General features: G+C 44.1%; 1 protein-coding gene, 1 long non-coding RNA gene, 1 other non-coding gene and 2 pseudogenes across 5 annotated transcripts; 2 read left to right on the top strand and 3 right to left on the bottom strand.

Annotated features, from left to right (window-relative positions):
- Window positions 1–62,882: 62,882 nt before the first annotated feature.
- TRNAA-GGC (transfer RNA alanine (anticodon GGC)) lies at window positions 62,883–62,957 on the bottom strand. Its single transcript has one exon. It is a non-coding gene; the product is annotated as a tRNA-Ala (tRNA).
- Window positions 62,958–74,381: 11,424 nt separating this feature from the next.
- Window positions 74,382–722,311, bottom strand: TSNARE1 (t-SNARE domain containing 1). 3 transcript variants are annotated; one of them, XM_061607992.1, is made up of 13 exons: window positions 722,207–722,311; window positions 651,874–651,948; window positions 544,821–544,945; window positions 480,273–480,350; window positions 468,575–468,644; window positions 400,364–400,454; window positions 386,154–386,228; window positions 382,911–382,967; window positions 334,167–334,334; window positions 265,261–265,333; window positions 257,329–257,411; window positions 154,955–155,069; window positions 74,383–74,573 (listed from the first exon to the last, which is right to left on the bottom strand). In XM_061607992.1, the coding sequence occupies exons 3-12, from the start codon at window positions 544,903–544,905 to the stop codon at window positions 154,974–154,976; spliced, it is 876 nt and encodes a 291-aa protein (XP_061463976.1). In that variant the 5' UTR covers window positions 544,906–544,945; window positions 651,874–651,948; window positions 722,207–722,311; the 3' UTR covers window positions 74,383–74,573; window positions 154,955–154,973. The 3 variants fall into 3 exon arrangements, with proteins under 3 accessions (XP_061463996.1, XP_061463976.1, XP_061463986.1); XM_061608002.1 differs by lacking the exon at window positions 722,207–722,311 and adding an exon at window positions 702,499–702,605; XM_061608012.1 differs by lacking the exon at window positions 651,874–651,948 and having other exon boundaries at window positions 74,382–74,573.
- LOC133375873 (5S ribosomal RNA) lies at window positions 466,947–467,065 on the top strand (annotated as a pseudogene).
- Window positions 722,312–790,587: 68,276 nt separating the features above from the next.
- LOC133376260 (uncharacterized) lies at window positions 790,588–828,115 on the bottom strand. Its single transcript, XR_009760435.1, has 7 exons — window positions 828,074–828,115; window positions 798,830–798,894; window positions 797,738–797,848; window positions 796,319–796,462; window positions 793,169–793,328; window positions 792,307–792,620; window positions 790,588–790,969 (listed from the first exon to the last, which is right to left on the bottom strand). It is a non-coding gene; the product is annotated as an uncharacterized LOC133376260 (long non-coding RNA).
- A 134,399-nt stretch (window positions 828,116–962,514) lies between these two features.
- LOC133375878 (5S ribosomal RNA) lies at window positions 962,515–962,630 on the top strand (annotated as a pseudogene).
- The last annotated feature ends 190,803 nt before the right edge of the window (window positions 962,631–1,153,433 follow it).

A 1,153,433-nucleotide genomic window follows, 5' to 3' on the forward strand; every position in this document is an offset into this window, starting at 1 on the left:
ACATCACTAGGGCCTGCCCCATGACATCACTAGGGCCCGCCCCTCAAATCTCAGGTTTTGGATTGCTTCTGACCTGGCAACCCTAATCAGAACAGACACCCAAAGTTGTTTCAGAAAATTATACAGCCACAGGAGTGACTGTATACTATACCCAGCATGGATTTGTTTGCATTCTGCAATGTTAAATTGAAAATACACCTCCACTGCCATTCTGATGCTTCCCACAAGCTCACTTCAAAACAAAACCTTATTGTTCTGAATTCAGAAATGCTTGCTTAACAACCATCTAAGTTTTCATGGCAAAACAGTCAGAAAGAATTAAGAGTTCAAAGTGTAAAAAGAGAGAGAGAAAATCAGACCCCTGTGGGGATTCTCATAATCTGCTGAAATTAATTAAAAATTAGCCATGTTCACAGAATACCTGTAATCCTATTACTGTCCTTGCCTCATACTCTGACCTTCATCTTCTGCTGTTTAAAAGTTTTAAAAAATGCCTGGCCAATTTTTAATTAATTTAAGAAATTTAGCATTGAAGCATTGAAGTCAATGATAAGCCCAGGCATGCTCAGTAAGAACAGACTGTCAGTGTTCTAAAAGCCAGACTCACAGCTGTTTGGCTTGGCTAATCAGGGGGCCACACCTACACCTGTCCTTGATTTCACTTTAGACAGTCATGGCTTCCTCCAAAGAATCCTGAGAAGTGTAGTTTGTGAAGGGTGCTAAGAGAAGGCTCAGTAGCCAGAGGGGTTTAACAGTCAGCTGCTCTGATTGCAGCTCTGGGAGGGGAAAAGGGTGTCGCCTAGCAACTTTCAGCACCCTACACTAACTACACTTCCCATGATTCTTTGGGGGAAGCCATGACTTCAATACACTGAAGAACTCTATAAAAGAGATGCAAGGATGACAGATTCATTCACGGAGGAACCGTAAGATGAAGAACCAGAAATTCTAGAGAGTGAGGTGAAAGCTGCTCTTAAATACTTGGAAGAAACAAATCACCAAGAACAGATGGCATGCCAACAGACTTGTTAAAAGCTACTGAGACTGAATCTGTCCAAATTTTAACAAAAATTTGTCAACAAATATGGAAAAGAAAGCAATGGCCCACAGACTGGAAGCATTCAATATACATCCCAATTCCAAAGAAAAGGGGGTCCCAGGGAACACAGTAATTGTCGAACTATTGCTTTAATATCCCATGTAAGTAAAGTAATGCTCAAGATTCTACAACAAGGGCTCTTACCATATATGGAACAAGAAATGCCAGATGTCCAAGCTGGATTTAGAAAGGGAAGCGGTACCAGAGATCATATCGCAAACATACGTGGGATAATGGAACGGACCAAGGAATTTCAGAAGGAAATCATCCTGTGCTTCATAGATTACAGCAAAGCCTTTGACTGTATAGATCATGAAAAACTATGGAATGCTTTAAAATAAATGGTACTACAGCATCTGATTGTCCTGATGCGCAGCCTATACTTTGTACAAGAGGATACTGTAAGGACAGAATATGGAGAAACCGATTGGTTCCCAATAGAAAAGGGTGTGAGACAGGGGTGTATTTTATCACCTTATTTGTTTAATCTGTACGCAGAACATATCATACGGAAAGCAGGATTGGACCAAGATGAAGGAGATGTGAAATTTGGAGGGAGAAATATCAATAATTTAAGATATGCAGACGACACCATACTATTAGCAGAAACCAGTAATGATTTGAAACCAATGCTGATGAAAGTGAAAGAGGAAAGCACAAAAGCAGGACTACAGCTGAACGTCAAAAAGACTACAGTAATGACAACAGAAGATTTATGCAACTTTAAAGTTGACAATGAGGACATGGAACTTGTCAAAGATTATCAATTCCTTGGCACAGTCATTAACCAAAATGGAGACAATAGTCAAGAAATCAGAAGAAGGCTAGAACTGGGGAGGGCAGCTGTGAAAGAACTAGAAAAGGTCCTCAAATGCAAAGATGTATCACTGAACAGCAAAGTCAGGATCATTCAGAGCATGGTATTCCCGATCTCTATGTATGGATGTGAAAGTTGGACAGTGAAAAAGGTGGATAAGAGAAAAATCAACTCATTTGAAATGTGGTGTTGGAGGAGTGCTTTGCGCATACCATGAACTGCAAAAAAGACAAATAATTGGGTGTTAGAAAAAATTAAACCAGAACTGTTACTAGAAGCTAAAATGATGAAACCGAGGTTATCTTACTTTGGACCCATAATGAGAAGACATGATTCACTAGAAAAGACTATAATGCTGGGACAAACAGAAGTGGGTAGAAAAAGAGGAAGGCCAAACAAGAGATGGATTGATTCCATAAAGAAAGCCACAGACCTGAACTTACAAGATCTGAACAGGGTGGTTCATGACACATGCTCTTGGAGGTCACCGATTCATAGGGTCTCCATAAGTTGTAATCAACTTGAAGGCACATAACAACAACACATCCCACTGAAATCAATATGCATGCAAATGATCAGACCTGCCTTTTCCCTTCTTCTCCTCTACTTTCTCTTCCTCCCCTCCCCTCTTCCTTTTTCCTCCTCCCTTGCCCACTCAAGGCCTCCCTTCCCATGGTTAGTTTTACCTATCCTAAGCATGATTGTAGGGGAGTAAGTCCCACTGAACTCAATAAGCATGCAAATTATCAATCCATTCTAAGCAAACTTGCACAAGATACCATTTCTTACCTCTTGGATTAAAAAGCAGAGAAATTCACTAATAGGCAAAAAAAACCCTTGCAGTTTTGTAGCTTCGAAGAATTTGGTAACGTGTGCATCTGAGCATATGGTGAGTGGTGGCAACACCTGCAATCAGCCCAAATAACAGAAACAAGATATGTGCTGTGCTGATCTTGTTTTAGCAGGGAGGAAGCCACAATTTTAAGATATTTGATATAGTTCAGATAGTCATTTTAAACATGTTTGAGTTATTTTGCAATTCTAGTGAAGTTTCCTGTAGTAAATCATTTTCTTTTGCTTCTGATTTGGTGAATATGTGAACTACAGCAACACTTTGCAACACTAAAAAAACTCCAAAAGCAATTGTGGAATAATGGCACTGACTATTCTGCACAATAGTTTCCAATGGATATGAGGAGTGTCTCAGTTTGCACAAGACCAAACAGTGGGAGATGAAATATATTATAGCAAAATTCTAGGTGTGCTCTATGTTTTCAATTGACTATGCCCACCTTTCCTTAAGTGGAGCGGTTTAAGCATAGCAAGCTGAAAACATGCATCTTGGGCAGGCCAAGTTTGTTTTTTCCAACAGCTAGAGTCACTGCTTAAGTAGTAACATATTGTAATCAGTCTGATTTTACATCAAACTGCAGTTTCAGATTCAACTGTTAATGCACCCCAAATAGAAATAGAACATAACCTCCAGTTTGAAACACAAAAGGCTGTCTTCACTATCATATGACATTGACCAATAAAAAGGCTTTGAAATTAATAAAAAATAAATTTCACACAGATTTCTAGGATGAATAGTGAGAGAAATATAATTTTCTATGTTAGATTCTCTATAGAAACAGTCGTAACACAGGACAGAAGCAAAGTAAGAACACCAACAAACATACAAAAATGTAATTCTCCATCTTTAGAGATGGGAGATGTTGCCATCACTCACCATTTGCTCACAGGCAGATGTTACCAAATTCTTGCAAGCTACACAGGAAGTGGATTGGACTGGGAAAGACCAACCCAAATTGTGTTTGCATTTTGACAATTTTGTGGGGAATTACAATATCTCAGAGAAGGGATCAGGTCTCCCGCTCCCCTGATGCATTCACTATAGCTGCCCATTCCCTGCTTTTTAACTTTTGATAGAGATATCTTTTGGCTATAGGTACACTAGAACATAAGAACATAAGAAGAGCCTGCTGAATCAGGCCAGTGGCCCATCTAGTCCAGCATCCTGTTCTCACAGTGGCCAACCAGGTGCCTGGGGGAAGCCCGCAAGCAGGACCTGAGTGCAAGAACACTCTCCCCTCCTGAGGCTTCCGGCAACTGGTTTTCAGAACCATGCTGCCTCTGACTAGGGTGGCACAGCACAGCCAACATGGCTAGTCCTCTATGAATTTGTCTAATCTTCTTTTAAAGCCATCCAAGCTGGTGGCCATTACTGCATCTTGTGGGAGCAAATACACTCTTAAACCGCAAGGTTTTTTTGCCCATTAGTGAATATTACAATGCTTCTCATAAAGTATAAGCAGATATCTTACAGCAGAAGACTTGTACACAGGCTTGGCCTGGCTAAGTCTTAGGACTGCTTCACACATTCATGTTCATTGCATGACTTCTCTACACCTGACTAAAAGTGGGGGAGAAACTCAGTTCAGTTCACATTTAAAGTCAAATCGATCAAAGTCACACCTCTGAAAACAATATGCAAGCTACAACAAGACCATCCTTGGACATTCACACGTCTCTGAATTTTGTGAGGCTGCAAGCAAGTACTGTGTTCAAAAATGCATATACTAGGGGAAAGTGTGCATAAAATGCATATATTAGTGAAAATAAACAAAATGCATTATACGAGGGAAACTGCTTGCTAAAATATTTACATTAGCCAAAACTGCATATCTACATATCTATATCTATATCAAGAGAGAGCGATTTACATTAAAATGCTTATGAATGTTCATGAGATTTTTTTTTAAAAAAATACTGCAAACTGTTGCAGAACTGTAGAGAACTGAATTTAAGATTGGGAAAATGAGAAGCTGAAAGAAACTGAAACTCATAGATTTGCTCAGACCTATGCTTGTCTATACTGAACTTGATCACTGGTGGTTGATGGTAGGAACTGGCAAGGCTGGCTCCAGGTGTGCCTGGGCCCTTGGGCACCAGCCTCCCCCAGGCCCACAGTGCCAGAGCACAGCCCCTCCAAACAGGTCACATGGGGCTAAACAACCCGCCTGTGTATCCCACCTACCTCTATCATTTCTATAAATGCTGTGTGTGCATGCCTGCCATCAACCAAGATGGCAGTAGAGGTGTCAGCCCCTTAGGGAACCCTCTGCCTCCATCTTAATTGATGTCAGGCATGCACGCACAATGCGCACATCATTTACAGGAGTGATAGAGGTAGGTGGGGCATGCATATCCCTCACTAACTGTATTGTGAGGGGGAGGTGCCTGGGAGCTCCCTCCATGATCCATGGCAGGGTTGGGAGACAACACTCCTGTGGATTGCAGAATGGGAGTGCTATCCTCCCACCCTAAGGAGGGGCCCCTCAGGGGCCCCTCTGGGCTGCAGGGACCCTCAGCCAAGGCCCGACCTGGCCGCCCCCTGGCGCCAGCTCTGAGAACTGGCTCCATTTTGTTTGAGGGAATAGCAAAGCTCCTTCTCTGGTCTTTCAGCTGTTTGTTTATTCACACATGCAAGTCATCTGTTGGAGTTTCAGCACATGAACTAGGCCTAATAAATGTGTATAATAAATTCATGATTCTAGACAGTGAATAGATCTAACATTATGTTAAAGGATGTTACTTTACCTATGAGACAGAGAGAAAGAGAGAAAGGAATTCTGAAGTATGACTAATACACGAAAGGAGGTTCAACTGACACCGAAGCTAAAAACTTTTGGCTCTCATCCCTGGCTCCATAAATGCCGATGAATGTATTTTTCCCCCCTGGGTTCGTGTTAGCATTTTATTGTTGCACTATCACAAAGGCAGGCTTTTAAAGATGTATAAAGAGTTTAAGACAAAGAGGAGGCCAGAACAAAAATGACCAAAGAAGTCATGAATATTTATCTGAGAGGAATAAGGCTGAAGCGCTCGAGGAAATTGGGGGCGGGGGGAGAGATTGGTTTGCAAAGAACAAGAGAGGATCAGATCTTGAAAATCAAAGCAGGCTGTATAGAGAAGATCTATCGGAAGTTCAGGTGATTTCACACTTACCTGTTCATCCCTTGATGATGACCTGCATGCATGAAACAGGCACACCAGGTTAAATGCCACGAACTGAGGAGTCCTACCATCTAGCGAGATGATAGGACTCTTCAGTTTGTGACATTTAACCTGTCATACCTGTTTAAATGCAGAATGTTTTCTGTGGAAGCCTTGGAAGGAACTTTCTAGATTTATAACTCTTGGGAGTGCGTCAAAGAAAGCCAATATCCTACTGCTCACAGTAGCTGAAGAACTATATATGAGGCCCATAGTTGAGGCTGTTCATGCTTGCCCAAACACACCATCTAATCAATCTCTATTCCAGAGATATTTCTGTGAAGCTCCAGTATCAATGAGGAACTTGCCAATGGAACGACGGACATGCATCTACCCCTATACAAGCGAGTGGGGCTTGGATAATATTTACATAAAACGTTCTCTGAACAATGTAGTTCGCTTCCAGCATTTTGCATGGTTCACTGTAACATATAGAAACTTTGATTTATAATTAATGAGTGTATTTTGCTTTGGAAAAATACACCTTGCATGCTGATCAAGACAATAATGCTGGGGAAAACAAAAGGGAGTAGAAAAAGAGGAAGACCAAACAAGAGATGGATTGATTCCATAAAGGAAGACGCAGACCTGAACTTACAAGATCTGAACAGGATGGTTCATGACAGATGATCTTGGAGGTCGCTCATTCACAGGGTCACCATAAGTCATAATCGACTTGAAGGCACATAAGAACAACGATGCTGATCAGTAGTATATCCTTAATAGCTATCTTACAGGGATGAAATGGAGAGAAACTTACCTGGTGGAATGGAGAGAACCAGTGAGACACAGTTTACTCAGGATATAAACTCTATAGGAAGCACAGGAAATGACATGATGGAGGTGATGTCATTCTGTACATCAAAGAGAGCATTGAGTCCAGCATGCTAGACATTCCCAAAGGGGCAGACTCCTCCACAGAATCATTATGGAGGATGATAAAGGGCGCCATGCATAATTTAACACCAGGAATTTGCCATCACCGCCTGATCAAAATGCTCAAGGAGTTCTTGAGCTGAAGAATAATATCAAGGAATCATCCAAGAGAGGAAATGTTGTAGTAAACGGTGACTTCAACTACCCTTATTGGCTATGTATGTGTTCCAGAGGGAAAAAAGAGGTAAGATTTGTAGATGCACTAAATGACTGTGCCCTAGAGCAGTTGGTCATAGACCAGAGGGGTGGTGATCCTGGACTTAATCTTAAGTGGCACCCAGGACCTGATGCAACATGCAAGTGTTGTTAAACCAGTTGGGAGCAGTGGCCATAGTGCTATTGAATTAAAATGACATGTAAATGGGGAAAATCCAGCATGGTCACATTTGACTTCAAATGCGGTCTAGGCTATGGTCTGAAGGCACATGAGGCCACCACCTTGCTGAATTAAGCAGGTCTGGGTCTGGCCAGTGCTTGGATAGGAGACCACCTGGAAACCACATACATGTATGGTTGGGTTCTATGATGAAAGAAATGTGGGATATAAATGTAAACAAATAAAATAATAAATAAGGGAACTTCCCAAAAATGAAGGAATTGGTAAAAAGGAAGTTGAAAGGCAAAGTCAAGAAGATCAAGTTATTCCAGAATGCTTGGAAGTTGTTTAAAAATGCAATACTAGAAGCTCAACTGGAGACTATGCATCAGATCAGGAAAAATGCCACCCAGGACAATATTGTTCCCACCTTCAGTGGGGACATGTTTGGCTCTACCTCTCCCCCTTTGGAAAGAGGGTGTGGAAGGTTTGCCTCCTGAAGAGAGGGAGTGAGGGGCTTCCATGTGGGCTGGAGGCCCAATCAGGATGGGGGAAAGCATGACTTATAAGCCAACTCCACCCACAACTCTTCCTCTTCACTGTTTTTTCTGTGCCCACTCTCCCTCCCTGTGTAGTAGGGGTTTTGCCAGTCATCGCTTAGGGGCTGAGTGGGAACGTTTTGACTGGATTCTCTTTCAGATCCTGTTTTGCCAACTTCACACAGCTGGGGATCTGACTCAATTGGCTTTTGGAATGGTGTGGAGCTTAGGCAAGTGAGGAAGGTGGGGGGGTAAACAAGAGGTGTATTGAGGCATTCTTGGATTAAGGGCACCTAGCACAGTGGGGAGGAGAGCCTGGCTGCGAGTCCAGAGTCTGTGAGTTCAGCTCCCCGCTCGTGTCTCCTGGGTGTCAAGGGCCAGCTAAAGATCACCCCACAGGGAGTGGCTCAGGGGTGACACGCCCTGCCACCTGTGCAGCCGTGGGCAAGCGGCATAGTCCCATGGAGCCCAGTTGCCCCCCAGCTGGCAGTTGCGGACAAGGAAGGGGCTGGCTTGTGCAGCTGTGGCAAGCTGAGCAGGCCCTAGCCAGCTGGGGAGGACTAGCCTCAGAGGGAGGCAATGGTAAACCCCCTCTGAATACCTCTTACCATGAAAACCCTATTCATAGGGTCGCCATAAATTGGGATCGACTTGAAGACAGTCCATTGCCATTTGGGGGAGCTGCCAGTACTTCATGCCTGGGGTGAGCTGAGGGGTGCTTTTGTACATTTGGGTGAGCACCAGTGAAGTGGGGCCTGGATGCACAGGTTGGATGCTCATCCAAGCCTCACCTAGTGAGGAGGAAGGATTTGATTCCCCATCCTTGGCTGGGGAGCCACAGCTGGAGGCTCAGTTACATGCCCAGGGGACTGGAGGAATCTTCCCCTACCAGAGGTAGTTAAATCCACAGCTGCCCGCATGTTTTGAATTTGGTTAATGTGGCCAATTTGGTCTGCAGGTTCTCCAAAAATTTGATATATTTTAATAAATATAACATTATTCCAGTGTTGTCTCATGTGTCTTCTTTCTGGGTGTGGTGGCAAAAGGACTTGTTAGAGTGGCTAATAAGCAGATTCAAGCAAGAAAGCTTCCTTCAAAAAATGAAATACTTGTCCAGATGAGTAGAACGAAAAGGAACACAAACTTTTGCACAAGAAATGCAAGCAGATAATAAGGAAGAAAGGGTTTGATGAACACATTGCTAAACACACAAAGACCAACAACAACAAATTATTGGAATACATTAGTAGCAGGAGAATACTTAGGGAGGCAGATGGACCTTGGATGATAAGGGAGTCAAAGGTGTGCTGAAAGAGGATAAGGAGATTGCAGAGAAGCTGAATGAATTATTTGTATCTGTCTTCACAGTGGCACAGAGATCCCTGTGCCTGAATTAACTTTTGCAGGAAGGGAGTCTGAGGAACTGAGGCAGATAGCTGTGTTGAGAGACAAATTTCAAGACCTAACAGACCAAATAAAAACTGACAAATAGCTGGGGTCCAGATGGCATCCACCGGAGTGTTCTCAAAGAACTCAAATGCGAATTTGCTGAAAATATGTAACTTGCCCCTTAGATCCGCTTCCATATCTGAGACTGGAAAGTGACAAATTTTTCACAAAAAAAAAAAAACTTTTTGTGGAAGATTAAAATGATATGATGTTAATGAGATTTGAAACCAACTAAGATAACCGCTGGAGGAAGGTGATTTTATAATCTATTAAGAGATAGGTTTGATATATATTATAGATTTATAGCTGAACTATGACAAATCGGAAGTCAATATTCTTTCTTTTATATATATATATATTGTATTGTACTAGTTATTGATTTGTGTTGTTTTCTTTTTGTATTGTTTTGGTTTTGAAAATTGGAATAAAAATTAATTGCAAAAAAAAAAGAAAGTGACAAATTTTTATAAAAGGGATCCAGGAGGGATCCTGGAAATTACAGGCCAGTTAGCTTAATTTTTGTTTGGGGAAATCTAGAGGTAAGCTCTTTCCACTAGTTAAAGATAAAATAACTAGGAATATATAGAAGAACAAGCCTTGCTGAAGCATGACTTCCTCAAGGGTAAGTCCTATCTCACTTACCTGTTAGAGTTCATGTGTGCATAAACATGAATATATGAGTGAAAATAACATGCAAAAACGCATTAAATAATGAGAAATGGCTTGCAAAAATGTGTACCTTTGTTAAAACCACTTACAAAAATGTGTTTATTAGGTGACATTCGCGCTAAAATGTTGGAGGAGTTTCATGAGGTTTTTTTTAAAAAAAGTGAATCACTGCTGAAATGGGGAGAACTGAATTTAAGATTGGAAAAGTGAGAAACTGAGAGAACCGAAATTGACAGATCTTTCCATCCCTACACAGCACACAGTTAAGCTATGGAATTCGCTCCCACAGAATGCAGTGATGGCCATAGGGTTGGTAGGTCCATGGCCTGAGACTGATCCTGTATCTTTAGGAGGAGAGAAAGTCAGCCAAGTGCAGGTGTTCTTGCAACACTGTAATGGGAAAAACCACAAGGTGGAATTCTCCTTCCCCCTGCACAACTTTTAAAGATACAGAAGACCTCTTGGAGGCTGGGCCTGGCAACAAAGAGGTCTTCTGTATCTTTAAAAGGTGTGCAGGGGGAAGGAAGAATTCCACCTTGTGGTTTTTCCCATTACCGTGTTGCAAGAGCACCTGCACTTGGATGACTTTCTCTTCTCCTAAAGATACAGGATCAGTCTCAGGCCATGGACCCGCCAACCCTAGATGGCCACCAATTTGGATGACTGTAAAAGAGGACTGGTCAGATTCATGGCGGATAAGGCTATCAGTGGCTATTAGCCATGATGGCTATGGTCTGCTTCCATGGCTGAAGGCAGCATCCTTCTGAATACCGGTTGCTGGAAACCTCAGAAACGGCAGGAGGAGGAACTCTTGTGCTCAGGTCCTGCTTGTAGCTTTCTATAAGGCATCTGGTTGGCCACTGTGAAAACAGGAGGCTGGACTAGATGGGCCATTGATCTGATGCCGCAGGGTCTTCTTATGTACTTATGGATGTGTTTTGGTACATCATTAAGGGATTCAATAGCGCTGGCACAAATTTGCTAAAGGGTTTAAATGAAATTGCACACACAACAGACATCTAAGAATTGTTCAAGCCATGCCATCACAGTCCAAACAAAATGTCATAGATTCCTCCTTAAGAGAGCCACGCTTCAAAATGCCAGTGGTCAGGGTACAAAATGACTATGCAGCCGTGGTCAAATTCTGAGCATGCCTAGTTGAAATGAGCCTGGAGAGGACCAGGGAGAGAGGGAGGGGAATACACACACTGGTGCACATTCGTGGTTGGTAGGATGGAAGGCAAAGGGACCAACAATGGGCGGAGTCAGAGCCAATGGCAGGTGGAGCCAAGTGATTCTGAAACTAGAATTAGCTGGCTTTGCCTGTCATACAATTTATATCCCCTCCCTGATCCAGACTAAGGAGGAGGAAACTGAGAAGCAACTTAACCCCCTTTTCTGATTGTAAGCAAGCATTGGGGAGGGGGCAGGTTGGCTGGCTGAGGCCGTTGAGGCAATGCTTTATTTGCCCTGATGAGCCAGTTTCCTCTGCGGACACAGTGTCTAAGTTGGCAGTTGCCGTGTCAGCAGGAGAGAGAACGGTGAAGCCATTAAAGCCGGCTCCTAGCTAGAATCACGGGAGAAATTATTTGAGGCTGAAATGCCAGATCCACCACTGGTGGGCAGATGTCCTATCACGGAGCGACACCCTTTCCCCACGCGAAAAATTCACCTGTTTTTGCCAGTAAAATTTAAGAATTCCTATGGGAGGTCTCTGTCACCACCAAAGAAATGGCAAGGGCAGGGCTCTAAGAGGGGCTGCCACATTATTCCCTCTACTTCTGATGTTCGGACTGTGAGTGCTGCTGTTCATGTAGCCAAACACCCCCACACATGTGGGAGACAGTGGAGGCTGGCCCATTAGGGCAAGAGGTTAGCCTGCCCTCCAGCCCCCACCTGCCCACATCCTTACAAACTGTCTAGGAAGTGGCACTCTTCCTCCTTCCTCCTCCGTAGTCTCAATGTTGTCCCTTGCAGAACTCAATAGGGAGCGCAAAACCAGAATTAGTTGACTCAGGACCCACCTACTCGTGGGTTCCCCGACTTCCACCCCACCAGCCCCAATGGGCACCAGCCACTCCACTCTTGGTTGAAGGTATTAGCAGGTTTAGGGGACCCCAACAGGCTACAAAAGCACAAAGAAACTTCAGAAAATAAACCCTTCAGTAGGGGAAGACCCCCCAAAACAGCCCAATGAGGAATGTGCATGCTCAGTGGTCACAGAATGCTGACTGACTGACTGTTGAAGTACGGAATGGAGTATCCTGATGCATGACTGGCTGGAACGATGAGTAGGAGCACTTGATACTGCAACATTTTGTTGCAGATCCCACGTGTATCATTGATGGTCAGTTCCTTCTTAGTGAACTGTCCCCCACCCCTGAAACCCCACAGGTGCGTGCACACTTCAAATGATTCTTGGTCACTCCACTTTTTATCTTATTTATTTATTTATTTATTTATTTATTGTATTTATATACCGCCCCATAGCCGAAGCTCTCTGGGCAGTTTACAGTAACTAAAAACATTAAAACAAATACAGTTTAAAACAGATCTTATAAAAACAATATAAAACACAATTTAAAAATTTAAACAGTATAAAACACATGCTAAAATGCCTGGGAGAAGAGGAAAGTCTTGACCTGGCACCGAAAAGATAACAGTGTTGGCGCCAGGAGCACCTCGTCAAGATCACCTCGCTTTTGACTCATTTGCATGTGCCCCTTATGATCCATATCCCATTCTTTGAAAAATGCAAGTGCAATGTCAAGGTGTCCCTTATTGTGATGGATGCAAATGCCGTCTCCTGAAAAGCTCCACTGTATATGTCTTGCAGGACAGGACTATAATAAATTGAGGTAATTAAAATCTTCCAAGAGGCAATAGAAATGGGCAATATTGTCATTTCAAGGTCCATCTAAAAATAGCATGCATTTTCTTCCTATGATATCTCGTTATAAATGAAAAAAAGAATTTTGCACAGGATTTGTTGGTATGTGGGGTTTTTTTTGTTTTTGAAATGAAATTCAGAATGATTAATAAGGACTAAGCCTGTGAAAACACTTGATTAGAGATGAAGCTCTTGAATTTTAAAAAGGCTGGGTCCCCCTCCCCCCCCCCCCGCCAACTCTGCTTGCTAATTTCCCCCTAATGATCCTTCCCAGAGTTCCTAATCAAAAGAAGCACAGAAGAGGTGCGTGTTTCTTAAGAACAGGTTATATATCTTGGGTGATGGATTTTAAAGCAGGCTGACAAAACTTGTGACCTTCAAAGCAGCGATGCATATAGCTGGCGTACACTAAATCAGACCATTGGGTCATCTAGCTCAGAATAGTGGGTTTCAAGCAGACAGTCTGTCCCAGCCCTACCTGGAGATGCCAGGGACTGAGCATGTGGCCTTCTGCATGCAAACTAGGGATCTTACCTGTGTGGTGGAAAGTCAGGGTTGGCCCAGTCTTAAGAGAAATTAGGCAATTGCCTGGACTGGAGTGCCAAAATTCCAGGGGACTTTCCATAGGCCAGAGAGATTGCCTACCTTTCTGGAGGAGAAGTACAGTTGCACTTTAGGAGTTCACGGCTGGGTGATATCTTCTAAAGTCCAGGTGGATCAGAATGGATTTCACAGAGCTGCAGTTCCTAGAGTAGTTTACAGAGCTTGGAAAAGTTACTTTTTTAAAACTACAACTCCCATCAGCCCCAGCCAGCATGGCCACTGAATTGGGCTGATGGGAGTTGTAGTTCAAAAAAAGTAACTTTTCCAAGCTCTGCTCCTAATGACTTTCAGCACCCTTAACAAGGTACAGCTCCCAGGATTCTTTGGGGGAAGCCATGGCTATGTAAAGCGGCATGATACCGCTTTAAATGTACAGGGCAGATGGAGGCTTAGTTGGTTATTTCTCTGATGATGATTGCTGTCTATTGTTTTCAGTGGGCTGGGGAGGCATGATTTGGCTGAAAATGGTGAGGATTAGGGATGGAGGAGGAATCCATTTCCTCTTTCAACAAGCCTTTTAAGTTGAGACCTATCCCAGTCTGGTCTGTGTTGGAATTGCTTGTTAATATGTTCTTAAACCTTCTTTCTTAAAATGTTTTTAATCTTAGAAGATGTTTTGAAAGCTTTTTTTAAGAAACGTTTGTAAAGATGTTTTGTTTTAATGTGTTTTAAAGTTTGTTTTTATAATGTTTTAAAGGTTTTAGTGCTTTGTTTGCCACCCTAGGCTCCTGCCGGGGGGAAGGGCATAATATCAATCAATCAATCAATCAATCAATCAATTAATGGATTTATTTGTGGATTTTGTAGATCCTAAGTTGATAAAGCTTTGCTTGCATCAGGCCATCTCTTGCACTGAGCGCTCACTTATAGCTGAACCACTCAGGCATTGCTTTAAAAGCCCGACTACCAAGATGCAAAATTCTATGCAAACAACAAAAACAAATATTATACATATAATGCATTCAAAAGAGGTGAGCTCTTCTATAACATTTTATACAGTTGTATGCATTCCTGTCTCTCTCTCTTTATATACTGCTTATTTTATGTAACCTGGAATATATATGTGTATAATACGCATATGGAATTTGCTCCCACAAGATGCAGTAATGGCCACCAGCTTGGATGGCTTTAAAAGAAGATTAGACAAATTCATGGAGGACAGGGCTATCAATGGCTACTAGCCATGATGGCTGTGGTCTGCCACCCTAGTCAGAGGCAGCACGCTTCTGAAAACCAGTTGCCGGAAGCCTCAGGAGGGGAGAGTGTTCTTGCACTTGGGTCCTGCTTGCGGGCTTCCCCCGGGCACCTGGTTGGCCACTGTGAGAACAGGATGCTGGACTAGATGGGCCACTGGCCTGATCCAGCAGGCTCTTCTTACGTTCTTATGTTCTTATGGTATTACACATACAGTAATATGAATAATAATGTGTTTAATAGTTCATATAATATGTGAGAATTGTTCATATTTTTCAGCAGAACCAGGAGGAGGCAGGGGAATCATTGAGATTAAGGAGCCAGATAGGAAATTAGAAAAAAAAATCAGTGTGGGTAAGTTTAACATTGAGATTTTCCGAAACTTCCATCCTGAGCGAGGCTAAGGGGGTGAGGCTTGTGGATTTCATTAAGAGCCCCCTTTCTTTTCCTCCAGAATTCAATCACTGCACAAAGGTGGGAATACAAGATCTTAATTGGCTCAGCACAGCAAAGCAACAACCACAACCCTCAGGCCAGCCTTTCTGTCAGCCAACGGCAGGCTTGACAAACCTTTTTGCTGCTTGCCAAAAGGAACCTAAATGGAAGGCTTATCAAGCACCTGTGATGGTTTGGGGTTGCATTTAGTTGGGTGGGTCCCAGTTTTTATAGGCATATTTAGAATTTGCCTCATCCTAACTCACAGATTATGCTCTGCCATTCCAAGGACAGCTAAACCGTACAAACTCCAACCGTTATGCAGATCTTCTCTGCTCTTTGGGTGAAGTGCATGGAATTTTAACAGATAACATATTTCTCTCTAGTCTCTAGCTGGAATTGCCAGTAATTACCTAGAACTGGCTGTGCTTCTTCTTCTTCTGTGAAATACTGTTTTCATTACACCCGTGCCGTATCAGACTTGCAGAGGTGACCCCAGGACACCGGGGGAGAAAAGATGATATTTGTCATGGAATGTTAGGAGAGGCTGTATTTCAAATGAATATTGAATGTTTATTTTTCGCCCAAGTTGGGAGCTATTACTTTTTTCCCAAGCCATTTGTCTAGAGCCAAATTGAGGTAAGAATCCCTTCTTGGCCTGAAGCTGCATTAGTTTCCGTCCCAGAGAGGATTCCGCTTAGCAAGAGAGTTTACTTCAGATTATACATTCTCCAGCTATATGAATCCAGATATTGCCCCCATTGCGGGGAGCAGTCCCTACTCCATGTGCCTATGCTGCAGGGGGCAAAAATATCTGTGGCAAGGAGCAAGGTCTTTATAGCTTCAGGGCTATAGAACAGGGGGGTCACCAGTGTGGTGTCCACGGGCACAGTGGTACCCTTGTGGTCTTCTTCTGGTTCCCTTGAAGCTCTGAAAATACAAACTCAGTGCCCCCTTGCTCATGAGATCGCAAGGGTAGTTACTTATGTCTCCTTTGAGAAGGACATAGAGCTGAGGGAGGAAGCTATTATTTGTTTGTTTGTTTATATAGCACCATCAAAGTACAGAAAAAATAAATGAATAACAACAAATAAAATCATGTCCCTACTGCAAAGACGTACAATCTAACTAAAAATAACAGGGGAACATAGAGGGAAAGAAAGGGACTAAAACAAGTAAGGAAAAAGACTAACAGTTTAGGCACACGTACTCTGGATATGCAGAATTAAAAGTAAAACCTAAACTGAGATTCCAAAGTCTTTGGAAAAAAGAAAGGCTTTCAGCTGAGATTTAAAACAGTAATTGCAGGAGCAGTCCATAAGTGCTTGGGGAGCAGAGCCTGGAAAAGTTACTTTTTTGAAGTACAACTCCCATCAGCCCAATCCAGTGGCCATGCTGGCTGGGGCTGATGGGAGTTGTAGTTCAAAAAAAGTAACATTTCCAAGCTCTGTCTGGGAGACAGTTTCAGGAGTGCAGAGCAGCAAGGGAAAATGGACGAAGCTGAGCTAGGGAATAAAAATCCCTGGGATGGGGAAGAAGCATCGAATTTGATGAACGAAGCTCCCAAGCAAGGCTATAATAAGAAATAAGGGCTGAGAGATAAAGGGGAGCCAGATCTTTTAGGGCCTTCAAAGTTACAACAAGAAGCCAGAGCTTGGAAAAGTTACTTTTTTTGAACTACAACTCCCATCAGGCCAATCCAGTGGCCATGCTGGCTGGGGTTGATGAGAGTTGTAGTTTTAAAAAGTAACTTTTCCAAGCTCTGCAAGAAGCCTACACTGAATCCTAAAATGAATAGGGAGCCAATGAAAGAACTTCAATAGTGGAGTGACATGATTGAAACGGCAGGCCAAATAAATGTTCTTAGTAGTGTTGTCTCTCAAATGGGTTCGTTGCTTGGTGCGCAGTACAGCCAAATGACCACACCCAGGTTGAAGGGTCCAATAACTTTATTTCGTTCTGGCCAGAAAGAGGTGCAAGGCGATAATTCACAAAACAAGCACACCCCTTATGGGGGTGCTACACTTTTATACACTGCAAGCAAAAATTCATGGCACATTCTAATTGGCCCCTTAGTGCCAACCTGTCACCTTTCCATTGGTTGATCTTCTAACTATGCCCTCCACTTCTTATGCACATGGCACATTAATTTCTCCACCCATATCTGCATTCCAGTTAGCCATTACAGCAGCAGCTTACAAGCACGTATTTTACTGATAAGCTTCAGCAAGCATGTGACTTCCCTAGGCCTTGTAAAATTCAGTTCCTCTTTTTTGTTTTTTCTCATAAACGCTTGCTCTGAGTCATCAGCAGCAGGATGTTGACTAGAAACCAGCGGACTGATACGAGTTAGTGGTGGGCCAGTCAAAAGGAGACTGCAGTAGCCAAGGCAAGAAATGACTAAAGCATGAACTAGAGTCTTTGCAGAAGAAACGGACAAGAAAGGTCTGAATCTGGCAATAAAACAGCATGACTTTGCCACACACTCAATATGAGGAACAAAAAAAAATGAAACCAAGAGTGTGTGTGTCCTCCACAGGATGGAGAGAGTCTTTATTAACAGTAATAGAAAAAAGTATATTGGGAAGAGGGCTTGGGGGAAAGATAAGCAGTTCTGTCCTCGCCATATTGAGATTCAGGCAACGATGAATCATCCATACAGAAATGTCCAAGAGACATGCCGCAATAAGATACTGGACATCAGTTTAAAGTTCTGGGGTTGAAAGGTATAACTGTGGGTACCATTGGCATACAGATGGTAGTGAGGGCCATGAGATCGAATAAGATTACCCAGGGGTAGCGAATAGAGGGAAATCAACAAGGGCCCCAGGACTGAGCCCTGTGGAATCCCAACCGAGAGGGGGAAATAAGATGAAAAAGCAGCTGGAAGAATGGCACTCTCTCTCACTTCCTCTTTGAACTGTATGTGTTCTTCAGGGCTCAGATGAATTCTGCAGGATGTGACTTTCACAAATCCCTTGAGAAAGTGTGCGTGTGTGCACCCTTTCTCTCTTTCTGACTCTTTGTGAAAAGGCGTCTGATCCTGCGGAGCGTGGGGAGAGAAGGGACCAGAGGGGATGGCACACACAACACTCGCTCAAAATTCCAAGTGTGTCCATGGGCCTAAAAAGGTTGGCCACTCCTGCTGTAGAATGACCTCTGTAATTGGCATCTGGAGCACTTCTGATCACATGGCTTTTTAGAGAGGATGTAAAACCTACCTCTGTTTATATTCATTTACTGTCTGCCTCTCTACATAAAATGTATTCAGAGTGGCATAAAAAAATCTGAAAAGCTCCTCCCAGGTTTCAAGTAGCTGTGTGCGAGCATGTTGTGACAGTGACGGCAAGCCCCCCTGAAGACTGGATTCCATTCAGTTTGGACAGGGACCAACCCATCACCCACCACTTCACACCCCTTCACCAGAAGCACGAGACCACCTCCCATGCCGCTACTTTGTCCCTAGCTTACTGTGGGTGGCTGGAGCACAAAAACTTGCAGCAGGGAAGGCTGACGAGTTATGGGGGCATAGCTTTATGTTCCTTCTGTCTTCCAGGTAATGAACAGAGACTTTGGGATGTGATTTAAAATCCTTTAAGATCCTTCGGGACGTGATTTAAGACCCTGGCTCATTCCGTTCAGTCAAGAGGGATTCTGCTGACAGACTCCAACATTCCCAATGGCAAGGATGGGCTCCTGAGCTTGGTCAAATGCCTCCATGAAGAACATCAGAAGAACCTCATTGCCAGATCAGGCCAAAGGACCATCTAGGTCAGCATCCTCTTCTTACAGCAGGCAGCCAGATGCAAATTATTTATTAATTTATTTATTAAATTTATTAGTCGCCCATCTGGCTGGTTCTCCAGCCACTCTGGGGGATGCACAACATAAGACATACAATTCACATTAAAACCTTAAAATTCCAACAGTAACACTAAAACCTAACCCGCCCCAAAGGCCTGCCTGAAGAGCCAGGTTTTCAAGGTCCGGTGGAAACTCATTATGGAGGGGGCATGGCGGATGTCATTTGGGAGGGAATTCCAGAGAGTGGGTGCCATGATTGAAAAAGCCCTCTCCCTAGTTCTCACCAGTCTAGCTGATTTAACTGGTGGGACGGAGAGGAGGTATTTTGAGGCTGATCTTGTTGGGTGGCAACATTGATGATGCTGGAGGTGCTCCTGCAAGCAGGACCTGACCTGAGCTCAACAGTGCTCTCCCCACTTGTGATTCCCAGCAACTGGTATTCAGAGATGTATTTATGGGAACATAGCCTTCCCTTTCCACCACTTTCTATTCTTCCTCCAGTCAAACGGGGGAGAAAGGAAATTCATAGGCATGGAGGTGAGCTGCTGGGAAGCTGCAGAATAGGGCCCAGTCTTTCTTAGCCTCCAGTAAATCCTCTGACATCCCTCATAGTGTCCAGGCCCATTCTGAATTTCTGTCTGCAGTTTTCAATCATCTCTAGTTCAAAATAAGGTATTGTCATTGAGTATTGGATACCACCATGGGTAAACACTGCAGGGAATTATGAAAGAAGAGAAAACAAATTAAACTGGGGGGAGTGCTAAATAATATTCCCATCATTATATTTTATGATATAATTAGGCCATGTTATAGATAAAATACTCCTGGATCTTTAGCTGGCGAGACATCCCGAATTTTTATTGTTTGCTGATTCAATTATCTTACGTTGTATTTACCCTGACACTGTTATTAAGAGATGATGGAAGGGTGATGGGGATTGTCAGTTATCTCCCAACACAATGGGATATTTTTATCTGTCATGGAGAAACAGGGAGAGGTGCCATGACATGTTGTGGAGCAGGACAATTAGTGCGGTTGTCTTAACCTTTTGGTACAGCCTCATCTGCAAATCATTTGCTCTTTGACAATAACAGTGTCAAGATGTCATGATTCAGGCTGCGGACAATTCGCATCCAAAGTAATTTGAAGGAACAGGCTGACATGTAGCATACATGCTTGTCCCCCTCCCCCCCGTATCTATGAAGGTGCCTTACAATGAGGCCAAACAGTAGCCCATCTAGTCTGGTACTATCTGCTTCGAACAAAAGCAAGTCTTTCCCGGTGTTTGCTACCTGTTGAACTGAAGATCTTAGAGGCTAAACTGGGACCCAGTAGCTCTGAGGTCTTTTCCAATTTTTGCTGAGATCCATCCAACTTAAGTTCTCAGCGACTGAACCTGAGATAATAATAATAATTCTTTTTAAAAGTCTCTGCAGTCTCTGTAGTTGCTTGGGGAGACACCACACACCAGTATAATTTGTAATACAGACTTGGGTTGCCAACTTTTTTACCAGCCTCTGCTGTTGTGCCTTCAACAGCAGCTTAGAGGCCCGCAAGAGATAGCGTTATCACATTATCTTTCTAGGATAGACTTAGATCTGTCTGAGTGAAAAAGAGAAAGCATGGGGAGAAGAAGCTAGAAAGCGACTCCAGTAATATCAGATTTTGCCATTCCTACTCGCTGCCCCCCCCCCCTGCACACACACTGTCAAACTTTGGGGACTTCATTTGCCAATTTGATCCTCAGTGTTTCCCTCTTAGGGGAATAATATACATTTAAGTCAAACATGACAACTTGTCTTGGTAGCTTTTGACTTCTTTTATCATTGAGGCCACACTCACTCTAGGTCTTTTTAAATCACAATTATGTTCTTTAAACTATTAGTGTTCACCGGGTAGGGTTTTAGCAGGTGGAGAATAACCTTGGCCTCTCTCTCCCCCCACTTCCATGTTCTGCTGTCAAACAGAATTACATCCGTTAAAGATCTGATGACGGCGCTCTCCCCGCTGGGACTTTTAGCAGCTGATGAATAATGCATCCTGTGTGCATGCATTATAAAAGAAGTTTCAGCATCACCAATGGACTGGGCAGATGGTATATTCTGTTTCCAAGCTTGGAATGTAGATTTTGACCCAGAATTCTGCATTCTGAGAATCTCAACTTCTATGTTTTGAATTCAAAACCATGTTTCTAGCCCTCAAGGCTGGGCTATAGCAAGCAATATGGAGCAGGTCAGGATCTGGGAGTCAGAAAGGAAATGCAATCAGGATCAGACAGAGGACAAGGCTGCGGGGGGGGGGAGCCAGAGACATCAGAACCCAGGAAGACCTTCTTGCTCAAGCAAAACATCACTGAGACAGGAAATCCTCTTACACTCCTTTGACAGTACTGATGGCCAGCCTTGGTGCATGGAGCCAGTCTAGATCCAGAAGGTTCTTTCTCAAGAGGCTGCAGTTATACTGTTCATCACATGGAGGAGTGGCTAGCAGGTCCTGACACCAAGTATGCAAAGGTAAGCTTGGAAGGATGGGGAAGATAGTTGCCTGCAGAAATGGGAGGAGGGGATCAATAGCCAAGGGGAACTGGGTTGGGTATTTCAATGCCTGTCTGTTTTGGAATTGCTTGTTAAGGTGTTTTGAAAGACTTTTTTTTAAAAAAAAAAAAGATGTTTTTAACATGTTTTATTTTGAGATGTTTTAAAGATGTTTTGTTTTTAAGGTGTTTAAAGATGTTTTTATTGTTTTGTCTTGTTTGCCACCTTGGGCTCCTTCTAGGAGGAAGAGTGGGATATTTATTAATTAAGAGAAAGAAAGATAGAAAGCAGGGGCGTCACTAGCCGGGTGTGGCAGGTGTGGGCCGCACCCGGGTGACACCATGGAGGGGGTGACACCAGAGCCGCCCGGCCCCGTCCCTAGGCTGTGGATGGCACCAGGTCCAGGAAGAAGCGGGACAGACAGACGCCGCTGAGGGCCGGCAGAGAGCTGAGCTGCCTGCCCGGCCTGTGCGGCACGGCACGTGTGCTTAGTCGTCATCGGAGACGCCGCATGAGGGAAGGGCACCAGCGGCCTGGATGATCTCCCATGGGGCGGGGCCTCAGGGTCCAGACTCCAGGATTTAATCACTGGGAGAGATTGCCAGTGAGAGAGACCAGCCACCCCTGTCCATGCCCCTGGGAGGGCGTGCGCCGGAGGTCCGCACTCCCCCCCACACTCCCGCTAGTGACGCCGCTGACAGAAAGTAGACTAAACAAGCCAAGCACATTTTTGAAAGGCCTTGCTTTCAGTTAGGGACAGTAGTGTAGTGGAAAATTCAGAAGCTCAGGGTCCCTTCATGATAGTCACAGCTATGCCCCTCCCCCCCTTTTTTGCTGCTGGGTTGAGAATGAGATCCTTGTTAACGCCTTCTCCACAACAAAAGACGTCCCTAGGAGTCAGTAAGCATGAAAATGGAGAGTGTTAGCTACCAAGAAGAGACTTCTCAGTGGCTGACTCACCTTCTTTCGCTCTGATTGGCTCCAATCAGCAGGAAATGACAATAATAATAATAATAATAATAATATTTAATTTGTTTGTCGCCTATCTGGCAATTAGCCACTCTAGGCGACGTACATTAAAAGAGATAAAATACAATAATAACAGATGTAATCACATTAATAACAATAGGTAAAATACTGGACAGTCATCAATACATATAAAAGCAATTATATTAACAACAAACGATAAATGACAGAATCAGGAAGCATGTTAGAAGACTCTTCTCAGTGGCTCACTTCTCTTTCATGCTGATTGGCTCGTAGGAAGCTAGAGACATAGGGACCTTGCTCCCAAAAAAGTAAGGGGTCTAAGACCGTGGATGACTGCACCACTGGTTAGGGATGTCTGAGAATCCAGCAAAAAAGAAATGGACATTGCTGAAGTTGATTGATTGATTGGTTAAGTTTATTTACATGCCACCTTTCCACAGTGAGCTGCATCCAAAGCGACTTACAACAGACATTCCAAATATCAAAACACAAAGCATTGGGATAGGGGAGAGAGGTCAGTCTACAAAACTTAACAATAAATTCAAACGGAAAAAACTGTTTAGTAAACATAGAATAAATTCAGTATTGCAGATGACTGATTACGTGTTGGTCTGTAGTCAGGAACAGAAATAGTTGGAGCGAATAGGATCAGTATTTCTTCACGTTGTCATCGTTGCTTTTAAGTCCACAGACGATGCTTAATTAATGACTTTTTTTTACATTGTTTTGATGTTTCCTTTATATTAAAGTTAATGTAAGTTATGTAGGCTACATAAATAGGTATGTTATTATGGCGGAACTGAAACAGGGCTGATTGCGGCAAATACAGGTCGGATCTGAAATCTCTGCATCCCCATTTTCAGTTATTGCTTTACTATGGAATTTATATATTTCCTCTCGATATTTTAGATATTTCCTTTAGAAAGCTCTAAGCTCTGTCTTCCTTGCTTGCAAATCAAATCGCGAACTTAAAGACATAAGAAGAATCCTGCTGGATCAGGCCGGTGGCCCATCTAGTCCAGCATCCTGTTCTCACAGTGGCCAACCAGGTGCCCATGGGAAGTCCGCAAGCAGGACCGGAGTGCAAAAGCACTCTCCCCTTCTGAGGTTTCCAGCCACTGGTTTTCAGAAGCATGCTGCTTTCACAGTAGCCTTACCTCCGCGAATCTGTCTCATCCTCTTTTAAAGCCGTCCACGTTGGCAGCCATCGCTGCCTCTTGTGGGAGTGAGTTCCACAGTTTAACTACTGGCTGCTGTGTGAAGAAGCAGTTTCTTTTGTCTGTCCTGAATCTTCCAACATTCAACTTCTTTGAATGTCCATCAATTCTAATGTTATGAGAGAGGAAGAAAAACTTTTCTCTATCCGCTTTTTCGATGCCACCTCTGAGTCGCCTCTTCTCTAAACTAAAAAGCCCCAAATGTTGCAACCTTTCCTCACAGGGAAGTCATTTAGTGCAAACTGTTTCCCTCCCCTTAACTGGAAGGCCGTCACCTTCTCCAGCCTCTGGTGGAGAATCTGGCTTCATTGCATACACTGGAGAAAGATTCCCAATACCAGCATCACTGCAGCTTATCCAGATGAAGTTGGGCCTGGAGCAGGCCAAGGGGGTTGTGAGGTCAAAACTGCATGGATGCTTTGGTGAGAGCACCATATTGACCACTCACACACTCATGGACTCCAACCTCATTGCTGCCCTGCAGGGTTGGCATCAGACTGTAGAAGGCCCTTGGGCACCAGACTGCAGTGGGTCATCGGCAGTGGTGGCACAGCACGCTGGGACTCTAATGAGGCAACAAGGGAAGTGGTGGTCGGGCCTATTTTAAACCCATGCTGTAGGCGGGAGAGGTGGCTCACACTCCACAATCTATGCCAGCTTTGTGTTGCTAGCATGGATCGTGGAGCAGTAGCTACATCTACCCATCCCCAGCAGCAGGGGCCCCTCTCAGCCACAGGGGCCCTCAGCCAGTGCCCAACCTGGCCACCTTCTGGCACTGGGCCTGCAGCCTTGCCCTGCCCCATCCCAGTAAACTGCAAAAGCTGCAGCAGTGCAGACATTGAAAGGGGTGGCTCCATGACTGTGCCTCACCACATGAGCCACTCCCCCTCACACACGCATGTTTAATCACAGTTTTACGACATAGCATTCAATCCCGCTGAATTCAATCTTGTGGGGAACACGTTGGCAAAGCAGACCCCTGCAGAGAACAGAGCTAAACACTTCCCCTCACCAGCTGATAAGTGGGACATTCAGTCATGCTAGGCACTGCTTCGCCTGGGCGTGCCCTGCAGGGAACACTGTGGTGAAGCAGGCCCTGCAGAGGCTGTCTGCCTTTTCTTCTGTCCACCACCTTCAGCCACCCAACCCCCATGCCGTTTGACAGCCCCAGATCGCTGCAGGCTGGCTGACCCAGGGTGATCAAGGGCTGACTTGCGCTGATCTGGCTGATTTGGTTTAGGATCCAGACTTCAGCCAGATCCAGTGCACAACCCCAGTTTCACACATCTCTTCATCATCCTTCCTTCAGGCAAGCAAGGACATTCCAGATTAGCAAAAGGATTTGAGGAAGGCACAGCGTAGGGTGATGAGGGGTGTGGCCTAGGGGAGGGTGTGGCCTAGATAGGAGGCATGGCCTGGGGAGAATCCCAAGGGCTAGACAGAGAGGCATTGAGGGGTACATTGCCCCCTGGAACTGAGGTTCTGCATTCTCTGCCCTAGATTATTAACAAGGCATCAAAGTAAGAACGGATGGGCATCCAGCATCCATGGCACAACTCAGCTTCAAATATATTCTGCACTTAAGTCAACAGGAGAAAAAATGAAACTGGAACTTAGTCACAGGAAAGGCTTATAGCTCAATATTTTACCCTGCACATTACAAATACTTTGCATCCGATATTTTCAACAACATATTAGAAAGTATCAAAATCACTCATATCCATTGACAATCATATAACTGAGCACTGTAAAGGTTATTGAAATGCTGTTGTGCCTATAATAAATAGTAACAGCAAAAGAAGATGCCATTCACTGTCCCTCTCTTGGAAACAGAAGGTTTGTTTTCATTCCGAGGAGAAATTCAGTCCAAAGTCATCCCCTTCCCTATTCCTACCACACCAGATAACTCCTTTCTGAGTTCCACTGAATCAGAGCCATAGGCTAGATTATCTCCAGAATTTTCAGCGCAGCAAGGGAATTTGTTGGATTGGTTATTGCAAAATACGCTTGTAGCAAATGCATGCTTTTGCATATTGGGATGTCCATTGTCATGGAAATCATGCTGTTTCCAATAGAAAAGGAGTTCAAAACTCAAAAGTGGTGTTGTCTAGGGAACTTCAAAACCTCTCATTTTAATGCCATAGATATTTATACTATTTTTGGTTGTAAATATCTACAGACATTTATTTATTTATTTATTATTTGATTTATTTCCCACCCTTCCTCCCAGCAGAAGCCCAGGGCTGCAAACAAAAGCACTAAAAATACTTTAACCATCATAAAAACAGACTTTAAAATACATTAAAACAAAACATCTTTAAAAACATTTTTTTAAACCTTTCAAGATGTTTTTTTCAAAAAGTTAAAAACACTGGTTTTTTTTAAAAAATAAAACGTTTTAAAAACATATTAAAAAGCAATTCCAACACAGAAGTAGAGTGGGATAAGGTCTCAACTTAAAAGGCTTGTTGAAGGAGGAAGGTCTTCGACAGGCGCCGAAAAAATAACAAAGATGGCGCCTGTCTAATATTTAAGGAGAGAGAATTTCACAGAGCAGGTGCCGCCACACTAAAGGTCCTTTTCCTATATTGTGCAGAACAGACCTCCTGATAAGATGGTATCTGCAGGAGGCCCTCACCTGCAGAGCACAGTGATGGACTGGGTATATAAGGTATAAGATGGTCTTTCAGGTATCCTGGTCCCAAGCTGTATAGGGCTTTGTACACCAAAACTAGGACCTTGAACATGGTCCGGTAGCAAATGGGCAGCCACTGCAGTTATTTCAGCAGAGGGGTGACATGTTGGCGATACTCTGCCCCAGTGAGCAGTCTTGCCGCTGCATTTTGCACCAGCTGCAACTCCCAGACACACCTCAAGTGTAGCCCCACATAGAGCGCATTACAGTAATCCAGCCTGGAGGTTGCCAGTGTATGGACAACAGTGGTCAGGCTATCCCAGTTCAGAAACGGCCACAGCTGTCTTACCAGCCAAACCTGGTAAAAGGCACTCCTAGCCACTGAGGTCACCTGGGCCTCTAGTGACAAAGATGGATCCAGGAGCACCCCTGGACTACGGACCTGCTCTTTTAGAGGGAGTACAACCCCATCCAAAGCAGGCAACTGACCAATTATCCAAACTTGGGAACCACCAATCCACAGTGCCTCTGTCTTGCTAGGATTCAGACTCAGTTTATTGGCCCTCATCCAGCCCACCACTGAGTCCATTACCCAGGTATGGTCAATTCCTGAATGGGAGATCTCCTGCAAGCCACACATACGACATCTTGAGTTCTCTGATGGAATAAAGGTGGGATATACTGTAAATGTAATAAAATCAATGGACAAAACAGATTTCATTGAATGTGAAACAAAAAGTCCCTACAGATGTTGCACCTGAGAAGGACCCATCAATTCTATGTCCATTTTCCCTTCAAATAAGATCCACAAGCAACTCTACATCATAACTGTCTCGAAACTGCCTTTCTAGGAATCAAATTAAGAACATATAAGTCTGCTGGATCAGGCAACAGGGGGTCCATCTAGCCCAGTGTTCTCACTGTGTCCAACCAGATGCCCATGGGAAGCTCCGAAGCAGGACCTGAGCACAAAAGCACTCTCCACTCCGACATTTTCCAGTAACTGCTGTTCAAAGGTATACTGCCTCCAACCATGGAGGCAGAACATAGCTATCATAGTGGTCACCATTGATTGTGTACATTCTTCTTTGTCCATGAAGCATAGTGGCTTAAACTACCTGCGAATCCACAAGTGAGGGGATGTCCAAAGCCACTCGGAGGTTTCCATTTTTATGTACACAAATGCCATGCCGTAAAGGCCCAGAGAATTCAATACTGCAGCTAATCCTCTTCAGCAATCCACTCTATTTCATTTACAAGCCAATATATCAGCCAATTTATAACCAATCTGTCTTGCCTGTAAATCAATACAAATCATGAAAACACATATACGTTAGACACCGTGCATAATTGAATCTTGCATTCCCCCTAGTCTTGCGTTACCTTACCAGAGGCAGCTTGAAAGACACGTATTTTCCTTTCAGTGCTAATAGAGATAATACCATGCCAGTCATTTCAGTCCACATTATTATTGAAGACATAATAACAACATGAGATGAGTAGAAAGTTAAGGGGTAAGCCAAAGTTTTGATAAGCTTCAATTTTTCAAGTCAAAATAAGAACAAAGGGATGTTTGGCCCACCTCCTGGAAAGGTGGCCATTCAGGCAAATTAACTTTCACTGAATACTGCTGTCTTCCCATTGGCTAATAGAGCTGATGGAGCAACTCTAAACTGCTGTAGGTCCCTGGCAATTTAAATTCTATGTGCAGACATCATCAGTCATCAGTAAGATGGCATCAGCAGTTTACAGACATAAACATTTAACTAAGATTTGTTTTCCTCAACTGACATTTAATCATTACATCAGAACACCTAAACCATGACTGGCTGCAAAAGTGCATGGGTAACCATGGTTTGAAGTGGATTTAGCCATGCTTAACCTGTATCTGCAATGAGCAAGACATGGTTAGGGCAGTTTCACTGCAAGTTGAGACTCTGCTTCTGACCTCTGCTTGCAAGGTGGCAAAACAGGTCTACCTTGTGGCTCACTATATCTTCTCTCTGGAGGTAGGCTTCAACTATTGCCCCTGCCCAGACCTGGAATCTGAGCTCTCTTCAAAGGAGAAGGAGAGAAATACACCCACCTGCTGAACTCCACAGCACCAGTGACCCTGAAGAGCTGCTGCATAGGGGCATCCCAGTCAGAGGACTGCCAGCTACCTGGGTTCCTGCCTGGCTCTCAAACCCTCTGATCTCCTGCATGACTGAAGCAGAAGAGGAGACAGCAAGCTACGCAGGATTTTCAAGGACACCACCAAAGTGCTTGGCTAGCTGCACATGTGGCTCTAAGTCCCCTCTAAGTACTCTGATTCCAACCAGAAGTGGGAGGCACTTGAGGGCTCTGAAAGGGAGGAAGGGGGGATGAGACAATAGAGCAGAGCCATTTGATGACCCTTCCCCCTCTGCCTCTGGATGTACCAGATCTATGGATGATGTAGGAATCCCAGAGGTTGCCTTTCCCTTTCCCGCAGAGGAGAGGGGGCCACTAGAGACAGATGAAGAGGAGGTGGGTCCAGCAATATCTCCCAGGGAAAGGTGAACATCAAGAGAAAAGGAGTGTCATCTCCCTAAGAGGAGTGCTCACCTTCTGGCCAGGAATTCCCTTAGGGATAGGGATTTTCATGAGTAACTGGGCATTCTCTGCTCCTGTTTAAGTCTTGGTGGGGGAACAGCTCCCATGAAGTCTTGAAATCCTTGTTACTACTACAATGAGGACATTGAATTTGTCAAGGATTATCAATACCTTGGCACAGTCATTAACCAAAATGGAGACAATAGTCAAGAAATCAGAAGAAGGCTAGGACTGGGGAGGGCAGCTATGACAGAACTAGAAAATGTCCTCAAATGCAAAGATATATCACTGAGCACTAAAGACAGGATCATTCAGACTATGGTATTCTCGATCTCTATGTATGGATGTGAAAGTTGGACAGTGAAAAAGTGGATAAGAGAAAAATCAACTGATTTGAAATGTGGTATTGGAGGAGAGCTTTGCGCATACCATGGACTGCAAAAAAGACAAATAATTGGGTGTTAGAACAAATTAAATCTGAACTATCACTAGAAGCTAAAATGATGAAACTAGGGTTATCATACTTTGAACACATAATGAGAAGACATGATTCGCTAGAAAAGACCATAATTCTGGGAAAAACAGAAGGGAGTAGAAAAAGAGGAAGGCCAAACAAGAGATGGAGTCCCTCAAGGATCGGTATTGGGACTTGTACTTTTCAACTTGTTCATTAATGACCTAGAGTTAGGAGTGAGCAGTGAAGTGGCCAAGTTTGCTGATGACACTAAATTGTTCAGGGTTGTTAAAACAAAAAGGGATTGCGAAGAGCTCCAAAAAGACCTCTCCAAACTGAGTGAATGGGCGGAAAAATGGCAAATGCAATTCAATATAAACAAGTGTAAAATTATGCATATTGGAGCAAAAAATCTTAATTTCACATATACGCTCATGGGGTCTGAACTGGCGGTGACCGACCAGGAGAGAGACCTCGGGGTTGTAGTGGACAGCACGATGAAAATGTCGACCCAGTGTGCGGCAGCTGTGAAAAAGGCAAATTCCATGCTAGCAATAATTAGGAAAGGTATTGAAAATAAAACAGCCGATATCATAATGCCGTTGTATAAATCTCTGGTGCGGCCGCATTTGGAATACTGTGTACAGTTCTGGTCGCTTCATCTCAAAAAGGAGTTGGAAAAGGTTCAGAAGAGGGCAACCAGAATGATCAAGGGGATGGAGCGACTCCCTTACAAGGAAAGGTTGCAGCATTTGGGGCTTTTTAATTTAGAGAAAAGGTGGGTCAGAGGAGACATGATAGAAGTGTATAAAATTATGCATGGCATTGAGATAGTGGATAGAGAAAGTTCTTCTCCCTCTCTCATAATACTAGAACTCGTGGACATTCAAAGAAGCTGAACGTTGGAAGATTCAGGACAGACAAAAGAAAGTACTTCTTTCCTCAGCGCATAGTTAAACTATGGAATTTGCTCCCACAAGACGCAGTAATGGCCACCAGCTTGGATGGCTTTAAAAGAAGATTAGACAAATTCATGGACAGGGCTATCAATGGCTACTAGCCATGATGGCTGTGCTCTGCCACCCTCGTCAGAGGCAGCATGCTTCTGAAAACCAGTTGCCAGAAGCCTCCGGAGGGGAGAGTGTTTTTGCACTCGGGTCCTGTTGCGGGCTTCCCCCAGGCACCTGGTTGGCCACTGTGAGAACAGGATGCTGGACTAGACGGGCCACTGGCCTGATCCAGCAGGCTCTTCTTATGTTCTTATGTTCTTATGGATTGATTCCATAAAGGAAGCCACAGACCTGAACTTACAAGATCTGAACAGGGTGGTTTATAACAGATGCTATTGGAGGTCGCTGATTCATAGCGCCTCCATAAGTCGAAATCGACTTGAAGGCACATAACAACAACAAAATCTTGGCCTTGGCTCCAAACCTGACCGATTGAGTGGTATTCAGTGTTAGTTCTACTCAGGGGAGACCCACTGAAGTTAATAAACATGGCTAACGTAGGTTCATTAATTTTAGTGGGTCTACTTTGAGTAGGACTTTGTTTACTACAACCCCATTATTCCAGGCCCGCTGTCAAATATGCTCTGTGTCTGTGTGTGCATACACGCATGCATGCAGAGAACCCCAGACATCACCCCATACTCCAAATACAAAGCCTGAAATAGAAATAAAGCATTGCAATGTTGTCATGATACTGTAGCCATAGACCCAGTGGTGCAATGTGTGCTCCTCAAAAAGTGTTATCTAAAGAAACCAATATTTATGAACACTCCAGTAAATGGACAGGTTGCAAAATTCAGCAAGGAGTCAAACGTTATCATTATCCGTCAAAGTAGGTTGTTATTACTGGATTCCTCTCCCCATCACTACTAGTAACCAGCCCACCCACCACGTCCACTATTCCATGCATTCAATGGCAGCAATTGCGGGAAAACTTTTCCATCACAGTGAACATCTCCTGGGTCCTGTGGGAGGAAAGGGGGAAAAGAAGTTCCCTAGCACCTCTGCTGAAAACGGAGATGCTATCAAAGTTACATAATCACTGAGAAAGTTTCCCAAGTTTTGGTGTGGAAAATATTTGGCACATGAAGTACTTATTTATGATTACATTTATAGCACAGCTGCCCTCCAATGAGCTCAAGGTGGCGTACAGGGTTCTCCCATTCCCTGTTTTCTCCCCACAATAACCTTTGAGGCACTTTAGAGGAAGAGATAGTGACTATTAGGGATGGGAGAGAATTTTGATTCAATCCCAGTTGAAAGACAAATCTATCCAATTCCCACTTTCCGAAACAATAAGAGAACTGAAACACAGCCATCCTTGGAAATTTGTACTCATCTGAGTTTTGAAAGGGGAAAGTGTTCAAATAAATGCATATATGAGTGAAAATAACATATACCAAAATGCATTACAGAAAAAACATCGCAAAATGTGTCCATTAGTCAAAGGTGCAGACAAAAATATGTTGAGTAGGAGAAATTCCCACTGAGATGCTGGCGAATTTTCATTTTTTTTAAAAAAAAAATCCACAAATTGCAGCAGAAATGTGGAGAATAGAATTTAAACAAATGGATAAAGGAGCAACTGAGAGACCTGGCTTTGACAGATCCTTCCATCCCTAGTGACTGGCTTAAGGTCACCCATTGGAACTTCTTCGTTAAATATTTATTTATTTAAAATATTTCTATCCTGCCCTTTTACCCTAAAATAGGGCACTCAGGGTGGCTCCCAATGAAATCATACACAATGAAAACACAAAAAACATTATTATGATTATCCCACCCTTCCTCCCAGAAGGAGCTCAGGGTGGCAAACAACATAAAAACACTCTGAAACATCTTATAAAGAGACTTTAAAACATATTAAAGCAAAACATCTTTCAAAGTCATTCCAGCACAGATGCAGACTGGGATACAATCTCTACTTGAACGGCTTGTTGAAAGAGGAAGGTCTTCAGTAGACACAGAAAAGAGAATAGAGATGGTGCCTGTCTCATATTTAAGGGGAGGGAATTCCACAGCTTAGGTGCCGCCACACTAAAGATCCGCTTTCTATGTTGTGCAGAGGGGACCTCCTGATAAGATGGTGTCTGCAGGAGGCCCTCACCTGGAGAGCATAGTGATCAACTGGGTATATAAGGGGTAAGATGATCTTTCAGGTATCCTGGCCCCAAGCTGTATAGGGCTTTGTACACAAAAACCAGAACCTTGACCTTGGCCCACTATCTAATGGGCAGCCACTGCTATATTTTAGCAGTGAGGTGACATGTTGGTGATACAGTGCCCCAGTGAGGAGTCATGCCATCACATTATGCACCAGCTGCAGCTTGTGGATCAACCTCCAGGGGAGCCCCACATACAGCGCATTACAGTAGTCCAGCCTGAAAGTTACCAGTGCATGGACAACAGTGATCAGGCTATCCTGGTCCAGAAACGGCCACCGCTATCTTATCAGCTGAAGCTGGTAAGAGGCACTCCTGCCACAGAGGTCACCTGGGTCTCCAGCGACAAAGATGGATCTAGGAGACACCCCCCCGAACTAAGAACCTGCTCTTTCAGAAGATGTACAACCCCATCCAAAGCAGGCAACTGACCAATTATCCAGATTTGGGAACCGCCAACCCACAGTGCCTCCATCTTGCTAGGATTCAGACTCAATTTACTGCCCCTCATCCAGCCCACTACTGAGTCCAGGCAGCGGTCTAGGACTTGCACGGCATCTCCCAATTCAGATGTTACAGAAAAACAGAGCTGGGTATCGTCAGCGTACTGCTCACACCTCACCCCAAATATCCTGATGACTGCTCCCAATGGCTTGATATAGATATGAAACAGCACTGGGGACAAGATGGTACCCTGTGGTACCCCACAGCACAACTGCCAAGGAGCCGAAAGACAGTCACCCAATGCTGTTCTCTGAAAATAACCTTGGAGATAGGATCGGAACCACCGTAAAACAGTGCCTTCGATACCCATCTCACCAAGTCGGCCCAGAAGGATATCATGGTCAATGGTATTAAAAGCTGAGAGATCAAGTAAGAGTAACAGCATCGCACTCCCCCTGTCCTTCTTCTGATAAAGGTCATCCATCAGGGCGACCAAGGCTGATTCAGTCCCATAACCAGGCCTGAACCAAGACTGGAACGGGTCAAGACAATCTTTTTCATCCAAGAGTACTTGCAATTGCTGTGCCACAACCCTCTCAATCACCTTCCCTAAGAAGGGGGCATTTGCAACCAAATACATAAAGTACAGTTAATAATTCTAGTGGAGTGACATTAAAGGGAAACTGAAGAGGTAAAACTAAAAGGGGGGAGGAAAATAAAATCAGTTTCAGGCTATACCTTCACTCCCTTCCAAAGGCTCTCTAGACAAGATGGTTTTCAGAAGTCTCTAGAACACCATCAGGGAGGGAGCAGAGCAGGCTTGGGGTAGGGTATTCCAGAGCTTTGGGGCCACAGCTGAAAAGACTATCTCCTGCATGCCTGCCAGTCTAGCATCTTTCATTCCAGACATGCAGAGGAGATTAGATGCAGCTGATCTTAAATCACAGGCAGGTGCATATGGGCGTAAGCAGTCCCTCAGGTATATTAGTCTAAGGCTGTTTACGGCTTTAAAGGTCAAAACCAGCACTTTGAATTGGGCCCGAAACAAATTCAGTGGAGTCAATAAAGCACATTGTTTTTCTGTACACATATACACTTGCAGAACAGTTCTCAAATAGTGTTCTGGCTGTTAGGTATTGCGTAGATCAGCCTCCCTCAACCTGGTGCCTTCTAGACAGTTTGGGCTTCAGTTCCTGTCAGCCCCAGTCAGCTTGGCGAATGGATAGAGATGGTGGGAATTGTAGTCCAAAACATCTGGGGAAGGTTGTAAAAGACTGCAGGTATCTGACGTCAAAAGCCATTCAACTTCACTTGGCCACAGAAGTCTCCAGGTGACTTTGGACCAATCACTCACTCTCTCAGCCGAACCTGCATCACAGGGTTGCTGTGAAAATAAAATGGGAAATGGGAAAACCTCAGAGGACCATGACTGCCTTGGAGGAAAGGTGGGATACCAATGAAGGAAAACAGCAAACATCAACAAAAATCTAGGCATGATTGCAAGTCTACCAGCTAAGCAAAGGGTTAGAAAAAAGGATATATTTGTTTACTTTATTGATGCCTAACCTTTCATACTACAACAGACCAAAAGGGCAGTGTACAACATTTACTTCTTAATCTATTTATCCTGTCCTCCCGTCAGTGAAGCCTTTGGTTGTAAATTAGTTTCCGCTGGGAAAGAGTGATAGTCTAGTCCAAAGGCAGTCCTGTAAGAACATAAGAATATATGAAGAGCCTGCTGGATCGGGCCAGTGGCCCATCTAGTCCAGCATCCTGTTCTCCCCAAATTGTGCTTAACTGGAAGCCCTCATAGTCCTTTCTCTATAGGACTCTGTAGGAGGATCAATAGCAAAAACATGCTAAAAATGTAAAACATAATTTACGAATGTCAACCATTCAAACAATAAAATAACAAAAAGGTGAAAAATGTGCATTAAAACAGCAAAAATATGGCAACAACAACATCAGCAAAGCAGCCATGATATTAAGCAGCCTAAGACCCAATTCACCGAAAGGACTTTTAAAGTATATCTTGGAAAAGCCTTTGTCACCCTTTAGAGAGGCCAGGAGTGAACAGGGCTGACAGCTACCTTACAGGAGGTCAGACTGCTTGTCTATCTAGACCAGCTTTTACTAGCCTGGTGACCTCCAGCAGTTTTGGACTATAACTCCCATGAGCCCAAGACAGTGCACCTTTGTGGGCTGGGGCTGATGGGAGTTATAGTCCAAAACATCTGGAAGGCACCATCTTGGTGAAGGCTGAGCTAGCCCAATTGTATCTACTCTGGAGCCATAGGTTCCCCCTCATGAACTAAGCCTTGATGCTAATCTTGTTTTTACACCAGGTGTGGGGAATCATTGGCCCTCTAGTTATTGATAAACTACAACTCCCATCAGTCCCAGCAAGCATGGCCAATGACCAGGGATGATGGGAATTGCAGTTCAGCAGTATATGGAGGGCCAAGCATCTGGTTTAGACAATTATGGTTACTCAAAATAGGGTCTCATGAACTGAATTAAGTGCATTGGAGAACTCATGTGGGAAAATAATTGTTATTTTCTATTCTACCTTTTGAACCACAAGAACTCCCAACAAAGATTATACAAAATTGTACGCTAGGACAAGCTCATTTCAGTGACGTCTACAACACCTCAACAGACTGAATTCTACATTTTTGTATTCCAAATAACAAATCTGGAGTTTTTACTGTGAAAATCTATGCCCTTTGACCATCCTGACATTTGGTGACATTTCTCCTGTAGTCCTCAGAAGCTTTGAGTTTACTAAAAGGGACAATATATTGATTGGTGTTGGTTCTCTTCAAGGTGTGTTTAACCATCTCTTGCCTACATTTTCAAACTTGCCTCTGATAGCAATCCATTCCTTCTAGAGCTTGGAAAAGTTCCTTTTTTGAACTACAACTCCCATCAGCCCCAACTTTTCCAAGCTCTGAAATTTCTGGAAATAAAAAATGGCACTGCTTTTGATGAAGAAACTGGATCAGTTGCTCTCATTTATTTCAATAAAGTCTGAATTAGTCACAGAAGTTAGCTTAAAATTTCTGCATGTTCTCCCATCGGCATACTTTCTGTGGTGGATTTAAGGTTTATTAGAACATATAGTATCTGATAAAATGACTTTGAAGTTTCCTTCACAGACCCAAATCCATTTTCATTTAGCTTCTTAACCTCCCTCTGTGGGTGTCAAGAAGATGGGCTATTCTCAGTGCAGTGCAGGGCCTATGCATGATTATGAAAAACGACAGGGTTTGCTGCTTTGATTCTTTTTTAAAGTTGTTCCCCTAAGAAATCTAAAAGAATGTAGGACGTAATAATAATCATGTCAGGAAAAGGAAAAGGACACAAAAGATGTGATTTTGATGAAGTTTTAATGGGGAAGCTCAAAGTACCACTACCACCACCATTCCTTAAATGTGTGCCCACTTTGAATCTGCCACCCTCATTGCTAGGCTATGGGCAGAAATCTGTTGTGAGTTAGGATCTGAGAACCAGGAATAATTAGTTGAAGCTAATAGTGTAATGACGAATAAAATATTGGGGGTCTTTAATCTTTGATTCACCTCAGTGAACCAGAGTTTGGAAAAACCTGCAACAGCAAAGAATCCTGGGAAACAGCCTCTCTGTGACCTCTGAGTAGCTACGTATTTGAAAGCCTGACGGTATAGACTTCCTGACTCCTATGAAAATTTGGGGCATGTTGCCCAGTAAGAATCATGCACTTCTTTCAAACAAACAAACAGTTTGCATAAGGTTTATGATAATCTTAACCTTTAGGAGGAGACAGGATAGTGATTATCTGAAACATCAGGAGTTGAGACAGCTATTATCTGGGAACTGATTAGGGAATGGGTTCTGGAAACAACCAGATCCCTTGACCAGTACTCCTAAACTCTTCCATTGTTCTTATCTGTCACATCCATATCTTCCTCATCAGGTTTACATTGGGGCCAGTTTAGTTAGAAAAGCTATAAGACATGAGGGGGTTGAAGGGATCAGCAGTTCCTCTTCTGGAGGGCTCCAACGGCTGCCTTATTTATCAGTGCTCTCCAGCATCTTTGGGACAAATGTGGAGCTTCAGAGTTAAGGATTTGGGTGAGATCTTTCAAATCTAGAGCTGGTTACAGAAGGCAGAGCCTTGGCTCATTGGGCTAGATATGGAAGTCTCTCTCTTAGTCTTTAGACTCACAGCAGCTCTCCAGGAATGGTATACATAACTTCGGGTTTCTTTTCTTTCTGTGTGGGTGAACTTGACTTGGTTGCCAGGCCCGACCTCCAAGAGGTCTTCTGTATCTTTAAAAGTTGTGGAGCGGGAAGGGAGAATTCCACCTTGTGGTTTTTCCCATTACAGTGTTGCAGGAACACCTGCACTTGGCTGACTTTCTCTTCTCCTAAAGATACAGGATCAGTCTCAGGCCATGGACCTGGCAACCCTGGTGTAAGTCTGAATCTAAGCTGAAAATGAAAAGTCTCGTGCAAGCACTCAGCTGGGCTGGGAACATTAACTCCAGTTTCTCACCAGCACTGTATTTCCTGTTAGAATCTGGGGCTGGTCTAAGAATATAACATAAGCCAAGAGGAGCCCTCCAGGTCCTGCAGGACTACATCTCCCATCATTCCTGACCATTGGCCATGATGACTGGGGCTGATGGGAGTCCAACAACACTAGAGGCAACCATTAAGAAGAACCTTGCTGGATCAAACCAAAGACCTATCTCAGGGGTCGCCAACCATTTGGGGCTCATTTGCAAACAGGAGAAATGGTTGTAGGCGCCACAAATACACACCACAATCTAGTCTGTTGGTTACAATAGAATGCTTATTGCAAGCCTAATGTTTGTGTGTGTCTGTGGACTCTATGGGTGCCAGTAAAGGCCTCTGTGGATGTATGTGCACCTGCAGGCACTTTCCTGGTGACCCTTGGACCATCTAGTCCAGCATTCAGTTCTTACAGTGGCCAACCAGATGCTTATAGGAAACCCACAAGCAGGACGTGAGCATAACAGTACTCTCTCTACTTGTGATATATCCTTCACTTCTGATACTAGATGTAGTACACAGCCTAGTAGCTATTGATAGGTCTATCCTCTGTGAATTTGTATAATAATAAATAATGGACTGCCTTCAAGTTGATTCTGACTCATGGCGACCCTACGAATAGGGTTTTCATGGTAAGTGGTATTCAGAGGGGGTTTACCATTGCCCTCCTCTGAGGCTGAGAGGCAGTGACTGGCCCAAGGTCACCCAGGGAGCTTCATGGCTGTGTGGGGATTCGAACCCTGGTCTCCCAGGTTGTAGTCCAACACCTTAACCACTACACCACACCGGCTCCTGTGAATTTGTATAAACCCAATTTAAAGCCATCCAAGTCGGTGGTCATGACTATTCGCAATGAGAAGTGGTAATAGAATTTGGGAATAAAGGCCAGCAAATTTCACTAAAAGTGAAATGGCTATATGAATTTGAAGGTCCCTGCTTGGGAGAAATCTAAAGAAAAAAAATGAAAGGAAGCCAAACAAGAGCTTGAGTAAGGCTAGCATCATTTTTTCAGGAGGATCCTGCACATTTCTAACTCAATGGAAAGCATACACTTGAGCCAGTCTCCTTTTGTTTCACTCTGGAGTTTGGGTCAAATTTCTGGGGGCATTTTAGACAAAACCTGAAAGCAAAATGGGAAGGAGAAGGCAAAAATGTGGCTGTAGACCAACATTATTTTGGAGGAAGGGCACTACAATTCTGGCATTTGGGGGTGGGGAGTCTCCTCCTTCTGGTTCCTTTTTTTAAAAAAACTGCTTTTGTTCGTGAATTGAAGCTCCTAAAATGGAACCAAAATGGCTGTTGGTTTTAATCTCAAGTGGGGATGTGCATCTGAGACATTTTATTAATTTCTTATCAAAACGCATCTTTGAAATCTATTGAAATCCCTCTGCTGTTTCTCCCAAGCAGGAAATGCCACATTTGCCTTGAAATTTTATTCTAATGATTTCTGCAAATGATTCATTTCATTTTTTAAAAAGAAAATCGGCTGAAGGAAGTCTCAATTATGTGTTTTTGTATAGAGCATAATAAAAAAGAGGAAAGCTTGTGAACAGGAATGCAGGAGGACAGACTCCACTACAGCACTGAGCTGTCATCCCCACAAACTCCCCTAGAGAGATAAATATGCTCTTTCATGCCTCTCAGGAATCATTACTGTATATGATTTACTGGCAGTTTAAAAGCAGAATGTACTAAACTTATAGTAGCATGTTATTATGAAGAAGAAAAAAGTTTTGGCAACAGAAATTCTTAAAGTGTTTGTAAGGAGATGACAGGAGAAGAAATGAGCTTTTTTATTATTAAAACTTGCTTCTCCTTATTTTATCATTCATTCACCTTTTTCCATAACATTTTCAGACAATTCTGACACAGCACAGATTGGGCGGGAGGGGAAGTGCCAGCAAGCCAAGAGAGAGAAAAAGGGGGTGGGCTGACTTTAAGACTGGAAAAAATGGGGAACTGGGAGAAACCAAAACTGATGGATTCACCTACCCCTACCAGAGACAGGGCCTTTTCAGGAATGGCTCCCCATTTAGTCTGTTCCCTTCATGATTAATATTTAGGTAGAATTTTAAAACATTCCTACTCACCCAGGCATTTGACAGTGGAAATATATTGTTCCTGCTTACATTAAAATTATTCAGCAGTGAGAATATTTTTTTCAGTTTTTTTTTTTAAAAAATGTATTTTTACTGTTTTGTTGTTTGCTGCTCTGGGCTCCTTTAGGAGGGTAGAACAAGGAGCTAAAAATCAAACACATAAATAAACACCCCAAGATTCCACCTCCACTGTTGGAGGCAGTGTGCCCCTGAATACCAGTTGCTGGGAATCACAAGTGGGGAGAGTGCTCTTGCGCTCAGGTCCTGCTTACAGGCCTTCCACTGGAGCATCTGTGTGGCCACTGTGAGAACAGGATGTTGCACTCGATGGGCAGATTAATCCAGATTTACCTTCTCCAGGGGAAATCCAATAAGCGTAAGAAAGCTGGCAATGAAATGTCTGCAATATTTTGAACGACTTGTTTAAGGCCCTATCTGGAATCACCCTGAAAAGCTGAATATACATACACTGCAAGTCCTTTGGGGAGACATCTCTGTCTCACTGGGCAATGCCTTCCCCCAAATACAGGGGAACATTAATCAAAGCTTTAATTTTGCAAGACTTCCAAGTCACACAAGACTTATTTGAGCAGAAATGACTGTGAAAAGATGTGCCAGTTACATGCAATGGTATGGAATTTGCCAGTTGCCGACGAAGAAATGTCCAAGTTTGCCTTATCTTTCACTTTAGGCAAAATTTAGCGGCAATTCATAACAGGAGTTGAAGGATAATGGAAAGAATCAGGTCCCCACCACCACCACCAAGCATGGTGGGGGTTTATTGAAAATAAATGTGCATTAAGTGGGTTCTGAAAAACCTGGAAAGACAACAATCTGAAGTCTTAGTACATCACCATCACCCTGATAGGTGCAGCTCTCACGATAAATTGTCACAAGCATATTCTGCTCCTGTTTTCTCCAGCATGTGGAATAGTGCTCTGTTCTGTCAGTTCTCTGAAAGAAAACCTGCCGTTTGAGATAGCAGCATAGCGTGGCTTTCCGCATTAATTGCTGCATCCATCCCAAAGGGCAACACTGCACCACAGAACATCTGCAGGAGTGGGCTCCAGCCCACACCTGCCACAACCAATGTAAGGGCACGGCCCACTAGGACCTTCTTCTGCCCAAGTCCCATTGAGGAAAGAACGTAGAAGTGCATCTCCTTTTCATGCCAATGAGAAATCCTAATAGATTGTGCCTTTACTCTTTTAGAGCATTAAAAGGATTCTTTGTGTTTTACTCGGGGAGGGGGGAGAATAATCATGGCTTAGAGAATAAATAAACGCTTAACTATCATGGGACTGAGAAAATCATTTTTGAAATGAAGTCCAGAAGCACTGTTTTGAAACCCATCGCATATGTCCAGAACAGAATATGGATACAGAAGAGCATTTTTCAGAGCTGAGATGGGGAAACTGTGGCCCTCCTGATATTGCTAGACTGCATCTCCATGACCCAGACCATCCCTGACACAAACCATTGGCTTTGTGGGCTGGGGCTGGTGGAAGTTGGATCCCAGCTGTTCCTGGCAGGCTCCCCATCTTTGATGTACAGCAACCTTTGGGTCTCCAGATGTTGCTAGACTGCAACTCCCATCAGCCCCAGCCAGCATGGCCAATGGTCAGGAATTATGGGAACTGTAGTCCAGCAACATCTGGGGACCCAAACATTGGGAAAGGCTGAGCTAGAGTTTATCCACACAACTGTAACCAATATCAGAGATTGGGGGGGAACAGCTTTAACTCAGAATATTCAGGAAGTTTGAAAGATGCTGCTTCTTTTTTAAAACACAACTGGTACCATCCCACCCAAATCCTTTTTCCAGTGTCCGGTCCAGCCTTGCCACCAGCTACATGGCAATATCACTGTGGAGGAATGGGTTAGGGACTAGCCACAATTTCCTTGGAATGATCTTCATTCCAAAGGAATTGTGGCTGTTCCCTAATCTATTCCTCCATGGTCGTACTGGGACCTTTAGGTGAAGGGCATGTAAAAATGATGATGATTGATGATGATGATGCCAATTAAGCCTCCTGCACAGAAAACTGATGTTTTTCAAAAGAAGACTGAGCTGAGTAAAGGTACAACAAAGTAAGTCATCACTCTAACCCATGTGTTTGCTCCAGTGGTGTTTTCCATTCTGGAGGCACAGCTGCAAAGTCATATGGGAAGCCATATGTTCTACATGATTAATTAATTCTTCTCGCTAAATGGGAGGAAAGTCTGTTTCCCAACATCATACGAAACATCCACTGATTTGGCCTGGAAAACTCTAGGAGTGTGCCTTATACAGAGTCAGATCCATGGTCCATCAAGCCCAGCACGACTGCCAGCGGCTCTTCAGGGTTTCAGGCAGGCAGTCTCTCCTGGCTCCACCTGAGATGCTGGGGATCAAACCTGGGGCCTTCTGCATGCAAAGCAGCTGCTCTGCTCCTGCACTATGGCCTCCACTCCCATAAGAGGTAGTGATGGCCATCAGCTTGGACACCTTTAAAAGAGGATTAGATACATTCATGGAGGAAAAGGCTATCAATGGCTACTAGCCACAATGACTATGTTCTACCTCCACTGTCAGAGGCAATATGCCTCAGAATACCAATTGTTGGGAATCAGAAGTGGGGAGAGCTGTTGTTGCACTCAGGTCCTGCTTGTAGGCTTCCCAGAGGCATCTGTTTGCCCACTATGAGAAGAGGATGCTAGACCAGATGGGCCACTGGCTTGATCCAGCTGATCTTTTCTTATGTTCTTACGCTATGTTGGGTGTATGAGTGAGCCTGATCAAAATTCTGTATATGAGGGGCCTTCTTATATACTATGTTCCTCAGGTGTGTTGCTGGGCAAGCAAGGAGGTCTGTTTACAAAATTAGTTTGATTTGATCCTGTCTAACAAGATTATGGCTTCATTTCTTTTAAACCCAACACTGATATCTTGTTTTGGGTTTGAATGTGCACCCCTCCTTCCTTGAGCAAGGAAGGAATAGAGGCACAGCCAAAGCTACAATTCACATGCAATATTATCTTGCAGTGTCCTTGGCCTTAGCTGACTTTACCAACAGAACATCCATGGCTCTCTTCCTGAGCCATCTAAAAGCCATTTCTAAGCATTAATATTTGAACAGGATGACTATTGATTAAAGCATCAGGTTCTTCCACTGAGGTCAAATTGATACTAGGTTAATGGTCCCTAGAACAGAGTTTAATGTGGTAGCTCTGCCATATGAGAGTGAGCTGTATGTCACCCACTCACTCACAGAAAAAGCAGAGAGAATATAGCCTCAATCCAAGAATAAGCATGCACAGCCATGGGTTGCCAAGACACTAATGGGTTCACCTACCTGTCAAGGATGATGGTCTGCATGTAAGCAGGCGGTCAAGAAGGACTATGCAATCTGGAAGCAGCTCAATCTATGCCTGAGCAATGAGTTGCTCAGAATGAAAGTTGCCAGAATCAGCAGCTTGACCGGAGCAGGTGGATCACTGCATAGGCTTCCATCTTTCTGGATCCCTGCTAAGTTGAAGGCTGCAGTACCACACTCTGGCCATCCATAGCAGTGGTGGCACTGCAGCACTGCAAGCCTGTAGCTCTCTCCTCCAGCAAATGGCTATCACTGATGCAGAAATGAAAATGTCTCATTGCCACTTATGGGGTCCATTCCCATCTCCAGCACTTCATTCTAGCTGCCCTACATATGGTTATTGTTTCCAGCAGTGATGGCACCAGTGAGCTATTCAAAGAGGCAGAATTCTGACTAGGTCTCATTCCTGGTCAGTCACAAACAGTATCCCATCCAGACTAGGATAGGCACGGATTACACAAATGCCTGCAATGCACTATTTATTTATTACATTCCTCAGTGCAAATTAGGGGGAAATGTTGCTATCCTCCAGAGAAAGCATTCTTCTACAAAACTGTATTGCATGTCACCTTTTAACTATCTTTTATATGCTTTATATTAACTCTGCTGGTCTGTGACCATAATAAATGAATTGATTATTTATTACATTGATATCCCACTCTCCCTCCAAGGAACTCAAGGTGGTGTACATGGTTCTCCCTCTCCCCATTTTATCCTCACAACAATCTGGTGAGGTAGGTTGAGCTGAGTAACAGTGACTGGCCCAAGGTCACCCAGTGAGTCTCATGGCTGAATGGGGATTTGAACCCTGCTCTCCCAGGTCCTAGTCCAACACCCTGACCATTACACCACAATATCACAGTTGCAGTGAAGTGGAGGCATCCAGGCTTCATGAGAGAGGTGATTCCCTCCTCCCCCTGGTGGCAGGGGAAGGTTACATCCAGATCAGGTGGTATGCAGATAACAGGTAGGCATCTAGAAGGAAGGTACTCCCAAATATATTGTTGGGAGTGACATGGTGCTGAGAATGTGCCAGAGCTTAGAGGCACCTGAGCAGCCCGTCAAGATTCCCTTGCCACCTCCACATGGCCATTTGCTGGTGTGGGGCAGTGGGCAGGACCCAACTTGGAAAATCAATCAATCAATCAATCAATACCTCTATTGATAGGGGATGTAAGAAGGGCCAAGGGCTTTGACGCACAATGTGCTTCTAACTGTGTGACCAGGAGCACAGTTGGGGCCATCTCCAGATCTTTTTGAACATTTTCAGATCCAGTTCAGAATCCATGGCCAAAAAACCTCCAGGACTCCCCACCCGGCCACCGCCACCGCCACCACCTAGGTCCAGTGAACAGATCTGGATCTTTCCCCATCACAAAGGACAAAAGTGACCCTTGCCATCAAATGCTTTTAAAGATAATTTTAAAAAGATGTTAAGAGGTTTTATTTATTTATTTTATTTTATTTGTTAGATTTTTATACCGCTCGACTAGCATAGCTCTCTGGGCGGTGTACAGCAAAAATACAAATACATACAATAACCCATCATAATAAAACAAGAACACATATAAACAATTAAAATCTACAATCAATTATAACAAGTTTAAAACTAAATAAGATTAAAATTAGATTAAAATGCCTTGGAAAAGAGGAAGGTTTTAACTTGGCGCCGAAAAGATAGCAAAGTCGGCGCCAAGCGCACCTCATCAGGGAGACTATTCCACAGTTCAGGGGCCACCACCGAGAAGGCCCTAGTTCTTGTTACCACCCTCCGAGCCTCTCTCTGAGTCGCAACTCGAAGGAGGGCCTTCGATGTGGAGCGTAGTGTATGAGCGGGTTCATATCGGGAGAGGCGTTCCAGCAAATATTGTGGTCCTGCACCGTGTAAGGCTTTATAAGTCAAAACCAACACTTTGAATCTGGCCCGGAAGCATATTGGCAGCCAGTGCAAGCGAGCCAGAACAGGTGTTATGTGTTCGGACCGCTTGGTCTTCGTTATCAGTCTTGCCGCTGCGTTTTGCACGAGCTGCAGCTTCCGAACTGTCTTCAAAGGTAGCCCTACGTAGAGCGCATTGCAGTAATCCAATCGCGAGGTTACCAGAGCATGTACCACTGATGTTAGGTCTTCCCTGCTCAGATAGGGACGCAGCTGGGCTACCAATCGAAGTTGGTAGAACGCATTCCGTGCCACCGAGGCTACTTGAGCCTCAAGTGACAAGGAAGGATCTAAAACAACTCCCAAACTACAAACCTGTTCCTTTAGGGGGAGTGTAACCCCGTCCAGGACCATCTACCTGTGTGAGTTTCTGCAAGACCTGCTCCCTGCATTTCTGGCTAATTTCCACCTGGCCTGGAAGGGTGGGGCCCTGTCTCTCTCCAGCTACAAAAGCAGCAACTGCTGAAGGGGCCAGAGACCATCTACCTGTGTGAGTTTCTGCAAGACCTGCTCCCTGCATTTCTGGCTGATTTCCACCTGGCCTGGAAGGGCGGGGCCCTGTCTCTCTCCAGCTACAAAAGCAGCAACTGCTGAAGGGGCCAGAGACCATCTACCTGTGTGAGTTTCTGCAAGACCTGCTCCCTGCATTTCTGGCTAATTTCCACCTGGCCTGGAAGGGTGGGGCCCTGTCTCTCTCCAGCTACAAAAGCAGCAACTGCTGAAGGGGCCAGAGACCGTGTGTGTGTATGTGCGTGTGAACCTGCTGCTCAGGATGTCTATAGACTACTGGGTGCTTTGAAGGTTCTGCCGAAGTACCTTATCAAACGGAAACTGTCTGCAGCAATTTGGCTGCGAGCACAGAATAGGCACATATCTCTTTGGCGTGATACGGCGCGGTGAGCCTGACATGACACGTCTCTCTGTGACTTATGACATTGGTTGCGTGGCACGACGTGCCCTTTTTGGTGAGTGATATCGGCTACACGACACGATGCGTTTTCTCCGGCCAGCGATATCAAGCGTGGGACTGTGTTGGTGGGTTCTGAATGAAGGTTGGAGTGTATATGTGACTGTGCTTGGTGTGAGTGTGCATGTGTGTTGTATATTCCAGGCGAGATTCAAGGTGCTGGTTTTGACCTATAAAGCCTTACACGGCGTGGGACCTCAATACCTTGTGGAACGCCTCTCTCGCTATGAACCTACCCGCTCACTTCGTTCAGAATCTAAGGCCCTCCTCCGGGTACCAACCCATCGGGAAGCCCGGAGGGTGGTTACGAGATCTAGGGCCTTTTCTGTGGTGGCCCCTGAGTTGTGGAACAGCCTCCCTGAAGAGGTACGCCTGGCGCCTACACTTCCATCTTTTCGGCGCCAGGTAAAGACCTTTTTATGCTCCCAGGCATTTTAATCTTCTTAATCTTTTTTTAATCTTTTAATCTGTATTTTTAATTTTTGTAGTATTTATTTTGTTTTTGCTGTGCTTTTTGTTGTTTGTTTGTATATATTTTTTGTATTTTATTATGATATATTGTATTTTATCTTGTTTGTTCACCGCCCTGAGAGCTATTTTGCTAAGGGCGGTATATAAATTGAAATAATAAATAAATAAATAAATATATAGATTTTATTATGTGCCTGGGAAAGAGGTTTTTCCATCCATCGGGGGGACTTGAAGGGGCCCCAATTAGTGTAGTGACGGGTAGAGGGAGGTATGGCATTGGGCGAAGGACGTGCCAGGTAAGGGGAACGCGGACCAGACATGTTGTGGCTGTCCCTCATTCCAGTTCTTCGCACACCCGCAGGGTTGTTGGTTGTCCTGTCAGCCCATTCTCGGATCTCCAGCTGCTGCTGTTAAATGCCAGATCAGTACACAATAAAACCTCCCTCGTCCATGATTTGATTGTGGATGAGGCGGCCGATCTGGCATGCATAACCGAGACCTGGGTGGGTGAACAGGGAGGAGTCAGTCTTTCCCAGCTCTGCCCACCGGGGTACTTGGTTCAGCATCATGGTAGATCTGAGGGTCGGGGAGGTGGGGTCGCTGTGGTCTATAAGAGTTCCATCTCACTCATCAAGCATCATGTCCATGTAGCTACTGGCTTGGAGTGTTTGCACCTCGTGTTGGGTCAGAGGGACAGACTGGGAATCCTGTTGGTGTACCGCCCACCTTGCTGCCCAACGGCATCCCTAACTGAGCTGACGGAAGTGGTCTCTGAGGTATTGCTGAGATCCCCCAGACTACTGCTACTGGGAGATGTCAACATCCATGCTGAGGCCACTTTGTCCGGGGCGGCTCAGGACTTCATGACATCCATGACAACCATGGGGCTGTCCCAATATGTTACTGGCCCAACACATGTGTCGGGGCACACTCTAGACCTTGTTTTTGCCACTGGACATGGGGATGGTGATCTGGATGTGGGAAGTTTTACATTTCTCCCGTTGTCATGGACAGATCACCACTTGCTGAAGTTTAGACTCACAGCGGCTTTTCCCCTCTGCAAGGGTGGGGGACCCATTAAAGTGGTCCGCCCCCGGAGACTAATGAATCCTGAAGGCTTTCAGAGGGCTCTGAGGGATTTTCCGGCTGATAAGACTGGCGCTCCTGTCGAAGCCCTGGTTGAACTGTGGAATGCGGAGATGACCTGGGCTGTTGACACGATCGCTCCTGCGCGCCCTCTCCTGTGTAGAGCTCATACAGCTCCATGGTACACCCCAGAGCTGAGAGCGATGAAACAAGATAGGAGGCGGCTAGAGCGGAGGTGGAGACGAACTCCCGACGGATGCAATTATGCGCTGGTAAGTGCTTCTACCAAGCTGTACTTAGGAGCAGTGAGGGTGGTGAAGAAACAACATTTTGCTGCCACCATTAAGTCATCTCTCTGCCGCCCAATGGAGCTTTTCAGAACTGTCCGAAGGTTGCTCCATTCTGGCCCTCAGGACATGGTAGGGTCATCAGTGGCCCATTGTAATGAGTTTGCTGGACACTTCCAGAATAAGATCTTATGCATCCGCCGGGACCTAGACTCTCAGTTTATAGCAGTTGCTCCTAATGAGGTGTCTAGAGCTCAGTCTTGTCATGTTTTATTGGATGAGTTTCAGTTGGTTCAGCTCGAGGACGTGGACAAGGTGCTGGGACAGGTGCGTGCTACCACTTCGGTACTAGATCCTTGCCCCTCTTGGCTAATAAAATCTAGCAGGGATGGAACAGCTAGCTGGGCCAGGAAAGTGATAAATGCCTCTTTATGAGAGGGAGTGGTTCCTGGCCGCCTGAAAGAGGCGTCAGTGAGACTGCTTCTGAAAAAAACCTTCCTTGGACCCAGAAAATTTTAACAGCTATAGACCAGTGGCGAATGTTCCATTCCTGGGCAAGATCTTGGAACGAGTGGTTGCTGGCCAGCTCCAGGCGCTATTGGATGAAACTGATTATCTAGATCCATTTCAATCGGATTTTAGGCCCGGTTTTGGAACCGAGACAGCCTTGGTTGCCCTGTATGATGACCTATGTCAGGAGAGGGATGGACGGAGTGTAACTCTGTTGATTCTCCTTGATCTCTCAGTGGCTTTTGATACCATCGACCATGGTATCCTTCTGGAGAGGCTCGCGGAGTTGGGAGTTGGAGGTACTGCTTGGCAGTGGTTCCGCTCCTACTTGGTGGGTCGTCTTCAGAAGGTAGTGCTTGGGGAACACTGCTCGACACCGTGGGCTCTCCAATATGGAGTCCTGCAGGGGTCAGTTCTGTCCCCCATGCTTTTCAACATCTATATGAAGCCGTTGGGTGCGGTCATCAGGAGATTTGGAGTGCGTTGTCATCAGTACGCTGATGACACACAGCTCTACTTCTCCTTTTCATCTTCTTCAGGTGAGGGTGTCAATGTGCTGAACCGTTGCCTGGCTGCGATAATGGACTGGATGGGAGCTAACAAACTGAGGCTCAATCCAGACAAGACTGAGATGCTGCTTGTGGGTGGTTTCTCTGACCAGACAGTTTTGTTTTAATATGTTTTTAAGCATGCTTTGTTTTAATAAGTTTTAAAGTATTTTGTTTTTAGGATGTTTTAAAGTGCTTTTGGTGTTTTTGTTTGCCACCCTGGGAGGAAGAGTGGGATATAAATTTAATAAACAAATAAACAAACAATCTGTGTGTCCTCAAAACCAGGTGTGGGCAGTTGTGGTGTCCTCCAGAGCAGATTTTGAGGGGAGAAGAAGCAGAAGTCCTGTTGCATGAGTGTATTTCCTCTCACACAGCATTGGATACAACATTGTTTATAACACACTTCCACTTCTGACCTTATCACTGAATGTGTGAGTGTGTGAGTGAGTGAGTGAGAGAGAGAGAATATGTGCTGGTTATGCAAAAAGAAAAGTCTAGTTCAGCATTTCACAAAGCAACCTAATTTGCATGCATAATTTTGTCTAAATTTAGTTTGATTGCAAAGGTGTGTTTTTCAATTGATTCACATTCTAAACAATTTCAATGGATGGTCTTTTGTGTGTGTGTGTGTGTGTGTGTGTGTGTTTCATCATAGACATTTACTGGCTGGCCTCCAGCTAACTGGTGTTCATGCATCTGGTGACTAAAGAAGATATATTTCCAACTAGGGGTCTGCCCCTTTGCACTTTGCTCACCAACCCTGCCTACTGTCACCAGCACTCCCTCCCATGGGTCTCCAGCACTCCCCTCCCTCCCCCCATGGGTCAACAGTGCCCCCTTCCTCCCCCTGCACACAGGGTTGCCAGCACTCCCCCTCCCCCCCAGAGGCTGCCAGTGCTCCCCCTGGGTCACCAGCACTCCTCCTCCCCCTTGGGTCACCTGCTGAGAAGTCAAGTGCTGCTCCTCCCCACTGGCCATTGCTGCTTGCCATCAGGCCAAGGGACACTATAGTGGCCTAGTTCTCCATCAGCATTTTTTGCAGGGGGGGGGGTCCTCCAAGAATGCACTCCATTCCAAGGGTGAATGTGAGGGGTATACTTTTCATACCACTGAATATGTACCTCCAAGGTCCTGTCATTGGCAATGACTTCATTCAATTATGTCCTGTGATGTTCAGGAGCCTTTTTTTTTCCAGGGCAGGATTGTAATGTAGAGATGGGCAACCTGCAGCCCATGGCTGATTACATGCAGCGCTTGGCCCAATTTCATGTGGGTGGCAACAGTGGAAGCTGGTCCATTAGGGCTTATGGGGCACTGCCCCACCAACCTTGGCTAGCCTCCACCTGCCTGTCTTCTTACTTACCATCAGTGCAGGGGTGGCACTGGCTATCAGCTGCTTCTTCCTTAGTTTCAGTGTTGCCCCTTGTAGAATTCAGCAGGGAGGAGGAGAAGGAAGACAAAACTAGAGTAAGTTGGCTCTGCCTATCATTGGCTCTGGCTCCACCTTCTGTTGGCCTCCCTGCTTTCCGCCCCACCAGTCTCAATGGGCACCAGCCACTCCTGGGTGGCAAGCAGGAGTGGCCTGCAGGGTGGGGTAATATTATGTGCCTGACCTCCTGGTACCAGTGACGCTGCAGCTTACTGGGAGAGACTGATATGGAAATCTGACAAACTAATTGGAAAAAATGAGAAGCTGAAAATGACCAAATTTGACCATCCCTACCTAAATCCAAGCGTTGGTTTATCAAGTCCTATGCAATTCCCCATTTCCACCCAGCTAATTCTTGATTTATTGCACCAAGTCAACCTTCTGCCCTGACCTGCATTCACTTGGAGGTGAGTGGAAGGACAGAAAGGTGTCCTTAGCCATGAATAAACAAAGGATGATAAATAAAACATGATCACGCTAACCGCTGGAGACAGATGGGCTTTTATCTGCTTCGGAATGAAATACTTCACCTGGGAATATACGCAGTATTTGGAAAAGTGACCTTTGGTGAATGATGGGATACCCCTTCCCTCCACAATATTGAAATGGTACCTGTGACAAACCTGTCAAGTACAGCTACACATGACTCACTGTTTCCATCCATTGTTTTCAGTGCTAAATAAAGGCACTGTTTTGACCACCCCGAGAAGAAAAGTCCTCGGTTTACCCATCTGAATAGGTAGCTGCTGAAGATACTGGGCCCGCCATTGCTCTGTTCCATTGTTTTTGATTCCACAAAGAGCCTTCACCAGAGGTGACAGGGGAAGGGAGAGAGGTTTTCTTCCTCTCCATTCTCTTTAGCCCACTGATGTTGTTTCATTTCACAGCCCAAATAGGCCACCTGCTACGTTGCCAGCTTGGTTGACGCTGCTCTAATGAGAACATTTGCCCACTTGCTTGCACACCTGGGATCTCTTTACAATCTAAAGTTTAGATGTTCTCCCAGCTGTGTGGGAGCCAGCGATACTTCAACAACCTCTTTGTCTCTCTAGCAGCTCAGTGCATAGAGTTTTACCACGAAATAGGACAGCATTATCGGGGGACCGCTCCCCAAGCAATTAAATAATGGGAAATGGCCACAGCTCAGTGGTAGAGCACATGCTTTGCATGCAATAGGTCCCAGGCTCAATCCCTGGCATATCCACGCAGGGCCTGAGATCCAGGACAGCCACTGCCAACCAGTGCAGACAATACTGAGCTAGAAGAACCAGTGGTCTGGAGGTATATGGCAGCTTTGTATGTTCTTCCCCTCTCTTCCTCGTCCAGGCCCAGCTCCTACTCTCCAGAAGCGTTGGGCATAGATGAAAGATGCCTGGTACCTGCATGGCTTCCCCTTCTCGTGTCTTTTTTGTGTCTTGCAATGTTGTTGGCTTTCCCCATGGGGAAGGAACCTCAACTGGGAGGTCAGAGGGTGGAGAGGAAAGGCAGGAAGGAATGCACAGCCTGGAGAGAAAATAGAAAATTCCACCTTGATGGCAGTAAAGCACAGCTAACAGCAAGGTCACTGGGGCCAAGGAATAATTTCCTCGGGGAGGTGGTCGAGCCAGCATTGCCAAAGATGTTCAGAAAGAAAATTGGATTTAACACTTCATGAAATCAGGACAGAAGAGCAGTGGGACACAGAGTGAGAGTTGAATTTGTGGTAGCAAAGAAGGCAATGCTCAGCTTCGAAACGTATGGCTCTTGCTTTTAAGATGGGGTGGGGGACATCAATGCACATTTGGGATGCGGTCTCAGGGATGATGGTTCAGCAAAATAGCAGCTGTTTTCACCAACAGGTGAGAATAAGACACTACAGCCCTGTTCACTAGTTACATTCAATCAGTGTACAATCTGTGTGCCTGGGTACACAAGTAGTTGTGCTGTACAGTCATTAGGGTTGGGATCTGCTCCTGGTTGCCTATCTGAGCCAGTTCCGGCTTACCAGCAGCCTGTTTTATCCCATATCTGCTCATTTCTGCTGACTTCTTTATTTATTCTATTTGATTCCCCCACACCCACAAAGGTGGAAGGTCATTTTAAGGGTTAACACTACAGAGATCAAAAGCCAAGCCTAGAGGGACTCGTTGACTTTTCTAGGCTTACCAATTAATCTCTGTAGTATTAACCATGAAAATGCCCTCCACCAGGACAGTCAGCAGCCAGAAGCAGATATAAAGTTGGGGAAAAGAGAAATGGTGAGGAGGAGCCCTGGCCCACAATGCAATTAATTCAGCAAGCAAACAACAAATCCATGCTACGGGAACAGCAGCTCTCCTGCCCCAAATCCACCAGCCCTGCCACAGTTCTGAGGGGAAGCAAGGACAACTCACTGGAGGTGCACTTTAAGTTGGCCGTTGGGTTCCCTCCGGGTCATGACGACAGAGGGATGACGCATCTCAACTTAGCAAACAAAACCACAGGGGGGCTGGTTCCTTCTTGTGTCTTAGAGCTTGAGTAAAGGAAAAAGAAATCACCTGCTCTTTCACCTGTGCAGCCATTGCTCTCTCGCTCCACTGCCTCCCAGGCCAAGGGAGGGTCCCTATGCTTGCCCCTCCAACTCAGGCCTCCTCATTCTCCTCTCTTCCCTGCACTCTCCGTGCAAGGCTTTTCCATTTTTGCAATTTGTGCACTCCTGCCCTCCTCACCACGCAGTCCAGTATCGGGGAAATCCAGTGTCGAGGGAAATCCGCAGAGGTCCCTAGGCAAGCAGGCTTGCTTCGTGCACAAGGGCGAGCATGCAAACTTTTGAAAAATCTTGTAGCGATTCCAAAGGAAGCTGAATTTTTGCCCATCCCAAACACTCGTACAGTTTCACATATAACATTCCACAAGAATACAGTATATTCATATTTGCTTACAGGAAAGGAAAATGGCTTCAGTGGCCCTTATTAATGTGGCATTGAAGGGATTCCCTGTTACTGGCAACAAGGCAAGGCATGCTGGGTCTGCCATTCTTCCTGAAACTGTTCCCTATCGAGGCTTACATTCAATAGAAAGAGTTGTGGCAAAAAGTGGACTGTCTTTTTCCTGAAATGTCTTGAAGTTTTTAAAACTAAAACACCGACTTCTATAACTGTCATAATTAAAGCTATCGAAATATTTTAATTCTCCCCATGTCTGTTATTCCTGAAATATTTGTGGTTTTCTTTGATGACAGGCATTCATGGCACAATCCTATGCATGTCTATTCAGATGTAAGTCCTATGGAGTTCAATGGGACTTATTCATAGATAAATCTATATAAGTGCAGACCTACATACATTGAGTGTTTATATATATGAAAATATTTTGAGGAGGACGGGCCTGCAGCAAAAGCCAAGCTGTTTAAAAAACTAGTTGAAATGAAACAATTATTTCAGCATGGTACACCTGATTCCTTCTTGAGGTTATCATGTAATATATAAAAATGCACTCACATGTGGGGAAGGTTCTATATTCGATTGGGATTTCCAGCCTGATTCTCCCACTGTAACATTCTGTGTCCCTGGAAAGCATTTCCTGGTACTTGGAAGTCAAGAAAGCCCTGGGCTATGGTTTATATAGTTTTTCAGTGGAAATGTTTGCAGCTCAGTATCAAAAGGTTATCAACTGTATCATGTCTTTTTATCATCTATGTCATAATGTTTAGCTTTTGGATAGCACTTTAGATGCAGATGTACTTGCAGATCTCAAGATGACTTGCAGAAGATCAATAAAGATTTCAGACTCTTAACTATTTAACAATAGCAATGACAAAATGACCCCCCCCCTCCTATTATACTGCTGAAAAGAAGAAAGCTGGGGGTTAATAATCATGAATGGATTTTTGTGTGGAAGGACTATGAGCTCAATTCTTGCACTCAAAAATTCCTGGGCTAAGAATTATTTAATTCTAAGTGTATTTATTTCGTGGCTGGCACTGGTTGGTGGATCTTGGGTTTTCTACAAAAACAGAATAAAAAATGGACTGCCTTCAAGTCGATTCCAACTTATGGCGAACCTAGGGTTTTCGTGGTAAGTGGTATTCAGAGGGGGTTTACCATTGCCTTCCTCTGAGGCTGAGAGGCAGTGACTGGCCCAAGGTCACCCAGCTGAGCTTCATGGCTGTGTGGGGATTCGAACCCTGGTCTCCCAGGTCGTAGTCCAACACTCTAACCCAGCCTTTCCCAACCAGTGTGCCTCCAGATGTTGTTGGACCACAATTCCCATCTTTCCTGGCCATTGGCAATGCTGGCTGAGGCTGATGGGAGTTGTGGTCCAGCAGCATCTGGAGGCACACTGGTTAGGAAAGGCTGCTCTAACCACTACACCAGTACCAAAAACCTGGTCTACCCATCCTGGTCTAAATCATTGCAACAACCCTACGAAGTAGGTTTGTGTTAAAATAGCATTCTTTAACATAAAAAGCAGCAGACTCTAATAGAGACAGCCATTAACTTGTGCTGAGACCACTTCAGCTGTAAGTGCTGCAAGACAATCTCCCTGTTTGCTGGCCTCTGGCTTGCTGGCTTGGGAGGGTGGAGCCCTGACTGTAGCTATAAAAGCTGCCACTGCCTGGTGATGCCAGAGACCATATTGACTGGGGGTATTAGGGATGGAAAAATCTGTCTGTTTCGGTTCTCTCAGTTTCTCATTTTTCCAAAGTTAAATTCAGACCTCTACATTTCTAAAGCGATCTGCAATTTTTTTTAAAAAAAATCCTCATGAAAATTCTCCACCATTTTAGTGTGAATTTTCTACATAAACACATTTTTATAGGCAGTTTTGACAAAGATAAACATTTTTGCAAGCCATTTCTCATCATTTCATGCCTTTTTGCATGCTATTTTCACTCATATATTCATTTTTATGCACACTTTCCCCTAATATATGCATTTTTGTAAATGTTATTTAGTTGGCGAACTGCATCCCAAAATTCTAATAAATGCAAATTTCGAAGGATGGCTGTGTTTCGGTTCTCATATTGCTCTGGAAAATGCGAATTTGATAAATTCTGCTTGAAATGCGAACTGAATCGAAATTCTCACCCATCCCTGGGGGGTTTGTTTAGGGCTTTTGTTGGGCCAACATTTAACTCTACTGCCCAGTTGTTTTTGCTGTTATTGGGATTGTTGTTGTATTATTGTGGAACCTTATTATGAATTATAAGGGTATTGTTTCAGTTCGTTGTATATTTGCTGCCACACTTGGGAAGAAGATATGAGAGACCTAAGATTGGAATAATGCTATATTTATTAAAATATAACAACTTTTGGAGAACCTGCAGACAAAATTAACCAAATTCAAACTGTGTGAGCAGGTGAGGATCTGACTACCTCTGGCAGGGAAAGATCCCTGCAGACCCCTGGGCATGTAATTCAGCCTCTGGCCAAGGATGGGGCAGCAAATCCTCCTTGCTAGATGAGGCTTGGGTGTGAACCCAACCTGCACACCAGGGCCCTGGTATACTGGCGTTCACCCAAATGCACAAATCAGGTCACAAGAGCACCCCCTCAGGTCACCCCAGGCATAAATTAGCATTTGTGTTCCAATATCATGTGACACTGTGTAACAGAGCCTTCTCTGTGGTGGTCCCCCATTTGTGGAATCCCCTCCCTGGTGAGGTGTGTCTGTCTCTGTCATTATTGACTTTCAGGAGAAATTTAAAAAATTCCTATTTATCCGGGCATTCGATGACTAATAGATGCTGGCCATGGCAACCTTGAAATTAATAACTATGAGGGTAATGCGAGTTCTAAATTTTTAAATAGCTTTAGATGGTTTTAAATGTTTTAAATATGCTTTTAATTAATTTTAACTTGTACTGTTTTAACATTTTGATGTTTGCCACCCTGGGCTCCTTTGGGAGAAAGGCTGGGATGCAAATTTAATAAATAAAATTATATACATGTACATTGTCCTATATTCCTCAGAGGAAGGGAATACAAATGACAAACCAGCAATAGTTCCTTTGAAAGCATCGACAGGAGCGTGCTACGTACCACAGAAAAAACGGGCTCCAAAATTAAGCTATGACTTCCTCAGTAATGGGCAGAGAGTAAATCTGTCCATAGACAGGCACCAGAGAGAGAGACTGATATTTAAAAGAAGTGTCAATTGACTAGTCTATTACCAACTGCTTGAACATCATCTTTTCATTGCTATGTAGGGAACTGGGGGGGGAGGCAGTTTGTATCCCCTGAACATTAAATCTCATAAATTTTGGGATCGTTAAGAGAGGGAAGCACCAATTAAACACACTCATTACATTTTACAATGCTGCCCAGTCTAATTATAACCATTTTTCTTTTTTTGGTGGGGGTCTAATTAGGTTCAAGTCAAGTCTGCTGTACTGAAGGGTGTAATGAATGGACAGGAACAGCTCAGTTCAGTCTCTGCAGCACAGAGGAAGGGCATTAATATGCTTGTGGCCACTACTCAGAGAAAGGCAGGTTCTAATTTTGTAAGTTAATGCACTTCTACGCTGTGGATGAATTGCAGCCAGTTCCAGTGGGCAGTGGGGATGGGTGAGAATTTCAATTCAGTTCACATTTCAAGCAGAATTTATCAAATTCACATTTTCCAAAGCAATATGAGAACCGAAACACAGTCATCCTTCGAAATTCACATTTATTAGAATTTTGGGATGCAGTTTGCCAACTAAACAACATTTACAAAAATGTATATATTAGCGGAAAGCATGCATAAAAATGAATACATGAGTGAAAATAACATGCAAAAGGGCATGAAGTGATCAGAAATGGCTTGCAAAAATGTGTACCTTTGTCAAAACTGCCTTCAAAAATGTGTTTGGGGAAATTTGCATTAAAATGGTGGAGAATTTTCATGACTTTTTTATTAAAAAAATGCAGATTGGTGTAGAAATGTAGAGAACTGGCTGCCCATTTGCTGCTGGGCCAAGTTCAAGGTTCTAGTTTTGGTGTACAAAGCCCTATATAGCTTGGGACCAGGATACCTGAAAGACCGCCTTACCCCTTATATACCCAGTCCATCACTGCGCTCTGCAGGTGAGGGCCTCCTGCAGATACCATCTTATCAGGAGGTCCGTTCCACACAACATAGAAAGTGGAGTTTTAGTGTAGTGGCACTTACCCTTTGGAATTCCCTCCCCTTAAATATTACACAGGTGCCATGTCTGTTATCGTTTCGGCACCTATTGAAGACTTTCCTATTTCAACAAGCCTTTTAAGTTGAGACCTTATCCCAATCTGCATCTGTGTTGGAATTGCTTTTTAATATGTTTCTAAACCTTTTTTTTAACAATATGTTTTTAACAGTTTTTTTAAGAAGCTTTTTTTAAAGCTTCTTGGAAGCTTTTTTTTAAAATGTTTTTAAAGATGCTTTGTTTTAATGTATTTTAAAGTCTGTTTTTATGATGTTTTAAAGTGTTTTTAGTGCTTTTGTTTGCTGCCCTGGGCTCCTTCTGGGAGGAAGGGTGGGATAGAAATCAATCAATCAATCAATCAATCAATCAATCAATTAATTAATTAATTAAAAAAACATTGGAAAAATGAGAAACTGAGAGAATCAAAACAGACAGATCTTTCCATCCCTAATGGACATGGTTTTTTTCCTGGTCAACTGAATGGTACTGTCATGAACCCCATGGAACATTTCTAATGGAGGAGGAGGAGGAGGAGGAGGAGGAGGTGTTGGTGGTGTCATGAGCCAGGTGGAGGGGAGGCAGATAGTCGAGAGTGAATCAGAGGATGAGTACCTTGACTGGGAACCTGGAGGGGGTAGGTAACAGGATGGATTCACAGAGGGCCCAGTCCCCAACTTGGACAGCTCAGCTCCTACCCCCATTGTGGAAGCGAAGTGTGGGCTGGCAGAGACTGCTGTTAAGGACACACCCCTTTTGCCTGTGCCTGAGATGCTGCCTTGCCAATCTGCTGGTCCCCAGCTGGGCGCCCAGCAGTTTCCCATGCCTGAACAGATTGCTAGCCTCCACCATTCAGAGGGGGAAGCCGAGATCACGCTCCCTTCCCCCTGCTCTAGAAGGCTTCTTTACACAAAGAGGAATGGTCGGGGTTAAGGAGGAGCCAGAGACTTCGTGCAAAAGTCAAGCCCTCTTAAGGAGGGTTGTGAAGGGGAGTTCCTTTGCTGCGTCATTGTCTGCGTCCTGAAGACATGCTTAGTCAGAGTTGAAAATGAAACGAAATGGACTTCCCAAGTCATTCCCAACTTATGGCGACCCTATGAATAAGGTTTTCATGGTAAGCAGTCTTCAGAGGGGGTTTACCATTGCCTTCCTCTGAGGCTGAGAGGCAGTGACTGGCCCAAGGTCGCCCAGTGAGCTTCATGGCTGTGTGGGGATTCAAACCCTGGTCTCCCAGGTCATAGTCGGACACCTTAACCACTACACCACACTGGCTGTTAGGGAAATAGTTCTTAGAAAGCATAGTTAGATGAATGAAAGGCTTTTGAAGTTGCTGTAACTTTAATAAAAAGAGAAAAACTCACCTAACCGAGGACGCCTGGATTTCTTGGCTTTGGGCGGGACAGGTGGTGATGATAGAGGAGGAGGAGGAAAAGACCCAGGGGAGGGACCCAGTAACTTGCAACAAGAAAGCATTGAAGCAGAAGGCTTCAGCACTTCTGACAATGACAGCTCCTGCCCCTTAGCTCTAGTTACAACAGAGGGAATGCTGGCTGATCAGGGTCCAGCCCCTTCTCCTCCCCCCTTGGCCCCAGCCCCCACATGCACTTCCTCTAGAGGAGGAGGATCTCGATGAGGTGCCACTTCCGCCATCGCCCCAGACATAACAGACAAGTGTGCCAGCAGGCTCAGCTTACCCCCTCTTTTCCAACTGGGAGGAGCGCTCACGTGTGCACCCACTGCCGCTCTGTGACACCTTCCTCACCCAGTTAGAAAGAGCCTGCCCGAGCCTACTTAAGGGTTGTAAGGGTGTGTGTCTAATTGTTATGACAACATCTTAGTTTTAAGCAGTCTTGCCTAGTTATGCTGTGTAGAGATGCCGACTCTTGTATGACCTGTAAGCTGAACCGCGAAGTGCTCTAAACTGTGTTGTAATGGTTAGAGTGTTGGACTTTGGCCTGGGAGACCAGGGTTCGAATCCCCACTCAGCAATGAAGCTCACTGGGTGACTTTGGGCCATTCACTGTATCTCAGCCTAACCTACCTCACAGGGCTGTTGTGAGGATGAAATGGAGAGGGGGAAGGCCATGTACACTACTTTGAGCTCTTTGGAGGAAAGGTGGAATATAAATGTAATAAATAATATTTTTCCCCAATTCAATTTATTGTTATAGTTAAACATACTGGAGAAAAATACCCCAGCAGGTCTCAGTCTGATTCCAACAGGTTTGGCCAACTGAGGGATATGAACAGATAGTTCACTTAGGGTGTTCTCACAAATGCCAATCACTCTTGTAGCACCATCCAAACCATGTCTACACAGAAGGAAGTCCTGCTGAATTATTCCCAGGTCTTGAATTCAGCAGGGCTTACTTCCAGAGAAGTGGGGTTAGGATTGCAGGCCTTAGTGTTGTCTGCTCAGCACATATCGGGCAGTACAAGCCAGTTTTCATACTATGGAAGCCAATGCGGCTGAATTGCTCCACCAAGTGTCATGCATCACTTGTGCAGGCGCTGACAGGGGATCTCTAAGGATTTTTGCTAAGCCCTTCAAAACACTTTATGCTTTCCTTTGAATCACGCATTGGTTTTTTTTCTCAAACAGGAGGATCCCAGTTCTCCTCAAAAAATGTTGGCTGGCTATTCAAACATTCTAGCCAGGCAAAAGCATTTGAGGAGGGTGCAGAGCAGGGTTGGTGAAGTATGTGGCCTAGGGCAAGGATTGTGGCCTGAGAGAGTTCTGTGGGCCAGACAGAGATGTCTGGAGGGCCATATTTGGTCCCTGGACCTGTGGTTCCTAACCCATTCAGAAAGGGCACATAGGATCCCCCATGACACCTTTCTCTTATTCCATCAAGATTGATGAAGGTAAATGAGCTTTGTGAGGACTAAGCACTATTCCACATACCCACCTTTCATTCTGTGCCACCACCCGTGACAGTGGCTTTCCATCCGCCTTCCCATCTGCCAAAGAGAGAGAGAAAGAAGGCAGGCGGTATCGAATGTGACTGCCTGACCAAGGTGGGCAGTGAGCCATTGGCAGTGGCAGAAAGGAGAAGGCACAGAAGCCTACGCCACCTGCCCTCTCCCTTTGAGACATGGCAGAGAGAGAGAGAGCAGCTTCACCTCTTCTCCATCCAGTTGAAATTGCTTTCATTTCTTCTACTCTTGCAATATTGATTAACTGTGTAATGCGGCCTCCTGTAATATGTTATGTTATATTTATAGCGTGGAACTAGTTTTTGTGTTGTTGTAATATTTGCTATTTGTTATTTTTTCTATTATGGTTGTATTATTTTGCTTGAAATTGTTTTGTAATTTTTTGCTACTCCAGTAAGCTACTCCAATTATAGTGTTTTTGCTTCCTTTTTGAAAGTCGCTTTGAGTTCTATTGTTGAAAAAAAGCGACTGATAAATACTAGTAATAATAAATAAATAAACATCACATAAGGAGAGGTCCGGTGGTGACAGCTGCTTCTGCATTTGCCCTCACCAGTTGTTCAGTCAGTTGGGATGGACAGGGCAGATTCTGCTTGCATGGTTGCTAAGGCTACACATATCAGTCGGTGACCAACATGGGTTGGTTTCACATGTGTTCATTCAGGAGTCTGCTCTGTCCTTTTCCACATCTCAGGTTTTTTGCATTAGATGCATGCAAATCCATATTGGTTTTGCATGAAATACACACTTTTGTACACATTTGACCCCAAAATACGCAATTGCTATGCATTTTATCACAAAATACAACTTTTTATGTTTAATTCAGACTGCTGCTTGCATTGAGCATACACTTATGTCTGAACTGCTCATGCATTGTTTTTTTTGTCTTTATTAAAAAAAGACTATTTCTGCAGTGTAAAGTACATTAATACATGCATATTTTATACAGTTATATGCATTTTGAATGGACCAGTTTCTGCTGATTACTTTAGGAAAACTGGAGTATGCATGGTATAATATGCATTTAATATTGTACAGATAATGATGCTTGTAATAATGCATTTTATAATATGAGAAATGTTCATATTTAGAGTAGAACGGGAGGGGAACTTGCTTCTCATTGAGATTAAGGAGTGAGACAGGAATTGTAAAAAATCCCTGTGGATAAATTTGACATCAATAATTTCAGAAAATGCTACTCCTAGGGGTATCCTGCTCTGGCCCCATCTGCACTATACATTTAAAGCACTATTATACCTCTTTAAACAGTCATGCCTTACCCCAAAGAATCCTGGGAACTGTAGTTTGTTAAGGGTTCTGAGAGCTGTTAGGGAGATCCCTCTTCTCTTCACAAAGCTACAATTCCCAGAGTTCCCTGGGAAGAGGGATTGTTTGCTAAACCACTCTGTGAATTGGGGGGGGGGAGTTAGGGGGGAAACTCTCACACAGATTTGTAGTTCACCCAAAGATAAGTCCAAGACGAACGAGTTCCTTTGTTTTTTGTGTCTTGGAGAGGGGCTGTTCATCTTCTTTTAAAAAAATTGGCAGCATTTGCAGTGCACATTGTGAACCGTCAGCCATGTCAGCAAAGCAACATGGAAGAAGACAACCTTTATATATCAGACTCAGTGAAACATGCAATTATCCAGCTAGGGAATATGAGCAGCTAATAACAGGAACCCATTATGTCAAATTGTCAGTCGATCAACTATCGAAAAGGGCTGAACTCTGAAGTTTGGTCCTCTGATGATTTTGGAATTTCAGTGTGACGCTAATACTGTAGAACATTTGGCAAGCACCTTTTATATATCTAGGCACATATTTGGATAGTGCTGATTACTTGCTCTAAGCCCCAATGGTTGAGTCCAAGGTCATAAGGAGAAACCTGGTGGATCAGGCCAAAGGCCCATCTAACCCGGGGGCCGGTTCCAAAGGGCGGCCAGGTTGGGCACTGGCCAGAGGGCCCTGAAGCCACAGGAGCCCCTGGGGGCCCCTGAGGGGCCCTCCGCTCCCCTTCCATGATCCGTGGCATGAGCCGCGCTGTGGATAGCAAGACAAGAGCTTCCGAGCCACCCGCCGCCGCCCGCCACCATCTCCCCTGCTTCACCTACCTTTCTCTGCTGTTCTTTGCACACTGCGTGCACAGGGTTGCCATGCATTAAGATGGCAGCCGAGGTTTCCGTAAGGGACTGAAGCCTCTGCTGCCATCTTGGTTGATGGCAGCAATGCGTGCGCAGTGCGCGCAGCCACAAAGAACAGCAGAGAAAGGTAGGTGAAGCGGGGGGATGGTGGGGTAGTGGTGGCAGGCGGAGGCAGCGGTGGGTGGATCGGAAGCTCTTGCTTTGCGATCTGCGGCGCAGCTCATGCCACGGATCGCGGAAGGGGAACGGAGGGGCACGGGGCAGGCTGATGCCCAAGGGCCCCGGCATTCCTGGAGCTGGCCATGTCTAACCCAACATCCTTCTGTCACTGTGCCCAACCAAATGCCTCTGGGAAGCTCACAAATGGGACCCACAAATGAGGGCAAGAGCACTCCCCCCTTCTGAGGTTTCCAGCAACTGTTATTCAGAGGCATAATGTTTCTCAATATGGAGGCTATCAAGCCTAATATCGATTGGTACTGATTGGTACATAGGATGCTGCCCTGCTACCAAGTCAGACCATTGGCCCATCCACGTCAGAATTGTCTACAGTGACTGGCAGCAGCTTTTCAGGTTTTCAGGCAGGAGTCTCTCCCAGCCTTACCTGAAGATGCCAGGGATTAAACCTGGGGCCTTCTGCATGCCAGGCAGGTGCTCTACCACTGAGCTACAGCCCTTTCCCATAATGTTACATAATTGTTACAACGATCTGGTAGAATCATCGTTATAGAGAGAGTTTGGGGAGTGGAGGAGCCACCCCCCCCCCGTCTGATGAACTGGGTCTTGCATAACATTTATGTGAAAAATCACTTTATTTTTGTCTGCCTTCAAGCTACTCCCAGGCGATGCCAATGGACAATCCTCAGATTTCGTATAATGAAAGAGGGAGACAATCTTCCTATTAACAGCATTCTGTTAATAGCAACACTTGGGATGTGTGCCAATTGTTATATAGCCAAAGCAGCAGCATCCAGACAAAAGGCACATCTCTCTGTGTTTGAATAAACTGTAAGTTTTGCACAAATATTAAATGGGGAGGCGGGAGGGGAGGAGAAACCGCAATGAGCCAACTAGGGACTGGCAAATCTGTCAATTTCAATTTCTCTCAGTTTCTCATTTTTCCTACCTTAAATTCAGTTCTCCACATTTCCACATCAGTTTGCGCTTTTATGTATTTATTTATAATTAATTAATTAAACTTCTGTCTCACCCTTCCACCCAGAAGGAGCTCAGGGTGGCAAATAAAGAAGAAAACACTAAAACAACTTAAAAATATAACATCTTAAAAAAAATCTTAAAAAAAAAAAAAAAAGCTTTAAAAGCATCTTTAAAAGCAATTCCAGCAGAGATGCGGACTGGGATAAGGTCTCTACTTAAAAGGCTTGTTGAAAGAGGAAGGCTTCAGTAGGCACCGAAAAGATAACACAGATGGCCCCTGTCCAATATTTAAGGGGCTAGAATTCCAAAGGATTGGTTCCACTACACTAAAGTTCTGCTTCCTATGTTGTGTGGGATGGACCTCCTAATAAGATGGTATCTGCAGGAGGCCCTGCAGTGATCGACCGGGTATGCAAGGGATAAGATGGTCTTTCATGTATCCTGGTCCCAAGCTATATAGGGCTTTGTACACCAAAACCAGAACCTTGAACTTGGCCCAGAAGCTAACAGTGCAGCCAGTGCAATTCTTTCAGCAGCAGGGTGACATGTTGGAGATACCCTGCCCCAGTGAGCAGTCACGCTGCCGCATTTTGCACCAGCTGCAGCTTCTGGACCAACTTCAAGGGCAGCCCTACATAGAGTGCATTACAGTAATCCAGCCTGGAGGTTGCCAGTGCATGGACAACAGTCGGGCTATCCCGGTCCAGAAATGGCCACTGCTGTCTTACCAGCTGAAGCTGGTAAAAGGCACCCCTAGCCACTGAGCTCATCTGGCCTTCCTTTAAAAAAAGGAAATCCTCATGAAAATTTATCAGCAGATTTATCTTAGTTTACACATTCCCGTACACATTTTTGCCTAATGTACACATTTTTGCAAAGCAATTTCCACGAATGATGTCCATGTTTTGCTCAGTGTATTGTTTCGGAAAGTGTAAATTAGGTGGATTCCCCTTTAAGTGCAAATTGAATAAAATTTCTCCTCCACCCCAAGGGACAACAGTGCGTAAAATATGAAAGGGGGGGGGAAGTGAATGAGAACAGAGGACACAAAACAAGCCTTTCTTTTAAAAAGCCTTAGTCTTCTCTCTCTCTCTCTCTCTCTCTCTCTCTCTCACACACACACACACACACACACACACACACACAGAGAGAGAGAGAGAGAGAGAGAGAGAGAGAGAGAGAGAGGGAAAGTGTAGACAGGAGGAATGGAATATCCTGGAAGAGAGCCTGGTGAGCTGGCTTGAATTTTGAACAGGAATATTCCACTTTTTTATGCACGGTCTCATTCCTACATATATCAAATGAAATGCTCATCTACACCTGTGTTTCTCACACATTTTGAGATAAGCCCTCTTCTAGACTCAATGAAACATTGTCTCCTCCCTCCCCTAACGCAGTGCCAGTCATCTCTTCCTCAGCTCAAGGCACAGAGATCCTTCCATGCAGTGATGTGCATTCAGATTTCTGCTGTGCGCAAGCATTTATACAGGATGGTAGTAATCCCACACCGGCATTAGATAATATAAGAGCATAAAAAGAATCCTACTGGATCAGACCCAAAGGCCTGTTTAGCACAGTGACCAACCAACTGCCTAGAGGAAGCCTGCAAGCAGGACAGGAGCGCAACAGCATGCGTGTGCTAAAGGAAGAATTCTTTCCTCCTCTCCTCAAGCCATGCACAAGGAAACATAAGACAGCTCTCTATGAACCTAAGTTATGCTGGGCTCCAAATCATAGAACATAAGAAGAGCCTGCTGGATTAGGCCAATGACCCATCTAGTCCAGCATCCTGCTGTCACAGAGCCAACCAGATGCCTATGGAAAGCCTGTAAACTAATAAATGTCAGTGAGAGTCCCCTGCTAGGTTGGCATTCAGTCTATCCATATCTAGTCTGATATAGAAAGAAGGAGCCACCTTCATCAGAATCTTCTCTCTCTCTCTCTCTCTGACTTCATGCCACCATGAAAATGCACCATGCACCCTAAGGAGGCTCCTCTCACTGGTTTAGACCCTAACCTCAGGCAAGGTTTTAGAGAAGACAGCTGTTATTGATAAGATCCTCTGACTATTACACACTGATGGTGTCTCTACACAATTTTGCCAAGATTTCATTCTCCCCCCCACCATCTTTGCAAGCTTTGGTAACTTCCTTAATAACATGCCAAAAACGGGAGCATTTCAAAATGATCTCTGCTCTCCTGTATTCCTTGTTATTTGCATTATTCAGAAGCTCCCTACAGAGCTCCGAGCTGGGCAAACTGCCTGCCCTCCCTTGCCAACTCATGGGGGAAACTGGGCACAACAGACTGCAGAACAGAGGTATTTTAAGCAAGGAAAGGCAGTGCCAGCTCATATTTTCCACAAATGAGTTCGAGCATCATTAGGGTAAACAGCAGCTCACTGAGTTAATTTGTCAGACAAATTAGAAGATGAATGCACCCTTGTCCTCTGCAAATCAATACTTAAGCAATAATAGAGTTAATAAAGTACTGTTGAACAAGCTCACTAAATAATAGTTAATACTATGCCCTGTTGTCAATGCCCAAGGCCAGGTGCACTGACAGGAAACCCAGATCTGCCTCTGAATGTGCCAACAGGAAGTGTTGTCAGCCATGTTTACCACTGTCCAGTGATGCTAGTCATGGAGGGTTCCTTCTCCCAGTATGCAAATGCCAAACCTCAGAATCACTACATTTAAGTGAACTGATGATTACCAAAAACCTCTGCACCAGGCTTCAGTCAAGCCAGTCTGGAGAGAGGGCATATTTTCTCCCACTTGCATAATACTTGAACACAGGGCACCAAGCAGATTTGTGAGAGCATTCCTAGTCCCGGTGCCTCAATTGTGGAATTATAGAATCAGGTTCAACTGGCTCTGATCCTGGATGGTTTTCAGCACCAGTTAAAAACACATTTATTGGCCCAGACCTTTGGTTTATTTGGTCATTGGTAGATGTGGGCATGCCTGCCCCACTGAATCGGATTGTTGGTGTTTCAACAAGCGTCCATGCACGTATTCCTGTTTTGTTTCTCTTCCTACCCAATCTGCATCAGACACATGTGAGCAGTAAAAGTGTGATCCTAGACACACCATGTGTAAGAGCAGTACCCCTTTGAATTGCAGAGGCTGAATCTAACCAACAGGAGAAGGTCTGGGACCATGATTTTTGTGCTCTGCCTGTGAGGAACAAGCTGCCTGCACTCTTCAGGCCTCAAGGGATAATCTCCCTTCACCACCAAATGATTGCATGTGAGGACTAGAACAGGCATTTCCAGGAGGGGCTGATGTCGTGTGGAACTCCATCTCAAAGAGAACTCATTTGTGTCGGAGAGTCCTAGCTTTTAAGAGAAGGGTCATAGCTTTCTATGAAAAAAGAAGGTCCCAAAGTCAGTCCCCAGCACCTCCCAGTAGGGCTGGGAAAACCTCCTGTCTGAAACCCTACAGAGCGGCCGCCAGTAGGGACGGGTGAGAATTTCAATTCTGTTCGCTTTTCAAGCAGAATTTATCAAATTTGCAATTTCCAAAACAATATGAGAACTGAAACACAGGCATCCTTTGAAATGTGCATTTGTTAGAATTTTGGGATGCAGTTCTCCAACTAAACAATGTTTACAAAAATGCATGTATTAGGGGAAAGTGTGCATAAAAATGAATATATGAGTGAAAATAGCATGCAAAAAGGCATGAAATGATGAGAAATGGCTTGCAAAAATGTGCACCTTTGTCAAAACTGCCTACAAAAAATGTGTTTATTTGGAGAAATTCACACTAAAATGGTGAATTTTCATGAGGATTTAAAAAACATTAGCAGATTGCTGCAGAAATGTAGAGAGCTGAATTTAACATTGGAAAAATGAGAAACTGAGAGAACCGAAAGAGACAGATCTTTCCATCCCTAGCTGCCAATCAGCATACATAATACTGAACTAGGTGGACCAAAGGTCTGACTCAATAGAAGACAGCTTTGTAGCTTTCCAGAGGCAAGCCAAAATAAGTTTACTTCAACGGCACTTTCCAGACAACCTTTGTTATTATGTTATTATTACTCATAGTTTTTATACTTGTAAATACAAGGAGGATCAATGGGAGACCACATGCTTTGCATGAAGAATGTCTCCAGTTTACTCCTAGGCATCCCCAGTGAATATAGCTCTCCAGGCTGCATACACCTCATGCTTTCCACCTTAAAAGAGCAGTCAATTCCAGGCTGGATAGATTAATGGTCTATCTCAGTATAAAGAAGTTTCTGATGTTCAGACTGAAGAGAGTTTTGGGTTTTTTTTCCTGCTTCCCCATCCAACTCTAGTCAGATGCAACAAACTAGAGATCCTGGATGGAGATGTGGAATCCCACAGACCAAAAGATTCAAGCCAATTCTTGAAAAGATTAAAGAAGCATCATGCTACAGATGGAAAGGGACATCTAAAGAGTTCTGCATTTGGGTCTCTCATGCAGCATCAGGGGAACTTATCCATAGATATGGACATGAATGTGTTTTTATAATCCCTTAAGAACATAAGAAGAGCCTGCTGGATCAGGCCAGTGGCCCATCTAGTCCAGCATCCTGTTCTCACAGTGGCCAACCAGGTGCCTGGGGGAAGCCCGCAAGCAGGACCCGAGTGCAAGAACACTCTCCCCTCCTGAGGCTTCCGGCAACTGGTTTTCAGAAGCATGCTGCCTCTGACTAGGGTGGCAGAGCACAGCCATCATGGCTAGTAGCCATTGATAGCCCTGTCCTCCATGAATTTGTCTAATCTTCTTTTAAAGCCATCCAAGCTGGTGGCCATTACTGCATCTTGTGGGAGCAAATTCCATAGTTTAATTATGTGCTGAGTAAATAAGTACTTCCTTTTGTCTGTCCTGAATCTTCCAACATTCAGCTTCTTTGAATGTCCACGAGTTCTAGTATTATGAGAGGGAGACAAACTTTTCTCTAGCCACTTTCTCAATGCCATGCATAATTTTATACACTTCTATCATGTCTCCTCTGACCCGCCTTTTCTCTAAACTAAAAAGCCCCAAATGCTGCAACCTTTCCTCGTAAGGCAGTCGCTCCATCTTTAATTAGGGACAAAGAGAGTATCAGTCATGTTCCATTCCTGCAGCAAAGCTATTCACAGCAGCAGTTATGTGCCCCGAACAGACAGCTAACTTGCAGACATTTTTCAGTTATCCATGCAAGGTTTAATTACGAAAGCTGTTATGCAGTGGAGCCTTTTTGCGTGCCTGCTCCATACAAAGCAATTGTATTTGTTTGCAGGGAGAGAAGAAACAGGTGTCATTTGGAGAGGCAGCACAGGGGGCATACATGCTGATTTGGCACAACAGATGTGAGGCTGAGTATTCCCAACTGCAGCCCTTGGAATCTTCTAATCTGCTTTTGTTTTTTAAAAAAGTGACTTAAATAAGCATGCCTGTCAGAGAGAACAGAAAAATAAAATGAAGCATTTGCACACCCCTAGTTTTAATCTAAGGGAATGCAGAATTTCCCAGTCCCAATCAATCAGTTAATCAATCTATCATAATTTATGTCTGTAAACAGCTACTTTTCATTACAAGGAGGTCCATAATTCTTTCATCCATAATTTTTAACCACATGGAGATTTTGGTGGAGGATGGCCAAGCACGGAAGTGTTGTGTAACCCTTTTCCCCGTAGTCATTTTCTACCTCACACTCACCATCTCATTTAGTATTTTTTCCAATTCTGGGGTGGTGGTGATGGGTAAAAGAATCATACCCATGGGAAAAAAAGTAACTGAAGTGGGGCAATTTTGATCAAACAGCCGAGGAGAAAGGTTTAAGCCATCCCTTAACACCCATCTTGTACTTTAGATTGTGAATTGTTTGCAAGGCACTTCAAGGGTAAAGTTGCTCGCCTCCGTAGCAATCTTGATGCTCCATCTGCATCTACTGTGGTCCTTAATGAGGTGTCCAGTGCAACATCTGCTGCAAATCTTTTGATCGGTTTCAGTTGATGCAGCCTGATGACGTACAAAAGGTGCTTGCAACAATAAGGCCAGCAACCTGTCCTCTTGATCCTTGCCCTTTTGGGCATATTAAAGCTTGCTGAGGGTATATGACCAGGGCCGACTTATCCATTAGGCACAGTAGGCGCAGTGCCTAGGGCCCACAATACTTTTAGGGGCCCACAAAAATGTTTCAATTTCTTTTAAAATCAGAAGAAAAAATGAACTTTTAGGGTCGAAGAAAATCTTTTAATTTTTTTCTCACATCAGAAAAAAATGAATTTTTTTAGGGTCCACAAAAATTTATTAAATTTTGCCTAAAACAGAAAAAAATAAAATGTTGAAATATTTAAAATTATATCAAAAATAATTTTTAATATTGATATTATTATGGTGGGAGGGGCCCACAAAGGCAAAAGTGCCTAGGGCCCACGAAAGTCATAATGCGGCCCTGTATATGACCAAGTGGATCCAGGGTGTGGACAGTGCATCATTGTAGGAAGGAGTGGTCCCTCCACCCTGAAAGAGGCGGTGATCCGACCACCCCTGAAAAAGCCCACCCTGAACCCATTGGCTTGTGATTACTGCCTAGTAGCAAATACCCCCTTTTAAAGGAATGTGATTGAGAAGGTTGTGGGAGCAGCAATTGCAAATACTCTTGGATGAAACAGATTATCTTGAGCCATTGCAACCTGGGTTTATGCCTGAATATGGGACTGAATTGGTCTTGGTCACTCTGATGGATGACCTTTATCGGGAGGACAGGGGGAGTGTGACCCTGTTATTCTTACTTGATCTCTCGGCAGGTTTTGATGCCATTGACCATGGTATCCTTCTGGGCTTACTTGGTGAGATGGGTATCAGTGGCACTGTTTTATAGTGGTTCTGATCCTATCTCCAGGGTCGTTTTCAGAGAATAACATTGGGTGATTGACTTTTGGCCCCCTGACAGTTGTGCTGTGAGGTGCCACAATGTACTATCTTTAATATCTATATGAAGCCCTTGGGAGTAATCATCAGGAAATTTGGGGTGAGGTTTCAGCAGTACGCTGATGATACCCAGCTCTGTATTTCTCTTCAGTATCTGAATCGGGAGAGACCATGCAAGCCCTGGACCACTGCCTGGACTCGGTGGTGGGCTGGATGAGGGCCAATAAACTGAGTCTGAATCCTAGCAAGGAGGTGCTGTGGGTTGGTGATTCCCAAGTTCAGGTAATTGGTCATTGCCTCTTTTGGATGGGGTCATACTCTCTCTGAAAGTGGAGGTCCGTAGTCTGTGGGTGCTCCTGGATCCATCCTAGTTGCTAGAGGCCCAGGTGACCTCGGTGGCCAGGAGTGCTTTTTATCAGCTTCAGCTGCTAAGACAGCTGCATCCATTTCTGGACTGGGATAGGCTGACCACTGTTGTCCATGCACTGTTAACTTTCAGGGTGGATTACTGTAACGCACTCTATGTTGACTGCTGTTGAGGTTGGTCCAGAAGATGCAGCTGTTGCGAAATGTGATGGCAAGACTGCTCACTGGGGCAGGGTAATGTCAACATGTTATCTCGCTGCTGAAGGAATTGCACTGGCTGCCCATTAGCTACTGGGCAAAGCTCAAGGTTCTAGTTTTGGTATATGAAAACCTATACAGCTCGGGATCAGGATACCTAAAAGATTGTCTTACCCCTTATATACCCAGTCAATCACTGCGCTCTTCAGGTGAGGGCCTCCTGCAGATACCATCTTATCAGGAGGTCTGTTCCGCACAACATAGGATGCGGACCTTTAGTATTGTTGCACCTACCTTGTGGCATTCCCTCCCCTGAAATATCAGACAGGCACCATCTCTGTTATCTTTTCGGCACCTCCTGAAGTCCTTCCTCTTTCAACAAACCTTTTAAGTTGATATTTTATTCACTAATAGGCAAAAAACCCCTTGCATTTTAAGAATGTACCTATAGCATACAGATATTTCTATCAAACTTTAAAAAACAGGTAAATTGGGCACCTACAAATTTGGGTACCTTGGAAGAATTTGGTAACATGTGCCCCTGAACATATGGTGAATGTTGACAACACCTGCAGTGCCGGTGCCAGGCTATTTTGCGCCCTAGGCAAGGCTAACTACTTGCACCCCCCCAAAAAATTGCTAACTTCAATTTTCAAAAACAGATGTCTTGCAGAAAAAATGAAAAGCACAAAACTTGAAACTGCTAAATTTATTTTAGTTGCATTTTTCCAAGGGTTAAAAAAACTCATCTGTATAAAACTGTACCCCTCTGAGGTCTCCGCCCTATGATTGCACCGGCCCTGCACCTGCCATCACCAAAGATGGAGAATTACATTTTTGTACATTTGTTGGTGTTCTTTTCAGTTTGCTTCTTTCCTGGGAAAAAAGCCACTGGGAAGTGTAGTTAGTGAAGGGTGCTGAGAGTTACTAGGAGACACTCTATTCCCCATACAGAGCTACAGTGAGATCAGCTGACTGTTGAACCACTCTGGCCACTGGCGCTCTGTCAGGGGAATACGAGTCTCCTCTCAGCACCCTTCACAAACTACACTTCCCAGGATTCTTTGGGGGAAGCCAGGACTGTCTAAAGCGAAATAAAGGTCTGGTGTGGGTCTGGCCCCCTAATTAGCCAAGCCAATCAGCTGTCAGTCTGGCTTTCAGAACAGTGGCAGTTGGTTCTTGCCGGGCGTTATCATTAGTATTGACTTTAATGTACAATTTCTTAAATTAATTAAAAATCAGCAAGACATTTTTTTAACTTTTAAACTGCAGAGGATGAAGGTCAGGGTATGGGGCAAGGTCAGTAATATGATTACAGGTACTCAGTGAACATGGCCAATTTTTAATTAATTTTAACAAATTCTGAGAACTGACAGAAAAAAGTCCAAAAGGGGGTTGGGATTTTTCCTCTCTATACAATTTGAACTCTTGATCCTCGCTGACTGTTTTGTGTATCCCCATGAAAATTGAGAGGGTTGTTAAGCAAGCATTTCTGAGTCCAGGACTATGAGTTTTGTAAGGTTTTGTTTTGAAATGAGCTTATGGGAAGCATCAGAATGGCACTGGGGGGTATTTTCAATTTAACACTGCGGAATGCGAAAAATCCACGCTGGCTATAGTATAATCCCAGTCTGTCTGTGCTGTAACTGCTTTTTAAGATGTTTTTAAAGTTGTTTTTTAAAGATGTTTTAAAGACGTTTTGTTTTAATATGTTTTAGTCTTCTGTTTTTAGTGCTTTTAGTGTTTTCTTTGCTGCCCTGGGCTCCTTCTGGGAGGAAGGGTGGGATATAAATTAAGCAATCAATCAATCAATCAATCAAATAAATAAAACATAAATAAATAAAATAAATTCCAGTATTCTACTGTTTTCATTTAGAAAAAATAAAGTAAGTAGGAAGAATTATAGACCTCCCCATCATATGTATTTTGACTGTTAGCAACCTGCATCCAGTTATGTAAAAATAAAACTAAAGAACAATTTTCCCTGGTACTCCCGTGTGATAACCTGTGCAAACTAGGATAGAAAGATCTGTCAATTTCGGTTCTCTCACTTTCTCATTTTTCCAGTCTTAAATTAAAATCTACACATTTCTACAGCAATTTGCAATTTTTTTAATTGAAAAAGCCTCATGAAAAATTATTGTAGTGCAAATTTCTTCTAAGAAAAATATTTTTGCATACAGTTTTGACTAACGTAGACAATTTTTGCAAGCAATTTCTCCTAATATAATGCATTTTGTATTTATCTATTTATTTATTATTTGATTTATATCCTGCCCTTCCTCCCAGCAGGAGCCCAGGGTGGCAAACAGAAACGCTGTATATTCTTTTTTATGACGTTATGGTATTTTATGTAAACCGCTTAGGGATTTTGTATATTAAACGGTATACAAATATTATTAAAAAACACACATCAAAACTTCGTAAGAACAGACCTTAAAATACACCAAAACAAAACAACTTTAAAAACATTTTTTAAAAAGCTTTTAAAACATCTTTTAAAAAGGGTTAAAAACATGGTTTTTTTTTTAAAAAAAACATATTAAAAAGCAATTCGAACACAGATGCAGACTGGGATAGGTCTCAAATTAAAAGGCTTGTTGAAAGAGGAAAGTCTTCAAAAGGCAACTAAAAGATAACAGAGATGGCACCTGTCTAATATTTAAGGGGAAGGAATTCCACAAGGTAGGTGCTGCCACACTAAAGGTCTGTTTCCTATGTTGTGCAGAACGGACCTCTTGATAAGATGGTATCTGCAGGAGGCCCTCACCTGCAGAGCGCAGTGATCGGCTGGGCATATAAGGGATGAGATGGTTTTTCAGGTATCCTGGTCCCAAGCTATATAGGGCTTTGTACACCAAACCTAGAACCTTGAACTTGGCCCGGTAGCAAATGGGCAGCCATTTGTATGTTATTTTCAAGAATATATTCATCTTTATGCACACTTTCCCCTAATATATGCATTTTGGGTAAACCTTATTTAGTTGGAAAACTGCATTGCAAAAAGTTTCCTTTTGTGGATTTCGAAGGATGACTTTGTTTTGGTCCTTATATTGTTTTGGAAAGCACGACTTTGATAGATTCAGCTTTAAATACAAACTGAATTGAATTCCCCCTCCCATCCCTAGTGCAAACTGTCTGGGAAAGTGGAACTAATAGATCAGCCTTCTCCAACCTGGTACTCTCCTGATGCTTTGGACTACAACTCCCATGAGCCCCAGCCACCATAGCCAATTGCCAGGTATGATGGAAGCTGAAGTTCAAAACATCCAGAAAGTGTGCAGTTGGGAAAGGCTGCATTAGATCAGTGCATGAAAATGTAACCCTGAGCATCTCCACACAGGATGGTTTGAGAGCGCATTATCCTATTGGTCTCTTGTTTCAGATCAGAATTCAGGATCTGTGCTGTTGCATTTCTGCCAGCACATTATGTCTCTCCCCCACCCACCCAAATGAATCAGGGCACTAGAGTTCTGTGCAAAACTGACTTTATGATAGAATTTTTCAAAGCCATTAAGAAAAGGCGAACACTAGATCTTCTTTGTCTTCTTATATAATTGCAGTGTTTATTGGCTAAAGCACTTTTTAATGCAACATATTCAGCAAAGTTGAGATTGATGCATGACCTGTATGTGGAACATCTTTGGCTTCCACTAGATGATGTGATCAGGTACCCTGTGAATGAGAAGAAAAGCTGATCAGTATTCATCACATTTGACAGAGAGGAAGGAAGGAAGGAAGGAAGGAAGGAAGGAAGGAAGGAAGGAAGGAAGGAAGGAAGGAAGGAAGGAGGGAAGGAAGGAAGGAAGGAAGGAAGGAAGGAAGGAAGGAACCTCTTGAAATGTAAATGTATCTTCATCCAGTACACACCTATTGGGTAAGAACATAACGCAGGCTCTGCTGGATCAGGGCAAAGATCTATCTAGTCCAGCATCTTGTTCTCACAGTGGCCAACCAGATGCCTATGGGAAACCCGCAAGCAACAGCACCACTTGGGATCCCCAGCCACTGGCATTCAGAGGCACACTGTCTCCGACTTAGCCATCATGGTTCATCACCACTGACAGCCTTATCCTCCATGAATGTGTCTAATACTCTTTTAAAGGTTGAAAGGTATAAAGGCTGAATGCTCAACTGTCTTCCATGTATTCCATGCTTGGGAAATTCTCAGGGTGCTGGCAATCCAAACTATAGGAAGCCAGCATAATTTACACCAGGGTAAATTATGCTGGTGTAACTTACCCCATTCCAAACTCTGTTCAGAAGTGGGGCTAGTGCCAGCTGAGATGGTTTGAGCCTGAATAATAATAATAATAATAATAATAGTTGTTGTTGTTGTTGTTGCTGTTATCACCTGCCCTTCACCAGCAGGTACAAGGGTGGATTACAACATTTTATATTCAATGTTAAAAATAAAACAGATTAAAATCACGGGAAGAAGGTGGTTCCATTTTGCCAGTGTAACTTCTGCTGGGTTGCTAGGCCATACAGCTGAGCTGAATAGAGTCTGGAAAAGGGGTAAGTCTCCCCTGCCTTTTCATAACTTCCCCCACCTCTGTTCAATTGGCTTCAGCTCAGCCCCGGCTAAGCCGGGATGTAGGACTTCTGCTAGTGTATCTCTGGCTGAGCCGGGGTGGGGGACTTCACCTGTCATAGCCTCAGCTGAGCCCAGGCTCAGCCAGCTCAACTGGAGATCCACCTGTTCCAAACTCTGCTCATCCCGTGGATCTTGGGTTTGGATTGCTCCCTGATTTACCTTCACACTTAGAAAGAACAATAAGGACAATCAGTCGAGATGTGATTAAGATGATGGTTGAGACATGATCTAGATGTTGCATCTGACATGCAGTTCAACCTCATCCTGATGAATGTCCTCTCCCAGGCTGCATCATTAACGATGGTGGTTCACAGACTTTCTGGTGCAATGGAACACTTTTCACATCCACATCACAGGGATTTGGGGGCATTTCTTAGGGTACCCAACTCAAGTCATGAAACACAATGACCAGACTATAGGGCCTCATCTTGTGCAGTTTAACACATCTCTGTGGTTACACATTGCAATGGGAGTAGGATAGTTCAGGGCAAACCATAATATTTTCATGATACTTTGTCCATCATTACTGATCTTCTCAGTGAGCAAACGGTTAACTTTCTAAAGAACTCCAGGGTACCCTGGACTTCTGTTTGAAAGCAACAACAGCAATACCAGAGAAACCCATACATGACTTGGAGCCATTCTGTAGGGAGTTTTCCCACCTCCAGTGCTCAGTCCGCCAACATGAATTGGGATTCACATTCACACAGTATGTACAGAATGTTCTACTAGATCAGGAGTGGGGAACTTGTTTTAGCCCGAGGGCTACATTGCCTTGTGGGCTACCTTCTGGGGGACAGATGCCAGTGGTGGGCAGGGCCAGAGGCAAAAGTGAGTGGAGCAATGTAAGTGTTACCTTTGTACAGTAGGCTAGATTTTGCACCCACTCACACACCCACTCTGTCTTCCATTTAGGAAAGCAAGAAGCATTATTAGCATTCAAGGATGCATTCTAGTCAGGCAAAAACACTCAAAGAAGGTGAAAAGCAAGGCCAGTGAGGGGGTGTGGTTGGGGTGAGAGGGTGTGGCCTGGGAGGAGACATGACCTAGGGCAGCCTTTCCCAACTAGTGGGCCACCAGGTGTTGTTGGACCACAACTCCCATCAGCCTCAGCCAGCATTGCCAATGGTCAGGAAAGATGGGAATTGTGGTCCAACAACATCTGGTGGCCCACTAGTTGGGGAAGGCTGACCTAGGGAGTGTTCAAAAAGCAAATTTGGTCCCTGATCCTGAGCTTCCCACCCTTGTATTGGATAATGTTGCAGGGAAATGGGGAATTCTCCGTGGGGAGGCAGATGGCACAGGAAAACCCATAGTGCTGAGAGAGGAGATGCAGAGCTCTGGTTATCAATGGGAGACAGGCATCTGCCAAAGGTTTCCAGTTCCAGCTTTGTGCAACTATGCTCATTTTATTTCTCTTTGGGCCAGTCATTCTTTAGCCTTCAAGCATTCCTCAAAATCAACAGGGTTACACTCATACACAAAAATGTTTATGCCACTTGCAAGTCACCACTAAGACTTTACAATGTGCCTGATTCTTGGGCTCTTTTAGGATTAGCCTTCAAGTTCCCACTGATAACAATAGGCCACTTACCGCTTCCATCTGCATTTTTCAATAAATGATTCTCTTTATTTGCTAACTGCAGTTCTCCTACTCATGGAATCCCGAGAACAGCATCCTCTTCAGAAGACGGCAATCAGATTGTTTTATGGGAACCCATTCCCTTAAAAGGGATGTTAACTAGGGATGGGATTTGCTGCCTAGTTCTGATCCACTTATATTCCTGTAGTCTGTCATTCAGATGGGGTTGCACTCCCCCTGAAGGAGCAGGTTTGTAGCTTAGGGGTTCTCCTAGAACCATCTCTGTCACTTGAGGCTCAGGTAGCCTTGGTGGCACGGAGTGCCTTCTACCAACTCCGGTTGGTGGCCCAACTACATCCCTATTTGGACAGGCATAACCTGGCTTCAGTGTCCACGCTCTGGTAACCTCCAAATTACATTACTGCAATGCACTCTATGTGGGGCTGCCTTTGAAGATGGTTCGGAAATTGCAGCTTGTGCAAAATGCAGTGGCCAGATTGGTAACAGGGACCAGACAGTCCGACAATATAAAACCGATTCTGGCCAGCTTGCATTGGCTGCCTGTATGTTTCTGAGCTCAATTCAAGGTGCAAGGCAATAGCTAGAACCCACTCTTGTTTTCCCCTGCTTGTCTGAAAATCTCATGAGTAAATTTATAACATTCAGCAGTAACAAAAGTCCCTTTGTGTATAGGAGATCTAAATAGGGTTACAATGTGTTGTGCTTTTCTAATTATGAGGAGTCTTTACTCCTGAGTGCTTCCATCTAACATCTCCACAACACTAAGCTCTTTTTTTTCTACAATAGCCTTCTGGTAACTTGCCTGAGGGCACTTAAACCCTATTTGCCAGAAGCAAGTAGGCTAGATTAAATGTTCCCTGCCCAGGCTCCCTAAGCAGGTGAGAAGGAATGCTCCCGTCACTTCAGCTGGACCTGGGACCACCCTCATTTAGCTAAGATTTCTATCTGGATTTCCAATCAGAGAATTTTTTGTTTGTTTGAGTGGTATGCTCCAAGCAACTGTGGTTGATGCTTAATGACATCACTGGGGCCTGCCCCATGACATCACTGGGGCCCACCCCATGACATCACTAGGGCCCACCCCTAAAATCTCAGGCTTTGGGATGCTTCTGACCTGGCAACCCTAGGTGAAAGTGCTGATGATCAGCTGCTCATTGGCATTTACAAATTGTTGTTCTCCCTCAGGCTGCGCTAGGAAGTTCTTGCTGGGAAATCCTCTAATGCAGCTGATCCTAGTGGGGTTCACGCTCAGTGCTATCAGCAGGCCCCATTTCCAAAGGGACAATTGGAAGTTCACTTGACGTTCCTGATTGTTCCTTTGTAGCCATGTCCTTACCTACCCTACGCCTGGCATCATATATGGCATCAGATGTGGGGCAGGTGACCATGGTTTGGAGGAAACGGCCTCACAGGCCAGAGGTTCCCCACCCCCTGCAGTAAACTCACGTGTTGCGGAGGATTCTGGGAAGTGTGCTAGGGTGCATCCACAGGCCTGCTGGGTCTCACCACTGCCCCTCATGAACTTTTCTATCGTAGAAACAAAACACCCCACACTGTCCTGCATCAGCACATTGCAAAGCAGGATTGGGAGTGGGTGGGCAGTCTGCCTTTCAGGGAAGCTTGTCCACTGTGTGGAGAGTGTCATTGCATAGTTAATCACTAGGTGGCACTGGACTTATATCTGGGAGGAGCCAAGAATTTCCAGCTGCTATTCTGTCCTTGTATGACAGAGACATTAAAGTTCTTGTCTGATTTCTTGCCTGGCATGTCCTCCAGCCTTCCATGACATCTGCCATTACTGGACTTCTCATTGTGGCAGCCCTGATGAGTTTCCAAGACATTTTGATGCTTGTTGCCTGCAACAGAGTTTGACAATTGCTAGAATTGGTTGGTTGCATTGGGATCCTGCTACTTGTCCAAATTGCTCAGAGAGGTATAGATAAGGTGATCTCATTTTATTTTCACAGCCCCTCTAAGGTATGTTACACTGAGAAGCAATGAGTCACCCACAGCCAAGCGGTGAGTTTACAGCAGAGAACAAATTTGAATCTGGAATAACTATCATTGCCTGATTTTTAATCACAAATCAGTTTTTCCCCAGGTCTTTCTGGAGATGGCGTGGAGTGAGGCTGGGAACTTCTGCATTCAATGCACATACTCTACCCTCCAAAAGTATGATTCTGTCTCTTTATAGAGTTGAGAATGGCAAAGAACTTTCTCAACCAATCTCAGCATTTCCCTTGCCATTTCTCACTACCCAGGATCTTGCATGAAACTGTAAAACTGTAGCCAATCTCTGATAATTATACATTCTGTACTTTCTTCTGATTAAATGACAAGCAACACTTTGGAAACCAGGGACTTCTTTTCATTGCCAAAATAATCTTCTCATTATGACAAGCCGGTCCTGTCCTTAAATACTCCTCCCAAGCAGAGTGATGTGGTTTTTGGAGGGTGATAACAATTCTCTTTTGGCCATTTAGCTCCTCCAAAGGCAATCTGGCTTCATAATGAACCACAACGTTATCTCCTTGACAACTCCATCTCATGCCTTCCCACCCACCCCTCACCTCCTAGTCCTAGAGGAACTCATCAATGAATATATTGGAAGAAGCTTTGGCTCTTGGCTGATTTGCCCATGGGTCAGCTTTCCATACGTAACGAGAGATACAATGGGTTACTTTGCACAAGGTAAATGGTACGTTTGGTTCCCACCTTCTCTTTGAATAGGAATGGGGGAGAAATTCAATTCAGTTCACATGCAAAGGTGAACTGACTTAATTTGCACATTCTGAAACACAGCCATAATTTGGAATTCACCCTTCTCCATATTTTGCAAGACAGTTCTCCAGCCATGTAATGCATACAAAAATGTGTATACAGGCGTCAAGTGTGCATAGAAAGGCATGTATTAGTGTGGGAAAATATTAAAAAATGCATCATATTACATAAAGCTGCAGTTCCCAGAGTATTTTATTTCAGTGTTTGTAAAAGCAAACATGAAACTAGCTGCGGCTCAGCCATAACCTTTTTAAACCCAGGGGATGCTATCCGACGTGCTAACAGCAAACTATGGACCAGACTGGTGGTGCTGTGTGTGTGTATGTGTATTCTGCAACATATCTGATGCAATAATAGTGCATTAGCGGAGGATTTATGCTGGACCATCCACACATCATCCCACTTTCTTGGTTGTTCTACGATGCTTCTGCAGTGTTATTGCATGATTGCCATTTGGGGAGGGGGGCTCCCTTGTGCTATAGCACAACAAAGGTGAGACAAAAAAATAAACCTGGAGGATTTGTCGTATTAAACGTTACAAGATTTCAGCAGGAAATGACGGGATATGTACCAAGTATGAAAAAGCAGCAGTGGGTAGTAGTCAATAGAGCGCTAAGTTGAACATTTCATCACAGCAAGGATTTTTCCTTCTACAATGGAATGTTCTCACTCTCTTCTCCACCCCCCCCCTAAATCTGCCTCTGAGGTTTCCCCCAATCCTCTGGAGCAGATTTGGGGATAGCCTGGGGAGCATATAAGGAAGGGAAAATCCCCTTGCACTAGTTTAAGTTGTTCTGCTAGCACAAAGATTTAGTATGTCAACCCCGACAGGCACAAACAGCATTCAAAACTAGATCATGTATAACTGCCCTGATCCCATCATCTGCACAAATCATCATGTATACACAATAAAAAGGGCAACTGGATCACAAATACTGATTCTTATGAGACAAACTGGTGCCATCCATGCACAAGCAGAAGGCTTGGAGGAATCTTAAGATTCGCAGAGGTACTTAAAACACCTGAATAATACCCGGGGGAAGAGCTTTAAAACAGCCCATTGAGGACTGAGCTTGCTCAGTGGTCAAGAAATGCTGGCTGACAGGGGTAGGAAATGGAATACCAGTTGCTGGAGCCCGCAGGAGGGGAGAGTGCTGTTGCACTTGGGCCCTGCTTGCGGGCTTCCCATAGGCATCTGGTCAGCCACTGTGAGAACAGGATGCTGGATGAGATGGGCAATTGGCCTCATCCATCAGGGCCTTCTTGTGTTTTTATGAGAGAGAGGAGATGGAATGGCATATCCCAGAAGAGGGTATGGCTGGCTGACAAGAATCCTGAAGGTAAAAAGGGAGAGCAGCAATTATTGAGCAGGGGGTTGGACTCAATGGCCTTATAGGCCCCTTCCAATTCTATGATCCTAACCAAACACAGGAAGAGAGATAGAGGGACAGAGAGACGTAAATCTTCAAAATGGTACTGGAAAATATTAGATGTGTTTGGTATCTAAGTTGTAAGCACATTTCATAAAACTCTATTTTCCAGTACCATTTTGCGGCTTTCTCTTTTTCTGTCCAAAACCCTTTACAGTGGCACTCCACAGTCCAACATTGACTTGTAGACCTACTTGGAAGCCAGTACATCTCACTGAGTCTTTCTGTTTTCATTTTTCTAAAGCTCTGATGACTTGCAGAATGGGCAGCCCAGCAAAAAAGGTCAAAGTTACAAGTGGCAATAGCTCGCTGACTCCATCTTGGGGGCTAAAGAGAGAGGTCAAAAGCGTAAGCAAGGCACGGCCTAAGTGACATGAAACAGGCAGCATTGGGAGCCAACGGCATTGCTTGGCTCACTCTGACAGGGCTTTCCTTCACAGCTGAAGCTGCATTACTACTGCTGTGAGACACAGCCTCATTCTTGTATTTATTTTTAACAGATGAGCTACACTGCCCTGAGGGGTTGTTATCTTAATGGTGAGTAATCTTTGCAAGCAAAATAAGAAATAAAATAGCAAGAGACACATGGCCTCCTCCTGTTGCCTGCCGGAATCAACCCAGCTCTAGAAGGTCTTTGATGTCCCCCTTCATCCCAGGAGAAGTGGAATCTGGCAAAAGCTTCCAGAGGAGAGTATCTTAGGGGTCTCTGCGGAGTTACAGCTGCCTCGTGGAGACCAGTCCTCTCTTGGGTTTCTCCTCCAGGTAGAACAGCCTTTCCCAATCTGGCATCCTCCAGATGTTGTTGGACTCCAGTTCCCATCATCCTTGACCATTAGCCATGCTGACTGGAGCTGATGGGAGATGGAGTCCAAAACTGCCAGGAAAGAAACTGGGTTAAGGGCATGGATGGGCAGAGTTGTCAATTCTGGTTTCTCTTGGCTTCTCATTTTTACCGGTTTTAAGTTCAGTTCTCCACCCTTCCAAATACGTTTGTAATGATTATTCATCAGAATTTTAGGGATTTCTCCTAACAGACAGATCTTTTATGCAAATTTGTCTATATTTTCACACAGCAATTTCCATTACTATAATGCACTTTTGAATTTCTTTTTTTTAGCAATAGCTGCATTTTTATGCACATTTCACCTGTACCTTTGTATTTCTGTACACATTACTCGGCTGGAGAACTGCACCACAACATTCAGAAGAGTGTGAATGTCAAAGGATGGCTGCGTTTTGCTTCTCTTACTGTTTTGGAAAGAGCGAATAAGGTACGCTCACCTTTAAATGTGAACTGAATTGAATTCCTTCCCTATCCTCAGCTGAAAGGCGGCACTCATTACATTGTGAAGAGGCAGTCCTGCCAGGGTGGGAGAACAAACTGGGCTCAGGGGCATCCTTCATTCTATTACGTTTTGCCCTCCAGTGGTTGCTGAACTACAGCTCCCATAAACTCTGACCACTGGCCATGCTTGCTAGGGCTGATTTATTTATTTATTTATTTATTTTATTAAGCTTATATACCGCCCGACTAGCAACAGCTCTCTGGGCGGTGAACATTAAAAATACAATAAAAATAACACAAAACTGTACACAAAACTGTACAGTCTAAAATCAAAATATAATAATTTAGAATTAACAGGAATTAAAATGCCTCAGAGAAGAGAAAGGTTTTAACCTGGCGCCGAAAAGATGATAGTGTCGGCGCCAGGCGCACCTCCTCGGGGAGACCATTCCATAGTTCGGGGGCCACCACTGAGAAGGCCCTAGATCTTGTCACCACTCTCCGGGCTTCCCTATGAGTCGGAACCCGGAGGAGGGCCTTCGTAGTAGACCGTAGTGTACGGGCCGGTTCATATCGGGAGAGGCGTTCCGACAGATATCGTGGTCCCGCGCCGTATAAGGCTTTATAGGTAAGTACCAACACTTTGAATCTGGCCCGGAAGCATATTGGAAGCCAGTGCAAACGGGCTAGCACAGGTGTTATATGCTCAGACCGCTTAGTTCTTGTTAGCAGTCTGGCCGCTGCATTTTGCACTAGCTGTAGCTTCCGAATCGTCTTCAAAGGTAGCCCTACGTAAAGCGCATTGCAGTAGTCCAGACGCGAGGTTACCATAGCATGTACCACTGATGTGAGGTCCTCCTTACTCAGATAGGGACGTAGCTGGGCTACCAACCAAAGTTGGTAGAAAGCATTCCGGACCACCGAGGCTACATGAGCCTCAAGTGTGAGGGAAGAGTCTAAGATGACTCCCAGACTACGCACCTGTTCCTTTAGGGGGAGTGTAACCCCATCCAGGACAGGGTATATATCCACCATCCGATCAGAGAAACCATCCACCAACAGCATCTCAGTCTTGTCAGGATTGAGTCTCAGTTTGTTAGTTCTCATCCAGTCCATTGTCGCAGCCAATTCCAATGGAAATTGCAGTTCAGCAACATCTGGAGGGTCAAAGTTCCCCACCCTTGATTTAGACTGTCAAGGTTATATCCAATGTTAGTTCTATGCAGAGTAGACCCATTGAACTTAATGGACATGACTCACTTATGCCTGTTAATTTCTATGGGTATACTCTGAGTAAGCACGAGGGAGAAATTAGATTCAGTTCACATTTAAAGTTGAATTTATCAAATTCACACTTTCTGAAATAATGTAAGAACTGAAACACAGCTGTCCTTAAAAATTCACACCAAATTTTGCAATGCAGTTCTCCAACCAAAGAATGGTTACAAAAATGCATATATTAAGGGAAAGGGTGCATGAAATGTATGCATTTATGAGAACAGCATATGCATTATGTTAGGAGAAAATGCAAAGTGCAAATGCAAGATGCTTGCAAAAATGTGTTCCATCAGTCAAACTTCATACAAAAATGTCTTTGTTAGGAGAAATTGCACCAAAATGCTGACCATTTTCCATGAGGATTTTTTAAAAAAATAGCAAATTGCTGCAGAAATGTGGAAAAGTGAATTTTAGATTGGAAAAATGAGAAACGGAGAGAACCGGAACTGACAGATCCTTCCACCCCTAACTCTGAGTAGAACTTAACTGGATACGGACTTCAGTAGGTGATTTCTTGTGAGTTTGAAGCACCCTGCATTGCATGAAGACAGCGGACTGGTGCAGTCCTTGGGTTTGTCAGGTTTTTTTTAATCAGAGGGTGGGGGCTGGAGGAAGACAAGGCTTTTTCTTTTTCTTTTTTTAAAAAAAAGCAGCATTTCTCGGCATGCCTTGGGATTCGAGATAACCACCTTACAAACGGGAGTGATGATATTGTTAGGATATTGCTGTGAAACTGAGGCATTTAAAATCTATACAAGTTTGGCTCAATACCTCAGGGAACTGATACACTTTGAAAACTGGTAGAAGATATTGAAATATATAACAAATGTGTGAGTCTTTGCAGGCTTGTGAGAGAGCTGTTATAAAGAAAGGTCCAAATGGCACATTATTGCCCCTCCAAAACCTCATTAAAACAGTTACTTATTGCACTATTTACTGAAAGTTGTTTTTGGAAAAAAAGAAATAGGCTGCTTCTATCATGCATGCTAGACTTCCCCTAGCCGGTAGAAAATATGGGCGCAATATCAAAAATGCAATTATTGCAATAACAGGCCTTCATGTGTGTGTTTTTTTTTAAAAAATTGACATGTGAAAACTGTTAATAGGAGCTCTAGAGAATTACAGACCTATATTACAACTGCCGCTTGCTTACTCCATGCTGCGTGCTGAAGGTTACACGAAGAACCAACCAGAGTAGGAAAGCAAAATACATAATCATGAAGTTTGGGCAAAGTTAGCAAACTGTGTTTAAGACAGTAGATGTAACAGATTTGCCAGAAATGGGCAATCCTTTATTGCAGGGGTGGGAAATCCACTTTATTGCAGGGGTGGGAAATCCACTTTATTGCAGGGGTGGGAAATCCACTTTATTGCGGGGGTGGGAAATCCACTTTATTGCAGGGGTGGGAAATCCACTTTATTGCGGGGGTGGGAAATCCACTTTATTGCGGGGGTGGGAAATCCACTTTATTGCGGGGGTGGGAAATCCACTTTATTGCAGGGGTGGGAAATCCACTTTATTGCAGGGGTGGGAAATCTCAGGTCTGGGGGATGAATATGGCCCTATGGGCTTCTCTGTCTGGCCCTCAGGACTCTGTCCAGACCATTACCCCTCCCCAAGCCACTAGTCTACATCCTCCTGGAGTGTGTTTGCCTGGCTGTTGAACTTGCACTGTGATAATGCCTCTTTCTTGCCTCGATGAAGGATGGAGGAGTGGGTGTGTGCATGTGCATAAACGCACAGAAACCTCCGGGGTCTGTGTGGCTGGAATACAGCTTAGTGAACAAAGGCAAGAGTCACACATCCGTCGTTCCATCCCCAGGAGACTGCCTCCAAGGGAATTGCATCCGTTGGACTGAAAAGGCTTCCCCGCCTCTACATTATTGACAGAGCTTGGAAAAGTTACTTTTTTGAACTACAACTCCCATCAGCCTAATCCAGTGGCCATTGGTCAATAAGATCAAAGGCAGAAGTAAAATCCACGAAGGCAACAAAAAGCTCTTTTCTGCCACTTTGGGAATATTTCTGGATCAGGTGATGAAGAATAAAACACTGATCTATTGTAGACTTTCCCTTTATGAACCCTGCCTGCTCTTTGGCAATGATTGAGTTCTCAATAGCCCAGGCTTCCAATTTGCATAGTAAATATTTAGAGTACAATTTAGCTACAACATTGAGGAGGCTAATCGGTCTGAATTTTTTTGGATTTGCCTTAGAGCCTCTTTTATGGACAGGCACAATTATGCATACTCCCCAGCCCTGAGGTATTTTCCCATGTTGATTTATATAAGTGAACATTTTGGCAAAAACTGGGCACCACCAGACGAGATTTGATTTGTACAATTCTGCAGGGAGCATGTCCTCCCCTGGTGCCTTTTTTGCAGGCAAAGAATCAATCAAAGTATTTATTTCATCAAAGGTTACAGGGTCCCATTCAGGGCAGGAGGAGAGCAAAAAAAAGTCTGAATTGAGGGTACTACCTAGAGTTGGGCTGGTGATAGACTGACTGAAAAGGGAGGAAAAATGTGTGTCCCATTGTGTTGAAGTGATTTGATTGTCCAAAACACCAGTTCCCCCATTTATCCCTTTTGTCACCAGAGCCCAAAACCTAGTGGAGTTCTTTTCCAAGGTTGCCAGACCTAACTCCATCCACAGTTGGCGGATGTGGTTATCCTTTTTAGAGCGCAGCAAATTTTTGTACTCTCTACGGAGATGAATATAAGATTTAAAATTTTCTAGAGAGTCCACTTTTCTTAGTTTCCTTATGGCTCGATGGAATAAGTTTGTGGGCAGCGCACTGTGCATCAAACCAGCCTTGATTTGGCTGTCTAACTGGGTGGGAGCTAACCACAAAAGGCCTAATTTCTTTCACTATTTTGTTAAAAATTTCCAAGGGATCCAAAATGAACAGAAGTTGATCCCTTAAAGTTATCAACCTAGGGGACATTAGAAGTAGATTTATTCCTTCTTGGATCTTCCCATTCCAGCGGACCCTTTTGTCACCTTGAAGAGTCAGGTTCTCGGGAGGAGCTGGCGCTGAAGGGATAAATCCGACTGGCATGGAAAAAAGTGATTGGATTGACATGTGATCACTCTCAGGCCTTGCAAGGACTTTGAAGGTTTCAAAGTCAGGAAGAAGTGGTCGAGAGAGGATCATAGAATCTATGACACTCTTTCCCCTTGGTCCGATATACGTATACAACTCTGATACAGGGCTTCTACCTATCCCATTACTTATATATAGCTGAAACTTAAAGACAAGGGCAAATAAAGATTGACCGGCTAAGTTAATAGCTGGGTCTTTTGAGTTCCTAGTGGGGGAAAAAGTCAAATCTTCCGGTATCAGGCCAAGTTTCTCCCCTATTTTAAGGTTGTTTAATCCTATCCTAGCATTTATGTCACCTGACATTAAAATTAAAGGCTCGTGGTTTGAGTCATATAAAGAGGAGAGAACCGGATCTAGCTCAGTCCAAACTGAGATACCCTCACATTTGGAAGGTTGTGGGGGGCAATACACATTTATCAGGAAGATTTTTAGACCTGAAGGCCAGATAATTTGAAGAATTAAGATATTACTATTAGAGCCCAGTTCAATCGTGAGATACTGGAATTATGATCAACCACGATTATAGTTGCCAGACCACCTCGTGGTCGGCCTCTGCCATCTGATTTTATTGCTAGGAGGGTATAAACAGCATACCCGGGGAGGGAGGGGAAGGTCATTGAAGCCACCCAGGTTTCTTGGACAAAAAGAATCTGAAATTGGGCACAGAAGTCTTTGAAGTTTTCATCAGCTAGCTTGGAGAGCCATCCTGCCACATTCCATGACAGGACCTGAATAGGTACGGTGCCATTGGAGTGTGGTACAGAGGGCAGTCAAGATTGGCCGTCCTCTCTAAGCAGATTCCAAAAAGACCTGGGAACCGACGTTCCTTGATTACGGCCTCCTTTGCTTCTGTGATCTCCATAGTTTGGGGGCCCCTGAGCATGTGGTAACCGGAGATGTTCACCTGTTGAGTCTAATTCTATCGGAGGGTCCTCCGCAGCTATACAGTTAGAGGCTGCATGGGGTACCGTTTGCGCTCCTGACTGGGGAGTAATCTTATTCCTCAAGGCTGGTGCAGAAGGTTGGGGTAATAAGTTAATTTCTGCTGGAATGTTTTGAGCTTTGTTTTGAAAGAAGCCCAGGTGGATTAAATCCAATTCTTTTACAGAACAAAGGATTGTGGAATTTGACGCACGCAATTTCTCTTGAGTGGATGCTATAATTATTGGGTGATTATTAACAACATTTTCCTTGGAGGAATTAAAAGTAAAAGGTCTCTGATAGTCTTTTAAAATTGGGGTTTGAACCTTGGTAGGTAGTAGGGGCAGGTTCAGGGAAATATCGTTATCCACTAACCTATTTAGCAGTTTTGGTAACCTGGCAATAATAAACTGTTGCTCCTCAGCTGGAAGTGAATAAAATGTGGTAATTAGTGCCTCTTCTTCCGATATTACAGAGGTCAGAGCTGATTCGGAGGGGGGTGTTTTCCACTCCACGCTGGGGATGAGTCTCTCTGATGTGGATTTCTTGGGAGGGATTCACAGTCAAGAGGTCATTACAGGGGGGTTTACCCGCTTCAGATTTCATAGGGTTAGTAGATAACAGGCCCATAGTTATTACATCATCTCCGCTTCTCAAGTCTATAAATTCATTTGAATTTAGGGGTGAAGATGGCTTATCACCCATTGATACAGCCTCCTTCAAGTCCAACAGCTCCTCAGTAGGAGATTTAAAGACAAAAATTTGTCTCTTTTAATAGACACTGTGTTCTGGTGAGAGACACATGGATCTTTAAGCAGAGGTTGGATTGAAGTATTATAAAATGTCTATTCACCTCTATACCAAATTTTGCAAAAAAACTTTCCTACATCTAAGGATATCAGCTACAATGGAGGTCCTATTAAAGATTACTTTTAATCCAAAGTTAGGAAAATCAAAAGACAGGTTCTCAACTTCCTTTATATCTAGATCTGATAAATAAGTGACTCCAATGCCATGAAGTATCTGTATAAAGTGAAGTTTCTTTCCAATCTGTGTTGGCTTATCCCTGGGCCTAGGGAAGTTGCAAAACACTATGGGGGGTAGGGAAGGGAAGGGCCGAAAACTGGACCCCTTACCTTGGAGATTTGGGGATTGAATAACTTTTTTTGTTTGCACCTTTTTTCCTTTTTCTTGTCTTTCAAGTAAATTAAACAAATTCTTAAAATTAAACTTAGTGCTATGGGAATTTCTTCCCCTTTTTCCCTTAGCTGATTTTTTGGTCACTCCCCGCCTATTTTGAGGTTTGTTTTCATCCCTGACGCTCCTGTGTTTCCCCCCTTTCCCCTCAGTGCACCTGTCTACATCAGTGGGCTTTTCTGGTCTTAATCCAGTAGATCCCTTGAATCTCTCATTCCTTTGGTCAATGGTTCTGGGCAGAACCTCTGGGAGCTCAGTTTGAGTACTAACATTAATACAGATCTCATTCCTGGTTCCCAGAGATCGATATAGATTGTAGCTTCTCTTATCATTGTCTTTTAGTGAAATAGCAGGAGGAGGAGCTTGTAGATGTACAGAAGATTCATTGGCTGTCCTCATATGAAGGCCATAAAATTGTTTGAATTCTGCAATTTGATTCTTAATATCTGTGATGTTTCTCAGGATAATCTGGAGAGAGTTTGCAAAAAGCATGTTTTGTGCTCCCATAATATCAAACCATAGTGAATCCGAAGAGCACTTTGAAGTCAGCTGTGAGTGCTGTACGGATTCTGGGACAGTCTGTGATGTAAGGTGTTCCTTTGCGTCACAAAAGAAGGGGGGTGGGGTTGCATCTTTTTTCCATTCTCCTGGGGTAAGGAGAGCATGAGAGATACCCCATTGTGATAGATTTGCCCCATGGCCAGAAGTATCCAGGGATTGTTTCTGTTCTGCAGACCTAGGAACAGTGTCCAGAAGATGATTCAAAGTTCGTTCACCTACTTCAGGGCTATTTAACTGATGTGAAAGATTCTCTATCGGGGTTTCCATCCTCTGGAAAAAAAGTTTATTTTAGCCTGCGCAGTTGCTTGAAGTTTGCCAGAGTCACGGAGGCATTTTGGGGAAAGGCCCAACTCTTTATAGTTCCTCTTTGTAAGCACCATTATTCCACCTTTTAATCTGTTTCTTTATTTGCTGATCGGCATATAACTTTTCCAAGGTGCCTAAGCATCTGAGAGCTCTGTCAAAGGCCCCACTTCTTCACATTCATCAACAGGTTTCAGGTGAGCACCATAAAAGATTTAAAGGAGGCAAACACTGGGATCAGGTCCTAACAGATAACAAATAATAAAACAGTGGGGCTCCAATAAAAAATAAATAAAAAGAATAAAAACATAAAGATAAAATAAAATATAAACACAATATGAGCGAAGCAAAATATCCAAGTCAGCAAAAAAGAAACAAAAAAAAAAGATGAAAAGATAAAAAGGAAGGAGAGCAAAAAACAAACGGTTGAGAACAGTTTAAAACCACTTAAAAAAAACACCTTTGGAATCTACCTTTAAAATCCAGTTAACAACAAATGTATTTTTTGGGGGGCAACTATAGAGTCTGACTGAGGTCTTCAAAGTATTCCTTAGTTCTCCATATCAGACCTTATCTTTAGTCATGGCGTCTTACCAGTCACGGCGTCTTAGGAGACTTTCCTCCTTCACACTCGCAGAGATATATTTCTTTATTTTCTCATTCCCAGCCTGTGCTGGAAATCCTCCCCCGGGGCAGAAGGTGGTCTCTCTCTGGTCTCACCAATATCGTTCTTTGAAATCAAGTTGTTTACTTCTCCACAGATTAACAGAGTCAACAACTACTAGACAGGAGTGTTCCAGGGGGTGGAGAATATAAATTCTTGGAAAAGGAGCTTGCAAAGGTCCTAAAAATTGCAGCCAGTCGTTGTAATTCAAAAAGGCAATAAAAATTGTTCAGAAACAATGAGCCAGGGCTTGCAGAGTGCTGGAGTGCAGAGCTCACCAAAGAACATCTGGTCTGGTCGATTCCCAGTAGCACTTTTCCCAGGCTGCCACTGTGTCCACAGCCCTCTCAGCGCACTGATTGTGTTGGGATGTGCGGCCAAATGCACATTCTATTGAAGGGATGCAGGGCAGATGTGAAGCATCCATGCTGGGATGCACATTGAGAGGCACATGCTTGCCACTCCTCAACTCATAAATGATATATGTCCGGGCCAGATTCAAAGTGCTGGTATTAACCTACAAAGCCCTTCACGGTACGGGACCACGCTATCTGTCGGAACGTCTCTCCCGATACGAACCTGCCCACTCACTACGCTCTGCTACGAAGGCCCTCCTCCGGGTTCCGACACATAGGGAGGCCCGGAGGGTGACGACAAGATCTAGGGCCTTCTCAGTGGTGGCCCCTGAACTGTGGAACAGTCTGCCCGAGGAGGTGCGCCTGGCGCTGACATTGCCATCCTCTCGGCACCAGGTCAAAACCTTCCTCTTTCCCACTGCATTTTTAACTTAAGTTATTGATCTCTTTTGTTGTAATTGATTTCGAACGTTCATTGTTTTTATGTCATATGTTTTTATTGTACTATATTGTGTATTTTATTATATCCTTTGTTGTTCACCGCCCAGAGAGCTTTTGCTAGTCAGGCGGTATATAAGTGTAATAAATAATAATAATAATAATAATAATAATAATAATAATAAAGGGCTTTTTCTGCCAATATATTTCCTTGCTTGGATCAGGCAAAAAAGTATGGAGTGCATGGAAGAGGACTGTAAAAAGAGGAACAATCGTCTACTTGGCTTTGATCCTCTTTTCTCTGTGATTTTTTTTTTGCAGCCTCCACCCCCGACACCTTCCAGAATTGCCTTATGTATGTCTAACATCAGGTTATTAGCTTCTCAAAATGTGTCAGTTCTCTTAGTTGAAACGGTTGCTCTAATAATCTTCTCAATTATGCTGTTATTTGAAAACATGCCAACCAGCATGGCATCTGATTGTTTATTTCACCTTTACTTTCCTCACCTGTATAACGGATGCTTTTGTACTAAATGTGTAGATCTGACTCTGTGCAGGTTGTTGTTGTTCTATCGATCGATTCTCCCTAAGTCTCCTTCCCAGTGCATCATTTATTGTGACAATATTTAACTTTCCGGTGAAGCCAGATGCAAGCCTTCACCTGGAAGATCAAAATTGTGTTCATTATCTTCTCTGCTACCTTTTCTCCTGCCCAGCTCACCTCAGGCTTTTGGGAAAATACTCCATCTGTTCCATCCCAAAGCAGCTCCTCCCACTTGCTCTGGAACAGATGGTGCAAGGGGAAAAAAGAGAACACCATTAATAATGGTATTTGGCAAACGGACTGAAGAATAAGCACAGAGCAAGAGAGAGGAAGGTGCATTTCATTCATTTGTTCCTTTGGATTTAGTAGGTAACAACGACAACACAACACTCCAGCAAAGCACAACAATGCTTCTTAATATTAAAATGTAAGGGGTGAATCCATTGTTCTATAGCAGTGCACATGCTTTGTATGTATGAGGATGCAGATTCAGGCCATGGCACCTTCTGTTCTGTTCAAGGGAAGGGTGGTAGCCAGTGGTAGAGCATCTGTTCTGCATGCAGAAGGTCCCAGGTTCAACTGGAAGAGGGACCCCAGTCTGAAATCCTGGAGAGCTGGGGCCTGTCAGCGTAGACATTTCTGGGCTAGCTGGAGCAATGGTCTGACTCAGGCTGTGAGCACACTAGTCGCCTACAGCAAAGCATTTCCATTGGCCACACCTGGACAGGGAATGGGTTGATCTGCCGATCTGTTGCAAAAGATCTGTCTCTTTGAAGGGACTCAGGCAGATCCCACCAGGTTTTACAGTAAAAAGGGGCAGGGTTTGACTAGCGTTGGGTGCCCCCATTTTCAGAACAGGCAAGTGGAGAAGCACTGGAACTGGCAGAACAGTAAATGTGTCTTCAATAGAAAGCAGCTTCCAACGTTTCTATTAGGGTTGTGGGGTGCCCAAAGCGATCATGCGGTTGGGAGGGAGGGAGGTGTGCCTCTCTTTCTCCCCCCACCCCGACTGTATGTTTAATCAGGGTTCTAAACCCTATTTTCAAATGCAATGATGTATCATCAAAGTATCACTGAACACTAAAGTCAGGATCATTCAGATCATGGTATTCCCGATCTCTATGGATGGATGTGAAAGTTGGACAGTGAGAAAAGCAGGTAAGAGAAAAATCAACTCATTTGAAATGTGGTGTCGGAGAAGAGCTTTGCGCATACCATGGACTGTGAAAAATAATCGGGTGTTAGAACAAATTAAACCAGAACTGTCACTAGAAACTAAAATGATGAAATTGAGGCTATCATACTTTGGACACATCATGAGAAGACCTGATTCACTAGAAAAGAGAATAATGCTGGGAAAAACAGAAGGGAGTAGAAAAAGGGGAAGGCCAAACAAGAGATGGATCGATTCCATAAAGGAAGCCACAGACCTGAACTTACAAGATCTGAACAGGGTGGTTCATGACAGACGCTCTTGCAGGTCGCTGATTCATAGGGTTGCTGTTGCTGAACTGACATTATGCTCCTCCCCACCCCCCACCCCAAACCATTAACTGTGCAGTTTAGATTTAAAGTAATTTCTCTGCAGTGCATACAGATTTGCTGTTGTTACTTCTCACTTCCAAACACATCCCAGACACTCATGGAACCAGACATCTGCAAATATATGAAGACTGCTACTGATTGGACCAAAGGTCCATTTAATCCAGCAACGGTGTTTCAACCGAAGCTACATTATGGCCTCTAGGTGGTCATTCTCCCAAATTGCTCACACGGATGCAGAGAGTGGGAATATAGGAACATTGGAAGGTGCCTCATATGGAGTCAGACCATAGGTCCTCCAACTCAGCATTGTCTACACTGACCGGCAGTGGCTCTCCAGGATTTCAGACAAGAGTCTCTCCTAGTCTGACCTGGAGATGCGAGGGATTGAACCTGGGACCTTCTGAGTACAAAGCAGTTGTTCTATCACTGAATTATGGCCCTTCCTTTCTGTTGGTCTTGTCCATGTGTGGCCGTGAATGGCAGAATGATATCTAGCAGGGGCCTTCTCGGTGGTGGTGCCTATCCTCTGGAACACCCCTCCCAGTTTATCTAGGAGGCACTAACTGCAGCATGTTTTAGATGCTTGTTAAAAACAATAACCTTTCGTTTTGACCGGGCACTTCCTGACTATAAATTACTGGATCGTACTGCTCAGTGATCTGATATTTTGGACATTTTTAGCTGATGACATTTGTAGATATATATTGTGTTTTAATGTGTAATTTAGAGTTTTGATTCTTATTACTGTAAACCGCTTCAGGTTTTTTTATAGTAAACAGTCTGCAAATTGATTAAACAGAGAGTAATAATCACTATGTATTGTTAACAGCCATAGTGATAGAACCTTGAATCGGCCAACTTTTTCTTCATACCAAATTTTCCCCCATTGCATTTTCTGATAATGCTTTTCCCAGTTGCTCAAAAGGTTGACTACAGAATGAGAGGTCAGACACAGAGAATTGCCAGAACAATTTGATTCACGATTAACTTTGGGCTATTATTATTTTAACGGCTCTTAAGGGATTTCCCTGGGGAGCAAATTACAGTTTGGCTTCATAATTGCTCATTTTTTGCTTTTTAAAGTATGGCTTACTGACAAAATTTCCCTACTAAGCCACTGAGATATTGATGCCACTCAACACCACTTTGAGAACAATTTCAAGCACTCAAAATGAGCACAGCAGTCCCCCCCCTTCCTGGATCAGCATCACTTCCAGAGGCAGATGGCTGATGCTCCCACATATCAAATGTTTGTGGAAAGTTAGTATCTCAAGGTGAAGGGATCTACACTAGACTTTATCCTGACATCAACATCAACAACATCAACATCATTAATTGCCTCTCTTTCATGCTGAGGTCCCAAGGCAGGTTACAACCATTTAAAACACATAATTAAAAACAAACTTAAAATCACGAACATCACCAAGAATAGGATCGGTCCTAAAAATATACATCTCAGGTAAAGAGGTGCATCAAGCTTCTGAGGGTGATGGAACTAACAAGAAAGTCCCCGAGATGGTCTGTAGGAAGGAGGTAGTCTTTCAGAGAGTTGGGCCCTGAGTCGCATTAGTACCTTAAATTGGGCCCAGTAATCAACTGGCAACTAATGCAGCTGTTTTAAAAGACGAGTTATATGAGATCTAAATGGAACCCCAGCCAGTAATCTGGCCACTGCATTGTGGACCAGTTGAAATGTCTGAGTCATCTTCAAGGGCAGCCCCACATAAAGCTCACTGCAATAATCCAATCTCAAAGTTACCAGACCATGCAGTACAGTGGCCAAGACAAATCTTACCAAAAGGGCCCATAGCTGGCAAAAGTCACAGCTGGAAAAAGGCACCCCAAGCCACCAAGGCCACCTGAGCCTCCAGTGACAGGGTTGAATCCAGGAATACCTCCATGCTGTGGACCTATTCCTTCCAGGAGAGTGCAAACCCATCCAGAACAGGCCATCTCCTAACTCCTGGACATAAAAACTCAGGACGCATGACATAGAATAGTAGAGTTGGAAGGGGCCTATAAGGCCATCAAGTCCAACCCCCTGCTCAATGCAGGAATCCAAATCAAAGCATTCTTGACAGCTGCCTCTTGAATGCCTCCAGAATGACATTTATGTGTCCCATGTGAATTTATTTATGAACTCATTATTTATCTACTTTTTGACAAGTGGCTTATGTATTTTAAAAATCCAACAGATGTACCAAGAACCATATGCTGAAACAAGCAGTCTGAACAATTAGTCCCCACTGAAGCTGAAGCTGGCTCCTGAGGTCCCTTCCTACAGAGAAGTTGGGGTTAGTTGCCCCTTTGGGTTGGAAGGGACAGTCCAGGTGGTGCAGGTCCTAATGTTGTTGTTTTTTGCCTGCTCCTGCCTTCCTCACTCTCATAGGAACCTAGGAAGCAGCCTTATACCTAGTCAGATCATTGGTCCATCTAGTAGTAGTAGTAGTAGTAGTACTAGTAGTAGTAGTAGTATTTTCCTGCCCTTCACCCAGAGATCCCAGGGCAGGTTACATCCATTTTAAAACACATAATTAAAACAAAAACAACCTAAACAACATCACAGAAACAGGGTGGGTCTAAAAATCTACATCTCAGGTGTTGAAGGCCAGAGTAGACAGGCATGTCTTCAGCATTCGCTGGAAGTTGTACAGTGAAGTTGCCAGTTGCTGAAGGTGGTAGAACTACCAAAAGGTAGGTTTACCAACCGTACTCTTTTAAGAGCACATGTACTCTTTTTGAGATGGTGCAACAGCTTACTCTTACTTTTCACTTATCGGAGCCAAATGTACTCTTTCTGAAATGACAAAATGATGGTAACCCTACCAAAAGGGCCCCCTCTACTGATCTCCTGAAAGGGTCTGTAGGGAAGAAGGTGGTCTTTCAGAGATTTGGGACCTAAGTTGTTTAGGGCTTTAAGCACTAATGTGAGCACCTCGAACTGGGCCCAGAAACAAACTGGCAACCAATGCAGCTGTTTTAAAACGGGTTATATGCAGAGGCTGGAAAGGTTACTTTTTTGAACTACAACTCCCATCAGCCCAATCCAGTGGCCATGCTGGCTGGGGCTGATGGGAGTTGTAGTTCAAAAAAGTAACTTTTCCAAGCTCTGGTTATATGGGTTCTAAAGGGAACCCTCACCAGTAATCCAGCTGCTGCATTTTGGATCAGTTGAAATTTCCGAGTCGTCTTCAAGGGCAGCCCCATGTAGAGTGCATTGCAATAATCCAGTCTGGAAGTTACCAGAGTGTGGAGCACTGTGGTCAAGTCTTCTCTGTCTAAAAGGTGCTGAAGCTGGTGAACCAGCCGGAGCTGGAAAAAGGCACTCCTAGCCATTGAGGCCACCTGAACTTCCAGTGGCAATGTTGGATCCAGGAGTATCCCCCAGGCTGCGGACCTGCTCCTTCAAAGAAACAGCAACCCCATCCAGAACAGGCCATCTTCCTAACTCCTGAACATGAGAACTCTGGACACAACACCTCTGTCTTTTCAGGATTTAGCCTAAATTTTTTAGCCCACATCTAGTCCATCACCGCCTCCAAGCACCTGGTCAGCACCTCATCTGCCTCTACCGATTCAGATGGAAGAGAGAGATAGAGCTGGGTGTCATTTGCACATTGATGGCACCTCATTCCAAATCTCCTGAAGACAGCTCTCGGTGGCTTCATATAGATGCCCGAAGGGGTGGAGCTTGGCAGTGCACCCCCATTTTACACACAAGGAGACTGAACACCCGAATAGGACTGTTGTTGCTTTTACAAAATGGCCGTGCTAAATGTAAGCCACCCTGGGGGGTGGTTTTGCACCACAAAGGCGGAGCAGAAATATTTTAAGAAATCAATGAAATGAGTTATCAGGGATCACAAACTAAACACTTCTGCAGCTTTCTTGCAGTGATCCTGAACATAAGAAGAACCTGACTGCTGGATCAGGTGAGTGGCCCATCTAGTCCAGCATCATGTTCTCACAGTGGCCAACCAGTTGCCTGTGGGAAACCCGCATGCAGGACCCGAGTGCTGCAAAGGGCACTCTCCCCTCCTGCATTTTCCAGTAACTAGTATTTGGAAGCATACTGCCTCGGTCTATTATTATAGGTAGTAGACACTGGTAGCTTTTCTTCAGGAAATATCCCTGGAGAGAGGGGTGTGTGTGTGTGGTGTGTGTGTGTGTGTCTGGAGAGGGGAGAGTCTGAGATGTCCATTAATACTTGTCTTCCTCCTTTAAACTCAGCCCTACCATTGGCTTGCCTTGTCAAAACCATGAATGCTCCTCCCCCTCATAACCTCCTTGGACATGGAAAGCTAAACTGACACCAGCTGGCCTTTGGGCAGGAAGAAGAAGCTGAATGGTGGAGCATCTGCTTTGCATGTGGAACATCCCAGGTTCTCCAGGCAAGGTTGGGAGAGACCCCACTCTGAAAGCCTGGAGAGAGCTACTGCCAGTCAGGGTAGACAATATTGAGCTACATTCCATAGCTAGGGTTCCATTGCTGTTGCTGTTGATAAGTGGGCATGGAAGATTCTTGCTCCCTGTGAAAGTAGCTTGGTGTTAAGGATAATAAAACAGTTTAAATTCTCATATGATTTTCATTCCTCTTGAATGGAAAAAAAAAATCCCAGTCAAACAAGGAAATGTCAACATGAAAAATGGAAATACATACACACACACACAAATGGCTCAGATTGCCTCTGTTTTCCAACAAAATGTACAAATTTCCCCATTTCAAATGACAATGAGCATGTTTTTGAAACCTGTCAAAAACAACAAAACCAATCCTTCTCCTCATCTCCAACTTTCCGGCCTCACAGTTTTGACTGCTTGCTGAATCTCAGAACAAACAAAACCCCACATTTTCCTTTTCAGACACATCTAACCACCCAACCATATGTTAGTCTTCTATGCCTGTTTTGCATTTGAAAGCCTTTCGTTGTGCTCTGCACCCATCACATCCAATCAAGAGACTTCTGAGGAAGATGGCACTGAGAGAGGAACATCTGCCGGGACACTGTCACAGCGTGCTGGAAGTGGACCCCTGGAGCACGCCCTTCCAAAGGTACCTTGGTGTAAACATCAGCTTGTGTAAACAAAGCGAAAGACAGCGACAAGCCAGAGTTCAATGGCAATGCACATGGCTTTGCATGCAACACTTCCTAGGCTCAGCCCCTGGCATCTCCAGGTAGGATGGGAGAAAGACTCTTGTCTGAAACCCTGGAGAGCCTCTGCCAGTTAGTGTAGACAATACTGAGCCAGATGGAACAATAGTCTGACTTCCTAACTTCCATATACAATTGCAACAAAGAAGATGTGAAATGTGCAAAAGGTCTCTGTGAAATTTTCCCAGTGACCTTTGGTTTGCTGGATGGCTCACACTTCCTTCACATGTCCAACTATGAAGGATACATGCTTGGAAATAGGTGCCCAACATAATTCAGGCACATCCCTGATGGAAGCCACAAGGTTCAGTATTTTGCCTGCACCATGAAACCCAAATTTATGCATGTACTAAATCTCTTTATTTACTCAATCTTCCCCTTTTCAGATGTATCAGTAGTAAACATAGGGAAGAAATTTGATTCAGTTCACATTTAAAGTCGAATTTATCAAAGTCACTCCTTCTGAAACAATATCAGAAATGAAACACAGCCATGCTTCAAAATTTGCACTCATCTGAATTTTGCAATGCAGTTCTTCAATCAAACAATGTTTACAAAAATGCATATATAAGGGGGAAATGTGTATAAAACTGAATATATTGGTAAAAACTACATACAAAAATACATTACATTAGGAGAAATTGCTTGCACAATGTGTATATTAGTCACTTCAGACAAAAATGTGTTTATTAGAAGTGTCGAAGAATTTTCGTGAAGGGTTTTTTAAAAAAAACACAAATTGCTACAGAAAAGTGGAGAATTGAATTTAAGATTGGAAAAACGAGAAAGTGAGAGAACTGAAGTTGATAGGTCATTCCATCCCTAAATTCAGTAGTGTCTCCCCAACATCATTCTTGCTTTTAGGATCTGTGGGTGTAAGTCATGTGTGCACTGGAATGCACACCTGCATTCACGGTTAAACACAGATATTTTCCTTTACTTTCAGTGGAATGTATACCTGATGCATCTAAATGTGCAACATGTTACTCACCAATCACCTATGGTGGTCAATGGGGGTACGTTGTTGGTAAGCCTCCTCTTATTTCAGCCTGCCTTAGAATGTTCATGAAATGAAAATTGCAGAGATGGGAACAATGCACTGAGCAACTAGGGGCCAGGTTACCTGAAGGACCTGCCCCTTTACAGGCCTATAAGATTACTTAGATCATCAAGGGCAGTGGTTGAGAACAATCCTGATGAGCTGATCACTGGGACTTGGAGAGTGCAGAGTAAGGCACCTTCAAAGCCTCCATGATCAGCTGATTGTTGGGGCTTCCATGCACAGGGCTACACAAAAAACAGGTCATAGAATCATAGAATCATAGAACTGAAAGGGGCCTACATGGCCATCAAGTCCAACCCCTTGCTCAACGCAGGAATCCAAAGTAAAGCATTCCCGACAGGTGGCTGTCCAGCTGCCTCTTGAATGCTTCCATTGTTGGAGAGCCCACCACCTCCCTAGATGATTGGTTCCATTGTTGTACCACTCTAACATTCGGAAGTTTTTCCTGATGTTCAGCCGAAATCTGGCATTGTGCACCTTGAGCCCCTAATTCCGTGTCCTGCACTCTGAGGCGATCGAGAAGAGATGAGCTGAGTCATCAAAAGGCCATATCAGAGTGAGGGCAGGAGTATGAAGCAATTCTTCCTGCCCTCTCTCCAACATCTTGAAGAGAATGTTGCTCAGCGAAGTGATGAATGCGCACACTGTTAGTGGGAAAAGTCCTTCCTCCCATTCACTCCTTTCCCATCATCAAGATCCCCACACCCAACTTTACAATCTTCAAACAGGATGACCAATCAGCCCAGTCCAGTCCAGTTTTAAACATAAGACACTGAATGGCCTGGTTATTTGTGAGGCCCGATCCTGTGTCTGGGCTGTAGCACTTAGGACTGCACATGCCTGAAAATGTTTTCCTATTCCAAAAACAAACAAATATCACTAAGAAGCAATACATTCCCTGAACTTAGAAAGCCAGTTGTTAATGAAAAGGGTTTTTTTTAGCCTTGTTGTCCCCCCTGACAGCTACTTGTTCTATGTGCAGGGATTGTTTTTGTTTTATGAAGAAGTATTCCATTACAGGAGGAACACCCCCCCTCCGCAAACACCCTTCCTAAATGCGGCATTCTGTGCCTTTTCTGAAATGAAACATTTTAACATCAAGAGAGGCTTGCAAGTGAATTTCGTAAATGTGTTTATCCCTCGCCCGCTGCTCCCCTTGCCTTGCAAGGGACTGAGAGTGCCGAACTGGTTGCCAAGGAGCTGCCCACACAACTCAGCTTAATGGAACCTTCTGTTTTTGGAAGTAAAATGGAAAGAGGAAAGTGGCATCTTTCTTCTGGCCCCCTTAATTGGCAGACAAAGTGTAATCTTCTGTACTGCTCTCTTGACCAGATGCCCTTGTCATGGGCTGTCTTAACTTGTGAAAACGATAGTAATAGGACCTGACGGGCTCTTTGCTGTTCCTCACCTTTTGAATGAGTCAACATGAAAAACAAAACAGGCTAAAAATAGCCACCTCCTGAAGGATTGCACCGCTCTTAAATAACCAAGTCATGTTATAGGCCTCATGAGAGCCAGTGTGGTGCAGTGGTTAAGGTGTTGGACTACGACCTGGGAGACCAGGGTTCAAATCCCCACATAGCCATGAAGCTCACTGGGTGACCTTGGGCCAGTCACTCAGTCTCATGAAAACCCTCTTCGTAGGGTCGCCATAAGTCGGAATCGACTTGAAGGCAGTACATACTGTTATAGGCCTCTTTTTTGGGAGCTGATGGGCGTTCAGGCCTAAACTTTCCTGATAAACCACATGGATCAAAGACAGAGGATGGTAGTGGACAATTTTGAGTTTAAAAAACTTAGGCTGCAATCCTAACCCCACAAACTTGAGAGTCAGCTTTACTGAATTCAGTAGGAGTTATTTCGGAGTTGACATGGTTAGGATTGCACCCAAACCTGAGAAAGGTAAGACATTAAATTGAATTGGACCATTTCATGGAAAATGCTGCTGATTCAACACCACTCCTGGCACTATGGTCCCATTAATACAATTCGTAGATGCCCATGATCCCATATAAGACATCCCGACTAATTTTGTGGCTGATTGTTTTATATATGATGGTTATCTGCATTGTAAATAACAAACACATCAATATATCCCTTAGGTGGCAGTTTTGAAAACACAGAACATTTGTAGGTCATTCAGTCCAACTGCTTTTCCTGAAAGAGAGGAACTTGATACTGAATTTTTTCTTCCAGGGTGGCCTACAAAGAAAATTACAGAAACATAAGACAAACCAACGCATTGAGAATAGAACCATTCAAGCTGCCAAAAACACCTTAACCTAAAAATGTTAACCTGACACTGTAAAGAATCCAGTGTCAGTGTCAGGCATACCTCCCTCAAGAGGAATTCAAACATCTTTCAAGATGCCTTTCCCAACAGGAATGTATCCAGGCCCTTCAGTCTTCAACAGAGGCCTTCCTTCAGGTGCCCCCGTGAGGGAATTTTGGAGGGTGGTGACAATGGAGTGGGTCTTTTCAGTTGTGGCAACATAAGAACATAAGAAGAGCCTGCTGGATCAGGCCAGTGGCCCATCTAGTCCAGCATCCTGTTCTCACAGTGGCCAACCAGGTGCCTGGGGGAAGCCCGCAAGCAGGACCAGAGTGCAAGAACACTCTCCCCTCCTGAGGCTTCCGGCAACTGGTTTTCAGAAGCATGCTGCCTCTGACTAGGGTGGCAGAGCACAGCCATCATGGCTAGTAGCCATTGATAGCCCTGTCCTCCATGAATTTGTCTAATCTTTTTTTAAAGCCATCCAAGCTGGTGGCCATTACTGCATCTTGTGGGAGCAAATTCCATAGTTTACTATGCGCTGAGTAAAGAAGTACTTCCTTTTGTCTCTTCTGAATCTTCCAACATTCAGCTTCTTTGAATGTCCACGAGTTCTAGTATTATGAGAGAGGGAGAAGAACTTTTCTCTATCCACTTTCTCAATGCCATGCATAATTTTATACACTTCTATCATGTCTCCTCTGACCCACCTTTTCTCTAAACTAAAAAGCCCCAAATGCTGCAACCTTTCCTCATAAGGGAGTCGCTCCATTTCCTTGATCATTCTGGTTGCCCTCTTCTGAACCTTTTCCAACTCTATCATATCCTTTTTGAGATGAGGCGACCAGAACTGTACACAGTATTACAAATGCAGCCGCACCATAGATTTATACAACGGCATTATGATATCGGCTGTTTTATTTTCAATACCTTTCCTAATTATCGTTAGCATGGAATTTGCCTTTTTCACAGCTGCCGCACACTGGGTCGACATTTTCATTGTGCTGTCCACTACAACCCCGAGGTCTCTCTCCTGGTCGGTCACCGCCAGTTCAGACCCCATGAGCGTATATGTGAAATTAAGATTTTTTGCTCCAATATGCATAATTTTACACTTGTTTATATTGAATTGCATTTGCCATTTTTCCGCCCATTCACTCAGTTTGGAGAGGTCTTTTTGGAGCTCTTCGCAATCCCTTTTTGTTTTAACAACCCTGAACAATTTAGTGTCATCAGCAAACTTGGCCACTTCACTGCTCACTCCTAACTCTAGGTCATTAATGAACAAGTTGAAAAGTACAGGTCCCAATACCGATCCTTGAGGGACTCCACTTTCTACAGCCCTCCATTGGGAGAACTGTCCGTTTATTTATTTATTTTTATTTTTTATTTATTAAATTTATATACCGCCCGACTAGCAATAGCTCTCTGGGCGGTGAACATAAAGCAGCATAAAAATACAATAAATAACAAAACAATACTAAAATACAAGCAACAATCCAACACAGTAAACATTTTTAAAATTATTCCTACTCTCTGCTTTCTGCTTCTTAACCAATTCCTTATCCACAAGAGGACCTCTCCTCTTATTCCATGACTGCTAAGCTTCCTCAGAAGCCTTTGGTGAGGTACCTTGTCAAACGCTTTTTGAAAGTCTAAGTACACTATGTCCACTGGATCACCTCTATCTATATGCTTGTTGACACTCTCAAAGAATTCTAATAGGTTACTGAGACAGGACTTTCCCTTGCAGAAGCCATGCTGGCTCTGCTTCAGCAAGGCTTGTTCTTCTATGTGCTTAGTTCATCTAACTTTAATAATATTTTCTACCAGTTTTCCAGGGACAGAAGTTAAGCTAACTGGCCTGTAATTTCTGGGATCACCTCTGGATCCCATTTTGAATATTGGCGTTACATTTGCCACTTTCCAGTCCTCAGGCACGGAGGAGGACCCGAGGGACAAGTTACATATTTTAGTTAGCAGATCAGCAATTTCACATTTCAGTTCTTTGAGAACTCTTGGGTGGATGCCATCCGGGCCCGGTGATTTGTCAGTTTTTATATTGTCCATTAAGCCTAGAACTTCCTCTCTCGTTACCACTATTTGTCTCAGTTCCTCAGAATCCCTTCCTGCAAATGTTAGTTCAGGTTCAGGGATCTGCCCTATATCTTCCACTGTGAAGACAGATGCAAAGAATTCATTTAGCTTCTCTGCAATCTCCTTATCGTTCTTTAGTACACCTTTGACTCCCTTATCATCCAAGGGTCCAATCGCCTCCCTAGATGGTCTCCTGCTTTGAATGTATTTATAGAATTTTTTGTTGTTGGTTTTTATGTTCTTAGCAATGTGCTCCTCAAATTCGTTTTTGCATCCCTTATTGTCTTCTTGCATTTCTTTTGCCAGAGTTTGTGTTCCTTTTTATTTTCTTCATTCAGACAAGACTTCCATTTTCTGAAGGAAGACTTTTTGCCTCTAAGAGCTTCCTTGACTTTGCTCGTTAACCATGCTGGCATCTTCTTGGCCCTGGCGGTATCTTTTCTGATCTGCGGTATGCACTCCAGTTGAGCTTCTAATATAGTGTTTTTAAACAACTTCCAAGCATTTTCGAGTGATGTGACCCTCTGGACTTTGTTTTTCAGCTTTCTTTTTACCAATCCCCTCATTTTTGTGAAGTTTCCTCTTTTGAAGTCAAATGTGACCGTGTTGGATTTTTTTGGCAATTGGCCATTTACATGTATGTTTAATTTAATAGCACTGTGGTCACTGCTTCCAATCGGTTCAACAACACTTACATCTCGCACCAGGTCCTGGTCCCCACTGAGGATTAAGTCCAGGGTTGCCATCCCTCTGGTCAGTTCCATGACCAACTGGTCTAGGGAATAGTCATTTAGAATATCTAGAAACTTTGCTTCTTTGTCATGACTGGAACACATATGTGGCCAGTCTATGTCCGGGTAGTTGAAGTCACCCATTACTACCACATTTCCTAGTTTGGATGCTTCCTCAATTTCATATATCATCTCAAGGTCTCCCTGAGCATTTTGATCAGGGGGACGATAGATCGTTCCCAGTATTAAGTCCCTCCTGGGGCATGGTATCACCACCCACAACGATTCTGTGGAGGAGTCCACCTCTTTTGAGGTTTCGAGCTTGCTGGATTCAATGCCTTCTTTCACGTATAGAGCGACTCCGCCACCAATACGTCCTTCCCTGTCCTTCCGATATAGTTTATATCCAGGGATAACCGTATCCCACTGGTTTTCTCCATTCCACCAGGTCTCCGTTATGCTCATTATATCAATGCTCTCCTCTAAGACCAAGCACTCCAGTTCTCCCATCTTGGTTCGGAGGCTCCTAGCATTAGCGTACAGGCACTTGTAAGCAGTGTCTCTCTTCAAGTGTCTTTGGCACTTGTGGTTTGGCCTGTGGTAATTTTGCTCTTCTGAATTTATATCCTGTGCCCCTGCTCTCACAATGCCTACTTCTAGGCCTACCCCTTTTAACATTTCATCATTTCTTTGGTTTTTATCCCAGGGGGCAGGTTTATTCCGAACCGGACCTTCCTCAGCTCCTGTTGGGTTTCCCCCCTCAGTCAGTTTAAAAGCTGCTCTGCTACCTTTTTAATTTTAGGTGCCAGTAGTCTGGTTCCATTCTGGTTCAAGTGGAGCCTGTCCCTTTTGTACAGGCCTGGCTTGTCCCAAAATGTTCCCCAGTGCCTAACAAATCCAAACCCTTCCACCCGACACCATCGTCTCATCCACGCATTGAGACTGCAAAGCTGGGCCTGTCTGGCTGGTCCTGCGCGTGGAACCGGTAGCATTTCAGAGAAAGCCACCTTGGAGGTCCTGGCTTTCAGCATCCTACCTAGCATCCTGAATTGCAACACACTTGTGGAATACTCTACCCAGTGAGGTAGGTTAGGCCAAGAGACAATGACTTGCCCAAGATCACCCAGTTGACTCAGGATTTGAATTCTGGCCTCCCAGGTCCTGGTCTGACCTTCTAACCACATTGGGTCTTCCCATAGTTTTCTTTCTTCAGGAAAAACCATACCAAGATGCAGTGTTTTCTCACTGATCTTATTCTTTTTCATGCATTCTTTATTTGTATCCATGGAGGGGTGGGGGCAGCACAGTTTGGCCCCATCACTCTACCCACAACCTTCCTGCCAATCGTTGCTGAAAATTGGGAATGCGGTTACAGTTTTCCCCACAGTCATGGGGGGGGGAATTATCACCATATTCAGCCAAATGTTTTTACAGCCCCCCTTCAGACGTTCCTGCTGAGCATGAGGTAGTGGAGGGTGTTCTCCCCACAGATACAAATCAAGAACACCCCAATAGAGCTTTCATCTTACAAAGCCTTTACTGTCTTCATAGGCAAAATCCTGACCAAGATGTCTGCATCCTTCTTGACTTATGACACAAGCCAGTAAGAAACAGCTCCCAGATGCAACTTCTGTCTGGGCAAAAGAAAGATTTGTGTTGCTAGTGTTCAAAGAACCTCTTAGCTAAGAGGGATTTTGTTGTACTATTGACTGCAACTCTTAAGAAATCCATAGCACCGAGAAGTAGCTAAGATTTATTACAGAAGACATATGATGACAATCTTGTGCAAATGATCTGTGATGGAGGACTTCTTCCTAGGATTGTTTCAAGTGTTGCTGTGATGTTCCTATATTAATGTATATATGGTAAGTGTTGGCTGTTTAGAAGATACATGGTAAGTGGAGTGAAAGAGGAGGGGGAGTGAATGGGCAGTAGAATGCGAGATGATTGGCTGAGTGTTTAAAATGGCTGAACGTATAAAAGGAAGAGTGAGAGTGGAATCTGGGGGTGGATGAGGTGAAACTGAGTGGGTTGCTTGGTGGGGTTTAGAGAGTTGTTTGCCAGGAGAGAGTGGAGAAGGAGGGGGGTGGAGTTCGGATTAGTATTGAGTAAAACCATATGCCTATGTGCCTTAAGAAGAAATCTTGTTAATCTTGTTAGCTTTGTTATCTTTAATAAATACTTAATTTGGTTTACCAAAGGCCTGATCCTTGGCTGGGGTTTCACAGACCAGAAGGGAGGGTAAGGTAATGACCAAGGCTGAAGGGGAACTGTAACAAATGGTGGCAGCGGTGAAGAGAATAACAATACCAGTATTCAGAGTCTCTGGGAATACTAGCATTGGGACGTTACTGGTGGTTGCCTAGCAGGGGGATCTGTTGAGATCTGTGCTAGAGCGGGGAGAGAAACCATAAGAGAGAGCGGTCCGGACTGGTGGAGTCCCTGGTGGTGCCTAGTGACAGGCAGTAACCACGAGCAGGTAGGAACCTGACAGGGAGAGCCAGGGAAGGACGCCTCACAGTTGCCACCAGCAAAATGTACATCAGCAGGAAGATGACCTCATAGAGTTATTTTTTCATCACTCTTGTAGGGATGGGAGAATCTGTCAAGTTTCACTTCTCCCTATTTCTCATTTTCCCAATCTTAAGTTCAGTTTGCTACATTCCCACAACAGTTTGCAAAGAATAAAAAATAAGTTCTTCTGAAAATTAATCAGTATTTGAATGCAAATTTATCCCAATATACACATTTTGTACATAATGTTGCCTAATATACACATTTTTGTAAACCAACTTTCTCTAACATAATGCATTTTTTGTATATCATTTTCAGTAATATATGTTTTTGTATGCACACTTTATCCTAATATATGCATTATGTGGCCGGAGAACTGCATTTCAAAATTTAGAGAAGTGCAAATTTTGAGCGATGGCTGCATCTCAGTTCATGTGTTGTTTCAGAAAGTATGAATTATGTAGGTTCACCTTTAAATGATAACTGAATCAATTTTCTCCTCCATCCCTACTCCCCTGTGACTTTAGCTACAGTGGATGGATCTAAGAAAATTGCATATATGCACATCTTAACCGTTCAAAAACTGATTACTCCCTCCCCTTGCTGGCACCGCGGCCGCCTTAGTGTAACCACCTGGGATGCCAATCCAATCTTCCCTTGGGCTCAAGGCAGTGGAAGTCTGCATGAACTTCTTGTACTTTACCACAGCAAAATGCAGGGCAATCAGCCTCATTTACAGCAATGGGCAAAATCACCTAGGAAGATGACTCACTGGAATGAGTAAGAAAGCATTGGGCCCATTGATTTCAGGAAGAAGGATAAAGGAGATGCATGCAGACAGCCAAATTGTAGACATCATCCAGATTATTAGAAGAAACACATTGGATGTATAAACTACAAGTGGGACCTACAAAAAATGTTGCAGAATATTCTAACCCCCCTAATCCAAACTAGACATAACTAAAGCCTGTGCTACTATGGCTAGGTCTGAACCTCTTGCAGATTTGTCATCAGCTCTAATTAACAGAGCAATACAACTAATTCATCTGAATCATGAACCAAATTGGGCCGATTTGTAACAATTTGTGCCAAATTTTGCTCAGGTCAAAGCAGCTACAAACCGCTACAGAATGGGTTGGGTGGTTGCTGTTGTTACGTGCCTTCACGTCGATTACGACTTATGGCAACCCTATGAATCAGTGACCTCCAAGAGCAGGTTGGGTGGACCCAAATCAATTTGTGCCGATATGGATTGTTTTAAAAAAATAGTCTCTCTAAAGCCAGACACTCTGTTTCTGAAGTGTTGCAATTATTAATTACAACATCATATCAGGAGAATGCCAGGTGTGGGAGAGGGAGGAAGGGAAGTGGACTTTGCTCACTGAGAGCTCTAGTTTCCATTCCAGGGCTAGAATTTCATCTAACACTCTCCAATCACAGGGCTTGGGGGGGATTTTTAAATTTGTTTATAAATATATTTGTATGCCACCATTTCCTTTTTAAAAAAACATCAAAGGGGTTTACAACAAATAATAAAAACCATACAGTAAAAACCATTAAAATTACAGTAAAATCAAAGGTCAACTATTGCAAAAAGACAACTTCTTAATTGCCTGCATAAGCCTGGCAGTACAGAAAGGCTTTCAGCAGGTGTTTAAAGGTTAAAAAAAGAAAGGCGCTTGCTGAATCTGTTTGCGGAGCATTCCAGAGATCTAAGCCAAGAACACTGAAGGCTCAATTTCAAATGAGCCTTGCCAACTCAGGGGATGATCAAAGCCACTCCTGCAAATAATCTCAGTGATCTAGTTGGGATATTAGGGTTCAGGTGGTCCCTAAGATACCCTGGACCTAAATTGTTCAGGGCTTTCAATATTAATACAAGGACCTTGAACCAAGCTCAGCAGTGCATGGACAGCCAGTGCAGATGTTTGAAGAGTGATGTCATATGTTGCTGGCCATGTGCCCCCATCAGCACTCTGTTTGCTGCATTTTCCAGCAGCTGCAGCTTCCAAGCCAGGGCCAAGGGCAGCCCCACATAGAGTGCATTGCAGTAATCCAGCCTTGAGGTTACCAAGACATGGACTACAGTGGTCAGGGTATCGCTGTCCAGGAATAGCTGTAGGTGACAAACCAGACAAAGGTGGTAAAAGACACTCGTAGCCACAGAGGATACTTGGGTCTCTAGTGTCAATGATGAAACCAGGAGTACTCCTAAGCAGCGAACCTGCTCTTTCAGAGGCGGTGCAATGCCATCCAGAACAGGGAACTTGCCTACCTCCTGGACATGGGAACCACCCACCCACAGAGCCTTCATCTTCCCAGGATTCAAGCAGTTTCCTGGCCCCCATTCAGTCCCACTGCAGCATTCAGATACCGATCTGGAGTGTTCACAGCCTCTTCTGATTCAGATGTTATGGAGAAGTAGAGCTGAAGTCTTCAAATGCATTCAAGGCAGGCAAAAACATTCAGAGAGAATGTGAAGCAAGGGAAGGGAAGGGTGTGGCCCAGAGGAACAGGGTGTGACTGGAAAGAGTCCTAAGGGCCAGCTAGAGAGGTCTGGAGGGTTGCATTTTCCCTCTCCCCAAAAGCCTGAGGTTTCCCACCCCCAGTCTATAAATTAAAGGGGCACTTCGAATTTAAAACTGGGCACAGTTGGGAGGGGATTCAGGGGAAGTTACATTTTCTGAAAGGTTTTTGGGGCAGGATGCTTTTCTCTGGCAGTGGCCCCACAAGATTTTTAAACCTTAAAATTAATTTCCACCACCATTTCTGGTGGTGATGAACTTTGTTGCTGCAGCTGCCATTCCTCTTAGGATGACCCTTAGAATTCCCCTTGGAATAACACGCCACTGTGCTGCAGCGCTGTACCATCATTCCTCCTATTCCAAGGAGGCTTCTAGGGAAAAAAACCCACAACTTTTAGAGGAACAGCCATAGCTTAATGGTGGAGCCCATGCTTTGCATGCACATGGCCCATGGCTCAGTCCCTGGTGTATCCAGGTAAGACTCCACACTGAAACTCTAGGGAGCTGCTGCCAATCAGTGCACAGTATGGGGTAATCAATGTGATCTCCCCCCCAGATGTTGTTGGACTATTACAACTTAAATCATTTCTGATCCCTGGCCATGCTGGCTGATGTTTGGTAGTCCAACAAAATCTGGAGGGCACCACGTTGGCAACCCTGGTGTAGAGAATAATTGAGTTACTGAGAGATACTGATGGTGCCTCACTCTGGAAGCAGAATACACAGCTCTGCCACTGCACCAGCCACCTAAGGCAGCCCCACTCCCTGTAAGCTCCTGACCGATACAGAAGGAGTAGATGGAGGCAACCCGGTGATCCAGGAGTGCAGAGCCGTTGCCTTTAAATCCCTGCATGCTCTCAGAGCATGGATGGACCAATGGTATGACTGGGCATGAAGACCCTCCCTGTGTTCCTATCTTGCTTTCTGCCCATGGTAAGCACCACCTGACACCATTTGGCGGGCAGAATCTCCCTCGTCAAACGCCGATGAAATGTCCCTCCCAAATTCACCACCTGGTTTAATTCATCAAGTTTGTTTCTTTCTAGAAACGAGAGGGTTAACCCACTCCTGCTCTTATTGCACATGTATCAGACTAACTCACTCCAGTTTCCTTAGAATAGAAGAATGCCTTACTCAGCAGGGAAGTCACAGTTCAGCTTTCATCTTCTTAGGGAGGCAAACATTTCCGATTAAGCCAATTTATTCAAATTGGCCTCATTTGCGTAGTTAATCCTTGTCACTACGAGGATCCACTACAGTTTGGCCGGAGCTGTGCACTAAGCAAATAGCAGAACTGGGAACAGAATGTCAGTTATGAAATCAGCCACGTGCCACTTAAGTGCTGCTGTTGATCTATGGCTACTTTGGCCGAGTTTACTTGCGTATGCTCCCTTCTGGCCCCTGTAACCCAACAGCATTTTTCTAACGGGCGCTAGGAATGGAATTGCACAGACTTTCATTTTTCTAATCCCTCTGGATTTAGTTCCATTGTGATTCAGTTTATCGCCCATCTAGGCTATGACATCAGATCATCAGTTATCTCAAAAAGCAGGGGAGTGCATTGGCTTTGTCAAGCGCTAAGCCTTCACAAATGGCATTTCCATCCTCCCTCCAATTTCTCTTTCTTTTGCTGATAGTGCACATTTTCCTAAACTCCCAGCATTTCAGCCTACACCGTAGTGTGTTCATTTCGAGGCCATAAGGATAGAAAAAGGCTGGGGCATTTTTCATTTTAACAAGCTTAAGGACTGATGCAACTACATTTATTGGCTCCAGAAGGTGTTGCAAGTTGAAACGGTTCAACACGTTTAGGCAAAGCTCTGCCTTATGGACCCAACCAGTCTCCTCAATTATTCTAGACCATGAGGGTGACACTCAACATCCATGGCTGGAGGCAGCATGTTTCTGAATACCAGTTGCTGGAAATGACAGGAGGGGAGAGCAGGCTCTTGTGCTCAAGTCCTGCATGTGGGCTTTGCATAGGCATCTGGTTGGTCACTGTGAGAACAGGATGCTGGACTAGATGGGCCATTGGTCTGATCCAAAAGGCTCTTCCTATGTTTTTATGGGAATCCCAGGCCTTGGGGCCAAGTGTAGCCCTCCAAGCCTCTCAGTTTGTCCTATGCAGACGATACCATACTCTTAGCAGAAACCAGTAATGATTTGAAACGAATGCTGATGAAAGTTCAAGAGGAAAGCACACAAGCAGGACTACAGCTAAACGTCAGAAAGACTAAAGTAAAGACAACAGAAGATTTATGGAACTTTACGGTTGACAATGAAGACATTGAACTTGTCAAGGATTATCAATACCTTGGCACAATCATTAACCAAAATGGAGACAATAGTCAAGAAATCAGAAGAAGGCTAGGACTGGGGAGGGCAGCTGTGAGAGAACTAGAGAAGGTCCTCAAATGCAAAGATGTATCACTGAACACTAAAGTCAGGATCATTCAGACCATGGTGTTCCCGATCTCTGTGTATGGACGTGAAAGTTGGGCAGTGAAAAAAGCAGGTAAGAGAAAAATCAATTCATTTGAAATGTGGTGTTGGAGGAGAGCTTTGTGGATACCATGGACTGAGAAAAAGACAAATAATTGGGTGTTAGAACAAATTAAACCAGAACTGTCACTAGAAGCGAAAATGATGAAACTGGGGTTATCCTACTTTGGACACATAATGAGAAGACACAATTCACTAGAAAAGACAATAATGCTGGGAAAACAGAAGGGAGTAGAAAAAGAGGAAGGCCGAACAAGAGATGGATCGATTCCATAAAGGAAGCCACAGACCTGAACTTATAAGATCTCAACAGGGTGGTTCACAACAGATGCTCTTGGAGGTCACTGATTCATAGGGTTGCCACAAGTCGTAGTCGACTTGAAGGCACATAACAACAAAGTCATCACAGGCCACACCTTCTCCCCAGCTACATCTCCTACTAGCCCTCCTTTGCACCCTGCTTGAGGGATTTTGCTTGGCTGGAATATGTCCTTGCACTCTGATAATGCTTCCTGCTTCCGTATATGAAGGACAGAGAGAGATGTGTGTAGAAACAAGCCCGGAGTACAAAGGTCAAATTTGCATTCATTGATCCACCCACTTCTGTCTTTGGCCCCATTTGCCAATAATGTGTGGCCTCCTGGAACATTGTCCAGAAGGGAATGTGGCCCTTGGGATGAAAACGGTTCCCCACCCCTGCTCTAAACTGATGACCAGAGTAACAGTTATTGGGAACATACATGTAACTCCCTTTTTACAACAAATTCACTAGCTTTTTGGTCTATTTCCGGATCCAAAGTGATGCTTGTGACCTTTAAAATACCCAAATGGCTTAGGGAATGGATCAGGTTATTTGTAGGGCCAGCCTCTAATATGAGCCTGACTGGACAAGGTCATTGCTTAGATTAGCCTTTCCCAACCAGTGTGCCTCCAGATGTTGTTGGACCACAACTCCCATCAGCCTCAGCCAGCATTGCCAATGGTCAGGAAGATGGGAGTTGTGGTCCAACAACATCTGGAGGCATACTGGTTGGGAAAGGCTGGCTTAAATACTTAAAAGCCTCAGGGCACAGGCCAGTGAGACCAATTTGCCTCTGTGCAAATTGTGACAGTGCATGGCAGGAGTCTCACTGGTACTGGATTTTGCAGTGTGCCCAGCAACCATGTGAGGCTCTTGGGGTAAGCAAGACTTTTTATTTTATTTAAAAAGTGTGGAAAAGGGAGAGGAAAAGAGAAGGTCATTGAAATTCCTGTGTAATAGACTCAGGGATTAGGCCTCCCTGAAATCGCCCTAGACCTGGGTGCTAAGATATTTGGAAGAGTGCCCCCTCTGTATCCCAGAATTATTACAGGTATCATGACCCGCAATCCAGGAACCTTGCAGTGTGTCAAATGAAGACAAGTTTTAGGCTTCTTCCTCAGGGGAAGAGGCATCAGTACATTATTACCTAGGACCCTCATGGTCAGAGGACAGACCCCTGCCACCATCTTTTGACTTGAGGGTGAGTCTCCTGCCTCATCAGCCTCACAAAATAAGGGGGGGGCTTTAACCAGCCAGCCCCTACAGAGAGGCAGAACACAGTCAGCCTATGACTGGAGTCATGTGTCTCTAGCTCACTGCAGAGACAACATCTCTTGTAGCAAGGCCTGTTGGAACTGTCCAAGGTCCTGAATACTCTCTGTGTGACTGGGACCCGATACTGCGTTCTTTGTGAGTCTCAGGTGCCAACAGGTGTATTTGCTGGAACTGTGAAATGGGGCTTTCTCAGTGGCTGCACCCAGGCTTCCTATGGCTATGATGTGACAGCAGATGAAGACATTGATCTTCAGACAGGCCCATTGGGTTAATTACTTTTTTCCCTGCCTCTGCTTGGCTATTTGAGTTCCATTTGCTGCCATTTTAAATCTACTCTTTTTACTTTTTTTGTAATTGCTGTTTGATTATATTGTAATTTTGTGTTGCGATGTTGTGAGCCACCATAGGTGCTTCGTACAGAAAGCCTGGGCAGAAATTTAAATAATAAATAAATAAATAAATACCATCCTTCTGTCTGCCCCCCCTCTCTCTCCTCCCCCCCCCCAACTTCCCAACATTATTCTACATTCCAGTCTGACCAAGAAACAGATACTAAGGTTAGGGGTGGGGGGAGAAAGGGGTTCACTTTGCATTTTAATGTGAACTTACCTAATTTGCAGTGTCTTGCAGATCACCCCCACAGTGAGTGGCTCAGGGATTACGTGTCCTGCCACCTGTGCAGCCATGGGGATGTTCAATAGTCCCAAGGAGCCCAGCTGCCCCCCAGCTGGCAGTTGCGGACAAGGAAGGGCCTGGCTTGTGCAGCTGTGGCAAGCTGAGCAGGCCCTAGCCAGCTGGGGAGGACTAGCCTCAGAGGGAGGCAATGGTAAACCCCCTCTGAATACTGCTTACCATGAAAACCCATGGACTTGAAGGCAGTCTATTTCCTATTTTGGAGCACTATGCAAACCAAAACAAAGCTGTCCTTATGAAATTTGCACTTCTGTTACTTTTGCAATGTACTGTCCTATCAAACAAATCCAGATCAAAATGCCTATTTTAAGGGAAAGTGTGCGGGGGGGGAGGAATCAGATATTAATGAAAATAACACAAATGCACATCCTGTTAGGAGAACTTGTTTGTGGTCCAAACCACCTGGACAGCACCAGGCTGGGAAACAGAACCCAGGATGCAACTGCTAAGTTCTATGGGACAAAATAAATGGATGGAGCTCAACAAAGCGACTGAGAGTCAAACCCAGGGGTGTAGTCATGTAGTCAACCCAGGAGTCTTGGGGGAGGGCTGAGACCCCTTACCTTTTTGAGATCAGGGTCTCTATGTCTCCAGCAACCTACAAGCCAATCAGCATGAGAGGGGAGTGTATTAACCACTGAGAAGAGTCTTCTAAGATGCTTCCTTGTCCTTCCCTGCTGATTGGAGCCAATGAGAGTGAGAAGAGGTGAGTCAGCAACTGAGAAGACTCTTCCAAGTAGCTAACACTCTCCACTTTCATGCTTATTGGGTCCTAGGGATGCCTGATGTTGTGGGAGAAGGAATTAACAAGGTTCTCATTCTTAATTCAGCAGCAAAAAGGAGGGAGGGGAAGTAGCTGAAGGGTCCCTGCACTTCTGAATTTGCCACTACACTACTGGTCAAATCTATCCCCTGACCTTCAATAGCCCAATCTGAACTGAGACCCAAGGAAGCGAGAAATCCAAAGTTGCCTTGCTTAGTAATGCCACCCCCCATCAACCATCACAACAGCCATTTTGCTAGTCCCTAAATTAGTCCAGAAGTGGGTTTTAGTTATGTAAGAAGTATTCAACATCTGCTATCTCTAGTCTCCTGCTGCACCACTTCTTTCATCTCTATAATTGTGCTGCCCTTCTGCAGCCCATCGTAGCTTTAGAGCCATAACGGGATTATAGATTTTCCCCATCTAGCAGCCTTCCTCCACCAGTGCTAACTAAGCAAAAACCTGAAAATTATTGTTCATTTTAGAAGGGGAAGAACGCTTGTTCAAGACATACCTCCTTAAATCCATAATCCTAAAAAAAAAAAAAAAATTTTTTTTTAAATCATAGGTCATTAAACCTGAGTAAGAAATGAAAAAAAAAAATCATTTCTGCTGCAAATGATTCCCTGCAGAGACACTTTTCTACTGTGTCAGAAAGTTAAGGTCAGGTTCCTTGATGGAAAAGGGAAGTGGAATAAAGAAAAGAAAGAACTGAAGGGAATTATCTGCCCCAGAGTGCAAATATTCCATGCAAACCTAATCATCCTGCAGGGGTGGGGAACATTTTTGGTTCCACGGGCCAAATCCTGTCAAAATCCCTTGTGCTACTATTAAGACTCTGAGCTTGAAGAATTGAAAGGGAAGCATGGGGAGACTTGAAAAGGATTTTAGGACAACCTCCATGCTTCCATGTGAGCAAACTGGAGTGCAGGAGCTGTCTTAAAGCCTTTGCAAAAGTCTCTTTGAAGTAGCTCACATGCAACAGCTGCTTCAAATGGCAATTTTGCACAGAGTTTTAATCTGAGATGAGAAATTTCTAGGGGGAGGTGGAGAGACTTGGAAAGGGCTTTTCCAAGTCTCCCCACACCCACCTGTAAAGTCTTCAATCTCAGAAAATTAAAAGGAAAGCATGGGGAGACTTGAAAAATGCTTTAAGAGAGCCCTTGTGTTTCCATTTGGGCAAACGGGAGCACAAGACCTGTCTTAAAGTTTTTCTAAAAGCCTCTTTCAGCTAGCTGCTTCAAAGGGTGCTCCTACTGCCCTGGCTGCACAATCTTGTTATCTTCTGGGAACAATGCAGCCAATGCAGAATGCAGAACAATGCCCATCATCAGACATTATTAGTGACATCAACTAAGAGAGGTGGGTATGGTTTGTGGAAAATTGCCTCACATGTCAATTTGGACTCTCTGGGGGCCATGATTGGGCCAAAGATTCCCCATACCTGCCACACTGGCTCAAAGGAGCTGAGAAATGTGTCTACCATAATCTAGCTCCCATGCGCAGTGCACAGATGGAACACTTTCTCCAATGCTAACACACACATGCATACAGTGGAGGCTGGTTTACCAGGGCTATTGGGGCACTGCCCCACTAACCTCACTCTGCTCTAAGCCACGTCTACTTGCAACCAGTCCAGAAGTAGCCCTGGACTGTCATCTTCCTCTTCAATGTTGCCCGTGTAGAACTCAGCAGAGAAGAGGCTGGGGACAAAACTGGAACTAATTTCCTCCGGTACCACTTCCTGTTGAGCTCCCTGCCTTTTGCCCCACCATTCCTAATGGGCACCAGCCATCACTGCATGCATATCTGCAGGGCTGACTGGTGCCCATTGGGACTGGTGGGACAGAGGGAAAGGAGATCAACAGTAGGAGGAACCTGTCTTGGCTTCCACCCCAAAACAGGACTCTCTTACTTGCAAGTAAGAACGTAAGAAGAGCCTGCTGGATCAGGTCAGTGGCCCATCCAGTCCAGCATCCTGTTCTCACAGTGGCCAACCAGATGCACATGGGAAGCCCATAAGAAGGACCTGAGTGCAAGAGCACTCCCCGTCCTGCGACTACCGGCAACTGTTTTCCAGCAGTATATTTTATCTGACTATGGTGGTCGAGCACAGCCATCATGGACAGTAGCCATGTAAGTAAGGCAAGGGTCTTTATTAAGACAGAGTGACAGTACAGACTCAGCAGCAGGAAAAGCGCTATTCCAGTCTCAGAGCTCTCACAAGGCGAAGGGTTGGCAGGGGTGAGTCCAGCCTAGGAGAAAGGGCCAAGGTTCATGAGTTCGGGGTCAATTATAAGACGTTCAAGATTGCAGAAGGGCTGTGAAGTTGTTCCAACAAGTTTTACACACCCACAAAATTAAGGTTCAAAGCTGAGGCGGGCATAGCCCTTGCTCATGAGAGTGTCTATTTCTGTGTGAGCAGCTAGCATGCAAGCAGACACTGCATCTAGGTGGGTGTGTCTGTTACCTTCTCTGGAGGAGTTCCAGACCTCACCCCCCCATCTTGCTCGGCCACCCCAGGCTGCGGCTCAGAGCCCTCCCCATATTCTGACAATGCTCTTTCCTACACAGGAGCCAGATGGGATCCAGTCTCCCCCTCACATTCCTCCCTCCTCATCTTCTTCCAGAGTTTGCTAGCCGGGGGCAAGCCTGACAGCAGCAAGGGAATCATGGCAGAGCAAGAGCCGATGACAGGCAAAGCCAGTTAGACCAGTGATCCATTTAGCTCAACACTGACTAGCAGGAACTCTCCAGGGTTTTAGATGAGCATCTTTCCAAGTCTTACTTGGAGAAGCCAGGGAAGTGAACCTGGTACCTTTTGCATGGCAAACATGTGCTAGACCACTCCAGCTTCCACGCCCACTCTCCATGGGTCCCTACAGTCAATAGGGCCTTCATCCCTCAGCAATATGCCTGTTAAAATGAGAGGCATTTTGATAACGGCAAAATGCAATGACAAACCCCAGGAAAGCCCACGCATGCTATTGGAAATGAACATCAACCATCCAACTCACATCTGGCTGAACTTTAACAGCCACCCACCCCTCAAATGGAGCTTTGCATTCAGAAATAAGATGTTAATTTTCCAAACAATAAACACGGACATTCTGGAAGATCGTGCCACCCACTGGCAAAGTTTTGCCAGGCCCATAAATAAGATCTGCACATCTTACTAGCGGAGGTGAGGATCAGGCAAAACATATATGCCAGCCAATGATTTTGTATTCAGGCCAATATTTCCAAGTCGGAATGGTTCTGAGTGTGCAAAGTTGAACAAATGAGCTCCAAAGACATAGGCTGTTTCACTTATCTCCCAGCTGCAGTCTGCACGTAGCTCAATAGAAGCTTTTCTAATCTCTGTTTCACTGGCATTAGTGTCACAGTATGACGAGGAGGCTGAGGGAAAGATGGCAAGGCGAGATTCACTTTGCAAATTTTGAGATTTAATCCTTTAGAGTTTGCATGTGTTTTATTGCCCAGGGTGAGATGGCATGATCTGCAGGCGGCCTTCAGGCAGTGAGCATGCCACATGTGGCCTGCAAAGCTGTTCCATCAGGGACCCAGCAGCTCTCCCAGATAAGAGGCAGCAATGTATACTGTATATTTATTTTGCTCACAATTTCACATGCAAGGGAGAGGAACACTGCACAGAAGCATTCCAGGAAGGCAAAAGGCCACTGCCAATCAGTCTATAAAGTGGATTAGGCAAGGAGGAGGAATTGGTTTGGCCCATTTTTACAGTGTGGACCCACCCAATAAGAGGCCCCCAAGCTTGCTTGTGGATAAGAATGCAGCTCCCAGTAAGACTGAACTCTCAGTGGAGGCTGGTGGTTCTGGTAGCAGTGGGGCAGTGAATCCCCGCCTTGGATTCTCTTTGAAATCACCTTGGACAGCTCTTTGAAAGTTTGATCTGAAACCTGGAGCAGATTCACTGACCCACTGACGTCAGAGTCACCAGTCTCCACTGGGCATACTTCTCTGGGTTCTGGTGCACAAGAAGTGCTCACAGAGCTATGTATTTTGTACATAACAGATGCACATTCTACTGCCAAATGTTTTGGAAAAGTGCATATTTTACATCAAAAGTACAAGCCAAAGATGAGCAAAACGCATACAATGTCATGCAACAGGACAGGACAGGATGGGGAGCACCTATGATGGACTGCCAGCAAAACTGAAACAGGATAGAATTAGCTGCTTACCCACTCCTAGAGGCGACTGTTCATTCATCAGCCTTCCCTCTGTGATCATTTCACATCATCCAAGCATACACCCCCACACATGTACTGACATCCTTTCTGGAACATGGAAGTGGTAACATCTCTCTCCCTCCTCTTAACTAGAGCTGAGCAAATACTGAGGATGGGAGGAAAGTTCATGCCCTGAATATTTTTCTCTTTTTGCCTCTAACTTTCCTTCTATTTGATGCAACTGAGTAACACTAGGAGTCAGTTCAAGGCACTGGGGACAGGTGAGCAATTTTTCCAAATGAGATCTTCTATTCTCTCTCCACCATGGAAGATCTCTGTTCTTGACCAGTAAGGACATGAAACCCCCTCCCTTTTACTCACTGTTCAGTGATGGCCAATCCAGTGACCATACACGCAGTCCTGCTGCATTAAAAAAAAATCCCTGTGCCTTTTTTGATTAAAAAGAAAATGCCCAATAAAAAAAAATAGTTGATTGACCTGCTTTGAAATTTAGAGGTTGATTAATCTACTGCTTGCAAGCTCACAGCCTTCAAAATGCCCCACAATGCTTTGCTGCCATTGGTGGGAACGCTAGTTTGGAAAGCTGCTATTTAAAATGCAACGGTAGGTGCCTCAGTGTAGGAGTTTCTCTGACCTGTCCAAATTACACAGACGTTCCTAGAAGAAGACACAAGGCACAACCAACTAATTAGAAGCAAAGCAAAGGTTGGAGCAGGAGGAGGGAAGGCGACTCAGAGATGCTACAGTGGTTACTGGAGGAGAAAAGGGATTACTGCAAATCCAAGCTATTTGAGCCAACACATGCTGCTGGGCAATGCAAGAGATCCTGGCTGGGGTTTTTGTGCTTTCATGAATGCATTTAAATTAGGCAGGCTGAAAAGCCCATTTCCTGGGCCTCTTCTTGCCAGACAGTAAAATCCCCAAACACAATTAAAAACAAAATCCATTTAATAACACCGCATCCTCTTCTCAGCATGCAACAGCAAGCTTCCCAGATAGCAGAGGTACTTTGCAGAAGCAGAGCAGCGCTTGGGGAATTCTGTGGGGAACGTTTTCAGGGCTCCTGACCGTCATCTTCATAGAGTTCAAAATAAGCAGGATGGAAAGTTTTGTGTTTTGTTTCAAAGGATAAATTTGGGGAGAGCAGGTCCATTATCAGCTATAGTAGCTAAAGAGAGTAACTTGCAACTATTGGGGCAAAAGCCATAATCTGACCAGGGTTCTTTTGTTCGTTCGTTCCTTCCAGCTTATACCCTCACTCCCCCTCTTTTCTCTCTCCTTGCCTCCTGGAAAAGATGCTCAGCATTCCATAGCTACTGAGCATGCTCACTCCACTTTTTACATTTGGGGGGGGCACTTCTGCAAACCTTTGGGTTCTCCTGTGCACTCTGAGGCCCCGTTCACAGGGAGGTTTAGTGTGGATCTGGTGCTTTTTGCAGATCCTTTTAATTTGGACCATTTACATGACGTTTTTGCCAACGTGAGTGCATTCAGCTGCTATTGCCTTTAAATCCGGATTAAATCAATGCGATAAAAATCCGAAATTTGTTTGAAAATCCGCACCCACTTCGGTGCCCACCTGCCGTGTATTCACTTTTCTCCACTGTTTTTGGTTGCACGGGTTGTTTGCCATTTTAGATCCTCCTTTGTCCGCCCCCTACACTGTCTATGGATATCATTTTGTTTCCTGCCACTGACAAACAAACTTCTGGTTGCTCTAACCTTCCTTTCCCCCACTTCCCCACTAGCTAGTTCCCTCCCTCAGTCCTTTAAACCAGCCATGTGCTCCATTTACTCACTATTTTTACTTTATGAGCCAGGCGGGGGCAGCGAGGGCCAGTGAGGGTAGAGAAGGGGGTGCTGCGCTGCCACTCTCCCTTGCACCTCTCTTTGTCGGGGGGAGGAGGAGGAGGAGCCACTTTGCTCTGCACCAGTTTGCGAGGAAGAGACCAGGTGGGTGTTTATATTGAGGTGGCGCGGCCAGGTGCTAGGGGTGTGGGTGGGCGAACAGCCCCTCCTCCCCTCCCCTTTTAGGCAGGGGTGGCGGTGACAGCAGGGGGCAAGGGCTGGCCAGGCACGGCTGGAGCATGCCAGCTTTGGCAGCGGGCCCGCCGGGCCAGAAGTGCTCAGGAACCTCCTTCCTTCTCCATTCTGGGGCCAGCTGTCAGTCCGAGAGGTTGGCTTTGACCAGGTTCAACAGAAAAAAAGTAATTTGGTATCAGTTGCATCCTCCACTGTCTCCTGGCTTAGTGTGAAATTGACAGAAACCCCCTCCCCTTCTTGATAAGTAATGGAGATGTTCCGGAGGGAGTTAACATGTAAATTTGGGTGCGGGGCCACAAGGAAACAGCGATAGTAATAAACACAAATGTGTGTGAATGCAAAACAGCAAATTGGAAGGTAGGGAGGACGGACATGTATGAACCGTGGAACTCTATTGCGATGGAAAAAAATTGAATCTGGCCTGACTTCATCTCCTTATTCATTTTGGTTGCCCTTTTCTGAACATCAGCATGGTGCATAGCAACATAAAGACATTTAAAAGCAATACAAAGCAATCATGCAAATGACTAGCTACTAAAAAAAAATCATTTGAACGAGCTGCATAGGTCTGTCGGCACACAAAAATCTTCAAGAGATGCCTGAAAGTCAAAAGCAAGAGTGCCTCCCGAATCTCTGCTGGAAGAGTGTTCCACAATGTGGGGCCAGTGACACTAACTGCCTGACTTCTTTCTGAGGCCAGTTGGGGCTCTGTCATACAGGGGACAACTAACAGCACTCCTCCAGATGATTTCAGTGATCAGACTGGGATATAAGGGTTCAGGTAGTTCCTAAGGTATTCTGGACCCAAGTTGTGCAGGACTTTGTAGATCAACACAAAAGCCTTGAACCTGGCCCAGAAGGATATGGGCAGCCAGTGCAGATATTTCAGCAGAAGTGTCACACACTGTCAGCCTTCTGCCCCCAATAGCTGTCTAGCCACTGTATTTTGCAGCAGCTGGAGGTTCCAGATGAGGACCAGAGGCTGTCCCACAAACAGCACATTGCAATAATTCAGTCCTGCGATTACCAATGGATGGACTACAGTGGCCAAGTTATCCATATCCAGATATGACTGTAGCTGGCATACCAGATGAAGCTGGTGAAAGGCACTCGTAGCCATCAAGGCCACATGGGATTCTAATATCAAAGATGTATCCAGGACTACCCTCAAGCTATGTACCTGCTCCTTGACACAGAAGAGGCAACTGGCCCATCTTCTGGACATGGGAACCACATGCTCACAGAGCTTATGTCTTCCCAGGATTCAAACTCCGTTTATTGGCCCTCATCCAGTCCACCACTACATTAAGACACTGGTTCAGAGCTTACACATCCTCTCCTGATTCAGGCAATATGGAGTAGTAGAACTTTGTGCCATCAGTGTACTAATGGCACCATGCTCCACTCCCTAATGACAACTACCAGTGGCGTCATATAGATGTTAAATAGCATTGGAGACAAAATTGTGCCCTGTGGAATCTCAGAGCACAGATCCCAGAAGTTGAAGAGCACTCCCCCACTGCTAATCTCTGGACTCGACCATGCAGGTAAGAATGGAACCACTGGGGCACGATGCCTCTGCTGCCCATCCCACACAGTCAATCCAAGACAGCTGAGAGTAATAATAGTAGTCGCACTCCCTCTGTCCTGAAACCAGCCCTAAATCCAGACTGAAGAGGGGCCAGATAATCAGTGTCATCCAGGAACACTTACAGTTGCTCTACCACCATCCTCTGCACTACCTTCCCCAAAAAGGGCATTGGTAACTGGCCGGTAATGTCATGCCATTGGGTCCATGCTGGGCTTTTTAAGGAATGGCCACAGCACTGCCTCTTTAAAGGCAGCCAACACCTTCCCATGATGCATTCACAACACCCTGGACCCACCTAGCCTCCCTGCTCTGGCTAGCTCTAATAATGCTGGAGGGTCCAGACGGCAAGTAGTTAGACACATTGTTGCAAGCATCATCAGACCGCATCAACTGAAAATGGTCCCATAATCGTGGGGCAGACGTTGCATTGGAGATTGCATTTGATCGGGTAACCTCCCTTGTAGACTGTGGGAATGCTGTGGACATAATATATCTCAACTTCAGCAAAGCTTTTGACAAAGTTCTGATTAGCAAGCTAGCTAAATGTGGGCTGGATGAAACAACTACCAGATGGATCCACAGCTGGCTCCAGAATCGTACTCAAAGAGTGCTTATCAATGGTTTCTTCTCAAACTGGGCAGAAGTAACGAGTGGGGTAGCACAGGGTTCGGTCCTGGGCCCAGTACTCTTTAACATTTTTATTAACGACTTGGATGAGGAGGTACAAAGCATGCTTATCAAATTTGCAGATGATACAAAGTGGGGGGCATAGCTAATACTGTGGAAGACAGAAACAAAATTCAAAGGGACCTTGATAGGTTGGAGCATTGGGCTGAAAACAACAGAATGAAATTCAACAGGGGTAAATGCAAAGTTCTACACCTAGGAAAAAGAAACCAAATGCACAGTTATAAGATGAGGGATACTTGGCTCAGCAGTATGACATGTGAGAAGGATCTTGGAATTGCCGTTGATCACAAGCTGAGTATGAGCCAACAGTGTGCTGTGGCTGCAAAAAAGGCAAATGCTATATTAGGCTGCATTAACAGAAGTATAGTTTCCAAATTGCGTGAAGTACTAGTTCCCCTCTATTCAGCACTGGTTAGGCCTCATCTTGAATACTGCATCCAGTTCTGTTCTCCGCACTTCGAGAAGGATGCAGACAAACTGGAATGGGTTCAGAGGAGGGCAACAAAGATGATCAGGGGACTGGAAACAAAGCCCTATGAGGAGAGACGGAAAGAACTGGGCATGTTTAGCCTGGAGAAGACTGAGGGGAGATATGATAGCACTCTTCAAGTACATGAAAGGTTGTCACATAGAGGAGAGTCGGGATCTTTTCTCGATTGTCCCAGAGTTCAGGATACGGAATAATGGGCTCAAGTTGCAGGGAGCCAGATTTCGACTGAACTTCAGGAAAAACTTCCTAACTGTTAAGAGCCATACGACAATGGAACCAATGGCCTAGAGAGGTAGTGGGCTCTCCGACACTGGAGGCATTCAAGAGGCAGCTGGACACCCATCTGTCGGGAATGCTTTGATTTGGATTCCTGCATTGAGCAGGGGGTTGGACTCGATGGCTTTATAGGCCCCTTCCAACTCTACTACTCTATGTTTCTATGATTCTAAGACATCACTAACCAAAATGGAAATGATACAGTAATGGCAAGAAAAACTGAGATTTCGATTATTTTTTAAAAACAAATTGTCAAAAACATACAATATTCAGTTCCCATTAGTGGAAAATGGGTCTCATTTGGTACAATTGAAAGTGTTTTGAGAAATGTATCTCCAGGCTACAGTTAAATGAGGGACACTGCAGAGTTTCCATCCTCTTTGTGCTGTCAATTGCTTTGCTTTCCTCCCCGCAGAAGGAAGGATTGGTTCCAGTGGGATGGATGCCTGATTACGCAACAGATGGCAATATACGCCTCAAAGAAAGGGATGCCATACAGTGGATTGCCAAGCAAAAGCTCACAGATCTGCACATGTTTGAAACCTGGTCCTTTACTTCTACCTTCCTACAAGCTGGCACTGCATGTTTGTTTGGGATATAAAATCTAAAAACAATTTCAAATAATAAAACAATAAAACAAGCCTTGTAGCCCAATCCTAAACACCTTCTATCCCAAAAGCCTGTCGGAATATATATATATTCCAAGCCAAAATGTCTCCAGGTGTTGGACTCCAACTCCTATCAGACCCAGCAGCCACCATGACCAAGGATGATGGGATTTGTAGTCCTGCAACATCTGGAGGGCACCAGGTCGGCTACCACAGTCTTCCCCAGCCTCTGGTGCCCTCTAGAGGTTTTGGACTACAACTCCCATCAGCCATAGCCAAAGCAGCTCTTTTTGGTTTATGGACTTGTTAATGACAACTGATTTTTCCGCACTTTGTATTACTTGCATTTCGTGACCTGTTGGGAAATATTATTTTTGTTGGATGCTTCTGGATTCCTTTGAAACGTTTTAATCTAGTAATGGTGAATTGTAGATTTTGTTTAATGGATTATCTCATTTTTCACGGTATGTTATGTGTTGTCTTATTAACTTGTTGTCTCCTGAATACATATATTCAGCAGCAGGAAATGGGAACACAAATGCCCATTGTCGTCTGCTTCCCAGCACACGGCATAACCCTTCGGTACCAAAGCGTTCTTCTACCAGTGTTAATCACGGCTGTAAAAGCTGAAAGGCAGAAATGTACATATACTCTGTTATTAAAAACTGCATTAACACAGCCCCAATTGGGCAGGGCCAAGTTTTCTTCTTTTATGAAATGAGCGTGAGGCATAAAACAACATTTAGCACCAAATACTGAAATCACATTTGATTAGACAGGGAGAGAGGGAGGGAGGGCAGGCGTGGAAATATGGTACACGAGAACGAATATAGCTGAACTTGTCTAATGCTTCTCCAATAATAGGCTTCTCTAATACCATGTTTAAAGTTTTCCTCTCTCTACAGCTGGCTGTACACATTCCTGCAAACTACAGCTTGGGAGAGAGAAAGCTGGACAGTTAAGGCTTTAGAAAGAAAATATGATTGTGTACTCCCACTTTGACTGTATGCATCTGCATGCATCTACAAAATGTCTAAGATAACTACATTGTATTCAATAAGGGAGGGGGAATGTCCACATGCATACATTTAATGCCCCCTTTCAAACTAGGGCTCTGTGCATTCTTGTAGGGGACCTTCAGGAGGGTGTGACCTTATTTCTGCAATGGTCCCCCCGGCCAGGCAGCAATGCATGGCACCCATGGGCAGCTGCTACATTGACTAGGCCCTATCATTAGGCAGATTGTCAGGAGGTGGGCAATGAGATATTGGAGGCCACACAATGTCCCCTGGGCTAGCCTGCTGTCTTCAGGTGCAGTGGAGGACACTTGTATGGGAATGACACATTCACTTTTATGAGGAATGAAAAAGGTGGCAGTTCCAGAAAACTCACCAAGTAGGAGGACACATTTCCCACCCCCCAGGCAGTCCTTTTTCCCAAGGGTCTAAAGCAGAGGATAAATGGTACAGCTGTGCATTGGCTCTGTGTGTTATAATGAAGGGTGTATAAAATGGGGTTTTTATTCTCAGATTCATTTCAATGGAGCAGAGCATAAGAATCTATAATACGAGTGGCCCTGTGGTTGACTCAAAAGTCACAAGATGGTCAGAACTGGTTTACTAATCCCAGGAAGATGTGTACCAACAGGATTAATTAGTCATATGGAAAGGTCTAAACTCCAAGTATGCTCAAGAGTAATCCCCCTAACTAGGGATTGGGACTGCCGAACCTAAAATTGTATTTTGCTGTTGTTTAGTTTGGGTGAAGGAATTGATATTGTTGAGAAATAAAAGATTATTAGATCTAGAAGGCCATGATTTGAGGTTTGGCTGGCATGGTTATTTGTGGTACGATAAAGTTAAAGTTAATGTAGAATTTAAAAATCATTTCATAATTTCATAATCTGTTGAGAATATGGTATAAATACAAACCAAGGTTATGTACTAAAGTTACATTATGGATATCAGCACAGGAAGCCTTCTACAGAAGAGAAACTTTAGGAGAAGAAAGATGGGTAACTTATCAAGATTTTTTGGAAAATGAACAAGGAGAATATAAAGTCAAATAGAGGGAACAACTGGCAGTAGAGGGTTATCGTTTTTATTGGTTCTCTTACCTACAGTTGATAGATTTAAAATGGACAAAATAACTTTTGATTTCGAACAAAATAAATCGGAATTTGAAAAGTGTTTGTGTACAAATGATGAACATGTAATTGCTAAAATGTATAAACTTTTGCTAAAAATTGAAATGGAAGAACAAGTTAAAGATTGTATGGTGAAATGGGCTAAGAATTTTGGATATAACATACAAATCGATCAATGGGAAAACATGTGGTCGAAAGGGTTGAAATTTACATTGTGTTATAATCGTAAAGAGAATTTTTATAAGATGATGTATTGTTGGTATATGACCCCAGAGAAATTGTCCAGAATGTACAAAACTGTTCATAATGAGTGTTGGAAATGTAAACAACAGAAAGGGACTTTTTACCATATGTGGTGGACATGTAAACAAGCAAAAACATTCTGGAGTCAAATATGTAATCTAATGCAGAGAATTCTAAGGATTAATATCCAATTAAAACCAGAATTGTTTCTGTTGGGCTTGATGCATTTACAAATGGAAAGGAATCATGGAAGATTGATTCAATATATGATTACTGCAGCGAGATTAATATATGCGCAAAGATGCAGGAGCGTAGATTCAGATTGGACATTAGAAGGAACTTCTTGACAGTAAGGGCAGTTCGGCAATGGAACCGACTGCCTAGGGAGGTGGTGGGATCCCCTTCACTGGATGTCTTCAAGCAGAGGCTGGACAGCTATTTACATTCAGTCCAATGAAGGTCCAAAAGATATTTAAACCTCAGTTTTTGAAAGGTTGGTAGGACCTCTAGGTGCTCCTATGGCTTCTTCACTCTACACAACACACCCTCGGAACATCGAGGCTATACGGAATCACAAACATGAAGGAAGGGTGAAATCTTTCAGGTCAAATGAAGGCTACAGTAGGGGTGGAGCTTTGGCTCACAGCTAGACATAAGTTCCATTCAGATCTTAGACTCTTGCTTCAATCTTCAGGAAAGGTATATTCACCCCCAACTTCTGGGCTGCTTACTTCCTTTTGCTCTGTATGATTTGACACAATTCTGAATATATTTAGATGTAAGTTCTTTGTCGTATTCTATCTAGAGCATCAGGGTATGAATGACTGGGTAAGAGTTAGAATGCTGCTTGTCCTAATTGTAAATTGTAAAAGGCAATATTTTTCCTGTTTCTTCTAATAAACCAAACTTTATTTTATTCTTTCTGTGCTTTATCGGGGCTAAGGATGGAATTACACCTGCTTAAGAGTGACTTATGGTTTTTAAGTGTCCACTACACTTGCAGAAGTGGTGTTTTAATTTGTAGTGAGTAAACATGCACATGGAGATTCAAATGTACATGTATAACAGCATGGGCTGATTAGCATGATTCAGGGGTCTTTCACCTCTCTAAATGTATAGTCAATAACCCACCCACCCCAAATCAGATCCAGGCCCTCATTGGAAGAAATCCCAACTATAAGAAGCCACTATAATTTACACTGGCCAAACTTAAGCCAGCAGTAAGTTACCCCTATTCCAAACTCCTTTCAGAAGCAGAGCTATTGTTGGATGAGCTGGCCCCCGAATCAGGCAGAGAGAAAATAAGCCTTCAAATGAGAGTTTGACTGCACCACCCTTTTTGCCACTGTAAATACTTCTGGGTTGCTAGGTCACGAGACCAAGCTGCTCCCTGCTCCATCCCACCCATTGAATGCCCCTTTTGGGGGCTTACTCAGCCTTGGATGGCTTTAAAAGAAGATTAGACAAATTCATGGAGCACAGGGCTATCAATGGCTACTAGCCGTGATGGCTGTGCTCTGCTACCCTAGTCAGAGGCAGCATGCTTCTGAAAACCAGTTGCCGGAAGCCTCAGGAGGGGAGAGTGTTCTTGCACCCGGGTCGTGCTTGCGGGCTTCCCCCAGGCACCTGGTTGGCCACTGTGAGAACAGGATGCTGGACTAGATGGGCCACTGGCCTGATCCAGCAGGCTCTTCTTATGTTCTTATGTTCTTGGCTGAGCTGTCTGAGCTGTAGCTGAGTCCAGATAGAGGACTTATGCCTGTGTATCTCTTGCTGAGCTGCAGTGGAGGACTTCAGCCAGCTGAGCCTAGGCTGGGCCCCAGCTCAGCTGGAGATCTGCTTATTCCAAACCTAACATCCTGGCAGATCTTGGGTTTGGTTTGCTCCTTGTGTAATGTTGTTATGTTGTTTCTGTATTTTACTATAACACAGAGAGTTATGCTTTCCTATATCTGTAAGTTTCTCCAGGTCCATGGGCTTTGTGAAAAGTGAGGCTGTCCAAAATGTTGCCCACAGAGCACTGAAGAACTCTGGCTTTGTTGTTGTTGTTCTTTTTGTTAAACCACAGCTGTGGAGGATTTCTTTTAAAATCTATAAGCTCCATGTAAGTTTTTATTCTTTAAAAAAAACCCTACATTGCTCTGCTTTAACAAACCCAAATCCAAACCCAAACCCAAACCCAAACCCAGAGCTCTTCAGAATGCAGCAGGCAGCATTCTAGACAGCCTCATGTTTTAAGACCTATCAGAGAACACAAACAAGCACCAGAAAGGAATGGTTGGTATAGAGCTGCAAAGTTTCTAAAAACGTATAATCAGGAATATACAACACTTAGTGACCTCTTCATTATTTTAAGGTAGGAAAAAACAAGAGGCAAATCCTCAGTATCTCCTCCCTAAGGGATTATGGAGGAAAATTAATTATTTTATTTCCACCACAAAAAGCTCCTAGACCTATTTGTCTGCAATATGGCAGGCTAGGTTCACCCTAGAGGGACTCCTATGACTATAAATTCATCTACTTTGGCCAAAAGGGGAAAAGTTGTAACTGTTTTTAGTTCCCCCGTTATAGTGGGTGGGAAATACAGAGCTTTGTTTTATACAGAGAAGATTAGAAAGTGAAGCACAGTTCAAATCAGAGAGAGCACAGATAACAGATAAGAACGATTTTGAAATGCACATACAAGGTGAAATGCAGGGTCCTTTAACACCCCTAATAAACGTGTTCTACCCATCGATGGTTTGCAAGACTGCAGACCCTTCTGAAGCACAAACTGCATTGATTTAGAGCTGCATGGAGCTGCGAAGCATTTCTTAAATAACTGCATGTATTGCATCCTGTTGGAAAATGAAAATATTTGTGGATATACAGCAATAGATTTTGTACATTCCAAGTTGCCAATTATGTGGGCTTAGAGAGTGAAATGTAAAAAAAAAATGCTGGTACAAATACCACCCTCAGTAAGCTAACTAAATATTGATACAGTCTTAAAGCCGACTTCATTAACTTCATGCCCTTCCCTTGTGTCCAAAGCTGGAGGGCAATTTGCTGATAAGAAACTCCCACTGATTTAGAGACGTGGCTGACGGGCATATGCTAAAAGCTCCTAACGTGGCTGGTGGCCTTCCCAGCAGGACTATTTGACAGGCTAAAAGCTTTACACAGTGTCAGATCAGGATCCACTTGCTGGGCTGGCTGGATGTCAAGGCGTGAGAAAAGCAAGAAGTGAGTGAAAAAGCAGCCGGCAACTTGATTATTTAGCTGGCCTTGGAAATGCAATTATGAAGTTTCACTTCTAAAAGAAGAGAAGCTTGTGGAAAGTCAATTGGGAGATGATGGGAACAGGACATAAAACAAGGCTCTCGGCTAGGTTCAGAGCTAGACAAATTCATGGCCAGTTAAGGACACTACTTAAGATGGCTATATATTACCTCCAATATCAGAGAGATCATGTCTCTGAATACTTGTTGCTGGGAATCACAAGTGGAGAGCGTGCTCTTGCACTGAGGTGCTTCTTTTGGGCTCCCATAGGCATCAGAATGGCCACTGTGAGAACAAGGTGCTAGACTCAATGGACCTCTAGCCTGATCCAGCCACTTAGGACTGCAAGTGCATGGGCCTCCCTCACATAATTAGATGTTCTTCCTGTTGGTCTATGTTGCTTCCCAAAGAATTAAACAGGGAATGAAAGGGTTAACTATGTAACAGATTAGTGAAGGATTGCATCAGTCACACAGCTGGACATAATGAGCCCTAATGAGCCCAAGGGCAATAAAGCATGGTAACAGGGAACAGCGTGTGTGGGGGTGAGAGACGGAGTTAGGAATCGGAGTAAGTGTATGGCGTATGTGTGTACTGATGTGTCACCAAGAACTTTATGCAACGAAGTAAAGCTCTTTCTAAATACCTGTTCCTGTGTATCTGTGGATTCTTGCTGGAATGAGACGTAAGAGGGCTGGACCAGACTGGGACTCTGTATGGGAAACCTACCGCCTGGGAACTCTAGCACTCTAAACAACCAACAAAGGGTTATGGGCCCAGCCTAGAGACCCAGCCTAGAGACCCAGCCTAGAGGCCCGGCCTAAAGACACACGCTAATAGAGGAAGCGAGGATGGCGATGTCGTATCCATCAGCAATGCCTCTAGAGCGCCTTAATGAGTTGAATTACACAAGCTGGAAGGTCCGGATGGAGATGCTTCTACGACGCGAAGGTCTTTGGCAAGTCGTTAACCAAGAGCCTCCCACAGACCCCCCTTCTGAGGAGTGGCAACGCCTGGAAGAAAAGGCTAAAGCCACAGTAATTTTGGGGATTCAGGACTCACCGTTGCTATACGTAAGAGAAAAGCAATTAGCGAAAGACGTATGGCAGGCTTTGCGTGATGTGCATGTGAGGCAAATGGCAGGTAGCAAGGTGCAACTTGCGAGGAAGCTGTTCCAATTGCGTTTGCGAGAGGGCATGAGTATGCACGACCACCTACTAACAGTAAGGAGCCTGTTTGCTGAGTTACAGGACAGAGACATAACGTACTCTCCTCAGCAACAAGTGTACACAACTCTTTCAACTCTGGATGCTTCTTATGATGCTGTGATATGTGCATTAGAAGCAATGTCAGATCAGGAGTTAACAATGGACTATGTATCAGGCAAACTACAACAGGAATGGGACCGCCGCCAGGAAAGAAGCAAGAAGCAAGACGCAGCCGGTCCAGCGCGTAAGGAGGACGGCACACGGGCGTATGCAGTAAGAAGATGCTTCAAATGCGGGTCAGACCAACATCTAAAAAGAGACTGTAGAAGGCATAACAAAGAAAGACGCGAAAAAGAACTTTTTTCGGTGCGAGTTGTGACAACCGGAAAAAGCGAAGGAGGACAGAAAACATGGGTGGTGGATTCTGGATCCATTCATTTTCTAGTGAATGATAAACAGCAGTTCCAGATGCTCTCTCCTGTTCGTGAGCATGTCCTTTTGGCAGACAGAACAAAAAGGGAGGTACTGGGAAGGGGCACTGTTTATCTTGCATGTTTAGATACTCTGATTACTGATGTACTGTACGTGCCACAGATAGAGACCAACTTCATGTCAGTGGCTAAACTTACCAAAATGCAATATAATGTGGTATTCTATAAAGGGGTATGTGAAATAAGAAAAAGGGGAAAGGTGTATGTAAAAGGTAAAATGGTAAATTCCTTGTTTGTAATAGAGCAAACACAAGAACCAAGAGCGAAACTCATAGCAAACAAACCTCCCCATAATGGTTGCATACATGAATATCACAAAAGGTTTGGGCATATAAGTTTCTCCACTTTGGACATAACGCCTAGACATAGCGCAGACGTTCAATTCAAGCATTGTGATAATTACGTTGAATGTGAAATATGTAAGCAATATAAAGCAATAGCGGCACCTGTAAACAAGAATAGTGACCGCAAAGCTTCCAGGGCCTTTGAACTCATATACATGGATTTGGCAGGGCCATTCCGCAAATCCAAAGGAGGTGCCAGGTATTATATGTTGCTTGTGGACCAATTCACTCGGTATGGTTTTGTATACCTGCTAAAGGCAAAGAGTGAGGTGGAACAATATATCAAACAGTTTGTTAAGTGGGCAGAAGCCAAACACAGAGTAAAAGTAGCTGAGTTACACTCAGACAGAGGTGGGGAATTCCTGTCTGATTCTCTAACGAATTTCCTTCATGAGAGAGGTATTAAACACTCTCTCACCGCCCCATTTTCTCCTCATCAGAACGGAACCGCTGAAAGGAGAAATAAATATTTGCAAGAAATGGTACGTGCTATGATAAATGATTGAAACAGCCTTGGTCGCTCTGGTGGATGATTTGAGGAGGGCGTTTGATAGGGGAGAACATGCATTCCTCGTCCTCCTGGATCTCTCAGCGGCTTTCGATACCGTCGACCACGGTATCTTGTTAGATCGCCTAGAGGGAATGGGAATAGGGGGCACTGTTTTACGGTGGTTCCGTTCCTATCTCTCGGACAGGCATCAACGGGTAGCATTGGGAGATGAGGTTTCAGACCCTTGGCCTCTCAATTGTGGTGTGCCACAGGGTTCTATCCTCTCCCCCATGCTATTTAACATCTATGTAAAGCCGCTGGGGGCCATCATCAGGAGATTTGGGCTGCAGTGTCACCAATACGCGGATGACACTCAGCTCTATCTCTCGTTTAAATCCTCACCGGAGTTGGCTGTGGATACCATTTCCAAGTGCCTGGAGTCCGTAAGTGAATGGATGGGAGGTAATAGGCTGAAACTAAACCCCGACAAGACCGAGGTGCTGCTCGTGGGAGACAAGAGAAGGTTAGGAGATATAGACCTGGTGTTTAATGGGGTAAGATTGCCCCTGAAGGACCAGGTCCGCAGCCTCGGGGTCATTCTTGACTCCCAGCTGTCCATGGAGGCTCAGATTTTGGCAGTGAGCCGGGCAGCTTGGTATCAATTACATCTAATACAGAGGCTGCGACCCTACCTTCCTGTCCATCTGCTCCCACGGGTGGTACATGCCCTGGTCTCCTCTCGCTTAGACTACTGTAATGCGCTCTACGTTGGGTTACCCTTGAAAACGGTCCGGAAATTACAGCTGGTACAGAACATGGCGGCACGTTTGATTAAGAACAGCGGTCGCCGTGATCACATCACTCCAGTGTTAGAAGACCTAAACTGGTTACCAGTTGTTTACCGGGCCCAATTCAAGGTGTTGGTATTAACCTTTAAAGCCCTTTATGGTTTCGGCCCAGTTTATTTGAAGGAGCACCTCCAGCATCACCAAACATGCTGCCCGACGAGATCAGCCTCACAAGACCTTCTCTCGGTCCCACCAGTTAAAACAGCTAGGCTGGTGCGGACCAGAGAGAGGGCATTCTTGATTGTGGCCCCCACCCTCTAGAACTCTCTGCCCTATGATCTCCGCCATGCCCCCTCCCTGCCAAGTTTCTGCCAAGCCTTGAAAACCTGGTTATTCAGACGGGCTTACAAGATTCTTGGGGTGGACTAGTTTTTATCTTGTTGCAGTTGTGGGTGGTTTTTAGATTAATTACAGTTGATGTTTTTGCTTATATGTTGTATTTTATATTGTATTTATCCTATCCTATTATGTACGCCGCCTAGAGTGGCCGTTAATTCGGCCAGATAGGCGGCTTAGAAATAAAATTTTATTATTATTATTATTATTGTGACTTAAGCACCGCGTTTTGGGGTGAAAGTCTTATGTATGCCAACTATGTACAGAATAGACTATTTTCCAGTCCCATAAACGACTCCCTATGAGAAAATGTACGGCTGTAAGCCCAAGCTAAGCCATATCCAACCCTTTGGAGCAAATTGTTGGGCATACGTGCCAAAAGCACAAAGAAAGGGGAAACTCGCTCCTAGAGCAATAAAAGGGAATATATTAGGATATGAGAATTCTGCTTACAGAGTGTGGGACCCAAATAAACAACGTGTAATAAACTGCAGAAGTGTATACACAAGTAAACAGGATTGGACCTCTCAAAATGACCAGTTTGATATGGGATTCACTGTAAATGGTGATACAACCCAAACCGAAACACCCCCAAAGGCTGTAAGTGAAAGCCAGCCTGCTGAACAAGTAAAGCAGGATGAGGCTGACAGGAAAAACGCTGGCAGCAATGGCATAGAAGCGGTTAAGCAAGAAATTGTGGAAGCAGACGCTGCTAGCAGCTCAGAACAAAAAGAAACAGGATTGCAGGCAGAAATACTGGGGAATGCTACTCCAGTACAAGGGCCGCACAGATCACAGAGGGCTACTCGAGGTAAAGCACCGGAGCGGTTTCGAGTGCAGGTAGCAGAGGCAAGGTGTGAGATAATAGAGCCTACCTCTTATGATGAGGTAATAAGACTTCCTAGTGCGGACATAGACAAATGGCATGCAGCCAGGCAGGAAGAACTCAACGCTATGGAAAGAAATCGCACATGGACGCTAGAAACACTGCCTCCCGACAAGAAATTGATCTCTAGCCTGATCCAGCCACTTAGGACTGCAAGTGCATGGGCCTCCGTCACATACATTAAACCATGCATACATTAAACCCCTGGCTAATTTTAGCAAGAGTGTGCATTCCCAGCTGCCAATAAACTCTTTCCCAAGAGCAAGTAAATTGGACAGAGCTGGACAGAAAGTAGACACAGGATCATTGTCTGCACCAGCGGAAATACAATTATCTCTGACTGAAAGCAAACCTGCCAAATTGCTGCAGTATCTCTACTCACATGGCGATTTCATTTGGATTGGAGATGAGAGCTAAGGGTAAAACAAAGGGCTTCCCAGGTTGTCACTGCGATAAATTTAGCATGCACAAGAGAGCCATCAGGTTCTTAAAAAGTCAATGCAAACACACATCATCATTGCTAAACTGATCACGGCTCTCCTGTGCCAAACTGCTGTTCATTTCATGCAGCTAAAGCAGAGCTTGGAAAAGTTACTTTTTTGAACTACAACTCCCATCAGCCCAATCCAGTGGCCATGCTGGCTGGGGCTGATGGGAGTTGTAGTTCAAAAAAGTAACTTTTCCAAGCTCTGAGCTAAAGATTGTGAAAAGCCCCAGTGCATGATACATATGTACCATGCCAAGGGAGTCAGTGCATGCAGAGTGCTCAGCAATGAGACTAGCACACTATTGCAAAAGAGACTGCTCTGTGACAACTGTTTGGAAACAGTGTACTTTATACAGTGTGATGAAACTGCTTATTTGGAGGGTTCTTGTTAAACCAGCTGACATACATCCAAGAAAGTCCGATGAACACATGCATACACAGAGAGCGTATTGGCTGTCAGTTATCAGTCATTCAGCCTTATGAAAGCAGCGATAAAAGGAAGAGCTTGTCCTTTATAATCTTTAAGTCATTCTCCTTCCTCTAGTAAACAGCAGACTATACAAGCCCATATAATTTGATGAAAGACCATAACAGCAGAGCAGTACCCCTCTGCTCCAAGGATGATACATTCCCTTCTCTGACACAGGGAACTCCAGCTTAGAAGCTGGAGTCTACCCAGCTCCATCAGAATAAACAACTGCAAAAACAGAACAGGTGCCTTTAAATGCCTGGGCTCCTATTTAAGGCTCAGTTCATGGATTACTTCTGCCGAAGTAACATCTGAACATCCACTCATGAAGTCTTCAGCCAAAGCCCTTTAGGGAGCTGTCCAGGGTAGCCTTGACTTGTCTCTGCTGAGGTCAGTGCTCAGAACAGATACTTGGAGGGTTTGGAGAAGCAATTCTATCCACACCGTCACATCTGTCACAAGCCTAATTTAACATGTGATTTAGGCACACCACACGCATACCCAGAGCTTGGAAAAGTTACTTTTTTAAACTACAATTCCCATCATCCCCAGCCAGCATGTCCACTGGATTGGGCTGATGGGAGTTGTAGTTCAAAAAAGTAACTTTTCCAAGCTCTGCGCATACCATGTATGAGCATAAGCCTAATTGATGCGATCTCGCACCCCCCCCGAGAGACAATGGTGTCTCCATGCATTGGCCTATGTGCGAAGTATCTGCTGCATACATGACATAGCATGCATGGTAGAGGGGAAACAAAAATTATTGTTATTATTATTATTATATTGTTATTATATTTATCAGACTTGTTACCTGAAGATCTCCAAGCAACTTATACAACACATTTATAATTTATATATATACACACACACACACACATTATATCATAAAAACAGAACAAAACAGGCCCCATAATAGCCGCAGAAAGCTCTGGTAGCACACTAGTAACAAAACATCTTAGTCGTCAAAAGCCTGGGGGGGAAAGGTAAGTCTTTACTAGCACTGAAAAGATGTCAGTGAAGGTGCCAGGTGGACCTCGCTGAGGAGAGCGTTCCACAGATGGGGAGCCACAACTGAAAAGGCCCTCCCTCATGTCATCACCCTCCTCAGTTGGTTAGCCTAGTTAGTGTTTGAAAGAGATTTACTGTGGCCTACCTGGAAGCATTCATGGATTTGTGTGTAACAGCAGCAGAACCATTTTTGTTGTCGTGGCATCCCACCCCCTCTGGAATTTAGTCCCACTGGAAGCCTACAACTCTATTTTTCCCGGAAGTTTTTAAGCAGCAATTTAAAACACTTATTTATTCTGCCAGACCCTTGGAGATTTTGGGTTATAGTCAACTAAGTCCTACTTCAGTAGACCCACTGAAATTTATGAAACTAAGCTGGAACTGGAACTGACTGCCTTTAAGTCGATCCTGACTTATGGGGACTGTATGAATAGGGTTTTCATGGTAAGCTGTATTCAGAGGGGGTTTATCATTGCCTTCCTCAGAGGCTGAGAGGCAGTGACTGGCCCAAGGTCACCCAGTGAGCTTCATGGCTGTGTGGGGATTCGAACCCTGGTCTCCACTTCCCCACACTGGCTCTAGTCATGTCTATGAACTTCAATGGGTCTACTGGGAGCAGGATTGGCGCTTAATAATAATAATAATAATAATATTTAATTTGCTTGTCGCCTATCTGGCAATTAGCCACTCTAGGCGACGTACATTAAAAGAGATCAAATACAATAACAGATGTAATCACATTAATAACAATAGGCAAAATACTGGACAGTCATCAATACATATAAAAGCAATTATAATAACAACATACGATAAATGACAGAATCATGGTGATTTACCCAATGACCTCAAAGGCTTGCTGGAATAGCCACGTCTTCAGGGCCTTGTGGAATACCTCTAGGGAAGGGGCATGTCGAAGATCATATGGGAGGGAGTTCCAGAGAGTGGGGGCCACCACAGAAAAGGCTCTCTCCCTAGTACCCACCAACCTAGCTGTTTTGGTTGGCGGGATTGAGAGAAGGCCTTGTGTGGCTGATCTAGTTGGGCGGCATAATTGGTGGCGGTGGAGGCGCTCTTTCAGGTAAGCTGGGCCGAAACCGTACAGGGTTTTAAAGGTTAAAACCAACACCTTGAATCGGGCCCGGAAAACAACTGGCACCCAGTGTAGGTCAAACAACACTGGCGTGATGTGATCCCGTCGGCGGCTGTTGGTAAGTAAGCGCGCCGCCGCATTCTGTATAAGCTGCAATTTCTGGGTCGTTTTCAAGGGTAACCCCACGTAGAGCGCATTACAGTAGTCCAATCGAGAGGGCATGCACCACGAGCCGGAGCTGTTGAACAGGGAGGGGTTGCAGCCTACGTATAAGGTGTAATTGATACCAAGCTGCCCGGCTCACAGCCGAAATCTGAGCCTCCATGGACAGCTTGGAATCAAGAACAACCCCGAGGCTGCGGACCTGGTCCTGGAGGGGCAACTTCACCCCACCAAACACCAGGTCAACATCTCCTAACCCTCCCTTGTCTCCCACAAGTAGTACCTTGGTCTTATCAGGGTTCAACTTCAACCTGTTCCTGCCCATCCATCCACTCACGGATTCCAGGCACTTGGACATGGTCTCCACAGCCCTCTCTGGTGAAGATTTAAATGAGAGATAGAGCTGAGTGTCATCTGCATATTGGTGACACTGCAGCCCAAATCTCCTGATGATCTCTCCCAGCGGCTTTACATAGATGTTAAATAGCATGGGAGAGAGGATAGAACCCTGTGGCACACCACAATTGAGAGGCCAAGGGTCTGAAACCTCGTCACCCAATGCTACCTGTTGGCGCCTATCAGAGAGAAAGGACTGGAACCACCGTAAAACCGTGCCTCCCAATTCCAAACTCTCCAGGCGATCTAAAAGGATACCGTGGTCGACGGTATCAAAAGCCGCTGAGAGATCCAGGAGGACAAGGAAGGTGAATTCTCCCCTATCCAGTGCCCTCCTCATATCATCTACCAGAGCGACCAAGGCTGTTTCAGTTCCATGTCCAGTCCTGAAACCCGATTGGTATGGATCTAGATAATCCGTTTCATCCAAGTGTGTCTGCAACTGATTTGCCACCACTCTCTCAATGAGCTTGCCCAAGAATGGAAAGTTTGAAATTGGGCGGAAGTTGTTTAAAATCTGGGGATCCAAGGAGGACTTCTTTAAGATGGGTTTAATAATAGCCTCCTTGAGGGCTAGTGGCATAACACCCTCTTGCAAGGATGCATTAACCATTGCCTTGATCCCCTCACCCAATCTCTCTTTGCAGCTCATAAGGAGCCACAACGGGCAAGGGTCATTTAGACAAGTGGTAGGCTTTACAGATGAGAGCACCTTGTCCACATCCTCAGCAGGAAGAGGCCGGAATCGATCCCATTTGACCGGTTTGCAACTGGTTAACTCTAGCTCACTCACTGTATCCACGGCGCACGGAATCGAGCTCCTCGGGTGTTCGATTTTATCAGCAAAGTGCTTTGCCAATTTGTCACAGGAGGCCTTAGACTGTTCCAAGGGTTCCTGAGCAACTGGACCGACCAGGCTTCGGACCACCTGGAACAACCTCCTGGGACAGCACTCAGCTGATGCAATGGAGGCGGCAAAGAATTCCCTCTTTGCTGCCCTTACCGCCACTTGGTAGGCAGCTATTGCTGCTCTAACCTGTGTCCGAGCATCTTCGGAGCGCGACTTCCGCCACCGGCGCTCTAGTCGTCTCACCTCCTGTCTCAAAGTACGCAACCGTGGTGTGTACCATGGTGCTACTTGAGTTCTATTCAGGGGGAGAGGACGTTTTGGAGCCACTCGGTCTAACGCCCCGGCGATCCTCTCATTCCACTCCATCACCAGGGCATCGACCGGGCGACCTTCAGCAGGTTCCAATTCCCCAAGCGCTGTCAGGAAACCATCTGGATCCATCAGGCGCCTGGGGCGGACCATTCTAATAGGACCTTTACCCCTGCGGAGGGCATGCGGCATCGAGAAATCCATCTTTACCAGATAGTGGTCTGACCATGACACAGGGGTAAAAGAATTAGCCCCTAACTTCAGCACACTACCCTCCCCTCCCGGGACAAATACAAGGTCAAGAGTATGACCGGCTACATGGGTGGGCTCAGTATTACTAAGGCGCAGTTCCCAGGAAGCCATGGTTTCCAGGAAATCCCGAGGAGCTCCAGTGAGAGTGGTCTCAGCGTGTATGTTAAAGTCACCCAGAACTAACAGCTCCGGGGACAACATTCGCACGTCTGAGATCACCTCGAGCACCTCGGCCAGGGAGTCTGCCGTGCAGCGGGGCGGGCGGTACACGAGCAGGATCCCTAAACTGCCCTTCGAGCCCAACCTCCAGTACATACAATTAACAAAGCTAGTCCCACGAAGGGGAGGTCTGGCAAAGAACAACGACTCTCGATAAATAACTGCCACTCCCCCTCCCCGCCTTCCGACCCTCGGCTGCTGTGCGTAACGGAAGCCTGGTGGGTACACAGCCCCAAGAATAAAAGCTGAGGCTTCATCCAACCAGGTCTCCGTAATACATGCCAGGTCTGCACATTCATCCAAGATCAAGTCATGAATGATAGATGTTTTTTGTGCTACAGACCTGGCATTACACATCAGCAGTCGAAGGTCAGTAGGAATCCTGCGTCCCCCAGCTTCCTTCTGGTTCTGGACAGACCTGGAACAAGGGATGGATATTATGTATCTATCCCTTGTTCCTCTCCGTTGACATGGTCTGCCCCCAGCACCATTCCAGCGCCTGCCACCCAATCTTGTTATACTTTGGCCCCCAACCCCTCCCTGCTCTTCCCTCCCTGGTTTACACATGCCCCTATCTCCTCCGCAATCAATCAACAAGCCCAGTTGAAAAGGTCAAAGATGTTGTAAAAAATATTAAGGGATGGGTAATCAGGTCCAGTAGGGTTAGTCAGTCCTTCCAATCATGCGACTACATATACATAAACAATCATTCAATACCTTCATACCACAAAACAACCAATCATACAACATTCACAGCACACTAATCCATGCACACATGTACACAACACAACCAACGTTAAAATTAGTCCTCTTCCAACATACAACAGCATAACAACACTTCAGTAGCAGCAGCAGACGGCACCACGCCCATACGAGCAGCACCGTGCCCGGGTACTCCACTGGCGGCAGGACCGGCATGCAAGCAGGTAACGACAGGTGATGGCACAACCACAGCGTCTGCAGGAGGTGCTGTCCTTCACAGCGTTCTCCTGCCGCTGCCGTCACCGCCAGCCGGGCCATAATGACAGCCTGGTCTCCTCCAGTGATGCTCTCACCACCGCCAGGCCAGGATGCCTCCTCCAGCGGTGCTCTCACCACCGCCAGGCCAGGATGCCTCCTCCAGCAGTGTTCTCACCACCGCCAGGCCAGGAAGTCTCCTCCAGCGATGCTCTCACCACCGCCAGGCCAGGATGTCTCCGGCAGGACTCCACACTCAGCCGCTCCGTATGGTGCTCTCTCGCCGCCGCCACTCCACGCCAGCCGCCCCGAGCCGCGCCCAGAGCCTAAACAGCCTATCAGCTCTCCTGTTGGGCTATATTCAATCAGCGTCCTCCTCCACGCAAGACTGCTGAATCATAGATAACAAAGCATGGCCTACAGAGGCCTCTCACAACCATTCATCAGCAGTATTCACCCAACAGGGTGGAACCAGCTCAACAGTCAAAGTAGATGATAAACTTAAAATATATTTTTGTCTTTTTCTTCTTAGTTCCACAGTGATTTAGTTATACTGTGGGTTAACTCCTATGATGTTCCTTTCTGAGTTGTTTTCGGTTGCTCTCAATAGCAACCCCGGCTCTGAGCTGCTCTAAGCTGCTGTAGACGACCAACAGATAGTACCTAAACACCCTAAGCGTGTTTTTGTATTAGCCTTTTCTTAAGTCTGCCATTTTTCATATTGATTCTGGCTTGTTTATACGTTATAGGTTTAATTGTATGTTTTCAATATTTTCATGTGGTTGATAATATATAATAGTGTCCTGATTTTTTTAAAAAAAGATAGCTTCAAAATATATGACACAAGACTACAAACAACAAAGTTCTGCTCCCATACAAGTGGTCACCAGTATTAAAGTGGGAATTATGTTATCTTCTTTTCCTAGTATGTTGGGTTCTTTTGAAGCTGAAAGGCAGAATTAAAATTCTGGGCATGATCCATGCACCAGTGTGTGCTCACAGTCCTTGCATACTCAGAGCTATCCATGTATAGAATGGGACAATGAAAGAGGAGCCACAGATGTTGAACATCATGTGTGTGTGTGTGTGTGCGTGTGTGTGTGTGTGAAATAAACAGTGAGGAATGGAATCATTCCCACAATTGACAAATAAATCCAATTTTTAAAACACATCTTACCTGTGTCATTCAGAAAACTAGAGATGTGTAGATGAAACAGTTCTAAAAGAGGCCCACTTAAATGCATCAAAATGCCATTAAAACGCTAAAAGTGCAGCAGCTATATGGGGGGGGAATTAACCTCTAACTGGCATTTTTGCTATCCATTATATGAGCATATATTGGAAAAAGTAAGTGTCTGTGCGAGAGCCAATATGATTAGGAATGGAGTGGTAAAACTAGCACACCAATTCCCTCGGAGCCTTCCACTCTTGTAAAGAGAAATGCATCTGGAGTCAAAGGGCATGTTGTGAATATTGTACTTATTTGTTATTTGGAGAAATATCTTTAATATTGTAACAAGCTGAAAGAGAAAAGAACAACCCAGAACTCTGGCTGTTATTTCCCCCTGAGGTCATCTTGGTTCTACATGCAAAGCCTCTATCCGGCAATGACTTCTTGGAGAAAACCTGGCTGCAGCACCCATCACCATGTCATTACGTGAGCTCAGCTTCTCAGGAGCAGGGTAGCCTGTCACTAGGGACGAAAAGGATCTGTCAGTTTCAGTTCTCCACATTTCTGCAGTTATTGGCGGCTTTTTAAAAAAAAAAAATCCTCGTGATAATTCATTAGCATTTTAGTGTTAATTTCTCCTAATAAACACATTTTCTATGGAATTGTGACTAATGTACACATTTTTGCAAGCAATTCCTCCTAATATAATGCATTTTGTATGTTAGTTTCACTAACATATTCATTTTTATGAAGGCTTTGTCCTAGTATATGCATTTTTAAAACATTGTTTGGTTGCAGTTTCCGGCAACCACAGGAGGGGAGAGTGCTCTTTGCACTCAGGCCCTGGTTGGAGGCTTCCCATAGGCATTCGGTTGGCCACTGTAAGAACAGGATGCTGGATTAGATGGGCCTTTGGCCTGATCCAGCAGGCTCTCATTACAAAATTCAGATAAGTGTGAATTTCAAAGGGTGGCTGTGTTTTGGTTCTCATATTGTTTTGGAAAGTGAATTGGATAGATTCATTTTTAAATGCAGGCTGCATCCAATTCCTTTCCCATCCCTACCTGCCACTAAATTCTAAAGTAAGGAGAATGTGAAAATGGCCAGGTTTTACATTTCAGAAGAATCTGTGATTTACCCTTTCCCATTCCTTTTACTGTTCCTTTAGTTCTCTCTGCCTTACGTTCCTATCCCATTTTCTTGCAAGGTTCAATGGATGATTGTGCACATGCACTCTGGCACATTAATAAAACACATAATGAATTGCATTTAGTAAATTTGTTAGCTGCCTTTCTGGCTCATATATTGCTATTATCATATGTATGAATACATCATGATCAGATTGCCTTGGTGTAGTGTTGTAACACAAGTACACATCGGATATGTGGGGGGTGGATGGAGATGAGGAAGATACATGAATATCTAGAAGAAATGGAAAGGTTCAGAAAACTGCATGCACCATGCTCTTTATAAAATGAATTTCTCCTATGTTTGCCTAAGATTGTTGTCATGGAGCAGTTTGCTTGGCTGCCAACAGGTGGTGCAGCAAACTATAATGTGATTTTCATTATCCTCTGCTGGGCTAGTGAAGCAAAGAGACAGAAATAGAGGCAGGCAGGTGTACAGGGAGGGGGTGGCTTTGCAGAGGGGTAAAGGGAAGGGTGGCTGGCTTTGGAAACCCGTAAAGGGAGGAGTGGATGGCTTTGACAATAGGTAAAGGGAGGGGGTGAGGTTGGCGAGTGAAGTGAGCTGGGGCATAGCCCCTAGTATAAAAGAACCAATGGATATTTCCCAATGCATTGGTTCCATTTCAAAAACCAGACGAAGTAATTTGAAACTCCAAAATCCAGATGGCAATTCAGATGAGGAACAGGAAGGAAGCATCTCCTAAATGATGTTTGGGTTATGCCTGAAACTGACAGTCCCATGTCCACTTCTCCAACCTTTTTCTTCTTACATTTAGTGAAAATTCTTACAAGCTCATAAGTAGTGGTGTAATAAGTCTGTAAATACATTAATACATAGGGAGACCAATTATGCATACCCTGAATCAGGATCTCATTGGAAATTTTGCATTTCACAGATGCTCACAATGAAAGTGACCTCAAACTTAACGTGGGGACTCAAGAGTATCCTGGAGGCTAGTTTTTGCAATGGCTGAGCATCATTTACAAAGAGACTAATGGATATAAAGACTTTTTAAAAAAATAGTGGGCAGGATATGAGATTTGGGGAAAGATGGATTGAGGGTTCATAATGACCTAGAGAGGATGAGAATCCATAGGCTGAGCACTGTGGCCAAGTCAGCGGGCTGCTTTTGTCCAGTGACTGGCAGCTGGTAAATATGATGAGGTCTCAGATGCTCTGGAGGGGGAAATAATCTTGCAATCTGGCCTGCTCTCTCAACCACTCAGTGACGTACGGCACATTGGTAAAAACCGAGAGCCAATAAGCAAAACTGGCCCCATGGCATCAATTTGGGGAAAAAGAGCAATTCCATAGAACAGAGCTGGCCATGTTTTGCCCTTATTTACAGCATTCGTTAGGCTGAGTTATTGCTGCATTCAACATTTCTTCCTAGATGGAATTGCTGTGGCTGCAACAGCATATTCCCATTAGTTCTCTGGGAAGACGGGGGAGGGGGGAGGTGCCACAAGCCCACACCACGATGCTGGAAACTGGACAGTGCGTCTTTCAGCATGAGACATAAAGGAGTGTTAAAAGCAGATCTGAAGAGCAGAAATTTGGCCAAGAGACCTAACATTATCAAAAAGGGCATTCCGTGTAGAAAGGATTACAAATCTTCCCAGTCAAATGTTTATTTATTTATTGGTGAGATTTATACCTCACCCTTCCTTCCAGTAGGACCCCAGGGCAGCAAATGTTATTTGTGGATTATTTGAGGCTATTCCTTTCAAGCACAGGAGTCACCACGTTATTTTAAATGAACAAACCTGCCTCTTATCAAGTCAAATGATTGGCCCATCTAAACTTTAGAGTGAAGGTGCAAGGCCTACCTGGCCCACAGGGCTCCATCCAGGCCAGATCCCTCACCAAACCTGCTTTGCAGCCTTCTTCAGAGTTTTTGCCTGGCTAGAATCTGTCCTTGAACTCTGAGAAAGCTTCTTGGTTCCTTCGATGAAGGACAGAGAGTGATATGTGAGCGTGTGTAGAAATAAGCGTACTTACAAAGCTAAACTTCATATTTATTGTTCTGCCTGCTTTTGCTTCTGGCCCTCCCCATCATTTTAATGTGGCCCCCAGAAGATTGCTTAGAAGGGAATGTGGCCCTTGGGTTGTAAAAGATTCCCCAGCCCTGATCTAATCCTCTTGTTTGACAGACACAGAGCTGATGTTCACCCCTTTTAAATAACTTAGGACTCAAAGACTTAAAGGAGTGCCTTCTCCCATGTCAACCTGCCCATGAGTTAAGATTTAGTGAGGAGGCCCTTTTGATTGTTCATAACCAATTAACATTGGCCATAAGACAACTAGAGATTTCTTTCTCAGTAGAGACATCCCCATCTTTAGAACGTCCTTGCCTCTTGGCCCTAGAGTTATCAGTCCCTGACGATACAGACCAGGTGAAAGGAACCTTTTGGAGCCTGGCCATGTTCCCCTGGTGGCATTCCACTAGTGAGAGTGGGGCAAACCTCAATGCAATCAGACGCAGACCTACACATAATTGCACATCCTTAACACACACACACACACACACACACACACACACACACACAAAGCCATGCATTTAATTCTTAGTCACTCAAGTTTTGCCTTATATTTTCTTGATAGCCTTTAAAAATAATAATGGGTTTTTTTTTCTCAAACACCCTTTATATGTCCTGCCTTTGAAAAAGGCAAAAAGAACTCAGCAATCCTAGTAGAAAAGCAGCAAAAGATCAACACACAACTGAACCTCAAGCCTTGACTTCAACCTATTCAAAGCCTCAAGCTTCAAAGTGTAATTGCATCCCAGAAATGGCATGCATGCAATTGCAAAGTGCACAGATTTTTTTTATACATATATTTGTAGGGCACATGTCTATTTTTCCTCTGAGACATTTTCCCACTCTGTATTGGTCTTCTTTCAGCAAATCTTCGTGCTAGAGGAGAGAACTGCAACTCAATGCTTTGCACAACAACAAAGCGCCTTTGCCTCTTAGCTGCTCCTTTCTGAATAGCTGATAGGTGGGAGGGGACCCAGACCACTGGATGAAATCCAGGTATGGGTCATATGTGGATCATGGCTGCCCACCCAATATAGACAATAGAGAAGACTTGGGGTAGGGGGCACGTGCAGAGTGAATCCCAGAAATGCTGTCCATGCCAGATTGGGGATGAGTACCCCAGGGCCAGCACTGCCAGGATCTTCTTTACCTGAGGAAGTACCCACAACTGTTTCCTCTGACTCTGAAGAGAAGTGCTTCTTGGAACCCTACCACTACCACACAAGGGCCAGAAGAAGAAGGATCCTCCCCACCCCCACTGGAAGCAATACCTAAAAATTAGGGCACAGCCTTTCTAATCGCTACAGAGCAGAGGGAACTAGAGGCAATCATTTGGCTGCTGAACTATTAAAGCTCACAGTCAGCTCCAGATAATTTCTGGAGTAGCATCCTTAGCTGCTGCTCTAAATGCCTTGCATTCAGCCTCTGAGATCTATTCCAAAGGGAGCTGACCACAGTCCTAAACCCTTGCAACTAGCTTCTCTTCTGCTGACTCTAGCCAGCAAACCTCCAAGGTCTGAACTGGGAACAGAATAAAATTCTCACAAAAGTGTTTGATGGGATTTGGGTGACTATACCTGGGGGTTCCAAGGGGTATAAATATTAATCACTGGGCATGATTTCCACATGTCAACATCATTTCATCCTTTATGGACTTAGACTGTATTAGCTGTAATAGCAGAGGTGGAATTGCGGGGGAGGAGGGGAGACCAATTTCAAGCTAGTATTACTTTTGCATGCATTGATCCATTCATCCCATTAATCTGCCATTTAAGAAAATCAGTATGATAGATTAGATAGATAGATTAGATTAGATAGATAGATGATAGATAGATAGGTTGTTGTTGTTATGTGGCTCCAAGTCGATTATGACTTATGGCGACCCTATGAATCAGCGACCTCCAAGAGCATCTCTCATGAACCACCCTGTCCAGAACTTGTAAGTTCAGGTCTGTGGCTTCCTTTATGGAATCAATCCATCTCTTGTTTGGCCTTCCTCTTTTTCTACTCCCTGCTGTTTTTCCAAGCATTATGGTCTTTTCTAGTGAATCATGTCTTCTCGCTATGTGTCCAAAGTATGATAACCTCAGTTTCATCATTTTAGCTTCTAATGATAGTTCTGGTTTAATTTGTTCTAACACCCAATTATTTGTCTTTTTTGCAGACCATGGTATCCGCAAAGCTCTCCTCCAACAACACATTTCAAATGAGTTGATTTTTCTCTTACCCGCTTTTTTCACTGCCCAACTTTCACATCCATACATAGAGATCGGGAATACCATGGTCTGAATGATCCTGACTTTAGTGTTCAGTGATACATCTTTGCATTTGAGGACCTTTTCTAGTTCTTTCACAGCTGCTCTCCCCAGTCCTAGCCTTCTTCTGATTTCTTGACTATTGTCTCCATTTTGGTTAATGAGTGTGCCAAGGTATTGATAATCCTTGACAAGTTCAATGTCCTCATTGTCAACTTTAAAGTTCCATAAATCTTCTGTTGTCATTACTTTAGTCTTTCTGATGTTCAGCTGCAGTCCTGCTTTTGTGCTTTCCTCTTGAACTTTCATCAGCATTCGTTTCAAATCATTACTGGTTTCTGCTAGCAGTATGGTGTCGTCTGCATATCTTAAATTATTGATATTTCTCCCTCCAGTTTTCACACCTCCTTCCTCTTGGTCCAATCCTGCTTTCCGTATGATATGTTCTGCGTACAGATTAAATAAATAGGATGATAAAATACACCCCTGTCTCAACCCCTTTCTGATTGGGAACCAATCGGTTTCTCCATATTCTGTCCTTACAGTAGCCTCTTGTCCAGAGTATAGGTTACGCATCAGGAAAATCAGATGCTTTGGCACCCCCATTTCTTTTAAATCATTCCATAGTTTTTCATGATCTACACAGTCAAAGACTTTGCTGTAGTCTATAAAGCACAGGGTGATTTTCTTCTGAAATTCCTTGCTCCGTTCCATTATCCAATGCATGTTTGCAATATGATCTCTGGTACCTCTTCCCTTTCTAAATCCAGCTTGGACGTCTGGCATTTCTAGCTCCATATATGATAAGAGCCTTTGTTGTAGAATCTTGAGCATTACTTTACTTGCATGGGATGTTAAGGCAATCGTTCGATAATTACTGCATTCCCTGGGATCCCCTTTCTTTGGAATTGGGATGTATATGGAACCCTTCCAGTCTGTGGGCCATTGTTTAGTTTTCCATATTTCTTGACAGATTTTTGTGAGAATTTGCACTGATTCAGACTCGGTAGCATGTAGCAACTCTATTGGTATGCCATCTATTCCTGATGATTTGTTTCTTCCAAGTATTTTAAGAGCAGCTTCCACCTCGCATTCTAAAATTTCTGGTTCTTCATCACACGGTTCCTCCATGAATGAATCTGTCATCCTTCTATCTCTTTTATAGAGTTCTTCAGTGTATTGCTTCCATCTTCCTTTTATTTTATCTCAGTCAGTCAGTGTGTTCCCCTGTTAATTATTCAACATCCCTACTCTTGGTTTAAATTTCCCTTTCATTTCTCTGATCTTTTGGAACAGGGCTCTTGTTCTACCCTTTTTGTTGTCCTCTTCCATTTCTATACAGTAACTATTGTAATAGTTCTCTTTGTCCCTATGTACTAGTCTCTGTATTGTTGCACTTAGGGTTCTGACTGTGTTTCTATCTCCTTTTGCTTTTGCTTTCCTTCTCTCTTTAACCATTTGAAGAGTTTCTACAGTCATCCATTGAGGTCTTTCTCTCTTTTTAACAAGAGGTAATGTCTTTTTGCATTCTTCTCTGATAACGTCTCTGACTTCAATCCATAGTTCTTCTGGTTCTCTGTCAACTAAGTTTAAAGCCTCAAATCTGTTCCTTATTTGATCTTTATATTCTTCTGGGATGTTATTTAAATTGTATTTTGGCATTATGATTTCTTTGTTGGTCTTCTTTAGCTTTTATTTTCGATACGACCAGTTCATGATCTGTACCGCAGTCTGCTCCTGGTCTTGTTTTTGCAGAAAGTATGGAACTTCATCTTCTGCTACCAACCGAATCCCCCATGATTATCAGCACATCTTGTTTTGGTGTGTGATCAATTTTTTCCTGTACTTCTGCGTAAAATCTCTCAAATTCCTCTTCTTTGTTTGCCATTGGAGCATAGAGTTGGATGATGGTTACATTGATAGGTTTCCCGTTTAATCTCATTGATATAACTTGCTTAGACCTTGCATTGTAGCTCCTAATTGCTTTTGCTACATCACTTCTCACTATTAAAGCAACCCCATTTCTTCTTGATTTCTCATTTCCTGCATAAAATATTTTGTAGTTGCCTGATTGAAAATGTCCCATTCCTGTCCACAGACAGACAGACAGACAGACAGAGACAGAGCTGAGAACTGTATTGGAAGATTTGGGAAGCAGAAAAGCCAGAGGAAAAGTAAGTTCCATTCTGTACGTTAGTCAGGCAGGTGTGAATGAGGTTGGTGGATATTGAAAGTCACAAAGATCAACTCCCTCAAGCATCCCTGAGGCCTTTCCAGGCATTCAGTTAGACGGTACAAGTGGGAATATGCAGAGCAAACTCCACTCCCTCGGTACTGATTTGAATACTGGACACACTCCCAGACTAATGTGAGATTGGTGCCAGTCTGAAAAGGTTGGAAACTCTGTGTGTAAGTAAGGAAGCCTCCTTCAGACTAACGTTGACCACACACAGGTCAGTAAGTGTGCCCTGCATGCACAATGTCACCAGTGGGGCAAGGGTCATCCCACATGTTCCAACTTGTCCCTACACTTGTTTAAAGTGAATGTCTGAAGAAGGCTCTAATTGCTACTGAAATCTGCCTAAAGGAGAATTCAAGGTGAACCTAAAGGGACAAATAGATCAGCATGGCTGCCCATCCAGATTGAGCTATGAGTATGACAGTCATCAGTATGCATTGACAATTCAGTTCTCAAATCCTTGCCTTGTTTTCTTCTCTGAGGATAATAGAGGTGGATCAAACATCTCCAGGAGTTTCTCCAAACCTCTCTTCTTGCTCTTCAAAGCTGCTCCAGGGAAGGAAATGGCATACTTACAGAAGGGGCTTTGCAAAGGAGCAGCAAGGGTCTCTCAATATGAGACACAGCTGGCTCCACTGTGTTCACTGAACTGAAGAAGCAGTGGTGCATTTTCTGTTTTAGAAATCTTTGAGGATGACAGCTGTGTTTCAGACACATTATCTCTAGGAAGAGGACAACTCTGTAGGAACATATTTCAGCTTGGCTTTGTAGATAGTTCCATCTTGATTTAGTATTCCTTGGTATGGATGGAGGAATCCAGACCCATGCCAGAGTGGGTGAGGGCTCACAGAAGTGCTGGGCAAAGTCCCAGGGCACTGAACTAGGAGCAATATGGAGACAGTCAATAGCAAAAAGGAACCAAAAAGAAAACACTAGAAGGTAACAGTAGTTTAAAGATAGCAGTATCAGGCCATCAGCTCCAGAGACTTCAGGACCCAGGACAGCTCCCAAGAACCATGGCTGTTGCTCCAAAAAGAGCCACAGGCTAGCTGAAGCCTTAAGTACAAGCAGGGCTGAAAACTGCATGCCTTTCCCTTTAGAGTTAAACAAGAAAGGCTGCAAAGAAAGAGCAGAACCTTACACTAGAACAGGGGTCACCAATCTTTTTGAAACAGTGGGCACCAGACATAGAATGGGTTCCACGGTGTCCTGTCCAGACTCGAAGAACTCAGACTCAGACACAGCTGTAGTTTTGTCTTTTATTGAAGTAAGAGAAAGTTTCAGTTCAGTGTGCTTCATGAATCCACCTACAACTTACTCAGAACTCAGCATCCCTGTCTAGCTAACTAGGCACAACTTGGCGGCAATAAGACATTGACTTAGCAAGTAACCCTTCTCCCTCACCCAGCTTAAGCAGGGATGGGTGGGCTCCCTGCTTGCATGTACCCTGAGTCACTGTTGAGTGGATGTGCATAAGCGCAGACTCCTCCTGAGCTGGGATTATTGAATCTCCCACCACATTCTCCTCCTGGACCGGAGTGAAAGTGAGGCCTTGGTCTCTGTCCCATCCTCTCCCTCTGAGGGGGGAGAACTGTCTGGTGGTGGCATAGGTGCTGGGAGACTGACAGGCAGGAGGATTGACAGGCAGGTCTGGTGTCTCTTCAGGGGGTGTCTGGGACTGCTGGAGGTGACCTGTCAACTTCAGGAGCAGGGGCCACTTCCTTGTCCCCTTGCTGGGTCCTTACCCGATTGGAACGCCCCAGCAAGTCCTCCTCACCCCCCTCCTGCTGGCTGGTCCACCCCCTGCTAGCATGGCTCACAACATACGGAGATGTGGCATAACATAAAATGGCTGTCATGGAGGTGTGGCATAATGGCTGCCACAATCTAAAAGAGCTGAGAAAGTGACAGGGCCATAAATGGTAGGAGCATGCCTTGCCCATCACAGGGAAAATGACACCTATATCAACCTTTGCTACAGTCGTTCAGAGACAGAACCTCTTTGCACCTTTCCTTTATTCAGAACAGATGGGTGGGTGATTAATCTCAGCATCCAATGAAATGGAGGCATGCTTAAGAGGGTGTTTAATGTAGAAATAGCTAACAGGAACTGAGCAAGAAGAGGAAACAGACCCTCATGCATTGTGAATATTTTGAGGGAATATTTACTGGGACCTTTTGCAGATGCCAGAGGAGATACTAGTGGGCACCACACTGGCAATCCTTGTCTTAGGATCTGGCACTTTGTGATTGGGTGATCTCTAGTTGGGCACCAACAAGGGAATATTGGCAAAGAAAAGAGTTTTGGCTCCTCTGAGAACTGAGCCACTGACCACAGACAACACAGTCCACATGAAGTCCTCTACTCAGCACAGCCCACTGGTTGTTCTTCCTCTGATATTGCCTCAGGTTGGCTGTGGCTTCTCTTTGAAGTCAACAGCAGTCCAAGACATAGCCGTGTAAGAAGCTACCTTATGCCAGGTCAGAACATTGCTCTGTCTAGCCCAGCATTGTTGAAACTAATTGGGAGAAGCTCTCTAGGTAGAACAGGAGTCTTTCTCAATCCTACCTGTAGATTCCAGGGACTAAACCTAGGGCCTTTTGCAAGCAAATCATGTGATCTCCCATTGATGTATGACTTTCCCAAAAAGTCAGTCACCTTGATCTGCTAACACCAAAGCCAGAATGAAACAAATTTATAATCCACTGACGTCAACAGACAAAGTCTCTGGGCTGACTAGGACAGTTTCTAAAGCAAGGATGGGGAACCTCAGGGCCAGGGGCTAAATGTGGCCCTTCAGGCCTCTCCATTTGGCCCTTGGGACTCTGCCCAGCCTATACCACCTTTCCCAGCCAGGCCCCTTACAGGCTCTGTTTTGCACACTCCTTGAGTATTTTTGCCTGGCTGATCTGTGTCCTCTGATGATACGTCTTGCTTACCTAGATGGAGGTTGTGTGAGCGTCTGTAGAAACTACTGTGCTGTACAAAGGTAAAATTCACCATTCATTACTTTGCCCACTGTTTCCTCTGGTTCCACCAACCTCTGGCATGTAGACCGTCAAAAGTTGCCTAGAAGGCAATGTAGCTCTTGGGCTGAAAAAAAGGTCCTCCACCCCTGTTCTAAAGGGTAGTTAAAGGGCCATGGAAATGAGTAATTTGCTACCGTTTTCTACTATACCAAGTCTCTGACTCCCTACTAGCTATGCTCTTGCAACAAAGTAAACTGAACAGATGATCAGGCATTGTGTCTCTTCCTCTGCAGCAGGGGTGGCTAATTATTAATTAATTAATTAATTAATATCCCACCCTTCCTCCCAGCAGGAGCCCAGGGCGGCAAACAAAGCACTAAAACACTTTAAAACACTTCTATCTTTTCGGCGCCAGGTTAAGACCTGGCTATGTTCCCAGGCATTTTAAGCATTTATGTTATAATTTTATATTTTTCTTTTTTCTTTTGTTGCTGCTTGTGTTTATTGTTTGTTGTCTGATTTTATTGTTGAAATTTTGTGTTTTAACCTTTTTGTACACCGCCCAGAGAGCCACTCGCTATGGGCGGTCTATAAATGAAACAAATAAATAAAAATAAAAATAAATAAATAAAATCATAAAAACGGATCTTAAAATACATTAATCTGGTGCTCTCCACATAGTGTTGGACTACAGCTTTCATCATCCTCAGTCGGGAAGGCTAACGGGCAGGGATGATGGGAAGTATAGTCCCAGAACACTTGGAGGGCCACAGGTTAGTCACCCTTGCTATAGTGAACGGGAGAGAAGAGATTAGGGAGGTATTGCGATAAAGTGAAGGTGCTGAAAGATCTTCCAACCCAAAATTTGTTTCATTCAATATATTCTGGGAGTTGGAAGTAGTATGGGGCAGCCATTGCCAACCTTGGACTGCACATCCCATTGGCTCTGGTCAGCTGGCTGGGCATTATGGGAGTTGTGAACTAAAACATGTGAAGGATATCAGGTTGCTGAAGGCTTGCATACATCTACAGGCCTCACTCTTCCTCCTCCTACACTCCAACTTTTCAAACTCCTTCCTGGTTTTGTCACATGGAGAATGGCTAGAAACCTCAGCTGTTACTGAATATTCCATCCACTTTGGTAAAAGAAGCCAAACTGTACCATTGCAATACATTTCATCTTACCTTCTAAGAATGCTTTTGACTTACCAGTGTTGCTTCCACATCAACCAACAAATGATTTGGTGCTCTAGCCAACAATAGCTCCCATGAGCTGTCCAGTTTTCCCAGCTTTTACATCCATCCCATGAGATTCCATGAGAACTGCCTACCTGTGAAAACCTGGTGGGTTTAATTCTTGACCAAAACAGTGATGATTATGATGATGGCCAGGAGAACTGCCAGGCCTGTGAAGATGACACAGCACTTCACCCTTCTGGCTCGTCGCTGAAATAGATAAAAAAAAGGAAGTAGGATTAAGACATTGTCCTTGGGTGGTAGGGCTGGCTGATCACCATAGGGCACAGTAATGCATTCTGGGTCATGCCCCAGATCTAGGACAAACTGGAGGCTGCTTTGCACATTCAGAGAAATTAAGAAAAGTAAATGCACCACAGGTGAGCCATTTGGAAAGCATACATCTTGATTTGGGAGCAAAGGGCAACTCCCAGCAACAACAACATTAGCCTGAAGTACAAGGAATGAAACCCATATGTCTCATGCAACCGTTTTTCTCTCTCTCCATCTTTGAATGTCTGAAGTCATCCTTAGCCCTCCCTAGGAACTGCCACTGCCTTTTCTACAATCCCGGTGGTATACAGAAGCTAAGGGCCATGTGATTTGCTCTAATAAATGCTATTAAAAGCCTCAACAGCTTGCACCTAATGCGGTGCCCTGCGTTGCTTGCTGTTGGTGCTGGCTCACTAGCAAAGGTGGAAAAAGAAAGACTTCACAACAAGCCATTTCCTTTTGTTTATTGTTTCCTGATCTTCTCTTTGAACTGAACTGAATATTCCACTTGTTTTTTGTTTGTTTTTATAAACCCACTCATTTCTGATACAGGAGAGGAGACCAAACCTCAGTAGTAGTGAGAGAGAACTGGGCAAAGTGACCTTTTAAAAGATGTTCAAATTATAATACATTGGCCAAACTTGGAGACTTTTAAGGTAAAGCTTCCTTAAAATGTAACAGCAAATTTGCTATGAAATATCACAACTTTGGCAGTGCAGCTAGGAAAGGCCAATAATATCATTAACTACTTTTTTTAAAAAAAAAGAATAGTTATTTAAATTGTGAGTGAGTAGTCAGGTTCCTTAGCATGACATTCAGACAGATCCAGAGTCTCCATGTGAATACTAGAGTCCTATGGAGTTCTGGGCAGAGACTGTGGCACCTCAATCTAGATTAACAAGAATTTGCTATAATCATAGCATATTTGATATAAAAAGCCTGAGACGTCATTAGCACTGCACTGATAAGAACATAAGAACATAAGAACATAAGAAGAGCCTGCTGGATCAGGCCAGTGGCCCATCTAGTCCAGCATCCTGTTCTCACAGTGGCCAACCAGGTGCCTGGAGGAAGCCCGCAAGCAGGACCCGAGTGCAAGAACACTCTCCCCTCCTGAGGCTTCCGGCAACTGGTTTTCAGAAGCATGCTGCCTCTGACTAGGGTGGCAGAGCACAGCCATCATGGCTAGTAGCCATTGATAGCCCTGTCCTCCATGAATTTGTCTAATCTTCTTTTAAAGCCATCCAAGCTGGTGGCCATTACTGCATCTTGTGGGAGCAAATTCCATAGTTTAACTATGCGCTGAGGAAAGAAGTACTTCCTTTTGTCTGTCCTGAATCTTCCAACATTCAGCTTCTTTGAATGTCCACGAGTTCTAGTATTATGAGAGAGGGAGAAGAACTTTTCTCTATCCACTTTCTCAGTGCCATGCATAATTTTATACACTTCTATCATGTCTCCTCTGACCCGCCTAAACTAAAAAGCCCCAAATGCTGCAACCTTTCCTCGTAAGGGAGTCGCTCCATCTCCTTGATCATTCTGGTTGCCCTCTTCTGAACCTTTTCCAACTCTATAATATCCTTTCTGAGATGAGGCGACCAGAACTGTACACAGTATTCCAAATGCGGCCGCACCATAGATTTATACAACGGCATTATGATATCGGCTGTTTTATTTTCAATACCTTTCCTAATTATTGCTAGCATGGAATTTGCCTTTTTCACAGCTGCCGCACACTGGGTCGACATTTTCATCGTGCTGTCCACCACAACCCCGAGGTCTCTCTCCTGGTCGGTCACCGCCAGTTCAGACCCCATGAGCGTATATGTGAAATTAAGATTTTTTGCTCCAATATGCATAATTTTACACTTGTTTATATTGAATTGCATTGTTTCCTGATTGTTTGCTTGTTTCCATTTTGGGGTCCAAAGTAGGAAATTTCAGGGGGAGGATATATTCCCCAGCTGCCTTAACTTCTGCAAACGTTCAACTTGCTTTATTCTCCTGTTTTTGTACTTGTTTCCTTCTCTACTACTAGTGTGGACCACCTCTTCCTTTTGATATCTTCTTCTTCTGGGTTTTGTCACATGAAGCTATTTGAATATCATGTAGCAACTGAGATGGCATCAGAACACTAGATCACCACTCTGATTTAGGTTTGTGAATAAATCATGAGAGATAAATAGAAAGTAAGAGCAGTGTTCCCTGGTAATAGGTTAATGGCCAATGCCAGCCAATCAGGGACCATGCAGCGAATGACACTAGGTAGCCAATCTGATCTGAGTAAGTTAATAAATCATTAGGGACAAAGAAAGCCAGTTGAGAGTGAGAGCATGTTCCCTGGCAGTAGTTTAATGGCAAATCCCAGCCAATCAGGGACCATTTAGTGAACAAAATTGTCACACTATTATACAATTAATTAGGTGTTATTTTCACTGACATTTATTTTGTCACGTTAGATCCTCCCCTTCTGCCCATTCCATGTCAAGGGCTCAGGTAAATCTACCACACGGTCTTATATCATTTGATCCTCAACAACCCAAGAAAACATTTGGTTGTGAGATCATTATTAAAGTGAGGGTGCCTAAAAAGAATGGATTCAAGAAATAGGACCTGGATCATGAAATGTAGAAGAATGAACCTCTGTGGACCTGCAGCAGCTAACACCCAGTCCACCCTGGGCTTGAGCCATCTGAAAGAAGGGAATTCCCACCTAACACAGAGTGCCGCCCTCTGTTCAGCTCACCCTTCCCCCTTAAAGAGTTTGATGCCACCAAATAAGGGGGTAGTTTTACCATAAGATTGCTCCTTATTAATCTTCCCATATGATCCTTCATGTGTATATTAGGTTATATATGGTAAGTGCTAATAAGGGATGGGGAGTGAGAGAGACAGAATATTGCTGAATGCTATGTGTGATTGGCTAAGAGAATGGGGGATATTTGGTTTATATCTGAATATACGATAGCTGAGAGATGGGGCACAGACTTGAGAGGGATAGGGCTGGAAACTGGGAGAGAGTGGGTTAGAAGTGTGGTTAGTAGCGGGCAGTGAGGCAGGATTGTACTTACAGTAGTTAAGGAACTTAGTGAGTGTACTTTATGTGAACTAAAGAACAACAATATGTAACCACATGCTTGAAAAACAGAGTTAAAAATGTTCTTGTTTTATTCATATATTCTGTTAAATAGATATATTAGTTTTAAAAGACACAGCCAGTTCTTGGCCAGCTAACACTAAGAATGCAAGTGTTGGCAAAATATAAACAAAGTATTTAAAGTATGGAAACAGTATTAAATGGTGAAAGGAGAGTTTACCCTAGAGAATAACAGGTTACAGGGGATCAACCCAGGACTGTGATCTTTTAGAGCCATTGAGGTACACAGGGGGATTGAGGCTTGCCTGCGTACGTGAACGCCTATAGCAAAGGCTTATAGGAATAAGGCAAAGTCCCTAAGAGCAATATTGCTATAGAGAAATGTGACTGGTAAAATGTGCCTCCCTTCATTACAGGCAGAATGATAGCAGGTGGAAGCATGATAGCCCAATAATAAAACCTTCCATGGGTGTCTCTGAAGCCTTGGAAGGTAGCACAATTTTGTGGCTTCTGGGGGTTTCAGAATAAAGAGAAACCACACCAGGTTTATGAAAAAAAGATCTAATGTGTACTAGGACTAGAACATTTAAAAGAAAGATATGCAATGTAAAAGTAACCAGTAAAAGACCAGTATATTCCCTTTCACTAGAAAAGACCATAGTGCTGGGAAAAACAGAAGGGAGTAGAAAAAGAGGAAGGCCAAACAAGAGATGGATTGATTCCATAAAGGAAGCCACAGACCTGAACTTACAAGATCTGAACAGGGTGGTTTATAACAGATGCTATCGGAGGCCGCTTATTCATAGGGTCGCCATAAGTCGTAATCGACTTGAAGGCACATTAAAAAATTCCCTTTGCAGCAAAATAACAAAATTAAGTAGATTAGAACACCATCCACTTTCCCTGCACTAAAACAGCCCTTCAACTCAACAGGCTCTCAGGAGATTCTTACTCTCCAGTAGCAGCCTTTCCCTCTTTGTTTTTGCCCCACTCAACAAGCTTCTAACCACACTGAGATCCACCTTGACCTAAAAATCCTTCAGACTGTCCACCTGTAGATATCACCTCTTTTTACCTGCCTCCCTTGTCAATCACAGGCTCTACCCAGCAGGAAATATTGGTAGCAAGGAAACAGGGAGTAGTACAGTTTTTAATTTTCCCACCCTCAACTGAGAGATTTGCTCTGCCTCAGGTAAAACAGTGGAGTTTGACTGCCTTCTCATTTGTGTACCCAGGACAAGTTATGTGAGCAGACAGACCTGGTTATTTGAGCAGGTTAATCCTATAAACCCCAACCAAAGAGACAAGAAAAATATTAAATAGTCAAGAAAGATATAAATCCCCATAAAATACACAGCAGTCCATATTAAAGCAGAGTCCATACAAACAGTCCAAGCCAGTAAAGTCCAATTCCTTCACAAGATCATGGTCCTACAGTCACCTTCCTACCCTTTCTAAACCCCACCCAAAGCTATTCCAGCACACAAGAAGCAATAGTTATTTTATTTATTAAAATAGTTGATAATGCCTTAACAATCTATTAAATTAATGTGATTTCTGTTACAAATAAAAAACATCTCAAATGAATAAATACCATAACATCATCATTCAGAGTAAAATAGAGAGAGAAAAAATGAAAACTTTTGGTTCAAATACAGGATATTTAAATCTCAACAATGCAGTGTTTACACAACTTTGAAATGTTAACAATTTCAGGCATTCACAGGCTTTTCTTGGGCAGATCACAAAATCAGGGCCAAAGCAGAAAAGGCCCTATCCCTTGCCAGTGCTCTCTGTGGTTTGTTAGGATGTGGCACAGAGTCTCCATTATTTATTTCTGAAGGCAAGTGTTGGGTGTATAGTCTGAAGCTGAGCAGCTCAAGGCCTTAAAGGTCAACACCAAGATTTCAGATTGGGCCCAGAAGGTAATATGCAGCTAGTGCTGTTTGCAAAAGATTAGCCAGAGCTTGGAAAATTTACTTTTTTGAACTACAACTCCCATTAGCCCAATCTAGTGGCCATGCTGGCTGGGGCTGATGGGAGTTGTAGTTCAAAAAAGTAACTTTTATTTTTTTTATTTATTTATTTATTGTGCTTTTATACTGCCCTTTAGCAATAAGCTCTCAGGGCGGTGTACAACAATAAAAACAGGTTAAAATACAAGTGAGTATAAATAAAATGCACTATAAAACATATGTGAAAACAAGATTGCAACAAAAAAAATTAAAATTAACATTTGAAATAAAAAATTTAAAAAGCCTGGGCAAAGAGGTAGGTCTTTACCTGGCACCGAAAAGATAACAAAGAAGGCGCCAGGCGTATCTCGTCAGGGAGGTCGTTCCATAATTCGGGGGCCACTACTGAGAAGGCCCTAGTTCTAGTTATTGCTCTCCGGGCCTCGCTATGTGTTGGAACCCGGAGAAGGGCCTTCGACGTCAAGCGCAGCGAGCGGGTAGATACATAGCGGGAGAGGCGTTCCGCCAGGTATTGCGGTCCGATGCCGTTAAGGGCTTTATAGGTAAGAACCAACACTTTGAATCTGGCCCGGAAACATATTGGTAGCCAGTGCAGTTGGGCCAGAATAGGTGTTACATGGTCAAATTTCTTTGTCCCAGTAAGAACTCTGGCTGCAGCATTCTGCACCAGCTGAAGTTTCCGAACCGTCTTCAAAGGTAGCCCTACATAGAGTGCATTACAGTAATCCAATCTAGAGGTTACCAGAGCATGGATAACTGTGGCGAAGTTCTCCCTGTCCAGGTAGGGTCGTAGTTGGGCTACCAGCCAAAGCTGGTAGAACGCATTCCGTGCCACCGAGGCTACCTGAGCCTCCAGTGACAGGAGCGGATCTAATAAGACCCCCAAACTACAGACCTGCTCCTTTAGGGGGAGTGTAACCCTGTCTAGGGCAGGTCGGACGTCAACCATCTGGGCAGAGAGCCCCTCCACCAACAGCATCTCAGTCTTGTCAGGATTGAGTCTCAGTTTGTTAGCTGTCATCCAGTCCATTATCGCGGCCAGGCAGCGGTGTAGTACATCAACAGCCTCACCTGAAGAAGATGAAAAGGAGAAGTAGAGTTGCGTATCATCAGCATATTGCTGGAGACGCACTCCAAATCTCCTTATGACCTCACCCAGCGGCTTCATATAGATATTAAAGAGCATGGGGGACAGAACTGAACCCTGCGGGACCCCATATTGGAGTACCCAGGGATTCGAGTAATGTTCCCCAAGCATCACCTTCTGGAGACGATTCTCAAGATAGGAGCACAGCCACTGCCAAGCAGTGCCTCCAACTCCCAAATCCTCAAGACGCCCCAGAAGGATACCATGGTCGATGGTATCAAAAGCCGCTGAGAGATCCAGGAGAACCAACAGAGTTACACTCCCTCTGTCTTTCTCCCGGCACAGGTCATCATACAGGGCGACCAAGGCTGTTTCTGTACCAAACCCCGGCCGAGATTAGCTCTGGCAAATCTGCTAAGAATTTACACCATTCATTAACTCTTGGAAGTATACTTATGGGAGAGGAACTAGATATGAGCAAACATGCAACGAGTGCTAGTTACTAAAGCAAAGGTCCATTTAATCCAGCAACTGTGTTTCAATAGAAGCTACATAATGGCCTTCTTCAGGTGCTCATGGTCCTGAATTATTCATATGCATGCAGGGAGCGGGGAATGTAGGAACACAGGAAGCTGCTTCCTACTGAGTCAGACCATAGGTCCATCTAGCTCAGCATTGTCATGACTGACAGGCAGGGATTCTCCAGGATTTCAGACAGAGTCTCTCCTAGTCCTACCTGGAGATGAGAAGGATTGAATTTGGGACCTTTTGCATGCAAAACAGAGGCTCAACCACATAGTTATGTCTCTTCCTTAGCCACACCTCCTAACTTTTGTGTGAACTGTTTGATTCCCTGCATTGAGGGAAGCATCAGAAATACAGTTGTCCAAGAAAAGACTTACACTTAACCTAGAACCCTGCACAACTGGAGTTTATTTATTGCATTTGCATCCCACCTTTTCTCCAATGAGCTCCATGTAGCATACATGGTACCCCCCTCCTCATTTAATCCCACCACAACCCTGTGAGGTAGGTTAGGATGAGAGGCAGTGACTGGCCCATGGTCACCCAGTGAGATTCACAGCTGCATGGGAATTTGAACCCTGGTCTCCCAGGTCCTAGTCCAACACTCTAACCACTACACCACACTGGCTCTCCACTGATTCCTGGCCACAAGTAAGCCTTCATGTATAGAACTGTACATGCAAAGACTCCCCTAATGTGAAGATACAACTCAGTGCATCCCCACTCCAAAGCTGAGTAATATTGGATCATTAATGCCTCCAAAGGGCAAAGGTTTGTGTTTGCTTGTTAAACACAAGAATTATCTGATCATTCATGTGAGCACCTAGTTAGATCATCTAACTGTCTAGCTTCAGGGTAATCTCAGGATACAGGCAATTAAGTTTTGATCCTGTAAATTATTTGAAGAGGAAACTTTTCCTCCTTTATCTGAACAAGACACTTCAGTTATCCACTTACCTGAAGGAGGGGGAAAAAATGAGGACAGACTGACCCAAAGTGATTACCAAAACTAAGCGGATTATGGTTAAAGAAAAGTTCCAATGACAGCACTAAATGATGATCTCAATTTTTTTTTTAAAAAAAGTTAAGCACAAGGGATGTGACAACCCAACGGAATGCATGTGACACATACTTAAGATTTCTCACGTGGAACCGAGATTTATATGTAAGTAGCTATCATTACTGCTAGAAGAAAGAGATAGGAAGGTATCACCTCGACTAAGTCTCTGAGCAGGACACCAGTCCTGTCTCTGTGGCCAGCCTTATAATCTTTACAATCAAGCCATTGATCTAACCAGTCTCTTTGCTGCAGCTAGGAATGACAAGAAGATTTGTGGTTTGCACCTTTGCTGTTGTAGATAAGTGCCCCAGGCAATATATATATATATTGGATCCAGGGGGTGTGGGAAGTAGAAATTCACTATGCAAGTTGGTGTGCAACTAAAGCTGCCTGAACAACAATTCAGAATGTCATTATGAATGTGTGAATTGCATGTTCTAAAGCAACCATGGGGCCTGAACAGGCAGTGACTGACCAGGAAGAAGACCTTGGGGTTGTAGTGGATAGCTTGATGAAGATGTCAACCCAGGGTGAGGCTGGTGTGAAAAACGGTAAATTCCACACTGGGGATGATTAGGAGGAGAGGTATGGAAAATAAAACTGCCAGTATCATTGTATGCTGTTATACAAATCTATGGTGTGGCCGCATTTGGAATACTGTGTACAGTTCTGGTCCCCTCACCTCAAAAAGCATATAGTAGAGCTGGAAAAGGTTCAGAACAGGTCAACTAGAATGATCAAGGGGATGAAGCAACTCCCCTACGAGGGAAGGTTGCAGCATTTGAAGCTTTTTAGTTTAGAGAAAAGGCAAGTCAGAGGTGACATGATAGAAGTGTATAAAATTATGCACTGCATGGAATAAGCGGATACAGAAAAGTTTTTCTCCCTCTCTCATTAGAAATTGTGGACATCCAATTAAGCTGAATGTTGGAAAATTCAGGACAGTCAAAAGAACTTTTTCATGCAGCACATAGTTCATCTATGGAATTTGTTCCCACAAGAGGCAGTGATGGGCACCAACATGGATGGCTTTAAAAGAAGATTTGACAAATTCATGGAGGAGAAGGCTCTCAGTGGCTACTAGTCATAATGTCTGTGCTATGCCACCATAGGCAGATGTGTATGCTTCTGTAAACCAGTTGCCAGATGTGCAAGGAGAAGAGAGTGCTGTTGCGCTCAGGCCCTTCTTGTGGGCTTCCCACTGGGACATCTGGTTGGCCCTGGTGAGAACAGGATGCTGGACTAGATGGCCCACTAGCCTGATCCATCAACCAGGCTCTTCTTATGTTCTTAGCTTTCCATTTATATGCCAGTTCAACTATGGCTGTCATAAATTCACTAGCAAGTCCTCTTTCCTTCCAGTATACACTACTTTTTTAAAACAAAAACATGCACATACAAAGCCCACAATATATGTTGCTTTTTTCTACTTTGCTTTTCATCCTCTCCATCTGTTTTCTTTGACTTTGCTCTGTACTTGCAATGTTTTTTTTACAATAAATTAGGGAGGGAAGTCTCAGAAATACAGAGGGGCAGAGAGAGAGAGGCTGGCCCTTTCCTTTCAGTCTCTTCTCTTAGAAGACACATCCCTGGTTGCTCTGGGTCATTGGTGACTCTTCACAGCTCTTTAACTCCTATTTCAGCTATGCAACAGAAATCTTTTAGAAGTTTCCCTCTTTAAAAGGGCTGTCTTCATGCCACAGAGCAAAACTAAAATAAAATAAAACCAGGCTGCCTGAGCCAATATTTGCTCTGGTCCCCTAGTTATTGCTGCATTTGCAGTCGAGTTGAGCAGAAATTTCTCCAAAGACTTTTTTTCCCAGAGCAAATGACAGAGAGTTTCCTTTTTTTCACTTCCCTTCTTGTGGCAGTAGCCATTCCTACACACACAATATGCTGCAAAATAGTGTCTGGGTTACCAGCTCAGTTGCTAATGTGTTTTTTTTTTAAAGCAACAACCTTCAGACAGAGGGTGGGGAACTTCAGCTTTAGGGGCCAAATGTGGCCCTCTAGGCATCTCTCTGTGTCCCTATGGACTTTTCCCAGGCCACACCCCCTCTCCTCAGGCCACACTCCTTTGAGTGTTTTCACCTCGCTTAGGAAGTGTCCTTGAACTTTGATAAGAACTCCATCTTTTGCAGATGGAGGAGCATGGAGAGGGGTGTCTCTCTGTCCCCAAGTTGAACACAGAATCTGCAGAGACCATTTGTGTGCAGCTCTTATCTGCAGTCTCTGCCTCAGTGGCTCTCTGTGGCTGCTGTTCCTCTCATCTGATGTTGCCACTGGTTAGAACATAAGAACGTAAGAAGAGCCTGCTGGATCAGGCCAGTGGCCCATCTAGTCCAGCATCCTGTTCTCACAGTGGCCAACCAGGTGCCTGGGGGAAGCCCGCAAGCAGGACCTGAGTGCAAGAACACTCTCCCCTCCTGAGGCTTCCAGCAACTGGTTTTCAGAAGCATGCTGCCTCTGACTAGGGTGGCAGAGCACAGCCATCATGGCTAGTAGCCATTGATAGCCCTGTCCTCCATGAATTTGTCTAATCTTCTTTTAAAGCCATCCAAGCTGGTGGCCATTACTGCATCTTGTGGGAGCAAATTCCATAGTTTAACTATGCGCTGAGGAAAGAAGTACTTCCTTTTGTCTGTCCTGAATCTTCCAACATTCAGCTTCTTTGAATGTCCACGAGTTCTAGTATTATGAGAGGGAGAAGAACTTTTCTCTATCCACTTTCTCAATGCCATGCATAATTTTATAAACTTCTATCATGTCTCCTCTGACCCGCCTTTTCTCTAAACTAAAAAGCCCCAAATGCTGCAACCTTTCCTCGTAAGGGAGTCGCTCCATTTCCTTGATCATTCTGGTTGCCCTCTTCTGAACCTTTTCCAACTCTATAATATCCTTTTTGAGATGAGGCGACCAGAACTGTACACAGTATTCCAAATGCGGCCGCACCAGAGATTTATACAACGGCATTATGATATCGGCTGTTTTATTTTCAATACCTTTCCTAATTATCATTAGCATGGAATTTGCCTTTTTCACAGCTGCTGCACACTGGGTCGACATTTCCATCGTGCTGTCCACTACAACCCCTCACCGCCAGTTCAGACCCCATGAGCGTATATGTGAAATTCAGATTTTTTGCTCCAATATGCATAATTTTACACTTGTTTATATTGAATTGCATTTGCCATTTTTCCGCCCATTCACTCAGTTTGGAGAGGTCTTTTTGGAGCTCTTCGCAATCTCTTTTTGTTTTAACAACCCTGAACAATTTAGTATCGTCAGCAAACTTGGCCACTGCACTGCTCACTCCTAATTCTAGGTCATTAATGAACAAGTTGAAAAGTACAGGTCCCAATACCGATCCTTGAAGGACTCCACTTTCTACAGCCCTCCATTGGGAGAACTGTCCGTTTATTCCTACTCTCTGCTTTCTGCTTCTTAACCAATTCCTTATCCACAAGAGGACCTCTCCTCTTATTCCATGACTGCTAAGCTTCCTCAGAAGTCTTTGGTGAGGTACCTTGTCAAAAGCTTTTTGAAAGTCTAAGTACACTACATCCACTGGATCACCTCTATCTATATGCTTGTTGACACTCTCAAAGAATTCTAATAGGTTACTGAGACAGGACTTTCCCTTGCAGAAGCCATGCTGGCTCTGCTTCAGCAAGGCTTGTTCTTCTATGTGCTTAGTTAATCTAGCTTTAATCATACTTTCTACCAGTTTTCCAGGGACAGAAGTTAACCTAACTGGCCTGTAATTTCCGGGATCCCCTCTGGATCCCTTTTTGAAGATTGGTGTTACATTTGCCACTTTCCAGTCCTCAGGCACGGAGGAGGACCCGAGGGACAAGTTACATATTTTAGTTAGCAGATCAGCAGTTTCACCTTTGAGTTCTTTGAGAACTCTCGGGTGGATGCCATCCGGGCCCGGTGATTTGTCAGTTTTTATATTGTCCATTAAGCCTAGAACTTCCTCTCTCGTTACCACTATTTGTCTCAGTTCCTCAGAATCCCTTCCTGCAAATGTTAGTTCAGGTTCAGGGATCTGCCCTATATCTTCCACTGTGAAGACAGATGCAAAGAATTAATGGTTAATGGTCTCTGGACAGAGAACTGAGAGTGAAGCTGGAGTTGAGTGGGACTCATCTACTATGGCTCCTTCTCTCTCCTCTGTGGCCAATTTCATCCACTCTTTGGCCCCAATCTCTTTTCTATGCTTGGAGCAGAGCATGGGTATTATTTATTTATTTATTACATTTATATCCCACCTTTCCCCCAAGGAACTCAAGGTGGCCTACATGGCTTTCCTCCCGCTCTCCCTTTTATCTTCACAACAAACCTGTGAGGTAGGTTAGGATGAGAGACTGACTGGCCCAAGGTCACCCAGTGAGCTTCATGGCTGACTAAGGATTTGAACCTGGTCTCCCAGGTCCCTGCCCGACACTCTAATCACTACACAACACTGCTACGTGTGTGCAAACAATTTTTTTAAAAAAGGTTTTGTTATTCCACAACTTTTCACTATGAAAATCCCTGTTTGTTTCATTATTCACTTGTTAAAATAATATCCATGTCCTCCTTTTATCATGCATTATTTTATTCAACACCCAAAACATCTGAGAGAAGGTCTCTTTTGCCTCAAAAATTTCATCATAAGCTTAAAGAGGCCAGGGAAATTCACTTGTACATTGATGTCAGGATCTATAATAGTCTTTGCCTCTGTTCAGCAGGGTTAAACGTTTGGTTAGATAAACTGTGGGTATGCACTTTTCCCTCCAAGGTTTGGGAGCATCACTGGATATGCCCTGTAGAGCTGTAACACATGCATACAGGCACACACATACACACCCCTTTTTCCTATTTGTTGTTTTGTGAGCAGTGGCTGGTGTCCAGGCCTTCTAAAAACAGCCTTAACTAAAAGCAACTCTTCTTCCTCCCCGCACCAACCTCTATTTGACTTACTCAGGCTGATAGGAAGAGATGAAAATGAATGCTTGACAAATGAACAAATGAATAAGCTGGCCATTCAAAACTCTGGAATTAAGTTCATAATGAATGAAATGAATAGGCCCCATTCATGAGGATGTTTCGTTCACGATGAAACAAATTTACACCCTAAGCACCATCCCTCCTCCTCTTTGAGTGCTGGCCTCCCTGCCCAGTCCAGCTGGGTTCCTTTCTGGTTAGGCAAAGGGGTCCTACTCCCCAGGGGAGTCAAAGCAAAGGAAAACGGGCAGTGCTAAATGACTCCTAATACAGGTAAATATTCACTATCCATGGCCATCTCTGGCACATGTCAAATTAGGCTAAACAAATTTGTCCTGTAGATTTAGGACTTTTCAAAACACCCATGGAAGAAATGTAAGTTTACCTTGAGCTGTTTACCATTATAGACATTTCTTTGAGATGGTGTCCTTGGTGTTTGTGTTTTCTCTCTTTCCGAAGCTTCCCCCCCCCCAACACACTTCTGTTTCTTGGGGACCAAACATTGTCCTCTTCCGTCCATTTTTACTACACATTCTTATAGTACAAAAATTCTTTATCTCCTCATTAAATCACAATCTTCTTGCAGGTTGAGACAAGATTATTTTTTCTTGCTAAGTAAACAGTAGACTCGTAGGAACAAAGTCAACAATGCATGTTGTTTTCTGGGATTAAGTCTTTGGGGTTTTGTTTTACAGGCTGGATGTAGCCAGTGGTTCGTTCAGACAAGGGCTATCAAAAGGATCACAGGACAACTCCCCTGTGAAGAAAGGTTGCAACATTTGGGGCTTTTTAATTTGGGGGGAAAGGTGCATAAGGAGGGCATTATCGGGGTGTATAGGATTGTGCATGGTGTGGAGAAAATGGACAGAGATAAGTTATTCTCCCTTTCTCATAATGTTAGAACCCAGGGTCATCTAATGAAGCTCAATGTTGGACAGACAAAAGGAAACACTTTTTCTCATTATGAACCGTTAAATTCTGGAATTCACTATCACAGCATGTGGTAACGGCCAACAAGCTGGAAGGTTTTAAAAGGGGCTTAGGCAACTTCACAGAGGATTTGATGGCTGGGTAATGTCCAGGATTAGAGATGGTATGAGTTTGAACAGGAACACAAGTAGAGAGAGAGTGCTGTTGCACTCAGATCATACTTGAGGATGGTCCAGAAGCTGCAGCTTCTCTCCCATTACAAATGAGACAGGTGATGTAACGTCTCTATTGTCTCTTTGACACCTGTTGAAAGATTTTTATCCCAGATGGCATCTTTATTGGACTTGAAATTGTTTTTATTCATGGGATTCTTTTAACTATTTAAAATGTTTGTTGTTGCATATGCAATTGTTTTATTGATGTTTTTATTGTAAGCAGTTTGAGATACTTCAAAGGAAGCAATTCATAAATTTATTATTACGATTATTATCATCAACATCAACCTGCTCATTGGCTTAAGGTTTCAAATAGCGTAGCAAATATTGCAGATTCTTTTCTCAACTTCAACACCATTCATATACTATGCAAATGATGACTAATAGCTAAATCCTGTAGATATAGATCAAAGTGCCTTTATGTGAAGAAGAACAAACTCTAGAGAGAGTAATGTGAATAGCACAAACAACATTTTTCAGTGTATGGTTCACAGTTATTCTGAAATGCTTTCAACGAGTTTAATAATAATCATTTTAAAAGATGCATTGTAATAAAATGTTATTTATTGTTATTTACTGGTAATTGTGCTCCCCGTGTTATTTATCTGTACAGGTCTTTAAGTGTATTTACATACTAGCTAGAGTTTTAATATATGAGCTGAAAAATGAAGAGTAACAGAAACAGAGATGAGCTGAAGGCTTCACTATGAATCTTCCCACAGAACTTTAAGGGGTTTTGTGTGTGGGAGATTAAAGGGGGGCAAAAGGTGACACATTTTTTGGGGGGGAGAAATAATACAACATTTTCAGAGGAACAAAGAGCTTTAGCTGAAAGGTGGCAGCAGTGATAGAAGTTGTTCTTTTTTGATAAAATAATACATATAATCAGCATACAAGCTAAGGCGGAACTAAATTATTGAAGTGATATTGGCCATATCTGCACTATACATTTAAAGCACCATCATACCACTTTAAACAATCATGGCTTCCCAAAAGAATCCTGGGAAGTGTAGCTTGTTAAAGAGTGCTGACAGCTGTTAGGAGCAGAGCTTGGAAAATTTACTTTTTTGAACTACAGCTCCCATCAGCCCCAGCCAGCATGGCCACTAGATTGGGCTGATGGGAGTTGTAGTTTAAAACAAGTAACTTTTCCAAGCTCTGGTTAGGAGACCTAATTTCCCCTCACATAGCTGAAATTTCGAGAGTTCCCTGGGAAAAGGAATTGACTGTCAAGCCACTGTAGGAACTGTAGCTCTGTAAAGGGAACAGGGGAGTCTCCTAACAACTCTCAGCACCCTTCACGAACTACACTTCCCAGGATTCTTTGGGGGAAGCCATGATTGTTTAAAGTGGCATGACACTGTTTAACTGTATAGTGCAGATGGGGCCATGATTAAACTTTCCAATGATCAACACATTGTCAATACCTTACAGTAATGAATCTCAGGAGTGTATCAGACATTAAAACACAACAATTTCCCATTGTTGTTGTTGTTATATGCCTTCAAGTCAATTATGACTTATGGCGACCCTATGAATCATAGTAAATCCCTTGTATGTTTTATATACTGAACTTCTGAACTAAATATTATTTTCGGTGCCTGATTAAAACATTTTTGTTTAGTTAAGCCTGTCCAGATATGGATGTTGATATGTTTTAATCTCTTTTTAGTCTATAGTTGTTTTAATTGTTTTAAAAATGTTAAAAATGTTTTAAAATGTTTTCATTACTTGCTTTTAATTGTTTTTATTGTTAATTTCATTTGTTTTGTAAACAGATGTTTTCTACAATCAACCAGTATATAAATTTTGTTAAAGAAAATTAAATAAATACCAGTCTTCTTCCTCTAAATAAACACCCAAACACTTCCCCCCCCTTTTTTTTGCCAGAACAGTGGCCTTAGTGCCATGCTTTCCTCAAAATACATCTTCTGGAAGATGTTGTGTTGTGATGCAATATTGCCACAACTATGCGCCCAGAACAATGCTAAGGCATGACATAGAGCTGCTCAGGGAAGGTATGGAGGCATACAGCCATCAAGGATTGATGATGCAGTTGCAAGATGGGGCTTAACGCTGGCCACAAAATTGCAGAGAGGCATTTCCTGAAATTTTCAGAGGGAGCAGAAGAAAAATTTCAAAATGTTCAGAAAGCTTAACTCAAAAAGAAGAAGCAGATATTTCCCTTCTTTAATGTTTAATTTAAAAATAAAAATAAAAACAGAGAAAGAAAATGCCTCACTGCTTTTCTGGTAAAGCTCTCTGTCCCTCTGAACATTTTACTTGTCACCTTATCAGTTGCGGATCCACATCCATGGAATGCGCTCCCCAGTAAGCTCTGCCTGGTGCCTTCATTGACTTTGTTTTGGTGCCAGATGAAGGCTTATCTTTGTTCCAAGACATTTGATAGACTGAGATGATGTTGTTTGTATTGCTGCCAAAGCTTTCTGTGGCTATATGGAGTAGTTGCTATTTTATTGTGTTGTTTTTATGGTATGGAATATTTATTTTTGTTTTCAGCAGTGTTGTAAGTTACTTGGAAACCTTCGGGTAACAAGAAATCAACAACAACAAATGTTTTCCTGCTCCCTCCAAAAACTACAGAAAATGCCTCTCCCCAGTTTTGGGGTGTGCATGCTTGGCCCACCCCCAGTTTGACCCTTTGCATGTTCAGGCAAATGACTGAAGCCAGTTGTGGCTTTTGTTTATCCTAGAGATGTCAAAAGATCTGGGAAGTAGTAGACTCATAAGGCAAACTTTTCCCTACGGACTCTTCAAAAAGCACTCCTTAAATTCTATTCCACCTCTTTAGAAAAAGAAGTGTAAACTCCATATTTTATTAACTGCACCAATAGAAAGTTTATGCTTTTGTTCAGAAATAATACTCATAAACACAGCAAAGGTGGAGGCGATGGGCCATCCCCAGTGCAGCTCCCCTTGCCTATGAATTAATTAATTCTATTAGCTGGGCTTTCACTTCTGACACTTGGCAGCTGACATTAATTGGGCTACTATCAAGATAGTAATTCAGGTTAATTGGATTCCCACTGTCAGCCGCGATCAGCTTGCTTGAATGTGCTACTGTCATTTCATAATAATGAATCATGGATGGCTTTATTGGATAGTGCCATTTGACAGCTGATGGTGTGGCAAGGCTGGTGGATTGCTGTAGGGCTTCTGAGTAAGGGGGTTGGCACCATTCCTGGTTTTTAAAAAAGGTGGAGAGAGAGGAATCCTTCCTATAGTCTTTGGGATCTAAGCATGTTACACCAAGTGTGTTGAAACAATATAATGGGATGACTGTCTCCCATCCTCTTCAGGCAAAGACAGAAAGCAAATCCAGATTTCTTTGAGCAATTACATCGAGAGAGGCTACAATGCAGTTCATGGCATTTGGGTACACAGCCTTTCTTGGCAAAAGGAATAACTTGCTGAAAATAGCAAAAGACCCAGAAAAATCTCAGCATCATGAACACAAGGTCTTATATCAAGGTCGCTGACAGGCTATGGCGGAACTGAGAAACAAAATCACCACTGGAAAAAAGAAAACACTCAAAAGAACCCCCACCTCCAAAATAGGTTGATTCTAGCGACACATCAAGCCATCAGCCCATGATAAAAGATGTTAAGCAAATGTTTTCACTTCCCCCAACATATATTTTAAACCAACAGGACCCCCAAAACAAAGCTCAAAATTTACTTTAAGGGAAACGTGGTAGCAACTAGAGCAGAAGTTTCCTTGATGGCACCTTCTCTTTGATGGTTTTTGTCCATGACTTATCTGGTGTTTCACTGTATGTTGTTTTGCTCTTAACAAAGGCCACATCCACACCAGATATTTCTTCCACTATTATTCCACTTTAAACAGTCATGGCATCCCCCAAAGAATTATGGGAAGGGTAGTTTGTGAAGGGTGCTGAGAGTTGTTAGGAGACTCCTATGCCCCCTTATTGTCCTGCCCAGAGCCAGAAGCAAGAGATGGAGGCGAGGCTTGGTTCAGTTCTTGTTTTATTAGTGTGATGGTTACATCCAAAGCAGTGCACTTCATAAACCTGTCTACTCTAGCTCACTACTTTCCCTAGCTAAGCTACCTAAGCAGTCTCTGCAGCATGTGGGGAGAGTCGACTCAGCGCTAGAGTCTGGATGGGCACCTGCTTAAGTAGGGAAGGTCTTCGCTCATAAATGACGGCTCCTCTGAAGTTCCACCCTCTGAAAGTCCCTCTTCTCGTGCCGTCTAACGCGGGGGGGGGGGAGAGAGCCTCCGGCAGCCCATCTGACAGTGGGGCTTCGCTAGGTGACAGCTCGGCTTCAGGGAGCGGGAAGCTGGTTGGCAGGGAAGCGTTTGAAGTGCCAGGCGGCGATTCCTGTGGGGGTGGGGTTGGCACACGTGAGGGGTCACTTCCCAACGGCTCAGGCGAGGAACTCGCAGGAGGTGCGGGAACTGCCTCAATGAGGGGGCTGGCCAGGGAAGTCTGTGGGCTGACAGTGCTCCCCCTTCCTTCAATGCTCCCAGGGACCTCATCCTCATCTGACTCCCTGAGCCAGCTCCTGTTGCGCCTGGTGCGCAACACTCATAGAGCTACAATTCTCAGAGTTCCCTAGGAAGAGGAGCTGACTGTTAAAACCACTCCGGCAATGGTAGCTTTGTAAGGAAAATAGGTGTCTCCTAACAACTCTCAGCACCTGTAACAAACTATCCTTCCCAGGATTCTTTGGGTGGAAGCCATGACTGTTTGAAGTGAAATAAAAGTGAATGTGGTCAAACAGTGTTTTTCATCATTCTTTGTAAACTCCCTTGGGAACTGGTGTTAGTGGAAAGGTAGGATGTAAATGCTTGAGGCAGAGCCATCCTGAAGACATATTTTTTCCTGAGGAAATTTCTGAGGTTTCCGAGACCCTTCCCCGCAACCTGCTAAGCATAAAAAGCCATTGTCTTCTGTCAAATATTCTCCCCCATGGTTTTTTGTTTATGTTTTGTGGCAGTTGGCATTTTCTTCCCAGAATGACCCAGGACGATGCTAGGTCTAGGGCAGCATGGAGGATATAAAATGGTAGCCAGAGTGCCAACATGGTTGCTCCTTACAGTAGCAGGGAAGAGAAAGAGGCTATAAACCTACCACGCTAACGGGGAGCTCCAACCCTGATAAACTGTTGGAGAATTTCTCCTTCACTTAGAGAAATTTGATGGACTTCCCCTCTATACCCCAGTTTCTTTGTCCATAAATAGAGTAGAGAATTTCAAAAGGCTATTCAGTTTTTATTCTGAATGAGACCTTTATCCCAATCTGGATCTATATTGCAAGGGATTTGAATGTTTTTGTACATATTGAATTGTTTTTCATTCTTTTTACATACAGAACTTTGTTTTTAATTTTTCTGATTGTTCCAGTTGGTTTTACATATAAAACTGTGCAATTGCTTTTATTGCTGATGTGTGTTGCGAAATCACTCTGAGATAATTTATGGGAGATGTTCAGAAATGGAATTAAAATAACTAAATTAAAATTTGTACACAACTCTACCCCAGATGTCTCATCTGCTATCAGTGGAGTGATGCTACAGGCTCCTATTCTCCTCATGGTGCTACAGATTCTAGAATGGATTAACAGTCAATTCCTCTTTCCTGAGAACTCTGGGAACTGAAGCCCTGTAAGGGGAATAGGGGTATCCCTTACAGCTCTCAGCGCCTTTCACAAACTACACTTCTCAGGATCTTTTGGGGAAGGCCAGGGCTGTGAAAAGTGGAATATATGTATGGTGTGAATGTGGCTCAGACCACTTTGGTTACTCCAAGCCCAGGGTTCTGTTTCCTCATCTCCAGTGTCAGCACAATGCCTGCATGGTGCCCCAGCAGGATTGCTCAACTTGCCATGAGTGCTGAGATGATGTGTTGGACTCCTCCCCACATCCCCAGTTCTGTTATGGCTGGAGCACTTACAAGAGGGAGGTGAGGATGTGAATTTTTGAGCTTCCCTTTCTCTCCCATTTATGTGTTAGAGCTGGGGCTTTTGAGAGCTCCAGCTCAATTCAGGCCTGTCTAGGGTTGCCAGGTTCAGGGCCTGAGAGTGGTCCTGTATCTTTAGGAGAAGAGAAAGTCAGCCAAATGCAGGTGTTCTTGCAATACTGTAATGGGAAAAAACACAAGGTGGAATTCTCCTTTCCTTCTGCACAACTTTTAAAGATACAGAAGATCTCTTGGAGGCCAGGCCTGGCAACCAAGAGGTCTTCTGTAAAAGTTGTGCAGGGGAAGCTGTTGTTCTGCTACTGAGCTATGGCCCTTCCCCAAACACCTGTTGGCTTCCTGGTCTAGATCTAGGGTACCTTGTGGGATCCCTACCCCAGATGTCTCTGTTGTTATCAGTGGAGTGGTACGACAGGACTTTCCTTCCAGCGTCTATCTTTACCCTGACAGTGCCACAGCTAGTATTCCCAGTGGTCTCAGGCCAACATCTGAAACACACTTTTTTTTTTATCTCTGCCTAAGTAAAAAAAAATCTGTTTTCTTGGAGGCTCTGAAGAACTCATGGTCAGGGCAATTAATTATAAGTTGTTCCATCTCTGACAAGGGGGGTGAAAGCAACAGCTTCTGTGCAACACTCCAACTCTTCCAACCATAAAAGTTAGGATTCCAGGGAAGAGTGTTTTGCCATCACAAAGGCCGACATTTGTTGAAGATGAAATGGTTTGGAGATGTGAAATTGCCATAACAGGAAAAACGTCCTAACTGTTAGAGCCATACAACAATGGAAACAATTACCTAGAGTCACCTCTCCCACACTGGAGGCATTCAAGAGGCAGGTAGACAGCCATCTGTGAGGAATGCTTTGATTTGGATTCCTGCATTGAGCAGGGGGTTGGACTTGATGGCCTTATAGGCCCCTTCCAACTCTACTATTCTATAATTCTATGTTGGGTGATCAAACCCTCAACTACTGTCTGCCATCCCCGCTACACTGCAGCATCTGTCCTTTCCTGCTTCAAGCAATTTGGAGGTTACATGAATAACATGAATAACATGAATAAAAAGGCTGCCATTTTCACAGTTTTGCTACGTCTGTTACTGCTGTTGTCATTGCAGGGCATCCAGTCAGTGTGAAGCGTCTGGGCAGGGATCCACAGATCATACCCCTCTTGCCTTGCCAGTTTGCATTCTTTTGATGCAGAAGCTGTTTCAGATTTCCTGGCTCTTGTGCTCTATTTTTTTTTTTTAATAAATTGGTCGTTTTTTATACATTCCCATCCTACATGATATAATTGCCGGTGTTGCATATTGCAATGATTTGATTAACAGCAATCCTGTGGCACATTTGAAAATGCAATGCTTCTGGGCTGTTTGGGATTCAAGAGCAAGGTACATCACACTGCAGCTGCTAGCTGAACTATTTTTTTCATTAGGCTGCTGGCTGGCTGACAGACCAGGATGATTAGCTGATGTTTCATCATGACGATAAGAGATGGCATCTTGATAGCTGGGGATCTCTCCTGAATGCTTTTCATGAGATACCTACCAGAGATTGAAGAAGATGTCACTTGAAACCTGGAAAAGGTGGCAGTGAGATGCTGACTAGCCTCACAAACGCCAGCTCTTCATAAGCAGCCTTAGCACGAACGGGACAAACGAGCTAAGTGGAAGGCACATCAAACAAATCCTCATCGCGACCATCTTCCATCTGGAAACCTATGTCCTCACTGTGGGAGGCTGTGTGGATCCAGAATTGGCCTCCACAGTCGCTTACGGACCCACCGCTAAAGACCTTATCTTGGAAGACAATCTTACTCGGCCACGAGTGATCGCCAATGAATGAATGAATGAATGAATGAATGAAAGCAGGAATTGCCTTTATGAGTTAAAGAAAGAAATGAGAAGAGCCTGCTGGAACAGACAAATGGTCTTCCTAGTCCAGCATTGTGTTTTCGCAGTGGCCAACCAGATGCGTATGAGAAGCCCAAAAGCAGGAACCCTTCCTGCTCCAGCAACTGGCATTTGGAAGCATACTGCCTCCAACTGTTGAGGCAGGGTATAGCCATTCTGGCTAGTAGCCACTGATAGCCTTACCCTCCATGAATGTCTAATCCTTCTTTGAAGCCGTCCAACTTGGTGGCCATCACTGCCTCCTGTGTCACTGATCTCTGTCTATCCCCCCAAAGAACATACCCCTATATACAGTCAGATCATTGGTCCATCAAGCTCAGTATTGTCAACACTGACTGGCAGCAGCTCTCCAGGGTTTCAAGCAGTAAATCTTTCTCAGCCCTACCTGGAGATTGAACTTGGGACCTTCTGCATGCAAAGCAGGTGCTCTACCACGGAGCTACCAACAGGCCAAAAGGTTGCAGCATAGTGTTGCAGCATGCCATCCTTTCAATCCCATTCCGAAACCTGTACCAAATGGCAGGCAGGGAATGGGAACTGTTACTCACCAAGAGAAATGGCTATGTTTGGGAGGAGGAAACAGCAAACGAAACAGGCAAAACAAACTTCCCTACCGCAGGGATGTTGTATTTTCCCTAGTTAAAATCCTCATTATTTCTGAATGGATTTATCAAAAACATTTTCTATGTAAATATATTCAAAAAATTATGGCACTTAAGAAACATCTATTGGTATATGTTTAGACTGAATTTCAGATCAATTATTCAGAAAAACAAACAAACATAACTATAGCCAATTTAGAAAGCTGTGCTTGAATTGTGTTTATTCCGTGGTGCCCTTGTCTGGCATGGCACAACTATGGTTGTTTTCTTAGGCTGTTGACAAAATGTTATAATATTTTTATTTTTAGAAATGGGTATTTTCCACCAAGGAAAAAGGAGAATGTCAAAATCATGGCTCTGTGTGTAAACTCACAAACACTTACCCAGGAATTGACGCTTCAAGGGGAATATATTAGCTCTAACATCGACGGAACTGTTTTGTTATAACATGTGTCTTTTTTATATAAGTGCACATTAAGAAATTGTTACTGTTTTCCCTTCTAGCTAAATCCCTTCACCCAAGAGACTATTATCAGTGTAATGCAGGAGATGTTGTACACTAATACAATCCCAGGATTGCCGTATTTACACAGAGCATGCCCTTTGACCAGAGCTTGGCAAAGTTCCTTTTTTGAACTACAACTCCCATCAGCCCAATCCAGTTGCCATGCTGGCTGGGGCTGATGGGAGTTGTAGTTCAAAAAAAGCAACTTTTCCAAGCTCTGCCTTTGACATTCCACAAACATCCCTAAGGTAGGAGCAGCTTGCACAACTTCCACAGGGACATAGAAACTGACTTATTCCAGGTCATTTTGCCATCCAGTCCAGTATTTTCTACTATGACTGATGGTGGTGTTCAAGGATCTGAAGCAAATGTCTTTCACATCACCTGGGAGACCATGTACTCAAGTGAATGATTTATGGGCAGGCTGAGACACCAATCAGTGGTCCAAGATGAAGTCATCAAGTGGCAGATGATGGAGCCACATAACAATGTGAGATGAGTCCTGCTAGATCAGGCCAAAGACACATCTTATCCAGCACCCCGTTCTCACATTGGCCAACCAGATATCTATGAGAAGCCCTCAAGCAGAACCCTCAAACAACAACAGTCTCCCCACCTGCATGCTGCCTCTGGCAATGCCATTAAGATATAGCCATCATAGCTACTAACCATTGACAGCCTTATCCTCCACGTCCAGCATCCCGTTCTCACAGTCACCAACCAGATGCCTATCAGATGTGTGCAAGCAGGACATGAGTATAATAGCACCCTAATGTGGAATTCACCTTTTATTTCCACAGCAGCTGCAACTCCACTATTTACTGCAACTCCGAGGTCTTATTTGTGGTCAGTCATCAGCAGTTCAGACCCCATTAGTCTATTTGGATTTATTTTTTAATTCCAATGTGCATCACTTTACACTTGCTTACATTGAATTGCGTCAGCTACTTTACTGCCCAATCACTTGGAGATATCCTTTTGGAGCTCCTCACAACCCCTTGTTTGTTTTAATCACCTTGATCCATTTGTGATTATCAGCAAACATGGCTATCTCACAGCTCATCTCTGCCTCTAGATCATTAACGAAGAAGCAGAAGGAAGGTCACTGGTAAGACAATTTGCAGAATGAAGACACTCATAAATACTCCTCAGGCATCTCAAAAATAAGGTAAGTTCAAGAAAGCCCCTGCACCCCACCCATCATGTCACCATTTTTCTCCCCATTTCAAATGCAATTTATTTTTTCATGAATTGATTAAAAAAAAAAAAAACACCCAGGAGAAATTTCCACACATCACCAGTTGGAAATGGTTCTCCTCCCTGAAAAGGGACTGTCAGCAACAGAGGCGAAACCTCCAATTGGGAAACCATTGTGGAAGTCTGTGGTCATCTCTGCTGCTTGGCTGCCAAAGCCCACAGTTACTTTTGCCCCCCTCATGGACATTGTGTGATGTTGGCAGAATCTGTCCTGATGATCACAGAGGTGGTGTGACACCATCTGCTTACAGAGCATGCTGTAGGCCACTACAAACTTTTCCTGCATGGCTGTAAGAATAAACATATACACCCATGTACACCATCATGTGTGAAAACATGAATGCCTACTTGTCCACATGTGTTTGTCTTCAGAGGTCAGTTCCAAATTTAGTATAGTATTGGGATCCTATAGCTTTTATGTAATAACGAGCAGAAAGAATTCAAAGAAAGAATTGCAACACCAGGCGCTAAGGCTGCAATCCAATACATGTCTACTCAGAAGTAAGTTCCATTGGGTTTAATGGGACTTACTCCCAGGTCAGTGTGTACTGGATTGCAGCCTAATGAACAAAAAAGGGCAGGTTTGCAATCAGTGGTTAGGATGAGTGTAATTTGGAAAGTCCACCATCTTGATTCAAAATGGCATCCGATGATACCCAGGAATAGAACCTGCTCTTCTGTCTCAGGAACCATCATGCAAAATTTATTTATTGTACACTGGGAAATCATCTCCAGGTAGATCACAACACAAGTCATGAAACTAGTGTAAATAAGTTGTCCCAGCACACCTGCCAGGAACTGGACACTTTTTAGCCAGAAGCCTTCCGGAGCACACCTGCCATCTGAATCACCTGAGGAGTTTGGTCTACTCATGAAGAGTAGCTCCTTTTACTCAAAGAATCCTTGTTCTTCAGGTGGGCATTGGCAGCAGACTGGGCCTGCTTCTTTTGGCTCTGACACTCTCCCAGACTCAGAGACAGCTCAGCCTCCACCTCCAATTCTATGTAGGGGCCCTCTGTATCTTGTGAAGACAGTTGAGGTGCCATGACCCCTGAAGGCTCCAGATCCGCCTTCTCTCGTTGTCTGTTGGCACAGCCTGCTCCTCTGTAACATTGGCTTGGGGGAGTGCCAAGATTCCTCTCATGGGGGCATGACAGTTACAATATCCTACAATAGAATAGTAGAGTTGGAAGGGGCCTACAAGGCCATCGAGTCCAACCCCCAGTTCAATGCAGGAATCCAACTTAAAGCATCTCTGGTAAATGCCATCCAGCTGCCTCTTGAAGGCCTCCAGTGTTGGAGAGCCCACCACCTCCCTAGGTCATTGGTTCACTGCAGCGTTGACAGGTTTGGTATGCCTTCTTGATTCAAAATGGCATCTAATGGTGTCCAAACACAGACCAAAACCAGCTTCTTGACATCAGGAATCATTACACCAAATCTGGTGGCAATATCTTAAAAGGTGATTGAATGCATGGAGAACAGATAGACAGAGAGGCAGGCCACTTTCCAAAACATAGGACTAGGTGCTTTTAGGTGTCATCTAAACAGATACCAACTACAACGATACCAAGGTAAAGAAAAATAAAGCAAATCTAATGCAATACAATTGATAAAATAACATCGTTAAAATAAAGCCACCAGAGGCAGTTTAAAAACAGACAGAGCAGACTAAACAGACCCAAAACTTTAAATGTTAAAATGCCTGGAGAAATAAATGAGTTTCAACTTGGCATCAAAATGCTTGTAACATTGGCTGGACCAGTTTATAACTGCATAGTTCAATTAATAATTGAACACACCACTGTTTGACATGATTTACAACCTGATCTGGAATGTTCTATCTTAGGATAAGAAGCCAGTAAAAATAAGCAATTTAGCCCAGGGGTAGCTAACCTGTGGCCCCACAGAGTTTCTACTGGACTCTGATTCCCATCAACCCTATCCAGCATGGTCAATGGTCAGGGATGATGGAAGATGTAGTGCAATAATATCTGGAAGGCCAAAGGTTAGCCACCTCTGATCTAGGCATTTAAATGTATATGTACTGCCTTCAAGTCGATTCCAACTTATGGCAACCCTATGAATAGGGTTTTCATGAGGCTGAGAGGCAGTGACTGGCCCAAGGTCAACCAGTGCGCTTCATGGCTGTGTGGGGATTCGAACCCTGGTCTCCCAGGTCGTAGTCCAACACCTTAACCACTACACCACACTGGCTGTCTGATCTAGGCATTAGGGCCTTTTAAATTCTTACATTCTAGAGAAGGCAGAATTTCAACAGGCTCAGCTCCCCCTGTCAAGATGCTGGATGACTGGGAGAGGCTGTATGGGCCCTTCCCTGGAGAGTGGAACATTGAAGGGCCCTTGATCTACAGGTTCTATGGGGAATAGTCCCAAATGAAAGTCCCATTTCCCACCACAATCAACATAATTGCATAAACTGCTGGGACGAAGGGTGGGATATAAATCAAATAAATAAATAAATAAATAAATAAATAAAGTTTGACTTTACTGAGGCTTTAGCCCTTGCTACAGACTGACTCCCACTCCCTTCCCCAGGCAACACAAGCTTAAACACACACACCCCTGGCATCACAAGTCATTCTCCAGACCTTCTGCCTATACTTACACTTTACTGGAATCCTCTCCTGTGATCGCTGTGGTAGAAGCCCACAGTTCCATCCGTTCCCGGTGACCTTGCTGGGCTGGGGCTAGGATGTCATTCACTTCTGAGCCCTGTGGCCCCAGTAGCCCCTTTTCCAGAGGATCATTTGCTGGTCCCTTTGCAGGACACTGTAGAATCACCCACAGTAACCTTACCCCAGCTGGTTTTGGTGGTTGGGGAAACCAAGCCCCCTGTACCTCCCAGTTAACAGAGGAAGACGCTACAGGAGATATCCCAGGATAGCAGCACCTTCGGTCCTTTGCTCCTTCTCTGCAACCCCCCTCCCCTTGACTGCTAGCTCTGGGCTATTTATGCTCAGCAGCTGCAGGAGACCATCGTCCCAGGAAGTAGTAGCTGCTCCCGGCTTCACCCATCTCTGGGCTTGTCTGATTGAGATGCTGCCCTAGACCCTACAGAGGTGGACTGGGGCCTTCTTTAAGGGGCCATGCTGGTAGGAGCTGTTTGGCCTAAAGCAATGCTCTGTGGACCTTCACAGGCTGAGTGTTCAACAAAAGTCTCCTTCTACATACCTATGAAAAGCAAGGGAGGCCTTTCACACAATGAACCTGGCAAATCTCTCCTTATCTGTCCAACAAACAAAGTTCCAATGCACTCATTTACATATGCAAGCACACGCGCACGCACACACCCACCCACCTACCCGAAATACTACAATCATCCCTAGAAATCCCCAAATCCTGCACGCACACTCTGCAAATTACAGTGTAGGCATTCTGAAGCATTATTTATAACCCTGACTGTCGTTCAGAGCAGTTGCAGAGATGCATCCTTAAATACAATAAATGATGATCAAAACCAACCTTTAGGGAGCAAAGTACCTGCAGGGAGAGATGGGGGAAGTATCTGACATACCTGACAGGGTGAAAATTAGACCGCAGCGAGATGTCCATAACCTCTGAATTGGGAATCTCTCTGACAAGCGAGAACTGTTGTTTGCACAACAAGAGGTGGGTGGGGAGATGAGGTGGATTTCGGCAAGCAAAGCATGTTTCATTGATATTTCTGCTGCCAAAGAGCTATTTAACAACACGCCACAAGGACACCTGGCAGATGTCACTTGTATTAAATTCCATGTTGGGACAAATCTAGGGATGTGTGTGTGGGGGATCAATATCACCCTATTTCTGTGGATACTTTGCCTTCCCGTAGAGTAGGGTTCCATGCAAGTCAAGTTGATTTTACAATTCCAGTTCAAATAGGGACTGAATTGCATGTACATTATAATCATCCATGGGGTGCTCCCTATTCAAAATCACAGACATCTCTCTAAGCCAAGGTGGGAGAACCAATGGTCCTCCAAATGTTTATTTGTATTATTTATTTTATTTATTGCATTTATGTCCCACCCCTCCACCAAAAATAACCACCTCAGGGAGGAAAACAACAACAAAACAATAAAAACACCTTTAAAAATCTTTTTTAAAAAATTCCAATACAGATGCAGACTGGCTTGTTGTAGGTGCCAAAAAGATTCACTAATAGGCAAAGGACATACCTATACCCAACAGATATTTCTATCAAACTTTTAAAAGCAGGGAAACTGGGCAGCTATAGCAGCCTTTCCCAACCAGTGTGCCTCCAGATGTTGTTGGACCACAACTCCCATCAGCCTCAGCCAGCATTGCCAATGGTCAGGAATGATGGGAATTGTGGTCCAACAACATCTGGAGGCACACTGGTTGGGAAAGGCTGAGCTATAGTGAATGCACCAGGGGAGCAGGAGATCTGACCTCCTCTCTGGGATATTGTACTGCCCTACAAATTGGTCAAAATGCAAACACCATTTGGGTTGGTCTTTCACAGTCCAATCCACTTCCTGTGTAGCTCGGAAGAATTTGGTAACATGTGTCTCTGAGCATATGGTGAGTGGTGGCTACACCTGCAATCTCCAAAGATGGAGAATTACATTTTTGTATGTTTGTTGGTGTTTTTACTTTGCTTCTTTTTTGTGTTACTACTGTTTCTACAGAGGATCTAACCTAAAAAATTATATTTCTCTCATTATTCATCCTAGAAATCTGTGTCAAATTTATTTTTATTAATTTCATAGCCTTTTTATTGGTCAATGTCATATGAAGGTGAAGACACCCTTTTGTGTTTCAAATTGGAGGTTATGCTCTGTTTCTATTTGGGGCACATTAACAGTTTATTTATTTATTATTTGATTTATATCCCACCCTTCCAGTTGGATCTGAAACTGCAGTTTGATGTAAAATCAGACGGATTACAATATTTTGCTACTTAAGCAATGATTCTAGCTGTTCAAAAAAACTAACCCGGCATGCCCAAGATGCATGTTTTCAGCCTACTATGCTTAAACTACTCCACTTAAGGAAAGGAGGACATGGTCAATTAAAAACATAGTGTTGTGTTCCAGGTGAAGGGAAAGTTAGATCGGGGGGAGTCAGATGAGGATGAGGCTCCTTCAGGAGCTGAAGGAAGGGAGACGAGCAGGGAGGGTTCTGGCAGCCCCAAACTCCCCTGCCCGGCACTTCCACCAAGGACGCTCATGCCCCGCCTGCGAGTCCAACGCCCAAGCAGATGGGAAGCAACTCTCTACCTGCACGATCTACTCCCGGGCAGGAATCCTCACCAGGAACATCAAATGCTTCCCAGCCAATTAGCATCCCACTTCCACAGACTGCACTGTCACCTAGTGAAGCCTCACTGTCAGATGGGTCATCTGAGACTCGCCCCCCCTTGCCCCACTGTTTTATCCTGTGCAAACTGAGACACTCCTCATGTCCATTGGAAACTATTCTGCAGTTTAGGGGAGGTTTTTTTTTAGTTTTGGAAGGTGTTGCTGGACTTCACATATTCACAGAAACAGAAGCAAAACAAAATGATTTAGTATAGGAAGCTTCACTAAAATTGCAAAGTAAATCAAACATATTTAAAGTGAGTGTCTGAACTATATCAACAATATTGTTGCTTCCTCCTGGCCAAAACAAGATCAGCACAGCATATGTCTTGTTTTTGTTATTTGGGCTGATTGCAGGTGTTGCCACCACTCACCATAGGGAAGGGGAGGGGGAGGGGTGAAGGAAGGAGGAGGGAAGAGGCAAAAGGGAGGTGATGGGAGGGAGGAAGAGGAGAGGGCAGGTTTGATCATTTGCATGTATATTGAGTTCAATGGGATTTACTCCCGTGCAATCGTGCGTGAAAATGAAATGAACTGCCTTCAAGTAGATTCTGACTTATGGCAACCCTATGAATAGGGTATTCATGGTAAGCGGTATTCAGAGGTGGTTTTACCATTGTCTTCCTCTGAGGTTGAGAGGCAGTGACTGGCCCAAGGTCACCCAGTGAGCTTCATGGCTGTGTGGGGATTTGAACCCTGGTCTCCCAGGTCATAGTCTTAGGATAGGTAAAACTGACCATGACAGAGGAGGAGGAGGAGGAGGGAGGAGGGGATTGGAAGCAGATGGGGGAGGGGAAGGGAGGGGTGAATGAATGGGGAGGGAAGGGGCAAGAGGGAGGGGATAGGAGGGAGGAGGAGGGGATGGCAAGTTTGATCATTTACATGCTTTTTGAGTTCAGTGGGATTTACTCCTGTGCAATCATGCTTAGGATAGGTAAAACTGACATGGGGAGGAGGAGGGCAGGAAGGGGGTGGGGAGGAGACTGGATGGGTGGGCACTGGGCAGAGGGGAAGCCCCTTTCCTTTCCAAAAGGAAAATATTGTCAACAGTATCATTCTTTTTCAGGGTTTCCACCACCTTTTTATTCTAAGCAGGCACATGTAGCCTCCCACCCAAATTTAAACCAAAGTTGTCCCTGGCCACATCTACACCAGGGCTTTATTTCACTTTGGACAGTCATGGCTTTCCCCAAAGGAACCTGGGAAACATAGTTTGTGAAGGGTGCTGAGAGTTGCTAGGAGATGTCCTGTTCCCCTCACAGAGCTACAATATCCAGAAAAGGGGCTGATGGTTAAACCACTCTGGCCACTGAAGCTCAGGACTCTCCTAACAACTCTCAACTCCTTTCACATACTATATTTCCCAGGATTCTTTGGGGGAAACCATGACTGTTTAAAGTGGAATAAATGTGTGGCATGGGTGTGGCCACCTGATTAGCCAAGCCAAACAGCTGTGAGTCTGACTTTTAGAACATGGACAGTTGGTTCTTTGGGCATGCTCATTGACTCCAATGCTAAATTTCTCAAATAATTAAAAATCAGACAGGCATTTTTTTCTCACTTTTAAATTGCAGAAAATAAAGGCGAGAGTATGGGGCAAGGTCAGTAATAGGTTTACAGGCACACTGTGAATATGGATGTTTTTTAATTAATTCCAACAAATTGTGAGAACTCTGACAGAGAAAAGTCCAAAAGGTGCCTGTTTTTTCTCTCTTTTTACACTTTGAAATCTTGACTCTCTCTCACTATTTTGTGTATCACCATGAAAATTTAGAGGGTTGTTAAACACGTGTTTCTGTGTTCAGGGCTATAAGATTTGTAAGGTTTTGTTTTGAAATGAGATTATGGGAAGCAGCAGAATGGCATGGTTGTTTTTTTTTTCAATTTAACATTGCGGAATGCAAAAAATCCATGCTGGCTGTATAATTTCTGCATACTTTCCCGTAATATATGCATTTTTGGTACACCTTTAGGTGGAGAACTACATTGAAAGAAGTGTGGGTTTTGAAGAAGTTAACTGTGTTTCTGTCTCCTTTTGCTTTTGCTTTCCTTCTCTCTTTAACCATTTGAAGAGTTTCATTAGTCATCCATTGAGGTCTTTCTCTCTTTTTAATTAGAGGTGTGGGTTTTTTTGCATTCTTCCCTGTTAATGTCTCTGACTTCTGTTTCTTGATCAGCTAGGTTTAAAGCCTCAAATCTGTTCCTTATTTGAACTTTAACTTCTTCTGGGATGTTATTTAGATTGTATTTTTTGGCATTACGATGCTTTGTTGTTCTTCTTTAGCTTTACTCTGATTTTCGATACGACCAGTTCATGATCTGTACCACAGTCTGCTCCTGGTCTTGATTTCACAGAAAGTATGGAGCTTCTTCATCTTCTGCTTCCAATTATATGATCGATTTGATTCCTATATTGACCATTTGGTGATGTCCACATGTACAGTCATCTTTTCGGTTGCTTAAAAATGTGTTTGCAAGAAACAAATTATTGGCTTCACAGAATTCAATAAGTCTCCTGCTTCATTTCTATCTCCTTAGCACCATTTTCCCACAATTTTTAGTTCTTCTCTGTTTCCTACTTTTGCATTCCAGTCCTCCATGATTATCAGCACATCTTGCTTTGGTGTGTGATCAATTTATTCCTGTACTTCTGCATAAAATCTCTCCATTTCCTCTTCTTCTGTGTTTGATGTTGAAGCATAGACTTGGATGATGGTTATGTTGATAGGTTTCCCATTAAGTTTCATTGATATAACTCGCTCAGAGCTTGCATTATAGTTTTTCATTGCTTTTGCTATATCACTTCTCACTATTAAAGCAACCCGTTTCTTCTTCATTTCTCATTTCCTGCATAAAATATTTTGTAGTTGCCTGATTGGAAATGTCCCATTCCCGTCCCTTCTAATTCACTCACGCCAGGTATTATAATGTTGATGCATTCAATTTCTTGCTTGACAATTTCTAACTTTCCTTGGTTCATGCTTCTCAAATTCCATGTTCCTATTGTGTATGTTGTACAACTCCAGACTATCCTTTCGCATCTGTGTACATCAGCCTCTTTTGGCTTTGACCCGGTTGTGTCATTAGTCACAGCGCTACTCATATTTGTCCACTGTTCTTCCCAGTAGCTCGATGAGTGCCATCTGACCCGAGGGTCTCATCTTCCAGCACTATGTTGTGTTGCATTTTGGATACTCTGTTCATAGAGTTTTCATGGTAAGAGGTATTCAGAGGTGGTTTACCATTGCCTTCCTCTGAATTTGTATGCATCTTAGTCTGGTGTCTCAGCTTTGACCATTCCGCCTTGGGTTGTCCCTGCTAGGAGTCTAGCCTCTTGGTCTAGACTCCTGATGGCATTGCTCTTAGTTTCTTCAGCCCTCACAATGTGTGCATCCTAGAGGGGGTGTACAATTAGAGTTGCCACCAAATTTGCCCAATAGCAAAATTCTGAGATGGGTTTAGATAGTCCTCCTTGGGCAAAAACACTGACGGGATGTTGAGGAAGGGGGGGCAGTTTGAATAAGGCTAGAGACATTTTTCAGGGTACCCCCACATGGACCAAATTTGTCACTGAGTTTTGCCTAACTTTAAGATTTCAAGGCTAATGTGGAAGCAACTGAGGAATTTTGAGGGAAGCAAAAATGAGTCTGGATTGAGGGGGGAGGAAGTCTTTTTAATATATAACACTTTCATATATAAGACATCACAAGGCGGTCTACAGACTAAAAGCACAGTATAATAATAATAATAATAATAATAATAATAATAATAATAATAATGCATTAGTGAGAGCTGGTTAGCAAAGAATCTCAGATTCCAAAGGCCTATCTGAATAACATAATTTTTAGAAGACATCTGAAAACAAGCAGGGGTGACTCCTGCTGGACTTCTATTGGCAAGGAGTTCCACAGGGCAGGGCCAGCCACACTAAAGGTCTGGCTGAACTTCAGGGGCATGTGGAACCACCAACAGTTCCTCATCAGAAGACCTCAAGGACTGAGACTAAGCATAAGGAATCTGGTGGTCCTTAAGGTGTTTTGGGCCCAAGTTGCTTACGGCTTTGTGAATTAATGTAAGAACCTTGAACCTGGCCTGGTAGCAAATCAGTAACCAGTGAGGCTCTCTCAGCAGCAAAGTAACATATCACCAGTAGGCTGCTCCTATGATCAGTGACCGTTGCATTCGGCACTAGCTGCAACTTCCAGACCAGTTACAAGGACAGCCCCACACAAAGTCATGGAGTTTTGTGGTTACCAATTCATGGACTGCTAGGGTCATTCCTACTTACAATCAAGCTACCTTATATTTTATCAGAATGGCAGGTGCTCTAGTTCAAGAATGCCCTACTCTTGAGCTGTTACCTGGTTCTGGCCTTCAGAACGCCAAGGCGCCAATTCTTTTGGATCTGGGAGTGAAAAGAGTAATTACATCGCATTCTCTGATCCACTTGCTTCCTGGCCCACATTAAAGAAGGGTTCTGCTGAGCTCCAGAAACAGAAATGGCTAAGATGAGACTTCAGCCCTTTTCATGCAATTCCATTATGCAATTCCCTGAATGCATGGAGGGCTTGGGAGAGGGGGTGGGAGAGGTTGGAGCATATGCCAGTGCCTCTACTCAGATACACTACGTTGCAGCACATCAGGGCTCTTGTATGTGTATATGATACTCCATACAGTGTGCAGCGTTATTTGCTGCTATTTCCTTTTAAAAGCTGCTCTGAGGCTCTGGCTACTCGCTGAATGGAAGACTGGTATTGGATTGTTATTATTTGTTTATGCATGGTATTTATGCCTCACCCTTTAGCCAAAATGGCTCTCAGAGCAGCTTACAAAAATTGGTATTAGGACTGCCCTCAGGTTGGAATTGCTTTTTAAGATGTTTTTAAAGCTTTTTTTTTTTTAAAAAAATATGTTTTTCAAGATGTTTTGTTTTAATATATTTTATAGTCTGTTTTATGGTGTTTTAGTGTTTTTAGTGTTTCTGTTTGCCGCCCTGGGCTCTCACTGGGAGGAAGGGCGGGATATAAATGTAATAAATGTAATAAATAAATAAAAAATGTCTGTTTTGTTGCCTTATTCTTAAATGTAAATGCCTATGGGAAGCCTGTCAGCAGGCCCTGAGTGTAACGTCAACTCTCCCCACCTGTGATTTCCAGCAACTGGTATTCAGAAGCACACTGCCTCTGACTGGAGGGGGAAAGTAGCTACCACGGCTAGTAGCAGAGCTTGGAAAAGTTCATTTTTTGGACTACAACTCCCATCAGCCCACTCCAGTGACCATGCTGGCTGGGGCTGATGGGAGTTGTAGTTTAAAAAAGTAACCTTTTCAAGCTCTGGCTAGTTGTTTGTGTTTTTCAACACAGAGACTCATAGGATCTGACTGTGTACTGCCTTCAAGTCGATTCTGACTTATGGTGGCCCTACGAATAGGGCTTTCATGAGGCTGAGAGGCAGTGACTGGCCCAAGGTCACCCAGTGAGCTTCATGGCTACGTGGGGATTCGAACCCTGGTCTCCCAGATCCTAGTCCAACACCTTAACCGCTGCACCACACTGGCTCTCACCTTATTCTTAGAACATTTTAAATTCCTTTGGAATTTTGGTGGGTGCAGGCTTCTGAGTTTACCTTGCCATTGCAAAATGGCCGTAGGTGGTGTGTCTGTTTGCATGTCTGTGCTTTTCCAGTAAACCTTTATGCGAACTCTGCAGAGTCCCCGGCTGCCTGCACTTCCTAATCTGAAAAAAGACTGCATGGAAAGAGTTACCTCCTGCTGTCTTTCCCTGGGCTTTAATTGTTGTGAGAAGCTGGGGAGGCCGAAGAGTCGAGACCACTAGTGAGATGTTATGTAGAATGAAATAAAGGATGCTCACAAACACTCCCCATCCACCATGAAGATAAGGTAGGCACAACTCAAACCCTGCACTCCACCCATGATAATTTCACCAAAATATTCCCTCCCCTGTTGAACATTTCTTTTCTTATTAATTGATGGAGAACCGTCAGTTGAGTAGCATGTTGAGATGCAGAGAAATTCAATTCATGTTTAAAACAAAGTGTTTGCACTTCCCAAAATCAGGCCCTCCCTTAGCATGTGTGGGGCCCGGGGCAAAAGCAAAGTTGCCCCCCCCACATTTGCTCCAGGTCACGGTCTTGGCCAAGTCGCCACCGTAGGTGCGCAGGCACCAGTCCCGGAACTGCCGGCCCAGCTCGCTGACCCTGGGGTGGCTACCGCTCGCTGACCACAGCAGGCGGCTTCGGCATGGTGGGCGGGCGGGCAGGCAAGCAAGCCCCCATCCTGGGCAGAAAGAGAGCAAGCGAGTGCTGCACCCTGCCCGGCAAAGGTGAGCAGGCAGGGAGGGAGGAGCTGGCTGGTGAGCAGATCACCGAGTGCGCCCCCCCCAAAGCGTGGAGCCTGGGGCAACTGCCCCGCTTCCCGATGCCTAGGGGCGGCTCTGCCCAAAATAATATCAGAACCAAAGCGTAGCCATTTTAAGAAATTTGCACTTGTCTGAATTTTGCAATGCAGTTCTCCAACCAGACATTGTTTACAAAAGTGTATATATTAGGGAAACCTGTGCATAAAAATCCATATATGTGAAAATAATGTACAAAACTGCATCGTGTCAGGGGAAATTGCTGCAACAATGTGTCCATTAGTCACAATGGCATACACAATGTGTGTATTGGGAGAAATTCTCACTAAAATGCTGTTGAATTTTCAGGAGGATTTTTTTTTAAAAAAAGAAAAAAGAAAAACAAATGCAAATTGCTACAGAAACGTGGAGAACTGGATTTAAGACTGGGAAAAAGAGAAACGGAGGGAAATGAAATCAACAGATCCTTCCACCCCTAGTTGGATGTATTTGTTGATGTGCTTAACTTTCTCGTTGACCTGATTGTGTCCCTTCCTTACTTCACTGCTCCAGTTAAAAAAAGGAAAACAACAAATAAAAATTGTTCAGAGTACCCAGAGCAGGACTGCTTATGTCCCATTCTTTCCGTCTCCCCTGGTCCTCATTCCCACCGCTGCCACAGACATACGCATGCACCCACCTCTCCAAAGCAGAGTCTCTGTTGCTTGCTGCACGGAGCATAAAGAAGCCATCAGGTCAGATCAGGATCACACCTTGGCTTCCCTGTCATTAGTCTGCTCCATTTTCCCAGGCCTCTTTTTTATCAGTACTGCATCTGTCGCGACCCATAAACTCACATGTTAGCTTGTCTCTGCTGCATAAAGACTGCTTTTGATTTGATTATTGTTATTATTTTAATCCTGGCTCTGTGTCCGTGCTTGCTCCTCCTGGGAGAAGTCATCCCAATCTCACTGCTGGCGCTCAAAGGGGAGGGAGCAAAAATCCAACACAGTCTGTCTGGGCCATGCTACACGTGCCTGGTGGAATAAAATGCTAGGCTGAAGTAGATTCCCGGGCTGCACTAGGGAGGGGGTGACCCTTGGAAGCAGGGACACTCAACTATGCAAGTATCCCTGCAGGGGTTACAGTGAGCTAATCAAGGGAGGCACATCCCCCTATGAATACAATCCAGCTTGCATCCAGGCAGTCTGCCTCCACCTGCTACCCATTCTCCCTCCTCAAGGGAGGAAAAGGACTCTTACTTTGGAGAAGGGAGACTGGGTAACAGGTGCAAGAGGACTCCGTTGATAGTAGTAGATAGGGAGGGGCAAATCTGTCAAGTTCAGATTCTCTCAGTTCCTCATTTGTCCATTCAAGTTTAATTCTGCACGTCTGTTCTCATTGAAAGAAAAAAAGCTGTCTTGAAAATTCATCAGCATTTTACTGTGGATTACATATTATTGTATGCAACATTGCCCAATTTTTGCAAAGTGGTTTCCCCCAATATAATTCATTTTGTATGCTGTTTTCACTGACACATGGGTTTTTATGCACGCTTTATTCCAGTGTATGAGTCTTCGTGCATATTATTTGGCTGGAGATCTGCACCCCAACATCCAGAGAAGTCTGAACTTCTGAGGACACCTCTGCTTTGCTTTGCATATTGTTTCAGAAAGTCTGAATTAGATAGGTTCACCCTTCAATGTGGACTGAATAAAATTTGCCACCCCTCCCTCGTGGCAGAACATCTGCTTTGCATGCAGAAGGACCCAGGTTCACCTCCCAGAATCTTCAGGTAGGGCTGGGAATGCTGCCTGCCTGAAACCTGGAGAGCTGCTGCCAGTCAGTGTAGACAACACTGAGCTGGATGGACCACTGGTCTGATTTGGAGTAAGGCAGTTTCCTGTCTCCCTATGTTTTGTTTTAGTGCCTGCTGCTTGTAATCTGCTTTGGGAAGCATTTGATTAGAAGGAGGAGGTAAAAATGAGGGCCGTGCAACTAATCTAGCTGAATCCCAAACTGAATTGAGGCTGGTCCAGATCAGCTTGAGACAGCTGCTGTGACTGCATTTGTAGAAGCATCCTCATTTTAAACAACCAGATTGTGCTGCTGGGTTTCCCACTGATGTGCCTTTTGCATGAAAAGAGAGGAGGCGAATGTCAGGGGAGGGGAAAAAAATCTAATAACTTTTCAGTACAATATTTCCGGCCTGTAATCTGACAACTAATTTAAAAGCCATGATGAAAATGTAACTGAAGAACAGCAGCTGAATCTGCGTGTGAAGGACTCGCTTTATCACTATATATAAAAATGGATAAGGCAAATCCAATAGCAAATTATCTAAGTCTTTTGTTCTTTTATCATTATTGTTATCATCATCGGAAAGTGGGTTTTTGTACTCATGAAGTTCTTTTCCTATTGGAGTAATGGAATTTGCATTGAGCCCAGTGCTGAAATCTGAGTTGGCTTTCTTGAAGAGAAGGTAGGAATGCTACTAAGGATTTTCTCTGGGGGAGGGGATGTGGGGGCAGACTCTACATGGGACAGGTTGGACATTTGCCCTGATTCTGCTACTGAAACTGACACAGGTGGAACAGGAAGAAGGGAAAGGAGTCACTGTGGGCAACTCTGAGAAGGCTGACTCAACTTGTTCTAGATTACGTATACAACACAATCAATGGACATGATGTGTTTCAGAACAGTTGAAGCAAACTAGGAAGGGCCATAAGGTATTGTTTCAGAAAGTCTGAATTAGAAGGGTTCACCTTTACAGGTGAGCTAAATAAAATCTGTGCCCTAGTGGCAGAGCATCTAATTTGCATGCAGAAGGCCCCAGGTTCAAACCCCAGCATCTCCCAGTAGAGCTGGGAATGTCTCCTGTCTCAAGCCCTGGATAACTGTGGCCAATTAGTGTTGACAATACTGAGCTAGATGGGGAAAGGGTCTCACTCTGTATAAAGCAGCTGTTTAACTAGTGATGTGTGGGCTGCCCCTATCCCCACCCCCAAAAGCTTTATTTGAGCCACTGATTCTGTTCTTTCTCTGTGAATCATTAAACAAATGGTGTGTTTTCCTCAAGAGTTCTAAATTGGTTCACGATGGAGTTTGGACCACTGACGTTCTCATAGATCAAGTTCCTGATCATCATGTGTCCTGATAGGCTAGCTGCTGGTTGGCTGCCGTGATGAAGAGGAAACGAAGGCATAGAAGCATTGGCAGCAGGGGCCAAGGGAGTGCCAAGGGAGAGTTTCCTGGGAAGAGGGGACTGACTGTTAAATCACTCCTAACAACGCTCAGTGCCCTTAACAAGCCACAGTTCCCAAGATACTCTGGGAGTTTAAAGGAGTATGATGTTGTTTTAAATGTACAGTGCAGATGTGGCATTTGTTTCTGTTGGGACTGAGGACTAAAGGTTGTATGCAACTAAGTCATACCGGAGTATGCTGAGTGATGACGGGCTTAAGTTCATTGACTTCAGTAGGTCTACTCTCAGTATGACTGATTAGGCCAGCCTTATCCAACCAGGTGCCCTCCTGATGTTCTGGACTCCAACTCCCACTGGCCCAAGCTAGCATAACCAATGGTCAGGCATGATGATGTTCAAAACATATGGAGGGCACCAGGTTGGGGAATGTTGTTTTAAGCCAAACCCTTCATGAAAAGATGGGGCTTTTTTAGGAGGGAGTTGAAAAGTGGAAGGCATGTAAGGGGCTGCAGAAATAACCAAGTCGAGCTGTTTATCAATACTGGCAATTTCCGTGGGTGTGTGTGTGAACTGAAAACCATAAGAAGACTCTACTAGATCAGGCCAAGCCCCATCTAGTCCAATATACTGTTCTCACAGTGGCTAGCAGATGCATATAGGAAGCCTGCAAGAAGGATCTGAATGCAACAGCTCTCTTACCTCCTTGTGATTCCCAACAAATGGCATTCAGAGGCATACCGTCTTTGACAGTGGATGGAGAGCATAGCCATTATGGCTAGTAGCCATTGCTATGGCCTTATCCTCCATGAATTTGTCTAATCCTCATTTAAAGTCATCCATGTTAGTTGTCATCACTGCCTCTTGTGGGAATGAATTCCATAGTTTAACTTTGTCCTGCCTGAAGGTCACCAAAAGGGATGCCTTAATAAACAGGCAATGCCATGGAGAGCGTTTTAACTCGACAAGGAGTTTGCGCTGGAATACGAATAGCTTGGGAAACCAAGCTGGAAATTGACTTTGCTGGATTTACATATATCTTATTTAAAGTATGTGTCAGATAATAGGATGGCAAGCATGTTTGCTGAAAATGATCATCTCTTCTTCTGAGCAGAAGTAATTTGCTGGGGTTTAAATACATCTTAGTTCTTCCACTGCTGGGTTGCATATTAGTGAGGTCACTTACAATGATGTCATTTCCAAGGTGTCTGGTTTTCCAAATTAGCAGCCCACCCACATCAGTCCTGTCTTTGAATGAATTAGTATAATTTGTTACACTCGATCCTGATAAATATAAGCCTCAGTTATTGTTTTCTCTTAAATAAGCAAGACTTCCTGAGACCTCTATTCGATAGAGCAGTGGTTTCCAAGCTTTTTTTCCCCTCACACAGACCACATGAAAATTTCTGATGGTCTTGACGTGTCGCTTATTTATTTTTCTGCCTGGTGTAGCTATTGTAACATGCCATGCAAGATGCTGTATGGTCCTTAATTGCATTTTTATTGCTTCTTCTATAGCTTGTATTGTTTTTATTGTATCACAATTTGCATTCCATGAATGCAAATAAATTAATTCCATGAACTAAAACTGAAACGCAACATATGAAATGCAAGAAGCAACAAAAATACAGTTAAACATCAAGATGAATATTTAAAGTGGACATGGCATCTGAATGAAGTCCATGGACCACAGTATGGGAACTCCTGCGATAGAGGGCGGCAGATGAGTTTGGGCAATTTAATCTCTGGGCCTTCTCCAGTACAGAATCCTCACTGATGTCGTTAATCAAAACTTTTCTTCCCTATGTTAGCAGAAAGAGAGTAGGCACTGAAAGCAAGTTATTTCCTTCCCTGAATGCACAGTGTTTTATGAATGTCAAACATTAGGAAAAATGGGGACCAGAGTGGTGCGTTGATTTTCCAGTGATCTTAAAAGAGTTATACAAGGCTTTAATTCTTTGGTCCCTGCCCTCTGACAAAGCAGAACCTAGCCATAGTGGATCATAGCCATTGAAAGTGTTGTCCTCCATGGAGTTGTATCCAGTGGTGTAGTTGTTCAGGGACCCAGGGGGTCTTAGACCCCTTACTTGTTTAGAAGCAGGGTCCCACCAAGATCCCTATGGCTTCAGCATCCTATGAGCCAATCACCAAGAAAGGAGAGTGAGTTAGCCACTGAGAAGAGTCTTCTAACATGCTACCTTGTCCTTTCCTGCTGATTTGGAGCCAGTCAGAGTGAAAGCAAGTGAGTCAGCCACTGAGAACACTCTTCTCAGCGGCTAACACTCTCCTATTTCACGCTTTTTGGCTCCTAGGGATCCCTGCATTAACAAGGATCTCATTCTCAGGGGGCGGAAATGGAAGAGGCTGTGGCTATGGCTATGGCTATCATGAAGGGACCCTGCAGTTCTGAATTTGCCACGGCACTACTGTTTTCCTCTTCCTCTTTTAAAGGCATCCAGGTCAGTGGGCATCACTACCTCTTGCGAGAGCAAATTCCATGCCTTAATGATGCCCTGTGTGAAGCAGTGCTTTATTTTGTCTGCCCTCAGTCCTTCCACATTCAGCTTCACTGGGACGGAGAACCTGGGATGATCTTCATGCAAAGCAACTGCCCAACCCTTGAGCGACAGACCTTCCCGAAAGAAACCAAAGTCCTACCCTATCTGCAGTCAGCCTGGGGAAGTGTGGTGCCCGGGCTGTTTCTGTAGCAGGAGTTTGCCTGTCTCTCCTTGCGGAGCAGTGCTGTGCTGAACTGATTCCGAGAAGCAGCAACGGGGACATAGGGAAAGAGTCCATCTGCTCTCTTGTTGTTGTTCTTCTTGTTATGTTGGATGGGACAGCATCTCTGAGATTCCCTAATAGCACGTCAAGTATCTGAAAGAGCTGTGGTTGTCTTTTTCCTGCCCTCCCACACCCCCAGGCATAAAATTGCTGACAAGGCTTAGAGAGAAGATAAGGCAGCTTGAGAAGGTGGACTGAAGGCATGCAGGCTGAAGGCAACCGCTCGCTCCTGCCTTCCATTCAGCATGCCAATCAGCATGGCAATAACGTATTGTACCTTATACATGAAGGAGTTTATGAGGCTAACCCGCTTGTGGTTTTTGCCCATCATCTCACGGGCTCTTCACATCTGCAATGGGATTTGCAGCAGTTTTCTGTCATCTTTGCATCTGCCTTCCAAGCAAAACTGTCTCCCTAGCCATCCCGGTCCCATTCTAAGCCCTGTCAAACAGTGACAGCATCATGTACTGCCAGCTTCCGCGAGCACATCTGAGCTCGTAAGTGCCTTAGAATTTCTGCACACCAATGAGGTTCCCATTGTAATTGAAGCTGACGGCGCCTTTTGTGTAATCGGCATGCAAACTCCCTTCCACCGCTTGTCGCTTGAGAGCCTGGTAGAGAGTGACAGAATTCATTACACAGTGGAAAGAGGCAGAGGGCTTTCAAAAAAAGCCATTCATTGCAGAGCGGAAAACTGTGAGGATGGAGATAGTGGGCAGAGAGCTTTTGAACAAAGTCAATCCCCCATCCATAGTGCTGAAAATTACCAATCTCCTTATCTTGCCTGTACCTTATTATGCATTTTTTTTCAAGTGGAACACTCTAATTAGGAAAAGAAGACTTTAATGTAATGGGGAGGGGGAAGGGAGGGTGCCTTTCTCCACAAGATATCTGTTTTGCTCTTGTGATGACAGAATGATTGATCACTTGTGCCATTTTGGGGGAGTATGGTTGGGAAACGATGCTGTAATGCCTGTTCTAGCATATGTTCCATGCAAAGGAGAACAATCGCAACGTGAGACTGTTTTCCAAAGTGAAATGTGGCATCTACAGGCAAACTGAATTAGGCTGCTCTGCACGTTGATCGTGCTCCAGTTGGTGGCTAGCGCAGAAGGATTGAAATAATGACAGAGAAAATAAAATCAGCCACTCTAACAGTAGTACCTCCTCTTCGGATGCACACCTTAACGTGGTGAGGGGGTTTGAATGTGTTGAAGAAGCTGAGAGCAATGCCATCAGGAGTCTAGACCAAGAGGCTAGACTCCCAGCAGGGGCACCCAAGGTGGAATGGTCAAAGCTGAAATACCAGACTAAGATGCATCCAAACTCAGAGGAAGGCAATGGTAAACCACCTCTGAATATCCCTTACCACGAAAACCCTATGAACACAGTATCCAAAATGCAACACGAGATAGTGCTGGAAGATGAGACCCCCCCAGGTCGGAAGGCACTCACCAAGCTACTGGGGAAGAACAAAGGACAAGTACGAGTAGCGCTGTGACTAATGACGCAGCTGGGTCAAAGCCAAAAGGAAGCCCAGAGGCTGATGTGCACAGATGCGAAAGGAGAGTCCGGCGTTGTACAATGCACACAGTAGGAACATGGAATGTGAGAAGCATGAACCAGGGAAAGTTAGAAATTGTCAAGCAAGAAATGGAACGCATCAACATTACAATACTTGGTGTGAGCGAACTAAAATGGACGGGAATGGGACATTTCCAATCAGGCAACTACAAAATATTTTATGCAGGAAATGAGAAATTAAGAAGACATGAGGTTGCTTTAATAGTGAGAAGTGATGTAGCAAAAGCAATTAGGAGCTACAACGCAAGGTCTGAGTGAGTGATATCAATGAGATTAAATGGGAAACCTATCAACATAAACATCATCCAAGTCTATGCGACGGCAAACGCAGAAGAAGAGGAATTGGAGAGATTTTATGCAGAACTACAGGAAGAAATTGATCACACACCAAAACAAGATGTGCTGATAATCATGGGGGATTGGAACGCAAAAGAAGGGAACAGAAGAATTAGGAATCGTGGGGAAATGGGGCCTAAGAGCCAGAAACGAAGCAGGAGAAAGACTTATTGAATTCTGTGAAGCCAATAATTTGTTTCTTGCGAGCACATTTTTTGAACAACCGAAAAGACGACTATACACATGCACATCACCAAATGGTCAATATAGGAATCAAATTGATTATTATTATTATTATTATTATTATTATTATTATTTATTAAATTTATATACCGCCCGACTAGCAATAGCTCTCTGGGCGGTGAACATAAAACAGCATAAAAATACAATGATTATATAATTGGTAGCAGAAGCTGGAGAAGTTCTATACTTTCTGCAAAAACAAGACCAGGAGCAGACTGCGGTACAGATCATGAACTGGTCGTATCGAAAATCAGAGTAAACCTAAAGAAGACCAACAAAGCAATCATAACGCCAAAATACAATGTAAATAACATCCCAGAAGCATATAAAGATCAAATAAGGAACAGGTTTGAGGCTTTAAACTTAGTTGACAGAGAACCAGAAGAACTATGGAGTGAAGTCAGAGACATTAATTATCAGGGAAGAATGCAAAAAGACAATACCTCTTGTTAAAAAGAGAGAAAGACCTCAATGGATGACTGAAGAAACTCTTCAAATGGTTAAAGAGAGAAGGAAAGCAAAAGCAAAAGGAGATAGAAACACGGTCAGAACCCTAAATGCAACTATACAGCGACTTGTACGTAGGGACAAAGAGAACTATTACAATAGTTACTGTATAGAAATAGAAGACAACAAATAGGGTAGAACAAGAGCCCTGTTCCAAAAGATCAGAGAAATGAAAGGGAAATTTAAACCATGAGTAGGGATGTTGAATAATCAACAGGGGAACACACTGAATGACCAAGATGAATTAAAAGGAAGATGGAAACAATACACTGAAGAATTCTATAAAAGAGATGCCAGGATGACAGATTCATTCACGGAGGAACCTTATGATGAAGAACCAGAAATTTTAGAATGCGAGGTGGAAGCTGCTCTTAAAATACTTGGAAGAAACAAATTACCAGGAATAGATGGCATACCAATAGAGTTGCTACAAGCTACTGAGACTGAATCAGTCCAAAATTTGACTAAAATCTGTCAAGAAATATGGAAAACTAAACAATGGCCCACAGACTGGAAGCGTTCCATATACATCCCAATTCCAAAGAAAGGGGATCCCAGGGAATGCAGTAATTATCGAACTATTGTCTTAATATCCCATGCAAGTAAAGTAATGCTCAAGATTCTACAACAAAGGCTCTTGCCATATATGGAGTGAGAAATGCCAGTCATCCAAGCTGGATTTAGAAAGGGAAGAGGTACCAGAGATCGTATTGCCAACATACATTGGATAATGGAATGGACCAAGGAATTTCAGAAGGAAACCACCCTGTGCTTTATAGATTACAGCAAAGCCTTTGACTGAGTAGATCATGAAAAACTATGGAATGCTTTAAAAGAAATGGGGGTGCTACAGCATCTGATTGTGCTGATGTGCAACCTATACTCTGGACAAGAGGCTACTGTAAGGACAGAATATGGAGAAACTGATTGGTTCCCCATCGGAAAGGGTGTGAGACAGGGGTGTATTTTATCACCCTATTTATTTAATCTATACGCAGAACATATCATACGGAAAGCAGGATTGGACCAAGAAGAAGGAGGTGTTAAAATTGGAGGGAGAAATATCAATAATTTAAGATATGCAGATGATACCATACTACTAGCAGAAACCAGTAATGATTTGAAACGAATGCTGATGAAAGTTCAAGAGGAAAGCACAAAAGTAGGACTACAGCTGAGCGTCAAAAAGACTAAAGTAATGACAACAGAAGATTTATGGAACTTTACAGTTGACAATGAGGACATTGAACTTGTCAAGGATTATCAATACCTCGGCACAATCATTAACCAAAATGGAGACAATTGTCAAGAAATCAGAAGAAGGCTAGGACTGGGGAGGGCAGCTGTGAGAGAACTAGAAAAGGTCCTAAAATGTAAAGATGTATCACTGAACAATAAAGTCAGGATCATTCAGACCATGGTATTTCCGATCTCTATGTATGGATGTGAAAGTTGGACAGCGAAAAAAGCTGATAAGAGAAAAATCAACTCATTTGAAATGAGGTGTTGGAGGAGAGCTTTGTGCATACCATGGACTGTGAAAAAGACAAATAATTGGGTCATAGAACAAATTAAACCAGAACTGTCACTAGAAGCTAAAATGATGAAACTGAGGTTATCATACTTTGGACACCTAATGAGAAGACATGATTCATTAGAAAAGACAATAATGCTGGGAAACAGAAGGAAGTAGAAAAAGAGGAAGGCCAAACAAGAGATGGATTGATTCCATAAAGGAAGCCACAGGCCTGAACTTACAAGATCTGAACAGGGTGGTTCATGACAGATGCTCTTGGAGGTCGCTGATTCACAGGGTCGCCATAAGTCGTAGTCGACTTGGAGGCACATAACAACAACAACAACAACAGTAGTACATAATAATGTAAGTAGAGGCCTTCTATTTATTAGAAGGCCCATCTATTTATTTATTTATTTATTTAATTTAATTTATATACCGCCCTAAGCCAAAAGGCTCTCTGGGCGGTGTACATCAGAGGCAAAACAAGCACAATATATAAATACAATAGATATAATGAAATCAAAACAAAACAAACAAACAACAAAAGAACCAAACTGCACCAAAATACAACAATAATGAAATACTGTTAAAATACACTATAAAATACACTTTAAGATACAGTTTAAAATGCCTGGGAGTATAAGAAAGTTTTCACCTGGCACCGAAAAGATAGCAGCGTCGGCGCCAGGCGCACCTCATCGGAGAGACTATTCCACAGTTCAGGGGCCACCACCAAAAAGGCCCTAGTTCTAGTCACCACCCTCCAAGCTTCTCGATGGGATGGTACTCGGAGGAGGGCCTTAGATGTTGAGCGCAGTGTACGGGTAGGTTCGTATTGGGAGAGGCGTTCCACCAGATATTGCGGTCCCATGCCGTGTAGGGCTTTTTAGGTCAAAACCAGCACTTTGAATTTAGCCCGGAAACAAATAGGAAACCAGTGTAGACGGGCCAGAACAGGTGTTATATGAGCGGACCTTCTTGTCCGCGTCAATAATCTGGCCGCTGCATTCTGGACTAGCTGTAGTTTCCGAACTGTCTTCAAGGGCAGCCCAACGTAGAGCGCATTGCAGTAGTCCAATCTAGAAGTTACCAGAGCATGAACAACTGAGGCAAGGTCGTCATTGTCCAGATAGGGACGTAGCTGGGCTACCAATCGAAGATGGTAAAAAGCATTCCGTGCCACCGAGGCCACCTGGGCCTCGAGAGACAAGGAAGGATCGAAAAGAACTCCCAAGCTACGAACCTGTTCCTTCAAGGGGAGTGTAACCCCATCAAGAACAGGGTGAACATCCACCATCTGGGCAGTGAAGGCACTCACCAACAGTGTCTCGGTCTTGTCTGGATTGAGCTTCAGTTTGTTCGCTCCCATCCAGTCCATTATCGTGGCCAGGCAACGGTTTAGCACGTTAACAGCCTCACCTGAAGAGGATGAAAAGAAGTAGAGTTGCGTGTCATCAGCATACTGATGACAACGCACCCCAAAACTCCTGATGACCGCACCCAGCGGCTTCATGTAGATGTTAAAAAGCATGGGGGACAGTACCGATCCCTGCGGGACTCCACAATGGAGAGTCCAGGGTGTCGAGCAATGTTCCCCAAGCACTACCTTCTGGCGACGACCCACCAAGTAGGAGCGAAGCCACTGCCAAGCAGTACCCCCAACTCCCAACTCCGTGAGTCATCCCAGAAGGATACCATGGTCGATGGTATCAAAAGCCGCTGAGAGATCAAGGAGAATCAACAGAGTCACACTCCCCCTGTCCCTCTCCCGACAAAGGTCATCATACAGGGCGACCAAGGCTGTTTCAGTGCCAAAACCGGGCCTAAAACCAGATTGAAATGGATCAAGATAATCAGTGTCATCCAAGAGCCCCTGGAGCTGGCCGGCAACCACCCGTTCCAGGACCTTGCCCAGGAGCGGAACATTCGCCACAGGTCTATAGTTGTTCAAATTATCTGGGTCCAAGGAGGGTTTCTTCAGGAGTGGTCTCACTACCGCCTCTTTTAGGCAGTCAGGGACCACTCCCTCTCTTAAAGAGGCATTTATTACCTCCTTGGCCCAGCCGGCGGTTCCGATCCTGCTAGCTTTCACCAGCCAAGAGGGACAAGGGTCCAGCACAGATGTGGTCGCCCGCACCAGTCCAAGGATCTTGTCAACATCCTCGAGCTGCACAAACTGAAACTCATCCAATAAATAAGGACAAGACCGTGATCTGGATGCTTCATTAGGTCCAACTGCTATAATATTGGAGTCTAAGTCCCGGCGAATGCATGCGATCTTATCTTGGAAGTGCCCAGCAAACTCATCACAGCGGGCTACAGATGAATCTATAATATCCCGAGGGCCAGAATGTAAAAGCCCTCGTACAATTTTAAAGAGCTCCGCTGGGCGGGAGAGTGATGACTTAATAATATCAGCAAATATTTGTTAATCTAGTCCAGAATCCTGTTCTCACAGTGACCCAACAGATCCTGATGGGATGCCCACAAGCCTGAACTGAATGCAATAGCACATCTTTCCCAAAAGTCCCCCAAAACTTGGAGCTAGCACTAGGGATGGCGGCTCTGTCAAATTCAGCTTCTCTCCGTTTGTTTCCGCAGAAGTGGGAATTGCACTCAGAAGCCTAGATCTCTAGATGTATTCAGAGAGGAACAGGTAGGGATGGACCAGGATACCCTATTCCCTTCTTCCGTGCCATTCCCCCTCCAAAGTTCTCACTTCCATTTCTTTGTTACCAGGTTTCAGTCCTCTAGGCAGAGAGCCACTGTGCCCTGCCCTCTTGTTTGTTACTCACCTTGAGTAATTTTCGGTGGGAAAGCAGGACATCTATATGTATAAAAGAACCCTCCCTTTAAAAAAAAAAAAGTGCAAATAATATACAACAAGGATTCAGATCTATGTAGTGCTACTTAGAGCAGGAGGGAGTAATGTGGCCCTCAATATTTATTTATTTATTTATTCATTCATTCATTCATTTGTCCTCCCAGCATGAGCCCAGGGCAGCAAACAAAAGCACTAAAGCACTTCAAAACATCACAAAAACAGACTTTAAAATATATTAAAACATATTTAAAAACATTTTTAAAAAGCTTTAAAGACATCTTTAAAAAAAAGGTTAAAACATATTTATTTTTTTAAAAAAGGTTTAAAAAACATATTAAAAAGCAATTCCAACACAGACACAGACTCTGATAAGGTCTCAACTCCAGATGTTGTAGGGATGTAGCTCTGGTAGTTCTCTGGCCTTTGCCCATGCTGTCTGGGGCTGATGGGAGCTAGACTCCAGCAATGCTGTTCTTGTCCATGCACTGGTAACCTCCAGACTGGATTTCTGAAATGTGCTCTATCTGGGGCTGTCCTTGAGCTTGGTCTGGAAGCTGAAGCTAGTGCAGAATGTGGTGCCTCAACAGCTCCCTGGGGCAGGGTATTGCCAACCTGTCACCCCACTGCTGAAAGAATTACACTGACTACCTATTAGCTACTGGGCTAAATTAAAGGTTCTGGTTTTGGTGTACAAAGCCCTGTACAGCTTGGGACCAGGATAGGGATTTAGTTCTCATTTAAAATTGAATCTATCAAATTCATGCTTTCCAAAACAATATGAGAACCGAGACACAGTCATGCTTCAAAAATTAAGATAGAAATATTTGCCAAATGAGGGTGTTCCCAGGTCCAGCTGAAGTGATGGGACCATTCCTTCTCACTTGCTTAGGGAACATGGATAGGGAACATTTAATCTAGCCTACTTGCTTATGGGAAGAAGGTTTTAGGTGCCCTCAGCCTAGGCCAGTCACCAGACAGTCATTGTAGGAAGAAGCGAGCCTAGTGTAGTGGAGATATTAGATAGGAGCATTCAGGAGTAAAAATGGATGCCCCTAAAGATTGAAATACTAAACATACTTACTAAGGGACTAAGCCCCATAGAACACAACAGGACTTATTTCTAGGTAGATATTGTTAGGATTGTGCTGTTGGTAAGGCTTGACTAGGGATCCTCTGCAACGATATCCACATCAAAGCAGGGTTGCCTGGAATGCTTTGCCTGCCTTTTATCATGGCTGCTCCAAACCTCTTTACAGACTTGATCCTTCACTGCAGACAGAGGTTTGGGAAATGAGTAAGAAATAATAAGATTCTCTACCCTTTCCTGCCTATCCTATGGGCTGCTATAAACTCACTTTGACAGCCAACCCAATTCCAGCGAGTAATAATTGACAGAGAGAAAACACACATGGTTTGGTCTACCTTCACAGGCAGTAGCTTGGGCAAGAAACAAACAATCATGCAAACAGCAATGTGCATCATCAGTGGGTTTAAGATGGTGGAGCTGAGCACATGGAACCACTGTTATTGTTTTTATGGATGTAAGGGAGTGAGGTCAGAGGTAAATGAAATGCAAATAGAAAAAAGAAAAACAAAAGACAGTGATGATTCCCTAAATGCAACACCATACCAACCACAACAAGATTCCTATGAGTAAGGCAGAAAACTCAGCATCCCACAGCCAGTCAGGGTTCCTAACTAAAACTAAAAAAAAACCTGGCTGCCAGTCAGCCAAGGTCACAGAAATTCCCATGCAGCACAACCTGACTTGGTGGCTGCAGTTAGTGCAGAATGCTCTGGCATGATTGCTGACATGAGTGACATGATGCGCCTATCATCACATAATACCTTTGCTGTGAAACCTGCACTGGTTGCTGATTTGCTACCAGGCCACGTTCAAGATGTGCTTTCCATGTTACGGGTGCCACACAGTACTTGCTCTGCTCTTATAAGAAATCGATCCTTTACTGTGGCAGCACCTATGCTTTGGAATCCCTTGCCTATTAGGGATGCGGGAGAATATCAACTAAATTGGACTTGGCACCGGATTCCAACTGAATTCGACAGTTCGCTATCCTTTTGGACTGGCACCTATTTCTTGCGGCAAGTCGTGGCTGTAATAGAATGAATGAAAGCCATGGACTTTGTGGCCGTGGCTGCAACTGACAAGAATTCCCCCCCTGAACTTCTCCCCCCCCCATTTTACGTAATTATCTTTGTAATCAAAGCTGCTGCTTTCGTAACTGCAGGTAACAATCACCATTTGCCCATTATATATTACTAAAAAATTCTGCTATTATCGCAATATAATGTAAAAAATACTGGGTGTGTGGCCTGCCCTAGGATATATATGTCATCAGTGTTAATTGTCAAATCATCCTGCAATTTCATGTTTTTCAAATAAGACATCTCAGAGCATTCTGAATCTCCATCCTCTTGCGTAGGAAACATCACAATGATGAAACTGATCCACGCTACCTGCCCTGCCCCGATTTCATTGCTGCTGTTCTGAGCTAGCCAAGGTCTCTCTCTCTCTCTCTCTCTTTGTGCTGTGTGTGTGTATACAAAAATACAAGGTGGTAGTGGTGGTGGTGGTGGTAATGCGGCAGTACTGCTGACAAACTAATTCAAGAATAGTGAATAGTGAAAGGGAGAGGAAGCAGCATATCAATTCCTTATCCACAAGAGGACCTCTCCTCTTATTCCATGACTGCTAAGCTTCCTCAGAAGCCTTTGGTGAGGTACCTTGTCAAACGCTTTTTGAAAGTCTAAGTACACTATGTCCACTGGATCACCTCTATCTGTATGCTTGTTGACACTCTCAAAGAATTCTAATAGGTTACTGAGACAGGACTTTCCCTTGCAGAAGCCATGCTGGCTCTGCTTCAGAAGTTGCAGATGTGTGTGTTCACATTTTAGTGTATATCTCTTGAACCAGACCCCCTAGAAATTTAATATTTTTTAAAAAATGAAAGCTATGAGCTTGGAGATTAAAGTGACTCACCCAGAGACCTCCGGGCAAAAACCAAAGACATAGAAACCATATTCACAAGAACACTGTGAGGTAGGTTAATGTTTGGTCCAAGGTCACCCAGTGAGCTTCATGGCTGAGTGGGGAATTATTACTATTGATGTTACTGTTCCTGTTATACATTTTTTTTATTTACCTCCCATCCCCTCAGACCTCAGGCAGCAAACAATAACAAGTACAGCAATTACACACAATACGTAAAACATTTAAAAACTGCACAGCTAATATAATCACATTGTAGACCCTTGCGATACACAGACCCAGGGACAAAAATCATGTCCCAAAAGCCTGGATGAACCAAATATTTTTCGCTGGGAGCTTTGGCAGCTGGGGCCCACCAGACCTGGTAGGGCTGTTGTGCGGGTGTGACCAATGAGGTCATGGGGGAGTGCCCAAATTTTGGGTTTCTCTCTGTCCTCCTCCCTTGCAAACATGCTGTGGGTGCTTAAGCATTCCAGTTTTGCATTTAACACCTAGCCAAACTGTAAAGTGCCTTACTTTGGTTTAGAAGGGGTCCTTGCTGTCACAGTTGCTTCTCTGATATAAGAAAAGCTGTGTGGCCTCTATCTGTTCTGGCTCTTTCCCTGTCCTCCTCTTTGCAATAAATCGTGGACACTATTTTAAAACACTGCAGTTAGCACCTAACAGTGCTTTAGTCCTGGCTCCCATGCATGCGCAGTGCACAGAGTTAAGTCATACCACCTCAGCAGTGAACAGAAACCTAGAACTCTGCTCATTCAGTAATTTTCTCTCAATCTTGTTTAAAGCACACACACAGAGCGTGAGCGAGTTGCTGGAAACACACATTTAGCAGGCACCACAAAAGGCTTCAGTCCTATGCTTGCTCTCATGAGTAACTCCCACAGAACACAGCGGGGTTTACTTACTTCTGAAGAACATGAATAGGATTGTGTTAGTAACCAGCAGTGCTTGGAAAGTTCATTTTGAAAAGGAACAAAATAGTTCAATTTCATCCAAATGCACTTCTCTAGAGGGAGGTGCTGTAGCTCAGTGGGAGAGCAACTGTCTTGCATGCAGAAGGTCCCAGGTTCAAGCCCTGGCATCTTCAGATCAGGCCGGGGGAGAATCCTGCCTGAAACAGAGCTGCTGCCAGTCAGTGTAGACGTTGCTGAGCGAGATGGACCAATGGTCTGACTCAATATAAAGCAACTTCTTGTGTTCCTACTTTTAGTTCACAATAATTTCTGCCTGCCACACAGCTGCTAAAGGCACAAAAGTGCCACTCTCCTCCAATGCCAACCCTAAACCATACAAAGAACTCAAAGTAAAGAGTAGAAAGAAAAGAAAACACACACATTTGGGCAACTTGACAATACATGTTTAAATTAAAACGTATTTAAAATGAGCACCTATAATTATATAAATGTAATTGTAAGATTATTGTATTAGGACCTGGAAGACCAAGGTTCAATTCTACACCCACTTAAATACACACAGTGGGGCTTACTTCTAAGTAAAATTAATAGGATTATGTTAGTTACTACAGCTAAATCACACCTCCTCCTCGGTAAAGTGAACCATTACATATGTGATACTATGTGCTGCCACTTCTATGGAGAAAACAGCAAATATTATGTTCAGGAATATTGTGTTTTATTTAAGCTATGCCTGGCTTATTCCCTGGTATGCAGAAAGAACCTCCCTGACCTGGGACAGTGTATTTAAGTATCATGGATCACAGTTATTGCCTAGAGACCTCCATTGTTTCTTTTTTAGAAAAGAAAACCAATCCTATAAACTGTAAGCTCCTATCGCTCATAGGAAAAGATATGGCAGGTGGGGAAAAACAAGAAGCCACAAGGTTAGAAAAAAGGAGTTTTTCACACCATATGATCAGTTCTAAACGTTGTAGCAGGATGTTCCACATGTTTATTCAGTATTCCACGGGTACGTGGACTCAGGCATTCACATGAAGTATATTTAAATGTCTTGGTTTTTATACAACCAGGGGTTTGCATAACTAAACATTTCTTCTCTTTTTGATCAACCACATTTACACATGTTCCACATTCCCACTCAAAGTAAAATTGGAGTGTTGGGGAAATTCTTTATATATAAACAATGAACAAAATATATTATTTTATAAAGCTATAAAGGTTTATAACATTTTAATAGTTTAGTTTAACATTTAGTTAACAAGTTTAGTAGCCAGCCAGGACCCTTTTCTTCTTGGATCTGTCTTCCCTGACTGTTTTGGTTTGTATGGAACAGCTAGAACTAAACAATTAAGATAACACTGAACAGACACTGAGCATCTCTGAACAACTCTGTACTCTCCAAAACATAGGAAAAATTGCAGTAGCTAAAATGCTTACCTAAATTGTTCTGGGATGGCAAGTTCTGAACGTTGCCAAACGGACTAGAACTTCATGTAGCTTATGCAATAACTATGCAATGCCTATGCAATACTGTAATGCCTATGTCATACTGATGTGTAACCTCCTGATTGGTAGATGCTAAAGTCTTTGTCCTGAAATGTATAAAAACCCCAGGCAACCAGCGCCATGGGACAGTTCTCCACTCACTCAGAGGGAGACTGACCAAGTGTACGCTTGTCATCCAATAAAGGCCTACCTTTTTGCTGCAAACCTGTGTCTTCAATTCCCTCAAGGACCCCCAGTCCAACAAACTACAAAATTCCCTGTCAGGAGCAGGATGTGTGCAACAATCCCATGGATACCCTGCTAACTGGATTACCAACGACTCTTCTGCTCTCTTCTTCCCCAGCCCCCATCATGAAATACACAGTCCTGGGTTCAGAAAGAGATTAAACACCTGGTCTTCTTCCAAGTACTCCTAAGCTTTTTGTTTTAATTAAAATAACTATAAGAAGTTCTTGCTCTTATCCCTATGGGGGTTAATTATCTTGCACAAGCCCGTATCAATTTTTCAGATACTTTAAATAAAAAAATAAATTAAAAAGGTCCACCCAGGCCCATTTTGGGGGCAATTTGCCACCAGGAATCTCCTCTCCCTTCCACCCTGACAATAATAAAGGTCCAGTTCAGGTCCAGGCCATGAAAAAGCAAACACAGAATCTCTCCCCACACACAAACGCTAATCATGCCGGCCACGCATTTGGGGAGGGGCAGTTTAGCACCAAGAATCTCCACTTCCCTCACCCTGATAATAAAAAGGCCCAGCCCAACCCATAAAGAAGCCAGACTCTCCCCCTCACACCACCAAATTATGCCACCTTATGCTGAGATTTTGGGGGCTAACATCCAAATGCTGCCCCTAAGGTGGCAGTGATAGAGCTTTGAGGATGGAATGCTCAGAGGGGCTTCATTTGCAGAAGCAAAGTGATGTTTGTACCTCTTACTTTGCCACAGCTACACTTTTGGATCAGGATTGGTGCAGGGAGCTGATTGGCTAGAGAACAAGAAGTCTCTCTGTTGTTGGTCCCAAAGTTTGTATAGTCTGGAATACACATTTGTCTGCCTCGTAATGTTGAAAAACAGTCAATTTTTCCTCGAAAGTTCTTCAACAGTTCTTAAGGGAAAACAAGTTGCCGTACCTGTGTCAAGAGAGCTTCCTTAAAGTTAAATATATTCAAGTCTTGGGCACCAACTGGTGCTCTGATACAGCAAAGCAAACGTGAATATCTCTGGGCCGACCTACTGGTTTTCTGGAGCCATAAAAACCTCCTTGAGGGTGTTTGCTCAGCTCTGTTTGAGCTGAGATTAGTGTCAAAGACTTGGGAAGGGAAAAAAAGATGACATTTTAATCCCATCTAATATAGTGTCACCAACATTACAAGTCAATTTGGAACTGCCAGGATAATCTTTTCCAAGACACTAAAAAATGAGTGGTGCCTTACTTCCAAATCTGCTTCAGGGCAAGTCCTCCCATCCCTCTTAAAAGGATGGATTCCATTCATACCTATGGAAAAGGGGGAAATGTAGCACTTGGAGATACTCAGGAGGTGTGCCATGTTTGAGGGGGTGATGAGCAAGGTGCCCTCCCCCATGTCACCCTGGCTGCTCCCCCCCTCTGATACTGCCATGGCTGTTCTGTGTCCAACCCACAGCTTCCTTAGACTCCAAAGCAAGACAGCATCAACTATCGCCCTCCTCTATAACTCCAAGGTACCACCCCTATCCCACAGCCTCAAGACCCTGCCTCTGGCTATAATCTCAAGCTAGTTCAGGGCAGGTGCTGGTAAGAAGCCAGCTCTCACCATCAGTGCTTTTCGCTGGAGTTTTGTGGCAGCGACTCACCCAGGGATGGAGGTGAGGAAGAGGAGCATTAATGACACCTCTGCCTCCACTTCAGCCTAACCTGGGCCCGGGCTGCTCCATAAAGCGAGTCCAACGCCAGACAAGTCAAAGTGCTGCACCAATGGCCAAGGGTCCACCTTCATTTGATTCATTTCCCCAGAGGGAAAAATGGCAAATGAGTTCAGCTGACTGGACACCATCCCTGGGGTTGCAAGGAAAATCAAGCATTCCAGATTGGTGAGGGGGTAGGCTGAGCTTTCCCCCTCCGCCACCACCACATTGTCATGTGTATTTTGGTGTATACAAATGCAATAAATAAATAAATAAAGGATAAGACGGTCTTTCAGGTATCCTGGTTCCATGCTGCACAGGGCTTTGTACACCACAACCAGCACCTTGAACTTGGACCGGTAGCAAATGGGCAGCCAGTGCAGTTCTTTCAGCAGCGGGGTGACAGGTCTTTCCACCTCTAGAGTACACAAACATTAATCAAGCCCAACTTTTGCCATTCTGGTGCCCTCCATATGTTTTGGACTACAATTCCTATCTGCCCAGGCAGAGTAGCCTTATAATGCTGGGGCAAATGGGAGCTGCATTCCTAACCCCCTGAGAGGCACCAGGCTGGCCAGGTCTGATCAAGCGCATCCTCCCCTGTAAAGGGGATACTCCCCTGCATACTCCCCTGCAAAGTAGTACAGCCAGGACACAGGCTTACTGGCTGAGAGAGATTCAGGCCTCTGCGACAAGTGATTTGCAGGCAGTAGGCCTTCAGCCCATATTTGCTACTTTCCATGTCGTTTCACGGGATACTAACCAAAAGATGTGATTTCAAGTAGCTATTAATTTGCTCAATTATGACTGATAGATGTTGGCCATTTCACTGTGGAAGGCTCAGCTTGCTCTTCAGAAAGTGTCAGTTTGTCCCTGTACGATAATACAGCACGTATGCAACAGATTTCACACATTTTATCGCACTGATATTTTACACTCTTCAATAATATGTGTGTTTTGCTGTACATTGCGTATATTCAGAGAGCATATATGGAGATATCTGTGTGTGCGTGTGTGTGAGAGAGCGAGAGAGAGCAGGGCAGAACAAGAATGTAATCTTCAAGCATTTCTCCAGTGAGGTAAACAAACACAACATTTAATCTTAATAAAATGAGAAGTTTAATAATGCGCTCTACTTTTAGCAGCTGAGACAGGCCAGATGTAAACTGCCCATTAACATTAGCTCTACATGACAAACCGCCTACCTGTGACAATAGTTCATTGCAAACCAAGTCCTTTGGGTCTGGCAGAGCCTCTGGAATGGCAGAGAATTAAATTATATGGTTTAGGGATTTAAATAATCGCAAAATAAACGCAGAATTAGCTGGAGAGAAAAGGAGACGCCTTCGAGAGAAATGACAGAGGAACACCGAGACAGGCAAGGGAGATTTCTTGTCAGTTCCTAAAGCAGCCTTAATCCAACGTGGTGCCGTCCAGATTTTTCAGGACTACACCTCCCATCAGCCCCAGCTAGCATGACCAATGGTCAGAAATAATGGGTGTTGTAGTCTAAAATGTCTGAAGGGCATCAGGTTGGGGAAGGCTGTCCTAAAACAATCTAGGGAAGCTGATGCAAAAAAAAAGGAAGACATATATTTCAAAGCTGAAGGGGGTGGCAATTCATTGAAAATAAAACTGCTAATTGAAAATAAAAATGCCAGTATCGTAATGCCACCATTTTAATCGATGGTGCAACCACACTTGGAATGCTAGGTACAGTCTTGGCTTCGGAAAGGACACTAAAGAGGAAGAAAATTTGCAGAAAGGGCAACCACACTCATCAAGCGTTTGGAGCAACTCCCGTTATGAGAAAAATTTACAATATTTTGGGCTTTTAGTTTAGAAACAAAGGAAGGTTACAACATTTTGGGCTGGGAGGAGTTGGATACTGCGGACCCTGCAGGCCACCACGCTCTGTTGGCAGCAGCCCTCTGCAGCCACGGTGCTGCCAGGAGTCCACTGGGGACAGCTAGCCTGGTGGAGGGAGAGTCAGTAGAAGCCCCCCAAATGGGGTGTTCTGGGGGCGTGGCGGGGGTGGAGTCATGGGACGACTTGCATGAGACTCTCCTTGCATTTGGAGCCCTCCTCCAGGTCCCGAACCACTCGGAATCTCCTCTAGTGAAAAGGCCAGGGCAGTAAAAACATTTTCATGGTGGCCTACGAGGAGCGCTTACTGTTCTTCGGAGTCGGAGCTTCCCAGCCGGCTCCTGCACGTGGCTCCCAATGGAGCCAGCATTAAGCTGGGCCAGAAGCTCCTGAGCGGGAAGAGGATCCTGCAGGGCTTTCTGCCGGCTCCTCCTTCACCAGCCCCACTTCCGCCAGCTCCCCGTCATTTTGATTGCTTTGTAAATAAGGGGAAGGGCCGTGATAGATGTATATAAATTAGAATAAGTTAATTTGACTGTGTAGCATGGCCACTCTTGCAAAAGGCAAATTTGGGAAAGAAGGGTGGTGTTTCTAGCAGATGGAAACTAAGCAGTGTGTAACATTTAATCAACAACAGAGGAGGATAATCCAGTTACTTGGCACTTTCTTCCCTTCCAGCACATGAAACAACATCACCACTTGCTGATCCTCTTGGCTCCCATTCTGCATGCATAGCGTATTGCATGCATTTTCTTATACAAGGGAAGGACCATAAGGAAATATCTTGTAGAGGCAACTCCCTCTAACTCCAGAGTACTTTATGGTTTAGACTGCAGAAATGCAAAGGATGCACTGAAATATGCCTTACCAGACTATGACAATCCATTTTAAAATTCCCAGGTTCCTGACTGTAGGAGTATTCAGCTTACTCCAAGGGTTCTACCACAGTGCCCGTTAAGTATATTGCCCCTTTCAATCAGTTCCTGCACATGCTGAACGTAAAACTATAAAGCAATGCAGATTAATTGTTGTAAACCTCCCAAAGAGCTTCGGCTATAGGGCGGTATACAAATGCAATAAATAAATAAATATAAGCTATCTATGATGTGGAGACAGTGGACAGACAGAAGGGCCATCAAATAATGGGAATGTTAATTCAGGACAGACAAAAGGAATTGTTTCTCCACACAGTGCAGAGTTCAATTATGCAGTTCATCAGCAAAAGATGTACTCGTGGCCACTAATTTGGATGGTTTTATTTATTTATAAGCATTCATACATAGCTTAATATTTCAAAAATCTCTAAGTGGCCACCAGCTTGGATGGCTTTAAAAGAAGATTAGACAAATTCATGGAGGACAGGGCTATCAATGGCTACTAGGGTTTAGATTTGTTAGGCACTGGGGAACATTTTGGGACAAGCCGGGCCTGTACAAAAGGGACGGGCTCCACTTGAACTAGAATGGAACCAGACTGCTGGCACTTAAAATTTAAAAGGTAGCAGAGCAGCTTTTAAACTGACTGAGGGGGGAAACCCGACAGGAGCTGAGAAAGGTCCGGTTCGGAATAAACCTCCCCCCGGGATAAAAACCAAAGAAATGATGAAATGTTAAAAGGGGTAGGCCTAGAAGTAGGCATTGTGAGAGCAGGGGCACAGAATATAAATTCAGAAGAGCAAAATTACCACAGGCCAAACCACAAGTGCCAAAGACACTTGAAGAGAGACACTGCTTACAAGTGCCTGTACGCTAATGCTAGGAGCCTCCGAACCAAGATGGGAGAACTGGAGTGCTTGGTCTTAGAGGAGAGCATTGATATAGTGAGCATAACGGAGACCTGGTGGAATGGAGAAAACCAATGGGATACGGTTATCCCTGGATATAAACTATATCGGAAGGACAGGGAAGGACGTATTGGTGGCGGAGTCGCTCTATACGTGAAAGAAGGCATTGAATCCAGCAAGCTCGAAACCCCAAAAGAGGCAGACTCCTCCACAGAATCGTTGTGGGTGGTGATACCATGCCCCAGGAGGGACTTAATACTGGGAACGATCTATCGTCCCCCTGATCAAAATGCTCAGGGAGACCTTGAGATGAGATACGAAATTGAGGAAGCATCCAAACTAGGAAATGTGGTAGTAATGGGTGACTTCAACTACCCAGACATAGACTGGCGGCATATGTGTTCCAGTCATGACAAAGAAGCAAAGTTTCTAGATATTCTAAATGACTATTCCCTAGATCAGTTGGTCATGGAACCGACCAGAGGGACGGCAACCCTGGACTTAATCCTCAGTGGGGACCGGGACCTGGTGCGAGATGTAAGTGTTGTTGAACCGATTGGGAGCAGTGACCACAGTGCTATTAAATTAAACATACATGTAACTGGCCAATTGCCAAGAAAATCCAACACGGTCACATATGACTTCAAAAGAGGAAACTTCACAAAAATGAGGGGATTGGTAAAAAGAAAGCTGAAAAACAAAGTCCAGAGGGTCACATCACTCGAAAATGCTTGGAAGTTGTTTAAAAACACTATATTAGAAGCTCAACTGGAGTGCATACCGCAGATCAGAAAAGGTACCGCCAGGGCCAAGAAGATGCCAGCATGGTTAACGAGCAAAGTCAAGGAAGCTCTTAGAGGCAAAAAGTCTTCCTTCAGAAAATGGAAGTCTTGTCCGAATGAAGAAAATAAAAAAGAACACAAACTCTGGCAAAAGAAATGCAAGAAGACAATAAGGGATGCTAAAAAAAGAATTTGAGGAGCACATTGCTAAGAACATAAAAACCAACAACAAAAAATTCTATAAATACATTCAAAGCAGGAGACCATCTAGGGAGGCGATTGGACCCTTGGATGATAAGGGAGTCAAAGGTGTACTAAAGAACGATAAGGAGATTGCAGAGAAGCTAAATGGATTCTTTGCATCTGTCTTCACAGTGGAAGATATAGGGCAGATCCCTGAACCTGAACTAACATTTGCAGGAAGGGATTCTGAGGAACTGAGACAAATAGTGGTAACGAGAGAGAAAGTTCTAGGCTTAATGGACAATATAAAACTGACAAATCACCGGGCCCGGATGGCATCCACCCAAGAGTTCTCAAAGAACTCAAAGGTGAAATTGCTGATCTGCTAACTAAAATATGTAACTTGTCCCTTGGGTCCTCCTCCGTGCCTGAGGACTGGAAAGTGGCAAATGTAACGCCAATCTTCAAAAAGGGATCCAGAGGGGATCCCGGAAATTACAGGCCAGTTAGCTTAACTTCTGTCCCTGGAAAACTGGTAGAAAGTATGATTAAAGCTAGATTAACTAAGCACATAGAAGAACAAGCCTTGCTGAAGCAGAGCCAGCATGGCTTCTGCAAGGGAAAGTCCTGTCTCAGTAACCTATTAGAATTCTTTGAGAGTGTCAACAAGCATATAGATAGAGGTGATCCAGTGGACGTAGTGTACTTAGACTTTCAAAAAGCGTTTGACAAGGTACCTCACCAAAGACTTCTGAGGAAGCTTAGCAGTCATGGAATAAGAGGAGAGGTCCTCTTGTGGATAAGGAATTGGTTAAGAAGCAGAAAGCAGAGAGTAGGAATAAACGGACAGTTCTCCCAATGGAGGGCTGTAGAAAGTGGAGTCCCTCAAGGATCGGTATTGGGACCTGTACTTTTCAACTTGTTCATTAATGACCTAGAATTAGGAGTGAGCAGTGAAGTGGCCAAGTTTGCTGACGACACTAAATTGTTCAGGGTTGTTAAAAGAAAAAGGGATTGTGAAGAGCTCCAAAAAGATGTCTCCAAACTGAGTGAATGGGCGGAAAAATGGCAAATGCAATTCAATATAAACAAGTGTAAAATTATGCATATTGGAGCAAAAAATCTGAATTTCACATATACGCTCATGGGGTCTGAACTGGCGGTGAGGGGTTGTAGTGGACAGCACGATGAAAATGTCGACCCAGTGTGCGGCAGCTGTGAAAAAGGCAAATTCCATGCTAGCGATAATTAGGAAAGGTATTGAAAATAAAACAGCCAATATCATAATGCCGTTGTATAAATCTATGGTGCGGCCGCATTTGGAATACTGTGTACAGTTCTGGTCGCCTCATCTCAAAAAGGATATGCTAGAGTTGGAAAAGGTTCAGAAGAGGGCAACCAGAATGATCAAGGGGATGGAGCGACTCCCTTACGAGGAAAGGTTGCAGCATTTGGGGCTTTTTAGTTTAGAGAAAAGGCGGGTCAGAGGAGACATGATAGAAGTGTATAAAATTATGCATGGCATTGAGAAAGTGGATAGAGAAAAGTTCTTCTCCCTCTCTCATAATACTAGAACTCGTGGACATTCAAAGAAGCTGAATGTTGGAAGATTCAGGACAGACAAAAGGAAGTACTTCTTTACTCAGCACATAGTTAAACTATGGAATTTGCTCCCACAAGATGCAGTAATGGCCACCAGCTTGGATGGCTTTAAAAGAAGATTAGACAAGTTCATGGAGGACAGGGCTATCAATGGCTACTAGCCGTGATGGCTGTGCTCTGCCACCCTAGTCAGAGGCAGCATGCTTCTGAAAACCAGTTGCCGGAAGCCTCAGGAGGGGAGAGTGTTCTTGCACTCGGGTCCTGCTTGGGGGGTTCCCCCAGGCACCTGGTTGGCCACTGTGAGAACAGGATGCTGGACTAGATGGGCCACTGGCCTGATCCAGCAGGCTCTTCTTATGTTCTTATGACTTTTCTTACATGCTTTTTTGGGCTTCTAGAAGTGGAGTAGCTTGAGCAACAAACCAATTTTTCTATGCTGGCAGACTGTAACTCAAAGTCATTCAGGACATGTGATGCACAATCCCACCTATTATGGCCCACCCACTAGCTGTGACAGACCACCAGCCATCAATTATGGCAGGGAAGAAGAACCTATGACCCTCCAGGTATGATTAAACTACAGCTGCAGTCAGCATCAGGGATGAGGGGAGCTGCAGTCGAACAACATGTCCAAGATGCATGTTCCTTTGTTATGGACAATGCTGGTGTATGTGTGTATGTGGGTGGAGGGAGAGAAAGAGAGAATTAAAATATGCAATTGACAGTGTAAGACCCTCCAAATTTGCCTTGGATTTTGCTGTAGCTAAAATTCAGTGGCAACTCTACCCAAGAGAAAGAGCAAGTAGTATCTCAACTGTATATGAAAAAGAATAATGGAACCAAATCCTCATTATAACAGCACACACACACTAAGAATGGACAGATTTGTCCGTTTTTCTCTCATTTTTCCCAATCTTAAGTTAAATTCTCCACATTTCCATATTTTTCTTAATATACACATTGTTTTTGTATGTAGTATTTGCAAACTATTTCCCCTAATATAATGCATCTTTGTTTGCTATTTTCACAAATGTACGTGCGTTTATGCACCCTTCCCCCTAATATATTCATTTCTTTGTTTGGAGAACTGTATCACAAAATTTGAAAAAAATACAAATCTCAAAGGATGTGTTTTGGTGTGCATGTTGGATTGAAAAGTGCAAATTCAGTCTTTTCTGCAAACAAGATTGAATTTCCTCCCCAGCCCTAACAACATATACTCCCTCCAAGACATATACTACACATACAGTGGAGGCAGACCTGGGGCAGAGGCCTCCTCAAGTCTCATTCACTTTGCACCACTGTACATTTTTCATCTCGTAAATTCATTCTGGGCTCTATCTCCTGAGTTTGAGTAAGCATTCATCTCTCTTCCCATACATATATATATGTGTATCCAAAAGAATGCCAAGCATCAAGACTTTGCAATAACGGGATAGGACTTGCATTATTGGCTTTGCATTAGGTTTGTTAACAAAAGACAAGGCATATTAATCATGAGATGTCGACGCCAGCAGAAGCGGGCAGCAATGCAAGAAATGTATTCATTACAGAAAGCTGGGTGTCAAGCTGACTAGGTGGAGGGCTGGATTGATGCACTGCCAGCCAGCTCCTGTGCTTTCGATCTTCCTGTAAAGAAAGTTCAGCTTGACAATCTCTCTCTCTCTCTCCCCCCTCAGGATTCAGAGCTACATTAGACCTTTGTTTGTTTTAAAAATAAAACTTATTTACTGCATTCCATTTATAAATTGGTTAGGCCTCATCTTGAGTACTGCATCCAGTTCTGGTCTCCGCACTTCAAGAAGGATGCAGACAAACTGGAACGGGTTCAGAGAAGGGCAACAAAGATGATCAGGGGACTGGAAACAAAGCCCTATGAGGAGAGACTGAAAGAACTGGGCATGTTTAGCCTGGAGAAGAGAAGACTGAGGGGAGATATGATAGCACTCTTCAAGGACATGAAAGGTTGTCACATAGAGGAGGGCCGGGATCTCTTCTCGATCGTCCCAGAGTGCAGGACATGGAATAATGGGCTCAAGTTGCAGGAAGCCAGATTTCGACTGGACATCAGGAAACGCTTCCTAACTGTTAGAGCCATACGACAATAGAAGCAATGACCTAGCGAGGTAGTGGGCTCTCCGACACTGGAGGCATTCAAGAGGCGGCTGGACAGCCATCTGTCAGGAATGCTTTGATTTGGATTCCTGCCTTGAGCAGGGGGTTGGACTTGATGGCCTTGTAGGCCCCTTCCAACTCTACTATTCTATGATTCTATGAATTGATACGTCTTATGCGGTTCACAATATATATAAAACCATTAACATCAATAAATAACAACAGCTTAAACAGATAACTTCAGAAACACAAGCAGCCAGAAGGGCAACTCGTGTGTGTAATTGTTTTAAATTTTTAATATATGAATTTGTTTTAATTGTTTTTATACATGCAATTGTTTTGTGCATGGGCTTTTTAAAAAATATATATATATACCCAAGACAATGACAAAGGAACACAGGAGCTGCCTTATGTATGGAATCAGACCATTGATCTGTCTAGCTCAGTATGTCTACACTGACTGGCAGCAACTTTTCCTATGTGGAAATGTTGGGGATTGAACCTGAGACCTTCTGCATGCACTGACCCTGAGAAGCCAGGTATGGAATGGTGCCAGCCCAATCAGGAAGTGGAGACTGGTGGGTTAGGCAGAGTCAATTGGTATCCTGGGTTGGTAGAGGATGGCGACCATTGGGTCATGGAAAGAGTCTGATTGTGCCTAGTGTCTCAGGGTGGATATCTGGGAAGCAGGGGGCAAAGGGAGTGAGGAAACCTCTAAAGCCAAACTGTCCTGACTCCCACCAACAGATTCAGACCTCGGCTCAGCTGCTGCCCGTGGCTTTAATCCACAGGTCACAACACGATTGGAACAGAGATCAGATTACAGATCACACAGAGTTAAGATCATAGCAAGGCACTACTCAGCATAGCTACACAAAGCAAGAATTGCACTGGCTGCACCTTAGCTACCAGGCCAAGGTTCAAGTTTTGGTGTACAAAGCTCTATACAGTTTGATACCTGAAAGATCGCCTTACCCCTTATATACCCATTCAGTCACTGAGCTGTGCAGGTGAGGGCCTCCTGCAGATACCATCTTATCTGTTCCATCCAACATAGGAAACGGACCTCTAGTGTACTGGCACCCACCCTTAGGAAATCCCTCTCCTTCAATATTAGACAGGCACCATCCCTGTTATCTTTTTGGTGCCTACAGAAGAACTTCCTCTTTCAACAAGCCTTTTAAGTAGAGACCTTACCCAGTCTGAGTCTGTGTTGGAATTGCTTTTTAAGATGTTTTTAAAGCTTTTTCTTTTTAAAAAAAGATGTTTTGTTTTAATATGTTTTTAAAGGTGTTTTGTTTTGATATCTTTTTAATTGCTGTAACCACCGCCCAGAGAGCTTCGGCTATGAGGCGGTATATAAATGCAATAAATAAATAAATAATATTTTAAAGTCTGTTTTTACGATGTTTAAGAGAGTTTTTAGAGTTTTGTTTGCTGCCCTGGGCTCCTTCTGGGAGGAAGGGTGGGATATAAATTAAATAAAATAAATAATTTAAACCCTTGGCACACCCTCCTTCTGAAGGATGGGGTGGACTCAACTATTTGGACAGGACTTGCCTTTCAGCTTGAGATTGGGAAACAGGGCTCAGTCTGCTTGTGCCTGCATAGCTGTCTGCATGTCCATGGTGATGGGAGCAAGGATGACTCAGCCAGAACATCTCTGGCCTTCTCTCCTGTGTTGGAGGTGGATCAGCAACAGGAGGCTGGCCCAGAGGTGGAACAATTGCTGGGGGTGGGATAATGGGAGAGACTGACAACTCACCTCCATCTGTGTTGGCCAACACCTTGGGAGAAAGGCTGTCAAACAGCAGATCACTTAGCCCCTCCCCAGCATCTTCACCCTCAGCCTCAGGAGGGGAGAGTGTTCTTGCACCCGGGTCCTGCTTGCGGGCTTCCCCCAGGCACCTGGTTGGCCACTGTGAGAACAGGATGCTGGACTAGATGGGCCACTGGCCTGATCCAGCAGGCTCTTCTTATGTTCTTATGTTCACCCATCGATTCCAGACCACTGGGCCCCTCCCCTAGATCCCAGATCTCTTCCTCCTCAGACCAGTCCTCCCAAGAATTTTCCTCGGGGCTCATGACACAAGCAGACAGCAACTTGCCCCCTTGATTCTGGCCTCTCATCCTGAGATCTTTCCTCTCCAACTCCTGAGGAGATGGATAAAGCCCTGAAATGTCCAATCAAATCAAGAGATGTAACAACGCTATTGACTGGAGCAGCTTCAACTCAGTTCCTCTCAAAGGACAACAGGTGTCTCTAGGAGTGTCCTGTCCAGAGCCAGAACTACGAGGCTGAGACGCGGGTGCAATTAAATCTCATTTTATGAAAGTAATGGATACATCAAAGGCATTGCGCTTCATAGATAAACCTGCACTAACTCACTAAAATCTCTAACTACACTCTAGACATGCTCTGCGGCGTATCAAGGAAGTTGACTCAGCAGCTCCCCACTGTGAGCAGCAAGCTTAAGTAGGGAACGTTTTCAATCGTAATCTCTGACTCCTTCGCAAGTCCTGTCTCTGCCCTGTCCATTTCTCGCGGCGGCGGGAGTGAGGTGATGGGGGGCGTGTCTCCAATGGCTCATCGGAAGACACCTGCTCCTGAGTAACGGGCTTGAGGTCAGGGGGCTGTGTCACGCTGGTGGCATCCTGGGAACTGCTTGGTAAGGGAGGAGTTGGCACTTTCGCTGGAGCTTCCCCCAACAGGTCCTCAGCAGCAACTGTGGGCGGCGCGCTCTCCTCCTTGGAGAACGCGCCATCCGTGGGAACTGGCTGGAATTCAGGCTCGCTTCCCCCCCAAGGTCCCGCTCAGACTCAACAACCCCCAAGTGTTCTGTGACTTCTGGCAGCGGAGGCGCCTGAAACTCATGCCTCCCCCCTTCCTGTCCCTTCTGGGACAGCTGAGGCTCAACAAGGAGTGAGCAGTATAAAAGGTCCCTGGAATCTTCTCTGCTCAGTTCCTTAAAAAATGCGTACGGCAACACTTACCCGTCAAAAGTGGGAAATAGCAAAAATGCAAGGAAATGAGTGGCGCTGAAGGAAAAATGAACACAATCACCTCCAGCTGCAGCTCAATTAAACAACCGTTCAGAGGCTCTCACAATTCACCCATTTCCTCACTGTCTCCTCTTTTTGTTGCTATGTGAGCCATTTTCTTTAGCCACTTTTCAGAATGTAATTTAAGAACCTTTGGACTGAATGAAGAAATGAATGAAGTTTGGCCCTTGAAGACTGCCAAAAGGATGCAGCTGGGAGTCAAGATGGAAGGTTGGGTGTGAGGAAAGGAGTCCTTACTCCACTTGGAGAGTGGGGGAGGTGATTAGGAGCAGAGGAAGTTAAAGATGAAGGAAGGACTCCTGCACTGACTTATTGGCCCTTTCCTCTAAGTACAATATGCTCTAGAGCAGTGGTTCCCAATCTGGCGGCCGGGACCCCCAGAGGGGGCGTGGAGTAATCCAGAGGGGGCCGTGAACAGTAAAGAAATGAATTCTTTAATAATTTTTTAAAAAAGTCTTCACTCCTTCTACATTGTCTGCTTTCCACTGCCGCTGCAGATGACACCTCCCCCTTGCTCCAAATGAGAGGGGAGGCCTTTTGCTGAAGCGCCAGAGCGTCTTTCAGGTGCACCAAGGGCAGGCATCTGCCTATAAAATACATGGCAGATGCCAAAGGAGGCTGAGGGTGGAGCTACCAGGAAGAAGAGGGGATTACTATCACTGATTCCCGTCTCCTTGCACTGCCGCTACTGGCGACGCCCTTACTTAGAATGAGAGGAGAGGGCTTTTTGTGAAGCAAAAGGAAGCAAGCCTGCAAAGAAAGGCTGCTTTCCCCCTTCCTTCCTGGCAGCCAGCCTGCCTCCCTGGGGGGAGGGGGTCACAAAAAAGTTTCAGCTTATAAAGGGGGTCCCGTGCTCATAAAGGTTGGGAACCACTGCTCTAGAGCATAGGTGGACAACCTGGCATGGGTTGTAGAGCGGCCTCCGAAAGGGTAAGGCCGCAGCTCAGTGACAGAGCTTCTGCTTTGCATGCAGAAGCTCCCACGTTCAATCCCTGGCATCTCCAGGTAGGGCTGGGAGAGAACCGTATGTGAAATCCTGCAGAGTCATTACCAGTCAAAGTAGACAAGATGCTAGATGGACTAATGCTCTGACTAGTAGTGTAGTGGCGAATTCGGAAGTGCAGGATCCCTTCATGTTAGTCCCAGCCATGCTCCCTTCCACCCTTTTATTTGCTGCTGTGCTAAGAATGAGATCCTTGTTAATGCCTTCTCCCACAAAAACAGACATCCCTAGCAGCCAATGAACATGGGGGTGTTAGCTACTGAAACGGGTCTTCTCAGTGGCTGACTCACCTCCTTTCACTCTTAAAGGACAAGGAAGCAACTTAGTAACAACACACTCCCCTTTCATGCTGATTGCCTTGTGGGATGCTGGAGACACAGGGACCCTGCTGTGACCCTGCTCTCTAACCCCCCCAAAAAAACCCACAGACAACTACACCCCTGGATCTGACTTGGTATAAGGCAGCTTCCTGTGAGGTTAAACCACATCCCTGATGGTTTTCAGAACAAGCTTTTTCAAGTGCCTGCTACTTTGACGCATTTATACCTGTAATACTATAATGTTGTTTTTATTAAAACAGATTATGATTTTAATTAGGATTGTAAACTAGGGGTGTGCGTTTGGTTCAGACAAATCCCAAATCCTGAGATAAAATAAGCTGAATCAAAAAGATTCCTAGGTGAAATTGGTATCTTTCAAAGTGTCCCAAATCAAACAGGACTGCTCCCCAAGCCTTGGGGTCACCTCAGAGATTTGGAGATCCCAGAGAATGCTATCTGTCTCTTTGAATTCATTCAATTTCCTCAAGCTCTCCATATAAGGACAGTAAGGAAGGAGGAAGAGGAGGGGTGCATTTTCTGACTGACAGCTCTAGCTTCCAATCAAGGAATTACTTTCCAGGGTTCTCCTTTTTACTTCTAACCACGGTACTTTTTGTAGAGATGTACTGTAGATGGAAGGAATGTGTCCATTATCAATTGAGCAGAAGACAACCCCTGCACCCTTCTGTTTTTATTCATGATAACACCTTACCCCAGCACCAAATCCTTCTGAAAATGTCAACATTATTTATCTAGGGGCATCTCTATAATGTATGCCAACAGTAGCCAATGTGGTACCCTCCAGACACTGTTGGACCACAACTTCCATCAGCCCCAGACAACATGTCCAATGGTCAGGGATAAGAGGAGTTGTAGTCCAATAACATCTGGAACGTACCATGTTGGCAATCCCTGATGTATGTTATTTTCATACAAATTTCATACCAACACCTCCCTCCCGGAAACAACACAAACACCAAACATCACCTGGGAAAATAAGCAAATCCTTTTTCAGCTCTCTCCCCAAATCAACTTTAAAGGTGCTTAGCACACACACAAAAACCACATCCCTGCACCTAGCCTTCTAAAATATGGCAAGTTTTTTTTACCTAGGAACAAATTATGATGTATGATATTTTCATATAAATTACCCACAAAACAGTAGACAGGGCTTCCTTTTCGGGCTACTCTGCTCATGGGCTTCCTTTAAGCATCTGGGTGGCCTCTGTGAGAACAGAATGCTCAATTATATAGGCCTTTGCACTGACCCAGCAGGGCTCTTATGTTAATCACCTAAAACTGTAGGGGTTGTTGTTGCAGGAAAAAAAAAACCACTGTGCCTATTTTTCTGAAATTTAGTGGTATTCATCCCCTCTGAAGGGGATACCATGCCTGCAAATTCCATCAATTTCTGCCAAAACAAAAAAGTTATAGTAATTTCCCTTAAAAACAACAACAACTAAAGGCACACTGTGCAAAACCCCATGCACCTATTTGAAATTTGACCACTCAGTAAGGGCTACTATCCCTGCACATTTCCAAATATATCAAAAGATACAAGAGTTATCAACAATAGCGAACAGACAAAATGCCTTGATTTTCCCAGATGAGGTTCTGATTCAGACTCCAGCCAAAGTGGGTGTTGTCTGAAGCAGTCCAGCCTGAACTGGACCACTTTCCAAATTGCCAAATTAAAGTTCAAACAAACATATATTTAGTTCACACCCATATTGTAAACTACATTGAGAAGGAATATAAATGTTTCAGATCAATAAACCTACTTCTATAATCACTGCAATCAACAGCATTTGGATAATAAGGGTAGCTATTTAATATTTAATCCACTGTAGTCTCTCTTAAAAATTGCTCTTTAAGCTCTTTCTCTTGTATGAACTGGTTTCATGCTGATTCAAATGATCTCAAATTGCATCAGTCATTATAAAAGAGGGGGGAGAGATGTGTGGAAAGGAACAGCAAGTATCCTTTCTGTCTTGTATTTGGGTTGAATAGATTTTTGGAGGGTAATTATACAGCCTGTGAATTCAATGGATAGGCACTCATGCAGAATAAACTTCCTTGTCAACACAGTCAAAAATCTAAAAGATGAGCGGAAACTGCACCTCATTCTGCCTTAGTGATGAATGGCAGGGAAATGGGAGCGTGTTGGTTATGATATTTTTATGGTACATTGCCTTGTGTGTCTCACAACCTAGGTGTGTTCCCAGATAGGGAACAAATTAAGTAAAACAATAATGATAAAAGATGGGAAAGATTTTTAAACAATGAAACTCCCTCCCATTACATGTCAGACAGGCACTTATTGTCTTTTTAGCACCTATTGATGACCTTCCTTTTTCAACAAGCCTTTTAAGAGGAGATCTTTATCCCAGTCTATATCTGAACTGGATTTGAAATGTTTTTTTATGTGAATATTTTTGTTAATATCTGGAAGTGTTTTAATTGGTTTTACCTATGACATTTTTATTGATGATGTTTTCACTTTGATACTGCTTCGAGATAATTCATGGGAAGTGATTCATAAATGGAATCATTGGGTTGCATCCAAACCAGGGATGGAAGGATCTGTCCATTTCAGTTCTCTCGCTTTTTCATTTTTTCCAGTTTTCAGTTCTCCACATTTCTGCAGCAATTTCCTCATGAACATCCTCATGAAAATTCTCCAACATATTAGTGAGGATTTCTCCTACTAAGCACATTCTTGCAGGCAGTTTTGACTAATGAACACATTTTTGCAAGCAATTTATCTTAATGTACTGCATTTTTGCAGATCATTTTCACTAATATATTCATTTTTATGCACCCTTTCCCCTAATGTATGCATTTTTGCAAACATTGTTTAGTTGGAGAACTGCATTGCAAAATTTGGATAAGTGTGAATTTCAAAGGATGGCTGCTGTGTTTCAGTTCTCATGTTATTTCAAACAGTGTGAATTTGATAAATTTGGCTTTAAATGCAAACTGAATTGAATTTCTCACCCATCCCTAATTCAAACTAAGTTTTTCTCAGAACTAGTTTTACTCTTACGTTAGACCCATTGAAATTCATGAACCTAATTTAGTCCTGCCCATTAATTTCAATGGGTCAACTGTAGATAGGATTAGTATGGGGTATGACCCAAATAAATTGAAAGTATTCAACTAAGTCCTACTGAGAGAAGGCCCACTGAAATTAATGAATCTATGTTAGTCATGTCTATTCACTTCAATGGGTCTACTGTGAATAGGACTAGCATTGAATACCTCCCTAAATAAATAAACAGCACATGCTCAAAGGCATTGTGATTTGGGGCATTTAGTAGTATGTTCCCCCCTGACAGGGCCAATATATATAGAGAGAACAAGTGATAAAGAGTAGGGGTGAAGGGGGGAGGGGAGAAAGTTCTTTCTCGGATGTGAAAAATCAATTTTATCCTCAGACTCCCTGGCTTTTCATTTAGAAAGCAATAAAATTCTATTTGTCCCTTGTTCGTTTTCTACACAAAATGCCACCAAGCTGGTAGCTTTCGGCAATGGCACAAGACGTAATAGGTTAGGACTGCCGCTTTAAAATATGTTAGGGGTTTTTAATGAAGCCAATTTATATCAGTTTGTGGTGGTGAAAGGGCTGAGGCAACTTCATTTAGTTCCATTTTCCACACATTTGCAGCCAAAACAAGGATTCACTTTGTTCTAATTCGGCTGCACCTCCATATGGCAGCCTAAGCTGTTTCCACCTGATTTGGCTGGTGACCTCTATTAAATAGCCAGGTGTTTGGCTCTGTTAAACAGATAATCTCTTGATGCCTAACTACGGGACTGCTGTAAAATATGTTCTTTTTTTAAAAAAACAAACAAACCTAGGTTGGAGTTTCTTTTCTTTTTTTAAACACCACAAGTGGAAACTCATTGAAAAAGAGAAGAAAACAGGAGTTTGCAGGTCTCCTATGAGTTTAACTCATAGGAGATCCAGTGCCTGCAAGGGAAGAGGACCATCACCGCCCAGGGAGGGAGAGCCATCTGCCTGCTTTGCTGCTGCTGCTGCTTGGCCAACATCTCTGCTCTCTCCTTCTTGGGCTCCTGCTCTGCACGTGGGCACCTTGCAGGACCAGGCCCCAGGTACTCAGCCAGCTGTGCCTGATACTGTTCCACCTGTCCCTTCTCTGGAGGGGATATATAAGCCGGCTGGCTGAGGGGGCTTGGGAGATCCAGTGCCTGCAAGGGAAGAGGACCATCACCGCCCAGGGAGGGAGAGCCATCTGCCTGCTTTGCTGCTGCTGCTTGGCCAACATCTCTGCTCTCTCCTTCTTGGGCTCCTGCTCTGCACTTGGGCACCTTGCAGGACCAGGCCCCAGGTGGCGTTTTATGTGGGAAGAACGGTCTTAGAGCTGGCGTTTGGGCGCACAGAATACGGGACTGTGTCTTCTGTGTGGGTTTGAAGTGGATGAATGGGTGTTATATGAGTGTATGTTGTGAGTGAATGTGTATTTTTATGTATATGAGTTTTTTGTATTTATAGTTTATCATGTGCCTTGGGAAGAGATTTTATCATCAAGAGGGGAGACCTGATTGGGCCCCAATTGCCGTAGTGACGGGTAGAGGGAGGTATGGTGATATGAGAGGGACGTGCCAGGTAAGGAGAACGCGGCCCAGACATGTAGTGGCTGTGCCGCGTTCTGGTCCTTCTCATACCCGCAGGGTTGTTGGTTGTCCTATCAGCCAACTCTCAGATCTCCAGTTGCTGCTTTTTAATGCCAGATCGGTACATAATAAAACCTCCCTCGTCCATGATTTGATTGTGGACGAGGTGGCCGATCTGGCATGTATAACCGAGACCTGGGTGGGCGAACAGGGAGGAGTTAGTCTGTCCCAGCTCTGCCCACCGGGGTATCTGGTTCAGCATCATGGTAGATCTGAGGGTCGGGGAGGGGGGGTCGCTGTGGTCTATAAGAGTTCCATCTCACTCACCAAGCACCATGTCCATGCAATCACTGGTGTGGAGTGTTTGCACCTTGTGCTGGGCCAGAGGGACAGACTGGGAATCCTTTTGGTGTACCGCCCACCTTGCTGCCCAATGGCTTCCCTAACTGAGCTGACGGAAGTGGTCTCGGAGATACTGTTGAGATCCCCCAGACTATTAGTACTGGGAGATCTCAACATTCATGCTGAGGCTACTTTGTCTGGGGCAGCTCAGGACTTCATGGCCACCATGACAACCATGGGGCTGTCTCAATATGTTAGTGGCCCAACACACACATCGGGGCATACTCTTGACCTGGTCTTTGCTACTGGACATGGGGATAGTGATCTGGATGGGGGGAGTTTTACATCTCTCCCGTTGTCATGGGCAGATCATTGCTTGCTGAAGTTTAGACTTTCAGTAGCCTTTTCCCTCTGCAAGGGTGGGGGACCTATTAAATTGGTCCGCCCCCGGAGACTAATGAATTCTGAAGGTTTTCAAAAGGCTCTGGGGGTTTTTCCAGCTGATAAGACTGGCGCTCCTGTCGAAGCCCTGGTCGATCTGTGGAATACAGAGATGACCCGGGCTGTTGACACGATCGCTCCTGCACACCCTCTCCTATGTAGAGCTCATACAGCTCCTTGGTATACTCCGGAGCTGAGAGCGATGAAACAAGACAGGAGGCGGCTTGAGCGGAGATGGAGACGAACTCCCGATGAATGCAATTATGAGCTGGTTCGTGCTTCTACTAAGCTCTATGTAGGAGCGGTGAGGGCGGCAAAAAAACAACATTTCGCCGCCACTATTCAGTCATCTCTCTCACGCCCACGGGAGCTTTTTAAAGTGGTTCGTGGCCTACTTCATCCAGGCCTACAAGATACGGCAGATACATCGGTAGCTCGATGTAATAAATTTGCTGAACACTTCCAGCATAAGATCTCATGCATTCGCCGGGACTTAGACTCCTATTTAATAGCAGTTAATCCTACTGAGGTGTCCAGAGCACAGTCTTGTCATGTTTTGTTGGATGAGTTTCAGTTGGTTCAGCTCGAGGACGTGGACAAGGTGCTTGGACAGGTTCGTGCGACCACTTCGGTACTGGATCCTTGCCCCTCTTGGCTAATTAAAACTAGCAAGGAAGGAACAGTTGGCTGGGCCAAGGAAGTGATTAATGCCTCTTTACGAGAGGGAGTGGTCCCTGGCTGTCTGAAAGAGGCGGCAGTGAGACCACTCCTGAAAAAACCTTCCTTGGACCCAGAGGATGTCAGCAGCTACAGACCAGTAGCCAATGTTCCGTTCCTGGGCAAGATCCTGGAACGTGTGGTTGCTGACCAGCTCCAGGCGCTATTGGATGAAACCGATTATCTAGATCCATTTCAATCGGGGTTCAGGCCTGGTTTTGGCACTGAGACTGCCTTGGTCGCCCTGTTTGATGACCTATGTCGGGAGAGAGACAGAGGGAGTGTAACTCTGTTGATTCTCCTTGACCTCTCAGCGGCTTTTGATACCATTGACCATGGTATCCTTCTGGAGAGGCTTGAGGAATTGGGAGTTGGAGGCACTGCTTGGCAGTGGTTCCGCTTCTACTTAGCGGGTCGTCTCCAGAAGAAAGTGTTTGGGAACATTGCTCGACACCGTGGGTTCTCCAATGTGGGGTCCCGCAGGGTTCGGTTCTGTCTCCCATGCTTTTTAACATTTATATGAAGCCGCTGGGGGCGGTCATCAGGAGTTTTGGAGTGCGTTGTCATCAGTATGCTGATGACACGCAGCTCTACTTCTCCTTTACATCTTCTTCAGGCGAGGCAGTCGACATGCTGAACCGTTGCCTGGCTGAGACAATGGACTGGATGAGAACTAACAAACTGAGACTCAATCCTGACAAGACTGAGATGCTGTTGGTGGATGGTTTCTCTGATCGGATGGTGGATATATACCCTGTCCTGGATGGGGTTACACTCCCCCTAAAGGAACAGGTGCGTAGTCTGGGAGTCATCTTAGACTCTTCCCTCACACTTGAGGCTCATGTAGCCTCGGTGGCCCGGAATGTGTTCTACCAACTTCGGTTGGTAGCCCAGCTACGTCCCTATCTGAGTAAGGAGGACCTCTCATCAGTGGTACATGCTATGGTAACCTTGCGTCTGGACTACTGCAATGTGCTTTACGTAGGGCTACCTTTGAAGACGATTCGGAAGCTACAGCTAGTGCAAAATGCGGCAGCCAGACTGCTAACAAGAACTAAGCGGTCTGAGCATATAACACCTGTGCTAGCCCGTTTGCACTGGCTTCCAATATGCTTCCGGGCCAGATTCAAAGTGTTGGTACTTACCTATAAAGCCTTATACGGCGCGGGACCACGATATCTGTCGGAACGCCTCTCCCGATATGAACCGGCCCGTACACTACGGTCTACTACGAAGGCTCTCCTCCGGGTTCCGACCCATAGGGAAGCCCGGAGAGTGGTGACAAGATCTAGGGCCTTCTCAGTGGTGGCCCCCGAACTATGGAATGGTCCCCCTGAGGAGGTGCGCCTGGCGCCGACACTATCATCTTTTCGGCGCCAGGTTAAAACCTTTCTCTTCTCTGAGGCATTTTAATTCCTGTTAATTCTAAATTATTATATTTTGATTTTAGACTGTACAGTTTTGTGTACAGTTTTGTGTTATTTTTATTGTATTTTTAATGTTCACCGCCCAGAGAGCTGTTGCTAGTCGGGCGGTATATAAGCTTAATAAAATAAATAAAATAAATAAATAAATAAATAACTTTGGCAATGACCTTTTGATTCTCTGCACATCTTTGCCATATGGCTAAAGTGTTTATAACTGTTCTCTCTGAGGCCTGGTTTCAAAACCATGATAGCATGTGAGCAAGATTGATAGGAGAAATCAAATTCTAATGTGGTGAGGATGTTTTCAAGATGGTCCAGCCAGACGCGTTTCGACACAAAATGTCTTTTTCAATGGCTATAAAACTGGCTCACAACAAGAATCAAATATAATTCAGTATCCAATGAATTATTGCAATTAACGCTTTTAACACATTGTCCTTGTCCACAATTTTTTTATGTTGTGAGCCAGTTTTATAGTCATTGAAAAAGACATTTTGTGTCGAAACGCGTCTGGCTGGACCATCTTGAAAACATCCTCACCACATTAGAATTTGATTTCTCCTATCAATCTTGTTCCATATCAGAAACAATATTCATATTTATATATTGTTCTTGACATATATTTTTGTAAAAAATTCTTTATGTTTGAATTTAGATATATTCTGTTATGTTGATGCATTTTTGGTTTATTTTACCTTATTATAATAAATATTTTCAGGATTTATACTGCTACATTCACCTTAATTTTTTATTTTTACCAGTGTACTTTTTCAGCAACTGCACTCTCTCCCCCACCCCGTCATTAGAAGGATATTGTCCTTTATGACATAATGAGGTGCAATCTCCATCTAATTTTGTGTAAATATTGCTGTGCCCAGAGTGTACTGTGGCATACATTCTAGATTTGACCATCAACTCTACAGCTGGTGCAATCCATTCCATGTTCCATCACCCCACCCCACCCCGAATTGGTTAAGTGGAAGAACCATCCCTAGTTTTGCCCACTGAGAACAGAGACCTCATAATGTTCAGATCCCACACAAGAGGAAGTATAGAAAAATCCAAGGAGATTAGATCAGCAGATCTCTACACTTTTTCATTGGTGCCTGTTTGCACGCCACATAGTTAGACCATTGTTAACTACTTTCCAAAGCCACAGCTCATGCTAATTAACGAGGTGCAATTAATAAAAGTGACACTCTCATCCCAGCTATACAAATACATTTTGGAATGCAGAACCTTTGTGTCACCAGTAACAAATGGAGTTATTCATTCCAATTTGCCTCTCTGAATTTATGCTCTGTTTAGTTCCGAGTTCTTCGAAGCCCAGGATGGGGAGAAATCAGTGAAGTTGCTGGAGGGGTTTCCTTTGTGAGAGTAGGTTCGATTTGGGTGCTGCAACTTTTGTGGGCCAAACCATGGCAGTCAAAGTGAGAATGAAAGAACACAAGAGCCTTGCTGGAATGAGGGCCCATCAAGTTCCACATTTGGCTTCCACCTGAAACTTTCTGGGAAGCCCTTAGCAAGGCAAAAAGGAAACAAATCCTTATTGTCCTGTTGCCATATAGATCCTTACACTGATAAATTGAGGGTGCAGGTACATATTACCTTAAACGTTTAGTAACAGCATCTCCTTTTAACTATTTAATTTCAATGTATTTGTTATTCAAATGTATATCCTGCCCTTCCTCCCGCAAGAGCCCAGTTTGGCTGACCTAGTAAAATGCAAAGCATAAGCAGTGATGAAAATGTCAGTGCAATAATTTTCCCCTTCAAATTAATAAAGAAAAATTATATTAAAAAATCTGTGCAATCAAAACAGCAAGCAATACAAGTTTAACTACCAGGCCACAGCCCAGCTATGTTCCAAAGACATATATATATGTGAAATCCAGTAGTCCTCCACAATGACACCATTCAGGCATTCATTAAAACATATGTAATGTTTTAATGAATGCCTGAATGGTGTCATTGTGGAGGACTACTGGATTTCACTTGGGAGGGAGTTCTAAGGGGGGCATCACTAAGAAGTCCCTGTCTTATCTGAGCACCCTCCTGGGTGGAGGCCTGCCTCAGTGATCTTAGAATCATAGAATAGTAGAGTTGGAAGGGGCCCATAAAGCCACCAAGTCCAACCCCCTGCTCAATGCAGGAATCCAAATCAAAGCATTCCCGACAGATGGCTGTCCAGCTGCCTCTTGAAGGCCTCCATTTTAGAGCACAGGTTGGCATATATGCAAGGTGCCCCTTTACGTACTTTTTGGGCTAAGTTGTATAGGAGTTGGGACTCAAGCGCTTAAAGCATGGAGGTGATTTTTATTGGGACCACAACATATGTAGAGAGGAGATTTAACTCTTTACTCCCCAATCATAACCCCAAGAAAATCTCCACACATACACACACTGTGACAATTAGCCTTGGGGGGGGGAAACCCCACCAAACCAATTGTTCAGTTACCCTGGCACTTCAGAACCAGGGGAAGCTTCTTCTGGTTCATCCATCAGCCAGAGAACTCAAGGCTACTGGTTTTTGTGTGTATCTGTGAGCTGCCACCAAGCTCTGTGGTAGAGTGTCTGTTTTGCATGTTCAATCCCTGGCATCTCCAGGTAGGGTTAGGAGAGGTGCCTGTTTCAAAAGCTAGAGAGTTGCTGCCAGTCAGTGTAGGCAATACTGAGCTAGAATGAACCACTGATCTGACTTGGTATAAGGTAGCTTCTATGTTCTGTATTAGTACCTGTTGCTTTTAATCTCCTTTGAGAATCATTTCGTTCAAAGGTGGGTCCCCACACCACACCATTCTTCTGGGAAGAACTATGGCTCAGTGGCAGACTCTGCTTTGCACACAGACAGTCCCAGGTCCAACCCCCAGCATCTGCAGGTAGCAGAGCTGCTGCCAGTCAGTGCAGACAACAGAGAGCTACTGTAGATAGGTCACTGGTCTGACTCGGTATAATGCTTTTTCTGTTGAGTTAATACCAGTTGCTTTCAATCTGCTTTGAGAATGATTTGATTGAAAGATGTGGGCAAAAATATTCAAACAAATAAATATTCATTGAATACTTGCTGTCTAATTACCATAGAAAATTGTATGATCATCATTTGATTTAACAAGACATATCAACTTACTCGGTTTGAAACTCTGCAGCGGTCATTTAAAGGAAATCCGTACAACCAGTATCATTAACAGATGTTCTTTCAGTGTCCCAAGGCACGCTATGGCCTCTCTTCCTGCAGCTAATATTATTGCAAGGAGAAGTCGATCAGCATGCAAGATAGCTCAATGAAAGCACCAATTGACCAGGATGATCACTGTAGCAGAATTAAAAAAAATATTCTGCCCTCATTTTTGGCATACGCATATGGAGTAAAGAGTGACATGTCAAAAGGGGAAGAAAAGCATCTTCTGCATTTGTGGAGAGGCCTTGAGAACTGACAGACATCTACACATTTTGGAATATTCATATCTCAACAGCTCTTCAAGCTGCAAGAGGGTTCTTTTAAAAATAATAATATAAAGATGGACAGATGGAATTAATTATCACCATTTTTGCACATTTAGGAAAGACATCAGGATTGACTCTTCAGAGTACTTTTCAATCCCAGCTGGAGCAGTCTGGAACTCTGAGATGTTAAATACATAAATGCAAGAGAAAATAGGGCATGCATGCAAAGGGAATGTGAGATTACTGGGTTTGAATTCATGTCCTTTACTTGGCTTGCCTAGTTGACTATCTATGCTACATTGCTAACCTTGGCAGGCAGTTGCTGTCTTGGATCTCAGTCTTTCCTAGTCCAGACCTCCGCTCCCCCTGTGCAAATGTGCCCAGTCTCAGTGACAGCTGGGTTCAACACCTTAGACAACTCCTTGAAAGTTTGGACTAAAACCCAGAGCGGATTCCACAGCCCCACTGACATGGAGCCAAACAGTCGCCGCTGCCCAGTCTTATCAAAATGATGTTTTCATTCATGATTCTGCAGATGTATCTCTGGAAGCCTCCACATTAATGTGTCATTAGTTGAGGAGGAAGATGCTTTGTGGCTCTCTCTGGTAAGGGAAAGAGTCCGATGTTAAAGTTAGAGGCACTGTGGGTGAATGTCTGTTCTGTAGTTCAGAAAGAAGGGCTTCCATCTGCTATGGATGGAGCTTGCCCTCCCTCAGACAGATCAGGTTTCAGCGTGGAAATACTCCTTGACCCAGTAAGTTGAGGCTCAGGTGTCCTTAGTTGAAGAGAGCATTTCCTACCAGCTTATGCTGATGCACCAGTTGTGACCACTGCTGGTCAGGGATAGCCTGACCACCACAATAATTTAGCCTCAGTAATTTAGACTCTGCTAACTCTGCTAGACTCTGTTTGTGGGGCTGCCCTTGAAAATGATTCAGAAGCTGCAACTAGTTCAAAAGGAAGCAGCCAGTATTTTAACTGGGACAACTCACTGGGGAAATATTATGCCGGTTTGGAGAACCACAATGACTGGCAGTCAGAGCTTGGAAAAGTTACTTTTTTGAACTACAACTCCCATCAGCCCCAGCCAGCATGGTCACTGGATTGGGCTGATGGGAGTTGCAGTTCAAAAAAGTAACTTTTCCAAGCTCTGCTGGCAGTTGGATTACAATTCAAGGTGCTGGTTTTGACCTTTAAACCCCTTTGTAGATTAGGACCCAGGTGCCTTAAAGACAGCCAGGTCAGAACTTTGGGGAAGATGTCCAGGGCCCTTAATGGGTAGGAATGCCCCTAAATGCAAGAAGACTAGTTTCTCACATTTTGAAATAAATGAAGCAATATGCATTGGAACCAGGGGAGGGGAGATAACATTAACTGCTCCGCTACTTAATGATCGCCTAACACCCATAGGATCATAGGAAGCTGCTTTAGACCGAGTCAGACCACTGGTCCACCTACAGTAGCTTGGTATTGCCTACACTGCCTGGCAGTGGCTCTCCAAGGTTTCAGTCAGGGGACATTTCTGGTCCTACCCAGAGTTGCCGATGATTGGACCTGGGACTGTCTGCACGCAAAACAGGTGCTCTGCCACTGAGCTACGTACCTTCCCCATAACCTAGTTGTGCATACTATAGAGAAGTCCCTTTGTCCGCTGTACCACTGCCAAGAAAACTGCTGCCCACGTCTTTATTAGCTCTCTCTTAGGCTCTGCTTCTTGATAATCTCTTCTGACCGCTATCGATTGGGTATCTCCAGTGGCACTGCAGTGGAGATGGCTGAGTCCATTACCTCCCTTTTGGTTTTGAATGCACCACACTCGATCGTGCGGCTGGGAGATTTACTTCTGTGCAGGCATCCTGTCCTTATGCTCTTTCATCCCCAGCCTGACAGGAACAGTGACTAAAGTGAAGATCTATTGATTAAACATCCTTTGCTTTTCAAAGAGTACATATGTGGGTACTCCCATAACGCAACATGGCATCTAATCAATAGAGCACTACCCAGTGCCGTGGACCACAGGGATTATCTGCATAGCTTCCAAGAAGCAACACAAGCTGACTTTCTGTCTGACATTTTGTACGACTCCCACACAAGCACGACTTCCAGGGTTTTATCAGATGCAAACAAGGCCTCATTGCAATCTTCTGGAGTCTATAAGCACGGTCATGAAAAAATTAGGAGCGCAATCAAAAACACAGTTATCCCCACTGCATAGGGCTGGGCTGTGATAGCTACTAGAATAATCTCAAGTCTTCCCTCTCCCTCCGCTCTCAATCTTAACAGGTTCCAGTGAATTTTGAGCATATTATTAAACTGCATTTGTTTTCAATCCCACTGCTGAACACATGGAATATTCTTGGATCCATATATACTAGGGAAAGGGGAGAATATACACTAAATCGGACTTAGTACCAGATTCCAACTGAATTCCACAGTCCGCTATCTTTTCTGACCGGCACCAATTTCTTGTGGGGGGCCGCAGCTGTAATCAGCATGGATTTTGCAGCTGCAGCTGCAATCTGCAATAATTTTTTTTCAACCCCCCCCCCATTTTACGCAATTATCTTCGTAATCACAATTGCTGCATTTGTAACTGTAGGTGTGATAACAATCGCCATTTATCCATGACATATTACGAAAACAATGTGTCATTATTGCCATATAATGCAAAACATATTGGCTGTCTGGCCTGCTCTAGGCTATACATGTTATTACTGTTAACTGTCAAACCATCCTGTAATTTTGTGTTTCTAAAACAAGATATCTCAGAACATTCTGAATCTCCATCCTCTTGCACGGGAAATATTATGATGAAGAGACTGACCCATGCTACCCGCACCACTTTTTCTCATTCTCTTGCCATTACACTGTGACTGTTGACAGTACACCAGGCACACTTGGACAGGATCACCTCCCCCTCCCCCGCTTTTGAATCTATACTGCCGATGTGTGTGTGTGTGAACAAAAATGCAAGGTGGTACTACCGGTGGTGGTGATGCTGCTGCAGTGCTGACAAACTAATTCGAGAATAGCGAATAGAGAATAGGCAATCATTAAGCAGCACATCAGTTAGCCCAAGGCAAGAGACAGATTTGAAGGCAATTATCTGCCTCACTGATATGTAAATAGGAAAAAACAAGCCACGTGGAACACTGTGATCATTAACATAAGCATTTACGCTAAAAATTACGCATTTTTTCCACCACTGAAAAAAACCACATGGAACAATGTGATCGTTTACATAAGTTTTTTTGTTAACAATTACACATTTTTTTCCTGCCACTGGGGAAAAAAAAACCATGGGATGGAATCACCAACAAAGAAAACAAAAAAACAGACAGCAGATCGTATTGGCAAGTGCCAGAGCAAACAGGAACAAAAAAAAGGGCAGATCGGAACTAGGCAGTGAATCTATCCCTAACAGAGACAAAAAGGTATGAAAACTGGTGTAAAATACCACTTTTCATGTTATATGGGATCTAGTTTGGAAAACCTTGAGTCAAGCTAAAATTGCCAGGCTCTAAGTTGCAAGAGGACTCTTCGCTAGGTTTACAGTATAGTTTAGTAGCTAGTACAGCAGTCTTTTTCCTAGTATACCACACTGAGATTTGGTTTTCAGGGAGGGGCACCTGGAGACCCTTCCCTCAAACCATCAGCCTATAATCTATAACCAGATGTTATTCCAGATGCAACACACTTCTAAACAAACAATTCTTTGGAGTCATTATAAATATATGAAAAGCATACACAGGAAATGGGATGGTGAACACATTGTCTCACATCAAATGAATAAAGCATCAAGCTACTTTTTCTAAAAAGGCTAACTACAGCTATTTAGGGCAAATACATTAAAAACAGAACACCTGTTTAAGTGAACACCTTTTAAAGTTATATTTTAAAGCCTTATTAATCAGGTTTTTGGCTAGTTCTCAATTTTCACAGGTTGCTTCCTTTTTAGATTTTCTGTTTTTAATGGGGTTTTTTTAGATACATTTTTTCTTGATTTATACATTTTAAATTCTTGTAGGTTTTTTTTTTCTTCCAAAAGTAACTTGATAATTTTGTTTCATATTCATTTAGTATGAGGCTATGGGAATGCATTACAATTCATGCTTACCATCCCATTTCTCTTGCATGCTATTCGTTCATTTAAAGTGTTCCAGGCCTGGATAACTTTTTTTCAAATATCTGGAGTTCCTCACCCCCCGCACCCCATTAAGCACAACACAGGTAGCTGCAGAGCTTGGAAAAGTTACTTTTTTTGAACTACAACTCCCATCAGCCCCAGCCAGCACGGCCACTGGATTGGGCTGATGGGAGTTATAGTTCAAAAAAGTAATTTTTCCAAGCTCTGATATATACCAGGTCAGGGTATGTGTCATTCTAGCCTGGGAATCACCAGTGTGCTTTCCAGCACTTCCTATGGTGCCTGCAAAGGGTCTCAGAAAACGTCTCCTGAAAAATCCACAATACACGAGAGATGGCTTGTTTTTCTCAATCAATTCCTGTCTGCACTGCCTCTGCATCTTCTACATTAAACAGACCTTCTTATAGATGCCCACATTTCACTGGATACCAGGACTGCATACACACACCCTCTCTTCCATTATGACCAGAGGAGACATGCAAATAATTTCTCCCCGTGAATGAACTTGGTGGTAGCTGATATACATGCCTTTTCTCCCACTGATGGAGAGGCTGGTGCCTGCACCATCTTGTGATTTGTCTCTTTTCCTGCTCTTGTGACAGCCATTATGCCAGGCCCTCCTGTTACACCAAGCCCCCATGACAGCCATTTTGTGTTATGCCGCTCTGTTATAGCAGACAAGGTCAAAGGTCCTTTGATGTTGTCTGTTGTTTCCGCATAGCCTGGGACCAAGGTATTGCCAAAGCAACATAGGAGAAGTGCCAGAGTGACTCTTATATCACTGTAAGAGAAACAGTTCATCTGAGGCTGCTCTAGACCAGGAGCAGCCAATGTGGTGCCCTCCAGAAGTTGTTGGGCTTCAACTCCCAGGCTATGGTCTGAAGGCACATAGGGCCAGCTCCCTGCTGAAGCTAAGCAGGGTCAGGTCTGGTCAGTACCTGGATGGGAGACCACCTGGGAACTGTATGTAAGCCGCCTTGGGTTTCTATCATGAAAAGAAAGGTGGGGTGTAAATGTAATAAATAAATAAATAAATTCTCATCATCCCTGACCATTGGACAGGAGATGTAGTCCAACAACATCTGCAGAGCATGATACAGTCTGCCCCTAGATGCTCCAAACAAGGGATGGGGAACCTGTTTCAGCCCATGGGGCACATCCCCTTGTGGAGAACCTTCCAGGATTCACATACCTGAGAGGATGGAGCAATGGATGTGACTCTTGTCTTTGTACAGTATACATCAAAGGCTTACACACACACACATGCAGCTCTCCAACAAGGCATCATCACAGTTCAAAGACACATTCTGGCCAGGGAAAGCAATCAAGGAGGATGAGAGGGGTGTGCCATGGGAAAGGACATTGCCCAGGGAGATTTCCAAGGGATAGACAGATACAAGCATGGAGGGCAGCATTTGGCCCCCAGGTCAAAGGGCCCCAACTTCTTTCCTAGACTGATAGCAAAGATCTTGTTGAGGGACCGGTGAGGATGTGAGGATCTGTCCATTTCACTTCCCTGAGATTCTCATTTTTCCGATCTGAAATTCAGTTGTCCACATTTCTGCAATAATTTGATTTTTGGGGGGGAGGGATCCTCATGAAAATCCTTCAGCGTTTTAGTGCAAATGTATCCTAATAAACACAGTTCACACATTATTTTCACAAATATATCCCTATTTTAAAAAAAAAAATTGGAGAATTGCACTGCAAAAGTCACATAAGCGTGATTTTCAAAGTATGACTGTGTTTTGGTTTTCATATTGCTGAGTGTAAAGTTGACATGAGATTCAGCTTTTAATGCAAACTGAATCAAAATTCTACTCCACCCCTAGGCACAGGGCAGGAGCTGGCTTTCTCAACAACCATCTTGGATGCTTGTTCAGGACCATTAAATCAGGAGGTTGAAGCATGAATATGTCCAAAATGGAGTCCAAAATGGAGCCTCAATTTCCAAATTGCCTTTCCTTTCCCCATTCTGCGTTCTATAGAAATACTAAATATTTTTATGTGTGTTACTTCCTACCCACAATGCCTCTAAGATACTTATCTCTCTTGCATTTATTCAGCATAGAGCAGATTGATTTAAATCTTTGCCCAAGGTTATTTTTTCTACTTAGCATTAATTTTAAACACATAATAAGAGGTTATATGGGGCCAGAATGTTCCATTTTGGAGACGGAGGGAAAATATACATGTATACGAATTAGCTTTAGCTAGAGGAAGTTTGCTGGGTTTTGCAGGGGAGAGATATACAAAGACTGAGAAGCACTTTTAATTTTTAAATATACAAATGCATTTTCTTTACTGAGCATGAATATATATATATTCATTTATATATATATAAATTAAAAGTTGCATTTCTCTCAACCACTGCAGGGAAAGCTACATAATGTCATAGGAAAGAGAATCCATACAAATCCGATTAACAAAATGACATTTGCAAAAAAAACCCCAAAAAACCAAAACCTTGCCTTCCAGGGAGTTCTGACTTGTTAAGAGCCTTTGCAGACTTTCTAATGAAATCCAGTTTCTGATAATTTAATCTGATGTGCTCAAGAATTAAAAGAATAAGCACTTTTTGCTTTCTGCTGATGCTGCCTATATCATTTGTGTGGGGCCAAATTCCATGCCCCACGTTTATCAGAAAGTGAGCAGGCAGGAGTATATCCAGAAATGTCTCAAGGGGTTGGGCTGTATCCTTGTTGGGTTGATAGTGTTTACCTATACTCTGTACATAGAAAGTGGTTGAAGTGTCAGGACTACAGATATCTGAGTTCAAATCTAGACTCATCCATGAACCTTGCTAGGTGGCTATGGGTAATCATTACCTCACAGTTATGATACAGAAGAAATTCTATTCAGTTCATATTTAAAGGCAAATCTGCCTAATTTGCACATTCCAAAACAACACGTGAACGAAAACACAGCTATCCGTTGAAATTTGCACTTCTCTGAATTTCGCAGTGCAGTTCTCCAGCCAAGCAATATGTACAAAAATGTATATACTAAAGTGTGGATAAAAATACATATATTCATGTAAATAGCATACAAAAATGCATTTTATTAGGCAATAATTATTGTTTTTCAAAGTTGTGTGTACTAGGAGAAACTGACAGAAATTACCTCTAAAATGGAGGTAAATTTTCATTAAAAAAAATTAAACCAAGAGTAGGGATGTTGAGTAATCAACAGGGGGACACACAAATGACCAAGATAAAATAAAAGGAAGATGGAAGCAATACACTGAAGAACTCTATAAAAGAGATATAAGGATGACAGATTCATTCATGGAGGAACCGTATGAAGAAGAACCAGAAATTTTAGAATGTGAGTTGAAAGCTACTCTTAAAATACTTGGAAGAAACAAATCATCAGGAACAGATGGCATACCGATAGAGTTGCTACAAGCTACTGTCCAAATTTTGACAAAAAATTATCAACAAATATGGAAAAGAAAACAATGGCCCACAGACTGGAAGCGTTCCATACACATCCCAATTCCAAAGAAAGGGGATCCCAGGGAATGCAGTAATTATCTAACCATTGCCTTAATATTCCATGCAAGTAATGCTCAAGATTCTACAACAAAGGCGCTTACCATATATGGAGCTAGAAATGCCATATGTCCAAGCTGGATTTAGAAAAGAAAGAGGCATCAGAGATGAATATCACAAACATACGTTGGATAATGGAATGGACCAAGGAATTTCAGAAGGAAATCACCCTGTGCTTTATAGATTAGAGCAAAGCCCTTGATTGTGTAGGTCATGAAAAACTATGGAATGCTTTAAAAGAAATGGGGGTGCTACAGCATCTGATTGTGCTGATGCGCAACCTATACTCTGCACAAGAGGCTACTGTAAGGACAGAATATGGAGAAGCCAATTGGTTCCCCATTGGAAAGGGTGTGAGACAGGGGTGTATTTTATCACCCTATTTGTTTAATCTGTATGCAGAACGTATCATACAGAAAGCGGGATTGGACCAAGATAAAGGAGGTGTTAAATTTGAAGGGAGAAATATCAATAATTTAAGATATGCAGATGATACCATACTACCAGCAGAAACCAGTAATGATTTGAAACAAATGCTGTTGAAAGTTAAAGAGGAAAGCACAAAGGAAGGACTACAGCTGAACATCAAAAAGACTAAAGTAATGACAACAGAAGGTTTATGTAACTTTAAAGTTGACAATGAGGACATTGAACTTGTCAAAGATTATCAATAACTTGGCATAGTCATTAACCAAAATGGAGACAACAGTCAAGAAATCAGAAGGAGGCTAGGACTGGGGAGGGCAGCTGTGAAAGAACTAGAAAAGGTCCTCAAATGCAAAGATGTATCACTGAACACTAAAGTCAGGATCATTCAGACCATGGTATTTCCGATCTCTTTGTATGGATGTGAAAGTTGGACAGTGAAAAAAGCTGATAAGAGAAAAATCAACTCCTTTGAAATGTGGTGTTGGAGGAGGGCTTTGCGGATACCATGGACTGCAAAAAAGACAAATAATTGGATGTTAAAAGAAATTAAACCAGAACTGTCACTACAAGCCAAAATGATGAAACTGAGGTTATCATGCTTTGGACACATAATGAGACGACATGATTCACTAGAAAAGATCATAATGCTGAGAAAAACAGAAGGAAGTAGAGGAAGGCCAAACAAGAGATGGATTGACTCCATAAAGGAAGCCACAGACCTGAACTTACAAGATCTGAACAGGGTGGTTCATGACTGATGCTATTGGAAGTTGGTCATTTATAGAGTCACCATAAGTTGTAATCAACTTGAAGGCACATAACATCAATAAATTTTCATGAGGACTTTTTAAAAAATGCAAACTGATTTGAAAATGTGGAGAACCGAACTTGTAAGTGGAAAAATGAGACAATGGGAGAAGCTGAAAATGAGATTCATTCAGTCCTATCAACCTCACAGAATAGTTCTGAGATTAAAATGCAGGGTGTCTGGTGGAAAGTGGAATAAAGATAATATAAATTCAATATAAACAAGTGTAAAATTATGCATATTGGAGCAAAAAATCTGAATTTCACATATACGCTCATGGGGTCTGAACTGGCGGCGACCGACCAGGAGAGAGACCTTGGGGTTGTAGTGGACAGCACGATGAAAATGTCAACCCAGTGTGCAGCAGCTGTGAAAAAGGCAAATTCCATGCTAGGGATAATTAGGAAAGGTATTGAAAATAAAAGCCGATATCATAATGCCGTTGTATAAATCTCTGGTGCGGCCGCATTTGGAATACTGTGTATAGTTCTGGTCGTCTCATCTCAAAAAGGATATGATAGAGTTGGAAAAGGTTCAGAAGAGGGCAACCAGAATGATCAAGGGGATGGAGCGACTCCCTTGCGAGGAAAGGTTGCAGCATTTGGGGCTTTTTAGTTTAGAGAAAAGGCGGGTCAGAGGAGACATGATAGAAATGTATAAAATTATGCATGGCATTGAGAAAGTGGATAGAGAAAAGTTCTTCTCCCTCTCTCATAATACTAGAACTCGTGGACATTCAAAGAAGCTGAATGTTGGAAGATTCAGGACAGACAAAAGGAAGTACTTCTTTACTCAGCGCATAGTTAAACTATGGAATTTGCTCCCACAAGATGCAGTAATGGCCACCAGCTTGGATGGCTTTAAAAGAAGATTAGACAAATTCATGGAGGACAGGGCTATCAATGGCTACTAGCCATGATGGCTGTGCTCTGCCGCCCTAGTCAGAGGCAGCATGCTTCTGAAAACCAGTTGCCGGAAGCCTCAGGAGGGGAGAGTGTTCTTGCACTCGGGTCCTGCTTGCGGGCTTCCCCCAGGCACCTGGTTGGCCACTGTGAGAACAGGATGCTGGACTAGATGGGCCACTGGTCTGATCCAGGAGGCTCTTCTTATGTTCTTATGTTCTTAATATTTCCATAATTCTAAGAGACGACTGAGGGGAGATATGATAGCACTCTTCAAGGCCTTGAAAGGTTGCCACACAGAGGTGGGCTAGGATTTCTTCTCAATCATCCCAGAGTGTAGGACACAAAATAATGGGCTCAAGCTGCAGGAAGCCAGATTTTGGCTGTACATCAGGAAAAACATCCTAACTGTTAGAGCAGTATGACAATGGAACCAATGACCTAGAGAGATTGTGGGCTCTCTGACACTGGAGACATTCAAGAGGCAGCTGGACAGCCACCTGTCAGGTACACTTTAACTTAGATTCCTGCAATGAGCAGGAGGTTAGACTCAATTGCCTTATAGGCCCCTTCCAACTCTTATTATTCTATGATTCTAAACAATTCAAGCATCTAGCTCAGTAATTTCTATACTACAGAGAGCCAACCTGGTGCCCTACAGGTGTTGTTGGACTACAGCTCCCATCAGTCCCAGCTTCTGATAATTTAATCTACCTGAGAATTTATAGCTTCATTCCAATCCTCAACTAAGTCCAGGAGTGGCAAACTAGGTGCTTCATTCATGGACTGAATGAATTTCTCCTTCAAATTGAACTAGGAGGCAACTGAGGGCAAATCAGGACGATCCAAGAAACTGCTTACAAGAAATGTCCTTCAGTAGTACTGATCTGTTTAATGCAGTACTAACTTGCTGTGCCAGATAGATCCATAATTGCTAAAATAGCACAATTTTGCAGAGGCTGTTGGGTCACTCCTGTCTGGCTGGGTGAAAACCTGGTGGTGAGAGGCTTCTGACATCAATATAAGACCCTACGCAGAGATGAAAAGAACAAATCCCCATCTTCCTCCGCAGGCAGAAGGATTATGTAATAAATTATATTTCTCTGAGCAATAATTAAATGCAGCTATGCTGAAAGCCAGCAGAGTTTTCTCCATGTTGACACTGAAGTAGATGTTTTCTGAAATTTGGTTCAAGGGAGGTTAATGTCTGTTGTCAAAAGAAACCACAAAATGAGCCCTCTCCCAAACCAAACGCAGGATCAGCTTTGATATTATTGAAATAATTGTCCATGTATTAAAAGAGAGCAGCAGAATTCCTAAACCTTTCACATATCTCATCAGTATTCGTGCTTAGGGGATGGATAGCAGGAAGGAGAAAAGCAAATCAGGAAGGGAAAGTAAAAAGTATTTATGAGGATTGCTCTATTGGCTGAAAGGAGAAACAGAGAAATCATCGATAAACTAAGGATCTGTTACATTGATCCTATTTAGGGGGTGATTCATACTTGTGGGGGGGATACTAAATTTTAATTAATGTATTTCTGTTGTTGTTGTTATGTCCCTTCAAGTCGATTATGACTTACGGTGACCCTATGAATCAGCGACCTCCAAGAGCACCTGTCATGAACCACCCTGTTCAGATCTTGGAAGTTCAGGTCTGTGGCTTCCTTTATGGAATCCATCTCTTGTTTGGCCTTCCTCTTTTTCTACTCCCTTCTGTTTTTCCCAGCATTATTGTCTTTCCTACTGAATCATGTCTTTCTACATATTTCTACAGTCATTTAAACATTTTAATTTCTCTCCCCCCCCCCCTGTCGGGTCCGATAGCTCTCGCTGGCATTAGTTCCTTCTCTTACCAACTAGCAAGGGATGCTGGGCTTTATTCAGATCTCTTTCTCTCTCTGGAGAAGCAAACTTTGATTTAAAACAATCAGGTCAAGGCTCTCCAATGAATGAACAAAACCCAAAAGCTCTTCTTCTCATGCATGCATTATCCCACTCCTCTTTAAGGGATGATGGTCAGGGCTGCAACAATAGGAATATAGGACACTACCTTATACAGTACCAAGCCAGACCATTGCTCCACCTAGTTCAGTATTGCCAACACAGAATGGCAGTGGCTCTCCAGGGTTTCAAAAGGGGTCTTTCCTAGCCCTGCCTGGAGATGACAGGGCCTGAACTGGGAACCTTCTGCACAAAGCAGATGCCAGCAGCAGCCAGTTTACCTGAACAGGGATGGGGTGGGGCAGGGTGGTGACAAGGTTGGGGCAGCAACAGAGCCAATTCAGGATTCCTGCTGTTGTATCTGCACAGCCCCAAACTCGCCGCCGTCGTGCCTGCCCTGCCCAAGGTCCATCCAGTGGAACTCATGAGGCCTCTGCCAGAGGAGGGAACATCTAGCCCATGTCACTGGCTGCTACTTGCAGATGCTCTGGCAATGAGTTATGGCCCTTACCTGAATAATTAGCCATTTGGCAATGAAACTTAAGGAGAACCATTAAAATTAACGGAGGTGACTTACTCAGGTCCTTTAATTTCAGTGGACCTACTCTGAGTAGAATTTAGCTGGATACAACCCCTACTGTGGGGTGGCCTGCCTGTGGTTGGCGGTTTCCAAACGGAGGCTGGAGAGCCATTTGCTGGGGATGCTCGAGGTCTGGATTTCATGTACTGAGCAGGACAATGGAGACCTCCCCCCTCCAACTCCTGTGATTTCATTTTTACCCATGCGTGCTTGTCTTATTCACCTTTGCTTCACCATGCACTTTCACCCCCACCCGGGGGGAGGGGGCGAGAAACCCAAACCAATCCAGAATTAAATTGGATTCGAATAAGCCATGCATTTTTCAACTTTTTCAATCCAAAAAAACATGAAAAGGCAACCTAGAAGGACTTCTCACATCTCCCAGAAGCAAGGTTCTCCTGACAGAAAGCATAGGGGAACATGCGCTTGATGGCTTCAGGGCTGGAGGATTATGAATTAATTACACACCCCGTTTCATTTACAAATTGCTTGGCGTCGTCTGAACCTTGACTGCTGTCTGGCTGCCAAAGCATCTATTGTGCCCATCACAAAGGCAATGATATAAGAGCCCAGTTGGCTAGGAGCAAGGGAGGGGTAGGAAGAGAGTATGTTGCAAAGGCACCAAAGCACAATGCCTCTCAGTTCAAGTCTAGGCGTCTTCAGTTATAGTGGCAATCCTGAGCCCTTGGATGGGTCTGAGTGAAACACTCCTACTGGAGAACTCTCAGCCCAGCTTGACTAATTATCACCTCTCTCCTACTGGCCACACTGGAATATCATTTACTTATGAATTATAGGTGGGTGGTAAGTGGACGGCTATACAAGGAAGCTGTAACATTTTTTGTTTGTTTTAATGTGTTAAAGCTGCAGTCTGAAACATTTAGGTCATACCCACACCATACATTTAAAACACATGGCTTCCCCTGAAGGAATCATGGGAACTGTAGTTTGTGAAAGGTGCTGAGAATTTCTACGGGATTAACTACAGTTCCCAGGATTCTTTGGAGGAAGCGGTATGCTTCAAATATATGGTATGGATGTGACTTTACTTAGGGAGTAAGCCCCACTGAACACAGTTGGCCTTACTTCTGAGTAGACATGCATAGGATTGCATGGAAACTTTTATTGTTTCACCCATAAGGACAGCTGTGGATTATGTTTATTTGTCACTTGATAAAAAAAAAGTGTCTCAAAGTGACTTTGTAAGTTGGGTCTGTTCTTGTTTATAACTGGGATTTTTTTTAAAGGAAAAGAAAGACAGAACAGGTGAGAGCTCTTCTGAATCAGCCTATCTACAATGGCCAACCATCAGAAGCCTCTGAGAAGCTCCCCAGCGGGACATGAGCACCTCAGTCCTCTCCTGTTCATGGTCCCCAGCCACTGGTCTTCAGAGGCAGACTCCCTCTAATCCTGGAGGCAGTATACTGTAGCGGTTGTGACCTGTAGCCACTGATAGCTTTATCCACCATGAATTTGTCTAATCCCTTTTTTACAGCTATCCAAGTTGGTGGCCATCAGCACTTCATGTGGGATCAAATGCCATAGTGAAAAATGCCACTGTCGTGAAGAAGTCCTTCATTTTGTCCATCCTGAATCTTCTTCCAACATTCAGCTACATTAGATGACCCTACTTTCTAGTATTAAAAGAGAACCTCACCGCATCCATTTTCTCCAAATCATGCGTAATTGCATACTCTCTCTCTCTCTCTCTCTCTCTCACACACACACACACACACACACACACACAGAGAGAGAGAGAGAGAGAGAGAGAGAGAGAGAGAGAGAGTTGTTACCTTCCCTTGTGGGGAATTGTTCCAGCCCTTTATAACACCTTTTCCAGATCCTTTTTGAGGGACAGTACAGAACAGCACTTTTTGAAAAGGCAAAACAAAACTGGGTGTATGGGCTATATAAATCTCTCTTACATAAATACTCCAAGAGAAGGCAGAATAATTGGGGGGGGGGCTCTTTATGATGTAATTTTCCACATATGATGCACCAGAATGGGAAACATAGTTCATGGCATCCTATATAAATGTATCCATCGCCACCATTAATTCCATCAAGGTCTCTTGCTCCCAACAACTAATGTATTTGAATTTCCTGGTGAAAGGATGTCTGTTTGGTTGACAGAAATTTAAGATGCCTGTTAAAATCCAGATGAAGTCAAAATGAAATGCATTTGATAATGGTAGCCTTTCTTAGTCTTTCTTAGGCAAACTGCAAAAAATCTTGCGGCATATTAAAATCAACAGCACAATCCTAGACAGGCTTACTCAGAATTAAGTCCCAGTGAGTTCAATTAGACTTACTCCCAATTAAGAATGAGGGAGAAATTCATTCAGTTTGCATTCCAATGTGAACCTACTTAATCTGCACTTCCCAGGGAAATATGCAAAACGAAATATAGCTATCCTTTGACATTTGCATTTTTCCAAATTCTATAATGCAGAATTCGAACCAAAACATGTGTTTAAAAAAGCATTTGTTAGTGGATAGTGTGTGCAATGATGCATATAATGCATATATTTGTGAAAATAACATACCCATATTAGGCAAAATGTACAAAAAATACATATCAATGTTCAGGCTGAGGTTTTGGTTTTTTTTTTACAAAAAGTTTGCAAGCTGTCAAAATGAGAGAAGCCAAAATAGATTTGTGCATCCCTGCTGCAAGGTAGCTGAGAATAAGACTCACTGAACTCAGCAGGCCTTTCTTCCAAGTAGGTATACATAGGAAGGTGCTGTAACATCTCTTCTGTGGTGGATTTAAGCAGAAGCTGGATAGCCTTCTGTCAGGGAAGTTGCAGTTGCAAGATTCCTGCAATGAGTATGTTCATGTGTTAGTCTAGATAGTGTGGCGGCACCTACCCTGAGGATATCCCTCCCCTTAAATATTAGACAGGCGCCATCTCTGTTATCTTTTCGGCACCTACTGAAGACTTTCCTCTTTCAACAAGCCTTTTAAGTTGAGACCTTATCCCAGTCTGTGTCTGTGTTGGAATTGTTTTTTAAGATGTTTTTAAACACTTAAAAAAACCCCAATATGTTTTTAACCCTTTTTAAAAAAAATCTTCAAAGATTTTTAAAACAATGTTTTTAAAGTTGCTTTGTTTTAATGTATTTTAATGGCTGCTTTTATGATGTTTTAAAGTGTTTTTAGTGCTTTTGTTTGCTGCCCTGGGCTCCTGCTGGGAGAAAGGGCGAGATATAATTCAAATGATAGACAGACAGACAGACGGACAGACAGACGGACGGACGGTCTCCAACTGGTCAATTCCAATTCTAAAACACTATCCCATGATTCCATGGGTTGCATCCAGACTAAGCTAGTTACAATTAGGTCCCATTGAAATAAATATGGACTAACTTCCCATTGTTTTCCATCCCAACGATTCCTCCCAAATGCCTGGGTGTTCACTGTAAATGCTGCCATTTGCAATATATGCAAAAGTTCTGTTCCAAACCATGTAATTCCACATGTTTAGGCAACATCTCTAGAACAAATCAAGAGAAGTGGACAAGGTTCTGTCACCATGGGGTCGACAAGATGTGGGTAGAGCCAAGTCCGTTCAAAAAACATGTGCTCGGTTTGCATAACACCATATGAGTGATTGGTCTTTGCAGTGGGTTGGCCAATCCAGCTGTCAGTTGAAGTCAAAAGAAACTGTATCAAATTGGCCAATGAAACTTGTGAAAAAAGAATCTATGTGAAATTTTAGATTCCCAACCGGAGGGTAGGGGGGACACCCTACTTTACAAAGCATTTAGCCTCAGAGACCCCTTGGATTTCCCCTAAGCTGGAAGTCAGCTGAGGCCGATGGAGTTTTAGTTGGTAAGATCTGACAAGCTGACAGTCCAAAATTGTACAGCTCTGGGCTCCACAGCTGTGATGTTTGGTATGTGGAATCTTTGGGCACTTCTGTCTTTAGTTCTGCTCCTGATGATTTTTACTTTCTCCGGCTTCACTGTCCTTTATGAAACACGCGACCCATTTTGGCGCCTCATGTCGCAACACCAGAGTCCAGCATCCATGAAGACCACAGAGTCAGAGACTGCAGAGTCATGAGCTAAGGAGCCATATCAGCTTCAGGGCTCTGAACCTGCTACTGGAGATTGGGAGAACCTTGAACCTGAGGCTGGCAGATGGGCCCACAGAACAACCTCCTTTAGCGCCAGGACTTGCAGAGCCAGAGCCAGGAGCCTTACAGGTGTCTTCCCCTGAGAAGCCAAGTGTCTCCCTCCCACAGTACATCACCAGTCCAGTAGTGCAGGGAGTGCACCAGGTGAGAGGCCATGGAACATAGGGTTGACCACCTTGAGGACAGAGGTTTGGACCTTTAAGAAACTACGTTCTCTGCACTGGGGAGGAGACTAGGAGAGATTTTCTGGGCTTTGCAAGGATTGCTTTGCAAACTACTTGCTCTGAGATCCCAGTGGTTCAAGCTGAAAGACACCCCCATCTCAATTTGTCACTGTGATGTCCCTGTATATATATATAATACTGTAAATATGGTAAGTGCGGGTTTATTAGAGTATATGTGGTAAGTAGACTAAGTGAGAGGGGGGAGTACATGGGTTGGTATGTTGATGAGTGTTGTATTATGATTGGCTGAGCACTTGAGTGCCTGAAGGTATAAATGAGAGGATGACAGTGGAGAGGTTCTGTTGGTTCTGAGGGTTGGAGGGTGGATTGGATTAGGCTGGTAGTGAGGCAGGTTACTGATGACTAAGAAACAAAGAGTAATTCATCTATTGAAACACACGCTTGTTGACTAAACCTTTAAGTAATCTTGTTATTCCCTGTGTATATAAATAAATATTTCTTGGTTTACCTAATGCCTGATCCTTGGCTGGGTACACAGACCAGAAGGGTGGGCAGGGCATATACCAAGGTTGGGAAACAGTATCAATGGTGGCTGCGGTGAAGAGATAGTGTAACATCATCAGGTATCCAGAGCAGCCCAGGGCTGTAATCTTTAGAGGCACAAAGATACAGGGGGTTGAGGCCTGTAAGTGCACCCAGACACAAAGTAGCAATAAGCCAGGAGGAGACTAAGGCACAGTCTCAAGGCACTATTGTTTACAGGAAGTGACTGGTGGTGCTGCCTAGCAGTGGGATATTGAGAGATCATTGCTAGAGCCGGTGAGAGAACTGTTTTGAGAGCAGGACCCTGAGGTGGGACCGTGACAAGGCTGTGACCACAGGCGGGATCTTAGCAGGTGGCGCCTGAGGAGGGATCCTGACAGGTGGGGGCCTGACAGCCACCCATATTCATGGATAGTATGCTGGGGAAAAACAGAAGGGAGTAGAAAAAGAGGAAGGCCAAACAAGAGATGGATTGATTCCATAAAGGAAGCCACAGACCTGAACTTACAAGATCTGAACAGGGTGGTTCATGAGTCATGACAGATGCTACTGGAGGTCGCTGATTCACAGGGTCACCATGAGTCGTAATAGACTTGAAGGCATATAACAACAAACTCATGGATAGCCAATGGGCAAGAATCATTCTGCTTATATATGGATGGGGTGTGTATGAAAGGATCCAAACTGCTTCAAGGCAGAGGACTATTTTTCCATCATGCTAAGCCCTGGTCGGTCTTTCCACCCCTTCTCCTCTTCCAGGCTTGCCACTGGGTTTAACAACCCCATACCCTTCCACCACCTTCCTCTTCCTTCTGTCCTCCCCTGTGGCAGCCCAATTTCTCTGTGTGTCTCCCCTGTTTTTCCTATACCTCCTCCCTTTGACTCTCTCTCCTCCCTGTCCTCAACACCTTCCTGGCTTCCATGTCAGCTGTGAACTCCCCCCGTGTCACTCCTGTCCTCCTCCCCCTCTTCCTCTCTGCCTCCTCCCAACATGCATTGTCCCTGCACATCCTCATTTCTGGTCCTAATGCCTCCACATTTTGTTGGGCTGGCCAAGAAACCACACGGAGACTCCTTCGCATACATTTACAGCTAGCGTCCTTTCCCTCTCCCACCCCGATTAAACCTACAACCCCTCAAGTCATTTTTGGGGAAGGGAAAGAGCTATATAGTGGAATGGAAGCAACATTTGGTCAGGGAACTGTAGCTCATGGTTGAAGCAGGCCTCAGTGTTAGCCTTGAAGGGAAGAATGCCTCTCTCTGCAGTGCCCCATCATCACAGACCAGTCTCCACTGCTTAGAACAGCCTTTCCCAACCAGTGTGCCTCCAGATGTTGTTGGACCACAATCTTTCCTGACCATTGGCAATGCTGGCTGAGGCTGATGGGAGTTGTGGTCCAACAACATCTGGAGGCACACTGGTTGGGAAAGGCTGGCTTAGAAGGTCAACATATGGTGGTGATGGGGTCATGAAAGCACACTTTTTGTTTCCTCAATACTTGCTACCACAAACAGAAAACTATTACAGGCAAAACTCAGGAGAAACACCTGCCCTTTGTAATATTGGAAGAGAAGGCACATCTGCCCAGATGTGCTTGGTGTGTCCCTGCAAGATTACACCTTCATGCTTAGAAGCATCTGACATCCGAAAGCCCCAAGTGACTCTGACTCCATAAATGTTTCATTGCAGATTCCTAATTTAGAGAGGGTAGGAGAGATTTAAAGCAAAAAAGGAAATGAAATGAAAACTACGGGGGGTTGAATAAACATGACAGCTCAGCCCTTGCAAAGGTGAAGTTGCCACGTTCATTTGCTTCATTTATCAATTGGGCCATTGCTGAGTTGGCTGCCTCCCATTCCAGGGGAAGCAGCTGCTTCCAAAACAGCCTGCATTACAGTAAGCATAAAAACCACAGGTGCACAAACGCTGCCTTGCAAACCGACAGCACTCTCATACCTGTAATCACAAGAAAACATTAGTACTCAGCCAGTGCAGTGGGCCGAAAAAAACGAAAGTGCAGGTTTTATTGGGGCCACCTGCTCCTATCCATTCCTAAATGAAAATTAAAACAATACGGCTTAATTGCATCTCACGCCACTCGCACAAACAATGTCGCGGTTTGCCTTTCTTGTTGTTAATAATGCAAGGGAAGCCCTAAGTGGCTTGCACTTCATTAACGTGGATTAGAATCTCGATGTCTTCCATAATCAGGACTATTCCTGGCTGCCAAATATGTGGTGTTACGAATCATCATTACATGCCTAGTATTTCAAATGCTCAAAGGGCTGCAAAAAAAACCCCCAAACAAACCTCTAACTTGTTGCAACCCTTACAAAACAAACCTGTGATGCAGGACAAAATGATTATCCCCATATTTCAAGTGGGAGACTGAGACTGATAGAGGCTTAGGGCCTCTAGCAGGTTCATATATAGACAGTTCTGAAAGCAACAAACAGAACTTCACCCAAGCTTGCTCTGGATCCCTATAAGGATTCCGTTAATCACCTCAAAATATATCAACATAATTGTGATTAACCAAACAGAGGTTTTTATTGTGATACCAAAACATTTCAGCTTCCACCTTCATCAGTTGCTAACATACAAATGCTGTTACCAAAGTGGCAGTTATAGAGCTTTGAGGATGGAATGCTCAGAGGGGCTTCATATATATAATTTTCCTTTTGGAATAATGTTTCCTGCAAGGGACCTGACTAATCCTGAGAGAAAGCAATAAACATAGCTGGAAAGCAGGAAGGCGAGGCAAGGGTGAAGGATCTAGCAAGTCAGAGAAAAAAATAATCTGACTCCTGCAGCACCCAAAGAGTCGGACCATGCTTGAGCAGCATGAAGCAACCCAATGAGCACAATATCCACAGGTCTGGACACAGAGAGGTGTCTGTTATGAGCCCTTGGCAGGACTGGCCCAAGGAGGAGGAGGAGAAGTGTGACATCCAAGTGAGGAGCCCAGTGGTCTGGGAGTGACGGGCGAGCATGCTGGGAAAGGCCAAGTGGGCTGTCTGTCAACAGCCCCTCTCTCGAGATGCCAGACAATGTGGATGAAGGGGTTGAGTTGTCACACCATCCTTTTACCCTGCCTCCAGAGGTGGTTCCGCCTCTGGGTCAGCCTCCTGTTGTTGATCCGCCTCCAGCGCAGGAGAGGATGCCAGAGGTCGAGTCAGGGGATTATCTGGCCAAGTTGTCATCATAGGCATGCTGGAGACTGCATGGATGCAGGCTGAGCTTGTTAACCAGCCTACTTGTAGGAGTGCCCATTTGCTTGCCCAGTCCCGAGCCGAGAGACAAGTCCCACATAAGTAGTCATGCCTGCCCAGACTTTCACAAGGTGGACTCAGGAGGTGTGTCATGTGTTTTAACAATATCTTCACTTGTGTAGCTATATGGAGAGTGTCTTGCGGTGTTTTTAACCCAGTATGATCTGTAATCTGATCTAAATTCCAATCATGTGCTAACCTGTGGATTAAATCCATTGGCAATAACCGAGCCAAGAAACCCAAGTCTGAACCTTTTGATGGGAGCCAGAACTAAGGATGGAATCTGCCTGCAGCCGATTCACCGCCAATCTGCTCCATTCCCGCCCACCCCTGTACCACAGAAAAGGAGGAAGCAGGAATGATAGGGTGGAGGACCTGGCAACAGCCTCCCCATGGAGGAGGAACAGGATGCACCACACCACTGGGCAAGTACATGCTGCACAGGGGGTTAGCATTAAGCAGTTTTTTTGCCTATCCCAGCCTGCATCCTGTTGCTTGCATCACAGTATGGTGCCTCCTCTTTCTCCTGCGTGGTCTGGCCCTACTGGAGAGGCTGTTGTCGTGGCCTTTGCTGTATTGTTCGGCTTGGGGGGGGTCTCCTCTCCTGCCTCCTCCTCCATAGTGGCAGAGGTGGGCAGGCATGGAACAGATCAGCGGCAGATTGACAGCAGCTGTGGATTCCATCCCTAGCCAGGACAATTATAGGAAAAATACTTTCTGACATGCATTCGGTTTAACAAAAAGGGCGATCTCATTACACATAGGGCTATATGGAAGGGACATTCAATGATAAATGACAAGTAGTGACCTCTCAGTGACCATCACAGTACAATTTTCCTGCTGCAGAGTGACAAGATGGTCATGAGGGCCCCCAGGCCATGAAGAACTTGTGATCTATCAAGTCTCAAGCACAACCTGGGATCTCCCAGATGTTCTCAGTTCCATTTTTAATACAGGGGTTTCCGCTCACATTTCCCAGAGTTTGTCAACTACTTTAATAGCAATGCCCATTTTGTGACTCAGCCGTTTTCAAACATGTCTAGGGGCTTGCATGTGCCCATTTCATTCTTGCTGCAGTGCAAATGGACCTCTGATATAGGCTTTTTTTTTTTTTAAGTGCTGCTTAATCCTGTTTCCCAATGGAATAACATCTGCTGGTGACATAATCTTTTCAATCAGTTGTCTAGTTAGGATGCACCAAGAAGCAAGAATGCACAGGCGTAAAGGATGTGCTTTAATGCCATCTCACAAACAACAACAGCTAATTGCTTCATTTTCTGGTGGGAAAAGTCTGTTTAATATGCAGATCTCAAAATGGTGATTTTAATGCAGCTTGCCAGCAGAAAAGTAATCTCAGTCGGGAGATAAAAGAGGTTAAGCTCTCATTTTAGGAATGCTCTCTAGGGTCCCATTTGCAGTATCTTTTCAAAGCAGCGTCACACCACTTTAAGCAGTCATGGCTTCCCCCACAGAATCCTGGGAACTGCAATTGTTAAGGGTGCTGAGAGTTGTTAGGAGACCCTTCTGCCTCTCACCAAGCTACACTTCCCAGAGTGCTTTAACAATCAATCATTCTTCCCAGGGAAGTCTGGGAACTGCAGCTCTGTGAGAACAACTCTCAGCACCCTTAACAACCTATAGTTCCCAGGATTCTTTGGGGGTGAAGCCATGACTGTTTAAAGTGGTATGGTACTGCTTTAAATAAATAGCATGGATGGGACCTGTGTTGCTTCCAAATGTGGCAAGAGAATTACTGGTACCAAGCCAGGTTCAAGTTGTCTACATTATTTTAAATACCATGGATCTATACAGGATCCCCCCCCCTTCTTTTTAAGATCAACTTACTTGGTGCTGGCTGGCCTTGGCCAACTGTTCATTGGCAGATTCCACGTTAGAAGATGCAGTCTCAATGTTGGCTTCAATGCTATCTGTAAATGAAGGTAATAGAAGGTAATTGCATGGTACAGAGCGAAGAGCAATCCTGCAATTTAATTTAATTTAATTCAAATCAATTCATACATAACCTAAGTTACTCTGAAAGTGGCTTCCAAACTAGAGGACCAACAAGCAATTATGAATGCAAACTACAACAAAACCTATGAAAGAGCAACGTTGTAGTAGAACAGAAATGGTGCTTTAAAAATTTCCAAATTACAACTCACAGATAAATAATGCAAAACAGAGTTACCAGCCACATAATGTGTACCCATTAATCAGTAGAGAAATGAATCATAAAACATTTTTTACAAACCTGAAGAGTTAATTACAAGTCAGACATAGATAGGAAGTACGCCTCTCCCTCAAAGCAACATACCACCTCCTCCACTTCTTACCCAGTCGGTTTCTTTTTCTTTTCTTTTATCCTCTCTTCAAACCAAAAGAATCTTCAGATTGGTCCCTTCTCCCCTACTCTGCAGAAAACCAGCTAGGTCTTTGCTCCAAGCCAACATTAATTTGGAAATAAGCAGCCACAGGACAGGCCTGTGGGCAAGGATGCCACCATGCATCTTGACCTCCTGGCAATAGCGTCACTGCCACTTACCGGAAAGGGGAGGGGTGAGGCAGCAGGGTGGTCAGTTCAGTGCAGCCACACTGGCAGAGGAGTACCAGTGCACCCATGCAGCACCAACCTTCCTGCTACCCTGCTCCACTCCCTCTCAGAAAGCAGCACTGATGCAACTGCCAAAAGGTCAGGTATGGAGCGATGTCCCTCCCTGCCATCCACTCCTGCATGTCCTTTGAAAGCAAATGTTAACCTTCCTTGTTCTTCCTCTGTGGTCATAGCACAGGGATGTCCTGCGGTTGTATAGCTGTTAAAATCTCTCCGCCAGGCCACCTAATTTTCTCTCTGCTGCTGTTTCTGTGTCTCGCATCTTTGTGGCTCCCTCCAAGAGCCTCTTAAATAAATGTTGCCTTTGGAAGCCACCTAAAATAGCTGCTGGAGCTCAGCTCAGGGCCACTGTAGTTGTGACACTGAATGTGTCATTTGAGGTTAGATCTTTTTTATATGCATAATTAATAGCCCAGGGTGGGATGATTTTCATCAGGACTGTGGCACAGAGTCTTGGTTTTGTAAAAACGCTTGGAGTTTTTTTGTCAATTAAGTTGCATTAATGTTGTCAATGAAGGAATAATTCTCGTTAATCAATCTTGTCAAATAAATACAGGAAGTCCCAATAAAACGGTCCTCCACAGCCCCAGCGTACCTCCTGCCAGGTAAACTATAGAGGTGGGTGGATTTTTGTTGGCATGGCTGTGGGGGAGGGAACTTTAACTCAGCCTGCTTGCTGCTGACATGAGGCATCCCCACTTTCCCTCTGTCTTCTCTCCTAGGCAAGGTTTCTTACAAAGAATTCTACGGCTTTTGAGGAATGTCTCAAATGCACCATAGCCAGCAGCTGAAAAACTTTCACAAAGGCAAGTAGTAGAGGCTGAGATTGAACTGAGCCAGGGGTGAAGGGAGCAGACCTGAAAGTGATGCATTTGAGAACTAGACTATTTGAAACTCCCCCTGCCATCAGGAAACAGGAGTTCACAGTATCCACTAAGCAGATGAGGGTTCCTCTTTGCTTTTGGCTCCCAGTTTGTCGACTATCCCAATATTTTCATTCCACCGATGACCAACACACATTAAGTAGCTCAGCAGTAGAGCATCTACCTTGCACACAGAAGGTCCCAGGTTCAACCCTTGAAGGCATCTCCAGGTAGGGCACGGGATGTCCCTTGTCTAAAACAATGGAGAGCTGCTGCCAGTCAGTGTGGACAATACTGAGCTATATGGACCAAAGCTCTGACTTGCTATAAGGCAGGTTCCTGGTTTCCTAAATTCCTGGAGTATACAGATCACTCTCTCTGCCCCCTTTCAGCACACAATGCACACAATCATCTTTTGCGAAACACCAACCACTTGATAATGAAGGCATTGTTGGAGGAATGTTGCTGGGATTAGCACAGTCCTGCCAGTTGTGAACTGAACCATGTCACACTGATCCCTCCTTCGTTTCCTATTCTCTTTCTTCTTTTCTCTCTCTCATTTGTAGCTAAAGCAGTGGTGGCTGGTGCCTATCAGAACCGGTGGGGCAGAATGCAGGCAGACCAACAAAAGGTGGAGTCAGAGCTGACGACAGGCAGAGCCAAGTCATTCTGATGTCCCTCCCCTCCTCCCTGCAGAATTTGATAAGGGACAGCTCTGAGACTAAAGAGAGGGATCTGAAAGGCAAGTGCTACCCCTTGGGTTGGCTGTAAGTAAGAGGACAGGCAGGTGGAGGCTGGCTGAGGGAAGACAAAGGATGCAGGGGCAGTGTGTGGTGGTTGTACTAATGAAAGCAGCTTTGCTCATGGAAAGACACTTCACACCAGCTGTTGTTCCCCTGATAAAGGCCTAAATACACACAGGCTGAAACTCGTTGGGCTTGGATTACAAATAAAATACATATTTTTCTAGCATTTGGGGGTTCCCCTTCTTTCCCCTTTTTTGCAATGTCCGATGCACCTTAATGGACCAGCTTCCACCGAGCTGAAGTTATCAAATGAAGCAACAGTCTGTTTATTTCAGACGTTTACCGAAGAGATAAGTTGCTTCAGTGATTATTTGGATCAAAGAGGGGCTCACTAGGAGGAAACTTAATACCAAATGTTGTGCTGTGAGTAAAAGGGGGGGTTGGGGGTAGAGACGGGTGAGAATTTAGATTCAGTTTGCATTTCAAGCAGAATTTATCAAATTCACAATTTCGGAAACAACATGAGAACTGAAACACAACCATCCTACATAATTCGCATTTATGAGAATTTTGGGTTGCAATTCGCCAACCAAGCAACACTTACAAAAATGCATATATTAGGGGAAAGTGTGCATAAAAATGAATACATGAGTGAAAATAACATGGAAAAAGGCATGAAATGATGGGAAATGGCTTGCAAAAATGTGCACTTAAGTCAAAAATAAGTTTGGAGAAATTGACACTAAAAATGGCACTATAAAAATGTGCTTATTTGGAGAAATTGGCACTAAAATGGTGGAGAATTTTCATGAGGATTTTTTTTTCTAAAAAAAAATGCAGATCGCTGTAGAAATATAGAGAGCTGAATTTAACACTGGAAAAAATGAGAAACTGAGAGAACCGAAACAGGCAGATCTTTCCATCCCTAGTTGGGGGGCATCCAATGGAGAATGTTGCTGTTTTAACCATTTCTGTTTAGCAGAGTTCTCCATCACCACCACCCAACAACTCAATATTGGGGCCACTTTCACTGCATGGACAATTCCTCAGAAAGTAAATCTACCCATAAGGGACACAGTGCCAAAGGTCACAGAAATAACAGATGTACGTTGTCATGTAGCTTGAGGCTTTCACATCTGATATGTCTCCCGAAGCCTGAACAAATTTGAGAAGCTTAATTCCAGGCAAAATAGAGAGGTGTGCCTAGCAAGAAGACAATCATGTTGGCTTCTTATGTCGTCTTTCTCTTGCTCCGCGTCCATCAAGGCGCACACCCAACAGCCATGAACAAGAATGGTGGCCCAGGGCTGCGTATCTTCAGGACGGGCCCGTGACAGGGACTGTTGACACAGAGGAAAAGCAGTTTATGGAGTTTCTATCCCTGGACGCTGTTTCCAGCTTTAAATGACACTGTCAACAGCACGGTACATATAGGGACCAGCTGTATGAGAACTACGGCTGTGATCCGTATTTGGCTGAAGCCTAAACCCTGAGCCAAATTGGGCCTCTTTGGAGGCTTTTGGGCTTCAGCCAAGTTGGATTGCTATGGGTTGGGTACAGCAGGCCAGAGTGATCCTGGGGGATTAGGGGGTGTGGGGATGTGGGTGGGTGAGGGGCAACATCCAATGCCAGCACTGGCCTCTGGAGGGAGGTAGCCATGAAGCAGCTGCTGGAGAGCCCCATAACCAATACCAACCTCTTATATGGCTCTTCAACAGCCCGCACCATGTCCTCCCTTCAAAGCTGGCGGGTGAAGGAAGAGTCTGCTGTTAGGCAGGCCTAGGTCTGAGGCCTGGCCTTCACTCCACCATGCTCAGGCTCTCGCAGGATTGCCTGAGATCGCCGAGCCATCCCACAAGAGCAAGCACAAACAGGAGGAGGAATCGCCCTCCCTTTGCTCCAGGGGTCGCACGCTGCCCCACAAATGCGCCCCATGCCAGGCGCAAAGCGGTTCTTGTGTGGTGCTGGTTGCACCCGCCTGCTTGTGGGGGTGGGGTGGGGGAGAAGGAGATGTAGTCTCTTTCCCCCCTTCCTGCACATATTTTTAATTTTAAAAATCCCTTGCCCCTGCCCTCCAAGTAACTTTGGGGACGGAACCAGGGTGGGGTGGGTGGTCGCATCTTTCGGACAGGGTGGATTGGTCCTTCTTGGGGCCCAGAGATTGAGGTGAATTGGGAGGACTAATGAGAACAAATGAAAGGAATGATACACAGTGAAATAGCAGAGACAGTTCCTGAATGCCAAGGCAGCAATATCATTAATATTTTCCAGACCGGGGGGACGGCTAGGTGGTGCCCTCCAAATGTTGCTGGACTATAATTTCCATCATCCCCGACCGTTGGCTATGCTGGTTGGGGCTGATGTGAGTTGTAGTTAAACAACATCTGGAGGGTCACACGTTAGCTACCCCAGTGCATGAGGTCCTGGAGGGGACAAAGAGGGGGAGAGAAATTCCGTTGCATGTGCAGAAGTCCCTTGCTTCAGAGCAGCACGCGGTGCTCTTAAAACTGTTCTGTTTATTACTACCTGATTTTCATTCATTCAATATGACAATCAAAAAGAGCACGAACAAAACCCACCACCGCACTATGCAAGCATTTGGAATGATTAATGATACTCACAACTGACCTCAGTGTTGCAAATTTTGCACTGATTTTTTTCCTTTCTTTTTTCCGTTCTTTTTTTTTTTTTGCCCAGGGACCATCTGGTAAGGGGGAGGGGTATTGATGATGGTGTTATTAAATTTTTAAACAAGATAGACGACTCACTTGTTTTTTTGGAACTGAAAATGCACATGAACAACAAAATGAATGACAATTTCTTTATTATTACTCTTGTTACTAAGAAAATCAATAAAATATTTACACACAGAAGTCCCTTGCACCACCAGAGCTGCAGTGTTGGATCTGGCTAGATGGAGCAACGGTCTGACTTGGTATAAAGCAACTTTGACCATGTGTAACCATTGGCTCTGCTGGCCGGGGCTGAAGGGACTTGGAGTCCAACAACCTCTTGAGGGCACCACATGGGATATTCTTGTTCTAGAGAAATTTGCATCCCCCTATTCCAGTCCTACTTATGCCTGAAGAGGGAATTGTGATGCGAGTCGGGGGGACCTTCCACCCCTACCCCCAATGTCCTTGCACACTCCTGAAAATGCAGGGTTCCTGCTCATGGAGAGCCTTCTAACTGTGTTCAGTTGAATTTACACATAAGACCTCTTCAGATCTTCCTACTCAATGCACTTTGTGTACTCACTAGTCATGTAGCTGTTCCCTATTCAGACAAAACATCCAGGCAGGCTTTATTGTCAGTCTTTCTTGTTGCGGTCTGGTCCAACTTGCAGGCTTCCCTTATGCATCTGGTTGGCCAATGTGAGAACAGGATGCAGGACCAGATGGGCCTTTGGTCTGATCCAGCAACCAGTCTCTTCTTACCTACTTTGATATGCACTTGGCAAATGCTCAGAGGCTCTTTCTAGCCTTCTCTGCAAATTCCTGGTTCCAGCACCACATCTGTAGCTGGTCTCAGGAGGAACTCCCTTGGCCCAAGACTCTCTTGTTCCATGTGGTGCCATCTCCTAACAACTTGATGTCCGATGTCGAGAGGCTTGAACCCAGAGGGCCAGACACTGGTTCCTTGCTCCCATTGTGGCTGGGTTGGAGCAAGGAACTACAGGCAGTTAAAAACATAAGAACATAAGAAGATCTCTACTAGAGCAGGCCAAAGACCAATCTAGTCCAGCTTCCTGTTCTCACAGTGGCCAACCAGATGCCAGTGGGAAGTCCACAAGGAGGACTCGAGTGCAAGAGCGATCTCTCCTCCTGAGGTTTCCAACAACTGGCATTCAGAGGAACACTACCTTCAACAGTAGAGGCAGAACTTAGCCATCATGGTTAGTAACCATTGATAGTTTCAACCTTGCCATGATGCAACTGCCCTTGGTGTTGGCTGAAGTGGTCAGGGGGCATGAAAAAAAAGAGTCCGTCCCAGGGCCACTATCTAATATAAAACTTCCAGATCTTTTACACAACCTCTGTTTGAGCTGCTGGTTGCTGAGTAAAGCAACTAAGCTATCCCTTTGTACGGCTGTCACTGGAAGGGCAGTTACGTCTCTGCAGAACAATTCCTTGGGAGCAAGCAGCGAGGAAGGGCTGTTGCCTTCATATCCAGGCTTCTATCCTGGAGAAAAACATCCTGCTGACAATTGTAGAAAAGGAGTATGTGAAGGGTTTCCAACGTGGCACCCATGGGTCTCCTTCTGGTGCCATTGGAGACTGATGGCTCCGATGTCAGTGGGGAAGTGAGTCTGCTCTGAACTTTCAAGGAACTGTCCAAGGTGGTCATGGCTCCTTGAAAGTTCAGACTAAAACCTAAAGAGGATTCACTGCCCCACTGACATTAAAGCCACCAGTCTCCCCTGTCTGGTGCCCACCTCAAGTCTCCCTCTGGTATCCCCCCACACACGGGACCTAAAAAGGTGAACAACCCCAGAGTAGATGGACCTTTTTCCTGATCCAACTTGGCTCTTCTTATGTACTTATTTCTGCCTCTCTGATCCTGGAACATATCAGCCTCTCACATCTGAGCATCAGGAACCGCCTCTGTACTTGAGAGCTTCTGAGGATCTCCAAATCCCTCACTCGACGTACATTTTACATCCTGAAGCACATTTCATTATTTGAAGATAAACATTTGTCTAAATGCCTCAGTTGAGTTGGCAAAATTTTCTCAGTTAATATGGAGACACTCATTGGTATGTTTTCCTCTCGTGCACATGGAGAGATGTGGGACTTCTTCCTCTTAGCTGTCATTTCACATTAGCTTCCCTTTGAATTTGCATGAGAAATCCATGGAGGCTGCACTTCAAAACTGGAAGAAAGAAACGCCTGGCAGGGAAGGATATTGAAAGTACAAGTCCTAGGAGACGGCACAGACTGTGTTACTTTAAGGAGAACGTGAACCACAGTGGTCAAAGCAGTATTGCTTATGGGCCAAATCCAACCTGTAGATGGGCATCAGCTGACACACGAAACCAGGTTTCCTACCTATGTAGTCAAGGTACGTAATTCACACCCACAAGATGTATCGATGGCCACCAGCTTGGATGGCTTTAAGAGGGGATTAGACAAATTCTTGGAGAACAAGGCTATCAAAGCTTACCAGCCATGAAGGCTGTGTAGTAGTTTTCCATGTAAGGAAGCATATTCATGCATGCATTTTCATGCAGTTAAACTATGGAACTGGTTCCCACAGGATGAGGTGATGGACACCCACTTGGACAACTTTAGAAGGGGATTACACAAATTCATGAAGGACAAGGCTATCAATGGCTACAAGGCATTATGTCTGTATATTACCTCCAGTATCAGAGACAGTACACCTTTGAATGCCAGTTGCTGGGGGACATAAGCAGGAGAGTGCTAATGCGCTCGTGTCCTTCCTGTGGGCTTCCCATAAGCATCTTGTTGGCAGGGCTCTTAGCATGGGCCATCCTGGATTTAAAGGGCATCACAAAACAACCAACAAAGAGCAATATACCAATAATGATACCTACCTATCGTGTCTCCCTGCTCATATACCATAGAGGCCAGGTCCTTAACAATCTGGTTAACATCCAACATATCGCTCTGAAAAAGTGAAATCATTATTATTATTACTCATCCTTCACCCTGAGGTCAGAGCAGGTTACAACAATGCAAAATGCATCTTTAAAACCACTTGCAATCACAAAACCAGTGTGGGTGCTAAAAATATACATCTCAGATTATTATTAGTAGTAGTATTTTAAAGGATGAATAACATGGATATTTACTGCAAAACAGACATGCTTAAGGCCCACAAACTAGCTCCAATAAGACTAGTAAAATTTCTATGTCTCAGGTGAAAACCATTTCCATTTAAATATCTCAGAATATCCACGTGAGCAGGATACAGTGTTCTCCGGGTTTTGGAGGGCCCTTGGACCAGACACCTTCCATGCCCCACCTCCATGAATGACTCCATAGCTGCTGCTGTTCCATCTTCCTCATCATTGCTTCCACGTGTTTGCTTGTGAAGAGCCAATGAGCAAGCAAACAGTGGCATCCGTTGTTCCTCCTTCCCAGCACCACCACTACCACCACTACTGCGTGGGCCAGAGCAAGAAGGGGTGAAGAAGCTGAAGAAGAGGAGCACCTTCAGATGGCCCTTGTCAGTGCCCCTCTGCCCACTGGGATTTGGGGGCTTAGCAGATGCCCGGCCACGTTGATCCTTGATGGTGGCTCTGGCAGGAACTATCAAACAGAACTGAAACATCATCTATTAGGTGGAACTTGTCAGCAGCCAAGAGTTCACCAAGACCTCCGTGAGACTGTTTGAGGCTCTTCTTGAAATTCTCAACCTCCTTCAAATGCAGAGGTCTTCCCTCTCCCTCCCTGTTAAGAATGTCACTTATCCAAAAAAAAGCATTTTATTTCCCTTACACTTTCTCAGAAGTTTTGTCTGAAGTGGAACCTCTCTTTTTGGTTTTTTTGTTCTAAGAATGTCACTTATCTTCTTTCCTGATTTTTTTCAGATGTTTTGACCTAACAGGTGTTGCCACATCCAACCTCAAAGCCCATCATTTTAAGTGACATTCAGTGACCACTGTGATATGACATATTCAGTGCATAGTGGAAAACAACAACAACATGAAGAATTGAATTGGATGGCATAATTTTTCAGTATCAGAAAGAAGGGGGTGTAAAAGAGCAATTTCTGCTCACCGTAATCTGAGGCCTCATGTGCAGTATACATTGCAAGCAGTATCATACCTCTTTAAACAGCCATGGCTTCCCCCAAAGAATCCTGGGAGCTGTAGTTTGTTAGCAGTGCTGAGAGTCATTAGGAGATCCCCTATTCTCCTCACAGTTGTGTCAGGTCCCAGCCAGGGGAGTCCTCATTGAGGAGTCCTCTTTGGAGGAAGACCAGGAGGCTTGGGCCCAGTCCTGGCTTAGGCTTCATCTGCCTAAGGGCATCTGAGGGGCAGGGTCCTGTGATGAGGTCCAGGATGGGCCGTCTGCACCCAGACAAGTTCAGCCTCTGACATCAAGGCTGAACACCCCTGAGCGCGAGGGAGAGGCATCACCTCCGATGATGGATGGAGACCCAGCCCATCCAGAGGAGTGCCCGACTACAGGCCTGGATTCCTTGGCAGCAGAGGACTGGCTGCAGGTGGTTGATAAGAGTCAGCTGAGGTTTGGGGTGTGCTAGCCTGGAAGGGCTGCTAGAATAATGTCTGCACACCGGCTTTGCACCTGACCTGTCTAAAGGGTGCCTGTGGACCCCCAGATCTATCTCTTGCTTCACTCCTCACCTGGGTTGCTTACAGACGGATTGGCTTCTGACCCTGGGTTGCTCCAACCCTGATGCTCGCCTGACCTCCTTGGTTTTGAGGTAGACTCTGGACTGACTCTGGATCCTTGTGCTGCCCTCACTTGTGTTTCTGCTGGGGACTCTCTCGCCTCTTTCAGGAGGAGAACAGGACAAATTCCTAGAGTGGTTTAAAAATCAGTCCATCGTCCTAGGGAACTCTGGGAACTGTAGTTCTGTGAGAGGAATAGGGGGTCTCCTAATGACTCTCAGCACCATAAACAGACCACAGCTCCCAGGATTCTTTGGGGGAAGCTATGACTGCTTAAAGGGGTGTGACACTGCTTGAAATGTACAGTGCGGATGAGGCCTGAATTGACAGCCTTGTTAGCTACAGGCACTTTTGCCCACCCAAGCTCTCAACTTTGCAGGAGCAAGGCCTGGCAACCCGCCACTCTGAGCAAAGGAACCATTCACCGGGCTCCAAAGAGTGGCTTAAATATGCTTGCACCAGCCCAGTGCGATTTCCAACTGTTTTCTCTCAACAGATTTCCCCTGACTTTTGAAACCCGCTATAGATTCAAAAGTAGTTTTGATATGCAACATTGATATGATGTGTTTGTGTGTGGGGGGGTGGCTGCACAGAGCATCTCCTTTGCCAGGTTCAATCTCCAGCACCTCTAGGCAGAGCTGGGAGAGAACCCAGCCTGAAATCCTGCTGCCAGTCAGTGCAGACAGTACTGAGCTAGATGGTCCAATGGTCTGACTCAGTAGAAGCCATCCTCCTATGTTCTTATGGGGTTTCTTTTTTGGGGGGAGGTTTGCTATTTTGAGCACTTTGGGTTTTCAAGGTAGTATGAGCATGAGCGCTTTAATTTTAGAAATTAAGCATTCATTGCAATAGTCTGTTTAGCTGTTGCTTTGAGAGTGTGTGTTTGTGTGAGAGAGGGGGAGTGGGATTATGACTGCGGGCTCCATCTTTGCCCTTTGCATGCATTCAGAGTACATTCTGAACGTGCCTATGACAAACACCATATGAAGACTCAGCAAGCTTGATTGGGAGCTCTGCCTATCCAAGCATCCTTGATCTGCAAACAGGGCTTGTCTGTGCACATTTTTTAAAAAACATGCACAAGCATCATGTGTTTAGGGCAGGGATGAGGCACCTGTGGCCCCCCAAACCCTGCTGGACTGTATCTCCTATCGTCTTTGACCATGCTACCTAGACATAATGCAGTGGAGGCTGTTCCATTTGGCTGAAATGGACACTGCCCCACCAATCCCAGTCTGTAGCCAACCAATCCCCACTTGCCTTCTTACAGCCAGCCTAAGGGTTGACCCAGGATCACAGCTTCCACCTCCTTCGTCTCAATTTTGCCCTTGTAGAACTCAGCGAGGAGGAGGATGGGGAGGAAAAAACACACACCGAAACATCATTTGACTCTGCCTGTCATTGACTCTGGCTCCACCTACTGTTAGCCTTGCTGGCTTCTGCCCTCCCACCCAATGGGCACCAGCCCCATTGATCTAATGAGAGTTGGAAGCAGAGAGCTGTAATTCAGCAACCTCTGGAGGGCCACATATCTTCCTCCCCTGATTTAGGGGGCAAGACCCATGGACATGAATAGGCACAGTCCTGCATGTTACTCTACATGCATTCAGAATCATGCCCAGACTGTCCTTGGGTCAGGATTCAATGTGGGATTCACTAGACCACTCTAGATCCTGCTGAACTGGCTTTACAAACACAGCTATATGTTCCCAGATGTGATTCTTGTGTGTGGTCCCTCCCCACTACCACTGCCTTCTCAGCTCAATTATCAAAGCTCCCTTGCGGACGTTTCCCTTGCATATTAAACTGCATGGCGCCCAATTCATTTGTAACTTCGGGCCTTCTGGGATTAGAACCTGTGGTGTCTGAGCATCTTCTGCCTGCTGCTTGGACAGCTAAGCTGCCTCCCGTGATGAATTCATCAGAGATGCCAAGTGGATCTATGTTCTTTGGGGAGAGAGTTCATTATGCGACTGTGAATACCACAGTACTTAATTATGTAATGCAGTAAGAATCTCATTAATTTGTAATAAAGCCAGAGAGAGCCATTGTGAATTACTGAATATGCACAGAGAGGGAGAGAGACTGAGCCAGTAAAACAAATCCAAGAAACATAAAGCAAGAGGAAGAGAAGAGGAGGAAAACCAAACAAAGACAATGGATAATGCCTCACAAAGAGCCTCAGCTCTCTTTGTCATCAAACAGAATCTACATGCAATTACTTAAAGCTAATATTCACAGTTGCAAAACATCCTGCAGAATAATACTGGGGGAGACAGGGAGCCATTTTCAACCCGAGGGCCACATCCCCGTCAGGGCAATCTTTTGGGGGCCACATGCCGGTAGTGCACAGGGGCCAGAGGCAAAAGTGGACAGTGCAACAATTGTAAATTTTACCTTTGTACAGTGGGCACGTTTCTACACACAGTTCACACCCCCTCTCTGTCCTCCATCCAGTTGAGCACGAGGCATGATCAGAGTTCAAAGGCGCATCCCAGGCGGGCAAAAACACTCAAGGAAGATGTAAAGCAGGTCTGGTCAGGGGCGTGGTTTGGGGAAGAGTCCCAAGAGCCTGACAGAGAGGTCCAGAGGGCTTCATTTGGCCCTGGGCCTGAGGGTCCCCCACCCTGTCTTAAATGGCACAAGGACTTGCACCCTGGGCAGGCCGGTAGCTGGGGGAGGGGAATGGGGGCTTCCCCAACACATGGTTTTTTGAGAAATTGTTGTCTTTTTCATTTGTGGCATAATAGACAATGACAATCTCCATTTAAATAGTGATAGCTTATTTTAAGAACAGAAGGAATTTACGAATAGGACCCTCTGAAAAATTCAGTGAATAAGGCAGGGCGAGTGCACAACAAAAGCCTGATCTGGAAAAGACCCCAAAAGTCTGCTCACTCAAGACTTTCCCTGACTGAGGGTAGATTTTTCATGATCACTATCACCCTGTAATTACTTTAGTGATTCTGAAAAAGAAAAAGAAAAAAAACAATCTACATAGTAGTATGACAGTTGGAGACTTTAATATTAGAATTTTGTATTATAGACTAGAGTTAGACTCCACCCCCTTGCACTTTCCTTTGCTTTGCTTTTCACTTTCAGTTGTGTTCTTTACCCAGGCAGCAATAAACAAGCATGTTTGTTTGCCTGCCGGAAAAAAGAAAGAGTTCGTTTATTCTGCAGTTACTATAATGACTAGAACATGACTGGGTGCTTATTGCTAAAGCATGAAATAAAGATCTCAAAAATATCTACCCTAAGTTTTCAAGTGACTATTTTGTCTTCTTTTTCTTGAATACTTGATGGCAAGGGATGAATACAACTCTGGAAGAATAGAAATATTGCTGTGTACACCACAGTTAGCTGGCTGGCTGGCTGGCTGGCCACTTGGCTGTAACTCAGGATTAATTTCTGATTTTCCCAATGAGTGCAGTTCAGCATGAGGCCTTTTCAGGGTTTCTGGACAGAAAAATCAACCCAGCAGCCAGTAAAAACAAAACATTTGCTTTCACAATTATTTATTTATTTATTTATTACATTTGTATACCGCCCCATAGCTGAAGCTCTCTAGATGGTTTACAACAGTTTCCAATTGCTTAGTTAGTCCTTTATATATCAGCCAGTTAAAATGTTTCCCCTTGATTGTCTAACAGGAAGGAAAATCTAAAGGACAGGAACAAGACTAGAAGGAGGGACTCTCAGGGAGGAGTTAATTAACACACCCCATAGTATTTATTTTCTCTCTGCCCTTCCCTAAACTTATAGCATGGATAAGTTTGTTTTTCAGGTGGAATGTAAAAGTGAGATACCTAGTGGAGCATTAAAGCCAAGCTCAGGAGCTCACTGTCTTTATCAAAGTAGTTCAGTTCTTGATGAATGAGAACACAGGGACAGGCCACAGGTGAAAGGGGACTATAGCTACAGACAAGGTCAAGCTTTCGAGACTGGTATTCCTGGGGATCTCTCAAAAAAGGGTGAGACAATTCAATAGATTAAACTTCATTCATGTAACCTAACACACTATCTGGATGAAGGAGGAGTGAGGGGGAAGGTCACTGCCTTCCCCTTCTCCCAGCTGAACTCTCATATCCTCTCCACCAGTGAGGGGGGGACCGGCTTGGTTTCCCCCCAAAAAATGCCCCATCTACAAATGTGGCTGCCCCACCTAATAAGGAAGGCTGGTTACAGGGCTGATCAGTGCCAGCCCAAGGTGAAGATGCCCCCCTTCCCATTCCATGAACAGTAGCTAACTGGATCATTTCAACACTGCCAACAGGACAACATCCTCTGTTGTACCTGTGTGGCATGCACAGCTCTGCTTTCCACCAGAGAAGAATGGCCAGGAGCTCAGGAGGAATGGTGATCATAATCACTGTTCCTGCACCATCCCTAGCATCTGCCACTTAAGGCAACTGCCTCACTTGGCCCATGAATGTCCCAAATGGAGGTCCGCTATTATCAAAGGTGCTGTAGACTTCAAAGAAGCACTAATACAGGGCAAACGGGACGAACGAGCTAAGCGGAAGGCACGTCAAACAAATCTTCATTGTGGCCATCTTCCATCTGGAAACCTATGTCTTCACTGTGGGAGGTTGCATGGATCTAGAATTGGCCTCCACAGTCACTTATGGACCCACCGTTAAAGACCTTATCTTGGAAGACAATATTACTCGGCCATGAGTGATCGCCAATGAAAAAATGAATGAGGACCAGCTCTGCTTATGTAAGCAAGGAGGTGGCACATTACAGGGCATGCTCCATCTTACGCTGAGCACTACCAAGCCCCATTTATCATCCTTACACAGCTGCCTTAAATCGAGGCAGACCATAACTAGCCTAGCACCGGCAAGCACCGATTAGCAACATCTTTCCAAGGTTTTCTCCTGTTATCTTGGCTTGTCAATAATCATGTTGTGCAGAATGAGGTGTTAGATGGGAATGGGCTTTCTTGCATGAGACTGCAGATGAAGGGTCACAGTTTTGAAGACTCTCCTACACTAAAGACAAAACAAAACAAAACTTCCTCCATATTGAAAATGAAATGGACTGCCTTCAAGTCGATTCTGACTTATGGTGACCTTATGAATAGGGTTTTCATGGTAAGCGGTATTCAGAGGGGGTTTACCATTGCCTCCCTCTGAGAGGCAGTGACTGGCCCAAGGTCACCCAGTGAGCTTCATGGCTGTGTGGGGATTCGAACCCTGGTCCCTCAAGTTATAGTCCTAGGATAGGTAAAATTGACCATGGGACAGGAGGAGGGGGAGGGAGGAGGGGAGGGGAAGGAAGAAAGGGGAGAGGGGAACAGAAGGAGTGGGAGGGGGAAGGAGGGGATTGGAAGGGGAGGCGTGAAGGAATGGGGAGGGAAGTGGCAAAAGGGAGGTGATGGGAGGGAAGAGGAGGGGAGGGCAGGTTTGATCATTTGCATGCTTATTGAGTCCAATGAGTTTTACTCCTGTGCAATTGTGCTTGAAAATGAAATGAACTGCCTCCAAGTCGATTCTGACTCATGGCGACCCTATGAATAGGGTTTTCATGGTAAGAGGTATTCAGAGGGGGTTTTACCATTGCCTTCCTCTGAGGCTGAGAGGCAGTGACTGGCCCAAGGTCACCCGGTGTGCTTCATGGCTGTGTGGGGATTCGAACCCTGGTCTCTCAGGTTGAAGTCCAGCACTCTAACCACTACACCACACCGGCTCTCTCCTCCATATTAACCCCCCCCAAAAAACCCTATCAAATCAGGGGAAAGGGTTAACAAATGTATCGATCCTTGGTATCTCCAGGTAGGACTGGGAATGTCCCCACCCAAAAACTCTGGACAGCTGCTGCCAGTTCGTGTAGACAACATTAGCTAGATGGACCACTGATCTGGCATGATATAAGGCAGCTTCCTAGGCTTTTGTAATAGTTAGCCACACATATAAAGCATTTAGAAGTGTGACCCCTCACATCTCCACCTGAAGTCTGAAATGATGCAGTCCAGAAGTGGCACTGCCCAGAATTTTATCACCACATGATGCCAAGTGGCTGAATGATGTTTCAATGAGCATGATAAACCTCGGGCTAAACTCAGCCTGGATGGAAGGGAGAGGGCAAGCTGCATTTTATACTTTCATCTATTAAGAACCTAAGAAAACAAGAAGAGTCAGCTGACTCAGGGCAAAGGAGGCCCATCCAGTGAGGCAATCTGTACTCACAATGGCCAACCAGATGCCCATTAAGGGAAGCCTGCAAGCAGGACCTGAGTGAAAGAGCACTCTTCCCTCCTACCATTTCTAGCCACTGGTATTCAGAAGCATATCACCTCCAACTACGGAGACAGAGCATAGCCATCATGGCTAGTAGCCACTTGATAGCCTTATCCTCCATGAATCTGTCTAATACTCTTTTGAAACCTTTCAAGTTGGTGACCATCGCTGTCTCTTGTGGAAGCAAATTTTATAGCTTAACTATGCGTCATGTGAAGAAGTATTTTATTTTGTCTGTCCTGAATCTTCCAACATTCAGCTTCACTGGATGTCCACGAGTTCTAGTGGTGTGAGAGAGGAAGAAAAAACTTTTTTCTATCCACTTTCTCCATGCCATGCATAATTTTTTAGATTTCCATCATGTTGCCTCTGATTCGCCTTTTCTCTAAAGTAGAAAGCCCCAAGTGCTGCAACCTTTCCTCATAGGGGAGTCGCTCCATCCCCTTGATCGTTCTTCAGAAGTACACTAACACACCTAATTCTTTGTCTCCTCCACTCACACAACAGATACACACCAAACAAACACACATACTTAAGGGAGGAGAAGATGCCAACAGAATGGATAATAAACTCCAGGAGAGGAAAATGATCTGCGGTTAAAGCAAACAGCAGAGGAAGGTGTTTCTCCTGAGAACAGGCAAAAGCATCAGCTTGGCTCTCAAAGAGCAATTGGACCACTTCCCTGCTTTACTTTTGCTGAGTGTCAGAAGCTTCCCACTTCATTAGTCCAGATGGCTGAAGCCTCTGGGACTTTGTAACTCATATTTGAAAGCAGGGAAGAAAAACAAACAAACAAAATAAATATGATGTTGCTGACAATAGAGGGAGCCTTCTAAAGATCACTATCTCGCCACCACCTTTACCTACCCTCATAGGTTAATTAATCACAAATCCTCCAGTTCAGCTATCAGCGTCATTAGGGTGAAAAGGGACTTATTGAATTCTGAAGATCACAAAGATCCAAATCTCCTTAGACCATTTTAACTGGGCATGATGGTTCAAACTGCACAGTGTGAGCAAACAGCAGTTCTTGGGACACCTGCTGGGTAATGGGTACAGCTTAATATAGCCTTTTTTCTGGAAAAGAAAAATAAACACTGACAATGGAAGGGTGGATTGTAAAACACTGGGAGTGGGCAGAAATGTCTGAGAATCACACATTCTCACAAAGAGAGAAGCTCCTTGAGTTTTGGTTATTTTTCATGGTTTGAATGCACACAATTGCAGGAGTGTCCATACCGCAGATTTTCATCTCCAGGTTTACCTATATCTTTATCCCACAGTGTTACCATGTATTCTAAGGAGGAGAGGGAGGCTCTTAACTGCTCTGAGGTGTGCCTGTTATACCTAGTGATGGGGGGAAATCCATCAATTTAGGCATCTCCCCAATTCTCATTTTTGCAGCCTTAAATCTCCACATTCCCACATCAGTTTGCATTATCAGAAATGTCCTTATGAAAATTCATCAGCATTGTAGTGCAGTTTTGCAAGCAATTTCCCCTAATATAATGCATTTTGAATGTTGTTTTCATTAATATATGCATTTTACACACACTTTATCCTAATATATACATTTATGCACTCATTGTTTTTAAAACTGCATCACAAAATGCTTTCTTGTACAAGATAGTTTTTACTAGCTTTGATTAAGCAGGAGTGGGACAATTCCTACAGGACACTGAACTGGATATGTTACTTTATGGTCTCATATCCATTATTTCTTCCAGGTTAGTATTTTATAGACTGGAGTGAAGCAACATGATCCTAAGCATGTTGGCACAGAGGTAGGGAAATCCCATAGGAATCAAGAGGATTTACTGCTTAGTAAGAAACTCTGATCTAATTAAAGCCATCTGTGACCAAGGCTGAAATCCTAGGCATAACTACCAGGGAGTAAATCCCACTGAAATTAGCAGGACTTACTTCTGCATAAACATGCATATATTTGCCCCACAGATCCTTTTGAAACCAGTGGACAAGTTCATTGTGACTAATCCACATTTATTGCTTACCGTGGCACATAGGCACTACCAACTGGATTGGCACTGCTGGACTTGATCCAACAGATCATACACAGAGTAGCAAGGACAATGCACATGGAATCATAAGTGCTATTATATTAATTGCATTCCTATCCTGCCCTTGCTCCAATGAACTCAATGCTGGGTAGATGCCTCACTTGTGAGGTAGGTTAGGCTGAGATGTAGTGACTGGCTTAAGGTCACCCCATGAGGTTTGCTTGTGAATGAAGATCCCCATTCAGCTCAGGGATGTGCATGTGACAAACTGCTTCAGTGTCAATATAACCCCTAACTAGATCAGGGTGAGTGTACTTAAATCCATGACATTGAATATGTTATTTATTTATTATTTGATTTATATCCCACCCTTCCTCCCAGCAGGAGCCCAGGGGGGCAAACAAAAATGCTAAAAACATTCAGCTTCTTTGAATGTCCACGAGTTCTAGTATTATGAGAGAGGGAGAAGAACTTTTCTCTATCCACTTTCTCAATGCCATGCATAATTTTATACACTTCTATCATGTCTCCTCTGACCCGCCTTTTCTCTAAACTAAAAAGCCACAAATGCTGCAACCTTTCCTCCTAAGGGAGTCGCTCCATCCCCTTGATCATTCTGGTTGCCCTCTTCTGAACCTTTTCCAACTCTATAATATCCTTTTTGAGATGAGGCGACCAGAACTGTACACAGTATTCCAAATGCAGCCGCACCATAGATTTATACAATGGCATTATGATATCGGCTGTTTTATTTTCAATACCTTTCCTAATTATTGCTAGCATGGAATTTGCCTTTTTCACAGCTGCCGCACACTGGGTCGACATTTTCATTGTGCTGTCCACTACAACCCCGAGGTCTCTCTCCTGGTCGGTCACCGCCAGTTCAGACCCCATGAGCGTATATGTGAAATTCAGATTTTTTTGCTCCGATATGCATAATTTTACACTTGTTTATATTGAATTGCATTTGCCATTTTTCTGCCCATTCACTCAGTTTGGAGAGGTCTTTTTGGAGCTCTTCGCAATCCCTTTTTCTTTTAACAACCCTGAACAATTTAGTGTCATCAGCAAACTTGGCCACTTCACTGCTCACTCCTAATTCTAGGTCATTAATGAACAAGTTGAAAAGTACAGGTCCCAATACCGATCCTTGAGGGACTCCGCTTTCTACAGCCCTCCATTGGGAGAACTGTCCGTTTATTCCTACTCTCTGCTTTCTGCTTCTTAACCAATTTCTTATCCACAAGAGGACCTCTCCTCTTATTCCATGACTGCTAAGCTTCCTCAGAAGCCTTTGGTGAGGTACCTTGTCAAACGCTTTTTGAAAGTCTAAGTACACTATGTCCACTGGATCACCTCTATCTATATGCTTGTTGACACTCTCAAAGAATTCTAATAGGTTACTGAGACAGGACTTTCCCTTGCAGAAGCCATGCTGGCTCTGCTTCAGCAAGGCTTGTTCTTCTATGTGCTTAGTTAATCTAGCTTTAATAATACTTTCTACCAGTTTTCCAGGGACAGAAGTTAAGGTAACTGGCCTGTAATTTCCGGGATCCCCCCTGGATCCCTTTTTGAAGATTGGCGTTACATTTGCCACTTTCCAGTCCTCAGGCACGGAGGAGGACCTGAGGGACAAGTTACATATTTTAGTTAGCAGATCAGCAATTTCACCTTTGAGTTCTTTGAGAACTCTCGGGTGGATGCCATCCGGGCCCGGTGATTTGTCAGTTTTTATATTGTCCATTAAGCTTAGAACTTCCTCTCTCGTTACCACTATATATATACACATATATATATTAAAAGCAATTCCAACACAGATGCAGACTGGGATAAGGTCTCAACTTCAAAGGCTTGTTGAAAGAGGGCAGTCTTCAATAAGTGCCAAAAAGATACTAGAGATAGAGCCTGTCTAATATTTAAGGGGAGGGAGTTCCACAGGGTAGGTGCCACCACACTAAAGAGCGCAATGATCGACTGGGCATATAAGGGGTAAGACGGTCTTTCAGGGATCCTGGTCCCAAGCTGTACAGGGCTTTGAACACCAAAACTAGAACCTTGAACTTGGACCCAACTTGAATAGTTGGGGAAGAGCCATGACTTAGTGGTAGAGTACCTGCTTTGCAAATAAAAGGTCCCTGGTTCAATCCCTGATGGCATCTCCAGGTAGGTCTGGGAGAGACTTCTGCCTGAAATCCTGAAGAGCCACTGCCAGTCAGTGTAGACAATACTGAGCTAGATGAATGAATGGCATGACTCAGTAAAAGGCAGCTTCCTATGTTTCTATTCGCCATTTAGGAAAGAACTGTAGCTCAGTGGTGAAGGTTCAATCCCCAATGGCATCTCCAGGAAGGGCTGAGAGTGACCCCATCTGGAATCCTGGACAGCTGCTGCCAGGCAGTGTAGACAATACTGAACTACATGGAGCAATTGTCTGATGCTGTATACAGCAGCTTCCTGTGTAAGCACTCAACTTTCTCTGGGTGATGCACTCTGCGTGGGCACATCAGGAACAACTGCCTGATAAACAGAGGGATGCATAATTAATATTCTTCCAGCCAAAATAGTAACAAGCTTGCGGCAACGTGGTAAAAATGAGATGTTACTTGGTTATTTTTAGATTTTTTTTTATTGCCTCTTGAGCTTGACGCCATTAAATACACTCCTTAAAATGACACTGAAAAATACAACTCTTGAATTGTTAATAATCATTCTTCAAAGTAGGGTTTGTTTTAGAACAGTTCTTTCTCTTTCGAAATGACTTTGTCGACACGCTTCTTGCAATAACTAATCAATCGTATAATGGAAATGAAGGAATGCACGCACCAATCTCTGAGTGGTTTAAATAAAGAATGCCATTGTCATTGTTATTAACACATGGGTTAGGGTCGGGTCTGAAATAATTCAGGGCAAATTAAATACACTTGCTGATAAAATTACTCCAAGGAGCTATTATTAGTGTGCCGTGTGCTTCCAATCTGGGCTGCAACCTTGCTTTTTGTTGACTGCAATACCACACCAGTTTGTCACTACTTCTGCATTCTTGCCTCACATTCCTCATTAAGGAACTACTGAGATAGATGAAAATGGAAATAGGTTGCAGCAAAATCCGATACGCAGATTCTCTACACATAAAGCTCCCTTGAGTCCTGATTCCTGGAAATGATTACATATGATCTCAACACTCTGTCATCCCCAAGTACTGATAAACCTCACTTGCAAAGTAGACCCTATTTTCAAAACTTCAGATATTGTTTTTGAAGATCACTAAACGGTTGGCAGTTGTCCTTGACATGCTTCTCCAAAAGTGCCTACAATCAGTTGCTCTTTAAAAAAAAGGGGGGGAAAAGAAATGATGCAATATTTGCGTTTAAATCTGATGACTCCCACTATCCCACACAGGGATGCCTTAAATCAGGATTGTGCCAGAGTTTTCCTAATGTTGAAAGGGGCACAAAAGAAGATCCTGGATTTTTCCTCAGAATATATGACTAATAATGCAACATCTGTATAGCACTATGTAGGGTCCAAAGTGCTTCATAGCTTTTATCTAGTGGAAACATAGCAGCTCTGTAAGATACATCAATATTAAAGGTAAAGGTGTTTCTGCACTTGTAGTGCGAGTCGTTTCCAACTCTGGGGATGACGTCTTGCGACGTTTACTAGGCAGACCATATATATGAGGTGGGATTGCCAGTTCCTTCCCCGGCCTTTCTTTACCCCCCAGTGTATGCCGGGCACTCATTTTACCGACCACGGATGGATGGAAGGCTGAGTGGACCTCGACCCCTTTTACCGGAGATTCGACTTCCACCTTCCATTGGAATTGAACTCCGGCCGTGAGCAGAGCTTTCGGCTGTGTTACCGCCGCTTACCACAATCTCCCATATTACAGATGGGAACAAGGCAGGGTGGCTCATTTAAGACTCTCTAGGAAGTTCATTTAAGACTCTCTAGGAAGTTCATGGCAGAGACGAGAGTTAAACTGGGGACTGGATGATTCATATTTCAAGTTCTTGGTCACTACAGCACACCAGCTCTCCATCTAGTTCATATATTGCCATAGGCAGAGCTTGGAAAAGTTACTTTTTTGAACTACAACTCCCATCAGCCCCAGCCAGCATGGCCACTGGATTGGGCTGATGGGAGCTGTAGTTCAAAAAAGTAACTTTTCCAAGCTCTGGACATAGCCAAGCAAACTTAAGAAAAACCCTGCTGGACCAGACCAAAAGCTATCTGGACCACCATTCTGTTTTCTGCAGTGGCCAAACAGAAGCTTCAGGGAAGCCTACAAGCAGGGTGTGAGAACCACAGCCCTCTTTTGCTGTGGTTCTCTGATGCAACTGGAACTCAGAGGCATACTCTCTCTGATATTAGAGGTAGCGTCACCCTGACACTTTAATTTGGTCAGTTTGTCCCACTTTCTCATTGCTGCCTTTTATTTATGTTTTATGGTGTTAGGTTGTATTTAATAGTTCTGTGATGTAACAATAAACTACAGCAACAGATCATTCTGCAAAAATAAATACACAAATGTCCCCCTGCCGAATGGCATGCACCATCCAGGCCCAGATGCTTAGAAAGGCCAAAAGCATTGAGATGGGTAGTCCAGCTGAAGTGGACAAAGGTCACAAGGCAGTTCCTGTATTCCTGCAGGAAGGCCAGTTTGGAGGTTCATGCTCAGTTCTCTAATATTCTCTTCTATGGACCACATGGCTGACCAGCACTCAAAATACTCACAACTTGAGCCATCTCTCCCTGTAGCCACTTGATGCCTACAGGAGGAGGATCTGCAGCAGCAGCAAACCCTTGTAGGAGCTGCAATCAGTTTACACTGCTGAGCTCTGATGCTCAGGGCAAGTGGAAGTGATCCCCGCTTTGGGAGCGGAGACTACAGTTTGGTGGCTGGGCGCTTGGCTTGAGTCTTCCACTACTGCCTCTGCCTGTGACTACTGCTCTCATAAGAAAAAAATAAGAGCCTGCTGGATCAGGCCCAAGGACCATCTAGTCAAGAATCCTGTTCTCAGAGTGGCCAAACAGATGCCCATGGGAAGCCCGGAAGGAGAACCTGAGAGGAACAGCACTCCCCCACCTGTGATTCCCAACAACTGGTAGAATCATAGAATGGTTGAGTTGGAAGGGGCCTATGAGGCCATCAAGTCCAACCCCCTGCTCAATGCAGGAATCCAATGCAAAGGAAATTATTCAAAGGCATATTGCTTTCAACAGTGGAGATAGAACATAGGCCACCCATTCCAGCCTCCTCCTCTTCCACGGCCATCTGTTTGGTTAGATTTATTGTTTTTGAAAAAAATATGAAACCATCATGAACAGTAGTCACCAACAGCCTTATCCTACTCACAAGTAGTCCTTGACAGCCTTAATTTTCATTGTACCTGGGAAATCTGTGACTGGCCTGCCAGCATCTTCAATTTTTTACTAATGGGGCCCCAGTTTTGGAGATGAATCTAGTCCCTCCCACTTATCCCATAGCCCCAATCCAAAGTGCCACCCTCCAGAGCTGCTATTAGTCAGGAAGGAGGAAAAACCAACCACTAAGAGGCCAAATGTTGTCCAGTTGGATCCTCAGATCACTGATTCATCTCGTCTGGAAGCATCAGTGTCTCTCCAGAATGTTCCCCATACTTTCTAGATGAGATCTTTTCAAATGGAGATGGTAGGGACTGAACCCAGGACCCTTTGAATGCAAAACATGTGCTCTGCCAATGACCTATGGCCCCTTCTGGATATATTTTCTTTCTCTCTATGCTAATTGCCTGTCACTTTATGCAACTGACCCTTAGAAAGATTATGCCATAACAAATCCATGGCGATTCAAGATTATTGAATATAGAAGGGGGAAAAGGAAACTCCACCGATACATACAGGGAGAGAGTCAGCTCAGTCCTTGCTAAAAAGGGCAGCTTCAGCCTTCCTGAAACACAACCACAAGCTCTGTTTCCCTAGGTTAAAGAAAGGTCAGGCTGTTCTAGGTGGGAAAACAACAAACACAAAAGACTTGCCTGGAAGTCGCAGCCCCTTGCTGAGATTAAAAGCAGCCAAAAGCTTAAACAGCCCCGCCCCTCGCTCAGGAAGGAAGCCTGCCTTCCTGCCTTCAAAGGAAGGAAGCCTGAGATAATCCTAAAGAGTTAAGCCCCAGCTGATAGTTGAGCCATCAGCCTCAAGGAACACATCATTGGCTGGCAGCAGTAGCTGGGAGGAACCAGCCACACATATAAAGTCAGAGCACCTAGCGAGGGAGCCTGCTCCACCAGCTAGAGGGAGCCCCAGCTGACGAAGCGTCAAGGCGAGTTAAGCAGCAGAGCGAGTTCGGCAGCAGGGCGAGGAGGCCAGGGCCCCCCACTCTGCCCGTCTGTTCCCTGACCTCAACTAAACCGCAGTCTCCAACCCATTGACGTAATAAACCTTAAACAAAACTATGCAGGTAAGAAGCCAGCAGGGGTGTGGGGGCTTTCCAGTGTTTTGCACCGCCTGCAGCATGTACGACTATCTGCCTGTTGGACAGAAGTCGTGGGCGTGCTCTCGGTGCAATGAGCTCCTGGCTCTCCGGGAACAACTTCATTTCCTTGAGGCCAAGGTGGTGGACCTGGAAAAGCTGAGAGAGGCAGAGAGGTGTGTGGAGGAGGCCTTCAGGGACGTTATAGCTGTGTCCCACTCCAACGATGATAGCTCTCTTGCTATCATGGAGAACGATGGTCTCGGGGAAGGAGAGCATCCAGCTGAGGAAGAGGGAAACGATCCCTTAGAAGGGACCCATTCCTTGGGGGATGAGCAGCTATCCTCTCGTGCCGAGGATATATCTCCAGGGGGTGGAGGGATCCTTGTAGTGGGTGATTCGATCATTAGGAACATAGACAGTGGGGTGTGTGATGGGCGTGTAGACCGCAAGGTGTTTTGCCTGCCTGGTGCGAAGGTTGCGGATATCGCCCGTCGTTTAGATAGTTTGGTAGACAGTGCTGGGGAGGAGTCAGTGGTCGTGGTGCACGTTGGCACCAACGACATGGGGAAATGCAGACGTGAGGTCCTGGAAGCAAAATTTAGGTTGCTAGGTAGGATGCTGAAAGCCAGGACCTCCAAGGTGGCTTTCTCTGAAATGCTACCGGTTCCACACGCAGGACCAGCCAGACAGGCCCAGCTTCGCAGTCTCAATGCGTGGATGAGACGATGGTGTCGGGTGGAAGGGTTTGGATTTGTTAGGCACTGGGGAACATTTTGGGACAAGCCGGGCCTGTACAAAAGGGACGGGCTCCACTTGAACCAGAATGGAACCAGACTGCTGGCACTTAAAATTAAAAAGGTAGCAGAGCAGCTTTTAAACTGACTGAGGGGGGAAACCCGACAGGAGCTGAGAAAGGTCCGGTTTGGAATAAACCTCCCCCCTGGGATAAAAACCAAAGAAATGATGAAATGTTAAAAGGGGTAGGCCTAGAAGTAGGCATTGTGAGAGCAGGGGCACAGGATATAAATTCAGAAGAGCAAAATTACCACAGGCCAAACCACAAGTGCCAAAGACACTTGAAGAGAGACACTGCTTACAAGTGGCTGTACGCTAATGCTAGGAGCCTCCGAACCAAGATGGGAGAACTGGAGTGCTCGGTCTTAGAGGAGAGCATTGATATAGTGAGCATAACGGAGACCTGGTGGAATAGAGAAAACCAGTGGGATACGGTTATCCCTGGATATAAACTATATCGGAAGGACAGGGAAGGACGTATTGGTGGCGGAGTCGCTCTATACGTGAAAGAAGGCATTGAATCCAGCAAGCTTGAAACCCCAAAAGAGGCGGACTCCTCCACAGAATCGTTGTGGGTGGTGATACCATGCCCCAGGAGGGACTTAATACTGGGAATGATCTATCGTCCCCCTGATCAAAATGCTCAGGGAGACCTTGAGATGAGATATGAAATTGAGGAAGCATCCAAACTAGGAAATGTGGTAGTAATGGGTGACTTCAACTACCTGGACATAGACTGGCCGCATATGTGTTCCAGTCATGACAAAGAAGCAAAGTTTCTAGATATTCTAAATGACTATTCCCTAGACCAGTTGGTCATGGAACCGACCAGAGGGACGGCAACCCTGGACTTAATCCTCAGTGGGGACCGGGACCTGGTGCGAGATGTAAGTGTTGTTGAACCGATTGGGAGCAGTGACCACAGTGCTATTAAATTAAACATACATGTAAATGGCCAATTGCCAAGAAAATCCAACACGGTCACATTTGACTTCAAAAGAGGAAACTTCACAAAAATGAGGGGATTGGTAAAAAGAAAGCTGAAAAACAAAGTCCAGAGGGTCACATCACTCGAAAATGCTTGGAAGTTGTTTAAAAACACTATATTAGAAGCTCAACTGGAGTGCATACCGCAGTTCAGAAAAGGTACTGCCAGGGCCAAGAAGATGCCAGCATGGTTAACGAGCAAAGTCAAGGAAGCTCTTAGAGGCAAAAAGTCTTCCTTCAGAAAATGGAAGTCTTGTCCGAATGAAGAAAATAAAAAAGAACACAAACTCTGGCAAAAGAAATGCAAGAAGACAATAAGGGATGCTAAAAAAGAATTTGAGGAGCACATTGCTAAGAACATAAAAACCAACAACAAAAAATTCTATAAATACATTCAAAGCAGGAGACCATCTAGGGAGACAATTGGACCCTTGGATGATAAGGGAGTCAAAGGTGTACTAAAGAACGATAAGGAGATTGCAGAGAAGCTAAATGAATTCTTTGCATCTGTCTTCACAGCGGAAGATATAGGGCAGATCCCTGAACCTGAACTAACATTTGCAGGAAGGGATTCTGAGGAACTGAGACAAATAGTGGTAACGAGAGAGGAAGTTCTAAGCTTAATGGACAATATAAAAACTGACAAATCACCGGGCCCGGATGGCATCCACCCGAGAGTTCTCAAAGAACTCAAAGGTGAAATTGCTGATCTGCTAACTAAAATATGTAACTTGTCCTTCGGGTCCTCCTCCGTGCCTGAGGACTGGAAAGTGGCAAATGTAACGCCAATCTTCAAAAAGGGATCCAGAGGGGATCTCGGAAATTACAGGCCAGTTAGCTTAATTTCTGTCCCTGGAAAACTGGTAGAAAGTATTATTAAAGCTAGATTAACTAAGCACATAGAAGAACAAGCCTTGCTGAAGCAGAGCCAGCATGGCTTCTGCAAGGGAAAGTCCTGTCTCAGTAACCTATTAGAATTCTTTGAGAGTGTCAACAAGCATATAGATACAGGTGATCCAGTGGACATAGTGTACTTAGACTTTCAAAAAGCGTTTGACAAGGTACCTCACCAAAGGCTTCTGAGGAAGATTAGCAGTCATGGAATAAGAGGAGAGGTCCTCTTGTGGATAAGGAATTGGTTAAGAAGCAGAAAGCAGAGAGTAGGAATAAACGGACAGTTCTCCCAATGGAGGGCTGTAGAAAGTGGAGTCCCTCAAGGATCGGTATTGGGACCTGTACTTTTCAACTTGTTCATTAATGACCTAGAATTAGGAGTGAGCAGTGAAGTGGCCAAGTTTGCTGACGACACTAAATTGTTCAGGGTTGTTAAAACAAAAAGGGATTGCGAAGAGCTCCAAAAAGACCTCTCCAAACTGAGTGAATGGGCAGAAAAATGGCAAATGCAAATCAATATAAACAAGTGTAAAATTATGCATATTGGAGCAAAAAATCTGAATTTCACATATACGCTCATGGGGTCTGAACTGGCAGTGACCGACCAAGAGAGAGACGTCGGGGTTGTAGTGGACAGCACGATGAAAATGTCGACCCAGTGTGCGGCAGCTGTGAAAAAGGCAAATTCCATGCTAGCGATAATTAGGAAAGGTATTGAAAATAAAACAGTCGATATCATAATGCCGTTGTATAAATCTATGGTGCGGCCGCATTTGGAATACTGTGTACAGTTCTGGTCGCCTCATCTCAAAAAGGATATTCTAGAGTTGGAAAAGGTTCAGAAGAGGGCAACCAGAATGATCAAGGGGATGGAGCAACTCCCTTACGAGGAAAGGTTGCAGCATTTGGGCTTTTTAGTTTGGAATAAAGGCGGGTCAGAGGAGACATGATAGAAGTGTATAAAATTATGCATGGCATTGAGAAAGTGCATAGAGAAAAGTTTTTCTCCCTCTCTCATAATACTAGAACTCGTGGACATTCAAAGAAGCTGAATGTTGGAAGATTCAGGACAGACAAAAGGAAGTACTTCTTTACTCAGCGCATAGTTAAACTATGGAATTTGCTCCCACAAGATGCAGTAATGGCCACCAGCTTGGATGGCTTTAAAAGAAGATTAGACAAATTCATGGAGGACAGGGCTATCAATAGCTACTAGCCGTGATGGCTGTGCTCTGCCACCCTAGTCAGAGGCAGCATGCTTCTGAAAACCAGTTGCCAGAAGCCTCAGGAGGGGAGAGTGTTCTTGCACTCGGGTCCTGCTTGCGGGCTTCCCCCAGGCACCTGGTTGGCCACTGTGAGAACAGGATGCTGGACTAGATGGGCCACTGGCCTGATCCAGCAGGCTCTTCTTATGTTCTTATGTTCTTATTTGCTGCTTTTACTCCAACAGACCGACATAGCTACCCCTCCGAAACTTTCACGAGTTATCAGCAACCGATGAAGATATTTTAGGCCCTTAACTAACATCACAAGCTAATCAGACAGCCCCAGCTCACCTTGTTAGCCAGGAACAATAACATCTGCAAGATTTGCATGTCATCAACTCGAGTTGCCATTCAAGGACAACAATCTGTTTTTAGATGCTGAAGAGATGGAACAAGAATCCTTGTGATCATTTTCCAAGTACTTAGACAGGGTAGAAGTTGTGTGTGTGTTTGTGGAGATATATATTTTAGGAACAAGCATGGTTCTGTATCTGCACTTTGCTATAGGAGGCAAAACCAAAAGTGTTTAGGATAAAGTGGAGGGCAGCTGGAGGTTGTGAAATGTCAGGAACTGTGGAGCTGCACAGGGCAGATAAAAGCAACAACAAAATCAAGTTCTGAAGAGTCAGATTGGTCTTATAAGTCTCCACTACTCACTGAGGAGGCAAGCCAATTTCAGATGAGCTTGCCTCATTGGGGGTGCACGCAGCTGCAAAAGAAACATCAGAGAATGGAATGACTAAGGATTGTGCACTGATAAAATACTGCCCCCCCCAAAAAAAGTAACCTTGATGCAAGAGTGTGGAGCATCATAGCAAGGTTATTGTTTCCACAGTATTATCAGTGCACACCAGTCATCACTCACAAATTTTGATAAAGTGGAGTGAGGTGAGGGAAAGACGCAAATAAAAGAAACTGAAATCTGCAGCAAACCATGGATGAAAAAAAATGAGAGAGAGAGAGAGAGAGGGAGAGAGGGAGAGAGGGAGAGAGGGAGAGAGGGAGGGAGGGAGAGAGAGAGAGAGAGAGATCAGTTCCATGATCCCTGAGATGACACGTTTCACTGTCAAAACAGGCTCCACAAAAATAACACCCTTCGTGAAATGCCTCACTGCTGTGGTAGAACCGTCTCTGATCAGCCCCATGGATAGAGGATCACTACGAAGCCCTCTTTCTTAAGTTCACATAGCGGATAACTATCCTAGAAAAAAGGGGAGATAACTAGCACATCAGTGCAACTCCGCATCCGTTGCTGGGTGGCGATGGTCCCAGCATAAGGATTCCATGGGAATGTGAGAATATAAGAACAAAGTATGGATACGATAAGTGCAAAGTATCTAGTATAGCCACAGTAGCCAACCAGATGCTTCTGAGAAGCCCATGTCAGGGCATGAAGCTACTGAGTTTGGCAGGGCAGTGTCCCAGTAGCCCTAACAAACAAGCCTCCACTGATCCCAGGTTCAGTCCCTGTCATCTTCAGACAAGGCTGGGAAAGTCCCCTGTTTGAACCTCTGGAGGGCTGCTGGCAGCAAAAGTGTAGGCAAATGCTGAGCTAGATAAGCCAAAGGCCTAACTCAGTATTAGGCAGAGTCTCAGCAACTGATATTCAGAGGCACAGTGTCACTGAGCGTGAAAGCTCCGTGTGGCCACAGTTGCCGTTCTTCCAAAAAGTGGTCTTACTCCCCTTTAAAGCCAACTCAGCTAGTGATGACCATTATATCTTGTAGCCATGAATTCCACATGTTTATTAGTTATTATTTGTCGGTCTGCCTTGACTCTCCCATCGTTCAGTTTCATGGCATGGCCCTGAGTTCTAACACCGTGAGAAAGGGAGGGGGAAAATGATCTCTATCCACTTTCTTTGAGCCATCAAACCTTTGCCATGACTCCCTTTGCCCTTTATTTGGCTTTACTCCACAACAACTAAACGTGGCCCATGTCCAGTCCACTCCTCCTGTGTCTCGTCTACTTATATCCATGTTTAGGGTCACCAATAAGAAGTCATTGGGATCCTTCCAGCAGGGCACTTGGTGGCAGAAAGACCCTGGAGGAGGAGAGGAAAAGTACAGGTGGAGGAGGATCCATGGAGGCCCTCATTTGCATCCCTCTCTCTCCTGGAAACATCTCCACAGGGCAGTCGATGGCAGATGGTCCTCTGGAGAGAGATGTTTGCTATCTCACCTCTCCATGATATTCTTAGCCAGTACGTTGCATCAGCTCCCAATCACATGCCCTTAATATATAACAGGGAAGGGGAACCTCAGGCCAGGGGGGCAAATGCAGCCCTCTGCCTCTCCATGTGACCCTTGAAACTCCCCCCAGGCCACACACCCCCTCTCTAGTGGAATAAGTTCCTGAACCCTGATGATGCTAATTGCTTGCCTGGATGCAGGGCTAAGAGGGGTGTGGGAGTGCAACTAAAAAAACTAGCTTACTGATAAAGATAACTTTCACAGTCCTTGGTCTGTCCATTTTTGCCTCTCTCCCCACCCATTGCTGGCATGTGATAGATTCCTGCACTGAGCAGGGGGTTGGACTTGATGGCCTTATAGCCCCCTTCCAACTCTACAGTTCTATTATTCTATTGGCCCCCAGAAGGCTCCCAAGAAGGGAATGTGGCCCTCAGACTGAAAAAGGTGCCCACGCTCATCATTTCAGGAATAGACAGACACCTGTATCTTTCATGCCCCCTGTTCATTGCACCTGGTGAATGAAGGTACCCTCAACTGCATCCGTTTATCTTGCCAGCATGGCCACTGGATTGGGCTGATGGGAGTTGTAGTTCAAAAAAGTAACTTTTCCAAGCTCTGTGCATAAAGCAATCTCCTGTCCTGCTTGCTCCATCAATGACATTTCACACCAGGCCTTCTTTAACAGAGCATCTTTACAGCTGGGCCTTAGGGCCATGGAGAGCTAGGAGTTCCAATCTTTGAGTCCAAGCACATCTCCATCCCCATCCAGCCCTCTTCTCCTTCTCTCAACATTCCAGTTCTTATGCTTGGGAGAGGGAGGGGTTTGCAATGAGGCTGCTGAGATTTCCTGTCACTTACAGGCAGTTGATACCAGAAAAGCAAATGTCAGTAAGACTGAGATTAAGGGTTACCAGGCTGCAATCCAGAGATTGCCCCTGTGTTTTTAAATTGATCACTGAACTGGGACATGACACACCCACAATTTCTCTTGCTTCCCCCACCCCTTCTGGTCCTCTCACCCACTTTTCTTTGCCTGCCTGCAGTGTCACACACATCTGGAACTGGAGTTGTTTCCTCAATGCCCAACAATGACTGCATCGCTCAGTGATGACTGCATCGTTCAGCACTCCCTCTAATAGTGACCTTAAGTGGTGAGTGACAACAGAAATGGAACCAAGAGCAGATCCCAGGGGTGGTGTCAGCATGCTCAGGAAAACTCTGCCTTTGCAGATCCCACTTGTTCCTTGAATCCTTCTCTCGCAGGAGAAGTAGAGGCCAACGGTTCTCCAGCCTGTTTCTCCCCTGACCTTGTGGCCTGCCCTCGGAAGAGGAGAGAGATAATAGGAAGGGGAAAAAGTCTGCCCCCATTCCAGCTCCATGAGACTTAAAAGGAATGTGTCCAGCTTCTGGAGTTGCAATGTGGCAACCCTATAGAGATGGAGGAGGGCTTTGACTCAGTTCATGTTTAAAGGCAAACCTACCTAACTCTAAAATAACAGGAAAAGTGAAACACCATCATCCTTCGAAATGTGCACTTCTAAAAGAATTTGCAATGCACTTTTCACAATAATGCATATATTAGGGGAAAGTGTACATACAAATGAATCACCAATGAAAATAACCTACAAAAATGTATTACATTAGGGAAAATTACTTGCAAAAATGTGTGCATTAGTCAAATCTGCCTACAAAATTGCACTAAAATGCTGATGAATTTTCATGAGGATTTTTTAAAAAAATGCTGCAAAAATGTGGAGAACTGAATTTAAGATTGGGGGAAAAACTGAAAAACTAAACCAAAACTGGCAGATCCATCCATCTCTGCAACCCTCCCTGGATACTTACTCACTGCAGAAGGCAAGGGATGGGGGTCAATGAACATATCAGGGGGGAAACACCAGTCTCCTGCCACTGCTGTTTTCCTCATTAGGGAAAACATACTATTTTTCCCCAAGAGAGGCTGTAACAGTTTGATGGGGCAAATTAGATGAAATGAATTAGGAGAAAAGGGTTAACCCATCTCATTTAGGGCCATAGCCTCGATCTTCCCCCGCCCCCAACGTACCTGCTTTGACACACCTGTGGGTCTCCAAGGTCTGACCCTATTTGCCCTAGAAATCATCTCCCAAATTCTGCGGACAAACAAAAGCCACCTTTTTACTCCAGTAATGAGTTGTGTTTTGTGGCTATTCACTTTACAGGAAGGTTCTACAGCTGAGGCACAAAGCCCATTGTCTCCATGCAGCTTCAGCCTCCTGTTGAAAGGCTCCAGTTGAGAGGAGCTTAGTTTACAGGGCTGAGAAAGACACCTGCTTGAGATCCTGGAAAACAAATTGCAAATCAAATACTGGTCTAGATCCTGCTTTCCAAACCAGGTGTCCCTCTGGATGGTCTGGACTGCAACTCTCATCAGCCCCGGCCAGCATGATGAGTGGTTAGGGAAGGCTGGTCCCAAGGGACTACTGTGGGGGAAATGTCCATGGCTCAGTAGCACAGCATCTGCCTTGCATGCAAGAGGTCTCAGATTTAATCTCCGGCGTCTCTGGGTAGGGACGGGAGAACCCCCTACCTAAAATCTTGGCAGGCTGTTGCCAGGCAGGGTATGTAGCCAGTGTTGAGGTGGTCGGACCAAGTGTGTGTTGAATTTTCTTTGTGTTTCAAAAATGTCTGCAAATCCACATAAGGGATGCAAGCAGAGCGAGATGCCTAGAGAAGGGGGTGGGCTGGGGAAAGAATGGGGATTACTCAGCAGAGAGATAAGGAAGTGATACCGTTTCACTTCTTTGCCACGAGGCTTGATTGTGAAACCAGAAAGCAACAGCGTGAAAGGAGGTTGCTTGAAGCATCCTCTGCTCCATTTAACTAACTATGGTTCAGTTGAAAGATTATGCCTGGAACATTATGCTCCCGCTATGCCAGGAATGCTCCATCCGCTCTGTCTGCAAAAGCAATCTTCTTCTCCCTTTAATTCCTTCCTGAAACATCACCTTCTTCTGCTTCCTCCTCAAGACAGTCTCCCACCGATGACCGCAGCCCCCCTCTCCCAGTTATACCTTTTCTTTGGTGTTTAGCTTCTGAAATGAGAGGGCTCTGCACTCAGGCCTGCTTGGAAGCAGGGATGGCCTCTCTCTTTCAGTCTCTGTCATTTTGTTTTCTTTCCCCCCCAGTCTTAAATTCATTTCTCCACATTGCCATATCAACTTGCAGTTCTATTTTATTTTATTAAAAAATATCCTAATGAAAACTGATCAGAATTTTAGTACCAAATTCCCCCATAATAATAATAATAATAATAATAATAATAATAATAACCTTCTACAAAAACAAAAATAAGAGATGGGCTTCATGCATTTTTGTATGCTATTTTTCTCCAATATGTGCATTTTTATCCACATTCTAGTATATGCATGTTTTGTACACATAACTTGGCTGGAGAGCTATATTGCAACGTTCAGGGAAGTGTGAATTTTGAATTGTCTCAGAAAGTGCACCTTACGTAGAATCACCTTGAAATTCAAACTGAGTTAAATTTCTTCCCCCATTCCTCTGTAGAAGTCATTTATTTTCTGACCAGGGAGCCTTTGCTTCCAACCTCAGATATGTGTGGGCTGGTTGGGGCCCTCCATGGGAAGGAAATGGCAAGATCTTGTGCCTTTCTTAGCTCCTGATTGTTTTTTGTTGCCTTTATACCTCCCATAATTTCAAATCAGGGTCATTGTTATGGGGTGTTCCAGGGGGCCTGAGCGACAGATCTCTTGCCCTTTCTCTCCCTTTGAGAAAAAAAAAACTTACTTAGTTCACCAAAACATGCCTACAAATTTTCTGTGCTTGCTCTACCAGTCATAACAGTGGTGATCCTCCTCATCAGGAAGAAAGGATTACTACCATTTGCAACTGACAGCAGATTTCTAAAGAGTCATTTATTTCATGCAAGGAGTTAAAGATCTGCATTCTCTCCCCCCCCCTTTTATTTATTTATTTATTTATAAATAAGCACAGCTTGAGACTTTAATGGTGAACGTTCAATGGCCCAGCGAAGGCACTTGCAAGAAACTATGCAACCATCGGCACTGTGATTTTTTCTCTCCAGAACCTAAAGTGTTTAACAAGTTATCCTATTTGGAAAGGGACAGACAGCACATTTAGGGCCAAGCTACATATGCTGCACAGTAATTGTGCCTGCTCTGTTGCCTATAGGCATGGGGCAGTTGTGTTGCCGGGCTGTTAGAGAAAATGGGGCAGGTGCCAGATAAACCGTGTTGGGACTAGACTGCACAACTTTGTCTCCTGAAATACTAATCTTGATCCACAACATGACACTGACTACCTCAAGCTGCTGGTGGCTCTGTGACAGTGGGATCCACTCTGGGTTTTAGCCCCAACTTTCAAGGCACTATCCAAGGTGCTGAAGCAACAATCAATAAAGGCAAGCCATTCCATCACAAGGCCAAAGTACGCATGGCTCCATGGGGTGGTATGGTGACATGGATCTCGTATGGGAGGGGAAATCCCATGTGTCGAACTAAGACTGTCTTTGATCCAAGGACCAGTCATGTTTCCAGCACTGATTGGCATAAGGCAGGGGTGGGGAACCTTTCTCAGACTGAGGACCACATTGTTCCATGGACAATCTTCTGGGCAGGATATATCCGTGGTGGGCGAAGCCAGAAGGGAACAGTGAGTAGGGAGAGAAGCAAAAACAGGCAGAATAATGGCTATGGCTGTAACCTTTATACACGAGACTGCACACCAGCCATACAAAAGTAAAAGGCTTCTACATGCACACCAACATACACACACCTCTATTTTTCATCCAGGCAGGCAGGGAGTATGATCACAGTGCAAGGACTCATCCCAGCCAGGCAAAAGCACTTGAGGAAGGTGCAGAGTAGGGCCAGTGAAGGGCGTGTGGTCTGGTGAAAGTCCTGAGGGCCAGACAGGGAGGGATGGGGGCACATTTGGACACGTGGGCCTGAGGTTCCCCACCCCTGCAGTAAGGGTTAAGGGGTAAAGCTGCCACCAACTCCATGGAGAAAAAAAAGCATCATTGTTTTAAATATGAAGCCACATGACAGCTCTGGGTGGGGTGTCTAGTCAGAAAACCTCAATCCTATAGGTAAGGCTGTAGCTCAGTGGTAGAGTTCTCCAATGCAATGCCTGGCAGCTCCAGGTGCCTGGAAAGAGTTTGGTCTGATTGCTACAACCAGTGAGTGTAGAGAATACTGTACTAAATGAACCAGTGGTCTAACTTGCATAAAACAGTTTTCTGTGCTCCTCAGTTTATGCTGTGCGAACCACCTCCTTCCTCCCCTGATCTCTTTGTGCCAGAGAGCTGCCTGGTCTATCTAGACGGGTTCCTGAGCAGTCAAAACCCAATCTCCAGTTTTAAAGTTTATTAGGATCAAGATATACAGGGTGAGCAGGAATCAATGTAGAGCATGACAAGATAATGATACTTTAAAAAAAATCTGGTTCACCTGTAGGTTTCAACAGCTGAGGTGGGTCCTGCAATATCAGATGTGAGGAAAAAACTCACTGAAACCCCAAAAGCTGACATTGTGCATGGGAAATTAATCTGAATGTGAACATTGGGCTGCTCCGGACATGAAACCAAATCATAGTTTAGTGATAAAAGAACAAGCCTAAGCAAGACTCAGGCTCAGTAAACTGTGGTTAGTCTAAAAACAGAAGCAGAAGCTTCTGATCTCCTCATGGCAGCACTGGAGTAGGAGAGGGGAGGGTGGAGAACATGAGTCTGATGTTTATTATAGGCCCATAGGGGTATTGGGAAGGGGGATGGGGTCAACCAAACAATATTGAGGGATTGGGGTAACAACAACAACAAATTGCATCTAACTGGTGAAAGATGACTGCTATTCAAGGCTAATCCTACTCAGAATAGACCCACTGAGGTTAATAGACATGACTAACTTTGTTTCATTAATTTCAATGGGTCTACTCTAACTAGGACTTAGTTGCATTCCATGGATGCATGGGCTGTGCCACACCCTTTAGGGTGAAGTTTCCAGTATATAGGGTCATCCAAGTACATCAAACAGGCTTCATACACCTTGGAAACAAGCACTTGACAGATCCCTGAGGTTCAAAAAGTGAAAAATGGAGGAAAAACTCCCAGTCTTTCCTGCCAGACAGGGGAAGTAAAAAAATCTACTTACAAGGTACCCGTGTGATGTTTATATGTTCTAAGGAAATGGGTGTGTGCTGGGCAAGACTGTACACTCAAGAGTTAAATCTGGGTCTTGCTTGTCTTACTTTAGGGATGCTCTCCAGATGTCTTTGGGCTACAACAACCATGATCTTTGAACATTGACCATGTTGGCTGGGGGTAATGGGAGATGGAAGTCCAACAACAACTCGAGGGCTACTGGTTCCCCATCACCAAAATAAGACACGCAAGTTCCAGATTCTAATGCCCTCTCAGCCATGGACAATCTTGGGCTGGTCTGCCTAACCTACCTCACATGGTTGTTGAGAGGTTAAAAAGGTGTGTGTGCATGCAGGAGAAGAACTATATAAGCCACCCCGAGCCCATTGGACTTAGGATAAATATATATATAATCCTACTGAGAATAGACATTGGCATCGGGCCTCTGGGAGCAGGTTGATGAAGCTGGGGTTCAGACACTGAAAGAAGGAAGTTGAGAAAGGAAGAGAAAGACACAGAATGCTCAGCTCTCACAACTCTGAGGGGGCAGAGCTGAAGAAGGCACAGGACAGGCCTAGGCTGGTAGACAAAGCCTTCCTCTGTGAGCTGAGGCCACTGGAGAGCAGTAGGTTTCCACAAGGAAAAGCCAGTGTGATGTGAACAAAAGGAGATGTTCAGATTATATAAAAAAAGAAAAGCCACCATTCTCTCTCTCTCTCCCCCACACATATTTCTTCAAGCTCTTTAGCACACATAGGGTGCGAGGGTGGACAGTAAATTTCTATCCACTGAAGCAAATTCAATATCACCGTGTAAGGTGGTAAATCTCCCAGGTATTACTGTCATGGACAAAAATGGCTGCTGGGGGGGGGTCCATGCCCCCAAAAAAGAAAAGGAGAGAGCTGTTTTTTTATTGTCAGCAGTGACTAAAAGAAGACAAATGAGGTCCTCAACTTCATCAGCAACCCATGTGGAAAGCAGACATTTTTCCCCATCAGAAGCAGGGCTGGCTCTGCCATTAAGCAGAGTGAAGCAGCTGACTCAGGCGGCCTTGGGTGTCAGGAAAGGTCAACAGATTTTTAGTTTTAAAAATCATCATCATCATAACCACCTCCTCCTTCATGTATTTTTTACTGCCAGAGAGTAGTATTTGTAGGGTTTCCTTTTGAACCCTCATCCTCTCTAATACATGAGGAATAAAACCCCACCAAACTCAGCATCCACACAGGGCCAGCCCTAGCATTAGGACAGAACCGGGTGTGCAATGTGGCCTGGCTTGCACCCCCTGTGCTAAATTGCTACCTTCAAGCATGGTGGAGCATGCTTCCCCATCACCAGTGTTGATGTAAGATTCAACTGCAAATCCAGTCAGCTTCTGTGCATGGAGTGGGAGAGGTCACTGTCTTGTCCTTTGCCTCAGACAGGAAAATATCTTGGCCAAGCCTTCCATCCACACACTCCCAGTGAGGAAGTGGAGTCCCACCATCCCACAAGATGGGCGGCACTCTGCTCTTGAAGGTTACATGCAGGGGCACTGACACACCTTTAAGGGCTTACAGGAAGATATATATCTCATCCCTTCTAGAAACCTTTGCATCCCTTGCTTAAGTAGTGAATTATGTTCCTACCTTTCTGGCATCTGTACAATTGTCCCAGCCTGGGAGGGCTTCCGTACCAGAAAATAGCCATACTGGTTGGGGTTGATGGGCGTTGTAGTCCAAAGCACCTGGAAGGTGCCAGGTTGGGGAAGAATGACTGAGAACCATCCTTCCCCCTTACATAGTTCCACCCTCTCCTCCAACACTCTTGCAGAAGCGACCTTCAGACCACTTTAAATCTTCAACTGTCAGACTGGAGCAATACAGTCAGATATCTCACTTTCAAGTTAGCAATGAAGGCACTTTTCATCAAGCATCTCCATTGTTCATTAATTGACCTGGCACTCTCTCTAGCCTCGTTCCTTACAAGAAAGAGGATATTCATAGAAGAATGAGACACCAGCCCTTGCTTCACGATAACCTTGAGGAAATTTGCCAAGTACGAGCATGGTCACAGTCCAAAAATTAACAAATAAACAAGTGCCTAGATGAAGTAGGTTGCTTCTCCTCATGTAATGACGTACATAGTTCTAACACAACCTGTTGCCATATACCCCCTCTGAGGACAGATGAATCTGTCCGTTTCTCTCAGCTTCTGATTTTTTTTCATTTTAAGTCCAGTTTTCTACGATTCTGCATCAAATTGCATTTTTTAAAAATAAAAAAACTCTCATGAGAATTCATCAGCATTTTAGTCCACATTTCTTCTAGTGTACACATCTTTGTATGTAATTTTGTAGAATGTACACATCTTTGCAAGAAATTCCACCTAATATAATGCATGTTTGTTTGCAATCTGCATCCATATATTCATTTAAAGCATATATTTCCCCTAATAGCCTCGTGTTTTTACACATTCTTTCGTTGCAGAACTGCATCACAAAATTCAGAGAAGAGTGAATTTCAAGGAATGCTGTACTGTAGGTGGTCTTGCATTAAAATGTGAACAAAACCATTTCCCCCAATCCCTAATCCCCTTCTCCAGATTACCACTCTGATAATTGGAAATGCAGAGAAACTGACTTCCGGGAAGGGTGACTTCGCTTGTGCCTGCTTTTGAGACGGGCTCCCGCCTCAAAAGAAGCTTATTCAGATATAAATCAGTCAGAACATTTTTTTTTTGACTGATGAAATTTCTCCCGGGCAGGGAGAAACGTAGAGATCAACCTCAAAAGCCTGTTTTTGTTGGGAGGACTGGATTTCATTAATTTATGAGAAAAGGTCCAGCCAGCAATGCCGGACGGACTTCCGAACAAGCTCTATCTGATTAATGCGATACGTTTATCTTTTCTTCAAAGAGAAAACGGACTAACAGGCAAGCACCCTTCTTTCTATTATTTTTTTTACTTGGTTTAAATTGTTGCAGCAAAAAGAGATTTGTCAATTTAATCAGCTTTAAAGAACTTCTGGGTGAGCTATAACTCTTCTCTGTTATTCACGAAATTAACAGCTTATCTCTGTTTCTATTGCAAAAAGCTGTCCTGGAAGTGCATGCTAAAGATATAAACAGAAGAGGGATTTCTATTCCGAGGAACATTATATTGTCTGGGACTATTCTCTTTTTGGTCTATTTTATTTTGATGAATCTGCTTCTTCACGACGACACTAACTGTTTTGATGCTGGGAACTAAATTTGTTTTGCATTCTTGAACATAGAGAGATAAGGCAGGCTGCTCTGTTTATACTGTGATGTCATCAAGCCTGGAATATTAACCCAATTGTTGCTGAAATAAGAAGTGGTTCTTCTTTATTTTTGTTTTGTTTTGTTTTGGTGGTTTTAAAAATGGCAATCAAGAAAGTGGCTGAGAATCTGGAAGTAATTATGTTTCAGAAAATAATGGATGAGATTGAGATAACGAAACAAACCCTGCGACAGGGCAGTAAGGAGCTGAAAATTGAACTGAGCAAAATGACGCAGGAGCTTAAAGAAATAGGGGATCCTGTGAGAGAGGAGAATGAGATCAGAGATGAGAAAAGAAAAAATAAAGGGAAGATACAAGCCCTGGAGATTGGAACAAATGTGGAATTGGAAAAAGATCTGGAGTTTATGGATATTAGAAATAAAATCTACTGTTTGGAATTTAACGTTATCTCTGAAGAAATTAATGAAGATATTAGAGATAAAGTTATCAATGGCTTGGATAATCTTCTGGACTGGAATGACGTGATGGAGCTTGATATAGAGAAAATCTATGGAATTAACTGCAGCCATGTGACAATGGAAAAACTCTCAAGAGATGAGCCAGTGCATTTTGTAAAAAAGAAGAACAGAGATATGACTTTACAACAATATTTCAGCAACTTATTCAGAATTGATGGGAAGAAAATATTTGGGATAGAGGAAATTTCCATCAGACTCTTATTATATGACTATGGTTATGACAGCAAGATTATTATGGAATACTGATAATGGAAGATTGGACACTGAAATTACTGGACTTAACAGGACTATTGAAGATGGAAGATGGAATTAATATGGATAATGGAATAATGGCTATTGAAATTATTGGACCTAACAGATTTTGATGAGATGGATTAATCGATATGTTTATTTGGACTATGGTTATGACAATAAGATTATTATTATTATTAACGAGATGGATTAATCGACATGTTTATTAGGAGAAAAATTGATAGATATATTTCTTAAAGAATTGAAACCTCTCTTTGACTTTTTGTGGAAAGAATAAAGTAATGTTTATGAGATTTGATGATTAATTAAGATAACTACTGGAGGAAAGTGATTTTATAATATAATTTAAGAGACAGGATTGTTATATATTGTAGACCTATAACTGATTTGATCTGCGACAAATGGGAAGTCAACATTTTATTTTTTTGTTTAATCATTTTTGTTTTGTTTTGTTTTTTGTCTTTGAATGTTTTATGATTTTGTTTTGTATGTTTTATGAAAATTTGAATAAAAATTATTGTAAAAAAAAAAAAAGGAAATGCAGAGAAACTGTCTGGGATCTCTTTGCCCCATTTCATAAGAGGCACTCGAGCCCTTTTCAGGTGTTCCTTTCCATTCAACTGAGGTCACATGAAGAGAGACAGTGAGACCAGGCATGCTTAGTGTGCCAACCCTTGTCAGTCCCCATGCTGCCCTTTCCCTGATGCTGTCCATGTGCTGGGGAAAAGTCTGAAGAATGCTTTGATTTGGATTCCTGCATTGCGCAGGGGGTGAGACTTGATGGCCTTCCAACTCTACTATTCTATGATTCTATGATGTCACACCAAGCACTTCAGACTGCATCTACACTGTCAGTAGAAGCTGGGCCATTAGGGCAAATGGGGCATTGCTCTGCCAACCTCAGTATGACCTCAACCTGTCCCCATCTGCTTGCCTTCTTACTCACAACCAGTCCAGCCGGTGGTCCTGTTTGCCAGCTTCTCCTTAGTCTTAGGCCATGTTCACACCATACATTTGGCTCTAGGGAAGGTTGTGACACTTTCTGGATTGAGGCTTGATATGAGCAATACAAGGCCCCTAAATTAGCCTGAATCTGATTTTATTTATTCTCCCTTTTTTAGTTTTACCTCTTTAGCCCCATTTAATATGACTCCCTTTGAAGTGTTAACCGTATTGTATGTATTTTTATCTATTCTAATGTTTTTGTGTGTGTTATTTTCTGTGTATGATGTCATTGTGAGCCACCCTGAGTGCTCTACTGTAGGGTAGAAGGACGGAATAGAAATATTTTAAATACATAAATAAATAAATTCTCCAAACCAGAGGAGAATTTAGGGGCCTTGTAGTGCTCATTAGAATATGAGCTGCAGATGAATTCTCAGCTCAACCCCTTCCAACCCACCCAGCTCCCAAATGACAGCCTCCACAGAGCCACTGGGACCTCTCTAGTATCCAGGAAGTTATCAAAAGTAAGCTGGGAATGTGGAGCCTTGGCAGCTCTTATGATCGTGGTTGCCTTTAACAGCTTAGTAGAGACAGCAAAAGCCAAGCCAGGGTGCCAAGAGGGCATTAAATATTTGCAGGCACCAGCGAGCACTAAGGCTGCAAATCACAATCCCTGCCTGCCTGCAAATGTATAAGTTACTGGTGGTCTCCCAGTGGTCCCCTGCAAGGGCTAAACATTTGATTCCCTCCAGTGGTTTTCTCAGCTCCATATAAGACAAAGGACAAATGTTCTTGAACAATCCTTGATTATCAAAATGGGTGAGGGGTAGGGGGTCAGATCTGGATTAGCTCTGAAGTGAGACGAGCAACTTCCCAATCTAATATGAGCCAATGGTTGTTCACCCATTTCTACTTGACTCTGAGGGCCAGCACACCAACCATTCTGGGTCGTGTCCAACCAAGTTTTACTTGGAGTAGACGAGGGATGGAAGGATCTGTCCATTTTGGGTCTCTCAGTTTCTCATTTTTCCAATCTTAAATTTGGTTCTCCACATATCAACAGCAATTTGCAATTTTTTTAAAAAACCTTCATGAAAATTCTCCAGCATTTTAGTGAGAATTTATCCTACTAAAGATTTTTGTATGCTGTTTTGACTAATGTACACATTTTGACAAGCAATTTCTCCTAATATAATGCATTCTTGTATGTTGTTTTCACTAATATATTCATTTTCATGCACCCTTTCCCCTCATATGTGCTTTTTGCAAATGTTGCTTAGTAGGAGAACTGCATCACAAAATTTGGATAAATGTGAATTTCAAAGAATGGTTGCTTTGGAAAGTGTAAATTTGACAAATACAGCTTGAAATGCAAACTGAATCAAATTTCTTCCCTATTCTTAGAGTAGACCTACTGAAATTAATGGACCTAAATTAGCCATGTTCATTAATTTCAATGTGTAAACTCTGAGTAGGTCTAGCACTGTATATGACCTGTATATGAGCAGTGAAGTGGCCAAGTTTGCTGACGACACTAAATTGTTCAGGGTTGTTAAAACAAAAAGGGATTGTGAAGAGCTCCAAAAAGATCTCTCCAAACTGAGTGAATGGGCGGAAAAATGGCAAATGCAATTCAATATAAACAAGTGTAAAATTATGCATATTGGAGCAAAAAATCTGAATTTCACATATACGCTCATGGGGTCTGAACTGGCGGTGACCGACCAGGAGAGAGACCTCGGGGTTGTAGTGGACAGCATGATGAAAATGTCGACCCAGTGTGCGGCAGCTGTGAAAAAGGCAAATTCCATGCTAGCGATAATTAGGAAAGGTATTGAAAATACAACAGCTGATATCATAATGCCGTTGTATAAATCTATGGTGCGGCCGCATTTGGAATACTGTGTACAGTTCTGGTCGCCTCATCTCAAAAAGGATATTCTAGAGTTGGAAAAGGTTCAGAAGAGGGCAACCAGAATGATCAAGGGGATGGAGCAACTCCCTTACGAGGAAAGGTTGCAGCATTTGGGGCTTTTTAGTTTGGAGAAAAGGCGGGTCAGAGGAGACATGATAGAAGTGTATAAAATTATGCATGGCATTGAGAAAGTGGATAGAGAAAAGTTCTTCTCCCTCTCTCATAATACTAGAACTCATGGACATTCAAAGAAGCTGAATGTTGGAAGATTCAGGACAGACAAAAGGAAGTACTTCTTTACTCAGCGCATAGTTAAACTATGGAATTTGCTCCCACAAGATGCAGTAATGGCCACCAGCTTGGATGGCTTTAAAAGAAGATTAGACAAATTCATGGAGGACAGGGCTATCAATGGCTACTAGCCGTGATGGCTGTGCTGTGCCACCCTAGTCAGAGGCAGCATGCTTCTGAAAACCAGTTGCCGGAAGCCTCAGGAGGGGAGAGTGTTCTTGCACTCGGGTCCTGCTTGCGGGCTTCCCCCAGGCACCTGGTTGGCCACTGTGAGAACAGGATGCTGGACTAGATGGGCCACTGGCCTGATCCAGCAGGCTCTTCTTATGTTCTTATGTTCTTATAAATCTCTGAATGTTGGGTGAGCGGTGGTGTACTGACCCACAGAATCAGCTCACGGTAAAGCACTAATATGAACCTAATGTTCAAAAAGGGTTGCATGAACCAAGATCACTTCTCTTGAATGATTAACACATTTAGCTGGCAACCTGTCTTGGGACATAGTCTCAGAATTTCAAGGATTCCTTTAAAAAACTGAACTCTGTAAATGGAAAGTCAAGAAGTCGTGCTTGAGGTTGTCAACAGAACAGTTATGTTCTTCAGTGCTTCACTTTGGCCACTTCCCATGGGAGAAGTATGTGGCGAGCTCCACATTGGGCATGAAGATTCTTATGGAAAGAAATGTAAGTAGGCAATTCAGGAACCTCTTGTCAGCTTCGCATTTAAGGGCACAACTGTCAGATTTAAAATAGAGATGTTCTGAAAGAGATAGCATTGATTCCTGTCCTATCCAGTTCTTGCCTGATAGGTTGCAGGAACACAAAAGAGATGACAGCCATCTGCTCAAATGAACCACCAGCCTGACCTTTTACTGATAACAGTTCTAGCATCCTACTGAGATAATTCACCTGCAAAGCCAAGATCTCACTTCTCAAAAGACATCCTTAGTTGTTCCAATTGCTTGTTTGAATGCCCACATTGGGAGCAAATTGTCACAAGACAATGTTAATTCAGCACACGTGGTGTGCTGAAATATTCTCCCACATTTTTCCTCCTCTCAGTCACTTGCCATCAATTCAAGAGAAAAGAAATGCATTAAGAAAAAAAGTATTATCAAAGGGGTGACAAAAATTCAGTGAACAGGAATACAGTTGAACATCAAGAAGATTTATGTAACTTTAAAGTTGACAATGAGGACATGGAACTTGTCAAGGATTATCAATACATTGGCACAGTCATTAACCAAAGTGGAGACAATAGTCAAGCAATCAGAAGAAGGCTAGGACTGGGGAGGGCAGCTGTGAGAGAACTAGAAAAGGTTCTCAAATGCAAAGATGTATCATTGAACACTAAAGTCAGGATAATTAGAACAGATTAAACCGGATCTATCACTAGAAGTGTAAATGATGGAACTCTGGTTGTCATACTTTGGACACATAATGAGAAAACATGATTCACTAGAAAAGACAATAATGCTGGGGAAAACAGAAGGGAGTAGAAAAAGAGGAAGACCAAACAAGAGATGGATTGATTCCACAAAGGAAGCCAAAGATCTAAACTTACAAAATCTGAACATCAATGAATTGTCACTGTAAAGTAGATAAGAACTACTATGGAAAATCTGCCAGTGATACAGAGTGTAAACAAAGAGGGAAGTGTGCTTTGTGTTCATGTAGCTTTCCTTTATTTTTATTTTTTTTTAGTGTGGGGTGTCTGATGGGAATTTGTGCAGTTAAAAACCTGAAATTTAAGTTCTCACTGAAGTGATACACTTGTCTGGCCTATGCCACTACAGATAGCTACAAAGGGATCAGGATTTTGCCTACAGCAAAAATTCAAGGCAAATTTTGGAGCTTCCAACCAAGGGGTAACACCTGAGGTATTTCAAGAGAAACCAAGTAACATTTGATAACCATAAAATCTCTCATGCTCCTTCACCCACCTACCCCAATCTCAGCAAATAGAAAGAAAGATGTCAAAGCCTTGAAGACTTCTAGGCCTTTCAATTGTAATTTTTTAAACTCTTTTTGAAATCCTTTGGATTTGGGGGTTTAAGATCAGCCTGGGTTTTTCTTATTTTTTGCTGCTGCTGGGAATCTTGCTATATTGATGTTATCCTTTGTTGCTGGTTTTATTCTGTTTTAGATTTCATATTTGCTTTTACTTTTGTGTCTGATATTTCTGAACTTTTATTGAAAGACGCCCAGATTGTCTTCATGCCTGGACAATATGTAAAAAAATACTGTCAGTACATAAATAATTCAGCTCACTCAAAACATTGGTAGAAATTACAGGTGAAGGGGATGAAACCTCTCTGTTTCATATTTCTTTTAGCTCTTATCCCCTGTGGAAACAACCTTCTCACAATGTAGGATCCGGCCATAATAAAAATCTGAAATCAGCAAACAAAATCCCTGCAATAATGCAAATGTCGGGGGAGAGAATGTGATTCCTGGCATCTGTGAAGATCCAGTTTACACCAACATGGCAATGGATCACATTTCGAGGAAGTTATGAGATTCCTCTGTGAGCCAAATATTGTTGAAAGGTAAAAGGAGGGGGGAGTCTAAGAGAGGAGTCATCCTTTAAAACCTTTATAGGCAGGTTGTAAACCCAAGTGCCATTTGAGAAGCACATGAATTTAATATCAAAGGCTATGTATGTGCTTAAAAGACAGAGACCTCTTCAACCTCAATGGGGGATGAAAGATGATCAACTGAGACAAGCAGGACTCCCCACCCCTGCAGTTGGGATTTAAAAGTGCTGTATTCCTGGCTCAGCAATTTCATGGTCACCTCACCTCTGTCATCTGTATTGTGATTTACAATGGCCCATACAAAATGCCACTCTTTCAAGTGGTCTAGAACAGAGCTAAGAAGGGAAGACCCATTTAAATATCTCTCTATATGTGCACTACCGATGGGGGAGAATATCCGCTAAATCGGACCTGGCACCAGATTCCAGCTGAATTTGACAGTTCGCTGTCCTTTCGGACCGGCACCTATTTCTTTCTGCAACTGGCACGGATTAAATCAGCAAGAATTTATTCTTTTGAACTTTCCCCCCTATTTTATGTTGAGTTATGTTGAGTTAAACCACATGGAACACTGTGATCATTCATGTAATCTACCTAAAAATTATCCAATGTTTTCCCCGCCACCAAAAAACCATGTCAAATATTGTCATCATTTACATAAGTATCTACGTTGATAGCTACAAAATTTTGGCCACCAGAAAAAATAAAAATAAACCGCAGATTGAATCACCCAAAAATACGCACAGCGGATCAAATCAGCAACTGTGACCGTGAGAACAGAAAGAGGGTGGATCAGGATCAAACGACAGACTATCAGAATGCAAGCGGACCGGAACTGGGCAGCGAATCCCATCCCTGATGTGCACCCAGGTGTAATGCTGTCTTTCCGCTCCCCCTTTACTCACACATATGCACGTGTACACAATTTAGACATGCCATGCATTATTTATTTCCATTTATGAACTGCGTCCTATGAAACATCTCAAAGTGATCTAAAATAATACTAATAAAAAAGTTCTTTCTAACATTTAGACTGTGAACACACTTGTCACCAGAGCAAAGCATTTTCATTTGCCACACCTGAAGGGGGAACAGGTTGATCTGCCGATCAGTTGCAAAATCTCTTTGAAGCTGAATTAAAAAGCAACAACACTCCAGCTGCTCCCACCAGGTTTTACAGTCAAAAGTGGAGAGGTTTGACTAGCATCGTGTGCCCCCATTTTCATAAAAGAGAGGTGTAGATGGGCTGGAACCAGCAGAACAGTGAGTGTGTCTCTACCCTTAGTCAGAACCTCCTTTCTTGGGAGCCCACTGCTGACTCATGTTTAGCTTGTGGTTTGATCCCGTTCAGATCTACTGCTGTCAAGCCAGGTGTCACCCACCCTGTGTTTTTGTAGCTGATATTTCTAACCTGAGAGCAGAACTTTGCATTTATCCCCGCTGAAAATAAAATTCACCCTGTGAGCTTTTATCCCAGTTCATGAACACTCCATTACACCTCAGCAGTTGAGCCAATGACTAAGAGAGCTAATTTCAATCACGTGAAGCCAGGGCTTCTGTTGCAAATAACTACAGAGATTTCAAAGGCTGCCGTGTGCTTTCCTCTTCTCATTTTGTCAAGTTTATCTGATTTTGAGGGGTTAATTGGCAAAAACACCATTTCCCTGCAAATCTCAGAATCCTGAGATTTAATTTGTCTCTCCGCCACCGTAGCGCCCTTAAGGTTACTCAAAGCTGGCTTTGACTTCACAAATATATAGATAAAGCATTCCAGCAAACATGATTCAACACCAGGCACTGATTGCTGAAGTCTCCCTTTGCCCAACTATTCTTAAAATAGTTAGGAGGGGGAAGGGGGCAAAGGATGAGAAAGGCTCTGGGGTCTTGTTGTGATTATTGCCATTGGCAAACCCCCAGGCTGCTTCTCTCTGGTGTAAACAAGAATGTCTGATGCAGGAGCCAAATGAAAGATAAGGCAGAGAGAGATTTGGGGTTTAAAATGGCTACAGCTTTATTAATAGAGAACGGAAGCAGTGCAAGAAACGCAGAGCGCATTGGTCCATCTAGCTCAGTATTGTCTGCACTGACTGGCAGCAGCTCCTCAAGAGTTTCAGACAGGCAATCTTTCCTAGCCCTACCTGGAGATGCTGGGGATTGAGCCAAGGACCTTCTGCATATGTCCTGCTTCTGAGTTACAGTCCTTCCCATTTATTTTATGTTGAGATTGGACTCCCTACAGATGTGATGTGGTAGCAATGTATTTCAGCTCCTTGGGAACAGGTGGCATTATATTGAATCAGATCACTGGTCTATCTAGCTCAGTATTGTCTGCACTGACGGGCAGCAGTTCCTCAGAGTTTCAGATAGGGCTTCAGGGTGCGGTCTTCCCCAGTCTGGCCTGGAGATTTTGGGGACGGTACCAGGGACCTTCTGCATGCAAAACAGATGTTCTATTTCTGAGCTATGGCCCCTACCCAAGGAAGATGTTGTCCAGGGAAGTGGACAGCAGGGCAGGTATGTGAGGGGCACTAGCAGATTGGGCCAGCAGTTGGAAAAGGGGACAGGGGCTCCTGCATCTTGAAAAATGGTGCAGAAGAGGTAAGAGCAGAAGAAGAGCCTGATGCATTAGGCCAGGCTAGTCCACCATCATATTCTCACAGTGGCCAACCAGGTAGCTTGCATGACTACATACCTGCTGAAATGTCCTCTTCTACACAACTATTCAAGGTACAGTGGTTACTGTCCTCTTCTGCATCTGGCTATCTTAGCAACATCCAACTACCGTGGGCCCTCTTTCATTAAATATCCCTTGGGTGACAAAGGATTTAAGCCCACCTGGTATAAATCAATAGCACATAATGCAGCTGTGGCGAATCTCCGGCCCTCTGGATGTTGCTGGCCTACCATCATCACCGGCTGTTGGTGATGCTTGCTGAGGCTGATGGGAGTTGTAGTTCAGCAACCTCTGGACAGCCAAAGATTCCTCACACCTGTTATAATGGGTGTCATCATTTAGTGATTCACAGAACCTTCAGTGAACACACCACGGAGGAAAGAGAAAGCATTGTGATGACAGATTTCACCTCTGACCTACATGCAGCAATTGAATGCCCGAATGGAACCGTTTCTCCCTCTGGAAACTTCCATTACATCAGCCTTCTCTAACCTTGGATCTCCAAATGTTCTTGGCCATCAGCCAAGCTGGCTAGAGACAATGTAGAGTTGTAATCCAGGAGCATCTCGAGCTCCAAGGCTGGGGAAGGCTGCATCACATGCTGCCTTTGCCTAAGGAGTAGCTGTCAATGAAATAGAACTCCTGCACTATTGAGTTTAAGGCTAGGCCAAAATGTCTCCCCACCAGTTGGCTGAAAATACTTCCGTCCCCCCACAAAAACTGGGACCAATTTTCTGCTGATTTCTTGGAGGTGGGACAAATTTCTCTGAAATTCTCAGGAAGGGGCTGCCACACATCTTACTGGGTCTTTCTAGGAACTGTGGTAAGTGGGAAGCTGTGAAGAGAGCTTAATGCCACCTCACATCAACTGCATGTCCTGGAATGCCTCGGGAGTGACATGGTGCAATATGGCATGATATTGCTCCCAAGGAGGTCAAGGAAATATGGCTGGCAGGAGCCTGTGAGTGAAGTGGACATTTAAAAAAAAAATTAAAAAGCAAAAAAATGGAATGCCCTTGGTCACCTTGTAAGGTCAAGTAAGGTGATCGACAACCCCCTCCTGAAAATTTCAGAGGAATCTCTTTCCCCCGTGGTCTTTTTGGAGGGTTTTGTTTTGCCCACATCCACCGAACAAATGGTACAAAGAGGATGAATTTCTGGCAAAGCCAGAGACTGAATGCTCAGTTAGAAAAGAGTTTCTTGGTCTGATGCAGCAAAGCAGTTCTTAACTTCTCAGCCAACAGCTGCGCATGACTTGAAATTGCAGTGAGACTTCAGCACAACATTTCCATCTTCATCCCCGGGGAAATAGATCATATTTTCTACTTCAAAGGACAACCATCTATCCCTGCATTATGAAATTCAGCTAGATTAAACTGACAGTGTTTGCATTCCACATATACATAGACACTAATATCATCACCCCATGCATGCCTTTTCAGAACAAATCCTCACTACGTTCAATGGGACTGACTTAAGTGTTGGAGCCTGACTTTGGTGTTTTCCCATGATACGCTCATAGCATGGTCACCCACTTCCTACAGCTTGAGTCCCCGCTCTGATGCTATTTCTTCTTCTGCCCATTATCCCAAGATTCTTCCAAGGGTGAGAAGTCTTTCGCCTTGATGCAGCAATCTGCCATGTGCCTGCAGCGAGTCAGCTGGCAATTTAGTCTCCCTTGATAAAGTCATGACATCAGAGTTTGATCTTCAGAAAGCAAGGAGTTACCCCTGCAGGAAAGATCTGCATTGGGTCAGAAATGAATATTAAGCACTTTTAAAAAAAAGTTCAGAAGGAGCTCAGGGAAGATTGCTGATCTGGGTTTTTATCAGCAAAGTATCTCCCTGCTGCATACTATTTTCACCAATATATGCATTTTTAGGCACACTTTGGTATATGCATTTTTGTATGTTACTTCACTGGCAAGCTGCACTGCAAAATTAGGAGAAGTGCAAATTTTGCAGGATGAACCTGATTTTTTTGGGGGGGGGGGTTCTGGAGAGGGACTGCTTTTTATCCCAAATAGTCAAAACTGCCACTGACATTCTAGACAGCCAGAATCTGCATAGAGAGAGATATGACTACAATATAAGAACTGTAACTTGAAGAAGCTGTGCCTGAATTTGCTTTCCTCTCCTCCCTCCCCATTCCTCTTTCCTCATGGGTCATGGCTTTTTATAGATTGTGAATCTGAGGGCAGGGACTACCTTTGTACTATATTTTTTTTTTGGTAAGCCATTCTGAGACTTATTTAAGAGTGGGGTATAAAAGCCATAAATAATATCCCCCTGAACTTTATGAAAATTTCACATACACCCCTCTGAAAAATAAGTCCAGGGATCCAGACCTTCACTCGCTTTCTAGCAGAATACCACCTCTGCTGCTCTGATCAGGAAGGGATGGGAACAGAAAAGATTTACAGAAGATAGTCTTACGCAAAGGAGAACTAAATAAGGAAGACACCTGGCTGCGCAGCTACGCCACTGGCTGGCTTGGCTTGGATGAGGCTGGGCTGCTGGATCTCCACTGCTGTCCTTCAGGCTTGGGGTTTGGGATCATAAGGAACACTGTCTGCGTCTGTTTTGGAATTGCTTTTAAAGATGCTTTAAACCTTTTTTTAAAGATGTTTTTAAGATGCTTTCTTTAAGAACATAAGAACATAAGAAGAGCCTGCTGGATCAGGCCAGTGGCCCATCTAGTCCAGCATCCTGTTCTCACAGTGGCCAACCAGGTGCCTGGGGGAAGCCCGCAAGCAGGACCCGAGTGCAAGAACACTCTCCCCTCCTGAGGCTTCCGGCAACTGGTTTTCAGAAGCATGCTGCCTCTGACTAGGCTGGCAGAGCACAGCCATCATGGCTAGTAGCCATTGATAGCCCTGTCCTCCATGAATTTGTCTAATCTTCTTTTAAAGCCATCCAAGCTGGTGGCCATTACTGCATCTTGTGGGAGCAAATTCCATAGTTTAACTATGCGCTGAGTAAAGAAGTACTTCCTTTTGTCTCTCCTGAATCTTCCAACATTCAGCTTCTTTGAATGTCCACGAGTTCTAGTATTATGAGAGAGGGAGAAGAACTTTTCTGTATCCACTTTCTCAATGCCATGCATAATTTTATACATTTCTATCATGTCTCCTCTGACCCGCCTTTTCTCTAAACTAAAAACCCCCAAATGCTGCAACCTTTCCTCGTAAGGGAGTCGCTCCATCCCCTTGATCATTCTGGTTGCCCTCTTCTGAACCTTTTCCAACTCTATAATATCCTTTTTGAGATGAGGTGACCAGAACTGTACACAGTATTCCAAATGCGGCCGCACCATAGATTTATACAACGGCATTATGATATCGGCTGTTTTATTTTCAATACCTTTCCTAATTATCGCTAGCATGGAATTTGCCTTTTTCACAGCTGCTGCACACTGGGTCAACATTTTCATCGTGCTGTCCACTACAACCCCGAGGTCTCTCTCCTGGTCGGTCACCGCCAGTTCAGACCCCATGAGCGTATATGTGAAATTCAGATTTTTTGCTCCAATATGCATAATTTTACGCTTGTTTATATTGAATTGCATTTGCCATTTTTCTGCCCATTCACTCAGTTTGGAGAGGTCTTTTTGGAGCTCTTCGCAATCCCTTTTTGTTCTAACAACCCTGAACAATTTAGTGTCGTCAGCAAACTTGGCCACTTCACTGCTCACTCCTAATTCTAGGTCATTAATGAACAAGTTGAAAAGTACAGGTCCCAATACCGATCCTTGAGGGACTCCACTTTCTACAGCCCTCCATTGGGAGAACTGTCCGTTTATTCCTACTCTCTGTTTTCTGCTTCTTAACCAATTCCTTATCCACAAGAGGACCTCTCCTCTTATTCCATGACTGCTAAGCTTCCTCAGAAGCCTTTGGTGAGGTACCTTGTTAAACGCTTTTTGAAAGTCTAAGTACACTATGTCCACTGGATCACCTCTATCTATATGCTTGTTGACACTCTCAAAGAATTCTAGTAGGTCACTGAGACAGGACTTTCCCTTGCAGAAGCCATGCTGGCTCTGCTTCAGCAAGGCTTGTTCTTCTATGTGCTTAGTTAATCTAGCTTTAATCATACTTTCTACCAGTTTTCCAGGGACAGAAGTTAAGCTAACTGGCCTGTAATTTCCGGGATCCCCTCTGGATCCCTTTTTGAAGATTGGCGTTACATTTGCCACTTTCCAGTCCTCAGGCACGGAGGAGGACCCAAGGGACAAGTTACATATTTTAGTTAGCAGATCAGCAATTTCACCTTTGAGTTCTTTGAGAACTCTCGGGTGGATGCCATCCGGGCCCGGTGATTTGTCAGTTTTTATATTGTCCATTAAGCTTAGAACTTCCTCTCTCGTTACCACTATTTGTCTCAGTTCCTCAGAATCCCTTCCTGCAAATGTTAGTTCAGGTTCAGGGATCCGCCCTATATCTTCCACTGTGAAGACAGATGCAAAGAATTCATTTAGCTTCTCTGCAATCTCCTTATCGTTCTTTAGTACACCTCTGACTCCCTTATCATCCAAGGGTCCAATTGTCTCCCTAGATGGTCTCCTGCTTTGAATGTATTTATAGAATTTTTTGTTGTTGGTTTTTATGTTCTTAGCAATGTGCTCCTCAAATTCTTTTTTAGCATCCCTTATTGTCTTCTTGCATTTCTTTTGCCAGAGTTTGTGTTCTTTTTTATTTTCTTCATTCGGACAAGACTTCCATTTTCTGAAGGAAGACTTTTTGCCTCTAAGAGCTTCCTTGACTTTGCTCGTTAACCATGCTGGCATCTTCTTGGCCCTGGCGGTACCTTTTCTGATCTGCGGTATGCACTCCAGTTGAGCTTCTAATATAGTGTTTTTAAACAACTTCCAAGCATTTTCGAGTGATGTGACCCTCTGGACTTTGTTTTTCAGCTTCCTTTTTACCAATCCCCTCATTTTTGTGAAGTTTTTAAGATGTCTTTTAAGGATTTTTTTCCCCTTTAGATATTTTAAGATGTTTTGGTGTTTTGCCCTTTGTTTGCCACCCTGAGCTCCTTTTAGGAGGAAGGGCGGGATAGATAATTCATTAATTAACAATGGAATTAGGGATTCCTCTGCTACAGCTGTTGCTGCTGCAGCCTCCCTGCCTGCCAAGAGACTGATGGCGCTAGCATGCATGCAGTGAAACTTTGCCCCAGTGTGTTAGTGGCTTCACCCCTTTGTATCCCTCCGATCTCCACAGCCAGCTCCATCCATTGTGAAGTCCACGGCACAGGTGGGTTGGCCATGGTGGTGACTAAGCTGATGGGAAGAAAACAGAAAAGCAAGTTGGTGGCAGCAGGCAAGGCTGTGGCAATCTAGCCTGATCCACTAGATGTCACATCACCCATCTGCAGCTGCAAAGTTATGGAGAACTGGGGAATGCATCTCCATCTGCTAGACAGGGCAACCTTCACTGTCAAGAAAAAGCTATTGAAAAAGAAGGTATTGAAGAGGAGGGCTCTGCTAGAGTCTGGAGGATTTAAAAGATTTTTAGGATCCTTGAGAACTGGATTGTGTACTCATGTAGAATCAACCTGGAATGCTCCATCTGAGCAAAATTGACACTGGCAAATATTCAGTAAAAGCCTAATCCATTGTGCGGTGTGTATGTGTCTGTGTACGTGCACACGTCCATGCGTGTGTGTCCTTTCATCCATTCAGATGCCAGGATAGGATGCAAATCATAAATTAAACAAAGCCATATGTACAACAAAGCTACAATATAATAATAAGTATAAATAATAAATAAATAAATGTAATAAACCACATTATCTGAGCATGTAGAGAAAATTAAAAGGATGAGAGTAGGGGACAGAGGCGTGCCCACAAGGAAACCGTGCAGGAGTGGGTGGTGGGTGATGGGTGGGAATTCATCTCATGCCAACTTCACCGCCTCTGCAACTAGTCAAGCCCAAGGAAACAATGAAGGCTGCAAGACTATCCCTGCCAGGGCAGCAGCGGAGCTTAGGAGAGTGGCAGAGCCACCACCTTATCCGCCGTTTGCGGCAAAAGGGAGAAAGGGCAGGAAAACATTGCATTTCGCTAAGGCAGCTCGGTTCCAGGAGCACCAAACAGGCCCAGATGAGGGCCCCCACCACAACTTGCTGGCAGGAGGGCTGACTTAGGATCCAGCAGATCCTTTGCTGGCCCACTTCCAACCCTTGCCCTCAGAACACTCTGTCCCAGGGGTTTGTGCTGGCTACAGCTACCAGCAGTCGCTTCTGATCGCCTACAGTTTGGTCACAGGCATTAAGGAGTCCTATGGCAGTGAAGACTCCCCCTGCTGGAGGAGCTGGGCAGAGGTAAGCGGAAGGATACCTCTGCCACATCCAACCCCCCTCCAGCACGGTGGATCAGGGGTCTGGATTGCTCCACTGTTTACTTAAGTTCCTAGAGAAACTCCAAGATCAAACTATTTCAAATATATGTGAGTTCTATGGCTTCCAGAAGAAACATATCATCCTAGGCGTATAAGACCCTCATTAGCATCTCATTCTTAATTAGTGACGGAAAGCAAAGCAATGCACTTGCCAAATGCCCTCTTTATTAGCACAAGTAGAAAAGGGAAATTTGCAGCTCCATACCCCCTTCAAGTTAGGCAAGTATGGAGCCAGAAAAGCCGTATCTTTCATAATAGAGAGTATGGATTATTTATTTATTTATTTACCGCCCCATAGCCAAAGCTCTCTGGGCAGTTTACAATAACTAAAAACATTAAAAACAAATATACAAATTTAAAAACACATCTTTTAAAAACAATTTAAAACACCATTTAAAACAATTTAAAACACATGCTAAAATGCCTGGGAGAAGAGGAAAGTCTTGATCTGGCGCCGAAAAGATAACAATGTTGGTGCCAGGCGCACCTCGTCAGAAAGATCATTCCATAATTTGGGGGCCACCACTGAGAAGGCCCTCTCCCTTGTTGCCAGACTCCCAGCTTTCCTAGGAGTAGGCATCCGGAGAAGGGCCTTGGATGGGTTCATTTATTTATGAATGTGTTTTCTGCAAGATATGCATGGTCACATTTTCAATAAGAACAACAACAAAATTAGCAAGCTTTTTAATCATCATCATCACCAACAAATGACAACACGAATCAAGATTGTAAGCAAGATGCATAATGGGCATTCTGCTTGCAGGAAGAGTGATGCCAGTATTCACTTGTGAGACAGACTGACCACCTGGGAAATTAAGTAAAAGGACCACTGAATTATGCAGACCAAAGGCCTTCCCTGCATCTAGCTGTTGCAGTATTATCAGGAATTCTCTGTCACTGAAGGTCCCTTTCTGATGGGAGATTGGCTTGTGCATTCAAGAGGCATTCAAAAGGCAGCTGGACAGCCATCTGTCAGGAATGCTTTGATTTGGATTCCTGCATTGTGCAGGAGGTTAGACTTGATGGCCTTATAGGCCCCTTCCAACTCTACTATTCTATGATTCTATGATTAAAAGGTACAAGAGACTATCTGTCAATGCAGGGAGAAGTGGCAGCAGGTCTTGAGAACTGTATAGTACTGACCAGAGCAGCAGACTTCATGTGAACAAGAGAGGCACAAAGCTCCCCATCCCCACTTAGCCCTTCCCAAATACTCCCTGGTGATGAGAGTGGATAAATTCTAGCAGCGGTGGCTTGGAGGTGGGGATACAGATGGTGGCATCCTCCTTGCAAGGGTGGTGCTGCACTTGCCAGGACGAGAGTAGGGGACAGCAAAGTGGCTGAGGCGAGGTTGGTGGAGCTCTGGGTGGGCAGAGGTGGCCCCTGCTGCTCTTCCTATCTTGACAGCATCCCGATCTTCATCCTGAGAAGTCAGGAAGGAGCAAAGCCCTTACCCCGGTTTTGAAAGGGAAAGTGAGTCTCCTCTTCACAATAACCCTGCCCCCGGGGAAGATATGAGCCCGCCTGAACTGTTTATTGATTTTCTGGACTGGTGGGCTCCGATTTTAGCTAGACTCTTTACCCGGATAAATAATACAGGTATAATACCTGAGGGCTGGAGGCAGAACATAGTTATTCCTATTTTTAAAAAGGGACGGAGACAAGATCCTGCGAATTACCGCCCAATTAGTCTTATAGATGTAGGAGCGAAGCTTTATACTAAACATCTTTTACTTAAATTACAGGATTGGGAAACTGAGAACATGATTATCCATCCGGAACATGCGGGGTTTAGAAAAGGACAAAGCACAATAGACCATTGCTTTACCTTATATTTTCTAGCTAGACAATCAATAAATGGACCTACAAAACATCTTTATGCCGCCTTTATCGACTTGGCGGCAGCCTTTGATTCGATTGATAGAGAGCGTTTATGGTCCAAACTGGCGAGTACTAACATCGACAAACGCCTTTTACATTTAATTAGGGTTTTATACTCGAATAATACTATAAGAATAAGATCAGGGAATACCATCACTGATCCTATAAAGGTGAATAAAGATGTTAAACAGGGCTGCCTACTAGCTCCTTTTTTGTTTAATTTTTATTTAAATGATATTGTAACAGAGCTTCAAGATTCATCCTTCTTTGCCCCTTCAATAGGAAACAAAAAAGTTACAATCCTTTTATATGCAGATGATATGATTTTATTATCTCTTACTCCAGTTGGACTAAGGAGATTATTGACAAATCTGGACCAGTATTGTAAAAAGGAATATTTGCAAGTTAACTGTCAGAAAACCAAAATCATGGTTTTTGGAAACAGATATAGACAGCACAAATGGTCTATGGGAAATCTCCCTATAGAACAATGTCGCTATTTTAATTATCTGGGGATATGGTTCCAAGACAACCTCTCCTGGAAAAGACATCTTAATACTATTAAACAATCAGCAAATCGGGCGGTGGGAGCATTACTTAGATTTTACAGGACGGTGGGGGGCTTCCAAGCGGCCACTGCACGGAAAATTTACCAGTACAAAGTACTATCCCAGATTTTATATGGAGCGGCAGTTTGGGGATGGGATGCTACTGCATTCCCGTCTCTTGAAACAGTCCAAAACAACTTTCTAAAACAATTACTACGTTTACCACCTGGCTCCCCTTCAGCCTTCTTACGCTCTGAATGTGGACTTTTACCAATTAGCGCCCATATTCATAAGAACTTATTAACATACTGGTCTAATTTAAGCAACTCAGCTACTAAGACTCTAGCGAAGGCCTGTTTTGATCAGTCCATGGGGTCCAGATTTTGGAAACAGAGATCCCTTAGCATTTATAAGCATTACCATTTTACGGTACAATCTCCCCTTTTACTTGATAAATCCAAAATTTGTGCCCAGATAACACAGCATTCCAACTGGATAGATAAAATAACAATTCTTAACTCTAAGTTCTCAAAGTGGTTTGGTACATATAAATGTGAACACACAAGGGCTGATTATTTGCTAAATCTTCAATCAGTACATCTAAGACATGCATTTACAGCCCTCAGATTCCAAACCATGCCCTCTGCTATAACATCAGGTCGCTACTTACAAACTCCATGGGAACAGCGTTTGTGTATCTGTCTCTCTGGGCAGGTAGAAGATTTGTCACATTACTTACTTGACTGCCCCTTATATAAACAACCAAGAGCTATTTATCTGGACCCGGTGATTAATAATTTGGGCACTACGGATGTCTCTCAAATTATTGTTCTCCTTTCAGATAAAGATCCTCAAACTACTAACATGGTGGCCCATTTTGGTTTTGTTGCGCAAAAATTGAGGGCTAAATTCCTGAACGTTTCTGAATTTTAGAGACTTTGTCTAGGTTTCTGGTTACATATGTTATTACTCTGAGAATTTTAATATGGTTTTAAATAACTAATGTTTTATATGTAAAATGCATGTTTTAATTTTGCGTTGGCTTATGGCCTGGCAATAAATCTTGACTTGACTTGACAATAACCCTGACTCCGCTGAACCTTGCAAAAGCATGCTAAATTCAAGCATCTGCTTAAGCCAATCCTTACTTATAAAAACATTTCACCAAGGATTCAAGAGCTTTGCTGAACCAGAACAAGGGTTGTAAACTCAGATGCACAGCCCAAATCAATGGGTCCTTGACTTCAAATAGGGTTTAGATTAGACCATACGAATCCAATTTTACAGATCTCAAGGGGGGACTATTCTATCTGGTGCTGATTAGAAACCAGTCAAAACGACCTCAAATAGATTTCCCTACACAATCATGTCACAGTTTGGTCTTAAACTTTTCGCTGGCTCCGTGCCAAATATTGCTCACACAGAAACTCCAGCCACACCATTTATTATTCTGAGAGAAATTCTGTGTGTAAGAAGCACAGAGAATCATTTCCTTTCCCTTACAGGATTTCTCTATGTGCAAAGTTCCATTGTTCCACTTCAAAGTTTCAAATTGACTGAAGAAACGGCACAATTCTTTGTTGTGCTACGTTAAAAAAAAAAAATTATGGACATTTTTTTTCAGAGTTTCTTTTTCTGTAGCACTTTAACTGGACCACTCACCCTGCACCACAGGCCAGGAAGAGATGAGAAACCCACATTCTGTTCAGGCATATTCCATTTCACAGATCAGAAGCGCTGGGGCTAAACTACCTACTGACCAGGAAAGATGTGAAAACTGCTGGACCAGCAGCTAAAACTATGTACTTGTAGGAAAGAATAAATTAATGGTATGCTGGGATGCTCCACAACTATGCTGAACTACAGGTACGTAATAGATGATCCGCAGCTTTTTTTTAGTAGAGAATGTATAAAGATAATCATTCATCATTCTTTCTATTTCTGTTCAGGTGTGAGCGTTGTTGCTTATTTTGGCAACTCCCCTATGAGGAAAAGCTGCAGCATTGTGGGTTCTTTAGTTTAGAGAAAAGGCAAATAAGAGGTGACATGATAGAAATGTATAAAACTATGCATGCAGTGGAGAAAATGGACAGAGAAAAGTTTTTCTCCCTCTCACATAATGCTAGAACTCATGGACATCTAATGAATGTTGGAAGATTCAGGGCAGACAAAAGAAAGTACTTTTTCACACAGTGCATAGTTAAAGTGTGGAATTTACTCCCACAAGAGGCAGCAGTGGCCACCAACTTAGAATCATAGAATAGTAGAGTTTGAAGGGGCTTATAAGGCCATCAAGTCCAACCCCCTGCTCAATGCAGGAATCCAAATCAAAGCATTCCTGACAGGTGGCTGTCCAACTGCCCCTTGAATGCCTCCACTGTCGGAGAGCTCACTATCTCTCTAGGTCATTGGTTCCATTGTCATATGGCTCTAACAGTTAGGAAGTTTTCCTGATGTTCAGTCAAAATCTGGCTTCCTGCAACTTGAGCCCATTATTCCATGTCCTGCACTCTGGGATGATCGAGAAGAGATCCTGGCCCTCCTCTGTGTGACAACCTTTCATGTTCTTGAAGAGTGCTATCATATCTCCCCTCAGTCTTCTCTTCTCAAGGCTAAACATGCCCAGTTCTTTCAGTCTCTCCCCATAGGGCTTTGTTTCCAGTCCCCTGATCATCATTGTTCGCAGGGCCGGCTCCAGGCATGCGGGGGCCCTTGGGCATCAGCTTGCCCTGGCCCCCTGGTTGGTGTGTGTGTGTGTGCCCTCCATGCACCCCCCATGGCCCCCCTACCTGTCTAGTCTTTACCATTGCCCTTAATGAAGATGGTGGCCGCGGTTTCCCTAAGGGGAATGAAGCCTCCGCCGCCATCTTTGCTGATGGCACACATGCGTGCTACACGCGCACATCTCTGCCATCAACTAAGATGGCGGCAGTGGCTTCAGTACCTTAGGGAAGCTGCAGCCACCTTCTTCATTAAGGGCAATGCTAAAAAGCCGGCTGACAGGTAAGTGGGGGGCATGGGGGGTGAGGATCACAGAAGGGGAGTGGAGGGCCCCTCAGGGGCCCCTCAGGGGCTCCTGTAGCTCTGGGGCCCTCGGGCCAGTGCCCAACCTGGCCGCCCTTTAGAACCGGCCCTGCTTGTTGGCCTCCTCTCAACCTGTTCCAGTTTGTCTGCATCCTTCTTGAAGTGCGGAGACCAGAACTGGATGCAGATGAGGCCCAACCAGTGCTGAAATAGAGGGGAACTAATATTTCAAGCGATCTGGAAACTATACTTCTGTTAATACAGCCTAATATAGCATTTGCCTTTTTTGCAGCCACATCACACTGTTGACTCATGTTCAGCTTGTGATCAACGACAATTCCAAGATCCTTCTCACATGTCGTATTGCTGAGCCAAATATCTCCCATCTTATAACTGTGCAATTGGTTTCTTTTTCCTAAGTGTAGAACTTTGCATTTATCCCTGTTGAATTTCATTCTGCTGTTTTCAGCCCAATGCTCCAGCCTATCAAGGTCCCTTTGAATTTTGTTTCTGTCTTCCATGGTTGAATGGTTTTAACAGAGGAGTAGACAAAAATACGGAGGATATAAATGGCTACTAGCCCTGATGGCTAAGCTCTGCCTCCATAGTTGGAGGCAGTATGCTTCTGAACACCAGGAGTGCTCTTGTGCTTAGGTCCCACTTGAGGGCTTGCCATGGGCATCTTGTTGGCCGCTGTGAGAACAGGATGCTGGACTAGATGGGCCATTGGCCTTTCCTAGCTGGCTCTTCTTGTGGTCTTATGTTCTTAAAATAGCACCACCCATGCACAAGAGAGAGGTATCCACGGTCTTGGAGAAAACCCACCGTTTGCTAAAGTGCAAAAATAAATATCAACGGCAGAGTTGGGAGGTGGCTCCAAAACCAGCTCTATGAAGACTGATCACGCTCACGAGTCATGGAATCCTAACCGAAAATGAAATGGTGGGTGGGAGGGAGAACGGAATGGAGCATAGTAAAGAGGGCATGGCTAGCTCACTGGAACAGTGAACACGGACGAGTGTACTGCAACAATCTGTTCCAAGGCCCACTTTTAAGAGTATAATATAAGGTACTTGTTCTTTCGGACCAAGTATTCCTGTAGTCCAGAATCTGTTTCCTCTGTGTTTATGGTTAATAAGACTGAATGGGGAAGGGCTGTAGCTCAGTGGATGAGCATCTGCTTTGCATGCAGACGGTGGCAGGTTCAATCCCCGACATATCCAGATAGGGCTGGAAGAGACTCCTGCCTGAAACCTTGGAGAATCTCTGCAAGTTAGTGTAGACACTACTGAGCTAAATGGCTCAGTAGTCTTGACTCGTTCGCTTCTTGTGTTCCTATGAATGCAAGTGTTTATTTATGACATTTAGATACTACCAATCAACCGCATCCTTTGGGAGTTATACAAAACATATGTTAAAAAAACACATATGCACATTGAGGAAATAAAAGGAGGGCATCGCACATACCAAGGATATAGAGCCATTTTCAGATTGAGGGACGCATCTCCCTGTAGGCAACCTTTAGGGGGCCACATGCCAGTGGTAGGTGGGGCCAGAGGCAAAAGTGAGCCAAGCCTGTGACTCTCACCTTTGTACAGTAGGGTATATCCTACCTGCACCCTAAAATCCAAGATTTCTACACCACCCCACAGACACCCATTTTTTTCAATGTGGCGTCCTACAAATGTCATTGGACTCCACCTCCCATCAGCCCCAGCTAGCATTGCCAAAGGTCAGGTATGATGGGAGCTGTAGTCCCAAGAACATCTGGAGGCCACCATGTTGGCTACCCCGGCTGCAGATCTACCTCCACATCACCAGCCTTTCCTGCTTTTCTAGTATAATTCTATCATCTCTTTATATAATCCCCCATCTCCTGCTGTCCTCCTTCTGGCATATCCTCTCCTCTGTGAATTTTCTAGGTTCCCTCCCTCCCTCCCTCCCTCTCCCTCCTCTCTGTTGTCTTTTTTCTTCTTCTTCCACAAGACACTAAATGAATAAATTTTAGGATGAGCGCCAACATTTTACAGTAACTGGATTTGGAGACATAAAACAATGAGATGACACATACTCAATGTGGCTGGTTTTTTCAATAGCACAGTGCTGTCGGCTCTGATTGCCTCTCAGCCAGTTGTGAGTGACATAACATTATCCATGTGTTGATATTATTTTCCCACCCCTCTGCTCATAATTACAGTTGTCTCGATGCACATCCGCATATCTGCAGCAAGGCGGAAGCATCCTCACCAGGGCTATCGGTCACCTGAAGTTCTTTTTTTCAGTACCCTAATTATTTTTCCCTTCACCAAATAATCAATTCAATTTAGGGCCACATCCACACCAGACCTTTATTCCATTTTACACAGTCATGGCTTCCCCAAAAGAATCCTGGGAAGCGTAGTTTGGGAAGGGTGCAGAGAGTCATTAGGAGACCCCTATTTTCTGCACAGAACTACCATTGTCAGAGTTCTCTGGGAAGAGGGACTGACTGTTAAACTACTATGGAAAAGGGGTCCTAACAGCACTCAGCACTCTTCACAAACTACCCTTCCCAAGATTCTTTGGAGGAAGCTATGGCTGTTTAAAGTGGAATAATTGTGGAATAAATGCCTGGTGTGAATGTGGCATAGGTTGCCCCCTACCCCCACCTCCCAAATCACCAAAACCTCTAAATAGTTGTGGGGTGTGTGTTTTTTAGATATTGAAAAAAGCTTGATGAGATGTCATGCAATTTAATGAGTTGCCCCGGCCGTTATTTAGTGGCCAGAAGAGGGAGGAATATTAGGTCGGGGAGGATGCAATGTTACATTTGAGCCAGTGTGGTGTAGTGAAAGTTGATGAATATGTCTGTTGATCCAGCAACAATTGCAAACAACTGAACATACATTTAAAACCAGTTGCTCTATAACCTACTAATCTGCAAACATTTTAGCCTTGGTGTCAACAACGATTAAAAATTTGGCAAAGTTTAAAACGACATAGGGACAATTACAGTTTAAACAGGGACACCAGAGTTCAGGCCCCCACTAGTATGAGGCACACTTAATATTGACTGATATATTTAGAAATGCAAATGAGTAAATGGTATATAAATGTCTTAAATAAACATAAATTGATAAATTTATGATACTAGTTTTTTCCATCAAGAGTGCAAGCCAACACCTAATGTCTGGTGAAAGTACTGGACCAGCATCTGGATGAAAAGGGTTCAAATGCCCCACTCAGCCATGGAACTCACTGGGTGACTCTGGGCCAGTCACTGCCTCTCAGCCTAACCTACTTCACAGGGTTGTTGTGAGGATAAAATGGGGGAGAGAATAATAATAACAGTTGTTATGTGCCTTCAAGTCAATCACAACTTATGGGGACCCTACGAATCAGTGACCTCCAAGAGCATCTGGCATGAACCGCCCTGTTCAGATCTGGTAAGTTCAGGTCTGTGATGAATAACAACAACAACAACAACAACAATAATCAACCCTTCCTCCCAAAGGAACCCAGGCCAGCAAACATAAAATAAAACCATTTAACCAAACGAAGATACCACCTTGAGCTCCTTGAAGGAGGGTATTAATGTAACTAATAAATGTAATTCCATGGATTGAATGGTACTTAGAAGTTACTACTAAAAAGATAACCAACAGATCTCTGTCAATGCTAACAGCATCATGCCAACAGTAACATTTACAACAGAGACCCCTAATATAATTTACAACAGCCTCCCTCAACTTGGTGCCCTCCAGATGTTTGGGACTATGACACCTGTCATCCCAGACTGCACTAGCTGGGCATGATGGGAGCTGTAGTCCAAAACATCTGGAGGGCATCGGGGTAGAGAAAGAAGATTTAAACACATCAACACAGACATGTCAATATCACCTACTGACCAATAATAATGGCCAGCTTGTGGAAATGAAGAGGTTTAACTTTCCCAGAGACTAACAAAGTCCAGTATCTAATGCAGAAATCTGACCAAAATAGACACAACGTTCATTCTGTACTTGCAAAGAATTGATCCTTCAGTATGGCAGCACCTACACTTTGGAACACTGATTTTAGGGAGGCACCTTCATTGTAGTGTTTTCCAGAGTCTGCTAAAAATGTTTTCGTTGAAGCACGCCTACCCAGGAATGTAAATTTGACATTTTAAAAAGTAATTTTATTTTATCATGTATATTTTTAAAACTCCTGATTTTATTTTGAAAAAAACAAGCAGGCTAATTTGTTTTTAACATCTGATTTTATCAGTAATTTTAATGAACACTGTGTTTAGGTAAACTCGTTTTACTTCAGGTAAATTGTTTGGAGATTTTGATGCTTTTTATTTAGCAGGATATGAAAAATGGAAATGGACTGCCTCCAAGTCGATCCTGACTTATGGTGACCCTACGAAGAGGGTTTTCATGGTAAGCGGTGTTCAGAGGGGGTTTACTATTGCCTTCCTCTGAGGCTGAGAGGCAGTGACTGGCCCAAGGTCACCCAGGGAGCTTCATGGCTGTGTGGGGATTCGAACCCTGGTCTCCCAGGTCGTAGTCCAACAAATCCTGCTAAATAAAATAATAAAAATAAATACAGAGCCCATTTTTGAAACATCTCTTTAAAAATGGCCACAAGCCACTCAAAGTTAAGCCTTTAACATCCCTTTGATTTCCATTGCCCGGCTAAATTACTTGGTGAATACCTTTCCCACTGAAATCAATGGGCTATTTCAGACTGATCACGCCCAAAGCAAAATTAGGAGCAGCAGTCCAGAGCAGCAACTTGCACATTTTCTTGCAGTTTGTGCAGCCTGATGCTCAGGGCCAGCAGATCATATGAATATGGGAATCACAGGTGGTATTCAACTAATATTTTGGTAGAATGCTAGCGTTAGTGCTAGCACAGTGGGGTCCCCTCTCCCCCCATGTGTGCCCCATCCCATTCCCAAATTAACTATGGAGGGTGAGAAGCCCAGAACCGATTTATGGAGCATGCAGGGGGGCATCATTCTATCGTGCAAGGAGAAACACTGAAGGCCTTCAAGAGGCAGCTGGACAGTCACCTGTCAGGTATGCTTTAATTTGGATTCCTGCATTGACCAGGGGGTTGGAGTTGACGGCGTTATAAGACCCTTCCAATGATACTTTTCTATGATTCTATGAACAATTGCCTTAGTGCTGCATTGAACACATCCCCTGGCATCCCATCTCATCCAACACCGTCTGCTTTGAATGGTAACATCCCTTCAATGTATATCCAAGCTCTGCAAACCACAGATGCCAGGGACTGAATCTGGAACCTTCTACATGTGCTCTGTCACTGAGCTATGCTCCCCACTCCAACTCTATAGCTCACTACTCTAAATCAGCTTAGAACAATTTATGTACAATTCAGGGCCAAATCCTATTGAATTCAGTGGGGTGTCCATGTGAACCTGCCTAGGATGCCTAGGGCAAGGGATCAATGGCTACCTTCAGGTATATTCCTTCATGCTCTATGCCGTTCCAAGTATTGCAGATAAGCACCACCATAAAATTAGCTTCATTAGAGATCCATTGCCCCATATAATTCCCATCAGCTGAATTACGGCTGTTTACAGCATTAAATCATGCCTAGTTCTTATCTCCTCTTCCACCCTTTGTCTCTTCCCTGCTGAAAACTGGCTGGCAACGGGCGGCTGCTTGAATGTTTATGGTCTTTTTGCCATGTTGATAACATCACATTTCCTGCTGTACTAATAATACTCCCAAATCCACCCTGAAACTATTAGCTTAATCCAATTAAAGAGACCCAAAACTGTGCTTCTTAATCCAATCTTGTGATTGATTGTGCAGCCCTATCACGGAGTTCACTTGCAGTTTACACTCTGCACGAGAAGGAAGATATATGCAAGCATCTTATTTTCCTGTGGATCTACTGGCTGCCTTCAATGATGGGGGAAGAGAAAGGAGGAAGAAATGGTCCCATAATGTTGCAGGCATGGGACATACTTCAGGAGAACAAGAGGTTGAAACCCTCTCTAGGCATTACCATATTGCTATCGGATCCGGGGTAAAGGGCTGTAGGTCAGTGGTGGAGCATCTGATTTGCATGCAGAAGGTCCCAGGTTCAATCCCCAGCATCTCCAGGTAGGGCTGGGTGAGACTCTTGCCTGAAATGCTGGAGAGCTGCTGCCAGTCAGTGTAGACAATATTGAGCTAGATGGACTAATTATCTGACTTGGTAGAAGAGAGCTTCCTCCTAATAAAGAGGCAAGGAACAAGTGATGGGTTGAACCAGGGTCACACTTTATTAATAATATCTGCAAGGAAAAATGGCTGTTGGAGATGGTTCCCATCCCCTTTTTTACTGGACAGCCCCAGAACGTCTATATTAAAACATCATTTACAGAGCAACCCTATGCATGTTTGTTCAGTTTTTTATCACTAGCAGAACTAAACAGCACTGTTCTGAAAGTCAGCTGACGTTGGCATGGAGGAGCTTTGAGTAAAATGTCAGATACAATTAGGATTGTGTAGGATGACGCTTGCGTGCGTGCGGGCGTTGTCGACGCTGCCGGGGGGCGCGTCGCCGCTGAGGACTCCGTTGCCACGCCGTCATTGCCGTCGTCCGCCCGCTTGTACGCTGTCGCTGCTGCTAGGGGGCGTGTCGCTGCTGGGGACTTTGTTGCCGCGGCCTAAGCCGCCGCTGTCGGCCGGCTTGCATGCGGATGTTGTCGCTGTCACTGAGGGGCGTGTCGCTGCTGGGGACTCCGCTGTGACCCGTCCTGCTGCCATTGCTGCCGCCGCCCGCTTGCGCGCGGGGCGTTGTCATCGCCGGCGGGGCCATGCTGCTGCCGGTGGACTTCGTCGCTGCAGCCTGTTGTCGCCATCATCGTCGCCGCGGGTTGCAGGCATTTTATTATCGCTGAGGGCCGTGCCGCTGCCCAGGACACTACCACTGCGGCTTACATCTTCGCTACCTTCGCCGCTTTTTGTTCGCGTGTGGGTGCTGCTGTTACTGCTTGGTGCTGTGCTGCTGTCCTGGTGCCGTTACTGCGGCTTGCTTTTGGATGGGGAGCTCGAGACTGCCATCGCTGCTTGAAGAGGATTAACTAATTTTAATGTTGTTTGTTGGGGTGTGTGTGTGGGTTAAATGTGGGGTGAATGTTTTGTATGTTTGTTTGTCTGTGTAGATTTGTGTATTTTTAACATGTGCCTGGGAGAAAAGATTCCATCCTTCGTGGGGGGGCTTTCGGGGGCCCCAATTAACGTAGTGACGGGTAATGGGAGGTATGGTGTTAGGAGGAGAACAGGCCAGGTAAGGGGAACTCGTCCCAGACAAATTGTGTCTGTGCCTTGTTCCGGTTCTCCTCATACCCACAGGATTGCTGGTTGTCCTATCAGCCAGCTCTCGGATCTTCAAGTGCTGCTTTTGAATGCCAGGTCGGTACATAATAAATCCTCACTTGTCCATGATTTAATCCTGGAGGAGGGTGCCGACCTGGCATGTATAACCGAGACCTGGGTGGCTGATCAGGGAGGAGTTGCTCTTTCCCAGCTTTGTCCACCCGGGAATTTGGTTCAGCACTGTGGTAGATCTGAGGGCCGGGGAGGGGGGGTCGCCATGGTCTATAGGAGTTCTTTTCCTCTCACCAAGCACCCTGTCCAGACGGCAACTGGTCTGGAATGTCTCCACCTTGTATTGGGCCAGGGAGACAGACTAGGAATACTGTTGGTGTACCGTCCACCTTGCTGCCCAACAGCTTCCTTAGCTGAGCTGACAGAGGTAGTCTCAGAGGTGCTGTTGAGATCCCCTAGACTTTTGGTACTGGGGGATTTCAACGTCCATGCCGGGGCTGTCTTATCTGGCGCAGCTCAGGACTTCATTGCCTCCATGACAACAATGGGGCTGTCTCAATTTTCTACTGGCCCAACGCATGTGTCGGGACATACTCTTGATCTAATCTTCGCCACTGGACATGGAGATGGTGATCTGGTGGTGGGGTGTTTTTCATCTACCCCATTGTCATGGACAGATCACCGCTTGTTGAGATTTAGACTCACAGCGGCTCTTTCCCTCTGCAAAGGTGGAGGATCTATTAAGTTGATCCGCTCCCGGAGCCGGATGGATCCCGTAGGTTTTCAGAGGGCTCCGGGAGATTTTCCGGCTGATAGGACTGGTGCTCCTGTTGAGGCCTTGGTCGCACTGTGGAATACGGAACTGACCCGGGCTATTGACACGATCGCTCCCGCGCGCCCCCTCCGGTGTAGAGCTCATACAGCTCCGTGGTATACTCCGGAGCTGAGAGCGATGAAACATGAGAGGAGGAGGCTGGAGTGCAGATGGAGGAAAACTCCCAGTGGATACAATCATGCCTTGGTAAGTGCCACCAATAAGTTGTATACAAAAGCGGTAAGGACAGCAAAGAAGCTCTATTTTGCTGTCTCTATTAGATCATCTTTATGCCGCCCAGCGGAGCTTTTTAAAGTCGTGCGAGGGCTCTTACACTCTGGCCCCCACGATACTACGGAAACATCGGAAGCCCGCTGCAACGAAATTGCTGGACACTTTCAAGATAAGATCGCATGTATCCGCAGGGACCTTGACTCTGATGTTGTGACAGATGAATCCATTGAAGTGTCCGGAGCACGGCCTTGTCTTTCTTTATTGGATGAGTTTCAGTTGGTGCAGCTCGAGGAAGTGGACAAGGTGCTTGGAATGGTTCGGGCAACCACGTCTGTTCTGGATCCTTGCCCATCTTGGCTAGTGAAAGCTAGCAGGGCTGGGACCACCGGTTGGGCCAAGGAAGTGGTTAACGCCTCCTTGAGGGAGGGAGTAGTCCCTGGTAGCCTCAAGGAGGCAGTAGTGAGACCTCTTTTAAAGAAACCCTCCTTGGACCCAGATAATTTGAATAACTATAGACCGGTGACGAATGTCCCTTTTTTGGGCAAGGTTTTGGAGCGGGTGGTTGCCAGCCAACTCCAGGCGCTCTTGGATGAAACCGATTATCTAGATCCGTTTCAATCCGGTTTCAGGCCTGGTTTTGGCACCGAAACAGCCTTGGTCGCCCTGTATGATGACCTTTGTCGGGAGAGGGACAGGGGGAGTGTGACTCTGTTGATTCTCCTTGATCTCTCAGCAGCGTTTGATACCATCGACCATGGTATCCTCCTAGGGAGACTCGCGGAGTTGGGTGTCGGGGGCACTGCTTGGCAGTGGTTCCGCTCCTACTTCGCGGATCGTCACCAGAAGGTAGTGCTTGGGGAACATCACTCGACACCATGGACTCTCCATTGTGGAGTCCCCCAGGGATCGGTCTTGTCCCCCATGCTTTTCAACATCTACATGCAGCCGCTGGGTGCAGTCATCAGGAGTTTTGGAGTGCGTTGCCATCAGTACGCTGATGACACGCAGCTCTATTTCTCCTTTTCATCTTCCTCAGGTGAGTCGTTGCCTGACCGCGATAATGGACTGGATGAGAGCTAATAAACTGAGACTCAATCCAGACAAGACCGAGACATTGTTGGTGAACGCCTTCCCTGTTCAGATGGTGGATGCTTACCCTGTTCTGGATGGGGTTACACTCCCCCTGAAAGAACAGGTACGTAGTTTGGGGGTCCTTCTCGACTCTTCCTTGTCTCTTGAGGCCCAAGTGGCCTCGGTGGCACGGAATGCATTTTACCATCTTCGTCTGGTAGCCCAACTACGCCCCTATCTGGACAGGGACGACCTCGCCTCCGTTGTCCACGCTCTGGTAACTTCAAGATTGGATTACTGTAATGCGCTCTACGTAGGGCTGCCCTTGAAGACAGTTCGGAAGCTTCAGCTGGTGCAGAATGCAGCTGCCAAATTATTGACGAGGACCAGTCGGTCTTCGCATATAACACCTGTCCTGGCGCGTCTGCACTGGCTTCCTATTTGCTTCTGGGCAAGATTCAAGGTGCTGGTTTTGACCTATAAAACCTTACACGGCGTGGGACCTCAATACCTTGTGGAACGCCTCTCTCGCTATGAACCTACCCGTTCACTTCGTTCAGAATCTAAGGCCCTCCTCCGGGTACCAGCTCATCGGGAAGCCCGGAGGGTGGTTACGAGATCTAGGGCCTTTTCTGTGGTGGCCCCTGAGTTGTGGAACAGCCTCCCCGAAGAGGTACACCTGGCGCCTACACTTCCATCTTTTCGGCGCCAGGTAAAGACCTTTTTATGCTCCCAGGCATTTTAATCTTAATCTTTTTTAATCTTTTAATCTGTATTTTTAATTTTTGTAGTATTTATTTTGTTTTTGCTGTGTTTTTTGTTGTTTGTTTGTATATGTTTTTGTATTTTTATTATGATATATTGTATTTTATCTTGTTTGTTCACCACCCTGAGAGCTATTTTGCTAAGGTATATAAATTGAAATAATAAATAAATAAATAAAAAGAGGACCATGAGAAACTAATTCTAAGGGCATGATGATTCATATTCCCAAAACCTGGGCCTCACCTTATGGTGAATAGGAAGGCCTTCCTAACCCACCTTCTCCTGGGCCCCACAACTCAGGTGTGGCAAACAAGCCTCAATAACATTCCATATGCAGGCTAAAGTCTGCACAACCCAGAGCAGCTGATGCCCAGAAATGACCTTCACCTTCAAAGGTGTCTAAGGGTGCTCACCTGTTTCCTTATCTAACATTCCCCATGAGACGTGGCCAGAGGCCCTCAGAGGCATGCCCATGCTCCAAACACACAAGCAGCCTCATCTTGCCCCCTCCCAAGATGGCCATAACAACACTCCCAGATGCTGCATTGCACAGCTGGTGGGAGCCGACAACTGTTAAGAAAACATGTGACGGAAGCCAGCATGGATGAGAGTGCTGGTTCCACGTCCTCACTGTCATTTCTGTTGCCCTCCAGTTCATGGAGGGTGACTGCCTGAGCCTCCTGTACTAGTGGAGGCTCTCTGCACATTTTAGAACACTGGAAAAAAAAACAGGTGTCACCATGAGGGTTGCCAGGTTTGGGAGTGTTCTCTCTGGGTCTCCGGGTGAGCCACCCAATCCCGAGACTCTTAGCTTTCAGTAAACAATTTCAGTTATTATTATAATAAAAGTGTACATGCAGTTTTTTAAATTACTTGAAAAAATAGCATTTCCTTTCAAATAATTTAGCTAAAGATGCCAAGGACTGAACAATCTTCAAAAAGGGATCCAGGGGGGATCCCAGAAATTACAGGCCAGTTAGCTTAACTTCTGTCCCTGGAAAACTGGTAGAAAGTATGATTAAAGCTAGATTAACTAAGCACATAGAAGAACAAGCCTTGCTGAAGCAGAGCCAGCATGGCTTCTGCAAGGGAAAGTCCTGTCTCAGTAACCTATTAGAATTCTTTGAGAGTGTCAACAAGCATACAGATAGAGGTGATCCAGTGGACATAGTGTACTTAGACTTTCAAAAAGCGTTTGACAAGGTACCTCACCAAAGGCTTCTGAGGAAGCTTAGCAGTCATGGAATAAGAGGAGAGGTCCTCTTGTGGATAAGGAATTGGTTAAGAAGCAGAAAGCAGAGAGTAGGAATAAACGGACAGTTCTCCCAATGGAGGGCTGTAGAAAGTGGAGTCCCTCAAGGATCGGTATTGGGACCTGTACTCTTCAACTTGTTCATTAATGACCTAGAATTAGGAGTGAGCAGTGAAGTGGCCAAGTTTGCTGACGACACTAAATTGTTCAGGGTTGTTAAAACAAAAAGAGATTGCGAAGAGCTCCAAAAAGATCTCTCCAAACTGAGTGAATGGGCGGGAAAATGGCAAATGCAATTCAATATAAACAAGTGTAAAATTATGCATATTGGAGCAAAAAATCTTAATTTCACATATACGCTCATGGGGTCTGAACTGGCGGTGACCGACCAGGAGAGAGACCTCGGGGTTGTAGTGGACAGCACGATGAAAATGTCGACCCAGTGTGCGGCAGCTGTGAAAAAGGCAAATTCCATGCTAGCGATAATTAGGAAAGGTATTGAAAATAAAACAGCCGATATCATAATGCCGTTGTATAAATCTATGGTGCGGCCGCATTTGGAATACTGTGTACAGTTCTGGTCGCCTCATCTCAAAAAGGATATGATAGAGTTGGAAAAGGTTCAGAAGAGGGCAACCAGAATGATCAAGGGGATGGAGCGACTCCCTTACGAGGAAAGGTTGCAGCATTTGGGGCTTTTTAGTTTAGAGAAAAGGCGGGTCAGAGGAGACATGATAGAAGTGTATAAAATTATGCATGGCATTGAGAAAGTGGATAGAGAAAAGTTCTTCTCCCTCTCTCAGAATACTATTATTATTATTATTTTATTCAGTTTCTATACCACCCACAGCCAACGGCTCTCTGGGCAGTGAACAGCATGAATATAAAATACAATATGATAAAACCACATAATAACTACCGCACACATAACAGAAATACCCAAAAGCTAAAACATATTACACAATTAATTTAGTATACCAGAGTGTTATAAATATACTAAAATATATTAAAATGTATTAAAATGCCTGTGAAAAGAGGTAAGTTTTAACCTGGCGCCGAAAAGAAAGCAATGTTGGCGCCAGGTGCACCTCATCAGAGAGACTATTCCATAGTTTGGGGGCCACCACTGAGAAGGCCCTAGATCTTGTCATCATCCTCCGAGCCTCTCTATGAGTCGGAACCCGGAGGAGGGCCTTCGATGTTGCACGCAGTGTACGGGTAGATTCATATCGGGAGAGGCGTTCCATCAGGTATTGCGGACCCGCGCCGTGTAAGGCTTTATAGGTCAAAACCAACACTTTGAATCTGGCCCGGAAACATATAGGCAGCCAGTGCAAACGGGCCAGAACAGGTGTTATATGTTCAGATCATTTAGTCCTAGTCAACAATCGGGCCGCAGCGTTTTGCACGAGCTGCAGTTTCCGAACCATCTTCAGAGGTAGCCCCACGTAAAGCGCATTGCAGTAGTCCAGTCTTGAGGTTACCAGAGCATGGATAACTGAGGCGAGGTCGTCGCTGCTCAGATAGGGACGTAGCTGAGCTACCAACCGAAGTTGGTAGAACGCACTTCATGCCACCGAGGCTACCTGGGCCTCAAGTGACAATGAAGGATCTAAAAGAACTCCCAGACTACGAACCTGCTCCTTCAGGGGGAGTGTAACCACGTCCAGGACAGGTTGAGTATCCACCATCTGATCAGAGAAATCGCTCACTAACAGCATCTCAGTCTTGTCTGGATTGAGTTTCAATTTATTAGCTCTCATCCAGTCCATTATTGCGGCCAGGCAACGATTCAGTACATTGACAGCCTCACCTGAAGAAGATGAAAAGGAGAAGTAGAGCTGCGTGTCATCAGCATATTGATGGCTACGCACTCCAAAACTCCTGATGACCGCCCCCAGTGGCTTCATGTAGATGTTAAAGAGCATGGGGGACAGAACTGACCCCTGCGAGACCCCATACTGGAGAACCCAGGGTGTCAAGCAATGCTCCCCAAGCACTACCTTCTGGAGCCGACCTACCAAGTAGCAGCGGAGCCACTGCCAGGCAGTACCTCCAACTCCCAACTCCATAAGTCGCTCCAGAAGGATACCATGGTCGATGGTATCAAAAGCAGCTGAGAGATCAAGGAGAATCAACAGGGTTACACTCCCCCCGTCCCTCTCCCGACATAGGTCATCGTACAGGGCGACCAAGGCTGTCTCAGTACCAAAACCGGGCCTGAAACCGGATTGAAATGGATCTAGATAATCGGTTTCATCCAAAAGTGTCTGGAGCTGGTTAGCAGCCACCCGCTCCAAGACCTTGCCCAGGAATGGAACATTCGCTACCGGCCTATAGTTATTTAGGTTTTCTGGATCCAAGGAAGACTTCTTTAGAAGTGGTCTAACAGCCGCCTCTTTCAGGCAGCTGGGGACCACTCCCTCTCACAAGGAGGCATTTATCACTTCCCTGGCCCAGCCGGCAGTACCATCCCTGCTAGCTTTTACCAGCCAAGAGGGGCAAGGATCCAGAGCAGAAGTGGTCGCACGCACCAGTCCAAGCACTTTGTCAACTTCCTCAAGCTGCACCAATTGAAACTCATCCAATAAATGAGGACAAGACTGTGTTCTGGATGCCTCATTAGGTTCAACTGCTGTAATATTGGAGTCTAAGTCCTGGCGGATGCATAAAATCTTGTCCTGGAAGTGCCTAGCGAACTCATTGCAACGAGCTTCCAATGACTCTATAGTGTCCCGAGGACCAGAATGTAATAGCCCTCGGACAACCTTAAAGAGCTCTGCTGGGCGGCAGAGAGATGACTTGATAGTAGCAGCAAAATATACTAGAACTCGTGGACATTCAAAGAAGCTGAATGTTGGAAGATTCAGGACAGACAAAAGGAAGTACTTCTTTACTCAGCACATAGTTAAACTATGGAATTTGCTCCCACAAGATGCAGTAATGGCCACCAGCTTGGATGGCTTTAAAAGAAGATTAGACAAATTCATGGAGGACAGGGCTATCAATGGCTACTAGCCATGATGGCTGTGCTCTGCCACCCTAGTCAGAGGCAGCATGCTTCTGAAAACCAGTTGCCGGAAGCCTCAGGAGGGGAGAGTGTTCTTGCACTCGGGTCCTGCTTGCGGGCTTCCCCCAGGCACCTGGTTGGCCACGGTGAGAACAGGATGCTGGACTAGATGGGCCACTGGCCTGATCCAGCAGGCTCTTCTTATGTTCTTATGTAAGGAAACAAAGACCACATGATCTACCACAGAACTGTAGGCATCCTTTTCTGAAACTTCACTTTCTTGAATAACTACTGTCAAAACAGGCAACAGTGACAAAGATGGATAAATGGTCTGAAAATATAAGGAAGCTCCTAATTATTTCAGTTTGAAATTAAGAGTTGCCCTCAAATTTGATGAGTGGGTATAATTGGGGTGTGTGGGGGAGAATTTCACGGACAATAAAAATGTTGAGAAGATTATAGTGTTTTATATATAGATTTATTTATGTACAAGTCTACATAGCATGCCTTTCCTGAGCAGAGTCCATGAAAGATAACAGTATAATGACAACTAAACAGCAAATATAAAATTGGAGTGTAAAATGAGCTATTAAAACTAATTTCATTAAGATGGCTTCCAGAACGTTGAAAACAAGTCATTAAAAAAAAAGCTAATGTAGTTATGCCTTAAAAGTCCCTAATGGCAAATAACAGGTTGTGTGTTGATCTTTGGTGGGAAAGCGGCATGGTAAGGAAAGATCAGACCCACTTTTCCCCATGTCATAGCACCAGTTTGGATCAGGGCCCCAAGTAAGGGAAATTTCTAAAGCAACTACACCAATGAAACCAAGCCCGGTGTGGTACAGGTCTCTGTTTAAACTAAAATCATTGTACAGCCCAAGAATATAAACTCTTTGTCTGCTAAACTCTAATGGCTGCTGATTAGGTTCTAAAATAAAATTTTAAAAAATGACATCACTTTACTATTGGCAAGATCACATCACTGCATTTCCACCAAAACTAAAAGGCACTTTCACACTAGCCCAAATTAGCTTCCAAGAAGAACTACACTGGAACATTTTTCAAGCCAAGTATATTTCCCAAACCCATGCTAAATTGTGGTGGGGATTTTTTTAGTATAGTAGAACTCCCACAAAGGACTGCACACATTTGATATTTCCAGAGCTTGGAAAAGTTACTTTTTTTGAACTACAACTCCCATCATCCCAGCCATCATGGCCACTGGATTGGGCTGATGGGAGTTATAGTGCAAAAAAGCAACTTTTCCAAGCTCTGAATATTTCTCTGTGTTTTCCAAACATCCCCTCACGGCCGAACCAATGAAGTGCCAAGGGGCTTCCAGCTTTCCTGCAATGATGGTTACTGACCTCAATCTGCTGGATGGCTTCTTCTCGCTGGCGGATGACCTCCAGGTCCTCCTCTGTGATTTCGGAGAGCAGCGCATGCTCTTGGTTCTGTTCCAGCCATGCACTATCTCCACCATTGAAGATCTTTTCATCGTCAGCCAGGTCGGAGAAAGGAGTCCTGGGACTTTGCTGAGGTGGAGAAAATATAGCAGGTTTTAGAACAGCTGGACTTCCAAATCCGGAGGCACACTTCCCAAAGGAGGAACAGGTCAGAAAGAAAACATTACGCCACAATAAGAGGGCCGACAGTGCTGTAGCGAAACAAATAAATAAACCAACAAAAAACTGTTCAACGGAGAAAGTTGCCTTATAATGAGACAGACCCTTGATCAATTTAGCTCAGTATTGTCTAGCGGCTTTCCAGGGGTTTCAGTGTGAGTCTCTCCCAGCCCTACCTAAAGATGTTGGGGATTGAAACTGGCGCCTTTTTGCATGCAAAGCCGATGCTCTACCGTTGAGCCACAGACTTTCTCCTAGCATCAAGTTGCTCCCCCGTCCCCCAGATATAAGGAATACTGTAGCATATCCCATGGCCCTCGTTGTTGTTATGTGCCTCCAAGTCGATTACAACTTACGGCAACCCTATGAATCAGCAACCTCCAAGAGCATCTGTCATGAACCACCCTGTTCAGATCTTGTAAGTTCAGGTCTGTGGCTTCCTTTATGGAATCAACCCATCTCTTGTTTGGCCTTCCTCTTTTTCTACTCCCTTCTGTTTTTCCCAGCATTATTGTCTTCTCTAGCGAATCATGTCTTCTCATGATGTGTCCAAAGTATGATAACCTCAGTTTCATCATTTTAGCTTCTAATGACAGTTCTGGTTTAATTTGTTCTAACACCCAATTATTTGTCTTTTTTGCGGTCCATGGTATGCGCAAAGCTCTCCTCCAGCACCACATTTCAAATGATTTTTCTCTTATCTGCATTTTTCACTGTCCAGCTTTCACATCCATACATACCATGGCCCTTAGTACCTGTAATATTGGTACAGCATCCAGGGATAACATTTATGGCACAAAAAGAAGGGCCAGGTTATCTTGTTAAAGCAGTTCCAGAGCTCAGCAAGGATCAGTCCCTCTTTGCACACATCCAACTGCATTGTCACAGCTCACCTGATCTTGGCCACACAATATGGCAGAAAGTGGCCCTAAACCAGATTGTAGGAGGAGCTGGAGAGGAAAGAGAGCACCCACCATCTTGGCATATCCACTCAAATCCTATAAAATCATTTTTTTAAAAAAGATATTTGGGGGGAAGACCACCAGATTTTCTAGAGTGTCCAAAGCCATTCATAGACACCATCTCACCTATCCTTACTAGAGATGTCAATTAAGTTCTACAACTTTGGACTTTGTTGTGAGCTTTAGGGGGCTTGCAAAAGGCAGCCTCTCAAAAGAGGGGCAAGCTTTAAGAGTCCCAAAGTTCTTCTCTGTCTTGAAATAAAATGCCAGCAAATGCACAACCCTCAGTCCTCATCCATTTTGGAGGTGTTTGTGTGGAGGCAGATGTTTGTTAAGAACACAAGAAGAGTCCTGCTGGATCAGGCCAGTGGCCCCTCTAGTCCAACATCCTGTTCTCACAGTGTCTAACCATATGCCTGTGGGAAGCCCGCAAGCAGGACTTGAGCACAAGAGACCTCTCCCCTCCTGCGGATTCCAGCAACTGTTAATGAAGCATACTGCCTCCCACAGTGATCTCTCTCACACAGACACACAGATCAAGGAAAGAGGGCCTCTGGGATATTGCAGAGTGTGAAAACAATGATTTGCCTAAAACAATTTAGGAACTCCATGCTTAGGCAAGATTTGAACTAGGGATTTCATAACAGTCCATGTGACTGCATCAGTAACTACTGAGTCCATTAGGTTACTGAACATGCCATGTATGATGATCCATATATTTTGAAAAATATATAAACATGTTAATAGAAAATAAGCCTCACTAGTAATTTGAAAGATAACCAATAATTTAACAGGGTTTATAAATTCAAATGCTGGAAAATGGAATGACTCCTTAAAGGGGCATACTGTGAAATTAAAACTTACATGTTAATGCAGTTCCATCAATTTGAAGGGTGTGGGGTTTTTTGCCCTCAAACATAGCTTAAAGCACTGAGATATGTATGTGTAATTATGCATTTTAAAAATGTCTATTTTGCTGATAATGTAAGCATTAATTATATATGTATAATCATTATGTATATTTCAATGGTGATATTTCCTCCATCTTTGTAGTGATCTGGGTGCCAGTTAGGATAGGATTATCCATTCATGGAGTAAATTTATATTCAAAATTGGTTATTACTTTAACGGGGTATTGCAGCTCTACTCAATATGCAATTTAAATTAACAAATGCACACCCACAAGCTTGAATACAGAAACAAAGATTGTGTATGTGTATGGGAGATAAAGAGAGAGGGAGGAGAGAGTGGAAGACTGAACAAATAAAGGGAAAATAAATTAAATGGCTTTTAAAATGGAATTCAGTTGCTATTCTGAACCAATATTATACATGTAGGTGGGTTGTTGTTGTTTAATTGTGTTGTTTTTATAGTATGATTGTGTGTGTGTGTGTTTTAGCAATGCTGTAAAGTTGCAACCTCCTTCTGCCTTACCCCCCCCCCACCAGTAAGCAACAGCAATCCACCTGTTGGGTGCCTTCCCAGTCACCCACCCCCAGCGAGAGAAAGGCCTTTCTAATCCAGCATCCTGATAGCCTTATCCTCCACAAATTTGTCGAATCTCCTTTTACATCATCCAGTAACCACCGTCAACACAACTTAGATTCATTTGTTAATTCTGGATCCATTGTTTTACATTTTGTATGCTTTTTGCTACATTGATTTTTTTTTTAATAGAAAAGCCCAACAGAAATGTTGCAATTAGTAAAAAGAAAATTATGGCAAAAAGAGTGAGAGGTGGGCTCGTGAGCTAGGAGCCGTTCTCTGGCTCTGGCCGGTTTGACAACTTCAGCCCCTTTTGGACAGAGATGACTTGGCCACAGTCCTTCGTGCTCTGGTTAAATTCCAGACTGGGTGATTGTGATGTGCTCTTTGTGGGGCTGCCCTTGAAGACGAGACAGAAACTTCAACTGGTCCCAAATGCAGCAGCCAGATTACTGGGTGGAGTTGTCTTCAGATCTCATATAACCCCTGTTCTAAAACAGTTGCCTTGGTTGCCAGTTCATTTCTGGGCCCAATTTAAGGTGTTCATGTTTGTGTTTAAAGCCTTAAACAACTTAGATCCCAAATATCTGAATGACTGCCTCTTTCCCTACAGACTTTCTCAAGTAATAAGATCAGCAGAGGGGGCCTTCTTGGTAGTTCCATTGCCCCCAGATGTCTGGGGAGGGGTGGCCCAGCAGAGGGCATTCTCTGTGGTAGCCCCTAAATTGTGGCATTCCCTCCTCACAGAGGAGGAAGGAAGACCTGGTGTCTTCACTGTACAGCTTTCACTGTATGCTGAAGACACATCTCTTCACCTTGGCCTTTGACACAGGAGATAGAAATTTGAGGACCCTCTGTGGATGTAGATGTGGTTTGTTTCCAACTGTTCTTAATGATGCATTTTATGTTGTTGGGACTTGACCTGGGACCTACTGGTGATAATCAGCCCGAGAGCCCCATCCTGCTGGTGGGAGGCAGAACACAATGTACAATTTTTTGTATGCAATTTTAGTTGTTTAGATGTCATAGAGACCCTCCGTGGCGCAGAGTGGTAAGCGGCGGTAACGCAGCCGAACCTCTGCTCACGGCCGGAGTTCGATTCCAACGGAAGGAGGAAGTCAAATCTCTGGTAAAAGGGGTCTAGGTCCACTCAGCCTTCCATCCATCCGTGGTCAGTAAAATGAGTCCCCGGCATATGCTGGAGGGTAAAGAATGGCCGGGGAAGGAACTGGCAATCCCACCACATATATACGGTCTGCCTAGTAAGACGTCACCCTAAGAGTCGGAAACAACTCGCACTACAAGTGCAGGGACACATTTACCTTTACCTTAGATGTCGTATTCATCATTTAGCGCTTGTGTGTTTGCTGCCCTGCGCTCCTTTGGGAGTATATAAATAAATGCATTTATTGGAGACTTCCGGGAAGGGTGACTTCGCTTGTGCCTGCTTTTGGGACGGGCTCCCGCCTCAAAAGAAGCTTATTCAGATATAAATCAGTCAGAACATTTTTTTTTTTGACTGATGAAATTTCTCCCAGGCAGGGAGAAACGTAGAGATCAACCTCAAAAGCCTGTTTTTGTTGGGAGGACTGGATTTCATTAATTTATGAGATAAGGTCCAGCCAACAATGCCGGACGGACTTCCGAACAAGCTCTATCTGTTTAAGCGATACGTTTATCTTTTCTTTAAAGAGAGAACGGACTAACAGGCAAGCACCCTTCTTTCTATTATTTTTTTTACTTGGTTTAAATTGTTGCAGTAAAAGGAGATTTGTCAGATTGATCGGCTTTGGACAACTTCTGGGTGAGCTATAACTCTTCTCTGTTATTCACGAAATTAACAGCTTATCTCTGTTTCTGTCGCAAAAAGCTGTCCTGGAAGTGCATGCTAAAGATATAAACAGAAGAGGGATTTCTATTCCTGATTTCTATTCCGAGGAATATTATATTGTCTGGGACTATTCTCTTTTTGGTCTATTTTATTTTGACGAATCTGCTTCTTCACGACGCCACTAACTGTTTTGATGCTGGGAACTAAATTTGTTTTGCATTCTTGAACATAGAGAGATAAGGCAGGTTGCTCTGTTTATACTGTGATGTCATCAAGCCTGGAATATTAACCCAATTGTTGCTGAAATAAGAAGTGGTTCTTCTTTATTTTTGTTTTGCTTTGTTTTCGTGGTTTTAAAAATGGCAATCAAGAAAGTGGCTGAGAATCTGGAAGTAACTATGTTTCAGAAAATAATGGATGAGATTGAGATAACGAAACAAACCCTGCGACAGGGTAGTAAGCAGTTGAACATTGAACTGAGCAAAATGACGCAGGAGCTTAAAGAAATAGGGGATCCTGTGAGAGAGGAGAATGAGATCAGAGATGAGAAAAGAAAAAATAAAGGGAAGATACAAGCCCTGGAGATTGGAACAAATGTGGAATTGGAAAAAGATCTGGAGTTTATGGATTTTAGAAATAAAATCTACTGTTTGGAATTTAACGTTATCTCTGAAGAAATTAATGAAGATATTAGAGATAAAGTTATCAATGGCTTGGATAATCTTCTGGACTGGAATGATGTGATGGAGCTTGATATAGAGAAAATCTATGGAATTAACTGCAGCCATGTGACAATGGAAAAACTCTTAAGAGATGAGCCAGTGCATTTTGTAAAAAAGAAGAACACAGATATGACTTTACAACAGTATTTCAGCAACTTATTCAGAATGGATGGCAAGAAAATATTTGGGATAGAGGAAATTCCCATCAGACTCTTATTATATGACTATGGCTACAACAGCAAGATTATTATGGAATACTGATAATGGAAGATTGGACACTGAAATTACTGGACTTAACAGGACTATTGAAGATGGAAGATGGAACTAATAGGGATAATGGAATAATGGCTATTGAAATTATTGGACCTAACAGATTCTGATGAGATGGCTTAATCGAAATGTTTATTTGGACTATGGTTATGACAATAAGATTATTATAATTATTAATGAGATGGATTAATTGACATGTTTATTTGGAGAAAAATTGATAGATATATTTCTTAAAGAATTGAAACCTCTCTTTGACTTTTTGTGGAAAGAATAAAGTAATGTTTATGAGATTTGATGATTAATTAAGATAACTACTGGAGGAAAGTGATTTTATAATATGATTTAAGAGACAGGATTGTTATATATTGTAGACCTATAACTGATTTGATATGTGACAAATGGGAAGTCAACATTTTATTTTTTTTGTTTAATCATTTTTGTTTTGTTTTGTTTTTTGTCTTTGAATGTTTTATGATTTTGTTTTTCTATGTTTTATGAAAATTTGAATAAAAATTATTGTAAAAAAAAACAAATGCATTTATTTATTAAATAGATAAATAATTTAATAAATATATAACATATAATCTTATAGTTGGAAGGGGCCTATAGGGCCATCAAGTCCAACCCCAGTGGTCTGGGCACTGTGGATGAGGTTGCTGGGGAGGAGCCCAGTAGTCTACCCACTGACAGCCCCATTGGCAGCACAGTCCTATGCTGCTTTTGCTCTCAAATCCCAAGCAACTGGCCTCTGAACCGGAAGGTTCTATGCCACTGTGACTAACACAGTCTTGAGCTCACTTCTTGATAATAATCCTTTTTCACAGCACCCCTGCCTCTTGTAATGGTTTGTTCAGTATTACAGGTTTATAATGGGCACCACTGCAGCAGCAGTAGATGGCTACCTTGGTAGATGGCAGAGCACCAAGAGGGTGGACCTCCCCCACCCATTTCCACTTTTCTAACCAGGGTGATGCAACTCCCAAAACACTTTAGCTCCCCCACCAATATCCCCAGAAGCAGAGAGAATGACTACAAAGCAGTTCTTGGAAAAGTTACTTTTTTAAAACTACAACTCCCATCAGCCCCAGCTAGCATGGCCACTGGATTGGGCTGATGGGAGTTGTAGTTCAAGAAAGTAACTTTTCCAAGCTCTGCTACAAAGTTATGGAACCAAGCTGGTGAGTGTATTGTGCTCATGGAGTTACATCCAGATAATTCACAGGTGGACAACCCATGGTCCTTGGCCACATTTCATGTGAACGACAAGAAGGAAAAATGGGGGAAGAAGAGAAAGAGAAAAGAAGAGAAGAGAAAGAGGTGGTAAAGAAAGGGAGAAAGGAATGGCAGAAAGAAAAATGAACATAAGAACGTAAGAAGAGCCTGCTGGATCAGGCCAGTGGCCCATCTAGTCCAGCAACCTGTTCTCATAGTGGCCAACCAGATGCCTCTTCTGGAAAGCCTGCAAGCAGGACCTGAGTGCAACAACACTCTCACTTCCTGCGGTTTCCAACAACTTGCACCCAGCTGCATACTGCCTCTGACAGTGAAGGCAGAGCAAAGTCATCCTGGCTAGTAGCCACTGATCACTTTTCCATGAATCTATCTAATCGTCTTTTAAAGCCATCCAAGTTGGTGGCCATCGCTGCTTCTTGTGGGAGTGAATTCTGGAGTTTAACTATGCACTGCATGAAGAAGGACTTTCTATGTGAAGAAGGACTGGAGGGAAGGAGAGAGATGAGAGTAGCAGAAAGAGAGAAAAGGGGGGGTGCTTATCTTCGGCTGGGATACCACCTACTGCCAATATATAGACCCCTTACAATTAACCCTGAGTGAATATTTTATTTATTATTACATTTATATCCCACCTTTCCTCCAAGAAGCTCAAGGTGTCATACATGGTTCCCCGCTCTCCATTTTATTCTCACAACTACCCTGTGAGGTAGGTTAGGATGAGGGACAGATACTGGCCCAAGATCACCCAGAAAGTTTCATGGCCAAGCAGGGATTTGAAACCTGGTCTCCTAGGTTTCAGTCTGACACTTCAACCACATCACTACACCACCTCTGTCTCTCTCTCTCTGAATACAGCCCTTGACAGCTGAAAAGGTTTTCCAGCTCTAAGATAATTGTTCCCTCACTGCGCATGGATGGAACAGCAGAGCTCTTTTTGCAAGCATAGGATTTTTTTTTAAAAGCCCTACAGTTACACCTGAGAAAACAGCAGGCAGCCGACTGCATCGGTGTGCCTTGTTAACAGCCATAGTGAACACCTCCAGTTTATCCCGTACATTAAGCATCCAGTGTCTATGGCTTAAAAAAAAATCTTAGAATTGGAAGGCACAGGGAGAAAACAAAAATAAACTAAATGCAGAATGGCAGCTGGTTTATCCCTGAACAGATTCTTCTTCTTCTTTGTTTTCTCAATCAAGACTTTGTGAGTGCCTGCCACCCTGGCTTCTTAAATCCACAGAGGAGATGTTGACCTCCACCATGTCTCTAGTCCCTGCCGCTGACCTGTCTGTGCTTCCAGCTAGCACAAATTCATTAAGTACTCAACAGAAGACAGGTGGAAGGGGAGCAAGCCATTTGGAGTGGGTTGGGGTGGGAAGACTGAGGTTCTGAGATCAGAAGTTTTTTTAAAAAAATAGCTGCCACTCTAGTGGCAGTTCTAGTGTTATGAAAAAGGGAGAAAACCTTGTCTCTATCTACTTTCTACCTGCCATGCATAACTTTATACACTTCTATCATGTTGTCTCTGACTCTCCTTTCCTTTAAGGTAAAAAAGCCCCAAATGCTGCAACCTTTCCTCACAGAGGATCATTCTGGTTGCCCTTTTCTAACTCTACAACATCCTTTTTGAGGTAAAGCAACTACAACTGAACACAGTATTCCAAGTGTGGATGCACCATAGATTTATACAATGGCATTATAATACTGCCAGTTTTATTTTCAGTATCTTTCCTAATGATCCCTAGCATGGAATTTGCCTTTTTTTCACAGCTGCCACACACTTGGCTGACATCTTCATCGAGCGATCCGCTACGACCCGACATCTCGTTCCTGGTCAGTCACTACCAGTTTAGACCCCATGACCATATATGTGAAATTAAGATTGTTTTGCTCCAATATGCATAACTTTGCACTTGTTTACATTGAATTGCCATTTTACTGCCCCTTCACTCAGTTTGGAGAGATCCTTTTGGAGCTCTTCGCAAAATGGTGTGAGCTCCGCACGGCCCTGGAAAACCAGGGTTCTAAACTGTCCTGGCTCCTGTCCCAAAACACCACTGTCCCAAAAGTAACAGAGAGAGAGATTTATTTGGGACAGCTTGGTACAGGTTCAGAAATCAAGAGTCTCAGAGCAGGGTCTGGAGTGCAAGGCTGGATGGTAGCTGCAAAGATGTCCCCACAAGTCCCCACACCCTTCCCGCCTAGCTTTAAAAGAGCAAGACATGGCGGGCCCACTTGCAGGACTCTCACCCCGCACGGGAAGACCGTGCTCGCAGGTGGGCGCTTCTATGAAGCTGGCATAACTGTTTGTACTGCTGGATGCGGTGCTGAGGCCCTGGTGACAGGGCAGTCCCTCGCTCCTCCTCCTGCTCTGCTGCCGCTCCCATTGAATCACTGGCTCCTTCAGCACATAGTGATGCTTCCTGCTCGGGGGGGGGGACAAAAGCCAGAACCTCAGTCGCCCCTTCCCTAACAACCTGAGGCAAAGGTCTGGGTCCTCATCCTCCCACCTGGCTGGCTTCTCGCCTCGGCCTCCTCATCTGTCAAACACTGCCACTCCACTCCGGAGCCTGATGGACCTGAGGGGCTCATGACATAAGCCATGACAGGCAGCTTGCGTGACCATAAAAAGACTCCCTGCTGCAGAAGCTACTCCTCGAACTCATGGAGGGGGCAAGGGAGGCTGGGGGGGGGCAACAGAACTAGCACATTTATCCCCACTCTTCCCCATCCTGTGAGGGATTTAGAACACCTGACTAGGGCGAAACACACACACACTTCTGTATGTGGGAAACTAATACTAAGAAATGTTTTCTTTCATGGGGTGGGGCGGGGGAGCCAAACTATACCTTCCCACCTCAGCCACTGAGCGCACCTATGCTGCTGGACAAAGGTGTGCAGGTGTAACATTTGAGAAAAGTGCATGACTGTACATTCCGATGTACATAAGCCTCAACAGCATGGATGACATCCCAGAAAAAATCTGAGAACAATGCAGGCCTGCCCGTATTAGATTTCTCTCTCTCTCTCTCTCTCTCTCTCTCACACACACACACACACACACACACACACACACACACACACACACACTTTTATTAGACTAGCACAGCCATGGATGGATGCTCAGGGCCCTTGGAAATGGGATAAGCCTGTTGAGCAGGCATCTCAGTCAGACACAGCAGACAGTTGGCTAAAACTGGGCAGTGCCTCAGCCCTGCCTTACTTGAAAGTGTGTGGGTGTCTGTTGTCCAGCCCAGAAGGGGAAGAGAGCCTTTTCAGTTGTGGCTCCCCATTTGTGGAATACCATCCCCAGTGAGGTCCACCTGGAGTTGTTGCTGACTTCTTTTTGGCACCAGGTAAAAACTCCCCCCCCAGGCTTTTGATGGACTATGATGAGGTTTTTAGCGACTCGCTGTGCTGCTGAAGCTTTCTGATGCTGTTGTTGTGGGTTGTTTTGTGCAACTTGTATGAATTGCATGCATTTTTAATGGGTTTTGTGTAGATGTGTTTTTGTTGTAGGGTATTTTTAGTTACGCTTATGCTCTTAAATATGTTGTAAGTTGCTTGGAGAGAATCTTTTATTATTATTATTATTATTATTATTATTATTATTATTATTATTATACCCTTCTTCCCAGAATATATAGCCCCCCTACAAACACGTATTAAAAGATTCCCACCTGCTGTACTTTCCAGGAACAATTGAAGACATTTTTGTTTCGACCAGTTTCTTCCAGCTGGATAAAAGTGTTTCTGCCGTAGATGTTCATTTTGTATTGTTTTTAAATAAGCCTGTTTTGAATAGCCTGCTGGATCAGGCCAGTGGCCCATCTAGTCCAACATAATGTTCTCATAGTGGCCAACCAGATACCCATGGGAAACCCGCAGACATGACTGAGTGCAAAGGGCCCCCTCCCCTCCTGTAGTCTCCAGCAACTGGCATTTGGGAGCATGCTGCCTTCGCCTCTGGAGGCAAAGCATAGGCATCATGGCTAGTAGCCACTGATAGCCTTTTCCTCCATGAATTTATCAAATCCTCTTTTAAATCCATCCAAGCTGGTAGCAATCACTGCCTCTTGTGGGAGCAAATTCTGTAGTTTAACTATGTGTTGTGCAAAGATGTACTTTCTTTTCTCTGTTCTGAATCTCCCAACATTCAGCTTCATTGGATGTCAATGGGTGCTTGCGTTATGAGAGAGGGAGAAACACTTTTTTCAATTCACTTTCTCCATACTATGCATAGTTTTATACACTTCTATCATGTCACCTCTCACTTGCCTTTTTCTTTAAACCAAAAAGCCCCAAATGTTGCCACCTTTCTTCAGAGAGCTTTCAACATTCCAAATAGCCAACTCTAACCTCTAAATTTGCATTATCATTCTGTTCAAGGCAAAATTCATTGGTGAGTTTTACCATTTTTAGAGATTTATAGCAGTTTACTATAGTAAAATAAAAATTTTAAAAAACAGGCAAAAGGGATGCATACATTGATCTAACTATTCATTGATTGCTTTCAATGTTTGTTAGTGTCAAACATTTGGAGAGGCTGTATATAAATCTTAAAGTAACTAAATGGCCAGGAGTTATCCTGTGCTTTCCTGGCTTTTAGTTAAATTCCCTTATGAATGCTTTCCTACCTCTGTTCCTTCTTGTCATCCATACCTCTCCTCTTGTCTTTGCAACTTCCCAAAATAATCTGTCTTCTAAAAGAACAGAAAATACTCAAATAAGATTCATGTTAAAGTGTGAAAACTCAGAAAGTGTGCGATGAAATAAGTGTGGATAAATGCATTCTCTTTATGTATATTCACAATTCTGGGTGCAGATGGGCTTGTCTTTGTGCATAATTTGCTTTGGGGTTTTTTTGTTTTTGCTTCGCATGATGCTTTGAGGAATTTATGAAAACAAAAGGCCCTACTGGAAGGCGAAGAATTGGCACTCATGGGCAATTTCTGCCACTGTACTTTGGACTAATCTTGACTAGCACTTCAGTCAAGTTCACTGGAGTTGTTAACTTAAATTAAGAATTGGCATGCATTTTTAAATACACATCCAAGAGGTGAATCAGAGGCTAAAGTATATTAAAAGACAGTCTTAGGGTGAAGAGAAGGTTTGTGATTTACCTCTATTTCATCCCACGGGAAGTGATTTTCAAACACCATCAGGGTCTCTTATGGGTGGATTTTGCAGTTTTAATAAAATGAACAAGAAGAAATGGGTTTGCCAACCAGCTAGAAAGAGGGAGATAGTTTGAACTTTTTTGGTCTAATTCTCTTTTCAAGTCAGATAAAATATGCTGGTGGCTACCAATTTAGGCTACAATCCTAATCATTCAGAAACAAGTCCAAATGAATTCAGTGGGACTTACTCCCAGGTAAGTGGGGTTAGGAGTGCAGTCTCATGTGGATTTAAAAGGTAATTAGACAAATGGAGTGTCCACATTTAGAAGTAGCCAAACCCTGAATGTCAGAGGATATATGACGAGTAAAGAAGAAGCATGATAGGGATGTTTAACATTATACATCCTTCCCTTCAAAAAGGATATGGTAGAGTTGGAAAAGGTTCAGAAAAGGGCAACCAAAAATGATCAATGGGACTGAGCGACTCCCCTATGAGGAAAGGCTGCAGCATTTGGGGCTCTTTAGAAAAGGAGAGTAGGAGGAAACATGATAGAGGTGTATACAATTACGCATAGCATGGAGAAAATGGACAGAGAAAAGTTTTTTCTTCTCTCATAAGACTAGAACTTGTGGACATCCAATGAAGCTGAATGTTGGAAGATTCAGGACAGACAAAACAAAATATTTATTCACATAGCACATAGTTAAACTATAGAATTTGTTCCCACAAGAGCAGCGATGGTCACCAGCTCAGATGGTTTTAAAAGAGGATTAGACAAATTCATGGATGGTAAGGCTATCAATGGCTACTAGCCATGATGGCTATGTTCTGCCTCCACTGTTGGAGGCAGTATACCTCAAAATATCAGCTCCTGGAAATCCCAAGTGAGGAGAGCACTGTGGCGCTCAAGTCCTGCTTGCGGGCTTCCCACAAGCATTTGGTTGGTCACTGTGAAATCAGAGTGATAGACTGGATGGGCCATTGACTTGATCCAACAGGGGTCTTCTTACATTTTTATGGGACAGGTGGGAGGCAGTTGCCTTTCTGTTTTGCTTCCCAGAGGCAAATGGCTTGCCACTGTTGAACATGGAATGCAGGTTAGACGGGACCACTTCTCTGATCAAGGCTGTTTTTATGCAGCGATGACTGTGCTCACGCTTTGGCAAATTCTTCAGCATATTCCTTAAAAGAGATACTTGGCAGCTTCTATTTAGAGTCCTGCCTCTCCCCCCACCCCTTTCCATTTCCCTTTCATTTAATGGTTTTATCTACAATGCCAGCAGATGGTCTTACAGCAACATGAGTGAAGTGGAATAATCATAAAGCTGAGCGGAAGCATAAACACTCTTCCCTCCCCCCTTCCCTGCAACCTGCCATTTTTTTTAAAAAAAAGGAGTCCATTTTATTTAACGAGCAGAAATTTTGATACAATATGAATACATGTCAGGATCGAGAGACAGTGGGCAATTTACAGATGCCTACGGAAGCAGAGAGCTTCAGCACACACAGAATCACCCAGATGAATATTTCCGTAGATCTTTGGTAAATGTGAGCCTTGGCTGGGATTTTCTATTTATTTATTGCAGAGCAGCCAATTTTAAAAGCTATTCCTGTCCTTCCCTAGCTACCTGAATTATATCCTAATAATTTGTAAGGTTCTGCCGTGTTCTCTGCACTAGCAAACTGTTCTGGCTGTCATTTTGGCTAAAAATGACAGAGTGTCACTCCTGTGCCTGCAAAGTGACTGCACTTGGAACTTTATGGCTCCTTCTTTGAAAGCCAGCACACCAATATCTGTTTCATAGACATGGTATTTAGAGGATGCCTTGGAGATTATCTAGGGCATCCCCACAAGCACTTCCATCAGGCTAAGAGAAAAATCCTGTGGTTCTCATTTCTGGGAACAACACTGTCACAATGCCACCATTTCTCACTTAGTCAGCTACGTTTATCCTCTTTTGGAGACAGACACAACTTTGCAGGTAGTTTAGAGGACATAGTAATGGTCAAAAATAGTTGTTGCCCATTCTGAATGAGTAGCTTTTTCTACATGGCACCCAAAATCCAAGACTGAGTCCTCCAAATGTAGAATCATGGAATCATAGAGTTGGAAGGGGCCTTGTAGGCCATCGAGTCCAACCCCCTGCTCACAGCAGGAAATCCACAGCTAGAGCATCTCCCGCAGATAGCTGTCCAGCCTCTGCTTGAAGACATCCAGTGAAGGGGATCCCACCACCTCCCTAGGCAGTCGGTTCCATTGCCGAACCGCCCTTACTGTCAAGAAGTTCCTTCTAACGTCCAATCTGAATCTACGCTCCTGCAACTTAAAACCATTAGACCTAGTCCTACCCTCTGGGGCAGCAGAGAACAAATCTGTACCCTCCTCTATGTGACAGCCCTTCAGGTACTTAAAGAGTGCAATCATGTCACCCCTCAGCCTTCTCTTCACCAGACTGAACATGCCAAGTTCCTTCAACCTTTCCTCATAAGACTTGTTCTCCATACCGGCTATCATCCTTGTCGCCCTCTTCTGGACCCGCTCTAACTTGTCTATATCTTTCTTAAAATGAGGCGCCCAGAACTGAACGCAGGATTCCAGATGAGGCCTGACTAATGCAGAATATAGTGGGACTATTACTTCCCTCGACCTGGAAACTATAGCTCTGTTTATGCAGCCCAAAACCGCGTTTGCCTTTTTTGCCACAGCATCACACTGCTGGGTCATGTTCAACTTGCGATCAACTACAATTCCAAGGTCCTTCTCACACGCACTACTGCTAAGCCGGGTGTTTCCCATCCTGTACCCATGCATTTTGTTTTTGTGGCCTAAATGCAGAATCTTGCATTTGTCTTTATTGAATTTCATTTTATTAATTTCAGCCCAATTTTCTAGTCTATCCAGGTCCCTTTGGATTTTATTCCAGTCTTCCGTTGTGCTAGCTATCCCTCCCAGTTTCGTATCATCCGCAAACTTCGTAAGGCTTCCCTCCACCCCATCATCTAAGTCATTGATAAAAATGTTGAAGAGTATCGGCCCCAGGACAGAACCCTGTGGCACTCCACTCAAAACCTCCTTCCAGTCCGAAGCAGAGCCACCGACGACCACTCTTTGAGTACGGTTTTCCAACCAGTTGTGAATCCACCTGACAGTATTTCCATCTAGTCCGCATTTGACCAGTTTGCTAATCAAAAGGTCGTGGGGGACTTTGTCATACGCCTTGCTGAAATCTAGATAGATGACATCTACAGCATTTCCACCATCTACTAAGCTAGTGACCCGATCAAAAAAAGAGATATTAGTTTGACAGGATTTTTTCTTGACAAACGCATGCTGGCTCCTACTAATCACAGCATTGTCACCTAGGTAGTTGCCAATGGACTCTTTTATTATCCGTTCTAATATCTTTCCCGGTATTGAAGTCAGACTGACCGGCCTGTAATTCCCCAGATCTTCTTTTTTACCCTTTTTAAAGAGCGGGACGACATTTGCCCGTCTCCAATCCTCCGGCACCTCTCCCGTTCTCCAGGATTTCTCAAAGATGATGGCAAGAGGTTCCGAGAGTACATCCGCAAGTTCCTTCAATACTCAGGGATGCAGTTCATCAGGCCCTGGAGATTTGAACTCATTTAGGTTAACTAGGTATTTCCTGACTATCTCCTTATCAATCTTGAACTGCAGTCCCGACCCCTTACTGAGATTGCTACCGATGCAAAGTTGCACACTGTTCCCTTTTTGGGAGAAAACGGAGGCAAAATAGGCATTGAGCAGTTCTGCTTTTTCCTCGTTATCTGTCAACATTTTGCCATCCTCATTGAGCAGCAGTCCCACCATTTCCTTGGTCTTTCTCTTGCTTCGAACATATCTGAAAAACCCCTTTTTGTTGTTCCTCGCTTCCCTCGCCAGCCTCAGCTCATTCTGGGTTTTAGCTTTCCTTACGCTATTCCTGCAAGCCCGAGCCACTCGTCAGTACTCTTCCTTGGTGACGCGTCCTTCCTTCCATTCTTTATACATGCTCTTTTTTACTTTTACCTCCTCCACCAGTCTTCCATGTAGCCACATTGGCTTTTTCCGATGTCTTCCATTTTTCTTCCTCTTTGGAATTGTTCGCGATTGTGCTTTTTGTAATACGTTCTTCATGAACTCCCACGCTTCTTGGGCTCCTTTTTTCTTTAGTCTATCTAGCCACGGGATCCTACCCATCATTTCCCTGAGCTTGCTAAAATCGGCTTTCCTGAAATCCAAGGTCCATGTTTGACTATATTCTTCTTTGGCTTTCCCCAGAATCCCGAATTCCAGCATTACGTGGTCACTTTCCCCCAAGGTACCGACCGCTTTAATTCCCGTGACCTGTTAGTTAAGATCAGGTCCAGGATTGCCGATCCCCTTGTTCCTTCTTCTACTTTTTGAAAGAGGAAATTATCAGCAAGGCCCATCAGGAATTTGTTGGAGGCTTTGTGCTTCGCAGAGTTTGTCTCCCAGCAGATATCCGGGTAGTTGAAGTCCCCCATCACTACTACTTCTTGCCTTCTTGAGATTTCAGAGATTTGTTTGAGAAAGGCCTCGTCTACCACGTCTTCTTGGCCAGGGGGTCTGTAGTAGACACCTACTACCATGTCGGTTTTATTTGTTTCTCCATTTATTTTTACCCAAATGGTCTCTACCGGACCACTTTGTTCGCTCTCTTGGATTTCCATAGAGGTGTATTTGTCTTTGACGTATAACGCTACTCCCCCTCCTTTTCTGTTGCTTCTATTCTTTCTGTAGAGTTTATATCCTTGAATGGCTATATTCCAATCATGGGAGTCATCCCACCATGTCTCTGTTATCCCTATGAAGTCATATTTGCCTTGATGCACTAAGACTTCAAGCTCCTCTTGCTTGTTTCCCAAGCTCCGCGCGTTGGTATATAGACACCAGAAGTCTCTTTTGTCCCGATTGGATTCCTCTGTTAATATATCGTGAGCTTTGCCGTGCATCCCTTTCTCTCTACCAGTGTCTGCTGTACCCTTCAAATCCTTGCGTTTACAACCCGCTGTCTTTGGATCAGTATTTAAGCTATCATCTCCATCCCCCAGAGGCTTTAGTTTAAAGCCCTCTTGATGAGTTTTGCCATATTTCTGCCCAAGAGATTCTTGCCAGTCCTCATGAGGTGCAGCCCATCTTTTGCCAACAGTCCCTCCTCCAAGAAGCTTAGACCATGGTCCCAGAATCCAAACCTCTCCCGTCGACACCATCTGCGTAACCAGTCGTTGACCTGCAGTATCCTTTCCCTTTGTAGTCCTCTATCCTTCATGGGAAGAATTGACGAGAAGACCACCTGCGCCCCAAAATCCTTGACCTTCGTACCCAGAGCCTCATAGTCTGAGGCAATCTGTTCCAAGGTGTTTCTGTCCGTGTCGTTTGTGCCCACATGGATGAGGAGAAAGGGGTACCTATCTTGGTTCCCAATGAGCCTCGGCAGGTTGTCAGCGACGTCCCGGATGCGTGCCCCAGGGAGACAACAGACTTCCCGATTCATTTTGTCCGGCTGGCATACCGGTGCCTCTACCCCCCTGAGCAATGAGTCTCCAACCACCAGCACCCTCCTCTTTTTGCCGCGAGCGGTGGTTGCATCAGCTTCCTTCTTCTGGGGTGTGGAGTCTTCCTTTGCAGCCAGTGGCTCTTGATGGAGGTGAATTCAGCAATGTTCTAAAGTCTAGGAAAGTGTGCTTGGTGTCTTTGTAAAGGCTTTGTTGGATGGGCAATTTAAATTTTAAGCTCTCCATAACTCCCACATCATCTAAGGTTGCTTCCATAATCCAAAATGGGAACCCCTGTCATTATTTACAAAGCTATGAGAACCACACCTGCTCTCCTTCCATATTGCTGGAAAAGTTATATAACTGGATTTTGGCTGCCACATAGCAAAAGCTGCCAATTCAGAGTGGACAACAACCCTTTTTGACCATCACTATATGCTTCTAACCTACCTGCAAAGTTGTGTTTGTTATCTCTAGAACAGGATAAATTCATTAAACTGTCATAGTATGACTGACTAACTGGTTCAAGATCAGGGACACAGGAAGCTGCCTCATACCAGGTTAGACTGTTGGTCCATCTAGCATGACATTTTTGATACCAATGGCTCACCAGGCTTTTAGGCAGGAGTCTTTCCCAGCCCTACCTGAAGATGCCAGAGATTGACCTTGAGATCTCTTGCATGAAAAGCAGGTGCTCTACGGCTGTGGATGGGAGATAAATTTGATCCAGTTCACATTTAGAGGTGGACTTGCCAAATTTGCACTTTCTGAAACAATAAGCGAAACACAAGCATATTTCAAAATTGGTTAGATTTTGCTGTGCAGTTCTCCAGCTAAGTAATATGTACAGAAATGCATATACTACAATAAAGTATTCATACAAATGCTTAAATCAGTGAAAATAAACTAACAAAATGCATTATATTAAGGAAAGTGCATACAAAAATATGTATATTAGGAGAAATTTGCACTAACTGCTGATAAATTTTCACGAAGCCTTTTTTTTTCTCCTCGCAAACTGATGTGGAAATGTGGGCTGAAGTTAAGTGCATAATAATGAGAAACTGGGAGACATCTAAATGAAGAGATTTGCCCATCCCTGGAAGCATTCTGACCTAGCGGCCTCTCTCACACTCTAGTTTTCTATTTGGAGAGATGTGCTGTCCCACCCATTGAAGAGCAGTGTCTGAGCTCCCTCTGAAGTGGTACAGCTCAGAAACATCACTCGGAACATGACCCAATCCTTGTTTTAGTCATGCGCTCTCATGAAACACTTTCAAAGTATGATCGTGTGATCAAATGTACAGAAGGAACTATCAACATTTTAAGTAATTCTGAGCATGTGCCCCGAGACAGGAAGATATATTACATTTATATCTCACCTTTCTTCCAAGGAGCTCAAAGTGGCATAAACACTTCTCCCCTTCTCCATTTTATCTTCACTACAACCCTGTGAGGTAGGTCAAGCTGAGAGGCTCACCCAGTGAGCTTCGTGGCTGAGTGGGGATTTGAACCCTGATCTTCTAGGTCCAAGTCTAAACCCCTACACCACACTGACTCATTTTGATGAGAAGAGTACCTGTATTACCCCAATCACCTGGTTCCTTCCTCTTTGTCATTAATGCTGAGACTGGTCCAATGAATTCCATCTGTCTTGAATCTGGTGCTAATCACTTTCAAGTGGAAGTTCCTTGTCTGGACAGGAGTTATATATATATATATATAGTTTGCCCATGAAACTTTTATCATTCTTCCTCCTTTGCTAAAAAGCCTCCGACAATTAACTTTTTTTTTTTGGTAGAAAAAATGACCTAACCTCTGCACAGAAACCAGCCTTTGGGGCAAATGACAAAACTTATCCAGGGTCAGGCGAGATGATTTTTTTTTCCAAATAAATGTTTAAAAAGAAATATTCTACCCCATCCCTCAAGCCTATTCTGATTTTATCACTGCAGATTATGTCACTCCAAATGTGATAGGGCATAGAGGCCTCCTTTATTTTTCCAAAACTGAAGCTACAGTAGTGATTATGGCAGTGGGAACGGCTACTGGTAGCGAGGGAAGGACAAATCTGTCAAATTCATCTTCTCAGTCTCTAATTCAGTTCTGCACATTAGTTTGCAATGTTTTCCCTAAAGTTCCTTCTGAAAATTCATCAGCATTTTGGTGTGAATTTCTCACGACATGCACATTTTTGCAAATCATATTGTCCCAAATATTTGTTTTCCTCAATATAATGCATTTTGCATATTATTTTCATGAAAATAACACATTTCATGCATTTTTATGCACACTTCCTTGAAGAGTATTCATTCTTGTACACATTACTTAGCCAGAGAACTGCACTGCAAAATTCAGAGAAGTGCTGTTTCAAAACATGGTTGTGTTTCAGTTCACATATTGTTTTGGAAAATGTGAATTATTTATTTATTAATTATATTTCTATACCGCCCCATAGCCGAAGCTCTCTGGGCGGTTCACAACATATAACATCCAACATACAATTTAAAAACATATATTAAACTTAAAATAATTATACCAAAAATACCTAAACATAATTAAACATATCAACAACTACAAAACTCAGTACTAAAATATTAAATGTAAAATGCATTAAATCGATTGAATATTAAGATGTTGAGATGTAAATATTAAATTGCTAAAATATTTAAAATTATAGGTGTTAAAATGCCTGGGAGAACAGGAAGGTTTTTACCTGGCGCCGAAAAGATAACAATGTTGGCGCCAGGCGTACCTCATCAGGGAGAGAATTCCATAATTCGGGGGCCACCACAGAGAAAGCCCGTTTTCTCGTTGTCACCTTCCGGACTTCTCTCTGAGTAGGCCCCCGAAGGAGGCCCTTTGATGTTGATCGCAGCGTATGGGTAGGTTCATATCGGGAGAGGCGTTCCATCAGGTATTGTGGTCCCAGGCCGTGTAAGGCTTTATAAGTTAAAACCAGCACCTTGAATCGAGCCCGGAAGCATATAGGCAGCCAGTGCAAGCGGGCCAGAATCAGTGTTATATGTTCGGACCTCCGAGTCCCTGTTAACAGTCTGGCCGCTGCATTTTGCACGAGCTGCAGCTTCCGAACCGTCTTCAAAGGCAGCCCCACGTAGAGTGCATTGCAGTAGTCCAATTTAGAGGTTACCAGTGCATGGACAACCGAAGCAAGGTTTTCCCTGTCCAGATAGGAACGTAGTTGGGCCACCAAACGAATTAGGTAGATTTGCCTTTAAATGTGAACTGAATCTCATCACTATTGGTAAGACCTCCTTTAGACCCTCTGTTAATCCCCATGGTTCCCAGATAATCAGGGCACTGCTGTGGTTAGCAGTAGCTGGATCTTCCAAGAGCCATTGGAAATGTAGTTGCTAAGGCTCCAGGTGGCCTGGCACCATGCAAAATAATATGGGCCTCTATGGGAACCCTCCCTGCTGGGGAAAGTTTATTGTTGAGGATGCCCAGTGTTGTGCACCCATTATGAATTGTGTCTGTGACTGAAATGGGTCTGGGCCCATTTTTTTATGGACTCAAATCCAAAACAAACTTCTCTCCATCTCATCCCCCCCCCAAAAGAAATCTAAGATTCAGCTCCATCATCAGCATCCATATCAGGATACATTTTTAGCATTCTTTTGTATTGTTTTCTGTGATATTTTATGTGTACATTGCTGTACACCACCTTGATACTTTATATGAGTGGGCAGCTTTGTAAATTTGTAATTTGTTTTTTTATTACAAATAAATAAAAATGTTTGGGCAAACCAACCTTTCTGAAGGAGGGAGCTAACCTACCAGAAAAGAAGTTAATGACTTTGTCATCATTTTCACCTTCTCAGCCCAATTTGTTTAGGCTGGCAGGAGCTACAGAGTAACGTTGAGATTCACTTTCTGACTTTGAAAAATGTGTCCGGCCTTTAATTCATATTGATTATTCTGCCTGGAAGTTGTGTACTGCAGTATAGTTGTCTATAATCTAAATGCTCTCTTGGGAAACATTGAAATAAGGGCTTATTTGTTGGCACCAGGGGCTCAAAAGATAATTTGAAATCACAATTGACTTATATTCCATAGACACAGGGTTATTAAACTGACCTTATTTCTACTGATGGGTCTCCGCTGTGGAGCTTTGGGAGAGATTGCGTTCTTTGATCATGCCCCATGGGAGATCTACCCTGCTGCCCAGCCTCTCCTAACACTAAATGTTGGCCTGCTATCAACTCTAAATGTTTCCATCCTCTGCTTTCGGCCACACTGACTGATATCATCTCACCTAGTACTGTAAATAAATTACCCATTCTTCATATCTATTGTCACCTTGAAGGTATTTATAGAGTGCAATCACTTCTCTTCCAAACCCTTCTCCCAAGGCTACATAAATTTAGCACCTTCATTGTAGCTTCTGTCTCCTAGCCCTGGCTCCAATGTTATTTTTACTTGCCCATTTTGTTTGCTCTCTCCTTTCTACAGTCTTCCTGAACTAGCAAAACAACATCCAAGAGGCACATTGCTCCATAGCAGTGTCAGTTTGACTGTGTCTTACCTCAGATGATGGCAGTGATCTTCCCTCTCAACCCTATAGGATCCCTGCATTATCTTGTAAATCTTTATTCACTTTGGAAATGTATAATTTGTCATGGGAAATTTCAACCACATGTTGGATTCCTGCACTGAGCAGGTGGTTGGACTCGATGGGCTTATAGGCCCCTCCCAACTCTATGATTCTATGATTTATCCCCCAAAGGATCCCCCACAAGTGGGAGGGGGAAAATGGGACAGTTTGGCTATACCCAGTTGTGGGTGGGTTTGCCTGAAAATTAAGTGGGATGGTTATAGGCCTCTCCAAAAACATCCCACCCCACATTGAGCACTGGTGCCCTAGGCAGCTTCCAGATCAGAACACAATAAAATATAATACAGTAGGGCCCTGCTTTTCGGTGCCCCACTTTTTGGCATTCCGTTAATACAGTGGCACCAGCAGGGTGATCAGCTGTAGCACGGGGAGCTCCAACCACCGAGCTCCAGCTGACAGCAATCAGCTGCAGCACGGGGAGCTCTCGTGCTACAGCTGATCACTGTCAGCTAGTGAGCTGCACCTGGAGCTCCCTGTGCTACAGCTGATTGCCTGCCCTTTACTCAAAGGTCCCAGGGCAGGTTACAACAATGTTAAAATACAACATTAAAACCAATTTAAAAACAACCAAAATAAGGTAGGTCCTAAAAATACACATCTCAGGTGTGGAAGGTCAGGGTAAAGAGGTGAATCTTCAGTATTTGCCTAAAGCTGTACAGTGAGATTGCCAGTCGCACCTCAGTGGGGAGTTCCACAACTTAGCAGCTGCCACAGAGAATGCCCTCTGCTGGGCCACCACCACCCCTCCCTGCTGCGCTCAACCCCTGAGAGGGTCTGTAGGGAAGGAGGCGGTCTTTCAGATATTTAGGACCAAAGTCATTTAGGGCTTAACACGCTAGCATGAGCAACTTCAGTTGGGCCCAGGAATGAACTGATAACCAATTAGAGTGGTTTAACAGTCAATCCCTCTTCCCAGGGAACTCAGGAAATGTTTGTCTATGAGGGAAATAAGAGGTCACCTAACAACTCAGTATCCTAAACAAACTACACTTCCAAGGATTCTTTGAGGAAGCCATGGCTGTTTTAAGTGGTACAATACTGCATTAAACATATAGTGCATATCTCTCAGCATAGCCTAAATCACAGAGTTGTTGCAAGGACAAACTGTGGGGGGTGGTGGCAGGGGGAGATTCATGCATGATGCTTTGTGCTCCTTGGGTGAAAGATGGGATGTCAATGCAGTAGATATATAAAAAAATATTTCACCCGTTGGAAGGAAATGTTTAAGTTGGTAGCTAGTGCAGCCTTTCCCAAGCAGTGTGCCTCCAGATGTTGTTGGACTACAACTCCCATTTTACTGACCATTGGCAATGCTAGCTGAGGCTGATGGGAGTTGTGGTCCAACAACATCTGGAGGCCCACTGGTTGGGAAAGGCTAAGCTAGTGGATCACAACACTATTACATTGATAATAAAATTGTGCTATAACTGGTTATACTTTCCTCACCCTTCTAATGGCCATTTTATTCTTACAAATAAAATAAAACAAAAATGGGCTGAACTTTCGTTTCTATTTGAAATTTGGGTTTATTCGATATATGTGCACAACTTCCTCAAATAAGACAGGGGGGTCAGCCTCAATGGAAAGCATTCACCGGGTGTCACTACATCAAAGACAGTTGCTTAAAAAGAAAACAAAGGAGCCAACTGGCAATGTCCATTTGTGGACTTTAAAATCACAGGACGTCACATACTTTGATAGATTCCTCCCATCTCTGCTCAAAGTTAGGGTGATGACCTGGACATAAGAGTGCCTGGTGAATTTTTCTAATGTGTGGTTAAAGGGTACTAATGGACACAGTAATTGATTGTGTGATGGATGGTTGAGAGCTATATCTGAGACGATGACTCTTTCATTCTCCAGTTAACCCAGGGCTGATTGTTTGCAGGAGTTGTCTTCATCCCCAGATAGAGATAACATCCTCCTGATAAATATTTCATTTGAAACAAAACTTGTTGAAAGAGGGAAAAGGACAGGTGTCCTTACTGTTGCATTAGTTGAAGAAATAGACCTAGGCATTTTCAACTGAATGATGTTGACAGGTCAAGAAGGGGAAACTTGTTTGAGATGCACGAAAGCAGGGATGGAGAATATCTGTGGTTCTCAGATGTTGCAGCACTCTAACTCCCATCAGCCCCAGCCAGCATGGCCAATGGTCAGGGATGATGTGAGCTTTAGTCTAGCAATATCTGGAAGGCCACAGGTTACCCACTCCTGTGCTAAAGCTTCCCATTTAGCGGCAACCATATATAGACTTTGCCAAAGATAGTCATGCATGCTTGAGACACAAATAATGTGAATGTGATTTCAAACGGTAGGCGTTTCCAAATTGATACTTGGCATTCATTGTTGTGGAATCCATTTAAGCAGCTGGGCAAAATTAGATCACTTCCCTACTTTAAAGTACCAGAAAAATGAATACATTGAGTACAATCCTGCACATGCTTAGATAGAAGGTCCGTCAAGTTAAATAAATTTCTAAATAAGGCCCCATTTGCACAATACATTTCAAGCACTATCATACCACTATAAACAGTCATGTCTTCCCCCAAAGAATCCTGGGAACTATAGCTTGTTTAGGATACTTCCTATTCCAACAAGCCTTTGGAATTGAAGGCTAAGGATAGGGCGTGGAGGGTGCTGCATTGCTAATGTCTATTATATCATTTTTAAACTAGTTTGAACTTTTTTAGCTATATGTGTGTATGGTTTTAATATTGGAAATAGTTTAATCTTATTTTAATGTAGACTTTGTATGTTTTTAATTATATGTATTTTTTATCTGGAAGCCGCCATGAGTTCCAGTTTTGGAAAAATGGCGGGGGATAAATAAAGACGATAATAATAATAATAATAATAATAATAATAATAATAATAATAATAATAATACTGAGAGGAGACCCCTTATTCCCCTCACAGACCCAAATTTACAAGGGGAAAACTGTATGAGACCTGTTTGCCAGTAATGTCATGTGAACAATGTGAATTAAGAGGAGATGTAAATAGCAACAAACACACAGTAAGCCACCATGTAGATACACCATTCCTCTAGCTCAGGATTGTCTACACTGACTTGTGGCATCTTTCCAGGGTTTCAGGCAGGAGTCTCTCCCAGCCCTACCTGCAGATGCCAGCAGGTGTTTCATTTTGTTTTTTAATCAGATCTTCTAACTGCAAAAAATCCTCATCAGATACCCCACACTAAAAAAAAAGAAAGAAAAAGAAAAGCCAAATGAACACTAAGGATGCTTTCCTCCTTGTTTACACCTTGTATCAGCAGCAGTTTCTCCACAGGAGTCAGTAGTTCATATTTATCTAAATACAGTGACAATTCATTTAAGAATCTGTCTTAGTTCAGTACCTAAGAGGTGCAAAACTAGGAGTGCTTCAATGGCATTTATAAGGATGCAACAAAGTGTTGCCTGCCCAAACTTGAAGATATAGAACAAGAGGTTCTGGCCAAAAAGATGAAGATGGTTTAATACGGTCTTGGCAGTTTGTTTTTAAGTATGGAAACTAAGCGCATTCTACCTTTATATAACTTGTGTACACACTGTCTCTGATATTCCCTGTGGTTTAAGTGCTTAATAAACACATACACCTCAAGTGTCCAATCCCTCCCCCATTTTTCAAACTGCACATTGTCACTTTTCCAACTGCACATTTCCCCCTAACTCTACATTCTGTGTCCCTAAAAACCAAAACCCTTGCATGCCAAGGATTGAACTGGGACCTTCTGCATGCAAAGCAAGTGGTCTACCATTGAGTTATGGCCCGTCTCCCTTCTAAAATAATGTGCTCCTGAATCTTTCTTAGGGAAAACAAACATTTATGTGGTGTTGGAGAAGAGCTTTGCAGATACCATGGACTGCAAAAAAGACAAATAATTGGGTGTTAGAACAAATTAAACCAGAACTATCACTAGAAGCTAAAATGATGAAACTGAGGTTATCATACTTTGGACACATCATGAGAAGACACGATTCACTAGAAAAGACAATGATGCTGGGAAAAACAGAAGGGAGTAGAAAAAGAGGAAGGCCAAACAAGAGATGGATTGATTCCATAAAGGAAGCCACAGACCTGAACTTACAAGATCTGAACAGGGTGGTTCATGACAGATGCTATAGGAGGTCACTGATTCATAGGGTCGCCATAAGTCGTAGTCGACTTGGAGGCACATAACAACAACAACAGTTCCCCCTCTTCCTATTTCCCTCCTCTCCAATCAAACACAAGTTTCATACAGTTGATTGCTACAGAAAACATCCCTAATAAGAAACCACCAAGGGTAGTCTGCCTGCTATTTTCAATTTGTTTCCCAGCTCCAGGTTTAATATGCTGAAAGCTGCTTCAATTTGGAAATCTTCTTTTATTGAAAAATTGTTGATGAGCAAAACGCATAATGCTGTCATATTACTCCCCGTCTTGTGCGCATCCCCTAGGCATTTGAACAGTCTTATCTTTGCTCCCTGGCTGTTCCTCAAGCATATTTACATTGTTAGCTGCACAAAAAAGGTATCATTATGTCAATAAGAGCAATTTAAGCATTAATAGGATGGTTACGGGCAGAAATGCAAGAGATTACTTTGTTTGCTATATACGAAAAGGAAAAAAAAATATGTCACAAGGGCATTTTTAATTGTTCTTTGTTACAGAATCTTATCTTTGGAAGAGCCCCAACACAGAAGAAGAGAGTTGTAGGAAAAAGAAATAAGAATGGAGACAAAACTGAAAACAGAATCCAGGAACAAGTGGAGGTCCTGCAACAACTGGAGAGCACCATGTTGGCTACCCCTGGTGTACTTATTCTTAATCCAAGAAGGGAAATAAACATTGCTAGGGAAAGTTAATTGTTAATGGACCCTTGCCCTTCCTGGCTCATTAGAAGTACCAGAGGGGGACTGGTCGATTGGGTCAGGGGAGTAGTTAATGCCTATCTAGAACAAGGCAGAATTCCATCATGCTTAAAGGAGGCAGTTATAAGACCACTGCTGAAAAAGCCCTCCCTGGATCCCTCTTTACTAGGTAACTACCAGCCAGTCTCCAATATTCCATTTTTAAGCAAGATAATAGAGCGTGTGGTGGTCGCCCAACTCCAGAGATTCCTGGATGATACGGATTATCTGGATCCATTTCAATCTGGTTTCAGGCCTGGCTATGGGACAGATATGGCTTTGGTCGCCTTGGTGGATGACCTATGCAGAGAACTGGACAGGGGGAGTGTGTCTCTGCTGGTTCTACTGGACCTCTCAGCGGCTTTCGATACCATCGATCATGGTATCCTTCTGGGCCGCCTTGCTGAGATGGGACTTGGGGGCACTGTGTTACAGTGGCTCCAGACCTTCCTGGAGGACCGAACCCAGAAGGTGGTACTGGGGGACTCCTGCTCGACCCCTTGGCCATTGTCCTATGGGGTCCCTCAGGGTTTCGTTTTGTCCCCCATGTCATTCAACATCTACATGAAACCGCTGGGAGAGGTTGTCCAGGGTTTTGGGGTTTGGTGCCATCAGTATGCTGATGACACTCAACTCTGTTTCTCTTTTCCACCTGAAGCCAAGGAAGCCATACAGGTCCTAAACCAGTGTCTGGCATCAGTGATGGACTGGATGGGCGCAAACAAATTGAGATTAAATCCTGACAAAACAGAGGTACTCCTGGTCAGCTGGAGGGCAGATCAGGGAATAGGGATTCAACCAGTGCTGGATGAGGTCACACTCCCCCTGAAGTCTCAGGTTCGCAGTTTGGGTGTACTCCTGGACTCAGCTTTGAATTTGGAGGCCCAGATTGCTGCTGTATCCAGGAGCGCATTTGTCCAATTAAAACTGGTGCGCCAGCTGCGCCCGTTCCTGGAGCTACCTGATCTGACTAGGGTGATGCATGCCTTGGTTACATCCCTCTTAGACTACTGTAACGCGCTCTACGTGGGGCTGCCTTTGAAGACTGTTTGGAAACTTAAATTGGTACAAAGAGCTGCAGCCAGAGTGCTAACCGGGGCTGGTTACAGGGACCATACAACTCCCCTGTTACAACAGCTCCACTGGCTGCCAATTTGTTTCTGGTCACAATTCAAAGTGCTGGTTTTGACCTACAAAGCCCTATACGGCTCAGGTCCAGACTATTTGACATATCGTATCTCCCTACATGAACCTGTCCGGGATTTGAGATCTTCAGGTGAGGCCCTTCTTGTGTTCCCCTCACCTTCGCAAGCACATATGACGCAGACACGAGATAGGGCCTTTTCGGTGGCTGCCCCTAGGCTGTGGAACTCCCTTCCGAGTGAGGTGCGATTAGCTCCCTCCTTGCCGTCTTTCCGGCGACAAGTAAAGACTGTTTTATTTCAACGGGCATTTGGGATTGAGAACGACCAGGATTAAGTGCCATAGGTTTGGTGATTACATTATATGATTTTATTATTTTAAATTGTCTGCTGTTTTTAACCTATATTTTATGGTTTTAATTTTTCTCATAGTTTAATTCTTTTTTAATAATATACTCTGTATGTTTTAATGGTGTTGTTTTTAGTTGTAAGCCGCTCTGAGTCCTATTGGAAAAAGGGCGGGGTAGAAATAAAGTTTATTATTATTATTATTGTTAATGTTAATTGTAGACTAAGGTTGGACAAATCTGCCCATTTTGGTTTCTATCCCTTTCTCATTTTCTCCAGTCTTAAGTTTGGTTCTCCAAATTGCCACGTCAGTTTGCATTTTTTTAAAAAAAGAAAAGTCTATGCAAAAAAGCATGCACACCTCTCCTAATATACACTTTTCTGCATGCAGTTTTTCCCCAACATAATGCATTTTGTATGTTATTTTCATTAATACACTTATTTTTGTGCACATTTCCCCTAATATGCACATTTTTGCTAAGTTCTTTTTAACTTTTTATTTGTTACAGAAAAAAAAAATCTACATTGACTCCAGAAAAATATACAGCAATCACAAGAGCAAAAGAAAAAAGAATTCACAGGATACACTGCTTATGGGTAATGGAGTACACTAAATCTTTTTACACTTACTGCTGTCGATAAATGGGAGTCCCTCTCTATTCCTCCCATATATTAACTAGAAATTAAACAACTAAACTAATTAACTGGCTAACTGAACCCTGCAAAAGAAGCCACACAGGTAAGTATTTAAAGAGGTTTTAAAGCTGTCAAATGTCATGTATCCAGTAATTTGCTAGACCATCATGTGGCTGGAACTGCTGAGTGGGACAAGTTGCAGAACTGCATCACGAGAAGTGAGAATTTCGAAGAGTAGCTGTGTTTTGGTTCCCATATTGGTTTAAGAAGTGCAAATCCTCCCCCTGGCATTACCGGTGGACAACTATTTGTCTAGTTGAAGGTTAGCCAATGTGGTACCCTTCAGATATTGCTGAATGGCAACTCTCATCCGTGGCCATTGGCCATGTTGGCTGGGACTGATGAGACTTGGAGTCCAGCAACAATTGGAGGGCACCAAGTTGGCTACCCCTGGTCTACTTATTCTTAAGTCCATAGATGACATCCACTTCTCACCCCACTTTGGACTCTGTGTCCACTTGGCTTGACAGTCCACTGCTATGTTCCCCAAATTCAAACACTGCCCTGACAACCTTCTGACACAGGAATGAGGGACCCCTTTCAATCCAAGGGACACCTTCCCTTCTGGGACACCTTCTGAGGGCCATGGGCCAGTGGTGGGCGGGGCAAAAGTGGGTGGAGCAACTAATGTAAATTTTATATCACATTTTGTATAGTAGGCTAGTTTCTACACATAAGAAACACCTCTTTATCCTCCATCCAGGCAAACATCATGAGAGTTCAAGGACACGTCAGAACCAGGCAAAAACGCACAAAGAAGTTGCAGATCAGGGGCAGGGAGGGTTGTGGCTTGAAGAGAGGGGGGTGGTCTGGGGAGAGTTGTGAGGGCTAGACGGAGAGGCCTGGAGAGTTACAATGGGCAACCATGATCCAATAATGCCTCTTGCTTTCCTGGACAGAGGAGAGAAAGGGTTGTGAGAGATGTGCATAGAAACTATATAATATATATATATAATGGTAACAATCATATTAATTGCTCCACTCCCTCTTGCCTCTGGTTCCCCTGGAAGGTTGCACAGAAGCTAATGCAGCCCTTTGGTTGCAAAAGTTTGCCCGTCCCTGATCTACTCTGACTGGCATGTGCTCTTCCAGTGTCTCAGGACACCACCAACAACAACAATCTGATCTCAGCTGTCAGGCTCTGAACCCAGGATCTTCTGCATGCAAAACATACACTCTGCTGTGGGGTAGCCCTTCCCAAAATGAAGGATGAGCTGTGTCACTCTCTCCAGAGAAATAAAGGAGCAATCTGTTTTCCGTGCCACACTTGTGTCATAGTCTCATAGTTCTATTATGCGCACTTATGAATGGGGATTCCCTCCAAACTACTGAACCATTCCCTTGCTTGCAGAGAAAGCCCTTTGAGGGGAAAAACACACACATACAGACAAGAATATCATTTCTGTTTGAAGCAGATATTTTTCCTGCTGTACATTTCTCTTGGCTACAGCTAATTGAAATTCAAATGATGTCCAGGGAGCTCTCAGGAGGTTGGACAACTTTAGCTCTGGTGAGATTTTATCATAACAAGTTAAACTGTGATTAAAAAGGAAACCATGCAAACTTAGTTCTTTCCCATGAATCTATGCCGGGGTCAAGACGCTTTGGGAGTTGGGGAGGTGGAAATGAAAGAAGGGAGAGGAACAGAAAGAAACTAGAAAGGAAAATCCACAAAAACCTCTAGGCATTTAAACATGTGGGATCACGTACAGTTCTCTAGTGGGAGGTACCCATCTGTGGTGTAGTGATCAGAGTGTTGGACTAGGACCTAGGGGACCAGGGTTTGAATCCTCACTCAGCTATGAAGCTCACTGGGTGACCTTGGGCCAGTCACTGCCTCTCACCCTAACCTACCTCACAGGGTTATTGTGGGGATTAAATGAGGGGGAGAAGAATCATGGACACCACCTTGAGGTGGGATTCCTGCATTGAGCAGGGGATTGGACTCAATGGCTTTATAGGCCCCTTCCAATTCTATGATTCTCAGAGCTTGGAAAAGTTACTTTTTTGAACTACAACTCCCATCAGCCCAATCCAGTGGCCATGCTGGCTGTCGCTGATGGGAATTGTAGTTCAAAAAAGTAACTTTTCCAAGCTCTGATGATTCTATGAATTGACAACTCTCTCTATATTATATTTTCGAAAGACAAGTCATCACACTGTCATGACCATGCACTTTGACATTATTGGAATAGGCAAACTTGCCTGTTCCCTTGTAAAAAGGGAGATGTTCCTGTTCACCTGTTTACCATGATGTAATTTCCTAATGGGTGGGGCTTGTTACCTGGCTTCCTCCTCCTTTGTCCTGGGGATTCTTGAATAATGCTGATTTCTTTACCTCTGGGAGAGGCCGCATGGCAGATGCTCTCTTGACAGCATCACTACCAAAGACAAAAAATGGACTAAGACTTCTATTTTTCTTTCATCTAAGCCAGAACCTATGTTTCCTGGACATATGAAAGGTTGTGAGTAAATATTCTTTATCTTTTTACCTAAGAAGGTTGTGTCTGCTTTTATTTGTGCCTAGGGAAAGGTGCGGACTTGGTTATATTCTCACTCTGCTGCTTGCATTTATATCTCTGCTAAGAAATAGAACCACAAACCTTAGTTCCTATTTCATTTTATATTTTTAAAATACCAAACAGACATGTGGGTACAGCAGCATATTGTCTAACAAAAAAAGAGATGGAGATGGGGAGGTGTTGGCAGTGCAAGACCTAGCACTTGGCAGCGGTGATGGCAATAGGAGAGGACAGCACACCAGGTCATGGTACCAGGAGTGAGAGAGGCATGGTGCTAGGCAGTGGCCTGGAATTTGACAATGGTGCCGGGAGCCAGAAATGTGTAGCACAAGGCATTTCATCACCACCATGTGAATCCAGAGCTTGGAAAAGTTACTTTTTTGAGCTACAACTCCCACGAGCCCAATCCCTGGGGCTGATGGGAGTTGTAGTTCAAAAAAGTAACTTTTCCAAGCTCTGGATTCACGTGGTGGTGATGAAATGCCTTGTACTACCATTTTACTACAGTAAATTTGTTATTACAAGTTAATATACATTAGCCATTTACGAAGGAGTCAGAGTCGGAGTTGGAGTTGGAGTCGGACAGTAGAAAAATAGAGAAGTTGGAGTCGAAGGTCTGGCATACCAACTCCACAGCCCTGGTTTATTGGCCATCATCCAGACCATTATTGCAACCAAGCTGCATGTCATCATGACAACACAGTCCAAAACTCCGTATGACCCCATTCATGTAAATGTTAAACAATGCAGGGGACAGAACCAACCCCTGCGGGACCCCATACTGGAGAGCCCACTGAGCCGAGCGATGCTCCCCAAGAACCCCCTTCTGGAATTGGCCATCCAAATAAGAACAGAACGACCACAATGCAGTGCCCCCAATACCCAACTGGGACAGTTGCTCCAGAAGGCTACCATGGTCGATGGTATCGAAAGTTGGGTCTGTAAAGCCAGGTAGTCTGAGGCCAAGGAGAATTCTCTCATAGCTCTGCCAGGGTATGTTGTGAGAATGTCGGAAGGAAGAATGAGGACAGTTATGGGATGGATCTGTGGCCTGGCCAGGGTGTGTGTGCTATCCAGGTGCCACCAACCCCACATAAGATGGTAGCAGACATCAGAGGACTGAGCAAGGATCATAACTCAGTGGAATCATAGAATCATAGATAAGTAGAGTTGGAAGGGGTCTATAAGGCCATCAAGTCCAACCCCCTTTACATACAGAAGGTCCCAGTTTCGATCCCTGGCATCTCCAGGTTGGGCTGGGAATGTTCCATGTCTGACACCTTGGAGAGTCGCTGTAAGTCAGTGCAGGCAATAGTAAGCTAGCTGGAGCAATGGTCTGACTCAAGCCAAGACAGCATCCTGTGTTCCAATGAACCAGAGGAATCCAAGACTGCTACCTCGCTGCATTTGTGCTCTTTCCTGAAGGCTGATATATCCCTTCCAGTAGCATCAGGGGTTACCTACTTTCAGAAACATTATTCTCGGGGGGAGTAAGAGAGAGGGGGGAAGAGGCCCTGGCAGCATTCACGTTTAATTACGTTATAAATGCTGCCGCCAGGGTTTAGGAGCATATAATTTCCCTCCCTTTCCATAATCCATCTCTGTGGGTATTAAAATAATGCTGCATTCCACATCTAAATGAGATGACAAACTGGATGAGGGTTCCCATTTATTTCTCCGGTAACCATGCGACCTTTTGGCAGGGGATGAGACTTGATTAAAAGCCATTGCAAAGGAAGCTTGGTGAGACCCAGGGAATGCAAGAGACCATGGGAATGAGAATAATCATCATCATTCAGACACCAGCCTTCCCTTCCCTCCTCCCCCCTTCCATGAGATCCTCAATTTGGCTGTGTGAAGACACGCAGGCATGCTTTTTGAAACATCACATCCCTGCATGCCACACTGAGTGGCGTCAGCCCAGTCCTAACAGATGGCACCTGATTCCCCCCGGGGATTCTCAGCCCCTATTTATTTCTGTCCTGGGCTGTAGGGCTGGTGGCCCCATGTCGGCAGGGCAGTGGAATCCGCTTCGGGTTTTAGTCTGAACCAGAGCTTGGAAGTAACTCGTTATTTTTAATGAGTTACTTGTAATTCGTTACAATTTTAAATAATGAGTGGGTAATTCCATTACATTTGGCAAGTAACGGAACGACTAGTAATTTCCCTACTTTTCAGCTGCAACTTTAACGTTTCCACGTTAGGTTGCACGTTACTTGGGGGCGGGAACAAGGGGAAGACAGCTCCTGGCTGTGATTGGTTAACACAAGACATGTGCCTCACACTGATTGGACCTCTGCACAGACTCTCTCTTCCCTCGTGATCTGTGTTAGGATGCACGAGGGAAGAGGTGAATAGGCAGGGCCTGCTAGCGTCTGAGAGGAAAAAATGGACGCCGGAGGAAAAAGCCAGGGCAAGGACAACAGAGGAGAAGGCAGCAGCAGAATGGCGAAGAGCTGTGGAGGTGAGTGATGATGATTTGTGTGTGTGTGTGTGTGTGTGTGCCCCCCGTGGCACCGTTCTGCCCCTCCACTGCCTCTCCTTGCCTCTGCCGCCCCCTCCATCAATCACAAGGCACTTCCAAAACTTCGGCCTACTCAGAGCTTGGAAAAGTTACTTTTTTGAACTACAACTCCCATCAGCCCTAGGCAACATGGCCACTGGATTAGGCTGATGGGAGCTGTAGTTCAAAAAAGTAACTTTTCCAAGCTCTGGCCTACTTCTCTTCCTTCCCCCCCTTTTTGAACTCTCCCCCTTGTTCCCATGTATACCTGTGTGCTGTATTTATCCAGACAGAGCACTCCTGCCTTTTAAAATGCTGGCTAGCTTTTTATTGTATATTTATTTGAACTCCATCTTTCTTTTTATTTGTATTTTTGTCCTGTTTAATCACAAGACTGAATTGTATGTGGGACAAAAACTGTCTCAGTAATAATAATAATAATAATAAAAATAAAAAATCATTAGGCGTATAATAAATGGCTTAAGGTTGATTTTTTTGTTCTTGGCAGAGATGAGGTGAGAAGTAGGGTCCTTGCAGCTCCTCCTCTCAGTCCCCCAGCTCTCAAACTCATGTTCTGTGAGAAAGAGAGAGATTCCCAGTCCCAGAGAGAGATAGACTGTTGACAATCTCTGCTAATATCTATACAAATGTACATAACATGCATCACCTGAACTCACATGATCTAGAGTTACCTTAGATCTTGCAAGATTTGCAAATGAGAAGCAATAGGGTTTTATATTAGTTCTGATTGTCTATTGGGCTATCATAGGTTATATGTTTTTTTCATTTTCTATGGCAAAAACTCCAACTTCAGTGGAATTTATGTGATGTGTTCTAATCATTTGAATTTGGCTAATGAATGCTTTATTCTTTCATCAGAACTTTAGCAGTAGTACTAAAATATTAATAAAAAAGAAAAGGGAAAGAAAAAATACTTTACATACATCATTCAGCTGTATTGCTAATTATAGATACAGATATAAAAGATAAACGCCATTTTGTCAAAAGTATTTTTGTCTACATTTTATACCTCATCCTTGGTTTTCCAAGCTTGGCATGGAATGCTTCTCATACAGAATTAATTTGAAATGCTGCATATTTATTATCATAATCATCATATTCAAAATAAAAAATATATGTACCACCTTCAAGTTGATTCCAACTTATGGTGACCCTATGAATAGGGTTTTCATGAGGCTGAGAGGCAGTGACTGGCCCAAGGTCACCCAGTGAGCTTCATGGCTATGTGGGGATTTGAACCCTAGTCTCATTTTGTTCTCACAACAACCCTGTGAGATAGTAGGTTAGACTGGCCCAGGCAGGGTTATTCAGTGAGCAAAAATGATGCAAATAGGATCTCTTTTAATTGTGCTATCGACCTGCTTACTTCCACTCTGACTGGGGGATCTTGCAGCATGGGGAAGAGATGGGGGCACATCACAGCTGAAGTTCACCCATATAGGAGCATTATCTCTTGTTTATTACAGAGACGCCTGTTGCAGGTTTTGCTGCTGAGAGCAGCAGTCAGTTAGTGCGGCCACTTGAGTCACAGCTTGTTGATCCTGAGGAGGCAAAACTAGAAAGTGAGGTTCAGAAAGGAGGCCCTGTGCATGAGGAGGAGGAGGGCATGAAACAGTGCCAGTTGCCCACAGCCACATCTGCAGAACAGCAAGTACCATGGTTTGGCTTTGAGAAAGCTTGTACATTTGTGAGCCAGAGTGGGAAAAAAGTTGCTGTACGATGCAATTACTGCCTTCCAAGGATCAAAAATCTGAGATCAGCTGTTTCCTCCTCATCCAATGTGAAGAAACATTTTGAGGTAAGCCTTTGTCATGCTGGTCCTCAAAGAGTGTCCATTGTCTATTTATGTTTAAATTGTGAAGTTCCTCTTCCATTTTTTCTTGGATTCATGCTTTGTTCTTCCTCAGAGGGCACACCCTGAGAAGCTGAGAGCAATTGAAGAAGCAATAAAGGCAAGGAGACGTGGCCTTCCTGAACCAATGCATGACACCCCTCCTCCCAAAATGCTGAAGCAGCAGCAGACAACCCTTGAGAGGTGGGGATCTGGCAGGGAGCCTGTCACCCAGAGCAATCTCGACAGGAGAATCATTGATTTCATTGTAGAGGAGACATTACCACTTCAGACTGTGACAAACCATCATTCATTAATCTGGTTTGCATTGGACTCCCCAAAGATCTCACCATCATATGTGCCAAGACTCTGAGAGACAGAATTGAGAAGAGAGTATGCCACATGAGAGAAACTCTTGCAAACCAAATGGGTGCTGTGGCATATATAGCAACCACTGCAGATTGTTGGACCAATGGCAAGAAGAGTTACTTTGGGGTAACAGCCCACTGGATCAACCCAACTGCCCTGAAAAGTGAGGTCGGGGCCTTGGCTTGTAAGCGTCTGAAGGGGCGCCATACATACGATGTCCTTTCAAAAGCACTGCATGATGTACATGTGCAGTACAGGATCCACAACAAAGTTATGTGCACTACTACAGACAATGGCTCCAACTTTGTGAAAGCGTTCAGAGTTTTCATGGCCAAAGAACCAGTGGAAGCTGCAGGCACCAGTGACGATGATGGTGATAACCAGCAGGAGGAGGAGGCTGAGGTGGAGTTTGTGCCTATCTGTGAGATCCTGGACACAGGACCTGAGGCAGAGGAAGAAGCTGCAGACTCAGGAGAGGATTTTGTTTTACCACCACACCAGAGATGTGCTAGCCACACCCTCAACCTTGTGGCAACACAAGACATAGAGGCCATGCTTTCTGACTCCTCCAAAAGTAGTCTTCTTGGTCATTTCAAGAAACAGTTTCGTTCCTTGATGGGAAAGTGCACCAAGTTGTGGTCCAAGCAGAACCAGTCAGCACAGATTGCTGAGTATATCCATGCGCAATATGGTGTGTATCTGAAGGTACCGAATAAGACCAGGTGGAATTCCACCTTTGATGCGTTGAAGCAACTACATGAGCTCCTGTCAACTGTGCCACTAAAAATGCATGCCATAATGGACCACTGCTCCTTGTCCAGGATCACAGCTGCCGAGATTGAAGTGGTACAGGAATACACAGAGATTATGGAGCCACTAGCCCAGTCCCTAGATATCCTGCAACGGGAGAACGGCATGTTCATGGGGTATTTGCTACCAACGCTCTGCAATCTGGACCGCAAGTTAGAAGGACTGGAAAACAAACCTGAGAGGTACACATACTGTTTTCAGCTGCTGAGAGGTGTGCGCGAAGCCCTAAGAAAGCGGTTTGCAGCTATCTGGGAGGACAAGAGGCTTCTTCTGGCAGCCTGCCTACACCCTCGCTTCAAACTAGATTGGCTGGAATCGTTTCAGGCCACCACCCATACCAACAAGTAAGAACGTTAGGGAAGCCCTTTGGGTGGATTACTCCAAGGGAAATGTTGTCTCAAGGGAGGCATCAGAGGGCTTAAGGTGGTAGGCAGGGGCTGGGCCTTTTCTTCCTGGGGCTCCTCATCACAACCTTGGGTTGCTGCAGGTAATCCTTAAGGGTCTGCTGTGCTGCCCCATGAGTGGGGTGACTTGGTCACCTTCCTACCTTCCATGTCATCATCCACAGGCTCAGGCTGGACCCTGAACCAGGGGACATGACAAGCATCAGGAAGTGAAGAGCCGATGATGGTTTCCTAACATATATGTGTTAACATATCCTCTCTCTTTCTTAGATACACAATGGAAGCCTTGCTGAAAGCTGAAATAAAGATGGGTGTACTTAATGAGGACAGTGATCAGTCTTCAGATAAAGACCAGGAAGGAGATGACTTAGAAGATGACTTCTTTAACTTTCTGCCCCAGGGCAAGAAGTCAGCAGTGGACACTGCTGAGGAGGAACTGGTGAGGTACCTGAGGTCTCCCAGCAGGGAAGTGTCAGCACTCCATGGCTTTCCACGTGTGCTGCGGTGTTTTTTGCAGCACAACACAGGCATGCCTTCAAGCGCCGCAGTAGAACGCCTGTTCAGTACTGGTGGCAACGTAATGACTGTAAAAAGACATTCCTTGTCTGACATGCTCTTTGAGCATCTTGTTCTTTTGAGACATAACAGAAACATATTATAAAAGCATTTCAAGTGTAAAATTTGATTTCAAGAGTTGGGGTATCTTCATTGCTTGGGGGGATGTGAGATTCTGTTATGCCACTATGTTAATCTTATGGATAATTTTTTTGATTCTACTACCCCCTGTGTGTGTGTGTTTATTTTTAATATTGTTTTAGGCTTCTTAGATGTGCAGCAGCCAAGGCCAGCACCTTGTAGGAGTTTTTTTTTAAAAGTAACTGAAATGTAATTGTAGTGATTACTTTTGAGAAAAAGTAAAGTAATCAGTTACTTTCAGAGCAACTGTGATTGTAACGGTAATTACTACTTTTTTGGGCCAAGTAATTGTAACTGTAATTTATTACTTTTTAAAAGTAATCTTCCAAGCTCTGGTCTGAACTTAGTCTGGGACAGCTCCTTGAAAGGTCAGGGTAAAGCCCAGAACGGATTCCACTGACATGGAGCCACCAGCCAGCATTAATGCCCTTCCCATGGCAGTACATGAAGCAGCAACCAGCCATTGCTTCAGATGTCATGCAAACATGCAAAGGCTTCTCTTTTTGCCCGGGCTTTCCCAGGCCCATAAGATCAGGTCCTGCTTTATGTGTCTGAATCTCCTGAATTCCTGTTTCATATGTTTTCATTTGCTTTTATGCTGCCCTTTTATTTGGCTTTGGGTTGCATTTTTGTTTTAAATATATTGTTTGTATATTAACATTTTAAAATGTATATATATGTTCAGTGGCTAATAAATGCTTTTAAATAAAATGGACAAACAAATAAATAAACCGGAAGGTGCTGGGGCTTTTAAGCCTCTCTTGCAGTCACAACCTTTGCCAAGGATGCAGCCCGTCCCACTTCTCCCAGACATGTGGAACATAGCAAGGTGCTTTCTACTCAATCAGACCCTTGGCCCATCTACTTTACTATTGTGTACACTGACCAGGAGTGGCTCTCCAAGGTTTCAGGAAGGGAATCCCTCACAGTCCTCCCTGGAGATGCCATGGGGGACTGAATCATCATCATCACCACTGTTTATTTGTATGCCCCCTTTCCATAACAATTTATGCACAAGGAGGCTCACAGCATGAACAGAAAAAAAGTTACACAACTCACTGTAAGAAATAAATTTGAATGGTCAATAAATTAACAAAAACATCATAAAAAACATGCATCCTTATAATTCCTAATAAAACCCAACAATAAAATGCAGAAGCATAATCCCAATAACAGCAAAACAAAAAACCAACCATCAGAAATTAAACTTTTACCCAAACAGAAGCCCCTAAACAAAACTGCTTGGGCAGTTTTGCTATTCAGTCATTTTTGACAGTGGCAGAAAGGTCGCCTCTGCACGTGCTGGGAGTCACTCAAGTTTTCACCAATAAAGCACAAATTCCTGGGGCGACCGACTGCTGGCACAGCAAAAGAGTTTCCAGAACGATGCCATTCTGAGCTGTAGGAAAGGGAGAATGGAAAATCAGGCCCATCTAATCCAGCACTCTGCTCTCCCAGAGGCCAACCAGATGCCCCAATGGGAAACCCAGAAGCAGGACTCAAGGGAGAGCACTCTCCCCTCTTGGGATTCCCAGTGATGGGCATGCAGAGGCATACTGTCTCCGACAGTGGAGAGAGAACATCGTCATCATGAATTTGTCTAATCCTCTTTTAAAACCATCCAAGTTGGTGGCCATCATTGCCTCTCGTGGGAGCGAATTCCATAGTTTAACTGTGCACTGTGTGAAGAGTAGAGTCGGAAGGGGCCTATAAGGCAATCAAGTCCAACCCCAATGCAGGAATCTAACTTGAAGACAACTTGAATCTAACCTGTCTGGCTGCCTCTTGAAGGCCTCCAGTGTTGGAGAGCCCACCAGCTCCGTAGGTCATTGGCTCCATTGTCGTACCACTCTAACAGGAAGTTTTTCCTGATGTTCAGTTGAAATCTGGCTTCCTGTAACTTGAGCCCATTATTCTGAGAAGAGATCCTCCTCTGTGTGGCAACCTTTCAAGTACATGAAGAGTGCTATCGTATCTCACCTCAGTCTTCTCTTCCCAAGGCTAAACATGGCCAGTTCTTTCAGTTTTTCAGTCCTTTCAGTCTTTCCTCATATGGCCTTGTTTCAAATCCCCTGATTATCCTCATTGCCCTCCTCTGAACTCATTCCAGTTTGTCTGCATCCTTCTTAAAGTGTGGTGTCCAGAACTGGACACACTACTCAAGATGAGGCCTCACCAGTGCCAAATACAATTTGGAAAGTATGTTTCTGTTAATGCAGCCTAAAATAGCATCTGCCATTTTTACAGCCACATCACACTGTTGGCTCATATTCAGTTTGTGATCAACAACAATTCCAAGATCCTTCTCACATGTAGTATTGCTGAGCCACATATTCCCCATCTTATAACTATGCATTTTGTTTCTTATTTCCAGGTGTGGAACTTTGAATTTCATAGAACAGAAGGGGCCTATAAGGCCATCAAATCCAACCCCCTGCTCAATGCAGGAATCCAAATCAAAGCAATCCTGACAGATGGCTGTCCAGCTGCCTCTTGAATGCCTCCAGTGTCAGAGAGCCCACTACCTCTCTAGGTAATTGATTCCATTGTCGTACCCCTCTAACAGTTAGGAGGTTTTTCCTGATGTCTAGTCGAAATCTGGCTTCCTGCAACTTGAGCCCATTATTCCGTGTCCTGTATTCTGGAATGATGGAGAAGAGATCCCGGCCCTCCTCTATGTGACAACCTTTCATGTACTTGAACAGTGCTATCATATCTCCCCTCAGTCTTCTCTTCTCCAGGTTAAACATGCCCAGTTCTTTCAGTCTCTCCTCATAGGGCTTTGTTTCCAGTCCCCTGATCATCCTTGTTGCCCTCCTCTGGGACTACAAAGGTAAAATTTAATGCAGAAGACATAAACTCAGTGTCAGGTCTACCTTCAACCCCTGTTCTCACTACCACTGACAGAAATTTAGCCAGTTTTACTGCTGTTCCCCTGAAATCACCCCCTTTTTTTCATCCCCAGTTCCCCAACTCTGCTGAAAGTTCCAGGTTTAAAACTTCCTGCTTGGTCTTAGTTCACATATGCTGTCCGAGTAACCCTAGAAAGCAAGTATTATTACCCTAATTTTACACTGCTGGGGTGAGGAGGCAGAGAGATGGCAGACTTGCCTAAAGCCTTCCAGGAAGATTCAAGACTTGGGATGTGAATAACCACACTCTTAGCCACTGCGCCAATTCACACTTCAAGGCTCCTCTTGGCTGCGCCACACACTGTGGTCGGCTCCACATACACCTTCAACACACCTTTTGAGTGATGTCGGTCGGCCCTTTTCAGACCAGGAATGTCTTTCAGGACCAGCTGGGACCCATTATGGCACAAATGGACAAAACTTTTCCTGCTGTGTATAAAAGTAATATATTTTATCAACCCCAACAGCAAGACATTCAGGCTCACAGTCTCCAAGGAATGGCAAGCCGTTCCCCACCTCTGAATATATGTGGATTCTTGTATTATTATATCGGATGTTAACTTTACTGCTTCAATAGATGCACAATGCACTGAAATTACTGGTGCTGAGGCAGCTGTGCTTTGTGAATTCCCTGGCCTTTGTACATGAGAGAAAATAAAATCAACAGTAATGCTGCATTAACAGCAGCAAAGCTTTCGCACCTTCAATTTCCTTGTTTTATTTTGCTTTACAGAGGAACGAGTGGTGAAAATAATAATGGGAGATCAAGGAGGAATGATGGATGCAAATCAGCATGTGTGGAAGGCTACAAATGCACAAAGCTAAAATCCCTTTAAAAATGAATACAAAAAAGGGCTTTTGAACTGGATTGCCATCTATAAGGATCACACTGGTCAACACTAATTTTATTGCCAATGATGTTTGATCGATTTTAGGGTAACTTTGTGTCGCTGATTCCGAATATGGCATTGGTTTTGCTAGATTGGCTCTAATTTTTGAGATAATGGATGCCCCCATTGAAAAACATAACAAATTCAAAAAATTTAATGGTCAGGCATAGCCTACCCACAAATGACATGGAAACTGTCTCAAATCATACAAAAGTAAACACATGAAATACCTAATGGCATTGTATTCAGTACAATAACATTAAAACAAAGTAAGCTGATTCAGATAATCACAATTAATGCATAGAAAAACGCTGTGTGTACGCCTTTCTTTTATGTGGGGCATCAGGACAATCACGTTGGAGGCTCCAGCAGTAGTCTGCCTTCATGTGTCTGTCCCATCTGCCTTGATACCTTTCCTCCATCACCTTTATATCCTGATAGAACCTCTCCCCTTGTTCCTCACTAAAATCACCAAGATTATCCGGAAATCTGTCTAAGTGGCTATGGAGATAGTGTACCTTTATGCTCATATTAGTACCCAAATGTTTAAAGTTAGTGAGCATGTTTTGCACCAATTCTTCATAATTGTCTGCTTTGTGGTTACCCAAGAAGTTCTTGACAACTGAGACATAACTGCACCAGGCAGAAGCTTCAACATCATTCATAAATTTAGTGAAATTCAAATCATTGATGAGTTTACGAATTTTAGGACCATCAAAGATTCCTGCTTTTAGTTTTTCCATAGTCAGTCCAAGGAACGATCTACAAATGTATTTGAAGCAATCACCATCTTTGCCCAAGGCCTTAACAAATTGCTTCATCAGTCCAAGCTTGATATGGAGTGGTGGGAGAATGAGTTTTTCTCTTGTCAACCAATGGCTTGTTAATGATGTTCACTCCACCTACAGTCATGAGTTCCCTTGAAGGCCATGTCACTTTTTTCCAATGATCTCGCTTTGCCCTACTATCCCACAAGCAGATGAAACAAGGGTACTTCGTGTATCCACTTTGCTGCCCAAGCAAGAAGTTCACCATCTTTAGTTCAACACAAATAGACCACTGGTGCTCATGATAGCAGAGCTTCTGCAAGACCATTTTGATATTTTCATATTCTTCTTTAAGTTTTGTTGAGTGAGCAATTGGAAGAGATGCATAGCAGTTACCATTGTGCAATAAAACACATTTCAAGCTTCTGGTGGAGCTGTCTATAAAAAGCCGCCAATCTTCTGGTCGATATTCTGGTAGTCCCATTTGAAGAAGAAGTCCAGGAATGTTATTGCAGTATACAAGTTCTTCATCTTGGCTGAAGTATGGAAGAAGTCCCTCCTCTCTTGTCCGATAAGCTGTTATGTTAGCTTCCGGCTGTAGACAGTTCTTTTCCATTAGCCTGGATGCTAAAAGTTCAGATGCTTGCTTTGACAGACTGAAGTCTCGTATCAGATCATTGAGTTCCTTTTGGGAGAACTGCTCAGGTGTTGAAAAGCTTTCTTCATATCCACTTCCAGGGCTACCACCTGTGCTACACTCCACGTCCAGCATTTCTTCAACATCTGACAATGGAAGGTCAGGCAGTGAGGTAAACACTGGTATGGGAACGTCTTCGCTGTGTGGCACAGGTTGCCTTGCTGAGTACAAATCAGGATACTCCCACTTATGTTTCATGTAGCGATTGAAGCCTTTCACATTCACAACACAAAAATAACAATCATCGTGATGGTTTTGCGGCTCTCTCCACACCATAGGCACACCAAAGTTTAAACATTTCCTTTCTCCATTTTTCCACTGTCGTAGGCACTCTACACAGGTTTTGCAAACCTTATGGGGAGCCCAAGACTTATCTTGATCTCCAAGCTTCACTCCAAAATAAGCAAGATATGCTTGTTTTACAAAGTCAGTGATGTTTTTTCTTTGTTTTTGCAGAGTGTATTCGCCACCAGGGCCGGCTCCAGGAATGCAGGGCCCCTTGGGCATTAGCCTGCCCTGGGCCCCTCTGCTTCCCTTCTGTGATCCCGTGGATCGCAAGATGAGCTTCCGAACCGCCCGCCATCCCCCGCCATCCCCAGCGCTTCACCTACCTTTCTCTGCTGTTCACGCAGGGTTGCCATCAATAAAGATGGCGGCCGAGGTTTCCATAAGGGACTGAAGCCTTTGCCACCATCTTGGTTGATGGCATGCAGCACGCGCATTGCTGCCATCAACCAAGATGGCGGCAGAGGCTTCAGTCCCTTACGGAAACCTCGGCCGCCATCTTTATTGATGGCAACCCTGTGTGAACAGCAGAGAAAGGTAGGTGAAGCGCTGGGGATGGCGGGGAATGGCGGGCGGTTCGGAAGCTCGTCTTGCAATCCGTGGGATCGCGGAAGGGGAGTGTAGGGCCCCCCAGGGGCTCCTAGAGCTGCACGGCCCTCGGGCCAGTGCCCAATCTGGCCGCCCTTTGGAACTGGCCCTGTTCGCCACAAATGTAGCAGAATGCATTAGGATTGTTTAAGCAGCCTCTTTGTGACGAACTCATATTCCTCTTCAAAAAAAAAAAAAGTATCAATATGATATTATATGCAATGGATAAACTTGCAAAACAATGTTCTAGAGTAAAAAGACAGACAAAACCCTGCTGCATATGTCAGCAGCTACAGGTCGTATTGGGCTACAATCGTCATTTGCGGGGTATCCATTATCTCAAAAACTAGAGCCAATTCGGCAAAACTAATGTCATTTTTGGATTTAGCACCCCCAAAATACCCTAAAGTCATTCAAACATCCTTGGCAACTAAAAAAAATTTTTTTGTTGGGCTGTGTCATCAGTCCTACAGGCAGCACTAGATGTTACCTAGGAAAAATGGACTATGCCCAGTAATAAAGGGAGAGGTTAGGGGAGGGTCAATGGGTGGGGAGAGGGGATTCTCCCACGGGACAGTTTAGCAGGGAGGATCAGTGGGCATTAAGTAAGGGGAGCCAAAAATTATCCCTGCAGTTCTCACCTGTGTGCTCTTTGAGCCCACATCCCACATTTTTTCAGCAAACATGCAGTTGCGTAAATAACAGCTAGGTCTGTCCAACACATACACACTTCAAGAATCACAGGTAAGCAATCTCCCTGTAAAAAATGCACGATATCTGCAATGGGCTGAACTGATCACTTGCGGAGAGTTAGGGATCACCAAAGCAGTGTATTGAAAACAATGGACATTTGCCAAGGACATTTGCCTTGTATTCCTATACGCATATGACTGTAGTCTATATGACTGTAGTCTTCAACATGGGGTGGAGGTAGGTATTTATAAGGAAATGCTACGGTAAGATTAAAGGGTTTTTGTCTTGAGTTAGCTTGATGGCATATGAATCAAGTTTCTTTTAATAATATTAATAACATAATATGATGTTTCTAAGATATTTGTAACCCCCTCAATCAGAAAGGCTCCTGACAAGGATCACTTTTATTTCTTAAACCATCCTGCAACAAAATCCTATCCCAGGTGTACTCTTCATTTCAGAACTAACACAGAAGTAGACCTACAGTGTTGTTGCCCTTCTATGACATTGTCACCTGCACAGGAAGAAACGATGTCTCCAAATTTCAGCTACTTACCATTTAGAGTTTTCTTTTTCTAACCAGAAAAAGGTGCCAGGCCATATGATATCCCAAGTAATGTATCAATATACATAGCTGTTGGGAAACTTTTCTGCCCCAGTGTAACATGCTATGATACTTTTTTTCCTAACAAAAACTGATCCAGGAAAACAGATTGTTAAGTGTCCATGCAGGATTTTCTTCAAGGAAAAAAACAAAATAAAAAGTGTCTGGAACAAAAATATCTGAAAGTCTAGGAATTTGGGCCAGTGGGATGATTTTTTTTGTCCCAATCAATGGGAAACATTCAGATTAAAAGAAAAAAAGTCCTATGAATGGGAAATGGATCTGAATCCAGGAAGCAGACCTAAGTGCCATTTTTCTGACACCAAACAGAAGGATTTGTTTTGGGACATTTGGGATATTTTACTATCCCAAGCAGAGCTTGGAAAAGTTACTTTTTTGAACTACAACTCCCATCAGCCCAATCCAGTGGCCATGCTGGCTGGGGCTGATGGGGAGTTGTAGTTCAAAAAAGTAACTTTTCCAAGCTCTGACCCAAGTTACATTGGAATTTTGCTTGGAGTAGTTAAATGTCCTGAACTGTTTGTGCAAGTTTTCAAGCTTGGCTTTAAGAAGTTAAAAAACAAACCAACAAAAACCACCAGTTTATATCTCAGTCACCCAAAAGATTTCATTACCTACTTCAAGGTCACAATGCTCAACCAAAAACATTTTAAGGGCTGATCAAACATACGTTTGCTGAGATTGAGTCCCTTTGCATGTTTGACATCGCTTCATTAATGCTTTATCATGACTTGAGTTGCTTTGGTTACCTTGGTACAAATACTTATCACACAAATAGCATTAATGCATTTTGAGCCGCATCCCACGTACCGCAGGGATAGGTGAAAATTTAGATTCAGTTTGCATTTCAAGCAGAATTTACCAATTTCACAATTTCTGAAACAATATGAGAACCGAAACTCAGCCATCCTTCGAAATTTGCATCTATTAGAATTTTGGGATGCATCTCACCTACCAAGCAACACTTACAAAAATGGATATAATTAGGGGGAAGTGTGCATAAAGATGAATACATGAGTGAAAATAACATACAAAATGGCATTATGTGATGAGAAATGGCTTGCAAAAATGTGCACTTAAGTCAAAACTGCCTGCAAAATGTGTTTATTTGGGGAAATTTACACTAATATGGTGGAGAATTTTCATGAGAATTTTTTTTAAAAAAAATTGCAAATCACTGTAGAAATGTAGAGAACTGAAAAATTGGAAAAATGAGAGACGGAGAAAAGCGAAACAGACAGATCTTTCGATCTCTAATGTACCACCATATATCCAGATTGTGCTGATATAAACTTTACCCCACTCTGGCCCCAAAGATATAACATGGTTTCATGTTGAATGAAATTATGTCCTTTGATCACGACTTTCCCAAACAGTCTCACCCTGTAGCAGGGATGTGGGAACTTTTTTCCTTTTATACTTTTCATATGTAAAGTGTTGAGCTATAGTTGGCAGAGCTTGGAAAAGTTACTTTTTTGAACTACAACTCCCATCAGCCCAATCCAGTGGCCATGCTGGCTGAGGCTGATGGGAGTTGTAGTTCAAAAAAGTAACTTTTCCAAGCTGTGATAGTTGGCTACATTTGTTCTCTGCTTTGTCTGTAGGTCACACTCATTGTTTATAAGATCCAGGGATGCCAAAGGAGCACAACAGCATTTAGCTGATAAAAGTTTACAGTTCCCCCTGAAGAAGACCTATATAGGTTGAAACACATTTAGGATATATTCAGCACAAAGACATTTTATTGTTATACATTATTGTTTTATACATGGTTTTATGAATGCTAGCCGTTTTATGCATATTAAACTTATATTTATTAGAAAGACCTAGCACAAGGAATTGTATTGTAGTGATACATACGGAAGTTTTTATATTTTATGATCGATAGCCATTTCAAACAAAATAAAATTGCATGCAATGTTTGAATAAATAGATCATCTAGCCCAATCGAATTCTTCCAGGAAACTTTTTCTACCCCAGGGGCCACACTCCCTTCCAGGAAACCTTCTGAAAATTAGGTGGGCAGGGCCAGAGACAAAAGTGGGCAGAGCAATACATGTAAATGTTTACCTTTGCATAATAGGCTACTATCAACACACACTCATGCACACCTCGATGCTGGACTAGATGGGCCACTGGCCTGATCCAGCAGGCTCTTCTTATGTTCTTATCCTCTATCTAGATGAGCAAGACTCATTACCAGAGTTTTATTCTGTATAGCCATGGTGACTCCAAAAGACCACCCACAACAGGATGGAGCAACTGGAAGACGAATACAGGATGAGTCCTGTTGGATCATCCTAAAGGTGCATCTAGTCCAGCAGCCTGTTCTCACAGTGGCCAACTAGACGTCTATGGGAGGCCCACAGGGAAGCCAAGAGGACAGGCCTCTTCTGCAGTTGCTCACCAGGTTGCGTGCATGTGTGAGTGAACTCATGTACAAGACTAGTTGCCACTGATAGCCTTATGCTCCACAAATTAAAGCTGCCTAAGGTTGGGGTCATCACCACATCCTGTAGTAGTGAATTCTATACCTTATCCATGTGGCACATGAAGAACTAGATTATAAGAATCTCATAACTATAATTATAGGGACCTTCAGGCTCAGTTGCACCCACCAAGCGCTTACCCAGAACTACTGAAAATGTCATGGAAGAGCCTAGGCCAGCCTTTCCCAAGTTGGTGGCCTCCAGCTGTTCTGGTTAAGTCTGATAGGAGCTGTAGTCCAAAACCTCTGGAGGCCACCATCTCAGAGAGATCTGTCCTGGACCCTGGTCTCCTCTAGAGGTTGCTGGCCCTATGGTTTACATAACCCTCACCCGCAACAAGCTTATTTGGCCAAAGTGCTACAGGGAGGTGGGGAAATCTGCATGTGTCAGGAATGAAGAGATGGCAAAGTGATGCTTTGCACCATGCAAACCATTGGTGACTAATGTCAAGAAGAAAATTAGAGGTCAGAGTATGTGCTCAAAATGTATTGTACTCTTAAAGCTGAATAAATGCTGCACTTACCTGCTTCTTACTGTTCTGTCCCTTGGGAAGAAGGGCTTTCGATTTCTCTGCGATTTTCTACAAACAGAAATACAACAGCAGAATTAGTGGTCGGAACAGAATAGAAACGTATAATACACTTGTTTATTCATAGAGACAGAGAGAGAGGGAGGGAGAGAACAAGAGAGGGAGGAATAAGGGGGAATGATCAAACTCTATAATTGCAGAATAGGGGAAACCTGTTTTGAAAGGATAGGCCTTTGAGAAATCAGAAGTAATTTTAACTTCAAGGGTGACAGGGTTATCAAGAGCAAACCACACATTTAAAAAGTGACAGGCCCAAGTGTGGGGAAACAGCAATTTGCCACTCAAGAACAGCTCCTTGACGCAACCAGGCCATTCAGGGAAGAGGAATATGCAATGGATAATCTTGTTACATTGCAATTTATTAAAAATAAATATATAGGTAGAAAGCTGCATAGGCAGATTCTCCCGGAACATGCATTACTGAACAAGAGTGACCCCCATTGCAGAGAGACACTGGTGTTGCTGAGCACATTCTTTCCAGATACATCAAGTCAGTATTATGATTATGAAGCAAGGAAAATGCCTTGGTGCCTCAATAGCTCAAAGTCATTGCAAAGTAGTAGTTAAAGTGTTGGACCTGGTCCAAATTCTCACTGAACTATGAAGCTCAGTAGGTGACCTGGGCACAGTCACAGTTTCTCAGCCTAGCCTACCTCATAGGGTTGGATGTTAGGATAAAATAAGGAAAGAGAGAACTGTGCAATGATGATGATTATAATATATCCAACACTGCACAAACAGAATTCCACTCACATAACGGACCATCCCCTTCCTCTCCTCATGCCTCCAAATTTGATCCGGAGTCTCCCCAAACCCTCTGGAACAAATTTTGAGTGTGAGCAAGGGGCTGCAGGTTTAGAGGAAGGGAAGGGGAAGATCCATTGCACAAGTGGAAGTCTGGTGCACGAGCGGAAGAGCGGCATTGGACAGAATCCTGAATAAATATAATTCTGGCTGAAATGGGAATGTACAGGTTCACGCATACTAAGTATACAGGTTCACAAAGAATGGAAAGCAACCAATATGTTGTCAAGGCTGATCTGTAGGTAGCTGTCAGAGGTGAGAATGGGGAGCTAAGGAAGGGAGTCAGAGCCAGGAAACGCACAGAAACATACCTTTGCCAGGATGACTTTGGCTACATTCACACGTTTATACCATTATTTTTCCACTTCAGACATTCATGGCGTCCCACCCCCAAAGGATCCCAGGAAGGGGAATTTGTGAGGGACGCTGAGAGCTGTTAGGAGACACCTTATTCCCCTCACAGAGCTGCAATTCCCCAAGTGGTTTAACAGTCAGTCCCTCTACCCAGAAAACTCTGAGAATTGTAGCTCTGCGGGAGGGATAGGGGTTTCCCAACAACTCTCAGCACCCTTCACAAATGATACTTCCCAGGATTCTCTGGGGGAAGCCATGACTGTTTCAAGTGCAATCATTGTGGAATAAATGCATGGTGTGAGTATGGTCCTTGTTACTCATTAGGGCTTGGCATGGACAGGTGAGTATGCAGGCTCTGGGAGAGGAGATTGCACCCGCTCTGCTCCCCCTTCTCTTCTTGGCGATCACTCGTGACCGAGTAAGATTGTCTTCCAAAATATAGTCTTTAACAATGGATCTGTCTGAATCTGTATCCACCGCCAATGTACCAGTCCATGACTAGGGGCTTCTAGATTTCACAGTCCTGCCCCCGTCGCCATTTGCCAATCGCCATGGGACTTTTGCTATGTGCGTGAATTTGTTTTATGTGGGGAGATCGGCACACAATGATCAACACACAATCTTGACAGAAAAAGGCTTGGATCCAATGGCATGGGTACTACAACAATTGGAAGTCTTTTATCTGCTGCAGCCTTCATCCGCCTTCACAGCCATTGTAACATACACACTGTTATCCTCCACCTGTTCTGTGGTTGAGGACTTTCTTGGATCGTTCTTTGTCTGGTTCCTCTCCCTTGACCTTACCGCCATGGGTGACCCTGCTGGGAGTACATGACTCCCGACGGCATCGCTCACAGGGTTCCTTGGAACACGCAAGCCCACTCACCACTACAAGGTGACGCTCCCCCACACCCTCAGTCATTCTGCGCTGTGCTGTGTTGAGCTAAGCTATGGCTTGGCTTAGGAAGTCATCCAAACCGAGGGTCATGGTTTAGCTGCCTCCAGACTAACCATGAGCTGCAATCCAGCTGTGGTCTAGCAGCCCGTGCATTCACTCTAAGCCATGGCTCAGTGTGACATGTGACCCAAGATATAGAATCAATGCAGCTCTACCTGGCTATACAAAGCCTTGGAGTTTGCTCTTCAGTGTGTGCAACTTGCTTCCAAGTTGGGAGGCCCTTTTAGGCGAAACCCCTGGCTTTCCACAGGCGTCATTTTGGAATCCCTGGCCCTTTGTTTGCACAGCACTGCCTCCCTCTGAACCATCTGCCTTCTCGCTGCTGTTTTGGAGACCTGCCCTTGGCTTGTGTGAGACTCTCTCTACTTGTGTATTTTTTTAAAAAAAAATGTTTTTAAAGTTGTTTTGATGTATTTTAAAGTCTGTTTTTATCATGTTTTAACCACCCTGGGCTCCTGTTGGGAGGAAGGGTGGGATATAAATCAAATAATAAAATAAGTAATAAATAAATATCTGGTCGGAAGCTTGTATAGCACAGTGGGGAGGAGAGCCTGGCTGGGAGTCCAGAGTCTGTGAGTTCAAATCCCCGCTCCTGTCTCCTGAATGTCAAGGTAAAGTGTCAGCTAAAGATCACCCCACAGGGAGTGGCTCAGGGTTACGTGCCTTGCCACCTGTGCTGCCGTGGGCAAGCTGCATAGTCCCAAGGAGCCCAGGTGCCCCCCAGCTGACAGTTGCAGACAGGAAGGGGCTGGCTTGTGCAGCTCCGGCAAGCTGAGCAGGCCCTAGCCAGCTGGGGAGAACTAGCCTCAGAGGGAGGCAATGGTCAACCCCCTCTGAATACCACTTGCCATGAAAACCCTATTCATAGGGTAGACATAAGTCAGAATCGACTTGAAGGCAGATCATTTTTTCAAAATATCTGGTCCCTTCTTGTCTGAAGATTTCCTCCTTCGAGCCCTCAGAGTGCACTCATCATCCTGTTATCGTTTGGGGGAGGGGAAACCTCCTCCTAATCTCAGCACAGCTTATTTTGAAGATGCAGCCTCATAATCTCTCTTTACCTTTTGTACTGTTCCATATCGCTGGATGGCATCAGAAAGCTGGTTCTTCAGCCGGTCCAACTGAAGTCGTTCTTGCTACGTATGATAGAAAAAGAAGAGCATCAAATACCATTAGCATGTAACATGGCGTTACTTTTTTGCCACCACTTATCCCAAGATAGTAAATCTCTAAGACCCTTTTACCCCTGAACTGCTTCTATGGCCAGGAGGCCAATCAGAGACTGACGTCGCTACATTGCAGACCATGAACTAAATCCATTGCACAGAGTTGTTACTGGATGTTCCCCACCTCTGGGGCTAAATGCTCTTGTATCTCCTCTGCTGTATCTAGGGATGTGCCCACCAGCATGAATGATTATAGGACTGCCAATAGTGCTGATATTAAGAACATACAAACAGAGCTTGGACAAGTTACTTTTATGAACTACAACTCCCATCAGCCCAATCCAGTGGCCATGTTGGCTGGGGCTGACGAGAGTTGTAGTTCAAAAAAGTAACTTGTCCAAGCTCTGCATACAAAGAATCTAAGAGCCGTGTGAGATAAAACAAAGGGCCCATCTACTCCAGCATTCTATTCTCACAACAGCCAAGAAGATGCCTGTGAGAAACTCATAAGCAGGCCATGAGTGCAATAGCACTCTCCTTACTTTTGATTCCGAGCAACTGATTTTAAGAGGTATACTCTCTCCAACACTGGAGGTACTATATAACCATAACAGTTAGAAGCCCTTGATAGCTTTATCCTCTATGACAGTACTCTTAAGGACTGGCTTATTCCACATGAGCTGCCCTTCCAACTCTGTGGTCAGGTCATCTAGTGTTTTGTTGTTGTTATGTGCCTTCAAGTCAGTTACAACTTATGACAACCCTATGAGCATCTGTCGTGAACCAGCCTGTTCAGATCTTGTAAGTTCAGCTCTGTGGCTTCCTTTACAGAATCAATCCATCCCTTGTTTGGCCTTCCTCTTTTTCTACTCCCTTCTGTTTTTCCCCGCATTATGGTCTTTTCTAGTGAATCATGTCTTCTCGTGATGTGTCCAAAGAATGATAACCTCAGTTTCATCATTTTAGCTTCTAGTGACAGTTCTGCTTTAATTTGTTCTAACACCCAATTTGTCTTTTGCGCAGTCCATGGTATGCGCAAAGCTCTCCTCAAGCACCACATTTCAAATGAGTTGATTTTTCTCTTATCTGCCTTTTTCACTGTCCAACTTTCACATCCATACATAGAGATCGGGAATACCATAGTCTGAATGATCCTGACTTTGCTGTTCAGTGATACATCTTTGCATTTGAGGATCTTTTCTAGTTCTCTCACAGCTGCCCTACCCAGCCCTAGCCTTCTTCTGATTTCTTGACTATTGTCTCCATTTTGCTTAATGACTGTGCCGAGGTATTGATAATCCTTGACAAGTTCAGCTCCATCAGCCCCAGGCAGCATGGCCATGAAATTGGGCAGGGATGATGGGAACTGCAAATCAGCAACATTAGGAGTGCACCATAGTGGGTACCCCTGATCTAGTGAGAGCCTGCGTAAGTGCCTTGGCCTTCTGAAGTTAGGCATGAGGACATCAACAACAGGGATTTTCCTGTGCTGGCAATCTCTTCTTGGAACCCTCTCCCTAGGGAGATCTGTCAGACTCCCTTTCTGCTGGCTGTCAGGAAGCTCACGAGAGCCCAGTGTGGGGTCATGGTTAGAGTGTTAAGATTAGCAATCAAAAGACCTCGGTTGAAATTCCCACTTAGCCATAAAGCTCTCACAGGGTCAGCCACACTCTGTCTCAGCCTAACCTACTTTGCAGGGCTGTTGTGGGGATAAGATGGAAAGGGCAGGGTAGAAATGTAATTAACAATATCATGATGGAGAGTTTTTATTTATTTATTTATTTCAGATGACCTTTGGGGTAGTGAGTTGACAGATTGTATTAATGTGCTCCTCTTTTTTGCCCCATTTCATTTATCTTAATCCCAGCCAACATCTGTACTGGATTTAAAATTGCTTTTGTACCTGTAATTGTTTAAACTGTTTTTATATAGGTAATGGCTTTTAATTGGTTTTCTATATGCAGTTGCTTTGTGTATCTTTTATCGTATTGCAAAATCACTTTGTGATGCCTCTTAGGAAGTGATTCATAAATTCAATTAATCTACTTTTTTTTTATTGGCAAGTGTATTTTAAACTGATTTGAATTGGAGACATGATTGTGTGCCGTCTCATGAGCCTGTCTGGGCCTCGCTCTCTCTCACTCACTCTCACTCTGTCTCTGTTTGTTATTGTGCAACTGGATTACAATGTTCTGTTCCATTCCAGCTGCTAAGCGAACACACACGAGTATCCCATTGTCTGCAGCCTGAAGACACTTTACTATGGTACATCTTGAATATGCAATCACCCGAATGGTGCTCACAGACAGCTTCCGTCAAATTGTTGTACAAACGGTTTCTGAACGATTCAAATGCATTAAGAGGATGCATCTCCTGAAGACAGATGGAGAACACTGATTTCATTTACATTACTTGGAAGATGAATAGGGAAGGTGACAACAAACGTACGACTGCCCTTGGAGAAGCCGATCAGACACATACTCCATGGAATGAGGCACAGGAAAATGGGTACATTTGAACTGTGCAAGGTGAACAATCCATTCACGGTATGGTTGGAAGCAAGACAAATAAGGAATCTTTATTTCAAACAGTCTGGGGGTAGCATTAAGACATGTTAGGAGATAGGTTATCTCTCTAATGTATTATTGTTCCTGTTGTTGTTGTTAGAATTTATTACCCACCCTTCACTCAGACGTCCCAGGGCGGGTTACAACCATTTTAAAAGACATAAATGAAACAGTTGTGCTCAAATAACAAGGAGCAGGCCCTATGCTCTGATAATTGTCTTAATGTCTTCGTTTTTCCCTAAAAGGATAGATTTTGGGTACTTGTTAATTAAGTGTTCAGTATGAGTACTTCATTTTTTTCCCCTGTGAAAATATCTGAGATTTTTCTTTCCTAAAAAAAGCAAATAAAACTTTGCAGTATATTCCTAGAATTCTCTCTCTCTCTCTCTCTCTCTCTCTCTCTCTCTGTGAGTGTGTGTCTGCGAGTGATAGGCTCCATTTCCCACAATGCCCTGGGGTGACATTAGGTCCAGGGCATTGTGGGGGATGAGGCATTGTGACCAGGCTGGCACCATGGTTGCTGCTTCTGCTGCTTGCAATGGCAGCAGAACAAACAAAGCCTTTCCACTGGAGAAATTTAGTGAAATGGTCCGTTCCCCCACCCCCAATTTCTCAGTTCACAGATGGGGTGGAGAATTTTGAGAGGGCATTTGTGAGCTCTACAGAGAACACCCCATGCAGTAGTGCTGCAATTAATGCCTGGCACTGGAACCCAGCTCCATCCAAGGAGATCACCACATGTACAGAGACTTGCAAATACGTGTCACTAGCCAGACCTACAACTGCAGGTGCAAATAATAAGCATTTTCAGATATTTAGATATCTAAATGGCCATCCAAAGTGAAGATACATCCTATCAGCAGTGTACTGCTTAGTGTTCCCCAGCCCAGAGCCCTCCAGATGGCTTGAAAGGCAACTACCAGTATCCCCCCACCACTGGCCGTGCTGGGAAGTGCTGATGGGAGTTAGAGTCTGGAGGGCACCAGGTTTGGGAAGGCTGGCTTAGAATTTGATATGCATTCATGGGGAGACACGCAGTTCTGTCCACCCTCTCACACACTAGCCTGGCATTGTCTAGGTTGACAGGCTGCAGCTGCCTGGGGCCTTAAGAAGAGGTATCGCCAACTATTTCCCCCTTTTAGCTGGAGGTGCTGAGGACTGCATCTGGGATACTCTCATTAATCTGGGGCCCTGCAGATGTTTTGGACTCTAGCTTCTGTCATTCCTGTCTGTTGGCCATGCTGGCTGGGCTGGCAGGGAGTCCAAAATATTTAGAGGGTACCAGGTTGGCAAACACTGTTCGAAAGACCCTTCCCCTTTACTTCTTTTTTTTAAAAAAAGTGTACCTAAGAACTAGCTTAGTGCTTAGGGTGTTAGAACAAATTAAACCAGAGCTATCACTTGAAGCTAAAATGATGAAACTGAGGTTATCATACTCTGGACCCATAATGAGAAGACATCATTCACTAGAAAAGACCAAAATGCTGGGAAAAACAGAAGGGAGTAGAAAAAGAGGAAGGCGAAACAAGAGATGGATTGATTCCATAAAGGAAGCCACAGACCTGAACTTACAAGATCTGAACAGGATGGTTCATGACAGATGCTCTTGGAGGTCGCTCATTCACAGGGTCACCGTAAGTCATAATCGACTTGAAGGCACATAAGAACAACAAGCACTAGGAATGAAATGAAACAATGGTTGCTAAGAGGGTCCCCACCACCACCAAACATATCCTGACACTCAAAAGTACACCTTTTTTCACTCCACGTTTTTGGTGCTGCTTAAGTAACACCGTTTCACCTCCACATCCCATTTCAATCGCTATTTTTTTTTCAACTTCACCTTCTATCCCCCTTGTTTTGTTTTGCTCCAGGGGTTGAGCAAGCACAGGTCCTTTGTCTATCATTATGACAATGAAAAAAGGAAGCTCTGTAAATATAGCGACCGGCTCATTTCCAGTCTATCATCTCGTTTGCCCCAGCAAAGTGAGCTTAGGTAAATTTCCATCCCAAGTATGGTGATGAACTTATTGTAATAAGAGCATTAACAGTTTAAGATATAGCTATTTATTCAGCTGCTACCAGGAAAGCAATATCTGACAGTGCAAAAAAAGAAATGAAGCAAAACAGAAGCAAGTGATCTATTGATTCAGCAGTCTGACAACACTGATGGTGGTTTCTATTATCTGTAATTTAGAGATGCACTTCTTACCATGATTTGTAACTATTATCCTGTCTAGGAGAGGAACCAAGGGAATCTCATCATAGGGCTTGTCAAACACAAGGAGCCATGTTAAAAACTTGTCAACTATAGGGCCAGAGCTCGTCTGCGTGCTCTAATTCTCTGGATTTAATCTAATTTGCAAAACATTTCCCAGAACAACATGGATCTGGTGCATTCGTAACACTCCCAATCACCAAACTATGGGTTATTACATATTCTCTCCTTCCATTGTCCTTTCTCTTCCATCGTTTTGCTTGTGCCGCAATTAAACCACAGTTTATTTTGATGTATTTCATATTTGCATCAGCACCACTATACTTAAGGCTAACCAGAATGGTCTTGAACCTAAGGATGAGTGAGTCTGTCTATTTCTGGTCAGCTCTAGTCTCACATGTTTGATGTATAACTACATATCCTTCTGTTTCTGCATTAATGTGCCAATTTTTTTTTTTAGTTAAAATATGTCTATTCACTCAAACGCATACTTTATCTCAAAAATTGTGTTTAAATATGCATTTTTCCACAGTTAAACTGTTGAGAGCTATGTTGCAACTTTCAGAGATGTGTGAAATGTGTTGGGTGAGCTAATTTTCATCTTTGAATGTTGCACCACAGTTTGTGACAGCTTAAACTATCCTCCCATAATTCACATAACAAACACAAATCAGAATACAGCGTCGAGGTCCTTCTGTTCCTGACATCCCAGGAAACATGACATTTATTGAGTCTGATGGGTCACCAAAAATGCCTGGTAACTGTGACTTGGTGACTCATGAGTTATGCAAGCCTGTCCGGTCTGGATACACTGTAACCTGAAGCTCTAGCCCAGGGCTGGGGAACCATTACAAAACACCAATAAGCCTCCCATGGTTGACTTCCAAAGGAAACCAAATCTGGGGAAGCCTTGCACTCTTGGAAAGTATTGCACTCAGAGAACTGAGGTATACTGCAGTCTGTGTCTCTGTTGGAGTTACTTTAAGAGATACCAGAGATCATATTGCAAACATACGTTGGATAATGGAACGGACCAAGGAATTTCAGAAGAAAATCACCCCGTACAGAAAAGCCTTTCATTGTGTAGATCATGAAAAAGTATAGAATGCTTTAAACGAAATGGGGGTGCCACAGCATCTGATTGTCCTGATGCGCAACCTACACTCTGGACAAGAGGCTACTGTAAGGACAGAATATGGAGAAACCGATTGGTTCCCCGTCGGAAAGGGTGTGAGACAGGGGTGTATTTTATCACCCTATTTGTTTAATCTATATGCAGAATTCACTAGAAAAGACAATAATGCTGGGGAAAACAGAAGGGAGTAGAACAAGAGGAAGGCCAAACAAGAGATGGATTGATTCCACAAAGGAAGCCACAGACCTGAACGTACAAGATCTGAACAGGGCGGTTCACGACAGATGCTCTTGGAGGTCACTGATTCATAAAGTCGCCATAAGTCGTAATCGACTTGAAGGCACATAACAACAACATTGTTGTGTGCTCAGAAGCAATGTATTTCCACAAGGACAGTAAAACAGGCAATTGTGGGGTTAAGCCAGCAATGTGTTCGTGCCAAGGCCAAACTGCTAATGTTGATGAGCAAGGGCACGGAATGAGATATAAGTGCTGGGCAAACCGAAAGCAAGTGTGGGGGTTGTAGTGGAGCTAGTGATTCTTGTAACTGAATGTCTTTTGGAATAAAGACTCTTAAACCTTTTAACGCATCTGAATCTCTACCGGACCTGAAATCCTTTAACCGGGATACTCTCAGCAATCTCTTGTGCCAACTGGGTTCGCTTGCATCACACAGAACAACAGGGGTTATGGGCCCAGGCTACCCAGCGTAATGCAGAGGTTGCAGGTTCGAGAAGACGTGTAAAGACTGTGGCCGAGTGTTGGAGAGGTGAGCAGAAGCGTGCTGATGAGTATGGCTGTGGCAATGTCAGCAGGGTTACCTCTGGAGCGGCTTACAGAGAAGAATTACAGTAGCTGGAAACTACGGATGAAAGCATTCTTGACTAAAGAGGACCTCTGGGAGGTGATAGATGCAGCCCCACCGGCGGCTCCGCAGAATGAATGGCTACGCAAAGATGATAAGGCAAGAGCATTTATAATACTGTCATTATCAGACTCTCAATTGCTATATGTGCAGAACGAGCCCACTGCTAAAAGGATGTGGACAGTGTTAAATGGGATCCATGTGAGACAGACAGCGGGATCTAAGATATTTCTGGCTCGGAAATTATATCAGATGAGACTGGAAGAAGGCTGTTCCATGTCAGAGCATCTGATGGAATTCAGACGGCTGTTCGCGGAATTAGAGGAGAGAAACGTGGCACATTCTAGGCTTCAAAGGGTGTTTATCATCTTGTCGTCTCTTGATAAATCCTGGGATTCCCTTGTGACGTCGATCAAAGCAATGCCTGAAGCCGGTCTTAATGAGGAATATATTACGTCTAAACTTCTTCAGGAATGGCAGAGAAGAGAAGAATTAGCAAAGACGGAGCAAGAAAGAAACAAGAAGCAGAACTTCAAAGACACAGTGAATGGGCAGAAAGCATGTTATTCCTGTGGAGCTACAACGCACTTACAGCGAGACTGTGCAGCCAAGCGTGGCAGACAAGGCTGGCAGCAATCCAGCGTCAAACTGGTGAGTGAAAGAGCTCATAAATCAGAACCTTGTGAGTGGATTTGTGATTCGGGAGCTTCTCACTGTTTGATAAATGATCCAGAACTGTATCATACATCAAGATCCGTGTCAGAGACTGTGGTGTTAGCGGATGGATCAAGAAGAGAGGTTATTGCTAGAGGAACATTGAAATTAAGTAAGCTGAAAACAATAATTACAGATGTATTGTTTGTTCCGCAATTGGATTGTAATATATTATCTGTCAAGAAACTGAATGAAATGGGTTATTCTGTATTATTTGACAAAGGGAAATGTAAAGTGATTAAGAACAATGTGGTATGCTTACAGGGGGTTCTGGACAGGGAATTATTTCATATGACTATGCATGTGATGAAAAGGAAACAGGCTGACAGCAAGCAGGTTGTAACACATGAGGGAAATAGCAGAAATGCTCCGGAGAAAGCAGATGTAACATGCCCGCATGCAGCCTTCATGGCAAAGTTAATGAACCATGAAATAACACAGGAGGAACCATCCTCCATAGATGAAATCAGGCGATTGCCTTTGACTGAACAGGACAAATGGCACATGGCTATGCAGGAGGAGTTGCAAGCCATGGCAAACAATGGAACATGGACTCTATGTAACCTGCCCACAGGAAAAAGGGCCATAGGATGCAAATGGGTGTTCAAAAGAAAACGCACCAGTTTGGGGGAGGTACAAAGATACCGGGCGAGATTGGTGGCTAAGGGGTTTACCCAACAATATGGCACAGATTATAATGAAGTGTTTGCACCAGTGGTGAAACACGAATCTATACGTATTTTACTGAAGATGGCTGCGATGCAGGGTATGAAAATAAACCACTATGACATAGGCACGGCTTTCTTACATGGAAAGTTAAAGGAAGAGATTGATATGGAACAGCCTCCAGGTTTTGTATTGCAGAAAGGGTTAGTCTGCAAACTAAATAAATCTCTATATGGGCTACGTCAAAGCGCCCGATGTTGGAATGAGAAGTTAGATCAAGTGTTGCAGGGCATGGGATTTGAACGCTGTAAGTCAGACACGTGTGTGTATGTGAAAGGGAAAGGGACAAGAACCTCCTCATATTGCGCTGTGTACGTTGATGATATTTTATATATTTATCATGATGATCAGGAGGAACAGGACTTCCATGAGAGCCTGCGCAGGCAGGTGGATACCAAGCGGTTAGATCCAGTAACTCATTACCTGGGCACAGACATTGTGTGTGCACTTGATGGCACCATAATGCTGAGACAGGAAGGGAAAATAAAACAGCTGCTGGAGGACTGTAAAATGTCGGAATGTAACGCAGTCCAGACACCTATGACAGTGACATTCCAACAGGACCCGAAAGAGACTCCTTGCGCCGATCCAGCTCTGCACAGACGAATACTGGGTAAATTGCAATATCTAGTTAAAATATCAAGACCAGATATTTGCAATGCAGTCAGCATATTGAGCAGGAAAGTAGAGCAAGCGTCTGAGGCTGATTGGCAAGGAGTGAAGCGGGTGTTGCGCTATTTACAAGGTACGAAGACAAAGGGTCTAGTTCTCTCTGTTGTGCACGAAGGTGGTTTAGAATGTTACGTGGACGCTGATCATGCGGGTGAGCTGCAAAGCCGAAAGTCAACCACAGGCATAATTGTAATGCTACATGGATCAGTGGTTGACTGGAGCAGTAGAAAGCAGGCTGTAGTTGCCACTTCCAGTTCGGAAGCTTAATATGTTGCTTTGTCCAATGCCTGTAATGAACTTCAATGGTTCGAAATGTTCATGCAGGAAGTGGGCATGGAAATAAGGATGCCTATTACAGTCCATGAAGATAATCAAACGTGCATTAAAATGGCCACCTCAGAGGCACACACTAAATGGACAAAGCACATAAGTGTGAGGAATCATCACGTCAGAGACAACATAAAAAATGGGTTTATCAACATAACATATTGCAGCACTGACAACATGTTGGCTGACATAATGACCAAGCCATTGTGTGAGGACAAGTTCACCAAATTAGTGAAAACGATTGGTGTGTTAAATTTATGTGAATAAAGAAACTGAGTGTGTGTAAACTGATGAAATTGAAATGTACTGTAATGAAATGAAATGCAATGTGATGTAAATTGTCCACTGTCTTGTGGGGTGGGGGCTGTTGTGTGCTCAGAAGCAATGTATTTCCACAAGGACAGTAAAACAGGCAATTGTGGGGTTAAGCCAGCAATGTGTTCGTGCCAAGGCCAAACTGCAGATGTTGATGAGCAAGGGCACGGAATGAGATATAAGCGCTGGGCAAACCGAAAGCAAGTGTGGGGGTTGTAGTGGAGCTAGTGATTCTTGTAACGGAATGTCTTTTGGAATAAAGACTCTTAAACCTTTTAACGCGTCTGAATCTCTACCGGACCTGAAATCCTTTAACCGGGATACACTCAGCAATCTCTTGTGCCAACTGGGTTCGCTGCATCACACAGAACAACAAACATATGCAGAATATATCATACGGAAAGTGGGATTGGACCAAGATGAAGGAGGTGTGAAAATTGGAGGGAGAAATATCAATAATTTAAGATATGCAGACGATACCATACTACTATGTGTGTATGTGTGCGTGAACCTGCTGCTCGGGATGTCTATAGACTACTGGGGTTAGTTGTTTTTTAGTTGTTTTGGGGGTCAAGATTTAATTTTGGAGATTCATTTTTGCTGTTATTTGGACTATAGCATATTTTTGTTAAACACTGTTGTGAAGTGTGTGGGGATTGTTTAATTGTATATTGAGGTGTTCTCATTAGTTTGTTGTTTATTATTGTTTGGCTACTTATATACTGTGTATATTTATATGTTAAAAATAAAAATGCTACTTATTTGCTGGGAAATTGAAGATTTTTATCTAGGCCTTTTTATAAAGTGTTTGGTTCTCTTATTGTGACACATTTAAATGTTTTTTCTTTTCTTTTAATAATGTTATTTAATTTTGAGAATTGCATTATTGCATTTATGCTTTATGATGTGTTATATTCATGTTTTTGTAAGCCGCCTTGAGGGCCTTTTGGTCATAAGGCGGGATATAAATTTAATAAATAAATAAAAATAAAAAATAAAATAAAATACTAGCAGAAACCAGTAATGATTTGATAAGAATGCTGTTGAAAGTTAAAGAGGAAATTACAGAAAGGAAGACTACAACTGAACATCAAGAAGACTAAAGTAATGACAACAGAAGATTTATGTAACTTTAAAGCTGACAATGAGGACATTGAATTTGTCAAGGATTATCAATACCTCGGCACAATCATTAACCAAAATGGAGACAATAGTCAAGAAATCAGAAGAAGGCTAGGACTGGGGAGGGCAGCTATGAGAGAACTAGAAAAGGTCCTCAAATGCAAAGATGCATCACTGAACACCAAAGTCAGGATCATTCAGACCATGGTGTTCCCGATCTCTGTGTATGGATGTGAAAGTTGGACAGGGAAAAAGCAGATAAGAGAAAAATAAACTCATTTGAAATGTGGTGTTGGAGAAGAGCTTTGCGGATACCATGGACCGTGAAAAAGACAAATAATTGGGTATTAGAACAAATTAAACCAGAACTGTCACTAGAAGCTAAAATGACGAAACTGAGGTTATCATACTTTGAACACATTATGGGAAGACATGATTCACTAGAAAAGACAATAATGATGGGAAAAACAGAAGGGAGTAGAAAAAGAGGAAGGCCAAACAAGAGATGGATTGACTCCATAAAGGAAGCCACAGACCTGAACTTACAAGATCTGAACAGGGTGGTTTATAACAGATGCTATTGGAGGCCGCTTATTCATAGCGCCGCCATAAGTCATAATTGACTTGAAGGTACATAACAACAACAAAAAGCTTTTATTTATTTATTTTAAAATATTTTTAAAGAGTCTTGTTTTAATAAGTTTTTAAAGATGCTTTGTTTTAATATGTTTTAAAGTCTTTTGTTAAGACATTTTAGGGTGTTTTTAGTGTTTTTGTTTGCCACCCTGGCTCCTTCTGGGATATATGCATGATATATTTGGTGTCACAGATTTTACCTGTGTCCCCATTTTGCTGGATCTGATTGTCATATTTTGAGTCTGGAAATATCAAACTGTCTAGAGCAGGGGTAGCCAAGATGGTGCTCTCCAGATGTTGCTGGACTCCAACTCTCATAAGCTTCAACCAGCATGGCCAATGGTCAGAGATTATGGGAGTTATAGCCCAACAATATCTGGTGGGATACACATTCCCACCTCTGATCTAACCAATGTCAATTGAGATAATTCTCATAATATTGCTCAGATGGCTTTCCAAATCTTTCTGGGCAAGAAGCATTGTGCTCTCTCTCTCTCGCTCTCTCCCTCCCTCCCTCCAAGCACATAAACAGTACACAGAGTAATGGGATTTGGAAGGGACCAGCTGTAGAGTTTTAACATCAATGTACGGTGTCTCCTATTACCAGAAGTGAACAAATTTTTGAAACATTATTTAGAAATTGCCTAAAAGGAGCTTCAACAACCAATGCCCACCACAGCCATTTGTTTTGTGGAAGGGAGAAAGATCATAAGTCTCATATCAAAATTTGCAGGTTTTAATTATTTAAGCAACACGGCCATTCAGGTGAAAGGGAGAGAGTTGAACATTAGAAATCTTTTATATTAATTTTGTGGGAGGCTTCAGAAGTTATTATGGGATGCCATGATGAAGTAGTGTACTTGTTCCTCGTGTTGGAATACTAACATTTCCTTCTTTTACAAACAATACTTGCCCAATGTTTTTTTTTTTTTTAAGAAAGATATTCTCTCCTATCTGGACTTGCTTCAGTTACTGTGTTTTGCTGTGCTCCCAATGATGATAGTAATGACATTAAAGTATCACAAATTGCTCTCTCTCTCTCTCTCGTCTTCATATGACTTCCCATTGGACCCAATTTGTGTCGTGGAAAATGTCTCAAGATATATGAGAAACAGCCAATTTTCCTGCATCTGTCAAGAAGAAATATTTCATTTGATCTCATCTGAGCTTTTGTTTCGTAACTCAATAACCCCACAGTTCACTGCTTCCAGGTGAGAGGGGGGAGCTATAATATCTGGTGCCACATTTCCAAAGGGGCTACGGTCCACTTGAATTGCCATCTTATATTTGGTACAAATTCGCTTATTTCTAGTAAGGATCTCTCTCACACACACCAAAAGGACTGGCCAAGCTGTTGTTGCTGTTGCTGCCGCTGGGATTTTGGTCCCTTCTGATGATAAGAAGAGTGTAGATAAGTGAGAGCAGCAGCAGTACAAAAGCCTTAAGCAAGAATGAGGTGAAATGGAAATGCTTTTTTACCTGAAAGCTGGTATAAAATTAGCATACAGAGATACATAAATAAAACTGGCAAACTTGGAAACTTTTCACATTAAGAAATTTATGATTTAATTAAGCAACAACAAAACAAGAACACTTGACAGGAGAATTTCATTGAGAACCCCTCTCCCATATATATTAAGGTTCAAAAATTCTGATGACTTCTGAGTAGGCATGCATAGGATTGGGAACAACAGCCAATAGGATAGTCGAAAGATATATTTATTTGTTTAATAGCTAACTAATTAAATATCTTTAAGAAAATCCAGAAAACCACAGGTTCAGCATTTAGATGTTCTGCCTCTTCTTTTATTATGCATAAGAAATTCACAGGGGACAAAATGTATTGGATCAATAGAGATCTCTTTGGACTAGGGATGGTCAGATCTGTTAATCTCGGTTTCTCTTGGCTTCTCATTTTCCCAGTCTTAAATTTAGTTCTCCAAATTTCCACATCCACAAATATTAGTGCAAATCTCTTCTAATATTTGTATGCAATTTTACCTGACAGATCATCTTACCCCTTATATACCCAGTCAATTACTGCACTCTGAGGTGAGTGCCTCCTGCAGATACAATCTCATCAGGAGGTCTCTTCCACACAACACAGGAAGTGGACCTTTAATGTTGTGGCAGCTACAATTTGGAATTCCCTCCCCTTAAATATTAGACAGCCATCATCTCTGTTTTCTTTTTGGCATATACTGAAGACCTTCCTTTTTCAACAAGCCTTTTAAGTGGAGACCCAGTCAGCATTTGTGTTAGAATTGTTTTTAGATTTTTTTTAAAAAAATGTGTTAATGATTTATTTTTAAAGACGTTTTATTTTTAAATATGTTTTTAGTGCTTTTGTCTGCCGCCCTGGGCACCTTCTGGGATGAAAGGAAGGACATAAATTAAATAAATAAATGTGTCTCATACACACATTTTTGCAAAGCAATTTTCCCTAATATAATACATTTCTGCATGTCATTTTCACAAATGTATGCCTTTATACGCACACTTTCCCCTAGTATATGCATTACTTGGCTGCAGATCCATATTGCAAAATTTGGAGAAGTGCAAATTTCACAGGGAGTCTGTGTGTCAGTTTGCACATTGTTTTCGAAAGTGAGAATTAGGTAGTTTTGTGTTTAAGTGCAATTTAAATCAAATGTCTCCCTCGTCCTTAGTTTTGACTCTGCCCCATGGCTTTTTGCTTCTACTTCCACTTCCTTTCCGACGTTCCCATTTTTATTTCATTTTCAGCATCTAGAATTCTGCTGTAAAGCATGCACAACTTGAGCCAAAAACATTCCAGTGGCCACTTACCCTAGAAGAACTTCTGATGACCTCCGATAGCTGCCGGATAGCATTTGTACATGTTGTGATTGTTTTGTTGGTCTCCTGTTGAGTTGTGTGCCTTCCAAAAATAACAAAAAAGAGGTTAAAAGCTTTGCAGCAAAAAGATCAAACATTCTTTCAAGAGCCATTCATGAAAGCATAGAGGGCAACCTTCGCCAACCTGGTGTTTTCCAATGGTTTTAAGAACATAAGAACATAAGAAGAGCCTGCTGGATCAAGCCAGTGGCCCATCTAGTCCAGCATCCTGTTCTCACAGTGGCCAACCAGGTGCCTGGGGGAAGCCCGCAAGCAGGACCCGAGTGCAAGAACACTCTCCCCTCCTGAGGCTTCCGGCAACTGGTTTTCAGAAGCATGCTGCCTCTGACTAGGGTGGCAGAGCACAGCCATCATGGCTAGTAGCCATTGATAGCCCTGTCCTCCATGAATTGGTCTAATCTTCTTTTAAAGCCATCCAAGCTGGTGGCCATTACTGCATCTTGTGGGAGCAAATTCCATAGTTTAACTATGCGCTGAGTAAAGAAGTACTTCCTTTTGTCTGTCCTGAATCTTCCAACATTCAGCTTCTTTGAATGTCCACGAGTTCTAGTATTATGAGAGAGGGAGAAGAACTTTTCTCTATCCACTTTCTCAATGCCATGCATAATTTTATACACTTCTATCATGTCTCCTCTGACCTGCCTTTTCTCTAAACTAAAAAGCCCCAAATGCTGCAACCTTTCCTCATAAGGGAGTCACTCCATCCCTTTCATCATTCTGGTTGCCCTCTTCTGAACCTTTTCCAACAATATAATATCCTTTCTGAGATGAGATGACCAGAACTGTACACAGTATTCCAAATGCGGCCGCACCATAGATTTATACAACGGCCTTATGATATTTTGGACTACAACACCCATTAGCCCCAGCCAACATGAGGCTGAAGGGACTCTGCAATGTGGGCCCCAGGGAAAGGGCCTGCTTAGTGGTAGATTCTCGCCCATGGAACTCCCTCCCTATTGAGGTGTGTCTGACATCATATTTGTATTGCTTTACATGGAAACACAAGAAGAATCTTTTTCAGCAGATGTTTGGAAGAGGAGAGACGTGATTGCTGTTGCTCCTATTCGTAACTGCTTTAATTCGTGATTTGTTATGTGTCTTTAAGGACTGTGTTATTTCATGTATTTTTTAAATCTATTTGCTTTTTGTAAATTGTCCTATGGCTTGTGCAAAGGGTGGCATATATATGATATAAGTGTATCAGGTTGGCAAAGCCTGGATCACAGAAACACTCCACACAGATTTGGATGGCAGCAGAGATAATGTTGAGTGTCTTAAGAACCTGTGTCAACGTGTTGGCCAGATAACCACAGGCAATACCCTGTTAAGAATGTGGAGAGGTAAGACTAGCTGTGGAACTTCAACGTTATTTTTTGTGAAATTCAGAGTATTCAGATAGACTGCTCCTGCTCAGTAAAAACAACAACAACACACCCTATTGGCCCTGCCACAAAATGTTGCATGTCTTCCTCCACCAACAGTATTCTGTGGCTTAACGTACTTCACTGTTTTAGGCTGCGAGATCTACGGCCCTCACTAAGTTTCTGAGCAAGCTGATGTCTATTTTTTTTATGTTTATGATAGCTTCCTCCCATTCCAGAAGTATTCTGTGGTTGAATATGCTTTGCTGTGTTAGGCTACCAGGAAAGGGCCAATAAACACCTGCAAAGGGACTCCTTTGATTGGCCTACTGTTGTGATTAAGCCTCTGAGAAAGCCAACATTGAGTTTTAAATATTTATTTATTATTTATTTATTATTTGATTTATATCCCGCCCTTCCTCCCAGCAGGAGCCCATTTTGGGAAGGGTAAAAAAAAGGCTAACTATACTGTAGTGAAGAGAAACCATTTCATAATTGCCCCCTCCACACATAACACTAAGCCATGATTTGTTTACAAACCATGAGGTAACCATGTGTTGTCCCACAATCAAAGAAAGCATGCAGCGTTTCTCCAAAACTTGCTTTTGTTTTTTCCCCTAATAGCTCCTGCCTCACACCTCTATAGATTGGTGAGCACCTGGGGTGAAGTGGCCAAACAAACCATGAGAAAGGAAGGGTGCTAGTCTTGCAAGTAATGTCAAACCATAGTTAAGGCAAACCAAGATTTGTAACTCAACAACAAACCATGACTTCAGATCACGGTTTGTTGGCAGTAAACTAACCATAGTTAAGCTGCTAGAGAGGACTGCACATAATACTAAGCCATGGTTTAATAAAACATGGCTCAATAAACAGTGGCATAGCGTTACGTGCAAACAAGGCCAATATAACATATGAACTTCTATGCCTACTCTTCTCTCAGATCCATACCCAGTGCACCGATCAATACATCCTAGATCAACTTCTGAGATATAGAGTTTGATGATGATGATTTAAAAAGGAGGGTCCCTCCCCCTGAACATTTTAAGCTGTTGAGCTTGGTGAAACTGCAGCAATTAACAAACTGTAAGAATAACCTATGGTTTGAAAATAAACATTCACACAAAAATAAAAAATGCAGCCTCATATCTTAGACCTGAATGATGAATTCATGATGTCTGTAATGCAGATCTGACCATAACAATAACCAACTGGCACCTGTGAAATTTCACAGCTGGAAGGTGAAGCGTGATGGGGCATTGAACCAAAACAACAACATGAAACCAGTACCCGGCTCCAGGTAATCCTTTAAGTTGTGAAAAGGGATGTTCTGTTCACAACTTATGTAAGCAGAGAAGGTAGGGCTGTGCTTTAGAGAACACGACTCGGCACAATTTATCCGGAAGATGACAGGATGATGCCCTCGAGCTCCCTTAATCCATGCTGGTTGGGGCTGATTGGAGTTGAAGTGTACAACATCCAGATTGCTACAGCAGAGGGAGCAAATATAAAACAGGAATTGTTTCAATTTCTCTGCAGGTGCCAAACCACTCCCCATTGTTCCACTGGTATGGCACCAGCTACCATAATGTTTGGCACAGAGGTACGAACCAAATTGCCTCAAATTGATGTCCTACTGAAGGACATACCCCTTAGGGATGGGGTTTGTTGCATGGTGCCGATCCACATGCAGTTTGATAGTCCGTCGTTTCTTTACCGGACGGTCCTTTTTTTGTTTCCATTTTGTCTGGTGCTTGCTGATCAAATTTGTTGCATGCATTTTGGGGTGATTTGATCTGCAGGGTTTTTTTGGTGTCTGTGTAAAAATTATGTAATTGTTTTCATAGCTACTTATGTAAATGACAGCATCCAAAGTAGTTTTTTAGTGGCGGAGAAAAACATTGCTTAATTTTTAGGTTGCTTTATGATCTGGTTTAAGCAATGAATTCCCGGTTTATTAAAATCGTTTAAAAACTCTCACACTTAGACAGGGCAGCAGGAGCTGCACCAATGATTGAACATCAACAAGGGTCTTGCGAGGAAGCAACAGAAAGTTAAAAAACACAGTCTGAGAGAGTGTGGGAGAGGCACAGGCAGACGGTGGCGGCGCACCCCCCCCCCGCACAGACACTGTCTGTCACTGTCAGTCACACAGTGGCACACACACACTTAAACAAACAAACAAACAAACGTTTATTGCACTGTAGCCATAGGCCATTGCATAGCATACAAAATATCACAACCATTACAATAACATATCAGGTGTCAAAGGATTTAATTTCAGGAATCCGGTGTTTGTTTTGTAGTTTTAACATACTGAGCTCTAATATGTTTTGCGGCAAGAGCAAAATTTGTAACCGCTATTGTAATCTCTTTGTGGTTGTCTACCAGCAAATCTGTGATTAAAATATCTGGTAAAAGGCACTCTCTAGGCTTTATAAAAATCTCTAAAAATTTCCTTCTCGGATTTAAATAAAATGGACAATTTAATATATAATGAACAAGATCTTCAACCTCCTTACAACCACATATACAAAAACGTTGCCCCCTCGGGATCCCCTTATATCTGCCCTCTAGGACAGATGTAGGCATTGATTGAAACCTAATTTCCGTAAAGGCTTTACGCTTCAACGGGTTTTGTAAGGTAGTAAAATATGCAGCTGTACGAAAATTAGGTTTAAAAAGGGGAAACCATCTCGAATACGGGGATGACACAATATATAACCTGTCTTGAGTCTCATCAAAGTTAAAAACCCAATTGCGAAGTTCCGTCGGCGTAAAAATTTTAAGATCACACGAGGAGAGCTTATAATAATCAATTATTGTTTTTGTTGTTTTTGCCCAACCCCCTTTTTGTAATTGTGCATGCCAACAGTCTTTGACAATTGAGTGGTCCCCCAAAAGTAATATTTTCCTCCAAAATCGCAATATTGCTAAGTCGATTTTAGCCCTCAAGGAATGGATTCCCATTTCCATCCTTACATGAGCTGAGGGCGTACCTTTCGGAAGACCCAGAATTTGTTTCAGGATGTCAGCTCTACACTGCGTCAGCAGTGCCGGTGGGGGGCTGGAAATTCCTGGGTGGTTGGCAGGGAAGCAAAGTCCTTAGCCGGCAGTCTGGTCATAAATCTGCCAGGTCTAGGAGGAGGGGAGCTGATAAGGGCCAGGCTTGTCCGAAGCGTACTTGCCGAGTCAGGAGTCCAGAAGTGAGGTCAGTAGAGGTCCGGGATCAAGTGCCAAGGGGTCAGTCTGAAAGAGGGTGCCAGGAAACTAGGAACACACAAGCCACGCCTGATGCTGCAGTCAGCAACAAGCTGCAGCCAAGGTGTGCCTTATAAAGAGCAAGGTTGACAGCAGGTGTGAGTCCTCAGCGTTTGGGCCTTAAGGAGACAGGCCTGCCTCTCTTCTGCCTGACCTTCTGCTGTCTACGTTCTGCAGGTGAGGGGGGAGTATCCTGTGCACTGTCTGTGTCTGGCTGCAAGGCCTCTGCTGTCCCTGGGGTGCTCTGCAGCTGAGGGGCAGAAGGAGCTGGATTCTCAGGAGGCTCCTCCGTGTCTCCTGCTGCTCCTGGGTCTGCTGCTGTTACTCCCGAGTCGTCCTCATCTGAGGAGTCCTCTGATGGGGCCATGACACTGGAATACATTTTGAATGGATTCTATAGATGGCTTTAGCAAATGACCCCATATTTCTGCTCCATAAAGTAATTTCGTCAATGCTTTAGCTATATAGACTTTTATCATTGGCGCAATTTGCTGTCCTCCTCTGGTGTAAAAGAATTTTTTTAGTTGACCTAATATTCTAACACTAGCTAATTTTATTTCTTCTAGTTGTGGTTTCCAGGTGAGCGTTGACGAAAAAGTTATCCCAAGATATTTAAAGGACTGGACTTGTTCCAAACGGATTCCATCCAGTGTCCAGACATTTTTGGTTTTCCTGTATTTTCCGCAAATCATGATTTTCGACTTTGCATGGTTTATCTGGAGATGTTGACTACCACAAAAATCTTCTAACCTGGTTAACATTCTTTTTAGTCCTATTTTATTTAGGGCAAAAAGTACTAAATCGTCCGCATATAATAAAACTGATTTTTTTTCCCCCTTTATAGAAGGTGGGAAAAAATTTAAAGAGGAAAGGGCCGGAACTATATCATTAATAAAATAATTAAAAAGAAAAGGGGCCAATAAGCACCCTTGTTTCACTCCTTTCCCAGTGAAAATATTTGATGACAGGGCGCCATTTATCCCTAATCGTACCCTTACCGTGTTAGCATGATATAATGATTTGATAAGCCACAACAAACGCCTGTCAATATTTGATTTTTCTAGTTTGTCCCATAGCAACTCCCTGTCTACCAAATCAAACGCTGCTGCAAAGTCAATAAATGCTATATATAGCGATGGAATTACTCTCTTTACAGCATTATTTATAAGATGGTGTAGAATATATATTTGTTCCATCGTACTTCTTCCTTTTCTAAAACCCGCTTGTTCTTGATATATAATTGAATGTTTTATTTTCCATTCTACCAGTTTGTTTAACAAAAATCTCCCATATAATTTCGCGGTAATGTCAATTAGGCTGATAGGCCTGTAATTACTGGGATCAGCTGGGTCTCCTTTCTTGAACACGGGAACTATAATACTGGTGCGCCACCCTTGTGGGAAGTCACCCGTATTATTAATATGTGTAAAAAGGGCAGCTAATATAGGGCTCCTCCATGTCCTATCCATCATAAAAAGCTCAGGGGGTAACATATCTCCCCCTGGAGCTTTATTCGATTGGAGGGTCATAATCAGGTCTTCAATTTCGGCAATTAAGCATGCATTAGAATCGAGCCATTTAACATCCCTCCACTCTAGGGCGATTTCCAACCCTAAAGATATCTTGAGCATATACGATCAAGTAGTAATGTCCCTCAAAAACTATGTGTCATCGACTATTCCCAAAAAAGAGACCAGGGAGGCGAAATCATGGTACGATGGAGAGTGCAGAGCTAAAAAGAAAGAAATGTCGGCACAAATTAGAATTAGAAATTTCCATCAAGTGTAGTTGTACAGGACTTACTCGTTCTAAAGAGGGCGTATAAAACCCTCCTAAAAGAAAAGAAATTAAAGTTTTACGCTGACAATTGGAGAGAACTTGACCAGGCCATTGTACATCGAAAGGATACAGATTTCTGGAACCTGGTACAGAGAGGCTTTGCACAGGACAAAGTAATACCTATCCCCCCGATATTGCCAGAAACCTGGGTTGCCCATTTTAACTTTATATTTGGAGCGTCATCTCTAATTACGCCCGGGCGGTTAGAACCTTGTATAGATATACCTCAATGGCCTCCGGTCACTTACACACATTTCCCTGGATACCTTCCGCCAAGCATTAAAAACTTGGCTGTTTGGTCAGGCCTTTGGGACTATCGGGATGGGCTAATTATATGCTCAATGCCCGTTGCTATGTATTACAATTGCTGCTATTCTGTCACTGTTGATTATTTGTATTTTATTGTATTTATTGTATTTACTGTATTTTGTATTTTATTGAATTTAATATGTACGCCGCCTAGAGTGGCTTCGGCCAGATAGGTGGCCTAAAAATTAAATTGTTATTATTTAGCAGAGAGAGAGAGAGAGAGAGAGAGAGAGAGCCCTTGGTTAGCTCAGGACAGCAGCAATGAAAGAGGGGTGGGGCGGGGTGAGGCCGGTAGCGTGGGTCAGTCTTATCATCATAACGTTTCCCACGCAAGAGATTCAGAATGCTATGAGAAATCTTGCTTGCAAAACATGACATTGCAGGATGTTTTGACAATTAACATTGAAGACATATATAGCTATTTTTGGGGGAATTATATTGCGATAATAAAGATTTTTTGTAATATATAATGGACAAATGGAAATCCTGTGGTTGACACAATATTTTAATTACAAAAAATTATTAAAATCAGGGGAGGATTTCAGGGGGGAAATTATTGCCGATTGCAGTTGCACCCACAAAATCCATGCAGATTACAGCCACGGCCTGCCACAAGAGATCGATGCCGCTCCAAAGGGATACCAAACTAGTGAATTCAGTTGGGATCCGGTACCAGGTTCGATTTTGTCAGATATTCTCTCCCATCCCTAGCACTCCTGCGCTAAGGTGATGATAAGGCAAAGCTTACAATGAAAAAGTACAAACACAGGCGAGCCATAGTAGCGCCATTCAAAGTGGGGGATGTGGCCATTGTTAAGGACCTCCAGCCTCGTAACAGACTCTCAGTGCCCTTCTATCCTGTGCCATATCAAATCACAATGATAAATGGCACAACGGTCACAGCACAGAGGGGTGTTCACCAAGTCACAAGAAATGTGTCTCACATTAAGCCACTTCACAGCATCTCTTCGTTTCAAAGACCAGGCGATGATGATGACTTTGTACAAAGTGACAGCGACTTCCAATCTACTACTCCTGCTGTACTGAATCCAACATGCATTCCAGATACAAATAACCAATGTTATCAAACAAGGACCAGCAGTCATGCTCCAAGCTATTTGCAAGACTATGTTAAATAAAGAAAACTATACTTGTGAGCCATATACCAATTATCCAGTTTTATTCTATTCCTTTTATCGCATAGTTGGTTACAGTAATTTAGGTTTTCTTATATAGTTGTAGAAGTTATTTTAAGTGTTCTGAGTTTTCCGTTATATTTGTGGTTATATATGAAGGGTAAACAGCTGGTATAGCACAGCGGAGAGGAGAGCCTGGCTGGGAGTCCAGAGTCTGTGAGTTCAAATGCCGGATGACTGGAGGAGAGCTAATGCCGTCCCTATCTTCAAAATGGGCAAAAAGGAGGAACCAGGGAACTACAGACCAGTTACCTAACATCAACCCCTGGAAAAACTCTGGAGCAGATTATAAAGCAGTCAATCTGTAAGCACCTTGAAAACAATGCAGGGATTATCTCAAGTACATGAAAGGTTGTCACACACAGGAGGGCCGGGATCTCTTCTCAGTAGTCTCAGAGTGCAGGACACGGAATAATGGGCTCAAGTTGCAGGAAGCCAGATTTCGACTGGACATCAGGAAAAACTTCCTAACTGTTAGAGCCATATCACAATGGAACCAATTACCTAGAGAGGTAGTGGGCTTTCTGACACTGGAGGCCTTCAAGAGGCAGCTGGACAGCCATCTGTTGGGAATGCTTTGATTTGGATTCCTGCACTGAGCAGGGGGTTGGACTCGATGGCCTTATAGGCCCCTTCCAACTCTACTATTCTATGATTCTATGAAATCCCTGCTCGTGTCTCCTGGGTGTCAAGGGCCAGCTAAAGATAACCCCCACAGTGAGCGGCTCAGGGGTTACGTGCCCATCTGTGCAGCTGTGGGCAAGCTGCATAGTCCCAAGGAGCCCAGTTGCCCCCGAGCTGGCAGTTGCGGACAAGGGGCTGGCTTGTGCAGCTGTGGCAAGCAGAGGGAGGCAATGGTAAACCCCCTCTGAATACCGCCTACCATGAAATCCCTAGAGTAGCCATAAGTCGGGATCGACCTGAAGGCAGTCCATTTCCATGTAGGGTAAAAGGAGGGTATTTCCGATCTCTATGTGTGGATGTGAAAGTTGGACAGTGAGAAAAGTGGATAAGAGAAAAATAAACTCATCTGAAATGTGGTGTTGGAGGAGAGCTATGTGCATACCATGGACTGCGAAAAAGACAAATAATTGGGTGTTAGAACAAATTTAACCAGAACTATCACTGGAAGCTAAAGTGATGAAACTGAGGTTATACTTTGGACACATCATGAGAAGACAGGATTCACTAGAAAAGACAATAATGCTGGGAAAAACATAAGGGAGTAGAAAAAGAGGAAGACCAAACCAGAGATGAACTGAGTCTATAAAGAAAGACACAGACCTAAACTTACAAGATCTGAACAGGGTGGTTCACAACAGATTCTACTGGAGGTTGCTGATCCATAGGGTTGCCATAAGTCGTAATCGACTTGAAGGCACATAACAACAACAAAAAAGGGGGGATGTAAAATCTATGGCCAAGCCATTCCTTGATCCAGACCTGGATTCCATGCATAGGCTGGTTCACCACAGAAGTTATACTGAATTCTGAAAAGAAGAACAGCACTCTGTGAGCAAGGAAGTTACTCTGAAATGAACCTCTACATTCCACAACCATAGTCTTACTCCAAGTTCTTATTTCTAAGAATCCCAGGCCTCTGGACTCAACACAGACCTCATCCCAATTCTTAGCAATCAACAAAAGGTCCTCCCTCCCCCAGAGCTTGGAAAAGTAACTTTTTTGAACTACAACTCCCATCAGCCCAATCCAGTGGCCACGCTGGCTGGGGCTGATGGGAGGTGTAGTTTAAAAAAGTAACTTTTCCACGTTCTGCCCTCCCAGCTGCCCCGTTATAACTAACAGCCACCCTAGCAGCAGTATGCAGATGATCAATCATCTCCATACCTACTGGCAGAACCAATGATGATCTCACATGACAAAGTAGTACAGCTAAGAGACTCAACAGTAAGTCATCTCCTCAATTAGATCAAAGGCTAACTTCAAGAATTCCATTAGCTTAGGGGCACGCCCAATAAATATGACCTATATCTGCTTATATTGAGCCACAGCACCAAAAAAAGCCGTAATTAACCTCAGGATAGATTCAGCTTAACCTTTATTCACACATTACTCATCGGTATGGGCATGTGTGAAGGCTACCCTGACATCATGTCAGCTGACTGTGTGGGTGTCCCAATTGTGCACAGCCACTACTCATGAGTAAGAGCTTGATCCACTGGGCTTTCTTTTCACACAACCATGCATCAGTGGCGGCTGGCACCCATTGGTACAGCTAAGGCAGGGAGGCCAACTATAGGCAGAATCAGAGCCAATGAACCAACTCCTTCTAGTTCGGTCCCCATCCTCATCCCTGCTGAGTTCTACAAAGAACACCTTGGGTTAAGGAAGAGGAAGCTGTCAGTCAAGCTCACCCCCTGGGCTCACTGCAAGCAAGCAGGCAGTGCCACTCCCTGACCTGGATGCAAGGAAGAGGTCAGGTGGATGGGGGCTTGCTGAGGGAAGGCCAACATTGGTGGGGCAGCCTCCAATGTCATGCACAATGTGTGGTTAGTTGGAGGAGGGAGTTGCAACACTGAAAACTGGGCTAAAAGCACAATACACACACAAACATGTGAGTGACACATGAAAAGAGCTTTAGTCTTAACAGAGTCTGTGTTGGAATTGCTTTTTAATATGTTTTTAAACTTTTTAAAAAAAGATGTCTTCAAAGCTTTTTTTTTTTAAAAAAATGTTTTTAAATGTTTTGTTTTTAATGTATTTTGAAGTCTGTTTTTATGATGTTTTAAAGTGTGTTTGGTGCTTTTGTTTGCCACCCTGGGCTCCTGCTGGGAGGAAGGGCCGCATATAAATCAAACAAACAGAGTTTGCCCAGGCATTTTAATTTAATTTAATTTTAATTTGTCTTTGTCTTGATTTTGTTTCTACATTTTACAGTGTATTGTTATCATGTTTATTGTATTTTAATCTGTTTTTACCTTTTTGTACACCGCCCTGAGAGCTAGAAAGCTATAGGGTGGTTTAAAAATCTAATAAAATAAATAAATAAAACAAGGTGTCATTTAAATCAGGGGTGAGAAGCCTGTGGCCCTCCAGATGACATTGGACTCCACTCCCACCAGCCCCAGCCAACATGGCCAATGGTGTGGGTTGATGAATCCAGCAACATCTGGAGGGTGTTTAGAAATTTATAGAAAAGTGTATACAAACTTTATCCAGGCAGCACTTATTGTGCCTCACATCTCCCTCTCCTCCATTTCACTCTAAAGTACTGCCAAGATATACTTTGACTCAAGGCTATTAAAGCTTCAGTGTCTGCAATGGTTTGGGCAATTGGTCACTGATGACAACTTCTAAACCCTTTCCACTTCCAGACTGCTACCTCCCGCATGAGCATCTTGGCTGGTTCCTTGGCCCACCACTCCATGTCGTTTGACCCCAGGCACTGGCATTTACGTGGCCTTCTGCCTGGCCTCCAGACACTATCCTGGCCCACTTTCACTGGTTCAAGGTACTCTCTGCAGCCACTGCAGCCCAACAAAATCAGGTGACTAACAAAAATCCAAGTATTCCACACAGAGGGTTGTATGCACTGGTAACCTCCAGGCTGGTGTTCTTGGTGGGGCTGCCCTTGAAGTTGGTCCAGAAGCTGCAGCTGGAGCAAAATGTGGCAGTGTGACTGCTCACCGGGTCAGCGTATCACCAACATGTTACCCCACTGCTGAACTAACTACATCGACTGCCCATTAGCTACCAGGCTAAGTTCAAGATGCTGGTTTTGGTGTACAAAGCCCTATACAGCTTGGGACCAGGATAGCTGAAATATCCCATTTTAAGATAAAGCCCATCTTTAAAAAGTCCTCCTTGGATCCCCAAGAGTTGGACAACTTTCGCCCAGTCTCTAATTTACCATTCTTGGGCAAGGTGATAGAGCGAGTGGTGGCCAAACAGCTACAGACGCACTTGGAGGAAGCAGATTATTTAGATCCTTTCCAATCAGGCTTCAGGACCGGACATGGAACTGAAACAGCCTTGGTCGCTCTGGTGGATGATATGAGGAGGGTGTTGGATAGGGGAGAATATACCTTCCTCGTCCTCCTGGATCTCTCAGCGGCTTTTGATACCGTTGACCACGGTATCCTGTTAAATCGCCTAGAGGGATTGGGAATGGGGGGCACGGTTTTATGGTGGTTCCATTCCTATCTCTCAGGCAGGTACCAACGGGTGGCATTGGGGGATGAGGTTTCAGACCCTTGGCCTCTTAACTGTGGAGTACCACAGGGTTCTATCCTCTCCCCCATGCTATTTAATATTTATGTGAAGCCGCTGGGAGCTATCATCAGGAGTTTTGGGTTGCAGTGTCACCAATATGCGGATGACACTCAGCTCTATCTCTCGTTTAAGTCCTCACCAGAGCTGGCTGTGCAGACCATGTCCAAGTGCCTGGAGTCAGTAAGTGGATGGATGGGTGAGAACAGGCTGAAGCTAAACCCCGACAAGACCGAGGTGTTGCTCGTGGGTGACAGGAGAAGGTTGGGAGACATTGACTTGGTGCTTAATGGGGTGAGATTACCCCTCAAAGACCAGGTCCGCAGCCTAGGGGTCATTCTTGACTCCCAGCTGTCCATGGAGGCTCAGGTTTCAGCAGTGAGCTGGGCAGCTTGGTATCAATTACATCTGATACATAGGCTGCGACCCTACCTTCCTTTGCATCTGCTCCCACGAGTGATACATGCCTTGGTCTCCTCTCGCTTGGACTACTGCAATGCGCTCTACATGGGGTTACCCTTGAAAACGGTCCGGAAATTGCAGCTGGTACAGAATGCGGCGGCACGCTTGATTAAGCATAGCCGTCGCCGAGATCACATCACCCCAGTGTTGGTAGATCTACACTGGGTTCCAGTAGTTTACCGGGCCCAATTCAAGGTGTTGGTATTGACCTTTAAAACCCTATATGGTTTCGGCCCAGTTTATCTGAAGGACCACCTCCAGTATCACCAATTAGGCCGCCTTACAAGATCAGCCACACAGGACCTCCTCTCGGTCCCACCGGTCAAAACAGCTAGGCTGGTGCGGACCAGGGAGAGGGCGTTTTCGATTGTGGCCCCCACCCTCTGGAATTCTCTCCCTTATGATCTTCGACATGCCTCCTCCCTGATGGGTTTTCGCCGAGCTCTTAAGACCTGGCTATTCAGGCAGGCCTATAGGAATTTTGGGGTGGCATAGCTTTTGATGTACTACTTGATGTTCTGATGTTAGTTTTAATGGATAATTGTGTTGTGGATTGTTATTGTATTTTATCATGTTGCTGTAAGTCGCCTAGAGTGTCCGTTAAGTCGGACAGATAGGCGACTAACAAATAAAATTTTATTATTATATCTTACCCCTTATATATCCAGTGAAACAGTCCGCTCTGCAGGTGAGGGTGTCCTGCAGATACCATCTTACCAGAAAGTCCATTCCGCACAACACAGGAAGTGAACCTTTAGTGTAGTGGCATCTACCCTATGGAATCCCCTCCCCTTAAATATTACACAGGTGCCATCTCTATTCTCTTTTCTGTGCCTAGTGAAGACCTTCCTCCTTCAACAAGCCTTTTAAGTAGAGATTTTATCCCAGTCTGTGTCTCTGCTGGAATTGCTTTTTAAGATTTTATTATTATTTTTTAAAAAGAAAGGTTTCTAAGATGGTTTGTTTTCATATGTTTTAAATTATTTTATTTTTAAGACATTTTAGAGTGCTTTTCGTGTTTTTGCTTGCTGCCCTAGGCTCCTTCTGGGAGGAAGGGCAGGATATAAATAAATAAAATATCCATGAGTCATTACTCAGAGTAGACCCATTGAGATTAATGGGCATGACTAACTTGCCCTTTTAATGGGTCTACTTTGAATAGAAGTTAGCTGAACCCAACCCAAGTGGCCTATATATTGATCCCACCCTTTAATTTCCTGCACAGATATACAACCAGGGCAGGAGATGGCAGATGGTTTGTTTTAAAGCCACAAAGAAATAATCTCCATGTTTTATAGTAAAGGACAATTTCCCCAACAGGTCTCCTTATAAGTATATAATAATAACCGCCATCACAGTTGTGGGCAAAAGTAGGTATTACACAGAATTCTATTATTTATTCCATTAAAAAGAAACATGAAAGGGAAGACTGCAAGTCTGACGAGAATGAGGGCCACTTTTTTCCCCAGATCAAAAATTACCCTCCCGAAGCCAATTTTTCACTTGTGGAGAGAAGCAGACAAAGATCCCTTGAGAGATCTAGTTTAGCCTGAACTAATGTGCATTCTATGGATACATGACTGGCTGCGTCACCACTATGGGAAATCTATGCCGTGTGCATCACTTTACAACAAAGAACTCCCCAGAACTTCAAAACAGCAAACACAGGTGGAACAGCTGCCTGTGATTAAAAAGAAACACACAACAATTTTATGCACAGTACCCAGCAATCCTAGAAATGAGAACTTAGTGTACCATGAAGATAACATCTCTTCAGCCACAGAGCAGTGCTTCAGATACATATTACAGATTTTTTTTAAAAAAAAAGAAAAGGAAGAAAACCCAAGGAGAAGAAGAGGCCATTTTTTCCATCACTGCATTGGGCAGCCAAAGAATCAATGATGAAAATAGACAATGGGACAGTCTTGAGGAGGCTCCATACATTGTTTATTGATATTTCCAGTGTTTACAGCACTTGCTGTTTGAACACTAGTCCATTTAGTTACTGTTTTTAAACATTCTAGATTGAAGACTACAATCTTCCCAGCCCTACTGGTCACCTGATACAAACATAATGATATTCCCCAGGGAAGCTTGGCATTCTTCTGGTGCCAGGCAAAGCCATTTTTATTCTTCCAGGAGCTTTTGTTTCGTTCTGTTTTGTTTTGATATGCCTTCAAGTCGATTACGACTTATGGTGACCCTATGACTCAGTGACCTCCAAGAGCATCTGTCATGAACCGCCCTGTTCAGATCTTGTACGTTCAGGTCTGTGGCTTCTTTAATGGAATCAATCCATCTCTTGTTTGGCCTTCCTCCTTTTCCACTGTTTTTCCCAGCATTATTGTCTTTTCTAGTGAATCATGTCTTCTCATAATGTGTCCAAAGTATGATAACCTCAGTTTCATCATTTTAGCTTCTAGTGATAGTCCTGGTTTAATTTGTTCTAACACCCAATTATTTGTCTTTTTTGCAGTCCATGGTATGTGCAAAGCTCTCCTCCAGCACCACATTTCAGTGCTAATGGTAGTTTTTGGTCATTTTCTTTGGGTGTTCATTATTATGTGGGTGGGGTGGCTATTTCACATTGTTGGGGGATTTTTGAAAGCTCATGTGCCCATGGCAGACAAGCATCTGGTTTACTGTAGCTGGAGATTTGGCAATCATAAAGGAACCCTGGATTAGGGATAGCCAATAAATCAGTTTCAGTTCGTATTTCAAGACAAATCAAATTCACACTTCCTTAAGCAATATGAGAACTGAAACTCAGCCATCCTTTGGAATTTGCACTTATTCAAATTTTGCAATGCAGTTTACCAACCAAACAACGCTTACGAAAATGCATGTTAGGGGAAAGTGTGCATGGAAACCAATATATGAGCGAAAATAACATAACAAACATGCATTGTGTGATCAGGCAGAGTTTGCAAAAAATATGTACATTAGTCAAAACTGCCTACAGAAATGTGCTATTAGGAGTAATCCACACTAAAATCCTGAAGAATTTCCATGAGGATTTAAAAATAAATATTACAAATTGCTGCAGAAATGTGAACTGAATTTAAGACTGGGGGAAAAAATGAGAAACTGAGAGAACGAAAATTGACAGATCTTTCCATCCTTACCTTGGACTACTCTTCCTCATTGCCTCCTAGTTTTCCTGACCTATTAAGCCTCAGTAATTATTAAAAAGACAGGTACACGGGCATCTATTGCAACAATCCTCAAAATAATAAATTTGGCAGCTCCCCCAAGGCACATCCAGAACAAGACAGGAACTATATCTTGCTTTCCCAGCCGAAGACCCTCACACCTAGCAGGAAAAGCCCATCATGTCAGAACAGCAGAACTAGTACCCCACCACACACACACACACACACAAAGTGTCAGCAAATGTATTCTCCCTGCACAGAATCACCTCATTCCCCAAAACCCACCTTTCCACGTGATTTTTGGGAGGAGAACGTGTATTTAAGAGCAGGGTTTGAGACGTAAGGTGGCGATTTGAGCTCCACAGGCAGAGAGGGTATGCTTCCAAATATCAATTGCTGGAAACTGCAGGAGGAGCGTGCTCTTTGTACTCAGGTCCAGGCCACTGTGAAAACAGGATGTTGCACGAGAGGGACCACTGGCCTGATCCAGAGGGTTCTTCTTGTGCTCTTGTGCTGCTCCCTCTGCCCTCAAGGAACACAGCACAGGATTTCAGGCCACAAGTCTGGAAGGGAGTTTCTGCCTTGGTGCAACCCTTGCGGCAAACAGATTCCTTCCTGCTTTAGCTCTTCCACCTCACTGCAGCTGTACTCCGCTACCCACACCCTTGGGCCTAGGAAAGCTAATTTCTGCTGCTATTTCTTATAGCAGTAGGGACCAATTATCTCTTTAGTTTAGAGTTATGAATGGGCTAGGATATTAATAATTAACGCTACCACACACCCAGTAACTTCTATATCACTATTCTTCTCTTTTTCCTAGAATAAAATTAAGATTTGCTTCAGCCTGGATCAGATCTACGTTCTCGGGTTATACACATCCTATTTAGGCACATTTCAGGACAAGCCACTAGTTTCTCTCCAGCAAAAGATTCCCCTCCTCTCTAGGAGGCGAGTTTAAAGAGATATGCGGGTGGCAGATTCGCACACGACGGTTCCCAACAGACAAGTGTGTAACAGTGGACACTTTTTGTATTGTTTCATTTTAATTTATTTTTATTGTATATTTTGTCTTGTTATTGAGGCTGTAGCTCAGTGGCAGACCATCTGCCTTGCACGCCAAAGGTCCCAAGTTCAGTCCTCGGCATCTCCAAGTAGGGGAGGGAGAAACCCCCTGTCTGAAGACCTAGAGAGCTGCTGCCAGTCAGTGTAGCCAATACTGGGCTGGATGAACCAGTGGGTCTGATTCGGTATAAGGCAGCTTCCTATGTTCCTATGTAAATAGTTTCAGGACCCTTTCTTGCAGTGTGAAGTGATACTTGACCCAGCATTTGCTAGCCTGCATCCTTCAGATGTTTTAGACTACAGCTCAGAACAGCAGCAGCTGATGAGTGCCAGGTTGGCAAGGGTTTTCCTAAGCAGTGATGCTCAGAATCATCATCATCATCATCATCATCATCATCACTGTTTATTTGTATGTCGCCTTTCCATAACAATGTATGCACAAGGCAGCTCACAACATGAACAGAAAAAAAGTTACACAACTCACTGTAAGAAATAAATTCAAATAGTCAATAAGTTAACAAAAACATCATAAAAAACATGCATTCTTATAATTCCTAATAAAACCCAACAATAAAATACAGAAGCATAATCCCAGTAACAGCAAAACAAAAAACCGACCATCAGAAATTAAACTTTTACCCGAACAGAAGCCCCTAAACAACACCCCACAGTCAAGGTGGTCTCTGGCATCCTCAGGTAATGATACCTTTTACAGCTGCAGTCAGTCAGGGCTCCACCCTTCCAGGCCAGGTGGAAAGAGGTCAGCAAGCAGGGAGAGGGTTCCACAGCCAAGATGGTTTCTTGGGAATGGGAGCTGTGGATCCATTCAGGTTTGGATCCACTCAACTCTAACTTTAGGTAACTAGCATAGAAGACTCCATGGAACTAGTTCTCCAATGAAATGTGGGAATGCTCTGATGAATGGATGTTCCAGGTTCAATCCCTGGCAACTCCAGGAAGGTCTGGGGAACATTCCCTTTCTGAACCCCCAGAAAGCCTCTGCCAGTCACTGTAGACAATATTGGGCTCGATGGACCAATGATCTGACTCATTATAAGGCAACTTTTTATGTTCCAAAGAGACAGACAGGCATACCATAGTCTTTTTTTCCTGTACATAAGAATTGCGTACAGATTTGGTCAATTGTACGGAAACAAATTTGCAAATTAGCATGACACTCTCATTTTTGCCTAAGTTTACAAAATATTTTGTAATGCCAGATGTATAACTCTCCCAAATGGGAGCTGCATTGTTAGGGGATATATATCCCTGCCTTAGGAAAGATCATAGAATCATAGACAAGTAGAGTTGGAAGGGGCCTATAAGGCCATTGAGTCCAACCCCCTGCTCAATGCAGGAATCCAAATCAAAGATAGTTGAGTGGATGGCGACAGCCTAACTCCAGGCTGTCTTGGAGGAGATGGCTTATCTAAACCCATTTCAAACTGGCTTCAGGCCTGTTTTGGGCTCTGATGCATGACCTCTGCTTGGAGAGGTCTACTGTATGAGGCAGTATGCATCTGAATGTTGGAGGTTCCACTGTTAGAGGCAGTATGCGTCTGAATACAAATTGCTGAGAATCCCAAGTGGGGAGAACGCAGGTGCCGTTAGGTCCTGCATCAGGTGTTACATTTGGGCAGCTGGTTGGCCACTGTGAGAACAGGATGCTGGACTAGGTGGGCCATTGGCCTGATCTAGCAGGTTTTTCTTATGTGAGAGACAGGGATAATATGAGCTTATTGAATCTCTTTAATCTCTCAGTAGTTTTTGATGCCATTGACGATGGTGTACTTCTGGACCTGCTCTGTGGAGACATATTTTTGATGGCACTTGTGCTACGCGGTCCATTCCTTCTTGTTCACCATCCTCTTTAACAACTATATGGAGCTGATGCGAGAGGTCATCCAGGGACTTGCAATGAAGTATCCATAGTATGATATTGACTACACTAACCCCTTCTCTCTTTGTCATGTACGTGGAGTGAGGATGTGGAAGAGCTGAAACAGTGCTTGGATTCAGTAATAGGCTGGATGAAGTCCAATAAGTTGAAGCTTGCTCCTAACAAAATGGAATCCCTATAGGTAGATGGATCTCTAGGACACGGAGATGATATGCAACCACTTCTGGATTGAATTGCACTCCCCCAAAAGAACAGGTTCATAGCTTGGGTGTGCTCCTTGATTCAGTTTGACTTTAGAGAGGTCCAGGTGATTTTGGATCATGGTATGCTTGTCATGAGCTTTGGCTGGTGCACCAGCTATGGTCTCACTTGAACAGAGATAGATTGGCCACTGTTATCCAAACTCTGCTAATATCCCAAACTGATTACTGCAGTCAATTATGTGCAGAGCTGCCTTTGGAGCCAGCTCAGAAGCTTCAGACGCTGCCAGGATCAGAGACAGTGTACCTCTGAATACCAGAGGAACATCACCGAGGACCAACAACAGCAGCGGGCTATTGCACTTGCCTTCAGGCTTCCCATAGCCATCTGACTGGCTCCTTTGTCAAACAGGATGCTGGACTAGATGGACCTTTGATCTGAACGAGAAGGACTCTTCTGAGGTTCAGTCTATGCAGAATGCAATGGGCAGAGATTTGACTTGCACTGCTCAGTAAGATTGTATCTTGCCAGTTTCTGAAGAACTTCATTGGGTGCCTATTAACTTCTGGACCCAATTCAAAGGGCTGGTGCTTAAGTCTAAACCCCAAACAGTCTGAAACTCAAGCACTTGCAGGAGTGCCTCCTCCTGTACCAAACTGCCTGTGCACTAAGGTCATGGTCTGAAGCTCATCTCCAAATGCCACCTCCATCAGAGCAAAGGATTTCACCAAGGGAGGGGAGTAGTACCCTCTCCAGGGAGGCATAGCTGGCATGGACTCTCCTGTCTTTTAGGTACCAGAGGTGTGTGGTTTCACCCAAGTATTTTATGTTTATTTTTTAAGTTGCCAACTTCTAATGGCTCCTTTAACTTCTTGCTTCTATATGCATTTATTGTGTGGTGTAGTGGTTAACGTGTTGGACTATGACCTGGGAGACCGGGGTTCGAATCCCCACACAGCCATGAAGCTCACTGGGTGACCTTGGGCCAGTCACTGCCTCTCAGGCTCAGAGGAAGGCAATGGTAACCCCCCTCTGAATGCCGCTTACCATGAAAACCCTCTCCGTAGGGTCGCCATAAGTCAGAATAGACTTGAAGGCAGTCCATTTCCATTTTTTTCAAGTTTGCTTTTGGTAAATTGCCTTTTATTACAGGCGTGCGTGTCTTTTAAATTAGTTGCAAAGGAATCGCCCTCAACCATTTCTCTGCTTGCCTGGTTTTCCTGCTGGCAATGGAATGTGGTTACAAATGTAGCTCCTTCTCCTGTGAATGCTTTTCTGGCACAGTATGTCTGTACAGATATATAGATTAGGAATCTCCCTTGCTGTACCGTAGGGTGACATTGCTCGGAATCCAATTCTTTCCGCCTGAGACATCCCTTTAATTAACTTCTCACTGTCCCATGGGGAGAAGGATAACAGAAAGCTAATAATAAAAATAATACTGATATCTCTTATTGCTCTTCCATATTAAAATAAAATAAAATGCTGTGGGAGGTGAAATTCCAAAGCTTTTATTTTTTTAATAAGCACTACATGTAAATTAAATCTAATTACCACCTGATTTATGAATGGATCTCCAAGAGTGAAACCCCGCAAGTTCATTATGCTGACAGTGTAGCAACGGCAAAAGGAACTGAGCTTCAAGATTTGGTTGAGAATCGTCGTTGGATGGAGTAAAGCAGGAAAGGGCCCCTGTGGCCCTGCAGATGATGTTGGACAACAACTCTCATCATACCTAGCTAGCATGGTTGATGGTTGTGGAAGAGTTGTAGTCCAGCAACATCTGGACAGTCACAGTTGCCCCATCTCTAACTCAGTGCAACAGCACATGACTTGGATGCAGAACGTCCCAAGTAGGGCTAGGAGAGACTCCTGCCTGAAACCCTGGAAAGCTGCTGCCAATCAGATGAGACAATTCTGAGATGGATGAACAAATACTCTGACTCAGTATAAGATCCTCCATGTAGAACAACCTCATCGAACCTGGCACCCTCCAGAATTTGTTGGACCCATCATCCCTGATCACTGGCCATCCTGGCTGGAGCTGCTGGAAGTTGGGAGTCTAAAAGCATCTGGAGGGTGCCATAATTAGGGTCTAGGTCAACAAATGGAAGAATTTACAATGAGAAGCAGGAGATGTACCATCAAAATGAAGGAAAAGTGTCCATATTGTCTGGTATTGTCTTGGACCTGTGCTTCCAAAATAACTCCAACAGCGAAAAACAAACCTTATTTCAATAAATAAATAATACCCAAGTTATATTTTCTTTCTGATTTGAGGTTGTTGCCCACATCAGTTTTGTATTGGCAAAATCCTTGATATTTCCAGATGTTCATGTATATTATATTCCTGTAGCATGGGGATTAATGGCAGGATAACACAAATGGATATGGCAAGCATTTACGGTCGCCAAAAGACTAATACTTTGAGCCTGGAAGGATAAACATCCACCATCTATTATGCAATGGCTTAAAGACCTTAACATCTTTGCTACATATATATGTCAACTTATTTGGATACCTATTTGGACATTTGGATGACATGTATTGAGCAGGACAGCCACCTGCTGGGTATGCTTTAAGTTGGATTCCTGCCTTGAGCAGAGGGTTGGACTCGATGGCCTTATAGGCCCCTCCCAACTCTACGATTCTATAATTCCAGATGTGCAAACTAAGATGGATGTATTGATGGTTATTTTAATGTTAATGTGAGCCAATGGGTTACCCCCTTTTTTCCTTCTGGTTTTCTCCCCCCCACACACAACCAATTGTTTCCTTTCATTGATTTTTAATAAAAATCATCATATAGCTTTGATAAACCCGAAGCACTTGCTGTTCCTCTCACCTGTTTTCTCTCAGTTTCCACCTCATGCTCCCCAAAATGATCATTAGAGATGCAGCTTTCATGGAGCTGAATGTGCAACAAAACTTTGTACTGAGGTGATCGGTTTCCCAGAGATGGTGGCTTTTTCACCCTTCTTTTGAAATGGAATGAGTTTGAATTTGCCCCTTTCCAAGCTGCTGAGACCTCTCCTGCCCTCTGTGTGCTCTTAAAAATAATTGTGAGCGATTTCAGGACTCTTTCTCTCTCTCTTTCTGCTAATCCTTTTAGTGCTTAGGGATGTGGAGGTGCATTTCATCAGGCCTGGAGGATTTGGATTCCTCAGGCTGTTCTTTCCTAATTCAGATTTTGTAACCTCTTGCTGTTCCCCCATTAACCAGCTATAATGGCTGGCAGTAAGCAGGTGGCAGACAGAGTTTAGGATGGACTCCATTCCATCTGTAGATCCTGCTGATCTCAGGCACAGATTTGTATGAGGGCTGGAGAACCAGACGTCAAAGCCACCTTGCATGAATGATGCAGTGAAATACAAAGCAATACAGAAACACAGCTTGAAGGGATATGGTTACAACCCACTTCCTGTCTCCACCTAAATGGCTCTCTCCAACTTCCCATCCATTAAGCCATGTTGTCCCTTGACTTATTACAAAAAAATCCTAGGCACCTCTCCTACGCCTCAGAGTGCCTGGCTGATCCCTGGATGTGAGGAACAGCCTTTGGAGAAGCTGGATGATGAATATGACAGCCTCATGAATGAGGATGCTTGAGGAATCAGATCTTTGCTAATTCCAATACGAAATGTCCTGACCGACAGACAAGCTAACGTGCTGCTCAGAAATTAGCTATCCACTGCATTTTGCACCTCCAAATGTTGTGACGCCATTTCAACGTGTCAAAGCACACAGTTAAATAGTTATTTTCAGAGAAAATATGCATCTGAATATAATTTTTGAGATTATTATAAACATTGCAGATTAATGTGGGAAAACATGAACATGTGACTCACATCAGAAACAGACAGATCTCCATCCCTACCCAAAATCCCACAGGGAAGACTGTAATCCTACACCTGAGAGTATGCCTCATTGAACTCAGTGTGGCTAACATCTGTGTAGACATGCATAGGATTGCACTGAAAGAAGTAAACCATGCTATATGTATGAGAAGGGGAAGGGCTAAGGACCAGGACTCAATGACAGAATCCCTGCTTTGCGTGCAGAAGGTCTCATGGTCAATCCCCGTTGCCTCCAGATAGGAAGGGTCAAGATTTAATTTTAGAGGTGCACTTTTGCTGTTTTAGGGAGTATAGCTTTGTATTTTTATTGTTAGTCATTATTATGAAGTATGTGGAGATTGCTTAATTTTATTGTATATTTATAGAGATGTTTTCATTAGTTTATTGCTTATGACTGTGGTTTGACTATATTTTGTTTTATTTTTGCAACTGTTAGAATGAATCATGTAATCTTTTTACGTTGTAAGCCACCTTGAGCATGGCTCAGCTGTGGAAAGGTGGCATACAAATAAATGATGATGATGATGATGATGATGATGACTGGGAAAGATTCCTTGCCCGAAATGGCCCTGTCATTGCCATCTGCAAATGGAGGACTATTAAATCATGTGAACCCCCATCTTCAGGGTGAAGGGTGCAGACTAGACATAAGCTTACCACTTTACTGACAACAAGGCCTATCTACTACTGCTACCTTATTTATTTATTATCTCTAATTTAATCCCATCATGAGTGCATCAACCAGGATGGATGGATTCCCCAGTTACACCGCATCCTATGCATGATTGTGACTCTTGGTTTCTTTCAGATCAGCCGTAGCACTTTCTAGAACCTCCACAAGAATCCAAAGAGAATGCACCTACGTAAACCCAACACTCTGAGTGCCACCCACTGAACTACCAGCCCATGTTCTGATGCTCATATCAAGACTAAGAGTCATGCCCTCCTGACCATGCCACACTTCCACTTTGGGGAAGAGCCACAGCTCAGGGGTACAGCATCTGCTCTGAATGCAGAAGTTCCCAGGTTCAATCCCCAATGACATCTCCAGGTAAGGAAGGTTGGGAAGAAACCGCTCCAGCTTGAAACCTTGGAGACTCCTGCCAGTGAGGATAAACAGCACTGGGATAGGCTGACCTGGTCTCATTCAGAGTAAGGAGCTTCCTGGGTTCCACCTAAACCTAAATCAATTAAATTAATAAGTTTATAGGATACAGACAGGTGTGTGAGAATTTCCCACTAACGTCAAGAAATCCACAGTTGGGAATCAAGGAGGCAGGAATATTCTGATCTCTGATGAAAACAAAACAAAACCCCTTGTTGACCTGAGAAAGCGATTAAAGAGTACATGGTAAATTATTGAAACCATCCTCAGGAGGGAGGCTTTTCATAGTCTGAAAATTGATTAAAATCGGCTATGCTCCCTCCAGAACAGGCTATGTAAGGGCACATGACTGGGGGGAAATAATGTGATTTGCAGTAAGTCGACGGGGAATCCAATTCTATTAAAGAATTACACCGCTATTTCCTCAGCAACGGGCAATTGCTTGATGAAATCTTATCATCGGTGCTAATGGATATTCCATCTCACACCGGATTTTGCCATCAAGAATCTGGAGAATGCAAATGGATTTCCATGCAACTGTGGACAAAAAAGGGCAAAATCCAGCAAGGAAAACAGGAGTACTAAAATCAGGGGTTTAAGTTTACATCCTGAATCACAAAGTTTAAGGGGTTCTAGATCAGATGTGGACCTTTGATATGCTTCATGTATAAGAGGGCTAAACGTTGCCTCCCAGCATCCCTAGTTAGGATATCTCTGTATAAGAGAGTTCCACTACACTAGGGTTATTTATTTATTGCATTTATATACCACTTAATGATTAGCATTTCTAAGTGGTGTACTAAAAAAAAAATCATACAGAGAATAAAACCAGTCACCATAATATAGAACACTGCCTTAAAATGCCTGCTGGAATAAGAAAGTCTTTGCCATATGCCGGAACTTCTGCAAGGAGGGAGCCTGCCTAATCTCAGTCAGGAGGGTGTTCTTCAGGTTTTGGCCCACCATATTGAATCCGTGGCTCCTGGTAGATATGAGCTGTGTGTCTGAGCCAACTGCCAACAGAGGCCACACATTTAAAGCATGTTTAAGCATAACACTTCCTCCAAAGAATCCTGGGAATGGTAGTTTATCCCTCACAGCACTACATTTCCCAGCATCCATAACAAATTACAGTTCCCAGGATTCTTTGGGGGAAGCTATATGCATTAAGTGTATGTTAAATGTGCTTTAAATGTATGATGTGGATGTGACTAGCGATCTCAGTGACTGGGCAGGGATATAAAGGGATCCGACTGTTTTAAGGATTACAACTAGATAATGCAAGTGAAGCAGTTTGTACAATTAAAAGTGCTATACAAAAACTGATGTTGATGATGAATTTCATTCACTGATAGATGAGATACTCAACTTGGCAATCCAACGTGATGCAAGACCTTATCCTCTTGGTCCCGATTCTTCATATCCTGGTAAGCCCTGACATCCAGCCAGACACGCAACGTGCCTTCTGATGGAAGGCTGAGGAGGAGGGATGACTATCATGGCCGCTCCATCTTCCCTCTGCTGCTGTTGCCAGCACCTCCTTGGAGGAGAGATGAGGGAGCCGGCTGCAAATCATCACACTTGGGGAGAAGACCTTGTCCCCAGGATCTCTTAAAACTCACTTTAAGCTAGGCTTTTCTGGAGTCCACTGGAGTGTAAGATGATAAGCACTAGCCATGGGGGGGGTTGGCAGGGCAGGCACCAAAGGGCAGCCAGGTCAGGCCCTGGCCGAGGGCCGGTGAGACCCAGAGGACCCCCTAAAGGGAGCCGCTTGTATGGGTGGGGGAGTAGCACTCCCCTGCTGCAATCCGCAGCAGAGTCCCTGCCATGGATCACAGGGAGGGAGCTTCCAGGCCATCTGCCAGTTGGCTCACTCCACCTACCTCTCTTTCCTGTCTTCTACAACTGTGCGTGCTATGCATGCAGAGCTTCCATCAACAAAGATGGCAGTGAAGGCTTCTTTAAGGAGCTGATGCGCCTACCTTCATCTTGGTTCATGGCAGGCATGTGTGCGTACATAGCATACCAAGCATGCATGCCATCAGCCAAGATGGTGGGGGGGCATCAGAGAAGCCTCCGCCGCCATCTTGGTTGATGGCAACCCTGTGCGTGCAGTGCGCACAGCAGTAGGAGACAGGAGAGACGTAGGTGGAATAGGCAGGAGCCACACACCCGGGCAAGCTGGTGCCCAAGGGCCCAGTAATGCCTGGTGCCAGCCCTGGGGGTTGAGCTATCTATTCATTTATTTTTACTGTTAATTTTAGTCTCACTTTCATATTTGATATACATCTCAGGTGTCGAAGGCCAGGGTAAAAAGGGCAATTGTTTATTGTGCTTTATCTTGATATTTATGGTGAACCACTTTAGGAGTGAGTCGAACATGGAAACAAGACATGTAAGTTAAAACTCAACAATACCAACGACAACTACCTCTACTTCTCATGTACCTCCTCCCTGTCTGAGCTGCTGTTTTCTTTCCTAAGTCTCGTCTGTGCCTAAAACGTTTGCATTGGCTGCAATTCTAAAAAATAAATAAATAAACAGAGCCACTGAATTTGATAATTTGCAATTCTGTATACCCTAGCCTGGAAATAAGTACCACCGAGCTCAGTAGGGCTTACCTTTGAGTAGACATGGAGGCTGGTCCATTAGGGCAAATGGAGCATTGCCCTACCAACCTCAGTCTGCCCTCACAAACTCCCACCTGCCTGCCTTCTTACTTACAGCCAACCAGAGGGTCACTCTTCCTGTCATTGGGTCTGGCTCCACCTACTGTGGGTCTCCCTGCCTTCTGCCCTACCAGCCCAATTGGCACTAGCAGCCACTGGAGTATACATATATAAAGACAGCATTATTAGGCACTTCTATTTTCTCCCTATTTTTTATTAAGAGAAGTTCCCCATCTTCCACACAAATTCATATGTGACTTCACATTATCTACCTGACCTCTACCCGCTCTTGTGCATCAGCTGTCTAATTATTAATACTTCCTGCAGGACACCACTACTATTATATTCTATTTATAATCCTCATTGTCGGAGAACAAAGCCCAGTGAATGTGCAGGAGACCTTTTGCGCATATGTTTCTCTGCCCCTCCAAAAAAACAACCCCGTCCCCATATTCTCTATAGGCAGCTGCTGCCCACAGTTTCTCCTGTAACCTCTTTGAGTGTATTCAGTGATTGAGGTTTTATTTCAGGATGTCAGTCACAAGTCCCTGGACATATCTAAAGGAGGGACTCGACGTGCACAAGATGCCTAAAAAAGGCATATTTGTGAGCACAGAATCATAGAGTTGGAAGGGGCCTATAAGGCCATTGAGTCCAACCCCCTGTTCAAGGCAGGAATCCAAATTAAAGCATACCCGACAGGCGGCTGTCCAGGTGCCTCTTTTTATCTTAGGGTGTTCTGATGAAAAGGAGTCTCATGCCAAGCCAAGCCCTGCAGGGCTTCTTCACTAAGCAAAATACCTCCAAAATAAGACAAGCCACACATTTATGTTATGGGGTATAGCTTTCTGGGACAGTAGTACTTCGAGATACAAATGGAGATCACATTGTTCATATTCATTCATGAAAACTGTCACTGCAAACAAAGATAACACAACAAAAAGTTTAGCCCAGTCTGATTCCTGATATGTTTGTTTGTTTGTTTATTTATTACACTTGTATACCGCCCCATAGCCGACGCTCTCTGGGCGGTTTACAGTAACTAAAAACAAATATGTTAGCTAGGTTTCGCTTGTGTTTGGTTTTTGCGTTTTGCTTTTTTGGTGCAGGAAGATGTTTCTTTGTTCGAATGTAGGGGAGCTCACAATCCAATCCAGTTCAGGTTAGACATGATAAAGCCCAATTAAAAAGAAAGAAACAAGTTTTACTCCAGGTTAAGTTAACTCCCACTGCTTTCGTTTAAACCAAAATCTGTTGGTAGGTCTTTCCACCTTTGGTATAATTAGGAAGGGATTTCCTAATTTGTAAGTTGCTTTGCATTACTTTTTGTTTAAAAAGTTACTAATAAAAGCAAATTATCATCATCTACTGGTGCCCATTCATGGGATCTCTGTATCTGTGTTTATATTAATGTTCTCATTGTTGTTATTTGATTTTTGCAGATTGTATTTTGTATTGTTTTATTGATGCATTTTTATATTGTATTTTATATTTGTGTTTTTTGTAAGCTGCCTTGAGGGCCTTTGGCCAAAAGGCGGGGTATAAATAAACTAATAATAATAATAATAATTTCAAATTCCATCTGTCATAAGCCGATAAAAATGCAAGAAGCAGCTTGCTGGATCAGGCCAGTGGCCCATCCAGCATCCCGTTTTCACAGCGGCCAACCTGATGCCCATGGAAACCCACAAGCAGGACTTGAGTGCAACAGCACTCTCCCCACCTGCAATTCTCAGTGACTGGTATTCAGAAGCATACTGCCTCCAACAGTGGAGGGAGAAATTTATTTCACTGAAATTTTACCTAAAATGAAATGAGAAGCTAAAACTGCCTCTCTAGAAGTGCACGCCCTATGCCGAGTGCACACCTTCTGTTGTCTCCAAATCTGCTCTGCAGGGTTGTGGGAAAACCCAGAACTGGTTTAGAGGGTGCACAGGGAGAGAGAAAAGGGAGATTGTTCCATTTTGCAAGGAGAAATCATTGCATTGATGAAATGATCTGCTTAGTGCCATGTTTTTGTCCAGAATTTGCCTAAAGCAAAATTCAAAGACAATTAATTTAAGATTTCTTTTTAGGCATAAATTTTCTGTTTACTTATTTATTCTGTTGGAATACTGCATCTCATTAAAAAAAACTGGATCAGACTAAAGGGCCATAATTGCCCAGTGTTCTGTTTTCACAGTGGCCAACCAGATGCCTATGAGAAGCCTGTAAACAGGACATAAGCACAACGCGCTCCCCACTTGTGATCTCCAGCAACTGGCATTCGGAAGCATGAGGCCTCTGATAGTGAAGGTAATATATAGTCTTCATGACTAATATGAATTGCTACCTAAGGCTGCAAACCTAACTCCAGTTACCTACAAGTAAGCAACATTGAGTTCAATGTCTAGACATGGTTATGACTGAGCTGTAATTTGCCTAATCCCCTTTTAAAGTTCCTCAAGTAGGAGGCCATCATTTCTTGTGAAAGCCAATTCCGTAACTCTTTGGTTTGTGAAGAAGTGCTTGTTCTTGTCTGTTCTGAATCTTCAAACATTTAGCTTTATTGGATGACTCCTGGTTCTAGTATCACAAGAGGGGGAGATAAATGTCTCCAAGTTCACTGTCTCCACAGCATGCATGTTTTTTTGCACCTCAATCATGTCCACCCTTACTTACTCTCCCTCCCTCTAGAAATAAGAAAACGCTCAAAATGTATGCTTTCCTCTTAAGGGAATTGTTCCAGCCCCCTGATAATTTTTGCTGCTCTTATCTGTACCTTTCATAAGCAGGGCCAGCACCAGGCAGCTACAGGCCTTGGGCACCAGCCCATCACACCCCCTGCCGCCCCTTGTGTGTGCGTGTGGCCCACACACTGAAAAATGGCCCCACCACCATCTTGGGGGATGGCAGGCATGCACGCTGATGCATGAGGTGAAGCACCGGGGCATTTTTAAGCACCTACTGGCTTCATGTTCATGCAGGGATGAAGTCGGCTGGTAGAGTGGAACTGTTGCTCCACAACCGGTGCTGCTGTCCAGTCATGGCTCGTGACCCAATGCAGGTAGGGATCTACCCTCCCAGCCACAGGGGCCCTCAGCTAGTGTCAGGGGCCCTCAGCTAGTGCCAGGCCTTTTTCCAGGTCTACAGCATCCCTTTCCAAATGATCTCACAACATGAAATTCAGCATTTCCACCATTAAGATCCCTTTCTTGTCAAAGGTCAGTACCCTCCCCCACCCAGTCAGTGTATATATGAAATTAGATTTTGCCCTAAGGTCCCCCAATCTCAGCTAAAGCCCCTAACACAACTCATAACAAAACCAGCATTATATGCAACACACATACATACACAAAGCAAAGATGATATAAGGAATTTCAAAAGAAACAAAAGGGAGTTTGTGCACATCCTCTGATTCCACAACAGGGATTTTCTCATGCATAAAACCCACTCTCTCTTCTCTTGGACACCTGTTAGTGCTGTAAAACTGCCACCCATACCTCATTTGAATTAAACCTCTCTTCATCTTTTTAAAATGCAGATCACTTGTACCTGCTAAATCACATAAATATAGACTTTGGTTCAGGACGACACAGAGGCTTGTAGCTGCTTTTCCATAGACTTATTACCACAGCATCTACTTGACCCTTGAGCCATAGACACAAAACCTTCCATAAATAAGAACAGAATCTACACATTCAGTCCATATTAATATTTTTTCCATGTGGAAGAATAATTACATTTCCCATTTTGGGAAATAAGTTTGTGCTCTATTATTTTTTCACAGGAAAAATCCCAACGAATTGTGATTTGGTACTGGTTTCCCAGATCCAGCTCTGAAGAACACTTTATTCATTTACAAGCAAGAATCAAACAGCTCAGTTAAGAGTGATTTATCATTGGCAAGGAAGCAATGCACATGGGGGGTGGGGGTGGGAAGTGGTACTTTGGCTTCTCAGAGACCACTCAGCTTCGCCCTTGACTGTGTTGACCATTGAACCGCACTGTCACTGAGTCTGTTTTTCCATCAAGTCTGAAAAAGTGTAACTAGGGGGAGTTATGTCTTTGCCCAGTCTGGGAACGGACTGCCAAGGCCGTTGCTATGGTAGCCATCGCGATAACTGGGAAAAGTTCTAGCAGCTATCTGTGTTAAGCTGGGTCTTCTGTGTATTGCCTCTGAACTGAGAGGTTCTCTTTTGTGTTTACCTTTGAAGAGAGATGTACCAGAAGGAGGGTGACTGAAGAAACTCTAAATGTATTTACTCTTAAGCCTTTGGCCATAATGTCTTAATAAAGACTCTTAACATGCTCTAATGCTCTGAAGAAGTTTCTTGCTCAACTTAACTCCAACGTAACGGGGTTGTAGTGGACAGCACGATGAAAACGTCGACCCAGTGTGCGGCAGCTGTGAAAAAGGCAAATTCCATGCTAGCAATAATTAGGAAAGGTATTGAAAATAAAACAGCCGATATCATAATGCCGTTGTATAAATCTATGGTGCAGCCGCATTTGGAATACTGTGTACAGTTCTGGTCGCCTCATCTCAAAAAGGATATTATAGAGTTGGAAAAGGTTCAGAAGAGGGCAACCAGAATGATCAAGGGGATGGAGCGACTCCCTTACGAGGAAAGGTTGCAGCATTTGGGGCTTTTTAGTTTAGAGAAAAGGCGGGTCAGAGGAGACATGATAGAAGTGTATAAAATTATGCATGGCATTGAGAAAGTGGATAGAGAAAAGTTCTTCTCCCTCTCTCATAATACTAGAACTCGTGGACATTCAAAGAAGCTGAATGTTGGAAGATTCAGGACAGACAAAAGGAAGTACTTCTTTACTCAGTGCATAGTTAAACTATGGAATTTGCTCCCACAAGATGCAGTAATGGCCACCAGCTTGGATGGCTTTAAAAGAAGATTAGACAAATTCATGGAGGACAGGGCTATCAATGGCTACTAGCCATGATGGCTGTGCTCTGCCACCCTAGTCAGAGGCAGCATGCTTCTGAAAACCAGTTGCCGGAAGCCTCAGGAGGGGAGAGTGTTCTTGCACTCGGGTCCTCCTTCGGGCTTCCCCCAGGCACCTGGTTGGCCACTGTGAGAACAGGATGCTGGACTAGATGGGCCACTGGCCTGATCCAGCAGGCTCTTCTTATGTTCTTCTGTTCTTATGTAATGTATGCTGTTTCACGCAACAACGCACACACGTCAACAAGGGTTATGGGCCCAGACCCACAGCGCATTACACGGGAGTAAGTTGCTGGTCTGAACGGCAGACGGAGTTCCAGAGGGCAGCTTGATTGATTGTACCAGACAGAGGTGAGCAACATGGCTGTAAACCTGTCTGGGGGAGGCTTGCCAATGGAAAGATTGACGGAAAAGAATTATGGCAGCTGGAAGCTGAGGATGCGGGCTTTGCTGATAACAGAGGATTTATGGGACATTATAGATGGACCACCCCCAGCGGTATTGACCGTGGCCTGGAAGCGCAAAGATCAGAGGGCGCAGGCATTTATAATCTTGGCTCTATCGGATTCTCAACTGATGTGTGTGAGAGATGAGCCGTCGGCCAAACAGATGTGGGACGCGTTGCAGGATTTGTCCCAGGAATGGCAGCGGAGGCAGGAGGCGCAGAGAGCCGAGCTGATGGAAGCTGTCAGAAGCAAGGAGGAGAAAAGTGCCGAACCGGAGGAGGCAGCCGAAAGCAAACAGGATTACAAGCAGCAGCTGTTAAAGGCTTGTTATGCCTGTGGGGCTCGTGGGCATCTCCAAAGAGACTGTGCAGTCAAGCGAAACTCCAGGGACGGAGGCTTGAAGCAGGGAAGTGTGAACTTTGTTTGTAAACAGAAGCCACAAACTTTAGCACCCATTGACTGGCTTGTTGACAGCGGGGCAAGCCATATATTAATCAAAGACAGAAGTTTGTTTTATGCTTCAGAAGAAGTGCAGGATTTTGTGCAACTTGCGGATTGATCACAGAAACGGGTGGAAGCCCGAGGACTGGTGAGATTTAATAAACTTGGGATAATGTCAGAATGTTTGTTTGTTCCGGAATTGGCTCATAATATTTTATCAGTTCAAAAAGTGGTGACTTCTGGGTATTGTGTAACATTTGATAGAGGTAAATGTTTTGTGCAGAGAAGAGGCAAAGTTGTCTGTCAGGGATTCATGACACAGGGGCAGTTTAGAATGACCATGGGTGTGAAGTGTGCTGATGCCTTGAGTTTAATGGGGCGGAAAGAGAATGACGGTCAGAGCTGTAAGAAGACAGCTGTTAAAAGCACACAGCCACAGTATTCATGTAATGCAGTCAGGCTGATGCCTGAAAGAGTGCATCGCAGCCGAGTTTACAAGCCACAGGGTAAGAGACGTGGCAAACGTGCACCTAGAGCACAAGAGAATGCATATTTCAGAGTTTGGTGTCCAGAAACACAAGCGCAAACATTTAAACCAGATCTTGACATAAATCTGACAGGCACGGAGACAAAGAGTCTGGTTTTGTCAGGAGCAAAGACAGGAGGTCTTGAATGTTTTGTGGATGCAGATCATGCAGGGGAACTGAGCAGTCGTAAGTCAACCTCTGGCATAGTTGTGATGTGGCACCAGTCATGCATTGACTGGAGCAGCAAGAAACAAAATGTGGTGGCAACCTCAAGTGCAGAAGCAGAGTATGTGGCTCTACCACAGGCCTGTAATGAGCTACAGTGGTTCGCAATGCTCATGCAGGAGATAGGCATTGATATGCAATTTCCGATTACTGTATATGAAGACAATCAGATCTGCATCAAGATAGCCACATCAGAAGCTCATACCAAAAGAACAAAACATATTAGTGTCAGATACTTTCACGTAAGGGATTGTGTGCAGCAGGGGTTCGTTAACCTGACATTTTGTGACACTAACAACATGGTGGCTGACATAATGACCAAGCCGTTGTGTGAGGAGAAATTTGGCAAACTGGTGACAAGGCTTGGAATGAGCCAAAGTTTGATTGAATAAAGTTCTATCTAAATGTACAGAGATGTTTTGAACTGTACTGAAATGTGAGCTGTACTGCAAGATATATTGGAGAAATGTATTGTTGTTATTGTTGTAATGAGTTACAGACATGATGGGAAAAAGGGGGAATTGTTGACCATTGAACCGCACTGTCACTGAGTCTGTTTTCCATCAAGTCTGAAAAAGTGTAACTAGGGGGAGTTATGTCTTTGCCCAGTCTGGGAACGGACTGCCAAGGCCATTGCTATGGTAGCCATCGCGATAACTGGGAAAAGTTCTAGCAGCTATCTGTGTTAAGCTGGGTCTTCTGTGTATTGCCTCTGAACTGAGAGGTTCTCTTTTGTGTTTACCTTTGAAGAGAGATGTACCAGAAGGAGGGTGACTGAAGAAACTCTACATGTATTTACTCTTAAGCCTTTGGCCATAATGTCTTAATAAAGACTCTTAACATGCTCTAATGCTCTGAAGAAGTTTCTTGCTCAACTTAACTCCAACGTAATGTATGCTGTTTCCTGCAACAACGCACACACGTCAACAGACTGTAGGGATAGTTGACACGGATCCTCCCCCCAATAGTGTCAGACTACAACTCCTGTTATCCGTGCCCATGCTGGTTGGGGCTGAGGGGTGTTGCAGTCCAAGCACATCCAGAGGGCACCATGCAGTGGAGATTGATCCATTAGGGCAAATGGGGGCACCGCCCCACCAGCCTCAGTCACCCCTCAGCCAGCCCTAGGGATGGGAGAGAATTTCGATTCTGTTCACATTTAAAGCTGAAACTATCAAATTCACATTTTCCAAAACAATATGAGAACCAAAACACAGCCACTGTCTGAAATTTGCACAGATCCAAATTTTGCAATGTGGTTCTCCAAACAAAGAGTACAAAATGCATGTATTAAGAGGAAATGTGCATAAAAATGAATAAATAAGTGAAGATAACATACAAAAGGCATTCTTTCAGGAGAAATTGCTTGCAAAAATTTGTACTTCAGTTAAAATTGCCCACGAAATGTATTTAGTAGGATAAATTCACACTAAAAAGCTGAATAATTTTCATTAGGATTTTTTTTTTTAAAAAAAATGCAATTTGCTGCAGGAAAATGCGGAGAACTGAATTTAAGACTGGAAAGATGAGAAACTGAGAGAATCAAAAGTGACTGATCTGTCTATCCTAGCTAGACCTCACCTGTCTGTCTTCTTACATCTAGTCCCAGAGGTGGTACTACCTGCCAACTCCCTCCTCCACAGTCTCAGTCTATTGATTCCATGGGTCTACTCTGAGTGCAACTGTTGAAAACACCTTTGTTTTTCTAATTGTTAATTTTATGGTGGGTAGGGGACCTCTAGCCTGTGAGATAAATGTAGCTCTCCAGCCCACTCTCATGTGGCCCTTGGGACCTCTCCCCAGGCTAAGCCCCTCACCACTGTGAAAGAATAATGACTTTGACCTTTCTGATAAGTAGGATTCTATCATCAGTATGCTTATATTTGCTTACAAGAGCTGGGAGGCTTTCTATCACATCTTAAGGTACATCTTTGCAAAGGGAAATGAGTAAGCCGTGTGATGCCAGCTAACAGGGAAGTTGTGGGCAACAGAGATATGTTAAAGGTTTGTGTCTGCTTCTAGCTAAAACAGTGGTTAGGAGTATGCAACACCTGACACGTGTACATGCACTTGACACATGATCTGCAAACCTCTCCTCGCTACTCTAAGGAGGAGATATATGACATGTATTAGTAACCACTCCTCATGAAATGGCCAGCTTACCATGTGTGGGATAAATGTAGCAGGTTCTATGTGATGTATGTAAAACTATTTAAGCCTGTGGGTTCATGGTTCGGGAGGGAGACTCTTTGACTCTCTCTCTCCTGATGCACATCAGTTTATGTTTTCTTCTGGCAGCTTGGTTTTAAAACAAATTGAGTTTTAGAGTTTTTCCTTCCATACCACCCATGCTCTGCACCCTCCTCAAGTGTCTTTTGCTTGGTTGGAATGTCTTCTTCCACTGTGATTATGTTTATATGCTGGAAGGTTCAGGACAGATAAAAGAAAATACTTCACTCAGGGCATAGTTAAGCTGTGGAACTCGCTCCCAGAAGAGGCAGTGATGGCCACCACATGGAGAGTTTTACAAGATTACTGCAATTCATTGAGGATGCGATCATCAATGGCTACTAGCCATGATGGCTATGCTGTACTTCCATGGTCGGAGGCAGGATGCTTCTGAATACCAGTTGCTGGAAATGGCAGGAGGTGAGAGTGCTCCTACACTCAGGTCCTGCTTGTGGGCTTCTCATTTGGGGCATCTGATTGGCCACTGTGAGAATAGGATGCTGGACTAGATGGGCCACTGGCCTGATCAAGCAGGCTCTTCTTATGTTCTTATGCTCTTAATGGATGGAGGGTGGTAGTGGTCTCGAAGCCTCCGGAATGGAGAATACTGTACACAGTGTATTTATTTATATTATTTATTATTACATTTATATTCGACCTTTCCTCCACAGAACTCAAAGTGGCATACAAACATGGTTCTCCTCCCCTCCCCCAATTCCATCCTCACAACAATCCTGTGAGGCAGGTTAGGCTGAGACAGTGACTGGCCCAAGGTCACCCAGTGAGCAGGATTTGAACCCTAGTCTCCCAGGTTCTAGAGTGCTGCTCTAACCACTTTACCACACAGGCAGTTAAGAGTCATATTCATTGTTCCATTCCTTTTTGCCTCTGGCACCACCCACCACTGGCCTGCACCCCCTGGAGCACTGTTCACAAGAGAATGCACTTGTCAGCCACGTGTATAGCTGCAGTAAACTAATTAGCAGATAACTGTCAGTGACCGAGCCATAAATCTGTCAGGCTTGAGTGGAGGGGAGGCCAGCAAAACAGCCAGAATACCGGGTTGAAAGAGCCGAAAAATGCAGAACAGCCGAGTCCTTGGGGATGTCCATAATTTCAGGAGCCGATGATCCAATCAAGAAGGGCATGGTTGGACTTCCGGGAAGGGTGACTTAGCCTGTGCCTGCTTTTGAGACGGGCTCCTGCCTCAAAAGAAGCTTATTCAGATATATCAGTCAGTTTTTTCTTTTTTTTTTGACTGATTAAACTTCTCCCGGGTAGGGAGAAACGAAGAGATTAACCTCAAAGCCTATTTTTGTTGGGACGACCAGATCTCATTAATTTATGGGACGAGGTCCAGCCGACGAAGGTGGGACGGATTTTCAACAGCAAGCTCTATCTGTTAAAGCGAACGTTCATCTTATCTTCTAAGAGAGAACGCACTAACAGGCAAGCACCCTTCTTTCTATATTTTTCTTTTACTTGACTTAAATTGTTGCTGTTTAAAAGAGATTTGCCAGATTGATCGGTTTTTGACATCTCACTGGGGAGCCGTAACTTCTCTCTGCTACGCACTAATTAATAGCTTATCTCTGTTTTTGTTGCAAAAAGCTGTCCTGGATTTGCATTCTAAAGATACACACAGAAGAGGGATTTCTATTCCAGATTTTTATTTTGAAAAATATTATACTGTTTTGAGACTACTCTCTTTTTGGTCTATTTTATTTTGACGAATCTGTTTCTTGACGATTGCCATTAATTGCTTCGATCCTGGGAACTGCATTTTGTTTACTTAACTATTGGAGAGATAAGGCTGTCTGCTCTGTTTATACTGTGATGTCACCAAGTTTGGAGTATTAACCCAATTGTTGCTGAAATAAGAAGTGGTTTTCCTATATTTTTCTTTTAAAATGGCAATTAAGAAAGTGGCTGAGAAGCTGGAAATAACTATGTTTCAGAGAATAATGAATGAGATTGAGATAACGAAAATTGAATTGAGTAAAATGAAGCAGGAGATTAAAGATATAAGGGTCCCTGTGAGAGAGGTGACCCTGGAAGGGGTCCCTGTGAGAGAGGAGACCCCGGAGATTGGAATAGGGGTCCCTGTGAGAGAGGAGACCCTGGAGACTGGAATAGGGGTCCCTGTGAGAGAGGAGATCCCGGAGATTGGAACAAACGTGGAACAGGAACAAGATTTGGAGTCTATGGACTTTAGAAATAAAATCTATTGTTTGGAACTCAATGTTATCTCTGAAGAAATTAATGAAGATTCTAGAGATAAAGTTATCAATGGCATGGATTATCTTCTGGACTGGAATGATGTGATGGAGCCCAATATAGAGAAAATCTATGGAATTAACTGCAGCCATGTGACAATGGAAAAACTTTTAAGAGATGACCCAGTGTATTTTGAAAAAAAGAACAGAGATATGATTTTACAGCAGTATTTCAGCAACTTATTCAGAATGGATGGCAAGAAAATATTTGGGATAGAGGTAATTCCCATCAGACTCTTATTATATGACTATGGCTTTGACAGCAAGATTATTATGGAATACTGATAATGGAAGATTGGATATTGAAATTACTGGACTTAACAAGACTACTGAAGATGGAAGATGGAAAATGGAACTAATAGAGATAATAGAACAATGGCTACTGAAATTACTGAACCTAACAGATTCTGATGTGATGGATTAATTGAAATGTTTATTTTGACTATGGTTATGACAATAAGATTATCATAATTAGTAATGAGATGGATTAATCGATATGCTTATCTGGAAAAAAAAATTGATAGATATATTTCTTAAAGAATTGAAACCTCTCTTTGACTTTTTGTGGAAAGAATAAAGTAATGTTTATGAGATTTGATGATTAAGTAAGATAACTACTGGAGGAAAGTGATTTTATAATATGACTTAAGAGACAGGATTGCTATATATTATAGACTTATAACTGATTTGATCTTTGACAAATGGGAAGTCAATATTTTATTCTTTATTTTTTATTTTTGTTTTTTTTTTTTTTCTTCTTTTCTTTTTTTTTTTTTTGTTTAACTATTTTTGATTTTGTTTTTTGTCTTTGAATGTTTTATGATTTTGTCTTGTATGTTTTATGAAAATCTGAATAAAAATTATTGAAAAAAAAAAAAAAAGAAGGGCATGGTTGAAGGCACAGGATCACAAGCAGGGCTGGTGATGATTTGCCATGGAGGTCCAACGTTGTTTCCAACAAGATCCCAAACCACTCCCGGCCTTTTAAGCTCAGCATCTAAGGGCAGGTGTTTGCAATCAACCTTCCCTCTTCTGAGAGCATGTTGTTCTTAAATGGGCTGACTGCCTCTGTTGTTCCAACACTCGTTGGCATCTCCTGTCTGCTGGGGTCAGGGTAGCTTCCTGGTCACCCCTGAATCTGACAGGAGGGCTCCAGCAGGGTCCTGCTCCTTGTTGGATTGTGAAAGGTCTTGAGCTGCCTCTCTGCTCATCCCTTTTCCTGGGTCTGAGATCTCCCATTCCTCTTCATCCTCTGTTGAGTCCTACGAGAGAGGCAGGACAGCAGCCATTGGGCTGAAACATGTGCTCCACCCTGGATTTATGGCATGCTTTTCCTTGGTACAGATAAGGGGTGGGCTATAAAACTTTTAAATTTATTTATTTATTTATTTAATTTGTATCCCACCCTTCCTCCCAGCAGGAGCCCAGGGCAGCAAACAAGGCACTAAAAACACTTTAAAACATTATAAAAACAAATTGTAAAATACATTAAGACAAAACAGCATTTAATAAACAAGTAAAGCAAGCAAATCACTGCTGAGCTGCACCCACCATTATGAGGTCTGAGGAGGGTCAGGATGCTGCTTCAACAGCTGTTGCCATCGGCTGCAGACTGCTTGTGATGTCACAAAAGCAAATGGCAGCTGAGTGGATATAAAAGTGGGCCAACAGAAAAGCCTTTGTCTCTTTCCTAGCAGTCAACAGCCATGACATTCAGCATCGGGCGGTCTCCTTCCACATGGAGGTGATTTGGCACATGGACAGAGGCAATCATCTGGCAGTGGGATGCTGTGGAGCAGTGAAGAAGGCAAGTTTGCATGCTGAGTGGGATTGTGGCTTGAAGGTAGTTGATATCCATGGTCACAAGCTGGCTGATGTCTGGTGATGGACCTGGTGGAAGCTGGAAGATGTTAGTGGGTGGAAGCCAGTGAAGTTTGCTTTTGGAAGCCAGTGGATGCCGCAAGGCTGAAGTAGGCTGATGTTTGTGCATGCAAGCTGGTTGAAGTTCATCCACCTTTGGAAGCAAGTCAACAGAAGCTGTGTGGTGATTTGTGGATTGAAGCTGGGAGGGCATGTATGAGAATGGAGATTGAATGAGAGTGAACGGCTGGTGAGTGAATGTGTCTGTTGGCATTCTTCATGGATGTCAGCTGGCATTTGTATGCGTGAATAGGAGGTTTCAAATGTGGCGATTCATGTGTGTCTCGGTGTATTCAGGGGGTGGGCAGAAATCACACTCCAGGCTCATTGTGAATGCATGAACCTGTAGATATTTATGGATGGAGGCCAGTGGAAGTTGGAAGGTTGAAGTTAGGGATGAAGTTGGCAGGCAGAAGCCAGTGGAGGTACCAAGGTGATGCTGTCAGATGGTTGCCATCCCCCTCACCACTCCTGTGATTACCTTTAGGGATGTCTGCACTTAGTGAGGTTTTTCTGAAGGCACCCATGAAAGTAATGAAGAGAACCACAGGGCTTAAGCAAGCCAGCTTCTATTTCTTAATAAATGTCAGTTGAATCCATCTACATTTCAGGTTGTGTCAGTTACACCTTCTTTCTCCCAAGATGGATAATGGGAGATCAAACAGCCCAGTTTTAAACTGCGCCCATCTCTGGCATCAGAACAGATGACGGGTGAACTATAGATATTATCAATAATAAAAACCACCAGTTGAGGCGCCTTCCCCTGCAACTGTGAGGCCTAGGGAGGCTCATGCAGATGCCTCCCTGGGTGTTTCCCTTGGATACGGGCTGCCTGTGATGTCACAAAAGGACATGGTGGCCGAGGGGAAAGTGGCAGTTATCAGTGGGAGGTTGGGGAAGGGCCACCTGGAGACATAGCAGGGAACTCAGCGTTGACTCCTTCTTTTCTACTTGGGTTGCCAACATTTTGCGCTCTCAGAGCTTCTGTGCCTGTCAAAACAACACAATTTTGTCTTGCGAATCCTCCACTACCAGTAAACTTGTAAGGGATTCCCTGGGTTTGAAAAGCTCTTTTAGATGAAATATCCTTACTTTGTCTGGTATGGTGTTTGCTTCAGGATTAATCGCTGTGAACCTTTAGAAGAAAGAGCCCCTGATGCAATGTAGTGGCTCTGTGAGCATGCTGTGATAAGCCATGAAGGCAGGGCTGACACCAAGGGGCAGTCAGGTGAGGTCCTGGCTGAGCGCCCCTGTGGCCCAGAGGGGCCCCTGAAGGGCCCCTCATTAGGGTGGGAGAGTAGCGCTCCCCTTCTGCAATCCATGCCAGGGTCCCTGCCATAGATCGCAGGAAGGGAGCTTCCAGGCCGCCCACCCGTTCTCTCGCTCCACCTACCTCTCTCCTGTGTTCACTGCGTGCGGAGGGCTGCCATCAACCAAGATGGCAGTGATGGGGAATTTTATATATACATACATGTATAGCTAATGGGGAATTCAATATACATAAACAATGAGCAAAATATGTTCTTTTATAAAGCTATAAAGGTTCATAACATTTTAATAGTTTAGTAAGAAGCCAGATCTTTTTCTTCTTGCAGCTGTCTCCCTGACTATGCTGGTCGTTTGGAACTACTTGTACTCAGAACAATTGATAATACTGTGCTTAATATCTCAGTGCCTCTAAGACGTGGAAAGAATTGTAGAATAGCTAAAATGCTTAGCTCACTAGCTGGAGTGCTTAGCTCACTGTGAAAATGTACTTTCATGTGAAGTAATGAACATTGCCAAATTCATTAGAACACCAAATTCACTATAACACGATGCAGAGAAGTACAGTACCTATGCAGCAATACCTGTGCAAATGCCTGTGTAATACTGTTGTGTCTATGTCATTCTGATATGTTAAATCCTGATTGGTAGATGCTAAAGTCTTTGTCCTGAAATGTATAAAAAACCCAGGCAACCAGTGCCAAGTTGTAGTTCTCCACTCACTAGGAGGGAGACTGACCAAGTATACACTTGTCATCCAATAAAGGCCTACCTTTTTGCTCCAGCAAAAGAACCCACAGGAAAAATACAAAATTCTCCAACAGCAGCGGAGGCTTCTTTAAGGGGCTGATGCCCCTACCACCATCTTGATTGATGGCAGGCATGTGCACGCACTAGCATACTATGCATGCCTGCCATCAACCAAGATGGCAGCAGGGGCATCAGCCCCTTAGAGAAGCCTCCACCACCATTTTGGTTGATGGCAGCCCTGTGCACACAGCACACACAGTAGGAAATACAGGAAAGAGGTAGGTGGAACAGGCAGGTGTTGCACACTGGCCCTGCATGAAGGCCTGGTTTTGACTCTCACCTCTGCTCCCAAATTGAAGAGAAGGTCACAGGGAGGGGGGATGTTCTGCCCTCAGCTCCCCTCCGTGCCCCACACGTTTACCACAGCGTCTTCCCTATCCCTTCTATCTGAGATCCTTTCAAGTGGCAACATTGAATACTAAGCCTGTGGTCTTCATTTATTTATTTATTTAATTCGATTTATGGAATGAAGGACACTGCCTTAAACCCAATAGCCCCCCCGGTCCATCTACATCAGGTATGGGGAACCTCTGGCCCTCCATATGTTGCTGAAAGACAGGTCACATCACCCCCTACCACTCCCAGTGCTGGCCTGGGCTGATGTCAGTTGGGAGTGCACCAACATCTGGAGGGCAACAGGTTCCCCATTCCTGACACAGAACAAAAAAGGAGAAAAACTGGGGGGGGGGAATAGTCATTAATCTTTGGGGACAGCATTGCCACAATTTTTGCTCCTAAATTACATGTTCATAAAAATAATGAAAACTTATATCCAAGGGTAGGATTTGGACCCTGCTGAATTTCAAGCTCTGTTTGCTCCTCAGATTTAGGATGTGACTATTGCAATCCAGCACATCCCTGGGAAATCATATATATAATATCTATATTGAAATTGATGTATCTTGTGTATTGCAAGGCAAAAGTCAGAACAGAATGCAGGGAGGTGGGGGAATGAAGCAAAAAGACAGTAATTTCTTAGGGAGAGTCATTCTTGTGACATGGATAAAGATAAGGAGGAAAGAGAGATCACTATGTCCCAAACACCTCTTCTTTGGATACTAAAGGGGCCTGCAAGCTGCCAAATGTTGACTTTGAAGCCTGGAAGCAAGAAAAGTGTGTGTGCATGTGTGGTGGTGAGAACAAAGAGATAGAAAATGCAAGGTCAAGTTAAATTCTTATCTGACATTGGTGGTTCTAAGGAATTCCTATGGATTAACAGCAAGTGGTGCCAGGTTAAATATCTGGCATGTTGAACAGAAGACCTAAATCCAACTCCTCACACCCCTCAGAGCAACCAAAGTGCTTTGAATACAGGAGGAATTCTAGACGGATAGTCTAGTAGGTAGGCAGGCATGTTTTAGGAACACCAACAATATCAATGACAACAAAGAGCTCCTTCTAGGAGGAGGGGTGGGATATAAATTTAATCAATCAATCAATCAATTAATAATGAATAAATAAAGAGCTGTGTGGCAACTTAAAGATGATGCCCCATGGAAGCTTATGTTATAATAAGTTTGTTGGTCCTTGTGAAGGACTGCCCAGGACTGCCCTGCTACACCCTACACACTCCTACTTCCATCAACGCAGAATTGGGGTCCCATTGCACAGGGATTGATGGAAGGGACTCAGATAGAAAACAGCTGATGTTAGATGCATCAGCTGGGAACAACCTTGAAAAGGCCCCAGATCCTTCTATGATATGGACCTGGGAGGAAGGGAGAGGGGAAGTGTGATGTTCCAAGAACAAGCCTTGCTGAAGCAGAGCCAGCATGGCTTCTGCAAGGGAAAGTCCTGTCTCAGTAACCTATTAGAATTCTTTGAGAGTGTCAACAAGCATACAGATAGAGGTGATCCAGTGGACATAGTGTACTTAGACTTTCAAAAAGCATTTGACAAGGTACCTCACCAAAGGCTTCTGAGGAAGCTTAGCAGTCATGGAATAAGAGGAGAGGTCCTCTTGTGGATAAGGAATTGGTTAAGAAGCAGAAAGCAAAGAGTAGGAATAAACGGACAGTTCTCCCAATGGAGGGCTGTAGAAAGTGGAGTCCCTCAAGGATCGGTATTGGGACCTGTACTTTTCAACTTGTTCATTAATGACCTAGAATTAGGAGTGAGCAGTGAGGTGGCCAAGTTTGCTGACGACACTAAATTGTTCAGGGTTGTTAAAACAAAAAGGGATTGCGAAGAGCTCCAAAAAGACCTCTCCAAACTGAGTGAATGGGCGGGAAAATGGCAAATGCAATTCAATATAAACAAGTGTAAAATTATGCATATTGGAGCAAAAAATCTGAATTTCACATATACGCTCATGGGGTCTGAACTGGCGGTGACCGACCAGGAGAGAGACCTCGGGGTTGTAGTGGACAGCACGATGAAAATGTCGACCCAGTGTGCGGCAGCTGTGAAAAAGGCAAATTCCATGCTAGCAATAATTAGGAAAGGTATTGAAAATAAAACAGCCGATATCATAATGCCGTTGTATAAATCTCTGGTGCGGCCGCATTTGGAATACTGTGTACAGTTCTGGTCGCCTCATCTCAAAAAGGATATTCTAGAGTTGGAAAAGGTTCAGAAGAGGGCAACCAGAATGATCAAGGGGATGGAGCGACTCCCTTACGAGGAAAGGTTGCAGCATTTGGGGCTTTTTAGTTTAGAGAAAAGGCGGGTCAGAGGAGACATGATAGAAGTGTATAAAATTATGCATGGCATTGAGAAAGTGGATAGAGAAAAGTTCTTCTCCCTCTATCATAATACTAGAACTCGTGGACATTCAAAGAAGCTGAATGTTGGAAGATTAAGGACAGACAAAAGGAAGTACTTCTTTACTCAGCGCATAGTTAAACTATGGAATTTGCTCCCACAAGATGCAGTAATGGCCACCAGCTTGGATGGCTTTAAAAGAAGATTAGACAAATTCATGGAGGACAGGGCTATCAATGGCTACTAGTCATGATGGCTGTGCTCTGCCACCCTAGTCAGAGGCAGCATGCTTCTGAAAGCCAGTTGCCAGAAGCCTCAAGAGGGGAGAGTGTTCTTGCACTCGGGTCCTGCTTGCGGGCTTCCCCCAGGCACCTGGTTGGCCACTGTGAGAACAGGATGCTGGACTAGATGGCCCACTGGCCTGATCCAGCAGGCTCTTCTTATGTTCTTATGTTCTGTATTAGTGTATATATGGTAAGTGCTGTTTGAATAGAAGATACATGGTAAGTGGAGTGAAAGAGGAGGGGGGAGTGAATGGTCAGTAGAATGCTGCATGATTGGCTGAGGGTGGAGAAGGGAGGAGAGTATAAATGGAAGGATGACAGTTAAATCTGTGTGGATGGTGGAAGTTAGTGGGTTGTTTTGGTGGGTTTGTGAGAGGAGATTGTGTGGAGAGTTGGTGGATGTGAGGAGAGTGTGGAGTTCGGATTAATACTAAGACCAGTACCTCAGGAATAGATGAAACCATATGCTTAAGTGCCTTTATAAAGAAATCTTGTTATCTCTGTTATTAAATAAATATATTTGGTTTACCAAAGGCCTGATCCTTGGCTGGGGTTCCACAGACCAGAAGGGAGGGTAAGGTAAATACCAAGGCTGAAGAGTGACAAATGGTGGCAGCGGGGAAGGGAAGAATAACACCACAAGTATTCAGAGCAAACCAGGATTATCTGCATTGATACAAAGGGATTGGGGACAGCTTTAGCACTCAGTCACAGAGGTAACCAGATAGAGAGACTCAGGCAGAGTCTCTGGGACTACTGGTTATAGGACGTGACTGGTGGTGCTGCCTAGCAGGGGGATCTGTTGAGATCTGTGCTAGAGCGGGGAGAGAAACCATAAAAAAGGACAGTCCGGACTGGTGGAGTCCCTGGTGGTGCCTAGAGACAGGCAGTAACCATGAGCAGGTAGGAACCTGACAGGGAGAGCCAGGGAAGGGCGTCACATGTGGTGGCAGTAGCGGTGGGATACGAACCAAAGAGAGTCCCAAAGATACGTGGTGACAAAGGAGAATACGTCACATGTGGTGGCAGTAGCGGTGGGATACGAACCAAAGAGAGTCCCAAAGACACGTGGTGACAAAGGAGAATACGTCACAGGTGTTGGCTGTAGCGGTGGTACAAATACTAGAGAATCCCTAACAGTGGTGTGGCAAACAGAAATAACAAAACAAGATTACTTGTGAGAGTGACTGACAAAGAGTGTGTGGCAAAGAGTGAGTGAACTCAAACACCATGGCTGAATATATAAAAATGAAAAGAGAGGAGCTGGTGGAGAAGTGCATAACATTCAATTTACCTCACGAGGGTAAAGGGGTAGATGAATTGAAGGTAGCACTTATAGGATTTGCAACTGCCCAGCAAAAACAACCTGTCAGGGAAGAGACCCCAGAAGGATACTCAAGCAATTCCGCTTATATAGAGTACTTGAGAGAGAAGTTAAGATGGGAGCATGAGTTGGAAACTGAGAGATTGAGGAGGGAGGCTGATGAGAAAGAAAAGCAGCAGGTCTTTAAGGCTGAGGAAAAAGACAAGCAGAGGGAGTTGGAAACTGAGAGATTGAGGATAGAAGCTGATGGGAAAGATAAACAGCGAGAGTTAGAAACTGAGAGATTGAGGATGGAAACCGAGAGAATGAGAGTGGATGCTGAGATACAAGGGGAAAGATTAAAATTGGATAGAGAGAAATTTCACTCTGAGGAGACAAGGAAAGACAGAGATGGAGCAAAAATAAAAATTACTCCAAAGGACTTTGCTGCCTATGAGCCTGGTCAAGATCCTCAAATTTATCTCACAACCTTTGAAAAGGCAGTTCAATTGTGGGGGCTACCTGAAGATAAATACATGCAGTATTTATCAAACCTGATCAAAGGGGAATTGGCTGAGGTATACCAATATTTCCCCTCAGACAGGCCCGTCACCTATGCTGAGTTTAAAGAGGCAGTCTACAAAAGATTCAGACTGGGACCTGACTACTTTAGAAAATTATTCCGAAACTGTCAGATCCAAGCAGGGAGGTCTTTTGTTGAACTGGGAGCGAAGTTGATGGATATATTTGGAAAGTGGATGAGTAGTGCAAAAGCTCAGTCAGTGGAAGAGGTGAAAAGCCTCATGATACTGGATCAATTATTCCATCAGTTACCACCAGAAATAAGGCTCCTGGTCAAAGACCGTTCCCCTACATCGGTGCAGGAGGCCGCAGAGATGGCGGATTACTTTGCCTCCAATAGAACTGGCTGGGTGGGGAAAACATCAAGAGATTTTAAACCCAGACCATATAGTGGCGGCAGAAAGGATGTGGTGCCACAGCGAGTGAGTCCTCCAGTAAAATCTGAAGGGCACAGGACACCCCAGAGTGGATCTGTGTACCCTAAAAGTGAGGAGAAATTATGCTACAAATGTGGTAGACCGGGGCACCTACGTTTTCAATGTGAGGTTGCCAACCCCATTAGTAATCCTGCTCAGACAAGGGCAGTAAAAACAGAACCAAAAGATCTAACAACAAAAAAGGTTCAGTTCTGCCAGATAAACTGGACAGAAGTAAAAGACTTGGATTCGAGCCTAAGAGAGGAAGTGTGTGTTCAAGGGGCAAATTGTTGGGCATTGCTTGATACTGGTGCCGCTCAGACATTACTGAGGCCAGATTTAATAAAATCTGAGGAAATATTACCTCAGGAAACAGTGACTATCCAAGGAGTATGGGGAGATCCAGAAAGCTTACCCATAGCCCTAGTGAAAATGAAATGGAGAAATAAAGAGGGAAAATATAAAGTCGGTATTAATGCCCACCAACAAGAACCAGTGATACTGGGAAGAGATGTTATGGGGGCACAGGGGGAAATATATGTGGTGACCAGACAGCAACTTGGCAAAGAAACAGAAGCCATGTTAACACAGGCTGAAAAAAACAGGGTGGAGCCTGTTTTTGAGCCTCAGGTCACCATAGCAACCACTAGCAGGCCTGCTGAAGGAGACAAACTGTATCAAGTGGTCTCTGATAATAAAGAGACAGAGCAGTTCAGGGAAGAGCTGCATAAAGATATAAGTTTGAACCAAATAAAGGAACAAGCCCTGACACAAAAGATTCCCTTTACTGACAAGCTGAGGAATCAAATTGTGTGTGAGAATGGGATTTTATATAGACTGTGGATGCCTGGTGAGAGAAAGGATGAATGTGAACCAGTGAAACAAATGATGGAAGTGGTGAAAGAGAATTTGAGTCAAGCTCAGCAGAAGCAAAGTTACTGGTGTGACAGAACAGCCAGAGAACGTGTGTATGATGTGGGAGATATGGTTATGGCGTTCATACCCAGGAAACATGACAAATTACAGGCTAACTGGGTGGGACCATATACCATAAGAGATAAGCTTGACACAGTGATGTATGTAATTACCACAGACCAATTAAACAAAAACAAAGTGGTTCATGTAAATATGTTAAAGCCTTACCATACCAGGGATGCAAAGGTGTTGCAAGTTACCTTATTCCCTGAGGGAAGTGGGCCTGAACTTCCGGATTTGGTACAGGAAAGCAAAGACAAAGGAGGGGTAGATCAAGTGGAATGGTCAGAGGAGGTGAAGGAGGAAGTAAAGGAAGAGATTCTGAGAGTTTTGAAAAACTGTGGGAATCTCTTCAGCAATAGACCTGGCCGAACCAGTATAGCCAAACATTCCATTGATACTGGAGATCATGCCCCAATCAGATCTATGCCGTACCGTGTGAATGGGAAAGTTTTGAGTGAGATCAAAAAGGAGGTCGAAGATATGCTGGAACTAGGAGTGATCAGGGAATCTATCAGTCCCTGGGCCTCAAGTATTGTCCTGGTTCCGAAAAAAGATGGAACGACAAGATTTTGCATTGATTATCGGCTAATCAATAAAATTACTGTCCCAGATGCGTATCCTATGACTAGGGTGGACGCAATGTTAGAGTTGTTGGGGGCAGCAACCATTATCTCTACGTTAGACCTCTGTAAAGGATTTTGGCAAATGGAACTAGACGAGCAATCCAGAGCCAAAACTGCCTTCAGTACACCAGATGGGTTATATGAGTTTGTGACCTTACCCATGGGACTAAGGAACTCACCAAGTTCATTTCACAGGCTAATCAATACTGTGTTGCGAGGCATGTCAGATTTTGCAGTGGCCTATATCGATGACGTGGCCATTTTTAGCAAATCGGTGCCTGAGCATGTCCAACACCTGACAACAGTATTAGAGGCATTAAGAAAGGCAGGCCTCACAATAAAAGCGAAGAAATGCCAGTTTGGGTTGAAGGAGGTGGTCTATTTAGGACATAAGGTGGGGAGTGGGAAAATCACCCCCTTATGGAGCAAGGTGGAGGCAATACAAGCGTGGCCAATCCCCTTAACCAAAAAGCAAGTTAGGGCATTTCTAGGTGTGGCTGGTTTTTATAGGAAGTTTGTGAAAAATTTTGGGGAAATAGCAACCCCCTTGCATGAATTGACAAAGAAAAAGTGTTCTGAGCGTGTGGTATGGACGGATGAATGTCAGAAGGCTTTTGATCTGCTGAAGCAAGCCTTGTGCCAAGGACCTATATTAATAGCACCAGACTATGAGCAACCATTCATCGTGGCTACAGATGTGTCAGACCTCGCGCTGGGAGTCGTCTTGCTGCAGGAGAGAGAAGGCACCAGACATCCAGTGGCATATCTGAGTCGCAAGCTGACGCCGAGGGAGAAAAACTATTTGTCGGTCCAAAAGGAGTGCCTAGCGGTCGTGTGGGGACTGAATAAGTTGTGCCCATACGTGTGGGGACGAAGATTCACGGTAACAATGGATCATCGGGCCTTGTTATGGTTACAGACTATGAAAAACCATAATACTATGCTGCAGAGGTGGTCCTGGGCCCTACAAGACTATCAAGTGGACTTCCAGTTCATCAAAGGCAAGGACAATGTATTGGCCGATGGACTGTCAAGGCAGGTGGCTGGGACTGCAGTGACGTGACCAGACGGAGGAACAAAGAAAGACATTTTCCCCAGAGAGACTTGTTTTACTTATTAACGCGACGTATAAATCCTGGAACAGGAATAATACTTTGCCGTTATTTTAAGGGGGGGGGGGAAATGTGATGTTCCTGTATTAGTGTATATATGGTAAGTGCTGTTTGAATAGAAGATACATGGTAAGTGGAGCGAAAGAGGAGGGGAGAGTAAATGGTCAGTAGAATGCTGGATGATTGGCTGAGGGTGGAGAAGGGAGGAGAGTATAAATGGAAGGATGACAGTTAAATCTGTGTGGATGGTGGAAGTTAGTGGGTTGTTTTGGTGGGTTTGTGAGAGGAGATTGTGTGGAGAGTTGGTGGATGTGAGGAGAGTGTGGAGTTCGGATTAATACTAAGACCAGTACCTCAGGAATAGATGAAACCATATGCTTAAGTGCCTTTATAAAGAAATCTTGTTATCTCTGTTATTAAATAAATATATTTGGTTTACCAAAGGCCTGATCCTTGGCTGGGGTTCCACAGACCAGAAGGGAGGGTAAGGTAAATGCCAAGGCTGAAGAGTGACAAATGGTGGCAGCGGGGAAGGGAAGAATAACACCACAAGTATTCAGAGCAAACCAGGATTATCTGCATTGATACAAAGGGATTGGGGACAGCTTTAGCACTCAGTCACAGAGGTAACCAGATAGAGAGACTCAGGCAGAGTCTCTGGGACTACTGGTTATAGGACGTGACTGGTGGTACTGCCTAGCAGGGGGATCTGTTGAGATCTGTGCTAGAGCGGGGAGAGAAACCATAAAAAAGGACAATCCGGACTGGTGGAGTCCCTGGTGGTTCCTAGAGACAGGCAGTAACCACGAGCAGGTAGGAACCTGACAGGGAGAGCCAGGGAAGGGCGTCACAGGAAGCACCAGCTGGGGGTCACTATCAGTGGCGGCTGGTTGCTCCATGTCTTATGTGTGTGTGAAATCTGCTCTGGGTTTCAGTGTGAACTTTCAAGGAGCTGTCCAAGGTGCTTGCCACCGCTGGTCCCCTATGGTGCCAGAGAGACAACTCTCTTGTGTGAGAAAGGTACCATGCCAATTCCCCGAAGGGGGCAAGAGCAGCCAGGGAAACAGACCTCATTGGGTGGATGTCTTTACCTCAAGACATCCTTACTCGGAAACATGTGAAGGTCCTGGAAGACCTTCTTCATTTCTGTCACACCAAGAGGCTGAGCCAGAACTGCCGGGAAAGGAACTGCTTTGTGTCAACAAGTAAAGTAAGGATGACACTTCCTGCCTGTAGAAGTACCAGAGATACAATCCCCAGAGTGGTTTAACAGTCAATCCCCCTTTCTAGGGAACTCTGGGAATTGTACCTCTATGAGGGGAAGAGGGGTCTCCTAACAACTCCCAGCACCCTTAACAAACCACAGTTCCCAGGATTCACTGAGGGAAGCCATGAGTGTTTAGAGTGGTAGGATACTGCATTATGTGTACACTGCAGATGGGTCCTTAGTCCATCTGTATAAAGGAAGGGGAAGGCAATGGGAGTAGAAGCAGGTTCCTTTTCATGTGATAATGGCCAAAAGTCTTTAAGGTGATACAAACCTTTTCCCCCCTAAACATTTTCCATGTATTTGTCTAATCCTCTTTTACAGCCATCCAAGTTAGTGGCCATCACTGCCTTCTGTGGGAGTGAATTCCACAGTGTGGTGCAGCGGTTAAGGTGTTGGTCTACGACCCAGGAGACCAGGGTTTGAATCCCCACATAGCCATGAAGCTCACTGGGTGACCTTGGGCCAGTCACTGCCTCTCCGCCTCATGAAAACCCTATTCATGCAAGAAAAGCTTGTCTTGCATGAAGATGGAAATGTACTGCCTTCAAGTTAATCCCAACTTATGGCGACCCTATGAATAGGAATTTCACGGTAAGCAGTATTCAGAGGGGGTTTCCCATTGCCTCCCTCTGAGGCTGAGAGGCAGTGACTGGCCCAAGGTCACCCAGTGAGCTTCATGGCTGTCTGGGGATTCGAACCCTGGTCTCCCAATAGACCTGAAGGCAGTAAAAAAAAACTGTGTAGAAATACTTCCTTTTGTCTGTCCTGAATCTTCCAACATTCAGCATCACTGGATGTTCTTGAGTTCTAGAATTATGAGAGAGGGATAAACCCTCTTCTGTATCCACATTCTCTGTGCCATGCATAATTTTATACACTTGTGTCATGTCACCTCTTACTTGCCTTTTCTCTAAACTGAAGAGCTCGCCATGTTGTAACCTTCCCTCACGAGGGAGTTGCTCCAGCCACCTGATCAGTCTGGCCAGTTTCTCTGCATGGGTTGGTGCTATCTTGTGTCCTTCACCCCAGATAGCAAAATGTCTTGGGCTCCTAAACTGTACTAAAGCCCTCAGGTGTGATAGAGGCCACTATCCCATCACCTCTGTTGGAAGCAAATTCAGTTCTCAGTCCAGTCATCCTCTATAGGTGGAATGTGGAAGTCAGGGGTGCGCCATCTTGTTTTTTGCCTCAGGCAGCAAAATATCTTGGGCCAGCACTGCTGGAATCTCTATCAGTGTTAGCATCACAGGACAAACATGTCTTTCTTGTTTCTCTTTTGAAGAAAAGGTGTTTGCTATTCTTTTGTTATGCATGTGTAGCATAAAAACAGAGGAGGAGGTTCCCTTAGATATTTGTATTTGTACTCAGAGATTCTGTGATGGGGACTTTTGCTGGGAGGCTCAATAGGATGAGCAGATGCATCTTAAAAGGGTCCGGAGACAACTCAGAGACAGTTTCAGACGTGAAACTCAGGAAGAATTTGAAAGGTCTTTCTTAGAGAATGTGTGTATATCTATCTATCTATCTAATACACATTGCAAAATTTCAATTTTTGAGTGTGCTCCCTTTATACATCAAACAACAATAATTTCTGTCTTTTCTTCCATGCCCCTCTTAAAAATGGGTGTGGATTATAGGGATGGAGGAGTTCGATTTTCTTCACATTTTAATGTTAAACTACCTAATTTGCATTTCTCAACCCAATACGAAAACCAAAACAAACGTCTTATTCAAAACCCACTTTTCTGAATTTAATGATTCAGTTCTTCAATCAAACAACATGTACAAAAATGCTTATGTTAGGGGAAAGTGTGCATAAAAGTGCATATATTAGTGAAAACAACATAGAAAAATGGATTTTATTGGGGGGAAATTGCTTGCAGAAATATGAATATTAATTAAAATGGCATATTTATTTATTTATTAAATTATACCCCGTCCTTCGACCCAGAAGGAGCCCAGGGTGGCAAGAAGGATCATACACAAATGTATTAGAAAAGAAATTATACTAAAATGCTGAATTGTCATGAGGACTGAATTTAAGACTGGGGGGGGGAATGAGAAATGGAGGGAAGCCCCAATTGACAAATTTGTCCATCCTTAGTATGGAGGTCAAGATCTGTTGGTGGAACAAATCAGAAAAAAATGTACAGAGTACAAGCAATGAAATCTAAATGGAACCTCCACAGTCAGGTGCATTATATCTTTGAATATCAGATCAGCCCAGGGGAACAGGACAATGGGGAGGTGGCTGTTGTCTTCCTGCCTTGCTCTGGGCTTCCCACAGGCATCTGCCTGACCAGTGTGGAAGTGAAGAAACGACAGAAAGAGTCTTGTGGCATCTTAAAAATCAGCATGTGTTTATTTTGACATCAGCTTTCATAGGCTAAGGTTCACATGAAGCATCCTCTTAAATTCCTCAGGCATATACAAAGGGTTGGGAAGGGATGTTGTAAAGAGTAAGGTCAGAGGGCAATGAAATGCAGAAAATCCAGAGTGTGACAATTGTATTGCAACTTAATGGTGACCAATCACAAAATACTGTTGAAGGTAACACAGGCATCCTGGCACTAGAAAGCTAATTAATACATGTAGTGTGACAAAAATCCATAATCTCATTTCAAACCTGAGAGAGATGGAAGTGAACTTCTTGATAAATTGTCATTGAACGGTTTCTCATCTATATTATGTTCTCAAGGGAAAGTGGGGTTTTATAGGGATTCTACAGGACACAGGTTACTCCATACATCAATAATTGAGGAACAAGAAATGGCTCATTTGTGATGATCCTGTAATGTGAGGGAATCGTTACTTTCAGAGAAAGTGGTATTTTATGAAACTAGCATTTGACCTTCTGCTCAAAATGTTTTAATAAAAATAAAAAACTAGTCAGCTTTATACTACACCTTAAATAAATTTTATTTCATATAAATGTTCTTATTTATATTCTTCCTTTCTTTTTCTGTCTTTATTCCATTAGCAGTGTCTAAAAATGCACAATAGATTTATTGGTTGAAAGGCTGGTGATGGAATATTTACTTGGAGGAAGTACTTTTTACATCCCACTTTCTCCCATCTTGTTACCCTCTAGATCAGCCTTTCCCAACCAGTGTGCCTCCAGATTTTGTTGGACCACAATTCCCATCTTTCCTGACCATTGGCAATGCTGGCTGAGGCTGATGGGAGTTGTGGTCCAACAACATCTGGAGGCACACTGGTTGGGAAAGGCTGCTCTAGATGTTTGGGGCTGCAACCCAACACCCATGACCACTGGCCATGCTAGCCTGGGATGATGGGAGCTTTAGACCAAAGCATCTGGAGGGCATCACATCGGGGAGCACTACTGCAGGATCACAGAATTGGAGTGGTGTTTATAGGTCATTTATCCAACCCCTTGAAGCCAAAAGGCATTTATTTGGAAGTAAGGACTAGTTCACACACAGATGGGTGCAAAATAGAGTTGCCAGGTTCCTGGCCTGAGACTGATCCTGTATCTTTAGGAGAAGAGAAAGTCAGCCAAGTGCAGGTGTTCTGGCAACCCTGTGATGAGAAAAACCACAAGGTGGAATTCTCCCTCCCCCCCTGCACAACTTTTAAAGATACAGAAGACTTCTTGGAGGCCGGGTCTGGCAATGAAGAGGTCTTCTGTATCTTTCAAAGTTGTGCAGGGGGGGGGGAGAATTCCACCTCGTTTTTTATTATAGTGTTGCAAGAACACCTGCACTTGGCTGACTTTCTCTTCTCCTAAAGATACAGGATCAGTCTCAGGCCAGGAACCTGGCAACCCTAGTGCACGACTTTTCAACACATAAAGGCAAGTTAAGAGCTCCTTTGGTTTGGGAGATCTCCCTGCAAGTAGGAGCTGCTTGCAACACTGCACATGTGCACATAAATCTTTTCTGGTTATATCTGTGGATTATCTGTTCACTGCTACAATTGGGCCTGTGGCCACCACTACCTGGATTCATAGCAGCATGGTTTACTGCTGTTTCTCCTACACCAGTCAGAGAAGACAAAAGCTAATCGCCATAAATAACACAATCACATCAGTACCTGGCACCTGCTGCCAAGGCTTCAAGACATAAGGAGAGCCTGATACTCCAGATGGTTGTAGCAGCAGAAAAATGAGCCCCCTCCTGAGATGTGTCTCCCCAGCCCATCAACTAGTGCATGTATGTCACCATTGCCAATGGTGGTGTCTCCCCCTCTCCAGGGAACCAGAAGAAAGCCATCATCTATCAATTGTCCTCCACAATCTGCCAGCAAGCAGTGACCCAACAACAGGCAGGTGGTGAGTCTGGAGGAAAAGGTGGTGGAGGAACAGGGCAAGTTTCATGCCAAACACACAGGGCGATGAATGGAAGAAGGCAGAGCTTGGAAAAGTTACTTTTTTGAACTACAACTCCCATCAGCCCAATCCAGTGGCCATGCTGGCTGGGGCTGATGGGAGCTGTAGTTCGAAAAAGTAACTTTTCCAAGCTCTGGAAGAAGGCATAATCTACGTACCACTGGCAGGCATGCACTGCATACCAGTAGTAGTAGCTCCACTGCTCTTCTCCGTTGACAGTGAAATAAAGGGAAACCAACAACAGACAGAAGATGGGTGAGTCTTGTTCAAGTCCCCATTGCTGCTCACATGGCCATTTGCCTAGGAGGGGAAACAACTTCGATAGATAGAAGTAGCTGCCTCTCATTTGTCTGCCCTGAGCCCTCCCTGATGGCTCGCTCAGCCACGGCCAGGGGTGATCATAGTGCCTGGCTGCCACTTGATTGGCCGCACTCTCCCCAGTACTGGTAGCTGCTAGGACCAGCATCACTCAAGTGAAGGGTGACTTGGCGATGACATACAACTGCTTCCCTCTGCAAAAAGGGGGAAGGAGGAAAGGAGTTAGTGTTCAGCTTAGCCAATGGCCAAGGATGATGGGAGTTGTAGTCCAACAACATATGGGGACCCAAGATTGAAGAACATTGTTGTAAAGGATGATTTGCTACATGACTTAATGCAGCTAGGTTAGGATTTCAGACAAGTAAGTGCTACTTGGTGACCCTTGTGCTTTTCCTTTTAAAAACAACGCCTCATTTATTTACCTCTCTGTGTCTTAGCTCTTTAATAAATATTCTTTATTAATATACTTAAATAAATATACTTTATTAAATTGGAGGTGTTGGGAGTGGCTGGTGCATCAGACACCATCCTGCTCCCTTGCCTAACCACTTCATCCATACTTTAGAACTTGTGCCGTCCTGGGCTCCTACTGGGAGGAAGGGTGGGAAATAAACCAAATAATAAATGAATAAACTTGTAAAGAGAGGTTCTGAGGAACTCACGGCTGGAGCTCTGGCTGCCTATAAACAGACAAACATTTGCTAGGGAGGATTCCCCCTCTCTCCTTCTTAGATTTCACATACATGCTAAGGTCTGGATGTCTTCCTCTGCCCAGACCTTTCAGTTTCTCACTTTTTCCCAATCATAAAGTTCAATTTGCTACATTTCCACATCTGTTTGTGTTTTAGTTTTATTTATTTATTTAAAAACGGTCCACATTAGTCAACATTTCTTTAAAAAAGGTCCACATTAGTCAACAATTATGTCAACATTTTAGGGCACCTTTCTTCCATTGCATGCGTTTTTGTATGCAACTCTACCTAATACACATTTTTTGCAAGCAATTTTCCCTGATGTAATGCATTTTTGTATGTTGTTTTCCAGAGCTTGGAAAAGTTACTCTTTTGAACTACAACTCCCATCATCCCCAGCCAACATGGCCACTGGATTGGGCTGATGGGAGTTGTAGTTCAAAAAAAGGAACTTTTCCAAGCTCTGTTATTTTCACCAATATATGAATTTTTGTACACATTTTTGGTTGGAAAACTACTGTGGAAAATTCAAAGATATATGAATTTTGAAGGATAGCTATGTTTTTGCTTCACTTTGTCTGGAGGGGGGAGTGCAAGTTAAGTAAATTTACATCAAAATGCAAACCAAATTGATATTTCCCCCATCTCTACTAAGCAGTTCCTTTAAAAAATAAAGAGAAGGAACAAAAGAATCTAATAGTAATAACCCACCTTTCAACCCCCAGATTCCCAGGGCAGTATACAAACAAGTCAATAAAATATGCACAGTATCACCTATAGCCATAAAAGCAATAAAACTTGCAAACATACAATGACGAGAGCAGCAGCAACTCAAGCCATTTTTTAATCAGCCATTTCCTTACTGTTATGTCTTAACTTCACAGCCGAATATACACAATATGAGGACAGCCATATATCCAATGGGAAGGAGTTCCAACATCTGGGGTGCACCCCACTTTGCATCATCATTCAATGGGCACAGATCTCTTTGGAATTGCCATCACGGGCTCTCCAGCAAATCTCAAAGCACGGGCTGGCAGGAAATGTGAGACACATTCCTTAAAATGTACAGGCCACAAAGGACCTTACAGACCAAAACTGACACCTTAAATCTTCATACAAATGTACATGCAACCATGGCAAGTTTGTTTAGTGTTTCATCAGTGGATGAAAGTGTTCACGGGCTTTGGTAAAACACTGCATGAAAAGTATCATGCATGCACTCTCAACAAGCTTGCTTCTACTTTTGCAGTGTTTTTATCAACGGGCATGTGCAAAATATGTAAATTACTGGAAGGATGTGAAAGCAGCAATAAACTGTACATGCAGGGTGGTTTGTCCATATTTTTTTTGGTGGGGGGAAGGAAAGAAAAAAGAGAAAGAAGCAGCAGAGAATTCTTAATGTATCTACTCTGAGTAGGGGGGAAAAACATAGGCAATTTAACATTCCAAAATGCAGGAACAGATTTGAAGGAGGAAAATTTTGAAAACTTCCCTAGTTTCCAGTGGGTAAATGTATTGCAAAAGCCATCACAGCACCAGCCTGCAAGTTCTTTAATTCAGCTCCTTCGGTGCCCTCTTGCTCCCTTTTTATGCCACCATTCTTCCTTCTCATGTATCTCTAAGTAGACAACATGAACAGCTTAAGGCATTTCCCTGCCTTGGGGGCAGAGTGGAGGGAACTGATTGCTTTGATTGTTTAACTGCCGGTCTCCCATGTGAAATGTGGACAAGTGTAAATATCCACAGACCAAAGAGGCCAGTGGGGAAAGAGGGAGTCCCTGCTTTGGCTCCTATTAGAAAACATTACTAAAATATAAACACCACCAGCTTTGACAATCTCTCTCTGTCTGGTCCGCAATACTGTGAAATTGCCCCATTACTGATGCAATTAGCTGTTCTAGTTCCATACAAAACCTTCCAAAATGGTAATCTTTGGCCTTCTTGCATTGTTTTCTGTTTTTTTGTTACGATTCTCAGCTAAGGATGTGAAGAACAATAATAATGTGTGGCCCATGGTACCGGTGAATGTGAGCAGTATTTGGGGTATGCATGTGCTCATATAACCATTATATTCAGCCGTTTTCCCCCATGATGTAATCTACAGCTCAGTCTTTATTTTTGTTGTGGGGGTGTGCCATAACATATGACAGCCATCTCCAAAGAACACCAAAAGACACAGGAATATAAAATGACACAGCCATGCCTGCTCATCAGCCACTGCAGCAATGGAGGCAACCTCCCCCCCCCAAAAAAAACCACCTCCACTAGCCACCACTGCTCCCAATCATGGAGACAAGCTCTTTGAACCTCTCCTCTGCTCAGAATGGAAGGGAAGGTGGGTATCCAGTCCTGGCATCCAGTGAAATGTGGGCAGGAAAAAGAAACAGACTCTTGTGCACTGCGGATTTTTGAGATGACATTTCCTGAAGCACATGTGGGCACTGTGTGGCCAACCCTTGTCTTATCAGCTGCACTGCACCACCTCTGCCTTGCCGCTCAGTAATGTGCTGTGAGACACCTCCCTTAAAACTCATTCACCGAGCAACTGCACTACGCCAGTTCTGCCTAGCCCTGGACAAACTTGGCACTGACATAGCGACACTTCAGCATGATAAGGCAATGAGCTATGCTGAGTGTCAGGCACTTGGCACCTGCATTATTTAGCAACTGGACAACCTGATGGAGAGATCATGTTCTGAATGCAGCTGGGAGACCGTTACTACCTGATAAACAGGGAGCACTCTCAGCTGCATTAACGCTCTTTTGCCACTGTGACTGCTTCCTGAGATAGCTTGACTTAGGAAACTGGGATTCATACAGCTGCAGCTTGCTCCGGTGTTTCGGCTTGGGCCCAGAAGGCATCAAGGGCTGGGATGCTGAGGGAATTCACAGGAACATCAGAAATTACAGTTGCTGCTGAAATTAGAAACTTATAAGCCATTCTTTACCAGACATATTTCTGCTTTATGTCAAATGAGTAGTCAGATTATTTATTTATGTATTTGTTAAACGCATATCCTGCCCTTCCTCTCAAAAGAATCCTGGGCGGCAAACATATTTACAACAAAACATTTTAACATCAACAAAAAGCATTCCAAAAACAATCTAAACCATTATAAGATGAAAACGTTCTTCTGTCCAATGATCTCTGGGTTGCCAGGAACAAAACCCTTCAGCCATCAAATGCCTGGGTAAATAGCAATGTTTTCAAATTCCTCCTGAAAGTCAATAATAACAGAGACAGATGCACCTCACTGGGGAGGGCATTTCACAAATGGGGAGCCACCAGTGAAAAGGCCCTGTCAGGGGGTCAACCCCAATCAGGCAGCCAGGCAGCAGGTTATATTGTTAGACCTCGGTCAGTTCAAAAATAAGGGTAATACTATGAATGCTCTGAGCCAGCCTAGTCTCCAAACCAGTTGAAGCAGAGCAAGGCTGTGTCAAATCTTACATGCCAAGCTCTCTGTTTAGTTTTTGGTGATCCCTGTTTCTATGTGGTCCCTCTTGTCATCCCTCCTGCCCCCTGGATGGCTGCTTATCCTCAATTCCATTTGTTGTCATTCTTCCCTGCCTTCATGGTACTCTGCTTCATTTGTCCTCACCACCCTTTAATCTGATGTGACTCATGTGACAGCATTGATGGCATCATAATGCTCCAAATACAGGGTGGCACAGCTACTAGATTAAATGGCAGTGATGGCAAATGAATACAAGTCTAGTGAAGGCAAACAAGGAGAAACATAAGGCTGAGAAGCAGCAGCAAATAAAAGGGAACAAACAGTATCAAACTAAGATGAATATTTGGCAGGTTTAGTGTCTCACACACACACACTAATTTGTTCATCTGCTTTTGATGTGTTGCTTTCAAAGTGAATGTCAATATTAGGGCAGAACGATCAAAAATAAAAAAAGAACACTAAAAGCTTGATCCAGAACGATATACACTAAGAACGAAACCTTGGCTTTATCTTCTTTTCCTTTGCTCCCCATAATCAATGCACCACCAGGGTGCACGAGTTATCATAGCCCAGTACTCCTATGCATATTTCTCTCCTACAACCAGGCTCTGGTCTGAAGGCACATGAGGCCAGCTCCCTGCTGATGCTAAGAAGGGTCAGGTCTGGTCAGTGCCTTGTTGGGAGACTGCATGGGAACCGTATGTAAGCCGCCTTCGGTTTCTATCATGAAAAGAAAGGCAGGGTATAAATGTAATAAATAAATAAATATAACCAATAGGGGGAACCTTTTTTTCTGAACTACAACTCCCATCATCATACCTGGGTCTTGGCCATACTTGCAAGGGCTGATGGGAGTTGCAGTTCAGCAGCACCGGGAGGGCTAAAAGGTGCCCCACTCCTATCCCACAGTGACTACTGTAACCGTGCCTCTTCTCTTTCCTCATCTTGTGCAGGTACAGCCTGCTACCTCTCTTCAGAACTCATGGTGGTATTCAGTGACAGCCCTATTCAGAGAGGACTCACTGAAGTTAATAAGCATGACTCACAGGTTCATTATTTTCACTGGGCCTGCTCCAAATAAGACTTTGTTGAATACAACCCTTGGCTGGCAAGATCATTCACCCCTCTCCTAATCTGAGCCACACGACACCTTTCCTCAAACCTCTGCACAGGTTTTCCATCCCCTTCCACTTCTGGAACAAACTCCTTGTCCTCGCCTTTGAAATCTTCCATAGCCTTCTCCAACTTCTCTGCCCTGATATTGAGATATGTCCCGGCTTACGGCACCCTCTTCTCTAGCCCGATCAACCTCAACCTTCTCATTCACAAGCTTGAACTTCCACTGTCTTAACTATGCAGCTTAAGTGTCAGAGGCCTGCTGAAGCCACTGAGGTGCCACTTGAGGAAAACAATGGCCAAAGGTGGGATATATTCCCATTATAAGGAGAGAGAGTCAAAATGGCAACATGCAAAGGACACCTGCTGTCACAATACTGGAAATCACATCAATGCTGTTTTTGTGTGTTTTTCCTTCATTGCTTGTTTCTTGTTTTCCTGCTTTCCTGTCTTCTCTAGTGGGCAAGGTGTTTGGGTGAACCAAGGGTAGCCAACATGGTGCCCTTCAGATGTTCTCAGACAACAACCCCCACCATTTCTGATCACCAACCGTTCTGACTAGGGCTCATGGGAGTTGGAATCCAGCAACATCTGGAGGGTGCCATGATGGCTACCACTGGGGTATGGTAACTGCTGAAGTTTTTCAGAGTTCCTGACTTTGATGTTGCCAAATCCTATTGACTTTGTTGTTGTTGTTATGTGCCTTCATGTCGATTACAACTTATGGCGACCCTATGAATCAGCGACCTCCAAGAGCATCTGTCATGAACCACCCTGTTCAGATCTTATAAGTTCAGGTCTGTGGCTTCCTTTATAGAATCAATTCATCTCTTGTTTGGTCTTCCTCTTTTTCTACTTCCTTCTGTTTTTCACAGCATTATTGTCTTTTCTAGGGAATCATGTCTCCTCATGATGTGTCCAAAGTATGATAACCTCAGTTTCATCATTTTAGCTTCTAGTGATAGTTCTGGTTTAATTTGTTCTAGCATCCTAATATTTGTCTTTTTCATGGTCCATCGTATCTGCAAAGCTCTCCTCCAACACCACATTTCAAATGAGTTGATCTTTCTCTTATCCACTTTTTTCACTGTCCAACTTTCACATCCATACATAGAGATCAGGAATATCATGGTCTGAATGATCCTGACATTAGTGTTCAGTGATACATCTTTGCATTTGAGGACCTTTTCTAGTTCTCTCACAGCTGCCCTCCCCAGTCCTAGCCTGATTGCTTGACTATTGTCTCCATTTTGGTTAATGACTGTGCCGAGGTATTAATCGTTGACAAGTTCAATGTCCTCGTTGCCAACTTTAAAGCTACATAAATCTTCTGTTGTCATGACTTTAGTCTTCTTGACTTTCAGCTGTAGTGCTTTCCTCTTTAACTTTCAACAGCATTCATTTCAAATTATTACTAGTTTCTCCTAATACTATGGTATCATCTGCATATATTTTCTGCATAGGGAAATTTCACAAATCAGTTGCGTTTCCTTCCTCAAAATGTCATTCCAACATCATTCTAGACCTTCTGCTACCCAAAGAAACAACATGGCAGTTCCCTTGTGGGTAGATAAGCAGAAACATATAGGAAACAAATAGCTAATGGCTTTGGTAGACAAGAAAAAACAATCAAAGTTGAATGTTCAGAGATGTGACATGAGCTGAAACAAAGTCCAGCTTCTGTCCTGACATAAATCTCAAGGAATAAGCCAATCTTCACATCACGCCAATGCACTGATTTCACTAAAATATCAGTTTGTTTGGATTAACACATCAGCCCCGAGCTGTACACTGAATGCCTGCCCCTGACAGCAATAGACACAGAGACTGCTGCAGACATGAGATGCTGACAACTTTCTCCCCATGGGCATGTTCCTTTCAATCAACAAGCTTCTCCATTCAAAATGAAATGGCTGGAAATGGCATGTTCAAATGCACGTCAAGCATGTCTCAAGATGATGAGCTTTGGCCTGTTGAGATTCAAGGGATGGCTGGTGAGAATTTGCCTAAAAGCCTAGACGCAGGTACCTCATTGTAGAATCCTGTGTTCCACTGTTCCAAGTGGTATACTTTTGCAAAACAGCCCAATCTTGGCACCGGTGAGTTATACATGCAATATTGGCATTGCCCTGCCTCACCCCAAGCGTTCGGCTTTGCACAATTTATAGACCAGATTAGAAGTGTTAAATGTTGCATTTACAGTCATTTCTTCCCTTCCCTGCCAAATCAACGAGGCCCTCCAAGCCAGAAGCTGATACCAGCCATGATAAACATCCTGTGACTAGATAAACTTAATCCAAACAGCTTTGACATTAAACCGGGAAGATATTACTTTGAAGGGTTTAACATATTAGCAAACCCGAAACACCATTTCAAAAATATTTATGGAAATAACTTTCATAAAGCTTATACAAGCAGAATAACAAAAGCCTAAGACATATGATTAAAATCCAACCCTCCATTAAGGATGTCGACGCTTAAAAGCTTCTGTGTGACATATATATTTTAGCCACTGATGATGAAACACTAACCACCCCTTGACGGTTTTAACTCTTGGGCACTACAAGGATTAAAAGGGAGGTGGGGGAGGGCGAAGAGTTGATGGTAATTTGTCCTAAACCTTCCAAATTCTGAAGAGAAACCACCTATATCCATATTGATTGCAGCGGTCTGGACTCAAAATATATTTAAATTACATGGGCAATTAGCCATTACATTTTTACAGAGCATGTGGGCTCTCTGTGACAGGTAACATTGGCTTTGTAGTCTAGAAGCTAGATATGGCTTACAAAGAACAACTGTTATGGTACAGTCATCTCCATATCAACACAGTCACCCACACAGAGGAGGATTGGAACAAAGATCAATAGAGGCATGATTTGGGTCCCTCCCATTGTCAGTGCCATTGGGACACTAACACTTGAGATGTGTATCTTTAGGACCCACACTATTTTTTGAGATATTGTGATTTTAAGTTGTTTCTAATGATGTATTTCAAACTGATGTAACCTACCAGTTTGGTGAGGTGAGATTTGAACAGAGTTCTGCTTTGTACTCAGGTACATACAGGTAAAAATGAGCTATATGAAACCACCCTAAGGGCTCCCCCATTCAGCTTGTTTATTCAGCATTCATCCTGTTTTGGTTGCACATGGCTGCCTTCAATTCGATCCCGACTTATGGCGACCCTATGAATAGGGTTTTCATAGTAAGCGGTATTCAGAGGGGGTTTACCATTGCCTCCCTCCAAGGATGAGAGGCAGTGACTGGCCCAAGGTCACCCAGTGAGCTTCATGGCTGTGTGGGGATTCGAACCCTGGTCTCCCAGGTAGTAGTCCAGCACCTTAACCACTGCACCATTACACATACAAAAGAAGGGAAGCACAGGGCAAGGAAAGAGTTCTGAGAATATCAGAGTGAAAGGATGAGATTTGGCAGGTGTCTAAACACACAGCAGAGTTCTCTGTAAGAGAAGGAAGCCCAGCTAGATAGATAGACAGACAGACAGATAGATAATTTATTTCTTTATTTCTTTATTAATTTTATATCCCATCCTTCCCCGTAGGAGTCCAGGGCAGCAAACAAAAACACTAAAAACACTCTGAAATGGAAATGGACTGCCTTCAAGTCGATCCCGACTTATGGCGACCCTACGAATAGGGATTTCATGGTAAGCGGTATTCAGAGGGGGTTTACCATTGCCTCCCTCTGAGGCTAGTCCTCCCCAGCTGGCTAGGGCCTGCTCAGTGTGCCACAGCTGCACAAGACAGCCCCTTCCTTGTCCGCAACTGCCAGCTGGGGGGCAACTGGGCTCCTTGGGACTATGCCGCTTGCCCACGCCTGCACAGGTGGCAGGGCACCTAACAAAACTGATGTGGATGTTGTGATTATATCTGGTATTTATTGTGCCTTTGATCTGATTTGTTTCCAGGGAGGTTACACAACAAAGAGCATTCATCCTGCATACATCCTGTTTTGCTTTCAGGGTGTGCATCTTCCCATTAATCATCTGTTCATTACATATTTTTCAATGCATTTCCCCGTCACCTTGCTAACTACAGAAACCCACTTTCTTTTTAAAAAGTAGATATGTTGTGCTTTAATCTGCTTTAATTAAGCACACCTAAATTTCCCAGAATGTGTTTGAATCCTTTCCACAACTACTGACAATCTGGAGGTGCCCTAGATTTCTGCACAATCTCTTCATCTTGATTAGGAGTGAAATGTGTGGTTAAAATGGGTTCAGAAATAATGTATCACACTTTCACGTTGTTTATTTTGATTTGGGAACACAACCACGACACCGGACAATGAATTTTATCCAATGTTAGTCCTACTCAGAGTAGCAGACCCATTGAATTTAATAGACATGACTCACTTACTTCCATTAATTTCAATGGCTCTACTTTGAGTAGGACGTGGTTAGACACAAGCCAACATGTGTATATGGTATACAAAATTAAATTTCAGGGTATTTTCAAAACAAAAATTACAGACAAACCCACTAAACAATGTTCTTGTAAAGTTTTTCTTGTCTTTATTCTTGTCTTGACCCCGCCATCAGTGTGTCCTTTGAAGGAGAAATGTGTACAGACTTAAAACACATGCTGGTTTTACTATGTAATTTAAACCCTATTTAAATACGTGAACAATAAAAGCCATCAAGCTACCAAATGTTTCCCCATTATTCCCTAAATACCTTCTAAATCAGGGGATGTTCAAGGAGAAACAGGCAAACAGTTTGGGTGGAGTGAGTCGTGTACAAGATTTTTGATTTGTTTTTTTAAGGAATAGGGAAAAAAAAGTTTTTCCCATCCTATGAGTTTCACAAGGACCCAGTCCTTTTAGCACAGGGATGGGAAACATGTGGCTCCCTAGTTGTTATGGGCAATAACGTCTGCCTGGCCAATACATGGCCAATGGTGAGGTGTGATGGGAGTGGAGTCCAACAATATCTGCTTAGCCACAGGTTCACCATCTCTGAACTTGTATGTAACACAACACCTGGCTCCCAGATTGGGGGTCGGTGGGTGGGCAAGATGGATGTGGTGTCCTCCCCCAGCGTCCCAAAGGCAGAGCTGGGGCAGCCTCCAGCTTCGACATCCTCTTGACTGGCAAACTTAAATAGGGCAGCTCAAGTTGTGATTTCCCAGCAGTAGACAAATTAATGGAGGATAAGGCTAAAAATGGCTACTAGCCATGATGACTATGTTCTACCGCCAGTGTTGGAGGCTGTATGCTTCTGAATACCTGTTGACAGGAATCAAACGTGGGGAAAGTGTTGTTGGGCTCAGGGTCTGCTTGTGGGAATCCCATAGGCATCTGTCTGGCCAATCTGAGGCCTAGATGGACCTTATTATGCTCTTAATCACACCTGGTACATAAGAAACCTGGCGAATCAGACTAAAAGTCTATCTAGTCCAGCGTCCAGTTTCCCACAATGGCCAAGCAGCCTACAAGCAGGTTGTGAGGCTGATGTGTTCCCCAGTGACAGGTATTCAGAGACATTGTACCTCTGAACCTGGAGGCAATACACCAATCATGACAAGTAGCCACTGATAGCCTTGTCCTTCATCAATTCATCTATTTCTTGTTTAAAGTCATCTAAGTTGGTGGTCGCCTACGGCCATACTACCCTAAACACGCCCAATCTTGTCTGATCTCAGAAGCTAAGCAGGGTCAGGCCTGGTTAGTCCTTGGATGGGAGACTGCCTGGGAACGCCGGGCACCATAGGCTTAGAGGAAGGCAATGGTAAACCACCTCTGATACCTCTTACCATGAAAACCACATGAATACATCCAAAACAGATTCATAGGGTCGCCATAAGTCGTAATGAACTTGCAGGAATATAACAACAACAAATACCAAGCAGGCACTGTCTCTGGTGTCTCTTCAATCCCTATTGAAGAACTTCCTCTTCCGACAAGCTTTCTAAGTAGAGTCCTTCCCCAGTCTGCATCTGTACTGGAATTGTTTTTCAGATGTTTTAATTGTTTTATTCTTTGTATGTTTGCTGCCCTGGACACCTCTGGGAAGAAGGGTGAGATGTAAATTTAATAAATAAATAAAATAAATAACCTAGATGTTGTAGATATAAATTTAATGAATACATAAAAATAAATAGCCTAGATGCAGTAAATAGCCTAGATGCAGTAAGCTTTCCTAATAGGGCAGTTGCTTCTGACATATATATATATATATGTATTCCAAGTGTAGCTACACCACAGATTTGTATAAAGACATTATCATATTGAACCCTTTTTCTAATGTCTTTCTGAGGAATATGGATGCCTTAGATTGTGGATGTCCTCAAGGGGAGGCAATGGGGGGGGAAACAGTTGTAGAGCCTGAGATATGAGGCAAAATGTAAAGGCACCCCCTCCTCCACCTCCTCTAACCAGTAGTGTAGTGGCCAGTTCAGAAGTACAGGGTCCACGTTAGTTATAGCCGTGTCCCCTTCTTTCCCCCCTTTTTTGCTTATTGCTTCTTCCCCTCCCATTCTTTTTTGAGTTGAGAATAAGAACCTTGTTAATGCCTTCTCCCACAACAACAGATGTCCCTAGTAGCCAATAAGCATGAAAGGGAAGAGTGTTAGGTACTGAACAGAGTCTTCTCTGTGGCTGACTCATCTCCTTTCATTCCTTTCACCAATCAGCAGAAAAGGACAAGGAAGCATGTTAGAAGACTCTTCTCAGTGGCTAACAGTCTCCCCTTTCAGACTGATTGGCTTGTAGGATGCTGGAGATATAGGGACCCTGCTCCCAAAAAAGTAAGAGGTGTAAGAAACCCCAAGATCCTGGATGACTTCTCAGTGGCTAACACATTCCCCTTGCGTGCTAATTGGCTCATAGGATGCTAGAGACATAGGGACTCTGCTCCCAAAGAAATAAAGGACCTAAGACTCTCCGAGACCCCAGATAATTACACCCCTGCCTCTAACCTGCCCTTCAATGCTTTACTTTGCTGCCCCCCCAAAGAAAATCCTGCAAATGCTCATCCCTTAGACATTTATGTATTAACCATTTTCCCACAGCCCAAACTACAAATGATGTATCAGAAAGTCCAGTGTATACTTTCCACAGCAGCACCAAGGAGTACCACATCATTAAATAAAATAATAGAGTTTAATGTTGCAAGAAACAAACATAAGCAATAAGAGGAACTGAAAAAAGGAGGGAGAAAAGAAGAGAAAAGGCAAGAAAAGAGGACAACGGAAAGGCACAAGTCACATTAAAAGAGACTCACAGCCCATCACGCAGTTCCGGTGTGTCATTTGGTGAACCCAGGGACTTAAGGCTCCTTTCCAAAGAAGTCACTGTGAAGAGAAGACAATCATCATCATCATCATCATATCATCATCATCATCATCATCATCTTACAGCAGTGGATCCCAAACCTTCTTCCCCATGGACCACTTGAACATTGTTGAAGGTCTTGGCAGACCACTTTGTTATTTTTCTGCCAGTTGTAGCAATTATAATGTGTTGTGTGATTTTTAATTGCATTTTTGTTGCTTCTTTCATTTCTTATATTGCCTTTTACTGTATTACAATATTTATTTATTTATTTATTACATTTATTAGTCGCTTTTTTCCAAAATGAAACTCAAAGTGACTTACAAAAAAGAAAAGAAATATCTCAAAAACATATACAGAATAAAGATAACAGTACAAAAGCATACCAAGGAAAACTCAATACAATAAATAGGATACGATAAAAATCGCAACACACAATACAACTCAAATATAGATTTTCTGCTACCCCCCATTCTATCAATATGAATTTGATAGAATTCAAAGTGCACTTGTTCTTCACAGACTTGCAGCAGGTGGCCACCAGAATGAAGCTTATGGACCACTGGTGGTCCATGGGCCACAGTTTGGGAACTACTATTTTATAAAAATATCTATATTTATCTATTGAGATCTGTGCTAGAGCGGAGAGAGAAACCATAAAAAAGGACAGTCCGGACTGGTGGAGTCCCTGGTGGTGCCTAGTGAAAGGCAGTAGCCACGAGCAGGTAGGAACCTGACAGGGAGAGCCAGGGAAGGGCGTCACACGTACCACCGTCATCTGGATGCCCATCTCTTTCTTAGACATTCACCAGATGCTTCTCCTGAGCATGATTTTTCTCCCCTTATCAAAACTTGCTTTGAATTTTCACAGAGGTGAAACAGCAATGTGAAGAATATAAAAGTATTCCCTTTTGACAGGTGAGGCCACTCAGACTGAGAAAGAGAGATGAAAAAATATCTTCAATAAATCTAGAGTAGAGATGCCAGCAAAATTTGGACGGGTTACACATAATATCATCATAGAGTACCTCTTCCGAAGCAACCTTTTTTTTTTCATTGTTCTGTTCTACCCTGATTATACATTTTATTGTGGAAGGCAGAGGGTAGACATGCCAGAAATAAATAATATTATGAAGTTATCATCATCATTGTTTATTTGTATGCTGCCTTTCCGTAGTAATCTATGCTCAAGGCAGCTCACAAAATTTTTAAAAAGTTGCGTAATTCACTGTTACAAAACAAAATTCACATAGTCAAAAATAAGTTAAAGAAAACATCTTAAGAAATATACAATAAATTGAATCTTAGTTGGTATCAAATCTCATTAACATCATATCATTTTATTCTTCTACAAAAAGTCAAAGAGAAGTTTCCAATCCTTGAGATATATGTCCATCAATTTTTTTCTAGATAGACATGTCAATTAATCCAACTCTTCAAGTCTATTAAATCCAGTAATTTCAAATCGCTCTTCTTCCTTTATCTGTGTTGATTCCATCTTCCATCTTCCATCTTTACGCACCCAATAATCTTGCTGTCATAGTCATATAATAAGAGTCTGATAGGGATTTCCTTCATCACAAATATTTTCTTGCCATCATTTCCGAACGTATCACTGAAGTATTGTTGCAGAACCGCATCTCTGTTCCTCTTTTTTACAGAATGCACTAGCACATCTCTTGAAGGGTTTTTCATTGTCACAAAACAGGAATTAATTCTGTAAACTTTCTCCATTTCAAGTTCCATCAAATCCTTCCAGTCCATGAATTTTTTCGAACCGATGATATCTTTATCTCCAATCTCTTCACCAATTCCTTCAGGGACAGCGCTGAATTCCAAACAGTAATATTTGTCTCCAGGATCCATCACAGCCAGGAAATCCAAATCTTTTTCCAAGACCATATTTAATCCAATCTCCAGGGCTTGAACCTTCCCTTTAATTTTTCTTTCATCCTTTTTTAATTTTCCAAATTTATCTTTGTTCTCCTTTCTCATAGAATCCTGAATTTCTTTCAGCTCCTGTCTCATTTCGCCAAATCCACTTATCATCACTTGTCTGTTATCTCTGAGTTCTTGTTTTGTTAGCTTGATCTCATTCATTATTTTCTGAAACATATCTAAAGAGAAAGTCCCTTCTTGTACATCCATGATCTCAACCACCTGCTGGAGGAAGGTGATTTTATAATTTATCAAGAGACAGGTTTGTTATATATTATAGACCTATAGCTGAACTACGACAAATCGGAAGTCAATAGTTTTTTTCTTTTTTTTTCTTTTTGTTGTATTAGTTTTAATTTGTGTTTTTCTTTTTGTATTGTCTTGATTTTGAAAATTTGAATAAAAATTAATTGAAAAAAAAGAAATATACAATAAATTGAATCAATGCAATTATAATTCATAATAAGGTGCAACAATAAAATGCAAAAACATAATCCCAATAACAGCAAAAAATAACTGATCAGCAGAACTAAATTTTAGCCCCAACAAAAACCCCTAAATAACACTCCACAGTCAAGATGGTCTCTGGCAGCTTCAGGTTTAATAGCAGCTTTAATAGCTCTTGCAGTCGGTCAGAGCAACCACCCTCCCAGGCCAAGTGGAAAGGGGTCGGCAAGCAGGAAGGTCTTGCAGTCATGTGTGAACTCAAGACATCGTGAAGTTCCAAGGACAGCTCAGTAGCCCTGCACAAATAACATTCAGGTACAAACCAAAATTTGTTCTGAGCATATTCTGGGCTGTTTTAATGTTGTTGAATAACAACTTAAAAAAAGAAAGTATGCATTGGACTGCAGGACTTAACTCTTCACTTTCCTAGAGTTTGACAAGGACATGAGTTCCAAACCTCAGTTAGGACCACCTTGTGTCTAGCTATTTGGCTGCAGAGAAGGCAAGGGGGAACAGCAGTCTTTCCTCACAGTCAGCCCCAGGCACCAAATGTGACCGGCCTTCCAGAACTCTCTGTTGGCCCCCGAGGACCCCCCCCAGGTCACACAACCTCACCCACCTTGCACTGCACCCTTTGCAAATGCTTCTGCCTGGCTGGAATGTGTGCTTGAACTGTGACAGTGCTCACAACATGCCTGTATCAAGAGGTATGTACAGTGGGGATGCAGAAGCTTCTGACGTTTGTGTAACTAGAATGTTCTGTGCTGTACAAAGGTAAGAGACACAACCACTGTTTCATCTACGTTTTGCCTCTGGCCACATCCATCTTAGCCTCTGGCCTTTCCGCTATTGGCCATGTGGCCCCTAGAACTGTGGCCACAAGTGAATGTGGGCTGTGGCCTAAAATGAGTTCCCCATTCCTGCTCTAGGCCTTGGAATGATTCTCTATGCAAGCAAATAGAGATTGTGAAAACGAGGCAGTCCGCTGAAATTCCATCTCTTAATCAATGGTTGCACATCGCCTTGGAGAAGCTCTCGCATCAGGTTAAAGAATCAACAAGTCCTGCTAATTCCTGAAGATTCCTTCTATCACAGAATCCTTTTGTAGCTTTCACAAATGTTAATAAGGCACTTTCCAGTAAACACTCACATTTTGGCTCACACACATGTAATAACTTCACATTAAGGTTGATCGTAAATTGGTAGCATAGAGATATGATGCTGGAAGAATTAAGATTAATCATATTTCAGATTAATTTAAAACACCACAGTGACTAACTCATTTTTTCTGTTGGTTTGTTTTGTTACTTTTAATTGTAATCTATTTTATAAATGTTAATAATCCCATGGGGTACAATCTAGTGAAAATTAAACACTTTAAGTCTCATTCATTTTCAAATATTAAAAGGATCAGCTTAACTCTCCAACGGAAATCACTGGTACTTAACAATGTTTGTAATTTGATCTTAGTTATGCAATTTTTAGATTGTGAAATTTGATTTTAGATTGTGATGCTTTTGTATTTTCCTGTATTTTATTGTATTTATGTTCACCGCCCAGAGAGCTATTGCTAGTCGGGCGGTATATAAGTTTTAAAAATAAATAATAAATAAAATAATGTGGTTGGTTTCTGCTCTATTATATATCTTCAACTAAAACATAGCACAAAGAACAAGAAAAACTTCTTATTTAAGGTAAGCAGCCAGCCATTCATTTCAGCCTCAGGTGTGTTTATAATAAGGGTAAAAACGCTATCACCAAGAGGGGAAAAATGGAGGCCTATTAATAGTGTTCTTTAATCAACACACTTCATTATAATGCATTGCCTGCATCATCAGAAAAGAAAGTGCAACTTAACAGAGTGAAGACAAGATCTAGGATCTCACCGACTCTGGTTTACAACTATGGTTAACACTGAAGAATACTGAATTAAATATTCTTGGTGTAAGGGCTCAGGGTATCCAAACATCCACCTTCTTCTGTATGATCTGCCCATCAACTAAGATCACTGTCAGAAGCCCTTCTCTGTGAGTCTGTGGCAGTGCTTTCTGAGTTTAAACATCAAAGCCACCAGAGAATTAGTCTTTTGTATAGAGGTACCACGCTGTGGAACTCTTCCCCTTATTTGCACAACCTGACAGCTTCAGTCTTATTTGTAGGCACTAGGAGAAGTCCTCTTCATGCCTTGAGAGGCATTTGCAGTTCCCTTTATTCGGTTCTTTAGCTCCTGTTTTGACTGTTTTGCTCTTCTCACTGTGCTGTTTCCTGCTGCATTATTTAAAGGGGGATGTTATTGATTTTTTTTATTGTGTTTTAAATCAATCCGTCCGTAAGGTGCCTTCAGGGCATTTTAACTCAAAAGGTGGGATATGAATGACTGAATGCTTAGTTTTACTGTTACAATGCCTGAACCACCATTGGCAGGAATTGCTGTTGTCTTGTCCAAGCATTAGCTCGGTGCTGACCTTCTGTATCCAGCGAGTGTATTTACTGGTTGCCACCAGCACTAATTATTTATTATTTGATTTATATCCCACTCTTCCTCCCGGCAGGAGCCCAGGACGGCAAGTGGTATCGCAAGTGGTATCACAACTTCCAATCTATAGAACTCACCATATGCTTTACAAACTGCTACAGGACAGTTAAAACTGTGGTCTTCTTATTGTTATTTCTCACTCCACCCCCGTGAAATATACAGGGGGGAAAACATGAATCATCAGTGATGGTGACCTTTCCAGGAGGTGTTCTGTGTATCATAAGAACGTAAGAAGAGCCTGCTGGATCAGGCCAGTGGCCCATCTAGTCCAGCATCCTGTTCTCACAGTGGCCAACCAGGTGCCTGGGGGAAGCCCGCAAGCAGGACCCGAGTGCAAGAACACTCTCCCCTCCTGAGGCTTCCGGCAACTGGTTTTCAGAAGCATGCTGCCTCTGACTAGGGTGGCAGAGCACAGCCATCATGGCTAGTAGCCATTGATAGCCCTGTCCTCCATGAATTTGTCTAATCTCCTTTTAAAGCCATCCAAGCTGGTGGCCATTACTGCGTCTTGTGGGAGCAAATTCCATAGTTTAACTATGCGCTGAGTAAAGAAGTACTTCCTTTTGTCTGTCCTATCATAATTCCCTCTTTTTTGTCCAAGTCTATGTACATGGCCTTCACAAATCAATCAGAAGTTGAGTCCCTATATGTTGTCCATTTCCAAGATGAAATGTGACAGCTTCTAAAAATGTGTCAGGGCCAATTAGACCTTCAGAAAGGAATGTTATGCCACAGCTCAGTAGCTGCCACAATAAGATTTGCAGAAAAGAGCACGATGCATAGTGACACTCAAATTATGAGACTCCATCTCTGGCAGTGTATAGAAACTCTAAGAGAAGAAACTGTTACATAACAAAGAACCTCGTCCAGCACCCTGCTTCTCACTGTGGCCAAACACATGCCTACTGAGGAGCCCACAAGCAGGACATTAGTGCAACGGCACTCTCCCAATCCTGTTCCCCAGCCATCGGTAGAATCATAGAGTTGGAAGGAGCCTATAAGGCCAGTCTTTCAGTATACTATTGCCTTCCCCGAAGGCCTCCAGATGTTTTGGACTACAACTCCCATTGTCCCTGACTATTGACCATGCTGGCTTAGACTAATGGGAGTTGTAGTCCATTAGCATCTGAAGAGCACCAAGTCTGTCTATGCCCCAGGTGGAGAAATGGGATGGGATGCCTACTCATTTGTTTTGTTCCCTTTGCTGGAGGGTTGGTATATCCAGGGTGGACTGTATTGTGGTCTAACTGTTGTGTGTTGATGTCTGCATAGCCTGGCATATTGAGTGTTTCTATATATACTATGTGTATTGGAGGAAGAATACTGGAGGAGGGGGGTTGTTGATCAATCAATATTAGTGATCAAGGGAGGGAGGCATGGTAGAAGGCAACATCGGAGGGGTGATTATAGGTTCTTGCACCTCTCTGAGATCTCCCACACCCTTGATACTAATGGATACTCTACCACTGTCCAAAACTGTCTGGTGGTTCTACTGCTGAACACCAGTTGATCCGTAATAAAACCATGCTGATCCATATTTGATCATGGATGAACGGGCCAACCTGGCATGTATTGCTGAGACCTGGGGAGGGGGAGAGCTGGGCAGCCCAGATCTGCCCAGCTGGGTACTTGGTACAACATCACCAGGAAACCCCTCTCTCTTGGAGCATTACTGGAGGGCCTGCATTTGGTGCTGGGCCAAAGACACAAATAAGGGATGCTGTTGGTATGCTGCCCACCCTGCTGCTCCACAGCCTCCCTGACCCAGCTGACAGAGGTTGTCTCAGGTACGGTGTTGGAGGAACCCAGAACGGTGGTTTGGGGTGACTCCAACATGCATGCCGAGGCCGCCTCAGGTCTGGCTTGAGAGTTCATGGCCTGCATGGCAACTATGGTCATTGGTCCAACATGCAGAGCAGAGCTTACCCTCGATCTAGTCTTTGCTCCATGTGGGGAGGGTGATGGTCTGGAAATTGGTGGGATGCATATCACCCCATTGTCATGGTCAAACTACTTGGAGCAACAATTCTCCACTGTAGGGGTGAGGGACTAGTTAGGATGGTCCACCCCCAGAGACTGATGAAATTTGATAAATTCCAGATCACTCTGGGGGATTTTCCAGTGAATAGAGCAGGTGATCCTGTGGAAGCCCTAGTCTCACTAGGGAATGGTGAGACTAGTAGAGCCATCGGCACAATTGCTCCTGAGGGCCCTCTCCAGTGCTGTGGAGCCACCTTTGCTCCTTGGTATATTGAGGAGCTGTGGTTGATGAAATGGACCAGGTGAGGGCTAGAATGTGAGTAGCTTACATCTCACTCTGGAGCTGACCAAGCACACATTCAAGCTTACAACCGGGCCTACCACATAGTTTGGGGGGGGGGCAGAAAAGAGATCCTACTTTGCTGCCTCCATTATGTCTTCAAGGAGTTATTCCATCTGGTCTGGAAGCTGGTCACTCCTAACCAGAGGGGCAGATCTCTGGAGCACACATTGTCTAGCTTTAAGTGGATGGCTAAATATTTTGAGGATAAAGTTGCTCAGCTCCACAGTGATTTGGATGCTACTATTGTGGCAGTTCCAGCCGAGGTGTCCAATACAACATCGAACCCAGTGGGATCAATTCTAGTTAATGTGGTGTGATGATGGGGACAAGATGCTTCCAGTGATGTGCCCAACCTCCTGCTCATGAGGTCCTTGTCCATCCTGGCTTGTTCAAGCTACCCAGAATGGGGTGACTGAATGGATCACAGCTGTAGTAAACACATCTTTGTGTGATGGTGTGATGCTCACAGTCCTCGTACAGGAAGTGCTGCTTCCACTTCTTAAAAAGCCCACACTGGACCCAACGGAGTGTAACAACTATAGACCAATTGCCAACACCTCTTTCTTGGCAAAGTTGGTGGAGAAGGTGGTTGTAGAGCAATTGCAGGTATTCCTGGATGAGACTGATTATCTAGATACATCATGGATTCAGGCCTGGCTTTGGAACAGAATCAGCCTTGGTCGCCCTGATGGATGACCTTTATCATGAGAGACACTAGGGGAAGTGCGACTCTGTTACTTCTGCTCGATCTCTCAGTGACATATGATACCATTGACCATGGTATCCTCCTGGAACAATTCAGTGGCACTGCATTGCGGTGGTTCAACTACGGTGGTTCAACTACGGTGGTTCAGGGTTGCATCCAGACATTAGGAGTTTTGGAGCAAGGTGTCAGCAATATGCTGATGACACGCAGTTCTATTTCTTCATAACATCTCAATCAGGAGAGGCTGTGAACGCTCTGGGTCAGTGTCTGAATGCTGTAGTGGACTGGATGAGGGCCAATAAACTGTGCTTGAATCCTGGGAAGATGGAGGCTCTTTGGGTAGGTGGTTCTCATGGCCAGGAGATAGGCATGTTACCTGTTCTCAATGGGGTCGTGCTTCCTCTGAAGGACCAGGTCCGTAGCCTAGGGGTACTCCTGAATTCACCTTTGTCACTAGAGGCCCAAGCATCCTCTGTGGCTAGGAGTGCCTTTTACCAGCTTTGTCAGCTATGACCATTCCTGGACAGGGATAGCCTCATCTCTGTAGTCCATGCATTGGTAACCTCAAGGCTGGATTACTGCAATGCACTCTATGTGGGGGTGTCCTTGGCCCTGGTTCAGAAGCTCCAACTGGTGCAAAATGTGGTGGCCAGATTGCTGATGGGGGCCCATAGCCAATAACATGTGACACCAGTTTTAAAACATCTGCACAGGCTGCCCATCTGCTACTGAGCCAGGTTCAAGGTCCTTGTATTAATTTTCAAAACCCTGAACAACTTAGGTCCAGTGTATCTTAGGGACCGCCTGAACCCTTATATCCCTTTGGTCATCCCTTGAGCTGGTGAGGCTCATTTAACAGCAACACGGAATCAAGCCTTCAGTGTCATCGGCCCAGTTCTCTGGAATGTCCTTCCAACAGAGATTCAGCAGGCACCTTCTGTTTTAACTTTTAAATTCCTGGTGAAAAAACATTTCTGTTCTGCCAGACTTATGCAAGCAATTAAGAGGAAGCTTTTTTTTTTTGCAACAGTGGGCCTTTGTTTTTATTATATTTTTAGTGTGTGTCTGTGTGGGGGGGGGGTTAACGTGTTGTAAACTGGATGTTTTTAACAAAACAGCAGTATATACTTTTTTAAAAATAAATACATAAATAAGTTGAGGGATGCTGGCACACTGCCTCTGTATGGACATTTTTTCAACTGCTGAGAACACAACCAGAAAAATCGGATAGCATACTGGAGTGTGGGGGCATTGTAATGTGAGTCAGGAGAGAGGGTCGGACCACAGGGAGTTGTGTTATGCTGCCAAGTCAGAACAGTTTTCAGTCTAGCTCAGTATTATCTCTATCGGCTATTCAGAAGTACAAACAGAAGCACTATGGCTTTCCCCCAATTCTACCTGGAGATGCTGGAGGTTGAACCTGGATCTTTTGCATGCAAAGCACGCACTCTGCTACCGAGCTATGGCCTTTCCTAGATGTTCTTCTAAATCCTGCTGTGGATGCTTCACCATTTGCTGGCCCCTCACTTTTAACAGACGAGCTGTTTCCAAATCCATGTGCATGTGTTTGTCTACTCTCATGCATGAGTATAGTGAGAGTGAACTGAAAAGCTCTATTTTATCTTACTCATAAGTATATAGTCACTTTAAAGTAAGAGTTTAGGAGCAACTGTATTGGGTCTTCCAAAGCAATCTGAATCAGTGCCACTAAATGAGGTAATCAGGGTAAAATTAAATATGAACAAGCATTGTTGGCACAGTGATCTAGTCTTTGGGACTATTAGCTCTAGAATAATGTGGAAATTATGTTCACTACATTATAATTTACTTGGGACTGCCTGCTGGTTTGGTTTCAAATCTTTCCAGATGAATGCTCATAAGGAGCTACACTACTGCTTATAGTGGTTTGGCATATAAATGCTTGATAACAGATAAATGAAAACTGAAAGCTGTGTCTTCTTTTCCCACATGCTACGGGAATTCACCCACTGTTAGGGATGGATGGATGGATGAGTCAATTCCCAGTACGTATCAGTTTCACATGTGTTCATTCATAAGCCAGCTCCGTCCTGTTTTCTTGCATTAACCTGAGATTTCCATATGAAATTTATTTATTTAAATACATATTTTATCACAGAATACATCTTTCGATATGTATTTTATCTAAGTATTCACATTTCTAAACATATTATGTCCTAAAAATGCACACTGTTATAAATTATTTGAGCCAAGGACTGTACTGAAAAATTCAGAAAGGTGCAAAACTTCAAGGGATAATTACAATCCAATCTGCAGATGGGTTTGGGAGGAACAAATTTGGTTGGCTCGCTTCCAAGTGTTGACTGAAGACAATTCTCCTCCGTCTCTAAATACCACGAGTGAACTCGTCATTCTTTTATCAAAGATATTAATAAGAATATTGAACTGGACTGCAACAAAGAAAAATTGTAACAATAATATTTTTCCCCATTCAACTGACCTGTATAGCAGAGAACTCTGTTAAGAATGAGAAGCCAAACAGACAAAACAGAAACTTGTCAAACAACTATGACTCAAAAGGAATGTAAGTGCATTTTGGGGGGGTGGCCTCTCTGGATGCAGTGGTCATGGAGGACAAGTTTATCAGCAGCTACTAGTCATGACGGCTGCATATTAGTTCCAGGATCAGAGGCAGCACGTTTCTGAATACCAGTCACTGCAGTAAAAGGCCATCAAATCTTCCACAAGGTTTCCAGTCCACCTATGTCATTCATAAATCGGATGCACTCCTCCCAGGGTCCTGCCGGCTGCTGTGTCAGGCAGGGGCTCAGGCATGGTTTGGCTTAGCATTGCGTGCAAACTGGGCCTAACGTAACAAATAAATATATGGACAATATTTCATATTTCTCCCCAACCTCTCAAAGAGACCAAGGCAGTTAAGGCTGTTTTTAAAGTTAATGTGGTAAGCTATTAACTAGGGATGTGCGCAGGACCTCCGATTTAATTCAGGGCCTACGTTGGCACTTTGGAGCAGCCCCAGTCTCACCCAAGGGCCAAACCAATGGGGGAGGGGCTTGCACAGTCATGTGGTCTGGAAGGGGCAAGGAAGAGAAGCATCTCTCCTCCCCCCCACACACACACACATGCCTGTCTGAAGCTTTAGCAGGGTTTTGAACCCTGAGTCAACATGCAGGGAGAGCAAATGACACACACACACACACAGGCTACGTGTGCATCCCCTTTGCCTTTTTGTCATCAGACTGCCTCCCTTTTGACACCCCTGGATTGCTCTGGTTGCACCAGATCTTACCGAGGGAGATTCAGGAATGTCTTAACCTGGTCCGACTGAATCCCGTGTCAATCCAAATCAGCCCAATTCATTTCAGGATCCAGGATCCAGCTGGATTTGGCACACAACTCTACTCTGAACTATGGAGCACCTTGGAGAAGAAATCTGGATGTTCCTATCTCCCCCGCCCCCCCCCATACACAAACCCTTAAAAATAAAAAGACAAGAAAGTTCATCAAAGAGTGCAACATAGCTGCACCTCTTTAATGCAGCATATGGAGGACTATTTTTACATCTTATCGAAAAATAAGATGCTACACATGTACCATTCTAGGAAAATATGGTATTCTGTTGTCCAAAAAGCTGTTTCTGAACATTTTATATACAATTTACTCAACACATTGATACCCAACATGTTTGACATACGCACCATTGGCATTAATTCGGAAGATGCTGGCAGATGTATCCTGGAAAAGATCCTGTAGTTCATTGGGATCAATCTGCGTAGCTGGAAAGAAGGAGAGGGGGCTGTTAATACATCAAGCTGCATCAGATAGCCTCAACTTATAATGCTCACATATGTTTCATATATGGATCCAATATTTCCCTTGTGCCAATTCAATTAGGAATATATATGTACTTATTTATTGTTCTCATATTTAAAAATTGTGATGTTTTTCTCTGTCCTAATACAGGCCCACCAAGGAGCACTAACTATCAGAAGTTAAACAATAAAATCTCAAACCGTAAAATATAACAAAGGATAAGACAAAGCAAACATGCAGTACAGGGATAAAACAACCTCGAAGCAACCAGCCCAAAACATAATAGGACCGCTTCCTGGCGATAATCCATCTTTAGAGGTGTGGGATGTGGATATATGAGATAAAGACACCTTAGTTGTGGTGCTTGGACTACAGAACTCTGTGCCCCAGGAGGGTCATGTGGTGCCTTCCATCTTGGCCATTCGGATTTCAGGTGAGAACAATGATATTCCAATTTACCTTTGGGGGGGCAGAGAGACAGAGAGAGAGAGAGAGACAGAGAGAGACAGAGACAGAGACAGAGAGAGAGAGAGAGAGGTCAACTCTCTCTCTCTCTCTCTCTCTCTCTCTCCCCCTCCAGTTTTTGTTACTCACAACCTCAGATGGGGCACAAAGCAGAACCTCCACTGAAGACCTGAGTGAGCTGCTATGGATACTAGAACCCCAGTAAACTTTTTCTCTGCAGCCTCAGGAGAAGAAATTTAGTAGGGTTATTTTCCTCCTCCCTCCCTGCAAGTCAAGGGCTCTAATCTTTCTCAGAAAATCTACTTGTCACTACATTTCAGCTAGATCCTTTACAGCTGCTACATTCCTTATACAGTGAAAGCTTGATATAGCGCGGGGGCCTGCAGACAAAGGTTTCACCAGTGTTATAGGACTTCCACATTATAATGAAACCTGCACAGTAAGGATTTAAGCCAGAGAGTACAGTAGAGACATTCCTAGAGACGTACACAACCCACCACTGTGGAACAGAGCAGGAAGGGTAACAGAGGGAAAAACCAAGTTACTGTAATAATAAAGCTCCACAGAAAATAATGTAAGAACTTAAGAAGGCTTCTGAGATAAATGTTCCGGGGGGGGGGCATGAAAAAAAGAGCAGGAAGGAGGGGGTGTTTGGAAACATTTTTTTTTAAAAAAAAAACAACCACTGATAAGGGAAAAAAGACCTCAGGGAAAAACGGAGGAATGACCAGGGACAAGGGCACAGAGGATGAAAAATGAGGCATAGCAAACAGAAAAACAGGGTATATAGCATTTTACTCGGGAGTCATGTATATGCTACAGTATATCTGATTCTGTGGTACATGGAGATGTGTTATATCGAGCTTCAGTTACCGATAATGGATGCTTACACACCATAGAGTTATGTCATCAGTGTTCTGTTTTCCTCCTGATACTGCATCATGGGTTTTCAAGTCTACAGTTGTTGCATGAACAGTGCAGTTCTTGCACATGCTTATTTAAATTTGCTCACATTACCACTGCAATCGTGCTTTGTAGTCTTGAAACGTAATGTGAAGCTAGCATATGTGTATGTCACCATAAGGATGCAAATGGTGTAGCAATTGACAAGAACATAAGAAGAGCCTGCTGGATCAGGCCAATGGCCCATCTAGTCCAGCATCCTGTTCTCACAGTGGCCAACCAAATGCTCCAGTGGGAAGCCCACAAGCCGAACCTGAATGTAATAGCCCTCTCCCAGCCTGTAATTCCCACCAACTGGTATTCATAGGCATAGTGCCACTGATCATGGAGGCCATGTATAGCCATTATGGCAAGTTGCCTCCATGTATTTGTCTAGTCCTCTTTTAAAGCCATCCAAGCTGGTGGCCATCACTGCCTCTTGTGAGAGCCACATCCATAGCTTAACTATGCACTGTGTGAAGAAGAACTTTCTTTCTCCATGCCATGCACAGTTTTATAAAACTTCTATTATGTCACCTCTTATTCGCCTTTTCTCTAAACTTTGGTTGTTGGTTGTACTGTCGATCCAACATATGGGCGACCCTATGAATAGGGTTTTCATGGTAAGCGGTATTCAGAGGGGGTTCCCCATTGCCTTCCTCTGAGAGGCAGTGACTGGCCCAAGGTCACCCAGTGAGCTTCATGGCTGTGTGGGGATTCGAACCCTGGTCTCCCAGGTCATAGTTCAACACCTTAACCACTATGCCACACTGGCCTCAAATGCTGCAAACGTTCCTCATATGGGACTAAGATAATGACAGAATAGGAGAGAAAGAACAGGCACATAGGCCCGTTCCAATTGTGCCAGCCACAATATTTGTAGAGGTTCAACAAAACATTTCCACCCACTTCCTCATTTCCTCATGATGGGAATACCGAGGGTGGAGAAGCACGTGGAGGTGAGAATTACCAGACAGCAGGGGTAGCTCAACCCTCTCCTGCAAGAATGCCTCCCCCCCAAACCAGTTATTTGTTCTGCAGCTGGAACAGCTTGGCCACAGTAGTTCAGGCACTAGTGGCTCCAAGCCTGGATTACTGCAATGCACTGTATGTGGGCCTTCCCTTGCACTTGACCCGGAAACAGCAATTAGTGCAGAATGCTGCAGCTAGATTACGAACAGGAGTGAGGCCATGTCAGCATGCAATACCTCTGCTCAGAGATCTGCACTGGTTGCCAATATTTTGCTGAGCCAAGTTCAAGCATATGCACTTATTCGTATATAAAGCCCTTAACAGCTTGGGACCAGTTTACTTCCAAAACCGTCCTACCCCATATGTGCCCACTCAAGCACTTTGCTCTATGGAGCAGGCACTATCACAGGTGCCACATAATACTCATTCCACATTTGTAGGAAATTATTCTTTTAGTGTGGCAGCACTTACTCTTTGGAACTCCCCGCCTAGTGAAATCAGGCAGGCACCTTTGCTGTATTCCTTTCGGCACCTACTTAAAACTTTTCTGTGTAGGCAAGCCTTTCCAGACACATAGATGTTGATCTGTTTTAATCTTTTTTTAGTTAGTAGCTGTTTTAATTGTTTTAAATATGTTTTAGTTGTTTTTTTTTTAACTGTTTTATTGATGATTTTAAAGTCTTTTGTAAACAGCTTAGAGGTCTTTACATTTAAGCAGTATATACATTTTGTTAAATAAATAAAATAACTAAAACCACTTCCAAACACTAACCTTTGGAGCACAATTGAAATTTTAAAAAATCCAGTGGGTGCCAGCCACAAAATGGCTGCTATGGGGATGTTGTATAACACAAAATGGTGGCCACATCTAAAATAACAAAAAAAGGAAAGGAGCACAAAAGAGTATGGACATGTCCTTCCCTAGCAGTGAAAAAAATATGTCTCCAACATCAGCCACACACTCACAGAGACGGGATTTATTTGCACCTGTCTTCCATTCAGAATTGAAGGGAAGGTGGTTGTCCAATCCTGCCATCCAATGAAATGTGGACAAGTTTAAGGGGGCAGGCTCCATGCCGAAGAGGCTGTGCCAGTGTAAACAGGACCTGAGGAGGAAGAGCAAACAGACTCTTGTGCACTGTGGTTTTTTGAGGGGATATTGATTGAGAACTTTCATGGGCACTATAGCAGGTTCGGGCAAGGATTGGTGATCCTCATAGCTTTGCATTCCCTTAGGCCACTTGTAACCATTTTATCCCAAGCCAGATTCCAAAACTACAACGGCTGAAGGAAAGGGGAAAAAATATCTATGGAGGGAAAGACCATGGAAGAATTGTCACAGGAAGGGTTAAGCACCCCTACAAACTCGTGCCCCCTCATTCATATTATTTTTTTATCGTAATGGGGTGGCCCTTAGCCAATAGTGCAGTGGCAAATTTAGAAATGCAGGTTCCCTTCCTGATAGTCACAACCACACCCCCTCCTCCTTTTTTATGGCTAAGCTGAGAAAGATCTTTGCTAATGTCTCCTCTCACAACAACAGACATCCCTAGGAGCCAATCAGCAAGAAAGGGGAGTGTGTTAGCTGCTGAGAAGAGTCTTCTCAATAGCTGCCTCACCTCCTTTCACTCTGATCAGCTCTAATCAGCAGGAAAAGACAAGGAAACATGTTAGAAAACTCTTCTCAGTGGCCAACAGATTCTCCTTTCAGGCTTTGTGTTTAAACAGCCCTACCCTCCCTGTAAAGTTAAAATCTGTGCCATCTGAATCCAGGTGGCTCTGGATGCTTTTCAGGCATATCACGAAACGGAGGGGGGGAATCTTAGCTTGAAAGTTCATCCTGAGTTATTTAGGTGAATAAACTGATCTGTTAAAACAGAATGAAATCAGGTTTACAATCTCTGGCACTCAACGACCTCTCGCTCATCCTGCCCTGCCGTTCAATAACAACTTAATTATTCTAGGAGAGAAAAAGGGGTGAGGAGGTAAAAGAAGTCTGTTATCTGAGCTGTGAAATGTCATATACTTTAGAATGGATGCCATGAAGTCTACACACACACACACACACACACACACACACTCACACACACACACTCTCTCTCTCTCACACACACACACACACACACACACTTCTTTCAGGGGATTGAAGCAGTCAAGAGCAAACATCCAGGCTTTGGACTGAAAAGAAGCAATTTACAGAGAACACGTCCTCATTGCCAAGTGCAGCAACGATCCGGCGGCACAGATGCACGCCAAGATTGTAAATGGAAAGGGGAGGGGGGGCTAACGCAAAAACATGGTGTCTAATAAAAATTAAACAAGTTAGACTTCATAAAATGCGGTGCTAAAGGATTATATTTCCCCTCCCTTTCATTTCTTTGGTAGAAATATGACTTTGCCCTTTGTTCAAAAGATATTCCCACAATGCTTTGGAGAAAGGGCTAGAAAGACATTGGGTTGTATGCAACTAAGTCCTACTCAGACCGATTGAAATTAATGAGCCTAAGTTACTCATGTCTATGAACTCCAATTGGTCTACTCTGAGAAAGGCTACCATCAAATACTGGTCAATTATTTATTTGTTTGTTTTAACCACCACCTGCAGTGGCCAGTTGGTAGCTGTTTTGATCAACTGCTTGCGCCAGGAGTCTCCTAGGTTTCTTCTGCCAGTGGCTCTTGTGGCAGCCCTTTTATGCAATGTACTATGGCTTGTAAACGCTTCTGGGTCTGGGTCTGATCTTAGCGTGGTGGCTAGCCGGGTGACCTTGGTCCAGTCACCAACTCTCAGCCTAACCTATCTCGCAGGGTTGTTGTGAGGCTAATACAGAGAAGGAGAGAGCCATAAATGTCACCTCGAGCTCCTTGGGGGAAAGGTGGGGTATAACTTAGTGCTAAATAAATAAATATGGGCTGGGGGGGAGCTGATGTACCCCTAAACCACAGGTTACCCACACCTGCTGTAAAGGCTCAGTCTGGCAGAGACTACAGAACCTGATGTGAAAACTTCAGATTTCACAGGACTCTTGGACGCTGCCTTAAACCGGGTCAGACTATTGGCCCACCTAGCTCAGTACTGTTCACACTGGTTGGCAGCAGCTCTCCAGGATTTCAGGCAGAGCTATCTCCCAGCCCTATCTGGTTGCCAGGGATTAACCCTGGGACCTTCTGCATGCAAGGAAGATGTTCTGCCACTGAGATATATGGCCCTTCCCAGTATCCCACCGCACACAGGATGGGGTAGGAGCAAGGGTGAGGAAGGGCTGTTGCCTTCCTGCTCTGCTTGTGGGCATTTCACAAGCCACTATTGCTACATTCTTATTTTCTTACTGCTTAAAGAGGGGTACCGGGTGACACCCCAAAAGCCCAGTTTGAAACTGTCAACAAGAGCCAGAGAGCGGGTCTGCCAGAACATTTCAACGTTTCCCCCAGCGCTGCTTCATCTATGCCCCCCCTTCCCCTCAGCCACAATGGCCACCCACTCGCCTGTCATCCCTGCGTGAGTGGCAGAAAATGGGAAGGGAGGGCCGCTGTTCCTAGTGCGGAGATGAAGGAACAAGGAAAACCGGCTGTTGAATTTTGGCCCCGTCATGCCTCTTGTGAAAGGCGCAGGAGATTTGCCAAGGAAAAGGGAGGGGAGGGATAAGTGGCAACTTCAGTCCCTAAAGGAACCATCTGACAGAGAGGGAAATTATTTCGGCATAAACAGAGCCCGTGAAGCAACTACAAAATCTTTCATAATGACAAGTACTGGATAAAGCAGTCATTAATGTGAGCTGTTGCCAAGGAGGAATAGACACCTGAATGCCTTGTCAGATGTCAACACTGTTTGTATTCTCTTTCAGTTTGGGCAAATGTTATTCTTCCCAACCTTGCTCCTAGACCAGCTTCAGAAAATTCTGAAGTCCCAAACTTTCCACCATCAGGGATGTTTTTCCCCACACCAGCTAAGGAGTGAGAGCCCTCACCTGCACTTTGCAGGGCATTCTGGGACATGTTCTAAGGCACTGTCCTTCAACCTTGGGTCCCCAGATCTTGTTGGACTATAGCTCTCATCATCCTTGGCCATTGGCTAAGCAGGCTGGAGTTGATGGGAGTTGCAGTCCAACAATATCTGGGGACCTAAAGTTGAAGAACAGTGCTCTAGGGCACCCACTTCAGGAGAGTCTTGCTGCTGGATCAGGCCAGTGGCCCATCTAGTCCAGCATCCTGTTCTCACAGTGCCCGACCAGAAGCCCAAATGGGCAACCTGCAAACAGGACCTGAGTGCAACAGCACTCTCCCCCAAGGGATTCCTCTCAGCAACTGGTATTCTGCCTCCAACAGTGGAGGCAGAACATAGTCATTGTGGCAAGCAGCCATTGTCCTCCAGTTTGTTTAATACTCTTTTAAAGCCATCCAAGTTGGTGGCTGTCGCTGCCTCTTGCCTATCTTGAACATTGAGCTTCACTGGATGTCCCCAAGTTCTAGAATTGTGAGAGAGGGATAAAAACTTTTTCCCTGTATCTACTTTCTCCACAACTTGCACAATCTACTTTCTCCACAACATGCGCTCAGGTCCTTCTTGCAGGCTTCCTGTGGGCATCTGGTTGGTCATTGTGAGAACAGGATGTTGGACTAGATGGGTCAGCAGGCTCTTCTTATGTTCTTACTTGGCAACAAGACAGGCTCCCTCCTTCATTCCCCCTATTTTTCTACCAATCTTTTTCACATCAAAATATATTATTCCTTCATTTTATGTTACACAAAAGCTAAGGGGCAATTTAAGTGAAAGGAACACAAAATCACAACATTTAGGGTTGCCAGGTTCATGGCCTGAGACTGATCCTGTATCTTTAGGGGAAGAGAAAGTCAGCCAAGTGCAGGTGTTCTTGCAACTTTGTAATGGGAAAAACCACAAGGTGGAATTCTCCCTTCCCCCTGCACAAGTTGTAAAGATACAGAAGACCTCTTGGAGGCCAGGCCTGGCAACCGAGCCCTTCTGTATCTTTAAAAGTTGTGCAGGTGGAAAGGAGAATTCGACCTTGTGGGTTTTCCCATTACAGGGTTGCAAGAACACCTGCGCTTGGCTGACTTTCTCTTCTCCTAAAGATACAGGATCGGTCTCAGGCCATGAACCTGGCAACCCTAACAACATTCAAGTTAAGTTTTCATCTCTCTGTCTCCCTCCCCATCTAATATGCAGATGGGTCTACCTCAGTAGGGTTGTTAGTTATTTTTACATTTATAACCCACCTTGCCTCCACAGAGCTCTAAGTAGCATACATGTTTCTCTCCCTCTCCCTTTTTATTCTCACAACGACCCTGTCAGGTAGTTTAGGTTCAGAGGCAGTGACTGGCCCAAAGTCACCCAGTGAGCTTCATGGCTGAAATAGTGAACAGGAAGTGATGTGAACACTCAAAAACATTGTGGAAATGCTTATTGCTATTACATGGGTACACCTTTTTTTAAAGTTGGAAAACTTTTCTCTTTCCTAACACTACCCAGTGATCAAACTTTCCTATCACCCTTGAGAACAACATTTTGACCTGAAGGAGGAACTGCAAGAATTAGCCTCACCTTTCAGATCTCAACTCTTGGCACCAATGATTTATGATTGCAAAAGCAGCGGAAATATAAATACTTTTTTTCCACCTTGTAATCAAGGTTTAATCAGACCTTGCCTGCATTTTTTTTTAATTAACATGTTTTCATTCTCTTTTGTTTCTTTATTTAGCACTCTCATTAATAAGGGGTTGTACAGTAAGAGCAAAGCAACCATCACCCAGGCTCACTATTCCATTTTATTCTGCTTGTGTTTCAGATTTTAGAAGGACACTGATGTACAAAGTTATAGTGTGTATCATTGCAACAGTATGCAAAGATTAGGAGTTAAGAGTGACTGGTGCAAAGGAGGATGGGGCTCCTGAATCTTTATGAGCGCATGAACTCTCCCACTGGGACTACAGCGGGGAACCTCTGGCACATCTCATTAAGCCTGACAGGCATCTCCATTTGGTTTGCAAGGTCGTTTGAGCCAAGCTATGCTTACCTACCATTATATATTGCTTGATGACATCCAGCCCCATTTATTCACTGTACCTGTATCAGAAGAGGCTGTGCAGGTGTTAGACAGGCAGTGATGAGGGTGAATAATTAATCATCATAATTATTAAATAATAACCTACCCTTCACCATAAGGGATTGCCTTATCACATATGTGCTGACTCAGTCACTTCGATCTCTCCATTCTGTGTTTGTAAAGAGTTATACCTTTAGTGTAGCAGCACCTGTACTTTGGAACTCCCTGCCTATTGACATTAGGCAGGTGCCACTATTGTATTGTTTAACATGCTGAAAAGTGTTATGTTTTGGCAGACCTATGTAGCTGCATGATTTGGTTATATCTGTTCTTAAGTTTGTTTTGGATGTTTTATGGTTGCTTGTTTTTAGATATTTTAACAGTTTTTAAATGTTTTGAGTTTTAATTTTGGATTAGATAGATAGACAGACAGACAGATGGACGGACGGGTGTGTATGCCTCCTTGGACTCTTTTAGAAGGAAGGCAGGATACAAATTTAATAAATAAAAATAAATAAATCCCTAGGGTAGGTTACAACAATGTAAAAATGATATTAAAGTCAGTTAAAATAATTTACAATCAGAAGAATAGGGTAGATCCTAACAAATGTATATTTCCAGTGTTAACAGGGTAAAGCGATGGAGAAATATTACCTACACACCCTGGGAATAACATTTTTTTTTAAAAAAACACAACTGTATTTATTTTCATCGGATATTTTATGAGGAAATACATTGAGCAACCCTTGTCCATCATCATGCTGTGCGCTGTAAGTGGTTTCTAATTTTGGTAAAAGCAAGGCATTTGGCTTCAGATGGCTGGTTTTATAAATTAAGAATTTGCCTGCTTTTTAATCAATGAAGAGAAAAAATATTAAATGTAAAGGCTTTTGCAGGAAAGTGTGCCTTATTACCAAAATCTCCGTTAGCAGGGGTTTAAAATGACAAAGTGATTTAAGTCATTTAGACCAGGAGAGGATTAAGAGAGAGTTTAAAGACAATTCGTTATTCAACGGAATAAAATCAGCCTCGTGGAAAATCCCCATTTGCTTGCAAAACCTCCAGGATAATATCTGCTCTGTATTTAAATAGTTCCTCTGGGTGGGGGTATACTGGTGCGTGCATGTGCAGATCAGAATATCCAAAGGTAGGCAGGGTCCCTCACAGGCAAGAGTGGTATTATTTATGCTGTACACAAGGACCACACTTGGAGAACAGAGAATAGGGGCAACCACAATGACGAAGAGGTAACTCCCCCATAAGGAAAAAAGGTTACATGATAACATTTTGAGATTTTTAGTTTAGAAAAAAGGAGAGGGGGACATGATAGAGAATATAAAATGGTGCATGGTGTAGAGAAAGTGGACAGAGATACGTTTTCCCCCCTCTTTCATAATGCTAGGACCTGTGATCATATGATGACCATCACAACACACTGAACTGTGGCAGATCATGACCACAGAAAAGGCTGCCAGCCACCATGGGGAACAGCCACATACGCCTCAAGCCACACCACAATTTTTTTTTCATAAGACCCTATGTCCATCCCAGTGGGTGATATTGTTGTTTGAACGTCTGAACCACCCTCTTGTACCTGACTCCACAATTGCCTTGATTCAGAGCAAGAAACCCTGGGCCCTCTCAAAACAGAGGTGGGCTCCCATCATCTGGTAGGAACTTCTCAACCTCTCCAGAACAGGATAATGTGAACACAAAATCATAAGAAGAGCCCTGCTGGATCAGACGAAAGACCCATCTAGTCCAGCATCCTGTTCTCAGTAACTAACCAGATGCCTGTGGGAAGCCCATAATCAGGGTCAGTGCCAGAGAGTAGCCAGGCTAGGCCCTGGCCGAGGGGCCCATGCAGCCAAAAGGGGCCCCTGAAGGGACCCTCCTTAGAGTGGGAGGGTGGTGCTCCTATTCTCTGATCCATGGCAGCAATGGGTCCTGCAAAACCAACCCTGCTGTGGATCACGGAAAGGGAGTTCCCAGGCACCCCCCAATACAGACAGTGTGGGCTCCAGGAAGCCCACCCGCATGCCCCTCCTACCTCTCTTGTCAGTGTGAATGTCATGCACACTACGTGCACATGTCATGCACATGTCATTCACATGACACCACAGGTAGGTGTGGCGTGTGAGTGGGCTTATCCGCCCCGTAACATCTGTATGGTGTGTGTGTGTTGGGCTACGTCACTGCAGGCCTGGGGCAGGCTGGTGCCCAAGGATCCAGTCATGCCTGGCGCTAGCCCTGCCCATAATTTTGTGTGAACAGAATGAGAGACAGATGGACGTTACATATTTGCCATATTATTTCACCTAAAGCAAGATAAGACATGCATAAAGAATAATGTGGAAGTTCCATGGGATTTCAAGGGATTTACCATTGTTCATTCAGATGAACAGAATTTCTCAGATGGAGGGTAGAGAAATGCATACTGTTCTGTCAGTTCCAGTGCGTCCACATCTCTTTTCTGACAACGGGGGCACACGATGCTAGTCAAACCCTCCCCTTTTTACTGTAAAACCTGATGGGATCAACCTGAGTGCATTTGTTTTAAAAAAAATCAGCTTCACACATTTTGCAACTGATTGGCAAGCCCACTGCCCCTCCAGGTATAGCCAATGGAAACACTTTATTGTAGGAGACTAGTGAGCGCACACAGCTATAGACGTATTTAGGACCATAGACAACCTAAGCAGCAGTTGTAGGTCAAGCTATAATGTGAAGTCATCATCTACCACTCATCAGCATTTGATGTTCCAATAAAAGTCCACGGGTGGTGAATAAATTATCAATGAATGAAGCAAAGCTGTGGAGACCTTAGATTGGAAGTGCCATCAAATTGTGTTTAATGAAAAGCTTCAAGGTAAATATGGATGTTTTTGATTGATTGATTGATTGCATTTGTATACCGCCCCTTAGCTGAAGCTCTCTGGGCGGTTCACAACAATCAAAAACACCATAAACAAATATACAAATTTAAAAACACATTTTTAAAAAGCAATTTAAAAACACATGCTAAAATGTCTGAGGAATTTCAAGTGGATGTATAGATAATTGATAGTCTACCAACATTTATCAGGGGGAATTCATATCTGCCAAGACTTTTTTTTCCTTCAAAGGGGACACATTGAAGTTGCATTTAACCATCTTGATCACTGTCCTTAATATCACCAGTATTAGCAGCAACAGAACAGACATGCATTTCTTATCCTAGTATGAGGTGTAGCTCTGGCAGATGCAAGATCGGTTGGATAGGTAACTTAACGAAACTGCACCTGTGACAAAAATGTGGAACACTCCCCCCCCCATCAACCCTGACCAACCCTGGTGGGGGATGAGTTGTAGACAAGCAACATTAGGGAGGCCACAAGTTCTCTACCCCTGGCCTAAAAGTTGTGATACACCTGATGGATTTGGAAAACTGTAGTTAGGCAATGCATCTCTTGAGAATTTCAAAGCAAGTTGAAAGAATGCTGGTAATATTTTTGAGATATCTCAGATGATTCATACAGTTTTATGGTCATTTTACTTAATTTGTCTTGAATCCGATGTAGACAGTTTCTGGCAAGGCTGGGGGAACCTGTAGCCCAGGGTGGTGGACTCAAAATCCCATCATCCCTAAACACTGCCGATAATGGCTTGGGTTGAAGGGCCAAGATCATCCAGCCCTGACTGACCCATAAGAATACTGTTGACATTCCATATGACTTTTTTTTAAAAAAAAAACTGTACTTGAAAAATTGGTGCAATAAAGGTCTCAAAACAAATCATTCATGGAACTAGCTAGTGCACCTTTCTTGATGGAAACAGAACTGAAGAAATAGCCTCACTTCTCATATAGATAAGTCCTGATGAATTCATTTGTCTGCCAAGGTTCCCCCCCTCCGGGGGCACATGAATTGCAGTTGCATTTAACCATATTTATCATTGTCCTTAATAATCACCATTATTAGCAACAACAGAACGGGCATGCATTCCTTATCCTGACAATGTGCTCGCGATGAACAGGGCTGATAAGGGCAAAGAAATCATCTCCGTCGACTTAAGAAAGATACGTTTTTAGACATTCCAGTGGAAGATGGATTCCAAAGCAAATCACCCATGCAGTTGGGTATTACTTTCCAGCTTTTGAAATATAAATGCTTTTTTAAAAGCACAACAGTATCAGGAAGTGTAATCTTGACAGCTCCATCTACAGGGTCTAACATACTGGATAGAATGGCTGGTAATAAAATTGAGCCAATGTGTACAATCTCAGGAGGTGATTATATATATATATATATATGTATATATATATATATATATATATATATGTATATATATATATATATATATATATATGTATATATATATATATATATATATATGTATATATATATATATATATATATATGTATATATATATATGTATATGTATATATATATATATATATGTATATATGTATATATATGTATATATATATATATATGTATATATGTATATATATGTATATATATATATATATGTATATATATGTATATATATATATGTATGTATATATATATATATATATATATGTATGTATATATATATATATATATATATATATATGTATCGTTCAGGGGATTATCCTCACTGACGTGAAGTTGGAGGAACTCCAGAACCAGACTGAGTCACCAATCTGGATCACCAGGGAGGATAAGAACAGTGAGTAGTTATAGCCTTACTTAAGCAGTGAAGACACTGAGGATGCTATCTTGGGGGTCTTCCATGTGTCATCACCTCATCCGGTCGCCTCATCTCAAAAAGGATATTATAGAGTTGGAAAAGGTTCAGAAGAGGGCAACCAGAATGATCAAGGGGATGGAGCGACTCCCTTATGAGGAAAGGTTGCAGCATTTGGGGCTTTTTAGTTTAGAGAAAAGGCAGGTCAGAGGAGACATGATAGAAGTGTATAAAATTATGCATGGCATTGAGAAAGTGGATACAGAAAAGTTCTTCTCCCTCTCTCATAATACTAGAACTCGTGGACATTCAAAGAAGCTGAATGTTGGAAGATTCAGGACAGACAAAAGGAAGTACTTCTTTACTCAGCGCATAGTTAAACTATGGAATTTGCTCCCACAAGATGCAGTAATGGCCACCAGCTTGGACGGCTTTAAAAGAAGATTAGACAAATTCATGGAGGACAGGGCTATCAATGGCTACTAGCCGTGATGGCTGTGCTCTGCCACCCTAGTCAGAGGCAGCATGCTTCTGAAAACCAGTTGCCGGAAGCCTCAGGAGGGGAGAGTGTTCTTGCACTCGGGTCCTGCTTGCGGGCTTCCCCCAGGCACCTGGTTGGCCACTGTGAGAACAGGATGCTGGACTAGATGGGCCACTGGCCTGATCCAGCAGGCTCTTCTTATGTTCTTATGTTCTTATTGAGCTAGGACCAGCTGCGTAGCACAGAAGCCCAAAGAAAACTCACAGTTCAAGGAAGTTCAATTGGTGTCAGTGACAGCCACCAATTTGTATGGCTATACATGGATCACTGAGTTCTGCAGGTGAGAGCCTCCTGCAATATCATCTCATCAGGAAGTCTGTTCCGCACAACATAGGAAGTGGACCTTTAGTGTTGTGGTACCGACCCTTTGGGATTCCCTCCCCTTAAATGTTAGACAGCTGCTGACTCTGTTGTCTTTTTGGTGCCTACTGAAGACCTTCTTCTTTCAACAAGCCTTTTGAGTAGAGACCTTATTCCACACTGCATCCACATGGGAATTCTTTTTAAGATTTTTTAGAAAAAATATCCCCCCCCAAGATATTTTGTTTTCAAGATGTTTTTAGTGCTTTGTCATTTGTTTGCTGCCCTGGGCTTTCTTTGGGATAATAATACAGATTTATGGCAGATTAAGCTATCAGTGGCTACTAACCCTACTTCCACTGTCAGAGGCAGTATGTCTCTGAATATCAGTTGCTGGAAACCGCAGGAGGGGGCATGTTCTTGTCCTTAGGTCCTGCTTTCAGGTTTCCCATGAGGGCATCCAGTTGGTCACTGTAAGAACGGGATGCTGGACTAGATGAAGTTTTGGCCTGATTCAGATTCAAATTAATTTGTATTGATTTTACCAAATGTTCAAGAAACCATCACTGAAATTGCAAAGGAACAAAGGTATACACAGTGCTTTTTTTGTGATTGCAGTTATTGGTACGGAGCAGCTGCAGCTATTTTTTATTTACTCCCCACGGCAGCTATTTTGTACTGGCACCCGTGGCACTTTCATCAAGATGTGAATACCGGCACCTCACTTTTTACCCAAAAAAGTACTGGGTATACATATCCTTAAAATAGGAAGGAAGGAAGGAAGGAAGGAAGGAAGGAAGGAAGGAAGGAAGGAAGGAAGGAAGGAAGGAAGAGCAAACCTGCCTCAGTGTTCTTATGTTCTTAAGGCATTTTGTTGAACGTGCCTGTTATGCGTACGGCCAGGGGCAAAAGTGGTTGGGGCAACAGATGTAAATTTTACTTTTGTACAGTAACCTAGTGGCCATGTACAAATATCTGTATCCTCTATCCAGACAAGTGAGAGTCATGATCAGAGTTGAAGGACACATTCTGGCCAGGCACAAACACTCAGGGTGTGAAGCAGGATGGATGAGGGGTATGGTATGGGGCAAGTTCCAAGGGCTGAATTACAAAATTGGGCTAAGTGGTAGCTTGAGTGATTGGAATGATTAATATATCTTTAACGTAAATTTAATAAATAACAACATTGAACATAATTTTAAACAACCAGAATATGCCATAAAGATATCATCAATAGAAATATAGAGATGGAAAGCTTACATAACAAACACAATTTCTTACTATCTTATGTATCCGAACGTGCCAACTTCATGAGGGAGCCCTATTGTGAGGACTTTGCAAAAGAACAATGCACACTCTCAAGACAGTCTAATCCCTCAGTTCCCCAAGACCAGAAAGAGAGGCTGGGGGGGGGGGATGCTACATAGGGCTGGCCACACAGGAAGCATCCATATACTGTCAGACCTTAGCCCATCTACCTCAGCATTGTCTACACTGATTGGCAGTGGCACTCCAAGGTTTCAAGCCGGAGTCTCTCCCAAACCTATCTGGAGATGCTTAGGGTTGAACCTAGGACCTTCTGCATTCAAGGCAGATACTCTGCCACTGGGCTACAGCCCTTTCCTCTATAAAATGGATCACAGGAAGCTGCCTTAGACTGAGTCAGACCCTTCATCTATCCAGCTCAGTACTGGCTACACTGACTGGCAGGGGCTCTCCAGGGTTTCAAGCCGGAGTCTCTCCCAACCCTATCTGGGGACGCCATAGGGGGTTGAACCTGCCCCCCCTTGCATGCAAGGCAGGTGCTCTACCAATACCACGGTCAGGTCCCAGACCTGAGCCCCCCCATTCCAGACCGACTGATTAAATGTATATCTTGCCCTTCCTCCCATAGAAGCCCAAGGTGGCAAACGCACCAGTGGTAAAGCAACTCAATGAAAAATGAAACAGCAACATATTTAAGTACAATTAAATACATCTAAAAAACATCTACCATTTAAGGGAAGGGCTTACCAAGGGCAGCCTTCAAGTCAGGCACTGGACCTCTGTCCCCTTTCCCCCCCCAGGTCTCTTGCTTAATGAGCAGAACAGGCTCAGCCGTTCCTCTGATTCCCCACGCACGGCTCCCACCGATCTGCAAAAGGGGCTTGTGCAACAGCTCACACCCAAACGCTCCACACTGTGAGGACTGCCGATCACGCAGAGCCCCCAGTCGCGTGAAAAATGTGTGTGAGCGCAAGCTTGCGTTTCGGCACCCCTTGGAGACTTCAGGGCTGACACGTGTCCAATGAGAGTGGAAGCCCACATGCCGAGGGGGTGGAGGGACAGTAGAATAGCCCTGATCCCCTTCTCCACGCCAAAGGTCCATGTCCAATGAATTTGTGGAGAGGACTTTCAAGTTAAATTCTTTTTTTCCCCCTTCCTAATACCGCTCCAAGCAAAGGAGGAGGGCAAGCCTCACCTACCCAGTCCTCCTTTCATTGATCTTACCAGATAACACCAGGAAAGACCTGAAGGGTAGATTTCCTTGCCTTCTGCTGCCTTCCGCTGTCCCCTGTCTACCCCCTTCCATCTTCACCCTTCCTGTAAGAGATGCCTTATCAAAGAGTCAGGGTGTTTGACTACACACACACACTCCACACACAGACACACACTAAAAATTCACAAGGAACAGACCCAGGATTCCCTGACTTCCATGTTTGAAAGACAGCCTCTTGATCCACTGCAACCCTCTGAAGTTTTTCTCCCTGTTCCTCCCATCTCAGAATAGGCAATAGCTTCAATTCATTTTCCCGTTTCCTCTCCCTTCCTCCTTTCAGCGTTCACACAGGCGTCTGCACTGTACTGCAGCAATGTAAACGTGCAGTTTCCCACTTTTAACCCGGTCTGCCTTGGTGCAGATCCGTCTGGCATCTGCCAATTTCTTCTGCTTGCCATGTTTGACATTAAGCCCTTTTAAGTAGAGACCTTATCCCAGTTTGCGTTCTGTGTTCAAATTGCTAAGGAGAAACAGGATACATATTTCATGAACACATACACCCACAAACACGGGAATATACATGCCTTATAAATGACCCCCCTACTCTTTCGCAGAAGGATCTGCAACTGTCCACTAGTGTGTGAATTGTTGGCAACTAGCTTACAAGAGCCTGGTGGGAGTGTGTCTCTCTTATTACAAGCACACACACCCTGAAATGACTTTGATGTTGTTGGCAAAATGCAGGACAACAATAGCCCAACTATTTCCCCATTGCCATTATTTTTTGCAAAGAAAAAGAGAAATATAAAGATGTATGTACCATGGACAACAGATTCACTCAGATTTCCAGAGAGAAACAGAGTGATGTGCTCGAGGACACCTGGTGATTTGAACTCAGGTCTCAATCAGGAGAGAGGATGTAGCCCATTGGTAGAGCGTGGGATTTCAGTTCAATCCTTGCTTCAGATCCTGGACAGCTGTTGGGCCTCAGCTCCTCCGCGGGGGCCAGGAAGGGGGAAGGCATGAGTTTCAGGGTCCCCAGCTGTCAGAAGGAGCGGTAGATCCAGGAGTTATTGAGTCTCCCGCAAACCGGAATATTTGGGGAACCCTGCCACGAGGCCACTACAGTTCGTTATTCCTCCTGAGAAGGGAGTAGTTGGGGCCTGTCAAGACTCCTGGGAGGCCGAATTGTGCGAGGTGCAGAAACAGGATCTGTTCGTCCAGGCGCGGCGGGCTGACCTGGCCGAGCAGCCCGAAGGGGAGCAGACAGACTTCATGTGAGGCTTGCATAGAACAAAAAGGACATTTTTTCCTTAATAATGTTATTTGTTATTTAGTTTAATTTTTGTAAATTGTATCGCTTTTATTGATGTATTTTTTTACCTATGTTTATTTTTCTTTGTAAGCCGCCTTGAGGGCCTTTGGCCAAAAGGCAGGGTATTAATAATAATAATAATAATTATTATTATTATTATAATGTTGAAAGGAGAAATACTGTGCCATTTACATACCCCCCGGGGAATTGAGGGCCAGAGTGCTACGTCAATGCCATGACTCTCCCACGGCAGGCCACTTTGGGGTCTTTAAGACGATACAAACCGTCACCTGGGAATTCTGGTGGCCCAAGGTGAGGAAGGATGTGGAACACTATGTTCGATCTTGTTCCACTTGTCCGAGAGCCAAACACGCCATGGGGAAACCAGCGGGGCTGTTGGAGCCCCTCCCCACACCATCGGGCCCCTGGCAGATGGTCACCATGGACTTTATTACAGATCTTCCTTCTTCTAAGGGGAAAACCACAGTCTTGGTGGTGGTGGATGCCTTCTCTAAGATGGCTCACTTCATTCCCTGCGCTGGGCTACCGAACATGCTAGACATTGCCCATTTATATGTGCAACATGTGTATCGGCTGCACGGACTGCCGGACAGCTTGGTTTCGGACAGAGGAACCCAATTCACTGCACGTTTTTGGCAAGCCCTGTGGAGATTATTGCACAGCGAATTAACACTGTCCTCTGCACACCATCCTCAGACGGATGGGCAAACTGAGAGGGTGAATGCTGTTTTGTTGTTACATTGGGTACCAGCCAATGTAACGGTGTTACATTGGGTACCAGCAAGACAATTCGGTGTCCTACCTGCCCTTGGCGGAATTTGCTTACAACAATGCTGTGCACTCACACACGCAACAGACCCCTTTCTTCACTAACTTCGGCTACCATCCCCGTGCTTTCCCTGCTCCTCAGAACAACCTCTCCGTCCCAGCGGCTGACGACTTCATGCAAGAACTTCACGCTATGCAACAGCTGCTCCAGGAACAGCTTGAACGAGCTCAGACGGATTACAAGCGAGAGGCAGATCAGCATAGACAAGAGGGGCCCCCCATACAAGTGGGAGACAAGGTGTGGGTGTCCACGCGCTACTTACCCATGCTGGGCCGGTGTCGCAAGCTACAGGACCGTCGCGTAGGGCCTTTTGTGGTGGAAGTGCAGATTAACCCAGTGGTGTACAGACTCTCTCTGCCCCCCACTTTCAAGATGCACCCAGTGTTCCACCAGTCGCTGCTGACGAAGGACTCTCCTCCCGACCCACATCGGCCACAGGTCGAGCCCGCACCTCCGCTGCTAGTGGACAGAGAGGAGGAATACGAAGCAGAACAGGTTTTGGATTCCAGAAAGCGCCATGTATCTGATCCATTGGAAGGGCTATGATCCATCAGAACGTTCGTGGGAAACAGCAGAAAACGTGCACGCCCCGGATTTGGTGAGAGATTTCCATGAAGCGTATCCAGAGAAGCCCCGACCTCGGGGATGGGAAGGGTTAATGCATGGGGGGGGATGATGTTGGGCCTCAGCTCCTCCGCAGGGGCCAGGAAGGGGGGAGGCATGAGTTTCAGGGTCCCCAGCTGTCAGAAGGAGCAGTAGATCCAGGAGTTGTTGAGTCTCCGCAGGATAGGGGATGTGGGAGTGAGTTGGAGCCAGGGTCAGTTCCCACGGATGGCGCTTGTGATGCGTCCTTCCCTGGCTCTCCCTGTCAGGTTCCTACCTGCTCGTGGTTACTGCCTGTCTCTAGGCACCACCAGGGACTCCACCAGTCCGGACCGCACTCTCTTATGGTTTACCTATCCGCTCTAGCACAGATCTCAACAGATCCCCCTGCTAGGCAACCACCAGTAACGTCCCAATACTAGTATTCCCAGAGACTCTGAATACTGGTATTGTTATTCTCTTCACCGCTGCCACCATTTGTTACAGTTCCCCTTCAGCCTTGGTCATTACCTTACCCTCCCTTCTGGTCTGTGAAACTCCAGCCAAGGATCAGGCCTTTGGTAAACCAAATTAAGTATTTATTACAGATAACAAAGCTAACAAGATTAACAAGATTTCTTCTTAAGGCACATAAGCATATGGTTTTACTCAATACTAATCCGAACTCCACCTCCCTCCTTCTTCACTCTCTCCTGGCAAACAACTCTCTCAAACCCCACCAAGCAACCCACTCAGTTCTCTTCTCCCCCCCAGATTCCACTCTCACTCTTCCTTTTATACATTCAGCCATTTTAAACACTCAGCCAATCATCTCGCATTCTACTGCCCATTCACTCCCCCTCTTTCACTCCACTTACCATGTATCTTCTAAAACAACAACACTTACCATATATACATTTAGGAACATCACAGCGCACTCTCTGAAGAAGGGCATGCCCCACCCCCAGACCAAGACGAGGAGCCATTGGAAGTTGCTCCCGAGGGCGCACTCCCTCCCCCTCTGCCTAGCGGTTCTCAGGAGGCGCCAGGAGAGCAACCACCCTCTGACATCGAGCCTGTTGCCGAGGCCCTTTCAGGTGAGCCATTGGACGCCCGACCCCTGTCACCCCACGCTCGGTGTCACGAGAAACAGACCGGTCAGAGGAAGGACTTGAGAAGGAGTCAGAGATTAAGATCAAGGACTTTCCTTACTTAACCTGCGGCTCCAGGGGAGGAGCTGCTGAGTCAACTTTCTTTATACGTTGCAGAGCATGTCTAGAGTGCAGCTAGGGAATTCTAGTGAGTTAGTTTAGTGTTCTCTATGAAACGTACTGCTTTTGATGTATCCATTACTCTAATAAAACAAGAATTCATTACACCTGCGTCTCAGCCTCGTGGATCCCACTCTGAACGGGACAACAGCTATTGCCAGGCAGTGCCAAGAATACTGAGCTAGGTGCACAATGTTCTAGCTTGGTCCAGAGCTGCTTCCTATGGCCCAAAGTTGCAACAGGGCCAACACTGTGGGCTTGATCAGATACTTAGAGCTCCACACATGTTAACCTGAGGGACCTGATAGGTTTAGGGACATAGGAGAAATCTATTTCAGATTAATGTGAACTTGTCTAATTTGTATGTCCTGAAACAATACACAAATCAAAACGCAACTGACCTTCAAATTTTGCACTGAATTTTGCGATGCACTTTTCCAAGAAGAAAATGGGTACAAAAATGTGTACATTAGGGGAAAGTGTACACAAAAATGTGTATGCTAGTGAAAATAAGCTACAAAAATGCACTCTATTTGGGGAAATTGCATGCAACAATGTGTGCGCTAGGCCACACTGTATTAAAAATAGGTGTATATTGGGGGGGGAAGTGTGCTAAAGTGCAGATGGGTTTTCAAAAGGTTTTGTTCTTTAATTGCAAACAACTTAAAAACTGAAAAATTGAGGAAGCGAGAGAAACCAAAACTGACAAGATTTTTCCATCCCTGGATGGACTGGCTAACGTGCTCATGAACTGGCTGAGGATTTTCCCAGGAAAGAATGCACCTAAATGTGTTATTTGGAACCTGGATGGTGGTGCTAACAAAATATACCACCTTGCAACTAATCTTCTTTCATTCTATCTTTTTTTTTTTGAGGGGAGGGGGGAGAATACTGACCCTTATTTCACCTTCTACACATTTTTTACATAAACTGAGCTTGCAAGTACCATTTAAGGCTGCAATCCAATGCATGGCTACCTGGGAGTAAGCCCCATTGTACACAAGAGGATTAGACATGCCTAGGATCACATTCTAACAAAGGTATTGTAATTGCACCAGGGCTAGCGTAGGAACAGTTAGTAGTTTTAATGGGGGTGCTTCTATGTTTTATCTATCAAGCTATCTAAAAATACTTCATGGGAGGTGGAGAGAACATAAGCACTTGAGAGATGAAGAGGCATCTTTCGGCAAGCAGAGTATACCAAAGACAAAGTGTCAGCAAATAAGCTGTCAAGCGTAGGAAGCAAAAAGGAGTGCAGTGAAAGGAGACACACGGTTCTGGGATCTCAGTTATAGATGCGGAATCTCACATTTTGTTGGTTGATTAAAAAAAATGTTGAAGCAGAAACAGAGAGCTCCCACATGCATACAAAGGGGAATGCCTTCCAATAACGCTTTGATTTGGATTCCTGCATTGAGCAGGGGGTTGGACTCGATGGCCTTATAGGCCCCTCCCAACTCTATGATTCTATTAAATATCCATGTGTTAAGATACAGTTCCCATCGGAACAAAAACTGCTGTTCCCAGCTTTGAGTTGTTTGCATTAAGCTAGCATCACAGGAGATATTGCACTCCCCGCTGGGAGAAAGGAAGGCCACACACGAAGAAAACCCTGCTCTGTCAATAGGATGTGGTTCAAATACATTAAGTGGGAGAGGATCACATCAAGAATAGAGAACTAGTGGCTCTACAGGTGTTGTTAGACTACAGTTCTTACCATCCCTGACCACTCATCCTGCTGGGTAGTTTTGATGGTTGTTGTAGTCCAACAACATATGGGGGTGCCACAGGCAACCCATCCCTGATCTATATGCAGCTACGATTATCCTAGTTTTCTTGTTGAACAGAATCCAACCTTGGCTCTTGAATTTTGGTTCAATAGCAAACTGCATTTGGACATGAGACTGCCTAATTTGCACTCCCCAAAACGTGTGAATCAAAACACTCTATTCTTCAAAATTTGCATTTCTCTGGATTTTGTGGTGCATTTCTAAAACCAAGTGCAAAATGTGTATATTTGGGAAAGTGTGCATGAAAATGCACAAATTAATGAAAATAAAGTACTAATGATATGTAATTTCCTCTTACATAATAAATTGCTTGCAAAAAAGGGTCTATTAGAAGAAATGTCCACTAAAATTGCATTAGGTTTTAGTTTTAAAATGAAAAATCATATAGAAATTAATGGGAAGATATTGTCCTCTGGTTCATGCCAGTCCTGTCCTATCATTTTTGTTAAACCCAAGGTAAAAGTAAAGCTGTTTCAGGAAGCAGTCTCTGCTCAGCAGAATGGCCTAGCCCAAATAAAACAGACATGGCTCCAAGGAAGCAAGATGCCAATCAAGCCCCAGTCCAGGGTCTGGTGAATAAGTCAGCTCAAGCTGAGACTGAATTCTAGAAAAGCAGGTGAGTGAACAAGAGTTGGGTTCTGATATCTATAATCAGATGCAGAAAAAGTTGGATTCCAGGATGGATGGCAACAGGCAGTTTCCAGAAATGTGCTCTGCGGTTAGACTAAGGGGAGGCCAGGTCTCATATAAGAAGGAGCACAACAGAGGTTAGCACCATGGACAGCTCTAAATGCAACTGGACACAAAGACAAGCTTAATTGGAATGTTGTTCCAACAAGAAAACTCTTGACTGAGCCTTAGGTAGGATTTGGATTCCTTAAGGCTCCAAGAGCATAATAAATGTCTCTTCTACTCTTAGAGGGGCCCTGCTTGCTTTAAGAGCAACATGGCAACACCAAGGCAGTTGTAAGACAAGGGTGGCTTCAAGGATAGTAATGCTATGAATAGGATGGATTAGAGCCCTGGGTCATGACAACAGCTAACATGAACACATTTCCATAGTTCGGGTGGGGGGGGGGAACAACCACCCTACTTTCATTGAAAGGTGCCAGAGTTTGGAAATAACCATTGGACTGTGAGGAAAGTGACTGTGGAGTTGACAGAATGACAGAAACGACAGAAAAGCTGAATCTTTTATGAGAGCACAGGAAGGCCTGTGATTCTCCTCACATGCACTTGTTCACCACTTGCAAAACAAGAAAGTGTGAGCACAGAGGAATCAAGGGAATTGACAAAAGTGTTTTAAATTGCCCAACAAGTCTTTAGCATTTCAGCGACTGATGCCAAAATCAACTCTTTTTAAAAAAGTGGTCTCTTTCTTTAGCTGAAAGGGACTCATTAAAACATCTCTCTAGTAGTGTTGATTTCCCACACTGTTGTCTTAGGGCTTGTCTATGGTCAGGATATTATTTTTTCCAAAGCATCAAAAGCCAACATGTTCATTCAAAGAAGAGTTCTTGCCCTTCAAGCAGTCAGTGCAGATGACCATGTGATGCAGAGCTCCCTCTGGGTGTGATGATCCACTCCAGAGTTTGGGCAAAGCACAATAATTCCACCCTGCTAAAACGTTATGGATCCAAACTAGGTAAATAAGGATGGTTAGAACTGCCCAGTTCTGATCTGCAGAGTTTTACCAGAATGTAATCAGCCTGTTTCATGAAAACACTGGTGCAAAAAACATGTGGATATACCTTTGGGGAAGGAATGTAGCTCCGTGACAGAGCATCTGCTTTTCATGGTGAACACCCAAGCTTCAGTCCCCAATGGCATCTCCAGGTAGGACTGGGAGAAAGTGTTGCCTGAAATCCTGGAAAGCCACTGCCAGTCAGTGTAGACAATACTGAGCTAGATGCACCAGCGGTCCAACTGAGGTTAAGGCAGTTTCCTATATTCCTATGTGATTTGGCACAGACTTAGCATCCCATGAGAGATGTCCCATAATTATCTCAAGTCCAGTAATTTTGAAAGAACATGCAGTGTGGGGCATTCTTAAGCCAAGACATAGCAATGAAGCATTTCTCAGTTCCTAATAGTCCATTCACCCATGCAGCCTCGCTCTCACTCTCGCTTTTTCTCCCACCCCCCGGATCTGGATCGGCTACAACACTTTCCATCCTGGCTTCTTACTGTTTCTGCATGGGTTTTTTTTCCCCTTTCTTGAATTCCCCAATAATCCTCTTCTCTGCTTGTCAGCTTCACTTCTATACACCATCTTATACACTTTTGGAAAATCAGAAAGGCAGTCATGTTTTGCTAAATTCTTGTTTGCCAACAAGAGGTTTCATCTCCACCACCACCTTTTGACCTTTCTGAACTTCCCAGCAAGAATGTCCTTTGAACAGAAAGCAAACGTTTTATAATTAGGAATAAGGCTTAACATTTGGGCTGAATAGTTTCATGCTTCACAGGGAGACAGCATGTGCGCACACGCACGCACACACACATATGCATGCAAGCAACATATCAATTTCTTTTAACTTTTTAGAAACTGTCAACTCATCTTCTGCATGTTAACTAAATGCATCCTTTCTAGGGATGGTTGAGAATTCCGCTGAATTTGAAATTAGCACCCAATTTTTCAATGGTCCACATATTCTTCATCTTTGTGGAGTGATCCTATTTGCTCCAAACTTCAGTGGCTTTCCCTCAATACCAGTTTTTTCCCCTTCGAATATTCCCTTGCATATATTGTTCTTTTCTTGTTTTTACTCACAGCACAGCAGTACAGCACTCTCGCTCTCTGCCACCCCCCATTCACTACTCACATAACCCAAACTCCAAGCAGGAGGAAAAAAACCAAGTCTCAGCTACATGAACTCTAGGAGGAAGTGGGGGGCACTGCTGCTTTCCTATTTTCCTTTCCAAAAGAAAAACAGCCGGTCTCTGATTGCTTGCTAACGTGAAAACTGACCAGCTTCAGTCACAGAAGAGGAGGTTGAGGAGGCAGCGGCGGCAAAACTGCTTTCCTTTCCTTTATCAATATTTTCTTATAAATTATTGATATTTTCTTTCAAAACAGTGATATTACCTTTCATTTATCAACATTTCCTTTCAAAATATAAATATATCAATATTTTTGGAGAGTGGAAAAATTAGACTGGTAAAAGCAGCTGATAGAGGACAAAGAATGAACTCAAATCAATATTGCCTGGCTGATGGAATGCTTTCGAAGCAGCACCAGCTAAGGGATCCCATCCCTAATCCTTTCCATTGCAGATGCAAATGCTGTATCTCTCTTCTCTCTTTCTGGCTGTAAAATTGTGAGTGGTAGGGTACCTATTTATTATACCCTCTCCTCATCCCTCCTTTGACTGGATACAATTCCTTATTGGGGAGTTTTTCAGCTGGCTGTTGAAAGGCTTTGGATAGTTGCACAGCCCTAAGGAGCTGCAGCTCTATTGCAAATGAAAAAGGTAGGCTGGTACCTAAAGGGACCTTGGGGTTTGGTGGATGATAATCTTCTTTCTGAGACGGAAGGTCAGTGGTTCCACTCTCCATGGATCTATACATTCACTGAATCATAAACAAGAAGAGAGGCAGAAAAGACTTGTTCAGCCAGCTAGCCCGCCAAACCATCCCCTCTGGGAAAGGACCGCCATTGTGGGGCTTCATCTCCCCCCAGAAAGAACTCCAAGGTCTGGCCCACTCCGACTGTAATGTATTCAAGCACTGAGACTTGTGTGCTGTCTCAATACACAGTCCTCTCCTCAAACAGATCTTGCCGCTGCAGGGGCTTTGCTGCGAGAAGCAGCCTAGCTTCACAAAGGGCTTATTATCCACACAATCCAGCAAAGCATTCTTCATCCACATATTTTTTTTCTTCCTTAGCAATCAGCAGAGCTGCCCAAATATAGTTCATTTCACAGGTGTCCTCTGGATTCAGAGACTCACCCTGCTTAGATTCAGAAATGATCCAAGCTTTTTCTCAGAACAGAACTCTGGCCATTTTCTGAGCCCATATGAGATTTGGAAAGTGCCCCTGTCTCAAAACACCCTCCTTGCCAAGCCCCAAACCTCCAGACACCCTCCTCTCTGCTCCTTTTGGTGCTCATGCCAAGAATAGAGATGGCACATAGGGAGAGGGGCAGAGGAGTGGATATCCTTTTTAACACAAGCTAGAGAAGGATTCGTAGACCCGTATTTCTATATCCCCACCTTTCTTCCAAGGAGCTCAAGGCAGCGTGGCTTGAATGCTTCCTGCCCTGTTTCATCCTCACAACAACCCTGTGGGGTAGCTTAGGGTGAGAAGTCATGACCAGCCCAAGGTCACCCTGTCAGCGTCATGGCTGGGTGAGGATTTGAAACCTGACCTCCTAGGTTCAACACTCTAACCACTACACCCACCACTTGTAAGCCTCCCTTTCCCATTGAGGTTGGCGTTTTCCAATCCTGGCTCAAGAGAACTTTGCCAATATCAATTCCTGTGGAATCTAGATTGCACCCGGAACAGAAAACCACAGGGGTAGCCATTGTGGTTACCTCCAGATGATGATAGCTCCAGAAGGCTATCAACGGCTACTAGCCATGATGGCCATGCTCTGTCTCCACAGTCAGGGGCATTATGCTTCTGAATACCCGTTGCTGGAAACCGCAAGAGGGGAGAGTGCTCTTGTGCTCAGGTCCTGCCTGTGGGTTTCCCATGGGCATTGGGTTGGCCACTGTGAGAACAGGATGCTGGACTAGATGGGCCCTCTATGGCCTGATCCAGCAGGCTCTTCTTATGTTCTTAACTCCCATCTTTCTTGGTTATTTACTTTGCTGGCTAAGAATGAGAAGGAGCTGGGGTCCAGCGACAGCGAGAGAGTCCAGCATGTTGGTTGTAATAACAGTGTGGTTCTGAGCCAGAGGCCAGAGCATCAGTTCCTGTAGCACTGCTTCCAGAACAAATGGGGGTCCCTTCCACCACCCTATTTCTTGCTCCCTATTAAGACCCTCCGTGGCGCAGAGTGGTAAGCGGCGGTAACGCAGCCGAAGCTCTGCTCACAGCTGGAGTTCGATTCCAACGGAAGGAGGAAGTCGACTCTCCAGTAAAAGGGGTCGAGGTCCACTCAGCCTTCCATCCATCCGTGGTCAGTAAAATGAGTACCCGGCATACGCTGGGGGGTAAAGAAAGGCCGGGAAAGGAACTGGCAATCCCACCCCATATATACGGTCTGCCTAGTAAAGGTCGCAAGACGTCACCCTAAGAGTCGGAAACGACTCGCACTATAAGTGCGGGGACATCTTTACCTTTTTATTCAGCCCAGGAGAGGTGGTGAAGAGGGCTCCATTAACTGTGGGTATGCAATGACAGTGGCTACAGAAAGCACACACAGCATTTGTTCATACCCCTAAAGGGAATGGAGACTCACTAAATGGTGTCCAGACATTACATTCAGTGACTTCCCAATGTGACTCTGTGTACACAAAGAGTTGAGCACTACACCCACAAGTTATTCACATGTAACATACTATGAGTTTAGTCAGTGTGCACAACCATTGAGCCATACAAATTAACAAGCATATAGTACTTCGGGCAAAAATGTGTACATTTGCAGAGACAGCATAACATGTGAACAAGCCTACTATCATGACTGGCCCTTGTTGATGTGCAGGGAGAACAGTGGTGGATACAGGAATACCACTGCAGAGACCGCTCCTACCAAAGACTCTTTCATCCACAAATGCAAATCCTTGTCATTTCCAGTAGTGCCCCATCGATCTTCCTTAGGAGCGGGGCACGCCGCCAACCCATGCTTCACCTGCAAATCTGCCAGAGAAACTCAAAATGCATAGAGTCCCCCGTTTTGCAAATGTGGTGAAGCCATTAAAAAGCCATTAGAAATAGATAATGAAATTAAGAGGATCATCTCCTAACAGGAGCCACTTTTTGCCTAGGGAGTCCCAGAAGGGCTCAGTGACACAGTGGCTAGCTGAGCTTAGTCCAAAGACAAATTGAGTGTTTGCGGAAGAGGAAAATAAAGAAGGCAACATTGTTCTGCTTGGCAGGAAGACATAATAGATTCTGTCTGCAGAGATGGATCTGCAGTTGATGCTCTCAGATCGCAGCAGAAGGGAGCAAACACCAACTATTATTTTGAATTTGTTTAGGGCCTGAAGTGCATCAGACCGTCTACAGACATCACACTAGGCATGCTCCTGACTCTCAGAAACTGCAATCCAGCAGCCCACATCTATGGATGCTTGCGAGGGGCTGCTACCACCCACCATAGAATTGCACTAGTGAAAGCTAATTGGCACCCTATCCCTAATTAGTATGCTTGGAGTGACCCCTCCCCAATCTCTCTCTCTCTCTCTCTCTCTCACACACACACACACACACACACACACCACCACCACCACCCCCGGAGAAATTTCCCTAGCATCATCAAAAACTCTTTGGAAGAAGGGGCACACCTCAATGATACAGCTTTTGCTTTTTACATGCAGAAGTGCCCATGTCCAAGGGCCCGGGTTCAATCCCCAGCAGCATCTCCAGGTAGGGTCTGCCAGTCAGTGAAGACAAAAATGAGCTGGATGGGCTAATGGTCTAACTCAGCCATCTGCCGGGAATGCTTTGATTTGGATCCCTGCATTGAGCCTTTGCACATTCACATACAGTATGCATAAATGTTGGCCAGTCATTTAAAAAAACACAAATATGTCAGGTGCATATGTATGAGAGGGAATGTGTGCCATAAGGAACACATGAAGAGGGTAGTGGGACCATTTGTATGAATCCTGTGTCATGGAATTTGCAACTGGATTCTTTTTGTAGGAGACTCAAAAATGAAACCAAAGTCTGTTTTAAGGTTGTTTATTCAGCAAAACGCTTTGCTGGAGTAAAGTTCAAAACCCAACTGAGAAAATGGTGGTCGGGTTCAGAAATATATACCTCTACATACATCATACCATAGCAACAGTCTTACCCAATCAAGTTCTGCCACCACCATCCTTTGTCTCAATACTAACTACACCCCTCTTATTCTTGCAAGGCTTGTGTTTCCATACATGCTAAGTCTGCTCAAGCAGCTCTAATTACTACTGCTTATGTGTTTCCCCTGCCTAGAAGAAATGGCAGCCAGAATCCGCATCACCTGCTTCCCCCCAACATCTCTGCCCCCATAGGAGACCTTGTCACATTTAGGAGAAAGGTAATGAAGGGATCTTCTAACAATGTTTAGCTCAACACAGTGAGAAGACTCAACAATCAGGGACCTTGTGTAGCCAGGACACCCCCCCCCACACACACACTGTCTGCACCCTCCCCATGTGTTGACTGAATGCCTGATGGGACCCTGACTGGCTTAGAATTGGTCTAGAGCCAGTGTGGTGTAGTGGTTAAGAAGGTGTTGGACTGTGACCTGGGAGACCAGGGTTTGAATCCCCACACAGCCATGAAGCTCACTGGGTGACCTTGGGCCAGTCACTGCCTCTCAGCCTCAGAGGAAGGCAATGGTAAACCCCCTCTGAATACTGCTTACCATGAAAACCCTATTCAAAAGGTCACCATAGGTGGGGATCGACTTGAAGGCAGTCCATTTCCATTTCAAATTGCACAACTGACCCTTTTCACAAGCACTTACTCACATTGATAGATATCCATTTCATTGGTGTCCTGGTGGCATCCAGACCACCTCGTGTCCCCTAAATTGGGCTTTACGAGTCATCAAGACAACCCAGAAATAGAAGCCCCCACCTGCCTATAGAAGCGTCCAACTCAGGTGGCATGTGTTCATGGAGTGACTCCTTCAAACCCTCCTTTGGACTTGATGGCCTTATAGTCCCCTTCTAACACTACGATGCTATGATTCTATCTAGAGCGATGGTGGGCTCTCCACTGCTGGAGGCATTCAAGAGGCAACTGGACAGCCACCTTTTGGATGCTTGAATTTGGAGTCCTGCAGAGAGCAGGGGGCTGGACTTGATGGCCTTCAAGGCCCCTTCCAGCTCTACTATTCTATGATTCTAATATGTGGTAGCCTTCTATGTTCCTACGGCTTCCCTCAAAATTGTTCAGATGCTGGAAATGGAAAAGGATAGAATCTCTCTAATGCCAAAATCTGCACAGCTAGCTCGGTTACTGTGCCCCCCTTTACATCAGAACCAACCCCCGTCCCTCGTGCTAGAAGTCAAAAATCCCACCATAGGTGCGCAAACTGCTTCATTTGCTTAAAATAGCTATTTGGGATTAGGCTATTAGTACAGGTGAGCTGAACCTCCCCCCTCAAAAAAACCCCCACTTAATTCTACACATTCACAGGGCATGACACTGGGGGATATTTTGGCTATCTGGGGGGAGTGGGGTGGGAGAGGAACCTACTGGAGCTCCTTTGCTCTGGTAAGTTGGCAGCTGCCACATTTCACCCAAATGACAGGTGTCCTGGGAAAATATGGAGGTCACCACAAAAAAAAGTGCAGAGCCAGCATACCTTTTATTAGCTGCTGCTGGGAGGACAATATTATCAGAATCAGAATTATTATCAGAATTTATTACCCGCCCTTCACCCAAAGCTTCTGGGACAATAAAAATTTAAAAACATAAAATTAAAAACAACCCAAACAACATCACAGACAAAAGGGTGGGTCCTAAAAATATGCATCTCGGGTGTCGAAGGTCAGGATAAAGAGGTGCGTCTTCAGCATTCACCTAAATCTGTGCAATGAAGTTGCCAGAAGCACCTCGGTGGGGAGGAAGTTCTACAGCTTAGGGGCTGCCACAGAGAAGGCCCTCTCCTGCCCCCCTGAACTTCCAAGGGTGGCAGAACTGCCAACAGGGCCGCCTCTGCTGATCTCCACACCCAAGAGAGTCTATAGGGGCCAGTCTTTCAGTTATTTGGGACCGAAGTCGTGTGTGTGCGTGTAGGGCGTGGGTGAGTCTTGCCTTCTTGGAGGATCAAGGACACTTCATTAGATGAACCTCTGCTATGATCCACCAGATGTCTCCTTAAGCTCTTCAGTAGCTAGACGTGGGTGCATAGTGTTCCAAGCCAGCTTGTCTGCAAGGCACACTTATTTCCTTAGCTTTACACGGAAAGTTGTTGGCAGCAGTGTGCCATGCTCTTCTTCCGCCTCTCCTTTCCTTCATGTTGTAGATTCACGCAGAGCTATAACACCGAACCCACTATAAACCTCCACTGCCCCAGTGGGCCTCGTAAACTGCCTCCTGATGAATCTGAGACAAAGGCGCGAAAACCGCGGCCTGCTTCGTTATCCATTGATGAGGTCTGCAAAGAGGTTGCAACAACTTCCATCAACACAACTGTCAGCTTTGGCTTTGCTGGCCTGCCTCCTCTTAACCTGCCCGCATCCATACAAATGCTTCTTTGCGGGCATTTTACTAGCTTCTCATTGCCTTGGCAGCACCTCTGCCTTTTGCAAAAGCACCTGCAATCGCTCCTCGGGGAGTTACCGAGCCACAATGCAAGCCCTCAAGGTGAAGCTGATGCACGCTTTAGGCAGTGGTGAATCTTCTCCCCATATTAAGAGTGTCTCACCCCCAGTGTGGACCTCATGATGATCTAAGAGTAAGTAAGAGGTAAGTAGGCATCTCTATGGCCCTGAAAGCCAAGGAAAGTGTAGATCACCCCACTACTTCTGCCCTCTGAGCCCTTACCTTGCTGGTAGGTTTCCTACCATGTGATGACTGAAATATGGAACACACTGAGAAAGTTCCTCAGGTTTTTGTTGGTGAGCACTTTGCTCCTCCAGCTTACACAGATGACCTTCTCAACTGTGGGGCTGCCTCCACAATGTGCCCACCCCACAGGAGTAGGGGGTTAATCAGGATCTAGGGACGCGGCTATCAACCTTGTCCCCAAATCATTCTGACTTCTATCCCATGGATCACTACTGTGGTGAAGGGGGGGCAGTGCCTCCCCCCAGTACTTCCCACAGCACCCTCAAAAGGTCTCAGTAGATAGTCCCTCAAAGACTCACAATGCATAAGAAAGAAAGTGAGCAAATGCAGCGGTGGTTGCTGGAGGTGTCTTTTTCCTCCTCCTTTCTCTCTTTTTTCCTCTTTTTGATCTCTCAGCTATTTTGTGTTGTGCCACTCATACACACACACCATTTTGTGACCGGAGCCGCAGGGCGTTCTCAACATTCCCAATGTGCCCACTGGCCCAGCAATGTTCTATTGTGCAGACATTTTATTAAGCTTTGAGGACGATGCTGTGGGATATGTCATAACAACATGAGAAGAGCTCTGCTGGATCAGGCCAATGCCCCATCTAGTCCAGCATCCTGTTCTCACTGTGGCCAGCCACAGGCCCCCATGGGAAGCCCACGAGCAGGTCCTGAGAGCAACAGCACTCTCCCCTCCTGTGATTTGCTCAACTGGTATTCAGAAGTACACCGACTCCGACAGTGGAGGGAGAGCAGAGTCCTGGTGCCTAGTAATCTTTGATGGCCTTTACCTCCTCCGTGAATTTGTCTAATCCTCTTTTAAAGCCATCCAGTTGGTGGCTATCACTGCCTCCTGTGAGAATGAATCCATAGTTTAACTGTCCTCTCTGTATGTCCACTCAGGGTGAGAGTGGAAGAAGCAGCCTGTCCCCAATTTCGTTCCTCAAAGGCGGCTCTAGCAATGGAGGACAGCATAAACTAGGAGTAGAGAAAAGCCCTGAGGTTCAGTTTTCTTCCCAATTCTCCACCCACTATCCCTAGTTCTGTCTTCTAATCTGACACCTTGATCCCACTAACTCTTCTGTCTCCCTGTGGCTCTTTCACCTCCCCCGCGGTCTTATACCTTCATCTTCCACCATTTTGTTTGACTTGACACTTTGTGTATGCTTCAATTTCTAATTCCAGGGGGTGTATATTGTTTTAAATCAAATGTTGTCCTTCCCCAAGAGTTCACAAAAGTTTCTATTAATATTACTACTACTACTACCACCACCACCACCACCACTACCGCCACTGCTGATATTTTAAAAAATTGTTTGGGAAATCTTTTGAATAAAGCTCCCCAAATTATACTTCCAACACAATTATTTTACAAATAATCAGCATGCTGTTTACCACGTTGAGCCTTACTCTTATATAATAATTAGGGGAGGGTGTTTTGTTTTGGGTGTTCTTTAGTTAAAAATCAGGTGCCAGTACTCATTTCTTGATAAAATAGCTACATGTGGAACAAAAAAAGAGGTGCCGGTACTCAATTTTGGTGAGTACCAGCACACACACACACAAAAACACCCAACCAACCACTGGAAATTATAACAGAGTGCTCTCCAATATTAGTTATACTCAAACTACACACATGGGGTTGTATCCAATGTTAGAGTGGACCCACTGAAATTAATGGAAACAGGTAACTTAGGTCCATTCTATTCAAGGGGTCTACCATGAATATAACTTCTGTTGAAATTAATGGACTTGCATCCATTTATTCTAATAGATTTAGTTTGTATGTGACTCATGCTGGATAGCACCCATCATATTTAAACCTTGCAACGGTCTTTGATAGGCTTCTGGAGTCAGCCAAGGGACATGCCAATAGTCCTCAGAACAGCTACCACCCTCTTGTGGGGGGAGGGGATACACAGGGTCAGCTGAAACTCCAACTGGCATCTCAGGGGTTAAGCTCCAATTCTGCTGGAGACCATTCAGGGTGGGATTATTTTCTCTACCCTACAGGTCCTCTTCTTTTCCTGAATCATAGGTAGCAGCCAGGTAGCAGTACAGGACTTCCTGAATGCCACTGAAAGGCATGGGGAAAGCTGTGGGGCTTTTAACAGGGCCCAGGGTAACCTGGTTCACCTGCACATTCCAAGCCTGAGTCAGGTGTAGCAAAGCCCTCCCTGCACCTCGTTTGGAGAAAGCCACCTCTTTTTTTTTTTTTTTTTATGCTCTCCAGGCATGTTGAGATTAATGGACTTGTTTGAGCATAGGGCATAGTTACAGTTCTCACCAGGGGGAAAAAAGGGAACGTAAATTTGCTGGTGCCAAACCATAAAAGCATTTTTATAGTGTCATAAACCAATATCACAAGGAAACCTAGGCTGAGGAAAGCAAGAGAGTGTAGAGTATTGGGGGAGGGAACCAAGAAAGACTGGAAGTGGTGCACAAAGACTTTTTCTTAAGCCAGCATAGGCTATAGCATACATAATTCTGCAAACTGAATTGTGTTCTAGTACATTCTGGGTGCATTTTTTTTCTTACTGAAACCAAGTAAGTCAATAAAAGAAGAGGAATAAACCTGTTTACCCCCCTAAGAGGACCACATTCACTGGGTGACCCAGAATTCTTGGCTCCGCTTCATGCAGGAAAAGTAGCCGCATCTCTCTGTAATAGCCAGAGGTCCCATGAGAAGGGGAGATTTTTAAAAAAAGACATGAATCAGTCTTCTTTTTACCAGTGTGTAATTCTGTACTTTCCTCGCTTTAACTTCTGTCTCGGAGGTAATTCGCACTTGATTGCTGCACAGAAAAGCATTGTGCTTGAGCTGATGTAAGATACACTTTGTGAATCAAAAAAGGCACTGAAATCTCTCAAGTATTGGGATGGAGGATAATTTGTTCGGTCCACGGTTTAAAGCAAATTTAGCTCATTTGCAGGTTCCAGACTTATGTGCAGATCAGAACAAAATTAACTATTGGGCTGCACAAAACTCCAAATTTTGTCATGTAGCTTTAGTTCAAAAATGCATACTAAAGTGTGCATTTTAGGGGAAGGTAGACACACTATTCTTATAAAAGTGCACAGAAAATGTATATTTTAGGTTAAAGTGTGTACAAAAATGTGTAACATTTAAATGTGTGTTTTTCCCCACGTGGATTGGGAAAAAAATACAGAAATATAGAACAGATATTTGATTGAACTCGTGAAACTGACAGAAAAAGGCAATAGGCTGACCTGTCCATCCCTAGTGGGGTCTCAAGGAAAATGTAATTGCTCTGTCAGCATTAGTGTGTAAAATATGGGGAACCACCCCCATCTCAGATTATTACAGGTTCCCCCAACTGGCCAAGGGCCAGGGGGGGAAAGATATGCAAACGAATACCAGGACCAGTAACACCCCATGGTTTTGACTAATAGAAAGTTTGCAGGAAAAAAAACAGCACATCTTCTCCCTTTTTTGTACACAAGGGCAAGGCAAATCCACCAGACCAAAGGAGAAAAACCTGACCCCCATCCAACACAAACCAGCCTGAAGGAGTTGGGTGTGATTAGCCCAGAGAAGAAATGAGTAAGAGGCGATGTGATAGCCATCTTCAAATATCTGAAGTGCTCTCACCGAGATGATGGACCAAATTTGTTTTCTGTTGCTTCAGAGGGCAGGACCTGAACTGACGGGTTAAAATTACGAGAAAAGGGATGAAGTTTTAAGCAAAGGCTGGATGGCCACAGACACACACACCTCCATCCATCATTACAGTTCAAGGGCACAGTCCAGCCAGCTAAAGCAATCCATGAGGATATGGGGGCATGGTCTAGGGAGGGACATCCCTAGGGAGGGACTCCTTAATGGACAATATAAAAATAGAAAAATCACCGGGCCTGGATGGCATCCACCCAAGAGTTCTCAAAGAACTCAAAGGTGAAATTGCTGATCTGCTAACTAAAATATGTAACTTGTCCCTCGGGTCCTCCTCCGTGCCTGAGGACTGGAAAGTGGCAAATGTAACACCAATCTTCAAAAAGGGATCCAGAGGGGATCCCGGAAATTACAGGCCAGTTAGCTTAACTTCTGTCCCTGGGAAACTGGTAGAAAGTATGATTAAAGCTAGATTAACCAAGCACATAGAAGAACAAGCCTTGCTGAAGCAGAGCCAGCATGGCTTCTGCAAGGGAAAGTCCTGTCTCAGTAACCTATTAGAATTCTTTGAGAGTGTCAACAAGCATATAGGTAGAGGTGATCCAGTGGACATAGTGTACTTAGACTTTCAAAAAGCATTTGACAAGGTACCTCACCAAAGGCTTCTGAGGAAGATTAGCAGTCATGGAATAAGAGGAGAGGTCTTCTTGTGGATAAGGAATTGGTTAAGAAGCAGAAAGCAGAGAGTAGGAATAAACGGACAGTTCTCCCAATGGAGGGCTGTAGAAAGTGGAGTCCCTCAAGGATCGGTATTGGGACCTGTACTTTTCAACTTGTTTATTAATGACCTAGAATTAGGAGTGAGCAGTGAAGTGGCCAAGTTTGCTGACGACACTAAATTGTTCAGGGTTGTTAAAACAAAAAGGGATTGCGAAGAGCTCCAAAAAGACCTCTCCAAACTGAGTGAATGGGCGGAAAAATGGCAAATGCAATTCAATATAAACAAGTGTAAAATTATGCATATTGGAGCAAAAAATCTTAATTTCACATACACGCTCATGGGGTCTGAACTGGCGGTGACCGACCAGGAGAGAGACCTCGGGTTGTAGTGGACAGCACGATGAAAATGTCGACCCAGTGTGCGGCAGCTGTGAAAAAGGCAAATTCCATGTTAGCGATAATTAGGAAAGGTATTGAAAATAAAACAGCCGATATCATAATGCTGTTGTATAAATCTATGGTGCGGCCGCATTTGGAATACTGTGTACAGTTCTGGTCGCCTCATCTCAAAAAGGATATTATAGAGTTGGAAAAGGTTCAGAAGAGGGCAACCAGAATGATCAAGGGGATGGAGCAACTCCCTTACAAGGAAAGGTTGCAGCATTTGTGGCTTTTTAGTTTAGAGAAAAGGCGGGTCAGAGGAGACATGATAGAAGTGTATAAAATTATGCATGGCATTGAGAAAGTAGATAGAGAAAAGTTCTTCTCCCTCTCTCATAATACTAGAACTCGTGGACATTCAAAGAAGCTGAATGTTGGAAGATTCAGGACAGACAAAAGGAAGTACTTCTTTACTCAGCGCATAGTTAAACTATGGAATTTGCTCCCACAAGATGCAGTAATGGCCACCAGCTTGGATGGCTTTAAAAGAAGATTAGACAAATTCATGGAGGACAGGGCTATCAATGGCTACTAGCCGTGATGGCTGTGCTGTGCCACCCTAGTCAGAGGCAGCATGCTTCTGAAAACCAGTTGCCGGAAGCCTCAGGAGGGGAGAGTGTTCTTGCACTCGGGTCCTGCTTGCGGGCTTCCCCCAGGCACCTGGTTGGCCACTGTGAGAACAGGATGCTGGACTAGATGGGCCACTGGCCTGATCCAGCAGGCTCTTCTTATGTTCTTATGTTCTTCTTATGACATAGCCTAAGGAGTGTTCTGAGGGCCACACAGAGAAGCCTGGAGGGCCGCATTTGGCACCCGGGCCTGAGGTTTCCACCTCTTCTTTAGAGAATGGCAAATAAGCCCATCCATCACCAGCCAATTCTTTTGTGCTGCATTCTTGTACAATATAGAGATAGTGCCCCTTTGGTAGCTGTTGCTTTGTTTTTACAAACAATAAAAAAGAGGCATGAAATGTGTAGCTATTCCTTGTTTCCAGCCTGCTGATCAGTAAAAAAATTTAACTGAATTTATGGGGTGTCGTAAAACGAAAACTCTCAGAACGTTCCCATGTTCTGTTATTTGGCACTATCAAGAAGCACTGCCATCCAGATGACCGAAAGGATACCCTGGATTTCAAGCAACTGACCAGTGCAACACAGTAACTTGGTGAAGATTAGAAGATCAGGTTATAACTATTTGTTTATTTACTTTTATTTATTTTGTAAATTTCTATCCCGCCTCCTAGCTAACCACATCCTCTCACAGTGATTCATAAAGCCATATAAAAGAGAGTAAATATGGACTTTAATACTAAAAAAAAGGACTAAAACAGAAAGCTAAAATAATTAAAAAAACAATTATAACAAGTGTAGCCCATGAATCATACAATAAACAGAGTACTCAAGGTCAAACTAGACATAACACTGGCAGTTCTGCGTGCCTAAACCTGGATGAGTCACAATAATGCACTGAAAGGGAGGGATAAATTTTAACAGCAAATGGGATATGTGAGTGAGGGGCACTGAATCCTCTTTTTCCCCACCACTTCCTTCTCTGTGGACCTAAACTCTTCTGGCCAAGCAGAGCCCGCTTTCTGTATCATAGCTAAGCTGATGATTAAAAAAAAAAAAAAGTTGGGAGAAAAGCTATGGAAATACAGCATATTTTCCCTTGCAGGAAGAAAAGCACTTGGGAATTATTTGTAGCGGGGAAATGGCTGGCAGGGAAAAAAAGGGGTTAAACACATACATTGTGGGTGCTGCTCTGATCAAATCTGCAGCTCCTTGTTGAATGTGTTTTAGTGCATGTTGGAGTCTCATAAACAATTCCACCAAAGTTATTAGTCTTAGTTAAGAAAAGAAAACCTAGATAGCTGGGGACTTGAGAAGGAGAGCAAAGGGCTCCTGCAGGGCTCTGTTGCACAGAGGAATACAGGAGGTTGCCTTATAGCAAGTCAGAACCTTCTAGTTCAGTATTCCCAACACTGTTTGGCAGCGGCTCTCCAGAGCTCTAGGCAATTTCTTTGTGGGGCATGGAGGAGGGGCTTCAATCCTCTGGTACCCTGTTTGTTTTCTGTGCCAGGCATGGAGGATGGACAGAATGCCTTGTCCATCCTCTGCTAGTCCACTAATTTGGCTGCTTGGAATCACATATGTTGTCACTGATGGCTACCAGGCTAAAAAATTAATACAAGGGTGAAAAGACAGATGGGTGATTAGGTTACATTAGATAGACAGTTTTAGTTAGTTTTAGTTAGTTAGTTAGTTTAGTTGTTTAGTTAGTTAGTTGAATACATTGATCCACTTTTCACAGCAGACACTGACCCAAACTGATGGTTTAATCTTGCTTACAGATTGGAATGAAACTCCCAGTGATACTGTGCACTTCAGATTTGGCAATGCATTTTGGGTGCAAGATGCAAGCAAAATGCACACAAAAATACATATTTTTAGATAAGAGATGCATACAATATGCATATCTCACTGGTGAATGCATTTAAAAGCCCTGATAAATATTTTTATTTATTTATTTATTTATTTATTAAATTTATATACCGCCCGACTAGCAATAGCTCTCTGGGCGGTGAACATAAAATAGCATGTATTGTATATAAAAAGTATGCACATTTGCAGACAAAATGTACATTACAGGACCAAATGGCTTGCAACAGGATGGAAATATATTAAGTATTGGGACTCTGGAAAACACGTTTTCACTCTCTTTTAATTGATCAGAGCATAAGAACCTACTGTAAGGCACAGTCAAGCATCCTGTTCTCACAGTGGCCAATTAGATACCTGTGGGAAGCATCAGGGTTGTGTGAACTACATATTGATTTCATTTATTATGCAGCCACGAGAGTGACTATATACTATAGCAAGCGTGGATTTTTCACATTCTGTAATGTTAAATTGAAAATACCCCCATGCTATTCTGATGCTTCCCATAAGCTCATTTCAGAGCAAAATCTTACAAAACTTATAGTCCTGGACTCAGAAACGCTTGCTTAACAACCCTCTCAATTTTCATGACGATAAACAAAACAGTCAGAAAGAATCGAGAGTTCGAAGTCTAAAGAGAGAGAGGGGAAAAAAACCCAGACCCCTTTTTGACTTCTTTCTCTCAGAGATCTCATAATCTGTGGAAATTAATTAAAAATCACCCATGTTCACAAAGGACCTGTAATCCTGTTACTGACCTTGCCCCATACTCTGACCTTCATCTTCTGCAATTTAAAAGTTAAAAAAAATGCCTGGCTGATTTTTCATTAATTTTTTAAAAAATGCATTGAACTGAATGATTATGTCAGGCATGCTCAGTAAGAACCAACTGTCAGTGTTCTAAAAACCAGACTCACAACTGCTTTGCTTGGCTAATCAGGGGGCCACACCCACACCAGACTTTAATTTCACTTGAGACAGTCATGGCTTCCCTCAGAAAATCCTGGGAAGTGTAATTTGTGAAGGGTCCTGAGAGGAGACTCCTATTCCCCTGAGAGAGATCCAGTGGCCAGACTGGTCTAACAGTTAGCTGCTATGATTGAAGCTATGTGAGTGGAACAGGGCATCTCCTAGCAACTCTCACCACCCTTCACTAAGTACACTTCCCAGGATTCTTTGGGAGAAACCATAACTGTCTAAAGTGAAATTAAACATCTGGTGTGGATGTGGCCAGGAACAGCTTTTATTTAAATTTGGGTGGAAGGCTACATGTGCATGCTGTAGAATAAAAAAGTGGGGGAAATGCTGTAAAGCAATTATACTGTTCACAATGTTTTCCTTTTGGAAAGGAAAGGGGCTTCCCCTCTGCCCAGTGCCCACCCACCCAATATTCTCCCCTCCCCCTACTCCTACCCTCCCTGCCCCTCCCCCAGGTCAGTGTTGGACTACGACCTGGGAGACCAGGGTTCGAATCCTCACACAGCCATGAAGCTCACTGGGTGACCTTGGGCCAGTCACTGCCTCTCAGCCTCAGAGGAAGGCAAACCACCTCTGAATACCGCTTACCATTAAAACACTATTCACAGGGTCGCCATAAGTTGGGATCGACTTGAAGGCAGTTCATTTCCATTTTCAAACATTATTGCACAGAAATAAATCCCACTGCACTCAAAAAGTATGTAACTGATCAAACCCACCCTCCCTTCTCCTCCCTCCTATCCCCTCCCTCTTGCCCCTTCCATCCCCCTCCCCCTCCAATCCCCTCCTTCCTTCCCCTTCCCCCCTCCCCCTCCCCATGGTCAGTTTTACCTATCTTAAGCAGGATTACACAGGAGTAAATACCATTGAACTCAATAAGCATGCAAATGATCAAACCTGCCCTCCCCTGCCCTTTCCTTTGCCCCTCCCCTCCAAAACCCTCCTTCCCCTCCCCTTCCGCTCCTCTCTCCCCTCCCTTTCTCCTTCCCTCTCCTCTCCCCTCCTCCTGCTCCTCCCCATGGTCAGTTTTACCTATCCTAACCATGATTACATAGGAGTAAATCCCATTGAGCTCAATAAGCATGCAAATGATCAGACCTGGCTTTCTCCTCCTCACCCTCTCCTCTCCCTTCTTCCTCCCCTCCCCTCTTCCTTCCTCCTCCACTGCCCACTCCAACCCTCCGTCCCTTCACCCCCAATCAGTTTTACCTATCCTAAGTATGATTGCATGGGAGTAAATCCCACTGAACTTAATAAACATGCAAATGATCAAACCTGTCCTTCTCCCCTCTCCCTCCTGCCTGCTCCCATCCCCCACCTCCCCTCTGCCCTCCCTCCCCTCCCTCCTCCTCCTCTCCTCCCCATCCCCTGTGACCAGTTTTACCTATCCTAAGCATGATTGCAGGGGAGTAAATCCTACTATACTCAATAAGCATGCAAACGATCAATCCATTCTCAGCAAGCTTGCACAGGATCCCATTTCTTACCTCCTGGATTAAAAACCAGAGAAATTCACTAATAGGCAAAAAACCTTGCGGTTTAAGAATGTACCTATGGCCCACAGATATTTCTATCAAACTTTAAAAAGCAGTGAAATTGGGCAGCTATAGTGAATGCACCAGGGGAACCGGAGACCTGACCTCCTCTCTGAGATATTGTACCGTCCTACAAATTTGTCAAAATATAAACACAAGTATCTCAGAGAGGAGGTCAGGTCTCCGGCTCCCCTGGTGCATTCACCATAGCTGCCCAATTTCCCTGCTTTTTAAAGTGTGATAGAAATATCTGTGGGCTATAGGTACATCCTTAAACCTCAAGGTTTTTTGCCTATTAGTGAATTTTATTATCTATCTCTTTTTTTCTTAAGTTGTGTTGTAAAATACCATGGAATAAATACAATGGGTGTCCTAAAATTACTTCTTTTTTAAAAAACAGCACACTCATTTTAAGTGCTGAGCAAAAACATTTAAGTTTTTCAACCAGATTTATAGGGTATTTCTTGGACTGTTAAACATTTATTTATTTAAACTGTTTTAGCTGAATTTGTTAGCAAATGTTCCAGTACCACAAAATGGCTGTTGAAGGTGCAGGATAGAAATTCTGAAAATAAAAATAAGTGGCCCTCCATCTACTGTAGGTCAGTGGTAGAGCATATGTTTTACTTGCACAAGGTCCTGGGCTCAGCCACCATCTCTATCCTCCCCCTTCCTTCTAGTAACACAAAACAGCTATTGAAGGTGTAGGGTTGAGAGGGACTCCTGCCTAAAACCCTGGAGAGCTATTGCTGCCAGTCAGTGTGCACGGTCATGAGTTAAATGGACTGACAGTCTGACTCAGTGTAGGGCTGCTTCCTATGTTCCCCTTATGGGGGGAAAGGAGGGTTTGAAGGAGTCACTCCATGAACACATGCCACCTGAGTTGGACGCTTCTATAGGCAGGTGGGGGCTTCTATTTCTGGGTTGTCTTGATGACTCGTAAAGCCCAATTTAGGGGACACGAGGTGGTCTGGATGCCACCAGGACACCAATGAAATGGATATCTATCAATGTGAGTAAGTGCTTGTGAAAAGGGTCAGTTGTGCAATTTGAAATGGAAATGGACTGCCTTCAAGTCGATCCCCACCTATGGTGACCTTTTGAATAGGGTTTTCATGGTAAGCAGTATTCAGAGGGGGTTTACCATTGCCTTCCTCTGAGGCTGAGAGGCAGTGACTGGCCCAAGGTCACCCAGTGAGCTTCATGGCTGTGTGGGGATTCAAACCCTGGTCTCCCAGGTCACAGTCCAACACCTTCTTAACCACTACACCACACTGGCTCTAGACCAATTCTAAGCCAGTCAGGGTCCCATCAGGCATTCAGTCAACACATGGGGAGGGTGCAGACAGTGTGTGTGTGTGGGGGGGTGTCCTGGCTACACAAGGTCCCTGATTGTTGAGTCTTCTCACTGTGTTGAGCTAAACATTGTTAGAAGATCCCTTCATTACCTTTCTCCTAAATGTGACAAGGTCTCCTATGGGGGCAGAGATGTTGGGGGGAAGCAGGTGATGCGGATTCTGGCTGCCATTTCTTCTAGGCAGGGGAAACACATAAGCAGTAGTAATTAGAGCTGCTTGAGCAGACTTAGCATGTATGGAAACACAAGCCTTGCAAGAATAAGAGGGGTGTAGTTAGTATTGAGACAAAGGATGGTGGTGGCAGAACTTGATTGGGTAAGACTGTTGCTATGGTATGATGTATGTAGAGGTATATATTTCTGAACCCGACCACCATTTTCTCAGTTGGGTTTTGAACTTTACTCCAGCAAAGCGCTTTGCTGAATAAACAACCTTAAAACAGACTTTGGTTTCATTTTTGAGTCTCCTACAAAAAGAATCCAGTTGCAAATTCCATGACACAGGATTCATACAAATGGTCCCACTACCCTCTTCATGTGTTCCTTATGGCACACATTCCCTCTCATACATATGCACCTGACATATTTGTGTTTTTTTAAATGACTGGCCAACATTTATGCATACTGTATGTGAATGTGCAAAGGCATCTTGATCCAAGTGCAGGAAGCTCCACAGATACATGGCATGGGCCAGCAACAGCACAAGATTCTCTCAAACCCAAGAAAAGCATTGCCAGATTCCAATTGCCTGCACTGGCTACCAATATGCTTCCGGGCCAGATTCAAAGTGTTGGTATTAACCTATAAAGCCTTATACGACGCAGGACCACGATACCTGTCAGAACGCCTCTCCCGATACGATCCGGCCCGTACACTACGTTCTACTACGAAGGCCCTCCTCCGGGTCCCGACTCACAGAGATGCCCGGAGGGTGATGACAAGATCCAGGGCCTTCTCAGTGGTGGCCCCCGAACTCTGGAACAGTCTCCCCGAGGAGGTGTGCTTGGCGCCGACATTGTTATCCTTTCGGCGCCAAGTTAAAACCTTCCTCTTTTCCGAGGCATTTTCATTTTCATTTAAGCTAACTTAATTTTAAATCTGTTGTAATTGATTTTAGATTTATTTTTATATGTCTTTGTTGTATTACTGTGTATTTTATTGTATTTCTTGTGTTCACCACCCAGAGAGCTATTGCTAGTCGGGCGGTATAAAAGTCTAATAAATAATAATAAATAATAATAATAAGTCCCCACGACACCTCTCCAGAGAATCCAGCAAGGCACAAGGAAGAATTGGCCACTAAATTTAGGAGACAAAGGTCTGAATCAGCCCAAAGAAAAAACCAGACTACATGAAAAACTTGGCAGACCCTCCCTGCATTTCTGCAGAAGGTGGCCAGAAAACAGAGGGGGTATCAGGGCACACAGAAAAAAAATATTGCTTAAGAGCAATGACATTAACTAAAACCTTTATTCCAGTACAAGATCCTGCTAACAAAGGTGCAGATGGATTTATCAATTAGGGGCTGGGTTCACAAAGGCCCATTCACTCAGCCGCACCCAGGATGCAGGTACAAGTTCCCAGGTGGTCTATCGACTTCAGTTTCAACAACAGGGACTCATCTATGCTGCTGCCAAGCAAACAAGATGCTCTGTAGAACACTGGCTGCCTTTTCTTGAGCCCATCTGTCAGGATGGCTTGGAGCCCATCCACCAGTCACCACGGCTCCTCTCCAGGTGCAATGGTGCCAAATATTTGATGGGCCGAACCTGGCTGCATCTAAAAGTAGCTTCTTTGCTGTAAGGATGGCTTCTTCTCCTTTGTTCCCTTTTGTGCACAAAACAGGGACACCGAGCACCAGCTGTGCCCTCATCATAAATTCCGGTCCATGGGATGGTGATGAACAGTCAGGGAAGGTCCCCGGTGAAAGAAAGAAGATCACCAGGGAGTTGGTTGCTAAGAGCCTTGCAACTCAACTGGTGACACACTTTTCTTGGTGTTGACAGCCATATGTATTCACTGCTAAAGCTATCCAGCCTGTTGTTACCTGAGAGGAGCCAGGACAGAGACAGAGGGCTTCGGTCAAGGGTGGGGAACCTTCTATCCTCCACCCCCTGTGGTCCATGTTTGATAGGGGCTGCCCAACTATTGATCACCTGACATCTCTTTTTTTTTTCAATTAATTTTTATTCTAATTTTCAAAACCAAAATAATACAAAAAGAAAACAACACAAATCAATAACTAATACAATACAAAAAAAATACATATATATAAAAATATTGACTTCCGATTTGTCATAGTTCAGCTATAAATCTATAATATATAACAAACCTATCTCTTAATAGATTATAAAATCACCTTCCTCCAGCGGTTATCTTAGTTGGTTTCAAATCTCATTAACATCATATCATTTTAATCTTCCACAAAAAGTCAAAGAGAAGTTTCCAATCCTTGAGATATATATCAATCAATTTTTTTTCTAAATAAACATGCCAATTAATCCAGCTCATCAAATCTACTAAATCCAGTAATTTCAAAACACTATAATTCAACTATAAATCTATAATATATAACAGACCTATCTCTTAATAGATTATAAAATCACCTTCCTCCAGCAGTTATCTTAGTTGGTTTCAAATCTCATTAACATCCTATCATTTTAATCTTCCACAAAAAGTCAAAGAGAAGTTTCCAATCCTTGAGATATATGTCAATCAATTTTTTTTTCTAAATAAACATGTCAATTAATCCAACTCATCAAATCTACTGAGTCCAGTAGTTTCAAATCGCTCTTCTGTCATTATCCATATTGGGTCCATCTTCCATCTTTACGCACCCAAAAATCTTGCTGTCATAGTCATATAATAAAAGTCTGATAGGAATTTCCTCCATCACAGATATTTTCTTACCATCAAATCCAAACGTAACACTGAAGTATTGTTGCAAAGCCTCATCTCTGCTCCTCTTTTCCACATGATACACTAGTACATTTCTTGAAGGTTTTTCCATTGACACAAAACAGGGATTAATTCTATTAACTTTCTCCATTTCAAGTTCCATCAAATCCTTCCAGTCCAGGAATTTTTTTGAACCGATAATATCTTTATCTCCAATCTCTTCAATTCCTGTATTCCAAACTGTAATATTTATCTCCAGGATCCGTCACAACCAGGAAATCCAAATCTTTTTTCATGTCCATATTTAAGCCAATCTCCATAGATTGAACTTTGCCTTTAATTTCTCTTTCATCCTTTTTTTGTTTTCCAGATCTATCTTTATTCTCCTTTCTCATAGAATCCTGAGTTTCTTTCAGCTCCTGTCTCATTTCATGAAATTCAGTTCTCCACGCTTGTCTATTATTTCTCAGTTCTTGTTTTATTGAGTTAATCCCATCCATTATTTTCTGAAGCATGTCTAGAAATAAAGTCCCTTCTTGTACATCCATGATCTTCTTAATTGCCATTCTTAAAACCAAAAGAACAAAACTCCTTCAATTTTCAATGTCCCAAGCAAAGAGCAGTTTATTTCTTTATCCAGTTACAAAGGAGTTAATCTTTCCAACCAACTAACGTCACACGCTAAACAGTCCTTATCTCTTAAATGTCCAGAAGTGCAAAAACAGCTTTTAGTTCACAGCGTTCAAATAACTAGTAGCAGAGAGAATGAGCAGATTCGTCAACAACAACAAAAAAAAAGTAGATCAGAAAAAATAGTCCCTTATATATATTACACAAAAGTCTTGTAAATCAAAAAGATTTCTTATCTCTCCCAATCAGAAAGCTCTCATCCGTTGTAATCTTTAAAACGCAATTTTCCATGTCAGCTTTTTGCAATAAAAAAAAAAAAGATAAGCTATTTATATTTTCTTCCCCCTTAGTTCCGTAAATAAAGAAGGAAAGTCTTACCTCATCTAGGTTATCTTAATTGCTGTTACTTTGACAAATCTCTTTAGCTATATAGATAAGAAAATGATAAATGTAGACAGGAGGCTTGCCTGCTAGTCCGTTAAAAAAAACGGGTCACTTATCCAGCTGAGCTAGCATAAAATCCTCGCTCTGTCTGAACTGCTGGAAGACAGACAATTCTGACGAATTCCAGGCTCCAACAATCAAAACAAAACTATGTGGCAGATCTCACGCTTCTTCCTTATCCGGAAGAAATCATCCCCAGTCAGAAAAAACCCTTCTGACTGAATTTAAAACTGGATAAGTTTCATCCAAGACGGGAGCCCGTCTCAGAGGCAGCACAGGCGGAGGGATCCTCTGGGAAGTCCATCACCTGACATCTCAATGACATCAGGTACCCTTATTTTTGCCTGCACTGATGACCCAGGCATGACCACTTTGCAAGTCCTGACCATCAGCTGCACAGGGCTTGGCAAGTGCTGCTGATCAGCGGATTGGTAGTTCCCAGCAAACCCCTTTGGCTGAGCCATGTCTTTAGCTGTCCCACACCTGAAGCCGTATGTGGTATCAGGTGTAGAGGGGATGGGTGTTGCTGGGCCAGAACACTCTTGCAGGCCAAATGGGGAGGCCTGGGGGGCTTAATTAGGGTTGTGGATGAGCCATTCAGCGCCCCTGGCTTAGGTTTTCTTCTATGGTCAGCTAAGAGGGGACAGCAAAGCGTTATTCGACCTTGAACAGCAATGTGTGGCTACACCTCTCAATTCCATGCTACAGTGTACTGACAGACTGATGGCTTCCCTGTCTATTCAGTCTTTATTATTACAGCAATTACGGAGCATAGGATTGATATATTGTCCTGGGTATATTACATTGGACTTTAGTAATAAAACATGAAAACTTTTTGCAAACAGATAATACTATTGAATGTCATGGCTGCGAAGAAAAAGGAGTATCAAGGTATGTGGATACCTTGGGTATGCGCAAGGCAGGAGATTGCTTGGAAACAGCAGGATGGTCATTCCCTTAGCTGCAATACTTCCAAATTCAGAATTTTGTTTTGAATATTTTGGGCCCCACTATACTCTTAAGACAACACACAATGGGGGAGAAAATTAAGGGTTAAAGGAGTTTGATTATTATCTGGAAATTACAAATTACTAACAGATATAAGAACAACAGAAACTGCCTCCAGGAAGAGGCGGGAAAGAGATGTCGGGGTGTATTATTATTGCAGAGACTATGGATAACAAACTGGCAGTTGACAGACAAGAGTTCTTTATGTTTATCAATCTGGGTAATTCAGTATAAGCTTGTATTGAAATGGTATTTAACCACAGAGATGTTGAATAAAATGCATTCTGTTAATTGTTTTTAAGTGCAGGAAGTGTCAAATGGTAAACACAAACCTTACTCATATGTGGTGGGATTGTCCGCTGGTCACACTTTTCTGGAAACAGCAACAGGAAGTGAATAGCATCCAAACCAAGAAAAAAAGAGAGGGGCGAAAACCAAGTTGCTAGAGTTGGAAAAGGTTCAGAAGAGGGCAACCAGAATGATCAAGGGGATGGAGCGACTCCCTTATGAGGAAAGGTTGCAGCATTTGGGGCTTTTTAGTTTAGAGAAAAGGCGGGTCAGAGGAGACATGATAGAAGTGTATAAAATTATGCATGGCATTGAGAAAGTGGATAGAGAAAAGTTCTTCTCCCTCTCTCATAATACTAGAACTCGTGGACATTCAAAGAAGCTGAATGTTGGAAGATTCAGGACAGACAAAAGGAAGTACTTCTTTACTCAGCGCATAGTTAAACTATGGAATTTGCTCCCACAAGATGCAGTAATGGCCACCAGCTTGCACGGCTTTAAAAGAAGATTAGACAAATTCATGGAGGACAGGGCTATCAATGGCTACTAGCCATGATGGCTGTGCTCTGCCACCCTAGTCAGAGGCAGCATGCTTCTGAAAACCAGTTGCCGGAAGCCTCAGGAGGGGAGAGTGTTCTTGCACTCGGGTCCTGCTTGCGGGCTTCCCCCAGGCACCTGGTTGGCCACTGTGAGAACAGGATGCTGGACTAGATGGGCCTCTGGCCTGATCCAGCAGGCTCTTTATTTATTTATTTATTTATTTATTATTTCAATTTATATACCGCCCTTAGCAGAATAGCTCTCAGGGCGGTGAACAAACAAAATAAAATACAATATATCATAGTAAAAAAAAAAAAAAATGTACAAACAACAGAAAGCACAACAAAAACGAAATACAACACAAATTAAGAAGGATACATGTTAAAAGTAGAAAGATTAAGAAAATTAAAAGATTAAAATGCCTGGGAGCATAAAAAGGTCTTTACCTGGCGCCGGAAAGATGGAAGTGTAGGTGCCAGGCGTACCTCTTTGGGGAGGTTGTTCCACAACTCAGGGGCCACCACAGAAAAGGCCCTAGATCTAGTAACCACCCTCCGGGCTTCCCGATGAGCTGGTACCCGGAGGAGGGCCTTAGATTCTGAACGAAGTGAACGGGTAGGTTCATAGCGAGAGAGGCGTTCCACAAGGTATTGAGGTCCCACGCCGTGTAAGGCTTTATAGGTCAAAACCAGCACCTTGAATCTCGCCCGGAAGCAAATAGGGAGCCAGTGCAGACGCGCCAGGACAGGTGTTATATGCGAAGACCGACTGGTCCTCGTCAATAATCTGGCAGCTGCATTCTGCACCAGCTGAAGCTTCCAAACTGTCTTCAAGGGCAGCCCTACGTAGAGCGCATTACAGTAATCCAATCTTGAAGTTACCAGAGCATGAACAACGGAGGCGAGGTCGTCCCTGTCCAGATAGGGGCGTAGTTGGGCTACCAGACGAAGATGGTAAAACGCATTCCGTGCCACCAAGGCCACTTGGGCCTCGAGAGACAAGGAAGAATCGAAAAGAACCCCCAAACTACGTACCTGTTCTTTCAGGGGGAGTGTAACCCCATCCAGAACAGGGTGAACATCCACCATCTGAGCTCTTCTTATGTTCTTATGTTCTTAAAAGTAGGAATTTATTGTATGTTTAAACCCAACGCATTTCAGCCTGTTGATTTTCAGGCCTTCATCAGGGGAATGCAGGCGAGCGAGAAGTTCAAATGAGCAGACCGCACGGTTTATACCCACCTTTCTTTCACACTGGAACCCAAGGCGCCATGCATGTGGTTCCCAGGCGGTCTCCCATCCAGGCACTGACCAGACTCGGGCCTGCTTAGCTTCAGCAAGGTGGTGGCCTCATGTGCCTTCAGACCATAGTCTGAGTCTGAAGACCTCCACAGCTTATGCAGATGAATTGGCACAATTCTCAAGCTTGTTATAGGTGTGCCTAGATTGACCCTACTTTGGCTAATGCCTCCTCTCCTATGTATTCAAGAAGGAGTGACACAGGAGGCAGGGGGAGTGGGATGTGAATGCAAGGAGGCATTTAACAAGAGAAGAGACCCCTGAGGGAGGGGATCATTTTGCCAGGAGATTCAGCATGTGATTTTAAGGATGAATTGCATACAGTTTCTCACATTGTCAAAAAAAAAGAGTTTAGTTTTTTTCTTTTATTCGAAGCAAAAATGCTCTCCTCTGTCAGCTACTACAACAGAATCTCCTCCAACCCACACATGGTCTGATGAAATGCTGAAAGAGGCCAGCCATCCCTGTCTCTGAGCAATCCAGTTTGGAGAGGGGGGGTAGGAAGAGAGACTGAGACCAATAAATGCTGGTGATTCAGCCACCCCACTGCAAATAGAACTGCTAAAGTGTGTCATTTATGTGGAACACAGTAATCAAGAAGCCATCCCCTCACTGCCACATAGACAGGGCCGGATTATCCATTAGGCTTAGTAGGCTGAAGCCTAGGGGCCTGGAGCTCCTGGGGGCCCGTGTGATCCGCAAAAGCAGGACAGGAGCCACGGATTGCGGGATACGAGCTTCCGAACCGCCCGCCATCCCCCTGCTTCACTTACCTTTTTCTCCGCTGTTTTTTGCGGTTTGCCATCAATCAAGATGGCGGCTGAGGTTTCCCTAAGGGGCTGAAGCCTCTGCCGCCATCTTGGTTGATGACACAAATGCGTGCTACACGCACACATTGCTGCCATCAACCAAGATGGTGGCAGAGGCTTCAGCCCCTTAGGGAAATCTCGGCCGCCATCTTGATTGATGGCAAACCTGTGCGCGCAGTGTGCACAGCTGCAAAAAAAATTGCCTAAGAGGAGAAGGGGGCCCCAAACACCAATCAGCCCAGGGGCCCTCCTCAGCTTAATCCGGCCCTGCACATAGATAAACACACAGCACAAATGAGGAATCTGCAAAGCAGATGCATGTGATGAATTTCTTTCATTTGTCAAAATTCTGAAAGTTGCCCTGACCCAGGCTTTTTGAGTACCACAGCACAGATACTCCCTTCAGGCATGATGCATGGACATGGAATGTCAACACGTGTAGGGGGAAAACATCTACCAGCCCCACCCCAACTTCCCAGTCCCTGCCCATTGCACCCTAAACTTCCTACATCAAGCGAGATGGTCCGGAGAAAGCTTTGAAGTGTATGCAACTGGACACACTAAGCCCCACTCAAACTTTCCCTCTTTGTCGGGAGTATAGTCAATTGGGCCAGCTCATGCAAGAATCTTGTGGTGGGCCTAGCCTGCTAGGACCCATCCCTCCCATCTCATGCGCCTTCACTGACACCTGAATAGCCCTAAAGCATTCGTAAAGTGAGAGGAACATTATAAGAAGAGCCCTAATAGATCAGACCCATCTCACCCAAAATTCTATTCCCCAGGTGCCTTTGGAAAGCCCACAAGCTGAGCATGTAGGCAACAAGTCCTCCATTGCCACTGGTCTACAGCCCCTGGCATTCAAAGGCACACTGCGTCACAACATGGAGTATCCAGATCTCTTGTGGAGGATTTAGCTCTGTGAGGTTAAGGCTAAAGTTACATTTCAGATGAACGAAGTGTTCCCTTAGGCAAAGCAGCGGAAGAACATCAAGGCACATTAAATTGAAACCAATCAATTTTCCTTCTACACACACTCACTCAAACAGACCGAGTGGATCCAGGTTGTGGTCAAAGCATTATTGCAGGAGGGAGTGGTTCCAGCCACCTTGAAAGAGGCGGGAATTCAACCACTCCTGAAAAAGTCCACCATGGACCCATTGGTCTGCTACAATTACCAACAGGTCGCAAATACTCCCTTGTAGGGAAGGTGATTGAGAGGGTTGTGGCGCAGCAATTGCAAGTACTCTTGGCTGAAACAGATTATCTTGACCCATTCCAGTCTGGGTTCAGGCCTGGTCTCCCTGATCGATTACCTTTATTGGGAGAAGGACAGGAGGAGTGTGACCCTGTTACTCTTACTTGATCTCTTGGCGGCTTTTGATACCATTAACCATAGTATTCTTCAGAGCCAACTTGGTGAAGACATTGTTTTACAGTGGTCCCATTCCTATCTCCGGGGTCAGTTTCAGAGCATTGGCTGATTGTCTTTCAACCCGATGGCAGCAGTGCCAGGGGTGCCGTAGGATAGCATCTTTTCCCCAATGTTATTTACTCTTTATATTAAGCCATTAGGAGTGGTCATTAGGAGATTTGGGGCAAGGTGTCAGCAGTATGCTGATGATACCCAGCTCTATTTTCAATAACATGCAAGCCCTGGACCAGTGCCTGGCCTTGGTGGTGGGCTGGATGAAGGCCAATAAACTGACTCTGAATCCTAGTAAGATGGAGGTGCTGTAGGTTGGTGGTTCTCAAGTCCGGATAATTGGTCAATTTCCTGCTTTGGATGGGGTTGTACTCCCTCTATGCTCTGTGGCGTAGACAAAAAGTGGGCAATCTCTCACCCATGGACCACTTTAGGCCCATCCAGGGTCCTAATTTGGCCCACGGGGCCATTTTCCCAAATCCACACCACATACATGAGGTGTGGGGCAGGGAAACTCATGGCTGCAAGGGATAAGTTAAAAGCTTGGAAGTGTGCACCCAATGCCTCATTGTTCCCTTTGAAGTCTTCACCTGGCATCATGATGACATCAGGTGTCTGACAGATGGGCGGGCCTGTTCCCCATGTGGCCTTCAGGCTGGAAAAGGTTCACCATGCCTGGGCTACCCCATCCCCAACTCGCAGTCACAGCAGATAACGCTGTTCGTCTAGAAACAGAGAGAGAAAGCAACAGCTTCAGAGATGGTTTTGCTTGTACAAACATTGAGGATCAAGATGCCAGACAAAATTGTAAGAGAAAAGATAATCACTGTACTGTCAACGGAAGGCTATAATGAGTGTAAGAGCTTAGTAGAAGGATTCTTGCTCAGATGCAGTCAAATGTGAGCGTGAATCCTGTGGCTTTATTGCATTCTTCACAGAAATGGTGTGTTCTTGCTCAAAACCCTAAAAAATTGGCAAATTTCGAGCCACAGCGGACCAGAGTGTCATTATCATACTGTTCTCATAAAAGGAAGATCAGAGTGTATTAAGATGATTTTTTTAACCCAATTTGTATGTGAAAGCTGCCAAGTCAAAACATGCATTTCAGCATCAAGGCTTTCTGGGGTGCAAAAGAAACCAATATTTCCCACAACTTTCCTAATTTTCTTCTGTTTTTTGTGTTCTCTCTCTCTCTCTCTCTCTCTCTCTCTCTCTGGTTTGTCTTCAGCTTGTCAAATGTCAAGAAATCCATGAGATAGCTATTTCTGTCATCAAAAAGAGTCAGGCCTAGCCATGATGCTAAACACATCAAAATGCTGACTACCATCAAAAACAGAAAATACATACATTGTTCCTCACTTCTGCCTATGTGACATCTAGTTAGGGGGAACCAATCTTTTTGGGCCCAGAAGCACATTTGGGTAAAGCGGTAAGAGGAACACACTTACAGTCTTTCTATTCCCATAATTAACATCTGTCAGTCAAAGCCAGAGTGGTGGCAAGAAATGGTGGGGGCAAGGCAGCTGCTCTGAAGCCTGTGGCTGTCAAACTTCCCAAAGTTTCCTCCTCACCTCTTTGTCATCCTTTGCTCTACAGTAACACCAAACAACATTAGACAAAAAGAGCACATTCACTAATAGGCAAAAAAAATACATTGCAATTTCAGAATGTACCTATAGCCCACAGATATTTCTATTAAACTTTAAAAAGCAGAGAAATTGGGCAGCTATAGTGAATGCACCAGGGGAGCAGGAGACCCCACCTCTCTGAGATAGTGTACTGCCCTACACATTTGTGAAAATGAAAACACAATCTGAGTTGGTCTTTTACAGTCCAATCCTCTTTCTGTGTAGTTTGGAAGAATGTGGTTAACATGTGCCTTTGAGCATATAGTGAGTGGTGGCAACACCTGCAATCAGCCCAAATAACAGAAAACAAGACGTGCTGTGTTGATCTTGTTTTAGCAGGGAGGAAGCAACAATATCAAGACAGCTGATAGTCACTTTAAATATGTTTACTTTGCAATTTTAGTGTAATTTCCTATAGTAAATTATTTTATTTTGCTTCTGGTTTGGTGAATATGTGAAGTACAGCAACACTTTGCACAATTTACAGCAAAAAAAACCCTCTCCAAAAATAAATTGTGGAATAATGGTACTAACTGTTCTGCAGAATAGTCTCCAGTGGGCATGAGGAGTGCCTCAGTTTGCACAAGATAAAACAGTGGGAGGTGAAATATATTCTAGCAAAATTCTAAGAATGTTCTATGTTTTTAATTGACAATGTCCACTCTTCCTTAAGTGGGGTGGTTTAAGCATAGCACGCTCAACAAATGCATCTTGGGCAGGCCAAGTTTGGTTTTCCCATCAGCCAGATTCATCGCTAAAGCAGCAACATATTATAATCAGCCTAATTTTACATCAAACTGCAGTTTCAGATTCAACTTTTATGGACCCAAAATAGAAAGAGAACATAACCTCCAGTCTGAAACACGAAAGGCTGTCTTCACCATCATATGAAACTGACCAATAAAAAGGCTTTGGAATTAATAAAAATTAAATCTGACAGAGATTTCTAGGATAAATAATGAGAGAAATATAATTTTCTAGGTTAGATTATCTGTAGAAACAGTAGTAACAGAGGAAAGAAGCAAAGTAAGAAGAACACCAACATGCAAAAAATGCAATTCTCCATCTTTGGAGATGCAGCCCTGATTGCAGGTGTTGCCACCACTCACCATAGGCACTGAGACATGTTACCAAATTCTTCCAAGCTACAGAGGAAGTGGATTGGACTGTGAAAGATCAACCCAAATTGTGTTTGCAGGTTTACATATTTGCAGGGCAGTACAATATCCCAGTGAGGTCAGGTTTCCTGCTCCCCTGGTGTATTCACTATAGCTGCCCAATTTCCCTACTTTTTAAAGTTTGATAGAAATATATGTTGGCTATAGGTACATTGTTAAACCACAAGGTTTTTTCCCCCTATTAATGAATTTCTCTCCTTTTTAATCTATAAGGTAAGAAATTGGATTCTGTGCAAGTTTGCTGAGAATGGATTGATCATTTGTATTCTTATTGAGTTCAATGGGATTTACTCCCTTGCAATCATGCTTAGGATAGGTGAACCTGACCACAGGGGATGGCGAGTGAGGAGGGGAAGAAGAGGATGGGAGCATAAAGGAGAAGCAGGGAAGGACAGGTTTGATCATTTGCATGTTTATTGAGTTCAGTGGGATTCACTCCTGTGCAATCATGCTTAGGATAGGTGAAACTGACCATGGATGAGAAGAAGGGAAAGGGAGGGGAGGAGGGAGGGCAAAGGGAATGGGGAGGGGAGCATGTGGGGGGAGAGGAGGGAGAGGGGAGCATGTGAGGGAGAGGAAGAGGAGAGGGGAGGGGAGAGGGAAGGAAAAGGCAGGTCTGATCATTTGTATGCTGAATGAATTCAATGAGATTTACTCCCGTGCAATCAAGCTTAGGATAGGTTAAACTGACCATGGAGAAAGAGGAGAAGGGGGAGGGAGGGAAGTAGGGAGAGCAGATTGGAAGGGGAGAGACAGGAGGGGAGGGACAGGAGGGAGGGTACAGGAGGGAGGGTACAGGAGGGAGGGTACGGGAGGGGAAGGTAGTTTGGATTATTTGCATACTTATTGAGTTTAATGGAATTTACTCCTGTGCAATCATGCTTAGGATAGGTGACACTGACCTGGGGGAGAGGGAGAGGGAAGAGGAGGGGGAGGGAAGGGGGAGGAGGGGAGGGGGGAGGAGATTGGGTGGGCACTGGGCAGAGGGAAAGCCCCCTTCCTTTCCAAAAGGAAAACACTGTGAACAGTATCATTGTTTTTTAGGGTTGCCCCCAACTTTTTATTTTACAGCAGGCACGTGTAGTCTCCCAGCCAAATTTAAACCAAAGCTGTCCCTGGCCACATCCACACCAGACCTTTATTTCAGTTTAGACAGTCATGGCTTCCCCAACGAATCTTGGGAAGTGTAGTTCATGAAGGGTGCTGTGAGTTGCTAGGAGATGCTCTATTCACCTCACAGAGATACAGTCCCCAGAAGAGAGGCTGCCTGTTAAACCACTCTGGCCACTGGAGGTCTGTCAGGGGAATAGGAATCTCCTAACAACACTCAGCATCCCTCACAAACTACACTTCCTGAAATTCTTTGGAGTAAGCCATGACTGTGTAAAATGGAATAAAGGTCTGTGGTGGGTATGCCCCCCTGGTTAGCCAAGCCAAATAGCTGTTAGTCTGGCTTTTAGAGCACTCACACTTGGTTCTTACTGAGCATGACTGCACTATCATAGACTCCAATGTTAAATTTCTTAAATTACCTAAAAATCAGCCATGATCTTTTTCTTTTTTTAAAAATTAAACTGCAGAAGATGAAGGTCAGAGTATGGGGCAAGGTCAGTAATAGGATTACAGGTACTCTGTGAACATGGCTGATTTTTAATTAATTTCAACAAATTATGGGACCACTGACAGAAAAATGTCCAGCAGGGGTCTGGATTTTCCCCCCTCTTGTTTTACACTTTGAACTCTAGATTCTCTCTCTGTGCTTTGTGTATCACCATGAAAACTTAAGAGGGCTGTGAAGCAAGCGTTTCTGAGTTCAGGACTATACGTTTTGTAAGATTTTGGTTTGAAATGAGCTTATGAGAAGCAGCAGAATGGTGTGGGAGTTATTTTCAATTTAATATGGTGGAAGGTGAAAAATCCATTCTGGCTATAGTATACAGTTGTGGCTGTATAATAAACAGGTAGAAAAAGCAATCATAATGATGGGAACAGATTGTGAGTCACAGGCAAAAGACGCTGTAGCATTAAGGAAGCGTGAGTCACTACATCAGGGACAAGAGGGGAAAAAAACATTATGCCAAGGCCAGTTCCAGGTTTGAGGGAGCCCTAGGCAAAGTGGCCTCTGGTAGGTCCCTTCTTATGTCAGGGGGCTCTTGGCTGGTAGACCTTAGTTGACAGCAGCATCGAGTGACTGCAAGCTGTTATTTTATATTTCTCACAAGGTCCCCAGTGTAGCATTGCATAGCGGAAAAGACCCATCAGAGTCCGGATGCAACATATGGATTTCGGGGCAGGTTTGCTGGACTCTGTTCAAATGAAGACAAGAGGCGTAGCAAACATGCAATGGCATAGGGCAGTGGTTCGCAACCTGGGGGCCGTGACCCCCAAGGGGGCGGCAAAGTAATCCGGGGGGACTGCGAACAGTAAAAAAGTGGATTATTTATTAATTTGTTTTTAAAAGTCTTCCCTCCCTGAACGCTATCTGCTCCCCACTGCCGCTGCAGACAACACCTTCCCCTTGCTCCAGACAAGAGGGAGAACTTTTGCTGAAGCGGCAGACCATCTTTCAGGCATGCTGCAGGCAGCGGTCTGCCTATAAAACATGTGGCAGATGCCGAAGTAGGATAGAACTACCAGGAAGAAGAGTGGATTACTATTGCCCTCTCCTTGCACTACCGCTGCTGACGACGCCCTTGCTCAGGACAAGAGGGGAGGGCTTTTTGTGAAGCAAAAAGAAGCAAGGCTACAAAGAAAAGCTGCTTTTCCCCAACCTTCCTGGCAGCAAGCATACCTGCCTGCCTTTCTTGGCTCCTGCTTAGCTGCCACCTCCTTTAAAAATTATTCTTATTTGCAAGGCCACCCAGATCTTGCCTTCGGCCCAGATTGAGCCAAGAAGCAGTGAGAAAACCCAGGACTTGCTCGCCCCCCATCTCTGAGGCTGTGTCCCAGCGTCCCCTCTTTCTTCCACCTACACTCTACCCCCCATCTCTCTCTCCAAGATGCTGTGTCAATTGAGGGCTTTCACCCTCCCACATGCCTGAATGCTTCCATGCCTGCAGACGCTTGCAGGAGGGGCAGTTGTGCTTGCGTGCGCGCACTGATCTGTCTTCTGCTCCACTTTCATTCCCCAAATGCATGCTAACCAAGTCATCAGCTCTGATGATCAGTCCAAGGCACTAACCACCCAACTTAATTCATCCGCCCTGTTGTCTGCGGTGAACAATCTAGCATCCCCATCACCACCACATTGATGCTTCTTGATTTGTTTTTATTTTAAAAAAGCTCAGCAGCTCAACACTGTCACCCACTGGTGTTGGGAGACAGGACTGTACATCTTCAAACTGTGTGTGTGGGTGGAAAGGGGGATACCAGTTTGTTTGGACCCTTTCATTAAAAAAAGAAAGCAACACTTCCCTGCAGATAGAAGATTAGCACATCAGGGAGTTTCTAATACAATTCACAATTCTGGGTTTCTATTTGCAGGGACCTTTTAAAGAGCCAATGTGGTGTAGTGGTTAAGGTGTTGGACTACGACCTGGGAGACCAGGGTTCGAATCCCCACACAGCCATGAAGCTCCCTGGGTGACCTTGGGCCAGTCACTGCCTCTCAGCCTCAGAGGAAGGCAATGGTAAACCCCCTCTGAACACCGCTTACCCTGAAAACCCTATTCACAGGGTCGCCATAAGTCGGAATCGACTTGAAGGCGGTCCATTTTAAAGGGACATTTGGAGATGTGATTTTGTCACACACCATCTGAATCAGTTCACTCCATCGCTACCACTTCAGAACAGAACATAAGAACAAAATCACAGTAGAAAATATTTAAAAAACTAAAGAAAAATGATCAGCGAATGTAAGATGACTCAGGAAAAGGCAAGACTGAAAATCAAAAGTGTTAGGAAGTCATAAAGAGTGAAGATAGTCAGGTACAGAGGTGAAAGCACTGACCCCCTCCCTCAATCTATCCACCCTTTTGTCTTCACAATCTAGCATCCCCATGACTGCTGCTGCTTCTTTATTATTATTATTATTATTATTATTATTATTATTATTATTATTATTAATTTCTAAAAAGCTCAGCAGGTTGGCTGAGGCTGGGGTCCACATATGCAGATGAAATGTATTTAATTCATTAATTATTATTGCATTTATATCCCACCTTTCCTCCAAGTTGCTCAAGGTGGTCACATGGTTTCCCCCCCCTTTCCATTTTATCCTTACACCAACCCTATGAGATAGAATAGGCTGAGAGACCATGTCTGGCCCAAGATCACCCAGTCGGCTTCATGGCTGGGTGGGGAATTGAACCTGGATCTTATTCCAACACTGTCACCCACTGGTGTTGGGAGACAGGACTATATATCTTCAGACGGGGGGGAGGGGAGGAGGATACCAATTTCACTGGACCTTTGCATTAAGAAAAGAAGGCAATACCTCCCTGTCTGCACGACCTTTTAATGGAAAGGGATATTTGGAGATATAATTTTGCCATGCACCATTTTTTTTCAATTAACAGAGACTAAAATTACAATTAGCGTGCAGGAGGGGTCACAATTTTGGGGGGAGCTTACAAAAGGGGGTCCTGTAATCATAAAGGTTGGGAACCACTGGCATAGGGTATGGGCTGCTGGCATGGTGCTTACAGGTGCACATGAGCTCACAGAGGCTTCCCCCAGCACCCCCAGGTCCCCTGCTCTCCCCATGGCCAATATTAGGCTTGGAAGACTCATTCTACTGCAGTCAATGTGTGCTTGGTTGTGTGTACGAGTTGGTTGTGTGCTAGAGTGCTTTTGCCTGGCTGGAATGTGGCTTTGAACTGTGATTTTACCTCTTGCTTGCTTGGGTGGGGAGAGGTGTGCGTAGAAGTCTCTGGGTTTTCTCTCTCTTTTTTGGTGTGATTGGAATGTCACCTACTGTACAAAAGGAAGAACCTGTGTGTCCCCTCCTCCAATTTTTACTGCTGGTCCCACCCGCCCTGGGAATGCGGTCCCCACAAGGCTGTCCATTAGGCAATGTGACTCTCAGCCTGAAAAAAACATTCCCATCCTGATGTAAGAGATGGAAACACCTCAAAGCCAGTGCCCCTAGCTCTCCTCGACCTTCCCTTCTGTTAATGTCTATTGGAATATGATGTGCTCTGAGTTTCTCAGCCATTCTGCATTTTTCCTGGGTGGCACTCAAGGGGGCAAGGAAAGGCAGAATAAGATGGTGTTGTGACACTTCAACAAGCTTTATATCAGCAAGGTATCCCCTATAGCAAGTGCAGGAAACATTTGGCCTTCCAGAAATTGCTGAACTACAACTCCCAGCAGCCCCAGGAAATGCAGCCAATGGGTCAAAGGGAAAAAATGATGTTTTTAAAGTTGCAAAACAAAGTTGATTTTGTGAATGAAAAACAGATGAAGGTTTTTTTAAACACACACACACACATGCATCACAACCTTCTTTTATCCTCCAGCATCTGGAGTGCAAAATTCATGAAACAAGAAATTCAGTATTATTTTTTCTTTACATCTGTGCAAGAGCTTTTCATTCAGTGTCACTCATACTTGTGAGAGTGAATTGGGATTTTTTTTCTTACATTCATGTCAGCTATTTTTGCATCTCTGATGAACCGCAAATATACCTTCTTATAATTAGGATCATGACTACTGATTGAGGGAAACGGCAACAATGGAAGTCCATCAAAGGAAGGGCCATAGCTCAAAGGTAGAGGAAATGTCTTCTATGCCAAAATAATAATAATAATAATAATAATAATAATAACAACAACAACAACAACAACCTGCCACTTTCAGTCCCCAAAGTCTCCAGGTAGAGCTGCAAAAACTGCTGTCTGACATGCCTTCCATACAAATCTAGGATATATATCCCTTCAGTGCTTTGTTTGGGTCACTCCAATCTTTAACAACAACAACAAAACCCTTGTGGTCACCAGGAACAGTCCCTGGCATTACCAAGTAGGGCTGGGAAAAATTCCCTCCCTGAAACCCTGGATCTAGATGGACCAAGTGTCCGACTCAGCATGAAGCAGCATCCTGTGTTGACACTGATGGGTTTTGTTCTGGGTTCAAATTCCTGAGACTCGGGCTTATTGTAAAACCTCAGGTATACCATGTCCCACTCTTATTGCCCCCACCTGAAAAAAGTGGGTCTAATAGCGACAATGCACACATTAAACCTATCTATAAATGTACACCTACAAATGGAATATGTGAATGAGACAAAAAGTCTGTTTGCAAGCATGCACTTAACAGGTACGTTCATCCGGCAACTTGGGTTGGTTGCAGCTCCCTGTTCAGTGCAAACTGTTGTCAACCTGGTCTTTTCGTTATATAATGTGTGAAAAGGCACATCTTCACAGGGTTGTTGGAAGGCTGAATTAAGGTGTGAGCACAGGCATGTATTAAATCTTGCCTGAAAATGGACCATTTCTTATAGCAGGGATGAGAAACCACACCCACCTGTCAGTCACTTCAGGCACAGAGATCTGCTACGTTAGATCTAAGCACTAGGTACCACAATACTAAGATCCAAGGCGAGCCTCTCCTTGATCTTTAAAAGGCAGCAGGCAGAGGCTTATCCCCAAGCAGAGGCTCATCTCAGATCTTAGCACTGTGCTGCTAGCGGGAGGCAGAGGCTTGTTTCTGATCCCACATTGCAAAGATCCTACCAGATAAGCCTGTGCTTCCTCACCACTTGCAATTTGTATCACCTGATGCCCACTTGTCAATAATGACCCATGGAGGGTGGGCTAGTTCTGGATCCAGCCATCAGCTTGAATGGCTCTCTGGCCCTGTCTAACAGGATTATTTGGGATCAGAGTACAGATTCCAGAAGACACGCTTTATACACATTGTGTATGTCAGCCTTCCACAGCCTGGTGCTTTCCAGACATTTTGGACTACATACAGCTCCCATCAGTCCCTGCCAGCATGGCCAATGGTCACAGATAATGGGAGCTGTAGTCCTCAAAAACATCTAGAGGGCACCAGATTGGGGAAGGCTGCTGTATTTATTATTTATTTATTTTATTTGAAATATTTCTATCCCGCCCTTCTACCCTATAATAGGGCACTCAGGGCAGCTTACAATAAAACCAAACACGTACATAATAAAATTGTACACAATGAAAATGACAAAAACATTTAAATAAGTTAAAGTACATAAAATGCTATTAAAATACATAAAATAATATATATACATATACACACATATATGCATATATAGGGAGTGGTACAGAAGGGACTACTGAGGTAAAAATTAACACAGAAGGCATAAAATCAGTGTCAGGCTCTAACTGTAAGGGAGGGAGGGGGCACGCATGTTTCAAAGATGGCTTTCACTTAGCAAATACAAGCTATATTTAAAAGAGGTATCCCACTCAACCCTTGCCCAGATTGCAAGTATTTTGTAGGCAAAGCCGCATCTGAAACATACATATGTCCTTCATAAGAGGCACAATTCATTGGGTACATATTTGATCACTCCAGCCAACTGCCAAACAGGAAAGACGTGTGGGATTTCTGTGCGTACTAATTCTGTTTGCACCATTTGTCATCTCGTCTACGAAGACGGCTTTAAAAGGCAGAAGACTGTTTTCCAAATTAGCTCCCGTTACTTAACTGACTGACATTTTCCATCACTAGCAATGACGACTTGGGAAGCTTCCCAGTGTGGGCATAAGCCACTTCAATCTGACGCGCCTGGAAACAGGGAGAGACGCAGACGGCTCAGCGATGGGACCGGAAATGAACACCAAAGGGAATGACGGCAAGTTCAGGTGACAGAGCGTATTGTCACCCACAGCTTCCAACAGCTCATGTTTTGCTGCTGTGCAATGACTCCTGGAATGACTGTGGAGTGAGTCCTGAATTGAAGTTCTCCCCCACAAGGACACTTCTTGCCAGTCGCTGAGATATTGTTTATCTCCACATTCTCCACCCAATCTCTCATGCTCACAACCTGGAAGCTGCTTTTTACTCACTCCTTTCCCCTCTATTCACATATTAAGGAAGCTGCAAAGCCCTCAGACGTCTTCCTAGCCCTCTAAACTTCAGAACTTTAGCCTTCAGTCCCCAGATGTTGCTGGACTACATCTCCCATCGCCTGTGACCACTGGCTATGCTGGCTGGAGATGATGTGAGTTGCAATCCAGCAATGTTTGGGGAGCAAAAGTTGATGAACGCTGCTTAAGAATACTTGTATGAAACCCTCGGGAGATATGGTGTGCTGGTGTTATCAACGCTTTTTTGAATTTCCCGTGAAATCCCTTACACATCTGGCCTGAGCAGAAACTTCCAAGATTCGCATTAGGCAAAATCTGGCCCCTAGATACGTGTGAGCAGAGGAATATGGAAGCAGGGCTCAGATATCTTACTCTGTGCCACTGGGACAGCTTACAAGTAAGGTCAAGGATCATGGGAGTTGTAGTCTAAAGCACCCAATGGGAGAAGACTGCCAAAAGGCAAAGAGCTTCAGAAAGTGGCAGAGGAGGAGAAATCCTATTGAACACAGTTAACAGTATGGCATCAGAGTCTATTTGTTTAAATTAGGGGACAATGTATAAAATTCGACTTGGCGAGTGTAACCTGCCTGTAACCTACAAAAGACTTCTGGATCTTGGTATGTTAGCTTGAATATTTGGGGGGGTTTCTTAGCTATTAAGAGAGGGATCATTGCAATGAAGATCCCAGGCTATGGTCTGAAGGCACCTAAGGCCAGCTCCCTGCTGAAACTAAGCAGGGTCAGGTGTGATCAGTGCCTGGATGGGAGACCACCTGGGAACCATCTGTAAGCTGCCTTGGGTTTCTATCATGGAAAGAAAGGCAGGGCATAAGTGTAATAAATAAATAAGATTAAAAATAATGATTGCACATGGATAGGTAGACTGTGACACTCCACATAACATTGGACTCAACTCCCATCAGCGCCAGCCAGCATGGCTAATGGTCAAGGCTCCATCTATTCCCTGGAGCACCCTCTCATGTGCTGTTCATGTGGCGGAAACAGCGCCTCCTGAAGACCTCATCTATTTAAGCAGGCTTTCCCTAGATCCTAAGATTCATCACACTGCAGTGTTTTATTATGTACTTATATTTTACTGAATGTTTTATTGATTGCCTTTTAACTGATGTACTTCTTTGGATTTTTGGTTATAATGTTGTATATAGATATTATTTTATTTAATAACCTTATTGTATTTTATGGATTTTGCATAATAACAATAACAGTAACAATACCTAAAGGTTGGTATCCTTCTCTTGAAGGCCCTCCGAAGACATTCCCACTTCCAAAACCACTCCCATCAATGGAACCATAAGACATTTTCTATCAGATGACTCGGGAGTCAGGCTTTCTTGAAAAGCTACAAGGAAGAGAAAGTACACAGAATTTTTATTTTTTTGCAAAAACAAAAATCATAGAACTTACAAGAGTAGCATCATCATGGTATGAGCCCACATGTTTTGGTCATTGCATCAGGGGAAACAAAGTATTACCCAGAGTTGTTGACATGAAGATTTGATGGGCAGTAGGTTTATGGAGGATGAGGCTATACATTCCTACTGGCCCTGATGGCTACATCCTACCTCCACTGTCAGAGGCAGGATGCTTCTGAATACCAGTTGCTGGGAGCCACAGAAGGGGAGAGTGCTGTTGTGCTCAGGTCCTTCTTGTGGGCTTTCTATAGGCACCTGGTTGGCCACTGTGAGAACAGGATGCTGGACTAGACGGATCATTACGCCTCATCCAGCGGGCTCTTCTTTTGTTCTTATAAGACCATCCAGCTTGAGCAGGCCAAAGGTTTACCCAGTTCAGCATCCTGTTTCCCACAGAGGCCAACCAGAAGTATCTATGAAGCTCACAGGCAAGGACGTGAGGGTGACATCTCTCAAGAGTCACACAACCAAAATCTCTCACATCACCTGATATCCGATCCCTTTAACTCAGGTGCCGGGAACCTTTCCGCCCTCAAGTTACTGCTGAACAATTCCCATCAGCCCCAGCAAGCATAACTAATGGCCAGGGGTGATGGGAGTTGTAGTTCAGGGACATCTGGAAGACCAATGGTTCCCCACCAATTGCTTTAGACTCTAAAAACATTTGGGGTTCACCCTAGGAGCTTCTGCAGGCAAAGAATATGGTCTGCCACTGAGCTATGGTTCTCTTTGTGGAAGTGCCTTGTTGGTCCATTCAGATGTTGCTGGGCGACAAACTTCATCATTCCTTACCATTGGCCTTGCTGTGAAGAAGGACCATAGCTCACTAGTAGAGACTCTGCCTTGCATGCAGAAGGTCCCAGGCACAATACCTGACATCTTCAGGTAGGGTTAGGAGAGAACCCAGAGCGTCAACACCAAGTGCATCACCATCCCCAGGTATCTGCCTCCTTTTGGCTTGCATCCGATGACCGAGTCTGGCTTAGAAACGGAAGTCTCAAAAATGGGGTCCAATCCCAACAGTCTGCTCGGACTGGAACAGAGCAAACTGTGTCTGAGAGAGACTCTAAGCATGGGATATTGTGTGCTGGCAAAGACAGAGAGTGATCCATTTTAAATTCACTTGTTCAAAAATTTTCTTGGACATTTGTTTTTCCTAATAATGTTATCTGTTATTTGGTTTAAATTTCGTAAATTGTATTGCTTTTATTGATGTATTTTTATACTTGTCTTTATTTTTCTTTGTAAGCCAACTTGAAGACCTTTGGCCAAAAGGCAGGGTATAAATAAATGTTGTAATAATTAATAATAATAATAATAATAATAATAATAATGACTCTGCCTGAAACCTGGAAAGCCACTGCCAGTCAGTGTAGGCAATACTGAGCTAGATGGATCAATGGTCTGATTCAGTATAAGGCAGATTCCTGTGTTCCCTGTTACATTTCAGATACCAGCTTGAAATAGTTGTAAATTCAGGAGACAGCCTCCTATGGGGGGTATTCATCTAAAAAGTCGTGCTGGTGCATGGGTTAGCACGATGGGATCACACACACGCTGCACAGTCCCCAAATCTGTTCTGGGGAGTTGGGGGAACCTGCAGAACAGATTTAGGGAGGGCACAGCAGGAGGAGAGGGAGAGATCGTTCCATTGCGCAAGGAGAAACCCTTGCACTGTCAGAATTATCTGCTTTGCACTATGCTGAACCCAGCCTTTTGTTTCTATGCTGGTGGGGTCTGATGTAGTCAAAGTATATTTGGGGTGCCAGGTTGGGGGAGGACGGTCCACTCTGATGGGCAGCACTCTACTACTGAGCTACATTACTGACTAGGGTGGGAGCTTAAAAAAAGCAAGTGGCGGCATTTACCAGAGAAAGGATTTTGGAGGAAGCGTTTTCAAGTAGGAAGCATGTGCTTAACTCTCCCCCACTGAAATCCAGAGCTGGATTGTGCCCATTATTTTAATCTTCGTTTGTAAAAAGATATGCAGGGTTGTGTCAACAATGGACCAAGAGATGAGAAGAGCAACACGTGTGTGTGCGTGCGTGTGTGTGAAAAAGGAAACCGGTGTCTTGAAATCAATCAAGCATTTCTTTATTTCTTTATTTAAAATAATTTCTATCCTGTTCTTCTTTCCTAAGGGAATCAGAACAATATGCACAACAAACAGCAACAGCAAGTCAACGAAACAGCAGCTAAAAATATCTAGGAGTTTCAAAATTGGGGGGGGGGGATTAAGTGTCCTCTTAAATGCAAGCAGAGTGAAAGAGCCATGTGGATGGGGGGGGGCTACCAGACAATCCTTAATAACAATAATAATAATAATAATAATAATAATAATAATAATAATAATAATAATAATAATAATGTCTACATTTTATTCAGAGTAGACCCTCTGGTTTGTATTCAACTAAGTCCTACTCAGAGCAGACCCCTTGAAATTACTGAACCTAAGTGAGTCATGTTTATTAACTTCAATGGGTCTACTCTGAGTAGGGCCAATACTGAACACCACCCACTGATATGAACAGCCCCAAGATAATCATGCCCATTAGTTTAGATGGGCCTCCTCTGAGTAGATCTAACACTGCATACAACAACAACATTGCACTCTTTATCAGCAACTTATCTTATAAAAGTCCAGAATGTGTAAAAGCATAAAAGATTGAAGATCAGTTTGTTCCAATAATTAAATAACAAAGTTACTACTACTACTACTACTACTACTACTACTACTACAGTAATAAAGTATTGGAGCAACTGTGCACTATACATAACAACACAGAGACTCTCTCTCTGTTCTGAAATGGAAATGGACTGCCTTCAAGCCGATCCCGACTTATGGCTACCCTATGAATAGGGTTTTCATGGTAAGCGGTATTCAAAGGGGGTTTACATTGCCTCCCTCTGAGGCTAGTCCTCCCCAGCTGGCTAGGGCCTGCTCAGCTTGCCACAGCTGCACAAGCCAGTCCCTTCCTTGTCCGCAACTGCCAGCTGGGGGGCAACTGGGCTCTTTGGAACTATGCAGCTTGCCCACGGCTGCACAGGTGGCAGGGCACATAACCCCTGAGCCACTCACTGTGGGGTGATATTTAACTGGCCCTTGACACCCAGGAGACACAAGCAGGGATTTGAACTCACAGACTCTGGAGAGCTTGGAAAAGTTACTTTTTTGAACTACAACTCCCATCAGCCCCAGCCAGCATGGCCACTGGATTGGGCTGATGGGAGTTGTAGTTCAAAAAAGTAACTTTTCCAAGCTCTGCTCTGGACTCCCAGCAAGGCTCTCCTCCCCACTGTGCTAAAACATCTTAAAAACCAAAGATTTTAACACAAAACATCTTTAAAAACATATTTTTTAAAAAAGAGCTTTAAAAACATCTTAAAAAGTAATTCCAACAGAGACACAGATTGCAATAAAGTCTCTACTTAAAAGGCTTGTTGAAAGAGGAAGGTCTGAAGATAATCTGTTGCTGTTGGCTCTCAGGCCAACCACTGGGGTGGGGGTCAGGCTGAACTCTTCCAAGTTGGAAAAAGAGTATGGATAACCAGAATAATCGGGCATACAACAGCACTCTTGCAGTTAACATGAAGTCATCAGCTGACCTGTATCCTAACATCCTTGTGAGTGGGACCGCATTCTGATGAGCTGTTAAAAAATGTAAAAGGCTATCTCAGACCAGGGCAGACCACCGGCCCACCTGGCCCAGAGTGCTCCTATGGCCTGCTCCATCTGTCAACAGCCATCCCAGATCTCTTTCAGCTCTCTTAAACTCAGATCCCTCAGTGCAGGGGTGGAGAAACCTTTCAGGCCAAGGGCCAGATTTCCTTCTAGGCAATCTCCTAGGGGCCACAAGCCCGTGACTGGCAGGACCACAGGCAAAAGTGATCAAAGCAAGTAATATTAATTGTACTTTTACACAGTAAGCTTGTTTATACACTCACGCACAGACCCCTCTATCCTCCATCCAGGCAAACAAGACCTCAGGCTAGTCGCCGTCTCTTAGCCTAACCTACCTCACAGAGCTGTTGTGAAGATAAAATGTGCAGGGGGAGAACTATGTGCAGCACTGTAATGTTCCATGCTTTTTGTGTTAATGTTTGATGTTGTTTTATAATACTTATGGTATGTGGTTATATTATATAATATAAAGTAAGTGGTGAGGTTGTTGTTTTTTTGGGGGGGGGAATGAGTGAGCAGAATGTTGGTGTGTGCTGTATGGTGATTGGCTGTGCGTCCAAGAGCTGAATGCTTATATTTTGAACCTTTGACCGTTGACACAATAGGGAAAAGTTTGTGAGTTAGACAGGACAAGGTTTATGAGGCAGGATTTGAGTAGTTTATCTTGGGGTAGTGGAAGAGGTTACTGGTCCAGTAATCATTAACAGAGCAATCCAACTCAAGGGAAGCCATCGGAAGGGGGCCTGGCGGAGCAGCAGCCTGCGGGAAGGTCCACAGCATCCATTTTGCATCTGGGAGTCATGGACCGGCTGAACCCAGGCTCAGCCAGGCGCTGCACGCAGGGACTGGCAAGTAAAAGCCAGCTCTCACAAATACCCCTACCGAGGAGGAAGCACTCTCCATAGACTCCCATTGTAATTATTTTCTTAGACTGACCTTTTTCCCAGAGTAACTTTGACGCAGATTGGGACCTGCAGCAGCGCTCCAAACATGAGGCGGACATTGCCTAAGTTCCCCCCTCGCCCCCTTCTCTGACACGCCCCCAGAACACCCCTTTTCCAGCTCTTCCGCCAGCTTTCGCCAGCACCCCTTTCACTGGGCTGTGGTTTCCTGGTAGGCTTCCAGCTCCGCCATGGCAAGAGGCTTCTGCTGGCGGAGCCAGGACTATGTCGGTTCGTATCCAACTCCCTGAGCCTAGCATACATACAAGTAGATTGCACCCTATTATATTTCAACTAAAGAACATACTACTCTGAGCATGGCCGATCTCGTCTGATCTCGGAAGCTAAGCAGGGTCAGGCCTGGTTAGTACTTGGATGGGAGACCGGAATACCGGGTGCTGTAGGCTTAGAGGAAGGCAATGGTAAACCACCTCTGAATGCCTCTTACCAGGAAAACTCTATGAATATATGTATATTTTAAAAAGATCCATAGGGTCGCCATAAGTCATAATTGACTTGAAGGCATATAACAACAACAAAGAACAACTAACTGTAACCACACGCTTACGAACTAAGTTCTTGCAGTCAGGTCCTGCTTGTGGGCTACCCATTGGGGCATCTGTCTGGCCACTGTGAGAACAAGATGCTGGACTAGATGGGCCACTGGCATAATCCAGCAGGCTCTTCTTATTTTCTTAAGTTAAAGTGATTTTATTTTGTTTTTCTGTTCAATAAAACTTGTTTAGTTTTCAAGGACGTCTAGTTAAGCGTTGGCTAAACATAAACAAAGATTTCAATACAGTACCAACGGTGGCCCTGGAGTTTATCTCAGAGAAACAGTAGCAGGTTAAGGGAGTAGTCCATAGCTGTGATCGTTTAAAAAGGTACAAAGACACACAGAGCGGTGAGGCCTGCTTGTAAACCTGGCTGTTTATAGCAAGGGATGAGGGAAAATTGCCGCCCTGAACTCAGGAGCATCCGAGGGATCTGAAAGTTGGACGATTCAGGACAGACAAAGGAAAGGACTCTCTCAAGAGGCAGTGATGGCCACCAACTTGGATGGATAGACAAATTCATGGCGGACATATCTATAAATGGGAACTGGCCATGGTGACTATGTTCCACCTCTACTGGCGAAGGCAGCGTGCCTCTGAATACCAGTTGCTGGGGATCACAAGTGGGGAGAGTGCTCTTGTGCTCAGGTCCTGCTTGTGGGCTTCCCACAGACATCTGGTTGGCCACTGTGAGAACTGGATGCTGGACTAGATTGACCTGACCCAGCTGCAGGGTTCTTATGCTGTTATTGTGATTCAAGAGGCAGGCTTGCAGCAGCCCAAGACAAAGCTCAATTTTTTAGTCCCTCTTTTCATTAAATCTAGAACCTTGTGCATATTATCCCCCCCCCACAATCACTATGCTATAAATAAAATGTGGATGGCAGTTGAAAAGTTACAGCATCCTCCAAGGGAAGTTTTTCCAAGACAGTTCGTTTTAAACAGGAGTTGCCAATCTTCACTTAAACTTTCTCTGTCTCTGTAGAAATAATGCATAAAGACCCAAACCTCCTCTGGGACAATCGCTTCAGGCAGATATATAACTGCATGCGAAAGCTTCAGACTCAAGTGAAAATTACCACTGCAGTTAGCAAGGGAGACAATCCTTAACCTAGGAGCAAACTCACTCACTGCTTTTTCCAACTGGGGAGGGAGACATAAAGAAACTGATCCCTTCATTAAACAAGAGGGGGGGGATAGCAGATTCTTACAAATGCTTAGACAGACGTGTCTCCAGGGATTTAAACTGGGCTCACAGTCAAGTAAATGTGGACTGAATTACATAAATTGCACTTTTGAGAATAGTTCCATCAGATGTGCAGGAAAAATGAACAGCAAATATATTTATATTTGTTTATGATAAGATTTTTAAAAATGCCATACTTCAATCATATTCCCAGGGCAATTTCCAAAAAGAAACAGAGGACACAGGGTGATTGAGCATTCAGACACATATTGTGTAGTAAAGATTTGGATGGGCATTGCAAAAACTGATCTTATAGATAAGCATCCTAGATGTGCAGCACGAGGGAAGCTGTAGATCCCTAGGAAATGAAGAGAAACATTTGTGTTTGTTTTTTTCAGATCTTCTTTTCTTGCCACATGGCTTAAAATGCCATCAGGGTAGTTTACAACATGTAAAAAACTCAAGAAAAGCAATCCAAATCACTAACCATTAATTAAAACCCCAAACAACAGAAAGCAATAAACATCTATTAACAGCAAGAGTCCACAGCAGCAGACCATTCCCTAAAAGATCCACAACAAAGCCTAGCAAACGTTAAATATCCTCTTCAAATACTTGCCAGCATTGAAAGATTTTTTAATCAACCCAGAGCAAATCTGACAAAACTCCCTGTGGAGGAACGTCCACAGCAAGGGGCCATGGCTGAAAAGGCCCCGTCTCTCATGCCAAAGACATTAACATTAGAAAAGAGCAAGCAGTTCTGGCTCCCAGGTTTCAAAGAAGCCCCCAAGGAATGCTTCTTTAGTGCTTCCCTCCCAACCTCATCACCAGTGCCGCTGCCGAATCTGTTGTCCTCTCATTCCCTAGGGAGGTGGTGTGCTCTCCAACACTGGAGGCATTCAAGAGGCAGCTGGAGAGCCACCTGTCAGGTATGCTTGAAGTTGGGTTCCTGCATTTAGCAGGAGGTTGGACTTGATGGCCTTTTAGGACCCTTCCAACTCTACTACTCTATGATTGTATTCTTGTGCTGATGGCGTAGCAGCTGGGAAGGCTCATATGAATAAAAGAAACTCCTAGTAATAAACATGGGTTTTGACCATGAATATTTTGATTATCCATTTTGAATATAAAATAGTCATTTCCACAGGAACGGATATTCTCCCACTCTTGTCAAACTTTGACCACTGTACTCCATCTCTTGCAATTGCCTGTCAATCATTTATTGCCCAAAATTCAAACATGTCACTGCATTGTCTTGCCATATCCATTCCTAGCAATTTAATTCAGTTATAAACTCTCTCTGTATGTATATCTCCATCATCCAGGGCAAATCACTTGGAAAGAAGCTTCCTTCCCTCACCGCAAATTCCAAATTTATGAGCAACTGCTATTGTTAGAGCTCCCTTTGAAAAGAAAATATATAAATGGCTCGAACGCAGTGCTGGAATCATTGTGTTAAATCCCTGAACTCTCATTGAGCTTCACACTGTGCATGTCAGAGGTCAATCAGAAGATCTGAAAGGAAATATTACCCCCCCTTCTTCTTCTTAAAAGGACTCTGCCTTTAAACTAATTTATGCTCTTTCTCTCTGATTTTCTGTGAAGGATGCCACATTCTCAGAGTCCTTCAAGAAGAGGGCCAGGAGGTGTTTTAATTACTCAATGTGAATGACTGCTGAAGTGCAGTTGCCAAAAATGGTGTCTCAGCCAATGTCAGACTTGACAGGCAGGAGCATAATTGAGACATCATCCCAAAGCATGGTTTGGTGGCCAGGACCCCCACGGTGAACTCTTCTGCTTCATCCTGCCCTGCCCTGTGTGGGCTCTCTTCTCTACCTCCTGCTTGTCACTAACTACATTTTACTGTGAGAGCCACATTGGCAAATTTTGAGCAGCGTTACCCTTCAAATCACTGTTTGCGTGCTTAAGCCATGGTGTGGAGGCAAAGCGCTAACCACAGTTTACCATTTCACAGCAACGTAGCTCGCAAAACTAGGATGTAGAGGGAACCAGAGTGTTAGAAGGCAATTGTGTGGGGGCAGTCCAATATCCACATACACACACACACACACACAGTAGGGCCCCATTCATATGACGGGTTACGTTCCGGACCCCTGCTGTAAAGCGAAAACCACTGTAAAGCGGAACCCATTGAATAGAATGGCGCGCGATGCCCAAATACCGCTGTAAAAGCGGAACAAGCGCCATATGAGTGGGGCTTGAGACTAACAGAACATCACCTACAGGTCCTGCAATATAATTTACATCACCGAATGCAAAACACCAGTATCCAATACGTAGGAAAAACCACAACTGATCTACGCACGCGCTTCAGGAACCACAACTCGGCAATCTTGACAAAAAAAAGTAGAGCAACCAGTTGCAAAGCATTTTAACATTGAGGGTCACAGCCTGTTGGACTTTTCCATAACAGCGATAGAGATGCCAGCAGATCCAGCAGCATTGACCAAAAGGGAGAACTTTTGGATTTACTCTCTGGACACATTGGCACCACATGGCCTGAACCTGGAGGACAGTACCAGCAACACTTAGCAAATGAAGCCCCTCTGAGTACTCCATCCTCAAAACTCTATAACTGCCACCTTGGGAACAGCATTTGTATGTTAGCAGCTGATGAAGGCGGAAGCTGAAACGTTTTGGTATTACAATAAAAACCTCTGTTTTGTTAATCACAATTATGTTTAGAGAGAGAGAGAGAGAGAGAGAGAGAGTTCGATAGATAGATCGATAGATCGATAGATCGATATAAATATCAATATCAATCATGTCTGAATTAAGCCAGTGGCACATCTAAACCCACTGAGTTGTGGCTTCTGCATTAGCACAAGTGGGAACCACACTAAGATCCAGCAGCATGCTGACAACCAAGACTATTCAAGATGCAAGCACTCTCGTCAATGAAACCTGACCTAACTGGACAGTCCCATACAGGAGGGCATCCCATTCCCATGAAAAATTCCAGTAACACCATGAGGTTAGGCTGATGGTTGCATGAGTTAGGAACCTGCCTTATATTGAGTTCATCCAGCTCAAGATTCTCCACACTGACCAGCAGCAGCTTTCCAGGGTTCCAGGGGACATTTCCAGCCCTAACTGGAAGTGATATAGATTGAAGCAAGGACCTTCTGCATACAAAACAAAGTTCCTAAACTGCTTTGCAAAGGCCCTGTCTCAATGTTATCATAGACGGAGGTGGCCCAAAGGGAGCTCCCAAACTACCCCTGTATGGCAAAAAAGAGCCAGTGGGGTGAGGGTGAGTCAGCTGGCAGGGAAACCGTGCCAAGGAAACTGGCACATAGCTAATAATGGCTCAGACAAATAACTTACATAGAAGAATGTACGAAAACAAATATAAATAAAATAAATAATATGCAATTTGTCCCTGGTGTCTGCTGCAGATGGAGGAAGGGGTGGTCCGGAGATGGGGGTGGGTGGATGTCACCCCATTGTCATGGTCAGACTTAATGACTTCCATCCTCCCTTGCAGGGGAGTGGACAGATTAAGATGGTCCACCCACAGAGGCTAACAGAATCCATTTGATTCCTAAATGTCACGAGGGAGTTTCTAGGAGATAGAGCAGGTGGCCCTGTTGAAGACCTTGTCATGCTGTGCAACAACGAGATACATCGGGCTCTTCACACGGTTGCCCCTGATCACCCTCTCTGGCATTGTGGTTTGCGCCTTGATACACCAGTGAATTAAGGGCAATGAAATAGGCTGGATGACGGCTAGAGCACAAGTGGCAAAAGACGTGCTGTGAGGCTGAACCCCCACACCTGCAATCAGTCAAAATAACAGAAACAAGACATGTGCTCTGCTGATCTTGTTTTGGCAGGGAGGAAGCAACAATATTAAGACACAATTTTCTAGGTTAGATTCTCTGTAGAAACAGTAGTAACACAGGAGCCAAGTGAGAAGAACACCAACAAACTACAAAAATGTAATTTTCCATCTCTGGCGATGGCAGGTGTTGCCACCACTCACCATATGCTCAGAGGCACAGGTTGCCAAACTCTTCCAAGCTACACAGGAAGTGGATTGGACTGTGAAAGACCAACCCAAATGGTGTTTCCATTTTGACAAAATTGTAGGGCAGTACAATATCTCAGATAGGAGGTCAGGTCTCCTGCTCCCCTGGTGCATTCACGCTGCCAATTTCCTTGCATTTAAAGTTTGATAGAAATATCTGTTTGATATTCTATCTGTTTCTATCTGTTTGATAGAAATATATGTTGTTCTTAAACCGCAAGGGTGGGGGTTTTTTTGCCTATTAGTGAATATATGTTAGGTATAATGTAAGCTGAGTGGTTAATGTGCATAACATCCTCCTACTGGGAAGAATGGTGGCATATAAATCTAATAAATAAATAAATAAATAATAAACAACTGGCCACTGTGCACATTCACCAGGCTTCATAGAAAATGTTCACATAATCCACCCATTAAGAGGGAATTGTGTGCATTTCTGGTCAATATACAGAATCTCAAACTGGCGTAGGGGGATGTGCATATCTTGACCACAAAATAAGCAGTCAACTTATATTGACACAAACACACACACACACCAGGAACTGAATGAGACTGCCAGCATGCAAACCATGTGCTCTGTCACTGAGACACGGTGTCTCTCAAGTGAATACCAATTCATACACAGGGGTTAATATGCAGAGTAACTCTCTTCAGGACCTCCCAACACGTACAGGGAGAAAAAGAATTCTGCACAGATTCCTGTAATAGCATAGCAGTAGCAGAATTGCACTTTAAAGGGTGTAAATAAAATTAAGTCTTAGATTGACTACATGCCCCCAATGCATTTTGCCACTGGGAGAGGGAAGCTTCTCTGCACTGCCAAACCAGGCCACATCTTCCGGGGGGGGGGGGGATCCTCACTGTATCCTTGTCAATGCCTCAAGGTCACTGCAGATTTTAAGGACATGCCCTCAGGCACACAAGATACCTCTGGGTCCTTTCCACTCCAAGACTTGCAGCAATCAATGTTTATTCCTGTTTTCACATGACACAGTTGCCCATAGCTCTGCCCAAACTCTAACTGGAACAAGTTAAAAAAAAAAAACACCTTTACAGAGGGATCACAAACCAACCTGGTCTAAAACTGAGCAAGAAAAGAATAGGATTCAGGACAAAACTCAAAAGTCTGGAGAGGACCCAGGGCCGGTCCCAAAGGGCGGCCAGGTCAGGCTCTGGCCGAAGGCCCCTGGAGCCACAAAAGCCCCTGAGGGGCCTCTCAATAAGATAGGGAAGGAGTAGCGCTCCTTTTCCACGATCTGCAGCAGATAGTAGCTGCCGCAGATCACAGCGAGGGAGCTCCTTCTGCCTGCCTGTCTCTCCTATCTTTTGAGGCTGCGCGGGCTACGTGCGCAGGACTGCCATTAACCAAGATGGTGGCCAAGGTTTCCCTAAGGAGCTGAAGCCTCCGGCGCCATCTTAATTGATGGCAGCGATGTGCACGCATAGCAGCCCGCACAGCCACAAAAGACAAAGAGACAGAGCCAGCAAACGGGCGGGCGGAAGAAGCTCCCTCCCTGCGAGAGACAGGTAGGTGCATGTGTGGGCGCGCAGACATGTGCGCCAAAGCCCAGAGCAAACTGGTGCCCAAGGGCCCCAGCATGTCTGGAGCCAGCCCTGAGAGGACCTGTTATGGGGTGCACTTGATGTTTACCTACAGAGTTGACTACAAACTGCTTCTTCCAATCTATTTTCCTTGAACCATCAAAATGGCGGTCTAAGAGCCAAACTGTGGCTGGCAAAACATCCAGCTCTATTTTCAATTTTAAGGGGAAGCAGAAGAGAGGAGAAAGGTCCACTGAGAGAGAATGTCATAGTGGCCCACATTTCCTTAAGGCTGTTCTGATGTTTGTGAGGTCTGTTTTTATAGTGAAATGTGCCATTTTAGGCATCATGTAGCTGCTCTCTCTCTCTCGCTGTCTCTCGCTCTCTCTGAAAGAGCAGTGCTCCCCTAGGGAAAAGTATTACCTTTCACTGTAAACTCATCAGGCTTCCCTCATCTCTTGGTAAAGCAGTTGCCAAGAGATGCCATCTTAAAAAGATGCAAACAATATTGATGCTCTTTATGTGTCCCTTGAAAGATGATGCAATTTTTTGGGGGGAGGGCTTTTTGTGAAGTCAATAAATTTCAGAAAAAGACACACATGACTATTTTGTATTTTATACAACCCGTAGAGTTCGTTGGCAGATGTTTGCATGGACTTCATTTATTTATTTATTTAAAATATTTCTATCCCGCCCTTCTACCCTATAATAGGGCACTCAGGGCGGCTTACAAAAATAAAATCAAACGCGTACATAATAAAATTGTAAACAGTAAAATCACAAAAACATTAACATAAATTAAAATACATAAAATACAATTAAAATACATAAATACAACACACACACACATATATATATATACATATACGGGGTGGTACTAAAGGGACTACAAAGGTAAAATTTAATGTAGAAGGCATAAAATCAGTGTCAGGCTCTACCTTCAGTCCCTCCCAAAGGCTCTCCGGAAAAAGATCGTTTTCAGAAGTCTCTGGAAAACCATCAGGGAGGGAGCAGAGTGGGCTTCTTGGGGTAGGGTATTCTGAAGCTTGGGGAGCCACAGCCGAAAAGGCTCTATCCGGCATGCCTGCCAGTCTAACATCTTTCATTCCAGGCACACGGAGGAGACTAGAGGCAGATGATCTTAAATCCCGGGCAAGTACATGGGGGCATAAGTGGTCCCTCAGGTACATTGGTCCAAAGCCGTTTAGGGCTTTAAAGGTCAGAACCAGCACTTTGAATTGGGTCCAGAAACAAATTGGCAGCCAGTGGAGTTGATAAAGCACAGGGGTGATATGCTTCCTGCACCGTGCTCCAGTTAACATTCTGGCTGCTGCATTTTGAACCAACAGCAATTTCCAAACCGTTTTCAAAGGCAGCCCCGCATAAAGTGTGTTACAGTGTTCAAGCCTCGATGTCGCCAATGCATGTGTCACTAAGGCCAAGTCAACTGCTTCCAGGAACGGATGCAGCTGGTAGATGACAAAGGTATGTTGTGTGCCCCCCTGTGGGATGGCTACAGAAATATGGCATGGCAGGAGAAAAGCTAGGAGGACCCATTCTCCTGACACGCTAGTATTCTACGTACAGGGAGAAGATTAGTTTTCTTTCACATATTCAGCATAACATTCCTTGGAATGTACCACTAAAGGCTGCAAGTAGGATGATTACACATCTTGAGTGCTCTCCCAAAAAACAATTCCTTGCACACTGAAAACTAGCAAGTCAGGAAGAAGAGTTCTAGTGTACTTAGACTTTCAAAAAGCTTTTGACAAGGTACCTCACCAAAGACTTCTGAGGAAGCTTAGCAGTCATGGAATAAGAGGAGAGGTCCTCTTGTGGATAAGGAATTGGTTAAGAAGCAGAAAGCAAAGAGTAGGAATAAACGGACAGTTCTCCCAATGGAGGGCTGTAGAAAGTGGAGTCCCTCAAGGATCGGTATTGGGACCTGTACTTTTCAACTTGTTCATTAATGACCTAGAATTAGGAGTGAGCAGTGAAGTGGCAAAGTTTGCTGACGACACTAAATTGTTCAGGGTTGTTAAAACAAAAAGGGATTGCGAAGAGCTCCAAAAAGACCTTTCCAAACTGAGTGAATGGGCAGAAAAATGGCAAATGCAATTCAATATAAACAAGTGTAAAATTATGCATATTGGAGCAAAAAATCTTAATTTCACATATATGCTCATGGGGTCTGAACTGGCCGTGACTGACCAGGAGAGAGACGTCGGGGTTGTAGTGGACAGCACGATGAAAATGTCGACCCAGTGTGTGGCAGCTGTGAAAAAGGAAAATTCCATGCTAGCGATAATTAGGAAAGGTATTGAAAATAAAACAGCCGATATCATAATGCCGTTGTATAAATCTATGGTGCGGCCGCATTTGGAATACTGTGTACAGTTCTGGTCGCCTCATCTCAAAAAGGATATTGTAGAGTTGGAAAAGGTTCAGAAGAGGGCAACCAGAATGATCAAGGAGATGGAGCGACTCCCTTACGAGGAAAGGTTGCAGCATTTGGGGCTTTTTAGTTTAGAGAAAAGGCGGGTCAGAGGAGACATGATAGAAGTATATAAAATTATGCATGGCGTTGAGAAAGTGGATAGAGAAAAGTTCTTCTCCCTCCCTCATAATACGAGAACTCGTGGACATTCAAAGAAGCTGAATGTTGGAAGATTCTGGACAGACAAAAGGAAGTACTTCTTTACTCAGCGCATAGTTAAACTATGGAATTTGCTCCCACAAGATGCAGTAATGGCCACCAGCTTGGATGGCTTTAAAAGAAGATTAGACAAATTCATGGAGGACAGGACTATCAATGGCTACTAGCCGTGATGGCTGTGCTGTGCCACCCTAGTCAGAGGCAGCATGCTTCTGAAAACCAGTTGCCGGAAGCCTGAGGAGGGGAGAGTGTTCTTGCACTCGGGTCCTGCTTGCGGGCTTCCCCCAGGCACCTGGTTGGCCACTGGGAGAACAGGATGCTGGACTAGATGGGCCACTGGCCTGATCCAGCAGGCTCTTCTTATGTTCTTATGCTCCCTAAAATGTTGTTATTTTACAGGGTTTGTTGTTATATGCCTTCAAGTTGATTTCGACTTATGAAGACCCTATGAATCAGCAACCTGTCAGGAAACACCTTGTTCGGATCTTGTAAGTTCTGTGGCTTCCTTTATGGAATCAATCCATCTCTTGTTTGGCCTTCCTCTTTTTCTACTTCCTTCTGTTTTTCCCAGCATTATTCTCTTTTCTAGTGAATCATGTCTTCTCATTACAGGCAGGGAGGATTTTTAATGGGGGAATGTTCACACACAATCTCCCCCACCACTAGTTGCTGCCTGAAGTGGTACAGTTCAAGTACACCTTTTACCATGTGATTTTGTGGGTGATATAAATTGTCATTAACCTTTCCTCATTGCAACTGACATCAGCTGCATCTTGGCAACGAAAAAAAAATCTGCTTTCAATATCCTCACTTGAAAAAGAAGGAAAGCAATTTGCTTTGAAAATATCTTAATAATTACTAAACCAATGCTTGGCTTAATCTATTGAATTTCTCTCTGTGTGTGTTTCCCATTCACTTTTTAAAAAAATTGCAGTCTGTTGTTTATTGATATCTATTTACTGTTGTGCCATCTTGCTCCTTTCTTTCATTTTCCTTTCCGATCCCTGCATGTAGAACAGTCTTAATCTATCAGCAGACTAAGCAAACACAGAATTATTGCATATTTCAGTGAGCAGCAAAATTAAAATCCTAGTCATTTCAAGAATTCTGGTATAACCCGCCTCCTCGCTGCTGGCAAATTATGAATACAGATAGCTGCTTGCTGTGAAATACAGAAATACCTGAAACTGTCATTTGAGAGCCAAGGTGAAAAAGAGGTTATGGTACTGGACTTGGAATGTGGAGATCCATGTTCAAAACCCCACTCAGCCATGAAGGCCAATGGGTGACCTCGGACCAATCACTCACTCTCAGACTAACCTAGCTTACAAGGTTGTTGTGAGGATAAAATGAGGGAAAGGTTTGAACAGAATAACTTTCTACCTGGATCAGAAGAAGGAAGAAAAACATTTTCGACAATGAGGAATGACTTTGGGTCAGGAATGATGACACTATTAAAATATACTGGCTGGGATCCAAGAACTGGTTTTCCTGTACTCAAAGAATCACAGAATAGCAGAGTTGGAAGGGGCCTATAAGGCCATTGACTCCAACCCCCTGCTTAGTGCAGGAATCCAACTTAAAGCATACACAAAAGGGAGGTGGAACTAAAACCTCATTGGCAAAGATAACCTCAAATAGGGGGAGAGATAGGAATTGCCCTGGTATGACTAGTTTTTCTTATACGCCTATTTTTGCAATTGGCGGATTATTTCCTCTGTGGCTACATCTGCACTACACATTTAAAGGACTATTATACCACTTGGAACTGTAGTTTGTTGAGGCTGCTGAGAGGAATCTCCTAAAGTCTCAGCATCCTTAACAAACTACAGTGCCCAGGATTCTTTGGAGGAAGTCATGACCGGTTAAAGCGATATAATTGTGCTTTAAATGGATAGTGCAGATGGGCCTGTATTCCTTTTCTCCTAAATATTCCCTTACATTTCTGAAAGCTTTAAAAGAAAAACTGCATCATTTTACTCACCCCACCACAAAATAAAAGAATAACAGTAGGTGGGAAAGAAAAGGAAAGTCTACAAGTGGAATAAATTCTAGAAGGGGGAAAATAGACTATCGCATATAGTGTAAAATATTTTATTGTAATTATTGTCCATCTTACTGAAAAGAAAAGAAATTAACAGAAGATACTGAAATCCAACTCAGGAAAAAAAATATCGGGCAGGGAAGATAAATGGACAGCTACAAGCTGTCATCCCCAGAAATAAAGGGGGTGGGGGGGAGAATGTGTTTTGACTGGAAAGCAAGGAGAGGAAAACACCTCAAGGATAAAATGAAAACCGTGAAAAAGTATGTCCCACAAGTGAAACATCAGGAAGAAATGGAGAATAAAAAAAACTGACAGATGAAAATAAATAAGCATCTGGAAGGAGGCAAAGAACAGATCCACAAATATAAATCATGCTGTGAATAGTTTTGTGTTTATTTGTTGCATTTATTTCCAAAGAACCCACAGACTCCATCAAGGGACCTTTAAGCATCTGGGGAAGTCCGACTGTCTTCAGGACTACAGCAGGAGCATCAGGGCTTGGAGGCCACAACAGGCCTTGCGCTAGAACCCCAGCAAATGTCAGCCCCAGTCGAAGCAGAGAACCCTTGATGTTAAAAGCCAAAACATCAAAGAAGCTTCTGAAGACCCAGGAGGCCAGTGCTGTTGCTTGATACTATATAAGCTTTCTATATAAGCTTTCCCCAACCAAGTGCCCTCCAGAGGTTGATGGAACGCAACTCCCACCATCCCTGACCATTGGACACGCTGGCTGAGGCTGATGGAAGTTGTAGTCTGACAACATCTGGAGGGTATCCGGTCGATATACTATAAACTCTCCCTGGTCATTCTTCCTCTTTTATTTTCTGTATTCTGAGCAACAAAAAGGAGGCTCTGTGGTTCTCGGCTACAGACCTTCGGAACGTCCATAGCTGCTAAAGAGGTCTTCTGATAGGCAGGCAGGAAAAAAGAGAAGGGCAGAGGCCCAACTCTGTTCCTTTACAGCAGGGCTATGGAACCTGCAGTCCTCCAGATGTTGCTCGACTACAGGTCTCCTAATCCCTGTCCATTGGCCACATTGGCTGGAGCTGATGGATGTTGAAGGCCAACAACTTCTGGAGAGCCACAGGTTTCCCAGCTCTGTTTTAGACAGTAAATTAATCAGATTATTCTTGATGGGGTTTTTCCCCTGTAAACCACTTAGAAGCCTACATTCAAGTGATATATAAATCTTATTTATTATTTATTTATTATTTTATTTATACCCCACCCTTCCTTCCAGCAGGAGCCCAGGGCAGCAAACAGAAACACTAAAAACACTTTAAAACAAAATAAAAGACCTTAAAATACATTAAAACAAAACAACGTTAAAAACATTTTTTAAAAAAAACTTTAAAAACATCTGTTTTTTAAAAAAGGGGGGGTTAAAGGGTTAAAATTTGATAATTAAATAACTAAAATGTTTCTTCCAAATGTTACAGAACAAGAAGAATCAGGAATAAGTCTCCTTACATCATTTATCATCATTTGCATATTGTATGTTTTTAAATTTATTTTATATTGCATGTTTTTAAAATGTGTTTTAAGTTGCCTAGAGACCACTGGGTATGAGGTGACTAGCAAATTAATTAAGTTGTTGTTGTTTCATTTACACACCTCTTAATGCCAAGACAGGTTTCTAAAGAGCTTACAAGTATGCAAACAAGTTGCACACACATTCAGAGCTTGGAAAAGTTACTTTTTTGAACTATCTCCACGAGCTAGAGGGAGCCCCAGCTGACGAAGCGTCAAGGCGAGTTAAGCAGCAGAGCGAAAAGAGGGTAAGTAGCTCCCATTTATTCCATTATTTAATTGAATTAAAACAGCTCAGAGCAATAAGCAACAAGGGCAGCCCAAGGTCACCCTGAGCTAGGAGCCAGATCCTGAAAGAACCTATATCTTAGGAGACAGGTCCTAGGGGTAGGAAGCCTATAGAAAGCTAGTGTTCAACACCACCCTAGCAGGAAAGCTTCAGGGGACACTGTAAACAAGGCTAAATTCCCGTTGGAGAGAAGGGGAAAAAGGAAACTCCACCAATACATACAGGGAGAGAGTCAGCTCAATCCTTGCTAAAAAGGGCAGCTTTAGCCTTCCTGAAACACAACCACAAGCTCTGTTTCCCTAGGTTAAAGAAAGGTCAGGCTGTTCTTGTTGTCCTGTGCGAAAGTAGCATTGCCCAGTAGCCCAGGAAAGCCCAGGCGCCGGTAGCCAGAGATCAGAGAACCCAAGACAGTTAAAGGTTTAAGAGGCTTTATTTCCACTAGCCTGTTCAGTACACGAATTCCAGCTCTCACTCCTCACTGAGTTCTACTGCACCGTCACACAGTCCTACTGCACCCCCACAGTTTGCTTTCGGTTTCCCCCAGCATTATATACACAAACCAAGGCCTCGCCAGAAACATCTGCTACCTTGGCCTTGGCACATCTCTTCTGCTGGATTAACCCAATAGTAGCTGGTTCTCCTCAGTCTTTATGGAAACATACATACAATTCTCCTGAGTGGCCAACAGTCCCCACCTCCATAAAGACATTTCATTTTTCCATAACTGTTACACATTACATTTCATTACAGTTCATTACAAAGCATTTTTAATTTTTTCACTTTCAGCTTCATTTACATTTTCAGCTTATTTTCACACGGTTTAATACAGTCCAGGTACAGAGTGTCTTCATCAAATTTCATCACATTTGTCTCATGGCTGTTCACTATGCCTATGTGAACTATCTGGAGGTTTCCCCAGGTTCGCTCTCTCAGAGCGTCTCAAAGGTACTTGGGGCTCAGCTTCCCCTGTGTCTCTGCTAGTACCAGGCATATCGTTTTCTGTTTTCACCTCCTATGTTGTGTGTGTGTTTTGTGAACCACTCAATTCAACACTTTTATTTTGTTCCCATTCCTGACCTGGAACCTCTATGCTTCTACTAAGCACAACCTACCTTTGCTCAGGCACCCACACTCTGTAAAAAGTGTTTTGATATCCCAGCACATTTCCCTTGTGTGCTCTTGGGGCTAGCTTCCCTTGCCTTTTACCTTTAGGAACGTGCACCCAGCACTTTGCCCCAAACCTCTCAATGTGAGCCAACCTAGGCTTCTTTCCTGTCAGCTTCTCATAAGGTGACATCCCGAGGGCTCTACGTAACAACCTGTTTTGTATATATGCTGCATACAGGATGCATTTTCCCCAAAACGCGTTTGTCAGTTCTGAATCATTCAGCATGGCTCTCGTAGCCTCTTGCAAGATCCTATTTTTTCTCTCCGCGGTCCCGTTCTGATACGGAGAAAATGGGGCAGTAAAGTTTTGCTCAATGCCTTTACTCTCCAGGTATTCACGCAACACCTTGCCTGTGAATTCACCCCCCTGATCTGAACGTATTCGCTGTACTGTAACTCCATGTTGCACTTTCACTTTCTCAATAAACAAATGCAGTTTCTTCTCTGCCTCGTCTTTGCTCTTAAGCAAATAAACATTGCAAAACCGTGTGAAGTCAAACACCACAACCATAAAATACTTCGCACCTCCCTTTGAACTCTGCAATGGACCTGCCAAGTCAATGTGAATTAATTGATATGGTGCGTCTGTAGTGCATTTTGCTTCTTTGTTTATTGGAGCTACTGTGGCTTTTGCTATGTTGCATGCATCACAATCAACAATCGGCCCACACTCCTTGAGCTCCACATCCTCACTGTGTTTTGGTGTTTTCATAATAGTTTCATAGTTAGCATGTCCAAGACTCCTGTGCCATTTATGCACACAGCTTTCATGTGTTTGTCTGTTTGCACTCAGTGTAGCACACCCTGCCTGTTTGCTTTGAATGACAAATAGAGCGTCTCTCAAGCTCCCCTGCATACAGACCTCATTCCCTTTTTGCACAGTACATTTCCCATTAGCAAATGTTACAATGTAACCCATGTCATTCAACTTCTTAACTGACAATATATTGCTCTCTAACTGTGGCACATACAAAACATCTGTAATTATTGTTTTCAGCTTACATAACTTCAATGTTCCACGTCCCAAAACGTCCCGTGATGATCCATCCGCCAAAATAACAGTCTCTGTCACAGATTTCAAAGTGTGAAACAAGTTCCGGTCTTTGATTAAACAATGGGTCGCTCCACTATCCAGCACCCATGCCGTGCTTTCAGATTTATGAGTCTCCACACTCACTAATCGCACACTTGATTGCTGCCAGCCTCGGCCTCTCCGCTTGGCTGCACAGTCTCGCTGAAGATGACTTCTTGCACCACAGGAATAACATGCTTTCAGTCCATTCCCTGTGTCTTTGAAGCACGTCTGTTTCTGTCCTTTTGACTCCTTTGGCTCCACCTTTTTGGCCTCTTTTCTGCATCCCCACTCCTCAATCAATTTGCCTGTCACATACTGTTCCGTTAAATCCGCGTCACGCATGGCTTCCATTGACGTTACAAGAGAGTCCCACGTTTCATCCAGGGAAGACAGAATGATATACACTCTTTGGATTTATGTGTATTCTACTTGTCTCTCCCACAATTCAGCAAACAGCTTTCTAAATTCCATCAGATGCTCAGACATCGAGCTTCCCTTAGCCAGTCTCATCTGATAAAGCTTTCTCGCTAAATATATTTTGCTTCCCGCTGTTTGGCGCACATGAATCCCATTCAACACTGTCCACATGCGTCTTGCTATATTTTCATTCTGTACATACAACAACTGAGAGTCTGATAACGCCAGAATAATACATGCTCTTGCCTTGTCGTCTTTTCTTGTCCACACAAGTTGAGGAGCTGCCGGTGGGGCTGCATCAATCACCCCCCAGAGGTCCTCTTTTGTCAGGAACGCTTGCATACGAAGTCTTCAGCTGGCGTAATTCTTTTCTATGAGCCGTTCCAGAGGCACCCCGGCTGATAACGCGACAGCCATTCTTCAGCAGCACACTTCTGCTCACCTCTCCAACACATGGCCACGTCTCCAAGCTTCTGTCTTGCTTGTCTCTGGCTAGAAACACTCCTTAGTCTGGGCTTTAGGCTGGGCAGGCTGGGCAGGCTGGGCCCATAACCCCTGTTGTTCTGTGCGAAAGTAGCATTGCCCAGTAGCCCAGGAAAGCCCAGGCGCCGGTAGCCAGAGATCAGAGAACCCAAGACAGTTAAAGGTTTAAGAGGCTTTATTTCCACTAGCCTGTTCAGTACACGAATTCCAGCTCTCTCTCACTCCTCACTGAGTTCTACTGCACCACCACACAGTCCTACTGCACCCCCACAGTTTGCTTTCAGTTTCCCCCAGCATTATATACACAAACCAAGGCCTCGCCAGAAACATCTGCTACCTTGGCCTTGGCACATCTCTTCTGCTGGATTAACCCAATAGTAGCTGGTTCTCCTCAGTCTTAATGGAAACATACATACAATTCTCCTGAGTGGCCAACAGTTCTAGGTGGGAAAACAACAAACAAAAAAGACTTCCCTGGAAGTCGCAGCCCCTTGCTTAGATTAAAAGCACCCAAAAGCTTAAACAGCCCCGCCCCTCTCTCAAGAAGGAAGCCTGCCTTCCTCCCTTCAAAGGAAGGAAGCCTGAGATAATCCTAAAGAGTTAAGCCCCAGCTGATAGTTGACCCATCAGCCTCAAGTAACACATTACTGGCTGGCAGCAGTAGCTGGGAGGAACCAGCCACACATATAAAGTCAGAGCACCCTAGCGAGGGAGCCTGCTCCACGAGCTAGAGGGAGCCCCAGCTGACGGAGCGTCAAGGCCCCAGCTGATGGAGCGTCAAGGCCCCAGCTGACGGAGCGTCAAGGCGAGTTAAGCAGCAGAGCATCAAGGCGAGTTGAGCAGCAGAGTGAGGAGGCCAGGGCCCCCCACTCTGCCCGTCTGTTCCCTAACCTCAACTAAACCGCAGTCTCCAACCCACTGACGTAATAAACCTTAAACAAAACTTTGCAGGTAAGAAGCCAGCAGGCGTGTGGGGGCTTTCCAGTGTTTTGCACTGCCTGCAGCATGTACGACTATCTGCCTGTTGGACAGAAGTCGTGGGTGTGCTCTCGGTGCAATGAGCTCCTGGCTCTCCGGGAACGACTTCATTTCCTTGAGGCCAAGGTGGCGGACCTGGAAAAGCTGAGAGAGGCAGAGAGGTGTGTGGAGGAGGCCTTCAGGGACGTTATAGCTGTGTCCCACTCCAACGATGATAGCTCTCCTGCTATCATGGAGAACGATGGTCTCGGGGAAGGAGAGCATCCAGCTGAGGAAGAGGGAAACGATCCCTTAGAAGGGACCCATTCCTTGGGGGATGAGCAGCTATCCTCTTGTGCCGAGGATATATCTCCAGGGGGTGGAGGGATCCTTGTAGTGGGTGATTTGATCATTAGGAACATAGACAGTGGGGTGTGTGATGGGCATGTAGACCGCAAGGTGTTTTGCCTGCCTGGTGCGAAGGATGCAGATATCGCCCGTCGTTTAGTTTGGTAGACAGTGCTGGGCAGGAGTCAGTGGTCGTGGTGCACGTTGGCACCAACGACATGTGGAAATGCAGCCATGAGGTCCTGGAAGCAAAATTTAGGTTGCTAGGTAGAATGCTGAAAGCCAGGACCTCCAAGGTGGCTTTCTCTGAAATGCTACCGGTTCCACACGCAGGACCAGCCAGACAGGCCCAGCTTTGCAGTCTCAATGCGTGGATGAGACGATGGTGTCGGGTGGAAGGGTTTAGATTTGTTAGGCACTGGGGAACATTTTGGGACAAGCCGGGCCTGTACAAAAGGGACGGGCTCCACTTGAACCAGAATGGAACCAGACTGCTGGCACTTAAAATTAAAAAGGTAGCAGAGCAGCTTTTAAACTGACTGAGGGGGGAAACCCGACAGAAGCTGAGGAAGGTCCGGTTCGGAATAAATCTCCCCCCCCCGGGAAAAAACCAAAGAAATGATGAAATTTTAAAAGGGGTAGGCCTAGAAGTAGGCATTGTGAGAGCAGGGGCACAGGATATAAATTCAGAAGAGCAAAATTACCACAGGCCAAACCACAAGTGCCAAAGACACTTGAAGAGAGACACTGCTTACAAGTGCCTGTACGCTAATGCTAGGAGCCTCCGAACCAAGATGGGAGAACTGGAGTGCTTGGTCTTAGAGGAGAGCATTGATATAGTGAGCATAACCGAGACCTGGTGGAATGGAGAAAACCAGTGGGATATGGTTATCCCTGGATATAAACTATATCGGAAGGACAGGGCAGGACGTATTGGTGGCAGAGTCGCTCTATACGTGAAAGAAGGCATTGAATCCAGCAAGCTCGAAACCACAAAAGAGGCGGACTCCTCCACAGAATCGTTGTGGGTGGTGATACCATGCCCCAGGAGGGACTTAATACTGGGAATGATCTATCGTCCCCCTGATCAAAATGCTCAGGGAGACCTGGAGATGAGATATGAAATTGAGGAAGCATCCAAACTAGGAAACGTGGCAGTAATGGGTGACTTCAACTACCCGGACATAGACTGGCCGCATATGTGTTCCAGTCATGACAAAGAAGCAAAGTTTCTAGATATTCTAAATGACTATTCCCTAGACCAGTTGGTCATGGAACCGACCACAGGGATAGCAACCCTGGACTTAATCCTCAGTGGGGACCGGGACCTGGTGCGAGATGTAAGTGTTGTTGAACTGATTGGGAGCAGTGACCACAGTGCTATTAAATTAAACATACATGTAACTGACCAATTGCCAAGAAAATCCAACACGGTCACATATGACTTCAAAAGAGGAAACTTCACAAAAATGAGGGGATTGGTAAAAAGAAAACTGAAAAAGTCCAGAGGGTCACATCACTCCAAAATGCTTGGAAGTTGTTTAAAAACACTATATTAGAAGCTCAACTGGAGTGCATACCACAGATCAGAAAAGGTACCACCAGGGCCAAGAAGATGCCAGCATGGTTAACGAGCAAAGTCAAGGAGGCAAAAAGTCTTCCTTCAGAAAATGGAAGTCTTGTCCGAATGAAGAAAATAAAAAGGAACACAAACTCTGGCAAAAGAAATGCAAGAAGACAAAAGGGATGCTAAAAAAGAATTTGAGGAGCACATTGCTAAGAACATCAAAACCAACAACAAAAAATTCTATAAATACATTCAAAGCAGGAGACCATCTAGGGAGGCGATTGGACCCTTGGATGATAAGGGAGTCAAAGGTGTACTAAAGAACGATAAGGAGATTGCAGAGAAGCTAAATGAATTCTTTGCATCTATCTTCACAGTGGAAGATATAGGGCAGATCCCTGAACCTGAACTAACATTTGCAGGAAGGGATTCTGAGGAACTGAGACAAATAGTGGTAACGAGAGAGGAAGTTCTAGGCTTAATGGACAATATAAAAACTGACAAATCACCGGGCCCGGATGGCATCCACCCGAGAGTTCTCAAAAAACTCAGATGTGAAATTGCTGATCTGCTAACTAAAATATGTAACTTGTTCCTCTGGTCCTCCTCCGTGCCTGAGGACTGGAAAGTGGCAAATGTAACGCCAATATTCAAAAAGGGATCCAGAGGGGATCCCGGAAATTACAGGCCAGTTAGCTTAACTTCTGTCCCTGGGAAACTGGTAGAAAGTATGATTAAAGCTAGATTAACTAAGCACATAGAAGAACAAGCCTTGCTGAAGCAGAGCCAGCATGGCTTCTGCAAGGGAAAGTCCTGTCTCAGTAACCTATTAGAATTCTTTGAGAGTGTCAACAAGCATATAGATAGAGGTGATCCAGTGGACATAGTGTACTTAGATTTTCAAAAAGCTTTTGACAAGGTACCTCACCAAAGGCTTCTGAGGAAGCTTAGCAGTCATGGAATAAGAGGAGAGGTCCTCTTGTGGATAAGGAACTGGTTGAGAAGCAGAAAGCAGAGAGTAGGAATAAACGAACAGTTCTCTCAATGGAGGGCTGTAGAAAGTGGAGTCCCTCAAGGATCAGTATTGGGACCTGTACTTTTCAACTTGTTCATTAATGACCTAGAATTAGGAGTGAGCAGTGAAGTGGCCAAGTTTGCTGAGGATACTAAATTGTTCAGGGTTGTTAAAACAAAAAGGGATTGCGAAGAGCTCCAAAAAGACCTCTCCAAACTGAGTGAATGGGCGGAAAAATGGCAAATGCAATTCAATATAAACAAGTGTAAAATTATTCATATTGGAGCAAAAAATCTGAATTTCACATATACGCTCATGGGGTATGAACTGGCGGTGACCGACCAGGAGAGAGACCTCGGGGTTGTAGTGGACAGCACGATGAAAGTGTCAACCCAGTGTGCGGCAGCTGTGAAAAAGGCAAATTCCATGCTAGCGATAATTAGGAAAGGTATTGAAAATAAAACAGCTGATATCATAATGCCGTTGTATAAATCTATGGTGCGGCCGCATTTGGAATACTGTGTACAGTTCTGGTCGCCTCATCTCAAAAAGGATATGATAGAGTTGGAAAAGGTTCAGAAGAGGGCAACCAGAATGATCAAGGGGATGGAGCGACTCCCTTACGAGGAAAGGTTGCAGCATTTGGGGCTTTTTAGTTTAGAGAAAAGGCGGGTCAGAGGAGACATGATAGAAGTGTATAAAATTATGCATGGCATTGAGAAAGTGGATAGAGAAAAGTTCTTCTCCCTCTCTCATAATACTAGAACTCGTGGACATTCAAAGAAGCTGAATGTTGGAAGATTCAGGACAGACAAAAGGATGTACTTCTTTACTCAGCGCATAGTTAAACTATGGAATTTGCTCCCACAAGATGCAGTAATGGCCACCAGCTTGGATGGCTTTAAAAGAAGATTAGACAAATTCATGGAGGACAGGGCTATCAATGGCTACTAGCCATGATGGCTGTGCTCTGCCACCCTAGTCAGAGGCAGCATGCTTCTGAAAACCAGTTGCCGGAAGCCTCAGGAGGGGAGAGTGTTCTTGCACTCGGGTCCTGCTTGCGGGCTTCCCCCAGGCACTTGGTTGGCCACTGTGAGAACAGGATGCTGAACTAGATGGGCCACTGGCCTGATCCAGCAGGCTCTTCTTATGTTCTTATGTTCTTATGTAACTATAACTCCCATCAGCCCAATCCAGTGGCCATGCTGGCTGGGGCTGATGGGAGTTGTAGTTCAAAAAAGTAACTTTTCCAAGCTCTGCACACATTAAAATATAACCTCCATAATTAAAAGAAACCCTATTAAAATATTAAAATCTAAACACCCATAATTAAAATATGCCATAAAACAAACCCAATAAAACAGCTCAGCAATTAAAACAGGTAGAGAGGTCAAGGGAATGCCAGTGTAAACAGGTGTGTCTTCAATAGTTCAATACAGCTGGGGCCTCTCGTATTTCAACAGTGCATTCTATTACTCTGGTGCCACCAGCAAAAAAGCCCACCTCTGTATCATCACTAACCAATAATCATTGGACTGTGACAAGACTCACCAGGTCAGAGTCCTACCACACTTTATCCTACCCACATCAGGAATTTCCTTCACCCCGTTCTGGCAAGTGATACCATCACTGTCGAGGAACTAAGGTGCTCCAAGGAGACAAAATGTTCTTTGAAAGAAGTCCTGTGTGTCAGACGCAGCCCAGGCACTTTTCTCTAAACTACAATGGTACCAATTCACATCTCCTTGGATGGTGGGCCTGTCCCCAGAGAGTATGATAGGAAATCAGACACGGCATGTCTACCCGCTTCAGAAAAGTCAATCACAAGTTTGAGGATTGTCAGGCCTCTAATGCATTTTAAAAAAAAAAAACTCGGAAGGCAGCCAAATGCTTTATAAAGAACCATGATCCAGATGGATTCCCTGTCGATTTCTATGAAATATTTAGAGATCTGCTGTTGGAGAAGCTTATGTTTCTTTTTGACAAGCTAGACAAACAAAGCTTCATCCACTGGCTTATTTGAGGGGTTTTTTTCTTTTTTTGCTACTGGACCAGCTCCCATCCAGTTGAATCATTATTCAGAAGACATACGGTAGGGTCCCGCTTATACGGCGGGTTATACGGAAATCGCCGTAAAGCAGAACCCATTGACTATAATGGGTCACGCCGCGCAAAAATGACACGAAAATGCCGCAAAAGCGCAAAATCATCTTTAAAACGGGGAATTTCCCCTAATTGAAAGCCGCCGCATCAGCAGAACGCCGGAAAACGGAACACCACAAAGCGGGGCCCTACTGTACACACACATATATAAGGTTGTAGGTCCCCAGCAAAACAGAAAGACAGTCAAGTATTTGTCAGCAAACCACAGACCAGCATCCCTTGCAGAAACGTCCTGTGCTTTTCTGTCTCACTTTAGATCAGCCTTTGACAACGTGATCCCCTCTAGATATTTTGGACTATAACTCTCATCAGCCCCAACGAGCAAGACCAGCAATAATAATAATAATAATAAACTTTAATTTATAGGCCGCCTATCTGGCCAATGGCCACTCTAGGCGGCGTACAATAAAGCACGATAAAATACATGGTAAAATATGATACAATAAAAACAATATAACCAGCACAGCACAATGCAAAATTACAATATTTAGTAGAGTTGTCAGTAATACAATTCTGAAGCTAGTTCACCTTAGAAGTCTCAAGTTCATAAAGGCCTGATGGAAAAGCCAAGTCTTCAGGCCTCGGCGAAATATATATAAGGAAGGGGCATGTCGAAGATCTATTGAGAGGGAGTTCCAAATCGTGGGGGCCGCCACAGAGAAGGCCCTCTCCCGAGTCCTCACCAACCCAATCACTTTAGTTGACGGGACTGAGAGGAGGCCCTGAGTGGCAGATCTTGTAGGGCGGCACAATTTATGACGTTGGAGGCGCTCCATCAGGTATACTGGGCCGAAACCATACAGGGATTTATAGGTTAATACCAACACCTTGAATTGAGCCCGGAAAATAACTGGAAGCCAGTCTGGATTGTACAGCACTGGGGTAATATGATCATAACAGCGGGTGTTCGTAAGTAGATGAGCAGCCATATTTTGTACCAGCTGTAATTTCCGGACTGTTTTCAAGGGCAACCCCACGTAGAGCGCATTGCAGTAGTCTAGAGGTGACCAGAGCGTGTACTACGAGTGAGAGCTGGTGGACAGGAAGGTAGGGTTGCAGTCTTCGTATGAGACGCAATTGACCCCAAGCTGCCCGGCACACCGATGAAACCTGAGCCTCCATGGACAGCTTGGAATCAAGGATCACCCCGAGGCTGCGGACCTAGTCCTTCAGGGGCAATTTTACCCCATTAAATACCAGGTCGATGTTTCCCAACCCCCCCTTGTCTCCCACGAGCAGTACCTCAGTTTTATCAGGATTCAGCTTTAGCCTGTTTCTTCCCATCCATCCACTCACGGATTCCAGACACTTGGACATGGTCTCCACAGCTGACTCTGGTGAGGACTTAAATGAGAGGTAGAGCTCAGTGTCATCCGCATATTGGTGGCACTGCAGCCCAAACCTCCTGATGATAGCTCCCAGCGGTTTTACATAGATGTTAAATAGCATGGGAGAAAGGATAGAGCCCTGTGGCACACCGCAATTGAGGGGCCAAGGGTCTGAAACCTCATCTCCCAATGCCACCTGCTGGTGCCTATCGGAGAGAAAGGAACGGAACCAGTTTAATACTGTGCCTCCTATTCCTAATCCCTCCAGACGATCCAGCAAGATACCGTGGTCGACGGTATCAAAAGCCTCTGGAGCATTACAGGTGTGTTACATGATGACCTTTCAGATAGGACCTCTTTCCACAGCCCCAGCTAATTTGGGAAACAAGTTATAACCACACCTTCTCAAGGCTCAAATCTCTGCTTGGCCAAGAAACTCCCCGGATGACCTTGGCCAACTCCTCCCATAGCTTACCTGTTTTAACAGGATAAAAGAAGAAAATGCCCACCACAGGATGGGTGCACAGCTATATTAAATAAGCAACCCTAGTCAACTTCCACAGTCTGTTAAGCAAAAGAGATGTTGCTCTCTTAAGCAATCATGGAAGTGTGCATTACAGCTCAACGTTTGACCAACACCATGTGGAGCTGAGCCAATCACACCATCATGTCATCATATTTCTTGTTGCATAAATCTCCAGCACAGTTGGGTTAACCACACAGCAATAAATAATTTGATAATCACCACTCCATCAGCAGCCTCCATCTCCATTTCCTCCAAGTGTTGACTATCAACAAGAAGCCACATTTTATCTGCCAATGGTGGCTGTCAACATTTAATGGCATGTTCTCCTGGTACATATTAACCTTAGCTATTCAACTAACCCCTCCACAACATAAAGGTGCCACACAACTCCACTATAGCCTGTTGAACTCATTCAGTCTTGTTGATTTATCAGTCAGAGAACTGTTAAGTCCTCAACCGTGGCAAGACAGAATTGTTCCTGTGCATTGGAAAGACATGAATATCTTGTTTAATATCATTACAGTAGACTGACCCTTGGCTCGGTTTCCACATGTTCTGTTGAGTTATCATTCATTACCAGAGATTTGTGGTTCATTAACTACCTGGGAATCTTTCTTTTTCCATTTGTTTTTAAATCTTTGTGCTCTGTAAGGTTAAATTAAGCACCTGATAGTAAATGAACCATTTTCGCTGATGGAGAAAAAAATGGAGAAAATTTGAAAGAGAGAGAAGTATTATCTTCCACTGGATCCTAACTTTCTGCCCAGGCACTACCATACACTCCAATTTGACTATCGTGGCTCCCCCCGCACCCTGAGCCCTGGGAAATATAGTATGGCAAGATTACTGAAGATCTATTTTAGAGATCCTGAGGTGCCTTTTTTAAAAAAAAAAACTTTCCAGGATTCCCTGAGGCAGAGCCAGCATCAGCACCTGGCATCCCTGAGTAGTTGCCATCTTCTCAGTAGCCTGGCAGGGCCCGTTTTATTTTATTTATTTATTATTTGATTTATATCCTGCCCTTCCTCTCAGCAAGAGGCCAGGGCGTCAAACAAAAGCACTAAAAACACTTAAAATACATTAAAACAAAACTTTAAAAACATGTTTTTAAAAAAACACTGTAAAGACATCTTTTAAAAAAGTTTAAAAAACATATTGTTAAAAAAAAGTTTAAAAAATATATTAAAAAGCAATTCCAACACAGACACAGACTGGGATAGGTCTCAACTTAAAAGGCTTGTTGGACGAGGAAAGTCTACAAAAGGCGCCGAAAAGATAGCAGAGATGGTGCCTGCCTAATATTTAAGGGGAGGGAATTCCGCAGGGTAGGTGCCGCCACACTAAAGGTCCGTTTCCTATGTTGTGCAGAACGGACTTCCTGATAAGATGGCCCTCACCTCCTAGATGACACCTGTCCTGCCCTCTCCCTTCTAAAACAAAAATCATCTAGATACTCCCAACAGCACCTGACAATTGGACCTAATTGCTATTTAAATTCTCCTTAATGCCACAGAGTGATGCTACACTGGAGGCATTGTGGAAAATTAAAAGGGTCCCTAGGCCCAGTGACCTGGTGCTGCTTGGAGGGCTGGTGGTACCACTGTTGCTCACGTCCACGAGGTAAAACCTCCAGGGGCCAGTGACAGAAGAAAGGGGCCACAGGGGAATAGTGTCCCCAGAGGAATACTGTCCTCCTCAAGTTTGGAGCTGGCCCTGTCCTGAGGAGAGGGAAGAGGGAAGTTTTAACGTTCTTAAGTTGTGCTTTAAAATATTTTAACCCTGTTTTACAATATTTGCAATTGTGCTGTAGAATGCTTTTCATTGTGATTGTGTTTTGGAATGTCTTTAACTTTTGAGTATGCTCTTCCTTTTCTTGTTAAATTGGAAGAGTGGGATATAAATTAAATAACAACAACAACAACAATAATAATAATAATTAATAAATAAATAACTCCAATAAAGTTGTGTGCTGTAGATATGCCAATTTTATTGACAATCAATGTTAGAACTGTTAGCAGCATTTCTACTTCACCTTTAAGTCTAGTTCCTTTTTGACACACGATTTTCCACAGTTTGGTACATACCAGGTGAGGATTTACACCAGAATGAAAGGGCTACTTCTAACCCAGGTGCTTTGGTGCCTGGACCCATTTCAGTCGGGCTTCAGGCCTGGACATGGGACTGAAACAGCATTGGTCGCCTTGGTGGATGATATGAGAAGAGCGTTGGATAGGGGTGAATACACCTTCCTCGTCCTCCTGGACCTCTCAGCGGCTTTTGATACCACTGACCATGGTATCCTGTTGGACCGCCTGGAGGGATTAGGCATAGGGGGCACTGTACTGCAGTGGTTCCGTTCCTTCCTCTCTGATAGGCACCAAAGAGTAGCACTGGGGGATGAGGTTTCAGATTCTTGGTCTCTCACTTGTGGTGTGCCGCAGGGCTCCATCCTCTCCCCGATGCTATTTAACATCTACATGAAGCCGCTGAGGGCTATCATTAGGAGATTTGGGCTGCAGTGTCACCAATACACGGATCAGGGCTGTGGGGTCGAAGTTGGAGTCGTGGAGTCGGAAGCAATTTTGGGTGGAGTAGGAGTCGGAGTCAGTAGAAATGTACCGACTCCAACTCCGGCTTCAAAATAAATTTTGATTGGCAAATTTTTTAAAATATAAATTCAAAATGTCAAAGAAGCTTCCCATGAAGTCAGCTATAGTTGAGCATTTCACCACAAGTCAAGATGGAAAACATTTTGTGTGTCAGTGTATGACACAGGACCCAGATGAAGACAAATGCTGTGATGCCAAGATCAGCGCATATTCAGGCAGCGATAAGAATGCTCCTATGAGAGCTTCCAATTTAAAAAGACATTTACAGCCCTTTCCAGGGCTGTGGAGTTGGAAGCAATTTTGGGTGGAGTCGGAGTTGGACAGTAGAAAAATAGAGGAGTCGGAGTCGAAGGTTTGGCGTAACGACTCCACAGCCCTGATGCAGATGACGCGCAGCTCTATCTCTCATTCAAATCTTCACTGAGGTTGGCTGTAGAAACCCTGTCCAAGTGCATGGAGTCGGTGAGTGGCTGGATGAGAAGGAACAAGCTGAAGCTGAACCTTGACAAAACCAAGGTACTGTTCGTGGGAGACAAGGGAAGGTTAGGGGATTTGGACCTGGTGCTCAGTGGGGTACAATTGCCCCTGAAAGACCAGGTCCGCAGCCTCGGGATCATTCTTGACTCCCAACTGTCCATGGAAGCTCAGGTTTCGGCTGTGAGCCGGGCAGTGCTGTATCAACTCCATCTGATACGAAGGCTACGCCCCTACCTTCCCAATCATCTGCTGCCATTGGTGGTACATGCCCTGGTCTCCTCTCACCTAGACTACTGTAATGCACTCTACGTGGGGCTACCCTTGAAAACAGTCCGGAAGTTGCAACTGGTACAGAACGCGGCGGCGCGCCTGATTAAAGGCAGCTGCCGGCGAGATCATATCACTCCAGTGCTAAAAGAGTTGCACTGGTTACCAGTTGCTTACCGGGCCCAATTCAAGGTGTTGGTTTTGACCTTTAAATCCCTATGCAGTTTCGGCCCAGTCTATCTAAAGGAGCGCCTCCAGCATCATCAGCTATGCCGCCCAACAAGATGAGCCTCAAAAGACCTTCTCTCTATCCCATCAGTCAAAACAGCCAGACTGGTGAGGACGAGAGGGCTTTTTCAATTGTGGCCCCACCCTGTGGAACTCCCTCCCAAATGATCTCCGCCATGCCCCTTCTATGATGAGCTTCTGCCAGGCTGTGAAGACCTGGCTCTTCAGGCAGGCTTTTGGGGTGGGCTAGATTTTATTATCTTGGGTCCAGATTTTTAATGTTTATTATATCTGTATGTTTATTTTGTACATCGCCCAGAGTGGCTGGATAGCAAGCCAGATGGGTGACTAAGAAATTCAATAAGTAAGTAAGTAAGTAAGTATGGAAGTAAGTAAGTAAGGCCAAGGCTATGCAGTGCATGATGTACTCTATGGAATTTGCACATTTTCTTTTTCATGGCAAGAACACAGGAAGAATCCTGCTGGATCATACTGAGGGTTTTATGAGACCAGCATATTTTCTGCAGTCATAGCCAGCTTCTAGGAAGCTCATAAGCAGGCCAGACATTCTTATGAATTCCAGGTGAAAACATGTTTATTTGCCCATGCTACTTATGAATAGCAACTGAGACATTTCCTTGCTGCTCTACCTCGCTGTTCTGCGGTCTACATTTTCAGATCAATTTGTCATATTTGGCATTTCAATATTTTTTCTGAGGCAAACTGCCTTGAAAGCATTTAATTTTTAGACCCAATAGAAATGTTTCAAATAAGTGAAATAAATAAATAAATGGTGAGTATGATGTACTTTTAAAGCAACAAAAATTAAGTATTTCCATGTTTTGGCATGAGCCAGTTTTGTGGATGGACACAGATCCAAATTGCTTCCTGGGTCTCACCAAAACATTTCCAATTCAGGCAAGGTCTGCGCATGCCCCAACCAAACCTTATTTTGTTTTCTGTTTCAGGACTTTGTATTACAGAGACCTGGCTGGATGAGGCCTCAGCTCCTACACTTGAGGCCATAAGAACATAAGAACATAAGAAGAGCCTGCTGGATCAGGCCAGTGGCCCATCTAGTCCAGCATCCTGTTCTCACAGTGGCCAACCAGGTGCCTGGGGGAAGCCCGCAAGCAGGACCCAAGTGCAAGAACACTCTCCCCTCCTGAGGCTTCCGGCAACTGGTTTTCAGAAGCATGCTGCCTCTGACTAGGGTGGCAGAGCACAGCCATCATGGCTAGTAGCCATTGATAGCCCTGTCCTCCATTAATTTGTCTAATCTTCTTTTAAAGCCATCCAAGCTGGTGGCCATTACTGCATCTTGTGGGAGCAAATTCCATAGTTTAACTATGCGCTGAGTAAAGAAGTACTTCCTTTTGTCTCTCCTGAATCTTCCAACATTCAGCTTCTTTGAATGTCCACGAGTTCTAGTATTATGAGAGAGGGAGAAGAACTTTTCTCTATCCACTTTCTCAATGCCATGCATAATTTTATACACTTCTATCATGTCTCCTCTGACCCGCCTTTTCTCTAAACTAAAAAGCCCCAAATGCTGCAACCTTTCCTCATAAGGGAGTCGCTCCATCCCCTTGATCATTCTGGTTGCCCTCTTCTGAACCTTTTCCAACTCTATAATATCCTTTTTGAGATGAGGCGACCAGAACTGTACACAGTATTCCAAATGCGGCCGCACCATAGATTTATACAATGGCATTATGATATCGGCTGTTTTATTTTCAATACCTTTCCTAATTATCGCTAGCATGGAATTTTCCTTTTCCACAGCTGCCGCACACCGGGTCGACATTTTCATCGTGCTGTCCACTACAACCCTGAGGTCTCTCTCCTGGTCGGTCACCGCCAGTTCAGACCCCATGAGCGTATATGTGAAATTCAGATTTTTGGCTCCAATATGCATAATTTTACACTTGTTTATATTGAATTGCATTTGCCATTTTTCTGCCCATTCACTCAGTTTGGAGAGGTCTTTTTGGAGCTCTTCGCAATCCCTTTTTGTTTTAACAACCCTGAACAATTTAGTGTCGTCAGCAAACTTGGCCACTTCACTGCTCACTCCTAATTCTAGGTCATTAATGAACAAGTTGAAAAGTACAGGTCCCAATACCGATCCTTGAGGGACTCCACTTTCTACAGCCCTCCATTGGGAGAACTGTCCGTTTATTCCTACTCTCTGCTTTCTGCTTCTTAACCAATTCCTTATCCACAAGAGGACCTCTCCTCTTATTCCATGACTGCTAAGCTTCCTCAGAAGCCTTTGGTGAGGTACCTTGTCAAATGCTTTTTGAAAGTCTAAGTACACTATGTCCACTGGATCACCTCTATCTATATGCTTGTTGACACTCTCAAAGAATTCTAATAGGTTACTGAGACAGGACTTTCCCTTGCAGAAGCCATGCTGGCTCTGCTTCAGCAAGGCTTGTTCTTCTATGTGCTTAGTTAATCTAGCTTTAATCATACTTTCTACCAGTTTTCCAGGGACAGAAGTTAAGGTAACTGGCCTGTAATTTCCGGGATCCCCTCTGGATCCCTTTTTGAAGATTGGCGTTACATTTGCCACTTTCCAGTCCTCAGGCACGGAGGAGGACCCGAGGGACAAGTTACATATTTTAGTTAGCAGATCAGCAATTTCACCTTTGAGTTCTTTGAGAACTCTCGGGTGGATGCCATCCGGGCCCGGTGATTTGTCAGTTTTTATATTGTCCATTAAGCTTAGAACTTCCTCTCTCGTTACCACTATTTGTCTCAGTTCCTCAGAATCCCTTCCTGCAAATGTTAGTTCAGGTTCAGGGATCTGCCCTATATCTTCCACTGTGAAGACAGATGCAAAGAATTCATTTAGCTTCTCTGCAATCTCCTTATCATTCTTTAGTACACCTTTGACTCCATTATCATCCAAGGGTCCAATTGTCTCCCTAGATGGTCTCCTGCTTTGAATGTATTTATAGAATTTTTTGTTGTTGGTTTTTATGTTCTTAGCAATGTGCTCCTCAAATTCTTTTTTAGCATCCCTTATTGTCTTCTTGCATTTCTTTTGCCAGAGTTTGTGTTCTTTTTTATTTTCTTCATTTGGACAAGACTTCCATTTTTTGAAGGAAGACTTTTTGCCTCTAAGAGCCATGTGTCCGGCCGGTTTCCGATACGCACAACAGCCAAGGGTTGGTAGGCGGGGAGGGGGAGTGGCAGTCATCTATCGGGGGTCCTTGGTTTTCGCCAGACCCCCTTTCCGTGAGACCAAGTTTGTTGACTGCATGTACTGGAGGTTGGGCCCAAAGGGCAGTTTAGGGATTCTACTTGTGTACCGCCCACCCCGCTGCACGGCAGACTCCCTGACCGAGGTGCTCGAGGTGATCTCGGATGTACGGGTGCTCTCCCCCAACCTATTGGTTTTGGGGGACTTCAACGTGCATGCTGAGACCGCCCTCACTGGAGCCCCTCGGGATTTCATGGAAACCATGACTTCCTGGGAACTGCACCTTAGTAATATAGGGCCCACCCATGTAGCCGGTCATGCTCTTGAGCTTGTATTTGTCTCAGGAGGGGAGGGAAGTGCTCTGAAAATGGGGGCTGTTTCTTCTCACCCCGTGTCATGGTCAGATCACTATCTGGTGAATATGGACCTCTTAATGCTGCACACCCTCCGCAGGGGACAAGGACCGATTAGGAAGGTCCGCCCCAGACGCCTGATGGATCCTAAAGGATTCCTGAATGCGCTGGGAGATTTGGAGCTGGCTGAAGGACACCGGGTCGAAACCCTGGTGATGGAGTGGAACAGGGAGATCACTAGGGCGGCAGACCGGGTGGCTCTGAAACGTCCTCTCCCCCTGAATAGAGCTCAGATAGCACCCTGGTACACTCCACGGTTGAGGGGTCTGAGACAGGAGGTGAGACGACTAGAGCGCCGGTGGCGGAAATCTCGCTCTGAAGGCGATCGGACACTGGTTAGAACAGCAATAGCTGCCTACCAGGTGGCAACAAAGGCAACAAAGAGGGACTTCTTTGCTGCCTCTATTGCATCGGCAGAGTGTTGTCCCAGGAGGTTGTTCCAAGTGGTCCGAAGCCTGGTCGGTCCAGTGGCTCAGGAACCCATGGAGATCTCATTAATTTATGGGACCAGATCTCATTAATTTATGGGACAGATCTCATTAATTTATGGGACGAGGTCCAGCCGACGAAGGTGGGACGGATTTTTAACAGCAAGCTCTATCTGATAAAGCGAACGTTCACCTTATCTTCTAAGAGAGAACGCACTAACAGGCAAGCACCCTTCTTTCTATATTTTTCTTTTACTTGACTTAAATTGTTGCTGTTTAAAAGAGATTTGCCAGATTGATCAGTTTTTGACATCTCACTGGGGAGCCGTAACTTCTCTCTGCTACGCACTAATTAATAGCTTATCTCTGTTTTTGTTGCAAAAAGCTGTCCTGGATTTGCATTCTAAAGATATACACAGAAGAGGGATTTCTATTCCAGATTTTTATTTTGAAAAATATTATACTGTTTTGAGACTACTCTCTTTTTGGTCTATTTTATTTTGACGAATCTGTTTCTTGACGATTGCCATTAATTGTTTCGATCCTGGGAACTGCATTTTGTTTACTTAACTATTGGAGAGATAAGGCTGTCTGCTCTGTTTATACTGTGATGTCACCAAGTTTGGAGTATTAACCCAATTGTTGCTGAAATAAGAAGTGGTTTTCCTATATTTTTCTTTTAAAATGGCAATTAAGAAAGTGGCTGAAAATCTGGAAATAACTATGTTTCAGAAAATAATGGATGAGATTGAGATAATGAAAATTGAATTGAGTAAAATGAAGCAGGAGATTAAAGATATAAGGGTCCCTGTGAGAGAGGTGACCCTGGAAGGGGTCCCTGTGAGAGAGGAGACCCCGGAGATTGGAACAGGGGTCCCTGTGAGAGAGGTGACCCTGGAGACTGGAATAGGGGTCCCTGTGAGAGAGGAGATCCCGGAGATTGGAACCAACGTGGAACAGGAACAAGATTTGGAGTCTATGGACTTTAGAAATAAAATCTATTGTTTGGAACTCAATGTTATCTCTGAAGAAATGAATGAAGATTCTAGAGATAAAGTTATCAATGGCATGGATAATCTTCTGGACTGGAATGATGTGATGGAGCCCAATATAGAGAAAATCTATGGAATTAACTGCAGCCATGTGACAATGGAAAAACTTTTAAGAGATGACCCAGTGTATTTTGAAAAAAAGAACAGAGATATGATTTTACAGCAGTATTTCAGCAACCTATTCAGAATGGATGGCAAGAAAATATTTGGGATAGAGGTAATCCCTATCAGACTCTTACTATATGACTATGGCTTTGACAGCAAGATTATTATGGAATACTGATAATGGAAGATTGGATATTGAAATTACTGGACTTAACAAGACTACTGAAGATGGAAGATGGAAAATGGAACTAATAGAGATAATAGAACAATGGCTATTGAAATTATTGAACCTAACAGATTCTGATGTGATGGATTAATTGAAATGTTTATTTTGACTATGGTTATGACAATAAGATTATCATAATTAGTAATGAGATGGATTAATCGATATGCTTATCTGGAAAAAAAAATTGATAGATATATTTCTTAAAGAATTGAAACCTCTCTTTGACTTTTTGTGGAAAGAATAAAGTAATGTTTATGAGATTTGATGATTAAGTAAGATAACTACTGGAGGAAAGTGATTTTATAATATGACTTAAGAGACAGGATTGTTATATATTATAGACTTATAACTGATTTGATCTTTGACAAATGGGAAGTCAATATTTTACTCTTTATTTTTTATTTTTGTTTTTTTTTTTCTTTTTTTCTTTTTGTTTAACTATTTTTGATTTTGTTTTTTGTCTTTGAATGTTTTATGATTTTGTCTTGTATGTTTTATGAAAATCTGAATAAAAATTATTGAAAAAAAAAAAAAAAAGGAACCCATGGAGCACTCTAAACCCTCGTGTGACATATTTGCTAAACACTTTGCTGATAAAATCGAGCGCCTGAAGAGTACGATCCCGTACGCCGTGGACACAGGAAGCGAGCCAGAGGCGGTCAATGGCACTCCGGTCCGATTTCAGCCTCTTCCTTCTGAGGACATGGACAAGGTGCTCTCTACTGTGAAGCCAACCACCTGTCTGCTGTCTTGCCCTTCGTGGCTCATTATGAGCTGCAAAGAGAGGCTGAGCGAATGGATCCGGGCAATGGTAAATGCATCCTTGGAAGAGGGTGCAATGCCATTAGCCCTCAAGGAGGCTATAACAAAGCCCATCTTGAAAAAGTCCTCCTTGGATCTTCAAGAGTTGAATAACTTCCGCCCAGTCTCTAATCTACCATTCTTGGGCAAGGTGATTGAGTGAGTGGTGGCCAAACAGTTACAGACACACTTGGAGGAAGCAGATTATTTAGATCCATTCCAATTGGGCTTCAGGACAGGACATGGAACTGAAACGGCCTTGGTCGCTCTGGTAGGCCACCTGGTAGGCCACTGTGAGAACAGGATGCTGGACTAGATGGGCCACTGGCCTGATCCAGCAGGCTCTTCTTATGTTCTTATGTTCTTATGGTAGATGATATGAGGAGGGCATTGGATAGGGGAGAATATACCTTCCTTGTCCTCCTGGATCTCTCAGTGGCCTTTGATACTGTTGACCACGGTATCCTTTTAGATCACCTGGAGGGATTGGGAATAGGGGGCACTGTTTTACAGTGGCTCCGTTCCTATCTCTCAGACAGGTGTCAATGGGTGGCATTGGGGGCATGCGTCCCATTTTATCCAGTTTGAAAAGACATTTTTGGAGCTCTGCTTTTCCCTGCCTTAAACAGACAGATGTGATTCAATATAAGCAAGTATAAAGTGATGCACATAACTGGGTGAAAAATCCTAACTCTACATACGTCTGCTAGTAGGCACTGATAGCCTTACCCTCCATGAATTTGTCTAACCCTACATGCTTCAGGGTGCAGCTACTAACCACTAAAGGTAAATCTACTGCCTTCAAGTCGATTCCGACTTATGGCAGCCCTATGAACAGGGTTTTCATGAGGCTGAGAGGCAGCGACTGGCCCAAGGTCACTCAGTGAGCTTCATGGCTATGTGGGGATTCAAACCCTGGTCTCCCAGTCGTAGTCCAACACCTTAACCACTACACCAAACTGGCTCTCAACCAACCACTAATGGTTCTGTATTTCTCAAGCAGAATATTGTGTTAGGCTCAAATCCAACGGTCACTTTGCTGACATACAGCTCTCCTTTCTGGCAGCCTGAAGAAAACAAAACTAGGGGTTGGGTTGGGGGGCTGAGCCAGCCCAGGATCCACTGGATCCTTTCTGGGCCAGTTCCAAGCTGGAGACGGCCCACAGTAAGGCCCACAAGCAGTCCAGGGGTTGGGCACACCGCTAAGCAGTCCAGGTCAGGGCACAGACAAAAGGCAGCCCAACAGTCTAGTCAGACACAGGCAGCATTTCCGGCAAGATGTGGGGCTGGGGGAAAGATGCCTCAACAGCTCTTCCAGCCTGGCACTGAGGCCTTTGGGCAGTGGCTGCTGACACCACAGCCAGGGTCCAAACGAATTCCATCAGCTGGGATCAAAGAGAGGTCTCCCGAGGAGGACTTAACTCAGGAGGAAACCTCAACTCTGGAAGAGTCTTTCCCTGAAGTCCAGCACTTCTTCTTATGCTACACTTCTGAAGCTGAACTCTCGCACTGCAGGGACACCTCCACCCCAGTCGCCTGGTCCAAGAGTCCAGCCTTTCCCTCGTCTTCTAGTCTGGTCCTGGGCTTCACTAAGTAGGGATCATCAAATGATGAGGAATCCTCTGACTGAGGCAGGACCCCAGCTGCCATCAAGTGACGGCATCGGTCTCAATAAGGCTGGCTCAGTGATTTCCTTGTCTCCCTGTCTCCAGCCTCCATGAGCAGCCAGGCTGTAGACCTGGCGGCAGATTAGATGCTCTCTTGAGCCATGTCCCTCCCCAGCTGTGGCTAGGATTGCGACTTTAATTGCCTATGGATCTCTATTGCGAGACATTTCAGGAGGAGGAGACTGGCAGCCTTCTACTCCTTAGATTCTGGCTCCAAGAATCTATCCACACGCAAGTGCTTGTATCCGAAAGTAAACCCATTGCTTGGCTTCTCCAGGACAGGCTCCATTGGGTAGTCTTCCCTCCCCCTGCCCCCACTCTTATCCTTACCCCAGAAGGATGGCAATTCTAAAAAGCAGCCATCCAAGGGGATTAATCAAAATGTAGCAGGTTCCATCTGATGTCCCTGCTTAAATAAATGGAAAACCAGTGTGGTGTAGTGGTTAGAGTGTCAGACTACAACCCGGGAGACTAGAGTTTAAATCCCCCACTTAGCCTTGAAGCTCACTGGGTGACCTTACTCCAGTCATTGTCTCTCAGACTAGCCTACTTCACAGAGTTGTGCAGATAAAATGGAGACAGGAGTACACCACTCTGAGCTCCTTGGAGGAAAGGTGGCATTTCAATGTAATAAATAAAAGAGTGAAAAAAGAATAAACAAAACTCTGCATAACAGCTAGGAAGCAGACAGATAACATGGCAATTCTAAAAAGAAAAAAGTGAGTCTGCAAGCTATGTAAGAGATCTCTGATATATTGAGGTCTTGTGACCCATGCACAACCAAGCAGCCAAGAACGGGCAGCCTTCCTGAAACCTGGTGGCAGGAATCAGCTCGATTTGAAATTGGGCTCAGTTAAAATGAACTATTCCTGAAACACACCCACCCTCAAAAAATGGAAAATGGCCTTTGCCCAGCCCATTATCAAACTCTGGAAGTCCTATCATGCTCCTGATGCAATGTATATAAACCTGCCTACATAAAAGTTACAGAATCTGAGTTTCCTTTGAGCATTGAAGGAGCCTAGATTTCTGTCTTGAAATGTTTTAGTTTTAAGTTACAGATCTGTGCTCTCTCCATGGGGACTAGAAACTTTGAAAAAACATGATGAAATCATTAACTTAGAATATGAGTGGAAATCCTTCCCTCCTCCAAAAAAATTTTTTGGGGGGGTCACATTCCAGTAGTAAGCAGGAACCCCACCACCACCTTCCATCCATGAATTCACACACAAGTACACTTCAATTCATCAATCACCCATGTGCTCTCTCTCTCTCTCTCTCTCTCTCTCTCTCTCTCTCTCTCTCTCACACACACACACACACACACACACACACAGAGAGAGAGAGAGAGAGAGAGAGAACAATTCACATCGGGGGAGAAATCCCATCCACTCCAGTAGGAGGTGTGTTTTTTCCCCTTTTGCAAATAGCAGGCATGACCGCAGCAGCATTGATATCACCCTAGACTGCACAGCCTCCCCCAAGCTAGTACCCTCCTGATGATCCTGGACTACCATTATCCCTGAGCACTGGCCATGCTGAATGGGGCTGATGGAATTTGTAGCCTAGCAACATCTGGACGCACCAGCTTGGGGGAGGCTGCTTTAGAGCATTCGAAGCATCTTACACACATCATTTTGCTGAAATGCTTACAACACTCCCAGGTCCGATCCCCTGAGCGCAGATGTGACATTAGCCTATCCCCCCCCCACAGTGTGTATCACTTTACATTTGCTTACCTTGCACTGCATGATCCATTCTGATGCCTATTCACCCAGTTTGGAGAGAACCTTTTGGAACTTTCCCATCCTCAAATTAAATGCTTTTGAAACTATTTTAAAGCAAAAACTACTCAAATGAAATTGCGGGGTGGGATCTGATCATCTTGGGTCCAAAGTCAACCTCATGCCAGATCAGACTATTACCATCTTCCCCTTAGTTCTAGAAGAAAGCGCCCTGGCAGCAGCTAAGCAGTTAGGGGAATGCATTTTGGGGGGGGGTGTCAGCAGCAGCTCAGTTCTGACTCACGAGAAAAGCTGAGAGGTCAGGAAGGGTTACTGCACCCCTCCTCTGTGTTTATTTAATATAGCAATTTTGACGCAGGAGGGAAACTGGAAACTGCACTGAAAACTAAGAGAGAGAAAAATAATCCTGTTTATGCAGCAGACGGGCCTCCCGCAGAGCCCTGGGCTGCAACAACTTCTCATTTCCATGTCCTCCAACTTTCCCTCCTGGGATGTCAATTATGCCCTTGATATTCCTGGGGGGCGGAGAATGTCATAATTGTCATTGGTGCCAGGTCCTAATTTCTTGATTTCAGGGCCCAAGAAAGCTGACCAAATAGCCTCTGCTGATGACATACTGAGCCTCTGCTGCTGATAACCTGTCCTTTGTCACTAAACGCTAAAATGGACAAGCATAAGAGCACCTATCCGATCTGCTGCTAGGCTGTAGTTTTTCAGTGCCCAACCACATAAAACAATCCACTGTACTATACTAGGGACAGGGAAGAAATTAGATTCAGTTTGTATTTTAAGCCGGATTTATAAAATTGGCACCTTCTGAAACAATATGAGAACTGAAACACAGCCATCCTTCAAAATTTGCACATCCAAATTTTGTGATGCAGTTCTCCAACCAAGTGATGTTTACAAAAATGCAAATATTGTGAACAACATGAATATACTGGTGAAAATAACATACTAAATGCATTATATTAGGAAACGATTGCTTGCAAAAAATGTGTACATTAATCAAAACTGTATTCAAAAATGCATTTGTTAGTACAAATTCACACTCAATAATTTTTATGAGGATTTAAAAAAAACCTGCAAATTGTGCAGAAATGTGGACCAAATTTAGGATCAGAGAAAAATAAACTGAGAGTACAGAAAGTGACAGATCATTCCATCCCTACACTATACACACACAATTAGCATGTTGGGGCTGAGATAACTGGTCTAATTAGCCTTCCCCAAACTGGTGCCCTCTAAACATTTCTACGAAGCATTATTTTTTCATAAAGAAGTGGCCCCATACCAGTCCACCAATGGTTTGGAGTTGTGCAATGTTAGGGCTCCCATCAGCCCCAGCCACCAGAGCCAATGGTCAGGCCCAGGGATGATGGCAGCTGTAGTCCAACAAAAATCCAACAAACCAGCCACTGCTTCCCCATCAGTGAACTAGGAACAGAAGGATGCATGTAAAACAGTTGACAGAAAACAGGCAGCAGATAATAGTTCAAAGGAAGACAGAGGCAGGGTCTTTAAGACCTAGAGGAGATGCCAGAATGCACTACTATTAATGGGACAGCCAGCACTCAACTGAGCCTTTAAGCACCAGAGCGCAGCTGATGTCTGACCAACTCTACTCTTTACTCTTCGGTATCAGGGTTGTGTCCCACCTTGACGCTTGGTGCCTCTGAGTGTCCTCTAGCAATACTGTCCACCAGTGTCTGCGGTGTGTGTGAGCAAAGTCACAGCAGAATGGGAAGGAGGAATCAGTGGTCCATGGTTTGATTCAGTACTTGATTTAGTAGGTACAGAAGAGCGATTTTACTGGCCCGTTTTGATATTTTACTTTCAAAGACGGCAGACTTGCTTGAATTCCCTTTAAAGATTGATGCTGTCCATGTAACCACTCAGAGGTCAAAACAGTCTCCCTTGTGTTCTTTTACTGTAGCTTTTATCAGGCACTTAGAGAATGCATAATGCTTCCTCGCAAGATACGGCTTCCTGGTTGATCTTCAAAGAGCCTTTCTGGGCTTCTTTGAGGAGACCAATAAATTTATAATCAATCAGGTGGCAAAATATCTAAATGTTGTCATGTCTTTTAAAACTGCCATGATTGCTATTTATTAGATGGTCAGCTGATTTCATTGAGGTTGTGCTTTTGTATTTTATGTGCTGTATTCTGTCTTATTGGCCCATTGAATACCTGACTGGAAAATGCAGGGATGGGAAACCTATGACCCTCCAGATGATGCTGAAGTCCAACTCCAATCATCTTTGACCATCGGCCATTCTCACTGGGGCAGAATATTACCAACATATTACCCTATTGCTGAAAGAATTGCACCAGCCTAAGTATCTTGGTTTTAGTGTATAAAGCCCTATCCAGCTTGGGACCAGAATACCTGAAAGATTGCTTACCCCTTATATACCTAGTTGATCACTGTGTTCTGCAGGTGAGGGCCTCCCACAGATACCATCACATTAGGGGTCCATTCCACACAATATAGGAAGTAAACATTTACTACTGTGGGCACCTACTTTAATAATAATAATAACAATAACAATAATTCTGCAAATTTAACATCTAAGGGAAAGATTAATAAATAAAATAGATAAATAAAAATGCTAAAGACAGAAAAATAAAAAACAAAATCATATGTGAATAATACTAATAGTAACAATTAACCAGCATCAGTTTGCATTATAGATACAATAACCATCAGCACATGCATCTTAAGTGGCATATATAAGTTCATAGAGGCCCTCTAAATGCCCAAAGAGGCATCCACATGAGACTGGCACCTATATGAAATGTGTTCAAATGTAGCCAGGGCAGTGAGGTCCTCAGACCATTGCGTAATAGACGGTAGGTATTTATCCTTCCAGGCTCCATAAAGGCTTTCAAAACCCACTTTTGTTGTCCTGCCATTAACCCCCATACTACAGGGATATAATTTAAAGGCACATGAACATCTGCAAATATCAAGAATTTTGCAAGTACAAAATTAAAGCAGATAACTTCAGACCAGAAAAAAGGTATCACTGGACAAGCCTACATTATATGCTTCAATGAGGCATTCTCGGTGTAACACTTCCAACATCTACCTGTATTGGACAGTGCCTTCCCTTTGAAATTAGACAGGCACGGTTTCTGTTATCTTTTTGATGCCTGCTGAAGACCTTCCTCTTCCAACTAGCCTTTTAAGTAGAGACCTTTGTCCCAGTCTTCATCTACATTCCAATTATTTTTAAGAAGTTTTATTACTTCTTGTTTCCTGCCCTGGGCTCCTTTGGAGGAAAGGCAGGAAAGAGATTTCATACATAAATAAATGGTACCTGGGGCTGATGGGCATCCAAAAACATCTGGAGGGCCACAGGTTCCCCAACACTGCCACATACTGGATGTTCAAGAGAGTTCCAAGTTTAAAGAAGTTTTAAAACAAAAAAAGGATAACAATTTCCAAATAAAAGCAAATGAAATGAATGAATTAGTCTCTCATTGCTTTCTGACAAATGCAACAAATGTGCCCTGTTGCAATGTTGTTGCCATTTGTTAGGAAAAGAATGGACATCCCTACTTTACAGGCCAATCCACCAGCTTGAATTCGTCCCAACACATACTGGTAATCAAATGCAGATACTTCAACACTAGGGTGAAGTGGTCATATCGACATCCATCCAATACCAATTGAGTTGGAATATTCTGAACTAGCTGCAGTTTGTGGACCGTTTCTGAATACCGTTTACCATGAAAACCCTATTCATAGGGTAGCCATAAGTCGGGATCGACTTGAAGGCAGTCCATTTCCATTTTTCATTCACAGAACATGTTATGAGAGTCTAATCTGAAGATTTACCATTTTCCCTGTACATTTTGTCTTCTGAACATCTGCCTGTTCAGTCTGAGCCAGTCCCTTCCCTTATGAAATGATCAACTTTCCTTCTAGAACAACCTTCCCCATCCTGATGCTCTCCCTATGTTTTATGTATCAATTTCATTTATTTCATGTTTATATACCTCTTAAAGCCATAATCCCTAAGCGATGCACAGTAAATTGCAAAAGCTACAATAGAGATAAAAATGAGTTAAAATTAACCATAAAAATCAGAAAACGTCCTTAAAATGCCTGCTGAAATAAAAAAAGGTTGTATCCAACTAAGCCTTACTCAGAGTAGTTCTACTGAAATTAATAAACCCAGATTAGTCATGCCCATTGATTTTAATCTTTCCACTCTGAGTAGGACTAACTTTGGATACATTCCAGTCTTCACCAAGCATCAAAAGTTCAGCACGCTGGGAGTCTTTTTGATCTCCGTCAGGATGGACTTCCACACAATTGGACCTACAATAGTGATCACATTGCCCCTGGTGGATACAAGCTGTGTGTACTCTGCACAGCATGCAAATAGATGCACAATAGCTCTATTGGCCGAAAACAAATTAAGGCTGCGCTGACCGGGGATGGTGGGATTGTAGCCCAAAACATCTGGAGGACCCCAAGTTGGCGAAAGCTTACTTTCACCCCAACATGCTAATGCTGTGCGCATGGCAGACTGTTTTGTGTGGCAAAGAACATTCAAACACTACAGCCCAGCAACACCTTGTCGGTTTACATACGGAGCAACGTGATGGAAGCTATTCTGCAGTGAATATATACGAGGGGTATGTTTTTGGGGAGGGGGTTCAAAAGAGTTTTGTTTTTTTCATTGGAATTCTAGGAAGAACCAGGAAAGAATCTCATCCATTGCTTCCCACTGAAGATGTAACATTTGATAGGAATTTTTAAACTGGCAGAAGATTTGCTTTGCCTCTGGCTAAGTGTATTTATGTTATGCCAAGATTCAAAAAAATAACTTGAAGGCCCCACTACTGGATCAGTTATTAAGGAGGAGTCCCCCCTGCTGACTGCAGCTGCCATTTAGGAAGTGATGTGAAAGGCTTCAAGCATTCCCCTTTCGCTACCTAGTCTGTGCTGAACTTTGCACAGCACAAAAAAACAAAATGGACCCACAACTCCTCTGTTGGTTGAAAGCAAGTGAAGAACAAGACCCATTCATTAAGTTTACAGACTAGGAAGCTGTTTGGGGCGGGGGGGGGAGGAATTAAATAAAAGGTGAAATGGCAACTGTCAATTGCTTTGCTATGCCAACAATCCAGGCACAATCCTGGTACTTCCCCAAGGGTGGTATGAAATGGTCAGTTTCTTCTGCAGAATGATATTTAGTCCCTAGAGATCTGTGTGGGAAGCAAAGAGTGGGTGTCAGCGCAGAGGCAGCATTTAAGATGGGGATGAGAACTTCTTTTTTTCAGCCCAGGGGCCAGGTTCCTTCATGGTCAAATGTCTGGAGGCCACATTACAGTGCTTGGGCAGTGCCAGGTGCAAAAGGGAGCGGTGCAATGAAAGCAATTTTTACCCTGGCACAGGAGGGTACATTCAGCCATGCAAAAGTCAGAGGTTTGCTACTAGGGCTGTGCGCCAGACTCAGCTGAGACCTAAACCAAATTGAGGCAATTTGGGGGGATCTGGGCATCGCTCGAGTCAGGTTGACACAGCCCCAGATTGGTGTGGGTTGGGTAGGTAGAGGACTGAATCCTGTGTAGTGCAGCATTGTGTAGGACAGCATATTCCACTTACCAGCGACTGAGCAAAGGATTTGATCCTGCACAGAGCAGGTTGATGCTAGTTTCTGCAAAGGTCTCCCCTATAGGGAAGGTGTTCATGAATGAGCAGCACCTTGCGGGCCTGAAAAACCTGCTCTTCGTAAGGACAGGGACGCATTCCTAAGGGGAGGAAGGGCAGGATATAAAATTGAATAAATAAATGAATAAATGTTCTAATCCATCCCCCGCTTCCTGACTGTATGTTTAATTTTGGGTTTTTAAAAGCCTAACTAAATATTAGCCCCACCCCTGAATTGATCTGAGGCCTGATACAAGGTGGGGTGGGTGCCCCCTGATCCAGGATCCCCAGATCAAGGGGTCTCTGCATAGCCCTAATTTGAAAAGAGAGAGAGGGGGAGAGGGAGGGAGAGGGAGGGAGAGGGAGAGGGAGAGAGGGAGGGAGAGGGAGAGAGGGAGGGAGAGGGAGGGAGGGAGAGAGGGAGAGAAAGGGAGGGAGAGAGGGAGAGAAAGGGAGGGAGGGAGAGGGAGGGAGGGAGAGAGGGAGGGAGAGAGAGAGAGAGGGAGGGAGAGAGGGAGGGAGAGAGAGAGGGAGGGAGAGGGAGAGGGAGAGGGAGAGGGAGAGGGAGAGGGAGAGGGAGGGAGGGAGGGAGGGAGAGGGAGGGAGGGAGAGGGGGAGAGGGAGAGAACTCTCCATCTAGGCAAGGAAGAGGCACCCTCATAGTTCAACAGCGCATCCCAGGCAAGCAAAAGCACTGTAGGAGGGCAAAGAGGAAGGTCAGAGAATGGGTGTGGTCTTGAAGGAGCCTGAAAGGGCAGATAAAGAGGTCTGGTGAGCCGTTCTCAGTTCTCAGGCTTCCCACCTTTGGTGAAAGGCCTATAGGAGAACATCCCTGGAGCTCAGCTGGGTGTTTTCAAACTGAACCCAGAAAGGTGGAGGAGAAAATTGAGACGCTGTTTAACCCCTTCCTCCTTTCCATCTGTCAGATACCTTGAGCAGAGAAGTCTGTTTTCCTATCTGAGTCATTCCATGATTAACACACGTACTGCAAGACTCTCTTGCTGTCATGGTGCTAAAGAGACTTCCTTGAACGTACTAATACTCCTAGCGCGTTTACGGATCTGACAACCGTATATTGTTTTAAATTTTTTAAATTGTGTTTTAAATTGTTTTTTAAAAAGATGTATTTTAAATTGTATTTGTTTTTACTTATTGTAAACCGTCCAGAGAGCTTTGGCTATGGGGCGGTATACAAGTATAATAAATAAATAAATAAACCAAACTGCCATCTTCTACCATTTTCAGCGCTGACCTGGCCTAGCAACATGTGAGTTTGCTAAAGGGAAAAGGTAAGACTCAGTAGAAATGGTATGAAAGGTTGGCAGCGTCGTTGTCTGTTAGACAACAATGTGCTTCAACTGGTTAATCTCCCAGAAAGGCTTCCCAGACCTTTTTTTAATCCATGTAACATTACTGCTTGCAGAGCTTGGTAATAATGTTGACGGGCAGACGACTGGGTCAGGAAGAGACGAACTCTGAGATTACCACTTTGCTGCAATCAAAACTCTTCTGAAAATAAAGGCCTCTGGAAACAAAACTAAAAAAGAAGAAAACCTCACTTGCTCACTTGCTTGGGCTTAGGACACCCACCCTAATGTTCTAGCTAAATCTGCCTTGCTGTAACTTAAATCTAGGTATTTCATTGACCCTGAACATTATTTTCTGGTTTCTGGCAACTGGTAAACAGCCTGCGGGTTCTCCAGTACTGTAAAGATCAGACACCTTTGCTCAAATATGTCTTGCGTAACAAGGAGTCGATAGTATGATGGGGGTAGTCATTTGTCTGGCTGACAAAGGGGCTGCAAGATTAACAAGCGTATCTCGCATGGTATTTGCTTGTGCCGGTACAGCTCGTCCCACCGACTGGAAAACCCGTTCCTGCCTGTCAGTTCCAGAAATACCAGCCGTGCATTTATTCCCGTCACAACTCATGGGCCAGCAGGAGGTCGTTCAGCCTGAGCAAGAAAATGTGGGCAAGGAATCTCATCAGCACGCACCCCCAAGCCTGACAGCAGCCGGAAGAGGTGCCTCGAAACACAAGGCAATTCGTGGGAATGGTGGCCAGCAAGAGTGGAGTAAAGCCAACTCAGTAAAGGACCACCCTTTCGTTAAGCAAAGGAACACAGAAGGCTGCCTTATGTAGAGGCAGACCATGGATCCATCTAGCTCAGTACTGCCTGCACTGACTGGCAGCAGCTCTTCAGGGTTTCAGGCAGGAGTCTTTCTCAGCCCTGTATGCAGGTCTGAACCTGGGATCTTCTGCATGCAAAGCAGAGTCTCTGCCAGACGGCACTTGGAGAACAAGTAGCTACAGACAAGTCGTCAAGCCAAGCCACATTCTAAAGCTCCTCCCCAAGCCGCACTCCCCCCTTCCCAGGCTCCACTTCTCAGCAGCCCTACTCTGCAGCCTCCTTGAGTGCATTTCCCCGCCAGAATGAGTCCTCGAATTGTGATGAGGCCTCTTGCTTGCCCACGTCGAGAGAGAGAGAGAGAGACGTGGGACTGGGGAGAAACGTCTGACACTTTCAAGGCTAGAATACAGCCATCTGTGCAAAGGTAAGCGTCACATCCATGACTCCATCCTCCCCCATTTGCCCTAGAAATGCCCACCACTGGCACGCGGCCCTCAGGAGGCTGCCCACAAGGGAATTTGGCGCTTGCATTGAAAAAAAAGGTCCCCCGCTGCTGTGCTAAAGGGAAAGATGTGTCTCTGGCCAGCATCCAGTTCCCATCAGAGCTCAGGTGCGAGGTGCAGATCTGCCTTATCAACCTAAGGAAGGTTATAGAGACAGCAGAAGAAGTCCAAATGCCAAGTCAACTCCACCCACTTTGGAAAGTGGCACCAAACTCTTGCTGGAGGGTCAAAAGGATAGGACAGACCCTTGTAAGGCTTGCATAGAACAAAAAGGATATTTTTTTCCTTCATAATGTTATTTGTTATTTAGTTTGCTTTTTGTAAATTGTATCGCTTTCATTGCTGTATTTTTATACTTGTGTTTATTTTTCTTTGTAAGCCGCCTTGAGGGCCTTTGGCCGAAAGGCAGGATATAATTAATAATAATAATAACAACAACAACAACAACAATAATAATAGCAGCAGAGGAACTCTCCAGCCATATAGCTAGAACTAGAATCCAGAGAAGCCTTCCCTAATCTGGATCGGAATTCCCATCCACCCCAGCCAGCATGGCCAGTGATGAGGGACAATGGGAGGCGCAGTCCTCAGCATCTGGAGAGTACCCCGTTGGCCACCCCTGGTCGAAAAGCACCGTATGAACCCCCAAAGGTTTATTTTTAATGATTGAGAAGATCTGAATTCATGAAGTAACATGGCAAAGCTTTTTTTTTTTTTTTTTTTAAGATACTGTGGGCTTTGATTTCGTTGGCAGGCAACCCTGTGACTTGCGTAGGAGTTTGCTTCATTTCAATCTGTTTTCAGGCACTGGAAGAGCCCACATTAAAGACTGAGGTTCTCCTTCCTATATATAGTCTTGACATTTTTATTTCACTAAGAGAGAGGGGAGGAAGGGGGAATAATTAATAATAACCAACAGATGAAAAGCAAATTGGCAACATAATAACTTTTGGAACAGTCTATTTAAAAAAATAAAATCAATGTTGCCATGGACCAGTGTGATGTTCCTATATTAATGTATATATGGTAAGTGTTGGTTGTTTAGAAGATACATGGTAAGTGGAGTGAAAGAGGGGGAGTGAATGGGCAGTAGAATGCGAGATGATTGGCTGAGTGTTTAAAATGGCTGAATGTATAAAAGGAAGAGTGAGAGTGGAATCGGGGGGGAGAAGAGAACTGAGTGGGTTGGTTGGTGGGGTTTAGAGAGTTGTTTGCCAGGAGGGAGGTGGAGTTCGGATTAGTATTGAGTAAAACCATATGCTTATGTGCCTTAAGAAGAAATCTTGTTAATCTTGTTAGCTTTGTTATCTGTAATAAATACTTAATTTGGTTTACCAAAGGCCTGATCCTTGGCTGGGGTTTCACAGACCAGAAGGGAGGGTAAGGTAATGACCAAGGCTGAAGGGGAACTGTAACAAATGGTGGCAGCGGTGAAGAGAATAACAATACCAGTATTCAGAGTCTCTGGGAATACTAGTATTGGGACGTTACTGGTGGTTGCCTAGCAGGGGGATCTGTTGAGATCTGTGCTAGAGCGGGGACAGAAACCATAAGAGAGAGCGGTCCGGACTGGTAGAGTCCCTGGTGATGCCTAGTGACAGGCAGTAGCCACGAGCAGGTAGGAACCTGACAGGGAGAGCCAGGGAAGGACGCATCACAACCAGATCCACCAAAGAAGTCATGCGGAAGAATGTCATTCAGTAGGAGTGAAAACTTTTAGTAAAACTTAGTAAGTTAATTAACAGTTCAGGAAGTGAAACACTGCAGTAAGACTTTATATTTGGGAGAACAAGTTCCTAATACAAGTAAGTGAACACACTAATAATACTTCAGATGCTGTAAGATTGGGGTCATCAACCTGATGCCCATGAGCACCATGGCGCCTGCAAAGTCATTCACCTAAGAAGAGACCCAGAATGAGCTTTCATTGAAAAGACAATGCAAGTCTCTAGTAGCTCTTCTAAAAAGTAAGCTATTAAGCAAGATGTGCAGGTACAATTCTAAGAGATTTGTGTGAAATGAGCCAGCCTGGCCACTCCTGTCTATAAATGTTTTTAGCCAATAAGTAAAGTAAGAGCTGTTAGTGAAAAGTGAGTTGTTTAGACTCTGGGCAATAGGAATCTCTGGGATCCTAAAGAGCTCCTTTTCCCCTGTCCTTTAGTGCACTTTTCCTGCTTCTGTCTTATTTTCTAATAGGAATCACTGTAGTTTGCCCTTCCTTTTTACCTAGCAACCACAATGCATCTTTCCTGCAGTGGGTTCGTCAGACATCAGGCATTCCCTAGAAGTTACTAGTACACAATAAGGGTGGGTGTTAAAGAATCCCCTCCCCAAACAGCAAATTCAAAATATGAAAACTTTGGGGAAAGGCTTAGGCATGTCTCCTACTGTGCAGAAGCTGATGTTCGGGAACTCATTAAGAATTTGCTGTATAGTTAACTTAAAAGTGCAATGGTACACATGCCTACTTCAGGCATATGTCTCTGTGTTTAATGGGGCTTACTCCCACATACGTGGGTACAGGATGGCAGCCTAGGCTTTGGTTTAGATTTAGCACTGGGAAAAACAGAGTTTTTGTTTTACGGGTGAATCTCCACAATCAGGATCAGCAGCACATAGCTCTCTTTCCATTATAAACATGGGGGAAGAGAGAGACAGGCAGAAGCAGCAATGACTGGACTCCCTCTAATTTTGTGTTATGCCACGGCAGCCATTGTATGACTGGTGCTCTCAGCACTCTCTCAAAGTTCAAAATGTGTCCAGAGCTTGGAAAAGTTACTTTTTGAACTACAACTCCCATCAGCCCCAGCCAGCACGGCCACTGGATTGGGCTGATGGGAGTTGTAATTCGAAAAAGTAACTTTTCCAAGCTCTGAATGTGCTCCTTACTCCAAAGAGGTTGGCGACCCCTGCTGTAAGGAATTCTTGTCCACTTTTAACACATGAACTGTTTCTCTGGTACTGGGTAAGAGAGCCTGAAGCAGAAATCAAAAATGCAAACAGCATGATCACTAGAGCATTAGAAATCTGTGGTGTTTCATTTGAGAAATGATTCCCCCCTTCCTCCAAATGCCAACTTGTTGTAAGCTTCACATTCAGCAGAATCCCAGAGTGGTAAAATACTCTGCACAACCATAGTGGAATATATTATATATGAATGGAACCCCACTGTTGTTGTGTCTTTTACATCCCTCCTTGCAAACAGGAAGTTAGCACATCGGGGACAAACACTGTGGCTCAGGCCACTTCTTGATCTCTTTGTTTCCAGCTTCCAGGTGTTTTCTGCACAGAGTAACCTTTAAATATGTGACACACACACACACATCCCATCTACAGTCCACCGACACCATCAATATGGCACATTCTACCAGGGACAGGACTCTACCACTACATTAACCTGCATGGGTGAATCAGGCCTTAGGAAATGTAGCACAGGACATAAGAAGATGCATTATACCGAATCAGACCACTGGTCCATCTACCTCGGTATTGTGTGCGCTGGCTGGCAGCGTTTCACATGGGGAACCCCAGCCCTACCTGGAGATGCCGGGGACTGAACCTGGGACCTTTTGCATTCAAAGCAGATGTTCGGCCACTGACCTATACAACCCTTCCTCTCAGGAACGAAATGTCCCTCAGCACTGGAGTTTATGTCATGTGTAGGGTTGTGCTAGAATTTCACCCAATTCTGATTTGGTACTGAATTTTCCATTAATCCGCTTATCTCTCTCTCATTGCAAATCAGATTTTCAAGTAGCGATTTTATGTGACTATTTTCTAAAGCATAAGAACATAAGAACATAAGAAGAGCCTGCTGGATCAGGCCAGTGGCCCATCTAGTCCAGCATCCTGTTCTCACAGTGGCCAACCAGGTGCCTGGGGGAAGCCCGCAAGCAGGACCCGAGTGCAAGAACACTCTCCCCTCCTGAGGCTTCCGGCAACTGGTTTTCAGAAGCATGCTGCCTCTGACTAGGGTGGCAGAGCACAGCCATCACGGCTAGTAGCCATTGATAGCCCTGTCCTCCATGAATTGGTCTAATCTTCTTTTAAAGCCGTCCAAGCTGGTGGACATTACTGCATCTTGTGGGAGCAAATTCCATAGTTTAACTATGCGCTGAGTAAAGAAGTACTTCCTTTTGTCTGTCCTGAATCTTCCAACATTCAGCTTCTTTGAATGTCCACGAGTTCTAGTATTATGAGAGAGGGAGAAGAACTTTTCTCTATCCACTTTCTCAATGCCATGCATAATTTTATACACTTCTATCATGTCTCCTCTGACCCGCCTTTTCTCTAAACTAAAAAGCCCCAAATGCTGCAACCTTTCCTCGTAAGGGAGTCGCTCCATCCCCTTGATCATTCTGGTTGCCCTCCTCTGAACCTTTTCCAACTCTATAATATCCTTTTTGAGATGTATATCCTTAGCCATGAGCCTTTTGCAAATACATATACATAAACAAATACGGACACATATACAGAAATATGTTTAAAAAAGGTTTCCTATGGGTCTGTTAACCTATGGATAAAACACTCTCTCAATTTTTGTGCGGCTATCGCAAAATTGCAACTGCAAGGGAAACTGACCTGGAGTAGTCCGATAAAAGTATATTGACCTTCACCTCATCGGGGTAAGGTGCTATTGGTTCTAAAAATGGTTTTAAAATTTTTTGCCTAGGTTGTTCATAGAGGGGACTGTTGTTGTTGTTGTTGTTGTTGTTGTTGTTGTTGTTGTTGTTGTTGTTGTTGTTGTTGTTGTTGTTGTTGTTGTTGTTGTTGTTGTTGTTGTTGTTGTTGTTGTTGTTGTTGTTGTTGTTGTTGTTGTTGTTGTTGTTGTTGTTGTTGTTGTTGTTGTTGTTGTTGTTGTTGTTGTTGTTGTTGTTGTTGTTGTTGTTGTTGTTGTTGTTGTTGTTGTTGTTGTTGTTGTTGTTGTTGTTGTTGTTGTTGTTGTTGTTTATTTCTACCCCACCTTTTGGCCAAAAGGTCCTCAAGGCAGCTTACAAAAAACACAAATATAAAAATACATCAATAAAAGCAATACAATTTACAATAGGCAATACATAAATAAATGTGGGTGAGAAGAAGGATGGGCACAGGAGAACTCCAAAGGAATGGATCTTGGGGGAAAGGCCTGGAGGAAAGATCCTTTCTCCATGACAACTGAGACGATGGATTAGCAATGCCATGCTACTAGGAGTGGATTTTAGTCCAGCCCAGATAGCGATCAATCTCATCAATGGCAGAACAGCCGTAAGAACATTGGCGTTGAGCCAGAGGGATGCCTTTGTACCTGCCATCGAGAAAAGCTGAGGGCATAACTTGAAATCGAAGAGCCGTAAAAGCTCTTCTGATTTTAGGTATGTCTAGAGTGTCAAGATAATTAGACATGTAGTGGTTTAATTTAAAACATGGGTACCAACGTGAAAAAGGCGCCATCATAATATAGGCTCGATCTTGGCCTGCATCATTCTCAAAGATTAAGTTACGAAGGGCTATTCTGTTAAGATCAAGCACTTTGGATTGAGAAAGGTCGTATTTTGTAAGTAACTTCAGACATTCTGAGGCCCAGCCCTCAGACTGCATTTGTTCTAGCCAGCATTGTTTAACCAGAGCTGCATCCTCCATTTTAAGGATTCTCTGCCAGAGTCTTAAATTGGCCAAATCGATGCGAGCTGCAATTGATGGTAATCCCAGCTCGGCTCTAAGATGTGCTGCTGGTGTCCCCGATGGTAAACCCAAAACCATTCTCATAAACGCGTTTTGAGTAGGCTCAATTTGGTGACCGGCAGAGAGGCCCCACAATTCTGAGCCATAAAGGATTTTTGGAATTATTTTGGATTTAAGAATTTTAATCATGGGTAGTACCAGTTGGCCTCCTTGCGAAAAATAAAACCTTCTGGCTAGGCCTAAGATTTGGGTTCCGGCTAATGACGTGGCTTTTATTTGCGTTGCCCAGGAAAGTCTGTTGGACAGGTGGATTCCGAGATATTTAAATGATGGAACCTGATCAATAGGGGCCCCATTTAATATCCAGGAGTTCTTGACTTTGGAGAATTTGCCATAAACCATAATTTTTGATTTATTATGGTTGATCTTAAGTTTATGTAATCGGCAATATTCATCTAGTTTGCGGAGCATACGTCTAAGCCCAATTTTATTCAAGGAACAGATGGCCACGTTGTCCGCATATAAAAGGATAGGAACCTTTTTATTACCTACTGAGGGGGGGAAAAAGGAGGGCGAAGATACTGCCTCAACTAAGTCATTTATAAAGAAGTTAAACAAAAAGGGTGCCAAGAGGCATCCCTGTTTCACTCCCCTGGATACTGGAATGTTTGATGATAGGGCGCCATTGCCGCCTAGGCGCACCTGAATGTTGTTTGATTGATATAAAGCCCTGATCAGCCAGAACAGTCTACGATCAATATTCGATTGGGCGAGTTTTTGCCAGAGAAGTCCTCTGTCCACTGTATCGAATGCCGCGGAGAAATCTACAAATGCTATATATAAAGATGGCCAAATTTTTTTCCTTGTTTTCCTTATCAAGTGATGCAGAATAAAGGCCTGATCAATTGTGTTCCGTTTTATTCTAAAGCCAGCTTGTTCTTCGTGTATGATTGAGTTAGTTTGCTCCCAGTCATTTAATTTGTTTAGAAGAAAATGGCTATAAATCTTCGCTGTTACATCTAATAAACTAATCGGGCGATAATTTGATGGCTTTGAGGGGTCCCCTTTTTTAAAAATCGGAACCACTATGCTAGTGTGCCATCCCCTCGGGATACAACCTGTATTATTTATATTAGTAAAGAGGGCCGCAAGTAGTGGGGCCCACCAGGATAGATCCTGGAGCAGGAAATCAGGAGGTATCATATCCTCTCCAGGAGCTTTCCCAGCTTTCAGGGATTGCACTAGCCTCTCAATCTCATCAGTGGTGATCATAGGCCATAGCGGGATGTCTTCTAGCTCTTTCGATATGTCCACAGTCTTAGTGAAAAAGGAGCTGCCGAAGATTAAACTAAAATGTGCTATCCATTCCTCTTGCATAATGGGGGACAAGGATGTATTGTTCTTTGGATTGAACTTCCCTTGTAAAAGACTCCAAAATTCTTTCTCATGACCCAAACGCACAGCTTTATCCAAAGCGCTCCAGTTTGCTTGATAAAAGGCTAGTCTTTTGGCTTTTAAAAGGGATTTATAAGCTCTCCTCTGTAATATAAGCTGATGGAAGTTATCAATTCGATTAGAGGCTCTAAAAATTTTAATTTGTCCGATTAGCTGTTTCTTAGACATCCTGCACTCTTTATCAAACCATGATTTGGGTTGGCTTTGCACATATCATGGACTGTGAAAAAGACAAATAATTGGGTGTTAGAACAAATTAAACCAGAACTGTCACAAGAAGCTAAAATGATGAAAGTGAGGCTATCGTACTTTGGGCACATCATGAGAAGACCTGATTCACTAGAAAAGACAATAATGCTGGGAAAAACAGAAGGGAGTAGAAAAAGAGGAAGGCCAAACAAGAGATGGATTGATTCCATAAAGGAAGCCACAGACCTGAACTTACAAGATCTGAATAGGGTGGTCCATGACAGATGCTATTAGAGGTCGCTGATTCATAGGTGTCAGCTCTTCACTGAGACAGCAGTGTCGGTGGGGGTGCAGGCAGGGCTGGAGATTCCTTGGTAATTGCCAGGCCGTAAGTCCTCAGCCGGCAGCTTGGCTATAAATCTGCCAGACTAGCAAGGAGGAAGCAAGATAAGGGCAGAGGCCGTTCAAAGCTTACATGCCAAGCCAGAAATCCAGAAGAGACGTCAGTGAAGGTCCGGGTCTAGTTTGCCGAGAGATCAGTCCAAGTCAAGGTTCAGGGGATAGGAAGACACCCAGCGGTCACGCCTGACATTGTAGTCAGCAACAAGCTGAAGCCAAGGTTTGACTTTTAAGGAGCAGGTTTGTCAGCAGGTGTGAGCCATCAGCGTTTTGGCCTTAAGTGGACAGGCCTGCCCCTATTCTGCCTGACCTTCTGCTGTCTACGTTCTGCAGGTGAGGGGGGAGTATCCTGTTCACTGGCTGCGTCTGGCTGAAGGGCTTCAGCTGTGTCTGGGGTGCTCTGCAGCTGAGGGGGAGAAGGAGCTGGGTTCTCAGGAGTTTCCTCCATTTCTCCTTCTGGGTCTGCTGCTTCTGGGTCTGCTGCTGTTACTCCCAAGTCATCCTCGTCTGATCAGTCCTCTGACGGGGCCATGACACTAGGGTCGCCATAAGTCATAATCAACTTGAAGGCACATAACAACCACCACCAGACAATGGATCCCATCGCAAGCCATGTGTGACCGAAGCAGCAAGTAGGTCAATCCTCTCTCTATGTCTCTTCCCTTCATCTTCATCTTTCAAAAACCCAAGCACAAAAATGGCAAGCTAGGCTGTGCCACCGCCATTTGGCAGGCATTTTGCCAGTACGTATCATGCACTCCAATAACGGCAATTATTAAAGGCTTCCAGAATGGCTGTTTGAAAACTCAATCCATGCTCACACTGTGCCAAATGAAAAAGTGTGGAATCCACTCGATCCAATCAGCCACCGCAGAGAAATTGCACTTCAAAAGGACCAAGCAAGTGGTTCTCAAAGTCCCAGCTCCTTGGGGTTTCTCTGCTGAGGAGACGTTGGCAATTGCAAAGGACTGTCAGGCGCATTCCCAGGTACAAATGTATTGGGAATGAATTCAGGAAAGTAGAGATGAGACAGGAGTTTTGGACTGGAAATGGGCCGCAACTGTATTAAATGACAGTTAAACGCTAAGGGGCCGATTGCTCACGCGTGATTCTGACCCCCTGAGATCATTTGTGTGCGAGTAGGTAGGTATTCTGTTCCATTTCTTACCTATCTTAGAGGGGTCCCGCTTGGTCAGACCAGCGCCCATCTACTCTAGTGTCCTGTTTCCCAGAGGGGCCACCGGACACCCCTGGGAAGCCCACAAGCAGGATGTCAGCACATGTGGGGCAGTGTATCACTGCCAGTATCCGAGGTGGCATGCCTCTGGATACTAGCTGCTGGAGAATACAAGGGGGAGAGGCCTATTGTGCTTGCATCCCAGAGGCATCTGGTTGGCCACTCTGGGAAACAGGATGATAAACTACTGTTGATAGGCCTTTTGGTCTCCTAATAGTTCTCAGCACCCTTCACAAACTACACTTCCCAGGATTCTTTGGGTATATAAATGCAATAAATAAATAAATAGTGGAATAAAGTGTGGTGTAGTGGTTAGAGTGTTGGACTACGACCTAGGAGACCAGGGTTCGAATCCCCACACAGCCACGAAGCTCACTGGGTGACCTTGGGCCAGTCACTGCCTCTCAGCCTCAGAGGAAGGCAATGGTAAACCTCCTCTGAATACCCCTTACCATGAAAACCCTGTTCATAGGGTCGCCATAAGTCAGAATCGACTTGAAGGCAGTCCATTTCCATTCAAATGTATGGTGTGAATGAGGCCTAAGCCTGAAGGGATAGTGCAGGAAGAAGCCTTTCCCACTCCAGCTGATTCCTCAGGGTGTTCATCAATGCCACTTACTTTTAACACTTCCCACCATATAACGTGCACAGAGCTTGCAAACGGTGATCTCTTTCATTCCCTTGAGTGCCTCCCAGCCCTTCCCCTAGCAGCCTACCACTGCAATGTAGGCAGAAAAATCCTCCTTTCCCAATACAAGACAAAGGAGGGAGAAGAAGCCCACTCAGACACTGGAAGAGCATCTAATTAACTCTGCACAGTATAGGCACGGAGACCGCATCGGAGCCCCAGGAAATGGCAAGTCTGTTGTATAATAACAAGTGGATTAGAAATTGCCTAAGTCAACCTGTCTCCTGTTGGTGAGCCCGTGTTTAGGCGAGGTCCTTCTCAACTCTTCTCCATCTCACAAATCGATCACCTTGAAACACAAGGAAGGAGATGCAGCCAGAATGAATGCAAAGTTATTAGCTACTTCCTAGGGCAGGTGAAGCAAACACGGTGAGCTCTGGATGTTGTGGACTCCAGCTTCAATCAGCCTCAACCAGCATTGTTGTTAGATGCTGCCCCTCACTTCCGGGGCTAAGTGCCCTTGTATCTTCTCTGTTGCACCCAGGGATGTGTCCACCACTGTGATTACTTATGGGACTGCCACTGGTGGCAATACTAAGAACATAAGAAGAGACCTGCTGGAGCAGGCCAGTGGCCCATGTCGTCCACCATAGAATCACAGAACCGTAGAGTTGGAAGGGGGCTGTGAGGCCATCGAGTCCAACCCCCTGCTCAATGCAGGAATCCAACTTAAAGCATCCCCAACAGTTGTCTGTCCAGCTGCCTCTTGAAGGTCTTCAGTGTTGGAGAGCCCACCACCTCCCTAGGTCACAGGTTCAATTGTCGTATCATTGTCCTGTTCTCACAGGAGCCATCAACATGTCTACGGGAAGCCCGCAAGCAGGACCTAAGAGCAACAGCACTCTCCCCACGCTTGATTTCCAGAAACTTGTATTCAAAGTCACACAGCCATCATGGCTAGTTGCCATTGGTAGCCTAATCCTCAATGAATTTGTCTAATTCTCTTTTAAAGCCACCCAAGCTGTTGGCCATTACTACTGATGGCACCTGATTTGGACTGCCTCTGACAGTGGAGGCTAAACATAGCCATCATGGCGAGCAGCCACCGATAGCCATATCCTCCACAATTCCACACGAGCCCCCACCCCAACTCTATGGTCCAGGTCATCCAATGCAGAGGCAGCCAGTTTGGCACCTTCCAGATGTTGTCGGACTCCCATCAGCCCCAGCCAGCACAACCAATGTCAGAGATGATGGAAGTTATCGCCCAGCAACATCTGAAGAGCACCACGCTGGCCACCTCTGGCCAAGGCCTTGCCAATTCCACGTGCACACTGAGAATGCACCCGTGAATGCACAAACAGTTTCCTTGTGGCTGTGCCAAACTAATCTGCAGCACTCCTCCCTGACATTTGTACACATGAGACATTTAACGTTGTTGCTTTTTTCATACGCAGCATTCAGTTGTCTGAGCTCCAGCCAACACTCTTAAGTGGTCCAGCCCAGACACAGATTTACCCCCTCAGTGGGAACCACGACTCGGTTTCCCTTCTCCACTGTGCAGCATATGCTACATACACAGCTGTGATCTTTAATCAGATTTTTTTGTAAAAATTGGCAAAAGAAGCTCTTTCCTAATCCTGTAAACGACGCTTCTTACATAAAAGCACTCTATTAATACACAGATTCCCCCACCCATCCACCCACCTTCCAACAAGTTGCCACCAGTGTTATCACTCCTGTTGTTTTTTTTCCCCAGTTCAGGAAGAAGCGGTGCCTTTTCAGAGCACGGCGCTGCTGTCGGTCCTATCGCCCCCCAAAAGAAGCTGGCAGCATTTGCCGGACATTATTTGTGGCAACTGAAATTAAGCATGCTACTTCTCAGGAAAGCATCTTGAAGGAAGCTTCCATGGATCCAGCAGGTCACCCTGGTCCACAGATTTTCAAAGAGTGTGCCCCAAACGCTTCAAGCAGAGCTGCCAAAATGTGAGGCTTTTTGGAATCCCCAGTGAGGTCGGGAACACTCACCTACCATATTGCACACACACACACACACACACACACACACACACACACACACACACACACACAAACGCACATCACTGAACAGTCTTCAGGGTAAGAACACTAAGAGCATTGTCAGCTGCTTTCTACTGAGCCAGATCCTTGGGTCCTTCTAACTCAGCAATGTCTACACTGAGTGGCAGCATCTCTCTGGGATTTCAAGCAGAAGTCTCTCCCAGCCTTATCTGCAGATGCCAGAGGTTGAACCTCTGGAACCTGTGGGTACCTATGCTTCTATACAGCATTGGGGAACCTTCTTCAGGCAGAGGGCTGCATTCTATCACAGGCAAACTGCTGGGGGCCACTCACCTACGACGAGCAAAAGTGGATGGAGCAAAGCCTTGCAAAAGTAAGAGGTTGAGAGACAGTGTGGTGTAGTGGTTAGAGTGTCAGACTAGGACCTGGGAGAACAGGGATCCATTTCCCACTCAGCCATGAAGCTGACTGGGTGACCTTGAGCCAGTCACAGTCTCTCAGCCTAATCTACCTCACAAGGTTGTTGTGCAGATAAACTGGAGAAGGAGGGAAACTATGCCTTGAGTTCCTTGGAGGAAGGGTGGGATATAAATGTAATTATAAACAAATAAACAATAAACACAAACAAACACCCTATCCAGGCAAGCAAATGTCACTATCGCTGTTCAAGGCTATGTTCCAGACAAGGAAAAGCAGTCGAGGAGAGTGCACTGCAAGGCTGCATTCAGACATGGGGTTTATTGTGTTAGTTTAACAGATTATAACGGTAGCACTTCTGCCCAATTTCTAACATTCGTTTCACAGCACAGCACCTGTTGCATTAAGGAACCGTGGCTTTTCAACCGATACAGTGCCGTGCTGCACTAAATTTCACTCACACTGAAACAACGAACAACGGACTTGCTGCCCTTGCCCACCCATAATGCAGATGCGCTCCTGTAGATGTGCAGTGCAAGTTCCCCATATGCTGAAATGCCAACACAATTTTCCTCAGGTGAACTGATGTGAGCTTGAAGAGTGGAAACACACTGCAGGCCAGGATACTGCATTGCACGTTGCCACGTGAGCAGCTGCAGCTAACGCAAGACTCCTGAGGTTTCTCGGGTTTCAAAGATTGCAGATGTATTCTTTCTGGAATCATTTACCATGGAAATGAGGACTAAACTTCCACTATATTCCACTAGGCTTCCAGAGCTGGCTTTTACATCATGTGAAAGATCAAATAAAATGTGGAAATTGTGAATTTCCAGAATTCACAAAGAATTGTCAAGGAAACAGAATAAAGTGCAGTGTGAATGCAGCCCAGGTCTGATTAGGGGACATGGCCGGGGGGGGGCAGAGGCCTGGAGGGCCACCTTCAATCATTGAGCCTGAGGTCCCCCACGCCGGCTTTAATAAGACAAAAGGGTTAACCTACTGATAGCTACTTCTGTGTATCACAGCTCCTTCTTCTCCCTCAACCTGATTAAAACATCAGTGTGGTGGGATAAAGAGCATGAAGAGGGTGAAATATGAAACTTGGAAGAACTTGCAGCTGAAGCGGGGAGAGGGTGTAGCACAAGGGAAGGATCGCTTCAGTCACTGCTGAAAAAAGGACATGTGGGTGACTGGAAACTTTTGGCTGGCAAAGCTGCAGCACATATTTCAGCCAGGGCTCAGATGAAGTAGCCACGCAAGCCAGACTCCAATGGCCAGTTTGTTGTTGTTCTGTGCCTCCAAGTCGACTATGACTTATGGCAACCCTATGAATCATTGACCTCCAAGAGCATTTGCTATCAACCACCCTGTTCAGATCTTGTAAGTTCAGGTCTGTGGCTTCCTTTATGGAATCAATCCATCTCTTGTTTGGCCTTCCTCTTTTTCTACTCCCTTCTGTTTTCCCCAGCATTATTCTCTTTTCTAATGAATCATGTCTTCTCATTAAGTGTCCAAAGTATGATAATCTCAGTTTCATCATTTTGGCCTCCAGTGACAGTTCTGGTTTAATTTGTTCTAACACCAATTACTTGTCTTTTTTGCAGTCCATGGTATGCGCAAAGCTCTCCTCCAGCACCACATTTCAAATGAGTTGATTTTTCTGTTATCCGCTTTTTTCACTGTCCAACTTTCACATCCATACATAGAGATTGGGAATACCATGGTCTGAATGATCCTGACTTTGGTGTTCAGTGATACATCTTTGCATTTGAGGACCTTTTCTAGTTCTCTCACAGCTGCCCTCCCCAGTCCTAGCCTTCTTCTGATCATTTCTCCAGTAGAGGGGGGGAGGCTGCTGACATTCATGGAAAGCTGGAGGGGGCCTTACATTTAGCAGTACACGCTGGGACTAGCTTTTAGTTTTTGTTTTATTTTATTTTGTCAAAATTGATGCCTCCAGAACAGATCTGCTCTTGGTGGCCCAGGCACCAAGTTAACGCCAAAATGAACAGGATATAGTATCGTTCCAGAGGATTTGAATGGGAGGGGGAGTGGCAGACATGTCAAGTTTCACAAACACATGGCAGCCCCAACTGAGACTGAGTTAGCTACCTATACACAGATTGCTCAAAGAATAAATTCAGGCAATTATCACAGGCCCAATTTCCGCATGTGGGAAGATTTTGACAGCTGTGAAGGTGTAGTTGAGGCAGAGCCTTAGCAGACCCACACCATACATTTATAGCACATGACTTCCCCCAAGGAATCCTGGGAACCATGGTTTCCCCCTCACACAGTTACAACTTCCCAGCACCCTTAACAAACTACAATCCCCAGGATTCTTTGGGGAATGTCATGTGCTATAAAAGTGTTTTGGATGTGCTTTCAACGTCTAATGTGGACCTGCCCTTAGATTGCGGGGAACTGCAAGTTGCAGTTGGATGCCGAATTCCAAAACTGGGTTGCAGCTCATGACTAAGGCAGTGCATTTTTTTCACTCAGAAAAAATATCGATCTTAGTATTTTAAAGTTAATATTGTTATTTTAAAAGGAAATATGAATAAATTATCATTTGTACAATCATTTTAGAGGTGGATTTTTTTTAAAAAAAACAAAGTTGATTTTCAAAAATAGCCGTGGAAATGCACTACATTGTAATCTGATGCTCAGCAATTGAGAATAAGCAAATAAATGGAAAATTTGGTACCAAATCTGAACTGAGCGGAAAGCTAGCACATCCCTATGACACACACAGAGCAGGGCCAGATTATCCATTGGGCTTAGTAGTCTGGAGCCTAGGGGCCCGGAGCTCTTGGGGGCCCACAGTCCGCGGAAGCAGGACAGGAGCAGCGGATTGCGGGACAAGAGCTGCCAAACCGCCCGCCACCGCCCGCTTCACTTACCTTTTCCTCTGCTGTTTTTTGTGGTTTGCCATCAATCAAGATGGCGGCCGAGGTTTCCCTAAGGGGCTGAAGCCTCTGTCGCCATCTTGGTTGATGACACGCATGCGTGCTACATGCGCACATTGTTGCCATCAACCAAGATGGCGGCAGAGGCTTCAGCTCCTTAGGGAAACCTTGGCCACCATCTTGATTGATGGCAAACATAAGAACATAAGAACATAAGAAGAGCCTGCTGGATCAGGCCAGTGGCCCATCTAGTCCAGCATCCTGTTCTCACAGTGGCCAACCAGGTGCCTGGGGGAAGCCCGCAAGCAGGACCCGAGTGCAAGAACACTCTCCCCTCCTCAGGCTTCCGGCAACTGGTTTTCAGAAGCATGCTGCCTCTGACTAGGGTGGCAGAGCACAGCCATCACGGCTAGTAGCCATTGATAGCCCTGTCCTCCATGAATTGGTCTAATCTTCTTTTAAAGCCGTCCAAGCTGGTGGCCATTACTGCATCTTGTGGGAGCAAATTCCATAGTTTAACTATGCGCTGAGTAAAGAAGTACTTCCTTTTGTCTGTCCTGAATCTTCCAACATTCAGCTTCTTTGAATGTCCACGAGTTCTAGTATTATGAGAGAGGGAGAAGAACTTTTCTCTATCCACTTTCTCAATGCCATGCATAATTTTATACACTTCTATCATGTCTCCTCCGACCCGCCTTTTCTCTAAACTAAAAAGCCCCAAATGCTGCAACCTTTCCTCGTAAGGGAGTCGCTCCATCCCCTTGATCATTCTGGTTGCCCTCTTCTGAACCTTTTCCAACTCTATCATATCCTTTTTGAGATGAGGCGACCAGAACTGTACACAGTATTCCAAATGCGGCCGCACCATAGATTTATACAACGGCATTATGATATCGGCTGTTTTATTTTCAATACCTTTCCTAATTATCGCTAGCATGGCATTTGCCTTTTTCACAGCTGCCGCACACTGGGTCGACATTTTCATCGTGCTGCCACAAAAAAAGCGGAAAGGTAGGTGAAGTGGGGAGGATGGGATGGGATGGGACAGTAGGTGCCTCAGAATCAGCCTAGGGGCCCTCCTCAGCTTAATCCGGCCCTGACACAGAGGGAGGGAGGGAAGGAGGAAGAAGGAGAGGGGGAGAATGAATAAGATAATGAATAGGGAGCCACATGCCCAAACCCAAATGTGGCCCTCCAGTACTCTCTGTCTGGCCCTTGGGATGCTCCCCAGTCCATACCCCCCTTCTCAGCCACACCCAGTTGCCAGCCCTATTCAATACCCACCTTCAGCATTTCTGCCCAGCCAGAATATTTCCCCGAACTCTGATAAGGATACAGAGGGTGGGTGAACGTGTGTAGAAATTAGGCTACTGCAGGAAAGGTAAGATGCACATTTGTTGTTTTTGCCTCTGGCCCCACATATCCCCCCGGCAGGTTTCCCAGATGGAAATGAGGCCCTCTGGCTGAAAAGGGTTCCCCTCTGCTACCCTAGGCTACTGTGAAAAAAGTTTCAAGTTGTGTTCAGGACTGGGGCTGAAGACGAAGGAGGTGACTTTGGGACAGGCAGGCAGAGAGTCCTAAGTGGATCCCTGCAAGTCCAGAGTCCCATTTCCCCGGCAGAGGAACACAAGCCCCCCACTGCTCACTCCTCCTTATTAGTATGGACCCTTGTTTACACAGCTTGCGGGGTTTTATTTTTGTCCATTTGTCTCAGGAAATGACCCACGAGGCAGCTCCACTGAAAGGTGCATTTCCTCCCCTCTCGGTATGTCTTAATGCCTTAATGGTCTGACAAAAGAGAGTGGCGCTGAATGCTCAGGGGAGGAGAAGGGGGTGTTTGCAGAAGGGAAGGAGAGGAACAGAAGGTGAGGAGTGGACAGCAGGAAGGAAGGAACAATCTAATGTGCGCCACCCCCCAGGTAATTTGTGCTGTTGTGCAGGCAGGTGGTCAAAGTTTCAGGGCAACACACACAGGGCTTTTATTTATTCCACAGTGGAAACAGCTTGCACAACAATAAAGTGTCGTCAGAAAAGACAAGCCACAATATGACCAGTGCTAGCCACCAGCCCAATAACAAAGGCAGAAAGCAACCCCTTGCACATAAGGATAGGGGAGAATTTTGATTTCAGTTTGCACTTAAAGGCAAACCTACTGAATTTGCACTTTCCGAATCAATACACGAATTGAAACACAGACATCTCTCAAAATCTGCAGTTCTCCGAATTTTGCACTGAGGCTCTCCAAACAAGCATGACGTACAAAAATGCACATATTGGTTGCATAACAATGCATATATTTGTGAAAATAACACACACAAAAATACATTGTGTTGAGGAAATTTGCTTCGCAAAAATATTTCTGTTAGGCAAATCCCACACAAACATAGAAATTCACACTAAAATGCTCACTGAATTCTCACAAGGCCTTTTAAAAAAATCACAAACCGGTGTGCAAATGTGTGGAACTAAACTTAAGAGTGGAGGAAAAAGAGAAACTGAAGTGAATAGATCTGTGCATCCCCATGTGCCGGTGGGGAGGGAGCAATGCTTTTCAGGATGAGCTGAGCAAATCAGAGCACAGTCAACTCCCCACTCACACCTGCAGGGTTAGCAGCTTTCCAGAATGGATTAGGAGCAAGAGATCAGGACATGCACAGCTCTCCATTCCAAGGCCGGGGTGCTTCCCCAAGGCTCCCCACTCCCCTTTGCAACTAGCCGAGGGCTGTCAGGGTTTGAACGGGAGTCTCCAGCCTGTGAAATGACGCCAGGCGTCAGAACCCCTCTTCAGTGGCAGAAGCCTGCAACATCCGGCAGCCAGAATGAAGCCGCTAAATTGGTCAGACCTAGACTTTGTCCTTTCCTTTCATTCAGCACAGCAGGCCCCGGCCTTTCAGCCCAAGACACTCACCTTGCAGACCCTAAGCTGAGGTAAGCATTGGGGGCAATGTCTCAAGCCAAGGCTGGCGGCAGTCAGGTAACAGAGGATTGCCCCCTGTGCTGTTTCTAGGATAGGACCTGCACACTGAGGTCTGCACATCATGAGTTCCCTCTAGGCTGTGGTGCCCATCTGCCAAAACACTCAAGTCAGCTGACCTTGTTCCCCTCTATACAGCACTGGTTAGGCCTCATCTTGAGTACTGCGTCCAGTTCTGGTATCCGCACTTCAAGAAGGATGCAGGCAAACTGGAACAGGTTCAGAGGAGGGCAACAAAGATGATCAGGGGACTAGAAACAAAGCCCTATGAAGAGAGACTGAAAGAACTGGGCATGTTTAACCTGGAGAAGAGAAGACTGAGGGGAGATATGATAGCACTCTTCAAGTACATGAAAGGTTGTCACATAGAGGAGGGCCGGGATCTCTTCTCAATTGTCCCAGACTGCAGGACACGGAATAATGGGCTCAAGTTGCAGGAAGCCAGATTTCGACTGGACATCAGAAAAAACTTCCTAACTGTTAGAGCCATATGACAATGGAACCAATTACCTAGAGAGGTAGTGGGCTCTCCGACACTGGAGGCATTCAATAGGCAGCTGGACAGCCACCTGCATTGAGCAGGGGGTTGGACTTGATGGCCTTATAGGGCCCTTCCAACTCTACTATTCTATGATTCTATGACCTCCAATGGCTAATCTCTGTCCACTGGGCACTACAGAGCCTTAGGAACATAGGAAACTGCCTTATACTGAGTCAGGCCACTGGTTCATCTAGTTACACTGATTGGTTGTGGCCCTCCAGGGTTTCAGAGAGAATGTCTTTCTCAGCCTCACCTGAAGATGCCAGAGACTGAGGCCAGGCCCTTCTGTCTACAAAACAGATGCTCTGGCATGGAGTTATGGCTCTCCCTCCTAGCCTCAGAGCTCGATTTCTAGCTGAGAAACTCGCCCCTGGTGCAAGGACCCTGCTGAAGTACCTGCTCCCTTTTCTTGACTGGTGCCTTGGCTCTCTTCAACACTACCATGCTTGGCTCGACCATGAATACTGCTGCCTTGGATCTTGACCGTGCACCTGCCCCCTTTTTGAACCACATGCCTGCTCCTTGCTCACTAAGGCTAAAGCCAGGTCCCCTGGACCCTGGAAACAGGCAGCCTGGAACCCAACTTCTCCTGTAGCCGGACAAAGACAGTTCCTCCAAAACAGTATTTGGGGGCCACATCCCATCTCTCCCTCCCAGGCCCTGACAGCTCCTGGGGCTCAGTAACTCCCCATCTTTACGCCAGGTGGTTTTCTCTGATTGCCTCCCTTTAGGACAGGGGTGGGGAACTTCGCCCCAAGGGCCGCATGCCCTTCTGGCCAACCTAACAAGGGCTGCACGCAAGTGGCGGGTGTGGCAAGAGGCCAACGGCTAGTTTCTTCACACATTCCTCTCTGTCCTCCACCACGATAAGCAAGAGGCATTATCAGAGTAATACCTGGTGGAGCGCCTCTCCCAATATGAAACTACCCGTACACTGCGCTCAACATCTAAGGTCCTCCTCCGAGTACCATCCCATCGAGAAGCTCGGAGGGTGGTGACTAGAAATAGGGCCTTTTCGGTTGTGGCTCCCGAACTATGGAATGGTCTTCCCGATGAGGTGCGCCTGGCGCCAACGCTGCTATCTTTTCGGCGCCAGGTGAAAACCTTTTTATATTCCCAGGCATTTTAATGCGTATTATTATATGTATTGTTGTATTTTGTTACTGTTTGATTATTTTTGTTTACCTTTGTTGGTTTGATTCTATTGTATTATTGTATTTATATATTCTTGATTGCTTTATTTTATGTACACCGCCCAGAGAGCCCTTGGGCTTAGGGCGGTATATAAATTAAATAAAATAAAATAAAATAAAAAATAAGAGTACAAGGATGCATTTCAGGCAGGCAAAAACCCTCAGGGTATGAAGCAGGACCAGTGAGGGGTGTGGCCTGAGGAGAGTTCCAAGGGCCAGACAGAGAGACCTGCAGGGCCACATTAAGTGCCCCAGATCTGAGGTTCCCCACCCCTGCTTTAGAGAAAATGGGAATCTACCACATGCCTTCAGACTCTCCAGGATCCTGGGCAGAAAGAGGCCTTTCCCCATCACCTGCAGCTTGGAGAAGACAGGGATTGAAACCGGAACCTTCTGCAAGGAAAACGAGGCCTCTGCCCCTGAGCTGTGGCCTTTCCCCACTGAGGGCTCTTATCTATCTGTCTGTCTACCTTCCTACCTATAAAATTTAACCACCGACATGAAGTCCTACCTTGTCCAATGGGCAAGTTTAGATGCTGAAAGAAAACCCATGCGGACATTCAGCTCAGGCCTAGTTTCAACCGAAATATGTTGGTGGTTATTTATTCATTTACTCATTTAATTAATTGATTGATTGATTACATTTGTATACCGCTCCATAGCTGAAGCTCTCTGGGTGGTTTACAACAACTAAAACATTAAAAAATATATACAAATTTAAAAACACATTTTTTAAAAAAACAATTTAAAAGCACATGCTAAAATGCCTGGGAGAAGAGGGAAGTCTTAACCTGGTGCCGAAAAGATAACAGTGTTGGCGCCAGGCGCACCTCGTCAAGGAGATCATTCCATAATTTGGGGGCCACCACTGAGAAGGCCCTCTCCCTTGTTGCCATCCTCAGAGCTTCCCTTGGAGTAGGCACCTGGAGGAGGTCCTTTGATGTTGAGCGTAATGTACGGGTGGGTTCATGTCGGGAGAGGTAAAGAGAGTCCTGCTAGCACCAAAGCCAGTTTATACAATTGAAAAAGCAAAGCGGAAAATAAGATCCATTAGCATTCAAGCGTTCAGTCACAGCTTTTTCTCAGGACCGAGAAAAGGTTAGTACAATTTTAGAGTGGCTAATTGCCAGATAGGCGACACACAAATTAAATATTATTTTTATTATTATTACCATATATATACAATTTTTAAGAACTCTCCAAGAAAGCAAGCCTCCAGGGAATGAGATACACCATAACTGAGGTTATTTTCTGATGTTTTGCTCGTGATCCCCAAAGAAAGCCGACGGCTGCCTGCCTTCTCTTAAGATGCTTGAAATATGCACGCCACAGACGGGAAGGAAAATGACTTTGCATGAAGATGAAGGGGGAAGGCGCCGGAAGGAGGGAGGGAGGGAAGAGGAGGGTGGCAGGGAGGAGGCACACTGAATATTACAGCAGCCTCTTCAGAAAGGATAAGGGAGCCTTCGACAGGAACGTAACAAAAGCAGACAGCTCTGGGATGAACTGTTCAAAAGAATTTTAGGAGCCCTCCTTTTCTCAAGGGAATGTGGCAGACAGCAGCGGTTGGAAGCTAAAATGGGACGGAAGCAATGGCTTGTTCAGGGAGACCAACACCGGTACTAACAAAGGAAGGAATACGGGATTATTCTGAGCAGCTCTAAATGAACCGTTTAACAAAAGTAAAACTAGAAGGGGGGTTGAAACATTCATGATTGCAGTCAGGGCAATAGTTCGTCTCACATACTGTAACTCTCATAATTGTTTGAGAAGATTTCCATCAAAGCTGTAGTTGGGCTCTTAATCATTCTTCTTTCTTGTATTCATTCCCCCAACTTTGGGAATCAAAACCGCAGGGGTGTCTGGAAACTTTTGTAGGTGTAGTTTATTTCTGTGATGATTCATCTCTCAGCTCCTTCATCAGAACTAGGCTATCAGCTGAGGTACTTCCACTAACTGCTGGAAGTGAATATTCATTTATACACTAAACAACTTGGAGGTCTCCCATCCTTTTCCCCAGGCAACTTATCACTCCTAATGGCACATCTGGAATCAGGGTGTACCACTTTATGCCTATTAGCTGACAACTTTGTAAGAGCACGTTTTATCCCAAAGATCTTACGTTCCACTTCCCCTGAGCTCTGGGTGTGAAAAGGTGCACTGAATTCCCATTTAATACCATTCTCCTCTATCCAGCAGAGGTAAAGCATGTTGTTTGATCTGAGAGCAAGGTTTCAGGAATACAGACTCAATGGGATTGTTGAGAGCTCTTATCTTGGTGTTACCCGCTTGGTGTCTGGTGTGGTGCAACCACATGAACCCAAAACATCCACATGAGTACCAGCATTCAATCTGTAAATATACTAGTGTAGCATCCCCGCCAGGTTGTGCACGCCCAATGATTCATGAGCATTTTGTATCAATGTTGACTGTGCCGTAACAGGAGGGAGAACTCTTACAATACCATCACATTTTTTAACCGTGCATGTATCATTTTTAAACCAATTTTCATTCTTTTCTCGATCTTTCCAGACTTATCTCTGTTTGCCTTTTAAACGCTGTTGCTGAGTCCAACTTAATACTTGTACTGATGCTTCATCATCAGTTTGGCGTGCTGTCTCTGATTTCATATGTCCTGGAACAAACACAACTTCAGTCAAGGGATTAGACTGTTTAATCATGGCTATCTTTTCCCCCCCATTTGCTTGCACGTTTCATAGGTTTTCTTCATTATTCATATTCAATACCCACGTGGGCAAATCTTCAATATAGGCATGGCCAGATAAGTACAGTCAGTTCTTATTAGGGTAGGAGGTTCTTCTGCAGCAACTTCTGTGACTGCTAATTCCAGCGCAACTAATTCAGCTTACTGGGCAGATTGGTCTCCACTCTTGCAAAACTATCCAGCGTGTCTTCACACAAGCTGCTGAAGCTGACTTATTTCTTCCTTCTATCTTGGAATTCTTAGCTGACCCATCAGTATAACATATTATACAGCCGCAAGACCAGCTGTGCATTATAGGCAGCATAGGTTTTTCGCATTCCGCAATGTTAAATTGAAAATACCCCCCAATGCCATTCTGATGCTTCCCATAAGCTCAATTCAAAACATAACCTTACAAAACCTATAGTCCTGAACACAGAAATGCTTGCTTAACAACCCTCTAAATTTTCATGGCGATACACAAAACAGTCAATGAGAATCGAGAGTTCAAAGTGTAAAAAGAGAGGAACAAAACCCAAAACCCTTTTGGACTTTTTTCTGTCAGAGTTCTCATAATTTGTTGAAATTAATTAAAAATCAGCCATGTTCACTGGGTACCTATAATCCTATTACTGACTTTGCCCCATACTCTGACCTTCATCTTCTGCAGTTTAAATGTTTAAAAAATGCCTAGCTGATTTTTAATTAATTTAAGAAATTTAACATTAAAGTCAATGATAATGCCAAGCATGCTTAGTAAAAGCTAATTATCAGTGTTCTAAAAGCCAGACTCCCAGCTGCTTGCCTTGGCTAATCAGGGGGCCACACCCACACAAGATCTTTATTCCACTTTAGACAGTCATGGCTTCCACAAAGAATTCTGGGAAGTGTAGTTTGTGAAAGGTGCTGAGAGGAGACTCCTATTCCCCTGAGACAGCTCCAGTGGACAGAGGGGTTTAACAGTCAGCTGCTCTGATTGAAGATCTGTGAGGGGAACGTATGGGGGGGGGAGTCTCTATGAGTATGCAAAGGGCACAGGGGTGAAGCCCCTAGGTTTTTTAAATAAATTTTATAAATTAAAATAATTTACTATTAATAAAATAGTAAATTTCTCTGATTCAGTTCTGTCTTATTACAAATATGTTAAACCAATACTTACAGTCTCATTAAAAGTAATTAATGGCTCTATCACACCCACACACATTGAGTTCCTTACAAATCAAACATGGGCATTTTTTTCAGGTTTTCATCTTATGAAAATGGCTCTGCCTAGCCTAACTACAAACCCTTCCTTCTTTCCAGTTCTGGAAGTTTCTTTTTCTCTGACTAAAGTTACACGTGAAAAGACACAGGCTGGATGGGAATGGGACTGTTGTTCTGAGCTTCTGTGGTGGTGAAGCTGGCCCACATTGCAAAGGAATTAAGGCAGAGACAATATAGAGAAGGGCAGGTGGAGACAGAGTAGACAGGAACACTGGAAAGGACTGCAAAGAAAAAAAGGGAAGATATAATTCAGGCACAGCTTCCAGTTCCTCTATTCCCCCACACTTTTGCAACAGAAGAACTGGCATGGCTTCTTGGCATAAGAGAGACCCTATCTGGGAATATTCTGAAGAAATCCCTTCTCTAGGCAAAAAAACAAAAACATGCAAAGTGTAAATAGTGCAAGAAGGACATGCAGGGCCTAGTTGCAACAATGATGAAACATCACAACGAAACCTGCTTATTGGGAGAAAAATGATGTGGTTAAAGAAGTGGATATGTCTGAAGAACAACATGGATCAACTGGTTAGTAATTTTAATATCAAGTATCCTTTACTGTTTTAGCCAATGGCCATGACAATATAAAACATACAAGTAACATATTCGTAAACAATTATAAAACATTGGATTTCGGTCCAGTTTACATGAATAAAACCCTGAAACTTTAAAAGAAGAAACCAACATTTTCTACATTCATTTACATTAGAAGCACAATCGAATGAGCTCCCCGTTGCTTTAAAACTAGTGTGTTTAAGAAAAGCCATTCTGATCTTTGCTGTGGCTAATGCAAACAGAGCTACTCTGTAGGTGATAAAGTTGTCTGTATCTGCCAGCAGCCATCTGATCTGAAACTCGTCTGGCTGGCTTTCTAGGGAAGTCAGAAAAGGAAGGATGAACTTGACCCTTGGAGAATTATATAAAGAGCAATATAAAATATAATGTTCCATGCTTCAATTTGTCCTGATCCACATATACACAAGCGATCTTTTGATGGTTTTTTTTTTGCGTATCTACCAGCCAGATATTCAGTATGCATCGACTGAAACCTGAGCTGAGTAAAAACGTGCCTTATAGGGAAGAAAGTTAATTCCCGCAAATAAGTAGCTCTTTCATGGTCCAGTTTGATTTTAGCGTACCAAATGGTAGACTTACAGTTCTTTATATATTCAAGATCTTTTTGAGCGTATTTACCAAAAACTAGATCCCGAATCTCATGTCTGGGTAAATCCTGCGTTATCACAGCTGAAGGGATCAAATAACTGAGCATCAGGCCTCTACAAGATTGTGCCCAACCTTCTCGGTTTTGTAGTTCCAAGAAGCAAATTTTTGCTAAACGATGTTCTGGCATCACTGATAACTTTTTCCAATACAATACAGTAATACCTCGCATTAACGTACTCAATGGGACCAGAGCGAGTACATAAACCGAAAATGTCCTTAAAGTGAAGCACTACCTTTTAGAACTTTTTTTTACCTCTCCTTCATGCAGAACCTTAAAGCCCCGCGCTAGAGCCTCTGCTGCTGCGCTGCCGCACCTCCTAGCTGATTGCGATTGCACCTCCCAGCTGATTTGCGGTGGCGCGATCGTATCTATTTCCACCCCACGCGCTAAAGCCTCTGCTGCTGCACTGCGTTTCTGGAGAAATACAGGCATATGGAGCATGTACGTTATAGCGAGGCGACGTTAAGCGGGGTATGCCTGTATAATGGATTTGTGTATGCGTGCTTTTAGGGAAGGGAGGCCTACCTCACTCCTTAACAGCGCACCGGGTGTACCATGTGGTACAGATAGGAGCAGGCGCAGAAACTTGTTTTGAATTACATCCAATTGGTCTCTGCAGTGTTCCCCCCAAATTGCAGCTCCATATAAAAGATGGGTGACAATCTTGGCCACAAAAATTTTCAACGTTGGTTCTGCTAAACGGTAACCTACAGTATAATCAAGTTTCTTTATAGGCCCCAGTAAACGACCAGCTGAAGATGTAATTGCCTCAAGATGGGTACGCCACAGGGTGTTTTCAGAAAAATGGAGCCCCAGGTATTTAAATGAGCGGCATTGTTCTATTCTGTGCCCATCCAGAGACCATATATGCTGTTCATGCCTCTTAGCAAAAACAACTACTTTCGTCTTATTATAATTAATAGATAATCCTTCATGCTTACAGTACATTTCAATCTGGTAAGCAATCTCCTCAGGCCCACACGAGTTAGAGAAATGAGGGCCATGTCATCTGCATAAAGCAGAACTGGGATCTTCTGTTTCCCAACGGCAAGAGGGAAGAAGGACGGGTCAAGAATTTCCTGTGTTATGTCATTTATATAAAGGTTGAATTGGAGTGGGGCCAAGATACAACCTTGCTTGACACCCCTTGAAGTGGGGATTGAATCAGAAAGAGAGCCTGCCCTACCAACTCGGATCCTAATATCGGTGTTAGAATACAGCCGTTGTATGAGAAATAGTAGACGTCTATCCACTGAACTAGCCTCTAATTTTTCCCATAGTCGCTGTCTGTCTGTGGAATCGAAAGCAGATGATAAATCTACGAATGCAACATATGGGTTTTTTTGACGCATTATGTACTTTTTTTGGATTTAGTGGTTCAGAACAAAGCACTGATCAATTGTACTGAAACCCTTACAGACGCCAGCCTGCATTGGGGATAAAATTTCTTGTTCTTCTGCCCAAAGTTCTAGTTTATCAAGAAGGTGTTGTGCGTATATTTTAGCAGGGACATCAAGTAAACTTATTGGTCGATAATTTTGAGGGTCCCCCCGTTCCCTTTTCTTGTAAATTGGGATTACAATACTAGACGTCCAACTCCGTGGCAATATTCCAGTTGTGTTAATTGATGTAAATAGCATTGCCAAAATTGGCGCCCACCACACTGGGTCTATATGGAAAATTTCAGCTGGTAACATGTCCCAACCTGGGGCTTTGCCCGGGGTGGGCCTCGCAATAAGACCTTTTATTTTTGCAGCACTCACCGGGGGCCATGTAGGGAGGATCTCTAGGAATGACTTATCCATTATTTCATATCTCGCTGCTTGATAGCCTTCAGCCTTACCTTTATACATATTTCCAAAATACTAGACCCATTTTGCCATTGGGATATGACCTTCCACTACTGATTTAATTTGTTTGAGGCCACGTGCTACGAGATCCCAAAAATATTTTTCATTCTTACTAATGATGGCTTGCCCAAGGTCTTTCCAGAATTTGTTAGTATAGTCTTTCTTTTTCCCTCTTAGGAGTTGCTTATAATCCCGCGTGTATGTTAAATACCTCCTGATTTGCTCATCAGATTTATTTGCCCTAAGAGATCTGGCCGCTTTTACCAAATTGCATTTGCTATTTCTGCATTCTGCGTCAAACCAGGATTTGGTGTGAGATTTCAGCTTGTGGTGTGCAGATTGTACCAAAAAGGGCCTTAGATTTTCTATCAGGACCTGATATGTACTAATAGCATTGCCTTCCTTATTTATAAGTTCTCCTCTTAGCTTCATCATAGACTGATTCCACAGAGTTTGCCTTATTTCATCCACCAGACTTAATGACCATCTAATACGTCTTTCCCCAACGTGGGCACCCTGAATAGGGTGGGAAATGGTAGGTTGTTTACAGCTCTTGATATTACGTACCTCTACAACCAAAGAAAAATGATCGCTCTCCACCTGTTCATCTAAGTGGAACGATTGTACCTTAGAGTAAATGTTATGTGACATAAAGATATAATCAACTACGCTTCCCCCCTTCTGGGTTAAGTAGGTATAATGGCCACATGACCTATCCAACAGTCCCCCATTTAAGCATTGTAGTTGATGCTTATATACCATATTATATAGTATTTGTCCATTTCTATTAATGAGGCTGTCCTGAGAACGTCTATCTGAAATACTAACATTATCCACACTCTCCTCATCTAAGCAAGAATTTTATGGATTTGTTCATTATTTCCCCCAATTCGGCCATTAAAATCACCACACATCATAACATCTGCTTTTGGAAATACTTCCTCAATATGTTGTAACACTTGTTCTAACTCCTGCCAAACTTGTTTACCATGTTGGCTCGTGGGTTTAGTAGGGTGTGATGTTCCTATATTAATGTATATATGGTAAGTGTTGGTTGTTTAGAAGATATATGGTAAGTAGTGAAAGAGGAGGGGGAGTGAATGGGCAGTAGAATGCTAGATAATTGGCTGAGTGTTTAAAATGGCTGAATGTATAAAAGGAAGTGAGAGTGGAATCAGGGGGGGAGAAGAGAACTGAGTGGGTTGCTTGGTGGGGTTTGAGAGAGTTGTTTGACAGGAGAGAGTGGAGAAGGAGGGAGGTGGAGTTCGGATTAGTATTGAGTAAAACCATATGCTTATGTGCCTTAAGAAGAAATCTTGTTAATCTTGTTAGCTTTGTTATCTTTAATAAATACTTAATTTGGTTTACCAAAGGCCTGATCCTTGGCTGGGGTTTCACAGACCAGAAGGGAGGGTAAGGTAATGACCAAGGCTGAAGGGGAACTGTAACAAATGGTGGCAGCGGTGAAGAGAATAACAATACCAGTATTCAGAGTCTCTGGGAATACTAGTATTGGGACGTTACTGGTGGTTGCCTAGCAGGGGGATCTGTTGAGATCTGTGCTAGAGCAGGGAGAGAAACCATAAGAGAGAGCGGTCCGGACTGGTGGAGTCCCTGGTGGTGCCTAGTGACAGGCAGTAGCCACGCGCAGGTAGGAACCTGACAGGGAGAGCCAGGGAAGGACGCACCAGAGGGATATATACATTCATGCAAATAGCTGGATTAACTGTAGAGACGTTTACTAATATAGTCTGAATATATCCATTATTCGTTGACTTTAAATCCCATATGTCCAAATGTGTTTCTGTAGAGAGAAGTACAGCCAAACCTCCACTTCCACGCCCGTACTTAGATGTTTTTAGGGCTGGGAGGGCCACTATTTTAAAACCTTGGAGGTGGATATCATTAATGTCTATAAGCCAAGTTTCTTGGAGGCACAACAAATCAAATGATTGTATATAAGGGATAAATTCAGAGTCGACGAACTTATTTGACCAGCCTGCCATGTTCCATGAGAGAATACGTAATAGTTGTTCTGAGTGTTTTGCTATCAATCTATCTTGGTTAGGAGACCTACAGAGTCTAAAAAAACACTACCGTTATGTTTCTGAACAGGGCCCATATGCCTGTGCCCACCCACATCCATTATTTGCTGCGTAATTTGAATAATTCACTTTGTAATGCATGATGGGAATGCATCATTCATCAAGACTCTCTATGCCCTTTAGTATTTGCGCTATTCAACAAGTTAACTGCTATGTTGGATGTTAATACAGAAAAAAAACAAAGCTTAGATCGTTTGTTGTTGTTGTTGTGTCCCTTCAAGTCGATTTCGACTTACGGCGACCCTATGAATCAGCGACCTCCAAGAACATCTGTCATGAACCACCCTATTCAGATCTTGTAAGTTCAGGTCTGTGGCTTCCTTTATGGAATCAATCCAGTTCTTCTCTAGTCTTCCTCTTTTTCTACTATCCTCTGTTTTTTCCCAGCATTTTTGTCTTTTCTAGTGAATCATGTCTTCTCATTATGTTTGATATCAAAGTATGATAACCTCAGTTTCATCATTTTAGCTTGTAAGGATAGTTCTGGTTTAATTTGTTCTAACACCCAATTATTTGTCTTTTTCGCAGTCCATGGTATGCACAAAGCTCTCCAACACCACATTTCAAATGAGTTGATTTTTCTCTTATCCGCTTTTTTCACTGTCCAACTTCCACATCCATACATAGAGATCGGGAATAACATGGTCTGAATGATCCTGACATTAGTGTTCAGTGATACATCTTTGCATTTGAGGACCTTCTCTAGTTCTCTCACAGCTGCCCTCCCCAGTCCTAGCCTTTTCTGATTTCTTGACTATTGTCTCCATTTTGGTTAATGACTGTGCCGAGGTATTGATAATCCTTGACAAGTTCAATGTCCTCATTGACAACTTTAAAGTTACATAAATCTTCTGTTGTCATTACTTTAGTCTTTTTGACACTCAGCTGTAGTCCTGCTTTTGTGCTTTCCTCTTTAACTTTTACCAGCATTCGTTTCAAACCATTACTGGTTTCTGCTAGTAGTATGGTATCATCTGCATATCTTAAATTAATGATATTTCTCCCTCCAGCTTTCACACCTCCTCTTGATCCAATCCTGCTTTCTGTATGATATGTTCTGCATATAGATTAAACAAATAGGGTGATCAGATACACCCCTGTCTCACACCCTTTCCAATGGGGAACCAGTCGGTTTCTCCATATTCTGTCCTTACAGTGGCCTCTTGTCCAGAGTATAGGTTGTGCATCAGGACAATCAGATGCAGTGGCACCCCCATTTCTTTTAAAGCATTCCATAGTTTTTCATGATCTACGCAATCAAAGGCTTTGCTGCAATCTCTAAAGAACAGGGTGATTTCCTTCTGAAATTCTTTCCTTATGGCTTCTTTAATCAGTTAAGACAGTTTAGAATCTATAACCCAAGTTTATCGTAGAGAAGGATGCAATCAAAAGTCGCCACTGGGTGCCATTTTCTTATTTTATATTACATAACATGCTCCTTATTTTGGAAAACCATAGCAACTATAATGGTGATGCCATAAATCTATTTCCTGTTTTACTTCAGCATAACTCAGCTTCCCTAGAGAACTTCATTCTATACTTGTTTTCTCAAAAAGCAACCATCTGTACCTTCACACAGGGAATATTATGTACTCTTTCCTAAATTAATAAATATCAAACGATCTAAACAACTACACAAAGTATAACCTCCTTATAAAATGCTATAATGAGTTGTAAATTAACATGTTTTAGTAATCAAGTTTGCACCATTGTTTTAAGAAATATGTGAGGAACTGTAAGTGACAAACTTGAAGAACTAATTTAAAAATGATTTAAACTGCCTGTTTGATGGTAGGCTATTTTAATCCTGGTTGATGGTCTTTGATGGCTGGTGGCAACTACTGGGATTTATGCCGCACTCCACCTGTCTTGGTAAAACTATATTAAATCAGTTCTTTCATTCTGATTTTCGGAAAGAAAGAGGAAAACACACTGCGAATTGAAGCTCATTGGGAAAAGGTTGCTATGAGGTTTGCAGCTGGCAGGAGCTGGATATGGAGATGCAGAATAGATGTTGCTGGGAGACCGGTACTGCCTGTGTGCTTTCCACCTGCTCAACCTGTATGTTTGGCAATCAACAATTTATTACAAACAACACCATATGTTAGGGGTGTGCACTGGCTACGAAATTCTACTTGTATCTGTATCTGCAGCTTTGGGAAGCACCTGATCCGTTTCGGAGCGGCTCTGTGTCTTACCAATTCAACTCATTATTAAAACTGAAGCTCTGTTCCCCTTGCCTCCCTCCCTCCAATTCACCATCATGAAGAAGCTAAAAACAGCTATAACATCCTTTGTTTTTGCTTTTCATGTAGGTGGATAAAATTTGCAGACATGGCATCCCCTCCAGAGTGGACTAAGCTTGCCAAATTGTGGGTGGATACATCTGGGGGATTTTGTGCAGGGAACCTTTAGAGTTTGATTTTTTTAAAAACGGAAAAGTCTAAACTTTTTTCCCCTTTTCTACCAGGACGTAATGCAATTTGCAAGCATGGCCATCAATTCTCAGAGGTTAAAGTCTGTCAAATTTCAGAATTATGACTGCAGTGATTTTCCTAGAGGGGCAGACTTTATCATTTTGGTGTGGGTAGAATGGGAATCATGGGGGGTAGTAGTGATGGGAACAAACATGGCTCCCCAGGAAATACTGGAATGGGGAAAATGTCGCCCTCCCACCATGTTGCCTCTGGGGGGGGGTTTCTCCACACACACACACACACGCACAGAGAGAGAGAGAGAGCTCTCCATCTAGGCAAGCAAGAGGCACCCTCATAGTTCAACAGCACATCCCATCTCTCTCTCTCACACACACACACACAGAGACAGACAGACAGACAGAGAGATAAAATGGAGATCTCTCTATCGATTTGCATAGATCCACAAGGAAAACAGAGTTTTAAATCCCTCCCCCACATCACTAGGATTGGAGAGCCCTGGGGAAATAATTCACTTTTATTAAAAAGTAGATCTCTCTGTCAAAACGAAAGTTCCACCTGCCTCTCCAGCTCCTCTCTCTCAAGCTCTGGAGTTTCCCTAGCCAACTATGTTTTATTTCTCAGGGGGGAGGGACAGCTGTACATTTTTTTGGAACACCCAAACCCACAGAGTGACTTAGAAACTTAGGGAGTCCCTAATCTGCCTAGAAATGCCTTGCTAGCTGTGCAATCCACCCCTGATATGTGAGAAACTTTGCTGAATCACCCCTAAAATGGCCCAGCCCAGATAATGGCTTAAAATATGCATAAAATGTGCTGAAATCATTTACATTTGTTTATATTGCTTAGAATATGCTTAAGATTTGCTGAAATAGCTTATCAAGTCTGCTTGCTGCAATGTATGTATAATGCATAAGAGCCAAATAGTAAAATAGAAGTAGTTTAAAACTACCCCCCTTGCCTCCATCTCCTGACTAAAGTTGTAATTTTCCTATGAAAGCAGCTGAAACATACATAAAGATAAAAAAGTCTAGGCAGTCAGCCAACATTCAGGCTGTTTGAGAGGAAGTTCTTATATGGTAAGGTTAAACCATTAGTTGTTGGCACTGGTAGTACTTGCCGTCTCTAGGAGAAGGTAAGGAGGAGGCAGCTAGTGCTGCTTCTAGCAGGAAGCAATTGGTATAGCCATGCGAACACGTCATGTGCTACAGCACTCATTACCCCTCAGCTCTGCTGGAGTGGGGGGGGTCAAAGAAAGCAGGGGAACCATTCATCTATTCTATTCATAACATCTGATGGGTGATGTATCATGACATGTATTTCCATGTACTTTGTAACTCTGGCTCTCTGATATGACTTAGTTTAACTCAATCCTTCATCTTTTGTAACTTGTTTTAATTAAGATGTGTCTTAAGAGTCTTATGCTTTGATGTTAAATGGATATCCAGCTATTTCTTTCATGCTGATACGTATTTCTATTTTTCTGTTTCAGCAATGTTAGTTAAGGCCACCTAGAACGAATTTTACTAGTTGTAGTGTGCTCTAAGATATGAATAAATAGCATATATTACAAAGACTGTTTGGCTATCTGACTCCCAAAGAGAAAATTTCTGGTATCTCCCAACACTCAAGAATCCTTGAGTGGGGTCTCCTCTATCCTCACTGGACAACTGCTGTTGATAACCTGTGAGCTTAGCTGAACTAACATTCAACATACAAGGTCTGTATGTAGAGATCAAGGAAGGAAGGAGGCAAGAACCCTTGACCCTCCCTGTGCATTCACTGGCAAGTGGGCCGGCCTTGCTGATATCACCCTGATGCTTCTCATAATTTGGGGTATACACAGAGTAGATGCACATCCCAACCTTTAAGTTTCCAGTAATATCTCTTCAGTAGGAAAATGACCCTGTTAAAAAAAAGGATGCCCAGGACTCCCTAACTCAGCCTTCAGCAACTTGGTGCCCTCCAGGGGCAGGAATGGCAGGTGCGGAAAAGAGGAGTGAAAAAATTGAAAATTTCAGCAGCAGGTTTCCACAGAAATTCAAAAGGGATTCCAGACATTAAAAGATATTTCTCTCCACCACCACTCACAAGCATGTGTTGTGAACATGCTGCCCTAAGGAGCATTGCAGAGCTGTGCAGATAGTGAACCAAGCACATCCTGATCTTGGCTTTGAACCGATGCAGTGGTTGAGGGCAAACGTCTGATGCAGTCTAATAGCCAGAAGTACAAGCTGTTCCCAGTTCTAATCGTACCACAACCACAAGCTCTATAGTTGCCCTTACCACTCCATATTTATCTTGGCCTCAGTCCCATCATCTGCAACGCGTAAATAACAATGTTGTCCTATCCTGCAGGATTGCTGTGAAGGCTACTACCTAGCTACAATTAATGTAAACCATGGAAGGCAAACCCAGTTCAAACCATGATTTCTGAGACCAGTTGAGGACAAATCACAAATGATGGTTTGCCAATTGGGATATCCCGCTAACCACAGTAAGCCTTCTTTAACAATATGAGATTGTTAAACCGTGAAGAAATGTGTTTCCTCCACAGCCACTCCCCACAGGTTTTCTTAAGCCAAGAAAGGCCAATTTAGGTAGTGGCAGATCAATGCAGCAACTTGACTGAGGAGCTGAACCCACACCCATTTCCTTCTACAGCCCCTTCATCTGACACACAGGGGAAAGCCCAACATACCTACCCAAAAGCCATGCACAGGAGGTGACTGCTCAAGCTTTGGGGGCATTTTTGTGCTCCCTCTGGAGTCCACCAATGGGGTGTATGTGTGAAAACATGGCACCTTTGCTCAACTAGGGATGTGCCAGAATTCCACCCAATCTGGATTTGGGAGTGAATTTTCCATTACCTCACTTATTCTCTATCATTGCAAATCAGATTTTTACACAGCAATTTTCTGTGGCTACTTTTGAAAACTTTTTTTAAAAAAAGTCCACCTCTAAAATATAGATATGAAGAATAATTTCATCAACATTTCCTTTCAAAAGTTTGATATTTCTTTGAAAAATATAAATATTAATCTCATTTTGTGTGTGTGTGTGAGGGGAAAAATTGGATCTGTAAAAGCAGTGGCTAGCAGGCAAAGAACAAACTCAAATCGATGCCAGCCTGTTAGGCTGACAGAATGTTTTTGTACCAGCACTGGCCAATGGATCTCATCCCTATATTCAGCTGAGCCTACAGACTGTGGTGGAAGCAGATCTTCCAAAGGAGCATATTACCAAAGTCAGAAAGGAACTTAGCTGTAAAAACATCACATACGAAGGATTGCCTAGATGATTCTGGAGGAAGGGTATGACAGCAACATTATCTTGTGACCACAGCCATGCTACAGCCTGGCGAAACCGAGAAATGGGTAATTTTAACAACCGCTCTCAGGAACAGTTCTCCTGTTCTCAAAGCACTAAAGTACAAAAAGACAACAATAGTGGAACCTGTTTATGGGGAGTTAGCTTGTTACAGGATTTGTTAATAAAGAAAATCATTCAAATCCTTCTAGGAAAACCTTAATCTGTATAAGAGCTCTGTAATCTAACAACGAAGTGCATACAAACGGAAAGGGAGGTAGAGAAAAGCAGTGTATGCAACTTAATAATAATAATAATATTAAATTTATTAGTCGCCCATCTGGCTGGATGTCCAGCCACTCTGGGCGACGTACAAGATAAAAACAATACATTAAAACGTTAACATTTAAAACCATAACAATAAAAACCTAAGCCACCCCAAAAGCCTGCCTGAAGAGCCAGGTCTTCAAGGCCCAGCGGAAGCTCATCATAGAAGGGGCATGGCGGAGATCATTTGGGAGAGAGTTCCACAGGGTGGGGGCCACTATTGAAAAAGCCCTCTCTCTAGTCCTCACCAGTCTAGCTGTTTTAACCGGTGGGATCGAGAGAAGGTCTTCTGAGGCTGATCTTGTTGAGCGGCATCCCTGACGATGCTGGAGGCGCTCCTTCAGATAGACTGGGCTAAAACCGTATAGGGTTTTAAAGGTCAAAACCAACACCTTGAATTGGGCCCGGTAAACAACATCAAGAAAAAGGACTCCCTTAAGAGATTAGGATCCAGTCGCTCTTGGCATACGAACACCAAAAATCACTTGCATTCGTGTTCAGAGAATTGAGAGGTCCCATAGCACGGAATACAGATTATTAAAGGATGTTGGGGACTGATGAGGAAAACTGATACATTTCAGCATAGAAGTTTTTAGCTCATTTAGTCTCCTGACACTGCTGTGAACTGTTAGATCCCAAATAAAACAACATTCCTAAAGCCATCCAGAGGGCTTCATAAATCAGGGTGACCACTCACACGATTTTGAGGTAACGCTCCAGAGCTTGGAAAAGTTACTTTTTTGAACTACAACTCCCATCAGCCCCAGCCACCATGGCCGCTGGATTGGGCTGATGGGAGTTGTAGTTCAAAAAAGTAACTTTTCCAAGCTCTGGCTGGAACTAGAATCAAAGAGTAATAGAGTTGGAAGAGGCCTATAAAACCATAGATTCTAACCACCTGCTCAACGCAGGAATCCAAATTAAAGTATATCTTTAACAGATGGCTGTCCGACTGCTCCTTGAACGCCTCCAGTGTTGGAGAGCCCAGCACCTCCCACTGGTTGCCCATTAGCTACCAGGCCAAGTTCAAGGTTCTGGTTTTTGTGTACAAAGCCCTATACAGCTTGGGACCAGGATACCTGAAACCCCATCTTACCACTGTGCTCTGCAGGTGGGGGCCTCCTGCAGATACCATCTTATCAGGAGGTCCATTCTGCATAAAATAGGAAATGGACTTTTAGAGTTGTGTCACTGACACTTTGGAATTCCCTCCCCCTTAAATATAAGACAGGCACCATCTCTATTATCTTTTCAGCACCTACTTGACCTTCCTTTTTCAACAAGCCTTTTAAGTTGAGACTTTATCCCAGTGTGTATCTGTGTTGGAGTTGCTTTTCAAGATTTTTTAAAGCTGTTTTAAAAAAAAAAAGTTTTAAGACGTTTTGTTTTAATATGTTTTTAAAGATGTTTTGTTTTAATATTTTTTAAAGTCTTGTTTTTAAGATGTTTTAAAGTGCTTCTAGTGTTTTTGTTTGGTGCCCTGGGCTCCTTCTGAGAGGAAAGGCAGGATATAAAATTAATAAATAACTAAACAATAGGCAATTGGTTCCATTGTCATACCACTCTGACAGTTAGGAAGTTTTCCCTGAAGTTCATCCAAAATCTTGAGCCCATTATTACATGTCCTGCACTCTGGGATGATTGAGAAGAGTTCCTGGTCATCTTCCCCAAGATGAAGGTGTGGGGGGTGTCACTTTGATAAAAGTACAGGGTAGCAACCAGGAGGTTGGACTTTACACCCTTTGACGTTAAGTCAGGCACTCAAAATGCTCACTTAAGACTAGGACCTAATTCAGGCTGGAAGGGTCCTGGTTCAAGCATCTCAACCACTCAAAAAAGTAGCACCCCTCATTTATGGCATCAACCCCAAAAAACTTCTTTGGGAGAAAGCTACAAAATGCTGTAGCTTTTTATTAGGGGTAAAGGGGAGCAAATTGTTGGCCAGCAGCCACCAGGAGGGGTCAAAATCTTTATGATATTATGATTGTTATGATGTCTCACTATGTGATAATATATGCAGACATACAGGTAATATTTGATAAAGGTTTGTATTAGGTTAGATATGGGAAGTAGACAGTGAGAGGAGGGGGTGAGTTGGAATGTTTAGGAATGCTGTGTGAATGTGGGTTGGTGATTTTTATCTGTATGAATGACAGTTGACAGTTAAGCCCACATTCACACCATACATTTATTCCACTATTAATCCACTTCCAACAGTTATGGCTTCACCCAAAGAATCATGGGAAGTATAGTTTGCTAAGGGTGCTGAGAGGTGTTAGGATACCCCTATTCCTTTCAGAGAGGTACAGTTCCCAGAGTTCTCTGGGAAAAGGGACTACCTGTGAAACCACTCATAAGAACCTAAGAATAGCCTGCTGGATCAGGCCAGTGGCCCATCTAGTCCAATATCCTGTTCTCACAGTGGCCAACCAGTTTCACCAATGGGAAACCCACAAGCAGGACCTAAGCACAACAGCCCTCTCCCTCCAGCTGTTTCCAGCAACTGGCATTTGGAAGCATGCTACCTCTGCCTATGGAGGCAGAGCACAGCCATCATGGCTAGTGGCCACTGATTTCCACTTCCTCCATAAATTTGTCTAATCCTCTTTTAAATCCATCCAAGTTGGTGGCTATCACTGCTTCTTCTGGAAGCAAATTCCATAGTTTAACTATGTGCTGCATGAAGAAGCACTTTCTTTTGTCTGTCCTGAATCTTCCAACATTTAGATTCACTGGATGTCCACAAGTTCTAGTGTTATGTGTGAGGAAGAATATTTTTTTCTCTATCCACTTTCTCCATGCCATGCATAATTTTATAAACTTCTGTCACGTTGGGGAACTGTAATTCTGTGAACAGGAGTCTTCTAACAACTGTCAGCACTCTTCACAAGCTACAATTCCCAGCATTCTTTGAGGGAAGCCATGACTATGTGAAGTGGATTAATAGGAGAATAAATGTATGGTGTGAATGTGGCCTTCGAGAGGCCTTCATCTTGGGTAGAGAGGGTTGGTTTTGAAGGGACATTAGTGGAAGGTAAAATAGGCAAGATGTACTGATACTCTTTGAGGGGGGGAAAGTAAGTGCAACTTAAAGGAAATTACAGAACCTTAATCTGTAGCCACATGCTTTTGAAACCTGAATATTAAGTATTCTTGTTTTGTTCCCAACATCTGTTGAATAAATTCTCATTGGTTTAAACACATGCCTGGTTCTTGGCCAGTTATTACAAAACATATATATTTGTAAAAGGTACACAAAGGTTGAAGCAATAACTTGTAGTGGCAGTGAACTTTACCCCAGTGAGAGAAACAGGTACAGGTTTCAGAAAGTAATCCACAGCTGGGTTTTTTAATGGTAATAAAGGAACCAGAGGGGTTGTGGCTATCTGTTGCCTGAACAAATGATAAGTAGAGGTATTGATTAACAGTAGTGTGTAAGGAAATGCATATCCTTTCCTGCTTAAGGCAGAGAGTGATAGCAGGGAGATACGGTAATTGTTATTTGAGAACTGTATGTATGTATGTGTTTATGCATGCATACATGCATTCACTCACATTTAAATTCCAACTTTCTTCTATCATGGAACCCACGGTTGTGCCACATCTGGTTCCCAAACAATCACCCACCCAGGCACTGATCAGGCCCAGGTCTGCTTAAGGTTTACCAAGATGGCCACCACGTGTGCCTTCAGAGCATACCAAATGATTCATATCTGGTTTTAATTCCAAACTGACTATGGCTTTTTCCACTGCTACATTGTTAAAGCCCCCTTGAAAAATGGTCGATAAGGTGGGATAGCAATACTTTTAAATAAAAATAAAAATACATAAAAGATGTCATGTGTGTTTAAGTGTCACTCGCCAACCAGCAAGGGCTATACATTTGCTCACTTTAAAAAGGTCAAATGCTCAGAATTTTCTGAGTGTTGAAAGGATTCCCCACTCTGTGGAATGACCCCAGTTTAGTCATATTTGTAGCTCTTTCTGCAGCCTAAGATTACAGCAGTACACTGTAGTAACTGACTTTTTAGAAGTATTGCTGAAGACAGGCATGGTGGTCATGTTCTCAAAAAGAAATGACAGCTATGATTTCCCCATACTTTGAGAAATGACCTAGTCACCCAAGTAAAATCTTTTCAGTCACTCACAATAGCCTGGCAACAGGATCGGTGCATGGCTGATTTGATTTCAATACATATTTAGGAAGAACAAAAAGGAAGGTCCTTGCAAGGTCTCCCAGGTATAAAGAAAGAATTAGAACAGTCTGAAGTTCATTCAGCTGGGATTATATGCTCAGCTGCATTAATACTGCCTGAATCAGACAATCTGAAGAAGAAAAGAAAAAGGTCCTCAAACCCTTGTTTAGCATTAAAATAGCAAACCAAGCTCCAGAGTACAGGGATGAAGAGGGACCTTGGTGGAATAAATCACATTGTATGGATCATGCACCAAATGGCAAACTGTAGAAAGACACATAGGGAGGTGGAGGTAGGGCAAGAGGCACCTGCGTTTTTCATCACTGGGAGTTTTCAGGTCAAGCGCTTTTTTAGAAGGTCAAGTGCTCCCTGAAAACAAATATGAGCATTATTTTACATCTAATGTGCTTCCCCGATATGTCTATTTAATATTTATAAGAGTACACCAGAGTAAAACATTTACGCTACATGTGGGCTACTCATGTCCCTCGGGCATGGGAATGGGGGTGAAATCTGATTAAGTTCGTATTTAAAGGCAAATCTATCAAATTCACACTTTTCAAAACAATACCCAACTTGAAACAAAGCGATCTTTTGAAATGAACACTTATCTGAATTTTGTGACGCAGTTCTCCAGTCAATATTTACAAAATTGCATGTTAGTAGAAAGTGCACATAAAAAGGCATATACTAGTGAAAACATACATATAAAATCATTATTTTAAGGAAAATTGGTTGCAAAAATGTAAACAGTCAAAACTGCATACAAAAATGTGTTTATTTGAAGAAATTTATACTAAAATGCTGATGAGTTTGCCTGAGGATTTTTTTTTTTTTTTTAAAAAGGGCAAATTGCTGCAGAAAGGTAGAGAACTAAATTTAAGAGTGGAAAAATGAGAAACTGGGAAAACCAAAATTGACAGATCCTTCCATCCCTACTCAGGAGTGCCCAAACTACACAGCCCTGCCACACCACACCCACACCTTGGAATTTTTGCTGCACCTTCAACCCCACGTAAAGCCCGGCAGGTTGGAGTGGGAGCAATTATGACTTTCCATGTATGTCCTCCCCATGAGTAACATTTAGAAGATTGAGGATGAGCTAGGCCCCGCCCCCAGTTGGCTCCAGTCCAACCCACTGACATGCAGGTTCCAGCAACCACCTACCCATTCATCGCTATGTGTGGCCCTTGAGGTCAAAAAGGCTGCCCATACATGGTTTAAATGAAAACCACACCTCATCTGTATAGTAAGGACTGCAATGAGAGGTACCAGGGCCACGCCCACCCACTTGAGTCCGATCAGCTTTCCAGGACGTTGCCAAACCAGGCACATTAATGGGAGTTCAGTGACAGAGCAGACATATTCGAGGCAAAAGCTCCCTGGTTTAGTCACTGGCATTTCTAGATAGGGTTGTGAAGGACTGAAAGTCCTGGAGAACTGCTACCAATCAGTGCAGACAATACTGAAGTAGAATCATAAAGTGGAGAGGCCTTTTAATGTAGGTCATCTAGTCCAACCTCTTCCTCAGTACAGGAATCTGTGTATCCTTGGTCCATCTCACTCACTGTGGCGCAAAAGGGGTGCCCAAGGAAGTTTCTCCAGTTTGCAAATATGCACACAGGTCGAAAAAAGGTTGGCAACCCATGAGCTAAAGAAAGGGATAAAATATAAAACAGCTTTTATTTTGTTTAACAAAATGTATATACTGCTTATTATTTTAAAAAAAAACCTCTAAGCAGTTTACAATAAACATTACAATTATCAATATAAACAGCAGTTATCAATATAATCAATATGAATTATCAACATAAACAGTTAAAAACAAATAATTAAAAACATTAAAATTGACATCAGCAGAAACTAACGAGATTACAACACATCAACATCCATTTGTCTGCACAGGCACGCTTAAACAAAAATGTTTAAAGCAGGCACCAGAAAGAATACAGCAAAAGTGCCTGCCTGATGTCAATAAGCAAAGGGTTCAAGAGTGTAGGATCTCCCGACTTCCGGGAAGGGTGACTTCGCTTGTGCCTGCTTTTGAGACGGGCTCCCGCCTCACAAGAAGCTTATTCAGATATAAATCAGTCAGAACATTCTTTTTGACTGATAAAATTTCTCCCGGGCAGGGAGAAACGTAGAGATCAACCTCAAAAGCCTGTTTTTGTTGGGAGGACTGGATTTCATTAATTTATGAGAGAAGGTTCAGCCAGCAATGCCGGACGGACTTCCGAACAAGCTCTATCTATAATGCGACACGTTTATCTTTTCTTCAAAGAGAAAACGTACTAACAGGCAAGCACCCTTGTTTCTATTTTTTTTTTTTACTTGGTTTAAATTGTTGCAGCAAAAAGAGATTTGTCAAATGAATCAGCTTTAAAGAACTTCTGGGTGAGCTATAACTCTTCTCTGTTATTCACGAAATTAATAGCTTATCTCTGTTTCTATTGCAAAAAGCTGTCCTGGAAGTGCATTCTAAAGATATAAACAGAAGAGGGATTTCTATTCCGAGGAGAAAAAAATAAAAAATATGAACTTTGGAACATTATATTGTCTGGGACTATTCTCTTTTTGGTCTATTTTATTTTGACGAATCTGCTTCTTCACGATGCCACTAACTGTTTTGATGCTGGGAACTAAATTTGTTTTGTATTCTTGAACATAGAGAGATAAGGCAGGCTGCTCTGTTTATACTGTGATGTCATCAAGCCTGGAATATTAACCCAATTGTTGCTGAAATAAGAAGTGGTTCTTCTTTATTTTTGTTTTGTTTTGTTTTGTTTTCGTGGTTTTAAGAATGGCAATCAAGAAAGTGGCTGAGAATCTGGAAGTAATTATGTTTCAGAAAATAATGGATGAGATTGAGATTGAGATAACGAAACAAACCCTGCGACAGGGCAGTAAGGAATTGAAAATTGAACTGAGCAAAATGACGCAGGAGCTTAAAGAAATAGGGGATCCTGTGAGAGAGGAGAATGAGATCAGAGATGAGAAAAGAAAAAATAAAGGGAAGATACAAGCCCTGGAGATTGGAACAAATGTGGAATTGGAAAAGGATCTGGAGTTTATGGATATTAGAAATAAAATCTACTGTTTGGAATTTAACGTTGTCTCTGAAGAAATTAATGAAGATATTAGAGATAAAGTTATCAATGGCTTGGATAATCTTCTGGACTGGAATGACGTGATGGAGCTTGATATAGAGAAAATCTATGGAATTAACTGCAGCCATGTGACAATGGAAAAACTCTCAAGAGATGAGCCAGTGCATTTTGTAAAAAAGAAGAACAGAGATATGACTTTACAACAATATTTCAGCAACTTATTCAGAATCGATGGCAAGAAAATATTTGGGATAGAGGAAATTCCCATCAGACTCTTATTATATGACTATGGCAATGACAGCAAGATTATTATGGAATACTGATAATGGAAGATTGGGCACTGAAATTACTGGACTTAACAGGACTATTGAAGATGGAAGATGGAATTAATATGGATAATGGAACAATGGCTATTGAAATTATTGGACCTAACAGATTTGATGAGATGGGTTAATCGATACGTTTATTTGGACTATGGTTATGACAACAAGATTGTTATTATTATTAATGAGATGGATTAATCGACATGTTTATTTGGAGAAAAATTGATAGATATATTTCTTAAAGAATTGAAACCTCTCTTTGACTTTTTGTGGAAAGAATAAAGTAATGTTTATGAGATTTGATGATTAATTAAGATAACTACTGGAGGAAAGTGATTTTATAATATAATTTAAGAGACAGGATTGTTATATATTGTAGACCTATAACTGATCTGCGACAAATGGGAAGTCAACATTTTATTTTTTTGTTTAATCATTTTTGTTTTGTTTTGTTTTTTGTCTTAGAATGTTTTATGACTTTGTTTTGTTTGTTTTATGAAAATTTGAATAAAAATTATTGTAAAAAAAAAAAGAGTGTAGGATCTCCCTGCCTCACTAAAAGAATTATTTCTTCCAAGCGTGGAATGAATAGTATATGGCACTTGCAAAAGTGCAAGTTCTGCAGATCGAAGTGTTTGAGTCCGCATATCAGGAGTAAGGCGATTCTGCCAGTAAACTGGCCCCAAGTTACAATGGGCTTTATAAAGTAATGGTAACAACCTGAACTTGGCCTAGTAACAAATCAGGAACCAGCGCAGATCTCTGAGCAGAGGAGTTATGTGCTGACAGGGTCTCACTCCTGTCAGCAACCATGCTGCAACATTCTACATGATCTGCAGTTTCCAGACCAAGCACATGGAAGCCTCACACAGAGTGCACTGCGGTAACTCTATCCTGAAGTCACCAATGCCTGAATTACTGTGGTTGAGTCCTCCCAGGCCAGGAACAATCATTATCTGTCTTTCCAAGCACTGCTGGTAAAAAGCTTTTCACAATGAAGTCGTTACAAATAGATGTAGCAAATAAATCCTTGCTTGCAGTCATGTCTAGATTGGCTCTTAGCCACACAATGATGCAAGGGAGTGTGGAGGCATTGCAGCTTGAGAATGCATCAAATCGCAAAAAAAGGAAGTGACAGCCATGTGCAGGGAAATACTTCCTCAGCTCTGTGTATTGAGATACTTGGATAGTTGCCTCCTACGAAGGGTCGTGCCCAGAGATGACTTCTGAGTAATTAAGGCCAACAAATGAGATTGAATCATAGCAGCAGCAGCAGCAGCCTTGACAGAGCCACCTACTGACTCAAAACTCCACCCTAGAGTCATCTACTCTGGCTGGCAGAAGCTTTCCGAAGACTCAGGAAAGGAATGTTCCCAGCCCTAAAGATGCCAGGCATTAATCTGTGACCTCATGCATGCAAAGTGCAAGTTTTGCAACTGAGCCATGGTTCATCCACCTCCCCACAGCAATGAAGTGTTCCAGTAACGGACCTGGAAGTTTAAATGCTGTTTACAGTTGACTTTTTGTTTTCTTAATATGTACCTTCAGACTCTTCTTGGTAAGTGGCTGATGAAAATATTACATTTTCACGCAGGCTGGGGAGTGATTCCAAGATATCAACTGAGAGAAGGGCTCTTGGTCAGTGAGCAAGAGCTTCAACGCCATAAAGCCAGACAGGAGGAAGAGAAACGAAGACAGACAAATAAAGGGTTAGGACTAGGGATGTGCTCAAATTTTGCAAAATTCAAATTTGAGACCAAATTTCCTATTTGTTCAGTTTTTGTCCTTGCATATCCGATTTTTTTCCTAGCGTTTTTCCACACCTGAAGTGGATTATTTTTTAAAAAAAATGCCTCAAAATATTGATATTTTCCTCAAAATATCAATATTAATATTGATATTTCCTTCAAAATATTCATACTAGTATTATTTAAATTACTGATTTTTTAAAAAATCTGAAAAAATTGTATTTTAACAAATATTAATATTTTTGGGGGGGAAACAAATCGGTATTTATAGCAAATAGCGAACACTGATCCCCGATGAAGTGGTAATGGAAGGAAGTTCGACACAGCAAATACTGAACTGGCACCGAAATGCGGATCCCATCCCTGGTTGGCACATCAACAAAACCAAAAGCACAGTTTGTAAGTGTCTTTCCCACAGTTACAGCAGGGTTAGCTAATGCGTGCCCTTCAGATGTGATTGGACTACAACTCCCATCATCCCTGGCCAGTGAGTGTGGATTATGGAGTATGTAGTCCAACAACATCTGGAAGGCAGCACACAAGGGTTGTTGTGCCAGTGCAATATCAAAGAGTGAGGATAAGGATACACTCTAGCCTAATGGTTCCCAATTTTTCTTTCTCCACGGACCACTCAAAAATCCCTGATTGTCTCGGCTGACCACTTAATGACTTTTATGCTTGTTGTAGTAGCAACTGTAACACACTGTGCCTGATGCCAGATGATTTTTAATTGCAATTTTATTGCTTCATTTATTTCTTATATTGTATTCCACAGAATTCAAATTGTAATACAAAGAAGAACATTGCAAGAAACAAAAAAGCAATAAAAATGCAACTTAAACTCAACATGAATATTTAATTTGTACACGCTGTGGGCTACCTGAATGACATTCACGAATAACAGTTTGAGAACCTTCTCAGTGGTGGCCCCCGAACTATGGAATACCCTTCCTGATGAGGTCCGCTTGGCGCCAACATTACTATCTTTTCGGCGCCAGGTAAAAACCTTCCTCTTCTCCCAGGCATTTTAGTATTTTAGTATTTAATATGTATTATAGTATGTGTCTTATTATGTTTTTAATTTTTGATATAATTAATTTATTTTAAACTGCTTGATACATGCGGTTTTAATTATATGTCACATGTTTTGTCTGTTGTAAACCGCCAGAGAGCTTTGGCTATGGGGCAGTATATAAATTTAATAAATAAATAAATAAACCGATGCTGTAGCCAACACTATTCAGTGATCTATTGCTCAGTACATAGGAAAATGCCTTATATAGAGTCAGATGCTTGGTCCCACCTAGCTCAGTATTGTTGACGGCAGCAGCTATCCAGGATTTCAGGCAGTGGTCTCTCCCAGCCCTACATGGCAATGCTGAGGATTGAACCTGGGGAAATTCTGCATGCAAAGCAGGTTCACTGCCACTGAACCACAGCTCTTCCCTGACTGTGTTCCTTGTTTTAACTGGCACATCACAATAAGACCCTTTGCCCCCAGGAAGACCCTCTACTGTAATGTGTTGGTCAATCTTATTAATGGCATCTTTATGGTCTGGACAAATGGTAAAGAGAGTTTAGAACAATTTAAAATTACATCAACTCTATCCATCCCTCTATTAAGTTTACATTTAATAGTACAAATGACAATCTGCACATCCCTTTTCTGGATGTCCTTCTTACCATTGAAAACAACAAAATAGCCACTGATCGCTACAGCAAACCCACTGATGCCCACACCTATCTTAACTGGAAATCCTGCCATCCTAGGCATATAAAGAAAAATATTGTGTATAGCTTAGCTCTGAGAATCAAACTTATTTGCAACACTGAAGATAAATACCAGAGAAGGATCAGTGAACTTAAAGAACACCTTCTTCGAAGAGGATATCCTCCATATATAGATTGCAACATCCAGCGAGCCGCCATTCTGTCCAGATAAAACCTCCTCTATCATACTGAGGTGTCAAAGAACAGAGAGCAACGAATTCCATTTGTGGTAGATTTCCATCCAGCATCTCCTATCACCGAGCAATCAGGGAGAACTACCCATTGCTGGCAAACTCTGAACATCTTGCTAGAGCCATCAGCAGGCCTCCTGTTGAAGCATTTCACCAGCCTCCTAATTTGCGCAGACTGTTGGTGAGAGCTGTGCTTAAGCCACCTATCACCAATCCAGGGTCTCATCCTTGTCACTCCAAACACTGTATCACCTGTGTGTACCTCAGGGAGACAGCCACTTTTACAAGCACTAGGACAGGCAGGACATATTACATCAAACAGAACATCACCTGTAGGTCTTGCAATATAATTTATGTCATCAAATGCAAAAGACCAGGATGTCATATCCAATACGTAGGAAAAACCACAACTGACCTATGCACACGCTTCAGAAACCACAAATCGGCAATCTTAACAAAAAAAAGTGGAGCAACCAGTTGCAAAACATTTCAGCATTGAGGGTCATAGCCTGTTGGACTTTTCCATAACAGCTATAGAGATGGCAATGGCAATTCTATTTCAGATTTTTATCATGTTTAATGTTCTTATAATTGTACTAGATTTTTCACACTTGCTCATATTTTAATTGTGATTTTATTTGTTGTACACCGCCCTGAGAGCTTTCTGCTATAGGGCGGTCTAGAAATATAATTAAATAAAAAAAATTTAAAAAAAGATGCCAACAGATACAGCAGCATTGACTAAAAGGGAGAACTTCTAGATATACCCTCTGGACACATTGGCACCACATGGCCTGAACCTGGAGGACAGTACCACCACTACTTAGCTTCTGCAAATGAAGCCCCTCTGAGTATTCCATCCTCAAAGCTCTATAACTGCCACCTTGGTAACTGCATTTGTATGTTAGCAGCTGATGAAGGCAAAAGCTAAAACGTTTTGTTAATACAATAAAAACCTCTGTCTTGTTAATCACAATTACATGAGCATATTTTACTTTTAATTGTAATGGTGCAATTCAGGGCTAGCCTACTCAGAGTAGACCCATTAAAGCTAATAGAAATTACTACCTTAGCTCTATTAATTTAAATGACTCTACTCTTAGTAAGACTTGGTTGAATACAATCCAATTAGGGTTGCCAGGTCAGAAGCATCCCAAACCCTGTGATTTCAGGAGTGGGCACCGGTGATGTCACAGAGGCAGGCCCCAGTGATGTCGTTAAGGATGATATGTTAAGCATCAACCACAATTGCTTGGAGCATACCATTCAAACAAAAAAAAATTCTCCAACTGGAAAACTAAATGAGGGTGTTGCCAGGTCCAACAGAAGTGACAGGATCATTCCTTCTCATCTGCTTAGAGAGCCCGGGTAGGGAACATTTAATCTAGCCTACTTGCTTCTGGCAAGAAGGGTTTAAGTGTCCTCAGGCCAGGCAAGTCACCAGAAGGCCATTGTAGGAAAAGGGGATCCTAGTGTTGTGGAGATGTTAGATGGGAACACTCAGGAGTAAATATGGATGCCCCTGAAGGCTGCAATTCTAAACAAACACACTAAACCCCATAGAACACAACAGGAATTACTTCTGTGTAGATATAGTTAGGACTGTGCTGTTGATAAGGCTTGACTAGGGATCCTCTGCAAATATGTCTATATCCAAGCAGGGTTGGCAACCCCCTGCCTGAAATGCCCTGCCCCTGCCTTTTAAAATGGCTGCTCCAAACTTCTTTACAGACTTGACCCATCACCGCAGATAGAGGTTTGAGAAATGACTAAGAGGTAAGAAGATTCTCTACCCTTTCCCGCCTACCCTATGGGCTGCTATAAACTCATTTTGACAACCAACACAATTTCAGTGAGTAATAACTGACAGAGAGAAAACACACATGGTTTGATCTACCTTCACAGGCAGCAGCTGGGGAACAACTGCAATTGAAACCACAGTTCCTAGTATGTGAATTGTCTTTTACCACTATTGGGCAAGAAACAAACCATCATGCAAACAACAAGGTGCATTATCAGTGGTTTTAAGGGGGTTCAGCTGAACACATGGAACCTTTGTTTCTATGGATGTAAGGGAGGTCATAGATAAATGAAATGCAAACAATTGACATTAGGCAGGCAACTTCATTGTACTCTTTTTGGCACCTGGTAAAAACATATTTTGTATAGGCAAAAGCTACTATGTTTTTTATCTGTTTTTAACTCATTGGTGGTTTTATTACTTTGAATGTTTTTAAATAAATGTTTTTAACTCTTTCTGCCAATAATTTTATTGTTTTAATTCCTTCTGTAAACCGCTTTGAGGCTTTTTACAATAAAGCGGTATATAAATGTTGTAAGTAAAATACATAAATAAATTGCAGAGTCACTGTGGCCCTTGAGACTCTTTCCTCTTTTAGGAACAAAGGAATCTGCCTTATACTGACTCAGGCCATTTGGTACTATCTAGCTCAGTACCAATGACATGGACTTGGGTTGGCTCTCCAGGATTCCAGGCAATAGTCTTTTCCAGAGATTGGATTTTGGATGTTCGCATGCAAAGCATGTGCCCCCTGTCACACCCTCTCACAGCCCTCTCCTGCACCCTCCTCAAGTGATTTTGCCTGGCTTTAACGTGTCCTTCACCTGTGACAATGCCTCGTGCTTGGTAGATGTGCATGTGAGCGAGTGAGTGTGTAGAAACCGCTCACTTTTCCTTGGCTGGAATCTAACCTTCTGTACAAAAGCCAAGAGTCACATCCATTGGTCCACCCACTTTTTGCCTCTGGCCCTGCCCACCATTAGCATGCAGTCCCCGGAAGGTTACCCAAGAGGGAATGTGACCATGAGGATGAAAAAAGGTTTCCAGTGCCTGGAACAAGAAGGGATGACCTTGTGCTTTTTCTTAGCAATGTGTTGCCCAGGCTGAGGGAGTGCAGGAGGGCTTGAAGGGTGACAGCTGGCGCAAGGGCTACAGCTCAGTGACAGAGCGGCTCCTTTGCATGCAGAAGGTTCCAGGTTCATTTCCTGGCATGTGGAATTGAAACCTTGCAGAGCTGCTGCCAGTCAGTACAGACAACACTGAGCTACATACACAGGTAGAGCCTGACACTGATTTTATGCCTTCTACATTAAATTTTACCTTTGTAGTCCCTTTAGTACCAATCCCTATATATATGTATATGTGTGTGTGTGTGTATACTGTATTTTATGTATGTATGTATATATATGTGTATATATGTATATATATATGTATATATATATATATATATATATATTGTATTATATGTATTTATATATATATATATATATATATATTGTATTTTATGTATTTTATGTATTAATTTATTTTAATGTTTTTGTGATTTTACAATTTTATTATGTACGTGTTTGATTTTATTTTTGTAAGCTGCCCTGAGTGCCCTATTATAGGGTAGAAGGGTGGGATAGAAATATTTTAAATAAATAAATGAATACGCCACTGCTTTGACTCACTATAAGCAGCTTTCTATGTTCCTGTACAGAAGGTTTGGGATTAGCTCTCCTGGGCCAACTGACTGCCAAAATAAAGAGATCTGAAATGTCTACATTCTGGCTTAGTTCCTTCTTCAGGCTGTCAGTCTGGTGGCTGTAGGTAGTAGTAAGCTAGTGCAAGCACCAAGGGCTCCTGGTTCAACATGCCCAACACAACCACAGTGAAACAAAAAAAGCTGCACAATTCCACACTGCAATGAGGAAAAAGGGGGGTGCATGCGCACATACAGAACCTTCTGAAGCTTTATTTGTGCATGATATCACCAGAGGACTTTGGAATTCTTAATGCTTTAAACATGAGAGACATTATTCATCAGCAGCCTACACAGCACATGAAGGAAAGGTCCAGAGAACAACATGAGAGGGACCTTGTTACTCACAGATGAACCCAACCAGATGCTAAGCTATTTCTGCTCAGACTAAAAACAGAGACTCATTAAATCTGGCATCTTGAAGCTATCACCACCACCCTCTCAGGAACAGGGAAGGTGCCCCTCCCCATCCACCAAAAGCAATAAAATAAATACAAGGTCTCCTGTTCTAGATCTCTTAATTATGTAACAGTAGTTATAATGAAAAAGACAGATGGATCAGGCCGCAGGTTAATGAAGTCCAGCATCCCATTTCCCACATGGCCAATCAGATACTTCTAGGAGGCTCAGAAACAGGGCTTGAACACAATGGTAGTCAATGAAGCTCTATATAGCCATAATTACTAGTAGCCAATGATAGGCCTCTTCCTCCCTAAATTTATCTAGGCCACATTGACACAATGCATTTATTCCACTGTTATTTCACTTTAAACAGTCATGGCTTCCCCCAAATAATCCTGGGAAGGTAGTTTGTGAAGGGTGCTCAGAGAAGGTACATTCATACAACACAGGAAGTGGACCTTTAGTGTTATGGCACCTAGTCTTTGGAATTCCCTCCCCTTAAATATTAAACAGGCACTGTCTCTATTGAAAGCCAGTGTGGTGCAGTGGTTAAGGTGTTGGACTAGGATCTGGGAGACCAGGGTTCGAATCCCCACATAGCCATGAAGCTCACTGGGTGACCTTGGGCCAGTCACTGCCTCTCAGCCTCATGAAAACCCTATTCACAGGGTCGCTATAAGTCGGAATCGACTTGAAGGCAGTACATTTTTTACTGTCTCTTATTATCTTTTCAGCACCTGCTGAAGACCTTCCTTTTTCAAGAAGCCTTTTAAATAGAGACCTTATCCTAGTCTGTGTCAGTGTTGGAATTGTTTTTAAGTACCGTATATTCCGGCGTATAAGACGACTTTTTAACCCTGGAAAATCTTCTCCAAAGTCGGGTGTCGTCTTATATGCCGGGTGTCGTCTTATACGCCGGAATATACGGGTACTTCGCCAACTGAGGCATTGCTGTCTTCTACAAGAAACAACAGTGGGCGGGCCGAGGAAGGGCTCCCAAACTGACCCCGGAGACGCTTGGCGGGCACGTGATTCTAAAACATTAAGTCTACGGCTGCAAACGCCGCCGGAGTATCGCCGCGCCTTACACCCTACGGGTGGCGCAGTGGTCCAAACACAACTAAGGGAGGAAGAAGCCAGCCAAGGAAGGAAGGAAAGGAAGGAGCGGAAGTGGTTCGCGCGCCTGCACATAGGAGGCGGGGGGGGCAGCTTGCGGCTGCCTGTGGTAGGGAGTTAAAAAAAAAAACCAACCACAAACCGGCTCGCCGCTGTGAGGAAAAAAACACTGGGTGCCTTGGGCGGCGGTGGCGGAGCCTTCTCCTCCTCCTCCTCCCCGCTTCGGCCATGAGCGTCGCAGCGCTGGTTTCTCCCGCGCTGCCACCGCCGGGGCCTCCGCCCCCCACCGCTGCCGCCGCCGCCTCCGCTGCGCTGCCCGCCAGCACGGGCCCCACTGCTGCCGCCGAGAGCTTCGAGGAGGAGGAGCTGGACAGCCCCGCCGATGAAGAGGATGGAGAGCGTAGCGGCCACGCGCGGGATTCCGACAAAGCTGAGGCTTTCTCCTTGTCTCTTTCCCACCGATGACCGGTGGCCCCGATCCGGTGTCGCGCCGGCCTTCTCGGGCCGAGTTCTACCGGGCTTGCTGCCCGAGTCAGTGTGCCTGCGGGGGTGCCGTTCGGCCCTGCTTCGTCCTGACTCGAGAGTAGCCCCATGGAAACTAGTAGAGGTAGCTGGCTTAGTTGCACCAATTTCAGTGGGTCTCTTCTGAGTAGCGTCGGATGCAGCCCTAAGCACCGTCCGGTACCATTGGGTTTACTCTTGAGTCAGTGCACACATAGGATTTTATCCAGTGTTAGTTCTACCCAGAGCAGACCTACTGAAACCAATGGGGCCTGTCTAACTGAGGCGCTTCAGTTGGTTTATGCCAAGTAAGGGCCGAACCCAGGAAAGTCTTCTCAAAAGTTGGGGGTCGTCTTATACGCCCAGTCGTCTTATACGCCGGAATATACAGTATTTTTATTTTAAAAAGATGTGTGGTTTTTAAGATTTTTTCACTTGTTTTGTTTTTAAGATACTTTATAGATATTTTTAGTGTTCTTTCATTTGTATGCCATCCTGAGCTCCTTCTGGGAGGAAAGGTAGGATATAAATTTACTAAATAATAACAACAACAACAACAGGAAGACATCTCCTTGTACTTCTGACCACTCATTCTAGGCCCCGCTATTCTTGTTTAATCTGGGCTCAACAGTATGCTTCTCAAAACATTCCAGTTCCCATTAAATGCCTTGAATGTTTCACCTATCAGCAGGAACATTCTACTTCTCCCCAATAACACCGACTTGGGCAAGATTCACTGGTCATGTTGGGATGGGCAAACACATGTGCACACACTAGATCTACTGAACCAGCAAAAGTCCTCAAATGCTTCATGCAAATGAGCACCTCCAAATTCACATCAAAATTTCATTTTAGGCGGGCAGTAGCCAATTCCAAATCCTTCCATTCTCACAGATGCAACATTACTGAGGAAATGATGGCACTGTCCTTCTGTAATGCTTGTTTCATCAGGTAGAAGGACTGGGCTGACAGACCAATTCTACAAATCAAAAGGTGTATTGGAGATCATCCAATCTAACCCCACACTCACTGCAAGATCTACACCCTCCCTGACAGATGGATGCAGTGGTGGCTGGTGACTCCATGTCAATGGGGCAGTGGAATCCACTCCGGGTTTTAGACCAGACTTTCAAGGAGCTGTCCAAGGTGCTTCAGCTAAAACTGGGAGTGGATTCCACTGCCCCAATTACATGGAGCCACCACTCACCACTGGACTTAGCTGTACTTTGGATACAAGCCTTTCAGATTTTTCAAGAGGGCCATCATATCTCCCCTTAACCTTTTCTTCTCCAAACTAAAGCAAACCCCAGACCTTCCCTGCATGCCTCGGAGGAATTGGTTTCCAAAACTCATCCTGGTCACCCTCCTCTGGATACGTTCCATCTACTCAATGTCCTCAAAATCAATGCAATTCCTTTTTAGTTTTTGCCTGAAGTGCTACTTAATGAGAGTCAGGGGGCTGACAAAGAAGGACTAAAAAGGTTTTTTGTTAAAACAAAGCAAACTTTTCGGCTGTTTAGATGTTGCTGAACCACAACTTCCAGATACCCTGGCCTTTGGCCATGCTGCTGGGACTATGGGAGTTGTAGTCCAGCAACATCTGGGTGGCCAAAAGTTCCCAACGCTTCTGTTAAGAGCGTAGACTTTTCCCCCCCGTGAATGGGCAATTTACCTGCAGTCATGAAATCCAGAGCTCACATTCTTCAGGGAGCTGGATAGATGACACATATGTACCCAGCCAGTTTTATAGTTAGAATTTGGAGATAATTAGATCAGGAAGGGGAACAGCATGACTGGGTTAAAGCATCTTTGGGGTGTAACTGCTGTCTTTGGGGATCTGATGCGGGATTAGGACATGGGGTTTCTGCTTATAGGGGATGGGTTTGCCTCCACTATTCTCTGCCTGTATATTTGTAAATAAAACAATTATTATGCAAAACTCTTCAATGGCTACCCTGGAACATCTCACTGAACAGGGATCATGGATCCCTGTTTCCATGGCAGCTAACCTATCTTTGCCATCAGGACCTGCAGGCAACACTGCACAATTCTTATCTCCTGCCATCTCAGTTTTGGTGGCTCATGTCAAAATATGCCAATACTGTGATGGAAGCCATGAAAAGCTGGTGCAGATTTTGAAAAGTTTAATTTTTTACAAAGTAAATGTATTCTGTGCCATATCACTGAAAACATCCGCCATATACCATAGATAAATGTCTGCTGAATACACTGCGATAAAGCATTGCACATGACTAGCTTACCTTGAAAAGAGATTAACAAACCACAACTCTGCTTGCACGTGAACAATAAACGTGTCAACTGAGAGTTAATATGGATGAAATTGCCAGTATACTGCCTCATTGGATCAAATTTGAACATATGCAAGCATGTCTGTTTTGTCAGAACATTCCTACACACAACTGTCACGCCTGTTTCAACTTGCAGGTCCTTTTCAACGACTGTTAAGTTGCCGTGGGCTGAAATACATCCAACTGGATCATCCCATCAAACATTCTAGGTTTATCGGGCAGATAATAATTCATTACGCATTAATTCAGAGGCACACATATGACAGAGTTACACACCCTTTGGGACAGTGCCAAGGGCTTTGTAGAAGAATGTGATCTGGAGGGCTTAAAATGCATCAGTAGGATTACTGCCGGCTATTAGCCATCACAGCTAAATCAAACCTCCATATTCAGAAGCAGTTTAGGACACAATGTATTTGCTGCTTCTCCCTCTACATGGGCATGCTGGCCCTTCAGAAGCCCTTGTGATGGCACTTGAGGGAGGAGATTGTGTGCGGTACCTAAAGCACTAGTTCCATCGGCACAAGCACTCCCATTTGTGCAAGGATTTCCATTTGCACAATAGAATCCCCCTCCTCTCCTCTCCCCATGCGTGCCCCATACCCTCCCCAAGCCCATTTTGGAAGGTTGAGGGGAAACCCAGAACAGATTTAGGGGGGTTGCAGGGATAGGAGAGGGAGGCGAAGTTCCATTATGCAGCCAAAAATCCTTGCACTGATGGAATGAGTATGCTGAATACTGCACCTCTTGGGCGGGCACAGAAAATAGTGCTTCTACGAGGGGTGAGTCACAAGTGGAGTGATTTTTGGGGGGTTAGGGAAATTCGTCAGCATAAAAGTGTGCCATTTTGGTGATTTTTTTTAGAGGGGGTATATGGGGGTGATTGCTGTGAAAAGGAACACATGGCTCCACCTGTCCAGGAAACACTGCTCCAATTTAGGCTTTGTTTGCCCTCACTACCACAGTCATATTCCTGACAGGCATGGATCACCCAAGTGACTAGTTCTGGAATCATTACTAAATCAGTAGTCCTCAAACATGATGCCCTCCAGATGTTTCTGCTGCTGGGGCTGATAGGAGGTAGTCATCCAAAACATATGCGAAGGATTCTTGTGTTTGCCTTCAGTGAAATTGTACCCTCTTCTTCTGGGGATAGGGCCTTGCAGGGAAAGTGGTAACAAATACCAGAGCCTTTTCCACTCCAGTGAGAGCCAGTGTGGTGTAGTGGTTAAGGTGTTGGACTACGACCTGGGAGACCAGGGTTCAAATCCCCACGCAGCCATGAAGCTCACTGGGTGACCTTGGGCCAGCCACTGCCTCTCAGCCTCAGAGGAAGGCAATGGTGAACCACCTCTGCATACCGCTTACCATGTAAACCCTATTCATAGGGCCACCGTAAGTCAGGAGCGACTTGAAGGCAGTCTGTTTCCATTTTTTCACTCCAGTCCAGTCCGGGTGGGGCAAGGCAAATCAGGACCCTGGACAGCTCCCAGTGGGCTCTGAGAGGTGAGTTTGGGAAGATTCTATCTCAACAAAGGCTTAGATTCATCTGAAGCCTTTAAAAGGCCAGCAGGTCTTGACCATGCAGTGGTTCCCCCTAAAATGGCGTCTTGCACACCATCCAAATTAGAGTCCTCCTCAGGCCCACACTGAGACCCTGAGGCAGGGAAAATGGCACATCATCACAATCAATATACAATCTTCAAATATTTCAGAATTTGCCTGCCATTACCTTACGCAGAAACAATTTTCCCACCAAGGTTTCTTGAAGTCCACCTCTCCCGATCAATCAAGATTCTCTCCCAGTCTATGAAAACAAGCCAGAGTCACTGAATGAGTAATGTGGAGTCCAATTTAGAGTAAGCCGATTATGCAGATACAATAATCTGCATAATAGTAAGTAAATAGAGATTTGGTGCATCATAGTGTATTATTAAGGCAAGCTGTGAAGTTCCTGGTTCAAACTCCACTTTGCTATGAACTTCATGGGAAGCAAACCACACACTTTTTGCTTCAGCAAATACATCCACTCACCTGTAGAATAGTTAATAACAATACTGGTCTATTTCATAGGATGGTTATAATAATCAATTTACAACAAGATCTTAGGAAGCTGCCTTATACTTAGTCAGACCATTGGTCCATCGAGCACAGTATTGTCTACACTGACTGGCAGAAGCTCTCTGGGGTGTCAGACAGGGATTCTCTCTGAAGTCCTTCCTGGAGATGACAGGAATTGACCCCAGAACCTTCCGCATGGAAGGCTGATGCTCTATCACTGAGCTACAGCCTGTCCCCAATAATACAATAATATACTGAGAGCACTTAGAAACATTGCTCTATTAATACTGCTAATAAAAGGCTTCTGAAGGCCTGTTCTCTGGTGGAAACAATGTGAAATAAACTTATTCTCCCACTGAGGACTCTGTGAGTAGTAGCTTCACATCCCATCTCTGATAGGAATGTGATGCCTCACATTCCACAGAGCGCTCACCACCATCTTTCTCCAGACTCGTCCCAGGTGCATTTTCTGGATCCCTGAAGATTAAAGAATTGGGATGGGGGAGGGAGGAGATTATAGAACCACAGCAGTTGGAATCACTTTGATCCTGCTTGTGAGCATTCAAACAGGAATGCTCACCTTTATTTATTTATTAAATTTATATCCCACCCTTCCTCAAAGAAGGAGCCCAGGGCGGCAAACAAAAACACTAAAACCACACTAAAACATCTTAAAAATAAACTATTTTAAAACATATTAAACAAAATATCCTTAAAAACATCTTTTAAAAAAGCTTTAAAAACGTATTAAAAAGCAGTTCCAGCACAGGAGCAAACTGGGATAAGGTCTCAACTTAAAAGGCTTGTTGAAAGAGGAAGGTGTTGAGTAGGTGCTGAAAAGATAACAGAGATGGTGCCTGTCTAACATTTAAGGGGAGGGAATTCCACAGGGTAGGTGCTGCCACACTGAAGGTCCACTTCCCATGTTGTGCAAAATGGACCTCCTGATAAGATGGTATCTGCAGGAGGCCCTCACCTGCAGAGCGCAGTGATCGACTGGGTATATTGTGAGGGCCACTAATGAAACTCTAATGGCATCCCTGGTTAGGGCTAACCAACTGATTACCTTTTCCATTAAGCCTTTGGAAGAAGTGTCTGCACCTCACTATAAATAATCCAGAATGCATGTAACATAAACAAATCCATATTCTTCTCACCTAGCTGGGCCTCCATCTCCCTCCCTTTCATCAAATTTCAGACTATAAGCTTCTTGGGGCAATGAGTACATTGTAAAGCACTATTCACATTAACAGTATGTAACAGAAACAAGATAATTTTTGATTAATGAATCACAGATGTGTGATTGATCAATTACATTTTTTTAAAAAAAATGCAAACAATATCAAAGTTGATAAGAGTGACTTTCCCAGATATTGAATGATGGGTTAGACTATGTCCAGTTTAATAAACAATCACTTTTTGGTAAGAAGACAGAATGTTTTGCGTAAGCAAAACTATTGCTTTTGAAGTTGAAATTGCACCACAAGAGGGAGATAATCAGTAGGTTTGGGTGAACCCAATTTGCAGAGAAGTACAAGTTTGTTTGATTAAGGACAGAGAAAAAACTAAGAGGAAGATCCCCACCACCACCAAAACCAAAAAAAGCCAATGAAAACTGACTGAGCATCCCCAGTGACCATGAAATGCTGTCTAGCTGTTTTGGAAGGATGGAAAACTAGAGGGAACGAGGAATGGAGCAGAATGGAAACTTGCATTCCACACTGCAACCTTTTGTTGTAGGCCCCACTTGTCTTTCCTATTTTCCTCTTCATCCCCTATCATAGCAACTTACCGGAGGGGGGGGTGTGCCTTAGCTTGGAGCCCTACAAATTAATCAATTAAAGCTTTAGTAGATTGATCTGTCAATTAAACCAATTAAGGCTTGCAGAACTAATAATTATCAGCCTTCCCAGCCTCAAATGCTTTGGACAGGTAATAATTATTTTTAAAACATACCCCAAAAAAGTCAACTGAAAGAGATTAAATATACACACTTTTTTCTCTCTCCCCAAATCCAACCAGCTGAAAACCTGCAACTATACTCACAACATTAAACAAGAAAACCGTGCATCACTTTAAACATACACTCAGTTTTTGGCAAATCTTCTGTTGGCAGTTAAGGTAAGATAGTGAATGCAAAATGCAGAAGCTTTGGAAATGGACCGAGGTGGCACACAGAAGAACATGGTATGGTACAGCTCTTGAGATGGCAGGAGGGGAGTGTGCCGCTGCACTCGGGTCCTGCTTGTGGACGTCCCATGGGCATCTGGTTGGCCACTATGAGGATGGACTATATGACAAGTGTTATCACTCAGAATGCAGGGAGGAGGAAAATCACTCTGTATATTCTCATATGGAAAGAATGCCAATGCAGGCAGAAAGCCATTGATGTTTGCAAGGCAAGGAGCATTCATGAAAACTCAATCGCACACTGGGTCGTATTCTATGCTGGTCCTACTCAAAGTACACTAAGTTTGGGTCATCCGTTTCAATGTGTCTACTCTGAGTAGGACTCAGCCGAGTACTACTCACAGAGCCAATTTTCCCACCCTCAAAACTGCACCAGCTGAATCTGTGCATATACGAACAAACTCTCAGAGCAAGCAGTGAAAGCAGCTCTGCAGGATAGATATAGTCAGAGTGGGGAACCTCCAGCCCAGGGGCCAAATGCGGCCCTCCAGGCTCCTCTGTCTGGCTCTCAGAACTCTCCCCAAGCCAAACTGCTCACAGGCTCAGCTTTGCCCTCCAGGTGTTTTTCCCTGGCTGGGAAATCTCAATAATGCCTCTTGTTTGTCTGGATGGAGGACACAGAGGGGTGTGCAAGCATGTGTAAAATTTGTCTTGGTCCCTCTCCTTTTTTGCCTCTGGATCCTCCCACTACTGGTATGTGGTCCTCGGAAGGTTGTTCAGAAAGGAATGTGGCCCAATGTGGGTCAAAAAAAGGTTCTCCACTTCTGAGACAGAGGCTGAAAACCTAAAGTGAAGAATGTAGATAAGTCATAGCTCCACACCGTGCAATCCATCCTGTGACAAATCCAGAGATTCCAGAGGATCCTTGCCAGGGTGGGTGGTGAGTGGCGAGAGAAAGATTTTGGGAGGATGAGCATTTCTGAGATGCATTTTCAAGACACATCCAATTAGTTCCCTGAATATATGCCTCAACCGGACCAAAAGGAGCTAGACATCCAGCAGGTGCCACTGGGTCACTCCGTTGACGGATTAATATTTGCCACGCAACACCTACAGCACCATTTTCTGCTCAGAGGTCACTTGCTGCCTTTCAACAAACTGATCCTACCACTAATGCAGTCAAGAGGCGTCTACGTACGCCTATGTCAAGCATTTAAGGCAAAGATCATCCAACCTCTCCCGGTAATACGAAAACATGGTGTGATCCTCTTAGTGGCCTAATTGCCACTTGTCCACTGCTCCTCTGGCCTCTGACTGTCATTTACAGATTTAATATGCATCCAGGCTGCAACAGCCCCTCTTAAACTCTCATGTCAGCATGCAAATGGAGTTTAATATAATTAGCCAGGACAGAAAGCCTGTGTCAACTGTGTGTATGTGTTTTAATCTGTCAGGCCAGATTCTAATTCAATGTTCTAAACCATCAAAGGTACTCCCTGCCCCGCATGCAGAACCTTTTCTTTGAACATAGGGCGCTCCTGAATTTAAAGCCATACGATCACAAGGAAGAAATGTCCTTGTAAAACTTGTGAGAGAGGACAAGTGGCCATGTCCAATCATTTCACCCTCATCCGGCCAAAAGATTATCAATGGCTGAATAGGGAAAGAATGCACCAATGCTACAGAACATAGAGCTTATCCACATGGGAGCATAACGTTGTGCTAAAGACGCTGTTTTTACCTCCATTTTCTATTTGCACCATCCACAATAAGGGCTCAATGCCAGCTGCAAATACAGTGTTTTCTAGTGACACTTGAGGGAAAGCATCAATCACCATTTCCTGAAGACCACACCTTCTAATTTAACATTTCCTCTCCCTCTGGTTACCTAACAACTGAGCATGCTCACCTTGTTCTACCAGTAATTTTCATTTAAAAAAACAACAACCCGGAAGTCCAATTATTTGTATTTTAACTGGTACAATATAGATGAAATAGAAACCTTTGTTGGAGCAGTGTTGTTCTTTTGTGCACAAGTTAGGGGGGAAAGAAAAATAAGGCACTGTTTTGCTCTTGTTGTGTGCTTTCAAGTCGATTATGACTTATGACAACCCAATCAATGAGTGACATCAAATAGCATCTATCATGAACCACCCTGTTCAGATCTTGTAAGTTCAGGTCTGAGGCTTCCTTTATGGAATCAATCCATCTCTTGTTTGGCCTTCCTCTTTTTCCACTCCCTTCTATTTTTCCGAGCGTTATTGTCTTTTCTTGAGAGCCAGTGTGGTGTAGTGGTTTGATTGTTGGACTACGACCTGGAAGACCAGGGTTCGAATCCACACACAGCCATGAAGCTCACTGGGTGACCTTGGGCCAATCACTGCCTCTCAGCCTCAGAGGAAGGCAATAGTAAACCCCCTCTTAATACCGCTTACCATGAAAACCCTATTCGTAGGGTCACCATAAGTCAGAATTGGCTTGAAAGTAGTCCATTTCCATTTTCATTGTCTTTTCTAGTGAATCATGTATTCTCATTATGTGCCCAAAGCATGATAACCTCAGTTTCATCATTTTAGCTTCTAGTGATAGTTCTGGTTTAATTTGTTCTAACACCCAATTATTTGTCTTTTTTGCAGTCCATGGTATGCACAAAGCTCTCCTCCAACGCTACATTTCAGATGAATTCATTTTTCTTTTATCCACTTTTTTCACTGTCCAACTTTCACATCCATTCATTGAGATTGGGAATACCATGGTCTGAATGATCCTAACTTGAGTGTTCAGTGATACATCTTTGCATTTCAGTACCTTTTCTAGTTCTCTCATAGCTGCCCTCCCCAGTCCTAGCCTTCTTCTCATTTCTTTATTGTCTCCATTTTGGTTAATGACTGCGCTATTGATAATCCTTGACAAGTTCAATATCCTCATTCTCAACTTTGAAGTTACATAAATCTTCTGTTGTCATTACTTTAGTCTTCTTGACATTCAGCTGTTTTGCTTTTGTGCTTTCCTCTAACTTTCATTAGCATTTGTTTCAAATTATTACTGGTTTAAATTATTGATATTTCTCCCTCCAGTTTTCACACCTCCTTCATCTTGGTCCAATCCCACTTTCTGTATGGTATGTTCTGCGTATAGATTAAACAAATAGGGTGATAAAATACACCCCTGTCTCACACCCTTTCCAATAGGGAACCAGTCAGTTTCTCCATATTCTGTCCTTACAGTGGCCTCTTGTCCAGAGTATAGGTTGTGCATCAGGACAATCAGACGATGTGGCACCCCCATTTCTTTTAAAGCATTCCACAGTTTTTCATGATCTACACAATCAAAGGCTTTGCTGTAATCTATAAAGCACAGGATGATTTCCTTCTGAAATTCCTTGGTGCGTTCCATTATCCAACGTATGTTTGCAATATGATCTCTGGTGCCTCTTCCCTTTCTAAATCCAGCTTGAACATCTGGCATTTCTCGCTCCATATATGGTAAGAGCCTTTGTTGTAGAATCTTGAGCATTACTTTATTTGCATGGGATATTAAGGCAATAGTTCAATAATTACTGCATTCCCTGGGATCTCCTTTCTTTGGAACTGGGATGTATATGGAACGCTTCCAGTCTGTGGGCCATTGTTTAGTTTTCCATATTTGTTGACAATTTTTTCTCAAAATTTGGACAGATTCAGTCTCAGCAACTTGTAGCAACTCTTCCGGTATGCCATCTGTTCCTGGTGATTTGTTTCTTCCAAGTATTTTAAGAGCAGCTTCCACCTCACATTCTAAAATTACTGGTTCTTCATCATACAGTTCCTCCGTGAATGGATCTGTCATCCTTGTATCTCTTTTCTGGAGTTCTTCAGTGTATTGCTTCCATCTTCCTTTTATTTCATCTTGGTCACAGTCAGTATTTTCCCCTGTTGATTATTCAACATCCCTACTCTTGGTTTAAATTTCCCTTTCATTTCTCTAATCTTTTGGAATAGGGCTCATGTTGTACCTTTTTTGTTGTCGTCTTCTATTTCTATACTATAATTATAGTAATAGTTCTCTTTGTCCCTACGTACTAGTCACTGTATTGTTGCATTTAGGGTTCTAACCATGTTTCTGTCTCCTTTTGCTTTCTTCTCTCTTTAACCATTTGAAGAGTTTCTTCAGTCATCCACTGAGGTCTTTCTCTCTTTTTAACTAGACTTATTGTCTTTTTGCATTCTTCCCTGATAATGTCTGACTTCACTCCATAGTTCTTCTGGTTGTCCGTCAACTACGTTTAAAGCCTCAAATCTGTTCCTTATTTGTTCCTTCTTTATATTCTTCTGGGATGTTCTTTAAATTGTATTTTGGCGTTATGGTTGCTTTGTTCTTCTTTAGCTTTACTCTGATTTTCGATACGACCATTTCATGATCTGTACCGCAGTCTACTCCTGGTCTTGTTTTCGCAGAAAGTATGGAGCTTCTTCATCTTCTGCTACTAATTATATAATCAATTTGATTCCTATATTGACCATTTGGTGATGCCCACGTGTAAAGTCGTCTTTTCAGTTGCTCAAAAATTGTATTTACAAGAACCAAATCATTGGCTTCACAGAATTCAATGTCTTTCTCCTGCTTCATTTCTATCTCCAGAGCCCCATTTCCCCACAATTCCTAGTTCTTCTCTGTTTCCAACTTTTGCATTCCAGTCCCACATGATTATCAGCACATCTTGTTTTGGTGTGTGATCAATTTCTTCCTGTACTTCTGAGTAAAATCTCTCCAATTCCTCTTCTTCTTCATTTGCCGTTGGAGCATAGATTTGAATAATGGTTATGTTAATAGGTTTCCCGTTAAATCTCACTGATATAACTCGCTTAGACCTTGCATTATAGCTCTTAATTGTTTTTGCTACATCACTTCTCACTTAATTTCTCATTTCCAGCATAAAATATTTTGTAATTGCCTGATTGAAAATGCCCCATTCTTGTCCATTTTAATTCACTCACACCAAGTATTGTAATGTTGATAAGTTCCATTTCTTGCTTGACAATTTCTAACTTTTCCTGGTTCATGCTTCTCACATTCCATGTTCCTATTGTGTGCGTCGTGCAACTCAAGACTCTCCTTTCGCATCTGTGCACATCAGCCTCTGGGCTTCCTTTCAGCTTTGACCCAGCTGCATCATTAGTCACAGCGCTACTTGTCCTTTTCCTTTGTTCTTCCCCAGTAGCTCGTTGAGTGCCTTCTGACCTGGGGGTCCCATTTTCCAGCACTATCTCATGTTGCATTTTGGATACTGTTCATAGGTTTCTCATGGTAAGAGGTATTGCCTTCCTCTGAGTTTGGATGCATCTTAAGTCTGGTGTCTCAGCTTTGACTGTTCCGCCTTGGGTGTCCCTGCTAGGAGTCTAGCCTCTTGGTCTAGACTCCTCACGGCATTGCTCTCAGCTTCTTCAACACTCTCAAACCCTCTCACCACATTAAGCTGTGCATCCTAGAGAGGGAAGGCACTGTTTGCAGCAACATAAAAAAGGCTTGCAGAATGGGTGAGAGCAGCAGAAGTTTATCTTCAGCCCACAGGAAAAGAAATGAAAGAAAGGGAGGAGGGAGTGGGTGGAGAGGGGAACAGTTGCCACGTCCACCTAAAAGCATTGGAGCAAAGCATCTGCAAGCCCTAGAGATACAGGGTGAAGACGTTTTTCCCTTCCCTTTTCAGATTATCAGAGGATTGGGTCAATATGGATTTACGGGGGGAAACTGTGCGATAGCTTCTGTTTGCCAGTAACTTCATGTGAACCATGCAAATTAAAAAGGGATGTGAGCAGCACCAAACAGACACTAAACCGCTGTGTAGATGAACCCAGAATGTATTGGACCGGAGTAATGACTGAGCTACCAGGAGGCACCACCCCAGCATTTCTGTTCCCATTTCTGTCTAGCACCAATATTTTACCACGCAAACCTGTCAAGTTTATACAACAGCGCCTTGATTTGATTTGGGTCCCACCCCTCCAGGATGTGAGATTAGAGCAGAGACAGCCAACATGGTGCTTTCCAGATGATGTTAGACACCATCTCCCATCATCCCTATCCATTGGCCATGCTAGCTGGGGCTGATGGGAGTTAGTATCCAGTAACATCTGAACAGTCTGGAACTGGCTGACTCCAGCATGTTGCCATTGTAGTTTCAGGGCTGCACTCCTGGCTCCATACACACACCCCGATTGGCTACCCTCATCTGCGTCCACTACAATCTGCCTATTCCATCATTCAGGATGCTCATTGTGAGCAGAGAGTTATATTGCCACAGGATCTTCCCTCTGTCTGCCTTAGTTCCTTCCTATCTTGTTTCCCCAAGTCTCAAGCAGGGCAGCTCATGGGTTCTTCCTGACCAGGTCCTCTCACACAGATGGAGGAGAAAAATCAATATTCTGTTGTTCCAGAGGGTTGCAACAACAACAACAGCAATAAAATGGGATTCAAGTGACAGAAAGAGGATTTCAACTAAAGATTAGGGAGGGGGAAACCTGACGGCAAGAGCTCTTTGACTGTGGGTACAGGCAGCTTTGGAAGGTATGAGGTTCTCCTTCCTTAAAGCAGAGAGTATCTGCCCGCTTATCAAGGATGCTGTTAACAGCATATTTCCTCCATAGATGATCTTTGAGGTCCCTTCCATTCCAGATCCATTCCGGGCAAAGCTATAGCCTTGCTGTGGCTTCCTGCTTCCTCCAATTATCTGTCCAAGAGCTTGCTCAACTGCCTTTCCAAAATCTCACTGCCCGCCAGTTTCTCTTGAGGTCTGCCAATTTCCCCACCTGCTGCCACCCCCGCCCCACACTTGCATCCTTATTCCAGCCCCCAATTCCACTTTCCAAAGATTTCCCAATTCAAATTCTGTCCTGTGATCGGCTCTGCCTCTGGATTAGCCCTCCTTGTAGTGGATCTTTCCCAGTGCTCCAGCTCAGATATCAATCCTGCCTGAGTGACAGCACTGGGAGGGAATCGAGGAGGCTATTTCTCAAATTAAAATTTAGGAAGCCTAACAGAGGGATCTAGATTATGGCCCCGGGTTAGCACCAGTTCACATCTGTGCACCGTCCAGTGTTGCAATTTCCTCGCCATGACAAGCCTCCTTCTCCCCTCTCAAGCAAATGTGTGTGGAATAGGGGCAGGCAACATGGTGCCCTCCAGTTGCTGTTGGACTCTAAGTCCCATCAGCCCCTGTCAGCATTCTGGCCAGGGACTTGTAGTCCAAAGGAAATCTAAAGGGCACCGTGTTGGTTACCTTTGGAATGGAACATGACAAGCACCTTGCCTTGAGCTTCAGAGTTTAGAGACGCTTCAGAAATGTCCCAAGTACTTCTGTTCAGTGTGAATGCCATGATTGCGAAGTTGGAAAGGGGAACAGAGCATCACCCTTGACTTTGCTTTTGGAGTTCAGTGTAATGTCAATATACAACCCCTCACATCTTCCACCAGAAAAGGTCATGGCTGACCATATGACAAAGCCGGTTGGCATTTGAAGACCCCTGGGGACCATCTTTCCAGTGGAGCAGGCAGAAGCCAGGGTGATCCCTCACCAAGGAAGAGCAACCCTCAGCACTGTTGTGTAGAACTTTATAAGCTACAAACCCAACCCCAACAGATTGTTGCAGAAATTACATGAATCATCATGTTGTTATAGCAACGTCGTCCCTGCATCGTATCTGAAAACCCAGCACAGTTCATATAATAAAAAAGCATTAGGTAAAAAAAGATATATAATGAGATAAAAATGGATTGGCTCAACCTTGCAATAACACCCACACTTCCCTTTCCAATGCCACCACTTTGAAAGAATCTGAATTTTTGGTATTCAAATGAGGGAAAAGAAACTTGGAAAGAAACTGAGAGGAGAGGAGAGGAGGGGGGGGCGAAATGGCAATTTCACAAGAGGGCCACCGCAGTTATCAAAACTCAAATCCCATTGTTAGGTACACAAGAAATATTCCTATTTCAGCAACTGAACTGAGAAAACTAAAATGAAAATGCCACGCGGAAGGGAATGCTCTGATTCACAATGCTACGTTTCATAAGACTAAAGATATGACTGGGAGGCTCCCAACGGCTCTAAGCAGGGCCCATCCCTGAATAGGGATTTAAACATGAGTAGGGAATGTGGGGGCACGCACTCAGCCCCCCTACATGCAGAACATTCCCCCTTGCAACAGGCCCCACGCACTTCACCCCTAGCCTCCCCACACTGGCCTGCACCCACCCACGCACCCACACATCTGTACATTCCCTGTTCAAGCATAAACACCCAGTCATGACCACTGAGTCCAGCAGCCATGAACACACAGAGTCAGAGTCTGCAAGGTCTCCGACTAAGGAGCCCGACCAGGTTCAGGTTTCTTAGGCTGTTGCTGAAGATCAGGAGAAGACTGAGGCTGACAGAAAGGAGCCCAGACAGCAACCTCCAAGAGCACCCAGTCGCTTTCCCCCTAAGCCTGAGGAACCAAATGCAGTACCTCCCTGGTCCAGCCAGGCCAACGTGCCTGGGAAGTAGAAGGAGTGCCCATCTTCAGGCCAGAGGATTGGCCCTTTCGGCACTGGCGGCTGGTGGGTCCGTGTCAGTGGAGCAGTGGAATCGGCTATGGGTTTCCATCTGAACTTTCAAGGAGATGCCCAAAGTGTGTCATCAGTTTGGATACCTCTTTGAGAGTTTAGACTAAAACCTGGAGCAGATTCTGCTTCCTCACTGACATGGAGCCACCAGCCACCGCTGCTTTAAGGATCCAAATCAGGGGTGGAGAACCTCTGGCCCGCAGGCCTAATTAGGTCCACCAGGCCTCCCCATTTGGACCACTAGGCCATTTCAGCCACTTTTGCATAGTGAGTCTGCAGGTGACAGCAGCAGTGGCATTCTCCTTGCCTGAAATACAGCCTAACTAGAGCATTGGAAGGGACTCTCCAGACAAGTGTGCCTGTTGTAGCTGGTGCAAATAATAGCAACTACAGACACTTGCAGGCTTCTGTTCAGATGGAGCCTCATCCAGTGGTCGTTATAGACCTATCTAGGCATCACTGTCCCCATGTAGAGAAACAAGGAGCCGAGTAACTCTGGGTAGCCTCCCCTAATGTCACATGCACCACATAGACCCTTCCCCTCTGCAAGGATCGGACCTTTGTGCAAGCCCCTCCCCCACTACAAAGGAAGAAGCAGCTATGTGGTGTGCCCATTGGCAGGACCGGGGTGATTTGGCACAGTCCCACTTCCATACTGCTTTACACAGGCTCAACAGTGCCTGAAGAGGGCTTACATCAGCCAGCTTTTTAATAACTGTCACAAGGCAGTGCTGAATAATATGCAAGTGTGGACAAGGTGAGGATGCACACAGGATCATTAATTTTTACAAGCAAGGGAGTAGGAACCCAAGCATGTAAATAATCACTACCATGCAGGAGACTATATGCATCACAGAAGAAGACAGTTACCGCCCCCGTCCTCAATGAAGTGATCTGGAGAAAGTGAACGCTTGTCACTGTTTTGTTAGAGGAAGGACTGTAGGCCAGTGGGAGAGGATCTGATTTGCAGGTTCATTTGCCAGACTCTCCAGGAAAGACTTGATATGTCTCTTGCCTGAAACCCTGGACAGCCACTGCCAGTCAGTGGGGACAATACTGAGCTATACAGACCAATGGCTGGGCTCGGTATAAGGCAGCTTTCTATGTTCCTGTGTCATATTTATTTTTCCCAGCAGTGGACTGTGAAGTTCTGTCCCCGTCCCCGTCCCCCCATTATGGACTAACATGACCATCTTTGATTTTATATAAACATGGCTATTCCAGTAAGACAAATGTGTGAAGCACATTTAAAGGCAAAAGAAAAAGCTGATAACGCTAACTGAGGATAATTTTTTTTAAGATAAATCTACCAATTACATCAAGCGAAACTACTAGTGAAAAGCTTATTGCTTTGCTTTAAGCTGTCTGCCTTCAACCATTCACCTTGCACCTAACTACCATTTCCAGGAACAAAAAAATATGGTTAACAGCACGTACGTACCAAGTGTGACATGGAACAAATATGTACTCTGCATTACATTATCCTCTCAAAGGAAGCACGGAATGCTATTCTGAAGGCACTGATTTCAGTGATGTCAGAACTGCAGATTAATACTCCAGAAAGAATTAGCCGAAATTCTTTTCAGGGAGCAAAGGAGCTGCTTCTCCCCAGGAGGATGCAAGAAAACAGCATCCACTAGCACACCATTCCCCAACCTAGTGCCCTCCCAGATGTTGCTGGACTCCAACTCCCATCAGCCACAGCCAGGGGACAGGATGATGGGAATTGTAGTCCAAAACATCTAGAGGGCACCAGGTTGGAGGAGGCTGCCCTAGCACAATCACCTGGCAGACCATGTCCTCTTTGCTGCACTGAAGGAGCACTTTCTCACTAAAAAGACTATCCACGACAAAGAGTATCCATGACAAACCACCAAAGACGTTAACAGGGTTGTGAGGCTACTGAGAGAGGCTGCGGATCAGGGAAGCCAGGACAGTACTGGTACAAGCAAGGATATTTCATGAAATATAAATAGGTCTTGCAAAAGTGAATGCCCCTGCATAGAGGTAAGGTCAAATGAAAGAGTCCTGAAGGACCTGCAAAACATGAACCTGATCCTTCAGGTGGACTGTAGCCTCAGTCAATACCAGTTGACTCTCTCTATCCAGTTCAGCAGAGTTCGCCCTCCAGTGGATCTGTCTCTGACAGACTAAGGCTCAAAGAATATTTTTTTTAGTGTTAAAGCCAAGCGCTTGCAGAAGCTCGTGAACATCAGAATGGCTTGAACATCCCTAGTTACTGTCCTGCATTAACTTAAAAGTGCTACAAAACCATAAAAAAAACTAAAATTAGAAATTCTTAAACTAAATAAAATGGGCACAAGTAAATGTCAAGCAGGTGGGGGGGTTGATATCCAAAGCTTTTCAACAACAGATGTTCAACTATCAAGAAAACCCTAATTGTGCATTCACAACAAAGAGCTCTCGATTCTTTCAGAAAGGATAACACTGGCTAAACAAGAGAGGAAGAGGGCAGAGAAAAACCTAGATGGAACTACCAGCAGATGTTGTGGAACTGGGGTCACCAACATGGTGCCCATGGGCACAGCTGTGCCCTCATACATGCCAACCAAGGCCCCCTGCCCCTCCTATTTTGAGAGTTTTTTGGCTTGGTGTTTTTTTATAGGGGCTTTATTATTTTTTAGGGGGTGGCCTTTTTGTATTTAATTTGGGGTTTTTGGGGGGGTAGCTGTTTTTCCTGTTGCTGGTAATTCGAGCATCATTTGCTCAGCCTACCCCGCCCCCACCCAATGTAATGGGTATTTTTTTGGTGCCCACAACCGTTTCTTCGATTTTGAAATGTACTCTCAACCCCAAACGCAGAAGAATCATTCCAATCCTATGCTGTCAACTGTTGAACAAGAGCGCCCAGGCAGGAAGGTATCATATTGACAAAAGAGAAAATAATCATTTAGCAGTGACCTTGACCTCATTTTCATCAAGCTTCCTTTTCATTAATTTATCACTTACTCCTTTTAACTAATGTGTACGCTGATCTAATGAGTCACCATTCCTCTCACCGCTGTCAAGGAACCTGGGTGCTTCAGAGACACCTGTTTTCCCACTTACTTGAACTTCTTTCTAAATAGACTTAGTTCTAATTGAGGTAGAGGCCCTGCATCAGGGCTACACCACTTGAGCTACAGGCGGGGACCAGCATGATGTGACATTCCTCCATGTCACGAAATGTCACCCGCATCAAAAAGGTAGCATACTGGGGAGAAGTCTAGGAGAGAGCCTGATGTCTAATTTTCTATAGAAAGGGGGTTTTAGACAGATAGATAGATAGCACAGAGGACCATTTCATCATGAGAGTCTCAGATGGTACAGTCCATAACTAGCTCTGAGCAATACAAGGAGGATGTCCAAGAGAGCACTGTGTGACCCTAATTTCATATCACCCCTGTGCTTTATCGACTCCACTGGCTTCCAATTTGTTTCCAGGCGCAATTCAAAGAACTGGTTCTGACCTTTAAAGCCCTAAACAGCCTTGAACCAATGTATCTGAGGGACCATTTATATGTACCTGCCCGAGATTTAAGATCAGCTGGCTATGGCTTCTCTGTGTGCATGGAATGAAAGATGTCAGACTGGCAGGCACATGAGAGAGCCTTTTCAACTGTGGCCGCAAGCTCTGGAATACCCTACCCCAAGACGTCTGCTCTGCTCCCTCCCCGATAGTGTTCCAGAGAGTTCTGAAAACCATCTTATTCCAAAGAGCCTTTAAGAGGGACTGAAGGCTGAGCCTGAAACTGATTTTATTTCCCCCTTTTCAGTTTTTTTACCTCTTTAGTCCCTTTAATATCACTCCCCTATATTTCTCAACTGTATTTTTATGGGTTTTTTTAATCTATGTTAATGTTTTTGCATTTTTATTGTGAGCTGCCCTGAGTGCCCTTCTGTAGGGTAGAAGGGCAGGATAGAAATGTTTTTAAATAAATCAATCCATTTCTAATCAGACACTTTCCTTTGTTTTCAAGAGAAACAGCTCTCTCAGGTCAAGGCTTGCTCTGCCCGGATGTACTTGAAGCTCATGACTGCAAGTCCAAACATAAAACTCAACTGGCAGAGGCAGATTTGGAGGGGGGAAGGAACTCAAGGCCAAGTGGAAAACAGAAAGCTGCCTTATCAGCTTAGTCAGACCACTTGTCCGTCTAACTCAGTACTTTCTACACTGACTGGCAGAAGCTCTCTAAGGTTTCAGGCAGGAGTCTTTTCCCAGTCCTGCCTGAAGATGTTAGGTATTAAACCTGAGGCCTGCTGCATGCAAGGCAGATGCTCAACCATTCAACCGTGGGCCCTTCTCTAAACACTGGGGACAGGGTATGCAATGAAGGGTGCACTATGATTCCACGCAAGTAATACATTTATAACAAGTAATGACCGTTTTCTACAGCACTTAAGCTGAAATACCTATTACAAAATTTTCACTTACCTGTACTCAACTGTCTACACCAGCCAAGATCCTGAGCAGTCAACACCTGCATCAAGACCAGCAGTTGGAGTTCTACACCCTAAGGTCCTTGCAGTCCATTCCTGGAACCAGGAGAATGGCATGAATTCTGAAGTCCAGCAGGCAGAAGATTTTGCTCTGCTGTTGGGGAATGGTTGTGGGTCATTGATAGAGCGTGTGCCATGCATGAAGGTCCAAGGCTCCAGGATCAACTCTTGGCATATCCAGATAGATCTGAGAAAAGACTCTTGTCTGAAGGCCTGGAGAGCCACCAGCTGTCAATATTGACAATAAGAGCATAAAAAGAGCCAGCTGGACCAAGCCAGTGGCCCACCTAGTTCAGCATCCTGTTCTCACAATGGCCAACCAGATGCCCATTATGGGAAGCCTGCAGGCAGGACTTGAGCACCAGAGCACTCTCCTCTCCTGCAGTTTCCAGCAACTGGTATTCAGAAACATACATGGAAGCAGAGCACAGTCATCGTGGCTAGCAGCCATTGTTAGCCTTTTCCTCCATGAATTTGTCTAATCCTCTTTTAAATCTGTGCACGTTGGTGGTCATCACTGCCTCCCGTAAAAGCGAGTTCCATAGTTTAACTTTGCACTGCACAAAAAAGTACTTTCTTTTGACAGTCATGAATCTTCCAACATTCAGCTTCACTGGAGGTCCACCAGTTCTAGTGTTACAAAAGAGGGAGAAAAATGTTTCTCTAACAGCTCTCTCCATGCCATGCATAATTTTAAACACTTCTATCATGTCACCTCTTACTCACCTTTTCTTTAAACTAAAATGCCCCAAATGCTACAACCTTTCCTCAGTTCTCAGCCAAGATGGGCCAATGGTTCACTCTGGAGGAAGGCAACTTCCTGGGTTGATTTGACTAGAGCTGGCTTAGTATTTAATAAAGATTAATTCTGATTGGTCTGGAGGCTTCATACTGTGCAATGGCTGTTGTGGCACAAGCTTGTTCTGTTTTATGCCTAACACGGACCTGAGCACATACGATCTAAAGCAGCCAAGTTAATTAGGTCCCAGGTCAGCACAGGCAGCCCATTTTGATGAAAATGCCCTAACTGGGAGGAATTAAGAGAGGGCCATTCTTTCAATTCCTTCCCTTCACAGAAGTTAAGTAAGAGGAGATCTGCTGCTCTCGTCTACAGTATTGATTTATGGATTACGAAGAACATAAGAAGGACCACAGCTCAGTTGCTTTGCCTGCAGAAGGTCCCAGGTTCAACCCTTGGCATCTCCAGGTAGGACTGGGAAAGACTCCCTGATTGAAACCCTGGAGAGCCGCTGCCAGTCAGTGTCGACAATACTGAGCTACATGGACCAACGGTCTGGCTCAGTATAAGGCAGCTTCCTGCATTCGTATACAAGAAGAGCCCCGCTGGATCAGCATCTGATTCCCACAGTGACTAAGGCTGCAATCTGGTACACATCTATTCAGAAGTAAGCTCCACTGTGTTCCCAGGTAAGTGTGAACTGGATTGCTGCCTAAGCTGGTAGCTTGGAAGTCCACCAACAGGGTATGGAGGAAAATGCAATCTCTTGTTGTCACTTCCAAAAGCCAATATTCCAGCTCTGATCATCAGATATCCCTATTGCCATTGTGGCTAATAGCCATCGATCAAAGAAGTGAGGTTTACTATTTCTCTTTCAGATGAATGAGTCACAAAAAGACAAATAAGCTCTGTCTCATGAGAGACTGGAGCTATTGAAGGGTTAAGATCCTCCCTCGCGGTCTCTTGCAAGAAGCAAGTCAGAGAAGGCAGATGCCATAGGGAATCGATTTATAAAACACTTCAACTGAAAGCTCGTTTTACAGCAGCTGTAGAACCAGTCCTGAATTCCCTGGTAATAGACAAGATTTTTTAAAAAGCGAATTGTCCCCATGCACTGAAGCATGTCAATTGTAATTCAAGTTATAGACCAAAAATCTTGTTGGGGAAAAGGTGTATTTATTAAAGAAAGGCCTTTGAACAGTCGGAACAGCACAGGCTGAACAGTTAGCCAGTTGTGCATTAAAGGGACCAAATAAAAAATGATTCAACCATTATTGTTCTTACACAAAAGCTACACATGAATCATGGGCACGAGAACAGATGTGCGGGAGCATCTGGAATTGTCCTGCCCAGAGCCGAAGGATTCAGAGGGAGGAGCAGTGATGTCTTTTTCTCTTTTTATTAAAATTATGGTTACATCCAAAGCGTCTACTCTGACTCACTACTTTTCCTAACTATCCCAACTAAGCAGTCTCTGCAGTGTTTGGGAAAAGTTGCCTCAGCACTTGTGCCTCAGGAAGCACTGACTTATGTAGGGAAAGTTTTCCCACATAAGCGGCATCTCCGCCTGAGCTCCAGTCTCTCTTCTTGCGCCGGGCGAGGGGGGCCAGTCTCAGACGGCACATCGGACAGGGGGGCTTTGCTAGGTGACAGCGAGGGATCTGGAAGCTGAAGACTGATTGGCTGGGAAGCATTTGAAGCATCCGGCGGGGATTCCTGCGTGGCTGGGGATGGTGCGATCGGGGAGCCACTTCCCAACTGCTCTGGTGTGGGACTCACAGGAGGGGCAGGAACCGCATCAATGGAAGTCAGGGGCAGGGGAGCTTGGGGTCTACCTGAACCCTCCCCGCTACTCTCTCTTCTGCTTCTCAGGGAACCTCATCCTCATCTCACTCCACTCCCCGATCTAGCTCTCCCTCAGTCTGGGGCACATCAGGAATCTTTGAACCTCCCAGGGCCTGCACTATTGGACTGAATTATTCTCATTCAAGTTTCCATATGTTCTGATGGGCCAAATTTTGTCCCGATCCTGACCATGCCACCTAGCATCCATGTGGACCACTAGATGTCTCCGATTCCCAGCTTTTATGGGTTTTTTTTTTTAAAAAAAGCAGACACCTAGCCCAGAGGAACAAGGCACAATGTCAAGCAGTGTTCTGCCTCTCATTCTTCTTTGAGAATTCACCTGCCCCCCAACTTCATTGGGTAGGCAACCTGGTGTGCTCCGGATGTTGTTCAGTAGGCAACCTGCTACCTTTCAGCAAAGAGCAGAAATCTGTGCTGTGCTATCTTTGAACATAGAATAAAAACTGGATTGTTTCAAATTTAATGGAGACAGGTTCAGAAATGCCCACCTGGTGCTTAATAGCAGAAGGAGAAAGTTTTAGGGGAGATGAACACCAAACAAAGTGTTAGATGGGGGGGGGGAGACCTGAAATTAAATACAAGTGCACATACAAAGTGCCATGTGAAGATCTCTTGCATGGTTACCTGAAGGTCTGGGAAGGAAGGACCAACCTGAATTGCTTTAAAAGAGGATTACATTTTCATGGAGGGTGAAGCTATAAATGGCTACTAGCCATGATGGCTATGTTCTCCCTCCACTGGGAGGCAGTATGCCTCCGAATGCCAGTTGCTGAGGATCAGAAGTGGGGGGAGTGTTCTTGCACTCAAGCCTTACTTGCAGGTTTCCCACTGCAGCATCTGGTTGGTCACTGTGAGAACAGGATGTTCGACCAGATGGGCCTTTGGCCTCATCCAATAGGGTTTTCTGATGAGCTTAAGTTCTGAAGGTGATCTACAAAAGCAAGCAAGACAGTGACAGGTGAGTCGTGGATTGGGCCCCTTTGATGGGAGATCATCTAGAGCATCACATCCAAGCAGCTAAAAAGTGTAACTTTTTATAAGAAGTGACTTGAGTCTGGCCAAAGCACATATTGCAGATTAGGATACTTGGCTTTTCTTTGCGAGAGAGAGAAAGAATGATAGAGAAAACCAGGCATCTAAGAAAGAAAGCATAACAACAACATCAGATACGGATGCCTGGAGTCTCCCTGAGAAAAATTCACCAGTTGCATCAAAATTCTTCTTGCTTTCCTTAAAACCCACCAGGTGTTTTGACCCAAGGGATAGGAGAGGGAAACCAAATTTGCTCCAGACCAGATTCTAGTGCTAGCAACTCCGATTTCAAATAGCAATTCAAAATCCTCATAGTACGCAGCCCCAATGTGGATGTACTGCAGCCAGTTTGAACTGATGGGTCATGGATGAGGAGCCATATTGGGCCTGCATACATGCTGGAACATTTAGAAAAATGAAATGTAAAAGAGGAACTAGATGCAAGCTTCAGTGTAGACTGACCACTGTCTGTTGCAGAGCAGGAGGAATGTGGGATGGGTCAAAGCTCAGAGGAAGAGCACCTGCTTTGCATGAAGAATTTCCCCAGGTTCAATGCCCAGCACCTCCAGGTATGGCTGGGAAAAGACGCCTCCCTGAAACCCTGGACAGACACTGCCAGTCAGTGTAAACAACACTGAGTCAGATGGATAAATGGACTGACTCAGTATAAGGCAGCTTCCTATTTATTTATTAACATTATTTTTACCCCGCCCTTTTTCCAAAACTGGAACTCACGGCGGCTTCCAGATGAAAGCACACATACAATTAAAAACATAAAAAAGTCTAGATTAAAATAGAATTAAACTATTTACAGTATTAAAACCATTCATACATACAGTTAACATAATTCAAACTCCGTTTAAAATAATACAATTAGACAATAGCAATGCAGCACCCTTCAAGTCCTGTCCTTAACAGCCTTCAGTTCCAAAGGCTTGTTGGAATAAAAAAGTCTTTGCTTGCCGACAGAAGGACTGCAAGGAGGGGGCCATTCTTGCCTCCCTAGGAAGGGAATTCCAAAGCCTCGGGGCAGCCACCGAAAAGGCCCTAAGAATCAAGTAACAGCTGCAGGAGAACAAGGGGAGCCAGGGCTGTGGAGTCAGTACGCCAAACCTTTGACTCTGACTCCTTCATAAATGGCAAATGTATATTAACTAGTAATACCAAATTTACTGTAGTAAAATGGTAGCACAAGGCATTTCATGACCACCACGTGAATCATCAGGCTAGAAATATATTTATTTGATTAAAATTTCTGAACAAGAAAACTTTCCTAAATTCCTATGAAAGTTTTTATTTTGAAGCTGGAGTCGGACTTGGTACATTTCTGCCGGCTCCGACTCCACCCAAAATTGCTTCCGGCTCCACGACTCCGACTCCACAGCCCTGAGGAGAGTGGCTGTCAAGACCCTTATGTCTAGCAGCAACCTGGACACATACACAGGGGCTAAGGAGATTCTTGAAAGAAAGAGCCCCGTACTGAACCAGGGGCCCTGAACCTGGAGCCCTAGAGATCAAGGGGCTATCATGGTTCCTTCCATAACAACGTAAGGACATAAGAAGAGCCTGCTGGATCAGTCCAGTGGCCCATCTACTCCAGCATCCTGTTTTCAGCGTGGCCACACAGATGCCCCAATAGGAAGACCACAAGCAGGACCTGAGTGCAAGAGCACTCTCTCCTCCTGCAGTTTCCAGCAACTGTTATTCAGAAGCATGCTGCCTCCAACTATGGAGGCAGAGCATAGCCATCATAGCTAGTAGCCCATAATAGCCTTATCCTCCATGTATTTTTCTAATCCTCTTTTAAAGCCATTCAGGTTGGTGGTCATCATTGCCTCTATGTGCTACGTGAAGAAGTGCTTGGGCCTGAATCAGTCTGGCCTGAATCTTCCAACTTTCAGCTTCACTGGATGTCCATGAGTTCTAGGGTTATGAGAGAAGGAGGAAAACTTTCCTCTATCCACTTTCTCCATGCCATGCCTAATTGTACACACTTCTATCAGGTCGCCTCTAACTTGCCTCAAAACTGAACCAAATGCCACAAATGCTGCAACCTTCCTCATAGGGGAGTTGCTCCATCCCCTGGATCATTTGGGTTCCTCTTTTCTGAACTTTTCCCAACTCTACAATATCGATTTTGAAGTGAGGCGACCAGAACTGAACACAGTGCTCCAAATGCAGCCACGCCATAGATTTATATAACATTATGATATTGGCGGTTTTATTTTCAGTGCCTTTCCTAATGTTCTCTAGCATGGAATTTGCCTTCTTCACAACTGTTGCACACTGGGTTGGCATCTTCATTGAGCTGTCCACTATAAACCCAAGGTCTCATTCCTGGTCAATCACCTCAGTTCAGACCCCATGAGTGTATATGTGAAATTGAGATTTTTTGCTCCAGTATGCATAACTTTACATTGAATTGCATTTGCCATTTTACCGCCCATTCACTCAGTTTGGAGAGGTCCTTTTGGAGCTCTTCACAATCCTTTTTTGTTTTAACAACCCTGAATAATTTAGTATCATCAGAAAGCTAGACCACCTTACTCCTCACTCCTAACTCTGGGACATTTATAAATAAGTTTAAAAGCACAAGTCCCAATACTGATACTTGGGGGACTCCACTTTCTATATCCCTTCCCTGGGAGAACTGTCCAGGTACTCCCAGTCTCTCCACAAGAGGACCTCTCCAAGTGCTGGTATTCAGGGCAAAGGGTCTCCTTTTTAAAGCGCTGCCCCACTCGTCAAGGAGAGAGAACCTTGGAGGTGTCCTCAAGTTAGCATAAGAGCTTAGTTGAAAGTCTCACTGGAACAAGCACTGTGCTTCCTTGGCTCTGTCCAAGGTCCTGAAAGATTTACTCCTAACCTTGTTTTCAGAAATCTAAACCTTGACTGAACCCTCTCTAGAAGTCTTCTCCTTCTGTCCCAAATGTTGGATGGATTTGCATCCTCCTGATTTCTCTTTACCAGAGCAAGGCAGAGGCTTCTGCCCACTCTTGTCGGCTCTGAGGCATTCCCTCTTGGGAATGTTTCACTTATAGGCAAGATTGTGAGGATAAAAAGCTATTATCATCTGGCCCTCTAGACCTTGGAGGGTCTATGCTCTTGGAGGTCACTGATTCATAGGGTCGCCATAAGTCGTAATCAACTTGAAGACACATAACAACAACAAAAGACCTTGGAACTGTCCCAAGCCATACACCCTGTCCCTGGGCCATACCCCTCAGCGGGCCTGCTTCACACCTTTACGGGTGTTTTTTTCTGGCTAGAATGTGTCCTTAAACTCTGATAATGATCCTTGCTTGCCTGGATGAAGAGAGGGGTTTGAGAGAGTTTGTGTAGAAACTAGTCTACTGCACAAAGGTAAATTTTACATCCGTTGCTCTTCCCAGAGGGTAGCCCAGAAGGTAAAGCAGACCTTGGAGTGAAAAGGATTCCCCAATCCTTGCTTTACAGAAAAATAAAAATAAAATAATAAAATGTAAGGACCTTTGCACCACTGCAAATCCAGAGATGGGCTGTTTTCATTAGTGCAAACAACTGCAGCACAAATTATCCTTCACACACAGACATAGAATCATAGAACAGTAGAGTTGGAAGGGGCCTATAAGGCCATCAAGTCCAACCCCCTTCTCAATGCAGGAATCCAACACCAGCAACAAAGAACAAGGATGATATCCAACAAAGAATGAAGCGAACAACCAATTTTAACACAGAGGGCAATATCTCCCTGAAAAGACATGGAGGAATCACTGCTCTAGCCCTGCAGATGTTGTTTAGTCTCTCATCAGCCCTGGCCAGCATGGCCAAAGATCCAGAGTGATGGCAGTTGACATCCAACAACATCTGGAAGGCACCACATTGGTTACCCCTGGCCTCATCCATGAACCATTGTTCTTCCTCAAAACTAAGACGCAAGAACGATCTTCTGCCGATTTTGTTTTTATCTGAATGGAACAAATAGCCGGACGTTTGAATAACAGAAGCTCTGCTTCCATCATTACCTGGGTATCTGCTATTCCAAATACTGATCTCATCACTTATTCATCTTGCTGCATAGCTGAAGGGACTCTTCGCACAAGTAAACCATGAGGGAACAAAATTCAATGACGGGTTCCTCTGTTAAGTAAAGAAGTGTATTTGCTGAATATTTAAAGTGCAACAACCCGCAACAAAATGCCAAAGCTCTTCACAGTTCCATCAGTTATTCTCTCTCCATCATCCCCTACCACTGAACCTTGCTGAGGGGTTGAATGAATAAAGTATCCTGTAGTCGTTGGGGGAAAAGAGACATCAGCAAAGCCTTTAGTTTACCAAGCAAAAGTCAAAAAGAGGATACATCTAACTGGCAAAGCTTTAACTCCTGGGAAGACTCATCCATTTTAACTACTCGTTCTGTCTTGTGGCCACCTTGTTACGACCTTGCAAAGGCCCTCCAAGTTATTTTACTATTGTTTCAGAAAACTTTGACGGCTGTCAAAAGAATATGCTTCCACCCCCAATTAAAATATAACTATGGAACAATTGTTGTCTCTTGAGACTTCTTGGGATTCCACTCTTCAAACTACAGAATCCACAGAAGATTATGAGGTGCTCCTCAGGGAAGATCAGAAAACCATGAACAATCTGCATTTTAGGGTGTGTTCTAGGGCAATGGCCCAGTTCATGTACGGCCATGGTGAGGCCAAATTCCTCACTCTTTGTGGTCTACATGCACCCATTTCATAGAAGACATGCAAGGATTGCTCAGCAGAAAAGGTGATGTGGAATAAGTTTCCTGCAGGTGGAAAATTTGAGAAGCACTGTCTGTGGCTACACTAGATGCCTCAACACTCATGGGTATCTGCTGGAGGCCAAAGTCACATTGCCATTCTCTGACTCTGAGGACTCCATTACAGAAGCCCCCAACCAACCACACTCTACCCTGCTTAGAATCAAGATAGAACTGCTGCTCCTCTATACGGTTCTGTCTAAGGCTGACTTGTTGCTGAAGCAACATCTAAGCTCTGCTCTCTTCTAGCCCAGCCTGAGCTTCACACAAGGCTTACCTCACATTCAGCCTCGCTTTAGATGAAGTCAGCACTCATATCATGACAGACAGAAGCTTCCTGGTGCTTGCCAGGACAGTGCAGAAAATAGAGAGATTCCCCCAAGCTGGGAACAGGGGACGTTTTGCCTCACCATTCCTGCTTGGAGGCCTTAGGGCACGACACAGAGGCTTAGTGCATTCCAGAGGTGCCCTCAGACCCATGTTCCAAGGCTCTCCAATAATGAGAGAAAGAGAAATGGAATAAACCTGGTTCAGTTTAGGCTTCCTGCCAGAAAGCCAGAGGGACGTTTTGCTGGGTTTTCCGAAGAGAGACTTGTGTGTCAACTTAATCGCAACAGACTGAAGCATAATGAGAATCCATGCATTTTGATAGAGTGGAGAGGGATGGGACAAGAGCTCTAGAGAGACAGAGGAATCAGAAATCAGACATGGACAGGCTCATACGGGAAGAGGCAATCCTTCCATGATTTTGGATCTGAATTCATTGAAGACTTTCTAGCAGGTATATGGAACCTGTGACCTTCTGGATGGTGCTGGACTACAGTTCTCATCATCCCTGGCCATGAGCCATGCTTGCTGCAGCTGATGGAAACTGTAGTCCAGAAACAACTGGAGGGCTCAAGTTTCCCCACATCTGGTCTAGAGGGACACAGCTTCCCCATTTTTGCTTTATAAATACCAGTGGACCCATAACCTGTCCACCATCTCAGATAACAGACAGCCTGATCTCCACCTATAAAATATCTCTTGGAGGCCAAATATGCAGACCTTACAACCACACACACTTGGCTAGCATTTATTAACGAACTTATAGCACATTGTTGTGTTTGTCTGAGGAGATAGGCTTAATCAATCCGGCCAGGGTCTCCACTACACCAGTCGTCTGTGCTGTGACAGTAGATTTCACATGGAGGGATGTGGAACCTTCAGCCCCACCCACTAAACAGACATGTCTGATGGAGAGCTTCACAGGATCAAAATGGCAGGACTGTGGAGCTGTTAGAGACTGAGGGCTGGTTCCCACTCTAAAGGAACTCCATGCCACGAACTGGGACTGTCCCCAGAGATGAATTTGCAGGGAAGACCCGCATGCAGCGGAGGCCAGTGGCTCCATGGCAGTGGGGCAGTGGAATACACTACTTGGACAGCTCTGTGAAAGTCTGGACTGAAGCCTGGAGCAGATTCCATTGCCCCACTAACATGGAGCCACCGCTGCCCTCATGTGCAATTAGAGCCTTCCACAGATATGGCCACAGCTTTCCAGATACAATTCTCACTCTTGCAGCAGCTGAAAAACATGCTGCCCATGTCACAGGAACCTCCACGAGGAAGCTGTGGCTGTATCCATGGAGAGATTTTGCTTTCTGCATTCCAAAGTGATCCAACTAATCCAAAAAATGCTGTATCTCATACTTACTTTTTTTCCGCTGAAGATGTAAATGAGCTATGAGTCAATGGCAGAGGTGGGAAATGAAGCTACATCTCCCAGATTCAAGGAAAACAATCTAAGCTCCTGGATCAGGAAACAGCTGAGCAGAGCCCAGATCTGGCTCCCAGCAGCCCTGCAAAATCTGACGCCAGACAAGTTAGATTCTTGAAAGAAAGAAAAATGGTTTTTCAAGTTGCACAAAAAGAAGATATGCTCTTCATATTCAGAGTAAGTTTGAAGCAGCATAGGCCTGCTGCAGGAAAAACTTTCCAAGAGAGGCTTTGTGACACATGCTTAACACGTTTGTTGTGAAAGATTTCACGGACCAAAGATGGGCTCAACAGCTATCCAGATGGTCCTCATTTTGTTACTCCTTTCTTTTCCCTGGTCCTATGCAAAAATTAAAAAATTAAAATGTATGTATCAGTGCATATGTTTGCAGCCAATCCAGTACCTGAACATGAGTGTTCCACACTTGGGAAGCCCCAACTGCTGTAAGGTAGCAGTTTTATTCTGGAGCCTGACCGCTGACTGAGCCAGTGTGCATGGCCAAACACACTCCCAGCACATGAGCCACCGTCTGGGTGGATGGAGAACTCCACCCCCCTGAAGGGAAAGAGCCACAGCTCAGTGCAGAGCACCTCACTTGACATAAAAAAGGTCCCAGGGTCAGTCCTTGCCATTGTCAGCCAAAATGGACCAGGAGGTAGGAAATGATGGCTGGTTTCTCCCCGTTTCTCGTTTTTCTTAAGTTCACTTCTCCAAATTTCCATATCAGTTTGCATTTTTTTTTTAAAAATCCACATGAACATTCATTAGCATTTTAGAGCGAGTTTCTGCTAATATTCTTTTTTTTTCCATTGGCAATCACTCGTGACCAAGTAAAGATTGTCTTCCAAAATAAAGTCTTTAACAGTGGGTCCGTAGGTGACTATGGAGGCCAATCCTAGATCCACACAATCTCCCACAGTGAGGACATAGGTTTCACGGGACTTTTGTTTTGGAAGATGCCTGTGCGTGATTTGTTTTATGCGGGGAGATCGGCGCACAACAATCAACACACAATCTTGACAGAAAAAGGCTTTGATCCAATGGCATGGATACCACGACGATTGGAAGTCCTTTATCTGCTGCAGTCTTCATCCGCCTTCACATCCGTTGTAACATACACATTGTTATCCTCCGCCTGTTCTGCCTTTGAGGACATTCTTGGATCGTTCTTCTCCCTTGACCTTATTGCCATGGGTGGCCCTGCTGGGAGTACATGACTCCCAAAGGCGTTGCTCATAGGGTTCATTGGAACACGCAAGCCCACTCTCCACTACAAGGTGACGATACAGCAAGGGGTCTCCTAATATATGCATATTTGTATGCAGCTTTGTCTAATATACACATTTGCAAAGCAGCTTCCTCTAATATAATGTATTTTTGTCTATTATTTTCACTAATATACTTTACCCTAGCATATGCATTACTAGGCTGGAGAACTGCCTCACAAAATTCAAGGAAGTGTGAATTTTGAAGGAGAACCAGTCTTCAGTTTGTATATTGTTTTGGAAAGTGTGTGTTATGTAGGTTTGCCTTGAAATACAAACTGAACCAAATTTCCCTACCATCCCTAGTGGCAGGTGATAAGGAAAGTCCCACACAAACACACAAAACCTTGGCCCCCATTTTGAGTAAAGACCACCCCATCTTTGAGCTCAAAATAGGCCTCATCTTAGCAGCTTCCTAAATCGCTTTGTCAACCCACAACCACTCCATGCCCCAGCCCACAAACAGCCTTCACATAGGGAAGGGGTATTATAGACAGCATAGAGTACTCATTGAGCAAAAATGAAACCATGTGTGGTGGCAAGCCTCCCTCTCCCCAACGATTCCTGTAACATCATCTTCCCAGCAACATGAGATGAGGATACCTTTTAAAGGCTACATGACCGCTTATACCCCTGCCCAATCACTGAGATCTTCAGGAGAGTCTAGTTAGTCTCTCCCCATGGCTCAAATGCATGGCTTGTATCCATCTGAAGATGAGCATTCAGGATTGTGCCAGATTCTGTCAGAAGCTCCTGTTGAACTTCAGGGGCTTGACAACAACCTTTTTATTTCAGCAGGCTTTCCAGAGAAGTTTTTTTGGGGGAAGGGGATATAACCCATTTTAATTGGTTGTATCCATTGTATCCTTTGTGTAATCTTTACGTACACCACTATGGAATCTGCTCTGACAGGAGAAAGTGATGACCACCAACTTGGATGACTTTAAAAGATGCTTAGACAAATTTATCATCAGTATTATAATCATTGTTACCATTATTATCATCATCATTATTTATTAAATTTATATCCTGCCCTTTCTCCCAGCAGGATCCTGGGGCAGCAAACAAAACACTAAAAATACTCTAAAACGTCTTAAAACCAGACTTTAAAAACATATTAAAACAAAGCATCTTTAAAAACATCTTTTCTTAAAAAGCTTTAGAAACATCTTAAAAAGCAATTCCAACACAGGCGCAGACAGGGATAGCTCTCAACTTAAAAGGCTTGTTAAAAGAGGAAGGTTTTCAGTAGGCACCAAAAAGATAACAGAGATGGTGCCTGTCTAATATTTAAGGGGTGATAATTCCTAAGGGTAGGTGCCACCACATTAAAAGTCTGCTTCCTGTGTTGTGTGGAGTGGACTTCTTGATAAGATGGTATCTGCAGGAGGCCCTCACCTGCAGAGTGCAGTGATCAACTGGGTATATAACAGGTAAGAGATCTTTCAGGTATCCTGGTCCCAAGCTGTATAGGGCTTTGTACACCAAACCAGAACCTTGAACTTGGCCCAGTATCTAACGGGAAGCCAATGCAATTCTTTCAACAGTAGGGTGACATGATGGCGATACCCTGTCCTAGTGAGCAGTTGCGCAATTGCATTTGCACCAGCTGCAGCTTCCGGACCAACTTCAAGGGTAGCCCCATGTGATGCTTCCTTCCCTGGCTCTCCCTGTCAGGTTCCTACCTGCTCGTGGTTACTGCCTGTCTCTAGGCACCACCAGGGACTCCACCAGTCCGGACCGCACTCTCTTATGGTTTACCTATCCGCTCTAGCACAGATCTCAACAGATCCCCCTGCTAGGCAACCACCAGTAACGTCCCAATACTAGTATTCCCAGAGACTCTGAATACTGGTATTGTTATTCTCTTCACCGCTGCCACCATTTGTTACAGTTCCCCTTCAGCCTTGGTCATTACCTTACCCTCCCTTCTGGTCTGTGAAACCCCAGCCAAGGATCAGGCCTTTGGTTAACCAAATTAAGTATTTATTAAAGATAACAAAGCTAACAAGATTAACAGGATTTCTTCTTAAGGCACATAAGCATATGGTTTTACTCAATACTAATCCGAACTCCACCTCCCTCCTGGTAAACAACTCTCTAAACCCCACCAAGCAACCCACTCAGTTCTCTTCTCCCCCCCTGATTCCACTCTCACTCTTCCTTTTATACATTCAGCCATTTTAAACACTCAGCCAATCATCTCGCATTCTACTGCCCATTCACTCCCCCTCTTTCACTCCACTTACCATGTATCTTCTAAAACAACAACACTTACCATATATACATTAATATAGGAACATCACACCCCACATAGAGTGCATTACAGTAATCCAGCCTGGAGGTCACCAGTGCATGGACAACAGTGTTCAGGCTATCCCAGTCCACAAACAGCCACAGCTGTCTTACCAGCCAAAGCTGGTAAAAGGCACTCCTAGCCACTGAGGTCACCTGGGCCTCCAGTGACAAAGATGGATCCATTACAGGCCTGCTCTTTCAGAGGGAGTACGACCCTATCCAAAGCAGGCAACTGACCAATTACCTCAACTCAGGAGTCACCAACCCACAGCGCCTCCATCTTGCTAGGATTCAGACTCAGTTTATTGGCCCTCATCCAGCCCACCACCACTGAATGGGCATCTGGTTGGCCACTGTGAGAACAGGATGCTGGACCAGATAGGCCCCCTGCCTGATCAAACAGGCTCTTCTTATGTTCTTAGAAATTTTGGTGACTGAGCAGCATATAAATAAATAAACTGTAAGACCTTTTTATTTTTGCTTTGGGAATGGAAGGCAAAAAGGAACAGAATGGGGTGTTTCACTCATATGGGCTTTTTGAGCCTAAAACAGCAGTGCAAGCAGTTTTGGGACTCACACCTCAGTGATCATAATAAGTGAATTTTAAACACTTGTTAAAAACAACAACAGGGGCATAAGCAAAGAAGAATTAAACAATGCATTAAATATTTTCTCCTCCCCTGTTGCAGACAGTCTGCAAAGATCAATAAAAGTGGATTTTGCACACAGCAGGCTAAAATAAGTAAGCACTTGGAGAGGGCAGAAGAAAAGAAAGTGTTCCAAGTAGCAGTGTGAATGATGTTCACCACAGTGAGGAAAGCTAACTGTTGAAACCATCTCTTCACGGGGAGGAGGGAAAGGATTTCTCAAGTCTGGAGTCTCAGCAAAAACCTAAATAATAACAGTGATGATGCACTTCTACAAATGTGGTTTTAACATGCTAAAGAAAAGAAATTCCCAACAGTGCACAGATTAGGTGACGCGTTTTCAGAGAGAGACAGCATGCAAGCAAAGGAGCAGGCCCACACACAGGATGTGTATAACAAAACGCTCCCAAATGTTACCTGAAAACAACCCAAACCTCAGAGAGAAAACCCAGTTCAGCCGTCAAAACAAAAAATTAACATGAACCCAGGCCCCAGCCAAAGCAAGCCCAAAGCTCTGCCATGGGGGTTTTAGGAAGTAGGCAGGAAAGTTTCTGAAATGCACTATGTACCTAGCCAGCTGTGGAATGAACCTGGCAGATTTCCTAGGAAGGGTGCATAAACTGTTACTGACTTAAAACAAGGGATGGGGAATCTGTGGTCCTCCAGATGTTCTGAGAACCACATTCCCAGCAAACATGGTTAATGGTCAGTGATGCTGAAAGCTGCAGACCAACCACCACCTCTGGAGGGCCTCAGATGCTGCATCACCTGCTCTAGCCCTTTTTGCAAGATAAGGATAGAAGGAGAGGAGACACAAGTTTCCTTAAAAACATAAAGGAAGCCCTGCTGGAACAGACCAAAGGTGTTTCTAGTCCAGCTTCTGGCTCCCACAGATGGCTGCAAGAAGCTTGCAAGCAGGACCTCAGCAGAACAGAACTCTCCCCTCTTGTGAGCCCCAGTAACTGTCTCCAACAGCGGAAGGAGAACACAGCCGTCATGACGATTAGAGTCATGGAGAGTATTGGAACCATACTCAATGGGCATGGAGGCTGTCTGTAGACAGCAATCAGTTCATTAAACTAGTAACGCACATGCATATGAATGCGGCATAACAGTAGTGGGTGCCTGCTGGGAGAAAGGGTGGGATATAAATCAAATAATAAATAAATAAAATAAATAGCTCCCTATGTTCCCAAGTCAGACCATTCGTCCATCAAGCTCAGGATTGTCTTCACTGAATGGCATTCTAGGATTCCAGACTGGTCTCCTCCAGCCTTAGGTGGAGATGCTAAGGATGGAATATGGGACTTCTCTACCACTGAGCTACAGTCCTTCCCACATTTACATGTAGGTCAGCCAGTTCCAAAAGCTCCATCTCACACAGCTGTGACCAAGACTCAAGTAGCCTCGGTGGCACGGAATGCGTTCTACCAACTTCGGTTGGTGGCCCAGCTACGTCCCTATCTGGACAGAGAAGATCTCACCTCAGTTGTTCATGCTCTGGTAACCTCTCGATTGGACTACTGCAATGCGCTCTACGTAGGGCTGCCTTTGAAGACGGTTCGGAAGCTACAGCTGGTGCAAAATGCGGCGGCCAGACTAATAACGAGGACCAGGCGGTCTGAACATATAACACCTGTTCTGGCCCGCTTGCACTGGCTACCTATATGCTTCCAGGCCAGATTCAAAGTGTTGGTTTTAACCTATAAAGCCTTATACGGCGCGGGACCACAATACCTTTCGGAACGCCTCTCCCGATATGAACCTGCCCGTACACTACGCTCAACATCGAAGGCCCTCCTCCAAGTTCCGACTCATAGAGAGGCTCGGAGGATGGTAACAAGAACTAGGGCCTTCTCAGTGGTGGCCCCCGAACTGTGGAATAGTCTTTCCGAAGAAGTGCGCTTGGCGCCGACATTGCTATCCTTTCGGCGCCAAGTCAAAACCTTCCTATTTTATCAGGCATTTTAGCTTTTCTTAAACATGTTTTAATTGGTTTTAGATTGTGGATTTGCATTTATATTTTTTGTATTGTTCTGTGTGATTCTATTGTATTTATTGTAATGGTTGTACACCGCCCAGAGAGCTATGCTAGTGGGGTGGTATAAAAATTCAATAAATAAAAATAAAAAAATAAATAAAGAGACGGAATCCAGACTGGGCAGGGCAAAAACGAGGATAAGAACCTTGACAGATTAGACCAAAAGGTCCAGCATCCCATTCCCCAAAATGGCTGACCAGACGCTTCCAGGAAAAATAGTATTCAGAGACCTGCCCCCTCTGAACGTGGCTCACAGGTTTCAGTGAAACAGGCTCTACTACAACAAAAGTGGTGCACAAGCATCTCTCCATCCATTTGCACCAAAGCATGAATCTTTTTATGCACCTCGGTTTATACAGCGGCTCAAGACACTTTGCTGCCTGAGGCGAAGGACAAGATGGCGCCGCCTGTCCATTCCACAGACAGATGCCCACACCGGAGCGCAATAGGCTGGCCGAAGGGGCACACTGTGGGCTGTGTGACGCATACAGCTCCGTCCTCCATCAGAGAGGGGAGGCAAGGGGCTCAGGAGGAGCGGCAGGGCACTGGCGCCGGCAGCTTCTGCTCCCCCTTGCATGCACCCCAGCACCTGCCACCGGAGACCTGAGGCAGCTGCCACACTCAGAGAGATTGGGTGAGGGGATCAAGGCAATGGTTAATGCACCCCTCCAAGAGGGTGTTATGCCACTAGCCCTCAAGGAGGCTATTATTAAACCCATCTTAAAGAGGTCCTCCTTGGATCCCCAGATTCTAACCAACTTTCGTCCAATCTCGAACTTACCATTCTTGGGCAAGGTCATTGAGAGAGTGGTGGCAAATCAGTTGCAGACACACTTGGATGAAACGGATTATCTAGATCCATACCAATCGGGTTTCAGGACTGGACATGGAACTGAAACAGCCTTGGTCGCTCTGGTCGATGATATGAGGAGGGCATTGGATAGGGGAGAATTCACCTTCCTTGTCCTCCAGGATCTCTCAGCGGCTTTTGATACCGTAGACCACGGTATCCTTTTAGATCGCCTGGAGAGTATGGGATTGGGAGGCACAGTCTTACAGTGGTTCCACTCCTTTCTCTCTGATAGGCGCCAACAGGTAGCATTGGGTGTTGAGGTTTCAGACCCTTGGCCTCTCAATTGCGGTGTGCCACAGGGCTCTATCCTCTCACCCATGCTATTTAACATCTATGTAAAGCCGCTGGGAGAGATCATCAGGAGATTTGGGCTGCAGTGTCACCAATATGCGGATGACACTCAGCTCTATCTCTCATTTAAATCTTCACCGGAGAGGGCTGTGGAGACCATGTCCAAGTGCCTGGAATCCGTGAGTGGATGGATGGGCAGGAACAGGCTGAAGCTGAACCCTGATAAGACCGAGGTACTACTTGTGGGAGACAAGGGAGGGTTAGGAGATGTTGACCTGGTGTTTGATGGAGTGAAGTTGCCCCTACAGGACCAGGTCCACAGCCTCGGGGTTGTTCTTGATTCCAAGCTGTCCATGGAGGCTCAGATTTCGGCTGTGAGCCGGGCAGCTTGGTGTCAATTACACCTTATACGTAGGCTGCAACCCTACCTCCCTGTTCAACAGCTCCCACTCGTGGTGCATGCCCTGGTCACCTCTCGATTGGACTACTGTAACGCGCTCTACGTGGGGTTACCCTTGAAAACGACCCGGAAATTACAACTTGTACAGAATGCAGAGGCGCGCTTACTTTCCAACAGCCGCCGCTGAGACCACATTACGCCAGTATTATTTGATCTACACTGGCTGCCGGTTATTTTCCGGGCCCGATTCAAGGTGTTGGTATTAACCTTTAAAACCCTATACGGTTTCGGCCCAGCTTACCTGAAAGAGCGCCTCCACCGCCACCAATTATGCCGCCCAACTAGATCAGCCACTCAAGGCCTTCTCTCAATCCCGCCAACCAAAACAGCTAGGTTGGTGGGTACTAGGGAGAGAGCCTTTTCTGTGGTGGCCCCCACTCTCTGGAACTCCCTCCCATGTGACCTTCGACATGCCCCTTCCCTAGAGGTATTCCACAAGGCCCTGAAGACGTGGCTTTTCCAACAGGCCTTTGAGGTCCTTGGGAAGGGTAAATCTTTATGATTTTACCATCTATCATATGCTGCTAATATAAGTGCTTTTATATGTATTGATGACTGTCCAGTATTTTTATCTACTGTTATTAATATGACTGCATTTGATATCGTTGTATTGTTGTATTTGATATTGTTGTATTGTTGTATTTTATCTCATTTTAATGTACGTTGCCTAGAGTGGCTAATTGCCAGATAGGCGACAAACAAATTAAATATTATTATTATTATTATTATTATTACTATTATTATATGCCATTATCACATCCTCCTCCACCAATCAATTTTTTAAAGTAATCAACCTATCCGCAAAAATATGTACTTGGAAAATGTCAATTGTTATTTTGTCATTTTCAGAAAAGTAAAACTCAAAGTGACTCATATGATGTCCCTGTATTTTAATATCTGTAAATATGGTAAGTGCGGGTTTATTAAGCGATATATGGTAAGTGACTGAGTGAGAGGGGGGAGTACATGGGCTAGAATGCTGGAGAATGCTGTATGATGATTGGTTGAGGGCGTGAATGGCTGAAGGTATAAATGAGAGGATGACAGTGGAGTCTGGGGGAGAGTTGTTGGAGAGGGCGGTTGGTTGATGAGAGGGATTTTGGAGGAGTTGGTTGGCAAAGTTCTGAGGGAGGCTTGGGTTGTATTTGGCTGATACTTAGGCAATATATATATGACCAGAAACATAAAGAGTGACACTATATGAAACCATATGCTTGTTAAACATAATCTTGTTATTTCCTGGTGTTTATAAATAAATATTTTATTGGCTTACCAAAAGCCTGATCCTTGGCTGGGGCTTTCACAGACCAGAAGGGTGGGCAGGGTAATTACCAAGGTTGGAAAACAGTATCAGTGGTGGCAGCGGTGAAGAGATAGTGGATCATCAAGTATCCAGGGCAACCCAGCGCTGTATGCTTTATAGACAAAGATACAGGGGGGCTGTGGCCTGCAAGTGCACCCAGACACAAAGTAACAATAAGCCAGAAGGGAGACTAAGGTGAGTCTCTAGCAGTATTGTTTACAGGGAGTGGCTGGTGGTGCTGCCTAGCAGTGGGATCTTGTGAGATCTGTGCTAGGGTGAGCTAAAGAAAAATAAAAACTACGTTTCTCCCTGGTGGGAGCCACAGGTGGGAGCCTGACAGGTGTTGCCAGGGGAGGAACATTACAACTCACAAAAACCAACACTGAAAACAAGTGTAAAATTCTAGACCACTTAAGATTTTAAAGTATCTGAGCAGCGCACAGTAGGAATAAAAACATAAAAGCATGATATAAAGAAACATTAAATTCAGCCTAAGAACATAGAGGTGTATCCAGTGTTGGTAAGAGCAGAGCCACGCAATGCTACTCAGAATAGACCCATTGAAATTAGCAGACATCACTAATTTAGGTTCATTAATTTCAGTGGGTCTACTCTGAGTAGAATTTGGTTGGCTACAATTTAAATGGTTAAATGCAACAGCACAGGTACAAATATACGGAGGCTCTGTGTGTCACACGTGCGCATTATATCAGCCTTTCCTTATAAGAAAGATCCTTCTACTCACCCCTGATCATTATGGCTGTTTTTTCCCAATCATTTTCCAGGGCTATATCTATATCACGATGGCAATATAAGAATATAAGAAAATACTTTAAAATAAAATAAAAAAAGGCACCAGATACCATTAAAAATTCAAGCCATTGTTTGGTTTAAATGTTTGGAATGCTAGAATTCTTCTAACGGGTTGGGCTTCTAAAGCCGTTTGGCATTTTGAGCTCAAACAAAGCGGCTTAATGGATATAGGTCTGCGGACCTTGAGCACGCACACATAGACACACACATGTATTTTTCAGCTTTAGAATGGGATAGGCTACAGATCCATCATGCACCAATCCAAGCATTGAACTGGGTTCAAAACAAAGAATTCACATGAAAATAAAGGGAGGTGTGGATGTTTATTTTAGTTTATTATTTTTTTAAAAAGGCTGTAATATTGCAGATAACCAGTAGGGGGAGTCGATGCCTACAGCTTTGAGACAATTGGCGGAATGAAATTGTTGTGTTATAATGCAAAAGCTCCCTCCATCCCTGAGATTTGAAGGCCAAGCATTGGAAGATGCTTCAAGGGAGATGAGGGGAGAGCCAGGAATTTGTCAAGAGCACAATACCGCAATGGGCTTCGCTGGCTTGGAGGAAGGAAAAGACGCCTCTCTGCCAGTATACCCTTGACACTGGTACCGCCAGGCACTAGGAAAGAAATTCTGGACTGTGGGATTCAAACCAAAAATAATAATAACCCCAGCCACAAGGTATAAGTCTCAGAAAAGGGCATGTTCAAAGTCTTGCTGTTAACATATAAACCTCTGAACTACTCAGATCCAGGTTATCTGAAAGACCTGTAAGATCACCTGCGGAAATCCTACTCAGGGCACCCTACAGAATAACAGAGGGTGGCAACCTGAAAATTGGCATTTTCGGCTACTGCTTCTTGCTATTGAATGCCCTTCCCTCTGACATATGTGGAGCAGCAAGCATTTGTGTTGTCAGACGTCTTGTAAAGACATGCCTTTTCCCTCCCCCCCCCCAGGGTTTCCCTGACCCATAATTTCCCAGAAGCATCTTTGATCAGGCAAGTGTTATCCATCACACTTGTATCTCTCCCTTCCTCCAAAGAGCTGACCACAGCATACATGGGGGATCCCTCTGATTTAATCGCCACAACAACCCTGTGATGGAATAAAGGGAGAGGGGGACATCAGGTGAGACAACTGAGAAAGGAAAGCTTAAAAGGGAAAGGCAAGCATCGCAAAAGGGGAAGGAACCAGAGAAGAGAGGGAGATGGTTTGCAAAGTCTGGGGCAGCAAATCCCAGTGGCGAGCTTTGCGTCCGGAGCGTAAGTTAACAAATCGAAAAGCATGCTGGGGGATGAGAAGAGGCCTGCCTTTGAAAGGCTCACCAGGTGGCTCTGAACATAAGAGACATGCTGAAGCTCTGAAGGCACCTGGGCAGAGCTTGGAAAAGTTACTTTTTTAAAACTACAATTCCCATCAGCTCCAGCCAGCATGGCTGATGGGAGTTATAGTTCAAAAAAGTAACTTTTCCAAGCTCTGCACCTGGGACTACAAAGAAGTAAAGGAGGAAGCCTCACACAAGGTAACCACTGTTACTGTCTTGTCTTCATCCACACATGTGCAAAGGAACACATGTTTTGGGATCTCTAGCTCAGCGCCGTGGTGGTGCACCAATTATCCAGGTGGAACTGGCAACCAGACAGACCGAAGTTTCCAATAAAGGAATATGAAGGGTACTACAAAAGAGAGAAGATTGAGAGAAGATTAACAGAGACAGCATTTGGTTTGAGCTGGCAATTTTGTGGAGCTAGATCTAAGAGGTGAGAAAGATAAGAGGGGTTTTATTATTTTTATCATTATCATTAATAATAATAATAAAAATAAAATCATCTTTGCAATTCGAACACAGAACGCAGACTGGGATAAGGTCTCTACTTAAAAGGGCTTAATGTCAAACATGGCAAGCAGAAGAAATTGGCAGATGCCAGACGGATCTGCACCAAGGCAGACCGGGTTAAAAGTGGGAAACTGCACGTTTACATTGCTGCAGTACAGTGCAGACGCCTGTGTGAACGCTGAAAGGAGGAAGGGAGAGGAAACGGGAAAATGAATTGAAGCTATTGCCTATTCTGAGATGGGAGGAACAGGGAGAAAAACTTCAGAGGGTTGCAGTGGATCAAGAGGCTGTCTTTCAAACATGGAAGTCAGGGAATCCTGGGTCTGTTCCTTGTGAATTTTTGCTGTGTGTCTGTGCGTGTCTGTGATGGGGGGTGTAGTCAAACACCCTGACTCTTTCGTAAGGCATGTCTTGTTGTCAGCAACCAAACAGACAAAAATCAATGATGGAAGGCCAACTGAACCACTACAAGTTTCTCTGAGCCCCGCATAATAAGTAATTACTTTTACGATGAACAGAGAGCCACGTGCTTTGCACCTCTCCTGGAACCTTTATTAAGATGTGAGGCAGGTGGGGAACACTGAGAGAGCACTGGAGCAACCTGGGATAGGACTGAATCCAAAAAAGACTGAACACTGAGGGTTTCCAAAAAAGAAAAGAGTAGGAAGAAGAGGATCTAGAGTACAGGGAGGGGGGAATCTAAGTATGACTATCACTGGGCTTCAAGTTCCCCACCACAGGTGATGAGTTCAAAGGTATGCAGTGCACAAAAGGGGGTTGTGTGTGCATATGGTCCGGTGGAAGCTTCTGCTCCTTAAGCGATGCTAACGGCTGCTACTTTAACTACTGGTGGTTGCAGCTATAACTGGGACGCAGAGCTTCCTCTGTTAGGAACTGGGATGCACCTCAGATGGTTATGGTTGGTTTCATTATAGGCCACTTTTGACCCCAAAGCAGTGAACAGGCGATTCATATGAAAGAAAAAGATAATAAAGCTACAATAAAAACAGAAGGAAGTAGAAAAAGAGGAAGGCCAAACAAGAGATGGATTGATTCCATTAAGGAAGCCACAGACCTGAACTTACAAGATCTGAACAGGGTGGGTCACGACAGATGCTCTTGGAGGTCATTGATTCATAGGGCCACCATAAGTCATAATCGACTTGAAGGCACCTGACAACAACAACAACAAGGCGCATAACAACAACAAAAGCCAAAATTGACTTGAAGGCAACAACAACAACAAAAATACAAAAGTACAATAAATCAATAAAAAGAGTAGAAAATAGAAAAATCACCACATCAATCACACTGGATATACACTTGTGAGTTGCATTCATGCTCTCACCACAGATGCAGCTCCCCAGCATCATACCTCACACTTAGAAGCCACATTAACTCACATTCTCACCCCCCACCCAGGGCGGCTCCAATCTCTCACCTAGGAGCAAGCCCATCCACAAGCAATCATTTAGATGATGTGCCTTCCCCCTCATCACACCCCGAAGGAGCAATCACAAAGGGAACACCCCTTTGTTGTTTTCCCCACTCAACCTGGCCCACCAGCAGCAACCCATCGCCCATGGCAGCTTCCAAATAAATAGGTTTCCCCTGGAAACAGCTACCGCTGTGGCAAAGTCTTAGTCTTTCTCTCCTTCGGTGGTTAAACCTTCTGGCTCCACAATAGGTTGCATTTTCCATTGGTCCCCTGCACAGCTAGCATGGATCCCTTTCTATTTTTCTTGCCTTGTATGCCTAAGCTTTTGCTTTGCATACTTTCCTTGGCAAACTAGAGAGATCAGATTTAAAGGGCATACTTAAAATGACAATGTGGCTTAATGACATGCCGTCCCCCTTATCATACCCCGAAAGCCAAAAGGGAAGTCCCCTTTGGGGCTTCTCCACTGCACCTGGCTTACCTGCAGTAATCCATTGCTCATGACAGCCTCCAAATAAATAGGTTTCCCCCTGGAAATCGTAGCACCATTAAGCATAGCGACACTTCATTCTGCCACCAATTTTTATAGTAATGTGGTGTGTGTACAGACACACACATGCTATTGAGCATGTGAAGCATTATCCGAGATGGAAAGGAATGGGGCAGTAGACCCACATAGGTGTTCTGAAGCACAGTGGGGCTGTTTCTGCTTCCCATGTAATTTAGGTTTACTGAGCCTCAGTGTTCTTAATTTTATTTCAAGGGCCCAGAATTTCTTTCAACACTAGCATCCTACAATGCTACTTTTGATGATCATCATTTCACTGTATACTACAGTTTCAAAGCCCCTCTGACCATACTTTCAATCATTCGCACAAATGGAGTGCGTGGGTTGTCTGAGTGAGTGAGTCAAACAGCTTATGGAGATCATTCCAGACCGTTCCAGTTATCAATCTCCATTTGATCAATTACATGTTCCATTTATGCAAATGCTAACATTCATGATTAATCTCAATATATTTCTGTTGAACGGGAGAGAAAAATATATATATTTGAGTTGCGCTCGATTGCTGTAAGACAAAGCTACTTTATCCAATAATGTTCAGAGCTAAATATATATATGGAATGGTTATTCACATGGGAATCCTGAATTCAGAACCTGCAAATACATTTGAACATCATAATTATTTAGTATTATTTTTAAACACTTACAAAAGTGTCCTAATGTTATTAAATTACTGACATACTAATAATTACATAAACTAAACCTATTAATTACCAAGTACTTTACAAAGATTTTTTAAAAGGACAGTCCCTAACCACTGGCTTACCTGTCAGTATGCTCAGTTGTCCTGGGATCCATTCCATAGATCCACTTCCCTGCTTCATGAATTCTCGAGTAAGAGAATCCTACAGTGAATTCTGCAATATTACCAAATCTCCCTCGGGATTCAAAATTATGCATCATTGGCAGCTTTATGTGCATTTATGCATCTATTGCTGAGTGACTAAAGGAGATGCTGAAAATCATCAGAGCCACGTTTGAACCATCATGGAGTCCTGCCTCATCCCTCCTTTGAGTCTGATACTATTCTATTATATTGCACAATTCTGACCCAACACACATCATGGTTCAACTCAGACATCACTACAAGCCATGGTTAGTGCTAACCAGCATTTAAAAAACAGTACGTACTTTCCGGCCTGGTGCCAACAGGCAGCTAGATCGGGCTCTGGACAAGGGTCCCGAAGGTTGAGAGGGGATCCTATGGCTTGGGCTGGGAGAGTGCAGCTCCTGCTCAACAATGTATGCCAGCATTGGGTTGCAAGCCATGATTGCATATCATGCCCTGTGACCCAATGCTGGCCCAGACTGCAGTGAGGGAACTCCATCCCTCTCGCTAACACCTCCCCCACGCAGCCAGCACAGGCATAAATAAGCCCCACCATGCAACCTGCCACGTTCACCATCAGCCAATATGGCAAGCGTGCACATGCACTTCACGTGCGAGTGCAGACATGTCAACGCCAGAAGCCACATGACCAGACCTATTTAATACCTGTGCCGACTGCATGGGGGGGGGGGGAAGCTGAGGGCCCACTGCCGTCTGGTGCCATCCCTGCATACTTTGAGTTTCCAAGTGCACCAGCAAACCACAGTTTACCATCATGTGACTGTTTTCATTGTCCACTTGCTCTGCAACTCCTGACTCTGGAGGCGGTGGCCTCAACAGTCTTTGCTATGGGTTACATCAAATCAGCTTTCCTCAACCTGGTGCTGTCCAGATGTCTTGACCTTGAGATCCAATCAGCCCCACCTAGCATAACTGTGCTGTCTAGGGCTGTTGGGAGTTGTAGTCCAAAACATCTATACAGCACCAGCCTGGGGAAAGCTGCACTATTCCACAGCAAAGCTTCCTTTGTCAGGGTTTAGCAGGCGATTTGAACTCAGTGAAAGAATCCAAATGAAGCTCCTAACTTCCACAAACAAGTCGGGGAATGTCAAACTGTTATACGACTGGAACATGAGATGCACAGAAAGGCTTGTTGCTATGGTTGTCAACAACAGACTTTCATTAAGCACCGTGTACAAACCTGGCGGGGAGGAGGGAATTATGTAGGCGTCATATATATATATTTGATTGACAACCAAAATCCTGCGAGGGGATGTCAAAATGCCTGCTTCAACACACCAAGTCTTCAACCTAGTATTATTTGCAGATTTAATTAGTCCAAATAATGTGAGATACAGGAGTGAGCATCATTTATCCATCAGCACCAGGGGAACCATCCCATCATTCCTCACACAAGCATGGAATATTGGTTTGACAGGTCAGGAGACAGTGTTTATTTCACACTTCTGTGTGCCTGCCCCATGCACCACAGAGGTTACCCAAGGAGGCTTCAGTTCCCAAGAAGAATGTTGCTCTGGTCTCCTCAGAGGAAGGTGATAAATAGCTATATGTATGATCAGATCTACAGCTATTTGTTTTGCTGTCATCTGTAAATAAGTGTTAAATAGGATTACACAGACAGCACCAATCCTTGTCACAGGGCTGGCTCCTGAGGGAGGGGGGGTGAAGCTGGGAATTTTTTGGGAGGGTGGAGGACATAAATAGCCAGAGGGTCATGGCTCCAACAACATTACCCCTCTCACTTTGTACAGAGCACCCAAGATTATGAGAGACACTGGGAGAGAATTCTAAATCAATGAGGAGTAAAATCCCGTCAGTTCACTTTCATAGTCATTGTTCGAAACAGGGTTGGTCTTTCAAAGGGAGGGCAGTTCTAACTTCTCAGTTCCCTAAGCCCCTCCTAGCCTCAACTTGCCAGCAACCCCTCTTCCATGTTGAGGTCTCCAACTGAGATTGTCTTACCTGCACTGGCCACATTTTAACAAAACCTGAACACTCCCTTGTCTCACAGGTGTATTCACAAATGCGCACACCCACCCACCTTGCAGCAGCCTTCTCCAGCCCCAGATGTTTCTGGACTACAATCTTCAGTACCCCCAGCCAGCATAGCCAATGGTCAGAGGTGATGGGAGCAAAGGTTGGGGAAGGCTGCCTAAAGCAGAATACGTGGTTCCTGCTAAGGCCAGGCCTGGGTAATACTACTAACAAAGGGCTAGCCGTTCTGGATCAGGCCAAAGGCCCATCTAGTCCAGCATCCTGTTCAATGGGAAGCCCGCAAGCAAGATAGGAGTGTGCCAGCACTCTCCTCACTTGTGTTCCCCAGCAAATAGTTTTTTCCCCAATAAATTCTGAGCCGAGTTGCTGCCACTGGGAACAAGGCCTGATTATCTGGGTATCTTATTAGCCTGAATTCCTTTTGGAGGGGGCTCAGTTTCAGAATGCCTACAGCTGTGATTTGTGTGGACTCAGGAGTGAGCGACCAGGGCCAATGCCTGCCCAGCAGACCATTGCTATGGATCAACCCTTCAAGAGACCAGGGCTGTGGAGTCGGTATGTCAAACCTTCGACTCGGACTCCAACTCTGACTCCTTCATAAATGGCAAATGTATATTAATTAATTAATATTAAAAATTGAAATTAATATTAAAATATTAATTTTATTTTGAGGCCAGAGTCGGAACACTTCTACCAACTCCGACTCCACCCAAAATTGCTTCCGGCTCCAACTCCACGACTCCGACTCCACAGCCCTCCAAGAGACAGATAAGCATATGCATAACTGAGGCAGGTTTCTGTTCCCTCTCCTTGCTCCCCTTCTCTCCAACAAAATTTCCTTGGCAGCTGGCATGAGAGGGATTTCTGATTGAAGTGAAACAACCCAAATATAGAATCATGGTTCAGTTGCATAGGAAAGAAAGACGGAGGGGGGATAGGACTGATGAGAAACATAAGGGAAAATGAGTGGCATATTGTAATTTTCCACTCCGAGACATGGAGAGAGTAAACAGCATTCCTAGTTAGAGGTTTAAATGTTTTGTTGCTATCACCAGGTCTATGCAGAGAGAGAGAGAAAGAGAGAAGCTTAGTTTAAAAAACATGCACACATGGTTTCTGCCTCCCCCTTTTTTAAGCTGAAGGTGTTAACACCTTCCGGAAGGAGATTTATTGAGCTAAACAGCTGCAGCAAGCAGGGCCTGTGAGAAAAATGTCCTGGGGAAGAGAAGGGCCAGAGAGAAAGAGCTGGAGGGCCGCATACAGACCCTTGGCCTGAGATTTTGCACCCCTGAGTGGGGATATGCTAAAATTCCACCCAATACAGATTTGTTACCAAATTTGCCATTAATTCGCCTGTTCTTTATCATTGCAGATCGGATTTTTGTGCAGCGATTTTCCATGGCTATTTTCAAAACTGGACTTCTTTAAAAATAATGAAGAACAATGCTTTTATTGATGTTTCCTTTCAATATATCAATACATCACTAGAAGCCAAAATGATGAAACTGAGGTTGTCACACTTTGGACATATCACTAGAAAAGACCATAATGCTGGGAAAAACAGAAGGGAGTAGAAAAAGAGGAAGGCCAAAAAGAGATGCATCGACTCCATAAAGGAAGCCACAGACCTGAACTTACAAGATCTGAACAGGGTGGTTTATAACAGAGCTATTGGAGGTCACTGATTCATAGGGTCGCCATAAGTCGTAATCAGCTGGAAGGCATATAACAACAACAAAGTCCTTCTCAGAGTAGATCTTCAGCCAGAACTGTCACTAGAAGCTAAAATGATGAAACTGAGGTTATCATACTTTGAACGCATAATGAGAAGACATGATTCCCTAGAAAAGACAATAATGCTGGAGAACACAGAAGGGAGCAGAAAAAGAGGAAGGCGAAACAAGAGATGGGTTGATTCCATAAAGGAAGCCACAGACCTGAACTTACAAGATCTGAACAGGGTGGTTCACGACAGATGCTATTGCAGGTCACTGATTCATAGGGTCGCCGTAAGTTGCAATCAATCTGAAGGCATACGACAACAACAAAATGGACAAAGAATGAGCTTGAATTGATACAGCCTGTCAGGTCGATGGAATGCTTTCAAACCAGCACCAGCCAGTGGATCCCATTCTATCCAAGACAGGCAAAGACGCGTAGCAAAAAATAAATTTTGGGACATTTCTATGGAGTTCAGCTCCTCTAAGCTCCACATGCCTGTTCCACTGGGATAATACCTGAAAGTCTGCCTGCCCCCGTATAAACCCAGATCACTTGGGGAAATCCTATTTGTGGCACTGCACCCAACAGATTATCATAGGGCAGTGACCCAAAAATGGGCATTTTCTGCTATTGCCCCTGCACCATGGAATGCCCTTCCCTAGGCCATATGTGAAACAGCAACCAGCAGTTGCTCCAGATATCTTGCTAAGATTTATCTTTTTGCCCGGGCTTTCCCAGACCTGTAAGACTAGAGCCTGTTTTATATGTTTGAGTCCTCTGGATTTCCGTTTCATGTGTTTTTACCGTGATGTTTGATTGATTTTAGGTTGTGTTTTTCTTTTAATGCTTTAATGATATATTGTTTGATTTAGACTGTACACTGCTTAAAGGTTTTTGAAATATTAAGCAGTATATAAATGTTTTTAAATAAAATAAAATATTACTTTTAGCCCTTTGATGTGGTTTCCTCCTGCTACCCTGAATGCCAAGAGCGAGAAATATTATGTTAGGTTGCATCACACCAGTGCTAATGCTTTCCAAAAGACACACACAATCTGGCCCCTTAGCACAAGCAACATTTTATTTTTTTATTTATTTATTATTAGATTTATATCCCGCCTCTCCTCCCAGTAGGAGCTCAGGGCGGCAAACAAAAGCACTAAAAAGACTTTAAAATATCATAAAAACAGACTTTAAAATAAACAAAACATGTTTAAAACATTTTTTTTAAAAAGCTTTAAAAACGTATTTTTAAAAAGGTTTAGAAACATCTTAAAAAGCAATTCCAACACAGACACAGTTCAGTGCAGAAGACCAAGGTCGAAAATAAAACAAGCCCCACTTATCCTCAGAGCGAGGTATCTAACTTTTCCGAACTTCTTTTCTATGTATTGCTCCACTAAACTAAAAGCAACGCCCAGATCTGCTTCTTCACAAGATCAAGAATTCAGTCTATACTTGACAAAAATAATATTCCAGGGATGACCAAACTGTTGTCCATGAAGAATATGCCTCTCACAAGGCAAGACAATGATTTCATCATTCATAGCACCCTCTCCTTCAATGCCACACCCAGCTACTACAGCTCTGCCCCTTGACCCATTTTGGCTGGTCAAAGCCTGTAGAGCCAGGTGGGGCTGGTGGAATTGAAAGTACAAAAGCAAATGAAAGAGACTAGGACAGGGAGCCAGATGGGGATGAGATCTTGTAGAAGACCATGGATAGTGCCAAGGGGACACCATCCAGCAACTTACACAGCAGAACTACATGAGGTAGTGCATTCTCCAATATCACAGACTGGAAAAGTTACTTTTTTTGAATTATAACTCCCATCAGCCAAATCCAGTGGCCATGCTGGCTGGGGCTGATGGGAGTTGTAGTTTTAAAAAGTATCTTTTCCAAGCTCTGTCCAATCTCAGGGGTGGGAGGAAGGATCCAGCCATAGCATGGGCCACTTTTGACAAGTGGGCAGAGCCAGGTTTTCTGTTGGTGGTATCTGCCAGGCTTTGCCATCAGGCCTCCTGAGTGTTTTTTTACTACGTCCGATTTTTGCTGCTGTTTCAAACTTTTTTGCATTGGCCAATTTGTCATCCTCGTAATCTATGTATTTATTTACCTATCAATATACTTATTCTGTTATAATCGGCTTTGGCAGAAACTTGGTCGATAGCAACGGGTGAAAATCAGCTGCCAACTCTCCTTCCCAAGCTACTCTGTTTTTAGGCTTGGGTGAGGAATCACCCAGATGGCATTTGCAGGCAAGACAGTGTGCACATGGAGGGAGCAGAACTGTAGCCTTTGATGATCCATCCACCCACCTAAAATCAGGCAGGGAAGTGTGAAAGGGCTCCTTACAGGACTCGAGAATAATCCAACCCTTTCCCACCATGGCATCCATGATGTTGAAAACATTGTTCTTGTACTAGGTGCGCTGCAATGGGCTACGCCATTCAAAGCAAGCCAAGGTTCTCGAGAGCCTCCTCTCTGAAGAATTTGGTGGGCTTTTCTCTTCTCAGGCACGTGCATGTACTAGAATAGCGGCTGAGATATGACAGCCCCCCACTTTCTGCATTTTCTGGAAACAAGTGAAGGTATTTTTGTTCCGATGGGCTTTTCCAACTGGTTGAATGGGTCTCTGCCATGGGTGTTTATTATATAAGCATCATGCTTACAAAAGGGGAAGCTCTGGCAACCTGCAGGAGGGGAAGGGTGCAGCTCTGGTGACCCACAGGGGGGAAAGGGGACCTTTGGGGATGGTAGGCAGGATTGCCTACACACACACACACACACACACACACACACACACAGAGGGAGGGAGGGAGAGAGAGAGGGAGGGAGAGAGAGAGCTTTCTGTGTTGTTTTTAACTAGTTTTTAGCAGTTTTTATTGAACACTGCCTTGAGACACAATTAATTAATTGTAGAACACTGGAAATATTTTGCACGTAAGGAGCTGAGGACGAGCTGAGCTGCTGGAGATCCTTCAGAGCCACTGGTTTAAGTAAAGGTGGGAAAATTTAACAGGGTGGTATTCAACTAAGTCCTGCTCAGAGTAGACTGACTGAAATTAATAAACCCAAGATCGTCATGTCCATTAACGCCAGTGACTCTGCTCTGAGGAGTAGCAGCTTTGCATACCACCCACAGTTGTGTTACAACCTGATGCAGAAGATGCACCTCTTTATCTGGCCTTTGACACCTAAGAAACATAATGTTGGACCCACCCTATTCTTTTCATTGTAATGTGCTTTAACTGTTTTTAATATTGTATTTTTTAAAGTTGTTGCAACCAGCCTTGGAACCCCATGATGAAGGGTGGGTAAAAATTCATCATCATCATCTTTACATCCCCTGAGAAGTCCTCAGCTCAGTGATAGCACACTTGCATTGCACAGAGAGGATTGCAGAGACCCTGCCTGAGACTTTGGAGGTGTTGCCAGCCAGAGCAGTCAATGCTGGTCCAGGTAGACCAACGGTCTGGGTCAGCGCAAGGCAGTACTTATCTTTATGTTACTGCTTACAGATGAAGAAAGATCACTAGCTGCTTTTTCAAACTCAGAACAGCAGCACAAGGGAACTTGTGGAAGAGAGATGGTCCTGTATGGCAGCTAGGCCAACCCACAACTGCATTTGCTGCAAAAAAAAAAAAAATCTCCCCAAGCTCAAGCCCCAAATTCCTCTCTGCAGTGCCCCAGAATTTATGCAGCATTCACAGCCAGCAAGAGGTTTCTTTCCACCAACCGAAACAGTGTGTCTGATGCATTCAGAATGTGAATGCACAGCAAGTAGTAAGCTGTTAAGACTCCTTCTAACTGAGGGGTACCTATCACAAGACACACACCACCTGCGAAGTTGCAGTTCTTACAATAAGGTAGTTTCTGCTTACAGCTGAAAGCATGAGGATAAACTTGGCTCTCCAAATGGGGACTGAACGCAAGTGCCTCACAGTTAACAACCACCAAAAGTTTGTTTTCAATACCATCAACATGGATCAGTAAGAAATAAGACAATGCTCAACACACCGGCAAGAACCTCTTTAGCGTAGTGATTTACAGAGCTACCGACATTAGTAACCAGGTCATAAAACCTCCAACAGTACAAAAATGGCACCCTTCAACCATGAAAAAAGGAAAACATACTACACGGGGCCCGTTTACACAACCAGTTACCATAAAATAATGACCCCTAAACTCATTCCAACCTCTGAGTTGTTAACACACTCAAATGAGTTTAGAAAAAAGACAAGTAAGGGGTGATATGACAGAGGTGTATAAACCTATGCATGGTGTTGGGAAAGTGGAAAGGAAGAAATTTTCCGCCTGTCTCATAATACTAGAACCCAATGGGGTCATCCAATGAAGTCGAATGGTGGAAGATTCAGGGCAGAATTGGAGGTACTTCTTCACACGGTGCACAGTTAAACTTTGGATTCACAAGTGCTGTTGCGTTCAGGTCTGCTTTGGAGCCTCCCATCGGGGCATTTGCTTGGCAACTATGAGAACAGGATGCTGGACCGGATGGGACTTTGGCCTGATCTAGGAGAGCTCCTCTTATGCTCTTGTATTCCAGTTCCTGAAAGGAGACGTACAAAGGAAAAGGAAACGTGCAACGATGACAAATGCTGTTGTACCATTAAGAGGTGCACAGAAAGGAAGGTTTCTACGGCTGCAGCTTTTCCATCTGCAGTACAACAGGGCCAGGAGAACCCACATCTGCCAGAATTGTCACTGCTATTCAGTTCTGAAGAGGTACAGAAGCCACCACTTGAATTGCCCCTAGCAAACATAGCACAAGCCATGTTTAGTTTATTATTTAGTTTATTTATTTATTATTTGATTTATATCCCGCTCTTCGTCCCAGCAGGAGCCCAGGGCGGCAGACCAAATTCAGAAACCAAGACCAAGGGAATGTAGTTCAGCTGCAGCAGATAAGGTTGGAGCGGTGGCTTTGACTCTTTGACACACAGCCAACTAGACGTCTGCATATCCCCGACATCTCCGTTGCCTAAAAACTATTGATTGCAGAATATTTCCCGCCTATTCCTGCCAAGCCCTAACCGTTTTCACTATGCGAGAAAATGATAATCACAGTTTAACAATTTACCTTCTTTGGACTAGATCAGTGATTCTCAAACGGTGCGCCCAGGCACACTGGTGCGCCCTAAGAGGTGGCTAGGTGTGCCTCAAATATTATGAAAGTATATTTTAAAAATGAGAAAAAACCCATTTGTATAGGGCAAGTAATAGTTTTCTATAATTTATTTTTATTCATAGTTTAAAATATATTAATATATTTTTAATTTTGTACACGAAGTGCACCAGAAAATTTTTATATGTTTTACAGTGTGCCACGAACCAAAAAAGTTTGAGAACCACTGGACTAGATACTTGAGACGATAATGATTGCACAATTCAAGGGGTTATTGGATGGCAAGACTGATTCCCCTGGGCCCATTAAGCCTGGTTTCGGGACTGATAAGAAAAAACTTAAGAGGCCTGATGGGTCAGGCCAATGACCCACCTAGTCCAGCTTCCTGGTGGCCAACCAGATCCCCATGGGAAGCCCACAAGCAGGACCTGAGCATAACAGCACTCTCCCCACCTGAAATTCCCAGGGACCAGTATTCGGGGGCAATCTGCCTCTGATGGTAGTGGTCAAGCACAGCCATCATGGCTAGTCTTATCCTCTAGGAATTTGTCTGGTCCTCTTTTAAAGCCATCCAGACAGAAAAGAGTTAACTACAGAGAACTAGTATGGAAAGTTACAAATGAGTATTTCAGCAGAGGTACAGCCATATATATCTTTGCAAATCCAATTGATCAAAGGCTGTACGTCCATTTCAAGGCAGGTGAATGGGTAATACATAACCAGCTGAAGTAGGAGGTGGGGAACAGCCAGGCACAGCATTTTATTAAATAGAATCATTTGCAGCAAAAGTGTCAGCAAAGTTCCATTTCGTCTGCATTTCCCTTTACTAAAAGGATGGACAGTGGAGCGTTTGCTCAGTGACTTATGACTGAGATTTAAATCTAAAACCAGCTTAGGTATTCAGTTCCTTTAATTGCAGCCAAGAGCAATCATCAGAGATGCCCTCCACGAGAAGACCTGACCCGCACCCAGGGCCAGTGATGAAGATGATCTAAGGGATCGTTCCAGCCTTTAACTTTGCATCTATCATTCTGAACCATAAACACACATAAGGATCTATAGAAATTTAACTGGCACACTTACATAATAATAATAAATAATAATATTTTATTTATTGGTCGCCTATCTGTCCAGGTTAGTGGACACTCTAGGCGACTTACAATAACAAAAAACTATACATAATATACATATACAAAAACAAACCACAGTCCTAAACAATTTAAAACCAATTTCCAATTAAAACATCATAAAATTAATCCTCCTTAATCCCACAAAAAAAAAAAAAAAAAAAGGCAGCACACAAAAAACAAACAAATACCCAGGCCACCCCAGCCAGCCGGCTTATGTATCCCTCTAAAGAGGGACAGGTGGTAGCAATCAGTCCCAGCTGGCTGGGTACCTGGGGCCTGGTCCTGCAGGATGCAGGTCTGCCAGGCAGAAGTCCCACAGGGAAGGGTGGTGGAGGTGGTGATCCCACAGCAGCAGCAGCAGCAGCAGCTGCCTCTCCTTCCCTGGGCGGCAATGTTCTCTTCCTGCAGGCCCTGGGTCTCCCAGGCCACCCCAGCCAGCCGGCTTATGTATCCCTCCAAAGAGGGACAGGTGGTAGCAATCAGTCCCAGCTGGCTGGGTACCTGGGGCCTGGTCCTGCAGGATGCAGGTCTGCCAGGCAGAAGTCCCACAGGGAAGGGTGGTGGAGGGTGGTGAACTCTTGACAATAAGCTAGCGGATCATTTCAAGACATCGGGAATATCTTGGGTGCAAAGTGCACTAAAAGGAATCAGAGTTGTACAACAGGAGCTTCTTTGCTCAAGAGGCATGGAGATGGCAAGCATGCGTACAGCAACCTCTCTGCAATTGCCAACCCAGGAGTAAAAGAGATGTGTGGGCAGAAGAGCAGCTGTGTATTGACAGAGTCTAGCCTCTGCTGTTCAAGCTCGAGTGATCTGCCACCTGGACTACCGCAATGCACCCTACGTAGGATTGCCCTTGAAGATGATCCAGAAGCTACAGCTAGTGCAGAATGTGGCTACTTAGTTGGTGAGTGGAGCAGTCTGATGCCGTCATGTGCCACAAGTCCTGAAACCGCTGCACTGGCTGCCAGTGAGCTAGTGGACCCAATTCAAGATGTTAATACTAATGTACAAAGCTCTAAATAGTATCAGACTTAAGTACCTAAAAGGGCACCTCCTCCAGTATCAACCATCTCAGACTCCATAATCAGCAGGGGAAGCCCTGTTGGTTGTGCCACCACTAAATGCTGCCCCGTTGGCACCGACCAATGACAGGGCCTTCTTAGCAGTGGTTCCCTGTTTCTGGAATGCCTTTCCTGGCGAGGTGTGTGTGTGTGTCCCTCATTAATAGCATTCAGGAAGAAAGGCCCTGCTTCAAACTCCAAGTGTTTTTGCCTGGCTGGAATGCGTCCTTGAACTCTAACAATGGCTCTTGTTTGCTTAGCTGGGGGATAGAGAGGAGTGTGTGAAGAAACCAGCCTACTGGTAACAAAAGACAAAGGCCACATTCACACCAGACATTTATTCCACTATTATTCCACTTCAAACAGACATGGTTTCCCCCAAAGAATCCTGGGAAGTGTAGTTTGTGAAGAGTGCTGAGAATTGCTAGGAGCAGAGCTTGGAAAAGTTACTTTTTTGAACTACAACTCCCATCAGCCCAATCCAGTGGCCATGCTGGCTGGGGCTGATGGGAGTTGTAGTTCAAAAAAGTAACTTTTCCAAGCTCTGGCTAGGAGATCCCTATTCTCCTCACAGAGCTACAATTCCCAGAGTCCTCTGGGATGAGTGTTAAGTGACTGTTAAACCACACTGAGAAATGTAATTCTGTGAGGAGAGTAGGAGTCTCCTAACAGGTCTCAACATCCTTCACAAACTACACTTCCCAGAATTCTTTGGGGGAAGCCATGACTGTTTGAAGTGGAATAATAGTGGAATAAATATGCAGTGTGGATGTGGCCAAAGTCACAGGAACCCAAGTGACAACGAGATGGTATAAAAACGATTCTTTAAAGATGCTCACATATATAGTTGCTTACATGTAGCAAATATAAAATACAAATTCTCCAAGCTCTGAGTGTGAGGTGCTCCAAACAATACAGATAATAGACAATATTGCCAGGATTATTTCTTGTTTCACATTTCTCCAGAACCAAACCAGAGAATCATTCATGGGTGGCATCTTGTGCTAGGTTACTGTATAAAGGTAATGAACTGCTCTAACCACTGTTGCCTCTGGCCCCACCTAACACTGGCATGTGGCCCCTAGAAGGCTGTCCAGAAGGGAGCGCGGCCCTCCCTCGGGTTGATTAAAATGTCCTCCCACCCTGATATACAATATCGACTCAATGGGTCCGCTGCCTAGAAAGGTACATTACTGCAGAAGCACAGGAGCTGTCACAGCATTCAAAAGGGTCTTCCAAAATTAAGTTCTGGGCAAGATCAGACCACTGCCTCCCTGTGCCAAACTTTCCATTCTGCCCCGATCGACTGCATAAGCAACACAAAACACACAAATAACTGTGTATTTATAACAGCAGCAGGGAGGAGGTTTGTGTCTCGGGTAACTGGGATTTGCAAAGCACCCTGGCACATTTAAGTGGCATTGGGAGAAGGAGGGGGAGAGAGACAAGAGTGGGAGAAACTAAGAAGAGAACGCCGAGGTAGGAGTTACTGACTAGCAGGAGGGAAAAGCAATGAGATATAAGGTCAGAGATGTAGGCTGAGGCTGAGTCACCACAGTTAACTTAAAACGGCTTGAACTGTCAGCTCTGACATACCAAATGCCATTTCGACACAGCAAAAATCTCAGGAACTGTAATGTGGCATTCTGTGCCTGCCCATCACTCACAGCTGGGAGAAATGTCAATTTAATTAAAGGTGGACGCTCACAGGAAACAGGGCATGGTGTGTAACAAAAGAAAAGGGACTGTGCACATTTAATTTTGGATTCACCTTGTTTCTGAAGATACCGCTGAAGCTCTCGGCAGAGGCTTGACACCAGACTAAGCGTACGGCCAATCAGCAAGCCCAGGCAGCCCGTGGAAAAGAATAGTGCAGTCACACTGCTGAACTTTCTTTCTGTGGTTTGGGCTTCCCAGACAAACTGCGAAGTACAACACCTCTTCCTACAGCACAATCCATTGGGAAACATCTGCAGGCCGAGACCCACAGGAGTGCATGGGATTTTCCAGCAAACAAATCAGGTTAAATGGGCCTGATACAACTTATTCAAAAAGGGAGGCATCAAAATGCATCATGATCAGACACGTCCTGTCCTTTGGCTACTTGCAAAGAGATTAAATACTTTGCCTGCTCAGGAAACATTGCTCTGAATAGGCTTTGACTGTCCGCAGTGATATCCTGAGTGACATTCATACATGGGCAAATGCAATTGGCTGTGTACTACAGTAATACTACCATTAACGAAGTAGATACATTCCTGGACATTTCTTCTTTAACAGAAACTTTAGTACCAGAGGCAGGAATAACATGGTTCGGGTTAGTATTTCAGCAAGCATTTTATTCAAAACTAACAATACTCATGTCTGAAATGAAACAACCAGGTCAGGTAAGCCTTGCATACAGACCACTTGAAGGCTTCTTCCAAAATGCACCCAGGGATGCCTGCCATGCCTTTTTTTTCTTTCATCATGAAGCATCTTTATATAGCAATCGTAAGCTTTGAGCACAAGCAAGGGCCAGCCACCACCACCTCCACCCTGCGCTTGGTCCCTCTCTGCCATCCTCCCCTACACTTGAGCAGGCGCATCTACAGTAAATAGTGCTTCCAGAGCACCCAAAGCACTGTTTTCTGCGGAGGCGCATGCTTGGCTGGAACAGCGCTCCTGCCTGCAGCAGCCACAATCCAGTAGACAAGGAGCCACGTTCTGGCTATGTCAGAGTGTATGTCTCCCCCACACCCTCTGCCCCCAAAAAATACTTTATTAAAAGGCACTTCTTTCCTGGAGGCTTTGTTAATTGAGGTATTACTATACTATGAACAGGAAAAAAGTGAACAGAGTCACAAAAATTCTGGAGAACAGCATGCTTAAGCCTTTCATGCGTTTAAGGGATATTTGGAAAATGTTTCACTCCCACCAAATTAAGTACATAAGAAAAGCCTTCTGGCTCAAGCCAAAGGCCCATCTAGTCCAGCATCCTGTTTTCACAGTGGCCAGCCAGATGCCCCAGACGGAAGCCCACAAGCAGGACCTGAGCACAAGAGCACTCACTCTCTCATTCTGTGTTTTTCAGGTCCTGATCGCGGACTTCCCACAGGTATCTGGGTAGCCACTGTGAGAACAAGATGCTGCATGAAACTGGCCATTGGTCTGATCTAGCAGGCTCTTCTTATGTTCTTCCAGATGCTGTTGGACTAAAACTCCCATCACCCCCAACTACTGGCCACAGTACCAAGGGCTCATGGGGTTTGTCCAAGCCATCTTGAGGACCCCAGTTCTACACTCCTACTACAGATTTATCCTCAAAGGGGAGTGCCTGCGTATGGTCATGATCTTCCAAACCAGCCTTCCCCAACATGGTGTCCTCCAGATATGGTTGGATTTTAAATCCCACCATTCCTGACTGTTGGCCGAGCTGGCTGGGACTGATGGCAACTGTAGTACAAACCATCTGGAGGGCATCAGATTGGAAAAGACTACTCCAAACTATGGTTTGGAGGATCATCTGTATGGGCCCAAACCCTGAGAACACCTTGGAGGAACAGGGACAGAGTTTAAAGCAGCACTCCTGTCTTCCTGTTTTTGTATGGAGGCTGGATCTCTGCTTTGAACAGGCATAAATGATGTAAGCCTTGTAGGCAGGAGTGCCTCTCAGCTTATCTGAAGGACTTGTACTGACACTTCAAACACCTGAATTCCGGATTTTCTCATATCGCAGAATTTCAGCCTCCCTTTCAATGTGGCTCACAGCTTAGCCATGCCTTGAGTTGTTTGCTTCTATACTTTATGCCTCTGGGTGAACCACTTTATTTTGGTTAGATCGTGCCACAGGAGAAACGCAAGCATTTTAATTCTTTGCAGGATCAATTCTTATTGTTTAAGTATTGAGCGGTATTGTGAGCTGACAGAATATTATCTAGTAGTTTAGAGCAAAGTTTCTATTTCAGGCCAAAGGAAGAACAAAATTGGGTATGTTTTACAAGACCTAATGAAACTTTGATGATTCCAAACAAAAGCACAAGCCCTCTTCAAACATTTGTATGAATTAGGTTTCAGATGCTGTAGGTAAACACTGCAGACATGTATTCATGCCTGGGAATTCTGCAGTTGCTGGAAACCACAGAAGGGAGAGTGCTCCTGCACTCATGTGGCTGGCCGCTGTGAGAAGAGGATGTGGGACCAGTGTCCAATAACCCTGGGGGAGGAGCACGTTATAGGGGCTCTGCTCCATATCATCCATGGGGCCAAAATAAAGGCACTGACTCATACGTATTCAGTTGCAGCTCCAGTTTTATTGCAGAAATGTTTCTTCCCATCCGCTCTTCCCTCCAGCTCCCCGTCCTCTAGAAGACTTTCCCTCTCAGACTGCTTCAGTGTTCCAGGGGAGGGTCTTCCCCAACGCAGGCTGGAGTCTACTGCCTCAATGCCCTTGTTGTTGTTATGTGCCGCCAAGTTGACTGTGACTTATGGCAACCCTATGAATCAGCGACCTCCAAGAGCATCTGTCATGAACCGCCCTGCTCAGATCTTGTAAGTTCAGGTCTGTGGCTTCCTTTATGGAATCAATCCATCTCTTGTTTGGCCTTCCTCTTTTTCTACTCACTTCTGTTTTTCCCAGTACCTAAATCTATGCCTTCCCAGAGGGCAGGGAGCCAGGGAAGCCTGGGCTGTGGGTGTCCCTGCTCTGCCCCCGCCCAGTAGCTCTTCAGGGACCAGCCTGCTGTCAGGGAAATAAAGGCCAGTCTTCCCCAACTCCAGCAGAGGTCCACCCCTCCAGCCACCTCCCTGACCCTCCACAGGGTGCTCTCCCTCTCTCTGAAGCCTTGTATGTCTTCCCTGCCTCTCCTCTCTTCCTTCTGCCAAAGACCCAACAGCTGGGCTCCTTCTCCACATCAGGCAGCTGTGGGAGAATGTCTCACCCTTCTTCTCCCACAGGTGGACTCTCCAGGCGCTGTCCAGATGAGGTCTCCTCAGGAGTCATTGCCTGGATGTTGCCTTCGGGTGTGGGTTTTGGGGCCTACCTACAAGGGGCCAGGTACCGGCCCAGAACCATCACAAGCAGACAGACCATTGGCCTGATCCAGCAGGCTCTTCTTATGTTCTTCACATAACACCTGTCGGGTATCCTTTAAGGTGGACACCAAGATGAAGGAGGTGTGAAAACTGGAGAGAGAAATATCAATAATTTAAGATATGCAGAGGATACCATGCTACTAGCAGAAACCATGCTACTAGCAGAAAGCACAAAAGCAGGACTACAGCTGAACATCAGAAAGACTAAAGTAATAACAGAAGATTTATGTAACTTTACAATTGACAGTGAGGACATTGAACTTGTCAAGGATTATCAATACCTTGGCACAGTCATTAACCAAAATGGAGACAATAGTCAAGAAATCAGAAAAGGCTAGGACTGGGAAGGGCAGCTATGACAGAACTAGAAAAGGTCCTCAAATGCAAACATGTATCGCTGAACACTAAAGTCAGGATCATTCAGACCATGGTATTCCCAATCTCTATGTATGGTTGTGAAAGTTGGACAGTGAAAAAAGCGGATAAGAGAAAAATCAACTCATTTGAAATGTGGTATTGGAGGAGATCTTTGCGCATACCATGGACCACAAAAAAGACAAATAATTAGATGTTGGAACAAATTAAACCAGAACTGTCACTAGAAGCTAAAATGATGAAACTGAGGTTATCATACTTTGGACACATCATGAGAAGACATGATTCACTAGAGAAGACAATAATGGTGGGAAAAACAGAAGGGAGTAGAAAAAGAGGAAGGCTAAAGAAGAGATGGATTGATTCCATAAAGGAAGCCACAGACCATAAAGGATCTGAACAGGGTGGTTTATAACAGATGCTGTTGGAAGTCACTAATTCATAGGGTCGTCATAAGTTGAAATTGACTTGAAAGCACATAACAACAACAACCTGCATTGAGCAGGGAGTTGGACTTGATGGTCTCATGGTGTGTCCCTTCCAACTCTACTATTCTGTTATTCTAATAATATCAGCTGGGTAAAAAGGCTGAGCTATGATTCAGGAAGACTGCAGTTTGGATCTTGTCTCTGCTGTAAAAGCACTAGGCGATCTGAGGTTAGCTACTCTCTGTTTACTCCTCACCCCACCCCCCGCATCTATGATATGGAGAAAATAATACCAGCTACCTCACAAGACTAGTGTTTGGAAAAGACACGTGTACAGGAAGGGCACTGAAGATTTGAAATATAAATGCTAAGCATCAGTAGCAAAGATTGAGATCCATCACAGAACTACAGTGCTAAGGGGTTGTCTGCAATGTGGATATCCACATCTGTGCCACTCTCCTCTGAACCCTCCCCAGTTTGTCACGACGACATTACCTAGAACAGAACTTTTTACGCCAAATGACTTTCCACCAGAGCAGCATGCTGTGTGGCTTCATAACTTCCTAATGCTTCAAAAGAGACAACAAAAAAGGCTCCAACTAATCTAACCTGCAATGTCAGAAATCCAGAAATAGGCATGTTGCTATGGCATGTGTCAAGGGCCATGTGAAAAGTGTCAAGTTCAGGACAGAGGAGAAGGTCTCAAAAGTAAACAGGGATTTCCTACCTCTGCAAATAAATGTGATAGTCCCATAAGGCTGTGTTACCATAAGCACAAGCACAAAACCTTGGGTGACAGCTCAACATGCCAAGAATCTCAGCTGACATTTAAAAATAATAATAATAATAAAGGTTCTAGACCTCAAGTATGTGAAGACAGATTCCGAGGAATATAGGAAAGACTGCGAAGTGAAGTGCCACCTGTACGTGGATGTCACCTAGCCCAATTCAAGGTGCTCACATTTATGTTTAAAGCTCTAAACAACTAAGGCTGCAATCCAACATACACTTACCTGGGAGTAAGTCCCATTGAAGCCAAAGGCGATTACTTCTAAGGAGACATGTAGGATTGCACTGTTAGGCTCCAAATATCTGAGAGACCACCTCCTTCCCTACTGACCTGCACAGATTCTGAGACTGGCAGAGGAGGCTCTCCTGGTAGTTCCTCCGCACCTCAGACGTTCAGGGGGTGATGGCCTGGCAGAGGACATCCTTCATGGCAACCCCTACATTGTGGAAAACTCTCCCCACAGAGGTGCACCTGGCACCTTCACTGTGTACAGCTTTACTGGTGAAAGGGGACTAATAATAACAATAACAACAACAACCCGTATTTCTCTGAAAATATAATCAAGGTAGCAAATTTATATACTACATAGAGATAGGCCCCAGGGGATAATCTGGAGGCACATAAGGCCACCACCTTAGAGCTGAAGCTCTTCTGGGTCTGGTCAGTGCCTGGGAAGTACGTGGACATTCCACAGTGGGGAAAAACATGGGATAGGTGTGTGAATTAAATAAATAAATAATTCCAGTGTTGGCTTTCCTGAAAAAGAATGTGGGGGGGGTATTTTAAAACCTACTGGACAGATGTGGAGAGAGCTTTCATTCCCCCAACAGTCCTCTACTAGAACAGGGGTGAGGAATCTCCAACCGGAAGAGCCGAATGCAGTCCTCCTGGCCTCTCTCTATGGCCCTTGGGAATCTGCCCAGGCCACAATCCCCACCCCACTCCACATCCCCCTCTAGTGATTTTCCCTGGCTGAAATGTGTCCTTGAACTGTCGTATACCTCTTGCATACCTGGCAGGGGAGTAATGTGTGTCTGGCCACACCCACCCACCACTGCTGTGTGGCCCCCAGAAGATTGCGCATGAAGGAATGTGGCCCTCAGGGTGCAAAAAAAAAAGAGTTCCCTGCCCCTAAGCTAGGAGAATTATACAGCACAGTCGTTAAAAATTAACACAAACATACCCATTAAAATTACACAGCAATCTGATAAAACCATCAGTTGAAAAACAAAACCAAAAGTGATATGTTCACCCGCAACACAGCAAAGCCTCAGCGGTAAGACCACACATTCCCATTGCCTCTCTTTCGAGCAAAGTACAACCACAAGATCCTGTCTTGCAGCTCAGTGTGGCAAAGCAGGAAACCACATACAATGCACTTGGACAGAGTCTGAGAAGCCCTGGCTTCTGAAATCAGGCACACTCCACTAGCAACCTCTCCTGTGGAAGCCCAGCTGAGGTCCTGCACAGTTTCCCCACCAGCTGTACCTCTGAAGGTGAGGGGATCCAGAACTGGCCCTCACACAGACACTTCAGTGGGCAAAGCAGGCTGTCCTTGACAGAGAAAGTGACATTTTGCATGCTTGTACGCTTTCTCCAAGGAAATTAGCCCAATGTACATTGCGTGTACAACAGAAGATTTATGCAACTTTACAGCTAACAATGAGGACATTGAACTTGTCAAGGATTATCAATACCTTGGCACAATCATTAACCAAAATGGAGACACTAGTCAAGAAATCAGACTGGGGAGGGCAGCTGTGAGAAAACTAGAAAATGTCCTCAAATGCAAAGATGTATCACTGAACACCAAAGTCAGGATCATTCAGACCATGGTATTCCAGATCTCTATGTATGGATGTGAAAGTTGAACAGTGAAAAAAGCTGATAACAGAAAAATCAACCGCCTCTTTCAGGTTGGCTGGAACCACTCCCTCCAATAACGTGTTGACCAAACCCTGGATCCACTCGGTCAAACCCCCTGGGCAAGCTTTAATAAGCCAAGAAGGGCAAGGGTCAAGAGGAGACGTTGCTGGCCGCATCAGTGCAAGCGCCTTGTCTACGTCATCAGGCCGCATCAACTGAAACTGTTCCCAAGAAGTTGCAGCAGACGTTGCAGTGGACACCTCATTGGGGACTACAGTAGATGTGGATGGGGCATCAAGACTGCAAAGGAGGCGAGCAACTTTACCCTCGAAGTGCCTTACAAACAACTGACAGTGGGCCTTGTCTGTTTGAGACAACTATATTTTTTTCTGTTTTTAAGAACAAGGGGTGTTAGGTAGATACAGGGCACAGCAGTTTCATTTTTGTAAGATGAAAAAGGAATGCCTTTATTTGCTTAGAGAAAGTAAAGGGTAAGTACCCATCCTCTGAGAGCTGAGCAAACTGCAGAGCTCAAGTAAATGAAAAGCACAGAAACTCAAGAGTATCTGAGATCATCCAGCTGGCCACCGTGCATGGGTGATCCTCCTAGTGATCTAATACCAGCAGGCATCCTTTGCAGCCAGATGCCCCCAGAGCCTATGATGGCTTGCCAGCCCCTGACCTCCTGTGCAGAAGAAAGGTGGGACAGATCCATGTTGTCAGCTGCCAGGCAGGCAGGTCATTGCTGCTTACCGGAAAGGAGAGGGGAAAGGAGGTGGAGAAGGAGAGGAGGTCAGCACAGTGCAAAATCACAAGCAGGAGCACAGGATTGGCTCTGTCACTGTTTGCACCGTGCCAACCTGCCCACCACCTCACCCCTCCCAGTAAGGAACAGCAACCCACCTGCCAGGAAGCTAGAGTATCAGCTCCACCCCAACTGGCGAGCCGCTTCTGCCAGTGTTCAGCTCGCATACTAATAATACTGTCCAAGACACATCTGTCATACCCAGGGCTGTGGAGTCGGAGTCGGGTGCAATTTTGGGTGGTGTCGGAGTCGGTAGAAATGTACCGACTCCAACTCCGACTCTGACTCCTTCATAAATAGCTAATGTATATTAACTAGTAATAACAAATTTACTGCAGTAAAATGGTAGCACAAGGCATTTCATCACCACCATGTGAATCCAGAGCTTGGAAAAGTTACTTTTTTGAGCTACAACTCCCACGAGCCCAATCCCTGGGGCTGATGGGAGTTGTAGTTTTAAAAAGTAACTTTTCCAAGCTCTGGATTCACGTGGTGGTGATAAAATGCCTTGTGCTACCATTTTACTACAGTAAATTTGTTATTACTAGTTAATATAGATTTGCCATTTATGAAGGAGTCGGAGTCGGACAGTAGAAAAATAGAGGAGTCTGAGTCGAAGGTCTGGCTCCACAGCGCTGGTCATACCTGTAACGCCCGACCTCCAAAAGGCAAATTTCTTTCCCATGCAAGTTTATTTAACACAGAAAGGCAGCTTTTTAATTCAATGTGTTTGCCCAAAGGCCATCGATTCAGTTTTAAGAGACAATAAGCGGAGGTTTGTATTCAGAATTAATTTTAACCACACTATTAAAAAAAGAGTAGTGGGGAGGCAGGTGAAGGCAGCGTATTTTTTACAATTCAATTTTTAAACATCAATTTTTATACAGCCTTGAACAACTAAAGCACTGAACTTGAAAAAAGCGAGAATTAGCACTGTCCTCAACCCTTGCCTGGAGGTCACCAACACAGATACCATGGAAAAGAGCGTACAAAATGTCTGAGCAGGAAACAGGCTTAGATACACTGAAATAAGCCCTTTCATAAGAATATAAGAACATAAGAAGAGCCTGCTGGATCAGGCCAGTGGCCCATCTAGTCCAGCATCCTGTTCTCACAGTGGCCTACCAGGTGCCTGGGGGAAGCCCGCAAGCAGGACCCGAGTGCAAGAACACTCTCCCCTCCTGAGGCTTCCGGCAACTGGTTTTCAGAAGCATGCTGCCTCTGACTAGGGTGGCAGAGCACAGCCATCACGGCTAGTAGCCATTGATAGCCCTGTCCTCCATGAATTTGTCTAATCTTCTTTTAAAGCTGTCCAAGCTGGTGGCCATTACTGCATCTTGTGGGAGCAAATTCCATAGTTTAACTATGCGCTGAGTAAAGAAGTACTTCCTTTTGTCTGTCCTGAATCTTCCAACATTCAGCTTCTTTGAATGTCCACGAGTTCTAGTATTATGAGAGAGGGAGAAGAACTTTTCTCTATCCACTTTCTCAATGCCATGCATAATTTTATACACTTCTATCATGTCTCCTCTGACCCGCCTTTTCTCTAAACTAAAAAGCCCCAAATGCTGCAACCTTTCCTCGTAAGGGAGTCGCTCCATCCACTTGATCATTCTGGTTGCCCTCTTCTGAACCTTTTCCAACTCTAGAATATCCTTTCTGAGATGAGGCGACCAGAACTGTACACAGTATTCCAAATGCGGCCGCACCATAGATTTATACAACGGCATTATGATATCAGCTGTTTTATTTTCAATACCTTTCCTAATTATCGCTAGCATGGAATTTGCCTTTTTCACAGCTGCCGCACACTGGGTCTACATTTTCATCGTGCTGTCCACCACAACCCCGAGGTCTCTCTCCTGGTCGGTCACCGCCAGTTCAGACCCCATGAGCGTATATGTGAAATTCAGATTTTTTGCTCCAATATGCATAATTTTACACTTGTTTATATTGAATGGCATTTGCCATTTTTCCGCCCATTCACTCAGTTTGGAGAGATCTTTTTGGAGCTCTTCGCAATCCCTTTTTGTTTTAACAACCCTGAACAATTTAGTGTTGTCAGCAAACTTGGCCACTTCACTGCTCACTCCTAATTCTAGGTCATTAATGAACAAGTTGAAAAGTACAGGTCCCAATACCGATCCTTGAGGGACTCCACTTTCTACAGCCCTCCATTGGGAGAACTGTCCGTTGATTCCTACTCTCTGCTTTCTGCTTCTTAACCAATTCCTTATCCACAAGAGGACCTCTCCTCTTATTCCATGACTGCTAAGCTTCCTCAGAAGCCTTTGGTGAGGTACCTTGTCAAACGCTTTTTGAAAGTCTAAGTACACTATGTCCACTGGATCACCTCTATCTATATGCTTGTTGACACTCTCAAAGAATTCTAATAGGTTACTGAGACAGGACTTTCCCTTGCAGAAGCCATGCTGGCTCTGCTTCAGCAAGGCTTGTTCTTCTATGTGCTTAGTTAATCTAGCTTTAATAATACTTTCTACCAGTTTTCCAGGGACAGAAGTTAAGCTAACTGGCCTGTAATTTCCGGGATCCCCTCTGGATCCCTTTTTGAAGATTGGCGTTACATTTGCCACTTTCCAGTCCTCAGGCACGGAGGAGGACCCGAGGGACAAGTTACATATTTTAGTTAGCAGATCAGCAATTTCACCTTTGAGTTCTTTGAGAACTCTCGGGTGGATGCCATCCGGGCCCGGTGATTTGTCAGTTTTTATATTGTCCATTAAGCTTAGAACTTCCTCTCTCGTTACCACTATTTGTCTTAGTTCCTCAGAATCCCTTCCTGAAAATGTTAGTTCAGGTTCAGGGATCTGCCCTATATCTTCCACTGTGAAGACGGATGCAAAGAATTCATTTAGCTTCTCTGCAATCTCCTTATCGTTCTTTAGTACACCTTTGACTCCCTTATCATCCAAGGGTCCAATTGTCTCCCTAGATGGTCTCCTGCTTTGAATGTATTTATAGAATTTTTTGTTGTTGGTTTTTATGTTCTTAGCAATGTGCTCCTCAAATTCTTTTTTAGCATCCCTTATTGTCTTCTTGCATTTCTTTTGCCAGAGTTTGTGTTCTTTTTTATTTTCTTCATTTGGACAAGACTTCCATTTTCTGAAGGAAGACTTTTTGCCTCTAAGAGCTTCCTTGACTTTGCTCGTTAACCATGCTGGCATCTTCTTGGCCCTGGCGGTACCTTTTCTGATCTGCGGTATGCACTCCAGTTGAGCTTCTAATATAGTGTTTTTAAACAACTTCCAAGCATTTTCGAGTGATGTGACCCTCTGGACTTTGTTTTTCAGCTTTCTTTTTACCAATCCCCTCATTTTTGTGAAGTTTCCTCTTTTGAAGTCAAATGTGACTGTGTTGGATTTTCGTGGCAATTGGCCAGTTACATGTATGTTTAATTTAATAGCACTGTGGTCACTGCTCCCAATCGGTTCAACAACACTTACATCTCGCACCAGGTCCTGATCCCCACTGAGGATTAAGTCCAGGGTTGCCGTCCCTCTGGTCGGTTCCATGACCAACTGATCTAGGGAATAGTCATTTAGAATATCTAGAAACTTTGCTTCTTTGTCATGACTGGAACACATATGCCGCCAGTCTATGTCTGGGTAGTTGAAGTCACCCATTACTACCACATTTCCTAGTTTGGATGCTTCCTCAATTTCATATCTCATCTCAAGGTCTCCCTGAGCATTTTGATCAGGGGGACGATAGATCGTTCCCAGTATTAAGTCCCTCCTGGGGCACGGTATCACCACCCACAACGATTCTGTGGAGGAGTCTGCCTCTTTGGGGGTTTCGAGCTTGCTGGATTCAATGCCTTCTTTCACGTATAGAGCGACTCCGCCACCAATACGTCCTTCCCTGTCCTTCTGATATAGTTTATATCCAGGGATAACCGTATCCCACTGGTTTTCTCCATTCCACCAGGTCTCCGTTATGCTCACTATATCAATGCTCTTCTCTAAGACCAAGCACTCCAGTTCTCCCATCTTGGTTCGGAGGCTCCTAGCATTAGCGTACAGGCACTTGTAAGCAGTGTCTCTCTTCAAGTGACTTTGGCACTTGTGGTTTGGCCTGTGGTAATTTTGCTCTTCTGAATTTATATCCTGTGCCCCTGCTCTCACAATGCCTACTTCTAGGCCTACCCCTTTTAAAATTTCATCATTTCTTTGGTTTTTATCCCAGGGGGGAGGTTTATTCCGAACCGGACCTTTCTCAGCTCCTCTCGGGTTTCCCCCCTCAGTCAGTTTAAAAGCTGCTCTGCTACCTTTTTAATTTTAAGTGCCAGCAGTCTGGTTCCATTCTGGTTCAAGTGGAGCCCGTCCCTTTTGTACAGGCCTGGCTTGTCCCAAAATGTTCCCCAGTGCCTAACAAATCCGAACCCTTCCACCTGACACCATCGTCTCATCCACGCATTGAGACTGCGAAGCTGGGCCTGTCTGGCTGGGCCTGCGCGTGGAACCGGTAGCATTTCAGAGAAAGCCACCTTGGAGGTCCTGGCTTTCAGCATCCTACCTAGCAACCTAAATTTTGCTTCCAGGACCTCACGGCTGCATTTCCCCATGTCGTTGGTGCCAACGTGCACCACGACCACTGACTCCTTCCCAGCACTGTCTACCAAACTATCTAAACGACGGGCGATATCCGCAACCTTCGCACCAGGCAGGCAAAACACCTTGTGGTCTACACGCCCATCACACACCCCACTGTCTATGTTCCTAATGATCGAATCACCCACTACAAGGATCCCTCCACCCCCTGGAGATATATCCTCGGCACGAGAGGATAGCTGCTCATCCCCCAAGGAATGGGTCCCTTCTAAGGGATCGTTTCCCTCTTCCTCAGCTGGATGCTCTCCTTCCCCGAGACCATCGTTCTCCATGATAGCAGGAGAGCTATCATCGTTGGAGCACACGCTCCAACACGCTAGCTGGAAAACCAACAGATTCTGTTTGTTGTTGTTTTGCTAACCATTACAGTATCTGACACACTTGCTTCACAAGCACCCTGTAAGGTAGGTCAGTATTATCATCCCCCTATTGCAGACAGAGAGACCAAAGTTGAGAGACTACTCAAGTGTCACAGGGCATCTAACAAGATTGTAGGTAAGTTGAATGTGAACCATATGGAAACATGCAAGCAGGTCACGCTCTTAACTACTTTGTCACAGAAGACTCAGTGCCTACCAGATGCCGTACTACAGTTCCCATCATCTAAGCAGGTGTTCCTGCTGTCCAAACCACATGGAGGGCCACATGTTAGCTACCCCCTCCCTGATAAGTTTCCGCTGGGCCTTGAAGACCTGGCTGTTCAGGCAGGCCTATGGGATTTCTGGGATGGGTTAGCTTTTAATACTGCTTAGCTTAATTATTGAATGTGGTTTTTGGTTTTATATTGTATTTTATTATGTCAGTGTACGTCGCCTAGAGTGACCGTTAATTCGGCCAGATAGGCGACTCATAAATAAAATTTTATTATTTATTACTATTATTACCCTGCATCTAGTCTAGAGGATATTGGAGAAGCAGATAATAAAGAAGTTCTACCACTTTTCAGCCCAAAGGCACTCCTAAGTGACAAAAATGTGACACTTTACAGGTTTTATTTATTCATTTATTATTTCATTTATATCCCGCCCTTCCTCCCAGCAGGAGCCCAGGGCAGCAAACAAAAATGCTAAAAACGCTTTAAAACATCGTAACATGTTTTACAGTTATGTACAGATGCCTCACATAGACCCAAACAACGGTTTTGAATCTATTCCTTGGACCATTTCCCTGGATTTTTCAGTCCTAAAATTTTGCTCTGCCTGCACGTTTGAGGAATTCGAGGATACCATGCCAGAAAAAGAATCCAGCCAAACCACTTCCGCTGTTTGCACCAATGTGTATGGTACTGCAGTGCATTCAAGCACATTAAGGGCTCTTCCAGGCAACTTATTTATGGAGCATTCGTCCTGATTTGCTTGCACAAAGCTTAATGTAGATATTAGATTACATTGGGTCTTTATTGAACATTTGTTCTGATTTGTCAGCAAGGAGATCATACGACAATGTGCTTTCATCCTACAATCATCCTGATTTGCTTGTGGGGTGCTTACACACCTTCCTGTTAATAATTTGTTCACTCCACACTTTTCCATGCATTCCCTAGCCAGTTTCTTTTTTAAAGCGGACTTGCTGTGCAAAGGCAGGGATCTTCAGTGCGGCACACGTTGATGCAGTGGTGCCCTTGAGGTCTTCCCCTGGGCCCATGAAGCTGCAGAGCCCCCTTCCCCCACTCAGGTCATGCGGTGACAAGTGTGGCTTGAAAAGCAACAGAAGGGTGAAGTTGAAAGAGTGACTTTCTTTCCTTCTTCCCCTTTCGGCTCTATATACTATTCAAGACTTAGCTTAATTCTACTAGAAGTGCCTAAAGCACTTACTCAAAAATCCAAGTGTGCCCACAGACCTAAAAAAGGTTGGAAGCTGCTACAGGAGAAGGACTGTGAGTATAACACAGGAAGTCATACTTAATCAGATCATTGGGCCACCGAGCTCAGTACTGTCTACACTGACTGGCAGCTGCTCTGTAGCTCTCTCCCAGCCTTACCTGGTGATACTGAGGATTGGACCCAAGACCTTGACCTTCTGCATGCAAGGCAGATGCTCCAGCACTGGGCTATGGCCCTCATTGTGGGATATGCTAATGCCTGAATGACTATGCCAAAGGGGCAGTGACCCTTGGAGGCAGGGCCGGATTAAGCTGAGGAGGGCCCCTAGGCTGATTGGTGTTTGGGGGGCCCTTCTCTTCTTAGGTAATATTTTTCTCAAACCCCTTACCCTGCGATCTGCGGAAACAGCCGCAGGAGGGGTTGCAGGACAGGAGCTTCTGAGCCGCCCGCTGTCCCATCCCATCCCATCCCCCCTGCTTCACCTACCTTTCTGCTTTTTGTGCGGCTGCGCGCACTGCACGCGCAGGTTTGCCATCAATCAAGATGGCGGCTGAGGTTTCCCTAAGGGGCTGAAGCCTCTGCCGCCATCTTGGTTGATGGCAGCAATGAGCGCGTGTAGCACGCACGCGTGCCATCAACGAAGTTGGCGGCAGAGGCTTCAGCCCTTTAGGGAAACCTCGGCCGCCATCTTGACTGATGGCAAACCGCAAAAAACAGCGGAGGAAAAGGTAAGTGAAGCAGGGGGATTTTTTTTAGCTTATGCACAGGCCCCCAAGAGCTCCAGGCCCCTAGGCTTCAGCCTACTAAGCCTAATGGATAATCCGGCCCTGACATTTGAACAGACTAACTTCATCCATGGCTAATTTGGAGTGGACATAGCAGCAGCGACTAGAACATCTAGGACCAAGGTGAAACTGTTCAAACTCTCTTCTTATTTTTTCCTACTGCTAGGAGGTGGAATGCTACTACATGTACAATGTTAAAACCTTTTTTTTTTTTTGCATGCCTTGTACACCTTGACTATACGTTGCTGTTTTACTGTTGCTGCTATTATGAAGTTATTTTTTGCAATTGTTGGTTTTAGCATATATCAGTTCTCATTGTTGTAAGCCTCTCTGACCATAATTTTTCTTTGTACAAAGGCAGCACACAAATAAGATGATGGTGGAGACAACAGTCCTTGTGCTGGGACAACAGAGCACTTTAACCCAGCTTAATTGGGCAAACCTAAATTTCCCAGCATGCATTTGTATCCCTCCCACAGAATACCAACAGTCTGGAGGCACCCTAAGGCAAGTGTAGCTGATGTGGTGCCCTCCATCGTCTCTCTTCTCCATCGTCCCAGAATGCAGGACACGGAATAATGGGCTCAAGTTGCAGGAAGCCAGATTTCCACTGGACATCAGGAAAACTTCCTAACTGTTAGAGTCATACAAAAATGGAACCAATTACCTAGAGAGGTAGCGGGCTCTCTGACACTGGAGGCGTTCAAGAGGCAGCTGGACAGCCATCTGCCGGGAATGCTTTGATTTGGATTCCTGCATTGAGAAGGGGGTTGGACTTGATGGCCTTATAGGCCCCTTCCAACTCTACTATTCTATGATTCCATCTGTTGTTGGGTTACCATCTTCCCTAACAATTTGCTAGGCTGAATGATGCTGATGGGAGTTGGAGTCCAACAATATCTAGAGGGCATCATGTTGGCAAGTCTTACGGCAACATAAGAAGAGCCTGCGGGATCAGAACAATGGCCACTCTCGTCTACCATCCTATTTTCACAGTGGCCAACCAGATACCGGTGGGAAGCCCGCAAGCAGGACCTGAGCACAAGACCAGTCTCCTCTCCTGCAATTCCCAGCAGCTGGTATTCAGAAGTACTCTGTGGAGTCAGAGCATAGCCATCATGGATGGCAGCCACAGATCGCCTTCTCCTCCACGAATTTGCCTAATCCTCTTTTAAAGCCATCCAAGCTGGTGGCCATCACTGCTCCTGTGAAATTCCATAGTTTTATATGCTGTGTGAAAAAGAACTTTCTTTTGTCTGTCTTGGATCTTCCAACATTCAGCTTCATTGGGTGTCCACGAGTTCTAGAGCTCTGGGAAAGGGAGAAACACTTCTAACTGTCCACTTTCTCCACACCATGCACAGTTTTATACTCCTCTATCATGCAGCCTTTTACTTGCCTTTTCTCTACACTACAACACAACAAGCATCCCTGCATTTGTAGAGAGAGTATTCTGTTGCCTCCCTGCACATCCATAGATTTAGACATTGGCTGTGGAAGGGGGGAAGAGGAAGGACTTCTGCACATGTTCAGAAACACTCAGCCCAAAATATCAAGAATCTGGAAAAAGAATCGGCAACTCTGTTGCACGTTGGCACACTGCTGCACAACCACAAAATGTAAGGAGTCACAAATGCAAGCACAGAAAGGAAAAATACAACAGGCTGTGAGCATACAAATATGTCCAGAGAGCAGGCCCATTAGCCATAAATACAACCTACCATCTAAATATTCGCTGCACAGTTTTAGGCAAATGCCTCTTTACCCTGGCCTTTGCCCCCCCAAGATGTGTGTTTTCAGGACCAATCTTATTTTGGGATGTTAGGTTGTTTTCAAATTGTTTCTAATGTTGCATTTTAACATTGTTGCAACCCGCCCTGGAACCTTTGGGCGAAAGGTGGGTAATAAATGATGCTTCCTCAAAACGACAATAAAATAACCCAAATTGCTATGTTCTAAAAAGGGAGAGGTGCATGTAAACTGATACCCAGGCAAACCCTCCTCTCTTCAAACCTTGCATTGGTGGGAGCCTTGCACCCCGACAGTATCAAACCCGCAACCCAAACCCCACCCCGGCTCTGTGCATTCAGTTGAGCCAAACACACCCTCCCTGCAAAGGACAGGAAGGCGCCTCCCAACGAGAAACCGCTCCCCTTTTTGCACTGGCCAGGTGCAAATGCTCTTTCAGGATCCAACACCCTCCACCCTCACAAACATCAGTACTACGCCCCCCCCACCCCTTCTTTTCTAGCAAGGGGGGAGGAGAGAGAATCCCCGCACCATGACTCATGCAAACGCCCCCATGCCAAGGGCTCCACTGCGCGCGCAGCTCCTCACCTGCCAACAGCGCGTGTACGCAACAGAGCGAGGAGCAGTCCGGGCTGAACGCGAGAGCCGAAAGATGCAGTACGCATGCGCGGCGTGGGGATAAACAGAAGCGCGCTTCGGCCCTCTCCTCGTCCCCGCCCTTTCTCAGCCGTGCGCCGTCTCATTGGTTGTAGTTCGAGGATTCTGCGGTCGCTCCAAGGAAAGGGCGAGGGCGGAACTACAATTCCCAGCATGCCCTGCGCGAAAGGTTCCTTTCACAGGTACAAAGTGGGAAATTCCATCCATTAAAAAAAAGAAGTTGGCAAACTATAAACTCCGCGATCGGAGCGAGCCGAACCCTTCAGCCGAGGATCGAGGTTTTAAAACGAGGAAACTTCACATAAATCGTCTTTTTTTAATTTATGATTTCGATAATGTAATAAAACATTATTTCTAACTTTTCAAAAAGAAAAAACTGGTTAGGGTGGGATATAAATGTAGTAAAGTAATAAAATAATAAATAAATACATATTTATATCGGACTCTCTGTCTGTCTCCTCATAAGGCAGTTTCCAGAAGCATAAAAACAAAATCGCAAAACAATTTATAGCAATAAACAGTACAAGGCCTGGGTTTCTTTGAGGGGATGTTATAGCAAGTTTGCATTGTTGTTGTTGTTACGTGCCTTCAAGTCGATTACAACTTATGGAGACGGTATGAATCAGTGACCTCCAACAGCATCTGTCATGAACCACCCTGTTCAGATCTTGTAAGTTCAGGTCTGTGGCTTCCTTTATGGAATCAATCCATCTCTTGTTTGGCCTTCCTCTTTTTCTACTCATGTTAGCATATCCTAGACAAAACCACTTCTAATAAGGCTTATAATTAATATGTTCTTGTGTTGTCACGGATTCATAGGGTCGCCATAAGTCTTAATCAACCTGAAGGCATATAACAACAACAACATTATTAAATTTATTTATTACTGCCCTTCACCAGCAGGTCGCCGGGTGGATTACAACAATTAAGTAGGTATTAAGTACTTGTAGCTTTGTAATAAAGATTTGGATGCCTCTGCATTCTCCTTCTTTGAAGGGTTCCTTAATGTCCCTGCATGTCTGTGTATATTTTTTTTAAAGGATGAGGAAGTAATTAAATTACAGATACTAATAAAATATTACTACCACTATTTTAATGGTAACTGCTAAATTGCATTTTATGTGTAATACTAGTAGTATCATGCTTTCACATAATTTTTCTTTTAGATAGTTAGATATAAACACTGGGCGGGGGGAGGACTCTCTTCTGAGGAAACATGCATGCAGCTGTGTGATAGGCCATTCAATTGTTATCCAACATCCTCCAAAGAGATCAGGGGGCATGTATGAGGTACCTGTGAGGCAGGTGAGGCTAAAAGAAAATGAGGGGCGCAAGGTCACCTAGCAAATTTGTGTCTGATGGGGATCATTGAAAAATAACAGAGCCAGCATGGCTCTGAATACCAGTTGCTGGCAATCACAAGAGGGGAGAGAGTTGTTCCGCTCAGTCGTGCTTGCGGGCTTCCCATGGGAAACTGGTTGGCCACTGCAAGCTCAGGATGCTGGAGTGGATGGGCCTTTAGTGTGATCCAGCAGGGCCTTTCTTGTGTTCTTATGACTTGGACTGTGTTTCAGAAGTGAAGGTCATTTAAAAGGAAAGGGCTGTTGTAGGGAGGGGAATGGAATGGAAGAGGGCTTTCCTGCCTGGAACCATGACCACAAGGACCAATCCACATGGCAACAAGTCCCACAAGGGATGAGGAACAGAAGCTGTCCAGAGGTTGTTGGAGTCCAGCTCCCATCATGCTTGACTATTGGTCAGGCTGACTGGGACTAATGAGAGTCGGAATCAACAATATCTTGAGGGTTACAGGCTCTCTCTAACCTGTAGCCTATTTTCACTTTTCTTCCATCCTGGAATACAGAGCAGTGTTCTTAGGGTTCCTGGAAAATCTGGCCAGCCCTAATTCTGCTTAGCATCTTCAAGGCTGTCCAGCCATGATCTGAGGCTGTCTAAACCTATTTAGCTCGTTCTTGTAAGGATTTCTGATACACTGTATGAAAAGTGCCATGCAGCCATCCCCAAAGCACTAAATAAATGCAATCCTAGAGAAATAAAACACATTATCTGTTTTTGAGGCTGAGTAGTGTAGAGGACAGACTTAGGTCCAAGTCTAAAACTTGATCAGCTCTCTCAAAACCTCTGGCTGAATGAGTCACTCTTTCTCATCTTAATCCAAGTTATCACTGAGCTTTATAGGGAGGATGGGGTTATCCATATACACCAGTCTAAGCTCGTCAAAGGAAAGTTTGAATTACAAGGTGATAAATAATACTGTTTAGAAAGGAGTCCTTGGAGACCAGACAAGATCCAACACTGAACATCTTGATGGCATTTCAACTGTATGTGTGTGGGGGGGGGGGGGTGATGCGTCCTTCCCTGGCTCTCCCTGTCAGGTTCCTACCTGCTCGTGGTTACTACCTGTCTCTAGGCACCACCAGGGACTCCACCAGTCCGGACCACTCTCTCTTATGATTTCTCTCCCCGCTCTAGCACAGATCTCAACAGATCCCTCTGCTAGGCAACCACCAGTAACGTCCCAATACTAGTATTCCCAGAAACTCTGAATACTGGTATTGTTATTCTCTTCACCGCTGCCACCATTCGTTACAGTTCCCCTTCAGCCTTGGTCATTACCTTCCCTTCCCTTCTGGTCTGTGAAACCCCAGCCAAGGATCAGGCCTTTGGTAAACCAAATTAAGTATTTATTACAGATAACAAAGCTAACAAGATTAACAAGATTTCTTCTTAAAACACATAAGCATATGGTTTTACTCAATACTAATCCGAACTCCACCTCCCTCCTGGTAAACAGCTCTCTAAACCCCACCAAGCAATCCACTCTTTCTCTTCTCCCCCCCAGATTCCACTCTCACCTCACATTCCCCAGATTTACCTGTCATCCTTTCATTTATACTGTCAGCCATTTTTTACATTCAGCCAATCATCAAGCATTCTACTGCCCATTCACTCCCCCTCCTCTTTCACTACTTACCATGTATACTCTAAACAACCAGCACTTACCATATATGCACTAATATATAGGAACATCACATTTCCCCCCCCTTAAACAACGGCAGAGTATTATTTATTCCTGTTCCAGGATTTATACGTCGCGTTAACAAATAAAAGTCTCTATGGGGAAAATGTCTTTCTTTGTTCCTCTGTCTGGTCACGTCACTGCAGTCCCAGCCACTTGCCTAGAAAGTCCATCGGCCAGTACATTGTCCTTGCCTTTGATGAACTGGAAGTCCACTTGATAGTCCTGTAGGGCCCAGGACCACCTCTGCAGCATAGTGTTATGGTTTTTCATAGTCTGCAACCATAACAAGGCCCGATGATCCGTAGTCACTGTGAATCTTCGTCCCCACACGTATGGGCGCAACTTGTTCAGTCCCCACACGACCGCTAGGCACTCCTTCTGGACCGACGAATAGTTTTTCTCCCTCAGCGTCAGCTTGCGACTCAGGTACGCCACTGGATGTCTAGTGCCTTCTCTCTCCTGTAGCAAGATAACTCCCAGCGCGAGGTCCGACGCATCTGTAGCCACGATGAATGGTTTCTCATAGTCTGGTGCTATTAATATGGGTCCTTGGCACAAGGCTTGCTTCAGTAGATCAAAAGCCTTCTGACATTCATCCATCCATACCACACGCTCAGAACACTTCTTCTTTGTTAATTCATGCAAGGGGGTTGCTATTTCCCCAAAATTTCTCACAAACTTCCTATAAAATCCAGCCACACCCAGAAATGCCCTTACTTGTTTTTTGGTTAAGGGGATCGGCCACGCTTGTATTGCCTCCACCTTGCTCCATAAGGGGGTGATTTTTCCACTCCCCACCTTATGTCCTAAATAGATTACTTCCTTTAGTCCAAACTGGCATTTCTTAGCTTTTATTGTGAGGCCTGCTTTTCTTAAGGCCTCCAATACTGTTGTCAGGTGTTGGACATGCTCAGGCACCGACTTGCTAAAAATGGCCACGTCATCGATATAGGCCACTGCAAAATCTGACATGCCTCGCAACACAGTATTGATTAGCCTCTGAAATGAACTTGGTGAGTTCCTTAGTCCCATGGGTAAGGTCACAAACTCATATAACCCATCTGGTGTACTGAAGGCAGTTTTGGCTCTGGATTGCTCGTCTAGTTCCATTTGCCAAAATCCTTTACAGAGATCTAGTGTAGAGATAATGGTTGCTGCCCCCAATAACTCTAACATTGCGTCTACCCTAGGCACAGGATACGCATCTGGGACAGTAATTTTATTGATTAGCCGATAATCAATGCAAAACCTTGTCGTTCCATCTTTTTTCGGAACCAGGACAATACTTGAGGCCCAGGGACTGATGGATTCCCTGATCACTCCTAATTCCAGCATATCTTCCACCTCCTTTTTGATCTCATTCAAAACTTTCCCATTCACACGGTACGGAACAGATCTGATTGGGGCATGATCTCCAGTATCAATGGAATGTATAACTATACTGGTTTGGCCAGGTTTGTTGCTAAAGAGATTCCTATAGGTTTTCAAAACTCTCAGAATCTCTTCTTTTACTTCCTCCTCTACCTCCTCTGACCATTCCACTTGATCTACCCCTCCTTTGTCTTTGCTTTCCTGTACCAAATCTGGAAGTTCAGGCCCACTTCCCTCAGGGAATAAGGTAACTTGCAACACCTGTGCATCCCTGGTATGGTAAGGCTTCAACATATTTACATGAACCACTTTGCTTTTGTTTAATTGGTCTGTGGTGATTACATATGTCACTGTGTCAAGCCTTTCTCTGATGGTATATGGTCCTTCCCAGTTAGCCTGTAATTTGTCATGTTTCCTGGGTATGAACGCCATAACCATATCTCCCACATCATACACACGTTCTCTGGCTGTTCTGTCATACCAGTAACTTTGCTTCTCCTGTGCATGACTCAAATTCTCTTTCACTACTTCCATCATTGATGTTAATTTATTGCGGAATTCCAATACAAAATCTACTACAGAAGTTTTGTACTCTCCCAGAGTTCCTTCCCATGAATTTTTTAGCAGTTCCAAAGGTCCCCTCACTTTTCTAGTGAACATGAGTTCAAAGGGTGAGAAGCCTGTTGACTCCTGAGGGACTTCTCTGTATGCAAATAAGAAGCATCCCAAACGTTCATCCCAGTCTTGTGGGTGATCTTGAACATAGCTTCTGATCATGCCCTTCAAAACTCCATTGAATCTCTCAGTTAGCCCATTAGTGGCGGGATGGTAAGTAGTGGTCTTTAGATGTTTTAGACCACAACATTTCCACATACATTGCATCACTTCTCCCATGAATACACTGCCTTGATCTGTCAGCACTTCATGAGGGAAACCCAGCCTCATAAAGATTTTTAATAAAGCCTCTGCCACTACAGGGGCTTCTACAGATCTCAGTGCTTCTGCGTCTGGGTACCTGGTGGCAAAATCCACCACCACCACTAGATATTTCTTGCCATGCCTTGTGGGTTTGGAAAAAGGGCCCACCAAATCTATTCCCACTCTATAAAAGGGTTGTCCAATTATAGGAAGGGGCTTTAAGGGTGCCTTGGTCTTTACTCCACTCTTTCCCACCTTTTGGCATATTCCACAAGATAGACAATGTTGTTTTACATCCTTGGAGATATTTGGCCAATAATAATGTGCAGTCAATCTCCTCTTGGTCTTTTTTATTCCCAGATGTCCTGCACATGGGACATCATGGGCTACCTCTAGCAATCTGGTTCTGTATTTGCTAGGTACTATCAATTGCTTCACTGGTTCACATTCATCCTTTCTTTCAGCAGGCATCCACAGTCTATATAAAATCCCATTCTCACACACAACTTGATTCCTCAGTTTGTCAGTGAAAGGAATCTGTTGGGTCAGGGCTTGTTCCTTTATCTGCTTCAAACTGATATCTTTATGCAGCTCTTCCCTGAATTGATCTGCTTCTTCCCCAGAGACCACTTGATACAGTTTGTCTTCTTCAGCAGGCCTGCTAGTGGTTGCTATGGTGACCTGAGGCTGGTTAACAGATTCCACCCTGTTTGTTTCAGCCCCCCTTAATATGGCTTCTTTTTCTCTGCCAATTTGCTGTCTGGTCACTACATAGATCTTTCCTTGGGCGCCCATTACATCCCTTCCCAGTATTACTGGTTCTTGTTGCTGGACATTAATGCCTACTTTATATCGGCCCTCTCGGCCTCTCCAAGTCATTTCCACCAGGGCCACAGGCAAACTTTCTGGTTGACCCCTCACTCCTTGGATAGTCACTGTTTCCTGAGGTAATATTACCCCAGATTTTATTAAGTCTGGCCTCAGTAATGTCTGAGCGGCACCAGTATCAAGCAATGCCCAATAATTTGCCCCTTGTACTCTCACTTCCTCTCTCAGACTTGAATCAAGGTCTGTTACTTCTGTCCAGTTTATCTGGCAAAATTGAACCTTTTTCGCTGTTTCTAAAGCCTTGGGCTCTGTTTTCACTGCCCTTGTCTGAGCAGGATTACTAATGGGGTTGGCAACCTCACATTGAAAACGTAGGTGCCCCGGTCTACCACATTTGTAGCATAATTTCTCCTCACTTTTAGGGTACACAGATCCACTCTGGGGTGTCCTGTGCCCTTCAGATTTTAATGGAGGACTCACTCGCTGTGGTACCACATCCCTTCTGCCAGCACTATATGGTCTGGGTTTAAACTCTCTTGATGTTTTCCCCACCCAGCCAGTTCTATTGGAGGCGAAGTGATCTGCCATCTCTGCGGCCTCCTGCACAGATGTAGGGGAACGGTCTTTGACCAGGAGCCTTATTTCTGGTGGTAACTGATGGTATAATTGATCCAGTATCATGAGGCTTTTCACCTCTTCCACTGACTGAGCTTTGGCACTACTCATCCACTTTCCAAATATATCCATCAACTTTGCTCCCAGTTCCACAAAAGACCTCCCTGTCTGTATCTGGCAATTTGTGAAAAGCTTTCTAAAATAATCAGGCCCCAGTCTGAATCTTTTAAACACTGCTTCTTTGAATTCAGCATAGGTGACGGGCCTGTCTGAGGGGAAATATTGGTATACCTCAGCCAATTCCCCTTTAATCAGGTTTGATAAATACTGCATGTATTTATCTTCAGGTAGCCCCCACAACTGAGCTGCTTTTTCAAAGGTGCTGAGGTAAATTTGAGGATCTTGACCAGGCTCATAGACAGCAAAGTCCTTTGGAGTAATTTTTATTTTTGCTCCATCTCTGTCTTTCCTTGTCTCCTCAAAGTGAAATTTCTCTCTATCAAATTTTAACTTTTCTACTTGTAATTCAGCATCCAATGCTTCTCCCTCTCCTCAAACCCCAATCTCATTCTCTCAATTTCCAACTCCCTCTGTTTTTCCTTCTCTGCACCTTCCATCCTCAATCTCTCAGCTTCCAACTCCCGCTGTTTATCTTTTTCCTCAGCCTCCATCCTCAATCTCTCAGCTTCCAACTCTCTCTGCTTGTCTTTTTCCTCAGCCTCCATCCTCAATCTCTCAGCTTCCAACTCTCTCTGTTTTTCCTTCTCTGCACCTTCCATCCTCAACTTCTCTCTCAAGTACTCTATATAAGCGGGATTGCTTAAATATCCTTCTGGGGTCTCTTCTCTGACAGGTTGTTTTTGCTGGGCAGTTGCAAATCCTATAAGTGCTACCTTCAATTCATCTACCCCTTTACCCTCATGAGGTAAATGGAATGTTATGCACTTCTCCACCAGCTCCTCTCTTTTCATTTTTATGTATTCAGCCATGGTGTTTGAGTTCACTCACTCTTTGCCACACACTCTTTGCCAGTCACTCTCACAAGAAATCTTGTTTTGTTATTTCTGTTTGCCACACAACTATTAGGGATTGTCTAGTATTCGTATCTCACTGCTACAGCCAACACCTGTGAAGTAGTCTCCTTTGTCACCACGTGTCTTTGGGACTCTCTTTGGTTCGTATCTGGATTCTCTGTTGTTCGTATCCCACTGCTACTGACACCACATGTGATGCGTCCTTCCCTGGCTCTCCCTGTCAGGTTCCTACCTGCTCGTGGTTACTGCCTGTCTCTAGGCACCACCAGGGACTCCACCAGTCCGGACCGCTCTCTCTTATGATTTCTCTCCCCGCTCTAGCACAGATCTCAACAGATCCCCCTGCTAGGCAACCACCAGTAACGTCCCAATACTAGTATTCCCAGAAACTCTGAATACTGGTATTGTTATTCTCTTCACCGCTGCCACCATTCGTTACAGTTCCCCTTCAGCCTTGGTCATTACCTTACCCTCCCTTCTGGTCTGTGAAACCCCAGCCAAGGATCAGGCCTTTGGTAAACCAAATTAAGTATTTATTAAAGATAACAAAGCTAACAAGATTAACAAGATTTCTTCTTAAGGCACATAAGCATATGGTTTTACTCAATACTAATCCGAACTTCACCTCCCTCCTTCTTCACTCTCTCCTGGTAAACAACTCTCTAAACCCCACCAAGCAATCCACTCTTTCTCTTCTCCCCCCCAGATTCCACTCTAACCTCACATTCCCCAGATTTACCTGTCATCCTTTCATTTATACTGTCAGCCATTTTTTACATTCAGCCAATCATCAAGCATTCTGTTGCCCATTCACTCCCCCTCCTCTTTCACTACTTACCATGTATACTCTAAACAACCAGCACTTACCATATATACACTAATATATAGGAACATCACAGGGTGTTCCTGGATCAAGTGGATTACCTAGATCTATTTCAATCTAGCTTCAGGACTGGTTATGGGATGGAGACAGGAATAAACCAATGGGAAGACCTGCTCATGCAGTACTTTTAGTGCTTGTGCCATTCCAAAAATAGTCCTGTTTGTTGTGGGGTGGGGTTATATATTATTTAAAAGATTGTTAAGGAGGGCTCTGTGCTATCACACACACCCCATTTCTGATATTCCGTCCTTGAGAGCTATTGTTTCTATAGCCAAAATGACACCTATGTGCAAGGGGGGCGGGGGTCAGCAAACTCAAAGGAACCTCTACGCTGCAACATTTTGTTGTTCCCATTTACAAACTCTGCAATACAGGCTGTTTTTTTCCATCTTTCCTAATCTAGTTACATGTATAATTAGCATTTCAGTCACTATCGCATAAGAAACAATAATCAGGTTTATTAAAGTATATGTAGGATTGTTACAAAGTGTATACCTTCCTTATATCTTAATTGCTGCCTGCACATATTTGCCAGGTGTGGATGAGGGGAAGGCAACAGCAACCAAGGATTTAAATGTATCATTATCCTCAATTTGTAGAAGATAATTCAGTTTCTTAGTGGCGCTGGGATGCCTATCTTTTACTACACCAAAATAAAATCAGGAAAAACGGTTATTTTGAATAAACCTCAGAAATAAATGGCATGAGCATGCATGGGGTGCATCTGCCTCACCAATGAGGAACCTCTGAATGTATCTAATAATGTGATTCCAGAAAAGGTATCCTTTATTTATTTATTTATTTATTTATTTATTTATTTATTTATTATACTTGTATACCGCCCCATAGCCGAAGCTCTCTGGATGGTTTACAGTAACTAAAAACATTAAAACAAATACAATTTAAAACAGATCTTATAAAAACAATTTAAAACACAATTTAAAAATTTAAACAGTATAAAACACATGCTAAAATGCCTGGGAGAAGAGGAAAGTCTTGACCTGGCACCGAAAAGATAACAGTGTTGGCGCCAGGCGCACCTTGTCAAGGAGATCATTCCATAATTTGGGGGCCACCACTGAGAAGGCCCTCTCCCTTTGCATAAACAGTACATCTTATAGTCACCACAGTAGGAGACCAGTCTTCTGTATCTTTAAAAGTTGTGCAGGGGGAAGGGAGAATCCCACCTTGTGGTTTTTCGCATTACAGTATTGCAAGAACAGCTGCACTTGGTTGACTTTCTCTTCTCCTAAAGATACAGGATCAGTCTCAGGCCATGAACCTGGCAGCCCTAACCAGAACCTTAACATAGATTCTTTCACTCCAGGGTGGGACTTGAGCATTTGCACCTGATGTTTGGCCAGGGAGACAGAGTAGGGTTGCTGCTGGTGTACCCACACCCCATTATCAGCAGCATCTCCACACAAAATGGTGAGACAATCATAGATGTGGAGAACCTCAGGACAGTTGTTCTGGGGGGACTTGAACAAATACTACCTTGTTTGTGAGGCTGCCTTGACTGGGCCAGCTCAGAACTTCATAGCTGTCATGATATGCTCACAACATGTTTCCCTTATTGGCTAGGATCACTGTAGATCCTGAAGGGAAAGATAAAAAAAAAATCTACCTTCTGTCTCACATGGTGTCAAAGCAAGGGATTATGTAGGAAATGAATAACATTGCCTTCTCGGTAGTTGCACCCCACCTTTGGAACTTCCTTCCTTATGAGATGTGACTGTCACCTACTCTTTTAAGTTTTTGGTGCATGCTGGTTGTTTCCCAGGCTTTTGGTGGAGTTTAGCACCAGTACCAATGTTTATTTTTAGCAGGTAGATTGAGTCTGCCTTGTCTTTAGCAATCGTATTATGTATATGGATTTCTTTTAAATTGTAACCTGCTCCAGAATTTCATCTGCAACAAAGAGCAGCAATCAATGTTTTAAATGAATGAGTGAGTGAGTGTTTTTGAGGTATTTAAGGAATTCAGGAGTTGTCATGGGTTCCTGAAAAACATCCTCCTCAAAATTATTTGGATGCTTTTTGATAATAAAAAGAAATAATGTTTACTTCAGCTTTTGCTTCAGATGAAATTTATAGCTTCCAGATGGTCCTTGGTAAGGCCGGATCAGAAACTTGGCCTCCCTTATTCTAGGTATATGAGGAGCCTTTGGTCCTCCGGATGCCGCTGAACTACAGCTCCCATCATAGTATCTTTTTTTTTTTACTTAATCATTTGTATTTATTTTATAAATGGGGGAGGACAAATGGCTTCTGTTTGTGTTTCCAGAACTGCAGGGTTTGTGTGTGTCTCTAGGTTTGAGAGATGTTTGAAGGTTTTGCATACCTGTTTTTCCTTCAGGTTTAAAACTGCTCTGTGTGTGTTTGGTTGGTTGGCTTGCAGAGCTTGGAAAAGTTACTTTCTTGAACTACAACTCCCATCAGCCCCAGCCAGCATGGCGCTGGCTGGGGCTGATGGGAGATGTAGTTCAAAAAAGTAACTTTTCCAAGCTCTGCTTGCTACTGTGAGAACAGGATGTTGGAACAGATAGGCCTTTGGTCTGATCCTGCAGGTTCTCCTACTGTGGTGACTATAAGATGTACTGTTTATGCAAAGGATACCTCTTCTGGAATCACATTATTAGATACATTCAGAGGTTCCTCACTAGTGAGGCAGATGCATCCTGTGCACGCTCATGCCATTTATTTCTGAGGTTTATTGTTCCTAATCATGTCTACCCTGCTCAAGTCTGTGAGAGGAGTCGTGGTTTCCAATAAAGAGTTGGTGCATCACACATGATGCATCTGATGAAATGGACTATTGCTCCCAAAAGCTTGTGACATAATAAATTTGTTGGTCTTTAAGGTGCTTGTAATGTTCTTTTTGTTGTTTAGGTAAAGTTGCACTATGATCTACTTTACAGGGTTGAACCAGGCGTGAACCTTCTTTGACATGAACTGACATTAGAAATTATGGCATCAAGGACCCCTTCTGAACCAAGATAAATGCTAAGTATTAATAAAACTGGAGTGATGGTTTATTTATTTATTTATTGTATTTGTATACCGCCCCATAGCCAAAGCTCTCTCTGATCAAGAAGAAGAAACAAAATGGGATGCAAGGGAGGCTCTAGCAACTTGCGACAAGGAAGTATTGAGACAGTCAGCTTCAGTACTTTTGACAGTGACAGCTCCTCTGCCTTAGCTCCAAATACAACAGAGAGAAAGTTGGCTGATAGGAGCCCCTCCCTTCTCCTCCCCTCCACCCCCACTTTTCCCAAGTAGCTGCCACTATGTGCACACCTCCTCTAGAGGAGGAGGATCTCAATGAGGTGCCATCACCCCAGACATGCAGACAACTGCGCTGGCAGGCTCAGTTGACCCCCACTTTCCCACCTAGGCAGATCGCTCATTCATGCAAGCATTCCTCTTCTGTGACACCTTCCTCACACAAGAAGAAAGGGCCCACCTGTGCCTAAAGCATCGTAGGGGAGGCATGTCTAATTGCTCTAACAACATCTTAGCTTTGAGTAGTAGCCTGCATGTTGTTGTTGTTATGTGCCTCCAAGTCGACTATGACTTATGGTGTAACTCAGCAACCTCCAATAGCATCTGTCATGAACCACCCTGTAAGTTCAGGTCTGTGGCTTCCTTTATGGAATCAATCCATCTCTTCTTTAGCCTTCCTCTTTTTCTACTCCCTTCTGTTTTTCCCAGCATTATTGTCTTTTCTAGTGAATCATGTCTTCTCATGATGTGTCCAAAGTATGATAACCTCAGTTTCATCATTTTAGCTTCTAGTGATAGTTCTGGTTTAATTTGTTCTAACACCCAATTATTTGTCTTTTTTGCGGTCCACGGTACATGCACTACATTTCAAAGCAGCTGGTTTTTCGCTTATCAGCTTATTTTACTGTCCAACTTTCACATCCATACATAGAGATCAGGAATACCATGGTCTGAATGATCCCGACTTTAGTGTTCAGTGATTCATCTTTGCATTTGAGGACATTTTCTAGTTTTCTCACAGCTGCCCTCCCCAGTCCTAGCCTTCTTCTGATTTCTTGACTATTGTCTCCATTTGGGTTAATGACTGTGCCAAGGTATTGATAATCCTTGACAAGTTCAATGTCCTCATTGTCAACTGTAAGTTGCATAAATCTTCTGTTGACATTACTTTAGTCTTCTTGACGTTCAGCTGTAGTCCTGCATTTGTGCTTTCCTCTTTAACTTTTATCAGCATTTGTTTCACATCATTACTGGTTTCTGCTAGTATTATGGTTTCGTCTGCATATCTTAAACTATTGATATTTCTCCCTCCAGTTTTCACACCTCCTTCTTCTTGGTCCAGTCTTGCTTTCTGTATGATATGTTCTGCATATAGATTAAACAAATAGGGTGATAAAATACACCCGTCCCGCACCTTTTCCCATGGGGAACCAATCAGTTTCTCCATATTCTGTCCTTACAGTAGCCTCTTGTCCAGAGTATAGGTTGCGCATCAGGACAATCAGATGCTGTGGCACCCCCATTTCTTTTAAAGCATTCCCTAGTTTTTCATGATCTACACAATCAGAGGCTTTGCTGTAATCTATAAAGCACAGGGTGATTTTCTTCTGAAATTCCTTGGTCCATTGCATTATCCAATGTACGTTTGCGATATGATCTCTGGTGCCTCTTCCCTTTATAAATCCAGCTTGGACATGCATTTCTTTCTCCATATATGGTAAGAGCCATTGTTGTAGAATCTTGAGCATTACTTTACTTGCATGGGATATTAAGGCAATAGTTTGATAATTACCGCATTCTCTGGGATCCCCTTTCTTTGGAATTGGGATGTATATGGAACACTTCCAGTCTGTGGGCCATTGTTTACTTTTCCATATTTGTTGACAAAATTTTGTTAAAATTTGGACAGATTCAGTCTCAGTAGCTTGTAGCAACTCTATTAGTATGCCATCTGTTCCTGGTGATTTCTTTCTTCCAAGTATTTTAAGTGCAGCTTTCACCTCACATTCTAAAATTACTGGTTCTTCATCATACGGTTCCTCCGTGAATGAATCTGTCATCCTGGCATCTCTTTTATATAGAGTTCTTCAGTGTATTGCTTCCATCTTCCTTTTATTTCATCTCAGTCAGTCATTGTGTTCCCCTGTTGATTATTCAACATCCCTACTCGTGGTTTAAATTTCCCTTTCATTTCTCTGATCTTTTGGAACAGGGCTCTTGTTCTACCCTTTTTGTTGTCCTCTTCTATTTCTATACAGTACGTTCTCTTTGTCCCTACGTACGCTGTATTGTTGCATTTATGTTCTAACCATGTTTCTGTCTCCTTTTGCTTTCCTTCTCTCTTTAACCATTTGAAGAGTTTCTTCAGTCATCCATTGAGGTCTTTCTCTCTTTTTAACTAGAGATATTGTGTTTTTGCATTCTCCCCTGATAATGTCTCTGACTTCATTCCACAGTTCTTCTGGTTCTCTGTCAACTAAGTTTAAAGCCTCAAATCTGTTCCTTATTTGATCTTTATATTCTTCTGGGATGTCATTTAAATTGTATTTTGGCATTATGATTGCTTTGTTGTTGTTCTTTAGCTTTACTCTGATTTTCTATATTACCAGTTCATGACCTGTACCACAGTCTGCTCCTGGTTTTGTTTTCACAGAAAGTATGGAACGTCTCCGTCTTCTGCTACCAATTATATAATCAATTTGATTCCTTTATTGACCATTGGGTGATGTCCATGTGTAGTCATCTTTTCTTTCACTCAAAAAATGTATTTGCAAGAAACAAATTATTGGCTTCACAGAATTCAAGAAGTCTTTCTCCTGCTTCATTTCTATCTCCTTAGCCCCATTTCCCCACAGTTCCTAGTTCTTCTCTGTTCCCTGCTTTTGCATTCCAGTCCCCCATGATTATCAGCACATCTTGTTTTGGTGTGCATCTGTAAAGAGATGCAGAATCTGGTGTGACCTGTAAGCTGCCCCATGAAGCATTCTAGACTGAAGTTTCTTATTAAATATACTGGAGAAGTAATACAGCAGCAAGTCTGTTTGATTCCAATGGGCTTGGCCAGGACATGGTGGGAGGGTGTAGCTCCCACTCAGCAATCTGCGGCAGCATCGGGTTGCAGGACTCACCGACCCAACGCTGCTGCAGATCGCAAAGCAGGAGCTCCAAGGAGCTCCCAGACACCCCCTCCCCTGATACAGGCAGTGAGGGGCTTAAATAAGCCCACTCACTCCACCTACCTGGTGCCAACCCTGACCAGAACAACTTGATCACATCTCTGTGACTGCCTTTGGTCATGCCCCCATGACCACCTAGCCATCTCACCAGGTCTAGTGGTCACCAGCCGCCACTGTCCCCATGCCTGCTTTATTCAATGGGCCCATCCTGGTTCTGTCGTCAAGAAGGCTATGAGAATCTTTTGTGACCTAGAGTGAGGTATCGGTGTCCAATGTAACTGAAGTAGGGGATATTTCTGGAAGTGGCCTTTGAACGGCATGTTGTTTGAGCGAGGACTGTTTGACAATCCGTCTGCTTGTTCAGGAATGCAATGTCTCAGAAGCATGAGACTTGGCAAAAAGTTTTAAAAGGGCCGAGGGCCATCTAAACTTCCATAAACATTCCATTTTTACGACCCCCTCCATGCCACTGCCAGAAAACTTTGTGTCCTTTAATAGTATTGGTAAATCATCAGTCAGCACTTCTTCAAAAGAAGGCACCTTCGGGGCAAAAGTATCATAAACATGCATTGATGTCACAATGCTGTTGCCTTCTTTGCACTCTGCACACTTCCCATTATAGCTTCCCATTAAGCACTCACAGCGTCTGTCGGGTAGCTCAGATGGGCTTTCCCTTCCCTATGAAAAGTGAGCATAAACAGCCCTTTGTGTGTAATGTTCAGGTGCAGGGCTTCACAGGTTTCTTGAGTCAAAAATAAATTTAATTGGCCCAGTGGAGTTTTGTGTGCTTTACTGTGCATTATCATACACTATTATTTGAGCAACATAATTATAGGCAACAAACAGTCTTGCAGCACCTTGAAAGCTTAGCAGCGCTAGAGATGAATTAAAATGGGGTGTGGTGGCATTTTTATATATATACAAAAGAGTTTGGAGGCATTATAAAGCATTCACCTTCTAGCAGCATTCTCAGTGGTTGCTCTGAAAGGTGTAACAAGTATCTGCCTATTCAGAGTGAGGGCAATCACAGACTCAGTTGTCTAGGATCACTCATGTGGCCAGCCCAGGAAGCATTGCTTTCACTCTCATTTAGTTTCAGTTGCATTGGCTCTGTTACACTGTGCTGTCATAATGCTCACTACATGTTTCCCTGATTGGCTAGTATCACTCTAGGAAGAAAAATGACAGCCCAATCCTTCTGTCCCACATTGTATCAAAGCTGGAGGTTATGTGGGAATGAAAAACTTTGAAGAGGCTTTGTCCATTAAGAAAATTAGGGCAATATATTTGCTCCCCAGCAGTCTAGCCCTAGAAGGCCCCCTTCATCTGCACATCAAACCATGTGGGAGATCCTTCCCCGTAATGCAAGTGTGTGTGCGCATGCGCACTTATGTAGCACAAGACCCAAAATTACATCTAAACGTTAATCTTTAGAATCTTAGGGCTTTTGTTTTTACAATTAAGCAGTATATAAATTTTGTTAAATAAAAATAAAGATTGCACCCCTCAGGTCAGCTTCAGCATCCCTTTGTGGTTTTATCCTGTCTCCTTTCTGTTGAGCTGTCCTCTTACAATGTTTCAACTCTTCAGTTCCATCTCTTCCTGTCTTTCTGGCTCAGAATAACTCTTTTCATCCTCAATTCTGCCACAAACTAATTTCCAGCTCAACTTATATAAGATATTTTCACTCCCCTCCCGACATTTTTGCCAGTCAGAAGGAGAGTAGACTTCTAGTTAGATTTTTATTTCCTATTAATTGTGAGGTTCCTAGGCTGAACTTTTGACCCTCCTGCACAGAAGTTTCTGAGCAAAAATCTCTTTAACCTTTCTTTGAACTTTTGACCCTTCTATGCAGGACAGCATAGTTGAAATCAGCTATTTTATAACCTAAGTTTTACAATAAGAGCCAAACACAAAATGGCTGAAAGTCAAAATTTGACATGCAGAAGATTGGCAAATAATATTCCATGAGACGTCATTCTCCCTGAAGTGAAAAAAGGTGGTGGCATTCAGTCCCTGCCTTTTGCTGCTCAGTACACCACTAACACTCTAAGCATATAACCAAGGCTGCAAGCCTAACCACACTTACCTAGGAGTTACCCCCACTGAATGCAATAGGACTTACTTCCGAGTAGGCATGGCTAGGATTGTAGCTTTAGTCTAGAACCAACTCCTACTTTATAGACTGGAGGAAAATAATTTGTGAATGTATTTGCCATCTTGATCAAGGTTATTTTGCCTGTTACTGTGAGAACCAGTTCAGATCAAGAGACTTTGAGAACATTTTTTCCCAATAATTATGAAAGCTCTGATTCTGATAATTGGTCATGTGGTTTCTCAAATAATCGTCACTCATTGAAGGCATGAAAATGTTCTTTCACATGCAGCAGTTGCTGTAATCTTTTATACATCAAAGGCATGAGAACGTTCTTTCACATGCAATGTTCTCACCATTCACACAATATTTATCTCTCGCATGTGTTTATAAACACATATTATATATATGACTTGTGTTTATTGAAACAAACAATAAAGCAGATTGGACTCCTGTGCTTCATAGCACTGACATTCTTTTGGGAAAAGTTTCACCTCAGTTTTCATGTTGTCCGTATCACACCCATAACAATCTGTGTGTGTATTCTATCACGCTGTTATATCCCTCCAGCTCTTCTTCATCTGATAAAGGGTCTCTCTCTGATGTATATTGTTGGACTATTAGAATTCAACTCTCAGTATCAGAGAGATTAGTTAGAAGGCATTGCCTGAAGTATACCTCCCTACTGATTTTCACAAATATAGCCTGTTTCCGATGACATGGGTAAGCAAATCTGGCTGAATTTTAGAGAATTTACTTTGAGACACTGTTATATTGTTAGAAGATAGAAAGGAAAGCAAATTCTCTGAAATACAGGCAACACATACTCACATAGTTAGGCTTCCATGGGTAGGGGTACATCAAAAGACCTAGTGTCCATGCCCCTACTTCCTTTCTTCCTGCACACAACCACTGAATTCTTCAGTTTACCTTTGTTCATTAGGGAAGAGGGATCGCAACATGCACTGTTCTCCCACTGAATGCACAGCAGTTCCTTGGTGGGGCACCAGCTAGATATAACCAGAGGCCTCACACCTCACCCTGTGGCCTCCAGGCCCTTCAAGTCCCTTCCCCCAGCATATTCTCCCTGGTAGGCTTTGGCTCAACTGGAACTCCAGTAGGGATAGGTGAGAATTTCACTGAATTCGGATTTAGCACCATATTTTTCAGCGATCTGTATATTTTCCATCTTTGCACAGTGATCCTGTTTGCTCGGAATGTCAGCTGCTTTCCCCCAACACTGGATTTTTTTCTCCTCGAATATTTCCTTGAATATACTGCTCTTTTACTGATTTTACTCACAGCACAGCAGTATACAGATCTCTGTGTGTTTCATTCAAATAATCCAAGCTCCAAGGAGAGGAAGCAAGCCAAGTTTCACCCATGTTAAGGACTCTAGGCTTGCCAAGGAGGTGGTGAGGCACTGAAAGCTGCTTTCTTCCTTTCCTTTCCAAAAGGAAAACAGTCGATCTCTCTCTTCTTTCTAATGTGAAAACTGACCAGCCTCAGTCACAGTGGAGGAAGCGGCAAGGCCACTTTCCTTTACCACTATTTTTTTTTCAAATGATCAACATTTGTGATAGCACAATTTGTTTTCTTTAACTCTGGAGGGAAGAATGTAAACCAATGGGTTCAAATGACAAGCAAAAGGATTTAGACTGAACATTACAAAGAACGTCTTGATGCTATGGGCTGTTCAGCAGCGAAATAGGCTGCCTTGGAAGGTGGTAGACTCCCCTTGTCAGAGGTTTAAAATAGAGGCTGGATGGCTACCTAGCTGGCAGGGGGTCAGAGTAGATGATCTCTGAAGTCTTTTCCAAGCTCTGTGACACAGGATCTCTAAGAAGAGAGTCAGCAGGCAGCCAAAGATGCTCACAGAGTACAAACTCAGCTCACTGCATCCCTTTTTCTCTATGACTGTGTTTTCTTCTCATACAGGCACCTAGACAATCCAAGTCAGGAGGAGAAGCCAGCCTGGTGCCCATGGGTGCCAATAGTGCCCATGAAGCCTGTGCCCCCCCCCAAACACATTTAATATCACCTTTGTCATTAGCTGCTGAGGGTAGAAATGTCTAAGTCTATACAATATAACATCAAGATTACAAGAGAAAAAAATGTTAATTTCTCAGACAAATGGTATATATATAAAGATACAAATATATATATATATCAAAGAATAAAGAATCCAAAATGTCATTATTTAAAATATATATATGTATTTGTATCCAAATATCAGTTGATATAACCAGATCTAGTGTGACAAACCAAGACATGTTGTTGTTGTTATGTGCCTTCAGGTCGATCACGACTTATGACGACCCTATGAATCAGTGACCTCCAAGAGCATCTGTCGTGAACCACCCTGTTCAGATCTTGTAAGTTCAGGTCTGTGGCTTCCTTTATGGAATCAATCCATCTCTTGTTTGGCCTTCCTCTTTTTCTACTCCCTTCTGTTTTTCCCAGCATTATGGTCTTTTCTAGTGAATCGTGTCTTCTCATGATGTGTCCAAAGTATGATAACCTCAGTTTCATCATTTTAGCTTCTAGTGATTTGTCTTTTTTTGCAGTCCCAGTGAGGGTCTTCTTCAGTGGTTAATATAAACTTGAAATTCAATCTTGTCACAATATTAACAGTTTGTATCAATGTCTGTATTCTGTTTTGTGTTCTGGACTATCTTCTCCTACAACTATATTTTGGATGCTAAATCCTGAATTATTATTAGATGGGTTAAGCTGGAGGATGAAGGTGGAAGAGTGACATTCTTTTCCACTTTCTCTTCCAGCTCTATGCACTTTTCAAGACTCAGATTAATTCTACTGGAACCAACTGTTGTCCAGATCCTCTGAAAAAATGAAGTGTATGTAGGCAGTCCTCTCACCCTGTGGCCTCCAGGCCCTTCAAGTCTCGGGGGCAGGGTGAGCCAAGGGAGGGGACAGAGAAGCTACCAGATGGATGGAACCCACGAAACTCCCCTCAAAAATCAAAATGTCCCTATGGGCCTATAAAAGGTTTGTGATCCCTCATCTAGGCTAGCCTAGACTGCATCACTCCACCAGGATGAGGAAGACAAACCCATTTTCCAAATTGTCTACTACCTTCCAGACCACCTTCAAATTTCATGGGGAAAGTGAACTGAACAGAAATAGTCTCTGGCTATATCCTAACCATTGTGGGCCATTTACCTGTCATTTCCCTAACAAAGGCAGTCAATGGCAGCTTTGCTGATTCCATTAACCTCTCTTCCTGTCCAAACCCAATCATACAACAATATAATAGAGGGCAGAAGTGTAAATGAATGGAAGGAGTGGAAAACTGAAAGAAATGGAGCACGTTCCCCTTTGAGGATAAATTTTAGAAATTCTCCTAGCTGGAGTTCTGAGCAGAGCAAATATGAGGAGTAATAAAGGAAGAGGGCTTTGGTGTGTGGGTGTGTAATCTTCTTATCCTTATCTCAGACATCTCCTGGATCACCAGTTCAAGGCTCACACTTGTCACATTCTTGACACACTGATTTCTGTAGCCTCTTCTTGTTAATGTTTGATGTGCGCTCAGGGATATGATTAAAGAACAGAGGCCCAAATTCAACTGGCGTGCCTCCTTAATAAAAATTTAGTGAGTGTCTTGAAAGATCTTTCCCTTCCTCTCCTGGACAGACTCCAACTAACCTTTTCGCTTGGCTCCAATTTACCTCATTAATTTTATTTTTATTTATTTATTTGATTTATATCCTGCCCTTCCTCCCAACAGCCCAATTTTAGTCCGCTTCTTGGTGCTGACCTTAAAACATTACCACCATCTGACTTGAATAAGTTTTCTTGTACCTGAACAGTGCTTATTTTCTTCAATTCCCCCTCCCCCTTGCACATCAAGATGCCTTCTGGCCTTTAATGAACCTCATTTGCCTCTTTTGGATTCTTTTTTAATTTATCTGTGACCATTGATTTGTTTCTCCCTGTTTTGGCTTGTTAGGTCCAAACCCAACACGCAAGTCGCCCTGTCAACCTCTACTCGCTTATTACACCCGGGAAGAGTGCGGAGTTGAGTGCAAATGAACCCACTATCAGAGATCAAGTAACACGAGACAAAAACCTTTGCAAAGGGGACCCAATACTTACAAGCCGAAGCAGGCCAGCATGGGAACCTCGTTTATTGGTGTTTTAAGGTTTATATAGGCTCACCCCGAAGTTTACAATATCAGGTTTACGTCATAAAATACAAAAGAAGCAATTGCTAAATGTTATAGCTTTGGGGCATATGTGAGGAGGTGAAGGGGTACAGGAGGAAGGACAAAAGTGGAAACATTAAGACTATCTCTCAGACTCTATGTCTGCATACTTCGCATGTCCTTCAGATAAGCACTATGCAGCAGCAGACAAAGGCAACTATTGAGGGGAGGCCCAGCTGCAACCGGGCGCCCCCTAAACTGGAGACAGGCATGATATTACTTTGCTTACATATCAAAGGGTTTTACAAGTCAAGGTTTGTGGGGCATCGGAACAGCTTTTAACATTTCTATGCAAGGCACATTTATAACAATAAGCAAGGTTATAGGCATAGATGTGATACAGAAATGCATAGTAGGGAAGTTTCCAGCTTAAACCGGCTTTTATTATTCGAGCCACTGGAATGTAGGTAAGGGTCAGGTCACCAGGAAATAAACCGACATTTTATATCAAAAGTCAAATAAAGGCCACTTTGGTTCTACTTCCCATGATGCTCAAGCTGGTTTAGGTAAGGCAAGTGAACTTATAGATTTTACTGGCACTGGGGGTTTAAGTTCAATCCTAACAGTCCCCCCTTTCAGCCCTGAGAGACTAACTAGTCTCTCAGGTAGCTGTATTACCTTGCTTAGGTTGCCAAATCGGTCTCAAAGCCATTTCCATGTAAGTTGGTTGCGGTTTTCGGAAAAATGACAGTGTGAGCTTGTTTATACAGCCTGAGGCCAATTGCATCAAATTTGGAATAGCAGATTGAGGCTTTCGGGAAAATGAAGAAATCAGCCTATGCAGGCAGGCGGAAGCAAGCTGGATTAAATTTGGGATGCATTGTATACAGCAACAAACAGCTATTAATAATACTATAACTATTACAACATAAAACACAATCTTGCGTCAGTCTGCTCAACTCCCTTTTCAGTACATCGACCAAGGAACTGTCAAGTATGACTGGACCTTTTGATACTACTAGAATGGCCCGTTTGCTTGGTTTTGGTCCCTAAAACTAAACTCAGAGACCTATAGACATTAACTGAATAACATTAGAAATACATTGCAAGTAACAACATCCAGTAATAATAATAATAAAAAAACTATTACTATAATCACATAAAACAATATCTTCTGCCAGCTAGACCAAAATTCACAGAGCCACCAAGGGCCAGCAGGCATTTGGCGACCCGTTAAGCCCAATAGGAAAAGAACAAGTCAGTGACCAAAGGAAAATCAAATGCAACAAATGCTACCATCTCAACAGTAATATTACCTTACCCACTGTTTTATGTCCCATTCTTCAAAGTCCAATTGCCATTTTCAAGTGGGTATATCACATGTATTGGTCACACAGACCTCACCTCTTACTAAACCGCTTATCACCAAGCCCTCCTCTACCTCCTTTAAGCTGTAGCAGGAAGCAAAGGAGACTGTACTCCTTAAGTAACAAAGGGGACTCCCACTTATCCATGTGGTGAAGTGTGTGTTCCTTGTTTTGGTTGTCCCTGTCTCCTGTAAAGTCCAGGCCAGTGGGGGGGTCTCAATATAAGAAGACCCCCTATGTCTGTATATATTTTCCGATATGTGTGCTTCTAGTCAAGAAAAAAGGAAAACTAATGCTATTTCTAATGAGCAATGGGATTCCCTGTGGATGGGGGTGTATCCGCCAAAGATTAAGATAACATTTATGCAACAGCGTTTAACTCTGCCCTTGTTTTTCTATGCACAAAACCTCTGGAACGCATTACCAGCCGTGGGGGTATGTGTGAGTTGGGGTGGAAGTTATAGCTCTTGGCTTTTGCACCTCCTAGATTCCACTTGAACCAAAACAGGGTTAGCCAAGCCGTACCACTCCCTCCTTTTATGTGAAAGGCAGATGTACACAGATGACCTTTCACATATTAGCAAGCACCGTTCTGCCCCCTGGCTCCAATACTGACTTCCAGGGTGTGACTGTGCCATATGAGATGGATACACATTACAAGGGCTAATTAGACAAAGATCAGAATTCAAAATCACCACAATGGGGTGCATTATAAGGGTTAAACCTTCTTTGGCATCCTTATCCCAGCCAAACAGGGAATTTCCAAATACATCCATGTTCCTATATCTGTGAGTGCTTATCTATAATGTAAGTGACTGTATGGCAATCATGTGCGATCTAGAGTGTACTTGCTCCCCCATTTGTTTAACTGCTTCTAATTGTTTCTGTACATAGGATGAGAAAGTAGTGTCTGAAGATCAGCTAGGTCATAACCTAATGTGATGGGTTTGAGGTGTTGAAACAAATCTGGATTAACTAATATTCTCTGGATGATCCATACAGGGACTTTAAATGGAAAATCACATCCTACCATTTCCTTAATACCACAAAGGCATCTATTGAAATGTTAGCATAGGTTGTGTATAGTACTTATCAATAACATCATAATCACAAAATGTTCTAAGGCACATGCACCCATGTCCAGAATATACAATAGTTGAACTTAATTCATTTCTTAGCATGAAAAAGCCATAAGATACATTAATCATTTTGAGAGAAAAGCAATCTTGATGGAATTCCAAACTATCATCTTCCTAGATTCTTATGGTGCTGACATCCATTCACATTAATTGTTACCTATTCCTAGCCATTGTAATGACAGAGTGAGAAAGTAAACAAATGGGTCAAAACTTCACATTGATGAACCTCACATCTGAAGTAGCCAAATTCAGTAAACCCCTATTACAGAATCACTCAGAAGGATTTGAAAAGTAAAAACATCTAAAGAACAAAACAGCCATAACATATAAATTATGAAGGGAAAACAATAACAACAACACATTCTTAAAGGACAATGCATAAACAGTTACATTCAATATTACAATGGAAATATTACAAAGAAAACAAGTAAATAAAACAAATAAACACACTGTGGGATGGCTTGCACAAAGTTCATCCTGTTCCTGTTCCTGTTCAGTTACAGCTTCCACTGAACATGTGTGTCTTTTGCTGATGCTAGGCAGAGAAACTGGAATAATGAAAGAATCTTCATTCCCCCCCCTCCCCCCGAGTGACTGTATGAAAAGATTGCAAACTTGCACAAGGTGCCCGTTTCAGGTTGCTGGCCAAAATAGGCCCGAAAATAGTTCTGTGGTTAGGTAGAATGAAGCAGGCCTCTATGCTGTTATTGCAGCAATACAGGAAAATAGCATGCCAGTTGCATATCGTGTTCTGGTCCTGGAGCAATTCAAAGATCGAGTCCAAAATGTCTCAAAATAAAAATCTTCTGTGATACACACGCAAAAGGAAAATGTTCCTTGGGGAGAAAACACTTCAGTGCAGGAAAGAAAATATAAAAATAAAACATCCATGGCCACAGATGAGACTTCTGATCAAAGTGGACAAAACCAAAATATTGTTTTTGCAACAGACAGACAAAACACACAACAGTACAACATATTCTAAACTTCTGAGTTTCCCCATCCTCTGGCTATGTAGAGCCTTGCTCATGAAAAGTAGCCACGGAAAGCAGAGAAAAAGGATTTATACCTCTTGCTATGAATGCAAAACAAAGAGATGTTAGTGGCACAAATAGATTAAGTTCTGTTCCAAATCAGCAGGGAGTTCCAATGGTGCTCATCCTGTATGTAGAGCAGTTGCTCTAAGTGCCTGTCAAGGAATAAATGCACTAACATGCGTTAGAATTGTGAACATCATTTTAAAAGAAAAAAGTTCATTAGTAATAGTGTGATTTATATGCACAAGGTATGACAATGAGGAAAGCATTTTCCTGTTGAAAGTCCTGGTCCATCTTCAGTCAAAGAGCAACTGGGGATGAGTTTCTGTTTTGGAAGCAAAGTAATATTGATTCCCAATGTGAATTCTAATATGAGGTAGACAATTACTGTGATTTTGGTCCCCTTTTGATAATGAATTTACCTAGTCACAAGAGGGCATCACATTAGGTTTAAACAGCAAGGTGGCCTCAGTTTTGCCTATCTAGGAAATGGGCAAATCGACTTCCGGGAAGGGTGACTTCGCTTGTGCCTGCTTTTGGGACGGGCTCCCGCCTCAAAAGAAGCTTATTCAGATATAAATCAGTCAGAACATTTTTTTTTTTGACTGATGAAATTTCTCCCGGGCAGGGAGAAACGTAGAGATCAACCTCAAAGCCTGTTTTTGTTGGGAGGACTGGATTTCATTAATTTATGAGATAAGGTCCAGCCAACAATGCCGGACGGACTTTCTAACAAGCTCTATCTGCTTAAGCAATACGTTTATCTTTTCTTCAAAGAGAGAACGGACTAACAGGCAAGCACCTTTCTTTCTATTATTTTTTTTACTTGGTTTAAATTGTTGCAGCAAAAGGAGATTTGTCAGATTGATCGGCTTTGGACAACTTCTGGGTGAGATATAGCTCTTCTCTGTTATTCACGAAATTAACAGCTTATCTCTGTTTCTGTCGCAAAAAGCTGTCCTGGAAGTGCATTCTAAAGATAATAAACAGAAGAGGGATTTCTATTCCTGATTTCTATTCCGAGGAATATTATATTGTCTGGGACTATTCTCTTTTTGGTCTATTTTATTTTGACGAATCTGCTTCTTCACGACGCCACTAACTGTTTTGATGCTGGGAACTAAATTTATTTTGCATTCTTGAACATAGAGAGATAAGGCAGGTTGCTCTGTTTATACTGTGATGTCATCAAGCCTGGAATATTAACCCAATTGTTGCTGAAATAAGAAGTGGTTCTTCTTTATTTTTGTTTTGCTTTGTTTTCGTGGTTTTAAAAATGGCAATCAAGAAAGTGGCTGAGAATCTGGAAGTAATTATGTTTCAGAAAATAATGGATGAGATTGAGATAACGAAACCTCCCCCCTGGGATAAAAACCAAAGAAATGATGAAATTTTGAAAGGGGTAGGCCTAGAAGTAGGCATTGTGAGAGCAGCGGCACAGGATATAAATTCAGAAGAGCAAAATTACCACAGGCCAAACCACAAGTGCCAAAGACACTTGAAGAGAGACACTGCTTACAAGTGCCTGTACGCTAATGCTAGGAGCCTGCGAACCAAGATGGGAGAACTGGAGTGCTTGGTCTTAGAGGAGAGCATTGATATAGTGAGCATAACGGAGACCTGGTGGAATGGAGAAAACCAGTGGGATACGGTTATCCCTGGATATAAACTATATCGGAAGGACAGGAAAGGACGTATTGGTGGCGGAGTCGCTCTATACATGAAAGAAGGCATTGAATCCAGCAAGCTTGAAACCCCAAAAGAGGCAGACTCCTCCACAGAATCGTTGTGGGTGGTGATACCATGCCCCAGGAGGGACTTAATACTGGGAACGATCTATCGTTCCCCTGATCAAAATGCTCAGGGAGACCTTGAGATGAGATATGAAATTGAGGAAGCATCCAAACTAGGAAATGTGGTAGTAATGGGTGACTTCAACTACCCGGACATAGACTGGCTGCATATGTGTTCCAGTCATGACAAAGAAGCAAAGTTTCTAGATATTCTAAATGACTATTCCCTAGACCAGTTGGTCATGGAACCGACCAGAGGAACGGCAACCCTGGACTTAATCCTCAGTGGGGACCGGGACCTGGTGCGAGATGTAAGTGTTGTTGAACCGATTGGGAGCAGTGACCACAGTGCTATTAAATTAAACATACATGTAACTGGCCAATTGCCAAGAAAATCCAACACGGTCACATTTGACTTCAAAAGAGGAAACTTCACAAATATGAGGGGATTGGTAAAAAGAAAGCTGAAAAACAAAGTCCAGAGGGTCACATCACTCGAAAATGCTTGGAAGTTGTTTAAAAACACTATATTAGAAGCTCAACTGGAGTGCATACCGCAGATCAGAAAAGGTACCGCCAGGGCCAAGAAGATGCCAGCATGGTTAACGAGCAAAGTCAAGGAAGCTCTTAGAGGCAAAAAGTCTTCCTTCAGAAAATGGAAGTCTTGTCCGAATGAAGAAAATAAAAAAGAACACAAACTCTGGCAAAAGAAATGCAAGAAGACAATAAGGGATGCTAAAAAAGAATTTGAGGAGCACATTGCTAAGAACATAAAAACCAACAACAAAAAATTCTATAAATACATTCAAAGCAGGAGACCATCTAGGGAGGCGATTGGACCCTTGGATGATAAGGGAGTCAAAGGTGTACTAAAGAACGATAAGGAGATTGCAGAGAAGCTAAATGAATTCTTTGCATCTGTCTTCACAGTGGAAGATATAGGGCAGATCCCTGAACCTGAACTAACATTTGCAGGAAGGGATTCTGAGGAACTGAGACAAATAGTGGTAACGAGAGAGGAAGTTCTAAGCTTAATGGACAATATAAAAACTGACAAATCACCGGGCCCGGATGGCATCCACCCAAGAGTTCTCAAAGAACTCAAAGGTGAAATTGCTGATCTGCTAACTAAAATATGTAACTTGTCCCTCGGGTCCTCCTCCGTGCCTGAGGATTGGAAAGTGGCAAATGTAACGCCAATCTTCAAAAAGGGATCCAGAGGGGATCCCGGAAATTACAGGCCAGTTAGCTTAACTTCTGTCCCTGGAAAACTGGTAGAAAGTATTATTAAAGCTAGATTAACTAAGCACATAGAAGAACAAGCCTTGCTGAAGCAGAGCCAGCATGGCTTCTGCAAGGGAAAGTCCTGTCTCAGTAACCTATTAGAATTCTTTGAGAGTGTCAACAAGCATATAGATAGAGGTGATCCAGTGGACATAGTGTACTTAGACTTTCAAAAAGTGTTTGACAAGGTACCTCACCAAAGACTTCTGAGGAAGCTTAGCAGTCATGGAATAAGAGGAGAGGTCCTCTTGTGGATAAGGAATTGGTTAAGAAGCAGAAAGCAGAGAGTAGGAATAAACGGACAGTTCTCCCAATGGAGGGCTGTAGAAAGTGGAGTCCCTCAAGGATCGGTATTGGGACCTGTACTTTTCAACTTGTTCATTAATGACCTAGAATTAGGAGTGAGCAGTGAAGTGGCCAAGTTTGCTGACGGCACTAAATTGTTCAGGGTTGTTAAAACAAAAAGGGATTGTGAAGAGCTCCAAAAAGATCTCTCCAAACTTGAGTGAATGGGCGGAAAAATGGCAAATGCAATTCAATATAAACAAGTGTAAAATTATGCATATTGGAGCAAAAAATCTGAATTTCACATATACGCTCATGGGGTCTGAACTGGCGGTGACCGACCAGGAGAGAGACCTCGGGGTTGTAGTGGACAGCACGATGAAAATGTCGACCCAGTGTGCGGCAGCTGTGAAAAAGGCAAATTCCATGCTAGCGATAATTAGGAAAGGTATTGAAAATAAAACAGCCGATATCATCATGCCGTTGTATAAATCTACGGTGCGGCCGCATTTGGAATACTGTGTACAGTTCTGGTCGCCTCATCTCAAAAAGGATATTATAGAGTTGGAAAAGGTTCAGAAGAGGGCAACCAGAATGATCAAGTGGATGGAGCGACTCCCTTACGAGGAAAGGTTGCAGCATTTGGGGCTTTTTAGTTTAGAGAAAAGGCGGGTCAGAGGAGACATGATAGAAGTGTATAAAATTATGCATGGCATTGAGAAAGTGGATAGAGAAAAGTTCTTCTCCCTCTCTCATAATACTAGAACTCGTGGACATTCAAAGAAGCTGAATGTTGGAAGATTCAGGACAGACAAAAGGAAGTACTTCTTTACTCAGCGCATAGTTAAACTATGGAATTTGCTCCCACAAGATGCAGTAAAGGCCACCAGCTTGGACAGCTTTAAAAGAAGATTAGACAAATTCATGGAGGACAGGGCTATCAATGGCTACTAGCCGTGATGGCTGTGCTGTGCCACCCTAGTCAGAGGCAGCATGCTTCTGAAAACCAGTTGCCAGAAGCCTCAGGAGGGGAGAGTGTTCTTGCACTCGGGTCCTGCTTGCGGGCTTCCCCCAGGCACCTGGTAGGCCACTGTGAGAACAGGATGCTGGACTAGAAGGGCCACTGGCCTGATCCAGCAGGCTCTTCTTATGTTCTTATGTTCTTAGAATTTTGGTGCTGGTGAGAATCATGGAATTGCAGAGTTGGCAGGGGCCTATAAGGCCATTGAGTCCAACCCCGTGCTTAATGCAGGAATCTAAATTAAAGCAAATTAAATTAATTACCTTTAAATTAAATTAAAAAGCAATCTGAAGTGATGATCTCTTCCCCGTGCCATTTCCCCCCAAAAAAACCCCTCCATTGCAGCAGGACAAAGAGGATGGATGGTAGTGGTGAAGAGAATGCTCATAAAAGGAAAAAAGCACAAGGGAAAGTTGGGACAATGCACCTGAAGTATGGCCATCCTTCAGTTGTTGTTACCACCATTGTTCAAAAGGATTGTAAATCCAGCATGCCTCTGTTTGCTGGCATTGGGTGTGGCTATTACCCTCCCCGTCTCTTTCTAAAACCAGCTATTGCAGCATGCTCAGTAAGTACCCTTCAGGGTGGGCTGGCTTCTCTGAGAAGATTCCAGTGGACCAGCCCAACTCAAGGAAGCCGCTCCAGAGGGGATGGGCAGGCCAACAAACTCTACAGTATTCACAGGCCTGCTTTGATTGTTTTTAGGATCCAAGCAACAAGGAAAGAAGATTTTATTTCCTGCACAAGAAAATAGCAGCAAACCTAAAGGATTGTGAGCTCACTGTGGTGGTTTTGTTTGGTGGTGGTTGTTGTTATGTGACTTCAAGACTATTACGACTTATGTGCACCCTGTTAATTGCTAAAAAAGGAGAAATGGTCATTTCTTTAAGCAAACCAGATTGTTAAGGGTATTATTATTACGTATCTGTTCTGCTAATATATGAGAACTTTTTCTTAGCTTCAGTATACATTTAATTTTGATTCTTGTTGTTTCTTTTCTGTGTCATTGTAACTATGAATGGGAATCACACTGTCAGAAAAGATTGAACCCGCCCACTTCTCCTGTTTAATGTAGGGATATTTGTAGGTTATAATAATCGCAGTATATAAATGCTAAGTATTAACATTAATAATACAGCAATATATTCAGTGCCTTATTTGTGTTGGTACTCTTTTTCTTTCTTTCTTTCTTTCTTCTTTTGCTGCCCATGCCAAATATTTTGTCCTGGCCCCCACAGCACATATAGTGATAAGAGTACCAGCACTTCATTTTCAAGCAAAAGAGCACTGAATATATTTCATTATGAACAACAACAACAATAGCAGCAGCAGCAAGTTTGGCACATGAAATTGGACTTCCCTTGTGTGTGGGGCATAGTGGTTAAGGTGCGGGACTACGACCTGGGAGACTAGGGTTCGAATCCCCACATAGCCATGACACTCACTGGGTGACCTTGGGCCAGCCACTGCCTCTCAGCCACGTGAAAACCCTATTCATACTGTTGCCATAAGTTGGAATCGACTTGAAGGCGGTACATTTACATTTTACATTTTGCAATTCAAAGTTAATGGAGCATTTCAGATTCAGTGCTTGCGGAATAGTAAATTCCTGAAATTTCTAGCATGTTGGGGTTCAGTGCAGCAGCAGCTGGAAGAAACAGCTGTGAGGGAAAAAGAGCCAGGGAGTTTGCACCGGATAGGCAGCATCAGACATAACTCTGCTTGGCCTTGGCACTTAACTTAAATCCTGCACTTTACCAGAGGCTTGCACACCTAGTAAAACTGCCTTCCTTTGGATAAAAGGCTATCTTCCAGTCAAATACCTCGCACAGCAAACCAGCCAACCAGAAGCAACTGAGGAACACAAGAAAGGAACTGGTGGCAAAACACTCCTTGAAGGAACACAAGAGTGGCTTTAAACATTGGTTTTCAGGGTTGTATAATAGTGACCTGAGATTCCCCTCCACCCCCAGACCGGGCAACAGCCTGGTCGATATGCAAGAGGGAATTTTGTCTTTCACTAGTTGTAGGAAGCCCTATAGCACCCAGGGCTATTTGGCCTAATATTAGGAAAATTATGGGCAAAGCTAGACTTGACAAGAGCAGTACCAGCAGCTGTCAAGGCTAAAGACAGACACCCATGGCCCTGTCCACAGTTGTCCGGCATAATAAGCCATGAGCCATGTCCCTAGGCAGAAAAGGCTGCTGGAAACTGCGGGAGGGAAGAGTGCTCTTGCATTTTGGTCCTGTTTGTCGGCTTCCCATATGCATCTGTTTGGCCATTGTGACAACAGGATGCTGGATTACATGGGCCATTGGCCTGATCTAGCAGGCGCTTTATACGTTCTTAAAGGTTCCCGGTGTAGAGCAAAGCTGGATGCTCTCAAAAAAGAACCTTCTGCTGAAGCAGGGAGAGTTAGACATTGAAGGTGGGGCAGAAGTAACAATCTTCCCTGTTTTCATTGTCAGGGGCAACTTTTTGTGGGGCCAGCATGTACCAGAGCTCCTTCAATCTCTAGTTGGCTTGTGGCTGCCATTTTTCTTTGCTAAGAACACCCTCGCGTGACCCTGTGGCATGCATTCCAGGGCACTCTGACCAAAGAAATCCATTAGGAAGATAGGAATCTGGCTTCTTATACCAAGTCAGACCATTCGCTCATCAACCTCAGTATTCTCTACTCAGAAAGTAGTGGCTTTCCAGGATTTTAGGTGGGGGACATTCCCAGCCCTGCCTATAGAAGCTGCTTTGTAGTGAGTCAGACGATCTAGCTTATTGTCTACTCTGTTGGGCAGAAGCTCCTCAGAATATCAAGGAGGGGACAGTCCCAGTGCTATCTGGACATACCAGGGATTCAGCCTGGGACCTGCTGCGTGCAGAGCAAATGCTCTGTCTCTAAGCTATGGCCCTTCCTGTCTGCCAACAGCCAGGAGATTTCAGTCCACCATTGTAATCTGAGTGCTGCAGTGACTCTGCCCATCCAACGCAGCCCTCCTCAGAAAGGGCTGGGACACAACACAATAGCATAAGAAGAGACCTGCTGGATTCAGATCAAAGGCCCATCTAGTCCAGCATCCTATTCTCACAGTGGCCAACCAGATACCTCCTCTGGGAAGCCTGCAACAAGACCTGAGCACAACAGCACTCTCCTCATGTGAATCCCAGCAACTGGTACTCAAAGGCATATTGTCTCCAGCCTTGGAACCAGGGACACTGGCTGGACTGGCCTTTCTCTTCCACAGCGCCCTCCTGGTGGTGTCAGGGACTGCAGCTTACATGCCCCAAAGAATTGGATGACCCTGAGGAGCCAACAGTGGTCCTGATGGCCTTATATGAGAGCTGTCTTATAGTTGGCTCCACAGTTTCAGGGTTTTATAAACAGCAGTGAGATGTGAAAGGGTCCTGCGTGTTAAACCAGAGTTTCCCACCCTGGGTGGTATGTATGTATTTTTATTTATTTATTAGATTTATATCCCACCCTTCCTCCCAGTAGGAGCTCAGGAGCTCATGTAAGGATAACAGCAGCTCCTAAAGCTGATTGTACAAGGAGTAATAGCACACCTTTGCTCTGTTGGATGGAAAGAAGGAAAGGGGGGCATACTCGTAAAAGACACACACACTTACACTCACCTGGGAGTCCAGAGTCTGTGAGTTCAAATCCCCGCTCATGTCTCCTGGGCGTCAAGGGCCAGCTAAAGATCACCCCACAGGGAGTAGCTCAGGGGTTACGTGCCCTGCCACCTGTGCTGCCGTGGGCAAGCTGCATAGTCCCAAGGAGCCCAGTTGCTCCCCAGCTGGCAGTTGCAGACAAGAAAGGGGCTGGCTAGTGCAGCTGTGGCAAGCTGAGCAGGCCCTAGCCCGCTGGGGAGGACTAGCCTCAGAGGGAGGCAATGGTAAACCCCCTCTGAATACCTCTTACCATGAAAACCCTATTCACAGGGTAGCCATAAGTCGGGATCGACTTGAAGGCAGTCCACTTCCATTTTCATGACATTATGAATGTCTCTCCCTCTCTTGTAATATTGCTCAGCAACAATTGCGTAACAGAAGGTTCCGAACAGACCAAAGGAATGTGGCTGGTGGGAGTTTCAATCCCAAATATCTAGAGTTTGGGGAAGGTTGGTGTAGATGGCTTTAAAAATGGATTAAGGAGGAGAGGTCGATCAACAACTATCAGACCTGAAAGCTAAAGGGAACCTCAGTGTATAAAGGCCAATGTGCCAGATGTAGGGGGCAAGCGAGAGGCATGGCTCCTGCTGGGAGGAAGGGCGGGATATCAATCAATCAATCAATCAATCAATGCTTGTGAGATTCGTAGGCTCACTTGGCTGGAAACAGGGTGGCAGACTAGAAAATGTACTGTGGGCTAATTCAGCAAGATTGTGGGCAACTAAGAGGAAGAGCAAGCACACTTTCCAAAAACATGCCTTCCTCCCCAAAACCTGAACGACAAAGGAAAATTGCCCTCCTTTTAAATATGAACAATATGAAGAAAACATCTTTGGGTTGTGTTCCCAGAAATACAGCGTGTTGCTTGTTATAAACCCTTATTGGCTGAAAGGCACATTAAGATTGCAATTCTGTACACACTAGTCCAGAGTCTCATTGATCTGAATGCGATGTTCTCCTAACAAGACATTAATAGATTGCCTTGTAAGTAAGGATGGGGCAGAAATTTGATTCAGTTTGCATTACAAAGTTGAATCTACCTTATTCATACCTTTTGAAACAATACATGAAAGAGCCATCCTTCGAAATTCGCCGTTCTCGAGATTTTGCAATGCACTTCTCTGGCCAAGTAATATGTGCAAAAATGCATATGCTAAGGCAAACCATGTATAAAAAATGCACTTATTTGTGAAAATAGCATAAAAATGCATTATATTAGGTAAAAATGTTTTGCAAAAATATGTATATTGGGCAAAATTGCATTAAAATATGTATATTAAAGAGAAATTTGCACTAAAATGCTAATGAATTTTCATGAGGGGTTTCTAAACAAAAAAAGTATTTGCAAACAGATGTGGAAATATGGAGGACTGAATTTCAGACTGGAAAAAAGAGAAACTGAGGGAAATAAAAATGGACAGATTTACCCATCCTGGAAATGGAGACAGTCCCTGGAGAGCCACTGCCAGTCAGTGTAGACAGTACTGGACTATATAGGGAAATGGTCTGAATTACAATAAAGCAGCTTCCTGTGTTCCAATAAACTAAAGACTGGAAAAATGAGAAGCTAAGACAAACCGAAAATGATGTATTTGACCATTCCTACTTGCAAATCAGTAAAAGATTTTGTGATTCCTGCTATAAATCTTTTTTTTTTTTTGCATAGGACTATAAGGGGGTCAAGTGATCATTAGACACATTAATGAGGTTTTGGGGCAGGGCTGTCCTGTCCAGAGCCGGAAGGACGAGGCTGAGATGAGGGTGCAAGTAACTCTTATTTTATTAGAGTAATGGATACATCAAAGGCATTGCGCTTCATCAAAAACCCTGTGCTAACTTGCTAAAATCCCTAACTACACTCTAGACATGCTCTGTGGGATATGAAGGAAGTTGACTCAGCAACTCCGCACTGTGAGCAGCAAGCTTAAATAGGGAATGTTTTTGATCGTAATCTCTGACTCCTTCGCAAGTCCTGTCTCTTCCCCGTCCATTTCTCGCGGCGGCAATAGCAAGGCAAAGGGGTGTGTGTTTCCAACGGCTCATCAGAAGTCACCTGCTCCTGAGCAACGGGCTCGAGGTCAGGGGGCTGCACCATGCTGGTAGCATCCTGGGAACGGCTGGGCAAGGGAGGAGTTGGCACTGTCTCTGGAACTTCCCCTAACAGGTCAGGAGCTGGGGGCGGTGCGCTCTGTTCCTCAGAGATCACGCCTTTTGTGGGAACTGGCTGGAGTTCAGACTCACCCTCTCCCCTAAGGTCCTGCTCAGACTCAACAACTTCCAAATCATCTGTGTCTTCTGGCAGCGGAGGCGCTTGAAACTCATGCCTCCCCCCTCCCTGTTCCTTCTGGGATAGCTGAGGCTCAACAAGGGCATGAATAATGAGCAATGGAAATGATTAAGATAATATGTTTAGGCAACCAGATTTAGACTGTGGGGTGGAGCAATCCTGACCCAGGGTCACCTGGCCCTGGGGACATTGAAGCAGCATAGATGACACATCCACAGCCCTTCTAGCTGCCATCAGTCAGAACTATGGAATCCACTCCCACAAGAGGCTGTGATGGCTGCGAAGAAGGATGGCTTTAAAAGAGGTTTGGACAAATTCATGAAGGATAAGGCTATTGGTGCCTACTAGCCATGACGGCTATGTTCTACCTCCGTTGTTGGAGGCAATATGCTTCTGAATACCACTTGCTGGAATTTTCAGGAGGGAAGAGTGCTGCTACACTCAGGTCCTGATTGCAGACTTCCCATAGGCACCTGGTTGGCCACTGTGAGAACAGGATGCTGGACAGGATGGATCACTGGCCTGGTCTACAGGCTCTTCTGATGTTCTTATCAGAAGGTCAGATCAGATCTTTGCCTTCTCCACCAGCTCCAGCCTGGTGCAGCAGAAGGACCCCAAATGGGCTCCACTGCAGTATATGGGATGGCTTAGGACCCAGAAGAACCTTAGCCCCAACTGAAGATGTACTAGTCTTGGAGATATATCTATATCTAGTCTTGGAGAAAGAAGACAATGGAAGAAATGTTTATAGTGCTATTGGTTGTAGAAGATGGGGTTAGGTGGGGAGTAGCACAATGGGACATTGGAGAATATTTTTAGATATTTTTATAATTGTTATGTTCGGTTTGTTTTATTTATTCTGTTATTATGTTATGTACATTGTTGAGATTTATTGTTTAGTTATGTTTGTTTAAAATGTGATGTATTGTTTTTCCTTTTAATTATACCAAATATGAATTATATTATATATTGTATATTGATTTTTATGTTGTAAACCGCCCAGAGAGCTTCGGCTATGGAGCGGTATAGAAATTAATAATAATAATAATAATAATAATAATAATAATAATAATAATAATAATAATAATAATAATAATAATAATAATAATAATAATAATACACAGGCCTGCTGTGCTCCAAAACATGCAGTTTTGGAGGCTTACACAGACTACTGTCAGCAAGAATGCCACCAACAGTAAATCGAAGGCAACGGGCACAGTGGATTCTTCCTTGGCGAGTGATCCCCCCTGAGAGAGCTCTGCAGAACCAGGTAGAGGGACAACCGCCGCCCATCCTGCATGGACTGGGGGATAGGATAGCTCTCTTAGTGAAGCCTGTTACCCTTCTCATCTTGCCATTCCAATGGGGCATATGGCAGGACTGAGCAGAATTTGCCAAGATGAATGGTGGCAACCTAATTTAAAGAGTTGAGGTGAATGAGTACATCAGGGGATTCAGTTATAAGGATAAGAAGGTAAGAAGAGCTCAGATGGATTAGGTCAAAGGCCCATCTAGTCCAGCATCATGTTCTCATAGTGGCCAACCAGATGCCGCAATGGGAAACCCACAAACAGGACCTAGTGCAATAACACGCTCATCTCCTGCAATATTCAGCAACTGGAAGAAGAACATAGCTATCATGGTTAGTGGCCACTGATAGCCTTACTTCCCCATGGATGTGTCTAATTCTCTCTTTGCCTTTTGTCAGCTTTACCAATACATTGGATATTATTTACCTTCAGTGCTGCATACGGTTGGCTCCTCCTGCTGTTTGGAGTAGTAGTTAGCATGGGTTAAGAGACTGGTAGATCTTACCCAATAAATGTAATTAAATCTCCCTGTGTATACAACCGATATAAAGCCAGAAAAAGTATTGATGGATGGATGTAGTGGCTAAAACATCAGCCTGATGAAAACTAATCACCCTTAATAGTTATTAATGAGTCCCCTCACTGTAAAACTGAAGTTAATAAGGACATTGAAACATAATAGATGAATGGAGGCGGATTCTCAGCTAGCATGAATCAACAGAGCCTCATCCGTTGAACACTCCCTAGACCTAGAGCTGAAACAGACGAATCTGTTGTTGGATGGCCTCTTTCTCACTTCCAGGGAGCCTTTGTCCCAGACAGGTTTGCTTTGTATGTACAGGGGATTTGTCTGATGGGGGAAGAAGGTGAACATTTCTGTCACAGGGATTATGGAAATACAAGTCAGAGGTGCGTGATTGTGGTTAGGGATGGAAAGAGCTGTCTGTTTAGGGTCTCTCCGTTTCTCATTTTTCCAATGTCAAATTCAGTTCCCTACATTTTAGCAGCAATCTGCGATTTTTTTTTTAAAAAAAATCATCATGAAAATTCTCCACCATTTTAGCGCAAATTTCTCCAAATAAACACATTTTTGTAGGCAGTTTTGACAAAGGTATACATTTTTGCAAGCCGTTACTCATCATTTCATGCCTTTTTGCCTGTTATTTTCATTCATGTTTTTATTTTTATGCATTCCCCTAATATATGCATTTTTGTAAATATTCTTTAGTTAGTGAACTGCATCCCAAAATTCTAATAAATGTGAATTTCGAAGGATGGCTGTGTTTGGGTTCTCATATTGTTTTGGAAAGTGTGCATTTAATAAATTCTGCTTGAAATATGAACTGAATTGAAATTCTCACCCATCCCTAGTTGTGGTCCTGCAGATGTTGTTGGACTCCAACTCACACCAGCACCAGCCAGCATGACCAATGGGCAAGAAGGACAGGAGTCAAGAGACCAGCTTCAAGCTGGAAGGGACCTCATTGGCTATCATAAGAACATAAGAACATAAGAAGAGCCTACTGGATCAGGCCAGTGGCCCATCTAGTCCAGCATCCTGTTCTCACAGTGGCCAACCAGGTGCCTTCTAGCTTCTAGCCCCCTAACAGGTAGAGGGTATCTTTTAAAGAGGGAACCCTTTCACTTAATTAAAAGGATAGTTCAATAATATCTTAGGTAATCAAGTATGGGAAAGACCATTGGACCTACATCATAACCCTTAGGCTGCTATGCACCATTAAGATTAATGCAAATTTCTGGTCCTCGTTTTCTCTTCCCAAAGCACGAATCAAGACACTGTAATCTTCTTAGCAAACTCCGGTGGATAAGCTGCAAAGTGGGGTTTGTATCAGAAGTGGCTTGCTGGGTGGGGCGGAGACCCTTCGCTAGCTTCTCAGTAGGTGGGTTCCTATTATGCACTTGGAGTTGGCGGGGATGGCAATGGGGATGTTGATCCAGTGCAAAAACACCAGCAGGAACACCAGATTGGCTCTACTGTTATATTTACACCGTATCGACCTTCCTGCCACATATGAACATAAGGCCAATGGCCCATCTAATCCAGCATCCTGTTCTCACAGTGGCCAACCAGATGCCCATGGGAAGCCCACAAGCAGGACCTGAGCGCAAGAGCCCTCTCCCCTCCTGTGGTTTCTGCAAATGGTATTTAGAAGCATACTGCCTCCAGCCATGGGGTCAGAGCAGGGCCATCATGGCTAATAGCCATGGATAGCCTCATACTACATGAATTTGTTTAATCCTCTTTAAAGCCTTCCAAGTTGGTGGCCATCACTCCCTCTTGTGGGAGTGAATTCCATAGCGTAACTATGCGTTGTGTGAAGAATTATTTATTTATTTAATTATTTAATTAATTAATTAAATTTTTATACCGCCCATAGCCTGGGCTCTCAGGGCGGTGTACAACAGGGAAAGCATTTCATATACAATTTAAAATCTAGTCATCATAATCAACAATATAGATATACATCAGTAAAAGTTAAAAAACATAATTAAACCCATAAAGAAATGCAAGTTAATAGATAATTACAAAAAAGTGTGGCATACAAACTGAGTTTTATTTTATTTTTTTAAAATACCAATACTAGTACTTTCTTTTGCCTGTCCTGAATTTTCCAGCATTCAACTTAACTGAAAATGTCCACGAGTTCTAGTGTGTTATGCCAGAGGAAGAAGAACTTTTCTCTATCCACTTTCTCCATGCCATGCACCATTTAATACACTTCTATCATGTCACCTCTTACTCGCTTTTTCTCTAAACTAAAAAGCCCCAAATGCTGCAACCATTCCTTCTAGGGGAATGTCACCTCATTATTCCCCCTCTCCTTCCCAATAAGCAACAGAGACCCATCTGCAGGGTAGCTGCTCTGCCCTACCCAGTAAGCCGCTTATGGGCTTGTTCCAATGATATCTTGTTCATTTTGGGGAAATGTATACAACAAAAGCTTTTGCAGAGAGCTTCCTTCAAGTGAAACTGCCAGCCTCCACTTCCTTTACATGTCTTGACCACAGTAAGTCAGGATATCTGCTGATGTCACCTCTTTTCTGAGATCATCAGATAAATAACAGCAGATTGTGCCTTCAAATAGATTATGATTTATGGTGACCCTATGAATCAACGACCTCCAATAGCATCTGTCATGAACCACCCTGTTCAGATCTTGTAAGTTCAGGTCTGTGGCTTCCTTTATGGAATCAATCCATCTCTTGTTTGGCCTTTCTCTTTTTCTACTCCCTTCTGTTTTTCCTAGCATTGTGGTCTTTTCTAGAGAATCATGTCTCCTCATTATGTGTCCAAAGTAGGGTAACCACAGCTGCATCACTTTACCTTCTAGTGATAGTTGTGGTTTAATTTGTTCTAACACCCAATTATTTGTCTTTTTTGCGGTCCATGCTATGCACAAAGCTCTCCTCCAACACCACATTTCAAATGAGTTGATTTTTCTCTTATCCGCTTTTTTCACTGTCCAACTTTCACATCCATACATAGAGATTGTGAATACCATGGTCTGAATGATCCTGACTTTAGTGTTCAGTGATACATCTTTGCATTTGAGGACCTTTTCTAGTTCTCACATAGTTACCCTCCCCAGTCCTAGCCTTCTTCTGATTTCTTGACTATTGTCTCCATTTTGGTTAATGACTGTGCCGAGGTATTGATAATGCTTGACAAGTTCAAGTTCAAACGAGCAATTATTTAAACGCAAGTTTTCATCCAGCAACACTGACACTAGATGGTACCTTCCATTTGTATCAAACCATTTAAAGCAGATGTGGAGAACCTTTTTCTGCCTGCAGGTTATATTTCTTTCTGGGCAACTTTCTGGGGGCCACATGCCAGTGGTGGACGGGGCCAGAGGAAAAAAAGTGGATGAAGCAACACATGTACATTTTATCTTTGATCAGTAGGCTAGTTCCTACACACGCTCACACACACCTCTCTGTCTTCCATCCAGACAAGCAAACGTCCCAAGGACATTATTCTAGGCAGGCAAAATCACTCAAGGAGGGTGTGAAACTACACTAGTGAGGGGTGTGCACTGGGGAGAGTCTCAAGGGCCAAACAGAAAGACCTGGAGGGCCACATTTGGCCCCCAGGCCTGAGGTTCTTCACTCCTGATTTAGAAGTTTCCAAAGCATTTGGGGAATTACTAAGAACTGCTGGGGGCAGAATAATGAACTTTCAGGTTGAACAGAGGGTTGCACAGCAGGTTTGTCTGGTTTATAATGTCCTTGTAGGCTTCCGTGTGAGTCTGACTTGGTAGGACTCTGAATGCTTCCAGGTAAGGACTGGCCTTTGCCTGGGGAACAGATCTCTCTCTCTCTATTAACTTTACACCCCAAAATCTTACAGGTCACTGTTGGCAACTCTGATGCAAAACAGGAGTGGAGAACCCTTGAGGGGATCTGTTGGTGGGGGCTACACATGCTGGCCGTGAATAGGGTAAGAGCCAGACTGAGCAGTGACAGAGCCCCAAGTGGGTGAACCTTACACCATTCAGACCCGGAGCCGGAGGGGGGCACCCCCTAAAGTGTTCTCCCTATTTTTGTTTAACAAACAATAAATAATTAAATTTATTACAGGAAAAAAATCTCCCCCACACACACTTTTGGTGCCTCCCCAGTTTTTAGGCTGGCTATGGGTCTGACAATGTGCTCCCATTCCCTTGCTCTCTCCACTTTCCTCCTTCTTCCATCTCCTGGTCTAGTTCAGCTTCCACTCCACCCCCAGCCCCAGCTTGTGGACTTCCCACAGGTATCTGGCCACTGTGGGAACAAGACACTGGAGTAGATGGGCCTTTGGCCTACCTCACCAGAGCTCTTCATTCACAAAGTCTTCTGCCACCCACCACTCCATCAGTGCTTCTCCCCCATGCAGCCTCTTCCTCTGTCCCTCTGACTCACGGGAAGGCTTTCCTTCCCCCCAGGCTCACCATGTACCATGCACGTCTCTTTCTATACCTCTCCCTCTCTCATGGGGACATAGAGAGCAATTTGTCTGGAGGGACACACGAAATTAGGCTGGGGCTCTCCTCTAATGTAGAGAGATAGACTGTGAAGCTCAGGTCCTGCTTGTGGGCTTCCCATTGGTACCTCAGACAAGAGAAGGGAAAAACCTCAAAGTGTTTGGCTTAGCCAGCAACCAGCCAAAAATGAAAAGACAGCAGCGTGAGCTTCCACTAGATTGCCCTTGATAAAGGGTCTTTGTCACTCAAACGGGTCAGGCAGCAATACTGTTTTTATTTTCGGCTGGTTGCTGGCTCGGAGCTTTGAGGGTTTACCCTCTTTTCATGTGCGGTACATTTGGGGTGCCTCCCTCTTTGCTTTCCTGTCTGGCTTCCCATTGGGGCATCTTTGTGGCCACTGTGAGAAGAGGATGCTGGACTAGTTGGGCCTTTGCCCTGATCCAGCTGGGACAGAATATTATGCTTTCACATTCCATGGTTAGGAGTGGGCTGTATTTTTAAAAAATAAAATAAAAATCCCCAGGATTTTAGTTTTGTTCAAACCCCTCCATTCCTGTGAAACGTCCCATACTTTATGTAATATCTTACTTACACCTCCTGATCTGAAAATATAAAAATAATGTGAGTAGACCCTCAAGTAGTTAGGGGAGTGCCTTTGATGTGCACATCTGTAAGAGTAATAGGCAAGCAACCTATTATGCTCAGATATTAACCCAAATGGGTGAACTGATATCAACAATGGTGTGAATATTATCAAGGATAATGAGCAAATATCTTGTTCCATTAATCTTTTTGTTGAAGATCTTTGTCCAAGATACACCAGTAATTTTCTATGAATTAATTTTATATAAGGCTACTTCTCCAAGGATATTAGAGGGAATTATCTATTCAGTTGTTAACTGCAGGGGAAAACAAAATGTACAATTATGCTATTATGTCAAAACTGACGTGTTGTATTTGAGTGGAAGAAGAAAGACAAAGATGAAACAGCTTCACACAGAACTGCACGTTTTTCATGACTTATTTTTAAAACAAGGCTCACACTTCTATTAATTTGAGACACAATGTTTAATGCATCGCAAGTGTGGCACTATATTAAATTAATCAATTAGACCAAAGTAAAATAAATCAAAGAGTTGCATAAAGAATAAGGTCATTGTAGAGAGCGAGGAGTGTCTGAGCCTGGCCTCCATATTCCAGCACTCTTGGCCTATCAGGCCTATCACAAGTGATGTTCCACAGCTTCTGAGACTTTGACATAAGAGATGGGGAAGGCATTGGAGGAAAGCCTACACAGAGGAACCTGGTGTGAATGAAAGATGAGTAGGCAAGGAAATGATGGCCAAAAGGCTTTAGTCAACCATGCTTTTCTGTTTCCTTCTTTCTTCTTTAACAAGACCTGTCAGGTTCCTTCTGTCCCCAGCTTCCCCAACAACTTCAGACTTTGAGTTTGAAGAACCTTTGGAAGTTTCATCAAGGGAGATAATGAGAGAACCCTCTTTAGGAAAGGACTAAACTCCATTATGTACGAGACACCAGAAAGACATCAAACATTGATATGAGACAGAACTAATTCACTCAGTCCCAACACCTTCACAAGCGCGATTGGTGGGGACGCGAGATAGGGACTTCTCGGTGGCTGCCCCCAGGTTCTGGAACTCTCTTCCTAGGGAAGCACGAATGGCCTCTTCCTTGCTATCCTTCTGTCGGCAGGCAAATACTTTTTTATTCCGACAGGCTTTTGGACTAGAAGATGTTTAAGACAGGGCCTCATAAGGTCTGTTGTATTGTTCTATGGTCCTATTCTTAATGTTTTAAATTGTCTTAGTATCTTAAGTGTATGTTTCATGGTTTTAATGTCACGAATAGTTTAATTCTATTTTAATTGTATATTTTTGTATGTTTTTTTACTTATGTGTAGTTCTTATTTGTAAGCCGCCCTGAGTTCCAGTTTTGGAAAAAGGGCGGGGTAAAAATAAAGATTCATTCATTCATTCATTAGAGAATCAAATAGAACTTTCCCATTAATTATTATTAAGTTTATTCCACATAGCTTGTGGATACCTGGCCCAACATTGTTTTCTATCTGTTGAGGGGGGCCTTGTATGGGAGAAATTCCAATGTATTATTGAAGGGCACGCAATTATCTCTCCCCTCCTGTTTCCACAAAATCCTTCTTAAATGTTGCATTGTCCACAATGTTTTCAAATGCTCTTGTGAGAAATTACTTTTGAGAACTGCAATCCTAACACATACTTACTTGAAAGTAATATTTACAATACCTGGTCTTTATATAGCACTTTCTTTAGGCGCTCAGCACACTTATATAATCAGAGAATCACAGACTTGTAGAGTTGGAAGGGGCCTATAAAGCCATTAAGTCCAGCTTCCTGCTCAATGCAGGAATTCAACTTAAAGCATGCCTGACAGGTGCCTGTCCAGCTGCCTCTCCAGTGTTGGAGAGCCCACCACCTGCCTAGGTAATTGGTTCCATTGTCATACCGTTCTAACCGTAAGAAGGTTTTCCCTGATGTTCACTGAAATCTGGCATCCTGTAACTTGAGCCCGTTATTCTGTGTCCTGCACTCTGGGACCAATCATTGGTGGATTTGGCACTTTTCCCCATGACAATGGGGGCATTTTCACCCTTTTATGTGATTTTCTGTGTTGTGTATTTTCCTCCCAGGCTGAGTTGGGAATAGGATACGGTGGGTGTTAACATAAGAAGAGCCGGCTGGATCAGGCCAAATGCCCATTTAGTCCAGCAACCTGTTCTAACAGCGGCCAACCAGATGCCTATGGGAAGCCCAGCAGAATTGTTCGGCCCATTGCAAAAAACACACCGAAAACAATTTCAATGTATACATTTAGCAATCTTCCATGTTCCATTAAAACAAAAAGGATGAGCATTCATTTGTAATCCATTTACGGGAATTGCAATTTTAGTCTGTATTCTTTCATGCCGTGTTCCATATGGGGGCAAAGGAAGGTGGCTTTGACCTATAGCTCTTCTGGTTTAAAATAATTGCAGAGGGGAAAAAAAAGGATCTGCTCTTGAGATGAGAGCTACTATTTAAAGAAAGTTCATAACAATCCAAAAATCCTGTCCTGTAGTCCGCTGCATGAGTGGAACTATATTTAGTGTTTAAAACAAAGGTTCCAGCACGAGGACAAGGGGGACATCGCACTCATTTATTGAATGTTATTTTTAGAACTAGTAAAATGCCCATGATTATGATGGGTAAGGTGCGTGGTGGTGGCAGGACGTACAGTTTGCAAGATGCCCATGCGATGTTGTCCCCAGTTACAGAGCACTCTATTTCCCCCCCAACACAAGTGAATGGCACTCATATGCATCTAGCGGGAGACATAAAAAGGCTGCACTTATTTATTACAATTATTTCCCTCCCTTCCTCCCAAAGGAGCCCAAGGTGGCACTTAGGGACTCAAGCTTAGCACCCCAAAGGTCTCAGGTCCAGTCCTTGGCATCTCCAGGTACGGCTGGAAAAGTCTCCCAATCTGAAACCCAGGAGAGCTGCTGCCAGTCAGTGTAGACAATACTGAGCCCAATCAAGGATGGACAACCTCGCTGGCCCAAGGATTGCATTCTCTTCTGGACAATCTTCCAGGGGCCACATGAGAGTGGCGAGCGAGCTGGGCCAAAGGCCAAAGCGGATGGAGCAAGGAATGCAAAATTGTGCTCTTGTACAGTGACTAGCTTCTACACGCATACGCACCCCTTTCTATTCTCCATCCAGGGAAGCAGGAGGCGTTATCAGAGTTTGAAATGGGAATGGACTGCCTTCAAGTCGATCCCGACTTATGGTGACCCTATGAATAGGGATTTCATGGTAAGCAGTACTCAGAGGCCCCCCTCTGAGGCTAGTCCTCCCCAGCTGGCTAGGGCCTGCTCAGCTTGCCACAGCTGCACAAGCCAGCCCCTTCCTTGACCTCAACTGCCAGCTGGGGGGCACCTGGGCTCCTTGGGACTATGCAGCTTGCCCACGGCTGCACAGGTGGCAGGGCACGTAACCCCTGAGCCACTCACTGTGGGGGTGATCTTTAGCCAGTGCTTTACGCCCAGGAGACACAAGCGGGGATTTGAACTCACAGACTCTGGACTCCCAGCCAGGCTCTCCTACCAACACCCAAAGAGTGTAAGGAGCAAGGTTGTTGAGGAGTGCAGCCTGGAGAGAGATCCAAGGGCCAAACAGAGATGTCCGTAAGGCTGCATTTGGCCCCTGGACCTGAGGTTTCCTGCCTGCTGAGCATGGTGGCTAAATGAGCCAGCTTGGTATCATGTAGCTTCCTATGTTTCTATGGCAGGAGCTAAACCTGTCCCCCTCCTGATGACCCCAGTGTCTGGGGAGAGTTTTGCCCCTCTCTCAACTGTGTCAGAGTGCAGTTTATTAATCTGCCCCCTAGCTCTCCAAGGAAAACTTTGTGAGCTAAATTTGCATATTCCCACACTGGACTCTAGTTAAAGATATGGCTACTAACTAGATGAAACTCTGGGCTCATCTACACAGGGGTCTCCTGTGTGTCTGGTGCTACTCACATCTTCTTTTAATTTGCATGGTTCGCATGACATTACTGGCACACAGAAGCTATCACACAGTTTCGCCCCTGTAAATCCGTACTGACCCAATCCTCTGATAATCCGGAAAGGGAAGGTATCGGTATCTCTAGGGCTTGCAGACCCTTTGCTACGATGCTTTTAGGTGGGTGTGTCAATTTTACATGCCCACTCCCTCCTCCTCCCTTTGTTCATTTCATTTCCTGTGGGCTGAAGAGAAACATTCGCTGATGTCACCCATTCTGCAGTCCTTTTTTATGTTGCTGCAGATGGTGCCTTGTTTTTCTTTCCCCCCTAACTTGTGCACAAAAGTATAACACTGCTCACACAAAGACTTGTATTTCATCTGTATTGTACCATTGAAAATACAAATAATCACACTTCTGGGGTTTTTTTAAATGAAACTGGTAGAACAAACTGAGCATCCTGGGTTGCTAGGTAACCTGAGGGAGTGGAAATATTAACTTAGAGGTGTGGTCTTTAGGAAACTGCATGATTGATGCTTACCCTCACATGTGACTAGAAAACACCGTATTTGTAGCTGGCATTGAGCCCTTACTGTGGACGGTCGAACAGAAAAAGGAGGTAAAACCAGCATCTTTAACACAAAGTTATACTCCCATGTGGATAAGCCCTCTGAGTATTCACAGATGCCTACAGGACACCCAAAGCAATTGCCTTGTTCTTTGTCCCAATGTCTGCACAAGACCTCTGGACATGGAGGTTCCACCTAACCCTCCTGACAAGCAGCTGACAATTGGACCCATTCTCCATGAATGGCCCTAATTGAATTAATTTGCCCCTATTCTTGGCAACCGTAGCTTTGCCATTCCAATAAATATGCAATTTGTTTTCTTTGAGCCCAAGCGACTGATGATGACGATTCTGACTCATTCTGGGGAATATGTTATAAAGCCCCATCTCCCCCAGGAGCGGAAGCCCAAGGATAATAGATCCCAGGGGTAACCTGTTTGACTGCTGTTGGAGTTAATGATGTAGCTTTGTACTAGGAGAACAACATTTTTCATGAGATGATTAAAGGAATGATGTGGTAGGAGCTGGTGTTTCAGTGAGCGGAGAAGGCACCCTCTGCCAGGCAGCAAATTATCATGTTGCGCTGTCACTGTAGTCACAGCAATAATAGCATATATCAGCTATAGAAATGTAGAAGCTCTTTTTCATGATTTGTTTGCAGCACTAATTCTGGGCTATGCACTCGCTCCGTTTGGAAACACAATGATTGTATAGCAGCGATTGGCATCAGCACTAAAATGATATTCCATTGGAATTATGGGAACAACTCAGGCTAGGGTCAGGCATTCATGGTCATCTTGACGCAGCCTTTCCTTGCCTGGTGCCCTCCAGATGTTGGACTTCAGCTCCCATCAGCCCCAGTCAGCATGGCCAAGGGTCAAGGATGATGGGAGTGGTAATTTATATCTAGAGGGCATCAGGTTGGGTAAGGCTGTGTCAGTTACTTGTATGGTGAGAATAAGCCATCCTAATGACTCAAATAGCATCCAGCTTCAGTGCTGATCGATGGAGTCGCTTCACACATTCAAATGAAAGCAATCAAAAGCTGAGGAGAAGTCAGATGATGAGCTTTCATGGATGAATTGGCCTTTAAAGCTTGCAGTCTTTCTACAATTGTGCCTAATCTTTGTTACCAAGAAACTGTTACTGACTGGGAAACAAAGGAAAGTAGCTTATGAAAAGCCCACATACATTGTTGTATTGCTAGCCTAAGAGGGATCCACTCATGATGATGGCAACAGCAACAAAATTTATATCCCACTTTTCCTCCTGAAGGACCCCAGGGCACCAAACACATCAACAAAACAATTAAAAAGCATTCCAAAATCACTTACAGTGAAAAACCATTATTTCATCCAATGATCTTCCAGTTGCCCAAAACAATCTCCTTCAGCCATCAAATGCCTGGGTAATGAGGAATGTTTTCATATTCTTCCTGGAGATCAATAATGAGGGAGACAGATGCACCTGACCAGGGAGGGCATTCCACTGAAAAGGCCCTGTCACAGGCCAATGCCCAACCAGCAGTTCAGTAGCAGAGCACCTGCTTTGCTTCCAGATAGTTGCCACCTCCAATTTAAGAACAAAAGAAAAGCCCTGTTGGTTCAGGCCAAAGGCCCAGCTAGTCTAGCATCCTGTTCTCACAGTAGCCAACCTGACGCCCATTGTGGTAAGCCTATAAACAGGACCTGAGCGCAAGAGCACTCTCCCCACGGTATTCAATGCCTTTGAATACCGACTGATCCCCAGCAGCTGGTATTCAAGGCATTCTGTCTCCAACAGTGAAGGCAGACCACAACCATCATGGCTAGTAGCCATTGAAAGCGTTGTCTTCCATGAATGTAATCCACTTTTGAAACCACCCAAGTTGGTGACCAACTTGAGGGAGTGGATTCCATAATTCAACTATGCACTGTAGAGGGGAAAGCGTTTTTTTTTCAAAGGGATCAGGTCATGTGAATGATTTCTCTCTGACCCTGGAGAGCCACTTCCAATCAAATTGGTCATAGACAGGGTGCATGCATATATCTAGCCCTGTACCACCTTAAAAGAAGACAGAAATAACAACTGGGTATTTGGGTATTACCCAAGTTCAAAGAATCTCATAAGAACTAGTTCAAAGTATCCACATATTTTGTCAATCTTTGGACTGCCCTGAAAGCCCACCTTGTCACAAAAATTTACATTTAGAAAGGGAACCAGCTTTCCAGCGCTTCCACCGCCCCTCGTAATCTTTAGCTTGTTGAAATTTTCATAAACCAGATGTTCCATGGCTGCTTGTAGAGCAGGTAACCTTTTCCTCACTGGGTACTCAGTTTCCATCATAATTTCTTTGACAGAGCCTGAGAAAGCATCTTGCGGAAGGCACACAATCTACTCACATACAAAATAAATACTTTTACTTCTGAGAAGTTGTAATCAGAATTCCTGGGGGCAAGAAGTCCTCTTCACTCATTAGACTCCATGTTATTAACCTTGGGGCTTCAGCCACCAGCCACACACCCACCATTGCATCTCCTGCTGGCCCTGTCCCCATGTAAAGTGTTGTGGGGACATGCCTGCAACATGGTTGACTGCCAAATGTGTGTAAGCTCTCCCTGCAAGCTGAACCCTGATCATGCAGGGCTCCGGCTCATGGAGGGAGCCTAAATGTGTTCAGCAGGCTACCCTCTGCAGACAGCCCTCCAAAATGTGGTCAAATTGGGGTGTGTGAGAAGGGCTAGCAAAGAACTTGACAGGAGGTTTTTCCCCATTTTCTCCACACAGTGTCAGTCACATGGAGATTAACAGCAAAGGAGCTTGAATTAGGGGAGAAATTGCCATTATATTATGCCTGTACATAAACTGACATTTTTGTTTGTATTTTGGATATTGCAAGCCACCTTGTGATGTATTTATTTATAAAAGTATTTATATACTAGGGGCTGTGTCCCTGCTTGCTCCACTCGCCAACCACCACCACTTCCACCATGGTAACCCCCTTAGAGTTTTCCCTTCCCACTCATGCAACTACTTAGTTCTCTTTTTACCTTCCCAACCCCATTTCTGAAGCCACTTCTCTTTTCTGTTCTGCATCCCCACTTTGCACCCATTTTCACCTACATTCCCATGCCCATGCCTTCTCCCTCTCCGTTTCTGCAACCCCCCCTCACACACAGAACATCCACAAGGTAACCTCTGCCTCTTCCCACACATCGCAACTAAGCACCCCTTTTCACCATCTTCCCAGTTATGAAGCCACCGCTGTTCTTCAGCCTCTTTTGTGCCCATTCTCATGCTACCATCTTCCTCCTTGCTTGCAACCCCCTTTGCCCCCATTTTCAGCTCCACCCCATTTCTTCCTTTCTCAATCCCCCCTTGCAGACAGACCACCCCCATTGCAATGCCACCTACCCCTCCTATTCTGCAGCCCCTTTGCACACATACCCCATTTTAAACAGCAGCAGGGGTAGAGGAACACTGAGGGGGAAAGTCTTGGTTTAAAACAATGGCAGGGGTTTTAGTATAGCAAGAAGGGATTTGGGGAAGGCTCTGTTTTACCCGTCTCTGCTATTTCTCCTTGTTAAAACTTAAAAAAAACCAGACCTCAGTGTTTCTTCCCAATCTCCTGTTCTTATAAACTGCCACTCTTCCCCTCTTACTGTCCCTGCCTGTCGTCATTGCTTCCCCAGGGCAGGAGAGGATCTCAGTACTGTTAGAGTATGCACAGACATAGTCCAGAGGCCACATCTTCATGCTGCTCCTCCCCCTCCATGTTACCATGGAGATGAGGCCTCCCCCTCCACTGCAATTACATTCTTCAGCAAATATTGTATAGGAGAATACCACTAATTCATAGAGAAGACATCTAAGCATCGCACAGCAAATATAAGATCACAACAAATGTGGAAAAAAACCGTAAAAGCAGGAAGTGTCATAAGAAACTGGCCAATCACATAAGATTAAGCCAACTAAACAGGAAGTCTTTACCATATATCTAAGAAGAAGAAATGAGGGTGCTTGGCAGATTTCCATTGGGGGGAATTCCATATGGCTGGACCGATAATGCGAAATATTCAATTTCTCATAGATCCCAAACTGGCCTCATTCACATGTGGAATGGTTCATAGCATTCACCCTGAAATACATCCAAAAACAAACAAGCCAAACCCCTTAGATTGACAAACAATGCATTAGGGTAGACATATAGCGCTTAAGGAAGTCAGGGAATTCCAAAGGAAATGGAAAGAGAAGCAGAAATTGCTGCAGTTCATGTGTTTGGCTGCGGTCAGAAACGGAAACCATTCAAGCAAATAGGATAGATACGCATTCACAATGCTGCTGGGTTTTTTAAGTCTGCAAACAATACAGAGTAACTTGTAAAAACCTTTAACATTTCCTTTACACTGAAATAAATGTAAGTTATGTAAAGAGTTAAATAGTGGACAGTGAGACTAACACAATATTTGGTGGAGACCAAACTGCGGCGGAAATTAGGCTACAGTCCTAACAGTGTCTAGTCAGATGTAAGACCTATTGAATTTAACAAGACTTACTGCCAAGTAAGTGAGGCTAGGATTGCAGCCTTAGATATGTTTATGTGAAAATGTGAACCAAGAAAAGTATTGCCCCCACTCCTAGGCATCATGGTCCAAAGGAGAATCCCTGGGAAGGTAGGGAGGATTGGGAAGGCATTACCGACATTTGGGAGGACATTGCCAGCACTGTGAAGGAAATGAGGGGGTTACAAAGAATATGTCTCATGAAGACTCAGAGCCAGCTGTTAAAGACTCTGCTGGCACTAAGGCCAAGTGTAACAGCAAAAGAGATAAGTACAGTACTAACAAAAAGACAGACTTCTCAGGCAAGGGACAATGAAAGTAACTTAGCAGAGTCAGAGACTGGCATGACTCCAAGGTTGCAGAGATTAGAGAAGAGCCAGTTACAGGTAGCCCACTTTTGTCTACCACCACTCTATCATAGCCCCCACCTTGTAGCTTGTGCTGAAAGAAGCCTGAATTAATTTGTAGCATCAAAGGTCCTCCCTTTTCTGTATATAAGAAGTAGTACTGCTAGTATTTGCTGTTATGACAAGTTGTCTACTGTTCCTTCCCATGTCTAGCAAGCCTGTTGCTGTTTCAATCCCAGTTTAGGCCTATCATGAGATGCTAGATCCCTGTTCTGATTTCTGGAATAAAGCTTTATGCAGAAAAAGCCTAGTCACAGAGTGCTGAGCCTGCTTCTCTGGTTGGGAGCTAGGATACTGACAGAGCTCAGAAACCGGACACAATGCCCTCTCTGTGCCTTGATCTCATCAAAAAGCAAACAGCTCTCTTCACAGAGGTTGGAAAAGTTACTTTTTTAAACTACAACTCCCATCAGCCCCAGCCAGCATGGCCACTGGATTGGGCTGATGGGAGTTGTAGTTCAAAAAAGTAACTTTTCCAAGCTCTGCCTCTTCAGCATAAGATGTAGCTTCCAGGCTATCTTCAAAGAAAGACCCGCACAGAGGGCACTGCAGTAGCCAGTTGAACTGCTGGCCTTTGGACTCTGCAGACTGTTGTCCCTTCTAACAGGTTTTCTTCTCCCCCCAGGAAGTCTAAACTGAAGTGCCTTTGTCAGCACAAGCTGAAGTCTCGAATGGCTTTGCCTGCTACAGTGCCAGAAGAGATATATTTTCTGATTTTATTTTGTTTATATTTTAACAAAATAAATTATCTCACATGGCATGATAGCTCCAAATCAGCAGGTGCTGAAAGCCCTATAGGCAGGGCAATAGCTATCTTCTCCTATCAGAAATGAGCCCCAGGGAACAGGAACAGCCTGCAAAGAGCTGGGAAAGATTAGATCACCACCCAACATGTCCTACAATGCAAAAAGAGAAAGAGAGAGCTATCAAACAGCAATAATCAGGGAGATGGAATCTGTGGCTAGGTTGGCTATACAAGTGGAGGATCTGAGGCCATATGTGTCTGTCCTGCAGTGGTTATGGCAGATGAAGAACTGACAGATGAATGACAGGGAAATAGGCAACAAGAAAGCATTTATTTAACCAGTTCTCTTCTGCACAGTTAGATAGAATAATAGAATAGTAGAACTGGAAGGGGCCTATAAGGCTATCAAGTCCAACCCCCTGCTCAATGCAGGAATCCAACTTAAAACATACCTGACAGGTGGCTGTCCAGCTGCTCTTGAATGCCTCCACTGTTGGAGAGCCCACCACCTGCCTAGGTAATTGGTTCCATTGTTGTACCACTCTAACAGTTAGGAAGTTTTTTCTGATGTTCAGCCAAAATCTGTCCTGCACTCTGGGACAGACTAGCCCTTCTCTGTGCAACAACATTTCAAGTATTTGAAGAGTGCTGTTATATCTCCCCTCAGTCTTCTCTTCTCAAGGCTAAACATGCCAAGTCCCTTCAGTCTCTTCTCATAGGGCTTTGTTTCCAGTCCCCTGATCATCTGCGTTGCCCTCCCCTGAACTTGTTCCAGTCTGTCTGCGTCCTTGTTGAAGCACAGTGTCCAGAACTGTACATAGTACTCAAGATGAGGCCTAACCAGTACTGAATAGAGGGGAACTAGCATTTCATGCGATTTGGAAAGTATACTTCTGTTAATGCGGCCTAAACTAGCATTTGCCTTTTTGCAGCCACATCACTCTGTTGGCTCATATTCAGCTTCTGATCAACAACAATCCCAAGATCCTTCTCGCATGTCGTATTGCTGAGCCAAGTATCCCTCATCTTTTAACTGTGCATTTGGTGTTTTTTTTTCCTGGGTGTAGAACTTTGCACTTATACCTGTTAAATTTCATTCTGTTGTTTTCAGCCCAGTGCCACAGCCTATCAAGATTGGTTTCTGTCTTCCACGGTATTAGTGATCCCTCTCGATTTTGTATCATCCGCAAATTTGATAAGCATTCCCTGCACCTCCTCATCCAAGTCATCAATAAAAATGTTAAAGAGCACTGAGCCCATACTATCTGCTATCACCTTTGCTCCACTTCATCTCTGTACCCTCCAGGTCAAACTACATATGTCACCAGTAGCTACATTTGCTTAACCCAGTGATTCTCAAACGGTGCGCTGGGGCACACTGGTGTGCCGCAAAAGGTGGCTAGGTGTGCCGTGAATATTACAAAAGTATATTATTATTAAGTTATTTTTATTCAAAGTTTAAAATATATTAATATATTTTTAATTTTGTACACAAAGTGCGCCAGAAAATGTTTATGTTTTAACAGTGCGCCGCGAACCAAACAAGTTTGAGAACCACTGGCTTAACCCATAACCTCTATTTTTGCATGAAGTGTGTGGTTGGGGTGGGGTAGGGTGGGGGGCGCAGGAGCTAAATCCTAGGCCCACATCACAACTCCAGGTGCTTTTCTTCTGGACACTTTTCTTCTAGACCTGGTGTCCTGCTTCAGGGGATAAGGATGCCAGGAGTCAGAGTCCACTTAATGGATATGATCCAGAAAACCAGATCACGTCATGGTCCAAAGTCAGGGAGAGGAAGAGTCACTGAGAGACAAAGTCTTGTAACATTCCAAGACCACACAGCCATCCAAAAAACCCACACAGATACAGGAAAATGCTGTAGCAACATTCCCCAGGGACTGAAGGCTCTTATCCAGGAGCATGTTAAGCCCCCCCCCCCACCTTAGGCACAGCTGTTGGTCATCTGAGTTATCCCAGGAGTTGAGAAGCAGGCTCCTCAAGAGTAGCCCATTACTCTCAAGGAGCTCTTCACTTTCAGTCCGGCACCCGGCCACTGCCTGGTCCTGGTCCTTCCTGTCCTGGTGTTCCCTGTGGCACGGTGGTGGCTCAGCTTCCATCTTTGCTGCTGAGCCCTAGCTTTTTATAGGAGGTGGCAGCAGCTGTGGCGCCATAAGGCCAAGTGCTCCTATTTCTGCCTCGCTGCTGCCTGAATCACCTGTCCCACTCAATGGTCTCTTTCGGGGAGTGCCAGGTCCTCTTCTGAGGAGGGGCGTGATACCTGCCCACTTCCCGTATTGTCCCCCACCTCCCTCTCACCTTATGACAGCATAAGGGCCATCTAGCTTGGTACTGTCTACACTGACTGGCAGCAGCTCTTGAGGGTTTCAGGCAGGGGTCTCCCTCCCACCACTGCTCCCATGTCAGAGATTGAACCTAGGATGTTCTGCCTGCAAAGGAGATGCTCTGCCACTAGGGTTGCCAGGTTCTTGGCCAGAGACTGATCCTGTATCTTTAGGAGAAGGAAAAGTCAGCCAAGTGCAGGTGTTCTTGCAACACTGTAATGGGAAAAACCACAAGGTGGTCTCCCTCTCCCCTTCACAACTTTTAAAGATACAGAAGACCTTGTGGTTGCCAGGCCCAGCCTCCAAAAGGTCTTCTGTATCTTTAAAAGTTGTGCAGGGGGAAGGGAGAATTCCACCTTGTGGTTTTTCCCATGACAGCGTTGCAAGAACACCTGCACTTGGCTGACTTTCTCTTCTCCTAAAGATACAGGATCAGTCTGAGGCCATGAACCTGGCAACCCTATCTGTCACTGAGCTACAGTCCTGTCCCAATGATGTTAAAGTCAAACCTGCACAATCCCTGCCTTATGCATGAATGAGACGGTCGTATCATTTAACGAACATGGTTGCCTGCATCATTTCTCACTTGGCTCTGTGATTGCTAGGAGGGATTGGCAGTATCCTTACATATCATGTGTTCAGTCATTCCCTGGAGCATATATAAGGAAGAAGCTGTAAAGAATTGGGTTTCCTGTCATGCTAGATCTCTCCAATACAGGTATGCATGCATGCACACACGTGGGCACATGCACACACACAGAATTGCTTTCCAATTATAGATTTTTTCCCCAAAGCAAAGCCAATGCACATTACCGACATATACTTTGCGTTTTTTTTAATGAGTTGAAGATAATTATAATTGTTGTGCAAGCTGGCTTGTTGAAAAATCAGTCAATTCATGCCATCTACTTTTTTAATTAGTTGCAATGTGGAAGGACCTTGAGGTCTTTCAAAATATATCTTAAAGAAAAGAGAGAAAATTGTTTTGTCCTTGTCTTAGTATTAAACCTTCTGTAATACACATAAAACCATGTCACAATTTGTCCTGCTCTCAACAAGACCTCTGAGGATGTGGGTTATGTATTTTCCCTGATCCAATCAGAAAGATCCATGTATGCAGCTGATGAGCACCACGGCTCTATCAAACATGGATTGACCCCCCCCCAAAAAAACACAATCTGCACATGAGGCTAGGGCTGACGGGGGTCATTCAAAGTCATAGTCTGATCCTATCATGTACTCTATTATGCTAGTGGGTTGAGAGCAGGGTGGAGAACCTTTGGTCCTCCAGAGGTTGCTGAACTACCTCTCTCATCATCCCTGGCCATTGACCATGCTTTATGGGGCTGGTGGGAGTTGTAGTTCAACAACATCTGAAAGGCACACTGGCTGAGAGGCTGAGAAGATTGGCCCTTGAAGAGCATGAAATTCTCCAACAAACGAGCTTAGTGCAAGACTGGAGGCAGAGGCTGAACAGGCCTCTCCTAGATGGACCTCATAGCTCACTTGGAGCTATCTGTGGTGCTGAAACCACTGGCCTGCCTTGTTCCCTTGTGGGCTCCTTGTTGGGACAAGGATAGGACAGAAATTTTAGTTTCAGAGTCACTGCCTTTCTCAACAATGAATAACCATACAGAAATGGAGTAAATAAGAAATCAAGATTTGAGCCCCAGCACATTTCTGTAAAATTTAAGGACTAGGGAAAGTAGGACCATAGGAAGCTGCCTCATAGCAAATCAGACTATTGGTGCTATCATCATCATCATCATCATCACCATCATTTACCCACCCTTCACCCTAAGGTCCCAGGGCGGGGGCACAAGAGTTTAAAATAACACAATTAAAACCAATTAAAAACAACTTAAAATCACAATACCGCACAAAATAGGGTGGGTCCTATATATCTCAGGTGTCTAAGGCCAGTGTAAAGAGGCACGTCTTCAGCTTTTGCTGAAAACTCTACACTGAAGTTGCCAGATGCGCCTCAGTGGGGAAGGAAGTTTCACAACTTAGGGGTGCCACAGAGAATGCCTTGTCCTAGGCCACCCTCCAGGCTTCTGAGGGTGACGGAACTACCAAGAGGGCCCTCTCTGCTGATCTCAACACCCAAGCTGGTCTGTAGGGAAAGAGGCAGTCTTTCAGCTATTTGGGACCTAAGTCATTTAGGGCTTTAAACATTAACATAAACACCTTGAATTGGGCCCAGAAATGAACTGACAACCAATGCAACTTTTTTTAAAAAGGGGTCAGATCTAAAGGGAACCTCAACTAGTCATCTGGCTACTGCATATTGGACTAGTTGACGCTTGTGAGTCATCGTCAAGAGCAGCCCCATGTAGAGTACATTGCAATAATCCAATCTGGGTCACTAGAGCATGGAGTACTATGGCCAAGTCATCTCTGTCCAAAAAGGGCTGAAGCTGGTAACCCATCCGGAACTGGAAAAAGGCACTCTTAGTCACTGAGGCCACCTGAGCCTTCAGTGACAATGTTGGATCCAGGAGTATCTCCAAGCTGCAGACCTGCTCCTTCAAGGAAAGGGCAACCCCATCCAGATCAGGCCACTCCTCACCTCCGGACATGAGAACGCTGGATACATTATACCTCTTTTGAAGATTTAGCCTCAATTTGGATTTTATTTATAAATTTATTTATTTATTACATTTGTATACCGCCCCATAGCTGAAGCTCTCTGGGCAGTTTACTACAATTAAATTTGTTCACATTCAAAATTAGGACCCTGCTTTTCAAGGCTGTAGTCCTAAAAATACATAATAGTAAGATCCATTGCCTCCCATAGGACTTACTCATCTGTGCATGCTTTTAAAATTGGGGCCAGGCAATTGCTTGGGATTTTTTCCAAGCTCTCTTACTCACATCCTAACATCCTAACCCTATTGTAGCTATCATGACAATCCATTTGGGCATCTAGAATAACAGATCAGGGTTTGTTCCTAGTGAAAAATACCTAGGGAACAATTCAATCATTTCTCCTAGTCAGTTTATTGGCCCACACCCAGCCCATCACCACCTCCAAGCACTGGTCTAGCACTTCAGCCACTTCTCCCGATTCAGGTGGAACAGAGAGACAGAGCTGGATGTCATCTGCATGTTGATGGCACCCCACTCCAAATCTCCTGATGACAGCTCCCAGTGGCTTCATATTGATGTTAAATAGCATGCGGGACAAAATGGAACCCTGAGGAACACCACAGGGCAGCTCCTATGGTGCCAAACAGTAGCCTTCCATAACTGCTTTTTAAAAGTGGCCCTGGAGGTAGGAGAAGAACCATGAAGCATAGCGCCTCTGATCCCCCACCTCCCTGAGATGCTTCAGAAGGATTATGTGGTCAACGGTATTGGAAGCCACAGAGAGAGGTAGCTATGTTCTCTCTACGCAGGCACAGTGGCTCTTCAGAGTTTCAGACATGGGACATTCCCAGCCCCACTTGGAGATGCTGGGGAAGGAACCTGAACCTTCTGCATTTGTGATAATTTACTATCTTCTATGGACAGTGGAATGTTTTATGTGTGCAGCTGAAATGAAGGTGTAGAATACATTCTGATGACTTAATTGGCGTTAAAGGCTGGGTAAAGGTATCTTGGTAACCTGAGGTGAGTTGTTTAGTAATACAGAAATGATTAAATCTCACTGCAATTTTTATTCACTTGTTTCCATGTTAAAATACCAAACAACAGCTTGCATACATTTTATGCTCCCAAATTACAGTTGTTGGGTATTAATTTTATTTGAATGATGGAAAACTACGTATGTATACTTTAGGGAAATTATTTCAGTCTTGATTAGAATCCGCGGGACAAAATTATATTGTGATGCCTGTACGAGGTTTTTCATAGAAATGATCATTTATATATAGATTTGTAATAAGTCTTGGGTTTAGGTATAAATATAATTTTCTGGAGGTTTGGAATGAAGATAATAGGCAGAATATTCAGAGGGTTTTTCTGACATAAAGTATGGTTTTTACACCCTGCAGATATATTAACTTTTCTAAACGCTCGCTTCATTTAAACAACGTTTGCAGTGAGGGCTCTCTGTTGGAAGCTTTAAAGAACCATGGCTTTCTGATGTGCTTTCCTGATTGACAGGTGTCATTGGTGGTGCTATATCCAAGTATTATCTTGACAGAGGCCATGGAGGAGAAGGGGGGAGACCTTGAGAAGTGGATCGATTCATTTCTCACTTGATAGATTGTGTATTATATGGCAGGAACATGTCTCACAGATTCAAATCAATGATTAACTTGGGGAGGGGGCAATATGTTGCTGGACTCCAATTCACATCATCCCTGATCATTCGCCAGGCTGGCTGGGTCTGATGGGAGTTAAGAGTCTGACATCTGGAGGGTCACGGGGCTTGCTTCTTAGTAGACATGCTTAGCGTTGCAGCGTATGTGGCTGAACTCCTGGAGGAGGGCATGTATTCATGTCCCAGTGCAGAATCCCTTGATTTGTAAAATGGCAATCATCGTAGCTTCATAACCTATTCCTGTCCACAGAGGCTTAAGGTGGGTAACAGTATTATAAAAATATAAAATGGTGTGTCATAAAACTACTGAATAAGCACTCTGTGACACTGTTCAAGCAGTCCCTGCTGTCACTAGAAGCTAAAATGATGAAACTGAGGTTATCATACTTTGGACACATCATGAGAAGACATGATTCACTAGAAAAGACAATAATGCTGGGGAAAACAGAAGGGAGTAGAAAAAGAGGAAGGCCAAACAAGAGATGGGTTGATTCCATAAAGGAAGCCACAGACCTGAACTTACAAGATCTGAACAGGGTGGTTCATGACAGATGCTCTTGGAGGTCACTGATTCATAGGGTTGCCGTGTGTCATAATCGACTTGAAGGCACATAACAACAACAAAGTGTGATCTACCTTGCAGGATTGGTTTTGGTTCTTTTTTTTCATTCCTGGTAAGGTTGGCAACTGAGGGTGCCTTACAGGGGTTATGGTCTCCAGGGTCTGGAACCCAGTGACCTTGACAAAAGAAGCTTGATTCTCAGACAGAAGGCCTGTGACAGACCTCTCTCAACCCAAGACATCAGTAAGCTGCTGTTGGTAAAGTAATACAGTCCTTTTCTTGGCTGAAGCCCACATCATGTGGTGCGGTACTGTGAAAGTGGTGCATTTTGGAACAGGAGCTGCATATTTCAGCTGGGAACTATATGTGCATGGAATATTCTTTGCTCTCATGCAGCCCAGAGGGTGGTGGTAAGACTCATTAAGATCAATAGAACTACTCATGAGGACATCTGCATCTGTATGGTGAAACCTATTCCATTTGTGATATCAAATAAACTTTGTTGTGTAAGTTAGGCAGTAAGCCATTACTTTCTCAAGCATTAAGTATGATGTTGAAGGCACCCTCTTCATACACTAGTGCAATCTCTCTGCCACTTTTATCCTTACTGAAGACCCAGGATAAGATCATAAGCTGGGCCCTGCTGGATCAGGTCAAAGGCCCTTCGAGTCCAGCACTTTGTTCTCACAGAGGACAACCAGATGCCCATTGGAAGCCTGCAAGCGGGACCTGAGAACAAGAACAGTCTCCCCTCCAGTGATTCAGCAGGGCTCTTACCATGTTCTCAGGGACAATCTTAGAGCATTCTTAGAACCTGAAACACAATCAACATTTCTTTTTTATTTTCTGAGCATGTTTCCCTGCTAGATAAAGGGGTCATTTGTCCAGCTATATTAGCCGCAAAGGAAGCAATATATAACCACATGCTGACGATCCTGGGTACCCTTTTCTGCCTTGTATCTACATTTCATTCTGTAGCTCATGGGATTGCCGTTTCTACAAAATCCTATTTTTGGTTGTCTAGGGAACTGTTTTAACATCACCCCTAAGTGCTTGTGCGTCAGGGAAGGGCAGAGTGTTTTCATGAGGTTACTCGGCAACCTCATAGGGCTTCCTATCTCAAGGATGTTCCCAGAGCATAGAGCTGAACTCACATGATGTATTGCAGCCACCTGCTGAACCTAAGGAGGTCTAGGTGCAGATACCTGGACTGAAGACTGTCGGGGAAACCCCATGCACACTGCCTTCAGATTTGTGGTGGAAGAATGGTGGGATATAGATGATTTTCCTCCTTTCTCCTGTGTGTGTAAGGTGACCATCAAGCTATGCAAAAACAACAACCCAGTTTGCACTTAGCAAGGCCTAGCATGAACCTGTGTGCATGACTGCTTTGTTCCTCCTGCTGCTGGTTTACAGGTTGTAGGCTGTGTAAGACAAGCCACGAGCTTAGTTTGGACAGCAGGTTAAACCAAACCATGGCTCATCTCTCTGCAGTGCACCAGGAGCAGAGGAGGAAAGCAGCCATGATCTCCTCTCCTGCATGCTTCCTTGTTTCTGTTGAGACATACGTTGGCTTAGCATTGCGTAGCCAATGGTTACCAAAAAGAAAAAAGGAAAGGAATCAAGGAGGGAGCAGACAAATGGAAAAAGTTGATTGCAACTACAAACAACCGACAATGGGAAGAGGCAAGGAGGAAGAGATGGGGGGAGCAGCCAGCAAGAGCCAGCCCCAGAGCTTGGCATTCTCAGGCAGCTGTTGCTTCCTCAGTACCCCAGCTGGGCTGACCTCTTGCCCTTCAGTGGCTATTGCTTTTTTTTTGCCATATACACTTGCCTACGCACTTGGCTGAGAGAGCAGGCATGGTAATCAGTCAGAGGGCCCAGTCTTCATCACTGCTCAGGGAGGGGGAGGTCGGAGAGTGAGTGGTGGCGGCTGCTTCTTGCATTTTCATTTGCTCCCCTTCTGAGGGGAAGCCCTGATCTCCTCCACCACGGCTGCAGGAAATCCTGCCTCCCCTGACCTCTTCACATTCCTCTGAACCTCTAAGCCAAGGGTGGGGAAACTCAGGCTTGAGTGCTGGATGGTGCCCATCAGCCCTCTCTATGTAGCCCCTGGGATTCTCTCTGGACCACACCCCCTCTCCCCAGACCACACCCCTCAGTGATCCTGATCTTGACCCTCCTCGAGTGCTACTGGAGGGCTGGAGCATGTCCTTGACCTGTGATGATGGCTTGTATCCAGCTAGGTTCTACTCAAAGCAGACTCATTTGAAATGGGTGGTCCTATGGTAGCCCATTCATGTCAGTGGGTCTACTCTGTGTGGGTCTCACACTGGATAGAACCAACCGTCTTTCTTGCTCGGATGAACTATGGAGAAGTGTTTGTTGTGTGGACGGAGGGTTAGAAACCTCTGACTTGCATGGCTGGAATATAGCCTCTTGCCCAAAGGGAAGAATGACATACCTGCTCAGATCCACCACCGGCATGCGGCCCCTGCAAGGCTGCCCACACAGAAACGTGGCCTTTGGCCCACTGATGTTTCTTCTGCATTCATGACTATTTGAACATGGATACAGCCTCGCTTGCAAGCAGCGGAAGCTAGCCCATTAGGGCAAGTGGGACGCTGCCCCACCAAGATCAGCCGTTGGCTCTGGCTCCGCCTACTGTTGGCCTCTTTGCATCCACCCTACCAGTCCTAACGAACCCCAGGCTCCACGGCTTCCAAGTTAGCCGCCTCCCTTCAGCTCCATTATTGTCAGCAATCAATCAGGGTAAAGGAGGAGTTAATGGGGCTGTTTAGAAAGCTCACTCCACTGGCTTTTAACAGCTCCTTTTCGTCACTGCCTCCTGGCTTGCAGGAACAGAAAAGACAAGCTGACCCCCAGGGGCAAGGACAGGGCTTTTAAATGAAACTACTCTTCTAAGACGAGGCAGCAGGGTACTTCATAGCATTTGCCACCTTCTTGCAGGCTGCCATTTTAGCCCACCTGGGACAGCTGGAGAAGGCGGCATGGCTTCGGGAAGGGGGGATTCTGGGTAGTGACCTGAGGCCTGAGAAAGGAATGGAGGTCTCTGAAGCCAGCCTTGTAATCCGTTCATTTATCAAGGCCTGCTTTCAAGGAGTTTCAAATGAGTGCGTTGGAAAACGTCCCTGGGAGCTGTACAGTTTCTGCACACACATTAATTGTACAGCTCCAATCCCATTAAGTACAATTATTTCATTTATAAGTTGGCATATTTTATAGAAGTATTCAAACACCTGATTGTTGAAGCACACTACTTTTTCTCTGAATTAAAATCAGAGCCAAGTTTCTTCCTCGTGCCACCTCAATTCAGCATATAGAGTATGTAAATATGACCTGAACATGGAAGAGGCCATCTGTTGTATATCTGCATGAGTCACTGTTCTGTTCTGACTGACTGGAAGGAGGCAATCCCAGGGGAAATGACTCATGCATAGATGCAACCTGGAGCCTCTGTCTAAGGAAAACAATTATGCTGTGTGTCTGATCCTACCATCCCCAATAAAGATTTATCCATTCCCTGCAGAGGTAGAGCTAACTCAGTGGATGAGTCACAGTGGGCAGCATCCTCTGTGGGAGGGGTTACTAATTAGCTCCCTCAACAAACCAAGCTCCCAGAATCCCCTAGGTCAGGGGTGGGAAACCTGTACCCCACCTGATGTTGCTGGACTACAACTCCCATCATCTCTGTATATTGCCCAATGACTCTTGGAAGGCCACAGGTTCCCCACTCCCTGCTCTCGAGAAAAGACATGGGGGTTGATAATGGCTGACCTACCAATGATTGCTATTGCATGCCACAGCATCATCTTCATGAAACGTGCAACTTGTCAGCATTTGTAGGCTTCCCTGCCTAATGGTGAGGTTGGTGGCTACTTGGGACAGGGCTTTTTGGTGGCACTTGTCCCACTTGTGGAATATGCTCCCCAGAGAGGCTCGCCTGATGTCTACATTGTGTTCTTTTAGTTTTCTTTTCAAGAATTCTAAGAGAATTTGCAACATTAGGACACCTCTTCACTACTACAAAATGGATTGCAACAGTGGCAGATACCTTATTTCTTATTTCCTTATTTCTAAGGACTGGACACTTGTGCCAAACATTCATTTCTTCCAGGGAGCCTGGGAAATGGATTTCCCAGGGCCTCTCTGCTCAACTCATTGAGCCAGGCCCAAACTTTGTTTTTTAAACTGGGGAAATTAGTTTCCTAGCCATTCTAGTTCCAAATTTCAGCATCATCATTAATTATGTTATGAACATTTCCTGAATGAGTACATCAGCTACCTCCTCTGTAATGGCCACCAGCTTGGATGGCTTTAAAAGAAGATTAGACAAATTCATGGAGGATAGGGCTATCAATGGCTACTAGCCATGATGGCTGTGCTGTGCCACCCTAGACAGAGGCAGCATGCTCTGAAAACCAGTTGCCGGAAGCCTGAGGAGGGGAGAGTGTTCTTGCACTCGGGTCCTGCTTGCGGGCTTCCCCCAGGCACCTGGTTGGCCACTGTGAGAACAGGATGCTGGACTAGATGGGCCACTGGCCTGATCCAGCAGGCTCTTCTTATGTTCTTATGTTCTTATGTCAGAGGCAGCATGCTCTGAATTCCAGTTGTCGAGGATCACCAATGGGGAGAGTGCTGTTGTGTTCATGAATCAACCTGAGGGCAAGCAACAACATACCAAAACATAAAATCAACAAATAAACCCATTCCAAAACAATTGATAATAAAATTCAGCATACAACCATGTTCCATCCGTTGATTAAAACACTCTGGCCCATATTATTCATTCAATCTTTTTCACTCAAAAGTCTGGCAGAAAAAAATATTTTCACCTGGTGCCAGAAACTGGCTGAAGTTGGCACCAACTTAGCTTCAAGGGAAGAATTTTCCATAGCTGTAATGTCGCTACCAAGAAGGCCCTGTCATGAGTTCTGGAAGTCCAGCTTCATGTAGTGATGATATCACCAATGGGGCCTCCCTGGTGAATCTCAAAGCACAAGCAGGATGGTCCGGGGAGAGGTGTTCCTTCACACAGCTGCATCCTAAGCCATTCTGGGCTTTATACTTCAGAACCAGGCCCTTCACTTGGGCTCAGTAGCAAACAGGTAGCCTGTGCAAATCTTTAAGGACCAGTGTCATACTGCCTGACACAACTGCTTCAGTTAAAACTGTCACAGATTTTGCACGAGCTGCAATCTCCCAGCCAACTTCAAGGACAACTCTACAATGAGCACATTACAGTAGTCTAACCAGGAGGTTACTAGGGCATGCATTACTGTGGTCAGAATTTTCACTTTCTAGGAATATCAGCAGCTGGCAAAAGAGATGGCGCTGGAAAAAGGCTCTCTGTGCCATTGCAGCCACTTGGGCTTCCAGCAACAAACTGGAATAGCAAGATGACATTTTTAAAAAACCAACCCGAGACTATGTACCTGATCCTTCAGGAGAGTGCAATCCCATCAAGAGTGCTTAGTTAATTTGTGGATTTTGGAAGCACCCATCCAAGCACCTCAATCTCATTGGGATTCACCTTCAGCCTATTCATCTGCCTGCTGCCAACTCCTGACACTGATTAAATACCTGCACAGCTTCACCTCAGTCCAATGGAAAGAACAAATAGAGCTACCCCATCATCGGTGCTGAAGATTCATCTTCCAGCCTGGGCAGTTGCTCTAAGTGGAATGTGGAAGGGGCATGATCTTGTCCTTTGATTCAGGCAGCAAAATGTCTTGGGCCAGCCCAGCTCCCCTGCTACCTCTGATGGAACTCTTGTCCTCCACTCACTTGATGTTAAAGTCTTGCATGATGTAGAAGTTGGGAGGGCAGTGGTATGCCAGAGGATGCGTGGAGGACCAAGACAGGAGGAACTCTTTCACTAATCCTTTATTTTCAACCTGGGAAAAAAGCTCTCTGCACACTGCCGCAAAAAAAATGTGAGAAGGAATCCTCTATTTTGACAGGCTGCACACGTCTGAGTTTCAGAGAACCCCTTCTGCAAAGAGCATTGCAGAGACAAAGACCCCCGTGGCATTATTCACCTCCTCAAAGGAAGACAAGTAACACAGAGAACCTTTTGAGATGGGCATTTAGAGCTGGAAGAACATCCATTGAGATTCAAGGGAGGGGGCACTTCCTTTTCAACACTTTATGCGTTTGAAGAGAGGAAACTTTTAAGTCTGAAATCACTTTGCTTTCTTAGAGTAGGTCAGAAATTAGTAATTGTGTTTTCATTCTTAGATGGCTAGCCTGGGGGCAACCTCTGAATCCAATGATTGCCCCCCCACTCCCCATGCCAATGCCAAGGTAAGTGAAGAGTGACTTTAAGTGCATTGCTGCTCAAATCCATAGGAAGCTGCCTTGTATCAAGTCAGCCTATTAGTTCAGCATTGTTCACTTTGACTGGTAGTGACTCTCCAAGGTCTCAAGCAAAGGTCATCTGCTCCTTCTGGGCTGGAGTGGGGAATCTGGATCCCTCCAGATGTTGTCAGACTCCAACTCCCATCAGTCCTAGCTACCATGGCCAATGGACCAGGGATGATGGAAGTCGTCATACAGCAACATCTGGAGGGCCACAGGTTCCCCACCACTGTGCAAGTGATCCTTTTTAAAAGAAAACCCTGAAGACCTTCTGAATACAAAGGATGTGCTCTACCACGAAGCCGCATCCTCTTACCTCTATAGTCTCTCACTAAGAATTCTCAGTACTCAATAAGGGAAGGAAGGAAGGAAGGAAGGAAGGAAGGAAGGAAGGAAGGAAGGAAGGAAGGAAGGAAGGAAGGAAGGAAGGAAGGAAGGAAGGAAGGAAGGAAGGAACTACTATGTGAAAATTGTCTGGCATTCTGACTGGCTGATGGAATTACATCTCCTGACTGGTTAGGAAAGAGAAGAAACTGGGTTCCATTCTGAGGTTCTCTGCTGCTCACCTACCTAAGAATGCATTGATTGGGCTTTGCTACAAGGAGATCTCTTGGGCAAGTAACCCACCATATATAGGTTCTGGAAGTTTTTCCTTAGTTCCCGGCTCTAACAATCTGCGAATATAGGGCTTCTGAAGTTTGGAAAAAATAAAAGTGATTAGAGGAGGTCTGCATATTCAATTTTGTTCAGGTGAGTGTTTATTACAGATGCCAGTATCAGGACAGCATGGCAAGAGGTCTCTTTTGCCTCTATTCTGTGGTATCTGTTGGAGCTATGCCACCAGGGCTGACATGGGTTTCTGGACTAAATCCATGGAAGAAGAAAGAGAAGGACAGAAATGCAATGGCATTGCCAGTGTGGGGCAGCAATGGGTCAGCAGGTGATGAAGAAAAGGGGACAGAGAGGAAAACTGAGGCAAGGTCTGCATTTGCCCCATGGACACAAGGGATGGATCCAGGGGGCCAGTTTCTCTGATGCATCAATCTGCTAATGGTTGGGTGGTGGGATAAGCCCTAACTAAAGGTCTCTTTAGTTTGGGCAGCCCCAGCAGATGGCTGCAAACGGGGGGGGGGAATTCCAAAACAGGTCAGAAGCCCCTAGCCTTACAGATATAGTGACTTCTCTATGATAGGTATGGATTGCAAGTTACTTCAGTCCCCGTCCATATTCTGTGCAGATCAGATGGGTGTCAGGTGACCTGCACAGTCAACAGATGCAACCCCATGGGGATTCTTCCCTTCAGAAAAGGGGTAGCCAGGGGCAAGGGGACTCTGTGTTTAAACACTCTTATCACCATTTATCTGCATATCTGCTGCTACTTCAGCACTTTAAAAAAACCCTGAGAGGTTCTACACTGTGTGGTCTCAGCTAATCAGGGATCATGGAATTAAAAAAAAATGACAGAACATCTCCATATAGACAATCAGCTTTGGCTATGTGATGACGTCACTGAGGGTGAACCACCAAGCCTTCCTATCACAATCTCTCAATTATGTTACTTAAAATGTGGGTTATTGTTCTTATGATTAGCAACTGTACTGAATGTAGAATTTATACTGATTTTTGTTGAAATGCAAACCACTTTGAGATTTTTTGAAATATAAAGTGGTATACAAATTAAATACATACAAATACATTCATATAGCCCAGGAAACTGGGACTGACTTCTCACACCATACTGGCTGTGTGGTGAGTATTTTCTCCTGATATGGGTCAAATCACCTATAGATATATATGCTGACTAGCTGTGGCACAATGTGGATAGAGATACACATTTGGATGTGTGTCCCAATCTGCATCCCACTAAATTCAGTGAGGATACAGAACGTCCACATTCATGTGTGCATGTGGTTATAAAGCTTGCCTATACACTCTGCATTATTTTAAATGAGATGTGTGACTAAATCAGAGCAAGGAAGCACATTTTCCTGATTGCTTCAGCAAGAAGTTCATGTGGCAGGAAGATAAGAGGCCAACTGGATCAGACCAAAAGCCTATCTGGTCAAGTATCTTGTTCTCACAATGGCTAACCTCTATAGAAACTCTACAAGCAGGACATGAGTACAATACGACTCTCTCAACACTTTGAAAGGACCAGGGGTCAAGTAGCAACTACTGTATGTGGGACCATGATTCAGTTCTTTTTCGAACAGGGGCTAAAGTTGAAATTTGTAGTCAACAGCTTCTGCACTCTTGAACCTAGCTACCCAGTAGATTTTGATCAGGGAACCTCCTTGAAAATCCCTTAGCCCAAAGGTTTTGAGACTAGTGATGTGTGATATCACTCTGGCTAAAAATAATACTAACTGGCACTTCTTAAAAACATTCTCTGAACATTCCAGAAATCTACCTATAGAGTGCTTTCCCCCCCTTCTTCAGAGGTTCCCACCAGGAGCTCCACAATCTCCGAAGAGGAGCTGAGAGTCTCAGAGAATTTATTTTTACACTGGAATTGCTAAAGGTGAGCTTAGTCTGAACGCCTACACACAGGCAGGCTCACATTTTCAAGGAGAGAGAAAAAAACGGAGAACGAAATAGGTTTTTAATTTGCTAAAATGAAAAGCTTGAAATTACCACCTACAGGCAGGATGGTGTTTTAAATCTTTCCTAAGGAGCTGGTGGGAGCAAGACTCTTTAATTGCCACCAATATCAGCACACCCACTTGTTAGCGTATATGTGGGGGTGATGAATATTAACACTTCATGGGCAAGGATAAGGAGGGGAGGAGGGAAGCTTGACTGAGGGGATGTGCAACCCCCCCCACACACCAATACCATTTGCTTGTCTTACCAAAACTGGTGTGTGTTTTCACCTCACTTTGAAATCCCTGAACATCTTTCTGACAGGAAGTTCCAAAATTGTCTTGGGGTATTGTTTTAGGTAAGATTTGGCAGGCCCTCGAGTCCCAGGCCTTGACAACTTTTCCTGCTTCACTGAGAGTTTCTTCATCAAGCAGGGCATCAGTGCTGTTGAGAAAAAGTGATGGTGACAATACACACTGCATTAATGCTTCCTGTGGGATCTAGGTGTCATGAACTGCTAATCACTGCCTCATGTGGTGAGCTGCATCACTGCAACTTCTCCGCTGAAGTGTGAGGAACTGCTGACCACTGCCCCGTGTGGCAAGCTGTGTCACTACAACTTCTCAGTGAAGAATATTCTAGACTGACCACCCAAGCTAGGGATTGGCACCTCCTGGGCAGGAAAGAATACAAGAGGGCTTTCTCTCTCAACAGAACTTTGCTTGAGTAACAATTCTTGCATTTCTAGTTTTGCTCTTTCATTATAATTCTTTGCCCTGCATTCTGTTTAGGCTTAGGAGGCACCAAAAGCAATGCCATACTCTAACAATATTGTGGAAGTCACCCCTCAACATTCTGGGTCACAACCTTTTTCTTCATAGTAAATTAAGAACATCTGAAAATCCCTGCTTGGTTAGCCCAAAGGCCCATCTAGTCCAGAATCCTGTTCTCACAGTGGCCAGCCAGATGCCTACTGGAGGCTCACAGGCAGGACCTGAGCACAACAGAATTCTCCCCACTGTGATATCCAGCAACTGTTGTTCAGAGGCATGATGTTTCCAGAAGCGGAGGTAGTACCTGCTTCCTATAGGGTTGCCAGGTCCATGGCCTGAGACTGGTCCTGTATCTTTAGGAGAAGAGAAAGTCAGCCAAGTGCAGGTGTTCATGCAACACTGTAATGGGAAGAACCACAGAGTGGAATTCTCCCTTCCCCCTGCACAACTAAAGATACAGAAGACCTCTTGGTTTCTAGGCCCAGCCTCCAAGAGGTCTTCTGTATCTTTAAAAGTTGTGTAGAGGGAAGAGAGAATTCCACCTTGTGGTTTTTCCCATCACAGTGTTGCAAGAACACCTGCACTTGGCTGACTTTCTCTTCTCTTAAAGATACAGGATCAGTCTCAGGCCCTGAACCTGGCACCCCTAGCTTCCTAGTACCTGTCCAGCTCTGCTTATTTGGTGCTGATCTCAATATTTTCTTCTTGCAAAGAAATCTGCCCTCAGTGTCTCACTATAGATGTGAGGCAACCATTTCTCTTTCACACTCCATGAACCCACTGATAATATCACCACCAGAATCCTGTTCATAATCCTGGGCACCTCATACCTAGGATTCAATCTGTCATGGCTATGGAGTTACTATGTCTTTAAAGGGTGGTCATTCAATCCAGCTAGTTTAAGAAATTATGTAGAAGGGCTCTTCTCCAAGAGCTAGTTCACCACTTGGGAAATGACTGAGGTTGCAGGAAGCAGTCATTGACAAAAGGAGTGATCTCATTGCTCACCATTTAAAAAGCCTTTCACCCTGTATGGATTGTGCCACCTGTCATGCCTCCATCGGATGAGTCCTCAGAGGAAGAGGAGGAGTGGAGTGCCACAGAAGAGTCAGGAGAGGGAACAAGCAGAATCGCCAAAGACCTCCTGCCACTGGAGAATGTTCAGGACACAGCTGCAACCCCTCAGTCAGACCCAGGGAGTGAACAGGAGGCCCCCTCTGCCCCCTACAGAGTGACGATGCCAGTGAGAAACAGAGCAATGCAGGCATTCTGGTTGTTTAAGGTTGCAGGCTCCTGGGAGCCGGAGGGTGGATTGCAATCACCTGAATCAGAGAATGGAGTTTAAAAGGCAGTGAGAGGCTTTTTACCCTCTGCTGGAAGCAATGTCGGACACCAGCATCAGACCTTGTCAGCGCTGCCTGTGACCCGGACCTTTTTGAGTCTTTGAAGCCTGGACTGCATTACTGGAGTATTTGATCGTTGGATTGCCTACTGGACCTTGCTTGCTTAAACCAGACTGCTATTTGGTGCTCGGAACTAAACCCCAGATCCCCCCTCGCTTCCCCTCATTATCTCCAGGCCTTGGCAGATTTACAATCCAGCCACTGCCTGACCAGCTGCTGGCTAACTGTTTTACTGCATCATCAATCATCACCGTGCAGCCGGCAAAGACTGACACCGCCCTCACTGGCCCAGTAAACTCCCCAATCTCTTCCAACCTTTATGCTAGCGTTCACCACTCTGGTGCCCTCCAGATATTTTGTTCTACAACTCCCATCAGTCCCGGACAGCATGGTCAGTGGTCAGGGATAATGGAAGTTGCAGTCCAAAACAGCTGGAGGGCATCTGGGTGGGGAATCACCTGACTCACTTGCCAAAGGAAGGAAGATCCATCAGTTGCCTTGATAGATGTCATCAGGTTCAGAACCTTTCTTCCCTGTATTCTTCTTCCATTACATCACTGGAGACCTCCGAGGCAGCTCCTCAATGCTGCTCCTCAACGGTGATCCTCTTAACCAAGTCTGTAAAATCTGTAAAAGTTTGTGGCATGCACTCAGCAAGTGAAAGTGCGAAACAAATGCCTCTACATAACTTTAAATAGAGCACATTCTCAGACTCATGAGAATGTGGCATGCTGCAGGGCTAATTTTAGAACCTGGAGATTATAAGAATGGTAGTTTATATGGGGACTTCTGACCATTTGAGTCAAAAGACACCATCTTTGACACGAAAATGGATTTTTCCAAAAAGGAGCTCTGGAAAAAAAGGAAAAAGGGCCTCCTTTGAAAGAAGGGTTTTCATAACCAAGAAAGATCATTGTGGAAATCCAAAGCAGGTCTGCTGAAAAGCATCTCTGCTGGGTTGCAAAACCTAATGCAAAATTATGTTTTTTGCCTGAGGCCTTCAGCTGAGCTTCGTACCGTATTACATTTTTGTTCTTAATTAGCCTTTCAGACACACACTACACAGGGTTGTTCTTCAACTCCCCTCTCACATGCTCCTTCATATAGTTTCACTTAAGAATGCCGGTCTGCCCAGGAAGGCCTTGTTAATAGAAATGAATCAGCCAATTAAATGAACTTAACACAATGTTATGGCTGGGAGTAGAAATGCATGGAAATACAAAAACCTTCCCTCTCCCTATGGTGAAATGTTAGGGGGCAAAGCCTTTTCAGAAACAAACATTCGAGACCTCATGGGTCCATTATGTTGAACTGGTGGACATGTCAGGCTTAAGCGCTAGTCAGGATATGGGGGCATCCAGAAAGGGGTCATGTCAGTGCTGAGAAAAGATTGGGGATGGGGAGTGAATCCTTTCAAGATCCTCTCCCATGGGAAGGACCCCTAACTCAATGCTCTATCTGGGGCAAAGGCAAATAGTACAAGTGTGCTCCTGCCACGAAGTGCTGATTCACATGGAGGTTGAACTTCAGATTAAAGACACAGCTTTTGGCATCATGTTAGATTTGCAAGGTTCATACTTCCCACCTTCCAATCTGCTGTTTTCTATTCATACAATTGACGTTGCTCTGGAAAGGTTTCCTTGTGGGCCCGCCCCCAAATTTACATGTTTAGTCCCTCTGGAGTATCCGCATTGCTAATGGAGAAGGGGAGGGTTTTTTTTGTCAGTTTCATTGTTTCTTGTCAATTGCACACTGAAGCTGGGAGAGTGTGGGAAGTACAATGGACACAAAAAACTTATTTTGTGTCAGTTTCATTTCCTCCTGCAATATTTATAGTAAAACTCCTGTTGCAGAGGCGCCACGCTGCGACTGCCCAGCCTGGCTTTCAGCAGGAGCCCAGCAACCACGGCCTCCGCTACAGTGAGCACTCCAGGCCTTCATGGTGGTGGTGACAACTGTAGCCAGAGTCACTGGTGAGCCTCAGTCTGCCTGCCAGGTACCCACTGCTGGTTCCTTAGACCATGGCAGTTGCCACCGAGTGGCTGAGCTGGAAGTTGCTGAGGAGCAAAGCCTCTGCCAGGTCTGCCTGACGGAGTGCAGCAAGAAGCTGGCGCTGTACCTGGCTGAGGTGGAAGAGCAGGACAAGTACCTGCGGCAATATTTATAGTAACCCCTTTTTTTTACTAAGTATGTATGAAATGCAGTTTTTAGGGAGACAGTGTGTGCGTGCACATGCCTTCTGGCACACTGGGGGAAAGAGGGGGGAAAGGAAGGCTAAAGTGACCAGAAGTGGCTTGTTAAGCCGATGCAAACAAAATTTAATTCATGGAGAGTTTAGTGGGCGGAGAAAAACATCAGAACAAAGCACCTATATGCAGGAACTCAATGAAGCGGAGATGGTTTTTCCTTCACTTTTTGCATTTTCAGGGGATTGGTTTAATATGGATTTAACAGAGAAAGCAGTGACATACCTTTGCCTTGCCTGCAACGTCATGCGAATCCTGAGAATTAAACAGGGATGCAAGTAGCACCCATCTCAAATTAAATCGCTGTGTTAACCAGCCCTAAGATTCAACTCATATCTGTAGCTTTGGAAAGCAGCCTGATCTGTTTTGGAGCCACTCTGTGTATTTCCAATTTGACTTATTTGGGATTGAAAGGGCTCTTTTCCCTCCAGTCACTAAAATGGAGAATATCAAGCTGGAATAAAGAGCATGGATCCCCAAGAAAGAGTGATGTAGGCAAAATGCTACCCCTCCAAGAAAGGACCTTGTTACCCCCAAGAATTGTTACTGGGGGTGGGCCTGGGCCCTCCCATGGAGTTTTGGAAATACAATGGAAATTTATCAATTGACTTGCATAGGAGAAGGCAGAGATCCACACAAAAAGAAACACAACTTCCTAAACCACTGTGAATGGACTGTCCTGGGAAAACATTCATTGTGTTTAGAAATTAGATCTGTCTGTCAAAATGAAAGATCCCTGCCTCTTCCTCTTCACCTCCTCTATTTTCAGTCTCTGGGCATTACTCCAGTTAGCTTGGTTTCATTTCTGTGGTGCACAGGCATGCATTTTTTAGAGAGTCAAGGCCACAGAGCGTCTTGGAAGATTAGACAGGACAAAGTAACTGGCGGGGTGGAAGGAAGGAAGCCCAGACCAGAGGTAGAATTAGAGACCATCATCATCATCATCATTATTTAGTTGTTTTCCTCACAAATGCAACCCAATGCAACTTACAAACACAATAAAACACTAACCAACTCTAACAAACTATTTTTTTAAAAAAAACAACCTAAAAACACATTGGTACGGATAAACGCCAAGTCTTATAAAGCCTGCTACACTAAAAGAGGCCATGAATACCTGAGGCCCTTCAAATTAAGGGTAAAAAGGGGGGGGAATACCTGGTCCCTAAAAATAGATAATGATGGCCCCAGGTGTGCCTCTCTGCGGAGAGCATTGCACAAGCAGGGAGCCACCACTGAGAAGACCATTCTTGTGATGAGACCCTTTGCACCTCCCTCGGAGGGGGCACACAGAGAAAGGCCTCAGATGATTGGCAGGCAGGTTAAAGCTTCTGTATTGACCACACCTGTCATAAATACTAGAATTCTCACATCAACAGAGCAAGTAACTTCAGACTGCTGCACGTCAGATCCCAGTCCATGCCCCTCCAGCGCCAGCAACTGAGCTTGAAGATGCTTGTTTGAGGAACACAGTCTCTGCATCTAAATTCAAGTATGGTCACCCATAGCCTCAGCCTGGAACATAAATATAATAATAATTGTGGGATATAATGATGATTGATGTTCATTCCACGTTTACAAGGAATCAGTCCCTCTGTATGGCATTGCCTATCCTCTGGAACTCCCTGCCTAGTACTATTGTATTATTTTTGCTCCCAGCTTAAAAAAAACATAAATTAGGCAAGCCAACCAAGACATGGGGTTTTAATCTGCAAGTCTCACACGTAATACACACACACTGATTTTATTTTTATTTTGATAAACTTTATGTCAATTTTGTGTTTTAACATTGGACTTTGTCAGTATTTTGCTACGAACGTTTTGTATTGTTGTATGTTAAACCACTTTGCGAGGTTTTCTGTTGATTTAGCAGTGTATAAATCTTGCCAAATAAATAAGTAGGGAGAGCTAAAGCCAGTGTTGGATGTAGACTGATCCAAGGGGTGATGGAGTCATAGCTGCTTTTCTCTCTGTGCGACTCCATTTCTTCACACACACGCATGAGTGGAAGAGAAAGTGATTCTCAGAGGGTTAGCCTGGAGAGCCAGAGTGTCCCTGCAGCGTTTGGAAGAGCCAGGCGACACTGAGGACTAGGGCTAGGGGAGAAATCCAATTCTGTTTGCATTTAAAAATGAATGTACTAAATCCACATTTCCCAAAAGAATCTGCAAACTGAAACGTATCTATTCTTTGAAATTTGCACTTCTTCAGCACAATTCTGCAGCCAAGTAACGTGTACAAAAATGCACATACCGGGATAAAGTGTGCATGAAAATGTGTATATCAGTGAAAACAACATACAAGAAGTCATTATATTAGGAGGAATTGCTTTGCACAAATGTGTGCATTGGGCAAAATTGCATGTCAAAATGTGTACAGCAGGAGACATTCACACCAAAATGCTGACAAACATTCATGAGGAAATTCCACTCACTGATGTGGAAATGTGAAGAACTGAAGTCAAGATGAGGAACTCAGAGAAAAGCAGAAACCAAACTTGGCACTTTCGCCAAGTCCTACTGAGGGCCAACCACATGGAATTAGCCTGAGAGCCACAGGTTCCCGAGCCCTATAACACGCCACATATGGTGGCCTTGGGGCAGCAGTGTTTGCTGGGGCAAAGCAGTCCACATACCAAACTCATCATATTTGCTCAAAGTAACAAGGCAGCACATGGCTAACTTCATGGTTGCTGAGGGCACCGTGTCAAAATCTCTGAGGACAATCGTGCTGCATATCAGAAATGGGGGGAGCATCACCCTCATGATTGGCACTAATTGGGTCTCTTACTGGCAGGTTAGTGGGAGTGGAAGGGTTGGCAAGGGGATCTGGAAAAGAAACAGCCGCATCATCACCGCAGTAGGGGATAGTCTCACTGATCAACCTGGGTCTGGGCCTTACCTGAGGAAGAGGAGGGAAAGAACAAATTGGTATTAAATAATATAACCCTGCAAAACAGAGAAGCAAAACATGAGGGCCAGGGAAACTTGACACTCTTGGTTTGATTCAGCTGTTTGTGGAGGGCTGAGTCAGCACAGCATTCCCCCCTTTCCCCCCAATGCATTCTCAACTTTCTAAAACCCACTTTAATAAAGTGACACATTTGATTATGTAAGAGGAGCTTTCTCGCTTCCAGGTGCTGCGATTAACACTGTGTTGAGCTGAGGGAACACTTATTTTCTCTCTCTTTCTCTCCCATCCCCACCCCGCCCAATCTGGTTTAAAATCTTCCAGCACAAATATAATTTGCACCTGATGAATGCGACTGCGTTTGCATAGAAAATACAGGCCTGTTTGCACTGAACTGGTGGTTCCTTCCTCCCTTCCTGAGCAGGCGTTTGGCTGGTCATATATCGCTTGAGTAGCTATTTAATTCGTAGAATCATATAATTATATAATAGTAGAGTTGGAAGGGTGAACAGCTGGTATAGCACTGCGGGAAGGAGAGCCTGGGTGGGAGTCCAGAGTCTGTGAGTTCAAATCCCCGCATGGGTCTCCTGGGTGTCAAAGGCCAGATAAAGATCACCCCCAGAGGGAGTGGCTCAGGGGTTACGTGCCCTGCCACCTGTGCAGCCGTGGGCAAGCTGCATAGTCCCAAGGAGCCCAGGTGCCCCCCAGCTGGCATTTGTGGACAAGAAAGGGGCTGGCTTGTGCAGCTGTGGCAAGCTGAGCAGGCCCTAGCCAGTTGGGGAGGACTAGCCTCAGAGGGAGCCAATGGTAACCCCCCTCTGAATACCAATGATCATGAAAATCCTATTCATAGGGTAGCCATAAGTCGGGATCGACTTGAAGGCAGTCCATTTCCATTTCAGAGTTGGAAGGGGTCTATTAGGCTACTGAGTGCAACCCCTGCTCAATGCAGAAATCCAAATTAAAACATACCTGACAGGTGGCTGTTCAGCTGCCTCTTGAAGGCCTCCATCCTTCTTAATGTGCAGTGCCCAGAACTGGAATTAACGTGTAATAACAAAAGATGTCTATTCTAAAATTAGACTCCAGAGTTTAGTCCCCACCCCATCCCTGAAGCTTTGCAGAGTACAGTAAGATCACTTAGATCACTGTAAGATCACTTAGATCATTTTGGGAAAGTGTGGGCACCACACCCTACAGAATATCAGAGGGTAGTGTCCTGAAAGCAGGCATTTCCTGCTGTTGCTCTACTTTTATGGAATGCCATTCTCTCTGCCATGCCTGAAGCAGTACCATCAGTTGTGTCAGATATCTCATAAAGACTTTTCTTTTTGTGCGGGCTTTTCCCTGACCCACAACTAAGACTGGACCCCAATTTATGTGCATGAATCCCTTGAATTTGTTTTATTTGCTTGGATATGCTTTTATATTTTTATACAGTTCCCACAGTGGCCAGCCAGATGCCAATGGGGAGCCCACAAGCAGGACATGAGAGCAACAGCAATTCAGAAGCAATGAAGGCCCCGTATACTCCTCTCATGAAGACAGCTGCACCCTCTAGATGTAGAAATGGATCTTGGATTTGAGTATGATGCCAGGATGACAGATTCATTCATGGAGGAACTGTATGATGAAGAACCAGAAATTTTAGAATGTGAGGTGGAAGCTGCTATTAAAATATTTGGAAGAAATAAATCACCAGGAACAGATGGCATACCGGTAGAGTTGCTACAAGCTACTGAGACTGAATCTGTCCACATTTTGACAAAATTTGTCAACAAATTTGGGAAACAAAACAATGGCCCACAGACTGGAAGCATTCAATATACATCCCAATTCCAAAGAAAAGGGATCCCAGGGAATGCAGTAATTATCAAACTATTGCCTTAATATCCCATGCAAGTAAAGTAATGCTCAAGATTCTACAGCAAAGGCTCTTACCATATATGGAGCGAGAAATGCCAGATGCCCATGCTGGATTTAGAAAGGGAAGAGGCACCAGAGATCATATCACAAACATGTTGCATAATGCAATGGACCAAGGAATTTCAGAAGAAAATCACCCTGTGCTTTATAGATTACAGCAAAGCCTTTGACTGTATAGATCATGAAAAACTATGGAACGCTTTAAAAGAAATGGGGGTACAACAGCACCTGATTGTCCTGATGCGCAACCTATACTCTGGGCAAGAGGCTACTGTAAGGACAGAATATGGAGAAACTGACTGGTTCCACATTGGAAAGGGTGTGAGACAGGGGTGTATGTTATCACCCTATTTGTTTAATCTATATGCAGAACATATCATACAGAAAGCAGGATTGGACCAAGATGAAGGAGGTGTGAAAATTGGAGGGAGAAATAAGATATGCAGATGATACCATACTACTAGCAGAAACCGGGAATTATTTGAAACGAATGCTGTTGAAAGCTGAAGAGGAAAGCTTTACTTAGTCTGTAGTGTTGATAGTGATCTACCAGCTGTTTCTTTGCTGCCACACACTCTGAATCAAACCAGGGCTTCAAATTGTGTTTTATAAAGTGGGGACCAACGGACAATAGTTTTTTGTTAGGACCTGTTGCAGCTCAAGTGCTAAATTTTGATACGCACAAATAGCTATTTCAGGTGAGTTTGTTATAATAATCTCATAGCAGAACTCGAAGGCCCTACCAGATCTAAGAAATTTAATACTTATCTCTTCTAGCTTGTTAGTCCATCTGACTCTTTTATGGTCATCAGCAGATGTAAAATTTATGCCAAACTTATCTATTAAATGAGTAGCCATAGTTCTAGTTTTACATTTCAGAGAGATTGGTAAGTGATCACTATCCTGATGTGGCACAACTTTGAGAAGGATTAATCTGTCCAGCAAATTATGTGAAAATTATCATTTCCAGTTCTGCCCTGTATTTGTCACAAGCAGCACAATTTCCATGCAACTGAAGTTCACCTTCTGCCAAAAACTACGCTATCCATTGTGCTGTCCTCTGTGGCAGAATTATAGAATTTATGTAATTAATTATGCAACTCACATAAGTTGCATTGACATTGTGTTGTTGCAGCCCACTCATTTCAACGCAAAGGAAATACAATGCAAACTAAATATTGTGGACTGAAAGTGAATACTGATCATATTTGCTGGACTAATCTTCATTCTGGAGACAGGATGAATACTGTATGCTTGTTGTTGTTGTTATGTGCCTTCAAGTCGATTACGACATGTGGCGACCCTATGAATCAGCGGCCTCCAATAGCATCTGTCATGAACCACCCTGCTCAGATCTTGTAAGTTCAGGTTTGTGGCTTCCTTTATGGAATCAATCCATCTCTTGTTTGGTCTTCCTCTTTTTCTACTCCCTTCTGTTTTTCCCAACATTATTGTCTTTTCTAGTGAATCATGTCTTCTCAGGATGTGTCCAAAGTATGATAACCTCAGTTTCATCATTTTAGCTTCTAGTGACAGTTTTGCTTTAATTTGTTCTAACACCCAATTATTTGTCTGTTTCGCAGTCCACGGTATGCGCAAAGATCCAACACCACATTTCAAATCAGGGGATTTTTCTCTTATTCGCAGATTTCACTGTCCAACTTTCACATCCATACATAGAGATTGGGAATACCATGGTCTGAATGATCCTGACTTTGCTGTTCAGTGATACATCTTTGCATTTGAGGACCTGTTCTAGTTCTGTCATAGCTGCCCTCCCCAATCCTAGCCTTCTTCTGATTTCTTGACTATTGTCTCAATTTTGGTTAATGACTGTGCCGAGGTATTGATAATCTTTGACAAGTTCAATGTCCTCATTGTCAACTTTAAAGTTACATAACTCTTCTGTTGTCATTACTTTAGTCTTTTTGATGTTCAGCTGTAGTCCTGCTTTTGTGCTTTCCTCTTTAACTTTCATCAGCATTCTTTTCAAATCATTACTGGTTTCTGCTAAGAGTACGTTATCATCTGCACATCTTAAATTATTGATGTTTCTCCCTCCAATTTTCACACCTCCTTCATCTTGGTCCAATCCCACTTTCCGTATGATATGTTCTGAGTACAGATCAAACAAACAGGGTGATAAAATACACCCCTTTCTCACACCCTTTCCGATTGGGAACCAGTCAGTTTCACCATATTCTGTCCTTACAGTAGCCTCGGTATGCAGACATTGGTAATTTTTGCTCTCATTTCTCTTTTCATTAGAATTCTTTGACATCCCTGGCCTCATGTAGTAAAATGTCACAAGCCAACCCTGTTGAGCACATAGTTTGACTTTGGGCAAAGGATCCCATCAGTAGCCACTGAAAGACTTGTAAGGAAGGGGAACTGGGCTGCAAGGAGATAAAAACACGAGAAGGGTTCTGTTAGGCCAGTCCAAACATTTATCTAGTCTTATATTCAGTGGCTGGTATAGCACAGTGGGGAGGAGAGCCTGGCTGGGAATCCAGAGTCTGTGAGTTCAAATCCCTGCTCGTGTCTCCTGGGTGTAAAGGGCCAGCTAAAGATCACCCCCACAGTGAGTGGCTCAGGGGTTACTTGCCCTGCCACATGTGCAGCCGTGGGCAAGCTGCATAGTCCCAAGGAGCCCAGTTGCCCCCCAGCTGGCTTGTGTAGTTGTGGCAAGCTAGGCAAGCCCTAGCCAGCTGGGAAGGACTAGCCTCAGAGGAAGGCAATGGTAAACCTCCTCTGAATACCTCTTTCCATGAAAACCCTATGAATACAACCAAAAAAAGGGTTCATAGGGTTGCCATAAGTCAGAATCGACTTGAAAGCATATGACAACAATAGTGTCATGTGGTGGCTCCATGTTAGTTGGTCAGAGTAACCTGCTCAGTTTTTACTCTGAACTTTCTTTGCACCTTCGACAGCTCCTTGAGTGTCCGGACTAAAACCCAGAGTGGATTCCACTACCCCACTGAGATGGAGCCACAGCTGCCACTGCTGATACTGATGGACAGGCAGATGCTTCTAGGAAGGGCCCAAGGGCACCCCCTCACCTGGTGTGGATTCTTAGAGTCAAGAGCCAATCCCATTGGCTGGAAGAAATCTTTGGGCTGTTCTTTTACCACCAAAAGCACCCTTGCGAGGAAGTGGGGGGGGATTCAGAGGCACAGCATAGCCATCATGGCTGATAGCCTTATCCTCCATGAATTTGTCCAATCCTCTTTTGAGGCCATCCACGTTGGTGGCCATCACTGCTTTTTGAAGGAGAAAATTCCATAGTTAAACTATGGGCTGTGTGAAGCAGTATTTTGTTTTGTCTGTCCTGAATCTCCCAACGTTCTGCTTCATTGAACATCCACAAGCTCTAGTGTTCTGAGAGAGGGAGAAAAACTTTTCTCCATCCACTTTCTCCTTGCCATGCATAATTTTAAGCGCTTCTGTCATGATTCCTCATCCTTTAAATAATCCCAGTTTGCAATTTGCCGAGCATGTTTGATCAAAATTAGCGACTGGGATAACTTCAAGGTGCTGGTACTGGCATACAAAGTCTTATACAGCTTGGAATCAAGATTACTAAAAGATAGTCTAGCCCCTTACATGCGGATGACCTCATGCAGATATCATCTCATCATGATGTCTGTTCTGTACAATGTAGGAATCAGGCCTTGGTTGTGTCATTGTCTACCCTTTGGAACTCTTTCCCATTACATATCGGACAGCTGAGTCTCTGTTGTCTTTATAGCATCTACTGAAGATGTTTCTGCTTCAACAAGCCCTTGGAGATTTTTTTTATCCCCGTTTGTATCTGTATTAGACTTTACAGTATTTTTTAAATGTTTTTATTGTTGATTTTTTAAATTGAAGAATTGCTTTGGGATGTTTTATGGGAAGTGATTCATAAATGAAATAAATGTTATTCGTTTATTTTCAGCATTTAGATACTGCTTTTCAGGCAGACCTCACAAAGCAGTTTATGTAAGATTGTATGTATGTAAACTACTTAGAGGTTTTTGTTGATTAAGTGGTACAGAAATCTAGTCTACAACCACCACCACCACCACAATAACGTTGCCAATGGCAATTCTTGGATGTAGAGCTGAGGCTAGACCATGGAATTATTTGGAGACCAAAGTCCATATTGATATTTCTTCTCCATCCCATTTTTTAAAATGCAATTTTGGATTGCAGCATACATGGGCAGTGGATTATGCTGCATACTGATGGGATGCTCTTAGCTGCTATCTACCTAACGTCCCAGAAGTCCTCAGAACCCTAGGTGGTCTCTTCTCTTCAGAGGAGCACCTGGCATGGGTCTTACTCCACAAGTTTAGTTATCCTTTTTCATCACCAGACACCACACATTTTGTTTTGTTTTTAGCACTTCTGGATAGTTCAGTCTCTTACTTCCCTTTCTTCCTGCACAGAGTCTGCTTCCAGTTGACCTTCCTCCCCTTTCTCATGCCCTGACTCGCCACTAGGGTTGGGAGCCCCCAGGCCCCCTTTTCTCTTGCACCTCTTCCCCGCTTCCAGTATGCTCTTTGCAGAAGCCCTACCGCCCTTTGCAATCTGTTGTTTCCTTCTGCCTCTTTCTTTGTCTCCCCTTGTGCCTCTTCCTTCACTCTTGCTTTCTCCTTGTCTCCCTTTGTTCCTGTCTCCCTCTTCCTTCTGCTTCGTGCTGGGTTGAGAGAGAATGCCCTCTGACACTGCCCTTTAATCTGTTGGGAGACACTCTTAGCATCATTCCCACTGCCCAGTGTGTCCTTACACCCCCACCCAACTTCCAGCTCCAAAGCCCGGTCAGCTGCGGAGCTTCACGGGGTGTGGCAGCACCTATTAGGATCCTTTCACAAGTGCCTATCTGAAGAATTTGATGAATGTTCAGTTCAACTTGTGCATGCATTTCAACCAAATAATTACGGCTATTTACTGCTGTGGTACACTGGGGAGGATGGATGGTGTATTGTGAAACCAAGAGATGACTTCATAAATTTCATTAATCCAGATGTCCTTCTTCTGCTCGGTTACAAAATCGTTTAGCTTCTGATTTACCGTGCATGCCATAAATAAAAATTATTTTATTCTGTCTCTCTGTATTGGCTTGCCACATTGCTGCTAGTAAAATTAAAACAAACGATGCCTCTAAAATTCAGCATGCTCTATAAATGGCTGCATTCAAAGATTGGACTGAACATGCGTCAAAACATGTTGATGTTCACAATAAGGGTAACATGAATGGGGGAGCAAAGAACATTGTGACACCTTAAAAACCAGCATTTTTTTATTATGGCAAAAGCCAGGTATGTGGAACCTCTGACCAGGGGGCCATATGAAGCCCTCCCTTCTGACAACAGGGATTTGAACCCTGGTCTCCCAGGTCCCAGCCCAACACTCTAACCACTACACCACATAACAACAACAACCATCCACTCACATTAAGGATATAATAACCATTACTAAAGCCATCTTAAGTTAAACATATAAGCCAGAACAAACCCTTCAGGTGTTCAAACAGGTATCCACATGAAACTGACATCTTTATGAAACATGTTCAGATACAGCCAGGACAGTTAGGTCCTCAGACCATTCCATAATGGACGGTCGGTGTTCATCCTTCCAGGCTCACAATATAAGTCTCTTAGCAACCAGAAGAGCTTGCAAAATCTACTTTCAGACCAAAAAGGATATGTCATTGATTGGACAATCCTAATGGTACACGAGCTTGGAGTTTTTAAGAAATGTTTGTGCTATTTCCAGTAGACTTCCATTCCCATGATGCTATTTGGGTCACTTCTGTGTTCACCAGGCAATAGATTTCCCCTGTGCTAGTGACTCACATTTTGCAAAACTAATTGGATTCTGATTATACTTTCCTAATTTACAGAAAAGAGTTGAGTTCATTTGAGTTGAATGGCCCCATTGGGGAGTTTTGGAAAACTTGTGGCTGGAGTTGTGACAGACATCATGGAGTAAGTTCCCAATCCTCATGACCCTAGCGAAAGATTTAGAAACTGCTAGCAATGTGCGATAGGCTTACTGGCTTAATCTTCCTGATAAGAATGATTATACCATGCCAGCTTTTTATTATTACTTTTTATGCCTATTTTCCTGTTTCTTCTCAGTAGTCTTGGTGCTTACTCTGGAAGGGTAAAACATTTTTATTTCAACAGCCTATTTCCTGCTTAAGGCCATTTTTACTTGCGACTGATGCTGTCACTGTTGCTTTTAAATTGTTTATCTTATTTTATTTATTGTGTATTGTATGCATTTTAATTATTTTACTCTTTGTGTTGTAACATACTTTTTATTTTAGTGTGATTTTAAATTGTCATAAGCTTCCCTAAGTGGAGAACAGACATCAGAAAAACAGATATTTTTATATGAATAAATAAAATAAATAAAAATATTTCTGGCTCATCTCAATATTACATGTGTTTATTCATTATTCTGCCCATTCCATTTATGTATTAATTTGCAGATTTATTTTTAAAAAAATCCACACATCCACACAAAAATGCAAATATATATATGTATTTATGAATGTACTTTCTCACAAAATATGCATTTAAGATTTTTTTAACATTTTTTAAATCTTCGACTATGCATTCATGACATTTTATGCTAAAATTTTATGCAGGCAGTTAAGATGACTTTTTGTCCTTTTGCAATTTGCCCTTTGTTTTTATTATATTTTAATGTTATTACTTTATGGTTGTTTTTTTACTTGTAAACCAGTTTGTTTTTTTTAATGACAAAGGATATACAAATATATTTATAAAATAAATAAACTAAAATATGCTTTTTGATACTTAGAAGAGAGAATTGCATTGCACAGTCTGCAGACGTGTGAAATCAAGTGTGAAATCTGAAGGATAATTACGTTTTGTGATCTCGACATTAAACAGGGAGGTATAAATAGGGTCAGTTTGCACTCAGGTTTGAAAACAATAAACTCTTCAAGTACCCCTAGTACAACTGCACACTATTAAAACAGTGCAAACAAAGTCATCGTGATGTGATTACATCATGACTCTTTTGGATATTGTTTTATGGATGGACACATGCACTCTTATGCAGGGTCAAACACCATGTAAAAAGGACCTTAATGCCATTGTGAAAACATCAAGTTGGCATTTTATTACATTGTTTTTTCCTTATGTGTGAGCTAGAGATGGACGAATCTGTCAGTTTGGGTCTATCCGGTTTCTCATTTTTTGCAATCTTAAGTTCATTATAGTTCTGCATCAGTTTGAGATTTTCTTTTCCTCGTTAATTAATTTTAGTGCACATTTATTGCAATACACAAGTGTTTGCATGCAATTTACCCTCATATAAAGCATTTTTGTTTGTTATTTTAACTATTATACGCATTGCTGTGCACACTTTCCACAAACAGACTTTTTTTTTTTAGCTTGACGACTGCATCACAAAATCTGGAGAGGAGCACATTTCAAAGGATAGCTTTGTTTAAGTCCACACATAGTTTTTGAAGGGCAAATTAAGTATGTTTGCATAAAGATGCAAACCAAACCAGATTTGCCCCCACACTACCAAGAAAGACTCGAGACATGAAGATTGGGAGATGTTATATTTATTAAAATCTAACAATAAATTTTGGAGAACCTGCAGTCCAAATCAACCAAATTAATCAAATTAAACCTGTTTGGGCAGGTGAGGCTAAAACGACCTCTGGTCGGGGAGCATCCCTCCCCAACCCCTGGACATGTCAACATCCGTAGGCTGTGGACCCCCAGCCAAGGATGTGGATAAATCCCTCCCTCCTTGCTAGACGAGCCCTGGGTGGTCACCCACTCTGCACATCTGTGCCCTGCCGTGCCAGCGTTCACCAGAATGTGCAAGATAGGCCCCCAGAGGCACCCCCAGGTGCACCCCAGGTTTAAACACTAGGAGTTCCCCAAAGGGCACCCCTAATCCCAAAACTGCCTCAGTATACCTCATACTAACCCTCCAACCTCCTCACGTGCCTGAACTCCATGCCAACTGGCAGCAGCCCTGCCACGCAAGAAGCCAATTGAATTCAGCCCCGCAGTATGGATTAGGCAAATCAAAGTGGAGGCAAAGCACATCTCCCCCCCAAAATTCCTACTCAGCCCCTAAACGGCAACTAGCAAAACTGATACTGAAAGGGTGGGATGGCAGGACCCGCAAGCAAATGAAGAGAGAGTCCAGAGGGTGGAACAAGCTTAAAAGCCTTGCTCACCACCCTTCCCACAATGGATCAGAGGTCACACGACCTCCCTCCACCATTGGACCAGACCACCTGCGTCTTTCTTGAAAATTGGAGGGAGTGGAGGCAAAGACCCCCCTACAGAAGGTGGGAACGGCATTCTCTTCATCCCTAGTGTGAGTGTAGGTAACTGAGAGAGAATAGGCACAAACAAAATCAAGGAGGTAACCTGCAGAAAATGTCACATTCTCACATTCTGGAATCAGCCAAGCATGGAAATTACCCCTAACTCTCTTTAAGCAGTCCTTCATTTTGTTTGGAGCTTACAATAATTGCTATAATCTGTGTTTGCTTTTTTAAAAATGTGTTTTTTAAATTTGTATGTTTTTAATGTTTTTAATTATTGTAAACTCCCCAGAGAGCTTCGGCTATGGGGCAGAATATAAATGCAATAAATAATAATAATATTTATTGATGTTTGATTGATGTTTTTAATGATGCTTTTACAGTTACTTTTACTGATTTGATTTTTGTAGTCCATCTTGATACACTCTTATGAATGTGCACATTATGAATATGTAAATCAATCCATCAATAAATTAATATAATTTTCAGTTTCCAGACTACATGGCTAGGTTGTGGTATTTTATTGGGTTCTTTCAGTCAGGTTTTTGTACAGTGCTATGTGGAAGGGGCATTGCAGTGCTGATTACATGAGTTGTTTGTTCATCAGAAAGTTGCCTAGCCTCTTATAATGTTGTAATAAATGTACACTGTGTGAAGTTGAAATCAGTCCTCTGAAGAACTGGGTCAGCATCAGACCTATATTTGCAGTTTGAGGTTGGTTCTGAGCTGGTCAATTGGTGCCCGGTACCTAGTTGGCGGTATATGACTTTTGTAACTTGATTGTGTCTGATATTCTGTATTGGGTAAGTCAAAGTAGCTTATTACAAGTTCTGATTACTTCACTCCTGATTTATCTTTGCATTTTCTACCAGCGTCTGCATCAGTGGTCTTCGCTATAGATTTTTGATTATTATTGGTAGAGATTACGAGAATCCTGAGTAGCAGTGATAAAACCTCAGCTGTTGCTTTCAATTGACCTGCTATTTTAGCATCTTCACTGATGGAGCTACATCCACAGCACTTCTGTTAATGCTTGCTGGTAATTCTCCCTCCCTCTCCATCCTGGGTCTTGAATTTCCATATTTCCATTCTTTCATTTATTGATACTGAGGCTGGCTAGGATGATTTATGGCTAAGGATTAGAGGGATGAAGTTTTGATAACTGGTTGGAGAACTGGGTGAAAATCAGTCACCCCGAAGTAATTTCGAAGTTCTGATACCTGATTTTTGTAGAGCACAAAGATATATGTGTGTGTGTGTGCATGCATTCTGCCTCATTTTGCTCTTCAGATGTATACATTTACTTTTGAGGCTTTTGGGTGCTGTAGTCTGTCATAAATGTCCAGGCATATTCATCAAGATAATGGCAACAATCATATCTATCTCCCTACTTTGTTGTTGTTCTGTGCCTTCAAGTTGATTACGACTTTATTTATTTATTTATTTTATTTTATTTATATACCGCCCTAAGCCCGAAGGCTCTCTGGGCGGTGTACAAAAAGATAAAAAACAAGCAATATATAAATACAATAAATCAAGAAAACAAAACAAACAAACAATAAAAGAACCAAACAACATCCAAAAATACAAATAATGATGAAAATACCATTAAAACACACATTAAAATGCCTGGGAGTATAAAAAGGTTTTCACCTGGCGCCGAAAAGATAGTAGCGTCGGCGCCAGGCGCACCTCATCGGGGAGGCTGTTCCACAGTTCGGGGGCCACCACAGAAAAGGCCCTGGTTCTAGTCACCACCCTCCGAGCTTCTCGATGGGATGGCACTCGGAGGAGGGCCTTAGATGTTGAGCGCAGTGTCCGGGTAGGTTCATATTGGGAGAGGCAGTCCACCAGGTATTGCGGTCCCATGCCATGTAGGGCTTTATAGGTCAAAACCAGCACTTTGAATCTAGCCTGGAAACAAACAGGAAGCCAGTGCAGACGGGCCAGAACAGGTGTTATATGAGCGGACCTTCTGGTCTGCGTCAGCAATCTGGCCGCTGCATTCTGGACTAGTTGTAGTTTCCGAACAGTCTTCAAGGGCAGCCCAACGTAGAGCGCATTGCAGTAGTCCAGTCTAGAAGTTACCAGAGCATGAACAACTGAGGCGAGGTCGTCACTGTCCAGATAGGACAGTGAATCCTATGAATCAGCAACCTCCAATAGCATCTGTCGTGAACCACCCTGCTCAGATCTTGTAAGTTCAGGTGTGTGGCTTCCTTTATGGAATCAATCCATCTCTTGTTTGGCCTTCCTCTTTTTCTACTCCCTGCTGTTTTTTCCAACATTATTGTCTTTTCTAGTGAATCATGTCTTCTCATTATGTGTCCAAAGAATGATAACCTCAGTTTCATCGTTTTAGCTTCTAGTGATAGTTCTGGCTTAATTTGTTCTAGCACCCAATTATTTGTCTTTTTCATAGTCCATGGTATTTGCAAAACTCTCCTCCAACACATTTCAAATGAGTTGATTTTTCTCTTATCCACTTTGTTCATTGTCCAGCTTTCACATCCATACATAGAGATCAGGAATACAACATGGTTTAAATGATCCTGACTTTAGTGTTCAGTGATTTGTCTCTACTTTTGGGCCAAATTACTTACACATTTTAAAAAAGAAAGTGCCACATGTAAATCGCCTACCCTATTGCCAAGATATAATATCTGAAGTAAGTTACATTCAGCAACGTTGCTTTCGAAAGCTCCTTCAAAACCACTTGTTTTCAGGACCAAAGCATTTTATTGCTTTTAGGGGATTAGTGATCACTGGTCTCTGATTTGCCCCTTGAAAAGCCTTTCTACGTTTCCCAGTGCCAGTTTCTCTCCTCAAGGGTGGTGGAGAGAGGCCTGAAAAGAACAACAACCATGGGCTGATGAATTAGAATGCAACTTAACTTCCACATTCACACCAGACATTTATTCCACTGTTATTCCACTTTAAATACTCATGGCTTCTCCCAAAGAATCCTGGGAAGTGTGGTTTGTGAAGAGGGCTGAGAGTTGTTAGGAGGCTCCTATTTTCCTCAGAGAGCTACAATTCCCTGAGTGGTTTAACAGTCAATCCCTCTTCCCAGAAGAGCTTGGAAAAGCTACTTTTTAAAACTACAACTCCCATCAGCCCCAGCCAGCATGGCCACTGGATTGGGCTGATGGGAGTTGTAGTTCAAAAAAGTAACTTTTCCAAGCTCTGCTTCCCAGGGGATTCTGGCAATTTGTAGCTCTGTGAGGAGTCTCCTAACAACTCTCAGCACCCTTCACAAACTACACTTCCCAGGATTCTTTGGGGGAAGTCATGACTGTTTAAAGTGGAATAATAGTGGAATAAATGTACAGTGTGAATGCAGCCCAGATGTGATGCAGATGTGTTCCTTGGGGAAGGGCTGTAGCTCAGTGGTGGAGCATCTGCTTTGCATGCAGAAGGGGCCAGGTCCAGCCCCTGAGGTCTTCAGGTGAGGCCTGAGATCGTCCCCTATTTGAAACCCTGGAAGGCCAGTATAATCTGGCTCAGTATAAGGCAGCTTTCTATGTTCCTATGTGTCATTAAAAAAACAAGTGACCAAATATGGGCAATTCCAGAGAAAATAATGTGTGCGGAACAGGGACGGGGCAGTTCACATTTAAAGGTAAACCTATCTAATCTGCCCTTTCCAAAACAATACATTTATTTATTTAGACTATTTCTATACCGCTTAATTTATAAAAATATCTCTAAGTGGTGTACAAGAAAAAAGAGAACACAAGAAGTATTATAAAAAGTACACAATGAAGCCATAATACAAATAAACTCATATTTAATACCAATTATTAACAAATAAATATACCAACACAGCAAATTCCATCACACTTCCCCACATGTACGTGGTTCGTACATGAACCGAACCACAGCCATAGTTTGAAACTCACACTTCTCTAGACAAGTAGTGTGTACAGCAACACATATACTGGTGTAAAATTTGCATTGAAGTGCACATATTTGTGAAAAGAGCATACAAAAATGCATGATGTTAGACAAATGTGTATATTAGGAGAAATCTGTACTAAAATGCTAATAAATTTTCATGAGGATTTTTTGAAAAAATGCAAACGGATGTGGAAATGTTCAGCTTCTGAGCTTCCTGCAGACACTAACCACAGAGGTCTATGAGGACTAGACAGGTAGTTTTAAAATGAAAGCTCGGATTCTCAGCATACAAGATTATGGCCCAGTAATCAGACTGGAATTCCAGCACCAGCAGCCAAATCACAGATGAAGGGAGGAATATAAATATACTGTACATAGCCATGTCCACGTTGCACCCTCCAGTTCTGTGAAAGTTGCTACCGAGCTAGACAGGAGAATTAAAAAAGAATACAATTGTTATATGCTAACCCTTATTGGCTACAAAAGGTTCCAGATTCACAATGTGGTACATTGCAATCCCTCAGACAGCTATTCAGAGGATGAAAGAGCTACACGCTCCCAAGAAGGCAAAAATTAATAAATTGGCATGATATATATGGTTTCTTTTGAAGGAAAGAGAGCTATCAATAAGCAAAAAAAAAAAAAAAGAGGGAAGACCTGCAGCATGCCTCTCCAATGGCACATTTTTAAAAAGCGCACTTCATTTTCAACCACTTTGCTATGCCCAAAAGGATCTGGTGCCTGAAGAAAGCAATAAAAGATGTTATGGATAGGGCATTAAAATTTCAAAAGCACTGCAGTAACTAGCTATGTATTTCAGGCTGCAGTCTTATAATACAATGCACCTGAGAGTAAGCACCATTGAATTTAGTGGGTCTTACTTCTAAGTAGACATTATAGGATTATGTTGTAAGTATCAAAAACATCTTCCAGCCCTGTTGGGGCACTTATTCTTTCAGACATATCTATCTCACCTTTTCTCCAAGGAGCTTAAGGTGGTGTACAGAGTCCTTTCCGTCTCCAATTATCCTCACAAAAACTCTATAAGGAAGGTTAGGGTGAGAGATGACTGGCCCAAGGTCACCCAGTGAGCTTTGTAGCTGAGAGACAGATTTGAACCCTGGTCCTCATTAGGAAAGGTATTGAAAATAAAATTGCCAATATCATAATGCCAAATATAAATCTATTGTGTAGGTGCATTTCGAATACTGTGTACAGTTCTGGTCACCTCACCTTAACAAGGATTCTGTAGAGCTGGAAAAGGTTCAGAAAAGAGCAACCAGAATGATCAAGGGGATGGAGCTATTTCTCTATGAGGAAAGGCTGCAGCATTCGGGGCTTTCTAGTTTAGAGAAAAGGCAAGTAAGTGGTGACATGATAGAAGTGTAAACATGCATGGAAGCAGAAAATGGATAGGGAAAGGTTTTTCTCCCTCTTTCATTATACTAGAATTTGTGGACATCCAATAGTGCTGAATACTGGAAGATTCAGGACAGACAAAAAGAAGTAGTTCGTAGGGTTGCCAGGCTCAGCACCTGAGACTGTATTTTTAGGAGAAGAGAAAGTCAGCCAAGTGCAGGTGTTCTTGCTCCTTTCCCACTGCACAACTTTTAAAGATACAGAAGTCCTCTTGGTTGCCAGGCCTGGCCTCCAAGAGGTCTTCTGTATCTTTAAAAGTTGTGCAGGGGGAAGGGAGAATTCCACCTTGTGGTATTTCCCATTGCAGTGTTGCAAGTAAACCTGCACTTGGCTGAATTTTCTCTTCTCTTAAAGATACAGAATCATTCTCAGGCCCTGAGCCTGGCAACCCTACACAACACATAGTTAAACTATGGAATTCACTCCCACAAGAGGCAGTGACCTGCAGGAGGGGAGAGTGCTCTTTGCACTCAGGTCCTGCTTGTGGGTTTCCCATGAGCAACTGGTTGGCCACAGTAAGAACAGGATGCTGGACTATTTGGTCCATTGGCCTGATCCAGCAGGCTCTTTTTATGTTCTTATGTCCTTGTCCAGCACCTTAATGAAACATCAAGGGTTGGTTTGCCCTCTTGATGGAAAAACAATAACGAGGATCATAAAATATATCAGTCAATACAAACTCTCTCACACATCAGTGGATGTGTTTAGGACTATGGCTTTCAACATATGAGAACAACCTTTCACAACCTCCAGATGTTTTGGACTCAACTCTCATCAACCCTAGACAGCAGGGCCAATGGTTAGGAATGAATGAAGTTGTAGTTGAAAACATCTGGAGGGCACCAGGTTGAAGAAGGCTGCACTACTGTAGAGCTCGAGAGATAAGGTTTCGGAGAGACAGAAAAGCAAGGAGGAGGAGAAGGAACCTTTTTTTGCATTTGGCAATAGCCATTTCTGTAGCTGGACTTCAGCTCCCACCATCCTTGACCCGCTGGGCATACCTGTTGGGGTTCATGAGAGTTGGAGCGCAAGAAAATGTTGTATTGTTTTTACACTCTTCTTTTTGTATTGTTCTAAAAGCTGGTCTTAACTGTTTTGGGGATATGTTTGTAAATCGCCTTGACACGCATGTAGAAGGTGGTCCATAAGCAATAAAATAAAATAAAATCGGGAGGGCATGACTTTGGCTACCACTTCCATATGCATTCCTTTTGATATCCATTCAAAATAAGAATGCCCTACTGTTCAGTTTAGCAAAATTAGGTCCATAGTTCAGTGGTTAGAACACCTGCTCTATATGCCGAAGGTCCCTGATTCAATGCCGCGGCCAGAGTTCTTACTGGGACGAAGAAATTCGACCATATAACACCTATTCTGGCCCAACTGCACTGGCTTCCAATATGTTTCCGGGCCAGATTCAAAGTGTTGGTTCTTACCTATAAAGCCCTTAATGGCACTGGACCGCAATATCTGATGGAACGCCTCTCTCGCTATGTACCTACCCGTTCACTCCGCTCGACGTCCAAGGCCCTTCTCCGGGTCCCAACTCATAGAGAGGCCCGGAGAACAGTAACTAGATCTAGGGCCTTTTCGGTGGTGGCCCCCGAATTATGGAATGCCCTCCCAGATGAGATACGCCTGGCGCCTTCTCTGTCATCTTTTCGGCGCCAGGTAAAAACCCACCTCTTCGCCCAGGCATTTTAAGCCTATTTTAATTTTATTTTATTTTATTTTATTTCTGTTTTAATATGTTTATAATTGTATGGCGCAATACTCACCTGCTTGTATTTTAAATATTGTGATTTTATCTTGTTGTACACCGCCCTGGGAGCTGTTAGCTATAGGGCGGTTTAGAAATGTAACTAACTAACTAACTAAATAAATAAATAATCCCCAATGGTATCCCCAGGTAGGGCTGGGGTTGTCTCCGGACTGTAACCCACTGAAACCCACTGCCAGTCAGTGCAGACTATACTGAGCTAGACAGACTGAGCTACCCACCCCCCATATGTGCTGCTACCTCTTAATAGTTGCCAGCATGGACAAGTTTTCCTTTCTCCTTCTGATCACACCAGCCAGCACAAACATGGCACAAGCATGCAGCAGGCTTGGGCAAATGTCAGGGCCCTGTGGCCCTAGGAGGGGCCACCACCACTGGACTTCTCATACATTACCAGCCCTGCATTGTGGGAAAAATAAAATGGCTGCTCTTGAAAGTACAGTTGAGTGGGCCCAGTGCTTGTCTCAGCACCACCACCGGTTATTTACTTATTATTAAATTTAGACTCTGCTCTTCCTCCCAAAAGGAGCCCTGCTAAGTCAAGTGCGCCCCCTCAGTTGCTGAAGGCATTGCTGAAGAGAGGGGATAGCTGCTGCCTCTGTGAAGAGGGAGGCACCACCAGTTGGAGCCATTCTCTGTGGGCACTTTGTCCAAGTCACCCTGAAAATTAGCACTGGTTCTGCACCAGTGATCTGCCTCGCTGACCTCCTCTAATAAAACTGGGCTCTGGTTAACTCTCCCAGCCTTATGTGCCTCTGTACAATAGACCAACTACATCTCCCATCATCTCCTGCCACCTTAGCCAATGGTCAGGGATGATGGGGGTGGGGTCCTACATTATCCTGCCAACCCAAGACTGAAGAACCCTGCTATAGATGGAATTCGAGGCTTCTACCCTCTGGACCTGGAACTTTCTTCCAGTTCACCCACCTACTTTGGGTTGTTGATTTGCTGTGGGCAGACCTCCTGGTGATAACCTTGTGTGATGCTTCTGGGCCCTGTTGACCTGTCCCAGTAAGAGTTGGGAGGAAGCCTCATCCTCACAGTATTTATAGTGCTCTCTGTGGTGGCAGGAATAGAAAGGCCTAGTTAGCAGGCACTAGAGAGAAAGAAAAAAACAGAGCAGGCAGAGATGGATGGTGGGCAAAGAGATTGGATCCTAGAAACGAAACGAAACAAAAAAACCAACAGCACCAAATTATCTTGGTAAACCAGAAAATGCAAGTCCACCCTCAAGCCTCTGTTCCCTGCTGAGTTTAATTTTCAGCCTAGCTCTTCTTCGCTGTCTCTTTGCACATCCCCATGAACTGTAATAACCATGCAAATCAGTTTTTATCTATACAGATCAACCTTGGTGCAGCTCTATATTTCATAGTCTTTGCTGCATAGCGAGGAGGAATCGCAATCTGACTTGTTTGCTATCACAGATTGCTTTCCCATGGCTCATATGCTAAGGAGGAGATAATTTGAGGGGCAGGCAGAGGGGAACAGATCCTCTGGAGAAAACGGCTGTTCTGTTTCGAAAGGCACACTGATGCAAATGTGGGCCCTGCTGCAACCACGCAACTTTTACTTCCACTGTCAAAGGCAATATGTCTCTGGATTAGGGATGGGTGAGAATTTCAATTCAGTTCATATTTCAAGCAGAATTTATCAAATTCGCACTTTCTGAAACAATATGAGAACCAAACACAGCCATCTTTCAAAATTCGCATTTATTAGAATTTTGGGATGCAGTTCGCCAACTAAACAATATTTACAAAAATGCATGTATTAGGGGAAAGTGTGCATAAAAATGAATATATGAGTGAAAATAACATGCAAAAAGGCATGAAATGATGAGAAATGGCTTGCTAAATGTGTATCTTTGCCTACAAAAATGTGTTCATTTGGAGAAATTGGCACTAAAATGGTGGAGAATTTTCATGAGGTTTTTTTTTTTTTTAAACAGATTGTTGCAGAAATGTGGAGAACTGAATTTAACCTTGGAAAAATGAGAAACTGAGAGAAAAAGAAACTGTCAGATCTTTCCATCCCTACTCTGGATACAAGTTGCTCGGAATTGCAAGTGGGATGAGCACTCTTACACTTAGGCTCTGCTTACAGGCATCATCTGGTTGGCCACAGAGAACATGGTGCTGGACTAGATGGGCATTTGGGTCATCCAGACAAGCAGCATTGGTGTGCACATCCAGAAGGAAGAATCAAGAGGCCAGCACCACTTTGAGATTATATTTATTAAATAGAACCTGAGGATCTGCACCCAGCTGAAACTGTGGGCAGGTTGAACAGCTACAGACAGGAGGGGGAGAAAACTCTTGTCTACCAACCTGGGCAAAACCACCCTAACTCAGCTCCAGAAGCGTAATGGCGTGATATGAGGCAAAGTTTCCTATCTCCTTTGAAGGAGAGCCCTGTTTGCAACCTGACTGGTGCACCCCAACCCACCAGGCTCCAAGAGCACCAGACCAAACAGCACTGGCAGTGGAAGGAGGCTGAAGGAATGCCCCACATCCAACAGTCATTATTTTTTTTCATTTGCAAATGTAACAATGAAAGGAAAGGAAAAGAAAACAAAGAAAAATTAACGAAATGACATAAAATAAATAAAAATATTAAAGGCACCAAAAGAAAAAAAGAATAAGAAATAATATGTGCATATTGCTAACAAGAATAAACCGCCATCAGTTTACATCATGGATACAATAAATATCAGTACATGCATCTTGAGTTAAGCATATAAATAAATATAAGGATAATCAGAGGTCCGCACTCAGCCACTGAGCACTCAGCCATGCTGCGCATAAGAAAAGGTTGCCGGTTTTTTGTTCGCCTCATTGTGCCATCTTAATTTAATGATTTTTCCCAGAGTCTAGACATTCCCCCAGTTCCATTGAAAGAGCTTCCTTCCCACTCCACTTCCACTCCATTAATCCCCTAACTCAGCTGGGAGTTGCAGATCCTCTTCTGTTCAGCCCCTGGTTAGTTACAGTTTCAAAGACAACAGCACAAACTCCTTGGCACTCGACTCTCTTCCCTTCTGTCCTTTCAAATCTCTGGGTGGGGGGTTGAAATACAGGACAACCCGTTCAGGGTCTGGCTTTTTCTGCTTCAGCACAAACTCCTTTAGTGCAGACATCCTACAGATCTTTGCCCTGTGGTCTCTCCATGTGAACCTTTTTTCTTTCATTTTCCTTCATCCACTTTTCTTCCATCAGACTCTGATAGCAGAGGTAGGAATGGATGAATCTGTCAGTTTCAGTTTCTTGCTGTATGTCATTTTCCCATTTCTTAAATTCAGTTCTCTACCTTTCCCCAACAGTTTGTGATTTATTTTTTTAAAAGAATCCTCATGAAAATTCAGCAGCCATTTAGTATTAAGTTATCCTAATAAACACATTTTTGCTTGCAAATTTGACCAATACACATTTTGCAAAGCAATTCCCCCCTAATATAATACATTTTTGTATCGTATTTTCACTAATATATTCATTTCTGCACACTTTCCCCTAATATATGCATTTCTGTTTACATTGTTTAGTCCGAGAACTGCATCACAAAATTCAGAGATGTGTGAATTTCAAAGGATGTCTGTGTTTTGGTTTGCATACTAACAATTTAGGGAATTTCTCATTAAAATACAAATAAAATTGAATCTCTCCACCACCTCCACTTCCAAGTAGGCTTAAGACAGCTTCCTTAAATTATGGTATATCAGAATGTGAAATGAGACATCTTCCTGTTAGGTCTCATTCCGGACTTGGCCAGTCCTGCTGAATTACAAGAACAGTTGTTTGTGCAGGGCTAGTCAAGGCAATGGCATCCAGATGTTGTTGGGCTCCAACTCCCATCAGCAGGGCCAGCCCTAGGATAAATAGAGCCCTGGTCGAGGGGTGCCTTCACCCCCATCCCCATGGTCAGCTATGCAGGGCCACCCAGAGGGTTTATGGGGCTTGGTGCAGGTTTGATGTTGGGGATCCAGCTGCTGCCTCCAACAAGGACCCATGCATCTGGGGGCCAAATCTGGATGCCACATGCATGCATTGCACAGACTACATATGAGAATTCTCACCTGCCCTGGAATCAAGCAGAGTGCAGAGCTTGGAAAAGTTACTTTTTTGAACTACAACTCCCATCAGCCCAATCCAGTGGCCATGCTGGCTGGGGCTGATGGGAGTTGTAGTTTTAAAAAAGTAACTTTTCTAAGCTCTGGCAGAGTGGTAGATGTGCTCTGTTTTTTCTTACATGATGATAAGGAAATAGGGATCGGGTTGTGCTCCTGAATGCCTCCCCCAAATTCCAAACCCCTTCTGGCAGAGTTTCTTGGGGCTCGGTCTCACAGGTCTCCTAGTTCTGGCCTTCTCCACTACTCACTCTGGAAGGATTCCTCCCTTAAGGACTGGCTTTGCACCACTCCTACGGCTTTCCCAGTGGTAACTGCCACAGAAAATTACTCTCCAATGGCACCTTGCCTGGAAATCCTAGGTGGCATTCACTCGCTCACTCCTCTGATTTTTACTTCGTGCAAATGACGTCAGAGTGGAACTGAAAAATAAGCATCTTTATATCTTATTTTTCGATGTATATATCAATATTTGTGATCTGCCTTAATACTTAATAAAAACATTTAAAAAGCACAAGCAAACCCTACAGCAAACTGATGTTTGTCTTTAGCACCCAAACAACCTGTGGAACCTTGAAGAAAAAGGTTACAGATGCTTGCTTTGTGCCACCCTAGCTCACTACAGACAGTACGTTCAAAAACAGTCACTGAGCTCAGTTTGGCACCCTCCCTCAGCTCAGCTTGGCACCACCACTCGGTGCAGTGCCCCAAATCATCACCCAGCTCACCCACTCCTAAGGCTGGCCCTGCCAATCAGTCCCAAGCAGCATGGCTAGTGGTCCAGGAGCTACAACTCCCATCAGCCCTTGCTAGCATGGCCACTGGATTGGGCTGATGGCAGTTGTAGTTCAAAAAAGTAACTTTTCCATGCTCTGGTCCAGTATGACGGGAGTTAAATCCAACAACATTTAGATGGCATCACATTGGCTATCCCTGCACTAATCCATAGAGCTTTTTTTGGGAGGGGGATGGAGGTACACCTCAGACATCAGTAAAGTAGGAGGCTAGAAGAATGTCTTTGCCTTCTGCCCAGCTGTTACTGTCCTTCAAGCAGAGGACTGTCTTCTCTAAAGTAGGATACTTGACCACCTTATTTAAAATCCACTTACAGAGCACATCTAGTGTTTACTGCAGCACAAATCCATTAGAATAGTTTCAGATAACAGTAACAGCACACAATGGTGCTTTCCATTGTTCTGAATCCATTCTCCATTTACAAAGCGTCCAACTGGCACTCCAAGGTTAAGACAGCTCAGGCTATTTTTTTTAATTTGTTACATTTGTACCTTACCCTTCGAATGGCATTTGAGCCACACACAAAACCCTGTCACGTCGGTGCTGAGAAACTGCAACTTGCTCAAGGCTTCCTGCTGAGTGTGACAGCTGAGTGGGACTTAAGCTGGTGAGCAATATTTTGCAAAAACACCCCTTGTACGGTCTTTCCCATAATTCCACGATATTAAACAGAAAGCCTCTCCTTATTGCTTGAATATTAGACAGGAAAGCCTTGTTTTCTCTGCAATGATTCCAGTGTGCGCACCCCACTCTGGAACTTTCTTCCATATATCTTGGCTGTTGTCTGAACTCTTGATCTGGTGACTGGAGAGATGTCAGGTGGAGACGGAAGCTGTGGAGGTGGGGGTGGGGAGGACCCTTGCTTGGCTCTGGTGAAGGAAGGATTTGGAGGGAGATCAGCCAAGGGACTGTCCTTGATCCAGTCGGCTCAAATGAGATAGGAGATACCTCCTAACCCTGGCTTGTTCATTGGTCTGTGCAAATATCTGTCTGCATATTTATTTATTTGTTTGGGGAAAGGGCCTTGGCTTGGCAGCAGAACATCTGCTTTGCATGCAGAAGGGCCCAGCTCAATCCTCGGAATCTCCGGGAAGGGCTGAGAGAAACTATGGAGAAGTACTGCCGGTCAGTGTGGACATTACTGAGCTAGATGGAACAATGGTCAGACTCTGAATAAGGTACCGTCTAATATCCCTGTCTCCATTAGGGATGGTGCCGGTTCAAAAGCATTCTGTCGACCTAACAGGCTGACCTCAACTGAGTATTCCAGTCCTATCAGTTTCTCATTGTTCTGATCTTAAAGTCAGTTCTCTACTTTCTTCAGCCATTTGCAATTTTTTTTTTAAAAAAAATCCTTGTGAAAATTCTTCAGCATTATAGTTCAAATAAAACACATTTTTGTATGCAGTTTTATTTATTTATTTATTTATTTATTTAAAAATTCCAGTCGGAGAGAAGGGGGAAAAGGAAACTCCACCGACACATACAGGGAGAGAGTCAGCTCAGTCCTTGCTAAAAAGGGCAGCTTCAGCCTTCCTGAAACACAACCACAAGCTCTGTTTCCCTAGGTTAAAGAAAGGTCAGGCTGCTCTAGGTGGGAAAACAACAAACACAAAAGACTTGCCTAGAAGGCGCAGCCCCTTGCTGAGATTAAAAGCAGCCAAAAGCTTAAACAGCCCCACCCCTCGCTCAGGAAGGAAGCCTGAGAGAATACTAAAGAGTTAAGCCCCAGCTGATAGCCATCAGCCTCAAGTAACACATCATTGGCTGGCAGCAGTAGCTGGGAGGAACCAGCCACACATATAAAGTCAGAGCACCCTAGCGAGGGAGCCTGCTCCATGAGCTAGAGGGAGCCCCAGCTGACGAAGCGTCAAGGCCCCAGCTGACAAAGTGTCAAGGCGAGTCAAGGCCCCAGCTGACAAAGCGTCAAGGCGAGTCAAGGCCCCAGCTGACAAAGCGTCAAGGCGAGTCAAGGCCCCAGCTGACAAAGCGTCAAGGCGAGTCAAGGCGAGTCAAGGCCCCAGCTGACAAAGCGTCAAGGCGAGTCAAGGCCCCAGCTGACAAAGCGTCAAGGCGAGTCAAGGCCCCAGCTGACAAAGCGTCAAGGCGAGTTAAGCAGCAGAGCGAGTTCGGCAGCAGGGCAAGGAGGCCAGGGCCCCCCACTCTGCCCGTCTGTTCCCTGACCTCAACTAAACCGCAGTCTCCAACCCATTGACGTAATAAATCTTAACCAAAACTATGCAGGTAAGAAGCCAGCAGGGGTGTGGGGGCTTTCCAGTGTTTTGCACCGCCTGCAGCATGTACGACTATCTGCCTGTTGGACAGAAGTCGTGGGTGTGCTCTCGGTGCAATGAGCTCCTGGCTCTCCGGGAACGACTTCATTTCCTTGAGGCCAAGGTGGCGGACCTGGAAAAGCTGAGAGAGGCAGAGAGGTGTGTGAAGGAGGCCTTCAGGGACGTTATAGCTGTGTCCCACTCCAACGATGATAGCTCTCCTGCTATCATGGAGAACGATGGTCTCGGGGAAGGAGAGCATCCAGCTGAGGAAGAGGGAAACGATCCCTTAGAAGGGACCCATTCCTTGGGGGATGAGCAGCTATCCTCTCGTGCCGAGGATATATCTCCAGGGGGTGGAGGGATCCTTGTAGTGGGTGATTCGATCATTAGGAACATAGACAGTGGGGTGTGTGATGGGCATGTAGACCGCAAGGTGTTTTGCCTGCCTGGTGCGAAGGTTGCGGATATCGCCCATCGTTTGGATAGTTTGGTAGACAGTGCTGGGAAGGAGTCAGTGGACGTGGTGCACGTTGGCACCAACGACATGGGGAAATGCAGCCGTGAGGTCCTGGAAGCAAAATTTAGGTTGCTAGGTAGGATGCTGAAAGCCAGGACCTCCAAGGTGGCTTTCTCTGAAATGCTACCAGTTCCACGCGCAGGACCAGCCAGACAGGCCCAGCTTCGCAGTCTCAATGTGTGGATGAGACGATGGTGTCGGGTGGAAGGGTTCGGATTTGTTAGGCACTGGGGAACATTTTGGGACAAGCCGGGCCTGTACAAAAGGGACGGGCTCCACTTGAACCAGAATGGAACCAGACTGCTGGCACTTAAAATTAAAAAGGTAGCAGAGCAGCTTTTAAACTGACTGAGGGGGGAAACCCGACAGGAGCTGAGAAATGTCCGGTTCGGAATAAACCTCCCCCCTGGGATAAAAACCAAAGAAATGATGAAATTTTAAAAGGGGTAGGCCTAGAAGTAGGCATTGTGAGAGCAGGGGCACAGCATATAAATTCAGAAGAGCAAAATTACCACAGGCCTAACCACAAGTGCCAAAAACACTTGAAGAGAGACACTGCTTACAAGTGCCTGTACGCTAATGCTAGGAGCCTCCGAACCAAGATGGGAGAACTGGAGTGCTTGGTCTTAGAGAAGAGCATTGATATAGTGAGCATAACCGAGATCTGGTGGAATGGAGAAAACCAGTGGGATACGGTTATCCCTGGATATAAACTATATCGGAAGGACAGGGAAGGACGTATTGGTGGCGGAGTCGCTCTATACGTGAAAAAAGGCATTGAATCCAGCAAGCTCGAAACCCCAAAAGAGGCAGACTCCTCCACAGAATCGTTGTGGGTGGTGATACCGTGCCCCAGGAGGGACTTAATACTGGGAACGATCTATCGTCCCCCTGATCAAAATGCTCAGGGAGACCTTGAGATGAGATATGAAATTGAGGAAGCATCCAAACTAGGAAATGTGGTAGTAATGGGTGACTTCAACTACCCGGACGTAGACTGGCTGCATATGTGTTCCAGTCATGACAAAGAAGCAAAGTTTCTAGATATTCTAAATGACTATTCCCTAGACCAGTTGGTCATGGAACCGACCAGAGGGACGGCAACCCTGGACTTAATCCTCAGTGGGGACCGGGAACTGGTGCGAGATGTAAGTGTTGTTGAACCAATTGGGAGCAGTGACCACAGTGCTATTAAATTAAACATACATGTAACTGGCCAATTGCCAAGAAAATCCAACACGGTCACATTTGACTTCAAAAGAGGAAACTTCACAAAAATGAGGGGATTGGTAAAAAGAAAGCTGAAAAACAAAGTCCAGAGGGTCACATCACTCGAAAATGCTTGGAAGTTGTTTAAAAACACTCTATTAGAAGCTCAACTGGAGTGCATACCGCAGATCAGAAAAGGTACCGCCAGGGCCAAGAAGATGCCAGCATGGTTAACGAGCAAAGTCAAGGAAGCTCTTAGAGGCAAAAAGTCTTCCTTCAGAAAATGGAAGTCTTGTCCGAATGAAGAAAATAAAAAAGAACACAAACTCTAGCAAAAGAAATGCAAGACAATAAGGGATGCTAAAAAAGAATTTGAGGAGCACATTGCTAAGAACATAAAAACCAACAACAAAAAATTCTATAAATACATTCAAAGCAGGAGACCATCTAGGGAGACAATTGGACCCTTGGATGATAAGGGAGTCAAAGGTGTACTAAAGAACGATAAGGAGATTGCAGAGAAGCTAAATGAATTCTTTGCATCTGTCTTCACAGTGGAAGATATAGGGCAGATCCCTGAACCTGAACTAACATTTGCAGGAAGGGATTCTGAGGAACTAAGACAAATAGTGGTAACGAGAGAGGAAGTTCTAAGCTTAATGGACAATATAAAAACTGACAAATCACCGGGCCTGGATGGCATCCACCCGAGAGTTCTCAAAGAACTCAAAGGTGAAATTGCTGATCTGCTAACTAAAATATGTAACTTGTCCCTCGGGTCCTCCTCCGTGCCTGAGGACTGGAAAGTGGCAAATGTAACACCAATCTTCAAAAAGGGATCCAGAGGGGATCCCGGAAATTACAGGCCGGTTAGCTTAACTTCTGTCCCTGGAAAACTGGTAGAAAGTATTATTAAAGCTAGATTAACTAAGCACATAGAAGAACAAGCCTTGCTGAAGCAGAGCCAGCATGGCTTCTGCAAGGGAAAGTCCTGTCTCAGTAACCTATTAGAATTCTTTGAGAGTGTCAACAAGCATATAGATAGAGGTGATCCAGTGGACATAGTGTACTTAGACTTTCAAAAAGCGTTTGACAAGGTACCTCACCAAAGGCTTCTGAGGAAGCTTAGCAGTCATGGAATAAGAGGAGAGGTCCTCTTGTGGATAAGGAATTGGTTAAGAAGCAGAAAGCAGAGAGTAGGAATAAACGGACAGTTCTCCCAATGGAGGGCTGTAGAAAGTGGAGTCCCTCAAGGATCGGTATTGGGACCTGTACTTTTCAACTTGTTCATTAATGACCTAGAATTAGGAGTGAGCAGTGAAGTGGCCAAGTTTGCTGACGACACTAAATTGTTCAGGGTTGTTAAAACAAAAAGGGATTGCGAAGAGCTCCAAAAAGACCTCTCCAAACTGAGTGAATGGGCGGAAAAATGGCAAATGCAATTCAATATAAACAAGTGTAAAATTATGCATATTGGAGCAAAAAATCTGAATTTCACATATACGCTCATGGGGTCTGAACTGGCGGTGACCGACCAGGAGAGAGACCTCGGGGTTGTAGTGGACAGCACGATGAAAATGTCGACCCAGTGTGCGGCAGCTGTGAAAAAGGCAAATTCCATGCTAGCAATAATTAGGAAAGGTATTGAAAATAAAACAGCCGATATCATAATGCCGTTGTATAAATCTATGGTGCGGCCGCATTTGGAATACTGTGTACAGTTCTGGTCACCTCATCTCAAAAAGGATATGATAGAGTTGGAAAAGGTTCAGAAGAGGGCAACCAGAATGATCAAGGGGATGGAGCGACTCCCTTACGAGGAAAGGTTGCAGCATTTGGGGCTTTTTAGTTTAGAGAAAAGGCGGGTCAGAGGAGACATGATAGAAGTGTATAAAATTATGCATGGCATTGAGAAAGTGGATAGAGAAAAGTTCTTCTCCCTCTCTCATAATACTAGAACTCGTGGACATTCAAAGAAGCTGAATGTTGGAAGATTCAGGACAGACAAAAGGAAGTACTTCTTTACTCAGCGCATAGTTAAACTATGGAATTTGCTCCCACAAGATGCAGTAATGGCCACCAGCTTGGATGGCTTTAAAAGAAGATTAGACAAATTCATGGAGGACAGGGCTATCAATGGCTACTAGCCATGATGGCTGTGCTCTGCCACCCTAGTCAGAGGCAGCATGCTTCTGAAAACCAGTTGCCGGAAGCCTCAGGAGGGGAGAGTGTTCTTGCACTCGGGTCCTGCTTGCAGGCTTCCCCCAGGCACCTGGTTGGCCACTGTGAGAACAGGATACTGGACTAGATGGGCCACTGGCCTGATCCAGCAGGCTCTTCTTATGTTCTTATGTTCTTAAATTTCTTAGTTGCCCATCTGGCTGGCTATCCAGCCACTCTGGGTGACGTACAAAATAGGCATACAAATATAATAGACATTAAAAATCATGAAAACAGTAACGATAAGATCTAGATTTTGAGTATAGTATACATTTTTGCAAGCAATATCTCCATACAGAATGCATTTTTGTATGTTATTGTCATTTGCATATTGATTTTATGCACATATTGATTTCCCCCCAATATATGCATTTTGTAAACATCACAAAACTCAGATACTTGCAAATATTGAAGAACAGCTGTGTTTCAGTTCTCACATTGTTTTGGAAAGTGTGAATTTGATAGATTTGGCTTTAAATCAAAATTCTTCCCCATCTTTATCTGCAGCTGAACTTCGATCACCAGCCCTGCCCTTCTCTATGGGGCTTTTTGTCTGGTTCATTCTCTGCACTGTTCAGAAAATGAAGAGTGCTTAACCCCTCTTCAGAACGTTGATCAGGATAACGTTATCTGTGGGGTTCCTGACTTGGGGTCTACAGGTTCGTGGCCACCAGTCTCGGCTTCAGATCTAAAACCTACTTCTGTTCTTAGACTGGCTCCTCCTAGACTGTTTTTAATAATGTACTTCAGTGTATTGTTGGAACTCACTTTTCAACTCATTGGTGACGGGTAGGTAATAATAGTAATAATAATAAACAACAACAATACTACTGCTACTACTAACCTATCACTCAAAGCTGGGAGGGAATGATATGTGAAAATAAAATAAATTCCTATTAAAGCTTTAGTCGAGTAAAGGAATTTATACAACACTGAGGAAACCAAATCACAAAAACTTTGTTATGAATTCAAGGTTGCCGTACAAATTGGTTTGCAAATATTGAGCTCTCCAAAGCACAGAAATGCAAGCTAAGCAAATGAAGGTTATCTGTATGATAATCACTGAGAATCAGAGACTGATGCCACTGAGGGTTTAGCTGTTTCGGCCTGGCTCTGTTAGTTTGGAGGCTAACAGAGCCATGTTAAATTGGCATGGAACAGCACCAGAAGCTTGCATAGTTAATCATTCCGACAAGCCTCTTCATTTTGTAAGTAGGTGGCAAAGTTATTTAACATTTCAATGAAGCACTACACAGCTTTAGAGCAGCCACAAAGTTTCAGACAAAGAAAAGTAGTCTTAACAGCCTCAAGATAAACAGACAGGTAGTATAACATTTTTCATACAGAAAAAATGTGCTAAATATTGCTGCCGCCTATTAATCATTTCCCAAGCGTCAGCCATTCTCATTGGCTGAGATGCAATGAAACATCTGGAGAATGTCACAGAACCTTCACAAACTTTCTAACTGTTCAGGGAGAAAAGGTCAGGCATATAGTGTTAACAAACAGTCGGGGCAGGCGCCAGACATGCTGGGGCCCTTGGGCACCAGCTTGCCCTGGGCCCTGGCACGCATGTGCGCACGCACACATACATGCGTGCACATGCCCAGGACCAGCCCCAGACACACTGGAGCCCTTGGGCAAAAGCCTGCCCCAGGCCCCAGTACTCCCCTTCCACGATTCGCGCATGGCGAGAGCTTTGGGACTCTGCCATTCCCTTGCTTAACTTACCTTGTTCTGCGGTTGCACATGCAGCTGTGCCCTTAAGAAAGATGGCAGCTGAGGTTTCCCTAAGGAGGAAGCCTCTGCCGCCATCTTGGTTCATGGCAGGGATGCGAGCACGCAGCACGCATGCGTGCCATCAGCCAAGATGGCGGCAGAGGCTTCAGCCCCTTAGGAAAACTTCAGCCGCCATCTTTCTTAAGGGCACTGCTGCGTGCGCAAGCGCAGAACAAGGTAAGCAAGGGAATGGCGGAGCCTCGAAGCTCTCGCTGTGCGATCCGCGGCAGCGATCCTGCCGCAAATCATGGAAGGGGAGCAGAGGGGCCCCTCAGGGGCTCCTGTAGCCTCAGGGGCCCTCGGGCCAGTGCCCCACCTGGCCGCCCCTTGGAACTGGCCCTGCAAACAGTGCAGGTGACAGCAGAGAAGCAGAAAATCTATTTGATTTGGATGTTTCTTGAAGAAAAACCTTGGGATCTTCATAATGCCAAGCATTTGCATTAAGTCTGAGCTGTGGACTTTCAACATAGTTCAGGAGCATGTAAACTGTGGTGGTTATGAAGCATCCAAAAAGCAACCACAACAAATGCTTTTAAAATATTTGCATGGATTTCTTTTTTTGGCATCGCGTCTCCTGCAAACGCACACAGTGGTAATCCTGTCTCTACTTGAGTGCTGAGTAGCTTGCTGAGAGTCATTGGTCCACTACTCTTGGAAGAAAACACACAGCTCATTACAGAAAATGTCTCATTGTAGTTACTTCCTCAACAGGATAAGTCCCTGGCCAAGGACCATAGCAGTAACAATTTGGTTGTTATTTTTTCCTAATTCTCCCATCTGAGACTATTATCTTTCCACAAGTGGGACTTAACAAAACATGCAATGCATCTATCTCCTGACAGGAGTGCTCCTGTTTAGGGTTCCAGCCGATGAATCATGCCTTCTTTCAGGATACTCCATTCCATGCTCTCTTTTCTGTTTTACTTCTTCCAGCTGACCATCAACATTCTATGGCTACTGAGCATGTGCAGTCCTTGTTGGGCTTGAGGGGTTGGTTCTCACCTGAGGCCATTCCTCTTTAAAATTGGTTATACTTCTGCAAACCCTGCAGTTTCTTCCAAGCTTGCTGCTGTCTCCTCTTCCCCCGCCTCTCCCCTTAGTGGCCCTGTTTTGGCTTCAGTCCCTGTTGGCACTCACCATCTGAGTTTGCTGTTAGAAGAAGTGATTGATATATATATGCATATGGCCATTTGCCAACATTCTATTCCTCTCTCTCAAGATTCTACCACATTTTACAATGATTGTGAAAAAGAATAGGGAGAAGGGGCCTGTCTTTGTTTTTCATAGAATCATAGAATAGCAGAGTTGGAAGGGGCCTATAAGGCCATCAAGTCCAACCCCCTGCTCAATGCAGGAATCCAAATCAAAGCATTCCCGACAGATGGCTGTCCAGCTGCCTCTTGAAGGCCTCCAGTGTCAGAGAGCCCACTACCTCTCTAAGTCATTGGTTCCATTGTCGTATGGCTGTAACAGTTAGGAAGTTTTTCCTGATGTTCAGTCGAAATCTGGCTTCCTGCAACTTGAGCCCATGATTCTGTGTCCTGCACTTTGGGACGATGGAGAAGAGATACCGGCCCTCCTCTGTGTGGCAACCTTTCATGTACTTGAAGAGTGCTATCCTATCTCCCCTCAGTCTGCTCTTTTCTTCTTTTAATGGTTGGTGTCATTAGAAGCAGGAAGCAGATTAGTCTCAGTTTCAATGATGTACCCCTTTCTTTTATCCCAGGCAGGGATGGGAAACCTCAAGCCAGAGGGCCAGATGCACATTTCCAGGCCTCTGCCTGGCCCTTGGGACTCTACCCAGGCCACACCCCTTACTGCCTCTGCTTTACGCTCCACTTGAGTTTTTCTGCCTGCCTACAGTGTCCTTGAATGTTGATCATGCCTCTTGCTTGCCTGTTAGGAGGACAGAGAGGGGTGTCTGACTGTGTGCAGAAAATATTTATTTATTTATTCCATTTATATCCCACCTTTTCCTCCAAGGAGCTCACGGTGGTGTACATGGTTCTCCCCCTCCTCATTTAAATCCCACAACAACCCTGTGAGGTAGGTTAGGCTGAGAGGCAGTGACTGGCCCAAGGTCACCCAGTAAGCTTCATGGCTGAGTGGGGATTCGAACCCTGGTCTCCCAGTTCCTAGTCCAACACTCTAACTACTACACCACACTGGCTCCTAGCCTCCTGTACGAAGGCAAAATGTACATTCATTGCTCAGCCCACTTTTGCCTCTGACCCCACTTACCACTGGCATGTGGCCCCTGCAAGCTTGCCTGGAAGAGAATGCAGCCCTTAGGCTGAAAAAAGTTCCTCACCACTGCTTTCCCCATGATTCCCATTTACTCCAATTGGGCAAAGTGAAGGGTTGGACTTCAGGAGGAAGACAGAACTGGAGCTGGAGGGCTGGAAGTGGTGAAGATGGCAGGGAGGTTATTCTGGAGAAGGAAAAGACAAAGCCAGGGATTGGGGGAGGGGGTGGCGTGGAGAGAAGGGTCCTGTGGCGAGGACCTGCTCCTTCTTGGGTTACTTCCCTCACTTATTTGTCTGCCGGCTTTGATGGAACGCTGCATGCACACTTACCTCTTTATAGCACAAAAAGGTATTTTTTTCTCAATATAGAATTGTTCATCCTCAGCCTGCTGCTTTTAGCTTAGGTTGGTTGGAGATCCAGCTGTCCAGATACGTTGGTGTGGTTACGTGCTGTGTATGTGAAAACCCTCCCCTTGCAATCTTGGTAGACACCCACCCGCAACATCGTTTGGCACCCTTCCCTGTTGCTGGCACTGTCTACATCCGTTCTGGAATGGACACACTGCAGAATCAATCTGTGATGAGCTTTTCTTTTCGGAATGAAACCAGTTTGTCAGGAAGCACTTCTCAGATGCAAAACAATATGCAATAGGTCCAGATTGTGTGTGGAGTAGGTAGAACCCCTCCCCCAAAGCTCTGTCTCCAGTGATTCTAGAACAAAATGTTGCATATACACAGCCGAAGTTTGAAAGTCAGAAGATACACCAACTCCTCTGAGAAGGAAGATCAGCAATTCTGATTGCTGCTGACACCTAATAAAACACATCAGAATGTCTCTTGTTCTGTTGAACATCTCAACCCAGTTCCTTAAGAAGTTCAGAATTACAGCACCCCCTTTTCAACCTAACCTATATAACAAAGCGGGAGAAAGAAAGTCATTTCGTTAACAACTTGCCACCATCAGCAAGAATTCCTTTAGCACAGCTCAATTCATTTCAGAACTGGATATTTCTGTTACAGGGCAAAAAGAAGAGAGCAGATGTGATATATGACACTTGTAACATTTACTGGTAATAATGTTTAATATTCTTTTCAAAATCAATTCTGAGTCCTCTCTGGTTGCTCTCTCTGGTTGCTTTTCTTCCATGCTCCTCTTTCCAAACACTCAAACTTTGATCATGCCACTTGTAATATTCTTAATCTTTTCCATGAATAATTTCAGTTATTACCCTAGCTGTCTTTGTGACCTCTAATTTTATTGCATTTTCTTTTCCCTTTCCTCTCTTCTCACTCTGAACTATAAAACAAAGGTGCGTTTCCTCCTCACCCAGTGCAAATTAAACAGGAAACAAGAAGCTTGAGAAAATTCTGGCCCTTTGGGAAAGCATACAAGGGATGCTGATTCCCAACAGCTGGCTTCTCCATGGACGCTTCTCTTCAGACTTCTGAAAGTCTGGAGGCCTCGCCTCAGCACCAGCTCAAAAAAGGATATTGTAGAGCTGGAAAAAGTGCATAGAAGGCCATCAAAACGACCAGGGGGCTTGTAGCAACTTCTCTAAAGGGCAAGGTTAAATTGCATGGCCCTTTTTAGTTTAGCAATGAAAGTTACTAAGTGGAAGTCATAAAGCAGCTTATAAAAATATGCATGGTGTTCAGCAAGTGCTAGGAAGAGGACTTCATTTATTTAATTTTCTTACACTAATATCTCACTCTTCTTCTATCACGGAGCCCAAGGTGGCATACATTTGGTCCCCAGAGGGTCACCCATCCAGGAACTGACCAGACCTACTTAGCTTCTGCAAGGTGGTGGCTTTCAACACATCCCCTTTTTCTTCCTCTTTCCTAATACTAGAACTCTGGGTCATCCAATGACACTGGTTGATGGGAGATCCAGGGCAGACAATAAAAAGTACTTCTTCACACCACACTTGAGTTTACAGAATTCACTGGCACAAGTTGTTGTGATGGCCACTAGCTTAGATGGCTTTAAGAGGGGATTTGACAAATCCACGGAGGATTATGAGGGGCAAAAAGCTATTTGTGATCATAGGTATATGGGCCCTCCAGGTCAGCCTTTCCCAAACTGGTGTTCTCCAGTCCGCTTTGGACTATGACTCTCATCACCCCTGATTATTGGCCATGATATCTGGGAGTGCTGGAAACTGTAATCAAAAACAACTTGAGGGCACCAGGCTGGGGAAGGCTGGTCCAGGTTCAGAGGTATGTGGGGTTGATTCTGGTCACCACCACCCTGCCTGGATTGGCAGGCTTTGCCACAAGAGGCACTGGGGTGGGCTCTGCCACAGATGCCACTGGCATATTTGAAACAATAAGGGTTACTCATGCAGCAGCCTGAGCTATTGTAGGCCCATCAGACCTGCTGGGATTGAACCAACTGCGACTCCTGGGCAGAGCTAGAGGCCGACCCCTGGGCACACACCAGCAAATGGCCGCTATCCGCCCTTTCCTCAATAACAGGCCTGGCAAGGGTCATGCAGAGCAGCCCAAACCCTGTTGAGCCCCAGCTCTCTCAGGAGGATCAGGGAGGGGAGTCGGTTGAGCCCCAGCTTCCCCAGATAGAGCAGGGAGAGAAAGCAGAGGTAGATGAGGCTTTCGAGGACAATGAGGGAGGGGGTGTAGTTGACAGTCTGCCAGTTCCCACGGACAGTTCTCCTGCTGAAGCAGACCTCGCTCCACCTACAGACACCCCAACAGAGCTGTTGGGGGATGACCTCTTGCGTGCTCCAACTCCACCCCCCCAGGACTCCCCGCCTGACACTTCAAACACTTTCCCGCCTCCTGAAGCTGAACCAGCACCTATCAAACCTGTACTGTCAGATGAGCCGCCGGAGGCTCGCTCCCCTTCACCCCGAGCGAGACACCGCGAGAAGCAGATCAGCCAGAAGGTGGAACTTCGGAGGAGTCAGAGATTATGAGTGAAGGCCTTCCCTACTTAAGGCGGCGCCCCCTGACTGGGGTGCTGAGTCAACTTTCTTCACACGCCGCAGAGTATGCCTAGGTAGCTTAGTTAGGGAGAGTAGTGAGTCAGCATAGGTAGGCCTATGAGGCTCACTGCTTTTGATGTAACTGTTACTCTAATAAAACAAGAATTAATTCCAGTTTTGCCTCCGTCTCATGTCTCTCACTCTGGGCAGGACAAACCCTGGTGCTCAATATCCCAATGCATAATTGGGTCAAGCACCATTCTCTGTTGAAAATTCGCATTGTACTGCAACCATGCGGTACCTGAGAAGTCCTGAAAGGCCGTATGAACCATGTCATAGAATCATCGAATAGTAGCGTTGGAAGGGGCCTCTAAGGCCATCAAGACCAACCCCCTGTTCAGAGCAGGAATCCAAATCAAAGCATTCCCGACAGATGGCTGTCCAGCTGCCTCTTGAAGGCCTCCAGTGTCGGAGAGCCCACTACCTCTCTAGGTCATTGGTTCCATTGTCGTATGGCTCTAACAGTTAGGAAGTTTTTCCTGATGTCCAGTCAAAATCTGGCTTCCTGCAACTTGAGCCCATTATTCCATGTCCTGCACTCTGAGACAATCGAGAAGAGATCCGGGCCCTCCTCTGTGTGGCAACCTTTCATGTACTTGAAGATGGCTATCATACGTCCTGGTACTTTATCATGAATTAATCCTGGGATGGGTATGTTTGGGTCATCACCCCCATGTATACTGTGTATGCATTGAGCCAATTAGGCCAAATGCGGCCAACCTTCTTCTTTGGCCGCCTCCTTGTCCTTTGATTCGCCCCCCACTTTAGGCTGCTTCTCCGCCTCAAGGAACAGGAGGGTGAATATGTCTATACATTTGCTCTGCCAGATTTTTTCCTGTGTGGTCTGTGTGAGGTTGTCACCCAGTGGGAAAGAAGAGTCTCGCTGCAGGTACACGCCCGTGGGTAAGGGTACAACCTGAGATGACTGTGGCGCTGGTCACAGATGGCTGCCAAGGGGCTACAGCTGCAGGCGGCCATGGAAGATGAGGCGGAGAGGGAACCAAAACACCTCCCATGTATACCATTTGCTGAGAGGAAGTGCCTTCCATAAGCAGTGCCTACTTGCTCCCTCAAGCCTGATTAAGCTGTAGCTGGGGGAGTCTGGGTGGGAAGAATTGCAGTGTGAGGCATGTGAGACCCACCTGCTACCGCAGTTGAAGAAGCCAGCGCCGCAGGTCCAGGAAGATCAGACGCAGGCGGTACCACAGTCATGGAGGAAGGCAGGACTGGAAGCACTGGAGCAGGTAGGACAGAGCCAAGCCAACTGGGGCATCAGAACCGGAGCTGGAGGAGCCTCTGAGGTGACTGGTGCCGGAAGAGATGACTCCATGGAAGCCCTTGTAGACCTGTTGGCTGCATCTACCTTCAAGTGCACCAACCTGGCTACAAGATCACTGAGAAGGGTAGCTTTTAGAGGCTGGTCCTTGTGAACTAGGCCCCACTTCCGCATCCCCAGGAACCTGACGCTTGTTTTTCAGGGCCTCAATCCTGGCCACTAGTGCCTGGTGGTCCCGAGGTCTTCATCCTCATCAGAGGATTGAGGTTGCACTGGGGGGGCGTCTACTCCCTTGCCTCACAACCTTAACCCCCCATTTCTGTTTCCCCTCCCTAGGTGGCCTTGTGCTAAGCACTGAAAGCCACCTGTCAATCGACTATCCCAAAACTTGGGGGGGGGAGCAGGTTACTTCGAGGGGGGGGAACGCCAGAGCTGAGCCGAGCTCAACAGCAGTCCTGCCACTGTGGGACCAGGATTAGCAGAAATACCAATAGGAGTAGGTAGAAATTGCAGCAGGAGTAGTAGTAACAACAAGAAGAATAGAAAATTGGGCACCCAGCTGCAGAAATCCGGCAGGGGGGAGGGCCCCTACACAAAGCAATTGCAGTACAAGTGCAGTAATGACACTCGCAATAATAATAATGACGATGATGATGGTCATAGTGATAATAATGATAAACTAGGGAATGCTATGATACTATATTGGGAACGTGGCCCCAGAAGTCCTAATACAAAAAAGGGGGCCTCCAGAAGAGGCAACGCCCCTCCTTGGAACAGTGGAACCCAAAGAAATGGACAGCAGTGATATCCACCCAAGGGACTATGCAATGCGGCTGGATGGGAAAGGACCACGGGGGGTTGGGAACACCCTCACTGAAGGAAGCCTACCAGGGGCTGACGATTCCACGAGGAGAAGAAGCCACGAGAGAGCAGGCAACCGGGGGATACTTAGGGCACTGAATGAAGCTGGAGCGACTGCTAGCTCCACTGAAGGCCCACCAGCGGCCACGTGCCGCTCCAGATGGCCCCGCAAAGCCACCCTGGGAGCTGAGTGCCATCTGCTCTGGCCTGGGGAGGGCTGTGGTGCCCGGAGGCACGACTCCCACCACTGCCGATGCCCAGGGGAAAGTGGGAGCAGAGCTGTGGCAGAGAAGATGCTTAAGACAATCCGCTCCCAAATGGCTGAAAATGCTGCCACCAACCACTGGAGGAGAGAGGAGGGAAGGTCCGCAACAGCCCGGGAGCCATTCCACCACTCACTGCCCAGACCAAAGTGCTACCACCAAACAGACTTCAGCGCTGGCCTGTGCAGCGCCATGACCCACAGCACCTCTCTCTCCTGCAGGGAAAAGTGGAAGAGGAAGAACTGGGGGCGGAGCAAACTTATCAGCCCTCTCCAAGCCCTTGCCCCATAGAACCCAGGGGCACGCCTGACCTCCCTCAGGCCAAACCACCCGAGTCTTGCTTGAGAAAGAAGGTGTGGAGGCAAAAGCACTCCCACTGAAGGTGGGAACGCCATTACTCCTGTTGCCAACTGCACTGTTTTCTCTCATTGTTGTATAAGTTATTCTTGTCTTGTATTCTGTTCTACCCAAAACCAATAAAAACATTATTAACATTATAATAATAAATAAATAAATAAAGGTGACTTAGAATAGCCACTTACCTGCACCTTAGAGACACAAAGGGGCTGCCTTTAATCAATTATTGGCTTTAATTACTTATTTCCCTTTTTTAAAAAAAAATCACTCCCTTTTCAACGCAAAGCATTATTGTTTATCTGCCATAGGAAGCATTAAAGGGGTTAGAAGCTTCAGGCAGCAACTTTCTGAGTCATGGCACTAGAGCTCTCGGAAGCGTCAATCACAGTTTGCCAATCGACACTGGGCAAAGTGGAACTGTAGTTTTGCATTTAACATAAATAAATCAATACCAATCAAGTCTGAAAATAAGACAGGAGGGCAACGCAGAAGAATCGGGAATGCAAAAGGTTGACGACAATGAGCTGCATCCAGCGTTCGTCTGACTCAGAGCAGACCCATTAAAAATAATGATGGGAACATAAGAAACTGCCTTGTACTGAGTCAGACCATTGGTCCGTCTAGCCCAGGACTTCCTGAACTGGCTGGCAGTGGTTCTCTAGGGTTTCAGGCTGGAGTCTCTTCCAGCCTTACCTGGAGATGCTGGGGACTGAACCTGAGTCCTTCTGCAATGGAAGCAGACGCTTTGCCACTGAGCTATGGCCCTTCCTCAAATATCTAATATCTTAGGGCCATTAATGTTGGTGTTTCTACTCCAAGTGTAACGTTGCTGGATACAACCCAATGTCTGTTGGATTCTCCATAAAAGGGGAGGGGAGGATGGCAATTCCTGACTAAGCTACTATGGAAGTACCCATGGATTTAGATCTTGCAGGATAGGAAGAACATAAGGTCTCAAATGAACTTCTTAGAATTCACTTGAGACTACTGTGTATTATGCTAAATCAGACCATTGGTCCATCTACACCAGGGGTGGGGAACCTGTGGCCCTCCAGATGTCATTGGAATACAGTTCCCATTGGCCATGCTGGTTCAGCTGCTGGGAGCTGGAGTCCAACAATTTCTGGAGGGCCACAGGTTCCCCATTCATGGTCTAAACAGACTGGGAACAGCTCTCAGGGCTTTTAGATGGAAGTCCTTCTCAGCATATTCCAGTTACACAGTTGCATTATCAGAATATCTAGGTTGCCATTCTAAATATGGCTGCTTTCACACTGCACTTTGTTCCATTATTCCAATGATTTCTTAAATGGAAATTTGCACATTTCATTTGCTCTTTCACATGACGTAGAAGCTGGTTCCAAAAATCTAGTGGAATCTAGTGGAAGTTCAGCGCTCATTTCCATAATAAATTATTCCAAAAACAATCTGTTTGCAAGCTTGGAAACCTGGAAAATCACTGGAGGGTTGTGCTAGCTCACGTGACAGGCATCCCGGCATGCAATGCATTCCCACCCTTTAGTTGCATGCCATTTTGTGTGTGTGGGGGGGATTGCCTGATGAAGATTGTCCTGGTATTCCAGCGTAGGTGCCGGTAGCAGCTTCCCCTCCCTCCTCCCCTCCCCCGTGTCCAGATACCCCACAAAAATAATGTCTGATGCTAAAGGGAGAAGGGTCACATGGCGATGGGATGAGACCTTAGACCTTCTACACTGTGGGGAACTACACTGTGCATGTGTATAATGTGTGAGGGAGTAAAACAAGACATTGTTTGCTGCAGCAGCGTGAAAGACATTTGCATGAAATACTGATATATCGGCTGAAAAAGCCATGGCTCCTTAATGCAACAGGTACTGCAGTGTGAAAGGAAGTTTAGAAATCGGGACAGAAGCATCACTATTTTAATCTGCAAAACTGATGCACTAAGCCCCATGTGTGAAAGCAGCCTTTGTGAAATGCCAAATCCTAGATGTTCAAAGTCAACTTGGTGTACCAATCCAATGGCTGTAGTTGTTTTTTTAAGTGATTTATATTATGAATTATCATTATTATTACAGAAATGAAAGAAAGAAAGCAGCCTTGGGGAGATTCTTGCTTTTAGAGGCTCACACCATCCGCTAGACCTCCCTTCCTTAGAGGTGAAGTCGTTTCACGCTTAGTTGTGCTTGGCCATTTAGAAAAAAAGCAGCCTGTTTTGCTTGCCTTTCTTTGCAATATTGGCCATGCGGAATTACTTTTAAAGTCTGCCGGAGGGTGAAAGCTTTTTACAGCTCCATAAAATGCGAGCAGCAAAAAGGAGAGCTTTTTGGGAAACACAGAGGAGCCAAACAAACCTGTTTTCTTATTTCTTGCTAAATGCTTTTCCTGCCTCCAGCCTGGTGAATATTTTCTTTCCCACAAAAAAGAAAAAAAAAACACAGAAAAAGAAAAAAAGAGAGTTTACTTCCTGAGACTCTTTGACACTTTTGTCAAAGCTCATTTGTTGAGGACAAAATGACAACCTTCTCTTCCTCCATTATCTATGTGTCTGTGTGTATTCTTCCCGTGTAGGAAATTTGCATGGCTGTCATTACCTGGCTCAGCTATTCTGTTGGAGGTCGTGCTGTGATTCACTGTATTTAATAATATTTACATCCCTTGACAGAAGGGTGTGCTTGTTTTTGCCATTGTCATAAGTTAAACATAACTAAGGGTGCAGTCTAATTAGTATTTGTGCTGGGCTGGGGGAGGGAGTTGGATGTGGCTGACCCCCAATTGCCAGATCAGCCAGTGGTCCGCTGGGGATGGTCAGACTGGCGGATGGAGAACCTGTGGAAGCCAGCTGTAGCCCCCCAAACAGGATATTCTGGGGGTGTGGTGGGGGAGGAGCCATGGGGGGACTTATGTCACATAAGAGTTCCCATGGGTTCTGATCCACAGGAAAAGTCCACCAGCAAGAGGGTCAGCTGAGAAAATAATTGCAATGGTGATCTACAGGGAGTACTTACTCCCCGGTAGGGCTGTTCATGGGAGCCAGCTCTTCCTTTCCACCTCCCATTCACAGCTCCTGATGGAGCCTGCATTCAGCCAGGCCAGTGGCTTCTGAGCGGCAAGTGGATACTGCGGATCTTCCAACCAGTTCATCCTCTAACCCACCCTCCCTCTGGGTTCCCCTTATTTGGATTGCTCTGCAACTTAAGTCCCATTGATTTAAGAATGGGGGAGATATTCGACTCATGTTGGATTTAAACCTGAATCTATCAAATTCGCACTTTCCGAAACAACATGAGAACCGAAATACAGTCGTCCTTCAAAATTCGTATTTATCCGAATTTTCCACTGCAGTTTAACATCAGTGTTCACAAAAACACATATATTGGTGAAAGTGTGCATAAACATGAATATATAAGTGAAAAAACATACACAAATGCGATATATCTGGAGAAACTGCTTCCAGAAACAGAGTACATTAGTCAAAACTGCATACAAAAATGTGTTTATTAGAAGAAATGTCCACTAAAATTCTAGGACTTTTCATGAAGACTTTTTTTAAAATGGCAAATTGTGGCAGAAATGTGGAGAACCGGATTTTAGATTTGAAAAATGAGAAACTGAGAGAACCGGAACCAGAATGGACAGCCCTTTCTATCCCTATTTCCTTTATCAGCCCAAGGGCCACATTCCCTTTGGGGGGACCACTTGCCCATAATGAACAGAGTCTGGCCCATGAAGGCTTATGGGGCACTGACCCACCAAGATCATTCAGCCCTCAGCCATCCCCCTCCCACCTGCCTTCCTCCTTACAGCCAGTCCAGGGAGTAGCACCGCCTGTCAACTTCCGCCTCCTTAGTCTCAGCGTTGCTCTTGTAAAAATCAGCAAGGTGCTCATTGGGGAGAAACTAGAATTAGTCATCTCTACCGGTCATTGGTTCAGACCCCACCTACATTTGGTCACCCTGCTGTCTGCCCTACCAGTCCCAATGAGCGCCAGCCACTGCTGCTGACAGGTGTCCTTTCATTTACAAGGGCCCAGTTTGCTCCAGCAGTCTTTTACTCCAGTGGTGTTGGGGGAGACTCTGGTTGTACTGGGGCATCTGTGATAGAGTCCTCATAGTCGGAGGACAACAATGTGACATCCTTGGGCTGGAGGGGCACTGGTCTCCTCTCATGGACATGCTCCTGGGGCAGGGTCTGCATGCAGTTCCTCTTCTGGCTCAATCCAATCCCAGGGTCATGAAAAGTGAGGGGTGCTTTGACCGATTCTGTTTTCTGCACTATAGCCAACCAATTACACTTACGGATGGCTGACTGGAAACCAAGGACAGTAGTGTAGTGGCAAATTCCTTAAGTGTAGGGTCCCATCATGATTGTCACAGCTGGACTCCTCCCCCCTTTTTAGTTGCATGGGTTGAGAATGAGATCCTTGTTAATGCCTTCTCCCACAATAACAGACATCCCTAGGAGCCAATAAGCATGAAAGGAGAGAGTGTTAGCTACTGAGAAGAGTCTTCTCAGTGGCTGATTCACCTCCTTTCACTCTGATCAGCTCCAGTCAGGAGGAAAGGACAAGGAAGCATGTTATAAGATTCTTCTCTGTGGCTAACACACTCTCCTTTCATGCTGATCGGCTTGTAGGATGCTGGAGGCATAGGGACCCTGCTGGGATCCTGTTCTCCAAAAAGGTAGGCATCTAGGACTCCCAAGACCCTGGATGACTGAACCACTGACCACGGAGCAGTTGGATACAGTGACTGTCATGACCCCCAGACCCTCAAGGTACTGGGTTCATGCATCAGGCTCAGACCCCCACCCTTAGGGAAATGAGACTGGAACCAAAAAGCTATTACTTCACCCTTGCCAAGGTTGTGTACGCTCACAACAACCCTGCAAGGTAGAAGGTAGGCTGCCACCACCCCTGTATACTGGTCCACTCAGAGCCAGGGGATCTCTGAGCCCAGAAGATATATAAAACCAAGGTCCTAAAAGGCAAGAGTCACAGTTACACTCCTTGCCAGGCACCTCTGGTTTAACACTTAAAATCCAAGCCTTTAACTTCTTAACCTTCTTTGGTAGTTAGTGACTGAGATTGGTCAAGGTACTGAATCCAGAACCACCCCTTCTCTCAATGAACACACCAGGTTAAATAGAAGTAGCTTTATTAAGATATATAAGTGCACATCAAATATAGCAGCAAGTAATCCTTTAAGACCATACACCCAAACAGGGGTTTAGGTTCTTACAAGAGAATTCATACACACAACAAGAAAATAACAAACTAACTCACCTAACTACTTACACAGGAGGTAGTTGGTTACAGTGGCATCTCTCCTAAGAGAGATGGATGTTCAACATAAAGCAATGGAACCAGGCATAGGTTACCTTCCCATAAGCAACCCCTTGGAACCATAAAAGGTAGAAGGCTTTGGAACTCTGGTGCCAAGTCAGCATAGGCAGAGAACAGAGGACAAAGGCTATGGGTCTCTAGCCCTATACTTAAGGGAAAAGGATCCTAACGGTCCAAGATTAATTGACCAATCAGGAATTGGCTGATGTAACTTTCTTCTTGATGTTTCTCACATTTTCGCGCCTTCAGGCCCCCCTCCCAACTGTGTTTTCCAACTGTACAGGCCAAGGATGACCTTGGGTACCAGGCACTTGCTAATCAGCAAAGATAAACAGGTGCAGCTTGTTAAGGCTTCTCTAACCATCTTCAGCTGGGAAGTGAAACTCAAATTTGCAAATTGGCAAAGGCTTGTCTTTTCTAACTGTAACCGTCTCCCAGAGTCCCTTACTGGAGCCAAAGTATTGCTAGTAAATTTTTAATAACTCATGACCATTACAGGTTCATGACACGCCCCTTTTCGGGAAGATGATGTCGGAACTCTGGATAGTTCTGCGTCATCGCCACAGCAGCCAGGGATAAGGGAACAATCAAACATTCCATCAATATATCAACATTGCACTATATACAGTATAATAAAATAAAATAAAATAAAAAAGGATTAATACATTTTAAGCGGGTGAGCTACTTCTGGACTTATGCCTTCTAAATATATTCAAAAAAATCCAACAAAATTACAAAATAACAGCAAGAAAATTAAGGGACCCCTAAAACACCCAAGAAAAGAAGACTTTATTAAAAAATAAAGGAATAGAATAAAAAATGGGGTAATCCAAAAGCTGGTCAAGGTTCAAAAAAAAAAAAAAGGTCATAAGCCATAAAATCCTAAAAAAGTCCATAAAACATGTTAAAAGCGTAAAAGAGTAAAACAAGGTCTAAAAACAGTCCAGAGGTCATCAGAGCCGGGAAATCAGTCAGTAAAATAGGCATGAATCAAATATCAGTCAACTGGAACAGGTAAACGAGATAAAGTGTCTTCAGCAACCTCAAAAGCAGGAGTGCAAGTCCAAACCAGGTGTTTCCTAGAAAAATATTGCTTCATCATATTCACATGGTATACTTTAGGTTTCTTATGGGATTTAGGGTCAGTTAGCAAATAATTGGTGTCACTCAACTGGGCCTTGACAATCAAAGGGCCTTCCCAGGCCACTGATAACTTATTATCCACTTGGGCCTTTAGTACCAAAACTTCTGACCCCTCAACAAATTGTCTTTCTTTAGCTTGAGCATCATAATGGGCCTTCTGCTGTTGTTGAGCCTCCCCCAAATTCTCATGAGCGACAGCCAAAACATCTCTTAGAATATTCTGTAAATTGTGGAGGTAAGTTACTACTGACACAGGCATAGCTTCCAACCTTCCTTCCCACTCATTCTTGAGCAATGACAAAGGCCCCACCAGATCCCTTCCAAAAACTAGCTGGTTGGGGCTATAGCCCAAGCTGGCAGAGGCAGTAGCCCTATAGGCGAACATCAGGAAAGGTAAAGCTACATCCCAATCTTTAGGATGTTCTAACACATACGCCCTTAACATTCGATTAATGGTGGCGTTCATTCTCTCACATAACCCATTCGAGGAATGGTGCCCAGCAGTCGTAATGTGGTGTTCCATACTAGCAAGTTCCCAAAGTTTTTTAGTTAACTTGGCCACAAAACTCGGCCCTCGGTCTGACAAAATAGTCTTGGGGAACCCCCAACGTGAAAATAACTCTAACAAAGTTTTAGCAATGACTGGGGCAGTGATGGAACTCAAAGGAATAGCTTCAGCAAATCTCGTGGCAAAGTCAATTACGGTCAAAATAAATCTTCTCCCAGTCTTAGTCGGATTGAAAGGGCCAATCACGTCCACAGCCACTTGAGCAAAGGGTTCTGCCACAATCTGGGACACTTGTAAGGGTGCCTTGGGGTGATCACGCGCATACCCAAGTTGTTGACAAATATCACAGGATTTTACATATTCTTTAACAGTCTTAGCCACTGAGGGCCAATAAAAATGTTGGGTAACAGAAAACAAAGTCCGTTTCACACCTAGGTGCCCTGCAGTCACAACATCATGGGCCAGCCGCAATACATCCAGGCGAAAAGGTTTTGGCATGACTAGTTGCCTGACTGGCTGCCAGTCCGTGAAATTCCCCCCAGGAACATGTTCTCGATAAAGCAAGCCTTTGTCCCAATAAAATCTCACTTTCACAGTCTCTGATAAGGCAGGAAGGCTTCTCCCAGCCTCTTCCCTGAAGTTTTGCAAACTCTCATCCTTCAATAAAGCTGCCTTAAAGGCTTGAGAGCTGGCTGCCGGTAATTTACATTCCTCTGTCTCCCCCACACTGGGTTGCAAGGAGTTTTTTCCCTGTTGTTCGGGCAGGCTCACAGCTCTCCCCTCTGCAGCTCTCTCTTCCTCGCCATACAGAGGCCATTTCTCCACATGGTCTTCTATAGGTTGTAACAAAGTTTGAGACCTGGTAAGAACGTTTATCTCAGCTCCACGTACAGTCTCTTGATGACTTAGGAACAACAAGTCAACTCCTATTAAAACATCCCATAAATGGTAATCTGAATGAACTATAACTCTATGGCGCCCAGTCCAGCCTCGGTATGAAAGCACCACGTCGGCTGCGGGCACTTGCACTGCCTGCTGTCCATACGCTGTGACAGCCACTTGTAACTCTGGAACATATTGCTCCGGCTTGACCAGCCGCTCTGCAATACTGGTAATTTCAGATCCCGAATCTACTCTCCCCATTACCTTAATACAGTTAACATATATGGGTTCGGAAAACTGCGTTTGGACCCATTCTTTACATTCCGATGAAAGGGGTCCTGGGGAGTCTTTCTCTGGAAACAAGCTGTTCCTTACTCCTCCCTCTCTGTCCCCTGACACAGTTTGTACAACACTCACCGGCAGGGCTCTGACTGCAGATCCACAAGGAGTTGCAGGGCAGTCTTGGGAGTCTGGGGCAGAGAGTACAAAATCCGATTCTGCTTCGTCATTCCCCTCTACTGACGACCAAGGAGAAAGTTCAGAGGGTTCCGCTCCAGGTGACTCTAAGTCTCTTACACGCACAACTGGGGCAACCCTTGGATTCTTCCTCACAACAGGACTGGGCTTAGGCAAGATTTCAGAACAGGAATTAGCCTTATGGCCGATTTTTCCACATTTAAAGCAAGTTATTTCTACAAGGGGCTTCTTTTGTACTGCAGCCTCTGTCAGGGCGGAAGGTACTTTGGAGTAGCCATGCCCTCCCTTCACTTCCCTCGGCGGTTGCCATGGTTTCTGCATACCTGAACTCTCTCGCCCCGGCGGTTTCACAGGAACGTTCTCAGGTTTCCGAAACAGAGTAAACTTTTCTCCAGCTCTGTTTTTAAACATACGATCTGCTAGCATGCCTGCTTCAGCCAGCGAACGGGGCTGCTGGTCTCTAACCAGAGCCATCAGGTCTCGAGGGAGACGTCTGTAAAACAGTTCTTTAGCAAACAGATCTAAAACCTCCCCTCGAGTTGCAGCTTCAGCTGTGTCGGCCCAGCGCTCCACATTCCTGCCCATCCGCGCAGAAAAAGCTGAGAAGCTTTCCCGAGGCTTCTTTTGATCTGCCTCTAAACGTCGAAAACAGTCCTCTGCTGTTAAAGCAAAGTGGGACCTGGCCAGAGCATAGAAATAATCAAAATTATCTGCATACTCCACTGGCAGAGAGTTCAACAATTCTCTCAATTCGCCTTCAGCGTTAATGCGTACAGCACTCATCCAGTACTTTTTAAGCACACCTTGGTCTCTACAAGAGTGAGCAAAAACTTGAAAAAAGGTAAAGATGTCATCTGTCTCACGAAAGGTCGGAAAATATTTTTTATGGAGGTCTGGTCTTCCTCCTCGCGGTTGTTGCAGCTCACGAGCAAAACTTTCCCTACTCCGGCGATCCTCCTTCATAGCCTTGAACTGTAGGGACAACAGCTTCATTTGCTTGGCTAGGTAACGCTGCATACTTCTAGGCAGCTCTTCCCCATCAGAATCTTCTTCCTCCTCATCTTCACTGTCCTCCTCACTTTCCTCAGTTTGCTTAAACACGATCTCCTTGTCATCCGCAGAAGGCTGAGGTATAAACGACAGAGCAGCAGCGCCTTCCTCCAGCTGAACAAGCTGAATAGGCAACGCAGTGTCTGCCAGGTGCACCTCCTCGGCTCCGTTCTTTTGAGATCTGGTTTTTATCTTTTGCAACATTCTGCACTGACCTTACTACCCAAAGTAACAAACGGTTGTGTCAGAAGTCTCTTTCAAATGTACAACTTGCTGCAATGCACTTATCTCACACAGCGTGTTCACTTAAGAGCAGGAATGGCTTCGATCCTCACCGCTGCCAGCCATGTCATGACCCCCAGACCCTCAAGGTACTGGGTTCATGCATCAGGCTCAGACCCCCACCCTTAGGGAAATGAGACTGGAACCAAAAAGCTATTACTTCACCCTTGCCAAGGTTGTGTACGCTCACAACAACCCTGCAAGGTAGAAGGTAGGCTGCCACCACCCCTGTATACTGGTCCACTCAGAGCCAGGGGATCTCTGAGCCCAGAAGATATATAAAACCAAGGTCCTAAAAGGCAAGAGTCACAGTTACACTCCTTGCCAGGCACCTCTGGTTTAACACTTAAAATCCAAGCCTTTTTAACTTCTTCTTAACCTTCTTTGGTAGTTAGTGACTGAGATTGGTCAAGGTACTGAATCCAGAACCACCCCTACTCTCAATGAACACACCAGGTTAAATAGAAGTAGCTTTATTAAGATATATAAGTGCACATCAAATATAGCAGCAAGTAATCCTTTAAGACCATACACCCAAACAGGGGTTTAGGTTCTTACAAGAGAATTCATACACACAACAAGAAAATAACAAACTAACTCACCTAACTACTTACACAGGAGGTAGTTGGTTGCAGTGGCATCTCTCCTAAGAGAGATGGATGTTCAACATAAAGCAATGGAACCAGGCATAGGTTACCTTCCCATAAGCAACCCCTTGGAACCATAAAAGGCAGAAGGCTTTGGAACTCTGGTGCCAAGTCAGCATAGGCAGAGAACAGAGGACAAAGGCTATGGGTCTCTAAGGGAAAAGGATCCTAACGGTCCAAGATTAATTGACCAATCAGGAATTGGCTGATGTAACTTTCTTCTCGATGTTTCTCACATTTTCACGCCTTCAGGCCCCCCTCCCAACTGTGTTTTCCAACTGTACAGGCCAAGGATGACCTTGGGTACCAGGCACTTGCTAATCAGCAAAGATAAACAGGTGCAGCTTGTTAAGGCTTCTCTAACCATCTTCAGCTGGGAAGTGAAACTCAAATTTGCAAATTGGCAAAGGCTTGTCTTTTCTAACTGTAACCGTCTCCCAGAGTCCCTTACTGGAGCCAAAGTATTGCTAGTAAATTTTTAATAACTCATGACCATTACAGGTTCATGACAGTGACCTTCCACCTCTCTTATACCTTTGTTTTGACCTGTCACTAATCATATTTCACATTGGGTCTCTGATTCTATCCTCAATGAATAGTCATGGAACTGCAGAGTGAGCTGCCTTTTCCACAACCCTTTTGGTAAAATTGCAGCAACTCTTGATTGCAGCCCTCACTGACAATGACCCTCCCATCACTTGGCTCAAATGCAATTAAAATCATAAGCCTATAATTTGGACACTTTCTCCTGTGTGCTTCCTTTGATTATGTAACTTATAATATTCCCTTTTCATCTTGCTGTGGGTAAAACTTGGATTCTTTAAAATAAAGGGGTTGTAGCCAACTAAGTTTTGCTCAGAGGACACCCATTGAAATTAATGAACCTGATTTAGGCTGTAATCCAATACATGTCTACTCGGAAGTACGCTCCATTGGGTTCGACAGGACTTACTGCCAGGTGTTATTGGATGGCAGCCTTAGTCATTTTTATTAGGTCTACTCTGAGGAGGAATAACATTGAATACAACCCAATGTTGTTTCCTCTTCATTTCCAGAATTCTAATTTAATGTTGTAAATGCAGTGATGGGATTCAGACTGGTTTTCCCCCTCCATCTCATCCAGTTTTAGGTTATAGTTCCCAGCCCACTTACTCGACAGCCTGGGTGGGACACTTGTGGGCTCAGACTGAATTTTATGTAGATCTTAGCCTAATTTCACACACACACCCCTGCAAACGATTACTACAAATGTCTGGCAAGAGAGATTTGTGAGTTCTGTTCTTTCCCCAGTATCCTGCTGGGCCGGGAAGGAGGGGGGGGCAAGGAGAAAGAGGGTAGCCTCACTGACATTTTGCTCTGCTATTCCCCCACTCCTGTCAGCATCTTTGTCCAACATATTACCCCCAAGGGAATGCAGCCCATGACTGGGAAAAAGAAAAGAAAGGTTGCTGTACAGCATGCAACTGTTATGAACAGGTTTACTTTAAAGAAAATGGGTTGGAGCTGAATGGTGGGGTTGGTGACTTTCTGTTTTGGCCTGCTATGTTCGTTTACCTGTGAACATGCAAATCTGGTCTTCCTATCCCATGTTCTGCGGTTCTCTATGCTGTTCCAGTGTAGGATATAGACCAAGGGTAGCCAAATAGTGACTTGCAGATGTTGTTGAACTAGAACTCCCATCAAAGTTCTTGTATTAATTTACTAGGCCCTTAACCACTTATGCCCAGGCACCACCTGATCCCTGCCCGATCCCTGAGGAATCACGGTTAATGATTCTCCATGTCTCAGATGCACGGCACATATCCACCAGGAGCCATACATTTACTGTGGGGTCAATTTTATGGAACTCCATTCCAGCTGAAGCCAGACACAGCATTTAGAGAGACTGTAATTAAGCTGTATATAAATTGTCAAAAGAAATAAAATATGGTTGGCACCAAAGGTAAAGATCTGGCCTGCTGGGCTAAAAAGGTTTTCCACCCCTGACCTAGCAGATGGGTAGGTTCTCCCTTGGTGGGGATCCTCTAGCTCTGGATATCCTGCCTGAAACAGAGAGTTGGACTAGATGACCAAGGATACCACTTCTAACTATGATGCTATTATTGTGGGGGTCAGAGACAAGGCCTGCTATTTCCCTCAGTGCATCCAATGACTGCAGTTCCCAGGTGGAAATAAGACTATTGTATGACCTGACACCATGACACCAATGTCCTCTAGGATGTAGCGCCGCATGGATCAACTCAAGTTGTCAATCAAACAGCATGCAGCACATAGTAGGACATTGTTGTTGTTGTTATGTGCCTTCAAGTCAATTACGACTTATGGCGACCCTATGAATCAGCGACCTCCAAGAGCATCTGTCATGAACCACCCTGTTCAGAGCTTGTAAGTTCAGGTCTGTGTCTTCCTTTATGGAATCAATCCATCTCTTGTTTGGCCTTCCTCTTTTTCTACTCCCTGCTGTTTTTCCCATTACTGTCTCTTCTAGTGAATCATGTCTTCTTATTATGTGTCCAACGTATGATAACCTCAGTTTCATCGTTTTAGCTTCTAGTGATAGTTTTAGTTTAATTTGTTCTAATACCCAATTATTTGTCTTTTTTGCAGTCCATGGTATGTGCAAAGCTCTCCTCCAACACCACATTTTAATAAAGTAAATAAATCTACTCTATATTTTGGAAAGTTGTTTTGTTTGCTATGCATTTGGACACCTCTTAAGATATCACAACTAAATTTTGTGTGATGGTTCCTGAGATCAAGAAGCAGGTTTATGTCTATGTTTGGATACAATTGGATGTCATTTTGAATCAAGATGGCAGATTGCACTTTTCAAAAGTGCACTGATTTTAACCACTGGTATAAAAACTGCACCTTTCCCCCCCTTAGTATTCCTGAGCAATGCTAGGTGCGAGACTGTCAGTAAAAAATAAAAATGTGAAAAAGTTGTTCCAATGAAAGACCACATATCTGCATCTAAATCTACATCCACACCTACGTCCACATATATAAATACTTTGGTCCTTACAAAGAGGAGCAAATCCACTGCAACCTTTTTCCTCGTTTGAGACTGTTTCAGCCTTGTTCCCACACACAAGCAGTCCTGTTCTATCACACACACACACAACCACAAACACTTTTATTGCCTCCTACATTTTTCAAAAACCCAGTGTAGATCTGCAAGAGTGTTAATGAGAAATGCCAGTAGTAAATCCCAAGCCCTAGCGTGAGGACGTGGTGTGCTAAAAATACAATTCGAGACGTTTGGAAGTGAGTTATAAAAGGTCTCCCCGTAGCTCTCACTTTTGGTGGTGACAGCGCAGCCCTGCTGTAGCTGAGAACACAAGATCCGAGGGAAAAAAGAGAAAGAGGGGAAGAGAGTAGGAGGTGTCAGCTTTTTGAACTCAAAAGTGGAATGGTGGTTGTGTAACTTGCCTTCTTATAACATCTGACCTCTTTAGAACAACTATGGGCTCCTTTGGGAGGAAGGGTGGGATGTAAATTTAATTAATTAATTAAATAAATATTATTCATCTCACCCTGTAGCATAGCCTTGAAATAGTGTCCTTTTAGTGTCTTCTCCGTGGAACAACATTTAGGTTTAAATTTAGATTGGTGGGTTCTTCTTCATCAACCTTCCCCCTCCAGATGCCCTCCAGGTGTTTTGGACTACAACTCATATTAGCCTCAGGCCCATATGGCTGTGCTGACTAGGGCTAATGGGAAATCCAGAACAAAGCATGTGGAGGACACCAGATCAAGGAAGGCTATTGTAGGACTGCTTCCACACTACACTTTATTCCATTTTTCTGACGATTTCTTAGCTGGTAATTTGCACATTAGCTGGTAATTTGCACATGGCATGCAAGCTAGTTCTGGAATTCTAGTGGAATATAGTGCACGTTTAGTGCTAATTTTCCTGATAACACCAGAAATAATCCGTTTACAAGCCGGGGAACCTGTAAAATTGCAGGAGTTTTTCGCTAGCTGCAGCTGCTCATGTGACAGGCATCCCAGCATGCAGTGCCCTTTAGGTGCACAGTGGGTTTTTTTTTTTTTTGCCTGATGAAAATTGTACTGATATTCCGGCGAAGGCGCAGATAGCAACAGCATTTCCTGCAAAATGCCAGTATATTGGCTGAAAAAGCCACAGTTCCTTAACACAACATGTACTGCAGTGTGAAAGGAATTGTAGTAATCAGCACTACCATTGCAGATCTTGGGGGGTTTAAATGTTTAAGCTTTTAATTTTTAATCTCTAATTTTTAGGATTTTGATTATGTCTATATGGAATGTACTTGTGTTTGGTTGTAAGTCGCCCAGAGTGGCAGATTAACCTCTGTCAGATGGGTGTCTAACAAATCTCATAAATAAATAAATAAATCCGTTAAATTAACGCAATAAGCCCCATGTCTGAAAGCAGCCTGGATAAACTGAAGGCTACTCACATAAGCCACCTGTATGAAGGCAGTGTGTGTGTGTGTGTGTGTGTGTGTGTGTGTGTGTATGTGTGTGTGTGTGTGTGAGAGAGAGAGAGAGAGAGTTCACCTCGTACACACACTTACTATTACTTCTACTACAAATACATCAGAATCATGGGTAGGAATGACATTGCACAACAGGATCACGTGCATGGTATTATATATCAGAATCATGTTCATAACCAGGTGTGTAGTCATCCAGGGTCTCGATGGGTCTTAAAACCCTTTTTTGGGAGGGAACAGGGTCCCAGCAGGGTCCCAACAGGGTCATCTGTCTTCAGCATCCTATCAGCTGATCAGAATGAAAGGAGAGTGTGTTAGCCACTGAAAAGAGTCTTCTAACATGCTTCGTTGTCCTTTCCTGCTGATTGGAGCCAATCAGAGTGAAAGGAGGTTGAGTCAACCACTGAGAAGACTCTTCGGTAGCTAACACTCTCCCCTTTCATGCTTACTGGCTCCTAGGAATGTCTGTTGTTGTGGGAGAAGGCATGAACAAGGATCTCATTCTCAACTCAGCAGCAAAAAAAGGGAGAGGGAGTGTGGCTCTGACTATCACGAAGGGAGCCTGCACTTCTGAATTCACCACTAAACTACTGTGCATGACATAACACCTCTGAATCATGTGCAGCATAATAGCACATCTATACCTGCTTCATACTGAACCAGACCCAGGTTTACCTGTCCTAATTGGCAGCAGCATTCCAAGGTCTCATCTTGGGGGGGTTTCCCAAAGCCGCCACCTGAGATCTTTAATGAAAGATAGCGGTGAATGATCCTGAGGCTTTCTGCATGCAAAGCAGGTGCTTTAGTCTAGAGTTATTCTGGCCGTCATGAACTAATGCTTACAGGCATCATGACAAGCAGGGCCATTCCATAAAGTGGTTGTTAAGACTAGGAAGCAAACATTATGCCGTGATGCAGGATCCGAGCTGTTGATCAAAGTGATCAGACATTTCAGGCTGGAGCGTAAGAGAGGTGCAAAGAAGCACTCTTCTACAGGTAGCTTGAGGTTGAAGACTAGATTTGTCAGGTGCACAGCACACAGCTCCTACTGTTCTGAGCCAGCTAAAAATACCTAATGGCATTTGAATTGCAGTCACCATGGAGAAGGAGATGGATTTTTTTGACTTGGAAGGGGCAAAAAGAGAGGGCAGCAGGAGCCGCAACTGCATCAAATAAGAGAAGTCTGGATATTACGGCAACAGGTTACCGCATACATTAAGTCAGAGTCAGCCAGTGTGGTGCTCTCCAAATGTTGTCAGACTTCGGTAATCCCTGACCTGCTAGCTGGGGAGGATGAGAGCTGAAGCCTGACAGCACCTGGAGGGCACTATTTTCGCTGCTCATTTGTTTTCGTTTTGCCTCTTCGGCTTTGTTGCCTTTCATTATTTTGCTTACTACATTTCAATAATTTAAGATATGCAGACGATACCATACTGCTAGCAGAAACCAGTAATGATCTGAAACAAATGCTGATGACAGTTAAAGAGGAAATTACAAAAGCAGGACTACAGCTGAACGTTAAGAAGACTAAAGTAATGAAAACAGAAGATTTATGTAACTTTACAATTGACAATGAGGACATTGAACTTGTCAAGGATTATCAATACCTCGGCACAGTCATTAACCAAAATGGAGACAATAGTCAAGAAATTAGAAGAAGGCTAGGACTGGGGAGGGCAGCTATGAGAGAACTAGAAAAGGTCCTCAAATGCAAAGATGCATCACTGAACAGGAAAGTCAGGATCATTCAGACCATGGTATTCCCGATCTCTATGTATGGATGTGAAAGTTGGACAGTGAAAAAAGTGGATAAGAGAAAAATCAACTCATTTGAAATGTGGTGTTGGAGGAGAGCTTTGCGCATACCATGGACTGCGAAAAAGACAAATAATTGAGTGTTAGAACAAATTAAACCAGAACTATCACTAGAAGCTAAAATGATGAAACTCTGGTTATCATACTTTGGACACATAATGAGAAGACATGATTCATTAGAAAAGATAAAAATGCTGGGAAAACAGAAGGGAGTAGAAAAAGAGGAAGGCCAAACAAGAGATGGATTGATTCCATAAAGGAAGCCACAGACCTGAACTTACAAGATCTGAACAGGGTGGTTCATGACAGATGCTACTGGAGGTCGCTGATTCATAGGGTCGCCATAAGTCGTAGTTGACTTGGAGGCACATAACAACACAACAACACATATTTATCCTGCTGTTCAGATCATGATTGTCTCCCAAACCAGCTCACATCAATGGAGAGAGAGAGAGAGAGAGAGAGAGAGAGAGAGAGAGAGGTTGGGCTCCCAAACAAAAAAAGACAAGACACACAAGGGAAGGAGATTAGAGTAAAAAGGTCGAGGAGGGAGGCCAGTTTGGGAAAATGGCCATGATACAGCATGTGCTTTGCATGCAGAATGTCCAGGATTCACTCCCCAATGGCATCTCCAGGTAGGGGCTACACTGACTGGCAGCAGCCTTCTGCATGCAAAGCAGGTGCTCTAACCAATGAGCTACGGCCCTTCCCTGTTTTCTCAGCTCCTTGACTCTTTCTGTAAGCCTGCTGGTCAGGGCAGGGAAGATATACCTCCAGGAATGGACATGATCACAAAACTAATAAGACCTTAATGTTATTAAATTAAGCAGCAAGCACTATTCATCATTGTACATGCATCCCACAGAGAAGAAACTCAACCAAATTGCTGTAGGCTGCCTGGCAGAGGCCCAATAACCATGATGGATAATGCTGGTGCTTGACAGGTTACTGACACATTCACAGCTCCCAGGGATTCCCTGGCAACTTGCTTTTAAATTGGATTCCGGGAGAATCAGTGTCCAGAGTTTGTGATGTGTAATGAGGAAGGCTGTGGTGACAGACACCCCGAGTCAGGCTAGACCTTGAGGGGGAATCCTCCTTAAAAACACAGGCTTCCACAACAGAGAAGACATTTCAGCAAATTATACGGAAGGTAAGTCAGCATTTTTGCAGCTGTTGTTGTTGTCAACAGCAACAGGTTTTATCCAACTAATTTATACTCGGAGTAAATGTAAATGGACTGCCTTCAAGTAAATTCCGACGTATGGGCGACCCTATGAATAGGGTTTTCATGGTAAGTGGTATTCAGAGGTGGTTTTACCATTGCCTTCCTCTGAGGCTGAGAGACAGTGACTGGCCCAAGGTCACCCAGTGAGCTTCCATCATCCTTGACCTTTGGCTACACTAGCTGGGGCTGATTGGAACTGTAGTCCAGAACATCTAGAGGGTCCCACCATGGCTACCACTGCCCTATTGGATCAAAGTTGAACAGGTTTATGAGCCTGGCTATGACTTTCCAAAAGCCAAGATTAGGCCAAGTGATGCCACTGTAGACAGTTTTTTGCAGGATTGATTAATCCTGATTCCAACTTCCTCATTTCTTCAAATTTAGAATGAAATGGGGCATTGCTAGCTCCCTTGTGATGGCTAGTTAAAATCTGAGATCTCTCTTCCTCTCTCTGCCTGAGCAAGTAAAAGATCTGAAATTCTCCCAGGCAAAAGCAGTTCATTGGAGGGAAAATATGGGGGGAAAGACATTATTGGCCTTTCGTTTGGCAGAAGAATTAGCTTAGATTGGGAATATGAGGGTTTGAGATGAGATGTATTTCCATCAGTCACTTTCAGCACGTGGAGGGCTTGGGGAGACCAAAGAACCCACCCTCAAAACCATTGGCTTTGCTCTGTCATATTTGACATTTTTTAAGCAACAACAACAACAACACATTTTGTCATCATCATCTTAACTCTATTCACATGTTACTCAGATGTAGGGCACATTCACACAGGAGGCATTATGTGGGTTGGCTAGCCCCATTTTGCATATGAATGTCTGAAGAGAAAACCCTACACTCAAGAAGCTCCTCAGTGCATGAATGTTGGGGCATAGTTTGCTTGGCCCCACTCCTTATATGTATGGGTCCCTTACATTTGAATAACGTGCAGATAGGGCTCTTCTCTCTGTCTTCATTATCTCAGCCAATCAGGGATCCCAAAGCCAATGTAATGGTATCACACAGCTAATCCGGAATCACCGAGCCAATGTGATGATATCATATAGCTCATCAGTTTTGGCTATGAGACAGTGTCACTGAGGGCAAACTTTGAATGAAGAGGAGAGGTAAGATTATGTTCCTGTCTCGCCATACTAGGTTTATGGTTGTATTGTCTATCCATGCAACACAGTAAGACAGAGATGTCAGCATAGATGCAATAGGTTGACTTTCTCCTTTCTTCTCAGGAAACATTTTTGTATCCTTTTGAGCACATCTGTGAAAATTATCACAAATATCAACCTCTCCCCCCAAATTTGAACTCAGATTTGGAGCAGGAGGGCTTGCTGTAAATCTGATATTTCTGGCCTGTACATAATAATTCAGACAAGTATTCAGATTGGGGTGGAAACAACATCTTAGTTAGGGTGAAAATATTGGGCTGCAAAGATAACAAATGTGTTTTCACCCCCTTTCTTTGAACCATGATTCCCCAGTTCCATAAGTGGAACGTGTGAACAAACTCAGAATTTTTCTGGAATGTTCCAAAATCCAAACAATGTTTTGTCTGAACTGATTTGTCTTTTCTTTATTTTTGCTAGATTTATCAGTTGTGTTTTTTGCACTCAAGTGCCTCAAAGCAATTTACCTAGTAAAAACTGAATAGCAAAGACATTAAAATGAGATTAAAAACAGCTGGCTTATGCTGAGTCAGACCATTGGTCCATCTAGCTCAGTATTGTCTACACTGACTGGCAGCAGCTCCGCAGGGTGTTAAACAAGAGTCTTACTCAGCCCTGAAGAGTCTTACCCAGCCCTGTCTGGAGATGCCGGGGATTGAACCTGGGACCTTCTGCATGCAAGGCAGATGCATTACCACTACCCTGTGGCCCTTCCCCAGATATTCAGAAGGAACAAGTCCTATTCACCCCACTGAAAGGATGAGCACAACACAGGCCACTGACATGTCTATTCCGACATGTCGATTCCGACTTATGGCCACCTTATGAATAGGGTTTTCATGGTAAGCGGTATTCAGAGGGGGTTTACCATTGCCTCCCTCTGAGGCTGAGAGGCAGTGACTGGCCCAAGGCCACCCAGGGAGCTTCATGGCTGTGTGGGGATTCGAACCCTGGCCTCCCAGGTCGTGTCTAACTACCCTCCCAATTAAAAGCCATAAGCCGGGGTAAAATAAGAACATTTTTGCCTGGCACCTAAAAACAGACAGCGATGGTGCCACGCATGTTGCCCTGAGGAAGCCGAAGCCATCACTGAAAAGGCCCGTTTTCATGCTGTCACACTCTGCACCTCCCTCAGAGAAAGCGCCGCTGGGCCTCCTCTCTGCGCTTGACTCAAACTTCAGTTCCCGCCCTGCCCTGTTCTCAGCTCACACGCAACTGATCTCACTTCACTTTCTCTGTGAGGCTGCACAGTATCCTTCTCACGCAGCATCCTTCCATATCCTTGCTTCTTTGCTGCTGCAATACACTTGCAGAACCATCATTAGGCGTTCTGCGCTATTAATTAATTTATTTATTGTATTTATATACCACCCCATAGCCGAAGCTCTCTGGGCGGTTTACAGTAACTAAAAACATTAAAACAAATATACAAAGTTAAAAAGACATATTTTAAAAACAATTTAAAACACAATTTAAAAATGTAAAACAATTTAAAAAGGCTAGCCTGTCTTGTTCAGCCCACGTGGCAATGTAGCGTCACACTGCACCCTACCATAAGGTATGGCAGAGGTGGGTAACCCGTGGCCCTCTGACAGGAGTCCGACAACATCTGGAGGGCACCACGATGAGGAAAGCTGCTCTAAAGGGCATCTCCCCCACTAATCTAGCAGTCAAGGGGAAAGAGCAGGCGTCTGCTCCACGCTCCAACTGAAGCTCTTTTCTTTTTCTGTGTGAGAGCATTCTGCTCCTTCCATTTCTCCTGCTCCTTTGTTACTGCGTAATTACGCCACTGCGGCAGCCATTCATTAAATCGCCCCAGCCACAATCAGAAGCGGAGTGATTTCCTCCTTTCTGTTTTGTTTCAAATTAGATATCAGAGGGAAGCGCCACTGGAACATTCCCGGTGTTACTAAATCAAAGCTAAGTATTTCATTATACTGTCTGGAGCTTAAGACTGCCTGAGCACAAGAGGATTCCTGCTAAGCCATTGAGGGTTGCATTTAATTAAGGCTTCATTAGGTGGCTTTTGCATGTGAGGAGGGCAATTCTTCACACTTTCATTTTTCTTTGCAAAGATGGCTTTCCCCAACATGTTATGAAAGAGAATGCTGGGATTTAATTAATAGGTGTTTTAATGACAAATTGTTACTTGGATATGTGTTATATTTCCTTGAAAACTAATGTGTGTTTTATTAACTATGCTGTTCTTTTTTCTTCCCATTCCTCCCAGAAGGCTAGAGTTACATTTTGCATAGTTTGCTGTTTGGTTTCAATTGTGTCAAAAGAATATTAGTTTTTCTGTTCTTGACCATTTAGATTATGGAACACCTTGCCCAATGAGGTACAGTTTGCCCCGTTCAATAGGGAAAGGCTCGATGCTAGAGTACCTGCCTCACAGACAAAATGTCCCATGATCAATCCTTGGCATCTGTAGGTAGGGTGGGGGGATATTCCCTGTTTGAAACCCTATATAGCTGCTGCTGGTCAGTGTCTGAAAAACTGGGCTGGATGGACAAATGGTCTGGCTCAGTCCAAGGCAGCTTCCTGCGCTCCTGTGGGTATTATGGGGTGAGGTGATTTGCACCTGCTTTGTGAAAACTGCACATCTACTTTGCAGTTGAGGGTTGCAAACATGAGCACACATAAACATGCAGGAGGACAGAAAGAACCATGGAAACAAACAGATTTTTTCCAATGTTGTTGAATGATGGGAAGGATTTCTTACAAACTAGGCTATATAAATGTATGGAAGGGCTCACCAGTAGAGCAATTGCTTTGCATGCAGAAGGTCCCAAGTTCACCTCCTGGTGTCTCCAGGTCGGTGTGGGAATGCCCCCATATCTACACATGGAGATTCTACTATGGATCTCTTCGCTTGTTCTCTCTCCAAGAGACAGCTGTGTCACTCTGGATGCAACTTGCCTTATATAAGAGTCGATTAATAACCGATGGGGCAGAGCTGTCACTTAGGGGCAGACCATCTGTTTTGCATGCAGAAGGTCCCAGGTTCAATCCTCAGCATCTTCCAGGTAGGGCTGGGAATGTCCCCTGCCCGAAATCACGGAGAAGCACTGCCAGTCAGTATGGGACAATACTGAGCCGGGTGGACCAATGCTCTAGATTAAGTCTAGATTAAAATCAAATTAAACAATTTACAGTATTAAAACCATTCATACATACAGTTAAAATAATTCAAACTCAGTTTAAAATAATACAGTTAGGCAACAGCAATGCAGCACCCTTCAAGATCTGTCCTTAACAGCTTTCAGTTCCAAAGGCTTGTTGAAATAAAAAAGTCTTTGCTTGCTGACGGAAGGAATGCAAGGAGGGGGCCATTCTTGCTTCCCTAGGAAGGGAGTTCCAAAGCCTCGGGGTAGCCACTGAAAAGGCCCTATCTTGTGTCCCCACTAGTCGTGCTTGTGAGGATGTAGGTATTGAGAGAAGGGCCTCTCCTGAGGATCTCAGGGCCCGGGCAGGCTCATATAGGGAGATACAGTCTGACAGATAGCCTGGACCTAAGCCATATAGGGCTTTATAGGTCATCACCAGCACTTTGAATTGTGTCCGGAAACAGAGTGGCAACCAGTGGAGCTTTTGTAACAGGGGAGTCGTATGGTCCCTGTAACCAGCCCCAGTTAACATTCTGGCTGCAGCATGTTGCACCAACTGAAGTTTCCGAGCAGTCTTCAGAGGCAGCCCCACGTAGAGCATGTTACAGTAATCTAAACGGGATGTAACTAAGGCATGTGTCACTGTGGCCAGATCAGACGGCTCAAGGAACGGGCGCAGTTGGCGCACTAATCTTAATTGTGCAAAAGCACTCCTGGCCACCGCAGAAACCTGGGCCTTCAGATTTAAAGCTGAGTCCAGGAGCACACCCAAACTGCGAACTTGCGTCTTCAGGGGGAGTGTAACCCCATCCAGCACAGGCTGAATCCCTATTCCCTGATTTGTTAATCCCTTTCCTGTCCGTGCTGCAAGCCCACAAAAGTTGTGACAGAAATAGCCAAACTGAGTAGTGCCACAGCCAACAAGCAAGGAGGGGTATGGAACAGGCAAAAAAGGTGCTCCAATGACCAATCATGGGGCACCCCAAACATTCCTCCTCAGTCTACCCCCCCCCAATGGAATGACTAGCTAATACCACACTATTCAAAAGGTAGGAGGGATGGCTACCTTACTGGCTTGAAGAGGCCAGTCTATGGGCACCATCGCTCTTAAATAAGTTGATGTGCTAAATTTGAAAAAAAAAAGTAATATGAAATCAGTGAGCCTCTCTTTTTAGTAAAACTCTGTACTGTCCTTGAAATTCCTTGTGCACTCCTCTCAGACAGGACTGTTGATATTTGCCTGGCAAATTTGTTTTAGGCTCTGTCACAACTTTACTTTACCAACATTGCCTACAATGTAGAACACTGGTGGGGAACCTCAAGCCTGTTGGAAGTGGGGCAAGAGCAACTCCCTCTTGGGTTGTTTTGTTTATATCCCAGAAGTAAGGTAGAGTGAGGGTCCTCCAGCTGGCTAGGCTTGCCTACCTTTACCTGTGCTCTTCTACCTAACTTCCTTTTGTTGCAAACTTATATGCTCAGGGAAGCTGACCTGCCCCTCCTTCCTTTGTTTTCTTCTTCTTCGACTGTCCGAGAAGAGAGGAGACATCTTTGTCTTTGCCCTTTCTCCTGAGCCATGACGGCAAGACCCACACCTGGGCATTGCGCCTCCAACTTAGTTTGTTAGAACTAGGTATGTCTTTCCTATTAGCTATGTATTTCTATAAATAAAGTAGCTTTCCTTATTTTGAAAAATGGAAATGGACTGCCTTCAAGTCGATTCTGACTTATGGTGAACCTATGGTTTTCATGGTAAGCAGTATTCAGAGGGGGTTTACCATTGCCTTCCTCTGAGGCTGAGAGTCAGTGACTGGCCCACGGTTACCCAGCAAGCTTCATGGCTATGTGGGGATTCAAACCCTGGTCTCCCAGGTTGTAGTCCAACACCTTAACCACTATACCACACTGGCTCTCTTTCTTATTTTACTAAATCTTAAATCTCAGTGATCTAAATGCAGGGTAAAAGCCTGCTTCTTAGGTAAATACACATACTGGCACACACACAGTTCAGACCACTGAATCACTCTGCACATATATTTCCATAATAAAGCCCATGGACCAAATTTGGCCCATTAGGGGTCCTCATGTGGCCCGTGAAGCCATTTCTCACAAACTCTGGCCACCTGCCCCACATTTGATGTTGTATGTGACATCAGGTATGTGGTAGGTAGAGATGCGGCTGCCAAGGAACAATCAGGAGCTTTAAAGTACATTCCTGATTTTTCCTTGGGAAGCAGGGCTTGCTGTCAGCACCAATCAGTCAGGCGGGACCAACTATTCTGCAGAATTCCTGATCAGAACTCTGTAGTGCAGCTGATCCCTGCCTAAAGCAGGGCTTTCTGTAAGCCCCAACCAACTGACCAGTGCTCACAGAAAGCCTAACAGAGAAATTCCTTTGCCCACATGGTTTGAAATCAAATTGTGTGGGTAAAGGAAGCAGAGTTTGCAGCCACTGACAATCACCTGATCAGCAGTTGCTTCATAGAATCATAGACTAGTAGAGTTGTAAGGGGCCTATAAGGCCATTGAGTCAAGTGCAGGAATTCAACTTAAATGGTACCATAGAAAAGTAGAGTTGGCATTGGAAGGCTTCCTTCCTTCCTTCCTATAAGGCTTACTTCATGTTTATGGTTTGATTTCCTTTGCCAGCATAGTTTGATTTCAATCCATGCTGGCAAAAGAAGCAAGAACTGCATCCACTACAGATGTGTTTAAAAAACCTTCTAAGACGTTTCTTCTAAACAGGAGCCTCTGAAGTAGGCAGAGGGGGTGTACCTTAAGAAAGAGACTGTAACTCAGCAGAGTACAGAGTCCAACATTCAATCTCCAGCATATCCAGATAGGACTGGGAAGGACTCCTGTTTGTAACACTATATACTGAGCTGGATGGGCCAATGGTTTGAACTGCTATAAGCAGGGCTGGTTCTAAAGGGCAGCCAGGTGGGGCACTGGCCTGAGAGCCCCTGGAGCTACAGGGGCCCCTGAGGGGCCCTCCGCTCCCCTTTTGCGATCAGCAGCAGCAGCCGCGGATAGCAGGACAGGAGGAGCTTCCAAGCCGCCCGCCATCCCCCCGCTTCACCTACCTTTCTCTCTGCTGCTTTTTGCAGTGCATCAGGGTTGCCACCAATGAAGATGGCGGCCGAGGTTCCCGTAAGGGGCTGAAGCCTCTGCTGCCATCTTGGTTGATGGCAGCAATGCGCGCACGTGTATGGCATCAACCAAGATGGCGGCAGAGGCTTCAGCCCCTTACGGAAACCTCGGCTGTCATCTTGATTGATGGCAACCCTGAGCGTGCAGTGCACAGAGCCACAAAAAACAGCAGAGAAAGGTAGGTGAAGCGGGGAGATGGCAGGCGGCTCGGAAGCTCCTGTCCTGTGATCCACAGCTCCTGCCGCGAATCGCAGAAGGGGAGCGGAGGGGCCCGGGGCAGGCTGGTGCCCAAGGGCCCCGGCATGCCTGGAGCTGGCCCTGGCTATAAGGCAGCTTTTTACGTTCCATGTATCTGTGAGTTCACCTTGAAAGTTTGCTTTTTAGGGGTAAGTTTTTTTGGCAGCGTCCCTAGCATTAGTAGCCTCTTTTTATACATTTCTGTTTGTGTTCTTACTCACCCAAGTAGGTAAGTAAGTTGCCATTTGCTGCCTGCAAAAATGTACCTTGGCATCAGTGAAAGAAGTGGCACATTCCATTACACTAAGCAGGATCCTTTGAGATGCAATGTGCTGTGGCTGTGCAAACTGTCATTACTGCCTGCAGTTATCTATGCCAACTCCTCCCTGTCAAAGGAGACCCAGGGTCTTTCTACTCCTAATTACAGGCCTTTCCCTCCTTCTGCTAAATGCATTTTGTGGGCACGAGAGTTAACAATTTGAACCTTACAAATGGCTACCTGATGTTTAGCACTGTGCAGCCCTGGCAAGGAGTTCTTTGCTCATTATTTTTAATTGCTGTGGACGTTTGCCTGAAAACACATTCATCGCTTCTCTGCGGCCCTTCCTGCATATTCCATTCCTCCTACCTGAAGCTGCCTTGTGATTATCTGAACCGTGATTGATTGTGATACCACAATAGCAGAATGTGATTGCAAATGTGGAAAAAGCAGCCGAAAAAAGAGAAAAAAATCAATTTAATAAAGGAACTCGTGCCCACACAACAAGAAATAGCATCTGTTTATGGAGGGAAATCTAGGGGTTCAGCTGAAATCCTAAATTAGAAACTGCTGTGTACAAAACAAGCCCAAATCCAGTTGTCAGTGATAGTGATAGCGATAAGAGGGGGAGGGGGGAGTGAAGTCTCTGACAGTGATTGGCTGACCTGAACTCATGTCACAGAATGGTAGAAAAGCCTCTGGCTGCCATTGGTTGAGCTACTCTGATCCTAGACTGTGACTAGGGCTGGAGGAGAAATCAGATTCAGTTTGCATCTAAAGGCGAACTTACCAGATTTCCACTTTCCAAAACAATACAAGAACCAGAGCTGGTTCCAGCTTTCTGGGGGCCTTCAGGCACAGTGCCCCCTCATCTCCACCAGTGCCCAGCCTGGTCACCTCCTCCCACCACCCATCTTCATAGTCGTGGGGGTCTGCCAGCACTGCTACCACCTCCTCCTCAGTAGGGTTGCCAGGTTGCCAGGGCCAGCCTCCAAGAGGTCTTCTGTACCTTTAAAAGTTGTGCAGGGGGAAGGGAGAATTCCACCTTGTGGTTTTGCCCATTACAGTGTTGCAAGAACACCTGCACTTGGCTGACTTTCTCTTCCCCTAAAGATACAGGATCAGTCTCAGGCCTTGAACCTGGCAACCCTACCCCTCAGTCCCTTGGCCCTTCAGCGGCTGGAAGCTCCGGATACTCCATCACAAGCCCTTCAGCCACTGTCATCAGAAGCAAACCAGGCCTCCAGGGTGTGGGGAACTGCCTTGTGGACACCACAGCCATGGGAATGTCCATGAGGCAAAGTTTCCTGGGCCATAGAGGCTGCTTCCAACGGGATGGAGTCCGACGTGTTCTGGATGTGGGTGATGTCATGGGCTCCGAGGAGAACCTGTGGCAGGAATGGGAAGAAGAAGAGTACAGAACGTAGAGAGGGGATTGTCAGTTCTGCTGAAGGGAATGAGGATGGCTCAGAGGAAAGGTTTTCAGAGGCCTCTGAGTCTGCTAAAAGAATGGTTGAGAACATCCCTGAAGCCACTGCCCTCCTGGCATAACAGACTGGAGATAAAAATGCCTGGGCATCCAGCCCAGAGCTAACCGAGGAACAAAACTAAAGCGGCCAGCCAGTGTTCCTGGCTCCTATCTCCCAAAGTCAAAGAGGAAGGCCAGACAACAGCTTCAGCTTGTGAAGTTTCTTTCAGTTCCTCGAAGGAGCTTGCACTTGGTAGTGAAAAGGGCTAGAATGATTGAGAATTAACCCATAGTGTGCAGACTCTGCCCCTCATTGATATATTCATCCTGCAATGTTTGTGTTGTCTCTGTTGTGACAATGAGTCTTGCCGTCTCCACAATGCTTAGAGATAAATTCAGTGTGTTCCTGTAATCCCAATTTATGCCTTAGAGTGTGATGCTGCTTCATGCAGAAAAATCCAGTTTCCTGAGTCCTGAGTCTGTGTCATGGTTGGGAGCTTGGACAGGTTGCTGTGGAAGGGCTTATGGCAGTGCACCCAGAGCCTCCACCTGCTGAAGGGACGGGTGAGCACTGAGGAGGAGATGGTAGCAGCACCTATGGGCGCCCATAGCAATAAATATGGGCAGTGGGAGGAGGTGACCGGGCCCAGCACTGCTGGTGGTGAGGGACCCCTGTGAGCTGCTGGGGCCTTGGGCCAGAGCTAAAATCGACAAAATAGCCCATACATAATTGTGTAGGGCAGACAGAAGGGCCTAGGGAGTAAGAGAGCAGAAGAAGCAAGATCCAAGGAAAAGAGGAGGCAGCGGCATGATCCATGGCCATGGGTTAAGGAAAGCTGGAGGAGGGATAAATAAGGAGGAAGTGGGAGCACAACAACTCTCTCCTTCCATGCGAAGGATGGTATTGGTTGCCAGTTGGGTACTTGTGACGTGGGATGGCAGCTTCGATTGCATGATAGCTTCCATTGTGTACACTCCATGTGTCTATGCCAGTGAACAGGCAAATCTGCGACAGGTCTACTCCTCTGCCGCTAACAGCCATCCAACCGCTCAGCTCCTGCTGGGAGGAAGGGCAGGATATAAATCAAAGAATAAATAAATAAATAAATAATAGAACTTCAAGGAAGTAGTGAAGCTGGAACCAACCATAGGACACCATACCACAGGAATGGGGAAACTTCTTTTTCCCCATGGCCAACCTTCTGGGGGCCACCTGTCAGTGGTGGGTGGGACCAGAAAAAACTTAGCCCAGTAGCTAATGATAATTTAACTGTTGTAAATTCTTCCTCTCAATTACAGGGCTTATAGCTTGTTCCCACCACCTCTTAACTTTCATATCGATGGGCCTTAGGCTCTTCCTCTTGGATCGGGATCACTAAAGAGCTACTCATCAGAGATGAACATGTGAACCTCAAGGACCCAAGGGTGAGATTGTAGATGCTCTTGAATGCAGTTACATTCTATTTTCTACTCTCCTGCCTGGGCTCCAAGCTAACTGTTCTCTTCTAGATCAATATCAGCTTTTCTCTCTCAGACACATGCCTGTTTCTTTTATAGCACCAAGCCTGAAGGCAAATTCAAGAACTGGTGAAGACACAACACTGGTATCCCAGTTCATAAGAGCCCTTTCCTCCAAAAGCCTCTGGATTATCATGGGTAAAGTTCAGCTTCAAGAGAACGTGTTCATATTGTGCAGATAAATTGTAAATTACAAAGGTTTTGTTTGTGGCCATTGCCAGGAGGAATCTCAATTTTTCCAACTTTATCTGAGTGAAATGTACATACTGCAGGCAAATGACATTGGATAGTGTTCAGATTAATTGAATAGAAACACTGAGTATGTCAGTCATCACAAACCAATTTGTGCATAAATTTGTGAATAATCTGGGATACCTCTATTTTAAGAATAAAACTGTTCTCTCCTCCCCACCCCAACCATAGTAGGCATGGATTATTTATTTCTTTTAAATCACTTCATTTTCTTAAACAATCTGTTACCTCAGTCCAGCTCAGAATTAAGTTTAGTGCTAGTCCATTGAGTCCAATGGACATAACTCTGTGTTGGATTAAGGCATATAATATTTTTGGAAGGATTTTATCTTTGCACATTCTTTTCTTTTTTAAAGAGAGAGACAAAGAGGGGGGAGAGGGAAATGTGAAGGGGGAAAACCCATCAGCTCACATTATGAATACAATAACCATCAATACACCCTTCTTAATTTAAACATACAAATCTATATAAGAGATGCAAATGTTCAGACAAGAATCCACACAAAGTTCATGATTGTTGGAAGTGGGGCAAGAGCAACTCCTGTTTGGGTTCTTTTGTTTGTATCCCAGAAGTAAGATAGAGTTCGGGTCCTCCAGCTGGCTAGGCTTGCCTACCTTGACCTGTGCTCTTCTCTACCTAACTTCCTTCCGTTGTAAACTGATATGCTCAGGGAAGTTTATCTGCCCCTCCTTCGTTTGTCATTTCCTTTTACTGTCTGAGGAGAGAGGAGACTTCTTTGTCTTTGCTCTTTCTCCTGAGCCATGAGGGCAATCATCCCTGCCATCAACCAAGATGGTGGCAGGGGCACCAGCCCGTTAGGAAAACCTCAGCCGCAATCTTGGTTGATGGCAGGCTTGCGCCTGCAGCGTGACCAGCATTTACATCAAGGGAGAGGTAGGTGGGGCATGCAGGCAGGCATTGCAGGCCTGCGCAGCAATAGGGGGATGCCTGGGAGCTCCCTCCTGCTATCCGTGGCAGGGTCGGGAGCTGAACCTGCCGTGAATCATAGAAGGGAGCGCTACCCACTCATCCTAACGAGGGGCCCTTCAGGGCCCCCTTGGGACCCATGGGCCCTTGGTCAAGGCCCGACCTGGATGCCCTCTGGTGCCAGCCCTGAGGGCAATACTCAAGTCTGGGCATTGCTTTTCCAACTAAGTTACTTAGAACTAGGTATGCCTTTCCTATCTACTATGTATTTCTATATAAAAAAGTAGCTTTTCTTATTTTACTAAGTCTTAAGTCTCAGTGATTTAAATGCAGGGCAAAAGCCTGCTTCTTAGGTAAATACATGCTGGCACACACACAGCTCAGACCGCTGAATTATTCTGCATACATATTTCAATAACAATGATTATATTTTGTGATTTTAGGTTGTTTTTAATTGTTTTTAATGCTGTATTTCAAGATTGTAACCTGCCCCAGGACCTTTAGGTGAAGGGTGAGTAATAAAAGTTAATAATAATGATGATGATGATGATGATGATGATGATGATGATGATGAAGAAGAAGAAGCAGAAGAAGAAGAAGAAGAAGAAGAAGAAGAAGAAGAAGAAATGTGTTCAAATGTATCAAGGGCAAGGAGGCCTTCAGACCATTGCATAATATACAGTGGGTGTTTATCCTTATTTATTTATTTATTTATTTATTTATTTATACCCCACTCTTCCCTCCAGCAGGAGCCCAGGGCGGCAAACAGAAACACTAAAAACACCTTAAAACATCAGAAAAAGACCTTAAAATACATTAAAACAAAACAACGTTAAAAACATCTTTTAAAAAAGGGTGAAAACACATTAAAAGACATATTAAAAGCAATTCTAACACAGAGACAGACTGGGATAGGTCTCAACTTAAAAGGCTTGTTGGAAGAAGAAAGTCTTCAAAAGGCACCAAAAAGATAGCAGAGATGGCGCCTGCCTAATATTCAAAGGGAGGCAGTTCCACAGGGTAGGTGCCGCCACACTAAAGGTCCGTTTCCTATATTGTACAGTACGAACCTCCTGATAAGATGGTATCTGCAGGAGGCCCTCATCTGCACAGTGCAGTGATCGACTGGGTATGTAAGGGATAAGATGGTCTTTCAGGTATCCTGGTCCCAAGCTGTATAGGGCTTTGTACACCAAAACTAGAACCTTGAACTTGGCCTGGTAGCAAATGGCCAGCCAGTGCAGTTCTTTCAGCAGCGGGGTGACATGTTGGCGATACCCTGCCCCAGTGAGCAGTCTTGCCGCCGCATTTTGCACTAGCTGCAGCTTTCGGACCAACCTCAAGGGCAGCCCCACATAGAGCGCATTACAGTTATCTAGCCTAGAGGTTACCAGTGCGTGGACAACAGTGGTCAGGCTATCCCAGTCCAGAAACGGCTGCAGCTGTCTTATCAGCTGAAGCTGGTAAAAGGCACTCCTAGCCACAGAGGTCACCTGGGCCTCTAGCGACAAAGATGGATCCAGGAGCACCCCCAGACTATGGACCTGCTCTTTCAGAGGTAGTACAACCCCATCTAAAGCAGGCAACTGACCAATTATCTGAACTCGGGAACCACCAACCCACAGCGCCTCCATCTTGCTAGGATTCAGACTCAGTTTATTGGCCCTCATCCAGCCCACCACCGAGTCAAGGCAGCGGTCCAGGGCTTGGACGGCCTCTCCCGATTCAGATGTTACAGAGAAATAGAGCTGGGTATTGTCAGCATACTGCTGACACCTCACCCCAAATCTCCTGATGACTGCTCCCAAGGGCTTCATATAGATGTTAAACAGCATGGGAGACAAGATGGTACCCTGAGGCACCCTACAGCACAACTGCCAGGGGGCTGAATGACAGTCACCCAATGCTATTATCTGAGATTGACCCTGGAGATAGGATCAGAACCACTGTAAAACAGTGCCACCAATACCCATCTCACCAAGTCGGCCCAGAAGGAGACCATGGTCAATGGTATCAAAAGCTGCTGAGAGATCAAGTAAGAATAACAAGGTCACACTCCCCCTGTCCTTCTCCCAACAAAGGTCATCCATCAGGGCAACCAAGGCCAATTCAGTCCCATAACCAGGCCTGAACCCAGACTGGGATGGGTTATCCTTCCAGTCTCAAAGTTCCTTAGCACCATAAGGGCTCACAAAACCCAGTTTTGTTGTCCTGCCATTAATCCCCTTACTACAGGAGTATCATTTAAAAACACATGAACATCTTCAAGTATCAAGGATTTTGCTGGTATAAAACTAATGCAGACAACAGCTTCTTTGCAAATTCTGATCCACGCCTCCCAGTCAATTGTACAGATTGGAAGGCAGCTATTCAATGGATTTCATAGTTCTCTGAATGTTGAAAGATACAATTCTTAACTCAACAAGGTATCAAAATGCATTTTAAAATTCATATTTTGAAAGAAAGCATGCTTAGACATGAGTATTATAAGAAAAATGCATTGGACTGCATATTTATATATAAATTTATATGCAGATTTGTTATTTTAAAAAACACACAATTTAATGCAGAAATGGAATGGAATGGACCTTGTGAGTGATACAAAAGTGACACTGGAAATAGATTGATCCATCCATCTATAGGTGTTACGTGGTTGCATTAAACTAGGAGTAGAAAAACAAGTGCAGGAATGAGTGACTCATGCCTGCATTTTATTTATTTTTTTGGAGCACAATGTCTCACCTGCGAAGGGAGGTTGTGCATTTTCCCTGTGGGATAAAACACAGAAGATCTCCATGTCCAAATCTGCCCCCCTGCACCAGGGAAAGAGTGAGAGAAAGAGATCAACATACCCCAAGAGTGGGTCATTTATCAGGCAGGAAGGAGGAACTGTTTAGTTTTTGCTTACTAAAAATAGCTATTTATTTTGCCGACTTCTGAAATGGCCCTCAGAGTAATTAACAGTGCAATCCTATGTGTCTACTAATAAGTATTATTGAGTTCACTGGGGCTTAATGTCAGGCAACATGTAGAGCTTTCACGAAGTGGGGGGGGACACTGAAATGTGCCTTGGAAAGTTAAGCTGGCATGTTGCATGCATCTACCACTCTATGCCCCATGGAGTGGGAAGGTCCTGTGCCTTGCTCCTGACAATCCACCCCGCAGCCAATATATGGGCAGTGTCCTAATACCCCCCTCCCCCAAAAATATAGGTGCATTGGAATTACCTTATCTTGTGCAACTGATGACAGAAATGAAATTATTATTTTATATTATTTCTAAAACTATTTCTATACTGCCATATTATATGATCATCAGGATATTGATTACTGTTAAATCATAAAACACCATTTAAAAATAAAAATATAGATATCTTTGAGGTGACTGGCTATTAAAAAATAAAATTTCAACAGCTGCAAAGGCCCATCAGTACACCAAAAAAAAAGTCTTCAGGAGATGTCTGAAAAATTAAAACAAAGGATGCCTGATGAATCTCTGCTAAATGCCTGACGCTAACTGCCCAACTTCTAGCTGCCCTGGGCTCTTACTGGGAGGAAGGGTAGGATATAAATCTAATAAATAAATAGTTGAGGCCAGTTGGTACATCTAATTGCGGTACTGTGGATGATCTCACTGACTGAGCTGTAATATAAAGGGTCAGGCAATCCTCATGATATCCTGGGCACAAGTTGTTCCAAGAGTTGTATATTAAAACAAGAACCTTGAACTGCAAGAGTCATCAGTACTACCTAGATAATGAGGAAGCTGGGATGCTGAGAATCCTACAATGACAAACAGCATTTTGGTCTGCCTGTTATTCTGAAAGCTGATAAAGAAGATGCATATATTCTTGCATTAAAAAAACTCCAGGTTAAGAATGTTGCTATAGGTGCACATACTGTATCTTCCTATCAAACTCCAAAAAGCAGGGAAATTGGGTGGCTATAGTGAATGTGCCAAGGCTGTGGGACACCACGCCTCCTGTCTGAGATATTATACTGGCCTACTAATTTGTGAAAATGCAACCACAATTTGGGTTGGGCTTCCACAGTCCAATGCACATCCCGTGCAGCTTGTTAGAATTTGGTAACATGTGCCTCTGAGCATATGGTGAGCGCTGGCCACACCTAATATTCTGCATAAGTGCAATTCACTAGGAAACCACACAAAAATTATACTGTTCAACTCAGAATCGCTTACTTAATAAGGATGCCAATTTTGCTTGCTTAACAAGGGTGCCAATTTTCCTGGTGTTATTAAAAAAATGGGGAGAATCCAGACATTTTCAGTCCAGCGGCCATTTTATCTGTGCTTTTAGAACACTGGGTGGGGGAAGGAGGGGCACAGCAGGTTGACCTACACAAGTGGTGCATCTTGAGCTTTACTTTACTTGCATGGGATATTAAGGTAATAGTTTGAAAATTACTGCATTCCCTGGGATCCCCTTTCTTTGGAATTGGGATGTATATTGAACGCTTCCAGTCTGTGAGCCTTTGTTTTCTTGTCCATATTTGTTGACAAATTTTTGTCAAAATTTGGACAGATTCATTCTCAGTAACTTGTAGCAACTCTGTTGGTATGCCATCTGTTCCTGGTGATTTGTTTCTTCCAAGAATTTTAAGAGCAGCTTTCACCTCACATTCTAAAATTTCTGGTTCTTCTTCATATGGTTCCTCCGTGAATGAATCTGTCATCCGGGCATCTTTTTTGTAGAGTTCTTCAGTGTATTACTTCCATCTTCCTCTTAGTTCATCTCTGTCAGTCAGTGTGTTCCCCTGTTGATTGTTCAACATCCCTACTCTTGGTTTAAATTTCCCTTTCATTTCTCTAATCTTTTGGAATAGGGATCTTGTTCTTTCCTTTTTGTTGTCCTCTTCTATTTCTAGACAATAGCTATTGTAATAGTTCTCTTTGTTCCTATGTACTAGTCACTCTTTATTGCATTTCAGGTTCTGACCGTGATTGTCAAAATTCGCTTTTGCTTTTGCTTTCCTTCTTTCTTTAACCATTTTAAGAGTTTCATCAGTCATGCATTGAGGTCTTTCTTTTTAACTAGAAGTATTGTCTTTTTGCATTCTTCCCTGATAATGTCTCTGACCCCAATCCATAGTTCTTCTGGTTCTCTATCAACTAAGTTTAAAGCCTCAAATCTGTTCCTTATTTGATCTTTATATGCTTCTGGGATGTTATTCAAATTGTATTTTGGCATTATGATTGCTTTGTTATTCTTCTTCAGCTTTACTCTGATTTTCGATATGACCAGTTCATGCTCTGTACCACAGTCTGCTCCTGGTCTTGTTTTCCAGAAAGTATGGAACTTCTCCATCTTCAGCTACCAATTATATAATTAATTTGATTCCTATATTGACCATTTGATGATGTCTTTTCTTTTGCTCAAAAAATGTATTTGCAAGAAACAAATTATTGGGTTCACAGAATTCAAGAAGTCTTTCTCCTGCTTCATTTCTATCTCTTCAGCCCCATTTCCTCACAATTCCTAATTCTTATCTGTTCCCTGCTTTTGCATTCCAGTCCCCCATGATTATCAGCACATCTTGTTTTGCTGTGTGATCAATTTCGTCCTGTACTTCTGCATAAAATCTCTCCAATTCCTCTTCTGTGTTTGTTGTTGGAGCATAGACTTGGATGATGGTTATGTTAATAGGTTTCTAGTTAAAACTCATTGATATCACTTGCTCAGACCTTGCGTTGTAGCTCCTAATGGCTTTTGCTACATTACTTCTCACTATTAAAGCAATCCTATTTCTTCTTAATTTATCATTTCCTGCACAAAATATTTTGTAGTTGCTTAATTGAAAATATCCCATTCCCGTCCATTTTAATTCACTCACACCAAGTATTGTAATGTTGATACGTTCCATTTCTTGCTTGACATTTTCTAACTTTCCCTGGTTCATGTTTCTCACATTTCATGTTCTTATTGTGTGCATCGTACAACTCGGGACTCTCCTTTCGTATCTGTGTGCATCAGCCTCTGGGCTTCCTTTCGGCTTTGACCCAGCTGCATCATTAGTCACAGCGCTACTTGTACTTGTCCTTTGTTCTTCCCCAGTAGCTGGGGGTCTCATCTTCCAGCACTACCTCATGTTGCATTTTGGATACTCTGTTTGTAGGGTTTTCATGGTAAGAGGTATTCAGAGGTGGTTTACCATTGCCTTCCTCTAAGTTTGGATGCATCTTAGTCTGGTGTCTCAGCTTTGACCATTCCGCCATGGATGCCCCTGCTAGGAGTCTAGCCTCTTGGTCTAGACTCATGACGGCACTGCTCTTAGCTTCTTCGACACTCTCAAACCCTCTCACCACATTAAGGTGTGCATCCTAGAGGAGGTAGAACACATGGTAGTACACATTTTTGCCTCATCACCTATAGTATATGGGTGCTATTGCGCTTGTATAATTTATCTTTTTTTGCATGGGAAGTGGGAAGTTATAATCCAGAGAAGAAAAAGATGTCCTAGTTATTAAGGATTGGGGGAAACAGCTTGAAACATGAATTGGATGCCAGTGCAAGTAGTCTTGTACTGTCTATTCTGCAGTGCTCCTTATTGTATGTATGTACCATTTCTATCCAGGACGTGTTGCAATCCTCCCCCATGCAGGCGTCCTCTGGAAGAGCTTCATAATGGATGCCCTGTGATTCTCTGTCAATGTCCTTTCACTGCATCCCCCAATCAAACTGAGCAGCGGCTTATCCAGCCAAACAATAGAGATCATCTGGTAATTATTTCCTTCTATTCTTTCAACTGCTAGATAAAACACAGGCTGTAAAATAAATCTATATTCTGCACCATTGTTTTATAACAGCAGAATGCTTGTGCATTTATGCTAACTGCTTATCAGAAAATCACAGAGTATTGTCTCAAAGATTTATGAATGAGGCCTTTCCCATGGCAGGGGTGAGGAAGTTCAGGCCTCGGGGCCAAATGTGTCCCCAAAGCCTCTTTATATGGCCCTTGGGGCTCTTCCTCAGCCTTGTCCTTCACCAGCCTCCTTAAGTGCTTTTGCCTCGCTGGAATGTGTTCTTGAACTATTGTAATACCTCTTGTCTGAGAGGATGGAGAGGTGTGTTCTGAGAGTATGTGCAGACATCTCTGACCTACTATACATTTTTGCATATGGCCCCTGACATGTAGCCCCCACAAGGTTTCCCATGTGGGAATATGGCCCTGGGATGAAAAAAGATTCTACACCCCTACCCATGGAAAGGCAAGAAGCACGAGTAGCTCTCTTTTCCTCAGGTGTCAAAAACTTCAGAGATGGTAAGCTTCAAATCCAGACTGGCTAATTCTAATTCCTGAGGTCTGCCCAGACGTATACCCCAGCAGGAAGAACATGCAGAATATCTTGTCTGTTCCACAGCAGATAGGGGAAGGGCCATAGCTCAGTGGTAGAGCACCTGCTTTGCATGCAGAAGGTTCCAGGGCCAATCCTTAACATCTCCAGGTAGGGCTGGGAGAGACTCCTGCCTGAAACCCTGGAGAGCCACTGCCAGTCAGTATAGACAGTGCTGAGCTAGGTGTAGCAGTGGTCTTACTCAGTATAATGCAGTTCCTTATGTTCCTATGTACACAGAACTCTTCATAGATTTTTGGACTATGTGGAACTCCTGTTCTGGATGACGTTGTATTCTCCCTGGAAGGAAGAGGTTGGCTGTTTGGGGGCGATCCTGCATCCAGCGCTGTTACTGGATGCTCAGGTAGCCTCAACGGCTGGGAGTGCCTGTTGACGGCTCTGGCTAGTTCACCAGGTATGGCCCCTCTTGGACAGAAATGACATGGCCACCCTACTCCATGCTGGGTAATCTTCAGATTGGACTATTGCAATACGCTTTATGTGGGGCTGCCCTTGAATATGATTTAGTGTTACTTGGCTATTGCTGTTAACCTCCTTTTGTTTGTACAAAAATGGGGACAAAATTAGTATGGCGAGAGTGGATGGCCATAAGAAATGACCTCCTGTTTGACTCTTTGTACAGTACCGTGACATTCTCTCTTTTTTCTTTTCTTGCTTGTCCTACTTACTATAAGAGGCCAGGAGTAATCCAGAAATTCCATTGACTTTTTCCTCAGGAAGCTAGGTTGCAATAATGGTAATGAGATGATTGATTAGTAAACAAAAGGGCAGCAGGTAGGGTTTTGACATCCTGAAGCCTCTGTTTTAGACTCCAAAGACAGACTCCTTCAATCACCTGGGAGTCCCATAGAATTGCAGATACAAACTAGATAGAACAGTGGCATTTACAGGATGAGTCAGACAACCTGAAGCCATAGTCATTGTTCTTGACAGAGCTTGGAAAAGTTACTTTTTAAAACTACAACTCCCATCAGCCCCAGCCAGCATGACCACTGGATTGGGCTGATGGGAGTTGTAGTTCAAAAAAGGAACTTTTCCAAGCTCTGGTTCTTGACACGTAAATCCATTCAGGAAGACCATTCCCCCAGTTCAACCTTTTAGATAAGTCATCCTTGAATAATTACTTGTCCAATCTTCAATTTACCAGAACCTTCCTAGATTATACCCAATCCCAGTTTCATTCCTTCATTTTGACCTCTTCTCATAGGTCATTTTTTCAGTTTCCCTGGACACACTTTTGAATCCCCTACAGATTTATTTAGACTATGTTTTAGCTTAGAACACACACTCTCTCTCTCTCTGTCTCTCTCTCTCTGGCATGAACATCTTAAACATCTGCTGGAGCCTCTGGTTCTTCCCCTCCACATCATTCCCAAGGAATGTCTTTAAACTCGCTGCTCTCCTTCAGATCTAAGGCATGGCAAAGGATCTATGCCTGACATTCTGCTCTCCTTACAAAGATCTGAAACTACTGCAGGCATAGAACTCCTGAGGTCAATACTTGGGTCTCTAAGACCTTAATCTTCAGGGGTGTAATATTTGCAGGATTTGAAATGAACCACAAATGCTGGTTAGAAGGAACAAACTTTACTTCACAGTGTGTTGCTGCATAACCAAAAAACTCTACTTTCATTTTCCTACTGGTCCCACCCCCCAACTGATTCCCCCATACAATTACTTCTAATTCACTTCAGTTCCTGCTCACATTACATCTCCCTTTTTTATTTTTAAGAAAAAGATAGAAACTACTGTCTATATCGAATTGGTTTTCTGATCACTCTGCCTCTTGATCTAGTCAGAGCTTGGAAGATTACTTTTAAAAAGTAATAAATTACAGTTACAATTACAATTGCTCTGAAAGTAACGGATTACTTTACTTTTTCTCAAAAGTAATCACTACAATTACATTTCAGTTACTTTTTTTAAAAAAATGCCTACAAGGTGCTGGCCTTGGCTGCTTCACATCTAAGTAGCCTAAAACAATATTAAAACTAAACACACACACACAGGGGGTAGTAGAAGGGTTGGAATCCCCACATAGCCATGAAGCTCACTGGGTGACCTTGGGCCAGTCACTGCCCCTCATGAAAACCCTATTCATAGGGTCACCATAAGTCGGAATCGACTTGAAGGCAGTAAATTTATTTTTTTATTTTGAAGAAGACGATTATGATAATGCAGCATTTCAAATTAATTCTGTATGACAAGCATTCCATGCCAAGCTTGGAAAACCAAGGAGGAGGTATAAAATGTAGGCAAAAATACTTTTGACAAAATGCCATTTATCCTTTATATCTATATCTAAAATTAACAATACAGCTGAATGATGTATGTAAAGTATTTTTTCTCTTTCCCTTTTTTATTAGTATTTTAGTACTACTGCTAAAGTTCTGATGAAAGAATAAAGCATTCATTAGCCACATTCAAATGGTTAGAACACATCACATAAATTCCACTGAAGTTGGAGTTTTTGCCATAGAAAAGGCAAAAAATACATACCCTATGATAGCCCAATAGACAATCAGAACTAATATAAAACCCTATTGCTTCTCATTTGCAAATGTTGCAAGATCTAAGGTAACTCTAGATCATGTGAGTTCAGGTGATGCATGTTATGTAAATTTGTATAGATATTAGCAGAGATTGTCAACAGTCTGAGATGTGTGTGTGCCAATGTGTGCGTTTACCTAAGTGGCAGGCTTTTACCCTGCACTGAGATCACTGAGACTTAAGACTTAGTAAAATAAGAAAAGCTATTTTATTTACAGAAATACATAGTAGATAGGAAAGGCATACCTAGTTCTAACTAACTTGGAGGCGCAACACTCAGGTTTGGGAGTTTCCCTCCTGACTCAGGAGGGAGAGAGCAGAGACAAAGGTGTCTCCTCTCTCTTGGATTACTTTATTGCTTAACTGCATTCTGTGTTTGCCTCTGTAATTCTCACTTTTTTTTACCCACTGTTTGAATGTCTTTTGGGAATGCCTACTGATTATTTGTTATCATTTTGGGCTGATTACCTTCAGCTATTATCTCACCAAAGTTGCATACACATGACAGATTTAAAGCACATTTCCACCACCACCCCAAAAAAGAATCCTGGGAACTGTAGTTTGTTATGGGTGCTGGGAATTGTAGCTCTGTGAGGAGTAAACTACAGTCCCCAAGATTCTTGGGAAAAAGCCATGTGCTTACATGTATGGTGTCTACTGGGAGACTCTTACGGATTGATTCTATACTCCCAGCAGTAAATCCTATTTACTGCTATGGGAATTACTTCCAAGTAAGTATGCCTGGAATTGCAGCTTTTAGGTCATGCTTAATAGCCACCTTGTATCAAACTGAACAGTTTCCAATCAGATTTAAATACTAACCACTTAAACTGGTCAGAGTGTCATTCCCTCTATTTCTGAAGCTCAGGCTGGAAGTGTTGTTGCTTATGTAGCCATGGTATCACCATCCATACCACACATAATAAGGAGTATTAGTGGGCAAGAGGGAACCCCAAGTGTTGCAGTATACAAAAAAGTGAGAGAGAAAACAGAAAGGGGATGACTCCCAAAACAGCCCAAATGAGTACTGAGCATGCTCTGTTATGAAATGCTCAGTGGCTGTGTGAGTGAGTGTGTGTGTGTGTGTGTGTGTGTGTGTGTGTGTGTGTGTGTGTGTGTGTGAGAGAGAGAGAGAGAGAGAGAGAGAGAGAGATGTCTCAGCTAACAGAAAATTATAGAATAGTAGAGTTGGAAGGAACCTTTAAGGTCATCGAGTCCACAACCCTGCTCAATGCAGGAATCCAAGTTAAAGCACACCTGACAGGCCAATTCCCCCCATAGAACTCCAGCCACAGAATTGTCTGAGAAGAGGGGCTGACTGTTAAACCACTCTGGACATTGGAGCTCTGTCGGGAGAATAGGAGTCTCCTAATAACACTCAGCACCCGTCACAAACTACACTTGCCAGGATTCTTTGGGGGAAGTCATGACTGTTTAAAGTGGCATAAATGTCTGGTGTGGGTGTGGCCAGAAGGTCATCCAGCAAGTTCATGGCTGTGGTAAGATATGAACTCAGAACGTCCCAGCTGCACCCAGCATGGAACTACACTTTCAGCAGCAAATACCAGAAAACCAACTAAATGGATGCTGTCAATGTGCAAAGCATTTGCTGGGGTGCATTTGGGTAGGTGAAGCAGGAGATTGATGGAAGGAGCTGTTTTCCATGCCTGCCACTTTACCAGTGCAATGCCCCATGTTTTTCCTTATTGACCTCCATCAGCTAGGGGAAAGTGGCCAGGGAAGGGGTTGCAGATAAAAAGTTTCAGCAGCAAATTACCCCCTCTCATCACTTCTCCCTAACAAAATGCCCCCCACATCAGTAGCAGACACCAGCAGGAAAGTTCTTTTTTGAGTTGTAATTCAGCTCTCATTCTGTTAATTCCCAAACTACACCAGTTGTCATTTTGACCTACATGCATAGGGAGAAAGACAGTGTAAAGGGTGTGCACAAGGGGGAGGGGATGACAAAGGATTCAGGACTTAAAGATTTAATATTCCATGAGTAGAAAAAAATACCCTATGCAAATGTCTATATTATTGCAGAAAAGTTCAGTTCTACATGTTTGCCATCTTTTCCTCAAGCACAACTGTTTTTGAGATAACAGTCTTATTCTCTCTTGCCCTTCACCAAAAAGCCATGTTAGTTGTCCAGTATGTGAAATGACTGCAAGCAGGTGCAGCCCAAGACATTTTGCTACTTGAAGCAGAAGAGCAAATGGTGCCCTGCCCCCAAGTCAAGGTCATAGTACCATAGCTTGAAAAGTTATGTTGGCATTGAGGCAGAAAATCTCACAAGTACCTCTTCCTGACAGTAAATATACAACAACCAAAAATTAAAATAGCTAATAATTTGTTACATGGTGCCCCAAATTAGTTGCTTGGGGTAGTCATCTCTTGCTGCCTAGTGAGAGTTGCTCTATGAGAGGCACATAACTGAAGCAAAACACACAAACAGAAGTATGAGACTGCACCTACCTCCTAGTCTCTTGCCAGTTCCCAATTTTCACCCTCTCTGGAGGGGTGCAAGGACAAGCGGAGGGGATGCAAAGAGGGTGCAAGGACAAGCGGAGGGGATGCAAAGAGGGTGCAAGAACAAGCAGAGGGGATGCATAGAGGGTGCAAGGACAAGCGGAGGGGATGCAAAGAGAGTGCAAGGACAAGCGGAGGGGATGCAAAGAGGGTGCAAGGACAAGCTGAGGGGATGCAAAGAGAGTGCAAGGACAAGCGGAGGGGATGCAAAGAGAGTGCAAGGACAAGCAGAGGGGATGCAAAGAGGGTGCAAGGACAAGCTGAGGGGATGCAAAGAGAGTGCAAGGACAAGCAGAGGGGATGCAAAGAGGGTGCAAGGACAAGCGGAGGGGATGCAAGGACAAGCAGGGTGTGCCAGGAGGAGCAGAGGGGGTGGGCGAGCAGGCTGAGGGAGGCAAGACGAGCAGGGGGGCAGGGAGAGTAGGCTGGAAAGGGTAACACATACACTCACCTCCACAGCTCTTCACTTCCATTCTGCTGCTTCTGCCTTCTACTCCTCCTTGCCCTCCAGCTCTGTCTGATTCTCCACTTCCTCCCTCGTGCCTCCACAGAGCACGAGGGAAGAGCTAAACAGCGCAGAAGCCCAGTTTGAGGCACATATCTTTCCTCCACCATTCCACCAATCACAGCAGCAGATGATTTCCCCTGCTTCCCCCCCCAGTAACGTCCAAATGTAACGCAAAAAAGTTACATTTGCAGCTCAAAAGTAATGAAATTACCACTCGTTCTGTTACATACAAAATGTAATGAAGTTACCCACTCGTTATGCAAAATTGTAACAAATTACAAGTAACTCGTTATTTCTAATGAGTTACTTCCAAGCTCTGGATCTAGTAACAGGTAACTCAGAGTCCAAACTCTTCTCTGGTATATCACTGGCACTTTGTGCTACAACTGTTCCACTTCTGTTGTCTTGAGACTCTGATAGGTCTACCTCTGATGGAGGTGCAGTTGCAGTCTCAGTAGTCTCATCCATTTTTGGTTCACAACTTGGAGTGTTTTGAAGATCTCTTCTGTTCCTTCGGTAGACAGCTAAATCATCAGTCTGAACCGAATATGATCTTGGAGTCATGTTTTGTCCAGTCACTCTCGCTGGTTTCCACACTCCATTTTGCCGAACATTAACAGAATCACCAACCTGCAAAGATGGTAAAGACTTTGAACCTTTGTCAAAGTAAAGCTTCTGTTTTTCTTGTCTTCTCTTCAGATGTGTCTGTATGTCACCTTTTACCTGCTGAGGTAGTAACAACGGTGCTGAGGTTGGCAACCTGGTTCTTAAACGTCTCCCCATTAAAAGTTGTGCAGGTGAGGCTGTATCTACTGTAGGCGTATTTCTGTAATCCAATAAACGAATATAAGGATCTGTGTTATTCAGACTAGATTTCTTAAGAATCCTCTATACTGTTTGGATCACTCTTTCTGCCATTCCATTTGATTGAGGAAGTAGTGGACTGGATGTTGTGTGAACAAAGTCCCAATCTTTGGCAAACATTTTAAAGTCTCTAGAGCAAAACTGAGGGCCATTATCACTGACAACCTCTTCAGGTATACCATGTCTTGCAAATATAGATTTGCAGTGTAAAATTACTGATCTACTTGTAGTGTCTTCAAGCAAACATATTTCCACATATTTTGAATAATAATCAACCAAAAGTAGATAGTCCTTTCTTTCAAATTCAAACAAGTCAATTCCTAGCTTCTGCCAAGGTCTTCTTGGAATTTCATGAGGTAACATTGGTTCTTTTTGGTTTTTATTTCTGAAGGTGTGACATGTGGTACATGACAGTACCAATTCTTCAATTTGGGCATGCATACCTGGCCAATATACAGCTTCTCGTGCCCGCTTTTTACATAATTCAATACCCAGATGACTCTCATGTATAATATTCAATATCTCTTTTCTCAAATCTTGTGGTACTATGATTCTGTCACTTTTAAAAATGAGTCCATCATGAACACTTAATTCCTCTCTGTAATTCCAATAAACACGTATACACTCTGGAACTTCTACTCTTCTATCTGGCCACCCCTGCAAAATGGCATTTTTCAGGATTTGCAAAATGCTATCATTTTCAGTAGCCACCTGAAATTCTTTCAGTTTTGATTCAGAGATTGGTAAATAAGATAACATGAGGTTAACAGCAACCTCAGCTCCTGCAGAACTTATTCCTTCACCCTGTTCAAGATATGCCCTGGACAGGGTATCAGCAATGATTAATTCTTTGCCTGGTCTATAGCGCACTTGTAATTGATATTTCTGCAGTGTTAACTGCCATCTTTGGATTCTTGGAGGTGCAGTATGCAAAAGTTTTCTGAAAATTGCCTCCAATAGTTTGTGGTCTGTTTCCACAGTCACTTTTTTGCCATAGAGAAATTGATGGAATCTTGTGCATCCAAACACTATTGCCAACATTTCCTTTTCTATTTGAGCATAGTTCTGTTGGGCCGCAGTCATTGCTTTAGAAGAATATGCAGCAGGTGCACCTCTTTGCAGCAGTACAGCACCTAAGCTTGTAGAACTAGCGTCCACTGACAGAGTTACAGGTTCTTTCACATTATAATATTTCAAAACAGGAGTTTTTGTTACTAGTTCTTTCAACTGTGTGAATGCTGTTTCGTGAACTGACATCCAGCCAAATTCAACATCTTGGGCCAACAGCTGTCTTAAAGGGGTTGTTACTGTTGCCAAATTTGGGATAAACTTTGCTAGGTAAGTCACCATTCCTAGAAATCTATGAAGATCAGCTTTGTTACTTGGGCTGGGCATTTCAGTGATGGCCTCTATTTTAGATGAATCAAGTTTTAGTCCTTCTTTCGTTAAGATGTGTCCTAGATATTTTATTTCAGTCATGGCAAATTTGCATTTCACTTTGTTCAATTTCAGATTCCTCTCTCGGCACCTGTCCAGAACTCTCTTCAGTCTCTCATTATGTTCCTGTTTGGCCTTCCCCCACACCAGGATATCATCTATGTAGCATGTGACCCCATCAATACCCTCAAATGTCTGTTGGATCATCCTCTGATAGACCTCAGGAGCTGAAGAGATACCAAACGGCATTCTTGTATATCGGTACCTGCCAAAAGGTGTATTAAATGTACATAGCCTGGAACTGTTGTCATCTAGCTGAATTTGCCAGAATCCACTACTGGCATCAAGAACAGTAAACAATTCTGCTTCTGCTAGCTTACTGGTAATTTCTTCTACAGTAGGCAATTGAAAATGTTCTCTTAAAATTGCTTTGGTCATATCTCTTGGATCTAAACATATTCTTATCTGGTCCAGGCCAGGCTTGTCTACAACTACAATTGAATTCACCCACTCTGTAGGTTCTTTTGCCTTAACTATGACTTTTAATTGCTCCATACGAGTCAGTTCCTTTTGGACTTTATCCCTTAGTGCCACTGGAACCTTCCAAGGTGCATGAATTACAGGTGGAACCTGTGGGTTGATTTTGATGGCGTATTTCTCTGGTAAGCAACCTAAGCCTTCAAATACATCTTTGTATTCAACTGCAACATCCCATTGATCTACTGGAGCTCTTTTCATTAAATTAACTCTTTGCACCAAACTTAAATTAGTCACAGCCCGGAGACTGAGTACAGCTTGTGCATCAAAGTCTACTATGTGAAATTCCAACTCAGTTCTTTGATCTTTATATTTGCAATCCAGGTTACATTTACCAGACACATGTAGTCTTTCTCCAGAGTAGGTTATTAATCTGGCATTTGAATGCTGAAGTGGTTCAGCTTGCAAGGCTTTGTATGTTTTTAAAGACATTGTACTAGCCTGTGCTCCTGTGTCAATCTTAAAGGTCACATACTTGTGATCATTTATGAGAAGATCCACACACCATTCATCTTCCAGAGCTGTAGAATTCAATGTGCCAATAAAGAAATCATGAGCATTTTTAGCTGTATCTGCTACTGAGAACATTTGTCTGCGTTGAAGTTTTCTATCTCTAGTTTTACACATTTTAGCAAAATGATTAAGTTTGCCACATCTTCTGCATTCCTTCTCATATGCAGGACAAGCATTTATGTCATGATGACTGATACCACACTTGTAGCAGGCCTTTGCTGCTTCTACAGGCCTCTGTGGCATTTCCTTTTCTTGGGGGCTGGTAGTGGTGCCAAAGCTCCATTTGCTCTGAGGCTGGCTTACTTTTGGCTTTTCAAAGGTACTTTTGCCCTGTAAGGCATCCATTTGTTTTTCTGTTGCCCCAAAATCTTTCATCTGTTTTACAGTCACTTCTTCTGCCCTGCATATATTCACTGCACACTCAAGGGTTAAATCACTCTGTCTCAGTAACTTGGCTCTCAGTCTGTCTTTCTGAATGCCACACACTATGCGATCCTTAATAAGAGAATCACACAGCTCCCCAAATTCACAGGACTGAGCCAAAAGCTTCAACTCAGTCACATATTGGTCTATCCTTTCTCCTTCACTCTGTATTCTAGTGAAGAACCTGTGCCTTTCATAAGTAACATTTCTTCTGGGCACACAATATGCTTCAAATTTATTCATCAAAACTTGAATTTTATTTTTATCTGCATCATCATCAAACTGGAAAGTATTAAATACCTCTCTTGCTTCTTCACCTGCCACATGCAGAAATAATGCTGACTGGAGTCTCTCATCTTTCTTATCTGCTCCACTTGCAATGCAGTACAATTCAAACCCTTGCTTCCATCTTCTCCAGTTCTCTGCTGCATTTCCTTCAAACACCAACTTTCCTGGAGGCTTTAGCTGGTCCATTTTTCACTGCCTTATGTTTTTAGGTAGTCTTCTGACACCATGTAATATTTGCAAGAGTTGAAATGAATCACAAATACTCGTTAGAAGGAACAAACTTTACTTAACAGTCTGTTGCAGCATAACCAAGAGCTCTGCTTTCGTTTTCCTAGTGGTCCCACCCCCAACTGATTCCCCCATACAATTACTTCTAATTCACTTGTTCCTACTCACATTACAAGGGGTGCTTTAGCCCACACCCATATCTATCTTCCCACTGCTATCCCCCCTTTTAGTGTAGGCACTCTTTTTTTTTTAAGTCTAGAAGCATGGTTGTATTAGGATATTGTTTTATGTGTGCCCAATACTGTATGCTGCTGCACATTATTGTTAAAATTACCTTTATCTTGTAAAATAAATTCCTTCCTTTTCTATACTCTGATGTGGGTGCATCCTTTATAGCTTGGGGGAGTTCAGATACACACACACCAGGCAGTTGGTTTTGACTGCAGCTAAAGATCCTGTTGGAGTAGCATGTCCCAGCAATCATGAGGGTGGTGGGTCCACACGAGAGCCCCCAGTATATGTGTCTCTCAACCCCCATGAGAACATTAGAAGCTTCAACTGGTCCAAAAGGCACTGGCTAGATTCCTGGCTTAATATTCCATTTGGAGTTAATGTAACTCCTGTTTTAAAACAGCTCCATGGGTTGCCAGTTTGTTGCTAGGCCCAATTCAAGGTGCTCACATTAGTGTTTAATGTGATTTAGGCTTCAATGAGGCTTCAATGACTTAGGTCCCAAATATCTGAAATACCATTTTCATCCCTACAACCCTTCTAAGGTTGTATGATATGTAGAGGGGACTCTCTTGGTAGTTACACCATCCTTAGCAGTTTTGGGAATGGTGGCCCAGGTGAGAGCTTTCTTTCTGGCAGGCCCTAAGTTGTGGAACTCCCTCCCCATAGAGTCTAACATCTTCATTGTACAGCTTTTGCCATAAGCTAAAGACACACATCTTAACCCTGGCCTTTGACAATTAAAGTGTTTTGTTTTGGGGGACGCACTTATTTTGTTGGATTTATACTGTTCTGCCACACTGCCAAAAATTAATAATGCCTACACTGGCCCCACAACACCTTAATCCTATGTGTCAATTTCCCAAGCAATGTTACTTTTCAGATCTTTTGGTATCAGGAATCTACACTGAAGTCATGCTAGGCCTTTGCCACTTGCACTCTGGCTGCAAATAACAAATGGGTTATCAGCTGCCTGTTTTTCAGATCTTTATCTTGCCCTATAAATAAATGTAAAAGAACCAATTCCTCCTTTATAGCCTGTCTTGTAATACCACTAATTTCATTAAAAAGCCCATTCCAAATCTCCCAAATTCTATGGCATCCACACCACACATGAAGATATGTTCAAATAACCTGACACCACCTCCAACGCAGAGGACAGGATCTAGGACTGAAATGAGATAGCTTCCATGGAGTAATATGCTCAGCCTCTGCCTGATGCATTTCTTTGCCAGGGGAGGGGAGAGGCTATCAAAAGGGAAATATAAAAAAAACATTGCTATAGTGGTGTTAGTATTTTACAGTCTCATTGATTTCCTGGGATTATTTTTTCTTTATAATTTAATTAGGATCAAAATATATATATTTTGTGTTAAGATTACATTTGAGATACATGTTTTGTTATTATTGTAACTCTCTCTCTCTCTCTCTGTGTGTGTGTGTGTGTGTGTGTATTAGGGGCTTCACCCCTGAGCTCTTCATGCACCAACCCCATCCAAATCACCCCAATCCCCCATTCCCCTCACTTCCCCATGCTCCTCCACACCCCTTCATCACTCCATCCCCCATCATCCCCGCTCCCCACCTTGCAATACCCCCCAGTGTCTCCAGGTATTGGCTCACATCAACCCCCATGGGACTGTTCGTGATGCTTGGCCACTTGCCTCACTTGTTCCTCTGTCACCGCTGCCCTGCTCTGTTGCCCAACACCACCGTCCTTTGGACAGATGTCACAGTGCTGCTAGGCTGCTGATTGACCTCCTGCCTGCCCAGGCTGACAATGCCACCTGACCTAGGCCACTTACCACCCTTCTGCCTGCCCGCCTACTTGCTCACTCATCCAGGCTGCTGCTGTTGCTCCTGCCGCCACCTTGCCTGCTTGCTGAAACAGGTGGTGGTGGGCTGAGTGAGTGGCATGCAGGCAAGGGTGTGCAGAAGCGTTCATACTGCAGTTTGCAACACCATCTGTCTGTGGCACTGCAAACTGCAGTGTGACGCTTACATTTCTTACATGCCTGTGTGTATGTCTGTTTGTGCATTTTAATAACTGTAATGGTTTCATTTGTTTTTATGACAGTATATTATATTGTTGAAACCTGCCCTGGGACTTTATGGAGAAGGGCAGGTAAGAAATCTTATAAACAAATAAATAGCCCATCAGGCACTATCAAGGATATTTGTGTCCCCTTCCACAGTATGTGAGAGCCAGTGTGGTGTAGTGGTTAAGGTGTTGGACTACGACCTGGGAGACCAGGGTTCAAATCCCCACACAGACATGAAGCTCATTGGGTGACCTTGGACCAGTCACTGCCTCTCAGCCTCAGGGGGAGGCAATGGTAAACCCCCTCTGAATACTGCTTACCATGAAAACCCTATTCATAGGGTCGCTATAAGTCGGAATCGACCTGAAGGCAGTCCATACTTCCATATCCACAGTATGTGGCAAAGGATGAGGAGTGGATTGCACAATTTATGCTCTTACCCAGATGTTTGGAAAGGGCTTTAGTTCAGTGGTTGAGCTCAGAGTTTACATGTGTTAATCTGGTGATCTCATCTGGGTTCAAATTTGCACTTTAGCCATCCAGTGGCTCAGGGACTAAAGCATAATGCGGAATAAAAAAAAACACAGATTCAGGATTGTTACTGAAGCAAATAGTATGTTTTATTGATACACAATACGTCATTCGGAGAACATTATCCTCCTAGAAGAAAGCTATTGGAATATAAAGGAAAATGTAATACAGCAATATCATTAGTCCTTAAAAAAGAATATGGATTAAGAATGGCATAAAAATAGCATCGGAATTGCATTGACAAAATAATCAGAGTAATTTGAACAAGACTCTTAGGCGTTTTATTTCATGCTCTTAACGATTTGTCCTCTCCCTAACTTCCTCCAGACCAACTACTTTTCAAACAGACACTTCCTGGCAATTTCTAGCATTTTAGAATGCTATTCATAATTGGCCAGCCAGTGCTGAAGGCCAAGACTGTGTTATCTTCAACTGGGAAAAAGTGCATGAAGGATAATTAAATGGGGAGAGGAAAATAAGAGTCTCTGAATGTCTTGTATATTGATCAGGAACTGGATTCCAACCTTCCATTTTTATATTGCTCTCATTACTTGTTGTAGGTAAACCCACATACTATGTAAATTAGGGGTGGCCAACATCTAACAGGAGAAAGCATAAGTGACAGCCCCCACACAACACTTTCTGACAGTTATTCATTCAGGTCTCTTTGACACAGTCCAGCATTTTCTTCAAAATAATCCAATAATGAGAGGGCCATAGTTCAGTAGTAAAACACCTGCTTTGCATGCAGAATGTCCCTGGTTCAATCCCAGCCACCTCTAGGTAGGCCTAGGAAAGATTCCCTGTCTGAAACCCTGAAGCGCTGCTGTCAGTCAGTGCAGAAAATAGTGAGGTAGATGGACCAATGGTCTGATTCATTATAAAGCAGCTTCCTGTGTCCCTATGTTATGATTCCTGATTTGCTGAGATTACACAGTGGTGCTCTTTAACAACTCATAATTTATAATTATGTCTTCTTTAACCTTTTCATGTTCTCATCATCACCTGAGATGCCAAGGACCACCACTGTGATTCCACAAACCTCCAAGCAATGTCTGCAAAAGGGCACAGGGCTGAACTTTGACAGATTGAGGGGACGCTTTGCTTCAAATACGCTGCCAAACCTTCCTGTGGCTGTGTGGGGACGATATTCCTGTTGTTTTGTTGCTGTTTCTTGTTATATTTTTATAATCTGTTTTATTTGTTTTGTTTTAACATTGTGTAAGTTGCTTGGGGACATTTGGGTATCAAGCAAAAAACAACAACAAGCAATTTTTCCATTATCATCTTCCATTTGGGGTCCATCATGGCTGCACTGATGTTTGCTGAAAATGTACATGTACTGGTTAGGCCTCATCTCGAATACTGCATCCAGTTCTGGTCTCTGCTCTTCAAGAAGGATGCAGACAAACTTGAACAGGTGCAGAGGAGGACAACAAGGATGATCAGGAGAATGGAAATAAAGCCCTGTGAGGAGAGACTGAAAGAACTGGGCATGTTTAGCCTGAAGAAGAGGAGACTGAGGGGAGATACGACAGCACTCTTCAAGTACATCAAAGGTTGTCACATAGAGGAGGGCCAGGATATCTTCTCGATCGTCCCAGAGTGCAGAACACGGAATAATGGACTCAAGTTGCAGGAAGCCAGATTTCGACTGGACATCAGGAAAAACTTCCTATTATTTATTTATTTATTTATACCCCGCCTATGGCCAAAAGGCCCTCAAGGCGGCTTACAACTGTTAGAGCCATACAACAATGGAACCAATGACCTAGAGAGGTAGTGGACTCTCCGACACTGGAGGCATTCAACAGGTAGCTGGACAGCCATCTGTCAGGAATGCTTTGATTTGGATTCCTGCATTGATTCCTTATAGGCCCCTCCCAACTCTACTATTCTATGATTCTATGATTCTATACTGCCTTCAAGTCGATTCTGACTTATGGCAACCCTATGAATAGGGTTTTCATGAGGCTGAGAGGCAGTGACTGGCTCAACGTCACCCAGTGAGCTTCATGGCTATGTGGGGATTCGAACCCTGGGCTTCCAGGTCGTAGTCCAACACCTTAACTACTACACCACACTGGCTCTCATGTTTGCTGAAATTGATGGTTACTTGAGTCTAGGAGAGCCCCAACTAACAACAACTATAAGGTCTCACATTGAATCTCTTCCCTGGAATTTGCACTTTAAAAGGGGTTTAGGTAGCAGGCATAGAAAAATTGCTCATACCAGACACAGTAGACAATACTGGCTTAGACAGACCACTCACCAATGATAAGACAGCTTCATAGGCATTGAGATTAATTAAAGTGCCGCTCCCAAACAAACCAGCATGGATCAGCCCAATGGTCCATCTAGTCCAGCATCCTAGTTCTCATAGTTGCTATCTAGATGCCCAGTATGGGAAGCTTGCAAGAAGGACCTGAGTGCAACAGCACTCTCCCCTCTTAAGATTTCCAGCAACTGATATGCAGAGACATACTGCCCCTGGTAGAGCATAGCCATTGTGGCTACTAGCTATTGATAGCCTTATCCTCCATGAATTAATCTAATCCTATTTTAAAGCTGTCCATGTTGGTGGTCACCACTACTTTTTGTGGGACCAAATCCCATAATTTATCATTTTGTGCTGTATGAGGAAGTACATAAGAAGAGCCTGCTGGATCAGGCCAATGGCGCATCTAGTCCAGCATCCTGTTCTCACAGTGGTCAACCACTCATGGGAAGCCCACAAGCAGCACCTGAGTGCAAGCACACTCTCCCCTCCTGCAGTTTCCAGCAACTGGTATTTAGAAGCATACTGCCTCCGACTATGGAGGCAGAGCATAGCCATTATGGCTAGTAGCCATTGATAGCCTTATCCTCCATTAATTTGCATAATCCTATTTTAAAGCCATGCAAGTTGGTGGCCATCACTGCCTCTTGAAGGAGCAAGTTCCATGGTTTAACTTTTGGTAATACTTTTGTCTGTCCTGAATCTTTCAGCATTCAGCTTCATTGGATGTCTCTGAGTTCTAGTGTTATGAGAGAGGGAGAAAAACTTTTCTCTATCCACTTTCTCCATGCCATGCATAATTTTATACACTTCTATCATTTCCTTTTACTCACCTTTCTCCTAAACTAAAAAGCCTCAAATGCTGCATCCTTTCCTCACAGGAGAGTCGCTCCATCCCCTTGATCATTCTAGTTGCCCTTTTCTGAACCTTTTCCAACTCTACAATATCCTTTTTGAGGTGAGGTGACCAGAACTGTACTCAGTATTTCAAATGCAGCACCACCATGGATTTGTATAATGGCATTATGATATTGGCAGTTTTATTTTCAATATCTTTCCTTATGATCCCTAGCATGGAATTTGCCTTTTTCACAGCTGCCACACACTTGGTTGGCATCTTCATTGAGCTATCCACTACGACCCCAAGGTCTTATTCCTGGTCAGTCCCTGCCAGTTCAAACCCCATGAGTGTATTTGTGAAATTGAGATTTTTTGCTCCAATATGCATAACTCTACACTTGTTTACGTTGAATTGATTTTGCCCATTCAGTCAGTTTGGAGAGATCCTTTTGGAGCTCTTCACACCCTTTTTGTTTTAACAACCCTGAATAATTTAGTATCATCAGCAAACTGGGCCACTTGACTGCTGACCCCCAACTCTAGATCATTTAGGAAAAAGCACAGGTCCCAATACCAACCCTTGAGGGCTCCACTTTCTACATTCTTTTCTTTTGTCTGTGCTGAATCTTCCAACATTCAGCTTCAAAATTCAGATTCTCATCCCTGCCCATGAACAGTATACTTCCTTGTTTGTTTGAAGACTAGAACTGCACAGCTGTTTGTTTCTTATGCTCTAGTCCCTCAGGGCTTTCGGAGGTATACATGGAGAGGAACCACAGGTTGAAGGTCCTGCTAGTGAGCTTCCCAAAAGCATCTAATGGGCAACTGTGACAACAGGATGCTGGACTAGATGAGCACCTGGCTGATCTAGCAGGGCTCTTCTTACGCATTTTTTCCGCCAGGTTTCAGGTCTTTGTTCCTTCGTCCTGTTTTGTTCAAGAACCTCTGAGCTGCTGAGGCAATCTTACTTAACCGAAGAGGCCACACCCACTGTATTGATGCAATTGCCTCTGGTTTGCCTGGCTCTGAGGTGTGTCAAGGGGGTGGAACTTGGGAACTCAAAGGTGGTGCTTTTCAGTGTGGAAGGTGGAGTCTCTGGTGCTTGATCATTAGCAGCCTTAGTGATCAGTGTTGAATGATGGCCTCTGTGTGCTTTCAGAATATTTCTATTACGCCTTTGCTCGTGTCAGCCTCTCAATCACTCTCTCCCAAAGAAATGTAGAGAGAATGGGAGAACATGCCAGAAGCCTCACCCCAACATGTTCTTAAATTTTAGATGGTGGGTGAAGACTGGGGATGTGCCCTGTGGAAAATAGCTCATTTGCGCTCTAGCTTATGGCTCTCTGCCCGAGGATTTAACATCTTCACATGGAAAACCTGAAAAGGAAACAAAACCTCTGAAACTTTGGGTCAAATAATGGTTTTTGGTAACCATCAGCTTTGCTCAGCTGTTACTGTGGATTGCTTTATGGCACCACTATGTCACACATTCATGTTCAGTTTTGATGACTGCAACGTTAAGTGATGGTGTGCATGTGTGAACATACCAACGCAAATGGAACTCCCAGGTCACCTGTCAACACATCAAAGGACATTGTTTTCCAATTGAGTCAGCTGACACACATTCAGATGCCAGTGGCTGTAATCAAAGTGAATTCTACCTGAAGATACCAGGACAACAACAAATGTTCCCTCTGTTCAAGAATGGTTTCGTCGTCATTCATCTACACATGCTTTGGAATTATGGCATCTCAGACATTAGCACTGCAAGACTGGATCCAGTCTTCGTAGAGTTGCCAAGTGGTGGGAATTGTGTGACACTTAGATGTTCACATGGGATCTGGTAAGCAATGGAGTCTGTCACTGCCAGATCAGTCCCCATATACCAGGTGAAAATCTGTAACAGGCACTGCTGACATGTTTCCAAAATTCCAAATGCCTACTATGACAACTAGAAAATTCTGTATTTTATAAAAAAATTAATTAATAAATTAAAAATAGGCCGCCACTGAACTAACATATAACTTAGTTGGAAAACCAATTAAACCAATTGCAAGGGGATACAGCAATCTCCCTTCAGTAATTGATGGTGTTCATCACCTCCTATGACTTGTGGAGAATTCCCTTCACACCTGATGCTACTAAAACAAAAAACTTGCCAAAAGGGCAACAGATGGTATTAAATTCAGAGCAAATGAATGTCATGATAAGCCTGGTGTAATAACTCAGGAAGTTTCAGTCAATATTTCAGACACTGTACTTCTCTGATTACCCCATAAAGAGGCCAAGAGGGAAAGAATTAAAAGGCCTAGACCAGCTGATGGATTGCATGTGGAACCACAGTGCTCAGACATATGGCTAATTCTACCCTGACATCCAATAAAAGCAGCACGGTGAAGGGTGTCTTGGTTCGAATGCTGCTTTCTCCAAATTAAAATAGTTGATCATGTAGTTCTGTGTCTGGTCTTGTCTGGCTGGAGAATTTCTCAAGACTTTTCACACCTAGAGAGACACTTTTTATGCTGTCCAAAACTTCCTCTTGATGGCCCAACACTTGATAGTTTTCCACCATCTCGAGTTTTATCAAACATTTGTGGCAACCAGAAAATGGTTTGAATGTACAGTACATGATAATGGTCCTTCAGGCAGTCTGGCTCTGACCACTATCTGGATGGGAGACCATCTAGGAACTATCTGTGTAAGCTGCTTAGACCTACCTGGAGAAAGAATGGATAGGGACTGTCTCTCGGTGGTACAGCACATACTTTGCATGCCAAAGGTCCCAGATTCACAATCTCTGGCATCTTCAGTTTAAAAAGGATCTGGTAGCAGTCCAAGTGAGAGTCCTTGGTAGACATGTTTGTAAAAATGATATGTAATAAATGGCAAACAATTACAAAACACATACACAACACCACATTGTATATGTCCAATACTGGCGCCACCTTATGCATTCCAAGATGGCAGCATCTATTGGGGACATAGCTAGGATGACTGCTATCTTTGAATGGACTCATAATGGTTGAACTATATATTTCTGGTCACATCTGAGATGGCAAAAGCCATGGGTTTTATCAGAAAAACTATCGTAGCCACAAATATCCCATGCACATTATGGCTATCATTCACATCCAAGATGACAGCAACAAATGATCATTTGGCTGTAAGGGATGGACAAATCTGTCAATGTCAATTTCCCCCTTTTTTCATTTTTTGAATTCTTAAATTCAGTTCTCCACATTTCTGCAGCAATCTGGAAGTTTTTTAAAAAAGAAAAATCCTTATGAAAATTATTCAGCATTTTAGTGTGAATTTTTCCTGATAAGCACGTTTGAAAAATATATGCATTTTTTGCAAAGCAGTTTTCTCTAATATAGTAAATGTTTGTACATTATTTTCATTAGTATATTCATTTGTATGCACACTATACCCTAATATATTGTTGTGCACCACCCCAGTCTCCGAGCAGTGAGAGATCTCTGGGGGTCCCTGAGCTTGCCCAGGGTTTGGTTTCTTTGGAAAGAAGGTTAGCTGAGTCTATGGTGTCTTTATGAAAGATGGTTTACTTACACACATTCACAGCCTGAGCATAAGATGGAAGGGTTCAAAGCATTAGCAGTCCAATAAATCTTGCTTTTCCATCAGGCCTATAGGAGATGCCCGAAAACCATGGGGCAGGGAGCCAGCCTCTCTGTCTCTCTCCAGTCCCCCGCTTCTCCTCAGACTAGCTAAAAACACAAGCTTCTCTTTTTCCTGGGTGGGGGGGCTCTCCTGAAGAGTTTCAATAACAATAGGAGTTCCCTAGCCCATTTGCCAGTTAATGGGCACTTGACAGACAATTAGCTCACCTGGCCACTCTATTAGACTAACAAAGGAGACTCATCTGATCAGCGGAGCAGGTTTCTCAGCTGCATAGCCCATCTCCAGGTGCAGGGTTCCAAATCAGAGGCTGGAAGGGGACTCATAGAAATCATCTATCTCAACCCTCAAACCACAAACAATATGCATCTCTGTACACATTGCTTGGCTGAAGAACTACATTACAAAATTCGGAAAAGTATGGATTTTGAATGAAGGCTGTATTTCGGTTCCCAAATTGTTTTGGAAAGCACAAATTTGATAAGTTCAGCTTTAAATGCAAACTGAATCAAATTTCTCCCCCCTTCCCTACTTTGCCATCACCATCTTGACTATTCTTTATCTCTGTATGTTGGATTATTGTGCCACATATCTACATCCAAAATGATTGTGCTTTGGGCAGATGACAGTTCAAAAGCACAGGGTATGGAGGATTTAAGAGAAGATTCTAATATGTATTTACAATATTTTTAGGCCACCTTTAAGGGCAAAAGCCCTCTCAATGCAGCTTGCAAGATTTGTTTTAAAAAGCCCAACAGAATACAGCAAACACACCTAACAAAAGCCAGTTAAATTAAAAACAAAAGGCAGCCTGCTAAGCCAAAACACATAGTTCAAATACAGACTAAAAATCAGAAGCTATACTGTAAAGTAAGAGTGGCTGTTTGCAGCCCAAGAATCACTTTTGCTGTTGGCCAAAGATGAGAGATGCATGCCACTGGTGGGTGTGGCCAAAGTGAAGGTGGGTGTGGCTAACATGGCCATTGGCACCCCACACCCACTCCGTCTTGCACACAATATGTCACTTATGCACCACACATATGACACATGCATGCACATGCATACGCACACGCATGCACACCACAAATATAGCACTCAATACACTGGGCTAGGAAGAGAGCAGATTACAGGGGTAGGGGGCTTCAAAAGACCCTCTTCCTAACCCAGAACAGTTTTTGTATGGAATTCCTTTTCTCATTAATTGATGGCAAATGGTTAAGAAAATGCAAGAGACTTTTTTTTTGGCACAGCAATAGTTTATTCAAGTACATGAGATAAGTAAAAAGAAAAAAACACTGGGAATCATAAGCAGATACTCAATGGTTCAAAGAACAGCTATTACAATGTTGCACATTAGGACCAAGAGTAATAGCAAAATGTTAGTAGGCTTATATTTCACAATGGTAGTATGTGGCTTGGGTGGTGGGAAAGGTGTCTGAATGTTCATACATTTGCTAAAATTCTGATGTCCAACAAAATGAGATTGACACCATTTCCTGCAGTTTTGAGCTCCACAGTGGATACTGAAAATGACACTTCTGTGCCTAATTGTCAGGTGAGATATCAGATGCAAGATCAGCAGCTGCAGTCGGGTTTAATTGAACTTTTTCCAGGTAAATATACTTTGGAGGGCTGCAGACAGATGATACACCTGAAATTGTTCTTAACAATAAAGTAATTACTACAGTTCTCTCTCTCTCTCTCTCTCTCTCTCTCTCTCTCTCTCTCTCTCTCTCTCTCTCTACTGGGCTGGGGTGATGATGATGATGATTAGATTTATATCCCACCCTTCCTCCTAGCAGGAGCCCAGGGCAGTGATGGCAGATGGTAAAGGCTTCAGACATTTTCCAGTGTATGACGTAGACAGAGGACCATTGCAACCTGGCAATCCCAGCAGGGAGACATCCTGAGAAATTAACATGAAAAGGACGCCTAGGAACAGATGAAGCTGCCATATACTGAAGCAGATCATCTAGCTCAGTATTGTCTGCACTGACTGGCAGCAGCTCTCCAGGATGTCAGACAGGAGAATTTCACAGCTTTACCTGGAGATGCTGGGGGTTGAACTATGGCCCTTCCCCCTACAGCCTACATGGTAATAATGAGCAACAAAATTAGGCTGGACCAAATGTTCACCATCTTGATTTCTAAGTCATACCTAGCCATTTTTTTTTACCTGTAAGGTAAAAAATTCTGTTCTCTGTCATGGTTTCCAAAGGGTTCTGCTTCTTTGGCACCACATCTCCTCTGGCTGCTGCGTCTTCCTTTTCATAATTAATGTCATGACCCCAGGGTCAAAGTCCACATCCTCAAGGGATGAGGCTGGGGGTTTGGAGTGGGAGAGGGAATTGCCATCAGGGCCAGCCCCAGATGTTCCTACTAAAACAGATGCATGTGCAAGAGCAGCCCATTGGGCCAGTTCCTCTCTGGCCCAACGGACTTGTGTTGTCCTGCTCTGTTTGAGAACTCCAGCTCAATGGCTCTAATGCAGTGTAGGGAACTTGTTGGACTTCAGTTCCCATCAGCCCCAGCCATGATGATGATAATGATAATGGAGCAGGCCTGTTTACATGAGGAGGCTCCTGTCAAGAAGGCAGAGCATTCTAAACAGATAGACCTGCAGCTCCTGTTTAAGGCTCAGGCTGTGGTTGACCCATTGCTGAAACAAGATTTGAGTCTCTTATGCAGGCAAAAAAGCGAATAAGAGAAAAATCAACTCATTTGAAATGTGGTATTGGAGGAGAGCCTTGTGCATATCATGGACTGCGAAAAAGAAAAATAATTAAGTGTTAGAACAAATTCAGCCAGAACTATCACTAGAAGCTAAAATGACGAAACTGAGGTTATCATACTTTGGACACATCATGAGAAGGCATGATTCACTAGAAAATGGTTTTTCCAATCAGATGGTGGATACATATCCTGTCCTGGACAGGGTTACACTCCCCCTAAAGGAACAGGTTCGTAGTCTGGGAGTCGTTCTAGACTCTTCCCTGTCACTTGAGGCTCATGTAGCCTTGGTGGCACGGAATGCGTTCTACCAACTTCGATTGGTAGCCCAGCTACGTCCCTATCTGAGTAAGGAGGATCTTACATCAGTAGTACATGCTCTGGTAACCTCACGTTTGGATTACTGTAATGCGCTCTACGTAGGGCTACCTCTGAAGACAGTTCGGAAGCTACAGCTGGTGCAAAATGCGGCGGCCAGACTGCTAACAAGAACGAAGCGGTCTGACCATATAACACCTGTTTTGGCCCGCTTGCACTGGCTTCCAATACGCTTCCGGGCCAAATTCAAAGTGTTGGTATTAACCTATAAAGCCTTATACGGCGCGGGACCTCGATATCTGTCGGAACGCCTCTCCTGCTATGAACCGGCTCGTACACTACGGTCTGCTACGAAGGCCCCCCTCCGGGTCCCGACTCATAGGGAGGCCCAGAGGGCAGTGACAAGATCAAGGGCCTTCTGTGGTGGCCCCCGAACTATGGAATAGTCTCCCCGAGGAGGTTCACCTGGCGCCGACACTATCATCCTTTCGGCGCCAGGTTAAAACCTTTCTCTACTCCGAGGCATTTTAATTTTTTGTTAATGATTGTAATGTTTGTAATTTGATTTTAGCCTTTGCTGTTTTTAGATTGTGAAATTTGATTTTAGACTGATGTTTTTGTATTATATTGTATTTTATTGTATCTATGTTCACCGCCCAGAGAGCTATTGCTAGTCGGGCGGTATATAAGTTTTAAAAATAAATAAATAAATAAATAAATAAAAGACCATAATGCTGGGGAAAACAGCAGGGAGTAGAAAAAGAGGAAGACCAAACAAGAGATGGATTGATTCCATAAAGGAAGCCACAGACCTGAACTTACAAGATCTGAACAGGGTAGTTCATGACAGAAGCTATTGGAGGATGCTGATTCATAGGGTCACCATAAGATGTAATCAACCTGAAGGCACATAACAACAAATGCAGTCTCCAGCCTAAGTCCTGTCTGGAGCTGTCCAGGGTGCAATTGAATCCTGAAGCCTTCACCTCACCCTAGCCCTTACCTTGGTTCAGCTTGCTTTGCTCTGCTTGCCTGAACCTGAACCCTTGGGTCAGAAACCCCATACTACTGAGGCCGTTCTCGAACCTGAACAGTTAATCACACTGGAGATCCCACCCAATCAAGCAGTGAGGAAAGCATCACAATGTGATGATGTCACTAGATGTCAGTAAAGAAAAAGAAGGGAAGAGTCACAATCATTTAAATTTGATTGTTATGTGATTAAGTCACTGAGGGCAAATGAAGACAAACAGAGTGAAGGCAAGTGACGGCAATTTAAAGAAATGAGCAGTCATTTTCACAAGAAGTGTGGAAGAGCCCACCTTGGGGCTGCTGAAAATGGTCATGACAAAAATGCTTATGAGTTTTGGTTCAGTCCTGATTCTGAAGAAGAGTGGGAACTGCATCTGGATTGTCAACAGGTATGAACCCCCATTGATTTCCATTATGCTTCCCCAATTTACACCACAAATTCTTCTTCACACAAGCACAGAGACCTGTTCCCACAAACCTTGGGTACTTTTCAAGTTTGCTGAAAAGGGAGACACAAATGAAACAGCTCCTTTAGCTGTGATCATGGCCATCAAGAATACCCGCTGTGTTCATTCCCTGAAACCTTTTGCCAAGCCTTTGCTCTGTGATAAAGGCATTTCTGAAGCAAGGAAAACTGAGCAGAGTTTGTGTCCTGTTGTATGTGTGTGGTGCTCTTTTCCTTTTCCTCCAGCAAGCATCGCTAAAGCCCCCCTTTGTGTTGTTTTTACAGTTATTGATTTCTTGTTCACAAGAGCATTAGGGACCCCCTTGCTTTTAATCAAGAAATGATGCTTTTTCCCAATCTTGCCCCAGTCCTTTCCCAATGCCACAAGATGACCTCTAAACATCAGACAGCCTTTCGACACTAGCCAGCAAAACACAACGGTGCAAAATGCCGCTTTCAGATGCATCCCCAGACATCTAGTTAGACATGTTGGGAATGGTTCACAGCTCGATTTGCACCAGCCTTGACACTTCAGGGAACAGGCAGGTCATTGCTTTCCTTCACCATTTATCATAGTTCATTGGGGAAGGAAGGGGAAGGGAAGGACATCACATTTAAATTCATTTTCTGCTATTCAGCACATACAGAGTAGAGGCTCCTGCTGAGTCAGACTATCTACCTCAATAGAGTCTACAGTGACCAGTGGCAACAGCTCTCCAGGGTTTGACAAGGGTCAACTCATCCTACCTGGAGATGTTTGAGATGCAACCTGGGACTTTTTGCATCCAAACCATGTGCTCTACCACTAAGCTACAGCCCTTCATAAGAACATAAGAATATAAGAAGAGCCTGCTGGATTAGACAAGGAGGGCCCATCTAGTCCAGCATCCTGTGCTCACAGTGGTCAGCCAGATGTCTGTGGGAAGCCCCCAAGCAGGACCTGAGCACAAAAGCAGTGCTTTCCCCTCCTGCAGTTTCCAGCAACCGTTATTCGGAAGCATACTGCCTCTGACTATGGAGACAGAACATAGCCATCATAGCAAGTAGCCACTGATAACTTTACCTTTCGTGAATTTGTCTAACCGTCTTTTAGAGCCATCCCAATTGGTGGCCATCACTGCCTCTTGTGAGAGTGAATTCCATAGTTTAACGCTATGCACTGTGTGAAGAAGCACTTTCATTTGTCTGTCCTGGATATCCCAACCTTCAGTTTCATCAGATGTCCACACGTTCTAGTGTTATGTCCATTTTATCCATACCGTGCATACTTTCATACACTTCTGCCATGCCACTCTTTCCCCAAAATGGACAGTCTCCACTAAAGTGTGGTAAGATTTTGTCCAGGCTTTATCTCCTATGATTTCTCAATGGAGTCTACATGTCACTCCCTCACATGAGCAAGGGCATTGCTAAATTGGTATCCATATCGTACCGGTTTCCAAATCTCTGTCGGTTTTGTACCAACTGTCAGGGTGTCCTCCAAAGAACACTGGGGTTTTCTTCAAAGGAATATTTTAAAATGCTGGCATTCCCTTCATCTCTCCTCCCAAGGATGGAAAACGTTCCCAGGGTTCATGGTAGAGATGAAATACCCCAAACCCCAGCTGAACAGTTCTTCCTGTTGAAGAGAGCCATAGTGGCCAGTGGAGCGACATAGGCAGGCTGAACCGCTGATCTAGTTTCCCAACAATGCATCACTGCTGGTTACCAAGAGGGAGAGGGGTAAGGCAACAAGGAGCCCGGCACATGCGGGCAGAGTGGCAGGGGTAGCGGATAGGCTCCGCTGCTACTCACGCAACACACTGACCTCCCCGCTGCCTTCCCCTTCCCCTCTTGGGAATCAACAGCAACGGGCAACATTGGGAAGCCAGGCCAGCATTGCAGTCCCACCCACGCTGCTCTGCTGGTTGCTACTGGAAGACAGCCAATGGCCAGCCTGGGTGGGAAGAATCATGCTTGGGAACTCTTTACTGCCTATGCCATCCCATAGTACAAGGGGCCACTGTACACAGAGTTATGGGTTGCTAGTTCTAGTTCCAACATTGTCTGACACAATGTATGAGAGTGTTCTCCACTTCAGGACCCTGTGCTATATACTGCCTCCACTATCGGAGGCAGTATGAGTTGCTGGGAATCACAAGTGGGTAGAGTGCTCTTGCACTCAAGTTCTGCGTGTGGGTTTCCTACGGCCATCTAACTAGCCACTGTGAGAACAGGACGTTGCACTAGATGGGCCTTTGGCCAGGTCTAGCAGGGCTCTGCTTTTACGGAAGTGCAGAGTTGGAAGGGGCCTATAAGACCATCGAGTCCAACCTCCTGCTCAATGCAGGAATCCAAATTAAAGCATTGCATCTTATATAATTCACTAAGAAGGATACAAAATGTCTCTGATCAAATCACGTTCTCCAAAATTCACAGACTAGACAATGAGCAAAATTCTCTGTTAACCCTGTCACTGACAATAACAGCTCCCGACATATATAGCAGCAGAATCTTGGAGCCATTACTACTTTTTTGCTAGCTTGGGGAAGGGTAGGTGAGAGAGCACTTAAGCCCTCTTGATACATTGCACAGAGACATTTGCGGTCAGAAGGACTAAGTTGTTGCCAAGGGCAACTTTCATTCTGACCTAAATGAACCCACACTCTCCTTTCAAAAATACTTTCAAATGAAACAATGTAAATTGAAGTCACACACTATCAATTTGATTTCTACAGGAGACATGCCGTCAAAACTGCAAAATGTATTTTCTCAATATGATTTCCCTTGATTAAATCATACAGTTTTTAGAGCTATAATTATGATTTGCTGAAATGCACAGAGTATCGTTCTCATTCCAGTCTTCCCTTGGTGTTTACCAGTCCTGGGGGTGGGAGTGGGTGCCCTGCATTACTTCCAGGCCTCTCTTTGCTGTTTAATCCTCCCAGTGGTGCCTGGTGGCTCCATGTCAGTGGGGCAGTGGAATCCGCTCCTGGTTTTAGTTCAAACTTTCAAGGAGATGTCCATGGTGCCAGAAACAGATCTTTAAGACCAAACTGCAAAATGTAAACATTGCTACTTTTAAAACACTATCAGTCCATCTTAGGCCCCTTCCAATTCTACTGTTCTACGATTCTATGATTCTCCCTCGCTCTCTTTTTCTCCGTCTCTCTCCTCTGTAAAGAAAAGATAATGGCAGTGGCGCTGCTGCTATTGCAACTTACCTTAAGACTGCACATTACAGAATTTGCAGGGTATTCCTACCCAATAATTGAAGACCAATGGCCTCCAGGATCCCTGCCTCACCATTCTGAACTATAGGCTTCATGGGGAAAGTCAACACCAAAATACATCTTCAAAAGCAACAGGCAAAAGGAAGTTCTTCACACTACAGCACATGATTAATTTGTGCAACTCACTACAAGATGTGGTGATGGCCACTAGATTAGGTGGCTTCAAAAGGGAATTGGGCAATTTAATGGAGGAGGAGGTCCTTCAATAACTATTATATTCAAAGACAGCATGTCATTGATTACCAGCTGTTGGTCTATCTTCTTCCAGTTCAGGAAGGCTGAACTGGGAACTGTTGCTTCAGCAATGCATGAGCTCAGAAAGCTGAAATCTCCAGCCATTCCTAGTGCACAGGAAGGCCTTGATCTGGGCAGGTGCTTATATATTTTTTACCCACCTTCTGGGAAATCTCATGCAGCTAGCCAGGCACTTATCAACATCTCTGAAGCTCCTGCCTGCCTTGCCATCTCATCTGTTCCTGTGGCCCAGGGAGAGACTGGCTGGGAACCCAGGTAGCTGGTGCTGAAACTCCTGGCTCTCGGGCAGAGACGTCCTGATCTGATGGCTCTTCAGGGTTGCTGGCATGATGGAGATCTGCTGGGATGTCCTGCTCCTCCTGCTTTTCTGAGGAGACCCCAGATTTGAGGTCTGAATCCTGACAGCTGGAAAGTAAAAGTGGAGAAGGATTGTTGCTTTCTTGTCCTCCTTGTGGAGTTATTGAAGGCATCTGGTTGGGTAGTCTAGACGACAAGATACTAGACTAGAGGATACTAGACGAGAAGACTCTTCAGTCTGATTATTATTATTATTATTATTTATTAGATTTATATCCCACCTTTCCTCCCAACAGGAGCCCAGGGTGGCAAAGAAAAGTGCTAAAAACACTCTAAAACATCATAAAAACAGACTTTAAAATATATTACAACAAATAATCCTTAAAAGCATATTAAAACAAAACATATTTAAATTTTATTTTTTTAAAAAAGCTTTAAAACATTTTTTTAAAGTCTGATGCAACAGGGCTCTTACGTTGTTGTTTTTTATAAATATGCCTATATGTTTGCATGAAATCTTACTCAAAATTTGAGGTGATTTAGGATGTTTTAGGATTGTAGTCATCATTTACTTGGTTCTCTTTTTATCTCTGGTTTTTTTGTGCTATGGTATCATCTAGTGTTGCTGCGAATAGACACTCCCAGTCAAAGTCCCCAGACACTTTTGCAGATTCTGAACTAATCTTAGTTGCAGGGTTTTCTCTGAAGCTGAAAGGACCATGCATGTGTTAACTCTAGAGTAGCTTGGAGGAGGTGGGGCATGCAAATTAGGATGTGGGTGCAGAAACAGGCGATCTACAGCTTGCCTAACTTGACCCTTGGTCAATCAAAAGCAGAGTCTGTTGACTGTAGAGCTGGAAAAAGTTAAGAAAAGGGCAACTAAAATAATCAAGGGGTTGGAGCAACTTCCCTATGAGGAAAGGTTATAACATTTGGGACTTTTTAATTTAGAGGAAAGGTGAATAAGAGGGGACATTATAGAGGGGTATAAAATTTTACTTGGTGTGAAGAAACCCAACAGTGAGACGTTTTTGTTCCTCTCACATAATGTTGGAACTTGAGGCCATCCAGTGAAGCTGAACTGAAGCTGAATGTGTGCATACATTCACTATGAGCTTTATGATGAGCATAGCACATTCAGTCTGTGAATGTGATGGCGGTGGTAAGATGGCAGCAGTGTGACCAGCGTGAGCTGGTTCCTGCGAGGGAGCCGGAAGACGGTGGCAAGAGAACAGCGGACGAGCTGCTGGTGTTTTATTTTGAGAACCGTTGCCGCTCGGGCATCGGACCTGTGCAGAGCTACTGGCGGAGGGACAGCCGTGCCACCCTTACATTTTAAAGCCCCAAAGCCACCACGTGCCTCCCGCCCGCCTCCACGTCTTCCGCATCTTCCTCATCACCACCCTTCCCACGGGGCCTCTCGTTGTCCAGCCCAGCCATAATGGCGGACCCGCACTGGCTCTTCGATGACACAAGCTCTGGTGCCGGGGTGTCTCCTGCAGGCAGACCCGCCTCCACCAAGCGGGCCTCCAACTTCTTCCTCTCTGAGCCACCCGTCTCCACCTTTCCCGCAGCCTACGGGAGCAATGTGGCCAGCCAGGGCAAGGAGACTGTGGGCCGGAACATCGATCGCTTCATCCCCGTGACCAAGCTGAAGTACTATTTTGCAGCGGACACCACCTATGTTGGCAAAAACCTGGGGTTGCCCCTGTTCCCTTTCCTGTACCAGGACTGGCAGGTGCAGTGCCAGTGGGACACCCCAGGGCACCACGCTTTCATGTCAACATGTTGATGTAAGAACTAAAAGACATCATCAAAACATTAGGAAAGCACCAATTGTTATTGTACTGTTATTGAAAGATGTTGCTGTTGCTTTTTTTAACAATGTTAATATTTTGTTATTTAAATTTTTGTAAACTGTATTGTCCTTTTATGATGTGTATTTTGCATTTGTGTTTAGTTTTTGTGAGCTGCCTTGAGGGCCTTTTTGGCCAAAAGGTGGCACAGAAACATAACAATTTTGGAAGATTCACAACAGACAGAAGAAAGTACTCCCACAAAATGCAGTGATAGCCACCAGCTTGGATTGCTTTAAGGGGATTAGGCAAATTCATGGAGGGTATGGCTATCAATGGCTACTAGACACAATGTCTATGTTCTGCCTCAAGTGTGGGAGATGGTATACCTCTGAATACCAATAGCTGGGAACTGCAGGTGAGGAAAGGGCTGTTGTGCACATGTTCTGCTTGTGGGCTTCCTAGTGAGGCATCTAGTTGACCATTGTGAGAACAGAGTGCTGGATTAGATGCCTGATCCAGTAGGCTCTTCTTACACTCATACTATTGGACCTAGCTCCTAATCAGCAAATCAGAACTCACAATGTTGTATCCAGACACGTCTTCCCCAGCATCAGTACAAACGGAAACCTGGAAGCAGTTTTAGCTCCTCCCCTATCCAATAATCATTATTACAATTATACCACCTCTGTTTCCCTGAAGAGCTCAGAGTGGCCAGCCTGTGGTTGTCTGGTGGTCTCCCATCCAGGCAGCTTACAGAACCAGGCCTACTTAGCTTCAACAGGAGAACTCTGCAATGGACCTTCAGACCAGTATCTGGGTCAAGGGTTTGGGGGTCCCTTTTCTGTTTTGGGTCCAAGTTAATATTCACTCTTGTAACCACTAATCGGAGCGTTGGGGGATATTTTTCAGCCTACAGACCACATTCCTTCATGGATAGCCTTTGGGTGTGGGGTGCTTAGCAGTGGTGGGTGGGGCCATGGGCAAAGGTAGGGGGTGCAAGGGATGTGACTCTTACCTAACTTTGTACATAGGTTACATTTGAATCATGCAAAATTTACACACTCCCTCCTCTATCAAGCCAAGCACTTGGAGAGGCGTGAAGCAAGACCAGTAAGAGGTAAGAACGTCAGACCAAAGGCCCATCTAATTGAGTGTCCTGTCCCCACAGTGGCCAACCAGAAGCCTGGGATAGCCTGGGGAGGGACATGGCCTAGGGCAGCCTTTCCCAACCAGTGTGCCTCCAGATGTTGTTGGACCACAACTCCCATCAGCCTCAGCCAGCATGGCCAATGGTCAGGAAAGATGGGAATTGTGGTCCAACAACATCTGGTGGCCCACTAGTTGGGAAAGGCTGGCTTAGGCAGAGTCCTGAGGGCTAGGTAGAGAGGCCTGGGTAGGCACATTTGGCCCCTGGGCCTGAGGTTTCCGAGTCCTATTCTATGGCATGATGCAATACTTGTGTTTCACAAGGAACTTGGAGGGTTCTAAAAGAGGATTAGACAGACTCATGGAGCAGAAGGTTATTGATGGCTGCAAGCCATGATGCATATGGTCTTCCTCCACTGTTGGAAGCAGTATGGTTCTGAATACCAGTTGCTGGAGACCCCAGGAGGGGAGACTCTTGCACTCAGGTCCTGCTTGCAAGCTTTGCATGGACATCTGGTTGGCTACTGTGACGAGAGAATGCTGGACTAGATGAGCCACCAGCCTTATCCAGCAGGCTCTTCTTATGTTCTTGTGTTTTTGGAAACCTCAGGTCTGCTATGAACTTTGGGAACATTTCTTTTATATACAGCAGTTGAAATATAAGCGGTAATGAAACACTTTCCCGCTGGATTGGCTTAATCAATCTATTTGTGAAGCAGACATTTCACTCCATGACAACCCCAAAACCTGTCCTTATCTTTGTTTCTCCCCCCCTGTAGATGCTCTCTTGATATTCCTGGTGGATTGTGCTATTTGAAGCAATCTTAAGTACTCTTTTTGGGTAACAAGTGAGATATATTTTCGACATACTAAAATCAGGAACAAGCCATACTTACCATTTCCAATTGGTGCTTATTTTAGTCCCATTTAATTCCAACAGCTTTTTCTTCTCATCGAGTGCTCCACATAGAGATAAAGATAATACATTATCCCACTGGAGACACAGGATAAAGCAACTTAAGCAGAAGAAAAATGTACGCTGATTCAGTTCTCTTAGCAACTGGCAATTCCGGCTGGCTAAACTGCTGTAAAAAGAGCACAGGGCCACAAATACACAGAATGCACACGCACACACAGAGGAGTCATTCTTATGCTGGGAAAGCTAAGTCTAGATTTGCAACCACTTTTATAAACCGTGCCTTCAACAGCTGCATAGAAAGCACAAGTAAAGGATTCCCTAGCGTGCGGACTGCTGTCTGCGTCACGGAGCTGCAACGGGTAGAAAAGCTAGTCTATGTATCAGCCACTGCCTCTTCAAGGATAAAAGCCCATGTGAAAGGAGCATTTGAGCCATCATAATAGTCAGCTCCTGGGTATTGTACAGCTGCCCTGGGCTCCTTCGAGAGCAAGGGTAGGCTAGAAATTCAATAAATAAATAAACAGAGCTCTTCCTATCCATTATCTTGATGCAAACCTCACCTGTAAGGTAGATCCCTATATTGCAGATGGAAGAAGTGGTGGCTGGCACCCAGTGGAACAGGCGGGCCGGAAGGCAGGGAGACCAGCAATAAGGTGAGCCAGAGCCAATGACAGGCAGGACTACTAACTCCTTAACTGGTTGTACGAAGGGAGGGAGGGAGGTGGGGATTGGCTGGCGGTAGGCTGAAGTTGGGGAGACAGTGCTCCATTCATCCTAACAGACCAGCCTCCAAGACTGAAGGGGTGTGAGAGAAGCTCTACCAACACCATCTAAGACTAATACTTCAAGCAACACTTCACGGCAGAGTTGAGATGTAGACTAGGGCCTTCCTGACCCACAGCACACTTTCTTAGCTGTTGTGCTACATGAGATTTTTCTGGTATGGCCCCCAAGCCCCTAGCCATTTGTATAAATCAAACCCACACATTTGCTTTTCTGATAGAGAGCCACATTCCCTTCTGGGCAAGTGTCTGGGGGTCTCATGCTCAAGGCAAAGTGGGCAGAGCAGCACATGCAGATTTTACCTGTGTCCAGTCGGCTTGTTTTTACAAACACTCATATACCCTTCTCCGTATTTCGTCCAGACATTATCAGCGTTCAAGGACACAGACCGTCTGGACAGAAACACTCCAGGAGGAAGGAAAGCAGGGCTGGTGAGGTGTCGGTGTGTGTCCTGGGAAGGGGTGTGTGGCTACGGAGATGTAGCCTGGGGAGAGTCTTGGGGGCCAGACAGATAGGTCTGGAGGGCCAACTGCAGTCCATGTCCTGAGCTTCTTCACCCCTGTCTGAAGCCTTCCAACATTCTGCATCATAGCTATGCAGAAGAGCATCTGCTTTGCATGTGGAAGGTCCTAAGTTTAATCTCCAACATCTCTAGGTGGGCAGGGAGTGTGGAGAGCAGCTGCCAGTCAGTGTAGTCAATACTGAGCTAGATGGACCAGTGATTCAGGCAGCATCCTGTGGCACCACCTGTGGGAGGTATTGTGGCAAATATTCCCACTTTTAGCCTAGCTGGACCCAGAGGTGATGGAGGATCCAGAGCTAATATTCATATTAATAGTTCCCCTCAACCAAATGGGGCACAATGGAATCTGATACACAGAGAGTAGGCACCCCTTTATCTAGTCAGGATGGGCCCACCATCGTGGCATCTGATAGAAAACAGAACACCTTTGGTGTCACTCTAAAACATCTCCACCATAAAACCATGAACTTCAAGCTTATCTCCAAGACATAAAATCGCAGAGTGACTACCATAAATTAGGAGCAATTAAATCACACTGATAATGAGGTCATTAATTACCTATATCGTAAATTGTTAAGTGGTTCCACTTAGTCGGACAATTGTTTGCATAAACATTGAAAAACATTCCTAAGTTGACAATTTGTTAGCATGTTCAGATGCATACCAGATATCTTCCCATGTCTAAGAGATTTTATATGTTATTCTGTAGCTGAAATTTATTGCGTTTCTTTTATGCATTCAGATATATTGAGGAATGTGCCATCTTGTTATATTTTGCATTAATTTTTTCTCTGACAATTGCAATAAGCAGCAATTAAGCTAGGAATGTTTCATAAATTTCTGATCTTCAAGGGGAAATTTCGTTTTAAGATTCCTGGATTTTAGTATCAAATCAGTCTTGCCTCCCCCGATAGCCTTGTAAGATCCAGGTAACTAGGACAGCTACCTTAGCTCTGCATCAAATAGGTTGCATCAATGTATTATATCTATGCCATATATCAGGATTTTAGATCTGTTTTGCTTTAAGAATATGTAATGCCCTAACCTGCTTTTATTTTGATTCTATGCGATTACCTTTTGTTCTTTCGAATTGAGTGTTTAAATAGCTTTATAAGTAAAAGAAACTTGTCTAACTGCTCTTATTTGTCTGAACACTTGTTCCCAAATCCTAAATTCCCTGTGTCCTAATACAGGTGGCGGGGCGGGGGGGCTAAGTCTCTCCCCTTTGACTTGGCATCTGCTTCAGGGACAGCTACCTTGGCTTCTACCCTGAACAGAGCAAATCTGTCACAATGTGAACCTGATGCATATATAATTTGTCTTTGAGGATTTGTCTTTGAGGGCAAAGAGGGAAGCACAGGGTCTAATGCTTGGAGCACATGAGAACAGGTTGTCTCCTCATTAGGGCTGTTACATTGAGCGCTGTCTGAGCACAGCAATTCCAGGATGTGGCTCCAGGTCTGAAGGATCACCATTTTTAGGAGCAGGTCACCCTCAGATGCTCGCTGCTTGATGACTGCAATGTCCCATGAAAACTTAAACACACGCACACAAGCCAGAGTGGGAGATTATGTAGGACAGATGGGCTCTTTTTTTCTCTTGGAAGCCTGAATTCAAGGAGCGTACTGCCTTATACTGAATCATATCATAAATCTATCTAGCTCAAGGACAGACAATATGGTGCTCTCCAGGAGGTGTTGGACTACAGTCAATTCAAGGTTCTGGTTTTGGTGTGCAAAGCCCTATGTAGCTTGGGACCAGGATACCCGAAAGATCATCTCGCCCCTTATATACCCAGTCAATCACTGTGCTCTGCAAGTGAGGGCCCCCTGCAGATACCATCTTCTCAGGAGGTCTGTTCCACACGACATAAGAAGTAGACCTTTAATGTTGTGGCTCTGACCCTTCAGAATTCCCTCCCCTCAAATATAAGACAGAGGCCATCTCTGTTATCTTTTTGGCACCTACGGAAAACCTTCCTCTTTCAACAAGGCTTTTAAGTAGAGACTTTATCCCAGTCTGCATCTGTGTTGGAATTGTTTTTAACATGTTTTATAGATATTTTTTAGTGTTTTGTCATTTGTTTGCCACCCTGGTCTCCTTCTGGGAGGAAGGGTGCGATATAAATTTAATAAGTAATATAATATAATCTCTGACCACTGGCCAAGCTGGCAGGAGACGATGTGAGCTGTTCAGCTGAAGGGCACCATGTAGAGTATCCCTGATCTAGTCCAAATATGGCCTACTTTTGACATTCAACAACACTTCAAGAGGTTCCTCTGGGGCCTTCTGCCTAAGAATCTTAAACTGGATGGGCCAGGGATTGAACCTGGAAATATATGCACGCAATGCATGTGAACTTCCACTGAGGTATTCCCTTCATACCAATATATTTAATGACCTTCAGTATGGGTTGTATTCAGCATATTTCTAAGGCAATCACTCTGTCAGTGCAAAATTTCTCCTTGCACAACTGAACGTTGTTCCCCTCTTCTCCTGCCCATACACCTGCTAAAGACAGGTGCCCACTGTCGTGATGTCGAGGCTCCTATTGAAAATGTTTTTGTTTAAGAAGGCTTTCGACTAGGGAAATGTATGCCACCTTGAGTTTCTTGGAGGAAAGATGGAGCACAAATGGAGCCTATATGTTTCCGGGCCCGGTTCAAGGTGCTGGTTTTAACCTACAAAGCCTTATTTTATTTATTTATTATTTATTTCATTTCATTTTTAAACCGCCCATAGCGAGTAGCTCTCTGGGCGGTGAACAAAACAAGATTAAAATACAATATTACAATAAAATTACAATAAAATCAGCAACAAGTTAAACGAAAAAAAACATTAAATGAAACACATTGAACATTAAAACGCCTGGGAGTATAGCCAGGTCTTAACCTGGCGCCTAAAAGAAAGAACCGAAGGCGCCAGGCGTATCTCCACAGGTAGGCTGTTCCACAGTTCGGGGGCCACCACGATACACCATGGCGCGGGACCACGATACCTGATGGAACGCCTCTCCTGATATGAACCTACCCGTACGCTACGCTCAGCATCGAAGGCCCTCCTCTGGGTGCCTACTCAGAGGGAGGCTCGGAGGGTGGCGACAAGAAAGAGGGCCTTCTCAGTGGCGGCCCCCGAATTATGGAATAGTCTTCCTGTTGAGGTACGCCTGGCGCCGACATTACTATCGTTTTGGCGCCAGGTTAAAACTTTCCTCTTTTCCCAGGCATTTTAGTATGTGTAAAAATGTTTATGTTTTAAATTTAAATTTTAAGCTTTTTTAAAAAACTGTTTTAAATATGTGTTTTATTGTATTTTATGCTGATTGTTGTGAACCGCCCAGGGAGCTTTGGCTATGGGCGGTATATAAATTAAATAAAATGAAATGAAGAAATGAAATAAAATGTAACAACAACAACAACAATAAGAACTGCGCATCTGAAAGAATGGTTTTCTTGTTTCTAGGGTTTGTAGGAATGGTTTTAGTTGTTTTTAGAATTGGTATTATTTGTATTTCATCCTTTTTTTCTTATCCTGATCGCTTTGATGGGCTCTGGCTGGAAAGTGGCTTATACATTTGTAAACTAAATGAATAATAAACACACACACACGGGAATGGATTATGATTATGGAGCAGGGCAAGACTGAAGCCAGGACCCTCAGTGCTGGAGGACGCAACAGCCCAGAGACGTGGCCTGGAGGCTTTTCCAGAGGTCAATCCTTGCCTCGGCCCATAGCAACGAGGAAGCAGTTGGCAACGGCAGAACCCTCCTCTCCACACTTGGGCATCTCTGTCACACAGCCAAGCCTTCTCACCCCATTGACAAGGACCCCCCGTGGCTTGGTCTTTCTTAGAGTGACCCTCATTGCAGCCCTCGTTCCCTGCCTCAGCTGACCCCTTTGGTCACCCTTGACAACTAATCAACGAACCACACAGAGGAGGGGAAATGAGGGGAGGGCCAACAACAGGAAACAAGCGAAGGTCTTGGACACTACCCAGGGCCTCTGTGTGCCTGACCCTTATTCTTTCTTCCCTTCCTTCCTCTTCCTCCTCCTCCCCAGCTGTCTCCCAGCCCCAGCCCCCGGTAGTTTCTCCTCCCCAACCACTTGGTCCCTTTTGTCTGGGACTTCCTCCTCCTTTCATGCAAGCTGAAAAGGCCCAGCGGGGAGGTGGTTTTAGGAAGTATCCCTTGCTTGAGCAGTGAGAGAACAGTGTGCATATGCATGCATGCATGTGTGTGTGTGTGTGTGTGTGTGTGTGGCATTGTTGTGACGCCTTGCTTGGCTCAAGATAATTTTGTCGGACAATCAACCCTTTTTGGCCCTTTTCCTTGGAGAGATGACAAAAGCCCCATCAACGAAACCTGCGAGGGATCTTTCTCTCTTCCTTCACTGCCAAGGTCCACCCCTCCACTTGCAAGAGCTGCTTCCGCTGAAATGTCTGAAATAAAGAGATGAAGGATGTCCACCTTGCCGTGGGCGCTGTTTCTGTCTCTTGCCCTCAAACATTGCTCACTGCAAGGCTGCTTTTGTGGCTCAGTGCATTCAGTGAACACCTCTGTGGGCATGGAAAGAGGGCATCTTCTGCTAGAATACAGGAGGAAAAAATCCTCAGGAAAATTCTTCAGCATTTTTAGTGTGAAACTCTCCAGATAAACCCGTTTTCGTATGCAATTTTGACGAATGTGCACATTTTTACAAACAATTTCTCCTAATATAATGCATTTTTGTATATTTTCACCAATATACTCATTTTTATGTACACTTTCTGGCAATATATGCATTTTTAAAAACATTCTTTGGTTGGAGAGCCGCATTGTAAAATTCAGATAAGTGTGAATTTCAATGGATGGCTGTGTTTCAGTCCTCATATTCTTTCAGGAAGTGCAGATTTGATAAATTTAGCTTTCAATGCAAACCAAACTAAATTTCCCCCCAAACCTAATCTCTTGTCCTTGCCGTGCTGTAACATTAGGGGTGGGGAAGGTTTTCAGCCTGAGGGCCACCTTACCTCATGGACAATCTTCGGGGAGGGGAGGGTGGCATATGCCAGTGGTGGGCACAGCCGGAGGCAAAAAGTAGGTGGGAAACAGATGCAACTCTTACCTTTGTATAGTTCTACCTGCACAAAAATCAGAGGCTCCTCCCCACGCACACACACATCCATCCATCCTTTCTATCTTCCATTTAGGCAAGCAAGCAAGAGGCATTAAGGAAGACACAGGAGAGGGCCAGTGAAGGATGTGGACTAGGAAAAGGGGAAAGTCTCAAGGGTCAGATAGGGAGGCCTAGAGGTCAACATTCGGCCCCCAGACCTGAGGATTCCCATCCCTGGTCTGTAAGGTCACCTCTTACATTAGTGTTTCACATCCTGAAAAAGGAAGAGGGCATCTGCTGAGCGACTAGTTGCCCTTGCCCTCTCTAGTAGCCACCATGCTATCAGGCTACCTGCTTCCATTCTAGCTGGTCATGATAAGAACGGTAGTTTAAGAACTGGTGCCTGAGCGTGCTTTTTTCCTTGTTCTTCCCTATCCCTTTTCCCTCACGTGTCGTGCATCTTACCTTGTTAGCCTAAGAGCAGTTATTTAACTTTTGTAAATTGTATTTTGTAAATTGTAATGTTTTATTGATGTATTTTATATTGTATTTTTATATTTGTGTTTTTTGTAAGCCGCCTTGAGGGCCTTTGGTCGAAAGGCGGGGTATACATAAATAAATAAATAAATAAATAAATAAATAAATAATCATCATCTGGGGACATGAGCATGTGTCAGAGACCGAGGGACAGCCCTATTTCAAATCACATTTTTCAGAAATTCCTTTTTTTTAATTTAGTGGTACATCTTTTTAAAAAGCAAACACTGTAAAATTTAAATCAAACTTAACAATAACAGAATGCTTTTAAAAAAAGAGTTAAGACACACATTTAATGCACTGAATTAAAAATAGATCTTTTAAAATCTCCCTTACGAGGAAAGGTTGCAGCATTTGGGGCTTTTTAGTTTAGAGAAAAGGCGGGTCAGAGGAGACATGATAGAAGTGTATAAAATTATGCATGGCATTGAGAAAGTGGATAGAGAAAAGTTCTTCTCCCTCTCTCATAATACTAGAACTCGTGGACATTCAAAGAAGCTGAATGTTGGAAGATTCAGGACAGACAAAAGGAAGTACTTCTTTACTCAGCGCATAGTTAAACTATGGAATTTGCTCCCACAAGATGCAGTAATGACCACCAGCGTGGATGGCTTTAAAAGAAGATTAGACAAATTCATGGAGGACAGGGCTATCAATGGCTACTAGCCATGATGGCTGTGCTCTGCCACCCTAGTCAGAGGCAGCATGCTTCTGAAAACCAGTTGCCGGAAGCCTCAGGAGGGGAGAGTGTTCTTGCACTCGGGTCCTGCCTGCGGGCTTCCCCCAGGCACCTGGTTGGCCACTGTGAGAACAGGATGCTGGACTAGATGGGCCAGCAGGCTCTTCTTATGTTCTTATGTTCTAAAAAAATCTATTTTTAATTCAGTGCATTAAATGTATGCCTTAACTCTTTTTTTGAGACATCTTTTTTTTAAAAAAAAACACACACCCAACAACCAACCAACATAATTTGCTTTTGTTGCAATTTAATTCAGGAGAACGGATTGTGATTGTAAATTGTTTTAAATTGTTTTTAAGGCAGTATTTTAAATTGTTGTCACTTGCCTTGGGACCTCAGAGTGAAGGCAGGCTACTTTTATTTATTTATTTATTTAAATATTTATAAGCCACACTTTCCATAAAATTATATCAAGGTAGCATTACACTACACAAAAACAATACATATCATTAAAAACAATAATAAAAGCATCCATAAGTACTGCGTTGGTTGGAAAATTCATATTAAAAAATGAAAATGGACTACCTTCAAGTTGATTGTGATTTATGGTGACCCCATGAATAGGGTTTTCTTGTTAAGGAGTAAAGAGGAGGGGGAGAGGAGAGGACAGGGAAGGGGGGAAAGGGGAGCAGAAGGAGAGGGAGAGGGAAGGAGGGGATTGGAAGGAGAGGGGGAGGGGTGAAGGAAGGGAGAGGGAAGGGGCAAAAGGGAGGTGATGGGAGGGAGCAGGAGGAAAGGGCAAGTTTGATCATTTGCATGCTCATTGAGTTCAATGGGATTTACTCCCGTGCAATCATGCTTGAAAATGGAAATGGACTGCCTTCAAGTCGATCCTGACTTACGGCAACCCCATGAATAGGATTTTCATGGTAAGTGGTATTCAGAGGGGGTTTACCAGTGCCTTCCTCTGAGGTTGAGAGGCAGTGACTGGCCCAAGGTCACCCAGTGAGCTTCATGGCAGTGTGGGGATTTGAACCCTGGTCTCCCAGGTCGTAGTCCAAGCACCTTAACCACTACACCACACTGGCTGTTTAAAAAGTTTACTTTTCAGGAGATGCCTGAAAGAAAGGGATGGTTCCTGCTCAGCTTCTATAGGCAGGGAGTTCCACAGGGCAGGGCCTGCCACTCTAAAGGCTCTGTCCTTCGTGGAGCTCAAATGAACCTCAGGGGCATGGGGAACAAGTGCCCCCATCAGATCATCCCAGTGACCGAAATGGAACATAGGGAGTCAGGGGGTCCTCAAGGCCCCAAGTTCTTTAAGGTCTTTGTGGATTCACACAAGTACCTTAAACCTGGGCCGGCAGCAAACTGGCATCCAGAGCAGCGGCAACCACAAGAACAAGAACATTGTCAAGTGTCCCGGATGCAAACTCTGGTGAAAATCCCTTTTCAGTAGGAACAGATCAAGGAAGCTGGCTTATATCAAGTCAGACTGCTGATCCAGCAAGCTCAATATCATCTACTCTGACTGACATCAGTTCTCCATGGTTTCAGGAAGAGGTCTCTGCCAGCCCTAGCTGGAGGCACCAAGGGTTGAACCTAGGGTCTTCTACATGCAAAGCAGGAGTTCCACTACTGAGTTAATCATAGATACACTGCATGCTGGAAGGGGAGGGAATGGGATTGTGCCTGCTGTCCCTGCCCTCAGCATCTACACCAACCAAAGGTCTGAACACATCCTAAGTGCCTATACCCTGTACATACAAGCAAGGGCCCTGCTTTTTGCAAGGGTTCTGGCAATGCAGAGAGCACCTATTTATATACTGGTTATATAAGAGTAAGCTCTATTCACACCTTCACCTTCACCTGAGGAGGTCAGGCGCAGAAATCCACAGATGAACACTTCCACCTATTCACTGAGGATGTGAAAAGTACTATTAACTCACTGCAAGAAGCAAAGAGCTGGCAGCAGCTCAAGTATCCCTGAGAGAGGGATGAAAGCATCCTTATTCCTCTACCATATTCACTTCAGGCCTGTCTCTATATTTACCCCTACTGTGTGTCTTCCATGAGAGCACAATCAATTTGACAGTAATGGGACATGACTGTTTTCTGGCTTGAGAGGGTGGGCTCATAGAATCCTCTAAATGCAGGGAGGAACATCCCCCACAGGCACCAGGGCGGGCAGGCCTGTAGCTGGGAGGGGGAATGGGGGCACTGCCCCCCTAGAGCTGTGCTTCCTGCCCTGGAATTTTTGGGTAAAATTGTCTCCTTTTTAACTTGTGACGTGACAAACAATGACAACCTCAATTTAAAACTGATAGCTTGTTTTAAGAACAGAAGCAATTTACAAATAGGACCCTCTGAAAAATTCAGTGAATAAGGCAGGGCGAGTGCACAACAAAAGCCTCATCCGGAACAGCCCACAAAAGTCTGCTCTCTCAAGACTTTCCCTGACTGAGGGTGGATTTTTCATGATCACAATCACCTTGTAATTACTTAAATGATCCTGGGGGGAAAACAGCCTATACAGTAACATGACCCTTAAAGAGATAAATATTAAAACTTTGTATTATAGGCTAGTTAAACTCCACCCTTTGGACAATCCTTTGCTCTGCTTTTCAGTTTCAGTTTCAGTTGCAGTGTATACCCAGCCAACAATAAAGAAGCATGTTTGTTTGTTTGCAGTAAGAAGTAAGAATTTGTTTATTCTGCAGTTATTATAATAAGTAGAGCAGGATTGGGTGCTTATTGCTAAAGGACGAAATAAAGAGATAAAGTGATCTGAAAAAATGGCTACTCTTTTAGAGCACTCACTATAATCACAATCATAGTGGCTATTGTTTCCCTTCTTTTTCTTAATTACTTGATGGCAAAGGATAAAAAGAGCCCTAGTGGATAAGAGAAAAATCAACATTTGAAATGTGGTGTTGGAGGAGAGCTTTGCACATATCATAGACCGCGAAAAAGACAAATAATTGGGTGTTAGAACAAATCAAACCAGAACTGTCACTAGAAGCTAAAATGATGAAACTGAGGTTATCATACTTTGGACACATAAGAAGAAGACATGATTCACTAGAAAAGACAATAATGCTGGGAAAAACAGAAGGGAGTAGGAAAAAGAGGAAGATCAAACAAGAGATGGATTGATTCCATAAAGGAAGCCACAGACCTGAACTTACAAGCTCTGAACAGGGTGGTTCATGACAGATGCTATTGGAGGTCACTGAGTCATAGGGTCGCTATAAGTCATAATCAACTTGAAGGCACATAACAACAACAAAGTGGAATACAAATATTGTTGTGTACACTACAGTTATCTAGCTGGCTGACTGGACACATAGACAGTAACTCAGACCTAATTTCTGATTTTTCCAATATGTGCAGCTCAGCATGAGACCTTTTCGGGGTTTCTGGACAAAAAAAGCAACCCAGCAACCATTTAAAAAAATCCTATTGCTTTCCACAATTTACAGTTGCTTTGTTTGTCCTTTATATAGCAGCCAGTTGCAAAGTTTTCCCTTGATTGTCCAACAGGAAGGGAAATCTAATGGCCAGGAACAAGACTAGAAGGAGGGACTGTCAAGGAGGAGTTAACAAACACACTTAATAGTATTTATTTTCTCTCTGTCCTTCACTAAACTTGTTGTATGGACAAGTTTGTATTTTCAGTGGAATCTAAAACTAAGATACCTAATGCAGCATCAAAGCCAAGTTCAGGAGCTCACTGTCTTTATCAAAGTAGTTCAGTTCATGAAGAATCAACAACAACAACTTTATTGCAATCCTAGCCATAAGCCTTTTGCAAATACATATACAGATACAAACAATATATTAAGAGTATGTCAAAAATATATTAAAACAGAAAAAACAGGATACGCCTATAAAACTGTTAACCTTGGATAAAAAGCTCCCTCAATTTTTGTGCGGCCATTGCAAAATTTGCGACCGCGAGGGAAACTGATCTGGTGTAGTCCAATAGAAGTATAATTACCTTAACCTCGTCGGAGTAAGATGCTATTGGTTCTAAAAGTGTTTTTAAGAATTTTTTTCTAGGTTGTTCGTAGAGAGGACAGTGTAGTAAATAGAGATCAATTTCGTCTACAGCAGAATCAGAACACAAGAACAGTCCACAGGCATAACTTGGAAGACTACTTTTAAAAAGCAATAAATTACAATTACATAGCCCCAAAAAGGAATAAATTACCATTACAATTACAATTGTTCTGAAAGGAATTGATTACTTTAGCATTACTCAAAAGTAATCACTACAATTACACTTAAGTTACTTTAAAAAAAACTAGAGTGCCTACATAGTGCTGGCCTTGGCTGCGGCACACTAAGTCGCCTAAAACGACATTAAAAGTAAACACAAGCACACAGAGGTAGTAGAATAATTCTTTTTATCCGTAAGATAGCAGTGGTGGTTTTTCCATTGGTAAGGGAGGTGGGAAGAGAGGCAGAGGCCCCCGCTCAGATCTTTGCACATCAAACCAAGTGCAAGCCCTCCACACACATTCTCAGCCAGCAAGTATCATCTCTCTCACTCGACCACCTCCTGGACCCTGTCCTGCCATCAGCTAAGGGACACCCACCCAAGCAAACATTTTCCCCTGGGGTGCAAAAAAGTTAAAACACTGCAACTGTAGCCAGGGAGGGCAGCGGAGACCGCTTTGTGCACCAAGTGCAAACACACTATTAACACACACACACACGTGTCATCTCTTACCTCCACAGTTCTTTATCTCCGTTCTGCTGCTGCCTCCTTCTCCTCCTTTATCCATGTTGTTGCTCTCCGACTCCTTTCTCCCTCCACTCCATCGCCGTTTGTTTTTTTAAACAGTTGTTTTCTCCACTCCACCCCCATCTTGCTCTCCACCTCTTCCCTTGTTGCCTCCTTCCCACTGACACAGCACGAGGGAAGAGTGACACTGCACAGAAGCCCAGTTTGAGACACATGATTTTCATCCACAAATCAGAGGAGCAGAAGACTTCCCCTGCTCCCTCCCCCCCGCAAGTAATGCCCAAAAAGTAATGCTGGAAACATTACAAGTACTCCTCAAAAGTCATAAAATTACTCCTAGTTCTATTACTGTCAAAATGTAAAGGAAATACCCACTCATCCCTCAGAAAAGTAATGAATTACAAGTAATTCGTTTTTGTAACGAATTACTTCCAAGCTCTGACCATAGGTGAAAGGGGAGTGTAGCTACAGGCAAAGTCAAGCTTTTGAATATGGTATTCCTGGGGATCTCTCAAGAGTGAGACAATTCAACAGATTAAACTTCATTCATGTAACTTAACACACTCTCTGGATGGAGGAAGAGTGACAGGGAAGGAGGTGACTGCCTTTCTTTTCTCCTGGCCTGGTCCTCACATCCTCTCCACCACTGGGGGGGGGAGGAATGGCTGGCACTATGCGCCTTCCCCCCCCCATGCTCCACCTAGAAATAAGGCTGCCCCACTAACAAGGAAGGCTGGCTACAGGGCTGCGGGGGGAGGAGACACTACTTTCTATTCCTCTTGGTGCTTAGAGCCAACAGGATATTGCTGGGGTGATAGACCACGTATGGAGTAGAATCAGGCTCACTGCACCTCTTCAACATCTCCCCAGCCCCAGGAGTGCCTCGGCCCTGGGACTATGCCTGAACGCCATTCTAGACAACATGGTACAGTGTGTATCATGTTACCTAGAAGAGTGTCCAGGCAGGCATATTTATTTATTTTTATTTATGAATTACTTCTTATGAAGGATCTCATAGCAATGAAAACACATATAAAACAATTGCATTATTAGACCCTTAGAGTGGCATTTGTATCAGAAGCTCTTCAACAGGCGGCAAACTTTCATCTTCTGTAAGTTGGAAAAGTGCAAAGTTGTATTTATTTTATATTCAACCCTTCCTCATTGAGGAACTCAGGAAAGAGTACATTGTTCTTTCTGTCTCACCCTCTTGGGCCTCACAACAACCCTGTGATGTACTTTAGGTCAAGAGGCAACAACTGTCCCAAGATCAAGGCTGAGTGGTTTGAATCTTTCACCAGTTCTAGTCCAACACCCTGTCCACTACACCACACTGGCTATCAAGGTCTACAGCCTGAGCATCAGGGCGTGTGCATGTCCCATCCCACCCCAAACTAATCCAGAGCTGAGGGATGGGAGGATATTTCTGTTCTGGTTCTCTTCTCTCTTTTTTTTCAGTCTTAAATTCAGTTCTACAAATTTCTGCAGCAATTTGTGATTTTTTTTAAAATCCTCATGAAAATTCACCAGCATTTTATTTTATTTTATTTATTTATTTATTATTTGATTTATATCCTGCCCTTCCTCCCAGCAGGAGCCCAGGGCGGCAAAGAAAAGCACTAAAAACACTTAAAAACATAAAATATATTAAAACAAAACATCTTTAAAAAGATCTTTAAAAGCTTTAAAACATATTTCAAAAAGGTTTAAAAATTCATAGTGTGAATTTCTCCCAATGAACACATTTTTGTATGCAGTTTTGACTAATATTCATGTTCTGCAAGCAATTTCTCCTAATAAAATGCATTTTGTATGTATTTTTCACAAGTATATTCATTTTTATGAACACTTTCCCCTAATATATGCATTTTTGTAAACATTGTTTAAGTGGAGAACTGAGTAGCAAAATCCCGATATGTGAGAATTTTGAAGGATGGTTGTATTTTGGTTCCCATATTACTTTGGAAAGTGAGAATTTAACAGATTCAGCTTGAAACGTGAACTAAATCAATTTTTCTCCCCAATCTGACACTTTGGATCAACCCAATCCGATCCTGGGATGATCTGAGGATGATCCAACCCGAATCCAGGGGCCAGCCCTAATGTTTAATTAATGTTTTGAGACTTAATTAAACACGTGCTTGAGAGGGGGCAGGGAAAGAAGGAGCTGCTGCATTCAATCCTGCTGCATGACACTTTGCCAGCATGAAGCAGACCCATGCAGACTGAACCTTCTCCACTCTCTAAGTGGAGAGTTCAATCCTGCTGGGTACTGCTTTGACAGGACATTCCCATTGCGGAGCAGACACCTACAGAGAGCAGGATTGAACCTTCTATTCCCAGCTGATGACCAGAGAGTTCAGTCCTGCTGGGTGCTGCTTTGACAGGACATTCCCATTGCGGAGCAGACACCTACAGAGAGCAGGATTGAACCTTCTATTCCCAGCTGATGACCAGAGAGTTCAGTCCTGCTGGGTGCTGCTTTGACAGGACATTCCCATTGCGGAGCAGACACCTACAGAGAGCAGGATTGAACCTTCTATTCCCAGCTGATGACCAGAGAGTTCAGTCCTGCTGGGTGCTGCTTTGACAGGACATTCCCATTGCGGAGCAGACACCTACAGAGAGCAGGATTGAACCTTCTATTCCCAGCTGATGACCAGAGAGTTCAGTCCTGCTGGGTGCTGCTTTGACAGGACATTCCCATTGCGGAGCAGACACCTACAGAGAGCAGGATTGAACCTTCTATTCCCAGCTGATGACCAGAGAGTTCAGTCCTGCTGGGTGCTGCTTCACCAGGGTAGTTCCTGCACGGAAGCACTGGCAAAGCAGACCACGCAGATGCTACTCGCCTCTCCTTCTCCCCCCACATCCCCCCACCCAACCATGCTGCCTTTTGACTGCCCCGGATCACTCCAGATGGGTCAACCCAACTTGGTGCGATCCAGGGCTGTCTCAACCCCAATCAGCCCAGATGAGGCTTCAGCTAGATTTGTTGCATAGCTCTCACAGACCTACAGTTTCTAGAGTGGTTTAACAATCAACCCCTCTTTACAGAGAATCTCCCAGCAACTGTCAGCTCCCTTAACAAACTACGGTGCTTTGGGGGAAGCCATGATTGTTTTAAGTGGTACAATCAGTGCTTTTTTTTTTGAGATGGTACTCCTTGGAATAGAGTACTAGCATGTCTTTTTTGGCTGCCCATGGCATGTATTTTGTTCTGCCACCCACAGTACTTTCAACAAGATGTGGGCCTGTTTGTGGTATGCAGAAGAGAGAAAGACTCTTCTTCATAAGTTCAGTGATTTGTCCATGGGGGGACCCTCTTCAGGATAAGAATCTCTGGGGCTCAGTGCTGGAAATTTTTGCTGTGTTCAGTTCTGGTCGCCTCACCTCAAAAAGGATATTGTAGAGGTGGAAAAGGTTCAGAAAAGGGCAACCAGAATTACCAAGGGGCTGGAGTGACTCCCCTCTGAGGGAAGGCTGCAGCATTTGGGGCTTTCTTCTTTAGAGAAAAAGCGAGTCAGAGGTGATGTGATAAAAGTGTGTAAAATTATGCATGGCATGGAGAAAGCTGATTGAGAAAGTTTTACTCCCTCTGTCGTAACACTAGAACTTGTGGACATCCAATGAAGCTGCATGCTGGAAGATTCAGGACAGACAAAAGGAAGTGCTTCTTCATGGCAGCACATAGTTAACTATGGAATTTGCTCCTACAAGAGGCAGTGATGGCCACAAATTTGGATGGCTTTAAAAGAAGTTTAGACAAATTCATGGAGGAGAAGGCTACTGATGGCTACTAGCCATGATGGCTGCCACCATAGTCAGAGGCAGTATGCTTCTGAACAGCAGTTGGTGGAAACCGCAGGAGGGGAGAGTGCTCTTGCACTCAGGTCCTGCTTGCGGGCTCCCCATGGGCATCTGGTTGGCCACTCTGAGAACAGGATGCTGGACTAAATGGGCGCACTGATCCAGCAGGATCTTCTTATGTTCTTATGGAGACTTGTGAGAGATACAGAGCTTTATGAAAGGCTTTGAGTGAAGTATGATAATACTCTCGCCAGCAGTCACAAGGCCCTCCCTTGGCCTTGCAACATTAAACCTGAGGAGGAGGAGAAATAGTAGGGGTGATGGAGCCTAAGTCAGGGATGGAGAATCTGTGGCCTGCCAGATGTTGCTGGACTCCACCTCTCATCATCCATGACCATTGACCATGCTCTCTGGGGTGGAGAGGAACTGGAGTCCAACTGCCATCCTGTGGAGGGCCGCAGGTTCCCCGTCCCTGCTGTAGGTCATGCTGGGAGTCTGAGGAGATGGGAAAAGCTCTTGCTTGCCAGAATAAGCCCTACTTTAAGTCGTGAGGCATGACAGTGATATCTAAGCTAAGTGTGCTGTGGACATGGCCTTTTCATTACGCAGAAGGCTCAAGACCCTTTGGCCGTCAGACTGCTCCTTTCAGAACTGTACACTTAGTCTTTGGGCCTGCAGTGGTGGCTCTCTCTGTTTTCTCTCCTCTTCTCCTCCTCCTTCCCAGCGACTCACAGTAACAATTGCCAAGGTAACAGCATTTGCTCGGAGTGGCACCAAAGCTTTTGCAGAGCTCACATTCCCAAGTGTGGGGGCGTGTGCTGTGCCTGCGGTCCCGGTGGGATTTAAAATTGGAGAGTCATAGACCAGTGTGTGTGGGTGCAGAAATTCTCATGCCGCCAGGTGACACCGGCGGGGGCTGAAAGGTCACTTGCCACCAGCTTCCATTTGCAGTCCTTTGGCATTGCCAAACACACCGCCTGCGCAGGAGGAACTCTGGCAGCATCAATAAGAAAGGAATGGAAAGAGACAGGCAATCCTCAGAGAGGTGTCACTCTGGTGGAGTTACCGGGGACCCAGAGAACATCTCGTCCTGCCCCAGTTTTCCTGCATCATGATTTAGTCACTTATTAGCAGGAGGGAGTTCCAAGCCAGCTTTCCATGGTTTCGTATGGAGAGTAGATTCTTGTTAAGTTGAATTTTTTGTTTTAAAAGGTACTGGATTCTAATAATAATTTAAAAACCAGTTCCTTCCACTTGCTATGACTTGTGGAAAGGGCCAGGACTCAGTGGTAGAGCACATGAATTGCATACAGAAGGGCCCAGGTTCAATTCCCGGCATCTCCAGGTATTTATTTATTATTTGATTTATAGCCTGCCATTCCTCCCAGCAGGACCCCAGGGCGGCAAAGAAAAGTGCTAAAAATGCATCAAACACACATCGCAACACAGGTAGGGCTGGGAGGGACTACTGCCTGAAACCCAGTCAGTGTAGATAATGCTGGGCAAGATTGATTGATTGATTGATTGATTGATTAAATTTCTTAGCCGTCCTTTACCATAAGGCCCCGGGACAGGTTTCAAAATAAAACATACTATTATAAAAGCATCATTCACTCCCTGGACCCACCCAGTCAGTCTTCTTTGGCTAGGTCCAAGAAGCCTAAATGGGCACGGGTCAAGAGGGCAGGTGGTTGACTGCACTTTTCCGAGCCACTTGTCCACCAACTCAGACTGCAACATTAAAAACAAATCCAATAGCAATGGAACAGACAATGATCTGGATACCTCCACTGGACTTGTTTTAACTGTGGCATCCAACTCTGTCCACATCTGAGCCATTTTGTCCCTACAGAGCCTTTATTTGTTACAGCAAGCCACCGTGGCTGTCAGAGCAGCATAGTGTTTGTCAGTTGAAAAAAGCCCATTTGCTACTCAGCAATGCTGTGCTGGACAGCTATTTGTGGATGCAATGGTGGCAGAGAAGTACATTGCACCTTGGTAAGTATGGTTATGCAACCTTGCCTGTGTTCGGTCAGCTTCAGCTGTGCTCAAGCCACTGACACTCCCATTTCACCGCACACAAGTCACTAGAGTACCAAAGTGACCCATGTGCTCCAAAGTAAAAGTGATGGACCAAAGGTTTCAATCCACATAATCAGGTTCCTGTGTTCCAATGACTGCTGTATTAATTTAAAAACTGGAGACTTGATCGGGTTTGAGCAATCTCATACACAAGGTGAGAGATCTGTTGTATATCTGTGAATACATTAAATGTTTCTGTTGTATTACAAAAGGTCAAACAAGAACAAGATCCCATGTCCCATGCAAATGCTATTTTAGGCTGCATTTCCAAATCACATTAAGTACTAGTTCCCCTCTCTTCAGCATTGGTTAGGCCTCATCTTGAATACTGTGTCCAGTTCTGGTGTCTGCACTTAAAGAAGAATTCAGACAAACTGGAGGAGGTTCAGAGGAGGGCAACAAGGATGATCAGGGGGCTGGAAACAAAGCCCTGTGAGGAGAGACTGAAAGAACTGGGCATGTTTAGCCTGGAGAAGAGAAGACTGAGGGGAGATATGATAGCACTCTTCAAGTACATGAAAGGTTGTCACATAGAGGAGGGCCGGGATCTCTTCTCAATTGTCCCAGAGTGCAGGACACAGAATAATAGGCTCAAGTTGCAGGAAGCCAGATTGCAACCAAACATCAGAAAAAACTTCCAACTGTTAGAGCGGTATGACAATGGAACCAATGACCTAGGGAGGTGGTGGGCTCTCCAACACTGGAGGTCTTCAAGGGGCAGCTGGACAGCCACCTGTCGAGTATGCTTTAAGCTGGATTTCTGCATTGAGCAGGGGGCTGTACTCAATGGCCTTATAGGTCCCTTCTAACTCTACTATTCTATGATTCTAACATATATTCAGTCCTGCTCAAAGTAGGCCCACTGAAGTTAATAGACATAACTTAAGTTCATTAATTTCAGTGGGTCTAGGACATAGCCAAACACAACCCCTATGGTTTCAGAATGGCTGCTATTTGACATTCATTCACTGGATTTATGTGAACATTGTTGCCCATACAACGGTGCAGCTCTGTCCAATCTTACACACACACAATTTTGTGTTTATGCTAATAGTTAACTCTGAATGACTTTCTGCAGCTGAGAAAACTTCCAACATCCTCTGGGAAATACAACTGGAGCCCATTTTCTACCTTAGCCCAAAGAAAATGACTCAGAAAGATAACAGGTCTCTCGGTGGCTTTTCCATTCAGTTATTGATCAGAAAGAAAAATACGTTGGCCCTTGTGAACTTAGGCTTCAGAATTAAATACCTTTTGTTGTTTAATCCACTTGAGAACCATTACAGTCGTCCTGTCATTGTGCCATTTCTTTTGTTGCCTGGAGTGAAAAAGTAAGGATGGGATCTGATTCATTGACAGCCCTTCCTCTGCCATTCATGCAAAGGTAGAAATGCGTCAGTAAACAAGGCCTTGTGGCCCGAAATCAAACACAAGAGGAGGCCTCCAACATCTGTAGCTCAGCGGTACAGCATCTGCTTTGCATTCAGAAGGTCCAAGGTCCAACCCCCAGGATCTTCAGTAGGGCTGGGAGAGACTCTTGCCTGAAATGCAGGAGAGCCGCTGCCACTCAGAGTAAATAATACTGAGCTAGATGGCTAGTAGTATAAGGCAGCTTTTAGTGTCCACTATTTGCGGGGAAGGGATGTGGCTCAGGAGCAGAGGGTCTGCTTTATATGCAGAAGGTCTCAGGTTTAATCTCCAGCACTTCCAGGTAGGGCTAGGAAAGACTCCCATCTGAAACCCTGGAGAGCGGCTGCCAGTCAGTGCAGACAATACTGCGCTAGATTGACAAATGGTCTGACTCAGCATAAGGCAGCTTCCTATGCTCTAGCTGTGGGAACAATTACATCGAAGAAGATGGCCTTTTAAATAGTGGTCTCCTGCATAAGATGATGCACACACGCCCTCAGTTAATCACTGCTTTTCTGTTGCTGGATTCATTCTGTATCACCCAGTGCTGACCTCTTCATTAATAACTAACTTGGCTGAGAGAGACTCCCCTCTGAAATCCTGGAGAATGAGTGAGCTCATTCTCTGAGCGCTGAAACTGACAAAGAATGGGGTATCACCGGGCTTAAGGGAACCCCTAAGTGTTGCAGAAGTGCCAAATAAGTTAGGGGGGGGGAAACCCCTAACAGGGTGAGAATTAACTCCCAGGCTTTTGAGGAAGGAGCTTTGAGAATTGACAGAATACAGATAGCATTGGGGGAAAACAACAAGGCATGAAAGAGGATGAATAAAACAGAATATCCTGGGAGAGTCCATGGATATCGGGAACCTGGACAAGACCACTCCATGCTGCAACACTTTGTTGCAGATCCTAATTTCGGTCTTGTTTACTGAAACGGCTAAGTGTGGCTGTTATATATTCTTGATATATATCTATCAATATATATGTGTATCTAACTATATAATATTTATGTAAAGCATCTCGGTGGATGTGTCCAAACAGGCAGCAGGAAAGCAAATGGCAGCATCACCCTCCCTTCCCTGGCTCAATGCCGGGGGAGGGAGGCAGGAAGGGGAAGGCAGGCAGGCTGGTGGCTGGATGAGACCGAGTGGGCAGTGGGAGAGAGAGTGGGCAGTGGCAGGCAGCGGTGGGTAGTGGCCTGGATGACCCACAGAGTGGCTTCATGGAAGGCCTCCATGTTGTTAAAGCGAGGTCTCCCTTTCCTCCAGGCTGTGTGGTGGTGGGAGAGGAAGGAGGGTGGGGGAGACTTAGGGTTGCCAGGTCCATGGCCTGAGACTGATCTTGTATCTTTAGAAGAGAAAGTCAGCCAAGTGCAGGTGTTCTTGCAACACTTGTAATGGGAAAAACCACATGGTGGAATTCTCCCTTCTCCCTGCACAACTTTTAAAGATACAGAAGACTGGTCTCCTACTGTGGTGACTATAAGATGTACTGTTTATGCAAAGGATACCTCTTCTGGAATCACATTATTAGATACATTCAGAGGTTCCTCATTGGTGAGGCAGATGCACCCCGTGCATGCTCATGCCATTTATTTCTGAGGTTTATTCACAATAACCGTTTTTCCTGATTTTATTTTGGTGTAGTAGAAGATAGGCATCCCAGCGCCACTAAGAAACTGAATTATCTTCTACAAGTTGAGGATACATTTATATGAGACATTATAGGATTATGCTGTATGTATCAAAAACATCTTCCAGCCCTGTTGGGGCACTTATTCTTTCAGACATATCTATCTCACCTTTTCTCCAAGGAGCTTAAGGTGGTGTACAGAGTCATTTCTGTCTCCAATTATCCTCACAAAAACTCTATAAGGAAGGTTAGGGTGAAAGATGACTGGCCCAAGGTCACCCAGTGAGCTTTGTAGCTGAGAGACAGATTTGAACCCTGGTCCTAATTAGGAAAGGTATTGAAACTAAAATTGCCAATATCATAATGCCAAATATAAATCTATTGTGTAGGTGCATTTCAAATACTGTGTATAGTTCTGGTCACCTCACCTCAACAAGGATTCTGTAGAGCTGGAAAAGGTTCAGAAAAGAGCAACCAGAATGATCAAGGGGATGGAGCTATTCCTCTATGAGGAAAGGCTGCAGCATTCGGGGCTTTCTACTTTAGAGAAAAGGCAAGTAAGTGGTGACATGATAGAAGTGTAAACATGCATGGAAGCAGAAAATGGATAGGGAAAGGTTTTTCTCCCTCTTTCATTATACTAGAATTTGTGGACATCCAATAGTGCTGAATACTGGAAGATTCAGGACAGACAAAAAGAAGTAGTTCGTAGGGTTGCCAGGCTCAGGACCTGAGACTGTATTTTTAGGAGAAGAGAAAGTCAGCCAAGTGCAGGTGTTCTTGCAACACTGTGATGGGAAAAACCACAAGGTGGAATTCTCCCTTCCCCCTCCACAACTTTTAAAGATACAGAAGTCCTCATGGTTGCCAGGCCTGGCCTCCAAGAGGTCTTCTGTATCTTTAAAAGTTGTGCAGGGGGAAGGGAGGATTGCCAGAACACCTGCACTTGGCTGACTTTCTCTCCTCCTAAAGATACAGGATCAGTCTCAGGCCATAAACCTGGCAACCCTAGTGGCCACCATTTGGCAAGATTTGTTTCTCCCAACGGTTAATTTTTCTCTAACAGGCCCAATTGTAGCAGTGAGCAGATAATCCACAGATATAACCAGAAAAGATTTATGTGCACATGTGCAGTGTTGCAAGCAGCTCCTACTTGCAGGGAGATCTCCGAAAGTAAGGAGCTCTTAACTTGCCTTTATGTATTGATAAGTTGTGCACTAGGGTTGCCAGGTTCCTGGCCTGAGACTGATCCTGTATTTTTAGGAGGAGAGAAAGTCTGCCAAGTGCCGGTGTTCTTGCAACTCTGTAATGGGAAAAACCACAAGGTGGAATTCACTCTTCCCCCTGCACAACTTTTAAAGATACAGAAGACCTCTTGTTTGCCAGGCCCGGCCTCTAAGAGGTCTTCTGTATCTTTAAAAGTTGTGCAGGGGGAAGGGAGAATTGCTAGAACACCTGCACTTGGCTGACTTTCTCTCCTCCTACAGATACAGGATCAGTCTCAGGCCAGGAACCTGGCAACCCTAGTGACTCTGGTCAGAGAGCGGGGGAACGGGAGGTGCCTTGGTGACCTGAGGGAAGGGGGGGATGCTGTGGCAACCTGAGGGAGTCAGGACCTTGGTGACCTGGGAGGACAGGAGGGCTTGGCATATGAAGTGTGCAGGGGGTGACCTCCTAAGGTGTATGTGTGTGTATATAGATATAAAAAGGTAAGTCCTCCCACCATCATGCTGTCATGACATCACAGTGTGATGGCAGGGGTGGGGGAAGCGATGTGGCCTGGGCCTGGGCAGCTGCAGATGGGACAAGAAGCTGGGCAAGAGGCTGGTGAAGGCAGTAGGTGCAACTGCAGCCTGGGTGGGAGGCTGGGCGTCAGGCCAAGCAGGAGGCCAGAGGTGAAGGCGGCAGCATCAGCAGCTTGGACGCCAGGTGAGAAGCTGGTCAGTAGGCTTGATGATCTGTGGGGGGCAGGGGGAGCTTCAGCAACCCATGGGGAGAACGGGGGTGCTTCAATGACCTGTGGGGGTTGAGGGGGAGCTTTGGCAATGGTAGGCAGGGTTGGCAAGCGAAGCAAGCAGGGGCAGAGCCCCTATGTGTATACAGTCCTGCTTCTGATCAATTGAAACATTCTCAATGAATACTGAAAGTTGCTTCTCCAGTGGTCTGTTAAGGCTGGTGGCTGGAGCACACCTACCAACCAACATGGGGATGAGTACTGTGGAGTGCAGCTGGTGGTCAAAACAGAAGCAGGTTAGTACTAAGGCAGCCAGCAGGAAAGAGAGAGCTCTGAGTCTCTGGTTGGAAGCAGAACAGGCCAAAAGAAAACAAAGGAAAGCACTCCCCAAACTCAGTCCAGAAGCAGCTGGAAATCTGAGAGTGAGGATGCTCTGGTCAGGTGTTGGGGCGAAGGGGCACAAGAGGAGTATGTCACAGAGTTATAAACCCCCACGATATATGTGCCACCCAATGTCTGTCCACCTGCCTGGAGTTGTACGCAAGAATGGGGGAGAAAATGGATCCTGTTCACATTTAAAGGCAAACCTACCTAACTCACACTGTCCAAAACAATATGCGAACTGAAATGCAGCCATCCTTTGACATTTGCACTTTTCTAAATTTTGCAATGCAGCTCTCCAGCCCAGTAATGCCAAAATGCAACTACTGGGGCAACGTGTGCATATACTGGTGAATAGAGCATACAAAAGTGCATTAAGTGAGGGGGAAATCCTTTGCAAAAATATGTATATTAAGCAAAATTACTTGCAAAGATGTGTTTATTAGGAGAAATTTGAACCAAAACTCTGATGGGTTTTCATAAGGAGTTTAAAAAATACCCCGGAAACTGATGTGGAAATGTGGAGAATTAAAACTGGGAGAAAGCAAAATTGACATGTTCACCCATCCCTACTTCTCAGGCTGGGGGAGGGGGAGGGGGCAAGAAAGGCCCAGAGATTTGGGGCTCTGCCTTGCCATGGGCAGGATTGGTCACCCAAGCCAGACCAATGAGATTAGCTTCCCACACTGTTCACCTCCTCCCTGCAGAAGTTATATTAATACATGTGGTCCTAGTTTATTTATTTATTTATTTATTTATTTATTTATTTATTGCACTTGTATACCGCCCCATAGCTGAAGCTCTCTGGGCGGTTTACAGCAATCACAATTTTAAAATTCAAAACAATATAAAACAAATATAAAACACATGCTAAAATGCCTGGGGGAAGAGGAAAGTCTTGACCTGGTGCCGAAAAGATAACAGTGTTGGTGCCAGGCGCACCTCGTCAGGGAGATCATTCCATAATTTGAGAACCACCACTGAGAAGGCCCTCTCCCTTGTTGCCACCCTCCGAGCTTTCCTTGGAGTAGGCACCCAGAGGAGGGCCTTTGATCTTGAACGTAGTGTACGGGTAGGTTCGTATCGGGAGAGGCGTTCTATCAGGGATTGTGGTTCAAGCCACTTCACATGCCCTGTCTCTTTATTCGTGGATCTGGTTGCAAACTGTAACCTGGAGGCAGACAAGATGGATAAATGGCTGTTTACTGCTTTCCTCACCCTATCTTAAAGACTCAGGATGGGCACCAGCACAGTTTGCAGCTGCTCCTTCCTGCCTGTAAAATGTGGCAGCTCCAAATCTCCATTTATGCAAAGTAGAACAAATACCAGTCCTAGTGTGCAGGGGTGTAGTTGTGCAGGGTCTCGGGGGGGGTGTCTTACACCCTTTACTTTTTTGGGAGCAGGGTCCCAGCAGGGTCCCTATATCTCCAGCATCCTACAAGCCAATCAGCATGAAAGGGGAGAGTGTTAGCCACCGAGAAGACTCTTCTAACATCCTTGCTTCTCCTTCCCTGTGGATTGGAGCCAATCAGAGTAAAAGGAGGTGAATCAAATACTGAGAAGACTCTTCTCAGTAGTGAACACTCTCCTGTTTCATGCTTATGGGTTCCTAGGCATTATCAAGGATCTCATTCTCAACCCACAGAAAAAAAAACAGGGAGGGGGCATGGGTGTGATTAACATGAAGGGACCCTGCACTTCTGAATTTGCCACTATGCTGCTGCTAGTGTGCTAGTAAAAGCAAACAAAATTGGATGGACATTTCAGCCAGTTGCCATAATTAGTCAGTCAAATAGCTTCACTGGGAGGTTTTGAAGAAGATTCACCACTGCTTCGAAAGAAAACATATTTCTTAAGTGTAACTGCCTTGTGTTCCTGCCAGGGATGGGGGAGAATATCCACTAAATCAAACTTAGTACTGGATTTCAACTGAATCTGACAGTCCGCTGGCTTTTCGGACCGGCACTGATTTCTTGCAGGAGATATGGGGCGAAGTGTCAGCAGATGTTTTGTTTTAATAAGTTTTTAAGCATGTTTTGTGTTAATATGTTCTAAAGTGTTTTTTTGAAAGATGTTTTAAAGTGCTTTTAGTGTTTTTGTTTGCTGCCTTCAGCTCCTTCTGGGAAGAAGGGAGGCATATAAATTTAAGTAAGTACATAAATACATTAGGATAAAAGTTAAAACTGCACACAAAAATGTATTTACTAGGAGAAATTTGCACTGAAACACTGGAGAATTTTCATGAGGATTTAAAAAAAAACCAAATTCACCCATTGCTGCAGATATGTGGAGAAAGAATTGAAGACTAGAAAAAACAAGAAACCAAGAGAGCCAAAATTGACAGGGGGAGATACCACTTTGATGCACCATCGTCTAATGTTCCCACAGAGAAATCAGAATGAATGCTCATAAAACAGCCAATGTCATCTCATCTCCCTGCAAACTAATTGGATGAATTCTCAGTAAACAGGTTGTCGGAAAGCACCCTTAATCAGAGGCCTTCCTCTTTAAAAAACAAACAAAATATTTCCTAGCTTCATCTTACCTGCATGACCAATCCTGACTTTCTGTTTCCACCTTCGGCATATCCATGCCATGTAGACTGTAAGCCTTCAGGGGCACAGAGAGCATGAATTGAATTCCCCCCCCAACTGCATGTAACATACATTTTTGGCACGCAGCTTAATACAGAAGTAATAATGACTAGTGATGCCTGTACCCAACACCCCCAGCCACTACTTATGGCACTAAGATGGCACGAGATGGCACGAATCCTCTGGAAGAAAGGCACACATGCTGGCTGATTAATGCTGAATTGCCTTCCTCGATTTGGCTGCGTTGTCCCTCTTTCTCTCTCTCTCCCCCCCACGCCATATGGTGAACACCCCCAGGACAATGGATGGTGATATATCTGGAGAATGACAGCAGTAATCATGCCTCCTTTCAGAAATCCGTAAGATGACTTTTAATGGGATATGACAGGTGGTGAGAATTACTCATTAAGACATTAAAAATGTTCTCTTGGTGTGGGTTCGTGTGCAGTCTGTGCGTGTGTGCGTGTGATTTATGCATGGTCATGTGTGTTTGTAATTGTGTGAGAACATGAGGGCATCCAATGAAGCTGAGCGGCAGTAGATTCAAGCAAGAGGAGTTTCTTCATGCAAAGCTCAATTAGCTTTGGGAATGTGTCGCTTCAAAATACGGTAATGGGCACCAGCTTAGGTGGCTTTAAAAGACAAGTTCATGGGGCAGGAGATCCATCTGTCCCTGAGTCCCCAACCATTTGGGGCCCAGGAAAACATTTGGAGGACTTGTGGAGGACTTAGAAACTGATGTGGGCACCACATAGTACACAGAAGAAGGACTGGCCATGCTCAGAAACTCTTCCCCCAAACAGGAAAAACCACGAGCCCCAAAACAAATAAAACTTGATCATTATTACTATTATTATTTCAATATCTTACTGCCCTTCACCATGAGGTCCCAGGGCTGGTTACAACAATATACAAATGCAATATTAAAACCAGCCCACACCACTAAAAAAAAAAAAGGCAACAAGAACAAAAAACTCCTAAAAGGGGGCACCACGTTGGGGACCCCATGTCTACACTGACTTTCAGTAGCTTTCAAGGGTCTCCCAGCCCTACCTAGAGATGCCAGGGAACTGCACCTGGGACTTTCCTCCTGCAAAGCAGATGCTCTGCCCGTGAGCTACATCACTTCCCTTTGTCCTTACATCACGTGCGTGCGATTGTGCGTGATCGTGTGTGTGGCTCTCCTCCAGCTCCCGTGACATTCCCTGACAACGGTCCCCATTTCTCATTCTGCCTCTTCCCCCCCTCCCCATCCTCAGCTCCCTTTTCCTGCCAGCCTCTGGAGCAAGTGACTCAGTCTGACAGCTCAGATAAGGGGCAGCCCCCTCAGATGCTGAAATGCCAGCCAATCTTACCAGCAGATTCCGATTAAAAGCCCACTATTAAGTACGTAAAACTACATATATAAATAGTGGGCCTTCCCCCCCCCCGGCATGGTGAGTCAGTTAATCAAGCCTCCTTTGTTATCACGTAGGGGGGCATGGCTGGTGGGCAGACCAGCTAGGCAACCCAAGATGGGCATTTCCTGCTTCACCCTGGTTGAACAACAGCCCCAAGTGATTGCGGGGGGGGGGAACTCACAAGCCTAACTGAATCGCATTCTGCATTCCATCCTTCCTCTCTGGCTTTTCCCTTCCAGATTTCAGGGTGTTGCTTTGTTTTCCAATAGGATGGGAGGGCCCTTTTCCACACAGACGATTGGGTTGAAATAAAGGACTGGCAGGAAACATGGGCCTGTCTTTTCCCTTCAGTTCCAGGGGCGTTGAAATATCCGGCCTGGGGCAAACAACATGTCCAGTCTTGTTTGATGTATTACATTGTCCTGCACTGGAGGTGGCTTGAATGGCTATTACAGGATGCCGAAGAAGGTGGGGTGCAGGGGAATGGTAGAGCAAGCGGAGGTAGTTCCAAAGGAGACAGAACCACTACAGTGAATGTAAGAGCCACCAACCAGTTGCAAAGAGAAGAATCGTGAGTATGGCATGGTCCTGGTTAAAAGCACCAGGACACCACTATAACATTCTCCTGGGACTGTAGTTTGTCAAGGGTGCTGGGCATTGCAGCTCTGTGAGGTCAGCACCCTTGGCAAACTATAGTTGCCAGGATTCTCCCCATGACTGTTAAAGTGGCATAATAGTGTTCTAAATGTATGGCATGGATGTGACCTCTCTCTCAAATGAAAGGCAAAGTGCCGGAGAGGCAAGATGGCAAGAATTTGGAGGAACAGAAAAAAGGGAGTCATCTACTGAGTTCTCACTGAATAGAACTTGTGCCGTGCTTACACCATTTTAATCAGATAATGATGATGATGTAGTTTTTTTTAATCTTACAGTGACACTCAGATTTGACCTCTCAGTGCAATGTCCATTTAGATTGGGTTGGTTTGATCAGCAGTAGTGTGGTGGCAAATTCAGAAGTGCAGGATCCCTTCATGACAGTCAGGCCACACCACCACATACTATGTCCCCTTTCCCACTTGCCCTTGTCTCCCTTGAGCTCCCTGTCGCTGTGTGAGTCCACACTCCATTACAATAGACATCCCTAGGAGCCAATCAGCACGAAAGGGGAGGCTGTGTGTTAACTACTGAGAAGTGTCTTCTTAGCGGCTGACTCACCTCCTTTCACTCTGATTGGCTCTAATCATCATGAAAGAGCAAGGATTCTTCTCTTCTCAGTGATTAACATGCTTCCTTTTCATGCTGATTGGCTCATACATAGGGACCTGGCTGGGACCCTACTCCCAAAAACGTAAAGGGCCCGCAACCCCCCGTGACCCTGGATGACTACACCCCTGTTGATCAGGTCAGTAACACAGTGCAACAACAACAGCAGCAGCAACAATGCTACAATGCACTTAGGTTAGTATTCAATACTAGTCGTACTCAGAGTAGATCTATTGAGCCAGTGTGGTGTAGTGGTTAAGGTGTTGGACTAGGACCTGGGAGACCAGGGTTCGAATCCCCACACAGCCATGAAGCTCCCTGGGTGGCCTTGGGCCAGTCACTGCCTCTCAGCCTCAGAGGAAGGCAATGGTAACCCCCCTCCGAATACCGCTTACCATGAAAACCCTATTCATAGACTTGCCCGTAAGTTGGGATTGACTTGAAGGCAGTCCATTCCACCCAGATCTATTGACGTTAACAGAGTTGACTAACGTAGGTCCATCCATTTCAATGATTCTATACGTCATATTCTCCAGAGCGATGGCTGTGATGGTCTTTTGCAGCAAAATCAATAGTCTTAGGAAGATAGGAAGCAGCATCCTGATCCAGACCACTGGTCCATCAGTGTTGTCTACACTGACTGGCAGTGGCTCTCCAGGGTTTCAGGCAAGGGCCATTCTTAGCCCTACCTGGAGATGCCAGGGATTGAACCTGGGACCTTCTACATGCAAGGCAGATGCTCTCCCACTGAGCTACGGCCCTTCCGAAGGCATCTTGGAGACTTTTATAAAAAACAGCAACACCAAGGTATAAGCCAGGGGTAGCCAACATGGTGCCCTCCAGAAGTTGTTGGACTCCAGCTCCCATCAGCCGCAGCTACCATGGTCAAAGGCCAGAGATGAAGGGATTTGCAGTCCAAAAACATCTGGAAGGCCACAGGTTAGCCACCTCCAGATTAGAACAGCTAATAAAATGGACTCTGGTTGATGAAAGCTTATGGTATAACAAATTTTTGTCTTGAAGGTGCCACAAAATTCTATGTTATAATAATAATCCTTAGAATTTATATAATGCTCAAAGCACTTCACTTCCATCCCCTATTTCTAGTCCTTACAACAACCCTGCTAGGCTTACACTATTATCTCTATAGCACTGATGGAGGAGAGAGGCTGAAAGAATGGTTTACCTAAGGCCAATTATGTCTGTGCCAAGATTTGCACTGGGCACTTGTTGCACAGGTCAGTCTCTTAGCTCCTACACCACACCAGCACTCTCGTTTGTTGTAGGTTTCAGGAGGAGCTAAACTATGGGTAGAGACACACTTCCTATTGTGTCAGTTTCGGTGCATCTCCACCTCTGTTTTCTGAAAATGGGACCACACGATGCTAGTCAAACTCTGCCCCTTTTAAACTGTAAAACCTGGTCAGATAAGTTCAAGTGTACTTTGTTTTTCTTTTTTCTTTTTTTTTAAATTTAGCTTCAGGCAGATTTTACAACTGATTATTCGATCAACCTGTTGCCACCCCAGGTGTGGCCAATGGAAACACTTTGCTGTAGGCTCAGACAGAGACAGTGATTGGCCCAATGCTTTGCTGTGGGCGGTCCTGATTGGTCCGAAGTCAGCAGTGTGGAAGGGAGGTGTGTCCAGCCAATGGCAGAGTTGCTTCAAAATGCAGCCAGAAACAAACATTCTTGCCCACAGCCTATGATGGGATGTTCCTGTGTAAAAAACAATGCCCTCAAAATGGAATACTAGTATGTCAGGGGGGAGGCTATCCTAGAAACCTCATCTATGACTTTCTAGTATACTATATGTGTGCAAGCCTGATGTCATCACACAGCAGCATCAGGCAGGTGCTGATGGACATCAGGAAAAACTTCCTAACTGTTAGAGCCATACAACAATGGAACCAATGACCTCGAGAGGTAGTGGGCTCTCGGACACTGGAGGTCTTCAAGGGGCAGCTGGACAGCCATCTGTCGGGAATGCTTTGATTTGGATTCCTGCATTGAGCAGGGGGGTGGACTTGATGGCCTTTCCAACTCTACTGTTCTATGATTCTATAAGATTCAGGGGACTCAGCACCCTTGTAGGACCCATCACCCTCATAAGATGCATGGCACTGATGCCTGCCTACTACCCCCCACCCTCAGAGGATGATTGATGCCAACCAGCCAGAATTTGGTTTTCCTTACAATGCCCAGGATGCTATGTCAGTCCAGTGCATTGTGGGGGCAGATTGCTTTTGGGTTGGGGAGGGGATGACATGTTTTTGGGGTGGCTGCCGTTTTGCACTGCTTACAAGTGCCTGTACGCTAATGCTAGGAGCCTCCGAACCAAGATGGGAGAACTGGAGTGCTTGGTCTTAGAGGAGAGCATTGATATAGTGAGCATAACGGAGACCTGGTGGAATGGAGAAAACCAGTGGGATATGGTTATCCCTGGATATAAACTATATCGGAAGGACAGGGAAGGACGTATTGGTGGCGGAGTCGCTCTATACGTGAAAGAAGGCATTGAATCCAGCAAGCTGGAAACCCCAAAAGAGGCGGACCTCCACAGAATCGTTGTGGGTGGTGATACCATGCCCCAGGAGGGACTTAATACTGGGAACGATCTATCGTCCCCCTGATCAAAATGCTCAGGGAGACCTTGAGATGAGATATGAAATTGAGGAAGCATCCAAACTAGGAAATGTGGTAGTAATGGGTGACTTCAACTACCCGGACATAGACTGGCCGCATATGTGTTCCAGTCATGACAAAGAAGCAAAGTTTCTAGATATTCTAAATGACTATTCCCTAGACCAGTTGGTCATGGAACCGACCAGAGGGACGGCAACCCTGGACTTAATCCTCAGTGGGGACCGGGACCTGGTGCGAGATGTAAGTGTTGTTGAACCGATTGGGAGCAGTGACCACAGTGCTATTAAATTAAACATACATGTAAATGGCCAATTGCCAAGAAAACCCAACACGGTCACATTTGACTTCAAAAGAGTAAACTTCACAAAAATGAGGGCATTGGTAAAAAGAAAGCTGAAAAACAAAGTCCAGAGGGCCACATCACTCGAAAATGCTTGGAAGTTGTTTAAAAACACTATATTAGAAGCTCAACTGGAGTGCATACCGCAGATCAGAAAAGGTACCGCCAGGGCCAAGAAGATGCCAGCATGGTTAACGAGCAAAGTCAAGGAAGCTCTTAGAGGCAAAAAGTCTTCCTTCAGAAAATGGAAGTCTTGTCCGAATGAAGAAAATAAAAAAGAACACAAACTCTGGCAAAAGAAATGCAAGAAGACAATAAGGGATGCTAAAAAAGAATTTGAGGAGCACATTGCTAAGAACATAAAAACCAACAACAAAAAATTCTATAAATACATTCAAAGCAGGAGACCATCTAGGGAGGCGATTGGACCCTTGGATGATAAGGGAGTCAAAGGTGTACTAAAGAACGATAAGGAGATTGCAGAGAAGCTAAATGAATTCTTTGCATCTGTCTTCACAGTGGAAGATATAGGGCAGATCCCTGAACCTGAACTAACATTTGCAGGAAGGGATTCTGAGGAACTGAGACAAATAGTGGTAACGAGAGAGGAAGTTCTAAGCTTAATGGACAATATAAAAACTGACAAATCACCGGGCCCGGATGGCATCCACCCAAGAGTTCTCAAAGAACTCAAATGTGAAATTGCTGATCTGCTAACTAAAATATGTAACTTGTCCCTCGGGTCCTCCTCCGTGCCTCAGGACTGGAAAGTGGCAAATGTAACGCCAATCTTCAAAAAGGGATCCAGAGGGGATCCCGGAAATTACAGGCCAGTTAGCTTAACTTCTGTCCCTGGAAAACTGGTAGAAAGTATTATTAAAGCTAGATTAACTAAGCACATAGAAGAACAAGCCTTGCTGAGGCAGAGCCAGCATGGCTTCTGCAGGGGAAAGTCCTGTCTCAGTAATCTATTAGAATTCTTTGAGAGTGTCAACAAGCATATAGATAGAGGTGATCCAGTGGACATAGTGTACTTAGACTTTCAAAAAGCGTTTGACAAGGTACCTCACCAAAGACTTCTGAGGAAGCTTAGCAGTCATGGAATAAGAGGAGAGGTCCTCTTGTGGATAAGGAATTGGTTAAGAAGCAGAAAGCAGAGAGTAGGAATAAACGGACAGTTCTCCCAATGGAGGGCTGTAGAAAGCGGAGTCCCTCAAGGATCGGTATTGGGACCTGTACTTTTCAACTTGTTCATTAATGACCTAGAATTAGGAGTGAGCAGTGAAGTGGCCAAGTTTGCTGATGACACTAAATTGTTCAGGGTTGTTAAAACAAAAAGGGATTGCGAAGAGCTCCAAAAAGACCTCTCCAGACTGAGTGAATGGGCGGGAAAATGGCAAATGCAATTCAATATAAACAAGTGTAAAATTATGCATATTGGAGCAAAAAATCTTAATTTCACATATACGCTCATGGGGTCTGAACTGGCGGTGACCGACCAGGAGAGAGACCTCGGGGTTGTAGTGGACAGCACGATGAAAATGTCGACCCAGTGTGCGGCAGCTGTGAAAAAGGCAAATTCCATGCTAGCGATAATTAGGAAAGGTATTGAAAATAAAACAGCCGATATCATCATGCCGTTGTATAAATCTATGGTGCGGCCGCATTTGGAATACTGTGTACAGTTCTGGTCGCCTCATCTCAAAAAGGATATTCTAGAGTTGGAAAAGTTTCAGAAGAGGGCAACCAGAATGATCAAGGGGATGGAGCGACTCCCTTACGAGGAAAGGTTGCAGCATTTGGGGCTTTTTAGTTTAGAGAAAAGGCGGGTCAGAGGAGACATGATAGAAGTGTATAAAATTATGCATGGCATTGAGAAAGTGGATAGAGAAAAGTTCTTCTCCCTCTCTCATAATACTAGAACTCGTGGACATTCAAAGAAGCTGAATGTTGGAAGATTCAGGACAGACAAAAGGAAGTACTTCTTTACTCAGCACATAGTTAAACTATGGAATTTGCTCCCACAAGATGCAGTAATGGCCACCAGCTTGGATGGCTTTAATAGAAGATTAGACAAATTCATGGAGGACAGGGCTATCAATGGCTGCCACCCTAGTCAGAGGCAGCATGCTTCTGAAAACCAGTTGCTGGAAGCCTCAGGAGGGGAGAGTGTTCTTGCACTCGGGTCCTGCTTGTAGGCTTCCCCCAGGCACCTGGTTGGCCACTGTGAGAACAGGATGCTGGACTAGATGGGCCACTGGCCTGATCCAGCAGGCTCTTCTTATGTTCTTATGCTCTTATGTTTTCCCCACAGTGCCCAAGTATTTCCCACAATGCCCAAGTCTGGGGCACTAGGGGGGGATGGCAGCCACCAATGATGGCCACCCTATGGTTTTGTTGGAAGGGGTGCCATTTTGTTTCTCCTCACAATCACTTGAACCAAAGCAGTGTTCAGGGCATTATGGAAAAATACAATATGGTGGGTGCTTGGAGGCTGCCAGGCAGATCAGCTTTGTCTCTGCCACCCCATACAGCTTTTTAAGGAGCTCACTGTTCCGTCATCTTATCCACCACTCCCACCAAACCCTAGGGGAGCCCACCCACATAGAAAAAGACCTACCAGACCTCACAGAGGCCTCCGTCGGTCCAAAGTTCTCATTTTTATGGAGAAGCATTACATTATTCCTTTGCTTTCGAAGGACCAACAATGTGCTTGCAAGGGGCTTGCAAGGCTCTGTGTGCAAGGCTCTGCAGGTGCCACCAATTAGCTGACCAGCTGGGACTGTAAACCACCTTTCAGCCCAGGCAAGTCTTTACCTGCCCCACACCTGATGTCACATATCACATCAGATGTGGAGCAGGTGGGGTGCCTGGGCCAAAATGTCCTCACAGGCCAAATGGTGAAGCCTGGCAGGCCTAACTGAGTCCATGGGGCAGATATCCCTCGTAGGTTTGCCAGGTTCGGGGCCTGAGACTGATCCTGTATCTTTAGGGGAAGAGAAAGTCAGCCAAGTGCAGGTGTTCTTGCAACCCGGAAATGGGAAAAACCACAAGGTGGAATTCTCCCTTCCCCCTGCACAACTTTTAAAGATACAGAAGACCTCTTGGAAGCTGGCAACTAAGAAGTCTTCTGTATCTTTAAAAGTTGTGCAGGGGGAAGGAAGAATTCCACCTTGTGGTTTTTCCCATTACAGCGTTGCAAGAACACCTGCACTTGGCTGACTCTTTCTCTTCTCTTAAAGATACAGGATCAGTCTCAGGCCCTGACCCTGGCAACCCTAATCCCTCACCACTGTTTTAGGTTTTTCATCTGCACTCTGAAACAGTGCAGTACAGACACAGGTGGAGGGAAACAGGCCATAATTAAGACAGTAACGTGGAACAGTATGCTTTGTCATTAACATTCTTAAGGCTGGAATTAGTGGCGAAATCCCCAAGGAAAAAAAAGAGGAATCCACACTGGCTTCTTCATTATCAATCCATGAATCACTTGATTCAATATCAATATCATGCTCATGCCTTGCATGAGCAACAGAGCTGTTCTATGGGAAGGAAGCACCCAAATGTCACATCTATCTCATTGCTTCAAATAGAGTATTCAGAGTACGAGCACAGTTCACACAATCAGCTGAAAATAAACTGAAATAAAAGCCACTGAAGGATGAGACATTGGGGTGAATCGGCCAGCCGAATAGTTGTAAGTAGCCTCATTATGCTGGTTGCTCTTGCTTTCTTTCTCCTCTGGGAGGCTCTTCATTAGAGCACCATGTCACTGATGTGTGCAAAACATTCCAATTGTTGTGGGTGAAAGGATCAACCAAGGAACAATGACAAGGAATGAAGTCCCACTGGAGAAGTATAATGTCAAGTTGGTGGGCTGGCGGTGGATGGAAATGTTGTGTGGTAGTCAATGTGGTACCCTTCAGATGTTGGACTTCAACTTCCATCAGCTTGCCAGCATGTTCTAACGGTTCGGTATGATGAGAACTGTAGTTCTAAAACATTTGGATGATACCATGTGTTGGCTACACATGTTCCAGACTGAGTGCCAAAGAGGAGATGATAGGTACTTAATGGGATTTGGGCTTGCGATCCAAATCCATCGCTGTTCATTGAAGAATTTTTCTTTCTGCTACATCACTGGCTAATTTCCCCTGGGACCAGTGGTGGCTGGTGACTGTATGTCAGTGGTAGAGTGGAATCTGTTCCAGGTTTTAGTCTGAACTAAAGCATCTTGGGCAGCTCCATGAAACTTTGGGCTAAAACTCGGAGTGGATTCCACTGCCCCACTGACATGGAACTACCAGCTGTCCCTGCCCTGGACTACCTGGTTCCTGATGTCTGCTGAGATTCTTGCAAAGTATTCTGGATTTTCTTATCCTCTTAAGGAAGAGAATGCATTCTTGTTTTGTATATTTAAAGCACACCAGGGAACCACAGGGATTCAAGCTTTTAACGTAATTAGACCATACCAGCTGGAAAAAGTCAGTTCATCCCCAGGATAATAAATTGTCTTACATTGACTCCATGTTGCTAAATACTGCCAGTGAGGTCAGGCAGTGGCTCTTGGGGATTACATATGAGATGAGGCTCTCTGAATTCCAGTTACTGGGGAGCACAGATGGGAAGAATACCAATAACATAAGATCATAAGAAGAGCCTGCTGGATCAGGCCAGTGGCCCATCTAGTCCAGCATCCTGTTCTCACAGTGGCCAACCAGATGCCCCAATGGGGAAGCCCACAAGCAGGCCCTGAGAGCAAGGAGTACTCTCCCGTCCTGCAGTTTCCAGCAACTGGTATTCAGAAGCATAGTACTTCCACCCATGGAGGCAAAGCATAGCCATCCTGGCTAGTAGCCACTGATAACCTTTTCCTCCATGAATTTGTTGAATTAATTGTTTTAAAGATCTTATCTTGATTTTGAGAAGTTTTCTTTTTGAGATCTTTTAAGGTGTTTTTAGTGTTTCGTCCCTTGTGTGCCACCCTGAACTTGTTTTATTGTTTTATATTATTATTTGTATTATTTTAAATTGTTTTTAGATTTTTAAGTGCCTTTTTAAGGTTTTAAGGTTGTGCATAGTTTAATTGTATTTTAATTGTATGTTTTTCTATGTTTTTAACTACATGTAGTTCTATTTGTAAGCCGCCCTGAGTTCCAGTTTGGAAAAAGGGCGGGGTAAAAATAAAGTTTCAATCAATCAATCTGGGAGGAGGAACAGGAAATAAATTTTACTACTACCACTACTACTACTACCACTACTACTACTACCACTACTACTACTACTACTACCCCTACTACTACTACTACTATTACTACTACTACTACTACCACTACTACTACTACTACTACTACTACTACTACTACCACTATTACTACTACTACTACTACTAATCCTCTTTTAAATTCATTGTGTTCACACTGTGGTTCTGTGAGAAAGGAATGTGGGACTAGCTAAGCTTTTGTTCTGATCCAGCAGGAATCTTCTTATGTTCTTAGCCTTGCTTCCAGATATGCTCACTAGAGACTGAGCATGGGACCTTTTGCATGCAGCATACTACCCTTGTGAGGCACATACACTTCTGTGTGAATTAGGGATTGACAAATCGGTCAGTTTTGGTTTCACTCAGTTTCTTATCTTTCCAAACTTAAGATCAGTTCGCCCTATACAGAAAAATGAGTATGCAATTTTGCCTAATGCACGCATTTTTGCAAGCCAGTTGCACTAATGTATGCATCTTTTGTGTATGGACTTCTCCCTAATGCACACTTTTTATATGTTTGTTTTTCTTTTTGGCTAGACAACTGCATCAAAAATTCAGAGAAGTGTAAATTTCAAAGGCTCATGAATTGGTTTAGGAAGTTTGAGTTAGGTGGGCTTGCATTAAAATTCAAACTGATCAAATTTCTCCTCCATTCCTCATGTGAATTAGTCCTGCAAGTGTCATAAGAACATAGGAAGAGCCTGCTGGATCAGGCCAGTGGCTCATCTAGTCCAGCATCCTGTTTTCACAGTAGTCAACCAGGTGCCCATGAAAGCCCGCAAGCAGGACCTGAGTGCAAGAGCACTCTTCCCTCCTGCGGTTTCCAGCAACTATAATTTGGAAGCGTACTGCTACCAACCATGGAAGCAGAACACAGCCATCAGGGTTAGTAACCTTCATCGCCTTATCCTCCATGATGCCCAGTGTGGCTTTTATAAATGTGGATTTCTGTGACAAGCCAGTCTGTGATTGAAGGGGTCCGTGATGTGAAGGGACCGCCATGCTTCTAAACATATATATCAGAGACTGGTGATGGTGACTGAGGCACTGACAGCAGTGGGCCCCCTGAGCAGATGCATCAGGATATTAGTCTGGTGAGCTGGTGGTGATGAGGAAGAAGGATGTGGCATGGGCAAAAAAAAGTATGGAAGCAGCATCACATCTCGGGGGCTTTGCGCAGCTTGTGGATGAATAGCTGTACTGAACGTAGGCTGTGTGGGCAAGAGCGATCAAGGAAAGGAACAGCAGTGGGCAGCACAAGAAATGATGTCTTACAAATGTGGAGTAAGGCAAAGAGGGATGTCACACTAGCCTTGACAACTGCTGCTTCCCCCTGCCCTCTGTTACAGGGTAACTGGGACATTCTTCAGAAAGAAGCTGCATCATTGTAATCTAAAGGAGAGGGACACTTGATATGCAAAGATGCACAGAAGGCGTAAGGAGTGAGAGGAGGAACTGTGCTGCCACCCAGACAAGTAGCTGCCCACCACCGCCACACTACTCCACTGCTGGATGTCTGTGGTTATTACAAGGAAAGGCACTTTCCACTTGCAAAATACTGGAAAATAAAATCAGGCTGTGATCCTAAGCGTGCTTCTTCTCGAAAGCTGACTCCATCAAAATCAACATCTATTTGGATTCAGAATAAATGCATTTTAGTTGTTTGTTTAAAGCACATTCGCCCTGCTTTTTTTGTTTTTGTTAGGCAAAATCAGTCCCCTTAATAGGAAGAAAGTCCTTGGCCTCAGGCTTACAATCTAAAAGAGATAACACAGAATAGAAGGGGATGAGAAGGGAGTGGGGAGCAAGCCCAGGCATCAGTTTTTAAAGTTGGGGTGGGACTTCTAGGTGAAAGATATAAAAAATCTAAGGGTTGAATTCAGCAGAGCGTTAAGCGGATCATTCTGCCAGCACAAGGATTTCTCGCACAATGGCACAATCTCACCCTCTCCCCCCCCCATGCCCCCTAAATCTGTTCTGGGTTTCCCTCCAACCCTCCACTTTTTAATTGAATACCACCCTATGATGTGAGACAAAGTCCAATCTCCAAAATGCATTTTGCTCCTTCTGTTCCTGCCCCCAAACTGGCATCGAGTTGCAGATGTGTTCAGCATACACACATCCACGTTTCCCTGTACCTGTATAAGGAGGAAGAGATGGACCAGGGGCTGGAAATAAGAGGATTTAGATCAGAGGTAGCCATCCCTTCAGTGGTGCCCCCAGCAGGTAGCCTGGACTGAACTTTCCTTTTTTTAAAAGTAATTTTCTAGCCCTCCTAGAAAGAACGTTATGGAGCAAAATGTGCATGTGCCCTTCTAAATGATTTATGTGAAATGAGCCAGCCTGAGTGCTCCTGCCTGTCCGTGTTTTTAGCCATTGAGTGAAGTCAGAACTGTGATTGATAAGTGTTGTTTGGACACCAGGCAACAGGAATCCCATGGGTCCTAAACAGCTGCTGTCTCCCCCTCCTTTTTAGAGCATTTTTCCTGCTTCTGACCTTTTCCCCCGTTCTAGCCCTTGTAATATGCATAGTTTTCCTTCCTTTTCCCCTAGCAACCAGGCTATATCTTTCCTGTGCTGGGTTTGACTGAGATCAAGTAGTGCCTGGAAATTATTGTCTGCAAATACTGCTATGCAATAGGTGTGGGTGAATTGTAAAGAATCCCCCTAAAAGTCATATGTGAAAATTTTGCAAAGAGGCTTAGGCATGTATCTTGCTTTGCAGGAGCTAAAGACCAGGGACTCATTAAGAATTCACTGTATAAACTTACAATACAGTGGTATACATTTCTACTCAGAAGTAAGTCTCTTTGAGTTTAATGGGGCTCACTTCCAGGCAAGTGGGTACAGGATTGTAGCCTATGTTTGGTTTAGGGTTGGCATTAGGGAAAAGCAGATTTCTTGTGCTTGTAACAGATGTATGGCAGGCAGAAATTCAACAGGTCAAGCCTTTTCTAGTATGGAAATACAATTATGGAAAAAACTTCACCATGACTACTCTCTAATTTTGTGTTCTGCCACCCCACCCATGGCAGCCATTTTGTGAGTGGTGCCCCCAGCACTCTCTCAAAATTTGAAATGTTCCCTCTGGTCCAAAAAGGTTGGCAACCTCAGCTTTAGATATTTTCTAAGTGGCTCATAGGAGCACATAGACAGATTCTAATACTGGTGCATGGGGCAACCCAGCATTGGGGATCAGATGAGGCTGATTTGGCTGCTACTGATAATGTCTTCTCTTGAATGCTGTAACAGTGCCACAGAGGAGAGAAGTACTCAGGGTGGTTTGAAATGTAGTTATGGGGGAGAAATTCTGTTTTGTTTGCATTTTAATTAGAAACTATCAAATCTGCACTTTTTAAAACAATACATGAACATAAACATAGCTATCCTTCAAAATTCGCACCTCTCTGAATTGTGTGATGCAGTTCTCCCACCAAACAACATGTGCAAAAATGCATATATCTGTGAAAATAAGATACAAAAATGAATTATATCAGGGGAAATTGCTTGCCAGAAATGTGTAGACTTTGAAGAAGTACGAGTACAGGGCAAAAGGGACAAACGAGCTAAGTGGAAGGTACGTCAAGCAAATCCCCATCGCAACCGTCTTCCATCTGGAAACCTATGTCCTCCCTGTGGGAGGCTGTGTAGATCTAGAATTGGCCTCCACAGCCACTTATGGCTTTTTTATTTATTTATTACATTTATATACCGCCCCATAGCCGAAGCTCTCTGGGCAGTTTACAGCAATTAAAAACAATTAAAAATATATACAAATTTTAAAACACAAAAAACAATTTAAAAACACAATTTTAATTTTTTTAAAAAAACTTAAAAACAATTTAAAAACACAATTTTATTTTTTTTAAAAAAACTTAAAAACAATTTAAAAACACATGCTAAAATGCCTGGGAGAAGAAGGAAGTGTTGACCTGGCGCTGGAAAGATAACAGTGTTGGCACCAGGCGCACCTCGTCAGGAAGATCATTCCATAATTATCTTGGAACACAATCTTATTTGGCCACGAGTGATCGCCAATGAAAATGATATTAATCAGAACTGCATACAAAAATGTGCTTGTTAGGAGAAATTCACAGTAAAATGCTGATGAATTTTCATGGGGATTTTTTTAGAAAACAAAAAAAATGCAAATTGTTGAGGAAATGTGAAATGCTGAACTGGAAAAATGAGAAACCAAAATTGACAGATTTATTCCTCCCTGCTTGGAAGCACACAGACATAGGAAGCTGCTTTATATTGGATCAGACCCCTTGATCCATCTAGTTCAGTATTGTCTACACTGACTGGCAGCAGCTCTGCCCAGGGTTTGAGACAGGAATCTTTCCCAGCCCTGGCTGGAGATGCTGGGGATTGAACCTGGGACCTTCTGCCCTTTCCTCTACCAGGGCTAGAGGTTGGCAGCAGGGCTAGAAGTGACTCCTTACACTCCTTTCTTCAGAATGAAAATGCCCAATGAGTTCTTTTGGCACAGGAAACTCTTTCCATCAGACCAGCTTCCCTTGTGGTTCTGCCGAAAGGATGGGTCATGTGAAGCCTTGCTTCATGGTTGTTAAATTTATGTCTGTGAAATGGAGTCACCAGATGGCTTACTTTAGCCAAAGAAGCTTTTCCAGCCTTGCCTATAGAGCTCTTGCTGTTCTAAATAAGCCTGGAATAAAGGCTTTAAATGGAAGTGCATTTTCACAAACACACCAACGTGTGATATTGCATTCTCATAAGACTCTGGCCTCTCAAATGGAAGGTTCTCAAAGGAGTTGTTAAAACTTTTCCCAGTGATCTATGACTTTGCAAGTTTTTAATTCATCAACTCATGACTTTGCAGTTAACATTTTTAAAAAAAGGTTTTGCAAGTTTTAATGTAGAAATTAAGCCACATCATTCCACCACTGCGATTCAGCAACTTTATTCATTTGGGGAGGAACAGCTGCTCAGTGAAATAACTGTTGCCCTGCTTGTAGAAGGTCCTAGGTTGAGTCCCTAACATCTTCAGTTTAAAGGATCACAGGTGACAGATGATAGGGAAAATGTCTCCCTACCTGAGGCCCTGAAGAGCCACTATCAGTCAGTATAGACAACAACACAAGGGTAATATGGACAAAATAATCTGACCTGGTATCAGGCAGATTCCCATCTTTCTGGACTGTTTTTCATTCCAGTGTGTCATCTTGGAAATAGCTATTTATTTAAGGAATTTATAACCTGCTTTTAATTTATCCATCAGGGGTTTTTTTGTGTGTAGAAAAAAATGACTAATTGATGATGATTTTGTAGAAGTGCACATTCTGGAATGTTCCACATACATTCCAACCTGCACATTACTTTGAGTTTGCTCTGGCAAATCTCCAAATTCCTTCTCCAGCCCTACTATGGGTCTGTCATGATGAGCTCCAAATTTACTGCTACATCTCTGGCAAGGCACAACTGTTTATCTACCAGCTCACATGGATCAATCTACACCAGGGATCCCTCAACTGAGAAGCACATTTGGAAATCTAAGAAATTGTCATGGGTACCACAAAAGCAACCATTTTTGCAGGAGAAAAAAAAAGATGACCAGAGGCATCCACATCCACACAAAACAACCAGCAAAACACATACACAATGCAGGCAACACCCTTCAAATGAATAGTGACACCTAGTGACAGAACACAGTATTAGCCTTTCTAAACAAAAAGAGAAGTATGGGAATGATCCCAAACTACAGCTAAGATGTTCTTAGATGAGAACTTTCTTCTTGAGATTGGGGAGGGGGGGATGAGGTGATGAAATGGCAAAACTCAGCCAATTTTCAAGGGTGGGTGGCAAAATGTACTGGCTGTGCAGCATTTTTCCCAGTGCTGTCTGGTTGCCCCTAATGTTAGTGGCAACTGTTGCCTGATCCAGACATCCCTTTCCCTACCTGTACCATAATACACTGAAGCACAGGTGAGGCATCATGGCTCAGTGGTCATACTTTGTATGCACAAAGTCCCAGGTTCAGTCCTTGGCATCTCTAGTTTAAAATATCAGATAGTTGGAGATAAGAAAGGTTTCTGCCAAAGCCCTCTCTGCCAGTCTTAGCTGAAAATGCTGGGCTAGATAGTCAGTACACTTCACTTGTTACAAGGCAGTTTCTTACCCACATGCCCAGCTCTTCCAAAAACAAACCAAAACAAAAAACAGAGCTGCAGGCACCAAGGCAGCTCCTCTGTCAAAGCTGCTTGCTTAAGCAGACACCTATATTAGGACCGAGGATGATTCAAAGAATTTCAGCCTGCATACTCAGCATGTGTTGACTGCAGCATCAACTGGCATAAATGAGCCATTACAGATTAATCATCATAAACAGAACTTTCAATGTATACTCAAATGCAATGTCTTTCAGGGAGTCAGTTTATGCTTTGCCAGCCATCAGTTGCTGAGTGATTGAGCAATTGTGGGAGAGTGAAGGGCATAATCCATTCTGCCCATAGAGCAAACTGCGCATGATGGTTTATAAGGACATGCATACATTTGGCTTTCTGGACCATTACCAAGGGTGGGAGACCAATGTGCACCTGTTGAATTTCCTTACACACACAACCTTCCCACATTAGTGAAATTTACTCAAGCTTGGTCTCCATTGTTTGGATTGAACTTGATGAAAGATATGGGATGTGCAAGGTGATGTGCCCTGGGGTGCTCAGAAGCACTTGTTACACCCTGATATCCTCTGGAGATCACAAGGAAGATCAAATTAGCTGGGCATCTAATTGCCCCCACCTTTCTCACCAGGATTAAACTCAGAATAGAATAGCCCATCCATCTATTAGCTCCATCCATCTATTAAATATATTCACTAATAGGCAAAAAAATTGCAGTTTCAGAACGTACCTATAGCCAACAGATATTTCTATCAAACTTTAAAAAGCAGGGCAATTGGGCAGCTATAGTGAATGTACCAGGGGAGCAGGAGACCTAACCTCCTCTCTGAGATATTGTACTGCCCTACAAATTTGTCAAAATGCAAACACAATTTGGGTTGGTCTTTCACAGTCCAATTAATTTCCTGTGTAGCTTGGGACAATTTGGTAACATGGGCCTCTGAGCATCTGGTGAGTGCTGGTAACACCTGCAATCTTAATGAGCATGCCCAGGCTTATCACTGAGATTAATGTTAAATTTCTTAAATTAATTAAAACTCAGCTACACATTTCTTAAACTTTTAAACAGCAGAAGATGAAGGTCAGAGTATGGGGCAAGGTCAGTAATAGGATTACAGGTACTCTGTGAACATGGATGATTTTTAATTAATTTCAACAAATCATGAGAACTCTGACAGAAAAAAGTCCAAAAGGGGTCTGGTTTTTCTCTGTCTCTCTTTTTACACGTTGAACTCTTGATTCTCTCTGACTGTTTTGTGTATTGCCATAAAAACTTAGAGGGTTGTTAAGCAAGCGTTTCTGAGTTCAGGACTATAGGTTTTGTAAAGTTTTGTTTTGAAATGAGCTTATGGGAAGCATCAGAATGGCATGGGGGTATTTTCAATTTAACATTGCCGAATGTAAAAAATCCATATTGGCAATAGTATACAGCCACTCTCATGGTTGTATAAAAACAACAGGACTCTCAAAAGGCCCAAGGCAAGGATTTGGGTGAGATACTCCAGGTCAACAGTCTCAGCCGTTTCAGACCCAAAATCTACTTTTAATCTAAACATAAGATTAAAACATAAGAAGAGTCTACTGGATCAGGCCAGTGGCCCATCAACTGTAGCATTTGGTTCTCAAAGTAGCTAACCAAATGCCTACGGAAAGCCTGTAAGCAAGGCCTAAGTGCAACAGAACTCTCCCCTCCTGCAGTTTCCAGCAACTAGTATTCAGAAGCATACTACGTCCAAGAGGGGAGGTAGAACGTATCTATTTGTGGCAAGTAACTACTGATAGCCTCATCCTCCATGAATCTGTCTGATCCTCTTTTCAAGCCATCCAAGACTGTGGCCATCACTGCCTCTTGTGGGAGCAAATTCCATAGTTTTAACTATTTGCTGTGTGCAGAAGTCCTTTCTTTTGCCTGTCCTGAATCTTCCAGCACTCACCTTCTTTGAATGTCCTCAAGTCGTAGCATTATGAGAGAGGGAGAAAAACCTTTCTCTGTCCACTTTCTTCATGCCGTGCAGGATTTTATATGCCTCTATAATGTCTCCTCACACTCACCTTTTTTTCTAAACTGAAGAGCCACAAATGTTGTAACATTTCCTCATAAGGGGGTTGCTCCATCCCCTTAAACATGCATTTGGAGACCCCCTTTTTGTGCCATGTATTTGTATGATGGTTGTGCTGCTCTGTTGGCCCACCTTAAATCTGGCTGCAACCTGGTAGTGTCTACTGACCCGCCAGTTGAAGATCAGTGTTCGAGGGTATTCAGAATCCTCTTGAATCAAACCACACCAACTACACTTTAACTGAACAATTTCATATGTTAACAAAATATGATATTGCATATGAACATGGTATTGCAGTCAGTTTAAATAAACAATAACAGGTTGTTCTAACTTCTGAACTTCATGGTTAAAGCATCACCTCTTGACCACAAACTGTAACCATAAGACAAACCTTGGTTACAGATTGTGGGTCAGGGGGAGATGCTTTAACTTAGATCCCTCCCTGGGCTTTTAGCTCAGCACTATATGGCAGCTAAGCTAAGGTTTAGCTTAGCATGTCATCCAACCCAGAACCATGGTTAAAGTCTTTCCTCCTTAACCACAATCTGTAGCCAAGGTTTGTCATATGTTTACAGCTCATGGTTAAGGAGGAGAGACCTTAACTGCAATCCCAGGCTCAGATGAAACACTAAATCAAACCTAGGCTTAGCTGCTGCACTAAGTTTAAAACCATGATGAGAAGCAAAGTGGCTGCAGACTCCTCCTTAGGAACCATAAGAACATAAGAACATAAGAAGAGCCTGCTGGATCAGGCCAGTGGCCCATCTAGTCCAGCATCCTGTTCTCACAGTGGCCAACCAGGGGCCTGGGGGAAGCCCGCAAGCAGGACCCGAGTGCAAGAACACTCTCCCCTCCTGAGGCTTCCAGCAACTGGTTTTCAGAAGCATGCTGCCTCTGACTAGGGTGGCAGAGCACAGCCATCATGGCTAGTAGCCATTGATAGCCCTGTCCTCCATGAATTTGTCTAATCTTCTTTTAAAGCCGTCCAAGCTGGTGGCCATTACTGCATCTTTGTTCATTCACATTAAACTATGGGTTGATTTAGCATTATGTGTGAATCAGTCCTGTATCTGTGGGTGAATCTACACTGAGAGTAGATGTCTGAGAGAGGGAAACCATCCAGGCTAGTGCTCCCTGTCTTGCTGCACTGCCTTCTGCCAACAACAGTTAAAGTTGGCAATGAAACTTCTGCAGCACTGCAAGACGGAATTGTTGGCCTGGTTGCTTCAGCTGTGTGGATACACTCTCCCTCTCCACACGGTCAGAGAAAGAATAATAATGGAGGTGACTTTATGTGTTCTCAATAATGTTGTCAAACAGACCAAGCTGATAGGTTATGTAATATCATGACATCACTATGGGATCCCTGATTGCCTTCCATCCCTATTCCCCAGAAGCAGGATGCGATTGTTGATTTTGTTGGTTAAATTGTATGAAATCAGCCACCAATCCAGACTGGGAAAACCCAGGAGCAGCCAGTTGGAACAGTGATAGGTGGCGTTTGGAAAACCTTTTTGGCACTCCCAGAAGTCCAACTTTCACAACAGGAGAACATTCTGTGGAGCTTTATTCCTGATTCCTGTAATGGCTTGATGTGACTGTGTCTCAGTGCCAAAATGAAGGAGGGGAAAACTGGGCTCTATTAAGTCTTGTTACAATTCTTTTAAACACAGAAGCTGTGGCCACACTGGGCTGGATCATACAAAAAGTTTGTTGAGTACTTTTTAAAAAGAGAGAGAAATGAAATACAAAATGGAAAATAAAATTCAGCACAGTGCATGGCAAATTTTTAACAGTCTTTTTTACACCATAAGCACCTGTAGAACCAACAATCTTTTCTGCCAATCGCCCCTCACCTAGAGGTGTTTCAAATGAATCTTGACACACCCCCAGGGGATCACAGCTCTTGGCAAGGTGTGAGGTTATGAAACCAGAGAGATATCCATCCGAAATTACTACTTTGAGCCAGCCTTTCCTAGCAGTAAGTGGGAAGCAGGTAGGAGTGCAAGAGGGAGAAATCCTTCAAGGTTTGTTGCAAAACTGGCAGCAGTTGTCAAAATAACTGGCTAAGGAATAAAGTGGATATGACTCTTCCCTTTTTGTAGGAAAAGCAAGAGAGACAGAGAACCACAAAATTCAAGGGTTCAAAGTCAAGTTATATGGAGATGCTACAGCTGATGAGTGAAATAAACCCAAAAGATTATCCAAATTTAGCCACAATGCCCCAAGACTAGGGATGGGGCACACATCTAAAGCTGAATCTTTCACATTTGCCCTTTCTGAAACATTATGAGAACTGAAACACAGTATTGCACTCATCCGAATTTTGCAATGAAATTTTCCAGCCAAACAATGTTTACAAAATCCATATATTAGGGGAAAGTGTACACAAATGTTATTAATGATAATAACATACAAATACGCATTATATTAGGATAAATTGCTTGCAGAAATGTGTGGGTGAGTCACAACTAAAATGTGTTTATCAGGGGAAATTTGCACAAAATGCATAAGAATGTTCATGAGGATATGTGTTTTTTTTAAAAAAAACCAAATTGTTGCAGAAACATGGAAAACTGAATTTAAGATTAGAAAAATGAGAAAACTGAAACGGACATATCCTTCCATCCCTTCCTGAGACAGAGCGTCCTTTGTTTTATAATACCCTGTCAAATAATCTGTTCGTTTGTTTGATATCTAACTTACCCTTCATCAAGACTGACCTCAGGGTGGAGAATAATACAATCAAACATTCTACTTTGTAATGAGATAGATAAATATATTGTGATTTTAATGTTTTAATATGTTTTTATGAACTCCTCTTCTCAACCTCATGACTTAATGCAGAAGGTGGCCAGGGGTGTAATTGTCCAGGGTCTTTGTCTGAGACCCTTCACCTTGTGGGGAGCAGGGTCCCAATGTCTCCAGCACCCTGCGAGCCAATCAGCATGAAAGGGGAGTGTGTTAGCCACTAAGAAAAGACTACTAACGTGCTTCCTTGACCTTTCCTGCTGATTGGAGCCAGACTCTTCTCAGTAGCTAACCACATTTCATGCTTATTGGCTGCTAGGGATGTCTGTTGTGGGAGAAGGCATTGACAAGGATATCATTCTCAAGTCAACAGCAAGAAAGGAGGAGGAGGCATGGCTGCGACTAACAAGGAAGAAGTCTGCACTTCTGAATTTGCCACTACACAACTGGAGGCAACATAGAAAGGTATTAATTAATTAATTATTGGATGGCTTTGTGCTGTGTCCCCAGGGGAAGGCGCCCATCCTAAGAGGGGTGTTCCATATCTCCCACGGATCCACAGCTGACTAAGGGGCCACAGAAGGCACTGACGCACAATAGGTCTACTCCAAGTGTAGCATTATTTCAGATCTTTGCTTCACAGGACACATCCCTCCCCTCGTGTCCCAGGCTGCTTTCACCAATAGGGATAGTCCTTCTGTAGGCCTTCTTTCCTGGATGCCAGGCTTCCATGCTGTTGGCCTTGGCAGGCTCACGTCCAGGACTCCTAGGTCTTCCTGTGGAGGAAGGGGGCTGGGTGAATCTAGAATGCAGCCACTCCCTCATTGGCCCCACCAAGTGGGGCTTAGGGACAGAGCCGGCAGGTGGCCCCTGACAGGGGAACAAAGACCAAGTCTCCCTTCCCCCTTAGAATCCTAACTGCTCCAGCCTTTCTTCTGGATTTCCCCTCTCTTGGGTATTTTATATCCTCCAGGGATCCCCACCCTTCATTCCGGCTGAGACCTTGCAGCCCTACACTTCCCTCAGGCAGAGGGATGAGAGGGCCCCACCCAGCTCCTTCTAGTGCAGCTGGAGCCTCCAGGAAGTGTCCAAATATGGTCTCCTCAGGATCAGGGCCTACTTGAAGGTCAAGGGGCTGGGAAAGGACTGGCAAGCCGTCTGCAGCCCATCACAGGCTTTAAAAAAGAGCTAGTCAAACTGATGGAGAATACGTCTACCCACAGCTACTCCCCTGCCCAGAGCTTGGAAAAGTTACTTTGGACTGGGCTGATGGGTGTTGTAGTTCAAAAAAGTAACTTTTCCAAGCTTGCCCCTGCCAGAGACAATATACCTCTGAACACCAGTTGCTGGGAATTGCAGGTGGGGAGAGTGTTGGACTCCAGTCCTGCTTGTGGACTTCCCATTGGCCCATCTGGTTGGCCACCGTGAGAACAGGACGCTGGACTAGATGGGCCCCCTTTTGGCTTGATCCAGCAGAGCTCTTCTTCGGTAAATAAAACAGAAAACCATTTCAACAACACGGGCAGGTAAAATACAGAATTAAAACTCCAAATTATATTAAAAAAACAAAAACCCTTAAAGCATAAGAGTAGGCTTCCTATTACTCTGACAATCAAGCTGACTAAGGTAACATCTAATATCCTTCCAATGCTTGGCTGAACAAGATGTTTTTCAGTTGGCGCCAAAATGAGAAAAGAGTTGGAACCAAATGTGTTTCTGAGATGAGGGCTTTCCATACGTGGGTTGCTGGCACTGAGGAACCCCTTGACTGCATCACCACATAACGCCCTAGGAGGGCAACTAGGACTCCACAGCATCATGAGGCAGCACACTGTCTGGCTGAGTTCCTCTCATAATTAGGAAGGTCTTTCTACCATTTCCTCTAAACCAATGGTTTTCAACCTTCCCACCCTCAATAAATCTTCACCATAATAATTTATCTGCTGAGAAATGCATGCACAGGAGAGGTGGATCCTGAGATGTAGTCTAGAATGTGCTTTTGGTTCACTGAGAGGCCTCATCTACAGCATACATTTAAAGCTGTATTATACCACTCTAAACAGCCATGGCTTTCCCCAAAGAATCCTGGGAACTGTAGTTTATTAAAGAGTTGTTAGGAGACCCCCTCTTCCCCTCAATTCCCAGAATGGCCTAATAGTCAATCCTTCTTCCCAGGGAACTCTGGAAAATGTAGCTCTGTAAAGGGAATAGGGATCTCCTAAAAACTATGAGGGCCCTTAACAAACCACAGCTCTCGGGACTCTTTGGGGGAACCCATGGCTGTTTAGAGTGGTATAATACGGCTTTAAATATCTAGTGAGGATGGGGCTCGAGTGTGGCCCTGACTGTTACCTCTTCCCCTCTGAGTCATCACATATCCCCATCGCTTCCTTGTGATTGCCGACTGCTAAGGACCAGAGCTGGTCTAAGACATAGGATGTGATTGTGCCCTTCCCCCATTACTTTTACAAAAGCCAGCTGGACTGGCCTACCTCACAGGATTGTTGCTAGGATAACACAGGGAGGGAAAATCCCATAGATGCCACCTTTAGCTCCCTGGAGAAAAGGTGGGGTATAAATATCAATGTCATAATCAAATAAAGAGGGAATGTATTCTCTACCACACCTAAAACCAGTTTAGGGGGTGCAGGGCAGGCTGAGTGGTGCACACAGCACTGTCAGTGGTGGTCAGGCCTGGAGGTGGAATGTGGGCCTTTAGCCCTTAGAATTCTCCCCAGACCACCTCCCTCTTTGCAAGCTGGTCCGGTTTCACATCCAGTTGTGCCTGGCTCGAAACTAGTGTCCGTAAACTCAGATTGTGAGTCTTGCTTGTCTGATAGAAAACAGAGAGGGTTGTGTGAGTGCCTGCAGAAACCAACCTACCGTACAAAGGTTGAATTGACATTTGTTCCTCTGTCTGCTTTTGCCTCTTACCCTGCCCACCACTGGCATGCGGCCCTCAGAAGATTGCTCAAAAAGGAATGTGGCCCTCAGGCTGAGAAAGTGTCCCTATCCTTTCTCTGATACCTCACTGACCCTCTCTGTGTCCCTCAGTGTATGATGCCTGACTTTACCTAATGGTAGGACTGGCCCTGTTAATGGCTGATGAGCTAACCTTCAGGTCTTTTGTCCTCATGCGCCCATTTTCAGGAACGTCTCGTGTTTCTTTTTTGTAATTGTTTCAGGGGCAGGCACTGCCCCATGTCCCACTCTGCCTGCCTTCTGTTCCAAGTTGAAAGGCTGCTGACATTAATTTCAGAATTGCAGTGGCGGTGGCTGTCCGTTTGGACTGGTTGGGCTGCAGTCCCAGAGCCAACTGTAGGTGGAGCCAGAGCCCATGACAGGCAGAGCCCACTACATTCCAGTTTTGTCTTCATCTTCCTCCTCATCCTCCCTGCTGATTTCTACAAGGGAACCACTGAATCTAAGGAGGGGGAAGCTGACAGGCACGCCCACCCCCTGGACAAGCTGTAAATAGAAAGGCAGGCAGGTTGGGGCTGGCTGAGGGCAGGCTGAGTTTGGCACCCCACTGCAGAATTGGCAGGCACACCGTTTGCCAGGCCAAAGCATGCACTACTGCTGCTCCATGTCCTCCTCAACTGCTTTTCCCAGGCTAGAATATGTGCTAGAATCATAGAATAGTAGAGTTGGAAGGGGCCTCTAAGGCCATCAAGTCCAACCCCCTGCTCAATGCAGGAATCCAAATCAAAGCATTCCCGACAGATGGCTGTCCAGCTGCCTCTTGTATGCCTCCAGTGTCAGAGAGCCCACTACCTCTCTAGGTCATTGGCTCCTTGAACGGTGAGATGCCTCTTGCTTTTTTTTGGAAGCAGGGAGAGTGGAAGGATGGTGATCCTTAACATGTCCACCCCTCGTGGTCCACCCGCGTGAAATGAGTCCTAATGAGCCAGGAGAGTCTAAGTGGCTGGGTGGGCTTCTTTGTTACCAATATTAAGGCTGGGCACCAGATCTAACACCCAGATCTCAAACCAGGCTAATTCAGGGGGATCTGGGAGACATCCCTGGATTACCCGTTTGGGTCAGCCCACCTGGAGCAATCTGTCCACCTGGAGCAATCTGGGGCTGTCAAAGTGTGGGGCACAGAAGGAGAGGCAGGCAGCAGCCTCCGCAAAGAGTACATCTGTTCCCAGCAGCTGGTGAGCATAAGGTTCAATCCTGCTGGCTGCTGAGGTGTACTTCACTAGGGAATGCACTGGTGAAACAGCACCAAGCAGGAAGGAACCCTCCCCGTACCAGCTGATGAGTGGAGGGTTCAATCTTGCTGTCTCCAGTACAGTTGGAAGGGAGGGAAGAGAATCATTGCCTCCTTCCCCTGCCACCTCCCAACTGCATTTTTAATTAAAACCCTAATTAAACAAATTAAGGCTGCACTCTGCATCGATTTGGGGACTGGATCTGGGTCAGGTTCAGCCCAGGTCAGGTAGGGGCAATCTGAAGCCCCAGATCCAGGCCCCAGTTTGGATTTGGGGGAGGGGAGGGTGTGGACAGCCCTAACAGATATTGCCCTTCCACATATGTAACAATGCAAAGAACTGAAGAGTACTGAAATGAAGAAAAATGTTTATGATTAAGTAGATGTGAGAGGTGCTGTTCTCCTGCACAGTGCTGAACTTCCAGTCTCCCCCCCCCCCGTCCAGGTAATTAACACCTGTCAGTTTAGTTTACCCACTCTTACTATTTTTGAACTATTGTTGTGCTGCTTCAGAAGGAGAAAAACAGAGAGAAAATAATTGAGTTTTGATCCCCTGCGAGTGCCGAATGCACATTTCATCAGAGCCTAAATATTTAACCTTGCCTGCAACACATTCCTTTATTACAGTTGCTAAGTTGTTATTTCTTTCCCCATTAAACAGTTGGGATATCTTTTTAATTAATCTGTTTTTAAGCCAATCTCTTCCCATTTAGTGACATGTCAGTCACCTCTTTTGACAGCACAGCCCACAATGCAAAGGCTGTCCTGTTAGATGTTGACATTTCCTGTTTGTCACGGAAGGGAGAACGAACACTAACGGGCACTAATGGCCATTTCAAGGCCCTGGAAAATAATTCATATTTTTCTGCCAAAGTAGGATCTGAAACCATTGTTTCCTGGCTGAAGATATGCAAGGAAGGCTGAATAGCGGAACAGTGGATTTGGTTAAGGAGCTGCTTTGGATCTGGAGGGGACACAATGACTCTTCTTTGGGTCTCCCTTTGTCTGCTTGTGTGCTGGCTTCTCTGCACTTGTCCAGCCTATATGTTCGTAAATAAACAGTCAGATCAAGTACTTGGTGATGAACCAGTTAGGTTATTACAAGTCTTTAGCATCAGAGTGCACATAAGCAGCTCATATATTTGAAACCACAGCTTAAAACTCAATACATGGGAACATTTTGGCACATAACAGCATTTGCTGTCATAAATGTTGTTCTCAGTTTCGGTGTGGGCACAGCAAATCTTGCAAAGCCTAAGTATAATGTAGTCCTCCTAGGCCCAGGCTGAACTTTCAGACGTTCAAATGTCCAGCCTGAATTTGATGCTAGCAGGCTCCAGGTGAAATGTGGAGGCTAAAATTTCCTTTCTCTTTTGCACTTTTTTTTGGGGGGGGGTGCAGCGTTTGAGATTTTGGAATGCAAACTTCACTGACACCCCTGGCTCTTTTCTGCGGCTGGCTGGCTGGCTGGCTTCTTTAATTCCCCATGGAATGCACCTGGAATGAAGTGACGTTATGGGAAAGCAGAGAGGTCACCAACATTTTTCGGCCAATGGAATGTTGAGAAAATGCTGTGGGCGCCAGTCACAAAATGGCTGCCACATTTAAAAGAGGAGAAAAAGAGACAGGTTCACAAAATGGGATGGGCATGTCCCTCCCCCACACCCATCAATGGAGGAAAAGGCACCTACATTAATGACCAGTGCACACACTCACAGAGCCAGTGTGGCGAAATGGTTGGAGTGTTGGACTATCACTTGGGAGACCAAGGTTCAAATCCCCTCAGCCATGAAGCTCACCAGGTGACCTTGGGCCAGTCAGTGTCTCTCAGCCTAACCTACCTCACAAGGTTGTGGTGAGGATAATATGGGGAAGGGAGAACCACATAAACCACCTTGGACGTCTGGGAGGAAAAGGTTGGATAGAAATGCAGCAAACAGAAAGAAACTGAGTAATAGTGTCAATGAATTGTTACTTCCTCAACGTCAAAACACCCCAGCGAAACAGTTGAAATCCTGGTAAAATGGGTGGGGGACATTAATGGCTCAGTGGTAATGTCTCTTGGTTAGAAAGAAAGCACTTTGTTTTGAGCAAGTCATCAGATGTGTCCAAACCATGCAACAGTCCTTCCGTCGGCAAGCAAAGACTTTTTTATTCCAACAAGCCTTTGGAACTGAAAGCTGTTAAGGACAGGTCTTGAAGGGTGCTGCCTTGCTGTTGCCTAACTGTATTATTTTAAACTGAGTTTGAATTATTTTAACTGTGTGTATGAATGGTTTTAATACTGTAAATTGTTTAATTTGATTTTAATCTAGACTTTTGTATGTTTTTAATTATATGTGTGCTTTTATCTGGAAGCCGCCGTGAGTTCCAGTTTTGGGAAAAGGGCGGGGTAAAAATAATGATAATAAATAAATAAATAAACAATGATTTTTCTCTCTCTCCTGGGTTCAGTATAAATGTCACAATATAGGACATAATTGTAGGACATAATGGCAACTGTTCTCAGTCATCTGAGCTCCAGAAATACAAGCCCAGTGATTGGGGGTAGGGGAAGAATCAGGGATGTATTATTATTATTATTATTATTATTATTACTATTATTATGATAGTTTATTTATACCCCGCCTTATGGCCAAAAGGCCCTCAAGGCAGCTTACAAGAAAAACACAATACAGGAATACATCAATAAAACAATACAATACAATGTATTAGGCTCTCATTGTTGGCCTCCCCTCCAAAAGAAAAACTTCTGGTGAGTGTTCTAGTCATGAACATAGATTTTGTGAAAAAGTCAGCGATATGGAGAAAATTAGGAAGGACCATATTTGAGTTAGAGAAATACTCTCCTAATCAGTAGTGTAGTGGCAAGTTCAGAAGTGCAGGGTCTCTTTGTGTTAGTCACAGCCACCCCTCCCCCTTTTTTGCTGCTGAGTTGAGAATGAGATCCTTGTTAATGCCTTCTCCCGCAACAACAGACACCGGTAGGAACCAATCAGCATGAAAGGGGAGTGTGTTAGCTACTGAGAAGAGTCTTCTCAGTGGATGACTCACCTCCTTTCACTCTGATTGTCTACAATCCGCAGGAAAGGACAAGGAAGCATGTTAGAAGTCTCTTTTCAGTTGCCAACAGACTCCCTTTTCATGCTTATTGGCTTGCAGAATGCTGGTGACATAGGGACCCTGCTCTCAAAAAAGTAAAAAGACTAAGACCCCCCAAGACCCTGGACGACTACACTCCTGCTCCTAATTTGCCATTGGAAAGTTTGCAAATTAAAAAAACAAACAACCCCTAAAGAGTGTAGACCTATGAAAGCATTTAATGGAGAGGAAAGACAGATTGGGGTGTGTGTGTGTGTGTGTGTGAATGTTTATCTTCTTCCTTATATTCTCAGTATACCCGTTCCCCTCTTTCTTGCTCCAATCCAGCTAGGTCATCCCTACCTTCCATGTGTCTTTCAGTTGGCGGACCACAACCATCCCACTCAAGTATTGACCCTTGCTGTCCACGCTGCGTTGCTTTCAATGGGAGGCAAATCTGATGAGCATTCCAATGTGCTGATCGAATATTGATGGGGATGTTTCTTCTCCCCACCACACTGAAAACAAAGCAGGATGGATGGATAAACATTTGCACTCAGATGCTCATTTGGAAGCGTGCTTGACTCTTTCCCACAAGTCATAGTGATAGCCACCGGCTTGGATGGCTTTAAAAAGGGGATTAGGCAAACTCATGGAGGACAAGGGTGTCAGTGGCTACCACCTGCGATGTCTGTGTTCTGACTCCCCTGACAGAGCCAGCCTGTCTCTGAATACCAATTGCTGGGAATCACAAGTAGAGAGGGTGCTGTTGCACTCAGGTCCTTCTTGTGAGCATCCTCTGATTGGCCACTGTGAGAACAGGATGCTGGATTAAATGAGCCATTGGCCTGATCCAGCAGGGTTCTTATGTACTCTTGGTTCCTGGTGCAGCAAGTCATTGAGGTTCTGAGGATGCCTGGCTGCACAGAGCCAGCTCAAGGCTGGTATGAAATGCCCTGTGTAGTTGGAGACACTGCCTTGGGTCTCCTATGGGGGTAGATGTGACTCAGAGAAAATGGAGCTTGGAAAAGTTACTTTTTTGAACTACAACTCCCATCAACCCAATCCAGTGGCCATGGGAGTTATAGTTTTAAAAAGTAACTTTTCCAAGCTCTGGAAAATGCACTGTAGGGCACCCACTCTTTCTGACCAATTTCTTCTACTCACAGTCCCTGAATCTGTGAGGAAGCATTTAGTCTCACAGTTTAAAGGATCCTTGTGTGTGCTGGTGGTGGTGGTGGTAGTGAGTTGGGCTCAGGAAATGCCCAGCTCAGAGTACATCTCCTCTGGGCACAGCCCCATCCATCTTCTTCAGCCTAACTCCCAACTGTGGTCAGCTGGGGGCTGGTTCATGTGTGCTGTAATCTGATTTCAGGGTTCTCATGCAGCACAAGGCTGGTGTAGCTCGGTGGTAAAGCATCTGTTCTGTGTGCAGAATATCCCAGGTTCAGTCTCCAGCATCTCCAGATTGGTCAGGGAGAGACCCCTGCCTGGAATTCTGGGGAGCTGCTAATGAGAAGACATGATTCACTAGAAAAGACAATAATGCTGGGAAAAACAGAAGGGAGTAGAAAAAGAGGAAGGCCAAACAAGAGATGGATTGATTCCATAAAGGAAGCCACAGACCTGAACTTACAAGATCTGAACAGGGTGGTTCATGACAGATGCTCTTGGAGGTCGCTGATTCATAGGGTCGCCATAAGTTGTAATCAACCTGAAGGCACATAACAACAACAAGCTGCCAATCAGGGTTGACAATACTGAGCTAGATGGACCAATAGTCTGACTCGGCATAAGGCAGCCTCCTGTGCTTCCAAAGTGGTTTCCATAGACTGTGGTATCTGCCAGTTTAGGGACAAGCAGTGAGGCTTTTAAAACCACAGTGCAATTGTGGTGCATATCTTGAGGATCCTTTCAGGATACAGGAATTCACTCCAACCATTTCCTCACTTATGCTCCTAGTGTATCTTCATGTGAGACACTAGCTGTACTTATGAGGGAGTGATTTCTAAGAAAGACTGAGGCTTTAGTACCCATCTAAAGATTTATGTCCCTGCTAAAACCATACTATCCTGAACACACCTGATCTCATCTGATCTCGGAAGCTAAGCAGGGTCAGGCCTGGTTAGTACTTGGATGGGAGACCTGGGAATAGTGGGTGCCATAGGCTTAGAGGAAGGCAATGGTAAACCACCTCTGAATACCTCTTACCCTGAAAACCCTATGAATATATCCAGAAAAGATTTGCAGGGTCGCCATAATTCGTAATCGACTTGAAGGCATATCACAACAATAGCAAAGCTGCCATGGAAGAGAGTGTATGAGATGCTGACTCCCAGCAAGTATTGCAATTTTTTCTGCTCATGCTGAGATGCACAGCAAAGTTATGCTTTTGCAGCTTCGCCGTGAAGGGACACATCAACCTTATTACAACTGAATTCATGCTATGTACCCGTGTTTGGAGTAAACCCCATTGAGCTCAGTGAGGCTTCCTTCTAAGTAGACATAGAATCATAGAATAGTAGAGTTGGAAGGGGCCTATAAGGCCATCAAGTCCAACCCCCTGCTCAATGCAGGGGTCCAAATCAAAGCATAGAATCATAGAATATCTACAAGCTTGCCCTGTAAACGACAAACGTCTTAGGTTCTTACAGAGCAATCCAAATCATGGGAAGCCGGCAGAAAGCGGGGTGGCGGCGGAGGAGCAGGCAGAAAGCTCCATGGCATCTACTCTCCGTTCAGGAACTGCCCAGCCAGCTGAATGCCACCTCAATTGGGAGCCACGGGGGGAGGGGTGGAAAAGCAAAGATTGGCTCTGGTGAATTCCCCCACTGGAGAGTAAACGCTTCCCATTAACCACAATGGAAATTATTTTACTCCGCCGGCCAGAAATTTTACCTGGACCCGTAGGAGTCCTCTGAATGCAAGGAGGAGGATGCATCAGTCTCCCCCTCAGCTTCTCCCTGCCATGCCCTGAAGCGCCCTATTTTGGGGCCTTCCACTGGCTCTCCTTCCACCAGGATGGCCATCCCTGGCAGATTCCTGACAGCACTAGCAGGGTCCTGGTGGCCCCATGGATGAGCCAGGACTTCTGCCGACGGGGAGCCGCCTGCCAGCTCAGCCAGGAGTCCGCCACATCCAACTGTCCCCAGCCTCGTGTAAATACAAGTTGGATTGCGCCCGTAGTTAGTTTGTTAAAATGGTACTTTGATTCTAGTGTGTTACTGTAACAAAGAATGAAAATACAGATAACCTCACTTCTTGTACCAATGAGCAATACCTTCTGCTTTCTTACAACAACATATTATTTGTTATTATTGTTGCATTTTTTAAATTTGGTTTTTAGCCTGTTTCCTCCCCCCCCCCAAAAAGCCTAGCAAGGCTGTACAGCATGCCAAATAAAACAATATTACAAAAATTTAAAACAGCTAAAAACACATTTTTAGCATATGTCCTGTTATCTCACATTTCCTTCAATATCTCAGAAAGAACGCCTCAGTTGAGGTTTTGGTATTCTGAAATTTTATATAATATTAGTCATTCCATTAAAAGGCACGAGTGCAATCCACTGGCAATCCCTTAACTGGCTTAAATGGGTCCATAGCTATAGGATCCATGGGATCCTTCCCATGATAATGACCACCAAGATGTGAAAATCTTTTTATTCCTCCTGATCACATCCCAGAGTGTTACTGAATCACAGAAGAGAAGAGTTGGAAGGGGCCTATAAGGCCATTGAGTCCATCCCCTTGCTCAATGCAGGAATCCAAATTAAAGCATACCCAATAGGTGGCTGTCCAGTTGCCTCTTGAATGCCTCCATTGTTGGACAGTCCACCACCTCCCTAAGTCATTGGTTCCATTGTCGTACAGCTCTAACAATTAGGAAGTTTTTCCTGATGTTGGACCAAAATCTGGCATCCTGCAACTTGAGCTTATTATTCTGTGTCCTGCACTCTGGGACCATCGAGAAGAGATCCAGGCCCTCCTCTGTATGACAACCTTTCAAGTACTTGAAGATTGCTATCCTATCTCCTCTCAGTCTTTTCTTCTAAGGCTAAACATCCCCAGTTCTTTCAGTGTCTCCTCACAGGGCTTTGTTTCCAGTCCCCTGATCATCCTTGCTGCCTCTTCTGAACGCATCCCAGTTTGTCTGCATCCTTCTTGAAGTGCGGTGTCCAGAACTGGACACAGTTCTCAAGATGAGGCCTAACCAGTACCACATAGAGGGGACTAGTTCTTCACACAATTTGGAAACTATAGTGTTGTTCCAGCTAGAGGTTAGCAGTTAATGCACCATTTAGTAAGATCCACTTCTGTTTTTGCTGACCTGTATTTTGACTGCTACACGACTCTCCGATTTAGGAAAAACCTCGGGGGTAACATGTTTCCTAACACATACCCTGTGAAAAACTGCAGCTGAGGATAACACAAACTGCAGTCACTGGTCCCAATTTTCACCTGCTAATAGTTCTGAGCTGGTAAAGAAGCTAGAAGATAAAAGGAAAGGCAGAATATGCTTGTGCAATCCATTGTGCTATAAAATGATAGCAGAAATTGCTTCTGCCAGGCCTGTTAGACTGACTTCCAACTAGGACTGTGCCAAATTTTCTCCCTAATAATAGTGATTTTTGAGGGCATGTAGAAATATGTTTCAGGTGGAGAAAAACTTTAACTGTGGGAGAATTCACCTTCTTTCCATTCTGTCTGCTGCTGAACTTCTTTGAAAGAGGTCGACGCTTGTGGTTCAAGCAAAGTGGAAATAGAATGCTTGGCACCTAAAATGAAAATGATTGCTGAGCAGATATTAAACTGGCTGATAAATGTCTTGCTGGGCAAAACTCATTCCTGAGAGAAGGGGTGATCTGAAATTTGCATGCCCTCAAACTCAGGATAGTAAAGAACTGTATGCAGAGAGAAGCAGAGAGTCAAAAGTATCATGAAAATATTGCATGCTAGGTAGATAGAGCTGATTTACTTGCTTGTTTATGCATGTTAATTCTAGAAGCCTCGAAGCCAAGATGAGCGAGCTAGCATACCTTGTATTAGAACAGAGCACAGATATTGTTGTGGAGTTGACCTTTATTTATTATTTATGTTAAAATGTATATTGCATAACTGCAAATAAAACATCCATCCATGTTTTACCATGCCATCTGTTGGGTATGCTTTAAGTTGGATTCCTGCATCGAGCAGGGGGTTGGACTCAGTGGCCTTATAGGCCCCTTCCATCTCTATGAGTCTACTATTCTATGATTCTATGAATGTATAATATACATAGGCATTGTTAATAAAAGATCCACGCTAAAAATAAGTTTATAAAAAAGCAAAATGAATAAAATCCATCTCTGCTATTCTGTGAGTCGATGAATATAAAATATACGTAGAAATTAATTTTAAAAATCCATGCTAAAAACAAGTTTACAAAAAAGGAAAATGAATAAAATCAGCAGTTAAAAGTATACAAATTTCTAAGATAAAATGACAGATTAAAATACGCATGTACATCTCGTTAGGCTTGCCTAAACAGAAAAGTTTTTTTTAGTAGATGCTGAAAAGAATACAGCAAAGTTCCCTTTGGAATAGATGGTGTCAGTTGGACTGAAGCTGGGCTAGCTGTCCTCAACATGATCCAGGTTTAGAATTGCAACCTTAGTTATGAAGCCAAGAAGACAGGGGGTGGCCCTTGATGAAACACTGAATGGTGCTCAGCAGGATCAGGTTAGAGAACGCTTAACCGTTGGAGAAACATATCTTGCCAAATGGGGCCTGAGACTGATCCTGTATCTTTAGAAGAGAAAGTCAGCCAAGTGCAGGTGTTGCAACACTGTAATGGGAAAAACCACAAGGTGGAATTCTCCCTTCCCCCTGCACAACTTTTAAAGATACAGAAGACCTCTTGGTTGCCAGGCCCAACCTCCAAGAGATCTTTTGTATCTTTAAAAGTTGTGCAGGGGGAAGGGAGAATTCCACCTTGTGGTTTTTCCCATTACAGTGTTGCAAGAACACCTGCACTTGGCTGACTTTCTCTTCTCCTCAAGATACAGGATCAGTCTCAGGCCCTGAACCTGGCAACCCTAGTGGCCACAGCACTATCAAACATATGCGCGAGTTGCCTAGAATGCTCAGCACAGTGACATTTAATTTCAAAAGAGGGATTTTATTTAAGCGTGTGGGGGGGGGAGGGGAGGAAAGTTTTGAACAAATATGCCTGAAGAAATGTTCTGTGTAGTTCGAAGCCTTAAAGGCTTTGATCACTAGCTACGGTACATGTATGTGGGAAGCAGCAGGCTTCTGAATACTAGTTGCTAGGACTGGCAAGTGGGGAGGAGGCTGCTGCACTTGGGTTCTGCTTACTTGCTTCCCAATGAGGCCTCTGGTTGGGTACTGTGAGAACAGGATGCTGGACTAGCCATTGGCCTGATCAGAGCTTGGAAAAGTTACTTTTTTAAACAACAAGTCCCATCAGCCCCAGCCAGCATGGCCACTGGATTGGGCTGATGGGAGTCGTAGTTCAAAAAAAGTAACTTTTCCAAGCTCTGGGCCTGATCCAGCAGAGCTTTTGATGGATGGATTGATTTGGTTTATTTATATGCCCCCTTTCCACAGTGACCTGTGCCCCAAATGGCTTACGACAAGCACTCAAAATAAAAGCACTCGGTTAGGGGAAAGAAGTCAGTTTACAAAACATAGCAATACATTCCAATAAGACAAAAATAAACAATTGAGCAAACAAAATAAATTCAATATTACAAAAGAAATAAAAGTACAAAGAAGAAAGCCAACCGCGCTCCAGAAGTGCATCTTGTTACACTCCAAGGAGCCTCAGCAGCTGGCTTATGTCTACTTCAGAGGGAAGGGAGTCATCTCGCCAGGCCAGATGACTTACAGCTGGTTCTCTCTTCTCCACAGAAGACCGACAGCAGCAAAACGGAGATGCTTTCTAGGGCTTTGCCTGTGATAAACCTGGTCCACTTCTCGGGCATCCCCGCCTCAAGTTTGGTTTCTCTCAGATTGATAACATCTGTGGATTGATGCAACTTTTCTAGTATCTAGCTTTTCTTATCTTCTTATGCCTAGCACGTTTCACCTTGCTATTTTCTTTGGAGGGAGAGCTTTTACATTTGCATGTTTTACATGTGTAAATGTGTGTGTGTGTGTGTGTGAGAGAGAGAGAGAGAGAGAGAGATTTTAAAAAATGTTTTTCTTGACTTACACAGTTTAAGACAGAATTTACAAACAGCCCTAAAGGAAAGAAGCCATAGCTCAGTGCTCGAATGCTCCCCGTTCCTTAAAAAACGGGTCCCTGGATTCCATCCCTGACATCTTTAGTGAAAGGGTTTCAGTGAATTGGGCTGTGGCATACCTTTGCCTGAAACCTTCAAGACCATCTGCTGGGTGGAGGAACCAGTAATAGACTTGATGGACAAATTGGTTGACTCAGCATTAGGCTGCAACACGGAACCTAACAAGGGAGATACATCCCAAGTTCACTTCTCAGTAGCGTAGTCACAGCCTTTTTTTTTTTGCAGTGCTTGGAGAATGCAATCCAAAGATATGTTATGAGCAAGCAAGCTGTTAGAATTTGCTGTGAAAATGGCAAAGCTTTAACACGCACCACCTGTGCCAAAGTCCTTCTCACATCAAAGAGATAATTGGGTGCTTGCAGGCCTAAAAGTAGGACACAATGCAGGACACAGGGCTTGAAAAACAGGGTCTTTTTTTGGTGATCTGTGTATGCTCACGTTAGTTCCATCTGCTGGTCACTGTCAGATATAGCACTTCTCTTTGGGGAAGGAAAAATGGACAGAGGGGACTGCAACTATTCTCTAAGTGCTATCTGCAAAGAGACCTTTGTTGTTGTTATCTGTGGTCAAGTCAACTACAACTTATGGCAACCCTGTGAATCAGCGACCTCCAAGAGCATCTGTCATGAACCACCCTGTTCAGATCTTGTAAGTTCAGGTCTGTGGCTTCCTTTATGGAATCAATCCATCTCCTGTTTGGCCTTCCTCTTTTTCTACTCCCTTCTGTTTTTCCCAGCATTATTCTCTGTTCTAGTGAATCATGTCTTCTCATTATATGTCCAAAGTATGATAACCTCAGTTTCATCATTTTAGCTTCTAGTGATAGTTCTGGTTTAATTTGTTCTAACTCCCAATTATTTGCTCTTCCTGAGATGACAACTATATAGACTGACCAAGTATGTTCGTGGTTTCAACCTCTACCCACGGCTGGTGGGCTTGAAGTATGTGGGTGGTCAGGAGCCAAGCTAGAACATAGTTTGTGTCCAAATGAAAAGCTGCTCAGACTGAAGATCTAGGTCAGACTGCAGAGCTTGGAAAAGTTACTTTTTTGAACTACAACTCCCATCAGCCCCAGCCAGCATGGCCACTGGATTGGGCTGGTGGGAGTTGTAGTTCAAAAAAGTAACTTTTCCAAGCTCTGGTCAGAGGCAGCAGTTTCACAGGTCCTGGAAGAATTCTGTTAGATCCCTGTGTCACCTGATACCACTTGAGGTGGGAGCTGTAACAACATCTTCCAGCCACCAGCAACAGTGGCCGTGAAGCACAGCAAAGAGCCGGCTAGTACCATCTTCTTCTGCTAGCAGAATGTGGAAAGGCTATAGCCCAGTGGCAGAGCACCTGTTTTGCTTGCCAAAAAGTGCCTGGTTCAATCCCTGGCATGTCCAGATAGGACTGGGAATGTTCCCTGTCTGGCAACCTGGAAACTGCCAGTCAGTGTTGACATTACTGAACTAGATGGACCAACTTGGTTTAAGGCGACTTCTTATGTTCCTGTGTGTAGGTCCCCTTGACCTCGTGTCATTGCATGTGAGAATGCTCCACAGTTACCTCAATGACAGAGGGTGCATGTGCTTGCAAATCCCAGGCAGCCTGATACCATGGGTGCCTGAAGTGGTCAGTGGTGCCCAGTTTTGAGAAGCTAGTAGGACTGGGCTGATTTTTTACCACGAACAGTTTTGAGTCAAAAAGAGGGATTTGAGTGTGAAAATTGTCTTTCCTTTCCTTTCTTCATGCACTGTTCATCAGTTTGCAGCTGCTCTTTTCTCCAGCGTGCAGCTTGAAAAACAAAGTGGGGGAAATCCAGCCAATCAGGGAACATGCAGTCAATGTGATGATGATGAGACCTTTCCATGCAACCACTCAGATTTGATTATGTACCAATATAATGAAGTCAAATCAGAGTGAGGGCAAGGATAATTGCTAGCAACAGTCTTCCTGATGACATCCCTGCCAGCTCCAGACACTCTTGGATGAGACCGATTATTTGGATCCATTTCAGTCAGGTTTCAGGCCTGGCTTGGCACGGAAACAGCCTTGGTTGCCTGTATGATGACCTTTGTCACGAGAGAGACAGGGGGAGTGTGACTCTGTTGATTCTCCTTGATCTCTCAGCGGCTTTCGATACCATCGACCATGGTATCCTTCTGGGGAGACTCGCTGATTTGGGAGTTGGAGGTACTGCCTGGCAATGGTTCCGCTTCTACTTGGCAGGTCGCCTCCAGAAGGTGGAGCTAGGGGAACATTGCTTGGCACCCTGGACTCTCCAGTATGGGGTTCTGCAGGGGTCAGTTCTGTCCCCCATGCTGTTCAACATCTACATGAAACCGTTGGGTTTGGTCATCCAGAGCTTTGGAGTGCATCGCCATCAGTACCCTGATGACACACAGCTCTATTTCTCCTTTTCATCTTCAGGTGAGGCTGTCAATGTGCTGAACCGGTGCCTGGCTGTGACAATGGACTGGATGAGGGCTAATAAACTGAGGCTCAATCCAGACAAGACTGAGATGCTGCTAGTGGGTGGTTCTTCTGACCAGATGGTGGATGTCTAACCTGTCCTGGATGGGGTTGCACTCCCCCTGAAGGAGCAGGTTCATAGCTTGGGGGTTCTCCTAGAACCATCTCTGTCACTTGAGACTCAGGTAGCCTCGGTGGCACGGAGTGCCTTCTACCAACTTCGGTTGGTGGCCCAGTTGCGCCCCTATCTGGACAGGGATAACCTGGCATCAGTTGTCCATGCTCTGGTAACCTCCAAGTTAGATCACTGCAATGCACTCTACGTGGGGCTGCCTTTGAAGACGGTTCGGAAACTGCAGCTTGTGCAAAATGCAGCAGCGAGATTGGTAACAGGGACCAGACGGTCTGAACATATAAAACCGATTCTGGCCCAGTTGCATTGGCTGCCTGTATGTTTCCGAGCTCGATTCAAGGTGCTGGTTTTAACCTATAAAGCCTTACATGGCTTGGGACCACAATACCTGATGGAATGCCTCTCCCGGTATGAACCAACCCGTATACTACGTTCAACATCTAAGGCCCTCCTCCAGGTGCCTACTCCGAGGGAAGCTCAGAGGGTGGCAACAAGGGAGAGGGCCTTCTCAGTGGTGGCCCCCAAGTTATGGAATGATTTCCCTGACGAGGTGCGCCTGGCTCCATCACTGTTATCTTTTCGGTGCCAGGTCAAGACTTTCCTTTTCTCCCAGGCATTTTAGCATGTGTTCTTATATTGTTTTAAATGTTTAATTTGTTTTTAAATTGTTTTCAAAAGATGTGTTTTAAATTTGTATATGTGTTTTTAGGTACTGTAAACCGCCCAGAGAGCTTCGGCTATGGGGCGGTATAGAAATACAATAAATAAATCAATAAATCGTGTAGCTTACAGTTCCTGCTTGTACTAGCTAGGCAGTATCAGGTGTCAAGTGGGGGAACACTGCAGACATGTGGCCCTCCACCTTGCACCTAAAGGCCCATAAATGTGATGGTCCAATTTGCATGATTTCCTCTTCAAAAAAGGTGGCAGGGTGAATCTTTGTCCGAATTAGATCATTACACAAAAGGGCTCATTTGGCACATGTTACTTTAAGATAGGAGCGGCTAATCCATGGGCCACAGCTCCCCCACCAGGTTTTTTCCCCCAAGACCACCCAAAATTTGTCATTTTTTTTAAAAAAAACCCAAATCTTTAAAAAATCTATATATAAGTTATTGACTGCTCCAGTGATGCCACAATGCCCCAACTTTGTTTGTGGTTTTGTTTAAGAATAAATTTGTGGGTTTTTTTTAATAATTACTGGCTGCTCCCATTTTTTCAACTTTTCCTTTTTTTATTAAATGATCATATGATGCCAAAAGTTTTTTATGACACCCTTCAACCCTCCAGAAAATGTGTCCTTAACCTAGAGGACAGTACAAACCTCACTTAACTTGTGCAAAGGAAGCCCCTCTGATCATTCATCCTCAAAGCTCTATAACTGCCACCTTAGTAGCAGCATTTGGATGATAGCAGCCGATGAAGGCGGAAGCCAAAACGTTTTGCTAGTAAAATAAAAGCCTCTTTTTTGTTAATCACAATTATATATATATACACACACACACACAGAGAAAGTTTCTTTTTCTTTTGTATTCTTTTGCCGTATTTTATTAAAAAAATTTAAATGAATATATATAAAAACAGAACGGTTACTCACTGCTCCATCAGGCCCCCTGCTCTGATACTGGGATGCCAAAAGAATTTTCTGATCCCCCCACAAGTTCCTCCCAAAACTTGTCCATTGAGCTTTTTTAAAAAAACCGATTTTAGTAACAAATGATAAGAAAATGATGTAAAATACTGTGGAATAGCTGAGGGGAGAGTCTTGTTGAAGTCAGCCTCGAGAACTGCTATTCCTATCACAACTATTTTTAACGCTTTGACCACACCCACTTTGTCCTGCAGCCCCCAGAGAGTTGACCATGAGTCAATGTGGCCCTCAGACTGGCAAAGGCCACCTCCCTGCTTTAGATGGATGGGAGAGGGAGGGGTGCCTGGCCTTTCCTCCACAGCAGCTGGGTGTATCTGAACGAGACCTGATCTATCCACCTAGCAAAATGGGCACTTATACAATTTCCACTTGATGGTGTGCAGAAGTATTTGTGCTTCCTTCCCTACGCTTCTGTAGGAAACTGTCAGGGACAGGAAGGGACCCCAAGTACGATCAAGACCGAGTCTTTCTTGGAACACAGCTACACCAGCACAATTCCTTTAGAAATGAAAACAAGTCACAGCACGTTCAGCAGCGGCTAGTACCAATAATGATATAAGGTCTGGGAAATGGGGGCAAAGAGGTCTCGACAGTGGAATGAAGACAGGTTAACTGTCTCCACCAGTAAATAAAGGCTTATTATAAAACAGGAAGGGATCAATTGCTTTCATTTAGGTAAAGAGGGTACAGCAGTAAATAACAGCCCAGCAACATTACAGTGAGCATATGGGAATTATTTAAGGCCACCGCTATGGTTAAATGCCATGGGCAGAGCAATCTGCCTATTCTAAGGTTGTATGCAAGCCATGTGCGAGTGCCAAGTGTGATTTTAGGTGCATAATTTAGCTCATCAAGATTCTTTCCCCTCCGGACACGTTTCCTCCTACCTAAAGACATGGTCCACTTCTTCCTCCTGGCCAGGTTCAGGCATGACAAGTGCTGGGCTGAACTTTCAAGCCAGGGTGAAAGTTTGGTCTGAATTTAGGGAGGTCTTGGTGGTGAAAGGGTGTGTGTGACACCACCTCCCCTTTTAAAAATGGGGGGCCTGGAATTCACCAGTGCTCTGGCTGGCTTCTTGCGGATGCCAGCCATCATCATAACGCAACATCATTCCAGAGTATTCTAGTATTGGTACCCAGCCCATGTGGTGGGGCAAAGTCTCACAGCTGCCCTTCCAACACCAGCATCATTGCAGTTTGCTCGGATGGGGCTAGGGAGGAGCACAGTGGTGACAAAGGTCAGGCCTGTGTGGAGACACCAGTGGAACCAACCCAGCACCCCACAACTTGCTGATGCCCTGCCCTGCCCCACCTCATTCCCATCTAGGTAAGCGGCAGCAATGCTGGTGTCAGAAGGGCACCTCCATGGCTCCACCCCACCACAGGGAATTAAAGATTGTGGCTGCACTGTGGTGCAGTGGTTAGAGTGTTGGACTACCACCTGGGAGACCAGGGTTCGAATCCCCACACAGCCATGAAGCTCACTGGGTGACCTTGGGCCAGTCACTGCCTCTTAGCCTCAGAGGGAGGCAATGGTAAACCCCCTCTGAATACCACTTACCATGAAAACCCTATCCATAGGCTCTCCATAAGTCGGAATCGATTTGAAGGCAGTACATTTACAGTAACAGCAGTGAGGACATGGGGATAGTGCTATTGTGCACCCCTTTCACCCCCCCCCAAAAAAACCCAGAAATGCTTCCCCTTTTGCATTCTGGGGATGAAGCTATGGAAGTGTGTGTATTCATGGTGTGTCTTCAATCAGCACTGCCGAGGACCCCAAAAAGCAGAAGCCTCGTGGTTTCTGGACTGGCCATTGAGGTGAATTACTCAAGGCTGGCAATTCAGGGAAGGGCAGAGTGGTACTGCCCCAGAAATCTAAGTATAGCTCCATTCTGAGCAACCCATGGGTTCCTCCTGACGTAGCCAAGAACTGATGAAGAGTCCCGCTGGATCAGACCAATGGCTCATCGAGTCCAGTATCCTGTTCTCACAGTGGCCATCCAGTTGCCCCAATGGGAAGCCTGCAGGCAGGGCATGTGTGCAAAGTGCACTCTCCCCTCCTGTGGTTCCCAGCAACTGGTATTTGGATGCATACGACCTTTGACTATGGAGGCAGAGCATAGACATCATGGCTCGTAGCCATTGATAGCTTTATCCTCCATGAATTTGTCTAACCCTCTTTAAAATCCATCCACCTTGGTGGCCATCACTGCCTCTTGTGGGAGCAAAGTCTATCATCTAACTGTGTGAAGAAGCACTTTCTTTTGTCTGTGCTAAATATTCCAGTATTAGCTTCATTGGATGTCCTTGAATTCTTGTATTACAGGAGAGGGAGAAAAACTTTTCTCTAACCACTTTCTCCATAATTGTATACACTTCTGTCGTGTCTCCTCTGACTCGCCTTTTCTCTAAACTAAAAAGCCCCAAATGCTGCAACCGTTCCTCGTAAGGGAGTCGCTCCATCCCCTTGATCATTCTGGTTGCCCTCTTCTGAACCTTTTCCAACTCTAGAATATCCTTTTTGAGATGAGGCGACCAGAACTGTACACAGTATTCCAAATGCGGCCGCACCAGAGATTTATACAACGGCATTATGATGTTGGCTGTTTTATTTTCAATACCTTTCCTAATTATCGCTAGCATGGAATTTGCCACTTCCAACTGTACTATTCTATGATTCTATGATTCTGTGCCTATGGATAGCCCACAAACAATTCATGAATGCAACACTCTCTCTACTTGTGATTCCATGCAATTGGTATTCAGAGGTATACCAGCCCTTGTCTGGCCCAAATTACCAACAAATCTGGGGCTGATAAATAATCCAAATATTTTTCTCAGCTAGTCACCCAAGCAATGTATTACTTTCTGCTAGAGATCAGCTGAAATCTTTCAGAAGACATTTTTTCTTAGAAAAGTTCTGAGATTTTTTTCCTTTTTCTCATGCCCTAGAAAAAGAATATAATTTCTCACTATTTTCTCTGAATATTCTGTACTTGACACCATAGTGCTCAAGAACAACAATGGACCCAGGGCACTGTGGAGAAGGTAAAATGTTGTTGAGACTGCTAATACAGTTACCTCTATTACCACTTGCTTCTCACATTTTGGCCTTTTGGCTAAGATCAAGAGTGTGTGTGTGTGTGTGTGTGTGTGTGTGTGTTTGTGTGTGTGTGTGTGTGTGTGTGTGTGTGTGTGTGTGTGTGTGTGTGTGTGTGTGTGTGTGTGTGTGGCAACAGGGAAAAAATCACCATTAGGGTAAAAAAAGAAAAGAAATTATACTGCTGAGTGAGCACAACCCATGAGAAACTTCTGGAGAATTTTGCATCTCCCTTGGAGAAATTTGGTGAAATTACTATCTCCCATTTCTCTGCCCACAAATAGGATGGAGAGTTTCAAGAGGTTATTTGTGCATTGCTTTCTGGAGAACAGAGAAAAGGCAGACAATTCCTCTTGCTGCAAAAGATGCTCCCCAGGGCTGGCTCCAGGCATGCGGGGGCCCTTGGGCATCAGCTTGCTCTGGCCCCCCGGTTGGTGTGTGTGTGCGTGCGCATACGCCACCTGTCTAGTCTTTACCATTGCCCTTAATGAAGATGGCAGCCACGGTTTCCCTAGGGGAAATGAAGCCTCCGCCGCCATCTTTGTTGATGGCACACATGCGTGCTACACGCACATATCTCTGCCATCAACTAAGATGGCAGCAGCGGCTTCAGTACCTTAGGGAACCTGCGGCCGCCATCTTCTTTAAGGGCAATGCTAAAAAGCCAGCTGACAGGTAAGTGGGGGGTGGGGGGGCGGATCGTGGAAGGGGAGCAGAGGGCCCCTTAGGGGCTCTTGTAGTTCCGGGGCCCTCAGGCCAGTGCCCAACCTGGCCACCCTTTAGAACCGGCCCTGATGCTCCCCATATCTAAGGTGTTGGACTATGACCTGGGAGACCAGGGTTCAAATCCCCACATAGCCATGAAGCTGACTGGGTGACCTTGGGCCAGTCACTGCCTCTCAGCCTCATGAAAACCCTGTTAATAGGGTCGCCATAAGTTGGAATCGACTTGAAGGCAGTACATTTACATTTTTTCAGCATCCATGCAAATCAGCATAAGGAGAGGCCTGCTGGATCAGGCTAATGGCTCATCTAGTTCAGCATCCTGTCCTCACAGAGGCCAACTAGATGCCCATGGAAAGCCAGCAAGCAGGACCTGAGTGCAAGAGCATTCTCTCCCACTATATTGATTGATTGATTGATTGATTGTATTTGTATACCGCCCCATAGCCAAAGCTCTCTGGGTGGTTTACAGTGATTCTCTTGTGCTGGTGGCCATCTCTACATCCTGTAGGAGCCAGTTCCATAGTTTAACTATGCTGTGGAAATAATGGCTTTCTTTTGTCTGTCCTGAATCTTCCAATGTTCACCTTCACTGGATGGCCCCATTCGGGTCTAGCATTACGAGAGAGCAAGAACACATTCCTCTGTCCACTTTCTCCCCACCTTGCTTGTGTTAAATGGAGAAGGACTTCTTTCTATTCATCTTAGGTCTGTTACCAGTGAGTTGCTTGAGAACGAGAAAATCTCTTTTCCCTCTTCACTCTCCTGATTACTTATGGTTGTATAACCTCCTTCTATATGTTGCCTGCCAAGTTACTTTTTCTTCTAAGCCAACATGTTGCAATCACTTAAACCTATCTTTTGCATAGGAAAGGTGATCCAGCCTTCTGTTAATTTCAGGCCCTCCATTCTCCAGCATGACAAAGTCTTTGAATTTTTAGAAGGGACAGCCACAGCTGCTCGTAATATTGTGAAGTGAAGATGTGCTGTAGAGTTATATAATAGCATTATGATTTCTGATGTGTTATTTACCTAACAATAATGCATTGGCTTCACAGAATTCAATGTCTTTCTCTTGCTTCATTTCTATCTCCTAAGCCCCATTTCCCCACAATTCCTAGTTCTTCTCTGCTCCCTACTTTTGCATTCCAGTCCCCCATGATTATCAGCACAGCTTGTTTTGATGTGCGGTCAATTTCTTCCTGTACTTCTGTGTAAAATCTCTCCAATGCCTCTTCTTCTGAGTTTGCTGTTAGAGCATAGACTTGGATGATGGTTATGTTGATAGGTTTCCCATTTAATCTCATTGATATCACTCACTCAGACCTTGCATTATAGCTCCTAATTGCGTTTGCTACATCACTTCAATTTAAGCAACCCCGTTTCTTCTCAGTTTATCATTTCCTACATAGAATATTTTGTAGTTGCCTGATTGAAAATGTCCCATTCCTGTCCATTTTAATTCACTCACATCAAGTATTGTAATGTTGATGCATTCCATTTCTTGTTTAACAATTTCTAACTTTCCCTGCCTCATGCTTCTCACATTCCATGTTCCTATTGTGTACATCATACAACTCCGGACTCTCCTTTAGCATCTGTACACATCAGAGTCTGGGCTTCCTTTCGGATTTGACCCGTGGCATCATTAGTCACAGTGCTACTCATGCTTGTCCATTGTTCTTCCCCGGTAGCTCGGTGAGTGCCTTCTGACCTGGCGGTCGCATCTTCCATCACTATCTCATGTTGCATTTTGGATACTCTGTTCATAGGGTTTTTGTGGTAAGAGGTATTCAGAGGTGGTTTACCATTGCCTTCCTCTGAGTCTGCATGCATATTTGTTTGGTGTTTCAACTTTGACCATTCCACCTTGGGTGACCCTACTAGGAGTCTAGCCTCTTGGTCTAGACTACTGAAGGCATTGCTCTCAGCTTCTTTGACACTCTCAAACCACCTCATCATGTTAAGGTGTGCATCCTAGAGGAGGATACTCCTCTATGTGTCTTGCAATCACATTTTTTTGAGCAACTGAAATGACAACTGTACAGGTAGACATCACCAAATGGTCAATATAGGAATCAAATTGACTACATAATTGGTAGCAGAAGATTCAGAAGTTCTATACTTTCTGCAAAAGCAAGACAAGGAATAGACTGCAGTACAGATGATGAACTAGTCGTATCGACAATGAAAATAAAGCTAAAGAAGAACAGCAAAGCAATCATAATGCCAAAATACAATTTAAATATCATCCCAGAAGAATATAAAGATCAAATAAGGAATAGATTTGAGGCTTTAAAGTTGATAGAGAACCAGAAGAACTATAAAGTGAAGTCAGAGACATTATCAGGGGAGAATGCAAAAAGACAATACCTCTAGTTAAAAAGAGAGAAAGACCTCAATGGGTGACTGATAAAACTCTTAAAATGGTTAAAGAGAGAAGGAAAGCGAAAGCAAAAGGAGACAGAAACATGGTCAGAACCCTAAATGCAACAATACAGCGACTAGTACGTAGGGACAAAGAGAATTATTACAATAGTTATTGTATAGAAATAGAAGAGGACAACCAAAAAGGTAGAGCAAGAGTCCTATTCAAAAGATTAGAGAAATTAAAGGGAAATTTACACCAAGAGTAGGGATGTTGAATAATCAACAGGGGAACACACTGACTGACCGAGATGAAATAAAAGGAAGATGGAAGCAATACACTGAAGAACTCTATAAAAGAGATGCCAGGATGACAGATTCATTCACGGAGGAACCATATGAAGAAGAACCAGAAATTTTAGAATGTGAGGTGGAAGCTGCTCTTAAAATACTTGGAAGAAACAAATCACCAGGAACAGATGGCATACCAGTAGAGTTGCTACAAGTTACTGAGACTGAATCTGTCCAAATTTTGACAAAAAAAAATTGTCAGCAAATATGGAAAACTAAACAATGGCCCACAGACTGGAAGCGCTCAATATATATCCCAATTCCAAAGAAAGGGGATTCCATGGAATGCAGTAATTATCAAACTATTGCCTTAATATCCCATGCAAGTAAAGTAATGCTCAAGATTCTACCACAAAGGCTCTTACCATATATGGAGCGAGAACTGCCAGATGTCCGAGGGGGATTTAGAAAGGGAAGAGGCTCCAGAGATCATATCTCATACATATGTTGGATAATGGAATGGACCAAGGAATTTCAGAAGAAAATCACCCTGTGCTTTATAGATTATAGCAAAGCCTTTGATTGCATAACAACAACAACATTTATTTAATCTATATGCAGAACATATATGGAAAGCGGGATTGGACCAAGATGAAGGAGGTGTGAAAATTGGAGGGAGAAATATCAATAATTTAAGATATGCAGATGATACCATACTACTAGCAGAAATTACTATTGATATGAAACGAATGCTGATGAAAGTTAAAGAGGAAATTACAAAAGCAGGACTACAGCTGAATGTCAAGAAGACTAAAGTAATGACAACAGAAGATTTATGTAACTTTAAAGTTGACAATGAGGACATTGAACTTGTCAAGGATTATCAATACCTTGGCACAGTCATTAACCAAAATGGAGACAATAGTCAAGAAATCAGAAGAAGACTAGGACTGGGGAGGGCAGCTATGACAGAGCTAGAAAAGTTCCTCAAATGCAAAGATGTATCACTGAACAATAAAGTCAGGATCATTCAGACTATGGTATTCCCGATCTCTATGTATAGATGTGAAAGTTGGACAGTGAAAAAAGTGGATAAGAGAAAATTCAACTCATTTGAAATGTGGTGTTGGAGGAGAGCTTTGCAGGTACCATGGACTGCAAAAAAGACAAATAATTGGGTGCTAGATCAAACTAAACCAGAACTATCATCAGAAACTAAAATGATGAAACTGAGGTTATCATCTTTGGACACATCATGAGAAGACATGATTTACTAGAAAAGACAATAATGCTGGGAAAAACAGAAGGGAGCAGAAAAAGAGGAAGGCCAAACAAGAGATGGATTGATTTCATAAAGGAAGCCACAGACCTGAAAGTACAAGATCTAAACAGGATGGTTCATGCCAGATGCTATTGGAAGTCAGTGATTCATAGAGTGATTCATAGCATTCATGGAGTGCATACCGCAGATCAGAAAAGGTACCGCCAGGGCCAAGAAGATGCCAGCATGGTTAACGAGCAAAGTCAAGGAAGCTGTTAGAGGCAAAAAGTCTTCCTTCAAAAAATGGAAGTCTTGTCCAAATGAAGAAAATAAAAAAGAACACAAACTCTGGCAAAAGAAATGCAAGAAGACAACAAGGGATGCTAAAAAAGAATTTGAGGAGCACATTGCTAAGAACATAAAAACCAACAACAAAAAATTCTATAAATACATTCAAAGCAGGAGACCATCTAGGGAGACAATTGGACCCTTGGATGATAAGGGAGTCAAAGGTGTACTAAAGAATGATAAGGAGATTGCAGAGAAGCTAAATGAATTCTTTGCATCTGTCTTCAACAAGTGTAAAATTATGCATATTGGAGCAAAAAATCTGAATTTCACATATACGCTCATGGGGTCTGAACTGGCGGTGACCGACCAGGAGAGAGACCTCGGGGTTGTAGTGGACAGCACGATGAAAATGTCGACCCAGTGTGCGGCAGCTGTGAAAAAGGCAAATTCCATGCTAGCAATAATTAGGAAAGGTATTGAAAATAAAACAGCCGATATCATAATGCCGTTGTATAAATCTATGGTGCGGCCGCATTTGGAATACTGTGTACAGTTCTGGTCGCCTCATCTCAAAAAGGATATTCTAGAGTTGGAAAAGGTTCAGAAGAGGGCAACCAGAATGATCAAGGGGATGGAGCGACTCCCTTACGAGGAAAGGTTGCAGCATTTGGGGCTTTTTAGTTTAGAGAAAAGGCGGGTCAGAGGAGACATGATAGAAGTGTATAAAATTATGCATGGCATTGAGAAAGTAGATAGAGAAAAGTTCTTCTCCCTCTCTCATAATACTAGAACTCGTGGACATTCAAAGAAGCTGAATGTTGGAAGATTCAGGACAGACAAAAGGAAGTACTTCTTTACTCAGCGCATAGTTAAACTATGGAATTTGCTCCCACAAGATGCAGTAATGGCCACCAGCTTGGATGGCTTTAAAAGAAGATTAGACAAATTCATGGAGGACAGGGCTATCAATGGCTACTAGCCATGATGGCTGTGCTGTGCCACTCTAGTCAGAGGCAGCATGCTTCTGAAAACCAGTTGCCGGAAGCCTCAGGAGGGGAGAGTGTTCTTGCACCCGGGTCCTGCTTGCGGGCTTCCCCCAGGCACCTGGTTGGCCACTGTGAGAACAGGATGCTGGACTAGATGGGCCACTGGCCTTATCCAGCAGGCTCTTCTTATGTTCTTATAGGGTTGCCACAAGTTGTAATTGACTTGAAGGCACATAACACACACTTATGCTATCATGCCAAGATCTCTTTTTCTTGATAGTGAAAGCCTAGTGCAGAGTGAACAACTCTAACAGTCCAATCCTATGCATGTTTATTCAAAAACAAGTTAAGTTCAATGGGACTTAGTGCCAGATAGGATTGCAGCCTAAGACTACCTGTCCCATGATGCAATATGATCCTGGCATAATGGACATTCATTCTGAAGAACAGCTATGTGTGTATGTTTATATAGCTTTAAGACATCAAAATCCATGGAGTGGGGGAGAATGTGAGAAAATGTATGGCTAATATCCAGGGCCTGAATTACATCAGACTATTTTAGAAATCATTGTGTAATTGGGGTGCACCACCAGGGACGGATTTTGATTTGACCAAGGAACTTTCCATTTTAAAAACCCTGTTGCTTAGGGCAAAGGAATTTGAAGAGAGTATTTGTGCATGTTTGGCTGGATTTGTTCCTTCCAAATAAATGTGCTTAGGACTTGCATTGATGCTTTTATACTCTTTTGTGGAAGGAAACATAGAATATCAACAATGCTGCAAGCTACCGAATGCTTCTCTATAAGCTGATGCCATTAAAGAACAAATTTAATTGCTCAAAGTAATTATTTGTTTTTCATGAATGCAAAATCCAGCTAATCTAATTGCCTTTATTTTGTCAGACCCAGCTAACAATAAGAGCGGTACCCACATATAAACGGCTACTCATATATTAAATATCAGACAGATCAGAGAACCCATTGTGAATGTAAATAGAAATAACAGTCAGGGAATAATTATGTGCAGAGTATTATACATATTTAAAGCAGTCTTATCATCTCGACAAGCATCTGACTCAAGAGACAGGAGTTCCCACCAAAAAAATCAATAATAGCATCTCTGTGATTGCTGCTGGAAGCTGCATCCTTTCAATTAGTCCTCAGAAGAGACCAGTCTTTCCCTTTGGCTTGTCACCTGCTAATTCCATTGGAGCCTGATGTCTAGAGACATATAAATCCCAGAGGTGAGAAAATAAAACCGCGGATGTTCATTCACTTTCGTTGTGGCAAACTTGTAATGTATGTTTGTGGCTAAAAGGAGAAATGAAGCTAAGAGTCATGTAATAAACGCAATCTCTCCCCTCCCCCTAGTTATTAACAACAAGGTTTTCATCAGTTGTGCTCTATTTGGGGCTGCCCTTGGCACTGGCTCGGAAGCTTCAGCTGATGCAAAATGCAGCAGCCATACTGCTGATGTGAGCACATGGCTAACAACATGTGACACCACTCTTAAAACATCTGCACTGACTGCCCATCCGCTACCACACCAGGTTCAAGGTCCTTGTATTAATTTTCAAAGCTCTGAACATGTAGGTCCAGGGTATCTTAGGTAAGTATCTTAGGGACAGCCTGAACCCTTATCTCCCAGCTCGATCACCGAGATCATCTGCAGGAGCGGCTTTGGTCATCCCCTGAGTTTGCGACTCACAACATTGACCCACAGTGCAGGACATGGAATAATGAACAGGAAGACAGATTTCAACTGAACATGAGGCAAAACTTCCTAATGGTTAAAGCAGCATGACAATGGAACCAATGACCTAGGGAGGTGGTAGGCTGTCCACCCCTGGAGGCCTTCAAGAGGCAGCTGAACAGCCACCTGTCGGGTGTGCTTTAATTTGGATTCCTGCATTGAGCAGGGGGTTGCACTCGATGGCCTTATAGGCCCCTTCCAACTCTACTATTCTATGATTCTGTGATTCTAAGCAACCTTAAGAATTCTTCTGTATCAAAAGAAATCAACAGTGGCAGTCATAACACATGACACCAATACTGCAGTGCTCAATAGGACTTGTAGGGTAGAAGATAGGGAGACTACACACTGTGGGAAGAGCCACCCCCTGACTGGTTATAAGCAAGAAGGCAGGCAGATGGGGGCTATCTGAGGGCAGACTGAGGTTGGTGGGGCAATGCCCCATTTGTCCGAGTGGACTAGCCTCCACTGCAATACTGTACCAGTTGTACTAGTTGCTGGTACATTTCTGGGCTGCTGTCGAACTTAAAAGCTCTAAACAGTTTGGGACTAGGTTAATTCAAGGACCACTTTCACCTGCTCTTGTTCCAAGGTCAGCTTCTGATGCCCTGTTCATGAGCCCATAGCAAGAACAATTGCTTTGGTCTTTGAGTGGGCCTTAGAGAACCATTTGTTTAGAACAGCCTTTGCTTAAAATCATACTATTTGTGCTGCTGATGCTTTGATTTGGTGCTGAAATTACTTCTAACCATTTTTAATTTATTTATTTATTATTTATTTAGTTGCATTTCTAAACCGCCCTATAGCTAGCAGCTCCCAGGGCGGTGTACAACATGATAAAACCACAATATTTAAAATACAGCAAGTGTGTATTGCGCAGACAATATAAACATTATATAAACAAAGTGAAAGAAAACTAAAAAAATAAGATTAAAAGCTTAAATACTTTAAAATGCCTGGGTGAAGAGGTGGGTTTTTACCTGGCGCCGAAAAGATGACAGAGAAGGCGCCAGGCGTATCTCATCTGGGAGGGCATTCCATAATTCGGGGGCCACCACCGAAAAGGCCCTAGATCTTGTTACTGTTCTCCGGGTCTCTGTATGGGTTGGGACCCGGAGAAGGGCCTTAGACGTCGAGCGGAGTGAACGGGTAGGAACATAGCGGGAGAGGCGTTCCATCAGATATTGCGGTCCGATGCCGTTAAGGGCTTTATAGGTAAAGAACAACACTTTGAATCTGGCCCGGAAACATATTGGAAGCCAGTGCAGTTGGGCCAGAATAGGTGTTATGTGGTCAAATTTCTTCGTCCCAGTAAGAACTCTGGCCGCAGCATTCTGCACTAGCTGAAGTTTCCGAATCATTTTCAAAGGTAACCCTACGTAGAGAGCATTACAGTAATCCAATCTAGAGGTTACCAGAGCGTGAATAACTGAGGCTAGGTTCTCCCTGTCCAGATAGGGTCGTAGTTGGGCTACCAGCCGAAGCTGGTAGAACGCATTTCGTGCCACCGAGGCTACCTGGGCCTCAAGTGACAGAAGCGGATCTAATAAGATCCCCAAACTACGGACCTGTTCCTTTAGGGGGAGTGTAACCCCATCTAGGACAGGTCTGACATCAACCATCTGAGCAGAGGGTCCCCCAACTAGCAGCATCTCAGTCTTGTCAGGATTGAGCTTCAGTTTGTTTGCTCTCATCCAGTCCATTATCGTGGCCAGGCAGCGGTTCAGTACAGCAACAGCCTCACCTGAAGAAGATGAAAAGGAGAAATAGAGCTGCGTATCATCAGCATATTGCTGCTGATGACCTCACCCAGCGGCTTCATATAGATATTAAAAAGCATGGGGGACAGAACTGAGCCCTGCGGGACCCCATACTGGAGCACCCAGGGACTCGAGTAGTGTTCCCCAAGCATCACCTTCTGGAGACGATTCTCAAGATAGGAGCACAGCCACCGCCAAGCAGTGCCTCCAACTCCTAACTCCGCGAGTCGCCCCAGAAGGATACCATGGTCGATGGTATCAAAAGCCGCTGAGAGATCAAGGAGAACCAACAGAGTTACACTCCCTCTGTCTTTCTCCCGACAGAGGTCATCATACAGGGCGACCAAGGCTGTTTCTGTACCAAACCCCGGCCGAAAGCCGGATTGAAATGGATCCAGATAATCAGTTTCATCCAAGAGGGCCTGGAGTTGGCGAGCAACCACACGCTCTAGAACCTTGCCCAGAAATGGAACATTTGCTACCGGCCTATAGTTGTTAAAGTTATCAGGGTCCAAGGAGGACTTTTTTAAAAGCGGTCGCACTACCGCCTGTTTCAGGCAAGGTGGGACCACTCCCTCTCGTAACGAGGCATTAATTACCTCCTTGGCCCAGCCAGCCGTTCCATTTCTGCTAGCTTTTATTAGCCACGAGGGGCAAGGGTTAATGCTGTTACTGTTACCCTGTTGCATTGTATATTCTTGTTATTGATTTTGCTGTTTTTTAATTGCGGCTTTATTGTTATTTCCACCATTGCTTTGTGATGTTTTATGGTTACATTTGAGTGTTGATTGACTATTCTGTATACTGAAATGCACCTTGAAAGGGCTTGAAGGTGGAGTAAATCTATTGTTATTAAATGAATAAATAAAATAAAAATAATCATTCTAAGGGCAGGTCCATACATTTAAGGCACATTTAAAGCACATGACGTACCATGAAAGAATCCTGGGAACTGAAATTTCCCCCTCACAGAGCTTTGATCCCCACACCCTCAATAAACTACAGTTCCCAGGATCCTTTGGGGGAAGCCACGTGCTGTAAATCTGTGTGGAATGTGCTGTAAATGTATAGAACGGATCTGCCCTAAGTCTCCTGTGCAAGGGCGTACGCCACCATGAGTCAAATGTTTTTTGGGGGATTCTAGCGTGGTTAATCTAGCAGTGAAAGGGCAATTAGAATGATTGGCTTTCTGCCATTCATCACATTGGCCGCAGCAGGACACAGACTGGTGAGGAAGATGAAGGCTGGCCTCCAGGGTCACTTGCCTCACCCTCACTCTTCATAGTCTTCAATTGTTTTGTCGATTATTAGGTCCCTGTTTTCCATGACAGATAAGCGGCTTCCCTGTGAATAAAAGCTGCTCTTACGCTCCTCTTAGTACATGCTCCAGATTCTCTGAAAAGCCTACATGCAAAGAGCATAGTAGTTCTAAAGCACCTTGCATACCAACAACTGCGGAAGCGGGGGATAGAAGATCAAGAAGAGTATTCTCTCTACGTTCAGCTTTCACCAACCTAGTGCCCTCCAGATGTTTTGGACGGCAGTCCCCATCAGTCCTGCCAGCAATCTTCTAGGTTTGAAGAGGCTTCTCTAGTTCAACAATTAGTGGTATGAAAAAAAATGAAGGTCAATCACGACTTGGGTCCCTGGAGCTTAAATCCAGAATCCCATTGCCTAAGATTAGTACTTAGCTTTGTGAACTAGCCTGGTGAAACTTCAGAGCCATCTTCAGGCACAATAGGGTTGTGAAACATTGGCCCCACACTTTTCTGAGGCGGTTGCATCGGTGAAAGCAGTTTGCTTATTGGAAGATACTTCTTGCCAGCCTTTATTGTAAGTGAAAAGATTGTTTATAGATAGATTTTACAGGTATGATTTTATCTTATATGCTCATGGAAGTAAATTTGTCCCTTCCTTTTTATCTACAGCCCCTGATGAAGGCCTAAATATACAAAGGCTGAAACATGTTCGGCTTGGATTACAAATAAATACATATTAAGAACATAAGAACATAAGAACATAAGAAGAGCCTGCTGGATCAGGCCAGTGGCCCATCTAGTCCAGCATCCTGTTCTCACAGTGGCTAACCAGGTGCCTGGGGGAGCCCGCAAGCAGGACCCGAGTGCAAGAACACTCTCCCCTCCTGAGGCTTCCGGCAACTGGTTTTCAGAAGCATGCTGCCTCTGACTAGGGTGGCAGAGCACAGCCATCATGGCTAGTAGCCATTGATAGCCCTGTCCTCCATGAATTGGTCTAATCTTCTTTTAAAGCCACCCAAGCTGGTGGCCATTACTGCATCTTGTGGGAGCAAATTCTATAGTTTAACTATGCGCTGAGTAAAGAAGTACTTCCTTTTGTCTGTCCTGAATCTTCCAACATTCAGCTTCTTTGAATGTCCACGAGTTCTAGTATTATGAGAGAGGGAGAAGAACTTTTATCTATCCACTTTCTCAATGCCATGCATAATTTTATACACTTCTATCATGTCTCCTCTGACCCGCCTTTTCTCTAAACTAAAAAGCCCCAAATGCTGCAACCTTTCCTCGTAAGGGAGTATTTTGGGTTTCCTTCCTCCTATTCCCTCGGTTTTACATGCTAGCCACTTTCTGTTGTTGTCCCTACACATGGCAGACAGAATGAAATGTCTTGATGAGTGTGGTATAAATATTAGGGTTCTACATACCTCGTATCTGTATAAATGCTTTTCAAAAATCTGAGTTCTGTGCTCTGTCTGCTTCAATGTTTGATTTGGGCTCTGAGTTGCTCTGTGTAAAACAAAGTTCTGTGTTCCCCATTCACTCGCATGGCTATAACTTTTTTTCCTTTTGGCAGAAGCAGAAGAAATTTGTAGGCACATGAGCTCCTCCACAGTGAATTAAGCCTTCCAAATTGCAGACAAATAGGCCAAGAGGATTTTATGGGGGAGTTAAAAAGTATTCAATTTTCTCCATAAGGGAAAGCCTTTTGTAGGCCAACAAAAACTCCAAAATCCATCTTAATTTCGTATTTTCAAACTGTGGGGGGGGCAGGAATTTGCTAGTCTTTCTTGCCTTAAAATAATTAAGAGGTGTCCAAGTGATGTGTTTTCTTGCTTATAAATTTTTAAAGACATTATCAGCTTCACACAAGCCAGCTTAGATTTCCAGTGCTTGTTGTGATAGGAGGAGACGTCCTTCATGACAAGATGTGGCTGTCCTTAATACTGCCTATGGAGGACTGAAGTGCTCCAGATGGCTCCCCCCCCCCCAGGTAGAGCATCAGAATTTTTTTTTTAAAAAAAGCTAATCAAAGTTTCTAATTTTTTTAAAATCCTCCACTGCTCTGCTTTAACAACAAAAACCATCCAGAGGTCTCCAATATCTGCAGGCAGCATTTAGATAGCCTCACTTCTTGCAAAGTGCATGGACTATTTTCTAAATTGAAACCCATTGACTTTGTCCCATTGAATGAGTAGGAAAACCAAATCTGATGCCTCCCTCTATGTAGCCTTGTCCCAGTTTCTGCTGGTCACATCAGAGTGTGATGAAATCCTGGGAAGTGGTACAACTGTTATTCCTATGCACCTCAAGGAAGTTGGACTAGATGGGCTTTTAGAACCCTTCCAAGATCCGTGGGTGATATCCTTCTTAGAATAGACCCATTGGAATCTAAAACCAATTGATCTCAACGGAACTACTCTGAGAATGACTAACCTTTGATACAGAGCTTGGAAAAGTTACTTTTTTGAACTACAACTCCCATCAGCCCAATCCAGTGGCCATGCTGGCTGGGACTGATGGGAGTTGTAGTTCAAAAAAGTAACTATATCACCTTATGATGTTCTTCCACATGTAAGGCAAACTTGTGGAGGATAAAGCATGGCAGCATCTCCTTTCCTCCAGCTGTGGGGTATGGTGCATGTTTGCCCTACGTGTAAAGGAACAGCTACAGCAGTTGCAGAAAAAAGTTATTTTTAATTTCTGGTTAGTCTGATAAAGGGTTCAGCATTTCAGTGTTTCTCATCAGTATGCATTTGTCTATAGACAATGGTGCAGAATTCATTTCTTGTCCTCCCCCCCACCGTCCCTGTTCCCAACAAATTGGCAGCTGATTGCAGGCTAGGCTCCATGGCACTATTAAAAATTAAGGGGCAAAATGTTGTTTGCATTTCACTAAACTGCAAAAATACACAATGTTTGTAAGTTCCCATTTATTAGTCTCTTCATAATATAAACAAGATTAATATGTAGGATGCTATTAATTCTCTCCTGGGCCTCTGTTATAATTATGTTTATTATTGCCATTTATTTCCGATCCATAACCTTTATCTCAAGTAACGAGCGAAGGAAAGAACAGAGCAGCTATTGAGGAGCTTGGAATGGGGTAACCTGAAGGCTTATAAGGATACCATCACTGTCTCTCTAGCACCCTCTACAGGCTTGGGAAAGTTGCTCCATTTGTCCAACAGCAATACCAGCCCTCATTATCCACTTTATGACTACATGGCACTCCGTACCAGGAGAAACCCTCTTGCACATGCTGACGATCAAGTAGTTTGTGCTGCTGATGACCCAAACTAGCCATTACTAGCAGAGCAGTCCCTCTCATTAAAGCCTCTAACCCTCATCACAACAGCCCCATCATGACATCAGTGGGGATTTGATTTAGAAGCCACTTTGCAGCTCAGTCTCTCCTGCATGGACAGGATTGCCCCTGCCATTATCAACACCACTACTATATATTAGTTACCAGATAAGAGATGTTGGCAGATAAAGGTTCATTTGGTCCGAGAAGGGTGCAAGCTGCAGGAAGGACTTGACCACACCTTAGCAAATGTCAGTGGTGAGTTTCCTGTGGCCCTCTAGATGTTGTTGGGCTACAAATTCCATTGACCATGCTGGCTGGGGCTGATGGAGTCCAACAACATCTGGAGGACCCAAGGTTCCCAACCCCTGGCATACATTCCAACATCTATGGCAAATGGGCATCATAGGGGCTGTGGTTCCTATGGCCTCTCAATGGCTCAGTTGCACCAAAACATCCAAGGCTTTCCTGAAGCTTGGAACCCCCTTGCCAGAATGGGATCTCTCCACCAACCCAACCCTTCCCACTCTAGTACATGGCAAGTAGCAAGGAAGGGGTACTTGGTCCTATGGGTGTCTGAAGACTCTGACCTTCCTGCCCCTCTCCCGGCCATCCCCACTTCTCCTCCCATCCCCACAGACTCCTCCACGTTTTCCAGCCCAGAAATACACCCCTGATTCAGACAGATACCTGAACTGTGTACCGAGCCCAAAGTCTTGGGCTACAAGAATTGGCTGAACTGTTGCAATTATGGACTCTCGAGTGATGCCCAGAAGACTTCATTGGTGAATCTAATCTTGCAACAGCTGGACTAATTCCTAATTGCTACTAGTATGTTCCATTTAAAAACCTAGTTTCCCTCTTTCTCTTCCAAATGGCCCTCCGCTTGCCTTTCTGAATAATGACACCCTCTTCAGATTCCAAGGGACGTGTACATATTAATTGGCTGGGTAAGGGGGAAAGGTCTGGAACAGACGTACTGTGACAGTTAAGACTTATTTAAGCATGTCCATATTTCAATCCTTATGGGCCTCCTAATGCTCTTATCTCTAAATTTCATAAGACACAAAAAGAGGCATCTTGCCCAGCATGGGACCATACAGAGAGGATAATTCTTGTGATGGAGCAACGGCAAAGGAAGCAATGGCCCAGGAACATGCGGCAAAGGAAATCCACTGCAACCAATCAGAATAGCATGGGGGAATTTAGGCAGACGCTGTGTTATTAAACTAATTGGGATGGGTCCAAGAATGCTCTGATGTCAACCCAACTTTTCCAGAAAGCATCTTGGGACTAGCCGATGATTGCGTTTCCTTCGGATCTTTATTGCTTTCTGTCACTTCCAAAAAAACAACGCACACACTCACACAACACAGGTTGGGAGGGGGAGATAGGAGCTTGAGTGTGCTGATGAAGGTGACTCAGCAGAAGTAGCCCAGTGGACATCAGCAGGAGCAAATCTTTGTCAGCACAAAGCTGGAATATTTTGCTATAAATGATACAAATCTGAGAGAAACACCTGCATTCTCGTTGCACATATGCATCTGGCATTTTGCCTTCCAGGACAATGAGATCCACATAGCAAAAAATCAGCTCTGCTTTGTGGGGATGGATCTGAGTTATTCATTCCGGGCTCCCATCATGCTTACCTCACAAGCAGCAACACGAGTTCTCTGCCTTTGCTCTTCATACCTCATAATCTCATTTTTATTCCACCCAGCTTTTCCCATGGTAGTATATGTGACCTGCTTCCCTTTTATCCTCACAACACTCTTGCAAAGTAGGGAGACAAACCCAAGGTCATCCAGGGTCACTAAGTCAACTTTACACCTGATCAGGAATTTGAAGCCAAGCCTTCCCCATCAAAGCCCACTACTGAGTAGTGACTTCTGTAACCCATCTACCCTAGAGAGGTGATGAATTCTCTCTCACTGGAGGTCTTCAAGCACAGGCCGGGCTGACATTTGTTAGGGATGCTCTAACCCTTGATTTCTTCCACTGAGCAGGGGATTATTGGGAGTAAAGCACCAACGCTTGCAACAAGTAACCTGAACCAGTGGATGAGGAGGGGCAATAGACAGAAAGGCAACTTATTGTCCCCTCACTGATTCCTTCTTTAGTAACCACTTGTTGATATGTAGACTGCTTTTCTCAGGCTTCACTTCCTCCTTCCTCCTTGCTACTGTCCTGCCCTAATATCCTGAAATCAGTCATGAATGAGAAGCTGTGCTTTTCTTTAGTAGATTTATTAAGAAATTTCGGTTCAGAGAGCATGAATCAGCTTACAGGTTACACAAGGGTCAGCATTGTTACTAGGCTAGACTAGAGATGACTGTACAGCACTAAGACGTCACAGCAACTAGTCTTGCCCCCTCACCCGACTTAGTAAGGTTAGGCAGGCACCCTACTTGCATGAACTGTCACTGTTGGGAGTGCGCACACACCAGAGAGCTCTGCCTCAGGGGAGCCGTTGGCATGTGTTGTTCTTGCCGGCAGTGGCACCTCCATGAGCGAGGCAAGGGCAGCTGCTCTGCCTCAGCAGGTCACTCCTCATCAGAGGGAGGCACCAGGGCCGGATTATCCATTAGGCTTAGTAAGCTGAAGCCTAGGGGCCCAGAGCTCTTGGGGGCCCGCCATCCCCCTGCTTCACTTACCTTTTTCTCTGCTGTTTCTTGAGGTTTACCATCAATCAAGGTTTCCTTAGGGAAACCTTAGCCGCCATCTTGATTGATGGCAAACCCACGCGCGCAGCCACAAAAAAAGCGGAAAGGTAGGTGAAGCGGGGGGATGGGAAAGGATGGGAGAAGGGGGGCCCAAACACCAATCAGCCTAGGGGCCCTTGTGATGTCCTTATATGTTAAAAACTGTAAGTATGGTAAGTGCGGGTTTATATAGGGATATATGGTAAGTGAATTGAGTAAGAGGGGGCAGTACATGGGCTAGAATGCGGGAGAATGTTGGATGATGATTGGCTGAGGGTTTGGATGGCTGAAGGTATAAATGAGAGGATGAGAGTTGAGTTGGAGAAGTTGGTTGGGGGGAGGAGAGGAGAGTGATTGGAACGGAGTTGAAGCGAGAGGCAGTTGGGATTGAGTTGACAGAGTTCTGAGGGAGGTTTGGATTCTATTAGGCTGATATTTGGACCGAATGTATATAACTGGAAACATGAGAGTGACACTATATGGAACCATACACTTGTTAAACATTCCTAAAGTAATCTTGTTACTTCCTAGTGTTATCAAATAAATACTTTTATTGGTTTACCAAAAGCCTGATCCTTGGCTGGGAATACACAGACCAGAAGGGAGGGCAGGGTAATTACCAAGGCTGAAGGGAAACTGTATCTAATGGTGGCAGCGGTGAAGGAAGAAAGTGTAACATCGTCAAATATCCACTGCAACCCAGGATTGTATGAACATAAGAACATAAGAAGAGTCTGCTGGATCAGGCCAGTGGCCCATCTAGTCCAGCATCCTGTTCTCACAGTGGCCAACCAGGTGCCTGGGGGAGCCCGCAAGCAGGACCCGAGTGCAAGAACACTCTCCCCTCCTGAGGCTTCTGGCAACTGGTTTTCAGAAGCATGCTGCCTCTGACTAGGGTGGCACAGCACAGCCATCACGGCTAGTAGCCATTGATAGCCCTGTCCTCCATGAATTGGTCTAATCTTCTTTTAAAGCCGTCCAAGCTGGTGGCCATTACTGCATCTTGTGGGAGCAAATTCCATAGTTTAACTATGCGCTGAGTAAAGAAGTACTTCCTTTTGTCTGTCCTGAATCTTCCAACATTCAGCTTCTTTGAATGTCCACGAGTTCTAGTATTATGAGAGAGGGAGAAGAACTTTTCTCTATCCACTTTCTCAATGCCATGCATAATTTTATACACTTCTATCATGTCTCCTCTGACCCGCCTTTTCTCTAAACTAAAAAGCCCCAAATGCTGCAACCTTTCCTCGTAAGAGAGTCGCTCCATCCCCTTGATCATTCTGGTTGCCCTCTTCTGAACCTTTTCCAACTCTAGAATATCCTTTTTGAGATGAGGCGACCAGAACTGTACACAGTATTCCAAATGCGGCCGCACCATAGATTTATACAACAGCATTATGATATTGGCTGTTTTATTTTCAATACCTTTCCTAATTATCGCTAGCATGGAATTTGCCTTTTTCACAGCTGCCGCACACTGGGTCGACATTTTCATCGTGCTGTCCACTACAACCCCGAGGTCTCTCTCCTGGTCGGTCACCGCCAGTTCAGACCCCATGAGCGTATATGTGAAATTCAGATTTTTTGCTCCAATATGCATAATTTTACACTTGTTTATATTGAATTGCATTTGCCATTTTTCCGCCCATTCACTCAGTTTGGAGAGGTCTTTTTGGAGCTCTTGACAATCCCTTTTTGTTTTAACAACCCTGAACAATTTAGTGTCGTCAGCAAACTTGGCCACTTCACTGCTCACTCCTAATTCTAGGTCATTAATGAACAAGTTGAAAAGTACAGGTCCCAACACCGATCCTTGAGGGACTCCACTTTCTACAGCCCTCCATTGGGAGGGCTTTATAGACAAAGATACAGGGGGGTTGTGGACAGCAAGGGCACCCAGACACAAGGTAACAAGCGATAGGGAGACTAAGGTGAAGTCTCTAGCAGTATTGTTTACAGGGAGTGGCTGGTGGTGCTGCCTAGCAGTGGGATCTTGCGAGATCTGTGCTAGAGCGGAGTGAGAAAAATAAAAACGACGATCCTGACTGGTGGTGTCCTGAGGTGGTGCCTAGTGAAAGGTGGTAGCCACAAGCAGGTGGGAACCTGACAGATGGAGCCAAAGGTGGGATCGTCACAGCCCTCCTCAGCTTAATCTGGCCCTGGGAGGCGCAATGCACTGGGGAGGGGGCAGAGCAAGCGTGAGCCTCCTCGTGGGTAACCCAAAGCTTCAGGGGCGGAACTCTCATTGTCCACAGCGAGAGAGTTCTCAAAGTTCTGCACGGCCAATGGCTCAACATGAGAAGTGTCAGTCCATTCAAAGTCGTCATCCTCCTCTGAAATCTCTCCGCTGCACCCCCGATCTGCAGGGCCCATGGCATTTGTTAGATAGTCTTTATGTGGACCTCATGACCCCATGTTGGCCACGTGCATGGCTTTATTTCCCAGGAGTAATAAATGTTAGATTTCTTTATTCTTTCAACCACCCATTTTAGCAGACTTATTTGTTTCTGCACTCTGCCGCTATATATACCAATAGGGAATGGATGAGGTGTGGGGAACCTTTGGCCCTCCAGATGTTGCTGAACTACAATTCCTATCATCCCTAGCCATTGGCCATGCTTGCTGGGGCTGATGGGAGGTGTAGTTCCGCAACATCCGGAGGGCCGAAAGTTCCCCACACGTGGCCTATAGGGCCTCCTCTTACTATATGATTGTATACACAATTACCCATATGTTGCTCACACTTTCTCCGCTGTTCATGCCCTTCTCTTCTCACCCCCTTCCTTTATTGCAGAGGTAGCCAAAGTGATACCTTCCAGATGTTGTGTACTACAACTCCCATCAGCCCCAGTCAGCACAGCCAATAGCCAGGGATGATGGAAGTTGCAGCCCAAATCATCTGGAGGGCACTACATTGGTTATCCCTGCTTCATTGTCTTCCTAAGAGAAGATTATGACCTCCTTTGGAAGAGGGACCTGTTGGCTTTTGTTTAAGTAACTCTATAATGTGCCATGCATTTGTGCAGCATAATGGTATAGGAGCAGCAGCAACAGCAGCAACAACAAATCCTGCCTGTAGAGGCTGCTTCCACACTTGAAGTACTGTGTTCAGTTCTGGTCGCCTCACCTCAACAAGGATATTGTAGAGCTGGAAAAGGTTCAGGAAAGGGCAACCAAAAATGATCAAGGGGTGGAGTAACTCCCCTGTGTGGAAAGGGGCTTTTTAGTTTTTAGTTCAAAGAAAATGCGAGCAAGAGGAGACATGATTGAGGTGTACAAAATGATGCATGGTGTGGAGAAAGTCGACAGAGAAAAGTTGTACTCAGGGCTGGTTTTAAGGGGCGGTCAGGTGGGGCACTGGCCCCAAGGGCCCCTGGAGCTACAGGGGGCCCTCCGCTCTCCTTCCATGATCAGCGGAAGCATCCGCAGACCGCCATCCCCCCGATATTCCCCCCGCTTTAAATACTTTTCTGCTGTTTTTCGTGGCATGCAGATTTGCCATCAATTAAGATGCCGGCCGAGGTTTCCTTAAGGGGCTGAAGCCTCTGCCGCCATCTTGGCTGATGGCATGCATGCATGCTACACGCGCGAGTTGCTGCCATCAACAAAGATGGCGGCAGAGGCTTTAGCCCCTTAGGGAAACCTCGGCCGCCATCTTGATTGATGGCAATCCTGCGTGCACCGCAGAAAACAGCAGAAAGGTAGGTGAAGCGTGGGAATAGCGGAGGGATGGCAGGCGGGTGGTGCGGAAGCTCCTGTCTTGCAGTCCGCAGATGCTTAAGTTCCGCGGACTGTGGAGAGGGAGCGGAGGGGCCCAGGGCAGGCTGGTACTTAAGGGCCCGGGCATGCCTGGGGCCGGCCCTGGTTGTACTCCTTCTCTCATAACCCTAGAACGTGTGGACATCCAATGAAGGTGAATGTTGGGAAATTCAGGGCAGACAAAAGGAAGTCCTTCTTCACACAGCACACTGTTGAACTACGGAATTCGCTCCCACAAGAGGCAGTGGTGGCCACCAACTTGGATGGCTTGAAAAGGAGTTTAGACAAAATCATGGAGGATAAGGCTCTCAATGGTTGCTAGCCATGATGGTTATGCTCTGCCTTCACTGTTGGGAGTGGGGAAAGCATTATTGCCCTCAGGACCTTCTTGTGGGCTTCCCAGAGGCATCTGGTTGGCCACTGTGAGAACTGGATGCAGGACTAAGATCCAGCAGCCAGGCTCTTCTTAAGTTCTTATCCAGAACTCCCAGCATTCTTCTGTCTCATTTTATTCACAAAGAAGACCCATTGAGGTTCAATGGAGGGAGGGCATAATCTAGCCCTCACCTGAAATACTTGATTACCTATCCGAAGGGTAATCCTGAGGACTGGCCTTTACTATTCTCCATCTCAATTGCTGGCTGCCTTTTTTTACCCATTGGAGAGATGCAAAGAGTCCCATGTGAGGAGCCAAAGGGCATTTATTTGTTTATAAAAGTATTTATGTATTGCCCTCTCGCAAAACATCAGGGTGGTGTGTACCGCAGCATACAGACAATAGAAAACAATCATTAAAATGACTGGTTACTCAAAAATCATTTTAAACAGTTCCATAGGCCTGTTGGCACAAAAAAGTCTCCAAGAGATGCCTGAAAGTCAAAAGCGAGGATGCCTGCAGTTCCAGATTACCTGTTTGTTGAGTGTTCATCCTGATTCTTTTCTGGGGAGGTTAGATGATGTTGCAGCAAACCAAGCATTATCCCACACTTTCCAATACCTTTCCTGTCTCTTTCCTTTTTGTAAAATGTCCAATATTTTGAAGGAAGTGGGTTTTTTTTTCACAAGACCTTCCAAACAACTTTAATTGTGCAACCTGAATTTGCAGGTATGAGATTGAATCCCACCCCAAAATAGTAACAGTCTGGATGTGCCCTACATATCTATACACATAAGCATCTCTGCCCCAAGCCAGGAGTCTCTGCAATATGCAGATCACCCCACATATCCTCATCCATACACCCCACACCCACCATCCATCATAATGGACAGGTGATTCATTAGTAAATAATGCTACCACCATCCCTTTGGAATCCTTGACAGGACTCATTGAGGTTTTCCTCTGGATCTAACTCTGTTGTTGCACTTAGATGAAGGGGTGGATACTATTGTTTTTTAAGAGCAAGGAATGTGGGAGGTGGATGCAAGCAGATGTGTGAAGGCATACGGGGCGACATTAGCTAGGCTTTCAAGAGGAGTAGCTCCACAAAGTAAGAGGCTTAGAATATAATGGCACTATAGAGCACTAGGAGGCTCGAGTGAATCAGCTTTGTAAAAGGAAAGAAAATAAAGCAAGACAAAGAGGAGGTGGGGAATAGATGAAAGAGAGGCGCCGGGGGAGAAAGGAAATGGAAGGGAATGAAAATGGGGTCAGGTTGCAGAAAGAAGGAAGGAGATGGCAGAGGAAACATGGATGAGTCAACTATAATGTGTAGGGGTGGGGAGAAAGGGGTTTGGTGTCTCCAAGCTTCAAGAGGGGGCTTTGGGAAAGAGACCCTCAGCCTCCTTAATGTGGAAGAAGTGGGGAGAAAGGGGTCTGGTGTCTCCAAGCTTCAAGAGGGGCCTTTGGGAAAGAGACCCTCAGCCTCCTTAACATGGAAGAAGCAGGATATGCAAACAGAAAATTATCCTGCACTGCCTCTGAATGTAGGTGATTCTCTCTGCATGCAGCACTGTTCAGGTGGCAAGCCCTTGGCTAATCTTAGAATGATGGAATAGTAGAGTTGGAAGGGGCCTATAAGTCCATCAAGTCCACCCCCCTGCTCAGTGCAGGAATCCAGCTTAAAGGATACCCAATAGGTATGTCCAGCTGCCTCTTGCATGCCTCTACCACTTCCCTAGGTCATTGGTTCCATTGTCATACCGCTCTAATCTTTTGGTTTCTCAGACTTCAGAAAGGCTCAGTATCTAGGCAGTCAGAGAAGCTGGCTGTCCAAGTGGAGCAGGGGCAACATTCAAAACAGGCAGGGGCTGAGTTCTAGAACAGCAAACAGAAAACTGAAGATGACAGATAAGTAGGTAGAATCAGACCGAAGTCAAGGTCCAAAAGAGCAGGCACTTAGGCAGTGCCATCACGCTACAGACAGGTTACTGAGACTGAGGAACAAGCTCTGAGCCTAGGGCTTTATAGGGCCTGGTGGACTAGGATTGGTCCCTAAGGTTCAGCTGACCAGCTGCTCAGGCTGGTATTACAACCAGGTGGTGCCCATGAGTCACAGAGCTTAGCCTGCCAGATCTGCAGTAAATATAAGAAGGGCCCTGCCGGATCAACCAATGATGATGATGGAGTGCCTTCACGTTGATTCCGACATATGGTGACCCTACGAATAGAGTTTTCATGGTAAGCGGTATTCAGAGGTGCTTTACCATTGCCTTCCTCTGAGGCTGAGAGGCATTGACTGGCCCAAGGTCACCCAGTGAGCTTCATGGCTGTGTAGGGATTTGAACCCTGGTCTCCCAGGTCCTAGTCCAACACCTTGTCCAAAGGCCCATCTAATCCAGCAATCTGCATAATCTGGATTAAGTCTCAGTTTGTTAACCCCCATCCAGTCCATGATGACTGATCCCAGACACTGAATCAAGGCATTGACAGCCTCTCTGGAACATGGTGGGTAACATAGAGAGATCTGGGTGTTATAATTGCTCCTGCTGGGAGGAAGGGCGGGAAATAAATCAAATAATAAATAAATAATAAAATAACACCACTCCCCAAGTCTTCAGGTTATCTCTCCCAGCAGTTTCAAGTAGATGCTGAAGAGTATCTCATTCCCTTCTGGGGAGGCCTCATTGCGAGGGACAGGGAAAGTCTGAGTGAAAAGGGGGTGCAGCAAGAAATGTAAATTTCCTCTTGATAGAGTAGGCTAGTTTCAGAGCTTGGAAAAGTTACTTTTTTGAACTACAACTCCCATCAGCCCCAGCCAGTGCTGGCTGGGGCTGATGGGAGTTGTAGTTCAAAAAAGTAACTTTTCCAAGCTCTGGCTAGTTTTGACACACTTCTCTATCCTCCATCCAGGGAATGAAGAGGCATTATCTGAGTTCAAGGGCATATTCTAGACGGGCAAAAACACTAAAGGAAGGTGCCAAATGGGGCTGGGGGGTATATGGCCTAAGGAGAGCTCTGAAGTCCAGACAGAGAGAGCTGGAGGACCATAATTGCCCCCAGGCCTGAAGTTCCCCTCTCCAGGAATTGTAGATATCATGGAAGCCTTCAGGATGTGTTAGACCAACGGGTATGACACCATGTAGTAGTTCCTCCAGTATCACCTTCTGAAACCTACCATCCAAGAAGGGCCGGGATCACAGCAAAACAGTGTCCCCTCACCACATCCCAGCTGTGATGATTCTGAAAACCCAGGTGAAGACCTGAAGGACCAACAAGGATGTGTTTCCCTGTCCAGTTCCCTTTGTAGTTAATCCACCAAAGTCACCCCTTGTCATCCCAGTCCCCAAACTTAGACTGAAAATGATCCAGACACGTTATCTAGATTCACCGGGAAGGGCTATAGCTCAATGCTAGACCATCTGCTTGGCATGCAAAAGGTCCCAGATTTAATGCAAGGAAGGGCTATGAAGAGACCCCTGCCTGAAGGGTTGCTGCCAGTCAGTGTAGACAATACTGAGTTAGAACAACCAATGCTCTGACTTATTCATTTATTTATTTATTACATTTATATACTGCCCCATAGCCAAAGCTCTCTGGGCGGTTTACAGCAATTAAAAACATTAAAAACAAATATACAATTTTTAAAACACAAAAAACAATTGAAAAACACAATTTTTAAAAATTTAAAAACAATTTAAAAACACATGCTAAAATGCCTGGGAGAAGATTCTTCTCATCCATTCTCATCCATTCCGAAGGAATCTGGGTCTGGGTTAGGCACTAATGCAGTTCCTTCGGGGCATAAAGTCCAGGCCAGTAAAGGTCTGAGTAGAGCTTGCTGATGTCTCAGATCTGAGCTGTCATCTCACTCCTCCTGCAAGCAGCTCCTGGAGTATTAGCCAAAGGTGAATGTCGCGACCCTCAGGAGGGAAAAAGTTTAACCATCCCTGACATAGTGAATTATAAGGCAGTTTCCTATGAGGAGGGAAGGAAATGATCCAGAAGTACCTGAAGGTGACTTAACTCCACACACTTGAGAACCTTGGTCAGAAATGGAATGTTTGGTACTGGATTATAATTGTCTAGAATTCCTGGGTCTAAAGGGAATGCAGCTTATCAGCACCTTTTCAGTCTTTAGAACTATGCCCTCTATAAAGCAAGCATTCAATACCTGCCAATACCCAATCAGCTAAACCAACTCTTGCTAACCAGCTAGGAAAGGCAAGAGTTGTCAAGAACTCTGCCGGGGGGGGGAGGTCAACTCCTAAACCCGGGGCAGTTGGTCCCAGCCAGGCACAACCCATTCCTCCCTTACTAGGGCTGAGTTTAACTAACACCAACCCTGCAAGGTAAGTAGACTGCCACCACCCCTTAACTCCGATCACCCACCTTGGGCCAAGAGGAAACCACCAGAAATAGATCTGCCAAGGATTCCAAAAGACAAGAGCCAAAAATGCACTCCTTGTCTTGAAGCCTTAAGGCAAAATACACAGTTATATGGTAGTCTGTGGCTAAATGGCCAAGGTGTTGGATTCAGAGCCAAATTCCCCCTGCAATGAGCACGCACTAGTAAATAAGAGTTAGTCTTTATTAAAAATAAAATTAAAAGTGCAAGAAATATAGCAGCAAACACCCAGAGGGTCAGGTTAAATCCAAAAATACAGAGAGTTCAATCACACGACAAAATAACACATCTGTCTAGCCTATTCTATACTTGCACATCATAGGAAGACAGGCAGAGTAACTTCATGGTTCCACATCTCCTCCAGAGGTGTATGGCCTGGATAGCAATAGGGTTGGATGGAACCCCAACATCAGGTAAAACCAAGGAACACTTCTTAAATAACAAAATAAATAAGAGTTGAACCCACATGTGGTTGACTTCACATCTCCAAGAATTCAATCTTCATCCCGAGACTTTGCAAATTGAAAAAGTATCCATAGAAACAGGTCTAGGAGCTACGTCTTCCAGTATTGTTCTCAATGTGGAGTCAAGGTCAGAAGGAATGCGAGTGACTTTATCTGCAAACTGTCTTGAAAGCTGGAAATCCAGATGTACAATCCAGCCAGCGGAGAAGTCTTGCCCTTTTCCTCATGCATCAATAAAGCAGACCGGGGTTTTTTGTTTTAAACATCCCCACTACCAAAAATGGCACATAGGTGTTCATTGATTTATATTTTTTATTTACACCTAACCAAAACAACAAAAGCGGAAATATTTAAAAAAAAATATAAATAAGAGTCACAAAATTCCCCCAAACTGGGCAGGGGATGTGGGTGATGACACAGGCAGCAGCTAATAGGCACTAGCCATGATCTGTCCTTCCTATCTTTCTCATTCGAACTGATCACATTCTGGGAACATTAAAAACCACTTTGTCAGATCTCACCCCAGGACAGAATAAAATCTTTGTTCCTATTGAAGGTGAGGGCGCTTTCAGATCTCACCCATTGCCCTCAAATGTTATGCATATTGTCATTTTAGGACCACAATTCTATCCATGTAAGAAACAAAGGCTCATCCTCTGGCCAACCAGATGTCTATGGGACACCTATGAACAGGACCTGATTAATTCTGTTGAAATCTGTGGGGTTTACTTTTGAGGAAAGTTGAATGCATGTATTAATGATATTTTTTATACAAATTTGTCTTAAAGCTCACAGCAATAAGCAAACATCATAAAACAACATAAGACACATGCAGTGATTTGAAGTCATCACAAAAATAATTAACAATAAACATGGATTAGAAGAGGCTGCACAAGTGGAAGAGTACTGGAAAAGTTCAATGCAGGTTGTTGGAACATCAGGTTGGAAATTAAAAAATGTAGCTTGAATGCCCCTTTTGAAACTGGATTTCATCTCATGATGATAAGCTGTCTGATCCTGGGAGGAAGAAGCAAGGATGGCTGTGATATCACTGCAGAATGATAAACAATTTTAATAGGAATTATGGCTAATGGCTATGCTAATAATAATCACAGCCAAATATACAGTGATTAAACAAGGTCGACGGGCCATTTATCATTTTACTTTTCAGTAAGCTTACTTTTCATTTTAGCTACTTGAACAATAATGTAAATGTAAATGTAAATATACTGCCTTCAAGTCAATTCCAACTTATGGCAACCCTATGAATAGGGTTTTCATGAGGCTGAGAGGCAGTGACTGGCCCAAAGTCACCCAGGGAGTCTCATGGCTATGTGGGGATTCGAACCCTGGTCTCCCAGCCCTGCCCTATTCTGAAGCTTCACAATGGGTCATGATGCAAAACATGCAGGGCGAGCGGAGAATGACGGGATGGAAACACATCAAACAAAATTCTAATAATGTCCCAAGAGCTCCACTATCCAATGTATGCTTCACTCTGATGTAGCAGCCATTTGTGTGTGTTTCCCTAGCACTCCATGCAGAAGTTGGAAGCAGGCACGTCATTCAGGAAGTGTAATGGGTAGTTGTTGTTATGTGCCTTCAAGTCGACTAGGACTTATGGCGACTCTATGAATCAGCGACCTCCAAGAGCATCTTTCATGAACGACCCTGTTCAGATCTTGTAAGTTCAGGTCTGTGGCTTCCTTTATGGAATCAATCCATCTCTTGTTTGGCCTTCCTCTTTTTCTACTCCCTTCTGTTTTTCCCAGCATTAATGTCTTTTCTAGTGAATCATGTCTTCTCATGATGTGCCCAAAGTATGATAACCTCAGTTTCATCATTTTGGCTTCTAGTGACAGTTCTGGTTTAATTTGTTCTAACACCCACTTATTTGTCTTTTTCGCAGTCCATGTTATCCGCAAAGCTCTCCTCCAACACCACATTTCAAATGAGCTGACTTTTCTCATATTTGCTTTTTTACCTGCCCAACTTTCACAACCATACATAGAGATCGGGAATACCATGGTCTGAATGATCCTGACTTTAGTGTTCAGTGATACATCTTTGCATTTGAGGACCTTTTCTAGTTCTCTCACAGCTGCCCTCCCCAGTCCTAGCCTTCTTCTGATTTCTTGACTATTGTCTCCATTTTGGTTAATGACTGTGCCGAGGTACTGATAATCCTTAACAAGTTCAATGTCCTCATTGTCAACTTTAAAGTTGCATAAATCTTCTGTTGACATTACTTTAGTCTTTTTGACGTTCAGCTATAGCCTTGCTTTTGTGCTTTCCTCTTTAACTTTCATCAGCACTTATTTGAAATCATTACTGGCTTCTGCTAGTAGTATGGTATCATCTGCATATCTTAAATTATTGCTATTTCTCCCTCCAATTTTCATACCTTCTTCATCTTGGTCCAATCCCGCTTTCCGTATTATACATTATGTGTATAAATCAAATAAATAGGGTGATAAAATACACTCCTGTCTCACACCCTTTCCAATGGGGAACCAAGTGGTTTCTCCATATTCTGTCCTTACAGTAGCCTCTTGCCCAGGATATAGGTTGCAGATCAGGACAATCAGATGCTGTGGCACCCCCATTTCTTTTAAAGCATTCCATAGTTTTTCATGATCTACACAATCAAAGGCTTTGCTGTAATCTATAAAACACAGGGTGATTTTCTTCTGAAATTCCTTGCTCTGTGTCATTATCCAATGTATGTTTGCGATATGATCTCTGGTGCCTCTTCCCTTTTTGAATCCAGCTTGGCCGTCTGGCATTTTTTGCTCCATACATGGTAAGAGTTTCCCTAGCACTCCATGCAGAAGTTGGAAGCAGGCATGTCATTCAGGAAGTGTAATGGGAATACCAGCTTTATCTTTTTAGAAGAACACACACACACAAGCAAGTTTCTAGCCCTTATGGTTCCAAAGGTAGGCTAGAAAGCATGTTGCTGATTCACCTTGATGCAACATCAGATGTCAGAGGGGGAAGCTGAGTGGAATTTCCAGCAGACAGTTAATTGTCCTTCTTTGTAGAGGTTTGAGGGGGAATTCAGAATTAGAGACTTCAGAAAGGGAATTCCTCCCATTTGGAAATCCTTCCCCCAGTACAAGTTGAGCCCAAACTTCCTTTGGCGTGCAAGACTGCCTGTGTTGGAGCAGCTAAAGTCCCCTTCATGAAAGTCAGTCCCCAAGGCCAGCCACCTGAGACAAGAAAAATCCCACAAGCAAATCTCCCCCTCCCTGGCATGAAAAATGTTGTAATAATAACTGTTTTTTGCCTTATCAAGATATCTGAAATCTTGCCGAATAGTAGGGCTGCCCTTGCTTATTTGGTTTTCCAAAGGGGTCAAGCAGTTTGAACAGTATGGCAAAAGGAGGAATCAACAGAACAGAAATCCAACACACCTCTTTTTCATTGCTGAATATTGGCAACAAAGTATTTGGAATCCTGAATGTCAAGTACAATCTTTGGCCTGACAGTGAATAATTTTGGGACTAAGAGAGGTCAATGCAGCATGGGTACATGGCCATGCACACAAACTGTTTGGTAAGCTGCTGCAGCCTCATTATTCTTATGCCATTCCTGAGAGATGATCGACCTTCATTTGGCATTAAATTACTCATCATTTTACTAAAACGTGGGTGGCTGAGGTTCAGGCTTCCAGTTTGCATAAGATCTTATTTTTGCCCTAAATGTGCATAGGCCTGTTTACTTAGAGGCTGGGATGTGGGCAAGAACTCTGCACTGAGAGAAAGCACCCTGACTTTGCAGGATATTCCACATTATGTCATTGCTCAGTGGTACAGCACATGCTTTCCTTGCAAAAGGTCTTCAGTTCAATTCCTGCCTAAAACCCTGGAGAGTCACTGCCAGTAAGTGTTAAAAATACTAACCTAGATGGGCCAGTGATTGCCTGGGTATCAAGACTCTTCCTATTGTTCTATGTCAGTGCAACAACACAGGCTCTGCATGTTCATTGGCTGTTTCTTATTTATCAGCTCCCACTTTCTAGTACCTGTTCCTTGTCCAGTCATTCTCCCTGTCTTTGTTTTTTAGGGTGCCCTTGATAAACCTCTCAAACTGATAATCTTGTGAAGGATAATTCAGTTTTACTCGTTTATCTGCAACCTAAAGGGCAAACGTTATCCTGGCTTTCAAAAATGGTTGCCTATTTGTCTAAAACATGTATAAACCACTTAATATTTAAAACATCTCAAAGCAGTGTGCAACATAAAGACAAACAGTGGCAGCATTTACATAAGAAGAGCCCAGCTACATCAGACCAATGGCCCATCTAATCCAGCATCTTGCTTTCACAGTGTCCAACCTGATGCTCACAGGAAGCCCGCAAGTAGGACATGGGTGCAAGAGGACGCTCCCCATTTGCAGTTTCCAGCCACAGGTATTCAGATGCATACTGCCTCTGACAGTGCAGGTAGAACATTGCCATCATGGCTAGTAGACATTCACAGCCTTATCCACTGATTTGTCTAACCCCTTTTTAAAGCCATCCAAGTTGGTGGTAGAGGGAGAAAAGCATCTCCCTACCCAGACACCGAATCCAGGCAAGCAGACCACTTGGTGGCTTCTTGGCACATAATCCAATGACATCCAGACTCCTGCATCTCCTTCAAGCCGGTCTTTAGCTGGCTCCAATGGGGCAAAGGTGATGTAAAGGAAGGTATTTTTAGCCTCTCCCTGGAAGAAGCCAAATTAGGCTTATTAGGCCAGGCAACTCTCTCCCCCTCATGACCCACACAAAAACACATACGGTGTTGCCAGGATACATCTGCTAATTAAGAAAGAAGGGGGAGAGGAACTACTGAACAACAACAGGGAGTTGTGGGAAGGAAGAATAGGGTGAGCACTGTGGGCAATGAAGAAACGCTATTGACATTCTAGTCATGCACGGCATGAATCTAAGCGATTTGCCTGTTGCTTCAAACACACACACAAAAGTATTGCAGACTCCCTCTCTCTGTCCTTTCTATCCCTGCCCACTAATTTCTTCTTCTCGACACCCCCCACACCCCACTCATGCCCACACCTCCAAAGCCATTATTCTTCTTTGGGGGCTCTGGAATTCTCTTTTAATGATGGGCCACAGACCACTTGGCAAAGTTTGTGAGTCAGGGTGTGCCGTTGGAAGCACAGTCCTTAATTCTTCAGAACACAGAGGACCAAGTAACCATTGGCTTAATTGAGCGGTGGGGGGGGGGAGTTGAAAGAAAGAGGACGCTCATAAGGAGGGGTCTGGAAGTGAGGTTTTGAGCCAAGGACAAAGGCTGCAAAAAAGGCTACCTCTGAAATGTCTTCTCCCTCCCTTCCTTGCAAAATCATTCGAAAATAGCAAAAACTCCCCCCCAAAGAAATTAATCAACTTGTGCTGCAAATCATAATTGGGAAATCTCACTTCAGCCATGAACTCACTGGGAGACCTTAAGCAAGTCCTGATCCTCTCAGCCCCCCCCCAATCTGCAAGTACTGGCCTACCTTATAGGGTTGTTGCATAAGGACTGCTGAGATAATGAATGTGAAGCTCTTTGAATTTTAATCGAGTGCAATGTAAATGATGAGTACCATTGTTCCCTTTTTTCCTGTGCTTTCATATAACTGATGCTTTATTATTAATTTATTTATCGATACAGGAGCTAGATTAATCATCTAAGGGCACAATCCAGCAGGTAGCAATCCCACTGAAATTAAGTTGGAGTAATGGAAAGAGGCTGTATGATGAGTCTGTATTAAGTATTAAAAAATATCTATTAATCATTTCCCCCACTTCAGCCAATAAACTCAGGGGGATGTGCATGGTCGTCCTTTGCCTATTTTATCCTCACAACATCCCTGTAAGGTAGGTTAGGCTAAGAAATAGCCATAAGCCCAAGATGAGCTTTGTGGGCAAGTGTGGATTTGAATCCAGGTCCTCCTGATCTCCAGATCCAACACTTGAGCCAATAAGCCAGACTGGCATGTTAGAAAAAAGTATTCTTAAAAGTATTCCTATACATTGTAGAGAGAAAGAAACATTTGTAGATGGTGGCAGCCGTCTCCTGCTCCACCAGCCTTGGCTCACCTTCCCCATCACAGGAAGCAAGAAATGAAATTTGCTTTATCGAAAATGCTTTCCAAACAGGCTACGCATCCCAGGAGCCACAGGTTGCTCAATCACCCTATCACAACTATCAGCTCAAGCCCTGGACTCAGGGAAGATTCTCACTGTAATTCTTGTATAACATCCCCAGCCAAAGGTTCTCAGTTAGCAGGTCAGAGAAGTCTCTGCCTGAGATCCTGGACAGCAGGACCGGCTCTACCATTAAGCAGAGCACCTCAGGTGGTGGGTTCTGCAGGACAGCAATGGAAGCCCCCTCCCAACTATTCCTGAGGACTTCCCTGGCTATTTCCCCTTGCTGGAGATCAGGACTATGCGTTCTGCAGGCCAGTCGTATAGCCCCTGCCAAAGCAATCCCAACTCTAGGAAGTCAGCATCACTTAGGCCGGCATAAGTTACCTCTATTCCAAACTCCGTTCAGGAAGCTCTTGAAGGTGCTACTGCCAGGTGAGCCAGCAGGTAAGTGTGGGCCTGAGTTTTGAAGATTGGACCCCAGGTCACAGGACTGAGCTGACCAGGGTTTGGAATAGTGGAAGTCTTTCCTTGCCCTGTTCCACCCTCTTGGGGGGACCTACCCTGGTGTAAGTTCTGCATAACTGTGACTCAGCCAGGTTGAAGGAGTTGCATTGACCTATCCCAGCTGAACTAAAATGAGGGAGTTATGACCGCATAGCCCCAACCCAGCCCTGGTTTAGCCAGGACAACCCAAGATCCACTTATTCCAAACTCTGCTCATCCTGGTAGATCTTGGTTTGGATTGTGCTGTAAGCTAGCCTGTTGCCCTCAGAGGCACTAGAGGACACTGTCCCACTGGTAGAGTTTAAGTAAGAGTTCAACTGCCAGTCTAATCAGCTTCATGGAATCGAGTGAGGGGAGAAAATCTTGCCCTTGGCCTCAGGCAGAAAAATCTCTTTGGAGTTGGAGTGATGCTGCCAGTTAGAACAGACAATGGGCTTATCCAAACGGAGCGGGATAATCCACGGTTTCCATATTCGGTTTGTCATCTGATAGTCCTCACTTTGCCTTTTAGTTCGCTCTTTCCCAATTAAAAAAAACACTTTTTTGCACCCGCACACACAGCGGTAAGACCCCTACATTCTTTTCACTTTCTCCAAGCTCCGCCTCTAAAACCTCCCCCTATCAACCAATTGGTCAGCCAAAAAATTACATATGCTCCTCTCCCCCTTTGCAAGGAAGCACAACATGGCTGTAAAGGAGTTCTCGCCTCGGAAGGAAAGGCTGCTGGTCGGTTTCACGCCTGCCTTGTTTGTATTTGCGATATTACGTTTAAATGAATGTATGCTTTTCTGCCTTTATTGATATTTAAGGAGATACACATGCTGGCAATTGCACTTATTTCTCCAAAAAAGCAAGAAACGTGTTACCCCCCCTTCCTTCTCCCTTTCCTTCCCACAGAGAATGAAATTGATAAAGCTTTCTGGAGCAGGCTTGAAACCGACCAGAAGCCCTTTTCTGAGTTTGCATTTGCGATATTACACTTAAACGAATGTATGCTTTTCTGATTTGAAGCAAAAACCCCAGCAAGTACAATGAAATTGACAAAGCTTTCAGAGGCAGGCTGAAACCGACCCCCCCCTTTCTCGCTTGCTGTGCATTGCAGATCTCACCCAGAGCGGCCGCCCAGTTTGCAGGCTGGCAAAAAATAAAATGCATCTGCACAGTAGTTGCAGACCCCCCCACACACCCCACCATTGCGATGATTGGTTCAATTTTCCCGGGCTTATTCTTGCACATGCGCAAAAGTGCAGATACGTGATTGGCTGGAATGGGAGAAGGGGCAAGGGGAAATGCCCAAGAACTGCCCATCAGCTGTAAAGTCCGCGGTATTGCATCCTAACTCCTGAAGGCACAACGGATGATTCCCGATTTTAAACAGCAAATCGCATTTTTGCTGGTATTGCAAGGAGTGGATTTAACCCGCAAAAATGCGTAACAGTGCGAGACGTCATTTAGACGACCGAAAAATAATGAACACACATAGCGGGCGTGTCACACATTTTGCAGTCGTCTGGATGAGCCCAATATTGGGCATTTCATCTGGCCATTTCCTCTGTTTGCTTTTTTTCCTTCCTGGTTTGTTTGTGGCTGACAAACCAAGATTTAAAGCTGCTTTGCAAACCGTGGTTTGTGTTAACTGTCTTCCCCAAGAGGCTGATGCACCATGGAGGCAGGAGTGAACTTATGGAAATGAGTTGGGAGCAGCTGGGAGACAAAAGCAAGCAAGCAGCTCTAAACCAGGCTTTGTCTTTGTACACTGGGAAGCACAAACCATAGTGATATAGGTTCTTAACTATGGTTGGCACAAACCATGGCTTCACATTATGTCTGAACCCGGCCGATAAGCTTTTGCCAATGTATTTCATTCATAACTTCTACCAAAGTACTGAAGATTTGTGGCATTTTGGACTATCTGTCTGCCTATAAACATGCAAACTAAGCACAGGGGAGCAAGGAAGCAACTAGACCAATGGTATTAGTCTTTAAGCAGCAGCGGTTTCTCCACAACCTGTGAGCCCTCAGGGTTCCTTCTTTCTGGTAAGTTTAAAATACTACTACTACTACTAATAATAATAATAACAACAAACAACAACAATAATAATAAACCCGAGTCTTTGTACCCCCTCATCTCCCAGCCATATTAAGCACACTAGGGTGTAAGGCGCACGTGTGGTTCCTGCACAGGAGAAAGTCACCAGATGCATTCAGAGTGAGAGTCTGTAAGTGGCCGAATACTGGTCCTCCCTGGGTGTGAGACAGTGGGGCGGGGGTAGGAGTAGAAGTGGCCTGTGTGAAATATATTGGGTGGGCCCGGTTGTTCCAAATTCTCCCAGAGGCATACTAGGATAACTGGTTCTGGTAGGTTGTGTTGGTAGGCTCTTGTTATGTCTATATCGTGTGTTTAGGAGGAGTCTTGGAAAGGAGGGACATGGGCGATGCCACCCCAATTGCAGTTATCATGGACAGAAGAAGGTATAGCCATGGGGAGATGATGAACTACCATGGAAGATGACAGCAAGGTTGTCTGTGCCTTGTTCCTTGCTCCCACTCTTCCCATGGATGGGTTTCTCATTCTCTGTGCCCACTGGCTTGTGTGTGCTGTTGTTTAATGCCAGATTGGTACACAAGAAGACCACATTAATCCATGATTTGATCATGGATGAGAGTGCCGATTTGGTGTGTATTACCAAGAGCTGGGTGGGTGAGCTGCAGGGAGTTGATCTGAACCAGCTTGGCTCACCTGAATACTCAGTGCAACACCAGCACAGGCTTCAAGGATGGGAGGAAGGAGTTGCTGTAATCTACAGAACTTCCATCTCTGTCACCAGGAAACCACTCTGTCTTGGAGGTGGCTGTGAGGATCTGCATTTGGTGTTGGGCCAAGGAGACAGTAAACTAGGGTTGCTGCTGTTGTACTGTCTACCCTGCTGCCCAGCAGCTTCTCTGACCTTCTCCAAGGTGGTGAAGGCTGTCTCAGCTGTGATATCGGAGGAGACCAGAATGATAACGCTGAGTGATTTCAGTATCCATGCTGAGCGTGCCTTTTATAGGAGGCTGGGCCCAATGTCCTGTAGGACCCTGCAGAGTTGCGTAGCGGAACGGAGAGTTTTGAGCGAGCTTATGTGTGTGTGTTTGAATCTTTGCTAAGATTCTACCTTCCCTGCAAATTAGTCAGAGACTTTAAGCTTTAAAATAAGAAATAACTACTTTATTCTGGAAGTACATGCTTGATAGGAAAGAGTTCTATATCTAGCTAACTAGCTATGCTGGAGCAGCCGGCACTGGTCCCAGTGCTAGCCCTCATGCTGGTTGAGAGGAGAGACAAAGGAAAGATGACTGCTCCCCTCTCAAGAAAGAAGAAGACGGCTGGAAGGAGGGAAGGAACTGAGATCAACATCCTTCTGCATATCAGTCTAGCAGAAAGGGAAGAGACAGCAGGAGATCAAAGAGATAGGTATAGCCTAGCAACCAAGAGGTCTCCTCTCTAGCTATGCCTTTAGCCCCATGCAGCCTCAACCCACACCCTGTGGTGATCTGACTGCTCCTGAAACAGCCCACTTCTGAGCCGACTTGGTGAGATGAGTATCAGCGGCACTGTTTTACAGTGGTTCTGATCTTTCCAGGGTCATTTTCAGCGAATAGCATTGGGAATGTGTCTTTCGGCCCCTTGGCAGTTATGCTGTGGGGTGCTGCAGGATACCTTCTTGTCCATGCTGTAACATCTATATGAAGCCCTTAGGAGTGGTCACCAGGAGATTTGGGACAAGGTGTCAGGGATATGCTGATGATACCCAACTCTATTTCTCTGTAACATCTGAATTGGGAGAGGCCGTGAAAGCCCAGGACTGGTGCCTGGACTCAGTGATAGGCTGGATGAGGGCCAATAAACTGAGTCTGAATCCAAGCAAGACAGAGAAGCTGTCTGTTGATGGTTCCTGAGTTTGGATAATTGGTCAGAGCATATCAGTTTACAATGGAAAGAAGTTAGGTATAGAAGAGCACAGGCAAAGGTAGGCAAGCCTAGCCTAACTCTGTCTTTCTTCTGGAATACAGACAAAAGAAACCAAACAGGAGTTGCTCTTGCCCCACTTCCAACAATATTTAGGGCTGTGAGTCAGGAAGTTTCCTGCTTATGTCTCCTCTCATCCATAAACTCACCTGGTTGCCTTAGGGAAGATGCTATTTGTAAGTCTGATCCCCTTTTCTGTATTATGCAAATAATTCTGCTGGCCTACTTTACAGAGCTGTTGTAAGCTTTGCCGGGGGAATTGTTTCCTGTCTGGAGTTCTGTGTGGGTTGCCTTGAGGCATACCCTCTAAAAACTTGACAAAATATCACTGATAGCTTGTAATATTTAGGCAATTTATCTCAATAAGAGCTAAGGTGGCCCAGAAAGGTAGAGGTGATAGGCAGAGATGGGTCATTTTTATTTCCTCCTTTACACTAGACAGAGAGGAGGATTGAGCTGGGTCCGTGTAAGCAGGAAACAAAAGGACCCACCAGCAGATTTTGGAGGAGGACCTGAAGAGAAACACAGTGGATCCATACAAGAATCATACGGTGCTGATGGTCCCCTCTAGAAATCTGATGGGTGAGTGGTATCTGTTGGGGTGTTAATGCTGTGAATCTCCACCTGTGCCCAACCTGTATGTATGTGTGTGCAATTAAAACACACATATATATAAACACCAGTCAGTCTCCACCAAGCTCATTCCAGTGAAATAAAACCATGAGTGAATACCTGAAGCCCTGAAACCTCACTGTTCAGAGAACTGGGGTACGTTTAACAGTATGTATTTCAAACTCTTTCAAAATGTAGGATATAAACAATCTTACAGCAATCAAGTGAGGAGATAGTTTTCCCTCTTGGGAAACTGATGGCTTTCCAGATGTTGTTGGCCAGATGCTGAAGGAAACGTTGAGAGTTACAAGGCAAGGCTAGTAGCCAAAGGATATTCTCAAAAGTATGGACAAGACTACTATCAAACATTTGCTCCTGTAGTCAAACACATGATTATCAGAACTCTTCTGAGTGTTGCTGCTAACAAGAAAATGCAGGTGGAGCACATGGATATAAAAACAGCATTCTTGCTTGGAGAAATAGAAGAGGAAGTCTACATGCAACAGCCACCAGGCTTGGAAGTTCCAGGAAAAGAAACCCTAGTGTGTAAACAAAAATCCATCTATGGACTTAAAACAGGCTGCCAGAGCCTGGAATGAGAAACTGAGCAAAATGTTCTTGAAGGAAGGCTTTGTACAAGGCAGAGCAGAGCCATGCCTGTACAGCAGATTCAAGAACAACAGATGGACTTACCTATTTATGTTGATCTACTGTTGGCTTATCAAGACACACTGGACAAGCAGCAACTAGTGAATCATCTCAACAAGGAGGTTGAAGTGAAGTGCCTAGGTGATGTCACTCAGTATCTTGGAATACAAATTGAAAGAAAAGATGATGGATCCTTCTTGCTGAGTCCAAGACAAAAGATCCAAGACCTTATTGAGAGTCTAGGACTGAAGGATGCACATCCAGCAGCTACTCCAAAGGAGGTAGGATACCTGAAACCAGACCAGACAAGACCAGAACAACCATGGGAAGACCATGAGAGCTACAGACAAGCCATCGGGAAACTTCTGCATATCAGCACTCTTAACAGGCCAGATGTGGCAGTAGAAGTGGGATACTTGTGCAGAAAAACCAGCTCACCAACCAAGGACTGGGAAGCAATCAAGAGAGTGGCAAGATATCTGAAGTAAGATATCTGAAGTACACTGCAACATTGAAACTGAAGTTAACAGCTACCCGAGATCCCAAATTAGTGGGATATGCAGATGCTGATTGGGCTGAAGACAGTACAGATTGAAAATCCACCAGTAGAAACATCTTATACTATGGAGATTCTATTATCAGCTGGGCAAGTAAGAAACAAGAGACTGTAGCACTCTCTTGCACAGAAGCAGAGTATGTGTCAGCTTCTGAAGCTAGCAGACAGTTGACATGGCTACTTGAACTGTTCAAAGATTTAGGCACCTCTATACCTGGGCCTGTCATGATGCATGAAGACAACCAAGGATGCATCAGTCTCAAGGGGTGAAGCAAGCACATAGTTGTGAAGCACCATTTCATTAGAGATACCTATCGCATAGGACTACTGAATGGAGTATTGTCCAATGGAAGACATGACTGCAGACGCTCTGACGAAGGCATTGGGCAAAGTCAGATACTGCAAGCTGCGAGACAAGATGAATCTTGTGGGCTGAATCAAACGCTAGTTGAGAAGGGGTGTTGGAAGTGGGGCAAGAGCAACTCCTGTTTGGGTTCTTTTGTTTGTATTCCAGAAGTAAGATAGAGTTCGGGTCCTCCAGCTGGCTAGGCTTGTCTACCTTGACCTGTGCTCTTCTCCACCTAACTTCCTTCCGTTGTAAACTGATATGCTCACGGAAGCTGACCTGCCCCTCCCTCCTTTGTCTTCTTCTTTGACTGTCTGCGGAGAGAGGAGACATCTTTGTCTTTGCCCTTTCTCCTGAGCCATGATGGCAAGACCCACACCTGGGCATTGCACCTCCAACTTAGTTAGTTAGAACTAGGTATGCCTTTCCTATCTACTATGTACTGCTATAAATAAAGTAGCTCTTCTTATTTTACCAAGTCTTAAGTCTCAGTGATCTAAATGCAGGGTAAAAGCCTGCTTCAAAGGTAAATACACACACCGGCACACGCAGCTCAGACCGCTAAGTATCTCTGCATATATATACATATTTCCATAACAAATATGTCAAGCTGGTTGATTTAGACATTTAATAAAGGGGTCTTTTGTTAAGAACTAAACCCAGGCCCATAAAAGGAAGCTTGGTTTGTAATTTTTATTGATGTGATCATCACTGTGCATTAAAGGCATCACTCTCTAATATAGACATCCCACCCACAGTCATCCTCCATCTGTTTTGAACTACAGCTCCGATTAACCCCAGCCAATATGGCCAATGGTCAAAGAAGATGGAAGTGGTAGGCCAAAACAGCTGCAGGGCACCTGGTTGGGGAAGACTGCTCTCGTGATACTTGAGGACTCAGCTTTGATGGGTGACATGACATGGGGAGGAGGATGAGGTCCCATAGAGCAGGAGACAAGGAGTGAGAGGGACCCAATGTGACTGGAGAAAATTTGGATTCAAATGGAGCCTTCTTTAGCAAGGAATCAGAGGGGAGAATATGGGAGGGTATGGAGAGTGATGGTGAGGATTTATTCCAGGGGTGTTTGCCCTGTGGCTCACCAGATGTTGCTGGACTACAGCACCCATCATCCATAGCCATTCGACATGCTGGCTGGAGCTGATGGAAATTAAAATCCAGTGACATCTAGAAGGCTACTGCTGAGCCACCCTGCTTTATCCTGACCATGATCATCCCAAGATATTATGAGGGCACCAAGTTTGGATTCTGCCCCTTAGTATCAATGTTTGCTACCGGGCCAAGTTCAAGGTTCTAGTTTTGGTGTACAAAGCCCTCTACAGCTTGGGACCAGGATACCTGAAAGATCGTCTTACTTCTTATATACCCAGCCGATCACTGTGCTCTGCAGGTGAGGTCCTCCTGCAGATACCATCTTATCAGGAGGTTCGTTCTGCACAACATAGGAAATGGACCTTTAGTGTGGCAGCATCTACCCTGTGGAATTCCCTCCTTTTGAATATACATATAAAAGCAGAGGGAGTGGAAATGTTAAAATAGAGGGCATGGGCATTAGGAAACTGCGTGATTGATCCTTTCCCTCAGTATGAATAGAAAACAGCGTGTTTGCAGCTGGCATTGAGCCCTTACTGTGGATGGTGCAAACAGAAAACAGAGGTAAAACCAGCTTCTTTAGTATGAAGTAATGCTCCCATGTGGATAGGCCCTAAGACAGTTTCTTATTTTTATGTACAGTGCTTACCTGGCTTTGGTAAGCTGTGGAAGGAGGCCTACTAAGGCTGATCGAGTTTTGTAATATTGGAGCTTATTTACAAATATATATGCTTAAAAGCATATAAAAGCGCCATCTCTGTTATCTTTTCAGTGCCTATTGAAGATCTTCCTCTTTCAACAAGCCTTTTAAGTTGAGACCTATCCCAGTCTGTGTCTATGTTGGAATTGCTTTTTAATATGTTCTTAAACCTTCTTTTTAAAAATGTTTTTAATCTTAGAAGATGTTTTGAAAGCTTTTTTAAGAAAATTTTTAAAAGATGTTTTTGTTTTAATGTGTTTTAAAGTTTGTTTTTATGACCTTTTAAAGTTTTTACTGCTTTTATTTGCCGCCCTGGGCGCCTGTCGGGAGAAATCAAATAGTAAATAAATAAATAAATGTTGCATATTTGAGAGGAGGAAGGCGCAGGTATAGAAAAAAGAATTGGTGGCCTGTAAGATAGTGCTGTGTACACACATGCATGCACAATCTTCCCCGGGACTCCCAGATCTGGCCGCCCCACCCTGGATCACCCACCCTGGATCCAGTCCAAAATGAGTTCAGGGGCAGGGCTAATGTTATTTAGGGTTTAATTAATAATAATAATAATAATAATAATAATAATAATAATAATAATAATAATAATAATATGGCCAGGAGAGAGGAAAGGAGATGTTGTGTATCCTCCCACACTCCTGACGGAGAGCAGGAGAGTTCAGTTTTCCAGGGTGCTCCTCTACACTTGGCTTCCCTGTGGGGTCGGTGCACTTCCAAAGGAGCACCTTGCACCCAGCAAGAGTGGGGGCACGGATCCTGTGGGGTGCTTCTTCAGCGGTGGGGGTGGGTGGTGGGCAGGAAGGAAGGAGTGTGAGGTAGTGTCAGGTGGGATAAAGGATCAGCGAAGGGGCACCCCACACTCCCCATTCAAAAGCATCCACCATCAGCACCCCTCCATTCACCAGCAAAGATTCAGCTGGCTTGGTCGGTCCTTTGGTAGGTTGTAGACCTTTCACTGCTTCTCCTTCTTCCTGCCCAACAGCTGCTTTCCCCACAAAAAACCACCAGCCTGGAGGGGCCCTAAGAATGCCAGAGCTACCCACCCCCCTTTCCTGCTGCTTGCTTCAAACAGCAACAATCATTCTGGACCTTCACTTAAGAAAGGTATTTTCATCAAGTCTTGGCTGTTCACTAGGCAGTGGCATGTGAGTGCATAGATGCTGTTCCTGTAGCTGTTGCTGCAATTGTTGCCTGGATAAGCTATTTAGATTACAAATTCTATTTATTTTTAGGGAGAGGGAGAGAGGAGTGGTAATTAATGTGACGGTGGTGTTCCTAGAAGACTTCTGTGTGTAGTGGTGGGGCCGTGAGAGTTGTCCCGGAGGCAATACCTGGTGAGAGCCATAGACTCCCTGACAGAAGAAAAAATGAGCCTTGTTAAGAGCCCTGCAAAGTGTTTCCAGGGAGGGGGCTTTTATATGTATATCTCTTCCTCTGCTTTGCTTATTTGGGGAGTGGGGTGTTCTCACTGAAGAAAAGCTTATTTATTTGGCATGCAGAAGACTTGGAAACAGAACCCCAGGAGATGATGTCATCTTCCCTGCTGTGCAGTAAATGAGGGTGCTTCATCTCTGCTCATCCCAGCTCCCCTTCACTACCATCTACAGGTCTCCCTTGATGACCCCAGCCAGTAATTTTGGGTGGGAAAATGAAAGACTCCTAGGCCCAATCTGAGACCAACTGTACTAGATCCTTCCAAACCAGAACTGACTTGAAAGGAGGCAGGTTTGTGGCAAACATTCTTGGCAATGCCAAAAGCAGTCTCATCCCACCCTCCTTTGAGGAATTTTTCAGGGATGACTCAAAAGTATTTGTCCATGCAGACTGAGAGCAATCCGTGACCCAAATAGCTGGGATCACCCATGTAATATTGCCCTCGCTCTCAATGGGCTTCATTTGCCCTAGGTGACATTGCCCTATAGGCAATTACCATCATTGCTCATATGATTAAACGAGGATGAAAAAGAGGCAATGATCTGAAGAAAATAATGGCTCTGAAGTGGGAGAGAGAGACTGAAAAACAGCGAACGGGTTATTTGGAAGGTGCACAAAATGGGTTGGATTCAAGTTGCCCTCTGAAAGCTCTATTTTCAACCCCAAAATCAAGGCTGACAAACATTCAGTGCAGTCCTGTTTCAATATCTGACATACATGTCATATAATCATTTTTTCTGGCCTGAACAGGAGAACTATGGGCCTCTCCCAAATAAAAATTGGCCCTACACATGGAGAAGGATCCACTTTTATAATACTAAATACAACCAATGTACTTTGCATTGGAAGTAAACCAAGGGCAACTCCTGTCTGGGTTCTTTTGTTTGTATTCCAGAAGGACGATAGAGTTAGGGTCCTCCATCTGGCTAGGCTTGCCTACCTTTACCTGTACTCTTCTCTGCCTAACTTCCTTCTGTTGTAAACTGATATGCTCAGGGAAGCTGACCTGCCCCTCCTTCCTTTGTCTTCTTCTTCGACTGTCCGAGGAGAGAGGAGACATCTCTGTCTTTGCTCTCTCTCCTGAGCCATGAGGGCAGTACTCAAGCGTGGGTGTTGCGCCTCCAGCTTAGTTACTTAGTTAGAACTAGGTATGCCTTTCCTATCTGCTATGTATTTCTATAAATAAAGTAGCTTTTTCTTATTTTGCCAAGTCTCAGTGATCTAAATGCAGGGTAAAAGCCTGCGACTTCGGTAAATACACATACTGGCACACACACAGCTCAGACCGCTGCGTATCTCTGCATATATATATATTGCCAGAACACTTTGCTGTTAAAAACTAATATTGAATATATCCAAGACTGATTTTTGAAATCTGGATGAGACTATCCCACCACCAATTAAAATTTAAATGATGCCCCTGGAAGAAAGTGTGTGTGAATAAGGTCATTCACATATTACACTGAATACAGGTACAAGTGGTCTCTACATATGTACAAGTGTTTGTGGGAAAGGGTCTACACTTCTTTATATATACAGCTTAACTATTGTGTACACAAATACACAGACTATACTTCATGAACATTACATGTGAATTACTACACAAGTGCACAGATCAACTATATGTGTACACAAGTGTGCAGATTGTACACTCATTGAATGTAATGTGTAACGCTCTCTCTCTCTCTGGGTCTTTTCTTTTTGAGTGAGGAGGTAAGCAGGAAAGGGGACTTTATTTTTACTTTAGCAGTAACATGGGCAACTCTACCTCAAGATTCACACATGGCAGGCTAGCTTTCATGACAAGTCCTATCAGACAGTCTTCTGTGGGTCAAAATGCTTGAAGACTGTTATATAATCAGAGCTTGGAAAAGTGGCAAATGTAACACCAATATTCAAAAAGGGATCCAGAGGGGATCCCAGAAATTACAGGCCAGTTAGCTTAACTTCTGTCCCTGGAAAACTGGTAGAAAGTATTATTAAAGCTAGATTAACTAAGCACATAGAAGAACAAGCCTTGCTGAAGCAGAGCCAGCATGGCTTCTGCAAGGGAAACTCCTGTCTCAGTAACCTATTAGAATTCTTTGAGAGTGTCAACAAGCATATAGATAGAGGTGATCCAGTGGACATAGTGTACTTAGACTTTCAAAAAGCTTTTGACAAGGTACCTCACCAAAGACTTCTGAGGAAGCTTAGCAGTCATGGAATAAGAGGAGAGGTCCTCTTGTGAATAAGGAATTGGTTAAGAAGCAGAAAGCAGAGAGTAGGAATCAACGGACAGTTCTCCCAATGGAGGGCTGTAGAAAGCGGAGTCCTTCAAGGATCGGTATTGGGACCTGTACTTTTCAACTTGTTCATTAATGACCTAGAATTAGGAGTGAGCAGTGAAGTGGCCAAGTTTGCTGACGACACTAAATTGTTCAGGGTTGTTAAAACAAAAAGGGATTGCGAAGAGGTCCAAAAAGACCTCTCCAAACTGAGTGAATAGGCGGAAAAATGGCAAATGCAATTCAAAATAAACAAGCGTAAAATTATGCATATTGGAGCCAAAAATCTGAATTTCACATATACGCTCATGGGGTCTGAACTGGCGGTGACCGACCAGGAGAGAGACCTCGGGGTTGTGGTGGACAGCACGATGAAAATGTTGACCCAGTGTGCAGCAGCTGTGAAAAAGGCAAATTCCATGCTAGCGATAATAGGAAAGGTATTGAAAATAAAACAGCCGATATCATCATGCCGTTGTATAAATCTATGGTGTGGCCGCATTTGGAATACTGTGTACAGTTCTGGTCGCCTCATCTCAAAAAGGATATTCTAGAGTTGGAAAAGGTTCAGAAGAGGGCAACCAGAATGATCAAGGGGATGGAGCGACTCCCTTACGAGGAAAGGTTGCAGCATTTGGGGCTTTTTAGTTTAGAGAAAAGGCGGGTCAGAGGAGACATGATAGAAGTGTATAAAATTATGCATGGCATTGAGAAAGTGGATAGAGAAAAGTTCTTCTCCCTCTCTCATAATACTAGAACTCGTGGACATTCAAAGAAGCTGAATGTTGGAAGATTCAGGAGAGACAAAAGGAAGTACTTCTTTACTCAGCGCATAGTTAAACTATGGAATTTGCTCCCACAAGACGCAGTAATGGCCACCAGCTTGGACAGCTTTAAAAGAAGATTAGACAAATTCATGGAGGACAGGGCTATCAATGGCTACTAGCCGTGATGGCTGTGCTCTGCCACCCTAGTCAGAGGCAGCATGCTTCTGAAAACCAGTTGCCGGAAGCCTCAGGAGGGGAGAGTGTTCTTGCACTCGGGTCCTGCTTGCGGGCTTCCCCCAGGCACCTGGTTGGCCACTGTGAGAACAGGATGCTGGACTAGATGGGCCACTGGCCTGATCCAGCAGGCTCTTCTTATGTTCTTATGTTCTTACTTTTTAAAACTACAACTCCCATCAGCCCCAGCCAGCGTGGCCACTGGATTGGGCTGATGGGAGTTGTAGTTCAAAAAAGTAACTTTTCCAAGCTCTGTATATAATCCTTAGCCATGACTGCCTACAGCAAGCACAGAGCAACCTACTGGATGCCTTTGCGGCTGGCTGTGCTGGATTCTTGAAGCTGGTGACAACCATGGAACATGCTCCTTACTGGCCTCCAGCAGGTGGCAGCACAGATTGAAAGGAAATGTGTCCCAAATTGCTAGTGCTCTAGGGAGGATTGAGGCAACACTAGGACTCCCATCACTGATGGCCCATGACATTTCTCTTCTCATATGGGTGTACAGCATAATCTAAGACATGACCTAAGGCATGTGCATAGGAATTGAATCTTTAATCCTATTGCAGAGCAGGATGCCATCAGAGGTGTTTTAGGATTGTCAGAAGTGAAGTCAACAAGGCAGCATGAAGCAAAGCAGAGATCTCTGAATTGCTTCATGGCACCTCGGTGTTCCAGGCATTTAAAAAATGCTGCAGACCATCTGCTGAAAATAAAAGTAATGTCTCTAGGCTTACTATAACACCATGGTGCAAGAGTGGTATGATGAGGGAAGCGAGAGGAGAGCACAATTGTGCGTGACAGGTTTAGCTTGTAATCAGAGGGAGTGATTTCACCCAGGAAGAAAATCTCCTTCAGTTCTTCCCACCCACCAAGATCAAATTAAGGTCCCTAGCAAAAAGTCACTGGGCCTATTTTTCTGCACTTTAGCAAATTTCTTACTGAAGGGCACCTCTCATGTCTGCAATTTTTATTCTAATTACCCACAAAACACCAATGGAGATTAAGTGATTCCTTTTTTATCCACCCCCACACTGTAATGGCTACCCTTGTAGGAGAACCATTGCAGCTATTCTTCTGTAATGTGGAACAATTCATATCTTCAGAAGGGGTGACCTTGCCTTCAAATTTCATCCAATTCTACATCAAATTTAAAAATGTGAGATGGCTCTTTTTGGGAGATCACATTTTAGAAGTGTCTAGCACCAAAGCCCTGGGCCCATTTGCCTGCAATTTGGCAGACTTTAACCACTTTTGAGGGCCCATTATGCCTGCAAATTTCATCCACTTCTATCAAAAGTTAAAAAAAAGTTATAGTATTTTGTTTTCCAAAAGTGAAAGAAATAGAGATAATGAAGTGGGCTCTGACCCCTAAGCCAAATCAGGCAACTTCCAGAAGGATGTTATTGAGAACCACCGAGAGGTCCAGGAGAATTAGTAGGGACATGTTCTCCTCCTTCTCCTGGTATAGATCATCCTTCAGATTGATCCAAGTAGTCTCTGTACCAAAAGCAGGCCTGAAACTAGAATGAAATGGGTCAACATAATGATCTCATCCAAGAGTTCCTGGAGTTGAACAGCCACTACCCACTAAAGTAGCCTGCTCAAGAAGTACCCAGTTGATAACTTTTGCAATCCTTGGGGTCCAAGGATTCATGTTAGTGAGGTGACTGAGAGAGTCCAATTTATCTAGAAGGTGGACAGAGGCACCCCTAGACCCCTTAATGCACTCAGTGGCACAATCAGGGAAGCAAATGGACCCAGCCAAGTTGTAACTGTTCCTGGGGTGGGCAAATATAAAGATTCATTTTTGTATATCCAGTGGGTGCCCAGGTAATTAATCTCTTTTCTACAAATCAGACTGGTTCAAAGGATGCCAATTGTTTGTTAGCTCCTACATGCAAAATAGCTTTCTCACTATCTTATGGTTTCTTAAGATGTTTTCTCAGGAATATTGAAGGTATCCTCTTAACAGGGATAGGATCAGAATGGCAAGTGACCAGACATGTAGTGGTCTTCGCAACACCTCTTCCACCATTCTGTAAAATGTCCAAGCAAGCTAAAATGGGGAGAAAGGGGAACACAGCTCTGCCTTCCCTAGAAGCACTCCAGATTACAAGCATCCCTATGGGGAACAGGTGTAATAATCTGAAGCAAGGTGCTGGGCAGGTGGGAAATCCATTAACTGCTCTATGGCACAGGAGAAGAGGGTAGCAGGAGGTAAGCACAATTTGAAAGGGAGATGCCTGCCCCTCTTCTGCAAGTCTTTCAAGGCTAGGCTAGATGGAATGATGGCTCTGCTCTGTTTTATTGATGAGTGATATGGAATCAGAGGATGGTGGGGAGTAATCAGGATTTTAACATTCCAGATTCAGTGTGTGTGCACGTGTGTTTGTAAAAAAAAATGTTTAGGGTTTAGGATTCTCCTCCTCCCCCTACTCCAGTGTTCCAGGGTGGTGATGGTCAGAGCTTCAACAGTGCAGGATGGAGTCTTCTTCTCACTCTCAAGGCCCTTCTGCCTTCCCTGCCCCCTTTCTGTGCTGTATTTTTCTTTCATACTTGCTTCCTTCTTCATCCTATAGATCCTTCATCCTATTTTGCTAACCCCAATGCATGGAACTTGAATTTTTCTAAACCCCTCTCAGAAATAGAAAGCTCTCTCTCTCTCTCTCTCTCTCTCTCTCTCACTCACTCACTCACTCACTCTCACGCGTGCGCGCACACACAATCTTTGTGAAAGCAAAGCACTTAAAGGCAATTCACTGGATTAAGTGGAGAAGGTCTGGCTGCAAAGGAACTCATATCCAACTACTCGGGAGTAATTGGGTTGTAGTTATTCCCTCCCTCTTTCAGGCGCATAACACATTCTCTCCCTCCCTCCCTCCCTCCCCCCCTCCCTCTCTCTCTCTCTCTCTCTCTCTCTCTCTCTCTCTCTCTCACACACACACACACACACACACACACACACACACGGAGTAGCTGAGGTTCATACACGCGGCGAAACCAACGCGCTGTGGTGGAAATCGATGTCAGTCTCACTCTAAGGCTACAATCCTATGCGCAATTTACTTGGAAATACATTGCATGGGAGGACACCGCGGAGCTTGCGTCCGAGTAAACGTGCGTAGAGTCAGGCTAGCAGGAGCAACAGCGACCCACCAGCCTGTAGGAGTCTTCGGCAGTGACTCACTCACGCCCCCGGCTGAACCGGGCTGTGGCTCAGTCGGCCCGGATCCGTCTAGCCCGCCCTCCACCATCCCTTGCACCAACTAGTTGCGAGGGGAGGAGGTCTGGGGACACACCGACTCGCTCAGCAAGAGGAGGCAGACAAATGGGCCGGATCGTGACTTCCGAGCAACCGTCTCTCCGTGCGCGCTCGCGCGTTATGTCTGTGTCTGTGTGTGGAGAAGAGAGAAGCCTGGGGAAGAGGGGCTACTCTCAGCCCAGCTAGGAGCTGCCTCGACTGCGCTCTGCTCAGTCGGCTCCTCGGGAAGCTCAATCGTCCGTCCTCTGCTCTCCAGCCCTCCGCCAGTTCTGTGCAAGGCAGCGCTGACGTTCTCTGCTCTTTCCCGGAGGGAGGCAGAGAACAGGCGATGTGTGTGTGTGGACGGAGGAGGGGGGGAAGGGGCAACCGCAGCCAAGACAGAAGGCTTCCCTTGCGCCCTGATCAACCTCTCCAAATAACAGCCAGCGCAATCCACCGCCTTTCCAGCTCCACCGCGCGCATCGCGCTCTCTCTCCTTGGCTCTCGCTCCCTCTCATTTCTTTGCGGGGGAGAAGGAAAGAGGGCCCCCGCCCTTTCCACTTGAAGCCCGCCCCTCCCCTGTGCAAAATCAACTCCTTTCCCAATGCCACTGGGCAAGCGGGCAAGTCCAGACCCTGGCGCCTCCACAGCCTGCCGTCATTCATTCTCCGCCCGCTCCGCCACTGTGTCGCTCCCTCCATCCTCCCCCAATCCAGCTCTCTTTCTCCCCCCACCCCCACCTTTTCCCATCTCTTGCCTCCGGCTACAGAGAACTCCCCCCCCTCACCATCATCAGCGCGCGCTTCCCTCCCCTCCAGCAATCTTCCCGGGGATTATTATTACCTGGCCGGGCTGCGCACCGTGATTACCAGTGGATTGGATTGATTTACGTGCCATAAACAGCCCAAGCGCTCCTCAGTCAGTCAGGGTGTCTCAGTTCCTCTCCCTCTCCTTCCCTCCCCCTCTCTCTCCGGAATAAAGTTCTCCCGGGGTGGGAGAGACCCATTGATCTAGGAAGCTTTCTCCTTGGCGTAGTGGATCCCTCGCTGTCATCTAGACGGATGGAATGATGTGGCGTTTCTTCTAGGCTTTCCTCGAGGATCTGCCCGTTTTTACAAAGCTAGATGTGTGTATAGTGTACAGCGACAAAGGGAGAGAGCGAGCGAGCGAGCTCTCTTTATCAGCTTCTCTCTCTCCCCCTCCCTGCCTCCCTCCCTTTCCTTCTCTCCCTCTCACTCTCTCTAATGTGCGAGCTGGAAAGCTTATAAAAGCCTGATGTAATCCTTAATGCAGCCTCTGGCTACATAGACCGAGTCTAGTTACAACAACCCAGAGAACGAGAGAAGGAAGACCGGGACCCAGAAGCAGAAATTAGAAGAGGAGGAGGAGGAAGAAGAAGAAGCGATCCAGGGACGAATAAAAAGGGGTTTTTTTTGAGGCACTGGATGGATATTGGCTTCTCGGATCTCCCCGGGAAAGAAGACTTTAAGAAAAAGACATCTCTCCCCCAAAAAACCTTTCCGTTGTTCCAAGAAGACTTATTTCTCTCTTGGTGGATCTAATTCCTCCTGGGCTTTCTTTCCGCTTTACTCCTTCGCCAATGTGGGCTTTGAGATCCCCCCTTTGCTAAGGATTCCTTCCTCCTCCTCCTCCTCTTCATTAGTAATCATATTTCATTTCCAGTCTTTATTTTTGTTTTTGTCCCGCGGTACCAAAGGTTTAGTGTGTGCGTGTGGGCTGAAATTTGGGGGCAAAGTTTGGTGTTTGTGTGTGTGTGTGTTTAAGAGTGGGTTGGAAGGAAAAAAGCAAAAGGACCCCCCCTTCCCCGAAATCCTTTTGGACTCACTAGCCAATGGCCATTTTCTTACTTCTGGATATGTGGATGGTTTCCTTTTGGAATTTAGTCCATCTGGGGGAAAGGATATAATTACGCGGATGGTCTAAAAAGGTAAGTTTTCATTTTTAATTCGTGTATTGGCCTTGTGGGTATTGGGGGGGGGGCGAGTAATCTATTCCTGATGAGTGGATGCAACTTTTTTTGGCGGGGGGCTCTTCTAGTATCTGGAGCTGAACCTAAATATGGAAATGTCTTTGGGATTCACTTGCGGACGATCCTCGTAATTCCTCCCTCATCGTCGCTAAAATATTGGACCATTTCGACACCAACTTTAGACTTTTTGTTGCTGAGGGCTTTGAAGGTAACTGCTACACTTTTGAAAAAGAAAGGAAGAAAGAACCTGGAAATATGCGACTGTGATTGGAGGTTAGGAGGCCGAACGAGAAAGTGTGTGTGCGCGCTCCAGGGAATGCGAAATTGACCAGCTTTCTGAAACTGACCAGTCTTGAAGGCTGGAAGGGGTTCCCTTCCCACTGCAAAGCCCAGCTAGTCTGGAACCGTATAGAGGGAAGGTCGGAGAACTGGGACAAAAGTGATCGGGGAAGGACCAAGCAGAGAGACTATCAGACCTCTCTAAAGCGAGCATACGCACGCACGCACGCACGCACGCACACACACACACACACACACACACACACACACCTTGTTTAGTCTGCTGGATGGGAAACCCAAGTCTGTAATGGGAGGGGATGAAACCTCAGTTTATGTTGCCTTAGAAGTCTGAGAAGACTGCAATCTCTTATATGCGCATCGATAGACAGTAAGCTCCTTTGAGAAGCCAAAGGGGGCTTACTCGCGAGTAAAGGTCACGATTCAGGAATCGTGCTGTGGGAGCCTTTTCCCTCGCATCCGGTCGGAGAACTGGGATCGCTGTTTTGAAACCTTCCATCCCCCACCCCATTTGAATGGTTATGGACAGTAATTGGGAAAGATGGGAAAAGGGGGGCGCAGATCCTCGAAGTGCTTCCCATCCTTCCCCTCCTTTCTTCCCTCTGCGCCCCACACTTCTGAGAAACCCCAAGATAGGAAAAACGGTCGAGAGAGAGCAGGGAGAGAGAGGGATCCACCAAAAGCCTCCGCAGATGATGCCGCCCCCCAATACTCGCGGGCTGACTCGCAAGCCACATGACGCTGACTCGCGTCGCGAGTCGTCCCGTTGCCGGCCGTAGGAAAGCGCGCGTTCGGGAAGCCGTTCGCAGAGGGACCCGGCCAAGAAAGCCACGGCTGCTCCAAGGGAGCGAGGTGCCCCTTCCGCGGAGAGGTGGAAGAAGAAGGAGCAAAGAGGATCGGGGGTTGCGGGGGAGGCTGGCGGAGGGAGGAGGAATGGCTCCTCGCGCTTCTTCGAGCTCTGGCGGCGGGAGCCAGTGTCCCTGGGTCGCGCGTTCCTGCAATGTCCCGTTCTTCCCCAGAGCAGCTGATCAGGACCGGGACGCCGAGGGCGCTCAGTCTCTGTGCGCATGGTCGAGGATTTCTCCATTCGATCCCAAGCAAGGTTGTTGGGCTGTGTGTGCGTCTTTGCTTCTTGGTGGTGGTGGTGGGAGGTTCGTGCGTATTTATTTACTGGAGTCAAAACTGGGGGGGAGGGGACCCAGTGCCTCATTACGCCGAGTTATTGGCCTGACCAAGCAAATCCAACCCAAACGGATTGATTGCACTGAAAGGCCAACTCTGAATATCACAGCAAGGTCAAAGATTTATTATTATTATTATTGTTGTTGTTATTATTATTGTTATTATTATTGGTGATCACTCGTGGCAGAGTAAGATTGTCTTCCAGGGTAAGGTTTTTAACACTGGGTCCGTAAGTGACTGGGGAGGCCAATTCTGGGTTCCTGCAGGACTCCGGTTGGGAAGATCCACGCACCTCCTTGTGTCCAGATCAGACAGCTCCAAGGGTGCCACTAGCCAAAAGAAGAGGAAAAGTCTTGCCTAAAGGAGAGGGCCACTTTCTCTGGACAGATGCTGGGCTTGCAGCCCTGCTGAGTGGCATCACACACACCCCAATCGGGCACATTTTAGGGCTGTTTCTTTACCAATAGAGAGGCAAGATTGACGTGGGGAGAGGGAAATCCAAGCTCCCTTTCATGAAACCGGAAACGAGACTCCCCCCCCCTTTAAAAAATAAAACCTGTTGATAAGTTGCGTTTCAGCCAGGAAAGGGGAAGTGTGGAGACTGCAAGGCGTGGAATCTGTTAAAAACCAGCCCTTCAAAGCCCGGGGTCCTAGTCCACATGAGGACGATGATTAAGTAGGGGCGTGGAGTTAAGGAATCAGGACCGATGGTTCTGCTCCTTGCGTTATTAACCAACCAAGGCTGTCTTCATCATGAAGCGCTCACTGGGGTGGGCGAGACACGCCTGCGATTCATCACTCTGGTAAGCCCGAGCGCTCGGAGCTCTGGAGAGTCAGCGGGGCTTTGACTTGAAACCTGCGGCTGCTTCAGCTTCACCCGTTCCCTCCGACATTCTGAAGGAAACGGGACCCCAACATGAGCCGTTTTGCTGGGGGAATCTTTGGGGCTCGGGAAGTCTAGAGTAGAGAGGCGTCGGGAGTGTGTGTGAATCCGTGTATGCCAAGATCGATGCCCCAGCCCTCCCAGCCCTGTAGTCATCTCTGCTTTGCGCCGTTTAGATCTGCAGCAAGCCGGGGCGGGGGGGGATGATGTCACAAAGGTCGTCAGATCAGCTAGCCCGCCTGGTTTCCTATCGAAACGGAGAGAGGAAAGCCCAGGCGGTTGTCTCTGCCCCTTTTCAAGCAGCAGCCGGGGCAGTTTACTTCGGAATTTCCCCGAATCTGCTGATTGCAGCTCAGCTCCGGAAGCAGAGTGAGGGCGAGTCCAGTCGAGCGGGGGGACAACAGAGGTCCAAGCGCTCTTGTGGCTCGACTTGGGCGCGCGCGGGTCTGTGTTGTGGACCAGGAGCGTTCAAGAGCAGAGGAGGCTCTGTGCGAGGGGGTCGCGATCCAGCTTCATAGTGGAGTGCCCCCACCCCACCCCACCCCTAATATATCCAGGACAGACTGGCTTTTTCTTGTGTTTCCTCTCTTTTACTGGTGTACATATCTTGGAGTCGCCATGTATATAATATTTTTGCATCCTCTGTCATCGTGGAAGCTCACCCCCTCCCCTTTACCATGGAAATCAGCGTGGATGGGGTGGGGAGGGGAGAGAGAATGAGATCGCGTTTTAAAGTGAAGGATGTGCAATATCCGCTTTCCAAAGTCTGTGGATGCTTCCTCCCTTTCAAACTGCTGTCTCTTTCAAGAGGAGAAAAGCTTCTCTTAGAATGGGAACTTTGCAAAAGTATTGGGGGTGGGGGTGCGGAGAGAGAGAAAGCGAGGCTGAGAAGCTGATTTTATATTTTGGGCCTGACTGGGCAGGTATCTGACCAATCCAAAATGTGGAGGAGGGATTACCTTTAACATTGGTACTCATCTAAAGATGAGGAAAGAGTGGGATTATCTTGAAACCTATGAGTCTCAGTTAAGTGGATTCAAAGGTAACAGCTTTCCTTCATCACGGAATGTGAAATCTATGGGGTGGGGGAAAAGTGTGTTACATCAGTGTCTATAAAGCTCACATGTACTTTTGTGGACCCCACCCCCAAATTTCTTTGCTGAAAAGGCTTGAGGTTGATGGATTTCTCCTGCAAAATCCAGGCCCGTTGAATTGGGGGCTGAACCTCAGATGGAATGGTTGGTCTGCAACTAAAAAGCGGGGGGGGGGGCTCTGGAAGTGGCCCGCACAAGAGGAAGAGCTGGAATGGGAAAGCCAGAATTCTTTGACCTGTGGCCCTGAGGAACAGTGCTGAGGGAAACGGATTAGAGTCCATCATCCACACGAGATGGTCCTGGGTTCTCTTTTCCCTGCAATGTTAGAGACCAAGCAGTCTGAACTGCCACTCAGTGTCTTGCCTCCCTTAGCCAGAGGTCTTGGACCAAAACATGATCCACAGTGTGCTTTTAAGCCAGGCAAACGACTCCAAAGGGAATCATTAGGATCAAATCAAATTGCTCTGGATTAACTGGCTGATGGACAAAGAGATATACAACATGTTCTATAGGTGAAATGGGTGGGGAGGATGAGCCCACCAAAACCAGTGCTAACAAGCAGCTCCCTAGCGTTTACCTAAAATATCCTATGTGGAGTCCAGACAGACCCTCATTTATGGCAGTCCTTGTTGGAGGCATAAAATTATGCTCACTCCAGTCATTCAAATTGCAGAGTAAGATTCTGACAATTTCAAGGCTGGGCTGATTCTGAAAGCCTCAAATCATTCTGTCTTTCCAATTTGAAATGAATAGATTTGTCAGAATGGTTTCTATCCCTATAAGAAAAAGTACACCAGGCTTCTGTTCCCAGGAATTTCACTGGGGGACTTCTGGGGGGAAAAGTATTGTAAGGCCCATCAGTACATATCTCTTGGCTCATCAAGGCATCCATGTATAGTACATTCTCTCTACTAATTAGTCCTACATCTAGTGCTTCTTATCCATCCATCCCCAAAATCTATCCATGACAATCTCTATCTTGAAGCTTTACCGTAAGCAAGTTTACTCAGATCTATATCCGTCTAATATGGCTTAAGTATGTTTAGAAAGTATGTTTAGGACTGCAGTCTTAGAAGACTCCCTGAAAGTTTTCATCTTGCCTGCTCCACCGATCTGCCATGCACAGGATCTCTCCACCGATCCAACCGGATCTCAGTCATTCTCTCTCCCCCAAGACACATCCATACCTTTGCCTTAAAGTTTTACTTTGCCATTTGCTGATCTACATATATTCCTTTCTGTTTGGGGTAAGTGTGTGTGTGCATTTGTGAGTGTGTGTGTGTGTGTGAGAGAGAGAGAGAGAGAGAGAGAGAGATGATGGCTGGTGGAGATGGCTGGCTGGCCAGAAGTCATTTTCTTTTAATCATTTCCTCAAGTCACAGAGAGATGGAGCTCTTTCCCCAGATATAGATTATCTTGGACTATTCTGGATACTTTTAAAGTTGACTATGCCATTAGTGATCTTTTCCCTTTATGTGCAGTAAAAAATGGATTGGAAATGCAAGGGGAGAGCAGGATGCTGGGATAGGGCAAGGGAAGACTGGAATCATATAGTAAAACCTCCCCTGAAAGCAACCATACTTTAACATTTCTCTCTCTGTCCAACCTGAGAAGCTCCAATGCTCAGGTTTAAGTGATGCCTTTCTACCTCCTTCCACCTCTGCACTTCCAGTGAATGTGTATCTCCAAACTGAGATACAGAAGTATTTGTATTCAGCCTGATATGGTTTAGCCAAGATCCTGAGATCTGAACTGATTTGAGAGAGAGAGAGAGAGAGATAATAATAATAATAATAATAATAATAATAATAAAATTTATTTATGAGTCGCCTATCTGGCCGAATTAACAGCCGCTCTAGGCGACGTACATCAATACAATAAAATACAATATAAAACAATGAGAGCCACAATCAATAATTAGACTAAACACTACAATTCTGATTAATAAGAGTATTAAAAGCTAACCCACCCCAGGGATCCCGTAGGCCTGCCTGAACAGCCAGGTCTTCAAGGCTCAGCGGAAACCTATCAGGGAGGGGGCATGGCGAAGGTCGAAAGGAAGGGAATTCCAGAGGGTGGGGGCCACAATCGAGAATGCCCTCTCTCTAGTCCGTACCAGCCTTGCTATTTTAACTGGTGGGACTGAGAGAAGGTCTTGTGTGGCTGATCTCGTCAGGCAGCATAATTGGTGATGCTGGAGGCGCTCCTTCAGATAAACAGAGAGAGAGAGAGAGAGAGAGAGAGAGAGAGAGAGAGAGAACTTAATCTTTAGGAAGGAAAAGGGGTAAATGATGTGGTTCAACTCTGCCTGGAAACACTTTCTGATCTTAGGTTCCTAAGCTGCCTTACAGTGAGTCATACCATTGGTTTGCCTAGCTTAGTATAATCTTAGTATAATGGGCTCAAGTTGCAGGAAGCCAGATTTTGACTGGACTTCAGGAACAACTTCCTGTTAGAGCCATACGACAATGGAACCAATGACCTAGAGAGGTAGTGGGCTCTCCGATACTAGAGGCCTTCAAGAGGCAGCTGGACAGCCACCTGTCGGAAATGCTTTGATTTGGATTCCTGCATTGAGCAAGGGGGTTGGACTGGATGGCCTTATAGGCCCCTTCCAATTCTACTATTCTATGATTCTATTTCAACTGTGGCTCTCCAGGATTTCAGACACCAGAATCTTTCCCAGCGCCGTCTGGAGTTGCCAGGGATTGAAGCTGCACCACTTGAGCTACAGCCCTTCCCTCTAGTTCCTCATGTGTGGGGACTTTCTGTAGTGACTTTGTGGTCTACACTAGCCCTGTGCATGCTGAAGAGCACTTCCATGGATTCTTATTTCACAGGTTACAATACTGAAGGTGCCACGGCTGAGCCTTATTTAGCAATTAATCCAAGCTTCTCCTTAACTGGCTCGGCCCTTATAGAACAATTTCCTTTGCAATGCACATATTTCAGTATTTATTTTCCCTCCCCTTCCACTCAAGCTCTTTCCTTCCACAGTGGTATTTAATAAGCCATTTCTTTTCCCCCTCTGGCATTGCCTGATGCTGAACGAGCATGGCTTTGTAAAAGATTAATCGGACTTCTCTTCCTCTCCGCACCATGTTGCACTGAAGCTGTTCAAACCGGTGGTGTCTTTGCTTGTTTGTTTTTGCTTGGCTTTGTTTGTAGAAAATTCTCTCTAGTGGTGCAGAGCGGGAGGGGGGAACGCAATTGATGTCATTTACCCTTCTTATGTGTCCCCGTTGTGTGCCTTTGTCTCCTGCCCTGTTCACCTGTTTTAATCGTATGAGAGTTTTAGCTGGCATCCATATGCAAGTGATAGGGCGGAAACCAGAGAGACCAACAGTAAGTGAAGCCAGAGCCAATGACAGGCAGAGCCACTCCCTCATTGGCTGCAAGTAAGGCAGGCAGGTTGGAGCAGGCCGAGGTGGGTGGGGCAGGGCCCCATTTGCCCGGATGGACCAGCCTCCAATGGTGAGATGGTAGGGCTGCTAATAGTTTCCACTGAGAGAAAAAGCCAAACCATTGCCTAGAACTAACCTTACCCTTCAGTTAGTTCATAAACTAGAGGGGGGGAAAGGTGTACACCAATTTAGCCTTAATGAAGAGTGATCAAATGAGTTTCTTTTCAGAGACATCATCAAGGAAAATCTGATTCTAGACCACCCTTTCCCAACCTGGTGCCTTGCAGAATTTGTTGGACTACAACTCCCATGCATCCCAGCCAGCACAGCCAAAGATCGGGGATGATGGGAGTTGTAGTCCAACAAGACCTGGAGGGCACCAGGTTCGAAAACCTGTTCTAGACTATGAATTTTGCTGCTGGAGACCGAGACAGAGAGAGAGAGAGAGAATGTAAAAAAATGCCTAATTAGGTAATTTTTTTAGACAGTATATCTCAGTGTCAAACACATTCATGCACCCAGTTTATAGTCTGAAGATAATATGGACTACCTTGAAAGGTTGTTGCAAGGATAGCATGCACTACACTTTTCCTTTGTGATTGTATACAGCACCATCAAAACATGCACATTGTCCTACAACACAGAAGAGGACAGACCCATCTCTGTTCTAAGGAGCTTAGCATTTAAAATTCAACAGAGGAAGGGGAGGAGAGGGGAATAGGGAGATGCTATGCCTTTATTTTAACTCAGCACTAAGGCTTAGTGGAATGTGGGGGCAGAGGGATTGTCTGAGTCTGTGTTAGAATTGCTTAATATGTTTTTAAATGTTTTTAACCCTTTTAAAAAGTTTTTTAAAAATGTTTTTAGCACTGTTTTGTTTTAATGTATTTTAAGATCTGTTTTTATGATGTTTTAAAGTGTTTTTAGCACTTTGTTTGCCGCCCTGGGCTCCTGCTGGGCGGAAGGGCAGGATACAAATTAAATAATAAATAAATAAATTGTACCAAAGGCTTCAGGGGAAATGTGGGTTTTCATAGAATCACTGAGATTGTAACATGGAGGTGGGATTTTCCCCTGGTGCCACCAGCATTGTGGAATGCCCTTCCTGCTGAAATATGAGAGCCCCCAATCAGTATTGGCATTCCATTGGCGCTTGAAGACATACCTGTTTAGACAAGCATTCCTTTGAAGGTGAACTTTCTCACCTAATTGTTTCAGTTGCTCTTTCAACTGTTATAATTGTCACGCCATTTTAACGAGCTTGTTTGTTGTACGTTTTAATGATGGGCAGTTTCCGTCTTTTTGGTGGGATTGTTTTCTTTCCAGCTGCTAGAAACCACAGGAGGGGAGAGTGCTCTTGCACTCAAGTCCTGCTTGCGGGTTTCCCAGAGGCATCTGGCCGGCCACTGAGAGAACAGGATGCTAGACTAGATGGATCATTGGCTTGATCCAGCAGGCTCTTCTTGTTCTTATGATTTTACCTGGCTAGAATGTGTGTGTGTACTTCTATAATGCCTCTTGCTTCCCTGGGCAGAGAGTGGAGTGTCTGGCCACACCCACTTTTGCCACACCTACCACTGTATGTGGCCCTCCAAAGGCTGCCCTCAAGGAAAGGTGGCCCACAGGCTGAAAATGGCTCCCTACCACTGGTGCCGAGTAGGGTTACCATCATTTTGTCATTTCAAAAAGAGTACGTTTGGCTTTGATAAGTGAAAAGCAAGAGTATGCTGTTGCACCATCTCAAAAAGAGTACACGTACTCTTAAAAGAGTACGGTTGGTAACCGTAGTGCCGAGGAAAAGCAGTTCTATCCCATGGTCAGTCGCAAAAGCCAGACCATTTCATCTGTGGCTGCAGCAGCTGTGTGGGAAGGCTAATGGGGTGAACTCATTCAAAAGCAGCCTGTGGCTCTTGTTAATGGCCCAAATTCAGCTCTCTCTCCCCTCCCAGCAGTAGTGATACTAGGCTAGGCATGGTAAAGCACCACCTTTCCCAACCTGGTGCCTTCCTGATATTTCGGACTACAATAGCCAGGAAGCACAGCCGTGCTTTCATCAGCCCCAATATTGTAATGGCTGTGTTGGCCAGGACTGATGGGAAGTGTGTGTTTGGAGGGCACTGCAGATTGGGGAAGGCTGTACTGGTACTCTGGTGCGACTGTAGCACACTCACCTGGCTGTGGATCTATTCTAATGACAAATTAATTACCTGGTAGAAAACCCACTGTAGTAGATGGATGAGGCACGCTGTTGATTTGGTGGAACAAAGTGGTGTTTACTGAGCAGTGGAAATGTCCTCCTCCCAACCCCTTTGTTTCTAGAGATGTGGAAGGAATATAAAGAGAGGTTTTTTGCCCTGCTTTGTTTTTCTCCCCTTGCCCTAGAGTGGTTTAAGGTAGAAAGCGGGCACTGAAGCAATGATGCTGGAAATTCAAAAGAGGTGGAGGGTGATATCTCTCTGTTTCCCAGTCTAGGAATGTCTGTGCTTTTTTCCCAGAGGTCTCCACCCTCCTAACCCACAAAAAGCCTGAACTAAATTTTGGAGTCAAACCAACAGCAATAAAAGCACGGCAGCACAGGATGCAAAGGACAGGGCTCATGCACCTTTAATAATTGTGCAGAAATGGGGATTTCATCAGGTGTAGCTCATCAAGCAAGCTGAAACCTCTCTTCTACATACTATTAAAGGTGCACGAGCCCTCTCTTCCTTTGCAGACAGCCAGCCACAGATATTTTAATATTTATATTATCCCTAGGCATTTGTTTAAGGGATGTTGTACAGTCTAATCATATGCAAGCTTACTCAGACATAAGCTGTACTTTTAGTGGGGCTTTCATTCCTTAGTAAGGATGCAACAGACTGCAGGAGAACCTGAACAGGGTTGCCACCTTTTCAATCAGATCCTGCTCTTTCGTCTTTAACAGCACCTTGGTTTGCAGACATCAGCAAGCGGCAATGCTGCATATAATATCTCCATGCTGGGAGATATTAGCATTAACTGGCTGATTTCTGCAGATCAAGCCTGTTGTGTGGATCAAACTGCTGTGGCACAAATCAGATATTCTCCACTAGAACCTTGCCTCAGCGAATGGGGGATGGGGGAGAATTTCAATTCAGTCCACATTTAAAACCGAATTGACCAAATGCACGCTTTCTGAAACAATAGGAGCTCAGCCATCTGAAAAACAGCCATCCTTCAACCCTTGCACTTATCTAAATTTTGCCATGCAGTTCTCCAACCAAACAATGTATACAAATACAGGGGAAAGCCTGCACAAAAAATTAATATATTAGTGAAGATAGTATACAAAATGCATTATACTAGTAGAAACCACTTGCAAAAAATGTGCATATTAGTCAAAGCTGTGTACAGAAATGCATTTATTAGGTGAAAATTGCACTCATTAAACTGCTGAAGAATTCTCACATGGATTTGTTTTTTAAAAAAATCACACATTGCTGCAGAAATGTGGAGAACTTAATTTAACACTGGAAAAATGAGAAACGGAGAGAACCAAAACTGACAGGTCCTTCCATCTCTGCAATGAACTTGTAGGTGGCCTTTGGCAAGCCCCTCCCCCTTTTTTTCTCAGCCTCCATCTTCCCCATTACCTCTAGGCATGGTTGCCACCTTTTTAATTCAGCCCTGCTCCTGTGCTTTTGGCAGCTGTCTAACATGCAGAAATCTAGGAGGTGAAGGTTTTCTCATCACTGATTTCCATGCCAGACAGAAGAAGCTCTACCTTCTAAATTCCTCTGCTGGGCTGATGTTGAAGAAGAGCTAGCAATCGTGATGGCAGTTCCACTACAGAGGAAAAGAAATCCTGAGAAATAGAATCTGAGTATGCTTCCAGATGACCTGTTTATTGAGCATTCATTCTGATTTTTTTTTTGAGGGGGGAGGTTAGGTGACATTGTGGCAAAGCGTTATCCCCACATTTCTGGTGCATTTTCTAATCACTTTCCCTAATGCAAAAGGTCTGATCTGTGGGGAAGTGAGTTTGTTTTGCAAGACCTCCCTATCAACTATAGTTATGCAACTTGGATTAGCTGATATATGATTGAATCCCACCCCAAAACAGTGACAGTCTGGAAGCACCCTGACATGAATCATCCAGAGGGAAAGCTGTTCCTAGAAGGCAAAACAGCTGGAGGGTAGGTCGGTGTGTAGAATGTTGCAGCTGAACCCTTCCTGGTCTTGATGAAAGACTAGGTTGGCTTCCTTCACTCTGTTCTCTAGTCACTGAATGTTCAGACATGGGAGTGTACATGCATGTCTGAATCAATCCAGCAAAGACTTTCTTGGTTTTCTCCTAACCTCTTCTCTGCACAGATTCATTTATCATCAGTGCACACATACACACACATTCTTCTCCCACTCAGATCTCCACACACGCTGTTTCTTGCTGGAACAGTTCCTCTGTCTCTCTTGGCCAAGGAATCTCCCCTGTCTCTAAGAACCAGTTCTCAGGATAAGCTTTCTGGCATAAACTTACATTTGCTTAACTTGGTTCTCTGGTGACCATCAGCGCTGCTTTTTAAATTACTCCTTTGTGCCTTCAGCAGTAATTGAAGGGAAAGTTCACGTTGGGGAGGGTTCTGTGAAAGAGAGATCTGCTGAAATTGTCATGCTTCTTGCAAAAATCAGCAGCTATCCTGGCAATGGTGGGAGCTCTTTCCCTAGGAAGCAGAGAACAGTTGGTCATGCACTTCACTGGCATCTAGGATGCATCCATGCTTATGTGTTCCACGGGGCATTTGGGTACTTCAGTCGTACAGTATCTAGTACAGCCCATGATTATCTACTGAGCTTGATCATTGACTTCAAGGCAGCTCACATTTCTAATAAAAGCAACACGTTAAAATACAAACAAAAGACTTCAAAATTAACAGTGACTGACTATATATATATTATTGTTGTTATGTGCCTTTAAGTCAATTACGACTTATGGTGACCTTATGAATCAGCGACCTCCTATAGCATCTGTCATGAACCACCCTGTTCAGATCTTGTAAGTTCAGGTCTGTGGCTTCCTTTATGGAGTCAATCCATCTCTTGTTGGCCTTCCTCTTTTTCAACTCCCTTCTGTTTTTCCCAGCATTATTGTCTTTTCTAGGGAATCATGTCTTCTCATTATGTGTCCAAAGTATGATAACCTCAGTTTCACCATTTTAGCTTCTAGTGATAGTTCTGGTTTAATTTGTTCTAACACCCAATTATTTGTCTTTTTCACGGTCCATGGTATCCGCAAAGCTCTCCTCCAATACCACATTTCAAATGAGTTCATGTTTGTCTTATCTGCTTTTTTCACTCTCCAACTTTCACATCTATACATAGAGATCTGGAATATCATGGTCTGAATGATCCTGACTTTAGGAGCTTCAGGAGGTCCTTATTGAAAGATCTAAGTGATAAGCAGGTCTTTGTTTTCATTTATGACTATTTCCAGAGACTGGTAACACCCCTCTTCTCAAAAGCCTCCAGGTGCTGATGTAAGAGAACATGGTACTACATGGGCAGAGGTTAAGCTGCAAAAGAAATGCCAGAGGGTTTTTTTTTTTAAAAAAATGGCGTGTTGTCCAACCAGTTCAGCAAACAAATTCAGTCACCTGGAAAACCAGGTTTCAAGCATGTATTTGCATTTTCCAATAGTAGTAAAGTCTCATACCATTTTCTAGATAAACCCACTTGAAGCATGCTGCATGTCCTGTTTCCCTACAGCTAGTGTGAAACCATGAAGCCTCAAAATCTGTCCCTTTTAAAAGAGCAAAACTATCTATTTATCTATCTATTAGATTTATATCCTGCCCTTCTTTCCAGAAGGAGCCCAGGGCAGCAAACAAAAGCACCAAAAACACTCTAAAACATCATAAAAACAGTTTGAAATATATTACAACAATACATCCTTAAAAACATATTAAAACAAAACATCTTCAAGAACATTTTAAAAAAAGCTTTAATAACATCTTAAAAAGCAATCCCAACACAGATGCAGACTGGGATAAGGTCTCTCCTTAAAAGGCTTGTTGAAAGAGGAGAGACAGTTGGTCATAGGGATGGACAAATCTGTCAGTTTCAGTTTCTTTGTTTCTCTTTTTTTAATATTGATTTTGCCACATTTCCACACCAGTTTGAGATATTTTTTTAAAAGAATCCTCATGAAAATTCATCAGCATTTCAGTGTGTTCTCCAGATGTAAACATTTTTGTATGCAACTTCGCTTAACATACACATTTTTGTAAAGCAGTTACCACCCATATAATACAGTTTTGTAAGTTATTTTCACAAATATATGTACACTTTACCTAGTTTGTGCATTTTTATACATATTACTTGGCTGGAGAACTGCACTGCAAAATTCAGAGAAGTGCACATTTCAAAGGACTGCAGTGTTTCAATTTGCATATTGTTTTGGAATGTGCAAATTGTATAGGTTCATTTTTAAGTTTAAACTGAATAGAATTTCTCCCCCATTCCTAGTAGGTCAACAACTCTTCCCCAAATTCCAAACCAGTGGTTTCTTCTTTTTAACTTATCAAACTCAGTGAACTTTGGGGAAAGGATTGGCTTTCTTTCCAGAATTCCTAAATATAGGTAGTGGACTAGAATCGGCACAAGTCTTTGCAGGATTAACTGAACTGGTGTCCTTGATAGCTGTCTAGGAGGTTTACTAAAGATTTTCCCTCTCTGGTTTTAAGGCTGAGTTTCATTTAAGTTAAAAATAACTTGCCAACTGAGTAAAAATGTTTATGTTGTAGCAATAAGAGCTGATAACAACCCTAGCCAATGGCACTTGATTGGCTGTTGATGCTATAAATAAGGGACTGCAGTTGGCCAGGTCTTGAGTGAGGGTCTTGCTGAGCTCGCCCGATAAACCCCTATGTTAATTCACCCAGGCTTGTGGAGTGATAGAATCCAGTGAAGAGTATTTGTGGGTGTGGCAAGGTCCATCCTGTGATATTGCCGGTCAGGGTGTCAACCTAGCACAGCCTTTGCCAACCTGGTGCCTGTCACAGGCTGGCTGGGCTTGATGGGACTTATAGTCCAAAACATCTGGATGCCTGCACATTGGCAAAGACTTCCCTAGTGAATTTGTAACATACACCTCCTTCTAAAGGGTGACAGAAATGTGTTGAAAAATGTCTCCTTCCCTCTCTCTCTCTCTCTCTCTCTCTCTCACACACACACACACATACACACACACACAAAGTGAGAAGTGGATTACCACTATACAGGCTAACAAGAAATTAAGTTTCCCTCTATGTTCACTTCACAGGCATTTCTGAGGCTTGAAAATTGCTTTACAGCCAGCCCAAAAGGGAGGATTTAATATTATTTTGATTATACCGAGATAATCTTTCCTGATTCTTAAGGAACCTGCTTTCATGGGGGGGGGAATGATTGTAGTTTAACTCAGAGGGCCGCTTGATTGGGCACTTCATCTCACAAAGACACACATCAGCGCCTCCTTTATGAAAATTTAAATTGGCTACCTCCGTGACAGCAAATGAAAGATCCCTTTATTCTTTCTTGAGTGTATGTTTTCCTTTTCCCCCTTTGCCTCCCTCTGTGTGTTATCAGGATTATATCAGAGGGAGGCTTTCCTCCTTCCCTTCCCTCCTTGCTGGTGCCTTTTGAAGTGTGTTCCTTCCCCCACCTCCTTCGCCTTTGATCAGAAAATGACCGGATGACCAAAAATATATTATACTCCATGGGGGCCTCACCGAAAACAAGAGGAAAGCAGTGCTTTGTGGGATGCCTAATCCAAGAATCCTAGAGAGTGAATGTACCCTTGAAGCCCAGCTAGTTAATGCCCAACCTTGCCAAAAATAACTTGAATCTACTCTTCGTATTAGGACAATACAGAAGAGTGTGGAGCCAAACCCTAAGTGGCGAAATGGAGAAGGAGTTAGTTACTACAGCTCAAAGGTGGGGCTGTAATAACCTATTCCCAAATGTTAGGATAGTGAGCAGAGTGAACACCTAGGTGGGGCAAAACCTGAAGTGGCTAGATGGGGAAGGGGGCAGTTCACAGGTGGGGCTGTAGTAACCCACTCCCAAACATCTCCAGCTGGCATTTGGGCAGGAGATCAACCACAATGCCAAGGATCTGCTTCCAGAGAAAACTGTGCTTTCATCATCAGTGCAGATAAGGTTCAAATAAAGAACTGGTTTCCATTACAGTGAAAAGCAAGATGGTGGTATAAGAGAAGCACAGAATCTGTGGGAGGTAGATCACTCTCATAAATGTTTTAGAAGTGTTTTTAACTGTAACTGTGTTTTAAAGTGTGTGTTTTTTAACTGTTTTTAAAATGCTTTTATTTTTGTTGTTAAATTGTTTCATTGCTATGTTTTCCGCCCTGGGCTCCTTCAGGAAGAATAGCAAAATAGACATTCAATAATTAAATAGAGAATATAAAATAAGTAAATTGCATTCTTGATGTTCCACACTGTGGAACACTAGAAACTATGGATACCAGAAACAATGACGCTATGTTCCTGGAACTCCCTTCCCACTTTCATTATTCTGTATAACCGCTCACACTACATTGGTTTTTTTTAAAAAAAGATGTGAGATCTTATTTACCAGGCTTAAAGTTCATCGTATCTGAAAAACTTTGGTCAAATAAGAGCCTTATACAAGCAAACATTACTGTACTTTGGAGCAATAAACCATTGTTTAAATATTCAGTGTTAAGACAGTGTTTTGCTGGCCAATGAGAATTCCTAGAACCGTCCATAGAAGTTGCTCAGGCTTTTAGGAATACTCCAATATGAGGAAGTGCCAGTCCTGTGGACTAGCCTTCATGTGCATCTCCCCATCCCCAAACTGGGAAGAGTACTGAAATTCAGTACACAGGAAACATCTTAAAACTGTGATTGGGGCATCAATGCCCCAGAAAGATAAGTACTGGTGACACAAAATGCATGCTGAAGAACTTCCCTCTCTCCAAATGCATGCTTCTATGTTATCCTGGCCTCCAGATGTGTGCAGTGATTCAATGGGTTACGTGAATGTGTATGTAGTTGATTTTACCCCCAAGATTTGGGGTTTCAGAGCACTTTCTGGCACATCCTAATGTAGGGATAGGCAACTTGGTGCCCTCCAGATATTCAGGACTGTAAGTCACATCATTCCTGACCATTGGCCATGCTGGCTAGGGATGGGCACATCTGCCAGTTTTGGTTTCTCTCAGTTTCTCATTTTTTCCAACCAAGTTCGCTACATCTCCACATCGGTTGCTGCTTCTTTTTTTTTTTAAAAAAAAATCTTCATGAAAATTAGTGCAAATTTCTCCTAACTTTCATATTTTACATGCAATTTTGCCCAATATACACATTTTTGCAAATTTTCCCCATATAATGCATTTTTATATTATTTTCATTAATATATGTATTTCATGCACATTCTGCCTAGTACGTGCATTTTTGTACACATTATTTGATGAGAGAACTGTACTCTGAGGCTGAGAGGCAGTGACTGGCTCAAGGTCACCCGGTGAGCTTCATGGCTGTGTGGGGATTCGAACCCTGGTCTCCCAGGTCGTAGTCCAGCACCTTAACCACTACGCCACACTGGCTCCCCACTGCAAATTTCAGAGAAGTGAAAAGGATGCCCATTTTTCAGTTTGCATATTGTTTCAAGTGTGAATGCAATGCAAACTGAATCAAACTGAACCAAGTCTCTCCCCCATCCCTAATGCTGACCAATGGAGAGTGGTCTGGGGAAGAGTCCTGATGGCCAGATAGACATTTGGAAGCCCACATTTGCCCCTTGTGCCTGGGGTTCCTCACCCCTACTCTAAATACCAAAGCCAAAACAATAACAGGAGCAGTGGCGGCAGCTGGCATCATGCCAGGTTCCTTGAAAGTTTGAACTAAAACCTGGAGTGAATTCCACTGCCCCACTGACTTGGAGCTAGCAGCTTCCACTGAATAGGAGCTGGCGTTGGCCAGATGTGTACGTGTTAATAGTGTGCTGGTTCCCTGAGGCTTCCTTACAAATATGCTTTGGTGCACTGTAACCTTCAGCAGCTTCTGCTGCAGCAGACACAAGTAGATGAAGTAGCTTGCAAGTTGGCAGCCGAGCTCTGAGGCATTCCTCTGCTGCCTGGCAGAACATTTGGTGCATTCATCAAAATGCCTGCAGCGCCTACTTCTAAGCAGGTGGAATGGTCACAAATATCCAGCGGAGACAGTGAAAGATGTTGACACTGCTTACGAAAGCAGGCCAGGCTGCGGAGCATATCAGTTTCTCTCTGAGAGTATAAGTGCAGCTGTAGTGGATCTGATGAAGGGCACATTGAGACCAGCATTATCATGTACCCAATAATCGCTTTCAGCAGACTGTGGTCAGCTAGAGGCACTCAGGACACACAGAGACAGGGCACAAAGGCAAGAACCACCTCTAATATCCACTGTCCACTCTCCTCCGCCAAACCCAGTGAATATAATTTCCCCTTCCTCATGCGTTCTGCTCACATCCTGCTTGCAGGATTCCCATAGGCAACTGGAAGGCCAGTGTGAAAACAGGATGCTGGACTAAATGGGCTTTTGGTCTGATCTAGCCAGGATCTTCTTGGGTTCACTGCCATTGTTCTAACTGAGTATGGGACTCTTCCTAGAATATGATAGTAAACTATTTTATTCCTGCCTGGGTTTTTTTTTTTTTTTACAAAAAGAGAAGTATTTCCCCGTAGGAAGCTGCCTGATACTGAGTTGGATCATGAGTCCATCTAGCTCTGTATTGTTAACACTGACTGGCAGCAGCTCTCTAGTATTTTAGACAGGGGTCTTTGCCAGCCCTACCTGAGGATGCTGGGGGTTGAACCTGGGATCTTTTACATGCAAAGCAGTTGCCTTACTACTAAGCTACAGCCCTTGCCCAAGGAAATGTGGGAAGAGTATATATTCTGTTTTGCTCTGCAGCAGATTCTTTGCTGAACCACTTTGGTTATGGTCTACAAAGCCAAATCAGCACCTCCACTGGTGCCAGTTTGCCTCTTCAGACTTGTGTTGCAAAGATGCTGCCAGTGTTTCCATGGTCTGTGATAAACAAGGAGCGTATCTCTGAAAGATGAGAAACAGTAACCAATTACCTGATGTCTAAAGTCTTTTACAGCAAAATACCTGATTAAAGGAATACATTAGCTTTGTATTTTTGAAATCCCTGGCCATTATAGCAATTCCAACCCTGGTAACATCTCTCTTTGCAGCCTTACTAGTGTCCAGTGCATCACAGGATAGCGCTTTGTCCCACCCCCTTGCTTCTCTTCCTCTGATTTTTTTAGATCCTTGCCACCTTGCATACGTACACACACACACCACTTGCTACATGCTCTTGCGCCTTTAAGAATTGCACATTAGTCATGGACAGTTTTGACATCTTAAGATCTGCTGTCTTGGCCTGTCTTATTAACTGAAGAAGTTTTTGATTTTCTAACAACGTGAATTGCAGTGGCTGGGAGTAGGAGATCAGAAGAAGATTAGTATACTGCCGTTTGTTATTTCAACAGTGCTTAATTCTCCAATGAGAGAGCCTGTCCTGTCCTGGTTTTCTTTAGGGGAGGAGGGATTAGAATTCTTTTGCCAGGTCATAAGTTGCAAGTTCCCCCAAACTCAACATTATCTGGGTGGACAGAATACAGCTCAGTGGTAGAGTATGAGCTTTGCATGCAGAAGGTTCCAGGTTCAATCCCTGGCATCTCCAGTTACAATGGTTTGGTAGTATGTGTTCTCCATAGAGACTCCCAAAAGCCAAAGCCAGACGGAGTAGTATATATCCTGGGCTAGATTGGCAACAGTTTAATAGTAGGAGTAACAACGATAAGAACATGACTAGTATAAGGAAACTTCTTATGTTAATCTACACACCTCCTTCACCCTCTTAGTTTTCCGAGGGTCCTTCACCTGCTCAATAGTTGAGTAGTTTTTGCATGCAGAAGGTCCTAGGTTCAATCCCCAGCATCTCCAGTTAGGGCATATTTGGGGCAGCCTGCAGGCTGTAGTAGGTACCTTGCAGTCATACTCCAAGCCCTATCAGATAAGGAGAAGATTTTTTTAAAAATTGTACACTCTCTGGGCTGTATCCAGTCTTCTTTGTCTGCTATTACAAGGGCTCTTGTTCTAGCAGGCAGGTGAGTTTTAATGTTGTGCAACAGAGGAATCCGACGGAGCAGCTGCGCTAGCGGAAACTCATTGTGAAACAGATTGTGCAATCTATTGTGCAATAAAGTCACCAGCCATCTGCTTATGCATTCTGTCGAGCAACCATGCTCCACCGGCACAAAACAATTTGCCAACCAAACAAGTATACCATTAAGTGACTTTAACTTAGTGCTACCTTGGGTACGACCCTCTGGTCTACCTTCTGGAGGTGCCCATGTGTTCCTGGAATGTGCCTCTGACAGCAGTGGATCCTTGCGGGTCCAACCACCACCAGAAGCCTTGGTTCTGGTTCATCTCTAAGAAGAACAATTCAAGTCTACAAGGAACTCCCCAGGGCATCTTATGAAATATTTCTCTTCAGAGTTTTTCAAGGAAACACATATTGAGCTACCTAAAGAGGAAGTAACCTAATGATTTATAGTATCTGAAAATATGTGCTGATTTGAAGTTGAAACAGATGAGCAGAAACCATGTTAGATGTATCTATTTTTGGGACTGCGCCATTTCATGTGTATATGAGATTGTCACCCAAGTGAAGAATCCTTGTCTAGCTGAACAAGGAATTCTAAGACAGTTAAACTATGCCCCAAGGCAGAAATAATGTTCAGCCATTCGCTGTCTATAGCCTCATGCAGACGGTCACTGAATGCACAAATGATTGGATTTGCTTCCTGTTGTTAAAGTTCCTTGTCTTTTGTTAAAATTCCTTGTTGTTGGACAACAGCTGCCACCATCATCTCTGACTATTGACCATGCTGGCTGGGGCTGATGGCAGATGCAGTCCAACAACATCTGGAGGGCACCACATTGGCTAACCCTTGTCTAGTCCAACTGGCAGTGGCTATCCAAGGTCATAAAATCATAGAACTGGAAGATGCCTCAAAGGTAATCTAATCCATCCGTCTGCTGATATAGGAAATCTATTGGGGCAGCATCCATGATAGGTGGTCCACCCACTGCTTAGTAACCTCTGATGAAGGAGAGTCTATCACTTTCCATGGTCTCAGATGAAGTGCTTTTCATCTCTTGCTACCTGAACTTTTCAAGTGACGATGCCAAGGGCTCAATAGAGGAGGTTCTGCATGCAAACATGAGCTGTATAATTTCTATCATTACAATAACCTTGTAAAGTAGGCTAGCATTATTATCCCTATACTGCAGATATGGGACTATGACTGAGATAGAGCAACTTGCGTGAGACCACCGAGGGAAGCCATGGAAGAGGCAAGCATCTAACTTCCTGATTTGCTAGCTCAGTCTCTTAGCCACATTTGTTCTCAATTATGATTGATTTCCGTCTGGATTGTTAAGAAATGATTTATTCTAAATTAAATCATGCTCCCTAAAAATGCTTTTAGCAAACCAGATTGTGTGCGTACTACATTTGAAAAGAAATTCCAAAATAGAGTACAACTGGGAAAAGAATGTAAGCATAACAAAGCATATGAATTACAGCAGAGTTCAGGGTGTTATCTTGATTGATTGACGAGTTAAGCCACAGCCGTAACAACTGAAATGATGAATGAATACCAATGGGCATTTTCCAAGTGGGAACTTAGCTGTGATGGACATGTAGCCACTTGGTAAGGTGGTTGTGTCTGTATTGTCCTGCCAAGTGGTGAGGAGAATCCTACCACACTTCTGCTCTTAATCAGAAATGTAGGGAAGATGACCTGCCAAGGGTTGCATGCCTTAAGTGACCCCTGGCAAATGGCCACCTGGATTCACCTGTTCTCTCTACTGAGATATAGGGACACAGGAAGCTGACTTATACTGAATCAGACCATTGGTCCACCTAACTCAGCATTTTCCACACTGAGTGAGAGTGGATCTCCAAGATTTTAGGCAGGGGATATTCCCTGCCATACCTGGAGATGCTGGCAACTGAACCTGGGACCTTCAGATGCCCCACCACTGAGCTATGACCTTTCTCCAAGAGAAGGAGACAAAAGTCGCAATCTGCCAGCAAATTCCTCTGTGCAAGCGATGCTGAAATGAACTGAAGTTGCTCAAGTGTACAGTAGTAGATTATGCTAAGCAAGTGGTCCCATTTTCATTACTTGGTCACAGCTCTGAAACACACAGAAACTCCATCAAGGAAAGGTCCTTTGAGTATATGCAAAGTTCCCTTCCGTCAGGTAAACTACAACCAACCATTGCAAATGTGTATGGAGAGTGAGTGGCTTCCTGATCTTCCAGGGGACCTACCTGAGGAGAACAGACTTCTTGGTGGAGACTTTCACACACAGCCCAACATGTGGGGAGTTTCAGGAGTAGCGATATGGAATGTCCAAAGGGGGTGGGAACAACAGGAACAGATCCTTACTCTCCTCTCTCTCTCTCTCTCTCTCTCTCTCTCTCTGTGTGTGTGTGTGTGTGTGTGTGTGTGTGTGTGAATGAACAACAGGAACGGATCCCTACTCTCTTGTGATTGTGTGTGTGTGAAAGAGAATATAAATTAATAGGGCTTATGTTGTAAGCTTTAGCACTTTGCCTGATCTATGTTTACGTCCACAGAGCTGTTTTCCTTGGGATCCTTTGTGTACTAAAATACTAAAGAGTTAAGCAATCAAACCCTTTAAGTGCTCATAAATCACATAATGAAAAAAAAATAACCTAATGCCCCCAATAAAGTCACACTTCTTTTGTTTAAAGGGACAGAGCAAGGTTAATTTACTGACACTCAGTCTCTTTATAGCTATCACCCTGATCTGGCTAATTCTATTCACCAGAAAATGTTCACAGATGACTTAACACTCCAGATGCATGAAAAGGTATCACTTGGAGAGTTGGACAGATAAGAGATGGCATGTGCCAGTTCCAGCAGTGCATGTGCAACCCCATAAACCCGACATACCCCAAGATTCTGTGCATGTTGTTGTTTATCCACCAGCATGCAATATACAGTCAGAGCAAGGCCTGACTGCATGTCAGTGGAACCTCCTCCCTTGGAGCAAATCAAGGAAAGGTTGAATTGTCACCTTATAAACATGCTTTGCAATATTGAACATCTTATTATGAAGATTTGTCTAGGAGATTCTCTAATCCATCCTGAATTGGCCCGATCTTTTAAAATAATAGGCATTTGTAGGCAACAGCACATTCCTTTCCATTGTTGTTGTAGTGCAGTAATCCAAGGACATCAGATTTGTGAAACACCGACAAATTTTGATTCCTATCCCCTATATCAAGGGTGAGTAACATCACTCGGAAATGCTTGGAAGTCGTTTAAAAACACTATATTAGAAGCTCAACTGGAGTGCATACCGCAGATCAGAAAAGGTACCGCCAGGGCCAAGAAGATGCCAGCATGGTTAACGAGCAAAGTCAAGGAAGCTCTTAGAGGCAAAAAGTCTTCCTTCAAAAAATGGAAGTCTTGTCCAAATGAAGAAAATAAAAAAGAACACAAACTCTGGCAAAAGAAATGCAAGAAGACAATAAGGGATGCTAAAAAAGAATTTGAGGGGCACATTGCTAAGAACATAAAAACCAACAACAAAAATTTCTATAAATACATTCAAAGCAGGAGACCATCTAGGGAGACAATTGGACCCTTGGATGATAAGGGAGTCAAAGGTGTACTAAAGAACGATAAGGAGATTGCAGAGAAGCTAAATGAATTCTTTGCATCTGTCTTCACAGTGGAAGATATAGGGCAGATCCCTGAACCTGAACAAACATTTGCAGGAAGGGATTCTGAGGAACTGAGACAAATAGTGGTAACGAGAGAGGAAGTTCTAAGCTTAATGGACAATATAAAAACTGACAAATCACCGGGCCCGGATGGCATCCACCCGAGAGTTCTCAAAGAACTCAAAGGTGAAATTGCTGATCTGCTAACTAAAATATGTAACTTGTCCCTTGGGTCCTCCTCCGTGCCTGAGGACTGGAAAGTGGCAGATGTAACACCAATCTTCAAAAAGGGATCCAGAGGGGATCCCAGAAATTACAGGCCAGTTAGCTTAACTTCTGTCCCTGGAAAACTGGAAGAAAGTATTATTAAAGCTAGATTAACTAAGCACATAGAAGAACAAGCCTTGCTGAAGGAGAGCCAGCATGGCTTCTGCAAGGGAAAGTCCTGTCTCAGTAACCTATTAGAATTCTTTGAGAGTGTCAACAAGCATATAGATAGAGGTGATCCAGTGGACATAGTGTACTTAGACTTTCAAAAAGCGTTTGACAAGGTACCTCACCAAAGGCTTCTGAGGAAGCTTAGCAGTCATGGAATAAGAGGAGAGGTCCTCTTGTGGATAAGGAATTGGTTAAGAAGCAGAAAGCAGAGAGTAGGAATAAACGGACAGTTCTCCCAATGGAGGGCTGTAGAAAGTGGAGTCCTTCAAGGATCGGTATTGGGACCTGTACTTTTCAACTTGTTCATTAATGACCTAGAATTAGGAGTGAGCAGTGAAGTGGCCAAGTTTGCTGATGACACTAAATTGTTCAGGGTTGTTAAAACAAAAAGGGATTGCGAAGAGCTCCAAAAAGACCTCTCCAAACTGAGTGAATGGGCAGAAAAATGGCAAATGCAATTCAATATAAACAAGTGTAAAATTATGCATATTGGAGCAAAAAATCTTAATTTCACATATACGCTCATGGGGTCTGAACTGGCGGTGACCGACCAGGAGAGAGACCTCGGGGTTGTAGTGGACAGCACGATGAAAATGTCGACCCAGTGTGCGGCAGCTGTGAAAAAGGCAAATTCCATGCTAGCGATAATTAGGAAAGGTATTGAAAATAAAACAGCCGATATCATCATGCCGTTGTATAAATCTACGGTGCGGCCGCATTTGGAATACTGTGTACAGTTCTGGTCGCCTCATCTCAAAAAGGATATTCTAGAGTTGGAAAAGGTTCAGAAGAGGGCAACCAGAATGATCAAGGGGATGGAGCGACTCCCTTACGAGGAAAGGTTGCAGCATTTGGGGCTTTTTAGTTTAGAGAAAAGGCGGGTCAGAGGAGACATGATAGAAGTGTATAAAATTATGCATGGCATTGAGAAAGTGGATAGAGAAAAGTTCTTCTCCCTCTCTCATAATACTAGAACTCGTGGACATTCAAAGAAGCTGAATGTTGGAAGATTGAGGACAGACAAAAGGAAGTACTTCTTTACTCAGCACATAGTTAAACTATGGAATTTGCTCCCACAAGATGCAGTAATGGCCACCAGCTTGGACGGCTTTAAAAGAAGATTAGACAAATTCATGGAGGACAGGGCTATCAATGGCTACTAGCCATGATGGCTGTGCTGTGCCACCCTAGTCAGAGGCAGCATGCTTCTGAAAACCAGTTGCCGGAAGCCTCAGGAGGGGAGAGTGTTCTTGCACTCGGGTCCTGCTTGCGGGCTCCCCCAGGCACCTGGTTGGCCACTGTGAGAACAGGATGCTGGACTAGATGGGCCACTGGCCTGATCCAGCAGGCTCTTCTTATGTTCTTATGTTCTTATGAGTCTCCCTATGTTGTACTATGACACCAATAATCCCTGAACATTGGCCATGCTGGCTGGGGCTGTTGGGAGTTAAGAGTCTAACAACTTCTGGAGGGCCACAACATCCCAATCCTGCCCTATATCATTCAAATGACTGGTTGGCAATGAGGATTCAAGACATGAGAGAAGGGAAGACTTAACACAGAAAGAGGAAGTGCAGACAAGAGTTAGCTCAAGTGCTGGGATCCATCAATATTTGGTAACAGATGAGCTGTCCATGGTCCTTGCTCAGATGAATGTAACTAGTTGGTGGATACAGAACAATGGGCATTTAAAAGTGTTATACTAGTACAGGCCACATTCATACCAGACATTTATTCCACTCTATTCCACTTTAAATAGTCATGGCTTCCCCCAAGAATCATGGGAACTGTAGTTTGTGAAGGGTGCTGAGGATTGTTAGGAAACAATACCACCATAGTGGTTTAATAGTCACTTCCTCTTTCCAGAAAGCGCTTGAGAACTGTCGCTCTGTGAGAAGCTTTTACTGCTTTTACTGATCTGTGGGTTTTTTTCACTCAGAAAAAATATTTATATTAATATCAATATTTTAAAGGAAATATCAATACATTATCATACTTAAAAGCAATGTCTTAGAGATGGATTTCTTTAAAAGTGCATTTTCAAAAATAGCCATGGAAATTCACTACATTCAAATCGAATCATCAGCAACTGAGAATAAGCAAATTAATGGAAATTCAGTACCAAATCAGAATTGGGTGGAATTCTAGCACATCCTTATTCTCCATTGGGAAGAATCCATGACTCAGGGGTAGAACATTGCATGCAGAAAACCCCAGATTCAATTCCTGACATCTCCAGTTAAAGGATCAAGTACAAAGTGATGGGGAACTCTTCTGCCTGAGACTCTGGGAAGCTGTTGCTAGTTTAAGTATAGACCGGGTCTCCCAAACTGTGGCCTGTGGATCACCAGTGGTCCATGAGCTTCATTCAGGTGGTCCATGGCATGTCTGCAGTAAATATTCATATTTATTTTTATTGCTTCTTCTGTTCCTTATTTCGTATTATATTTTATTACAGTCTGAATTCTATGGAATGCAAATTGTAAGACAATAAACTGCATTATAAGCAATAAAAGAAACAATAAACATGCAATTAAAAATCATGCAGCATCTGGCACAGCACATTACAAACAGGCATAAAAATCTCTGAGTGATCCACCAAAACCAGCCGCCATTTTCAAGTGGTCTATGGGGCGGAAAGGGTTTGAAACTAGTGGTATTGATGACACTGAGCAAGATGGACAAATAATCTAACCTGCACAAGGAAGCTTTATATCTTCCAATAACTGCAGGGAGGTAAGATGTGAGTGGGACTGACACATGAAGGCATTTAATTGGCTGCCTCCATGACATCTTCAGAGTCACTAGGCCTTGTGTGAGTATCTATGGGACTGTCCAGACTGGGGCTTCTGGTAGGTGTATTGAGTGGCAAGTCATAAATGTAAAAAATATTTTATTATTTATTTATTCATTTATTATTTGATTTATATCCTGCCCTTCCTCCCAGCAGGAGCCCAGGGTGGCAAAAATAGGGCATTAGTGGTGGATTTATACTGGCCCATCCACACATCATTCCTTTTTATTAGATCTCCTATGATTGCTTCCTCAATGTCACTGCATTATTGCAGTCTGGAGGGTAATTCTTGCATTGTGGAGTAACAAAAGCAGGAAAAATCCCACCCCACCTCAACCATCCCCAAACATTTGTGGTATGCAAAGTTACAAGATTTCAGCAGGAAGCTGTTATTTATTTATTTATTATTTGATGTATATCCCGCCCTTCCTCCCAGCAGGAGCCCAGGGTGGCAAAGCTATGGGACATTTGGTGATGGGTAACAAAGAAGCATGCCTGCCCCAACACCTTTGCAGGTGGAAACATTATTGAAAGCAGGATTGTGTATAATTGCCCTGATACCATCATGAATGTACAATAAAAAGCATGTCTAGAGGGGCCATCTAACTCTATTTAGCAACTCAACTGATAGAGCAGTAGGCTTAATAAACTGCTTCTCCTGTGTATTCTACAGTTCTTCCTGAGATTTTGTTCTGTGCTATTGCCACCATTAAACTTTGCACATAAAATTTGCAGCTAGTAATTATGAGCTTCTTGTTTATGGACCTTCCAAGGTGAGAACCATGCTTTGTCCAAGTTTGTATAGAAAGCAGGGGCCATATACAATAAAGGAAGGTTTATAAATAGAGCTCCATGTGCCCTTTTGAGAGTGCCTGCTGCTACGTTAGAGTGTGCTCTATCCTCAGGAGATGTGCTGTCATGTCTGTGAAAATCATAGAGAGACAGCTGGACTACAGGCACTGCCTAGTAAAATGTATGTGGTGAAAGGGAGTCTGTCCACTAGGAAGATCACCCAGCACAACTGGCAGGGTCCAAATTGGGCCAGGACTTCCTGAAAAGGTATCTGTGGCCTTGGATGGGAATGTTAGGTGATGGCTGAATCTTATAGACATAATCAGTTGATCCCCCCCATTGTTAGACAAATTAATCTAAAAACAGTGGTGGATAGTGGCTCCATGTCAGTGGGGCAATGGAATCCACCCCAAGTTTTGGTCTGAACTTTCAAGGAGCTCTCCAAGGTGCTGAAACCCAAAAGCAACTTGGACAGCTCCTTGAAAGTTTGAACTAAAACCTGGAGCAGATTCCACTGCTCCACATTTCATGGGGCCAATGGACAATGGGTAGCAGGATTGGGAGAATGGGTTACAGGTGTTGTGGAGGGGCTGGGGAAAACACAAGAGAAATGCTTCCAGAAATCTCTAGCAGCTCCATGTCTAGTGAGTTAATTTATGACAGTAACACCCCTTTGTTTATAACACAGAGAAAGGAATCCACACTGGCACCCAGCCCAGGCATAGCTGTTGAACAGATAAACTCTAAGGTACAGCCAGGACTCTTCCAGAGAGAGCATAGTGAAAGTAGTTTGGAGATAACAATATTTCCATGGTCACATAGAACAGAGAAAAGGAGGCTTCAGCTAAAGGAATCAGTGTCTTTCCACAGAAGATGCCCCTGCCTTGCCACAAAGGCTAGAAAATGCTAGAGTTACCCAGTGCAAGTAGTGTGCCCACTCTCTCACTTTTATCAGGACTGTCAGGGGAGTTGCAACAACTCTCCAATTCTTCCCTATGCCTAGTTCTGTATCATAATTCATGCTGTGTTCCTGGGCTGACTTCTGGAATAAAACTTAATGGAAAACCCAGTCTCAAGTCCTGAGTCTGCTTCTCTGGTTGGGAGCCAGGGCACTACTGATATGAAGCCACCAGCAGCCACTGTCTAGTAGTAAAAATTGGATAATGGGCTGGGATTATTATTGCTTTATTGATACACAGCAATACTGGTAACAGCATTGTGCTTCATTGGCATTTATTCATGAGTTGTGGTTGAGGATAGTGTTTAAAAGAGGTCCTTGTCACATTGCACCACAAGTGGGGAACCTTTATTTCAGCCTGAGAGCCACATTCCCTTATGGGCAGCCTTCTGGGGGCCACATGACAGTAATAGGCAGGGTCAGAGGCAAAGTGGGAGGAGCAATGAATATCAGTTTTACCTTTGCACAATAACCTATTTTCTGCACACACACTCACACACCCTTTTTCCATCCAGAGAACTAAGAGGCATGAGCAGAGTTCAAGGACACATGCCAACCAAACAAAAATACTCGAGGAGAGTGCAAAATAGAGCCAATTAAAGGCATCACCTGGGAAGAGGATGTGAGGCTGGGGAAGGAGCCTGGACATGGTCCTGAGAGTCAGATAGAGAGGTCTGGAGAGCCACATTTGGCCTTAGGGCTTGAGATTCCCTGCTCCTGCATCACACCAATGAACATGGGGCCTACAGTAGCGTAGCTCCTTCTTGCAATCTGCTAATGTAACCTGTGGAGTCCATTCTACACTGACTCCCAGAACTGGAGCCAGCATTGTCCCCTCCAGAAGTTATGGGGACACTGGTGTTTGATGGTGGGTGAGTGGAGCCCCTCCAACAGCATTTTGAAATTCTTGTGTATCCCCTTTTGCATGGAATGAAGCCATGCTGCATCTCCTCTGCCATTGACAGTGTAATATGAGGATGGCAGGGGGAGCATAGAGAGAAGACATTGTAAGGTGAATTTATGGAGATTTGGAGTTGGTTAGCTGTATGAAGGATTTTGCTGTGGGTGATGTTGCTGTCTGTCCTTCCCCCCACCCATATGTTCTGTATAAATGTGGGAGGAGAACTGAAAAAGGAATTTGTATATCAGAGGAAGAAAGATGGTTACTGGAGGCAAAGCATCATCTGCATTGATAACCTCAAGACTCAATTGTTGCTGTGCACTCTATGTAGGTCTATTCATTCGCCTGCTCCGTAGGATCCAGCTGGTATAAGATACTGTGGCTAGACTGTTAATAGGAACAGAGTAGCACATAACTCCAGTGCTCAAAAGCTTGCACTGGCTGGTCACATGCCACTTGGCCGGGATCAAGGTTCTTGCATTAACATTTTGGGTCCAGAATATCTTAAGGACCGCCTAATCCCATTTATTTATTTATTTATTTATTTATTTATATACCACTATTTCATTTTTTAAAAAATCAAAGCGGTTTTACAACAATTCTTTTTAAAATAGTAAAAATCATTCAAACTATGGTAAAAACAAAGGTCAACTATTGTAAAAAGATGTCTTCTTAATTGCCTGCATACACCTGGCAGAGCAGAAAGGTTTTCAGCAGGTGTTTAAAGATGAAAACAGAAGGCGCCTTCTGAATCTCTGTTGGCAGAGCATTCCAGAGAACTGGGCTGATGACATTAAAGGTTTGATTTCATGTTGACGTTAAATGAGCCTCGCCAACTCGGGGGACAACCAAGCCACTCCTGCCACGCTCCAGCCCAATCACTGAGATCTTCAGGGGAGTCACTGTTAGTGGTCCCCCGTGGTTTGGATACACAGCTCAAATCAAACAGGAGCTGTGCATTCAGTATTGTGGCCCAGTTTTATGGAACTCCCTTCCAGATGAGGTTACACAGGTCCCCTCCCTGTTGAACTCCTGATGCTTATTGAAGACTTTTTAAAAAAAAAAAATGCAGCAAGCTCTTTAATTGAATTCTAGTTTTATTGTTTTAATTCATTTTTAGTTTCATTCTATCGACTCTCCTGTTCCTGGCTTACAGATGACAGCAGTATATAAACTGTTGAAATCATCATCATCATTTTCATTTGAGTGGCATCCACTACCTAGATGGGGAAGTGGATGCAGATGATCATTTATCAACTGGAACTGTGTGAATTTGGTAAATTTATTGCCTGGCCACATATACACCTACATAGCCATGTGAGGGTCTGTTTCCTCAAGGGGAGATTCCACATAGCTGGGGAATGTGTGTGAAGAAGATATCAAACACATGGATGGGAGCTGATCCCATGGGTGCTTCCTACCTGATGAGCATCCTGCTTAGAGGGAAGGTACCAAATGGAAGGGAAGAGCCCACATAATCGGTGCCATTTGCATGACTTTGGTACTAGGGATTTTGGTTCTGTACATTTCTCATGTTTTCCCAGTCTTAAATTCAATTTTCCACTTTTCAACAGCAATTTGTGATTATTATTTTTTTTAGAAAAAGTAAGAATCTTAAAAAAAAATCTTCATGAAAATTTGTCAGTAATTCAGGGCAAATTTCTCCTAATAAACACATTTTTGCAAGTAGCTTTGATTAATATACATAGTTTTGTAAGGAATTTTACTCTTGCGTAATGCATTTTTGTTTTATTTTCTCTGTGATTTGTATTTGTACGCTCGTTTCCAGTTTTGCACATTGTGTTGGACTGGATAACTGCATCTCAAGATTTGGTGCAACATGAATTTCGAGGTATAGCTCTGTTTTGGTTCATGTATTGGGTTGAGAAGTGCAAAACAGGCAATTTTTCATTCAAATGCAAACAAAATCAAGTTTCTCCTCCGTCCCTATTTGGTATACATGCATACAGACAGCAGCAGCAGCACCACAGAATCACACCATGAGGATGTGACTCCAATGTTCTTCTATGGGAGGGGGGATGCCCTTCTAAATGGCATGGGTACGTTTCCCTCATCACACATTAGCATTACAGAATTAAAGAATTATAAAGCACCCTGGAGGTCATCTATCTGCAATGCAGGATGCAACTATAGCATGCCGAATATATGGCTATCTGTCCTCTGCTTAAATACCTCCAGTGAAGGAGAGTAGTCTGTTTCACTGTCAGACAGTTCTCACCATTAGGATGTTTCTCTTCTTAATGTTTAGCCAAGATCTGCTTTCCTGCAGTTTCCATCCCCTAGCTCCAGCCCTGATCTCTGGAACAACAGTCTGCTCCATCTTCTGTTTGACAGCCCTTTACATACTGAAGACCTCTGTCATGTCTTATCCGGGCTAAACACACCCAGCTATTCCAATTGTTCCTCATAGGACATCATTTCTACATAAAATCACACACATAATTTTCAGATCCCTCACCATCCTGGCCACCCTCCTCTGGAATTTGTGGTGTGTTTGTGGTTAGTATCCATCCCAAGAAAGTTTAATTCCAGGTTTGTGGAAAACCTCCCTGTAAGAGGGACCTGGAAAGTGTATAATGGATGAATGGATCTTTGCTTCTGGCTACAAATGAGCAATGGTGAGATGGTGAATGCAAAGCTCATTCAGTTACCCCTTTTAACAATGGCGACCCCCTCAAATACACACACATTAAAAATCAATACTCAACAAATGTTGGGCAAAGGAATGGTTACTTATGTGTTTCTGTTTGAGGGTTCAGACCACTCTTCAAGTACATAAAAGGTTGTCACATAGAGGAGGGCCGGGATCTCTTCTCGATCGTCCCAGAGTGCAGGACACGGAATAATGGGCTCAAGTTGCAGGAAGCCAGATTTCGACTGGACATCAGGAAAAACTTCCTAGCTGTTAGAGCCATACGACAATGGAACCAATGACATAGAGAGCTAGTGGGCTCTCTGACACTGGAGGCATTCAAGAGGCCGCTGGACAGCCATCTGTCAGGAATGCTTTGATTTGGATTCCAGCATTGAGCAGGGGGTTAGACTTGATGGCCTTATAGGCCTCTTCCAACTCTACTATTCTATGTTTCTATGATATGATATGAGACCCACCTCTATCTTCAACTTGGTTTGTGACTTTGTATCCACCCAGTTTTCACCTGGGAAGTTTACACATGGGCCTTCCACCATTCAGAGACATACTGGCTTGGAACATGCCAGTTCTGTTTAGTTATTGTGACTTATAGGAGGGCAGAGCTGAAAAGAAGCTCTTAGAAAGATTGGCTGGCACTTGCAGGAGCCCACTTTTTGGAGGCATCAGTCACCAATAGAGACTGGGCTTAGATTTATTTTCTAGATCAGGCATGCAGAACCTCAGGCCCAAAGGCCAAATGTGGCCCTCCAGGTATCCCTGTCTGGCCCCCAGGACTGTCCCCAGGCCACACCCCTTACTGGGCCTGCTTTATACCCCAAACGTCTTTGCCTGGCTGGGATGTGTCCTGGAACTCTGATAACGCCTGTGGCTTGTCTGGAAGGAGGAGCTCATGGGGGGGGTGTTTCTGTGTAGAAACTAGCCTAATGTACAATGATAAAAAATTATGTTTGCTGCTCCACCCACTTTTGCCTCTGGCCCTGCCCACCACTGGCAAGCGGCCCTCAGAAGGTTGGCTCGAAGGTAATGCAGCCCTCAAGCTGAATAAGGTTGCCCACCCTTGTTCTAGATCTTCTGCTGAGAACCTCTGTCTGTCTCTCTGTGTGTGTGTGTGGTGGCTTAAAGAGACTGTGGCAGCCAGGAGAGGAAACCTTAGTGGAAGCTGGACGAAGCACCAACAAGCATGAACTGGACAAGGCTATGGAAGAGCAGAGAAGCCAAACCTGGCAGCAGCTTCTCCAGGAGATGGAGGTTCAGCTGAGGACACGCAGATAGGCTTCTACTTCCCACCAGCACCACTGGCTCTTCGCATCCAAGTCTGAGAGAGAGAGACAGAAAGAGAGAAAGTGAGAGAGAGAGAGAGAGGCATAGCTTCTCAGCCGCAACTCCACTTCCAGCTGAGGCAAAGGCCTGTTCTGGTCTTGTTCCCTCTTCCAGACAAGAAATGAAGAGACGTTGCCATTGCTTCTCTGACTGGCATGCAAAATGCCTGGCACTGCCAGTAGGAAAGGATTCAACCCAAAGAGGTTAACTGGATGGACACAAGAGCTTGCTTGTTCACTGTTTCTTGTGGGGTTATTTGAAATTCAGCAGTGACTGGTGCTAGAGAACAGCTCGTAACAGTGTCACTTTCCCAATCATTCCCCTTGAATAGGGAAAGTAGAGTGAAAAAGTAGAGACCTGATAATGAGAGGGAGGGGGGGAGGGAGGGAGGGAGGGAGACAGAGACAGAGAGGGGGGAGAGAGCGGCAGGGAGAGGGATAGAGGGGGGGAGAGAGAGAGAGGGAGGGAGAGGGAGGGAGGGAGGGAGGGGGAGAGAGAGAGAGAGAGAGAGAGAGAGAGAGAGGGCACTCCTTCCCCTCACAGACATTGGCTCTTGGGGAGGGGAGGGCACTTTGCACAGACTCACAGGCAAGTTGCTATCATCTTTTCCAGTGCTTCTGTTGGAAACAGGCTCCAGATCTAAATTAAGACCTTGCATAAACTCTTAGCTGTGCCACATGAGAGGTTTATGCAGGTCTGCTAAGTATGAGAATCAAGCAAGGGCAGTGACTCAAGCCGTATGTCACCCTGGGCACCCTAATGCCATGCTCCATTCAGAAAGAGAACACAGTACAATGGTGTCATCTGGATCCAACGCTTGGGTCTGTATGTATTTCATTACTCTAAGCACTACACCAGCATAGAACCTCACACTGGAAGCAGAATCTGGAACCCAGATTTTTATTTTTAAATCAAGATTCTAGTCCTTAGGGCTTCAAATATATGAAGTCTGGACATTTTTATACCTTATACTTGTCAGAGGATGGAGGTTACCTTGGTGCAAAAGATTTTATAGATACATTATAGATACTATTCACTGGCAGTCTCTACCTTTGCTAAGGTCCAGAGCTCAGGAGCAGAACACCTGCTTGGCATGCAGAAGGTCCCAGGTTCAACCAGTGGCCTGTTCAATGTCGAACTGTACACAGCAAGTGCTGACACTTCTCTGCCTTAGCCTCTGGAGGGCTCTATCAGTTCCGGTGGAACAGGCATGAAGACCTTCATGGATGGGGGTCGAGTGCAGCCCTCCAGGTCTTTTTGTCTGGTCCTTGGGATCTCCCTAGGTCATACCCTTTGGCAGGCCACACCTCTCACTGACCATCCACTGTCTTGCTGCATGGCTGAAATGTGTCCTTGTTCTGTGATAATGCCTCATGCTTAGTGGATGGAGAGATACAGATACGTGTGTGAGTGTGAGAGAGAGTGACTCTCACAACTGTTGGTCCATCTACTTTTGCCTCTGACCCTCACTCTGGCTACTACTGGCATGTTGCTCTTGGAAACAAGGTCTAAGGAGCCCTCATTATACAGCCATGAGAGTGGCTGTATACTATACCCAGCATGGATTTTTTGCATTCCGCAATGTTAAATTGAAAATACCCCCCATGCCATTCTGATGCTTCCCATAAGCTCATTTCAAAACAAAACCTTACAAAGTGTATAGTCCTGAACTCAGAAATGCTTGCTGAACAACCCTCTAAATTTTCATGGTGATACACAAAACAGTCAGAGGGAATCGAGAATTCAAAGTGTAAAAAGTGAGGGGGAAAACAGACGCTTGTTGGACTTTTTTCTGTCAAGAGTTCTCATAATTTCTTGAAATTAATTAAAAATTAGCCATGTTCACAGAGTACCTGTAATCCTACTACTGACCTTGCCCCATACTCTGACCTTCATCTTCTGCAGTTTAAAAGTTTAAAAAAATGCCTGGCCAATTTTTAAATAGTTTAAGAAATTTAGCATTCGTTGCCAGGCCCAGCCTCCAAGAGGTCTTCTGTATCTTTAAAAGTTGTGCAGGGGGAATTCCACTTTGTGGTTTTTCTCATTACAGCGTTGCAAGAAAACCTGCACTTGGTTGACTTTCTCTTCTAAAGATACAGGATCAGTCTGAGGCCATGAACCTGGCAACCTTGTACCAAGCACTCATTGGAGAGTCAGGAACGTGACATCCTGTCAATTATACAGTCAATAGCAAATCCAGATTTGACTCTGCATGATATGTGGATAAGGCTTGTGCTGCATTGGCTGAAGCTTGCATCTGCCTTGTGGGGACTTTCAGAGGTAGGCCACAGTGTATGGCATGTATACATGCCCAAGCTTGGATCCTAAGAGGTTTCGGTTTCCAAGCAGTCTTAAGCACTTATGTTCTTGGAAATGAACCTGTCTGACCTTACTCAGAGAAGGTAGAGACAGCAAAAGAAATCAGTTTCTTCTGAGCAGGAATGACCTGGCATACAGCTCAGAGGAAAAAAAGCTCAGAGGAAAACAGCCTGCTTTGGATAGCTGGCAACAGAAAAGAGCTTGTATGAGTCTCTGCTGGGGGAGGAAATTGTCCTTTAGCAATCAGTTTTGGCCTCCTGTTTGGGAGTACTAATTGCAATGCTGAAATAGCCCTTCCAAAGCATCACCTCATTAAAAGGCTGAATAGATTTCTTAGGCAGTTCTTCATTATCCCCAGGGTCAGAACCAGAATTGCAGGTTGAGTTCCTATGCACAGCAGTGCATGTGTAATAATCCAAAGAGGACACATACAGACACCTCCTCTTGTTGTAGATTGCCCCCACCCTCTGAATGCCTAAGATCAAATGTTTGCATCACAGCTGTACAAGAGGTCTCCTAGTCGTCAGTGATGCCAACAAGCTATGCCGTTGGGACATAAGTCTAGGGCCCCACAGAATGGAATGAGTGGGAAGGCCCCCAAACACTGGCTGGTTTACCTTTTTTTTAAAAAAAGTGAAGCAATAGACAATGCACACCTAAACAGCAACCCCTTCCCTCCATAAGAGGACAAGTCCAGAGTCTGAAATTACCTAGCTGCACCATTCCTGGAAGCACAGAGTAAGATCCCTGGTCACTGGTGCTTTATTTTGTGGTTTGAGTCCTCTGGTACCTTATGCAACATGTGGGCCGGTGCTTAATACTAGAACGCCTATGCTTTGCATGCAGAAAGTGACAGATTTCAGCCCCAGGCACCTCCAGTTAAAACAGTGAGGTAGCAAACTGACTGGCTGATGGGAGCCATTGTCATATAGAGCAGATAATACTGGGCTCAAGGGACAAATAGCCAGACCTGGTTTAAAGAAGCTTTCTATGTTACTAATAACTTAATTGTCAACACTGTAGATGTGAACAAGGCTGGCCCTATCATTGGGCAGAGTGAGGCAGCTGCCCTACCACTGGCAGAGTGAGGCAGCTACCCCAGATGGCAGATGGGTAGATGGGGAGCAGTGGTGAAATGTTGGAGGACAGACCTATGTGTGCCACATGCCCCTGACCTCACCCCCCAAACTTGTCTATTGCCTGGAAGTGGGGTGGAAGATAATGTTGCTGGTGGTGAAGGCAGATTCAACTGCCAACATGCTGAGCTTCTATGCATGGAATGGGGTGCTATCTTGTTCTTTGCCTCAGTCAGTAAAACATCCTGGGCTGGACCTGAATGTTGGAATAGTTGAGTCTTCTTCCTGGCTTTCCTTGATACTCGGCTAGCACGGTGACTAGGAGCCAAGATAATAATGAGAACTGTGGCTCATTTTCTCTGTGGTTTGCCCCTGGAAGTTACAATATTTTTACAGACAGTGAGTTTTTCTCAGGGATGAAGAAACAATGGCCTTCCAGGTGCTGTTGGACATCTGTGCTGTCCTCAAGTGCTACGAAGTGTATTGGCCTTACATAGGGTTGATACAAAATTGCCCATGGTTTGAGAATTTGGCCCTGTTGTGAAGGATGGATTTGAGAATTTGAGGTTGGATATAGTTGAGGTTGAGGATATGAAATCAGGTGGAGTTAAGGTGAGCCTCTCCAGGTCATTGGTACACTGCAGAGAAAAGATTGGACTCTATGGCTTGATAGAGCCCTGGGTGGTTCCAAATTGTAGGAGAAAACCATAGCTCCAACTGGTAGGGAGAAGAATGAGAGAATGCATACCTTCTTCCTTTTCAAACAAGAGAGAGCCAGGGTTGCAGAGAACTCACACACTCCACCACACCTTTACCCTTAGCTCCTTCCAGCTTGACTGGGACACCATGGTTTGGAAGGACATTGCTTCCAGCTAGTGAGACATGCTCCGTCTCTCCTTTGTTCCACGATTTTACTGCTCATTGGTAATATTGTGAAAGAGGAGCTTAGGTGAAGAATATCTGCTCTGAAGTCCCAACGGCATCCATACATGGAAGAAAATCACACTGAAAACAAAGGGAATGGCTCCTGTGTCAACATCATTAGGATCAGGCACTTATTCAGCTAATGCAAACCCACAATTCATTTGCATAGCCGCCAGAGCCATAAAGATCTCTGATCTCTTTTTTAGTGTTGCAAAATGTTGCTATACTTCACATATTCACAGAAATAGAAGCAAAAGGAAATGATTTACTATAGGAAACCTCACTAAAATTGCAAAGTAAATCCCCGTTCACCATGCCCAACGACACTATACTTGTGGATCAGCAGGCTCACCTCATGCCTGGGCTCAGTTCCTTCAGCCTACTCTGCCTCCAGGCATGTTTAATCATATTTGTGTTAAAATGAATGTGTTTAGGGCACAGCTACACTCCAGACAAGTTAGTTCTATACCACTTTAACTGATGTGGCTTCCCCCAAATCATCCTTGGAATTATGCTTCGGTAAAGATGATGGATTCCTTCAACCAACATGGTGCCCTCCAGATGTTTTTAGACTAAAACTCCCTTCATCCCTGACCTTTGACCATGTTGGATGGGACTGATGGGAGCTCAAGTCCAACAGCAGCTGGAGGGCACCATGTTAGTTACCTTAAACTATGGAGCTACAATTCCCAGTGTGCAGAGGGAGAAATGAATGCAAAAGCAGGTATAGATCTGTCCTTATACATGTAAGTGCCACTTGAGTCCAACATATATCGGTTCAGTAGCCTGTCCTTTTTTTTAATCAGTCCTTATTAATCCTTAATAAGGATTGTATGCCATCAGGTCTATGTATGTTATGTCCAACATGCATAGACAAGGAAAACCCAGGTTTTACCTCCCTGAACCACTATCTGAATGGTGCTAAAGTCAAGAGGAAATTACGTTCTTGTTCTGATACCATCATTGCCATTCAGTTAAAGAAGATGGGGATGCAAATGCCCACCCACTTTCAAATTATACTTCCCCCCCCCCTGCTGACTTACGCATCAAATGATGTGATGCCCATCATTGATTTATTGGGTCTGGCTGGTAGATTGGAGGCTGAAAATGGGCTATCTAGCTTTCAAAAGGAGTTGAACACTGAGCATTAAAGAGGACAACAGATCTGAATTGGGGATGGGGGCTGTGAAAAGAGATGTAAGCAAATTGTTTCAAACTCCCTCTCCCCTCCCCCACTTTGCCACGTGTGCTTCTGGAAAATTAAATGACAACAGATACAAGGGGGGGGATACTGGGCCTGGGAACAAGATGAGTCAAATTGCTGGATCAAAATTTCAGCAAGAACAAGGGATGCTGTGTATTTGTGCTGATGGCCCAGTGGAGTGGCAGGGTCTCTGTGCTTTGCTCTGCAAAGGGTGAAATGGCAGGCACCTCATAAGGAGAAATGGCCCGTTGCCATGGGAAGTGTAAAGTAAGGTAGAGAAGACTATCAAAAACATACCTATTTAGAAGTGTTGCCAAAACTGAAGAAAAGGGGGAAAAGCAGTGTTGAAAGAGAAACAGTAGTGTGTGGAGGAACATCACCTAAAATTGCCACTCAGGAACTTATGTATCTTTTATGTAGGCTCACCTAAGAGACTTGCACTGAAGGGCTGATACCTTCCAGTGTGCTATTTTTGCAACCAGGAGACCACAAAGCAAATCCAGGCCTTCCTCTAGGTAGCTTTGAGCAAGTCATACTCAGAGCATAAACTGATGGGAAGGACTGTAGTCTAGTGGATGAGCATCTGCCTGGCATGCAGAAGGTCCAAGGATCAATCCATGGTGCCTCCAGGTAGGTCTGGGGTTGGGCTGAGGAAAACTGCCTCCTGTAACCTCAGAAAGCTGCTGCTGTCAGTGTGTAAAAATTGAGCTAGATTGATCAATGGTCTAACTCCATATAAGGCAGCCCCCCATGTTCCTGTGATAAGCTGAACATACTGTTAGGCTCACCCAGTTTCTTAAAGCAGTGAGAAGTTCCAGGGTTGCAGCACTTTGGAAGTTAAGTCTCTGAAGACTTCTGCCGTTCTGCAGTATTTGTGTTCATTTACAAATATAGGGGTTGAATATAGGCAAAGGCACAGCTCAAACACTCTGACAGGCGGTCAAATCCATTGCCCCACATCAGCTCTCCAGAGATACAGTCAGCCCTCCAAAATGCTTCCAGTGCATGCAACCCAGCTCTCCATGGCCCTCTCTCTGTGTCACAGTCAAAAACTATTCTCTTCCACAGACATCTAGGCTACACTATCCTTAGCCAGAGGATGGGTGAACCTCTGCTTTTGGCCCATGCAGAAGACTTAAGGAAGAACTAGCTATGAAGAACAATCTTCTGACAATTAGCTCCCCTGAAGACCCATTGCCTGAATATCTTGGGCTGCTAACACTCCTCCATCAAGTCCAAGGCTCTGGATAGGTATTGCCTTAAGGCAGAAATAGGGAACTTGTGGCCTTCCGGACATGGCAGATGTTGCCAAAACGTCCATCATCCCTGACCACTGGCCATGCTGGTGGCTGATGGAAGTTAGAGGCTACCAGCATTTGGAGGACCAGAGATTCCCCATCTCTGTCTTAAGGCAACCCGCAATGATGGTCCTATTAACATAAAAGCGGTAGTAAAAAAAAAAGTCAGTGCATGATGAAGCTGCCTTATACTACGTCAGACCACTGGTCAACCTCACCCAGTGTAGTCCAGTCAGGCTGCCAGCAGCTTTCCAGGGCTTCAGGCATGATGCGTATGTTATGAAGACAAGCAGTTTCAGACTATGTTTGAGTGTTTCCCCACATACTACTGTTTGCACGTATGATAAGAGCATGATCGTGTGAGGGAAGGCTTTCCTGGAACCCTTCTCCCCACATTCTTTTGGAGAAGGGTTCAAACTTTTGAAGTCCTTTCTCCACAAATAGCCTGAAATGGTTCGGCTGAGCAACAGATGCATTGCACAGGGCTCCTGATCAGCCAAACTGGGATGCTGAAGTCAATCGACCTTGATCTGAGTCAGCAAAGCTGTATTGCTGTTCATGTGCTCCCATAGAGACACAGAGACCTTGTCAGAATGCAGTGAAAGGAGTGAAACAACTAAAACAGCCATTCCTTCGTGACGAATGAAGTCTTGCAAAAGGGCATGTGCCATAGATGCTGGTAAGGTTGCCCACCATGCAGACAGACAAAACTACGTATTGACAGACAAAACCATCCTGTGTCAAGTAAAAAAACGCCTTGCCTGAAACACTATTAGACTTTGGATTTTTCTTGATTCTTCTGATAAACCATCAAATTTTGTCCTTGCTGCATGCATGCCTCAGTAGTATCCTGGATTCATCCCTGACCCATCAGATTCTGCTCTTGCTTCCTCCACCAAACTATTGGGCTTTCTGCCATGGCTCTTCCTCCCATCCCCCAGCCCCAATTAAGCTATCCTGACCCATAGCAATGCCCACCATTGCAGATAAGTGACAATTCAAGAAAAGGGGGAGTCAGTAGGCCCAAGCACACAAGAAGACAAGGCAAAGCAGGGTCAGCACCATAGAGTGCTGCATTGAGCAGGGGGTTGGACTTGATGGCCTTATAAGCCCCTTCCAACTCTACTATTCTATGATTCTATGATTCTAGTGAGCACTATAAATGGGAACTTCAGGACCATGGCTAGCAATCTTGCAAATACAAATCTCAGTGGTGTCCTGGATCAACTGTCAAATCTCCTCCTCCCCCTCCTCCCCCTTCTGTTTAATGGTGAATAAAGGCCAAAGAAAAGCCCAGTTAGTGCCACCTACCTGCCTGGCAGACCTTTGTAGATTGGGCAAGGTATTCATTGATTAGATGCCCCACCCACTGAATGCTGCATCTGGTCATTTAAAGAGACGGTGCCTTCCTCTGCAACTGTTGGCTTCTTCTAGGCCCTGAGTTTTAAATCTGTGGGGATAACTCGTCGTGGCTCTCATCATACAAGGAGTCAGTGGACCAGTAATTGGACACTGGTGGCAGAGGTGTTCATGGGGTTCAGGGAAGATGTTGTGGACTCTGGTGACCACAACTTCACATGGGATGGACCAGGGAGTACATCCCTCTCATCCTCGGGACTCCTGTTGTTGGAGGACATAATGCCATTGTATAAATCTATGGTGCGGCCGCATTTAGAATACTGTGTACAGTTCTAGTCGCCTCATCTCAAAAAGGATATTATAGAGTTGGAAAAGGTTCAGAAGAGGGTTCGTAGTTTGGGTGTCCTTTTTGACCCTTCCTTGTCGCTTGAGGCCTCAGTGGCACGGAATGCGTTTTACCATCTTCGCTTAGTAGCCCAACTACGCCCCTATCTGGACAGTGACGATCTTGCCTCAGTTGTTCACGCTCTGGTAACTTCGAGATTGGATTACTGTAATGCACTCTATGTAGGGCTGCCCTTGAAGACAGTTTGGAAACTTCAGCTAGTGCAAAATGCGGCAGCCAGGTTGTTGACAAGGACCAATCGGTCTGTGCATATAACACCTGTCCTGGCCCACTTGCACTGGCTGCCTATTTGTTTCCAAGCCAAATTCAAGGTGTTGGTTTTGACCTATAAAGCCTTACACGGTGTGGGACCGCAATACCTTGTGGAACGCCTCTCTCGCTATGAACCTACCCGTTCACTTCGTTCAGTATCTAAGGCCCTCCTCCGGGTACCAACTCATCAAGATGCCCGGAGGATTGTTACTAGATCTAGGGCCTTTTCTGTAGTGGCCCCCGAACTGTGGAACAGCCTACCAGAGGAGATCCGCCTGGCGCCTACGGTACTTTCTTTCAGGCGCCAGGTTAAGACTTGGCTATGCTACCAGGCATTTTAAAGTTTAATGTGAATGTTTTATGCTTCATGTTTAATGTCTTTAGTTTTTGAATCTGGCTGTTATTTGTTATTGATTTTATTGTAATATTGTATTTTAACCTTGTTATGTACACCGCCCAGAGAGCTACTAGCTACGGGCGGTTTATAAATGAAATAAAATAAATAAATAAATAAATAAACCAGAATGATCAAGGGGATGGAGTGACTCCCTTATGAGGAAAGGTTGCAGCATTTGGGGCTTTTTAGTTTAGAGAAAAGGCGGGTCAGAGGAGACATGATAGAAGTGTATAAAATTATGCATGGCATTGAGAAAGTGGACAGAGAAAAGTTCTTCTCCCTCTCTCATAATACTAGAACTCGTGGACATTCAAAGAAGCTGAATGTTGGAAGATTCAGGACAGACAAAAGGAAGTACTTCTTTACTCAGCGCATAGTCAAACTATGGAATTTGCTCCCACAAGATGCAGTAATGGCCACCAGCTTGGATGGCTTTAAAAGAAGATTAGACAAATTCATGGAGGACAGGGCTATCCATGGCTACTAGCCGTGATGGCTGTGCTCTGCCACCCTAGTCAGAGGCAGCATGCTTCTGAAAACCAGTTGCCGGAAGCCTCAGGAGGGGAGAGTGTTCTTGCACTCGGGTCCTGCTTGCGGGCTTCCCCCAGGAACCTGGTTGGCCACTGTGAGAACAGGATGCTGGACTAGATGGGCCACTGGCCTGATCCAGCAGGCTCTTCTTATAAGAACATAAGAACATAAGAAGAGCCTGCTGGATCAGGCCAGTGGTCCATCTAGTCCAGCATCCTGTTCTCACAGTGGCCAACCAGGTTCTTATGACTGTGCTTCTGAGGATTCCTGGTCTGGGACATGACTTTGCCACTCTTGAGGAGACATACCCTTTCCAGCATAGGGAACCCAATGCGATTCTATGAGATTTTGAGAAAAATCTGAAAGCATGGTTAAAATATCAAGATCCATGAGAATGACACCTCCTATGAATCTTTGAGATACTTCACTGCCACAGTGCTGAAAGCCTGATGGAAGCCCCACAGAGAGTCCTCCTTATTATAAGACTCTTTCACCTCTAGATAATGGTGGAGAAAGGGGAGGGATGTTGGGGAGGCCCCTTCATCAGGAGTAATGAGCTTGGAATGGAGCCAAGCTGAAGAGCTGAATCAATCTCACATTAACTTGTTGAGGCAATCCCATTCCAAAATGAGTTTGGCAATGCTTGCCCATCCTTACTGAAAACCGCTGCAATGCATCTTTGCTTTGGAAGCAGGCCTGCAAGCTTGGAATTAATTTCTCTTGCAGATCCTCTCCTGCCTGAGGCCAAAGAATTAGGAGCTGTTATCTTTTATGCCTCGCATCACACAGATACTACCATATGCACACCAAGAGTAACACTGAATCTTAGTTGCACAACAAACCTGGCTGACACCCACTCTGCTGCTTCTCTCATAGGGTCTTGTCTGGGACTGCTGTCACTAATCAATCACCTCTTGCCACAGATGTGCTTATCCAGGGGCCTGGGCTTTGGAATAAGAACAGAGTTGCTACTACTAGGGGAAGGGCCATAGCTCAGTGTGATCTGCATGCAAAAGGTCCCAGGTTCAATCTCCAGCATTTCCAGGTAGGGCTGAGAGAATCTGCAGAGAGTCACTACCAGTTAGTATAGACAGTACTGACCTAGATGGAGCAACAGCCTGATTTGCTATAAGCTACCTACTTATGTTCTTCTGCTTCTCATGTACGAAACTCCAATTTGCCATGGGTGGTTCCCATCTACGATCCAATAATTATTTATTGCATCTGAGGGCATCTAAGATGATGGCCATCCAGAGCAGTTTGGACCCAAGTTGCAGCTTGGCTCCCCATTCAAAGCACCGCTACCATCTACAAAGTCAGCACATACAAGGGGGAGGGGGAAGTAGAGCTTGGAAAAGTTACTTTTTTGAACTACAACTCCCATCAGCCCAATCCAGTGGCCATGCTGGCTGGGGCTGATGGGAGTTGTAGTTCAAAAAAGTAACTTTTCCCAGGGAAGTGGTGGAAGCTGCAACAGATAGGGGGCTTGGCTGGGACTGGGGCACTGACAGCACCATGCTAAGGGCTCACTAAAGCCCTGATTCCAAGGCCCAGCAGACAACTCACTTTTGCATCCTTCTTACTGAAAGTAGGCCCAGCAAGGATTTCATCATTGCCTTCAATTGTTTATTTGCTGCAACGGGATAATACTTGCACTTATCTGTGGCTCGTAAAGATCTTCTGAATGTAGTGGGAGCCAAGGGGCACCATTTCATAATTCCTGTGGGTGGATTTAGAGGATAGTCTAATTTAATTACTGTTTGCTGTTGCACAGTGGGGGTGGTCTAGCAGGGCAAATGGAGCACTGCCCCACCAACTTCAGATTGCCCTTAGCAAACCCCACCTGCCTGCCTTCTTACTTAGTCACCAGGGGGTGGCTCTGCCTGTCATTGTCTCTGGCACCATCTACTGTTGGCGTCCCTGCCTCCCACCCTCCCAGTCTCAATGGGCAGCTCCCAGCACGACTGATGCATGAATAGTTTCTGATACAGTGCTAAGAACGGTGCATTCAGCCCGGAGTACTGGATGCAAAGAACTTGGGGCAGGGCCAGAGCTCGGTGGCAGAGCATCTGTTTTTCATTCAGAATGTCCCCGGGTCACTTCCTGACATCTCTATGTAGAACTGGGGAAATCCCCTTGTCTGAAACCCTGGAGATCTGCTGCTGTTCAGTGTTGACAATACTGAGCTAGAGAGACCAGTGGTCTGACTTAGTATGCAACAGCCTGCCATGTTCCTGTGAACCAGACCTATAGTTATGACGAAGGGGCCATCACACTGATGATGGTGAGGGTGGCAGTGAGGGCTTAGCAAGTCGAGGTGAAACAGCAAAAAGAACAAAACACTAAATACAAATCTGATCTATTTAAAGTTATGTAATATAAGCCAGAGCAGTAATATAATGGCAAATTCATATGTGCAGGGTCCTCTCATGTTAGTCATAGCCATGCCCTCTCCACCCTTTTTTTGCTGCTGGGTTGAGAATGAGATCTTTATTAATGCCTTCTCCCACAACAACAGACGTCCCTAGGAGCCAATAAGCATGGAAGGGATCTTCTCAGTGGCTGATTCACCTCCTTTCACTCTAAATGGCTCCAATCAGCAAGAAACGACAAGGAAGTATATTAGAAGACTCTTCTCAGTGGCTAACACAATCCCCTTTCATGCTGATTGGCTCATAGGATGCTGGAGATATAGGGACCCTACTCCCAAAAAAGTAAGGGTTCTAAGACCTCCTGAGACCCCGGACAACTACACTCCTGATCCAGAGGGGGGCCTGATGTCTACGTAATGGATAAAACCCTCTGCCTGGACACGCCTCTGGCGCTATGGCCCTGCCAGATATTCTGTGCTGGGCTACTGTGCATGTGCACAGCATGTGCAATGGCACATGCAGAAGCACCCCTCCATGCATGCCTCATGCTTGTTTCATTGTGGAATTTTATTCTACTGAACTTTGACTGCTGGGTATGCTGGAAGTAGGGCTACCACTCTGAGCTGTTAGGCTACAGGGGCTCAAACATCTTCAGATCAATACATTAGTTGCACACACATGAGGGGATTGATGTTGGCAGAGGGAACATTTACTCCTGAAGGTTGGAGCAACACATGAGGTGAGGGAGGGAGAGGCAGCCAGGATGGAATATTACAAATGACAACCTTGATGGGCACTGGGCAGCCAGAGGGGAGGAAGGTCATAACACCCTGTGGGGGAAAGTGCTGCAGTTGCATGTCCCACTAAAGGACACAGAGAGAAATGATGGCCCACGAGAGACAGGACAGAAGGATTTCTGGCTCAGATCCAAAGGATGACCCTGATGTTCTCAGAGGGTACATCTAAAACTGCAGCTGGAACACAGGGAGAGAAATTCAGCGTGCGGGCTGCAGGTGTTATTTTTCTTGGCTTCCGGAAAACTTTCCATAGAATTGTGATTTTTCTGTCCCCAGGAGAATTTGCTTAGGCCTGCAAAATGTCATTATTTTGTATTGCTTATAGAGCATCATCAGAGTGCACAGTGCTTTCAAGACTATTAAGCAGAAAAGACAGCCCCCTCCTCGGCCTGTAGCTGGGAGGGAGGCAAATGCGGGCACCAGCCCCCTGGAGCTGTGCTTTACTGAAATCGTCTTCTTTTTAATTAGTGACATGTCAGACAATGACAACCTCCATTTAAAGAATGATAGCCTGTTTTAAGAACAGGAGCAATTTAAGAATAGGACCCTCTGAAAAATCCAGGGAATAAGGCAGGACGAGTGTACAACAAAAGCCTCATCTGGAAGAGCCCCCCAAAAATCTGCTCAGTCAAGACTTTTCCTGACTGAGGATGTAAATGACCTTATAATAAATGACCCTGAGAGCAAAAGTCTGTATAGTAATATGACCCTTGAAGGGATAAATATTAGAATTTTGTATTATTTGCAAATCACGGAAGGGGAGTGCTGGGGCCTGAGGCAGACTTGTGCCCAAGGGCCCCAGCATGTCTGGGGTCAGCTCTATATATTCCTATTGTTTACCTCAACGGAGGACTGAGAGAAGTGGGGTGTGCACAGAAACATCTGAGTGAAAGTAGCCTACTGAATAGCCTATGATTTTAATGAATGTAGTATGAAGGTTTGCTCCACCAACTTTTGCCATTGGCCCCACCCACTACTGACATGTGACCCCTGGAAATTTATCCATAAGGAAATGCAGCTCTACAGCTCCGAATATTTGCCCACTTTTGACATAAGGGTTAAAATTAGTGTATGTTGCTACTAAGAAATATTGTTACTATTTTATAGTTATAATTAATTATATTTATTAGTTGCTTTCCTTGCAAATGTGACCCAAAGAAGCTTACAACAATAATAAAATCTATAGTAACAAGCCGTTAAAAAAAAACCCCTAAAAACACATCAGTACACTCTAAAAGAGGCCGCCAATACTGGAAGCCCTTAAAATTAGGGACCAAAAGCCCAATTAAAAGGAAGGTGTGAATTCAGGGTGCATGAGTTGTACAGCTCCCTTCCCCTTTTTTGGTCAAGCACAAACTTTGCACATTGGAGGTTTCAGGTTCAACTCCCAGGATCACCCCAGGATCGCCAGATGAAAGCTTCTAGGCAGCATGTTTTGGGAAAGACCTTTCAGGAGTCCTGGAGAGCAGCTGCAGGTCAGAGGAGATGGCACCATGCTAGATAGCACCATGGTCTAGCTCAGGCCACAGCAGCTTGACATGTTCAAGTGCATGGGCCTCCCTCACAAACACGAGCAACTATGAGAAAGGGCTTCTCCATACCCCACCACTGAAAAGAAGCCACCAACCAGCAAGTACAGCGAGGGGGGGGGTCAGGCCTTAGAGATGCCTGCAGGTCTCCTCGGGACTTTTTCTAGGCCGCGTCTCCTCTCCGCAGTACATTTCTTGAGAACATGGGTTTTTTGAGAAAATTTGGCTGGCTGGAATGTATCCCTGAACTGTGAAAATGCCTCTTGCCTGGCTAGTGAGTGTTTCTATAGCAACCTCTAATGTTGCATGGTTGTAATGCAACCTACTATACAAAGGTAACACTCAACATCCATTGCTCTTCCCACTATTGCACCTGGCCTCACCCATCACTAGCATGACCCCAGAGGATTGCCCATATCAGAATGTGGCCCCTGTGGTTCAAAAAAGTCCCCTGAAATACAGGATGTGTTGTTGGTGTTATGTGCCTTCAAGTTGATTACGACTTATGGCGACCCTATGAATCTGTTCAGGTCTGTGGCTTCCATTATGGAATCAATCCATCTCTTGTTTGGAACTGGGGTATATATTGAACACTTCCAGTCTGTGAGCCATTGTTTAGTTTTCCTTATTTGTTGAAAAACTTTTGTCAAATTTTGGACAGATTCATTCTCAGTAACTTGTAGCAACTCTGTTGGTATGCCATCTGTTCCTGGTGATTTGTTTCTTCCAAGTATTTTAAGAGCAGCTTTCACCTCACATTCTAAAATTTCTGGTTCTACATCACACGGTTCCTCCATGAATGAATCTGTCATCCTTCGTCTCTTTTATAGAGTTCTTCAGTGTATTGCTTCCATCTTCCTTTTATTTCATCTCAGTCAGTCAGTGTGTTCTCCTGTGGATTATTCAACGTCCCTACTCTTGGTTTGAATTTCCCTTTCATTTCTCTAATCTTTTGGAATAGGGCTCTTGTTCTTCCCTTTTTGTTGTCCTCTTCTATTTCTATACAATAACTATTGTAATTGTTCTCTTTGTCCCTACGTACTAGTCGCTGTATTGTTGCATTTAGGGTTCTGGCTGTGTTTCTATCGCCTTTTGCTTTTGCTTTCCTTCTCTCTTTAACCATTTTAAGAGTTTCATCAGTCATCCACTGAGGTCTTTCTCTCTTTTTAACTATTATATAATCAGTTTGATACCTATGTTGACCACTTGGTGATGTCCATGTGTACAGTTGTCTTTTTGGTTGCTCAAAAAATATGTTCGCAAGAAACAAATTATTGGCTTCACAGAATTCAATAAGTCTTTCTCCTGCTTCATTTCTATCTCCAGAGCCCCATTTCCCCACAATTCCTAGTTCTTCTCTGTTCCCTGCTTTTGCATTCCAGTCCCCCATGATTATCAGCACATCTTGTTTTGGTGTGTGATCAATTTCTTCCTGTACTTCTGCATAAAATCTCTCCAGTTCCTCTTCTTCTGCGTTTGCCATAGGATTGTAGACTTGGATGATGGTTATGTTAATAGGTTTCCCATTTAATCTCATTGATATCACTTGCTCAGACCTTGCATTATAGCTCCTAATTGCTTTTGCTACATCACTTCTCACTATTAAAGCAACCCAATTTCTTCTTAATTTCTCATTTCCTGCATAAGATATTTTGTTGTTGCCTGATTGAAAGTGTCCCATCCCCATAAATTTTAATTCACTCACACCAAGTATTGTAATGTTGATACATTCCATTTCTTGCTTGGCAATTTCTAACTTTCCCTGGTTCATGCTCCTCACATTCCATGTTCCTATTGTATGCGTCGTACAACTCCGGACTCTCCTTTAGCATCTGTGCACATCAGCCTCCAAGCTTCCTTTTGGCTTTGACCCGGTTGTATCATTAGTCACAGCGCTACTTGTGCTTGTCCATTGTTCTTTCCCAGTAGCTTGGTGAGTCCCATCTGACCTAGGGGTCTCTTGTGTTGCATTTTGGATAGTCTGTTTATAGGGTTTTTGTGGTTTCAGAGGTGGTTTACCATTGCCTTCCTCTGAGTTTGGATGTATCTTAGTCTGGTGTCTCAACTTTGACCATTCCGCCTTGGGTGACCCTGCTAGGAGTCTAGCCTCTAGGCCTAGACTCCTGAAAGCATTGCTCTCAGCTTCTTCAACACTCTCAAAGCCCCTTACCACATTAAGGTATGCATCCTAGAGGAGGTGATCCCTAGATCCACGAGCTAGAGGGAGCCCCAGCTGACAAAGCGTCAAGGCGAGTTAAGCAGCAGAGCGAGTTCGGCAGCAGGGCGAGGAGGCCAGGGCCCCCCACTCTGCCCTTCTGTTCCCTGACCTCAACTAAACCGCAGTCTCCAACCCATTGACGTAATAAACCTTAAACCTTAAACAAAACTATGCAGGTAAGAAGCCAGCAGGGGTGTGGGGGCTTTCCAGTGTTTTGCACCGCCTGCAGCATGTACGACTATCTGCCTGTTGGACAGCAGTCGTGGGTGTGCTCTCGGTGCAATGAGCTCCTGGCTCTCCGGGAACGACTTCATTTCCTTGAGGCCAAGGTGGCGGACCTGGAAAAGCTGAGAGAGGCAGAGAGGTGTGTGGAGGAGGCCTTCAGGGACGTTATAGCTGTGTCCCACTCCAACGATGATAGCTCTTCTGCTATCATGGAGAACGATGGTCTCGGGGAAGGAGAGCATCCAGCTGAGGAAGAGGGAAACGATCCCTTAGAAGGGACCCATTCCTTGGGGGATGAGCAGCTATCCTCTTGTGCCGAGGATATATCTCCAGGGGGTGGAGGGATCCTTGTAGTGGGTGATTCGATCATTAGGAACATAGACAGTGGGGTGTGTGATGGGCGTGTAGACCGCAAGGTGTTTTGCCTGCCTGGTGCGAAGGTTGCGGATATCGCCCGTCGTTTAGATAGTTTGGTAGACAGTGCTGGGAAGGAGTCAGTGGTCGTGGTGCACGTTGGCACCAACGACATGTGGAAATGCAGCCATGAGGTCCTGGAAGCAAAATTTAGGTTGCTAGGTAGGATGCTGAAAGCCAGGACCTCCAAGGTGGCTTTCTCTGAAATGCTACCAGTTCCACGCGCAGGACCAGCCAGACAGGCCCAGCTTCGCAGTCTCAATGCGTGGATGAGACGATGGTGTCGGGTGGAAGGGTTCGGATTTGTTAGGCACTGGGGAACATTTTGGGACAAGCTGGGCCTGTACAAAAGGGACGGGCTCCACTTGAACCAGAATGGAACCAGACTGCTGGCACTTAAAATTAAAAAGGTGGCAGAGCAGCTTTTAAACTGACTGAGGGGGGAAACCCGACAGGAGCTGAGAAAGGTCCGGTTCGGAATAAACCTCCCCCCTGGGATAAAAACCAAAGAAATGATGAAATTTTAAAAGGGGTAGGCCTAGAAGTAGGCATTGTGAGAGCAGGGGCACAGGATATAAATTCAGAAGAGCAAAATTACCACAGGCCTAACCACAAGTGCCAAAGACACTTGAAGAGAGACACTGCTTACAAGTGCCTGTACGCTAATGCTAGGAGCCTCCGAACCAAGATGGGAGAACTGGAGTGCTTGGTCTTAGAGAAGAGCATTGTTATAGTGAGCATAACCGAGACCTGGTGGAATGGAGAAAACCAGTGGGATACGGTTATCCCTGGATATAAACTATATCGGAAGGACAGGGAAGGACGTATTGGTGGCGGAGTCACTCTATACGTGAAAGAAGGCATTGAATCCAGCAAGCTCGAAACCCCAAAAGAGGCAGACTCCTCCACAGAATCGTTGTGGGTGGTGATACCGTGCCCCAGGAGGGACAATACTGGGAACGATCTATCGTCCCCCTGATCAAAATGCTCAGGGAGACCTTGAGATGAGATATGCAATTGAGGAAGCATCCAAACTAGGAAATGTGGTAGTAATGGGTGACTTCAACTACCCGGACATAGACTGGCTGCATATGTGTTCCAGTCATGACAAAGAAGCAAAGTTTCTAGATATTCTAAATGACTATTCCCTAGACCAGTTGGTCATGGAACCGACCAGAGGGACGGCAACCCTGGACTTAATCCTCAGTGGGGACCGGGACCTGGTGCGAGATGTAAGTGTTGTTGAACCGATTGGGACCAGTGACCACAGTGCTATTAAATTAAACATACATGTAACTGGCCAATTGCCAAGAAAATCCAACACGGTCACATTTGACTTCAAAAGAGGAAACTTCACAAAAATGAGGGGATTGGTAAAAAGAAAGCTGAAAAACAAAGTCCAGAGGGTCACATCACTCGAAAATGCTTGGAAGTTGTTTAAAAACACTATATTAGAAGCTCAACTGGAGTGCATACCGCAGATCAGAAAAGGTACCGCCAGGGCCAAGAAGATGCCAGCATGGTTAACGAGCAAAGTCAAGGAAGCTCTTAGAGGCAAAAAGTCTTCCTTCAGAAAATGGAAGTCTTGTCCGAATGAAGAAAATAAAAAAGAACACAAACTCTGGCAAAAGAAATGCAAGAAGACAATTAGGGATGCTAAAAAAGATTTTGAGGAGCACATTGCTAAGAACATAAAAACCAACAACAAAAAATTCTATAAATACATTCAAAGAAGGAAACCATCTAGGGAGGCGATTGGACCCTTGGATGATAAGGGAGTCAAAGGTGTACTAAAGAACAATAAGGAGATTGCAGAGAAGCTAAATGAATTCTTTGCATCTGTCTTCACAGTGGAAGATATAGGGCAGATCCCTGAACCTGAACAAACATTTGCAGGAAGGGATTCTGAGGAACTGAGACAAATAGTGGTAACGAGAGAGGAAGTTCTAAGCTTAATGGACAATATAAAAACTGACAAATCACCGGGCCCGGATGGCATCCACCCGAGAGTTCTCAAAGAACTCAAATGTGAAATTGCTGATCTGCTAACTAAAATATGTAACTTGTCCCTTGGGTCCTCCTCCGTGCCTGAGGACTGGAAAGTAGCAAATGTAACACCAATCTTCAAAAAGGGATCCAGAGGGGATCCCAGAAATTACAGGCCAGTTAGCTTAACTTCTGTCCCTGGAAAACTGGTAGAAAGTATAATTAAAGCTAGATTAACTAAGCACATAGAAGAACAAGCCTTGCTGAAGCAGAGCCAGCATGGCTTCTGCAAGGGAAAGTCCTGTCTCAGTAACCTATCAGAATTCTTTGAGAGTGTCAACAAGCATATAGATAGAGGTGATCCAGTGGACATAGTGTACTTAGACTTTCAAAAAGCGTTTGACAAGGTACCTCACCAAAGGCTTCTGAGGAAGCTTAGCAGTCATGGAATAAGAGGAGAGGTCCTCTTGTGGATAAGGAATTGGTTAAGAAGCAGAAAGCAGAGAGTAGGAATAAACGGACAGTTCTCCCAATGGAGGGCTGTAGAAAGTGGAGTCCCTCAAGGATCGGTATTGGGACCTGTACTTTTCAACTTGTTCATTAATGACCTAGAATTAGGAGTGAGCAGTGAAGTGGCCAAGTTTGCTGACGACACTAAATTGTTCAGGGTTGTTAAAACAAAAAGGGATTGCGAAGAGCTCCAAAAAGACCTCTCCAAACTGAGTGAATGGTCGGAAATATGGCAAATGCAATTCAATATAAACAAGTGTAAAATTATGCATATTGGAGCAAAAAATCTTAATTTCACATATACGCTCATGGGGTCTGAACTGGCGGTGACCGACCAGGAGCGAGACCTCGGGGTTGTAGTGGACAGCACGATGAAAATGTCGACCCAGTATGCGGCAGCTGTGAAAAAGGCAAATTCCATGCTAGCAATAATTAGGAAAGGTATTGAAAATAAAACAGCCGATATCATAATGCCGTTGTATAAATCTCTGGTGCGGCCGCATTTGGAATACTGTGTATAGTTCTGGTCGCCTCATCTCAAAAAGGATATTCTAGAGTTGGAAAAGGTTCAGAAGAGGGCAACCAGAATGATCAAGGGGATGGAGCGACTCCCTTACGAGGAAAGGTTGCAGCATTTGGGGCTTTTTAGTTTAGAGAAAAGGCAGGTCAGAGGAGACATGATAGAAGTGTATAAAATTATGCATGGCATTGAGAAAGTGGATAGAGAAAAGTTCTTCTCCCTCTCTCATAATACTAGAACTCGTGGACATTCAAAGAAGCTGAATGTTGGAAGATTCAGGACAGACAAAAGGAAGTACTTCTTTACTCAGCGCATAGTTAAACTATGGAATTTGCTCCCACAAGATGCAGTAATGGCCACCAGCTTGGATGGCTTTAAAAGAAGATTAGACAAATTCATGGAGGACAGGGCTATCAATGGCTACTAGCCATGATGGCTGTGCTGTGCCACCCTAGTCAGAGGCAGCATGCTTCTGAAAACCAGTTGCCGGAAGCCTCAGGAGGGGAGAGTGTTCTTGCACTCGGGTCCTGCTTGCGGGCTTCCCCCAGGCACCTGGTTGGCCACTGTGAGAACAGGATGCTGGACTAGATGGGCCACTGGCCTGATCCAGCAGGCTCTTCTTATGTTCTTATGTTCTTAGATGTGAACCCTCTCATATACAATCCGGATGCATGGTGGTTGGTACGATGGATATGACCCAAAGTGGACTATTTATTTATTTATTACATGTATATCACACCTTTCCTCCAAGGAGCTCAAGGTGCTGTACATGGTTTTTCCCCTCCTGATTTTATCTTCACAACAACCCTGTGAGGTAGGTTAGGCTGAGAGGCAGTGTCTGGCCCATGGTCACCCAGTGAGCTTCATGGTTGAGCAAGGATTTGAACCCTGGTCTCTCAGATCCCAGTCCAACACTGTAACCATTTCACTATGCAGATGGGACTGGTAAACCTTTTCAGGCATGGAAATGCAGGGGAGGCTACTGACACCTAACCAGCAAGCTTGAGCGAAATGTTTTCTTTTGTCCTCTCTGGGGAGGCAAAAAGTGACAGGCCATGAATAACTTATGAAGGAGCAGCATTAAGCCAAGAGAGGCCTTGTGAAAATGGGTACTGGTGGGAGATGATTTTTTTAACAGGCTGTCTCCATTAGGATGTTAACTGGAGCTTCATTTGGAGACTAAAGTTGCCTCACCACTAAATAACACCCCCTCCCTGGACATCTGGGCTTAAAAGTAAGAGAATAACGTCAGAAGAGTACCCATCTCAGTCTGTGGTAGTGACAATTTTGTGGCACCTTAAGTACTATCAGAGGGGTTGTGGCATCAGCTGTCCTGAGCCAGAAGAGATGTTTTTCTAGACACATTTGCACTGCAAAGATGGAAATTGTGGCGGTCTTTATATCCATGTCTACCCACACCCTCCATCCTCTCCCCAAAATATTTTACTTCCACAGGTTCTCTTTCTCCCAGGTTTAATTTCAGAAGTGTTGAGTTTTCAACATCCACCAGAACAGAAACATAAGGAAAAAATGCATATGGTATGGGAAACTCTGCATAAATATGAATACCTGAGTGAATACAGCATGCAAAAATGCATTATATGATGAGAAACGGCTTGCAAAAATGTGCACTTTACTCAAAACTGCCTACAAAAATGTGTTTATTGGGAGAAATGTGTACTGAAATGCTAGAGAATTTTCATGAGATTTTTGTGGTTTTTTTAAATCGCAAATTGCTGCAGAAATGGGGAGAACTGAATTTAAGACTGGAAAAATGAGAAACGGAGAGAACCGAAAGTGACAGATCTTGCCATCCCTAGTGGGGGGTGGGGAAGACCCTGTCTGTACTTGGGTGTCTCAAGAAGATGCTCGATCAACAGGGTGGGTGGAGCAAATGGCAAAAGCTGTCAGGCCAAGTGGACAAAGCCTGCCCACTCTGTTCTGGACCCTTTTCCAGGAGACCCTGAGAAGGAGTCTAAAACCCCCAAACTCCAGAGGTGAGACCTGGAAACCCAAGTCTCTGCCTTCTTCCACTACCCCAAAAGCCAGCCTCTTCCTCCCCTCTCCGTCTGCCAGGATAATTGAGGTTTGTGTAAGAATAGCAGAAGGGATGCAGCCCTTGAAACCAGAGCTACGTTGACATGTGACAAGGCTGCCATAGCAACAGCTGGATTTCCCCATATGGAAAATGCACCAAGAAGACAAGGGAGGATAAAAGTTAACAATGCATGCAGTGCACTTAAGCTGCTCGGTCTCCACTTGGTAATTAAAAGAGGTTTCATTTTGTTTGTACATGTGGAGCAAAGATCCAAGAGGGATGGGTTCAAAGAGGAGAATGATATGGAGCTGTTTTTGCAAACATGCATATTAACCTATGTGCATGTGTCAAATATACACACACCCTACATGCACCAGAACACGAGCACACCTGAGATGTAGGTAATGGATCCTGTGATCTGGTTACACCAGAAATGGGGAACTTCAGGCCCGTTAGACGTGCGTCTCCATCTAGCCCTCAGAATTCAGCCCAGGCCATGCCCTCCCAGGGAACACCCCTCACTGGCCCTGTCCTGCACCCTCCAGCCACCTTCACCTGGGTGGAATGTGTCCTTGAATGATGATGCCTCTTGATTGCCTGAATGAAGAATGAAGAATGAAGAAAGGGGTATGTCTGGCCACACCTGATTTTGCTGCACTGAGCACTGGTGTGCAGTCCCCCTGGGAAGGTTGCCCACTAGGGCATATGAGACCAGCCCTGTAGCTGGTGTGTGTGTGTGGGAAATGGGGCACCGTTGACCCCTCCTTGAATTTTTTTGGGAAATTGTCTTTTAAATTTGTGACATGACAGACAATGACAACTTCCATTTAAAGAATGACAGCTTCTTTTATGGACAATTTAAGAATTCAGGGAATAAGACAGGGTGAGTGCACAATCAAAGGGTCATCTGGAAGGGCCTCCCAAAGTCTGCTCACTCAAGACTTCCCCTGACTGAAGGTGGACTTTTCATGATCACAATCACCCTATAATTACTTCAGTGTTTCCGGAAAAAATACAGTCTGTATAGTGACGCGACTCTTGAAGAGTTAAATATTAATTTTGTATTATGGAGTTTGATTCCACCCCTTGTGCTTTCCTTTGCTCTGCTTTCCAGTTTCAGTTGTGTTCTCTACCCAGCCAGAAATAAAAAATAATGTTTGCATGCCTGCAGTAAGAAGTAAGAGTTTACTTAATGGCTAGAGCAGGCTTGGGTGTTTTTGCTAAAGGATGAAATAAAGAGATCAAGTGATCTGAAAAAAACAACTACCATAAGTTACCTTTTACTCATTTAAATTCACTATACTCATAGTGACTATTTTTTCTTCTTTTTCTTGAGTACTTGATAAAGGATGAAAACAGCCCTAGAGGAACAGAAGCACTGCTGTACACACTACAGTTAGCTAGCTGTCTGGCTGGCCACCTGGGCTGTAACTTAGACCTCATTTCTCATTTTTCTTGTACAGCTCAGCATGAGGCCTTTTCAGGGTTTCTGGGTGGAAAAGCAACTCAGCAACCAGTAAAAAAAAATTGCTTTCCACAGTTAGTCTCTATTGCTTAGTTAGTCCTTTGTACAGCAACCAGTTAAAAAGCTTTCCTTTGATCACCCAAGAGAAAAGAAAATCTAAAGGTCAGGAAGAAGACTAGAAGGAGAGACCCTCAAGGGGGAGTTAACACCTTTCAGGATCCCCTGTTCACTGGATCCTTAACATTCCTTTTTCTTATGAAAAAAATATGCCAGTCCTTAGCCCATTATGTAAGTTAATATACTCTCTGCATGGAGGATGAATGAGGGGAAAGATCCTTGACTTCCCCTTCCCCTGGCCTGGCCCTCATGTCCTTTCCACCAATGGGGTGGGAATTGGCTATGTTGTGTGCCTTTCCCGCAAATGCCCCACTTAGAAATGTGGAGGAAGGCTGGCTGTGGGGATGCCTCACACTGGAAAAGATTCACCATCTGTGGGTTACACAATCTGAAGTTCCATCAGCAATGCCATTTCCCCCCTTTTCTTATAAGATTAGAGTGATACTCTAAGTGCTCAAACCCTACAATCATATTCCCAGAAGGGTTTAAAAGAAACTGAGCAAAGTGATGAGACAACAGTTTTCTTTTTAAATTTTTGTCTCGCAAATAGTGCAATACATTTCTTTAATAATGGCCACTGATGACTAGAAAATGCTCACAGAAATGGGCATTAAACACTCTCCCAGTGGTTCATCCTGTTCCCCACAGTAGCCAAGCAGGTGCCTCTGGGAAGCCCACAAGCAGAGCTTGCAGACAATAGCTCTCTCTACCCCTTGCTCCCTAGTAGTTGACAGAGAGTCATTGCATCTTCTATATTACCACCTTGATTAACAAGCATTGTTTGATCCATCTTCGGTGAATTTATCTAATAATTTTTTGAAGTCATCTAAGCTAGAGTCCATCACTACATCTTGTGGCATAATGCATCTTCAGGATAGGGAAAGGAAGAGTGTCAGGTCCTGTGGCAATGGGAGGATCCACTCAGCAGCCGTCAAAGGCCTCTTTGTCTCTGCCAGGCATCTCTTTCTCTCTGTTTGAATGTTCAGACAAATTTTTCCATCCCACAAAGAAGAGGTCACTTAACTATTGCCATTCAAGAAGGGCTGATCCTTCTCACTGAAATCCTTTGAAAACATCAATGTGCAAGCTAAAGGCAGAAGATACTGAGTCTCTCTCTCTCTCTTTGTATGCATAAGATATGCAGCTAATGTGGTGAAGAAATTAATCCTAATTGCGCCTTTTAGCACCACAAGATGCTCTTGACTTGGGCAGCATCTCTTAATCTCCAGCTGTTCGTTCATCTGCTGCCCCATCCTCCAATGCAATTAACTTGGAAATTAAGGCAGCATACATTCTGCAATTTCTGGCCCCTGCCTTTGTGTAGGGACAGTAGAGGAAGTGGCCCAATGGGCATTAGCGGGAAGAAAGGTGTATGTGTTACTGCCTTGGCATGCAGGAATTTGTTAAGGATATCTGCTTCAAAGTTATACTTTCATGACTTAAAATGCTTGGTAAGGTGTCACCAGAAAACAATGTGTGAAACATCACTCTAGCAGTACATTGATAGCATTCAAGCTGATGGTGTAGTGGGTATTGAGAGATTCAGGAGAGATGAAAAAGAGTACTTCTTCACATGGCATACAGTTAAACTATGGAACTTACTCCCACAAGGTGAAGTGATGGCCACAAACTAGGGATGGGAGAGAGATTTGATTCACTTCGCATTTCAAGCTGATTCTATCAAATTCACACTTTTTGAAACAATATGAGGACCAAAACACAGCCATCCTTCAAAATTCACTTATTCAAATTTTGCAATGCAGTTCACCAACCAAACACTGTTTACAAAAATGCTTATGTCAGGGGAAGGTGTGCATAAAAAGGAATACATAGATGAAAATAACACACAAAAGTGCATTATATGACAAGAAATTGTTTTCAAAAATATGTACATTCGTCAAAACTGCCTACAAAAATGTATTTATTAGGAAAATGCTCACTAAAGTGCTAGAGAATTTTAGTAAGGTTTTTTAAAAAATAATTGCAAATTGCTGCAAAAATGTGGAGAACTGAATTTAAGATTGGAAAAATGAGACACTGAGAGAAGTGACTGACAGGTCTTTCCATCCCTACCACAAACATGGACGGCTTTAAAAGAGGATTAGACTTTTTGTTAAATACTTTCCCTGTGCGGAAATCCACTCTGAAAGAGCTCATTTGTCTGCAAATTTCACTCAGGTGAAAAGGAAAAAAAAATTTAGCCATTTTTTGATTCCACCTTATAATAAATGGGGGCAAAGCAGAGCTTTGGATTTAATAGATCAGATTTAACAGACCTGAATAAAAAATCATATTTGAACAACACAGAACAGATACAAAACAGATTGGGCTGCTTCTTAAAACTACAAGCACAGATACAGGCACAAGGAAAATCATGTGATCACTGCACATCACTAGTAGGTGATGCATCTGCTGGACATACTGAAATACCTTGCCATTTTTTAAACAGAGCCAATACACCCACCACCACCTGCATCATGGGTGGGGAATCACTGGCAGGCCAGATGTGGCTCTCGGACAGAGCTTGGAAAAGTTACTTTTTTAAACTACAGCATGGCCACTAGATTGGGCTGATGGGAGTTGTAGTTCAAAAAAGTAACTTTTCCAAGCTCTGCCTCAGACCTCCCCATCTGGAGGTGTCTCATCTTTGTCCCACCCCTCTCTCACTGCAATCAGACTTGTAAAAAGACATTTACTGAAGACCTACATGATACACATGTGCATGCCATCTTATTTATTTATTTATTGCATTTGTATACCGCCCCATAGCCGAAGCTCTCTGGGCGGTTTACAACAATTAAAAACATTAAAAACAAATATACAAATTTAAAAACACATTTTTTAAAAAAGCAATTTAATCTTGTGGATACATATACTGCATACAATTTGGTGTGTCTTCCACAAACCTTCAAACCTGTAGTTTGGGTTCTGGTGCACAAAATAGCAGCTTATGTTCATGTATTGCATAGTTTGGATGGTCCACATCTGCCAGTCCTCAGTGAAATCCATGCTGAGGCTAATTGCCCATTGAGCATGTGAGTTAACACACCACAACAGACTTGAAAGCCTACCTATCCTTTGCCAACATTGGTCTGTTGAGTTTATGTTTTGTGCATGGCCGGTACAACTCAACAACAACAAAACCCCTCTCTTAACATTTTCAGATGGAGGAAGGAAATTGACTTCACCATGGTAGAACCAACACTTTAGCTTATGAATTATTCAGTGCAAATTACACTTTTGCATTGTAAGGACTAATTATAGCCAATTGCAGACTTTTCATTCTTTTTTTTTCTCCTTCAGAAGGGCTGGCACAGATCACACTAGAAATGATTTATTAACAGACACTCACTCGGTATTTCCCTGTGATAAACAAAAGACAGACTTCAAAGGAGATTTACACTCCTTACGGCCACAACTCTGGCTGCACTTTGCCTGGCCAACAGTCCTCTTTTTGCCGCTATCGTCCACCAAACACCATAATTTCCAGAATCAAAAATTATACCATAAGAGGTGGGATGGAGAAAGGATTGGCATATTTAAAGGAACTTTGGAGGGGGTGCGCATCTACCCTTCCCAACAGGTCACTTTTAGGGACAAATTTCTCCCCTACTGAATTTCTCTCCAGAATCTCCTACTCTGATTTGCAACCTTCCCCTGCATGTGAAATGGAACCCAATTCTCTTGATGAAGATGCATGCTTTCATCCACCCATCCTGCCTCAGATGTATTGTTAGGGTGATGGCCAGCCTCTAATTATTCCTTTGTTAGCATATTGTTGGTTAATTCACCAGAATGGGATCTAATCATAGAATCATAGAATAGTAGAGTTGGAAGGGGCCTATGATGCTTAGAAGCCTTCTCCTTTATGAAATGCCTAATGACAAAGCCTTCTTCCCGTGGACAAGTCCAGGGCAACAGAATGCTTCCCTCCAAATATAGTTGGCTTTTTAAAAATGTGTGTGTGTGTGAAATTGTCTTTGCTAGCTGGCACAATCACTTTCACTGTGGAAGGGCTACAGCTCAGTGCAGAACACATGCTTTGCCTGCAAAAGGTCCCAAGTTTGATCATCAGGGTCTCAAGGTAGGGCTGGAAAAGCCTCTGGTCTGAACTCCTGGAGAGCCACTTCCAGTAAGCGTAGATGGAGATCAGGGATAGTCAACATGGTGCCCTCCAGATGTTGTTGGATTCTGACTCCCATCAGCCCCAGCTAATGTAGCCAAGGGCCAAGGATGATGGGAATCATAGTCCAACAACATCTGGAGGGCACCATTTGGTTACCCCGAATATGAACAGTTCTGAGGTAATTAAATCAGTAGTCTGATTCGGTAAAATGCAGCTCAATATGTTCCTAATAGGTACTGTTAGGAGTATTCCTTTGATGTCACTGTCAACAAAGTTCAAAACATGCTCCAGCAGCCTTGCAATTCCTCTGAATGCACAGACAGGATTGCAGTTGCTCTGGATAATACACGCCATGATAATATTTTAAATAATAACATTTAATTATTAACATATATTTGCTACCACTTTGGAACTGCCAAGAGAGTTGAGCAGCTGTGGTGGGCGAACCCTTAGTGATTTCTTCCCCTTGAAACCTGAAGGTTTAGCTCTGTGTGGAACTCTTTCCCCAAAGTAGGGGACAGGACTTGGAGGATGGTATATCTCAGGGGTGAAGACCCTGTTTCAGCCTGGGGGCCACATTCCCTTGTGGGGAACCTTCCAGGGGTCACATGCTAGCAGGCAGAGCAACGGGCGTGACTCTTACCTTTGTACCGTATAAATCAGAGTAAGTACATCTCCACATGTCTCCACAAACAAGAAGCATTATCGCAGTTCAAGGAAATATTTCAAGCAGGAAAAGATCTCAAGGTGGACATGTGGCAGAATTGGGGAGGGGTACAGCCAGAAAGAGAGAGAGGCCTGGAGGGCTACATTTGGTCCCCAGGCTGAGAATCCCCACTCCTGGTGCATCTAGGAGGAGGGAAAGAGGCTTGGCATTCCAGACTTAATTGCCCATGATCTTTAGGGGTAAACTTGGAACCCTTTTTTTACCATGCTATCTCTCATGGGGAAGGGCCGTAGTTCAATGACAGAGCATCTGCTTTGCATGCAAAAGGGTCTCTGGTTCAGTCCCCAATGGCATCTCCAGGCAGGGCTGGATGCATCCTCTGCCTGAAATCCTGGAGAGCCACTGCCCGTCAGAGCAGGCAATACTCAGCTAGAGAGGCCCATGGTGTGCCTCAGTATAAGGCAGCTTCCTAAGTACCTGCTTGCAGTTGCTGAAGTAAAAGCCAGCCGCAGCGGAGACCTACAGCCAAATGGTGACAAGACAGGATTTGGAAAAGAGAGAGGAAGAGTTAGCTGCCGTGCTATGCGGTGATTGCATGCTTGATTTAAAAGGAAGGGGGTGTTCCAGAAGATGAGAAGTAACGAGGCCGTGGCATTTGCACAAGGTGGGTGAGGGAAGGAAAGCTTTTAAATGAAAAGGCTAAGGTTAGGTTTGCAGAATGACCCACACTGAGTACTGTTGTAAATACAGCTCTTAAAGAGGCATCACTTGGCTTCCTGAATTCTTCCGTAGTGCTGGCAGGGAATTTTGGTGTCTGAAAGCAGACCCTGTGGAGAAGAGAGGCCAAAGCAAATACGGCCCCTTCAGAAACAGTGTGACAGGCCTGTCTGCAAGGGACAAGCTAGGCTGTGACTGCCAGGGATTTGGAAGCGCAGGGAGATTTTGACCAGTTGCAATTACATCTAGCTAGGACAGCCTTTGCCAGCCTGTGCCCTCTAGATTCCAGCTCCATCAGCCTCAGCTAACATGGCCCAAATTCCAGGGATGGGGGGAGTTAGAGTCCGGCAACATCTGGAGAGCACCACATTGGCTAACCCTGCTCAAATACATGCCAGAATTCTCTACGACGGACAGTACATTAAGGGTAAAGATTGAGTACTGTGGATAAAATGCCCTGGGATTCAGTACCTCGGCCTTTACTGATCTTCTTGCTGAGGAATGCTGATGAGCTTTTGAAAATATGTTTGAAAACTGGTGTTCTAGAAACACCATCCGACCATCAGCACCCACTGGCAACCAATCAAAACTAAGCAAAAGATACCCATCTCTTCACTGGACACTAAACAAATAGAATTTCTGTTGCTGTTTGCGGTCTTGGTCTCCTTTGGGGAAGGGTGGGATGTAAATTTAATAAATAAATAAAACACTGTATGTTTCTCTTTAATAGCATGTATAGGCTGAGCCAAGGGTCTCTCTCTCTTTGGGGTGATATAGGAGCTTGGACGGGTGATGTTGCACTGGAAAACTACAGGAGGTGAGGGTTAAGCAGCCCCCTCCTATCTTCCTTTTGCTTTTACCTGTGGATAGGAGAATTTGTCCATTTCATTTTTTTTCTCAGTTTCTTTTTCCCCCAATCTTAAATTCAATTCTCCACATTTCCACATCCGTTTGTGATTTTTTTAAAAAAAAGTCAATCAAATTCATTTTCACTATAGTGCAAATTTCTCGTCATAGACGTTTTTGCCTAATATAATGCATTTTCTTACACACTTTCCACCAATATATGCATCTTTATACACACTTTACCTAACATATGCATTTTTGCAAACAGACCTCGGTTGGAAAACTGCACTGCAAAATTCAGAGAAGTGCACATTTCGAAGGACGGGTATGTTTCAGTTTGCATATTGTTTCAGAAATGCAAATTAGGTAGATTCAGCTTTAAAGGTGAACTGAAACAAGTTTCTCCCCCACCCTTAGTTACAGTTTAGGATTTTTTTTTACTTTTTAAAAAACAGTAATGGCACATGGAGGGAAAGAACTGCAAAATCCATGGGCATGCGTGCTTTGATTCTGAGTCCCACTAGGGGCCTCTCAGAAGCACAAGGCTTCCAGTTTGCCTGTTACACCCCAGAGAAGGAAGGCAGCCCAAATGCAAGCTGCTATGTCACTCTTTACACCTGCATCGCTCCTGGGCAGACCAGAGGACGGCCAATGCTTCTGCTGTATTATAGCAACAGGGTTTGTGTGGGTGGCTGTGGAGAAGTCAGTACAGCGCTACCTCCCCAACAGCAGTGAGCGGGAAAGGGAAACGGTTTAGTTAAAATGTCAGTGGCTCAGATCTCCTAAAGGTGAAGGAGAGCTGAATTTTATTACCAGCCCTGGATAATGACACCACCTCTACCTTGGCCGCACATAATTCACTTTGTGCACGGGCTAGCAAGGCTTCCTTGTCTCAGCACAGGTGTGTGTGCGGACACTTGATGCCAAACGTGTGACTTGCCAGGCAGAATCACGAAAAGCAAGAGAGCGGAGGAGAAGGCAGCCACCCCCACATCAGAATCCGTTCATATAATAGCACCGGCATCAGAGTGTGCACATGTGGACTGTTAATGCGGTCTGCTGGGTCGTCTTAACAGCATGATACATGATGCGGGTTAAAAACACATGCACAATCAGGGTCGAACCACAGATAGCTGTCAAGGAGGAGCCAAGGACCCAGAGTCTGACTGGTGTGTGTGTGAAGCCAGGAATCGGGATGAGTGTTCTGTGGTGAGGGGAGACTATCTTGTGCAGGTTTTAGGTGGAACAGTAACAGAGGGCAGATCTCTAATGTTGCTTTAGCAGCAGTCAGACTGAGCCCTCTACAGGATGGTGATGCAACATCCTTGGGGCAGAGGGTCTTGTGAAAGTGCTTCTGGGCTGGTCCTCTGTGTAATTAATTCCCACTCAAAGTCCTCAACCACATTCCCTGGAGAAAGGGAGTCATGACAGTGAAGAGCAAAGCCAGGAGTCAAACCAGAACATGTTAGGACCAGGAAGACTCTTGCTGACCAGGCAAAATCCCAGCCTGAACATGAAGGTTATTTTAGAGCTCTTCCTACATGAAAGGTCCAATGGCCAGACTGGGTGGGGCCAGTCCATAATCTAGGAACACTTGATGGCCTAGGCGGGTGATGCTTCAAATGCAGTTCTGGTGACGCACCCCAGGGGGCAGCAGCTTGCAGGGCTGGAGATGCTTAGCTCCAGGCCTGGTGCTTCCTGACCACTCACATTCCGCATATTCCACAACTGACGTTCAACGTTCAAAGGCAGTATATCCCTAAACAAAAGGTGTTAGGGTTCAACAACAGAGGGAAGCTGCTGTTTCACGTCCTGCATGCAAGTATCCTGCAGGCATCAGGATACCACCTGCTGGAACCAGGATCAAACCGAATGTGACTTTGAAATAACAATTTTTTAAAAAAAATCCTAGCCTGACTCATACAATGCGGGAGGCAGGGATCTGATTTTTAGAGGGATGTGGGCAAGATAGAGACATTAAATTTTACTATAGCCTTCCCCTCCCCATTTTTTTCTCCTAGACAATCTCAGCTGATGACAGATTAGAACTCTCCATGCTGGATCAAATGGCTCCTTGGTCTAATCCAGGAGAGGCTCTTTATATATTCTTATTTTGTCACAACAATCGACTTCAGATTTCCTGTACTGGGGGATCCACAGAGATTTGTCCGTCAGGGAATCTTCTCTGCTAGAATTGCTTTTGCCTATAGTGAAGCAAATCTAGAGGTAGCTCTTTGGGGGGGGGGGGAATCTGAAGAATTTAGCAGCTAAGACACTAACCTGGTTAAAAGTTCTTTTAGGCTCACACTGTATACTGTATTCTCTTTCAAGGAAATGAAAGGCTTCCAGCTTTCAGCATTGTCACTGTGAGCCAGTTTTCTTTGTTACTGGAGGAGTGGCAAGGTTGCCATCCCATAATAAAGCAAGTCAGAAACTGCATGGCTGGGGGGAGGCTATGTTGGAAGATAAATTGACAATTCTAACTCCCAAGGTAGGCTCTGATATTAATGTGGCCTCTGATACAAAAGAAATCTAAAATGATGATAATGATGTGGTTCTGACTCTGGCAATCCTTCCCAGCGGCATTGTTTGGTAAAAAGATCTGGGGCATGGGCTGATAGACCAAAAAAAAAAAAAAAAAGCATACAATTTGCATATGCTAATGCATACGTATAGATATAAATCTAGAATTTAAATAGCAGAGCTAATTTCCCATCCAAATCACATCAAATACATTCTTAAATTAACTAAAGCCTGCAATACTTACACATAACTTGTTAAATATCTTACCTCTTTGTGAATTATATATATATATATGGAATGTCTGGGGGGAGGGGGGGAGTTAGGGGTTCTTTTGAGTAAGATTGTTTGTATTTATTATTGAAAATGCACAAAAAACTATTAAAAATACATTCTTAAATTAATTTGAGCTCCACTCCACATCACACCAGATCAATTCCTCTTCAATTCATTTACCCCCCCAATTAATTTCCCAATAGATCCTGCTCTAAACCAATTCAATTCCCCTTTCATTCCTCCCTAATTCATTACACTCCCAAAAATCTTTAGATAAGGTAATCTCAAGTTAATTTATTTCCCTAAATTAATACCTTAGGCAGTATCCCAGGCCACTCCAACCCCCAATCAATATCTCTTGAATTCATTACCTACCTAGAAACACTTTGGGCACTTAGAAGAAGATCTGTGCCCCACAGCCCCACCTCTAGAAACATAGGAATCTGCCTTATACTGAGTCAGACCAATGGTCCAACTGGCTCAGTACTGTGTACACAAACTGACAGTGGATCTCCAGGGTTTCAAACAGTCTCTCTCCCAGCCTACCTGGGGATGCTAGGACTGAACTTGCATACAAACAAGATGCTATCCCACTGAAAGTATCCCAACAGCCTTGATGCCTTCATTTTTGCTGTGTGGCAGATTGAGCATTCAATTTTAATATTGCTTTTGCCAAACAGGAAGCTGAATCACAGTTATTTGGAGCAGTGAATAGTTGAGGCACTGCCAGGATGACTCAGCAAGGCACAGTATCCATCAGTGACAAGGCACTTTGACAGAGCATCTGCATTTCAAGGTATCACAGCTCTGAAACACAGCGTAAGATTCTCACCTTGAAGCCATATTTGAAACTGACTCGAAAAGTGGTTTAAGTGCCACGGCTTCCCCTGCCCCCCAAGTTCACTGGAGAATGGTTATTTTTGTGAGGATGCTGAGATTTCTGTGTTTCAGATCTCTCACCCGCCCGTCCCCTCCCTTGCCAGAATTTCAAGTACTGGCATTTCCTGGCTGGGAGCCACAAATCACTCTGGAAAAGCACAGGGGAAGAAAAATAGTGGAATGCCACAGTGTGGCAATGACGTCAATTGGATTCTTCATAAAAAGTGATCTATGAAAGGCATTTGCAGAGAAAGGGGTTAGTGCAAAAGCAACCCTCACTTTCGGGTCTGTAGAATTCTCTCCCAGAAACGATAAGGTGATGGATTTGCTGAACATGAATCCTGGTTTGATGGGGGGGGGAGAGACCCTTTCTCTATAATGGTTCCCAAACTTTTCCCCCTGCAGACCAATTAATGATTGTTCTGTGTATTGTAGCAATTTTAATGCACTGTGGTCGATGCTGTATTATTTTAAACTGTATTTTTACTACTTATTTTAGTCTTATGTGTTGTGTATTACTGTATTACCGTTTAATCCCATGGATTTGAAGCAATGAAAATACAATTTAAAATCAATATATTTGACCCTATGGATGTGGCCTCTTGTGCCTTCAACCACCAACCCATATACATGCTGTGTACCACCTGAATGAAGCTCATAAAGGTAAAGGTGTCCCCGCACTTGTAGTGTGAGTCGTTTCCGACTCTTAGGGTGACAGTATATATGGGGTGGGATTGCCAGTTCCTTCCCCGGCCTTCCTTTACCCCCCAGCGTATGCCGAGTACTCATTTTACTGACCACGGATGGATGGAAGGCTGAGTGGACCTCGACCCCTTTTACCGGAGAGTCGACTTCCTCCTTCCGTTGGAATCGAACTCCGGCTGTGAGCAGAGCTTCGGCTGTGTTACCGCCGCTTACCACTCTGCGCCACGGAGGGTCTGAATGAAGCTCATAGGGAAACAGAAAGCTGCCTCATACCAAATCAGACCATTGGTCCATCTAGCTCAGTATTATCTACACTGACTGGCAGCAGCTCTCTAGGGTTTCAGGCTCTGCCTGGAGATGCCAGGGATCGAACCTGTGACCTTCTACATGCAAGGCAGATGTTCTACCACTGAGCTTTTCGATCATGCTATTCATGTGAGTAGGACTGAGGATGACTGAATCACACCAAAGACTCATTTAGCCTAGCGTCCTTTTCTCATAGTGGCCCACCATATGCCAGCGATAGCCAAAGCTGTGTCCTCCAGAAGTTATTGGATTACCACTCCCACCATTCCTGACCATTGGCTGTGTTTGCTGGGGCTGCTAGGAGTTCACAGAATCATAGAATCAAAGAGTTGGAAGGGGCCTGTAAGGCCATCAAGTCCAACCCCCTGCTCAATGCAGGAATCCAACTTAAAGCATTCCCCACAGGTGATCTTTCCCAACCCCATCTGGAGATGCCAGGGATTGAACCTGGGACCTTCTGCATGCAAAGCAGATGCTCTGCTCCTAAGTCATGGCTCCCAGCTTGCAGACAACTGGCACTCCATGGACCCCTGCTCTATAACCTATGGAATATGTGGGATGGATCTTTACCCATTTACAGAGTCCCTCATCCCTGGGTAATAACCCCCCCTCCACCAGCCCTTTGCTCCGCGGATGACTCAGGGTGAATCCTTGTGCAGCACTTTGAACAAAAGGCTTGACAAGCTGCACCAGCTATAAAAAGCTTATTTGCACTATTGTTCATTACTTTCACCTTTCAAATACCAACCCAGCCACTAGCCAAGTAATGACCAATGGACGTTCAGCTCTGTCTCTCATCAAGTTGGGATATATGTTAAACTGAGGGGGGCAAGAACGAGAGCTCTCTGTGCTGCAGGATCAACCTTCGGGGAATCAGGAGACCGTCACTCAATATCCGAGGTACAAACCCAGGCACCTCTGTTTATTTCAGGCAGTTGGCTTTGGAAAGTCCTTTCCCTGAGACTTTGGGAAGCTGCTGCCAGTCAGAATTGATTGGGGTAGCCATCTTGAGAGATGATTGGCCCAAGATGGAGCAGTTGTACAAAACATGGGAGTGTGAAACGTTACAGGAGTTTCGGTATTTCTCTGTTATAAAATGATCACACAGACCAGTAATGGGGAACTGGTGACCCTTCAGATGTTGTTGGACTCCAGCTCCCATCAGCCCCAGCCAGCATGGCCAATGGTCAGTGATGACAGGAGTTGTAGTCCATTAACCTCTGGAGACACCACGTTGGCTACCCATGGAGTATTCTAGGCAAGAGGGACCAATGGCCTAAAGGTGGGCTCAGGGATTCACTTCCTGCAGTGGCCCACTGGGATCCTTCTATAATTTTCAGGAGGCAAAGCACGGCTCTTAAAACATCAGCATCCATGCTATGAGCTGAAGTCTTCTTGGTGAAGGGCCATAGGTCAGTGTCAGAGCACATGTTTTGCGTGCAGAAGGTGCCCAAGCATCAGTCTTGGGCATCTGCAGTTAAAAGGATCTCAGGCAGCAGAGGATGAAGAAGACCCTCTACCCAAGACCACAGAGAGCCACTGCCAGTCTGAGTACACAATACAGAGCTTGATGACAAAAAACAAATTGATGTCATTTGTTTTATTGCATCTTTATTTTTCTCTTGGTCTAGTAGATATTATGTTGAACGTTGATGAACTTAGGAAGCTGGCATATACCAAGATCAAGCCACGGGGCAATCTAGTTGAAGCCCCTCCAGTAAGCCTGTGGAGTATAACTCAAGAACACAAGAAGCTACCTTGCAATGAGTCACACTATGGGTCCATCTAGCCCAGTATTGTCTTCACTGACTGGCAGCAACTTTTCATGCAGGGACATTCCCAGCCTGACCTGGAGATGCCAAGGATTGAACCCGGGGCCTTCTGCATGCAAGGCAGATGCTCTACCACTGAGCTATGGCCCTTCCCTTAACTTGACTAGGAGACAGAGTTTCTTCCCTCTCCTTACCATCCATTGCTGATGCCCTAATTGCTTGTGGGAGTACTCCTGGTATAAAACCATTAGGCCTTTTAATTCCTGGCTGTTTAAAAATGTACTTCTTCAGGACAGAGGAACGTACAAAGCTGCTTTATAGTGAGTGAGACCACTGAGCCATCTAGCTCAGCAACTTTTCATGCAGGGACATTCCCAGCCCGACCTGGAGATGCCAAGGATTGAACCTGGGACTGGAGATGCTTTGCCACTGAACAATACCCCCTTTCATACACAGACAAAGTGAGATTACAGTCCTTATCAGTCAGAAAAAAAGACTGATTTAATTAAGCAGGATTATAAGAAGCTGCTTAGGCCACTGCTCCGTACTGTCATCGGTGAGTGGCAGGGGCTCTCTGGGACTCCAAGCAAAGGTCTTTCCCAGCTCTTCATGGAGGTACCAGGGATTGAACCTGAGACCTTCTGCTTCCAATGCACATGGCCTACCACTAAACTACAGCCTTCCCCAAATGTCACTGTCCAGGACACCACTGGAACCTGCTTCTGTATCCTTGAAGAGGGTTAGCTGTGACCCTCTTACATCTGCCCTTCACAACTGATTCAGTGTAAGGATGGACACGTTGATCTATTTCCAGCCGACGGCCTCGTTTGCACATCACTTTAAGCCAGTGTGGTGTAGTGGTTCAGGTGTTGGACTACGACCTGGGAGACCAGGGTTCGAATCCCCACACAGCCGTGAAGCTCACTGGGTGACCTTGGGCCAGTCGCCGCCTCTCAGCTTCAGAGGAAGGCAATGGTAAAACCACCTCTGAATAACGCTTACCATGAAAACCCTATTCAGAGGGTCCCCATAAGTCAGAATTGACTTGAAGGCAGTCCATCATCATCATTAAGCCAGGGGTGGGGAACCTCAAGCTCAGGGCCAATGGAGGCCTCCAGACCTCTCTGTCTGGCCCTCAGAATGCTCCCCAGGGCCACATCCCTCTCCCCAGGCCACACACCTCACTGGCCCTGCTCCTCATCCTTCTCAGTTGTTTTTGTGGGGCGGGAGTATTTTCTTGTACTGAAATCATCCATCTGGCTTGTTTGGTTGGGCACAGAGAGATGCGTAGAAATCTCTGAGTTTTGTGTGAGTGGAATGGAGTCTCTGGTATGAAGGTAAGGGTCACATCCACTTTGGCCTGTGGTCCTACTCACCACTGCCATATAGCCTCTGAGGGAATGTGGACTGTGTGCTGAAAAAAGCTAGACTATGTGTTAAATGTAGTTAAACATAGTCAGAGGTGCTATGCTTCTAAATACCAGTTTCTGGAAACTGCAGGAGGGGAGAATGCTCTTGCACATGCCCTGCTTGTTGTTGTTGTTGTTGTTGTTATGTGCCTTCAAGTCTATTATGACTTATGGTGACCCTATGAATCAGTGACCTCCAAGAGCATCCGTCATGGACCACCCTGTTCAGATCTTGTAAGTTCAGGTCTGTGGCTTCCTTTATGGAATTGTACAACTCTGGACTCTCCTTTCACATCTGTGCGCATCAGCCTCTGGGCTTCCTTTTGGCTTTGACCCAGTTGCGTCATTAGTCACAGCTCTACTAGTACTTGTCCTTTGTTCTTCCCCAGTGAGTGCCTTCTGATCTGGGGGTCTCATCTTCTAGCAGTATCTTGTGTTGCATTTTGGATACTCTGTTCATAGGGTTTTCGTGGTAAGAGATATTCAGAGGTTACCATTGCCTTCCTCTGAGTTTGGATGTATCTTAGTCTGGTGGCTCAGCTTTGACCATTCCGCCTTGGGTGACCCTGCGAGGAGTCTAGCCTCTTGGTCTAGACTCCTGACGGCATTGCTCTCAGCTTCTTCAACACTCTCAAACCCCCTCACCATGTTAAAGTGTGCATCCTAAAGTGGGTCCTGCTTGTTAGCTCCCCAGAAGAGGCATCTGGTTGGCCACCAGGAGAACAGGATGCTGGACTAGTGAGCCACTAGCCTGATCCAGCAGCCAGGCTCTTCTTATGTCCTTATGTTCTTAAGATAAACTATGGTTTGAATGTGAATACAGTGAGTGCTTGTTCATGCCCCTTAAATTGGAGGTGCTTTCTGCTCCTGGAGTGCCAGGAAAAGCACCAACATCCAGCTTAACATTACTTCCGAATCCAGACCTTTGTGGGTTTTTCCCCCAAACAAACCACAAGCAGCAAGCTAATAACAAACCTTGCTTATCTCTCAGGGTTTGTTTGGAGAGAAACAAACCACAAGCCCAGGTTCAGACATAACACTAAACTAAATCATGGCTAAGTGCCCACATTCTTAGCAGCATGTAGCAGGATGCTGCACATTCACATTTAAACCACTGTTTAGTTTAACTATGGAGTGATGTGCAAACTAAGCCAGGGTTTTGTCCCGTTTCCATGTTAATCTGTGTCTTCTTTCTAATCCAAACAAAAGCATGCATTTAAAATACATATTTTAAAATGCATTTCTTCTCAAAACATACATTTCCAAGCATATTTTATGGATTCCAGAATGTATTTCCTCAAAATGTGCATCTTTTTTTTTTAAAAAAAACCTTATACCGTTCTTGAGCCAACAACCACGTCAGAATATCGAAGCAGTGCAAAGGGTGGCAAACAAGCTTTGATTACACGTTAGTCCAGGAATGGGGCAGCTCACAGTCAAACTCACTGAGACCAAATTCCGCAAGCATCCCAGATTTAATTATTATTACTATTATTTTATTTGTATTCCTCCCTTCCTCCCACCAGGAATCCAGGGCGGCAAACAAAAGCACCAAAAACTTTAAAACATCATAAAAACAAACTTTAAAACACATTAAAACAAAACATCTTCAAAAACGTTACTTAAAAAAAACTTTCAAAACATCTAAGATTAAAAACATTTTAAAAGAGAAGGTTTAAGAACATATTGAAAAGCAATTCAAACACAGACGCAGACTGGGATAGGTCTCAACTCAAAAGGCTTGTTCAAAAAGGAAAGTCTTCAATTGGCACTGAAAGATAACAGAGATGGTGCCTGTCTAATATTTATGGGGAGGGAATTCCACAGGGTAGGTGCCGCCACACTAAAGGTCCGTTTCCTATGTTGTGCGGAATGGACCTCCTGATATGATGGTGTCTGCAGGAGGCCCTCACCTGCAGAGCGCAGTGCTTGACTGGGTATATAAGGGATAAGGCGGTCTTTCAGGTATCCTGGTCCCAAGCTGTATAGGGCTTTGTACACCAAAACTAGAACCTTGAACTTGGCCTGGTAGCAAATGGGCAGCCAGTGCGTATTTTGCACCAGCTGCAACCTCCGGACCAACCTCAAGGGCAGCCCCACATAGAGCACATTACAGTAATCCAGCCTGGAGGTTGCAAGTGCATGGACAACAGTGGTCAGGCTATCCCAGTCCAGAAACGGCCTCAGCTGTCTTACCAGCCGAAGCCGGTAAAAGGCACTCCTAGCCACAGAGGTCACCTGGGCCTCTAGTGACAAAAATGGATCCAGGAGCACCCCCAGACTATGGTCCTGCTCTTTCAGAGGGAGTACCACCCCATCCAAAGCAGGCAACTGACCAATTATCCAAACTCGGGAACCACCAACCCACAGTGCCTCAGTCTTGCTGGGATTCAGACTCAGTTTATTGGTCCTCATCCAGCCCACCACCGAGCCCAGGCAGCGGTCCAGGGCTTGTATGGCCTCTCCCGATTCAGATGTTACAGAGAAACAGAGCTGGGTATCGACTTCCGGGAAGGGTGACTTAGCCTGTGCCTGCTTTTGAGACGGGCTCCTGCCTCAAAAGAAGCTTATTCAGATATATCAGTCAGTTTTTTCTTTTTTTTTGACTGATTAAACTTCTCCCGGGTAGGGAGAAACGAAGAGATTAACCTCAAAGCCTATTTTTGTTGGGACGACCAGATCTCATTAATTTATGGGACGAGGTCCAGCCGACGAAGGTGGGACGGATTTTCAACAGCAAGCTCTATCTGATAAAGCGAACGTTCACCTTATCTTCTAAGAGAGAACGCACTAACAGGCAAGCACCCTTCTTTCTATATTTTTCTTTTACTTGACTTAAATTGTTGCTGTTTAAAAGAGATTTGCCAGATTGATCGGTTTTTGACATCTCACTGGGGAGCCATAACTTCTCTCTGCTACGCACTAATTAATAGCTTATCTCTGTTTTTGTTGCAAAAAGCTGTCCTGGATTTGCATTCTAAAGATATACACAGAAGAGGGATTTCTATTCCAGATTTTTATTTTGAAGAATATTATATTGTCTGAGACTACTCTCTTTTTGGTCTATTTTTTTTTGACGAATCTGTTTCCTGACGACTGCCATTAATTGTTTCGATCCTGGGAACTGCATTTTGTTTACTTAACTATGGAGAGATAAGGCTGTCTGCTTTGTTTATACTGTGATGTCACCAAGTTTGGAGTATTAACCCAATTGTTGCTGAAATAAGAAGTGGTTTTCCTATATTTTTCTTTTAAAATGGCAATTAAGAAAGTGGCTGAGAATCTGGAAATAACTATGTTTCAGAAAATAATGGATGAGATTGAGATAACGAAACAAAACCTGCGACAGGGTTGTAAGGAGCTGAAAATTGAATTGAGTAAAATGACGCAGGAGATTAAAGATATAGGGGTCCCTGTGAGAGAGGTGACCCTGGAAGGGGTCCCTGTGAGAGAGGAGACCCCGGAGATTGGAACAAACGTGGAACAGGAAAAAGATTTGGAGTCTATGGACTTTAGAAATAAAATCTATTGTTTGGAGACACAGGAGATTAAAGACATAGGGGTCCTTGTGAGAGAGGAGACCCTGGAGACTGGAACAGGGGTCCCTGTGAGAGAGGAGACCCTGGAGACTGGAACAGGGGTCCCTGTGAGAGAGGAGACCCCGGAGATTGGAACAAACGTGGAACAGGAAAAAGATTTGGAGTCTATGGACTTTAGAAATAAAATCTATTGTTTGGAACTCAATGTTATCTCTGAAGAAATTAATGAAGATTCTAGAGATAAAGTTATCAATGGCATGGATAATCTTCTGGACTGGAATGATGTGATGGAGCCCAATATAGAGAAAATCTATGGAATTAACTGCAGCCATGTGACAATGGAAAAACTTTCAAGAGATGACCCAGTGTATTTTGAAAAAAAGAACAGAGATATGATTTTACAGCAGTATTTCAGCAACCTATTCAGAATGGATGGCAAGAAAATATTTGGGATAGAGGTAATTCCCATCAGACTCTTACTATATGACTATGGCTTTGACAGCAAGATTATTATGGAATACTGATAATGGAAGATTGGATACCGAAATTACTGGACTTAACAAGACTACTGAAGATGGAAGATGGAAAATGGAACTAATAGGGATAATAGAATAATGGCTACTGAAATTACTGAACCTAACAGATTCTGATGTGATGGATTAATTGAAATGTTTATTTTTACTATGGTTATGACAATAAGATTATCATAATTAGTAATGAGATGGATTAATCGATATGCTTATCTGGAAAAAAAAATTGATAGATATATTTCTTAAAGAATTGAAACCTCTCTTTGACTTTTTGTGGAAAGAATAAAGTAATGTTTATGAGATTTGATGATTAAGTAAGATAACTATTGGAGGAAAGTGATTTTATAATATGACTTAAGAGACAGGATTGTTATATATTATAGACTTATAACTGATCTGATCTTTGACAAATGGGAAGTCAATATTTTATTCTTTATTTTTTATTTTTTATTTTTATTTTTATTTTTTTATTTTTTTATTTTTTGTTTGTTTAACTATTTTTGATTTTGTTTTTTGTCTTTGAATGTTTTATGATTTCGTCTTGTATGTTTTATGAAAATTTGAATAAAAATTATTGAAAAAAAAAAAAGAAACAGAGCTGGGTATCATCAGCATACTGCTGACACCTTGCCCCAAAGCTCCTGATGACTGCTCCCAAGGGCTTCATATAGATGTTAAACAGCATGGGGGACAAGATGGTACCTTGCGGCACCCCACAACAGAACTGCCAGGGGGCCGAATGACAGTCACCCAATGCTATTCTCTGAAAACAACCTTGGAGATAGGATCAGAACCACTGTAAAACAGTGCCTCCAATACCCATCTCACCAAGTTGGCCCAGAAAGATATCATGGTCAATGGTATCCAAAGCCAAAAGCCAATTTAATGCAGATATATTTGACAGTAAAATGTTTTGTGGAAAAGCCATGTCTAGATAGGAGCTAATGTCAGCAGCCTCTGGCAAAATGAGAGGCTCTTGGATCTGCCTCTTTCATCGCAGCATAAGCAATTCTGTAAACAGCAGGAGAATTGTTGTCTCTGATGGGTAAATTCACAGTGATCTATGAATGATCAAACAGTTTAGCTACATGGGGATGTGGCTGAAACCACCAGGAATTCCTTGCTTTCCAATCATGAAAACTTTCCAATTCCAAATGCAAATGGTATTATGAAAGAGAGAAAATCCTCACTGAGATATTATTATTATTATTATTATTATTATTATTATTATTATTATTATTATTATTATTTTCCTGCCCTTGCTCCCAAAGGACCCCAGGGCAGAAAACACCAAAATGGTAAATGACACAGTTAAAAATAAAATAAAACTTATTTAAAACTTTTAGAGACAATTCAATACATCTAAAAACATTTCCTAAAAAAACTTCTTATTCGTTTCTTAGTCTCTTTCAATTTTTTTTAAAAAAGGCTCATAACGAAATAAAACAATTCCATTCCAAATTAATTGGGTTACATTTAGCATTCCATTGTTCAGTTCCATTTCCCTGCAAAATCATTTACTTTCTGCCTCCCATGCAGAACGCCTCATGCTGTGAGTTTTGTGCTGCTTCCAATAGATTCCATTCCAGTTCCAGATGTTGGAATTCCTTCTTGCTATAGACAAGGGTTTGCTATCTCAAAACCGCTCTGAAATAACAGCCTCTGTATTGTTATTGTGTCAACAAGCCTTGTGCTGTGTTGGCCAAGGAGAAAGAGTTGCTATGGTGCAAAGCAGATCATCACGGGAAATCAAGAGCAAGCCAGACTGGCAAACAGCATTCACTATGTGTGGAAATAGAAACTCGGAAGGCTGAGCACCCTAGCTTCATAGCAGGCCCTGGGTTGCAAAACACTCTCCCTCTTTTCGCTTGCTTCTAAAGGCCATTTGCCACCAAATGAAGGCTCAACAGAGAGCTGCAGGTAATCACTACCCCCTAGTGCATACACCTGGCTGGTTCATTTGTTTGCAAACCCGCATTTGTCCCATTCACATATTCCCTTATTTGGTGTTAAGCATCTAGAGGTGTAGTTGTCCAAGGCTGGGGGCGGGGTAGGAGGGTAGACCCAATACTTTTCTGGGAGCAAGGTCCCAGCCAGGTCCCTATGTATGAGTCAATCCGAATGAAAAGGGAGCATGTTAGTCACTGAGAAGAGAAGAATCCTTGCTCTGTCATGCTGATTAGAGCCAATCAGAGTGAAAGGAGGCGAGTTAGCCCCTCAAGAAGAAGAAGAAGATGACTCTTCTCAGTAACTAACACACAGCCTCCCTTTCATGCTGATTGGCTCCTCGGGACATCTGTTGTAATGGAGTGTGGACTTGTGAGGTAACAGGGAGAGCAAGGGAGATGAAGGAAAGTGGAAAGGGGTGTAAAGGTGAGGGGGAGTGGCATGACTATCACGACGGGACCCTGCATTTCTGAATTTGCCACTACACTGCTGTGAAGCACCTTAGGTGTATATTTAAAAGAGAGAGAGAAGCACTGTGAGAGGTAGCTCCAAAATGAGTATTTCAACTTGACATCAGGTGGGGTGGGGTACAGGGGGAGTGATGAAATACTACCACAGCTGAGCTACCGCGATAAACACAGGAGTGCCATTGCTATTTCCACTGGCCTACAGACACCTTCACCTTCGGGCAAGCCATTGGGTCGCTTGCAAAATCCTCATTTCACGCTGAAATGTGACAGTGATGCAATTTCCCTAAAGCTCTGTATAAATTCAATGAGCCAAAGATCTTCACCCTGCTGTCATTACTTCATGCAAGTCTCAGGTGGACATTTAAAGGCTTCTGTTCCCTTCTCTCCCACATACACCCACCCACGTCTCTGGATAATTTTAAAGATGAAGCATCTTACTTTGTGCTTCACGGCAAAGCTAGGTTTGGCAAGAACACTTTCCCTTCTCTTCCTCCCCCACTATTGCTTGTTCTTCTCCGCTTTGAAGAATGAGTCAATAATTAACCGAATCAACATCTCCTCCTCTAGCCCCCTCCTCCCCCCTTCCATTCCCCTCATTCAACCTTAACACAAGACTGCACTGTTTCTGGGCCTCAAATGGACCCGGAGCTATTCAAGCCACTTGTTCCTGCCTGAATGGAACTGACAAAGATCCCTTTGTACCCAACCAACCGTGATTGAATTGCAGGCCCGTTTGGGAGGCAGCGAGTTAGTGTATGTGCTTGTATGCCAGCAGAGTGAATGGTGTTACTGGGTCACTCTTCTGGAAAGGTCGAAGGGAAGGAAATTTCACGGAGACTCCAAGGGCGTGGTAGGCCCTGTTGAATCATTACGATTCACCGGTGAGTTGCTTGCTTCTAATAGGTCAGAAGTGTTATGTTCTCCCAAGGATGTTGAGAAAGGTAGCTCAGTGGTAGAGGACATGTTTTGCCTACACAAGGTCCCAGGTTCAATCCACAGCATCTCCGGTTAACAAGATCTCAGATAGAGCTGTGACAGACCAAGGGGAGGCAGGGTTAGGTGGAGGACCTTATCCTTGATGGTCCAATGGTCTGACTCGAGATAACGTAGATTCACATGACAACGATAATTACGGTAAGCAGTGTGGTGTATTGATAAAACGGTGGCCTTGGATGGGAGAGGCTGGCTGTATTCAGGCCTCTGTATGATGATAAAAACATAGAGAGACCAAGGCAAAATGCCCAACTGGGCACCTCCAAGCCACCTATCACATAAGCCAGACTTTCCCAACCTAGCGCCCTCCAACTCTAATCAGCCCCAGCCAGCATTGTGGGAGCAAATTCCATCATTTAGGCGCTGTGTGAAGAAGTACCTCTTTTTGCTTGTCTTGAATCTTCCAGCATTCAGCTTCATTGGACAACCCCAATGAAGACTGGTTCTAGTATTTTGAGAGAGGGAGGACAGTGTGTCTCTGTCCACTTTCTCTGCACTATGCATAATATGATTCATCTCTCTCCTCTTACTTACCTTTTCTCTAAACTAAAAAGCCCCAAGTGTGGTTGCCTTTCCTTGTAGGGGAGTTGCTGCTGCCCCTTGATTGTTTTAATTGCCCTTTTCTGAACCTCCAACTCTACAATATGTATAATGAGAATTGTACCATGGAGGTGGCATTATTCGCTGAGCTTATTAAAATTGCCACCAAATTCTGCAAACATTCTGTGCAAATAAACAGCTATCTGCATAATTTACTTTTTTAAAAAAAAGATAAGATGCTGAGATTTCTTGTAGATATGCTGCAGCTGCTGGTGCTGCTGGAGGAGGCAACGCTATAGACCTGTTGTAGATTCTTGTACCAAGGCCATGCAGGTTTCAGAACAGTATGTGCAAAAGTGGTGTGCGTATGTGGGGTATGTTCACTAATGCAGGGATAGGAAACTGCAAACTCTGTTGGCCTATAATTTCTATCTCCTTTGACCACTGGTCATGCTGGCTGGGGGGAGTTGGAGTCCAGCAACATTGGGGAGTCACAGCTTCCCCAATCCATCTGCTACCCCTTTGTGTCTGTTGGGACTACCATCCTATACACGCTTACACAGGAGTAAGTCTCATTGAACTCAGTGGGGCTCAAGAGACATGTGTAGGACTGAACTGTTAATGCATCCAGTGATGCACCAAAGCTTGACAACTTTTCTTTCTTCTAATTATTTATTAAATTTATACCTCACCCTTCCTTCCCAAAGGAGCCCATTTTTAAAATGGTGCCTCCATGTTGAGCGGCAGATGCTGGTCTTTGCTCTCTCTCCTGAGCCATGGGGGCAATACCCAAGTCTGGGCATTGCGCCTCCAACTTAGTTTAGTTAGAACTAGGTATGCCTTTCCTATCTACCATGTACTTCTATAAATAAAGTAGCTCTTCTTATTTTACCAAGTCTTAAGTCTCAGTGATTTAAATGCAGGGTAAAAGCCTGCTACTTAGGTAAATACACACACTGGCACACACACAGCTCAGACGCTGAGTGTCTCTGCATATTTCCACAACAATATGCACATTTTTGTGTGCAGTTTTGCCCAATATACTCAGTTTTTGCATAGCAGTTTTCCCCAACATAATGCCATTGTATATATTTTCACGAATGCACACATTTTTATGCACCCTTTACCCTAATATATACAATTGTACACATGTTACTTGGCTGGAAAACCGCACTGCAAAATTCAGAGAAGTGTGCATTTCAAAGGATGGCTGTGTATCAGTTTGCATATTGTTGCAGCAAGTCCAAATTATGTGAGTTTGCCTTTAGATGTGAATAGAATTTCTCCCCGCTTCCTTACCCTCAGTCAGATCCAGCCTTCCAGCCTTACAACCGGGCTTTTAAATATGCATTTCATCAGTTAAATAACAGTCTCCCACTTGATTGAAATAGTGCCAGGTCCAAGGATAAGTCCTCCCCCCTTTCAATTTTGACTTGCAAGGATAAAAAAAAAATTCCAGAGTTGGAACAAAGAAAAGGTGTGCCTAAAATCTGAATTTGCGTTGTTTTGCTGTGTCGCTTATTAGATAAAAATTGGATGCCGGTGCCTAGGAAACTGAAACATTCCCCCATCCTCACCAGCCTTGCTGACTTGCATCTGGGCTTGGCGGGGTTCCGTTGCCATGGCAGCCCTCTGACATCATTCAAAGCATCAGCAAATGCTTCAGGCCAATAAGGCCCAAAGTCTGTAGCTTTCTCCCCCTATCCGTCTCCAGGCTGAATTTATAACGGCATTTTCCTTGGTCCTCTCTGCAGATCACAGAATAAATTCAAGCTGTGTGTGTCTATGTGTGTGTGTGTGTGTGTGTCTGAAAGGTCACTTGCTGCAGATCATATCCTCGGGTGATTAATCTGTCATGCCCATTAAAGGAGCCTAGCAAAGACGCCCCTTGCTGCAGAAATATTTGACTTCAGCCCTGTCTGGAGGGACTTTCACACCCTCAGGGGCAGACAGAGTGACATCCATTTGGATTATGCCCAGACACAGTCAGGACTGGATGGAATGGCATTCAGATGGTCTTCCTGCAGTGTACACATCAGCCTGCTCAACTGCTGTCAGATTGGGGAATGAGGCCTTTAGCAAGAACTGCTGTGTTGCAGGTGGAGCCTGTGACGTCTAATGATTGTAGTCACAGACTGGGACTGGGGAGACCTAGGTCTGAGTCTCCGCTCCGTCATGAAGTTCAGTGGGTGACCTTGACTCAGGGACTCTGTTTCAAGCTGGATGTTGTACAGATCAAATGATGGGGCAAAGACATCCACGTCTGCCACCCAGAGCTCTGTACAGAATCTTAAGATCCAGCTGTGCTCCATTCACCCTGTGTTGTAGTCTGTTCCCTTGCAGGGCCCTCACAGGACCACCACCACCACCCTTAATCCCAGGAACAAAGACACCAGTGAGCTCAAGCAGAAGCCAGTGCTAGACTGCAGAACACTCATCTTCCTGTTCCATTGTGAAGAAAAGCTCTTGACCTAAAGAGTGCTCAGGATGGCTTGTACTAGGAAAGGTACAGCTGGCGCCTGGAGCATTGTGCTAGCATCGCTAGTGCATCAACTTGTTGCCTGGTGGTTGCTGATGCAACACTTCTTTGGCTCAACTCCGGGTCTCTTGCCCTAGTTCCTGCTCACTGGTTGGACAGTACCACTGCTGTTTCAGCAAGCTTGTCCTGACGCTAACTCCATGCTGTGCTGGACAGCTGTTGTACCTTGCTGGTAAGACCCAGGTCACATATCTGCTGGGTTGGTAGGAACACCCTAATTTGGGGGACTGTTATTCGATTTTAAGGGAAGCAAAGAATGCTGATAAGGCTAACAAATTTTCTTAGCAATCTGCGCATCCATAGTCATAAACTCTGATGATGACTGACATCTTTCGGACTGGCCTTCTGATCGATCCATGGTATCATTCTTCCAAGCAAATAGATTTCTGCTTTTGGTTGATGTCCTGGAGATTTCAGTCTGGAGGGGGAGGGGGAAAACTCTTTCGATTTGAGTGCCTTCTTGGCATGAGATTTTTATCTCACTTGGCGACATATATTTGATGCCACATTATGGACACCTGATACTGCATATATCTGCTGTCCTGCATTTCTGGGGAGGAGGACAAAGAGACAGCAATAAATTATTGAGAAACCTCAAATAAAAGAGTGAGCAGCCTGTTCTCTCTCTGCTGTGCCCCTCCTTTCATCCGATGGATACTTTCAGGGCATCTCTTCAGGATTTGAGGTGAGGCTGTTGCTATTGAAAGGGGTTTTTCCCCCTTGCATTTTTAACATTTCTTTTATCTACTATAGCTTAAGAGGAAATTACACATTTAAACCCATTTCGTTCCATTAGGTAGGTCTGTTTGAGCTAAATTAGCTTAAATCACAGCTTAATTTGCACCAGGAAATGCAACCTTGGAATCTATTTTCAGTGCCAGTCCTGAGCTCTGGGACATATTACACACATACACACAAACACACACAGAGGGCTGAGATCTGGAACAATATATATATATCATCTGGAAGGTCACAGGTTCCCCATATCTGATATGACCAGCCCCAGTTCTTAATTTTTTTAAAAAATAAGATTTGTTGTTGGGAGTGGAGTGGGGTGTGTGAGGGGGATGTCAACTATGCCTGGACATCTCTAACTTTGTGACTAGAGTGAGGAAGAAGGACTGCACTGGTAGTCCTCCCCCTGGCGTCTGCATGCATAGTGCGAACGTTTGGAAGGAAGGGAGGGAGGAAGCCTTTGCACATATAGGCTTCCATGTGCCCTGGGCTCCTACTGGAAGAAAGGGCTTGATATAAATCAAAACAATAAATAAATAAATAAATAAATAAATAAATAAATAAATAAATAAATAAATAAATAAAGGAAGGAAGGAAGGAAGGAAGGAAGGATGGAAGGAAGGAAGGAAGGAAGGAAAATGTGCAAAGGCTTCTTTACTCCCTGCAGATAAATGAGCCAACTTCTTCAATGAATGGGTGTTCTCCTTAATCTGACAAGGGCTATAGGACCCTCTTTATCCCAGGAGCATTGCGGCTCCTCTGTAGTGAAGGAAAGGTATTCTGTACATGCTTAAAGGGGTTTGTGTCTTTATTGTGACATGAACTGGTGTGGAACTGTGCCTGGCACTGACAAGTGAATCTAGAGTTACAAGTCTGGTGTAAATTAAGCCCTGCCAAATCAATATGAGCAATTTAAAGCATCAATATAGATTTGCAGGGTGGGAAGTTAAGAAATGGATGGGTTGGAAGGTGCTAACTCACCGGTGCTAACCCCCCCCCCCCCAGTAAATCTGTTTAAACTGAAATACTATTCCAGTTTAATTGGGCTGTGAATTAAGCTAAAAGTGGAGCAACCCAAAGGCTTATGGTGTTCTTTTTTTAAACTATCAGAGACGAGTTCTACCAATGGAAAGAAAGAAATCAGGCAGCAGGCAGAGGGGACAAAGCAGGGCACTGTATGTAGATAGGGTTAAACAGCCTGATAAGTGAATAAGTAATAATCTCATGAGGGACATGGAGGAGCCTGCATGAATTCCTGTGGCTGGCAGGTTTCTTCTGTGTGTGACCAAATGACCTCTGATTTTCCTTCCATCTGTTCCTATTAGGCAGGGTCATTTTTTCCTCCCATCAGCACTTTAGTGAAAAATTCATGCAGCCATTCTATAGGAGAGAGAAGAGGGAGGGAGATGTGTTTTCCCTCTGTGGTAGGGCAGCACTGTCTTTCTGTCTACTAAAGCTCACGAGACTCTTTCAGCCTAAATTCTCCAGGCTTCTTAACAAAGGTGATGCTAGGTAGAGAACCGGCCGGTGGCACATATTTGCATAATATCTGCATGATATTTGCATATGCTAATTTATATCTAATGTATAGGGTAATAGAATGTGTAAGGCTGTATTCTACTCAGAGTGGACCCATTGAAATTAATATTAATTAACTTCAATAGGTCTACTCTGAGTAGACGTAGCATTCGATACAAATCATAGATGCCTTAAATTAAGCTTTCAAAAAGGAACGGAAAAAGGCAGATTAGGGAGGGGGCACCAAAAAAGACACCCCCATTTGTCAGCACTAATGGATGCTTTCTTCTAAAATCCAATGGATGTCCACCAGGATTAATGCAAGGATGGCAGAAAGCCGCACCATAACCCCCTGCGTTCTGAGATATCAGAGGTTCGAATCATAGAGGTAGTTTGGTCTACAACCACCTCCTCCCATACCCCCATTGCAATATCTCAGACCACTCAAAAATGCCCTCTTGATTGCCCAAACGGTGCACTGAGCTGAATCAGCCAGGGTGGAACTACACATGATGAGGAAAATCTAGGGGGTCCCATGGGAACGGGGAACACTTTCAGGGGGAAATTAATGGATAGAAGGGGGTGCCTAACCCTACTCTGATCATCAGTTCATTGCTTCAATCCTTTTTTTTTTTTTTAAGAGCTGGCCCTGTTTGAGGGCTGCAAAACCAGGAGCGGTTCTGACGTTTTCAGCGGTGAGGCCCCTGGTATGATGTTTCTTCAGGCAGCTGGGTCGCCAACATCACACCCAGCTCTGGCAGAATGACTCTCTGTGGCACCAGGTCTGGACAGTCAGGAAGCGTGGAGCTGCAGTGAGAGTTGCTGCTTCAGCAACGGCATAGCTCAGACTGGGAGTTCAAACAAGAGCTGGAGGCTCCTCCCCTTACTGGCTTTCATATAGGAACAATGGACCCAAGCATATGTTTCCATATACTTCCTCTCCACCCAAATCGCCTCACAGGCAGGTAACTGGGCCTTTTGGCAGCAGGTCTGAAGTTCTTGCATGGCTTTCCATCTTCTCTGCTCCAGTAGTCTTAGGAAAGGTGAAAGGGGGTGTCTGAGAGCTGGCCAAGAACCCGAGAAGATCTCCCATCTTGGGGCAGGGATATCCAGATGCGGTGGCTCCTCAGGGTCATTGAAAATGTGGAGATCTGTTGGAGTGTCTTGTCATCTGTGGGGAATTCAGGTTTGAGGTCTGGCCAGGGCTGAACCCTAACACACCATGGTCTGATGGGGTCCATGGGGGAAAAAGAACGGCAGCTCCCAGTACTGTGAGAGGTGTAGATGGTATTGGAGGTGATTCCAGGCCAGGACTAGGCTGGAGGTTCCCCACCACTGGTCTTCAGGCACAGGGAATCTGTTGCCTTCCAGATGTTGGGTTTCCATCAGCCCCAGCCAACATGGCCAATGGTCAGGGATGATGGGAGTTGTAGACCAGCAACATCTGGAAGGCCACAGGGAATGAAAGAGAGCTAAATGTGACCCATCAATCCTTTTGAAGGCAAAGACACTTGCCATTTGTGTATACTGCTACACTGCCATGACTGGCTAGAAACACAAATTAAGATGCCAGAAATGTTGTTGTTGTTGTTGTTATGTGCCTTGAAGTTGACTACGACTTATGGCGACCCTATGAATCAGTGACCTCCAAGAACATCTGTTATTAACCACCCTGTTCAGATCTTGTAAGTTCAGGTCCGTGGCTTCCTTTGTGGAGTCAATCCATCTCTTGTTTGGCCTTCCACAACTCCCATCAGCCTCAGCCAGCATTGCCAATGGTCAGGAAAGATGGGAATTGTGGTCCAACAACATCTGGTGGCCCACTAGTTGGGAAACGCTGCTTTAGGGAATCAATCCATCTCTTGTTTGGCCTTCCTCTGGACAGCAAAGGAGAAGGGGCAGAGAAAGGAATTAACAGATCACAGGAACACAGGAGGCTGCCTTAAACTGAGTCAGCCCATTGGTCCAACTTGCAGTGACTCTCCAGGTTTCCAGGCAGGAGTTTCTCCCAGCCCTACCTGGAGATGCTGGGGATTGAACCTGGGACCTTCTGCATGCAAGATGATAGATCTGTCAATTGGGCTACTAAGTTTGACCACCATATGTTATTTGGACTTCCCACGGTATTTGGCTGGACACAATGGATGGTATTCAATGCTAGTCCTTCTCAGAGCAGACCCACTGAAGGTGCATTACTTTTAATGGGTCTGCTCTGAGTAGGGCTTAGTTGACTACAACCCAGTAGGGAGTCATAGAGTCAGGGCACGGCTGGGCCTTGGGCACTAGCCTGCCCCGAGCCCACAGCGTCATACTTCCCGACACCCCCTCCCAATGCAAGCAGCACAGGGCTTAAAGAGGCCCACCTGCCCCACCTGCCTCCTGCATCAACCCCAGGGACACCCCTGCCGCCTTCTTGGGTGAAGGCAGGCATGTGCTTGCAGCATGCTAATGTGCTGAAGCACTTACGTGGAAGGTAGGTGGAGCGGGTGGGCTTACTTAACACTGCAACACCTGTATTGTGGGGGGGGGGGTGCCTGGGAAGTCAGAGCCTAAGGAGGAGCCTTTCATCGGGCCTTGTAGGCCACAGGGGCTCTCAACCAGAGCCTGGTGCCAGGGCTGCAGAGAGCTCAGCAAGTTGGATCATTTTTCTGCCCCTATACACTTGACCCTGAATTCAATTGATAACTCTGTGCTATGGTTGCTAGGTCCTCCACCCCACCCTGTTCTCTTATTCATGTTCCTCAAGGGATGCCAAGACCAAATTCGACTCTGTAAGGAACTGACTTCCCTGCTTGCCTTGAAAGGCTTCTTCAGCAATTTGGGGTGCCACCAGCTCTTGGTCAAAGCATGTCTCCATTCCAGAAGAGACAAGCCAGGCCCACTCATGTGTTTAGGGAATAATTGGAGGTTACTAAGTCGTTAATTAATAAGGATTGGATGGGAGGGCTGAGAAGCTTGGCAAGGAAAGCATGGTGGGGGGCATTATAAAAGGCTGTGAGAATGAATGGGAGAGGAGCGAGCAGAGACGTCAAACTGACTGGCAGGGGACAAAGGGAGAAAGGAAAACAGAGCTGCTTTCCCTAAGCCTGGATTTGTTTCCCCCCTTTCCTCGCTCTTGTTCCTTTTCTTCCTCATTAAAGGAATTTCTGTTTTGCTGTCTAGCGAACAGGCAGCAGCATTTACCATTTTGAAAGACAATGCATCTTGCAAGCTAAGGAAAGGAGGGGAAGTATCGCTCCCAATAAAATTAGCAATGTACAAAATCCCTGCTGTAAAATTTTGCTAGCTTTACCAAAGAAACAAACTCACAGAAGGTCATGTACACTTCCTTTGGAATTACTCAGATCTTTAACCTAGAAAGGAATCTCTAAAATTTCACCTATGCTTATGATGCTTTAGGGCACTGACACTACTGTGTTGACACTGGAGCGTGCCCAACATTAAGTTCAGGGTCAACAAGGTGCACATAGGGTCGATTTCTTCTAACTCAATTTCTTTTAGTAGGTCAGTGAGAAGAGCAAGGTGTGGATTAGACCAGCCAGTGAGCACATTCTGGTGGCTCTGGTGCGCTAGGGGCTGAAGGTAATGAAGATTTTGGCAAATTAGTGGTTGGATTCTTGTGGATCAAGGTGTGGTTCCATAAACTTAAAAAGAAAAATAGCCCAGCTCAAAATATTGCTTGATTCAGTGAAATGGCCAGGTTAAATATTATTGAATGGCCTGATACGTGGACATGGGAAGCTGCCTTATATCGAGTCAGACTGCTAGTCCAGCTACCTTGCAGTGTTGTCTGCACTGACTGGCAACAGCTCTCCAAGGTTTCAGGCAGGGGACATTTCCAGCCCTACTTGGAGATCCCCTCTTATATTAATATAATTCTTGACAGCTTGTATTCATAGTTAGTTAAGTTATCACATTTCTTAAATGCCTGTTTATGAAAAAGGTCCAAGATAATTGGCAGCCTATAATTAAAACATGACCGTATTCCAATCAATATAAACATAATCATATAGTAGCATAACCATGCTAGCCCAGCAGACAACACTTCAGTGGCTCCTGTCGGTGGTGGTATGCTTCTGAATAACAGTGGCTGGCAACTGCAGGAAGGAAGAGTGCTCTTGCCCTGCTTGTGGGCTTCCAAGAGGCATCTGGTTGACCACTGTAAGAACAGGATGCTGGACCAGATAGGCCATTGCCCTGATCCTGCAGGCTATTCTTATGTTCTTATGAGGGATAACCGACTAAAAAAAAAAGGCATAAAAGCAACCATCCCATCCCATCGAATGTCCAGGAATAGAGGTATCGACATGGCACTGAAAAGATGACACAGTCAGTGCCAGGTGGGCCTCACTGGGGAGCATTCCACGCATGAGGGGGGCACTCCACAAAAGTGGAAAAAACTCCACTCTCCTTAGCAGTAGTGCAGTGGCAGATTCAGAAGTGCAGGGTCCCTTCATGATAGTCACAGTCATGGCCCCTCCTACCCTCTTTTTTCCTCTCTTTTTTGCTACTGGGTTGAGAATGAGGTCTTTGTTAATGCCTTCTCCCACAACAACAGACATCCCTAGATGCCAATAAGCATGAAAAGTGAGTGTGTTAGCAACTGAGGAGTGTCTTCTAAGGGCCGCCCCCCCTCCTTTCACTCTGATTGGCTCCAATCAGCAGGAAAGGACAAGGAAGCATGTTAGAAGACTCTTCTCAGTGGCTAACACACTCCCCTTTCATGCTGATTGCCTCGTAGGATGCTGGAGACATAGGGACCCTGCTGGGACCCTGCTTCTAAAAAGGTAAGGGGTCTAAGACCCCCTGAGACCCTGGATGACTACACCCCTGCTCCTTGGAAGGGTACCTGGATGAATGCCTCCATCAAGTGCTTGGGTCCTGAGCAAGTGTAAGTCTTTATAGGTTAGAAACAGCACTTTGAATTGGACCTAGCAAAGTATAGGCAATCAATGCAGCCGGGCCAGAAAAGATGTGATATGATCAACCTTCTGATCCATGTTGTCAATTTTTCATTAGCTACAGTTTCCAAGAGGCAGCCCTATGTAAAGTGTATTGCAGTAATCTAACTTGGAGGTTACCAGAGCATAGATTGCTGAGCTAGGTTGAAATGGAAATGGACTACCTTCAAGTTAATCCTGACTTATGGCTACCCTATGAGTAGGGTTTTCATGGTAAGTGGTATTCACAGGGGGGGGGTTACCATTGCCTCCCTCTGAGGCTAGTCCTCCCCAGCTGGTAGGGCCTGCTCAGCTTGCCACAGCTGCACAAGCCAGCCCCTTCCTTGTCCGCAACTGCCAGCTGGGGGGCAACTGGGCTCTTTGGGACTATGCCGCTTGCCCACGACTACACAGGTGGCAGGGCACGTAACCCCTGAGCCACTCGCTGTGGGGTGATCTTTAGCTGGCTCTTGACACCGAGTGGGGTTTTGAACTCACAGACTCTGGACTCCCAGCCAGGCTCTCCCCACTGTGCTATACCAGGTTAGCCCTGCCCAAATAGAGGCATTTCTCTCTCGCCAGAAATGGGATGCTTTGAAATTCTGTTTAGCTTCCTTCAGACTTTGCCTTGAATGTCAGACAAAAAAGTGATGTCAGTAGCACCCCTCCCCTAAGAAAACCTTTTCCTTTCCATGCAGTTACTATCATCGCCAGGTTCGGGATGTGTTCAAATACAGACCTGGAGTGTGTGGTCTCCAACCCAGTGTCTTAACATGCTTATTTAAATATTAAGACACCTCAGATCTAAGGTCTCGCAAAGAGATTGTGCATTACTTTATATGTGAGCTATCCAGCTGGCTTAATTCCCTTCTTAGCAGCAGATAGCAAGATTAGAATTCACAAACAGGAGCATCGAGCTTCAGTGATGTTTAATATGAATCATCCTAAATGCCATTCAAATACACTTTGGGAAGATGGTTTCAATGTACTCAAATATTAAAATATTCACTCTGATTTAATGCTTGTCCCTAATAATAGGACTAGCTCTGCCATTGATGCCTTGAATCTGTCCTTACTGTCACTTAACTAGGCTTAGGAAGGTCCCCCTCCCAATGCTGTAATCTGAGATGTCAGGGGCTGAACTTGGGATCTTCAGCATGTAGAACACGTTCTTGAGTGATTGAGCTTTGACCTTTCTTTCCTCAGTTGCATGAGCTGTCAATCAACTTTTTTGCTGAGTCTGGGAACATTGGGGAGAAAGCTCTTTGCTTTTGCCTGTCCCTGAATCCTGACTTCCCCCACCCCCAGCATTTCAAGGGGGTTGTGGGTTTGGTGCCTCCTGCACTAAAATGTGAAATTCTGCATAGCACTTCGGAAGCCATCGCTTCATATTGATTGGATTTTGTGTTGTTTTTTAAAGGGATCTGAATGAATAGCTGTGAAGAATAGGTTGTGACTCACCCAGGCAACACAGTAAAGGTTTTTTAATTGATTAACTGTCTTGCTTTCAACTGATTAAGCCATTCATTAACCAATTAAAATAAATATTAGAGTTTCGATGCAGACAATGTTTTCAAAGCACTTCCATGGAGACGGAGGTCTCTCAACTCAATTATAATGGGCAAGTCGCTTCTCATCCAAAATCTGTCGCCAGGTGATGTGTTACGTTATCTTGCTATTCTTCCTCCAAGCAGTTCAAGATGGTACACTCAGGAATATCCTGTTTAAATCATCATGGCTTTTGGGTCATCCTGTGAGCTTCTTGGCTGATTGGTAGAGTTCCCAATGGTTGAAATGCCAAATTCTAATACCTGGCTAACCTATGGGTAGGGTGCGGGGTGACGGAGGCAATGCCAAACCTGACTATTCAGGCCTACCTGGTTTTAACTGACTCCGTCTCTTTGGCACATTGTGTAATGTTGCTGCTGAATAAGAGGAGAGGTCCTCTTGTGGATAAGGAATTGGTTAAGAAGCAGAAAGCAGAGAGTAGGAACAAATGGACAGTTCTCCCAATGGAGGGCTGTAGAAAGTGGAGTCCCTCAAGGATCGGTATTGGGACCTGTACTTTTCAACTTGTTCATTAATGACCTAGAATTAGGAGTGAGCAGTGAAGTGGCCAAGTTTGCTGATGACACTAAATTGTTCAAGGTTGTTAAAACAAAAAGGGATTACGAAGAGCTCCAAAAAGACCTCTCCAAACTGAGTGAATGGGCAGAAAAATGGCAAATGCAATTCAATATAAACAAGTGTAAAATTATGCATATTGGAGCAAAAAATCTTAATTTCACATATATGCTCATGGGTTCTGAACTGGCGGTGACTGACCAGGAGAGAGACCTCGGGGTTGTAGTGGACAGCATGATGAAAATGTTGACCCAGTGTGTGGCAGCTGTGAAAAAGGCAAATTCCATGCTAGGGATAATTAGGAAAGGTATTGAAAATAAAACAGCCGATATCATAATGCCATTGTATAAATCTATGCTGCGGCCGCATTTGGAATACTGTGTACAGTTCTCGTCGCCTCATCTCAAAAAGGATATGATAGAGTTGGAAAAGGTTCAGAAGAGGGCAACCAGAATGATCAAGGGGATGGAGCAACTTCCTTACGAGGAACGGTTGCAGCATTTGGGGCTTTTTAGTTTAGAGAAAAGGCGGGTCAGAGGAGACGTGATAGAAGTGTATAAAATTATGCATGGCATTGAGAAAGTGGATAGAGAAAAGTTCTTCTCCCTCTCTCATAATACTAGAACTCGTGGACATTCAAAGAAGCTGAATGTTGGAAGATTCAGGACAGACAAAAGGAAGTACTTCTTTACTCAGTGCATAGTCAAACTATGGAATTTGCTCCCACAAGATGCAGTAATGGCCACCAGCTTGGATGGCTTTAAAAGAAGATTAGACAAATTCATGGAGGACAGGGCTATCAATGGCTACTAGCCGTGATGGCTGTGCTCTGCCACCCTAGTCAGAGGCAGCATGCTTCTGAAAACCAGTTGCTGGAAGCCTCAGGAGGGGAGAGTGTTCTTGCACTTGGGTCCTGCTTGCGGGCTTCCCCCAGGCACCTGGTTGGCCACTGTGAGAACAGGATGCTGGACTAGATGGGCCACTGGCCTGATCCAGCAAGCTCTTCTTATGTTCTTATGTTCTTATGTTTAATGAATTTTGAATGTTGTAAGATGTCCTGAATCTATATAGCACTGATTGCAATTTGTTTCCGGACCCATTTCTAAGGGCTCACATTGGTTTTTAAAGCCTTAAATGATTTCGGCCCCATGTATTTGAAAGGTGACCTCCATCTCTACAGATCCTTGCAGGTGTTATAGTCAGCAGGGGGGACTCCTCTTGGCAGTTCCGGCACACTCAGAAGGGTGGGGGATGGTAGTCCAGGAGAGGGCTTTCCTTGTAGCAGCCCCTAAATTGTGGTACTCCTTCCCCACAAAGGTGCAGCCAGCATCACCATTGTACAGCTTCTGTCATATGCTGAAGACACGTCTCTGTAACCTGGCCTTTGACAATTAAGGCATTGCTCAGAGGCACATGTTACCAAATTCTTCCGAGCTACACAGGAAGTGGATTGGACTGTGAAAGACCAACCCAAATTGTGTTTGCATTTTGACCAATTTGTAGGGCAGTACAATATCCCAGAGAGGAGATCAGATCTCCTGCTCCCCTGGTGCATTTACTATAGCTGCCCAATTTCCCTGCTTTTTAAAGTTTGATAGAAATATCTGTGGGCTATAGGTACATCCTTAAACCTCAAGATTTTTTGCCTATTAGTAAATATCACTCTAACCCGCCTTGATGAAAGCTGAGATAGGAAATCTTATAAACAAATAAATATATGCATATATTTAACTGGAAATGCCAGGGGATTGAACCTGGTACCTTTAACATGTGTGCTAGCCCCGAGCCCTTGTCCCTTCCTTTGGGCAAGACCGATACCAAAGAATTTCCTAACTCTTGGAACCATTCCAAGGGTTGTTATTGCACAACGATTATATCATATGCAAGCACACACCACGTGGATTCAATAGAATTTACATCTGAATAGATGCAGGCAGGATTGCACTGTTAGTCGTGCCCATTAATTCCAGTAGGCCTGCTCTGAGTATGACTAACCTTGGAAACAACCCACTTAAATTCGGATTTTCTAGTTTCAAGATTATTTATTTTTGGACTGCCAATGATTAATTTTCCCCTACAGCCACCTGGCTCCACCAAGAACTGAAGAGAGAAAGCAAAAGGGTCAGGAAGGAGACTGTTGGTTGATTATGTGGCTGATTGCAGCTGATATTCGCTGTTTTACGTGTGTATTGATCTGTATGTTGCATCATGAATCACTTTCAGCTTTGCTTTGAGTCATTAATTAGCAAGCCTGTCATTAGGGGTGCTCAATGGCTAAACTTTTCTTTTGGATTCTGGCATTAAGAAAATCAAAACAACAACAACAAAAATCAATTTTCTCAACATGCTTAGGAAGGTGGTCTGCAAATGGCCTGGGGTAGATTTCCATGCTTTACTTCCCACAGCTTTTTTGTACACAATGACAGCCATTGTGGTGTAGTGGTTAGAGTGTCAGACAAGGACCTGGGAGACCAAGGTTTGAATCCCCAGGGATTATCATCATCATCATCTAGACCGGGATTTTTGTAATGCTGTGCACTCAGAACTTCTACAAAGACCCATCTGTGCTAGCAGATGACAATGAGTTATGGCTGCATGCAAATAAATAGTATGGAAGATTCTGCTCAGGGCTGTAAGCTTGTCACAGTTCATAAGATTGGCAAAGAGTCTCAGGCCTCTATTCAGTGGCTGCGTTAGAGCCATGGAAGTAAACAACTCAGGAGGCATCCGTTTGGGTGCAAGCAGTAATTTTCACCCTTTGGAGGCAGTTAAAAAAACATGTCTCTGCTTTCCCAAGAGGGAAACTGTTGTCTTTTGAATAGATATTCAAGTGCACACCATGTTATACCCAACCTCACTTTCACAATATTACCAGCTCAGAAAGGGGGTATTGTGATTTCAGTGGTAGTTATGTATGTTTTATATGCAGATGGTCCTAGATTCAGTCCCAAGCATCATGGGTTAAAAGAGCCAGGAAAATCCTCTGGTGGAAACCCCAGAAAGCCACTGGCAGCCCTGGGTAAGACAGTCAGGAGATAGATGCAACATTGGTCAGACTCTGTATAAAGCAGATTTGTGTGTTCAGTGGTATCTGCACATGTTATGATTCTGCATAATTTACTCTAGGGAATATAACTTCTGGCGATGACCTCTGTCCTCACGTTGTGTCTTACTTCTCACAAAATTGCATTGATAGACTCTGGATTGGTGGCTATTATTCATTTATTTAATTTATATCCCACTCCATCTCATGGATTATAAGTGTTTTTCTTAATCTGTCCCCAAGGGGCTTGCAATGTCAAAAGGCCAAATTAAAGAGGCATTGCAATCTATTAAAAAGCAAAACAAAGACTGTAACGCCCATGCTACATTATAATTTAGCCAGCCCCATAAGCCAACTGAAGGAGTTCTTTTGCTGATAGCTACCTGTTCTGTGCCAATTTGGTATCTGAAATACCATCCCTGCCAACCTTTTTAGGTGTTACACTCTGCAGTGGAAGCTCTCAGAAGTGTGGGGAATGATAGCCCTGGAGAGGGCTGTTTCTGTGGGAACCCCTAAATTATGGAATTCCCTTACAGCCAGTGTGGTATAGTGATTAAGGTATTGGACTATGACCTGGGAGACCAGGGTTCAAATCCCCACACAGCCATGAGGCTCACCTTCGGCCAGTCACTGCCTCTCAGCCTCAGAGAAAGGCAATGGTAAACCCCTCTGAATACCGCTTACCATGAAAACCCTATTCATAAGGTCACCATAAGTCAGAATCGACTTGAAGGCAGTCCATTTCCATTTCCTCCCCATAGAGGTGCATCTAGCATCCTCATTGTACAGTTCACTGTATGCTGAAGATGCACATCTTTGCCCTGGCCTTTGAGAATTAAGGGAGTTTGTTTTATGAGACTCACTTCTTTTGCCAAATCTATATTGTTCTGTCCATTTGGAATGATATTTATGTGTTCTGTAATTATCATGTTTTTATTTGATTTTACACTTGTATATTATATTGTTGTAACCTGCTCTGGGACCTAATGGTAAAGAGCAGGTGAGAAATCTTAATAGACAGCTAGATGTTATAAAATGGGCTGGACTGGAAACAGAGCTTATTCTCTCTTATACTAATGGTACTCTGGAGCTCTACCCAGGAAGTAGATGGATCTTCACTTATCATTTATGTAGCATTTTACATTTGCACAGAACATATAGTGTTCTTTAGTGTTCAGTGACACATCTTTGCATTTGAGGACCTTTTCTAGTACTCTCATAGCTTCCCTCCCCAGTCCTAGCCTTCTTCTAATTTCTTGACTATTGTCTCCATTTTGGTTAATGACTGTGCCAAGGTATTGATAATCCTTGACAAGGTCAATGTCTTCATTGTCAACTTTAAAGTTACATAAATCTTCTGTTATTACTTTAGTCTTCTTGATGTTCAGCTATAGTCCTGCATTTTCAACAGCAGTTGTTTCAAATCATTACTGGTTTCTGCTAGTAGTATGGTATCATCTGCATATCTTAAATTATTGATTTCTCCCTCTCATTTTCACACTTCCTTCATCTTGGTCCAATCCCGCTTTCCATATGATATGTTCTGCATATAGATTAAACAAATGGGATAATAAAAAATACACCCCTGCCTCACACCCTTTCAGATTGGGAACCAATCGGTTTCTCCATATTCTGTCCTTACAGTAGCCTCTTGTAGAGATTATATGTTGTGCATAAGGACAATCAGATGCTGTGGCACCCCCATTTCTTTTAAAGCATTCCATAGTTTTTCATGATCTACGCAATCAAAGGCTTTGCTGCAATCTCTAAAGAACAGGGTGATTTCCTTCTGAAATTCCTTGGTCCATTCCATTATCCAACGTATGTTTGCAATATGATCTCTTGTACCTCTTTCTAAACCCAGCTTGGACGTCTGGCATTTCTCACTCCATATATGGTAAGAGCCTTTGTTGTAGGTTCTTGAGCATTACTTTACTTGCATGGGATATTAAGGCAATAGTTTGATAATTACTGCATTCCCTGGGATCCCCTGTTTTTGGAATTGGGATATATATTGAGCTTTTCCAGTCTGTGGGCTATTGTTTCGTTTTCCATATTTGGTGACACATTTTTGTCAAAATTTGGACAGATTCAGTCTCAGTAACTTGTAGCAACTCTATTGGTATGCCATCTATTCCTGGTGATTTGTTTCTTCCAAGTATTTTAAGAGCAGCTTTCAACTCACATTCTAAAATTTCTGGTTCTTCATCATATGGTTCCTCCATGAATGAATCTGTCATCCTGGCATCTCTTTTATAGAGTTCTTCAGTGTATGGCTTCCATCTTCCTTTTATTTCATCTCGGTCAGTCAGTGTGTTCTCCTGTTGATTATTCAACATCCCTAATCGTGGTTTGAATTTTCCTTTAATTTCTCTGATGTTTTGGAATAGGTCTCTTGTTCTACCTTTTTTATTTCCCTCTTCTATTTCTATACAGTAGCTATTGTAATAGTTTTCTTTGTCCCTATGTACTAGTTGCTGTATTGTTGCATTTAGGGTTCTGACTGTGTTTCTATCTCCTTTTGCTTTTGCTTTCCTTCTCTCTTTAACCATTTTAAGAGTTTCTTCAGTCATTCACTGAGGTCTTTTTTCTTTTTTTAACTAGAGATATTGTCTTTTGACATTCTTCCCTGATAATATATCTAACTTTAATCCATAGTTCTTCTGGTTCTCTATCAACTAAGTTTAAAGCCTCAAATCTATTCCTTATTTGATCTTTTTATTCTTCTGGGCTGTTATTTAAATTGTATTTTGGCATTATGATTGCTTTGTTCTTCTTCTTTAGATTTACTCTGATTTTCGATATGACCAGTTCATGATCTGTACCGCAGTCTGCTCCTGGTCTTGTTTTTGCACAAAGTATGGAACTTCTCCATCTTCTGCTACCAATTATATAATCGATTCCTATATTGGCAATTTGGTGATGTCCACGTTTACAATATCTAAAATGCAACATGAGATAGTGCTGCAAGATAAGAACCCCAGGTCAGATGGCACGCAGTGAGCTACTAGGAAAGAACTATGGGCAAGTACAAGTAGTGCTGTGACTAATGATGCAACTGGATCAAAGCCGAAAGGAAGTCCATAGGCTGATGCGCACAGATGAGAAAGGAGAGTCCCGAGTTGTATGATTTACACGATAGGAACATGGAATGTGAGAAGCATGAACCAGGAAAAGTTAGAAATTGTCAAGCAAAAAATGGAACACATCAACATTACAATACTTGGCATGAGTGAATTAGAATGGACGGGAGGGGGACATTTTCAATCAGGCAACTACAAATTATTTTATGCAGGAAATGAGAAATTAAGAAGAAGCGGGGTTGCTTTAATAGTGAGAAGTGATGTAGCAAAAGCAATTAGGAGCTATAATGCAGGGTCTGAGTGAGTGATCCTCCTGTTTCTTTCCTAAGGATGCCCAATATGGTCAGTTGAAGCTCCATCTAATGTTTTATTCCGAAGGTGCTTCACTCATGCCTCTCTCTCTCTCTCTCTCTCTGGTTCTGCAATGCAGTGTCATATATGGTAGAACAAGAACTATGAGGGCCTTTCCATAAAACCGTTTAAAAATGAAATTAAATGTACATGTCTTCACCCTCTTGTTGTAATGAATCTAGAACTCTTTCCCTGAAAGTTCTTCTTATGTTGACAGCATGTACATTTCCCCAAATTCAAACCACAATGTTTAACACACACCGTTCACCCAGAATATTCCTCAGGAATATTTTGCCAGAGGCCAAGGGACCCCACTAAAAGTGGGGATCTCTCTGGATGGCATTAAATGTGATGCAATGAGCAGTGATTAGAAAGGGAAATAATCGACCCCATCCCTCCACACGTGTTTTAGGTGGACACCAGGTGGTTTTGGATCCTTGATTTTGATTCTTCATCTGGCCAGATCATCTGCACCTATTCTGAAATGCTGCATGGAATGTGGTGGTGCATGAATTATGAATACCTACTAGTTAGTGTCTGTGGTATCAACATTGAGGTGTAGCATTAAGGTGCCACAATATTTTAAGGCTTATCAATGGCTACTAGCTACAATGGCTATGTTCTAACACCATTGTCAGAGGCAGTTGAAATTCACAAGAGGGGAAAGTGCTCTTGCACTCAGGGCCTGCTTGTAGGCTTCCTATTGGGGCATCTGATTGGCCACTCTGGGAACAGAATGTTGGCCCATATGGGCCACTGGATGATCCAGCAGAGCTTTTCTTATGTTCTTATGGAAGAGACTAACGAACACAGCCCTCTACAAATTTCTTTCACCATCCAATTCCATACAACCTCTTTGTCCACACTCACTTCCTTTTATCCTCATCAGTTGCCTCTATCATCAAGCACATGAGATAAAGTCTCCTCATGGGTTTACAGCAAGGGTGAGAAACCTGAGGTTCTGCCGATGTTCTGGGACTTCACCTCCCGTCACCCCAGGCAGAATGGTCAGAGATGAGGGATGATGGGAGTTGTAGTCCAATAACACTTGGAGAGCTGTATCTGGTTTACAGCAATACTTGTGTAAACAGAGAGAATGGGGAAACTGTCCAGCTTGCTGGTGGGTTTGCACGGGGAAGGGTAGATAGACAGGGAAACCTAGGGTGTTCTTCTGACCGAACCTGTGCTGACCTTCCTTCAGGTGCTAGAGTGGTGGTCTTAGGGGTTGCTGACCTCATTTCCTGCTCCTCTCTTCTTCTTTATGTTGGATGTGGTGGAAGAGCAACTCCTGTTTGGGTTCATTTGTTTGTATATCAAAAGGAAGATAGAGTTGGGGTCCTCCTGCTGACTAGGTTTGCCTACCTTTACCTGTGCTCTTCTCTACCTAACTTCCTTCCATTGTGAACTGATAAGCTTAGGGAAGCTGACCTGCACCTCCTTCCTTTGTCTTCTTTGACAAAGACATCTTTGTCTTTGCTCTCTCTCCTGAGTCATGAGGGCAACACCTAAGTCTGGGCATTGAGCCTCCAATTTAGTTAGTTAGTTAGAACTAGGTATGCCTTTCCTATCTGCTATGTATTTCTATAAATAAAGTAGCTTTTTCTTATTTTACTAAGTTGTAAGTCTCAGTGATCTAAATGCAGGGAAAAAACCAGCTTCCAAGGTAAGTACACACACTGGCACACACGCAGCTGAGGTGCAGAGGAGCTCTGCAAAAATATACATATTTCCATAACAAAGAGTTATGCTGGCTCAGTAAGCTAAGTTGAATTGTGAGTTGTGCCTGAAAGCTAAAAAGGCTAAGTACTGTGTGTGATTTACAAAAAGAGATCAAAAGGAGACTAGGTTAGAGAAAGAAGAGCAGAACAAAAGATAGGAAACCATGGCTGAAGAATCAACATGTAAGACAAGCATCCCAAGGCTGGAGAAGGACAATTATGCGATTTGGAGTCTCCTAAATGACTGCATTTTTGGAAGGGGAGAATCTGCATGGAGTCCTGACTGATCCTGAACCCTCAGCAGTGGATGAAACAGCTACTGCCTCCTGAAAGTGTAAGCATGCCGAAGTGAAGTCTCTTCTAATTTCTGCCTTCTCAGATGAGGCACTAAATGTTTGCATGGGCAGTAGAAATGTTAAAGAAATATGGGAGAAACTTGAAAATGTGTATAACAGAAAATCTAAAATTCATGTGATGTTTCTCTATAATTCGCTATACATGCTGAAACAGTCTAGTGATCTGAATACACATCTAGAGAGATTTACAAGTCTGCTCTGAGAATTAGAAAGATGTGGTAGTTCATTGGATGAAGATTTGAAAAAGATCATACTCCTGGCCTCTCTAAATGAACATTATCAAGTGGCTACTTGCATACTAGAACAGACAGATCAGAATATGGATCAGATTATGGCATATCTGAAAGATCAGGACTATAAAGAGAGACAGGAACAAGCTTTGTCTGAAAAAGCAAATTTTACTGTGGGCAGAAACAGTAACCAAAGGCAGGATAGATAAGTCATGTCCCGAAGCCACATCAGGGCATAGACAAACAAGGGAAGAGTTGCTTCAAATGCAAATCTCCTAATCACCTTCAAAGAGATTGTCTTAGAACAGAGACAGGGCAAAGTTAATTGTAAACAAAGGTAAACTGAAAGAAAAACACATTGCCAGACCAAAGTGAAGCATTCCAGTTACCATGTATCTGATGGAAAGAATGATGATTATAAAACCAGATTTTTAATCAAAACTGGAACTAGTGCCTATTTAATAAATGATAAAAATCGTTTAAGAACCTTAGCCCTCATACACAGAATGTAACTACAGCATCAAGAGATGTGTTCTGTTCTCAAGGAATAGGAACGGTGCTGCTGCTTTGCAAAAGGCCAGAGGGTGCCAGAGCATTTGAACTGAAAAATTGCGTATTTGTTCCAGCATTTAAAGATAATTTAGTGAGTGCCACTAAAATAATGGAGCTTGGAGGTCAACTTTATTTAAGTGACAAAATTTGCCAAGTTTTAGATGAAGGAGAAGTATGTTGTACTGCAAAATTAAAAATGGACTTTTGCATTTGGAATATTTTGAAGATATACATGCAAATACAGCCAACAAAAACTATGCTTCTGGATGTGTCCATGTTTGGCATAAAAGAATGGGACATGCTACCTTAACAAGAATCAGTGCCCTAGCGAAGGAAAATTTGGCTAAAGGCATTACAATTGGACAATGTAAATCGACAGAAAAATGTGAATGTTGTATAAAGACAAAAGTGTGAAACCAAAATTTCCTAAGAAAAGTGAAAGGAAAACTACAAAGCCTCTAGAATTAATTCACACAGACTTTTGTGGACCCATGAGAACACCATCACAGGGCGGAAATTTATACATGCTTACCTTCATAGATGATTACTCAAGGTATACTACTATGTACCTACTGAGAGAGAAAAGTCAAGTACTTCAAAAATTGAAGGACTGTGTCAAAACTCTATCCAACAAGTTTGGCAGAAAGCCACAATTCATAAGATCTGACAATGGAGGAGAATTTGTGTTGCTGCTAACAAGAAAATGCAGGTGGAGCACATGGATATAAAAACAGCATTCTTGCATGGAGAAATAGAAGAAGAAATCTACATGCAACAGCCACCAGGGTTGGAAGTTCCACGAAAAGAAATCCTAGTGTGTAAACTTCAAAAATCCATCTAAGGACTTATAAAGGCGGCCAGAGCCTGGAATGAGAAACTGAGCAAAATGTTCTTGAAGGAAGGCTTTGTACAAGGCAGAGCAGAGCCATGCCTGTACAGCAGATTCAAGAACAACAGATGGACTTACCTACTGATTTACATTGATGATCTACTGTTGGCTTATCAAGACACACTGGACAAGCAGCAACTAGTGAATCATCTCAACAAGGAGGTTGAAGTGAAGTGCCTAGGTGATGTCACTCAGTATCTTGGAATACAAATTGAAAGAAAAGATGATGGATCCTTCTTGCTGAGTCCAAGACAAAAGATCCAAGACCTTCCTGAGAGTCTAGGACTGAATGATGCACATCCAGCACCTACTCCAATGGAAGTAGGATACCTGAAACCAGACCAGAACAAACAACCATGGGAAGACCATGAGAGCTACAGACAAGCCATTGGGAAACTTCTGTATATCAGCACTATTACCAGGCCAGATGTGGTGGCAGTTGTGGGATACCTGTGCAGAAAAACCAGCTCACCAACCAAGAAGGACTGGGAAGCAATCAAGAGAGTGGCGAGATATCTCAAGGGCACTCCAACATTGAAACTGAAGTTAGCAGCTACCCAAGATCCCAAACAAGGGGATATGCAGATGCTGATTGGGCTTAAGACACTACAGATCAAAAATCCACCAGTAGAAACATCTTTTACTATGGAGATTCAGTGATCAGCTGGGCAAGTAAGAAACAAGAGACTGTAGCACTCTCTTGCACAGAAGCAGAGTATGTGTCAGCTTCTGAAGCTAGCAGACAGTTGACATGGCTACTTGAACTGTTCAGAGATTTAGGCATCTCTATACCTGGACCTGTCGTGATGCATGACGATAACCAAGGATGCATCAGACTCATGGAGTCAGAAGGGGTGAGTACATAGACATGAAGCACCATTTCATTAGAGATACCTACCACAGAGGACTACTCAAGATGGAGTATTGTCCAATGGAAGACATGTCTGCAGACACTCTGACAAAGGCTTTGGGCAAAGTCAGATACTGCAAGCTGTGAAACAAGATGAACCTTGTGGGCTGAACCAAACACTCGTTAAGAAGGGGTGTTGAAAGTGGGCCAAGAGCAACTCCTGTTTGGGTTCTTCTGTTTGTATTCCAGAGGTCCTCCAGCTGGCTAGGCTTGCCTACCTTTACGTGTGCTCTTCTCCACCTAACTTCCTTCCATTGTAAACTGATAAGCTCAGGGAAGCTGACCTGCACCTCCTTCCTTTGTCTTCTTCTTTGACTGTCCGAGGAGAGAGGAGACATCTTTGTCTTTGCTCTCTCTCCTTAATCATGAGGGCAATACCCAAGTCTGGGCATTGAGCCTCCACCGTCGTTAGAACTAGGTATGCCTTTCCTATTTACTATGTATTTCTAGAAATAAAGTAGCTTTTCTTATTTTGCCAAGATCTTAAGTGATCTAAATGCAGGGTAAAAGCCTGCTACTTAGGTAAATACACACACTGGCACACAGGCAGCTCAGATGCTGAGGATCTCTGTATGAATCCAGTCCTAGAAACCTTTCTCTTATCAATAAACAGAGTCATCAACAACCACACACCAACTCCTACTCATTACAACCTTTCAAAAGAAGAAAGAATAGCCCTAAGGAACCTTCAGATGAGAAGGGATATTGTCATCAAACCTGCAGATAAGGGTGGTGCTGTTGTGGTACTTAACACTACAGACTATATAGCAGAAGGTCAAAGACAACTAAAGGATGAAACAACATATAGATTTCTTGACAAAGACATCACCACAGATCTCAATACTTGTATCATTACATCTATACAAAACCTTACAAGAAGGAAACTTCTTAAAGAGGAAACTGCTGATCTCCTTGTTAATCCAAATCCCACCCCTGGAAGGTTTTACATGCTGCCTAAAATCCACAAAGCCAACAATCCTGGTCGCCCGATTGTCTCAGGTAACAACACAGCTACTGAAAGGATTTCTCTGTACATTGACTTACATTTACAAAACATGGTGCGAAACCTCCCATCGTATATCAAAGACACCAAGGACTTCTTGCTTAAAAGTGAGTCTTTAAACAAGCCGTATCAATTCCACAACAATACTATACTAGCTACTTTAGATGTCACATCTCTTTACACCAATATACCACATAACGATGGGATTCAGGCTTTAAATGAGTTCCTTAACACCAGAGATATGAACAATCCTCCAACAGAGGTTCTCACAACTTTAGCAACGCTAGTCCTGACTTGTAACAACTTTACATTCAATGGAGAACACTACCTGCAACTACAAGGCACAGCTATGGGGACTCGCATGGCTCCATCATTTGCGAATCTCTTTATGGGTAAACTGGAACAGGAGATCCTCAAAAAGGCCATCAACAAACCACTTATATGGTGGCAATACATTGACGACATCTTTATGGTCTGGACGAATGGTAAAGAGAGTTTGGAACAATTTAAAAATTACATCAACTCTATCCATCCCTCTATTGTTTACATTTAATAGTACAAATGTCAATCCACACATCCCTTTTCTGGATGTCCTTCTTACCATTGAAAACAACAAAATAGCCACTGATCTCTACAGCAAACCCACTGATGCCCACACCGATTTAAACTGGAAATCCTGCCATCCTAGGCATATAAAGAAGAACATTGTGTATAGCTTAGCTCTGAGAATCAAACTTATCTGCAACACTGAAGATAAATACCAGAGAAGGATCAGTGAACTTAAAGAACACCTTCTTCGAAGAGGATATTCTCCACATATTATGAATTGCAACATCCACCGAGCCTCCATGCTGTCCAGAGAAAACCTCCTCCATCATACTGAGGTGTCAAAGAGCAGAGAGTAACGGATTCCATTTGTGGTAGATTTCCATCCAGCATCTCCTAACTATCACCGAGCAATCAAGGAGAGCTACCCATTGCTGGCAATCTCTGAACATCTTACCAGAGCCATCAGCAGGCCTCCTGTTATCGCATTTCGCCAACCTCCTAATTTGCACAGACTGTTGGTGAAAGCTGTGCTTAAGCTACCTATCACCAATCCAGGGTCTCATCCTTGTCACTCCAAACGCTGTATCACCTGTGTGTACCTCAGGGAGACAGCCACTTTTACAAGCACTAGGACAGGCAGGACATATTACATCAAACAGAACATCACCTGCAGGTCCTGCAATATAGTTTACATCATCGAGTGCAAAAGACCAGGATGTCATATCCAATACGTAAGGAAGACCACAACTGACCTACGCACGCACTTCAGGAACCACAAGTCGGCAATTTTGACAAAAAAAGTGGAGCAACCAGTTGCAAAGCATTTTAACATCGAGGGTCACGGACTTTTCCATTACAGTGATAGAGATGCCAGCAGATCCAGCAGCACTGACCAAAAGGGAGAACTTTTGGATTTACTCTCTGGACACATTGGCACCACATGGCCTGAACCTGGCAGACAGTACCACCACTACTTACCTACTGCAAATGAAGCCCCTCTGAGCATTCCATCCTCAAAGCTCTATAACTGCCACCTTCGCAACAGCATTTGTATGTTGGCAGCTGATGAAGGTGGAAGCTGAAACGTTTTGTTAATATAATAAAAACCTCTGTTTGGTTAATCACAATTTCGTTCATATATATATATATATATATATATTAGGTAATTAACGGAATCCTTATAGGGATCCAGAGCAAGCTTGAGTGAAGTTCTGTTTGTTGCTTTCTAAACTGTCTTATATATATATATATATTTACACATACATACATACATACATACATATTTCCATAACACTTTGTTCCACCTTATAACAAGACACACAGACACACACACACACACACACACACAGAGAGAGAGAGAGAGAGAGAGAGAGAGAACTACCATGGCTCTTTGAATCTCAATCTTAGTTAGCCAGAACTAGAGATGTTTCTTATCCAGTGTGTATTTCCTATAATAAATGCAGCTTTCTTGTTTTCTGAAATCCAGAATCTCACTGTGATTATATCCAAGGTAAAGTGTGCTCCTTCAACAGGGATCCTGTTACAGTTCAGCTTTTGCTAGCATTCAGTTCCAATGCTAATCGAAATGTATAGGATAGTTTTATCCTTCTGTAACCACTCTCAATGACTTCCAAAAAGAGCTAAAACTTTAATAAGTGCTCACAAATCTGAACTGAGTGATAAGAACATAAGAAGAGCCTTACTGGATTAGGCGAAGAGCCCATCTAATCCAGCATCCTGTTCTCACAGTGGTCAACCAGAAGCCTATACAACAGTGCTTCTCCGCACTTGTGATTCTCAGTGCCTGGGTATTCAGAGGCAAAACTAGTCATTGTGGCTAGTAGCCATTGGTAGCCGTATTGCCCTCCATGAATTTGTCAAATTCCCTTTCTCAGTGTCAACACCACAGACACTAGACAATCAGTGCCCCTAAGTGCTCATCCAGATTCCTATGGGAAGCCCACCAGCAGGACCTGAATACTACATTGCTGTCCCCACTTGTGATTCCCAGCAACTGGGTATTCAGAAGCATACAGCCTCCGACAGTGAAAGGCAGAGGACGGCCGTTATGGCTTGCAGCCAAAGATAGCCTTCTCCTCAATGGATTTGTCTAATCCTCTTTTAAAGTTCTCCAAGTTGGTGGCCAGGACTGCCTTTGCAAGTCATGTTGCTAGCCATCTCTACTGGCATCTGGAGAGGTGATCTTCATCCACATCACTGATGATGAAAAAAAACGGGGTGGGGGTCCTTAATTTATCCTGGGTTAGAAATTCAGAACAAAAATGGCATTATTGTATGAATACAACTGAGAGGCATGAGGCAGGTGATGAAAGCACACCAGGAAATGCTGTCTTTCCCTTTATCTCGGTATCCAGAGAAGAAAATGTTAAATGCCAATGGTGGGTATGGAGTGGGATAAAGTCCTGTATTCTTATTGGTGGGGCCAGGACAACTCTGTCACCATGACAACATGCAGTTCAACTGATCTCCTATAAGATGATGATCTTTTATTTTTCTCCTGAAACTTCACCAATTCTTTTCTCTGTTTTTCAGGAAAATGGTGGTGTGGCCCAGTTCAGAGTTTGAGGAAAGGGGGTAGGGGGAGGCATGATAAGGGGGCTGGACTTGATGGCCTCATAGGCCCCTTCCAACTCTACTATTCTATGATTCTATAATCTGCTTGGGCACAAAGCTATATGAGTTAAGGGCTCAATGGGTCAGTAATTCTCCAAGTTATTTATATTATTTATTTATTTAAAATATTTCTATCCTGCCCTTCCACCCTACAACAGGGCACTCAGGGTGGCTGTAAGGTTGTATCTATATAGTCCCAAGGCTTTTGATGGCTTGCTGAGGATCTGGAGAAGTTTTTGCTTGAGTATCAGAACTGGGGTGACTGGTGCAAACCCCCAATCTGTGCAGGGTATATGATAAACATAGGAATGCAGAAACATAGTAAGCTGCCTTATATTGTGTCAGACCTTTGGCTCAGTACAATCAAAACAGAGTGGCAGCAGCTAGAATTTCAGGCAGGGAGCATTGCCAACCACACATGGAGATGCCAGGGATTGAATATGGGCCATTCTTCACGCAAAGCAGGTGCTCCATCACTGAGCTACGACCTGGACATAAGAAATGACATACTGAATCAGAGCATTAATCCATCTAGCTCAGTACTGTCGACACTGACTGGCAGTGGCTGTCCAGTGTTCCAGGCAAGGGTCTCTCCCAGCCCTACCTGGCGATGCCATGCCAAGGATTGAACCTGGGGCCTTCTACATCCAAGCAATTCTCATTGGTTGGATTGTTAGGGGTAAGAGGTGCAGATTCAATCAGGAACTTAAACTAGATCAGCCTTCATCAACCTGATGCCCTCCAGATGTTTTGGACTACAACTGCCATCAGTCCTAGCCAGTGATGGCTGGAGTTGATGGAGGTTGTAGCCCAAAACATCTGGAGAGCATCAGGTTGATGAAAGCTGGTCCAGTTCAAGATCTGTGCTAGACAGAAGTAGTCCTCTGTGTTCCTAGATAATCTGTATAGTACACTAGCATAAACATCATTACTGCTCCCTGCGGGAACTCTGCCAAACTTTGCTCTTTGAGGGTGCATATGGATCTCTAGTAGCTTGCTCACCATTCCCATGATGTTTTTGGAAAAGCCATGAGAGCTGATTTATTTGTTTGTTTGTTTGTTTATATATATCCCGACCTTCCTCCCAGCAGGAGCCCAGGGCAGCAAACAAAACCACTAAAACCACTTTAAAACGTAATAAAAACAGACTTTAAAATACATTAAAACAAAACAGCTTTAACAACATTTTTTAAAAAACTTTCAAAACATCTTTAAAAGAAACATTAAAAACATTTTTTAAAAGAGAGAGAAGATTTAAAAACATATTAAAAAGCAATTCCAACACAGATGCAGACTGGAATAAGGTCTCTGATTAAAAGGCTTGATGAAAGAGGAAGGTCTTCAGTAGGTGCTGAAAAGATAACAGAAATGGTGCATGTCTAATGGGAGGGAATTCCAAAGTGCCGGTGCCTCAGCACTAAAGGTCCATTTCCTATGCTGTGCAGAATGGACCTTCTGATCAGATGGCATCTGCAGGAGGCCCTCACCTGCAGAGCGCAGTGATCGACTGGGTATAAGGGAAGGGATAAGACGGTCTTTCAGGCATTCTTGTCCCAATCTGTATAGGGCTTTGTACACCAAGACTAGAACCTTGAGCTTGGCCTGGTAGCAAATGGGCAGCCAGTGCAATTCTTTCAGCAGCAGAGTGACATGTTTGTGATACCCTGCTCCAGTGAGCAGTCTCGCTGCCGCATTTTGACTGGATATAAAACCAATATAGGATTGCATTGTCAATTAATATACCTATACTGCTGCAAGGAAGTACACATCTAGCAAGGATGCACATGAGATCAAACTGGAAATTTGATCAAAACTATGCAGACAAGGGGGAAAAGGCAGAATGGTCATAGCTCAGTCGTAGAGCACCTGCTCTTTATGCAGAAGGCCCCAGGTTCAAACCCAGGCTTCTCCAGGTATGGATTGTAAACAGCCCTTTCTGAAACCTGAGAGCCACTGACAATCAGTGTGGACAAATCTGAGCTAGCTAGATGGGCCAATGCTCTGACTTGGTATCAGGAAATGTTCCTTTGTTCTATGTACATGTGAAGTCTGTAAGCAAGCCATTATTTGGCTAATTGTTCCAATTAATCTTACACCCCCATGGTTTGCTTGATGTTCTTAACCTGCCAGAGAATTTGCAGAGATCTGAATAAACTTGTGTGGAGTGTAAAAGCAACTCCCCAAATGTGTTTCGTCTGCCTCAGCTGTGCCTTCTTAATACATTAGGCAACAGAATCCTCCACATGATCTGCTGTTTTGATAATCTGAACTAAAATAGCCCCTTTTCCTGGGGAATATTTTTGAATACTTGATCTGCCAAAGGCAGGGTTTTTTTTTTAAAAAAAAAACTTCAACCAACATTTACTTTCTGAATTATGCATGATTCACCAAAACAGTTGCCCTTGGCAGTTGCTGCTAAGCAGGAACCTCTCTTTGAGCCTGCCCCCCCTTTTCCTTAAAATTAAAAGTGAGTTGGACAAAAGCACTGGGATGACATTAGACTGGATGAGAATCTATCTCCTTGTGTGGGCTTCTTACAGGATGTGCAAAGCAAAGCACTTCCGAGTGGAGGCGGACACTACAGCATGGATTGAATGAAGCAAGAAGGAAATAGGAGACAGGAGGATGGGTTGGGAACCAATTAATGCTGCAAAATAGATAATAATTGCTGCGGTTTCCAGCTTTGCAGTCTGTCTTAGAAATCACAGACAGTGACATGAAAGCAGGTCTGCACAACAGGACCTGTCAAATCAAACAGCATCCATGGTGCGCTGCTAATTGGATGACCTCTCCATTATTTTTTTTACAGTCCCAGGCAATCAGCCAAATTAGTAAGTTTATTGAGCCTCTGGTAGGGCACCCATCAATGGCTGGTGGGACAGACATTATGTTTTGTTGTTGTAATGTACCTTCAAGTCGAATACGACTTATGGCGACCCTATGAATCAGCGACTTCCAAGAGTATCTGTGGTGAACCACCCTGTTCAGATCTTGCAAGTTCAGGTCTGTGGCTTCCTTGATGGAATCAATCCATCTCTTGTTTGGCCTTCCTCTTTTTCTACTCCCTTCTGTTTTTCCCAGCATTATTATCTTTTCTAATGAATCATGTCTTCTCATTATGTGTCCAAAGTATGATAACCTCAGTTTCATCATTTTAGCTTCTAGTGATAGTCCTGGTTTAATTTGTTCTAACACCCAATTATTGGTCTTTTTCTCGGTCCATCATTTTAGCTTCTAGTGATAGTTCTGGTTTAATTTGTTCTAACACCCAATTATTGGTCTTTTTCTCGGTCCATGGTATCTGCAAAGCTCTCCTCCAACACCACATTTCAAATGAGTTGATTTTTCTCTTGTCTGCTTTTTTCACTGTCCAACTTTCTTGTGTTACTTTCACTAATATATCCATTTTTATGCATTTTTGTAAACACTGATTGGTTGGAGAACAACATTGCCAAATTTGGATGAGTGCAAAGTTGGAAGAACGGCTGTGTTTTGATTCTCACAGTGTTTTGGAAAGTGTGAATTTGATTCATTCGGCTTTAAATGAGAACTGAATCGGATTTCTCCCCCAAGCCTGTTGCTGAGCCTGATGGGATTTGTAGTTCAGCAACATCTGGCGGGCCAAAAGTTCCCCATGCCTGACCTCATGTTATGTTGTTGTTTCCATTGCAAGTAGGAACAGCAGCAACTGTATTGGCAAACTTGTGCACCGTGGTGTACCAAGTGTCATTTTGAAGAGGAATGGGGGAAATGAAGGCTGCCTGCACACACACACACTTCAGAGAAAATTCTGCAAAGTGGCCATTTCCTTGGGGGGAAAAGATGAGAAAAAGAAAAATGTCCAAAAGTTTCTCAGGGGAGACAATATTTCTTCCAAGAAGTTTCAGCTCACTGATAACAACCTGACCTGTAGTGAAGAACCCATGTAATGATTGCTGGTTCATTTCACTCCCTTTATATTCCATCCTTCTTTCAAGAAACTGGACTTGCAGATGGCTTCCTACTCAGCCACTGACCAGGCCCACAAGTCCTTAGCTTCAGCTATGTAACTGTGCAGGATGCCTTTGTACTGTTGTCTAGTCTGTTGGCCGTGGTGGAGCCTCGTTCTCTCTAGGAATGGCTAAAAGCTGATGACTAAGCTGTTTCCATTGATGACGTGTGTCCTTTTTCATACCTGTTCACTGTCACTGTTCTGTTGCTGCTTCAGTGCTATTCCCCTCTTGGGCCTTTGTTCTCTTTTAAAGAAAGGTCTGAAACAATCAGGGATGATGTGGTGAACATGACATCACAACGCTATGTAGCCAGTCAGATTTGCTTATGTGTTGCCTGTTGCGCTGTGTGTAGTTGTGTTGCTCAATTTCATTTAAAAGCAGCACCACAGCAGCAGAGAGTAACAGCAGATGTTGAAACGTGAGTGTGCCAGCGTGTGCGTGCGTTTGCCTAAGAAAGCAGGCTTTTACCCTGCATCAGCATCACTGAGACTGGAGACTTGGTAAAATAAGAAAAGCTACTTTATTTATAGAAATACATAGTAGATAGAAAAGGCATACCTAGTTCTATCTAACTAGCTAAGTTGGAGGCATGACTCCCAGGTGTAGGAGTCAGCCCCATGCTCGGAGAGAGAGAGAGACAAAGGGATGCTCCTCTCTCCTGGTCAGCCGGAGGACAAAGGAGTGGAAAGGGCGGAAGGAGGAGGGGCAGGTAAGCTTCCCTAAAGGCGTCACAGTCTAGGGACAGAAGGAAGTCAGTCAGAGCATCACAGGTAAAAGGTAAACAAGCCTGTCCATCTGGAGGACCCTAGCCTTATCTTCCCTCTGGAGCTTAAACAAAAGAACAAAACAGGAGTTGCTCTTGCCCCACTTCCAACATTGACATCATTCAGGTCGATTTAGGCTGCAACCCAAGACATGTCTACTCAGAAGTAAGCTCCATTGGGTTCAATGGGACCAACTCCCAGGAAAGTGTGTATTGGATTGCAGCCTTGAGTGAATGGCAAGTCAACAAGAGCTGGTCACAGGAATGGGGAGGACTACTGAGTCTACTGAGGACAATGCTTCCTGACTAGGCAGTGAACTCCCCCTTCATCCCACAAATTACAAAACATGATATGGCATTTCGATGCTGATCAAAATGTTTGTTAATATCGCCCCTACTTTCAGCCCAGCCCTACAAAACCATCTGATCATGGCTCAATGCCACGCTTAGTGTGCGGGGCCACTTTTAGCCATTGTCCACGCAGCTAGCACCAACTTGAAACAGCAGCATATCAGCTCAAAATAGCAAGCTAAAGGTAGGGACATCTTGTGTTTGCTGAAGGCAGAGTTGCTAAGAAACGGCTACAGCAGGGATGGAAACCCACAAAAGGGCTGATAGTTGCCAACCGTCACTTGCTGGATTGAATGTCTTAGAGCACACATGGCTTTGAAAACTGGCAAGGGGGGTCTCCTTCCTTAGAGAGCATGGCTATTCTGGATTCCATGGGAGATCCCTCTACTGTCTTGGGACTCCAGTTGGCGACTGGCTTTCGGGGTGTGTGACAGAGCAAAAGGAAAAGAGAAAACAAAGCTCTGAATACTGCAGAGATGGGAAGATGCACGTTCCAGAGCTTCCCAAATCTGTCAGCAGCAAGCAAAGGTCAGTCATCTCAGTCCTGTGTGCAAGACTTAGGGAGCAAAAGGGTTTGGCTAATAAGAGGAAAGAGAACATATGAGGCACTTATGGTTGCCAGGTTCAGGGCCTGAGACTGATCCTGTATCTTTAGGAGAAGAGAAAGTCAGCCAAGTGCAGGTTTTCTTGCAACACTGTAATGAAAAAAACCACAAGGTGGAATTCTCCCTTCCCCCTGCACAACTTTTAAAGATACAGAAGACCTCTTGGTTGCCAGCCTCCAAGAGGTCTTCTGTATCTTTAAAAGTTGTGCAGGAGGAAGGGAAAATTCCACCTTGTGTTGGAATTCTTGTGTTGGAATTACAGTGTTGCAAGAACACCTGCACTTGGCCGACTTTCTCTTCTCCTAAAGATACAGGATCAGGATCAGGCCAGGAACCTGGCAACCCTAAAGGCACTCCATTCCTGCCAATGTGTGCTGCAACCCTGGCTTCTCAAGCATTTGCCTCATTCAGATGGCTAAAATGTATTTGTTAGCTTGTGAGCCCACCTGATGCTAAATGATCCATGGCCACTCAAAGAAAGAAACAGATTACAGCAAATATGAAAACCTTACCCTTCCAGCCTAGCCCATAATGGCTTAGTCTTGAGGACCGACAGCTGTCTCCTATTAGAGCAGCACTTCCAGATGATGGAATGCCGAAGGCTTTGGCAAGTTTCAAGTGGAATTCTGGGTAAGCCACCAGGGAAGACTCTCAGTTTGACATCCTAAACTGATTTGCCAATTAGGAAGTAGTTTTTGACTGATCTAAAGAGCCTGCAGGCACCAGGGGAGGAGGTGGCACTTTGCTAGGCAGGATGGGCACAAGATATGAAGGAACCTATAAGAAAGGCCCACCGTCAGTCTCTGGTAAGGAGTGGACCCAGCAATTTAATTCTATCCATTTCAGTTTTGCTAGTGCCAAATCATAAGTCTGTTCCATCCTGTTATATATGGACTTTTTGGAAGAACGAACAAAAAAATCCCGCATTTAAATTGTACACATATGCATTTTATATGCATTTTGTACAAACCACTTATGCAAAAACATGCATTTTGATCTTTAATAATGATGATGATGATGATGATGATGACTTGTTAGTTGCTTATTACTCAAAGTGACTTACAGCAGTGTTAAAAACATAAATAAATATTCCATTTTTTAAAAAAAAAAAAACAGAACAAAACAACTCCCATTACAGCCACAGGACACTTTACATAACAACACAACATCATCTCTGTCTATCAAAAGCCTTGGGGAAAAGATGCCTTCATCTGGTGCTGAAAATATGTCAAAGGAGGCACCAGGCAGAACTTGCTGGGGAGCACATCCCACAGACAAGGAGCCACAACTGAAAAGTCCCTCTTACACATTTTGTATGCTTTCTTAATATAAAATAGTTTTGTGTGAACTGAAATTGCATCCCAAAATCCAGAGAAGTGTGTCATTTGGGTGGGAGCTGCATTCTGACCTGCTAGCAAGCAGCAAAGGCTGGTCCATGAGGTCACATGGGGTATCTACCAACCTCAGTCTGCCCTCAGCCAGCCCCCACCTCTCTGCCTTCTTACTTAGCCCAGAGGATGACCCTGGCTGTCAGCGCCCTCCTCATTAGTCTCAGCGTTGCTCTTGTAGAACTCAGCAGGGAGGAGGATGGGAACAAAGCAAGAATCAGTCGGCTCTGCTCTGGCACCACCTACTGTTGGGCTCCCTGCCTTCCACCCAACCAGTCCCAATGGGCACTAGCCTCCGCTGTTATCAAGTTTGGGAGAATTGGATCAGGTTGGTCCACTGTGCAAAGCAGACCAAATAGGTTTATTCTCTGTTCTGGTGCTTCCTTCCCAAGAATGAGGGAACTGCTTGAGGAATGGCCCCATGAATGCCTTTCTTAATAGCATTCTTAGCTTGGCACCCACTACATATCCTCTGCCTACTGTGTCCTATAGAGAGGACACAGCACAATCCTGTTTGGCCCCTTCTTTTCCTGACTTATGGGAAATTCAGGTGAACTTGTTGCAGGGTTTGCTCATAAGAACATAAGAGTAACCCTGTTGGATATTGGACTTGTGTCCCATCTAGTCCAGCATCCTGTTCCTACAGTGGCTAACCAGATACCCCTGGAAAGCCTGCAAGTCGGACCTGAGTGCAATAGCCATCCCCTCATTTGTGATCTCCAGCAACTGGTATTCAGAAGCATACAGGCTCCGATGCTGCAAGTATTACACAGACATCATGACTAGTAGCCATTGATAGGCTTGTCATCCACACATTTGTCTAAGCCCTCCAAGATGGTGGTCATCAGTACGTCTTGTGGTGGCAAATTAATCCCTCCTGCTATCAGAATTTAGATTGTATTATTTATTTATGTATTTATTATTAATTACATTTATACCCCACCTTTCTTTTCATCACAGAAACCCAAGGTGGCTTACATATGGTTCCCAGGCAGTCTCCCATCCAGGCACTGACCAGACCTGACCCTGCTTAGCTTCAGCAAGGTGCTGGGCTCATGTGCCTTCAGATCATAGCCTGGGACTACCTTGGGTAAGCACCTTGGGGCAGAGAACTGGCTTTCTTGTTTATGACAATTCTGATTGTAAAGAAATTATACATAATAGCACTCTGTCTCTTATATTGGAGTGGGGAACCTCTAGTTTAACCTCCAGATACATGAAATCCATTTCCCTTCACAGTCCGTAGAGTTGCCTCAAAAGAGCTCTACGAGGGGAATAGGGGGGCTCCTAACAACTCTCAGCGATCCTTAACAGACTGCAGTTCCCAGGATTCTTTGGGGAAAGCCGTGACTATTCAAAGGGGCACGATACTGCTTGAAACGTGTGGTGTGGATGTGGCCTGAAAATACTCCAAAGAAGAAGACAGTGACTACAAAAGCCACACAGTCCTGTTGCATTTAACCATTGTTGCTTTAAAAATCTGGGCAAGGCCTCCCAGGTATTCAGCTGCCCTCCCCTCTCTGTTTGCTCCCACTGCCTCCATCCCTTCCGATCAGCTCCAGGACTAACATCTGCATTTTGACTGCCTTGGTTTTGATTTTTCCTCCTTCCTTGCCAGCTGAAGCTGAAATGAGCCTGGAGGCCAGAGCTGTCCACTCTCATTGACTCTAGGGCCCAGATTAGATTCAAAAGGCTCTTTGTCCTTGTGGGGGGAAGGCAGCAAAATTGCATTTTTATTATTGTTGTTGTTGCATTCTGCCTCTGGTCTGTTTGCTTAGTTCTCCATCAGTGAGGGTCTGCCATCCTTCTTTAACCCCTTCCTTAATCACTCAGCCATTGCAATTCACTTCCCCCCCCCAATACCAGACAGCTCTCCCTCCCCTAAATGAAATGTTTCTGCTGTCTTTGGCTTTCATTGGCCTATGTGGATGCATGCATACGGTCTCTGGCTCCCATGCACTTCGGTGGAGCTTTTCTCACATCACCGACAGAGTTGCCTGTGTCTGTCTTGTGAGGAGGTAGAAGGGGATGTAAATAGAGGCTGACTTAGCTGAAACATAGCTTGATGAAGGGATGTGTGTGTGTGGCAGAAGTATTTATATAGGTATTTCCTGCATTGAGCAGGGGGTTGGACTTGATGGCCTTAAAGACCTCTTCCAACTCTACTATTCTATAATGCAACTCTTCTGCCTGCCATTCTGTTTACTCCCCAAGCCCACTGGACTGGAGCTTGGCTGAGGCAAAGCTGGAAGACTTCTAAGGGTTTTGTTTTAAACAAACCCTGGTAACTAGAGGAAAGGATGTAGGTTAGCAAAAGAAAAAAAAGCACGACTTTCTTAGAAGTAAATAGAGCTCCCAATTAGGGTTGCCAGGTTCAGGGCCTAAGACCAATCCTGTATCTTTAGGAGAAGAGAAAGCCAGCTAAGTGCAAGTGTTCTTGCAACACTGTAATGGGAAAAACCACAAGGTGGAATTCTCCCTTCCCGCTGCACAACTTTTAAAGATACAGAAGAACTCTTGGTTGCCAAGCCCAGCCTCCAAGACGTCTTCTGTATCTTTAAAAGTTCTGCAGGGGGGAGGGAGAATGCCACCTTGTGGTTTTCCCATTACAGTGTTGCAAGAACACCTGCACTTGGTCTCTTCTCCTAAAGATACAGGATCAGTCTCAGGCCCTGAACCTGGCAACCCTACTCCCAATGTATGGTTTCAAGCAAATTCCACTTGCAAATTGCAATTCCCAGAGTGGTTTAACAGTCCCTCTTCCCAGAGAACTCTGGGAATTTGAGCTCTGTGAGGGGAATAGGGGCCTCCTCACAACTCTCAGCACCCTTAACAAACTATGCTTCCCAGGGTGCACTGAGAGAAGCAACAACTCTTTAAAGTGGAAGAATAGTGGAATAAATGTATGGTGTGAATGTGGTCTGTGTCCTGCTGTGAAACCAGGCATATGGAAGATAAATAACCTCTCTGAGAGGCCACAGGTGGAAATAGCCAGCACCCTCCCCCAGCAGACTCCACTTCACTGAAGCTGAAAGGAACTGAGCTGCTGAAGGGGGCCCTGCTGGAGGTGATATTTGGCCTACCAGTTCATCCATATCTGTGGTCTTCTCCTTCTCAACATGATAAGCTTTGGCTATGAGGCAGTATACAAATGCAATAAATACAATAAATAATAATAAATAAACACTCTTCTTCACTTTAGCACTCTGATTTTCTCTCCTCTGCCCCTCTTTCCCCCTCCATTAAAATGGCCCTTGTTTTGGGTGGGCAAGTTATTGCCAGGAAGGATCAAGGTCCCTTCCCTTCAGAAAGGGGAGACAGATGTTAGACAGACAACAAAATAGGAGACTGATCAATCATTCAACTCGGCAACCCAAGAGTGACATTTCGGAGGTAGTATGCATATTCAGGGTGTCCTAAAGGCAACAGCCAAGGTTTCCCCAATTACGCATCTGCCGGAGGGGAGGGTAAGATCAGATATGTCTAATAATTTAACAAGACCATGGTGCTCAACCAGCACCACTCATTGTTTTTCAAGTGTTTTGTGTGTACCAAAGAATCCTGACTTTCCTTCAGAAAATGTTTGCATATTCATTTAAAAGGCCCTCATTGGCAGTCAGTATCAAATGCCACATGGAGTATTTATTCCATTTGGGGAAGGGAGATGAATATTTTCTTCTTTTTTTCAGCTCAAGGGCCACATTCCCTCATGGGCAATCTGTTGGGGGCCATGTACCACTCTCTTTTCTCCATCAAGGGAAGTAAGATGCAGCATCACAGTTTGAGGACACATTTCAACCAAGTAAATTCACTAGGGGAGGGGATAGAGCAGGAGCAGTGATGGGCCTGGCCAGTATATGTGCCCTGGGCTGAATCCCAAGGGCCTGACAGAGAGGTCTGAAGGGCCACATTCAGCCCCCAGATCTGAGATTCCCTGCTCCTGCATTAGGAAACATCAGCTGTCCTCATGATTCCTTGGCAGGAAATCAAGGTCTTGCATCATTTTCTTTTCCTGGTCAGGCTGCTCATCAATCTTCTCTGGAGCCCTATGCTAGAGACTACTCTGTCTCTCTTTTCCAAAGTGAGGGGTGGGATTTTACTTTATTTATTTATTTTTATTTAGTTATTTAAAATATTTCTGTCCCACCCTTCTACCCTGTAATAGAGCGGCTTACAAAAATAAAATCAAACATGTACATAATAAAATTGTAAACAGTAAAATCACAAAAACATTAAAATAAATTAATACATAAAATACATAAAATACAATATATGTATACACACACACACACACACACACACACACACATACACACCCCTTTAGGATGCACACCTTAATGTGGTGAGGGGTTTTGAGAGTGTTGAAGAAGCTGAGAGCAATGCCATCATGAGTCTAGACCAAGAGGGTAGACTCCTAGCAGGGGCACCCATGGCGGAATGGTCAAAGCTGAGACACCAGACTAAGATGCATCCAGACTCAGAGGAAGGCAATGGTAAACCTCCTCTGAATACCTCTTACAAACATGTACATAATAAAATTGTAAACAATAAAATCACAAAACATTAAAATACATAAAATACAATTAAAATACATAAAATATAATACACACACACACATAGGGAGTGGTACTAAAGGGACTACAAAGGTAAAATATAATGTAGAAGGCATAAAATCAGTGTCAGGCTCTACCTTCAGTCCCTCCCAAAGGCTCTCTGGAACAAGATCAATTTCAGAAGACTCCGGAAAACCAACAGGGAGGGAGCAGAGCGGACTTCTTGGGGTAGGGTGTTCCAAAGCTTGGGGGAAGGAATAGTACCTGGAGAAGAGCTGGCATTTGGGCACCTTTTGAGCATGAATGTAAGCACTTGGAGAGTTCTCTTGAGACTTTCTGGGCATTAGACTTGAATGACTGAGGGATGCAGATACTTTTTGGGGGGGAAGCATCATCCTTGCCTGGGACAATGCTCACCAATGGGTGAGGTTGGAAGTGGTGGCTTCCTCTGCCTTCCAACGACGAATTCAGGAGAAAATTGGCAAGTTATTTTCAACCCTTGCACAGGCCTCTGCCTCCCAAGCACACAGGGCACTTTATATAAGGATCCAAACCGGTTACAAAGCTGGGCCTTCATAGAATTTTGCATTTCCACAGCGCTTGCAGGCTTTCCAAGTTTTCTTCTTTTCTTTAATTGAAAATTGTCCCGTTGTAATTCTTAATTGGGTGTTAGAACAAATTAAACCACAACTATCCCTAGAAGCTAAAATGATGAAACTGAGGTTATCATACTTTGGACACATCATGAGAAGACATGATTCAGTAGAAAAGACAGTCATGCTGGGGAAAACAGAAGGGAGTAAAAAAGAGGAAGGCCAAACAAGAGATGGATTGATTCCATCAAGGAAGCCACAGACCTGAACTTACAAGATCTAAACAGGATGGTTTAGAACAGAGCTATTGGAGGTCGCTGATTCATAGGGTCACCATAAGTCATGATTGACTTGAAAGCACATAACAACAACAATTCTTAGAACGAGAGCCAGTGTCGCATAGTGGTTAGAGTGTTGGACTACGACCTGGGAGACCAGGATTCGAATCCCCACACAGCCATGAAGCTGACTGGGTGACCTTGGGCCAGTTACCGCCTCTCAGCCTCAGAGGAAGGCAATGGTAAACCACCTCTGCATACAGCTTACTATGAAAACCCTCTTCATAGGGTCGCCATAAGTCAGGATCGACTTGAAGGCTGTCAATTTTTTTGTTGCAATTCTTAGAACAGCCCTATAAGGTGGGTCAGGATTATTGTTGTTGTTACTGACATATTCCATGGGGAGGAGAGAAGCTGAGAGGCCGGCTTGCCTAGGTCAACTGATGAGTTAATGGCAGCGGAAAGGACCGAAGTGGGACCTTCCTGATTTTGTAGCTCTACAAATGCTCAAGTGATGTCAGTGCCAAAATACCAAATCATGGCCTTGGTACCAATTGAACCAAGTGCTTGGTACCATCTTCGTACTGAGCATCCTAGTGATGACACGTTGCCAATGCCCTACACGTACATCAGTGTTATGAAAGCCGTGCACATATTGTCTTATAAGATAGGTGAAGGAGCCACAGCTTGGAGGTAGTCCATGTGCCTTGCATGTAGGGTAGTCACATGTTCCCAGGTTCACACGCTCAGCCCTATTGCCTGAAACCCTTTACAGGAAAGACCTCCCTGCCTCAGGCCCAAGAGACCTACCATCAGTCACAGCAGACAGAGGTGGAGGCTGGTTCATTAGGATGAATGGGGCACTGCCCCACCATCCTTAATCTGCCCTCAGCCAGCCCCCACCGGTAGAAAGAGACATAGCTCAGTGGCAGAGTATCTGCTTTGCCTATGGAAGGTCCCGGGTTCAACCTGGGTATGCGCCCTCTCTCAAATCCTGGAGAGTTGCTGCCAGTCAGAGCAGACAATACTGAGCTCGATAAACCAAAGCAGAACATAAGAGCATTATGGCCAGTGGCACATCTGATCCAACATCCTGTTTTCACAGTGGCCAACCATATCCGTGGGAAGTCCGTAGGCAGGACCTGAGCCTCTTGCGGTTTCCAGCAATGGACATTCAGCAGCATGCTGCCTCTGACTGTGGAGGCAGCCTCCTACATTCCTGTTTTCCTGCCTGCCTTCTTCCTTACAGCAAGTCCAGGGGGTGGCACTGCCTGTCAGATTTCCCCTTGATTTCACTGTTGCCCTTGTAGAATGCTGCAGAGGAGGACAAAACTAGCATGAGTTGGCCCTGCTTGCCATTGGCTCTGGCTCCACCGAATGTTGACCTCTCTGCCTTCTGCCTTCCCAGTCCTAATGGGCAGCAGCCACCAATGGTAGGCAGCACTGGTCTATATGAACCAATGGCCTCTTACATCTGCTCATAAATGTGACGGATGTCCCCTCACATGCGTGTGTTGCTGCCGCTTTCCTGAACACATGCACACAGCAAAGGTGTTGCCTGTACGACTGTTGCATGTTATGGTCTAAGTGCAATTTTTAGGATGGGGACTTTCCATGTACAAAACTTAACGTCTGATGCTGTTGTAAATTGTGAACGTTTGGATGTGCATTGCATGCAAGTTACTACTGCCCTCTACTGGAGAGAAATAGAACTGGTAAAGTATGTGCAGTGTTATATGAAATCCAGTCAGCCTGGGCACAACTATAATGCCTACTTCACAGATGGAAAACTGAGGCTGACAGATAGTGGGGTACCCAAGACCACCCCTAGTGACTCAATGGCTAAGTAGAGATTGGAAAGCTGAGACAAAATGTTGGCCACTTTCTTAATGCTGATTTTTGTAGACAGGTCTAGAAGCCTTATTTATTTATAAGAATATTTGTATACTGCTATCTCATTAAAGGCATTAAAGCAATTTACAACACATTAACAACCACTACCACCATAGGGAAAAACCCATAAATAATAAAATAAAAACAAAGGTCAACTCTTTTTAGCTAAAGAGTGGGGTAAAAACACTTCAAATAAATAAGTAAATACTATCCTTCATGAAACGTGCTTAGCTACTGTTTTTCAGAATTCAAACTGGATGATTGTGGCAGGTTTTAACATTTGAATGAGAAAATTAGTTCCAATGATGGTAGGTTTATATTTGCAAGAATTCAACTCATTTACTACTCATATTGCTACAGTTTAGTTCAAGCTGCTTGTTAAATCTATTTATTTTTAGTTCCCTATTTTTAAATGCCTTATTTTGATTCTTCCGGCATGACTATTACAAACTCAAAATGACAATGTATACGGACAGTTTTTCAGAGATGTTCACGTGCAATGTGGAATGGAAAGAGTAGGGCAGGGATGGGGAACACAATGCCCTCTAGATGTTGCTGGACTACAGCTCCCATCAACCCCGGCTGCATGGCCAATGATTGGGGACGATGAGAGCTGTGGTCCAGCAACATCTGCAGGGCCACAGGTTCCTGAACCTGATGGGAGACATAGTTACCAGCTGAGAGGCTCCATTGTGCAATTATACCCAAAGGCATGGGAGACTCCAGTGCAATCTAATGTGTATTTACTCAGAAGTAAATCTTAAGGTATACATCAACTGCAAGATTTGAATTCTATCTGTAGCTTTAGGAAGTAGTCCAATCTGTTTTGGAGTCTGAGCCTTTCCAATGTGACTCATTATTTGGGACCAAGTTAGATCTGTTTAAAATGAAGCTCTGTTCCCTCCTCATTGACCAAACTGGGGAATCTAAAAAATGGCTATAACATTTTTTCCTTTTCCACAGAAGTGGATGAAATTTGCAGGCACGGGAACCCCTGCAGAGTGGATTAAGCCTGACAAATTCTAGTAATTTTATTTATTTATTTATTTACTTACTTATTTTAAAATATTACTATCCCACCCTTCTACCCTATAATAGGGCGGCTTACAAAAATAAAATCAAACATGTACATAATAAAATTGTAAACAGTAAAATCACAAAAACATTAAAATAAATTAATACATAAAATACATAAAATACAATATATGTATACACACACACACACACACATACACACCCCTTTAGGATGCACACCTTAATGTGGTGAGGAGTTTTGAGAGTGTTGAAGAAGCTGAGAGCAATGCCATCATGAGTCTAGACCAAGAGGGTAGACTCCTAGCAGGGGCACCCATGGCGGAATGGTCAAAGCTGAGACACCAGACTACGATGCATCCAGACTCAGAGGAAGGCAATGGTAAACCACCTCTGAATACCTCTTACCACGAAAACCCTGTGAACAGAGTATTCAAAATGCAACACGAGATAGTGCTGGAAGATGAGACCCCCAGGTCAGAAGGAACTCACTGAGCTACTGGGGAAGAACAAGGGACAAGTACGAGTAGCGCTGTGACTAATGACGCAACTTGGTCAAAGCTGAAAGGAAGCCCAGAGGCTGATGCACACAGATGGGAAAGAAGAGTTCCTAGTTGTACGACGCACACAATAGGAACATGGAATATGACAAGCATGAACCAGGGAAAGTTAGAAATTGTCAAGCAAGAAATGGAACGTACCAACATTTCAATACTTGGCGTGAGTGAATTAAAATGGACAGGAATGGGACATTTTCAATCAGGCAACTACAAAATATTTTATGCAGAAAATGAGAAATCAAGAAGAAATGGGGTTGCTTTAATAGTGAGAAGTGATGTAGCAAAAGCAATTAGGAGCTACAATGCAAGGTCTGAGCGAGTGATATCAATGAGATTAAACAGGAAACCTATTAACATAACCATCATCCAAGTCTACGCTCCAACGTCAAACTCAGAAGGATTGGAGAGATTTTACGCAGAAGTACAGGAGGAAATTGACCACACATCAAAACAAGATATGATTATAATCATGGGGGACTGGAATGCAAAAGTAGGGAACAGAGAAGAACTAGGAATTGTGGGAGAAAGGGGCTTAGGAGACAGAAATGAAGCAGCAGAAAGACTTATTGAATTCTGTGAAGCCAATAATTTGTTTCTGGCCAACACAGTTTTTGAGCAACCAAAAAGACAACTGTACACGTGGACATCACCAGATGGTCAATATAGGAATCAAATTGATTATATAATTGGAAACAGAAGATGGAGAAGTTTTCTGCAAAAACAAGACCAGGAGCAGACTGTGGTACAGATCATGAACTGATGGTATCGAAAATCAGAGTAAATCTAAAGAAGAAGAACAAAGCAATCATAATGCCAAAATACAATTTGAATAACATCCCAGAAGAATATAAAGATCAAATAAGGAACAGGTTTGAGGCTTTAAACTTAGTTGACAGAGAACCGGAAGAACTATGGAGTGAAGTCAGAGACATTATCAGACAAGAATGCAAAAAGACAATACCTCTAGTTAAAAAGAGAGAAAGACTTCAATGGATGACTGAAGAAACTCTTAAAATGGTTAAAGAGAGAAGGAAAGCTTTTGGGGTGGGTTAGGTTTCTTACTGTTATGGTTTTAAATTTTAATGTTTTAATGTATTGTTTTATCTTGTACGTCGCCCAGAGTGGCTGGACAACCAGCCAGATGGGCGACTAATAAAATAAACAATAAAAAGCAAAAGGAGATAGAAACACAGTCAGAACTCTAAATGCAACTATACAACGACTAGTATGCAGGGTCAAAGAGAAACATTACAATAGTTATTGTATAGAAATAGAAGAGGACAACAAAAAGGGAAGAACAAGATCCCTATTCCAAAAGATTAGAGAAATGAAAGGGAAATTTAAACCACGAGTAGGGATGTTGAATAATCCACAGAGGAACACATTGACTGACCGAGATGAAATAAAAGGAAGATGGAAGCAATACACTGAAGAACTCTATAAAAGAGACAAAGGATGACAGATTCATTCATGGAGGAACCATATGATGAAGAACCAGAAATTTTAGAATGTGAGGTGAAAGCTGCTCTTAAAATACTTGGAAGAAACAAATCACCAGGAACAGATGGCATACCAATAGAGTTGCTACAAGCTACTAAGACTGAATCTGTCCAAATTTTGACAAAAAATTGTCAAGAAATATGGAAAACTAAACAATGGCCCACAGACTGGAAGTGTTCAATATATATCCCAATTCCAAAGAAAGGGGATCCCAGGGAATGCAGTAATTATCGAACTATTGCCAATATCCCATGCAAGTAAAGTAATGCCCAAGATTCTATAACAAAGGCTCTTACCATATATGGAGTGAGAAATGCCAGATGTCCAAGATGGATTTAGAAAGGGAAGAGGCACCAGAGGTCATATTGCAAACATACGTTGGATAATGGAACGCACCAAGGAATTTCAGAAGAAAATCATCCTGTGCTTTATAGATTACAGCAAAGCCTTTGATTGTGTAGATCATGAAAAACTATGGAATGCTTTAAAAGAAATGGGGGGTGCCACAGCATCTGATTGTCCTGATGTGCAACCTATACTCTGGACAACAGGCTACTGTAAGGACAGAATATGGAGAAACGGATTGGTTCCCAATAGAAAAGGATGTGAAACAGGGGTGTATTTTATCACCCTATTTGTTTAATCTGTATGCAGAACATATCATACGGAAAGCGGGATTGGACCAAGATGAAGGAGGTGTGAAAATTGGAGGGAGAAACATCAATAATTTAAGATATGCATACAATACCATACTCTTAGCAGAAACCAGTAATGATTTGAAACGGATGCTGATGAAAGTGAAAGAGGAAAGCACAAAAGCAGGACTACAGCTGAATGTCAAAAAGACTAAAGTAATGACAACAGAAGATTTATCTAACTTTAAAGTTGACAATGAGGACATTGAACTTGTCAAGGATTATCAATACCTCAGCACAGTCATTAACCAAAATGGAGACAATAGTCAAGAAATCAGAAGAAGGCTAGGACTGGAGAGGGCAGCTGTGAGAGAACTAGAAAAGGTCCTCAAATGCAAAGATGTATCACTGAACACTAAAGTCAGGATCATTCAGACCATGGTAATCCCGATCTCTGTGTATGGATGTGAAAGTTGGACAGTGAAAAAGGCGGATAAGAGAAAAGTCAACTCATTTGAAATGTGGTGCTGGAGGAGAGCTTTGCACATATCATGAACTGCGAAAAAGACAAATAATTGGGTGTTAGAACAAATTAAAGCAGAACTGTCACTAGAAGCTAAAATGATGAAACTGAAGTTATCATACTTTGGACACATCACGAGAAGACATGATTCCCTAGAAAAGATAATAATGCTGGGAAAAACAGCAGAGAGTAGAAAAAGAGGTAGGCCAAACAAGATATGGATTGATTCCATAAAGGGAGCCACAAACCTGAACTTACAAGATCTGAACAGGGTGGTTCATGACAGATGCTGTTGGAGGTCACTGATTCATAGGGTTGCCATAAGTCGTAATCGACTTGAAGGCACATAACAACAACAAACACATATATATATACATATATAAAGGGAGTGGTACTAAAGGACTACAAAGGTAAACATTAACATAGAAGGCATAAAATCAGTGTCAGGCTCTACCTTCAGTCCCTCCCAAAGGCTCTCTGGAACAAGATGGTTTTCAGAAGTCTCTGGAAAACCAACCGGGAGGGAGCAGAGTGGACTTCTTGGGGTAACATAAGAACATAAGAACATAAGAAGAGCCTGCTGGATCAGGCCAGTGGCCCATCTAGTCCAGCATCCTGTTCTCACAGTGGCCAACCAGGTGCCTAGGGGAAGCCCGCAAGCAGGACCCGAGTGCAAGAACACTCTCCCCTCCTGAGGCTTCCAGCAACTGGTTTTCAGAAGCATGCTGCCTCTGACTAGGGTGGCAGAGCACAGCCATCATGGCTAGTAGCCATTGATAGCCCTGTCCTCCATGAATTTGTCTAATCTTCTTTTAAAGCCATCCAAGCTGGTGGCCATTACTGCATCTTGTGGGAGCAAATTCCATAGTTTAACTATGCGCTGAGTAAAGAAGTACTTCCTTTTGTCTGTCCTGAATCTTCCAACATTCAGCTTCTTTGAATGTCCACGAGTTCTAGTATTATGAGAGAGGGAGAAGAACTTTTCTCTATCCACTTTCTCAATGCCATGCATAATTTTATACACTTCTATCATGTCTCCTCTGACCCGCCTTTTCTCTAAACTAAAAAGCCCCAAATGCTGCAACCTTTCCTCGTAAGGGAGTCGCTCCATCCCCTTGATCATTCTGGTTGCCCTCTTCTGAACCTTTTCCAACTCTATAATATCCTTTTTGAGATGAGGCGACCAGAACTGTACACAGTATTCCAAATGCGGCTGCACCATAGATTTATACAACGGCATTATGATATCGGCTGTTTTAATTTTCAATACCTTTCCTAATTATCCCTAGCATGGAATTTGCCTTTTTCACAGCTGCCGCACACTGGGTCGACATTTTCATCGTGCTGTCCACTACAACCCTGAGGTCTCTCTCCTGGTCGGTCACCGCCAGTTCAGACCCCATGAGCGTATATGTGAAATTAAGATTTTTTGCTCCAATATGCATAATTTTACACTTGTTTATATTGAATTGCATTTGCCATTTTTCTGCCCATTCACTCAGTTTGGAGAGGTCTTTTTGGAGCTCTTCACAATCCCTTTTTGTTTTAACAACCCTGAACAATTTAGTGTTGTCAGCAAACTTGGCCACTTCACTGCTCACTCCTAATTCTAGGTCATTAATGAACAAGTTGAAAAGTACAGGTCCCAATACCGATCCTTGAGGGACTCCACTTTCTACAGCCCTCCATTGGGAGAACTGTCCGTTTATTCGTACTCTCTGCTTTCTGCTTCTTAACCAATTCCTTATCCACAAGAGGACCTCTCCTCTTATTCCATGACTGCTAAGCTTCCTCAGAAGCCTTTGGTGAGGTACCTTGTCAAACGCTTTTTGAAAGTCTAAGTACACTATGTCCACTGGATCACCTCTATCTATATGCTTGTTGACACTCTCAAAGAATTCTAATAGGTTACTGAGACAGAACTTTCCCTTGCAGAAGCCATGCTGGCTCTGCTTCAGCAAGGCTTGTTCTTCTATGTGCTTAGTTAATCTAGCTTTAATAATACTTTCTACCAGTTTTCCAGGGACAGAAGTTAAGCTAACTGGCCTGTAATTTCCGGGATCCCCTCTGGATCCCTTTTTGAAGATTGGCGTTACATTTGCCACTTTCCAGTCCTCAGGCACGGAGGAGGACCCAAGGGACAAGTTACATATTTTAGTTAGCAGATCAGCAATTTCACCTTTGAGTTCTTTGAGAACTGTCGGGTGGATGCCATCCGGGCCCGGTGATTTGTCAGTTTTTATATTGTCCATTAAGCTTAGAACTTCCTCTCTCGTTACCACTATTTGTCTCAGTTCCTCAGAATCCCTTCCTGCAAATGTTAGTTCAGGTTCAGGGATCTGCCCTATATCTTCCACTGTGAAGACAGATGCAAAGAATTCATTTAGCTTCTCTGCAATCTCCTTATCGTTCTTTAGTACACCTTTGACTCCCTTATCATCCAAGGGTCCAATCGTCTCCCTAGATGGTCTCCTGCTTTGAATGTATTTATAGAATTTTTTGTTGTTGGTTTTTATGTTCTTAGCAATGTGCTCCTCAAATTCTTTTTTAGCATCCCTTATTGTCTTCTTGCATTTCTTTTGCCAGAGTTTGTGTTCTTTTTTATTTTCTTCATTCGGACAAGACTTCCATTTTCTGAAGGAAGACTTTTTGCCTCTAAGAGCTTCCTTGACTTTGCTCGTTAACCATGCTGGCATCTTCTTGGCCCTGGCGGTACCTTTTCTGATCTGCGGGGTAGGATGTTCCAAAGCTTAGGGGCCAGAACTGAAAAAGCTCTCTCCCACGTGCCTGTCAGTCTAACATCTTTTATTCTAGGCATGCAGAGGAGACCAGAGGCAGATGTTCTTAAATCCCAGGCAGGTACATATGGACGTAAGTGGTCCCTCTGGTATATTGGTCTAAGGCCGTTTAGGGCTTTAAAGGTCAGAACCAGCACTTTGAATTGGGCCCAGAAACAAATTGGGAGCTAGTGGAGTCAACAAAGCACAGGGGTGATATGCTCCCTGCGCTGTGCTCCAGTTAACATTCTGGCTGCTGCATTTTGAATGAACTGCAATTTCTGAACCATTTTCAACGGCAGCCCAGCATACCGTGTGTTACAGTAATCAAGCCTCAATGTCACTAATGCATATGTCACTGTGGCCAAGTGAACTGCCTCCAGGAATGGACGCAGCTGGTAAACCAGTTTGAGTTGGCCAAAAGCACTCCTGGCTCCCGCAGCCACCTGATATTCAAGCAGCAGGGCAGGATCCAGGAGGACTCCCAAACTGGGGACCTGCTCCTTCAAGGAGAGTGCAACCCCATCCAGAAAAGGTTGCAACCCCATCCCTGATGCAGTTTTTGACCAGCAGTATTTTCGTCTTGTCTGGATTAAGTTTCAGTTTGTTAGCCCATATCCAGCCCTTCACAGCCTCCAGGCACCAGTTTAGGATGAGCACTCCCTCTCTGCAATCAGGTGGTAGGGAGAGATAG

The sequence above is a fragment of the Rhineura floridana genome, chromosome 1, assembly GCF_030035675.1.
Source record: "Rhineura floridana isolate rRhiFlo1 chromosome 1, rRhiFlo1.hap2, whole genome shotgun sequence".
Lineage (NCBI taxonomy): Eukaryota > Metazoa > Chordata > Lepidosauria > Squamata > Rhineuridae > Rhineura > Rhineura floridana.

Excerpts from the sequence above, each read along its gene's own strand:
- TSNARE1 (XM_061608012.1), bottom strand. The coding sequence starts at position 544,905 with ATGTCTTATGGTTCCATTGATGGGAGTGGTTTTGGAAGTGGGAATGTC. Across the intron at positions 400,455-468,574 it reads CCGGAACTGCGTGATGGGCT|GCACACAACTCAACAGGAGA; the intron begins GTGAGTCTCTTT and ends TATTTTTGGAAG. Across the intron at positions 265,334-334,166 it reads AAGCCATCCAGCAGATTGAG|AGCGATATGTTGGATGTTAA; the intron begins GTCAGTAACCAT and ends TCACTTTTTCAG.